Here is a 989,020-nt window from a genome sequence, read left to right as displayed (position 1 = left end):
TACTGTATAGCACAGGGAACTATATTCAATATCCTGTGATAAACCATAATGAAAAAGAATATATATATGTATAAGTGACTTTGCTGTACAGGAGAAATTAACACAACATTGTAGATCAACTATACTTCAATAAAATTAAAAATATATACATTTTTTAAATGAGGTCATACTGGAGAAGGATGGGCCCTTAATCCAACTTGACTGGTGTCCTTATAAGAAGAGGAAACACAGAGACAGACTCAGGGCAAACGCCATGTAACAACGGAGGCAGAGATTGCAGCTGTAAGCTAAGGGCTGCCAAGGGTCACCGCAAGCCACCAGAAGCTAGGAGCGAGGAAGGAAAGGATTCTCCCCTGAGGTTTCAGAAGGAACATGGCCCTGCTGACAGCTTAATTTCAGACTTCTAGCCTCCAGAACCGTGAGACATACATTTCTGTTGTTTTAAGCCACCCAGTTTTGTGGTACTTTGTTACAGGAGCCCTAGGAAACAAAATATACCCAGCTTCCTCTCTTTGCTGTTCTAAAAACTAGTCTGACCCTCCTAAAGATTTTACTTTTTTACCACTCTGGGAAAATGGACAGAGGTATAAAATATGAAGTATATCTGTAGAGGTTACAGAGACTTAAAAAGTTGCCTTCCCAGGCTTCCCTGGTGGTGCAATGGTTAAGAATCCACCTGCCAACACAGGTGACACGGGTTCGAGCCCTGGTCCGGGAAGATCCCACATGTCACGAGGCAACTCAGCTCATGCGCCACAACGACTGAGCCTGCGCTCTAGAGCCCGCAAGCCACAACTACTGAGCCCATGAACCACCACTACTGAGCCCGCAAGCCACAACTACTGAGACCACGAGCCACAACTACTGAAGCCTGCGTGCCTAGAGCCTGCGCACCGCAACAAAGAGTAGCTCCCACTCACCGCAACTAGAAAAAGCCCGCGCGCAGCAACGAAGACCCAATGCAGCCAAAAAGAAAAAAAAAGTTGCCTTCCCTGACCATCCAGAGCTAAGTAGCCATCCAGCTACTCTGACATAATTCCTGTTTTCTTATTTACTATTTGTCTCCTTCACTAGAATATAAACTGCATGACATCAGGGACCTATTCTTTTCTGTTCACCACTATATCCTGAGGACATGCCTGATACATGGTGAATGATCAATACTTTTTGGATGATGAAAGAATAAGATTCTTAGAGAATTCTAGCCGATTACCAAGTGTGACCTAGGGCATGTTAAGTAATGGTCCCAGCCCTCAGTGTTTTCATCTGTAAAATGGGGAGAAGTGTATGTGCCAAGAGTTAGGAGGGAAAAGTGACCAGTGCTATGGGGATCTGGTCTGGTTTTTTGGTTTGGTTTGGCTTAGCTGGGGAGCAATCAACCAGACTGTGAGCTCTACTGGGCTCTCCACTAGAGTTGTTTTACTCTTGTATCCCCAGTAGCTAGCAGAGCCTGACACACAGTAGATGGTCAATAAATTTGTTGAATAAATGAATGAAAGAAAAGGGTTTTGAGAGATATTTCTCATGTAAAACTTGGTAATGAATTGGATATTGGGGAGAGTAAGAACGTGCACAGGTTTCAGAGAGGAAAATGAATATTTCACACATGTGGGTGCGGCTCCTTTGACCTGGCCTGCCTATTTGAAAAGCTTTTCACTGGGAGGACAATTCTACAGTCTAGAGCAGGGACTTCCCTGGTGGTCCAGTGGGTAAGACTCCTTGCTCCCAATGCAGGGGACCCAGGTTTGATCCCTGGTCAGGGAACTAGATCCCACATGCATGCCGCAACAAAGATCCCGTGTGCTGCAACAAAGATCCCGTGTGCCGCAACAAAGATCCCGTGTGCCGCAACAAAGATCCCGTGTGCCGCAACTAAGACCTGGAGCAGCCAAAACAAATAAATAAATATTAAAAACAAAAAAGTCTAGAGCAAGCTTCTAGAAGAAGAGCTTTAATTTAAGGGAGCAATTAGCTTCTCTGAGACCAATGCACTCTCCTCTTTCAGTATTCCTTTGGGATTAAGACGGAGTCATTTCCTGGTAAGGGGCATCTCAAGAGTGGGCAGGGAAGAGAGAAGGTGAAGTCAGTTACTGTAAGGCAGTCGAAAATAAAACAAAGACTTCATGAGGGAAGATAGAGGACGGTGGCGCGGTTGGTAGGTCATGTCCTTAGAAATTGAGAGTCACAAATCAGAGCCACAGATTCTTCACCTTCCTGCTCTCAGATTAAAAATGTTAATGAACTTAATCTAGGACTTCCAATGGATGTGGTCCCACTGCCAAAGCTACCAAGAGGAGTGACGCCACATCCTCTCCCCACCCTTGGGGACTGGTCTTGGGCGTCCACAGCTTTTAAACTTGTGAAGAAAAGGAAGTAACACCCCTCCGGGTCTTTTGAACTGGTGGGCCATACACTCCGATTTGCACCACACCCCCCGTCCCTCAAAGAAAAGGCAGACTTTCAAAGCTGGCAAAATAACAAAGTTTGGTTTTTTTAATGGAAACAAAAACAAACATTTACAACCCATTTTCCACTTCTCAGCCTCCACCAGGCAAGGATTTAATATGAAAATATTTACCCTCTGTCCTCTCCCACTTTTTAACAAGAAAAAAACCCACACCACTTTTTTCTCAATTAAATTGTGTTTAAATTAAATGTATACTTTATACATACACACAAATATATGATTTTTAAATACATGATATGATTTAGGTCCTTCTTTAAACAGATTAATAAAACCCAGAAATTTTATTTATTCATTCATATTATTTAAAGAGCTTTTTAACTGGTTTTGAGAATTTTAAAATAGTTTTCCTTCCTCTTGTTTGGAATATATGTTGAATAATTATAATGAAATAACAAGATAAAAATAGTTTTCCGTAAATTAGATATAACCAATTTTGTGTTGCTAATTTGAAAAGGTCAATTTTTGTTGGCATGGTGCTTCAATTATTTATAATATTCATGTAATTATCTCAAAATTTAAGTCCTTTTATCCTTTTGTCTTCAGTCTCAAGGCTTAAACTCAACGACAAACAAGGCAAAGGTTATAGCATGAAAGTAAATACTTAAATTGCCTCTTAAAATAACTCTTGTTGGCTGCCTCTTAAAATAACTTTAATTGCCATAAAATAGTGTTTCTGAAACCACTTATGGGGGTGAAAAGCATAATTAGGTGGTTTGTTGTGACCTTAAAATCTTGGTCCCAAACACTTACTTCTGAATAACTACTCTCATATTCTCTCATTCAACATTTCTATCTAAATGCCCATTCTCTCAATGTCTCTGAAACTGCTCCCCCTTAACGCACTCCTCATTCCATTCCTATGTCTCATACTATGTTCACCAAGTGTATACTCCATTTTCTTCAGAATCTTTTTTTTTTGCGGTACGCGGGCCTCTCACTGTTGTGGCCTCTCCCGTTGCGGAGCACAGGCTCTGGATGCGCAGGCTCAGCGGCCATGGCTCACGGGCCCAGCCGCTCCGCGGCATGTGGACCAGGGCACGAACCTGTGTCCCCTGCATCGGCAGGCGGACTCTCAACCACTGCGCCACCAGGGAAGCCCTCTTCAGAATCTTTTGACATAGAAGATCCCGAATGATTCACGGGAGCACTCCTTCCCCCACTACAAGCCAAAAACACCTCAGAAATGTGTCCCCTCCATCTCCCATCAGTTTATGGACACCCAGGCTGGAGTAGAAGGCTACAGCAGGCTTGGGTACCAAGGGACACAGCAAACACAGAACTGAAAGGAGTCTTGGCTTTTGTTGCGTGACATTCACTTTTTGGTGACCTATTGTCCTTAAGTAATCTGGCAAGCCCAGCCAACAGTCCAGAAGTAACGTTTGACCAATTTCTGTGTTGTTAGGTACCTTCCACCACCATTAAGCCCCATCAGATTATATTATTTTGTATATTTTTGCTTCTAAAGATAAGCTAGGCTTCCCTGGTGGCACAGTGGTTAAGAATCCGCCTGCCAATGCAGGGGACACGCGTTTGATCCCTGGTCCAGGAAGATCTCACATGCCGCAGAGCAACTAAGTCCATGAGCCACAACTACTGAGCCTGTGCTCTAGAGCCCACGAGCCACAACTACTGAAGCCCAGGCACCTAGAGCCCGTGCTCCGCAACAAGAGAAGCCACCGCAATGAGAAGCCTGTGCACCACAATGAAAAGTAGCCCCTGCTCACTGCAACTAAAGAAAGCCTGTGCACAGCAATGAAGACCCAACATAGCCAAAAAATAAATTAATTAAAAATTTAAATTAAATTAAATTAAAAATAATAAAAAATAAAGATAATCTAGTTGAGAATATTTTCTGGAGTCTATGTTTATAAGTCTTCTGATGAACTGATGGATTTAGTCCAATTCAAAACTAAATCAAATCCAGAGTATATAAAGAACTCTTACAACTTAAGAACAACAAAAAACACCCAAATAAAACATGGTCAAAGGACTTGAACGGATATTTCTCTACAGAAGATACACACATCAAAAGATGATCAACATCACTAATCATTAGGAAAACAAATGAAAACCATAATGAAATATCACTTCACACCCATTCAGATGGCCATTCTAAAAAAAGAGAGAGAAAATAACAAGAGTTGGTGAGAAAGTGGAGAAATTGGAACCCTCGTGCATTGCTGGTAGGAATGTAAAATGGTGCAGTTGCTGTTGAAACTCGTATACTGGTTCCTCAAGAAGTACAGAATTACCACATGATCCAGCAATTTCCATCCTAGATATATATCCCAAACAACTGAAAGTGGGGATTCAAATAAACATCAATATTCATAGCAGCATTATCCACAATAGCCAGAAGATGGAAACAACCCATGTCCATCAACAGATGAACAGATAAGAACAATGTAATATATACACACAGTAGACCATTATTCAGCTAGAAAAAAGGAACGACGTTCTGACACATGTTACAACATGGGTAAATCTTGAAACATTATGTTAAGTGAAATAAACCAGACACAAGAGGACAAATATTGTATGATTCCACTTATATTAGGTATCTAGAATAGGCAAATTCATATATTGGACACAGAGAGTAGAATAGAGGCTACCAGGGACTGTGGGGAGGCAGGAGTGAAGAGTTATAGTTTAACGGGCGCAGAGTTTCTGTTCTGGATGATGAAAAAATTCTGTAAATGGATAGTTGTGGCAGTTGCACAACATCATGACTGTACTTAATGCCACTGAATTGCACACTTAAGAATTGTGCATTTTAAAATAAGAATCTAGGAGTAAAATCTCTGAGGGGGAAATGAAACAGGAGGGAAGGGGGCAGGGCACAACCTTTAAAAGAATGACATAGCCATAGGACATGACAAAAACTGGTTAGAACCAACTAGGTCCGAGATGGTGGAAGATTCGACTTCCAGTAGACCTTGAGCCTCATTATACGCTCATTGTAATACATCAGCATCTAAATGACACACCCACAGGTGCCATGACAGTTCTGAGGCTGACCATAAAAGGTCAAAAAGTGGGCAGTGGCCCAATTCCTGGAAATCTTCCCCCCCCTTCCCCAAAATAGTTGGAATAATTCTCCCACTCATTAGCCTATGAAATTACCCAGCCCATAAAAACTAACCACCCTATATTTCGGGGCCTCTTGCCTTCTGAGGTGGCCTATACTCTGTGGAGTGTTTCTCCCAAGGCCATTCCCGCCTGTTGGGGTGGACCGCATTCTGTCTGTGGAATGTGTTTCTCTCTAAATAAATCCACTTCTTATCTTAAAAAAAAAAAAAAAGGTTAAAATGGTAAATTTTATGTATATTTTACCACAATAAAAAAAGAACCATGGGGGCTTCCCTGGTGGGAAGTGGAAAAAAAATATATATATAAGCAAAGTATAACTGTATATAGATCATACTATATCTATAACTATGTTTCCTTTTTTTTCACCCCAAATTACTTCAGGAGCATTTACCATTGACTTTTCTTCAAAAAACTTGATTTTTACTCACTGTATAATATTCTGCCATATAGATACACCATTTTCTATTGTCAGATGCTTTGGGTTGTTTCCAGTTGTGGAAATAAAGGAGGACCACCCAAATGAGAACGAGCAGGCTATTTATTCAGAGCTTGCTACAGCTAGGAAGTCAGCCACCATCGCATGCATTTGGCAGAGATTCAAAGGCAGGCAGGCAGAGGAGTTTACAGGCTTTATTGAAAGAAGTTGAGGGACTTCCCTTGTGGTCCAGTGGCTAAGAATCCACCTTCCAATACAGGGGATATGGGTTCGATCCCTGGTTGGGGAACTAAGATCCACATGCCGTGGGGCAACTAAGCCCACGCGCTACGGAGCCCACAGCCCACAACTAGAGTGCCCGTGTGCCGCAACTACTGAGCACGCATGCCCTGGAGCCCCCACACCACAACTAGAGAGAAACCCGAACACCACAATGAAGGATCCCGCCTGCTGCAGCAAAAGATCCCGCCTGCTGCAACTAAGACCCGATGCAGAGAAAAATAAAGAAAGAGAGAGAAGAGAAGAGAGAAAGAGAGAAAGAAAGGGGACTTCCCTGGTAGCACAGTGGTTAAGAATCTGCCTGCCAATGGAGGGGACGTGCGTTCAATCCCTGGTCCGGGAAGATCCCACATGCCATGGAGCAACTAAGCCCATGTGCCACAACTACTGAGCTTGTGCTCTAGAGTCCACGTGCCTAGAGCCCATGCTCTGCAACAAGAGAAGCCACTGCAATGAGAAGCCCACGCACGGCAACGAATAGCCCCCGCTCGCTGCAACTAGAGAAAGCCTGTGCAAAGCAATGAAGACCCGATGCAGCCAAAAAGTAAATTAATTTAAAAAAAAAAGTTTAAGAGAAAGAAAGAAAGAAAAAGAAAGTTGAAAGAAAAGAAAGGCTTCAGGCATGCCCTGATTGGACGTTGTTGCCAAGGGAAGCTAGAGGTGGGCTAGTGAGAAACAGGCATCATGTACTCAGTTAGGAGAGCGTATTTGGCTTTTTCCGGTTGATCCCAAATTGGAAGGGGGGAAGGAGGGCAAAAATTAGGGAAGTTGGCAATTATTGATCCAGTCCTTGCTGTTTGGTGCTGATTGATACAGAGGTTGTGGTTTATGTTCCTGGACTCCTTGCTGCCAGGTTGTGGGCCAGAGTTCTCTTTTTATATGTGGTTTGATCATTGCCTGTATCAGTCTCTCACAATCTATGTGTGTTCGTATGTGTAGTTATACTCAACACCGAGATGAACGTATGTGTCCATAAATCTGCATGTATCTATGAATTTATCTTCAGGCTGAACTCCTAGAAGTGAGATTGCCAAGTCAGAAGGTACAGCTGTTTTAAAGGATTGCATTATATTTGACATTTTGGCAATGGACATTTGGATGGTTTAACAATTTCAACTCTCAGCAGCTGTTAATGAGGATGTTTGTTTCTCTCTCACCTTCAGGCTAAAATAGCTCATTTGCTATTTAACTAAAAATATTAGCCAACCAAACCAATCAAAATGAATTTGTTGAGTATCAGCAATGCATTCGTTACACTCTGATAAGAGGGTGGAAGATAGAGATGATATAAAAAACTTGACTTCTGTCCTCCTGCAGCTTACGGTCTAGTCAGGGAATGGAAAATGAATACATGAACTGGATCTTGGGCTGCCAAATTATTGTATAAAATAAGAGAGTTGGGGACTTCCCTGGTGGTCCAGTGGTTAAGACTCCATGTTCCCAATGCAGGGGGCCCAGCTTTGATCCCTGGTCAGGGAACTAGATCCTGAATGCCTCAACTAAGCCCCTGTGCAGCCAGATAAATAAATACATATTAAATAAAGAAATGAGTTGGGGCTTCCCTGGTGGCGCACTGGTTGAGAGTCCGCCTGCCGATGCAGGGGACACGGGTTCGTGCCCCGGTCTGGGAAGACCCCACATGCCGCGGAGCGGCTGGGCCCGTGAGCCATGGCCACTGAGCCTGCATGTCCGGAGCCTGTAGTCCGCAACGGGAAAGTCCGCAACAGTGAGAGGCCCGCGTACCGCAAAAAAAAAAAAAAAAAAGAAAAGAAATGAGTTGGATGACACCTCCTTGAACTCCCTGATTCCAACAGTCTATATGTAAATGGAACCAGGACAGTAATGAGTTGTGGCCTCTGCAGCTCTGACCACAAATGGTGCAGTAGAACAAAGGAGGATGAGAAAGGTGAGGCATTCAATAAGCTGGGTATTCAATGAGAGGTATCTAGGCCATATGAGCTTCAATACAAATCCTGTTAAGATTAATGCCTCGTAGGTAGAACCGAGCATTGCTTGCGTGGGCAACTTGAGTGTCTGCCTCTGGGCCCCAGTGACCTCAGTTGTAAAATAGTATAACGAGAGCATGCATATCATGGAGTTGACGATGGTTGGGATTTGGTGAGGTAACACGGATGCTGGATGTCTTCCTCCAGACCCACTTTCCACCCTTCTCCATGCTGACCCCAGGGGCTGACTGGGGTAGACATCATCAGACTCCTTGTCTCTGCCTTCTGGTTGGGTTATTGGGAGGTACCAGCAGGACATGGAAGGAGGAGGAGAAAAAGGTTGGAGTTTTTGTTCCCTGGGTCTCTTCCCTGGGTATCTCTCATAATACATAATAAACACAAATACATAACAAATACAAATCCTGGACCCCACTCCAAACAGGTCAGAAAATCCCAGGGAGGGAACTAGGAACCTAAACTAATAACAGCATCCCAGGTGATTCTGATAATCGGACCAACCACTTCAAGGGCCTAAGCAGAGGCACAAAAATGATGGAGTCATGGTCCCTACTCTCTGAGAGATGAAGTAACTTGCCCAAGGTTACACAGCTAATAAGTGGCATTGCCAGGATTTGGACCCAGGCAGTCTGGTCCCAGAGCCAGTACTCTTAACCACTCTACAGCTTCTAACATAGTTCATGGGCATATGGTACACCAATGACTTCTATGAAAGCAAAAACCATGGTTAAGTCTCATGAGAAGCACTATAAGCAAAGCATCTGCTCTGTATACGGGAGAAGCTCAATTCCTGTTCAACTAACATCACAAAACGGAGATGGGAAGAGCAGGTAGGTGGCTATTCCAGCCTCAATGTGAGCTGCTGAGGATCTGAATGTCACAAAGATAAAGAAGACTTTCTATAGTCCTATTGTTCGGTACCAATTTCTCATCACGAGAATAGGGGAAAATCAAGGAGCAGCCTGTAGGGAAACAGTGAAACTCTGAAAGTGACTCATGAAGTGACTCACTGACACATGGCATGCTGACATCAGACACCTACGATAACATTCTTGCAGTATGTCACCTCTCTCTAGTCTCTGATTTCAAACGCTTAATCCTGAGGGTTTCTAAGAAAATCCTGGATATCACCGCTAATTATATGAAGAGCAACAGACCGTTTCCACCACCCTGTTGCGTCTGGGCAGCTGAATCACATGGCAGGCACCTCCAAATACTTGGATGGTAGTTGAGCATAACTTGGTCCCACGGTTTAACCTGAGTTTGCCCTTTGGCAACAACAATCCCCAGAGTACCCTTGAATATTAACAACGTTGGCAGCCTTCCTGATCACAAACAAGATTTAAATAGGGAAGGGCTGCTGTGTTTCACACGTTACTAACAAACAGTATTTTCCTCACCTGTCATATATCCGTCAGCCCCCTGCCCTATGAACAAAAAGAATCAAGAGCCCCGAATTCAACAGTGTGAGAATAAAAGCATTTAAACAGGTATAAATAATCTTCAGGGTCATTCATGTGTAGACCATCTGTTTTTGAACAGTTCATGGAGGAAAAGAGGAAGAAAATGGTTATAATCTGCCCTCTCTGATATGGGGGTCAGTTCCCAGTCACAAACACGTACAACTTTGGGTTTCAAATATAACTCACTGGATCAGCAGTTGTAAGACTGTTGCGCTGCTCCAGCTATAACTTCGCAGATGTTCTCCAAAGACCACCTGAACACTAGGCAGTCATCAATTTATGAAAGGATTGTGTTCCCAAATTCACACTGATTGTTTTAAATTGGGAATATACTTTTCTTCAAACATACATATGATTGTTAAAAATTGAGGCATTGAACTCTTACCTATCTATATACCCAGGTAACTAACCAGATCAAGGTATAGCACCCCAAAGGCTCCCACATGCCCCATCCCAGCCAATAACCACCTCTCAGAGGTAACCTCTCTTCTGAATTCTATCACCAGAGATTAGTTTATAATACAGTAGCTTTTTTATTGATATAGAACAGACATATGTTAAGTGTATACAATGAACCCAACAGCACAGTGAAATAAATATTTATATAGCCATGTAACTACCATCCAGAGCAATGTATGGAACATTTTCATACCCTAGAAGGCTCCCTCATACCCCTTCCCAGTTAATAACTGGCTTTCCGAAGTTAATCCCTATTCTTAGATCACCACTGTTTAATCTTGCCTGATTTGGGGCTTTGTACAGAATTGTGCAGTATGTGCTCTGGTCTGGCTTTTGTTCAACATTGTGTTGTGTTTTGCATGTAACAGCAATTCACTCTTCTTTAAAATTGCTCTGTAGTATTCTATGACTATACCACAATTTCTCATTTCTACCACTCTACTGTTGACAGACATCTGAGTTATTGCTAGCTTGGGGCTATTATGAGTAAAGCTGCTATGAACATTCTTGTACACACCTTTTGGTAAACACCTGTACTCATTTCAATAAGAGGTACAAGTGTAGAAGAGCATATAGTAGGAGGATTTGACCTAATCTGAAAAGGCCAGGAAATTACTGCACTGCAATGCCTTCTGGGTGATGTTTTTCTGAATCTCAAACCTGGAGGCCAGGGACACATTCCTACATCTAGGACCTTAGTGGGGACCCTTCCTGTCTTTCTTCTCAGCTCTGGAAGCATTAAGGTTACAAGTGTTCTGGCACTGGCTGTCATGTGCATATCTGGCCTGTTCGTAAGTAAGATAAATCCCTGACTACACTCACAATTAGGACAACTACTAATCTGTAGGTGATATTTGTTTCCTCTTTGGCTGTCAGCATCCAAATCCCTTCATACTCTGGGGAATTCCCCAAGTGATGAATCTCAGTAGGAAGCCGGGTCTGCCTGCTGAAGCTCAAAAGACCCTTCCCATCCCAGCCTCCTTCGCAATTAGAGCATGGCAAGGGACCTAGCTTCCACCAATCCATCCCTCAGTCTGAATCATCTGAATCTGAGTCACGCTTCCAAGGATGGCAGGGCTGGTAGTGCATTTGGCACACAGAGGGCAGCAGGAGCAGGAGAGCTGTTTTCACCAGATTGGATTTTAGGTGTGATTTTGGGCATTTTTCCTGCTGCATAGCCTCCAACTCAGTTTTCCAGGTCTCCCAGCAATTCTGTAAGCTAGACAGTAGATAGTAATAAATCCCTCTTCTTAAATCAACCAGCTTTGGTTTTTGTGGCTTATGACTGAGAACACTGACTGCTAAATCCTCCTACTAAAATTCCCCCATAAATAATGATTACAAATATTGATTGTTTTAATTGGTAGCACAAAATGGTGTTTTGTGTAAAAAGAGCAACCTTGTACACTGCTTACAATTCAAATGGTCTTGATAAACGCCTATTATGGGTCTAATATCTTGCAATAACTTTAGTTTCTCCAAAGCAGTTAAGTGGTAGGGTTATTCATTAAACAAATTACGAGGCAAACAGAATTGTCATGAAATACATACCTGGGGCTTCCCTGGTGGCACAGTGGTTGAGAGTCCGCCTGCCGATGCAGGGGACACGGGTTCGCGCCCTGGTCCGGGAAGATCCCACATGCCGCGGAGCGGTCGGGCCCGTGAGCCATGGCCGCTGGGCCTGCGCGTCCGGAGCCTGTGCTCCGCAACGGGAGAGGCCACAACAGTGAGAGGCCCGCGTACCGAAGGAAAAAAAAAAAAAACATACCTGGAAGTGGGGTGCGTGATGAAGTTCTTATATCTGGGGGCCTTTTTTCTACTTTATAAAGAAGAAAGGAAGGGGCCAAATCTGTACTCCATTAATTGGAAAATTCCTCCCGTTCCCCAGTGGCCTGCTCTTTGCTCCTTTCACACTGGCACATGCTGTGGCTTCCAAGTCAATCAGCTGAAATGGAAATATTCTTTGTACGCATCAAGGCCATTCTGGCTGTACCAGAATATACAGACCTCCGAAGAAGCCCTGATTATATAGTAAATATGCTATTTTTATTATATTTTATTTTATAAATATGCTGTTTTATATTATATTTTATTATATTTATTATTATCAAGTTATTAATAATGAACTAAAGAAAATTTCTTATTGATAACATTATCAGAACAAAAATATAAATAAATGTAAGGATTTTTCAGAGATTTATGGTTTATGAAATTTCAGGTAATTTTTGTTTGTTTTGCTGTGCCACACGCCTGTGGGATCTTAGTTCCCCCACCAGGGACTGAAGCACTGGAAGCTCGGAGTCTTAACCACTGGAGGGCCAGGGAAGTTCCCACCTTAGGTACTTTTACCTCATCTAATCCCATTGCTCAAAGGAGTTAAGTGACTTAGGCGCCTGAGGCCACACAGCTTGAATCTAGACCTAACTCCCATTCCTTGCTTTTTCCGCCATACAACATGAACATCAGTAACTAAAACAATGATAATATAACTGCATTAAAATGAAATAAATAGAAAACATGAAAACTATAAATTCAGAAAAATTAGTCTAGTTTTATTAATTAAAACACAAAACACAACGTACTATATAATACTCATTTTGTAAATACCAAAACTTTCTGTACATAATATGCTTATACAAATACATACCTGTGTAAGATGAGAATGGAAGGATATGATCTCAAATGTTAACAGCGACTATCTCCAAGGGCAGAATTATGGGCAATTTTATTTGTGTGAGCTAGGAAGAGTTCATTTTCTAAATTTTTCTGCAATAAATGCATTACCTACACACTTTCAAAAACAGCCCTTTATTATTATTATCAAAGTCATTTTGATATTCTACCTTTAAAACAGCCAATTCATTATCTAACTTAGTGAAAAGTACAGTTTGAATTGAATATCTAGCCACCACTAATCGAGCAAGCATCTTCCTGATACTTTACAAACATTATTCCATTTAATTTTGATAACAGTTTCATCAGGTAGTAATATTATCCCGTCACAGATAAGGAGGCTGATACTTAGGTTCAAGATCACACAGGAAATAAAGGAGTCTTTGTTGTGGTGAGCTTGAAGTCCACCTTGCCCTTCTGCTGGGCTCCTCCTACCTTCCTTCTAAGCCTGGCTTGTCTAATGTAGGAGAGCCGCTCTACCACATGCTGGTGCAGCCTCCCAGATACTCTTCTTTGAAAACACTTATGGTATTAAAGTAGACCATTTAAAACTGATTACATGTATTATAAAAAGACTGGAAGGGACTTCCCTGGTGGCGCAGTGGTTAAGAATCTGCCTGCCAATGCAGGGGACACAGGTTCGAGCCCTGTTCCAGGACGATCCTACATGCAGCTGAGCAACTAAGCCCGTGAGCCACAACTACTGAGCCCGTGCGCCTAGAGCCCGTGCTCCGCAACAAGAGAAGCCACCGCAATGAGAAGCCCGCACACCGCAACGAAGAGTAGCTCCTGCTCGCCGCAACTAGAGAAAGCCCGTGTGCTGCAATGAAGACCCAACGCAGTCAAAAATAAACAAATACATAAAATAAAATAAAATAAAAATTAAAAAATAAAAAGACTGGAAGTATATGCTCCAAACAGTATATATCACCAGGGTGGCAGGACTTCCATTTTCTATGCTTTTGTATCTATTCAGTATTTTTCTTCAAAAAATTTTTGTTTTTTTAAAAAAATTGAGTCAGAAAAAATTATAGATTTTTCCTATATTGTCTATCTTTTGAACATTGGTGCATCTCAGTTTCAGGGTCTCTACACAAACCATTTATAGAAAAGCACATAAGAAAAATGCATACTTCATCACCAATCCTGTATCTTCTCATTCAGATCCTCCTGTTAGACAGTAACCTCAGGGTCTCTACCTGTTTTACTGACTACCATATCTTCAGTGCTAGAACATCTGGCCAATGAAAGCATTTGGCACATAACTGACAAATGAATGAGTGAAGGATATATACTTTTCTCTTTTCAAGTTTTAGATATGCTGATATCTTCTCATATTAAGTTTCAAAATAGAATACATGTTAAAAGTCAGGTGAGAAAAAAAATGTACAGGGAACTATCTTTTTCTGAATCTCACAACTTGCTAAAGGTGGCTGTTATGGGTTGAACTGTGTCCTCTCCAAAGAAGAGGCGGCATGTGGGATCTTCCCAGACCGGGGCAAGAACCCGTGTCCCCTGCATCGGCAGGTGGACTCTCAACCACTGCGCCACCAGGGAAGCCCCTCATCTTTCTTTTTTTATTAAAGCATGGGTGCTCTTCTTATGCAAAATGTTAACATGGGGTCCCAATATGTAAAACAGAATGTGCAGCTGTTCTAGTTTGGGGGGCGGTCCAGAGGGAGCCTAGCCTCACACTTTCCACAGTATCACCTCTTAAGACTCTCAGCACCCTAAGCATAGTCTGAGAACCATGGATTGAAAATAGTAACAATATACACTAAATAAGATATCATTGACAAAGAAGAAGTAGGAAGTTTATTCAGTATCCAATACTTGGTCCGCCTTCGCTTTTCCACATTCTTTTCTTTGGTTTCATCACTTCGAAAATTCCTCCAGTATTAATTGTTTGAATGGCAACTATATGAAGCAGAAATTGTATTTCTACACCTGGGAAATTATCTACAAGATAGTTGCTGCTGAATAGGGAACCAATAACAATGATTTTTTAAAACATTTTTAAAGCAGTCTCTTGTTCACATTAATAAAAATAAAACATTTCTCATGAATAAAGCCTCAAAGCCAAGATAATTCTTGGGACAATGAAGCATTCCAATAAATCAAAGGGAGATTCTAAGCAGATGCAACATCATGGGGCCTTAGGATGGACATCTAAACAGGACAGAAATGGCAACAATATTCACACAATCCTTGTATTCGAGGTTTACAGGAAGGGCTGGGCTGTGGGGACGTTGAGAGATGTGCACGGTGATGCTATTAAAGATAAGAAGGCTGCACTGGACCCCAGTAGGCACAGGGCCACAGGGAAGCATCTGCTTAAGGCGACGTGTGTAAGATTTATTTACAGCACACAAAAAAGAAAGTCATAAGGCCATGGCCTTGGGTTAGCTGGCTGGACTTGCTCTTTAAGGTCCTTTCCTTGAGACTTATTCTATGTAGTTTATTCATTCCACAAACACGTCTATATAGTTCACAAACACTAATGCAGTGCTTACAAATGTGCCAGGCTCTAAGTGCTTTACGAATATTGACTCATTTAATCCTCATAACAACCCTAGGAGGTAGGTCCTATGATGAGCCCCATTTTACAGATGAGGAAATAGGCACAGGCAGATTAAACAACTCGCCCAAGATCATAAGGCTTCAAATGGTGAATTCAAACCCCTTTCAAGGGCAGAAATGACATCTTTGGCTAGGAAGAGAAATTTGTCCTAAAAGAATCCCAGGAACTGGCTTAAGTAAGAAAGGAAAAAGCAGCACCAGAATTGACACTCCACTTGATCATCAACCACAAGGACACAATGCTTAAATCAATTTTAACAAGATAAATATAAATTGTACACAGATGAATCCAGAATTTCTTCCACTCTTAGTAAAGGCCCTTAGTAAATTTGAATTTGTTTTGAAATGTCTGAAATGCAATCACATACTGTTTTAACTTGACATACCAGCTAAACCAACTACAAGCTGATTCAGGAGGCATTTGCTTCTCTATCACAGAGACGAGCATAAAAAAAGACAGTAAATAAATATGAAGCTTGATATAAAAAAGTGGTTTCAAATAAGTTTTAAGAATAACCCTGTACATCCCAATTCATTACTTTATCATATTCTTGAATCCTTTGCTTTATGTGAGAAAGTTTATTCTTCAGATAATCACAGCGTTCTTTTTTTTCCAGAAATGTAGGATCCTAGAAAAGAAACATAGCTATTATCTCAGCCTCTGGCTTCCTGAGCAAAAAACACAGAAACACACATTATCACCCAGAAAATGACCTTTCATAGCAGATTTTCCTGCGGCAGATTTCAAAATCTGCCTAACAAGAATAACAGGTAAGCTCTCTACATTTTTTTCAGTGGATTTTATTTTTTAGAAGCTTTTGGTTCACACGAAATTGAGTCGAAGTAGAGAGCTGAGGCGCTCTTGAGTATTAAAATACATTAAAAAGTAATTAATGGATTAATAAAAGCTCCCTCCATCCCCTACTAATTTGTGCAATTAAGTTAAGGATGGAATTAGAAACCTGTAAAAGAACTTAATCTTTGTGAATGAAATGTGGGTGAAGAGCTCTATATGGGTGCTCATTTCCCTGGGTTCCTAAATCAGGACACAGCAGAATGTATTCAGGACAGAGACGAGAAGAAAAGGCACCCAGGGGCTTCCCTGGTGGCTCAGTGTTTAAGAATCTGCCTGTCAGTGCAGAGGACATGGGTTCGGCCCTGGTCCGGGAAGATCCCACATGCCGCAGAGCAACTAAGCCTGTGCGCCACAACTACTTAGCCCACACGCTGTAACTGCTGAAACCTGTGTGCTCTAGGGCCCACGTGTCATAACTACTGAGCCCATGTGCTGCAACTACTGAAGCCTGCACTCTGCAATAAGAAAAGCCACCACAATGAGAAGCCCGTGCACTGCAACGAAGAGTAGACCCCACTCGCTGCAACTAGAGGAAGCCTGCGCGCAGAGCAACGAACACCCAACGCAGCCAAAAGGTAAATTAAAAAAAAAAAAGGCACCCAGCAGCCACCCATGGTCCCTAACAAGTAGCATCTTAAGAAATACAAAAAAAGAACTACTTTAGCTGCAAGAATCTAAAGTCACCACTGTACCTGGATAAGAATACACTTTAAAGAAGAAAATGGTTTTACTCACATTCCTTTTTTTCTTAAACTCTTCATGGACTCTTGAAATTCTCTCATGTTCCTAAAAATAATATACTGTATATGTGAACGAAAATACTTGCAGTTACTCACATCATATCTCAAGAATGTCTCAAGAGTACAGTGGGCATAAGAACAGAAAACAATTTTTACCTAAGACTATAATGAAAATATTCATACACGAACAAATTCAACTCACTGGATAAATATTTGAGGGCTTACTCTTTGCCAGGCCCTGAGATCCAGGGATGAACAGTAGGGCGAGGCCCCTGCTCGTGTAAAACCTGGACCGAGTTCCAGTGCCACTGCTTGCCGGCGGTGTGACTTGGGCAAGCTCTTTACCGTAAGGCTTGGTTTCCTTATCAGTAAAATGGGAATAATAACCATAATTGTCTCATAGTGTTGTGAGAAGGTTCATTTATTTGAAATGATCCTTCTAAAGTGCTTGGCACATAATAACCACATTAGCTATAATTAGGTAGCATTTTCATCCCCTTTGGCAAGTTGACACTATTCAACTTTTGAAAATAGCTAATATGAGGCTCCTTCCAACTTTATTCTAAGTTTAATAATAAATATGAAATTTGTTAAAGGGTTGAATAGTCTATCCAAAGGAAATAGGTTACTAAAGCAATGCCCTCATTTATCCAGGTAAACCTATGCTTTGGAGATTGCGAAGCACTGTACACCTAATAAATACAAAATAAAATGTAATAATTATGTTCTAAAAGCTTCCCCTGAGAACATTGTCCATCACAAATCCACATCCTTTTCCCAATATATTTTAACTCTTCAATGTTTTTCACATACTAAGATCATGAGTATTGTTTGTGTTTTGACTGCTTGCCATCAGTGAGATGAACCTGGTTATTCAGTTGTCATCTACATTAACAGGTCCTGGCCTGGGACTGAACTAGCTGCCTGGGGGCAGGGGTGCTGTGCTGGAGACGCAAGCAGAGATGAGAGCTGTAAAAATCTATCCTAGAGTCAGTCAGAGACTGAATTAGGAGGGTGAGGACCGGAGAGATTATTTTGAGCAAAACTCCTATTGGATGGGCTTAGAAAAGTCATGTGATGGTTTAATTTTTCACGGGTGCATGAGCAGGTGTGTGTGAGAACCCATGCCCCCAGCAGGCCCGCTGGGCACAGAGACACTTCCCTGGGGATGCGCTAGGGGACGAGTGAGCCTTGCCGGCAGACTCTTGCCCACCGCAAAGCTCAGCCTGTGAACAAGTTCATTTTTGTGATACACTTGATATCTCCACTTTAGATAAGGCCTGGAGGAGACACCGAGACTCACTACATTTGGCTACTTACTTGCCAAGCCATGCTGAAAACCAAAGGAAATGACTATTGTGAGACTGTGTGGGAGGACTGTGGGAGGACTCAGTTTCTCAGCACCTGCTGTAAGCAGGACCCTCCCACCCCCAATCGCACACCACAGCCTGAGCCCTTGCCCACGCATACACAGCCTACACACCCGACGCCTCTGGGCCTGGGCTCAAAGGCCACACGTCACGCTCAGGTTTCTCAGCGTTATGTCCGTTAACCAGCTTGCTCTTCCCAACCTGCGGTGATCCCGACGCTTGGTGCCTGCTCCTTCTTTCCTGCACTCCTTTGAGGGCATCTAAACTTGGTCACCCTTCTTGGACCTGTGCACCTTGCCTGTTCTCCAAATGGAACTAACTGACCCTGAACCTGCAGTATGTGCTGGATTTCTCCTGCTTCCTGGTACTGGCATCTCTTAGCCAACACCCTTCCATCACTCCAAGACTGGGAAAATGTCACTACTCTAGACATTTGGCTGAGAGGACTTGGAATTACAACTCATTTAAATGTACACTTAAAGGTCTGGTCAAAACAAAGATGCCCAACTAATGCAGGTCTCAGGAGAAGAATCTATCTATCTATCTATATAAAAAATGTGTGTATATATTATATATACATACATTTGACATTTACTAAAAAATGCTGTATGTTTTTAAAATTTCAATTACACAAACAGATTAGATGAATACATTCTCTTTAAAAAGGATAGGATATTACACACAAATGTTCATAGCAGCATTATTTATAATAGCCAAAAAGTGGAAACAAACAAAAAAAAAGTGGAAACAACCCACTGTCCATCATCTGATAAATGGATTAAAAAATGTGGTATATTCATACAATGGAATATTATTATTTCACCACAAAAAATAATGAAATATTGATTCTTGACACATAGATGAACCTTGAAAACATGATGCTAAGCAAAAGAAGCCAGACATGAGGCCACATATTATATCACTGCATTTACCCATACAGAGAGAAAGTACATTAGTAGTTGTCAGTGGTTGGAGAGAGGGGAAATGGGGAAAAAGTGCTAATGGGTATGGGTTATTTCTTGAGGGGTGATGAAAATGTTCTGGAATTACAGTGGTAACGGTTATACCCCTTTGTGAAAATACTAAAACCCACTGAATTGTACACTTAAAAGCAGTGAATTTTATGGTATGCGAATTATTTCTCAATGAAAAAATATATGTCAGGTAAAAAATGCCATTGATTATGAGGGCATCCTGATTTCCCAGATATTAAAATGTGAAGAAAAAAAAAGACAGAACATTAGAGAAAACACTTCAGTCCCCTATGACTGCCATCTCCACCCTCGTTTTCCTCTCTGCCATAATCACGGTTATTGGTCTGAAGCATGAGCCCTGTAGCTCATGTATGCAGCCTCAGATCCACTCTCCGTCCCTACCCACTGTGCTCTCTGGGCTTGGGGTGCTAACTGCTTGGCTGTGACTTACCCTGGAGAATGCATGGCCACTGGCAGCTCCTCTACACCCACGTCCACCATTTGTGAATAAACCTTCCTCAAATTACCTCAAATTACCTTAGAGTGTGCTATCTGTCTCCTTTGGGAGCCTGATTGACCCGGTATGTATGTTAGGCAAATTTATACTTTACTTAAGTAAGAAAATAAACTACTGTTTAATAATTGAAGGCAAAAGACATTAAATTATATATTTTGAACTGTCACCCTGCCAGTGAGCTTCCTAGACAGCAGATGCAGATGGTTGTGCCTTCTCTCCACTTCAGACGAAGTCAGAGTTCATCCTTCCGCCATCAGAACTCCTCGCCAGCAGCTGCAGGCACTCACCTGCTGGTTTTCTGAACGATGCGGCAATCTGCTCATCACTGCATCCAGCTCATCAAACTTCTTCAAGACGGCTTGAACTTCTGCAGAGAGCTCTTTGTACTCTGAAAACTGGTCCTGGAACACAGCTTTATAGCGTTCTCGTTCATCATCCGTCTGAATCATAGGGTATTTCCTGAGGAAAAAAAATAAACCAAAGTTGAGGTGTGGCCAAGATGGCAGAGGAGGAAGACCCTGAGCCCACCTCCTCCCACGGGCATGCCCAAGTTACAACTATCTACAGAGCAACTACTGATGAGAAAGACTGGACGACTAGCAGAAGATATCTTCTACAATTAAAGATATAAAGTAGGCACCACCAGATGGATAGGAGGGTAGAGACATGGTATAGTCAAGACCCATACCCTTGGGTGGGTGACCCACAAATGGGAGGATAATTGCAAGTGCAGAGGGTCTCCCCAATGAGGTGTCTAAGCCCCACACTGGGCTCCCCAGCATTGGGAAGACAAGCCCCGAGAATGTTTGGTTTTGAAGGTCATCAGGGCTGACTTTCGGGACTCTGAGGGCTGTGGGAAATAGAGACTCCATCCTTACAGGGCGCACACAAAATCTCACACGCTCCAGGACCCAAAGCAGAAGCAGTGATCTGAAAGGAGCCTGGGTCAGACCCACCTGCTGATCCTGGAGAGCCTCCTGCAGAGGCAGGAGGCCACTGGAGCTCACCCTGGAGACACAGACACTGACAGTAGCTATGTTGGGGAGCTCATTCTACCACGAGGACACTGGTGCTGGCAGGCGCCATTTGGTAATCCTCCCTCTAGCTTGCTGGCAAAGGGACTGGGCCCTGCCCACCAGCCTGTGAGCACCAGTACTGGGATGGCTCAGGCCAAGCAGCTAGCCAGGTGGGGACACAGTGCCACCCACCAAGAGGCCAGCTGTCTTAAGATCCCCTGATCCCCCTGGTGGATGGGGCCAGGATCCCATCCACCAGAGGACCAACACCAGCTCTGGGATGCCTGGGCCCTGCAGCCAGAGACCCCAGGACCCAGCTCTGCCCACCAGTGGGCCAGCACTAGCTCCAGGACCCCAGGACCTGGCCCCATCGACCAGCGGGCTGGTACTAGCCCCAGGATCCCCTGGGTCCCAGCCCTGTCTACCAGCAGGCTGAAGTCACGGGACCCCCAGACGCCAGCACACCCACCAGAAGGCCAACGTCAGCACTGAGACACTCTGGGCCCCTAAGCCAGCTGCTCTGGGATCTGACACCAGCTTTGAGACACCTGGACCCCACACAGCCAGCCATGTCAGGAACCGGTCTCACTCAAGCAGGCTGACACTAGATATGGGATCCCCAGGCCTGCAACCACCAACCCTGGAAACCAGCTCTGCCCATCCATGGACCAGCACTAGCCCTGGGACCCCTCAGGACTCCATAGACAGCAACCTTACGACCCAACTCCACCCACCAGTGGCTGGTAGCCTCCACACAAGGCAGGGCCTGGCAACCAACAGGACTGGGGGCTGGCCATGCCCATCAGACCACCCACAGTAGTCAGCCTGCCACAACAGAAGGACCCACGCAGCCCACATAGGGGACACCCTTAGAGCATATAGCCCTGGTGACCAGAAGGGAGTGCGCTGCTGGGACACACAGGACGTCTTCTACAAAAGGCCACTTCTCCAAGGTCGAGAAACAAAACCAACCTACCGAACACACAGAAATAAAACAGCAAATTAGGCAAAATTAGGCTACAGGCAATTATGTTCCAAGTGAAGCAACATGATAAAACTCCAGAAAAACCAAGTAAAGTGGAAATAGGCAAACTACCCAATAATACTTGTAAAGACGTTCAAAGAACTTGGGAGAAGAATGGATGAACAGAGTGAGAAGTTAAAAGTTTTAAACAAAGAGTGAAAAAATAAAAAGACATATTAAGCAGAGCTGAAGAATACAGTAACTAAAATGAAAAATATACTAAAAGGAATCAACAGTAGATTCGATGATACAGAGCAGTGGGTCAGCTAACTGGAAGACAGAGCAGTGAAAATGACTCAAGCGGAACAGAAAAAAGAAAAGAAAAAAAAAATGAGAACAGTTTAAGAGAACTCTGGGACAACATCATGCATACTAACATTCACATTATAGGGGTCCCAGAAGGCGAACAGAGAGAGAAAGGGGCAGAGAACATATTTGGAGACATAATAGCTGAAAACTTCCTTAACCTGGGCAGGAAGGGAAAAGCAAGAATTTACTACAAGGGAACTGGCATAAGGCTATCCCATGACTTTTCAGTAGAAACTCTGCATGCCAGAAAGAAGTGACGTAATATATTGAAAGTGATGATAAGGAAACACCTACAACCAAGAATACTCTACCTCAGGGGTCCCCACCCTTTTTGCCTCTAGGCACCAGTTTCATGGAAGACAGTTTTTCCATTGACGGGGTGGGGGTGTGGGATGGGTCAGGTGGTAATGAGAGTGATGGGGAGCGATGCGGAGCCGCAGATGAAGCTTCGCTCGCTTGCCTACCCCTCACCTCCTGCTGTGCGGCCCGGTTCCTAACAGGGACTGGTACCGGTCTGCGGCCCTGGGGTTGGGGACCCCTGCTCTACCTGACAAGGCTTTTGTTCAGACTTGTTGGAGAGATCAAAAGTCTTACAGACAAGAAAAAGATAAAAGAGTCAGTACCACCAAACCAGCTTTACAAGAAATGTTAAAGGAACTTCTCTAAGTAGAAAAGAAAAGGCCACAGCTAGAAATCTGAAAATTACAAAAGGAAAAATCTTATTGGCAAAGGCAAATATACAGTAAAGGTAGTAAATCAGCCCTGTTATAAAGCTAGTAGGAAGGTTAAAAGACACAAGTCATAAAGTCATCTATACCCCCAATAAGTAGTTAAGGGAGACACAAAACAAAAAGATGTAAAATTTGATGTCAAAAACAGTAAACGCTGGGGATGGAGAGCAAAAATATAGGGTTGTTAAAATGTGTTCAAACTTAAGAGATCAGCAACTTAAAATAATCACAGATAGATACATATATATATACAGTTTGCTATGTATAAACCTCATGGTAACCCAAACCAAAAATCTGTAATAGATGGGACTTCCCTGGTGGTCCAGTGGCTAAGACTCCACACTCCCAATGCAGGAGGCCCAGGTTCAATCTCTGGTCATGGAACTAGATCCCACATGCATACTGCAACTAAGAGTTCATGTGGCAACTAAAGATCCCGCATGCCACGATGAAGATACCACATGCCGCAACCAAGACCCGGTGTGGCCAAATAAATAAATATTAAAAAAAAAATCTATAATAGATACACACACAAAAAAGAGCGAGAAATCCAAACATAACACTAATGATAGTCATCAAATCATAAGGGAAGAGAGCAAAAGAAGAAGAAAGGAACAAAAAAGAACCATAAAAACAACTCCCAAACAATTAACAAAATGGCAATATGTACACACCTATGAATAATTATTTTAAATGTAAATGGACTAAATGCTCCAATCAAAAGACACAGAATGTTTGAAAGGAGTATTACTGAGCCATAAAAGAGAATGAATGTTATGTGGCAGGCTGGATGGGAGGGGAGTTTGGGGGAGAACGGATACTTGCATATGTATGGCTGAGTCCCTTTGCTGTGCACCTGAAACTATCACAACATTGTTAATCGGCTGTACTCCAATACAAAATAAAAAGTAAAAAAAAAAAAAAGGAATGAAATCTTGCCATTTGCAACAACATGGATGGACCTAGAGGGTATCATGCTTGCTGAAATAAGTCAAACAGAGAAAGACAAATACTGTATGATTTCACTTACATGTGGAATCTAGAAAACAAAATAACTGAACAAACATAACCAAACAGAAACAGACTCATAGGTACAGAGAACAAACAGGTGGTTGCCAGAGGGGTGGGGGGTGGGGGAAGTGAAGCAATAGGTGAGGGAGATTAAGAGGTAAAAACTTTCAGATGCAAAATAAATGAGTCACAGGTACAACATGTACAGTATGGGGAATACAGTCAATAACTATGTAATATCTTTGTACGGTGACAGATAATAACCAGAGTTATCCTGGGGATGATTTTGAAATGTATAGAAATATACATTTCACTATGTTGTGCACCAGGAACCAACAGTGCTGTAGGTCAATTATACTTCAAAAACAAACAGGCAAACTCATAGAAAAAGAGATTAGATGTGTGGTTACCAGAGGCGGGGGGAGGAAGTAGGGGGAGAGGGAATTGGATGAAGGTAGTCAAAACCTATAAACTTCCAGTTATAAGATAAATAAGTATTAGCGATGTAATGTACAACATGATAAATATAATTAACACTGCTGTATGTTACATATGAAAGTTAAGAGAGTAAATCCTAAGAGTTCTCATCACAAGGAAAAAAATTTTTTTCTATTTCTTTAATTTTTTATCTATATGAGATGATGGATGGTCACTAAACCTACTGTGATAATCATTTCTGGATGCATGTAAGTCAAATCATTATGCTGTACATTTCAAACTTATACACTGCTATAGGTCAATTATATCTCAATAAAACTGGAAGAAAAAAATAAACCGAAGTGATAACTTTTTCACTAAAACAAGAGGAATAGGAAATCAGCTTATTAGCTTATTCCTCAACGACCATACTGTACCTTCAATTCAATATACTACCTCCCAGGAAACAAACAACTGTTCAAATATAATTGACTTTAAGCAGAGTATTAACTTGTAGACAAACAGAAAAGAGAAAACCCAAATGGAACCTCTCTATTTTTACCTTGAAGAAGGACTTAGGTAGATACTCACGCCACATAGTCTGGCATCACGATTGGTTTCGGGATGTGGCCAGCGGGGATATGTCCACTCAGTAGCTCAGGTTTCATTTTTGTTGCTCTCAGTTCTTTAAAATTAACTTCTTGGTCTCTCTGTCTGTCACAACCGGTGGCCATGTCACACTACAGTTAGAGAGAAAAAGAGGATTTATTTATAAATGAAGGCAGAAGAACAAACAAAAATCCCAACTTTATTCTTAGAAGAAACCTGGGGGGTGGGAGCAGGAGGAAGAAGAGTAGAGAGAGCAATCAACAATTTCCCTTCAGAATTACGTGTTTTATAGTCACAGAGTTGTTCAGAACACTTCCGTAACAGTTAAAGGAAACAGTGAGCTACGAGAGTATATAATAGATTAAACACCCTCTAATCCCAGTTGTGGGATCATCAAAGGTGGATGATGAAATGGTAAATGTGTCTTAAGTACATTTAAGACGTATACCCCAACTAACTGTAAAAGAACAGAAAATGTAGTTCAAAATAAGAAATTCAGCGATAAAAATGGAACAAGTCGGGCTTCCCTGGTGGCGCAATGGTTGAGAGTCCGCCTGCCGATGCAGGGGACACGGGTTCATGCCCCGGTCCGGGAAGATCCCACATGCGGCTGGGCCTGTGAGCCATGGCCGCTGAGCCTGTGCGTCCGGAGCCTGTGCTCCACAGCGGGAGAGGCCACAACAGTGAGAGGCCCGCATACCGCAAAAAAAAAAAAAAAAAAAAAAAAGGAACAAGTCAACTTAAATGGAAAGAGAAAAAAATGACACCAGCAACTTGAGATGAATCAATTACAAGTAGCCACTAAGTAGGTCAGAATGGGGGACGAGTCACATTGTTTCATCATCTGAAAAAGACAGCAAGCAAAACCAAGGGAAGGGCGGTGGATGGCTTTACTTTCCCAGGTGTTCTTAACCTGCGGTTCCTTGAAGAGGTCTACGGGAATGCTGGAGACAGTGGTTTAAGTCACCTGGCTTCTACACTGGAGAGCTCCTAGAAGTCTCTGTAGGAAAAGGATCCATTCAAAGAGGGGGAAAGAACATGAGACAGAAATGCCCAAGGAGGAAGCATGGGGACAGACCTTAAGAGCTAAAATAGGGCTTCCCTGGTGGTGCAGTGGTTAATAAGCATCCACCTGTCAATGCAGGGGACACAGGTTTGAGCCCTGGTCCGGGAAAACCCCACATGTGCGGAGCAGCTGGGCCCGTGTGCCACAACAACTGAGCCTGCGCTCTAGAGCCCACGAGCCACAACTACTGATACTGCGTGCCGCAACTACTGAAGCCCACGCTCTAGAGCCCACGTGCCACAACTACTGAGCCCACGTGCCACAACTACTGAGCCCGCATGCCACAACTACTGAAGCCCGCGTGTCTAGAGCCTGTGCTCCGCAGCAAGAGAAGCCACCGCAATGAGAAGCCTGCGCACCACAAAGATGAACAGCCCCCACTCGCTGCAACTAGAGAAAGCCGGCGCGCAGCAATGAAGACCCAATGCAGCCAAATAAATGAATATTTTTTTTTTAAAAAAAGAGCTAAAATAGCCAACAGGAGGGACGCGGAAGTGGAAGACCCAGGGGAGCCCACTCCAGAACGGGCAGGGCGAGGTGGATGTGCAGCTTTGGGGTTGGGAAAATAGTGCTTGGGGGCCCCACTAGGCAGCACCCAGAACACCAACCAAATTGGTGAGGCTGGTGGATGCCAGGAGAGGGGTTTCCGTGTTACACATAAAGGAGCAAGGTTCAGGGAGGTTCAGTAAATTCTCCAAGGTCTCAAGGCTCTGAGTGGAAAAGCCACAATGAAAACCCAGCACTTTTCCGGGAATTCCCTGGCAGTCCAGCGGTTACAGCTCCTCGCTCTTACAGCCGAGGGCCTGGGTCCTATAAGCTGCATGGCACGGCCAAAAAAAACCACCTAAAAACCAAAACCCAACCAACCAACCAAACAAGCCAGCACTTTTTTGGCTCGTTGATTCTTTAAATGAGCAACACGAGGAAACAGTTTACTTAAATGTATACCGCTCAATCCTAAAGCTAGAAATGAGTTTGTGATGGGGAGGGGGCGGGCAAAGCCATCCTGCTAGAGCATGTTGATCCCATGACACAGAAGAAAGCCCCCTCCACTCACCCCTTGGGGCTTCAGTCCATGCTCGCTGAATTAAACTCACTGAGCTAATAACTGAGCTGCTCGGGAGGGACCTGACTCCATTGAAAACAAAATATAAAACAAGATTTTAAAAAACCTTGCTCTTTACCTTGTCAGGCATCTTTTAAAATCCTTTGTTTCCTGATTTCTCTACCTCTGAGGCTGCCTTTGAGTTCTGGTTTAACATTAGCTCATTCCAGAAACTACCAGCTGTTAACTCACCAAATAGCGCAGCCCACAGATCAGTGGATTAGTCGGATTAGACGTGGAGGCTGCTGACCTGCCATGGGGTAGGGCTACCAAGAGGGGAAGGTTGCACCCGAGGCGCTGGGTGAAAGGGGAACCAGGTCCCCTCAGCCAGAAAGGACGCCCAGCCATCGGCCCCAAACAGCAAGAACATGAGTGGGGAGCAGAAAACCCAGAGGAAAGGAGATCAAACAAGAGTATTTTAGGAAACATATTCTGAGGTCAGTATCTATCCCACTTTGTTCCTCGCTGGTCGGGATGCCATTTCTTCATCCTCATGAATTCTTTTATGTTTAATCTTGAAAATCCATCATGGTATTAAAATTAGGGGAAACTTTTTTGGCTTAAATAAGTGGATTTCCATTTCATGGCATCCCTTTTTAGCTTCTAAGTATTTAACCATCCATTTCTCCCGCGGCTGCCTGAGGAGTGGCCAGGGAGCACACTGACTCCCTAGTCAGCAGCCCCAGGTGTCAGGCTCGGTTTTCCTGGTCAAAATCACGAATTCTACCCAGGTAGTCACGTTGTGGAGGAGAGTCCATATGAGTTTTCTCCCCCCTCAGGTAAAGTTTTTTGAAGCATAAACTATTCATTTTCCTTACTTGCCCATCTCTAATTCCAAGATTCACCTTTTAATATAAAAGGAGAGTTCTAAGAAGTCAGAATATTTCCACACAGACTATTTCACCTGCTTTACTTTTTTTTTTTTTTTTTCTGTTATTATGCTCTTAAAATTTTCTTTCACTCTTTCTGGGTGAACCTCACTGACCACCAGTGCAGAAAACCCTACTGGGGAAAAAATATCTAGAACTAGATATGACTCAAAAAATTAAAATCTCTTCGGTCCTTCATGGGAAGGAGGTAGTTGGGCTCCAGCCCTGGGACACACCACTTTCAAACAGTACTCCTGATTACAAACAAACGGCCCCAGATTTCATGACCTTTCTTTGCACCTAGCAAAAACCAGCCTTGTCAGCACATATAAGAAAAGCTTTACTATGAAGCAAGAGAAAGTAATTAAGCCATGGGGTAAGTACTGCTATGGATATAATTACTAAGTTTTCAAATTAAAAATGGGCTGAATGGGACTTCCCTGGTGGTGCAGTGGTTAAGAATCCCCCTGTCAATGCAGGGGACACGGGTTCAAGCTCTGGTCCAGGAAGATCCCACATGCCGCACAGCAACTAAGCCCGTGCGCCACAACTACTGAGCCTGCGCCCTAGAGCCTGTGTGCCACAACTATTGAGCTCATGTGCTACAATTACTGAAGCCCGTGCACCTAGAGCCCGTGCTCTGCAACAAGAGAAGCCACTGCAATGAGAAGCCCACGCACTGCAAGGAAGAGTAGCCCCTGCTCGCTGCAACTAGAGAAAGCCCATGCGCAGCAACGAAGACCCTACGCAGCCAAAAATAAAATTAATTAATTTTTACAAAATGGGCTGAATGAATACGCTGTCAAGTTAGAAACAGGGAGAGCCAGACATGTGTTTCAGGGTGCTTTTGTCCAATTTCTGATTCTCCTTCCCTTTGAGCGTATAGATGTAATGATGCATAGACCCCAATCCCAAACCCACACTATTACTTTTGATACCTAGATTAGATTTTGACTTTTCTAGTTTAGAAAAGCAATCTACTCAACATGTAGGGACTTATTAGAATTTGTTTCTTTCTCTGTTTGATCTTACTTTATATATATTATTTATTTTTTAAATGACCTTATTTGCTTTTTAAAAATTGTGTTCGTGAAAATACAAAACAAGAAGGGAGAGCCTAGCTGATAGTTCCAGACAAGGGACAGGAAACTAAGTTCAGGGAGGGTAAGTAATTTCCCCTGAATCACAGAGTTAGTAGTACTCAAATTCAAATTTGCCTGATTCCAAAGTTTATCTTCTCTTCACCACACTACACTGCCCCTCCTGTGGTCATCTGCAAATTCTTCCCTACCAAGAACTGGGAAGGAAGCAGGGGAAAATCATACCCAATGAGAAGCTGGAGATTCAACCTTTCCTATAAGGTTCCCATTGGTAAGTCCAACAGAGGTTCCTCAATTAAGTCATGAGATTGCCTCTGTCTCTGAATACATTTAAATACGTTGATCCACAGTGACCCATCTCCCAGGAAAAGAGGCCTTTGAAAGGATGCTCTTTGCATTCTGCTCCCATATCTTGAACGAGCAGACGTTAACTGGACTGATACGATTCTCAAAGAGTCTTAGGAATGGGGATTCTAACTCCGCTAAGGTTATTCCCGATTATTCCAGGACCTCTCAGGATCTGAGATGCTGCAACACACCCTGGACATACTAGGCACCAGCCTTCCAGGGCAGCTGAAAAGACCTACCTAGAACTCTCCAGCAGATCTTCCTAATCCCGTACCACCTGCAGAAGCCGCAGCAGACTACCCCATCATTTGGGGCAACTTCCTCCAGCTCAGCCAAGCCCTTCAGGTTGACTCTACCCTGCACTTAATCCCCTTGGTAAGTCCCAGCACCTCAGGGACTGCTCAGAAGGCCCATAAGATCCATCCTGACCAAGAATGACCACCATTGCTGTGTCACTGCCACGCTGCAGCTTAGTGAGACAGTCCCACCCAGGCTGGTGCTGTGCAGTCAACATCCGCAAAAGGCATACCACCTTTAACCCCCACCAAGCAAAGAGATTCTTCTCTTGTGCCCTTGGAGATGTTCCGAAACATACTTCCTGATGTGAACATTCTGACTTCAGATTTTGATATCATCTGTTAACAAGAGTGTCAACTTTTAGAAAGTGAGTCTCCTTATATATTTTTTCTTATATGTTTTTAGGCCTCTTTTCCATTCTGAGCAATACTTCTAATCCAGATCCATTTTCTAAACCAAAGTCTGATTAAGTTTGATCTTTTCCCTGCAGTGAATTTTATTTTAGAACTCTTACTGGGCTGTGATGTAGCAAAGGTTATCGTTCCAGGTCAGGCTAAAATTTGTAAGTTTCCTAGTCAGTCCCTCTGAGGGAGTAGGATTTACCAGTGGGTTATAGCAATATGGCAATCTTGAATGAGAGTATTGGCAATGATCTGCCAAAGCCATTCTTTTTTTTTTTTTTACACGGGCCTCTCACTATTGTGGCCTCTCCCGTTGTGGAGCACAGGCTCCGGACGCGCAGGCTCAGCGGCCATGGCTCACAGGCCCAGCCGCTCCGCGGCATGTGGGATCTTCCCGGACCGGGGCACGAACCCGTGTCCCCTGCATCGGCAGGCGGACTCCCAACCACTGCGCCACCAGGGAAGCCCTGCCAAAGCCATTCTTAACGATGACTCCGAGTTTAGAAGACTGCCCTCTCCATTTGGTCAAACTCACTTACGTCTCTGTACTAACACTGGAAGTCAGCCACAGGTTAGGGAATTTGCACTTAGATTTCAAACAAAGGGCAGTGTTATTAGTTATTTAAATATCAGCCTTATATTGCTTATCTCAATATTTGAAATGAGCATTTACTAACTTAACTTTTTTAAAACTTAAAAAACTTTGAATAGGTAATGTATAGACATAACGTATAATTCAAAAGGTCCAAAAGGATACATAATGGAAAGTAAGTCTCCCTCTTTACCTGTCCCCTCACAGTTAGCCAGTTACCCTCCTAAAGGCAACTACTATTTATCAGTTTCAAGTATATCTGGTTTGTTTGTTTGTTTATTTATTTATTTATGGCTGCCTTGGGTCTTCGTTGCTGCACACAGGCTTTCTGTAGTTGCGGCGAGTGGGGGCTACTCTTCGTTGTGGTGCGCAGGCTTCTCATTGTGCTGGCTTCTCTTGTTGCGGAGCACGGGCTCTAGGTGCGCGGGCTTCAGTAGTTGTGGCACGTGGGCTCTGGAACACGGGCTCAGTAGTTGTGGTGCTCGGGCTTAGTTGCTCTGTAGCATGTGGGATCTTCCCGGACCAGGGCTCGAACCCATGTCCCCTGCATTGGCAGGCAGATTCTTAACCACTGTGCCACCAGGGAAGTCCCCTGATATGTATATTTCAGACAGCTTAAAACTGATGATCTATTTAGCTTACTGATTGTTAGTGTCACTGAGTCTAATTGAATTGTGTATCTTGAAGCAAAAAATGTTGAATAAATAAATGAACATTTAAAACAAATTAAACACAAGGGAATCAGGAAGTTAAAACAAAGTACAATAAAAATATAAACAAGGGCTTCCTTGGCAGTCCAGTGGTTAAGACTCCGTGGTTCCACTGCAGGGGCTCGGATTTGACCCCTGGTCAGGGAAGCTCCATATGACACAAGGTGCAGCCAAAAAACCCCACAAACAACCAAAATGCCCCCCCCACACACACAAAGCAGCATTGCTCTAATGCTATGAACAGTGTGTAAATTGTAGAGGTTTGTAACATTAGGTCCACACTGCACTGTGAGAGAGTAACTCTTCAGTATTCTGTAGACCAGCTAATCCCAGCCTCACTCATCCCACGCCTGGTCAGTCAGAACTGATCAGATATCTCTTGATTTCTAACGATTTATGGATATCCAAGAAAACCACAGTAGAGCTCAACTGTAATTCAGATGACTTTACATACGTGTCAGAAATCATTTAAGGACTTCCCCGGTGGCGCAGTGGTTAAGAATCTGCTTGCCAATGCAGGAGACACGGGTTTGAGCCCTGGTCCAGGAAAATCCCACATGCCATGGAACAACTAAGCCTGTGTGTCACAACTACTGGGTCTGCGCTCTAGAGCCTGTGAGCCACAATTACTGAGCCCGTGTGCCACAACTACTGAAGCCTGTGTGCCTAGAGCCCATGCTCCGCAACAAGAGAAGCCACTGCAATGAGAAGCCCGTGCACCGCTAAACCCCTGCTCGCCGCAAGTGGAGAAAGCCCAAGCACAGCAATGAGGACCCAACACAGCCAAAAAAGAAAAAAAAAAAGGGCTTCCCTGGTGGTGCAGTGGTTGGGAGTCCGCCTGCCGCTGCAGGCGACACGGGTTCGTGCCCCGGTCCGGGAAGATCCCACATGCCGTGGAGCGGCTGGGCCCGTGAGCCATGGCCGCTGAGCCTGCGCGTCCAGAGCCTGTGCTCCGCAACGGGAGAGGCCACAACAGTGAGAGGCCCGCGTACCGCAAAATAAAAAAATAAAAAATAAAAACCACTGTTAAATTCAGCATTTAATAATGCTGAATTTGAGACATTATCATTCATAAATTGATCTCCTGAGATGTCATAGAAACACAAATCTCTAAGCAAGTTAGTTTAATTTTGTACTTCCTGCTGGCCTCCTCTCTCTCATACTCTACTAATCTTTCATCTGTGTTTTTCTTTTTCACCAGATTTGTAAGCCCCTGGAAAATGGAGATAATGCCATTGTTGTATCCATATCACTGGCCCACAGCCTGTGACATGTTTGTTCAATGAATGAATGAATGATGACAGCAATGTATTAATTATGATCGCTTGGATAGGCTGCCGTTCATCCACTTAATAAATTCCATATTTCAGCATGAACAAAACATTTTCAAGTAATATTTCTATGTTACAACATAGAGAATAAAGTTAAAAAGAACCTCATCAAACGTATTTTCAAAACGAATGCACTTAACCAAAAAGAACTTATACAAATCAGCAACCCAATAAAAAAACCTGGACAGGATATGAACAGACAGTTAATAGGAAGAAAATGCAAACATATATATATGAAAAATGCTCAACCTCACTCCTGATAAGAGACATGCAAATTATAACTACATTAGTACCGTTTTTCACCTATCAGGTTGATAGATGCTAACAAATTTCCTGACACTGTGTTGGTCAGGGTGTGAGGAAGCCTGTAGTGCTGTTGGGGGTGGGAATTGGTAGAATTTCTATTGGGCAATCTAGCAGTCAAAACAAAAATGTACACCGCTTTTCATCCAGAAATTCACTTCTCAGAATTTACATTTCAGGTGTACTTGTACTGGGTTGGTGAAACAGTTCGTTTGTGTTTTTCTGTATCATCTTACGGAAAAACCCAAACAAACTTTTTGGCCAACCCAATACATATACAGAAGGAAGTATTTATTCATATGTATAAGGTTATTCACTGTGGCACTGTTTTTAATAGTGAGAGATTGGAAACAGGTTAACATACGATAAATTATGGTACATCCATAAAATGCAACACTTACGTAGTTGTAAACCAAAATGCAGAAATTTTCTATGTACTACCTTAGAAATATATTAAGTGAAAAAAATAAGGGACATAACAGCATGTATGGTATGCTACCATTTGTGTAAAAGAGGAAGGAAAGCAAATATATATATGTGTGTGTATATATATATGTACATATCTCTCACACAGGATACTGGTAACACTGGTTGCCTCCACAGGAGAACTGGGAAGCCATGGTACAGGATGAAAGAAGACTCTGTGTGAGAGACCTTTTTGAATTTTGATGCAAGGGAATATACTCCGTTTTCAGAGAAACAAACAAACCCAAAGGCTGGATTCTTAACTTCTTGCTTAGAAATAATGCCCAATATCTTAAAAAAGAACTTTTCAATGAGGTAAAATTATGATTATTAAAATACATTAAATTATTACATATATGTAAATAATTATAACCACAGCATCTTAGTTAATCTTCTCAAGCAATCTTGTGAGGTAGAAATTATTATTATTCCAATTTTATGGATGAAGGAACCAAGGCCTGGGAAGGTTAAGTACCTTGTCTACTGTCACGCAGTTAAGTAAATTGTGGAATAGGGATTTCTTTCCCGACACAACAAAATTTGGCATCTGAAAGCAAGGTGAGAAGAATAGGAAATAATGGGGAAGAACTTTAAAGAGACTGAAGAAAATTTGGGAGAATCACCTTTATTAAAAAATAAATAAATAGGGCTTCCCTGGTGGCGCAGTGGTTGAGAGTCCGCCTGCCGATGCAGGGGACGCAGTTTCGTGCCCCGGTCCGGGAAGATCCCACATGCCGCGGAGCGTCTGGGCCCCGTGAGCCGTGGCCGCTGAGCTTGCGCGTCCGGAGCCTGTGCTCCGCAACAGGAGAGGCCACAACAGTGAGGCCCACGTACCACAAAAAATTAAAAAAATAAATAAATAAATAAATTAGGGACTTCCCTGGTGGCGCAGTGGTTAAGAATCTGCCTGCCAATTCAGGGGACACGGGTTTGAACCCTGGTCTGGGAAGATCCCACATGCTGCGGAGCAACTAAGCCCATGCACCACAACTACTGAGCCTGTGCTCTAGACCCACGTGCCACAACTACTGAAGCCCGCGTGCCTAGAGCCTGTGCTTTGCAACAAGAGAAGCCACCGCAATGAGAAGCCCGTGCACCACAATGAAGAGTAGACCTGGCTCGCCGCAACTAGAGAAAGCCCGTGTGCAGCAACGAAGACCCAACGCAGCCAAAAATAAATAAATAAATAATAAAATTTTTTAAAAAATTAAATTTAAATATGTAAGGAGAACCAACTAGGTTCACTGTAGAAGCTTCATTTAACACAATTAAAAGATGCTTCAAATAGCCTTGTCTGATTTGGTCCTCTTAGTATTAGAAAAAAGCTGAGGAACTTCCCTGGCGGTGCAGTGATTAAGAATCCACCTACCAATGCAGGGGACATGGGTTTGATCCCTGGGCTGGGAGGATCCCACATGCTGCGGAGCAACTAAGCCTGTGCGCCACAACTACTGAGCCTGTGCTCTAGAGCCCACGAGCCAGAACTACTGAGCCCGCGCACCACAACTATTGAAGCCAGCGTGCCTAGAGCCCATGCTGCACAACAAGAGAAGCCACCGCAATGAGAAGCCTGCATACCGCCATGAAGAGTAGCCCCCACTCGCCGCAACTAGAGAAAGCCCACGCAAGCAACGAAGACCCAACACAGCCAAAATGTAAATAAATAAAATTTAAAAAAGAATAAAAAAAAAAAAGAAAAGAAAGCTGAAAGTCGTATTATGAACTTAATGCAACAGATAACACTCTTACAGACAGATGGTCTACTCTATAGATAAACAAGTAAGAGAGAAAATTATTTAACAAATCTAGAGATAAAATATAACGTGAGCTTTACTCTTACCATTTTCCTTTTCGATGGCAATGACTGCTCATTTATCTGGAACAAAAAGAGTTAAAATGACTTTTCAGAGGTGTGTGAAGCTACTTTGCAAATATTTTTGTCCATTTGCATCTATAGCCCAATCTCAACTTTACAGATGTTGATTCTCTACCGTACACATGATCCTCCTACTCTTTTGGCCACGTTTTCATGGGCCAGTGGAGAACCAGAGGAGGAGGGATAACTGTGATTCCCTGTCAATCAGGAGCAGAAAGCAGAGTTGGAAATATGGAGATAGTGGTGACTCTTATGTGAGTTGTTCTGAATTACCTAGATTTTATTTATTCTTGGTTCCTATTACCTTGCACAATTAAAGAGTTTGGGATGGTTAAATTATAAAATTAATAGAAAAAAGCTATATGCCATTGTGTATTTTAACATTTAGGAAGTTACAGCAACACACAAACAGGAATCATAGGTGACTCAAGTTTAATTAACCATTATGTGAAGTCTTATAAAAACAAATTTTTGTTGAGAAAAGGAAAAGAAATAAAAGTACTGTTTATAACAGTCATATTCATGTAGAATTTGAAATGATATTAAGAACTCCATTGTTATTAAACTTACATAAAATTATAAGGAAGTGTGTGCTTCACTATCTGGATTTCACACTGATTAGAATTTAAAGTTCCTTACTTTGTATACACAGATGTAAATTAAAAAAATAGGTGGTGCAATGGTTAAGAATCCGCCTGCCAATGCAGGGGACACAGCTTTGAGCCCTGGTCCGGGAAGATCCCACATGCCGTGGAGCAACTAAGCCCATGCACCACAACTACTGAGCCTGCGCTCTAGAGCCCACGAGCCACAACTACTGAGCCCACACGCCACAACAAGAGAAGCCACCGCAATGAGAAGCCCACGCACGTACCGCAACGAAGGGTAGCCCCCACTCAACTCAACTAGAGAAAGCCTGCACGCAGCAACGAAGACCCAATGCAGCCAAAAATAAATTAATTAAATAAATAAATTTTAAAAAAATGCTTACAGTGCTGAGACAAATTTTTAGAAACAACTTGAATCTATGTCAAATTCTAGGAAGATAAATATATTTTATGACACTAGAGTATGGGGTTCTGTACAGAACACATAAGGTACCTATTATAAAGTTAGTCAAGTTTTTTGCTGTTATGAATATGATTAAAAAAATACATAGGTCAGTGAGTAAATACGTAGGTTATTGAGTATATAAGGAAGGATTTTATTTTTAGCTATAGTTTTGCCCAATATACACCATCCGCCATTGTACCTAGGAAGTCTTTGGAAAAGTGGGGAAAAAAATGCACGGTATAGTTGACTTAAAATTAAGAAAATATTTAAGGTAATACTGACATTTTCAGAGGCACAGGAAATTCTACTACACACTCCTCCTCCTTAGAAGAAAGCAAAACATCAACTTATTTCAGGGAATAATGATGTTAGCAGAACATACTCTAACATTTTTGCTACCATTCCAAAAAAAATATTTTTAATAGGGCTTTTATATAATCTTATGCAGGTATTATCATCATTTCTTCTTTGCAGAAATTCAGTAGTTGTTTTCCCCTTAAGTATCAGACAGACAATACTGCAACCGACAAACTATATATTGTATTACACATCTGGGGTCTACCTGCAACATTCTACAAATGACACACCAGAGTGGGTTATCCTGGTCAGAGCATGTCAGATGCTGAGTGGGGCCTTTTGAACTTCAGACCCTTAAAAACAACAACAACTTTGTTTTGAGAACTATACATATTTAAGGAGTAACAGAAAGAAAGAACAAAGATCACGAAATCCCTTACCTCCTGTTGCTCCATGAATTCCCTACGTCTTCTAGCCGCCTCGTGCCTCCATAACTTTAGGCAAACCAAAGCTCCAATGAGATAAACAATCATGGTGACAAAGAGGAAGATCATTGCTGCTATCTGTCCTCCTTCCACCCGGCACAACGCTGCATTCACTGGCGTGTTAAATAATGGATAGTAGCAGAGTCCACCTCGGTTGGTATCATTCACATAGACTATGGCTGCGGCCATGTACAAGATAAACAAGGAGATGTTAATTCCAAATTCAGTTAGGGGCCACCAATTTGAGTCCAAAAGAATGGTCCGATAATACATGGACATGCCAAGCACCAGAATAATGATGGTGGTGACCCAAGCCAATCCAGCAACCACAAGCACAAAAGTGGTTTTGGGGCCACTATAGTAATAGCCCCCATACATGCTGCCCAGGCCACCAACGCCTCCCATGCCATAGGGCTGTGAATATCCGAACAGGTTATACCACTCGCTGTCCTTGTGAATGTACGCCGTGACACAAGCGAAGACACCGGCCCCCAGAAGCAGCTCCACCACGCCCAGAATCCGCAGCAGGCCTGCCCAGGACTTCATGTAGGAATACCTCAGGTGATACTCCTCCACCTTCTCGCTGTAGGTTCGGGCTGTGTGTGTGCGTCGGCTTAGGGATCCGTAGGGATCGTGGGGAAACATTGCCTCGGCCTCTTTCCGGGAACGAAAGCTGCCTTCTGACCCGCCCTGAGGATCTTCGCAGGAGTTGGGGGGTGAACAGTGGTTTGGTCTTGCAGGAGAGGCTGGAGGTGAACACTCCACTCCATCGGAGATGTATCTGATGTCTGACACCCGCTTATCCCACTCTGGGTCCTTTTTCTTCCCTCTGAAGAAGTTCTTCCAGGACTCAGGGACAAAGCGCCTTACAGGCTTGAGATCTGGTGCTACGGCCGGTTCCTCTGTGTCACCTGAGTAGAATTCTGGGCCGAATGGTGGCTGTAATGGGAGAGGGGGTGGTGGCAACGGATCAGCGCTCACAGCCAGCTCACTGTCGTGAAGAGTCTGGAAGGTTCTTACGGTGCCATCTTGATAGTCTGAGTCCCTTGGGACCTCATCGTAGTGCCTGTCCCGATTCCTGGATCTTCCGTCATTTGACAACATTTGTGATGTTCACACCTGGGGCCGAGATTAAAGTTATCACTTATGCTTAGTTATTTATCCTTTCAATGATGCTGGTTTTATTCACTTAGTAGCAAATGATCACATTCAGGAAACCAACATGATCATATCTAATTATTATGATATATAAAAATGACAACATAAATTATGTACACTTTAAACATGGGTAACAATTATGTTAGCCAGGGATCTACTAATCATTCTATGAGATTTTAAGGGCAATCAAACTTTTAAACCTTCGCTCTTGATTAAAACATAAGTTGAATTTACCTATGAGCCCTTTAACAACAAAATGCAAAAAGCCAAAAATGAGACTAAATTTTAACAATACAGGACGCTAACACACTCCAAGGAAGAGTCCTGTCCTCAAATATCTAAATCAACATATTTAAGGGTCGACATACCAAAATGTGATGGGTCAGCAAATACTCTTCACTTTCATTAACTCAAGTCTGCTTTGGAATGGCCCAGGAGAAGCAGTCTGATAAACACAGGGAGTGGAGAGTCCCTTTCTTTTCTAACTCGGGAAGTCACGTTACGGGAGTTGCTTCTTCCACTCTAATAGTATAACACTTGATACTAGATATAAAAAAATTGAAATCTCAGAAAAAAAAAATCACCAAAGGCTAAGTAAGATTCCCTGAAAGTACAGCACAGAGCCACAGCAATGGCCATGGACATCACTCTTTCCAGACCAATTATTTAAAGGTGACTTGCTGTTGCCATGGAAAGACTCAAAAAGTATCTTACAGGGTATTCAATCCACCTGAAAAATAAAGCATAGAAAAAGCACTTTTTATCAAACCTGTTGATTTCCTTCATGAAATCAATAACCTGGACATGTATGTAAAAAGGAAACTATTTGCTAATATAACTACTATGTTTAAGGCACAATGATTTTCTCCCTCAAACTGCTCATGAGTATTTACTGAAGACTCGCTGGACACATGGCATTGTACTTGGCACTATAAAGGTCTCAAAATTAAAGCTGGTAATCCCACCTTTACGGTGTTGAACAATTTAGAAATTCCTAAGGCTTTGTTTTGTTTTACTTTGTAAAATGGAGATCTATCACTCAACAAGTATTTACCGAGTGCCTGCCATGCACCAGGCTTGCTGAAGATGTATCAGTGAACAAAGCCAATGGAAATCCTTGCCTTCATGGAGCTTAAATTCCAGTGGGGGAGCGGGGGTGACAAATGATAGATAAAGCAAGTGAAATATATCAGATGCCAAGGAACAAAGTTAAGAAAGAGGATAAGAAGTACAGTATGGACAGGGTGTTATAATTTTAAACAGAGTGACGAGGGAAGTCTTCAGAGAGAACATGACATCTGAAAATAGAAATGAAGGAAATGAGGGAGGAAGCCAGGCAGGTATAAGGGGTAAGTGTTCCACACAGATGGAACAGCTTGTGTAAAAGCCTTAAAGTGGGAGTGCCTGGCATGTTCGAGAACTGTTAAGGAATGGAGGCAGCAGCAGGGTGAGTGAGAGGGTGAGTAGTAGAATTGAGGCCATCTGAAACATTAGGGCTTAAAAATCATTAGAGGGACTTACCTGGTGGTGCAGTGGTTAAGAATCCACCTGCCAATGCAGGGGACACGGGTTTGAGCCCTGGTCCGGGAAGATACCACATGCGCGGAGCAACTAAGCCCCTGCGCCACAACTACTGAGCCTGTGCTCTAGAGCCCTTGAGCCACAACTCCTGAGCCTACGTGCCACAACTACTGAAGCCCACACACCTAGAGCCCGTGGTCTGCAACAAGGGAAGACACCACAATAAGAAGCCTGCGCACTGCAATGAAGAGTAGCTTCTGCTCGCCACAACTAGAGAAAGCCCACGTGCAGCAATGAAGACCCAATGCAGCCAAAGATAAATAAATAAAATAAATTTTAAAAATAAATAAAAATCATTAGAAAGATTTAGGCTTCTACTGGGAGTGAGAAGCCACTGGAAAATTTTCAATAAAGGTCTGACATGATATGACGTATTTTAACCAGATCACTCTGGGTGCTCTGTTAAGAGTACCTTCCAGGAGAAAAGGGTGAAAAGAGGGAGACTGGCTAGGAGGCCACTGAAATACAGTTGACGCTTGACCAACACAGGGGTTAGGGGCACCAACTCTCTTCGCAGTCAAAAACCCAAGTGTAACTTTATAGTTGGTAATATGTAGCTGTGGTCCCGAATCCACGGATTCAACCAATTGCAGACCACACAGCACCGCAGTACATATTTATTGGAAAAAAAAACCCAAAACGCATATAAGCGGACCCCTGCAGTTCAAACCTGTGTTGTCCAACTGTAATCCAATGGACCATGGTGGTAGCAACGAAGATAGCAAGAAGAGGTTACACTCTATGTTCAGGGAATTAAACATTTTTATTTTAGAAATTTCCAAACACAGTAAAAAGTGGAAAGAACAGTATTATGGGCCCTTATGTGCCCATCAACCACTTTCAATTATCAATTTATGACCAATCTTGTTTCGTCTATACCCTCTACCGTATTCCTTTTGTCAATAGATTACTTTAAAGCAAATCCCAGACACCAGATCATTTCATCTGCAACATTTCTCCAACCCTCCAGCTTAGTCCTGGGAGAAGCAGCCTGAAGAGAGTCTGAGATACCTGTTAGAAGTCCAGGTAAAGATATCAAGTAGGCAGTCTACCCACAGAAGTGTATATACTACCACAGACTAAATACAATCACCTGGGGGTGGAGATGGAGAAGAGGTCTAAATTCTAGGGTCTTCTAATGGGCCACTCCAATTTTAGAGAATTAACTGTGAGTCCCAGCATGGTGCCCAATGCAAAGCAGGAGAAAAAAATTTAGTACAGAAAAAAATTTCTATAATGATAGCAATTAAAAGTTACTTTTTTGTCTTTCATCGCTTTATCTGTTGTCTAAAAACATTTAAATTCTAGGAATGCATAGTACTACTATAATTCTTGAAATATGTTTTCCTAAAAATAGTAGGGGCAAAAGCACAACAAATAACTTTAGCAAGTTTTACATATCCTTCAATATCTTTGATATACAGGCATTTAAAGGACACCGGTTGCTTAATTAAACTCACTGGCAAAAGTATGCTTCACTATAATGGATTTAATTCATGCTCACCTGTGAAATGTGACTTATTTGAATTAGATCACCTTATCACTGTTTATATAAAAAGCCAAAATTACAAATTTGAAGAATTGTGGAATAGCAAATTATGTGATTTTGGAAGGGAATAATGGTCAGTTGTATTTTACCACAGTTCAATGTCTGGATACCCCTAGCATCTCTCAGGGTGTCACTGAGAGTCCACTTAGAATCAGCACGCAGAGGCAGAGCTGGTCTTTGTTTTGTTCCAGCCCCCGGGGCCCGACTCCATTCTGTTGACACACAAATCTCCGAAAGTCAAAGCTGTGGGAGGAGAAATGGTTCTCCCCAGCGAAGTGTTACAGGAATCCAGTTGGTCACCTTTACACCAACAGAATCACCACTAAGCTGGCTTTAAAGTTTTGCTGGCCCCGAGAAAGGGGCCGATTTCAGACTTTTCTGGGTTTCCAGGGGGATGGGAAATCCCCTGCGCTCTGAACTGAACCCTCGAGCGAGTGCCCGGGAATACAGAGCATCCTCGTCCGGGGTCCCTCCCCAGGCCGCGGCTCGGCGCTACGTCCCCGACCCACCAACTTCACTCAGTACTCAGCTCTGCCCACCCAGGTGCGCGTCTCCACGTCAGAGGGAAAATACACTCTTCGTCTCCCGAAATTGTCCCCAAAGTGGCCGGAACTAAATCGGGCCGGACGTGCCCAGCTCGGGATAACCCCGCGCCCGGAAGGACCGGGGCTTCGCGGCCGGGGGTGGGCGCGTCTCGCGCGGCACCTGTGTCCGCCGAATAAAACCTGGCCGGCCGAGGGGCCCTCCAGCCTCCCAGGCGCCCCGCTCTCCCCGGGGCCCCGCACCCCTTACCGCGTCGGCCTCCGGCCTCGGGCGCAGGTAGTGGCCGGCAGCGCAGCGAGCGCGCCGTTCCTAGGGGCCGAGGGACGCCGAAGGCTACCCCAGACGCCGCGCGCCTGCCCGGGGTCCGCCGGTCCCTCACTGGGGTCCGCCGGCCCCTCCCCGCCCACGCCCCGGTCACGTGGGCCCCACCCCTGGCGCCCAGCTCACCTGCGCAGCCGCCGGGAAGTGCGCGCCCGCCGCCCGCGGCTCTGAAACTGGGATTGGGCGCCGGGGGCGGGGCCGGGCCGAACTGAACTTCGCCCCGCCTGGCTTTGTCAGGCCCGGACTGTCGCCTGGGGCTCGGGCGGGTCGGTGCCCTCACCCCCACCGCACCTCAAGGCAACAGCTAGGAGAGCTCTGGAAAGGTTGTTAAAGGTGAGAGCAAACCCTCCGGAAAGTTTTCTTCGCAAGGTTGCAATCCCCCTCCTTTCTATTTTTGAAAAAGTTTGGCACTGGATGAAGGAGACTTGCGTACTATGACCAGTGACACATGGCAGACCGTGCGTGTTAAGAATCATTGAAGGACAGGAGAAACAAAACAGAACAAATTCAACATTTTAATTTTGATATAAATTATGTAAATAGTTTCCAGAAAGTATCTAAAATATTCCACTGTACAACATATAAAAATGGTATCGGAAGAAGCTAGAGACCAGAGAGAAATTGTGAATAAGGCACAAAGTTTATTTACACTCTTAATTGCATCCTAAACTGTTTTATAATTCTTATTTACAACCCACAGAGTTTCTGTATTCTGAATTATTCCTTCACATTTTCTGATATTTGGCATAATGTTCAAACACATTTCATACACACTGACCTCTCCCAACATCACTCACAAGGCTAAATAAATACTAGAGAAAAAGATTAAGAGATTATTTGAAGGTTTGATCTTCTATTTACTTCAACATGACAGAAATCAGTTCTCTGTGCTGAAATACTACAAGAGTGAAGAATTAACAAACTAATTCACCTGAAAAGTCTATTATCTCTGTTCAAGTACCACTGAATAAAACGAATATGAATCTGTCAAGTAACAATCTCATGGGCAGGCTGCTTTCTATGTCTCATCACTCTCATAGTCTTCTATTATCATGTCTTCCTCTTCCATGTCTCTCTGGGCTGAAAAGGGCTGAGGCTGGCTGGCAGGCAGTTCACTCCCACTATCCTGACTCAAAGGAAGAGACCAGGTTTCAGGTTCAGCTGTCTGAGTGCGTTCACCCAGCGCTTCCTCTGCAGGTTGCCCTCCACCAAGCTGGGCTTCATCTCCACTGTCCAGGTCTGTCATTCCATGCTCCCTGTCAGTCAGGGCTTCCATTTTCAATCTGCCAGATGCATAACACAGGCATTAATAATAATCAAAGGAGGGGATTCCTTTAAATTACACCATGAGTGTGGTGATTATGAAGCCCTCTCCTGTAGTCTCTCATTTACCTTCCTTGTGCTGTTTAGCCAGGTGGACCGGTTTATTTAACAATATAAACAAAACTAAAAAGTAAATGACAAACTGAATAAATCATTACAACTTATAACACAACCAAGTTAATTAATATCTTTAGTAAAGATTTCTTACAAAAAGAAAGAATTAAATGGAATAGGAAAACAGACATAAAACATGTACAGATAGCTTACAGAAGAATGGTTACTAAATAAATTGCTCAACCTAATTTGTAATTTTAAAATGGAAATTAATATTGTCATCTTTCAAACTGGTAAAGACCTTTTAAAATAATAAAACCCAGTGGTGGTACGAGGAGAAAAGAACATGCTGAAACACTGTTAAGTGGGCATAAGATTGGCAAAATATTCTTGGAAGCAATCTGGCAATATAGAGCAAAGGTGTATATCCATTGATCCAGCAATTTTATTTCTAGGAATTCATCCTACATAAATAGTATTTGATATGCATGATGATTTAGCTTCAAGGAAGGCTGTGACAACAAAAGCTGGAAACAAGCTAAATGTACAAAACCAAGGTGTAGGAGGACTTCCCTTGTGGTCCAGTGGTTAAGAATCAGCCTTCCAATACAGGGGATGCGGGTTTGAACCCTGGTCGGGGAACTAAGATCCCACATGCCACGGGGCAACTAAGCCTGTGCGCCACAACTAGAGAGAAGCCTATGTGCCACAACTAGAGAGAAGCCCTCGCGCTGTAACGAAAGATCCTATGTGCCACAACTAAGACCGAACGCAGCCAAAAATAATAAATAAAACAAAACAAGGTGTAGGTTCAATTATAGGAAATTATGCAGCTATTAAATAGCAATATTAAATGTTAAGTTTAAGTATTAATATTCAATATTATCAATATAAATCAAAGATTATGTTAAAATGGTCACTAATGTTAAAATGGTCACTATAAATGAAAGACAACAGTACTAGTCATTGTAATAAGTAGCACTGACAAATCCTGCCTCCCAATTCAGATCAAGTAGCTGAACCAGTAATAAAACACTGACTCCCATTCTTTTAATTACATCTTAGGAGGAAAAAGACAATAGAAGACAATGGCCTTCCCTTGATTTTGATGTCATAATCTTGTGGGGAAAGGAGCCAGTGAAAACAGCTGGTCCTTCTTTGATTCAGAGGGAAGTGAGGAGAAAAGGGAAGTTTATAAAAGGTTTGAGCCCTGATCACATCCCAGTGGGATGATGCTGTAAGATCCATCCATCACTGTATTTCTGTAAAAGGAAAGATGGGCTCCCAATAGCTAAGTCATTATAAGGAAGAAACCATTAACACTACAAAGGCCTTTACTGAATCTATGAAGGCAGAGGGAAAAAAAGCCCAGATAAGCTAGTTTTCCATTTGGGACCAGGAATAGGAGAACTAGTAGAAGGGGTAATAGATGCCATTTCTATCATTTACTTTTATCCTTGCAACCAGGAAGCAAGCACTTTTTAACCTTTTTTAGAATACCTGAGTGCATAATTTAACCTTACAAATAAGCCAAGTAGAAATGAACTACAAGCACTGTGTTAATCACTGATATTAGGCCAGAAGCCATTTTGCAATGGAATGAACAGTATAGATGTAGATTTATCTCTCTCTATATTTTTTTACTTGTCTGAATTTTCTGTGATAAAGAAATAAAAAAGACAGTGCTCTTTTGAGGTAGTTCCTGATTATTGCAGTCTCCAAATATAGGCTAAGAACACCTCTTGGCATGAAAGCTGAAAAGGGGTTTTCAGCTATGCAAAATTTGTTGAACTCAAGGATTTTAAAGATTTCTCTGCCTCTGTGATTCAATGATTCTATCTAGCCTAATAGTCCATTCTGAGATGGTGAAAATAGCTGTTACATGTAATATATATAATAGATGGGTCTACAATGCAATCATATGGTCTCTGATCACTAGTACAACATGTATTTCTTGGCCTTTACAGATAACATTTATTGACTGTATAATGAATAAATACATAAGGTATTTGGTGGTTATTTCAGTAACAGCTCTTTGAAAATTAAAATGATCAGCTTACCTTCCAAAGTGTCGCTTCAGAGGAAGTCTTCCAATATCCTGGATAAAAGAAATCTGAGCTAAAAGAGATTTTTAAAAAGCTTTAAATAGACATTTCTCCAAAGAAGAATGGCCAAAAGGCACATGAAAAGATGCTTAAAGTCACAAATTGTTAGGAAAATGCAAACCAAAACCATGAGATACTATTTCACACCCCTTAGGATGGGTATTATCAAAACACCCCATAAAACAACAAGGTTTGACAAGGACGTGGAGAAAGCTGTAGAAATACAAAATGGTGTAGCTGCTGTGGAAAATGGTAAGGTAGTTCCTCAAAAAACTGAAAACAGAATTACTATATAATCAATTCCACTTCTGGGTATACACCCAAAAGAATTGAAAGCAAGATCTCGAAGAAACATCTGTATATCCATACTTATAACAACATTATTCATAACAGTCAAAACGTGGAAGCATATATATATATATGTATAGCTGATTCACTTTGTTATACAGCAGAAACTAACACACCATTGTAAAGCAATTATACTCCAATAATGGTGTTAAAAAAAAAAAAGTGGAAGAAACTTGTGTCCAAAAACAGATGAATGGATAAACAAAATGTGGTAAATATATACAATGTAATATTATCCAGCCTTAAAAAGGAAGGAAGTTCTGACACATGCTATAACATGGATAAACCCTGATGACATGCTAAATGAAATAAGCCAGTCACAAAAAGACAAATATTGTATGGTTGCACTTAAGTGGGTACCTACGGTGGTCAAATTCATAGATAGAAAGTAGGTAGTGTTGGACTTCCCTGGTGGCACAGTGGTTAAGAATCCATCTGCCAATGCAGAGGACACAGGTTCGAGCCCTGGTCTGGGAAGATCCCACATGCCACGGAGCAACTAAGCCTGTGTGCCACAACTACTGAGCCTGTGCTCTAGAGCCCGTGAGCCACAACTACTGAGCCCATGTGCCACAACTACTGAAGTCCATGTGCCTAGAGCCTGTGCTCCACAACAAGAGAAGCCACCACAATGAGAAGCCCACGCGTCACAACAAAGAGTAGCCCCTGCTCGCCGCAACTAGAGAAATCCCGTGTGCAGCAACGAAGACCAAACACAGTCAAAAATAAATAAATGAAATAAATACATTTTAAAAATAAAATAAAATAAAAAGAAGTAAAGGGAGCTATAATGACAATGACTCATCAAATAGGGAATATCAGTAAAGAGAAGGAAATTGCAAAAAAGAACCAAATGGAAATTCTGGACTTGAAAAGTACAATAACCAAAATGAAAAGTCCACTGCAGGGGCTCAATAGTAGATTTGAACTGGAAGAAGAAATAATCAGTAACCTGGAACATAGACTGATAGAGATTATGCAATCAAAGAGAAAACAGAATGAAACGTGAGATACCTGTAAGTATTCTAACAAACACTAATGGAGGACTAGAAAAGAGGACAGAGAGAAATGAGCAGAAGAAACATAAAATGTCTGAAATGACATAGTAAAGTGAAAGAAATGGGATAAAAATTGATGAATAAAAAGAAAAGCCAAGGGCTTTCCTGGTGGCACAGTGGTTGAGAGTCCGCCTGCCAATGCAGGGGACACAGGTTCGAGCCCTGGTCAGGGAAGATCCCACATGCCTCGGAGCAACCAAGCCCATGTGCCACAACTACTGAGCCTGCGCTCTAGAGCCCGTGAGCCACAACTACTGAGCCCGCATGCCACAACTACTGAAGCCCGCGCGCCTAGAGCCCGTGTTCCACAACAAGAGAAGCCACGGCAATGAGAAGCCCGCACACCGCAAGAAGAGTAGCCACTGCTCACCACAACTAGAGAAAGCCTGTGTGCACCAAAGACCCAACACAGCCAAAAATAAACTAAAAAAAAAAAAAAGTCAGACAAGACAAAAAAAAAAAAGCCAGAACATCCTATTTTTGACTAAATTTTATAAACCTTCAAAAGTCTGCAAATCAAACACTACCTTACCTTTTTAAAAATCCACTACACAATATGACTAGGATTTTTAAAAAACAGCTTTTTGATATGGAAAACTTAAGGGTTGTGATCCTGGAATCTGAACTTTCTAGTGGATATAATGATTCTCTAGGTGATTCCAATGTGAGTAATCCAAACCAATACTTCTCAAACTCCTCAAACATCTCCTGCATAAGAATCACCTGGAGGGCTTCCCTGGTGGCACAGTGGTTGAGAGTCCACCTGCCAATGCGGGGGACACGGGTTCGTGCCCCAGTCTGGGAAGATCCCACATGCCGCAGAGCGGCTAGGTCCGTGAGCCACGGCTGCTGAGCCTGCGCATCTGGAGCCTGTGCTCCACAACGGGAGAGGCCACAACAGTGAGCGGCCCACGTACCGCCAAAAAAAAAAAAAGAATCACCTGGAGAATCTTGCTAATTGATCTTGCAGATCAATTCAGTAAGTCTTGGTTGAGGCCTGAGATTCTGCATTTTTCTCAAGCTTCCAGGTGATGCTGATGATTCTGGTCCAAGGAGACTCTTACTAATCAAACCGATTCATTGTCGCACAGCTAGGAGTGGGACAAAGAATGTGAATGGCTGTGCCAATGTAAGTTGGTGGCAGTAGTGCTGGGACTGAAGGAGCAGCCTGCATTGTCAGGAGATAGGTTATAGACATAGGAATTAAGTAAACAAGTAAATATATTTAGCAAAGTGGGAGATGGGTCCATATCCACTAAAAGGAACCAGGACTCATTGAGATTTCTAAGTCCATGTAGGGAGAGTATGAAATAATCCGGGAACACTTTGTATCGGAAAGAAAGTACACTAAGAGTAAAGGCACAGAATTACCTTAAAGCAGCTTGCACTGGCCCAATCTGGACAATTTAAGTCCAAAATAAATAATGATAGAAACAACAGCTGAAAAAGCTCCAGAGTCTATACAAATATAAACAAACAAACAAACAAACAAATGGGGAAGAAGGCGAAGCAATACCTTACAGCAGAATTTATTAACACAAATACAGAAGGAATAATGCCATTAGAAAATCACTTGCCAACCATGACGGATTCAGGAAATAATTATCAAAAGATGCTATAACTAGTGGGTGAAATTTTAATGAGAAATAGGATATTTACATAGTCTCAAAGTGTCTCCCCACAAAACACTTAATAACTTTACATTGAAGAACCTGAGAGATGTTATCTTACCAAATAATAAAAGTTAACTTCACCAGCATGGTTTAAATAGACATCATATTCCCCTGATGTGATGCACTGAGAAGAACACAGCATCACTTCTGTGGTGTTCCTGCACAAAATATATATCCTAAATCCACTCATGAGGAATCCTCAGATAAACCCAAATTGAGGGGCAGTCCATGTTATAACAATCTGCTTCAGAAATGTAATGGATGAAGAAAGACCACAGTACTATTCTAAATCAAAGAAGACTAAAGAGATAGCAAGTAAGTAACTAAATGTATCATGTGATCTTGCATTGGATTTCTAGACAAGAGAGAACAAGTTTTTGTTGTTATTTTACAAAGGGCATTATTAGGACAATTGGCAAAATTTGAATGGAGTCTATAAATTACAAATGGAGTCTAATAATTAAACTATAAATTAGCAGTAATATATCAATGTTAATTTCCTGATTTTGATGTATATACTGTGGTTATGTAGGAGAATGTCCTTGTTTTCAGGAAGTACATGCTGAAGTGTTTAAGAATAATGGGCATAATGTCTGCACTTTACTCACACATGGTTCAGAAAAAAATACATATATTTGTGTACATGTGTGTATAAAGAAAAAGAATAAAAGGCAAATATGGTAAAAAATGAAACACTGAGGAATCTTGGTGAAGGATATACAAGAACTTCTTTGTACCATTCTTCTAATTTCTAAGTTTGAAATTACTTCAAAATAAAGTTTAAAAACTAGTATAACTTGGGATTTCCCTGGTGGTCCAGTGGTTAGGACTCCATACTTTCACTGCTGAGGGCCCGGGTTCAATCCCTGGTCGGGGAACTAAGATCCCACAAGCCATGCAGCACAGCCAAAACGATAAATAAATAAAAACTAGTATAATCTAAAAATAATAGTCAAGGATAGGGAACTCTCTGGATTCTGACTCACAGATTAATCATTCCCATTGCTCAAAAGTCATCTCACTTCTGCCTGTAAATACAGAATATTTTAAATCTTTAGGTATCAATATTCTTAAAAGATGAGACTCTCATTGTATAAAGGCAGACATTTACTCTATAATCCTCTCTTCTGATAATTCATAAGGCAAACCCTATCTTTAAAATTTGAGAAGTTTTGGACTTTCCTGGTGGCGCAGTGGTTAAGAATCCACCTGCCAGTGCAGGGGACATGGGTTTGAGCCCTGGTCTGGGAAGATCCCACATGCCGCAGAGCAACTAAGCCCATGAGCCACAACTACTGAGCCAGCATGCCACAACTACTGAAGCCCGCGCACCTAGAGCATGTGCTCCGCAACAAGAGAAGCCACCACAATGAGAAGCCTGCCCACAGCAACGAAGAGTAGCCTCCACTCACCGCAACTAGAGAAAGCCCGCGTGCAGCAACGAAGACCCAACACAGCCAAAAATAATTTAAAAAAAAAAAATTGAAAGTTCAAAAAACACTTGAGAAGTTTGATGAGTTATGTAGTAGATTAGTAATACTTTCAATATTACACAAATTCTCTGTTCTACCTTGAAGATCAGCACCACAGACATGTGACCTAGGACTGTTAATGAAATGTGGCCCTTATGACACACATTAAAAAAGAGAAACAACTGATGGAAAAATTGGTAAAGTTCAAAAAAAGGCAAACCTCAGTAGACATAAACTGGGCAAGTGTGTATTGCCAAAGACATACTAATTTTTTTTAGCATTATTTATAATTTCAAAACTTGGAAAGACAATGTAAATATACTATTAATAGATACTGCTTGTAATATTGAAATCAACCAAAATACCTATCAATAAGGTTGAATAAAATTATAAATTTTGAAAAAATATGAGTTAGATTTGAATATACTTTTGCATTGCTGCTGTTATAGACTAAATGCTTCTGTCACCCCAAATTCATATTTTGAAATCCTAACCCCTGAAGTGATGTTATTAGGAGATGGAGCCTTGGGAGGTGCTTAGGTCATGAGGGTAGAGCCCTCATGAATGGGATTAGTGCCTTTATATAAGAGAACCCAGAGAGAGCTCTCTTTTACTCTGCTCTTTACCATGTGAGAATACAATGAGAAGATGGCCATCTGCAAACTAGGAAGCAGGCCATCACCAGACACTGGATCTGCTGGCACCTTGATTTTGGATTCCCAGCCTCTAGAGCTCCTTTGCCCTAATTATAAAATATGGAGCACTATGCATGATAAGTGACAAAAAAAATTAAAGTTTACATCTAACATTTGTATACGCACAGGAAAAAGTCTAGAAGAATTTACACCAATCTGTCAAAAGGAATTACGCGTGGTTATAGGGGACTTTCAATTTTTACTTTAGGTACTTCTTTATTATTTAATTTCTTTCTTTTTTAATCAAAAAGCATGTATTAATTCTGATTCAAAAAATAAAAGGGAAAGAAACTTACTGTCACTGGTACATAGGAATAAGTTGATCCACAAAAACATAATGTTATAAAACACTACTTCTTGGGGATAAGGAAAACCCATATTATTACCTTGATTTCTCATTGGAATGGTTAGCAAAGCAAGGTATGGCAACAGCTGAGTTTGGAGGCATAAAGCTGGTAAGCAGAAGTCAGAAAAAAGTGCTTTTGCTGCCAGGCAATTTTCCCGATACTGCAGAGAAGGAAAAACATGGTGAAGTGAAAAATAAAAATTTACATATGGATATTTGTCCCTAGACTAAGTTTATTATATCACAAAGTATGTGGGTTTATATGCTACAAATATACTCTAAGAGTTTACCTGATCAGTCCCTTTTTTTTTTTTTGGCCACGCTGGGCAGCTTGATTAGTCCTTTTATAACTGTCCTAGCATTATCTAACAAAGCATTTTATCTACACAACTATTTCTCACTTGATATAACAGCAATAAGAACAAGACTTAAGGTAGAAGAAAAACAAACTTAAAAATCAAAGGACTTCTGTTTATGAGCATACACATATCACAAATTATGTGAGGATATTGTTTCTCAATGAAAGAAGGTATTTTCTTCAGTTAAGAGAAGGCACTATGTTACAGTGATGATAAGAGAAGTATGATCTCTGCCTTTCAGGTGCTCACAGTCTTAGATCATTTATATGTAACAAATGCGAAATTAATATACATGCTATAAAGCGCAAAGCAAGTCAATAAGGGACATAAATTGCTTAAAAGTAATGAAATTCTCCAAGAAATCCACTGAAAATTTTCTTAGGTAATGAATGATAGGTTCATATGTAGCCATATGAATTTAAAACTGGAAGACATCTTAGAGATGACCTAGTCCAGGGGTCACAAATTCAGATGCTATAGGAGTCAGGCAGTTAATAGAAATCAGTGCAGTGGAACAGCTTGGGGAGGTGGTACTGACCACTCCCATCACCAAGGGGCAGATTATACTTGGCTTGAGTAGACTACTGCCATGTAATATATGGACCAGTGTTGCCTTACTTCCAATTTTTTTTTTCAGGAGATTGCAGAAATTCTGAAGCCAGAAATCCTTATCTGAGTTTTAACTATTATACTAGTTTTCAAAGATTGGCAATTCATTTAAAAAAATCTGTGTGTAGGTTGTATTCAACTTGTGAGCCACCTGTTTTTGACCTCTAAATAACTCAATCCTCCATATTTATAGCTGTGGAAAATAATGGCATATTAAGTGAAATAACTTGTGCAGATGGTTAGAGGTAAAGCCAGGATTTATTTTCAACTGAAACGAAAATATAATTACAACTATAGGCATACCTCAGGGATATTGTGGGTTCAAGTTCCAGACCACTGCAATAAAGTGAGTATCACAATAAAGCAAGTCACACAAATTTTGTGGTTTCCCAGTGCATATAAAAGTTATGCTTGGGACTTCCCTGGTGGTCCAGTGGTTAAGACTGCGCTCCCACTGCAGGGGGGCACAGGTTCAATCCCTGGTCAGGGAACTAAGATCCTGCATGCCATTCGGCGTGGCCAAAAAAAAAAAAGTTATGCTCACACTAGACTATAGTCTCCTAAGTGTGCAATAGCATTATGTCTAAAAAACAATGTACATACTTTAATTAAAAAATACTTCATTGCTAAAAAATGCTAACCATCACCTGAGCCGTCATCCAGTCATACTCTTTTGCTGGTAGAGGGTTTGAAATATTGCTAGAATTATCAAAATGTGACACAGAGACACGAGGTGAGCAAATGCTATTGGAAAAACGGTGCTGATAGACTTGCTTGATGCAGGATTAACACAAACCTTCAATTTGTAAAAAACGCATTATCTGTGAAACGCTTTAATAAAGTAAAGTACTATAAAACGAGGTAGGCCTGTATACTTTGATTCCAATAAAATAGGTATATGCTTTCAATTTTTGAGCGCTTTTTCCTTAAAAAAATGACTAAGCATTTAAGACGACTGTCCTTTTTATGTTTTATCATAGCTCTAAGAAAACTGTGGGCCTTAGCAACTATTTCTCATTAAGAATGAAAGACCATTTTTCTTTTTCAATTAAAAGAAAAAACCAACTTTACTGAGATATAATTCACATACCATAAATAGTTCACTCTTTGAAAATGTACAGTTCTTTTTTTTACCTTTTTATTTATTAGAAACCATTGGGGTTTATGCAAGGGTCGAAAACTTGATCCTCCTCCTTGGCAATGAGCAAATCCTCGGGCTTTGTTGGAATGTATCACACCTCTCGTAGCTATAGATGTACTATATTCCCTGAGTAAAGAGCGCGTCTAGAAAAGGAGACAAGATGTGAAATAAAGAAAATAAGAGATTTATAAAACAGTACTTATTGGTACTACTGACCCCAAAAAAAGGCTAATCATATTTAGTTACTGTATGTTCATGTTTTTCAACCTCACCACGCCCTAAAAATAATAGTGCTACAAAATTTTGAAGAAAATTCAACTGCGACATAATAATCAAACGCTATGAGTGAATATTAACCGGATGTTGGATGGAGGTGGTGGAAATAACTTTAAATACATTTTTGAGATAACTGGGGAAACAGGAATAAGGACAGTATATTATGGAATTTATGTTTATTTTCTTAGGTATGATAATGCTATTGTGGTTGTAATAGAGCAATGTCCTTATGCATGCTTAAGTGTTAAATGTTGTGATGCTACAATTACTTTCCAATTATTTAGCCAAAACAAGTGTGTCAATACAGATTAAGCAAATGTGGAAAAATGTGAAAAACTGGTGAACAAAAGCTAAAGGTATTCAGGTATTCATTGTGTATTCTTTCTATTTGTCAACAGGTTGGAAAATTTCAAAATAAAAAAGAAGCAATATAAAAAAATTAAGCAAATGCAACTGCTGAATAATGAAACTCTAAATATATAACAGAAACTGTATCATAACTGTTTAAATGATGGAAATATGGCTAGTGTGACCAGGGAACTGAATTTTTTTTTTTAATTTTTGTTTTGGCTGTGCTGCATTTTAGCTGTGGCATGTGGGATCTTTAGTTGCAGCATGCAGGCTTCTTAGTTGCGGCATGCATGTGGGCTTCTTAGTTGCGGCATGCCTGTGGGATCTAGTTCCCCGACCAGGGATCAAACCTGGGGCCCCCTGTATTGGGAGCACAGAGTCTTACCCACTGGACCACCAGGGAAATCCCTGAATTTTTAATTTAATTTAAATAGCTCCAAGTGTCTAGTAACTACTATACCAGTCAGAGCAGAGTTAAACTGTTAAGAAAAAATACAAACTTTATAGTGAATAATTTCAAATGTGCAAATAAATAAATTTAAAAACCATCAGAAAGTATAGCAAGAAACACAGGGGACTTCCCTGGAGGTTCAGTAATTAAGATTCCACGCTTCCACTGGAAGGAGCATGGGTTTGATCCCTGGTCAGGGAACTAAGAGCACATGCCACGCAGCGTGGCCAAAAAAAAGAAGAAGAAGGAAAGATAGAGGCACAGTTCCTTTCCTTCTGTCTACTTTTCAATGGTTGTCAAGTTTTCCGACTATGTATTAGTTTTATAATCAGAAAATAACTTTAGAAAAAATTAGTGTATGTTATCATAGAAAAATCAGATTCACTGCTGAAGTTTCACTGGGTTGGATGAATTAATTTTGTCATAGTTATTAAGAAGTTACTTAAAATAATGTCAAATCGGGCTTCCCTGGTGGCGCAGTGGTTGAGAGTCCACCTGCCGATGCAGGGGACACGGGTTCGTGCCCCAGTCCTGGAAGATCCCACATGCCGTGGAGCGGCTGGGCCCGTGAGCCATGGCCGCTGAGCCTGCGCGTCCGGAGCCTGTGCTCCGCAATGGGAGAGGCCACAACAGTGAGAGGCCCGCGTACCGCAAAAAAAAAAAAAAAAAAAAAAAAAAAAGTCATATCAGTATGAATAAAAGTAAACTTTCTTTCTCAATTCTGAGGAAATAGTCATAAACAAAAACATTTAAGTCAAATGGTCTTACATTCCAGTCACCACTGAGGATATCTGCAAAACTCAGAAATTCACTGGCTCTCACAAGATCATCCACTTCTGTGAAGAAATCTATGTAGTTCTGATGAAGATATAAATTAAATAATTCTCCTGGCATGTGTGACATTTCTACTACTTCCTATAAAAAGAAGTATATATAATTTTGGTAAAAATTCAGTGGTCATATTTATATGGACACATATTTAATATTAATAGTATACAGCCTGTAAATAGTACTAAGTGTTACCTCAGGTTGAACAAGCAATGTATCCCGCTCATACTCTGATAAATGAGAAGGCAATCGAGGTGAGCCTAATTCTGTTACAGATGCTCCTATTAAAAAAAATGTCTGGAGTTATTAAAAATAACACCACCTTTATATAATTATATAGCACCTCTCATTTGAAGATTTTTCAACAGTTGGTTTTAATGTTTAATCCCACTCATAATCCAAAAATACTCTATCTAAATATATTTTTCTGCTATGTCTTTCTTAGGCCCTGCCAAAGAGTATCTGACCTAGTCCTAGCTCTTTCTTGTAACTGAACCAAATATATGACATTTAAAAAAATGTATTTTATTTCAATTATAAGATAATAACAGATGTTTTTTAAATGTATAAGGTTTTCTTACGTTTACAATATAGTATTTTCCCCAAAGCTCTGAAGAGAAAAAGAGAAACATCTTTGCCACCAATAGCTTGGACCTCTTGATTTTCAAATATCCTATCAGGTTTTTGTCTTCCTTTTGATTTTGACAGCACAGCATCTGATTTTAATGAAGACGTTCGTTTTTTCCTTGGCCATAAATTGTTCTTTCCTAAATAATATACACCCAAGAAACAATATTTAAAATAAAATTAAAATATAAAAATTAAAACTGAGAACATTTCAGATATAGTTACACTAGGTATTTTAATTTAAATGTTTTTCTAATAAATAATTATGAAGTATACAGAGTCAGAGTCCCCTTTCAGTTACTAAACTATTAAAACGAACTAAAATGTCATCTAAAAGTACGTCATGACACAGATTTCAAATTTTCACATACACAATGACATACTCTAACATAGTCACATCACCTTGGTTTCTCATGGTGTTAATGGCAAGGTACTATTCTTGCTGCATGGTATGTACTAACTAATTTAGTCCTCATAACAACCCTATCAGAGGAGAACTATTATTATACAGAGTAAAGAAATGAGACGTAAAGAGGTTAAATAACTGGCTAAAGGTCAGCAGCTAGTAAGTGATTTGAATCCAGACAGTCGGGTTCTGCAATCCATGCTTAACAATGATGCTATATTACTTCTTTACTGATTTGGACAGTCTCCAATTTATGAATATGCCCGTGTTCAAATTTCACTTGGAAATCTACTTTTTAAAACTCAGGGACTCCCTGGTGGTGCAGTGGTTAAGAATCTGCCTGCCAATGTAGGGGTTCCATCCCTGGTCTGGGAAGACCTCATATGCTGTGGAGGAACTGAGCCCGTGTGCCACAACTACTGAAGCCCGGGTGCCTAGAGCCCATGCTCTGCAACAAGAGAAGCCACCACAATGAGAAGCCTACGCACCGCAACGAAGAGTAGCCCCTGCTCGCAGCAACTAGAGAAAGCCCGTGCACAGCAACAAAGACCCAACGCAACCAGAAATAAATAAATTTATAACAAAACAAAAACAACTCAGAATGCATGACTTCAGAAAACCAGCCTGGAGTATTAGAAAAACACAGAATCTAGGTTTGAATCCTACTATTGTCTATCTCATTAGGCTGGTCTGAGAATTAAATGAAAAAAAATATAATTGCTAATACAGTTCCTGACCCACTATTATTTTCTTCCCTCTGAAATTTCTAAGCTCAGAGCAATAACGTTATAAATGGTAGTTAGGATCCCAAACTGACCCATCCCTAATTCTAGTAGTGAACCTAAGCACAATTTACATTTATGTTTCTACAGCAAGAAGCAGAATTCTGGTTTCAGTTGTGTTAAGATGTCTATTTCTGTAGAGTTATTTTGAAAAACAAAGATGTAACTAAATGAACAGGTTACACTTGTGGGTAGAAACTAGGATTTCACGTGGATTTTGAGAGCTCCAAAGAGATTTTAATTTTTTAAGGTCAATTCCTCAATGTTAAGCATCATGTAGGTCACTTGTTAAATGTTTTCTGATGAAAACTGTATGCAGTAAACTATGATCATTAAGAGCAAAAATTAACTCATTGCTATTAGTGGGGCTCTTTACTATAACATGGCTAGGGACCCCTTTTATATATTAACAAGTGGAAATGCATTTGTTAAACATATCATATATGAACTATTATTAAATTCATTAACAGCTGGCCATTTGAGCACTGAATGTGTGTCAAGCACTGGAATAAACACTCTACAAGGATTACCTCACTCTTCACACATCTCAATCAGACAGGTTCTCATATAAAAGGTGAAAAAATAAAGGCATGGAAAGATTAAGTAACTTGCAAGATTCAGTCACTGAAAAGTGGCAGAGCCAGGATTTTCTCTCAGGAAGTCTCATTCCAAATTAACTTTGAAAGGTAAAGTGGCAAACCACGTAAATAAATCAGCTTTTGTCTCAGATATATAAATATATATGGTGACACATTCATAGTGGTGTGTGTATGCATGTGTACATACATAATTTTATTACACTGTCTCAATAAAAAAATCGTAAGTGGAGATAGGTATATACCAATTTTAAGTTAAAATGTTTAGTTTAATTTCATTTCATGAACAATTAAGAAAAAGTTAGTCACCTATATAATACCGTAAGAGTGTATATTTTCCAGTTACCTGTTGAAGAAGAAAACTGGAGGCTGTTTATTGCACTTCTGATATCACCAGAACATCCTTGACAGAGCAACTCTAGAGAAGTTTTATCAGGGACAACAATCTTTCCTCCATCCTAAAATGAAAAAATTAAAATTAAAAAAGCTATTTTCTAAGCAAAAAACAAACAAAACCACCTATTTTCTAAACTTAATGGAAGTATAATAGAATCTTTCCAATTTGAATGCTAAAAAGCCTACATGTTAAACGACAGTCTGCTTATGAAGGTACAAGTGTCAATGACATCACAGTTTAAGGTAAAATTTCAAGGTTATAAAATATCATTTTACTTTTTTACTTGGACTAGGTTATATTTTGAAGTTCTCTCTCTTTTACTATATACATACATATATACAAATATAGATAAACACACACACTCACACACATATGCATAAATACGATATATCACCTATCACACCCTTGGTAGATCAAGTATAAGACAAGAAAAACTTATCCTCTCTTCCCCCTCAGAAACTCCTAATAGTTTACTGACAACATAACTTAAGCTGAATTCATGTGATTGTTCATAGATGATCCCATTTCAGCTCTTGACAGAAAAACAGTACTGTGCTATGACCTTCAATATATTTTTAACTTTATTAACTAAAGCTGTTTCAAAAGTTCTTTATGAAAGTTATCCTTTTGCTCTACAGATCCCAACTTTCTAACATGTGTTAACATTTTAGGAGGAGCCTTTCCAGACCACTTTTTGTGCACACGTATCTGTAAGTAAATATAGTATCTGTAAGTATATTCAGAGTTAGTTTTTTAAATATAAGGGGGATCATATCATATGTATTATTCTATGAATTAATACCATTCTTTGTGATCTTTCTATGTTAGTACCTTTAAGTCTATATAATTTTTTAAAAAATGTTATGGGTAGACAGTAATTTAACTAGTATTTCCCCCAATGAAGGGACATTTACATTGTTTCCACTTTTTTACTATTCCAGACCTATATATATACTATATATACAGCTGACCCTTGAATAATGTGGGGTTAGGGACACCAGCCCTCCCCTCACAGTCAAAAATCCAAGTGTAACTTATAGTTTTCCCTCTGTAGCCGTGGTTCTGCATCCTCGGATTCAACCAATCATGGATCAGGTAGTACTGCAGTATTCACTACTGAAAGAAATGCACATATATGTGGCCCATGCAGCTCAAACCCATGTTGCTCAAGGGTCAACTGTATACCTTTGCCAACATGCATGAACATTTCTGTAGAAGCAGAGGGCCCTTCAAAGTGTCTGTAACATTTACCAGTTTTATTTTTCCTAGCAATGGTAGGTGAGAGTGTTCATTTTTCCATATCTTTGGCAACCCTGTATATAATTCTTAAATTTTTTGTGCTCTGATATGTGAAAAATGTTACCTGGTTTAAATATGAATTTCTCTGATTACTATGTAGGGCTGAACACCTCTCATGTTTACTATCCATTTGTATTTCTTTGTGTACTGGCTTCTGTTCTTAGCCTTTTTTTTCTTGTAGGCATATTTTTATGTATTCAGGTATCAGTGGGGCTTCCCTGGTGGTGCATTAGTTAAGAATCCGTCTGCCAGTGCAGGGACACAGGTGCGAGCCCTGGTCTGGGAAGATCCCACATGCCGCGGAACAGCTAAGCCCGTGCGCCGCAGCTACTGAGCCTGAGCTCTAGAGCCTGCAAGCCACAACTACTGAAGCCTGTGCTGTAGAGCCTGTGCTCCGCAACAAGAGAAGCCACTGCAATAAGTCCACGCACCGCAATGAAGAGTAGCTCCCACTTGCCGCAAGTAGAGAAAGTCTGCACACGGCAATGAAGACCCAACACAGCCAAAAGTAAAATGAATAAAAAATAAAAATATATATTCAGGTATTAGTGCTTTTCTGTTAAAAAACTGCAAATATTTTCTTTCATTCTCATGCTCGTCTTTTATCTTTACCATGCCTTCTGTCATTTACTAAGTTTTCCATTTTTTTTGAAGTAAATCCATGGCTTTTAGGTTTTGTTTCTTGCTTAGAAGACTTTCCCCCAACCCAAAGTATTTTTTCCTAATACTCTTCTAATTTTTGTATTTAAATCTTTAATCAAGGTTTAAATTATTTTTGTGCATAGTATGAACTAAAGAGGCAACCTTATGTTTTCCTATATGAATATCCAATTGTTCCAACACCAGTTGTTAACCATAATAATCTACTCTCCTTCCCCAGTGATGTAAAATGCCATTTCCATTATATAAAAAATTCCCATTTACACATACTGATCTATTTCTGTGCTGTCTTCTCATTTTATTCTTCCATTTGTCTATTACTGTGCTAATACCACACTGCTGTACTTCCTAGAGTTTCATCATATTATGTTCCAATACCTAGACAGCAAGTCTCTCTTCATCACTCTTTTACAAAATTTTCTTGCTCATGCCTTCTCTTCCAGATTAACTTTATTTTTATTGGGAATACGTTTACCTTAAAAATTGTTTTGAGAGGAGTACTTGTTTTTGAAAAATTCTAGATATGGATTACTTGCCAGTAAGGAAATATAATTTGAAATTATAATCCTTGGCAGCTGAAGAAAATACTATGGATGTTAATTACTGTGAACATGGCAAATATGGCTAAGATGTATGATCAGCAGTTCTTTCCACACTTTACATACCTAATGATATCAGAAAAGACTAAAGATCTTTCTTCCTATGAATACAGAGAAACATTTAGACTTAAAGAAAAACACTTAAGATATTCAACACTCTTTCTTATTATAACTCATTCACTGAAGACGTCAACACTCTTCCCTAATATAATTAACTAAGCTACAGAATACCAGAGGTTAAACTCTCCTTTAAATCTTCTTATACTATCATTATCATCCTTGGATACTCCAGACAGTATCATAATATTTGATTTTCTTTTTGATTTATATTTACATGTAAATATTGTGCTTGTTGCTGCTCCTTTTATGTAACATATCAATGATGATATCAAAAGTATACTAGTTTTAAAATTCTTGCTGGTCAACTATTTAAGGTAAAGCACATTAACCACATGACAAAGAAGTTATGGTATCTCCTTTTACTAACTTGCTAGAGTAAATGCCATTTGCAATTTAATGACTTAGTCTAAAAAGAAGTTGTGAGTAATGTGATACAGTAGTATGATGCTGACTATTTTTATTTCTTCAATGTTTAATAAATATTTAAATATAGTTTATAATTATCATGCTTATAGTAGAAAACAGAGATTTTTTTCAAAAAGACAATAAAAAAATCACAAGTCATCCTACCATCCAGAATAACACCCAGCATTTTTATGTATTTCTTTTAGTATGTATAGGTTTATGTACATATGTGCATTGTGTTGTCATTGACAACTGTATGTTTTGTTCTAGCACAGTGAATTGGAGTCAGAACAAAACTTAAACTCATCTGATACTTAATAGTCATGGAATATTATTCGAGTTATTTCCCTCCAAAGTTCAGCTTCCTTACCTATAAAATGGGGATAATTCTATATGGTTGTGGTGAGGGTTTAATAAGATCAGGTATGTAAAATTACTTTGCATAGGGCTTGACAGATATATCAAGGGCTGGAAACATCATTTCTATTGTTAGAATTATCATATAACTTCACATCTTGTTATTTTTAACTTGACATTAAATTGTATTTCCCCATGTCACTGAATATTTTCAAAACGCCAATTAATGACATAATAGTTCACCACAGTAACTGCTCCCTCTATTCCTGGACTCAGGGTGTTTCTAATATTTCACTATTAATACTTGTACTTATTCAGCTAGGTGCTCTACATGCATACATTATTCTGTTTAATCCTCAAAAATAACCTCTCCCTTGGAGACTTCCCTCAGTTCCTGTGATCCAGCATTCCAAATATATTATGATGTAAGATCCAGTTGATTTATAGCAAGTAGGGCCCCCTAGAACCATGCTACTTGGAGTAGAAGTTTCATCAATTTATTTTAACATCATCTTGATTTGAAAGATAGAAAAAAATGATGCGTTAAAAGTAACAGCTATGGGACTTCCCTGTGGCGCAGTGGTTAAGAATCTGTCTGCCAATGCAGGGGACACGGGTGCAAGCCCTGGTCTGGGAAGATCCCACATGCCGCGGAAAAACTAAGCCCATGCACCACAACTACTGAGCCCGTGCTCTAGAGCCCGCAAGCCACAACTACTGAGCCCGCGTGCCACAACTATTGAAACCCGCGTGCCTAGAGCCCGTGCTCTGCAACAGGAGAGGCCACCGCAACGAGAGGTCCATGCACCGCAACGAGAGGTCCATGCACCGCAACGAAGAGTAGCCCCTGCTGGCCGCAATGAGAAAGCCTCCATGCAGCAACGAAGACCCAAAGCAGCCAAATAAATAAATAAATAAATAAATAAAATTTATGGGGGAAAAAGTAACAGCTATTTCAGGGACTTTGCTGATGGCGTAGTGGATAAGACCCTGTGCTCCCAATGCAGGGGGCCTGGGTTCAATCCTTGGTCAGGGAACTAGATTCCACATGCATGCCGCAACTAAGAGTTCACATGCCACAACTAAGGAGTCTGCCTGCCGTAACTAAGACCCTGCGCAACCAAATTAAAAAAAAGAAGAAAAAAAACACTAACAGCTATTTCAGAACAATGTTAGTATACTTAACACTATTGAACTGGATGGTTAAAAATGGTTAAGATATTTCTAATACATAATACAGCTAATAATACTGTATTACATATTTGAAAGTTGCTAAGAGAAAAAAATCTTAAATGTTCTCACCACAAAAAAGAAATGGTAATTACATGACATGATGGAGGTGTTAGATAACCTATGGTGGTAATCATTTTTCATTACATAAGTTTATCAAATCAATGCGTCATAAACCTACTTAAGTTTATTTAAACTTACTTAAACTTACATGATGTTATATGTCAGTTATATCTCAATAAAGCTGGAATAAAATGGTTAAGATGTTAAATTTTATGATTTTTTTTATCAAAATAAAAAATATATTAAATCTTTAAAAAGTGACAAGACAAAAGTAGAGTTGGACTGTTGCTGACTAATGGATGTAGATGCCAGAAAACAGCTTCTTGATAACAGATACAATTTAAAACACTAAGCCAAGCAAAGGGAAATTTACCTCAATGTGAAAAAGAAAACTAAGTTTAAAAGTAGAAAAAGGTTAAGGATTTTTAAAATTAGTATTTCCTACATTTTCTAAAATGACGTGCTTTATGAGTGTAATTAAAATTTTTTAATTTTAAAAACTGAAATAGTTTGTGTCTCTAACTCCTCAAGTTTATATAATACTACTTAAGTTTGGCTTTCTATAATTACAATGTAAGATTCAAATTAATCAGTTCTTAAAAGACTTACCTTATTAGCTTCTTTTGTCACTATTCGATTAAGAAACTTCATCATAATTGTTGGTGCCACAGGGTTGAAACTGTGAAAGTTTTACAAAGAAAGATAGTGGTTATGTGATTAATTTAAAAATACAGTATGTATATGAAATTTTAAGCAGAAATTTCATTCTTACCTAATATTTGATATAGCACACTCTTCCTGAATTTCTTTGGGAAACAGTAACCTTTGATTATTACCTCCACTGAGACTGTCAGAGATTATAAATATTAGAGGACATCGACCAATCTGCACGTACTTCCTAAAATAACAAAAGACAGCAAGCAAGGTTGAAATTTAAACCACCTGCCATTTAATCTGGAGTTTTAAAAAAGTTCACTGAAACTCACCTCAGAACTTCATGTAATGTATGAGAATCTCGATAAAACTGGTTAGGTAAATCCTACCAAAAACAAAGGAGAAACATTAGCTCAGTTTTATTCCCATGTAAATTTATTTTCAGATTTATATTTACCAAAACAGGAGAAATGTTATCTATTCAATGTACTGTAACCAGAACTGTTGTAGAAAGGGAGACATCAAATAGCTGATGTCCTAAATAGTAATACACATCAATGGGATTTTGATAGCAAATTCCTTAGGATCACTACAGATTATAATATTTTTACTAAGACGTCACTTTCTAAATATTTTTTGCCTTTCTATACGTAGGCCATTAAATTTTTAAAGTTCATTAACCTATAGCTACTCTATCCAAGTTTACTGCAAGAAACTTTAGGTTTCTTCTATTGCACAAAGCCTTTATGTTATATTTTACCAGTACTAATACTATGGAGAGAGTAAATGTCATTATCACATAAAATATATCTTATAATTGTTTACTCAATAGTTATAGAAGAATTTCAAAAGCTGTCCTTACTTCAACTAGAATTATCTTCTTATCAGTTCTCAGATCATCTCCAAGCATTTGTAGTTTGTTATATTTTGTCGCTCTTAGTAGAAACTCTTTAAAAACTGCTATCTGAGACTGATAAGGAAATACATGGAAGCTTGATTCTGAAAGGAAACATATTTAACACTTTTATTTTCAACCAATTATATACACATCAATATTATACATATGTACGTAATATAGATATACATTAATGAATACATTTACATATACATGAATGAGCACACAATATTGTAGACTTTTTCAATTAGGCAAAACAGTTCAAATTTAAAATATTCATTTCAAAAGACAAGTCACTATGAACAACAGTAACTTTTCTGTACCAATGAATGTAATATGGAGTTAACTGATTTCAGAACACAGCTGTTAGTATAAAAGTCATACAATTGGTAAAAATATTTATGACTCTGCCTACACACTGAAGATTCTCCCAATTAGTGCATGACTATAAATGAGCTGTTTTCAATAATAGTAAGTTTTGGGCTTCCCTGGTGGCAGTGGTTAAGAATCCGCCTGCCAATGCAGGGGACACGGGTTCGAGCCCTGGTCCGGGAAGAGATCCCACATGCCGCAGAGCAACTAAGCCCGTGAGCCGCACCTACTGAAGTCTGAGCGCCTGGAGCCTGTGCTCTGCAAGAGAAGCCACTGCAACGAGAAGCCCATGCACCACAACGAAGAGTAGCCCCCACTCTCCACAACTAGAGAAAGCCCATGCGCAGCAACAAAGACCCAATGCAGCCAAAAATAAAAAATAAATAAAATAAATAAATCTATTTAAAAAATAATCAGTTTTAATGACAAAAAGAGAATGACTGATTAGTGAATTTGGGAATAAGGGAAGAAATATTTTATACAGAAGACTGTAAATAAAGACTTCCTAACAGGATAGAGAGCCCATAGATAAACCCACGCACATATGGTCACCTTATCTTTGATAAAGGAGGCAGGAATGTACAGTGGAGAAAGGACAGCCTCTTCAATAAGTGGTGCTGGGAAAACTGGACAGGTACATGTAAAAGTATGAGATTAGATCACTCCCTAACACCATACACAAAAATAAGCTCAAAATGGATTAAAGACCTAAATGTAAGGCCAGAAACTATCAAACTCTTAGAGGAAAACATAGGCAGAACACTCTATGACATAAGTCACAGCAAGATCCTTTTTGACCCACCTCCTAGAGAAATGGAAATAAAAACAAAAATAAACAAATGGGACCTAATGAAACTTCAAAGCTTTTGCACAGCAAAGGAAACCATAAACAAGACCAAAAGACAACCCATAGAATGGGAGAAAATATTTGCAAATGAAGCAACTGACAAAGGATTAATCTCCAAAATTTACAAGCAGCTCATGCAGCTCAATAACAAAAAAACAAACAACCCAATCCAAAAATGGGCAGAAGACCTAAATAGACATTTCTCCAAAGAAGATATACAGACTGCCAACAAACACATGAAAGATTGCTCAACTTCATTAATCATTAGAGAAATGCAAATCAAAACTACAATGAGATATCATCTCACTCACACCAGTCAGAATGGCCATCATCAAAAAATCTAGAAACAATAAATGCTGGAGAGGGTGTGGAGAAAAGGGAACACTCTTGCACTGCTGGTGGGAATGTGAATTGGTACAGCCACTATGGAGAACAGTATGGAGGTTCCTTTAAAAACTACAAATAGAACTACCATATGACCCAGCAATCCCACTACTGGGCATATACCCTGAGAAAACCATAATTCAAAAAGAGTCATGTACCAAAATGTTCATTGCAGCTCTATTTACAATAGTCAGGAGATGGAAACAACCTAAGTTTCCATCATCGGATGAATGGAAAAAGAAGATGTGGCACATACATACAATGGAATATTACTCAGCCATAAAAAGAAACGAAATTGAGCTATTTGTAATGAGGTGGATAGACCTAGAGTCTGTCATACAGAGTGAAGTAAGTCAGAAAGAGAAAGACAAATACCATATGCTAACACATATATATGGAATTTAAGAAAAAAAAAATGTCATGAAGAACCTAGGGGTAAGACAGGAATAAAGACACAGACCTACTAGAGAACAATTTGAGGATATGGGGAGGGGGAAGGGTAAAAAAAAAACAAAAACAAAAACAAAACTTCCTAGGGACTTCCCTGGTGGTCCAGTGGTTAAGAATCTGCCTTCCAATGCAGCAGACATGGGTTCAATCCCTGGTCGGGGAACTAAGAGCCCACATGCCGTGGGACAACTAAGCCTGCACGCTGCAACTACTGAGCCCACGTGCCACAACTAGAGAAACCTGTGCACTGCAATAAAGACCCAAAGCAGCCAAAAAAAAAAAAACCCCAACTTCCAAGATTGTCAAAAGTAATGTTACTGTTAGAAAGCAGTAAAATTTCCAAGAGTATGGGATACTATGAGCATAAGGGTATTGTAAGGCCAGCAGGTCCGGGGAAGGGCCCAGGGAGCCAGACGGAACCCCCGCCAAAGTGGCTGATGCAACCAACACCTGACATTGCCACACCACTCGGCCCGGTCTTCCCGCTCCCCGAGGAGCGGAACCAACGGCTCTGAGGCTGATGCAACCAACACCTGACATTGTCACAGCACCCGAGAGATTACCAAAAAAGGGCTGCTTCACACAGCAAGCACCTCCCCTGCGTCCACTCCTATAAATTTTGTTCGCGCCCACACCCAGGTGCGACTACTCTGGCCCCTTTCTCTCGGACTAGTGAACCTCGCCCGGGAGCATTCCCAAATAAAGCTTGTTTAAGCTCTCCTCCGTTTTTGGTGCCGTTCCTTACAGGTATGCATACTAAAGATAAGTACGCACAGAGAATATTAAAGAAGAGCCTGAAGAAAGAATTTTGAGGAATACTGCACATTAGAATATAATCATCCTTCTACAGAACCCCTTGCACTTCAAAATGGCCTAGAAGATTTGGATACCCCTAGCTTAGTTACCTAAAGCAGCAGTAAGACAGATATGAAAGTTAAAAATGATCATGCTGGAGTTTATGAGCATATATGTGAAGTTATATCATACTATGTCTTTAAATTGATACTATCATTATTTTTGGATGTTTGTCTTAACGCCCCTCTTCGAATTCCAAAGACCATCTTTGCCTTATACTTTGATTTGATTCTAAGAGGTCTGATCTAAACTCTTGTTTGGAGGCAAGTTACTTTAATATATTTTAAGGCTTGATTTACACTTAAACAAAGAGTTCATTTATACAGCCAGAGCCTGGGAAAAAAGTACATAAATAATGCAAACTGATTAGCTTGTTATCTAACAAAACAGTTAAAACATTTAATCCTTAAAAACATCCCACTCTCCTTTGCTGGAGGGACCCTTCCTTCTCCTAAAATTACTTCTCTCTGAACCTAGGAAGTATGTGAGAAAATGCACACATATAGTTTCATCTGATTGCTACTCTGACTTTGTGAAGCAGTTGGTAGTGGGCAAATGCCAGTCTAGTGTAGAGGTGGCAATATATACCTTCCTCTCAAAAACATATACCCTGGGACTTCCCTGGTGGCGCAGTGGTTAACAATCCACCTGCCAATGCAGGGGACATGGGTTTGAGCCCTGGTCCAGGAAGATCCCACATGCCACGGAGCACCTAAGCCCGTGTGCCACAACTACTGAAGCCCGCGTGCCACAACTACTGAAGCCCGCATGCCTAGAGCGCGTGCTCTGCAACAAGATAAGCCACCGCAGTGAGAAGCCCATGCATGGCAACGAAGAGTAGCCCCTGCTTGCTGCAACTAGAGAAAGCCCGCGCACAGCAACGAAGACCCAATGCAGCCAAAAATAAATAAATAAATTTAAAAAACAAACAAACAAACAAAAGAACCCATATACCCAATAGGATCTTAGAAATCTTAAAGATATAGATGGGGGGCTTGTTACAAACCTCCTGTAAACCAGACTTTCCCCAGTATTTCCACTACCTTCAGAGTAAACCTTACCAGGGTTAAATATCTCCTTGAAATCGTCTTTTTGGAATTGTGGTAAAACTGGATTAATCCACTCTTGTACTTGAATACCATGCTCCTTTGATAGTATTTTTATAGTTGTTGTTTTTCCACATCCAGGGGGTCCTGTTATTAATAAAATAGATCCACCCTAAAACCAAATATAAACATGAATAAAAAATCAAAATCATTGGAATGCTAGAATATTATGTATGAATATTCTTTTTAAATATTTATTACCTCTACAGATATTTACTGAATGTCAGGTATAAGCAGACTAAATTTCACGATGCTAGCTGGAATAAACCAGCTTTAGATAAGAGAATCTTATTTCCTGAACTTCTAAGCATAGTTTCTGATAATTCCTCAATTCTTGCATTATGTTCCTCCCAAGGACTACTCAGTAGCCAAATTAAAACAATTTCAGCTAGATTAAAGAGGTAATGTCTAAAACAAGTATTTTTAGGGGTTACCTGAACTCATAAAATTCAATCTTAATACAGACCTCTCTTTGGATTACATACTTCAATATTATATAAGTATAATATTCTTATGGAAAAACCTCAGTTTAGATATCAGATTCTTTAAGAAATGTATATTAAGGGCTTCCCTGGTGGCATAGTGGTTGAGAGTCCGCCTGCCGATGCAGGGGACACGGGTTCATGCCCCGGTCCAGGAAGATCCCACATGCCGCGGAGCGGCTAGGCCCATGAGCCATGGCCGCTGGGCCTGTGCGTCCAGAGCCTGTGCTCCGCAACGGGAGAGGCCACAACAGTGAGAGGACCGCGTACCGCAAAAATTAAAAAAAAAAGAAAGAAATGTATATTAAGAAACATATTACCAGGAACAGGACTCTAAAGACAGACTAGAGGATGCAGCTCCCAGTAACATTCCCTCATTCAGTAAATCTGATAAAAAAAAGTTAAAACTGAAAAATTATCAGGGGAAGATGCCCTACGTATAATGGTGGGCTGCAATCCTTGCTCATTTGTTTACTTTTATTAACTACAGTAAATAAGGGCCTGTATACTTGGACCTAGAGAAGAGCCAGTTACACTTTAATTTTATTATTTATTTATTTATTTTTTGGTCATGCTGTGCAGCGAAGGTGAAGGCAACTGTTCTAGATTTTAAAAGCCCTAAGAGATAGAACAATCATATGTAATGGGTGGTCCTTGATTAGATACTGGTTGTAACAAACCAGATATAAAAGACAACTGGAAAAATGTGAATATGAACAGAGCATTAGATAACATTAGAGAATTAAATGCCAAACATTTATAATTTACATTAAAATACTCATGGGTGAAAATGATGAGTATTTTTACAGGTACATGAATATTCACTTACTATTCTATTTTTTCTTTATGTTTCAAGAATCTCAAAATTAAAAAAATTTAAAAAGAGAGAGAGAGAATATTCTAGCTTGGGAGCCAAGGGTAATTATGGAATTAGGAAGTGAAAGAAAAAACATAAGCATAGGATGAATGACTATTTTAGGTTATATTTAATACAAAAACTAATATGTAATTTGCCTGCTTGCTTTAGTGTGAGATAATCTGATATGCTAAATATATTAGCCCCCTAATGGTTTATTATGCTTTATATATAAGAGGGAAAAAGAGGTACAAGTCAAGGGGAAAATGCAAAGTCTCTTGAGTCTTTTAATGACGAAGAAGTAGTAAGGTCAGACAGCTTTCTACTGCAGGTGATCTGGACTTATGAGAAAGTCAACATGAAAGTTTTTAACTTCTTATAACCAACCAGAGAAACATTTGAGGCCAAATATTTTTAAACACATTTCTTATTTAGTTACCTGTTTGCGCTGCCTTTCTAAGACTTCAGCTTTTAACCAGGTTTCAACTTCTTCAATTTTCTTTTTATGCACAGCAAGTTCATGCTAAAATTTTCAAGTTTAAAATAAAACATTTTAACTCAAAATTTTTTGATACATCAGCACAGGTTACTCTACATATTTTTAATGAAAAAAACTAGAAACAAGTAACATGATATAGTAATAAAAAGGTCCTTTTGATTATACTTAATTCAATTCTTTATACTGATATGGAAAAATTCTATTCTTAAACTGACCCCAATATATGAAAATTTGAGGCACATATGCAATTATAAAATATTTTAAAATCCTGTTATACATTTTGGGAAGGGAATAAATAGGGAGGGGTATTACATTTAGCAAAAAATTAAATGGATCAAGTCTATGTTGGGGGTTAAATTAAATCGAAGACAAATAACCAATGGTATACCTTCTGAATAACTGTTGGGAAAATTTGAGACTTGGAATATAAAAAACCTAGAAATTATTATTTTTTTTCTAATTTATTTAGGCAGAAAGATTTTTATGAATATCTGAAAATGCACATCCCTCTCCTTCCTGAAAGTAAATCACGTAGACTTGTTTGTATGCCATTTATTACCTGCGTTTCTGGTTTGTATTTATCCACCCATGGTTCATTTTCTGACAGATATTCTTTTGAATTTTCTAGACCATAAATCTGCTTTGAGGAAGATAGGTTTCCTCTTTTTCTAGCTGGAAATTTGCTACTTTCTACTGTGGAAGGCACCTTTTTTCTTCTAAGGCTTGAGTTATTCACACCTAATGATGTGGCAGTAATAGTAGAGATGCTTGTAGTCTCTGAAAAATCATCAAATGATGAGTCTACCCAGTTTGTTATCTGAAAAAAAGAAACCATGTAAACACTATTACATTTTTTTTGCATCTATTCCCTATATAACTAAATGACTCTATTAAAAAAATTCTTATACTTGTAACATTTAAAATAAAAATCTCACAAATTAGCTCTTTAAATAAAATTGACTCTGTATTAGTCATTTTTCTACTTTACAATAAGCATAGATGTATACTTATCTACTTGACCATGGTAATGATGGATGTCATATAAATGAATATAGAATACAAACTTAATTCTTTTTATTAATTATAATCTTCCCAGAATAAAGATTAGACTGATACTTTAAAAACTCATTTGTAGCTCTGAAACACAAATATTAAAATTACCTACCAAAAAAAGAAGTAAAACAGAATAAAGAAAAAAAGGCATTATTTTAACCATGTAGAGCAGTAAGAAAAGTAACACTTCTGCCTTGACCAGGTTAATACATTCACAAACTAAGAACCATTTTATACATTCAAATAATCCCTACCGGCTTTAAGATATGTGAAGATAGGTCTAAGAATACTGACACTATGAATAGTTTGTAATTATGACTTGATTATATTTTTCTTCAGTTCATGAAGCAACTAATATGTTTATGAAAGGGAGGCAGGCTTTCCAGGGAGGGTTATTTGTCAGATTTGTTTAGGAAAACGAGTACTAGTTTAATAGAGCAGGAAAATCAGTGAGTTCTATTTCATGGTCTTCTAGTCTATAGAAACTATTAACCCCTCTACGTTTCCCTCCAACACTTCCTTTTCTTTAAACTCCTTTGTAAGAATACACACAGAGAAATGTCAAATTAAGCAATTTTAACCTAAAAATATTTGAGCATTAAAAAGCGTTCTTTTTTTAATAATTAGAATTTTAAAAGTGGACTTTTTCTTAACATTCCAACAGTATAAATCTAAAAAAATCTAGCTTAGTATCTGACTTTGTAATTCCCTGCCTGGCTAACAAGATTATATTTTCCTTGAAGAATACTCAGCCATAGTTGTGAACCATTTATTTGACAATGCTCCTTTCTGGGAGACAAACAAAACAAAAAACAGAGGTTGGAGCTGAAAGTAGGCTCAGGAGAAGCAATACTTTCAAGTATTTTATGAATGTGAAATCAAACTTCATTCCTCTTACAAACAGAATCTAGAATTATGATCAGCAGTGGGTAAAGAAATGAAGACTTTTTGGAAAAAAAATTTTAGTCATAGTTACCCAATTTATTTCCTCCTCTTTAAAAAGTCTATTATTAGTACTACAATTTTGGCCCCTTTCCTCTATTTTTAAGAGTACATAAAAATATTAGTAGTAGTAAAACTCTTGATAGCAATTCTGATCTAGCGATTCCAATCTCCATGTTACTTATACATTTTACAGTTTTCTTATGTAAACATGGATTTCCATTTACTTTTTAAAAAAAGAGGAAGAGGAAGAGAAACAGCAAAGTTAAATAATTCACTTAGAGTAAGAGAAAAATCAGATCCACCACTAGGAAAACAGCTAACTTTCAGTATACTGTCTGATACCCATCCTACCCACCCGCTAGCCTTGTTGAAAACTGGCACATTGAACCACCTAATTTCTAAGAAGCAGGGCTTGTTGTTAAGCTATAACACCAACTACAGCTCATGTATTTCCTCTTCTTCTATTGCTCTTTCATTCAAGAGTTTTCAGCCTTTTCTTTGTGACCAGGATTGTAAATAAACATTTTTTCAAAATTAAGGTTGTGTTTTCAGTGCACAGTTGTTTCACAATTTATTTTTGAACTTTTTAGATCACTAATTACAACAAATACTGGGCACCATTACTCTCATAGCAGTAATAAGTCATTGGGAACACATATAAAAATTTATAACTCCTTTTGGGCAGTTATCACATGGCCATTTTAGTGTATCATACCTTTGTGGAAGATGCCTTTGGTCTAAGAAAAGTTTTTGACATTATAAACTTTAATAGTTCCCATCCGTAGTATACAACCTGTAGTACATTAAAGTATAATTCACCTATGGGAAAAAAAGAAAAAAAATCTCAAATTAAGATAAACTGTAAAACAGAAATAATTAATATATATTGATAAAAATCAACGACATGATAAAGTTAAGGCTCAAGAACTAGTGAAAGAGAACACAGCAAACATACATGCAGCAAGAAATCAAAATACTAAAATAAATTTTACTTTTAATGACTATAACTGTCAAATTATCTGTGGTGATGTAACGTTTTTCCTACAAACTCAATAATGTATTAGAGAAAACAGAAAAACTACACATTTGTGAACCTATCTTTTGTCATTAAGAAAAATTAAACAATTTTATTTGTGTAGTTTTCATACTGAAAATTAAAATTCCCCACATTTCAAATTATAAAATTTCAAAAAATTTTCCAAAATTTCAAAAATAATAACCAAAAAAGCACCATACAATGAATTCAGACTTATCACTTACTTTGGACAAAGACTTTATATCTTACAGTAAACTTTTTCTATAACTGTTGTTATCTGAATACGTTATTATGAAATTTTTTGGCAACACTGCCTTCTGACTTTCATAGTTCTTCAATGTTTATACAAACTAGTGAACTCACCAATTTTAAGTTAGCCAGAAGGAAAGTTTTTTAAGGTCTACAAACCTGTAAGCTGAGCTTTATAGTTTGGAGTCACACATAATTTATGTGTAAATACTTCCACACCCTAGAAAACAAATCATACACACACACACACACACACAAATTGTTCACGACTAGAGAAGTTTTTGCTTTGCGGTTTCAAAGAGATACATAGGTGGAAAACACAGAGTTGGCAGCTCGAAATAAAAGACGCAGACTGTTGTTATAGTCAGGACTCTAGTCGCTCTTTGAAAGCAAGACTGACAGTTACCTCCTTGAAAAAGCAGGCAATTGTCCTTGATGGTACCAGGTTTCTGAAATGAGACGTCAGAGACAGAAGAGAACCTGAAGAGTATTTCTAGCAAACCCACCACCATCCTACACACTGCACTGGGGATACTAAGCTCACATATTCGTCCAACGTAATACTGCTAGTCAAGGTAATGCCGAGATGAGCTCGCGTGCCCCGGCTCCAGGCCAGAGCTCTGCACCCCGACCCGTCTCATCCCCAGATGGGATGGGCAGGTCGGGAGGAGGAGCCATCAGAGTCTGGGAAGGCGAGAAGGCAAAGATGGACTCGCGTCTCTACGACATATATACACCGCAGCCCCAGCCGCGGCAGCCTTACCTTCCGGTAGCTGCATCCCCTCGTGGGCCGAGAGGAGCGGTGGAGCCCAGGCTCAGCTCCAGGTGCAAGGGAAGCCACCCAGCCCTAACCGGGCTCAGCGCGGAACCCTCTTGGAGGTCCCGCCTCCCGGGGACCTTCCAGGTCGGTCGGCGCTTCCGCGACACAGCCCGAAAGGCGGGGCCTCCTAAGGAGCTACTGTCTTAGGCATCCAGCGCATTGCCTGACCGGAAGCGCCGACCCGACGTGTGCTCGTACTTCGGCCACTGCGATGGAAGCGTGTCATAGAAAGCCAGGTAACCAATGGTGGGTGACGAGGCGGCGGAGGTGGGTCGCGAGCGACACTCCAGGCCTCGAGTACCCCGGCGCCACTGGCGCTTGCCGTTACCCTCCCCTTCCGGCCCCTCCCTGTAGCGTGTAGGGCGCTGGTGCGGAGGCGTCGGGAGCCAGTGCGGCGAGGACCATGTTGCTTCCGAACATCCTGCTCACCGGTCAGGGGGCGCACTAGGGGTTGTGGTGGGCGGTGGGGCTGGCGCGGGGCGCGGAGTGCCCTGGGGCCTGGAAAGCCGGAAGTGGGGTCGCTTAGCGTTCTATTGCGAGGCTCGGCGAGGGTCGCGTGGAGTTGTAGTTGTCAGGGCCTGGACCCCCCGCCCTCGCGACGGTTTTGCACGAGGCTGGGGGAAGGGGACGACGGACGTTAATTCTTTTGCTCAGAGGTTGGCTACTCGGTGAGGCGGAGAGAGGTAGATAATATACAGTTCCCTCTTTTGGCAAGCTGCCTAATCTTTCGTAATCAGGTTTTTGTCTGTAAAATGGCTGTTGCTTCTTTACTTGGCGGGGTGTCTGCGTGGTTAGCGAGATAAGGTAAGGCAGTTATTTGGCCCTTAGTAGATCCGTTAATGGTGGATGTTTTAGTCCTTAGGCCTCTAGGGCCGTCTCTTATTTTCCCTTTGTATCTGAGAGATTTCGATGAAGGGGTTCGGATGTTTGCGGTGTGGGGTGATAAATTTGCTGTATACGCTTGCGGAGTTAGCATCAGGGGCTTTTTCTTTGTGTTTTAAGAAGTAAAGGCATCTACTGAGCATCTCTGGTCGTTTCTCGTAGAGATGCTGTAAAATTCCCGGGCTGATCGTGGGTTTTTTTCTGGGTCTTTGGATCCATACTCAGGTCGCTTGTTACCTGTGAGGGGTAGTAAAATGCCGCATAACGACTTTAAAAAATATTTCTGGTCGTTTAACTCTGAAAATGTTTACTAAATTGTAGTATTTAATAGCACCATAGGGCATTCCTGGAAAAATCTAATGGGTGTAGATGCTGTTGCAGCACAATAAAATTTGAGGCGCTGTTTGTGGATCAAAGCCAAGTTTTATCCTTTAACAAAACGTAAGCATATTGGCAGCGCACAAGTCCTGTCTGTGTCTGAGAGTAGCAGATTAACCTCAACAGGTTACGATTTAGCCTTTAAGCATCCTTAAGGGGAAGATTTTACAATATCTGATTTGTTTGGGTCAGACAGTGTCTTGGTTTTTTTAATATTAAGCCATATCGTCAAAAGTCTAAATGTGAGCGTTTTATTGAAAACATGGTGAGTTGAGGATTCAGACTTGGTGTATTATAGTGGACTGGAGGTAAAAATGTTATTGCCCTTATAGGTAGACTTGACTTATTCCTTCCTTTTTTTTTTTTTTTTTTTTTTTTTTGCGTTACTCACTGTTGTGGCCTCTCCCGTTACGGAGCGCAGGCTCAGCGGCCATGGCTCACGGGCCCAGCCGACTCTCAACCACTGCGCCACCAGGGAAGCCCAATTCCTTTTATCTTTAATTATAATGATCAGGTTTTGTAATTTCAGTGGCGTTAGTTCACGTTGAAAATTAAGTGTTTGATTATTTATCTTGAAACAATAAATATAAAAAAGGGAAGGTGAAGAACAATGTATAGTATGGCCATTTATGTAGAAGGAAATATATGGTGTGTGTATGTATGTATGCATGCAATGTGTGTATATGTACACGTGTAGTATGCTACCATATATTTGTATATATATGGATGTATACACAAACATATGTATATGACTTCTTTGGAGAGATACATAAGAAAGTGGTTTACACTGGTTGTCTCTAGGGAAGAGTATAGTGGATATTCTTTCATACTGCTTAACTTTTTTCCATGAACAATTTAATTTTTTTAAATTAAAGCAAATAAATGATGGCAGTTTATTTGAGGTAGCTAGTTTTATTCTGGGAATTTCCATGGTGGTGGCAGACAGTCTGTAATTGTCATCAGATTCTCCCAAGCCCAATCCTGGTGAAATCAGATACACTGGGTGAAATTCTGATATTCAGCAGGCTTTGGGTAGTTTTGATTAGATTATGGTGTGTGTAATTTTATATAGGATTGCTAATTAGGAAACTTTTCAGTTGTTAAGAAGGCAGATTAGAGGCTAAAGTCTAATAAGTATTCATGAACAGTATTTTTCTGTGGCTTGTCTTGCAGGTACACCAGGGGTTGGAAAAACCACGCTAGGCAAAGAACTTGCATCAAGATCAGGACTGAAATACGTTAATGTGGGTGATTTAGCACGAGAAGGTAAGGGGCACTTTGGTGTTAGATTTGTTTAAAAAAGTGAAAAGAATAATGGAGTAATTAGTACTGTACTTGTGAGAAGGTACAAAAAGCAGAGAAAAATTGCCATGAAGGAATTAATGCTTTGTTGGGGACCCATAGAAATAGAACATATTGTCTCATGCTGTGTCCTAGTTATTTTGACCACTACATCCCCTCTGCAGTTGGCTAGCAGTTCTTGTGGACAGTAATAAGTGGGATAGCTTCCAGGAAGATTAGACTTAGGACAGTTTGAATATGAGGAAGAGGGAGAGTATTTTTGAGTTGGGAAAACACGTAAAGGTCAGGGTGGTGCTAAGCATATATATCTATGGAGACAGTGAGTATATGAGCTCACTGGAAGGACATGATTTTGAACTCAGGCAGTAGGACATGGCTGTCCTATGGTCTTTTCCTAGATTAGTTTATAGGTGCATGCCTGTAAGCAACTGCACGTTTTTGTTTGTTTGCTTTTTGCGGTACGCGGGCCTCTCACTGTTGTGGCCTCTCCCATTGCGGAGCACAGTGTGTGCAGGCTCAGCGGCCATGGCTCACGGGCCCAGCCGCTCTGCGGCATGTGGGATCTTCCCGGACCGAGACACAAACTTGTGTCCCCTGCATCAGCAGGCGGACTCTCAACCACTGCGCCACCAGGGAAGCCCCAACTGCACATATTTTAAAATGTTGTATGTTTTTGGTTATTTTACCCTGTTTTTCCCCAATCTTTTATCACTCCCTTATTTGTGTCTTCATCTTTTTATATTCTCTAATGGGTAGAAAATAAATTTAAGTGAAGGGAACTTTAAATGTGCCTCATTAAAATTAAAAAAATTTAGCGTATTTTTTAATTTATATTTTTAAAAATTTAACATGTATTTTAAAATTTTAAAGTTCCTGACAGTTGCTACTAAAGTAACTATTTCAGGTTTGATCTAATGTACATATTTTTTTCAAATGATCTAAAGTCTGATCACCGGATATCATGGAGTCTGGCAAGATGGCTTCTCCCAAGAGCATGCCGAAAGATGCACAGATGATGGCACAAATCCTGAAGGATATGGGGATTACAGAATATGAACCAAGAGTTATAAATCAGATGTTGGAGTTTGCCTTCCGATATGTGACCACAATTCTAGATGATGCAAAAATTTATTCAAGTCATGCTAAGAAGGCTACTGTTGATGCAGATGATGTGCGATTGGCCATCCAGTGTCGTGCTGACCAGTCTTTTACCTCTCCTCCCCCAAGAGATTTCTTATTAGATATTGCAAGGCAAAGGAATCAAACCCCTTTGCCATTAATCAAGCCATATTCAGGTCCTAGATTGCCACCTGATAGATATTGCTTGACTGCTCCAAATTATAGACTTAAATCCTTACAAAAAAAGGTATCTACTTCTGCGGGAAGAATAACAGTTCCACGGTTAAGTGTTGGTTCAGTTACTAGCAGACCAAGCACTCCCACGCTTGGCACACCAACCCCACAAACCATGTCTGTTTCAACTAAAGTAGGGACTCCAGTGTCCCTCACAGGGCAAAGGTTCACAGTACAGATGCCCACTTCACAATCCCCAGCTGTAAAAGCATCAATTCCTGCAACATCAGCAGTTCAGAATGTTCTAATTAATCCATCACTAATTGGGTCCAAAAATATTCTTATTACCACTAACATGGTGTCATCACAGAATACTGCCAGTGAAGCATCAAATGCATTGAAAAGAAAACGTGAAGATGATGATGATGATGATGACGATGATGATGATGACTATGATAATTTGTAATTTAGCCTTGATGCATGTAACATGTATACTTGGTTTTGAATCCATTGTACTGAGATTAAACATGCATGCTAGATGTTTCCATGTTGTGTTTTAGGAAAATAGTATTGAATGAGTAAATATGGTTACCATACTTTTCAATTGAGATATTGTGTTGGATTTTCTTTAATAGGATTAGTAATGGTTTTTCATCAGCCTTTAAGTGTAAAAAATAAAGTTGTAATTCATCCATTTGATTGTTGGTACTTTGGCGATAATGTTTTTACATTTTTAGATGCAATTTTCTGCCTCATTATCACCAACAGAAATAACAGTTGCAAAAGCTTGAAGTTGTTGCAGTCTGTTCCTTACCAATAGTCACTTCTAGTGTCTTCACGTGTTTAGGTTATAGTATGATCTCTGGTGTGTAAGTCACTCTTACGGGCCATTCTTTCAGATTGCTGAAGTATACCATGTCTGTTTTTTAGAGAGACCACTTGGTCAGGATTTTTATTTATAGCGAATCCTCATCCATTTAGATTTATCTTTCTCAATTGCCAGACTTCTTCCTAGGTCCCATTTTTCTATCCCTTTGGATATATTTAAGGACCCTTGGTGTGGCTCCGAGTATCTTACCACTTAAAAATTTTTGAAGTTTTAGGGCTTCCCTGGTGGCACAGTGGTTGAGAGTCTGCCTGCTAATGCAGGGGACACAGGTTTGAGCCCCGGTCTGGGAAGATCCCACATGCCGCGGAACAACTGGGTCTGTGAGCCACAACTACTGAGCCTGCGCGTCTGGAGCCTGTGCTTCGCAACAAGAGAGGCCGCCCCCACTTGCCACAACTAGAGAAAGCCCTCGCACAGAAACGAAGACCCAACACAGCAAAAATTAATTAATTAATTAATAAACTCCTACCCCAACATCTTTAAAAAAAATTTTTTTTGAAGTTTTTCCCCATTATTCCTTTTTGCAGGTCAATTTTTGTGCATCTTTGCTTGTCATATTCTTGATACTATAAGCTAGTATCATGCTTATATTTTTAATCCAGGTTTGGCATTCAAATTATAGTTAATAAAACTTAGGTCTTTATTTACTACTGTGCATAGCTTGACATTTTCCATTTTATACCTATATGAAATCTGGTTTTGTTCCTTTGCCTGTTGAACTTTACTGTTTTTGACAAGTGATTTCAGAGTCACATATGTCAGTCAATTTCAGTCATGTCTTCCAGTTCTCATCTCACCCACTCAATATTTCTAAACTTAATGAAATTACTATATAATCTGTCATGAATAGCACTGAGAGCAACAGTAACACCAGACCAGGGATATTCCACTGTGAGACACTCCTTTTCCTTTTCACTGAGTCTCCTTGTACTCAAAAGATGTGTGTACACTTGATGGTGCATGGTCCTGACCATCCTCTTTTTATTTTATTGAGACTATTTCATGAGAATCTGCCTTAAACGAAAAGCGGAGCTTTTTTTCCCTCCCATTATGCCAGATAAAGGATTTCTGATCTGATTTGACATGTGTTAGATGAGGTGCTTTATAGTGATTTCAAAATGTACCAGATTTTTTCCCTCCGATGCCATCTGAGTATATCTGAAAATCTTACTAGGAAATAGTCTGAGACATTCAGCCTCCTCATTTTTTCCAAATGGTAATATGTTGTAAGGGAAACCATGCAATCTTCTGTAAAGCAGTGTGGTTCTCAACAGGGGGTGATTTTTGCCCTCCAGGGGACATTTGGCACCTTCTGAGATATTTTGGTAGTCATAACTGGAGTGGGGGGGCTGCTACTGACCTCTAATGGGTAGAGTCTAGGGATTCTGCTGAACATCCTACAACTCACAGGACAGCCTTCCACCCCCATAACAGAATTATCAAGCTCAAAAGGTCAGTAGTGTTTCAGGTTTAGAAACCCTGCTATAAGTAAGGAGACAAAAAACAAAACTGGTTTTAAACAAATGTGTCTAAATGGAGTTTATTGCCATCCTAGTAGTCATGTTGAATGGCTGTATTATTTGTAAGAGACCTTCTTTATGACATTTAGAACTAAAGCAGGAAAAATTAGGTGGGGAATTAAGCTTAATAAAACTATGGAGAGTCCTGAATGTGGAGTGACTAAGAATGCTTTTCTTACCCCTGTTCTTCCAGTCTTGCATTCCTCACTTGATGTCCTTTCCCATATGCAATCATTTAATTAAACTTCTACCAGCATCCTTAATTTTCCTGCCACCAGTTTTATCAGTCTTCAGCCTCTATGCCTAACCCCAGGATGCTCATATGTCTAGACATTGGATGCATTTCAAATATCTGGCCCTCAACACTTAAAATCTTGATGTGTTTCTAAGGCAGGGGTTGGCAAGCTGCAGCTGTTTTTGTAGGAGCCACTAGCTAGATTAGGCTGCAAATCCTGAAGTATTTATTGTCTGGCCCTTTACAGAAGAAGTTTGCCATTCCCGCTCTAACCTATGTGTATCGCATTTTTTTCCCTCACCTGAATCAACTACCACTGGAAGCCTTTGAAACTAACTTCTCCGTTGTCCTCTCTCCAACACTGCTCTCCCAATCTTTTTATCTGATTCTCTCCTTCCCACCATATATACCTCTTTCCCCTGTGAACTCATTGCAGCCATCTTGTAATCCTGCCCCTCCCTCTGGTAATTTCATTGACTCAGGACTAGTAAGTCCTTTTTACTTATAACTCTTAAATTTATTATTAAACCTTAGCCCAACATCTAGACATCTACAAGATTTAACCATCTGGATAGTTCCCACATATTTCCAAATTAATGTTTAAAAAGCACATGTTCTGAAGTCATCCCTGACTGCTTGCCCATTCCTGATTCCTGTCACCCACACATTAAAAACGCATTTACACACTACACAGATGCACTTGTCTCCTAATCTTGATAGTTTAAAAAATCCCTTTGATACCCCTATCCCATTCCTAAGACCATTAACGCTGTGTCCCTTTGGTACCGCTATACCATTCTCAAGACCATTCGTGCTGAATCTCTTCTTCTGTATCTCTTCCCTCCCTCTTCTGTACACCATCATTATGTCCTTTAAAAAGGGGGCGGGCGGGGAGAGGGGATGAAATTACTTGAACTTTTTAATGATAAAGGCCACTCACCTTAATGAAGTAATGAACTGGCCACAGTTTACCTTCAGCCCTTCCCTGCAGCCACTATGCCCTATGTCCCCTTAAGTCTACCCACAGTGCACTATTGTTCTTCAAACGCATGGGGAGTCTTCCATCTCCATGTCCTTATACATGCTACTCCCTTTACCTGTACATGCCCTTCCTCATCTGTCTTATAAACAGTTCCTTAAAAGGCCCTACTCGAATGCCGCATCTTTTGGTGCTAACTTCTCTTGGCAGAATTCATTGCTCTCTTTGCATAAAAGGCCAGGTATCAAAGCTCCCAATCCTTCTAAACCAATTAACTTCTTATACTAATTGCATTAGTATAGATGCAAAATAGATGACTAGCATCCCTATATGGTTAGCTTTAAAGAACGGCTTTCACGTTGAGTGTATAAATGATAGGATGGCAGTTAAAGGAAAGGTCATGTTTTTATAGCTTGACTAATGACAGCTTGGAAGCTCTTTTTAAGGTAAGAAGGTCATTTTAAGCCTTTTAACCGGCTCCACAATCAATTTTTTTCTGCAAGTAATTTATCTAAGTAAATCATAAAACTTTGTTTAGGAAACTGATTTAAGTTTCGATAATTTGATGAAATCAAGCTTTTTTTTCCTCTTTGCCGTATGAAGATCCACTGTATAGACAATTATAAATGTGACTACCAGTTGAAGTTTCTAAAGTAGCACAAATTTTTCCTCTTTTTGGAAATTTGAAACAAAGTTTAGAATTCATCTCTCTCCATTCCTTGGAGTACAGGTTATAATTACCACCTAAAATTCTGCAGTAGCTTTTATATGGTATCCATGCTTCTTCTGGACTTGCTTCCTTCCAACTCCACACAGAAATCAAAATGATTTTTAAAAATTTGAAATTAATCATGTCATTTCATGCTTAAAATGCTTTAATGATTTTCCTTTGCTTTGGGATAAAGTCTAAACAACTCAGTGCAGCCTTCAAGGTCTTTTTTTTTTTATTTAATTAATTTTTTTTTTGGCTGTGTTGGGTCTTCATTGCTGCGTGCCAGCTTTCTTTACCTGCGGTGAGCGGGGGCTACTCTTCATTGTGGTGCGTGGGCTTCTCACTGCTGAGCCTTGTCTTTGTTGTGGAGCACGGGCTGTAGGCTCGCGGGCTTCAGTAGTTCTGGCACTCCGGCTCAGTAGTTGTGGCTCGCGGGCTGAAGAGCGCAGGCTCAGTAATTGTGGCGTACGGGCTTAGTTGCTCCACGGCATGTGGATCTTCCCAGACCAGGGCTCAAACCCGTGTTCCCTGCATTGGCAGGTGGACTCTTATCCACTGCGCCACCAGGGAAGTCCCTCAAGGCCCTTTTTAATCTGGCCTTAATCCCCCTGACCCCTTATCACTTATTTTCTAACTATTCTGAAAGACTTTTCCTCCCTTGAAAGGCTTGCCCTCCTTAGTCTCTCTGCCTTTGAATATCTTGTTTTCTCTGTTAAGAATCGTCTTACCTACCTTTTTTTTCCTGAGCTAACTGCTTCAAGTTTCCACTTAGAAGTTACCTGCTTCAGGAAGCCTTCTCTAATATCCCAAGTTTATGTTCCTAACCTAAAAGGTCCCCATGTTATTGCTCCCAGAGCACCATGATCCACAGCATTAAATATTACAATTTCCAGGTTACTTGTCTGTCATCTCCCACTTTATTGTCAACTCTTCGAGGGAAGGACTGAGTTGGTCTTCTTGTTCAATTTGTTCACTATTATATCTTTCTTATCTCTGTAATTACTGGTACATGGTGTTTGATAAATGTTTTTTGAAATGAATGTTGGAAAGCTTGAATTACACTATTTTATTAATATGTATTCACATGACTTAAGAAATCCTGCATTTCAGCATTGCAGTATATAAAGACTTTAATTCTAAAAGTTAATGCTGCTATAGTTGTCTGTTTTAGGCAGCATATATTTTTAAAGATTTAACTAGTCTGGATTTAAAATATGAAGGAACATTTATCTACTCCAGATTCCCACATAGTACAAAGTCAGCTGTAGGTATTCTTAGATTTTGTGGCATTGTAAAAAAAACAAAACAAAACATATGTGTGTATATATATATATATATATACACACACACACATATATAGTATTGTAAAAATAACAGAAATTTAACAAGCTGGTATTTTACTTACTTAAGTTTAATTACATAATATTTTAGCAAGTTAGTAAACAAGATTTAACTAATTCGCTATTGTTGAACATTTTACAGCATCTTTTTAAATTTTTTTCTGGTTTGAAATTCAATGGTCAAAAGAAATCTCTGAACGGGTATAACGTTTTACTTTTAAAAATTATTCGTTTCCAGAGTCAGTTTACTAAATGCATGTATAACTAATATAACAGGTATAAAAAGCCTCATTTAAATTTTCATCTCTTTAGTAGCTGGGAAAGTACAGTATTTTTTCATGTATTGTTTACTAATTATCTTTTCCATCCTGTGTGAATTTTTTTCTTATTCTTTCTTAAGCTACTTATTGTTACTTTGAATTTAAGGTATTTATATAATCTACATTTCAGTCCTTTGTCCTAGTATTTCTCCCTGCCATTTTTCATTTTTTTTTAATTATATTATTTTTCATCGAACAGAGATTTAACATTTTATATGTTTCAATCAATTATTTTTTTTTTCACAAACTCAAATGTATCATACCTTTGTAGGTTTAATTTTCCATTAGTTATCTTTGGAATTAAGAAATTAGCTCTTGGGGCTTCCTTGGTGGCACAGTGGTTGGGGGTCCGCCTGCCGATGCAGGGGACGCAGGTTCGTGCCCCGGCCCGGAAGGATCCCGCATGCCGTGGAGTGGCTGGGCCCGTGAGCCATGGCCGCTGGGCCTGCGCGTCCGGAGCCTGTGCTCCTCAATGGGAGAGGCCACAACAGTGAGAGGCCTGCATACCGCAAAAAAAAAAGAAAAAGAAAAAGAAATTTAAAAAAAGAAATTAGCTCTTTAATTCAGCTAGGGTTTGTGGTGTAAAGTAAGGGTTTAGATTAGTTTCTATATTGTTAACCAGTTTTCCCCATACCAAGACAGTTTAACTTTTTAGCTGGTAAGAGTTTCTGGTAACTGAACTGTAACCCAAGAAGTCAGAGGCCACACTAGGATGCTAGAGAAATGGTTCATGTGCCCAGAATCAGCCCACAGACCCTCCAGGAAGACAGTTAAAACTGCCTTTGTGCCTTCCACAAACCCTCAGGACCACCCCTTCGTCACTTCAGAACTCACGCTCCTTTGAAGCTCATTTCAACCTGTGCCAAACTATTAAGGGGAAAGAGGTGGGAAGACTATAGCATGCTCTTCGAGATGGCTAGAAGAATGATCTAAGCCTGCCTTAGAGTATATACCTCCTAGGGATTCAGGGTGAGGGTGGGATTGGTATGTCTCACCTCCTTAAGACACACTTCCTTTGAAAGGAAGCTTTAATTTGTTGAAAAATTCTTATGTTAGATTTAAATCTGCCTTCTTTATGCCTGCCCCATCATTCTTGTTTTACCTTCTGAAATAAGATATTCAACCCTTGGCTTTTGGGGATGCTGGAATTCTAGAAGTGAAGGAGCATCTGGGTACTGACTCTCCTTCCCCAAACCCCATGAAGATGTGACCTTAGTGACAAAGGGTTCATTTCTGGAATCAAGAACCTGCTGTTCCTTTTAATAAGTTTCATATCCTTCGCCTAATAAATTTGGAACTTAATCTCCTGTTAATGTGTGTACGAGTGTTTGTATCCATGTGTCCCCTCTTCGCACCAATCTGTAGCTCACTGAAACTAGTTCTCTTCTACTAATAGCCCCACAAATTCTGAAGTTGGCTATTATTCATTCTTTTTCAGGTATTTTGTTATCCAAGTTTCCTTCTAGACAAAATTCTAATTTATCAATACTGCTCTTTATATATGCTGTCCATATGACATCTATTGTATTAGTGCCCTCCCTTGTCTCTAAGAGTAATTAAAAATTACTGAAAGTTACTTAGAAAATACTACTTTAATATGCCAATGTAAATCTCTTTTAGGGCAGTTATATGATGGCTATGATGAAGAGTATGATTGTCCCATTTTAGATGAAGACAGAGTAAGTACAATCTTTTTTATACAGTATACATTTAAAATTTATAGGAAAGTTGACCTCAGTTTTTTTAAAGAGTATTCATCTTTTTTTTTCCCTCCCCTTTCTTACAGGTAGTTGATGAGTTAGAAAACCAAATGAGTGAAGGTGGAGTTATTGTTGATTACCATGGTTGTGATTTCTTCCCTGAACGCTGGTTTCATATAGTATTTGTGCTGAAAACAGATAACAGTGTTTTGTACAACAGACTTGAAACTAGGTAAGGAAGGAAGAACGCTGAATCCTTAAAGTATTATGTAAACTTTTACTCAGATTCCTGAAGTTGGCCAACATGAACATCATAAAAGGTTCTATTTGAAAACGTGACTACTTTATTTTGGTCTTATTATAAACCAAGTCTGTACGGTACCAACATTCTGAACCTAACGGAAAAAGGTGCATTCGTAAAACGCAAGCAGTAGTTTCTGAGTAAATGAATACCTCAGCTGACAGTCTGATTCAGTAAAATGTACTATATATCAACCCTACTTAGTCATGCTTTTTCCTTAATGTAAAACTTTTATAGGAAAACAGCCAAACCAATAACATACTCTTTGCTATGGAATGAACATTACCCACTCAAATCATCCTCACAACAGAAATGGGAAAGCTTATGAAATGCTAAAGATAAATGAACATTTTACAACCTTTAACAAGATAAATTAACATTTCACAATATATTTGAGTTCATCCCTTCAGGAGAGCATCAGACTTAATCCAGAATAACCAGAAAAGCAAAATTTTATGGAAGACATTTTCCCACTGTCTTTTGATTCAAACTGTGGAAAAGAGGAGATTTTAGAGGAATTTAGAAAGCAGTCTCCAGAAGGAAAACTCCAGAAGTTTGCCTAACTTCAGGTTCAGAATTTGTGGTTCTCACTGACTATAGTCAGCTCTGACTAAGCACCATTGGATGGGATACTCGCAGATTCTTGCACAAAAAAGTATAGTGGCAAATACATAGGGAAAGTTAGGTTGGGGCTATACCTAAAACTTTCATCATCTTTCTTTAGTCAGGGAAAAGCCATTAAAAATATTTGAACAGAGCAGTAATAGAGACAATACGGTACATATGTGTTTTCTAAAAGACCATTTAACATTTTTATTAAAAATTACTATTTTATGTAAATAACTAAAGACTAAAGTATGAAAAAACTATGAGAAAGTAGTCTTGTTTTAACCATTGAAAAAACAAAGTTAATCACCTTAAAAAAAGCTTTATTGAGATAAATTCACATACCATGTGAATTGTACACCCATTTGAAGTGTACAATTAAGTGGTTTTGAGTATATTCACAGTTATATATCCATTACTATAACCAATTTTTAAAAATGTTCATCACCCCTCCCCCACCAAAAAACCCATACCCATTGGCAGTCACTCTCCATTTTCCCTCAGTCCCCAGTCCTAAGCAACCAGTAATTTACCTTCTATCTCTGTGGATTTGCCTGTTCTGGACTTTTTATATAAATGAAATCATACAAAATGTGATCTTTTGTGTCTGGCTTCTTTTACTTAGCATAACGTTTTCAAGGTTCATCTGTGTTATGGCATGTACCAGTACTTCATTTCTTTTTATTGCCAAATAATATTCCATTATGTGGATATACCATATTTTATTTATCCAGTTATCAGATTATAGACATTTGGATTGTTTGCAATTTTTGGCAATTACGAATAATGCTGCCATGAACATTCATACACGTGTTTTTGTGTGAACATTACATGTTCATTCATTTATCTTGGGTATTGAATTTCTTTAGGAATAGGATTGCTAGGTCATATGTTAACTATGTAACCTTTTGGGGAACTGTCAGACCATTTTCCAGAGTGGCTGCACCACTTTACATTCCCAAGAGTAGTGTATGAAGCCGCCAGTATTTTCACATCCTTGTTATCTTTTTGATTGTAGCCATCCTAGTGGATGTGAAGTAGTATTGCATTGTGGTTCTCATTTGCATTTCCTTGATGGCTAATGATGTTGAGCATCTTTTTATGTGCTTATTGGCCATTTGTATATCTTTTTTGGAGAAATATCTATTTGGATCTTTTGCCCAATTTTTAATTTGGTTATTTGTCCTTTCTTTATTAAGTTACAAGAGTTCTTTACGTATTTTAGATGTAAGTCCCTTATCAGATATAAGATTTGCAGAAATTTTCTCCCATTCTGTGAGTTTTTTCATAAAGTTAATCATCTTTTAAGTACTTCAATTTAATTTTGATTGTTACAAAGTTTAACTAATTTGAGTTTGAATTTTCCTTATCTTTTTTCACTAGCTAATGAGTTGGCTAATTTACATCCGCATAAAGATTATATAATTTTTTCAATGTCTTTGGAATTGGTAAAGTACAGATACATCTGTGTGATCAAGTACCCAATCAGTATATGCTATTCCTTATCATATGCATTTTATTTTATTATATGCCATCTACTTGTTTTATGTGTCTATATCTTAAGTCCTTAACTCTTGAAATTTAGGACCATAGCTATAGACTATTTATCTCATAGCTTGGCATCTGGCTTGAGGTAGGTAGATGTTTGCTAATTGAGTGGCTGACAGATTGTAGGGAAAAAAGTCTCAGACAAAGGTAAACTTTGGTCCTTAGTTTTACCCTCTCTCTTGTCAAAGAAGTCTCTCATATTCACAGAAGCCAATCTGTTTTCTCTAGGTAAAGAGCCTACAAGAAGTATTTTTGCGTGATTTTTCATGTGTTCAAAAGTGTCCAGTTTCTAGTCTGTTCCTAAAACTCCAGTTAATGCCATTCAGTTTGTTTATCTTCTCTTTGCCTTCTAGGGGTTATAATCAGAAGAAACTAAAAGACAATATTCAGTGTGAAATTTTTCAAGTTCTTTATGAAGAAGCCTTGGGATCCTACAAGGAAGAAATAGTGCATCAGTTGCCGAGCAATAAACCAGAAGATCTAGAGGATAATATCAATCAGATATTGAAATGGATAGAGCAGTGGGTCAAAGATCATAGCTCTTGACTTAACAAGAATGCCACTTTACAATCACTCTTGATACCTCTCTGCTGACATCATATAAATTGTTCAATTATCAGTATCAGTACAACTTTCTTATTGAAATTGTGCTGTTGGACTCATAGGTGGATAGTATAAAGGTTTGTGTTTAGTTTTTTTTCTCCATGAGAAAGCTAAACAATCTCAAGTATAATGAATAGTATTATTAAGGATTGAGAGTTAAAACTGTAATTGTTTAATGCTTCAGTTGCTAAAGAATAAATCTGATCAAATGGTTGGATATCTTTTATTACAGAAGAAACTGAAGATGATCTCTTAAAATAAAACTTAGACTAAAGATAAAGCATCAGTCTTCCATTTTTATTTCTTTAAATTAAAAAAATGGAAGTGGTAATACTTGCACTTTGTATAAAATTCAAAAGGTACGAAAGCGTATACAGATGGCGCCCAATTTACAGTGGTTCAACTTAGGATTTTTCTACTTTACTATGGTGCAAAAGTGATACGTGTTCACTAGAAACCGTACTTTGAATTTTGACCTTTTCCTGGGCTAGCAAAGTGCAGCACAATACCTGTGACGCTGCGCAGCAGCAGGGAGCTGCAGCTCCCAGTCAGCCAGGTGGTCGTGAGAGTAAACAACTGATACACACAACCATTCTGTTTTTCACTTTCAGTACAGTAGTCAAATTACAAGAGGTAGTTAATCCTTTATTATAAAATAGGCTTTATGTTAAGATGATTTTGCCCAGTTGTAAGTTAATGAAAGTATTCTGAGCATGTTTAAGGTAGGCTAGGCTGGGGACCTCCCTGGTGGTCCAGTTGTTAGGACTCCACGCTTCTACTGCAGGAGGTGCGGGTTCCATCCCTGGTCTCGGAACTAAGATCCCACATGCTGCGCGGTGCAGCCAAAAAAAAAATTTTAAAAGTATGCTGGGCTAAGCTGTGATGTTTGGCAGGTCAGGTGTATTGAACGCATTTTTGACTTAGGATATTTTCAACTTATAATGCGTTTATCGGGAAGTAACCCCGTTGTAAGTCAAGGAAGATGTGTACCGGAAAGGTAGGTTTCCCTTCCAGGCCACCCTGTTCTTCAGTCACCACTAAATTCCCTCCCTTTAGGAAATATTGTTACTCATTTCCTGTGTATCTTTTCAGAGATTTTATGCCTGCAAAGCATGTGTGTGTGTGTACTTTTTTTTTAAGCATATGGTAGCATACCATGCAAACTTCTGTAATTTCTTTTTCATTTAATATATTTTGGATATTATACCATCTTAGAACATACAGACCTTCCAATTCTTCATTCACTTTATTAAGGTAGAACTCACATATAAAATTCAGCATTTTAAAGTGTACAATCCATTTTTAAAATCGTATTCACAAGACTGTGCAACTATCCCATGCTGTAACACTTTCATCACCCCACCCAAAAGACATCCCATACCTATTAGCAGTCACTTCCCATTCTTCCCTTCTAGCCCCTTGCTACCACTAATCTACTAATCTTTGTTGCTATAGATTTGCATATTCTGGACATTTTATATAAATGGAATCATACGATATGTCATCTTTTGTGTCTGGCTTCTTTCAATTAGCATAGTGTTTTCAAGATCATCCATGTTGAAGCTTTATGAATACCTCGTTCCTTTATATGGCTGAATAATATTCCACTGTATGGCTATTCCACATATTGTTTATCCATTCCATCAGTGGCAGAGTTGGGTTGCCTCCACTTTGGCTATTATGAATTATGAACATTTGTGTTCAAGTTTTTGTGTGGACGTATGTTTTCAACTCTTGGATATAGCTAAGAAGCAAACTGCTGGGTCATATTGCAACTGAGTTTAACATTTTGAGGAAATGCCAAACTTTTCCAGAGTGGTTCCACTACTTTATATTCTTACCATCCATGTATTAGGGATCTAATTTCTCCATATCCTTGACAACACTTGCTACTGTTCATCTAATAGCCATCCTGTAGATGTACAGTCATATTTCATTTTGGTTTTGATTTACATTTCTCTAATGATTAATGATGTTGAGCATCTTTGCATTGTTTGAGTCCCTTATTGATGGACATTTAGGTTGTTTCCAGCTTTTTACTATTGCAAATGGTGCAAGAATAATAAGAAAGAATAGCATAGGGAACTATATATTCAATATCTTGTGATGAACCATAATGGAAAAGAATACAAAAAACAATCTATATATATGTATAACTGAATCACTTTGCTGTACAGCAAAAATTAACATTGTAAATCAATTATACTTCAATAAAAAAATACAAAAAAGAGAATAGCACATATATTACTATGTGGCAGGCACTGTTTTAAGCACATTTCAAAAAGTGAACTCTTAATTCACATGACTACTGTCTGAGGTGTAGGTATTATTATTGTCATTACATGATGGAACCAAGGCACAGAAGGATTAAGTGACTTAAGATCACAGCAAAGTTATCAGTTTGGATTCCATCTTAGGCTCTTACCCACTGAGCTGTGCTGCCTAATGCGTATGCAACTTTGCACATGAGCAGGTTTATCAAGTAAATTCCTGGAAGATAAATTGTATGCAAGTATAACATTTAAAAGGTTCATTTTAATAAACAGATTACCTATAATGTAGATTCCATGCAAATCACTGTGGTGCAGAAGTCCTCCTAACATAAATTCTTGACCTCCAGATGATCTTTTTTTTTTTTTTTTTTTACCGGTACGCGGGCCTCTCACTGTTGTGGCCTCTCCCATTGCGGAGCACAGGCTCCGAACGCGCAGGCTCAGCGGCCATGGCTCACGGGCCCAGCCGCTCCGCGGCACGTGGGATCTTCCCGGACCAGGGCACGAGCCCGTGTCCCCTGCATCGGCAGGCGGACTCTCAACCACTGCGCCACCAGGGAAGCCCCAGATGATCTTAATCTAGTACACAGAGAAGATAAACACTCAAATGGACACTTTAAACAAATAGTAGATTGTGATACGTGCCCTTCTGGAGGTTCTAGCATAATGAGAGAATAAAAGAAAAAAATTAAGGATACATGACGTAGGATGCAGGTCCTTGAAGGATGGGTATGGAGAAGAAAGCTTACCCAGACTAGTAGGATACTATCACAAAGGTTTTACCAGTACTACGTGGGATCAAATCAAATATAGAATGAGGACAACTACTACTTCAGAGGACTACTATAAGGACGAAACAAACAGTGCTTTACACATACTAAGCACGATATATGTGTTTGTTGTTATTTTTAGTAGTATTAGGCTGCTTTTTTTTTTTTTTTTTTTGGCCACGTGGCTTGTGGGATCTTAGTTTCCTGACAATGGATCAAACCCACGCACCCTGCAGTGGAAGCATGGAGTCCTAACCAATGGACCGCCAGGGAATTCCCACTAATGGCTGTTTTGAAAAGACAATATTCTTTTCACTACAGGGATTCACTAAATTCTCTTGCTTGTCAACTGATTGCTAATAATTATCCATCCTAACACTAACATGGGCTCATAATAATAAAGATTTTCCTTCAACAGAAAGGAAATAATGGAATCTAATACATTATGAGAACCTTAAAAATATTAATATACTTATTAATTTCAGCCCTAGGTTTTCATGTGAAACTAGTGACAATGCTTTAACATCTTATAGTTGCTTGAAAAAGGTCTTAAAAATAATCCTATTTACTGTTTGTCTCTGGTTTTATCCAAACCTACTTGTTAACTTTTTGTTTAAATAGGCTGATTTAAACCAAACTGAAGGAGATAAAAGTGTGGCAAATTTTGAATCATTTTATATTTCTTTAAATGAGACTTCTTAACGTGATTTATTCAGTTTCTCAAGAGTGTCTTAAGATAATAAGCTTTGATATGTGGATAACTAGTCATTTTTTCCCCTTATGCCCTTCTTGTTATATTTTTATTTTTGCGGGCTTTGAAATAAGGTATTGGCCTTACTTGAGCTGTATTTCTTCTGCATTCTAAGCATGTCCTACCACCAATCCCTACCAACATTTAAATTCGTGTTTATCTTTAACACAAAAGTGATAGGGGTCAAAACTGCAGAGAAATATTTATTCTTTCCTATCAACGGGGGAGAGGGCAAAGTAAAAACAAAAACAAAAAACACTGTTCTTAATAACGTTGGTTGCTGCATATGTGAAAAACAAGATCATGAAAATTATACCTGTGCTTTTACTTAAAATTTATTCCTTAATCCTTTTGATGACATAAATCCCTTTGGCAGTCCGATGTAAGCTATGAACCCACTTCCTCCAAGGAAATACAGATATACATACTAACATAAAATGTTGCTTATATTTTTCAAAGATTCACAGGCCCCTGAAATCCATCTAGAAGTTTATTTTTTAAGGGGTTTATTTTTATGGAAGGGGAGATTAGAAAAATATAATTTGTTAAGCAAGACTAGCAAATAAAAAGCAAATTGGTCGTCCTGGAAGTCCTGTCCAGTGCATTAAGCAAGAAAATAAAAGAGCTGAAAGGAATAAATAAGCTATTCTCAATTAACATGATTATTTATGCAGAAATTCCAAAGAGAAACCACACAAAAGCTACATGAATAACTGACCTTCGCAAGGTCACAGGATACAAGACCAATACACAAAAATCAACTGCATTTCCATATAGTAGTGACAAACAACTGGAAATTAAAACAACAATACCATTTACAATAGAACCAAAAAGCATTACATACTTAGGTATAAATCTAACAAAATATGTGCAAGATCTGCATGCAGAAAATCAAATGAGAGAAATCAAAGATCCAAATGGACGGATATACCATGTTCATGAATTTCAAGACTCATAAATATTATTAACATGTCAGTTTTCTCCAAATTGATCTATAAATTCAATCCCAAGCAAAATCACAGCATACTTTTTTTTTAAACATCTTTATTGGAGTATAATTGCTCTACAATGGTGTGTTAGTTTCTGCTTTATAACAAAGTGAATCAGCTATACATATACATATATACCCATACCTCCTCCCTCTTGAGTCTCCCTCCCACTCTCCCTATCCCACCCCTCTTGGTCACAAAGCACCAAGCTGATCTCCCTGTGCTATGCGGCTGCTTCCCACTAGCTATTTTCCATTTGGTAGTATTTATAAGTCCATGCCACTCTCTCACTTCGTCCCAGCTTACCCTTCCCCGTCCCGGTGTCCTCAAGTCCATTCTCTACATCTGCGTCTTTATTCCTATCCTGCCCCTAGGTTCTTCAAAACCATTTTTTTTTTTTTTAGATTCCATATATATATATATGTTAGCATACGGTATTTGTTTTTCTCTTTCTGACTTACTTCACTCTGTATGACAGACTCTAGGTCCATCCACCTCGCTACAAATAACTCAATTTCATTTCTTTTTATGGCTGAGTAATATTCCATCGCATATATGTGCCACATCTTCTTTATCCATTCATCTATCGATGGACACTTAGGTTCCAGCATACTCTTTTTTGTTGTTTTGTTTTTTGTTTTTTTTGCGGTACGCGGGCCTCTCACTGCTGTGGCCTCTCCCGTTGCGGAGCACAGGCTCCAGACGCGCAGGCTCAGCGGCCATGGCTCACGGGCCCAGCCGCTCCGCGGCACGTGGGATCTTCCTGGACCGGGGCACGAACCCGTGTCCCCTGCATTGGCAGGCGGATTCTCAACCACTGCGCCACCAGGGAAGCCCTCCGGCATACCCTTTTAAAGTAAAAATTGATAAACTGATTCTAAAATTTATATGGAAATATATAGGAACCAGAATAACCAATGATGAAAAAGAACAAAGTTAAAAGACTTACAGTAACTGATTTAAAGATTTGCTATAAAGAGTAAAGTAAGTCAGTGTGGTATTGGTGGAAGGATGAACACATATCAGTGGAACAGAATAGAGTCCAGAAATAAACCCACGCATATAGGGGCAATTTTTGATGGAGGTGCAAAGACAAATCAATGGGGGAAATAATAATCTTTCAACAAATGATGTACCTCCATACACAAAAAAATAAACCACAAACTTAACTGCACACCACATTACTTCAAAATGTTTCATAATAAATTTTATATGCATGCAATCAAAGTTCTGCATTCTGGAGAAGTTCTGACAAAGAAAACAGAGTTATTTAAGTTTTTTTTAGGGGAGAGACTTGAAAAATTTTTAAAGACTGCTATTTTAAATAGTTAAGTCACAGTTTTAAGTGAAGAAAAATTATTGGGGGTTTGTAAAGCTACTGAACATGCTCATCACACTAAACAAGACAGCAGGCAAACTGGCTTTAAAGTTATAAACATATTGATCTTTTATGGTAATCTAAATCCCTGAGCTTCTGGTATGCTCATAATCAGGAGAAATTAAAGCCTCAGTTCTAAGGCTCGTTTTCTTCATATCTAGGTATCTTTACTTTGGGGAAATGGATGGTTATGGATTTGCAGAAGAGGAAGATTAAGAAGCTTGTTACTGTGAGAAAAGGGTTTACTAGTGATGAAATAAAATGTATACTTTAAGGCAGAACAAGAAAAATTAAACATAAAATTCTCTGTGTGTCCCTTTGGGCTTCCTCCCTCCCTAATGTGCACGTGCCTCTGCATTAAACATTAACCAGAGCTCCTCAAAGATAGAAGCGCATGCTCCACCGTAGAGATCAATTTTTTCCCTTTCTTCTGATGCTAGCCATGTAACTTCCTAAAAGAAGCGCAGCTCTGTAGGGGGTCATGGTGCCTTGTTGCTCGCTTTCCACGTGCTTACCTGGGCTATGTATCTTTAGTGAACCTTACGTAAAATATCAGTATGTCATTTCCACGTAAGATCCTCCGTCTTGAAAACGGATATAACTGTGTCTTAGACTTCTAACACGTGGAACAGCTCTCAGGGCTTTCTGAGGGTCTGTCTTCTGGGTTATAATCCTCAGTTTGGCCCTAATAAAATTCCCTTTTTTTCTTCTTAATGTCATTGTTAACTGAATTTTCTATGGCATTAGTTTATTTCTAATCCAGAGTAATCATTAAATCTGGTCAAGTTTTTGACCACTACAAAATTCCTTCAGTTATTTCAAGGATGTTGGGTATTAGGGAATAATACCAAAATCATTGCACCAGGTGAAGCTAATGACCCAGCACGTTTTGGGAGGGGTTAAAGGGAGGTAGGGCCCTTCGCCGTATATTCACAGGAATGGGTGGCCCGTATAGCAGCTTTCCAGGCCCACCAGGCCCTGCCCTCTGGCTCCTTCCCACTGCCTGGCCTTTGCCCCAGCAGCTCCTCTGGCCGACAAGGCCCCCTCATTCCTTAGCTCTGAAAGCCTGCTTTTCAAGAGCCGCCGCTCCAGCTCAGCTCCATCTTTCTCTTACTCGATTCCTAGACGCTTAATATTTGAACCAGCTAATTTTACCTTCACTGACGCACGCACTGCCTCGCCCTGTTTTTCTAGGTCTCGAGCTATTATTTAAAACTCGGTTGCGCACAGCTGGTCACGTTACCGGGGTCTAAGTCGGACAGAGCTACCTGCGTCGTCCCCTAACCGTGTGAACTCCGGCTCTGGCGCAGAGCCAGGGGGCGGTGTCGGGCCCCCGGCCGCCACGCCCGCTTTTCCGGTGGGGGCCGCGCAGCGCGGTCACGTGGCTGGAGGGACGGCGGCCAGCGCAGCGTGGAGTCTCGGCCTCAGGTGAGCGCGCTCAGGGGGCGGAGGGACGGGGGCGGCGCGAGGCGGCCGGGGTCCAGCTCACTTAGACCTGCTCTCGGTTCCTCACCCGCCAAGGACAGTGGAGAGGGTCCGGGGCCAGACCCCCGGGCGGGGCTGCGCAAATTCGAGAAGCTCCGCAGGTTATGTACAAGCTGGTAAACTGGCTCCTTCTAACGCTCTTGCTAGTTGAATGTCCTCATCTTATATTGTAGAAATAAGGAATAGATTTTGAAAGACTCTTTCTACCTCTCTCATCTCCTCCTTTATTATTATTTTTTCTATATTTTTCTGCTAATTATGAGCCTTAAAACTACAGCGCAGTAAATGCAATGTGGTATCCTGGATTGGATCCTAGAACAGAAAAAGGACATCAGTAGAGAAACTGGGGAAATCCTGATAAAGTATTTGGTAAGTGCGTGTATCAATGTTAATTTCTTATTTTTGATAAATGTACTCTAATATTGCATTAGAGGAATTTGGGTAGAGAGCATACAGGAGCTCACTGTACTATCTTTGCAACTTACTGTAAATCTAAAATTATTTTAACATTAAAATTTAAACAAAATCCTACAGCGGTATGCTGCAGATCACTGTTTACAGAAAGGGCTGAAGTCAGTTCCTTTTTTGCCAAGCCTGACAGGAATTACGTGTCTGTTTGATCAACTTGTTTGCTAAGGAAGTAGTTGTCTGGCTAGTGGGTGTGGATGCTTCTAGTTCAAGTTTTCCGGGCAGGAATCTGTTTTCTTTTTCAATTCCATCCATTAAGTGTCTCTGGAACACCTGTTATGCGCAAGTAAATGAGAGACACTCATTCCCTACAGTAGTAGGGCCGTGTGTGATAAAAAAGCAAGTCAGGTAGGAAATACGGACTGTTAGAAGGATACAACGCAGAGCTAGGAGGGCTCAGAGGTAGAAGAAAGCACATCTGGCCCAGGGGAGTCAGGAGGGCTACTGGAGGGAGTGGCTGTCATGAACTGAGGAGGGCCTGAGAGGAGAAAGCATTCTGGGTGGAGAATGGCTCCAGCAGAGGCTTTAACGAGACCAGGCTGAGGGGGCCTGGGAGCAGGTACAATCCCTCTTCCACGGAAGCACAGAGCATGCCCAGGGAATACTGGCAGATGGCACAGGAAGTGAAAACTGGTTACGTTGTGGAAAACAAGGTGACACCTACTTTAATCATATATACCATGGGAGCTATGCAATGTTTTTGGGCAGGAGAGGGGCATCATTGGATCTGTGCTCGCAGATGACTGAGTTGGCAGCAATGGCTTGGAGTAGATCAGTTAGGGAAGTATTGGTTTAGCCCAGGAGAAGTAAAAGAAGTTCATCCGGGGCTGTGAAGTTGATATGCAAAGAAGGACATGGTTTGGGGAGATTTTGTGGACCTAGAGGACTTGGCAACTGAAGGCACTGAAAAGAAGAAAAAGGAAAAAACCCCAAATCCCAAAGTTTTGGCCCTGGATGTTTTGGAGCGTGACTGATGGGTTTGCAGAAACAGAGGGCTCAGCAGGAGACCTGGGGTGGCAGTGGGGAGGGTAATGCATTTGTTTTTGAACAAGCTGTGTTTGAAATGCTGGCAGGATATCAAGCTGGGGATGTGTATTTTAAGAGTTTTCAGGAGTGGAAGCCAAACATATACAGAAGGGACAGGAAGAGGCAAAGGAGTCTGAGTGGGCAGGTAGGAGCCAGTCAGGGATCCCTGTGGGGTTGAGGAACGAAGGTGGGCCGGAGGACTTGGACATGGTGAGTCAGTAGCATCACAGCTTCTGCAGAAGCGCAGGAGCCTGAGGAATGAGGCTAGATCTTAGATTTAGCAATTAGGAAGATACACGTCACTTTCAGAGTTGTTTTAATGGAAGAGTAGAAGATTGTGTGCTCACGGTCTGTAGTCTGTTCATTCAGTCGCCATTCCCAAGTGGGCCAGGAGCCAGGGATATGGATTCTAGTTCTGGCCCTGCCACTGCCTGTGTAATTTTGGGCAAGTCATATATGCTTGGGCTGGCATAAGAAGACACCCATAATAAGACCAAAAGGACCTTTTTATTTCTAGCAACACCTAATAGTCCATAGAGCCAGGGTTCCATGGGGCACACTTTGGAAGATGCTGCTATAGAGCCAGAATTTTAGAGGTCTAAAGAACAGAAGAATCTTATCCAGTCCCCTGACTTGACAAATGAAGAAACTAATACTCAAATTCATATTAATGAACATTGATTTCAAATATATTGATAGTGTCCAAAATACCCCTATAAAGTAGTTATGCTTAAAGCCATTTTGGAAATCCTAAAATAGGCTCTGAGGGATTAAATGACTTGTCCAGGATCACAGAGCAGCACGTGGTGGTGTGAGATTTGAACCCAGGCCTTCTGGGTCAGGGCCCTTCTCTGTCACACATCCTGCTGCCTCCTTGGTTGTCAGCCTTGAATGCATTTAAAGCTGGTTGAATGGGGCTTCCGTGGTGGCGCAGTGGTTGAGAGTCTGCCTGCCGATGCAGGGGGCATGGGTTCGCGCCCCGGTCCAGGAAGATCCCATATGCTGCGGAGCGGCTGGGCCTGTGAGCCATGGCCGCTGAGCCTGCGGGTCCGGAGCCTGTGCTCCGCAACAGGAGAGGCCACAACAGTGAGGGACCCGTGTACCGCAAAAAAAAACAAAAAACCCCAAAACTGGTTGAATGGAATGTTAGTAACTTCAACTTTTTTCCCCTTTCTTAGAAGAAATGTGTTCCAAAAGTCACGTCTTAACCACTGGACCACCAGGGAAGTCCCGACTGCATTACATATTAATATTACTATATAATTAGTATATAACAGTGGGAGAGTACACAGCCAACAATTCCCAAAGTTACATTTTAAAAAACACTAGAGCATTAGACCATGTGAAAGCTCATTTTGTTCAACTCTGAACAGTAGGAAGGTGTACCTGTGACACCTGAATATATGTGGCACATTGAAAAATATTCTTAGCTGATCCTGTGATTGCTTACTCTTTCCTCTTATTGCTTTTTTCCTTTGCGTTGACCAATTCTGTTTTCTTCACTGTTGGCTACCAGACCCTGACCACGCCCTTCTTAACAGAGGCAGGAGGCTGCACTAGAGGTAAAATACAGCCTCTTAGGGATTAGTCTTTGATTCAGTAAGTAATATCCTATCAACCTTGACAAATAAAAATAGACAAACATTTTTAAAAATTTATTTATTTATTTATTTATTTATTTATTTTGGCTGCGCCGGGTCTTAGTTGCAACATGTGGGATCTTCTTGTGGCATGAGGGCTTCTTAGTTGCAGCATGCAGACTTCTTAGTTGCAGCATGCGAACTCTTAGTTGCAGCATATGTGCGGGATCTAGTTCCCCGACCAGGGATCGAACCCAGGCCCCCTGTATTGGGAGCACAGAGTCCTACCCACTGGACCACCAGGGAAGTCCCTAGACAAACTTATTTAGGAAATAAACTTGTAGAGGAACCAAGATGATTTCATAAAAATTTTGGGAAAAAATGGGTCCAATATACTTTGTTGAGTGTTGCCAAACTAGCTATTTTAGACTTTTACTCTCAGTTTTACTTGATATCATAAATAATAGAAACTTGGTTTACTCTGATGTTAATCTCATTGAAGTTCTCTGAAAGATAGAAAGCAGTGGCTAAGAGTCTAACAGTATCTCTGACGTGAGGGGTCTGGATTCAGAATCTGGCTCTCTCTCTTTTTAGCTATGTTATTTAACCTCTCTGTACTTCAGTGTAATTGTCTAGACTTAACAATAGTATTGTCTTGTAAAGTGTTTGTGAAGATTAAATAGAATAATCTAAGTAGAGCACTTAGAATAGTGCCTCGCACACAGAAAGCAAGCAACAAGTGCTAGCTGTTATTAGATCATGGCTTAAAAGTTGTTGCCAATTTTTAAAATTAATTAATTAATCTATTATTTATTTTTGGCCATGTTGGGTCTTCCTTGTTGCACTTGGGCTTTCTCTAGTTGTGGTGAGTGGGGCTGCTCTTGGTTGCAGTGCACGGGCTTCTCATTGCGGTGGCTTCTCTTGTTGCGGAGCACGGGCTCTAGGCGTGTGGGCTCAGTAGTTGTGGCTCGCGGGCTCTAGAACACAGGCTCAGTAGTTGTGGCATCCGGGCTTAGTTGCTCCGCAGCATGTGGGATCTTCCCAGATCAGGACTTGAACCTGTGTCCCCTGCATTGGCAAGCGGATTCCCAACCACTGCGCCGCCAGGGAAGCCCAAGTTGTTGCCAATTTAAGGCATCCAGTTTAATCATTTTCTTTTCTAGGAGGACACAGCTGATTAACACACTTGTCGTCTTTTCCCCTAATCTAGTTAAAAGGTCTCATTTTTTTTCTGTTTTTAAAAATACATTTTAATATATTATTGAGGTATAATTTACATATAATAAAATGTACCATTGTAAGTATATGGTTTAATGAGTTTTGACAGACCATCATTCCAGTCAACATACAAGACTTTTTCATCACCCCAGAAAAGTTCCCTCATGCCCTTTGAAGCCAACCTTCCCACCCCAGGTAACCATTGATCTGTTGTTTTGCCTGGATTTCATACAATACATGGTTCTTCTGTTAGCATAATGTAAGATTCATCCACATTATTGCATATATCAGAAATGTATTATTTATTACTGAATATATTCTGTGTGTGGACTACCACAATTTGTCCATTTTCTTGTTGATGGACATTTGGATTGTTTTCAGTTTTTTGGCTAATTTGAATAATACTCCGAACATTCATGCACACATCTTTGTATGAACACATGTTTTCATTTCTCATGGGTAAAGCTTAAGAATGCAGTTGTTGGGTCACTTGTTTGAAAGAAACTGTCAAACTTTTTCACAGTGGTTGTACCATCTTATACTCCTGCCATCAGTGTATTTGGGTGTCCACATCCTTGGCAACACCTGGAATTGACAGTGGTACGTGGTGGAATCTCATTGTAGTTTTTTGTAATTGTAATCTATAATTCCTTGATGAATGATATCGAGCCTCTTTCCATCTATGTATCTTCTTCTTCCTTTTTTTTTGGCTGTGCTTTATGGCTGGATCTCAGTTCCCCGACCAGGGATTGAACCCGGGCACCGGCAGTGAAAGTCTGGAATCCTAACCACTAGGCCACTGGGGAACTCTCCAAGTATCTTCTTTTATAATGTATCTCTCTAAAATTTTTAAGGGCCTTTGTTTGTTTTGTTTTGTTTTTTAATTTTTTTTTTTTTTTGGTATATATATATATTTTTTTTACTGGTACGCAGGCCTCTCACTGCTGTGGCCTCTCCTGTTGCGGAGCACAGGCTCCGGACGCGCAGGCTCAGTGGCCATGGCTCACGGGCCCAGCCGCTCTGCGGCATGTGGGATCCTCCCGGACCGGGGCACGAACTGGTGTCCCCTGCATCGGCAGGGGGACTCTCAACCACTGCGCCACCAAGGAAGCCCCTGTTTTTTAATTTTTTAAGGGCCTTTGTTTTTAAACATTGAAAGTGTATGGTACCTTGACCCTAAAAATAACAGAAACCCCTTCAAACATGATAGATTTATTTGGCATCTTTGTGTGGTTTTAAAAGTGGGAGACTAAGAGAGAGACTTAAGCAAAAATACAAGACTGAGATTTAATTATTTTTGAATGTCCTGGTAAGCAATTACTTAAACAGCAGGATATTTAGAAAGGATTTCAGATGTGTTTATTTTCCTTTTTTTTTAAAAAAAAAAAATGAGTCTTGAGAAAAGGATGAAATATTTCTAAATACCTTCAGCAAAGCAGCTGTTTTGAAATGGCTGGTGGTGAAAGTCCCTCTTCACTGCCCTTGTACTGGAGGGACAAGGCTGAGCATTTCCGGTGCTCTGCAGCCAACAGGTGGACACTGTCACCAGGTAGGTGCCCACAGTGGGCTCCACACAGGGTGGGGGGGTTGCTCAGTGATGGGCATTTCTCTGTAGGGCTTTTATTTTATTTTTTTTTTTTGCGGTACGCGGGCCTCTCACTGTTGTGGCCTCTCCCGTTGCGGAGCACAGCCTCCAGACGCGCAGGCTCAGCGGCCATGGCTCACGGGTCCAGCCGTTCCGCGGCATGTGGGATCTTCCCGGACTGGGGCAAGAACCTGTGTCCCCTGCATCGGCAGGGGGACTCTCAACCACTGCGCCACCAGGGAAGCCCTCTGTAGGGCATTTTTATCCAGAGTTAGCCCCAGGTTATCCGGTGTGGAGCCTTTCAGAGGTAGCTGTTTTGTTTTTCACCCCAGGCAAGTATTTCAGTTTATTGGTTTTATTTATTTAATTAATTGATTTATCTACCTATCTATCTATTTATTTTGGCTGCACTTCGAGGCATGCAGGATCTTAGTTCCCCTACCAGGAATCAAACCTGCGCCCTTTGCAGTGGAAGCACAGAGTCTTAACCACTGGACCGCCAGGGAAGTCCCTCAGTTTGTTTGTTTATTCCTTTCTCCCTTTCTCCACTTATTTAAAAGTACTGTTGCGCACTGATCACGTCTTAGATAACTGTGTAGGCACTGGGCATGCATTGTGATCCAAACAGACCAAAATCTCTACCCTGTGGAGCTTGCATTCCACTTCGGGCCCTTGGGAGTGGGTTTGGGCTCTGGTAGAGGAAATGTCCAGGTCGCACTACCTTTTGAGAAGCGTAACAGGCAGGCCAGAGCCACCTTCTGCTTCCCTAGGCTCCCAAGTGTACTGCTTTCCCCCTTTGAATGGTGTGCTTTGAAAAATGAGTAAAATATAGAGGGGTATGTTAGAAGGTCATAAATGCCAAGAAGAAAAGTCAAGCAGAGAAGTGGGATAGTGAAGAGGAGTTGGCAGTTTTAGGTGGGGTGTCAGGAAAGGCCACGCTGAAAAGGTGACGCTGCAGGAAAGACCCAAGGAGGTGAGGAACCAGCTGTGCATCTGGCTGGGGGAAGAATGTTCCAGGCAGAGGGAACTCGAAGCTCTGGGGCAGGAATGCCTGGCTTGGTCAGTAATACCAGGGAGGCTGGGGAGGCCAGGGTGAGGGTACGGGGCAGAGGTGAGCTTGGGGCCCCTCGCCATTGGAAGGGCTTTGACTTTTACTCTGTGCTGAGAAACACTGGAGGGTTTTGAACACAGGTGTGGCATGGTTAGAGAAAGAGAGGGACGATGGGGGGGACCTTCTTCCCTCCATCTGTCACTGTCCCGACAAAACCTCTCCTAATCGTATCTGCACAGAAATAGAAAATGAACCAAGTAGAGCCGTAGGAGAGAGCGTAAGGGCCCTGAGCACCTGAAGTAGATAAAGCGTTGTGAGGAACAGAGGCAAGATGGTCTTAGTCATTGGAAGCTGGGTTTTCAGGGACTCTTCTGAATTTCATACAGCCCTTCGGCTTGTGAAAACTGATCCCTTTCCTTTGTAAGCTTGTTTGTCAGGGGCGTTCTTTTTCCTTGGCAAAGCCTGATCTGCTTTATCCTGATCAGTAGATTATTGGATTCAGTAAAAGTCTTTCCTGTTTCCTTGGAAATAAGGAGTCAGATCTTTTCTTACCCGAAAAGTCCTGAAATGTCAAACTGCTTCAGTTGGATTGCAAGGGGCATCTGTGTGCTTGTGCATTGCTGGCTGTGCCTGCAAAATACAGGAAGGAACTTTTCTTCCCTGGCAAACCCAACCTGGATTATACTGACGGCTTTTTAACTACTGCTTTCTCTTAACTGCAGATAACGTGTTTATCCCTACGGTAAAGAAGGCACGTGGCTGATGAGCAGGGAGGCGAGGCCGCCGAGTGAGGCAGAGGGGCAGGCCTGGGAAGCAGAGGACGATGACATGGCAGAAGGCGATTTAGGGTATGGCCTCAGAAGAAGGCCCGGCGGCATTTACGAAGTGCAGGTTTCACATTTATTTACATCTAGAAAAAGATCAGATGGAAAGGCCTTCAGTCCTCCCCCGTTTTCAAGAAATGGGGAAGAAAGAAACAGTGCCGTTTTTCAGTATTCCAAGCATAAGAGCTTGCATGACACATACCCGGAAGGACCCCAAATTCCCTATCACGGCCGACAAAGTAGCACTGGTAAGAATGCCCAGCATCCTCTTTCTCCTTCTCTTTTCTGCCCTGTGGATTTTACCAATGCTCTCCGCCTCCCAACACATGAAGATGGGTCACCATCGTGGATTTTAGAAATTTATCTTCATTCACCTCTAGAGGTTGATTGGTGATGGTAAAAGTGATTGATGTTTCTGTCTCCACGTATTATACAAATTGTGAAGTACAGTAATTATTCTGCATCAATACATATATGTTAATTATATCAATAAGTAATTACTTACCTTGCTTTTCTTGTGAAGTAGTGGTATACTTCATTTGTTCTTTTTTTGTCTTATTCAACAAACATTTATTGGGTACCTGTTAGGTGCCCAGCACAGTACCAGACTCTGGGAATAACATCACTAAATAAAATAGTCAAAGGCCCTAATGTCATGGAGTTCACATTCTGGTAGAGCAGACAGAAAATAAACCTGCAAATCAACAGCTATGTAACATCAGGCAGTGGTACGTGAAAAGACAGTGAGTGAGTGGAGGGGCCAGGGCGCTGCTGTTTGAGGCACAGGTCAAGAGAGGTGACATTGGGCGCAGTGGTTGAGAGCTCCCCTGCCAATGCAGGGGATGCGGGTTCGTGCTCCGGTCCGGGAAGATTCCCACATGCCGCGGAGCGGCTGGGCCCGTGAGCCATAGCCGCTGAGCCTGCGCGCCTGGAGCCTGTGCTCCGCAATGGGAGAGGCCACAACAGTGAGAGGCCCGCATACCACAAAAAGAGAGGTCACATTGGAGCACTGCAAGCCTGATGCTCATCTGGGGAAGGAGTGTTACAGGCAGAACACACAGGCTTCAGGTTGTTTTAGGGATGTCATAAAATTCTCAAAACAAAATTAATTTATCATAAGTAAAAATAAATTGTGCTGTACGCTAAGGAGAGAATAAAATTCAGAATCATATTGTGATAGAATGTTACAACTGTGAAGTGACCCGGAACTGGTGGATGAGTCCCAGCCTGCACTGAGGTACAGCTCTGGTGTGGCTGAATCTTTTGTAATCCACATTGTAAAACTTCCCCACCAAAGTGGAACAAACACAATTAGAACAACATGAAAATAATTTAAGAAACATTTCAGATTTACGAAAACATGGTGCAGCTGGGGATCGATCTCTGTCCTTCAAAATCCTTCTTGAAATTAGGATGGGATTATTTATATATTCTTCTTCCAAGTCCTTATCATGCATAGAGGATGGGTACTGTTTTGCAAGCAAGATGTTGAAAATTGAACATTATGCTAAGATGCCTTTACAAAAATGTGAGGAAACTACTGGGATATAAACAAGAAGTAATAGTAATGGTATGAGCTCCTATATTTTTTGAGTTATCAACTTTTGTCTTTTTATCAAAGTTGACTTGATCCTAGGTGAGAATATTGTGTTAGTTTCCTCTTGCAAATAGGCAGTTTCCGAATTACCAGAAATTTAATGGTTTAAAACAACATAAATTTTATTCTCTTACAGTTCTGTAGGTCAAAAATCCAAAACAGGTTTCACTGGACTAAAATCACGGTGTTGGCATGGCTGCCTCCCTTCTGGAGGCTCTAGGGGAGAACCCGCCCCCTTGTCTTTTCCACCTTCTAGAGGCTGCCTTCCCTGGCCGTGGTACCCTTCCTCCGTCTTCACAGCCACTTCTCCCGCTGCCTCATGCTGATACTGACTCCCCTGCCTCCTTCTTTCATTTATAAGGACCTGGGTAATCCAGAATAATCTTCTATCTCCAAGTATTTAATCACACCTGCAAAATCCTTTTCGCTAGGTATTCACAGGTTCTGGGATTAAGATGTGGACATCTTTGGGGGCCATTATTCTGCCTACCACAGGCGTTAATAGAATAGAACTTGTCATTGTCAACCCAGTGTTACTTTTTAAAAAATTTAATTTATTTTTTTATTTCTGGCCGCACCACGTGGCATGCAGGATCTTAGTTCCCCAACCAGGGATCGAACCCGTGCCCCCTGCACTGGACCGCCAGGGAAGTTCCGCAATGTCACTTTTGTCCCTCATTGGAACCCTGAATTATCAGAGTAAAAACATGACTTAGGTTTTCCCTTGGTTACTGTCATGTTGATGAAAGTTCAGAATAGCAAAGAAAAGAATTGTTTTGAGAAATTTTTAATGTCCTTCAAAATATTCTTTCTAAATTATTTTGCTTCTTTTTACTTCCTGTTCTCTTGCTATAATTTATCACTTCAATGTTTTTCTATTGCCAGTGAAACTGCAATGTAAATGAAGTTCCTGGGAAGCCCAGATTAATGTCTCAGTTGATCGATCCCATTAAGGAGAGAATAATTGAAGTTACTGGAGACTTCTAGTGATTCTCCTTGGAAAGAAATTAAATTCAGGTTATTTCTTAGATATTCATATCACGATATTGATCAGGCTTAAGCCAAACACCAAGATTTATTTACTTTACTCACCAACATTCATTAATACTGTGTTTGGATATAGTAAGTCACCAATTCATTAACAACAGTGTTATTTTAGAGTCCTTTTTTTTAAGAGTCTTTCGATTCAAAAGTATGTGTCTTTTCATTTGTGGAATGTTCTAAGCTGTTTTTATCGTCATTTGGTTTATTACAGTTATTTTCTCGTTTCAGTTTAGGGAAAGGCTGTATTTGATATTTTGTAAACAAATGTCCCGTATTTAACTAGCTAAAGAAAATATTTAATTTTTTTTTCCCTCTAGTAGATTCTGATTCAGAGTTGTCAAATGTGGAATTAAGGCAACGTCTTCAGGAAACTTTAGAGGTAGGTCCTCTGGCTAACATACAAATTCTCATGTGAATAAAGTCCACTGATAGATATTTTGTGTAAGTATTACTAACATGGTATGGAAGTCAACTGTTGGCTTTCCAGAGATTCTCGGGCCACACTGTCAAGCTCATAGCTTCCAGCTGGCCTCCGCATCTCAGTGGCTTCGTCGCCTCATCTCTCCGAAAGGCTGTTCGTATAAACATGCCCTCCTGTTCTCCTTTCCAACTTATTTCGCTAATCTCCTCCTGGAGAAAATAATCACTCCCTTCCATCTGTCTTCCCAGTATGTGTGACTTGAAATAACCTGACTTAATTGAACTTCTTTGAAGTCAGAGGACTAGAAAGTACCCCAGGGGGTCTGAGGAGACCATCCATCTTGCTGGGAGTTGGAGTTTCTGTGAGGGTGCTTGTCCTTTCAGGAACAGAAAGCCCGTCTTAGTGTGCATTTGGTTTTTTTGTTTGTTTTTGGGGGTTTTGTTTTGGCCGTAGCATGTGGGATGTTAGTTTCCCGACCAGAGGTCGAACCTCAGGCCCCCTGCAGTGGACACATGGGGTCTTAACTGCTGGACCGCCAGGGAACTCCCTTACTGTGCCTTTGTATCTCTTCTGGTGACCGCTACTCTACTGGTTTCCTAGGGCTGCCCTGACAAACTGGTGTCTTAAAAGAGCAGATCGCGGCTTCCCTGGTGGCGCAGTGGTTGAGAGTCCGCCTGCCGATGCAGGGGACACGGGTTCGTGCCCCGGTCCGGGAAGATCCCACATGCCGCGGAGCGGCTGGGCCTGTGAGCCATGGCCGCTGAGCCTGCGCAACCGGAGCCTCTGCTCTGCAACGGGAGAGGCCACAACAGTGAGAGGCCCGCGTACTGCAAAAAGAAAAAAAAGAGCAGATCAATTCTCTCTCAGCTATGGCGGCTAGAGGTCTGAAATCAAGATGTGGGCCACGTTCCCTCTGAAGGGTCTAGAGGAGAATCCTTTACCACCTCCTAGCTTCTGGCGGTTGCCGCCAACAACCTTTGGCTTGCGTCACACCAGTCATTGGATTGAGGCCTACTGTAATCTAGTATGACATTAATTACATCTGCAAAGACCCTATTTCCAAATAAGGTCGAATTTATGGTACCAGGGGTTAGGACTTGAGCATATCTTTTGGGATGGGGGGCACGGTTCTACCTATAATAGCTACTGTAGCCTGTGTAGCTGATCATGTTCTTATTTTATGTGGTCTAAAGCTTTTCCTCCAAATTATTAACTGTGTGTGTGGCCTAGATGGGTAAAAGCAAAAGATTTGGGCTTTTAGTCATAACTGGCACCTGACAGCAAGCATCTCAGTTTCAGCATGTCTGGTCCACTTATAAAGCCTGGAGGAATTTCCAAACTTATTTTGTAAGGTCAGAGCACTTTGAGTCAAAGTGAATGTTGAACTTAAATGTAGACTGTCTAAATTGATCATTTGGGGTTGCATATCTCACAGATAGGAAGACTAATTGTATTTTTCTCCTCAGGAGGTAGAAATTTTGAAAACTGAACTTGAGGCATCTCAAAGACATCTTGAAGGTAAAGAGGAAGCATTGAGAATTCTTCAAAGCAATGTAAGAAGTTACTTTTACACTTTCATCAGGTACACATTCCAATGATAGGTAGTATGGTTTTATCTTTTATTTTTTAATTTAATTTTATTTTTATATTGTTGGCCGCGCTGCACGGCTTGCCGGATCTCAGTTCCCCAACCAGGGATTGAACCCGGGCCATGGCAGTAAAAGTGCCGAATCCTGAACACTAGACCACCAGGGAACTCCCTGGTTATAGCTTTTAAAATAAAAGCATCAGTGTTTAATATAATTGTGTTTTTTTGAGCTATGGATTTTTAAAACAGCTTTATTAAGATATAACTTAACGTCATGAATTTCACTTGTTTTAAGCAATTTATTTTTACTAAACTTAGAATTGTGTAACTATCATCACAACTTAATTTAGAACATTTCCATCACCCCAAAAAAGGAACCTCTTACCCATTAGCAGTTATTCCCATTCCCATCCCCAGCCACCACTAATCTACTTTCTGCTTTATAGCTTTGCCTTTTCTATTTCATAAATAGAACCATACAGTATATGTGTAGATTCTTTTGCCTCTTGATTCTTATAGTTAGCGTATTTTGAAGGTTCATGCATGTTGTAGCATGTGTCAGTGCTTTCTTCCTTTTTTATTGCCAGATAATATTCCATTATATAGATATGCCACATTTCGTTTATCCATTTACCAGTTGATAGGTATTTTGGGCTATTATGAATAATGCTGCTATGAATGTTCATGTACATGTCCTTGTGTGCGAAATCCATTCATTCATTCTCACGTTCATTGGGAAAGAACCAAACCAAGATCTTCTGACTTTTGAACTATCAAACTCTATACAAAAGGTCTCTGTGGGAATCTCATCTCAAGGTACTTTTCTACTGTCTTAAAATAAAAATGTGAACTTCACCTTGCATATAAGGGTGATTGGAAATTTAATTTATACTGTTACAATCTTTATTTTTCTTAGGCAATATTTGGCAAAGCCACAAGTCATACCCAGGCAGTGCTTCAAAAAACTGTGGAACAAAAGAGATCCTTGGAGAAGGTATTTGACCACATATAGCGTATAGTGTAGACTTGTTCAATTCAATAAGCTTTCAAATAGAATTCCCTTAAAAATCACCGTACCAGTGGATATGTCATTTGTGCATACCCTCTGCTAGGTGTACTTGAACTTCATACAGTCGCTTCCCTTTTGGAGCTTATAATCCAAAACAGATTGTCACATGGGCTAAGCCTGCCAAATCGACACTTCCTGTTTTTCTTCTTTTCCTATTTTTCTTCTCCTGCTTGCCCTGCAGAGCCTGCCTCTTTCTGATCATCTCATCTTCACTAAAAAGGTAGTTAAGAATCACCCTAGATGGTCATCTTCCTATTCCTGTTTTACTCTCCCTTGGTGGGAGTGTCCTGGGCTCAGACTTCCAGGAGTATATGTTGGGGTCTGCATGGGTTGGGGACAATGAGAAATCTAGGTTCAGGGCAACAAATTTGAAATGTTCCCTATAATAAGTAAGCTTCAGCAAAGCTTTTTGAGTGCTAAAGAGGCATGTCATATGTGTTTATAAACATTATAGACTCTTTTTGAGCAGTAATTAGTTTTTTGTCTTTAACCTATTTCTGTGAAGTGACAAAATGATTTATTTCAGATATTTAAAAGTCATGAAATGATTTATTTGTAGTAATTTCCTTGAAAGTGCTATTTTATTCTATAGGAAATAAATGCCTTGCAGTGGGAAATAGAATTTGATCGCAATAGATTTAAAAATATAGAGGAATCTTGGATCCAAAGATATGACAGGTTTGTATATTATTATTCCATAATTTTTCTTTGGAAATTTTTAAACTGTGTATAATTCAAATGTAGCTTAGGCTTTCTTCTTTTTTGAGCACACTAAGTATAAAATTCAGGGAATTCCCTGGTTGTCCAGTGGTTAGGACTTGGTGCTTTCATTGCCATGGCCTGGGTTTAATCCCTGGTCGGGGAACTAAGATACTGCAAGCCACGTGGCACAGCCAAAAAAAAATAAAATAAAATAAGATTCATATTGCTTACCCACTTACCAGTTCCATATTTTACTGTTACTGTTAATTTTCTTTCTTTAAAAACTAGTATAAACTGTATATTAAAATACAGTTTAAGAGCCATGTTTCCCAAGTTATTTTAGCCTTGCACTGTTTTTTCAGTCTTTTGAGCAACTCTTGTATTAGTGTGAATTTATTTAATAGCTTTGACCTTATGAATATGCTATAATTTAATCACTGAGAAATTGATTTGGTATCTGGGGTTATAGATGGCTTTAGTACCTAATTTTAAAATTTATTACTTCTTAACTCTTAATTTGAGATAATTGAAGAACAGTTGTAAGAATAGAACAACTCCTATATATCTTTCACCGAGATTCTCCAAATTTTAACTCTTTATCACATTTACTTTATCATTCTTTTTTCCTTTCTTTCGCTCTCTTTGTAGTTAAATACATAAATATAGAGGTAATATTTTCTGAACCATTGTGCATATATAGGGTCCCGTTACTCTAAATACTTCAGTTTGTATTTTTTTTTAAAAGGGACGTTCTCGTTTATAACATAATATAGTTATAAAAATCAAGACCTTAACCCAATACTATTATTTAATGTGCCAGCTATATTACCAATTATCTTAATAATGTTATATTATTCTTTATATTACCAACTATCTTAATAATGTTCTTAGAGCAAAAGAGAAAAAACAATTTCCCCTGTTCAGGACCAGTCCAGAACCACATGTTGCATTTGGTTGTCATGTCTAAATTTTAGTCTCCTTTAATCTGAAACAGTTCTTCAGTGTTTATCTTTTATAACCTTTACATTATTTTGAGGCGGACAGGCCCATTATTTTATAGAATATCCTACAATGAGGGTATCTGATGCTTCTGGCTTGAATTGGGTTGTGCATCTTGGGCAGTATTACCACTGAAGCAATGTATTCTTAGTCCATCACATCAGGAGGCATGTGGTGCTGATTTGTCCTATTCCTAGGATGTGAATCTTGATCACTCGGTTAAGGTATGGCGTCTGCCCTCATTCTCCACTATTAAGTCACTGTTTTTCCCCTTGTAATTAATAAGCATCTTGTGGAGAGATACTTGAAAGTTATGTAACTATACTGTGACTCAGCAGACTTTTCACCCACTCGTTTTTGTATCCACTGATATTCTACCTGAAGCAATTATTACTACAATGTTGCCAAATGGTAATTTTCTAATTCCCTTCTTCCTTCTACATTTGTATGTTGGCATTTTACTGCAAAAAAGAGTTTTTCCTTCTCGTTTGTTTATACCAATACGGATTCAAGGATTCTTGCATTATTCAGTGGGTTAAAAGCTATTACTACCATAATTTCTTTTGATGCTTAAAATTTTCCAACTTCGGTCAGTGGGAGCCCCATCAGGCACAGGTGTTCCTGTGACTTTTTGACGTTTATTTTTCTTTGAGCACTTTCTTGCTTCCTGGTACAAGATATTCTAGGCCAGTATGCCTACAATATTAGGTATCTCTTCAAGGAGCAGCAGTTCCTTTTAATGGGGAATGGTGTTTAGAAATCAAGATCTGAGTGTGCTAGGTGTGCTCATTACTACTGAGGATTCACTGCGTGAAGTTCCTCTCAGAGGACAGAGCTGGAAAATACACAGATGCAGACACACATATATATACATCTATCTATCTGTCTTTCTGTGTCATCGATTTATCATCTATCTACCTGTCTCTTTATCATTTATGTATGTATGTATCTGTCACATATCAATGAGATCATACTCATATCTCCAATTGCAGACCACCACCACAGGGTTCATCTTAGCCTTGCCCCTCTCTGCATTTGTAAGTCCCACAAGGAGACACCTGGCTCCAGTTACCCTGTATGTTTACTTATTTGTTCCATCATAGACTGTACAGAAAGTAACTTTAGAATTGCTAATACATACCATTGTAAAATCAAACCCATTAACTAGAGTTCCATATTTGTTTACAGTTTTGTTTTTAGCCTGAATTAAATTTAGCCTGAATTGTAATTAAAAACGGTCACCAGATCATCTGGTCTAATTTATAACTTTAAATAAAATACCTATCAAGACGTGATATTCCTAGGGAATATTACATGCTGTGCTTGGGACAGGCCTCGTATCATTAAAACGGTGGTCACGAAGTTAAAGTTTCTCAATTAAAAGTGAAATATGGTTCACATCATAAAAAAAAAATTCTGTATCCATGTATGTGACGCATGTTGACTGTATTGTGGTGAACATTTTGTGATATGTACAGGTGTTGAGTCATTGTGCTGTACACCTGAACTAATGTAATATGTCAGTTATATCTAAAAAACAAAAAATGTAAATCTAAGACGTTCCCTTTCCATGAATTACCTACAAATTAATAAAACCTGAAATCAGTTTCTCAAGCAATGTCTATAGCCCTTGAGGAATAAAGCACCTTTTTTTTCCCTTTATAAATTTATTTATTTACTTATTTTTGGCTGTGTTGGGTCTTCATTGCTGCGTGCAGGCCTTCTCTAGTTGCTGAGAGTGGGGACTATTCGTTGTGGTGCATGGGCTTCTCACTGCAGTGGCTTTTCTTGTTGCGGAGCATGGGCTCTAGGTGTGCGGGCTTCAGTAGTTGTGGCACGTGGACTCAGTAGCTGTGGCTTGTGGGCTTAGTTGCTCTGCGGCATGTGAGATCTTCCCGGACCAGGGCTCGAACCCATGTCCCCTGCATTGGCAGGCGGATTCTTAACCACTGCACCACCAGGGAAGTCCCGATGGTGGGCAATTTAGGAACTCTTGTAAGTAATTCCAATTTTCATTCAATAGATAAAGCTCCCTATGTATCTTTTTCTTAAATTGAGGTATGATTGACATATAACAGTGTATTAGTTTCAGATGTACAATATAATGATTTGATATTTGTATATGTTGCAAAATGATCATCACAATAAATCTAGTTAATATTCATTGACGTACATCATTACAGTTTTTTTCTTATGTTGAGAACTTTTAAGGTCTACTCTCTTAGGAGCTTTCAAATACTGTACAATAATTGTTAGCTACAGGCTTCATGCTGTACCTTGCATCCCCAGGACTTATTTATTTTACAACTGGAAGTTTGTACCTCCCTATGTATCTTTTTATGCAAATTTTGGAAGGTGACCTAAGCATGTAGTTGGTGTTCAAATGGTAATTAACTTGATTGAAACTTTAGTAAAGAGAATGAATGTTCAAAATAGATGACTTAGAGGTATTTCTGGTTCTCATACTTTCTCAGCTAAGTATACAGAAGGGTTAAGAGTAAGTTCAAAGTCTAACCACACTCCTTTAAATTTTTATTTTATTACATATATAAATTCTAGACTGTTTTGATGTAAGAAAAATTATATTAGAGTTTTCGTGTTCTAATTATGGGATTAAATATTCTCATTCACCTACAAAGTATTAATGTTTTAGTTACTTGGAGGGTACTTTTTTCCAGGCTAAATTGTGAAAATGCAGTCCTCAAAGAAACTTTGAAACTGAAAACAGAAGAAATTAAAATGCTCAAGTCTGAAAATACAAGTAAGTAGAGTGGTATTTTGATAATTCTTTAAAAATACTATGTTAAAAGATCAGTTTTATATAGAATGTCCTATGTTAAGAACAAAATATCAATAGACAAAGTGCTAATATTTTGAAGTAACATATTTTCAGGATAAAAGAGAAGAAATGCATCAGTTAGGTTTTTTTTTTAACATCTTTATTGGAGTACAATTGCTTTACAATGGTGTGTTAGTTTCTGCTGTATAACAAAGTGAATCAGCTATATGTATACATATATCCCCATATCCTCTCCCTCTTGCATCTCCCTCCCACCCTCCTTATCCCACCTCTCTAGGTGGTTGCAAAGCACCGAGCTGATCTCCCTGTGCTATGCAGCTGCTTCCCACTAGCTATCTGTTTTACATTTGGTAGTGTATATATGTCAGTGTTACTCTCTACTTCGTCCCAGCTTACCATTCCTACTCCCCGTGTCCTCTAGTCCCTTCTTTACGTCTGTGTCCTGTCCTGCCCCTAGGTTCATCAGAACTATTTTTTTTTTTTTAGATTCCATATATATGTGTTAGCATACGGTATATGTTTTTCTCTTTCTGACTTACTTCACTCTGTATGACAGACCCTAGGTCCATCCACCTCACTACAAATAACTCAGTTTCATTTCTTTTTATGGCTGAGTAATATTCCATTGTATATATGTGCCATATCTTTATCCATTCATCTGTCGATGGACACTTAGGTTGCTTCCATGTCCTGGCTGTTGTAAATAGTGCTGCAATGAACATTGTGGTACATGACTCTTTTTGAATTATGATTTTCTCAGGGTATATGCCCAGTAGGTGGGATTGCTGGGTCATCTGGTAGTTCTACTTTTAGTTTTTTAAGGAACCTCCATACTGTTCTCCATAGTGGCTGTATCAATTTACATTCCCACCAACAGTGCAAAAGGGTTCCCTTTTCTCTACACCCTCTTCAGCATTTATTGTTTGTAGATTTTTTGATGATTCTGACTGGTGTGAGATGATATCTCATTGTAGTTTTGATTTGCATTTCTCTGATGATTAGTGATGTTGAGCATCCTTTCATGTGTTTGTTGGCAATCTGTATATCTTCTTTGGAGAAATGTCTATCTAGGTCTTCTGCCCATTTTTGGATTCTTTTTTTTTTTAATTAATTAATTACATTAATTTGGCTGCGTTGCGTCTTCGTTGCAGTGCGCGGGCTTCTCACTTGCAGTGGCTTCTCCTGTTGCGGAGCACGGGCTCTAGGCGCCTGGGCTTCAGTAGTTGTGGCGTGTGGGCTCAGTAGTTGTGGCTCATGGGCTCTAGAGCACAGGCTCAGTAGTTGTGGTGCACGGGCTTAGTTGCTCCATGGCATGTGGGATCTTCCCGGCCCAGGGATCAAACCTGTGTCCTCTGCATTGGCAGGCAGATTCTTAACCACTGTGTTACCAGGGAAGTCCAGGTTGTTTGTTTTTTTGATATTGAGCTGCATGAGCTGCTTGTATATTTTTTGGAGATTAATCCTTTGTCAGTTGCTTTGTTTTTAAATATTTTCTCCCATTCTGAGGGTTGCCTTTTTGTCTTGTTTGTGGTTTCCTTTGCTGTGCAAAAGCTTTTACGTTTCATTAGGTCCCATTTGTTTATTTTGTTTTTGTTTTTGTTTTTGTGGTACGCGGGCCTCTCACTGTGTGGCCTCTCCCGTTGCAGAGCACAGGCTCCGGACGCGCAGGCTCAGCGGCCATGGCTCACGGGCCCAGCGGCTCTGCGGCATGTGGGATCTTCCCGGACCGGGGCGCGAACCCGTGTCCCCTGCATCAGCAGGCGGACTCTCAACCACTGCGCCACCAGGGAAGCCCCCATTTGTTTATTTTTATTTCCATTTTTCTAGGAGGTGGGTCAAAAAGGATCTTGCTATGATTTATGTCAGAGCGTTCTGCCTGTTTTCCTCTAAGAGTTTTATAGTGTCTGGCCTTACATTTAGGTCTTTAATCCATTTTGAGTTTATTTTTGTGTATGGTTTTAGGAAGTGTTCTAATTTCATCCTTTTACATGTACCTGTCCAGTTTTCCCAGCACCACTTATTGAAGAGGCTGTCTTTTCTCCATTGTATACTCTTGCCTCCTTATCAAAGATAAGGTGACCATAGGTGCATGGGTTTATCTCTGGGCTTTCTCTCTTGTTCCATTGATCTATATTTCTGTTTTTGTGCTAATACCATACTGTCTTGATTACTGTAGCTTTGTAGTGTAGTCTGAAGTCAGGGAGCCTAATTCCCCCAGCTCTGTTTTTGTTTCTCAAGATTGCTTTGGCTATTTGGGGTCTTTTGTGTTTCCATACAAATTCTGCAATTTTTTGTTCTAGTTCTGTGAAAAATGCCATTGTTAGTTTGTTAGGGATTGCATTGAATCTGTAGAGTGCTTTGGGTAGTATAGTCATTTTCACAATGTTGATTCTTCCAATCCAAGAACATGGTATATCTCTGCATCTGTTTGTATCATCTTTAATTTCTTTCATCAGTGTCTTATAGTTTTCTGCATACAGGTCTTTTGTCTCCTTAGGTAGGTTTTTTCCTGGGTATTTTATTTTTTTTGTTGCAGTGGTAAATGGGAGTTATTCCTTAATTTCTCTTTCAGATTTTTCATCATTAGTGTATAGGAATGCAAGAGGTTTCTGTGCATTAATTTTGTATCCTGCTACTCTACCAATTCATTGATTAGCTCTAGTAGTTTTCTGGTAGCACCTTTAGGATTCTCTATGTATAGTATCATGTCATCTGCAAACAGTGACAGCTTTACTTCTTCTTTTCTGATTTGGATTCCTTTTATTTCTTTTTCTTCTCTGATTGCTGTGGCTAAAACTTCCAAAACTATGTTGAATGATAGTGGTGAGAGTGGTCAACCTTGTCTTGTTCCTGATCTTAGAGGAAATGGTTTCAGTTTTTCACCATTGAGAACGATGTTGGCTGTGGGTTTGATCAGTTAGGTTTTCGAATTAAAAAAAAATTTGAGGTGAAATTCACCTAACTTAAACCATTTAAAAGTGAACAATTCATAACGCTTATAAACATCTAGTTCTAAAACGTTTCCATGACTACAAAATAAAACCTTATACCCATTAAGCAATTTCTCCTGATTCTCCCTTTATCCTTTAGTTTTTATACTCAGTGTAAACAAAATGGTAGAGTACCTGATGTTTGAGGAACCTGAGTAGGTGTATGTTTATTGGGAATCTAGTAAGAAAAGTATAAAATTGTATAGTTATTCAACATAATTTTTTCTCATAAAAGTGTCTTCTGTGACTTTGTCACTAATACAAATATTTTTCAAAATATTATTTGACTCATTAAATTATATAGATGTATGTGTATATACACACACACACACAGCATATCTTTTATATAATGAGTCACTATATGACAAAAGTTAATGAAAGAGTATTAATGTGGTACCAACTTTTTAGAAATATTTTTTTTGGCCACACCATGTGGCATGTGGGATCTTAGTTCCCTGACCAGGGATCAAACCTGGGCCCCTGGCAGTGAGAGCCCAGAGCCCTAACCACTGGACCGCCAGGAAATTCCCAGCAGAAACTCTTTTAAAGTGGTGGCTTGAAAGGCATAAAATGCGTGCTCAGTCAGGTCATGGGCCCGAGAGTGGCACTTTACATAGTGTAGTAAGTGAACTGTGGCAGTCCCCTGGATGAGAACTGCACACACAGATATGCTTCTCCACACCAGTGATTTGAGCAGATAGTGATTTCCCCCATGTTAGGTTGGTACCAGGACAGAAGTTGCTCATAACCACTACTCCTGTCCCTTCCTCCCTATCCTTCCACCCTATAAGAAGAGAGGGAAAGTTACTGTTATTCTGCTTTCCAGTAAGTAACAGGACCCCTCTTGTTCTAAATATTTGCGTTGAGAGCCTCTTGTGAAAACTAACTAAAAGAAAAGTCTGATAGAGTTTGGAGAGCTGGTAGAGTTGACTTTAATACAATATATGCGATTTCATCATCTGATCGTCTCACAGTGTGGATAATTAGCCCTTGTATGTTCTCCTTTTGAAAATCCTACAAAGTTTCTTTGAGCAAATGAAGACCAGACTTCGGTTGCAAAATTATTTCCACATTAAAAATAACATTTTATCTAGTTTTAACTCACTTGATACCCACTATTCTATCAAATTTTCTGGTTGGAGACAGATTTTGTGGGTAGTTGTATATCCCTTGCTTAGAAGAAGTATGCGGTGTTGGTTTAACTGGATTAGGTGAGGCTGGGGTTAGACCTCCTAACACTTTCTTACATGGCCCTTCCTAGTTTTGAATCAACAGTATTTGGAGGCCCTCGCCATGCTTGATATCAAACAGCAGAAGATGGCTCAGGAAAACACATGCCAGGACACAAGTGGCTTTACAGAGGTTTCAGGTCTTGAGGTAGGTAAGCAGGTATGAAAGTTTAGTAGAAGGGAAATTTTCCACTTCCATTTTCTTTCTGCTGTCGCCATCAGCTCCACTTCTACGATACAAGCATACTTAGCAATTTGAGACCGAGGGTGAGAGAGGCCCAGGTCCACTCTTCAGCCGTGCTGGTACCATACCTTTCAGGCACAGCATTCTTGGACATTAGGGGATGTGCTAGCCACTTCCTGTCCCTTTTATTTCCTTTTTCTACAGCTTTAGCAGAAAGTATGTTAGTAGTATCTTCCCTGGGTAGAGGCTTACAGCATCAGAGTACTTTGCCACACATTTTTTAATCTGATCTTCGTAATGGTCTTTTGAGGGCTGCAAAGCAGGTATTATCCCCATTTTACAGAGGAGGAAACTCAGGCTCAGATAGTTTTGGTTACTTTCCCAAAGTGATGCAGTCACTCTGGGGTTGAACCAGGTCCAGGACAAAGATCTGCTGATGCATTGCTAATTGCTTGCTGAGGTGTGAAATGTCTTACAAATGTCCTGGGGACTCATGAGAAATAAGCGTACCAGTGGAGTGAGAAGGGGTAGCCATTCACTTATTATAGAATTTCAAATAAAGCAACTAGTACTAATAATAGCAAATATATAGTCCTTAGTAAGTGCCAGACACTGTTCTAAGTGATTCACATAGATTAACACATTTAATTCTCACAACTACCAAATAAGGTGAGTACAGTTAAATCCCTGTTTTACAAATGAGGTAATTTTGGCACAGAAGGTTTAAGTGATTTGCCCAAAGTCAGAAAGCTACTAAGTGGTGGAGCTGGGATTTACACCCAGGTAGAGTTTAGAGTCTGTGCTTTTGATCACCATGCTCTACTGCCTGGGTGGAAAACTAGTGTAATAGCAAAAAACAGAAAAAGAAAAGAAACTGAGCGGAGAGAAAGTTCAGAAAAAGCGTGCTTTATTATAATCTTGAGTAAGCGCTAAGTAACTTTATGGCAGGCAAGAACATGGGCCCTGAGCCAGTTGATGAAGGAGCACTGAGGTAAGGACATAGAATTAGGAGGCAGAGGTCCCTGCAGAAACCTTGCATTTTTATATTGGCCCTACCCAGGTCTTAAGTTGCTTTTGGCAACTTTCGCAGGGACAATTATCAGGAGCGGGAAGTTGAAAAGGGAAGATACCAATCTGCCACATAGCCGCCATTTGTACACTTGAGTCAACTGAAAGCTCACTGTGTACTTCACAGTTACCATTAATGCAAGAAGGAATTTTCTGAAATAGCCTTTACACTAAGAGAGACCGTGGAATCTTCCTCTCTAAACAGTCTCTAAAATAAGATTCTGTTTTAAGCCAGTCCATGGGAAATTTATAGCAGCAGGAAGCTTAGACAATAATTTTGTAGTATGTTCCACATGAAACTTTAAAAGATATGGCACAATATGTTACATAGACCGCCTCCATTAAATTGGAAGCTGTTGGAATATTTTGGGAAAGCAACTTGTGGTTAGTTGCCAAAATGGGTTTTTAAAAAAAAGTACAACAGGGCTTCCCTGGTGGCGCAGTGGTTGAGAGTCCGCCTGCCGATGCAGGGGACGCGGGTTCGTGCCCCGGTCCGGGAAAATCCCACATTGCTGCGGAGCGGCTGGGCCCGTGAGCCATGGCTGCTGAGCCTGCGCGTCCGGAGCCTGTGCTCCACAACGGGAGAGGCCACAACAGTGAGAGGCCCGCGTACCGCAAAAAAAAAAAAAAAGTACAACAGTTCTTACTTTTCTTCTGGCTACAGTGGTCAACCAGGAGTGACCCACATGGATTAGTTTCTTCATTGTGATCCAAAGACAGGTTTTGAAGGATCAGGGCCATATGCAATTCCAGAACAGTGGATGAGCCAAGAAATATATTAAGAATTTATTACATGATCATAGACCATTTTTTTAGGAGTGGCAGGATGATTGTTTTCCTTAGAATTCACTCATCATTTCTGAGCATGCATCTCTCCTGGCAGAACCTGACAGTAATGAATGCTGGGTAGCAAGGCCAAACCCAGTCACAGGAAATCCATATTGTGGATGTTTAGATTTACTTCGTTAGGTCAAGTTCCTGCCAAGAACTCAGAAGTACAGGAAACTGGTACCAAGTGAAAGGTTTTGGAGCGTGAGCAGAAGGAATGCAGAATTCCTGTGTATTTTTGTTCCAAGTAATAACAGTCTCTCCTCATTTGTGAATTTCTCCTTGGGTCCTGAAATCATGGTCTCAGCTTCCTATTTTTGTTTTCCTTTGCAGTTTCTTTGAATTAGGTGCTTGAATAAAATGTGCATGGGTTTGTGTGTGCGCCCCGTGTTTGTGTACGGCTGAGCAACGTGACACTTAGTAACGGATAATTCTTTTGGATTTAAAGCTTGCAGTCCTGGGAGCCTGCCTTTGTCACGGTCCCAGAGGGAGCCCCTGTACCTGTGCCAGACTGGCAGCATCTACTCGGAAAATGCTCCTTCAGGTCAAACAGGAGGTATTGTGTTATCAAAACAGTAAAAGCTTTGGTTTTGCTTCTCCATTAACACAAAGTAGAATAAATGGAAGTATATGTAATAATTAGCTTAATTTGGTAGTCTTTGGCTGTGGAACTTATTCTTAGTTTTAAATGATAACATTAACATATAAACTGAATTTTATTTACATTACTTGGCACTATATTGCAGCCATGAAAAGTTGTTTGCCTGTGTTTCCTAAGTTCATATTTCTTTTGTCTATACATGGCCCTAAAATTACTAGATATTAGAGGAAAAGGCACACATGCTTAAAATCACCAGGATGTGCAACACCGATTAGCCGAGAGATAAACATGAAGCTTATTAGAAAAGCTGCAAGGTACAGTTGAAGGAACCTTTGTGCCAGCCAGACCTAGGTTTGAATCTCAGCTCCATCATTTTCCAGCTTTGTGGCTTTGGACGCATGTTAAATGGAGGCTAATAACTAGTTTGGAGGGTTGTTGTCAAAAATAAACACGGTAGACATATAATGTTTAGCACTGGGCCATGCCCAGCATTTAATCAAATGATAGCTGCCATTATAATTAGGCTTTCACAACAAATACAGTATGGACCGTAATTTTTAAAACGTTTTTATTGAAGGTTTGGAATTTAGTCTTCAGAGTATATATGAAAGCAAACAGCTAAACATTAGCAATTCATCAGGAAAAGCATAAGATTACACAGATCAGAGTCAGCTGTGGGAGGTATCTGAAAGATAGTATTCATAATTGTTTTCAGTGGTATTTTCTGGCATGGCCCAAGGCAGAACTGAAATGCAGCCGTTGGCATCCTCCCTTCTTCCTCGTTGGGCAGGACATACACGAGGCCCGTCTAGGATAATGAGGTCTAAGAGTAGGATTACCAGGGAACTGATAGGCACAAGAGAAACTCCTGGTAATCTAGTTCAGAGTGGGCAGCTACTGCAGAAGAGAATGGCATGTAGTAATTAGATTAAGCAGATGCAATAGATCAAGGGCAGGCAGAAAACTCCTACTAGGCAGGGAGACTGCATTTGCTAATCTGACTCAGCATTCAGGAAAGAATTGTTCTGGTTTTGCCTCTAACACCTCTCAAACTTTCTTTCAAAACCAGTTGGAACTTCTGCAGAAGAGTAAAGAAGAAGCCTACATAATGGCAGATGCATTCAGAATTGCATTTGAGCAACAATTAATGAGGAAAAATGACCAGGCACTAAGATTGACACAAATGGATAAAATGTGTAAGAAAGCAACAAAAGGGACAAATTGGAAGCACCTTAAAGATGATGGTAAATAAGAATTATAATGGTAATAATCAGGTATAAGGTAATTTCAGTTGTTTTTGGTTATAATCATAGTTGATTAAGCAGTTAATATGGTGAATATAATTGAAATTTCACATATAGTTACGATTTATCTAAAAATATAACAACCATGGGAAAAAAGGAGTCACTGGATGTCACTTACGCAGATGAAACCATAAAGTAACAGGAGAATCTCTTTTTTGGTAGAGATTTTAGTGGAAAAAATTTATAATAAGAGCACTAGAACCCAACATTAAATCTATCTATCTAATTAAACTTTATTGAAATGTGTGACTTTGGAAGGAGACATTGAGCAGTAGAGAAATAATCTTAAATTGGACAAATTAATAAAATATTCTTATAAAAAGTGAAACAGAAGTTAAGGTTTAGGTTTTGGTTCACAAGCCTATCAAAAGTTCATGGCCATTTTGGAGTCATTATGGTATTAAACAAAATATACAAAAATGGCACGAGAGAATAAACTGCCATTGAAGTATGTAGACTGTCCAATATAAACAAAGTAGCTGTTATTTTTCAGAAATTTTAGTTTCTCTAAATGGTCAATCTCAATTTTCATTTGTAAGTATTATTCAGTAGGCTTCATATTGCTTCAATTTAAAATTCCAATTTGAAACCATTTATCAGTCAAGAAAGATTAAAGTGAAGTTTATTAAGAAGTGTAAATTTTTAGTATTCAAATTCTGACATGACCCTGTTTCTAAATCTTTTTTGACAAAATCCATAATCCTAGTTCCAGTATCTCTCATTTTCAGATGAATTTAGGACCAATAAGAATCTTATAGTATTAAAAATGAAACTTTTAATAGTAGATACCTAATTTTGTTTGAAATATCTCTTTTCAAACAGTGCATATTAGCATTAGTATAGGGGTCAAGTGTTGTGAATTTTAGCTTCATTAACTAAACTTTACCCACCTCTGCTGAAGTGTTAAGAAACAGCTTATAGGGATAATAAAAATAGAAGTAGTAAACAAGAACTGTGAAAGGAGGTGAAAGCAGATTATAAAAGCTATGTATTTAGTCAAGTGGAAGTCAGGGCAAAAGGGGAGAAATAATGTTCCTCCACTCTTGTTCGTTCTTAATCAGGCATTCCACATTGTACTGAAATTAACTTCTAAAGGTGTTTTCTGATATGAGACTGACAGAGGCCAGTGTGCAAATATAATGGCTAAGTCCTCAACAGTCACTTACAATAAAAAAATAAGTAGTATTTATATGGCTGTTTTCTATAATAATCCCTTGATAAAAGGTAAAGGTATAACCTTAATGTCAAGGTAAGTGATTTGCCAGGGAAATAAGCTAACACAGTCCAATGTACTTAGCCTTTGAGGAATTGGTGGAGAACATTAAGAATATCTAGTTCTACCGTGAACAACAAATGTGTGGGTGATCTTCCTCAAGTACCTCTTCTTTCAGTGAGGCCCTTGATAGGAGCTGGGTCGCAAAATTTTCAAAGGCATACTCTCAGAGGGCAGCCTAGGTGTTTTTTGTGTTGTTAACTGAAGTCAAATCCCTTTGAAAATCTGATTTTGTTTTGATGGAAGGTAGAGAGAAGAGTAGGGAGAAGCGGTAGATTCATATTCAGTTCAGCACTTGTACTCATTTTATAGTCCAGAATTCCTGCCTTTCTTAGCTTTTTACAGAATTCAGGAACTTCTCCATAGAAAATACGATTTGAGAGGTACAGCTCGCAATCTTTGCTTTCCGTTAAGGTACTGAGAGAGACTGGAAGCAGAATTTAAAATAATTAGTTTATCTCTGAAAAGCCTTTACAAGTCCATAAAAGGTTTAGTAGCTCTGTTTCTTAGTGACAAGACTTTGATTCATTTTAATATACTTCAGTAATCTGGTACAAGATGACTGTTACAGGTCATTTTCTTATTTGTGGTTAACACTGTGTTAACTTTTCTTCTTGATAAGGCTGCTTAGACAAGTTCTGAGAGATAGCTTATAAGCATGTTTCCTTTTTTTTAGATTGAAAATAGAGACAGATTCATCCACTCTCAGAACTGGTGAGCTGGTCAACTTGTCTGGCTTTTCCCCCTTGCCACAGCTGCTATTGAAAAAGGTCAGGTGTGAGGCCCAGTCACTGTGGTTTATCAGGATTGGGTGGAAAGGGAATTGTCCCTTTAGACTTTATCTGATCATTAGACCATTTGCACAGCATTCTAAAAACATTCTTGAAACTTTCTTTGTATAAATCTATAAATTTTGTATTTTCTGCTACAAATTGCATCCTTTCTATGGATGAAGAAGAATATCAGTGTACATATTCCAGGATGTGGACTTTTAAGCATTATGTCAGTAGCTGGGCTAGGTACTTTCACAATTGTTTTTTTTTTAATTGTGATAAAATATGCATAAAACTTACCGTTCTTTTTTAAGTAGGTACATTTTTTTTAACATCTTTATTGGAGTATAATTGCTATACAATGGTGTTAGTTTCTGCTTTATAACAAAGTGAATCAGTTATACATATGTCCCCATATCTCCTCCCTCTTGCATCTCCCTCCCTCCCACCCTCCCTATCCCACCCCTCCAGGTGGTCACAAAGCACCAAGCTGATCTCCCTGTGCTATGCGGCTGCTTCCCACTAGCTTTCTATTTTACGTTTGGTAGTGTATGTATGTCCATGCTTCTCTTTCACTTTGTCCCATCTTACCCTTCCCCCTCCCCATATCCTCAAGTCCCTTCCCTACATCTGCGTCTTTATTCCTGTCCTGCTCCTAGGTTCTTTAGAACCATTTTTTTAAAACTTAACATTTTAACCATTTTTAAGTGACAAGAAGTCCATTCTCATTGTTGTATAATCATCACCACCATCCATCTCCAGAACTTTTTTATCTTCCCAAACAAACTCTGTATCCCCATTCAGTACTAACTGCCCACTCCCTTCCCCCAGCCCGTGCTCTATTATTCAATGGCACAGCAACCCAACAATAGAGCATAGGTACTATTATTCTCATTCTGGAAGTGAGGATATGTAGCTCAGAGAACTTGTCCAACATGATACCATTAGAAAGTGGTTAAATGGGGATTCAAGTCCAGGTCTTTCTGGCTCTAAAGCAGAGTTTGCATGGTTCAGAGGCCACCTGTCTGCAGACATGTTTTGTTGGGAGTGAATAGTGTTCTCAAATATTGTGGGCGGGTGGCTAACCTTTACACTGGGAGATTTCACATGCAAATGTGGATTGCTGGCTCCTTTGGAAGACTGAGATTATCAGGTAGCACAGGCTGCATTCGCCCATGGGCAGCTGCTGAGCAATGAGAGTGGGAGGGCGCTGCTCTGGGTTCTCACACTGTGGCCTCTCACCTGCGTTTGCAACCCTGGCTCTAAAGTCTGCTTTTCCCACTGCACTGTGCTGCCTGACTCACTCGTGCTGGAGGTCACCTGAAGAGGACAAGGTCCTGGCTGATTTAGTAATGAATTAGCCTTGGTTCACACTTACCTCTTTGTCTGGAAGTACTTCAGTGAGTGTCTTTTTGTGTCTCAGCTGGATTTTCATGTTCCACTTTAGGGTTACCATCACAAAGGAGTAAGAAGACCTTAGGGCAGAAACTGTTGGGTATGCTCCCTTTGGAAAACAGTTCTAAGAGTACTGGTGACCAGCATGATCCTCAGGAAGTCTTTAAGATGCTAACAGATTTGGTTAGTATCTTTGCTTTTTGTTAGAGGCTGTGGATGAGCTTATCTTTTTCCTTCCTATTAATTCAACTCTTTATCGCTCTATACTTGACTTTTATGCTCTGTTCCCATTTCAGGTACCATTTTCCAGAATTACGATCTTCATCTCCTTAAACACCCCACACATGCTTCCCACTTCTCCCATCCATGTTCTTCCTGTGCAGCTTTAAAGCTCCACCTCTGAAAAGAGGAGGCTCCCTGTAATTAAGTCCAGGCATCTCCATCATCTGTAGTTACATATACAGTTCATGACAAGACTTATATATTCAGGAATTTTTAAAGTGTTCAACGAACTTCCTCATGCATTATATCCTTTAATCATTACCACAACCCTGAAATCGGTCCTTTTATCCTCAATTTCATAGATGACTATACAAAGAAAACTCATGTTATATGAACATACTTATCTGTAGAAGAGTATTAAAGTTTATTTGCGTATAAAAATATAAAAACAATTTTTATATAAACAACCTCAACATTCTTTCAGAGGTAAGTACTTGTTGGTATTATATATACATATATACACATATACACACATACCATGTAAATATATACTTCTTTCTCCTTTCTCTTCAGATGACTTAAAAATTTTTTCGATAGAAAGAACGCTGTTTTCTATTTTTCCTTTTAAAAAAAAATCCTCAATACCATGTAGCATAATGCTTAGGAATCAGTGGCTACCTAATTGATTTATTCATACTGACTGGCTTAGACTGGAGGTTGAACATTTTCATGAAATACTTCTGACTATAGCTCTGTACTCTGTGATATACTAACTGGTATGTTTTTAATTTCTGTGCATGCAGTTAAATGATAAAGAAGAAGCTTTGGCTCATCAAAGAAAAGTTAGTTACATGCTTGCTCGGGCTTTGGAAGACAGAGGCACCACCTCAAAAGAGAATAAAGAAAAAAATCCTATGAAAGACAATTCTCCATTAAAAAACCCCTGGCAGAAAACTTCAGAATTCCCTGTTTTACGTGATCCTGTACATTCAAGTGTTCAAATTTTTAATTCTGTGGGCTGCATTTGTTCAATTCAGCACTTTCAAACAGATCAATACTACACAAGAACTCTTAAAAGATCCTGTTCTTTGCCATCAAATATCATGTACTGAAGACAAACCAGTTGAAATTAGAACTGAGAGCTGTTTATATCGAGACTGTGAAAACGGACCATGTAAATGTTGCTACATCTTCAGAAGTTGTGTTTTCTGGGTATTCTAAATTTGGGGAAGCAGCTTAAATAAATGTTCTCTACAAGACATTTATTAGTATTCTGTGTTGACATATTTATAAATTATATTACTATATTTTTGAAATTTTCAGTATTTGCCAACATCTTAAAAACAAAGAAATAGTGATTTTGAGAAGAAAATTAACTATTTAGATTGACTTATAGGGATCTTTGGCTCAAGCAACAAGAGTGACTGTTACTTTTTGGAATACATTTATCTGGTTTTGTGTTTTTCTGGATTTTTCATTTGCCATATAAAGTTTAAAAATAATTTCCTTCACTTCAATAAAAAAGTTATTATGGTGGGACTTTGGCAGCAGTATATTCAGTCATTGCTAGTTACCTATTTCATAGCTTCCTTTTTGTCAGAGTGGTGACATTCTGTAGCCAGATCTATGCAGAATTCTGGCATTTAGGCCACTCTGAATTAACTTCTTGGTTTTGATGCTGAATTTTAGGCCATTTAAAATTATTTTCTCTTTCTAGAAATATTACATAGTAATAATCTTTAATATCTTTTCGGAATATTACTATATTAATAGCATCACAATGATATCAAAGGAAGTGCATTACCTTGTCAGCAGTTATAAAACTTATCTAATCTCTAGTGAAAAGAAAAGATATTACTACTTAATTAGATAGCTAACAGTAGGATAATAAGGTAACAATATAAACCATTTATAGTTGTGTTATAGGAACAGCACTGGTTGGCATTAATAATAATAAAAGCTGAAAAATTGGCAAATACATTTTGAAAAAAGGAATAATGAGGATCTACTGTTGCCAGATATTAAAATGTATTATCCTATCAACTATATTCCAATATAAAAAATTAAATTTAAAAAAATGTATTGTCCTGATGGTAATACAAAGCTACGTTATTTAAAACAGTGTAACAGCAGGTCAATGAGAATCGGATAAAGACCATACACAGACCTAGTATATATAATAATTTAACATAAAAGGTAGGGAAAGGAAGGATCTGGGATTATTTAATAATACCAAAGTGGGAAGTGTAAAAAAAAAATCACATTACAAAAACTAGAAAGAAGTATGTGTGTATATAAAACAAACTCAAATAAATTGATAAAATTTATATTCCAATTGATAAATGGACAAAGAATCTGAATCAGTCTCCTCAAGTAAAGGAAACAAAAGCAAAAATAAACAAATGGGACCTAATTAAACTTAAAAGCTTTTGCATAGCAAAGGAAACCAACAAAATGAAAAGACAACCTACTGAACAGGAGAAAATATTTGCAAATGATATGATAAAGGATTAATGTCCAACATACATAAACAGCTCATACAACTCAACATCAAAAGAACAAACAACCCAATTAAAAAATGGGCAGAAGTCTTGAAAAGATATTTTTCCAAAGAGGAAATGCAGATGGCCAACAGGCACATGTAAAGATGCTCAACATTGCTAATCAGGGAAATGCCAATCAAAACCACAATGAGACATCACCTCACACCTGTCAGAATGGTTGCATCAAAAACACAAATAAATGTTAGCAAGGTGTGGAGAAAAGGGAAACCTTATACACTGTTGGTGGGAATGTAAACTGGTGCAGCCAATGTGGAAAACAGTATGAAGGTTTCTCAGAAAACTAAAAATAGAACTACCACATGATCCAACAATTCCACTCCTGGGTATATATCCAAAAAAACCCCAAATCATTGATTCATAAAGATACATGCACCTCAATGTTCACAGCAGCGTTATTCACATAATTGCCAAGGTATGGAAGCAACCTAAGTGTCCATAAACAGATGATGGATAAAGAAGATGTTGTATCTATACATACAGTGGAATACTACTCAGTCATAAAAAAGAACGAAATTTTGCCATTTGCAGCAACATGGATGGACTTGGAGGGCATTATGCTAAGTGAAATAAATCACAGAGACAAATACTGCATGATATCACTTATATGTAGAACCTAAAAAAATACAATAAACTAGTGAATTTAACAACAAAGCAGCAGACTCACAAATACAGAGAACAAACTAGTGGTTGCAGGGGGAGGGTTCATATAGGGGTGGGGAATGGGGGTACAAACTACAGGGTGTGAGACAGGCTCAAAGATGTATCCTACAACATGGGGAATACAGCTGATATGCTGTAATAGCTGAATGGAAAATACCTTTAAAAATTGTATTAAAAAAAAAACTGAACCAACAGTTCACAGAGGAGGGATTAGCAACACAGTAGAAATCAAAGAAAAGTAAATTAGAATGAGGTATCAAATTAGCAAAGACCCCAAACAGTATGAATGCTAGAGATGATGAAGTGAAATAGATTCTTACATAAAGGTTAACGAATGCATTCATTTGGGATACCGCATTCAATTTTTTTGTGTATATACTCAGAAGTGAAGCTGCTGGATCATATGGTAATTCCATTTTAAATTTTTTGAGGAAACACCACAGTTTCCCACAGCTGCTGGCACTGTTTTTATACATTCCCACCAATAGTTTACAAGGGTCCCAATTTCTCCACATGCTCACTGACACTTGTTATTTTCTGGGTTTTTTTGGCAGTAATCATCCTAATAGGTACAAGGTGATAATCTCACTGTGGTTTTGACTTGCATTTCCCTAATGATTAGTGATGTTGGGCATCTTTTCATGGGTTTTTTTGGCCATTACTATATCATCTTTGGTGAAGTGTCTATTTCAAGTCCTTTGCCCATTTTTTATTTGGATTTTGTTGTTGAACTATAACAACAACATTTATTCTTCACAGATTCTGGATATGAACCCCTTATCAGTACATGATTTGCAAATATTTTCTCTCATTCCATAGGTTGCCTTTCCATTCTATTGATTACGTTCCTTTGATGCACACAAGCTTTTAATTTTGGTATAGTCCAAATGGTCTATTTTTTACTTTTGCTGCCTGTGTTTTGGGGTCATATCCAGGAAGTCCCTGCCAAATCTGATGTCATGAAGCTTTCCCTCTATGATATTTTCTAAGAATTTTTATAGCTTTAGGCCTGGTGTTCAGGTCTTTGATATATTTTGAGTTAGTTTCTGTATACAGTGTAAGGTAAGGGGCTTCTTCATTTTTAAGAACTACCGAACAGCTACTGGGGATGTAAACTGATACAACTACTTTGGAGAAATGTGGCAATATCAACACTAATTGAAAATACACACTATGACCTCACGATTACAATTCTAAGTATGTACATTAGAGAAACGCTTGCATGTGCATAGAAACAATCCTCTTTAAATAACCTAAATGTCCATGTGACAGAATTCTCAAGATGGCCCTCTCATGATTCCTGTCCTGATTATTCAAGCACTAATCTAGTAACTGCTATGAAGGGATTTTTAAGATGTATAATTAAGCCCTTAGTGAGCTGACATCATTTATCAGGTGAGTCCTTTAAAAAAAAAAGAAAGGCAGAATTTTCTCTCTTGGCAGCGATGAGGAAGCCAGACAGATTTGACACTGTTGCCGGTTTGCAGATGGAGAGTGACATGCAACAAAGCAAGTGGACTGCCTTAAGAAGCTAAGAGAGGCCCCTGGCTGACAACCAGCAAGGATAAGGAGGCATGAGCATTAAAATGGCATGAACTGTATGAACTCGGAAGCAGATTCTTCCCTAGAGCTTCAGAGAAGAGCCCAGAGTCCAACTGACACCTTGATATTGGCCTATGCAAAAAAAACACAGTTGAGCCATGAGAGGTAACTGACCTACACAACTGGGAACTAAGTTTTAAACTTTTGAGTAAGAATAAAAATGCTGTATGAGATGTACTGTCTACCACTCAAATTGTGAGACCCAAAACAGTACTGTATACTACTACATGCATTCTTATAAAATAGCAGTATAAAATCATGGAAGGACACACTCATTTCCTGAGAGTCATTCTCTTTTGGGGAGGGTAAAAAGGAAAAAATAAATGGAATGATGTATTAAAGGGTTAAAGGGAGCTCAATTTTATCTGTAATGTTATTTTTTTTTTCCTATTTAGTATATTAACATATGTTAAGTCAGGGTAGCAGGTATTTGGTATATTACTACTATCTTTCTATTTTAAAATAATACCCCCTTTACTACAAATCTGTAATGCTATATGGGCCAGATCATTAAAAAAACTGACAGTTATTTTTATTAAGAATTCCTTAATGCATTTTCAACTCTACATTTCAGAGAATTAAACTTATCTTACTGTTGCACTCTAATCAGAAAAATCAGAATTAAGTTTGTTTTAAAATACATTTAATAAAATAACCCAGTTTTACATATTTTACATGAATAGAATATTTACAGATTTCTTTTAAAGCATTTAATTAATGTTTACTATTTTGCCTTTTTCACTATATCCTTCAGTAGTACAATATTGTCCAGTGTTCTCTGTAACTAAAAAATTAGCTTCTTGGGTAATCCTCCTGGGGGGAAAAATGAGGTTGTTTACATTTAATCTTATAGCAATTTTAACCAGTCATTGCATTCCAACTACCTCTATTTTTACTCGCTTTGATTTTCCAATAGCACTAGTTAAACATTAAGCATACAGTGTACCAGAAGGAATTTATGAAAAGAGCAGGATGCACATGGACAGTACTTGTAACTCTGAGGTATACTCAAAAGTGCCCATGTCCTTTTAAAAAGCATGATGTAAGTATTCTCAATGGAAGTAAACACAGCTAAAACACCACTCTCAACTTTATCCAATTTAAATTTATACAAGTAAACAGGTCACAGTCTACATTTCTTAGCTGCCCTTCAGTCACTAGCTCTATATTAGCTATCTGGAGTTTTCTGAATTCATTTCATTTCTTGTGAAAATGAGCGTTTTACCTTGTTCCAAGGCCTCTGTTCTCTTCCGTTTTGTTGCCGCGGCTGGATTGGACTGCTCCTTTAAAGCGTCCACTGGACAGTTTGGTCTTGGCAGCTGACATCCAGGTGTTGGCCCTGGCCGATTACTGAAATACTTAGTTTTCAATGCCTTTCAGAAGAAAAGATACCACAGAAAGTAAGGTTTTAAGTGAATATATGAACTGTGTTTAAGAAAAGCTAACCGCCAAAATTGTAAGGAGCATTAAAAATACTATGTGAATACACCCCCTCCCCAAGCAAACTTAATTTCAAGTATTTCGACATGCAGATTACTATAAACATCTAGCAGCCTAAGACTGATTGATAATTCCATTACTATAAGAAAAAGACACTACCTTCAAATTTTTCCACAATAGCCTATACTAAGTACAAAATATCCGTAGTAAGATATTGTAAAGTTCATCTCACTACACATTATAGGCTCTGTAGTTCAAAACACAGAGAGAGACTTGTTTAAAAAGAACTTCCAAGTTTATTTGTCACATCTATATGTATTCAAATTCCAAATCACATAAATTCTTAAAAATAAAGCTTTTAAAAAGATGTGATAGGTTGGAAACAATGGATTAAAATCCAACAATCCACTACAGATTAATAGAAATTTTACTTGGAAGGACTTACCCAAGGTTACTTCTATTTACTACCAGTCCAATGTTCTATAATATGATATTTTTACTTAGTTCCAAAATTCCAATAAAAACAGTTTTATTCTAGATGACAAAAGTTCATACTTTATGTGCATCATAGTACTGTTCAATAGCCACAAAAATTTAAGGTATTTCCTTTTGGATAATTCTTTTATGAACAAAAAGAAGTCATATAAATTTGTCAAGCATACCTCCCCCTACTTGCCAACGTAATATTATATGCAGTAATAATTTAGAGATTTCTTACTTCAGAAGAGTTGCATTTATAAAATATTACTTGCAAATCATAGCAGTTCCATAAGTAAATTAAACTAATTTTGAGCTACATAGAGATCTAAGAAGAGTAACTCATTCCAACTTTTAGATATCTACAAGCCAAAACCCATTAAAAAATTCATTCTATCAAAATACAACCCAAGTAAGTCATCACAACTAGTATTTTTCTATATATTTTGAGTTTTACTATTAATGAAAACAACTTTCTAGATAATCTGACCTGGTCTCAAGTTTCTTATGATGGAGATAATATGCATATATGCATGAGTGAAAAGGTAAAAATGAGTTACTTGTTTGAAATTAGAAGAGTAATTCCAATGGTAAAATATCTAGTATATATATATTAATGTGGCATGTACTGCTACAAAGAAAAGGCTTGTACAAGTAAATGCATTAAACAATGATTTGGTAGTCTGTAATAAACTTAAGTGAAAAAAAATCCACTTTGTATCCCTCATATATTGTACCTTAATATGTTTTGTGAGATATGAAGATTTGTGAGATTTCAATTGGTCTCGTCCTTTATGAAGGCAAATCATTGTACCGTGTTGCGTTTTTGCACTGCCTGTCCCTGCCCCAGTTTTCTGTGCTTGTTTTTAAAACAAAGAAAAAAACCTTTTCAAATCTATAGGTCTTATATTTTTGTATTGGATAACATTTCTCTCTTCTTTTATAAGAGCAGGTATTCTTGGTCTTCCACATTTTTCTTGAGTTTCATTCTTATTTCCTTTAAAAAACTCAGTTTCAGTGTTTTTCTGTTTAGAATACCTTTCAATCTCTTGTAAGTATACAGTTGTATCAGACTATACCATTTTCTCCCTATTATCACTTTCTGACTGTGACAATGACCAGAATGCATATTTGAACTGCATTTTATGGGGAAAAAACAAAACACTTTTGGCACTGATTTTAGCACAAAATTTTACTTAATATATAAGAGTTTAATTGAAATATACCAATGCCTTAACAAATACAAAAAGCTTTTTTTTCCTCTCTAGTGAACTATTTGAAAGCAAATTAATTATTAAATAGAAAGTATTTATATGTGTTTAAGCAAGAATAAACTCTCCTGTACTTGTGTGCATCATATACTTTAATACCAGTCTGAATAGTGCTTGTAGCTTAGGGAAAAAATAAAATTTGTTACTCCTTAAAACAAAATAGAAACACATCTTTTTGGTATTTAAAGAATGTTAGAAAATCTTAAGAAATTCTAAAGATATGCTAAAATACCTGTGTGGCTGTAATTCGAGTACACGGATTAAATAAGAATAAGCCTTGTATAAGATCTAGCAAGTCATCTCCTGCTGCAATGAAGATATGCTGTAACGGGATTCCAGGGAAACTCTTAAATGTCACGAAATCTGGAAGACTACACATGTCCTGTAAAAATATTTTTATAATTCAAACGTAAGTAAAGGATTGAAAGGCATGTAGATCTCAAATGAATAAACAGAACTGTCATACGGATGATATGATGATCTATGTAGAAAACCTCAAGAAATCTATTTAAAAACTCCTACAACTAGTGAGCAGACAAGGTTACAGGAAGGTAAACATAAAAAAATCAACAGTAGTTCTCCATACTAGCAAAGAACATGTAGATACTGAAATGAAAAACAATGCCATTTAGAATCACTCAAAAAGAATGATGGAATGCTCTGGTGAAAATCTAACAAAACATGTGTAGGACTCATATACTGAAAGCTATACAACACTGATGAAATAAATCAAAGCTCTAAATAAATGGTGAGACCTATCATGTTCGTGTATTGGAAGATTCAACACCATAAGGATGTCTATTCTCCTCAAATTGGTATACGGGTTTAATGCAATTCTTACCAAAATTCTGGCAAAATTATTATAGATATAGACAGGTTATTCTAAAATTTATATGGAAAGGAAAAAGAACTAAAAGAGCTAAAAACAACTTTGAAAAAGAATAGAAGTGGGAGGAATCAGTCTACCTGATATCAAGACTTAATATATAGCTACTTAATTAAGACTGTGGTATTGACAGAGGGAAAGGTATCATAAACAACACTGTCCCCTCCAAAGACATTTTTAATCTCATACCTCATATAAAAAATAACTCAAAAAGGATCACAGACTTAAATGTTAAATGTAAAACTATGAAACTTACAAGAAAAAGAAAATCATCAGGAATATCTTTTTGTTAGGACAAGAGTTCTTTGACTTGACATCAAAAGCATTATTCATAAAAAGAAAAATGATAAAAACAGACTTGATCAAAATTAAAAACTTTTACTCTGGAAAGACTGTGAAGAGGATGTAAAGACAAACTACAGTGTAAGAGAAAATTTTCAAACCACATATACAATCAAAGGACGAGTATCTCAAATATATAAAGTGCTCAATACTCAGCCAAAGTACAAACAATCCAATTAAAAAACAAGGAAAAGACAAGAAGAGACATTTCATTAAAGCTATACAAATGACAAATAAGTACATGAAAAGATATTCAACACTATTCATTAGTCATTAGGCAAGAGAAAATCCCTCAGAATGCTTAAAGTAAAAAAGTGACAACACCAAATGCTAGAGAGGATGCAGAGGAAATGGATTACTCATATATTGCTGGTGAGAATAAAAAATGGTACAGCCCCTTTGGAAAGCAGTTTGCAGTTTCTTAAGCTAAATATGCAACCCATGACTCAACAACTGCACTCCTGGTCATCTGTCCCATAGAAATAAATGCTTATGCTTACACAAAAGCCTGTATGTGAATTTTTTTGGCCGTGCAGCTTGTGGGATGTTAGTTCCCCGACCAGGGATGGTACCTGGGCCCTTGGCAGTGAGAGTGCAGAGTTCTAACCACTGGACCGCCAGGGAATTCCCTTGTACATGCATGTTTATAATAGTTTTATTTGTAATAGCCCCAAACTGGAAACAATGCAGATGTGCTTCAACAAGTGAACAGTTAAGACAAACTGTGGTACATTCATACCACTCATCAATAAAAAGGAACGAATTATTGATACACACAACAATCTGGATAAATCGCCAGAGAATTATGTTGAATGTGAAAAAAGAATCAAGTGGAGCGGCTGGGCCCGTGAGCCATGGCCGCTGAGCCTGCGCGTCCGGAGTCTGTACTCCACTATCCACTACGGAAGAGGCCCCAGCAGTGAGAGGCCCGCGTACCGCAAAAAAAAAAAAAAAAAAAAAAAAAAAAAATCAATCCCTAAAGCTTACATATTATATGACTCCATTTATAACATTCTTGAAATGACAAAGTTATAAAAATGGAGAACATATTAGTGATTGCCAGAGGTTAAGGAAGGAGTAGGAGTGGAATGAAAGTGGGTATGACTGTAAAAGGGCTCTTTGTGGTGATGTCCTATATATTAACTGTTATCAATGTCAGCATGCTGGTTGTGATTTTTATCCTAACTCTGCAAGATGTTACCACTGTGGGAAGCTGGGTAAAGGGTGCAAGGGATATCTCTGTATTTCCTTCTGCATGTAAATCAAAATAAGAATTTTAAAAAATCCACGGAAAACATGAGTAAGCAACTACTATTTAGAAAATCATGTCAAATAGTACAGAATAAATATTATGAACATGGCTCTGGAGTCACTAAAACCCAGACTGCAGCCCTAGCTCTGACACTGGGTAGCTTCAGGCAAGTTACTTAACCTCACTAAACCTCAGTTGTCTCATCTGTAAAATGGGAATAACAGTACCTACCTTAATAGGATTGTTGGGAGAATTAAATATAATTTATGAAACCCTACCATTAATGGCATACAGTAAGTGTTCAATAAACGAAAGCTATAAGAGCGTATTTCACAATTAGAACATACAGCCAACTTTCAATTAGAAAGTTGAGGAAGTAACAGCACAAAAGAAACTCAATTTCAGTTTCAGATAATTTCATTATCGTTTTAACCAGAAGATAAAGAGACTGATCAAAATTTCTCTTTTCTAGTAATTATTTTTTCCCCAGAATATGAGGCTATAATAGAAAGGAAAATAAAAAGGTCTTCAATTATAATTTTTTTTTTTTTTTTTTGTGGTACACAGGCCTCTCACTGTTGTGGCCTCTCCCGTTGCAGAGCACAGGCTCCGGACGCGCAGGCTCAGCGGCCATGGCTCACGGGCCCAGCCACTCTGCGGCATGTGGCATCTTCCCAGACCGGGGCACGAACCCGTGTCCCCTGCATCAGCAGGCGGACTCTCACCACTGCGCCACCAGGGAAGCCCCTTCAATTATAATTTAAGAATGAACAAATGAGACTTCCCTGGTGGTGCAGTGGTTAAGAATCCGCCTGCCGATGAAGGGGACATGGGTTCAATCCCTCGTCCAGGAAGCTCTCACATACCGCAGAGCAACTAAGCCTGCGAGCCACAACTACTGAGCCCGCATGCCTAGAGCCCGTGCTCCACAAGAGAAGCCACCGCAATGAGAAGCCCGCGCACCGCAACGAAGAGTAGCCCCCGCTCGCCACAACTAGAGAAAGCCCGCGCACAGCAATGAAGACCCAACGCAGCCATACATACGTACATACATAAATAAGAAAGAAAGAAAAAAGAATGAACAAGTGAGAATTTCACTGAACTGTAATATATAAAATTTAGCAATTTATATTGTTTTAAATTTTATCACAGATTTAATATTTCTTTTTTATAGACATGTAATGGTTTAAAAATAAATAACAGGGAGTTCCCTGGTGGCCTAGTGGTTAGGATTCTGGGCTTTCACTGCTGTGGCCCAGGTTCAATCCCTGGTTGGGGAATTGAGATCCTGCAAGCCTTGCAGCGTGGCCAACAACAACAAAAAAATTATAATACTAAAAAATCTTGACTGTGTTAGTGAAAATTCAATAAATACACCCAAATCCATCAAGATATTGATAAACTAACATGGAACATCCATAAAATTAAATATTATATGGCTTAAAAAGAAACAGGTCAATAATATTAAGTGAAGAGCAAGTTAGTTGCAAAAAAAATTTGTATGGTGTGATCCCTATTTTGCTAAAGAACAAAAGAAAAAGCAACTCTATATGTCTATATGTGCATTTGTGTTTGTGTGTGCATCCTCATAGCAAGGCTTTACAACAAAATAAGAGTGATTAACCCTGGAATGGGAATTACTGGGATGGGGGAGGGCTATAAGTATATAGAAGGCTGGATGGTATATCATAATTTTAACTTTTACTTTGTATAACTTTTGCAATGAATATATATTATTAATAAATTAAGACAATTAGTACATTTCTTTAAGTAATATTCACGTTATACACGATACAGAATTCTAACTAAATTTCAAAGAACATGTATGAAGGCTTACAGGCCACTGTTCTTCAGTTGGTGTGCCCAAAGTTTCAAATATTCTTGTTAGTTGATCAAGGTCTGAATCTCCTGGCAAAAAAGGAACCTGAAAGAAAGTGAGAGGCAGCCACTTCAAGATAGTTTTTGATAGCTGTTACATAAATAATACTACAAATTTAATTTAATAAGAAACACTAAACTATAACAAAAATTTAGTCTGAGGCATACTGGATACGGCATTAGATCCTGCCATTGCTATCCAAGTAAAGAGTACCATACTGTCCATTTTATTCACGCCTCTCATCTTTAATAAACACTTACCATGTAAGAGGCACTGTGCTAAGCCCTAGACATTTAAACAAGGGAACAAGACAGTCCCTGCTCTCCCCTGGGGTGGACATGGTGAACAACGATGATGCCAGTAAAGCAGTATTTACAAGATGATGTGTTCAGTGAGAGCACAGGATAGGATCCTAGCCCATATGGGAACAGCACCTAACCCACTCTGGACAGGTGAGGGAAGGCTTCCTACAGGAAGTGGCCATGAAAGTTGACAGATGAAGATGAGAGTTGCCGAAAGAAAAGTCTAAGATGGAAGAAGAAAACTATCCTAGCAAAAGGGCAGGTGCAAAGGCTGGGAGGCAAGAGAACACATCTCTATTCCAATATTATTTAAACAATCTCTTGGCAAATTCTTTCTTTGAAGAGGTATACTGGCCAACTTTAAGAGGATAAATAATTATAAGTTACATATATACAGTGGAATATTACTCAGCCATAAAAAGAAACGAAATTGAGCTGTTTGTAATGAGGTGGATAGACCTAGAGTCTGTCATACAGAGTGAAGTCAGAAAGAGAAAGACAAATACCGTATGCTAACACATATATATGGAATTTAAGAAAAAAAAATGTCATGAAGAACCTAGGGGTAAGACAGGAATAAAGACACAGACCTACTAGAGAATGGACTTGAGGATATGGGGAGGAGGAAGGGTAAGCTGTGACAAAGCGAGAGAGAGGCATAGACATATATACACTACCAAATGTAAGGTAGATAGCTAGTGGGAAGCAGCCGCATAGCACAGGGTGATCAGCTCGGTGCTTTCAGTGCCTAGAGAGGTGGGATAGGGAGGGTGGGAGGGAGGGAGACGCAAGAGGGAAGAGATATGGGAACATATGTATATGTATAACTGATTCACTTTGTCATAAAGCAGAAACTAACACAGCATTGTAAAGCAATTATACTCTAATAAAGATGTAAAAAAAATAATAATTATAAGTTAAACGTCAGTAAGCTGATAAGAAATGATCAAAATCTTTGCTACACAAAGACATTATTTTCCAATTCATTTCTCAGACATGTAAGTATACAGGAAAAAAAAAAAAGGAGTTTTCTTTACTCTGTGAGTTAAGAGGCCTTTGGCACTGTTAAAGGCAATGAAAAAGTTTATAGAATCACTGGGAAGACATGAAATTAAGTACCAAGTCTCCAACATTTTTATTACTGTGGACCTCTACCAGCAACAAAACATAACAAAAACACCTCTGCCAGTTATCAATATACTCCAAATTCACCCTTTTTGACTCTCCATAAAAATGGATCTGGGCCCTTTAAATATTTTTCCTTTGCCAAGTGAAGCTTTGTCAGTAGAGAATGCAGGAGAGACATCACAGGAAGAAAAGTTTTGCTTCCTGGTTCCAGTCGGCTTGCCTGGCAGGCTCCTGCACCACTCTCAGCTTCTAGAATTGGTACCAGGTTCCTGCAGTGTGACCAGTTTCTCCAGTGTTCAGCTCCAACAGTGCATGGAGGCCAGCAGCTTCCCTCTAGAATGCCCTGCAGATGGTTCTGTAGCAGTGCCTCTAGAGAAGTGCTTTCCTCAGCACCTGAAATACCCTGAACAGCTTTCCTCAGCATCTAAGAGGACAGATTTCCAGCAAGTTCAGCACAGCTCTACAGCAGCTTCTCGGCCAACCAGTGAGCCACACTGTGCCCTCTTCAAGAGGTCTAGATCTCAGCCCTGGGTGTCCTCTCATTGGGTGCTCTGTCCTTAGTCCTAGCGTTACCCCTAGGTATAAGGGTGACTGCTCTTTACATCTGCTATTCCTATATTTTTTAGAGTTCTCCTTACTTTTTGTTAGTCAATCCCTCATTACTACAACCTCTTGTCATAGTTAATAATTCTTTATATTAAACTTCCCTTTTCAAATTAATGTGTGGTTTCTATATTCTGATTGGACCCAGACTTAACATAACCCCTATTTAAAATATGTGTTTATAATAGCGTGCTATCATGTATATTAAATGTGAATAAAATAGAAACTAGAAGGGATATTAAATAACATTTCATAAATCTTTTTTTTTAATATTTATTTATTTTTGGCTGTCGGGTCTTAGTTGTGGCCCATGGGCTCTGTAGTTGCGGCATGTGGGCTTAGTTGCCCCGCAGCATGTGGGATCTTAGTTCCTCTGACCAGGGATTGAACCCACGTCCCCTGCACTGGAAAGCAGATTCTTAACCACTGGACCACCAGGGAAGTCCCCATAAATCTTTTTAGACATGCTCACATTTTCTTCTTCTACCTTCTTCTTATACCTTCTTATACCTCTGCTACTTTGCAAACCACCAACGTAAATTGTATTACAAGATCTGAAGACAGGGACACTCATCATCATAGCCTTAGTTTTGTGAGCAAGCTTGCAATTTAACCAGATTTTAAGGATGGCTGTTTTTGTCTGATGTAAGAAATTTAAATTAAAATGAGCTGCCTAATGCGTGGACTTTGGATCCCTCACAATGTGTTCTGTTGTCTTCAATGTGGCTTTTGAGAAGTCTGATGCCATCTTTTCCCTAATCCTTTATTTTGGTTTCTGTGTAAGCTTTTCACGTTTTTTCTCTCTGTGGAAATAAAGGCTTTTTCCTAAGAACCCCCGGTATTCTGAAATTTCACCATGTGTCTGGGCATGGGGCTTCTTTCATTCATTGTGCAGAATCTTTATGGCACTTCCAACCTATTCACATCCATCAATGCTGGGCTATTTTCTTATGAATTTCCTACCCTCGATTTTCTTTCTTCTCCTTTGTTATATTCTAAGATCACTCCTGGATCAATCTCCTAATTTTCTTATCTTTTCCCTACTATAGTCCATCTCTTTTATCTTTTGGTTCTATTTAATGAAAGAGTTCTTTAGCTTACTTTTCTACTATTTTTGTTTGCTTTTAGTTATCCTTTTTGAAAAATTTCAAGTATACTTTATTCTTTGATTGTTCCTTCAGTAAAAGAGCATCATGTTCTTGTTTTATGTATGCAGTATATTCTCTCAGTTCTCTGAAGATTTGGTGCAGGTGGGGAGGCGAGGATGAATTTTCTTCTGCTACCTGATAGTTTCTATTTTTTCCAAGTTTCTTTTTTAGTTTGTTTCAGTCTGTCATTCATGTTGGACGCTTTCATCAAATACCTGATGATCCTTGCCAATTATCTGGTTATCCTTACATGTTGGAAGCAGTCATTAAATACCTGAAAATCCTTGATAACTATCTGGTGATCACTGGCTAACCATTCATATTTAAAGGTAAGGTACTAAAAAAGCTGATTCAAAGCATTCTATCTATGAAAAGAGCTTGTTAACTCATGGCCTTTATCTAGAAAGACTGGACAGGTAGCTTAATGCCAGTTACCTACGGGTCTATTCTCTGGGACCTTTCAGTTCTTCCAGTGAAGGATCCTCTAATCTTTTACCTGAGTTAAAATGAGCTGGCTGCCAAGGTTCTGGGAGCTGAACAGGGAAATAAGTTGGAGGTTTTACTGTTTAGTTTGCAGACTTTCATGTAATCTGTGTGTTTTCACCCTGGCATCTCACCCCCATCCTTCACTGGGTCTAAGGATGCCCATGTCTAGAGATTCCTGCTTCAGTTTCTTTGGAGAATAAACCTTTCCCTGGTGGAGGAATAAGTCAGGGGGAAGCATAGCTGGGGGAAGGAAAGTAACCTGGTCGTGTCGGGGACCTTGTTATTAAGTGCTCAATATACAGGTTTTTCAACCAACCCTTCTGTTTTTAGTCCTGCACCTCATTATTGCCATCAATGATCACTCTCATTGCTAAGCAACTCCAGGATTCTGTGTGCCAAACAAAATTTGCGTTCAGTTGGTATCCATTTCTGAAGACTTTTAGCCTTCTTCATTTCTGGCTTCATATCCTCTGGCATAGTGTTACAGGCACCTCCTAATTTCAAACATTTATGTTTGTTTCTTTTTAGAGATAATTTCTGAGGGGGGGGGAGATTTTTGCCTTGCCATCTTAAAAATCCTCAAGATATAATTATCACTTTATTTTAAAATGTCTTCATTGTATTAAGCATCAATGCAACGTTGACTAAAAAAATCCACTGTCTGGGACTTCCCTGGTGGCCCAGTGGTAAAGAATCTGCCTTACAATGCAGGGGACGCTGGTTCGATGCCTGGTCAGGGAACTAAGATCCCACATGCTGCAGGGAAACTAAGCCCACGTGCTGCAACTACTGAGCTTGCATGCCTCAAGTAGAGAGCCCGCATGCAGCAAACTACAGAGTCCATGTACTCTGGAACCCATGTGCCACAACGACAGAGCCCACGCCTGAAGCCTGTGTGCTACAACTAGAGAAGAGAAAACCCTCATGCCACAACTAGAGAGAAGCCTGCACGCCACAATGAGAGATCCCACACGCCTCAATGAAGATCCTGCATGCTGCAACTAAGACCCAACACAGCCAAAAATAAATAAAATAAATAAATAATAAATCTTTTTTTTTAATGATTTGGCCTCCCAAGTCCTAGTCAGTATTTTTATATTTATTTGTTTGTTTGTTTATTTATTTTTGACTGCATTGGGTCTTCGCTGCTGCGCACAGGCTTTCTCTAGTTGCAGTGAGCAGGGGCTACTCTTCCTTGCGGTGCGCGGGCCGCTCATTGCAGCAGCTTCTCCTGTTGTGGAGCATGGGCTCTAGGCGCGAGGGCTCAGTAGTTATGGTTCGCAGGCTCTAGAGCGCAGGCTCGGTAGTTGTGGTGCACTGGCTTAGCTGCTCTGCAGTACGTAGGATCTTCCCGGACCAGGGCTCGAACCCGTGTCCCCTGCATTGGCAGGCGGATTCTCAACCACTGCGCCACCAAGGAAGCCCTTTATTGTTCTTTTATCCTGTTCTATAACAGCTTCTTAGAGGACACCAGAATTTAACCAATACAATTGTGACTAAGCATATGAATGAAAACTTTTCAGTTTTAGGAAAAAGAGTCTAATTAATCCTAAAAGGAAGAGAAGTACTGAGTTCAACAGTACAGGAACCCAAGAGGGACTTCCCTCTGGTTCTTTTCAGTATGACTCCACTCATGACTTCTCTTTTAAAATTGTGCTGAGATTCATCTTTTTAAGAACAATGACATTGTAGAAATTTATTTTTTCTTTCTCAGGTCTTTACAGAGAGGCAGGGATCACAAACCAAATATCAGAAAACCATCAAGTTTTTTTATGCAACAGGCATGAACAATAACGTTCTTGAACATCTGATATCCTATAGCCTCTAACACCCATGTGCATCCAGAAGCCTATGCAAAAACTGATGGAAGCTCTGTTCTGAGCTGATACAGCCAAACTGAAGTATTGGAATGTCAGAGGGCTGAAGATCAACCACAGGCCAAGCCATTAGCTCTGGATCCTCACCATCTGGATGAAGTAAGAGTATGGCAGGCAGCTGCTGGTTGATCAAATTTTTGTATCACCACATCATCTCTAGGGAATGCTCTAATGCAGGCCAGTAGGATGCCCAGTGACCTTCCTATAAAGCATAAAATGTCTCCCCCAAACTACTTCTTATTTACAAACTAAAATGGTTATCTTTGAAACTATCTAGACCAGATAGTGGCATTTGCTCAGTAGGTAATATCCAAGTTTAGATTTTTTATTAATCACTATGTCTCATAACATGATTAAGAAAAAAGAACATAAACATCATAAATTAAAAAGTAGATTTGTGTTATTTAGTGACATAATACTCCACTAGTATAAATACTTCTCAATTCCTTTTCAGAGGTCAGAATGCAGACCAATTTGCTTCTAAAATGTTTTAAACTATACAGACTACTTTGGTTGGATATAGGCTTACTTATTATTGCTCCTGTTTTCTAGTTATTAAACCTTCTATAAAATTTATATAGGAAAAAAACACTTTAAAGAAGTTAAACGCTTATACTAGCAAATCTTCTGAATTATCCTGGCTTTCAACTATTATCTATTTGGACTGCAGAATCTCACCACAGATTTAGAACTGTGTGGACAGCATTTCCAAGGATATTTTCAAATGAGTACAGAGACAGTTTAAAATAGGAAACATTTTTCTTTAATTGTGCTGGAAAAATATATGGCAAAATGGTACAGTTCTTCACCAAATAGGGCTGCCTGTCAACTCCTTCATAACCTTAATAATAATTCCAACAACGATGCCAATGGTTAGCAAGACTCCAACTATGACTTCAACCAGGTCCACAATTTCTAATCCATTTATTCTCAACTGCTATCTCTCTCTCCTTACTTTCTAAATGGAATGATCAGTCATAACACTAGGGGCTATGGAATTCTGTTTCTGTCTTGGTCATGAATGAACTGGGCTTTTGAGAGTTAACAGATTCTCAAATGTACCCTTCCAGTAAACTCTGTTTTTGTGAGTAGCATAGTTGTCACACCAGGTGATTCAGAGGACTCATTACTACAGGGATTACTTATGTCATCTTCAAGCCTAAATGTGAGGGTTTCTTCTACAAGCATTCAGAAGGGTGAGCATCTCAAAATGATGCATAGAACTCACACTAAACTAAAAAAGACATTTAAGAAGGTATCTTCTCTCTGGCGTACAGAAGCTATTTTCTGTGTTCAAGGAAATAAATAGCTGTATTTTTGTGTTTTGGGTTCACATTTCTTTAAATACACATGGCTTGAGGAGAGGGGGAGTAGAGGCTGGAATCTGGAATGTAAGAAGGAAAAACACTCAGCCTCAGTGAGATTTCCCAATATTCCTCTGCCTTCATCATTGAGAAGGGCTAAACTAAACTTCATAGCTAAAGAAAACTTACCAAGTTGGCATCTTTCTCTACAGTGAGGGAAGGGAGAGGATGTTTCATTGTAAGATGGTCTCAGTTTGAGAAATGCTATAGGACCACCATGTCTGCTCTGCTTGAACAGAACTAAAATGCTCCTCTCATACAATATTTAAAGTTATGCAGAGTTGCATCTGCAGTGGCTGGTATTACATATCTCTTAAAGTGTACTTTTAAACAGCCCAAACAAAAAAGTACCAGAAGCACGTAAGTTTATCCTAACACTTTTAGTTACTGTAGAGACAGTACCGTATTACAACCCAATGAGTTTTATTATAGTTACATTTCAGAACACAGAATGATCTGTAATAAAACCTTTATCGTCCTAAGTGGGAGATCTCACCTCGCATTAGCATTAATAAAAAGGTTGTACTTGGCAGAGGTTTTTTTTTTATTAACCTGTTTGTTGGCTTTTTGTTTCAAGGATGGTACTCCTCTCTGGGAATTACCTCTGGGAAGATAATTATTACACAAATTATAAAAACAAATTCCTATAACAATACTGAAGTGTGTACATCAATTCCAGACTTACCCTTAGGAGCAACTCTGCTAATATACAGCCAACAGCCCACATGTCCACACCTACACCATACATTCTAGCTCCAAATAGTAGCTCAGGGGCCCGATACCACCTGAAGAACAAAAAGAAATACTGTCATTTTAGGATGGAATTAAAGTATTTCTTAGAGAAAATTCCTCAGCAAAACATCATCTACTGATGAAATGCACTTTTATGGATATATTAACTCAAGAAAAATTGGCTATAAAATCAACAAGTTCCATATTACTGCCAGGAAATTACATACACCCTTAGTCCATTCACTCTCCCACTTTGAGATGAGTAACACTTTCTTTCTCCAGGAACCCTCAACACCATCCTTCCTCTCAGCTGATGACCTTATTTCCTACTTCACTGAAATAATGCAAGTAATGAAAAAAAATTTCTACAGACTCACCTTCAGTCATTTGTATTCTCACAATCCGCCTTCCCATCCATAACTACAGATGAACTAGCCATGATTGTTTTTAAAGTCAATCCCTCAACTTGGGCACTGACACCCCACTCTCCTGCCTATTTTCAAGGATATTGCTCCTGCAATTCTCTCCTCTTTCTCCTACATCAACTTTTTGTTCTTACTAGATTTTTAACATCAATGTCAAACATACCATTATTTTTTCTAGCCTTAAAAAATAAACTAAAATATAAAGAAACAAAAAACAAAAACTTCTTTGGACCCCACTTCCCCTAACAGTTACCCCTCATTCTCTGGTTGTCTGTTCTTACTGTCTCCATTTCCTCTTCTCTCATCCTCTTAAACCCGTTTCAGTCAGGCTTTCATCCCACCACTCCACCAAAATTGCTCTTGTCGAGGTTATCTAAATTGTTAATTCTCAGTCCTCACGTTAATTTGACCTATTAGTAGCATTTGATTTGCAAGAAGAGAAAGTATGAGAAACGAGTAGATGAAAACCAGTGGCACACAATACTCATGTATGTGGGTCCCTGTTTTCCTGAGTCCCCAGTGTTCCTGAACGATGGGCTTAATCTTTCCAGAAATTACATGAACAACTACTTATATATCCCTTACTTTTTACTCAGGGCTCAGGTGACTGACACTCAGTGAGATCTGGAGAAAGGTGACAAAGTAATTTAAAAGGATAGAGAATCTGATGACTTCTCAGATCCTTACAAGAGTCAGAGAAATTAACAAATGTCATCCTGACAAGATAAAATCTACCATCCCTATCTATTTAATGTGATTTTTAGTTTTTATACATAAGAAGTATAAACAGAAAATGGAAGCAACTAATAATATGCAAAACCCAAATATAAATGCACTGCTTTGTTTAGAGAATTTTCATTCACACTGAATGATATAAAATGTGGAACCAAGACTGACCAATAAAATAAACACAGGCCCCCCAAATCACATGCTTATGTACAAGAATAGGCACTTGAGTTCCAACCTACCTAACTAAACTGTATAAGAAGTATAAATTAGTCCCCAAAATAACTTGGTAAATCTCTGAGAACTGAGTTAAATTCAACTCCGTTTGAAAGAAGGGCTGTATATTTTTTTTTCACTGTGGTAAGATATACACAATATAAAAAAGGGCTATATTTTTAATAAAGTACCAATAGTAATCCCTGAACTCTGCCAAAAGTTCAGAGAAGACAAATGATGCTCATCTGTGTAATCACAATCATTTGTGTATATCCTACACAATATAAGGTTTCAGTTAGTTAAGGAATCCTTACCTGGTTACAACCTGATGTGTATAAGCTCTATTGGGGCTCCCAAATGATTTGGCCAGGCCAAAATCTGCCAGTTTTAGAACTCCATTTTCATCTAGCAACAAGTTGTTTGGTTTTAGGTCCTATATAATAGAGGTTTTAAACAAACAAGTAAGCAGGGTGGAGAAGAATATCACAATGATACATGTAGTTGGCTTAAATTTAAACTTAGCAGAAATGGGGTAACACCCCAAATCTAAACAACCACCAATATTATTTTTATTGACATAAAATCCTACAAAGCAAAATAAGATTGGCCATATTACTTAGTGAGACACTGGGTCAAGGTACTTAATTTCACGAACCTATTTCACAGGTTTGCTGTGAGGATTAAATTTAATATTTCCTGTAAAAGCCCTAGTGTAGTGACTGGCTCATAGTAAGCACTCAATAAATAGCTGCTGCTATTTAATTTAGTAACAATATATATGGGGAATTCCCTGGCGGTTCAGAGGTTAGGGACTCTGCACTCTCACTGCTGAGGGCCCGAGTTCAATCCCTGGTCGGGGAACTAAGATCCCACAAGCCACGAGGCCAAAAACAAAACAAAAACAAACAAAGAAAAAAAACCCCACTATGTATGAACTTCAGTAAATAAAAATATTAGGCACTTACAAGGATGAGGAATACAGTCTTCACAATCTATGCTAAAAATATATTAGCAATAACCTAAAAGGGATTCCAAGTGTTAAGTATGAGAATTACTAACTATAACTTACTTATTTTTAGCTATTTCATCTAAATAGGGTGCCTAAGAACATCTACCTATCTAAATTATCAGCCTTGTTCTAGTAGCTGAATGCTCCTAACAATGACTCAGTCATTTCAGAAATTTTATTTCATTATTTCCTAGAATTTTAGAGCTACTAGAAATATTTTTCCAAAGGTATTTTTGCATTGCATAATTTAATCCAGACTCCCACTGTTTTTGGTTTTGTTTATTTTTTTCCCATTACAACAGTATAGCACAAAGAACACTGGACTTCAAGCCAAAATGTCTAGGTTCTAATACTATTGTCAGTTTTCAGCTGCTGACCTTGAAAAAAAATACGTAACTTTGGTCAGCAACTTAGCTCTTCGACTATGAAAAACATGAAGGACTAGGTCTCTTCCATTTCTAAGTTTCATATAGTAATTCAGAGTCCTCACAGCACCACGTAGTGGAACTGAAGGGAGCACACAGAGGAAGAAGGTTGGATAAAATGGCCCAGCTCTATTTTGTAACAATTTACATACTCAGACCTTTTGTGTAATAAATTGGCTACAACATGAAGTCTGACTACAACATGAAGAATCAATAATACTTGGTTAAAAACCTTACCCTATGTAGAATCCAATGTTGATGTAAATATTCTAATCCTTGAAGAGTCATCAACATGTAGGCTTTGATGTGTGATGGTGTCAGCACAAGACTGTTATCTTTTATTATAACCTGTAAAGCAGGCATACAATATACAGGTAAGCTTTATTATTCCAAATGGACTCTACTATATAAAATCATTTACAGACATAAAATGGATTTATTCATAGAGGAGAATCTCAAGAGAGCTTGCCTAACTCTCCTTAGGAAGTACTGTCAGAACCTCCAATTATATGGTTAGGGAAAGTATCTTTGGTTTGGAAAGAAAGCAGTGCTTTATGTCCTACTGCTTTGTTTTTAGGCATCCATGTAGCAAACATCTGTTGTTTTCACTTGTCCCCAGATACATAGCCCCTTCTGACAACAGCATTCAACACTCCATCTGTTCCCAGCTTAGTCCACGTGGTTAAAACAGGACTGTGCGCTACCTGTAGACTTAAGAGGTAGACACACGACCCAGGCATGGTCAGTCACCACACTGCAGCCTGCTTTCCAGACTAGCTCAGGGATGGATAAGTGAGCCAAGCCAAGGCAAATATTGGTGCTAGAATCAAAGGGAACAAAGCACTTTCTTTCCTCAGGGATTATTAAACTCTAAAGACAGAAGCCTGCAAGTGCCTGAGCCACTATATTAAGAAATTCTACCCATGAACAAGGCAACAGAGAGAAAACACTGAGTTAAAGTGAAAGACTGTGTTACATTAGCATTATTTGTGAACTATGCCTCAAGTCAGTCAGTTTTTTCCTAGACTTTTCGTTATATGAGATAAAAATTCACATTTTCTTTTTTTTTAAATAGGTAAAATATACCCTTTTAATCTCACAGTTCTATGAATTTCAACAAACACATCCAGTTGTGTAACCACTACCATAATCAAGACATAGTTTCATAATCCCCTAAACTCTCCCCAGGCCATTCTCTACTCAATCCTCCCCTCGATTCCCTACCCAGGCAACCACTGATCATTTTTGTTCCTTTAATTTTGCCTTTTCCAAAAAACCATACATGGAATCATATAATATCAATAGCTTTTTTTTTTTTTTTTGTGGTACGCGGGCCTCTCACTGTTGGGGCCTCTCCCATTGCGGAGCACAGGCTCTGGACACACAGGCTCAGCGGCCATGGCTCACAGGCCCAGCCGCTCCGCGGCATGTGGGATCTTCCCGGACCGGGGCACAAACCTGTGTCCCCTGCATCGGCAGGCGGACTCTCAACCACTGAGCCACCAGGGAAGCCCAATATCAATAGCTTTTTGAGCCTGGCTTCTTTCGTTTAGTATAATGTATTTGAGATTCACCTATACTGTTGCATATGTTAGTAGTTTGTTTCTTTTGATTCTCAAATAGTATTCTACTTTATGATTACACATTCACTTAATGAAAGCTATTTGGGTTGTTTCCAGTTTGGGTAGTGACAAATAAAGCTAAACATCTGTGTAGTCATATGTTTTTGTTTCTCTTGGATAAATAAATACGTAGAGGTAGTATTTACTAGATTGTACCTTAAGTGTATATTTAATTGTATAAGAAACTGCCTAACTGTTTTCCAAAGTGGCTGCATCACTTTGCATTCTCATCAGCAGTGTATGAGAATTCCACTTGTTCCACATCCTTGGAATGTCCATTACTGAGATTCAATTAATATTAATGAGAAGTATAAAATCTTATTTTTCTCAAAAAGAAACCTGGCTTTCAAAAGGATATTCTGTGATAATATCACAAAGAAGTTCCAAATCCTCCGAAGCCAAACACTCATTTTTCGAAAAAGGAATGTTAATAAGGTATTGGGAACTTGGTAGACACAATGCTATTGAAATCCAACTCTTGTATTTAACCCTGGGAATATGGCTAAATGATTCAGAAGATCTTTGACTTGAGAACACATCTAGATTTCAACAAAATTAAGCATTCTTTTGACTGCCAGTATCTTCAAAGGTAGAAAATAAACATTTAGATTCTCTTTGGATAAATAGAGAAAAAAAATTCCTCCAGGAATTTTAATCTTACCTCTAGGTCAGTTTCCATAAAATCAAAGACAAGGCTAATATTAGATTTATGTCCAAAAGCATCAAGGAGCTGCAAAGCAAAATTTAAAAAAAATCAACATGTGATTCTCTATTAAACACTTGACAGTATTAAAGTAATTTTTAAAAAGTTAAACAAATATTTGGATTGTTGATAATTCTCTGTAAAGTTTAAATAATTTTATTAAATTTAATATTTATCCTTTTTTTGGGCTAGGAATTAGTACTTTGAAGCACAGGATACTAAACCTTACTATTAAAAACAAACTCACTAAATACTTAACCTCTCCCTCCAAATTTTGGAGTTATAATAAAGATATGAATAAATGAAAACCTCATTTAAGTCTCCAATTTAGAAAAATTCCCAAACTTGGTACTTAAGAACATCCTACAAATAGCATCAGCAGCTGTCATTCATTGAATGAGCGTGTTCTCTATGCCAGGCACTATCCCAGGTACTTTACGTGTATTCAGTCTCATAACAACGCTATGAGGTAGGGACTATGGCACAGAGTTCAAGGGAACTTGCTAAAGGTCTTACACATGCTAGAGCTCTCTAGGCTTCAAAATGATCTCTGACAAAATCAGCCTGTATGCCAATATTTAATTTATTTCATCAGTTGTATAGTTTTTAAGACACTGCCTACAAGAACAATTAGGATAGAAAATAAATTTCAGCCTTTTTGCAAGGCTCGTCTAGAACAACTTATCTTGCTGAGACTTCAATCAACATCTACCACATTCAGGAAAGGCAGGGTCCCAAATCCCAGAAACAACTTAGATCATACTCACACCAATTATATTTGGATGACTTAGCTCCTGTAATAATTTTATCTCTCTTAAAGCTGTTCTATTTATACCTACATAAAAAGGCAAAGAAAAAAGTGAAAAATAATTCTGAAATCTCAAACCTTCTTGTAAACGTATTTTTTGGGAAAGGTCAGTCTGATGAAATAGCGATGACTATTCCTCAGGAAAAAAAATAACAATTTTTATGACATATCTGTTTCCATTTTATATTGCTTTATTTTTAAAATAGCTTAGCACAGACTATGATAAATGGTGAAAAAAGTATTCACTTTATCTGTGAGATATCAGATCTGAAGACTGCTGGAACAACATGTACACAAGTGTGTAGCATATAGGTGAGAAGTTAATGGCTCCCTTCTCTTGCCTTATGAATATCAGTGGCAGATTCTTTAAGCTAACAGCAAACTAGTGATTAGATACCATCTTGCCCAATGTGAAGGATGGAACTCAACATTTAAAATAAAATCTGGTACTAGTTATTACAGAGATGATGGATCCTTTATATAGGAACTATTTCTTGATGACTAAATAGGACCTAGCACTCTAGCAAATAAGGCTTTGGAAGAAGGGGTAAAAAAAATCTTTCCCCTCCATACATTTATTCTATAGTAAGCTTTGTATACTTCCATGAATCCGGAATTTTCAAAGTAATCAGAAGCTCAGAAGAAGAAGAAACAATGGCTTGTAACAACACCTAAAGCAGTAATGAAGACAGCAAGACAAGTCACTAATAACCTTTCTGTCTTCCATCTACTTAGGTGACTTGAATATTCTTCTGAACACCGAAATGGTGAAAATCACAAATATCCTATCTCTATCCTGAGTCTATCTTTACTCTTCTGGGACCCTGCAATAACTCTATCCAGAACCACTGTTAACTTTAATTAATACTTTGTTCTCTTCCTCACTGAGAATAAGAACCTTTCCTGTTCTGTCAGATTACATGAAATAAGTTACTCACCATCTTTAGCTTCTGATCTATGTCCAAGTTTGATCTGGCAGAGGAAAAAACAAACACATTAGAAATATGTTAAATTATTTAGACCAATACATATATATAAACACTTCAAGGACTTCACTGGTGGCACAGTGCTTAAGAATCCACCTGCCAATGCAGGGTACACGGGTTTGAGCCCTGTTTCAGGAAGATCCCATAGGCCGTGCGTGGAGCAACTAAGCCCGTGTGCCACAACTATTGAGCCTGCGCTCTAGAGCCTGCGAGCCACAACTACTGAGCCCGAGTGCCACAACTACTGAAGCTTGCACACCTAGAGCCCGTGCTCCGCGACAAGAGAAGCCACTGCAATGAGAAGCCCACGTACCACAACAAAGAGTAGCCCCCGCTTGCCACAACTAGAGAAAGCCCCCCGCGCAGCAACAAAGACCCAAAGCAGCCAAAAATAAATAAATTAATTAAAATTTTAAAAATTTCTTAAAAAAAAACATAGCAAAAATATGTAGCAACTCATATGTAGCTAGTATTAGTAGGCAAGAAGGGAGTGGGAATCATGAATCAGAAAGGCAAAATTAACAATATAAGAAAGGATCAAGTACCTATCATTCCTTTCCCCTTAAGTTTTGAATTACACATCTTTGTTAGATTAAATGAGGAACAAATAATTAAACGCATAGAGGCTAATAAACAAAAGGAGCACTTCAAGTTAGACTACTTCGGAGGAAATGCGTAACACATAAAATAAGATGCTTAATGTGTCCAACAATATGCTCCCAGGGACCACATTTTCCAAAAAGAAAAATTACAAATTGCGACGGATATAGAAAATGGTTAAACTGTTGTTACTGTGAATAAGCACATCAAACTGCATTAACAGGTTCAGTCTTATACAAAACCAAGTACCAGGTTAAAGAACAAGAGCTAACTACTTTATACAATGACAATGTAACCAAGAATACAAAAAAAAAAAAAAATCCTACTCCAGAAAATCAACTATTCTACTTTAAAAAATATCCCCCACCTATATACTACAAATAGAACTTTTAATTTAAAGGTAGGCTATTTATTATAGCACCAAAAAATATAAGGCACTTAGGAATAAAGCCAACAAGAGATGTATGAAGCTTTCCATGAACACTATAAAGCACTCTTAAAATATGCTTAAGAAATGAGATCAAAATAAACATAGATAGCATGTTCATGGATAGGAAGACTCAATATCATAAATACGTCAAATATGTCAATTCTCTTTAATGGAACTAAATGTAAATTACAAGAGCATTTTTCAAGGACATTGACAAATGGATTCTAAACTTTATATGGAAAAGTAAAGAGCTAAGAACAGATAATTTAAAACATTATTACATTTTCTAAACATAATAACAAATAGACTAGTTTCATGAAGCCATCTACTTCATCACCCAGATTCAATAATTACCAATATTTTGCCATACTTACTTCATTCATTCATCCTCCCCTTTTTGCTGGCTACAATATACACTTTTTCAAGTCCCAGACTTCATGTTATTTCATCCCTATATACTTTAAGTACGCACCTCTAAAATGTGGACATTTTCTTACATAACTATAATGCCATTCTCATACCTAACAAAATTAATAATAATGCCAGAGTAGCATATAATAACTAGTTCATATTCAAATTCTCCTGATCTGTTTCAAATTTCTCAACTGACCCATAGAGTAAGCCAAGATAATTTTGAAGAAAAATAGCTATGTGGGACTTACCAGACTTCAAGACTTTATAAGGCAATAGTAATTATAGGCTTATTGTATTGGAGCAGGGATGGGGGGAAATAAAGTCAACCAGTAAAAAAGAATAGTGTGCCCAGAAACAGATCCAAGTAGAAACTGGAACTTGGCATTACAACTCACCAGGAAAAGGACATACTATCAATAGTGTTGAGAGAGCTGGGAAAAATACTGGATCCCCATACTACACAACAAAGAAAATTTAATTCCAAATGGAATGAAGACCTAAATGTGAAAAGCAATACTTTAAAATTTTTAGACGAAAATATAGTAGAATTCTTTATAACCTGGAGGTAGGGAAGCACACAAAAAAGGGAACCAATAAAGGAAAAACATGGACAAATTTAACCAGATTAAAATTTTAAATATCTGTGCCTCAAAACATACCATAAATCAACTAAAAGTCCAGCCAAAGACTGGGAGATGATGATGGAAAAAATTTTTACATACTGAAGTATGGAGAAGTCATTCTGGCTTATACATGATTTAACAAACTTTTTGCTAACTAGAACAGCCTGTTTTGTGGTCTATCAAACACACATTGTACATCTGCTTTTAACCATTGAAAAAAAAAGGGTGCATTGTCCCCGAAGTAAAGAATGTCCATTTTGAAGATAGGGATAAATGCCTCCCTTCCAGGGACTTCAGTAGTAGTACTGCTTTGATGATAAGGCTCCCTTCCCGGGAGCCATGGCCATACTGACTCACTGTGTACTCGGTGACCTGTCTTCGGCTGATCTTTTTTTTTTCTTTTTTTGAAACTTTGAAGGAATGTACCCCTGTCATGCTTGATGTTTTCTGTTCTGACAAGATATAAATTATGCTGAAAACCATACTTCTTCAGAACAGTTCCTCAGAGCTATCTGACAGACTGTCTTCTGGACTATAATCCTCAGTTTGGCTTGAATAAATACTCTTCTATTCTTATTACAGATCAGTAATTTATTGTTTACAGCAACGAGGGTATCTCCAGTGCAAATTTCTGATAAAGGATCGGTATCCAGAATATATAAGAAATTCCCCACCAAATCAACAGGAAAGAAAAAAATGTAAGCAACCTAACAGAAAAAGTCTAAAAAGCCAATAGATCTAGGAAAAGATGATCAACCTCACTGGTAATCAGAGAAGTATTAATTGAAAAAACAACCATATACCATTTTCGATCCACCTAATTGACAACTGTTGTAAAGTCTGACAATACTAAGATGGTGAGAACGTGGTGGGAGGTTAAACTGATCCCACCATTTTGGAGAGCAATTTGACAACATATGGTGACATTGCTGCGTAGTCTCTATGCAGCAACAATTCATAATTGGTTTCAACTAAAGATACATTCTCTAGAGAAACTCACATATGTATAAGAATGTCTGTAGAAGGACTGTATAAAAGTAAAACATTTTAAAAAAACCAGCTTAAATGTTTATCAACAAGAGTTTGAATAGACCAATTTTAGTGTAGCCACATAATAGAATCTAATCACTGATGAGCATGAATAAACCAGATCTACATGTATCCATCTGGAAGATTTCAGAAATAATACTGATTCAGAAAAACAAGTTGCAGAAGAATATTGCGTGCGCGCATGCCTGTGTGTGTGTGTGTGTGTGTGTGTGTGTGTGTGTGTGTGTGTAGGGAGAGAAAGAGTTTAGAAGTATGCAACACTATATATTGTTGAGATACATAAAACAAATACTGAAAAATGAGAAAGGCTCCAAAAGGCTACCATAGGGGACTGGTTAAATAAATTGGGAAACATAAATTCAATACAATTGTTTAAAAAGGATAAGGTAGATTAATGATGTCTTAAAAGTCCGAAATACAATAGGCAAAAGAATACAGAATACATAGCTTATTATCCCTTTTTTTGTAAAATTAAACATGTCAGTAAATGAGTGGGAGTAGAAATTGAGTGGTGGGAGAGGAAGGTGCACAAGCACCACATCTCCAATGTTTACAGTAGGAAGTATAGAAAATGTCTAAAACTAGGGAAAGCCACTCAAGAAATAATGATAAGCATACTATCTAAAGAAATGGATGTAAATAGCAGAGAAAACAGTTTTAGAGTTGAAAGTGATTGCTCCAAGGAGTGAAAACCAGGGGTAGAGGAGACAGGCATGCTTGGCCTAGTAACTGACTTTTTTTAAAAAAAATATTTTGAGAATAACTGGTTTAGTAGAAGGAGAAATATTTCTGCTTTTTTTTTTTGAGGTACAGTTTATGTATACTATTACATAAGTTTCATATGTATATCATAACGATTCACAATTTTTAAAGGTTACATATTCATTTATATAAAGGTTATATTCCATAAAACCACAAAGATGTACTATTTGAAATAAAAATTAAATGTAAAAGAATATTCCATTATGAGTCACTTTCAAGGGGTAGAAGTCTATCACTGAGAAATAGGATGAATTCTAAATCCTAGTTTATTATAAAAGTAAGCAAACAAGAAAACCCACTAGGATTTTCAGAAAACCACAGAATTCAATGAGATTACACCAATTTGAAGAGACTACATCAGTCAAGTCAATACATTTTTAATGAGTGTCTGCAAATGTACCAAACCCAGTCCTAAATATAATTCAAGTGGTAGTAAACAGAAAATAAACTCATAGGTAAAAGACTTTAGATTTTGATAAACGCTATGAAATAATAATAGAGAAATATGCAAAGAACACCAGGTAAGAAGGGAGGCACACCTGTTTTAGCTAGAATGACCAGCAAAGGCGTGTATATACAGGAGATATTTGACTGAGATCTAAATGATAAGGAATCAGTCATGATTCCTGATTACATGATTACTCAAGTTTTAGAGTAAAAATATACTAACCAGAAGGCAGAGCAGCAAATGCAATGATACCGGGACTGGGATGAATTTAATGTATTCAAGGGACAGAAAGGTCAGTATGGCTAGAATAAAGTGAACCAGGGGTAGAATCAGAAAAATAACTTCAGAAAGAATTAACAAAGTTAAGGGTTTCACAAGGGAGTAGCTATGGCATTGGTTTATAGAACATAAACTGGAAAAGGAGATGAGACACGTCAGAAAAAGTAAAAAAGATAACAATGGCAGGAATGATTGTGGAAAGGAAGAGTGGGAAGCAGGTGTTAAGAGTATGAGAGGGATATGCTTCAAAGGAATTAGGGATTTTCAAGGAGAAAGATTCAAAGCAGCAACAGGAATAATAAGGAAGGTGGTCACCTAAGCCACCAACAGGCCTGAGGTGTGAAGAAACCAGCTTCTCTTGAGAAGGTTATTGGTTTCCGTAGTATGGGAAAAGGCAATCAACCTGGGAGCAGGACACCTGGATCTAAAACCTGGCTCTAGCAATTACTATCTGTGACATCTTGATGAGTCACCTAATCTCTCTTAGCTTCAGCCACCTCAAGTGTAAAATAGAAATACTTTACCTACTTCATGGGCTCTTATGAGGATTAAATGAAAAACCGAGGGTGAAAGTGCTTGGTATATAGAGAGTTAACTAAATATGACCGAAGTTTCTTGAATGAATGCGAGTAAAAAAGCTACTGAAACCATTAAAAAAAAAACCCGCACCACAGCAATGTCATTAATGCTGGCGAAAGCCTTTCATGGTAAACCTGTACTCAGGAAATACAGATATACAAAGTGGATTCAGGTGAGGCAGAAATAGGGCCCTGGAAAGGTCAGGTGTTCCGAGGACCCAAGAGACGAGCAGTATTTGTCCCCTTTTCCAAGGTCTGCGTTTATAGAACAAACATAACACACAGCTTCCTCTTCATTTCAATTTCAATGAATGCAACAAAACACAAGTTCAACCCGAGTTCCACGTTGGAACACAAGACACTAAGAAATTCTATTTTCTTTGAAAATGACCTAAGTAACTCCTCACTAGCAGAAAACGGTCAAGAGAAGTAAAACGGCCAGACACCGGCTCCCATATACACACATCTTCAAGGAGACTCAAGGAAAAACAAATTGCAACTCACTTTCTTAATGGCGACAATTTGGTTGGTGTTCTTGTCTCTGGCCTTGTAAACCGTGGCAAACTAGAGAGAAGAAGAGGAATAAAGTTAAGTTGGTGAGAGTTTTTTTGGTTTGTGTTTGCCTTTTTACTTTATTAGATTCGGGGAAGCAAGGAACCCAGGGTTCTTGGAAAAAACTCGCGGCGGCTTGAAACGTGGTGGGGCCGTCCACGTCTCGTTCCAGTCTATTCTTCGGAGAAGGCCGCTCAAGGTCTCATGTCCAGGGTGGACAGAGGGGCCGCAGGAGGGGTCTGGGCAGCCTCCCGCAAGCAGAACGAGCAGCGTGGCCCGTCCGCTGGCTTTCACGAGAAAACCCGCGACGGTGTGAGGCGGCCCGGCGTTCCCCGCTCAGGGCCCTCCGAGCCCCACCCGAGAATCTCACCTGTCCCTCGCCGAGGAAGTCCAGTTTTTCATAACGCTTTGCTCGCGACTTCACGTCCACAGCCATCTGTCACGCGGAGCTCGACTCCAACTGAAACGGGGGAGCTCCCAAGACAGCGAGAATTTAAAGCACCTTAAAGCCTCCCACAGCCACTTCCGCCCACTGAGCGCCGATGCTTCATTAGCTCCGCCCCCACTTCCGGGGTGGGCGGGGATGCTGTTAAGTAGGTCCGGCCAGAGCCCGCCCTAAGGGAGCGGCAAGAGGCAGGGCTGGTCTTCTGCGCCGCACCCCGTCCTACCACGTGACCGCAGATTGTACCGGAAGCGGGGTGCTCTCGGTGGTGGCTGTGTCACCCTGTTACCGTTTTAACTTAGATACTTTCTTCACTACCGAAGACGGATCAGCGCTCTGATACGATGCTCTGTGTTCAGGATTTAATAGGTGTGTATGAGTGCGGAAGGCTCGGCCTTGTCTCTGATCTCGCTCTCTAGTTTTTGCTCAAGGGTGTCCTGTCACCATGGTTACTGTGGACGCCTAAGCCGACAATTTCAGGTTACTTAAGCGAGTGCCCAGTTCTTAAGGGCTGATCAAGAGGAATTCTTAGTCCTTTATGAAGAAGCATGTCTAGGCAAAGAAGTTCCAAGTCAACTGAACAATTTTGTGCTGTGGAACAGACTTCTGGCCATCAGTTTTCTACCCTGTAAGGTGGAACTTATAGACTACATCATAGGTGGTTGCGAGGATTAAATGAAACTTGCACAAAGTTTAGACGTAGCGCTCAATGGTTAACTGTGATCAGTACCCAACTTTGATTCTCATAAGTTTTCATACAAATCAATTAATTCATTTATTCAACGAATATATATTGAATGCTTACAATATGCCAGGCTCTGTTGCAGACTCTGAGAAATCAGCAGGGGAAAAACAAATATCAGTGCCTTCCAATGGGAGGAGATAATTAAAATACGCTATGATACATAGTGATAAGTGCTACAGAGATAATAAAGCTGGGAAAGGGGATAGATAGTAGGGTTTGTGATTTTAAATAGGGTGTTACCAGAAAGACATTACTGAAAAGCCACTGCAGAGTTTTGAGCAGACAAGTGATATCGGACTTAATGTTTTAAAACTCGCCCTTTGACTGTTGTGAGAGATTACACTGTAAACTTAGAGGGGCAAGGAAAACCAAGAAGGCCAGTTAAAGAATTATTGCAGGAATCCAGATGGTTGTATTGAGGGTACCAGTTTGGCTTCTAGCCAATACGACTTGCTGACAGACTGGACATGGGTTGTGGGGGAAGAAAAGGATAATTCTAAGGTTTTGAGCTGGAGCATTTGATGCTTCTAAGAGTGGAGAATCCTGATTTTCAGAGTTAGGTTGAAGAAGGCAGCAGAATACAAAAACTCATAACTTACTCAAGGTAATACAGTGTAAAGGCTGAGTCCTTACTCTGGATCTAGGCTACCTGCATATGAATACTGGCCCCACAACTATTCATTTACTAGGTTTATGATTTGGGCAAATTATTTAACCTTTCTGTTGCTAGTTTCTTCTGTTAATAGGACCTACTCACTGGGTTGCTGTAAGGCTTAAATGACTGCACACGTCAGAAACCCTTAGGATACAGTCTGACAGTGTGCAGTTTATGTTAGCCATCACATAACTATTACTGGTCACGTTCCAGCTCTTTGTCACTACTTGGGTCTTTATTGAGCACTGATATATTCATTAAGCAAAATTCTCCTATGTTGCAGAAAACATACCATCTCTACCACTTATACCTCTTAATTGTGGCAAGTCATACCTAGTGATATATGGTGTCACGTGACTTAGGTAATCGTTCCTTCTAAAAGACATCACTGTCAACAGTAATCTAACCTCACTTGTAGTAGAAATAAGCTAAATAGTGAGCTAAATTTGAGGCTTGAGGTTCCCAAGTGTGCCATGGCATATGAATTGATAATCACATTATACCATGCTGCTGACAAGTAAATTCCTATATTGGGACATTTTAAATAGGGTAACAAAGGCAATGTTTAAGTGATATTCTGGGTTCATTAGGGCACTGTATAAATATAAAATACCATTCAGCATCTGTATAGCATTTTACAGTTAAGAAAGCGCTTTCACACACCAGTAGTAGCCAGCTTCCAAGATGGCCCTAATGATTCTTGCCTTCTGGTATTAATGCACTTGTGTAGTTTACTCACACAATGAAACAGGCTGTTCTGTGTGACTAATAGAGTATTGCAGAAATGAATGTGTATAACTTGAGTCTAGATCATAAAGAGGTATTGCTGCTTCTGCCTGTACACTTGGATCATTTGCTCTGGAGGAATTCAGCCATCATGTCATGAATTCATTCAGGCAGCCCTGTGGAGAAGCCTAGGTGGAGGGGAACCGAGGCCTCCTGCCAACAGCCAGCATCAACCTGCCAGCTATGTGAGTGAGCTATCTTGGAGATGGATGGTCCAGCCCCAGTGAAACCTTCAGATAACTGCAGCCCCAGGTGGCATTGATTGCAACCTCATGAAAAACACTGAGCAGACCTGCCCTGCCAAGCTGCCCCAGAATTCCTGACCCAGAGAAACCATGAGCTATTAAGTGAGTGTCGTTTTCAGCCACTCAATTTGGGGGTGATTTGTTACAACGTAGTAGACAATACACTAATTTGATCCTGCCTATCACATTGTATAGTACTGGAGAAAAAACTGCAAGTTGGACAAACTGAGCGATTTGCTAACGGTTACAGATACTTAACTGTTTAACTCCTAAATGAAAACACAAGCTATTTACTCTAAGTCAAGCCCAAATTCTTTCTATGACACCATCCTCCTTGGGAGCTCATCCTATGACAGCAATTCCCACGAACATCCTTTTGCCATACCTCTAGTCATAAATTCTGTAAAAGTGATATATTTTTTCATTGGAACTTTCATGGCAGCAGCTGTAGTAAAGGTGGTCCTCAGACGGTACCAGTATTGGGGTTTCTAACTGCTGGCCCACGACATTACTCAAGCCACTCTTCATTTCCTGCACCTACCCTGAGAGCAAAAAAATTGCCTTGGGCTTCCTTTTACTGAAATGAGAAAGCTAAGGAGAAAAAAGAGAATAGTGCTAGTTTTTAAGAAATTTTTCCAAGTATATTTTTGAAATAATAAAAAAGAAATCATGAGTCATGTATTTCTCATGAGTTACCAGAATAGCTCATTGCTAGCACCAAACTCCTGTTTCACATTCAAGTTGGGCAACATTTATACTAAGCCACAATACAGAATTTACACGAAAAGCAGATCAACTCTGAAATAGTAAAAAAGAAAAAAAAGTATAAAGATTAATCCATACGCAACTGGGCAAATACAAAAACGTACTCAACAATTCTACTGTGTCTATTACTCATGAGTTACCCTTACTATTAGGGATGACTTCTTTAACGCATATTCTAGAAATCATTAAAGGTATAGAAGAGAATTTATTTCACTTTGTGAGGCTTTACTTTCACAATCATACATACCCTTGGCACAGGAAGAGCCTATTAAAATTCTGTAAATTGCCTTAATAAGGTGAATAGGTTGATTTTATGAGGCTTTTGGACAATGAAGTTTGAGAAAGTTTATGCTTGTCAGGATTTGTACACATGATCACAATCAAAACAGTAAAATAAACCAAAGAACAAGACTTTCTTAACACCCCTAAAAACATAGTAACTTAAAATTTCTGGTCAAATGTTATTCCTATGCTATATTCATTTTGATCTCTTATTCTCCATTTGATACTGACATTTTTTTCTGAACACAGGTTACATAATCTTTTGTGTTAATTCCCTAGTCTTAATACCACAAAGGCATCTGTTTTACCATGGCTGTATTTTTATTATTTAGAGTACGATATGCTTATTGAGCCAGTTATTCTCCAGTAACTTTGTGAATGCAAAAACACTGAGAGAATTAAGAACAAATAATGGAGTCATTATTTCACTGATCCTTATCCAATTCCAGGAAAATTACTTCCAGAAAGCTGCAATTCTGCCGGATATATTCTTTCCATGTTTAAACAGAAACTGAAAGAGAAGTGAAATTATGGTAAACCTATGATTGTTCACTAGACATTGTGTACTTTTAATAGTTCAACACTGTAATGCTTGATAATTTATCTGAGTAAATTAATAGGCTAACATTTAAAAATGTATACTTTAATAAGTATAAAGTATATAAACAATCAGGTAAGCTTGTGGAGAAGCTGACCAAGATACATAAATTAGGAGATACAAGTGTCCTAAATTTTCTATACTTTTTTTTTTTACAGAAATTTTATTAAAGTTGTTTAATGTACAATTTCTCATTTGTCATTCTGGAAGTCCTTCACTGTAAAGACTCTTCTTTGTCTGATTAAACAAACAGCAGCCACACTGTCAGTGATTATTCTGGACCTCCACGCTGAAAAGGAAGTAATAAAGCAATAAGATTAGGTGTTTCATTTACAAAGAAATGTTTTCATGGCCACTATACAAATTTGAAACATTTTAATCAAATGATCTTTAGGTTTTAAAAACAATTTCAGATTTTTCATAGCTTTGGGGCACTCCTATCAATGTTATAAAGAATTTCAGATCTGAAGAGGACTCAAGGTTGACGTAGATCAATGGTCCTCAAATTTCTTGGTCCTTTACACTCTAAAAAATCAATGAGGGGGCTTCCCTGGAGGCGCAGTGGTTAAGAATCTGCCTGCCGATGCAGGGGACACAGGTTCGAGCCCTGGTCCGGGAAGATCACACATGCCGCAAAGCAACTAAGCCCATGCACCACGACTGCCCAGCCTGTGCTCTAGAGCCCGCAAGCCACAACTACAGAGTCCATGTGCCACAACTACTGAAGCCTGCGTGACTAGAGCCCGTGCTCTGCAACAAGAGAAGCCACCGCAATGAGAAGCCCATGCACCGCAACAAAGAGTAGCCCCCGCTTGCCGCAACTAGAGAAAGCCCACGCACAGCAACGAAGACCCAACGCAGAGAAAAGTAAATTAATTTAAAAAAAATTAATGAGGACCCTAAAGAGCTTTTTTCCATGGGGTATATATATTTTGCTATTTACCATACTATACTTCTACACATATATTCCTTCATGCACATTTACTGAGGGCTCGAACATCGTTTATTTCTCATAGTCCAGGCCTACATGACCATCCCTGTCTTAGCTATGGACACACCTTGACAAGACAATGGGAAGAACATGGAAATCAGCAATATGAAACTCCAAAGCCAATAACGTTGAGGTGTTTTCCACAGTATTGGGATAAAGAGCAACAACGTACTTGGATAAATTCAATTTCTTCTTGAGATACAAGTTTCCTTCTGTACTTCTGAGGTAAAGTTTTTATTAACTCTGCAGTGTCTGGTGGACCCGGATGCATCAGCCAGTCTGGTGATTTACTTCCCTTAGAATGCTGTGAAATTGAAGAAGAGTGAGACGGTAGTCCTGCTGATCTCAGAACTTCTGACACTGAAATTAAAAAAAAAAAAAAATAGAGGAATTGTGCAGTGTCTTAAAATACTATTTTGAATTATCTATCATTAAATAATCAAGTTATTCTTTTTTTTTTTTGCGGTATGCGGGCCTCTCACTGTTGTGGTCTCTCCTGTTGTGGAGCACAGGCTCCGGATGCACAGGCTCGGCGGCCATGGCTCACGGGCCCAGCCACTCCGCGGCATGTGAGATCTTCCCAGACCGGGGCAGGAACCCGCGTCCCCCCAATCCGCAGGCAGACCCCCAACCACTGCGCCACCAGGGAAGCCCTCAAGTTATTCTTAAAATGATAAGTATTACAATCCAAGAGATAAGTATTATAGAGTAACTTCGTTGGGTAGCTATATATAGTTTCATAAAGTTCTATTTAAAGCAAATGAGGTAGTTTTAAGTGAATGAATTACTAAATTGAAGAGTAAGTTCATAAAATAATGAAATTTCTAGGTAGTGGAGTTCAACCCGTATGGATAACTTACATTACTTAAATTTTGTCATATGGTAGAGATTACAGGTAATACCATACAATGGAGAATAAGAAAGTTGAGATTTGTTTTCTCCATACTTGTTTGTCACCTATATCCTAATTTTTCAAGAGTTACAATAAGTTAAAAATATCCATACAAAATTTGTTAAAATTCTCCCTGAATTAAAGGTCAAGTATCTTATAATTAAAGACAGCTGACAGAGCAGTAAGAGAAAAACAGAACTTGTTCAGAATCTTCAGTTACTGTAATAGGCAATGATTGTTAAGTTCTAAGGCAATCCAAGAAATATTTACTGCCTCAATGAACAGATAAATCAGTGAATGAAAGAAAAGGTTAGCTGGGAGAGAAATATAGGAATGGTGGTTATTCATCATAATCTCTGCAAATATAAGCATGGGACATTCTTCTGAAGGACAGAAGGTGGAACAAAAATTCCCATATATAAACACAGTATCATTAAAAATTCAGAAATACCTACTGTCAAGTTACTACTTTTTTACAAGGAGGTAATAGAAAGTTAGTTAATGCAACCTAACATACCATTGTGATCTAAGCTACCATTGTCTACTGGATTCTAAAATGAGAAATATTGTGTATAATAGAATATTCATGTATAAATCTGCATGTACATATCTTTTTAGTATAAATAAACTACAGCTTACCATTGGGTTTAGGATTGTCTCTTCTGTCAGGGAACCTTATTAATGGAGTATGTGGCTTGACTACCTAAAGGAAAAATAAAATGCATGAAAAAGAAATGAAGCACTAAAATAACCTCATTTACTACATAAGAAATAATCTAATGAACCTCACAAGCAGATGCTTTTGTTAAAATAAAATAACTTAGTACCTGACAGCAACTTTAAATTTTACTATTTTAAATTTTACTCTTTCCCAACAAGGACAGCTAGTCTATAAACTATTATCTGATATTCATAAGAACTTTGTACTTTATACATCACAAGATATTTTACTGTACTGCCTACTGACCTCAAAACAACCCTATAAGGTGACAAGGATTTTATGTTGCATGACTTCTAAATCACCCTGCTGATTGGTAAGAATTGCAAGTTTCCTGACTTGTATTGAGTGTTGTTTCTCTACTATGTTAATACCTAGTGGTTTAGATAGAATAGGATAAAAAGCATATTGAAAATTAGGTAATCAAAAGAATACTTTTTCTGACTACAAAAGTAACCCATGTTCTGTGTAAAAAATTTGGAAAAAACACAGAAAAGCACAAAGAAGAAAACACCATCTATAAGCCAAAACCCACATAAAATAGATTTAAACATTTGATAGCCCTTGACTTCAGCCTTTTTCCTATACCCATAGAAATACATGTATTTAGAACACCATTTTTAATAAGATATTTGAAGAGTATTAATGTTTTATCCCTAAAATTCCAGTTAATGCTACAGAGGAGCTTAAGCAGAACTTTCAGTATGAAATCTTCTGAATATATATAAAATGCTGAGACTCTAATAAACAGAGTACTATTTTTTACTAACGTAATCTATAAGTTGCTGTGTAACTAGTGAGACAGGTGTGTGTTTATCTGCAATATATTTGTATATATGTACTACACATTACACATTTTATATGAGTACAGAAGCAAATAGGCTTGTAGGGATGGGTCTGAAAACTAACCACCATAATTCTGCTGCTGTGAGAAAATGCTGGAAGATAGTTGTCTCTCTAAGCATTAAAGCATGTTCACATCTTTTGTGTTAAAAAACAAACCTTCTCACTCCACGTAGTACCTGTTTCTTTTCATAGCCAGGCTTCTTGAAAGAGTGTTCTTTCCTTCCTATAGTCCTAAGCTTTTCAGGATAAACTTCAAACTCGCATTTGGCACACACAGGCCCATCATGATCAGGTCTCTCCCTACCTCTCTAGCCTCATTCCCCACCACTGTACCTTTCACTCCAGGTATTCTGAAGTACTTTTCATTTCCCTAACTCCTCATACCATTTCCATCCCCATTCAATCTACAGCTTGTGTGCTCTGCCACGAATCTCTCCCAGGTCCCACCCCGCTTCCATGCCTCCACTTTCATCTGACTGCTTATCTTTGAAAACAGCTCAACTGTCACTCCTCTCTAAGAAGATTCCCGATTCCTAAATCTGATTTAAAAACTCCTCCTGTGTTTCCACAGCAACCTGAACATCCTAAGAATATTGTGTAGAGGACAGTAAATGAGCCAATGATTACAGGAGAGCAAAGCTCCTGGAAAGGCAGAGATGGAAAATTAAGTACTTCTGCAGAAGTAGCCAGTACATAGTAAATGCTCAGCAAACATCTGACAAATGAGTGAATAGACCATTTGTAGGTAAGGGCTAACTGTATAGGTATGTAAGTATGTATACACACACTTAAACAAATGTACATACACCAGAGAGAAAGAATCCATTTCAACATTGCTTTTGTACACTTAAAAATATGGTTGGGCTTCCCTGGTGGCGCAGTGGTTGAGAGTCCGCCTGCCGATGCAGGGGACACGGGTTCATGCCCCGGTCCGGGAGGATCCCACATGCCGCGGAGCAGCTGGGCCCGTGAGCCATGGCCGCTGGGCCTGCGCGTCCGGAGCCTGTGCTCCGCAGCGGGAGAGGCCACAACAGTGAGAGGCCCGTGTGCCGGAAAAAAAAAAAAAAAAAAAAAGGTAATATGCCCATATAGATTAAATTCCCACAGCTTGGTATCCCCCCTTTTTAAGAGAAAATTTTAAAAATACATAAAAGTAGACAGAGTAGTATAATAAACCCTGATAAACACATCACACAATTTCAACAGTAATCAATCTTATTCCATCAACCCTTCCCCCATTAAACAAATCCCAGTCATCTCATCTCATCTGTTAATACCATCTACATGTATCATGTAACAGAAAAGGATTTGGTTAAACCATAGTCCCAATACTTTTCCCACACTTAACAAAAATAATTCTTTAATATCATCTATTATTTAGCTATGCTCAAATTTTCCTGTCTCAAAATTGTCTTTTTTAAACTCTAAATGTAAATACAAAGAGAAACAAATAAGTCTGTCAATTAGTTGACCAGCTTATAACTAAGGAAAAAAAAGGAGCTAATCCAAATAACTTTCATAGTGCTTGGACTATATACCTTCAGTCTAAAGACAAAAAGAAATACAAAGAAATCTTGAACTTTTTACTTAGTAGGTTGGTTGTATAGATATAGCTATACATTTTGTATATATTGTAGGACTAAGCAAATGAGTATATACATATTGATGTTTGTGGAAGGCAGAGATTTCCCTGTGAGAGAAAGAACATATAAATATGGGATGAGGGAAGGCAAGGAAGAATACTGTAGTGTTAAGGCTGGAATCTGAGGGAATCAGTAGGAAGTCAGGATAAATGCCATGAGTTTATTCAACCAGCCCCCTGTTAATTTGGGTTGTTAATTTGAGTCGTTTCCAATCTTCTTCCAGTTCTCATATACCACTGGGCACACCCCCACTCACCCCAGCCCCTAGCCTTCCTCACTGTGGACATCTCCCACCAGAGTATTCTATTTGTTACAAATGATGAAACTATATTAACACGTCATTATCACCCAAAGTTTTACATTAGAGTTCATTCTTGGTGTTGTACGTTCTATGGGTTTTGACAAATGTACAATGACATATTCACTATTATAGCATCTTCTGTGTTCTGCCTACTCATCCCTTCATTCCCCAATCTCTGGCAACCACTGATCTGTTTACTGTCTCCACAGTTTTGCCTTTTCCAGAATGTCATGCAGATGGAATCATACAGCATGTAGCCTTTTCAGATTGGCTTCTTGCATTTAGTAACATGCATGTATGTTTCTTCCATGATTTTTCCTGGCTTGGTAGCTTGTTTCTTTTTGAAATAACATTATAAATTATATTTGTATAATATACAAATATATAATTATATAATAATATAATATTACAATAATATAATTTGGGTTGAGTAATATTACATTGTCTGGATGTACCACAGTTTATTTATCCATTCACCTACTGAAAGACATCTTGGTTGTTTCCAAGTTTTGGCAATTATAAATGAAGCTGCTATAAACATCCATGTGTAGGTTTTTGTTCGGACGTAAGTTTTCAATTCATTTGGGTAAAAGTGCGATTGTTCAACCATATGGTAAAAGTATGTTCAGTTGTGTAAGAAACTGCCAAACTGCCTCCTGAAGTGGCTGTGGCACTTTGCATTCTCAACAGCAGTGAATGAGAGTTCCCATTGCTCCACCTCCTTGTCAGCATTTGGTGGTGTCAGTATTCTGGGTTTCAGCCATTCTAATAGGTATATAGAGGTGTCTTACTGTTGTTTTAATTTGCAATTAATTCCCTAATGACTATGATGTTGAACATCTTTTCATATCATTGTCATCTGTATATCTTCTTTGATGAGGTGTTTGTTCAGCTCTTTTGCCCATTTTTTAGTCAGACTGTTTTCATTGTTGACTTTCTTTTTTTTTCTTTCTTTTTTTTTTTTTTTCCGGTACACGGGCCTCTCACTATTGAGGCCTCTCCCATTGCGGAGCACAGGCTCTGGACGCACAGGCTCAGCGGCCGTGGCTCACGGGCCCAGCCGCTCCGTGGCATGTGGGATCTTCCCGGACCGGGGCACGAACCCGTGTCCCCTGCATCGGCAGGCGGACTCTCAACCACTGCGCCACCAGGGAAGCCCCATTTTTTTAAATATAAATTTATTTATTATTTTTGGCTGCATTGGGCCTTCGTTGCTGTGCGCGGGCTTCCTCTAGTTGCAGGTGAGCGTGGACTCCTCATTGCGGTGGCTTCTCTTGTTGCGGAGCACGTGCTCTAGGGCGTATGAGCTTCAGTAGTTGTGGATCGTGGGCTCTAGGGCACAGGCTCAGTAGCTGTGGTGCATGGGCTTAGCTCCTCCATGGCATGTGGGATCTTCCCAGACCAGGGCTCGAACCTGTGTCCCCTGCATTGGCAGGCAGATTCTTAACCACTGTGCCACCAAGGAACTTTTAAGAGTTCTTTATATATCTTGAATAACATCCTTTATTAGATATTCTTTTTGCAAATATTTTCTCCCAATCTGTGGCTTGTCTTCTCATTCTCTTCACAGTGTCTTTTGCAGACCAGAAATTTTTAATTTTAATGACATCCAGTTTATCAATTATTTCTTTCATGGATTGTGCATTTGGTGTTGTATTTAAAAAGTCACTGCCAAATCCAAGGTCATCTAAGTTTTCTTCTCTGTTATCTTCTAGAAGTTTTATAGTTTTCCACTTTACATATAGGCCTATGATCCATTCTGAGTTAATTTTTGTGAAGGGTATAACGTCTGTGTCTAGATTCATGTTTTGCAAGTGGATGTCTAGTTGTTCCAGCAACATTTATTGAAAAGACTATCTTTTCTCTATTGTATTGCCTTTGCTTCTTTGTCAAAGATCAGTTGACTATCCTGTTATTTCTACCTTTCTAAGTCTCTTAGTTTTAGCTGTGCCTCATATATAGCATAGCATTGAATATTCATTTGTTGGCCAATATGAGAATACTTTTAAAAGGGCAGTTACACCATTTGAATTTATAGATATAACTCACAAGTTTGGTGTATTTTCTGTCATATCATTATATGATTATTTAAATATAAAGTCCTTTGTCATATGATTTTTTTCTTTGCTTTCATTTGTGGGGTTTGTTGTTTTGTCTTTTGGTATTTGGAAAGATTTGTACTTTTGTATGTTTGTTATGTTGCTACCTTTAGATAATACTCTTAGTTGCCCGTTTCTGAGATACTATCTATTGGTTCACTATTATGAGAAAGAATGGTAGTTGATGGTAATCTCTTCTCTGCCTTCCCTCCCCATCTTTTACTACCATTTAATAACCAGAGGCAATTAGCAAGTTTATTCTACCTTCTGTATACTCTTCCCCTTATTCCCTCCATTTTAAAGTTTTATTAGATCCATACTGTCAAAAAAAATAATATTATCAACAAGTCTTTCTCCCTTATCTGCATTATTTAGTCTTAGTTCTATAATTAAATACATTCAGTGCCTACATCCAGTTCCTATATTAAAACAGCCACAAGTACAAATAAGTATTTCTTAGTTGTCTGAAGCTCATTCTCTGTGAGAGCTGTAAGAAGAGCTTCAGGGAACAATATTCCCTGAGTTATTAAAGGTTAAGAAGAGTTTGTGGCCTTTACACTTGAAGGTCAATGTAGCTAGATAAAGCTTTGGTTCACATTTTCTTTAACTACCTTAAATATGTTATCCACATGTTTTCCTTAATGAAGTATTATTGTTGAAAACTCTGATAACTTCCATTCTCTTTTAAGTGCTTGGTCTTGTCGCTTGGATCACCAAATAATTTTTTCTTTAAAATTTAATGATTTTACTAGAATATACTCATTAATCAAACATACTGGATCAAATCTACAAGGTATAACTTTAAGTGTTCTTTTGTATCAGGAAAGTTTTATTAAATTATAGGTTTTGAGACTTGGTCAACTCTATCTACTGTCACTTTTTCATAGACTACTTATTACACAGAAGTTGCATCGTCTCGTCTTTATCGTCTCTATGATTTTCTCTGAAACCCTTTCACCTTTTTTCATTATCAGTGATTTCTTTTGGAAACTATTATTCTATTAAGGAATCCACTTCTATGATTCATGAAGCCCAGGCAGAGTTAAGAGTGACGAGTTCTGGAGGTAACACTCCACTCTGGACTTCCTGGTTATAACCACCATCTCCTCTCTCTACCTCAACTGAAAACCGAGCCTCATGAGGCCTCAATCCCTGCCCTCCTGTTCGTGGAAGATGCCAAAGCCAACTATGTAAGAGGCTTTTTTAGAGGAGAAGACAACTCTTGTCTTCCCAGAAGACAAACTCTCTACTTTGCTTTATAAGGCAGATAGCAACCCCAAACCGCAGACAGGTTGGGACCTGCCTAGGCCTCAATCGTTATCTGTGACTTTTTAAAAAAATCATTTTTCTCCTTTCCTCCACTATTTCCTTTAGCAAAACTTCCAAGTTGCCTATTGGCCTTTATATTCTTTCCAGTTTAGCATCTATTCCTGAAAGGTTCTTTTCTTTTACTCTTAATTCTTTACTGAGTTCAGAACTGTACCATCCCTAAAATCTTAATCTAAAATCTAAACTCAACTACAACCTTTTAATTTACAACTCTCTTCTCTGTTATTTCCCACCATCAGTTCCAGCAAGCCCTTCATTTCCTTTATCGTTCCCTTTTCTCCCAGTCAATTGGTTCCATCCTGACTTTACTTCCTTTCTCATCTAGCCTAGAACCTACAGTCCATTCAAAAACCTCTTAGCACTCTCAACTGCCTTGCTGGAGGTTTATTTTCACCTCACCTGTAAAGCTCAAACCCTGAATTAATCCAACCACTTATCTTCTTCCCCTGTGTCTCATGCAGCCAAACGATTTCCTGAATGATGAACTATCTCCTTTCTACTATTGCATCATCCCAAACATAACAAATATATACTGCTTGGCATTTATTTTATTATTATTATTTTTAAATAAATTTATTTATGTATTTATTTTTGGCTGCGTTGGGTCTTCGTTGTCGCACGCAGGCTTTCTCTAGTTGTGTTGAGTGGAGCTACTCTTCGTTGTGGTGCGTGGGCTCCTCATTGCGGTGGCTTCTCTTGTTGCGGAGCACGGGCTCTAGGCGCACGGGCTTCAGTAGTTGTGGCACACGGGCTCAGTAATTGTGGCTCAGGGGCTGTAGAGAGCAGGCTCAGTAGTTGTGGCGCGCAGGCTTAGTTGCTCTGCAGCATGTGGGATCTCCCTGGACCAGGGCTTGAACCTGTGTCCCCTGCACTGGCAGGCGGATTCTTAGCCACTGCACCGCCAGGGAAGCCCCTGCTTGGCATTTAGCAGGCATTTAATGAACACTTATAAATTACTCTTCTGAAATTACTTTTGAATACCCTGTGGTCCAGCCAAATCCCTCTACTTAATGGTGACACTATGCTTTGTGAATTCCTATCAGTTTGTGCCAGCCTGTTGAAATACTACTCTTTCTTAAAGACACCAATCAACAGCCAAGTTCTAAGCTCTGTGGAGGCACCATGTATTGTCTTGTTGGCACTGCAGTCTCAGCACTGAGTATAGGCCTGGCACAGAAGTACTCAATACATTTTGCTAATGTTAACATGTAATTATTACATAATGTCAGCACATACTGCTTTGTATTATGAACCTGAATACAAGTCTTTGCAGCTTTGTTAAAAGGAGACAGACCATTTCTTACTGTATATCTCACAGCATCTTTTTTATTGTTGTTGCATATATCAATAGTAAGTTCTTTATTATTGCTGTGTACTGTTCCATTTTAACAAATCTACCACACCTTATCTTGCTAATGGACATTTGGATAATTTCTGGTTTAGGGGTTATTATTAATAAAGCAACTATGAACATTTTTATATAGTTTTTTAAATAGGTATATGCACTCATTTCTCTGGGATATAAACCTATGAGAAAAACTGCTTGGACATAGGGTAGGTATGTTTAACTAGTATTAGAGGCCCACAAAAGTTTTTCAAAGTGACTGTACCATTTTATATTCCCACTAGCATTGTATGAGTTTCAGGTGCTTCATGTTCTCATCACCACTTGGTATTGTCAGTCTTTTAAATAATTTTGGTGGGTGTGGTAGTACTTCCTGGTTTTAATTTGCATTTTCCTGGCAAATAATGATGTTGAGTATCTTTTCACTGGCTTAGTGCTCATTTGAATATCTTGCTTTGTGCAATATCAAGTTTTTCTTACCCATTTTAAAAACTGGGCTATATATTATGGATATATATAATTATCTATTATGGATACCAGTCCTTTGTCGGATGTTCTCCTGTCCTCACAGCACCTTTAACGCTCAATAACTACCCGCTGAATGAATAAGTGAGGATCATTCGTTGCAATGGGAGCAAAGACTGGGATCTAGGATTCTCTTTCAGAGCGAAATAACTTTAAGAAAAGGTCTTTTAAGAGATGTGCAAAGGGAAATGCACTTCTCGTGTCAAAGTTAAAAGGTAATTGTACAATAATATACTTTAAGAGTTGAAAAAAACTCGTGTAAAGCAACCACAAAAGTGGAGATTGTCGCCCATTATATACCAATTTTACCTCTCCTATTTAAGCTAGAGGTCACAGCTGGAGAAGCAAAAACAAAAGCTGTCAGGAGTTAGTAACTGATGTGTGGATTAAGAATAAAGTTCCTCTAGCGCCAATCTAAATTCAGGGGAAAAAAGCTTAGGAAACCAACACTAAGACATATATTACAGATAAACTTAAATATGTATTTTTTCCATTCTCCCCCATCCAGCCTGTAACCAGACGCTGGTTGGTGGGGGAGAACCCGCCTCCGGCGAAGATGCAGCCCGCGGGGCCAGTTCTCTGGCCATTCCCAAGACCTTGAAGGGACACCAGGTCAGAAGCAGGGTTCGCTTCCTTTCACTCACCGCTACCGCCTTCCTTCCGATTGGCTGATCCGCGACAACACAGACAATACTGGTCGCTGATTGGCCAGGATATTGCCAGGACAGCCAAACTGCAGACTCCTAACAGGCTAACGAGGTCCCGGTGGAGGGCAGTCCAGGGACTTCGGAACAGCTATGTGCCTACCTGCTGAGATGCACTCCCGCGGCCTGGCTCGAACCCTCAGCTGCGGTCCCCGGCTCACTGCCCGACCCAACGAGCTCAAGGTCCAATTCTCACATACACCCCGGGAAGCCGCTGCTGGCCCTATGCAGGGCCGTGGTCACCGCGCAGTCTCCACCACCGCCTTTCCTCCCCAGCGCCGGTGCTACAGTCAGCACCATCCCTACTGCCTACGGCGCGGAAAGGCAACCGAGTCTCCTTACCTGAACGACCCTGCTGGCAGACGCCATCTTGCTGCCCATCATGACCCCCGAGAGGGGCAGCTTCCGGGGCCCTGGCGAGCAGCGGCTATAACAGGAGTCCTGGGCGGCTGGGGGCGGGCTCTACCTGTGACGTCACGGAGGAGGAGCGGGCGCTCGGGAGAGACCCTCCTCCACTGCGGAGCTAGCCCCACCCACTAGTGCCTGACACCGCCCCTCCTCTCTTCCTGCCTGGGAACTGACCCAGGTGTTTCCCATTGCTTCGTTTTGCAGACGAAGGTTTGTGGTATTGTATTTATTTTGTTCACCGGCCTATGAGTGATCTGGGACCATTTCTTCTCCAGATAGGCAGTTTCCAGTTTCAGTGTAGTCCAAAATTTAATCTGAAATCAAATAAGTAATATAAATTCTTGTGGCTTCCTAAAACGAACAATCTCGTTAAAGTTTAGGAGTAAGAAGCAAGCTCAGAAAGAGTGGTCAGTTCCGGGTCTACACAAGGCCACCTCATACTCCGTTGCTTATTTTTTTTTTTTTATTGAAGTGTAGTTGTTTTACAATGTTGTATTAATTCCCGTTGCTTATTAACATTTCTCGATTTGGTATTCTGATTCCTTTCTCTACCATTAGTCCTGATATTAAACTACTGCCTACTTGGAGTTTGAGAAAACTCAGAAGTTCAAGTTTTTCTTTTTGAAACATGAGCCATCCATGCCATTCCACCACGCTATATTAAATTCTATGGTAAATATTAATGTTTACAATGTTAAAAAATTTTAATACACAACATGTTGCAGCCATTTAACTTTGTAGGTAATGCAGCCTTACACTATTGTAAATATTTAGAGTGACAAATTTGTTTTGATGATCTAGGTCAATGGTTTCTAAATCTAGAGGGTTATTGAGCCTAAATATGGGCCCTTCTGATTCAGTATGTGTGTGGAGGACACCAGGAATCTTTTTTTTTTAAAGCTTTCAAAGCTTGTTTTAGCAGCACATATTCTAAAATCAGATTGATAAAGTGGTTAAATGGGCAAAGCACATGAACCGGTAAATTACAGGAAAGAAACACAAATTGCCCTTAAAAACGTTAAAAGACATTCAACCTCCCTTATTCTAAGAAAAATTTAAACTACACTGAAATGCTATTTTCAATCCGTCAAATTGGCCAACAGACAGAATTTGGAGAATATGATTTGGGGAGGCTGTAGGGAAAGAGGCACTAATGTATATCGTTGGTAGTGATGAAATGAAACTTGTATTTTAAGACAGGACAAGAAAAATTAAACATAAAATTCTCTGTGTGTCCCTTTGGGCCTCCTCCCTCCCTAATGTGCACGTGCATCTGCATTACACATTAACCAGAGCTCATCAAACATGGGAGCACTTACTCAACTGCAAAGATCTTTTTGTTTTTTTCTTTCTTCTGACGCTAGCAATGTAACTTCTTAAAACAATAGCCTTCTTTCCCAGATCTGTAGGGGGTCACGGTGACTTGCTGCTCACATGGTTTATGTATGCTTGGTGAACTTTATGTAAAATATCGGTTTGTCATTTTGATGTACAATCCTTTGTCTCAAAAATATATGACTGTGCCTTAGACTTCTAACAGGCGGAAAGGTTCTCAGAGCTTTCTGAGAATCGGCTACCTGGATTATAATCCTGTTTGGCTTGCATAAAATTCCTCCCCCCCTACTCTTATCTTGATAGTTAATTGAATATCAACTGAATAGTTAATTGAATTTTCATCGACAGTGGGAGTAAAAGATGGTACTCGAAAAAACTACATACTGAATGACTCCAAATATATGACACTCTGGAAAAGGCAAAACTATGGAGACACTTAAAATATCAGTGGTTGCCAGGGGTTGGGGAGAGGGAGGGACAAATAGGCAGAGCACAGGGGATTTTTAGGATGGTGAAACTATTCTGTACGATACTATAATGGTGGGTACATGTCATTATACATTTTTCAAAACTCATAAAATATACAACCCTTGGGTGATAATGACATGTTAATGTTAGGGTTCAGTTGTAACAAATGTACCGCCCTAGTCGGGGATGGTGACAGCGGGGTGAAGTTGTGCCTGTGTGCGAGAAGTAGGTATACGGGAACTCTGGATATTCTGCACCATTTTGCTGTGAACCTAAAACTGCTTTAAAAAATAAAGTGGGTCTTCCCTGGTGGCGCAGTGGTTGAGAGTCCGCCTGCCGATGCAAGGCACACGGGTTTGTGCCCCGGTCCGGGAAGATCCCACATGCTGCGGAGCGGCTGGGCCCGTGAGCCATGGCTGCTGAGCCTGCGCGTCCGGAGCCTGTGCTCCGCAACGGGAGAGGGACAACAGTGAGAGGCCCGCGTACCGCACACAAAATAAAAATAATAATAAAAAAAGTGTATTAGAAAAATTTTTTTAAAGTCACCATTGCCGAAACCAGATAAACTAATGTGTTTTTAAAGTTCAAAAATGGTGACTATACTTGATGACATTGTATTGTACAACTGAAATTTACTAAGAGAGTAGAACTTAAATGTTCTCACCAAAAAAAAGAAAAGAAAGAAAAGGTAAATATGTGAGGTGATGGATGTGTTAACTGGATTGTGGGAATCCTTTCACAATGTATACATATATCAAATCAACACACTGAAAACTTTAAATATTTAACAATTTTGTCAATGACCTCAATAAAGCTCGTGGGGAAAAGCTCAAAAGCAACAGCAGCTTAGATGCCTAGTACACAGACTTTTCATTTACATTCAGAGAAACAGCAAGTTTCTATGTGAAAATCTACAATATTAGATTCTCATTCTGGTCATTTAAGAGAGAATTTATTGGCTACTTTTCTAAATAAAATAAATATTTGCCATTTTCCTTTATGATTATACTTAAGAGATGAAGAAAATGGGCAAAGAATTCCCATGATTTTTTTTTTTTTTGCGGTACGTGGGCCTACTCACTGTTGTGGCTTCTCCCGTTGCGGAGCACTGGCTCTGGACGCGCAGTCTCAGCGGCCATGGCTCACGGGCCCAGCCGCTCCGCGGCATGTGGGATCTTCCCGGACCGGGACACGAACTCGTGTCCCCTGCATGAGCAGGCAGACTCTCAACCACTGCGCCACCAGGGAAGCCCACAGGTGGATTCTTAACCACTGCGCCACCAGGGAAGCCTGAGATTTTTTTTTTAATTTTATTTTTTTATACAGCAGGTTCTTATTAGTTATCTATTTTATACATATTAGTGTATGTATGTCTAGAGATTTTATTAAAAGATAAACTTTCCAAGTCCTGTAATACCAAGAAGTTTCCTGGGAATACCTGATGATAAATTCAGAAAATGTCAAATGCAATACAAATTACTGGTCATATTGGTATGAATTTTGTTTGGGAAGACTGCCAGGAAAATGCTCTGACTTTTCTCTACTTGTGGATTTATTTGTATGTGTTGGCATTCATACTCCACAGAATTCTCATCCAGGCCCCTTCTTGATTAGTTCTTTCTAGGATGAAGATGATAAAAGTAGCTGAAGCTGAGGCAGCAAACCAAATCCTATCTTATCTTCCTGCTGCTCAGTTTCAATCACCCTCCTGTCATCACATCATTTGATTACTCATCCCATGCAAGTCTCGTGATTTTCGTCTTGTAAAACAAAGGATGTTGTCCACCCTCCAGTTCTACAAGGATCAAGTCATTAGCCACTGCAATACCTGACCTACAGTATACCCTGAAAGGAATTCAGAACAGAGGAGGCACTCTGTGCTTTAGGAGAACAGGCAAAACAGGCCCTTAGTTAGATATATTTCAGGAAATTTTGTGATTCTGGTTTCTTGCATCCTCCCATACTTAGAAAAGCACTAAAATCCTTAACTGGTGTATCTGTTCCTCTTGACTAGCAGTAACCTTCTACTGAGACGTATACTGGATTGCACATACTTATTAGCCAAAGTCACATATATAATTGGCCTGTCCCCCTACCTCTTCGGAGCAGTTCCTCAGAGCTCTCTGAGAGGCTGTCTCCTAGTCCTCAGTAGGACACAATAAAACTCAACTCACAGCTCTTACATTGTGCATTTTTCTTTCAGTCAACAGTCTATATCCTGAATGCTATTACTTGACTATTTTCATGGACCTGTGGAGCACACCATCTGATTCTACCTTATATTGTGTCTTAACGTCCCTATCTTATCTGGCCTTTGACTTTCTTGTTCCATGTACCTCGTTCCTGACATTTGCTGTACATCTGTTAGGTAGAACTCATTGTGTATGACAACTTCCTGATGTGATGCAATACAAAGTACCCAGAACAACTTGTGAATTTTCTTGATAAAAAAAAATTGAAACTACTTTAATAAAGCACTTAGATCTGACTTCTGATTTACAGGAATAAAGAGGTGAAACAAGCTACCTACACTACTAGGAAGCAATCAGACTAATCAGCATAGAGAACTTTCTACAGGGCAACTGGTTCCTTCAAGTCAATGACTGTAAGAAGAAGAGGTTGGGGGTGCATATAATCTGTTGCAGCTACTCAATTCAGTTCAACTAGAGATCTTATGATGGGGTTACGTCCCAATAAACCTATCCTAAGTTGAAAAGATCCTAAGTCAAAATGAATTTAATACACCTAACCCTTTTTTAATGTATTTTTTTAAGTCTTTATTGAATTTGTTACAATATTGCTTCTGTTTTATGTTTTGGCTTTTTGGCAGCGAGGCATGTGGAATCTTAGTTCCCTGACCAGGGATTGAACCAGCACTCCCTTCATTGGAAGGTGAAGCCTTAACCACCAGACCGCCAGGGAAGTCCCAATACACCTAACCTTAAATGTGCTCAGAACACTTACATTAACCTACAGTTGGGCAAAATCATCTAACACAGCCTATTTTATAATAAAATGTTGAAAATGTCATGTAACTTATTGACTACTGTACTGAAAGTGAAAAACAGAATGGTTTAAGTATACTGGTTGTTTGCCTCTGTGACTGTGTGGCTGACAGATGTGGCTCGCTGCTGCGGCCCAGCATCATGAGAGTAGTGTTAGCCCAGGAAAAGATCAAAGTTCAAAATTCAAAGTATGGTCTCTACTAAATGCACATAGCTTTCGCACCATCAAGAGTTGAAATATCCTAAGCTGAACCATCATAAGCAGGAGACCAGCGTATGCTATTGTAGAGGGAAAGCAGCCATAGATAATATGTAAACCTATGGGTGTGGCTTTGTTCCAATAAAACTTTATTTATAAAACCAGTCAGCTGGTAAATCATAGTTTGATATGACGAAACAACCAACCAAACAACCATCACCACCACCACCATTTTTAAGAAAAATGTATTAACAAAAGCACCACTAGCCTGGATTTTAAAAGACTGTGACTGTTTGAGATGTAAAAAGATATTTGGGTCCCCAACTAAGAAAGCTGTTCAGATGGGCATAATCTCTAATGCCCTCTTCAGATATGGCCAAAGTTAGTAATGGATAGGGAGAACCTCCCAAAGGGTAGAATGAACCACAGATAAAGAACTGCTTCCAGAGAGCCAAATCCAAAGGTGTTCCCTGTCCCCTACGAAAGGGCACCTCCTATCACTTGCCAAGCAATATTTCAGAATTGCTACAGTCCTCCTCCACTATTGTTTGCTGGCTGTATGAAGCAGTATAGCTTGTCTTTTCAGTTCATAGGTCTCCAGATCAGGAAGAGCTACATCTGAAAAAATGTGAAGACTCTTTGAACTGGTATGACTAGATGACATTGTTAGCTTACCTTCTTTGGGGAGAGGTGCATCTTTTACATGCAAAAGGGAAGTTAATATTTAAGACCAAGGTAGCAGGCTGTGGTACACTATATTCTTTTCAGCAAATATCCATTTGGTTTCCCCAGCACTTCCCTGCTGTGAGAGTATACTTTCGTGCCCCAGTGATGTTGAGCTTGAGTGGAACCTGGGTGGAAATAATGTATACCTGTTCCAAACAGAAACGAAATGTGCTTGTATAATTTGACTTGGCCTTATAAGCCATGAGCATGTGTTTCAGATAGTGGCTGCACGCTCAGCCTGGGTCCTAGAATGATCAGCCAAACCATGGATCCAACAGAGAATATGTTTCTTATAAGCCACTGAGATTTGAGGTTTTTCAGCATGATTTCCAAGAAAGCTAACTAATACAATTTCTCCCTCAGAGCTGGGCTGTAAGAAGAAGCACACAACAGGACAACAAAATCTTAGGAAAATGCAGAAAGTTTTTCTGAGGATGGTGGTAACCCTTTGAGTTGGGATTCACTAATAAAGCGTGCATCTATGATTTATTTAATGCTGTATCTTTGGATCAGGAAGGTATTTTCCAGAATGTTTTTCTATGAGAAAAATATAACTTCTTTTATAATTCATGTGGACCATTTCCAAGAATACACTGTGGCAAAAAGAGTAACTACACATAAGATTTAAAAAACTAGGGCTTCCCTGGTGGTGCAGTGGTTTAGAGTCCACCTGCCGATGCAGGGGACACAGGTTCGTGCCCCGGTCCTGGAAGATCCCACATGCCGCGGAGCGGCTAGGCCCGTGAGCCATGGCCGCTGAGCCTGCGCGTCTGGAGCCTGTGCTCCGCAACAGGACAGGCCACAACGGTGAGAGGCCCGCGTACCACAAAAAAAAAAGAAAAAAAAGGTAAAATTTAAAAAACTACACATAAATTATGATTTATCAAAACAAATGAAGCAAAACTATAAATATTCCAAAGAAAAGTTTCTAGAATTCAAATCTCTTTATTTTTGTTACTGATCTAAAGAACAGATTTCAAATGCTATTACCACTGCAGTGCATCTTTTCCAGTTTAAATTCCTTCTTTTCCTTTTTAAACGTCATTATGTCTTTTTCAACTAGAGCAATTTTTAAAAAATATTTATTTATTTATTTGGTTGTGCCAGGTCTTAGTTGAGGCAGGTGGGCTCCTTAGTTGCAGCGCACCGGCTCCTTAGTTCTGGCTTGCCGGCTCCTTAGTTGCAGCATGCAAACTGTTAGTTGAGGCATGCATGTGGGATCTAGTTCCCTGAGCAGGGATCCCTTAAAGTCCATCTTAAAAGAATGTTGAAAACACTACATTGTCTATAAAAATTATCAACAGCTCCAAATTAATAAAGAGCTCAAATTAGTTTTCCAAAACTGGAATTGGATTCTATAAAAGGTGGCAAGTTCTATTTTTTAATAAGATAGAATAATATTTATTCTTTTTATTTTTTAACTTATAAAAGTAATGCACAATAAACATAAAAATACAAAAGAAAAAAGTCACAAGTTTTCTATAATAACCACAACTGTTAACATTGTGAATATGTTTTTCTTTTTCTTTCTTTTTCATGATTGAGGTGCTTTATTTGGGTGTCTGTTTAAAAATGCATAAGGGGGAGTGAGAGAACTGGGGAAATGGTGGTCAAAGGGTACAAACTTGCAGTTAGAAGATGAATAAATTTTGGAGATCTAATGTACAGCACTGTGATTCTAGTTAACAATACTATATTACATACTTCAAAGTTACTAAGAGGGTAATCTTAAATATTCTCACCATGATAAAGAAATGATAATTATGTAACATGATGGAGGTGTTAGCTAATGCCATGGTGGTCAAATCAACATGTACATCTTAAACTTACACAATGTTATATATCAATTATATCGCAAATTTTTTTAAAAAAGGCAAAAGAAAATCTCTAGTGAGACAGAACTAAAATGAGATTTATTTGAATAAAATACAATTGACAGTTGAAAAAAATAAAGATGTGGACATGCTTTTCTAAATTTCCAATATTTTGGTTGACAAACAAATACAGAGAAGTATTCCAAATGAGAGTTGGGACTTACAGGAATGTTGTAAAAAAAAAAGTCCACATTCAGTGGAAAGCTGGACTAGATATCTTCTGGGACACTTCCAAGGCTAACATTTTCAGATTCTTTTAGATTACGCCAGTCACTTTATCATATTTAAAGCAGTAAATTCCATGTACCACTGTTAAGCTAAAAAAAAATTGCAGTATTAGAACAGTTCCAAAAACACTGAAAAGCATTTCACTTGAAATTTGCAATTTAAATGACATTAAAGACAGAAACAAAAATACGTCAAAACAGAATTCTTATTGGATCATGGTGAGATTCTTCTCAAGCTGCAGAACAGTTTCCTTAAGGGCAGAATCCTCTGCCCAGTTGGCTTTACTCCCCAAAATGAGGTTCTGTAATTAAGAAAAAAAATTTTTAAATTAATGTTCTAAGTACTCTTAAAAATTTATCAAGATTTTTAAAAAATCCTCAGAACTTCCCTGGTGGCGCAGTGGTTAAGAATCCACCTGCCAATGCAGGGGACACGGGTTTGAGCCCTGGTCCGGGAAGATCCCACATGCCATGGAGCAACTAAGCCTGTGCACCTTAACTACTGAGCCTGCGCTCTAGAGCCCGCGAGCCACAACTACTGAGCCTGCAAGCCACAGCCACTGAGCCCGTGTGCTGCAACTACTGAGCCTGCGCGCCTAGAGCCCATGCTCCGCAACAAGAGAAACCCCTGCAATGAGAAGCCTGCGCACCACAATGAAGAGCAGCCCCCGCGCACCACAACTAGAGAAAAGCCCGCGCACAGCAACGAAGACCCAATGTAGCCAAAAATAATAAATTAAATAAAGTAAAGAGGGACTTCCCTGGTGGTCCAGTGGCTAAGACTCCATGCTCCCAATACCGGGGGCCCGGGATTGATCCCTGGTCAGGGAACTAGATCCCACATGCCGCAACTGAGAGTTCGCATGCCACAACTAAAGATCCTGCACGCAGCAATGAAGATCCCAGTACAGCCAAATAAATAAATATTAAAAAAAAAAAAAAAAAAGTAAAGAAAAACCTCCAGGCTAAATGAACACATAAAATTTAAAAACTGACATAATGGGGACTTCCCTGGTGGTGCAGTGGTTAAGAATCTGTCTGCCAATGCAGGGGACAAGGGTTCGATCCCTGGTCCGGGAAGATCCCATATGCCGTGGAGGAACTAAGCCCCTGCACACCAACTACTGAGCCTGTGTGCCACAACTACTGAAGCCCCTGCGCCTAGAGCCCGTGCTCTGCAACAAGAGAAGACATTGCAATGAGAAGCCCAAGCACCACAACAAAGAGTAGCCCCTGCTCGCCAGAACTAGAGAAAGCCTGTGTGCAGCAAAGAAGACCCAACACAGCCAAAAAATAAATAAATAAACTTAAAAAATAAAAAAAACCCTGACATGACAATAACTACCAATATTCATTGAGAATTTGCTTCGAGCAGACACTATGCTAAACAGATTAACATGAATTATCACCTTTAGTTCTAATAACCACTCTTCCTACACAAGGAAACTAATGCTTAGAAAAGTTATATAATTTCCTCAAGGTCAGCAACTTTTTTAAAAAACTTATTTATTTTAATTTATTTATTTGTGTGCAGGCTTTTTCTAGTTGCAGTGAGCGGGGGCCACTCTTTGTTGCGGTGCGTGGGCTTCTCATTGCGGTGGCTTCTCTTTTTGCAGAGCATGGGCTCTAGGCACGTGGGCTTCAGTACTTGTGGCATGCAGGCTCAGTAGTTGTAGCACAAGGGATTATTTGCTCCATGGCATGTGGGATCTTCCCAGACTGGGGATCGAACCGTGTCCCCTGCATTGGCAGGCGAATTCTTAACCACTGTGCAACCAGGGAAGTCCCTCAGCAACTATTAAGTAGCTGGTAGGATCTTAACTCTAGATTCCCATCACCTGCATCCATGTTTTCCCCACTTCCCAACTTGAAGTCTAATGTTCTCCGTCGTTATACCATTCTGCCTCCACAGAGCTGCTGACATCATTTCCATTTATAAATGCCTAAGGTCTAACTATAATAAAAAACCAAAGCCTTAAATGCTAAACAGACATAAATTCAAGATATATGTAAACAGCTTGATATTCAGTACTGAATTATTTAGTAAGACCAAAAACTAAATAAAAAAAAAAAAGAAAAGAAAATTAAATGAAAATAAGCCTGAAAGTAATAGAACCATTCACTTTTGAAAAGTTCTTTACCCCGCTTCCTATTTTATAAAAATATTACCTGGAACACATGTTGAATAACTGTAGTAATCTGTATCTCCATCTCCAGGTTTTGTTGTATGGTCTTTATCTTCCCCGAATTTTCCATACTACCCAAATCATCTTTCTGTTTGTTCTTTTCAGTCTGTATTTCGAAAAGCTTCCTTTCTGAAGCTTGTTTTAACTCTATTGGGTTAAAAATAAAACCATATACTATATATGATAACTCCTATAAACAAGAATCTTGAAAACTTATGAAGCAGAACAGTTACTGATTATTTCAGTCAAGAGAAAATTTTTAATAAGCAGCATTTTAGGCTGCAGTTCCATTTTGATCTGAAAATGATTTCTCTGGTGCAAAACACCAATATTTTAATTTCATACTTAGTAATGTCCTCTGTGAGATGTTCAAGGTATGTATGTATGACAATGATACTGTCTACAAATGTTTGCTGTGGCATCATGTCAAAGAGGACTTACTCTGGGTTGCCAAAAACATAGCAGGAGATATATATAAGGAAATACTTTCCCCCCCTTTATTTACAAAAATTACAATATCAACAAGATGAATTTTCAAGGAAAGATAAGATTCCCTTCTCCAGGGATAAATACCATCAACCATTTTTTTTTGTTGTTCCTGAAATGTTCTGAGAACTAAATTAGAAATCTTCCTGGTAAACCCATCTTAAGTTGAAAATATCCTAAGTCGAAAAGGCATTTAGTACACCTAATCTACCAAACATCACAGCTTAACTTAGCCTACCTTAAACATGCTCAGAACACTTACATTAGCCTGCAAATGGGCAAAATCATCTAACACAAAGCCTGTTTTATAACAATGTGTTAAATATCTCATGTAATTTATTGAATACTGCACTGAAGGTGAAAAACATAATAAGTGTAAGTTGTAAGTGTATTGGTTGTTTACCCTTATGATCACGTGGCTGATAGGAGCTGGGGCTCGATGTTGCTGCCCAGCATCACAATGGAGTATGTTACTAGCCCAGGAAAAGAGCAAAATTCAAAATCTGAATTCAGTTTCTACTAAATGCATATCACCATAAAGTCAAAAAATTATTAAGTCGAAACATCATAAGTTGGGGACAGATAGTATTTGAAAACATAAATGGGTGTATCTCAGGAGCTCGGTTCCTTGACAGGAATGCAATGGAAAAAAAGCCAAAGGGTGATTAGAACAGATGACCAGGACTACTTCTAATCCTGAGATTACTTACAAAAAGGCAAATCTACATAATATTTTAAAATAATAAATCATGCCTATACTGTTAAATGAAAAAAGCAGTTTACAACACAGAATAAAATTATGCCAATTTTATTTTATAAATAAGAAGCATTGAGGATCGATTATCTCTTGATAAAATTAAAAATTTAACTTCCTATGTATGTTTTTCTGTTTCTAAATTCTTTATAGAGAATATGTGTTACTTCTGAAATACATTTCAATAAAACATTTCAGTGCAAAAAGCCATCTCATGTTCATTAAGTTAAAAAGCTGTAGAACCATATGCATCAAGTGATCATTTAAAAATTATGTTTAGGGGGCTTACTTGGTGGCACAGTGGTTAAGAATCTGCCTGCCAATGCAGGGGACACGGGTTCGAGTCCTGTTCTGGGAAGATCCCACATGCCGCAGAGCAGCTAAGCCCGTGCGCCACAACTATTGAGGCTGCGCTCTAGAGCCCAAGAGCCACAACTACTGAGCCCACATGCTGCAACCACTGAAGCCTGTGCGCCTAGAGCCCGTGCTTCACAACAAGAGAAGCCACCGCAATGAGAAGCCGGCGCCCCGCAACTAGAGAAAGCCCATGCGCAGCAACAAAGACTCAACGCAGCCAAAAATAAAATAAAATAAATAAATTTGAAAAAAATTATGTTTATTTAAATACATTTATATGGGTGTGGAAAAAGGCCTGGAATGATGTACTCCTAACTGTGGTCACACAGGATGGAGGTACGGCTTTCACATTATACTTTTTTGTATTATTTGATATTCCTTCCCCCACTGAGAATATCTTAATTTTTGTGACTTAAAGTTCTAAAACAACAAATCAATCAAAATCTATTTTATATACTACTTTTTAAATTGCTATGTCCAAAATTTTAAGGAAATTAAAAAATTTTTCAGTGATTGAGAGATCTGGCCTTATCAATCTTCATATTAAGTGAAAATGTGTTCTCCAAAAAAAAAAAAAAAAAGTGTTCTACATACGCAATCTCTTCTTTCTAACATCAAGCAATTTGTCTTCCAAGTCCCGGGTTTCCTGTTATTAGAAATAAAAAGATTAAGGCACATAACCTAAGAACACACCTATAATATTTAAATCACTGAATTTATCTATTCATATTTTCTAGAGCTCCAGTTTTCAATTCCTCTGTTTCCACACAACAAAAGGGAAAGGAAAAGTAGCTTAAATGATAAGTAGATAATTAGTCAGAAATAATGGAATTATGGAAAAGAGAGAAAATTTAAGGACAGTGAATTCCAACCACATCAGTCTCTTTGGGCAATCCTATTTAGTCACATACAGTTACCAGCAAGAATGTTACTGAAAGCATGAGAATGCATGAGCAGCTTTAAATTCAGAGTTACCTGCTGTGATTTCATTACTGATTTATTTAGACTTAGTATTTGTTTCATGTTATCCATGAGCACACTGAAAAGGAATAAAAAATATGATTAACAGTTAAAAAAACTCAATTAAGAAATCAGTTAGTACATATTTACTTTCATTATATTCACTGTACACGTCAATAGAAAGTCATTGTTTAACAAAATAAGTCTGGAAAAATTTGACGTAAACTAAATTTCTGTTTAGAATTAGAGATGCATTTCCCTAGAAAAATTTTTGCTCACAGACAACAAAGAATATCAAATAACATTTCTTTTGTTTTTTCTCTTGGCTGCACTGCACGGCATGCGGGATCTTAGTTCCCCGACCAGGGATCAAACCGGTGCCCCCTGCAGTGGAAGCTCAGAGTCTTAACCACTGGACCGCCAGGGAATTCCCCAGGAACATTTCTAAAAATCTCATATTTAGGGGGAAAAAACCCTAACAGCTTGCTAATACATAGCTTTTTTTTTGGAAACAGACTTTAGTTTTTAGACAAGTTTTAGGTTCAAAGCAGAACCGAGTGGAAGGGAAGCCCATGTACACGCTGCCCCCACGCTCGCACAGCCTCCCCCGCAGCAGAGCGATCCATTTGTTACAAATGATGAACCTACACTGACGCATCATTTTCACCCAGAGGCCATGGTTTACATTAGGGTTAGGGTTCACTCTTGGTGTTGTACATGTTATGAGTTGACAAATGTATAATGACATGTATCTACCATTATCATATCATACAGAATAGTTTCAGTGAATAAAGTGCTTTTATCCCCATTTCTCCAACAAGTATTTCTTTTTTTTTTTTAATTAGTTAATTTATTTATTTTTGGTTGTGCTGGGTCTTTGTTGCTGCGCACGGGCTTTTTCTCTAGTTGCGGGGAGCAAGGGCTCTAGGTGTGCGGGCTCAGTAGTTGTGGTGTATGGGCTTAGTTGCTCTATGGCATGTGGAGCCTGGACCAGGGCTCGAACCCGTGTCCCCTGCATTGGCAGGCGGATTCTCAACCACTGCGCCACCAGGGAAGCCCCTCCAACAAGTACTTCTGAGTGACTACTACATGACAAGACTGTGCCAGGCACCAGGAATATAAAACAGAGTAAAACATAGTACATGTTTTCAAAGAGGAAAGAATCTTATGGGGGAAAAAATAAATCCACAACCATCATATGGTTTCATTACAACCAGTAATGGATATGAACCCTTCTAAGAGTTGTGCAAAGGGTGGAACAAGGGAAATCCTTGAGTCTTAAAAGATGTAAAGTATAGTTGAACCTTGAACAATGCAGGTGGGGTGAGTGGTTAGGGACACCAACCATCCCACACAGTCAAGAGCACTGCTATCTCTGCCTCAAAAACAAAGGAATTAAATGACTCACCCAAGGGAAGAAAGCTGAAACAGTTTGGATCAAACCCTAGTTCTTCTGATTCCACATACTGTGACCTCTAACTAAACACAAATCTTCCCCCATACTTAGTTAACTTAAAGATCTGTAAAATGAAAATACAGGTGCCATATTTATTGAAAAAAACCCCAAACAACCTGCATATAAGTGGACTTGGGCAGTTGAAACCCAGGTTGTTCAATGCTCAAGTGTAATTATGAAGATTACCTAGATCAAGCAGTTTAGTACGGCTGGAGTAAAAGGGTGGAAATAAGACTGGATGAGAATAGTGGTTCTCATATTTCAGAGTGCCACATCCCCTTGGGAGGCTCATTAAATGTGGATTGCCAGCTCCCCATCTTCAGAGATTCTGAGTCAGCAGGTTTGGGATGGGACCAGCAATGTGACCATTGTGAAAATACTAATTATCCTGATAATCAGCCAGGCATGAGAAACACTGTAGAAGTTTACCTGGGAGGCTGAAAAAGGGGACTATTTGCACAGACCTGAGAGCTGAACTCATTTTCTGCTAGTTACAGCTATACGTGGTTGTAAACTTTAAGACAGGCTAAAGGCGCTGCCTCAGCCTACCTGGCCTTTGTGCTGTCTTTGGTGTCAATGCGATGAAGCTATCCTGCACTCCTTTACAAGAATGTTTTAAGCTCTCCTTTCGTGGGGGAGCAATATTTAGAGAGTTCAAATTCAGATTTTAGGATTTATGTAGTCCTGGAGTTAAATGGAATATGGGAGGAATGGGTATCAGTCAGGGCTAAGACGTCCAGATAGAGAAAGTGCCAGATCCATCTCGGTACTTTTCCTGTGCCAACGGTGGGGGGGTGGTGGTGGTGGTATTTTATCACAAGATTAGAGCTTTGGGAGATAAAATCACAGGTAAGGCCCCGGTGGCCAGGCACTTAGGATCAGATTAGAGATGACCTTGATTGCCCGGCCAATTATTGAACCTACACAAGATCATTTCTGCCAATACAAAAATGAGGAGTATATTTCCTATCTCATTGAGTTGTTGTTGGCTTAAATGAGATAGCATTGCTCCTGCTTTACAGTAAATCCCAAATGAAAGTTAACTTTCAAAACCTTCCTTCCGGGGCTTCCCTGATGGCACAGTGGTTGAGAATCCGCCTGCCAATGCAAGGAACACGGTTTCGAGCCCTGGTCCAGGAAGATCCCACATGTCGTGGAGCAACTAAGCCCGTGCGCCACAACTACTGAGCTTGCGCTCTAGAGACTGCGTGTCACAACTACTGAAGCCCATGCGCCTAGAGCACGTGCTCCGCAACGAGAAGCCACTGCAATGAGAAGCCCGCATACCGCAACAAAGAGTAGCCCCCGCTCACCACAACTACAGAAAGCCCGTGCACAGCAACAAAGACCCAACGCAGCCAAAAATAAATAAATTTATTAAAAACAAAAACAATCTTCCTTCAAAATTCTCAGATTGGGGACTTCCCGAGTGGTCCAGTGGTTAAGACTCCACATTCCCAATGCAGGGGGCCTGGGTTTGATCCCTGGTCAGGGAACTAAATCCCGCATGCCGCAACTAAGACCTGGTGCAGCCAAATAAATAAATATTAAAAAAAAAAAAATCCCATATTGCATAGGTAAAACCTCCATTGCTTCTTAGGGTCCCGATCCATATGAAACAAAATGTCAACAGGACTATAAAAGTTGTAGTGATGAGAAGGGCCCACAGAAATTCTGTCATGTTTCTTTTTTTTTTTTTTTTTGTCATGTTTCCTATTCCCCAGATAAAGGTGGTCGGCAGTGACAGGTAATTAAAAAAAAAAAAAAATTCACAGAACTAGTCATTATGCGGACCTCCCTTATTCCCATCCTTGCCAAATCCAGAAAAAATAAAATAAAACAAACAAACAAAAAAACATACCTAGTCTTGGTGTTAATTTTCTCCATGTGTTTTTTAAGTGCACTTGAAAGCTGCATCCTATAGAGGAAAAAAGCTTCCATTATAAAACATGGTTAACATTTAGGGTACACTGAAAAAGAAAATTTAAAAATACGACAAAGTAAAGATTGATTTCTCTTTAAATATAACATAAAACAAAAGTAGGTTTTTAAACAGTTTCATATGGGAAATACTTTGATAAGTAAGTTATAGAAATATGAAGGAACACCAATATGGATGCGGCTGTTGCATGCAGTTGTGCATATGGCCAGAGAGGGGGGCTGAGCAGACCTGACACCCAGCCTGAACTTGCTCTCCAAGCCGTCCACCTTGGTGCGGGGCTGCGAGGAAGCATTAAGGCACTACAAAATGTAATGTACAACACAATAAACATGTTTAACACTGCTGTAAGTTATATGTGCAAGCTGTTAAGAGAATAAATCCTAAGAGTTCTCACCACAAGAAAATAATTTTTTTTGCTATTTCTTTAATTTTGTATCTATATGAGATGATGTTCATTAAACCGAATGTGATAATCATTTCAGGAGGCATGTAAGTCAAAACATTATGCTGCACACCTTAAACTTATACAGTGCTGTATATCAATTATGTCTCAATAAAACTGGAAGAAAAAAAAAGGTACTACAGGGATCAACAGGGGCCCAAAATGTGTAGAGTTAGGGAATACAAAACCATACTTGACTGTGAACTTTAAAATGTGTCTATGTAAAAGCAAGCACTGTAATTTATTTTTAAATTCAAATAGCTAATAAATAATAATAAAAAGGCAATCAGGGGCTTCCCTGGTGACGCAGTGGTTAAGAATCCACCTGCCAATGCAGGGGACACGGGTTCGAGCCCTGGTCCGGGAAGACCCCACATGCCATGGAGCAACTAAGCCCACGCACCACAACTACTGACCCTGCACTCTAGAGTCCGAGAGCCACAACCACTGAGACTGTGTGCCACAACTACTGAAGCCCACACACCTAGAGCCTGTGCTCCACAACAAGAGAAGCCACTGCAATGAGAAACCCATGCACTGCAAAGAAAAGTAGCCCCTGCTCGCCGCAGCTAGAGAAAGCCTGTGCACAGCAATGAAGACCCAAAGCAGCCAAAAATAAATTAAAAAAAAAAAAGGCAATCAGCTCAGCAATATTAGTCATTTCATTAAAGGGGGATATCTTAATAGCTCTGAAGCCACCTTAGTTAAAAAGTATGATCTATATAATGAGCCAGCATATGAAATGAGGGAAAAAAGTTCACTGCTAGAAGCAATTAAAAGGGATTTAACTACTTTTCAATTAAATGTAAATAAATTCATCTGGGACGGCCAGAAATACAAGGAAAAAACTGTTAAGAGTCATTCACTTAATTGAGGTTATTAATTCAGATCATAAGTCTATAATAGAGACCACTGTTTGTCTTACTAACAACTGTATGCCAGCTCCAGCACAAAGCTTACGACACAGGAAGCACTCAAATATTTGTTGAATGAATTTTAAAATATATATGCAAAGCCTAAAATTAAAAATATATTTAAACTCACTGACAATTCTTTTACTCAATTAAGAGTTACTGGAATAGGGGACTTCCCTGGTGGTCCAGTGGTTAAGAATCCACCTTCCAATGCAGAGGACACAGGTTCGATCCCTGGTTGGGGAACTAAGATCCCATATGCCGCGGGACAACTAAGCCCTTGAGCCACAACTACTGAGCACACGAGCCACAACTAGAGAGCCTGCATGCCATAACTGTTGAGCCTGAACGCCAAAACTAGACAGAAGCCCAGGCACCGCATGAAGATCAAGCGTCCCCCAACTAAGACCCGATGCAGCCAAAAAGTAAAATAAATAAACAAATATTAAAAAAAAAAGTTACTGGAGTAAATGAATCCATATAATCATTTCAAACACAGAATGAGATTTAACCTCACACTTTAATTGTCTTGACTGACATTTCCTTATTACCCTATCTTATATAACTTCTTCAAATGAAGACATTAATGAATGACGTAACTTTTCTCTCAGGGCTCAAGATTTGTGGGACCATTATCTAAACATCATTTTGACTGATTACTTCAGACTAGTTAAAATATCCCCTGCACCTTGAGTCATACCCATTTTGCATACTTAAAAGGTAATAATTGGGCTTCCCTGGTGGCGCAGTGGTTGAGAGTCCGCCTGCTGATGCAGGGCACGCGGGTTCGTGCCCCGGTCCAGGAAGATCCCACATGCTGTGGAGCGGCTGGGCCCATAAGCCATGGCCGCTGAGCCTGCACGTATGGAGCCTGTGCTCCACAACAGGAGAGGCCACAGCAGTGAGATGCCCGCATACCGCAAAAAAAAAAAAAAAAAAGGTAATAATTACCTGTCTAATGCAAGTTTTTTCATTTCAAAAGCAATTTTTGCCTCTTCAATTTCTTTTTCCAGTTCTTCAATTTTACTGCCAAAGAAGCATGAACAAAAGAATTTCAGCAATATCAGAAAAAGTAACTACTTGAAGAAAGGTATAAAGTAAATCTTTGAAGAAAGTAAAATGCCTGTTCTCTAAATAAAAGTATTCTACAGGCTCCCAACATCTATGCATTTACAGATTTGGTAAACTGATTCCTGCTATGATACTTCGCTAAGTATCTTGTTAAGGTGTGGAGGATGCCAAAAGTGTTAATATGATCACTCATGTGCATGTAAGTCTACATCCCACATCAACAACTTCTCAATACGTGCATGACAAATTACTTGGAAAAAAAAAGGAAAGGAAAAAGAAAGACAATATTATAAGGTGGATAATATTATTAAATCTGTAAAAACCACAACTAAAATTTTTAAATATAACCTACGCTTCAATTTGCTTTTCCTGCATGATTTGTTCTGGAGTTTTTTCTTCATCTACAAATAAATAAATTTTTGACGTTAGTAGTATTTTATTAAAGCATTCTCCAAAAGAAATATAATGTAAGCCACAAATGCAAACCAAATATGTAATTTTTAATTTCATTTCCACACTACAAAAGAAACAAATGAAATTAATTTTAATATAGCTTATTAAACCCAACAGATCCAAAATATTATCATTTCAACACGTAATCAATTTCTAATTACTACTGAAATATTTCACATTCTTTCCTTCTGTGCATATTTTACATTTACAGTCCTTCTCAATGAGGACTAACCACATTTCAAGTGTTCAACAGTCACATGCAGCTAATGTCTACCACGTCGGACAGCAGTTATGGAATGATAGAAAAAGAGTAAAAAATGAACAAGATCACAGGGCTTCCCTGGTGGCACAGTGGTTGAGAGTCCGCCTGCCGATGCAGGGGACACGGGTTCGTGCCCCGGTCCAGGAAGATCCCACATGCCACGGAGCGGCTAGGCCCGTGAGCCATGGCCGCTGAGCCTGCGCATCTGGAGCCTGTGCTCCGCAACGGGAGAGGCCACAATGGGAGACGCCCGCATACCGCAAAAACAAAAAACAAAAAACAAGATCAATGTAAAAAAAAAAACTGTATGTCTATATATTAGCAACAAACAATAGGAAATTAAACTTTAAAAATACATGTAAAATTGCACGCAAACACACAAAATACTTAAGGATAAATTTAACAAAATACATGTATGACCTCTACACTGAACACTACCAAATACGATAAGTTTATTTAATTTAATTTAATTAATTAATTTATTTGTTTTTGACTGTGTTGGGTCTTCATTGCTGCGTGTGGGCTTTCTCTAGCTGCGGCAAGCAGGGGCTATTCTTCGTTGTGGTGTGCGGGCTTCTCACTGCGGTGGCTTCTCTTGCTGTGGATCATGGGCTTTAGGCACACAGGCTTTAGTAGTTGTGGCTCGCGGGCTCTAGAGCACAGGCTCAGTAGTTGTGGTGCATGGGCTTAGTTGCTCCGTGGCCTGTGGGATCTTCCCAGATCAGGGCTTGAACCCGTGTCCCCTGCACTGGCAGGCGCATTCTTAACCACTGCACCATCAGGGAAGACCCCATTACAAAATACTGAAATGGAAAGATAAACTATCTATATGTATTGGGAGAATCATTATTGCTAATATAACAATTTCACCCATACTGATCTATAGATCCCACTCAAATCCCAGTCAAATCTGTAGAAATTGACAAACTGATTTTAAATGCATATAGAAAAACAAAGGACCAAGAATAATCAAAGCAATTTTGACAAAGAATGTTGAAGGACTTACAAGAGCTGATAATCAAGACTTACTATAAAGCTACAGTCATCCAAACAGCATGGTACCACTGTAAGGATAGACAAATACCTCAAAGAAACAGAAGAAAAAGTCCAGAAATAGACCTACACATATACAATGGATAAAGAAAAGTCTTTTCAACAGTGCTAGAAAAACTGGATTTCTATATGGAAAACAAATGAACCTTTATCCTTACTTAGCGCACACCATACACAAAAGTTACTCCAAAAGTAGCAGGATACAAAATTAATGCACAGAAATCTCTTGCATTCCTACACACTAATGATGAAAAATCTGAAAGAGAAATTAAGCAAACACTCCCATTTACCATTGCAACAAAAAGAGTAAAATACTTAGGAATAAACCTACCTAAGGAGACAAAAGACCTGTAAGCAGAAAACTGTAAGACACTGATGAAAGAAATTAAAGATGATACAAACAGATGGAGAGATATACCATGTTCTTGGATAGGAAGAATCAACATTGTGAAAATGACTCTACTACCCAAAGCAATCTATAAATTCAATGCAATCTCTATCAAACTACCAATGGTATTTTTCACAGAACTAGAACAAAAAAATTCACCATTTGTATGGAAATATAAAAGACCCCGAATAGCCAAAGCAATCTTGAGAAAGAAAAATGGAGCTGGAGGAATCAGGCTCCCTGACTTCAGACTAAATGACAAAGCTACAGTAATCAAGACAGTATGGTACTGGCACAAAAACAGAAATATAGATCAATGGAACAGGATAGAAAGCCCAGAGATAAATCCACACACATACGGTCACCTTATTTTTGATAAAGGAGGCAAGAATATACAATGGAGAAAAGACAGCCTCTTCAATAAGTGGTGCTGGGAAAACTGGACAGCTACATGTAAAAGTGAAATTAGACCACTCCCTAACACCATATACAAAAATAAACTCAAAATGGATTAAAGACCTAAATGTAAGGCCAGACACTATAAAACTCTTAGAGGAAAACATAGGCAGAACACTGTGACATAAGTCACAGCCAGATCCTTTTTGACCCACCTCCTAGAGAAATGGAAATAAAACCAAAAATAAACAAACGGGACCTAATGAAACTTAAAAGCTTTTGCACAGCAAAGGAAATCATAAACAAGACGAAAAGACAACCCTCAGAATGGGAGAAAATATTTGCAAACAAAGCAACTGACAAAGGATTAATCTCCAAAATATACAAGCAGCTCATGCAATTCAATATCAAAAAACCAAACAACCCAATCCAAAAATGGGCAGAAGACCTAAAGAGACATTTCTCCAAAGAAAATATACAGATTGCCAACAAGCACATGAATGGATTCTCAACATCCTTTCATTAGAGGAATGCACTAATCATTAGAGAAATGCAAATCAAAACTATAATGAGGTATCACCTCAAACCATTAAGAATGGCCATCATCAGAAAATCTACAAACAATAAGTGCTGGAGAGGGTGTGGAGAAAAGGAAATCCTCTTGCACTGTTGGTGGGAATGTAAACTGATACAGCCACTATGGAAAACAGTATGGAGGTTCCTCAAAAAACTAAAAACAGAGCTACCATAGGACCCAGCAATCACACTACTGGGCATATACCCTGAGAAAACCATAATTCAAAAAAGAGTCATGTACTAAAATGTTCACTGTAGCTCTATTTACAATAACCAGGATGTGGAAGCAACCTAAGTGTCCATCGACAGACGAATGGGTAAAGAAGATGTGGCACATATACACAATGGAATATTACTCAGCCATAAAAATAAATGAAATTGAGTTATTTGTAGTGGGGTGGATGGACCTAGAGTCTGTCATACAGAGTGAAGTAAGTCAGAAAGAGAAAAACAAATACTGTATGCTAACAGATATATATGGAATCTAAAAAAAAAAAAAAAAAAAAAAAGGTTTTGAAGAACCGAGGGGCAGGACAGGAATAAAGACACAGACATAGAGAATGGACTTGAGGACACGGGGAGGGGGAAGGGCAAGCTGGGACGAAGTGAGAGAGTGGCATGGTCATATACACACTACCAAATGTACAACAGATAGCTAGTGGGAAGCAGCCACAGAGCACAGGGAGATCAGCTCGGTGCTTTGTGTCCACCTAGAAGGGTGGGATAGGGAGGGTGGGAGGGAGACACAAGAGGGAGGAGATATGGGTATTTATGTATATATATAGCTGATTCACTTTGTTATACAGCAGAAACTAACACACCACTGTAAAGCAATTATACTCCAATAAAGATGTTAAAAAAAAAAAAAGAACCTCAGTCCTGTACGTTAAACTTAACACCTTAAGACTTCTAGAACAAAACACAGGAGAAAACTTTGCAACCTTGGGGTAGTCACAGTTTCTTAGATAGAACTCAAAAACCACAAAGTACAAAAGAAAAGAGTGAAAAATAGTGCTTCATCAAAATTAATGCCTTCTGCTCCTCAAAAGACAATGTTAAGGAAGTAAAAAAGCAAGCAACAAACTAGGAGAAAATTTCTGCCATATATGTATACATATGTATATACACACACACATATATCTATTCATTTACCTAAAAAAGGACTGTATTCTTGTTTTTAAAGGAGTCAATATTTTATTCTTTAGTGTTTAATAGAATACATCATGTATTCAGTTATAATTAAAGAACTCAAACTCAATGAGACTAACAATCCAATTAAAAAATGGGTAAGTACCTCCTAGAGTAATGGAAATAAAAACAAAAATAAACAAATGGGACCTAATGAAACTTAAAAGCTTTTGCACAGCAAAGGAAACCATAAACAAGACGAAAAGACAACCCTCAGAATGGGAGAAAATATTTGCAAATGAAGCAACTGACAAAGGATTAATCTCCAAAATTTACAAGCAGCTCATGCAGCTCAATAACAAAAAAACAAACAACCCAATCCAAAAATGGGCAGAAGACCTAAATAGACATTTCTCCAAAGAAGATATACAGACTGCCAACAAACACATGAAAGAATGCTCAACATCATTAATCATTAGAGAAATGCAAATCAAAACTACAATGAGATATCATCTCACACCAGTCAGAATGGCCATCATCAAAAAATCTAGAAACAATAAATGCTGGAGAGGGTGTGGAGAAAAGGGAACACTCTTGCACTGCTGGTGGGAATGTAAATTGGTTCAGCCACTATGGAGAACAGTATGGAGGTTCCTTAAAAAACTACAAATAGAACTACCATATGACCCAGCAATCCCACTATTGGGCATATACCCTGAGAAAACCAAAATTCAAAAAGAGTCATGTACCAAAATGTTCATTGCAGCTCTATTCACAATAGCCTGGAGATGGAAACAACCTAAGTGCCCATCATCAGATGAATGGATAAAGAAGATGTGGCACATATATACAGTGGAATATTACTCAGCCATAAAAAGAAACGAAATTGAGCTATTTGTAATGAGGTGGATAGACCTAGAGTCTGTCATACAGAGTGAAATAAGTCAGAAAGAAAAAGACAAATATCGTATGCTAACACATATATATGGAATTTAAGAAGAGAAAAAAACGTCATGAAGAATCTAGGGGTAAGACAGGAATAAAGACACAGACTTACTGGAGAACGGACTTGAGGATATGGGGAGGGGGAAGGGTGAGCTGTGACAGAGCGAGAGAGAGTCACGGACATATACACACTAACAAACGTAAGGTAGATAGCTAGTGGGAAGCAGCCGCATGGCACAGGGACATCGGCCCGGTGCTTTGTGACCGCCTGAAGGGGTGGGATAGGGAGGGTGGGAGGGAGGGAGACACAAGAGGGAAGAGATATGGGAACATATGTATATGTATAACTGATTCACTTTGTTGTAAAGCAGAAACTAACACACCATTGTAAAGCAATTATACCCCAATAAAGATGTTAAAAAAAAAATGGGTAAGGATTTGAATGGATATTTCATAAAAGTAGATTTATACATCTACTTCATAAAAGTAGATGTATAAATTGCCAATAAGACATGAAAAGATAATCAACAACATTAGTTATTAGGGAAATGTAAATTAAAACCACATGAGATACTACTATATACTTAGTAGAATGGCTAAAATTTAAGAAGACTGACAGGGGACTTCCCTGGTGGTGCAGTGGTTAAGAATCCACCTGCCAATGCAGGAGACACGGGTTCAATCCCTGGTTTGGGAAGATCCCACATGCCACGGGGCAAGTAAGCCCGTGCGCCACAACTACTGAGCCCGCGTGCGACATCTACTGAAGCCCACACCCTAGAGCCTGTGCACTGCAACTACTGAGCCCGTGCTCCACAATAAGAGAAGCCACTGCAATGAGAAGCCCACACAGTGCAGTGAAGAGTAGCCCCTGCTCGCTGCAACTAGAGTAACCCGTGCACAGCAATGAAGACCCAACGCAGCCAAAAAATAAATAAATTAACTAAAAAAAAAATGGTGAGGGCTTCCCTGGTGGCGCAGTGGTTGAGAGTCCGCCTGCCGATGCAGGGGACACGGGTTCGTGCCCCGGTCCGGGAAGATCCCACATGCCGTGGAGTGGCTGGGCCTGTGAGCCATGGCTGCTGAGCCTGCGCATCCGGAGCCTGTGCTCCGCAACGGGAAAGGCCACAACAGTGACAGGCCCATGTACGGCAAAAAAAAAAAAAAAAAAAAAAAAAAAAAAAGGTGAATTTTGTTACACGAATTAAGTCACAAAAGGAAGATGTCAGAAACAAAAAAATACATACCATATAAATCCATTTACATCAAATTCTAGAACAGTGCTCTCCAAACCACTGTTCTGTTCTGTGATGAATGAAATGCTTAATATCTGCACTGTCCAATATGGTAGCCACCAGCCACATTGTGGCTTCAGCATTTGATATGTGATTAGTGCAACAAAGAATTTTAAATTTTATTTGATTTTAATTAACTTAACTTTAAAAGGCCACCTGTAGCTAGTGGCTACTGTATTGGACAGCACTACTCTAGAAGACAAATCTATAGCAATAGAAATCAAATTGATGGTTGCTGGGTTCAGGGTGGGGACTGAGTGTGAAGTGGCACGGGCAGGTGTGACAGAAATTTTCTACGTCTTGATTGTGGTGGTAGTTACAGAGATGTATACATTTGTTAGAACTCATCAAATTGTACCCTTAAAATAGATGCACTTATTGTAAAAAAAATTTCTTCATGCAATAAAGTCTCAGTAATATATATATATATATATATATATATATGTATATATATATGTATGTATGTATATATAGAGAGAGTGTGTGTGTGTGGTACGCAGGTCTCTCACTGCTGTGGCCTCTCCCGTTGTGGAGCACAGGCTCCGGACGCGCAGGCTCAGCGGCCATGGCTCATGGGCCCAGCCGCTCTGCGGCATGTGGGATCTACCCAGACCAGGGCACGAACCCATGTCCCCTGCATTGGCAGGCGGACTCTCAACCACTGCACCATCAGGCAAGCCCTCAGTAATATATTTTTTAATGGTAAAACACTAATCAATTTTAGACAAATATCTTCTCTCAAAGACTACAACCTAACTACTTATGGTTTGCTTCAAATCTGTCCTCTCCTTTAGTTGTAGACATTCTAGAGTGTGGACTATTAAATCTACTCAAGTTTTCAGATGTCACAAGCCCTTAAAAATAAAATTATCTATACAGGGAAAACAAGAACTGCAGGAGGAAGCAGACTCTTTTATCACTTGGATTTTAGCTTTAAGGTCATCTTCTCGAAGAAGCCATCTCTGATTCCTCTGTCTAAAGTAGACACTCCCTCTTATCACACCAATATTTCCTTCATCACATTTACCTCACCTCATAATTATCTCACATGTTTCTTTGCTTACCTGTTTTGCTACATAGAATTTAAGCTCCATGAGGGTAAAGTCTGCCTTGTTCAACACCATATCTCCATCCCTAGCATCAATTCATTCAACTATGAGTGCAGGAATACTCATAGAGATAATTCTTCAGTGGTCCAAATTTTGAATAGCTTTTCCCTTATACCTCGACATCTAAGATCAAATATACATTTTTTTTTCTTTTCTTTTCTTTTTTTTTGCGGTACACGGGCCTCTCACTGTTGTGGCCTCTCCCGCTGCGGAGCACAGGCTCCAGGCACGCAGGCTCAGTGGCCATGGCTCACGGGCCCAGCCGCTCCGCGGTATGTGGGATCTTCCCGTACCGGGGCACGAACCCGTGTCCCCTGCATCGGCAGGCGGACTCTCAACCACTGTGCCACCAGGGAAGCCCTAAATATACTTTTTTATTATGTGGGCTCTCATGCCAGAAAAAGCATTAGGTATGTCGTACTTCTCATCTCTAAGGTAAACATAATTGGTTTAATACAAGGAACATGGGCTTTGGAAACAAGAACACCATTAATTCCTCCAGGGGAAGGGCAGGGACCTACTAACCATCTTTGAGTTAAGCATTTTTTAAATTGAAGTATAGTTGATTTACAATGTTGTATCAGTTTCAGGTATACAGCAAAGTGATTGAGTTTTACATATATATATATATATATATATACACACATTTATATATATTTTATGTATGTAATAGATATTCTTTTTCAGGAGGTAAGCATTATCGATGTAACAAAAGGGATATGGCTTTGGAGGCAAGAAGGCCTGGTTCATATCCTAGTTCCTATAGTTACTAGTTACAGTAAGCAGAAAAGAGGCTGGGGGGCCCATTTTTTTAGGGTTGGGTTTGGTTTGGTTTGGTTTTTTGCAAAATATGATTTTAGAAACCCTGGAATGGAGATGGAAAACACACCAGAAATGCCTTCAGATCTATGGCCTTAAAGAGAGCTTGAGCAGAGCTCAAAAATTACCTAAGTTCAAACACGGATTCAGGGAAGTGATTAAGACATCTATGAGGTCCCTCGGCCTTTCCACAATTTTTTTTTTTTTAAAGATTTATTTATTTATTTATTTTGGAGGTGCCAGGCCTTAGTTGCGGCACACGAGATCTTCGTTGTGGCACGTGGGTTCTTTTAGTTGCGGCATGCATGTGGGATCTAGTTCCCTGACCAGGGATTGAACCTGGGCCCCCTGAGCTGGGAGCGTAGAGTCTCATCCACTGGACCACCAGGGAAGTTCCTCCACAATTCCTGATTCCACCTAGTGTACTATTTGATTTTACTCTTTAAGCTTATTTCATAGGGAAAGAAAGAGTAACCAAAATCTATCTTTGTGACCCAAGGGCTTACAATAAATCAGGTGGCTATTAGGTGGTTATTACTTCAGGATGACTAAACCATCATTTTACTACTCTCTTGGTCCCTGAGATTTCTGGATTAATAATTTTAAAAGATAAATTTAAAATTTTTCTGTGTTTAGAATTGAAAATTTTTACTTACGCCTTTATGCCTCTTTTGCTCTCATGCCAATAATCCAGTGTTTCTCAAAGTATAGGTCTCAGATCACTTGCTTTACAATCATCTAATCTGCTAATTTAATGTTCAGGTTGTTGATGGTAGCAAGTTTTGTGATACCCTAAGCCCACAGGGATTTCCCAATTCTCTGATCAACAGAACTTAATTGTCCTGTATTGTTATTTACTTGTTTTATATACATTTCTTGAATTCCTAACTAGTTCCTTAGGGCCAGGGCAAGCCTGCTTTTTGCATTCTTACAGGGTATAGTACTGCATTATGCTGGCCCTCCCATTCCCTAAATAAATATATTTTTGTAAAATTGGTGTTTTCCCTGGAGTACTGTTCATCAACAAACTCACAAAACCTTATTTGAAAATGAAAATACTTACTTGCATCAACCATTGATTTATATTCCAAGAGTTGTTGTTTGGTCTGTGCTCTTACCCTGAAAACAGATAAAGAGAAGAAAATTATATACTTATTGAGGTTTTACTCATTACTATATTATAAATCAACTGATCTTTTTGGCAAGTTGATGCAACAAAATGAGTATAAACAAATAGCATTAAGGTCTTCCATTTTGGCCTATTTTATTTAAAACAGGTATAAAGAATTTAAGGCCTCAGAAAAATACTCAAAATGAAATACAGTAGGAAAACAGCATCTGTGAGGAAAAGTTTAAAATTTGATTTTTAAATTTATTCTTAATGGGCCACACTGAAATGAGGCTTAAAGAGAAGGGCTACACAAAGAAATAGATCTTTGTGAGAATAGTGTTTGGTAGCCTGGACCTCTTTTGGGCATTTCTTCCTAAGAGGAAAACACAACAAATAAGGGAATAGGGGAAGGTAATACAGGGAAGCTATTCTTTCCAGGAGTTGATGAAGCCCATATATGCATTCAAGAAGGCCATGGGATACTCTAGCTGTGGACAGTGGCTACTATGGCCATCCAGAATTGACAATGGACTGCAGTAGCATTTTCCTATATGGCTCCAAGAACTCTGGATAGGGAATGACCAGATCCAAAGACTCACAGATAATATGAATGGGAATAGTTAAAGGCAAGAGCTCCGAGCCGGTGTCTTCTAAACTTCTTCCTCTGATGTATATATTATAAAAGACTGTCGATAACTAAGTTCCCATCTCCCATCACTGTTGCCTATCCCTGTCCACAGGTCCCACAACTCACTGTCAGAGGGTCGGGTATATGGCCCAAAGACTGGGGTGAGACCTTGAGAGAATACAAAGAAGTTCATGAATCATGTGAGAATGGGTGAAAGCATGCCTCCATCTTTGAGAAGCCTTTGAAGGAGAGGATGGTGAGTCTTGGGAAATACAACTCTGTTTGACAGAGACTCTTCATAGTAAGCCGACCAGATCAAATCAGCTTGAACCTGCAGAGCAGCTCCTGGGCAAAGACATCTACATAATCATGAGAAAAAAAGTTGGTCCTGAGGTTGTGTTCCAATAAAACTTTACTTCAGGGGACTGAAATTTAATTTCACATAATTTTCACCTGTTATTAAATATTCTTGTGACTTCCCCCACACACACACCATTTAAACACATGAAAACTATCCTTAGCTTGAGGGGCTCACACAACAACAGAGTAGGATGGATAAGGCCAGGGCCACAGTTGCCCACTGGTGTAAAAGACTGATGTCCTTTCTCATCAAATCTTGCCCTAGCAACGTAGAGACGTTGTTTCCTGGTAGAAAATATAACAAATGAAGCTTCTGCATTGAAAAGGGCCATACCTACAACAGAAAAGGGCGGAGCCACCTCCCTCCGAAGTTATCAGGGCTTCGATGCAGCCCACATAAGGGCTTGAAAATCGGGGTCCCAGGGCATGAGTGGGTAAGAAAGGAGGCGTTAATTACAGCTCAGTAGGCTCTAAGGGCCCTTTGCTAAACGCTGACTCCAGAATATCTCGTTTAGTGCCCACAGCAACTCTGCTAGGAAGCTGTTATTTTTCTCTCCTTTGCCAAGATGAAGAAAGGGGCTTAAAGAGCTTAAGTGAATGATGCAGTCACGCAGCCATTAAGCGACCGACGCTGAATTCGAACCCTGGACATTTCTAAGCAAAGCGGGGAGCTCCTGGCCACGACGCCCACTTGGTTCCCGCCCAGCCGGCCAGAGGGAACAACCTGAGCAGCAGGGCCATGCGGTCCTCGGGACGCGCCGCCTGGGCGCCGGCGACCTGCGGCGACTCGCCTTCCTCTCTGGAGTCCGCGGCCTCGGCAGCGGCTTCCTCCTTGGACTGCGTCTCCATCCGCGGCGCCAAGAGCTACCACTCAGGACCGGAACACTCTGCCCTAGAAGGGACCGCTTTTCCCGCCACTAAATTGACACCGGAAGGGACCGCAGGGTCATCGCGCCGCCCCGCCCGTTCCGCCGCAGGGCACGCCCTTTCCGCCCCGGTCTCTGCTGGTTGCTGTCCCTTCTTTTACCATGCCTGGGCCAGGTACTAGTTAAAACCGTTACAAACCACTAGTGAAAGTTGGAAGCATTCTGATTTAGCGTCAGCTCTGTCGAGTGCTGGGCTAAGGGCTATATGCAGCAGCCGTTCGGGGGCACTCCCTGGCTCCTGGCACCGCGGCCTAGAGGGGAGAACCCCGACATCACAGGTCTTTCAGCCTTGGAGCTGGGATAGCCGTTACTGACCCACCTTAGCACTCCCCTTCCATCCGCGGCCTTGGAAGATGGCTGTGCCCGGCAGGCTGGCAGAGATAAACATTGGAGGGTTAGGTAGACTTTTGCTCTGAGCTCATTAAGTCCAGGCCCCTCATTTGGCGGAGAAGAGTGGCCCAAGTTCAGAGATACCCACTTCCTCCCCACGAGGCAATGCAGACTTCCAGTTTGAAATTCAGCTGTCAGTAAGATTCGCACTCGTAACAGAGTTGGGTGCCCCCAAGTGTCAGTTTGATGATCGGGCAGATTACAGTTGAGCTTTCTTGGCTGAGCAGTGACCGGGCAACGCAGGACATAAATGCCTGACTGGTTTGTAGTTTTTCACTATGGTCAGCTGTGTAAGAGGGACAGTCTTTGCTGCACAAGCACAAGCAGCTCGGGCCTCTGAACAACAGAGCCGAGCATTCCCTTCTTTAGCGAGTTGCCCCTGGGTTATACTTGTTCACACAATTCTCCCCTTTCTTCCTATTATCAAAGTAATTCAGCTCCTGGTAAAAGATTCAAAGGCACGGTCGGATGTAAAATGTCCGGTTCACCACTCCTACTGCCAAATTCCTGGAAGAACATTTTGCTTCCTTTTTTCTTTACAAAAAAAGTGACCCTATTCTTTTTGCACTTAACTGCTTTTATCGGGATGTTTTCCAATATCTCACATCAATCTCATCCTTTTAAGCAGTTGCCTATCAGGTGTCCACAGGCCAAATTTGGGATGAAGACTATGCAGTGGTTCTCCAATCTGAGCATGCATCGGAATCAATGTCCAATAATACAGAATGGATGATAAATTAGATAATTACCATCATCCCATTCCCAGTGAGATAAGACTACTCAAAGCAAGTATCGTTAATCAACGTTAAAACTAAAAAGAGAACAGCACCTTTACATCAAAACTCATCTGGTGGTTACCACCTTACCCAGATGATCAAATGTGGTATCACCAGTAGTGTTTAACAATATGATACGTGACTCCAGTGATGCATAAGTTGTGCAAATCACCGATATTCTTGCCAAAATGCATAACCTGAACTTAACTATGAAGAAACAATCAGACAACAAATCTGGAATGAAGGACATTCTACAAGAAAAATGGCCTAGACAATTCATGTTAAAAAGCAGGGCAATTGGGACTTCCCTGGTGGCACAGTGGTTAAGAATCTTCCTGCCTGCCAGTGCAGGGGACACGGGTTTGAGCCCTGGTCTGGAAGATCCCACATGCCGCGGAGCAACTAAACCCGTGCGCCACAACTACTGAGCCTGTGCTCTAGAGCCTGTGAACCACAACTGAGTCCATGTGCCACAACTACCGAAGCCTGCATGCCTACAGCCCATGCTCTGCAACAAGAGAAGCCACTGCAAGGAGAAGCCCACGCTCAGCAACAAAGACCCAATGCAGCCAAAAATAAATAAATAAATAAATAAATAAATAAATAAATAAAGCAGGGCAATTGTTCTGTATGGAAAAAGAAATGAAACTTGGAGCTCTGGATTCGAAAAATGTAAGACATTTTTGGAATGATTGTGGAAATTTGATTATGTACTGTATATTACATATGGAGTTGTTAACTTTCTTAGTGTGATAAAAAGATTGTGGGGACTTCCCTGGTGGTCCAGTGGTTAAGACTTCGCCTTCCAATGCAGTGGGTGCAGGTTCGATCCCTGGTCAGGGAGCTAAGATACGACATGCCTCATGGCCAAAAAAACCAAAACGTAAAACAGAAGCAGTATTGTAACAAATTCAATAAAGATTTTAAAAATGGTCGAAATCAAAATTAAGGGTCTTAATTCTTAGGACATAGATGCATGATGGAAGTATTTAAGGGGACGTTATATTGACACCTGAGATTTACTTTGAAATGGCTCTTAAAAATAGGAATTTATGTACACAATTGCACACACGTGTGTATATGACCGCCATACAGTTTTTTTTTCTCTGTAGCCTTAATATTTGCCTACGTAAATCACTAAAACTTTGTTTCCCATTAGGAAATAAAATCCATGGAATATTTACATAAGTCAATGAAGTACTTATCCACATAGAAAAGTTTTGAAAGGCTTTTTACAGACCTTATTTCCAATGAAATAAAAAATTACCAACATATAGATGTCTGACAAAAAAAATAAACTGGGACTTCCCTGGTGGCGCAGTGGTTAAGAATCTGCCTGCCAATGCTGGGGACACGGGTTCAATCCCTAGTCCGGGAAGATCCCACATGCCGTGGAGAAACTGAGCCCGTGTGCCACAACTATTGAGCCCACGTGCCGCAACTACTGAAGCCCGTGCACCTAGAGCCCGTGCTCTGCAACGAGAAGCCACCGCAATGAGAAGCCCCCGCTGGCCACAACTAGAGAAAGCCCGCGCTCAGCAACGAAGACCCAATGCAGCAAAAATAAATAAACTACTTAGAAAATAAGCAGTAAAATAATCTCCAGATCAAAAAGGATCACAAAATAACCAGATATTCAGTTCGAGCCCTGGTCTGGGAAGATCCCACATGCCACGGAGCAACTAGGCCCATGAGCCACAACTACTGAGCCTGCAGATGTGGAGCCTGTGCTCCGCAACAAGAGAGGCTGCGATAGTGAGTGGCCCCCGCTTGCCGCAACTAGAGAAAGCCGTCGCACAGAAATGAAGACCCAACACAGCAAAAATAAATAAATTAAAAGGCAGTCCCTCTGCATTAAATATATATATATATATATCATACCGTTGAAAAAATAAAATTTGGGGATTTAAGGCCTAGAAAAGCACTAAAATCAAGAACATCGATGTCAACTGGGTAACAAAATTACAACTAGCAATAAAAAATAGAAGTGGGGGCTTCCCTGGTGGCGCAGTGGTTGGGGGTCCGCCTGCCGATGCGGGGGACGTGGGTTTGTGCCCCGGTCCGGCAGGATCCCGCATGCCGCAGAGCAGCTGGACCCGTGGGCCATGGCCACTGGGCCTGCGCGTCCGGAGCCTGTGCTTCGCAATGAGGCCACAGCGGTGAGAGGCCCGCGTACCGCAAAACGAAAAAAAATAAATAAATAAGTGGGAAATAGGGCCTATTCACAATAGTGACAAAAAAAAGCATAAACCCAAAAATAAACTTGACAAGAAAAGTACAGCCAATTACATAATTAAATTCTAACATTGCAATGAAAGGCATGCAACAAGTCTTGGATGGAGAAAAATGCTTCTGGATGGGAAGACAATATCAGTCTATCCAGAGCTAGTACATAACATTCTATATATACGTATATAATATACAGTCAAAATCTCAAAGGAGCTTTTCAATAACTGGACATAATTTTAAGGTTCATGTGTTTGAAATTGCCCCCACATATTTGGGAAACAGTGGTAGCCTCATCATACCAGATAAACTTAATGTAAAACTATATTAATCACAGGAAGAAACAAGTAGATCAGGGAACAATAAAAACTGATGTTTCAATTGTACAAGGAAGATTTTAAACATATAGTACTGGCTGGCACAAATGGTATCCATCTGGAAGTTAAGAATCCTATCTCATACAACATACCAAAAGTTTACTGGGCTTCCCTGGTGGCGCAGTGGTTGGGAGTCCGCCTACCGATGCAGGGGACACGGGTTCGTGCCCCGGTCCGCGAAGATCCCACATGCTGCGGAGCGGCTAGGTGCGTGAGCCATGGCCGCTGAGCCTGTGCGTCTGGAGCTTGTGCTCCACAACGGGAGAGGCCACAAAAGTGAGAGGCCCGCGTACCGCAAAAAAAAAAAAAAAAAAAGGTTTACTGAGGGTTTGTAGACCTAAGCAGGAAAAATTTAGAAATTTAAGAGATGGTAATGGTTTGGGGATGATGTTGACCTTAACATCAAAAATCCAAAAGCAACTACAGAAAAAATAGTTTTGACAATATAAAAATTTAAAGTGTCTGCATGGCAAAAGATATAGCATAAACAGATTTAGGGCAAACGACAAACTGAGAAAGCCTTACAAATTGATAAATAAGCGGACAACAAAAATTGATTCAACTACTCATAAGAAGTATAAATTAAAACAGCAAACAAAATAGGATATTTTTTGCCAAACTCACAGAAATTAAAGAGAATGATTACCTTCAGTTCTGGCAAGGATGCAGAGAAAACCAGAACTTTTGTACATTTATTGCTGATGACACTGAGAAAGTCAGCTGGCTGTACCTGCCAGAACTTAGAACACACTCTTTGGAGAACCCAGGGTACATAAAGAAAGGCATGGGATATAATGACATTTAAACAGCACTGTCTGTAGGAGCAAAGACAAAAAGCAATCTGAACAGGGGAATAGTTAATTACATTATAGTATATCCATACTATGGACTCTAATGCCCAAATACAGGTAAGGCTTGTCCATGTTGAAAGAATTGCTAAGTATATAGAATGATCTCATTTTTTTAATACCCCCACTATAATAATTTACATGCAGGTCTATATTCATAGAAGGCATGACTGGCTACATCCCAAACTCCTGATATCCTTCAGGTGGATGGGATTGAGACGTAGGAGAGTAAGAGGGGGTGGGTAAATAAACGTTTTTAGATACTTATTTGTTTTCAGGATTGTTTTATTTTCTTAACCAATAAAGAAAAGGCAAACTAGGTTTTGAATATAAATTAAAATTCTTATTTTTCCAAGTGAAAAAGCTGATACTAGTTTAAGTTGATAATGTAAGAAAGTGGTACAAGTAGATTACTTAGAATTATAGCAGCAACCACCAGAGGAAATAGAAATCGGGGGAATTGGGAATGAGGTGGTACTTTTCCTTACATAGAACTAGGCAGCCAATTCTCTTAAGATGACTGGGCTTACATACAGTATGACATAAAGTAAGTAAGGACTGTAAATGCCCTCAAGAGCTTAGTAATTTATTTGAAGTAAAGCCAGGTACATAAAACAAGAACCAAGAAGAATCAATTGTGTATATTAATTGGGTCCCCAGGTAATTGAAAGCAGCTTTTTTACTATTCCCCCACTGAACCTTTAAAACAACCTGTGGGAAGCAGCCACATTCAGATGAGTTAAGGTTTAAGTAAAAAGGACTACAACTTTATTAAAAGTAAATAAATGTAACATATAATATGTACAGATGGCACATGGTGCCAATTTTATTTGCAGATTTTATAGTATTCCAAAGTTCACAAATTACACCTTTGCCACAGCCTTGGCTAAATCTTGAACTAGTGCAGAATTCAGCTGTGCTAGAATGCTGATCTTAGCATGCTTAGACGTAGCATACTTGTTCTTGATAGTCTGGAAGAGAAAAGCATAGTAATTAATGAAGGAAAAGAGGAAAACATCGTAAGAACCAACGATACACATATACACTTAAAAATCAACTCCTTAAAAGCAAGCTATGAATTTACAGGCATAAAATCTTAATGACTGGACTTCCCTGGTGACACAGTGGTTAGGAGTCCGCCTGCCAATGCAGGGGACAAGGGTTCGAGCCCTGGTCGGAGAAGATCCCACATGCCGCGGAGCAACTAAGCCCGTGCGCTGTAACTACTGAGCCTGAGCTCTCGACCCCGAGAGCCACAACTACTGAGCATGAGTGCCACAACTACTAAAGCCCGTGCACCTAAAGCCTGTGTTCTGTGACGAAAGAAGCCACCGCAATAAGAAGCCTGCGCACCGCAACGAAGAGTATCCCCCACTCAGCGCAACAAGAGAAAGCCTGAGCGCAGCAACGAAGACCCAACGCAGCCATAAATAAATAAATAAATTTACTAAAAAAAAAAATCTTAAATGATTTTCCACTTTTCCCAACACCATACAGTACCACTGACTCACCATATGCTTTGTAAGCCCACGATTCACTATGATTATATTCTTAGCCAGGTGTTGCATAACAAGAAGAAGGGATTCTTCAGTGTATGACAGGTAATGCTGTAGAGTTGGTGTCTAAGACAACAAAAGTTAATGTTGAAAATGCTCATCACCAATGATTTTCATAAAATTTCTAGATGTTATTCAAAACTAGGGTAGGGAAGTAGATACTGTATGACGGATTATAATCAAAATTTAAGACAAGCTTAAGACCCCTTCTTCCCCAAATACCCTTCTTTCATGGCTTCTCTAGGATCCTGTGCTCCAACCTAATTACACTTTTGTAATTGCTGACTTGCCCACCCCAAAGCTAGACTCCAAGTTCTTTGGAGCTGACTTTCTCATTCATAATTCTATTTCTAGGGCCTAGAGTATCACACGGCATATAGGAGAAATACTTGTTGAATCAACGAATACGAACGAACTTCTAGTACGTCATTTGACCTGCTTGAGCTTCTCCATCTGTAAGGAGTAGCAGCTGCTCTGCCTTTCTCAAAGGGGTATTAGATAGATGAGATTAGGCAATGAAACGGAAGCATTCTATGGAGATATCACAAACAAGATATTTTAAATCATTCCCTCAGTAGATGCCATATTTAAGAACAATTTGAACTGTCCTTTAATGACAACAGTTCTGTATGCTGTAAATATTATAATTTAAAAGCTCAGGGTAACCTCAGTTTGTGGGACAGAGCTTACCCATTCACCATTATCAAGAATTTTCAGTGCTAAGCAAAAGGCTCCCGCTGCAATCTGAGAAGGAGGAAAGTGCACCATATCGTAGTCCAACATAGTTAGTTCCATCAGATATTTGGCCAAAGTATGTAGCTCAACATCAACCTGGAATAAAACCCACAGGTTCCGTCAAGAGAATTCTGCATTGGCAGTAACTGGCATGCCCATAACTAACTACGGATGTTTGCCTACAAACTCTCAAATGCAATTGCCCGTGAAAGGCTTTAATAATAATATTAACATACAGCCTGATTGGAAATAAATACCATCTTTATCCCTTCCTCATGTAGTTAGGTATAAATACAAGGCACTTGAATTAGATCTCATTGGCCAGCAGTATTCCCTAATGTACCATACCAAAGGTTTCAAGAAATCTGTACCTCTCCAATCTTAGATGCTCTCCGAAGGAAATGCAGGGGTAGAGGGCGACCCAGACTAAAATTTAAAGCTCTTAGAATCTTCATTTCCATCTGTCTGATTTGGTACTTAGTGTAGGTGTTGTCAGTCACAAAGGCAAAGTCACCAATTTCTGGAGGGTACATTTCCTCGTATTTGCTTGCAATAAACATGGCAGTGACACCAACCAGCTGCAGCATCTTCTTGGGCACACAATTATCCTGCAATGGGAATTTCAACTGGATCAATAAGTAATACATATTTGAAAAAGGAGGCACAGAATTGTGAAGGAGTGGTGGGAAAGACACACTCTCACAACGGAATCTCAATTAATGACACCCCATGCCTCAAGACAGAGTTTAGCTGAAAAAGTCTGTTTCTTATGACTCAGCTAGGACCCTGGAAGGGAGAACCCTCAGTTGTTGAATTATGCTCACCTGCATGAACCGATCAATAATGGAAACAGTCATGTACATGGTCTCCTGGAGTAACCTGAATTTCATTTGAACCTGCACTAGCCAGTCAATTAGGATGGCTCTCATGTTTCCAGTGACTTCACGGCCCAGTAGGTATTTTGGTCTGACTGCTTGCTCTTCCTGCAAAAGAAATGCTGATTATCCTAAGAAGTAAGACTCCACATGATATTTCTGACCAGAAATAGTCACCTCAAAATAGCTCTGGAACATTTAGAATCTCTAAAATGTTCTTAACTCAGTTATTCATTTGGTCACTGCAAACAGCTCTACCACTGAGAAACAAAGAAAGCAAACATTAAACAGGACAGTGTGACAGGTTTTCATATTGGCAAATCTTACTATGTCCAATTCACCATCACTACTACTGGCCCACACCCTTTCCCCGCTTCTTCCCAAATAAGGATACCATACTACCTATCACCTCAGATCTTTTCACTTAAGACTCTAAAACCCACAGCCTGAGCTTTATGAAGTAGAAAATATAGCAGCACCTTCCAGATTAGCTGGAACCAATATGCTACCACTCCTACTCCAGGGTTTAAACCCCTCAAACACCACAGGTAACAAAAGTCAACCATCAAAATCCAGCACACACAACTGCTAAACCCATTCCTCCAAAGTTAGAACACAAACTTTAAAGACAAGGGAGAAAAGAAATCCACAGCAGAAGGCTGGTCCTGGCAAGGAACCAGGACAATCCTGTAGAAAATGGAGATGCCCAAAAGAACCACGCAAGAGCCTGAGGATGTTAATGATGCCACTAGAACACAACGCGTTATAAACAAGCAACTGGGTAAATTTGGTAACTGTATAGCTTATGTTGTTAACATACAGAATGCTTCCTTGTTTGGGGGGGAAAAGGGCAAAGGACACTAACAGAAAGTTTCAGAAATAGGATGAAATGGAAGAAAACCAAAACCTTTAGCTTTTGAGTATACTCCTCTTGTACACAAAGAACAATTTCCCTGATATCACATGCTCATAAGCAACACTGACCCAAAATGCCTTTTTTTGGCTATAGTTTTTCAGCATCTTCTCCATTACCATGTACCTCCTGCCTGTTACGCTCCTTAAACCCAGAATTTGGGACTCACTCACTCCTAACTGTGATAGATATAAAATACCTTTCAATCTGTGGACTTCCCTTTAGGAAGAGCCACGGTAGTACCAACTCTCACTTTGAATTTTCCCTGTTCAAAATGGCAAATAGAGACTTCGTTGGGAATTTCCTGGCCGTCCAGTGGTTAGGACTTTCACTGCCAGGCCCGGGGTTCAATCCCTGGTCAGGGAACTAAGATCCCACAAGCCATGCATGCAACCCCGCCCCCACCAAAAAAAAAAAAATTACATTGGCTTACTTTGGGACTTTTTATTTTTCCACGAAGAATTTCAAAGTGGAACCTACTGTTAAGAAATGCTGCTCATATCTTGCTTAAATTGTTGTGAACTGTTAATGGAAAATCTCTTTAATAAAGCTAGATGCAGTTTAGAAAAAACAAAGGTTTCATATTACTGACCTCAAGTTGTCTCAGATAAGCATAGATATCTTTTACATATTCACTACAAAGGTTTGGATCCGCTCCATCTTCTGCATCCACATCATTCACTGCAAGAATTACATCAGAGAAAGCCTGGCACAGATACTCTTCCGCAGGGGCACAGCCAGATGTTTCCATGGGGCTTGGAGAGGGAGTATCAACCTTGAAACAGAATGGACTTTTTGAAATAATAGCAAAGAGGAGCATACAATCTGGGAATGAAGGTCAGATTATTGGTACCAATTCAAGAGACTATCTGCTGAACAGAAATACAATTCATTTACCTTTACAAATTTATTCAATTTGTCTTCAGGAAGTGAGTAATATGAAAGATGAAATGCCAACTTAGACTGAATCAGTTTAGAGTCAGAATGCTAACAGGTAAAACAGAGAGGAAGCAAGTTCACATCTAGACTTTCCTCCAAAGGAAACTGATAAGTAACGCATTTGCTTAGCAATGTCATGTAAAGTTAATCCAAGTGAATGACAAGTTAGTCTTTAGTAACATGGCCTGCTTCCCACTGCACAGGAGAACACAAGTCCTGTCCCAACTACTAAGGATTTTATTTATTTATTTTTGGCTGTGTTGGGTCTTTGTTGCTGCAAGCAGGCTTTCTCTAGTTGCGGGAGTGGGGTCTCCTCTTCATTGAGTTGCGCAGGCTTCTCATTGCGGTGGCTTCTCTTGTTGCAGAGCATGGGCTCTAGGCACACGGGCTTCAGTAGTGTGGCACGCAGGTTCAATAGTTGTGGCTCGCGGGTTCTAGAGCGCAGGCTCAGTAGTTGTGGCACACGGGCCTAGTTGCTCTGTGGCATGTGGGATCTTCCCAGACCAGGGCTCGAACCCGGGTCCCCTGCATTGGCAGGCTGATTCTTAACCACTGCGCCACCAGGGAAGCCCCCAAACTACTAAGGATTAACTGACTTTGTTATCATGAACCATTTTCTTCAAGCTCCAGTTACCCCCCCGTTGTCCAAACATTTATTGAGCACTTCCTTTTTTTTTTTTTTTTTGCAGTACGCGGGCCTCTCACTGTTGTGGCCTCTCCCGTTGTGGAGCACAGGTTCCAGAGCACAGGTTCCGGACGCACAGCCTCAGTGGCCATGGCTCACGGGCCCAGCCGCTCCGCGGCATGTGGGATCTTCCCGGACCGGGGCACGAACCCGTGTCCCCTGCATCGGCAGGCGGACTCTGAACCACTGTGCCACCAGGTAAGCCCTATTGAGCACTTTCTTAAGCTCTATGCTAGGCACTAGCTTTATGGTGTCCTCAAGGGGCTTTGAATTTAGAAGAAATAAGTAAATGAAGTAAAGAGATTGATTCTCGGAAGAAATCCTAGAGGTGCGGGAAGTTAGGGTAGGGTTGGGAAAGTTAGGGAAAGCTTTAGGTGTTGATGATTGAGCTGTTTTGAAGGATGAGAAGGTTATCAGTTAAAAGAAAGGGCGTGGGAGGGCTGCCCTGGTGGCGCAGTGGTTGAGAGTCCGCCTGCCGATGCAGGGGACATGGGTTCGTGCCCCGGTCTGAGAGAATCCCACGTGCCGTGGAGCGGCTGGGCCCGTGAGCCATGGCCGCTGAGCCTGCGCACCGCAAAAACAAAACAAAACAAACAAAAAGAGGGTGGGAAAGTGAAGGCAAGAATCAGTATGGGACTTTGACGGAAAGCTCAGGTCTTTTGGTATGGCCAGTTAAAGACTGCGCATGCTACAGGTTTCTGTGATATGTCCAGAAGGACAATACTAAAGCCATAGCCTCACATCCCTTTCCCTCAGACATAGACAAGCTAGGCTGAATAACTTTAACCGATCATTTTCCCAACCAGCTTTAATGAAGTTTTAAAAATTAGAACTTAAGAATGCAGTTCATTGCTGGTCAGGGAACTAGATCCCACATGCATGCTGCAACTAAGAGTTCGCATGCCACAACTAAGGAGCCCAAGTACCGCAACTAAGGAGCCAGCAAGCCACAACTAAGACCTGGCACAACCAAATAAATAAATATTGAAGAAAAAAAAATGCAGTTCATTGAAGTGTCAGGAAAGCAGCCTCTTCTAGATGGTGTATATTTTCTTCACAGGAGTAGATACATTTACATACCTGATATTTAATAAAATGTTCTTGGTTTTTGAGGCTGTTAACTCATCTTCTTACCTTCTCTGAATAGCTCCATTTTCTGCTTTACATCCTTATATAAATTCCAATGTTACAGATTTATTATTAATTATTTGGTGACCACATTATGGAGTAAAAAAAAAAGGGCTTCCCTGGTGGCGCAGTGGTTGAGAGTCCGCCTGCCGATGCGATGCAGGGGACACGGGTTCGTGCCCCGGTCCGGGAAGATCCCACATGCCGCGGAGCGGCTGGGCCCGTGAGCCATGGACGCTGAGCATGCGCGTCCGGAGCCTGTGCTCCGCAACGGGAGGGAGAGGCCACAACAGTGAGAGGCCCGCGTACCGCAAAAAAAAAAAAAAAAAAAAAAAAGGACTCAAGAGAACAATCTGTTTCAGTCAATAAATTCTGGCCAGAGATGGCTTGTACCCAAAGACAGCAAAATCTTTAGTCCAGGCAGCTACTACTCAGTACGGTAAACAAAGGAGGGGTAGTATAACAAAGCAATTAAAAGCATAGTTTCTGAAGCCAGATAGCCTGGGTTTGAATCCAATTATGTGCCACTGATGAGATATGACCCTAGAAAAGATACTTAATACTTCTCTATGCCGTTATCTAAAAGTAGAGGTAATAATACCAGCGCACTAAGAGTGTAAGATTATGTGAGCTAATGCATGTAAAGTGCTTAGCAAAGCCTACCTCCTGCTAAGCACTCTATACATGTCACTATTTTTCCTATTTAGTCAAATGCTATGTCATGCATTAATAAAATGAAGGGAAAAGAAACAATCAACAGGCTCTAAAATATTACAGTTAAGTTTACCAAAATAGGCTCAGGGGCAAGTTTCTCTTCTTTAACAGGCTCGGTTTCCGGCTCTGGCTCTGGCTCCAGATCCAGCTCCGGCTGGGGCTCCGGCACAGGTACAGGAGCCTTTTCCAGAGGTTTTGGTAGTTTTTTAGCAATAACTTTTCCAGCAGCTAAAGTTTTTGCTTCCTGTGGATGAAAAGGAGAGAATGGAATGTTTCTCCATCACAGGTTACAGTTGGAAGGCAGACTCTTACAGAGTAGTTGAATCAGGAAGAGTTACCTTTTTCAGGGGCAATTTGGCCTGTGGCTGTTCACTGACTTTGTTACCGATGTCTCCAAGGGCTGTTCTTGGCCTTAGCCCGGGCTTAGAGGCTGCAACAGCGGCCACAGGCACTCGCTTTGCGCCTACCATACTGACCTTCGCCTTATTTTCAGCATTAATTTTCGTGTTCTGTAAGAAGCAAGACCACTTTGAGAGCTGGCTCGGCCAAGTTAGAGTAAATCAACGGTTAAAGCGGGGGCAAAACAGAGGCTCTCAGGAGGAATGCCGACTGTAAATGGGTTCCCAGGGGAAACCTGCGTTCCAGGGTCTACGCTAAAGCTGTTAACAAGCCAGATTCCTCCCCGAACCTGTTCTTTCACCCATTGAGGGATTGCCTGCTCAGTGCCCGCCTGACCTAAAATACCATGAATTAACATTTGAAAGGAAATCGAAAAAGCCTTAATTGCAGGAAGCTTTCCTGTGGGGAGGGGGTTATGCAGTTGGTGGGAGCTCGCTCAGGGGTCCTCCGTCACCATTTACAAAAGGTTTCGCGTCTACCCTCCATCTGTCCCCTCCCCCCCCACTTTATCCAAGCCCCATCCACTTCTTTCTCACCTTCCTCTCTCCGTCTGTCCGCGCCCCAAACTCTCCCACCATTTTAGGGGCCCACCGACCGCCATCCTCCCCCCAAATCTGTCCCGGTCCACTACTGCCAGGGGAACTCCAGCAGGCGAGATAGGGAGAGGAGACGCAGCGAGCCAGGAGAGCCGCGTTTGTTCACCGTCCCTAGCAGCTCACCCTGGTGATCCGGAGCGCCATGGCTTCCTCTACACCAGGCAGCAGCTCAGTGGGGAGAAGCAGAGCACGGGAGCCCCAGACCAGCCGGGGACCTTGAACCCACCGCAGGCCAGCAGCCGTTCCTCCGCAGCACGCCGGGAGGAATCTGGCCCTGCTTGAGGTTTAAACCCCGCACCGCTCCCTCCCTATTGGCTTGTTCGTGGCACTCGCTCGCTTCCCATTGGCGGCGGCCGGTTCCTCCTAGAATGCGTTTCCACGGCGATCCCGCGAAAAAGTTCGGGCGGGGGTGGGGCCATACCATCACGTGGTCTGGCTCGGCGCCTGCGCCCTCAAGCAGCTACTGTTGTCACCTGGAGAGGGGTGATCACCGCCCACCTGGAGAGGCGAAGCTGTGCGCCGCCATGGTTAGCAGCGGTGCCTTGGAAAAGAGAGTGGAGCCGCTGGTTTGACGTGAGAGGAAGTTATGGCTTTAGTCCTACTTATTGTTAAACACACTTCCTTCTTCTGCAGTGGCATGTAGCAGGAAAAGCTTTTGTATATACATTCTTTCATTTGATCATTCTGGCAGCACTCTGGGTTGGAGAAACTGAAGCTCAGAGAGGCTTTGGGTGACTTTCTCAGGATCACAAATTAGTAACAGGGGACTAAACTTAGATTTCTTTAGATCTATGACGTTTCCACAACGGTAATTGTCTCTTAAGAATATTGCCAGCCTCTTAACGTGCCAGATTACTTCAATCAAATTTTTTCCCAAAGCCAATCTTTTTGTTTTACTTTTAATTTGAAAATAATTTCAAACTTAGAAAAGTTGCAAACAAAAATATTACAAGGAACACACGTATACCCTTTACCCAGATTCAAATATCCTTAACCTTTTACCCCATTTGCTTTATCATTTACTTAATCTCTTTCTCATATATAGATCTATCCGTGTATAACTGTATATAAACATTTTCTTCCTGAAAAATTTGAGGGTAAGTTATGTTATCATGGCCCCTTATCCCTCAATTCTTCAGTGTGTATTTCCTAAGTAAAAGGGATGTTCTTTTAACATAATCACACTACAGTTATCAACTTCATAAATTTACTTTATCACAACATTGTATTCAACCTAGTTTGTATTCCAGTTTTGTCAGTTGACCTAATAATGTCCTTCTTAGCATTTTCTTTTCTCCAGTACAGGATCCAGCTAGGGTCAATGTTGCATGTAGCCTCCTTTAGTCTGGAACAGATCCTGCAGCTTTTCTTTGTCTTTTATAACACTGATGGTTTTGAAGAATACAGTACTCCATGCCACTTTTTAGAAAATAGAACTTTCTTATTTTTGCGTTTGTCTAATTGTTCCTTGTGATTTACATCAAGGTTATGTACTCTTGGCTGTTATGCCACGTAGGTGACATCATATTCTTCTTAGGGGATCAACTCTGCAGACACATTGTGTTCACCTGTTCCCCATAAGTGAGATTAATTTTGATCACTTGGCCAAGCTGCTACCTGCTTTCTCCAGTGAACATTTAGTTGTTTGTTTCTGACAACGAATAAAGTGTCCGTGGGGAGACACTTTAAGACTGTGCTTCTCATCAAATTTCCCCCTAGATTTCACCTCCCCTCACAGCAGCACTTGCTTAGGAACTGTTGACACTGTTGTCCCAATGCCATGGGCTCTCTCGAACTAGCTGAAGCTGATAAAAAGCCATACACTTTGAATGACCCTAAGATGCCAGGCCTTTAGCAGACCTAAGTGAAGACCACTTCCTGACCATTGCTCAGTGGAACTTCTTTTAACATAGTAGTTCTCAACTGGGGAACATTTTGTCCCAAGGGTGGAGAGGCATTTGGCATTTCTGGTTGTCACGACTGGGAAGGTGCTACTGGCATCTAGTGGGTAGAAACCAGAGATGTTTCTAAACATCCTACAGTGCACAAGACAGCCCCTACACCCTCTAAACACACACACACACATAATTATCCAGCCCCGAATGTCAGTAGTCTGGTAGTGCTAAGCTTGAGAAATCTTGCCAACTATGTACATACCTATAACTCATTTCTTCTTCTTTTTTAAAAATATTTATTTATTTGGCTGTGCCAGGTCTTAGTTGTGGCGTGTGGGATTTAGTTTCCTGACCAGGGATTGAACCTGTGCCCCCTGCATTGGGAGCATGGAGTCTTAGCCACTGGACCACCAGGGAAGTCCACCTATGACTTTCCCCCTATGATTTCTATTCAGAATGTTAACTTTTGATGCATAATTAACACAAGTTTCGTGGATCATCTCCTTTCTTTATAACACTTAGAAACTTGACTTTTCTTCTTGGTGAACTACTCAGTGTTCTCAACCATGGCCCAGTTAGTAGTGCCAACTGCATACCACATGATGTACTAGGTGCTAGGAATACAGCTCTGAACAAAACAGATGAGATCCCTGCTCTCATTAAGCATATATTCCAATAGGACAGAGACTAAATAAGTAAGTAAAGTAGGAAAAATATCAGATAGTACTAAGTGCTAGGCAGAGAATAAAAAGAAAGTGATGCAAATAGAGTGATTTGGTAGCTGACTTAGACTTGGTGGTCAGGGATGGTCTGAGAAGTTGACATTTAAGCTGAGGTTTAAATGACAAGAAGGAAAACATTCCAGATAAAGGAAATAGTCTGTGACAAGCCAATGATAGTGTTGACCTAAAATAAATAGACTTCCAGTTATTTCTCCAGCAAAAATGGGTTCATTCAGGATCAACAAAGAATTGTAATTTGGGATCTGTACCCTTGGCAAGCCATGCAAGTCCCATGCCACAAGGAGAGGACTCTTATAGAGAGGGGAAAAGCAGCTGGGAGGACTATAGTAAACAGAGTCCTTTGGAGGAATTGAGAATTTGAAATATAGTGGCTTTTTATTGGCTGAGCTCTTGCTAGGTAAGAAGAGGAAGTCTCTCTTTTTCTTGTTGGGCTCTGCCAAAGTCACAGGACATGAAAGCTCCCCTTTCTGACCTCCCATTCTATTTTAATTGAGCTTTCTGTTTATTAATTTTTGTAATAGGAATGAGCTTGTCATGTTCAGAAAAGCTGGTGTGGCTAGAGTATGGGGGGAGGAGGGGAGTAGAGATGAGATTAAAGAAATTGGAAAGGGTAAAATTACACAAGGCCTTGTAAACCAAGCTATGATAAGTGCAGTGGAAGGCTTTGGAGGGTTTTAAGTCAAGGTGTGGCATAATCTATCTTTCTGAAAGATTACTGTAGTCACTGTGGAGAGAATACGCATAGGTGGGGAGGAGACAGAGGGGGAAGCAGGAGGAGAAGAGAAGCAGGGGAGCCATTAAGAGGCTACTGTAGCAGGCCAGGCAAAAGATGATGGCTTTGATGGTACTAGTAGTGGTAGACAGAATGGGATAGACTCTGGATATATTTTGGAGGTAGACTTGCTGGGTCTTAATGGTTTACATGCTTGGAGTGAGAGAAAAGGGGTCAAGGATGACTCAGGTTTTGACTTGAGTAAATGAAACAGAACACTAACAGATGAATAGCTTTTAGGGAGTAGCAGGACATTTGGAAATGCCTAGAGATATACAAGGGGAGAGGTCTACTAGGCTGAGGCCAGGGTGGGAGCTAAAGCCTCCTTTGCTGAGATAGTATTTAAACTCTGATGCAGATGAGGTCATCTAAAGAAGGAATGTAAAGAAGAGTAGATGCCCAGGAGCAAGCCCCAGGGCCCTCCATTTTAAAGACTGAACAGAGAGGGAGAGGCCCTCTCTGTTAGGAAGTTAGGAAAATTGGACAAGAACACCAAAGAGGTAGGAGACCAAATAGTGGTGTCTCAGAAAAGAGAAGGCAGTGTTTCTCAGAGGGAGTAGTGGTTTAACATGGCAGATTAAATATACATATTTATCTTTGTTTCTTCCTGAAGGCAGTAAAGGGATTTTTTTTTAATGCATAAACTCCCAAAGATGGGTGAGGAGACAATAATGACACCATTTTAGAAGTAGGAAACACATTGAAGAGTATTAATGGAAATACCAGACCAAGAAAGTTGGAAGCTAAGCTGGCAATGGAAAGTAAAGAAGCAAACTGATTCATGCTGTAGACACCAGCAGTCTTGGGTATTGGAGGCACCAGGAGTCTGTGAAACTGGTGGTGTAGGTAGAGCTGAAAACAGGATTGCTTGATTTCCTCCTGCACTTAGGAGTGCAGTGAGAGTGCAGCATCTTCTTGGTCCTGGCAGATGATTAGAGGTTTATGTTCGGGAGATGCTGAACTAATGGAACTCTGGATTTCAGACACCAGGCAAGCTGAGTGGGGATGAAGTGAAATTCTTCATCCCAATGGTGAGACCCAGTTCCCTCTTCCACTCAGTCCGCTAAAATGCAGGCAGCTGGACTTATAACCTCCTAAGTGAGATAAAAGCATGCCTCTCTGAGAAATGGACCAGCCCAAGAGAAAAGTCTTAAAAATACAGACGGTTAGGAAGGGTTACCAATGAAATGGATGGATCATTTTTAAAGTGACACTCACCGCCAAAACAATCTTGAGGGAAAAAAACGGAACTGGAAGAATCAGACTCGCTGACTTCAGACTATACGACAAAGCTACAGTAATAAAGACAATACGGTACTGGCACAAAAACAGAAATATAGATCAATGGTACAGGATAGAAATCACAGAGATAAATCCATGCACCTATGGTCAACTAATCTATGACAAAGGAGGCAAGGATATACAATGGAGAAGACTGTCTCTTCAATAAGTGGTGCTGGGGAAACTAGGCAGCTACATGTAAAAGAATGAAATTAGAACACTCCCTAACACCATACACAAACATAAACTCAAAATGGATTAAAGACCTAAATGTAAGACTGGACACTATAAAACTCTTAGAGGAAAACATAGGAAGAACACTCTTTGACAAAAATCACAAGATCTTTTTTGACTCACCTCCTAGAGTAATGGAAATAAAAACAAAAATAAACAAACAGGACCTAATGAAACTTAAAAGCTTTTGCACAGCAAAGGAAGTCATAAACAAGATGAAAAGACAACCCTCAGAATGGGAGAAAATATTTGCAAGGAAGCAATGGACAAAGGATTAATCTCCAAAATATATAAAGAGCTCATGCAGCTCAATATTAAAAAAACAAACAACCCAATCAAAAAATGGGCAGAAGACCTAAATAGACATTTCTCCAAAGAAGACATACAGATGGCCAAGAGGCACATGAAAAGCTGCTCAACATCACTAATTATTAGAGAAATGCAAATCAAAACTACAATGAGGTATCATCTCACATCAGTCAGAATGGCCATCATCAGAAAATCTACAAACAACAAATGCTGGAGAGGGTGTGGAGAAAAGGGAAACCTCTTGCACTGTTGGTGGGAATGTACATTGATATAGCCACCATGGAGAACAGTAAGGAGGTTCCTTAAAAAATTAAAAATAGAATTACCATATGACCCAGCAATCCCACTACTGGGCATATACCCAGAGAAAACCATAGTTCAAAAAGACACATGCACCCCAATGTTCATTGCAACACTATTTACAATAACCAGGTCATGGAAGCAACCTAGATGCCCATTAATAGATGAATGGATAAAGAAGAAGTGGCACATATATACAATGGAATATTACTCAGCCATAAAAAGAAACGAAAGTGAGCTATTTGTAATGAGGTGCATAGACCTAGAATCTGTCATACAGAGTGAAGTAAGTCAGAAAGAAAAAGACAAATACCATATGCTAACACATATATATGGAATTTAAGAAAAAAAAATGTCATGAAGAACCTAGGAGTAAGACAGGAATAAAGACACAGACCTACTGGAGAAGGACTTGAGGATATGGGGAGGGGGAAGGGTGAGCTGTGACAGGGCGAGAGAGAGTCATGGACATATACACACTAACAAACGTAAGGTAGATAGCTAGTGGGAAGCAGCATGGCACAGGGATATCGGCTCAGTGCTTTGTGACCGCCTGGAGGGGTGGGATGGGGAGGGTGGGATGGAGGGAGGCGCAAGGGGGAAGAGATATGGGAGCATATGTGTATGTATAACTGATTCGCTTTGTTATAAAGCAGAAACTAACACACCATTGTAAAGCAATTATACCCCAATAAAGATGTTAAAAAAAACATAATGGAAAAGAATATGAAAAAGAATGTATATATATATAGATAGATATGAATACATGTGAGCATAAATATATATATATACCTGAATCACTTTGCTGTACAGCAGAAATTAACACAACATTGTAAATTAACTCTACTTCTATAAAATAAATTAAAAAAAAATAAAAAAAAAGAAGATGTGGTACATATCTGAGTAATGGAATATTAGTCAGCCATAAAAAAGGGACGAAACTGGGTCATTTGTAGAGATGTGGACCTAGATACTGTCATACAGACTGAAGTAAGTCAGAAAGAGAAAAACAAATATCGTATACAAGCACATATATGTGGAATCTAGAAAAATGGTACAGATGAACTGATTTACAAGGCAGAAATAGAGACACAGATGTAGAGAACAAATGTATGGACACCAAGGGGGGAAGGGGGGGTGGGATGAATTGGAGATTGGGATTGACATATATACACTAATATGTATAAGACAGATAACTGATAAAAAAAATAAAGTGACACTCACCATTTGACATACTTGTACACTGACAAAGAGCTTCTTATCAATGTTTTTAATTTCTTACTCTTAAATGTTAACAGCCAGCCAAGGAGCACTGGACATTTGAGGAAATCCTCCAACTTAAAAGAAAGAGACCTAACAAACAAATATAAAAAGAAACTCCAGGGGACTTCCTCGGTGGCACAGTGGTTAAGAGTCTGCCTGACAATGCAGGGGACACGGTTTTGAGCCCTGGTCCAGGAAGATCCCACATGGTTCAGAGCAACTAAGCCCATGCTCCTCAACAAGGGAAGACACCGCAATGAGAAGCCTGTGTACCACAACGAAGATTAGCCCCTGCTCGCTGCAGGTAGAGAAAGCCCTCACGCAGCAATGAAGAACAGACAATTCAAGGAGAAGAAAGCTAAGAAATAAACATAAAAGTTATTTATATCATCAGAGAAAGAAAAGTTAATAATGCATCCACAAGCAAGTTTTAGAAAGAGCTCTTGGAAATTAAAAATATGATAACAAACATTAAATATTCAATAGCAGGTTTGTAAAAGAAAATCAAGAAAATTTCCCAGAAAAAAGGGCAAGAAGACAAAGAGATGAACTATAGAAAAGATAAGAAATTTAGAGGATTATTCCACAAGGTCTGACATACAACAAATAGCAGAGTTCTAGAGAAAAAGACAAGAGAAAATGCAAAGAGTAAATTATTAAAGAAATAGGGCTTCCCTGGTGGCGCAGTGGTTGGGAGTCCACCTGCCGATGCAGGGGGCGTGGGTTCGTGCCCCGGTCCGGGAGGATCCCACGTGCCGCGGAGCGGCTGGGCCCATGAGCCATGGCCGCTGGGCCTGCGTGTCCGGAGCCTGTGCTCCGCAATGGGAGAGGCCACAGCGGTGAGAGGCCTGCGTACCGCAAAAAAAAAAAAAAAAAGAAAAAGAAATAATACAAGAAAACTTCCCAGGACTAAAGGACATGAGTTTTATAAATCCATGTCTGAGTGCCTTGCACAATAAGTGAACGAAAGACTCATCTCATGCCACTGTGCTGGTGTATAACATTTAGAATAAAGGGAAGGCCCTAAAAGGAAACAAAATCAGATAGCATACAAAGGATCTAGAATCAGAATGGAATGAGACTTTCAAAAGCAATGTCGAAAGCTACAAGATTCTGTGGGAAAATGATTTTCAATCCATAGTTCTGTATCCAGCCAAACCATGAAACAGTCATGAGGTAGAATAAAGGCATTTTTAGATTTGCAAATTCTAAAATTATCTCCCATGTACCCTTTCTTAGGAAGTTATTGGAGTGTGTATTCTCCTAACAAAGACGGAAATTTAAAAAGAGGAAGGGGAATTCCCTAGTGTCCAGTGATTAGGACTCTGTGCTTCCACTGCAGGGGGCATAGATTCAATCCCTGGATCCTTGGTTGGGGAACTAAGATACTGCATGCTGTGCTGTGCAAAAAAAAAAAAAAAAAAGGAAGATGTGGGATCAAAAAAACAGTAATTCCAACACAGGAGAAAGGCAAAAGAAATTCCCAAGACTTTAGGTGATCCTAGGCTGACACTTTTTAGTTGGCCTGAGGAGCAGTCAGTACACGTTGGAATAGAATGATAAGGAAGGTGGGTTCTAAGTGGGACATCTCCAAGCAAAAAAATGAAATTGATAACTTACTTGAGGTATTTGAATGTACTGAGAAGAGATTTACACTTCTGGTGGAGTTGGAGATTAATGAGCGATAGGTACAGAAAAACTAGGCAAATCAAAATAAGCAAGGCACTATTAAATCTGGAACAAACTAGCTGTTAAAAGAAAAATTGGATATCTAATCATAATACGGTACTTAGGGCACTTTGGTAAATCATATGGTCATAAAATAATTAAAACACTGAATACTGATTTAACCCCAAATTAGGGTTCAATTATATTGGAACGGTGGGGAGAGGGGGGGGTTGTGTTTGAATGTGCATGTGTGCTGATAGTATAAAAGAGCTAAAAACCCTCATCTTCCATTGTTAGAAGTTAGTGGGTAATGTTTAAAACTGTATAACAGCTACCAAAAAAATAGCAATAGAAGAAATTTATTGAGAATTATGACTGTAAACAGCAAATCACACAGTTAAAAGAATAGAAAATGATTCTTTTTAGAGAGCAGGAATGGGAGACAGGGGCGTGTTGATTTTGTTATAAGTTTAAAAGAACTATTTGACTTTTTTTTTTTTTTTTGCGGTACGCGGGCCTCTCACTGCTGTGGCCTCTCCCGTTGCGGAGCACAGGTTCCGGACGTGCAGGCCCAGCGGCCCAGCGGCCATGGCTCATGGGCCCAGCCGCTCCGCGGCATGTGGGATCTTCCATCCAGGACCGGGGCACGAACCTGTGTCCCCTGCATCGGCAGGCGGACTCTCAACCACTGCGCCACCAGGGAAGCCCTGCTTTTACATATTTTTATATGCTCAGTAACTATTGCCTTCTTGTGAGGGCAGAGACCATTTCAGACCTCTTTGTATCATCCACCCGGCTTTGTACGCTTTAGGCATTTAATGCATCTGTTGCCTTTAACAAAAATGGTTCCCACAGATTAATTTAGGACTGTTGCCTTGGGACGGTGATCAGGACTCTGCGCTTTCACTGCAGGAGGCGCAGAACTAAGATCCCACATGCTGCGCGTTGTGGCCAAAAAAAAGGACTATAGCCTTGATTGCATAGGACTGCAAGGGCTTGATCACCTTATATTCACTGGATCTAAACCCTATCATTTTAAGTCAGAGAATAAGCAACTGGCCCTTAGACCACAGCTATGGGGGAGAGTCTGACTCCTAGGCCAGCCAGTGTCCAGCCCACTATATCAATTTTAGTCTTTCATGTTAGGCATTCCTATCCTGCTCCTATGGAAAATCAAGGCAACCGACAATAGGAAACCCTACTTGAAATAAGGCATTTGAAGAGTATAAGTCACTGTAACTTACCTGATGATTTTTAAAGAGCTAGAAAATGAAACCCCATATGATTACCTAACAGGTCTGTGGTTAACTTTTCCTTCCTTCCCCCCTCCCTTCCTTCCTTCCTTCCTTCCTTCCTCCTTCCCTCCCTCTCTTTATTTTGGTTGTGCCAGGTCTTAGTATGACAGGCAGGCTCCTTAGTTGAGGCTCCAGGGCTCCTTTGTTGTGGCATGCAAACTCTTAGTTGAGGCATGCATGTGGGATCTAGTTCCCGGACCAGGGATGGAACCTGGGCCCCCTGCATTGGGAGCGCAGAGTCTTAAGCACTGCGCCACCAGGGAAGCCCCTTGTGGTTAACCTGTAACCTTGTATTCAAATATCTTCAATGCCCTGCTCCTAACCTTCATAATCATAGGTCTACTAACTCCACACCCACACCCGAAAGCCATGATGGTGCAAAACTGAACTACTGATGGGTATACACACTTTACTCCAGAGGAAATTAATCCCCTTGCCTTCTATTTCCAACCCCACTGGTCTCTTTGATCTATCAAATGCCACCTCCTTTGTGAAGCCTCACCCTCTTCCCTTCAGCTAAAAGTAACTTCTCCATTTTCTGAACTTTGCCACTCCCTTACGGCACCAAATCTCTCTAAATCTTGAATTATAGTTACATACATCTTATCTTCCCTACTGTAATAAGCATAGTGAAGGCAGAGTTTGTGTCTGATTTTTTACCTTAAACAGCGAGCTTATGGGTAAGAGGCAATGAACATGCTGCTTAGTCTACCCAAGTCCCCATCATCTCTCATTTAGGCTTGGGCAAAAGCCTTCTAACTCTTCCTTGGATTCTACTAGGCTCTTCTATCATGATCCTTTTGAAACACGTCAGCGAGTCAGTTCCTTACTCAAAGCCCTTCACAGACTTTCCATGTCCTCACTATACCACTTGACTAATTTTGCTGCTATCACACTGGCCTTCTTGCTTTTCTTCTATCATGCTAACCACCTCCTGTCTCAAATGCCTTACATTTGATATTCTTTCAGGATAGAATAGTGGCTATTAATAGACTACAGGACTTCCCCGGTGGCGCAGTGGTTAAGAATCCTCCTGACAACGCAGGAGACACGAATTCGAGCCCTGGTCTGGGAAGATCCCACTTGCTGCAGAGCAACTAAGCTCGTGCACCACAACTACTGAGCTTGAGCTCTAGAGCCTGCGAGCCACAACTACTGAGCCCACGTGCCACAACTACTGAACCCATGTGCCTAGAGCCCATGCTCCACAACGAGAAGCCACCGCATGAGAAGCCCGTGCACCGCAATGAAGGGTAGCCCCGACTCGCCACAACTAGAGAAAGCCCGCATGCAGCAACAAAGGCCCAATGAGCCAAAAATAAATAAATAAATGAATAATAAATTTATTAAAAAAATAGAATACAGTCTAAGATACTAGGTACCATTTGCTTCCTTACTCAAATCAGGTTGTCTTCCCCCATAGAGATCCTTTTTGGCCATTCTCTAGCACCCCTGTTAAGGGTGAAACCAGAGTGCCTGGTTTGGACAGTTGGCTTTACCACTTACTGGGTGTATGATCTGGGGGCAAGTTAACCTTTTTCTTCCTCAGTTTCCTCATCAGTAAAATGGGGATAATAATTACACATATTGATTGCTTAGAACACTGCCTGCCTGGTACACAGCCAGCGTTCAATAAGTTATTGCTTTTCCTCATAGTGCTCATCACAATCTGACATTTTTACATATTAGTCTGTGTCCTACACTTGAAAGTAAGCTCCTTTAGGGCAGGACTGTTTTATCGGTGATTTTATCCCTAGCTCCTAGAGCAGTGTCTTGCTATAAAGAACTTCAATGCATTTTGTTGAGTATGAATGGATTTATTCAATGTTTAAAAAAAATAAACTACTGAATTGTATTATTTTCTTAAATAGGCTTTCCATAACTGTGTGAATATTAATATTGACAGATCTATGTATTGTACTTTGTTGCAGAGGAAACCTCCTTGGCCTTTAGTTTTTCTTTTTTTTTTTTTTTTTTTTTTGCGGTACGCGGGCCTCTCACTGCTGTGGCCTCTCCCGTTGCGGAGCACAGGCTCCGGACACGCAGGCTCAGTGGCCATGGCTCACGGGCCCAGCCACTCCGCGGCATGTGGGATCTTCCCAGACTGGGGCACGAACCCGCGTCCCCTGCATCGGCAGGCGGACTCTCAACCACTGCGCCACCAGGGAAGCCCCCCTTGGCCTTTAAATTCAAGTGGAAAATAGCCACAAAGAGGAACAATGTGTCTGAAAAAAATCTAGTCCACTATACTGTGTTATTGAACTAGATCAGTTATAGCTAACTTATTATGTGATAATACCAGAGTACTAGGAGAAAAAATGGATAATTGTGTGCTTACCACACAGTAGCTTCAAATAATTACTAGCAAATTATAAAAGCACTTGAAAAAGAAAATGCATAAGTTATACTTAAGATTTTGACAATTGTATACACCTGTGTAACCACCACTGTGCTCTAGATATAGAACACTTCCATCACTCCAAAAAGATCTCCCTGCCCTTTTTTTTTCTAACAAACTCCCAGTCTTTGCAAGGCAAACACGTGGCAGGCAAAATAACGACCCCCAGAAAGATGTCCTTGTCCTAATGCCCAGAACCTGTGAATATGAACATACCTGTGACTATATTACACGGCAAAAGGGACTTTGAGATAGGGGATTATCTGGTACCTGGGTGGGCCCAAAGTAATCACAAGAGTCCTTAAAAGTAGAAGAGGAAGACAGAAGAGTGAGTCAGAGAAAGGTGCCACAGTGGAAGGAGAGGCAGGAGAGATTTGAAGTATAAGAAGCACATGACCTACTCTTGCTGGCTTTGAGGATGGAGGAGAGGGGCCACAAGCCAAAAAATGCAGGTGGTCTCTAGAAGCTGGGAATACCAGCAAAGGAACAGGGACCTCAGTCACGATCATTAGGACTGAATTCAGCTAACAACTTGAATGAGCAAGGAAATGGATTCTGAGAGCCTCCAGAAAGAAATGCAGCCCGGTGGCAACTTGATTTTAGCCCAGTGAGTCCCATACTGGACTTCTGACCTACAGAATTGTAAGATAATAAGTTTGTGTTAAGCCCTAAACTTGTGGTAATTTGTTATGACAGCAATTGAAAATTAATGCTGTATTGAAAATTTCTATGCTCTATCACTATAGAGCTTATTCTTCTTAGTCTTCTCTGTTTTTGTACTTTATATACATGGAACCATATAGTAGACCTCTTTTGTGGCTGGCTTCTTTCAATTATATGTATATATAAATATATATATATAAATATATACATAGACACACACACACACACACACACACACACACACACCCATATATATATATATTTTTGTCGCACCCTGCAGCATGTAGGATCTTAGTTCCCCGACCAGGGATCGAATCCGTGCCCCCTGCATTGGGAGCGAAGAGTCTTAACCACTGGACTGTCAGGGAAGCCCCTCACCTATAATGTTTTTGAGATTCACTTATATTGTTTGTAACAGTAATTTTTAAAAAACTGCTGAGTAAGTAGTCCATTGTAAATACACCATAACTTACTTATCCATTCTCTCGATGATGGACATTTGGATTCTTTCCGGTTTTGGGGTCTCAAGAAGATGTACATTCTTGTACCACTCTTTTTATAGACATGTTTCCATTTCTCTTGGGTAAATACCCAGGAGTAGAACTGCTGGGTCACAGGAGAGCTGTATGCTTAACGTTAAGAAGAAATGGCCAGACGGTTCTCCAAAGTGGCTGAAATTTCAAATTCCTACTGGCAGTTTGTGGGTTCCAGTTGCTCCGTATCCGTGAATTTGAGCAGATTGTATTCTCATTTCACGTATGAGGAAAAAAAAGATACCCAGAGAGGCTGATTTGCCTAAAGTCATATGGTTTGTATGAGCCAGAACCAGGACCCTGGTGCTCTCCATACTGGAGTTTACCTACTTTCCATCTGTACTCCCTCACCCTTCAGTGTTGCATTCTCTCTCATCTTGATAGTTGTCCATCACATTAGTTTAATTTTCTTGCTATTTTTATGCCTTCCAAGGGAAATGACAATTAAAAAAAATGTAATATTTATTGTACCTATCTACCTAAAATTTTTTAATGTATAAAAATTACATTAAAACATCAATATGCAATTATTTTCCCACCACTCAAAAATTTTAATATGTATTGAAGATTCTGGACCAGAAAATGTGTAAAGAGAAGACAAGAAATATCAAAATAACTTATAACAAATTTCTAAAACCTCTCACATTTTAAATTTGTAAGACAAAAATATGATTTAAATACATGTTTGCCATTATGGTATAGATAAGAAAATAGTATCCATACTAAAATTAATTCATCCTACTTATCAAAATTCCTAGTATAAGAGTGAAAATACTCAGATGCTTATAAATAGGTATTCAAAAGTTTCTCTTGGTCAACATTCTTTGGTGTTCATAAAACTGCATATATTATTATGTATCTATTTATCATACAGTCTTTTCAGACTATACATTCAGTTTAAATTGTAAATAAAAAAATATAGATATTACTATAGAAAGTAGTTATAAAGTATTTTGATTTCATAGTGCCCAAGGGTTTATGAACAAGATTTACTTATTAAACTTTAAAATAACCACCTAATTCTTTGATATTTCTTCTACATCTACATGTTCCAGAAATTTAAAAAAAAAGTTACATCTATAGGCAGAAAATTAACTCTGAGTTGACAGTTATTTATGACTCTCTCCACTGGCTGTTCCACAACATATGAAAAGATGAAAAGCCTAGCATTGCTTGGATACCAGCTTAATAAGCAACTTGGAATGCCAGATGCATAACAAGAAATGGAATATTCTACTTTAAAGGAAGAAGTCAAGAGTGAATAACATGAACACAACTTAGTCTAAGTTCTTTACCCTAATAAAGTAATTATTCATTTGCAAACATTACCAAAAGTAAAAAAATTTATTTTACAGAGTGGTTGGCTTTTGTAATACATCAAAAACTGTCATGTTATCCTTCACTATTCTCACTGCTGCCTCGTATCAGTGGTTGAAGTTTCTCCCAAATAATTTAGTTTACATTTAAAGTGGCAATACAGGTTTTACTTAATGGATTTAAGTTATAATTAGAAACCAGTTTTATATACAGAAAATCCATAAATATAGACCTTTTATTCCTATTTTATCCTAGGGCTATGCAAAAAATTGACTAAAAATTTTTCATTTGGGTCTTTGTAATAAACATGTAAATACATTATTTACAATGGAGATGCTTTCTTACAGAAAGTAAACACACAGAAGTTATTTTGGTCTTCACTAGAATCCATCATTATATGTTCACTTTTGAAGATGATATGATACATCATGTTCACTTAAATTTTAAGTTTCCTGTTTTATACGTAATTTAAACAATTATTTTACTTGTACAATTAACGCTTCATTCTGTATTTAAATTTCCTTTAAGAAAGATTCCTTGATCCAACTGTAGGGAGCTTTAAAATTTTTTTCAAATACCACAAAATGTTTCTGTACAATTATGTGCAATTTTCTTCCTTCTGGCGATATTATAAATACCCGGTCATTTCATCTTCATTGTTCATACCCCAGGGGTAATTCCCAAGTTATCTCACATGATGTAAGTACCATCTTTGTAGTATTTCATGGACTCCATTTGTTTTGTCATAGCCAGAACATCATGAAATCCAGTACTAAGGCCAGACATATGTTGAAAGTATGCTTCTTTTTCCACTTGAATTGTTAAATTGTTTACTCCAGCATCTTTAAGTATTCCTGTAACCTGTTATAAAAATCCATACATTTAAAAGCATTTAGATTAATGCATTTAGTGCACTTGGATTAAATAATAGATATCACATTTTTTAAAATAGCCACAGATAGTCAATGATAAGTTCTTAAAATAATGTTTATTATTTAGCTGGTCAAATATTACATAGGATCTTTTAGAAGGCCAGTAAATCACTGACCTGACATTCAAAGTAGAAAAGGAAAACAGCTACTGTTTCCAATTCGGTAGGTCTAGAATAGGGATACAGGAACTGTTTTGATCCTTATCTCCAACCATGACACATACCTGCCAACTTTATTATTATTATTAACTTAGGACTATATTTATAATAACTTATTTCTTGACCATCTATTGGGAATTACAAATTGGATTACAAATGAACGTTTTTTTACATTAACTTAAGCTTGTCCTCCACATACTAAAACTTGACTTTATTTTTTACCATTTTTGGATATAAGACAAATCTAGATGTAAAAAAACAACTTATCCTTGGACAGCTGTAAGAATGATATTTTTAAACAATTAAATGACTACTGAGCTGTATAACTTACAATGTGTGCAATTACCTCAACTGAAATTATTTTAAAAACTTAAGATTATTACCTGCTGTACTATTCTTTGTTCCAGCACATCAGATGTCACCTGTATATGAATTGTTCCTGCCACAATATTGGCAGAATGACGCCAAAAATGTGGGTCTCGGTATGATATTAATCCTTCAATTTTCTGTAGCTGTCAAATAAAAGGAGAGGTGATATAAATGGATTTGAAGGCTAATTTACTGAACACAAAGCAGTCTTTCTAGTCCAGAAACCATTATTAAGCTGATTAAAAAAAAAAAGTAATAAGGAGAGCCCAGAAATGAGAAAGGAATGGGAGGGACAACTAACTTCAAGTAAAGGTGTCTAAAATATTTTGACCTGGCAGTGATGCCAGGGAAGGAAGTCTGGAATAGGAAGTGAACAGGGTTACACAGGTGACTTTAAACCCATTTTCACCGATGTAAGATGTACTTTGCCTAGTCTAAACATTGGATACGTTCAATAAACCATGTTGTTTCCTTTATATTGATACAAACATTCCAGTATTATTTGTTATATTTGAGATAACACATGCAAAAGATATCCTTCATGTTCAACAACAGAGGGCTATAAATTATAGACTATCCACACAATGTAATACTACCCTGTCATTAAAAATGTATTAGAATATTTATCAACATGACATAATTAAGTGGGGAAAAATTTACAAAGCAGTACAAAACATTTTTTTGGCCATTTTTATTTTAAAAATATTTTTATACAGAAAAACGACTCAAAAGTGTTTCTGGGCTTCCCTGGTGGGGCAGTGGTTAGGAATCCGCCTGCCAATGCAGGGGACATGGGTTCAAGCCCTGGTCCGGGAAGATCCCACATGCCACAGAGCAACTGGGCCCATGCACCACAACTACTGAGCCTGCGCTCTAGAGCCTGTTAACCACAACTACTGAGCCCACATGCCACAACTACTGAGGCCCACGTGCCTAGAGCCCGTGCTCTGCAACAAGAGAAGCCACCGCAATGAGAAGCCCACACATCGCAATGAGTAGTCCCTGCTCACCACAACTAGAGAAAGCCCACGCACAGCAACAAAGACCCAATGCAGCCAAAAAAACAAAAAAACCAATAAATAAATAAATAGATAAATTAAAAAAAAAGTGTTTCTTTCCAGGTGGTGAAATTATATGTGATTATTATTTTTTTCTTTTTTCTACTTTGAAGCTTTCTGTAATGGATATGTATTATTTTTGAAATAAAAAACTTTCTTTTTTAGTAGGATGTATTAGTCACCAATTATGAGAAAGTGAGAAAACTTTACTAATTTTATTTATGAAACCAGTGGGTTAAGATGCTATACCTTAAGTATTCAAGATGCCAACTGTTCATCAGCAGATCCTAATTACTTTAATATGATATGTCAGGGACTTCCCTGGTGGCGCAGTGGTTAAGAATCCACCTGCCAATGCAGGGGACACAGATTCGAGCCCTGGTCCGGGAAGATCCTACATGCTGTGGAGCAACTAAGCCCACGTGCCACAACTACTGAAGCCCGTGTGCCTAGAGCCTGTGCTCCGCAACCAGAGAAGCCACCGTAATGAGAAGCCCGCGCACCGCAACGAAGAGTAGCCCCACTCACCGCAACTAGAGAAAGCCCGCGCACAGCAACGAAGACCCAATGCAGCCAATAAACAAATAAACAAACAAATAAATAATAAGATATGGCAAACCACAAGCTGAAATACATTCTATTTTGTGTTTGGGTTTTCTATGAATTGCCTGTTTATATTATCAGTCCATTTTCCTACAAGACTGTCATTTTCATTTCTCATTAGGTCAACTTATTTAATTTCAAATACTATTTTAAAAGGAAGAAGACTAGTAAACAAATTATACACAGTACCTTTTCTAAGGCAATATGTAGTTCTTTTTCATATTCTGGTGGCAGTCTCAGAAGGAGAACCTGACAGGCATCTTTAATCAGTGGGACAACACTGAGAAATATTAATATAGCGATAAAAAGAGAACAGAGGGGATCAGCAATGAACCATCCAAACTGCTCTATAAGAATGGTGGATACGATCACACCAATACTGCCAAGTGTGTCTGCCAAAACATGTAGAAATACACCTACAAGTAAGATACATAAAATATTAAAAATTAAAGCACATTTAATTTAGTTCTTTTATTCATTCTACAAATATTACGAGGTACCTATTATTCACCAGGCACTCTGCTAGGGGCTGGTACTTCAAAATGACTAAACATGGTCACTTCCATCAAGGAATTCATGGCATAGTGGTGAAAGTAAGGATATGGGCAACTATTACCAGTGTGGTGAGTTTTATGATGGTGTGTGGGAAAGCTTCCTAGAAATCATACATGAGCCAAGTTTTGACATTACCTAAATTATTTCTACTAAAATATCAGAATAGGGAATTCTCTGGTGGTCCAGAGGTTAGGACTCCACACTTTCACTGCTGAGGGTGAGGGTTCAATCCCTTGTTGGGGAACTAAGATCCCACAAGCCATGCGGTGTGGCCAAAAAAATAAATAAATAAATAAAACATCAGAATAAATATCTCAACATAAATGATACTTCCCCCATATTTTTTTTCAGTACAATAAAAATTTCTTAGTTCTTTTATAGTGAAAGTGCGTAATGCACAGTTTCCCTTGCAACTAATATTTACTCAAATGTCGCTATGAAAAGGACTCTATAATTACAATAATTTATTTTTAAAAATTGACATTTATGAACAGTTGTGAGCATTTTCTGTAACAGATGACTTTAGATCTCTTTTTAGTTACAGGTTGGTTTTTTAAAATAAAATTGTACCAAGAGCCCAATACTTAATACAAATAAACAATGTCAATTCAGAACACAGTTGAAAGGTAGGACAGTATCCGGCAAGGACTCACCCCTCATGTTAGCATTCATGCCTCTGCCTGCAGATCCGTGGCTGTGACCGTGCCCATGGTCACTGTGTCCATGCACATGGTGTGAATGGCTGTGATCAGAGGAGTGACAGCTTCCTTGAGAAGCTCCATGGGTATGGTTATGGGCATGGCTAAAGGCACAGATACCAATAAGGTTTACTATCAGCCCTCCAACTGAGACTGGCTAGCAAAAAAGAAAAAAGAAAACCTTTAAATTTGTAATTAAAAAAATAAACTTGTTATTTAAAAGTTATTATGTTGTTATATATGTTTTTTGGTTTATAGTTTTGAAAATATTCATAGTAAAACCTCATTAAATTCAATAAGAAAATTTTAAAAGTGTGAATTTTAGAAGAAGCATTTAACTTTCAAATACCAAAGTGCTCACAAGTAAAAGGATTTAGATTTGCTTTAACTAAATGATTAAGAATAAAAATGTACTTGATTCAGGCTTTATGAATAAATAAATGATGCTAAAGTTTTGTTTTGTTTATTTAAATAACGAGTTTGAAAGTACTGCTTACTAGAGCAAGTATACACTGTACCTGAAATCTCATTTATATTACTAGGTAAATATCAATACTTTAAAAGGCAATGATTGTAATTTACTAATGAGTGGATTACAAATAAACACAGTCTTACTGTTTCTTAACTATAGTAAAATTTCCCAAAGTAAAAAAAGTACAATGGAAAAGCATTTTTTAAAAAACAAAGTAAATGAGATTATCTTGATTTAATGGTGCCACAATAACACCCCAAAGGATACTTACCCTTGATTATCCCCTCTTACAAAATGATTTTGAATAGTAGCTCTAGCTCAGAGCACTATTTAATTTACATACATCTACAATTTCTCCTTTAGAGAAATCCATTTGTTTTATTTTTAATTTTTTAAATTAAAAAACAAATTTTAACATCTTTACTGGAGTACAATTGCTTTACAATGGTGTGTTAGTTTCTGCTGTATAACAAAGTGAATCAGCTATACATATACATATATACCCATATCCCCTCCCTCTTGCGTCTCCCTCCCACCCTCCCTATCCCACCTCTCTAGGTGGTCACAAAGCACCAAGCTGATCTCCCTGTGCTATGCAGCTGCTTCCCACTAGCTATCTATTTTACATTTGGTAGTGTATATATGACCATGCCACTCCCTCACTTCGTCCCAGCTTACCCTTCCCCCTCCCCATGTCCTCAAGTCCATTCTCTACATCTGCGTCTTTATTCCTGTCCTGCCCCTGGGTTCATCAGAACCATTTTGTTTGTTTGTTTTTAAGATTCCATATACATGTGTTAGCATATGGTATTTGTTTTTCTCTTTCTGACTTACTTCACTCTGTATGACAGACTCTAGGTCCATCCACCTCACTACAAATAACTCAATTTCGTTTCTTTTTATGGCTGAGTAATATTCCATTGTATATATGTGCCACATCTTTATTCATTCATCTGTTGGATACTTAGGTTGCTTCTATGTCCTGGCTGTTGTAAATAGAGCTGCAATGAACATTGTGGTGCATGTGTCTTTTTGAATTATGGTTTTCTCAGGGTATATGCCCAGTAGTGGGATTGCTGGCTCATATGGTAGTTCTATTTGTAGTTTTTTAAGGAACCTCCATACTGTTCTCCATAGTGGTTATATCAATTTACATTCCCACCAACAGTGCAAGAGGGCTCCCTTTTCTCCACACCCTCTCCAGCATTTATTGTTTCTAGATTTTATGATGATGGCCATTCTGACTGGTGTGAGGTGATACCTCATTGTAGTTCTGATTTGCATTTCTCTAATGATTAGTGATGTTGAGCATCCTTTCATGTGTTTGTTGGCAATCTGTATGTCTTCTTTGGAGAAATGTCTATTTAGGTCTTCTGCCCATTTTTGGATTGGGTTGTTTGTTTTTTTTGATATTGAGCGACACATATCTTAATTGTGGAAGAATGAAAAACTAAACTACAGTTATAAGTCAATGTTGCTAAAAGGAGATTGCACAAGATACAATGGGAATATTCAGAAAGGGAAATCTAACACACTTTAAGGTGGGAAGAGAGGGACTAAGGGAAAGTATCCCACCAAAGGTAACTTTAGAAGTAAAGCCTAAAAGGGCAGAAGTGAGGGAAGGGCGTGAGAACTATAAGGAACAGCGCATGTAAAGATTTGGAGGTACAGGGAAAACATTAAAAGTTGCCATAGCAGTAATTTAATCTAGAGTAAAGCCTTTGAATATTTCCTCAGGTATTCAAAAACACATCTTCAAACAAAAACGTTTAATAAGGCAGAAAAGAAACTGTTTTAGGATATTATCTAATATTTGACTACTAGCGTAGAGAAAAGTGTATTAATTAATTTCGAAGAGTCAGCAGTGTAAATGTAAATAGCAAGATAGGAAGTTATGTTAATTTAAATTAAAAAATAAGTAAATAAAACCTTCCTAGGTCAGTAACTACAAGTAGTTAAACTTTAGCAGGGAAAAAGCTGTATGAGTTTGAGCAGAAATTCAAATAGGAAAATGAAAAGACTTACTGTTAACATGTGTGTGTCTAATTCCGGAGGATCAATTAATCTAGCCACTGATTCCATAAACACGAAAAAAGCTATTACCACTAGAAAAAGCCCATTAATAAATCCAGAGAGAATTTCTATTCGGCCATACCTAAAAATGTAGAATATATTTAGAAAAGGAAAATGACAAATATTTTTAAAGTATAAACATTATTATGTTACAAATGAGGAAATGATTTTCAATGACAGATTTTCAATTACACAAATAGTAAGACTAGAAAATTACCAAGATTATAAATATCATACTAATGCTGGAAGGTTCTTTCCATACATATATGTTTGTTGAAATCTTATATATTTATCAAAGTCCTTTGTCAACGTCCCTTCTTACACAAAGCCTGTCCTAATTTCTTAGCAAGAAGTTATTTCTCTCTCCTTTAATCCTTTGGTGTTCTCTGTATCTCCGTCACAGCACATAGATTGGGCTTTGTATCAAAATTTTTTGTAATTTGGGGTCATCCATCTTTCAAAATATAAACAGTTGAAAGTAAGAGCTGAATTTATTAACCTATTTACAATAGTTCTTATCAAAATATCTTGCACAAATCAGGGATTCTAATATTCGCTGAACTGAATGATGACTTAGTGAAAGGATACTGCATCATTTCACTAATGATGACTTAGTGAAAGGCTACTGCATGCATAGCCACTTTAAACTTTGAATTCTCTTTCTAACTGCAAAGATGTGAATGACCATGAACATTCCATTACCTCAAAGAAACACTGTTGGCCAAATAGCTCACTATTTAACTGATTTTTTGCTATCTACCTATGAGAGGGATTTGTCAGGGAGTATATAGTCTTAAGCTTACTGCCATTCAGTATTTATCAAATGCTTGGTTTAGTTTCCCTTATCTACTTTAAATTAAAGAAAAATGAAGCTCTGAAAAATTAAATTTGTATTAAAAGTAGTAAAATTTTATTCTATAAGATGGAATTTGCTACAAGCCTTGACAGTCAGGGTACCTACCCATAGGAGAAAATCCGAGTTGCTTTCCATCTACTCATCAGGGCTGCAAAAAGTCCCATGACCAAAGCAGAGCAGTCAAAGAGCATGTGAAATCCATCTGAGATCAGACCCAGACTATTGGTCAACACGCCATAGAATAATTCCACAAAGGTAAAAAGCTAAAACACGTTGAAAAAAAAATAGGAGAGGAGTATGTTGGGAAATACTGTTTCAAGAGAGATTTATCAGAATTTAATCATAAGGATTTTAACCTTTAGTTACCCAAACCTTACTTGAAGATATTATATAACTGTCTCTTTCGTTATTTAACTGGTTCTCATACAAGAAACCTCATTTCATATAAACTATAAGAAATCAAGCTAAATCAGATATGTCTATCTTATAAACTACTTAAAAGGGGATAGTTTTATTTATATGTCTGCAGAACTAAATAAACTAGACTATAAAATGTTAGCAAACTGGTCGGTAGTGAGATCTTATAAGGAGTAGATAAAAATCTTTTTTTCTTTTTGGCTGTGCCGTGTGGCTTGTGGGATCTTAGTTCCCCGACCAGGGATTGAACCTGGGCCCCTGGCAGTGAGGAGTCCTAACCACTGGACCACCATGGAATTCCTGATAAAAATCTTTATAAACTACTATATCTACTAATTTGAAATAGCACACTAAACCAACGTTTTTAAAATACTTCAAAAAATTGTTTGTTTAAGTAGTATGAATATGATCCTGTAATCTTTCTAATACTTAGAGAAAATATAATTTTAGCCCATTTCTAATTACTAAAATTATTCGGGAATTACTAAAATTATACCAGAACTGTCAAAATTAAAAGATTACGCTTTTAAGATATGCCACTAATATTTAAAACTCTTACCAGATTCAAGCACAAGAAGTAAAAGATCTGTCTAGAGTCATTCTCCTCAAGAATTTGTTTTAGTGATTCCTTAATAAACCTAGGGATTGACTGGGAGCTATGCTGAAAAGCATCACCCATGAAGTTATAAAGAGGTGTTCCTTCAGGAGAATATCCAATTAGGGTACCTTTCTGTCCTCTCTTAGAAGGAGATGATAAGATGTTGGCAGCTAGAAACGGAAGAAGAAAAAAAAAAGGGATATTACAAAAGTTTAAAAAATTTAAGCCACCAAAACCCAACACAGTATCTATCAGCACTAAATGTATGAAGCATTGAACAAATTCCCAAATTTAGTAAATGACTGAACATCAGAATCCAAAAGATGAAATTTGCTAAGGGGAAAAATGCTTACACAAAATGAAGAATATAGCGCTCACTACCACTCCTCCAGAAAGGACGTGTTCTGTGCTCTCCTGGTGTGCTGCTTTGTTTATGGCCCGAAGCTGGTCTGTTATTGGATGCGTCCAAAAATTTCCAAAAAGTAGAGCACTAATAAAAATGGGAAAGGATCCATATCGGGCACATTTGGAAACTTCCATTTTGACTGAACAAATGGAATCGACATAGAAATCCAGGATCATGACAAAAAAAACAACCGTTGTGAAAGGCATAATGAGAGAAAACCAAGACTCGACTTTACTCTAGAAATTAAAAAAAAAAATTTGTTAATACCATACGGGTATAAAGTTCACATCTTATATTTTAGTTAATCCCTTTATGTATAAACAAATATTCCCATGATTCAATATGATTTATAAAATGCCAAAATATAAGAGTTATAAGATATTGGCACATTTTCCTAGTATTCCCCAAAGTATTAAAAAAAGAAGCATTATTGTTTAATAATTTTATAAATACTTGGTGATATATAATCCTTGGGTTTGTGGGTAGGTATTAAATTATTATTAATATTATTATTAGTATTTAACTGATTTCTGTGGGCCACAGGAATGGGAGGGATATATAAATGTAATAGTACTTGATAATTTAAAGCCACTTGTAACATCAAATTGAAATAAAATACAATGTACTGAACTAAAATCTATAAATAAGAGCAATTTATTTTACTTATTACCAATAAATTCCTGCTCTTACCTCAGTTGTCACAGAAAGAACAATGACCCATGGGCATAAGAGAAGCACAGAAACAATATGGGATAAAGCTTGAAGACGTTTGGTTCCACCAACATCTATAGAGAGTTTTCTGGAAGCTGTATGAAAACCAACTTTACAACACAAAGCCAGTACTAGCAATAATACTCCACCCTATGAGTAAAAGTAGATAAATCTCATTAGAAACACACAGTTCAACACTCAAGCCTTAAATACATAATATTTAAAGAAATGGAGCTAGCATGTTTTTTCCATAACCCAAATTACTGAACTACTTAAATGGCTGGCAGTACTGTAAATTACTGATAACTTATTTTAAATGTACTTTTATAGCTACAGTTGCTGTAACTTTTCAGAATCTCTTGATCACCTTAGGAACAAAGAAAAGAACATACCTTGTGATCTGCCACACCTAAGAAGGCAATGGCTGTGTAAAGCATGTGAGTTAGAGCACTGTCATGATGTCCTTCAGCTAAGTGAGTTGGAGTGAAGGAAAAAAAATTCCAAATATTAACTCTTTGAATCCTGAAGTCCTCCTGGAATTTTAGCTACATTACTTTGGGTTGACTATACACTAATCTGAGGGCAAACCTGACTATCCTCAACAATATGTTTCCCTTAAAAACAAAAGGAAATAATTAAAAATTTAATTTTGGGACATGATTTATAAATTAGAATGGCCTATATATATTTCTTTTGTTGTCTCCAAAACAATTATAATAGTGCTTAAGGCACAGTTGTTAAATTTTAGTGCTTAACCTCCAAAAGACATAGGCATGCATACTCTAAAGAGGACAAAGGGACAAGAGCAAGGAACCTCCTTAGATCACTCCTATCCAATGGAATTGGATATGCCATGTAAAAATCAGTGCTAAATCTGTTTCTAAGCCATTGACCACATAAGCCTCAGCAAAGCAAGCAACAGGCAAAAGAGGGTACAGTGGGCAACAATTGTCTAACAATCAACCTGGAGTTCTGCAAAGTCATGCTGTCCTCTTTCACTGTAACGAAGTAAACTGACATTAGTTAACTAATAGGTTTTACAGCAGTATCAGTAACCAGAAGGATCAAAACTGGTGTTCTGAGTCCTGCTAAATGGAGTGGGCAAGGGTATGTAGATAGGAAAGAACAGTGCATGACTGCAGAGGAAAATGAGTAGATATATTTGATTGGAAAGTTGGGTTTATATAAGAGACAAGTGGGGGATGAGTTGGAAATAATAATTTAGAGCAAGAGGGAGAATACCAGGTTAAGGAATTTGAACTTCTTCTTTCAGGCAAGATGCCAAAGGTTTTTCATTTAATCTCAAAAAAGTTTCTATTTAATAATTGCCACTGACTTCTAAAAGGAGCATTTAAATTGTTAAATTACAAGAGAGCAAACAGATTGATTTTGTTGAGTGGTAAATCACCTATTTTTTTTTTAATAGCATCAGGACACTCTAAAATATTCTTTCATTGTCCCTAAATTTCTGAAAACTTAGGGTGCTGTAAAAGATACTGAGATGCTATAAAATATTTAATTTAGAATGAATTTATTCATTATTTGAATACTGATTTAGAATACCTACATCAACCTATGAAAGTTTCATTCATGATTGATCAGTATAATTCAGTCACTCCTTCATTTCCCATTGTGCCAGACTAAAAAACTCCGATCTTTTGCAAAAGGATACGGTGTTCAGCCATTTTAGCCATGAGATCATCATTGTCGAAAAGCAATAGGCAGATCACAGCAATAATGAAAAAAGCAGCCCCTCTTGTCTGAAAATGAAGAGAATAACAGCAAGAATAGCTTTTTCAAGTGTTGATTTTTAAGACCATGACTATACAAATGCTAAAGAAAATTTTTTTCAGATAAATATTTAAAGAAAAAATAACATCTGACATTAAAGTCCTTATACTGTACAATATAAATTTACAGTATTAACAGTAAGATACAAAAGTAAAGAGCTCCAACAAATCCTGTAGGGTATTTTTAGGGCACTGGACAATTTGACAACTTCAGTTGTCTCCTTGCTAGTACTGATCAGCATGTTACCACGTACAAACCATTAAATGTTCACAGAACTAATCTTCCTAAATGTTACTTTGCTTCTGTTTGAAAAGCCCAAGTAACTAAGGAATAATTAGTAGTGACCTAATTTATTCTACAACATGCAAGTAATAGAGAAGACAGCTGATTTACAATAATGTCAGTAACCTAGTTACCACTCTTCTAGGGAAAAAGAACTAAGAGGGCATGTTAAGAAAATTAGTAAAGTCATCTCTAATAGCTAGTAAAGGTATTAAAAGCTGAATACACTTCTTATGTTCTCATTCCAGGGAAAGGATTTTGACAAGAGAAAATTATAGAAAGGGCACACTATCCACGTTTATGCAAATACTTCAGAATTTTTGGTACAGAAGCAATCTAAATAGCATTATTATACATTCTCTATTTACAAATTTATAGGTGTAATACCAGATATTTCGATAAAATAAAAATTTTAAGTGAAAAATGAGGATCCTATTTTATTCATTATATGACTACCACTACATTTGATAAATTCTCTATTAGTGTGGTAGGTATTTTGACAAAAGTTAGTATACATAAACCACATAATTTAAAATTTTATAATTTTCATTGAATCAGGACAAGGTAACATTAACAATACCCAAATATGGAGAATATAACATAATCTTTTCTTAGCAAAGAGGGCAACTGAGAATTTTGTGATGCTTCAGAGTCAGACTAAGGAAAAAAAAAGTCACAGTCCTGGCGAGATGCCCAGATTCATTATTGACACTAATGACAGGATATTAAGATCCATACTCTCATTTCTGATTAGTGCAGTAAAATGTTTGTTTAATGTTTTAAAGTCATTTGTATTTCTTTTGTGAGTTGTCTTTTCCTGCCCTTTGCTCATTTCTATTGAGGATCTTCAGCATTTTTTTAAACTATTTGAGTGATTATATTTAAAAAAAAAAAAAAAGTAGGGGCTTCCCTGGTGGCGCAGTGGTTGAGAGTCCGCCTGCCGATGCAGGGGACACGGGTTCGTGCCCCGGTCCGGGAAGATCCCACATGCCGCGGAGCGGCTGGGCCCGTGAGCCATGGCCGCTGAGCCTGCGTGTCCAGAGCCTGTGCTCCGAAACGGGAGAGGCCACAACAATGAGAGGTCCACGTACCGCAAAAAAAAAAAAAAACAAAACTTTTATCTGTGGCAATTTGTTATTGTTGTTAGTTTGTTGTTTGCACAATGATTTCTGTTACACAGATGCTTGTAATCATTATGCAGTCAAATGTACGTGGTTTCCCCTTTGTGATTTTTTTCTACTGGTTTTATGCTCAGAAAGTTCTTCTCTGTCCACAGATTAATTATCCATCTATATTTTATTCTGTGCTTTTACAAATATCTTTTTTTTTAACTACAAAAATCTTCAATCCACTTGACATTTATTTTGGAGTACTCTGTGAGTGAGGGGAAAAGATTAAATAGTGGCATATGCTTTAATACCCAAGGATCCAATTTGAAATCTACAGGCTGGGTAGACTCTGCTCTACTTGGCATGTTACTTTGTTCACTTTATTTTATTCATCTGCCTCCATTATTTAGCCTGAAAGCCCCTTTCAGAACAGAAACTATTAAACCTTATTTGCCTTTATTTCTCCTTTCCTCTGTAACGAGCACAATGCGTCATGCATAGGAAGCATTTAATTTGGTAAATAAAAGTATTGTAGGTGTAAGTTATAATTGCACATTGGTGATGCATTTACTGAAAAGAGATTAATACTTAAATTATGGAAGATGAATAGGGTCACCTAGTTGGCAAAACATTCATCAGACTTTAAATATAACAAGTTCTTAGGGACGTATTTTCCAAAAATGATGTATAGGAGTTAAGAATGAGAGAGGGGAGGGATCAGGTATAGCATGAAGGAGATGTCTGTGGTGATCAATCAGTCCTGCACCTTGACCGTGGTGATGGTTACACAAATCTACACACACACACATATACACACGAGTGTATGTAAAACTGGTGAAATCTGAATAAGGTCCATGGATTGTACCAATGTCAATTTCCTGGTCTTGATAGTATAAGAGCTGGGTAAGAAGTTACTATTGAAACTGAGTGAAGGGCACAAGGACCTCTCTGTACTATATTTGCAGCTTCCTAGGAATATATAATGATTTCAAAATAAAAAGTAAAAATCAAAATGGTTGTGAGAAAAATTTATAATTAGCAGAAAAAGCCTCTGCATTCTTTTAAATGGTAAAGGATAGTATTTTACATGTACACTTTCAATTTTCAAGTAATGAATAATGTAAAATTCTACCTTTGCTGGTCCTCCTCCAGAACTAGTGAACAAAACACTGAGCAGTGAGATGACAACAATATCACTGTGCTCGAATAGCAGCAAAGTCCTACAAAAATAAAACATTATCATTCATGAAATATATCTGATCTTTATCAGGAAGCATGAATTCAACGAGAGTAAGGGAGAAGAAAATAAATCTTTCCCCTTGATTTTCATAAAACATTATGGGAAAAATAAACATGTACAGCTGTTTTGGAAAATATTCTGGCATTATCTGTCTTAGGAAGGTTGAAGCTACAAATATCTAATAATACCACTTGTAGGATTATATCATACAGGTTTCTTGTATATATGTACCAGGAAACACTTATAAGATACCAGCATTGTCTGCAATAGCCCAAAACTAGAAACAACCTAAATACCCACTGATGAGAGAATGTATAATATAATTTAGAGTATATTCATTCAAAGGACTATTATACAGTGGTAAAAATGAATGAAATTCTATGAATATATTAAGAAATACAGAACTGTATACTTTAAAAATGCTACAAACTGAATGTATGTGTCTCCTTCTCTCCCCCATTCATACGTTAAACTCAATCACCAACGTGACGGTATTAGGAGGTAATGAACACCTTTGAGAGGTGTTTAGGTTATGAGGGTGAAACACTCATGAATGGGATTATTGCCTTTATAAAAGAGACCACAGAGAGCTCCCTCGCCCTTCTGCTATGTGAGGTTACAGTGAAGAGACAAGACGGCTGTCTATGAACCAGGAAGCAGTCTCTCACCACACACTGAATCTGCTTTGCCTTAATCTTGGCCTTCCTAGCCTCCAGAACCATGAGAAACAAATCTGTATTTTTTAAAAGTCACCCAGCCCATGGTATTCTTATTATAGCAGTCCCAATGGACTAAGACAAAAAGAGTGAATTTTATGGTATGTGAATTACATTTCAAAAAACTAACACAAAAGTGAATGAACTATATATATATGTGTATATATATATATACACACACACACACACACATACATACATACACACACACATACTCTACATGCATCAAAATGGGCAAATCTCAAACACAACACTGAATGGAAAATGTATGCTGCACAAAAATACATGCAATGTAATTCTATTCATATAAAGTAGAAAACTTGCAAAAAAGAAATGTGTATATATATGGTAAAACTATAAAGAAAACCAAGAGAATGAAAATCAAAATTTAAGATGCTGGTTACATCCAATGGTAGGGGGAGAGGGGGATACACAGGGCAACAAAGGAACTGGTAAGGTTTTATTTGGGGGGATACATGAATGTTCATATTTTTTTATATGTATGAATATTAAAAAAAAATAAAAACATTATTGCCAGCTAAAGGGAGCTTATAGGATCTACATGGGAACAGATTTTCAGCTGCTCATTAGAAAAATTTTCATTTTTCTTCCTTATTCAAAAATCTGTAATGAGAACACAGTAGTGATTATTTTAGTTCTGTTAATATTTGGGAGATTACAATAAAAAAAATATATCAGCAGAATGATACTAACTTAAAATAAGACAGGCAATGAAACACCAAAGGAGTCTTTCTAATCAAGAAACTGAATGACAATTTTAGTAAAAGAATGAGAGGGGCAGTGTTGGCAGAGGAGCTGGTGGTAGTGAGTGGTTGTAAGGGCAGAAGTAGATGACTAAATAAGGAGCCAAGGAAGAATTTAACAACTTTCCCCCTTCCTTCCCTAGCCTAACACACAGGGACAACGATTTAGTAACAAACAGACCAAAAGATCACTTCGTGAGTAAGAAATTACCGCTCAATCATATTCAAGCATAAACTGAAAAGGTTTTCTCCAAGCTGAGAAATCCCAGCCAGCTTTCCCACCACGCCAGGAAGCTGCTGCTGTCACGGACAGGGATATGACATTGGAATTATATACACCCTTCCTTTGACAAAGCACAGAGTAAACAAGCCAAAGGGAGCCAAACCCAGAGCTATTCTATTGTCTGGGAGAGGAGAAAAGACTTTTCACAAAGCATTTCCCACTGATCACTTTCTACTGTCCACTCCATCATCCTCAGTGAGACTCTTCAGAACACCCTTCATCTTATTCCTTACTTCTTGTCCCATATTCCGCCCCCCCATCAATGGCAAGGCACTTTTGCTTATAATTTTGAGACAGAGAAATATTAAAAGAAGACTTATGCACAGTTGCACCTGTTATAATTCCTATTAAATTAAGTGGCCCTAAAGCAGTCCCCCCCCTCCCCGAACCGACCAATTTACATAAAAAGATCTATAGAGACTTAAGGGAATATGAAATGAGAGTTAAACTTATCTTTGATGATTGGCTCACTATTCCCAAGACATCTGTTTATAACCATATCTTTCAAGCATCTTCTGCGGGCAGTAGGACTTTCAGAGTTGGGGGGGAGGGGGAAGCATTTTTTAAAGATTTTCCTTTCCTCCTTATTGGTTGATTTTATTTACCATTTCAGACTTTTCATTTCTAAAATCAGCTGCTAAAAGGGATCACCAATGAATAAAAAGTCACGTATCCTAAATTTTTCTGAAACTGTTTGGACTCTAACTAGTAAAATATCTATGACAGATCATGAACAATACATTAATGGTATTCACCAAAGAACTAGGCCACAAGCTAAACAGGTCCTCAATATATATATATATACTCAATGAGTTGTACCCAATGCTATAGAAGTGAAAGAAGCATTTGTACATAACTGACAAACATTTGACATAAAACATAATGGCATAAAACTAATATTCAAAATGAAGAAATATAAACATTCAAAATATGCATTTCTATTTACCTTAGTGGTCCACAAAGAGTGAGGCCAAAAAACCACAAAAGTGAAATGATACACCCAGCAACTGCATGTTTAAATATTTTGATCCACTAAAAATGGAAACAAAAAATTAAAAATTTCAGTCATATGTTTTGCCAAATATCTCAAAATCTTAAATAAAATACATAGGGAAAGATAATGGTAACACAAATATTTTAATGGCCAAATAGTTACATATTTTAAAATTAAATAGAAATTATTAAGATCCCTTGACTAAATCTAGATTTGCAAGAGAGTATTCTGTTTTTCATTTTCCATATTCTTGTCTGTTGCTAGATCCTGAAATCTTTTTCTATAGCGTACAATTTTCTCTGTTTTTTACAGTAGTTCTCACTAGTTTGCTAGGAACACTTAATGTTTTAGTTTTTAAATTCTTCTCCCGCAGGGATATTCAGTCCTTCAATTATTTGAAAAGAGAGGGAAAAAAGTTAAGATGGGTTTTAAAATATTAATCCTGTTTTAAAAAATGTTCTTGGTCTCTAAAACAGAGGTACTTAAATTCATCTAATAAAAAATCATGGCACAGGTTTCTAAGTTGTGGCATATATGTAGCAAATATGTAGTAGGGTGTAACTACTGTCCAAAGAGGTGATAATATGAGATGATGCAGAATGAAGGACATTTCTGGTATGCATCCTGAACCTCAGATGCTTAAAGGGAATAATAACAATGAAGAGGGTGACAGCTGATATGTACTGCATACGCACTGTATGCCACGTACTATTTTAAGAACTTTACATGTATTAATTCATTTATTCCTTATAGCTCCATTAGGAAGGCATTATTATCTCCATTTTACAGGTCAGAAAATGAAGGTAGAGAAATTAAGTAACTTGCTTAAAGTAAGGTTTGTCATTAGAACAGCCATGAATTTGTCTGACTCCAGAGGCCTTGCTCGTAACCCTTATGCTTTATCTGCTTCTCAGTGACATTTATCCTAGGCTTGTGGGCATGTCTACATGTCTGATTTGTAAATCTTTTCAGCATATGGATCCTGTATTAAAAAAATAATTATATGCATGCTGGAAACATTTTCTACCCTCGTCTACATTTTTAAACACTTCATTATCTTAGCACTTTAGCATTTACTCTTAAAGCCTCAGTTCTGAAATGCTAAGTCAAGGGCAAGTTAACTCTGGAAATGTTCTGCTGAGCACTTAAAATCATTCAGTAAGTAACCCTGATCAAGGAAAGAACACTGCCTCCTGGTCCACTGCTAGGACAAAAGGATTCTGCAAAAGACTTACCTGGCGTTTGGTAATACTTTTCCCAGAAGAAAAAGGCTTTTGAAACAAAACCATAAAAAATGCAGTCCTGTGAATATTGAAACATTAATATATTAATATTAATTAATCTTATATACAAGGTGTGGTTTTAAGTAAAGACACTTAAACAAATATACTAGAATTTGAAGGGTATGTTAACCTCTAAAGAAAATATACTAGAGAACAATATTTATTTTAATAAGGCTTCCACTACAATATTTTGGGAACTCTTCTTTCTTTTGTATCTGCCTTCAGAACCAGTTTACAAGCCATAAAAGAAGTCTCAATATTTTTTTATACTTTACTAAAGAAAATAATTCCTATCTTCTCTAAAACAGTAATAACAAATCTTGAAATAGAAATGAAGAAAGTACTAATCATATATCCCTACTTTTCATATTCCCAAAATAGTTATATAAAAATATATTCTAGTGGTGCTAAAAATTTTCTAGTCAAGAATCACTTTCCATGATTACTAAAATTGCCAGGAGTCTAACAGATTCTTTTCTTTTTTTTTTTTGTCTGAGTTAGGTCTTTGTTGCTGCGCACGGGCTTTCTCTAGCTGCAGCGAGCAGGGGCTACTCTTCATTGCGGTGCGCGGGTTCTCATTGCGGTGGCTTCTCTTGTTGCAGCAAGTGCGCTTCAGCAGTTGTGGCGTGCAGGCTCTAGAGTGCAGGGTCAGTAGTTGTGGCGCACAGGCTTAGTTGCTCGCAGCATGTGGGATCTTCCATGGACCAGGGATTGAACCCGTGTCCCCTGCATTGGCAGGCGGATTCTTAACCACTGCGCCACCAGGGAAATCCCTAACAGATATTTATTAATACAGAGGTTGGTCACTATCAATCTCAAGGTCCAGAGAATCTTTACTTAGAGAGAATTTCTTACTAGATGCAGAGTAGTGTAAAATTTATACTGTAAGGGGACCCTATACCATGAAGGGACATGTAGTGAAGACAGCCCAGCATGGTTTAACTTGGAAAATAAGGAACATCTGTGCCAAGACAAGTCTCAGGCGACATTCTATGCCTGCTGGAAGGTTAGACTATGCCAGTAGGATGGTCTGGGAATCCCTAGGGTCCCTGAGGCCCTTTTAGGGAGCTGTGAGATCAAACTATTTTTTTCTTAAACATTTAAAAAAATTATTTTAAAAATATTTATTTTTTATTTGGTTGTGCTGTATCTTAGTTGTGGCTCATGGGCTCCTTAGTTGTGGCATGCATACTCTTAGTTGTGGCATGCATGTGGGATCTAGTTCCCTGACCAGGGATCGAACCTGGGTGCCCTGCATTGGGAGCTCGGAGTCTTAACCACTGTACCACCAAGGAAGTCCTGAGGTCAAACTATTTTTACAGAAGTATTAGGATATTATTTGCCCTTTTCACTCTTATTCTCTCAGGGGTGTATATTAGAGCTTTTCAGAGGCTAGTTCATGTGAGATACTGTAACAGACTGAATACTGACTCAGATATGGGGATCCAGCTGTATTCTATTAAGCCAGACATTAAATTTGCAAAAACCTCATTAACACAAACTAAAGCAAAAGCTGATGTTTTGGCAAGCTAATAGAATATGACAATCCTTTTTTTTTTTTTTTAAATCCAGTCTCTTGGTACCTCTAACCTTAGGTATTCTGTCTTTAAAAAAAAAATTATCAAGTACTTATCAGGAGGAATAAAATGCACAAAATATTCTATGTAAAATATCCTAAAGATACTCAGTTAAAACAGGATTTTCAAAGAAATTAAAAAACATTAAGGAAAAAAAGAACCATACACACTCACCCAAGTTTTAATATAAAAATAAACTGAACAATGTGAACTACTTTCAGGAGGTCATATGATTCAAAAAGCCCCACAGCCTTCAAAACTTTAGTGACACACAGTAATACAATATATTTTGTTAACCTGAAAAATAAAAACAGAAACAAGTTTCAGTATCATTGAAATCACAAAGAACTCTGTAATCCTTTTTTTTCTTATTATACAAGTAATAGGGGTCTTTATGAAAACCATAAATATAAACAAAAAATGAAACAAACAAAAACTCAACTCACCCCTCCACGTGATAACTACTATTAACACTTTGGTATATATACTTTCAGATTTTTTGCAATATACATGGACGTATTATGTATGCACAGATACCGTCTATTAAAGAAAAAAAGGCCAAACTAAAAATAAAAATGTTCTTGATTGAGTTGCCTCAACTATTTTCTAATGTGCTTTTTAAACAATTACTCCAAACAAATAAAGAGAATAAAAACAGAAACCAAACCATCTGTCATGAAACGAGACTATAATATAGGAAAGGAGGGGGGAATGGTGAATGCCTTAGGTTTACCTCTCCTCTGCTTCGCTAAGTGACTGCAGTGAGTCACAGTTGAAGTGACCTGACCTACAGAGCCCTGAGAAGGCTCAGGAATCTGAAGCACCTCAGAAAGGGTGTGGAGAGCTGCAAAGAGGAGGATCATTAGGAAGTCTGCCAGGTAGTTAGGTCCCCAGAATCCCACCCAGCACAGCCAGGCAACCATCCCTCCTAAATCATGACAGGACAAGAGCTTCACCTTTGGAGAAGTCTAGACATAAGGCAAAGCGGAAAAGAGGGATGAAGTGTTGGACTAAAATCATGGAGATTAAAAGGAAGTTTCCCTTCTTAACCCCACCCCACCTGCCTTCCCTCATTTAACTCTAACATCCTAACTGCCAGGCTTCAATCTCCCAGCAGGAGAACCCTTCTCTGGAGAAGCCCACCAGGGGACAAGCCCCATACAGGTCTTCTAACTAGCTTTTTGGGCCTCACTCAAATAAGAATGGCCAAATATGGATAATCAATCCTTTATGATAAGCCTATAATGAGAGACCAAACAAACTAAAACAGCAAAGAAATTTAAAAGATACAGAGATCACAGGGAATAGCAGAAAACAACAAAGAACTAGAAATAATATTCTTGGATAAGAAAGAAAAGTTCATCCATGGAAAAATTAGGCTGCCATAAAAAGAAACGAAAAAGAAGCTCCTGAAAGAGCAATCAGAAAACAGTGAAGAAATTATCTCAGTTTTCTAGATTAGTAGTCTTCTTTGGTCATATACCTCTAGTAGTAAAAAAAAATTTTGCACCTGAAACCGATTATTTGTACATTACAAACATGTACTACTCTCCTGATATTATGTTATAAAACATACACAAATTAGAAATGAAAAAGAATGAGATAAAAAGGTGAGAACTTCTAACATCCCCTCTCAACAGATCATCTTTGCAAGTCATTCAAGAGACTACTTTCTAAGTTTATATCTAACAGGTGTTAATACATTAAAAAGGAGATAAAAGGGATGTCCAAAGCCAGCACACCAGCAGGAATGAGAAGTCTCTACCAATGGGAGAAAAATACAAAAAAGCAAACACAGAAGTTTAAGGGAAACCTAAGTCATTCAAATAGCAGTTAAAACAATTTGATATGCAATGATATCAATGTATGTAGGATGGTATAAAAATCAATGAGTGTGACTCATTAAGTCCCATGGCACTGAGTCAACAAACAGCAATCTGCTTAAGAAGGCATGAAAATATATATATATTTGGAAGATTTTGATGCAACTACGAAAATAAATTTCAGTCCTTGAAAGAATGAATCTCAGCAATTCCAACATCTTCACTGTCCGATGGCTCATTTTCTGTTTTAGTCCAAATAATATCATAGTATATTAAAGAAAATCAGATTTGGAACAAAGTGGTTTTTCTTTTCATGAACATAATCTGGGGGGCTTTTTAATAGTGCAATCTGGGAGTTTTAACAATGTGAAAATTAATCACCAAGAAGTTAATAAAAATGTTAATGTGGAATAAAGTAAGTCAAATCCTAAAGCACAGAAGTCCCTACTTAATTTACCTGTAGAATAGTATAGACACTGAAATTTCTGTTTAAAAGATCAAGCAGATTTTCTGGGGTGATAAAAACGTCCTATAGCTTGATTATGCTGAAAGTTACATGGGTATGCATTTGTGAAAAATGAAAACTGGTACCTTTAAAATCTATGCATTTTATGGTAGGTAATTTTATCTCAATGAAAAGAGGAGTATTGGAAAAAATAAATAAAATTAAAATTATGGCTACGATAAAAAAATCGAGTGTATTTTGTTTCTGGATTGTTTGCAGACTGGCTGAAAACACACAGTACAACATGAAAAATCTACCAAATTTCTAGTAATTGTCTAGGTATTTACTAGAAAGTAAATGTATATATGCTAGAAGAAACAGAACACTAATATTTAAAAGCTGAAAAACACCTTAGAGATTCTCTAGTCCAATTCCTCTCATGTCACAGACTGGGAAGTTGAAGTCCACAGAGTTAGCTAGGGTCAAGTCCATGTCTCTTAAGTATGCTCTTTTAATATGTCACACAGAAAACCAAAGTTCATCCAAAAGGCTTTGAGGATTCCCATCTTCTAAACTGTTCCCAATTATACATTCACAGTGGCCCACATATAGGGTAAAATAATCTTTAAATATGAAAAACAAAATGTATATTAAAACCTAAGATTAATGTCGATTTTGGCCCATTTAAGCTAGAGAAAAAAGTCAGATAAACTTAAGTAAATTAACTATATTAATATTAATTATATACTCCAGTCATGGTAGCAGTTTATAATTAGCAAATAAAAATACTACTCTTGAGCTAGAAATCTTTTGTTTATTCAGTTCTTAACTCAGGGACTTGCATATAATATGTGCTCGGCAAATGTTTACTAAATGAATTCTACAATTACACTTGTGTGATACAGTAATATCTAGCACAATAATGTAGATAGTGCAGTAGTACAGTACATAGCTGGCAGTCAAGCTTCTGGCAATTTAAACTGTCATCAACCCAGTTATGAATTCAGAATGAAAGACACACATCAAGTAGAGAGAGGAAAGCTCAAAACCTCAAGTGCTTCACTCCTTAAGTTCTTAACTACGTGTAAAAATAAAGCAGCAGGATAGAAGCAAGGACACAAAGAACACTGTCAACAAGACAGGGAGGGAGAAAACAAAGACCAGGAAAAACTGACAAAGGTACATTAAAAATCACAGCAATCTGGGGAATTCTTGAGGTCAGCAAAGAGCCTTGTACACCCTCATGGGGCTACTAAGCCATTCTTCAAATATTCCCTGCTCACTTACTGTGTGCCAGATGTCATCTGTGGCTAATGAGACCTGTCTGTCAGGGTGGTTTCAGGTACTACAGCCTTCCCTCTTCCTGATAAAAAGGCCTGATGCAGGTGGAACTAGTTCTGCATTCTTTCTGACTTCAAAGGAGGACTTTTATCTAAAATTTATCTTAAAAATATTATCAACATGTTAACATTCTCTAGAAAATGTCATCCATTTTATAATAAGCCTGAATATGAGAGCCACACTTGGGATGGCAGAGAGCAAAGACCAAGAATCTGGTCCCAGATGGTACTGCTGAGGGGCTGAACAAGTACCAGCAACCTCTGGTTTCTTTTACGTGAGAAGAATATATCCGTATGTGATTAAAGCTCTTTTAGTTTGGTTGCTCACAACTAAATGCATTTCTAGGTGTTATCCAAGAAACTAAATGTGTAACAGAGGCCCTGCCCTCAAGGAGTTTGAGGTCTAAGGAAGACAGGCAAGAAACAAGTATTTATGTGACCCAAGTTAGTAGCAGAGATCTAAAGGAATAGATATGGAAGTAACTAACTGCAACTAGGGAAGCAAAAGTCATCTTCAGAGTCTGAGATGTCTAAGTGTGTATTAAAGACTAAGTAGAAAAAACAAACAACCCAATCAAAAAACGGGCAGAAGACCTAAATAGACATTTCTCCAAAGAAGACATACAGATGGCCAAGAGGCACGTGTTATTGCTAATTATCAGAGAAATGCAATCAAAACTACATGAGGTATCACCTCATACCAGTCAGAATGGCCATCATCAAAAAGTCTACAAATAGGGCTTCCCTGGTGGTGCAGTGGTTGAGAGTCCGCCTGCTAATGCAGGGGACAAGGGTTTGTGCCCTGGTCCGGGAAGATCCCACATGCCGCAGAGCGGCTAGGCCCGTGAGCCATGGCCGCTGAGCCTGCGCGTCTGGAGCCTGTGCTCCGCAACGGGAGAGGCCACAACAGTGAGAGGCCCGCGTACCGCAAAAAAAAAAAAAAAAAAAAAGGTCTACAAATAATAAATGCTGGAGAGGGTATGGTGGGGATGTAAATTGGTGCAGCCACTACGGAGAACAGTAGGGAGGTTCCTTAAAAAACTACAGTTGCTGGGGAATTCCCTGGTGGTCCATTGGTTAAGATTCCAGGCTTTCACTGCTGGGGGACCAGGTTCGATCCCTAGTCAGGGAACTAAGATCCTGCAGGGCACACGGTGTGGCCAAGTAAATAAATAAATTAAAATGTTAAAAACAAACAAAGTTGCCATATGATCCAGCAATCCCACTCTTGGGTATATATCCAGAAAAGACAGAAACTCTAATTGAAAAGATATGTGCACCCCAATGTCCACAGCAGCACTATTTATAATAGCCAAGACAAGGAAGCAAGCTGTGTCCACTGACAGATGAATGGATAAAGAAGATGTGGCACACACACACACACACACACACACACACACACACACACACACACACACACACAATGGAATATTACTCAGCCATAAAAAAGAATGAAGTAATGCCATTTGCAGCAACATGGATGGACCTAGAGATTATCGTACTAAGTGAAGTAAGTCAGACAAAGACAAATACCATATGATATCACTTATACATGGAATCTAAAAAAAGATACAAATGAACTTATTTACAAAGCAGAAACAGACTCATAGACATAGAAAACAAACTTACGGTTACCAAAGGGGAAGGGGGGGGTGGGAGGGATAAATTAGGAGTTTGGGATTAATAGATACATGCTACTATATACAAAATAGATAATCAACAGGGACCTACTGTATAGCACAGGGAACTGTATTCAATATCTTATAATAATCTATAATGGAAAAGAATCTGAAAAGAATATATATACATATAACTGAATCACTTTGCTGTACACCTGAAACTAACACAACACTGTAAACCAACTATACTTCAAGTTAAAAAAAAGGAAAAGACTAAATAGAATTACGAAGCAAGGAAAGGGAGGGGGAATTTCAAAGTACGGAGAGCAGCATATGAAGAACGCTAGTACTGGGACGGACCTTTGAAGAAAACCTCGGTTCACCAGATTACGCTCATAATGATCAGAAGTCATCAAGAAAAAGGTAAACTATATTTAATATACTTGTTTTAAAAAGATGGGGCAATATATAAAATTATTTCTAAATAATTTTTGTTTAAAGTATTAACAAAACTTGGGCTTCCCTGGTGGCGCAGTGGTTGAGAGTCCGCCTGCCGATGCAGGGGACACGGGTTCGTGCCCGTGCGTCCGGAGCCTGTGCTCCGCAACGGGAGAGGCCACAACAGTGAGAGGCCTGCGTACCGCAAAAAAAAAAAAAAAAAAAGTATTAACAAAACTTAAAAATTTGGCACTTTAATGGCAAGATTCAGTCATATGGAACATTAAGTATAATACTTCTTGACAATATTACTATTATGAAATTTCTGATACTTTATTCCCCTTTTAATTTTTAAAAAACAGATTACGAAAGTAATTCCTGAGTAGTTGGTTGTTATCAAAGTTTTAAAGAAAACCATTCCCAATTTCCTCCTCATAGGTGACCAACTGGGGACATCCTTCCACACCTTTTCCTTTGCATCTCCACGTATGGACAAGCACTTATTTTAGATACACTCACGTATTCACCATTGTACATATATTTTGAAATTGTTATGTGACTTTTCATGTAATATATAGTGAAGATCTTTTATCATTATTAATTAGGAAAATTATTTTAACATTTAACTAAAAGGTGAATATTTTGATTTTTAAAGTGTCAATTAATGAAGTCTTCCTGTTGGGCTAAAGACAAAACACTAGCTAAGGCCAAATAACCATATACTAATAAGTACACAATCCTAGTTCATGTTGTGGAGGAAAACATACTAAGGGGGAAAGCTGGGGTGTGAGGAAGGGAGGCTCTTAAATGGGGGCAGTGGCCCCTGAGCCATTCACTGACCCTTTGGGCAACTTAGCGGGATCCAATCCACTTCCCCTTAGTACCTGAGATGGCTTATATATCATTATCTGCCATTAACTAGTCTCATCAAAAGTATCACTGGTATTTTCTGTGAAGGGTTAGAAAAATCTCTGGTTCTTTAAATCTGAAATTACTGAAATTTGAGTTTGGGTTCAAACCTGTTTCTTGGGATTTGCTCACTGTAGCAGCTCACAGTTCTCCAGTTAAAAAAACAAATTCAGTGTATGTAATTCAAGCTTGATACATTCGTGTCCACTGCGTAGAAGGCGCTATAAATGAAGTTTGAGGTAACTGACTCCCAGATTAGTTACTAGGTGTGTGACCTTGGGAAAATTACTTTTCTATGTCCCAGTTACCTGATCTGAGACAAGGATGCAACTAATGAGTCTGTGCTGTTGTAAGGATTAAGTGAGATGCTGCACGCAAAGTACCTGGAACATAGGAAGTACTTAATAAATGCTGGCTGTCACCCTCTGCCCTTTCCTGCAAAGAGGACTTATTGAAGTCAACATAGAAACATTTTTTTTTTTGCAGTGTGCGGGCCTCTCACTGCTGTGGCCTCTCCCGTTGTGGAGCACAGGCTCCGGACGCGCAGGCTCAGCGGCCATGGCTCACGGGCCCAGCCGCTCCGTGGCATGTGGGATCCTCCCGGACCGGGGCACGAACCCGTGTCCCCTGCATCTGCAGGCAGACTCTCAACCACTGTGCCACCAGGGACGCCCAACATAGAAACATTTAAAACAATTCATATTCGTGAATTCAGGAATAAAAATATCCACAATTAAAGGATCTGTTAATTAGCTTTTGCTGCAGGTTATAACCATACTTTGATTTTTAGTCTACATAAAGGAAAACTCTTGCAACCTGAAATCTATTCAAAGTTCAACCAGTCCTGATTTGAATTTGATTCTGCAATGAACTACAATAGGAGGGCAGCTCTGCTAAGCAAATAATGAAAATAAGACGGCAAAGGACTGTTGACCACATCTAAGATAATGAGCTCTTGAGTAAATAAAAATTTTGTATTACTTATTTAAAAATAATTTCAAGTGACAGAAAAGGTGCAAGAATAGTACACTCTTTACCTAGATTCTCTAATTGTTACATACTACCTTATTTGCCTTATTATCTCTCTCTAAATACAAACTTTTTTTCCCCTGAACTATTAAAGAGTAAGTTACATACATCATGCTCCTTTACCCCAACTACTTGTATTCCTAAGCCCATGAACATCCTTTTATGAAATCAGAAGAGTTATGAACTACAGGACATTTAACATGGATATACTTTTATCTAATCTATGGTCCACATATCAGTTTTGTCAATTGACCTAGTACTATTCTTTACAGCATTTTCCTCACTATTAAAACTACACCAGAATCACCTATTGCATTTAGTTGTCATGTCTCAGTAAATAATATCTGATAGGCATTGTTTTTTACAAAATGAGTTGCTCAAAATAGACTAGAAAATTAAACTTGTAACTACAAAAAACGCAGCTGATTTAACTTCTGTTCCAGCATTTCACGCACAAATAGTTATGTTAGAAATGCTATTTCCACAGTTCCAAAGAATTTACCGAAACCACCATGTCTCAAAAGGAGGTATCCAAGAACAAAAAACACTGAACTAATCTCATTAACCTTATTAAATATACAGGCAATGAAAACCAGTTCCAACCAAACTGTTGGGCCATATTTTATACATCTTGCGACACTACCTCAGAAATTAGGACAGGTCAAGAAGGACACAATGGAAAGTGATCACTGTAATTACTTACCTCTTGGGGGTTCGTGGGAACATTGCGGGGAGGGGGGTAATGGGGACTGTTTCCTTTTTATTCTACGAATTTCTGTACTGTTTGAATTTTTTGACCATGAGCACACATGTCTTACTTAATAATAAAACAAAATAAGCGAAGAAAGGAAAAGAAAAACTAGATGGCGGGGTGGACTCTTGTTTTGCGAGGTTAACCTGAACATCAAAGTCCATCTGTTTGTACTTTTGGTTTCTTCGCCTGAAGAGATGATGGTGACCCTTCCTTTAACTTACACAGGCAGACATCAGAAAGGTTCAGTATCACCAAACTACTATTTCAGGGAGAAAGAGCTAACAGACATGCTTCTCATAGGTCAGAAAAACCTCTCACTTGAACTGGCTGGCAGTTCTAAGGTTAACGGTCTGCCCTGAAAACCAGAAACTCAAGCAGAACCTTCCCGGATCTTAGAGCATTCATTCTGCAGCGGGGAATGGCGGAACCAATGAAAGCTGTCGCGGGAGGGAGTACGGAACCGAGGAGGGCGTTCCGGGCTGTCAGCCGCACGGGAGGGACGCCGGGCCCCGCGCGCACCCGGGAGGGTCCGGGCAACGTGTGTCCGGAGCTGTCGGGCAGGCGTGGGGAGAGAGCGGCTCCGGAGGCAGGAGCCCGATCGGTCCCTTACCGAGCGCTGGGCACGTCCACCGGCCCGAGGCCGCCGCTGCCGCCGCCGGGGCCGGCTAGCACGTCCCCGCCGTATTTCTCCTCCATCCCGGGGATCAGGAGCCGCCGCCGCTGCCCCCGCTGCGGAGTCTCCTCATGTCTCGCCGCTGCCGCGGAACACCGGGCGCAGGCGCGTCACTCCCCCATGCCAGCGGCCCCGTCGGGTCCCCGTAGGCCGGGCCGCTGCCGCTGTCCCCGGCTCCGGCTCACAAGCACACGCGCGTCGGGACTAGGCCGCGGACAGTTCCGGCGCCGCCAGGTTTCCCGGAGGCTCACCGGATCGGACGGGGCCAGGCCACGTCATCGGGCCCAGCAGCCCTCACTCTTGGGGGAGTGCCCGGCCCTGCGCCTGCGCACAGTACAACACTCGCCGTCCCCTCCCCTTCCTAAGGCTCTACCTACCGCTGGGCTACGGACGGAATCCTCGCCCCGTATCAGCTCCTCCCATTGACGAGGCCTGAGCACATACCTGTCCCTGCAGCGCAACCTATGGGCTGTCAGGAACACAGCGGGTTCTTCTGGAGCGCAGGTAGGGGACATAGAAAATGCACAACTTGCGATTAAATAGAATTTCTTTTAAATTCTGGCTCCTAAACTGTGTTACTTAATCCTTGCACATCAGTAAACCTAGGCAGGTAGGACCAGGCTTTATTAGAGTTATTTTTCTGTTGCTAAAAAGTTAAGAAGGTGGGTTCCTGTATCTGTGTTGGTTTGAATCCCGAATCTGCCACTTACTAATTGTGTCACTTGGCCTTTCTGTACCTCAGTTTCCTTATCTGCAAAGTAAGAATAGTAATATCTATATCATAGGGTTGTTGGGAGAATTGTATGTGTTAATATGTGAAAAGTGTCTATAACAGTGAAATAGTAATAAATGTTAGCTATTATTATTATTTATAGGTAAATTTGAGGATTGGGATATGGAGATGAAAATGGGGTTTTGAACAGTGTAAATTATGATTAGTTTACAATACTCCACTTAATTCGAATGTACATAAAGACTCTTGGTAACATATAAAAGAATGAGGAGTCATAGTCTCTGCCTGCTGGGACTTCATAATCTATTGTGGAAAATATTTAGCAATTTGAGAGCAAGACCTAGTTGGCAAAGGCACAAATGCTAAGGTTTCCCAAATAAGGTGTGATATGGGTATAACCAGAAAAGACTCACTGATAGAAGCTGACCTGGAACTTGGATAAGGTTTTGGATATGGGAGAAAAGCATTGTGGGAAGGTGTATCCTATGTGTAGAGCATAGAGGAAGGCATGAACTTTAAAAGCTAAAGATACGTATTATCCTGTTTGAGGCAAAGAAGAGAGCAAAGATACAATACGCCATCAGTATGTTGGACTTTTAAATTCAGGATGTTTGCTTATTGAATTTGTACAGAAATGTCCATATCTTTTGCCTGCATTAGGTGATAATCATTGACTTAGAGTGGAGTAGATCAGGTAAAGCCTAACAAAGAGTGACATTCTTGCTTCACTTTCTTGAAGTGACTTTTTTGTAGCATTTTTTTGTAGCAATTTCTTTGCAGAATTGCTATTTTCTAACCCAAATAGCATTGGTAACAACTAACTATTGTGTTTTTCTAGAGCTAATTCCATTCCTTTGGAGTTCAGAGAACTAGGTAAAATGACACGTATACATTGAGATTAATTTTTATCCCCAGTGGAGCTTGAATTAAGTTGATATTTGATTTGGTTAGAATTAGGACATTTTTCTTTTAGGCTAATGTGTTTCCTGTTTTTTTGCAGTGGAAGGAAAAGTGTCTCTGTTTTCTTTCTTCCTACTCACTTCTCAACCCAGTCCAACCTGGCTTCTACTTTCATCATTCTTCTGAAGCAGCTCTCTCATGGATATTTTTGAGCTACGTATTACCTTATCTCTCTATGGCTTTCAACATAGTTGATCTCTCCCTCCTTCTTGAAACATTCTCTTTCCTTGGTTCCAGAACCCCACATTTGGTTGTCAGAGGAAGCTCAAGTTCTTTATGTCCAAAACTCACGATCTTTCCGCTAAACCTGATCCTCTTTTAATGTTTCTTACTTCATTGGATGACACCATTTATTCAGTTTAGCAAACCAAAACGCAGGTGTCATCCTTAACACCTCCCCTTCCTTATGGTCTATATCCAGTCCATCACCAAGTTGTGTCATTTTTTACCTTCTCAATATTTCTTGAATCAATCCAAAATTTTCCATCCTCATCTCCACCATCTAGTTTAGATGACCATCATGTTTTGTTTAGACAACTACAGTAACCTCCTTACTAGTCTTTCCAAGTTCACTCTTTCCCTTTTCTAAAATCTGTTTTCCACATTCTGCCACAGTAACAGTAATCTATTCCAGTTGCCCATCTTATCATGCACTGTCTGCCCCACCCCCACTCTACTCTCCAGCCTTCCAGCAGCTTTCCATTACTCTTACAACAAACTCAAATCATTAACATGGCCAACAGCATCCTGTATGGGCTTGCCCTAACCTATCTTTTCAGCTTCATCTCATAACAAGCTGCCTTCTGCTCTCTGGATTCCAGTCACCCTTTCCCCCCTTCAATTACGCTGTTTCTCTTCCAATACAAGAATTTTCTCAGGCTAGTTTTCATGTGTAGAATGCACACCGCCTCAACCTTTGCTTGTTAAGATCCTACTCACTCTTTTTGTTTCAGCTTGAGTTCTCTAGGAAGCAGACTCTGAGATGGAGTTTAATGTGCAAGATATTTATCAAGGAGTGCTTTTGGGACTAACAACTGTAAAAGGGAGGGAAAGGAAACATAATTGGGCAGAAGGAGAAGTTGAGAAATGGTGCAGTCCAACAAAAGATGCAGTAAACCTCATGGAGACTTTGGGAGCTAAAATGGTCCTTGAGAAATATCTTACATTTTTTTCCCCTAATACAGTCTTTTATAGGTCCAGGATTCATCCAAGATCATGTGCTGCATTTAATTGTCATGTCTCATTAGTTTTCTTTTATCTGGAACAGTTCCTGGTCTCTCCTTTTTTCATGACCTTGACGTTTTTGAAGTGAATGGGACAATTACTTTGCAGAATGTCTGTCAGTTTGTGTTTGTCTGATGTTTTCTCATGATTGGATTTTAGGTACGCATTTTTGGCAAGAATAACACAGAAGTGATTCTATATTCCTCTCAGTGCGTCACATCAGAAGGTACATGATGCTGACTGGTCTCATTAACTGGTAAAGTGAACTTCTATCATTTGATAAGAAGACATCTGCCAGATTTTTCAATATAATGTTAATGAATAAGTATTTTGTCTGGAGATACTTTGAGACCATGTCAAGATTGTTTCTGATCACACTTTCACTCACTTTTATTAGTATCCATTTTTGCTCCTTGACCAAAACAATTATTACTATAAAGTTTTCCAAATGCTAATCATCCCTTCCATCATCTCTTCTACATTTATTAGTTGACCCTCTACTGTCAGGTAAAACTTTCCTGTCCCCCCTGCTCTACCATTTATCTATCTATCTATCTATCTATCTATCTATCTATCTATCTATCTTCCTTAGTATAAGCTCATGGGTTCCTATTTTATTAAACGGATTATAATCAACTGCTGTCACACTTTTGATGCTAAAATTGTCCCAGATTTAGCCAGTGGGAACCATTTGGCTGGTTCCTGTGCCATTTTGACATATTCCTATCATTCTTTCAGAATTTCTATACTTTCTGGTATAAGATGTTCCAGGTTTATTATATACTTTCCCTGCCTTAGCTCTGGAATTAGCCATTTCTCCAAGGAGCTCTGGTTCCTTTTGAGGAGAATGGTATTTAGAAACCAAGGTCTATAGATGCAACTAGAGATTACCATAGTAAGTGAAGTAACTCAGAAAGAGAAAGACAAATGTCATATGATATCACGTATATGTGGAATCTAAAATATGATACAAATGAACTTCTCTATGAAATAGAAACAGAATCACAGACATAGAGAATAGACTGGTAGTTGCCAAGAGGGAGGGGGGAGGGAGAGGGATGGTTTGGGAGTTTAGGATTAGCAGATGCAAACTGGTATATATAGAATGGATAAACAACAAGGTCCTACTGTACAGCACAGGAAACTGTTACGGTGATAAACCATAATGGAAAAGAATATGAAAAAGAATGCATATATATATATATACATGTATAACGAACTCACTTTGCTGTACAGCAGTAATTAACACAACATTGTAAATCAACTATACCTCAATAAAACAAAAACAAAAACCAAGATCTAGGTGTTGGGTATCACATTGCTGCTGGTATACTCATTGCTTCTTTGGCTTCTCAGTGGACAGAGTTAGGAATTACATATGCTCAGCTAGGGGTGTGTGTGTGTGTGTGTACATAGGTATATCTTTCTATTTATCATCTATCCAAAACCAAAAGTTCATACTTATACCTTCAAGTACAATCCAATCTTAGATGTTTTATCCTAGACTTTGCCCTTTCTATGTTTGTATCTCTCTTCCCTGGGGTGAAACATCTGGCTCCCAAAAATGGTTAGGTAAATTGTCCAAAATTATATAATTTGTAAGGCAAGACTCCCCACTAACTGGGCAAAGTGCACCTCAGAGTCAGCTGTTCTGCTCCTCTCTTCCTGATTGTGTGGGTGATGTCTGTTCCAATGATGTAAGAGAACCCGATGGGAAGGGCCTGTTTTGTAAGCCACCTCCAGGAACCTGGATCAGAGAATATGGTGGAAATTGTCATGAGTAGCAACTTAGTGCCTTCTTCTTCCTTCTAATGAATACTTGTTGAGTGCTTACCATGAGCTAGGTCCAATTCTAGGTAATTGCTGGGCTTCCCAGAAGCAAACTCTGAGATGAGGATTTGTGTGAAAGTAAGTGTTCCCAGGACAAACTGGTAGGAGTGTGGGAAAGTGGGACAGGAAAGATAGGTGAGCAGGGATGTGATATCAGGTTCACTCCCACTGGGGAGCTTGGATTCTGTGAAAGTCCCACCTCAGAGGGTCCTGATCTGGGGTAAGGTGTCTTAGTTCATCTGGGCTGCTACAACAAAAATACTGTAAACTCAGTGGCTTATAAACAACAGATATTTATTTCTCACAGTTCTGGAGGCTGGGAAGTCCAAGGTCAAGCGCTGGCAGATTTGGTGTCTGGTGAGAGCCTACTTCCTAGTTTTTAGACAGTGCGTTTTCGCTGTGTCCTCACATGGTGGAAGGGGTGAATAGCTCTCTGAGGTCTTTTTTCTTAAGGGTATTAATCCAAAAACATCATGACCTAATAATCTCCCTAAGGCCCGCCTCTTAATACCAACACATTGGGGTTTAGGATTTCAACATGTGAATTTTGAGGGAGTCACAAATATTCAGACCATAGTATAAGGCTATTTTGGGAGCAGTTCTTCAATAAAGAGATAAAAGTGCTGGCTGACTATTAGGAGTGCTCCTGCCATGTGTAAAAATGCGAAAAGGGTCAAGGGGATACGGGCAGAGGACTTATTGATGATAATGTCCACTACAAGACTACATATATTTTGATCATTTCCTACATTATATGTTCTACCTTCCCAAGGTTGAAACCAAAAAACTCACATTCCCAGACTTCCTTGCAGCTGGGCATGCAGCCTGAGGCATGTGACCTGGGTTTCACTAGTCAGACATATCCAGGTGTGACATGACTTCAGCTGAGGAGCAGGAAGTTGGGGCATTGATTTTTCTACTCTGGAAAAGGATCCAGTATTTTGGAAATAGCAGTGGCAGAGCTTCTGTGGTCCATTTCTGGGGGTCATTGGTGATCAGTGGCACTGGCAGTGGTGTTTTGGGGAGAGTGGCCTTCATGGCATGGTCGGACCTTGTTTTTGGCTGCCTAGCTCCAGAGCCTGGCTCTGTGGTCCTCTAAGAGATTCTTTGATGTACCCAAAGCCCCTTAATAAATTCCTGCCTGAACTAGTCAGAGTGGAGGTTGCTGTTTGTAATTAAATCACTGAATGGTACAGGTGATATGGCAGCAAACCTTCAGTAGAAATAAGCAGCTAAAAGATTTTGTAATTGCATATTTTTTCAGACCTAGGGGCAGTACGATGCTCAGGAAAATCAACTCTTAAAATGTTGCACCGTAGTGGAGAAAGCTACCCCAAACTCATCAGATGACTTCACTTGATGCCAAACATATTCTTATCCTCTATTTGAAAGTAGAAAAAGAAAATGAGACAATGTTCAATAATTCCTTATCCATCCTGACCAGGTAGGAAGCAAAATGGAGGTGTGTATACCCTGGAATTCTCAGGGAGATACTGGGCTTCACAATACAACTGCAAAGCTATAAAGGGAGCTGAATAGTTTTAAAGGTTTGAGCTCTTAGCATTAGAGACTCTAATGTGTGTAATTTCTTTAGCAGACATTAAATGTGGGCAGTTAAAAATGAAAAACACTAATTATCTACAGGACGGTCAGGAGGATGCAAATGAGAAGATGGAGGGAAATAATTGATAGACATTTTCAACTGGCAGATCAGAATTTTGCAGTGGATCTTGAAGTTTCATTTAATTGCGCCCCAAGTTTTTCAAGAATTTATCTTGCCATTCATCCATTCATATACCCAGTAATCAAAAAGGAAATATTCACTGAAAGCCTACTATGTGCCACTACCAATTATATCCCAGAGTGGAGGAAAACACGTTGTTACCCTTCTTCTCAAACTGATTAGAAATTTAACTGGTAGCAACACACTGTGGAAAACAAACTTAAAAAAAGAAACTTGTTGGAAGACAATTCTATATGGGTCTCTTGTGTTTCTGCATGCCTTCTGAGCAGAAGCATTGATGGCTTTTGCTCTAGACTGTGTTTTCAAAGATGTTTGTATAGCAAACAGCCTTGGAAGATAGAGATAATACCTCCCTCTGGAACCAGGGAAGATTTGTTTGCTGAGCAGGATAATAAAGACAATGCCTCCCTCTAGGACAAAGGTTGGGCAGGTTTGCTAGCAGCTTCTTTAAAAGATTGGGGTTTCCTAAACCCTCAGTTGCATGCTTAGCATCCACCTAGGCTGCCATGCCTCACCCCCATGGGATTTGAGGGTGGAAGAGGCAAGGCAAAGTGGTGCAAACTTGAGGTTCATGCTGCCTGCATTTTTGCATACCCCCAAAGAAAAATAAAAGGACAGAGATTTCAGACAACTTTATGAGTTAAAAATTGTATATCATTGCTATTTAATTAATTTATTTATTTAAAAAAATATTTATTTATTTATTTGTTTAGTTGTACTGGGTCTTAGTTGCGGTAGGCAGGCTCCTTAGTTGCAGCACATGGGCTCCTTAGTTGTGGCATGTGAGCTGTTAGTTGTGGCATGCATGTGGGATCTAGTTCCCTGACCAGGGATGGAACCTAGGCCCCCTGCATGGGGAGCATGGAGTCTTATCCACTGTGCCACCAGGGAAGTCCCTCATTGCTATTTTAATTAAAACAAAAAAATTTTTTCACCATTGAGTTTGAGCATCTGTTGACATATTTCTTGGCTTTTCTGCCTCATTTTCAAGTGTGTGGAAATTGTTTTTTGATCTTTCTAAGTTTTCTCTTAAGGGAATTGTCTTTTGCTGATATTAAAAAATAAATTTATAAACAGGATATTAAGGAAATTCCTTTGACTCTAATTCCAGCTTTGCGTTCCTTGCCTGGATCATGTTCAGGTATAGTTTCTACACTGTTCTCTGTATTCTCTGAACCACCAGTTGTTGCCGCCCACATCAGTCTTTCACCTTAACTTATTCATGATGGCTGGGTGGTTGGCCAGTGAAAACTAGACAGGGAAGAATTCAGAAAGGTCAGACTCCCGCAAGATTGGCTGGAGAAGGGTCGTCTGTTGTCAGGTTGGGCTGGATTGTTGTGCTGACATATTCTGGTAGAATCACTGTGATAGATCGCCATCTTGTCACACCATCCCCCTATTCAGGGACCTTCAGTGACTCCCGTGTTCCCAGACTATGTAAAGTTTCAACCTCTCTCCTCTCTCCTTAATTTGGTTCTATCCTTCCTTTCCTATCCAGCCTCATCACTGTCTGTTCTGTACCACTGCATCCGGGCTTAAAGGCACTTCAAGATGCCAAATCCTTCAGTGGCTCCTTATTTGGAGTCAGGGTTGCACATTAGATTGGAAATGTGTTAAAGCATGGTTAGATTTGTACTTTAATACATTTTTAGAACTTCACTAATAGTGAAAGAAATGCAAATTAAAACAGAAAATATGCTGTGGTGGGCACAGACGTGTGTGTCCCAGATCCCACTTCAAGGTGGGACTTGTTGTCCAGCTGTCAGCTTACAATCCTCAGCTCTCAACTCCTTCTGGACGTGCCTCAGCTTCCTAGGGTGGCCTGCAACGGATGGCTGATCGAGGCGGGGTTACAGGGCCTGGCTATTTTGTCTCAATGCTCTGCAACTCTGATAGATCATATATAACCCAGAGCACATCCTGGGGTTGAGGCTCCGTGGAGCCTGGATTGAAGTTCCACTTTTCTCTCTGCCTAGTCCTGCTTCCCTCCCACTCCCGTAGGTGTTGATTCCTCAACAGTATCTTGCATGCAAATTCCAAATCAGTGTCTGCACCTGGAGAACCCAACCTGCATCAGATCCTTTTTAAAATGTTCAAATCATTAAACATTAAAAAAATGGACAAATCTGATTTAGAAGGAGACACACTGGAATGTTGACAATAATGTTTGGGCAGAAGGAATTTGATTTTAATTTTTTTGTTTGAACTTTTAAACATTTTCTTAATTTTTCATAATGAATTGCATTTCATTTATTCAATATTAATTACTTTTATAACTTGAAAAGTAGTACTCTAAAATTATATTCATAATGGTATTAATTCATAGTAAATGAAAAACTAGATACCACTCTTATCAAAGCACAAAGGGCACAGCAGGCAGGGGCTGTTGAGTTCTTTTAGTCTCAGTACCTCAGTTAACATATGAGAAGATTGAGAACACGTGAGATAGGTAACCTGCCCTAACAGGATCATATAAAGAGTAACCGGCAGAATAAAAATAACGCTATTTGCAGCAACATGGATGGACCTAGAGATTATCATACTAAGTGAAGTAAGCCAGACAAAGACAAAAATCATATGATATCGCTTATATGTGGAATTAAAAAAAAGATATCAATGAACTTATATACAAAACAGAAATAGACCCACAGACACAGAAAACAAACTTATGGTTACCAAAGGGGAGAGTGGGGGAGGGATAAATTAGGAGTTTGGGATTAACATATATACACTACTATATATAAAATAGATAACCAACAGGACCTACTGTATAGCACAGGGAACTATACTCAATATTTTGTAATAACCTATAAGGGAAAAGAATCTGAAAAAGAATATATATATATGTATGTATGTGTATGTATGTATATGTATGTATATATATATAACTGAATCACTTGGCTGTACACCTGAAACTAACACAACATTGTAAATCAACTATACTTCAATAAAAAAATAAAATTCTAGGGCTTCCCTGGTGGCGCAGTGGTTGAGAATCTGCCTGCCAATGCAGGGGACACGGGTTCGAGCCCTGGTCTGGGAAGATCCCATGTGCCACGGAGCAACTGGGCCCGTGAGCCACAATTACTGAGCCTGCGCGTCTGGAGCCTGTGCTCCGCAGCAAGAGAGGCCACGATAGTGAGAGGCCTGTGCACCACGATGAAGAGTGGACCCCGCTTGCCACAACTAGAGAAAGCCCTTGCACAGAAACGAAGACCCAACACAGCCATAAATAAATAAATAAGTGAATTAAAAAAAAAATTCTATACACACACACAAAAAAGTAACCAGCAGAGATGGGACGAGAAGGATTGGGGTGACTGGCCTTCATTCTAGGGTCTTTTCCTATGGCCTCTTCTATTGTGAATGCCTATCATAAGAGAACAGTTAAGTTGATTTTGGTGTAGTAATTTTGGTGCATTATTACACAGTCATTTAAAAAGATAAATATGCAGACAGTGAAGAAATATGGACCAGTATGAAATAATGACAGGTTTTTTAAAGGTAGACTATGATGATACCAATCCTGACTACAATTATCTTTTAAAAGTATTTACATAGGGACTTCCCTGGTGACACAGTGGTTGAGAATCTGCTTGCCAATGCAGGGGACACAGGTTTGAGCCCTGGTCCGGGAAGATCCCACATGCCGCGGAGCAACTAAGCCTGTGCGCCACAACTATTGAGCCTGCGCTCTAGAGCCCGCGAGCCACAACTACTGAGCCCACGTGCCACAACTTCTGAAACCCGCGCACCTAGAGCCCAAGCTCTGTGACAAGAGAAGCCACCGCAATGAGAAGCCTGCGCACTGCAATGAAGAGTAGCCCCTGCTTGCTGCAACTAGAGAAAGCCCGCGTGCAGCAACTAAGACCCAACAACAAAGACCCAATGCAGCCAAAAATAAATAAATAAATTTATTTTAAAAATATTTACATAGATATACTTATTTCATGTGTTTATTATAATCAATGTTTATACCATAATGTTCTACTTCTAAAAAGTATTTAAAATTATTTTTGTCCTTTCCAACTTTTTATTATAAAAATTTACATACAGACAGCAAAGTTGAAAGCATTTTACAAATACCCACATGCCTGAGACCTAGGTTCTGCTATTAACTTACACTATGCTTGTTTTGTCACGTGTTTGTTCACCTACCCATTTGCTCTATTATATTTTTAGCTGCATTTCAAGGTCAATTGCAGACATCAACACTCTTCTCCTAAATACTTCAGCATGTATATTATTAACTAAAGTTCAGTATTTGCTTACCAAATTTGTCTTTTGATATAAAATTTATGAACAATGAAATGCACACATGTTAACTGTACATTTGCTGAGTTTTGACAAATACGTATGTATTTGTAACCCAAACCGCTATCAAGATACGGCCTATTACCATCACCCCACAAAGTTCCTTCATGTCCCTTCTCAAACAGTCTGCACCACCACCTGACAGAGGAAACAACTACTTTCTTTTTTCTTCCACCATAGAGTAGATTAGTAGTTCTATTCTAGAACTTCACACAAATGGAATCCTGCAACGTGTTCTCTTTTGAGTAAGGCGTCTTCACTCAGCATGTTTTTAAGATTCATCATGGTTGCCACATATATCAGTAGCTTATTATTTTTTCTTGTTGTGGTACTTTTCAGTGTATTAATTAACAAAGTTTATTCATTCTCTTATTGATGGATATCTGGGTTGTTCCAGTATTGGGACATTATGAATAAAACTGCTTGGAACATTCTTGTACAAGTCTTTGTGTAGACAGGTGTCTTTTTTCTCGGGAGAAGAATTGCTGAGTCACAGAGTAGGTGTATGTTCCGGTTTATTAAGAACATTCCACACTTTATTCCAAAGTACCTGTATCATTTTACAGGCCTACCAGCAATGTATGAGTTCTGGTTGCTCCACATCCTTACTGTGTTTGGTGGTATTAATCATTCAATTTTAAGCCTTTCTGATAGGTGTATAGTGATATCTCATTTAATTTACATTTCCCTGAAGACTAATAAGAAGTTGAGCACTTTTTCATATGCTTATTGGCCATTTCTCTGTCTTCTTTTGAGAAGTGTCTATTTGAGTGTTTCACCCAATTTGTAAATTTTTTTAATTTATTTTTTGGCGGTACGAGGGTGTCTCACTGTTGCGGCGTCTCCCGTTGCGGAGCACAGGCTCTGGACACGCAGGCTCAGCGGCCATGGCTCACGGGCCCAGCCGCTCCGCGGCATGTGGGATCCTCCCGGACCGGGGCACAAACCCGTGTGCCCTGCATCGGCAGGCGGACTCTAAACCACTGCGCCACCAGGGAAGCCCTCACCCAATTTTTGATTGGGCGATTTGTATTTTTAAACTGAGTTGTAGGATTTGTTTTATTCTGTACATACCATTCCTTTGACCACAAATGTTTTGCAGTATTTTCTTCCAGCGAAAAAGATAAGACCTAAAAAAAGAAAAAAACCCAATCCCAATACTAACACCTGGATGTTTATAAATTATTTTGATAGAAAAACAAAAAAATAGCTGAGCTTTAAGTGGAGAGTCATTCAGAGGATCTCAGCTCCGATACCTCGCGTGATTGCTAATCCTAAGCAGGTTTCCCCACTACGTGATAAATTCTCTCAGGGCAGAGTCAATATCTTAGCTATTTAAAAAAAATTTTTTCCATTGGTACCTGGTAAGGTAATTTAAAGCCAGAAATTTCTGAGTGAATATTTTTTCGTGGGTTGAAATCCAGTGGTGTTTTTGTTATCTGAAGAACAGGAATGGGATCTTTTGTCCTTAGTCACAGTTTCAATATAGATGATGATATCAGCTCTTGGTCATTATCGACTTGCTGTGGTTTGTTTGCTGTTGAGCGGTCTTCAATCAGGAGTGAAAGACAGGTGCCATACATTTAAAAAGAATTATTTCAGAGGAGACTTGTCCTTTCTTGAACTCCTTGAACTCCCTTTCTCTCACTCTCTATGTGTATTTTGCTTTCTCTCTACAGGGTAAGCAGTTTGAAAGCAAGGATGTATCTCATTTGCATCTCCAGCTCCTCCCCAAACTGACATCAGGGTGCCTTGCACATAGCAGAACAATAAACACCTACTGAATGGTAAATAGATACATAAAGAAAAAAGAAAAATCAAAACCAGACTTCCCTGGTGATGCAGTGGTTAAGAATCCACCTGCCAATTCAGGGGACACGGGTTCCATCCCTGGTCCGGGAAGATCCCACATGCCGCAGAGCAACTAAGCCCACGAGCCACAACTACTGAGCCTGTGCTCTAGAGCAGCATGCCACAACTACTGAGCCCGCACACCTAGAGCCAGTGCTCCACAGCAAGAGAAGCCATGGCAACAAGTAGCCCGAGCACTACAATGAATAGTAGCCCCCGCTCAGCAGCAAAGACCCAACACAGCCATAAATAAATAAATAGAAAAATCAAAACCCAAACACAAAATATATCAAGCTGACACAAAAGAAAGATTAAGGAGGGACTTGCCTATGGTTTGCACGTCACAAATTGCAATTCCTCTGCTATTTCCAAACAAATTCATTTTGCTGGGTAAAAAAAAAAAGATTAATAAGCTATAAACTTACATAGTTTCCTTATTCAGTGAGGTGTTATTTGAACACGACTGGGAGGTGAAGGCTCACTCCGAAGTGCCTTTTGGTCACAATATTCTGCAATAGAGACCAGCTTCAAACACTTGTTGTAGTTGTTCTTTTTTTTTTAAACTTTATTTTTTATTTATGGCTGTGTTGGGTCTTCTCTGCTGTGCACGGGCTTTCTCCAGTTGTGGCGAGCGGGGGCTACTCTTCTTTGAGGTGCGCGGGCTTCTCATTGCGGTGGCTTCTCTTGTTGCAGAGCATGGGCTCTAGGCGCACAGGCTTCAGTAGCTGTGGCACGCGGGCTCAGTAGTTGTGGTGCACGGGCCTAGTTGCTCCGCGGCATGTGGGATCTTCCCGGACCAGGGCTCAAACCCGTGTGCCTGCATTGGCAGGCGGATTCTTAACCACTGCGCCACCAGGGAAGACACTGTATTTGTTCTTATCAATAGAAAAATTGTAGTTATCATTTTTGGAATTTTTGCGCTCTCAGGCTATCGTACTTCCCAAAGTTACATTGGATTTTCTTGAAACTGTACAAGAGGCAGTGGGAAACTGTACTGCATTATCTACTTTATTATTTATTTTTTAAAAACATATTTTTATTTATTTTGGTTGTGCTGGATCTTAGTTGCAGCAGGAAGGCTCCTTAGCTGTGGCATGTGAACTCTTAGTTGCGGCATGCGTGTGAGATCTAGTTCCCTGACCAGGGATTAAACCCCGGCCCCCTGCATTGGGAGAGCCGCGCCTTAACCACTGCACCACGAGAAAAGTCCTGTATCATCTATTTTAAAGGAAAGTCAGTGATGGCATAAGTAACCTGAGCCTGAAATACTTCTGCCTGGGAGAGTACTCATTCTCCCAGGGAAGCTGAGATAGGTCATCTTATCTGGTTGCAATTGTTTTGTAGGCTCTCTGTCACTCATTTTAGTCCATTTAATAGACATTTGTTAAGCACCGTGTGTTTGTGTGGCCCTGTGATAAATACTACCCTTAAAAAAGGGAGATGAGAAATTTTTGAAACCGCTAGAGGACGACATAACACAACACAATCCACGGTGAATTTAGGCAGTGAGTGCTGCAAAAATAGCTAGAAAAGGGAAGGGAGGTCCCTGCAACCTGGAATGGCTAGGGAAAGAGGTAGGTTTGTGGCCTGATCTTCTGGGGTTCTCCTGTCAAGGAAAAACAGTACAAACTATTCTTCACAGTACCCGCTTTACAGGTTGGTTAAATGTGACCTTTTCTAAAACTTGTATATATCTGGCTTTTTCCTGCCTCTAGCAGATCTGCTGGACGCCTCCTCCTCTTCAGATGTGCTCACCTGACTCTGCGTGCAGCTGGGTTTTGAGAGCACAGAGCCTAGTTTGTTTTTATCATAATATACTTTGGTTTTACTGTGAGTCATCTGTAACTAATTCTTTCAACTTAATAATTTTTTTGAATGTGCTTTTCTTGCTTTTGCACCTTTTACTCTTTTGTTTCTATCATAGTATGATTGGAATGGAAACGCTAGAATTTCTGTAGTTTTCTTTTTTATTATTAATTTTTATTGGAGTATAGTCGATTTACAATGTTGTGTTAGTTTCAGGTGTACAGTAAAGTGAATCAGTTATACACTTACACATCTCCACTCTTTTTTAGATTCTTTTCCCATATAGGCCATTACAGAGTACACGGTAGAGTTCCTTGTGCTATTGTAGTTTTCTTTTGATGTGTCTTTATATTCAAAAGGGAACCCAAACATTTATCTTGATTTTTACGTTATTAAAATGATTTAGCTGAGTCCTTGGTTATTATAAGTTAAAATGACCTGGTTTTGTATCTTCAGGGTAATACATTGAAGGTGTGGCACATAGGAGGCATTCAATGAATGCGGTAGAACCTCACTTAGAAAAAGAGTGGACCCTCCGCCCATGCTCCCTTTCCCAATAAAGTCTCTTGCTTTGTCAGAAAAAAAGAAAAAAGAAAAAGCAGTGGACAGGGAAAATATCAGAGTATGCTTGCCTATCCACAGCCCACATTAAAAGTCTTCTGTCCAAAGTCTATTGCTGAGGAAACTGGCAGTGGTAAGATCCTTATTTATAGGTGGCCATGTTCTAAATCATATCACTTATCCCCCTACCTACAGCTGAAGGGCATCTTTTTCCAGGACCATCAACCTATAGCTACAGCAGGGACTTTCGAAGTGTTATCTCTAGATCAGAAGCATCAGAATCACCTGGGGATCTGTTAGAAATGCAAATTATTGGATCCCTTAGAGATCTACCGAATCAGAAAACTCTGGGGGTGGTGTTGAGCAATCTGTGTTTTAATAAACCTTCTTGGTAATTTCATACCCACATTTGAGAACCACTGGGCTAGAGGCCTATAAGGTGGCCTATAGTTGCTAGCTAAATCAAGCAAGTTTTCTCTCTCAAGAATTTGTGCTGGCAATAAAGGGAAAGAGACAAGCAATTGGTAACAGAAGCAGATCTGGGTTCCCCCCAACCATGGAGGGCAGTACGTAGATGCCAAGAGGACGTAGAACCATGAACTAGCAGAAGCCATGAGTAATGTAAGCCACGAGGTAGAGAAAAGATATTTAGAGTGAGGTGGTTTGATGATAGCAGTTAAGCTGGACAAACGGAGAAAGAGAGTTGCTGAGTCACCGTAAGGTTGGAGAATCAGTGAACACAGCTGCCCAGGAGTCAGCCTGGCAACCTGGGGCCCTCGTCACTGCTGCTGCATTGGTGCCTTTTAGTTCTGAGAACTGCCTCCCATGCCCTGTAGCACCTGCTGTCCTGCTCGACAGGGCTCCACGATGCCTGGCCATTGTAGCCCAGATTGCTGTTTTTCTTAATCCCGTGTGTAACATGCAGTAAATCCCCTAGCACTCCAAGTTGCCTTGACACCAAAAAACCTAACACACACAGGCCTTCTGGCACTCTTTGTATGTTTTAACTTTATGCACAATTCATAAGTCAAATCCTTCTTTTTTTAAAAAAAATAAATTTATTTATTTATTTTCGGCTGTGTTGGGTCTTTGTTGCTGTGCATGGGCTTCCTCTCGTTGCAGCGAGAGGGGGCTACTCTTCTTTGTGGTGCAGGCTTCTCACTGCAGTGGCTTCTCTAGTTGCGGCACGTGGGCTCAGTAGTTGTGGCATACAGGCTTAGCTGCTCCGCGGCATGTGGGATCTTCCCAGACCAGGGATCGAACCCGTGTCCCCTGCATTGGCAGGCAGATTCTCAACAACTGGGCCACCAGGGAAGCCCAGTCAACTCCTTCCTGTGATGGGTGTGAACATGGAAATGTTTCTGTAAATGGAAGTGAAGCAAGTTGAATCTTGGCTTCTCATAGAAACAAAAGTAAAATAGGGAGGTGATATTCTAACTTTGGGGCTTGATTTCTTTTTAGAGAAGTGACCCAAAGAAATGTATTTGTATAGTATTAAGCTTTCCAAATTGTTTATAAATTGACCAAGCAGGCCAACACAATAAAATACTATATAAAATTACACTTCACACGATATAATCTCATAGAACCCTAGTCAAAGTTCTTATCTTCATACTTCTAGCCTTATTTTTACTATAAACCTCAGGAGACAAACACCAGAACAGTCACGAGTTGGGGAAATCTTTGTAGGCCTTTTTGAGTAGACGTTTAGAGAGACCTAACAACCCTCCATGTGCTCTAATGGAAAACTTATCCTGGAGCATCTGTTAAGCTGTTTTTGTTTGTTTTAATTTTCACTGCAGATTTTCTTGAAGCAAGTATAGGCTCAAGTTGTTGATTTTTTTTTTTTTTTGCCTTTGAAACTGAGACGTTTTATGTTTCCTTGAGCAGCTCTTTCTTTCATCAGCTTTAGAAGCTTCTCCCTCATCCTGGTGTGACGCAAGCCACAGCTATATTTATTTATTTATTTATTTAACCAACAAAATGGATTTATTCAGAAGCAGAAAAGAATTGCAATTCAGGACACACAGCTATGGTGAACCACGTGTAAGTCCCCTAAAGTAAAGGAGAGGGAACTCTCTTATAGAGGAGAGGGAAAGTTGGGAGGGGCTGTTATAAACAAAAAGCCCAAACTGGGAGTTTGAAGTATAGTGGCTTTGCCTTGGCTGAGTTGTGACAGACTCTCATTGGCTCAGCACCACAGCTATATTTAAAATGCATGAATTACACACGGAGACACTGGTTTGTTTCATCCTTAGGGTCTCCCAGCACACAGTTTTAACACAGCATTAATGAATTGGGCTCAAATGGGGGCTCGAAGGCTGAATTTGAATCTGAATCCACAAAGTTTAAATTCTTCGCTTTTCAACACACTGTAATTTGCCTCATAGCAGTAGATTACAAGGATCACTAGAGCACTCCTCTTTTGTAAGCCACTTAAGGGTTTAAGTATGTACTATGAACATGGTAAGAAATTTAAAACAAACGTGTATGCCCCAAGGCACAGTACTCCTTTGAAAGTTTTCCATTTTGTGATATGGAGGTGGAATGGGTACTCACTTGCACAAATGTTGGCAACGCTAAGAATATTTTTGAAACCATAGAAATGATTTAGTTGGAGGACTAACTAGCCAGGTGCTACCCTTCCTTTTGTGAGACAAACAATTCAACGATGTTTCTGTAAGTGCTTACTAATTGCTCTAAATAGGAAATAAATTATTTCTGTTCTCTCTAGAGAAGGAGAGAAAGATCAAGTCTAGAAAGTTGGTATAAGAATTAGGACACTTGGAAAATGTTGTGAGCTACTACATCATATTCTTTGGTTCAGATCAAATTAGTAGAAAGGACACTTGAGAAAACAAACAAAACAACCGAAGTCAATCAGATATTGAGGGCCTGACCCTATAAAGGACCAAGGCAGTTAGGACACATACTTGGAATAAGGGGCAAGGATGCCATTACCATTGAAAATTTAGTCACTAAAAGAATGAGTAGTTTTTTTTTTTTTTGCATTTGGTGATCACATATCTTTTTTATTAATTGAAATATATTTGGTGTACAATATTATATAATTTACAGGTATACAATATAGTGATTATTTTTAAAGGTTATACTACATTTATAGTTATTATAAAATATTGGGTATATTTCTCGTGTTGTAGCTTATTTTTCACATAATAGTTTGTACCTCTTAATCTCCTACCCTAACCCTTATATGTGGAATCTAAAAAATACAACAAACTAGTGAAGATAACAAAAACTAAGTATGGATTTTTTTTTTTTTTCCACTCAACTCACAATTTTTATCAGCTAGACTAGACCCAACATTAAAAAAGGCAGTCTGGGTTTTTGGTTGGACTAACGGCATTAACCTTCCCCCTCCCCCATCAGTGGGTTGGAAGAGGCCAATTATGCCAAAAGTTAGTGGATTTGACAGTTTTATAGATTCCAAATGTTAAGTTTTCCTGGAATTGAGATGTGAATGTAGGAGCAGAGTTTTCTGAATCTATGGAGTTGATGGAGATATTCCTTGGTGAGGAGCAGAAATTCCCCATGGACTTTATAAATCTGAAGCAGATAAAAGAAATAAACCAAACTTTATAGTTTTGACGAGTGACAAAATTTGTCAGGAAGAGTTAGATATTAAGTAATTAGCTTTTAGGAAGCAGAGCATAAATCTTTAGCTGTGGAAATTGGAAGAGGATGAGAGACAATCATATCTGAGATACTGGCCTAAACTTGTACTGAGAAAATAAGGTTTTTGTTTTGCTTTTCTTATTTTTTAAATCAAGGGTGATAAAGCTTGTAGAGCCCCACACTCCCAGGAACCCTGAGGTAAAGGGTACACATAATGAGGCAGGACACTTGGGATGAAGAGTAGCTGTTGCTTTGGTGTATGACTTGTTTTGCTGTCCTAGAATGACAAATATGGTGAAGAGAAGTGTCACAGCTGAGATATGAATAAGGCAGAAGGCCGGAGCTGAGAAGGGTGACAAACTAACGCACACAAAGGTTCATGCGTCACTAGAACTATTGTACCTAGGTGTTCTGAACCTATGAGTTCAGGTTTCTGATTTTTTAAAATTCAGAAACATTCTAGTTACTACCTGTTACCATAGACAATAGTATAAGCCCAGGAGAATCGGGTAGTAGCCATTGCTGAGTCTCATTTTATGCCACAGTGCCACCTCTAGGATTCTTACAGGAACTACATGCAGAAGTTACCAAAATCTGTCGGAATCCTGTCTACACAGGATTAGAATCACAGGATTTCAGAGGTGATGGGACTTAAAGGTCATTCGAGGCAAGTTCTACCCAAAGCTTGAATCAAAAAAAAAAAAAGAAGAAGAAAAGAAAGAATATATATATTTTTTGGCCACCCAGTGCAGCTTGGGGGATCTTAGTTCCCCAACCAGGGATTGAACCCAGGCCCTTGACAGTGAGAGCACAGAGTCCTAACCACTGGACTGCCAGGGAGTTCCCACTCTTACAATATATTTGATTAGCGGTTGTCTAAATTCTGCTGGAACCTCTTCAGAGAATGGAAACACACTCTCATGAAACAGTCATTCTATTCATGTGTTCACATACTTCTACTTCCCACTCTGGGCTTCATCACTCCCTTCTGCAGTACTGGGCCTCCTGGTCCTAGGCCTTCCCAGGGTTCTTAGAGATGAGCTGGCGTCATTCTCATTGGCATCCCTCTTTGCAAGCACTTTGGTGGTGGGTTTTGCCAAATCAGTTACTATTGGCTTTCCATCTTTCAAATTATTGCTTACATCTCCTCTTCTCTATTTCTCCTCTCTAATTCTCTTTGTTTTTGTGATTTTTAATTTTATTATAAATTATCTATTGTCATTTTGGTAGCTTCTGAAAGAGAGAAGAAATAAAAGCAAGAAGTAAAACCCACCGTGTTTAATTGGAAGCCCAGTCATGTTTTTCTGATTCTGTTCTTATGCATCAAAAAAGGTAAGTGTATGGGCTTCCCTGGTGGCGCAGTGGTTGAGAGTCCGCCTGCCGATGCAGGGGACGCGGGTTCGTGCCCCGGTCCGGGAAGATCCCACATGCCGCAGAGCGGCTGGGCCCGTGAGCCATGGCCGCTGAGCCTGCGCGTCCGGAGCCTGTGCTCCCCAACGGGAGAGGCCACAACAGTGAAAGGCCCGCGTACCGCAAAAAAAAAAAAAAAAAGAAAGGAAGTGCTGTGAACTTATTAAATCTTGACTTGTCCTTCCTGACTCCTAGGCATGTTTAAGTGCTCTCCGTTCCTCTCTCTGTGTTCAGTATTGTGTTTGATAACCTGTCTGAGAATTGTGTCATCCATCCTTGACCCAGTTTCTAAGATTCTTTTGAGATAACAAACAGTAGCTCATTTTATCGCCAAGTTCTTCCAGTAGCAGGCTGGGATGTAGTTTGTCAGGACCAGAAGGTTTACACTGCGGCAGTGAATCCAGGTGCTGTCTTAGAATCTCTCTACCGGTTTGGATTTTTAGGTCTCTCATCTGAATGCTTGTTCTGCTATTTTCTGTCCAATAATCTTTCTCCTTGTCAGAGATGGAAGATGGAAAATAGAAGAAATGTTCCATGAACTATGTATCTGCCCCTATTATCATTCCTTTACTTGCCTTGTTCTTATAACTCCTGTATAATCTCAAAAGGTCATCTGTAACATTTGAAAGTTTATAGTAGGGCACTCGGGTTTACAAAGAACTGAGTTATTCAACACTTCTGATCTTTAGTAAATGGCTTTTTATTGGGTTGGCATTATTGTAATCTATGCTTTGTAGGGTTTAGAGTGGAGATTTTGGCTTAGCAACTCATGATTTCAACTCACATTCAGGAAGAAAGAAACATGTTTCAAAATTCCTTATAGCTTTTTCTTAAATTATCTGCCTTTCCTACACATGGGATAGAATCTGAAGTTGTTTGGCTGGGCAAAGGGGGGTTGAATTTCTTCATTGTGCCCCTTTAGATCTAGTTTCCACCTTTCTCCATACTGGTCCCTGCCCTGTGAGGTTGTCCTGCATGGATTACATCAAAGACGGCTACGTTTTCTGACTTTCTTAAGGAGATGGGAGGGAGGGAGAGAGGTACATGGAGTCAGGGCATTCATTTTCTTCCCATGAGGTTGCCAGAGGCCACTGTGTCCCTCAGCAGAATGTCAATGCTCTTGTCTAGGTGGCCCGCTCTGTACAACTCTCTTTCTGAAATGGAGCAGGACCCTGTGGGGCCCTCCTGGGTACAAATCCTTTCCATGTCCTCCAGTTTCTTCTTTGTAGGAAATAGGCTTCATTCACCTTTCTTGACCTTCCTTGAGTTCCAAAGGGTGATTCAAACTTGCTTATCAGGGAAGGGAATGCAGAAACAAAGAAAGAACAATCAAAAAACAATAGTGCAGCCTTGGGGCAGCGTTCTAGTTCTTCCTCAAAGAAGATACATAAACAATACCTTTGAGGTCTGCGGGAACTAAGGCCGCCACTCAGGTGGAGGATGGCAACTTCACACTGAGCACAAGATTCCTGGAACACCGCCCTATTACCTCACCACCAACCAATCAGAAGAAAGTCTGCACACAGTGGAAGACTCTGACCCCTCCCCAAATGATTGACTTCCCTTTACAAAACTTTCTTGGTCAAGCAGAATCTTCTGAGTTGGTTTTTGGACATGAATCCACCTTCTCTGCAGGCTGCTGGCCTCCTCAATAAAGTGACCTTTCCTTTTCTTTCCAACCAACACTTGGCTTTCAAGTGTTGAGCAGCTGAACCTGAGTTTGGTAACATTTCTAGCTTCAGGCAAGCTCTCCTTCCCATTATCCCTTTGGGGATTGTGTCAGCTCTACTGCTACTGTCTCTTATGGCTCCCCTATGAGACAGAAAAGAAGAGGGCAGGGCATAACCATTAAAAGAATGACACAGCTGTTGAGGATATTATAAAAAATGGTTAGAACCAACTAGGCCCAAGAGAGTGGAAGATTCCACTTCCCATAGACCTTGAGCCTCATTATACGCTCATTGTAATACATCAGCTAAATGACAAATCCACAGCCACCTGTTCTCCCTGCTTGGCCTTTGCAACAAACCTTTCTCTGCTCCAAACTCTGATTTCTTTTCTCTTTTCCATCCTATTTCTTTCTTCCTTTCTACTTTTTTGAACTCCATGAAAATTATTTAAAGTACTTGTAAATATAATTGGTTCACCAGAAATAAATAGTTCTCATTTGCATGATATCATTACCTACAAATGAACAGAAACTAATGTATGGTCATTGTAAAAAACACAGATAATCCATAAGTAGAAAAAATCTCTCCATGTTTCACTCCCTGTTATTAATACATTGATATATTTCTACCTAGTACATTTTCTGAGCATAGATATATATCTATCTTCTTTCCTTCCACCCTTCCCTCCCACCCTTCCTTCTCTCTTTTAAATTAAATTAAATTAAATTAATTTATTTTTGGCTCCATTGGGTCTCCGTTGCTGCACTTGGGCTTTCTCTAGTTGCAGCGAGCAGGGGCTACTCTTCGTTGCGGAGCATGGGCTTTTCATTGCGGTGGCTTCCCTTGTTGCGGAGCACAAGCTCTAGGCGCGTGGGCTTCAGTAGTTGTAGCACGTGGGCTCAGTAGTTGTGCCTCGTGGGCTCTAGAGCACAGGCTCAGTAGTTGTGGTGCATGGGCTTAGTTGCTCTGCAGCATGTGGGATCTTCCTGGACCAGGGCTCGAACCTGTGTCCCTGCACTGGCAGGAGGATTCTTAACCACTGCGCCACCAGGGAAGCCCCCTTCCTCCTCGCTTGCTGATCTCTTTTTAAAAAATTTTTTAGAAAATTATTTAATTATTTTTTATTGAAGTACAGTTTTTTTTTTTTTTTTTTAGGTTTGGTCGTGCAGTGTAGCTTGTGGGATCCCGACCAGGGATCTAACCTAGGCTGCAGCAGTGAGGGTGCTAACCACTGGACCATCAGGGAATTCTCAGAAGTATAGTTGATTTACAATATTGTGTTAATATCTGCTGTACACCACAGTGACTCAGTTATACACACATATACATTCTTTTATATATTCTTTTCCATTATGGTTTATCCCAGGATATTGAATATAGTTCCCTGTGCTGTACAGTAGGAACTTGCTGTTTATCCATTCTATATGTAGTTTTTGCATCTACTAACCTAAACTCCCAGTCCATCCCTCCCCCACACCCTCCCCCTTGGCAACCACAAGTCCATTCTCTATGTCTGCGAGTCTGTTTCTATTTCATAGATCGGTTCATTTGTTCCATCCTATTTCTGCTTGTCCCATAGTCCACCAAAATTTTTTAGCAAACCCTTATGTCCTGCATCATTTAGGTAATAACCATTTCCTCCCACCTCTCATAGAGAAAGTGTAATCCTTTAATTCACATTTGAAATCCCATCCTCTTTTTCTCTGCAGCTTTGAGGCCCACATCCCTTCTCTCATGTCTCAGCCCATCATTTTTGGATGTGTATCCCCACCATGCTCTCTGCATGTCCAGAGAGAGTCTGTGATTTGTTAAAATGTCTGAGATTGGATTGGCTGCCTTCGTTCTAAGATTGAGAGGACAAACATGGTTTATTCAGGAGTAAAACGTTCTTTGAAGCCAGGGACATGAAGAACCTTTGCAACATTCTTTTCAGAGTGGCTGGGTGGTTATCCCAAGCCCACGGAAATGAGGAAGGAAAGGAAAAGAGTCTTCCACCAGCTGAGATGGTGTCGGGAGCTCTGCTCCTTATCACATCAGCACACTCTCATCCAGCTGAACTTTTCTGAAGACGGATTTCACAACATTTGCCACCTTATAACTCAACACGTGTGTTATTTCCTGTCAGTTTAACTTCTCCAAACTTTTGTTTAACAATAACCAGAACTTCTCAGAAATAGGAGGATACTGCAAAGCTGCTCTTCCTTATCACCACCCTGTCATTTCCCTGGAGTTCCTGAAACAATACAAATGATAGCTCTTAGTGAAGGCCAGAGGTCAGGATGGGGCAGGGGGCCCTCCCTGCGTGGCCCCTCCATTTCTTGGTCAGCTCTCGAGTCTATTATTTGACACTGTTAATGTATCCATCCCTCTTTGTGAGTGACATTTCCTAATTTTTTTTTTTTTTTCCAACAGAGCTTGTTCTGTATCCAGTGGCAGCTTAAAAAAAAAAAAAAAGTGAAGTTGCCTGGCTGACAACCGCTGGGTTAGCTGGGCCAAGGAAAGAAGAGGTGGTATCCTTGGAAGGAGGCAGCCCTTTCCCACCTCCTGGATCTCTAATTGTAAACATATATCTTATTTTCTTTTTGGACTTGGAGGTCACTCTCTTGAGATAAGCAAAAAGAGATCCTCATTTGTTTGCCAAGCTCATGACCCTGTCTGAATTCTTGTAAATGACAACTTTGTTTATTAATAGAATAATGTATTTGAGAGTTAAAGTCTCATTTTATCCAACTTTCTGATTTTGCAGATTAGGAAAGAGACCCAGAGACATTAATAGATTTCCCCAATAACAATAACATTATTTTATATCACATAGCTCAAAAGTACCATTGCCTCCATTTTACCAAAGAGGAAAGGGATGATCAGAGAGATGAGGTGACTGGTCCAGGGCAGCACAGAGGGTTGGTAACAGAGGCTGGACTTGAAGCCAAGTCTCCTGATTCCCTCTGTGATGCTCTTTGATGGACACAATGCAGCCCCTGGGCATGGGAGGGGACTTTGGAAATAGCAAGGTCTGCTGTCCAGAGCCCTGCTTTATTTTCCTGTTTATACCTGGTGATCCAGAACACTACTAAAAAAGTATATGCATTAAAAAAGTTAAATTGCATTTATTTGTTCTTTATTGGTAAAGCACATGGTATAAAATTCAAAGGGCACAAAAGGGCATATGGTGCAAAAAGGTCTCCCTCATGCTCCTGTCCCCCAGCCATCTAGTTTCCCTCCCCAGTCTCATTTGTGTCCATCAGATATGTGCTATGCCTGGATAAGCAAATATATATATGTGTAAATATTAATTATATATATATAATTTTTACAAAAAATGGAATTATATTCTACCCTGCTCTCCACCTTGCATTTTAAAAAATTTGAAGCGGAAGGGCAACACGGGGGTAGGGGAGTAAGAGGTACAAACTATTAGGTATAAAATAAGTAACAAGGGTATATTGTACAACATGGGGATTATAGCCAATATTTTACAGTAACTATAAATGGAGTATAACCTTTAAAAATTGTGAATCACTATATTGTACACCTGTGACTTGTATAATATTGTACAGAAACTATATTTCAATTAAAAAAAAGAATAAGCAGATTCTGGGATTAAAGATATTCAATATGGTGTTGTCCAATAAACCCAATGCAAAGAACTGTAAAAAAAAATTTTGTTTTAATTTATTAAAAAATCTGATAAATTTTGGATATTAATCCTTATCAGTACACATAGAGCTGCCTCCTTCTTTTTAGTGGCTGCAAGTATTCTGTTGAATGGCTGTGCTATAATTTACTTATCTAGTCCTCTCTTGATGGACATCAAGGTGGTTTCCATTCTTAGGCTATTGCTATGAAGAATACAGTATATATGTTTTTGTTTTTTGTTCAAGTGTACCTAGCTGGGCTTGGCAATCTATAACCTGCGGGCCAAATTCAACGTGCCATTTGTTTTTTTAAATAAAGATTTATTGCAACACAGCCATGCCTACTTGTTTACATAATGTCTGTTGGCTGCTTTCAGACTACAGCAGCAGAGCTGAGTAATTGCAGCAGTGATACCTGGCCTGGAGGCCTAAACTACTTACTACCTGTTCCTTTAAAGAAAAAGTTTGCTTGCCTCTATTAGATAAATTCCTGTTGGTGACATTGCTGGGTCAAGGGTTTTGCATTCACACTTGATAGCTCATAGCCCAGTTCTCTTTGTAAAGGTTGTACTGGTTTATTCTCCCACTGGCAGCACGTTTTCCCTTGTTCACACCAAGGTATCGATAGTTCATTGAACTTTTTCATCTTTGTCAATCTGGTAGGTAGAAAACAGTATTTCCCTTGATTTGTTTTGCATTTCTCTGATTTTGAGTGAAATCAAGCATCTTTTCATGGTTGGAGGAGAGGGGAGCCTCTGAGGGAAAGAAAAACAAACGTGAATTAAATTATCAGTCTTAATTCTTAGACGTCAGCAACAGAACTTACCCCATGGAACGAAGCCAGCAGAGACCCTACTGCCACTGCCCACCTGGGGATCTTCAGGGCTCTCTTCCATTCTGCTCAGAACTAGCATTCTGAGCAGCGCCTGCTTCCTCGCGTTGCTCTATTCTGGGTTTATCATCCTGCACACTAAGAGCAGCTGCTGGGCGGGAAGAGTGAGTCCTGGTTTCTGTCCTGGGGAAGGGGAATTTACACTGGGGGAAATTCCTACACATGGGAAGGCTGTTTGAAAGGTGAGGGTCAGCCTCAAATAAACGCCCCCAAGTGCTACCCTGGGAGGGGGGAGGGGAACCACCTTTCAATGGGAGGGGCAGAGAGGAACCGCTTCTCTTCCCCCTGGGAGATTAGGCGGTGCTGTCCTTGGGAACAGGTTCCTTGGTGGGGTGGTGTGTGAGAGCACGGGGGTTCAGCAGTTTCTTACCAGATTCCAGAGAAGCATCTACTCCTCTTGCTGGTGGGGAGGTAAGAACCTGAGGTCCAAAGATTCGCGGGTCCAAGTGACGCATTTGCGGGGCCTGTTTTTTCTCCTGTTTAGAACGGAGAGTGTTCCTTGATCTGGTGCTAGAGACTGGTGCTGTGGGGGGGCGTTGAGAGATGCAAGGGTTAGGAGCTAACGGAGTCTCTACAGTTTGTCAAATTGAAATATAAATTGCTTTGAGAATAAAGCTTTCTTCCAAAAAGATAGCAAGGTTCTAAAGTTTTGTGGCTAATGAAGTCGAAGAAAGACTCCTCAACAACTAATTAGATACGGATCTTCCTCAACTTACAATGGGGTTATGTTGAAAATATCGTTTGTTGAAAATGCATTTTCAACAGCACAGCTTAGCCTAGACTACCTCAAAGGTGCTCAGAACACTTAACATTAGCCTGTAGTCGGGCAAAATCTTCTAATCTCTCTTATAATAAAGTGTTAAATATCTCATGTAATTTATTGAATACTGCACTGAAAGTGAAAAACAGAATGGGTTTATGGGTACAGCACGGTTGTAAGTGTATTGATTGTGATCAGGGGCTGACTGGGCACTGAGCTTGCTGCCGCTGCCCAGCATCACTAGAGAGCATCGGGCCATAATATTTCTAGCCCCGGAAAAGATCAAAATTCAAAACTCCCAATCAGTTTCTACTGAATGGTGTGTCTCTTGCTCACCATCGTAAAGTTGAAAAATCCTAAGTCGTGGACCGTTTGTGCTTAGAATGTGGTAAGTCAGTAACTACATTTAAACATGTAAAAATTAGATTTTTTTTTTTTTTTTTTTTTTTTGTGGTACGCGGGGCTGTCACTGTTGTGGCCTCTCCCGTTGCGGAGCACAGGCTCCGGACGCGCAGGCTCAGCGGCCATGGCTCACGGGCCCAGCCGCTCCGCAGCATGTGGGATCTTCCCGGACCGGGGCACGAACCCGTGTCCCCTGCATCGGCAGGCAGACTCTCAACCACTGCGCCACCAGAGAAGCCCTAAAAATTAGATTTTTAAGTTCTCGGAGAGGAACTATTGGAAATGACTGTGCTGGAAATATGCTAAATTAATTATGGTAAATCCATTGAATGGATTAGTATGTGGCTGTTAAAAGAATCCATGTATACAGATCCGTGTATACTGATATGGAATGTCTTTCAAAAAAATCGATATGGAAAAAAAAATCCATATGAGACTTCCCTGGTGGTCCAGTGGTTAAGACTTCATGCTCCCAATGCAGGGGGGCCGGGTTTCATCCCTGGTCAGGGAACTAGATCCCACACACTGCAACGAAGATCTCGAGTGCGCAGCCAAATAAACAAACAAATAAATATATATTTTTAAAAAAGCAAAAAATCGATAAATAGAAAAGTCAAGGTAAGGGATGGTGAGTGAGTGCCTTGAGTCAGGATTTCTGAAAGCAGAGACTGAGACAGGGATTCCTGGGCTTTTAGGGGGGATTGCTCCCAGGGGCACGAGGGATGGGGTAGTGCAGGGGAAAAAGCTAAGGGGATGGTCTTTTTTAAAACAAACAAACAAGCAAACAAATAAATAAATTTATTTTTGGCTGCATTGGGTCTTTGTTGCTGCGCATGGGTTTTCTCTAGTTGCGGCGAGCAGGGGCTACTTTTTGTTGCGGTGCGCAGGCTTCTTATTGTGGTGGCTTCTCTTGTTGCGGAGCACGGGCTCTAGGCAAGCGGGCTTCAGTAGTTGTGGCACATGGGCTCAGTAGCTGTGGCTTGTGGGCTCTAGAACGCAGGCTCAGTGGTTGTGGCGCACAGGCTTAGTTGCTCTGCGGCACGTGGGATCTTCCCGGACCAGAGCTCGAACCCGTGTCTCCTGCATTGGCAGGCGGATTCTTAACCACTGCACCACCAGGGAAACCCTAAGGGGATGGTCTTAATGGATATCATCTTTAGCCTGATCCCATGTGGAGCTCTGGAGCTTGAATTGCACTAGGAGTCAGCCAACCATTGGTACCCCGGTGTTGACTGGGCATGCCACAGTGTGGGCATGAGGAGGACGATTCCCTGTAGAAGGGGGCAGCTGTGAACCATTAACCGCCAACACTCACAGCAGCCAGAAGATGGATGCACTGGCTGTACAGGGGATGTGGGCAGAGCTCCAGCAGCACCCACTGCAGAAGGCCCGATGCCATTTGTGGGAAAGGATAGATATGGACATATACATGATTGCACATGCACAAGAACCGTAAGAGCAGAGGCTCTTATCCTAGAGCCCAGGGATCCCTAAGGCCTTCCTGGGTAGAATCATATTTCAATGTAATTGGTTTCCTTTGTAATCCTCTGTACTTCATTTTACCTATTTTCAAACATTATTCTGAGAAGGGCATCCACAGTTTTCAGCAGGGAGCTAAGGGATCCATGGTACACCCACAAATAAAGAGATTCAGGAAGGGGGTAACAGTATTTGCCCTCTTGAGGTGACAGAGAGGCAGATACTAGGGAGCTGGGGTCAGGAATGGGAGAGAAATTTCCATTCCTTGTATCCCTTTTTGTATTGATACTATTGGAATTTTTGCTGTCTGTGTGTATTATATTTTAATAAGATAAGAGGAAACAGAAAATGTATTTTAAAAAGTAACCTTCCACTCCAAAGAATTGGGGAAGAAAAGAGGAAGAGCAGAAATGGGGGAAAGTATCCCTCAAATGAACGCAGTTTATTCTGGGTTCTCTTTTACTCTCATTTCCTGGGTTGTTTTTTCTGTTTTATACCGTTTCTCTGATTGCTTGCTTTCCTCTTCAAAAAGTCCTTCCTTTATCTCTGATGCCTGCATTTGATCTTGAGCTGTTTTTGTGCACTTGATGGAACCTTGCATAGTTATCCTTTACTAATTATTGCCCAACTCCTAATCAAATGACAACTAAAATGTAAAATCATTTCTTAGCATCTATGCATATATTTACAAAAGAGACTAGTCTGCACAATATTTTCATGGGTCAAAAGCATGCTTTTAGGTGAAAATATTTCTGTAAGGAGAAAAAATTGGGGGATTGTTTCAAACTCAAGATTCGTTGAGGTTTTCAATCAGGACAGATTTAAGGCCATTAGATGCCTCCTTTCCACAATATATTTCCCAAATCTCAAGATTTACTGAATTCTACCTCTGAGGATTTTAAAATGAATGTGCACTCTCCACCACTTTTGTTGCCGAGGGAGCTCACATCTGCCCTGGAAAACCTTCCTGTGGAGCATGTTGGCAGAGATAAATGACGGAGAGTATAAGGGATTCTGTAATAATAGGGCAATTTGGCTAAAGGGTGACATCATCTTTTTACTGTCATATCTGCCATTCTAAGTAGCAGTAAGTTCAGCCTAGCTAGAGAATGAATTACGAGGAGAGAATACTGGCAAAGTGGGATAAAACATAAAAAATGGAAAACAAAATTAAAAAGAAGGTAGCTTTGAATATATCCAGTCCATAGATATTTTTTTCTTTTGTAAGGTTTTGATTTAATTACCACATCATAATTTGCCATCATTTTGGATTATGTGGAAAGATGCAAAACTTCTTTCCTAATGGCTGGTTTGCTGTATATACACAGGTACCACCAGAGTATAAAGAGGGATACTGGCATTGATTTTATTCTTTAAAGGGCACATTTAAATCCTGGTAGATGAAATGCCTTTATCATTTCAATCCACTCACTGTGAGTCCACATGCCTCACTGGTAACACTTGAAGGAGGGTTTGCTGGTTTTTACTTGGATACCGAGAGAAGAATGTCACCATCCTTTATGCTGGTGAACCCCAGACACAGTTTTCTTCTGGGGAGAAGCAGTATGTGATTGTGTATTGGTTCTTTGGGGGACAGGGTCAGTATTAACTCATTGCTTTTTTTTTTTTTCCTTTTTAATAAACAGCTTTATTGAGATAGAATTCACATACCAAAATATTGTTTCTATTTGCTAATTTTAAAATCTCCCTGTCATCTAATATCTCCTTGTCTTCTAATATCTCTCTGTCTTCTAATGTTCACAGGCATCAGATGAATTTCTGCAAAGGCATTGATGATGGCTTTGAGGAATAAATATTGCAGATGGATCAAATCAAAGAATCAAATTTCAAAGCTGGATTAAGAGTCATGGAAAAAAAGGAGAAGCAGAAATGAGGGAAAAAGAGAAGTACAAAAGTAAAATGAGCAGTTGATTATTGAAAAGAAAATCTTCTGCTGTTTGAATAAAGACCAAAGGGCTTTCATTGTCAGTTTCCCACATGGCTGTGTCTTTTTTGAGCAGCACGTCCCAAGATCAAGAAACCAGAAATAGACTTTAGATTTTAGACTTTAACTAATTAGCAGTAATGAAAATTTACTAAACATCAGCAACAAATTTACTAGGCAATTTCATATCCAAAGCGTGTTGGCATATATCACAGGTAAAATGTTTTCAGAAACATCATTTTTAACATAGGATCTTATTTGCAGAAGCTATTTTCATGACCTAGGGAACAAACGGTTCATTGAAACAGAACTTTGCTGATCTGGTTTCAAAGAATTCTATGATATGAAAAATTCCATGGAACAGATGGGATCAGAAGTCCCTGAACAGAGAACAGGCATATTCGGTAATGAAAATGTTCTTTTGGTATAGCATTATGTTTTATGTTCAAAAGTATTAGTATGCGAGGAACTCAGGCACGAGCAGAAAAGAGGAATTAGGAATAATACTTTATAGGTGAATAGGCTTTATGCTTTCCAAAATACTCAGACCCCACCAAAGCCCAGTAGCAAGTATTATCCTCCTTTTATTGGTGAAAAACATGCTTCTAAGAAAGATGTATTAGGAACTTCCCTGGTGGCGCAGTGGTTAAGAATCTGCCTGCCAACACAGGGGACATGGGTTTGAGCCCTGGTCCAGGAAGATCCCACATGCCACGGAGCAACTAAGCCCGTGAGCCACAATTACTGAGCCTGCATGCCACAACTACTGAAGACCACGCTCCTATAGCCTGTGCTCTGCAACAAGAGAAGCCACCGCGATGAGAAGCCCACACACCGCAACAAAGAGTAGCCCCTGCTCGCCACAACTAGAGAAAGCCCGTGTGCAGCAATGAAGACCCAATGTAGCCAAAAGTAAATAAATAAATAAATAAATAAATAAATAAATAAATAAATAAAAAGAGAGAAAGATGTGTTATAAGTGACAGAAAATCCAACTTAAACTGGCTTAAACAGTAAAAGGTATGTCTTTGTGTGTGTGTGTGTGTGTGCGTCTGTGTGTGTGTTTTGGCTCACAGAATTGAAAAGTGCAGTAAAGCAACTACACTCCAATAAAAATTAATAAAGAAAAAAAGAAAGAGAAGTCCAGAACAGGAACTAGCTTTAAGTGTGTCTTGAAAGAGATGTTCAGTTGATAACATCCAATTTACCAACATACCAATGTTCAGTTGATGACATCCAATGTCAAGGGTCCAATTTCTCTTGACAGTTCCCAGTTTGTTTTCTCTAATATGTTGTTTTCTTCTCAGATGGGGTTTCCCTGTGAGGTGGCAAGATGGCTGTTAACAGCTCTAAGCTTATACTCTCAGTCTAAATCCAGGTGGCCAAAATAGAGTTTCTCTTTCTCACAGTCCCAGTAAAAGTCTAGACATTGTGTCTCACTGGCTCTGATTGCATCACCTGTCCATTTCTTAGCCAGTCACTGTGACCACATAATAGAGAAGAACAGATCTGACTCCACATTGGTTCTGTTTCTTTTACTTTAACCTTTGTATTCTATTGCTTTTGCTACAAGTTAAGAATGTTGCTTATAGCCTAAAATATACCGGACAACCCATTCTCAAGGCTCTGACCTTTAAAGGTATAACTCTCTTCCATTCATACACAGATAAAAAGTTGCAGAACAGAGAATAATATTTGTCTTGTTGTCACTAATCATTAGAGAAATGCAAATCAAAACTGCAATGAGGGCTTCCCTGGTGGCGCAGTGGTTGGGGGTCTGCCTGCCGATGCAGGGGAGGCAGGTTCATGCCCCAGTCCGGGAGGATCCTGCATGCCGCGGAGCGGCTGGGCCCGTGAGCCATGGCCACTGGGCCTGCGTGTCCGGGGCCTGTGCTCCGCAATGGGAGAGGCCACGACAGTGAGAGACCCGCGTACAGCAAAAAAATAAAAAAAAAAACTACAATGAGGTATCACCTCACACTGGTAAGAATGGCCATCATCAAAAAATCTGCAAACAATAAATGCTGGAGAGGGTGTGGAGAAAAGGGAACCCTCTTGCACTGTCGGTGGGAATGTAAATTGATACAGCCACTATGGAGAACAGTATGGAGGTTCCTTAAAAAACTAAAAATAGAACTACCATACGACCCAGCAATCCCACTACTGGGCATATACCCTGAGAAAACCATAATTCAAAAAGAGTCATGTACCACAGTGTTCACTGCAGCACTATTTACAGTTGCCAGGACATGGAAGCAACCTAAGTGTCCATTGACTGACAAATGGATAAAGAAGATGTGGCACATATATACAATGGAATATTACTCAGCCATAAAAGTAAACAAAATTGAGTTATTGGTAGTGAGGTGGTTGGACGTAGAGTCTGTCATACAGAGTGAAGTAAGTCAGAAAGAGAAAAACAAATACTGTATGCCAACACATATATATGGAATCTAAAAAAAAAAAAAAAGGTTCTGATGAACCTAGGGGCAGGACAGAAATAAAGATGCAGACATAGAGAATGGACTTGAGGACACGGGGAGGGGGAAGGGTAAGCTGGGATGAAGTGAGAGAGTGGCATGGACTTATAAATACTACCAAATGTAAAATAGATAGCTAGTGGGAAGCAGCCGCATAGCACAGGGAGATCAGCTTGGTGCTTTGTGACCACCTAGAGGGGTGGGATAGGGAGGGTGGGAGGGAGACGCAAGAGGGAGGATATAAGGGGTATATATATATATATATATATATATATATATATATATAAGTATAACTGATTCACTTTGTTATACAGCAGAAACTAACACACCATTGTAAAGCAACTATATAGTATAAAAGAAGCCTGAGTTCTAACTCAGGTGTGATGGTTCTTTGGAACACTAGTCCACCGTGTTCTTGGTCTGCTGGCTTTCCAAACACAGTGGCTATTCCTTGTCCCAACAACTCATCTCTTGATTTATTGGCCTGTTGTGTGGCGAGCAGTATGGGGTTGGACTCAGTGACAGCCAGAAGGATATGGTCCTCGAATTAGCCAGCTTCGAGACAATAACTCATGGACTTAATTCATGGGGAGTGGGCAGAGATGGCTCTCCACAGGTGAAGGGGGCATTCCCTTTCCTCATTTTATTGAGATATAATTTATATGTAACAATTACTGAATTTTGTGTCTCCTGTGCAGTCTGTTAAACAGCTTCAAAGAGACATCATCCACATCATTTTGTCTGTGAATGGTGCCCCTTAGAGTTGTGCAACTTAGAGAGCAGGCTGATTTAATGTTAATCTGATATTGACATGATTTTTTTTTTTTTTGCAACAAGAGTCTAGACTTTTTGAGGGTAAGGGTTATATTTTGATACATTTTGTGTCCTTATACACAGTGTTTAACGTGCTGATTTTCCCTTAATCAAAATTCAGGAAGTAACTGAGTTATTGAAATAGCTTTCCTGGTAAGATTATTAAATTAACTTGTACACTGTTATGGGAGCAGTTGAAAACTGTTTCCTTATCCATCACAATGAGGGACTGGAGAGGAGGATGGAGATTCCATTTTTTAAAAATAGATCTATTGGGCTTCCCTGGTGGCGCAGTGATTGAGATTCCGTCTGCCGATGCAGGGGACACGGGTTTGTGCCCCTGTCCGGGAGGATCCCACATGCTGCGGAGCGGCTGGGCCCGTGAGCCATGGCCGCTGAGCCTGCGCGTCCGGAGCCTGTGCTCCACAACGGGAGAGGCCACAGCAGTGAGAGGCCCGTGTACCGCAAAAACAAAAAACAAAAAACAAAAAACAAAAAACCAACAAAAAACCCAAAAATAGATCTATTTATTTATTTTATTTTTGGCAGCATTGGGTGTTGCTGCGCTCAGGCTTTCTCTAGTTGCGGTGAGCGGGGGCTACCCTTCGTTGCAGTGCCTGGGCTTCTCATTGCGGTGGCTTCTCTTGTTGCGGAGCACGGGCTCTAGGCGTGTGGGTTTCAGTAGTTGTGGCTCACGGGCTCCAGAGAGCAGGCTTAGCAGTTGTGGCGCACGGGCTTAGTTGCTCTGCGACATGTGGGATCCTCCCGGCCCAGGGCTCGAACCTGTGTCCCCTGCATCGGCAGGTGGATTCTTAACCACTGCGCCACCAGGGAAGCCCTGGAGAATCCATTTTTATAAAGCTCTCTAGGTGGTTCTCTTCAGAGCATTTAAAAATTTTTGTCTCAGTATTTCAGCATGTGAATATCAGGAAGCAGGTTCACTGACATAAAACTCTTCAATGTACCACAAATAGCCAGGAAGTGATATTAAAGCCAAGCCCCATTAGAAATCTCTGTAGAATACAATACAACTATACACACTCAGAAAGAACAAAATCAATAAGAATTAAAATGGAAGAGAAAGAGTTTGGTTAAATCACTATGTTTAGGTTAGGTAACTGAGATTCGCTGCATAAAAAATGGCTCTAGAACTGAGCGGCTTAAAATGACAATCATTTATGATCCCTGCTTGTATGGGTTGCCTGGGCTAAGCTGGGTGTTTTCTCAGCTCCACATGATGTAACAGCAGTCATTCATGCAGCTGCATTCACCTGAGAGCTTGGCTGGGGCTGGAACATCTGAGATGGCCTCTTGTGGTTGAAAGCCTCTCTCCTTGTGCTGTCTCATCATTCAGTAGTCTAGCCCTAACTTCATTACAGCATGATGCCAGGCTTCTCAGAGAAGGAAGCAGAAGCTGCCAGTTCTCTTAACTGGGCTTAGATGTCCCAGATGTTACTTCTGCTACATCTATTGGACAAGTGACAGGGCCAGCCCAGATTCTACGGAGAGGAGGAGGGGAAACAGAGTCCACCCCTCAATGTAAGGAGTGGGTACAGGGAGGGGAGACATTGTTGGTATTTGGGTACTTTCTACCATACATACTCATAGTCACATCTGGCATACACAGTAAGAGGTGGCTATACCTTTGGGACATCTAAACTTAAGTCTAAAACAACTACAGGGGAATTCCCTGGTGGTCCAGTGGTTAGGGCTCGGAGTTTTCACTACCATGGGCCTGGGTTCGATCCCTGGTTGGGGAACTAAGATCCCGCAAGCTGCACAGCATGGCCAAAAATAAATAAATAAATAAACAAATAAACAAACAAATAAATAAAATAAAAACAACTACAAGATCCATACAAGAGAATATTATTCAGCAATAAAGAGGAGTAGAATACTGATACATGCTACAACATGGATAAAAACCTCAAAAACATCATGTTAAATGAAAGAAGCCAGACACAATGACTACATATCGTATGATTATATACATATGGATGACTCCATTTATATGAAATGTCCAGAAAAGGCAACTCTAAGGAGGCAAAAAGTAGATCAGTGGTTGTCTGGGGCTGGAGGTGAGAATGGGGATTAATTATCAATGGGCATGAGAAGTCTTACTGGGGTGATAAAAATGCTCTAAAACTAGATTATGATGAGGGTTACACAATTCAGTAAATTTACTAAAAATCATTGAATTGTACACTGAAGGGAGTGAATCTCATGATATATAAATTATACTTCAATAAAATTGTTGAGGAAATACAGGATGGTGGCCTTTAATTCAAGAGACATATTCCTAAAGGCCTTGCACAATTCAAATCTTCACAATTTAAGGTTAATTTTCCCACGGGAATAAGTATACAGTGGAGGGAATGTATTTTCAAAGCGTGAACCTCACACATATTGAGGCCTAGTTTTGCTTTGGACTGCTTTTTGTTTTCTTGGTCTTCTGTCTTTTACACAATTCTCTCTTCTAAATTCACAATAGGGCATATTGAGGTTGGTATCTTGACTGCCTCCATAGCTTTTTTAAAAGTTTTATTTATTTATTTTTGGCTGCATTGGGTTTTCGTTGCTGTGCGCGGGCTTCCCATTGTGGTGGCTTCTCTTGTTGCAGAGCATGGGCTCTAGGCACGTGGGCTTCAGTAGTTGTGGCTCGCGGGCTCTAGAGCACAGGCTCAGTAGTTGTGGCGCACGGGCTGAGTTGTTCCGTGGCATGTGGGATCTTCCCAGACCAGGGCTCGAACCCATGTCCCCTGCATTGGCAGGCGGATTCTTAACCACTGCGCCACCAGGGAAGGGAAGCCCCCTCCATAGCTTTTTATCAAATCTAACTTCTAGTCCCAAGCTACTGATTTTCCAGTGTGGTTTTCAGTAGTAGAGCAATCACTTAAATGAACCCCTGGATGACATTGTTATTCCAAAGATTTTAATCTTCACAACTGTCAAATTTAAGATGAGATCACAATGGCTACTGAAACCACTGGTGGAAGTTTAGATGTACATGCATAATAGTGCTAGGTGGTCAAAGAGGGCAGATATTTGTGACAAGCAGTTAAAGTGACACCTTCCTATGGCATTAATAAAAGCACAGTGTGCAAGTCACCCAGCCTGCCCATCTTGAAATTTTGCAAGTTTTGACAAATTTTTACATTTAAGGAGATTCATATTGTTTTAAATTTTGCTCACAAAGAAAGACTTTATTATTGTTTGTGTATCTGCACTATTTAAAACAATTCAAACGCACATGAAATGCAAATACACTGTTATAGAGTCGGTGACAGTGATACATTGCCAGCCCGGCCTTCCCCTTCCCCGCATTATTATTATTTTTTTACATCTTTATTGGCATATAATTGCTTTACAATGGTGTGCTAGTTTCTGTTTTATAGCAAACTGAATCAGTTATACATATACATATGTTCCCATATCTCTTCCCTCTTGAGTCGCCCTCCCTCCCACCCTCCCTATCCCACCCCTCTAGGTGGTCACAAAGCACCGAGCTGATCTCCCTGTGCTATGCGGCTGCTTCCCACTAGCTATCTATTTTATGTTTGGTAGTGTATACATGTCCGTGCCACTCTCTCACTTTGTCACAGCTTACCCTTCCCCCTCCCCATATTCTCAAGTCCATTTTCTAGTAGGTCTGTGTCTTTATTCCTGTCTTATCCCTAGGTACTTCATGACATTTTTTTTTCTTAAATTCCATATATATGTGTTAGCATACAGTATTTGTCTTTCTCTTTCTGACTTACTTCACTCTGTATGACAGACTCTAGGTCCACCCACCTCATTACAAATAGCTCAATGTTGTTTCTTTTTATGGCTGAGTAATATTCCATTGTATATATGTGCCACACTTCTTTATCCATTCATCCGATGATGGACACTTAGGTTGTTTCCGTCTCCTGGCTATTGTAAATAGAGCTGCAATGAACAATTTGGTACATGACTCTTTTTGAATTATGGTTTTCTCAGGGTATATGCCCAGTATTGGGATTGCTGGGTCATGTGGTAGTTCTATCTGTAGTTTTTAAGGAACCTCCATACTGTTCTCCATAGTGGCTGTACCAATTCACATTCCCACCAGCAGTGCAAGAGTGTTCCCTTTTCTCCATACCCTCTCCAGCATTTATTGTTTCTAGATTTTATGATGATGGCCATTCTGACTGGTGTGAGATGATATCTCACTGTAGTTTTCATTTGCATTTCTCTAATGATTAATGATGTTGAGCATTCTTTCACGTGTTTGTTGGCAGTCTGTATATCTTCTTTGGAGAAATGGCTATTTAGGCCTTCTGCCCATTTTTGGATTGGGTTTTTTTTTTTTTTTTATTGAGCTGCATGAGCTGGTTATAAATTTTGGAGATTAATCCCTTGTCAGTTGCTTCATTTGCAAATATTTTCTCCCATTCTGAGGGTTGTCTTTTGGTCTTACTTATGGTTTCCTTTGCTGTGCAAAAGCTTTGAAGTTTCATTAGGTCCCATTTGTTTATTTTTGTTTTTATTTCCATTACTCTAGGAGGTGAGTCAAAAAGGATCTTGCTGTGACTTATGTCATAGAGTGTTCTGCCTATGTTTTCCTCTAAGAGTTTGACAGTTCCTGGCCTAATATTTAGGTCTTTAATCCATTTTGAGCTTATTTTTGTGTATGGTGTTAGGGAGTGATCTAATCTCATACTTTTGCATGTACCTGTCCAGTTTTTCCAGCACCACTTATTGAAGAGGCTGTCCTTTCTCCACTGTACATTCCTGCCTCCTTTATCAAAGATAAGGTGACCATATGTGCGTGGGTTTATCTCTGGGCTTTCTATCCTGTTCCATTGATTTGTCTTTCTGTTTTTGTGCCAGTGCCATACTGTCTTGATTACTGTAGCTTTGTAGTATAGTCTGAAGTCAGGGAGCCTGATTCCTCCAGCTCCGTTTTTTGTTCTCAAGATTGCTTTGGTTATTCGGGGTCTTTTTTGTTTCCATACAAATTGTCAAATTTTTTGTTCTAGTTCTGTGAAAAATGCCAGTGGTAGTTTGATAGTGATTGCATTGAATCTGTAGATTGCTTTGGGTAGTAGAGTCATTTTCACAATGTTGATTCTTCCAATCCAAGAACATGGAATATCTCTCCATCTATTTGTATCATCTTTAATTTCTTTCATCATTGTCTTATAATTTTCTGCATACAGGTCTTTTGTCTCCTTAGGTAGGTTTATTCCTAGATATTTTATTGTTTTTGTTGCAGTGGTAAATGGGAGTGTTTTCTTGATTTCACTTTCAGATTTTTCATCATTAGTGAATAGGAATGCCAGAGATTTCTGTGCATTAATTTTGTATCCTGCTACTTTACCAGATTCATTGATCAGCTCTAGTAGTTTTCTGGTAGCATCTTTAGGATTGTCTATTTATAGTATCATGTCATCGGCAAACAGTGACAGCTTTACTTCTTCTTTTCCGATTTGGATTCCTTTTATTTCCTTTTCTTCTCTGATTGCTGTGGCTAAAACTTCCAAAACTATGTTGAATAGGAATGGTGAGAGTGGACATCCTTGTCTTGTTCCTGATCTTATTGGAAATGCTTTCAGTTTTTCACCATTGAGGACGAGGTTGGCCGCGGGTTTGTCATATATGGCCTTTATTATGTTGAGGAAAGTTCCCTTTATGCCTACTTTCTGCAGGGTTTTTATCATAAATGGGTGTTGAATTTTGTCAAAAGTGTTCTCTGCATCTATTGAGATGATCATATGGTTTTTCTTCTTCAATTTGTTAATATGGTGTATCACGTTGATTGATTTGCGTATATTGAAGAATCCTTGCATTCCTGGAATAAACCCCATTTGATCATGGTGTATGATCCTTTTAATGTGCTGTTGGATTCTGTTTGTTAGTATTTTGTTGAGGACTTTTGCATCTATGTTCATCAGTGATATTGGCCTGTAGTTTTCTTTCTTTGTGACATCCATGTCTGGTTTTGATATCAAGGTGATGGTGGCCTCGTAGAATGAGTTTCAGAATGTTCCTCCCTCTGCTATATTTTGGAAGAGTTTAAGAAGGATAGGTGTTAGCTCTTCTCTAAATGTTTGATAGAATTCACCTGTGAAGCCATCCGGTCCTGGGCTTTTGTTTGTTGGAAGATTTTTAAGCACAGTTTCAATTTCAGTGCTTGTAATTGGTCTGTTCATATTTTCTATTTCTTCCTGGTTCAGTCTCAGAAGGTTTGCTTTTCTAAGAATTTCTCCATTTCTTCCAGGTTGTCCATTTTATTAGCATAGAATTGCTTGTAGTAATCTCTCATGATCATTTATGTATTTCTGCAGTGTCAGTTGTTACTTCTCCTTTTTCATTTCTAATTCTATTGATCTGAGTCTTCTCCCTTTTTTTCTTGATGAGTCTGGCTAATGGTTTATCAATTTTGTTTATCTTCTCAAAGAACCAGCTTTCAGTTTTATTGATCTTTGCTATCATTTCCTTCATTTCTTTTTCATTTATTTCTGATGTGATCTTTATGATTTCTTTCCTTCTGCTAACTTTAGGGTTTTTTGTTCTTCTTTCTCTAATTGCTTTAGGTGCAAGGTTAGATTGTTTATTCAAGATGTTTCCTGTTTCTTAAGGTAGGATTGTATTGCTATAAACTTCCCTCTTAGAACTGCTTTTGCTGCATCCCATAGGTTTTGGGTTGTCGTGTCTCCATTGTCATTTGTTTCTAGGTATTTTGTGATTTCCTCTTTGATTTCTTCAGTGATCACTTCGTTATTAAGTAGTGTATTGTTTAGCCTCCATGTGTTTGTATTTTTTACAGATCTTTTCCTGTAATTGATATCTAGTCTCATGGCGTTGCAGTCAGAAAAGATACTTGATACAATTTCAATTTTCTTAAATTTACCAAGGCTTGATTTGTGACCCAAGATATGATCTATCCTGGAGAATGTTCCATGAGCACTTGAGAAAAATGTGTATTCTGTTGTTTTTGGATGGATAAATATCAATATCAATTAAGTCCATCTTGTTTAATGTATCATTTAAAGCCTGTGTTTCCTTATTTATTTTAATTTTGGGTGATCTGTCCTTTGGTGAAAGTGGGGTCTTAAAGTCCCCTACTATGAATGTGTTACTGTCGATTTCCCCTTTTATGGCTGTTAGTATTTGCCTTGTGTATTGAGGTGCTCCTTTTTTGGGTGCATAAATATTTACAATTGTTATATCTTCTTCATGGATCAATTCCTTGATCATTATGTAGTGTCCTTCTCTGTCTCTTCTAATAGTCTTTATTTTAAAGTCTATTTTGTCTGATATGAGAATTGCTACTCCAGGTTTCTTTTGGTTTCCATTTGCATGGAATATCTTTTTCCATCCCCTTACTTTCAGTCTGTATGTGTCTCTAGGTCTGAAGTGGGTCTCTTGTAGACAGCATATATATGGGTCTTGCTTTTGTATCCATTCAGCCAATCTGTGTCTTTTGGTGGCAGCATTTAGTCCATTTACATTTAAGGTAATTATCGATATGTATGTTCCTATTCCCATTTTCTTAATTGTTTTGGGTTTGTTATTGTAGGTCTTTTCATTCTCTTCTGTTTCTTGCCTAGAGAAGTTCCTTTAGCATTTGTTGTAAAGGTGGTTTGGTGGTGCTGAACTGTCTCAGCTTTTGCTTGTCTGTAAAGGTTTTAATTTCTCCATAAAATCTGAATGAGATCCTTGCTGTGTAGAGTAATCTTGGTTGCAGGCTTTTCTCCTTCATCACTTCAAATATGTCCTGCCAGTCCCTTCTGGCTTGCATAGTTTCTGCTGAAAGATCAGCTGTTAACCTTATGGGGATTCCCTTGTGTGTTATTTTTCCCTTGCTGCTTTTAATATGTTTTCTTTGTATTTAATTTTTGACAGTTTGATTAGTATGTGTATTGGCGTTTTTCTCCTTGGATTTATCCTGTATGGGACTCTCTGTGCTTCCTGGACGTGATTAACTATTTCCTTTCCCATATTAGCGAAGTTTTCAACTATAATCTCTTCAAATATTTTCTCAGTCTCTTTCTTTTTCTCTTATTCTTCTGGAACCCCTGTAATTCGAATGTTGGTGCATTTAATGTTGTCCCAGAGGTCTCTGAAACTGTCCTCAGTTCTTTTCATTCCTTTTTCTTTATTCTGCTCTGCATTAGTTATTTTCACTATTTTATCTTCCAGCCCACTTATCCGTTCTTCTCCCTCAGTTATTCTGCTATTGATCCCATCTAGAGTATTTTTAATTTCATTTATTGTGTTGTTCATCGTTGCTTGTTTCATCTTTAGTTCTTCTAGGTCCTTGTTAAATGTTCCTTGCATTTTGTCTATTCTAGTTCCAAGATTTTGGATCATCTTTACTATCATTACTCTGAATTCTTTTTCAGGTAGACTGCCTATTTCCTCTTCATTTGTTAGGTCTGGTGGGTTTTTATCTTGCTCCTTCCTCTGCTGTGTGTTTGTCTGTCTTCTCATTTTGCTTATCTTTCTGTGTTTGGCGTCTCCTGTTTGTAGGCTGCAGGTTCGTAGTTCCCGTTGTTTTTGGTGTCTGTCCCCCGTGGCTAAAGGTGTTTCAGTGGGTTGTGTAGGCTTCCTGGTGGAGGGGACTAGTGCCTGTGTTCTGGTGGATGAGGCTGGATCTTGTCTTTCTGGTGGGCAGGTCCACGTCTGGTGGTGTGTTTTGGGGTGTCTGTGGACTTATTATGATTTTAGGCAGCCTCTCTGCTAATGGGTGGGGTTGTGTTCCTGTCTTGCTAGTTGTTTGGCATAGGGTGTCCAGCACTGTAGCTTGCTGGTCGTTGAGTGAAGCTGGGTGCTGGTGTTAATATGGAGATCTCTGGGAGATTTTTGCCATTTGATATTATGTGGAGCTGGGAGGTATCTTGTGGACCAGTGTCCTGAAGTTGGCTCTCCCACCTCAGAGACACAGCACTGACTCCTGGCTGCAGCACCAAGAGCCTTTCATCCACACGGCTCAGAATAAAAGGGAGAAAAAGTAGAAAGAAAGAAAGAAAGAAAGAAGGGAGGGAGGGAGGGAGAGAGGAAGGAAGGAAGGAAGGCGGGAAAGAAGGAAAGAAAGAAGATAAAATAAAATAAAGATAAAATAAAATAAAGTTATTAAAATAAAAAATAATTATTAAGAAAAAAAATTTTTTTTAAAAAGAAAAAAAAAAAAAAAAAACCGGACGGATAGAACCCTAGGACAAATGGTGGAAGCAAAGCTATTCAGACAAAATCTCACATAGAAGCATACACATACACACTCACAAAAAGAGGAAAAGGGGAAAAAATCATAAGTCTTGCTCTCAAAGTCCACCTCCTCAATTTGGGGTGATTCATTGTCTATTCTTGTATTCCCCAGATGCAGGGTGCATCAAGTTGATTGTGGAGCTTTAATCCGCTGCTCCTGAGGCTGCTGGGAGAGATTTCCCTTTCTCTTCTTTGTTCTCACAGTTCCCGGGGCTCTGCGTTGGATTTGGCCCCGCCTCTGCGTGTAGGTTGCCGGAGGGCGTCAGTACAGATCTTTTTCACTCCACATATCTGAGATTCACTTGGTACATTAATTCATTAATGACTCCTCCTGCTGGTGTTGGGGGGCCTCCTGCTGGTGTTGGGGGGCCTCCTGCAGAGGCGCGGGGGTTGGCTGTGGCTCATGGTGGGGACCTCCCCCCATTATTGGGATGGGAAAACCTCAACATTCAGCATGTGCATTCCAGGTGGCTCATGAGCACTTAGTATTTGCTTCTATTCAATTTGTAAGGAGTTTGTGTTCTATGAATGTGCCTTAAGTTTCAGGTTAGACTCAATAATCCTAAATACCAAGTGAAATTCTGTCTGATCCATTCAGCCTCCGGAACTTGTTGGAAACTTCAATATTGGCTTGGGTTTTCTACAAGGATTTATGAATCTGGGCTGAATTTGAGGTTAAAAACACCCAGCCAGAGTTGCTTTTGTCTGGGATTTCAAAAGAAGTGTTTTGCTCATTTCTTTATATACACATCAAGCAAACTGTCACTGTCTGCTGGATTTATGTCTTGCTCTTTTAAAATGAGTGAACTACCTATTTTAGGTCTTCATTTTTTCATTGATGTTATGGGTTGAATTGTGTCCCTCTCCCCCACTCCAAAATTATATGTTGAAATCCTGACCCCCAGAACCTCAGAATGCGACCTTATTTGGAGATAGGGTTTTACAGGGATAATCAAGTTAAAATGAGGTCATTAGAGTGGGTCCTAATTCAATATGACTTGTGGCCTTATAAAAAGGGGAAATTTGGACACAGAGATATGCACACAAGGAGAACACCATGTGAACATCAAGGCAGAGGTGAGGGCGATATGTCTACAAGACAAGGCACGCCAAAGATTGCCTGCAAACTACCAGAAGCCGGGGAGAGGGCTGAGACAGGTTCTTCCTCATAGCTGGCAGAAGGAACCCACCCTGCTGACCCCCTTAAACTCTGTATGGTCAGGCCACTCAAGATGGCTGTTCTCTTGCTCTCTGTACGTCCCCTACCTGACCAGTGCCTGCTTCACCTTTATCTTAAGCTCAGGACTGACCTTCCTATGCACTTGCCCCAGGCCCCAGCTGGTGATTATTCTCATCAAAGGGGCGGTGAGGAGGAGCTCCTCTGCTGGTTTCCCTGGTAACTAATGAGCTCCACCTGACATCAATTCCCCTATAACTGGAAATCCCCCCGCCCCCCACCCCCAAGCAAAGCCTGCCGCCATGTTTTGCCTGCTGTCTGCTGCACACGGTGAGGTGTTGCTCCAGGACCTCGCTTCAGACATGTAAGATTCCCTCTACCCGTTAAACCACTGATGTCTCTGTTGCTGACTCCGGGCTCTTTCTTCGGTCTTGAAGCTGGGCAAGCACAGGCCTCGTAGGTTTGCGGGGTGCAGCCCAACAATGGGCGGAGCAGCCTGGAGACCGAGGAAACTCCCGTGAGCACCGAGATGTAGAGAAATACAGGGCGGAAAAAGGGAAGCTGCAGGGGACGTCCACTAGCACGTGGGCCCCGAAAGTTGCGCGGGAACTCCCTCGCTGGCTGTCAACTGGAATGTGGGGCTCTGTGGTGGCCGTCCTTGCTGAATGGGTGCTGCCAAGAGATCTGGGGACCAATGGCCTCTAATGGATCTTGTATCAAAGTGAGCCTTTTGTAATTGGTTAAGCTAGCTCTCTGGAAGGAATTGGTATTTCTCTTGTGCCTTTGAGATGAGGGTCTGTGGTAGCTGGGTTCCAAAACCAAGCATCTCGACAGAACCAGGCAGAAGTTGTGAACCATTTGTGAACTTTGTCTTGGAAATACATAGTGTCACCTCCACTGTTAGTCATAAGGCCTCCCAGATTCAAGGGAAGGAACCCAGACCCCCCCCCCCGCCCAGATCTTGATGTAAGGAGAGTTAAAAATCACATCGAAGATATGTAGGATGGGACTTACTGTTATGACTAAATAACACCTTTTTTCAAGGTCTTTGAAATAAAGCTCTCTATCTGTGATTGCTCTCAGTTTGCTTTTATAGCCCTTTTGAAAAAATGTACTTAAAAAAATATAACTGCACCGCTCTTTTCTTTAATCTAGATTTAAAAGTGTAGCTTATTTGATGTATTTTACCACTAGTGAATAGTTGCTGAAAGAATGAACTAATCCTGGTTTCACCACCAACTTTATGACTTCGGACAAGTGATCTTTTTTTTTTTTTTTTTTTTTTTTTTTGCGGTACGCGGGCCTCTCACTGTTGTGGCCTCTCCCATTGCGGAGCACAGGCTCCGGACGCACAGGCTCAGCGACCATGGCTTACGGGCCCAGCCGCTCCGCGGCATGTGGGATCTTCCCAGACCAGGGCACGAACCCGCGTCCCCTGCATCGGCAGGCAGACTCTCAACCACTGCACCACCAGGGAAGCCCGCAAGTGATCTTTCTTGATTTACATTTCCTCATCTGTAATAACAGAGCCTACTTTCGTTGGGATGTTGTGAGAATTAAACACATTAATGCAAGTAAAACAATTAATATGATGCCTGGTTCATGGTGAGCACTCCATAAACAATAACTGCTACTGTTGTCATCATTGTCATCAAGGCATAAGTGGCCTATATAAGTTTTTTTCCACAGTAGATACAAGGGGTGTCTTGATCTAGTGCTTTGATGAAAAAAACCCAAAAACTTATTATCACATTATTTTAAAATTTCAAGTAACCTTAAAGGAAGATGTGGGAAAATAAAACTGATTAAAAAGGGTGGTAGATGAATTTAAATGGATTTGAAGAATAGTATGTTGAATTGGTGTCAATGAGGTTTTTGAAAAACCAAAATGGAAAGGAAGGCCAGTGAATCTTAAATTGAGAAAATGGGGCTTTGGAAGAGTTGATTTTATTTTGAAATCCCCAGTGGTATCACCTAGGACCCCCATTTCCATTCTTCTGCCTCCTGTCTCTTGGAGATTCAGGTGAACTCAGCTCAGACACATCCAGCACCCTTCCTGTGACTCTTTCTTTGCATTTCCTGGTGCTTATAAGGCTGGGATCCCGTCTCCACTCGCATGTCTTTCCAGGGCCATCTATGTTTTATCTTCTATATTTTCTTGGAGCAAAACATTGCCTTTTCCAGGTTTTACAAGAAATGGAATCCCACAGAAGACATTTATCACGATTCTTAGAGGTTTGTTAGAGACTGTTAACTGTGTGGGAAAGTTTCACATTGTGAAGCATTTAAGACCCTGTTCTTTTGCTTCCTCGTCAACCCCTCACTCTTTATTACCTGCAAGTCTGAACTCCAGCTTCCAAACCCTCCCAGACTTGATGAGGCCCCTAGGAGGCATGGTCCAATTTACCAGCTATAGAGAATAAGAAATAATAAAAAAATTAAACTGAGAGAGAATTTGGGGGAAACAAAGCAAGATCTTCACATGTATGAAATTTAATGCTGTTTTAACTGGGGAAATGCAGTTTGACTGGAGGATACAGTGTATACACTGTATACAGTATTTCATTTCATCTCGTATTTCATTTCATCTTGAGACAAGCCTGCTGAAGTGAGTACTATTATTATGTCCCATCTTATAGATGAGGGGACTGAGGTACAAAGAAATAAAGCAGCCAATGTTATTTGAAGCTGTGGTGTCTAACTACAGAAACTTCACCTTTAACTATTACTCTGTTCTATGTTATTGATAACTCTGTGGGGTCTTTCCCACTATTGGGCTAAGAAATTTTCAGACTTGAATTGTTTTAAGGAAGAGTTGTACGTATTCTGTGATCTTCAGGAGTCTTTTTCACCTTTTGGGGGAGGTACCTATGAGCCCCTTTATTGAGAAATTAGTTCTCTCCCAATGTTGCCTTTTCAAAGTGCTTTTCAGATACTTACTTAAAAATATTTTAATAGAGAAATCACCAATGTGTAAGAGTTATAAATGAATCAGCATACCGTAAAAGGTGTTCATTAGGAAGATAAGACCTCCCTAGTTTTTTCGCAATTATTTTATCATATTTCTGATTAATGATTTCATTTGGGCCATTTCAGTGTTCATTGGTCTTCATTTGTTAGTGTTGATTATAGGATGCCATGCCTCGTTGGAATCTGACTCTTTTTGACCAACAAATGCATATTAAAATCAATAGAAATGTCATTAGCATCCCAATATCATGAGAGATAATATAACCATTTCTCATGCATTCAGTTTATTAAAATTTGATAAAGTGTGAAATATGTAGGACAAGTAATGATGTTTTAATCTTTCACCAAGGTAACAATTGAAAGCTGATTGATTCCATTCAGTAATTATAAAATCAGAATGATGGAAGATTGTAATCAAGTAGGATTCATTCTCCTACTTTGTCACTCCTCCGTGCAGGACAAAATTCTCATTTGCATCATCTCTTTTATCTGAAAAGAAATCAAACTTCTATTTGCTTCACTAAATCCAGGAGATAGATAATAGCCTTTCCCGACTTTGAAGGGGATGGTGAGGTGGCTGCTGCCTACTAATAGCAGAGAAGAAGGGATAGTCCTTCTTTAAGACTAGATTGTCTCAATGAGAAGGGCCAACTCTGATGGGATCTAAATATTCAAACTATTCCATCCTTCCAACTTTTGCATGACCTGCTGAGTGAGGTAGGGCCTTTTCTATTATGGTTCTGCTCTTCCTAGCTTCCTTAAGACAATCCTGGGGGAATGTAGCTGGCCAGACATGTTAGGATCGCAGTCAATTCACTTGGCTTATAGAGTGCCAGAGGTTGGAGAGTGGGGCCTGCCTTTGTTCTAAAAAGCCTGGCAAGAATCCTAATTTCCTTGTCTTTGAAGATATGGGAGGATTACCATTAGCCCCTGGTTTTATAGTTGTTTGGCTGAGTGTAAAGAGTGGGGAAGAGAAGAACAGTGGGGAGGAAAAGGGAGGTAATTGGATCCGTGCTGCTAGGACTGAAACCTAGAGAACATGACCAAGAGAATCAGCAGATACCTACAATTTTAATGGCTCACATCCATCATCTCTTGGGCTTGGTTGGTGGCTTTGAAGATGGAGTTTGCCAAGTAGAGCATATCTAGCTGTCATTGATTCATAATCTAGAACATGCCATCAGCTAACCTGGGAACAGTAAACTCGTACTGGAAAAAGAATTCCTCAGTGAAGTCTTTCTTCACTGTATATGACTCCTCTCTGCCCCCAATTAGATCAGGTCCCTAATCTATATGTTGTTAAAGAACCCTGTGCTTTTCCTTCATAATAGTTGTCACGTGATCATGTTTGTGGGATTATTTGATTAATACCTGTTTCCCAGCGTTAGACTGAAAGCTTTATCGGGGCAGGGACTAGTGAATGTGTGCTTTTTCTTTACGACTGTGCTTTGAATGTGGTTGACTAAGTATTCCTGGTGTCTGCCCAAAGTTGCCTTTCTCTCTCAAGGAGCCCAACCTGTGTAATAACTTGCATCCTTGTTAGAAAGTCTTTTTCCTAGTTGACTCAAACAGATGTCTGTCTGTCCCTTGGACCTTCCAGTTCCCACTCTACCAGCCACACTGATTAAACATCTATAGGACCTGATTATACAGTTTAGAAGTGACCTTATAATGCATCTCAAAAATTACTGAAGAAGTATTTCCATTCTCAAAGGATTTGGACGCTCTAAAGACTTTAATGTGGTTGAGGATGGGAAATCTGGGGCCTAAGAGTGCCTTTCTAGGGTTCGGAGAGTAAGGAGAGAACATTGGGGTAATTCTGCACTTTGCTATACAAATGTCTACTTTTATTGTTTTGTTACAACGACTGACCTTCCGACAGGTTTTCTGTGGGCAGTAGAGCACTGTGAAAAGATTATTATTTTTGGAGCCAGACAGAACTGAATTTGACTCTCAGGTTTAACAGTTACCAGCCGTGAGGCCTCCTCATCTGTAAACTTGGAAAAATAATGCTTGTTTTTCAGAGTTGTCCTGTGAATTAGATATACTATATTTTAGTGCCTGATACACTGTAAGGGCTACATACATGGTACATCATAGGGAGGATTACTATTGCCAACTTTCAAGAAGTGAAATAAGATAATTTACTTTGAAATCCACAACAAACTGAGATAGTGCTCAAACTATGGATATAACATTTTTTTTTTTTTTTTTTTTTTCGGTACGCGGGCCTCTCACTCTTGTGGCCTCTCCCGTTGCGGAGCACAGGCTCCGGACGCGCAGGCTCAGTGGCCATGGCTCACGGGCCGAGCCGCTCTGCGGCACGTGGGATCTTCCCGGACCGGGGCACGAACCCGTGTCCCCCGCATCGGCAGGCGGACTCTCAACCACTGCGCCACCAGGGAAGCCCAGATATAACATTTTTAAACTCCTTGGAGGGACAGACGTTTCAGAATACTGGACAAAGTTTAAGATTTAGGAACATATGGCCACTGACTCTATTTCTTTAGTACCCAAGACATGGCTTTGATGATGAATATATTATAGAACCCAAATTGCTTGGCATTGGAACTCATTCCCTTAGTTGGAGGTATATCAGTTGTTCCTTTAAGTTCTGAAATGGTGACGTCAGCCCCAAATTTAGAAGAGCACTAATTTGGCAAAAATTCGGTGGTTTTCTTACCCTTGGTAGGACCCTTGCTTGCTTGAGGTATGTCTGTACTAGCTGCAAGCTCTATAGGGGAAAGAGAAAAGCCAGACCAAAACACACAGCATCTACAGCTGTTCTGGGTAGAACTTCCCTTCTGTTAAGCATTCTTGGCTAAAAAATTTGGAAATGTAAGCACGTGCGTCTGAGGTGCTCCCTGCTGCTCTGAACCCTCTGGAAACACTGCAGTCCCTCAGCCCAGTAGTTCTCATCCTGGCCTCACATTAGAATCACCTGGGGAGTGTTTAAAAAAAAGACTGATGCCTGGATTCCTCCATTAGGCCAATTAAATGAAAATTTTTAGGAAAGGGGCCCAAACACCCATGTTTGAAAACAGTCTCTCTAGGTGATTTGAATGTCCTCAGGTTGAAGATCACTGCTGGCCCAAATCTCTCAGTACTAATCACACGGTCAAATCTCATCTGCTTATATGGAGGACAGCAGCAGCAGCAGCAGCAGCAAATAGAAGGGTGAATAAGACCTAAAAGATCGTGTATCTTTGCTTTGGTGTTTGGTTGAGGGCATTGATCCGAGAAATAGGTCTTTTACTAACATCACCTGGAATAGAGAGCTTATTGTTTTTTTCAAGCATTAAAACCCCATAGGAGGTGAAGTGATAGGTTCTGGGAATGGGATGTCAAGATGTGTCATTTTAAATGGTGAGTTTTTAGGAAATGCTCTTCTCAGAGTGCCTCCCTTGGGCCTGATGGTTTGGCAGCTTTACATCCAGCACTTAGCTGCCCATCCCACTGGGATCCTCCCTCTGATCTCGGAATGCTGAAAACGGCTTTATTGACAAAGGCAGCATTTAAAACCAGTCCCTACAATGAGCTGCTTAATGGTCAACCCCACCCAGGTGAGGACTCTGCCAGGTAGACACCCATCACATGAGTGTTAACTGAGGGGGTGGTACCCGTGGGGAAATCACAATTAGAGAGTGCTAGGACCGGAGGGACTCAAGAGATGGGTTGGGTTGCTCCTCTTAGTGGGGAGATTGCGGCCCAGAGAGGTCACCCAGACAGGTGCACAGGGCTAGGCAGTGAACTATGAAGAGCAGATCCACATACCCAGGATACGGCTTTTCCCATCCTACCATTTATCGTCTTATATTCTTCTCTCCATTTTTTTAAAAAATAGGTATTTATTGGAGAATAATTGCTTCACAATACTGCATTAGTTTCTGGTGTACAGCAAAGTGAATCAACCATATGCATACACATGTCCCCATATCCCCTCCCTCCTGAGCCTCCCTCCTCTCCTCCCTATCCCACCCCTCTAGGTCATCACAAAGCACCGAGCTGATCTCCCTGTGCTACGCGGCTGCTTCCCACCAGCCAACTATTTTACATTCGGTAGTGTATATATGTTGATGCTACTCTCACTTCGCCCCAGCTTCCCCTTAGCACCCCGTGACCTCAAGTCCATTCTCTATGTCTACATCTTTATTCCTGCCCTGCGACTAGGTTCATCAGTACCTTATTTTTTCTTTTAGATTCCATATATGTGTTAGCATACGGTATTTGTTTTTCTCTTTCTGACTTACTACACTCGGTATGACAGACTCTAGGTCCATCCACCTCACTAGAGATAGTTCAATTTCATTTCTTTTTATGGCTGAGTAATATTCCATTGTATATATGTGCCACATCTTCTTTATCCATTCATCTGTCGATGGACATTTAGGTTGGTTCCATGTCCTGGCTATTGTAAATAGTGCTGCAATGAACATTGTCGTACGTGACTTTTTTTTTTACATCTTTATTGGAGTATAATTGCTTTACAATGGTGTGTCAGTTTCTGCTTTATAACAAAGTGAATCAGTTATACATATACATATGTTCCCATATCTCTTCCCTCTTGCGTCTCCCTGCCTCCCACCCTCCCTATCCCACCCCTGCAGGCGGTCACAAAGCACCGAGCCGATATCCCTGTGCCATGCGGCTGCTTCCCACTAGCTATCTACCTTACGTTTGTTAGTGTGTATATGTCCATGACTCTCTCTCGCCCTGTCACAGCTCACCCTTCCCCCTCCCCATATCCTCAAGTCCGTTCTCCAGTAGGTCTGTGTCTTTATTCCTGTCTTACCCCTAGGTTCTTCATGACGTTTGTTTTTTTCTTAAATTCCATATATATGTGTTAGCATACAGTATTTGTCTTTTTCTTTCTGACTTACTTCACTCTGTATGACAGACTCTAGGTCTATCCACTTCATTACAAATAGCTCAATTTCGTTTCTTTTTATGGCTGACTAATATACCATTGTATATATGTGCCACATCTTCTTTATCCATTCATCCGATGATGGGCACTTAGGTTGTTTCCATCTCCTGGCTATTGTAAATAGAGCTGCAGTGAACATTTTGGTACATGACTCTTTTTGAATTTTGGTTTTCTCAGGGTATATGCCCAGTAGTGGGATTGCTGGGTCATATGGTAGTTCTATTTTTAGTTTTTTTTTTTTTTTTTTTTGTGCGGTGTACGGGCCTCTCACTGCTGTGGCCTCTCCTGCTGTGGAGCACAGGCTCCGGACGCGCAGGCTCAGCAGCGGTGGCTCACGGGCCCAGCTGCTCCGTGGCATGGGGGTTCCTCCCGGACCAGGGCACGAACCCGCGTCCCCTGAATCGGCAGGCAGACTTTCAACCACTGCACCACCAGGGAAGCCCTATTTTTAGTTTTTTAAGGAACCTCCATGGTGTTCTCCATAGTGGTTGTATCAATTTACATTCCCACCAAGAGTGCAGGAGGGTTCCCTTTTCACCACACCCTTTCCAGCATTTATTGTTTGTAGCTTTTTGATGATGGCCATTCTGACTGGTGTGAGGTGATATCTCACTGTAGTTTTGATTTGCATTTCTCTAATAATTAGTGATGTTGAGCATCTTTTCATGTGCCTCTTGGCCATTTGTATGTCTTCCTTGGTGAAATGTCTATTTAGGTTTTCTGCCCATTTTTTAACTGGATTGTTCGTTTTTTTGATATTGAGCTCTGTGAGCTATTTGTATATTTTGGAGATTAATCCTCTGTCTGTTGTTTCATTTGCAAATATTTTCTCCCATTCAGAGGGTTGTCTTTTTGTCTTGTTTATGGTTTCTTTTGCTGTGCAAAAGCTTTTAAGTTTAATTAAGTCCCATTTGTTTATTTTGTTTTTATTTCCATTACTCTAGGAGGTGGGTCAAAAAAGATCTTGCTGTGATTTATTTCAAAGAGTGTTGTTCCTATGTTTTCCTCCAAGAGTTTTATAGTGTCGGTTTTTTTTTTTTTTTTTTTTTTGTGGTACGCGGGTCTCTCACTGTTGTGGCCTCTCCTGTTGCGGAGCACAGGCTCTGGACGCGCAGGCTCAGCGGTCATGGCTCATGGGCCCAGCCGCTTCGCGGCATGTGGGATATTCCCAGACCGGGGCATGAACCCGTGTCCCCTGCATCGGCAGGTGGACTCCCAACCACTGCGCCACCAGGGAAGTCCCTATAGTGTCTGGTTTTAATTTAAGTCTTTAATCCATTTTGAGTTTATTTTTGTGTATGGTGTTAGGTAGTGTTCTACTTTCATTCTTTTACATGTAGCTGTCCAGTTTTCCCAGCCTCACTTATTGAAGTGGCTGTTTTTTCTCCAGTGTATGTTCTTGCCTCCTTTATTGTAAATTAGGTGCCTATATGTGCGTGGGTTTATCTCTGGCTATTCTATCCTGTACCATTGATTTATGTTTCTGTTTTTGTGCCAGTACCATACTGTCTTGATTACTGTAGCTTTGTGGTATAGTTTGAAGTCAGGGAGCCTGATTCCTTCAACTCTGTTTTTCTTTCTCAAGATTGCTTTGGCTATTCGAGGTCTTTTGTGTTTCCATACAAATTGTAAAAGTTTTTGTTCTAATTCTGTGAAAAATGCCACTGGTAGTTTGATAGAGATTACATTGATTCTGTAGATTGCTTTGGGTAGTATAGTCATTATCACATTGTTGATTCTTCCAATCCAAGAACATGGTATATTTCTCCATCTGTTTATGTCATCTTTGATTTCTTTCTTCAGTGTTTTATAGTTTTCTGAGTACAAGTCTTGTCTCTTTAGGCAAGTTTATTCCTAGGTATTTTATTCTTTTTGTTGCAGTGGTAAATGGGAGTGTTTCCTCGATTTCTCTTTCTGATTTTTCATTGTTGGTGTATAGGAATGCAAGAGATTTGTGTGCATTAATTTTGTATCCTGCAACCTTACCAAATTCATTGATTAGCTCTAGTAGTTTTCTGGTGGCATCTTTAGGATTTTCTATGTATTGTATCATGTCATCTGCAAACAGTGATAGTTTTACTTCTTCTTTTCTTTTTCTTTTATTTCTTTTTCTTCTCTGATTGCCATGGCTAGGACATCCAAAACTAAGTTGAATAAGAGTGGTGAGAGTGGACATCCTTGTCTTGTTCCTGATCTTAGAGGAAATGCTTTCAGTTTTTCACCATTGAGTATGATGCTTGCTGTGGGTTTGTCATATATGGCCTTTGTTATGTTGAGGTAGGTTCTCTCTATATCCATTTTCTGGAGAGTTTTTACCATAAATTGGTGTTGAATTTTGTCAAAAGCTTTCTCTGCATCTATTGAGATGATCATACGGTTTTTATTCCTTAATTTGTAAATGTGGTGTATCACCTTGATTGGTTTGTGTATATTGAAGAATCCTTGCATCCCTGGGATAAATCCCACTTGATCGTCGTGTATGGTCCCTTTAATGTGCTGTTGGATTCTGTTTGCTAGTATTTTGTTCAGGATTTTTGCATCTATGTTCATCAGTGATATTGGTCTATAATTTTCTTTTTTTGTGATATCTTTTTCTGGTTTTGGTATCAGGGTGATGGTGGCTTTATAGAATGAATTTAGGAGTGTTTCTCCCTCTGCAGTTTTTTGGAAGAGTTTGAGAAGGATCAGTGTTAGCTCTTCTCTAAGTGTTTGATAGAATTAGCCTGTGAAGCCATCTGGTCCTGGACTTTTGTTTCTTGGAAGATTTTTAATTATGGTTTCATTTTCATTATTTGTGATAGGTCTGTTTATGTTTTCTAATTCTTGCTGGTTCAGTTTTGGAAAATTGTACCTTTCCAAGAATTTGTCGATTTCTTCATGGTTATCCATTTTATTGGCATATAGTTGTTTGTAGTAGTCTCTTATAATCCTTTGTATTTCTGTAATGTCAGTTGTGATTTCTCCTTTTTCATTTCTAATTTTATTGATTTGTGTCATCTCCCTTTTTTCTTGATGAGTCTGGCTAAGGGTTTATCAATTTTATTTAGCTTCTCAAACAACCAGCTTTTAGTTTTATTGATCTTTACTGTTGTTTTCTTTGTTTCTGTTTCATTTGTTTCTGCTCTGATCTTTATGATTTCTTTCCTTCTACTGCCTTTGGATTTTCTTTGTTCTTCTTTCTCTTGTTTTAAGTGTAGGGTTAGATTGTTTATTTGAGATTTTCTTGTTTCTTGAGGTGAGATTGATTTGCTATAAACTTCCCTCTTAGAAGTGTTTTTGCTGTGTCCCATAGGTTTTGGGCTGTTGTGTTTTCATTGTCACTTGTTTCTATGTATTTTCTTAATTTCTTCAGTGATCTCTTGGTTATTTAGCAGTGTACTGTTTAGCCTCCATGTATTTGTGTTTTTTACAGTTTTTTTTTTTCCTGTATTGATTTCCAATCTCATAGTGTTGTGGTCAGAAAAGATGCTTGGTACAATTTCAACTTTCTTAAGTTTTCTGAAGGCTTGATTTGTGACCCAAGATCTGATATGTCCTGGAGAAAGTTCCATGTGCACTTGAGAAGAAAGTGTATTCTGCCACTTTTGGGGGGAATGTTCTATAAATTTCAATTAAATCTATCTGGTCAATTGTGTCATTTAAAGCTTGTGTTTCCTTATTTATTTTCTGTTTGGATGATCTGTCCATTGGTGTAAGTGGGGTGTTAAAGTCCCCTACTATTATTGTGTTACTGTCAGTTTCTCCTTTCATGGTTGTTAGCATTTGTCTTACGTATTGAGATGCTCCTATGTTGGGTGCATAAACATTTATATTGTTATGTCTTCTTCTTGGATTGATCCTTTGATCATTATGTAGTGTCCCGTCTTATCTCTTGTAACAGTCTTTATTTTAAAGTCTATTTTACTTGATATGAGTACTGCTACTCCAGCTTTCTTTTGATTTCCATTTTCATGGAATATCTTTTTCTATCCCTTCACTTTCAGTCTGTATGTGTCCCTAGGTCTGAAGTGGGTCTTTTGTAGACAGCATATATATGGGTCTTGTTTTTGTATCCATTGAGCCAGTCTGTGTCTTTTGGTTGGGGCATTTAATCCATTTACATTCAAGGATATTATCGATATGTATGTTCCTATTACCATTTTCTTAATTGTTATGGGTTTGTTTTTTAGGTCCTTTTCTTCTCTTGTGTTTCCCACTTAGAGAAGTTCCTTTAGCATTTGTTGTAGAGCTGGTTTGGTGGTGCTGAATTCTATTAGCTTTTGCTTGTCTGTAAAGCTTTTGATTTCTCCATCGAATCTGAATGAGATCCTTGCTGGGTAGAGTAATCTTGGTTGTAGGTTTTTCTCTTTCATCACTTTAACTATATCCTGCCACTCCCTTCTGCCCTGCAGAATTTCTGCTGAAAAATCAGCTGATAACCTTATGGGAATTCCTTTGTTATTTTTTTCTCCCGTTGCTGCTTTTAATATTTTTTCTTTGAATTTAATTTTTGTTAGTTTGATTAATATGTGTCTTGGTGTGTTTTCCTAGGGTTTATCCTGTATGAGACTCTTTATGCTTCCTGGACTTGGGTGACTATTTCCTTTCCCATTTTAGGGAATTTTTCAGCTATAATCTCTTCAAATATTTTCTCAGACCCTTTTTCTCTTCTTCTTCTGGGACTCTTATAATTCAAATGTTGGTGTGTTTAGTGTTGTCCCAGAGGCCTCTGAGATTGTCTTCAATTCTCTTCATTCTTTTTTCTTCATTCTGCTCCTCGGCAGTTATTTCCACCATTTTGTCTTCCAGCTCACTTATTCGTTCTTCTGCTTCAGTTATTCTGTTATTGATTCCTTCTAGTGTATTTTTCATTTCAGTTATCGTGTTGTTCATCTCTGTTTGTTCTTTAGTTCTTCTAGATCTTTGTTAAACATTTCTTGTATTTTCTTAATCCAACCCTCCATTGTATTTCTGAGATTTTGGATCATTTTTACTATCATTACTCTGTATTCTTTTTCAGGTAGATTGCCTATTTCCTCTTCATTTATTTGGTCTTATAGGTTTTTACCTTGCTCCTTCATCTGTGACATATTATTTTTGCTGTCTCTCTCTTTTTTTTTTTTTTTTTAAATGAGTGGGATTGTGTTCCTGTCTTACTGGTTGTTTGGCCTGAGGCTTCCAGCACTGGAGTTTGTAGGCTGTTGGGTAGAGCTGGGTCTTGATGCTGAGATGAGGACCTCCCTGAGACCTCACTCTGATGAATATTCCCTGGTCCCTGAGGTTCTCAGTTAGTCCAGTGGTTCGGACTCGGAGCTCCCACTGCAGGAGCTTTGGCCCGACCCCTGGCTTGTGAACCGAGATCCCACAAACTGTGTGGTGGCAAAAAAAAAAAAAGAGAACAATAGCAAAGTAAAAAATAAAATTAGACTAGGAAACTAACAGATATGTTAAAATATAAAAATAAAAACATAGATGAATCAACAACCGGAAGGTACAATGGTACCACAGTAGTAAAAAGGAGGAGGAGGAGGAGAAAAAAAAGAAAAAAAAGGGGGAAAAGTCCTTGGCTGTGGAGGGTGGGGCTTAAGCAAGGGCGTGGTTTGGACGGTGGACGGGGCCTATGCTCAGGACCCACAGGGCTGGAAAAGGCCCTGGGGGCTGTAGGGGGTGGAGCTTAGGCTCAAGGAACAGAAGGGGCCCAGGTGTGTGCCCAACCCCTGGTCTCAGAGGGCGGGGGACCTCACCTGGGAGCCCAGCAAGCTTCCTGGGCTCAAGTGGGTGGGGCAGATGCCCTCCTCTCCTCTCCTGCTCCTCTGGTCCCCGGAGGGCCCCTCCCACCTGCCTCTCCTGATCTCCCCTGCCTCCCTTCTATGCCCCCAGGACCCATGCAGCCTGGACAGGGCTTTGGAGTGGGGGTACAGGCCTGGAAACTCAGCAGGATCCCCAGCCCAACTGGCAGGCGATCGCCCTCTGCTCCTCTCCTGCTCTTGCGGGAGGGTCCCTCCCACCTGCCTCTCCTGATCTCCCCGGCCTTAGAGGTGCTGATCTTGTCTGGCCTCTATTTCTCCTCCCCCTTCAGTCCCCCCACATCCTACTGGTTCACTTGGGGGTTCCTCCCATCTCCTTGGGCGTCAGGGTACCCCACGAGCACGTGCCCTATTTGTGGGGAGACACTAACTCAGTGTCTTCCCACACCATCATCTTGACTCTGCCCCCTTCTGTTTTCTGTATTCTGTTTTCTTTTCCTGGCCTTCTCTTTCTGTTTTCCTAGGTTTTTTTTTTTTCCCCCTGACTCCATCTGTATTAGTTAAGGTTTTCCAGAGGAACAGAATCAATAGGATATATAAGATATCTCTTTATATATACCTGCTGTCTTTGACACAGATTCATGCACTGCTTACCACTGTTTTGCTATCATGTGATGACTGCAGAAACCATCCTTAAACTGCAGCCCCACACACAATTTTTGTACTTTCATCTGACCTACCCAAAGGTGTCCTTTTTAAGTCTTATTTGTAATAATATTTATAATGACATATAATACGAAGTAAATGGAAATGTTCATTGTGAGCATAAAAAAACTCTACCTATCTATTTATGGATGTCTCACTTCAGGCATTCAGGCAGAGAGAGAATTCAACCTTCCTCTGCCTTTTTGTACTGTCTGTGCCCTCAGTGGACTGGATGGTGCTCACCCACATTGGGAACGACCATCTGCTTTACTCAGTCCACCAATTCAAATGCTAATCGCTTCCTGAACCACCCTCACAGACACACCCAGAAATAATGCCTAACCACGCATCCAGGTATCCTGTGGCCCAGTCAAATTGACCCATAAAACTAACCATGACACCACCTTCTCCTGTTTCCTTCATTTTGTTTTTGTTGTCTTGGGTCTTATGACTTTAAGCCTGTGTTTTGCCTTGACTGAGGCTCTCAGGCTGGAAAAGATTGTTAATTCTTAGGCTTGAAGAATCCGTTTAAGTGAATACAGTGACTGTTAGTTTGTGATCTATAGTTCTAAAGTACAAAAAATTAGGTGAAAAGTAGGAAAAATTAATAGGGAAACCAATAAAAAGGAAACCCAAAGTTAAAAATTCTGAACTCCTTCACAGAGGCAGATGCTGTAAGATGGAGGGGGAGTGAGGCTGGTGTTCTCGAAACTCTTCATAGATGGGAACAGATGATTTTAGACAACTAGAGTGAAAACTCATTTGAGAAAAACTTCTTGTGGCATCTCAGTAGGAGAACATTTTTATCAACGGGATGGTTATTGCCTGCCTGGCTGGAATTTTTATATTCTGCATCATTCTATTTGAAATCATGAGGATTTGACCAGAGGATATTTCTTGCCATTTGTAGGACATTTTGTATTTGGGATAATACCTTTTTCTCAAACATTTTAGGATGTCAAAATGTATTAAAGTGACATGTATTTTCCCCTTAGATCTTACCAAACCAATTCCTATAAAAGCAGAAAAAAGATAAAATGTAGATCTGAATGTATTTTTGTTCAATTTCTTTTCTGTTTTCTTAACCTTCCTGGAGTGAGTAGATTATCATAAAATTGTCTAGGGGGCCAAAGTCTATGTTCTGGCTTAGGGAAAATGACACCTCTTAAAGGGCTTGTTAAGAGGCTATAGTGGATATTAGTTTTGTTGTTTTGGTTTCTTTTTTGGTGCTCAGCATCTATTCACCCTTTGTCCCATATTCCTATCTCCCTTTTGTCTCATATTCAAATCCTGCTGTTATAAAGGAATCACCTCTTTCCCATGCTCAGATCTTGTAGTTAAATGAAGCTGGTCCCACTCCCAGCTCTAGGGGTGGAACATATGACCCAGACTTAAGCCATTGTGCACATGGTATACTCCTGCCTATAACTGTTGGTTTGAGATTGGCATATGACCCTGTACAGCCAATGAGACTGTTGAGGGAAGAAGATGCACTGTTTTTGCATTTTAACTTGAAAGGACATGGGCTGTAGCTATAGACAGGCATAAAGGGAAAGCCTATTTGAGTGTGAACCAACACAGAAGGTGAAACCTGATAGGAAACAGAAAATGTTTGCATGTACTCAGAGGAGATTTAGACAATTGGACAGTTTGGGGATAAATTCATGAAGATAAATGTGGGTAGAATAGTGACCCCCCAAAGGTAGATTGAGGTCCCAACACTTGATACCTGAGAATGTGATCTTATTCAGAAATAAGGTCTTTGCAGATATAATGAAGATGTAAGTTAAGGTGAGGTCATACGGTAACAGGGTAGGCCCTTAATCCAAGATGATTGGTGTCCTGATAACAAGAGGAGGAGCGATACAGAGAGACATACAAAGCGAGGAGTATGCCATATGAGGACACAGACATACACAGGAAAAATGGCCATGTGACCATCAAGGTAGAGACGTTACTACAAGAGAAGAAATGCCGAGGTTGCTGGCAAGCAGTAGAAGGTTAGGAAGGGGCAAAGAAGGATCCTCCCCTAGAGGCTTCAGAGGGAGCGTGGCCTTGCTGACACTTTGATTTCAGACTGTGAAACAATCAATTTCCAGAACTGTGAGACAATAAATTTCTCTTGTTTAAAGCCACCGAGATTGTGGTACTTTGTTATGGCAGCCCTGTGAAATGAATACAGTTAAGTGTACAGAAAACTGAGCATGTGAAGAAAGACTTTTTTTTTTTAACTCCAAGGAAAATAAAAACTTGTTCCGGAAAAGGGAAAGTAACCACGTGACTTAACTGTTAAGAATTTAATAGAGTACTATAAATATTGATTTTTAATCTTACCAAAATTATAATATACTGGAAAGTATATATGTGTGTGTGTGTGTGTGTGTGTGTGTGTATGAAATCATCTTTCACAGTGCAAAGTCAATATAAAATGCCTAAACTGAAGTGTCAGGAAGTAGCAACATACACACATTATTCAGAAACATGAAGGTAAAGGGTAAATGATTCAGTTAAAAGAGCTGAAAGTCACTGCCTCTTGGGAGCAGGAAACAGGAGGTGGGCACTGCTGGGACTGCTGTGTTTTTGGAATGAGACAGAACTATTTGACTCTTTAAGCTATGTGTACGAATAACTTTCATATAAAGAAAAGCTACTTAAAAAAGGAAAGGAAAAATTGAATCTATGAAGCAAATTACTTGTAGAACTAAGGAATGTGCTGACCTTAGACAAAAGTAGAAAATAGAATACATTTATTTTGGGGGCTAGTTATCCATTGATCTACATCTGTTTCCTGAGCAGTGGGGGAGGAGGGCACAGGGGAGGGTCAGAGTTCTTTTATAAATCCTTCACGTCTCCCTTTGTCCCATATTCAAGTCCTGCTTTTATATAGAAATGATAACTTCTGTTACCTTGAGTTTCTAATTACAGTCTAAAACCATAAAGTTCATTTTAACGGGGATCTTTCCTTAAAACTGAAGGAGGTTCTCAAGGTGAATGGCATACGTATATGTTTCCTGGGAGTGGGAGTTACAGGCACTTCAAAAAAAATTTATTTATTTATGTCTGTGTTGGGTCTTCGTTGCGGTGCACGAGCTTCTCTTGTGGAGCATGGGCTCTAGGTGCGTGGGCTTCAGTAGTTGTGGCATGTGGGCTCAGTAGTTGTGGCTCGCGGGCTCTAGAGTGCAGGCTCAGTAGTTGTGGTGCACGGGCACAGTTGCTCCGCGGCACGTGGGATCTTCCCGGACCAGGGCTTGAACCCGTGTCTCCTGCATTGGCAGGCGGATTCTTAACCACTGCGCCACCGGGGAAGTCCCTACAGGCAGTTTCTTATCCCACTGGAATTCTGAGTCAGATTCATTTCTGACTAGTAGCTGAGAGCTGAGTGTACTTGGCCTCTTACAGTGATCTTAAGGCAGAGGCCCTCTCAGTCCTTGACCCCAGCCTGTCCTTAATCCTCCTGGAGGGAAGCGTCCAGCCTGCACTGCTGCTTTTCACCGTCAGAGGGCAGTAGGGCCTCAAGTGCCCAGGGAAGGAGGGGGAAAGATGCTTAGCACCTGGAGAGTAGGAGGAAGTGTCTCACAGTGTTTGCACTTAAAGCATGTTGGTAGCTAGATATTGCATTGGCAGAAATGGTGCGTTTTCTTCTAAATTTTGTGCCAATCCAAAAAGTCAGGAAGTTTGATTTTAATGCATTTGCCATGGCTATCTATTTCACTAGGAGCCAGGAATTTATTAGGAAAACGAAGAGAATTGAAAGAATAAGTTTAGACTGGCATTTCCCCATTTTCCTACTTACAGAATAGATTTGGTACCTATTCTGAAAGAACACGGTGTCAGCTCGAATGATGCTCTGCTTTCTTCCCTATTATTCTAAAATAGATGTGCTTCTTACACGCATGGATAGACCATTTACCTTTTATTTGTATCTCAGGGACAAATCTGGCTTATTAGCGTGGTTATTTGTAAGCGGCTAACCTGGTTCCCTGTGCTGTTGTAACACTATCTTGATGGGTTGCTGTGAAAATGTGAAGATGTCTGTCAGGCAGGAAAAATTATGTAAAAATGATGTGGGTACAGAAAATGGGATCGACAAAATGTAATAAACTCCTCCTGGGCTGAAGAGCAGAGCTGCATATGTAATGAAGTACTTTAGGATTACGTCACCTTTTATATAACATCTGGCAGTGACTTTTATTTCAGAGCTCATTTGAAGAAGCCAGGCTCTTTTCTTCTCCCCAAGACTGCCTTTATCTGAAAGAAGAAAGAAAGAACTGTTAGATTTTGCATGCAAAGAAAGCCAGAGTGGCTAGATAATTCCCTTAGGGTAACGGAGAAAGGAAAAAGAAATTGAAAAAGGTCAGGTGAACACAGCAGAAGGAATGAAGAGGTTTGTGTGATTCTTAGTGAAATTGGACCAGTCTAAGCAACCAGACAGGTAATCTGGGTGGCTCTACCCTTCCCTCTTCCCTCCGCTGCCTCTATAGACCTGACCCAAGAATGCTTGGGAAAGAATGTTTCCTTAAATATTTTGTCTGAAGTAAGAGATTGAGAAAATTATTGAGATGATGTAGGTAAATCCTAATATTTCTTCCTTTGGCTTTGGAGGAAAAAGAGGTTTCCTCTAAACCAACACCTTTCTCCCCTAGTTATATCCAGACTTTCTGATCTATCACAATAGATTATTCAGTTGATCAGCTCACCATTTAAATTTGCCTAGACAAACAATGGTGAAAGGTCTTCAGTGACATTGAGTGGGACTTCATTCCTTTGAAGGCAGGAACCAGGAGGGGAGAAGACCCTCTTTGCACCTCCCCTTTCTCCTCTCTCACAGCTTCTCTGAGCATGCTCCCCTCTGTACAACCTGGACCCTGCTAAATCATGTTTGCCAGCCTCATTGTATTCCTTCATCATGTTTTTAAAAATCTTTCATTCTTGCTTTAACCTTAGAAATGCCCTTTCCTGTATTTCAAGGCCATGTCTACAATTCAGAAGACGTGGTGTCTTTACTTTTCTACCTAATGCATTCCCAACAATGTGTTTGCAAGTCAGTTGGATGTTTGAAAGTTGAACAATAGATTTGCATGTTGTCAGGAAGAATTTGTTCTCAGGGAGCTAAAGTATTTGATGAAATCCCTAATTATGGCTTCTGCCAGTGCCACCTCCCTCAGGTCTTGGCAACCCTGTGAGTGGGTAAGAACAGGCACATGGGCTGGAGTGGGTGGCAGCTGCCAGTCATTGTGGGCTGGGGAAGTTGATCCAGGAATCTCTCCTTCCAAGACTTAGCTTTCCTTCTCTCAGCTCAGCTTGGAAGGGCAAGGGCTGCGGTAAGAGGATCTGGTTCTCACCCCACTCCCAAGACTAACCACATGTGACCCCTCTGAGGTGCTGGACAAGGATTTAGTGGAGCAGTGACATGGACGGGGTTGGTCAAAGGGTACCCTCAGGGTTGGGGATCCTGTGTGAGCTGGCAAACTCCAGACTCTGTGGCCCATGATCTCTGCAGTCCTCAGTGGCAGAGGATGGCCCTTCAACTTGGCCGTGTAGACTCATCTATAGCATTATGGGGAAGAAGTGCTAGGGGAGGAGATTCTTCTGTTGTCTCAACTTGGACCTGGCCCCTCCTCCCAGTAGCTGCGGCTGCCTGACATGAGATAATTCTATCATTATTCTAAGGCAATTTAGGAAAGACTGAATTTTGAGTATGAAATGTTTGAAGATGTCAGTGTTGGATAGTTGATAGTGTGGTAGCCTGGACATAACATGCATACATGACGTGCAACCCCAAAACTTAGCATCATAAAGCAACAACATTTAATTATATCTCATTTTGTGGGTCAGGAATTTGGGCAGTGCTTGGCTGGGCGGCTCTTCTGCTCCACCTGGCATTGACAGAGGTTACTTGGTGCTCTTCAGTTGGTGGCTGGTTTGGGCTGAGGGTTCAAGATGATTTTACCCACATGCTTGATGTCTTGATAGGAATGGCTTTGGCCCTTTTTCCCTCTCCATGCAGTTTTAGGGCATCTCCACATGCTGTCCCTAGGAGGGCAGTTAAATTTTTACACAGTGCCTTGCTTAGGACTCTAGAAGAACGAGGAGAAAGCCACCAGTTCTCTTAAAGACTGGAGTAGGAATTGACATAGCACCAATTATGCCATACTCCACTGGTCAAAGGAGTCACAGGGCAACCCAGAATCTAGAAGAATGGAAACAGATCCCACCTCCCAAGGAGAGGCGTGTCAAGAATTTGTGGCCATCTTTTTTTTTTTTTTTGCAGTATGCGGGCCTCTCACTGTTGTGGCCTCTCCCGTTGCGGAGCACAGGCTCTGGACGCGCAGGCTCAGCGGCCATGGCTCACGGGCCCAGCCGCTCCGCAGCATGTGGGATCTTCCCGGACCGGGGCACGAACCCGTGTCCCCTGCATTGGCAGGCGGACTCTCAACCACTGCACCACCAGGGAAGCCCTGTGGCCATCTTTGATCTACCACATGTGGGTTGCATAAATATAGACCATGTGGAAGTGGAGGAACAGAGAATATGGGGATGAGGGGGGGACTCTCCCTTGTCTTTGCTTCCTAACTAGGAATTATAGTTTTTCCAAGGGTTTTGGGTTCATTGGGAAGACTAAGGTCACCCTTTCTGCTGCTACCTGAGGAAAATGTACTTCTGCTGAATGAGGGCAGTACTGAGGTTTGTGTCCCCCTTTGTGCTTTTGGTTCAAAGCAAAGCTCTTGTTAAAGTGCTTAGCAGCACTGATGGTAGGTGCACTGGAAAAACATAAGTGGGTAATGTCTGAAGGAACTTTGGAGATGATCTTGGCAAGTTTCCAAAGGAAGAGTTGTAACATTTCTCATTTTCTCTGCCATTTCACACAGCTGTGCCAATGACTAAACAAGCAATGGATTAAGCAGGTTTTCAGATTTTTCTTTTTTATATAGAGTAGAGGAGGGGAAAAGAGAGAATTTTTTTTCAGCCTAATGTAACTACTTATAATTTCCTTTGTCTATAAGTTCAATACAAGATCCTAGAAAAAGTCTTAGTAAAAAAGACAACAGTAGTATGTTTTTCACTATTATAGATATGATACAATACTGGCAGTGTCCTGGGGTCCTCTTTCAGACACTCATTTAATTTAATTATTTTATTTTATTTTATTGAAATATAGTTGATTTACAATGTTGTGTTAGTTTCAGGTGTACAGCACAGTGACTGAGTTATATATAATAACTGAAAAAAAAATATATATATATTCTGTCTCAGATTCTTTTCCCTTACAGGTTATTACAAAAAATTGAGTATAGTTCCCTGTCCTATACAGTAGATCATTGTTGGTTATCTGTTTTATATATAATAGTGTGTATGGGTTAATCCCAACCTCCTAATTTATAACTGATTAGTTTTTGAAAAGATATGCACATAGTACACATTTTAAAAAAAATATTTATTTATTTTGGCTGCGTTGGGTCTTTGTTGCTGCGTGCAGGCTTTCTCTAGTTGCAGCGAGCGGGGGCTACTCTTCATTGCGGTGCACGGGCTTCTCATTGCAGTGGCTTCTCTTGTTGTGGAGCATGGTCTCTAGGCACACGGGCTTCAGTAGCTGTGGCTCGTGGGCCCTAGAGCACAGGTTCAGTAGTTGTGGCGCACGGGCTTAGTTGCTCCGCGGCATGTGGGATCTTCCTGGACCAGGGCTCGAACCCGTGTCCCCCGCATTTGCAGGTGGATTCTTAACCACTGCGCCACCAGGGAAGTCCCAGTACAAATTTTAAGGGAACAAAAGGCATAGAATAAAAATCTCCTCCACATTGCTATCCCTGAGTCCCTCATGTCCCTTCCTCGGAGGCAGTCATTCTTTTTTGTATGTACTTCTAGACAAATTCTGTGCATGTACAAATACCCCAACACATGTGTGTGTGTAATTATGGGATATATAATTAAATACAGTGGTTCCTCCCTTATCCATGGTTTTGCTTTCTGCGTTTAGTTCCCTGAGGTCAACTGAGGTCCGAAAATATTAAATGGAAAATTTCAGAAATAAAGAGTTCATAAGTTTTAAATTGTGTGCTGTTCTGAGTACCGTGATAAAATCTCTCCCTGTCCCGCTCTGTCCCACCTGGGATGTGAATCATCGTATCCCGCCGTAGTGGCCGTCTTGATTATCAGATGACTGTCGCTGGATCGCAGTGCTCAAGTCGCTCTTATTTTACTTAATAATGGCCCCAACGTGCAAGGGTAGTGATGCTGGCAACTCGGATCTGCCATAAAGCGCTTCCTTTAAGTGAAAAGGTGAAAGCTCTTGACTTAATAAGGAAAGGAAAAAAAAACTGGATGCTGAGTTTGCTAAGATCTAGGTAAGAACGAATCTTGTATTTTGAAATTGTGAAGAGGGAAAAAGAAATTCATGCAAGTTTTACTGTCCTGCCTCAAACTGCAAAAGTTATGGTCACGCGTAACTAAGTGCTTAGTTGAGATGGAAAAGGTATTACACTTGTGCAATAATATATTTTGAGAGAGAGAGAAAGAAGGGGGGGGACCACATTCACATAACTTATTTCAATATATTGTTATAATTATTCTATTTTATTACTAGCTATTGTTAATCTCTTACTGTGCCTAATTTATAAATTAAACTTTATCATGGTTTCTATACATACATACCCATGGTATGCATGGTGTGAATATATAAGAAAAAATATAGTATATAAAGGGTTTTGTAGTATCTGTGGTTTCAGGCATCACTGGGGGGTCTTGGAACTTATCTCCCACAGATATGGGGGGGACTCCTGTGTCCTTTCCTTCCAGAAAGAGAAGCATGCTGTATAGTGTTTTGTACCTTGCTTTTTCATGGAACAATATGTTAGAAATTGTCCCATATTAGTAACTGTAAATTAACTTCTTTTTTCCTAAGAGCTACATAATATTTTGTTGCATGAACATAGTATCATCTATATCTATCTATATATTACTTTAAACTAGTCTCCTGTTGATGAATATTTAGGTTGTGGCCAATCTTTTATATTCTATTTATATCATCTATTATAAGCAACACCACAATGAATAGTCTTTGGCATGCAATAATATTTGTGCAATATGTGAGACTATATGTAGAAATGGAATTGTGGAGTGAGGGGTGTGAACACTGTAATTCTTATATCTATTACCAAATAATCCTCCAGGTGTTTCTATTAGTTTATATTCCTCTACCCAGCTTTCATTTTAGATTCTGGGGATTGTCAGTGGAATCTGTTCTGAGGAGGTCATAGGTGAGGAAATAGGAGGTAAGATTGAACAAGGAAAGATCTACACTTGTGCTTTTATATCATCCTCATAAAATGAGATTTCTAAGTGGTTTACCAAATATTTTGGCAAAATAGACCAAGTATCAGGCAGTCCTCTCTGCTAGGAAGCCTGCCACATGGAGTAATGAGAAGATTGGCCTCTCTGATAAGAATCTGTTTCCAGTTCGACATTGCCAGTGCTCACTGTGAGGTCTTGACTAAGCCAGTCAGCCTTTCTTTTTTTTTTTTTGCGGTACGCGGGCCTCTCACTGTTACTGTTGTGGCCTCTCCCGTTGCGGAGCACAGGCTCCGGATGCACAGGCTCAGCGGCCATGGCTTACGGGCCCAGCCGCTCCGCGGCATGTGGAATCTTCCCGGACCGGGGCACGAACCTGCGTCCCCTGCATCGGCAGGCGGACTCTCAACCACTGTGCCAGCAGGGAAGCCCTGTCAGCCTTTCTTTGACCTCAGTTTTCTTGTTTGTCAAATGAGTATTATGAGTGAATGATCTGAAGAATCTTTGGATCCAAAATTACTTAGTTCTGTGGAACTCCCTTCACATTTTATAACATATTAAAAACTCCTATAGAGGAATATAATATAGAGCTATATAATTTGCAAGGCCCCATGCAAAATGAAAATGTAGGGCCCCCTATTCAAAAATTATTAAGAATGTCAACACAGCCACAATGGAGCATTAAGCTAAGTGTGGGCTCTTGTAAGCACAGGGACCCTGTGCACCTGTGCATAAGCCCATGAAGCTTGTCCTGCTCCTTTCAAGATCCTGCCGTCAAATCAGTGGTTTACTTAGGCTTAAGCTTTTGGTGGCAGTTTGACAAAGACATGTGCTTGATACATGCCCCCCCCCCCCAGCCCCCAGTTCTTTTCTGGAGAAAGGTGCTTTGGTCCATAGCCCCTGGCTAAAGAAGCTGCCTTATCTTGTGCAATGGGCACCTGATGATTGGACCAGACGTAGACACCTGACCCAAGCGCAGCCAATTCATAGGCTGGTGAGTAGCTTGTAAGGAGGCTGACAGGAAAAGCTTCTGACCAATACGAGTTAAGTAATTACAATGGGAAACAGACTCTGTAGTTTGATCTGAGAAACATGGAGAGGATCAGCCAGTTGGTTTGGGGCTTAGGGGTGAGAGTGGGAGCAGATAGGTAGAGAAAGGAGGAGCTGCATGTTACCCTGTGTAACTGAACAGTGAACCCTCACGTCTTGAGGTAGCCTAAGTGAAGTTATTTCTGTCCTTTCCAACCCAAAGAGCATAATTAGCCCAGTGTAATGCTAGAGCATGGCTTCAGCCTATTAATGTTTAAGCCATCTAGGGAGTGTGGCTTAAGAACAATTAGAAGTATGGAAAATAGGAAAAAAGCTCCCAAGTCCTGTTTTCTCCTTCATCTGCCAGCTACTGCATTGGAATCAGCTGGTGAGTAGCCTGTGCTGGGCAGGTGAGGTGTGATCTGAGCTCACTGAGGGCCGCCCTTCTGTCTTTTTCCTGCTTCATTTATTCATGTCATAGCCAACTTTCTTACATATCCCTAGGACTTTTTTCTCAACTTCTCCTAAGTTATTCTTGACACCTTGTTCTACTTCCAGTGGAGTAGCCCTGGGAAATATGTAGCTGTCAAACGTGTAACAAGACATGCATCTTCTTGGTATATATCTTTTCCCTTCTGTTGGACTATGCTAATGGATCCCTGGAGTCTGCAGCGGGCTGAGGCAGGAGGTGCACTGAATGACCTCTCCAGGCCTTTCACAGCTCAGCCATGCTGAGGAAAGGATTTCAATATAGTCATTTGCCAAGCCCTCGTTGTAGAACGTCTATGTAATCGTTTGATGCTTTTCCCTTACCTTCACAGTTCAGTAGAAGCTGAGTTTGCTGGTCTTTAGATGAATAACTGACTGATTTGGTCTGGAATGTCATATAACTTATCACTGACAGTAATTTACTTTCGGGGATGCATTAAAACCTGTGGCGTGTGGGTGCGTTACTTACAATAACATACCGCACGGAGTGGCCTGTGTAAATGAGTCAGGCATAAAACTGCACAAGGCAAACTGGATCCTGTTTCACTAGAATCACTGTAGCCTGAGCAGCCTGGGTAAACATGACATGGGACTCTCATCCTCCTCCTAGGTGCCTCTTGGGCAGGGCACAGTTTAGCTGTTGATGGGGTAGACTAGGAAAACAAACCATCTGTTAGCATTAAATGTGGAGAAAGGGATATTTCTCTTTGCCTTTACATTCATGCACTCACCTCCAATGTCCGGTCCTGAAAAGGCTTGGGTCCAGGAGGGGAAACAAAGGTGAAAGGCCTAGAGTTCTATATTCTTCCTTGCCTGGGCCATTTGCTATACTTTGCCAACACCCAATGAATATTTTGGTGAGCATTAGTGCCGGGACGGGCTTGAGCCTGTGGACTGTCTGTGGTGATTACTATGGGAATATACTAGAGCCATGTGTGGGCATCAGTTTTGTACATAGGAAGGGGGAAAATGAACCTGCTAATATTTCCAGGTTCAGATTTTGCTGTAATTTCCGGGAACCTAAGCCTTTGCCCATCTCTGTTTTCTCCTCATAAAAGGAGGTGCTAACACTGATGGTACCCTTAATGCTGAGATAAAATCCCCACATATATGATTGCAATAGTTCTTGTTTCCATGACATATATCCAGGTTTTTGAAAATAATAAGGATTTTAATCATATTTTCTTAGTAGAAGAGTTAATATTTAGGGAAATCTGGCTGATTGAACAGTAGCTCAGAAATAGTTATCACGTGTATTTATTATTTTAAAAAATTTATTAAGAGGCCACAGTATTAACAGAATACTGGGTGGGGTGAACCAGGAGGCTGACACTTCTCTAGGCATTTAAAGCATTGTCAGTAAAATGCCTCCAAGAGCTACAAAAGCAACATGGCAATAGAAGTGAGAGGAAAAGAACTCTTATGGATTTGAAACTGATTATCCTGAGGAATTCCAGAGGGGAAATTAATGGCTCATTCCTGTGAGGCAGAGAGACTAAGGGCAGATTACCATAGTGATCTCTACTAGCAGCAATTTGGTTTATTTTATCATTTCTATTTCCCATTTGGTTATGAGAACATTCTCATAAACTCACATCTTTCACAGCCCACACACTAAGTTCTGAAAGCAATGTCATTTAACTTACCACCAAATATAGACCTGTCGTTGAACACTACCCATTTATACAGAATCATGGTTCCCTCTGCAAAATCCTCAAAGAGGACAAAATAAATGGCATAAACAGAACACAGGGTCAAGGTCTCCTCTTTCTATATGATGCTGCCGTGACTTTGCATTTGGTGAGTAATGAGGCTCCCGCCCCCGTGAGGCAAGGCTGGTGATGGTTGCCCACATGGACCCACAGACTCTGGTGTCGACTAGGAGAGAGAGCATACAATTTGTGGACTACATGAAGTGTTTGTGAGCAGCAGACATTAGGCAAAACTGTGAGATATTCCAGAGGCCAGAATGAATGAGGAAATTGGGTAATACGACAGAACATTTCCCTTAAGAATGTGCCCCACTTCCTTTTATCCTGGTTCCAAAATGTTCAAACAGTCTAAAAGAATATAGAGTAAAATGATACATCCTAACTTCTCATCCCTTCTGATTTTTACTCCCCTCCCCAGAGGTAGCCACTGTTTTTTTTTTAGTGTGTAAACCTTTTATACCCAAGTATATGTATGTATTCAAGTGCGTATGGTTTTTTTAAGTAAATGGGATATTATAAACATTGTCCTGTCACTTAGCGATATGTCTTAGAGAATATAAATAGATAACCTAAATTCTTTTAAAATGTAGTGTCATTCTCCCTTAGGTGGACATTTAGCGTTCTCTACTATAAACAGTACTGCAGTGAATATCCTTGTTTATGCTTCTTTGTGCACAGATGCAAGCATTTCTCCAGAAGAGAGGCTTACTGGTGAAATTTCTGGGTAGAATTTTATGTGTATTTTTCACATTGACAGATGTTGCCAAATTGCTTTCCTAAAAGAATACTGATTTTCATTCCCATCATCAGTGTATGAGAGGATTCATTTTTCCCATATCCTTGACAACTCTGTATATATTATCAATCTTGTTAATTTTTACCCATGTGGTGGATGAAGAGGAATGACTTAGTTGTTTTAATTTGTATTTCCTTGATTAGTAAGAGCTGAGCACGTTTCCCAACAAATGGACCCTTTGCATTTGTTCTGTGAAATGTCTGTTCTTGTCCATTGCACCTTTTTTTTTTTTTCCCCCTGTGGTGGTGGTATTTTATTTTCTCACAGCCACCCCATAAGGACATTAGGGAGCTTTTCTGTTTCGGCTGAGATTCCCTCAGGGACCAGCGCTAGTGTTGGAATTAAGATGATAGGAACCAGTATCCTCTTGTATGTGCTCTGTGTTTCTTGATAGGACAGGGGTGCAGGGGCAGAGGCCCACAGCTTACAGTAGATGCACTTTATCATTTAGCTCAAACCTCCTCCTCATTTTTTTTTCCTTTGGTAAGTGTACCATCTTATATTATCCCAGGAAATATTTTTTTCAGATAGGAACTGAGGCATATTTTTTTCTCTTTTGACAAATGCCATGTAGTTAAACCTCTCAGCATAATTGGTCCTCTTTCAAAGATTTTTCGTGTGGAATATTTATAGTGAAATGTAAGTCTGTCTGGTATGTAAACAGAGTTAATTACAGCTATTATACTCTCCCTTACACTTCTCAGTGATTGCTTAGAATGTCACGTCTTGATATACTTTCAAGAAAATTGGAATTTAAAAATTCGTTTTGAAAAGAAGGCAGAAGAAAAAATGAGAGTTCTGTGGGATGGATAAAGTGCTTAATGTTCTTTTGGTGGGTAGAGTCAATAATATTACCTTTCCTGAGTAACGAGAAAAACTATGTTTACCTGAATTTCATGTCTGTTGTCATTGCTTTTTTTTTTGGCTGAGTTCTTTTATTTTAGTTGTGTGTTGCCGTTGACTAGATAAAATAAATCAGAAATAGGCTCAATTAGTGCCATTTCTTAGATAGGCTGGAAAAATATTCTTACCAAGGAAGTATAAGAAAAGGAAGAAATATCCAGAATCAGTATTTCATCTGCAGATATGGTACTGATACTTGATAATTTTTTTTTTTTTAAACACAGACTGCCTGGATTATCAGTCTGACTCCAGTCTGACTCCAGTCTGACTCTTTTGATACTTAAAAAAAAAAAAATTATTTATTTATTTTTGGCTGCGTTGGGTCTTAGTTGAGGCATGCGGGATATTTTGTTGCGGCGTGCGGGCTTCTCTCTAGTTGTGGCACGCGGGCTCCATATTTGCGGCACGCGGGCTCAGTTGCCCCGTGGCATGTTGGATCTTAGTTCCCCCAGCAGGGATCGAACCCATGTCCTCTGCATTGGAAGGCAGATTCTTAACCACTGGACCACCAGGGAGGTCCCTTGACAATGTTTTTTTAACTCTCTTTTTCCAGGTTACATCAGTCTGAGGGGAGAGGCTTGGAAAACTAAGGTGAGGGTGATGGTCACAAATAATTTTAAGCCTGAACACTTACCAGGCAGAATCATTAGGACCTCAACCTTTTCGTCTCTCTTCTACTTTCCAAGCTCTCTCCCTTTCTTTGGCCTGGTCCTGGTTGATGCCCATAGTCTCTGTGGAGACTCTCACCCTTTCAAATGTCTGTCCTGCTAGTGTCAGTGCTGATCTTTGTTTTGGAGCTGGTTGGCCTCCCCTGGGAGTTCCTGCCCACCAACTTCATGACCTTATGCCTACCTACTGATCCTTTTCACTCTGTTTCCTCGCCCATGTTACAGTTCCCTAAGTGAGGAACATCCCGAGGGGTAGTCTAGATCTTTCTGTCCTTCTAATACTCTTGGTTTTAAGGAGATTTAGACAACCAATCCCAAGGATGGGTTGAGGACATTTGAATGGCACCAAACAGTGCTACAGAATTTCACCTTTTTTATTAGCACCAAACCAGTGACCCAGGAAGACATCTAGGGGCCTCATTAACCTCCTGTTTCAGGAAGGGGGGTTATCTACCAAACACAGTTCTCTTAGAGATCGGGGTAGGGATGGAGGCAGAGTTTTAGAGACTCTGCCAATTGGTCCTCTTGGCCAGGAAATCCATAAATTCCTCAGGTACAAAAGACTCCCTGAGAGCTGAGTCTGCTCTGATGTTGCTTAGGAGGTGGTCATGCAAATTCAATCCCACTTCTGAAGATCTTCGGAAGCATCTTAAAAAAGGAAATTCTTCCACAAATGTGCTGACCTGATATTCCACTTAAATACCTAGAGTCTTAATTAAACCAATTTTTCAGCCATTTTCTAAAGCAATTCTCCAGGGATATCAATAGCTCTCCCTATTTTCTTTTTCTTTTTTTTTTTAGTTGCAGCATATGGACTTCTTAGTTGTGGCATGTGGACTCTTAGTTGTGGCATGCATGAAGGATCTAGTTCCCAGACCAGGGATCGAACCCAGGTCCCCAGCTTTGGGAGCATGGAGTCTTACCCACTGGACCACCAGGAAGTCCTGCCCTCTCTATTTTCTGCAAATGATAATGAAGTCATGGAAATTGGACTTTATGGGAAACCTGATCATATCTCTAGTCCTAGCACAATCTCTCCTTCATCTTAACCTTTTACTCTGCATCACCAGAACTTGCATTAGGCCATCCTAGCTGTGTCAGTGCTTTTCACCATGGGCTTCCTCAGTCAAGAGCATTTATTGAGTATCCATGTGGCCGGGACCAATACCATAAGAAATTGAGTCTCTGCTCTTAAAACCCTTGTAATGGAGTTGACCCTGTTGGTTCAGGTACAGGCTAGAATGTGGCCCCCAGGACATCAGAGGTCACAGGTTTTGTCAGTTCAAGCGTACACAGAGACCTCCAAGATAGGCTGCAGAGGTCCAGCATTTCAGGAGGGAGGTATATAGTGTAATCTTTCAGAGCATAGACTTTCAAGGCAGATAGACCTGGGTCCAAATTTTGGCTCCACCATCTGTTAGCTGTGTGCCCTTAGACAAATTTCTTAACCTCTTCACACCTTAGTTTCTTATTTTGTAAAAGAGGAGTGATAATGTAATACTTGCCTCACGTAGACTTGTGTTGAGGATTAGATTTAAAAAAGGCCTAGCACAGAGCCTGGAACACAGTAAGTGCCTAATAAATGATAGCCTTCATATAAAGTGGGCTACTGGCCTCTCCTTGGAATCTACTTGTCCCAAGGAGGGCCCAAAGACAGAAATAACTACAGAGATATAGAACATTTAGACTATACTAAGGGAGAGGTGCGTTTTTTTCTATTGAGAGACAATGACCCCTGATAGGAAAGGCTCAATTGAAGGCCTTGTTAAAAAACGAATTTGCTTTTTTCCCCTCAGGGCAATAAAAAATATTGAATCCACCTACTTTTAAGAACAGGGAACATAGCTCTTTACTCAATAAATAACCTGAGAACAGATTTCTAGAAATTTAAGGGACCTCAGAGACCATCGGTATAATCTCTTTATTTAACTGTTGAGGGCCAGAAATATAAACTGACTATGTCATAATTACCCTCCTTCACCATGAGAGACCATAGGAAGAGACCCTTCTAAGTCTAACACTAGCATTTTCCACTATACTGTGTGCCTAGTTGTTCAGTAAAACAAGAGGGAGAGGAAGAGAGAAAGAAGATATTGAGAGGAGAGAGAGAGAAGGAAAAGGAGTTAGAGCAGGGAGGGAGATTCACATAGAGGAAGGTACAGAGAGAGAATGAGGAAAGGAAGAAACAAGGTGGTTACTTCCAACAGCAATAGTTTCGTTAAATGTACATCATGTCGAGCTAAACTAAACTTCTTTTCTTCTTTGATGAGGTCTGTCATTCTAAATGAATGTCTGGATGAATGAGAGAATCTCATTACCAGTTGGGAGTCTATGGCAATAATTCAGATGAGAAATAATAATGACATGAACTAGGGTGGCAGTGATAGAGATGGTTCCAGAGGTTGGATTTGGGATATATGTCAGAGAGACAGAGATACATATTGTTGCATTGGATGATGGGAGGAAAGGAATGGAAGGGGAAAGAATGAGTCCAAAGTTTTTGAGTCGAATAATTAGACAGATGGTGCTAACCATTTACTGAGATGGGGTAAGCCTTTGGACATGCTATATTTGATTTCCCAGGAAAAATTCTGAGTGCACAGTTGGCTATTTGAGTCAGGAGCTCCGCAGAGATCAAGGCTGAAGATATAAATTTGGGAGTTGTCAGTATAAAGCTATTTATGGGCCTGGATGAGATCATCCGTAGATGGAATGACTGTAGAAAGGAGAAGAACGCTGAGTCTAGAGTACTTCATCTTTTAGAGGGGCAGCAGAGGAAGGGGCTAGCACACGAGACCCAGGAGTAATTAGTGCAGGAAGTGCTAAAGATATGGGTTACGTGAGTCTTAGCTAGTAGTTTTGTTTTTTTTAAAAATTTATTTATTTATTTATATTTATTTTTGGCTGCATTGGGTCTTTGTTGCTGCCCCTGGGCTATCTCCAGTTGTGGTGAGCGGGGGCTACTCTGTTGCGGTGTGCGGGCTTCTCATTGCAGTGACTTCTCTTGTTGCGAAGCACGGGCTCCAGGCGCACGGGCTTCGGTAGTTGTGGCACACGGGCTCGGTAGTTGTGGCACACGGGCTCAGTAGTTGTGGCTCGCGGGCTCTAGAGTGTAGGCTCAGTAGTTGTGGTGCACGGGCTTAGTTGCTCTGCGGCATGTGGGATTTTCCTGGACCAGGGCTCGAACCCGTGTCCCCTGTATTGGCAGGCAATTCTCAACCACTGTGACACTGGGGAAGTCCTGTTTTTTTTTTTTTTTTTAAATTAAAAATTTTCTTTTTGGCTGTGGTGCATGCGGGATCTTAGTTCCCCAACCAGGAATTGGACCCGTGCTCCCTGCAGTGGAAGCTTGGAGTCTTAACCACTGGACTGTCAGGAAATTCCTTAGCTAGTAGTTTAATAGAATCGTTTCTAAGGGAAGAATGGAATATGGAAGAATGTGGGCTGGATTGAGGTACAGATAGGTGGGTTAGGACTGTGTGTACCAAAGTAGTGTCAAACAACGAACCAGTGGAAACTTGAAGAAGATCTGTAGGAGAGGACCTCGGGTCTTGCTCCTGTCTCATGAGCCTGGTTAGAAAAAACCTCTCAGGTAGAAAGAATTTGGGTCAGACTTGCAGTGATACAAAGATGGAGAGATAGTTATCACATCAGATTGATTAGTAGGTGTTTTTTTTCTTTTACATCTTTATTGGAGTGTAATTTCTTTACAATATTGTGTTAGTTTCAGCTGTATAACAAAGTGAATCAGTTATATGTACACATATATCCCCATATCTCCTCCCTCTTGCATCTCCCTTCCTCCCACCCTCCCTATGCCACCCCTCTAGGTGGTCACAAAGCACGGAGCTGATCTCCCTGTGCTATGCGGCTGCTTCCCACTAGCTATCTATTTTACATTTGGTAGTGTGTATATGTCCATGCCACTCTATCACTTCGTCCCAGCTTACCCTTCCCCCTCCCCGTCTCCTCAAGTCCATTCTCTACATCTGTGTCTTTATTCCTGTCCTGCCCGTAGGTTCTTCAGAACCAATTTTTTGTTTTTAGAGTCCATATATATGTGTTAGCATACGGTATTTGTTTTTCTCTTTCTGACTTACTTCACTGTGTATGACAGACTCTAGGTGAAGGGATAAAGAAGATGTGGCACATATATGCAATGGAATATTACTCAGCCATAAAAAGAAACGAAATTGAGTTGTTCAATAGTAATAGTAGTGAGGTGACTTGTAGGTTTTGAAAGACACCGTGAGCCATAGTAGATGCTCTGTGTCTGTTGTGCTGAACCAAGCATGGCCTGTTGAGGTGCTGGCCTAGAATGGCAGCCTTGAGAGTGGAGGATTGGAGTCTAGAGACATTGGAAAAAGAAGTGGTGGCAGGATTTTATGACTTAAATAACTGGTTATAGGTGATGAGGGAGAGGAACGAGGCCCAACTGATTCAAGGGTACAATAATTAGATATGTTTTTACTGTAGGAAGGAAGAGTAATTAAAAAAAAAAGCCAACATGAGCTAGTAACTCATTTTCTTTATCAGAACCATTAGTAACTCATAGTTTGAATTTATATAGTTGTTTCTGTATATTGAAGGGATGATAAAAATTTAGTAAAAATAATTATAGCAAATTGTCTCTTCCATCCTTAAAAGATTACTAATTAACCAATTAATGTGTTTCTGTTTGCATAAAGCTGAGAGCCGAAGCCAAACAGTATAATAAGATCAGTTCAGACATCCCTTTTTGATGGTTTGCCAGTTGAATATTGATACGACTGTATTTATTTATGAGGTTGCTGATAATTTGAATTGCCTTGTGAGGGCCTGAGTTGTTTTGCAAAACCATTCTCTCCTGCTTAACTAAATGGCATTAATCTTACCTCTCCGAAAGCACTGACTTCTGGCCAAACAGAGATTTCTGTCTTATATTGAAGATGCTCTCAGTGATTGGGCTTGTGTGAGTGCCATGCCTGAAAGGCCTGCAGCTTTTTCTACCCTTCAGAGCCTTTGCTAGGCTCCTGGATGGTATTCGTGAAGTGGCAGGAGGTATGTTCAACTTTCTTAAGGTAAAAACTCTTTCAAGCACTTATTTATATAAGCACTCATTTACATATAATTGCTTTCCTAATCCTACTTTGAACTCACGTTCAAATAAGGAATGAATGTTATTGCTTTAAAAAACTCTCAAATTTTGACTTCTCTGGTACTGCCTATGAAATCAGTCCAAGGTCATAAGTTTTACTATATATGTCATTTTGTGCGCTTTACGCCTGACTTGCTTATATAAGAACATCAGCCACTTAAATTGAGAGAAGAGTTTTTATCTCTTCTTGCCAAGTTCTGAACATGATGCCATATATTTAGATTAGTTCAATAGGTATTAGAATAGTAGGAATTTAGAGCTGGAATGGAAATTAGATATTATCTTGTCTGCTTCCTTCCTTTTTCAGATGGAGGAAAAGAGGTGAAGTTATTTAGTCAAGTTCATACACTTAACAGATGACAGAGATGCTGTGGTCTCACTGCATCTTATCGGGTGGCACATGATTTCGGTTTGTCTTATTACTAGTGATGTTAACTTTGATCATTTGATAAAGGTGGTGTCTGTCTGGTTTTTCTATTACAAAGTTATTAACTTTCTTTTTCTAATTAAGTATTTTTTGGGGAGTTACATTGAGACTATGAATATATTTCTTTCCTCATCAAACTTTTGTTAGCTATTTAAAAATTTTATTTATTGAGGTATCATTGATTTACAGTGTTATATAAGTTTTAGGTATACAACATAGTGACTCACAGTTTTTAAAGATTATACTCCATTTATAAAATATTGGCTGTATTCCCTGTGCTGTACAATATATCCTGTAGCCTATCTATTTTATACATAGTTTTTACCTCTTAATCCCCTACCCCTATTTTGTTCCTCCCTCCTTCCCTCTCCCCACGGGTAACCACTAGTTTGTTCTCCATGTTTGTGGGTCTGTTTCTTTTTTGTTATAGTCACTGGTTTGTTTTATTTTTTAGATTCCACATGTGAGTGATAACATACAGTATTTGTCTTTCTCTATCTGCCTTATATCACTAAGCATAATACCCTCCAGGTCCATCCATGTTGTTGCAAATGGCAAAATTTTGTTACTTTTTTATGGCTGAGTAGTATTACATTGTATATATGTACCACACCTTCTTTATCTGTTCATCTGTTAATGGACACTTAGGTTGCTTCCATATCTTGGCTGTTGTAAATAATGCTGCTATAACATTGGGGTACATGTATCTTTTTGAATTAGTGTTTTCATTTTCTTTAGATATACCGAGGAGTGGAATTGCTCGGTCATATGGCAGTTCTATGTTTAGTTTTTCGAGGAACCTGAATACTGTTTCCCACAGTGGCTTCACCAAGTTACATTCCCACCAACAGTGTACAAGGGTTCCCTTTTCTCCACATCCTCACCAACATTTATTATTTGTGTTCTTTTTGATAATAGCCATTCTGACAGGTGTAGGATGATATCTCATTGTGGCTTTGATTTGCATTTCTCTGATGATTAGTGATGTTGAGAATCTTTTCATGTGCCTGTCGGCCACCTGCATTTCCTGTTTGGAAAAATGTCTATTCATGTCTTCTGCCCATTTTTTAACCGGGTTGTTTGTTTGTGTTTTGATATTGATTTGTATGAGCTGTTTATATATTTTGGGTATTAACCTCTTATCGATCATATCATTTGCATATATTTCTCCCATTCAGTAGGTTTTTTCATTTTGTTGATGGTTTCCTTTGCTGTGCAAAAGCTTTTAAGTTTAATTAGGCCCCATTTGCTTATTTTGCTTTTATTTCCTTTGCCTTAGGAGACAGATCTAAAAAAGTATCGCTATGATTTATGCCAAAGAATGTTCTGCCTATGATTTCTTCTAGGAGTTTTATGGTTTCATGTCTTACATTTAGGCCTTTAATCCATTAAAAAAATTTAAAAATTTTTAAATAAATTTATTTATTTATCTGTCTTTTGGCTGTGTTGGGTCTTTGTTGCTGCGCACGGGCTTTCTCTAGTTGCGGTGAGTGGGAGCTACTCTTTGTTGAGGTGCATGGGCTTCTCATTGCGGTGGCTTTTCTTGTTGTGGAGCGCGGGCTCTAGGTGCGCAGGCATCAGTAGTTGTGGCACATGGGCTCAGTAGTTGTGGATCGTGGGATCTCTAGAGTGCAGGTTCAGTAGTTGGGGCACAAGGGCTTAGTTGCTCCATGGCATCTTTAATCCATTTTGAGTTTATTTTTGTATATGGTGTGAAAAAGTGTTCTAATTTCATTCTTTTACATGAAGCTGTCTAGTTTTCCCAGCACCACTTATTGAAGAGGCTGTCTTTTCTGCATTGTATATTCTTGCCTCTTTTGATGTAGACTAATTGACCATAAGTGTCTGGGCTCTCTATTCTGTTCCATTGATCTGCATACACTTTTACCAGTATTATCCATTGATGTTTTGTGACTGAATTAATTATTACTATGATGGGTACCAAATGGTGATTTTTAAAATTCTATCATTCCTTCTATTAAGATTAGTTGGCATTAGTTCTATTAAGTAAGATTACTGTAAAGAAAAGTTTTCTCTTTCCCCATTTGGATTCCTATATTTCTTTGACTCATAGATTTCTTTTTTATTCAATGGCCTATAATCTATTTCTATTACTACTTATTTTGATAGCCGAATTGTCCCAGATAGGCCAGGGGGAGGTACATCAAGCGGTTTCTGTGTCTTTTTGACGTGTCTCTATCATTTTATCTTCCTCATTTAAGTTTTAAATTGTGGCAAAATACATAAAACATCAAATTTACCATTTTAACAGTTTTTAAAGTGTGCCATTCAGTGGCATTAAGTACATTCGTGATGTTGTGCGACCATCACCACTCTCTAGTTGCAGAATATTTTCGTCATCCCAAATGGAAACCCATACCCATTAAAGCATTCACTCTCCACTCCCCCATCCCTCTAGTCCCTGCAACCAAAAATCTGCTATCTGTCTCAATGGATTTGGATATTTTGGATATTTCAATTAATGAAATCATACAGTATGTGGTCTTTTATGTCTAGCTTCTTCCATTTAGCATAAGGTCTTCAAGATTCATTTATGTTGTATCATGTATCAGTACTTCATTTTTTTGGCTACACTACATGGCTTGTGGGATCTTAGTTCTCCGACCAGGGATTGAACCCCAGGCCAAAGCAGTGAAAGTGCTGAGACCTAACCACTGGATGTCCAGGGAATTCTCAGTACTTCATTTTTTATGGTTGAATAATATTCCATTGTATGGATATGCCATTTTGTTTATTCGTTCATCTCTTGATGAACATTTGTGTTGTTTTCACCTTTAGGCTAATATAAATAGTGCTACTATGAAAATTCTTATACAAGTTTTTGTTTGAGAACTTGTTTTTAATTATTTTAGGTGTATACTACCAGTAGAATTGCTGGATCATATGGTAATTATATGTTTTTTTAATTTTTTTTTTGCGGTACGCGGGCCTCTCACTGCTGTGGCCTCTCCTGTCGTGGAGCACAGGCTCCGGACGTGCAGGCTCAGCGGCCATGGCTCATGGGCTCAGCCGCTCCGCGGCATGTGGGATGTTCCCGGACCGGGGCATGAACCCGTGTCCCCTGCATCGGCAGGTGGACTCTCAAGCACTGCGCCACCAGGGAAGCCTGGTAATTATATGTTTAACATGTTGATGAACCTCCAAACTGTTTTCCACAGTGGCTGTACAATTTTGCATTTCCATCAGCAATATATGAGGCTTCCAATTTCTTCATATCCTTGCCAATACTTATTTTCCCTCTTTTGATTATAGCCATCCTAGTGAATGTGAAGTGGTATCTAATTACAGTTCGATTTGCATTTCCCTAATGACTAATGATGTTAAGCATCTTTTGCTGTGCTTGTTTGGCCCTTTATATATCTTATACGGAGAAATGACTATTCAGTCCGTTTTTATTTACTTTTTTTTTTTTTTTTGCGGTATGCGGGCCTTTTACTGTTGTGGCCTCTACCGTTGCGGAGCACAGGCTCCGGACGCACAGGCCCATCGGCCGTGGCTCACGGGCCCAGCCTCTCCGCGGCATGTGGGATCTTCCCGGACCGGGGCACGAACCCGTGTCCCCGGCATTGGCAGGCGGACTCCCAACCACTGCGCCACCAGGGAAGCCCCAGTCCATTTTTAAATTGGGTTATTTGTCTTTTTTGTTGTTGAGTTGCAGCAGTTCTTTATATATTCTGGATACTAGACCCTTATCAGATTTATGATTTTCAAATATCTTGTTCCATTCTGCCAGCTGTATTTTCATTCTTGACAGATACTCTCTTTGATGCACAAAATATTTAAAATTTTGATGAAATCCAATTTATCTGTTTTTTCCTTTTGTTGCTATGCTTTTGGTGTCATGTCTAAGAAACCATTGCCAAAAAAAAAAAAAAACCATTGCCAACGTCATGAAAATTTACCCTTATGTTTTCTCCTAAGAGTTTTATAGTTTTAGCTCTCACATTTAGGTCTTTGTTCCATTTTGTGTTAATTTTTTATATATGATGTGAGGTAGGGGTTTGATTCCATTCCTCTGCATGCAGATATTCAGTTCTCCTAAGCACCATTTGGTTATTTTTAATTTTTGAATTTTATTTTATTTATTTTTTATACAGCAGGATCTTATTAGTTACCCATTTTATACATACTAGTGTATATGTGTCAACCCTAATCTCCCAATTCATGCCACCACGACCCCCGACTCCCAGCTCCTTTCCCCTCTTGGTGTCCATATGTTTGTTCTCTACATCTGTGTCTCTATTTCTGCCCTTCAAACCAGCTCATCTGTACCATTTTTCTAGGTTCCACGTATATGCATTAATATACAATATTTGTTTTTCTCTTTCTGACTTACTACACTCTGTGTGACAATCTCTGGACCCAACCATATCTCTGCAAATGACCCAATTTCATTCCTTTTCATGGCTGAGTAATATTCCATTGTAGATATGTACCACATCTTCTTTATCCATTCATCTGCTGATGGGCATTTAGGTTGCTTCCATGACCTGGCTATTGTAAATAGTGCTGCAATGAACATTGGGGTGCATGTGTCTTTTTGAATTATGGTTTTCTCTGGATATATGCCCAGTAGTGCGATTGCTGGGTCATATGGTAATTCTATTTTTAGCTTTTTAAGGAACCTCCATACTGTTCTCCATAGTGGCTGTATCAACTTACATTCCCACTAACAGTGCAAGAGGGTTCCCTTATCTCCACACCCTCTCCAGCATTTCTTGTTTGTAGATTTTCTGATGATGCCCATTCTAACTGGTGTGAGGTGATACCTCATTGTAGTTTTGATTTGCATTTCTCTAATAATTAGTGATGTTGAGCAGCTTTTCATGTACTTCTTGGCCATCTGCATGTCTTTGGAGAAATATCTATTTAGGTCTTCTTCCCATTTTTTGACTGGGTTGTTTGTTTTTTTAATATTGAGCTGCATGAGCTGTTTATATATTTGGGAGATTAATCCTTTGTCCGTTGATTTATTTGCAAATATTCTTCTCCCATTCTGAGGGTTGTCTTTTCGTCTTGTTTGTAGTTTCCTTTACTTTGCAAAAGCTTTGAAGTTTCATTGGGTCCCATTTGTTTATTTTTGTTTTTATTTCCATTACTCTAGGAGGTGGATCAAAAAATATCTTGCTGTGTTTTATGTCAAAGAGTGTTCTTCCTATGTTTTCCTCTAAGAGTTTAATCGTGTCGGGTCTTACATTTAGGTCTCTAATCCATTTTGAGTTTATTTTTGTGTATGGTGTTAGGGAGTGTTCTAATTTCATTCTTTTACATGTAGCTGTCCAGTTTTCCCAGCACCACTTATTGAAGAGGCTGTCTTTCTCCATGGTATATCCTTGCCTCCTTTGTCATAGATTAATTGACCGTAGGTGTGTGGGTTTATCTCTGGGCTTTCTATCCTGTTCCAGTGATCTATATTTCTGTTTTTGAAAGCGCCATTTGTTGAAGAGACTGTTCTCCCACTCCATCACATTTTTAGGCTTTAGAGTTTTATTCAGATTCTTCGGTTTTATATTTGTATTTAATTTTTCTTATGTATAAAACCTTGTTTTTCATTTATATGCATTTTTTTGTTTCCAACATACTATAGCTTTACTTTTCAGTAAAGTATATAGACAGAGTTTAATATTTCTTTGCAGGTAGTTTTGTCTTTTTTTGTTGTTTTTTCCAAGCTTTATTTTGAGGTATAACTGACAAATAAAATTGTATATATTTAAGGTGTATGATTTTACGATTTGATATAAGTGTACATTGTGAAGGACTACCACAATCAAGTTAATCAAAACATCTATCACCTCACATGGTTACTTTGTGTGTGTGTGTGTGTGTGTGTGTGGCTAGAACACTTAAGAATTACTTTCCTAGCAAATTTCAAGTACACAGTACAGTACTATTAACCATGTTGTAATAGTCACCATGTTGTACTACTTTTAATTTTTAAAATAGGTATTTCTATTTTTAATTTTTTGAGGAACCTCCATACTGTTTTCTGTAGTGGCTACACCAATTTACATTCCCACCAACGCAAGCACTTCTTAATTTCTAGACTAACACAAGTATTTATTTATTCCAGGCTTTCCCTGCCCTTGTCCTGAAAGTAGCCATTTCTCCAAGAAGTCCTGTTTCCTTTTAGTGAAGAATAGTATTCAGAAACCAAGATCTGGGCACTAGGTGTGCTTATTGCTTTTAGGGTGTTGATGCTCTTAGGCCCCTTCAGTAGACAGAGCTATGTACACATATACCCACACACCTCTATTGAAAACCATGAGTTAACATCAATACTTCCAGTAACAAACTATCAGAGTTCCCTCTAGTTTTCTTTCTTTATATGTGACTCTGTTTATTTGTAACTCTCTGACAGTGAAAAGCCTGGCTTTTATTTTTCTCAGTATATTTATTTATTGTAATCAATATTCTCCATCACCACTGTCCCCCCGCATAGATGATGTCCTCACTCTACTTGGGCTTTGACACTTGTGCTGGGCTAGTACCATCTCTGTCCCGAGTGAACACCTTCCCTTGTTTCAGTTTGGACAACCCATACTAGGTTGCCCAGATGATCTCATTTTGTTCAAGCTTTGATACCCTGTGCTCATCTGCTGCTACTCCCTTCCCCACAGCTGCTGGATTCCTCCCTTGCTTGGCCTCACCTAATGTATTTTGGACTGAATTGTTCAGGAAGGAAGGAGGGAAGACAGGAATGAAATTGATTTCATTTCTAGGCTCATTATTTTTTTTGTAATTTATAACTTTTCTCTCTGTTCAGTGTACTTCTTGCTGATGTATATCTTTTAATATTTACTTTCATGTCTTTGGCAAATGGATTAGCTGGCTGTAAAATTCGAGCTTAACATTTTTTTTTCTTTCTCTGCACTAAAAAATAAATCTTTTGGGCGGGATTATTTTAGATTTACAGAAAATTTGCAAAGATAAGAGTTTTTATATCTTTCTCACCCATTTTCTCCCTTATGTTAACATTTTAGATGACCACCTCTCTGCACTTTAAAGATATATTTCATTAACTTATGATATCTATGTTTGCTAACAAGAAATCTGTCAGTACTATGATCATTCCATTTTAGATTATTTGTCTTTTCTCTCTGATAAGTTTCGAGACTGTCTCTTTACTCTTGATTTCTACAGTTTTACGTCAGTGTGTCCAATTTTGGTTTTATTTGTATTTATTCTGCTTAGTATTTGGATTCTACTGATCTGACTATTCATTAGATTTTCTTTCTTTAATTCTGGAAAATTATCAACAACAATTCCTTTCAATATTGCTTTACTATCATTCATTTCAGTTTATTCTTCTGGAATAATGGAATTTTTCTGGAATACTATTCTTCAATTTATTCCTATTCATTAAAATGTTGGAATCTCTCAGTCTATCTTCCATGTTTCATAACTGCTCATTTAAATCAATCAGTCTATCTATCTATCTATCTATCTATCTATCTATCTATCTATCTATCTATCTATCTAGTTATCTCTATCTAGAAGGGAGAACAATCCAGTCCTGTTTATTTTATTTCAACTCAATCACTCTATTTCCTTTCTTAATTTCTAACTGCTTGTTTAAATATCCACCTATTCTTGTTTCATTCTTTTTACATGTTTTTGTTGAAAAATTTTGTATTCTTCCACTTTATTTTTTAATTAAGTAATTAATTTTTGGCTGTGTTGGGTCTTCGTTGCTGCGTGTGGGCTTTCTCTGGTTGTGGCCAGTGGGGGCTACTCTTCGTTGCAGTGCTCGGGCTTCTTATTGCAGTGGCCTCTCTTGTTGTGGAGCACGCACTCTAGGTGTGCAGGCTTCAGTAGTTGTGGCATGTATGCTCAATAGTTGTGGCTCGTGGGCTCTGGAGTGCAGGCTCAGTAGTTGTGGCTCATGAGCTTAGTTGGTCCACGGCATGTGGGATCTTCCTGGACCAGGGCTTGAGCCCATGTCCCCTACGTTGCCAGGAGGATTCTTTTTTTTTTTTTGAAGATCTCAATGTTTCTAATTTAAAGTCTTTGCTAAGCTGTCTATGAAATTAATTTTCCAGTGTGAATACATGATTGTTAATGTTGTTAATTTTCTTTCTTAGCAAACAATTATTGTTTTGGAATTTTGGTTTACGAGTAATTTTAGATAAGATTTTTTTGTTTTTCATTTTTCTTTCTCCCATTTTTCTCCATCTGCCTCTGTCAAGCATTTTTGCAGTCCCCTCCCCTGCAACAGTTATTCAGATCCCTAATCTATAATCAGGCTTTAAATTGCTAGTTGGGGTTCCTGCCACATAGTGATGGTGGAGTACCAAGAGCCAGTCAGGTGGTCAGTAAGCAGCATGGCTCAGTTCTTATTGGTAAGGTGATTGGTAAGGTGGTGGGTTTTAAAGCCACAGCTCATGCATTTTCCCCCAGTAAGGTGAAAACTGATTCTTGGAGGGTGAAAAATCTTAGATATTATAGTGCCCCTTCAAAGCTCTACTCGTATTCCTTGGCATTTAATCTCTCTTTTTAGGGAAAATTTAAATTAAAATTTTCTCATTAGGGGGATAATAATGAAAAAAAGTTGACAAACATTGTTATAGCTCTAGGCAGAAGTCAGCTATGTCTTGTTGGACCTACTTTCTTTTTGTTTTTTATAAATTATTTTAATTTTAATTTATTTTTGGCTGTGTTGGGTCTTCGTTGCTTCGCGTGGGTTTTCTCCAGTTGCAGTGAGCAGGGGCTACTCTTCATTGTAGTTTGCAGGCTTCTCACTGTGGTGTCTTCTCTTGTTACGGAGCATGGGCTCTAGGCACGCGGGCCTCAGTAGTTGTGGCATGCACACAGAAACAGAAAAACTAAAACCTCAGAAGAAGGAAGTGTGGGGCTAATGAAATCTACAGGCGAAGAGTGTTACCCAATGCAACAGTCCCCATGGAGGCTGTTACTGCTGTGCATGAGGATGGGTCATCAAGAAGATGTTCAATTCAGTGTAATCTGTTTAAGAAAGCAGAGAACATAGATTATAACGGAGAAGGATTTCCATTCAAAACCATGAATGTCCTAAAAGTTCTGAAGCTTAAACGTATAGGACTTGCAGTCATGTAGCAAGTTTGGCTTTTTTTTAAGGGATTCTGAATGGCTGAAGTGTTACCAGGTGATCGAGATTGTTTCTTCTCCTGGTTTATAGAGCTTAAACCACTAAGTGTTTGGTGAGATATGGGGATATTGGTCACTGACAGTGACTTCATATATATGACTGAGTTGAGTGGACAGGAGATGAAATGGAGAGTAGGGAAAGCAGGCGTAAAAATTACTCCTATTTGAAAGGAAGCGTGGAGATGCCTGGTGCTGGGCACGGAATGGGTGCTGAATACATATGTGTAGAAGTGAAGGGAGCTTCTTTTAAGACAGACTCTCACCCAGTGCTTTGGGTGTCACACCTGGAGCTCAGTGTGATGGAGGATGGTTGAGGGTGGAGGGGGACAATTCAGCCTGGGGAACTTGGGCAGGACCGGGTTCCAAGCTAAGGGTTCCTAAAATGGAAGCTGCTTGTGGGAGCCCATGCTGCCCTTGTAGGGCTGTTTTGTGTGGCATTTTGACCCTAGAGGTGCTCCCACCAGGCGAGAAGTCTGGCTGGCTTCATAGCCGTGCCTGTGTGGCCTGACCCTGCTCTGTGTAGGGCCTGAGTGGTAGCTCAGCAGCCTGGTCAGGAGTTCTTTGTCATGCCTGGCCCTTCTGGGCCACAGTGACTGAGTGACTAGCAAAGCAAGAGGAGCCCTGAGCTTTTATTTTGATAAGCCTAGTTCTCATTTCACAAAAAAAATAAATAAAAATAAAAGAAAGCTCGACTATTTAGGTTATTGATATAGATAGGTTCCTTTTTTTCTTGAATCATCCATGGAGACCCATTTCATAATAATTCACCGAATATAAGATTAAATACAGGGTTAATTTTTAAAAGAAAGAAGAGATCTTTAGAGTTTTAAAAGATATAAATTCCACTAAGATTTCCACTATTATTTGACAGGACATCATTCCCTCTAAAATCTTTGTTATGAAAACTGCATAAAGAGCATATAATCATTATTGTATAATTTAATACCATTGTTATTCATTTACAAAGCACTTCTTATTGGAAAAGTTTTAACTATTTATAAGAGCCTTGTGAGGAAACTAATATTGCTCCTGTTTTAGAGATAAAGAAACATGAAGCTCACAGGATCCAAATGAGTGGCCCCAAGGATTACCAGAAAAGGAGTTAATGTTCTGAAAGAGAAGAGAAAAGTTTTCTGTAGTTTCATCTCCCTTCCCAGAGATTAAAAAAAAAGTTGACATTTTGGTGTATCTGCTCTAAGGTTTTTTCTCTTTGCTATAAATGTAAAATATATCATAATATTTGGTAAACATTTTCTTATGCTATTCAGTAGTCTCTGAAAACATGGTTTTTATGAGTTGTGTAACATTCCCTCATACAGATGCCCCATAGTTTATGTAACAACTCCTCCCTCGTGGGATATTTGGGTGGCTTCCTTTCTGCTCTTATAAAGGATGCTGTGAGAAACATATATGTCCACTCATTTTATTTTAGTCTATATATTTTATAGGCAGAGAGGCAGGTATTGTCTAGAAAACCTAGAGAGTAGAAAGCCACCATTGACAAACCTGAAATGTGCAGAAGACTCTTCTAGGCATGGGGGCACAAAGATGGAAAAGGAATACCCTGTAAAGAGTTAACAATTTGATTAATACTTAGAGTTTATATGAGTATATATGAAAGATAATAATACCAGCCAATAATCAACCCCAAAGGCACGGAATGAACAGCAGCACACACTGTCATGCTGGGCAGACAGTTGATTCTAAAAATGTCGATTGCTTTGTTCTAGTTTGCAAGAGCTGAGAGTTTGGACCAGTGAGGATGTAGAATTTGAGTTGGGCCCCCAAGGGCAGTTAAATGTGGTGTGGATTTGTAACAAAACAGATCTGTCTTCAGCTCCTAGTTCTGCTAATTCCTAGCAATATAACTTGGACCAGTTACTTGCCCTCTTATGACCCCAGTTTCTCATCTGCAAAATGGGAAGAATAATAATATCACTGTCACCGAGGATTAAATAGAATAATGACTATTAAGGACTTTCTAATGTTATTAATTATTACAAGTGGAAACATTTCAGAAGAGTGACTGGAATTTTGATATCATTTTACAGTTACTGTATAATAAGTTTACCACACAGATAGAAAGTGTCTTGCCCCCCCAGTATTTGAAACATTACAGCAACAAGGGGTTTGGGGGCAGCAGTAAAAGGTTTAAAATCTGTTGTGTTCTAAAGTGGGGGCAACCCCAAAAAGGAATTAAAAGAGTACATGTCAAATACTATATCTCATTCTCTTTTTTTAAAAATTTATTTTTGAGGGTGTTGGGTCTCTGTTGCTGCGTGCGGGCTTTCTCATAGTTGCGGTGAGTGGGGGCTATTCTTTCTTGCAGTGCACAGGCTTCTCACTGTGGTGGCTTCTCTTGTTGCGGAGCACGGGATCTAGACACGCAGTCTCAGTAGTTGTGGCTCGTGGGGTCTAGACCACAGGCTCAGTAGTTGTGGCACATGGGCTTAGTTGCTCCCTGGCATGTGGGATCTTCCCGGACCGGGGCTCGAACCCATGTCCCCTGCATTGGCAAGCAGATTCTTAACTACTGCGCCACCAGGGAAGCCCCCTCATTCTCTTTTTGAAATGCTTTTGTATCTAGAACATTTGCAGGTCAGAGCTCCAGGGACACTACATGGCTTGTTGGCAGCCCCAAATGTTGGTCTCACAGTGGTTCTGTGTCGTCCAGGGCTGGTGAGGAAATACGCTTATGCTCATCCTAAGAGGATGCATGCTCTCCTAGATAGGTGGAGGGTTGTACTTCTTTCTTGTTAGAAATCAAATTGCATGAGATTCTTCATTCACGGGGCAAGCAGAGAAACTGGAAGCATAAGCCGAATGGAAAAACAATCTTTCCTTCTTAAGGTCTGGAGGAAGAGAAAATCTTCGTTGTCAGGGGTACTAGATGAAAGATTGGGTTGGACTGCCGGGAGCATGTTTAGGAGCATAAATGGGTCGGGTGAGATAGAAATATGGGTCCCCATATTTCATCTGGGAAAGGTTTATGCATAGAGAGGAGGTCCTGAGAATGGCATGGGAGGGAGGGCCTGAGAGAAGTCCAGGGATCCTTGGGCTGGAGTGTCACAGGGCTGACATTCTGGGCCTTTGCAAGGTAGTACAGAGGAGAGGTTAGGTTGGAGCCAGAGAAGGCTATTAATGTGTGTGTGAGTGTGCAAGTATGTGTGAAAATGTATATCAGTGTGTGAGAATCTGTGTGAGTGTGTCTGAGAGTGGAAGAGTGTGTGTGTAGGAGTGTGTGAGAATGTATGAGTATATGTGAAGGTGAGGATAGGAGTGTATGTGTGAGTGTATGTGTGTGTGTAAGAGTGTGTGTGTTCGTCCAGTCAAAATCTCATGTTTGAGAGCACTAGTAAAGGACTTCTCCAAGCTTTTAACTGGGGCCCCTGGGTTTTTAACTTAGAACACGGAACACTTTCTGTGTCAGTTTTCCTGTGTTGAAGAAACTTTCTCTGGGGCAGCCGAGTAGCATGGTGTTAAGCGAAGGAACTCTGGTATCAGCCTTCCTGGAGCCTTGTCTGTGTAAACCTGGGCAAGTAACTTAACCTCTCAGTTCCTTAGTTTCCTTGTCTCTAGAATGTGGATGACAAGAATAGTTCCCACCTCACAGAGTGATTGGGAGGGTTAAATAAATGAGTTAATACATGTAAGGCAAAAGCTACAGTAATCAAGATGATATGGTACTGGCTCAAAAACAGAAATATAGATCAATGGACCAGGATAGAAAGCCCAGAGACAAACCCACGCACCTATGGTCAACTAATCTATGACAAAGGAGGCAAAGATATACAGTGGAGAAAAGACAGTCTCTTCAATAAGTGGTGCTGGGAAAACTGGACAGCTACATGTAAAAGAATGAAATTAGAACACTCCCTAGCACCATACACAAACATAAACTCAAAATGGATTAAAGACCTAAATATAAGACTGGACACTATAAAACTCTTAGAGGAAAACATGGGAAGAACACTCTTTGACATCAATCACAGCAAGATCTTTTTTGATCCACCTCGTAGAGTAATGGAAATAAAAACAAAGATAAACAAATGGGACCTAATGAAACTTAAAAGCTTTTGCAAAGCAAAGGAAACTACAAACAAGACGAAAAGACAACCCTCAGAATGGGAGAAGAATATTTGCAAACGAATCAACGGACAAAGGATTAATCTCCCAAATATATAAACAGCTCATGCAGCTCAATATTAAAAAAACAACCCAGTCAAAAAATGGGCAGAAGACCTAAATAGACATTTCTCCAAAGAAGACATACAGATGGCCAAGAAGCACATGAAAAGCTGCTCAACATCACTAATTATTAGAGAAATGCAAATCAAAACGACAATGAGGAATCACCTCACACCAGTTAGAATGGGCATCATCAGAAAATCTACAGACAACAAATGCTGGAGAGGGTGTGAAGAAAGGGAACTCTCTTGCACTGCTGGTGGGAATGTAAATTGATACCGCCACTATGGAGAACAGTATGGAGGTTCCTTCAAAAACTAAAAGTAGAATTACCATATGACCCAGCAATCGCACTACTGGGCATATACCCAGAGAAAACCATAATTCAAAAAGGACACATGCACCCCAATGTTCATTGCAGCATTATTTACAATAGCCAGTTTATGGAAGCAACCTAAATGCCCATTGACAGACAAATGGATAAAGAAGATGTGGTACATATGCACGATGGAATATTACTCAGCCATAAAAAGGAATGAAATTGGGTCATTTGTAGAGACATGGATGGATCTAGAGACTGTCATACAGAGTGAAATAAGTCAGAAAGAGAAAAACGAATATCGTATATTAACGCATATATGTGGAACCTGGAAAAATGGTACAGATGAACTGGTTTGCAGGGCAGAAATAGAGACACAGGTGTAGAGCACAAATGTATGGACACCAAGGAGGGAAAAGTGGTGGGGGTGGGTGGTGGTGTGATGAATTGGGAGATTGGGGTTGGCGTATATACACTAATATGTATAAAATGGGTAACTAATAAGAACCTGCTGTATAAAAAATAAATAAAATTCAAAAATTCAAAAAAAATACATGTAAGGCAATTAGTACAATGCATGACACATAATAAGCATTAAATAAAAGGTAACCATTATTCAAATTTGGAGTAAAGGAAATCTTCATGCCCATTCACGCTATTGTTTGAAAAACCATCCACTTAATGTTTTTTTCTTTTTTTCTTTTTTGCGGTACACGGGACTCTCACTGCTGTGGCCTCTCCCGTTGTGGAGCACAGTCTCCGGACCCGCAGGCTCAGCGGCCATGGCTCACAGGCCCAGCTGCTCCGCGGCATGTGGGATCTTCCTGGACCAGGGCACGAACCCGTGTCCCCTGCATCGGCAGGCGGACTCTCAACCGTTGCGCCACCAGGGAAGCCCCCACTTAATGTTTTGACTAGTTAAAACATTCACATCAAAGGTCGAAATATATAACAAAGTGAAAGTTTCTCCTCACCCCTGTCCACCATTCCTATAGTTCCCACATTCCTATAAAATGTAACCACTGTTACTAGTTTATTGTTCAAACTTCTATAAATATTTTACTTTTTTGCATGTAGAAGCAAATACAAATATATTTTTATTTTACACAAATGATAGTGTATTATATGTAGTTTATGTACTTTGCTCTTTAAAGTTAAAGTTGTGGAGCTCTTTCTATGTAGGTATAGAATAAGCTCACTCTTTTTTAAGCTGCGTACTATTCCATTATTTAAATGTGTGATAATTTATTTTCTCATCTGCTCTTGATGGCTGTTTAGGTTGTTTGCAGTCTCTTTCAAACTGTCTGATGTGATGCCTTTACAGCCTAAATACTGGGCAGAGCCCTCTCTCTGCATGAAACATTTCTAGAAGATTATCCATGTATTAAGGAGGAGAGGGGAAAAGGTTCCTGTATCTCTTTTTATCCCCTCTGTTTGCTCTCGTAAATTGTAACCAGGCCAGTGGAGAGGGTTTTAGGGGATTTGGGTTTTATACCATCAACCTTCATTATTTCATACCGTATCTGTTCCTAGCATGGATAAAAACCTAGCCGTTTGAAAATAACTTACACGTTTGCTGCCCTAAAAGGAGGAAACAGCCCCTAATATTTACTAACGCAGATGCCCTTTCCCAGCAGAATGCTAATTTGCCAGCAGAGGGCTCTCTCCTTTTGGGAAAAATAAACGTCTCTGGGAAAGTTTTGTTTTGTTTGTTTGTGTGTGTGTGTGTGTGTGTGTGTGTGTGTGTGTGCGCGCGCGCGCATGTTTGTGTGTTTGTGGGGAGGAGAGGGGGAAAGGGAAGGGAAAGCAGAGAAAGACATAGGAGACAAATACGGTCAGAGAGAATGCTCACATGCAATAGAAGCACAGTGTGAAATTGTAGACAGATAGGGAGTGGTGAAAAGAGGAGAAAATAGGGGACAGGAAGTAGGAGAAATAGGAGACAGATATGGGGTGGTGGTGATGATGTGTCAGGTACAGCCAGAAATTCAACAACCCTCTTGGTCTTAAGGTGCCCTCATCTTGATCTTAAAGCGTCCTTGGCCACGGTGCTGAATTCTAAGGCCCTAACAGGTAGACACCAGTGAGCCATGCTATGACTTTAAGCTGTTATAGACACAAATTCCTTATTATAGGAATAATAAACTCAATTTGTTATTGAGTTCCCACTATATGCCAGATACTCTGCCCCTTGCTTTCATACATATTATCTCATGTAATCACATAATAACTTCCTAACACAATAATTCAAAGAACTGCCAAAGTCTTGCCTTAAGTTATTCAAACCAAACCATAGTTGGGAATGGGTACTGATTAAGAATATCTTACTTTGTTATAAGGACCTTGAAAAAAGTCAAGGGAGGAAGGGAGAGAGCTGGTCTCTGGTTACATTTCAGTGATAACCAAAGGGGTCAGAGTTACACAGAGAGAGAGAGCCAACGTGGGTTTTGTCAAGGATGTGTCCCACTAGAACACTGCCTGTCTGTGCTAACAGTGGCAGGGTCCTAGGGAATTTTAGGTGCTATTGTAAAAGAGTATCTTTAAAATAACATAGAAATGACGTATTCAAAAAAGATTCTTTCATAGTAGAGATTCTAGCAGCTCTGACCCATTCTAATTATGTTGCTATTATTCAAAAGAGTTTTGGACTCTTGTCTTTGAGGTTTTCTAAAGGCATTACTTATATGTTTTCAACTGTAAAAATTCTTCATTTTGTGGGTGCAAATTATTATTATTTTTTAACATCTTTATTGGAGTATAATTCCTTTACAATGGTTTGTTAGTTTCTGCTTTATAACAAAGTGAATCAGTTATACATATACATATATCCCCATATCTCTTCCCTCTTGCGTCTCCCTCCTTCCCCCCCCATCCCACCCCTCTAGGTGGTCACAAAGCACCGAGCTGATCTCCCTGTGCTATGCGGCTGCTTCCCACTAGCTATCTGTTTTACATTTGGTAGTGTATATATGTCCATGCCACTCTCTCACTTTGTCCCAGCTTACCCTCCCCCCTCCCCGTATCCTCAAGTACATTCTCTAGTAGGTCTGCGTCTTTATTCCCTCCCATCTTGCCCCTAGGTTCTTCATGACCGTTTTTTTTGTTTTTCTTTTGTTTTTTTTTTAGATTCCATATATATGTGTTAGCATACGGTATTTGTCTTTCTCTTTCTGACTTACTTCACTCTGTATGACAGACTCTAAGTCCATCCACCTCACTACAAATAACTCAGTTTCGTTTCTTTTTATGGCTGAGTAACGTTCCACCGTGTATATGTGCCACATCTTCTTTATCCATCCATCTGTTGATGGACACTTAGGTTGCTTCCATGTCCTGGCTATTGTAAATAGAGCTGCAGTGAATATTTTGGTACATGACCCTTTTTTTTTTTTTTTTTGCGTTACGCGGGCCTCTAACTGTTGTGGCCTCTCCTGTTGCTGAGCACAGGCTCCGGACGCTCAGGCTCAGCGGCCATGGCTCATGGGCCCAGCCGCTCTGCGGCATGTGGGATCCTCCCAGACTGGGGCACGAACCTGTGTCCCCTGCATTGGCAGGTGGACTCTCAACCACTGCGTGACCAGGGAAGCCCCCTTTAATCCATTTTGAGTTTATTTTTGTGTATGGTGTTAGGTAGTGTTCTAATTTCATTCTTTTACATGTAGCTGTCCAGTTTCCCAGCACCACTTATTGAAGAGGCTATCTTTCCTCCACTGTATTCTGGGGACGTTTTTAAACGTAATTAACACGCGGGTGTTTCTCTTCTCTGTAGCTGGTTGGTGTGCCATTCCCCTGAATATTTAGGGATTAACTAAATGCTGCCTTTGTCAGTTTTTAGGGTGTGTTTATGTGTGAAGACTTGTGGGGAGGAAGTGGGTTCCCAGGGGTTTTAGGGGAAGACCTGTGATCTGACCCGGACTAGGGGATTACAGCTTTTCCCTGTAAGATGTGAGGCATCCCGGCCTTGTTCTGTATTTCAAGATTAGAAACCACTCACTCCTATACCAGGATCCCTCGGCTAGCTTGTGAGACCAGTTAGCAGGGCCCTTGACCCCTGTTTATCAAGCCCTATTTATATAACCCCTGGTGACAGCTCTTCGAGGCTGAGGCTCCCACTGAGGCAGGTGAAAATCCACCTGGGCACTGCAGGGGGGGAAGAGGAAGAGAGCCGGCGTGAACTGTGTAGCTCCTGAGGTAGGTCTGGACTGGTCAGGCCAATATGCCCTGTTCTCTTCATTCTTGTCTGATGGATATTATTCCTGACCCTTGTGCTCCCCGCACTCCCCTTCCTAAAGCAGTCCCGGAAAGCAAGGCTCAAGACAGTGAAGCGTATTTCCCAGACTCACACAGCTGGGAACTGCCACTTAGGAGCTAGCAAGTTCCCCAGCTGGGACTGCACCAGTGGCCAACGCGACTGCAGAATCCAAACATTCTTTTACCAGAAAGACCCCCTCCCTGCCAGGCAGGGACAGCTTCCCTCTGGTTTGAGAAGGTCGAGGTCACTGACTCAGCTTCGGTGAGGAAAGTTCCCCCTGCTTCTAACCTCTGGCCCTGTTTGAGAACCAACTCAAATCAGTTTTCTTTTTCAGATCAAGGCTGTGATGGCTGTGAATTTCTATACTCTTTTATGTAGGGCACACCTAGGCTAACATTGAACAAGCTCCAAGACATGTGGGGTGTGAGAAACTGAGTATAGAACTTGCTTCCTGGAAAACGGCCTATTCTCAGCCCCGAGTCAGAAAGCACAGGTGTGCACACAGGTGTGTTCCTGCCCGCCAGTCAGAGGTTTTCCAGCTGTTGGGAGTGGGACGGCCTCAGCCTGGTGGGCTTTTTACAGGCCAAAGTGGGTGCCTCAGTCTTATTTTGGTTTAAGAGAGCAGCAGCACAGAATGAAGAGAAAGGGGGAAACAAGCTGTTTAGATGGCAGTCAGGTGAATCCTCCAGGTACTTTTTGTGACATTCCATGTAATTTTGCACAAGTAGGGAGCAGACGAATGGCCGCTGATTAGGGATAGCCTATTTAGGTAACCTTCCCCTCCCCGCCTTTTGAACTCAAGAATACTCGTTATACTGCTTTTATACTCAGTCGTGTTAGACTACCTTACAGGATTTTGAGAAACTATTTTTTGCATCGATTACCTCACTTGCATTCACAACGTTGCACACCTGTCAAGCATGTGCCAACAATGTTCATTTGTTCCGATCTCCCTAGAATTACAATCAAATTACGTGGAAGTTTCTAACTGAAACGGAATTATTCCAGGAATGAACGTTAAAAAGGAGTTACTGCTGACCCAGTCCCAAATCTTTAAGAATCTGCACTGATGACTTGGTCCAGTGGTTCTCAATATTGAGTGTGCACCAGAATCACATGGAAGGCTTGTTAAAACATAAATTGCTGGGCCCTACCCTCCTGAGTTTCTGATTCTTTAAGTCTGGAGTGGGCCCCCAATTTTGCAATTTTTAGCAAGTTTCCTGAGGGATACTGATGCTGTTGGTTCAGGGGCCATACGTTGAGAATTACTGACTCAGCACTGTAAGGTGGAAAAACTCAAAATGGTAGAAATATTGTTGCTTTATATCTGGTAGGAGAAGGTAATGGTTGAGAGGGTGAGCTTTGGACTCAGAAATCGTGTTGGGATTCCTCCTTCAACACTTGCAACTATGTGAGCTTGGCTAATTTATTTAACTTTTCAGTACCTCGGTTTTCTCATTTAAAAAATGAGGATGATAGCGTCCAATTCATTGGGTTGTTATGAGGAGGGAGACAATGTATATAATTGGTTTAGAACATATATTACATTATATATTAATATATCAATATGTGTACGGTAGCTCTCTAAGAGTTCTTGCATCTCTCTGAAGTAGCTTATTAGGTTTATGAAGAATAGACCAAAGTAAAAAGAATGAAGTATAGGCATGATTACTGTAAATAATTGGGGAGGTATGTTTCTTTCTTTTTTTTTTTTAAGCACTGAAATCCCCACTCATAAAGTAGAGCACAGGCAATACCAACCATTGTTATCACCTGACGTTAAAGGAAAGTTCGAGGCCTCTGAGCACATCAGTACTGAGGAAGTGGGGAAAAAGTTAGAAAGAAGATTACATGGTAGCTTTTAAAAAATGAAACTCAAAACCTTCCCAGCTGTAGGAATAGGCAAGGCTGCTTTTAAGTCTTTAAATTTGGTCTTGAAATTCCCACCCCTCGCAAAATTGCCTCCTTCCTAGCCTGCCAGGGTAATGGAAATTCCCACTCCTTCAATTTGAGGCCCTGTGTCTCTGGAATGCAAATGGTATTTCTAAGAGTAATAGCGTATTAATCCAATAATACTCACTAACGCTTTCAGATTAGATTATATTAGATTAGCTAGGTGTTACCTTGGAAAATGCAGTGCTTTGCCCTGAGGGAGGGAGACACAGAAGAAGCTGACTTGGAGGAAAGACCTGGAGTCTGGGGCGCAGTGGGGACTGTGGGCAGCCAAGGGCACTGGGGGGCAGGAGAGAACTGCTGGAGAGAACTGCTGGTTACCAATGCAGCCTCTGCTCAGGCTGCTGGGGAGAGCTCCAGACGGGCTCTCCGGCTCCCTGCAACCTTTATGTCCCACACGGTTTATTCTGTGTAAGGCTGTGTTTGGACAGTTGCCTCTGCTCTTTTGTGGTGAAATCCAGGAGGATGGTTTCTGCTACAGAGTTCTCAGCTGCTTCAGTGGTACCACCTACTCTCTAGCAGCCCCTCCACATTTCTAGTGTGGAGAGCCGCTCCTCCGGGGAGGAACGAAAACACTGTTCTAGTTGTCTGAGAGTTAAGCCCAGCCAAGCGGTGGCTGCTTTGGGGCAGTTAGGCAGAGATAACCCAGAGAGGTTTTCCCCCTACTTCTCTCCTGATGATGACTAAGCCACCCGAAGCCAGTGTTACCTAAGCCTTATCCTCCTATCATGGGAAATCCTGAGAGGACAGAAAGATAAGACGCACTGAAGAGCAAGCTATGACTTGGTTTCATTTTAATAGCTTGTGCTGACTGGGAATCTGCAAACAAATTCCACTGAATGTTTTTAGTGACATTTTCCTGGCTAACCTATCAGTTGGAATTAGAGCACAAGGCTGGCTTCCCACTTTGACAGAATCACCCAGCCTTGCCTAACTTCAGGACAGGAGCACAAGGCATCACACATCCGACTGGAAAGCCGGGAGGTCAAAGTTGCATTCTGTAGCCCCTGTAGGTTCTCAGGCTTTTTTTTAAAAAAATAAATTTAATTAATTAATTAATTTATGGCTGTGTTGGGTCTTTGTTGCTGCGCTCGGGCTTTCTCTAGTTGCGGCGAGCAGGGGCTGCTCTTCGTTGCGGCGCGCAGGCTTCTCAATGCAGTGGCTTCACTTGTTGCAGAGCACGGGCTCTAGGCGTGCGGACTTCAGTAGTTGTGGCACATGGGCTCAGTAGTTGTGGCTCGTGGGCTCTAGAGTGCAGGCTCAGTAGTTGTGGTGCACGGGCTTAGTTGCTCTGTGGCATGTGGGATCTTCCCAGACCAGGGATGGAACCTGTGTCCCCTGCATTGGCAGGTGGATTCTTAACCACTGCACCACTAGGGAAGCCCGGTTCTCAGGTTTTGCTGCAGGCTGGTTATGACCTGCTAAGGGTCCTCTTTCCTCTCAGATCCTGGCAGCTGGACAGCCTACCACTTCAAATCTAAAGTCAACTAATGTCTACCTGCAATGCCCAGTGACAGAGCGATGCTGCCAGATGGGGTGATGGGACTGAAGGGGAGGGCCAGGGCTAAGTTCAGGTCCAGCTGGTCTGGTTTTAGACTTCAGCCCTGCCCTGTCCTCACTTGGTAAGTGGGGAGGACATGGAAAGGAGGTCATCTCTGAGGCCAGTGTCCTCAGCCCACACTGGGTTTGTGTTTGGAAGGTGAGCTGGTGCTGTGGCCTGAGGAGGGGGGGCCCGGTGGAGAGGGAGATGGGAAAGAGGGTATGCTGGGACTATTCAGGGAGCTAAGTGGCTTGTCACGGTGCTGGCTGGTTGTGTGCATATTATAAGAATACATTAATATAAAATATGGACATTCACAAGTCATAATAGAATAAGAGGATTAGAGAAATTGAAGACATTTCGAATGAGTCACTTAGTGGGTTCTTGGTACTATATTATTTATATCCAGCTGTACTATGGACACTTCCTAGAAATGACTTCCCCGGACCCAGGTCTGTATGAAGAAGCCCCTCGTTAGCTCTGGGAGAACACTGACCAGGGGTGTTAGAATTGGGGGTTAGATCAGGTGGGCAAGGAGTTTCTTGCAAACTCTAGGGTTCTCTGAATTATTCAGGACTTGTAAGCTAAAACTTTCAAAGCTCTTTTGCAGGGAATTCTGCAAATGACATTGCTCACAATTGCCACCCCTCCTCCTTGGGAACGGCTCTCTTTGGTGCCTGGAGTCACTGCAGAAATGAACGTGGATGGGCTCTGTTGGGCAAATCTTTCAGAGAAGCTGGAGGCAATTTGGTTGAAGGCTTTATGTACTGTTACTGGATGTGACCCTGACATGCTATTAAGGGTCAGGCGGAATGTTATTGCCCTTGATTCATTCTCCCGCCAGGAGGAATCTTCTTTATTTAAAGCAGAATGGTTCATAGTTTGTCAGAAGAAACATGATAAATAAGTCTTGCAGAAGGAAAAAGTCACGGAAATGGCTTTCTATGTGCTTCTTAGAATCAAAAAGTTTTGCTGGGCTTCCCTGGTGGCGCAGTGGTTAAGAATCCGCCTGCCAATACAGGGGACACAGGTTCGAGCCATGGTCCGGGAAGATCCCCCATGCCGCGGAGCAACTAAGCCCATGCGTCACAACTACTGAGGCTGCGCCCTAGAGCCTGTGTGCCACAACTACTGAAGCCCGCGCACCTAGAGCCCGTGCTCCACAAGAAGAGAAGCCACCGCAATGAGAAGCCCATGCACCGCAAAGAAGAGTAGCCCCTGCTCGCTGCAACTAGAGAAAGCCTGCATGCAGTAACAAAGACCCAATGCAGCCAAAAATTAAAAAACGTAAATAAAATAAATTAAAAAAAAAGTCTTGCTTATGACATAAGTTGAATTCACAAGGATTGGGGAAAGTAGGTTTTCAATAGAAATATTTTATTACGTGCAAAGAAGGGATTGCTCCAAATCCAAATGCTATTCTTTCCTGTTGCATTACTCTCCCCAGAGACCATCTGTCTCAACGTGAAAACTTCTTTCAAAATGCTTAAGAACAATATATGTGTGTGTGTGTGTGTGTACACACACACATAAAAATTTAATACTCATAAAATTACCGTGAGGTGGACTTTATTTTCTCTGTTTTACAGATGAAACTTAGAGAGGTGTCTTGTCCAAGGTGCCGCAGCAAAGAAGTTGTAGAGTGTTCCTTTCCACTACCCCAGGCCCCTCTTAGGTTTCGCTGGCTCTGACCATTCTGCTTCTACCATCTCTGCCCTTCACCAGCCCGAGCCTAATCCTTTAGGCCAACTCACGCCAGCTGCCATGATCCTCCAAGACTTCTGTGTTTTTAGACATTGTATCTTCCTCTTGCTCCTGCAAAAGAAGAGCAGGTTCTCCCTGACCGCTTTGTGACCTTTCCTCTCTGGAACTTAGTTTCCACATGTGTAAAAGAGGGATAACTGCCAGGAACCATCTTGCTTGTCACCCCACCTCTTCCACCTCGTTCAGGCACTGTGAGCCCAGCCTCCAGGGCAGAAAGGACACAGGGAAGCCAGGGCTCAGGAAACTTTTGTTCCTCATTCTTAAACTCTTCTTGTGATGCTCTTACTGTTGCTGCCCTAAGCTTGTCGCTAGTCATTCCGGGCCAGGGCCCCCAGCCTTCTCTTGCTCTGTCTCTCTCCTAGTCCCTGAATCTCATCTTTTCCAGTTAACAGCTCTGTAATCTTGGGCAAATAACATCACTGCTTTGAGCCTCAGTTTTCTCATCTGTAAAAAATGGGTTGATAATATCTGCCTCGCATAGATTATTTGTGAAGATTAAGTCCGTTAAGATCTTACAGGAAAACACTTGGCAAATAGTAGACACTTGGTTCATTTTAGTTTCCATGTTGCTTGATTTTTGGACTTAGGAATACCAATCTTTCACACAGCAGATAATCAGGAATCTTTTTAAACCTGGTCTGTCTAATCAGACACCCACACCTCTTCCCATTCTGCCTCCATGTGCCATTGTGTGTCCTCACTCTACATGGCCCCTGGTCCCAGACCCTCAAGGCTTTTGAGGCTACTGGTTTGGGGGTTTGCCCCCTCTTTCTACTGCACCCTTTCTTTCTTCCCTGTATCGTCTAGGGTTACCTCCATACCATTTGTGCCCTTCTTACTGCCATGGCCAGGTGCTGACTGTAGTAAGACCTGCTTTGCATACCTTGGGGATTATTGTGAGGACCAAAGGGAATGATGTATGCGATGTAGGTGCTTTGAAACTAAGATGGACTGCATTCACATGGGTTGTGATGATGATGATGACCTCTGGACTATCTTCAGATGACTAAAACTGTCCACCCAGCCTGGACCTTCTCAGCATATTCTTCTGTCTCCTGGACTTTCCCACACTGGCCCAGAGGTCTGACAGTTTAAGCAACTGAAGAACTTGCTGGTAGAAGGCAATGTTGGGGGTGGAGAATGCCTGGGTAATGAATTGCCTTCTTTAGGGTCCCAGTGGGAAATCTGGTACCCTGGAAAGCATTAATTTACCTCACTTGAGTGAATGCTTTAGACCCAGCAAGCGTTTCATTTGCCCAGGCAGCCCATTGTGATGATGACATTAAATAATCATTATCATTACGTGGAAATCCTGTCACCTTGGGGATTTAGAAAGTGTTTCTCCAGTCACATACACAAAAGCAACCGAAATGAGCAGAATGTTCATCTAGAAGAAAGTCGTGAAGACAACATTTGTTTGTAATTGTCAGTATTTGGCAAAGGCAGGAAATGAAAGAATGAAATGAACCACAGCTTTGGATTCCTTCCAGTGTTTTTTCCAACCCCAAATCATCAAGACTAGGGAGGGAAGGCTTCCTGTTGCCGACCGTGAGTTCTAGGGAGGAGGATAGGAGCCTTCAACTCCCTCACCCCCTCCATCCAGGAAGTCATTTCAAAGGGAGCTGCCGCCAGGGAAAAGCAAGACCCCACTGGCCAATATTTATTTATAGTCTTATACCCTGTAAACTTGTCTTCTTTTTCAAACTTAAGAGTAAAAAAGTATTTGGTTCTTGTTTGTTTGGACTACCTCCAGGCAATTGTATCTGTTTTCTTTATTTCTGTGCTGGTTGCTCAACATCTTTGGTCTTGATGAACTGGTTTCATTCCTAGGCCCTCCCTTATTATTAATGTTCTTATTATTGGTTAGTTCTTCTGTGTTTGCAGTGTCCTTGACAATCTTTTTTTTATTAGCTGTTCTTTACAACAACCCAGTGAGGTGGATCAGCCTTACTGAATATTTATCTAACAAGTTGTCCAACATTTTCTTTTGTTGGCTTTTGTTAGGATTTATTACAACCATTTTTTCTTTCTGATAGTCGCCCTTCTGCAAGAAACTTATTTCATGCTCTTCCTTGTGAGGCTCCACGAGCCAGGGGCTTGTGTCATGTGCTTTCAATTCATGTTTGGTTTCTTCCTCCCCTGCCTGGCTTTTTCACCCTCCTCAAAATGATTGTTGCTTCTTCTGTTCATGCAAATGGTGCTCAACTAATGTAAGGCAGGTTTGAGCAGAGGGTTTCCTTTTTGCTCTCCTGGCATCTAGGTACATCTTTAAGTGGCCACTGGCTGTCAGTTCTTTTTTTTTTTTTCTGTACTCAGGTCTCTCACTTTTGTGGTCTCTCCCGTTGCGGAGCACAGGCTCCGGACGCGCAGGCTCAGCGGCCATGGCTCACGGGCCCAGCCGCTCCGCGGCACGTGGGATCTTCCCGGACCAGGGCACGAACCCGTGTCCCCTGCATCGGCAGGCGGACTCTCAACCACTGCGCCACCAGGGAAGCCCTGGCTGTCAGTTCTTTAGCACGTGATTTGTTACCACATAGTTGGTTACTGCTAATATTTTGTGGTGGTTGTTTGCTGTGGTTGTGTGTATATTGGCTCACAGTGAACCAATGGACTGTCAGGCTAGGAACAGAGATGTTTCTGGGATGGCTGGGAATTGGTACTATACCAGGAAAGGACATCAATTCTGATGAACCAAGAAATGCCCAAGTCTTCCAAAACCTACCATCATCACCACTTCTTCCACCACCAGTTCTTCCACTATAATAGCTGCCACCCTCAGTCTTGCACTCCCATCAAAAATACTTTATTAAGGGCTTCCCTGGTGGCGCAGTGGTTGAGAGTCCGCCTGCCGATGCGAGGACGCGGGTTCATGCCCCGGTCCGGGAAGATCCCACATGCCGCGGAGCGGCTGGGCCCGTGAGCCATGGCCGCTGAGCCTGCGCGTCCGGAGCCTGTGCTCCGCAGCGGGAGAGGCCGCGACGGTGAGAGGCCCGCGTACCGCAAAACAAACAAACAAACAAAAAAACTTTATTATGTTTCTGTGTATGCACATAAACCTAGATGGACCTGGTGTCTAGGAGCTTATAAGTAACAGAACTCCCCCAAATACCAATTTAAATTTTGAATACTGTGTCTGTTATCTTTCTTCTATCTACCCCTGCACCTTTATATTTCTCTATTGCACTTATATTGTGGTTATTGCTAACTTGTCTTTCTCATCCACTAGACTCTGGATTTCTTAACAGCAGAGACCATATCTTATTCTTCATCCACTAAGCCCTAAGCTAGGCACCAGGGAGATCTATTAGGCCAATAATTGTTTGTTGACTGAATATTAAAGTTATTTGATTAAATGCTTCTATAAACTATATGGTGTTTTATAAACTAGTAAAGACTGTTCAAATACAACTTCTTTTTATTATAATTGCATTATTTTGTCTATGCAGCAATGAAGGATAGATTTGAATCCTGTGAAGCTGGACAAAAAATACTTATCCATTTTATAGAACAAGAATGATGGCTGTTTGACTGAATTTGCAAAAGATTAAAAGATCAGCCATATTATTTTGACTAGTGTCTGATTTGGGGGCTGCTTGATCACCTGTGGCCATTGAGAGAGCCCAGCAATGGGGGGAGGATAACCTTTGAGTGTCTTTAAAATTCATTTAAAAAATTCTCTTCTGTGTAGGTAGGTATTTTAGAAAATGTCCTAAGCAGTTAACATGGGTTCTGGACATAGATGGTTCTGGAAAGCTATGTGTTATTCTGTGTCAGATTTAAACTGATGGAATAGGACTTGCCAAAGTAATTCCCTGTAGTTTGCAATCTGAAAGTGGCTCAATGCTTCAAAACTCTCCTCCCCGTGGAACTTATCTGAGGGGCTGTGAAGAAGGGAGAAAAGTAGTTTCCTCTATTTTCTCTTCCCATCCACTGTCTCATGGTGTCCTGCTTCCAAACAACGGACAAGTTATTTCTGCAGATCAAACATTACAATTAGTGATTAAAAAATAAGTTCTACTTATGAGTCAGGCACATTTCAGGTACTTAATAAATACTGAGTGAATAAATGAATGAATTTAGCCTCCTTATCCCAGCTGTCCAAAGAGCTTAACATTTGCATGGAAAAAAGGCCCAGGAATGACTTTACTGGCTTTTACCCAACGGTACCCTGGGATCAGTCAGCAACAGGGCGAGAACTCTGAATTTGGGCCAAGTTCACTTACAAGAAGCTGCTTTTGATAAAAGCTCAGTTCTCTTATCAATATTCCTTCAACTCTTTCTGCAGCCCTGGCAAACTCTTTTTAAAAAGCAAATGCACTGTAGGCAGAAGCTGAATCAGGAAGTCAGAATGCAAGTTTCAGCCCCAGCTGGGCAGCAAGACATCCCAAATCAACCCTTCGGTACATTTTGGGGGATGAATTTACAAAAGGCTGACAGCGCTTTTGAGTCTATGTATAGAAACATTAGATTGGTCGCCAGAGGTAAAAAAAAAAAAAAAAAAAAAAAAAAAAGTCTATTAGAATTTACTTGTGATAAAATGAAGTTGCCAGGAGGCTGCACTATAAGATTCTGGCTTTTCATGAGTTCTCCTCACTAGTGGCCAGTGTTAGAAACAGAACTTGTTGACTTTGGGATCTGGTAATTGTCTTAAATTAGTTCCTTAAGGACCACAGAACAACTTTCCTTCTTTACTGCCTACTTTTCTGTTTCTCATTTTTACTATCGATTCTGTTTTTTTTTTTTTTTTTCCTTCATGTGCAAATCTCTTTGTTTGGCAGGAACCAGCCATCAGAAGATTTTTTTTTTTTGTCTCTGAATTCTTTGGGTGCTGAAGATTTAGCTAACTGGGAATTGAATGGAGGAAAGAGTCAAGCAGGGAAATTTGTGCATGAAATGGATTTTTTGTTCCTCTGAGGATTTGTCATAAGGAGATATAAAGTGTCTTTCCCCCTCAGAGTACCTCCAAGTGCTTTCACAAATCAATTAGTCACTGGCGGGACAGAGAGAGTAGAGGCAGAATAAGCCATGTGGTGACAGCCAGAGACCCTGGCTCCTTGCTGTCTCTCAGGCGTGCTGTCCTCGATCATTAGATAACCACAGTGACACTTCACCCCCTGGTGACTGTTTCCATTACAATCAGAACTTCAGAGCAAGGGGAAGGCTTTCAGGATCTCACTCTCCTCCACTAATAAACAAACATCCACAAGGAGAGACTGGGGAAAAGGGAGGCTGGCCATCCCTTCGAGACACAAAGCCAAGAAAATGAAACGAAAAGAAATCAACCTTTTATTTGGTCACTTGGACTCCAGAATCCTTATGTATTCTCTGGAATGTTCAGTCTTTGACTAACGTGGAATCCGGGCATTTCTCTCAGTTCATTAGACGAGACCAGTGAAGCACGACAAAAGAGTCTTAATTCTAAGAGGATGAGGCTCTTGACACAGCCCTTCTAAGCTGACAGAATAGGTGCAACATGCCTCCTGCCAGCTACTCGGCAGGCAGAGCCTACGGCATATGCCTTAGGGGCCCACGAGGTACAGAGTGAGGGCGGACTCTGAGGAACACCTAAAAATGTGCCCAACCGAGCTGTCAGAACAACTCTCCATCAGTCACTCAGCAGGAGCAAACGGAGTTTCTGAAATGCTCACGTCATTTTAGGCACACGCTTTGCACTTGGAGTTCCCAGCTTGCAGACGTTAGGGCCACAGGGGAGGTAGGAATCAGGATGGGAGAACAGGGTGACCATTGCAAAGGGTTCAAGAGAGTAAAGGTGAATCCCATCATTTATAAGGTCTGGAGCCTTTCGGGCTACTCAGCAAGCAGAGGGATTGGAAAGAAAAATGCTTCTTATGTAATAGCCGGGAGCTCTTATCTCATTCTTGGGAACAAGCTGGGGGGTAGGTGGTAACTATTTCAGTCTTCGCTTTCTCAGTTGGCAGAGCTGAGGTACAGGGAAAGGAGTTGGTCTGTCAGCCCGCTGAGCCAGACGTGCATGCGAAGAGTCCCTTTAATGTCCCTCCGCAGTGCTTCCCCATCCTCCATCAATGCCATTTACGACCTCTGCCCTGAGTCCTTGGGCAGCCTCCTAGAGACTGGGAATACACAGCATTGTTGCGGTCACCTGACAGACTTGGAGTCAGAAGACCTGAGCTTGAATTCTGGCTCTTCTCCTTACTAGCTCTGTGGTCTTGGGCAAGTTTCTTAATCCCTCTGAAGCAAATCTCTCAATTTGCTTCTCTTTAAAATGAGGATGACAATAGCTATAGCACAGGCCATTGGGAGAATTAAGTGTTTGAAAGCATTTGACCCAGTGCCTTACATAACTCAGTAAATGCTAATTGGATCTGAACTTAAAGAAGGAATAAAATGAGCCCAGATTTCCTTCCCTGACTTCTTTTGATCTCAGGGACAAGCAGGCTCCAGCTTCACCGGAGGCTCACAGGTTTCCCCATGCCTGTGATTCTCAAAGTGTGGTTTCTGGACCACTAGCATCAGAGGCGCAGATGGACCTGTGAGAAACGCACATTCTCAGGCGCAATCCTATAGTGACTGAATCAGAAGCCTTGGGGAGAGTGGGTGGAGGGCTGCAATCTATGTTTTAAGAAATCTTCCACGTGATTCTGTTGCATACTCAAGTTTGAGAACCGATGCCCTATATTAGCATCACGATGGCAGGAACAAAACTCCTGTGGGGCAACAGGCATAATCATTGCTGCAATGTAGCTGACTACTTCAGCTCAGGCGTATATTGCTTATATCTCTATATCTGTCCTCTCTGTGGCCATCTGTTGAGAGAAGAGAAGAGAAAAGGGAATTTGCTCATGGTGACCATCCTTCTGAACTTTTAAGACATTTCTGCCTTTTTTTGGTGCAGGGGATGGAATTGACAATTTGGTGATGGGTCTGCATGAACACGGGGCTGGTAGAAGAAATTGTCAAAGGCAATCCAAACCCCCCATAGTCCTTGTAATGTTGGAGTGTGCGGACGCAGAACACTCCTTGAAATAAAACACTAAGGGAAGTGTTGTTCTCTGACATATAAACTCTGGGGGGAAGATGCTAAAATTTATTAGATATTCAGAAGGAGGCTTAGAGTGTTGACAAGTATCGAGACGACTTTGAAAATACTTTGAAACTTGAATATGTGATGTAAAGCTTGGATATTTTAGAGTTGTGGAGAAGATGAGCCTTTCTCTTCATTTCTCCTGTAGAGGGTAGGAGGCTGTGTCACCTGAGCGACTCCTCATTTATTCTGTGTAACTTCTTTTACTTATTTATTAAAAATTTTTTTGGACTTTTTAAAATAAATTGAAGTATAGATGACTTACAATGTTGTGTTAGTTTCAGGTGTACAGCAAAGTGATTCAGATTCTTCTTTTTCCTTTCCAACAAAATGTTGAGTATAGTTCCTTCATAGTGGCTTCCAGAGAGCCTCGTAGTAAGAATGGCTACTGTGCCCGTCTCCCTCCGTGCCCTGCCTCTACTCCTTCTCCATCACTTTTATTCCTTTCCGGAAAAGTTTAGAAGCCCTCCTTACCTTTTAGGAGGGAAACATTGGTTGAGTTCTCTTAGCAGCACCTGACAGCATAAAATACTTAAATCCAAAGATATTTAAAGACCTCTTATCACTCGTAATACAACATTTTCATTTTACAGATGACAAAACTGAGGTCCAAAGATGGAATCTCCTGGCTCCAAGTTCAAGGCTCCTTAAACTACTCCCTAATGGAAGTGTCTTCACATAGTCTGCAAGCTTAGTAATCATGGGGTGTAGCAGGGAAAAGGGGAGTCATTGAGTAAGAAGTTCTGTCCCCACTCCTAGTTTTTCAAATAGCATACCTGTTAAAATGGTCAACTTATACATAATTTTCAGCCTTCATTTGTATAATTGAGGAACATGATGTTTGGCCCATTTTTAATTGTGGTCACTGGGGAATGGGTGGAAGTCAAAACCAAACAAGTCTCAAATAGTCTCTAATTTATCTTTTTGATGGAAGAACTCATCATTGGCAAAAGCCCTTAGATTTTAATTGCTGCCAAAGTCATATGTTCTTCACTTCCATGGGGGAAGAGTGGGTGGGACCCAATCCTTCACATCATATTAACAGTTTTTGCTCATAAAACTTGAATTTCCAGGCCCAATCAGTATTTTCTCCCTCTGAAATAGTTTTAAAATAGGAACAAATTGCTTCTTTTCTCCTTCAGCACTAGGAACATCAGGTGTTTACTTAATATTCCTTAAATTTTGCTTGGTGTTCTTCATGCTGACATTCTGAAGTGCCCAGGCAATGAGTCAAGTGATTTCTTAGATGTTCAGGGAACAGTGCATACAGCCAGTGCATAGTTTTTCAGGATAATGGGTGAAAACCTTGGCCTGGATTCCTCCAAACCAGACAGATCATCAGAATAAAAAAGGTGTGTGTGTGTGTGTGTGTGTGTGTGTGTGTGTGTGTGTGTGTGTGTGTGTGTATTTCACCTTTATTTTCTTTCTGACTGTGGTAAGGACACACTTGAATGTTCATTACACGGTAACATAATGATAATAACGGACACTTACTTATTGATCACTTATTACGTACCAGGTACTTGTACCTGTAATATCTCACGTATTTCTCACCGCTTTCGGTGGAAGACATGTTATCCCCATTTTACAGCGTCAGTGAAGTTAAGTAGTTTGTCACAGGTCATGTGGGCAGTAAGTGGGAGAGACGGACTTCGAACCCAGACTGCCTGGCTTAATACTGTTCCACCTGCTTTTTGAGAGTCGAATTTTTGCCCTCTGTTCTCATATGCTAGTGGATGTAGAGTGTTGCCACGAGGTAAGGTAGGACCTAATCCTTGTGTAAATGACAAATTGTGGGTCAGGTAAGTGAGGGAAAAGCTTGGGCCAGTGCCTTTCTGGAAGAGCCTAAATTTGAATGGTCAGAGGTGAGGAGATTAAGCATCCATGGGAAAGAAAATAGGAGGGAGATTTTAGGAAGGGACAGCTGAAAGGGTGGGTAAGGTCAGGAGATGCTTGGGGTCAGCCTCTGTGAGAAAGCTGTGAGAGAACTACTTAACCTTGAACTACACTGGCCTTTAGAACCAGTGACTCCTCCACACTGTGCTGCACCCTCCCTCCCACGGTTCTCCACAGCAGCAAGAACAACCATCTTCAGTGTACCCTGGGAAGTGGCGATGCCTGGCTCTAACCCCTTCCAGTGGCTTCCTATTACACATAGAATAAAATCCAAGGGGGAAAGGGGTGTCGGTGGGAGGAACTGGGAGATTGGGATTGACATATATACACTATTTTTTTTAACATCTTTATTGGAGTATTATTGCTTTACAATGGTGTGTTAGTTTCTGCCTTATAACAAAGTGAATCAGCTATACATATACATATATCCCTATATCTCCTCCCTCTTGCGTCTCCCTCCCACCCTCCCTATCCCGCCCCTCTAGGTGGTCACAAAGCACCGAGCTGATCTCCCTGTGCTATGCGGCTGCTTCCCACTAGCTATCTATTTTACGTTTGGTAGTGTATATATGTCCATGCCACTCTCTCACTTCGTCCCAGCTTCCCCTTCCCCTTCCCCTTCCCCATGTCTTCAAGTCCATTCTCTACATCTTCGTCTCTATTCCTGTCCTGCCCCTAGGTTTTTCAGAACCATTTTTTTTTTTTAGATTCCATATGTATGTGTTAGCATACAGTATTTGTTTTTCTCTTTCTGACTTACTTCACTCTGTATGACAGACTCTAGGTCCATCCACCTCACTACCAATAACTCAATTTTTAAAATTTTTATGGCTGAGTAATACTCCATTGTGTGTATGTGCCACATCTTCTTTATCCATTCACTTAGGTTGCTTCCATGTCCTGCCAAATGTAAATAGAGCTGCAATGAACGTTGTGGTACATGTCAATTTTTTTTTTTTTTTGGCGGTATGTGGGCCTCTCACTGTTGTGGCCTCTCCCATTGCAGAGCACAGGCTCCGGACGCGCAGGCTCAGTGGCCATGGCTCATGGGCGTAGCCGCTCCGCGGCATGTGGGATCTTCTCGGACCGGGGCACAAACCCGTGTCCCCTGCATCGGCAGGCGGACTCTCAACCACTGCACCACCAGGGAAGCCCCACATGTCTGTTTTTGAATTATGATTTTCTCAGTGTATATGCCCAGTAGTGGGATTGCTGGGTCATATGGTAATTCTATTTTTAGTTTTTTAGGGAACCTCCATACTGTTCTCCATAGTGGCTGTATCAATTTACATTCCCACCAACAGTGCAACTATTGATACTATGTATAAAATAGATAACTAATGAGAACATACTATGTAGCACAGGGAACTCGACTTAATGCTCTGTGGTGACCTAAACGGGAAGGAAATCCAAGAAAGAGGGGATATATGTATACGTATAGCTGATTCATCTTGCTGTACAGTAGAAACTAACACAACATTGTAAAGCAACTATACTCCAATACAAATTATTTTTTTAAAAAAGAATAAAATCCAAAGCCCTCACCTTTGTCAGCAAGGCTGTAGCAGGTGCTGTTGGTGCCATGCCCACACCTCCTTGGGACTCACTGTACCTGTGTACTGGGGCAGTTTTCTACTGCAGTCACCTGCAACTCTATGCTTGAGGTTTCTGACTGCAGCTGGCTGGGCAGAATGCCCCTGGGAGTTAATGCCCCAGGAGCAGGTCCCAACCAGTGTTGGACAAGAGTGGGTGGATAAATACCCCGACTCTCCTGGCCCTCAGCTGATGGAAATCTGAGGTGTGCTCTGCAGTCTTCAGAGGCTCTTCCCCCCGTCCCCCAACCCCGGGATTGAGCCCCATTGCCCACAGCTCACTCACGCGCCCATACTGCTTCTCTCCCCTTCCTATCTGACATTCCTGCTCCCTGAATATGATTCCTTGCATTTAAAATCCTTGCTCATGGCCTGATTCGGGGGAACCCAACATAAGCCAAAGTCTTGTTTGATCTGGCCTCTGCCCACCGCTCCAGCTTCATCTAGAGCCGGTATACCTCATGAACCGTTTTCTAGCCACGTGGCTCTCTTTACGTTTCCTAAACATTCTGGCCTTCTTTGTGTGTGCGGTCCTACATTTCCTAGGCCTGGGTCTTCATTGCTTAGACTTCAACTTCAATGTTACCTCCTCAAGAGGTCTTCCCTGATATCCCAGAAAGCAGCTGGAGCTCCTGGAACAGGGTTCGGGGCTCTCCTGGACGTGGCCCCAAACAGTGTGAGATGCACAACGGTGTGAGTGGTGGATGTGATGGCCGCGTCCTGCCCCCACTCATCGTCTCTCTTTGGTCACCTGGCTTCTCCACACCCCCAGTCTAAGGTGTGTCAGGCTCGGCTCATTCACTGTGTGGTGTGGACTTCTCCTCAGTGTTCCTGGGTTTACCTGAGGCACCAGGGTTAAGAAACCAGGCTTAAAACAGGAGAAAAGGGTGATAACCTGACTGGTGGGGGAGGCTGGGTATTCAGGAGGCCTGACACACATCAGAACAGCCTTTGAAATTACGGATGTATATCTGAATCCAATTCTCAGTATCTTCTGAGTCCTGTTCACCAATAAATGTCCTTTATATCCTACACTGATTTTTCTCACAAAATCTCTCTAAGGGGGCAGTTCTTTCATTTTTCTGAAGTTGGCTTTGCTGTTACCATTTAAGTGTGAGAGATGAATAGGAAATTATAGACCCTCTTGCATCTGGGCTTGACATTCTCTGAGCAGATAGGCTGGTGCCCAAAGGTACATTTTTTATTAAACTTGGCTTTTCCTTTCAAAGGAACCCAGAAGGTTCCTTTGAGTGCATTAAGAAGAGGCCACCCTTCTGGGGGGAGGCTGCACCATCTGTGCACGCACAGGGACTGGATGGCAGCCTCGGCCCTTCCTGTATGGGACTCACCCTCTACAGCTCAGGAGGAAACCTGAGTCTAGAGATGGGGTCTGGTGACCCCACCACCAGCAGTTCTAGCTTCCAGAAATGTGCCTTTATACCTAATGCCAATCCTAGGTGTTGCAGTTTGCATCTCCTTCTCTTTGAGCTTGATTGGATCATGAAATATCAGCATTAGGAGCTCTAGAGAGCACGAGCGCCAGCCTCTCATTTTACCCAGGAGGAGACTAAGGCTTACAGCCATTTAACGACTTATTTAAAGCCGCAGTGCTGATCTGTGGCACGTTTGAGATGAAAATTGGCTGAATGTCATGGGAAAATTCTTTAAAGCCAGTAACTATCTGAAAGGTTCTTGTAATTCTCAGGAAATTAGCCAAAGGGACTGATGGGCTGTGAGGACATTTTAGGGAACAGTGGCCTTATGGGGAAGTCCCTTTGCAAATTTTTCACTGTGGAGTTTCGAAATTAAAAATTTGGCCACTGAGTATTTCTCCCTTTGCACATGTTTGCAGAATTGTGGTGTTTGCTTTGAAACACAACACAGATGTGAAGTAAAAATTGCTGTCGACCCTCAGATCTCATTTTTTCAGATCTTATTTTAGATTAACACTGTTGAAGCCTTCAGCATGCTGCCACTTGAACAATCCTTTTTTTTTTCTTTTTGGTTAGGGCATGAAATAACTCAGTGACTAAGAATTTTCACTGAAAAAAAAAAAGGAAAGGAAAATATTTTATCTGTTGGAATAAATTAATCCTTGCAGAGGTGTGGTGAGATGAGCTTGACTCTGGGTCTATAGGACCATTATTAAGTAATGAAGAATGAATTCACTTTTTTGGGGCTCAGAAATTGGGTTTAAGATCCCTTCAGCGTCCCAGCCTCTGCTGCACACTCTTGAAACATTGTCATTGCCATTCATTTAATCATCAAATATGCAATGAACACATATTTTGTTATGCACTGGGTTATTACATTCTGTAATTCCAAGTAAAAGAGACTTTAAGAGCTTGTATGCACAAACAACTTGTCAGAAGAAGTGAAATGAAAAGAATAGGGCATCTCAAATGAATATGAAAATCACTCTTCATAGAAGATGGTGGATTACGTTTATTGTGTTGTTTCTGTAATGGGACTGATAGTTTGTGCTGAATAATTCATGCAATTTTGCCCAAGCCCCTTGAAAGCACTGGCATATCTTCAAGGGACAGCTGGCTGAAAGTTAAGGTACAGACTGTTGTCACAGACTTGAATATCGCCAAGTAGCCTCCTGGAATATTTTTGGTAGTGCAGCATTTGAGAGGACTGGCCATGGAATTAAAGCAGACCTGGGTTCAAATCCTCACTTTACCTTTGGCTTGGGCAAGGGATCCAGGCTCTTTCAGTCTCAATTCCTTCCTATGTAAAATGAAGCTAAAATTCACCCTCATTGGGATTTGTACACATAGTGTTATAGGAACCAAAATTTCATCTTTAAAATGAAAGCTCCTTTCCAAAGAGGGTGGGTCTGGTTAAAGGGAAGGCCCCTGTTTTGCTGGTGCCTTGGGTTGTCAAAGTCTGGGAATGGGAGTTGGGGGGAGTAGGTGGGTACTGGGAGAATGGCATTGATTTCGGAAGAGGGAAAAGAATGGGGCAAGGAGAGAAGGGAGGAGAGAGGTGAGAGGAGCCAATAAGGAGGAGGGAGAAAGGCAATGAGGCTGGGGAAATGGCAAGATGGTGCCGGTGCTGGTGGTGGAGGGCCAGAGGTGTGTTAAGAACCACGATGCTCCCTGATTTATTAAAGTTGTGTGTGTGTGGCTGTGATGGTCTCCGTTTTCCATGTCCTCAGCTGGTCTACTTGCCTTCCGCTCCTCCTGGCTCAGTTTTTGATAAAGTTGGTTATGCTCACTAATGTTTCATGGAAGTTAGGGTGTGAGTATATTATACAAGTGGAGGGGGTCTGGATCAAGGAGATGACACAGGTGCCCAGGAGACAGATGAGAATGGGAGCCCTTGGGAATTTGCAGAAAGCTGGTGAGAACTTTGGATTTTCATAGGTCTTGGTGGTTCTATCCAAGCTGACCTAGACTTCAAGGGGATAGGCTTTAACTGGTACCTGAGTATTGGTAGACAATATTGATTAAGATATTACTCTGTACCCGAGGGTGATATATGAACATTGTGGTGCATTATCTCCTTCCATTCACTCAATAGACACTTATGGAGGGGCCAGTTGAGTCCTCCCAACAAGTCTTGGAGGACCATAATTAGATCCATTTTACAGATGAAGAAACTGAGCTCGAGGGAGGTTATGTAACTGGCCTAAAGTTATCCTGCTAATATATCTTTTTTAAACCCACAAGTTGAGATAAAGTATATCTCATTTCAAAGTCCATTCTGCTAATTGTTATGATAGCTAACCTCCCACCTTACTGCCTTATGCCATGAGGACTGAGGACTGAAGACTGGTGCTTCAAGTTCTTGGCACATAGTAGGTAATTTAAGTCACATTCCCTAGAAGTAGAACCTGAGATGGGGATTCTCGTTTAAGGGATTTATTGGGGGAGTGTTCTCAGGAGAAGGCATATGAGAGAAGAAAGAATAAGGCAGGTGTAATGGTGAATTGTATGTTGTCAACTTGAGAAGGCCACAGGGCGACATGTTATTTGGTTCATCATTATTCTGAGTGTGTCTGTGAGGGTGTTTCTGGATGAGATTAACATCTGAACGGGTAATTGAGTTAAAGCAGATTGCCCTCCCCAATGGGGGTGGGCCTCATCTGATCTGTCGAAGGCTTAAATAGAATAAAAAGACTGAGTAAGGGAGAATTTGCTTTTTCTGCCTTACTGTCTTTGAGTTGGGACACCAGTCTTCTGCCTTCAGACTCAAACTTGGAATGGACCTGTACCATTGTATCTCCTGTGTTTGCAGCTTGGTGACTGCAGAGCTTGGGACTTCTCAGCCTTCACAATTGTGTAAGCCAAGTCCTTATAATAAAAAAAATCTCTCTCTCTGCTCCCTGGAGAACCCTGACTAATACAGCAGGGGGGAAAGCTAAGCGAGGATGTAGTCTCAGTGGATGTCAGTTCAGCCTGATCCCATAGGGAGCCCTGGAGTATAATTATACCACAGTGTTGCCCCACCTTGAGGCCAGGGGCTGGCCTTTATATTCCCATTAGTCAGTTCATGAGCTCTGCTCCTAGGGTGGTGTGGGGACAGTGAAGTAGCTCCCTGGAGAAGGGGGCAGCTGTGAGTCATCTGCTGACACTCACAGCAGCCAGGGGATGGGAGCATTGGTGCGTCAATTGCCTACATCCCCTGCAGTAGGCAATTAATAACTAGCAGCCATTACTATTCTCAATTTTTGATTTATTTCCCACCCCCAAATATATTAACTATAAAGGCAATAAACCAGAATACCAAAATTGTCGACAGTCTCACACTCCAACATACAAATTGCCTTTCTCCGATCCGTGTGTGACCATTTTTTTAACCTAGGTATAATAATAGTATAAAGCCTTAAAATTATTGAAAATATAAAAGTAATAGTGCTAATTATGAAAAGTTCCAACAGCATAGAAGAATGTAGAATGGCCATTAGTTTTCCTTAGCCTTCCCAGACAGGACCCCTATCCACGTTAAGTATGTAACCTTACAGACCTTTGACTCCATACACACACTCTGTATAGACTCACACGTGCACACATACGCACGTACTCCAGCTGGATTTTTTTTTTTTTTTTTGCGGTACGCGGGCCTCTCACTGTTGGGGCCTCTCCCGTTGCGGAGCACAGGCTCCGGACGCGCAGGCTCAGCGGCCATGGCCCACGGGCCCAGCCGCTCCGCGGCACGAACCTGCGTCCCCTGCATCGGCAGGCGGACTCCCAACCACTGCGCCACCAAGGAAGCCCCTCCAGCTGGATTTAATGGGGTATTATTTCACATATTGGATCTAGGACTTGTATTTGCTACCTGACAGTATATGTTGGAGACCTTCTCATGTCAGTACATTTAGAACTTCCTTATTCTTTTTAATGGGGCCACACAATTTTGCTAGCATGTATGTATCATAACGTATTTAACTATCAATGACATTTAGATTTCCCATTGTTCCTTTCACAAACCAGGCAGTAATGAACTAGATAAAATTTTGTGTTCTGTTTTTTGTCACTGACCTCTATGTTGTTGCACAGTCATAACTATTTTAAAATTGCACCATACTGTTCTGTTAAGTTGATGTATCATCATTTATCTAATCATCTCCCTATTGCTGGTTGCATAGGCAACAAATGTTTATTTTATATATATATATATATATATATATGTATGTATATTTACCCCCCTCCCCCAATTTGAAGTATTTTCTTATTCTCAGGAGTAGGATTAGTGGGTCAACTCTACTGAGCTTGGCTTCCTTTGCATTATGCTAAGCAATCTACTAGACAGCCTCAGAGCGAAAGAAGATTGCAGAGGTGCATCCATTACGTGGATTGCTATGTTGTATTAATAATAAACACAGTAACTCTGCTACGAGGGGCAATGCATCCTCAGGGAATAGTTCCTAAAGCCAACGACAGGTAGAATCCTCTCTCCAAAACCTGTGCCGAATGATTGTAAAGCTGCCTTCTCAGTACTAGGTGTGGGTTTTTGGCATTTGCTGTTCACACATGCATGCGTGTGTGGATGGAAACCAAGAAGCAAATAGGTGAAGACGGAGAGATTTAAAGTGCTGGCATTTCTCAGGCAGAATCAATGCAGTGGTGCAGCAACGACCCACATAATGAAAATTAGCAACTGTTTGTATAAAGAACAGTAATTTATACAGTCATCCACGGAATAACTTTGGCTGTGTGCATTCAGGAATAATACTAATATTATGATTAATATTATAGCTGCAATCAATATTATTAATATTAATGTTACTTGAGCTAAAATTTGAGTGCTTGATACGTGCCACACACTGTTCTAAGTGTTTTACTTAGCACACGTTTACTCTACGTAGCAATTCTTTGAGGTAACTCCTTTGATATTCCTACTTTATAGATAAGGAAAGTAAAGCACAGAGAAATAAGATAACTTGATCAGATCTTCCAGTTTGTAGGTGGGAGAGCTGGGACATGACCAGACTTGGTCTGATTTCTTGACCACAGTGTTTTACATCCTCTTGGTAAAGGATCATCTGATACCTACTTACATGTTTGATTTTCAACCAAGTTAACCATCGTTCAAGGGAACAAGTACTAGATAATATTAAAGCCAGTACTGTAGCTGAGATGCTGCACAAAGAGTCACTAGTTGAACAACTTTGTAGACAATTTGTGCGGGACTCCGAGGCTGTCAGCTTTGAGGAGAGGTGGTCATAGAAGAAAATGTATGGGTTTTAAACTAAGTTTGGATTCCAAGGGAAGCCATAAAATTATTGATGTGACTGCGTGTTCCTCAGAACAGATGAGTTAGATAATGAGAGATTTCTGATAAAAAGACTAAAAAGCTAAAAATACAATTCTGCATTTCACATACCTCGTGTGGGAGGGAGATTTCTGAAAGAACAATACCTTTCTTCACTACTCCATTCCAGATGATGGCTGCATTGTATGGAAATGAGCAGGTAATGGTGGCCCATACGGCAAAAAAACAAACACGCAAGAAAAGTTGGGGGGAGCAACTGAAGGGGGAAAAAAGAGGATCATGTCTATTAAGAAATAATATTAACACTCAGTGGTTCTATAGTCATAGAAGGGTTATTTTCTAGGAGTAATTTGAATCTGGAAAAGGGAAAGGCATTGCTGTACTTTTGAGAGATTCCAAAGATCAAGAAATTAATTTTAAAAAAGTATCAGCTCTGTAGCCCCTGGGTCAGAGATGTTTATGCTCTCATATCTCATGCAGGCTTGAGAGGTCATCCAAAAACATAGGAATTCATCTTATTAGAATCTCTTCTCCATTTGCAGTTTCTAGGTGCTCGAAGAAGATTTATTTCTGACAAATGAGTGATAATATCTAAAGTCATTAGCAATGATAGTCTAACACCCTGAAACATTCCTTGGAAGATAGAAATTTAATTAGATGCTCTCCCATCTATAGTTAGGGACTGAATTGGGCCGGTGGACTGCCAGCCCAGATATGCCTTGCTTCTCTTCCTATAACTTTAACAACACTGCAGTTTCAATGTACCTAAACTACAACTGGGCTCCCCCAGGGACTTTGCTTCAAGCGAAAGTTCATCTACCTTTTGGTTTTATATGGTTCCACTATCACCACTACGACCACCGCTGCCAGATGTGTTTACCGCAGGCCAGGTCCTCTGCTAAATGCCTTCTGAGATTCGTCTCCTTTAATCTTTTCACACTCATGAGTGAGGGAGCAGTCAAAGCCAAGGCCCCCAGTGCATGCAGGGAGCGAGTCCTGTTCCGTGTGTTGGCGCTCGTAGACTTAAGGGGAACTGGCTCAGGAGGCTGTTAGGAAAAACAACTTTTGCCCTTCACGGTTTCCTTCTCTTCCAGTGTGCACCTTTTTGGTGTTCCCTAGGATTTTTGTTAAAAATTCTAACTGTTCACTAGACATTCAGACTTATTATTTTCAAAGAATGGAGTTTCGAACATCACCATTCTAGCAAATATATTTCTTGGAAGGGCTTACAGCTCTCTCTGAGCATCCTGGATATTAACTGAAGGAATCTGGAGATTCTCTTCAGATGTACGCGAAGACCACAGCTTTTCAACGGAGGCAACAGTGCTTGAGTCAGGAATATGGATCAGGGCTTGTCTCTTCTAAAATGGGATAATCTACGCCAGTATTTTCTTACGTGTGTTTCTGCCAAAACTAGTCCTCTGAGATACTCGACAAAAAAGGGGCTCCATGGGCAAATGCATGTTGCAGATAGGGATTTAGTATGTAAACTTAGTTGTGCGGGGAAATATTGCAATTCCGTATTTTCTGTGAATCAGTTTGATTTTAACTCTTATCTGCCATCCCTCCAGATTGATGGGAAATTTTAACTTGGACGTACTTGGAGTTTTTGATTTTTTCCCTTCAAGGAGTTGTATCAGGATTCTTTGGTCTTACAGATGCCTAGGCATTGGGGTGATGTCTATCCACACTGCTTTATGCGAAGGTGCCCACTATCCTAACCTACACAGTCCCTTCAGATGGGGTCCCTCCTGCTGCTGAACTGTGCTTGGGACACAGCGTCTTTGGTGAGGTCGGAAACTCAAATATCTGACGCTGGGAGCTGGGAGGGAATAGTGAGCGTGTGTCCCTGCTCTTGGGATCCCCAAACCTCTCTTTCCTCTAAACCTGTTGGATTTGAAAATAGAAATCAAGAAACCTTGCTACGCCTCTCTCCTGAGGCAGGAAAGAGTAGACTCTGCTTTTCCCTGTAACGTGGAAGGGAAAACAGAAAAGAGAGCGAGAAGATATGAACTTGCGTTTTACAAAATTATAAGTTTGGGAAACATTGAGTGTCCTGTCCTTTCTTGGGTTTCCACAGTTTATAGTAACGTATCAAAGGCTCTGAGAAGTCCTGTAATGGGAAAATGTGTTTACATCTATTTAAAGCAAAGGCTCCAAAATGTATACTGACTCTGAACATCACGCAGAGCTCGTGTTCTGGCGATGCTCTTGAGGAAATCTTTAGTAGCTCTGTGTGGACCCATTATTGTCCATGCCCAGGAGACCCTAGGAACAAGTTCTGATGACTTCTCACAGAGGGACAATTCTGATTTCTGTCCTATAGAACTTAACTCTTCTGGGTCCACTCCCCACTGCCTTTCTGCTGTTCTAGCACTGTGCCTTGCAACATTCCTGGCATGGTTATCCTTTCCGTAGCGCTTCCCATGGACTTCTAGGTGACTGGCACTTCCATTAGGCATCAAGAACACAGGCAAATTACTTGGCATTATCAATGCAACGAGCCCAGAGGCGCTAGGCACTTGAAGTCTATTCCTAGAATACACACACACCTTGTCTAAGCACATGGATGTTATACCCATACAGAGAGATTGACCAAGTCTGGGATAATAACCAAGATTAGCAGATGAGTACTAAGATAGGCCTAAAAGACCTACAGTAGCCTCAGCAGTGCTGGAACACAAGGCCTGAGGCTCTAAGTTCAGTAAACAGGATAGTCATGGGACTTTTCATTATATATACGATGAGCTGAGAAGGGAGACAAGCTTGGGCCACAAGGTTAAGACAGAAGTCATGCTCTATGACTGCCCGTGTGTTCCAGTATATTCTTTTAAGAGGGCTTGTGTGTTTTAGTTCCTCTTCTCTCTTTTGTGTTCTCTGCTTCTCCGCTGCTAAGGTACCCAGGGGCCCATTGCCCTATCCTGGGTCCTGTTTTTTGCCATATTCTTTTGCTCCACTTACGATTTCTTACATATGATTCCCACCCCATCAGAGTTTCCACTGCTGTTGTGCCCTCAGCTGCGGAAGGGAAACCAAGCTGAGTAAACAAAACCATGCAGAGATGGGAGATGACGAGGATTCAGGGCCCCCATTGCACTCTCAGGGAGCTAGTCTGCGTGCCTCTCTAATTGGGAGAATTTCAGGGGAGAAACTTTAGGCAGGAGGCTTTTTTTGGAATCACATCCCTTGATCTTTTCCCTCAGCGTGGGTCTGGCCTTAAGAAGGGAGTGGTACAGGAAAACTGAAGCCACAGCCCTTCGCAAACCCACCTGTGGCCCCTTCAGTGCTGGTGGGAAGGGTTAGTCCTGCTTCCTTCCTCTTCTTTTACAAGCTCTGGTCCAAAGCCTGAGGTCTGAGCTAATTTCGTTGACTTTTTTTTTTTCCTCTGCAAATGGCAGAAGACCCCATTCCGTGAAGGAAACCAAGCACAACTGTAAACCTCAGCAGTGTCACAGTTGGAATCCTTATGGGGGTGGGGTGGGGGGTGGGGGGTGGGCGTGGCTGTCTGCTGGGGCTCCTGGGAAACACAAGACAGTGGGCGGCTCTGAGAGGGCAAGAAAAGGCTTGGGTTCCTCTGGGTTAGCTGACTAGGGGTTTTCAGTTGGGCCAACTAACTTCTTCTTACTCCACTTAGCTGACCCTAGGCATCTTGGCTTACCGGCAGAGTTGTATTGATTACAATACGTTCCGTGAATTATTTACCAGTTATCCTTAATTACCAGGCTGCATGATAATGATTATGCGTATCATCAAAGAAGTGCCGGATCAACCTGGTTGTAAGACTCACTTGATCGCAGTACTAATCAGTGTGCGCATCTGCTGAGTCTTTGTGAGTTGCTTGCATGGTATGGACGTTTCCTCACACCTTGAGAACAATGGCGGTAACACCGTAAGACACTTGCTATTCTGATGGGTTGAGGGAAGAGAGAAAGTAAGCAATGAGGATTAGTATCTGCTCCCAAACCCAGGACATCTAGATGATTAGTTTTTAAAGATAAAGTAAGGCCAGTTGTACTTCATTAGAATACAAGTTTCTATCCTCAACAGTGTGAACTTATGTGTTCTTCCTATTTCTCCTGTAGCCTCTGACATGGTAGGAATTCAATAAACATTTGTTGAATTGAGTTGAACTGTATTTGAAATGGCACTAGGCTCTATTTCATGGCCCAAATTATCAACTGTCATTATCACAAAGTAATATACTGAGACTATTTTTTCCAGTATCCTGAAGGTTCATAAGATCACACACATGGGGTTTTATGGAGGGGTTACAAAACATTACCCATAGAATGAAATCCGTAATGGTGTGGCTTGAATTCATGACACCTGTGGCCATTATCACTCTACAGAGTTAAGGTCACATTTCCTGAGAAGGGGAGCTGAGCTTGTCTACTGCTTAAATACACGTGGCCATGAGTTAGACAAGCGGTAATGCAAAAGCTGTGTGTAGATAGTATCAAATAACCCATGTTTGCTAAGTTGTTAGAAAAATTGTTATGAGAGCAGCATTTTCACATGGTACCAGTTCAAACAGTACAATTCAAACTGTGCAATACAATTCAAACTGTGCAATAATGAAATTGTACAGTTGTGAAAGGTGAACATTGCCCCCCCTCAGACCCCCAGTTCCACTCTCCAAAGGCAGATACTATTAATAGTTTCCATTGATTCTGTCCAGAAATTTTCTATGCATATATTTGTATATATGTAGATAGTTTTGTTTGAAAACTAGGCAATTAATAATTAGGTAATATTTAAGACACACAAAAACGTATGTCATTTATGAAGAATAATGCCACAAACATGTGTTCCCACACTTTGATTTAATAAATAAAAATAAATATAAAGGCCCTATATACTTGTATATCTTTACCCTTACTACTTTTTTTTCCTAGTTTTTTTTTGGGGCTGTGCCACGTGGCTTGTGGGATCTTAGTTCCCCAATCAGGGATTGAACCTGTGCCCCCTGCGCAGAGTCCTAACCACTGGACCTCCAGGAAAGTCCCTACCCTTACTTCTCTTGTCAAGCATTTTAATGTCTCTTCCTGATTGCATCTCCTTCCAAGAGGTAACTGCTCTTCTGAATTTGGCTCCCATGCCCACTTTTTGTACCTTTATGATATATTTATGTATCCTCAGCAAGATATGGTAACGCTTTTAAACAATATGTTTGTGAAATCATATCATATGTGTTCTTCTGTCATGGTTTTTCACTCAGTTTTGTAAAAGTCATTCATATGAATGCATGTAGCTATAGTTTATTCATTCTCATAGCTGTCTGATATTCCATTATGAATATATCACAATGTGTACATTAAATCTCTTTCTGATGGATAATTAGATTGTTTTCAGTTTTTGCTACCACAGACAATACTGTCACGAGCAATCTTGTGTCTCCTCATGTAAGTGTGTGAGTTTCTCTAAGGTATATATCCTGGCATGAAACGGCTCAGTCATGGGAAATGCACATTTTAAACTTTTCTAGATATTGACAAATCATTCTCCAAAGTGACTGTATGTATCCTTTTAACATTTATTTCTAAATAATGAAAAGAACTTGTCCCAGGGTGCTATACATGTGCAATAGGCATTTTTGGAACTGTATTGATGTACTTATCGACATCCATTTCTTTCAGAAGGCGTGTTTCCAGCAAGAGGTGGGGCTGGGATTTAAACCTAGGACTTGGACCTCAAACCTCTGCACTTCCTGTTGCTTTATGTTCTATATTCTCTTTACCTGAATGCATCCAACCTCCTTGCGTGTGTGTGTCTTGCGAAGGCAGAAATTTGAGCCTAAATGAAAATGTGAGTCCGCGTGTAGCTTGGGCTGTACTTTGTTTATGGGACCGTAGTGGAGAACGTAGTTCTTTGGTTTTCTTTGGTCTTTGCTCCAATGATGTGTTCCTTCTTCTCGTCCTCCTTTTCCTCCTCCTTCTTCTAAACACTAACACCATTTTTTTTGAGAATCAAGTAATACAGGTCACCTTCCAGATCTTCCCACCCCGTTCCCATTTTGCTCATCAGACTACCACCAACTTTGGGTGGCTATCCTTCCGTTTCCTGTGGGGACATTCCTGGAGACTATGTCATACCCTGTTTCTCACCCAACTTTCACCTACTAGTTTTAGTCTCCGTCGATGATTACTGCCTAAGACAATTATTACTGTGGTAGTTGCCAGTTAGTGATGTAAACTCTTACTTAGAACTCAAAATGACCTCAAGAAGTATACTGTATTATTGTCATTGTGAGTATAGACAAAGCAGCCAGGGAATTAATGAGCATGAAGGGCTAGTTGTTTTTGTCACTTCTGAATCCTGACTCAATATACAAGAAAAAACCCCAAAGCCAAAACCAAACGATCCAACCTATTAGAATTAGATTACTCCACCACTGCAATGGGCTAATGCTGGCAATTCTCAAATTAAGATGAAAAGTTGTCAAAGGGGTACTAATGGTTCTTTATCCATCTTTAAGAATATGATTTTATGAGAATTTAAATATGTATGCATCTTATTCTGTACCTTTAAAAAAAAACAACAACGCAGCGTAATTCAGAATAAAACTCTGCCCCAGCAACTTGTACTTCATCTGAACAAATTTATTTGCTGAAGTTGTTCAAAAAACAACTTATCTTAAGAGGTGTTCGGCAGCAGAAAGGCCTGTAGGCATCTTCTGGACCCAAGATCCAAACTCAAAAAAGCATACATTGATATTTTATTCTAATAGGACCTGCGGGGGTCAACTTCTCTCCAAAAGGAAGGTTAAAATTTCACGGCGTATCGAGAGACGTGTTCCTGCTTCTGATCCTCATGTTTGAAACCATGTGTGTCGGGGGAAAGAATGCTTCACGTCCTTATCAAGTAGGGCATAACAAATTGGAAATTGGCTCGTGATTTATTGTACCTCCGGTGACACACTGAAGTGTGTAGTAAAATTAACTTTGGGTCTATACGGTAGCTGCTTGCGCAGCATGACTAAAGAAAGACCCTGTGAGCAGGAGAGGTCGCAGATGAACGAGGCCAGAAATGGAAAACTTCCACTGGTGCAGGCAGCACAAATGCTTGTTGTTAGCATTTGCATTCCGTCTTTGTGGCTAGTAGGAACACAGACTCAGAAAGCCCTGAAGGTCCCTCTCTCTTCCTTCCTCTAGCCACCTGGACCCGTGAAAGTCCATCTGATACAAAGGTCTGTTTGTTTGGAGTCAAGTCAGGGCTGCTACCGGTTGGCAAGCAAAGTCAAGCAGAAGTCCAGGCTGCGGTGGCACAAGACCATATTGTTGCAGGCCCAGGCTTGGGAGGCATTTTTTGGCAAGCAGGACACTTTGAACACCCACAGGAGCCCGGGGTTGTGGACATAGCCGTGGATGGGGAAAATATTTGATAGCAGAGCCCTTTCTGGAAACTCCCACGTGGTGAACAAGGATGTGCAGTGTAATTTTGGTTTCATATTAAAATTCCTTGAAGCAGGCCCTAGGACTGTATCAGGTTCTGAGGTCTTTCCCTTAATGAAATCGCCAAGTGCAACACTTTAGCGTTAGGATTCCATTGCAGTAATATAAACCAAAAAGGGGCTGATTTACATTTGTGCCCTCACCATTAATGTAAATTGGTTATTAGCTACTTATGCTAAAGAGCAGCAGTGTAAAACATAAAGGTAGTTTGACTAACTACATTTCGCCCTCTGGAATCTGCTGTGCATGGAGTTTACATTAAGTGAATTTTTTTCCCCCTGCTCCATGCAGTACGGCATTTACTCTGCCTAATTGAAATATTTATTAACAAAGTACTGCCCCCTTTCTGCAATTTGCATTTTATAACACATCACCACAATGAAGTTAATAAGACTGCCCCATGTCCCCCTCCAGTGATTCTTCTGGAATGCTGCATTAGCTTTTTTGTCTCCTCTTGTCTTCATGTCCTTTTAGGCAGGGGTAATTAAAGAAAAAAGGCATTTACAAACAATGATAATGCAGGAATAATAAGGATGTAAATGAGTTTCAGTCACCACATCCCTTTTTTGAGACTGTGGGCAGGAGTGAGCAGGGATATTGATGCGGAGGGACCAAAGCTTGCATCTCGTCCTTGTGGGAACAGTTCCTGAGAAATTAAAAAAGCATTCTTGGGCTTCCCTGGTGGCGCAGTGGTTGGGAGTCCGCCTGCCGATGAAGGGGACACGGGTTCGTGCCCCGGTCCGGGAGGATCCCACATGTCGCGGAGCGGCTGGGCCCGTGAGCCATGGCCACTGAGCCTGCGCGTCCGGAGCCTGTGCTCCCCAACGGGAGAGGCCGCAACAGTGAGAGGCCCGCGTACCGAAAAAAAAAAAAAAAAAGAGCATACTTATGTACACATTTGTTATCAAAAGCTTCCCGAACTGAGTTTCTCAAACTTAACAATACTGATGCCTGAGTATCAGGCATCAAAATTAAATAAAACTTTCTAGGAGTGGATCCCAGGAGAGTCCAATTGCAGTCAGGGTTGAGAACTGCTGCTCTCAATGCTTTCCAGACCAGAAACCCTCAAACCTTTTGGTGTGGCGACGCCCTTTTTGTTTATTTTTTATGATACCACCTAACTGAGTGTATGTGAAGCTTTTAAAATTAATTCTCAAAATTAAAGTTAAATAAAATGAAATTTGTTTTGAGAATTTGGAGTGGAATTTAGTATGAGGCCTTGAAGTAATTGGAGCCCATGTGTAAAAGTTATCAGTTCTGGGCAGGGACGCCTCATTAACATGAGCATAGCCTTACTCTTTTACCAGTGGCTTCACTTTAAATTCCACCCTCAAAGCAACATTCACAGCAGGGCTTTCTGATGCTTTATGGACTTATGAGGACAGGCTGCTTCCAGAACACCTGTTGGTTTCACCTGCTTGTCACCTTTGAGCTCCCTTATTGCCCTTTTTCTCTGTTCTCTGCTTAGATCTTATTTCTTGCCTATATATTCAGTGTTTCCTTGCAAATGGCTTGAAATGCCGCAAAAGTGTAATGTAAACAGCCAGAGTCATTTCGAGAGATCTGACAGCTAGAAAGAGGGGTAGGGAGAAGTCACTACAGATATCATATTAAAGAATCTTGTTGGTGATAGCTGTGCTTTTCCTGATAGCTTCCCTGAGGAGCCTCTCACCCTTCTCTTGTCATAGTTTTATCCTGGACTGAGAAATTGCTGTAGGGAATGGGCACCACAGTCCCATCTTCTCACTCGGTGCCTTTCTGACCTCATCACCCACAATTTCTTCATATTTGACTTAAATCCATGTCAGGAAGAGGAGGAGTACCTAAGTCGACTGCTGAAAGATGCGCCTGAAACAAAGGCCCACAAAGAAGAGGGAGAATCCTTTCATGGATTTCCAGTGTTTCTTGGTTCTGAAAGATGTTCCAGGTGAGAAGTTCCATCTTGTGTGAAGAGTACAAATTGACTCCACGATACTCAGGTGCAATTAAAAACATATTCCTTTTTGCTTAAAATATCAAATTAGATATGGCTTAAAACGTTTGTTTCTTAAGTGCCTATGGCATCTCCACCCTTTGGGAGGTACCCTTACTGTGCACCCTGTTCTTGGGGGAGGGGCAGCCCAAGGCCCAGGCTCTCGGTATATGTGTTCTCGTCTACCTGCCAAGGGTGCTTAAGACAAGATGTATCAGCACAGAACAGACTGGCTCATCGGAGTAAGACTTAGATGCCCAGTCTAGTGATAGTTCCACGGAGCTATATTTTTTCTCATCAAGCTCATAATTGCCCAAGAGTGATACTCAGACTAGGGTCCTGGTGTCCAGCTGTCCTGACAAAACCCAATATACACAGGAACATTAATAAGCAACACCCTACATTAATTTAGCACAATCTTCTGGGAGGGAAGCTAGTTAATTTAATCAAAAACCACTTTGTTGATGTATGACATGTAAGAAGCCGTACGTATTCAGTGGATCCAACTTCATGAGCTTGTGGATAAGTGTATACCCGTGAAACCATCACCACCATCAAGATCATAAACATATCCATCTCCTCCCAATGTTTCCTCCCACTCCTTTTATTAATTTTTTGGCAATAAGAACACTCAACATAAAATCTATCTCTTGGCAACTTTGAAATACACAATACAGAATTGTTAGCTAGAGGCACTGTGCTGAACAGTAGATCTCCAGAACTTAGTTATCTTGCATAACTGAAACTTGTACCCTTGACCATTACCTCCCTGTGGCCCCTCCCCCAGCCCCTGGCAACCACCATTCTATCTACCGCTTCCATGAGTCCGACTATTTCAGATTCTACATATAAGTGAGATCATACAGTATTTGTCTTTCTGAGAAGCCAGTTAATGTTAATCCTGTGTATCAAGGAAAAGCAAAAAGACCTTAAAGCAGGTTTCTTAGTGTGGAATTAGTTCATAGATCCCCTAAGGGTGTGGCTGGGCTTTGATAGGTTTGCATAGCTCTTGAAAGTGAATGAAAAAAAGAAGAGCAAATTTTGAATACATTTTTTGGGTAGAAGATTTGAGACATCTACTAGATTTTCATGGTGGTTTTGGCCTTAAATGGGTGAATAACCACTACTGATTTTGGAATTTAGGATTATGAGAAAGGTGTGTTATGTGGACAGGGTCGGATCTTCACATACGCCTTTACAAACAAATATTTTCAGCTGCTACAGATGTGCTAAACTATAGAAGATTGACTCCTCAGTTCCAAAGCCCTCTCTGACTCTTGTTCCCTTGGGTGTCAGGTTACCCAGAATAGGGACCCAACAGAGCCAAATGAAGGCAGGGGAAACAAGGAACCAGTAGCAAGGGAGACATTTCCTAGGCTCAACCTGTCCTGGCCTCGAGCAGAACCGGACTGTCGGGGTGAAGCTGAGGGACTGGATGCTATGGTGGAGTCAGAGGGGCAGTAGCCAAGGGCATGACATTCTGTGACATTTGATCTATTTCCCTGTTGGTGCGGGTGAATCCTTAGTCCAGTGGTCCTGGAAAATGCAAGCAGTGCCTACTGATTTCTTCATCCTGTAAAATAATGGACTCGGGTTTCTTTGAGGAAATAGAGCCACAGGGCGCTACATAAATTTCATTACTCTTATTATCATCACTCTGATTTTAATTTGATTTAAAAATTTTATTGGTCCTAACTGCAGCAGTTATGAATGTTGATGCTATTTTCTGCCATTTCTAATTTCTATAAAGAATACAGATCTTTGCTTCTTAATAATTGAAAATGACTCCTGCTTAATAGATTCATGCGTTCATAGGGAATTTCTGTCTTTGGCTTTGACATTAAGGGTTAGTGCATATTATCAGTTCCTTTAAAAATTATGTTGTTTTCTAAATCTAGTCGTGTAAGATCTGTATGATCTAATAGTCTGATGTTTTTTATTATGGAGGAAAAGTAGCCAATTTGGAATAAAAAAAGCTAGATGAACATATTTTTATATGCAAAAATAAGAATAGTGCTTAATGATATTTTGCTATTGGCTTTTGCTAAAGATTTTTTTTTTTTTCCCATTTGGAGTAATGCCAGTTGGGGACCTCTATAGATAAAGGGTAAGAGTGTGTGTTTGACTTTGTATGAGACGCACTTGTAGGTCCTAAAGAGTTAAAACATATTTGGATCACTCTTGTTAAATAGGCTGCTATATTAGGCAGACTTGTATAAATACCCAGGAAAGGCCTTGTGAGAGCATAACCTCCTGTATTCTCTTTGTGTTATGGTCACTGAATGAGTAAGCTAATTTTAAATATTGAACTCTAATTATAAAAAACCACTTCCCTGAAAGGCGGGGGGCATGTGGGGAAGGGGGAGTGAGGACCTGAGAGGTGAGTCACAGGGCCAGATGAGTGGGTGGAGGTGATAACTGGCCAGAGGGTGTAGGATCATTTCTTAGTGTGCAAAGATCCTGGGGGAGAAACTAGGAACTGGATTTGTTCCTGTGGCTGTCATCCCGAAGATGTATGTGGACGGAGTACCTCCATAGAGTACCCTCAGATGTTGAGGAACAATAATAAGCTGCAATTTTGACTAGGGGCAGGGAAACCCATAGAGAAGCACCCTAAGTAAGTAATAATATGGGGGTCCACTGCACTAAGTGGTCTGTGTTTCATGAGCAGTTACTGGAGGAGAGGAGATGTGGGCTCAGCAAGTGCTTTCATACTTTTGCTAAGATTCTTGGGGTGAGATTCCTTTGTGTCTCTGATTGATCCCGTGTGCATTTTCTTTACTTATTTTCCCAGCTCTTTGTTTTTTTTAGTAAATGCTGCTTGAATCCAGCTGTTTACCTCTATTGCACTAAGGGAAAACAAGAAAAGGATATTAGTTCTGGACTTGGACCCAGAGAAGAATGGGCCCATATAGGTAATCCAGGACTGTCTCCTTATTTTAAGGTCAACTGATTAGCAAACAATTCTTTGCCATGTAACATAACATAGGCACATGTTCTGGGGATGCAGACATGGACATCTTTGGAAGGCTATTATAGTATTCCGCCTACCAAAGGTGGAAATGTTCTACATCAGTGCTGTATAGTACAGTAGCCGCTAGCCACGTGTGGCTGTTTAAATTTAAAGAAAATTCAGTGTCCAGTTCCTCAGTCACATTAGTCACAATGCAAGTGGTCAGTAGCCACATGTGGTTATTGGTTAGCACAATGGACAGCGGCACTCTAGAGTGGCAGGAAGTGCCAGAAAATGTAGGCCCTGGTGTTTCCCAACCTCTTCCCCTAAAGGACACTTGAGAGTGGATGAACCTGCACCCATGGCAACAGGAGATGTGGAGTAGCCCAATGAGACCCAATTCAAATACCAACATTAAAAAAAATATATTATTCTCATTTTGTTGATTGATTGATTGAAGTATAGTTAATTTACAATGTATTAATTTCTGGTGTATAGCAGAATGATTCAAATATGTATATATGTTCTTTTTCATATTCCTTTCCATTACAGTTTATTACAAGATATTGAATATAGTTCCCTGTGCTGTACAGTAGGTCCTTGTTATTTATCTATTTTATATGTAGTAGTTTGTATCTGCTAATCCCAAACTAGTGTCTCTGAGTCTGTTTCTGTTTTGTAAATAAGTTCATTTGCATCAGTTTTTAGATTCCACATATAAGTGATATCATATGATATTTGTCTTTCTCTGTCTTCACTTAGAATGATAATCTCTAGGTCCATCCATGTTGCTGCAAATAGCATGATTTCATTCTTTTTCATGGCTGAGTAATATTCCATTGTTCATATATACCACATCTTCTTTATCCATTCATCTGTTCATTGACATTTAGGTTGCTTCCATGTTTTGGCTACTATAAATAATGCTGCAGTGAACATTGGGGTGCATGTATCTTTTTGAATTACAGTTTTCTCTGGATATATGCCCAGGAGTGGAATTGCTGGATCATATGGTAACTCTAGTTTTTTGAGGAACCTCTCTACTGTTTTCCACAGTAGCTGTACCAACTTACATTCCCACCAACAGTGTAGGAGGGTTCCCTTTTCTTCACATCCTCTCCAGCTTTTATTATTTGTAGACTTTTTAATGACAGCCATTCTGATTGGTGTGAGGTGATATACCTCATTGTAGTTTTGATATGCATTTCTCTAATAAGTAGTGAAGTTGAGCATCTTTTCATGTGCTTATTGGCCATCTGTATGTCTTCTTTGGAGAAATGTCTATTTGGGTCTTCTGCCTATTTTTTGATTGGGTCAAACACCAGTATTTTTAAGAGACTCTTACGAATTTTTATTTTGTCAATAATTTATTCACGTTTATTTTAATTACAACTATATTTCTAAAGCTATAAGTACAGCCAGCATTCTGGAAAAGTCACCATGTTTATTCCTGAACTCCCCTGGCCTATTGCCCCACACTCCAGTGCTGATACATATACCAACAGGAGGAGCCCAGCTGTAGAAATTTCTGGGCACAGGAGGAATATGGCACATTGGAAGAGGGCCCCAGGGAGCAATGTGGGAGACGGTTTTGATGGGAAGTAGACTAGAGATAAGGAGACCAACCGTCCATAAGAAGATGATTATATATTCTTGCCCTCTTTAACTCAGGTAACATTATGTGACTTGCTTTGGCCAATGAAATACGATCCAGAGTGACACATGTCACGTTGGGGCAGAAACTTGGAAAGCCAGTTCCTGTTACATGACATTCTCCTTTCCCTCTTTGTGATACTTTCTCCCCCAGCAACAAATAATGTTTCAGAGGGAGGCTGCTCCATCAGCCTTGATCCCAGAATGAAGACAGGGTGGAGCAGAGCTGCAGCTGACCCATGCTGGGCATACAGTGTAAGAAATTAATGTATATTTTCGTCAGCCACTGAGATTGTACGGTTATTTGTTACCTCAGCAGATCTTAGCCTATCATGATTGATACAGAGATGGTGCAAGATATTTGGACAGAGGCCTTCCTTGCCTGTATAAAAGGTTAATTAAGAGATACGTTGACTTAAAAATGGTTACAGCTCACAGGTGATCGTAAGCCTTAAGTTTTATTTATGCTGTTTGCTTGTCCTTATACAACAGCCATCCTCTCTTTAGATTTCAAGGTAAGGTTATTTTTACTATTTAATTTATGCTTTATTTTTATTTATTTTTGACCACGCTGCTTGGCTTGTGGGATCTTAGTTCCCTGACCAGGGATCGAACCCATGCCCCCTGCAGTGGAAGCACGGAGTCCTAACCACTGGACCCCCCCAGGAATTCCCTAATTTATGCTTTAGACAAATCAAATTATATACGTAGTGCTAAGATCACTTCATGAGAATACTCTCTGATTGGATTTAGGTTGCAAAAAGAGAGCGTTGAAACAATTTACTGAAGACATAAGATTTTTCTGTTAACTAGAATTGTTGGAAATTGAGGAGATGGGTTTATATATTTCAGATGACTTTCCTCCCTGGTTTATTACATTGAGTAGTCCTTGGTTTGAGATTGCCCTTCCAACCTGAAAGCCAAAAATAGATACAATTTTGGTAGGTATTTTTATAAAGGGTTGAGCGCTAAAAGCAAGTTAATGGTTGACTTGGATCTTTTTTCCTTGCCCTAATCAGTAATAACTGATACTATCTGTTTCCTCAGAGCAATAAATAATAGTACTATTACATCTGGTAAATAAAATATATTATATGCCAGCGTCCATAATTGGAACATATATCCCAAGATAGGCGGTACGCGGGCCTCTCACTGCTGTGGCCTCTCCCGCCGCGGAGCACAGGCCCCAGACGCGCAGGCCCAGCGGCCACGGCTCACGGGCCCAGCCGCTCTGCGGCATGTGGGATCTTCCCGGACCGGGGCACGAACCCGCGTCCCCCGCATCGGCAGGCAGACTCTCAACCACTGCGCCACCAGGGAAGCCCCCAAGATAGAGATTTTAATAGTTAGAATAGACCCAGTAGCAGCATGGAAAGAAATGCTATGAATCACCCGCAGTAGTTATGTCACTGTTTTGGTCCAACTTTGAGCAGTTTATATTATTGTTACTTGACCTTTTTATGTGTGTAAATAAAGGCTTGGAAAGAGAGTGGAATTACTGGTGGGGGGAGGAGAGCAGGTATATTAAAATAGGTATCATGAGGTGGAGGGTTATAATGACTTGACTGAAGTCTACTGTTCTCCTGGATAGGTTTCTGTTTCCTTTTCTTATTTCCTGTAGTACAAAAATACCCTTTGTTGCTCCTTATTGGCCCAAAGTATGAATCTTAAAAAACAGAGAAGCCACAAGCCGTGTACTCTCATGGACCATGAAATGGTGGTGCTGAGGGAGAGATGAGGGCAAACAGGGCTGCTGTGTTCCTTCATCAGGACTCCTAATGATGGGACTGTTTGCTTCTACTGACGACATTCTTCCCTTGTCAAGGAGAAGATGTCAGGGAGGAAGATGTATTAGGTGGTGTCTTTGTCCTTTCTTGACGTTCTTAGGCCATTTTTGAAAGGGGACGGGAAAACTTTCATACATATCCAGGGGACTAGGCTATATATATTCAATTTCATAAACCATGTATTCTTGATGTGTATTATTGTATAGGCACTCTGCACTCAGCACCTAGAGCAGAGCTGACATTTCCCCCTCCCCAACAAGGGAAGAATTTTACCAATAGAAGCTTTTCTATACAATGAGCCAGGAAGCTGCATAGCAGAGTGGAATGTCTTAAATTTCTATAAAGCGAATCATACTTCTTTCTAGGAGCCATAGTAAAATTAAAGATGATCTTTCTGACTGAAGGGTTGATAATCAATACATCACAAATATATAAGTATATTGTAGAGGAGAGATACAGGTGTAACTTCAGTTATAATTTAAATGGTAAATTAATGAAGTAATAAAATGGGTATAAATCCACAAGGAGCGGCCAATGTCATGTAGAGCACATGTACAACACAGGAAAACTCATGCATCATGAATTTGACCCAAAATTAATGTTAGCTATAACGAACATTGATTAAACATTAAATTACCCACAATTTTACTTGCCTACTTAGGACTGATTTACTTGCCTCCTTGGGAATGATCTTCTGGGTGCTTTAAAAGAGGCAATCCAATGAAGCTTTAGCCAATGTTTCCTTTTCTGTTACAGTAAATTTCCCTGTAGAAGACAGGCACTGTTGACCTTTATCACTGATCTTAAAATAGCAGGTGTTTCATAAATGAGGATTATTGTCAATTATGGGGCTTCTTCTTCCTCCAAAAATTATCTTCTAAAAAGAAGCTGATTATTCTATTCACAGTAGCACAAAAATATGAAGTACATAGGGATAATCTTAACAAGAAATGTTTAGTCTCAGTATGAAGAAAACTAAAATTTTTAAGGGAAGTAAGAGAAGATTTTATTCCTTTGTGGAGGGTGGGGTTAAATGTCTTAAAGATAAGAATTATGTTTATTTGAAATGAGTTTAATAGAATTCTAATTATTATTCATGTAAGATATTATGGGGACGTAAAAATAATCCCAAAATTGTTCTGGAGGAAAAATACAGAATGGCCAAAATTTTTTTTGACAGAGTTGTAATGAGAGAACACTTGTACTATCATGTATTAAAATGTACTACACTATTTCACACCAATGGGGGTGGCTATTATCAAAAAAGAAAACAAGTGTTGGTGTGCATGTAGAGAAATTGGAATCCTTGTGGGTTGCTGGTGGGAATATCAGATGGTGCAGCTGCTGTGGAAAACAAACATTAAACATAGAATAACCATTTGATCCAGCAATTCCACTTCTTGATATATACACAAAAGGACTGAAGGCAGGGATTCAGGCAGATATTTGTACACCAGTGTTCATAGCAGCATTATTCACAATAGCCAAAAGGTCAAAACAACCCAAACGTTTATCGACAGATGAATGAATAAACAAAATATACATCCAAGGGAATATCATTCAGCCTTAAAAAAAGGAATGAAATTCTGACACATGCTACAACATGGATGAACCTTGAAGACATTATGCTAAGTAAAATAAGCTGGACATAAAAGGATAAATATTGGGCTTCCCTGGTGGCGCAGTGGTTGAGAGTCCGCCTGCCGATGCAGGGGACACGGGTTCGTGCCCCGGTCCGGGAGGATTCCGCATGCCGCGGAGCGGCTAGGCCCGTGAGCCATGGTCACTGAGCCTGCGCGTCCGGAGCCTGTGCTCTGCAGCGGGAGAGGCCACAGCAGTGAAAGGCCCGCGTACCGCAAAAAAAAAAGGATAAATATTGTATGATTCCACTTATATGAGGTACCTAGAATAGTCAAATTCATAGAGGCAGAAAGTAGAACAGTGATTGCCAGGAGTCAGAGGGAGAGGAAGTGGGGAGTTTCATGGAGACAGAGTTTCAGTTTGGGAAGATGAAAAACTTCTGGAGATGGATGGTAGTGATGGTTGTATAACATTGTGAATGTACTGAATGCCACTGAACTGTGCACTTAAAAATGGTTACAGGGCTTCCCTGGTGGCGCAGTGGTTGAGAGTCCGCCTGCCGATGCAGGGGACACGGGTTCGTGCCCCGGTCTGGGAAGATCCCACATGCGGTGGAGTGGCTGGGCCCGCTGAGCCTGCGCTCCGCAACGGGAGTGGCCACAACAGTGAGAGGCCCATGTACCGCAAAAAAAAAAAAAAAAAGGTTACAATGGTAAATTTCATAATGTTATACATGTTTTACCATAATAAAAACTATCCAAAAGCTGTATCATAAAGTTATAGCGGCAGAGTAATTGCTCAAGATTGGTACTCAGTTCAACATGATCACGTGCATAATCAAGAAAGAAACTCTACAGTGTTAATGAATTTAATATCTGATATAAATAGCCATCGTAATAAATTGGAAAAAAAAGAATAATGAATACTGGGACAATCGGTGAACTATTTTGGGTAAAAATACACACTAAGCTCTTATGACCTAAAATACCAGCTGGATCAAAGTGTTCAGTTAAAAAAATGAAAACATGAGTGTTGTGTAATCTCAGGATGGGTAAAGACTTTTTAAAAATAAAAATAAGAGTATTGCAAAGAAAAATTTGATAGGTTTCATGCATTAAGTTACTTCTGCATATAAAGACATTCGTAAACTAACAAAAAGCCAGTGATAACCAGAAAAAATATTCATAGACAAAAGCTTTACTAACATTATCGTGTGCACAGTTAATGCAAAAATAGTTTAAAGAAGAAAAAGATAAGGGTTGATACAAATGTTTGGTCTTGCTAGAAATTTAAGATTTGTAATTTTTTTTGCCTATCTATGAACAATGCTGTGCTTTTAAAAAAATTGAAGTATAGTTGATGTACAATGTTGTGTTAGTTTCAGGAGTACAGCAAAGTGATTCAGTTATATACACACACACACACATATACATACACACACGTATATATGTGTTTTCTTTTTCACATTCTTTTCCATTGTAGGTTATTACAAGATACTGAATATCATTCTTTGTGTTATAGAGTAGGTCCTTATTGTTTATTTTATGTATAGTTGTGTGTATATGTTAATCCAAAACTTCTAATTTCTCCCTCCCCCCTACTTTCCCCTTTGGTAACCGTAAGTTTGTATTCTATGTCTGTGAGTGTATTTCTGTTTGAACAAAAGTGTTATTACAGATAGTTCTCAGTGTGGTAGAGGGTTTGGGGTGGGGAGTAAGCACTCTGATTCACAGGTGGGGAGGGAACACGTTTGGACAGCCTTTCAGGAAAGGTGTAGCAGGACTTTGTTGGTTGCGACGGAAACTAAGCTTAAGCTAGTTTAAACAAAAAGGGAACTGCTTTTTTTTTTTAACATCTTTATTGGAGTATAATTGCTTTACAGTGGTGCGCTAGTTTCTGCTTTATAACAAAGTGAGTCAGCTATACATATACATATGTTCCCGTATCTCTTCCCTCTTGCGTCTCCCTCCCTCCCACCCTCCCTATCCCACCCCTCTAGGTGGTCACAAAGCACCGAGCTGATCTCCCTGTGCCATGCGGCTGCTTCCCACTAGCTATCTACCTTATGTTTGGTAGTGTATATATGTCCATGCCACTCTCTCGCTTTGTCACAGCTTACCTTTCCCCCTCCACATATCCTCAAGTCCATTCTCTAGTAGGTCTGTGTCTTTATTCCTGTCTTACCCCTAGGTTCTTCATGACATTTTTTCCCCTTAAATTCCATATATATGTGTTAGCATACGGTATTTGTTTTTCTGTTTCTGACTGACTTCACTCTGTATGACAGACTCTAGGTCCATCCACCTCATTACAAATAGCTGAATTTCATCTCTTTTTATGGCTGAGTAATATTCTGTTGTATACATGTGCCACATCTTCTTTATCCATTCATCCGATGATGGACACTTAGGTTGTTTCCATCTCCTGGCTATTGTAAATAGAGCTGCAATGAACATTTTGGTACATGACTCTTAGAATTATGATTTTCTCAGGGTATATGCCCAGTAGTGGGATTGCTGTGTCATATGGTAGTTCTGTTTGTAGTTCCTTAAGGAAGCTCCATACTGTTCTCCATAGTGGCTGTACCAATTCACATTCCCACCAGTAGTGCAAGAGTGTTCCCATTTCTCCACACCCTCTCCAGCATTTATTGTTTCTAGATTTTTTGATGATGGCCATTCTGACAGGTGTGAGATGATATTTCACTGTAGTTTTGATTTGCATTTCTCTAATGGTTAATGATGTTGAGCATTCTTTCATGTGTTCATTGGCAGTCTGTATATCTTTCTTGGAGAAATGTCTATTTAGGTCTTCTGCCCATTTTTGGATTGGGTTGTTTGTTATTTTGTTATTGAGGTGCATGAGCTGCTTATAAACTTTGGAGATTAATTCTTTGTCAGTTGCTTCATTTGCAAATATTTTCTCCCATTCTGAGGGTTGTCTTTTGGTCTTGTTTATGGTTTCCGTTGCTGTGCAAAAGCTTTGAAGTTTCATTAGGTCCCATTTGTTTATTTTTATTTCCATTTCTCTAGGAGGTGGGTCAAAAAGGATCTTGCTGTGATTTATGTCATAGAGTGTTCTGCCTATGTTTTCCTCTAAGAGTTTGACAGTTTCTGGCCTTACATTTAGGTCTTTAATCCCTTTTGAGTTTATTTTTGTGTACGGTGTTCGGGAGTGATCTAATCTCATACTTTTACATGTACCTGTCCAGCTTTCCCAGAACCACTTATTTTATTTATTTATTTTTATTGCAGTACACGGGCCTCTCACTAATGTGGCCTCTCCTGTTGCGGACCATAGGCTCCAGACGCGCAGGCTCAGCGGCCATGGCCCATGGGCCCAGCCGCTCCGCGGCATGTGGGACCTTCCGGACTGGGGCACGAATCCGTGTCCCCTGCATCAGCAGGCGGACTCAACCACTGTGCCACCAGGGAAGCCCCACAGCACCACTTATTGAAGAGGCTGTCCTTTCTCCACTGTACATTTTGCCTCCTTTATCAAAGATAACGTGACCATATGTGCGTGGGTTTATCTCTGGGCTTTCTATCCTGTTCCATTGATCTATCTTTCTGTTTTTGTGCCAGTACCATACTGTCTTGATTACTGTAGCTTTGTGGTATAGTCTGAAGTCAAGGAACCTGATTCCTCCAGCTCTGTTTTTCGTTCTCAAGATTGCTTTGGCTATTCGGGGTCTTTGTGTTTCTATACAAATTGTGAAATTTTTTGTTCTAGTTCTGTGAAAAATGCCAGTGGTAGTTTGATAGGGATTGCATTGAATCTGTAGATTGCTTTGGGTAGTAGAGTCATTTTCACAATGTTGATTCTTCCAATCCAAGAACATGGTATATCTCTCCATCTATTTGTATCATCTTTAATTTCTTTCATCATTGTCTTATAATTTTCTGCATACAGGTCTTTCGTATCCTTAGGTAGGTTTATTTCTAGATATTTTATTCTTTTTGTTGCAGTGGTAAATGGGAGTGTTTTCTTGATTTCACTTTCAGATTTTTCATCATTAATGTATAGGAACGCCAGAGATTTCTGTGCATTAATTTTGTATCCTGCTACTTTACCAAATTCATTGATTAGCTCTAGTAGTTTTCTGGTAGCATGTTTAGGATTCTCTATGTATAGTATCATGTCATCTGCAAACAGTGACAGCTTTTCTTCTTGCTTTCCAATTTGGATTCCTTTTATTTCCTTTTGTTCTCTGATTGCTGTGGCTAAAACTTCCGAAACTATGTTGAATAAGAGTGGTGAGAGTGGACAACCTTGTCTTGTTCCTGATTGTAGTGGAAATGCTTTCAGTTTATCACCATTGAGGACGATGTTGGCTGTGGGTTTGTCATATATGGCCTTTATTATGTTGAGGAAAGTTCCCTCTGTGTCTACTTTCTGCAGGGTTTTTATCATAAATGGGTGTTGAATTTTGTCGAAAGCGTTCTCTGCATCTATTGAGATGATCATATGGTTTTTCTCCTTCAATTTGTTAATATGGTGTATCATGTTGATTGATTTGCGTATATTGAAAATCCTTGCATTCCTGGAATAAACCCCACTTGATCATGGTGTGTGATCCTTTTAATGTGTTGTTGGATTCATTTTGGTAGTATTTTGAGGATTTTTGCATCTTTGTTCTTCAGTGATATTGGCCTGTAGTTTTCTTTCTTTGTGACATCCTTGTCTCGTTTTGGTATCAGGGTGATGGTGGCCTCGTAGAATGAGTTTGGGAGTGTTCCTCCCTCTGCTATATTTTGGAGAAGTTTGAGAAGGATAGGTGTTAGCTCTTCTCTAAATGTTTGATAGAATTTGCCTGTGAAGCCATCTGGTCCTGGGCTTTTGTTTGTTGGAAGATTTTTAATCACAGTTTCAATTTCAGTGCTTGTGATTGGTCTGTTCATATTTTCTATTTCTTCCTGATTCAGTCTTGGCAGGTTGTGCATTTCTAAGAATTTGTCTATTTCTTCCAGGTGTTCCATTTTATTGGTATAGATTGCTTGTAGTAATCTCTCATGATCTTTTGTATTTCTGCAGTGTCAGTTGTTATTTCTCCTTTTTCATTTCTAATTCTATTGATTTGAGTCTTCTCCCTTTTTTTCTTGATGAGTCTGGCTAATGGTTTATCAATTTTGTTTATCTTCTCAAAGAACCAGCTTTTAGTTTTATTGATCTTTGCTATCATTTCCTTCATTTCTTTTTCATTTATTTCTGATCTGACTTTATGATTTCTTTCCTTCTGCTAACTTTGGGGTTTTTTTGTTCTTCTTTGTCTAATTGCTTTAGGTTAGGTTGTTTATTCGAGATGTTTCCTGTTTCTTAAGGTAGGATTGTATTGCTATACACTTCCCTCTTAGAACTGCTTTTGCTGCATCCCATAGGTTTTGGGTTGTCGTGTCTCCATTGTCATTTGTTTCTAGGTATTTTTTAATTTCCTCTTTGATTTCTTCAGTGATCACTTCGTTATTCAGTTGTGTATTGCTTAGCCTCTATGTGTTTATATTTTTTACAGATCTTTTCCTGTAATTGATATCTAGTCTCATAGCATTGTGGTCAGAAAAGATACTTGATACAATTTCAATTTTCTTAAATTTACCAAGGCTTGATTTATGACCCACGATATGATCTATCCTAGAGAATGTTCCATGAGCACTTGAGAAAAATGTGTATTCTGTTGTTTTTGGATGGAATGTCCTATAAATATCAATTAAGTCCATCTTGTTTAATGTATCATTTAAAGCTTGTGTTTCCTTATTTATTTTCATTTTGGATGATCTGTCCATTGTTGAAAGTGAGGTGTTAAAGACCCCTACTATGAATATGTTACTGTCAATTTCCCCTTTTATGGCTGTTAGTATTTGCCTTGTGTATTGAGGTGCTCCTTTGTTGGGTGCATAAATATTTAAAATTGTTATATCTTCTTCTTGGATCGATCCCTTGATCATTACGTAGTGTCCTTCTTTGTCTTTCCTAATCATCTTTATTTTAAAGTCTATTTTGTCTGATACGAGAATTGCTACTCCAGCTTTCTTTTGATTTCCATTTGCATGGAATATCTTTTTCCATCCCCTTACTTTCAGTTTGTATGTGTCTCTAGGTCTGAAGTGGGTCTCTTGTAGACAGCATATATGTGGGTCTTCTTTTTGTATCCATTCAGCCAATCTGTGTCTTTTGCTGGGAGCTTTTATTCTGTTTACATTTAAGGTAATTATTGATGTGTATTTTCCTATTCCCATTTTCTTAATTGTTTTGGGTTCATTATTGTAGTTTTTTCCTTCTCTTGTGTTTCTTTTTAGAGAAGTTCCTTTAGCATTTGTTGTAAAGCTGGTTTGGTGGTGCTGAACTCTGTCAGCTTTTGCTTGTCTGTAAAGGTTTTAATTTCTCCATAAAATCTGAATGAGATCCTTACTGGGTAGAGTAATCTTGGTTCCAGGTTTTTCTCCTTCATTTCTTTTAATATGTCCTGCCAATCCCTTTTGGCTTGCATAGTTTCTGCTGAAAGATCAGCTGTTAACCTTATGGGGATTCCCTTGTGTGTTATTTGTTGTTTTTCCCTTGCTGCTTTTAATATGTTTTCTTTGTATTTAATTTTTGACAGTTTGTTTAATATGTGTCTTGGTGTATTTCTCCTTGGATTTATCCTGTATGGGACTCTCTGTGCTTCCTGGACTTGATTAACTCTTTCCTTTCCCATATTAGAGAAGTTTTCAACTATAATCTCTTCAAATGTTTTCTCAGTCCCTTTCTTTTTCTCTTCTTCTTCTGGCACCCCTATAATTCGAATGTTGGTGTGTTTAATGTTGTCCCAGAGGTCTCTGAGACTGTCATCAGTTCTTTTCATTCTTTTTCCTTTATTCTGCTCTGCAGTAGTTGTTTCCAATATTTTATCTTTCAGGTCACTTATCCATTCTTCTCCCTCAGTTATTCAGCTATTGATCCCATCTAGAGTATTTGTAATTTCATTTATTGTGTTGTTCATCATTGTTTGTTTCATCTTTAGTTCTTCTAGGTCCTTGTTAAATATTTCTTGCATTTTCTCCATTCTATTTCCAAGATTTTGGATCATCTTTACTATCATTATTCTGAATTCTTTTTCAGGTAGGCTGCCTATTTCCTCTTCATTTGTTAGTTCTGGTGGGTTTTTATCTTGCTCCTTCCTCTGCTGTGTGTTTGTCTGTCTTCTCATTTTGCTTATCTTACTGTGTTTGGGGTCTCCTTTTTGTAGGCTGCAGGTTCGTAGTTCCCGTTGTTTTTGGTGTCTGTCCCCAGGGGCTAAAGTTGGTTCAGTGGGTTGTGTAGGCTTCCTGGTGGAGGGGACTAGTGACTGTGTTCTGGTGGATAAGGCTGGATCTTGTCTTTCTGGTGGGCAGGTCCATATCTGGTGGTGTGTTTTGGGGTGTCTGTGGACTTATTATGATTTTAGGCAGCCTCTCTGCTAATGGGTGGGGTTGTGTTCCTGTCTTGCTAGTTGTTTGGCATAGGGTGTCCAGTACTGTAGATTGCTGGTCGTTGAGTGAAGCTGGGTGCTAGTGTTGAGATGGAGATCTCTGGGAGATTTTCGCCGTTTGATATGTGGAGCTCGGAGGTCTCTTGTGGACCAGTGTCCTGAAGTTGGCTCTCCCACCTCAGAGGCACAGCACTGACTCCTGCCTGCAGCACCAAGAGCCTTTCATCCACATGGCTCAGAATAAAAGGGAGAAAATGTAGAAAGAAAGGAAGGAAGAAAGAATGAAAGAAAGAATGAATGAAAGAAAGAAAGAAAAGAAGGAAGAAAGAAAGAAAGAAAGGAAGGAAGAAAGAAACAAAGAAGGGAGGGAGGAAGGATGGAAGGAAGTAAGGATGTAGGGAAGGAAGGAAAGAAAGAAAAAATAAAGTAAGATAAAATAATTATTAAAATAAGAAATTATTAAGAAAAAAATTTTTTTAAAAGAAAACAAAAAATAAAAAAAATGGACGGATAGAACCCTAGCACAAATGGTGGAAGCAAAGCTATACAGACAAAAATCTCACAGAGAAGCATATACATACACACTCACAAAAAGAGGAAAAGGGGAAAAAATCATAAATCTTGCTCTCAAAGTCCACCTCCTCAATTTGGGATGATTCGTTGTCTATTCAGGTATCCCACAGATGCAGGGTACATGAAGTTGATTGTGGAGCTTTAATCCGCTGCTTCTGAGGCTGCTGGGAGAGATTTCCCTTTCTCTTCTTTGTTCGCACAGCTCCTGGGGTTCAGTTTTGGATATGGACCCGCCTCTGTGTGTAGGTCGCCGGAGGGCATCTGTCCTTTGCTCAGACAGGATGGGGTTAAAGGAGCCGCTGATTCGGAGGCTCTGGCTCACTCAGGCCGGGGGGAGGGAGGGGCACGGAGTGCGGGGCGAGCCTGCGGCGGCAGAGGCCGGCGTGACGTTGCACCAGCCTGAGGCGTGCCGTGCGTTCTCCCGGGGAAGTTGTCCCTGGATCCCGGGACCCTGGCAGTGGTGGGCTGCACAGGCTCCCCGGAAGGGGGTATGGATAGTGACCTGTGCTCGCACACAGGCTTCTTGGTGGCAGCAGCAGCCTTAGCGTCTCATGCCCGTCTCTGGGGTCCGCGCTTTTAGCAGCGGCTCGCGCCCGTCTCTGGATCTCCTTTAAGCAGCGCTCTTAATCCCCTCTCCTCTCCTCGCACACCAGGAAGCAAAGAGGGAAGGAAAACTCTCTTGCCTCTTCGGCAGGTGCAGACTTTTCCCCGGACTCCCTCCCGGCTAGCCGTGGTGCACTAACCCCCTGCAGGCTGTGTTCACGCCCGCTAACCCCAGTCCTCTCCCTGTGCTCCGCCCCGAAACCCGAGCCTCAGCTCCCAGCCCCTCCCGCTCCGGCGGGTGAGCAGACAAGCCTCTCGGGCTGGTGAGTGCCGGTCGGCCCTGATCCTCTGTGCGGGAATCTCTCCCCTTTGCCCTCCGCACCCCTTTTGCTGTGCTCTTCTCCGCGGCTCCGAAACTTTCCCCCTCCGCCACCCGCAGTCTCCGCCCGCGAAGGGGCTTCCTAGTGTGTGGAGACCTTTCCTCCTTCACAGCTCCCTCCCACTGGTGCAGGTCCCATCCCTATCCTTTTGTCTCTGTTTATTCTTTTTTCTTTTGCCCTACCCAAGTCCGTGGGGACTTTCTTGCCTTTTGGGAGGTCTGAGGTCTTCTGCCAGCGTTCAGTAGGTGTTCTGTAGGAGTTGTTCCACGTGTAGATGTATTTCTGGTGTATCTGTGGGGAGGAAGGTGATCTCTGCATCTTACTCTTCCGCCATCTTCCCCTTGTCCCCCCCAAAAAAGGGAATTTTTTTTGTCTTAGGCAACTGAGAAGTTCAAGGAATGGAAGTGACTTTATGCAAAGTTGGATCGAGTCGTTCAAGTCATTCATTCTGTCTCAGTGCCTGTCTCTGTCTCTATCATTTGCTTGCCTCTGCAGGGCTATATTCTCTACATGGTGAGGAGAGCAGCTGGCAGACCCATGTTTACATTATTCTTACTGCTTGCTGTCCTAGAGGAAGCGAGAGAGTGAGAGCAGGAATCTCTTAAAAAAAAAAAGCAGCTTTATTGAGGTATAATTCATATAGCATCCCGATTCAGCCGTTTAAACCATACAATCACATTATTTTTAGTATATTCACAGAGTTGTGCAAGCATCACCACAGTCAAGCTTAGGGCCATTTCATCACCCCGAAAAGAAACCTCATACAAATCACCCATACTTTTTCCTGCCCCCAGGCTCCCCCACACCTTAGCCCTAGGTAACCACTAATCTACTTCTGTCTCTATAGATTGGCCTGAGTATGAGCGTTTTTTTAAGTCCCTCCAGCAAAAGTCCTGAGGAAACTCCAGTTAGCCTGGCTTGGGTTATGTGAACCACTGACCGCATAGAGTGGATGGAGTCCTCTTAATGGTCAGGCCAGTCACCATCTCAGCTCCAGGGCCAGGGAGTGAGGTCAGCCACATCTGAGCCACCTGCTTTGGGCAGGATTCCTATGGAATGGGAAGCAGTTCTCCAAAGGCAGGAGAGTTGGGAAGGTAAATGAGTGTCCCTACCAAGGGCAGCTTGGCCATATGTATCCAAAGTCTTTGAAACATACATATCTCTGTGTAGCACTCCAGTAGTGGAACTTTATCCTAAAGAAAGGACCAGAAACAGTGGTGATGGGTGTGTGAAGCAGAGAAGGAGGCAAAGAACAGCAGCCCTCCTGTCGGTAGAGAACAAGTGAATGACAGTGCAGTGCTCTACGTGGGCAGGGGGCATTTCCTAAGAACTCTAAACCTCTTGGCTTCCGCGTCCCCTAAGGGCACCCGTGTGCCATGATGGTAAGCACCCCAGCTACAGCGGTGAGGAGTATTCTCTGGCTAAACTATTGCACTTTTCACCCTGAGGAAGCAGGCTCTCCGTCATTACCCGGTGGAGTGATGTGTGCTCCCTCTAACTCCTGTCCTGTCCCAGCCACTTGGGTAGCATTTTGAGTCCTGTCCTAGGCAGTCCAGACAACAAGTGAGAAGGCTTGAGCCAGATGTAACAGTGCAGGTGTCCCCTGAGCAGCGTTGCCTTCACGTTGTCTGTACATGTTCCCTCTGGTCTTTGAAACTTGTCCGGCCTGGACTGAGGGGACATTTGAGTTCTCTTCAGTCAGAAAGAACCACTACACTGTGGTAGATTCCCCAGGAAGATCTGTCTGTGGCCTGCACACTGTCTTCAAACTGCCTAAAACTGGTTTTTTTAAAAACATTTTTTAAAAATTGAAGTATAGTTAACTTACAGTGTCATGTTAATTTCAGGTGTACAGCAAAGTGATTTGGTTTTATAGATATATAGATATATGTATATGTATGAATATTCTTTTTCAGATTTTTTTCCATTATAGATTATTACAGGCTATTGAGTAGAGTTCCCTGTGCTCTACAGTAGGTCCTTGTTGTTGACTTATTTTATATATAGTAGTGTGAATCTGTTAAGGTGGGTACTTTGGTTCAGGAGGTACCTGCTGTTTTATGAGGGCAGTGGGGAGAACCTCTAAAAGTGAAATTAAATCAATAAATTGAAAGGCTAGTTTGGGGGGCATGAAAGAAGCAAATACAGCCAGCCTCTAAGTGAACAAACAATTGTTACAGATAGCATTGGGCCAGTCTCTGTGTGTTTGAGGTTCATGCTGCTGGTCTGAATTGGGTTGTTAGTTGTTGGAGGTTAAGTCCTCAATGGGATTTCAGAAATACAATATACAAGGTGAAGGCAGTTCTGGCATCCTGTGGCCGTCTGTTGAGATTCAAGTGGGAAAGGTTGTATCAACCATCCCAAAGTCCCGGGATGACCTCATAGCAGGAGTTTTACGTGTTCGTTCCTACTGGGCCTCTCTGTTCAGTCCTGGCTGCCATGCAGGCTCTCCGAGGCTGTGGAACTCCAAGGCAGAGGAGCTGGTATTTCTAGGAGCCACGGTCAACCCTGGTGTGACCACATCCTTTGAGTTTGTTCTAGGCAGAAACTAGAGAAAATTTTCTTCACTTGATTGCAGTCAGGATTAGAATATCCCATCCAGGTACATTTAGAAATCAAACTAAGCCTGGAGTAATAAAAATCAGGGATGGGCAGAGAGGGTGGTTGAAGGGAGAACAAAATTTGGATTGGCACTGAGATTGGCATGGGCGGGGGTGGGGAACAAGCTCTTCTTTTAAGTCTCCCGATTTCGTGATTTAATATTGGAAGAGAACCAGCTTTAAACCACATTTGAGATCTGATGGCTAATGGAGTGGAAGATGTTTGGAGAGCAGACTATTTTTGCTCAGCTCTTTGGCAAGCTGTTGGTATAAACAGTTAAGTGACGTGAGGCCACAGTTTCTCCAGCATCACTGCCAAGTTCCTGCACTGGAGTCAGGCGTGCCCCCGTGGTGTTGTGGAAAGATGAACAGGATTTGAATTTAGAGCATTGGAGTTTAGGTTTTAGCTTAGCTATTTGTCAGCCCTGTGAATTGTCTGTGGCTTAAGTTTCCCATCAGTGACTGTAGGGATGGATTTTCTACAGGGTTTCCTAATTGCCATCGCTTTTTATATTAAAACTTTGTAGAATTTTAGGTTAAGTAGTTTTTACAGACGTAGCCTTAGACGCCATGAAGTTTAGAGTTAAATGATCCCCTTCTTTCCTCTGTCCGTCTTCCCAAGGCCTTGATACTGCATGCCAACTAGCAATTAGAAGAGAAAAATGGCCTTGGGGGAAAGTTTAAACATCCTAAGCTTTGAAACTCTCCTTGTTCTCCCCATGTCCCAAATGGTTTAATTTTAACACGAACAATATGCCTTCATACTGGATTGTAAAAGGCATGTGATTCTATATTTTTTTAAAAAACATTTATTTATTTATTTGCCTGCGCTGGGTCTTAGTTGTGGCATGCGGGATCTTCATTGAGGCACGCGGGGTCTTTAGCTGCAGCATGCGGGGTCTTTAGTTTTGTTTTCAGCAGTATGAAAGGGAAAGAATGTTAGTGTGTATCATCCTCTCTTGCTTTTGAAGCCAGCGTAGTCATGTAATTTTGTTACCAACAGTGCTAACTTAAATGTGATCTGGTTACCCTTGGAAATGCAGGAACTTATATGAATGTACTCTAAGGTAAAATATGGACTGATTCCCAGCAAAAGAAAACAAAAGAAATCCTATAATCACTTTGAATCTGTAAAATGAGAAGAGAAAGGGAAAAAAATTATGATGCCAATGATTGTGGTGATGAAGTTGATGTTACCTGTCCCAAGTCTATTTTGGGCTGGTGGAGGGGATGGGAAGGGGTGGATTTGAGTGGGGTGGGGAGAGGTGGTAATCTGCGGTGGAAGATCATGAAATCAACTTTACCCTGGCCAGGTGATGGCGGCAAAGGGTTTTCTTTGCCACTGAAGATGGCTCAGGTGTCACCGGGGATTGGAGGCTGGGGCGGGGTGAGGGGGTAGTTGAGAGTCAAATACTTCCCTCTCTCTGATGAGCTAACACAAGCACATAAACCCCAAAGAAATGTCTTTCAGTTCCTTCAAGTTTGTGATGTAAATGGCAAGGGTGCAGTGGGGGTGAGGGTGAAACATGAGGAGCTGCAGCCCAAGTTTGGCTGACTCATCTCTGTGCTCTGTACAGCAGCAGGGGCTTTTCTGAGCAGACCCTGGGGATGTTCCCTCGTGGGTATTCTCTTGGTTGATAGACTGGTCAGCCCAGACCCCTCTCTGTCCTCCTTTCCTCCAGAAGTCTCCATTTCTCTTTGTTGTCGCTCCTCTGATGCCTCAAGCATCCTTATTCCTTTATCATAGTTATGAATCCCAGCTAGTCTTTCTCCAGCCTCTCTTTTGCTGAAACTCCAAGACATGGGATAGAAGGGAGAGGAAGGATATTGGGTGGTCTTGACTTCCTTTTTAATTTCCCTTTTCTGTTTTTCTTTTATATTGCCTCCAGAGATCTTAAAAAAAATCAGATTTCATACTGTGAGAGTTAATTTTCTTATTGGATCTACTTAGAATCATTTCACCTGCTAGCCTAGAACTTGGCTGTTATGTGCAAGAAAAAAAAGTATCCTCTTGCGGCCCGTGATCAAATCCACTTTACTTTGTTTCTGGAAGCCCACACCCACCTGCTCTTTCCTGGTTTCTGTTTCTTTCTTAGTTGCATCTGGTAAGTAGATGTACAGTCCTGCAGTTACAGTGGTGAAATAATAATGATGCTCCTGCTGATGTAACAGAGATGCCAAGCTTGTGCCCAAGGGAAGTCTAGACATGTGTGGGCTTCTCTGTTGAACTGGTAGGGCAGGACTGTCAGAAGACTGTTGTGTGTGAGGATTAAGGATTCTTTGGGAAGGGAATTCTTCAGGAAGACAGGAAGAGCTGGGCACAATAAGCTTGGCCTAATAACCAATCTTAGGTCTCAAAAGGGGGTGATGAATTATGCCTGTAATCAAATGTTCCTTCTCAGATCATCCTACTGTTGACCGAAAAATAATGCACAACATGAGAGTTGTGAGTTCAGTTTTATGTGGAACAAAATGAGGGCTATGGCTTCAGAGACAGACTCTCAGAGAGCTCTGAGGAGCTGCTCTGAAGAGGTAGGGGGAAGGTCAGTATATATGTGACTTTAGTGACGGGGGGACGTGCAGTCAGACATACACTTTGGCAGAGCTTTGCTGCTAGTCATGAGGAGCAGATGTCTCTGTTAATGATTTTAGTGCTTTTCTAGAGATGAGAAGATGCAAGAATTTGGACTCATAAAATCTTCTCCTGAAGTTGTCTATCTGAAGGCCTGTTCTGCTAGTTTTTCCCGGAGCACAGAGTGCCTCATTCCTGATCTCTACACTGAGCTCCTTTCAGGGGATGTTGAAGGTCAGCGACTGCAGGGGCTCGTGAGTTACTCCTTGTAGACGCAGATGGCAATTGACAGTTTTCATTTTACACTGTCTGATCTGATACTCTGACCATCTCTCTTCCGTTCCTCCACTCTTTAAAATTTGTCTTCATGGGGCTAATTGTCATCTAAATTGATCTTTCTCATTGCTTTGGTTGCTTATTTACCATCTCTCTCCTCATTGACTAGAAAGGAAGTTTCATGAGGTCAGGGATTTTTCCTTCTTTATTTCTACTGCAGGCCCCGGGGCCTAGAGGTGGGCCCACCACAGAGCAGGTGTACGATGAGAGAATGGATGTTGTACAGTGAAGGAGGGCTTCCCTGGTGGCGCAGCCGTTGAGAATCTGCTTGCCGATGCAGGGGACGCGGGTTTGTGCCCCGGTCCAGGAGGATCCCACATGCCGTGGAGCGGCTGGGCCCGTGAGCCATGGCCGCTGAGCCTGCGCGTCCGGAGCCTGTGCTCCGTAACGGGAGAGGCCACAACACTGAGAGGCCCGTGCAAAAAAAAAAAAAAAAAGAGATCCTGAGCCTAATTCTAAAGCGTGACTGTAGCCTATATAGCATGTTTCTTCTTTGCTGTTTGGAATCTCCACATCACCCAGCTGAAGTCGGCATGAGAGCCACCTGAAATATGCCTCCTGCAGGGAACCGTAGGCTTTAAGGCATGTTCCTTCCTTTGAGGGACATCTAGGATGATGGTGTTTAGGGGTCTCAATCTTCTGACCAGAGTTACTAAGTCATGTTTGTGTTTTCACGGCCCCTTTTCTCAATCTAGACTTTGATCATAAGTCAGACAGAATGATGTAGTCTCCCTATTGTAATCTGGGGGATCTAATGGGGCAGAAGCATCGTATAGTCAGACATATTATACGTAAAGAGACAGTGAGCAGTAAAAGATATTAGACTTCGATGTTGGTGGGTGATGCTCTGACTGCTAGTTCTTTCATTTGATAACTTTGAAAAGTACTCAAGGTATTACCTCTTCTAAGTCTCAATTTTATCATCTGACAAATGTAGGTAATAATACCTGCAGTAAATTTGAGGTAAATATTTAAAAAATTGTTTTGAAATATACTTCAACTCTCGTTCATTTACAATGTTGTATAAGTTTCGTACAGCAAACTGATTCAGTTATACACACACACACACATATGTGTATATATATTCTTTTCCATTATGGTTTATTACAGTATATTGAATATAGTTCCCTGTGCTATGCAGTAGGATCTTGTTGTTTATCTATTTTATATATAGTGGTTTGTATCTGCTAATCCCAAGCTCCTAATTTATCCATCCCCCCCTTCCCCTTTGGTAACCATGTTTGTTTTTTATGTCTGTAAGTCTGTTTCTGTTTTGTAAATAAGTCCAGTTGCATCAGTTTTTAGATTCCACATATAAGTGATATGATATGACATTTGTCTTTCTCTTTCTGACTTACTTCATTTAGTATGATAATCTCTAGGTCCATCCATGTTGCTGCAAATGACATTATTTCATTCTTTTTTTATGGCTGAGTAGTATTCTATTGTTTATATGTACCACATCTTCTTTATCCATTCATCTGTTGATGGACATTTAGGTTGTTTCCACGTCTTGGCTATTGTGAATAGTGCTGCAGTGAACATTGGGGTGCATGTATCTTTTCAAATTACAGTTTTCTCTGGATATATGCCCAGAAGAGGGCTTGCTGGATCATATGGTAGCTCTGTTTTTAGTTTTTTGAGGAACGTTCCTATTGTTTTACATAGTGGCACCAATTTACATTCCCACCAACAGTGTAGGAGGGTTGTCTTTTCTCCACATCCTCTCCAGCATTTATTATTTGTAGACTTTTTAATGCTGGTCATTCTGACTGGTGTGAGGTGGTACCTCATTGTAGTTCTGATTTGCATTTCTCTAATAATTAGTGAAGCTGAGCATCTTTTCACATGCCATTGACCATCTGTATGTTGTCTTTGGAGAAATGTCTCATTAGATCTTCTGCCCATTTTTTTTTTGGCCATGCCACGCAGTATGTACGATCTTAGTTCCCCGACCAGAGATCAAACCTGCACCCCTAGCATTGGAAGCATGGAATCTTAACCACTGGACTGCCAGGGAAGTCCCTTCTGCCCATTTTTTGTTTGAGTTGTTTGTTTTTTGTTGTTATTGAGTTATATGAGCTGTTTGTATATTTTAGAAATTAAGCCCTTGTTAGTCACATTGTTTGCAAATATTTTCAGTCCATAGAACGTTGTCTTTTCATTTTGTTATGGTTTCCTTTGTTGTGTAAAAGTTTGATTATAAGCTTTTGTCCCATTTGTTTATTTTTGCTTTTATTCCTACTGCCTTGAGAGACTGATGTAAGAAACATTGCCACAATTTATGTCAGAATATTTTGCCTATGTTCTGTTCTAGGAGTTTTATGGTGTCATGTCTTACCTTTAAGTCTTCAAGCCATTTTGAGTTTATTTTTGTGTAGGGTGTGAGGGTGTGTTCTAACTTCATTGATTTACTTGCAGCTGTCCAGCTTTCCCAATACGACTTGCTAAAGAGACTGTCTTTTTCCATTGTATATTCTTGCCTCCTTTGTTGAAGATTAACTGACTGTAGGTGTGTAGGTTTATTTCTGTGCTCTCTGTTCTGTTCCACTGATCCATACGTCTGTTTTTGTGCCAGTACCATGCTGTTTTGATTACTGTAGCTTTATAGTATTGTCTGAAGTCTGGAAAGGTAATACCTCCAGTTTTGTTCTTTTTCCTCAGGATTGCTTTGGTAACTCTGGGTCTTTTGTGGTTCCATATAAATTTTAGAATTATTTGTTCTAGTTCTGTGAAAAATGTTATAGGTAATTTGATAGGGATCTCATTAAATATATAGATTGTTTTGGGTAGTATGGCCATTTAAACAATATTAGTTCTTCCAATCCAGGAGCATGGAATAGTTTTCCGAAGATTCCAAAAGTTTGAAGAGGAGGGAACACTCTCAAAGTCATTCTGTGAAGCCACCATCACCATGATACCAAAACCAGACAAAAACTCTACCAAAAAGGAAAATCACAGGCCAATATCTTTGATGAATATAAATGCAAAAATTCTCAACAAAATATTAGCAAACTGAATCCAACAGCACATAAGAAAAATCATACACCACAATCAAATTTGATTCATCGCAGGGTCACAAGGATGGTTCAACGTATGCAAATCAATCAGTGTGATACACTGCATTAACAAAAGGAAAGACAAAAAGAAAATCACATGATCATCTCAATAGATGCAGAAAAAGCATTTGATAAAATTCAACAACCATTCATAACAAAACTCTTACCAAAGCGGATATAGAGGGAACATATCTCAACAAATAAAAGCTATTTATGACAAACCCATAGCCAATATAATACTCAGTGCTGAAAAGCTGAACGCCTTCCTGCTAAAATCTGGAAGAAGACAAGGATGCCACTCTTACCACTTCTGTTCAGCATAGTATTGGAACTCCTAGCCACGGCACTCAGAAAAGAAAAAGAAGTAAAAGGTAGAGGTAAAATTATCATTATATGCAGGTGACATGATACTCTATATAGGAAACCCTAAAGACTCCACACAAAAACTACTCTCCTTCTCTCCTCTAAGTCCTCTTAACGATTATTCAATTTGGTTTCATGTCAGGGAAGGGGTGGTGTTTTATTCATCTCTTTAGCTTTAGCACATAGCATGGAGCTTGACATGAGGGGGACAGTTATTGCCTATTGAACTCAATTGAATTGACTGTCCTTGGTCCTAGACAGCTTGCCCTCAGGGCTCGGTTACCTTCCCATTGTATCATAGCTTAGACCACTACTTCCCTGCCTAATCTCCTATGCCTGACCTTGGGCACCATCTCAATAAAGGGAAAGGTCTATATGCCAGAATTCCTTCTCTCTAAACTCTCCGCTTGTGCTATTAGACACTTTGCTCTCTGTCTGACACATTTTATATAGAATTACATCTAAAATTTGAAAACACTTAATCACTCACCCTATTCATGAATATACTGCATAGGTCCCTTTTTAGAAGTTTCACAAGTTTATTGTCTGCAGCGAAGAACTCAGTCTAATCTAAGTTTCCCAATTTATAAACATTGCTTGGGTCTTTAGTGTTTTGGGGGTTTATACCTAAACTCTTACTTCAACATTTTCACGTGTTTATGACTGTAGAAGTTTTCCCTACTTTGAAATCAATAGCAGTTAAATGTGTATGGGCCAGATCCTGATTCAGTTGTTTGTCTTAAGATTGCTTAATACTAACTTGTGCTGGAATTTGTTCCTGTGAAGATTACATTATTGTAGTGATTTCAAACTAATGTTCTCAAGGAACGGTGCTGTTATATAAGCTGGACCACTGGTTCACGGAGAAAAATAATAGGGATTGTTTTTCTCCTTTTAAGAAAAAGTGAATTAATGAACAGATTATTTTTTCAATTTTAAAATTTCTTGTATTGGATTATATTGCTTCACTGGTAGTGAGGACCAGTTGTGAGTAAAGTATGCATAAATAGAGTAGACAACACACACCTGAAAAGTAATTCCTTAAACTTTTAGTGTGTTATTGTTTCTTAAATGCAGAAATATAAATACCTATCTTATAGCCACATTTTACTGCTAGTAAAATTATTTATAATTTGTGTGGTAGAATTAAATATATCAGTATTTCATGATACATTGCTGTAACTCTATCACAGGTCTCCCTATGAATAAATTTGAGGGTCATTGCCATCATAGTTGAGTGCTCAGTATGAATTTTTGTCCAATGAATTTCCTAAAAAAATGATTTGAGTGCTTTCTATAGGCCAGGAACTGTGCTCCATCTGGGTAGGTGGAGCGTGATGTGTCTAAGAATCTCCTTAAGGAACTGACTACAGTATTGATTATGTTTTCTTCAAGGCATGTGGGGAGAGTTAATCTACATTTCATGCTGTTTATTTTAATGGGGGAAAGATCAAGCAGTTCAAACAAATCTATTGTCGTGAATGTGTTTAGAGATACCCAGTGATGCTTTCAGGGGGCGGGATTTGGGAGGACAGCAGTCAACTCGACTAACCTGCGCTTTTTCTCACTCTGCAGCCTGGTTCAGCACCCACCACCTTACTCTGAGTCCAGAGACGTAGGTTCGGTGGAAACCTTTACTGTCAAATGATATGACCTTGGAAAAATGCCTGGTCTTGGCTTCAGTTCCTTAATCTGTTTACTAAGGGATAGAACTCAAAGGTCTCTTCTAGCTCTTAAGCTATATGGGTTGATTCTTTTACTGTCTAAAGGCTGCTAACATAGTTGTAGGAATCTGGAGGTGAGGTTTCTGTTGCCATTGTGATAGTTTTAGGGCCAGGGAACCAGGAATACCTAAATCACTTACCACACCTCCCCTCAGTTTTCTGGCTGAGGGAGATGTTTAAGAACAGTAGCTAAATGGATATTAAAGCCCTGCTGTATTAATAGTTGACCAATGAATACCGACCACCAAAGCATGACTCTGTGTGGGAGCTGAGTTGGAGAATTCAGCGAAGGCCTGAAGATTTACATGAAGCTTCTAGGCCCTCCTTGAATCTAAGATGGCCAGCCCCTCTGTGGAGCAGGGCCTGACCTAACCCAGTTGCAGGTGAAGAGGAAGCCAAGTAGAAAGCGAGAGAGAAAATCTGATGAGGCTTACCTCCTCAGACAGGCCTAGATCTGCAACAGGGAGGGAGTTTAGGTCAGGTTCCCAGAAGCAGACCCTGAGGCTGTGATACAGATGCCAGTAATTACTTCAGGAAGTGCTGGGGGGGGGGGGGGACTGCAAGGGAGTGGGTGGAGGGTCCGGGGAAGGTGGAGCCCAGCAAGGGTATGTTCTGGGAGGACTCCCAGACTCCAGATGTTATGGGGGGACTCTGAGTATAAATGACACCTCAGAATTTGTTTTGTCCGAGGGGAGGGAGCCGGGCTTTCCCACTGCTGCACATCTGGTCACTGGTTAGGAGTCCCCTGCAGTGGGGGTGGGGTGCGACAGGAGCTCCTGGGCACCCGTGGCTCTAAGTACATCCATGTGAAGTGGCTCCAGGTTAATCCTCTGAAGAAGGTCACAGACTGGGCCGTTAGGAGCAAAGCAGCACCCGGAAGCTCAAGGCCGGTGCCCAGAACTGGTACAGGGGATTCTAGGGAATCTGGATGGAGCTCCCACAGCATGTCCTCGAAGAGCAAGAGAGAAGAGGATACCTTAGGTGGGCTGCCCACACGGGTGCAGGAGGTGGAAGAGTGAATCTCACGGGGCGCTGACCTTCCACTGCCTGCTGGTGAAACACCCCTGGTGACTGCTCTGCCCTCTCACCTCTGTGATTAGCTGTTTCTCCTCTTCTGGGGGAGGGAGGTCTATGCATGGGAGGGAAAGACTGGAGGTGGGTAGAGGGTGGAAGCCTCAGGAAGGAGGTTGGAAACGGCCCTCTCTAATAGCCATCTCTGCCTTCCTCAGGGAGTGGTTGTTAGCTTAGTGTCTCTGGAGAGTATAAAATCCTAAATAAGGTAAGCTGCTGTGAATCAGTGATTTGCCTGAGTTACATAATTTTGGCAGAGCAGAGGTCAGATTTTGTGACTGGAAATTTAAGGATGTTTTCCTTGGATTATATGGTCCCTTTGTAGTTAGCTCAGTTCTTTGTAAACTAGGGTAAGGAAAATAAACATTGCAGTGGTTACCTTATGACTTAATTCTATAGCTTCTCCCAACCCAAGACGAAGTAGCCTCTCAAAAGCTTTAGGTTTCACTGCTTATGGTGTAATACTTTTGCCAGAGTTTAGACAACTGTGTTTTTTGTTTGTTTGTTTTTGTATTTTTTATTAACTCTGGCACCATGGGGTTTGGGACCATTGAACTATCCCAGGGACTGGGTAATGAAGGCAGAAGATCTCTGGTTTATGATTGGTGGCAAGGGTGGTGTCATTAGCGATGCTGGAATACATGACACAGGGACCAATTTCCTGAGCAAAGCATTAGATCATACGGCCTGACGGTATAAGGACAATTGCATAGAATATTTGAAATTGGAACTAACCTAGGATATACATCATATATAATCCCCTTACATTGTTATTTATCAAAAAAAACCCCAAAAGCCTAAAACCTATAGCAAAAGATAGATTTAGGAGAGGCAGGATGGTGCAGTGTTAAGGTCAAAGACTCTAGGGCAGGGTTACTTAGGTCCAAATCCTGTCTGCTATTGCTAGCTGGACCATGATGGGTACATTACCTAAATTCTCTGTGTCTTAGTTCATTCAACTGTAAAACTGGGGTAAAAAATAGTCCCATCTCATAGGATGATCTTGAAGATTAAATGAGTTAATGCCTGCATAATGCCCCTGGCACAGTCCCTGATACAAATCAAGCATTATATGAGTGTTTACTAATAATAAGTTTATTATTATTAGCATATACTTCCACACACATAATATATGAAATAGAGATGGATTATGTATAACACAATTTAGTATTTTCTATTTTATACTATTTTAGTTTATTTCATTAAAAACATATAATTCAACATCCTCTAATGGGTTTTGAATTACACTTTCAAAAACAGTGTCTTGTGTATAGCTGTCAGCATCCCTCTAGGCAGCAAAGCTATGAAATCGGAGACTTTGTTCAAATGTTTATGATATAATTTACTTTCCCTCCTTTGATAAATTAATTAACTATTAAGACTTCTAGAATCAAAGAAGGAGACAGGCTAAAGCTTAGGGTTTGGCTTGGAACACTGGGTATTTGAAAGTTGGAAAATGATGGGACTCGGTTATTGGAACTTTGGGTTGGGTAATTCCGAGGGACTTGAGGGGAAGAAAGTGAGACTTTCCAAGATTCCTGCTGTGTCCCTTGAACTTCTGCTCTCAGAAAGTACAGTTAATAATATCACTGTCCAGCCCCTCTGTCTCCTGTCCTTTCCTGAGGAGATATGTTGTTGGCGGGACCTCAGTGGGTTGAACTGGCAGATAAATGAAGACGTTGTTCCCTACCCTCACCCCCACCCCCCAGGTAAATCGTCTAAGTGTAAATAAATGTCTTTGTGTTTGTTAGGACTTGGTGATTCGTTTCCAGATGGGAAAGAGATTGTGCTTTCATTGGTGAAATGTCTTTCTTCTTTCCTTCTGATGATTATAAGTGCATCTAGAGGCGAGGTGAAACCTATAAACCTAATTCATAAACAGTATGAATCTACAATACAATTATCTGCATCTTTAAAAAATAGCCTCCTTTCATGTAATTGCCCTGATGCAATGCTATAAACTTCTGACTTGAGATATTAAATGGGTGAAAAGGAAACCACGTCACACTAATTCAAATGTGCTAGACTGATTAAAAATGAATTTCTGATGAAAGGAGGTGTGTCCGTAAAATTGTAATTAAAATAGTGCTTCAAATGATCAGGATTTGCTTTTATTTTATATTTTTGTGGCACAGTATTTCCCAGTAGGTTATGACTGCATATGGCAAAGATGGAAAATGGAGACGTGAAAATGAGGTCATGTCCAAGTGGGTGAGAGGCATCACCATCAGCAGACCAGCCAAATCTGCTTCCTATGCAAATGATGGCCCAAGGGCTGGCAGGAGAGCCATTAAGGTCTTTGTTGAGTCCTGAGTCATCGCCAGCTGCTCTCAAATAGCACTGTACTAAATGGGCAATGTTGTAACATCTGGGGGAGAGATTTTCTTCAGTGCATTCTGGTTTCAGATGGTCAAAGAGGTTCTGTCTGATTGAAAAACGGTTTACAGTTTGCTCATCTCTTGAATCACTTCCCCTCCCCCTTCTTTTCATACCCAATTAAAAAAAAGTTTTGCTTAATAGCTTCTCTTTAGTTTTCAATGCAAAAGGAGGGTGCCTGGGATGATGGTGGTTAGAACTGAGATAGGGATTAATACACAATTTATATTCCTTCTTGTTCCTCTCATGAATCTAGAGATTCTCTTGGCATCTCTTGTATAGTCATTCATTCATTTGTTGTTGGTTTATTCAGCAGATGTTCACTGAGCATCTACGTATGTGCAAGAGATTGGGATAGGGCTACGTGGACACTGGTGAACAAAATCAAAGAGGCCTCGGCCCTCCTGAGAATATTCTAAGTGGGGATGAAGAAAAATAATAAGCAAACAATTATATTTGGTCTTGCGAAAACATTAAGAAATGAAACAATCTGAGAGAGAATTTTGGTAGGGTCAAGGTGATGGGAAGGGTAATGGCCAACCTATTTTAGGTGGGCTGGTCAGGAAGGTCATAGGTCAGGTTGCTAAAAGTCAATTAATTGAAAGCCAATTTGCTGAAAGCTAACTTGTTGCATGGCCAATTTCACTGAAGGACTAATTCACCAAGCTTATTTATGTCATCTATACTATTTAGTTTTGGTTTTCATTTGGATTTTCTAACAGCATTTTAAGGACTTTTCAAGAGTTTTTCAACAGCTTGAGGGACAGAAAGCCGGGGAAATTGAGACGTGTGGGTGGGCGGTACTGGGGGCCAGAATAAAATATATTAGTGAGGATACATTCTTCAAAGGAAGAATTGTTATAAATATATTTTTCATTGTTATTATTATTCATAGGGATGATACGTTAATGTGAACTCTTCACATTGAAGAATTTAAGCAAGAAGGCACTATTTATAAAGAATATATTCATAAAAGAATATTTTCCTTGAATATATTCCTAAAACAATATAGTCATGAGGAGAATATATTCATAAGAAGAATACATCCAGTTTTCTCTGCCCCTGCTCCCTGCTGTTGCTGCTGGAGAAGGGGACAGATTTAGAAGGAGAGAGGGGAAACCGAGGCACAGATAGAGAGGAAGAAGAAGAGACTTAAGTTTCCAGTTCAAGTGTTACAGAGCTAGGGAAGAGACAGTCTAAACATTTCTTAAAGTGGTATTATGAAAGTAAAATGAAAATCAACTAAACTAGAAAGTTAAAACACATAATTACGTTAGGCAAATTGGTCATTTGGGGAACGGGTCATTCAAGAAATTGGGTATTTGGAGAATTGGTAGATTGTGTAATTTATCATCTAAACTGGGATGCTTTTGAGAGTGAAAGGGGTACTGTTGCTAAGTATGCTGGGACAACAGGTATAAACTAGAACAGTGCTGGGCAAACTGAGATGTAAGGTCACCCTGCTTCCCTGTTTCCTGGTCCAAACTGGTCTCTGGTGCCTGTGTTTAAGTAAGATGGGGCATGCACAGGCCTGAGGGACACTCTGGATCGCCTTGGTTTTGCAGTATGGCTACGTGGCTGGGTTGAGATTGAATATGTGGATTGTTTCTCAACATGAATACCGTCTTCTGTTTGAAAGATCCAGAGCTGTAGGGATAAGTTTTCAGGATGTGATTTCTTGGATGGCATTCGTGGCAGTTGTTACGTCTCAGTGGATGACTTCCAATTCTAGATCTCCAGGCCAAGCTCCAAACTCACATTTCCAAATGCAAGCTAGACCTCTCCCACAGGCACCTCAAATCCAACATGTACCAAATAGAACTCCTAGGAAGAGAGTGTAGAGAGATAAAAGAAGACCTTTGGGAAGGATTTCTCACTGTCATTTGTTTATGCATTGCTTGAATGTACTTTTTTTTAAAAAAAGTATTTATTTATTTATTTGGCTGTGCCCGGGTCTTTAGTTGCTGCCTGTGGGATCTTTGTTGTGGCACGCGGGATCTTTAGTTGCATCGGGCATGCGGGATCTAGTTCCCTGACCAGGGATCAAACCCGGGCCCCCTGCATTGGGAGTGTGGAGTCTTAACTGCTGGACCCCCAGGGAAGTCCCTAGAATGTATTTTTTAACAACCCAAGAGAACTTTCTCCCTCTTCTTTCTTCCTCAGACGTACCTGCCCTTTAGAGCCCAGCTTAAATCTCATCTTTCTGTGGTGACTCTTATGGACTAGCCACATTTCTCTCAGTGTTATCTAAGTTACCAATTGTTTATCCACGATAGCAACTCAGGGTGGTCCTAAGTAAGGCCTGTGGTTAGTACCATTTAGTTTGGAATTGCATTGTTTTCTCAATGTTTCAGGTATTCTAGATATTTTCACCACGTTGCTCAGCACCTTGCTAAGCAGATAACAGAGGCTCATTTGTTCATGAATTCATTCTAGGAATAGTTACCGAGTGCCATATTATGCACCAGGTACGTTTCTACTTTCTGGGGAGAGAGCAATCAACAAAACAGGTCCTGATGTCCAGGAGCTTTCATTTTAGTGGAGAAGATAGACAAAGAACAAAGAACTCATTTTCACGGTGAGGAAAATTCGGCCTTGAGAAACGAAGGGGTATGCCCAACGACACAAAGAATCTATTGTAGGAGGCAGAACTTGAACCGGATCTGCCTGCTAGTGCAGCACTATTTACCGGCACAGCAGACCAAGTGCTCTGTGTAACGTATTGGAGGAGGGCACTCCATGTGCTGGGTACTGTGAGAGTTTGCCTGCCCTCTCAGTGCTGCATTTCTGGGCAGTCAAGAGGGAGCCTGAGAGTCCCACTTACTTCTGGTTAGAAGATGCTCCCTGGACTTTCCACACCTCCATCTGCAGGAGCCAAGAGAGCCCAGGGTCTGTGAGTGCTCCAGGTAACAGCACATGGGTGGGCATGAAGAGGGGCCCCAGAAATCTGTGTGGTCCTGGCAGACACCTAGTCACCTGTCCCTCCAACACACAGAATCTCCCCACTTTTTATCTTGAGATCCTCAGGACTAGTCTCATCACATACTTCATTGTGGTTTCCCTTAGTCACTCCAAGAGGCCCAGAACCAGACTAATACTGTATGATTCCTCTTGTTCGAGGTACCTAGAGTAATCAAATTCATAGCGACAGAAAGTAGAATGGTGGTCACCAGGGCCTGGGAGGATGGAGGTCTGGGGAGTTGTTTAATGGAAAGAAGAGTTTTAGTTCTGCAGGGTGAAGAGTTTTGGAGATGGGTTGCACAGCACTGAATGTGCTTAACACTACTGACCTGTACACTTAAAAATGGTAAAGATGATAAGTTTTATGATCTGTGTATTTACCACAATTAAAAAAATTAAAGAAACCTAGGACCCAAGGTCATCTTTCAGCCCCTGTCACTCACTCGCATTCAAGTGTATGACTTTAAATTTACTCCTTACTCCCAGGAGTAAGGCTCTCCATGGCTCCAGGAGAGCCATGCCACTCCTGCTGTCTCCTTCCCCATGGCATTTATGACCATCTGACCTCCTGCATGTGTTATTTGCCTGTCTCTCTTCCCGCTTAACTAGAATATTTGCTCCACCAGAGCAGAGATTTTTGTTTGTTCTGTTTACGGCTGTAATCCCAGCACCAGAGTGCTTGACACGTAGTAGGTGCTCCGTATATATTTGCTGATTGACTGTTACCTGGTAAATTTTGCATGGATCTGCATAGGGGAATGTGCAGTGTATAGGGCCAGGTAGTGGAAAGCAGCAGCAGTCATACCACAATCTCTCCGTGTCACATAATTTGACGTCACCCCAGAAAATATCTTTGTGTGACACGTTTCATTAAAAAAGGTAGAATTAACTGTTTCAAAGCGTTTGTTTTGAAACATAGCTGGAAAAGGACATGGGAGTACTTTTCTGTTCCAGGCAGCCGATGTATTGCTGCCTCGAGTGTTTCCTTTTGGGGCCGCAGGATGCCCCTTGTGTCGCCCCATTTTTAAATTTAGTGGCATTGTTTCATGGCTGGTTTTCACCTTCATTTTTCATTACAAATATATTGCAGACTCTTTTTCTTCATTCACTCCCTCAAACCCATCATTCACTCATCATGTGTACATGTGTACATTCTGATGCTTTGAAAATTGCTGCAATCATAGGCGATCAGCAGAATTCTACCTTCTTAACAGCACAGCCAGAAGCTAATCAGAAGTCTTCATTTGCCCAACACAATTCACATCCCCGCAGGAGCAATTGTTCCATCACTCGCCGCCTTCTTTTTTCTCTGCATTGTTTTTCATCCTGAATTCATTCGGTTTTTCTGCTACTTTTAGGATCTTTTCCTTTGAGCTTTCTTGCTGCATGTAGCCCATGTGCTTGGACTATTTTGTTTGACTTGACCATCCATTTAATCAATTATCTGGTCAGTTCCATCAAAAACATTAAATCGTTTGTTTAAAAAACACCATTGAGGGCTTCCCTGGTGGCGCAGTTGTTGAGAGTCCTCCTGCGGATGCAGGGGACGCGGGTTCGTGCCCCGGTCCGGGGGCATCCCACGTGCCGCGGCGCGGCTGGGCCCGTGAGCCGTGGCCGCTGGGCCTGCGCGTCTGGGACCTGTGCTCGGCGGCGGTAGAGGCCACAACAGTGAGAGGCCCGAGTACCGCAAAAAACAAAAACAAAAAACCAAACAACATTGAACTCTGAACAATTCGATTAATGAATTCAGTCGAAGCAGTCTTAACAGCCATCAACTATGATTTGCCTTCTGTCTCAAAGAAATTTACATTTTTCTCCAACCTTTCCTTCATTTCCTTTTTATTCAATGCCTTCCCTTTCCTTTTGTTTCAAACTGATCTCGGAGGTCCTTTTGAGGTATGGACTTTTCTTTTTTTTTTTTTGCGGTACGCGGGCCTCTCACTGTTGTGGCCTTTCCCGTTGCGGAGCACAGGCTCCGGACGCGCAGGCTCAGCGGCCATGGCTCACGGGCCCAGCCGCTCCGCGGCATGTGGGATCCTCCCAGACCGGGGCACGAACCCGTGTCCCCTGCATCAGCAGGCGGACTCTCAACCACTGCACCACCAGGGAAGCCCTGGACTTTTCTTGAATACTGGAGCAGCTTATATGCCCTAGATTATATTATAGACTCCTATTGCTTGAAGAGGCAGCAAGGGTTTTCTTGTTTCTAGATCTCTGCCTAGTAGAATTGAATGTAGTAAAACAAGGAAAAAAAGTGTGTGTGTGTTTATATATGCTATAGACACACAGGTTCATAAAACTTATGTGTTTTTCATTTGGTTTTTTTTGGTACCCTTGAACTCCAGGTGTTTTGACATAATCAAATTGGGGTAAATGGTTCAGTTAGTCCTACATGATTTACTGTTGGTAAACTTTTTTCTTTTTAAAAACTGTGTATAAACTATAATAAGAGACATTTCATAATCGTTTTCCCAAGCCTCAGCCTAGTCTGGCCCTAATATTAGTTATCAGTAATTACAAGTCACATTCAAAACTTCAGAGTTTTGAATTTGGAAACATTGGAAATTCTTCAAATCAAAAATGGAGGTGTTGGGCTTCCCTGGTGGCGCAGTGGTTGAGTCCGCCTGCCGATGCAGGGGACGCGGGTTCGTGCCCCGGTCTGGGAGGATCCCACATGCCGCGGAGCGTCTGGGCCCGTGAGCCATGGCCGCTGGGCCTGCGCGTCCGGAGCTGTGCTCCGCGACGGGAGAGGCCACAGTGGTGAGGGGCCTGCGTACCGCAAAAAAACAAACAAACAAAAAAAAATGGAGGTGTTTATAACCATTTCCTGCTTCTGCTTCTTATACCTTTCCCTCTGCTACCTCTTCTCCTGCTTCCCACACAGCACGGACACACAAAACACATGCCACATATATGCTGTCTGGTCATTTCTGAGCATTTCTTTCATATGGAATATGTCTTATACACTGTATTATGCATCACATCACAGTAAAACCTCAAGACCCTGGCCTAGCTTGGCATAAAGTATTTGGATGATTGTTGTTTCGGATAACTTGATTTAAGTCACAAAACCTTTTCCCTCAACTTTTTGTTTTAAATGGAAATTTTCTAAAATAAATTCTATACTCTATATACTAGTCATTGGAGTATATGAAATATAATTGAACCTTTTCTTTATGATGTAGGCCATCCATTAAAGAAAGTTGGTGGGTTGTGCAGGAAAGTGTTTTAGGAGTTGGATTTTGATTCAGTCAGAATTCTTGTTTGGAAGCAACAGCAATGGACTTCGGCTTATTATAGAGGGCACTCAAACAATTGTATAGAGGGCTGAAGACACCCAGTCTTTTGTTAAAATTTTTTTTTTTTTTGCGGTACACGGGCTTCTCACTGTTGTGGCCTCTCCCGTTGCGGAGCACAGGCTCTGGACGCGCAGGCTCAGAGGCCATGGCTCACGGGCCCAGCCGCTCTGCGGCATGTGGGATCTTCCCGGACCGGGGCACGAACCCGTGTCCCCTGCATTGACAGGCAGACTCTCAACCACTGTGCCACCAGGGAAGGCCTAAAATTTTGAATTTAATTTTATTTTTATACAATTTTTAAAGGTTACACTCCATTTACAGTTATTACAAAATATAGGCTGTATTCTCTGTGTTGTACAGTACATCCTCTTAGCCTATCTTACAGCCAACAGTTTTTACATCCCACTCCTCTATCCCTATATTGCTTCCCCCCAACATTGGTAACCACTAGTTTGTCCTCTAAATCTGTGAGTCTGCTTCTGTTGTAGATTCCACATATAGTGATATCATATGGTATTTATCTTTCTCTGTCTGACTTATTTTGCTTAGCATAATAACCTTCTGTCTATCCATGTTGCTGCAAACAGCATTATTTATTCTTTTTTATGGCTGAGTAGTATTCCATTGTATATATGCACCACATCTTCTTGATCCATTCATCTGTTGATGGACACTTAGGTTGCTTCCATGTCCTGGCTATTGTAAATAGTGCTGCAGTGAACATTGGGGTGTTATTTCGGCACTATTAAAAACATTATTTTAGCATCCAGAGCTACTGTTTTAGCTTCATGGGAATTTTTTATTTTTTTTTGGTAATCTTTGAGAATTGCAGGATTTTTACCCCTAGTCTATTAAAGACAGATGGCATTTTTGCAACCACAGACGTAATTGGTCATTCTGTGTTCTGGATTTCTTTAGTTCCAGATGCAGTTGACCCTGGAACAACACAAGTTTGAATGGCATGGGTCCACTTATATGTGGATTTTTTCACTAGATACTACTGCAGTACTACATGATCAGTGGTGGGTTGAATTCATGGATGCTGAACCATGCATATGCAGGAACTGCAGACATGGAGGGTTGTATATGTGGATTTTTAAAATAATTAATTAATTAATTTATTTTTGGCTGCATTGCGTCTTCATTGCTGCGGGCTTTCTCTAGTTGGCGGCGAGTGGAGGCTACTCTTCATTGAGGTGTGCAGGCTTCTCATTGTGGTGGCTTCTCTTGTTGCGGAGCGTGGGCTCTAGGCACACGGGCTCAGCAGTTGTGGCTTGTGCGCTCTAGAGTGCAGTCTCAGTAGTTGTGGTGCATAGGCTTAGTTGCTCCACGGCATGTGGGATCTACCTGGACCAGGGCTCGAACCCGTGTCCCCTGCATTGGCAGGCGGATTCTTAACCACTGTGCCACCAGGGAAGCCCCTATATGTGGATTTTTGACCGAGCGGAGGATCGGTGCCCCTAACAACAGCCGCCCCCCTACCCCCAGTGTTGTTCAAGTGCCAACAATAATCATGAAGTTTGGAGTTCTGGATATGGGTTAGTTCAGGTTTATCATGGTCTAGTGATGAAGAAGTTGGGATAGAATTCACTGTGTAAATGCGGACCATCGAGTGTCTCAGTTTACTTTTCTGTGAGCGGAAGTGATCCTGCTTGGGTCGGCCTCCTGGGCGCTTAGGAGAGTGGTTGAGATGATGAGTAAACAGGAGAAGCAGAAATGGAGGAGGAACCCGGAGTCTCCTGACTCCTGAGCACCGTGGCCATGCTTCTTACCTCCAGAACCACCATCCAGAAATCCAACTACCTAAGGTCTTGACTTCCAGCCTTTTAGAATTTATTGTACCCGCCCATCAGCTATTTTAATGATTTTTAGAAGCATTGGTAGTAGATTTTTGATGGGAAGGAAGAGACATTCAGAAGCGTTATCTGAAATTAAAATGCTCTATTTTAGAGAAATAGATTTGGTTCAGATCCAGACTCTACACTGACTGGGTGAACTCAGGCAAGTCACTCAACTTCTCTGATCTCCAATGTCTTTCTCCTCAAAGTAGGGATAACAGTGCTTGTTTTGTATAGCCAGTGAAGATTAAATGAAATAAAAATGTAAATTGTCACTTATAGAGAAAGTACTCACTAAATGTTGGATCACTTCTTGCATGGAGTTCGTTTATGTACACTGACCCTGTCCCCCTTGTGGTGACCTTAATATCTTTGCAAAGCATTGCTGGTGGAGGATGCTGTCAATTGAGTTTGACAGCCTCTCACTCTGATGTAAGTCAGATGTCACTCCTGAAATCATAATGAACTTTCCAAGTTATTTTTTTTGGTATAACTTGGTGGGGTTAGGGGATTATGACTCTTCTGGGAACATTCTAGCATAGAATCTATATACCAGAAGAAGTGAAATTCTGGCAAGATACCTCTTCCAAGGAATTAATTCTGTTTTTTTGGAGGCCTACTACTACATATATTTTGCTTTATATTATATTTCTGAAATTGTATTTATTTCTTTATTTCTAAGTAATGCAATAATTTTAAAGAAAGCACCATCTTGGCTTATATTTTCCCCCAAAGACAATAGCTTTCCTCATTAGAATGCCTCATCTAAAAAGTAGTATTTGTGCTTTGTTTGCCAACCTTCCAAAAAATTCACTGCTGGGCAGAGAAAGAGGTTGATAAATAAAAAGTAATTTGTTCATAAAATTTATAAGCTGGGGGAAGTCAGGGCCCAGGAAGAAAGTGCCAAGTCAGCTTTAAGTAGGAGATAATAATCAAAACAGCAAAGGTACAAGTGCATTATGGTAAGACTAAATCAACTGGCAAGGCTTAATATGAACAGTATGGAAACAACGACCAAGTGAAGAAACGTCAAATGAGGGATTATCTTCACTTGTGAAGAATCTATTTAAATCATAAATTTAGTGCAGGATTTCTGCTTCTGAAAGCCTTAAGCAGCAACAACAAAACAAAACCACCACAAAACCCTTTGTTTTCCTACCAGCTTCTAACGGTTTTGTATCTAAGCGATGGGCTTTTTCAGTGGCCTGCCTTTCATGGCAGGTTTAACCCTAAAAGAAGGGCTCCTGCAAGCTCTGCTTGGGGCTGGTGGTATAGATCATCAACTGGCCTTTGCCATAAAGAGCAGTTGTTGACCATTTAAGTCTTAATCTCCCAAAGCAGTGTTGCATGGCACATACATGACTTTTAACAATGAAATAACTATTATTTTTCTTCAATTGCCCCTTTACATTTATTCCGTGCTAATTCTTCCTTGCCCCTGAATGAAAGATAAAATTTAGGGCAAATTCTAGTAGCTTTCTGGCCACTTTCAGTCAACAGAAGCTCAGACCAGTAGTAGAATCAGTATATTTCACTAAAGGTCAGTGCTTTTCCTTCTCCCCCAGCTCAGGCCTGCTCAAGGCTGGCTGCAGGCATTGGGCAAAAGGCGATCTGACTGGCTTTTTTTCTTTGTCTCCGATGTGCATCATGACCCTCCTTCCTTATTTTGAGATGAAAATTTCAGGTCAGTTTCAAGGTAGAAGGTGAGAGGGGCTAGGGAAAGGAGGGATGGAGTCAAGAAAGGTCTTCCTTGACTAGTGCTGTCATCAGAAGGCGGCTGACTCCACAGATGGGCCAACCTGATTGTAGCGCACTTTGTGGATTCTCTGAGTATCCCCACCTCTGAGAAGCTCTTTCTTGCAATCCATCATTAGATCTGTTCTGCCTTCAAAAAATACCCCAAATCTAACCATTTCATATCTGTTCCACTGCTCCCCATGCTCCAAGTCACCATCAACTCTCCCCTAGATTACTGCAGTGGCCTCCTCCTAACTGATTTCCCTGTTCCTTTTTTATATATGGTAGCTAGAGGAATCCTTTTAACATCTAGTTCAAATCATGTTATTCCTTTGTTCAACCCGTCTGGTTGTTTCCTATCTCACTCACAGTCCTTGAATGGACTACAAGCTATATGGTTTACCCTTCCTCAACCATACTTTCCTGACCTCATTTTCTACCTCAGGGCCTTTGCGCTTGCTGTTCTCACTACTTAGGATAATTTCCCTCAGATATCCACGGATCTCACTCCCTCATCTACTTAAATCTTTGTGCAAATGTCTCTTTCTTAGTAAGCTTTTCCCTGACCATTCCATTGAAAACTGCAAAACTGCCTTCCCCCCAGCACTCCCCCTGTTTTCCTCCCCTGCTTTATTTTTCTCCATAACATGATTTTTTGACCTACACTATATTTCTTACTCATATACTTAGTTTTTTTTTTTCCTCTCAGAATAAACTTAATAAAGGCAGAGTTTTTATCAGTTTTGTTCACAGTTGTATCCCTGGCACATAGAACAGTGCTTGGCATATAGTTATTTTTGCATCAATGAGTGGATGATTGATGATATTTACCATGTTTTATTGTAATTTATCTGTTCATACAACCATATCTCTTTGTAGGCTCTTGAGAGTAAGGTTAAGATCTGGGTCATTTTGTGTTCCTTGCATATCTCGTTCAGTGCCTAGCACAGAATAAGTTCTCAATAAATATTTATTGAGTAAATTAAAGAATGAATGAATCAAGAAAGATTGTTGGAGAGGTGGAAATGGAGGAGTAAACTATTATAGAAGATCGGGGAGGAGAAAGTTTCAAGGCAAAGTAAAGCGGTCATATATTAAAGGGAGAGGAAGCCATGGAGTTTGGGATGGGGAAGGGGCTGTGGACCTTAGAGGGGTGGTGGAGGGGAGGGTGCATGACAGTTTGCAGTGGGATGAGGGGTGAGGTGGAGGTGACTGCGAAGAGGCTGCAAGATGTGGAGGACTCTGTCCAGAAGAAGCTTGTGAGGGGATGAAGGAATTCAGCCCGAGGGGAAGTTGGTTGGGGGAATTTTGTGTGTATATTAGCACATGGGAGAATTGAAGATGTTTGTAGGCTGAAGATCTTGTGGAGGGAGATTAAAATTCAGTAGAGAGGGGATAGATATTGGAGCAGATTTGGGAGGGGACAGGAGGAAACGGAATCAAGAGGACAAGAGAAGACCCAGGCCTGGGGAGAAGTAAGGTTCTTTCCTGAAGCAGGAGATATCACTGGTCCTGGCTTGGATACACAGGTGTGGAGTGAGGCAGGGAGGAAACGACTGATCTGTCTGTCTGTCTGTCTATCTATCTACCTACCTACCTACCTATCTCTATCTCTTTCTACTCATTCATTCATCTCTTCATCCATCCGTCCTTTCACCTATCTATCCATCTGTCGAATATTCCATTTTCCTTAGAACCCAGCCTCACTTCCTGGGTCCTTCTGAGTGCTTGTCCCAGGGTTGCTGGGGAAGTCTGTAGTACTCTGAGGTGGGACCTAGGTACGGAGAACTTTTCTCAAGTTATGTACAGCTGGGCAAGCTAGGAGTTTTGAGTTGCCCTACACAGTGATTTCTCTAGACTGAAGATCACTTTGAGGTCAGATATACACACTGCAAGATGAAAAACCACAGCTCACTAATATTTAGACCTTGATACTTTTCAAAGTATTTTAAAATCCAAAATGTTCCACCTAATTGTTTCTTTCCACTTAGTTCTCTGCAGACTAGGCAAGATGATTGTAGGTAAATAATTTCCACCTATCCAGCAAAAGAACTGAGAAATGCTTTTTTTTCCCTTCCAATAATTACCTCTTCTATTTATGAACAATGGAAGAGAACCAAATAAAGAGTAAATGGAAGAAATGAAAATAAATCCACCCTGACTTGACACTCTGTCCAGTTAATGAAACCTACAGAGGAACCACATTAATACTGCCACTTTTTAATGATGGAATAACTCAATATGTGCACTCATTTGGGACATTTATAGATTATTAATTACCCCCACACACAGTATTCAAGCTATGAATGTAATTACGCAGAGTCTGTCTTTCCTTGCTAGCCCAGCATCTTAGACCTGTTTCCTGAATCACCCTCGGGTGTGTGAAGCCCCAGACGTACTCTGCCCCTTGGAATCATTTTGTCAAAGTCCCGCTTAGCCTCGGCTTGTATTGACCTGCCAGGCACCCTCAGCTAAGTACCTGCTTTAAAGTATTGATTCTCAGGGCAAAGATGTTATGATGATTATGACACCTCAAATGATGCTTATGTTCACAGAGGGGATACAGGAAGAAGATTACAGGAACTGACTTATTTCAGAGACTTAGGGGACACCATGTTGCCCTTGCCTCTGAATCTGGGCTTAAAGACAGTTTAAAAATGATGAGGGCTGTTAACAGGAGAAAGAGACGTGCTGAGCAGATGGTCCATCAGAGGCCAAGAGACAAAACTGATGGTAAACTAGGGTGGAGATTGGGAAACAGGGGCTTCCTTGGGGAAACGTATTACTTGTTCCCAGATGTGGAGTAGTTATTTCAGAGGCAATAAGAGTGACCTTAAAGAGAGTCCAATCTCTGCTGTGACTCAAGGCTCAGGCGTGTGGAGCTTTACAAAGCAAGGTTTGCACAGCACTATCTGGTTTTCGCTCAGTGGCTTTGTGTCGGTGCTTCCTGAGGAGCCAGTAAGATGGGGTATGGACTCTCCTTCATTAGGGAGGAGGGGACGCAGGGTCCCTCTTTCTCTCTCCCCACAATGTACTAGTATTATTTTTCTGATTATAAACACAATATGTGCTGATTATAAAATACTATACATTTTAGACATAAATAAAGCAGAAAGTAAAATTCCACTTAATTTCACTCCACAGACATGACCATTGCTATGATTTCTTGTATCCTTTTCCAGAAGTTGTTCGATACACCTAATAAACACATGTATCAGCTCAGATATATCTTTTAGATAAATAAAATCACATTAGACCTACTCTTCTATAAAATTTTTTAACCTGAAATATTTCATGGACATCTTTCTATGCTAATATTTATAGATTTTTTTTGTGGTGGTTGTTCTTTTCCAATGTGTAAGAGCATACTTTCCATATATATGTGTTAACGTAAGGTATTTGTTTTTCTCTTTCTGACTTACTTCACTCTGTATGACAGACTCTGGTCCATCCACCTCACTACAAATAACTCAACTTCGTTTCTTTTATGGCTGAGTAATATTCCATTGTATATGTGTGCCACATCTTCTTTATCCATTCATCTGTCGGTGGACACTTAGGTTGCTTCCATGTCCTGGCTATTGTCAATAGTGCTGCAGTGAACATTGTGGTACATGACTCTTTTTGAATTATGGTTTTCTCAGGGTATATGCCCAGTAGTGGGATTGCTGGGTTGTATGGTAGTACTATTTTTAGTTTTTTAAGGAACCTCCATACTGTTCTCCATAGTGACTGTATCAATTTACATTCCCACCAACACTGCATGAGGGTTCCCTTTTCTCCACACCCTCTCCAACATTTATTGTGTGTAGATTTTTTGATGATAGCCATTCTGACTGGTGTGAGGTGATACCTCATTGTAGTTTTGATTTGCATTTCTCTGATGATTAGTGATGTTGAGCATCCTTTCATGTGTTTGTTGGCAATCTGTATATCTTCTTTGGTGAAATGTCTATTTAGGTCTTCTGCCCATTTTTGGACTGCGTTGTTTTTTTGATATTGAGCAACATGAGCTGCTTGTAAATTTTGGAGATTAATCCTTTGTTAGTTGCTTCGTTTGCAAATATTTTCTCCCATTCTGAGGATTGTCTTTTTGTCTTGTTTATGGTTTCCTTTGCTGTGCGGAAGCTTTTAAATTTCATTAGGTCCCATTTGTTTACTTTTGTTTTCATTTCCCTTTCTCTAGGAGGTGGGTCAAAAAGGAACTTGCTGTGATTTATGTCATAGAGTGTTCTGCCTATGTTTTCCTCTAAGAGTTTTATAGTGTCTGGCCTTACATTTAGGTCTTTAATCCATATTGAGTTTATTTTTGTGTATGGTGTTAAAGGGAGTGTTCTAATTTCATTCTTTTACATGTAGCTGTCCAGTTTTCCCAGCACCACTTATTGTAGAGGCTGTCTTTTCTCCATTGTATATTCTTGCCTCCTTTATCAAAAATAAGGTGACCATATGTGTGTGGGTTTATCTCTGGGCTTTCTATCCTGTTGCACTGATCTATATTTCTGTTTATGTGCCAGTACCATACTGTCTTGATTACTGTAGCTTTGTAGTGTAGTCTGAAGTCCAGGAGCCTGATTGCTCCAACTCCGTTTTTCTTTCTCAAGATTGCTCTGGCTATTCGGGGTCTTTTGTGTTTCCATACAAATTGTGAAATTTTTTGTTCTAGTTCTGTGAAAAATGCCAGTGGTAGTTTGATAGGGATTGCATTGAATCTGTAGATTGCTTTGGGTAGTAGAGTCATTTTCACAATGTTGACTCTTTCAATCCAAGAACATGGCATATCTCTCCATCTGTTTTTGTATCATCTTTAATTTCTTACATCTGTGTCTTGTAGTTTTCTGCATACAGTTCTTTGGTCTCCTTAGGTAGGTGTATTCCTAGGTATTTTATTCTTTTTGTTGCAGTGGTAAATGGGAGTGTATCCTTAATTTCTGTTTCAGATTTTTCATCAGTAGTATATAGGAATGCAAGAGATTTCTGTGCATTAATTTTGTACCCTGCTACTTTACCAAATTCATTGATTATCTCTAGTAGTTTTCTGGTAGCAGCCTTAGGATTCTCTATGTATAGTATCATGTCATCTGCAAACAGTGACAGTTTTACTTCTTCTTTTCTGACTTGGATTCCTTTTATTTCTTTTTCGTCTCTGATTGCTGTGGCTAAAAGTTCCAAAACTATGTTGAATAATAGTGGTGAGAGTGGACAACCTTGTCTTGTTCCTGATGTTAGAAGAAATGGTTTCAGTTTTTCACCATTGAGAACTATGTTGGCTGTGAGTTTGTCATTATGGCCTTTATTATGTTGAGGTAAGTTCCCTCTATGCCTACTTTCTGGAGGGTTTTTTTTTTTTTTATCATAAATTGGTGTTGAATTTTGTCAAAAGCTTTTTCTGCATCTATTGAGATGATCATATGGTTTTTCTCCTTCAGTTTGTTAATATGGTGTATCACATTGATTGATTTGCGTATATTGAAGAATCCTTGCATCCCTGGAATAATCCCCACTTGATCATGGTGTATGATCCTTTTAATGTGCTGTTGGATTCTGTTTGCTAGTATTTTGTTGAGGATTTTTGCATCTATGTTCATGAGTGATATTGGCCTGTAGTTTTCTTTCTTTGTGACATCTTTGTTTGGTTTTGGTATCAGGGTGATGGTGGCCTCGTAGAATGAGTTTGGGAGTGTTCCTCCCTCTGCTATATTTTGGAAGAGTTTGAGAAATATAGGTGTTAGCTCTTCTCTAAATGTTTGATAGAGTTTGCCTGTGAAGCCATCTGGTCCTGGGCTTTAGTTTGTTGGAAGATTTTTAATCACAGATTCAACTTCAGTCCTTGTGATTTGTCTGTTTATATTTTCTGTTTCTTCCTGATTCAGTTTCAGAAGGTTGTGCTTTTCTAAGAATTTCTCCATTTCTTTCAGGGTGTCCATTTTATTGGCATATAGTTGATTGTAGCAATCTCTCATGATCCTTTGTATTTCTGCAGTGTCAGTGTTACTTCTTTTTCATTTCTAATTCTATTGAGTTGAGTCTTCTCCCCTTTTTTCTTGATGAGTCTGGCTAATGGTTTATCAATTTTGTTTATCTTCTCAAAGAACCAGCTTTTAGTTTTATTGATCTTTGCTGTTGTTTCCTCAATTTCTTTTTCATTTATTTCTGATCTGATTTTTATGATTTCTTTCCTTCTGCTAACTTTGGGGTTTTTTTGTTCTTCTTTCTTTAATTGCTTTAGGTGTCAGGTTAGGGTTTTTATCTGAGATGTTTCTGGTTTCTTACGATAGGATTGTATTGCTAGAAAATTCCCTCTTACAACTGCTTTTGCTGCATCCCATAGGTTTTGGGTCATTGTGTTTTCATTGTCATTTGTTTCTAGGTATTTTTTAAAAAATTTTATTTATTTATTTATGGCTGTTTTGGGTCTTCGTTTCTGTGCGTGGGCTTTCTCTAGTTGCGGCGAGCGGGGGCCACTCTTCATTGCTGTGTGCGGGCCTCTCACTGTCGTGGCCTATCTTGTTGTGGAGCACAAGCTCCAGACGTGCAGGCTCAGTAGTTGTGGCTCACGGGCCTAGTTGCTCCGCGGCATCTGGGATCTTCCCAGACCAGGGTTCGAGCCTGTGTCCCCTGCCTTGGCAGGCAGATTCTGAACCACTGCGCCACCAGGGAAGCCCTGTTTCTAGGTAGTTTTTGATTTCCTCTTTGATTCCTTCGGTGATCTCTTGGTTATTTAGTAGTGTATTGTTTAGCCTCCATGTGTTTGTATTTATTACAGATTTTTTTTCCTGTAATTGATATCTAGTCTCATAGCGTTGTGGTCGGAAAAGTTACTTGGTATGATTTCAATTTTCTTAAATTTACTGAGGCTTGATTTGTGGCCGAAGATATGATGTATCCTGGAGAATGTTCCATGAGCACTTGAGAAGAAAGTGTATTCTGTTGTTTTTGAATGGAATGTCCTATAAATATCAATTAAGTCCATCTCGTTTAACGTATCATTTAAAGCTTGTGTTTCCCTACTTATTTTCTGTTTGGATGATCTGTCCATTGGTGAAAGTGGGGTGTTACGGTCCCCTACTATGATTGTGTTACTGTCGATTTCCCATTTTATGGCTGTTCGCGTTTGCCTTATGTATTGTGGTGCTCCTTTGTTGGGTGCATAAATTTTTAAAATTATTATATCTTCTTCTTGGATTGATCCCTTGATCATTATGTAGTGTCCTTTGTTTCTTGTAACATTCTTTATTTTAAAGTCTATTTTATCTGATATGAGTAAAGCTACTCCAGCTTTCTTTTGATTTCCATTTGCATGGAATATCTTTTTCCATCCTCTCACTTTCATATGTATGTGTCTGTATGTGTCCCTAGTTCTGAAGTGGGTCTCTTGTAGACAGCATATAGATGGATCTTGTTTTTATATCCATTTTGCTAGTCTATGTCTTTTGGGTGGAGCATTCAATCTGTTTACATTTAAGGTAGTTATTGATATGTATGTTCCTATTACCATTTTCTTAATTGTTTTGGGTTCATTATTGTAGGTCATTTCCTTCTCTTGTGTTTCCTGCCTAGAGAAGTTCTTTTAGCATTTGTTGTAAAGCTGGTTTGGTGGTACTGAATTCTCTTAGCTTTTGCTTGTCTGTAAAGGTTTTAATTTCTCTGTCGAATCTGAATGAGATCTTTGTTCGTTAGAGTAATCTTGGTTGTAGGTGTTTCCTGTTCAGCACTTTAAATATGTCCTGCCACTCCCTTCTGGCTGCAGAGTTTCTGCTGAAAGATCAGCTGTTAACCCTATGGGGATTCCTTTGTATGTTATTTGTTGTTTTTCCCTTGCTGCTTTTAATATTTTTTCTTTGTATTTAATTTTTGACAGTTTAATTAATATGTGTCTTGGTGTGTTTCTCCTTGGATTCATTCTGTATGGGACTCTCTGCACTTCCTGGACTTGATTGACTGTTTGTTTTCCCATATTAGGGATGTTTTCAACTATAATGTCTTCAGATATTTTCTCAGTCCCTTTCCTTTTCTCTTCCTCTTCTGGGATCCCTATAATTCGAATGTTGGTGCTTTTAATGTTGTCCCAGAGATCTCTGAGACTGTCCTCAATTCTTTTCATTCTTTTTTCTTTATTCTGCTCTGCAGTAGTTATTTCCACTATTTTATCTTCCAGGTCACTTATCCGTTCTTCTGCCTCCGTTATACTGCTCTTCATTACTTCTAGAAAATTTTTAATTTCATTTATTGTGTTCATCGTTGTTTGTTTCCTCTTTAGTTTTTCTAGGTCCTTGTTAAACATTTCTTTTATTTTCTCCATTCTATTTCCAAGATTTTGGATCATCTCTACTATCGTTACTCTGAATTCTTTTTCAGGTAGACTGCCTATTTCCTCTTCATTTGTTTGGTCTGACGGGTTTTTACCTTGCTCCTTCCTCTGCTGTGTGCTTCTCTGTCTTCTCATGTTGCTCAACTTACTCTGTTTGGGGTCTCCTTCTTGCAGGCTGCAGGTTAGTAGTTCCCATTGTTTTTGGTGTCTGCCCCCAGTGGGTGGTAAGTTTAGTGCAGTGGGTTGTGTAGACTTCCTGGTGGAAGGGACTGGTGCCTGTGTTCTAGTAGATGAGTCTGGATCTTGTCTTTCTGGTGGGCTGGACCGTGTCTGATGGTGTATTTTAGGGTGTCTGTGGCCTTATTATAATTTTAGGCAGCCTCTCTGCTAGTGGGTGGGGTTGAGTTCCTGTCTTGCTAGTTGTTTGGTATAGGGTGTCCAGCACTGTAGCTTGCTGGTCGTTGAGGGGAGCTGGGTCTTAGCATTGAAATGGAGATCTCTTGGAGAACTTTCGCCACTTGATATTACATGGAGCTGGGAGGTCTGTGGTGGACGAATGTCCGGAACTTGGCTCTCCCACCTCAGAGGCACAGGCCTGACACCTGGCCAGAGCACCGAGACCCTGTCAACCACACGTCTCAGAAGAAAAGGGAAAAATAAAGAAGGAAAGGAAGAAAAAAATATATAATAAAGTTATTAAAATAAAAATTATTAAAAATAAAAAAATTAAAAAGTAATAAGAAATAAAAAGAGGAGAGCAACCAAACCAAAAAGCAAATCTACCAATGATAACAAGCACTAAAAACTATAGGAAAAAAAGAAAAAAATGGAGAGAGAGAACCCTAGGATAAATGGTCAAAGCAAAGCTGTTCAGACAAAATCACACAAAGAAACATACACAGGAGGAGGAACCAAGATGGTGGAGTAGAAGGACGTGGTCTCACTCTTGTGAGAACACGAGAATCACAACTAGCTACTGGACAGTCATTGACAGGAAGACACTGGAACTCACCAAAATGATACCCCACATCCAAAGACAAAGGAGAAGCCACAATGAGGTGGTAGGAGGGGCGCAATCACAGTAATATCAAAATCCCATAACTGATGGGTGGGTGACTCACAGACTGCTGACCACTTATACCGCAGAAGTCCACCCTCTGGAGTGAAGGTTCTGAGCCCCATGTCAGGCTCCCCTACCTGGGGGTCCAGCAACGGGAGGAGGAATTCCTAGAGAATCAGACTTTGAAGCCTAGTGGGAATTGATTGCAGGACTTTGACAGGACTGGGGGAAACAGACACTCCGCTCTTGGAGGGCACACACAAAGTAGTGTGCGCATCGGGACCCAGGGGAAGGAGCAGTGACCTCAGGGGAGACTGAACCAGACCTACCTGCTACTGTTGGAGGGTCACCTGCAGAGGCAAGAGGTGGCTCTGTTGCACGAGGACAAGGACACTGGCAGCAGTAGTTCTGGGAAGTACTCCTTGGTGTGAGCCCTCCCAGAGTCTGCCATTAGCCCCACCAAGAGCCCAGGTAGGCTGCAGGGTTGGGTTGCCTCAGGCCAAACAACCAACAGGCAGGGAACCCAGCCCCACCCATCAGCAGACAAGCAGATTAAAGTTTTACTGAGCTCTGCCCACCAGAGCAACAGTCAACTCTACCCACCACCAGTCCCTCCAATCAGGAAACTTGCACAAGCCTGTTAGATAGCCTCATCCACCAGAGGGCAGACAGCAGAAGCAAGAACTACAATCCTGCAGCCTGTGGAACAAAAACCACATTCACAGAAAGATAGACAAGATGAAAAGGCAGAAGCCTATGTACCAGATGAAGGAACAAGATAAAACCCCCCAAAAACAACTAAATGAAGTGGAGATAGGTGACCTTTCAGAAAAAGAATTCAGAATAATGATAGTGAAGATGATCCAGGACCTCGGAAAAAGAATGGAGACAAAGATCTAGAAGATGCAAGAAATGTTTAACAAAGACCTAGAAGAATTAAAGAACAAACCAACAGAGATGAACAATACAATAACTGAAATGAAAACTACACAAGAAGGAAACAATAGGAGAATAACTGAGGCAGAAGAACGGATAAGTGACCTGGAAGGCAGAATGGTGGAATTCACTGCTGTGGAACAGACTAAAGAAAAAAGAATGAAAAGAAATGAAGGCAGCCTAAGAGACCTCCGGGACACCATTAAATGCAACAAAATTTGCATTATAGGGGTCCCAGAAGCAGAAGAGAGAGAGGAAGGACCAGAGGAAATATTTGAAGAGATTATAGTCGAAAACTTCTCTAACATGGGAAAGGAAATAGCTACCCAAGTGCAGGAAGCGCAGTGAGTCCCATACAGGATAAACCCAAGGAGAAACACGCCAAGACACATAGTAATCAAATTGGCAAAAATTAAAGACAAAGAAAAACTATTAAAAGCAGCAAGGGAAAAACGACAAATAACATACAAGGGAACTCGCATAAGGTTAACAGTTGATTTCTCAGCAGAAACTCTACAAGCCAGAAAGGAGTGGCATGATATACTTAAAGTGATGACAGGGAAGAACCTACAACCAAGATTACTCTACCAGGCAAGGATCTCATCCAGATTCGATGGAGAAATCAAAAGTTTTGCAGACAAGCAAAAGCTAAGAGAATTCAGCACCACCAAACCAGCTCTACAACAAATGCTAAAAGAACTTCTCTAAGTGGGAAACACAAGAGAAGAAAAGGACCTACAAAAACAAACCCAAAACAATTAAGTCATAGGAACATACATATCAATAATTACCTTAAACATGAATGGATTAAATGCTCCAACCAAAAGACACAGGCTTGCTGAATGGATACAAAAACAAGACCCATATATATGCTGTCTACAGGAGACCCACTTGAGACCTAGGGACACATACAGACTGAAAATGAGGTGATGGAGAAAGGTATTCCATGCAAATGGAAATCAAAAAAAGCTGTAGTAGCTATACTCATATCAGATAAAATAGACTATAAAATAAAGAATGTTACAAGAGACAAGGAAGGACATTACATAGTGATCAAGGGATCAATCCAGAAGAAGATATAACAATTATAAATATATATGCACCCAACATAGGAGCACCTCAATACATAAGGCAACTGCTAACAACTATAAAACAGGAAATCGACAGTAACACATCATAGTGGGGGACTTTAGCACCTCACTTACACCAATGGACAGATCATCCAAAATGAAAATAAATAAGGAAACAGAAGCTTTAAATGACACAGTAGACCAGATAGATTTAATTGATATTTATAGGACATTCCATCCAAAAACAGCAGATTACAGTTTCTTCTCAAGTGCACATGGAATGTTCTCCAGGATAGATCACATCTTGGGTCACAAATCAAGCCTCGGTAAATTTAAGAAAATTGAAATCGTATCAAGCATCTTTTTGGACCACAACACTATGAGATTAGAAATGAATTACAGGGAAAAAAATGTAAAAAACACAAACACCTGGAGGCTAAACAATAGGTTACTAAATAACCAAGAGATCACTGAAGAAATCAAAGAGGAAATCAAAAAACACCTAGAGACAAATGACAATGAAAACACGAGGATCCAAAACCTATGGGATGCAGAAAAGCAGTTCTAAGAGGATGTTTATACCTATACAAGCCTACCTCATGAGACAAAAATCTTGAGTAAACAATCTAACATTACACCTAAAGGAATTAGAGTAAGAACAAAGAAAACCCAAAGTTAGCAGAAGGAAATAAATCATAAATATGAGAGCAGAAATAAATGAAATAGAAACAAAGAAAACAATAGCAAAGATCAATACAACTAAAAGCTGGTTCTTTGAGAAGATAAACAAAATTGATAAACCATTAGCCAGACTCATCAAGAAAAAGAGGGAGAGGACTCAAATCAACAAAATTAGAAATGAAAAAGGAGAAGTTACAACAGACACCGCAGAAATACAAGGCATCCTAAGAGACTACTACAAGCAACTCTATGCCAGTAAAATGGACAACCTGGAAGAAATAGACAAATTCTTAGAAAGGTATAACCTTCCAAGACTGAACCAGGAAGAAACAGAAAATATGAACTGATTAATCACAAGTAATGAAATTGAAACTGTGATTAAAAATCTTCCAACAAACAAAAGTTCAGGACCAGACAGCTTCACAGGTGAATTCTATCAAACATTTAGAGAAGAGCTAACACCCATCCTTCTCAAACTCTTCCAGAACATTGCAGAGGAGGGAACACTCCCAAACTCATTCTATGAGGCCACCATCACCCTGATACCAAAACCAGACAAATATACTGCAAAAAAAGAAAATTACAGACCAATATCACTGATGAATATAGGTGCAAAAACCATGAACAAAACACTAGCAAACAGAATGCAAGAACACATTAAAAGGATTATACACCATGATCAAGTAGGAGTTATCCCAGGGATGCCAGGATCTTCCATATACACAAATCAATCAATATTATAAACCATATTAACAAAGTGAAGGAGAAAAACCATATGATCATCTCAGTAGATGCAGAAAAAGCTTTTGACAAAATTCAACACCCATTTATGATACAAACTCTCCAGAAAGTGGCCATAGAGGGAGCCTACCTCAACATAATAAAGGCTATATAGTGCAAAACCACAGCCAACATCATTCTCAATGGTGAAAAACTGAAAGCATTTCCTCTAAGATCAGGAACGAGACAAGGATGTCCAGTCTCACCACTGTTATTCAACATAGTTTTTGAAGTCTTAGCCATGGCAATCAGAGAAGAAAAAGAAATAAAAGGAATACAAAATGGAAAAGAAGAAGTAAAACTGTCACTGTTTGCAGATGACATGATACTATACATAGAAAATCCTGAGGCTGCTACCAGAAAAGTACTAGAGCTAATCAATGAATTTGGTAAAGTAGCAGGATACAAAATGAATGCACAGAAATCTCTGGCATTCCTATACATTAATGATGAAAAATCTGAAAGTGAAATCAAGAAAACACTCCCATTTACCATTGCAACAGAAAGAATAAAATATCTAGGAATAAACCTACCTAAGGAGACAAAAGACCTGTATGCAGAAAATTATAAGACACTGATGAAAGAAATTAAAAATGATACCAACAGATGGAGAGATATACCATGTTCTTGGATTGGAAGAATCAACATTGTGAAAATGATTATACTACCCAAAGCCATCTACAGATTCAGTGCAATCCCTATCAAATTACCAATGGCTTTTTTTTTTTTTTTGAGGTATGTGGGACCCTCAATGTTGTGGCCTCTCCTGTTGCGGAGCATAGGCTCCGGACACGCAGGCTCAACGGCCATGGCTCACGGGCCCAGCCGCTCCATGGCACGTGCGATCCTCCTGGACTGGGGCACGAACCCGTGTCCCCTGCATCAGCAGGTGGACTCTCAACCACTGCGCTACCAGGGAAGCCCTACCAATGGCATTTTTTACGGAACTAGAACCAATCATTTAAAAATTTGTATGGAACCACAAAAGACCCCCAATAGCCAAATTAGTCTTGAGGGAAAAAAACGGAGCTGGAGGAATCAGACTCATTGACTTCAGACTATACTACAAAGCTACAGTAATCAAGACAATATGGTACTGGCACAAAAACAGAAACATAGATCAATGGAACAAGATAGGAAGCCCAGAGGTAAACCCATTCACCTATGGTCAAGTAATCTCTGACAAAGGAGGCTAAGGTATATAATGGATAAAAGACAGTCTCTTCAATAAGTGGTGCTGTGAAAACTGGACAGCTACATGTAAAAGAATGAAATTAGAACACTCCCTAACACCATACACAAAAATAAACTCAAAATGGATTCAAGACCTAAATGTAAGACCGGACACTATAATACTCTTAGAGGAAAACATAGGAAGAACACTCTTTGACATATATCACAGCAAGATCTTTTTTGATTCACCTCCTAGAGTAATGGAAATAAAAACAAAAATAAACAAATGGGACCTAATGAAATTTCAAAGCTTTTGCACAGCAAAGGAAACCATAAACAAGGCAAAAACACAACCCTCAGAATGGGAGAAAATATTTGCAAACGAATCAACAGACAAAGGATTGATCTCCAAAATATATAAACAGCTCATGCAGCTCAATATTTAAAAAACAAACAACCCACTCCAAAAATGGGCAGAAGACCTAAATAGACATTTCTCCAAAGAAGACATACAGATGGCCAAGAAGCACATGAAAAGCTGCTCAACATCACTAATTATTAGAGAAATGCAAATCAGAACTACAATGAGATATCACCTCACACAGTTAGAATGGGCATCATCAGAAAATCTACAAACAACAAATGCTGGAGAGGGAGTGGAGAAAAGGGAACCCTCTTGCACTGTTGGTGGGAATGTAAATTGATACAGCCACTATGGAGAACAGTATGGAGGTTCCTTAAAAAACTAAAAATAGAATTACCATATGATCCAGCAATCGCACTACTGGGCACATACCCAGAGAAAACCATAATTCAAAAAGACACATGGTCCCCAATGTTCATTGCAGCACTATTTACAATAGCCAGGTCATGGAAGCAACCTAAATCCCCACCGACAGATGAATGGATAAAGAAGATGTGGTACATATATACAGTGGAATATTATTCTGCCATAAAAAGGAACGAAATTGAATCATTTGTTGAGACATGGATGGATCTAGAGACTGTCATACAGAGTGAAATAAGTCAGAAAGAGAAAAACAAATATCGTATATTAATGCATGTTTGTGGAACCTAGAAAAATGGTACAGTTGAACCGGTTTGCAGGGCAGAATTTGAGACACAGATATAGAACGCAAACGTATGGACACAAGGGGGGAAAACCACGGTGGGGTGGGGATGGTGGTGTGCTGAAATGCGTGATTGGGATTGCCATGTATACACTGATGTGTATAAGATTGATGACTAATAAGAACCTGCAGTATAAAAAAACAAGCAAAACAACTAATACTAAACTTTCATTGGGTTATTTGTATGGAAATATGTTAATATAAATGTTTCAGACATTACATGAAATTTCTAAAAATTTTATATGTTCTGGTATAATTTCTAAAAATCTTATATATTCTGGTATAATGTTATAAGTCATAATTTTAGTTACTACTTTAAAATGTATATCTCAGAAACAACTAAATTTCCTTGTCAATTGCATTATTATGAACTTTCATCAAATCTTTATCTGTGGTCATTTTTAAGTCTTTTGTCATTTACAGACAGTTCTGGGTGTACTCTGATGCTTTTGCAAAAATGTTCCTATAAAAGGGTTTAATCTTCAAGGAATTCGTGGAAAAGACTGACAAGTACAGGGTTCTGGTAATTGACTATACTGCTGAACTGAATGAATAAGCATTTTCAGAACTCTAATGGAAAACTGATGAACTCATAAAAGTGCTAACAAAAGATCAAGATAAAAAAATTAATTACATGGAACTGAGTGAAGTGATGAGGATGATTATAACTTTTGTGACTTTCTGTTTGAATAATAATAAAAGCATACCCATGCATACTTACATAAATAGAAAAAGGTAAAAAAAAATACATCTATATATTAAGATAAAAAAAGGAAGAGAGCAAGAAAATCAATAAACAAATCTACCAATGATAATAAACTCTAAATACTAAACTAAGATAAACATAAAAGCAGAAACAAATTAGATGCAGAAAGCAAACCCCAAGTCTACAGTTGCTCCCAAAGTCCACCACCTCAATTTTGGGATGATTCGTTGTCTATTCAGGTATTCCACAGATGCAGGGTACATCAGGTTGATTGTGGTGATTTAATCCGCTGCTCCTGAGGCCGCTTGGAGAAATTTCCCTTTCTCTTTGTTCGCACAGCTCCTGGGGTTCAGCTTTGGATTTGGCCTGACCTCTGCGTGTAGGTCACCTGAGGGCATCTGTTCCTGCCCCGACAGGACAGGGTTAAAGTACCAGCTGATTAGGGGGCTCTGGCTCACTCAAGCCGGGGGGAGGGAGGGGTACGGATGCGGGGCGAGCCTGCGGCGGCAGAGGCCGGCGTGAGGTTGCAACAGCGTGAGGTGCGCTGTGTGTTCTCCCAGGGAAGTTGTCCCTGGATCACCGGACCCTGGCAGTGGCGGGCTCCACAGCCTCTCGGGAGGGGAGGTGTGGAGAGTGACCTGTGCTTGCACACAGGCTTCTTGGTGGCTGCAGCAGCAGCCTTAGTATTTCATGCCCGTCTCTGGGGTCCACGCTGATAGCCGCGGCTTGCGCCCGTCTCTGGAGCTGGTTTAGGCAGTGCTCTGAATCCCCTCTCCTCACGACCCCTGAGACAGTGGGCTCTTGCCTCTTCGGCAGGTCCAGAGTTTTTCCCGGACTCTCTCCCGGCTAGCTGTGGTGCACTAGTCCCCTTCAGGCTGTGTTCGTGCCGCCAACCCCAGTCCTCTCCCTGGGATCCGACCTCCGAAGCCTGAGCCTCAGCTCCCAGCCCCTGCCCGCCCAGGCGGGTGAGCAGACAAGCCTCTCTGGCTGGTGAGTACTGGTCGGCACCGATCCTCTGTGCGGGATACCTCTCCGCTTTGCTCTCTGCACCCCTGTTGCTGCACTCTCCTCCGTGGCTCCAAAGCTTCCCCCTCCACCACCCCCTGTCTCCACCAGTGAAGGGGCTTCCTAGTGTGTGGAAACCTTTCCTCCTTCACAGCTCCCTCCCACTGGTGCAGGTCCTGTACCTATTCTTTTGTCTCTGTTTTTTCTTTTTTCTTTTGCCCTACCCAGGTAGGTGGGGAGTTTCTTGCCTTTTGGGAGGTCTGAGGTCTTCTGCCAGCGTTCAGTAGGTGTTCTGAAGGAGTTGTTCCACATGTAGATGTATTTCTGATGTATTTGTGGGGAGGAAGGTGATCTCCACATCTTACTCCTCTGCCATCTTAAAGGTCTCTCATGTACATTAATTTTTGTCCATTTGTTTATTTCCTTTGGGCAGCTTCTACAAGCTTAACAGCTAGGTCAAAAGGAATATTTATATAAAAGTTCAGTGTATATTGTCTCATTTATTACCTCCAAAAAGTTAAACTGATTTACACTTCATGAGTATTTGCAGCTTCACCAACTTTTGCAAATCTTAGGGTGGAAAATGATATTTCATTGTTATTTTAATTGACATTTCTCTAGTTACTAATCAAGCTGAATAACTTATCATATGTTTTTTGGCAGTTTGTTTCTTCTTTTGAAATTGCTCTGTTCATGAGTCTTTACTTATTTTTTGGGAAGAGATTACTTCTCTCATTTTTAATTGATACGTAAGAAGTCTTGTGTTCTCAAACTTTTTCCCTTTTGTTAGATTGTCAAACATCCCTTAATACTTTTTTTGTGTGTGTGTGTATGTGGTATGCGGGCCTCTCACTGTTGTGGCCTCTCCCGTTGCGGAGCACAGGCTCCGGACGCGCAGGCTCAGTGGCCATGGCTCATGGTCCCAGCCGCTCCAAGGCATGTGGGGTCTTCCCGGACTGGGTCACGAACCCGTGTCCCCTGCATTGGCAGGCGGACTCTCAACCACTGCACCACCAGGGAAGCCCCCTTAATGCTTTTTTAAAAAAGAACTAGTTTTAGTTTTACTCAGCAATTCTAGTTCTTTTAAACTTTCTAATTCATTGATTTCCTTCGTTTATTTTAATGTTCTTTTTCTAGCTTCTGAGTCTAATGTTCCAAAAATGTTTATTCTAGACATTTCTTGTTTTAGGAAAAAACTTAGTTAAGGATATGATTTTCTCCTGAGTAAGATTTTGGCTCCATCCCATAGAATTTTCCATTTAGTGTTTCAACATACGTTAATTTCCAAATAATTTATAAGTTACGTTTTTATTTACTCATTGACGCAAGGGTTATTTAGAAAGGTGAGGTTTTAGATTTAATTCCATTTTAATCAGTAAGGGGGATCCTATAAGATTTCTACTTTTCGAAATTTACTGAGAAATTTTTTATGGAGTATTAAATGATCTTTCTCTTTTTATTTTAAATAAATGTTCCACGGACATTTGAAAAGAATGTGTTCTCTCCCCTTTGGAGAGAGAGAATGATTTGCTATGAAGTCAAGCTTGTAGTGTGTGTTATTCACATCTTTTCTATATTTTTTGTTACCTTGAGATGACAAATTTGGGGAATGGTTTTTTAACCTTTCTCACTATACCTATGCATTTGAGGTTTTTTTTTTTTCTTTCTATTTCTAATACTTCTTTTTACTTTTTGGAGAGAGTGTAGTAGAAAGTTAAGAGTACTGATGCCAGTCCATCTGCCTGGTTTGGGTAGGAGCTCCACCCTCAGGAGCCTACAGGCCTTGACAAGTTTCTTCACCTGTAAAACCACATCATCTACTTCATAGGGCTCTTGGGAAGATTACATGAGTTGCTGTGTGTAAAGAGCTTAGAATTGCGTCTGACATATTGTGAACACTCTGTTACTCATTATGTATCTGCTGCCATGAGATTGGGAGTGAAAAGGTTCATGTTTGCTATATATTTTGATGAATATATTGTTTATCCATATGAAACAACGTTTTGTTCTGTGTAGAGTTTTTGCCTTGAATTCTGTATGAGCTAATGTTAATATTACTATAATGCTTTCTTTTCATTTGTACAATATTTGCTTGGTCTGTCTTTGGGCCATCTGTGTATTTGCAACCTTTTTGTATTATCTTCTGTTAGATAAATCTCTCTTAAATTGCATGCAGTTGGAGCTTGCCTTTTTTTTTTTAATCAGTCTGGGGAATTCCCTGGAGGTCCAGTGGTTAGGACCTGGTGCTCTCACTGCCGGGGTCGGGGTTCGATCCCTGGTCGGGGAACTAAGATCCTGCAAGCGGCGTGGTACCTCCCCCCGTTCCCCACCCCCCCCAAAAAAGAATCAGTCTGAAACGTCTTATTTTTTTAATTTGAAGTGTAATTGATATACAGTGTTATGTTAGATTCAGGTATACAACATGGTGATTTGATATTTATATCCATTACAAAATGATCACCACAATAAGCCTAGTTACCTTCTGTCACCATACAAAGTTATTACAGTATTGTTGACTATATTCCCTATGCTGTACGTTACATCCCTGTGACTTATTTAATTTATAACTGGAATTTTGTACCACTTAATCCCCTTCAACTATTTCCCCCCAAGTCCCACCCCTCTTTTCTCTGGCAACCACTAGTTTGTTCTCTGTATCTGTCACTCTGTTCCTGTTTTGTTTTGTTTGTTCATTTGTTTTGTGTTTTAGATTCCACATACGAGTCAAGTCATACAGTATTTGTCTTTGACTTATTTCACTTAGCATAATACCTTCTAGGTCCATCCATGTTGTCGAGAATGGCAAGATTTCAATATATATATATTTTTAATAGCTGAGTGTTAGATATACACAAACCACATCTTTATCCATTCATCTATTGATGGACACTTAGATTGCTTCTATATCTTGGCGATTGAAAGTTCTTACCTTTTAATTAGAGAACGTAACCTATTTGTAATCGTTGGGATTACTGATATTACTGATATTCTAATCTAATCAACTTTATGTTTTTTGTTGGATATGTTTCTAGATCTCTTTTCAAGGTTGCTTTGTTGTCCCAGTGACCTTCTTGTGCTAGTAGCTAAGGTTAGATCCTTCTAGGCTAGTGTGACTAGAGATAAGTCGGCTTTTCCTGCTTCAAAATAAGAAAAAGCAGAAGCTAGCCAGGAGGCATAGCATCTGTGGGTACCACTCCTTTTGGTATCTTGGAACTGAGTTTTCTTATAGCTGTCATTCAATGAGTACCTAATACAAGCTGGGTGCTTTTCTATACACTTTATATATATTGTTGCACTTCAGTCTCACAACAACCTTACCAGATAGGTATTATTATACTTATAGATAGGGAGACTAATTAAAGAAATTAAGGCATGCTCTTGAGGAGCTGAAGAATATATTATTTGTAATGTGTAAGCTAATTCCCTTTCTCACCATGTATTCATGGGATGTGGAGTAGGCTGAGAATTGGGTCCTGAATTTAGTTTTATTTAGTTTCTCAATGAGTAAGTTGCTAATGCTGCTGGAAACAGCGGGGCCTCTATTCCAGTTCACCCATTTTTCACACTAGTTTAAGTTTCCACTCTAAGTTGATTGTACTGGAGTGGATAATCCAGAGTCTAGTAGCCTTTTAACTCCTAGAGGGGAAAAAATGTGGTGTGTGCCACACCCTGTCTTTCATCCTGTTTTGTTTTTGTTTTTGTTTTTGTTTTTCAGGGACTGGGTCTGGAGTTAGTGGTATCTGTGCTTATTAGTCTCACACAATCCCAGAGAGGAGAAGGCTTGTGCTGTATCCATCTTTGAATCTCTAGTGCCTAGAAGAATGCCTGGCCCATAAGAGGTGCTATTTCTTAAAATGACCTGAGCTCAGAAGGGGGAAAGTTGTTTTACATTAATATTTGAATTATGAGGTTTTAGAAAAAGGCCCGTAGAATACAAATGCATCCTCTTAAAATTATACTCTTTATAACTTCTACACGACTTTGTATAGTGCAATAAAAATAAAACGTGTTTATGACTTTTTCAAGAGCTTCCTCCAGACTAAAGCAGAGTATGCTTTCAGTAGGAGAGAGTACCAGTCACCAAGGGAGGGTGGAATGACACGGACACATGAATGACCGTTTGCACTGGTAATGCAAGTGAGGACATTCATCTAATAGAAGTGCTCCGAAGCCAGCTGCAGGGGAGAAGTATAGCCCTGATCTCACAGGGATTCCATAGTTGAAAAAAGAAAAAACAACCCAAATGAAAACTCCCAGCTTACATCAGGGAAATACTGCTGCAGACCTTTAATGAGATCCCTAGGTGAATCAGTTTTTATACGGGCCTGTTTGACGTCCACAGATATCTGGCTAGACCTTGATTGATTGTCAGGCTTTTTAAGTAGCATTGATTTTTTTACTGCTGCAACACTGGGATGATGAGGTCATTGTATTTTGCCATGTTACTGAAGTTCTTGTTAAAGCAACCTGGAGGTTAGAAGCACATCCAGGCACCGGCTTCTTGCTCCTGCTAAGTTTTGAGAGATGGGAAAGTTGAGATAAGTAAAATGATAGAGGCTGAAATGTTCTCTCTTGTTTGAGGGGGAATTTCAGACTTTTATGAATTAGAATGATTATTGGTAGCTCTTCATCACAGGTGATCATTTCTTTTCATTCTTAGCTCTCATTTATTGAGCAGGTAAATACATAGGCCCAGGGACTGTCACGAGCATGTAACACACACGAGCTCTTTGTTGTCACTACACCTCTGTGAGGTAGGTGTTGTTATTTGCACCTTGCGACGAGGAAGCTGCATCTCAGAGAGGTAGGATTGCTCTCTCAGGGTTAAAGTAGTCAATGGAAGAGCTAGGTTTTGGATCAAGCTGTGGCTGACTCCAAAGCCCAGGCTTTGAACTGCTGGTTTCCAATATGATGGCGTGTGAGAAGTTAGATCACGGAGTAGTATTTGAGGCTGCTGCTTCAGTGATGACCCCGCTCTCCCGTGTGGACCTGGGTCCTGGGGAAAACTGGAAATAGCACAGTGCCTTTGGACACAGCATCTTGATTTTCCCCATTTGCAGACCTGAACCTCCCTTCTGCTTGAGTGAGGCTGTGCCCGTGAAGGGGCCTGAGAGGGCTTTGCACATTTTGGGATTCCTCTGGCTCCCACCTATTGATCAGTGGCTGCCAGAAGCTTTAATCCGATTAGAGTCTCTAAAACTAGTTTCCATCTCTGGCGCCTGACTCGGGTTTCAGAGCAAGAGGAAAAAGTATGACATCACCCCTTCTTGCATCTGTGCTGGGTGGCTAATGAAATTACGTGATGGATTTGAGGACCATTAAAGTCAATGTTGCCCCTGATTATTATTAAGAGTACTTTCAAATTTACTGCACCATGGGGTAGGCTCAAAAGCGTCATTTTTCTTAGGTGTGTTCATTGCTCTGGATTTTAGCGCACGACTCTGTGGGATATGGAGAATGCTAGCAGCACAGAGAATCAATTATGAAATCTGCAGGTGAAAGTGCATGGAGTTCTTTTGCTGGAGGGGGGTGAATGTTCTGGGATTTTTTCCGTAATGAGGCATCGTGATGACCTCAGACTGAAAAAGCCTAAAATGAAACAAAATATGTTTGTCAAATAAATATAAAGCAACGTGGTTGCCATTAGTATCAGCAATAGTATTTTTTAAAAGTTTAAGTGGTTAGTGTACAAAAAAGTGCTCAGTTCAGGTCCCCACCAATTCACTGAGCATAGATACTGAGCTAGCACCAGAGATATACTTACCGAGGGGAAGGCCAGTCTTGTGTTTTCCATCAGGATGTCTCCAGGGCCCAGCTAAATGTCAGGCATACAGAAATTATTCTATGTCTTAAAAAAAATACGCACACACACACACATCCACGTATAACATACATACTATAAAGATTTGAATAGATCTTAAGTGTACAACTCAATAAGTTTATACACGTACACACAGCAACACACATGCACACCTTTGAACTTGGCCCCAAATTAAAATTTAGAACGTTTTCCGTATCCTAAAAGGCTTTGTCTTGCCCCCTCACATTCCCCCAACAGAGATAACCACTATTTTGACTTCTTTCTCCACAGATTGGTTTTGTCTATAATGAATATACTTCATATAAATTCATATAAGTTGAATCTTCATATAAAAGGATTCATACACTGGGCTTCCCTGGCAATCCAGTGGTCGAGGCCCTGCACTTCCACTGCAGGGGGCACGGGTTCGATCCCTGGTCGCGGAACTAAGATCCTGCAAGCTGTGTGGTGCAGCCAAAAAAAAAAAGAATCATACTCTGTGTTATCTTTGCTATCTGGCTTCTTTTGCTCCTCTTTATTTCTGTGAAATTCATCCATGTTACTACATGTAAGACTACATAGTTTGTTTTTTTATTTTTTAATTTAATTTTTATTTTATATTGGGTTTAAAAAAATTGCTGCATAATATTCCATTGCATAAGTATTCTGCCATGAATTTATTCTTCTATAATGGATATTTGGGTTGTTTCCAATTTTTAGCTATTATAAACAAAGCCATTGTGAACATTCTTGTACAGATGGACTTTCCCACTTATTTCTTTTGGGCATATTGTGTAGAACTGGAACTGCTGGGTCATTTAAAATACTTTTGCATTGTTGAATTGAAAAACACGGTTCTTTATTTCGCTGTGGCCCGCTCAGACCTTGCAAAAGAACCCTGGTCACCTATCCTACATGTTCTTAGTGGAAAATAATTCAGTTATAGCAAAGAATTACAGCAGAATATATACAAATCACTCATTATTTACTACAATGACAATATGAGCTTAAACATTTGGTTTTAAGGTAAAAAACAATACCAAAAGTTGGATCATCTAGTAATCTTATTACACCAAACTCAATATTATACTGCAAATTATGTGGTATAGATTCATAGTTAGCATAGTAGTTTATTTAAAAAGCTACTGAGAGCCTACTATGTGCCAGGCAGGCACTGCTCTGGGCACTGGGGCTCTAGTAGACAACCCACAGATAAGGAAAAGTCTCTGGCCTTATGAGGTTCTAGTAGAGAGACAGACAATACGTACCAAACAAATATGTACTATAAAACATATCACCAATGAAACATGCAATGTAAACAAATTTTGGGAGGATTATAGATATATCTGCTTTAGCAATAGATTTATGAATGATTTGTATTTGAACTGCATCTCTACATAGCTTAAAGTCTAGTTACTGGAAAATTAGAGGCCAAATGTCCTATTCCTGTGCATAGTACTATAACAGTAATAATAGCTATCTATGTGGTCTAAACCATGGATTATCTCATTTAATCTTCCCAGTATCCTTATGATGTAGGTACTAGTTTCCCATTTTAATGGTGAAGAAACTGAAGTACAAGGGGTTGAATAACTTACCCAGTCACACAGCTAGTATGTGGTGATATTGGGATAAAAACCAGGCAGTCTGACTTTAGAGCCTGTACTCTAATTATTACCCTATTCTGCCCTCCGGATGGACAAATATGCATTAATATGCATTGTAAGGTTACCCAAATGACACACAATAAATTCATAAAGATGTTATACTTACTGTAATGTATAATGCAAAAGCCAAAAGCGAATAGCAATAGTTGGAAACCATGACCAATTGTAGACAGCATCAGTGATACATGATTCACAAATTGTGTTTCCTGAAAACTACTGTGATTCTGTCCTGTGTGCACATGCAAAAGTTTTGCAGTATTTCCAAATGAGTGGCTGCCAGACTTAACCCGATACTGAATTAAAGCTTCAGTAAACTCTATTCATAGCTTCAACTTAGAAAGTACAGCTAACTCACTGGTAGGATATTAGTAAGGAACGTTAGGTTGTAGGTAAAAATAAAAGCTAATAGAAAGTGTGTCATGTGCTCTAAGTATGAAAGAAGACTTGCATTTCGGGGTCTGCTCACGGTCACTGGAAGGGCCCTCCAGGGGACTAAGGTCTACCCTGAGAATCATTGACTAACGTAAAAGAAGATATACAAAGAATACTTGTAACATGCTGAGTGCTGTGGCGAGTGGTCTATGTTGCAGTGAGTGGGGCTTAGTAAATACCTCCCCTGACTCCCTCTAGAATTCTGAAGCAATTAAGAGATAATCCAAAAGTCAGATAGTGATGAAAATATTACTGTTACTGATAACTGATAATGGAGAAATCTGGAAAGAGATTTATGCACCCAGGCACAGGCAGCACTGGATAGACAGGGCTTTCCTAGAAGTGCCCCCTCATGGCATCGGGAGGTGGGAAGAATATGTGTTCTCTGTGGGCGTTTTGCTCCCACCAACAAGAAGAGTAAGCCCACTCCAAGTTGCTCCGTCTCCCATGGGAAGAGTTTGTGGGAGTAGAGAGGGGCCAGCAGTGTCATGGATGTGGAACTCCCTCCATGTGGAAGGAAACATCAGGCTTGGGGAAGAAGCTTTTCCTCCCCCTGCAAAATACTTTGGTATATATGCTACAGGACTACAAACAAAGGATGCACCTACCCAGGAATAGGAGAAAGTACTCTCAAGAAGATAACTTGTGATGAGTCTTGTCGGAAAACCAGGAGCTAGCCAGATGGAGGTTGGAAGGCAGGATGCTTTAGACCAGGGTTTGGCAGACTGCAGCCTGCAGGCCAAATCTGGCCTGTTGTCTGTTTTTCAAAATAAGAATTTATTGGAGCACAGCCACACTTACTCGTTTATGTATTGTGTATGCATTTGCACTATAATGGCAGAGTTGAGTAGTTGTGACAGAGACCATATGGCTCCCAAAGCCTAAAATATTTACTCTTTTGTCCTTTACAGGAGAAACTTGCCAACCTCTGCTTTAGAGAGAGGTAATGCTCAGGGGGATGAAAGAGGATGTGGGCTGGGGATGTGGGCTGGGCACTATAATTGGTTTGATAATGTTGGGACATGAAGCAGTAGGCGGGTGGTGATTAAACAGATGGACCCCTGGTTCTCTAAAACTTTATAGTCTTTTTCAGAGAGTAATGGTGCAGGCGGACAGGTTAATTATATTAATTGTATGAAGACAAATGGACAAACATTTAAGAAATAGAGCCTTTAAATTCATAAAGAATTTGCATCATTATATTCACGTCAAAAGACACATGGAGAAGGAGTTGTGACAGTAACATGTTTTGAAATGATGAAATCGGTCATTTCTCTTCAAGTGGCTTGGGGAGGGGTTCAGAGAAGAGGCATTTTGCTATTTTAGCAGCAACTGTGGAAAGGGAATGGGAAAGGTGAATTAGGAAGGGGAAATTTGTTTCTGGCATAGGGATGCAATTTAGAGTCAGAATGGGAAGACCGAATGAAGTGAACTTGAGTCTCTTTGCCTGAGAGAATGAATGAGGAGGGTATGCCAGGATCGGGGAGGGGCTCTATGCTGAGAGGAGACCAGATCCTGGGACCAATCTTTCCTTTTTTAAATAAGATATTCCCCTCTACTCCCCACCTATTAGAATTAAAAAAATATATATTTATACATTAGCATTCCTCTCTGTCCCTACTTACTCTGCTTCCAAGAAAGATGATTTTTACTTTTTGGCTTCTGAGATTTTAGTTATCCTGGTTAGGATAATAGAAAAATGCTGAACTAGAAGGACTAGGAGATTAGAATTGAGAAGAAATAAAAGTACTGGTGGAATACACAAAAATAAACTCAAAATGGATTACAGAACTAAATGTAAGACTGGACACTATAAAACTCTTAGAGGAAAACGTAGGAAGAACACACTTTGACATAAATCACAGCAAGATCTTTTTTGATCCACCTCGTAGAGTAATGGAAATAAAAACAAAAATAAACAAATGGGACCTCATGAAACTTCAAGCTTTTGCAAAGTAAAGGAAACTACAAACAAGACGAAAAGACAACCCTCAGAATGGGAGAAAATATTTGCAAACGAATCAACGGACAAAGGATTAATCTCCAAAATATATAAACAGTTCATGCAGCTCAATATTAAAAAAACAAACAACCCAGTCAAAAAATGGGAAGAAGACCTAAATAGACATTTTTCCAAAGATGACATACAGATGGCCAAAAAGCACATGAAAAGCTGCTCAACATCACTAATTATTAGAGAAATGCAAATCAAAACTACAATGAGGTATCACCTCACACAAGTTAGAATGGGCAACATCAGAAAATCTACAAACAACAAATGATGGAGAGGGTACGGAGAAAAGGGAACCAACCCTCTTGCACTGTTGGTGGGAATGTAAATTGATACAGCCACTATGGAGAACAGTTTGGAGGTTCCTTAAAAAAGTAAAAATAGATTTACCATATGATCCAGCAATCCCACTATTGGGCATATACCCAGAGAAAACCATAATTCAAAAAGGCACATGCACCCCAATGGTCACTGCAGCAGTATTTACAATTTACAATGGAAGCAACCTAAATGCCCATCGACAGATGAATGGATAAAGAAGTTGTGGTACATATATACATTGGAATATTACTCAGCCATAAAAAGGAACGAAATTTGGTCATTTCTTGAGACGTGATGTATCTAGAGACTGTCTTACTGAGTGAAGTATGTCAGAAAGAGAAAAACAAATATTGTATATTAGCACATATATGTGGAACTTAGAAAAATGGTACAGATGAAGCAGTTTGCAGGGCAGAAATTGATACACAGATGTAGACAACAAACATATGGAAACCAAGGGGGTAAAGCCATGGGGGGTGGTGTGGGTGGTGGTGTGATGAATTGGGCGATTGGGGTTGATATGTATACACTGATATGTATAAAATTGATGACTAATAAGAACCTGCTGTATAAAAAAATAAAATTCAAAAATTAAAAAAATAGATACAAGACAAGCATAGGGAAGTATATTGAATATATTGTAATAACCTATAGTGAAAAAGAATATGAAAGAGAATAAATATATATAGTCTTTATACACATACACACACACACACACACACACACACACACACACACACGTAGATGTATGTATAAAACTGAATCACTTTGCTATACACCAGAAACTAACACAACATTGTAAGTCAACTGTACTTCACTAATAAATTATTTAAACAGTTTTGTCAAAGTTTAATTGACACACAATAAATTGCACATTTTTTTTTTTTTTGCAGTATGCGGGCCCCCCACTGCCGTGGCCTCTCCCGCTGTGGAGCACAGGCTCCGGACGCGCAGGCACAGCAGCCACGGCTCATGGTCCCAGCCGCTCCACGGCATGTGGGATCCTCCTGGTCCGGGGCATGAACCCGCATCCCCTGGATTGGCAGGCGGACTCTCAACCACTGCGCCGTCAGGGAAGCCCTAAATTGCACATCTTTAAAGTATACAATTTGATGTATTTTGACACATATACACGTTTGAAGCCATCACCATAATCAAGATATGTACACCCATCACTTCCAAAACTTTTCTTGTAACCTTTTGTAATCCCCCCTATTTCATTGTCCCTAGGCAACCACTGATCTTCTTTCTGTCATTATGGATTAATTAGCATTTTCTTGAACTTACTGTAAATGGAATCATACAGCACCTACTCTTTTTTTGGGGGCGGGAGTATAACTCCTTTCACTCAGAATAATTATTCTGAAATTTATTCATGTTATTGCATGTTTCAACAGGTCATTCCTTTTTCACTGCTGAATAGTATTCCATTGGATGGATATACCACAGATTGCTTATCTGTTCATCTGTTGATGGGTGTTTGAATTGTTTCTAGTTCTTGGCTATTGCAGTAAAGCTACTATGAACATTCATGTTCATGTCTTTGTATTAACATGTGCTTTAAGCTCTCTTAGGCAAATACTTAGGAATGTAATGGCTGGATATATGGTAGGTGTATGTTTATTTAAGAAACTGTTGAACTGTTTTCCAAAACAATTTTAGCATTTTACATTCCTGTAGGAAGTATATAAATGTTATGTGTTCTGTACATCCTCACTAACCCTTGGTGTACTCACTCTTTTTAATTTCAGCTATTCAAATAGATATGTAGCGGCATTCCATTATGGTTTTAATTTTTATTTCTGTAATGATTAATAATGTTGAACATCTCCTTATGTACTTATATGCCATCCATATGTCTTTTTTGGTGATGTGTCTGTTCAAACCTTTTGATCATTTTTTATTGAGTTGCTTTTATTGTTATTGATTTTAAGAGTTTTTTATATATTCTGGTTACAAGTCCTTTATCAAATATTTGATTTGTCAATACTTTTCTCCATTCTGTGGTTTCTCTTTTAATTACCCTAGCAGTGTCTTTTGAAGAGTGTGTGTTTTTAATTTTGATGAAATCTAATTTATTGATTTATTTTTCCTTTGTGGATTATGGATTTTGGTGTCATTATCTAAGAAAATTTTGTCTAATGCAAGATCACAAAGCTTTTATCATATGTTTTCTTCTAGAAGTTTTATAGTTTTAGGTTTAGTCTCATATAGTTTTAGATCAATGAACCATTCTAAATTAATTATTACATGTGTAGAAATATGGATTAAAGTTCTCCCCCTTCTTTTTCTCCTCCTTCTCGTTTGCATATGACAATCCAGTTGTTTCAGCACCATTTGTTGAAAAGATTATCCTTTTTCCACTAATTGCCTTTTCACCTTTTTCAAAAATGGGTATGTTTATGATTCCATTTCTGAATTCTTTATTCTGTTTCATTGATCTGTTTGTCTGTCTTTCCACCAATACCATGTGTCTTGATTACTGTAGCTTTATAATAAGTCTTGAGATTAGGTGCTGTTAGTCCTCCAACTTTGTTCTTTTTTGGTCAGAGTTGTTTTTGCTATCTGTCCTTTGAATTTTCATATGAATTTTCGAATTAGTATGCTGATTTTTTGGGATTTTCTTGGAGTTGCATTGACTGTCTAGATCAATTTGCAGAAAATTAGTATCTTAATATTATTGAGTTTTCTAATTCATGAACATGGTTTTATTTATGTCCTTAAAAATTGGTCTCAGCATTGTTTTGTCATTTTCAGTACAGGTATTGCATAATGTTTTGTCAGAGTTATCCCTACCTATTTTACTTTTTTGGGATGGTATTGCAAATGGTACTATTATTTTTCAATTTGTGATTCTCTGTTGCTAGTATATAGAAATACAATTGATTTTTGTGTATTGATCTTGAATCTTATAACTTTGCTAAATTCACTAATTAGTTTTAGTCGCTTTTTTGTAGGCACATAACTTTAAATGAGCAAACTGAATGGACATATATCCTTAAATGAAAAGTAGCTGTCCATTGGTTTGAAGTTGGCTTTTTAAGCTGGTCAGGGATGTTCTCCATGTGCTCTGGGAATGGCTCTGTGGTGCTTCTTTCAAAAATATAAGGTCTTTTGTGGAGAATGGTTTGGGGTAAAATCATAGTGGATGATTACTCCCAGACAGGGGCCAGGGAGAAGTATGTTGAAAATACATTATGGAGGGCAAGAATAACAAGGATTTGAATAAACCTGAAAAGTGTGTTCAAGGACATTCCTCACATACCAAATGGAGGTGGGTCTGCAGGAGATGGCATGGCAGCCTTGCAGATAGTTGTAGCAATGGGTGAGGGAAAAGACTTCTGTGTGACAGCAGTGTTTCTTGTACCCACGATGAGAACATTCTTCTAAACCAACTCTCAGAGGAAGTGGGTGGAGAGTGTTGGCTATGTCTTTGTGTTAGTAAGTATCTAGAGGATGACTAGAAAATTTACTTAAAGCGTCTGGAAGTTTATTTCAATTCCTAGATAATTGTTACCATGTGGATAAGAAGAATTGTTGGGGAGAGTTTTTCTGTTTTTAGCTGCTTCTTTCATGTCACAGAGGCACAGTTGTTGCAAAGTAAAAAAGAGCAGACTGTGGCAACAGAATGGTTATGGCAGAAGAAGGACTGAGATGAGTCAAATAGGACTCCAGTGTCTCTCTTGTGGGAGTTTGATGATTTTGTCTGCAGTAAGAAGAAACTCTGGCATAGACAAGGACATGTTCAAGTAAGGCTTACATTAAGTGGATCTGGACATTCAGTTTTAAGTAAGACTTGGTGGGCCTGATGAAATAAATGATTGATGTTCTACATCTGTTCTGTAGAGTCCCTTTGTTCCAAGGAGATCCTTTGGGGCTGCTATGAGGGCAGAGATGATGGTAAGTGGGCAGAGATCTAGACCGTCCATCTTCCTCCATCCTACCCCTAACTTCTCCATTCAACCAGAGGTCCTTACCCTCCTTTTAGAAAAAAATCTGTTTAACATGTTAGGATTTCACATCAAAAGTTGTTTCTAAATAACTCTTGTGTGTGCGTGTGTGTGTTTAGAAACCACTGGACTAGTTCAGTGGAAGTGATCAATGCTGAATGCCTTCCTCAGAAACAAGGAGCAGTGTCACACAGAACTTGTGCTGTCTGCCAAAACTGAAGGCAGTTGCTTCCTTCCCTGCATCCGGTCCTACTTAAGTGACAAGTTACTGGTGGCCTAGTGATGGGTAGCCACATATTGCATGGAACATACTTATGCTAAAAATTATTATTATTATCTGAAATTTAAATTTAACTGGATACCCTGTATTTTTTAAAATATTTATTTATTTATTTATGGCTGTGTTGGGTCTTCATTGCTGCATGTGGGCTTCCTCTAGTTGCATTGAGCGGGGGCTACTCTTCGTTGCGGTGTGTGGGCTTCTCATTGCGGTGGCTTCTCATTGCGGTGGCTTCTCTTGCTGTGGAGCACGGGCTCCAGGCTCGCGAGCTTCAGTAGTTGTGGCATGTGGGCTCAGTAGTTGTGGCTTGCGGGCTCTAGAGCACAGGCTCAGTAGTTGTGGTGCATGGGCTTAGTTGCTCCGCAGCCCATGGGATCTTCCCAGACCAGGGCTCGAACCCGTGTCCCCTGCATTGGCAGGCGGATGCTTAACCACTGCACCACCAGGGAAGTCCAGATGCCCTGTATTTTTATTTTCTAAATCTGGCAACCCTAATCAATGTATAATTCATAACAAAATAGTAAATGGGTTCTCCAACATAATGATTTTGCTAAACATTGACCAAAAAATTCTCGCATCGTGGCTATGTGCATCATACTATATTAATCCCTTGGCCTGTTGTGTACAATCCCTTTCCAGCAGCCAGCCGTCCATCCTTGCTGGAATGTGGATAAGTGAACAATGTTGTCAGTGCCTTTTTACTCCAGAAGGGCCTCCCTCTCCGCAGGATGTTGAAGACAGATTAATCCAAATTCTGCCATTGAACCGATTTTCCCAATTCTTGTTTTTTGTTAAGTATCATTTCATCTTTGAAATTTCAAATGGCAAGTTTTAGTTAGAATACTGATGGTGTCTTACAGTACTTCATCAATATCATATACTTTTTCCTTAAAGAGATAATTAAAATTTTTTTGTCTTTGTCACTGTTACTTATTTATCTTATAATTGGAAGTTTATACCTTTTGACCACCTTCATCCAATCCCCTCTCCGTGGCCCCTCCCCGCCACCCACAAATCTGATCTTTTTTTCTATGAGGCAAACCTTCATTCATTTTGTATGTTATATTGCCAAGCACTCAGTTTATGCTACTAAAAACAGCTTGCTCTGGTTCTGTATCCTTCTTTCCTTCTTTTATAAATGCCCGTTAGGGATCTGAGTTTACCAGAGAACCCCAGGGTAGCTGCATTGGCATTTCAGATGTCTCTTGATGTCTTTCTCAGTTAAATCCCAACACAATAAATATCATTATAAGAAAATTTTCTAGACAGTAAAAAATTTTGCATGATTCATTATATGAATTAATTAATAATTAATATTATTAATTAATAATAATTAGTTAATAGCTGCTTTCAGGTATGTACTGAGTACTGTACATTTTATCATCATATTCAATTCTCATAACCCTATGAGATAGGTGCTACTTCTTCATTTTAAGGAAGAGGGAAACAAGACACAGAGAGGTAAAGCAACTTGCTCAAGGTCACACAGCTAGAAATTTGTAGAGCTAGGATATGGACATATCTCTCTCTCTGACTTCAGAATGATAACTTATGGCTGTTTTGTTATACTCTGCAAACAGTGCTTTCTTACTCTGTCTTCAGTCAATCATGTGCAATAATCATCTGATAGAGTTACTGCCCATATAAGAGAAATAAATGATTGATGTTCAAGTTCAAGCACAAGTTCTGTGTGACACTGCTCCTTGTTTCTCTCTCTTCACTAAGAGAAATTGATTGTGTGCTACCTGCCTTGTGGATGACAGGATAGCTGAGCTTTTCCTAGCAGGTTTGTTCTAATAGAAGTGATTTTTCTTCAGTAACTCTTATTCTCCACCTAGAAAGTCTAGCCATCTAATTAGGTGCCATATCATATTCCAAAGAATTAATTTAAAAAAAGCACATAAAACAAAGGCCCAGCATCCAGTGAAAGAAAGGGGGAATATATGTATTTGTGTATTCTTGATATTTCTTTCCCCTGCTGGGTTCAATTCCCTTTTGCTTGTGGATTTATTAACAGAAGCCGGATGTTGGCATTCTTTCTCCTCCAGATCCCTCAACCTGGAACCTGGTTTCTAGCAATGTGTTAATTTTACACCATTTTAGTTCATTAAAATAATTGGCAAGTTCCTTGAGTTCATCACAATGGGAGTTTACCTATTTTTAACTGTCTAAAACTTAATGTGGTGATGCTATTTTTACTCAGAAGCTAATTCTTCATAAGTTATTTCTGAACAATTTTCTCCGTAAAGGAGCTCCATTTAACCATTTCCAACTCATAGTAGAGAGAAAGCCAATTCTTGGAGAAGTTAAATAACCCATAAGGGGTTTCCCAGAGCCCAGTTGAAGCCCCTGCCTCAGCTGAGTGTCAGGACCTGCTGCTGTTGCTCTGTCCTTGGCAACAAAAATGGTTCAACTTGCAGTATCTGTAACTCTCGGCCCTTATAGCCAGTCATCCCTTATAGCGTGAAGGACATGACCATCACCACTCTGGGCTGTGATCAGACTCCCTCCCTTGTCAGGATGTGCCCCTTATCAAGAAGTTTGCTCACCTGCTGACTTGGTTTGCCTCTGCTTCTCTCATTGCCTATTCTGTTTGGGGATGGCTTAGTCATCGATGTCTAGGAGAGGTCTGGGAGGTGTCACTTCTCTCTCGTACTCACCATTCCACAGTGGCAGTGCTCCTGTTCTCTGGGCTGGTTCCTTTGTCCCTTCACCATTCTTCCTGCTGGAGTGGGAAGCAGGCTGAAAGGGGAGTGCTGCTTCCTGAAGTAGAAAGGAGAGGCTCATTGACATTCTCCCAGGGAATTGTCCTTCAGCTGATGGTGAAGGAGAAAGAAGAGCCACTGTCTGCAGAAAGTCTTCAGTTAAAGTGCACATGTGATGTTTGGGAAGGGCAACCTAGTACTTGAACTTGAGCTCGGTCCTGGGCTCTTCTCTGTCTGCCCTCACATGCTGTCGGATGACTCAGTATGCCACCTCTGTGCAGATGCCCCCCAGCCTCTCTTCTGAACTCCACACCTGTGTGTCCACTGGCCTGCTGGATGACCCACTTCGATTTCTAAAAGGCAGATCTAACTAGCATGTTCAGAAAGATTCTTGACCTTCCTCTTCAAACCTGCTTTCTCTCATTCTTCTTTCTTGGTAAGTGTCCACTTCAATCTTTCAGTTACTCAGGCCAAAAACTTGGACCTCATCTGTCACTCCCTTCTTCCCCTCACATTTCACATTCAATCAATCCTCAAATTCTGTCAGCAGTCTTGTAACAATATGTTCAGAATCTGACTACTTTTCATCACCTCATGTCTATCACCCTAGTCCAAACTGCTCCCATCCCTTTCCTAGATCATTGCATTAGCTCCCTCCTTGCGTCTCCCCTTGATCTGACAAGTCTCTTCCCCACATACTATCTAGACTGACATTTTAAAGACATAGATTATACTCCAGTTCTGCTGAAAATTCCTCAGTGTCTTCCCATCTCATTGGCCGTAAAATGCAAGACCCTGCATGATGTGGCCACCCCCACTCCCACCCCGATCTCTCATCTCATCTCTAGTCCCTTGTCCCTTCTTCCCCCTCCAGACAAGTCACAATGGCTTCTCACCTGGAACATGCCAAGCACACACTGCTCTGCTTCTTAGAACACTATTGCCCTAGGGACCCATGTGACTCCCTCCCTCCCTTTACCTCTCTGCTCCTACATTGCTTTATCAGAAAGTCTTCGCTGACCTAGATAAAATGCTACCCCCATTTGAGAGCAGGCCCTTCTTTTTTTTTTGTTTACTGTGTTATCCCCATTACCTGGCACAAGGCAGACACTCAGTAAATATATGCATTCAGTAAGGACAAATGAATTCATTCATTCCCAGGCAAGAAAAGAGTTTTGTTGTTGTTTTTTCTTAAATTGTCTTCAGTTGAGTTCAGGGTTCCAATAATGCCTTGATTAGTATCTTGTGTGATCACAGGAATACCTCATAACCCAATTTCCTCATCTGTGAAATTCAGGGGTGGAGTGGGTAGTGTGTAAGGCACGTTTTAGCTCCTCCCTTCTGGTTTTGTAAATGTGGGATCTCTTCTTCGATCCAACAATAGCATCCCAGGGTTGGGGTCTCTCCTATGGTCCTGCACCTGTGTGTGAAGTGATGGAGACAGCCTTTTCTTCCATACTTCCTACCCACTTGGTGACCCCTTCCTGCTTCTCACCATCAAACACATTATGAACTTGTGCTGTTAAGACACAGTGTGCAGGAGCAGTTGTGAGATGTGTTGCCAGACATCACTTAATAGTATCAGATCATCAAAGCCTGTATATAATTTACATTAAAAGTCAGAGTGTTAAATCAACTATACTTCAATAAAAATTAATTAATTAAAAAAGAAAAAATATTACATTGGAATAAAAAGACAGAGTGGATTCAAGACTATCTGTAAAATGACCTGACCTCGCTCATCTTCATTTTGCTCTGCTAGCTTGAGTGGGAGAGAAATGGTGGAGCACAGTGGGAATTATGTGTAACCCAGGGAATACATGTGGGGAATGTCTTGTCTATGAATGTCATAGATTTTATGTGCTATGTTGGAAAAATAAAAGGTTTAGAGCCACTGGTGTTACAACGCTTGTGATACAGATCTCTGTGATACAGAGATAAGAGATGTGGTCTCTGCCTTCATAGAGTTCATGGTCTAGATGAAAAGACAGGACGTATTCGTACTGTGCAAGGGTGTGTAAGAACACAGCATGTGTAAGAGCTGGATGTGTGGTGCAGTTTGTCCTTCAGGGTGGCATCTTCATGGGCCAGATGGTTTGTGGGATTGGTTCATAAGAGAAGGGAGGCTTGAGCTGTGTCTTGAGGGGTCTCTCCTTCGCTCAAGAAGCCAGTTGTGCAAGATGCTCTCCCTCCCCTTCTTCCTGGGGCCTATCATGATGACAGCTTGGTTAGCATGAAGCATTAGGCTTACGTACTATCCTTTGCGGTCCCCCTATAACCACATTGTCATAAATATACTCTCTTTGAATGGTCCTAGTTTAGGTGGGTTGTCTGTTTCCTGTTGGGACCCTGACTGATACTGTCTTATAATAAATTTTTCTTTCAGTGGGAATAGATGAGATCTCCAGATTAATTTTTTTCAGTGATATGCAACCTCACAGAAAGATAGGGTTGATATCTGCACCAGAGAAGAATGAGTACCATTTCTAAGTCCCCAACCTGCTCTTTCAAGTCACCTAGGAACACTGTTTGTCCTTGTTGGTGCTCATGCTACCTTGGCTGGATCAAGGAGGTATTTGTCTTGGAATCCTGAGTAAGTAGGTTGACAATATAATTCATATTCCACAGTGGAACTTTTCGAGAGTGCAAAGGTGCACTATAAATAATTATTCAGGGACAATAGGTGTAAACCAGGATTGTCGAAATGGTCAGTCTACAGATAAAGGGATGTTCTAATTGCCTTACATTAAACTGAAATCACAGTTCTGCCCCAGAGAAAGCAAAGAGCACCCCTTCTGTTTGTTGGAGTGACTCTCTTGGTCATCTTCAGGGGCCCTGTTCTGGGCTGTAGGGAAGACCCTTTGTTGCCTATCCTAACTGCTGAGTGAAGAAGCCCAGCTCAAAGACTCAGGATCATTTGTATGATTGAACATTCTTACTGCTGGGCAGAGGCCAGGCAGCAATACAGGTAATGTCCGGACTCTTCCTAGCATTGCCTTTGATAGGGAATTAAGGTCATATGACCCATTTTGAGAGGTCTGTCTCTTAGTGTTTTCAAATTCTATGTCATGGTGATCAAAAGAATTGAAGCATGGTCTGGCCCAGGAAGAAAGTGTTTCTAAGCCTGGCAGATACAGAATAGATGAGAAGGATGCAGGTTCTCAGAGAGGAATGGCAACAGCGCTTCCATCAGGACTAGCCTTGTGAGCAAAGGCCAAACATCAGGGTGCCAGCTGCTACACAAAGCAAATTGGAGACCTGAGCCACATCTCCAATGCACTCGTGTGTGTATGGGGCTAGGCTTATGTAGAGGGATACATTTTCTTTATAAACCTTTCATTAGCTAAAAATGTGAAGAGATGTTTCAAAGCATCAGACGTCCCCAGTAGCCTGGTGTGTGTGTGTAGAAGCTGATGCTCCTCATTTGGCTTTGTGCTGTTAGCTCAGATGCAGTATTTGGGATTAGTTAGCCAATTACTACGTTGGTACTCTGTCTGCCTCTCAAGGGATTTTCCTTTAGATTCTCTAAGAGAAACATTTTGTTTTCCGTTGAAGAACAGTTTGGTCACCCTTTTGGTAACCATGTCTTGTAAGCTGTGTTTGTATTTATTTCTGCAGCTTGAACATACTCTTTTCTCCTCATTGTCTTAGTACTTGGAGTTCTTGCTGGTAATTTATGGGGAGAACTTTGCTCTCCAGCCTGGTGATCATCATTTCTGTCTTTGAAAGCAAAGGTGTTTCTTGCAGTGGAAAATTTTTCGTGCCTTCATACATGTATATGTATATTTTAATTTTGTGAAAGAGCAGGGAGCTACTGTGGTTTGTTGGAAAACCTCTTCCAGGATTAAGTGATATTCTTATAACATCAAATCAGAAGCTTCTAGCATTTGGGGCCTATTTATTATTTATTATGATGCAGATTGACACTTAGTTGAGTTGAAATATCAAGATTGCAACATGGATAATGGTTAATTCCCTCAGTAATAAATTATACCTACAACTCTAATCGCTACCATAAGGTGAATGGCTGTGGTTGAGATTATAGACCTAGTGGCTTGACTCTCCTTAAGTATAATTGACTTACAGAGGTTAGACAGGTGAGCATATGCTTTCAATTCTGTTATGTGATATTTGTGAGGCATAGCCATGGAGGTAATATATGGATGACCACTAAAATGTACACGAACACATATACATAAATGGGCAACTCTTTGGCTTTCTCTGTCATCATCTGTGCACTTTTTTCCCTTGACTCTCTTCCTAGATTTAGAAAGCTTCCCAAACTGCCTTTATTTTTTTGTCTGTACTTCTGGACCTTTCACTGAAGTGCTCCTGCAAGTGAACATTTGACTAACTGCCTGCCCTCACTCAATAAAAGCATTAGTTTGCCTCCTTAAGCCTTCTAACTTATTCTAAAGTATAGGGACAGCTTGTTACTGCTTTCCTGGTCAGAATAACAAAGTCTCCCTTTACAGTCTCTCTGAGCGCAAATGAAAAGAGGAACTCAAGGAACACACACTACAATTCACTCAGGAAGATCCTTCACTATTCAGGAACATATTCTCTGTGGCCATCATGTTTATTCATCTTCTCCTTTTGTAGATTTGGAAACTTAAGTGGTTTCTAGGTAAGAAATGGCTGTGGCATTCAAAAGGAAGATCTGTAATACATTGGAGTGGTGCTACAATGGAAGGAACCTTAATCCACCATATGAATAATCTCTGGCCCACTTCATTTGTTCATCCATTAATTCATTGGTTCATTCATTCCTAAAACATTTACGGAGTGCTTGCTAAGTACTAGATACAACTTGGTGCTAGAGAAATTGAGATAAATGACACTATGTTTTTTTGGCTGATGATATAATAGTATACTCAGAAACCCCAGTAGGCTTCAGTAACACTTACAAGAATTAATAAAATTTCTGTAAGTGACCGGATTCAATAAATAATTGAAAACAAAAAAGCCTTTTTTCTCTATGCTAATAAAGACACCTAGAAAAGGAAGTGGGCAAAGTATTTCATTCAAAATAGTGATATAAAATTACAAAATATTAAAGAAATTATAAAATATTAAAAAAATAAATTTGGCAAGAAAATAAAGGACATATATAGAAAAACATGAAATAAATCTGAATAAATAGAAGGGCATACCATGTTCTTGGACAGGGAGACATTATATCATAAAATGTCAAATCATCCAAAATGATTATGTGAATTTAGTATAATTCCAATAAACTCTCAAACAACTTTTCATTGGATTAAAACAAGTCAAGTTGCGAATATAAAAGTAAATGCCCAAGAAATGCTAAGTATGAAAAAAATAGAAATTCAGCAAAACCACTATATTAAAAATCAGTATGGTACTGGCAAAGAGTAAACAAATAAATAGCCTAGAACTAATAGAATAGTAGATAGACTCAAGAATATATCCCAGCATATGTGAAAAATCACCATATGATAAAGGTAGCATTTCAGTTCAGTAGGAAATGACTGATTTACTTAATAAATAGTGCTGATATATGGCTACCCTTCTAGAAAAAAAAAAAAGTTGGACCCTATCACAAAAAATATGCAAATGGAAGTTCCACATTGCCTGAAGATTTCAGTGAACAATAAAATAACATTTTAGAAGAGAATCTAAGAGATTATATGCAACCAAGGAGTAGGAGAGAACTTTATAATTAATTTATAATTTAACTTTATAATTAATTAATTAATTAAAGACTGACACCATTATAGATACTATTACAGATTATTTAATGATGTAAAAAACCACAAAAAGTCAGGAGAGGGCTTCCCTGGTGGCGCAGCGGTTGAGAGTCTGCCTGCCACTGCAGGGGACATGGGTTCGTGCCCCGGTCCGGGAAGATCCCACATGCTGCGGAACGACTGGGCCCGTGAGCCATGGCCACTGAGCCTGCGCGTCTGGAGCCTGTGCTCCACAACGGGAGAGGCCACAACGGTGAGAGGCCCACGTACTGCAAAAAAAAAAAAAAAAAGTCAGGAGAAATATGGTAAATTTGAAAGAAATATTAGCAACAAGCATAGCAGAGAGTAATTATTTATAATATACAGGTGGGGTGGGGTTAAGAAAGAATGACGAAAAACTCAAATGACCACCCCCCTCCCCACAACATTTGGCCAAGAATACGAACAGACAACTCACAAAAGAGTTAATCTGAAAGATTAATAAATAAAAGATGTTCAAATTTACTAGTGGTCAGAGGAAAGAAAATTAAGGTAACAGTGAGGTGTCATTATTATATGCTTCAGATTGGCAAGAGTTAGAAAGAGCAATAATACCTATTGCTGCAGAGTAGGCAGGGAGAAGGAGTTTCTCATATTCTTCTGATGGAAATGTGAATTGTTAGTCTTTGGAAGCAGCTAGGCAGCATCTATGAAAATAAAAAAAAAAGTGATACCTTTAAAGCCAACAGCCCAAGTACTGGGCATCCTGTAGATATAATAGCATCAAGATACAGGTAAAGGAATGTTTGTTGCAGTTCATGTTACAACCAATGAAACAGGAAACAAATTAAATGGACATCAAAAGGGAAATATTGAATTCATAATCATGTATCTCTACTGTGAAACATTACACAGCTGTTAAAATAATTAGAGCTAACCGGGTTGATTTTGAGAGGGATTGCTATGAAGTATGGAATAGGAAGGACAAGGTTTAGAGAAGTACACATAATATGGGATATTTGAAGTGATTGTTGGGATGAGGATGGAAAGTGAGGAAGAGGTGTGCATGTGCACATGCATGTGTGTCTGTAGGTATATGTATAAAAGAAATTGGAAAAAAAGAGTTTGAGCTACGTAAACTGACTTATAGGCACTTTGGAATTTAAGACTTTGGAGATGAAGTGGGTTCTACATGATGACAAGGAACAAGATGTGACTATGGTCCAGGTTGACTAAAAAGGAGCTGAAGTGAAAGCCCTCGGATCCCAGGAGGTGAAGAAAGACACTGAGGCTTATGATCTGTGTGGCTGTTAGAAGTAGCTCAAGCAAAGAGAGTCATCAGTGAGACTGTGAGTCAGACAGAGGGGGAAGTACATGTTGTGAGGGGCCAGAAGCTTACACAGTTCTTCAAGAGAATTGAAGTCATGACTACTAAATTAGATAGAAAAGAACATTTATTTGGAATGTGAAAAGAATCATAATGAATTAAAAATTTGAAAAAGCTGACAAATACCACCAACATCAGAAATACATTCTTTGGCTTCATAATCTTGGATCGCCTCTTCATATGACAACAATGTTGTAATATGCTTTTCATAGAGAAAATAGAAATGTAACTCTTTTGATGTTTTTTTAAAAAAATATTGATAGTTTAGAAAGGTATTGCATACATTTTTAGGATTGTTATCACATTTCAAAAAATCTCTGTCAAGGAGAAAACTTCTGTTTTGATGAGGTATCAATGCAATCTGAATCCTCTACTTATCTTTTAGTAGATCTGATGATTAGAAGAATTTTCCGTAGATTAGCTTCTGGTTTTGTTACATTTCAAACTGGTTTCTTTTGACTACCCAATACACTTCTGGGAAAGAGCCCTGAGGTACATGTTTATATTGAGATGCAATCTCTTCCTCTATACCTCTGTGTCTCTCAGGGATCATCTGAGAGCTCCTGGAAGCCATTGCTCTACCAGGACACTAACGGTCACACAACTAACACAAGAGTGACTGAGAATCACTGAAATATATTTTACTTTTCTGTTAAACCCAAATGAAACATATCCTCAACTCAACTTTCTCTTAGTTGGATCCCCCACATGCTCCTGGCCTGTATAATGCCATCCAATAAAATTGGAATAGAGAGAGAGAGAGAGCAATCTTAATCATTTGGGGTAAAATAGGTTACTTTTGCAATTTTTTATTTAGTATGTTTTAATTGAAATATGGTTATTTACAATATTATATTTGTTTCAGGAGTATACTGTAGTGATTCAGTATTTTGGAAGACTATATTCCATTATAATTTATTACAAGAAAATGTCTATAATTCCCTGTGCTATATAAGATATCCTTGTTGCTTATCTATTCTATACATAGTAGTTTGTATCTGTTAATCCCTTACCCCTAATTTGTCCCTTCCCCTTCCCACTCCCCTTTGGTAACCACTATTTTGTTTTCTATGTCTGTGAGTCTCTTTCTTTTTTGCATATACATTCATTTGTATTATTTTTTAGATTCCACTTATAAGTGATATACAGTATTTGTCTTACTTTATCTGGCTTATTTTACTAAGCATAATAATCTCTAGGTCCATCCATGTTCCTGCAAATGACAGAATTTCATTCCTTTTTATAGTTGAGTAGTATTCCATTGCATATATATTGATATATACCACATCTTCTTTATCCATTCCTCTGTTAAAGGGCACTGGGGTTGCTTCCATGTCTTAGCTATTGTGAATAGTGCTGCTATGAACATTGGGGTGAATGTATCTTTTCAAATTAGAGTTTTCATCTTTTCTAGATATATGCCCAGGGGTGGAATTGCTGGGTCATATGGTAGTTCTAAGTTTAGCTTTTTGAGGAACCTCCATGCTGTTTTCCACAGTGGCTGCACCAGTTTACATTCCCACCAATAGTGTACAGGTGTTCCCTTTTCTCCACATTCTTGCCAACATTTGTTATTTGTAGACTTTTTGATGATTGTCATTCTGATAGGTGTGAGGTGATATCTCATTGTTTTGATTTGCATTTCTCTAATAATTAGTGATGTTGAGCATCTTTTCATGTGCCTGCTAGGCATCTGTATGTTTTCTTTGGAAAAATGTCTATTTATTTCTTCTGCCCATTTTTTGATTGGGTTGTTTGTTTTTTTGATATTGAGTTGTATGAGCTGTTTATATATTTTGGATATTAATCCCTTGTTGGTCACATCATTTACAAATATTTTCTCCCAGTCCATAGGTTATCTTTTTGTTTTGTCAATGGTTTCCTTTGCTGTGCAAAAGTTTTAAAGTTTAATTAGGTCCCATTTGTTTATTTTTACTTTTCTTTAATTTAGGAGACAGATCCAAAAAAATATTCTACAATTTATGTCAAAGAGTGTTCTGACTATGTTTTCCTCCAGTAGTCTTATGGTTTCCAGTCTTACATTTAGGTCTTTAATCCATTTTGAGTTTATTTTTGTATATGGTGTTAGAGAATGTTCTAATTTCATTCTTTTACATGTAGCTGTCCAGTTTTCTCAGCATGACTTATTGAAGAGACTGTCTTTTCTCCACTGTATATTCTTGCCTCCTTTATCAAATATAAGGTGACCATATGTGTGTGGGTTTATCTCTGGGCTTTCTATCCTGTTCCATTGATCTATATTTCTGTTTTTGTGCCAGTACCACACTGTCTTGATTACTGTAGCTTTGTAGTATAGTCTGAAGTCAGGGAGCCTGATTCCTCCAGCTCTGTTTTTCTTTCTCAAGATTGCTTTGGCTATTCGTGGTCTTTTGTATTTCCATACAAATTTTAAAATTATCTGTTCTAGTTCTATGAAAAATGCCATTGGTGTTTTGATAGGGATTGCATTGAATCTGTAGATTGCCTTCAGTAGTATGTTCATTTTAAAAATATTAATTCTTCTAATCCAAGAACACAGGATATTTTTCCATTTCTTTCTATCATCTTCAATTTCCTTCATCAGTGTTTTATAGTTTTCAGAGTATAGGTCTTCTACCTCCTTGGTTAAGTTTATTCCTAGGTATTTTATTCTTTCTGATGCAATTTTAAATGGGATTTTTTTTTTAGTTTCTCTTTCTGATATTTCAGGGTTAGTGTATAGACATGCAACAGATTTATGTATATTAATCTTGTATCCTGCAACCTTGCTGAATTCATTTATTAGTTCTAATAGTTTTGGGGTTGAGATTTTAGGGTTTTCTATATAAAGTATCATGTCATCTGCAAATAGTGACAGTTTTACCTCTTCCCTTCCAATTTAAATACTTTTAATTTCTTTTCCTTGTCTGATTGCTGAGGCTAAGACTTCTAATACTATGTTAAATGGAAGTAGTGAGAGTAGGCATTCTTGTTTTATTCCTGAATTTAGTGGGAAAGCTTTCAGCTTTTCACCTTCGAGTATGATGTTGACTGTGGGTTTGTTGTAAGTGGCCTTTATTATGTTGACATATGTTCCCTCTGTACTCACTTTGATGAGAGATTTTATCATGAGTGGATGTTGAATTTTGTCAAATGCTTTTCCTGCATCTGTTGAGTTGATCATGTGATTTTTTTGGTCTTTTAAAAAAATTTTATTTATTTTAAAATTTATTTTTGGCTGCGTTGGGTCTTTGTTGCTGTGTGGGCTTTCTCTAGTTGTGGCAAGCAGGGGCTACTCTTTCTTGCAGTGCACGGGCTCCTCATTGTGGTGGCTTCTGTTGTTGCAGAGCATGGGGTCTAGGTGTGCAGGCTCAGTAGTTGTGGCACGTGGGCTCAGTAGTTGTGGCATGTAGGCTCTAGAGCGCAGGCTCAGTAGTTGTGGCGCACAGGCTTAGTTGCTCCGCAGCATGTGGGATCTTCCCAGACTAGGGATCGAACCCGTGTCCCCTGCATTGGCAGGTGGATTCTTAACCACTGTGCCACCAGGGAAGTCCCTTTCCTTTTGTTAATGTGGTGTATCACATTGATTTATTTGCATGTGTTGAACCATCCTTGTTACCCTGGAGTAAAACCACCTTGATCATGATGTATGATCCTTTTTATATATTGTTGGATCCAGTTTGCTACTATTTGGTTGAGGATTTTTGCATCTATATTCATCAAAGCTATTGGCCTGTGATTTTCTTTCTTTGTAGTGTTTTGGTCTGGTTTTAGAATCAGGGTAATTGTGGCCTCATAAGATGAATTTTGGAGTGTTTCCTCCTGTTTAATTTTTTTGAATAGCTTGAGAAGGAGAGGTGTTAGTTCTTTTTTATATATTTGGTAGAATTTCTCTTTGAAGCTGTCTGGTCCTGGACTTTTGTTTGCTGGGAGTTTTTTTTTTTTTTTTTTAATTAAAAATTCAGTTTCACTCCTAGTGATCAGGCTGTTCAAATTGTCTCTTTCTTCTTGACTCAGTTTTGGCAGGTTGTATTTTCTAGAAATTTGTCCATTTCTTCTAGGTTGTCTAATTTGTTAGCATATAACTTCATAATAATCTCTTGAGATTTTTTGTATTTCTGTGGTATTGTGTATTATTTCTCCTTATTCATTTCTCATTTTGTTTATTTGGGTCCTCTCTTTTTTTCCCCTTCAACACAAATGCGAAATTGGAGTAGAGAGACAGCAGTCTTAACCATTTTGGTTAAAATAGCTTATTTTTGCAAATTGCACAAAAACCTCTGACCGTGTTGCTAGGTCCCCTCCCAGGGCCTTCAAACTTAAGCTTCACTAGTTACTATTATGTTATGTTTCTTCTTTTACTGACACCCTTCTCAGTGTTCTATTGATAGAGTATCAAGCTTGCTGTAAGTCTGTGTGTGTGTGTGTGCTTATAGCATTTCTTATTTTCTTGCAAATTTTTTGTCACACTACAGCATTGGTCCAAATAAGTCAGTCTTGCTTTTCTGACTTCAAATCATTTTTTTAAAAAACTCTGGAATCCCAATGCAGGAACATTAAACACTGTGACTACAGTAATTTTAGAGTCAATGTCCTGAAAATGAGAAATTCCGATGAAATGATGTACCACACAACGTTGTTTCCAGCCCCCTGCACCACCACTGAAGTTTAGCATACATTTTCCTCCTTCATTTTCATATATATTATATTTACAATCAACCTTGTGACAAGTTGCAGAGCAGGGAGATTGGGTGACATGGTTCTCTGATGGGGAGATCAATCTCTAAATGGTCCTTTCCTGCTCACGGTGAAAAAACTTGAGAATACAGCATTGCTATTCATCGTTCTTTCTTTTAACGGTGGTAGGAACTTCAGTCGTGGTAACAGTAGCAAAATAGTCAGCCAAAGGTCTGAAGAGAAAAACTAATCAAGAGGAAAGAAGAAAAACCACAGAAAGTGATTGTGTGGTCACTTAGGGACAATTTTTGATGAGTTTGAATATAAATGCAAGAATCCTGTAAATGTCAAAAGAAGGCCTTTGCTTAAGCACTCAAAGCTTGGTTTATCTGTGGGAAAAATGTTTTTATTTATTAATGGCCTATTTTTAAATTTTTCATGTTTCTCATAAGGTTTTTGTCCACTGCACATAAGGATTTAGTGCAACTACTTTTGAAATATTTCTCATTTTGAAACTGGAAGGCTTATACTTCAGACACAGACGTTTCCTCTCTGTTCCTCCTTTCCCAGAGATGTCATCACGTCTTCATTCAAACACTGCACTACCCAGAAGAGAAGTGTGTGTTGTGTGTGCCTATGTGTGTATTAAGCCCACTCTTATCAAATGTTGGAGTAGAATACACTGCAAGCGCACACACATGGTTTCCACATTACTGGTTTAACCACATTGCAATTGCAATAATGAAAAGCAGAATGGGCAGGAGCCCAGGGGCTCTGCGTGTGTTTTCCAGCATGGATTACAAAAATTGGTGGGAAAGAAATAGCTTCATGTACAGAGAAGAGTTTGGAAATAAGGGCATCAAGAGCTTTCTGGGAAGAAATGTAAACCAGATGGGAGGAACCCAAAATTAAGGATGGTGGTAAAAAGAAAGAAGTAGCTGTTTCTTAGAAGCAGTGGGGGGAATGGGTCATTTCTCTGTTACCTAGTTGTCAAGATAATGGGAAGGGTGGTGCAGTGCAAACAGTAGATTTGGGGCTGTGAAGTCCAAGTTAATGGACATCTTCAGATATGCTTGGCTCCACCTTTTGGGCCCTGGGCACTTGCTCAGTGGAGAACCCTTGGTCACCACCTTCCGCTAAAACACTGTCAGCTGTCCCAGTCGTTCCAGGGTGAGAGCCCTGCTTCTGCATGACTCTGCCATGCTCATTGGGCAGGAATTGCAGCAACCCCACCCCTGCCTTTCTACCATGTCCAAGTTCAGAAGAATTGTTGGAAAGTGGCATGCAAGGGGCTAATTGGAGAGGTTGGGTAACACTAACACACCAGACGTTTAAGGGAGTTAACACACCCAGAAGTGTAGAGGGATCCTTAGACCAGCGGAGATAGTAGACAGAAAGAACCTGGCAGATAAATTCTCTCCCTCTTTCCCGCGATGGACTGTTCATAGATGCAGGGCTTCCAAGTGACCTCTCTGGAGATGCCCTGCATAAACAAGAAACCAGCTGCATTTTTTTGGTGAGGTTGTTGTCAGCTCACTCAGTAAGAGACAGCGATAGAATGTAGTCGGCTCTCTGTATCCATAGGTTCCACATCCATGGAGTCAACCAACTGCAGATCAAAAATAGAAAAAAAAGAAATCCCAGAAAGTTTCAAAAGGCAAAACTTGAATTTGCCGCACACTGGCAACTATTTACATAGCATTTACATCGTATCTACAATACTATTTACATTTAAACTTATTAGGTATTATAAGTAATCTAGAGATGATTTAAATTATATGGGAGGATGTGCATAGTTTATAAGCAAATAATATACCATTTTATGTAAAGGACTTGAGCATCCAGGGGTTTTGGTATCTGAGAGGGGTCCTGGGACCAATTTCCTGTGGATACTGAGGAATGACTGTACCCTGACTGTACCTTGTATTTGCTTCCCTTCCTTTCCTGCCTCCTTCAGGAACTATGGAGATTGTTGATTATTTTAAAAATTGTGCCATTAATTTAGGTATCAGACATATATGTGGTAGTTTAAAAAGAAGACCATAGGGAATGATTATTGATTATAAATAGTTATAATTTGAGGTAACAGATTACATTTTTAAGCCACTGCATTGTACAATAGATATAATTTGCTTATGAGACACTTGAATGTATTCACTTAGTAATACGAGGCAAACTTGATAATAAAACTTTGTAATTAATTTATTAAGTATTCTGAACTTGGTAGAGGCACAAACAAAGTGGTTGACTTTTCTCCAATTACTGCTATCAAATACATGCTGTTGAATCTCCTTGTATTAGTTTTCTATTGCAGCATTACAAATGATCACAATCTTATTGGCTTACAACAACACTCATTTATTATATCATAGTTTCTGTAGGTCAGCAGTCAGGCATGGCCCAACTGTATTCTCTGCTTAGGTTCTTGCGTGCAAGGAGTCAACTAATGAGGCATTATCTGGAGCATCTTGGAAGAGCCCGCTTTCAAGCCCATTCAGGCTGTTGGCAGGATATCTTTGTGGTTGTAGGACTGAGGTTCCAGTTCCCTGGCTGTTGGCCCAGGACTGCTGATGTCCTAGAGGCTGCTCCCAGTTCCTTTCCAGGGGCCTTCTCAAAGGCTTTCCACAGGTCCTTACTCTGAATCCTCATCAAACTTCAAATCTGAGTAGTTTAAATCTATTGGATGGGTACAAGCAACACCATTCAAATCCATCTACATGCTGCAGTATTCATTTGACCCATGGGAAACGCATACGAACCAGACTTGCTGATTGGGATTAAGTACCTATATTAGCATCAGGAGAAGAGAAATTGCAAAGAGATGGGAAACCCAAAAAAATGGGGAACCATGTGATAGTCTACTCTCCCAATGGTTGGTATGGTTCTGTTGTTGGGTTCTATAGGTGATTGAATGGATAGAGGAGTGCCCTGTGTTACCCAGGTCCTCAGAGGAGCAGATGCCAAGATGGGATTAGATGTGTAAGTGATTTATTGGGGGGAATGCTTTAAGAGGAAAGGAGCAGGAGCTGGAGAAAGCAGGGAGACCCACCAGATGGTGATGCTGCTCTGACCTCTGCATAGGAGAAAGGAAAGAAAGGAAGGTCTTAGACTTCAGTGCAGTTCTAGGAAGTTTTATCAAGGCTCTTGGAATGGTATGCCTTACAATTGGTATCCTTATCACTAAGGATACTGCCTTAGCATCCCTGCTGCTTCAGTCTTTGGTCTGGGAGCAGCCAATGGAAAGCCTGATCTTGGCTCAAATGTGATGGTAGATTCCAGTGTGCAGCAGCTGGTGCAGTTGTTTGCACTCCCTGCAGTAGGACATCTGAGAGGTGCATTTTCATGGCTTCCCCAATTGCAAACAGTAGCGCTCTTCCCTTAGGCGAGACCAGTGACTCATGATTACGAAGATTCTCCGTAAGTTTTCTGCATCCCACAGTTGTCTGTATGGAGAAGCTGGAGAGGGGTGGCAGGGCTCGGCAGGGTAGCTGAGCCGGTTTAGTCCTCTCTCTTAAAGGCTGCCCCTCCTCTTGCTTTTTGTCTTTCACACGGTATCTTTTTGGTTTTTGTCACTGGCTTTGAGTTTGGTGGCCAATTATAGAAAAATGTGAAAAGTCCCTCTCATCTTATTACATCTTTCAATAAAAGACCAAATAAAAAGAAGTCCCTTATATATTTCTTAGGTGGTTTCATTATCCTTAATGAGAAAATTTTAAAATATTACTTCCAGTATAAAAAAGATATATTTTCTCTAAAGAAAAATAGAAAAATACCAAAAAGTAGAAAACAAATATTATACAGCAACCTACAGTCCTAAAATAACAAAAATTAATACTTAAAAATTTTATGTATTTCCTTTTAGACCTTTTTTTTCTTATACAATTTTGTATTCTGCTCTCCCCTCTTCCCAACAATGTGGCATAAACTTTAAAATTTTCCTTAAAAATAACTTCTATTGTGATCATAAAAGTAATACTGGTTTGTTTTGGAAAATTTGGTAATATGAACTCTGATTCTACAATTGAGCAATAACCACAATTGTATTTCTTTGCAGAAAATATATAAACAAACCTAAGATAATTCTACTTATATTGCATCTATTCTTTTAATTAACATATTATGAGCATGATCTCATATTACTGACTAATCTTAAAGGTGCAATTTAAATAAATGCATAATTTTCTATAGTATAGTCCTGTTATATACTTAGATGTCTAATCATAAATAATTCTGTGACATGCCTATTTCTCTACATTTTAAATTATTTTCTTAGGGTAGAAGCCTGGAAGTAAGGTTATTAAGTCAAAGGTAACACATATTTTGAAGGATTTTTATAAGTATGTTGCCAAACTGCTTTTCAGAAATGTACTAATTAACATTTCCATCACAGTGAAAGAGAGAATTCTCTTTTCTTAGACTGCCCCTTCTTATCTTAGTCTCAACTCACTGGTAGTTGCTCTCATGTATCCCACTTCCTTTATTAGTGTGAGGATGTCCTGAACTTGCTTCAGGGGAGATGTTTTTCTGTGAGAAGACATGAAATTTAGCTTTTCTTAGCGTCTTTAGTGTCACCACTAGCAATTGCTTTTGATACTTCTTTAATTCAGTTTCTCCTCCCTAAGTTTAGAAGCTCCCAATAAGCGCATCAATTTTCCTTTGCATCCATAGAACATAGAGACACAAATAAACCTGTATCTGGCTTGCTCTACTCATAGGAGCCTTTTCGGATTTTGTTACTTGTAGTTTTCCTGATTTTTCAGATGAAATCTTTCTGTCTTGTCCTTCATTGATAACCCCTGGCTACTTTGTTCCAGCCACTGACTTCTTTAAAGGCTGGTTCTGACACAGAATTTAAAGTGACAGTATTCCTTCTAACACAGTAGAAAATTGAATAGAAAATTGACTAACTTCATTACGTTCATAGTTGCAAAATGTCTGGCTAGACTCACAGGTTTAGTTTCTGACCACGGAGTAGAATTTTCCCCTGTGAGAAACTGGCTCATGTATTGCACAAGCTTTGGACTCATTGGCGTCTACTTTAACCAACAGGAAGCACTAGCTTTGCCTGGAAAAGACTTAGGGACACATTCACGGTTTTCTGTGAGATTTGGTCCTGCCCCTAGGATTTCCAGACTTGGGTCAGTGAATCATGGTGGGGGTGACAGTGGAAACTCTTGTGACTAAGGGACAGACTTTGTGTGTAAGAGCCTAATTCAACCTCTGCTGAAGTCTGATGGCCATCGAGATAGGCTCTGCCAGTCTACCAGGGCCACAGAGCCAGAGCTCTTGAGTCAGGACCCAACTTCTCTGTGATGTCAAGTCTTTTGTTTTTCCACAGGCCTTCATATCTCTCCACAAGGCATGTGGGAAAACAGTTTGTTGAAGATTTTAATCTCAAATTTGCTGTGAGTCTGATACCCGAAGCTGAGAACGCATTGCACTGTACTATAATTGGCAGTGTAATGCTTCAGATCTTTAGAACTGAGGCCACAGATCTCATTTTGGGAGGCAGACTCATCATGCCCATAGCCGTAGTCATGTGAATCTCACACCTCGTGGGCAGCCCAGAGAGGACCATGGCAGGGGTGGGTGAATGCTCTAGGATCTACCCCTCTGATAGTCCATAGGGTGGGCTCTCTTCCCCATCTGTTCTCTTGTGAGTACCAGACCCACACAGCTGGTCTCAGACATGGTCACATCCATGTTGATACAAGAATATGTTTGAGTAAGCAGTCTGTAGTTTGGAGATTTAATGAATTCCATGAAACTTCTAGCTTTAGCTCCTTGCGCCAAGGCTTTCCATGTGTTCAGTGTGTTAAAAAGACCTTGCACCTGTGGCATGGCTGTAATGCCATCTGGGAAAAAGTTCCAGAGCCCAGCTAGACCATATTCTTTTTTTGCTTACATCAACCTGACTAGAGAAGAAGATGGTGAAAGCAAACTTCTTTCTTTTGCTCAAAGAACAAGGGTAGATTTGGACCTAATGTTTGCTAAATGAGAAGTAAGGGAAAAGGATTAGGGCAAGGGGCTAGGAGGTCTTGAGTCAGGGTTCTTAGTTCTTCTACTGCTGTTTTGAGCCTACTCTCTGCACAAGTCAGTACAGGCAAAGCAATGGGAAGATTAACTAAGGGCCCAGAAAAATCCCAGCAGTGTACATAGCCGAAAGGGAATATTTAGTTTCAAGACTGAAACAATTATTATTTTCAATTTCTCTACTCCCCTCCCTTCTCCTTTTTCCTAGTGAATGCAGGATAAAACTCACTTCAAAATCACCTGAATAAACACCAGTATTATACTCTCTGGTGAAGCAAGACTGTGGGTAGTTGGATTGGAATTAGAAACAAAATGAGTCTAATAGGAGAGGAAAAAAGAAGAAGTTGAAATTTGGAATAAGGCACAGTTTGGATCAGCGTATAATGCTCTGGTGGGTAATAGATTGGATAATACAGAAAAGAGGACAGAGGGAGAGAAAGAAAATGTTTAAAAATAAATTAATTGCAGCCACATACAGATCCTTTAACAAAACTAGAAGCAGCCTGAACCAACACAGCATAACACAACTCTAAATTAATAGACTATATGCAACTTAATGGCTGTGAAAGCCGGGGAAGCAATACAATGGTGAGTCATTTAAAATGAAATGTATTTTTTTGTGTGTGGAACAGAGAAAGGAGAACAAAAGGACTGAAAGACTGAAATGAAAATAAAAGTTTAAATATGTAGATCCAAAGCCCAGAGGAGACCAGAAGCGTTCCAAAGCAAGACAAAATGAATAGTGAGAAATAAGAAGATTACGCTTAACGAAGAAATGATTTTTTTGTTTGCTTTACTTTAGGCTTCACAAAGGAACGTAAAAGACAAGTACCAGGAAAAGACATGATTCTCTGGAAGAAACAAGATGAAAACCAACATGACCAAATGAAAATAAAGAAGGTAAAGATCGTTTCTTGAACAATACCTTCATATCACCACAGCTGGGGAAAGTGGAAAGAGACAGAAAACTGGTAATTATTGCCAAGAGACTTAAACCATGCATTTAGGCAGTGATTATTTATTTTTAAATTTGCAAGTAATCTCATGGACACATTTTTGTTATAATAATTGTGATAATACAGTCAAAGAAAATGTCCCCATTGGCCCCACGCAAACCCACTCTTCTTCCCAAAGTGTTTATCAGAAAAAATGTAATAGAAATAACAAATCTAGATGGTTATCGTTTTCTCAATAAGAAAAATGTATGTTAGCTGGTTCTTGCTACTCCTCTTATGCTCACTTTTGATCATCAGGCAACTTTGAGTATAAAAATTCTAGTATTTCTATTTCCCTTTTGATTTTTGTGGTGCTAAAATTGTTCTTGAAATTAAAATGTTCCACCCCCTCCCACTCTTCAAATCCCCATCTGTTCTCTTCTGAGCACAAGACCCACAGAGCTGGTCTCAGAAATGGTCACGTCCAGGCTGATATAAGAATATGTGCAAATAAGCAATCTATAGTTTGGAGATTTAATTAATTCCACAAGACACCTAAAAAGTACCAGGTAGTATTTCTAAGAGATGGAGGGACAAAGATAAGAAAATTCTGGCATAATACTAGAGAAAACTCAAAATATTTTAATCCAGAAGAAGCTGGAATTGAAATGGTTAATGCGCACGCCTCAGAGTCATGCAGATCTGGGTTTGAATGCCAGCTCTGCCACCTATTATTTGTATGGTCTTTAGAAGTTGATGATATTAATTCTTAAGGTTTGTGTCATGCTTTGCATTTTCATGACACACCCCATCCTTTATGGTAACCCCATCCTTTATGGTAACAGATTCTACCTCTCTGGCCGCAGAGGTGGACACAAGATAGACCAATCACAATGTTTATCACTCCTGACCACAGTGATTGGCTCAGAGATGAACACATAATCTAATCTGGGCCAATTAGAGTCCTTTTCTGAGATTTTTTTTCTATCTGGAGCAAGAAGAGAAGAACTTTTTTTTTTTTTTTAACGTGATGATGAGACAGTAAGAATGTAATTTCAAAGGTATTTGCAGCCACTATTTCAGTGTTGTGGGAATAGAGAATAAAGCAATCAAAATATTATTTTATTATGTTATTTGAATAGTAAAAATAGGGATACTGTACATATATTGTATGTACATTATATATGTATTCGGTTTTTTTTTTTTTGGCTGCACTGTGTGGCATGCGGGATCTTAGTTACCTGACCAGGGATTGAACCTGTGCCCCCTGCAGTGGAAGTGCAGTGCAGAGTCTTAACCACTGGACCACCAGGGAAGTCCCTGTATTATATAAACATAATCCAATTCTCTTGGCTCATTTTAGATGTAATTACAATCCTGAGTTTTGTGTTTAGCACAAGTATGTATATATGTGTGTGTGTGTGTATATATAAATACTTTTTTGTGTGTTTAGCACAAGTACACATATACGTAAACAATTTATTATTCAGTATTGTTTAAACTTTATAAAACGATGATAAATGATGTATGTTTCCGTCATTCTACTACATGGGCAAAAATTAAGAAGTCTGACAATTTCAGGTTGTTGGTAGAGTTTGAAGTAATGGGAACTCATATATCTCCCCTAGGAATATAAACTGGCACAACCTGGCATTATCTTGTGGAGCTGAATATGAACGTAGTCTAAATCCTGCAATCACATCTAGGTTTATACTCTAGAGAAACATTTGCACATGTGTTCCAACAGACAGGTATGATGACTTATAGAACCTCCATAACAGAAAACAAAAAAGGAAGTCAACCAAATGGCCATTTATGGGAGATGAGGTGAATGCCTCGTGGTACCTTCACGTGGCAGAATACTACGCAAGGGTGAATACGAATGAACCGCAGGTCATGCAACAACACGGACGGATCTTAGAAGAAATACTGAGTGTGAGTCAAACCATTTTAAGGAGACAGTTGGGTTCTGTGAAGAGTTCTGTAGCTGTCCTCCTAGTCCCCGGTTAGACAACTGGTCTTGACATCCTATTTTTGGGCTGTGGTAGGAGCGGGCAGCAGAGGCTCAGATGGGCAGAAGTCATGGTGGTTCTGAGCCACCACACTGGTCACCCCAGGGGAGGAACATAGTGGAGAGGGGCAGCGGCTACCTTGGTGGTGAGGTGCAGGGTCACCGTTTGCCTGAGCGTCTCGATTCCTGAGTGGAGTTGCTTCAGGGACCAAGAAGTAGACACTGAGGAATCTTTCCTCTGCTCAGGGTCAAAAACCTGTGACAAGCTCTCTGCAGGTCTTATCTGGGTGGTCTCTAAGGCCTGACCCAACAGGCCTTTAATTACTGATGGACTACCATTGATGACATCTTTGGGATGAGCTTCTGACAGCTTCTGGTTTGATCTCCAGCTGCTGGTTCCTCCACTTGGGGCTTGTGTATTAGTTAACTCGTGATTTTGGCCATCTCCCAAGAAGATGGTGTAAACAACCTCTCCTTTTGAGATCTTAGGTGCTATACAAAGGCAGCTTATCATTTATTGCCTCTATATATTATTTCATCGAGAATCATTGTTTTACATTTTAGCATCTCTAAAAATAAAAATGTATCTTACAGTTGACAGCTTCTTAACAATGATAAAAGGTAGCATTTTTTTCTTTGTTGTTGATACATAAAATGGAGGTGTGTCTCACAATCAACGGAATCTTAGACTTGATTAAATAGGATATGCTTACCTAATACAGATAATCTACTTTTGTTCTTTTTCCAACAATTATTTTCATACATAATGATCTGCACTCATAAGCAATATTCACTCAACACTCTGGAATAGAATGGAGTCATATGTATAGTTTTGTAGCAGTTGGTGGAGGGGAGGAAGGAAGATCTTTGCAACTCTCTCTTTGCAAGGAAGATCTTTGCAATTATCAGCAACCAGGAAGAGGCATTGTAAAATGAGAGAAAGGTGGGGGGGGGGGAGAGACAGAGACAGAGAGAGAGAGAGAGAGAGAGAGAGAGAGAGAGAGAGAACAGAGAGAGAGAGACAGAGAGAGAGAGAGACAGAGAGAGAGAGAGGAGAGAGAGACAGAGAGAGAGAGAGGAGAGAGAGACAGAGAGAGAGAGAGAGAACAGAGAGAACAGAGAGAGAGAGACAGAGAGAGACAGAGAGAGAGACAGAGAGAGACAGAGAGAGAGAGACAGAGAGAGACAGAGAAGCTTCCTTGATTTCTGATCACTTTCCAGTCCCTCTGGCAGCCTGATTATATGTCTTGCCCTGGGTTTCTTGAGTTGTTATAATAAATCCCCTTTTTCTTGGTTTAAGCAAGTTTCTATTTCCCACAACCTAAGGATCTCTAATTAAGACAAGTGCTCAGCAAGATACCCAATATTTAATGAATGCTCTGTACGTGCTTATTGTTTTATTATTGTATTAAGGGATTTATTGAGGTTCACCGAAAGTACTTCGAGAATAGAAAGGAAAAGAGAAAAAAGTTGATTATTTGGTCCCCAGTTGGCTGCTTGGGGAGGGTCTTTAAGAAGGGTGGGTGATACTCGACAAGTGGAGGTAGGAAGCCAAAGGCTTCGGTGCAGAAGGATGCTCAGCAAAGGCGAGGGGAGGGTTTGGGAGCTGGGATAACGTGAGTCTCCGGGCGTAGGCTGAGCCTGGTTTGGAAGGACCTTATATATCACGTGATGGGATTTTTGCTCTATCCTGAAAGGCTTGCAGAGGAAGCAGGAGGCACCAGAAGATGACTTAAAAAAGAAAAAAATTAATAAAGGCAATCACATAAGAAATTGCTTAAACATATCACTCTGACACAAATGTGCAAGAGGAAGTGGAGAGGAATGGAACTGTATTGGGAGGCTGTTGCAGTCTGGGTGAGAAGAAATGAAAGGGAAGCGAGGCATCAACACCCCCCTCCCGTGTGACATTAAATAGTGCACGCGGAAGAGTGGACTTGTCCCTGGTCTGTGCAAGCAGTCTCCTGCTGACAATCAGAGTGACTCACAGGTGTCCCACCAGCTCGCTCTCTTCATGCAGGAGCTGTTACATTTATGCGCCTGCTCCATTAGCAGCCAGGCTAGCTAGCTGTGCCCTTTGACTCCTTTCCTCAACCCTCCACGTATTTGCCTGCCACCTGGTCTTCTCCTGTTTCCTCCCCGCTCCCAGGCTCTTCAAACGGTAGATGTTCCATTTCTTCTTGGTAGCTCTGCACATTGATTTAGACCATTTCGGACATTCTGTGTGTTTGTGCCTGAGCAGCGCACCCCTCCCCCACCTCACGCAACAGAGAGTAATTTGAAAAGAGCCTAAAACTAACAATTTACACAGGCTGAGTTGGGACCTTTTTTCCTTTACTATGGCATTTTGACAACAAGAAAAATGACACTGGCAGAGCACTTATTGATTCACAAAAGACCTTCCCTGTGAATTGGGATACCTGTGCACTCTAGACAAATCTATGTCTATTTGGGGGGTAAAAAGCTATGGTGTTATAGATGTTGTCAGTGAACTTGACCTAAAGAGAGATTCTGTTTTCCCAGTGGTTAGTGCAGAAGAAATCCATACACATATTTGGCTCAATAAATATTCTTATAAATTATATGGAGGATGATATTTTTACGTTTGGGGGAATAACTCTTATACAGTGGAAGTAAGGGAAAAATAAATTGGGAATATACTGCTCAGTTCTGGCCATGTGGTCATTTTAATGATGCTGTAAAAACAGAGATGGAGCAAGACAGTGTTTCTTTATGAGGATGGGCTGACTACTTAACACTCTCAGTCTGGAAAGATGAAGGTAGAGTGGGCTGTGATAAAAAATTTACAGTCATGAAGGGAGTGAATCAGGTGAGTAACAGCTCGGAAAAATAAGAGTAAGAAACATACTGAAGGTAGTTTGAAGACAAAAGAAAATGCAGCTTTACATGTTTATAGTAAAGTCATGATTGATTATTCCAAGAAGCAGTTAGGTCAAGATATGATGGAATTTAAGCAAAGGTTTAGATAAACTCAAGGATGCAAAGTCGACAGTGGGTATACTTAAGAAATATGCCCACATTTTTGGTTTTAAGTTACAAAAATAACATGTTCATTGGAGAAGAATTAGAAACATCATATAAGCAAAATTTTTAAAAATTAAAAAATCTGTAATCTCTTAGCGATAATAACTATTGATATTTTGCTGTATAAATACTTTATTTTTCTATTTGTTTATTTAATTTACCCAAATGGGCTCAAACTAAACATATTGCAGTTTTTTTCAACATAATATTTTGTGACGATCTTTCCATGTCAGTAACTTTATAGCTACACAAACGTTTCGAAGTACAAGGTGTTGCTTTGGATGGATTTACTATAATTATCTTAACCAATTCCATATTGCTAAATGTATTCTGAGATTTCCTACATGTTTATCTTCTAGGTGTATGATACTTTTGTCAACTTAAAAATGTCCTATTGGATTTTAAATGCAATTGCATTGAGTTTACAGATAAATTTTGTGGGAATCTTTACGGTATTGGGTAATTTTATCTGGAAACACAATATATCTTTCTTTTTTTTTTTTTTTTTTTTTTTTTGGCGGTACGCGGGCCTCTCACTGTTGTGGCCTCTCCTGTTGCGGAGCACAGGCTCCGGACGCGCAGGCTCAGCGTTCATGGCTCACGGGCCCAGCCGCTCCGCGGCATGTGGGATCTTCCCAGACCGGGGCACAAACCTGCGTCCCCCGCATCGGCAGGCGGACCCTCAACCACTGCGCCACGAGGGAAGCCCGAGTTGTCACATTTCTTACGTCTTTTCTGGCTTGAAAAAACAATGATCCCAGACATGGAAGCTGCAAGGTGCCCGATGACCTAACCATAGAAGTTTCAGAGTGTCACTTCTGCTGGAGTTTGTTGGTCAAGCCAGTTGCTGAGGTCAGTTCAGATTCAAGTGGAAGGGAATTAGACTCCACCTTCCAATGGGAGGAATAGCAAAGAATTTGGAATCATCTTTAATGGCTTATTATTTTTAAAATTGTTGCTGGTGTGATTTGCTAAAATTTCTCAATATATTTGTGCAAACATTCCTAAATTCTGTTGGTCTAGAGATTTCTGTGCTGTATTTACCAGGCTTTTGGTAACAGAGTTATGACATTTGGTTTTTAAAATTGAATTGGAAAATTTTGATCTTTTTCGTAGTCTAACACATTAAATAGCATTAGAATTTCTTGCTTTTTAAAAAATAATTAATTTATTTATTTTTGGCTGTATTGGGTCTTTGTTGCTGCATGCGGGCTCTCCCTAGTTGCAGCGAGCGGGGGCTACTCTTTGTTGTGGTGTGTGGGCTTCTCACTGTGGTGGCTTCTCTTGTGGAGCATGGACTCTAGGCACGCGGGCTTCAGTAGTTGTGGCTCGTAGGCTCAGTAGTTGTGGCGCATGGGTTCAGTTTCTCCGCGGCATGTGGTATCTTCCTGGATCAGGGCTCGAACACGTGTCCCCTGCATTGGCAGGTGGATTCCTAACCACTGCACTACCAGGGAAGTCCAGAATTTCTTGCTTCTTGAAGATTTATAAAACCTCCCAGGCCAAATGTCCTTTATAATTTGACAATTCTTTTTTTTTTTTTTTTTTTTGCGGTACGCGGGCCTCTCACCGTTGTGACCTCTCCCGTTGCGGAGCACAGGCTCCGGACGCGCAGGCTCAGCGGCCATGGCCCACGGGCCCAGCCGCTCCATGGCATGTGGGATCTTCCCAGACCGGGGCACGAAGCCGTGTCCCCTGCATCGGCAGGCGGAGTCCCAACCACTGCGCCACCAGGGAAGCCCCTATAATTTGACAATTATTTGATGGTATTTTTATTATAGTATCTTTGATCTTATTTATATTTCTTACTTCTTCTTGAGTCAATTTTGTTATTTTATATTTTCCTAGTCAAAGAAGTCACAACAATTTTTGACAAGTATTTGTCACAACTTTTGCTGTTTTCCAGGACTGATATAGATGTCTTCCCCTTCATTTTAATTTCTTTTGTCTATTTCATTGGGAATGTAGGAAGGAAGGGAAGTTTTTTTGATTTGCCCAACTTTAATACAGAGATGTAATGCTCTAATTGTCACAGCTGTGTTGTAAGGTACTGCACACTACTTATACCTTATGTCATTTAATAGGAATGAATACCCTGTGAGATAACAAAAATTACTCGTTTTATACAAATGACTTTATGTTTTACAACACAAGTCACCTACTGTAAGTTCATTACAAAGAATTATTAATTTAAGTTCAGTCATCAAATACTCTTTGTTGAATCAGATGGAAAGCAGGAATTACATCTATAATGTGTTTCATGTCATCAGTTGTGACTTTTGTCCCTCATGCTGATTAATTCATTAAGCATATTTAGTTATATCTACCAGTCTCCCAAGAGAGATGGTGAGGTCCATGAAAAATAGACCATATTTAAGTTGCTAACAGAATCTTTAAGTACATAATAGTAACCAGGAGATAGAAAATGTTTAATATTTGATATAAATGTCCAATTGGATTAAAAAAATGTTTTTTATTGGGGTATAGTTGTTTTACAATGTTGTGTTAGTTTCTACTGTACAGAAACGTGGAGTTCCCTGTGCTATACATCAGGTTCTCATTAGTTATCTATTTTATACATATTAGTGTATATATGTTACTTGCAGTCTCCCATTTCATTCCATCCCCTCTTTGCCTGCTTGGTGTGCATGTTTGTTCTCTACATCTGTGCCTCTGTTTCTGTCTTGCAAACCAGTTCATCTGTACCTTTTTTCTAGATTCCACAAATATGCATTAATGTACGATATTTGTTTTTCTCTTTCTGACTTATTTCACTCTGTATGACAGTCTCTGTCTCCATCCATGTCTCTACAAATGACCCAATTTCGTTCCTTTTTATGGCTGAGTAATATTCCATTATATATAAAAACATGGAACACTTCACAAATTTGCGTGTCATCCTTGTGCAGGGGCCTTGCTAATCTCTGTATCGTTCCAGTTTTAGCACATGTGCTGCCGAAGTGAGCGCAAGGAAGGCAATTTAATGCATGGGTTCAAATTGGCATCTTATGAATGTTCTTATAGTCCTTTTTCTGAGGTAGAACTATCTTAGAATATGTCCATAGTGTTGTTATAAGTAAAGCTTTAAGCAGAATGATCCAGAAATCTGTTTTTTATGGCATTTAAACTTTGTGTTTTGAACTAAAGCTAAGTGGGAGCTAAAGATTATTTTATACTGTGCTCATAGAGATGCCAATACTGTCCCTACTAAATGAGGGCTTCATCAAGATATGTCAGCTCACAGAGAAGAGAAGGAAGATGAATCTTAAATTACAGAACTCAGATATCTGACTACTGATCGTCAAGATCAATAAGAAGACAGTGAGGACCCCATGAATTGTAGGATAATTGCTGGTTAATTTTCATTAACAGGCTTCCAAGTGAGTCTGTGTGGTGTGTGTATGTGCCTTGTGCGAAGTTCAGAAAGTCCTTTTGGGAAGGACGATGAGATAATGGGGAAGGCAAGCAATGTAGTATGCTGAGAGAAGAGACGCCAGTACCTTGCCGTTGGCACAGGCTCACTCTTAGCCTAAGTTTCCCAATTCTGGGAACATTTTCTAATAGGGAAATATGGTCTATATCACTAATGACAAGGGGAGATACTAGAACTCTGGATACTTCAGATGGAAGCACATGGATGGGTGGATCACTCATCTTGAAAACTTTGAATTTGTGCTGCAAGGAGAGGTTGCAGAAAGCATGTCTCCTGGTAAAGCATCTCACTATTTAGAAAGTAAATTTTACTTAAAAGGAAGCTATGGGTAGACCATGCAAAATGAGACCCAGAAATAATTGGAAAGGCGGCAGAGGAAAAATGAGAGAGTTTGAATAAATCCTGAAAGCCCAAAGGCTGAGAATACCAAGATAATTTAAAAATACAGGGAAGATTTGAAAATACATGTAGCTGCAGGGAGGGTTGGCCAAAGAACAGAAATAGAGAAAACCATAGGAAATGGAAAAGAGGGGAAATGGAAAGGGATGAAGATGTTACCCTTAACAGGAATGCAGATGCACGTGGAAAGATGCCAAAAAAAGCCAGGCGAATAAGTGCTCCGGATGGAATTTAGTGTATGTAGCTGAGGAATAAAAACAAAACCCACCACTGCGCTAGTAATAGAGGGCGGGAAGACTACCAGAAAATCAGGGGAGAACAATGTGGGTCTCAACAGGAGGTAATACATTGTATTCAAAGGCATTTGAGCATACAGCGTAGCATTTAGACACATGATCTAGAGAATGCAAGTGCAAAGGGCAGAATAGGAAAAGAATGTCTGGCCACTCTATATATAAACCTGTAAGTCTGAGCTAAATTTCTCTTTGTCTACTCTGGTTACTGTTTGCTTCTTTGTTGACACGTAAAACATTTCCACAGAGTGGTTTGGGGGGTATTAAAGTGAAACCAGGCTCATGGTAGAAAACAGAAGACTATGAGAGGATTTTATGATATTTGATAGTTGCTTTATAATATAAAAAAAGATGTGGTTTTTTTTTCTTGGTTGTTCCTGTGTGCTTTACAGAATCAGTCTCACGGCTTAATAACATTACACCTTGAGCACCTTTGTATTTTGTGCTTAGTTGCAAATACTTTAAGTAACAGCTTTATTATTTCTTCCTGGATCAGCCCCGGATCCCCTTTGAGGAACTATGTCTTCCAGGAATTCAGCTGACCACATAGTCCTAAGCCTAGAGTTTTGGGGAAAAGATTTGATTGTAGCTGCATATTTGTGTTTTTGTTCCAGTGGAGTTAGAATTTACCTTGTAAGGAGTAAATACTCATCCTCTGGCACCTGGAAGATGGTGTAGCATCTTAAAATAACCAGAAAAGTAGTACAAGAATCTCTTAACTTACCTTTCTGCCTCCAGCTCATCTTCGTTTTTTTTTCCCCTAGTGAAATGATCTTTAAAATAAAATAAAATAAAACTCACTTAGCATTTAACATCGTAAGTGAGGTTTAAACTAACCCAAAGAAAGAAAAATATCTGTAAGTGAAGGGGACTTTTAAACTAAAATATCGACTTTTGTGGCAACCTTTTGTCATCTGGGAAAAGGCAGGTCTCTAGGAAGAAAAAAGAAGTGTGAAGAGGTGGGAAGGAAAAAAAAATGGAAGAACATCTTCGTCATTTAAGAAATATTTCACAGACACTGAATTGTGTTCTAGATACTTTAGCGTTTCATTAACATTTTGGGCTCCTCAATTAGAGTGACAGTTTTCTGAGAAACAGGATTATGTCCTTTTAGTTTTCTTGACACCAACCACAAGGTCAAATAGCTAAATTCAAACAATTTTATTCTCTTTAACTTTTCTACAGCATTTGACTCTGTTGAGAAATTTTCTTTCTAGGTATTCTCTTTTTTTTTTTTTCTTCTCTACAGACACTGCTAGAGTTGGGCTCTCATCTGTCACCTGGTGTCCCACCTGCAGTTTTCTCTCCCCATCCCTCCCATTTCATCCTTCCCATTGCCATCGAAATTGTCTTTGATTAATTCACATCCCTGCTTAGAAACCAGTGATAGCTCCTCACTGGTGGTTGCTATTATAGGCTATTATTGTGGGTGCTATCGGAAAAATTACAAAAATCTTTGGCCTTGTATCTAACTCCAGTCCCAGTGGATGGAGGATAATCAGTTTCCCCCTCTCCATTGGGCCCAGTCTTCCTTGTTCTCCCCAGAACCTACTCTACAGCCACACAAGACATGTGGCTCTCCAAGTGCCTCCTAGGACTAACCTGGGTCTTAGAAGGAGAACATAGCTGTGGAGACCTGAACCTCAGTTGCAGTGGAGAAGAGAGGAAAGATTGAAAACCAAGGCGCTTGTCTGAACAGGGGTGACCTCGGCTGTCTGGGCGAAGTGGTTCACTAAAGACCTCAGTGGAGCGATTCTGTGGCTTAAGAGCAGAGTGGACTGTATTGGTTTGTGTTCAGTGTATTTGCTCTATTGTTTTGGATGGGAGAGGGGTAGCTGTTGGATATGGGAAGGCAAAAGGATGAAAGTACAAGGGAAGTGACAAATGCCTCCATTTGTCTGAACTTACTGTGAACCCCTCTAATCACAGGTATCAGGTTTCCTGGAGAACAGGTTCATGGGTTAAAGAGAGGCTTTGGAGCGGGTATTTTTGGCTACGATTGTGGATGCTGTTAACCACAGTGTGCCTCCGTATGTATCATAACCATGGTGACCATATGTTTCCAGGTTAGTATGAGTCCAGATGGTAAATTTTAATATTTACTTGGGAAAATATGGTCACCATAGCTATGGACTACAAAGAAGAATGATCCTTATGTGACCAGTGCATGATACGCCCAGTCAGCAAACAACTAGGAAAAATTGAACGTAGTAAATAAAACAGTATGAAGTAGGGAGAGTCCAAATTAATTAGAATCTGATTTCTACCACCCTGTGTTACCTTCTTCTGACCAGTTTGGTAAATTTTGTCTTCTTTAACCTTAAAGTGGGCCAATTCTAGAGTTAAACTGATGAAGCATACATCTTTGACCTGGTTTTGAAATCCAGGAAATTATGAATTTTTATGAATAAATTGCAGTAGGGAACGAACACACCACCAAGTTTGCATGTGACCTTGAATTGAAAAATCCTGTGCTACTTCCCACAGTCACCATTAGCATTTGGCCAGAGCATCTTTTTTTGAGCCATACGTAGGCACTCTGCAGGTTCCTTGTAATACAAGCAGGCAAAACAGAACGTCGGACAGGTTGCTTAAATCAGGTAGGACAGATGTTGTAACCATTATTGCCTCCCCTCACCCCACTCGAAGGTAGCAGAAGAGCACCTTGCTCTTACCTCCGTATACTCTGTACATCGTTTCAAATATCTGCTCTTATCCGAGCTCCACCAGAATGTGGACCACTCATCCTGCAGATTTTCCTTAGACATAGGAGTTTCAGTAATCAAGTATCATCTTTTTTTAAAAATTTTTATTTATTTATCTTACTGACTGACCTACAACACTATGTTAGTTCGATATTTCTGTGCATTAAATGATCAGCACAAGAAGTCTAGTTGCCTTCTGTCACCACACAAAGTTATTACAATATTACTGACTGTATTCTCTTTGCTGTACGTTTCATCCCTGTGACTCATTAATTTTGTATCTGGAAGTTGTACCTCTTAGTCTCCGTCACCTGTTTCCTCACCGCCTGCCCCCACGTCCCTCCCCTCTGGCAATCACCTGTTTGTTCTCTATTTTTATGACTCTGTCTCTGGTCTGTTTGTTCATTTGGTTTTTAGATTCTACATATAAGTGAAATCATATGGTATCTATCTTTCTCTGTCTGACTTATTTCACAGCGTAATACCCTCTAGAATCACGTTGTCAAAAATGGCAAGATTTCATTCTTTTCTTGGCTCAGTAATATTCCCTAATCAAGTATCATCTTGTCAGACTCTAAAAGCCTGTTCATAATTAGTGCTGCAAATGAAACCAAACTTCAGAATAACTGGGCTTCCCTTTACATTTTTTTTTTCCTAAATAAGTAACCAGGCAGGTGTTCCACGTGAAGTGGGCATATCAGGGTCCTTGTGATTTCCTTTTGAGCAGGAAAAGTGTAAAACACGAGCAGCAATGTGATTCAAGTCAGTGATGTACCACTGAATAGGGCTGGGATGCTGAGTCTATAGTCTCAGTATCACCTTTATGTTCTTGTGTAGATGAGGCTTCCGCTTGCCTTCTTTGTGGTCGAACATCATATTACAAACTCTCAGTGTTCCCTTTCGACCCCCTGGACACAGTTGTCTTGGGATTTGCTGGCATTTGGGAGGGCTCTGACAATGGTGGAACAAATGTATTCCTGTAATGGGGTATCACGGTGGCTCTGCTGCATAAGACAGGATGCTTGATGTCTTTATCTGCCCTCCCAGACACTTTCCCCCCCCACTTCACCTTGTTTTGTGCCCCAGGAGGCTGACCTGTGTGGACCAGATCAATGAGCTGCCTTGCCCTCAACTTCCAGTTAGGTTTGGCACTGTGAGCTCTGCTGGCAGATGGAAGGGAGAGAGGAGAATGAGGTCCAGGTATTCATTTCCTTGCCTCTATGCCTGGGTGCTGATGGCATGCTGGCCGCCTCCCTCAGCTGAAGGCCTCAGCTCCTGTCAGCTCCATACAGCCTTGCCTCTGGATTCCGTGTTAGGGCCTCGGGTGTTAGCGGTGCCCTTCTAGTACTAGCTCTGACGTAACACACCATCTCTTGTGTTATGTTATGTTATGGGTATCCCTGCTCATACCTTTGTAAATAGTCCCTTCATTAAACGCTCCTCAAATTACCCATTTCAAGTATGGCATCTGTTTCCTCTGGGACCCCAACTGATATAGGGAGTTATTCTTGAATAAATGATGTTGGTGGAAGAGTCCTGAAGGACCGTATCAGTGACCCCCAGAACCTGGCAGTAAGCAGTGGAACTGATGCACATCTGTAAGTCGCCCCTGGATGCTGCCTGTGAGAGGGAAACTCTGACTGCCTGTGATTTCTGTTGCTGCCATCTGAGGCCGCCTGGGTTACCAGCCTCCTTGCCCCGGGGCAGCTACACCACAGCTCTGACTTTTATTTGGAGCCTGGGAGAAAGGAGGAAACAAGTTTTCTCCATTAGCGCTGTTGGACAGAGTAGGCTTCTGAATCAGCAAGTGAGAAGAGATTCTGAAGCGTCACCAGGTGTCTGGTGGCCCTCATCTCTCCTCGGGTGCTGGTGGCCCAGGTCCATCCTGGCGGCAGGTGTCAGCGAGGGGAGCTGCGCCGAAGCGCCGGGCCTGGTGCCTCCCTCCTGCAGTCTTCTTTGGCATCCCTGTCCCCTTGCAAAGCAGAGCCCCATTAGCAAGTGAAATGCTCATAGTTTCAAACAAACTAACAGGCCCTGCAGTCTGCCAAGTTGTCTGGGTGAAATCACAAAGAGATCTCAGTGTCCTACGCCTAGTTGGGGCCTCCTCTCAGGGGACTGAGTGATGCTTTCATGACAGGAGCAGGACTCACTTTCTCCCTGCTCGAGGGTGTCCAGCTCCCAAGCCGTGACTCCTTTCTGCCAGTGACCCTGCCTGACCAAGCCTAGGGAGGTCCCTGGGAGCTGGGTTACCCTCTGTCCACTGTCAATTTAAGCAACTCGGTCCCTGTTTGGGATTCCCTCTCTTGCATCCTTTTCCAGTTCCAGGTTCCCTGAGGGAAGCTTCCCTCTCCACTTGACTTTTCTTGAGTAGCTCATCAGAAAAAACCCAGGGACTGCTCCAGATTGAGGAAAGTGGGCAGGGACACGATCTCTGCCCAAACCAGCAGCCAACTTTATCAACTTCTGGTAGCACAGGAGGGAGGAAGATGCCAAGTAGAGTTGAATTCCTTGGCAAAGAAATAGTAAACAGCAAAACAGTCATTTCAGAGGGCAGACTGTTTGCCTCACTAATAAAGCATGGCTCACGATGGAAAATAACTCAGGAGAAAGTAGGGAGCGAATGGATTTAGTTGCTATGGGAACGCAGTTGGGAAAAAAACATGCAATATGTAAATACCGTAATTTGGTATTTTAATGTACTTCTTTTCCGTGAAGAAAATGCTTTGACAACTAAAACTAACAACTCATTCCTCTGCTATACACAGAACTGATTGACAGAGGCTGGGCAAGTGGGTTTCTGAATTTCATTTTGCCCCAGGAGCAAATAGATCTTTATTCTCAGGTGTAAAAATCAAACATCAAGAAGCAGTGGTTTTCAACTCTGGCTGCATGTTAGAGTCACTTGGGGAACTTGAAAAAAATTGGCCACACCTGGTCTGATTAAATCAGTTTCTTGGGGGTGGGGAGGTGGGGGGGTACTGGGCATTGGTATTTTTAAAAAGGTCCCCAGTCTTGTCTTTCCTAATGGGCAGCCAATGTGGCAAACCCCTGGCCTCGAATCCTGATTTGAAATACTTGGGGAATATGGGTCACTTATTTTGCCATACGCCTTCACTAGGTTTTATTTCACCTGATTTTTTTTTGTTCGTTTGTTTTTATGGCCACGCTGTGTGGTGTGTGGGATCTTAGTTCCCCACCAGGGATCAAACCTGTGCCTCCTGCATAGGGAGTGTGGAGTCTTAACCCCAGACCAACAGGAAAGTCCCCGAGTTTTGATGATTGGATATTTTAATACCAATAATATAAAGTGATTAGCAATCATCGGTCTTTCATTATTAGTGTTATTATCTTCACCATAATAGATTAGTGTTTCTCTTATTATTTAGAGCAAACATATGATACTATATTACAAATCATTATCATTTAGCCATAATAATAAAGATGATTAATTGCTATTATTTGAAAAATTATAAATTGATAACTTGGGAAGTTTAGATGTTGCTCTAAATGTTGATATCAGTCTATATTTTAATAATTACCATTATAAATTATCATTAGGCTATGTAATAAATTGATAGAAAATATTTTCATAGACATAATTGTTCAACTTGCTTAGCAATAGTCCACACTAGAGCTGGTAAGTGGCATAATTTTTGTTTTCCAGATGGGAAAAAAATGTTACACAGAAGAGACATGTATCTTGCATTAGTCTATATGTTGCAACCATGGCACACCTGTGTGCAGAATTCCAAAATTTCAATTTTGTTTTCTAATTGCCTAGCTCCTCTGTCTTTATCTCTGTCCAACATGAAGTCTCAACCCTTCTTCTATGGGGATTACTCCAGGAACAAGTAAATCCAGAGCTTACTGGTACCCAGAGAGAATTTGAATAGGTAGGGAAGGAGGGTTCATTGAAAAGTTAATATTATAGGAAACAAGAATGAATTGTGAAAATCTCACTTGGTTGTCCAGTCTACATTCAGGTGGTCAGGAGGGATAGGAGGTTACTTGGGATTCCAATTTATGGAAATTTTGCTTTCTTCTGAAACATTCTCACTCTTTTTTACCTTTAACATTATCTTTATTATGTTCAACCTTTGGAGGCCAGCCCTCAGGTCCAGCCTGACTAACTTCAGGTTATACCTTCCATCCAGGCTGCTGGGTCTCCTGAAGACAGGCCCAGCATGGGGGCTCCTCTTGCAATGTCTCTTCTGATTGTTTTTGAGATGACCTCCTCTTACCCTCCAGACCAGGTTAGATTCTTTAGTCTCTGTTATCTGCTTCCATAGCACCATGAAAAAGCCTCCTTTGTAGCCCTTAGCACAATAATTAATTCATAATTACTTACATAATGCTAGCTGTTCCCAAAAGGCAATCAGTTCCATGAGGGCAGGAAACAGTAGTCTTCATCCTTGTATCCTAATTATCTTAGCACAGTCCTTGGCACATATTGGATATTCAGTAAATACTGTTGACTATGACTGTTTTTTCCTCCTCTGTGCCTATTAAAGCTACCCTGTTTCAGATACTTAACAATAATTTTTATTAAAAATAAACGTTTTTTGTTAAAATTTTCAAATGTTCTACAAGTAGAGATTTTATAAAGAACAACTATGAGTCTGTCACTCCGCTTTAACAATGACTACATCCTGCCAATCTTAAGTTTTTTTCTAATTAAAATAGATAATTTTTAGAGTTTCAGTGTCAGCTCTGAAACATCTTTGGATTGAAAGTCACCACTTCTGTTTTTGCAAGAAACATTGGAATAAACTATATACCAATGACTTTTCTGAGACCTATCAGAGAAATGAAGTTGCAGGGCAAATCACCACCCTGAAATCTGGAGAGAAAAGTGAATCCAAAGAGCCATAGCTTAGATCTGCTTATCTGAAGTAGAAGCTGCAGGTAACTTTGGTAGTAAAAGTGATAATTTTGATGAATTGCTGGAAGCTGAGTGTGAGCTAGCCTGAAAGTGAGAAACTCCTGGTGCTGTAGTCTTAGGGGGTCCTCACACTTCTGTGGGTTTCACCTCCAGGAACACTACCAGGTTCTCATGGTGAAGGTTCAAGAGGGATTCCCCGTGGCTTTGGCAGGGGAGGGGAAGAGTAATCATTGTGATATGCCATGAGCATGTTCCCTAACCAAGGCCTACTCTCCAAGGGGAAAATGCCAGAACCTTATCTCACTGGGGAAAGAACATTCCTCCCACTCGAACTCCCTTTAGCCTTCCATTCTCATTTAAGTCAGGAGAAAGCTACAAGAAGCACTTGTGAAGGTCACAGTCCAGAGACTAAAGTCCACTAAAACTGAGATATAATCATAGGTTTATAGAATGCTTCCTCTCTCCCATACTTTACCACAAGGCTTACCAAAGGCAAGAATAAAATAGTCTGAAGAGACTAAGCATCAGGCCCAGACTTAGGTATGACACAGATGTTGTAATTATCAGATAAAGAATTTAAAATAATAGCAATGATTTATAAGTTAAGAGCTCTAGTGAAAAAAGTAGAAAAAGTAGACAGTATACAAGAACATGTGGATAATGTAAGCAGAGAAATGGAAATTCTAGGGAGGAATTAAAGGAAATGCTAGAACTAAAGAAAATACTGTAGCAGAGATGAAGAATGTCTTTGATGTCTCATCAGTAGACTGGACACAATCAAAGAAAGAATCACTGAGCTTGAAGATAGGTCAATAGAAACTTCCCCAACTAAAATTCAAGTTGAAAAAAGAATGGGAAAAAACTCCCACAAAGACCAGAGCTCATCACCCAAGAACCATAGGTACTATTTCAAAGGTGTAACATATGTTTAATTGGAATACAAGCAGAAGAAAGAGAGACCAGAACAGAAGAAATATTTGAAGTATAATGGCCAGGGACTTTCTAAATTAATGACAGACACCAAAGAACAGATCCAAGAGGCTCAGAAAGCACTATGCAGAATAAATACCTGCTTGACATATCATATTCAAACTGCAGAACACCAAAGACAAAGAGAAAATTTTGAAAGAAGCTAGAAGAAAGAACACCATACTTGTAGAGGAACAAGGATAAGAATTACAGTGAACTTCTCATCAGTAACCTCATGAGCAAAAAGAAGGTAGAATGAAATGTATAAAGTATTGAGAGAAAAACTCAGCCAACCCAGAATTTTATATTTGCTGAAATTTTCCTTCTAAGGTGAAGAAGAAATACAGGCATTTTCTGATAAACAAAAAGTGAAGGAATTTATAACCACCAGATCTTCTTTTCAGGAAATGTTAAAAGAAGTTCTTCAGGCGGAAGGAAAATGATATAGGTCAGAAACTCAGATCTGTATAAAGAAAGTGTTAGAAAAGGAGTAAAGATAATGTCTTTTATTTATCTTATTCTTAATTGATCTGAAAGATACCCATTTATTTAAAGCATTAATAATAACTATGTATTGGGTGATTAAAGCATACGGATAAGTGAAAGGAATGACAGCACTTTCATAAGAGATGGGAAGGAGGAATTAGGAATACTCTGTTATAAGTTACCTGCATTCCTATATACATAGGAATAAGTTGAATTAGAAATTAAAAATACTATTTACAGTAGCACAAGAGTAAACACTTGGTGTAACTCCAACAAAATAAGTACAGGAGCTGTATTCAGAAAATATAAAAATCAGTATTTAAAACATTAAAAAAAAGAAGATCTAAATAAACGGAGAGAGATTCTGTATGCATGGATTGGAGCATTTAATATTGTTAAGACATAGTTTTTCCCAACTTGATCTATACATTCAAAAAAAAATCTCAAAATCCCAGCAAGTTATTTTGTTAACATTGACAAACTGATTCTAATATTTATATGGAATAACCAACACAATACTGAAGAATAGACACATAGATCATTGGAACAGGCGAGAGCCCAGAAATTGACTCACACAAGTATAGTCAACTGACCTTTAACAAAAGAACAAAGGCCATTTAATGGAGAAAGGATAATGTTTTCAGCAGATGGTGTTGGAACAATTGTGTATCTATATTGAAAAACATGAGCCTAGACACAGATCTTAAACCATTCACAAAAATTAACTCAAAATGTATCGTAGACCTAAGTGTAAAGTACAAAGCTATAAAACTTCTAGAAGAAAAATGGGAGAAAAATCTGGATGGCCTTGTGTTTGGTTATGAGGTGTGTTTTTTTTTTTTTTTTGCGGTACGTGGGCCTCTCACTGTTGTGGCCTCTCCCATTGTGGAGCACAGGCTCCGGATGCGCAGGCTCAGTGGCCATGGCTCACGGGCCCAGCCGCTCCGCGGCATGTGGGATCCTCCCGGACCGGGGCACAAACCCGTGTCTCCTGCATCGGCAGGCGGACTCTCAACCACTGCGCCACCAGGGAAGCCCCTGGTTATGAGTTTTTAGATCTAATACCAAAAGCCTAATCCATGAAAAATTGATAAATTGAACTTTATTAAAATCAGTAATTCTATTCTGTGAAAAATGCTATTAAGAAGAATGAAAAGACAAGCCATAGACTGGCAGAAAATATTTGCAAAACACATATCTTATAAAGGACTTGTATAAAATATTTACAAAAACCTTTAAAAACCCAACAATAAGAAAACAACCCAATTAAAGAAATGTAAGGAAGATCTGAACAGATACTTCACCAAAAAAGATGTATAGAGGTCGAATAAGCCTATGAAAAGATGCTAAACATCATTTGTTTTTAGTGAATTGTCAGTTAAAACAACAGTGAGATACCACTCCACACCTATTAGAATGGCCAAAATCCAAAAACCTAACAATACCAATTGATGACGAGGATGCAGAGCAGTAGGAACTCTTATTCACTGCAAAATTATTCAGCCACTTTGGAAGCTAGAATAACAGTTTCTTACAAATTTAATTACGGTTTTTCATATGATATAACAAGCATCTTGTAGATATTTATCCAACTGATTAAAAAACTTATTCCCTTACCCAAACCTGCACATGAATGTTTATAACTGTTTTTTTCCATAAGCACCAAAAAATGGAAATAACCAAAATGTCCTTCAATAGGTGAATGGATGTAAAGACTATGTTACATCCATACAATGGAATATTATTCAGTGATAAAAAGAAATGAGCTATCAAGTTATGAAGAGACATGCGTGAATCTTAAATGTATATTGCTAAATGAGAGAAGTCAGTCTGAAAAGGCTACATACTGTATGATCCCAATTATATGAAATTCTGGAAAAGGCAAAATTATAAAGATGGCAAAAAGATTAGTGGTTCCAGGGATTTAGGAGTAGCGATTTAAGGATGAAGCATGAGGCGTTTTTTAGGGTGATCAAGCTATTCTGTAGGACACTGTAATGGTGAGTATATGAAAAAAAATGCATTTGTCAAAACCTATAGAACTTTAGAGTGCAAAGTGTGAATCTTATTGTATCCAAATTAAAAAATGGTTTAGGAAGTCAGGGGATTCCAGGATGGAATGGATAATGTGACAGATATGACAGAGCAATCTAGCTGTATTACAAATGTATGAAACAACTCACGGAATGGGGTGGAGGAAAAAGGTGCTGACCTAAGTAAGTTTGGAAATGAGCAGAGTCTGTAGGGCTAAAGGCAAAGTGTCCGTAAGCATTGTATGTACTCTAGTTAATAAAGTTGTTTCCCATGGGAGCCTGGATTAACAATCTTGATACTACTGTAATGTATACTGGAACTAAATGATTAAGTAAGTGGATGGTGCATGGTGGGAACCAGGTTTTTTAACCATTGGAGTGGGATTACAGAAAAGCAAGGAGAGCAGGTTAAAATGATTCTCATAGTAAGAGAGTTGGAGATAATAGTATGAACTCGTGTTTAGCCTAATACAGATGATTACGTGTAGTAATATTTATTTATATATATGATTATATTCATGGGTTAGTGTACACACATGTATTCCCTTGCTCTGTCAGCTGAGAGGACCGAGGAGCAATGCTACCCCTGTAGCAACCAGTACACTTAGCACCTGGATCTTGGTTCGAACACCATTCTCCAGTATAAGAAATAAAGAAATAGCTAATTCTAGCACAGAGACAGGATATTTACAAGTTGATCCTGGAGCATCTTCTAGTGCCAGAAAGTAAGGAAGCTCTAAAACAACAACAACAATAAACGCCGGGGAATTCCCTGGTGGTCCAGTGGTTAAGATTCCACGCTTTCACTGCTGAGGGCCCAGGTTCAATCCCTGGTAGGGGAACTAAGATCCCACAAGCCCCGAGGCACAGCCAAGAAAACCAAAACCAAAACCAAAACCACCCGCCTCACCCCAGTGCCAATAATCGAGGTATGTCAAAGGGACATAGGAACTGATGGCAAAAGTTGGAACAATCTGAAAAACAAGATAAATAAAATAATATTGGATCATAACCGAAAATATAAAACTAAATACCATGAGTTCATACTGATATAAACAATTGATTAATAAATAACTGGGAGAGAGTTGAAAACTTCCATGTGGAAGGATTCCATGTAACTTATGCAGATACTCTACCCTCAAGGAGGGGAACCATAACTCCCCACACTTCAGTGTGAGCTGTGCATTCCAAAAAGCACGGTATGGAAAGGGGAATAAGTAGTCATTTCACAGTGGAGAAATATGACCAACACTACCTCGAGCCAGGTGATTAACATCAACAGTGATAAGTCATGTTGATAGCAGGTACCCTTGATATGATGTGATGAAAATGGTACTTTAATTCTGGGATCTTCCTCCCAAAAGACATATAACTCCAGTCTAATTAGGAGACACATTTTAACTGTGGAACATTCTACAAAATACCTGACTGGGATTCTGCAAAGCTGTCAAAGTCATCACAACCAAGGAAAGTCTGAGAAACTATCACAGCCTAGAGGAGTCTGAGAAGGCATGACCGTTAGATGTAATGAGGTGTCCTGGCTGGGATCCTGGAACAGAAAGAGGACATGAGGTAAAAACTAAGGAAATCTGAATAAAGTATGGACTTTAGTTAATAATGATGTATCAACATTAGTTCATTAATTGTAACAAATGTACCATACTAATGTAAGTTATTTATAATAGAAGTAACTGGATATGGGGTATATGGGAACTCTGTACTATCTTTCCTTTTTTTTTTTTTTCCTGTCAATCTAAAACTGCTCTAGAACAGTTTTTTTTTTTATAAAAAGATAATTTTTAGAAATGCCTTCTGGGGTAGAGATATAGTAAATCCAGCCACTATTTCAGAGTCTAAGGGGAGGCATTTTACTTGCAGGAAAACAGGATGTACAGAAGGGCCTCAGAGCCCCTGACACGTGATCCAAGTTCTGGATGGATGTTCGCTTGTAATCTGAAATAGCCTCCGTCATCTACATTCAGTGGTACTAAACTGGGGTGAAGCCACCATGTTGAGGGTGTTTTGATTTTGTCACAATAATGGGGCGATGCACAACTGGCACTTAGTGGGTGAGAAACAGTAAATGCTTAATATCCTGCAATGTATAGAATAGCTTCCTGCAGTGAAGAATTGTCTCACATCCTGCATGATTGTCTCTGAACTTCTGTTTAGGTGGAAAACCTGTTGAAAATGATCTAAGCCCAGACTCAATCTCCGTTTTATATGTAAGCACTAAAGATTTTTTTGCATGCTTTTAGTACGCACTGAATTTTCCAGAAATGTCACCATCATGTAAATGCAAGAGAAGATTGTAATTTGCTTCGTTCAGAAGAGTTCACCTTTTTGGAAAAATCATACCATTGAAAGTAATGTGGCTATTGATATTTGAGTCACCAATATAGCACGCTTGAAAAAAAGCTTTTGCGTTTATGGTGTTTTACATATAAATAGAGTAACTATATAATTTAGTATCCACACCAGACACTTTTGAGTGTAAAAAGGAGGTGCTGTTAATAATTACCAGGAAAATGGGCACAGACATGATTGTCCCAGGAAAACTGGGTCATACAAGGGAACCTGGGAAATGTAGTTTTAGGTTTCTAGCCCCACAGTCCAGGAAGATATACCACAGAGAGATTAGAATGGATGTTGAGTGGGAAAATCCACCAATCCTTGGTGATACTTTATCTGTTTATCTATCAGTTACTGAGAGAGGTGTGTAAAATTTCCCTCTGATGGTGGGTTTGCCAGTTTTCCCATGGTTCCTTCACCTTTTGCCTTCTATCAATATTTTTGAAGTCCTACTTCTTAGTAGCATACAGTTCGTACGTGTTATAATATCCTAGTGAATAGAACTTTGTATCAATTTGCAATGATCCTTTTAATGTCTAAGTAATACTTTTTTGCCTAAAAATGTATTTTCCCTGATATGATAGCTCCCTTTCTTTTTCTGTGACTTTTTTCTTTTTTAAGAAATTTTTTATTGGAATATAGTTGATTTACAATGTTGTGATACTTTCTGCTGTACAGAAGTAAATCAGTTATACATATACATATGTCCACTCTCTTTTAGATTCTTTTCTCATGTAGGTCATTACAGAGTATTGAGTAGAGTTCCCTGTGCTATACAGTAGGTCCTTATTAGTTATCTATTTTATATATAGTAGTGTGTATATGTCAGTCCCAATCTCCCAATTTATCCCACCCCCGGTAACCATGAGATTGTTTTCTACATCTGTGACTTTATTTCTGTTTTGTAAATCTCTCTTTTAATTAAGTATTTACTTGGCTGACTTCATCCTTTTACTTTCAATGTTTCTGCATTCTTATGGTTTTCTCTTTTTTTGTGGTTAGCATATACTTGGATTAAAAAATGACAACCTTCGCTTTTAACTGAGAATTTAATCTATTTACACTAAATCATGGTTGCTCCTTGATTTGGATTTATTTATATCTTATTTCATGTTTTTTCCCTCACGTTTTCAATGTTTATTTCCCGTTTATTGCCTTCTGTTGTTTTTTATTATTTTTTATTTATTTATTTTTTAACGTCTTTATTGGAGTATAATTGCTTTACAATGGTGTGTTACTTTCTGCTTTATAACAAAGTGAATCAGTTGTACATATATATATGTCCGCATATCTCTTCCCTCTTGCATCGCCCTCCCTCCCACCCTCCCTATCCCACCACTCTAGGTGGTCACAAAGCACCGAGCTGATCTCCCTGTGCTATGTGGCTGCTTCCCACTAGCTATCTATTTTACGTTTGGTAGTGTATATATGTCCATGCCACTCTCTCACTTTGTCCCAGCTTACCCTTCCCCCTCCCCGAATCCTCAAGTCCATTCCCTAGTAGGTCTGTGTCTTTATTCCCGTGTTGCCCCTATGTTCTTCATAACCATTTTTGTTTTTTAGATTCCATATATATGTGTTAGCATATGGTATTTGTTTTTCTCTTTCTGACTTACTTCACTCTGGTAAGTCTGGTAGGTCCATCCACCTCACTACAAATAACTCAATTTCGTTTCTTTTTATGGCTGAGTAATGTTCCACTGTATATATGTGCCACATCTTCTTTATCCATTCATCTGTTGCTGGACACTTAGGTAGCTTCCAAGTCCTGGCTATTGTAAATAGAGCTGCAATGAACATTTTGGTACATGACTCTTTGAATTATGGTTTTCTCAGGGTATATGCCCAGTAGTGGGATTGCTGGGTCATATGGTAGTTCTATTTTTAGTTTTTTAAAAAACCTCCATACTGTTCTCCATAGTGGCTGTATCAATTTACATTCCCACCAACAGTGCAAGAGGGTTCCCTTTTCTCCACACCCTCTCCAGCATTTATTGTTTGTAGATTTTTTGATGATGGCCATTCTGAGCAGTGTGAGATGATATCTCATTGTAGTTTTGATTTGCATTTCTCTAATGATTAATGATGTTGAGCATTCTTTCATGTGTTTGTTGGCAATCTGTATATCTTTTTTGGAGAAATGTCTATTTAGGTCTTCTGCCCAATTTTGGATTGGGTGTGTGGTTTTTGCTATAGAGCTGCATGAGCTGCTTGTAAATTTTGGAGATTAATCCTTTGTCAGTTGCTTCATTTGCAAATATTTTCTCCCATTCTGAGGGTTGTCGTTTTGTCTTGTTTATGCTTTCTTTGCTGTGAAAATGCTTTGAAGCTTCATTAGATCCCATTTGTTTATTTTTGTTTTTATTTCCGTTTCTCTAGGACGTGGGTCAAAAAGGATCTCACTGTGATTTATGTCATAGAGTGTTCTGCCTATGTTTTCCTCTAAGAGTTTGAGAGTGTGTGGCTGTACATTTTGGTCTTTAATCCATTTTGAGTTTATTTTTGTGTGTTAGGGAGTGTTCTAATTTCATTCTTTTACATGTAGCTGTCCAGTTTTCCCAGCACCACTTATTGAAGAGGCTGTCTTTTCTCCACTGTATATTCTTGCCTCCTTTATCAAATATAAGATGACCATATGTGCGTGGGTTTATCTCTGGGCTTTCTGTCCTGTTCCATTGATCTATATTTCTGTTTTTGTGCCAGTACCATACTGTTTTGATTACTGTAGCTTTGTAGTATAGTCTGAAGTCAGGGAGCCTGATGCCTCCAGCTCTGTTTTTCGTTCTCAAGATTGTTTTGGCTATTCGGGGTCTTTTGTGTTTCCATACAAATTGTGAAATTTTTTGTTCTAGTTCTGTGAAAAATGCCATTGGTAGTTTGATAGGGATTGCATTGAATCTGTAGATTGCTTTGGGTAGTAGAGTCATTTTCACAATGTTGATTCTTCCAATCCAAGAACATGGTATATCTCTCCATCTATTTGTATCATCTTTAATTTCTTTCATCAGTGTCTTATAATTTTCTGCATACAGGTCTTTTGTCTCCTTAGGTAGGTTTATTCCTAGATATTTTATTCTTTTTGTTGCAGTGGTAAATGGGAGTGTTTTCTTGATTTCACTTTCAGATTTTTCATCATTAGTGAATCGGAATGCAAGAGATTTCTGTGCATTAATTTTGTATCCTGCTACTTTACCAAATTCATTGATTAGCTCTAGTAGTTTTCTGGTAGCATGTTTAGGATTCTCTATGTATAATATCATGTCATCTGCAAACAGTGACAGCTTTGCTTCTTGTTTGCCAATTTGGATTCCTTTTATTTCTTTTTGTTCTCTGATTGCTGTTTGCCTTTTGTTTTTTATTGATCAACAGTAGTTGCCCAGTTTTTCTATAGTAGTTTGGAAATGATATACTCTATTTAAATTGTTTTAAGGGTTACCCTAAATTTTAATAGATATATTTAATTTAGCAATATCTAAAGATAGTTAATATTTTATTCTCCTTCTTTACAAGAAATCAAATGCCTTAGCTTCAGTCTTCTTTCTTTTTCCTTTAGTTAGAAATTACTGTTGTCATGACTTATTGGTTTAATTCTACATTGATCTTTTAGCCCCTCAAATGATCATAATTGTTACTATTTTTATAGTCCATGTTTATTTATGTTTACCCCATTACCCATTTACTTTGTTCTCCAGTCCTTCTTGCATCTAAGATCTACTTTCTAGGATCATTTTCTTTCTTAAATACATCCTTTTTTGAATATTTCTTTAGTTCTTTAGTGAGTTTTATTTGTTTATTTGTTTGGTTGGTTTTGGCTGCATTGGGTCTTTGTTGCTGTGTGCAGACTTTCTCTAGTTGTGGTGAGTGGGGGCTACTCTTTGTTGCGGTGCATGGGCTTCTCATTGCGGTTGCTTCTCTTTATTGCGGAGCCTTGACAGGCTCTAGGTGCGTGGGCTTCAGTAGTTGTGGCATGTAGGCTCAGTAGTTGTGGCTCCTGGGCTCTAGAGCGCAGGCTCAGTAGTTGTGGCTCACGGGCTTAGCTGCTTCCCGGCATGTGGGATCTTCATGGACCAGGGCTCGAACCCGTGTCCCCTGCATTCTTAACCCCCTGCAGGCAGTTGTTAACCACTGTGCCACCAGGGAAGTCCTTTAGTGAGTTTCTTTAATGAGTTTCTGTTAGTAACATATTCTCTTAGTTTTGATTTATTTAAAATTATCTTTCACTTTCAGTCTTTTAAAAAAATTTTTTTATTGAAGTGTAGTTGATTTACAATGTTATGTTAGTTTCTGCTGTACAACAAAGTGAAATAGTTATACATATACACGTATCCACTCTTTTTTTAGACTCTTTTCCCATATAGGTCATTCCAGAGTATTGAGTAGAGTTCCCTGTGCTATACAGTAAGTCCTTATTATCTGTTTTGTGTATAGTAGTGTGTATATGTCACTCTCAGTCTTAAAAGTAAATTTCATTAGGTGGAGAATAGTAGGTTGAGATTTATTTTCTCTTAGCACTCTAAGCTTACCATCTTATTGGGTTCCAGCTTACATTGCTGTGATTGAGAAATCCACTGTCAGTCTAATTTTACTGTCAGTGCAATTTAAATTATTTATTGGTAATCTGTTTTTTTTCTCTCTGGTTGATTTAAAGGTCTGTTTGCTTTTGATGTTTGAAGTTTCTCTGCAATGGGTCTAGGTTGTTTTTTTTCCTTTTTCTTTCTTATCTTTTTTGGGGTTTATATTGCTTCCTGAATCTGTGGATTTTGCCATACTGTATTTTGTGTATGTTTTTCAAACCTATTTTTCGATTTACTCACTCTCTCCAGTTTTATATGGTTAAACTCATCAGCTGAGTTTACACTTTCAATTCTCGTGTTTTTTTATTTCTAGGAGTTCTATTTTGGCATTTTTTCCAATCTGAATTGTTAATTTTGATAAGCTTTTTTCCCCTTTAAATAGGAAAAAACTCCCCAAAATTAAATACTCTAAGGTTAAATAATTTCTTTAAACACATTAAATGCACTTATTTCACATTCTGTATCTGATGATGATAATATTGTAGTCTGTCGTTCTGATTCAGCAATTTCTTCTTGCTTCTCAGTCTTGATCATGGTGGCTTGTTTCCCTGTGTACCTGGTAATTTTAGAATTTTGAGCTGATGTTACTGGAAACTTCATCTGTGAGAATTGCTGAGAATTCCTGAGGCTTGAGTTTTAAGTGTTTTCCTGTAGAGAAAGTTTACTTTGCTTTTGCATGACCAACACAGGACCATTTAAAATGAAGATTTCAACTTGAGTTTTTAAGTTTACATATACATTGTGAATTTTCCCTCAGAGAATGTGAACTTGTGTTTAGGGATTTATAGGGAAATATTTTTTTTTCCTGTTCCATCCGGAATCTAGTTTGACTCAGACAGTGTCTTTATAGACTTTTGGTATGGCACTATTTCTTCTTTCCTCTGAGGATGGTCCTTTGGGAATCCTAGCTTTATGCAGTGGTCTCCTATCTGACCTCCAGCTATGCCCAAGCCCAGGCTTAGTCTGTTGTCTCTAGGGCTCTAATCTGCCAGGAACTGGCAAATTCCCCCAGGGTTACAGCACTCACTTACCCCTATGTATCTGAACCATTTTATATGCCTAACCCAAATCTATGTTGATTTGAATTGCATGAGAGAGATATGAGATTCTTTCTATGTAACTTTCTAACATGTAATGAAGGGAGCAAAGGTTATAGCAAGGGATCAGCTCAGTATGAGGAAGACTCTTCCCAATAAAATGAGCTATTTCATAAGGTAGTGAGTTTCCTGTCACCATAAGGATTTAAGAATAAGCTAGACAACCACTTATTGGGGATGATTAGGTATAGAGGATTGGACTGGAGTGGGCAAGGATTCTGCCATCCTCTCCTTCTACTTGCTTGATGCTGATCTGCCTGCCAAAACCAAATCTGTAATACACTCAGGAAGAAGACTCCTTTCCCTGGCCATCTGAACGTTTAAACTATTGGCTTAACCAGCCTGCTCTCTTCCCGCAAGAAGAAGGGAAGGTGTCTTCTTGACACCTGGCAGCAGAGCTGTCTGGGCCTGACAGGCTGCACCAGAGCATGCGATGCCTGGGCTGCCAGGGACTGCTGTTCACGTGGCTGCATCTCTGGGCTCTGTCAGGTGGCCATGGTTTGCCTTGGCCACATTGCTGTCAAGGGGACAGTGGACGGGGGCAGGATGAGTGAGCAACAGGTGTTACCAGGAGTCTAGACAGAAAAGTATCCTTATACCCACAGGAGCATTTGTTTAAAATAGCTCTTTCCCCAAATATTCTTCTGGTGGCCCTGGGCCCGTCGGTGCTGTGGTTGAAGATCATTTGGCAACTTTCATTCTTGTAATCAGAGAATGGCTTCTGAGGCTATAACGTCATCAGTGAGCTAAGCCAATTAGCTCAGCCAGGAGAGGATTATACACACCAGCTCTGGTGCCAGAGCAACTTCATGCAAGCTGATTTTACAAAGTTTTACTGTTTTTGCTCGCCCTGTTTTTCTCCAGGGAAGTCGTAATTTAACTGGGGTGAGACCCCAGCAGGTGATACCTTTGGGTGCTTTTTTAACTGCCTTTGGAGAAACTGGGTGAAGAGTGTTCATACTCTCATGTTTGGTATAGTAAGGAGAGGAGAATTGCCCTGCAAACATGGGCAGTCTGTTTATATGAAGAGAGTAGTAAAATGTCCTTTTTCGGTTTGGGAGGAATTGGAAAAACTCTCACCGAGCTCAGTCATGGGGGACTGGGATGAGGCTCTATCAAGAGTGGTGGGATCCTGAGGGCCCTGCGTGGCACCCAGGCTGATAATAAGGTTAAAGCCAAGGGGTCAAGTCAGATGTGAGCCAGAGGGGACTGTTCTCTGTTTGTGCAAATTAGTGCTCTGGGTTACACATACGATTGAGGTTAGTGTAAGGTTATTCTGCATGTAAAGGACAGTGAGTTCATATGTGAACCTGAGGAACAAGAGCTGAGTTTGTTATGGGATTTCCCCCCAGCCCCGCCACCAAAATAATTTCTTCTTTGTTTTGGCTCTTGTTACAATAGCATTTTGAACTGTGAGCAGAAAAAAAGAGATAAAACAAGACTATAAAAAAGCCCACCCTTCCAGGGAAAGCTACTGGTAACATTTTGATGTATATCCTTCCAGATCCTTTTCTCTGTGTGTGTGTGTGTGTGTGTGTGTGTGTGTGGTGTGTGTTTCTTTTTACAGAAATAGAACCAGACTCTGTCATCCTCTTTTCCTACTTCTTATATTGATTCAGTCAACAGATAAATAATTACTGTCACATGCCTGGTCCTGTCCTAGGCACTGGGGGTACATTGATGAACAAAACAAATCTCTTGCCCTCATGGAGCTGATGTTCTAGAAAGCATTCTGTAGTGAACATCCTGTCACACCATAGATCCTCTTATGGAGTAGCGTTTTTAGGAGCTACATCCTATTCCATGATAGAGATGGACAGTAATTCCTTTGTATCCTGTTGTTGGAAATTCAGATGCTTTGCAACTTTTCCCTCTTACGAACGATGATTTGATGAACATTTTGGTGGCTAATCTGTGTGTACCTCTTTATTAGAGTAAAGGCTGTAATGGAAAATTAATAAAACGAAATGTTCCCCCTGGTAATGGGAATAAATGTGAACTCTCTGGTTGTGACCTGCAGGCCATTCGTTGCAGACACTTGAGCTCGGAGGGTATCACTGACAGAGTTGGCTGACTGCATGGCTTGGGTTGGGGCAGGCAAGCCACGGGTGGATGTGTTTCAGCTGACCCAGGTGGACTGCCTGGCAGCACTGAGAACTGTGGATCAATTAAGGACATAGATGAGGTTTAAGGGTCTATAGAGGCCCAGTTGCTTTCATTGTGGGTTAAAAAATAGAGGTGAGCTGCTCCCTGATGATAAGCGATTTGAAATGATATCTTTGCAAACCAAAGAAAAGGTTTCTGTGCAGCACACACGAGTGAGTTGGGGACAGTCTGCTCTTGTACACTGACGGTTGGGCACAGACAGCAGGGTGTTTAGGAGGACCGGCTTTCACGAAGGCCTTTCCGTACACAGCCTTTGTGAGCAGAATGGGAGCTGTAGCGAGGAGACGGAGCTGATGGCAGGAATTAAGGGTTGCATTCGTGGGGCTCCCTAACTTTGTAGACTGGCATTCATGGGGCTTTAGATTATCCATGTGCATGCACTGCAGGAAGTGAGTCCTTCCCTTTGCTGGATGGTTGGCTACTGTTCTGGTATAGAAGCCTAAACTATTGGAATGATTTTTAGTACTTTCTTCCTTGACACCCCTCCCCTTCACCAAATTCTGTCCAGTCTCGCTGACAAAGTCTCTTGAATCTGTGTTCAGTGCCTAATCCTCTCTCACTTGAAGAACTGCAGGAGCTCTCATGAGTCACCTGGCTCCCTGAGTCCTGGTCCCACACGACAACCTAAGGGATCTTTGCGATGTGAACTTTGCATTACATTACTGCCCCTTGAAGACCCTTAATGGCGTCTTGTCGCCTATAGGGTGAAATCCAAACTCCTTAGAGACTGACGAGGCTTCTAAGCTGCCTGGCCTACCTGACCAGTCCTGTCCCCAGCCTCAGCCACACCTGTTGTCCAGCTGTGCACCACCTGTAGCTACCAGAGAGTGACACATTCACTCAGCCCCCTGCGTCCTAGCACGTGCTCTTCCCTTCTGCCTGGGATGATTTCCCCCTTTTGTTCCTTGGAGTGTTCCTCTTCATATCCAGGCACCCTCTTTGTTGTGACCCCATTGTATTATGTCCATCTTTGTATTATAACTTATCACGCCGCTCATTTGCTTGTCTGCTTGTGTGTATCCTTACTGGACTGTGAATTACTTGAGGATGAGGACTGAGTCTTGTTCATTTTCGTATCTCCTCTCCCATAGCGGTGCTTGACGTATATTTGTTGCTGAATGTTAGAGGAGTTGATACAATCTGGACCGCAAAAATATTTTCTTTGATGCAGATCTAAACAGATAGAATGGGCTCCCAGTGCCTAGTTCTGATTTATATTTTCAGACATTTTTCAAAGATTTTTATTCTAAAGACCACTAATTATGTTACATAAGGGATGTTTATTAGAGTTGATTTTCACACATGCTCTCTTAGACACATGTTGCAAACACACACACACACACACACACACACACGTTCAACTAGTAAGTAGTGAATTCAAACACAGGACTGTGACTTCAGACTGTGCTTTTGTCTTCTATACTCTAATGCCTGGGGGTGCTGGTATTCAGGGTCCAAGAGAAGGAGCTGTAAATGGAGAGAAAGGGAAATGTGGAAAAAGGAATAACAGAAAAAACAAAAAACCCCTCCATGACTACTTGTGTTTCAATAGACATTAAACAATGGGCAATTGCTTTCTCTGTTAGTGTCTCACTTTCCATATTTGTCAAATGTGAATAATAATATTCTTCCTCATAAGACAGTTATAAGGAAGGATTAAATAGAATAAGATATCTTATATAGCAAATGCTCAAAACATAGCAATTATATTTATTTTCCTAGAATTCTTGACTTTCTGTTTTTCCATGTGCTCGAGAATCTGTGAGTGGGCCCTAACAGAGATAAATCTTTGCAGACGGAAAGCTTGACTGTCTGTAATTGATGAGAAGTAGACAGCTTTTAATACTCCTTCAGGAGTATCTGAAGACCTCCAAGCACCTTCTGCTCTACCACCTGTCTTATTTACTCCATGAAATCTCACAGATTTCACCCAAGCCCATGTTCATAGATAGATAAAACCTGATACCCTTGCTAGAGTTAAGAAGTTAAAACTTTTACTTTATACCTCCATGAGATTGAGTTTTGGGTTCCTTTCCTGAGAAAAGATTTTTATTTGAGCAGGAGACCTGGGGCTAAGTTTGTGGAAGAAGTATCTGGTGAGGAAAAGGCTGAAAGAAGGAAGTAGTGGAATAAGGAATTCTGCAGAAAACTACATTGGCTGTATTATCCAGGACTGGCTATCTACCTTCCTTCGTTCTTCCTGCCATCTTGTGCAGGATTGTCTCTTGAACTATTTCTTTAATATTTTACAGCAATCCTTTGATAGAATTCTATTGAAATATACTTCTCTGGGAAGTATGTGTTGAGAAGATATGCTTGGGGATGTGTGAGGGAGAAAGGACCTTATTAGCCCAATATACATTCTGGAAATCCTAGAGCTGAGCTTACTGGTAAGGACACAGTAAGGTTAGGACACAGCCCAAGGGGCAGAGCTGATGGAGGACGTGATGAGTTCACAGCATGGGGATATGGTTGAGAACTTCAGTTTTCCCCAGCAGCTTTTATTTTAATGTGGTAAAATATACATAACGTAAGAGACAACCATTTTTAAGCATATGGTTCAGTGGCATTAAGTACTTTTACATTGGAGTTCAAACATCACCACCATCCATCTCCAGAACTTTCTTCATCTTCCCGAACTGAAAATCCATACCCGTTAAACAATAGTCCCCCATCCCTCCAAACCCAGACCCTGGCAATCACCACTCTACTTTCTGTCCCTATGATTCTGACTACTCTAGGTACCTCATGTAAGTGGAATCATACTGTATATGTCCTGTCGTGACTGTCTTATTTCACTTAGCATAATGTTCAAGGTCTATCCATGTCGTAGCCCCCAGCTGCTTTGGGAACTGCTTTGGAAGCAGGAATGAGCAAGTTGACCCCTGTCTAGGAGGCCTCAGCCCCAGGCCTGAATTCAGGAAGGAGGTGCCTGGGTGATCATTTGCCTTGCAAGGAGCTTGGGGATGGCATTGTTAGCATTTCCTGGACACCCAGGAGAAGAGCAGCTGACCGTTCTGTTTGTTCATTGCCTTCGCCTTCTCAGGGGCCGTCCAAATCCAAAGTGGCCTATTCTTTCCACTGAAAAGCCTTTGCAGGCTTGGCAGTGAGGCTGGGTACCATCGGTAGCCAGGACGGACTCTGCTCCCATTTAGGAATCAGGCCACAATCGACTACGTTTGGTCCCACTTCGGGTTTTGAAATAGTCCTCCCAAGCGTCTGGTGACTTTCGCCCCCCATACAATGTGTGGCTTCTGCGGTAGGCTGTAGAGAGCTTGTCACTTCTGTGCTGGTCGTGCTGACAGCCCCATGGGGGTATTGGCAGAGCTGGCCAGTGGCCGCCAGTCTCCTGGACGATTGCCTTGGTCCCTGCTTGGAAGTCTTGTCATGTCTGATGTGGCAGGGTCTGGTTTCTAGAGGAAAGGTTCCTCTGGTATTTGGATGAAATCTGGGCTGTCCTGTCCTATCCCCAGGAATATCTGAGCAAGCAGCAATCGTACTTAATCCTTGGTGAATCGTGCCCACGGGAGGGTTAACTCCCGTCAGCCGAATGTTCTGAATGGGTAGAACACATGGTGTTGGTTTGGTGCTAGCCATGCTTGCTAATGAAGAATTCACTTTGCTTCTTTTGGCCGTAAGGTTAGTCAAGGGTAGAGGCCCAGAAATAAAGCAGTGCCCTGAAAGCCACCTCCCACAGCGCTGCTGGCTTTGCTTTCTCCTCCTCCGGGGGCTCATCTCATCTTGAAGTCGCTGGTATATATTTTCACTTCTAAGTAGGGGAATTCTTTTTTCAATTTTATTTTTTACTTCTGTAATACATTTTTTTCCCCACACATTTTAAAAATTGAATTATAGAGACTTCCCTGGTGGCGCAGTGGTTAAGAATCCACCTGCCAAGGCAGGGGACGTGGGTTCGAGCCCTGGTTTGGGAAGATCCCACATGCCATAGAGCAACTAAGCCTGTGCGCCACAACTACTGAGCCTGTGCTCTAGAGCCCGCGAGCCACAACTACTGAGCCCACGTGCCACAGCTACTGAAGCCCACGTGCCAAGAGCCTGTGCTCCGCAACAAGAGAAGCCACCACAATGAGAAGCCCGTGCACCGAAACAAAGAGTAGCCCCTGCTCACCGCAACTAGAGAAAGCCCGTGCAGCAACGAAGACCCAACACAGCCATAAAAAAAAAAATTGAATTGTAGGTGATTTACAATGTTTCAGGTGTACAGCAAAGTGATTCAGTTATACATCTATATGTGTGTGTATATATATATATATATATACACATATATGTATATCTATATTCTTTTTCAGATTCTTTTCCATTATAAGTTATTACAAGATATTGAATAGAGTTCCCTGTGCTACACAGGCAGTCCTCGTTGTTTATCTATTTTATCTGTAATAGTATGTATCTGTTAATCCCAAATAGAGTAGTGTGTATAAATTAATCTCAAACTCCTAATTTATCTCTCCCCCTGTTTACCGTTTGGTAACCCTAAGTTTGTTTTCTATGTCTATGAGTCTGCTTCTGTTTTGTAAATAAGTTCATTTGTATCATTTTTTAAGATTTCACATATAAGTGATATCATATGATATTTGTCTTTGACTTACTTTACTTAGTATGATAATCTCTAGGTCTAGAGTAAGACAACTCCTAAAATTTTTTTAGCACATATAAAAAGTACACAAATCATAAATAAGCTGGTTGATGGATTCTCCCAAAGTTTAAAACCCATGGAACATACAGATCAAGAAACAGAATATTCCTAGAGTTACAGAACCCTCCTCCCCCTCCCATGCCCCCTTCCAAGGGAAATCACTATCCTGATTTTTAATATCCTAGATTAGTTTCACCTACTTTTGAACAAGAACTTTGCCTGTTTTTGAGTCACCAGTGCATACACTTTAGTGTCTGGCTTGTTTTGCTTAACATTATATCTGTGAGAGTCATCTATGCTATTGTTGTAGTTGTAGTTCATTTATTCTCATTGCGTATAGCATAATTTATTTGTCCGTTCTACTGTCATTTCTGTGCCAAGCCATCCTGGAGCCTGAGGAAAAATCAGTAATACTGATCCTGCTTTTATTTAAAAATTTGATATTTTGTTCATCATCGAGTTTTTGCATTACTTTTGATTGAAAAAAGCCATTGCATAAAAATATTATTTATCTTGAGTATTAGATCTTTGGGCACCGTTTAAATTTTGCTCCTGAGGTGAGTGCTTCACTTACCTCGCTCTGGTTCCAGCCCTGTCTGCTAGAGATGGACACATGAATTTTATACAGTTTTTGGCAAGTATAAGTAGTGTTGCTCTGAACGTTGCTGTACATGTTTCATGGTGAACATAGGTATGCATTTCTGTAAGTATATACCTAGGAGTGAAATTTCTGTAGACAAATTAAAATTTTTTTTTATTGAAGTATAGTTGATTTACAATGTTGTGTTAATTTCTGCTGTATGGCAAAATATATACATATATATATTCTTTTACCATTATGGTTCATCACAGGGTATTGAATATAGTTCCCTGTGCTATACAGTAGGACCTTGTTTATCCATCCTATATATAATAGTTTGCATCTGCTAATCCCAAACTCCCCATCCTTCCGTCCGCCTGCCGCTAGCCCCCGACAACCCCAGCCTTGGCAACCATAAGCCTGTTCTCTGTATCTGTGAGTCTGTTTCTGTTTCGTAGATGTGTTCACTTGCGTACAGACAACTTTCTGATGGAAGGCTTGAGTGTAGGGCCAGGGGGCTTTTGTTTTCCTTTCCATGTACCAGCCTTTCCTTCCAAAGTTGTCTTGAGAATGCATGCAGCCTTAGTACGTGGGGCTGAGTGTTTCTTTCTGTTGGCAAGAGAGGACTTGACAGAAAGTCAAGCACCAGGCTCCCTGGCACGTGTGTCCATCATAGCCTGAGGCTGCCTGGGAACCAACCACTGCGCGGGTATTTTGGAGAGCACAGTGTGGTCCCTTATGAGGGAGAGTCCCTTGGAAACAAGGTTCCCTGAGGCTAATTGGCCAAGTTTTGGTATCAGTTAGCTGGTACCGAGAACTAAGTTAGATGTCTTTTCATCTTTTCATATTCTCTGCAAAAGTTAGTATCTGTTTCTTGAAAGTTGGAGAGAATTTATTAATAAACCCTTTTGGAAATGAAATCATTCAACATACATATTGAAAAAACAATGTATCCCATGGATATCAATCTATTCAAGTTTTCTACTTTTTCTTGAGATGATTTTTTTTTTTGCGGTACGCGGGCCTCTCACTGCTGTGGCCTCTCCCGTTGTGGAGCACAGGCTCTGGACGCGCAGGCTCAGCGGCCATGGCTCACGGGCCCAGCCGCTCCGCGGCATGTGGGATCTTCCCGGACCGGGGCACGAACCCGTGTCCCCTGCACCGGCAGGTGGACGCTCAACCACTGCGCCACCAGGGAAGCCCGTGAGATGATTTTTGTTTGGAAAAGGTCCACTTGGTTAAGATTTTCAAATGTGTTATTACATATTAATTTCTTGTCCCTTAAAAACATTCTAATCTCTGCTGTTATATAGCCCTTTTTTCATTCTACCTTTAAAAGTTATTTTGGTAGAGTTTTTTTCTCTCTCTTATTCTTGCGTTAATAAAGGATATCAACCCTTTGTAAATATTTCTCAGGGTTTTTGTCATTGTTACTTTAAAAGTGTTTTTGACCAACAAAAATTTAGAAATTTTATTTTATCGAGTGTCTTAAATTTTCCTTTGTGACTTCTTTCATTGGTTCTATGTTTAAAAATTCCACCCCACTCCAGTATTACTTATCTATTTTTAAATTTTCTTGTATTTTAATTATTTATACTTAATTATTTAGAAATTTCTTTGATCTAAGATAAGTATTTAACTTGTTTTTCCACCAAAGCTTGCTAGCAACTTTCAACATTATTATTTTTTTTACAGTCCATATATTTTTCTTTTGGTTTATATAATTCCTTTATTATCTACTAAATTCATATATATATACACACACACATACACACATTTTTGATTTAATGCAATATGTGTGTTCCTGAAAAATCTCTCATTCTGCAAAATGGTGCACTAAAAAATAACAGGAATTATGAGGAAAACAGGTTTAGAGGTTAGCCACTAAAAACCTAGCCTACTTCATAACAAAATTACTACAATTGTCATAAAAATTTTAGCATAGTTAAACCTTCATTGGCATTTGTACCCATTGTCACAGGCAGTCCATTACTTACAGCTATAAACCTCAGGGCTTTGAGATATAGATCTTTGGGGATATTTACTAAATATAGACAAATTTTTATCAAAATTAAAATCTGATATGGGGTATACCCTTAAAAAGCAATCAGTTTTATTTCTTCTACTTTTAAAAACATATGTGAAAGGACATGGTAGTTTTTGCAGCTTTAGCAAAATTGTCATGTTGTGGAAGACATGGGGGTCTGGAAGCCATTAAGCCAACCACAAATTTCAATAGGATACTTCTGCAGAATTCTAAACTTTTAAAAAATGATCTACGTATATTACTAAGACTTTCCTCTTTGTGATTTGTCAGAAAATATCTATTGTCCTCCTTACTCGAAGAACCAGATCCTGAATTTTAAAATTTTATTGATCTTTTCTTTTTTTGGTTCATTATTTCTGCTCTTCACCTTCTTTTTTATTTATTTCTTAGGTGGTTATGACATTAAAATTAAAAGAAAATTACTCAGCTAAATGCTAATTTATTTATTTACATCTTTATTGGAGTATAATTGCTTTACAATGGTGTGTTAGTTTCTGCTTTATAACAAAGTGAATCAGTTATACATATATATATATATCCCCATATCCCCTCCCTCTTGTGTCTCCCTCCCACCCTCCCTATCCCACCACTCTAGGTGGTCACAAAGCACCGAGCTGATCTCCCTGTGCTATGCGGCTGCTTCCCACTAGCAATCTATTTTACATTTGGTAGTGTATATATGTCCATGCTACTCTCTCACTTTGTCACAGTTTACCCTTCCCCCTCCCCATATCCTCAAGTCCATTCTCTAGTAGGTCTGTGTCTTTATTCCTGTCTTACCGCTAGGTTCTTCATGACATTATTTTTTCTTAAATTCCATATATATGTGTTAGAATACAGTATTTGTCTTTCTCTTTCTGACTTACTTCACTCTGTATGACAGACTCTAGGTCCATCCACCTCATTTCAAATAGCTCAATTTCGTTTCTTTTTATGGCTGAGTAATATTCCATTGTATATATGTGCCACATCTTCTTTATCCATTCATCCAATGATGGACACTTAGGTTGTTTCCATCTCCTGGCTATTGTAAATAGAGCTGCAATGAACATTTTGGTACATGACTCTTTTTGAATTATGGTTTTCTCAGGGTACATGCCCAGTAGTGGGACTTCTGGGTCATATGGTAGTTCTATTTGTAGTTTTTTAAGGAAACTCCATACTGTTCTCCATAGTGGCTGTACCAATTCACATTCCCACCAGCAGTGCAAGAGCATTTATTGTTTCTAGATTTTTTGATGATGGCCAATCTGACTGGTGTGAGATGATATCTTATTGTAGTTTTGATTTGCATTTCTCTAATGATTAATGATGTTGAGCATTCTTTCATGTGTTTGTTGGCGGTCTGTATATTTTTCTTGGAGAAATATCTATTTAGGTCTTCTGCCCATTTTTGGACTGGGTTGTTTGTTTTTTTGTTATTGAGCTGCATGAGCTCCTTGTAAAATTTCCAGATAAATCCTTTCTCAGTTGCTTCATTTGCAAATATTTTCTCCCATTCTGAGGGCTGTCTTTTCGTCTTGTTTATGGTTTCTTTGTTGTGCAAAATCTTTGAAGTTTCATTAGGTCCCATTTGTTTATTTTTGTTTTTATTTCCATTTCTCTAGGAGGTGGTTCAAAAAGGATCTTGCTGTGATTTATGTCATAGAGTGTTCTGCCTATGTTTTCCTCTAAGAGTTTGATAGTTTCTGGCCTTACATTTAGGTCTTTAATCCATTTTGAGCTTAGTTTTGTGTATGGTGTTAGGGAGTGATCTAATCTCCTATTGTTACATGTACCTGTCCAGTTTTCCCAACACCACTTATTGAAGAGGCTGTCCTTTCTCCACTATACATTCCTGCCTCCTTTATCAAAGATAAGGTGACCATATTTGCGTGGGTGTATCTCTGGGCTTTCTGTCCTGTTCCATTGGTTTATATTTCTGTTTTTGTGCCAGTACCATACTGTGTTGATTACTGTAGCTTTGTAGTATAGTCTGAAGTCAGGGAGCCTGATTCCTCCAGCTCTGTTTTTCGTTCTCAAGATTGTTTTGGCTATTCGGGGTCTTTTGTGTTTCCGTACAAATTGTGAAATTTTTTGTTCTAGTTCTGTGAAAAATGCCAGTGGTAGTTTGATAGGGATTGCATTGAATCTGTAGATTGCTTTGGGTAGTAGAGTCATTTTCACAATGTTGATTTTTCCAATCCAAGAACATGGTATATCTGTCCATCTATTTGCATCATCCTTAATTTCTTTCATCAGTGTCTTATAATTTTCTGCATACAGGTCTTTTGTCTCCTTAGGTAGGTTTATTCCTAGATATTTTATTCTTTTTGTTGCAGTGGTAAATGGGAGTGTTTTCTTGATTTCACTTTCAGATTTTTCATCATTAGTGTATAGGAATGCCAGAGATTTCTGTGCATTAATTTTGTATCCTGCAACTTTGCCAAATTCATTGATTAGCTCTAGTAGTTTTCTGGTAGCATCTCTAGGATTCTCTATGTATAGTGTCATGTCATCTGCAAACAGTGACAGCTTTACTTCTTCTTTTTCGATTTGGATTCCTTTTATTTCCTTTTCTTCTCTGATTGCGGTGGCTAAAACTTCCAAAACTATGTTGAATGATAGTGGTGAGAGTGGGCAAACTTGTCTTGTTCCTGATCTTAGTGGAAATGCTTTCAGTTTTTCACCATTGAGGACGATGTTGGCTGTGGGTTTGTCATTATGGCCTTTATTATGTTGAGGAAAGTTCCCTCTATGCCTTCTTTCTGGAGGGTTTTTATCATAAATGGGTGTTGAATTTTGTCGAAAGCTTTCTCTGCATCTATTGAGACGACCATATGTTTTTTCTCCTTCAATTTGTTAATATGGTGTATCACATTGATTGATTTGTGTATATTGAAGAATCCTTGCATCTCTGGGATAAACCCCACTTGATCATGGTGTATGATCCTTTTAATGTGCTGTTGGATTCTGTTTGCTAGTATTTTGTTGAGGATTTTTTCATCTATGTTCATGAGTGATATTGGCCTGTAGTTTTCTTTCTTTGTGATGTCCTTGTCTGGTTTTGGTATCAGGCTGATTGTGGCCTCGTAGAATGAGTTTGGGAGTGTTCCTCCCTCTGCTATATTTTGGAGAAGTTTGAGAAGGATAGGTGTTAGCTCTTCTCTAAATGTTTGATAGAATTCGCCTGTGAAGCCATCTGGTCCTGGGCTTTTGTTTGTTGGAAGATATTTAATCCCAGTTTCAATTTCAGTGCTTGTGATTGGTGTGTTCATATTTTCTATTTCTTCCTGACTCAGTCTTGGCAGGTTGTGCGTTTCTAAGAATTTATCCATTTCTTCCAGGTTGTCCATTTTATTGGCATAGGGTTGCTTGTAGTAATCTCTCATGATCTTTTGTATTTGCAGTGTCAGTTGTTAATTCTCCTTTTTCCTTTCTAATTCTATTGATTTGAGTCTTCTCCCTTTTTTCTTGATGAGTCTAGCTAATGGTTTATCAATTTTGTTTATCTTCTCAAAGAACCACCTTTTAGTTTTATTGATCTTTGCTATCGTTTCCTTCATTTCTTTTTCATTTATTTCTGATCTGACCTTTATGATTTCTTTCCTTCTGCTAACTTTGGGGTTTTTTTGTTCTTCTTTCTCTAATTGCTTTAGATGCAAGGTTAGGTTGTTTATTCGAGATATTTCCTGTTTCTTAAGGTAGGATTGTATTGCTATAAACTTCCCTCTTAGAACTGCTTTTGCTGCATCCCATAGGTTTTGGGTTGTCGTGTCTCCATTGTCATTTGTTTCTAGGTATTTTGTGATTTCCTCTTTGATTTCTTCAGTGATCACTTCGTTATCGAGTAGTGTATTGTTTAGCTTCCATGTGTTTGTATTTTTTACAGATCTTTTCCTGTAATTGATATCTAGTCTCATAGAGTTGTGGTCGGGAAAGATGCTTGATACAATTTCAATTTTCTTAAATTCACTGAGGCTTTATTTGTGACCCAAGGTATGATCTATCCTGGAGAATGTTCCATGAGCACTTGAGAACAATGTGTATTCTGTTGTTTTTGGATGGAATGTCCTATAAATATCAATTAAGTCCATCTTGTTTAATGTATCATTTAAAGCTTGTGTTTCCTTATTTATTTTCATTTTGGATGATCTGTCCATTGGTGAAAGTGGGGTGTTAAAGTCCCTTACTATGAATGTGTTACTGTCGATTTCCTCTTTTATGGATGTTAGTATTTGCCTTATGTATTGAGGTGATCCTATGTTGGGTGCATAAATATTTACAGTTGTTATATCTTCTTGGATCGATCCCTTGATCATTATGTCGTTTCCTTCTTTGTGTCTTCTAATGGTCTTTATTTTAAAGTCTATTTTTTCTGAAGTGGGTCTCTTGTAGGCAGCATATATATGGGTCTTGTTTTTGTATCCATTCAGTCAGTCTGTGTCTTTTGGTGGGAGCATTTAATCCATTTACATTTAAGGAAATTATCGATATGTATGTTCCTATTCCCATTTTCTTAATTTTTGGGGGTTTGTTATTATAGGTCTTTTCCTTCTCTTGTGTTTCTTGCCTAGAGAAGATCCTTTAGCGTTTGTTGTAAAGTTGGTTTGGTGGTTCTGAACTCTCTCAGCTTTTGCTTGTCTGTAAAGGTTTTGATTTCTCCATCAAATCTGAATGAGATCCTTGCTGGGTAGAGTAATCTTGGTTATAGGTTTTTCTCCTTCATCGGTTTAAATATGTCCTGCCAGTCCCTTCTGGCTTGCAGAGTTTCTGCTGAAAGATCAGCTCTTAACCTTATGGGGATTCCCTTGTGTGTTATTTGTTGTTTTTCCCTTGCTGCTTTTAACATGTTTTCTTTGTATTTAATTTTTGATAGTTTGATTAATATGTGTCTTGGCGTGTTTCTCTTTGGATTTATCCTGTATGGGACTCTCTGTGCTTCCTGGGCTTGATTAAATATTTCCTTTCCCATATTAGAGAAGTGTTCACCTATAATCTCTTCATATATTTTCTCAGTCCCTTTCTTTTTCTCTTCTTCTTCTGCAACCCCTGTAATTCAAATGTCAGTGTGTTTAATGTTGTCCCAGAGTTCTCTGAGACTGTCCTCAGTTCTTTTCATTCTCTTTTGTTCATTCTGCTCTGCAGTAGTTATTTCTACTATTTTATCTTCCAGGTCACTTATCTGTTCTTCTGCCTCAGTTACTCTGCTATTGATCCCTTCCAGAGTATTTTAAATTTCATTTATTGTGTTGTTCATCGTTGTTTGTTTCATCTTTAGTTCTTCTAGGTCCTTGTTAAGTGTTTCTTGCATTTTCTCTATTCTATTTCCAAGATTTTGGATCATCTTTACTATCATTATTCTGAATTCTTTTTTAGGTAGTCTGCCTATTTCCTCTTCATTTGTTAGTTCTGGTGGGTTTTTATCTTGCTCCTTCCTCTGCTGTGTGTTTGTCTGTCTTCTCATTTTGCTTATCTTACTGTGTTTGGGGTCTCCTTTTTGCAGGCTGCAGGTTCATAGTTCCCGTTGTTTTTGGTGTCGGTCCCCAGTGGCTAAAGTTGGTTCAGTCGGTTGTGTAGGTTCCTGGTGGAAGCGACTAGTGCCTGTGTTCTGGTGGATGAGGCTGGATCTTGTCTTTCTGGTGGGCAGGTCCACGTCTGGTGGTGTGTTTTGGGGTGTCTGTGGACTTATTATGATTGTAGGCAGCCTCTCTGCTAATGGGTGGGGCTGTGTTCCTGTCTTGCTAGTTGTTTGGCATAGGGTGTCCAGCACTGTAGCTTGCTGATCGTTGAGTGAAGCTGGATGTTGGTGTTGAGATGGAGGTCTGTGGGAAATTTTCGCCATTTGATGTTACGTGGATCTGGGAGGTCTCTTGTGGACCAGTGTCCTGAAATTGGCTCTCCCACCTCAGAGGCACAGCAGTGACTCCTGGCTGCAGCACCAAGAGCCTTTCATCCACACGGCTCAGAATAAAAGGGAGAAAAAGTAGAAAGAAGGAATGAAAGAGGATAAAATAAAATAAAGTAAGGTAAAATAAAATAAAGTTACTAAGAATATAATTATTAAGAAAAATTTTTTAAAAAGTAAAAAAACACAAAAACCTAAAAACGGATGGATAGAACCCTAGGACAAATGGTGAAAGCAAAGCTATACAGACAAAATCTCACACAGAAGCATATACATACACACTTACAAAAAGAGGAAGAGGGGAAAAAATAATAACTCTTCCTCTTGAACCCCACCTCCTCAGTTTGGGATGATTCGTTGTCTATTCATGTAATCCACAGATGCAGGGTACATCAGGTTGATTGTGGAGATTTAATCTGCTGCTTCTGAGGCTGCTGGGAGAGATTTCCCTTTCTCTTCTTTGTTCACACAGCTCCTGGGGTTCAGTTTTGGATTTGGCCCCACCTCTGCCTGTAGGTCGCCGGAGGGCATCTGTTCTTTGCTCAGACAGGACGGGATTAAAGGAGCCGCTGATTCAGGGTCTCTGGCTCACTCAGGCCGGGGGGAGGGAGGGGTACGGAGTGCGGAGCGAGCCTGTGGCAGAGGACGGCGTGACGTTGCACCAGCGTGAGGCGCGCCGTGCGTTCTGTTGGGGAAGTTGTCCCTGGATCCCGGGACCCTGGCAGTTGCGGGCTGCACAGGCTCCACGGAAGGGGGGTGTGGATAGTGACCTGTGCTCACACACAGGCTTCTTGGTGGCGGCAGCAGCAGCCTTAGCGTCTCATGCCCGTCTCTGGGGTCCGCACTTTTAGCCGCGGCTCGTGCCCTTCTCTGGAGCTCCTTTAAGCAGCGCTCTTAATCCCCTCTCCTCGCGCACCAGGAAACAAAGAGGGAAGAAAAAGTCTCTTGCCTCTTTGGCAGGTCCAGACTTTTCCCCGGACTCCCTCCCGGCTAGCCGTGGCGCACTAACCCCTTCAGGCTGTGTTCACGCCGCCAGTCCTCTCCCTGCGCTCCGACCGAAGCCCAAGCCTCAGCTCACAGCCCCTCCCGCCCCGGCAGGTGAGCAGACAAGCCTCTCGGGCTGGTGAGTGCTGGTCGGCACCGATCCTCTCTGCGGAAATCTCTTCGCTTTGCCCTCTGCACCCCTGTTGCTGTGCTCTCCTCCATGGCGCCGAAGCTCCCCCCCTCCGCCTCCCACAGTCTCTGCCCGCCAAGGGGCTTCGTAGTGTGTGGAAACCTTTCCTCCTTCACAGCTCCCTCTCACTGGTGCAGGTCCCGTCCCTATTCTTTTTTCTCTGTTTATTCTTTTTTCTTTTGCCCTACCCAGGTACGTGGGGGACTTTCTTGCCTTTTGGGAGGTCTGAGGTCTTCTGCCAGCGTTCAGTAGGTGTTCTTTAGGAGTTGTTCCACGTGTAGATGTATTTCTGGTGTATCTGTGGGGAGGAAGGTGGTCTCCACGTCTTACTCTTCTGCCATCTTCCCCCTCTCAATAATCTAATTCATTTATTTTTAAGCTTGTTGTTTAATTAGTATTATACTTGAGGCTATGGATTTGCCTTTGAGCACAACTTTGGCTATAATAATTTTTGATATTTAAGTATTCTTATTATTTGTGAAATAGCCCCTGTGCTTCCCCATTTTCACTGCATATTACTTAGGAGCATTTTTTGTTTTTTTTTTTCACTCATTTTGAGCTTTACTTCTTTCTAAATTTTATAGAATTAGTCTTTGTAACCTAATTTATGCTGACATTTTATTAAGCAAAAATGGACAAGAAATTTGAGCAGATTTTTACCAAAAGTTTCATGCATGCTCACGAAAGTATGAACTATATTTCAGAACTGTCCTACTGTGGTGCAAGCAAGTTACCCAGCTACTCCTAACCCTCACTGGTTGAGGGTCACTCCTGGGTGATAACTCCCTGACAGGTGGGCGGAGCACATCCCCTGGCCAGCACAGGCCTTTAGTCGGTGAGATGTGCAGGAAACTATTGCTGTGTTTGGGGACAGGGGGCAGAAGGCAGAGGGCATATTGTGAGAGCACTTACAAGGTCTTCTAGGCTTCCCAGGGGTCCTGAAGGGTGAGTAAGAGGTCATGACTGGAAGTGAAAGCAAAGAGGTATAGGACTCTCCAGACAAAAGGAACAGAACATACAAAAGAGATAAAAAGAAAGTAATGTGAAGTCAGTAACTTATGATGAAGTTTTTTGAGTATAAAGGGGTGTGGGGGGGGAGAGTGCAAGGAGGAGAATGTCTGGAGAGAGGTTAGGGAGGAGTCACGGTCCAGAATACAAGGGCCTTATGTTCCATGTTAGCCATTTTGAACTTCATTCTGATGGCAAAAGGGAATATTTAAAGGGTTTTAAATAGGAGAGTGATATGCCCAGGCTTATATTTTTAGAAAGATTATTCTGAATGCTGTGCAGAAGATAGATTAGAGGGTGGTAAGATTAAAATCATGAAAACCAGCTGGGAGGGTGTTGCAGTAGCCAGGTGAGAGATGATGGTGGCTGAACTAAGGTAGTGCTAGCTGGGATGGAGAGAAGTGCTTGGGAGATGTAACTAACAGGACTTGGGTGGAAATGGAGAGGTGGGATGTGGGGGAAGGCAGAATATGAATGGAGCGGATGAAGAGGGAGAAAGGACAATAAGGACTGTGGCTTCCAAGTTCCTGACTTGGGTCTCCATCATTCCTTGGGCTGGGAATACAGTAGGAGTTTGGGACATTTTGAGTTTGAGGTGTCAGGGGGAGATCCGAAAGGGAGATATTTATCCAAGGGGGAGGCTAGAAGGGTCTTTAGTTCCTTTGATAGGTCCAATCTGCAGATTTAGATTTAGGGGTGGTCAGCCTAAAGACAGTAGTTGAAACCGTAAGATCAAACAAGATGGCCCCCGGAGAGTAGATAGAATGAGATTTATGAGAGGAAGCGGAAGACAGCTGTAGAAATGTGAATCCTCCCAGGGCTGCCATTTAAAGTGTGTATTGCTTTTTCATCCAGCCATGAATGAAACCCCTGTCTCCTAACTTTCAGAAAATGGCACACAGAAAGGCGGGTGGGAAGTTGCACGCGAGTGCGTGCCTGAGGCCAGGTTTTCCTGATTAAAACTCTCCCTGGGCTTGTGGTGTTGCATCTGTGGCTTTCCTTGGCATGACCTTCTATTTTGAGAGAACCTTTTTGGAGGGACTGATCTTTTCTTCTTGTTTCTACTCTGGTTCAGCTTATGCTATAATATTTATGTTGGCCACTTGCCTTTCTTTTACCAGTTGGGACTGGTTGTATCCCCATAACCATTCCCCCCACTCTGTTTTAGAGAAATAAAAATGGAAATGGCAGGTTTAAAACAGAGAGTTTGCCAAAGTTGTGTCTTTCTTTTGCTGACAAGCAAAAGAAAGCCCACCTATGCCAGATCAGCACATTTCTAAATCTAAATGCACATTGGCTGTCCTGGCTGTGGGGGAGGGAGGGTGGTTCTCTCCCCCCGCCGTGGGAGTAGAATCAGCTTCAATAATACCATTTCTGCACTTCTCCTTGGTTAGTGAAATTTACTTTCCAACATCAACTGCAAATTGTGAATTATTAATATCCTCCCCAAGGTATTCCACGGGCCTAATCTTATCCTGCCCTGTATAAATTGGTTTTGATTCTTCTCATTTAGAAGAGATTTTGCCATCACTGAGACAATTCCTTATTTGTATTAATGCATGAATATCCTCTCTAACAAATCCTAAGCATCCATTCAGTTTTTGGAGGGGTTTATTTATTGAAAATCCTTTGATTGGATACTGCCTATGCCTTTGTTTTGTACTACAGTCATGCAGAGTAATTCTAATGCGTCTTCCAAAAGATGGACTTTTAAATATTTAAATTCAAATATTTGAACTCCCCTATAGGGGTGGCCTCCTATTTTTCCTCTCCTTCCGCCCTTAAATTTCCCTACTCTTCCCCTCCTACAAGATTTACTTGTGACAGATACAACTTAGTCACTGTCTTTTTGGAGTTAAGCCAAATCTAAGTCTTTTCAGTTTAGTTTCTACACTTGAAGAGGGAATTTAATAAATTAAAGTGATTACACTCGTGAAGATACTTGAAACTCTTAACAGTTTGGGGCACCACATTTCTATGAAGATAGCCAGAGATCCAATATTTTTTTTTGGCAACCACTTTATACTCTTGCCTTATATTCTGTTGGCTATCAAATAAAACTTCATATTATTTTCATGAGAACTACCACCTTATGCTGCAGTTGTGTGGAGGATCTTATGTTTCTTCTAGTTAGATGACATCTTGCTAGACCTAGCCCATTGTTCCAGTTTTTATCTCTTTCCAGATCTTGATTCTGTCCTGCAAACTATTAGCATTTAATCTCAAGATCTTGTCATATGCACACGTAATCACTATTTCCTCCAAATCACTGATTAAAATAAAAGTTGTTTAAAAAAGTGTTAAGGAAGGAGAACTGCCAGACACCTTTGTCCACATTGACGTTACTCTATTAGTCAATACCCTTTGGTTAATATATAATTTAGCTAAAGCTTAGTTAGTTTATGGTGCAGTAATAACCAATCCCCAAATTCTAGTGGCTTCCAACAACAAGAGTTTATTTCTCACTCACAGTTTATTCTGACTGTTGGTCAGCTTCGGCTCTGCTCCCTTTGTCTTCTTTGCAGGGGCAGGAAGAAGGAGAAATCCCAATCTCTGATATCCTTTTATCATGTCAAAGAGAGAAAAAGAGATATTGCTAATCCACACACAGTGGTTCTTAAAGCTTCTGCTTGAATGTGGATGTGCCACATCCCTTCACACACTGTTGGTCAAAGCAAGTCACATGACCAAGCCCAACGTCAGTGGGACATGGGTGCATACTCCTTCCATAGGATGTTCTAGGAGTCTGGCAATGACTGACAGTGAACAGTTAGAAATAATGAAACAATCATTTGATAAAACTATGTAACATCGTGTACCAGTTCCAAAATGTTTTCAGATCGCAGTGTTAATTTCCACAACAACTCTGCGAGGCTAGCATTGTTATCTCTATTTATCAGATGAGGTTCTGAGAGGTAGTGTCTTGTTATAGCTAGTAATTGGCAATTTAGGACTTAATCTCAAATATTCTGAAGGCTACAATGTCTTTCTTAATACTGATGATGATGACGATGATGATGACAAAGGTGACAAATATTACTTACATTTATCGAGGCACTTTACCTGGCAGGCACTGTCGTGAGTGTTTTATTTTCCTATTGGGCAGGGTAATTAGCTCTAGCTGTCTCAGTAGATGAACCTGAAAATCCCAACGTCTTTTTAAAAAACTTATAAAATTAAAAAAATTTTTGTTTTTATTTCCATTACTCTAGGAGGTGGATCAAAAAAGATCTTGCTGTGATTTATGTCAAAGAGTGTTCTTCCTGTGTTTTCCCCTAAGAGTTTTATAGTGTCTGGTCTTACATTTAGGTCTCTAATCCATTTTGAGTTTATTTTTATGTATGGTATTAGGGAATGTTCTAATTTCATTCGTTTACATGTAGCTGTCCAGTTTTCCCAACACCACTTTTTGAAGAGGCTGTCTTTTCTCCATTGTATATTTTTGCCTCCTTTGTCATAGATTAGTTGATCATAGGTGCATGGGTTTATCTCTGGGCTTTCTATCCTGTTCCATTGATCTATATTTCTGTTTTTGTGCCAGTATCATATTGTCTTGATTTCTGTAGCTTTGTAGTATAGTCTGAAGTCCGGGAGCCTGATTCCTCCAGTTCCGTTTTTTTCCCTCAAGACTGCTTTGGCTATTTGGGGTCTTTTGTACCTCCATACAAGTTTTAAGATTTTTTTGTTCTAGTTCTGTAAAAAATGCCATTGGTAATTTGATAGGGATTGCATTGAATCTGTAGATTGCTTTGGGTAGTATAGTCATTTTCACAATATTGATCCTTCCAATCCAAGAACATGGTATATCTCTCCATCTGTTTGTATCATCTTTAATTTCTTTCATCAGTGTCTTATAGTTTCCTGCATGCAGGTCTTTTGTCTCCTTAGGTAGGTTTATTCCTAGGTATTTTATTCTTTTTGTTGCAGTGGTAAATGGGAGTGTTTCCTTAATTTATATTTCAGATTTTTCATCAGTAATGTATAGGAATGCAAGAGATTCCTGTGCATTAATTTTGTATCCTGCTACTTTACCAAATTAATTGATTAGCTCTAGTAGTTTTCTGGTGGCATCTTTAGGATTCTCTATGTATAGTATCATGTCATCTGCAAACAGTGACACTTTCACGTCTTCTTTTCCAATTGGTAGTCCTTTTATTTCTTTTTCTTCTCTGATTGCCGTGGCTAGGACATCCAAAACTATGTTGAATAATAGTGGCGAGAGTGGACATCCTTGTCTTGTTGCTGATCTTAGAGGAAGTGCTTTCAGTTTTTCACCATTGAGAATGATGTTTCCTGTGGGTTTGTCATATATGGCCTTTATTATGTTGAGGTAGGTTCCCGGTATGCCCACTTTCTGGAGAGTTTTTATCATAAATGGGTGTTGAATTTTGTCAAAAGCTTTTTCTGCATCTATTGAGATGATCATATGGTTTTTCTTCTTCAATTTGTTAATATGGTGTATCACATTGATTGATTTGCGTATATTGAAGAATCCTTGTATCCCTGGGATAAATCCCACTTGATCATGGTGTATGATCCTTTTAATGTGTTGTTGGATTCTGTTTGCTAGTATTTTGTTGAGGATTCTTGCATCTATATTCATGAGTGATATTGGTCTGTAATTTTCATTTTTTGTAGTATCTTTGTCTGCTTTTGGTATCAGGGTGATGGTGGCCTCATGCAATGAGTTTGGGAGTGTTCCTTCCTCTGCAATTTTTTGGAAGAGTTTGAGAAGGATGGGTGTTAGCTCTTCTCTAAGTGTTTGACAGAATTCACCTGTGAAGCCATCTGGTCCTAGATGTTTGTTTGTTGGAAGATTTTTAATCACAGTTTCAATTTCAGTGCTTGTGATTGGTCTGTTCATATTTTCTATTTCTTCCTGGTTCAGTCTTGGAAGGTTATATGTTTCTAAGAATGTGTCCATTTCTTCCAGGTTGTCCATTTTATTGGCATAGAGTTGCTTGTAGTAGTCTCTTAGGATGCTTTTGTATTTCTGCGGTGTCTGTTGTAACTTCTCCTTTTTCATTTCTAATTTTATTGAACTGAGTCCTCTCGCTCTTTTTTTTTTTTTTTTTTTTTTTGCGGTACGCAGGCCTCTCACTGTTGTGGCCTCTCCCGTTGTGGAGCAACAGGCTCCGGACGCACAGGCTCAGCAGCCATGGCTCATGGGCCCAGCCGCTCCGTGGCATGTGGGATCATCCCGGACCGGGGCACGAACCCGTGTCCTCTGCATCGGCAGGCAGACTCTCAACCACTGCGCCACCAGGGAAGCCCTCTCTCTCTTTTTCTTGATGAGTCTGGCTAATGGTTTATCAATTTTGTTTATCAAAGAACCAGCTTTTAGTTTTATGATCTTTGCCATTGTTTTCTTTGTTTCTATTTCATTTATTTCTGCTCTGATCTTTATGATTTCTTTCCTTCTACTAACCTTGGGTTTTGTTTGTTCTTCTTTCTCTAGTTCCTTTAGGTGTAAGCTTAGATTGTTTATTTGAGATTTTTCTTGTTTCTTGAGGTAGGCTTGTATTGCTATAAACTTCCCTCTTAGAACTGCTTTTGCTGCATCCCATGAGTTTTGGATCGTCATGTTTTCATTGTAATTTGGCTCCAGGTATTTTTTGATTTCCTCTTTGATTTCTTCAGTGATCTCTTGGTTCTTTAGTAGCATCTTGTTTAGCCTCCACGTGTTTGTGTTTTTTACGTTGTTTTCCCTGAAATTGATTTCTAATCTCATAGCATTGTGGTCAGAAAAGATGGTTGATATGATTTCAGTTTTCTTAAGTTCACTGAGTCTTGATTTGTGACCCAAGCTGTGATCTGTCCTGGAGAATGTTCCGTGTGCACTTGAGAAGAAAGTGTAATCTGCTGTTTTTGGATGGAATGTCCTATAAAGATCAGTTAAATCTAGCTGGTCTATTGTATCATTTAAGGCTTCTGTTTCCTTATTAATTTTCTGTTTGGTTGATCTGTCCATTGGTGTAAGTGAGGTGTTAAAGTTCCCCACTATTATTGTGTTACTGTCAATTTCCTCTTTTATAGCTGTTAGCAGTTGCCTCATGTATTGAGATGCTCCTATGTTGGGTGCATATATATTTATAATTGTTATATCTTCTTCTTGGATTGATCCCTTGATCATTATGTAGTGTTCTTCCTTTTCTCTTGTAACATTCTTTATTTTAAAGTCTATTTTATCTGGAGTAGCAATATGAGTATTGGTACTCTAGCTTTCTTTTGATTTCCATTTGCATGGAATATCTTTTTCCATCCCCTCACTTTCTGTATGTGTCTGTATGTGTCCCTAGGTCTGAAGTGGGTCTCTTGTAGACAGCATAAATATGGGTCTTTTTTCTGTATCCATTCAGCAAGCCTGTGTCTTTTGGTTGGAGCATTTAATCCATTCATGTTTAAGGTAATTATCGATATGTATGTTCCTATTACCATTTTCTTAATTGTTATGGGTTTGTTTTTTAGGTCCTTTTCTTCTCTTGTGTTTCCCACTTAGAGAAGTTCCTTTAGCATTTGTTGTAGAGCTGGTTTGGTGGTGCTGAATTCTTTTAGGTTTTGCTTGTCTGTAAAGCTTTTGATTTCTCCATCAAATCTGAATGAGATACTTGCTGGGTAGAGTGATCTTGGTTGTAGGTTCTTCCCTTTCATCACTTTAACTATATCATGCCACTCCCTTCTGGCCTGTAGACTTTCTGCTGAGAAATCAGCTGTTAACCTTATGGGAGTTCGCTTGTATGTTGTCATTTTTCCCTTGTTGCTTTCAATAATTTTTCTTTGTCTTTAATTTTTGTCAATTTGATTACTATGTATGTCAGCATGTTTCACCTTGGTTTATCCTGCCTGGGACTCTCTGTGCTTCCTGGACTTGGGTGGCTATTTCCTTTCCCATGTTAGGGAAGTTTTCAGCTGTAATCTCTTCAGATATTTTCTTGGGTCCTTCCTCTCTCTCTTCTCCTTCTGGGACCCCTATAATGCAAATGTTGTTGTGTTTAATGTTGTCCCAGCAGTTTCTTAGGCTGTCTTCATTTCTTTTCATTCTTTTTTCTTTATTCCGTTCCATGGCAGAGAATTCCACCATTCTGTCTTCCAGGTCACTTATCCATTCTTCTGCCTCAGTTATTCTGCTGTTGATTCGTTCTAGTGTATTTTTCAATTCATTTATTGTATTGTTCATCTCTGTTTTTTGTTCTTTAATTCTTCTAGGTTTTTGTTCTTTAAGTCTTCTAGGTCTTTGTTAAACATTTTTTGCATCTTCTCGATCTTTGCCTCCATTCTTTTTCCGAGGTCCTTGATCATCTTCACTGTCATTATTCTGAATTCTTTTTCTGGAAGGTTGCCTATCTCCACTTCATTTAGTTGTTTTTCTGGGGTTTTATCTTGTTCTTTCATCTGGTACATAGCCCTCTGCCTTTTCATCTTGTCTATCTTTCTGTGAATGTGATTTTTGTTCCACAGGCTGCAGGATTGTAGTTCTTGCTTCTGCTGTCTGCCCTCTGGTGGATGAGGCTATCTCAAAATCCCAATGTCTTAACACAGTAAAAGTATTATTTCTCTTTCAAATCATATTCCCATGTGGACCAGGTGACTCTTCAGGAGTAGCTCTTTCCTATGTGGTGACTTGGGAATCTGGGCTGTTCGTATCTTTTAACTAGGCCATTTGGAACATGTGACCTCTAAGGCTCCATTGCAAGGTGAGAGAGAAGGGGAGAGAAAGAGAGAGAGAGAGAGAGAGAGAGAGAGAGAGAGAGGGAGGGAGAGAGAGAGAGAGAGAGAGAGAGAGGGAGGGAGGGAGGGAGGGAGGGAGGGGGAGGGAGGGAGGGAGGGAGGGAGGGAGGGAGGGAGGGATATGGAGGAACCTGATGTTTTTGAGGGCCAAAATGGGAATTGGATCACATCTCTTCCACCCATATCCCATTAGCCTATATTGGTCACATGACGTCACCTAGCTGCATGAGGGCAGATAAACAAGTAGAGCACTAGATATTTGATGAACATTAATAGTCCCTGTCACAAAGTTAGAATCATTATCATCCCCATTTTTATAGATGAGAAAATCGAAGTGGAGAAAATTTAAGTACTTTTCATTGGTCACATCTGTAGCAGTAAAGTTGATGGGATTTGAACCTAGACAGTCATATTTCACAATCTGTGCTCTTAGCAGCTGCACTAGACTGTCTCTCATCTTTCATCATGATTAGCTACATTATGAATATGTTGACCTAGGTTGGCATCCAGCCACATTTATCCATTTTGTCAAAAACATCATTAAAGCCTTTTTAACTATTCTGTTGAAATCATGATACTTCGTAGATACCGTGATCATAGTGGTAGTTATAAAAACATTCAATAAAGCTGGTACAGGAGGACTAATTATCAATGATTACTTTTTTTGTTTGTTTGTTTGTCTTCTCATGAGGGATTAGCACTTTTGGACTCCAAAATGGCCAGAAGAACAGGGCCAAGGGACGTCTCAGAGGAACCCAGAGGAGCAGATTCCTTACCTGCACCACTATGCCCTCCTCTGCCTGTCTCACATCTTGGCTCTATATAGGACCCAGGAATTGTGGATCATTCTCAGGAAGCACTCAGGTTAAATTTTTCTTTTAGCCTGGAAATAAGGGCTTGGACTGAGAAATTATTTTGTTATAGAAAATCAAAAAAGTTAAATTTATTGAGTCTGTGGACTGAGATGAATAGCTACTACATTAAAGAAAATCTAAAATATTGCCCGTGTGGTGATCAAATTCATCATTTTCTCATTTGTGAATTCTCTCTATTTTCTGAACTTAAAAGGGGGACTGGCTGTCTCCAGCATGTCTTCTATGGTTCTCTGTGGTTCCTCACTAATTACTGGCCATGTTTTAGCCATTTCATGTGCAGTTTTCACAAAAGAAATATGTGAGGTGTCAGAGGCAGAGTATATAATTGATTCTGAATACCTAGGTTTTATTTCATGAACTCTTCATCTACCTTGGGTTGTTAATTCCCTCTCAATTGATTTATCCCACCATTTTCAGAAAGCACAATTGGAGCTGAAGAGTCATGGTTTCTGACTGTCCTCCATTAGCCTAGCAAGAATCTCAGCTTTATCCTAAGGAGTGGTCATCCTGGAAGTTAGATGTAAGCTTGTGTGCCCAGAGTATTGTGGAGCCAGCTTGACAGTGCTTCTTTACTTAAAGATCTGAGGATCCTCCAGGGGTAGAATTACCAGAAATAACAGAGCGTAATGAGAGCGGAGGCCAAGAAGTTGGTCCAAGGAGAATGGACCAGTTATCAAAAGGAGGGGCCATTCTGAGCACAGCCCGGCATGTGTCACTACAGTTGTCTCCCAGCCCAGTCCCCACGAAATCAAGTCTGCACCCAGGTGCGGAGGCTTTTACAAAAGCAAGGAAAGCTGAAAGGGTCATTTCTTAGTAGCTTTTGGGTGACTTTGAGAGTGTAAGCTGTGAACAGTGGTGCTGTCAGCAGTAGAGATGTTGACAGGGGTGGTGGTGGCTGTTTAATCCCAAGCAGTAGCTGCCACCCTTTTTGCTGACCATGACTTGAGAATTCTCCACAGAGAATCAGAGTAGGAAAGGAGAAGAATGGCAATTACAGCAAGGAAAACTGGATGACTTGGTATTATCTCTATTTCCCCTTGGGGCTTCCAAAAGCCATAGGAAAGGAAATTTTTGTGTGTGTGTGTGTGTCCGTATCTGTATGATAGAAGTCCTGCAGAATAGGTGGAGTTGAAGCCAGAGAAATAGTGTTTTGTGTCCATTATTATTATCCTATTATTATTCCCATGTTTGTGTGGGTTGGGAAATACAAGTTACATTAGTTTTACTCCATTTGCTCCAAATAGCACTTACACCTTTCTCGTCCTCCTCAATCTAAAGACAAGGAAAATGGTCCTTTTCATTGTCTTTCCATATGGTGCAAACTTCAGCTCACTTTGAGCTTCCACTTCCTGACCCCATGTCTCAGCCTCTCTACTAGTCTTTCATATTCGTCTCTGGGTGTGTCCTCTTCATCTTTTGAATTATTTTTATAGGTATGAGTGTGTTGCAGTTTCCCTTTGCATCCCTGTTGTCCTTGGTAGGTCACTTTTCTCCACCTCCCCCACCCCTTAGACTATGTACTTGCCTTTCTTGCTCTGTCTTTTTAAAGAAACAACTTTTAAAATATTTTACTCTGAAAACAAAAATATTAACTTTACATTATAGAAAGTTGAAGATAGAATCAGCAGTAAGGAAAAATTACGATAACTTCATCACCCAGAGTTAATATTAACACTTTGATGTCTTTCCAGTCATATTCCCATGCATATCTACACAAACATTATGTGTGTACGAATGTATGTGTGTAAATACCTGTAGTTACAAAACTGGAGTCATACCACGCATGACATTTTGGAAACTTTTTCGTCTATCAGTATACAATGATCCTTTCTCCATGTCATTTATTCTTCCAAAGCCATTATTCTAAATGATTACAAAAATGTTTTAAAGCTTTTGATTCATCTGGCTAATTTGCTTTCTGAAAAGGAGATGATAATGCACTTTCACCAGCAGTATTTACGAGCACCATTGCTGGATTCCTTGCATCCTTTTTCTTTTTTTTACTGGATTCCCTGCATTCTTATTAACACAACAATTTAAAAAATGTCTGCTAATTGTCTAGGTAAAAAATGGAGTGTTATTGTTATAATTTGCATTCCTTTCATTGCTAATGAGACTGAAGATTTTTCATGTTTATGGCTATTGTACTTTTCTTTCATGAGTTGCGTGTTTGTGCCTTGTCATGCATTTTTAATGGTCTTGTTGGAATTTAATTTTTCAGATGTCTTCTAATCCTCTTGCTCCCTCTTCTCTGTCAAGAGTCTCAGACAATGTGATCATGCTGATATCTTATCTCAGGATTTGGAAATCTGCCTTCCTTAAGCCTACAGGTTTCTGACTGTGTCTAGCTCTACCTCTCTGACAATCACACAATTAAGTGGCCTGGCCACTTGTCTTGAATTTTATTTGCCTCCAATACCTGACTGATCATATCAGAGTGGCTTACCTTGCTCCCTCAATATCACAATTAGTATGGGATTGACATCATTGCTTCAGTGATGCCAGAAAACTGAATGAAGGAGGGGGAGGGGAAATCCTTGAAGGGAGTTGGGTGTAGGGCAGTGAGCTGTGTCTCATCGGGACACAGGAAAGGGCATCATCTGTGATCCTTTGGGTATGTGTGGGATCTTGTAAACAATCTTAAGGATTTGTGGAAAGCCAGCTGAGGCATGCCTCTGTCAAGTTGTCCCTGGTGTTGTGCTCCAGGGACATCTGATCAGAGATCAGGATCTCAATCCAGAGGGGAGGACAGAGATAAAGTGTGGACCTTAGATCATGATGAAAAGTTAGTCAAGGAAGGATGGAGGACAAAGAAAAGGACTCAGGTCCCGAGACTGTTAGAAGCAGGGCACTGTGGTGGACTGAGGTGAGTCTGGGTCTATTCCTCTAAGCAGGCAGGAATGAATAGAAAAAAAAAAAAAACATCTTCCCATCTAAGGAGGCCAAGGTCAGTCCTATAGAAGGAGAAATGGCAGAGGGATGCTGAAAAGGGAGGGGAACACAGTAGAGTTAAAAGTGGGCTAGAACTGAAGGGAGTGGGACCAAGAACAAGAGCCTCCTTTCCATCCCCCACCCCGCCACACCAGTGCTAGGGACACCTTGCTCACTGACTCATCCGTGTTGCTTACTCCTTCCTTACCCTCTACTGCACCCTCTGCATCTCATTTCATTTTAAATTAACTCTTCTCTAGCTTAGACTTCTTGCAAAACCTTCTCTTCACCCCTTGCTTTCACTGAAATGTATTCCTCCCTAGAATCTGCTTCCTCAGTAGCCCTTTGGAGGAAAGGAAGGCCATTCTTTCATATTCCACACATCCCTGGGCCAAGGGAGGCGTTTGTATTTCTTCATGTCCCACTAAACCATTTCTCTTGGATCCTCATGCAAAAGTCTCTTTTCCTTTGAAATTTATGTGGTCTGGCTCTGCCACTTCCCCTGATCCTTGACATAAATATTGGCTTACCCAACATTTATGAGGGCTTTGGAACCTAGATTATAGGTTTATTTTTCATTCCACTTCTTGATTGACTTCAATTTCCATCTAACATTTCCACCTAAAATTATTTAGCCTCTTTGACTCCCATGACCTTCACGTACTTGAGGCACCCACTCTCAGGGCCTTCTCTACTTTCATCACCAGGATTCTGAGTGCTACTGGAGGAAACTGCACAACCTTGCGCTTGGTCTCACTAATAGTTGATGGTCTGACTTTAACTGAACCTTATTAACTCAGCTCATTATTCCTATCTCTTGCCCATGGTCAAGAGAGTTTTCTTTCCCATGTCCTATAATAGCCATTCCAAGTCCTCTGATCTTCTCAAGCTGTCTATTCAAATCCCACTACCTTTTGTAAAGAGATGCCCTTTCTTTCTATCTCGTAGGAGACACTGAGGTCATTAGTTGTGACTTCACTCATTTCTCTCCTTCGCTCCTTACTTGCAAACTCATCTGCATCTGACTTTCCTCTGTCCTTTCCTATAGTATCCAAGTAAAATGTTCGTCTCCTGTTTAAAGGTAATTCTCTGCTTCGTGCTTTAAATCACATCCTATTCTTTCCCTTAGGAGCTTCTCCATACATTATTCTCACTCCATTCTGTATTCTTATTCTTTCTTTCTCCACTGATTCTTTCACTTGGTACATAAATAAGTACCTGTCTCTTCCTTCTTAAAAATCCCTCTGTGAATGCTGCCCCTTCTTCCTTCCCAGCCAAACTCCTTCAAAGTATCCCTACCTGCTCTCTTGACTTCCTCATTTCCTGGCTGCTCCTCAGTTCTCTGCAATCTGACCTCCCACCACAGAGTAATCTACAAAAGCATCTCTTAACAGAGATTACCGGTAATCCATTTATCAAATTCAGTAGGTACTCTTTGCACTTATATTACATGTTTTCTCTTTTGTATTTGACATTGTTGATCATCCCTTTTCCTTGACATTTTTTCCTCTGGTTTCCGTCGTATCACTCTGTCAGCTCTCCTTGTTCTTTCTGGCTCATCATCATCTATTACTCTTCTCTGAGGAATTTTCTTTCAGATGCTCCCAAAGATTCTATGCTTTCTTCTTTGGCCATTCTACACACTTTACACTCAAGGCTTCCAGTGTCACTTATACGTTGTTGACTCTAGAACTCTTCTTGAGTTTGAGACCACAATAGCCAGCTGCCCATAGGAAAACTCCACTTGGATGACCCTACAAGGCTCAAACTAGATATGGTACTTAATTAATAATTGTTTTATGAATCAATGTCCAGAACTCAATTCATCATTTCTGTCTCCAAGTCTGTTTTTCTTCCTGTTTATTGTATTTTTGTACGTGAAATGACCGTTTATTTCTTTATAGCAATAAGAAATGAGATTTTCTGTGCCCGAAAAAGTCCCCCTCTGCTTTACTGAAGGAAGAAGAGGAAAAGGTGAAACAGAATGACTGTAAGCTCTAGTTTGCAGTATTCTACAGAGGTGTCTCCCTTCTTGCTTTCACCACAGTGGGAGTTTGTCTTTGCTATTGTCTGCGTCCTGTTCTACATGGTTTAGGTGTGAGAAGCGCACGTTGCTTGGTCTGAGCAGATGTCCTTATTTCTATACTCCAGTGGTTCTCAAATGTTAAAATGTAAAATATTCACCCGAGAAGGGTTTTTTGTTTGTTTTTGTAAGGTAATGGACACTATCCACAGAACTATAGGACTAAGGTGGGGCTTAGAAATGTGTCCTTTCAGAAGCATCCCGGCTATTTGTGATGAACGTAATTCACAGACCACATTTTTAGAAACACTATTCTAGTATATCGGAGCTGCCAACTTGCCATTTGTTTTAGCTATTAAAGCTCTCCGTCACTGAAAGTCCTATTTAATTGATATGCCAGTGAATCTGGGGGCTTGATTCTGTAAGATTTATACAGGTAGGTCATGTGTCCAAATTAGCATCCCACTGAGCTGTGTTTTTTTTTTATAGGATACCCAGTTTGACTTCTTTGAAGATGGAATGAATGACAGATTTTATATGTATTGACTTGTAAAGACAAAGCCATAGTTCTTAACTTGTCCACTGGGAGAATGGAGCAATGTTTTTGCAGGTGATTGAATATGCTGCTTGGGTTTGGGGTGCCAGTGAACTATTATCTTCCCGTTCCACTGTAGAAGAGAATAACGGGAATGTGGCAACTTCTTCTTGCTGAATGTTTTTCAACCTAGACTTCAAAAGCAGCTTCCTCAGGACATGCATGTGATGGGTTAATCAATAACAGCTTGCTCATTCTGTGATTTGCTCTTCTGAGGCCGGTGCTACCTATGACTGGTATCCTAGCCAAGATACTGTTTACATCTCTTTCCCTCCGAAGCTTTGTGTCTAAAAGGTTTTTGCTGCTTGCTGATGGTAGAACTTAAATCTAAAAACAGAGGAATGATTCCCAGCCTTTTATAGTTTGTGGGCTTTCTAGCCAGGAACTTCACAAATGCTCGATAACAACAACAGCATTAAGGCAAGCAACACTCATAAACTTGACATCACCTCAAAGATGACAACATAGTGAGCCATTCATCAGCCTCTGAGAGTTCAGTCTTTCTCCTCAGTTGCTTCTGTTTCCTTCTCCAGATGTAATAAGACTTTCCAAGTGATTACTTCTCATGACTTTGGTGATATTCAAACGACAACTAGTCACTTTTGCTATTTGGTGATTGTGAGTAAGTCTGAGCTTCAGCTGGGAAGTTTCAAAGTGTTGTTGTGTGACTCAAGAATATCTTCTGTTTTCTGCCCCCAGCAAAGACCTTTAAAGGGTCAGCAGGAGGGAACTGCAGGGGTTAAACGTGCTAAAGCATAGATTAGTGCGATTTCCCATTAGTGGTGTTTCAGGCAATGTGGAATTGAAAGGTCGGACATGATTGTTGTTGGAGCCATGTCCTCAGTTGCCAGGCAGGAGTTGTATGTACGTAACTCCAGGCGAGGGAATTCTCTGCCCTAGAATAGTCCGGCGGTTGAGGAAAAAAAATTGGAGTCAACAAAGGGATGGGTTTCGGTCTTGGCTCTGCCATGTATTAGCCAGGTAACTCTGGGCACGTTACTGAACTGCTCTGAGGCTCTGTAAAGTAATGTTAGCAATTCTTACACCCACTCTTTGAGAAAGAGCTCATTAGTCTTCCCTGGCAAGGGGCTGTTGTGAGGGTCAACAGCAACTAGCAGCTAGCATTGCTTTATTCATTTATTCACTCAAGGAATTTATATGAGCAGCGTCTGTGCTAGAGGCTAGAGATGGAGTGGTGAGCCTGAAAAATTAAGTCATTAACCTCATAGAGCTTACGTTCTAGTTGGGGTGAGATGGACAGTAAACAAATTAATATTCGAGGTAATTACAAATTGTGATGCATGCTGTAAAGGAGAGAAACAACCTAATGTGATAAACAGTAACCAGAGCAGACAGGTCCATTTAGATTGGTTGGCGACCTGTGAGGTAGGAGCTAAGTTTGAGAATATCTGGGGATGAGCATACCAGCTAGAGGGTGCCGCTGTGCTATGTGCTTTAGGGCAGGCTTCTGTTTAATTCTCACAAAACCCTGTGTGGCCGATAGAATTAGCATCTGTTTTTTTCAGATAAGGAAATTGAGGTTTATAAAATTGAATACGTTGCCCAAGGTCACACAAGTAATAGGTCAGCAGGGCTGGGATTAGAAGTCCAAAGCTCAAGTTTGTGGCCACAGCGTGTCAGGGGTGCATCTTAGAGGAGGGAAGAAGCTTGGAGACCACCTAGCTCACACAGTCATGTTATGAATGAAGCATGACAGGCCAAGAAAGCCCATGTGACTTGCTTGAGGTGGTGAGGACAGGGCCAGAAACCTGGCTTCCTGCTCTCACATCCAGTACTTTGCTCAGTGCTCACCATTGTCAAATGGGTTTGCAGTAAAGGTCTTAGTGACCCAGTCAGTTTCCCTGTTTGATTCTAGTTTCTGATAAAGATAACGGTTGGCTGATTTTTGGAGTCCTAAAGTGTACAATTGTTTTTGAAAGCTAAATCAACTTGACAGGTTTTGTTCTAACACAATTCTTATTTTTCCTTTCTTTAAATGCATATATGCACATTATAAAAAGAAGTTGAATCAGTGTATGAAAGGGCATTTAAAAAATGCATTTTCGGGCTTCCCTGGTGGTGCGGTGGTTGAGAGTCCACCTGCCGATGCAGGGGACACGGGTTCGTGCCCCGGTCCGGGAAGATCCCACATGCTGCAGAGCGGCTAGGCCCATGAGCCATGGCTGCTGAGCCTGCGCGTCTGGAGCCTGTGCTCCGCAATGGGAGAGGCCACAGCAGTGAGAGGACCGCGTACAGCAAAGAAAAAAAAAAACAGCATTTTCCTCTCAGAGATACCTCTCCATCCCCCACCTAGATTTTTCTCCCTAAAGTAACCATTATGAGCACTCTTTGTGTACCTTTCTAGAAATATTCTGTGAATATACAAGCATATATGTACACATCCTTTTCACATAAGACATACCTTATTGCACACAATATCTGTACCTTGCTTTTTTCACTTAACATTAGATGTTAGAGCTCTTTCCTTATTATAGAGTTGACTCATTCTTGTTAATGGCTACAGAGTATTCCACTGTACGAGCAAAACTAAATATATTCATCCCATTGCAATCAATCACTATTTAGGTAGTTTCCAGTCTTTTGTGATTGCAATATGCTGCAGTGAACATCTCTGCAGAGATATTTTTGTGCACACAGGTAAGATATACTATAAGATAGACCTGTAGTGGAATGGCTACATCAAATGGCATGCAGATTTTAAGTGTTGATCGGTACCGCCCAACTGCCCTCTGATGAGTGGGACATACCCAACTACTGCATGTAAGAGTTTCATCTTCAAGCCTGCTGACTGGTTGAAGAGTGGTCCCTTTTCCTGTGAAGTCAGCCTAAACCACTGGGGGAGATTTGGGGGAAGCCTGCAGATTTCTCTGCTCTGGATTGCCCCGGGCCCCCTCCTCTTCCCAGCTTGTTTATACCTGAGGCTGAAGGCACCCAAACCCCAGGGAACTCCCTCCTGGTTGGTCCTCTGTGCTTGGTTTAGCGCCTGCCTATGGCCCCTTCTTTGAGTCCTGGCTTACCTGGCCCCAGTTCCTATACATTGTTTCCCTGGGTTATAGCCCATGAGGCATGGCTTCAGGCAACTGCCCTGGCCTTTGGGACCTTGCTAGGCCTTGGTCTGGGGAGTGTGAGGAAGAGGGAGAGGAAGAGGGAGGAAAGGGGGGAGGGGAGAGAGAGAGAAGGAAGGTGGGAGAGATAGAGAGAGAGATGATGATGATGATGATGAAGGGAGAGAGACAGAGTGATTGAGTGTCAACCTTCTTATTTCTGTTCTCACACACATATCTTCTGGGTTTGTTTTCTTTAGACTTTGAACCTTAAAGGAGACTTTGGGTCACTGACTCCGTAGTCATTTTACTCTGTGCATCAGCAGGGCCTTTGGGGTTCATCACTGCTGCCCAGCTTACTTCCTTGCTTGCTGCCATTTAAACCCAAAGGGAAGTAGAGTAAGGAAAGATCTGAGGGAGCCAGAATCCAGTGACATCCACAATGTTCTCCTTAGGGAGCAATGGTGTCCCAGGGAGGTGCCTCAGGGTTTCAGAGTGGGGACTGAGGGTCATGACCTATAATGGAGGATGTGGGTGGTCAAACTCTGGACCACTCAGTTTTGCTTTAACCAGAAAGATTTTGATCCTGTTCATATTTTTGGACTTTTGTGTAGTATTATATTTAAAAAGGAACTCTGCGAAAAAAAGTCTAAGAAAAAAAGTGTTTTAAAAAAACCCCACCAGTTTAGTCCAGTTCCCTCATTTGGATGTAAGGAAAGTGGTCTGGGAAGGAAAGTTGACTTAGCCAAGATCATCCAGATATTTAAATGATGGAGGGGGGATTGAAACCCTACAGACTTCTAGTTCAGTGCCCCTTCTGCCGTAGAACATGAGTCACGTAAGAGCTTGTAACTGAAATGTAGACCCCCTCATCAACGCCCCAGGTGATGGAGAGGCCTAAGTCTCTGGTTAAAACTCAAACCAAACCTTTGTTGAAATTTCTATGCTCCTTAAAAAAATAATTTTCACTCTTGCACTGAACCCATCTGGGAATAAAATGTGTTGAAAGACTCTCAGAAAAGCTGTTCTCACTGTGCCTATTTCTTCCCATCTAGAAATTCCAGAAGGACTTGCCACATAGTGTATCTCAGGAGAAAACTGTTAAGATCTATTTTCTGGCTATATTCTTATGACATCACCCATTTCTTCTCCAGAGAGCTTGGAGAAAACTGAGTGGCAGAACTTCAAATTCATGTGAGGCACTGAAGTCACTAATCTGGAGGGATTCTTAGGTATTTTATTTCTAACATCACCATTACTGAGCTTATTTCTTTGTTCTGACAAATCATGCACACCTGCCGGCCTTTGCTGCCACGAGAACAGGCCATTTGCAGATTACACCGTAGGGAGTGCATGCAAGAAGTACATAGAAATCAAAGATACGAGAGCACAAGGTACACGCAAAAAATACACAGAACATGTAGATACAAGAGGCGATACTCAAACATATATTTTTAAGTCCAAACAAACACATCTGGGAAATGGATCAGAAATGGAAACATACAAATTCTAGAGAATATAAGTTTCGGTCTAGGGGTTCTATTGATACCAATTCCCTCTGTATTATGGCCCTGGCTGAAGGTAGAATTTACTTAATAGTTGAGATTTTCCTTTGCTTTCCTTCAGTCTCTCCCTGTTACAACCACTTGAACCATCTTTTAAAAATAAGTCTCTCTTTGTGGTGTTTGGTTACACCCTTCAAATGCTCGTGGGCATTTATTTCCCCCTTCAGGCGTCATTTGGTCAGGTTCTGCATATTTAATTCTTTTACTTTTCCCCATAAATGAATATTTCTGGCCCTTTGATCCTCCCCTCTCCGTTCAGGAACCAGCTGAACTGAGCTATTGATGGGCTCAGGCCTCCTTCCCTCCAGATGATGGGGAGTGAGGGCAGGTACGTTCCCAGCACAAGTGCACAGATTTTCTCATTGCAAGACACAGAGGAAGCTGTGGTTTTGGAAGTTATTTGGATGGGGTAATGAGAGATTTGCATGGGGAAGCAAGGAGCGACAGAAAGTTACATCAAAGGCTTGGCTCCTCTTATGGGGCCTTCTGGAATTTCCTTGCCTTGGAATCCCTCCCTATTCCAAATAGGACTGGATAAATAGATCTTGAAAATCACATAGCCCATGCTTGTTTACCCTGGCCGCTTTCATGCCATCTCTTGGATATTGGAAGTATGGTGGGATTTGGTGGGGCTCACTCTTGGAGCCTGGTTTCATCTTTCTCCTTCACAGGAGCATCAAGGAGGACTGGTGAATCAATTCTGGTGAAGGGTGTTCAAAGCCCAAGTGCACGTGCACACCACGATGATTCCTGTTTGGGTTCAGTCTTTCAAGTGTATGTTTGCACAGACATCCATACTTCCCTCTTATGGCTGTAGCTGTAGTAAGTGTGTTTAAGGAGAGCTAGTGGAGCACAGATACAGGCTTTGTAGTTCAGGAACTTGTTCTGGGGCATTAAACTAGATTACAAATGCAGTTCCACTACTTAATTAAAATGGAGGATTTTCATCACGAGTAAGCAAAGCCTGTTGTTAAAAGAGTTGATGTGTACAGACAAATGATGCTTATTGCTGGAGCAGCAGTGGGGACACTTTGCCTGGGTCTCTGGGCTGAGATACTGCCAAAGGTTCTCAGTGTGCTGATGAGAGCGGGGAGTGAGATTGAATCCTTTCCCTTCTACTGTCAGGTATTACGTAGTCAAGGACTGATTATAGTTAAAGGGTAGAAGAACGAATGACATGAGGACAGAAGCAAATAAATGAAGACCTGGGAACCAGAATCTGTTGTCAGCCAGAGATAACCACTTTTAACTCCAGAGATTTTTTCATCTAGAATGTTCCCTGGGTTTTCTGCAGTCTTCATCCTAGGGATTAACTTGAGGCCAGAGCTGTTTAAGGAAGACATGGAAGATTCCTGGGCCACCATGGGCTTTTCTGATGAAATGTCTAATATGACAAAAGTAGGTTTAGTCAAATAGCCTTAGTTTCCTCAATGTATTCATGCCATCAACTTCTGTGCAAGTGTGTGTGGATATGCTGTCTGTAACCATTGTGTAGCTAATGTGCCCATCACCTCATCAGGTGTAGTCACAGCCTCTCACTTTTATACTTTTCAGGTATTGATTCATTCATTCACTCATCTCTTCCATTATTCAACAGACATTTATTGGACACCTAACATGTGCTTGAGATAGATTCTGTCAGGCGCAAGTGTGAGTCACAGACCAGTCTCTATGTCCTTTAAACTCCAGGGAATTCAGGCCACGCTCTCAAATGGTCCCCTTCAGGCCTCTTCAGTAGGGGTTGGGTGGGGTGGGGAAAGCATGACCCACTGATAACTGCTTCCAAAGAAATCTACTCTCCCAACTCTCTACCTTGAACTTCTTGTTAGGGGCCAATCCCCACCTCCTTGTCTTTAATATAGAGTCGACTCATTCTTTTCAATGGTTACGGAGTATTCCATTGTATGAGCAAACCTGATTATATTTATCCCATTCCAATCATTCACTATTTAGGTAGTTTCCAGTCTTTTGTGATTGCAATATGCTGCAGTGAACATCTTTGCAGAGATATTTTTGTGCACACAGGTAAGATATACTATAAGATAGACCTGTAGTGGAATGGCTACATCAAATGGCATGCAGATTTTAAGTGTTGATCGGTACCGCCCAACTGCCCTCTGATGAGTGGGACATGCCCAACAACTGCATGTAAGAGTTTCATCTTCAAGCCTGCTGACTGGTTGAAGAGTGGTCCCTTTTCCTGTGAAGTCAGCCTAAACCACTGGGGGAGATTTGGGGGAAGCCTGCAGATTTCTCTGCTCTGGATTGCCCCGGGCCCCCTCCTCTTCCCAGCTTGTTTATACCTGAGGCTGAAGGCACCCAAACCCCAGGGAACTCCCTCCTGGTTGGTCCTCTGTGCTTGGTTTAGCGCCTCCCTATGGCTCCCTTTCTGAGTCCTGGCTTACCTGGCCCCAGTTCCTATACATTATTTCCCTGGGTTATAGCCCATGAGGCATGGCTTCAGGCAACTGCCCTGGCCTTTGAGTCCTCACTGGGTCTTGGTCTGGGGAGTGTGAGGAAGAGGGAGGAAGGGGGGAGGGGAGATTAAGGGGGAAGGTGGGAGAGATAGAGATGATGATGATGATGATTAAGGGAGAGAGACAGAGTGATTGAGTGTCAACTTTCTTATTTCTGTTCTCACACACATATCTTCTGGGTTTGTTTTCTTTAGACTTTGAACCTTAAAGGAGACTTTGGGTCACTGACTCCGTAGTCATTTTACTCTGTGCATCAGCAGGGCCTTTGGGGTTCATCACTGCCGCCCAGCTTGCTTCCTTGCTTGCCGCCATTTAAACCCAAAGGGAAGTAGAGTAAGGACAGATCTGAGGGAGCCAGAATCCTGTGACATCCACAGTGTTCTCCTTGTGGAGTGATGGTGTCCCCCGGAGGTGCCTCAGGGGTTTCTGACAGGGATTGGTGGGGCAGCATGGCACCTTGGAGGGCTGTGCGAGTCATGCCCAAACGTTGTCACTTCTGTGTTGTGGATCGTCTGGCAAGTCACGCTTTCTGACTCAGTTTTCTCATCTAAAGCAATGGGTGTGATAAAAGGCCCACTGAGCACGGCGCGGGGGGCGGGAGATTTAAATAAATAATGCAAGTCGAGGGCATGTTGTAAAGTTCTATTCAAAGGTTAGTTCTTTAAAAAATCCTACTATGTCATTTTCAATGTAATTTGTGTGTACTGCTGTGTATTTAGCTCATTAAGTGGGAGGGGGTAAGGGATCAGTATCCTTAAAGCATAATTTTCCATTTACCTCCTCAAAATGCAATTCCCTCTTTCTCTCACTTAGAGTTGGAATCGATTCATGTGCTTGCCTTTGACCATAAGTCGGCAGGTTCCCCAAGTGGTTGGGACCATGCCTTTGCTGTATTAAGCTGAGTGTCTTGCCAGTTGTTGAGAAGCCTCCACCCCCCAGCAGTCCCTCGAATTATCTGTGCATGAAGGAAACAGAGGGTTGATCTGAAGGCCCTATGGGGCACCCGCTTTAGGGAGGCCCAAGGATTGGGGAGCCTCGGTGCTAGGATTCGCTTCCCCAGACCATCTGGAGTCAGTTGATGCCTTCAAGCCTCTTCTGTTGTCAGGAGGATGTACATAAACAAACAGAAGAAGGCCATGTGAGAAGGTGCCGGTGAAGGACACAGAGGAAGGTGCCAACGCTGGAATCACAAAGGCTAGGCTCTTTATTGGCACCGAAGCAGAATGGACACCCAGCCCTCTGTCTTTTCAGGGCCGCAGCTGTTTTGGATCAGAAAAACTGTCAGTGTGCGTGATGGACGATGGCATGGATTCTTGCTTGCCTGTCAGGGGAAAGAAAACGCTCTGCCATGTTATGTCTTAATAGACGCTGTTATCAGCTCTGCTCACGTTCTGTACATGTGAGGAAATCACCTGCCAGGATCAGGTCTGACTGGATATGAGATTAACGTCTTACCATAGGAATCTTTTAGTATTTTCATGGAAAATGCCTGGTGACTCTATTATCAATGCAGGCAAGCTATATATGGTGAAGATTGTTTAACCATGTGGGTTTTTTCCACTCTGAGTTGATTTCTCCACTAAGGGGAGGTTCTGTACTTGTTCACTGGTGCCCTCTCAGTGCCTACCAGATACCCACTTTGTAGCAGCTGTTCCATACGTGTTTCTGGAATCAAGTAGAGAAAAGAACTGGTAATAATATTAATTAAATAGACCGAGGAAAGTCTAAGAAAAATCCAGAATGTTAAAAACGTTTTTTTTTTTTTTTCCCCTCCATTAAATTAGTGCTCTTGGGCAAAAGGTACCAAAATTCCTTTGCCTTGTAGCTTGGAAAAGCATATGAAATTTTCTTAGACCAATAGGAATGGGCATTTTCTTTTTGAAGTGGAGTTGGGTAAACAGTCAGCTGAGAGGTGACCTATCCAAGCAGCCAGCTGGGAGAGAAGGACATGAGGCAAGATGTGGCCAGGAGATGTTTGTGACCTGGCTGGGATGCCAGAATGGTCTCAGCAGGGCCTCTTATTTCCATGCGAGGAGCTGGCAACGGTTGCCCTCCCAGCTTCAGCTGTGGCCTGCGTTGGTTGGGTGTAGGTAGAGGGGAAAACAAAGGCAGGTTAAAGTGGTGCTGGCCTGCAGGGGCCTGGTGGCTGGGATCACTGTGCCTCACCTCTTTGAACCTTCTCCCCAGTGTTATTTTGACCAGGTTTAAGGGAGAGGAAGAAACGACAACATCAACTAATGTGGAAAACCTTTTTCTTTCCCGAGGTCAGGGATTGTGAGGAGTTTAAGAAGGCTTTTAATCACTTGCTCAGAAGTGACACAGTTTTGAAGGGAATTAAAACCAAATAACACAGTTATCCATTAAAAATACCAAAGACAACAAACACAGACAAACAACAAACAAACAAAAAAAGTGTGTGGAGAAAGGACAAAAGTATCGAGAAAAAAAAATTTCACCCCCCTTCTTTCCAACCTCCCAGTACTGCTTCTCTATCTAAAGGAACCCAGATTCCCATGAAGCCCATGCCCTTGGAGGAGAAAGGAGACCAGTCCAGTGGTCTGAACCCACCAAGCATCAAGGCGGGGCTGGGAGCCCATGAGACAGTTAGCTGGCCTTTGCTCGCCTTCTGCCTGCCTCTCTCCAGGCCAGTTTTGATTTCTGTTCTGAAGAAAATGGGTCCTTACATATCATATTTCATTGGTGAGATCCAAGAGCTCCACTTAAAATTTAGGTATATCTACTGAAATAATACTCCAGCTAGAAGGAGAAGAAGAGAGCTGGGGAGTTTGTTTGGGAGTCTTCATCCTTTCCCACTGAATAGCAAAAATTCTGGGAGAGCCTGCCGAGGATTAGAGGATCCTGCAGTGGATTAGGAAGGGTCTTCTTGGGGAGAAAATTTATTGGAAAAGCGTCATATAAAGGAAAAGAATATGAACTTTGGAGTCAGACAGGCCTGGGTTCAAATCCCAGTCTGCCCTTACTTAGGGTGGGATTACAGTCAGGTTCTGTCACTTGCCTTTTTGTGGCCTAAATTCCTTCCACTGTATGATGGGTAATACGAAACACCTCCTGGTGGTGTTGTGAGAATTAATGGAAGTAAGTGTTTGGAACTTAACTGTAAGTGTTGGAACACAGTAAGTGTTGGACTTACTGTACCCTTGCTATTGCAGTTGTTAAAAATTAAATAATTATATAATTCATAATAGTTATATAATTATTCATAAATTATGAGAAAGCAGGGAAAGCAGGGGTGATCAGACCATTTGTAGGTAGGAGCCCTGAGTGAAGCTGGGGGGTAGCCCGAGTGGATATTTCGAGGGTCCCTCTCTCCTTTGTCTGCCACGCTTGCTCTCTTCCCCCAAATACAGAGTCCTCTCCTTCTGGCTACTGGAGCCACACAAATGGTACCACAGTGAGGTGATGGCCCATAGGGTCTGTCCCAGGCAAGGCAGAGGCCTGGTGAATGGACTTCTTGCCACCCAAGCACAAGGTCTTCTGCAAGTTGCCTTCTGGAGGTCAAAGAGATATAGTTGCTCTTCCCCTTATCCTGAGGAAGCCCCTCTTTCACCCACAGGTATGAGAGACCGAGGTCCAAGGTTACCCTTCCTGGTGAGTCAGAAGCTACAAAGGGCCACAGTGAGGACTCTGTGGTCTTCGAACCTTCCCCATGATGTTAATTTCATTTCTTCCCATCTCTGTTCCCCTGCAGAGATTAGTAGTAAACCTCTAAAAGGAAAACAAATACCACATGATCGTTTTTGGGGGCTACAAGAAAGTGAGAGAACAGGGGTGAATGCTTCCTTTACAGCTGATCTTGGAGAAGGGGGAGAGGAACCCTGAGAAGCAGCATGGGTAGTGGAGGCCTTGAGAAGAAGTGCAGAGCTGAGGCCTGGGTTTGGGGCCTGCTTCAAAAAGTGAAAGAAAAGATGGGAGCTTGCTGGAGGCTGAGACAGCCTCAGGAATGTCCTTGACATGTGACCCCTCAAGCCAGGTTTAATCAAAAACGTCCATGGCCAAGTCACTCTCTGCCAGGACCCTATGCCAAGGGTATTCCATATGATAGATCTCATCCTCAAAAAGTTCCTGCAAGGTCATTATCACTCCCATTCTGCAGCTGAAACTGAGGCTCAGACTAGAAAGTGGCAGATCCAGGCTTTACATTCAAGTGTCTGATGAAACCTGTGTGCTTTTGCCCTTCTGATGCTCCAGTATTATCCTTGCTCATTTCTTTTCATGAAAGAGTCCCATTTTCTCAACTCCCTGAATGCAGCTAGTAATCCGGAGGAAAAGGTGGCTGACAGGCTAATTCTTTCAGTAAAGACTGAAAATCACTAAGTCATTCCTTTCACGGCAGTCCCAGAAGAGGACCTTAGAGAACACTAAGAGGGAAGCCCAGAAGGTGGGATTTTGCAAACACTACTCAGTGGTAGTGTTTGCAGTTTGCCTATTTATTATGTCATTCAGAGTTCCTGAATTACTGAAATGTGAGTGTAGCTCATTAGTTTCTGAACCTCCTTTCCAAGTAGTTTAGCAAGAAGTCTCCTTTCCTCTTTCCTCTTGAGGGCAGACTAACAGGGAGATTTGCTCTCATTTGACCCCCTGTTCTTTATTCCATAAGTGGACCAACTAAGACTTTATGCAGGAACACTGCTTCTGATTATTGGGGCGCAGGATCCTTCATGCCTTGCCCTCTCCTCCACCCCTGTCCACTACTGTTAATCACCATCCAGGTGTTACACTGGGAGAATCAGAAGTAGGACAGTTAGAAGACAGGTTTTGTAGGAGCAAAATGATTAGGATTTTGCTCAGGGATCAGGTAGGGAGCAGGGTATGGTTAATACAAGGAGGACCCATTGGGGCCAGTCAGAAAAGTAGAGAACACAGGGGCTTCCAGCTTAGAAGACTGAATATAGGAGATTGGTTCAACATGTTTCAGAAAAAACAAAAAGTGAACCCTGAGGTAACACAGAGGTAATAATTACATGAAGCCATTGCCATCCCCCAGGGTTGGGGAACAAAGGGAAGAGGTGGGGTTGATCAGAACCCAGAGGCTCAGAGGAGGGTCTCACAGAATTGGGACTCAGACTTCTGAGGAGGGGGTACTACCCAGGTCCAGATAGCTCAGCAGCTCAGGGGAGAGGCGGCCAGCGGGTGATGAGGCTAGTTCTGAATGGGGCAAAAGGAAGCAGGAGATTGGAATCAGCTGTCGCTTCCAGGATGAAGGACGATTGTTGGGGTGATGCTCACAGGAACAGAGGTAAACAGGAAGAAGAATGTTGCTTCTCCTGGCTTCTCCCTTGAAGTTTCCCCCTAGTATCCCCTATTGGCAGAGTTGAATATGGAGCCAACTGACAAAGGAGAAACGTGGCTTGCAGAGCCCCAGTCCCAACATCACTTAGCAGAGTATAAAGGGCTGAATTTCGGCACTGAGAGACACTATCGTAAAAACTCACACATGGGATGGATAATTATGTATGGTTGCCAGTAAATCACTAACGACAAGAAGCTTCATACTTGGTGTTTAGAGAGACTGTCTTTAGTGCAGTGTTTCCTCTGCCCTTCTGTGGTACCTTCCCTGTTGTGAATATTGACCGAGTGTGTGTGTGTGTGTGTGTGTGTGTGTGTGTGTGTGTGTGTTTAAGGATTAGGAAGAGGGCTTGGCCTTTTTCACGTCTGCAGGAGTCCACTCCATCATGCGGGGAATAAACACTATCGCTCTCCTCTGAGTTGTTAATGAGACTCCAAAATAAATGTTTTTCTTAAGATTACACCTTGTAATTTATGATTCAGTCCCAGAAAAGGACCTTTAGTGTATTGGGAAATGGGAAAAGAAGACGGTGTACTCAAAGAAACTTCACAGGGGCCAGAGCCGGAAGGATTTGGAATAAGGACAAAGCCAGTTGCCAGTAAACCTCAGTTAAGCCTCATGTCTCCAAGTCTTCGAAGCAGGCTAATGGCTTACAGTTTTCTCCTCTTGCTTACAGAGTTCCCGGAAGACAGGCAGCTCCCAGCCCCAAAAGCTTAGTAACTGAGCTTTACAAAACACCTGGGAACAGAAGACAGTGCGTGTGTGGGGAGGTTCTGATGGGGACCATTTGCAGGTTGAAGTTAGCGCCTGGAAATTGTTTATCGTCTGCTCAGTGTGCAGAACCCCTGGAAATTGAATTGATAGTGATTATGCAAGAGAGGGAAATGGGAGCAGAATAAATAGCACGTGAAAGGCATTATGATTGTTGAATGAATTAGAACCGAGTTGCAACTTCGTGTTCCTTGCCTGGGTCTTGTTCAGTTCTCCTCCGTTAAGCACTGGTTAAATTGGAGGCCACCAGGAGGAAGAACAAAGTGTAAAATTGCAAGTGCAGTGTTTGGTACACTCCTACGTGGCACCAAAATAGATAAGTGCTGATCTCATAAACAACATCATCTGCTGGCAGTGTTGTTCTCTGGTACCAAAAGTTGTCAGTGACAGAAATCCCAATAGCCAAAAAATTTTCCGATGGGTAGACTCTTACTTCATTCTGGCTGCAGAATTCTTATTTTCAGCAGCTAAGGGTTAATATAATTGAGTGCATAATTAAATTCATTTATCAGAGAGACGGAAGAGCTTGGGCTGTGGAGTCAGACTAACCTGGATTTCAGTCTCTTTTCTCCCACTTACTATGTGTGTATGATCTTGAGCAAATGACTTCCCTAAACCTCAGTGTCTTCATCTTTAAAGTGGGGATAATTTTACTCCTTCTCTTGCAGTGCATTTGTGAAGACTAAATGAGATGATGCAAATAAGATGTTCGATTGAGTTCTTGGTGCAAAAGAAGGTCTTGAGAAATGTTTGCTGTTCTCTTTATTATGATTTACAATTGCTGTGATTAATACTTATTGAAAACTTACTATATACTCATTCCAGGCTCTAGTGATAGAGAGATGAAATAGACCTAGTCCTCACTGTCAAAGAGTTCATGACATATTGAAAAAAGGTATTCAAGAGCCTTTATTTAGGGAAAATGACCTAGCTCCGGTAGTTGTGTGTGGACTCATTCTCAGAGCTCTTAATTTGTGAGGGAAATTGCAAGGCTGTGGAGGAATAGCAGTGGATGTAAGGAGAACACTGCCATCAGGAAGGGAGCCTGGATGTGCAGGACTGGCTGGGAGTGATAGAGGAAGCAGGAGGAGATGGCTTAGAGAGAACATCTGCTTCCTCTACCTGCTGCTTAAGTCTTAGGTACCCATGGAGCTCAGTCAATGGAAAGGACACCAGCTCTAACTCCTGACTTGTCTAAATGATGCAATGGTATCGAGCTAATGACAGAGGTTCTGTAGGTTATCACTATGAACTGATGTGAATTTGTGTCATGTTGACAACTCTCTCGCTATTAAATGGCTTTCTACTTGCTCCTGGAATTGATTATTGAGGATAAGGTGTGAAATGTGTTGATTGCAAAATTGTTGCAAAGACCAGGGCCAACAGAAACTTCTCGTAATCCTTGGGTTAGGAATGGAGTAGGTGGGCCTCATCTGGGCCTGTCAGCAGACCTTGATAGGCACCTTATTGCTCCTGACAAACAGGCTTTCTGTATCCTCTGTGGAGAGAAACAGGGTGGCCCGGTTCTAAAAGGCCCCTTGGAAAGATTTCAATGTGCTGTCTTGTAGCGGATGAAGGGTGGCGGGACCCTAAAGACCATAGCGGAAATAGCTGTGTGCTGCCAACATTAAATACATGTAAGGGTTATTTGGGGGGCCATCTATACCTTGCTGAAAGGAAACAAAGAACATGTCAATTACAAGTTATTAATTTTCCTATCCTGTAATGGAATACTAAATCTCAGTTAACATATATGTTTACGTGACTGGGTTTCTGTGCAGTGGCTAATGCTCAGCTGACAGTATTTGCTTATCTTTAGTGAGTCCCTTGCACATTTTGTGAGAATTTTTAGGGTTGATAGGCGATGACTATTCTCTCTCATATTATAACAGACATTTGATAAACAACCTGAATAAAAAAAAAAAAACCCACGAACTAACACTCCAGAAAAAGGGAGTTCATGGCTTTTGGGACATAAGTTTTGTTTTTTGTACAAACACTTCTTTTTTCTTATCTGGAGTCTGCTATTTTTGGTTGACACGTGCAAACGGATGAAAGAAAGCTTAATCTTAGGTTAAAAAAAAAGCCACTAAATGGTTTATATTTTAGTAAGCCAGTAAAATCCAGAAGTTTTCCCTCTGGATAAAGAGCTCTTTCCACATAGCATATATTTCCAGAAATAAAATAACTGGATCATTTTCCCTGTGTTCTTTCTAAATTGTTTTGCTTCTTGGAAAGGGAGTGCCATGTGAGGTTTATAGTATGTGAGGTTTATAGTAAATTCATTCATGGGATGCTAGAACCTGCCGTAAGGTATCCCAGGGTCCGTGCTATGAGAAAGCTGTTTGAAATACCCTATAATTCAGTCATTTCAGATCTTTTTTTAGTGCTTTGGTGATTAAACCCCATTGAGGGGAGTTCGTTAAGAGACTTTTATACACATACATGCTCAAACGGCAGGCTCTTCCATGAAATGGAAAGAAGCATTACAGAAAGTCAGGTTCATTCAGCACATCACATCGTTTTATCATAGATTTTCATTGCCCAGTTTTGAATACATTTGAATACGTTTATTTATTTATGAATAGAGTAATTAGGCTTACTTGCAAAAGTTTAAATATTGATTAAAAATTTTATAACCGTTTCTAGAAAGCTGTAGTTGATCTAAAAGAGGATGCTATCTATAACATTAAGGAAAATGACTAGGTTGGCTAAAAGGTCAGAATCTTACTCACTGCCGAGGGAGGCTGGCTTGGAGCAGAGCTTTCGTAGGAAGTTTGCTGTCTCTGACTCTCCTGGTCTGATCACCTTCTCTCCCCTTTTCTCCTCAATTGCCTTTCTCTCCTGTCCAGAATGCCCTGCAATGTCTCCCCTGGGGAGCTAGGTCCCTGGAGTTGTTCATTTGAATTATAATAGTTTATTTTCCCTGAAATTTCTTTTGCTTAAAATTCCTTATTCTAGGTCATCTCATTCTCCATCCTTGGTTCATCCAAGTCCTATTCCTTGGTATTGACCAGGTAAGGGACAGGCCTAGACTGGACTTGGGAATGCAAAGGTATGGATATAATGATAATAGCAACATTGTGATTATGGTTACTATTTAGTATCACATTAATGGCAGCTTTGTCAGTCATTTTTATAATGGCAATGGAAGGTAATCTGAACGTACATCAGGAGTGGAAATGTTGAAAAATTGGGGAGTATTTACACTGTCAAATCTGGTGTGACTATTAAAAATGAAAAGTTAGATATACATGTATTGGCCTGGAAAGATGACCAGATGTTTTCTAGTGTTTTTTAAAAAGGTAAATTTCAGAGTAATGTGTCTAGTATACATTAGAGTAAAAGAAAAAGGGAAAAACCTCCTGCTGTGTACCTTTTTGTTTTGTGAATTCACATGAGCACAGAGAATGGTGTGAAAATATACACACCACATTTTACATTGGCAACATCTGAGGATGGATAGGCAGCTGAGAGGAAGATTATGAAGTTAAAAACTCATCTCTGTAATTTTTATTGGTTACAAAAAAATCACTTTTGTAATTAAAAATCCAATCAATTTAAAAATAAAGACGGTAAATTTTTTATGCCCTCATGAAACCTAATATTTAATGAATTCTTCCTATGGGAAATCACTATACTAGATTTAATAGACTATAATAATCCTAATAACTCTATAGGTAGGTATCAATATAATTTCCACCTTGCAGGTGAGGAAGTTGAATTTTAGAGTGGTAATCTGTCCAAGGTCACACAGTGATGGAACTTATGCTGTCATATATCCATGTATCTAGAAACTGGAGATCTTCTGAGGAAAGCTTAGGTAAAAACACCAACAGACATAGAATTTTTATTTTCAAAGCATGGCTTCCAAGTGGTCTATCCGTACAATGGAATGTTATTTGGCAATAAGATGGAATGCAGTACTGATACATGCTACAACATGGTTAAACTTTGAAAAAACTATTCTAAGTGAAACAGGCCAGTCCCAGAAGACCACCTATTACATGATTCCATTTATCTGAAATGTCCAGAAGAGGCAAATGCATCGAGGCAGAAACCAGATTAGTGGTTACCTAGGGTTGGGGGAGTAGGGGGATTGGGGAGTGACTATAAGTGGGTACATAGTTTTCTTTTGCAGGGACAAACTGTTCTAAAATGAGATTATAGTGATGGTTCCACAACCTTGTGACACACTAAAAACCTATTGAATTGTATAGTTTAAATGGGTGAATGAGTTGGTATGTGAATATATATTTCAATAAAGCTGTTATAAAAAATAATTCCATTAATGGACATCCTGTAATGTCCAGAAGGGTCTTGTATACCCTTCTGCCTACCTTGTCTCTGATTCTCCTGGGACAGGACTCATGCAGGTCAGATTGCTCTGACTTTTAAAATTTATTTTTAAAAAAATTTGAATTGAAGTATAGCTGACTTACAATGTTGTGTTAGTTTCTGGTGTACAGCAAAGTGATTCAGTTATATATCTGTGTCTATATCTGTGTGTGTGTGTGTGTGTGTATATATATATATATATATATATATTCTTTTTCAGATTTTTTTCCATTATGGTTTATCACAATATATTGAACATAGTTCCCTGTGCTATACAGTAAGACCTTGCTCTTTATCTGTTTTATACATAGTAGTTTGTATCTGCTAATCCCAAACTCCTAATTTATCCCTCCTACCCCTTTTCCCTTTTGGTAACCATAAGTTTGTTTTCTATGTCTGTGAGTCTATTTCTGTTTTGTAAATAAGTTCATTTGTATCATATTTTAGATTCTACATATAAGTGATATCATATGATCTTTGTCTTTCTCTGACTTCACTTAGTATGATAATCTCTAGGTCCATTCATGTGGCTGCAAAGGGCATTATTTCAGTTTTTTTATGGCTGAGTAATATTCCATTGTATATATGTACCACATCTTCTTTATCCATTCATCTGTTTATGAACATTTAGGTTTCTTCCATGTCTTGGCTATGGTAAATAGTGCTGCTGTGAACATTGGGGTGCATGTATCTTTTCGAATAGAGTTTTCTCCGGATATATGCCCAGGAGTGGGATTAAATTGCTCTGATTTATTGAAATTCAAGGAAGTGTGCAAGACAGCGTCAGTGGAATGAAGGCTCCCAAGGACCTCATTTGTGTGTGTGTGTGTGTGTGTGTGTGTGTGTGTGTGTGTGTGTGTGTGATGTCATATTCAAGAAGATTGTATAGATCTCTCGACGTACTTAAAATAACTTCCTCAATAGTACAATAGTCCCTTTTGTCAATCAAAGGCTACTTTAATTTTGATGAGGTTGCCAGATCTCTCCTGGAGTTGTGAGAAGTCCTCACTCTGGGAATTATCATTAATTCTTTCTTCAGCCAGATTTTTTTTTCAACAACTCCAAACAAATTCAATTTTTCACATACTGACTTTTAAACCTGTCATTCTTTTCATTCACTCTTTCCTCTGACTGATTCATCAGCACAGGTTCAATTGTTAGTTTTCAGTTGCCTGAACACTAGTGACAATAGCTATTGTGTTTCACTGGTAAAATAGTTACAGCCACAGTTGTTTTTAAAAATTAAAAATAAATTATTACTAGCGACTGGTTAAAATTACTCTCAGAAGCTTTCTGTTATGACAGTCACTGCTGCCATTTGGGTTATGACTCACAATGCAACTACAGAGATGACTGAAAAAAAGAATCTCAGTATGTTAATGAGGATGACCTGTTAAAAAAAAAAATCCAACAAATATTTACTGAGTGCAGATTATGTTTAGGACATGGGGATTTTTATGGGAGATCGAAAATCATTAGGAATTTAAAATCTTTTAGGAAAGATAAGGCATGATGGACTACAAGTTTGAGAAACAAGGTAAGAGTTAACAATAAATACCCCCCAATACTAGAATTGTTACTTGTTGAAAGTATAAAAAGAGTCTTTGTTAATTCAGTCCCTAAATAACTCTTTATTCAGCGTCTCTTATAAGCAAGCTCCCAGGGGTGAAGTTGATACTTCGTGGGGCTCCAAGCCCGATGAGAGCGCCTCTCTCTCCTTTACCAGGAAGTAGGATAGAAACTCCTAAACCTCAGGGAGCTTACAATCCGTGGGCGGACAGGCACAGTGCGATGACTCTACTGCAGTCCTGTCCACCAGGCATTCTGTCTCCTGCCTTGGACCTTGCTTTTCAAAGGCCTCATGTGAGCCCTCTCCGTGGAGTGAGGAGCCTGTGGGGCTAAGAGATAAGTGCCCACCCAGCATCCATACCCCCTTCCTCTAGGCACTGTGGGTATTCAAGGCCCTGAACTTCCCCGCCCAGATAACTCGAGTCAGTTTCTAGCACCTGTGCTGTTCCCCTCTCTGGGCTCACCTGTGCTGCTGGTATACGCATCCCTGGGCAAGAGGAGGGGGTCAAAGGGCAGCTCTGTGTAAGGGATGTAGGCAGAGCTTGGACATGCAGGTTGGGGTCTTGTAAGTGTGCGTAAAAGGTGCACTGTGATATAAGAAAAGAAGGGGAGTGGGCTTTGGGCCGGGGGCTGACTCTCCCTACCCACCAGGTTCTGAACTAGAACTTGGGGAGCAACACATTCTGATGAGGCAGCTTTGTCGGAGGGCTGACAGCTGCATTAATTAGGCCTTGAAGGATCCGTTTAATGATTTTTTTTTTTTTTTTACAGCACAGGCATTGCAGCAAGCACATTCCTTGGCACAGAGATACCTAGAGAGATCTGCTGTGGTCTCTGCCCACAGGGAATGTGCGATCCAATTAAGGAATGAGATTTGTAAACAAAGGCTGCCATGAAATAAGCTAGGCATCCAATGGAGAGTCTGTAATACGTACTAGGTACACAACGAGGGGACTGATGACTCATCCTCTAGGTAATCTGTCAAGGCTTCACAGAATTATTTGCTTTGGGTCCAGAAGACTGAGTAGGAGTTTTTAAGTAGATCGGGGCATAACTGAAAACCATTCCAGGCAGAAGAGAATAGCATATGCAAAGACTTAGATGTGGTGCGTTTGGGGAACTGCACATATTTTGGTATGGGTTACAGTAGAGTTTATGCGTTGGAAAAGGTGAACAAGGATATTTGTTCATCAGTACATTAAGCAGCTGCTTTCATCAAGCACTAAGAGTTCTGGACTAAGCCTGATTAGAAGTCAGAGAGATGGATAGGGCTTGCTATTTCATGTCATTGGATACGATAAAGGGTTTGAAATTTATCCAGAAAGATATGGGAACTATTAGAGTTATTTAAGTAGGCGACTAGAGAAAAGACAAGACAGGAGACTATTGCACTAGTCCAGGCAAGAGATAAAGATGGCCTGAACTAAGGGCAGTGTCAGCGATGGCTCAGGACACAGATATGTGTGATACGGATTTGAGAGGACTTTTAAAGGAGAGAATACACATGACTTCTCCAGTTGATGTAAAAGTGAAAAGAGGGAAGGGCAGTATTAGTACTCTCAGGCTGTAGGGACCAGCATCGTGTATGGTGATGGCATTTATGAGGCTAGGATGAACAACACACTTAAGTTGGAGTGAGGCTGGAGAGTATTAAATTCTGTTGTAGATGCATTGAGTCATTGCGGTTCTTATCGGATATTCCTATAGAAGTGTCTACTGGATATTTGGAACTGTGGCTCTGAGCTCAGATAAGAATTCTCAACTGAGTACGTAGATTTGTGAGCATAGAGGCGTGGAAAAAAAGCCCATGGGGCTAGATGGAATTGTTCGCTTTTTGAGAAGCCATTACATACCAGGCACCGTAGTAGGTTCTGGGGACACACTGATTAAATAAGGCACAATTTCTTTGAAGTATCTATTATGTGGGATTCAGGGGGTGGTATGGAACTGCAAAATTACGTTAAGTAGGAAAAAATGGATCTTAAGAAAGTGTTTTATGTTTTGTTTGTTTTCTGGATTCAAATAAGTCAGATGTATAAAGGGAAAGGAGGATTCTATGATGAGAAGAGAACATTTAGATGGAATGACTAAGTGTTAACACTGGTAGGATAGATGGTGATGTTCAGAGAATAGGGCATCAGGCTTAATGATTTAGGACACAGAGGTAAGGTCTGTGTGAACCACTGGAATGGTTGCTGATGTGCAGAGCAAGGAAGAGCAATGGAGTCTAGAGGTTTAGGAATTATGAGATCAGGGGTTGGGTGAACCCAGGTCCTCCCAGAAGATGGCACGGGTTGGAGACTGTAAAGCAAGTGCCTTCATCCTCACAGGACATCATTGGAGCCACTGGAGGTGGATGGGGATGAACTCAAGGAAAGGTAGAAGGTGGCAGAGGTGAACGGCACGAGTCTCCAAGCCAGAGGGGGTTTCATCAAAGGCAGGAAGGATCAGTGGTGGGTTGGGAAAATGCTTGCATTGCTACCTATCCTCACAGTATCTCCTAGAGATGGCTGTAAGGCATTTGGAGTTAGCATTCCTTGATGCGATTCCATGGTGAAGAGGGCATTTGTTTGCCAAGGAGATTTCATAGAGATTGGTGGAAAGAATTGGGAGGTGGGTCCACTTAGGGGGCTAGATCATTGGGTAGGGGGATGTGGCAATGGCCTTGAATTTCAGGTGTGGACAGGTGAGGGGGATACAGAATTTCAGCCTGCCTCCTGGCTCTGAAACGTTCAGAACTCTGTCACAAAGTGATGAAACACAAATATGACATTTTGGAATGGAAATGTGTGATACAGTTTTTTCAGTGATAATACTCAGGTCATGCAGTGCCATTGCTGCAACCAGCTTTGATTATCGGTGTGAATCTGGGGAGGAATCCCTTGAAAATAAAGGCTCTTTTGGAAGTGTTGAGGGTGTCATTTTCTCCTCTCTATGCAAAAGGATATAGAGCATTCCAGGAAGAGGGATTGTCAGGAATGAAAGCATGGAAGTAGGAAAACTGTGTGGGAGTTTGGAAAATGACCAGACATGGGGCTCAGAGATGGAAGAGATTACGACTAAGACTGTAGGAAGTGGCCAGTTTGGGAAGGGCCTTGAATGCCAGATGGAGAAATTTGGTTTTATTCTGCGGAATGAAAGAGACGGGACATGCATAGGAGTTCTGTGGTTTGGAGATGTAGAGAAGTAGGAGTGATGTCGAGAACGGAGCAGTGGGAGCAAGCTGAGCTGTCAGGAGGTGGCTGCCGTTGGGCACTCAATAGTGAAGTACACCCGGTCTCTGCCCTCAAGGAGCTTCCTATCTATCAGAGGGGATCACGAGTGTCTACAAGGTAGAATGTGATAATGTGAAAAGAGGGCTGCAGAATACCATCCTGACCAGTACAAGGGGATCAGGGAAGCTTTATGAAGCAGGTGGCATTTGATCTCCACGTTGAGGGGGAGGTAAGGTTTTGATATATGGTCATGAAGGGAGGAAAGAAGATATTCTCAAAGTAGAAATTACCTTGGCCCAAAGCATAGAATGTGTTTGAGGGAAGAACAAACGGTCCGTTTAGTTTGTAGTGGGGGTTCTTAATCTTTTTTGTGCCATGGATCTGCCTGACAGTCTGGTGAAGCCTATGGCCTCCGGGAATAATTTTTTTTTTTTTTTTTTTGCGGTACACGGGCCTCTCACTATTGTGGCCTCTCCTGTTGCGGAGCACAGGCTCCGGACGCACAGGCTCAGCGGCCATGGCTCATGGGCCCAGCTGCTTCATGGCATGTGGGATCTTCCCGGACCAGGGCATGAACCTGTGTCCCCTGCATCGACAGGCGGACTCTCAACCACTGCACCACCAGGGAAGCCCTGGAATAATATTTTTGATGCATAAATTAAAATAATAGGATTGCAAGGGAAAGCAATTGGATTGAAATAAAGTCATCAATAAAACAAACACATGGATGATATAGTAATATATGTATTTCATTAGTAATGCAATAAATAAGAAGGTCTAGCAGCAGTCTAATCATAACTATAATTTCCAAGTTGAGCTTAAGTGATAGTTGCAAAAACTCTAATGTGGTATGAATATATCTGAGATCTCAACTGTTGACAAAATTAGTGGTACTGATAATACTATGGTTTGTTGCCTACAGTCGTCATATAAGAAAGTACAATTTTTGAGTCATTATTGAAAATAAAGGTAAATGTTTTCCCCATAAAGGTCCATGCCCTCTCTAAATTCTATCCACAGATACCTGTGAAGTCATGAACCTCAGTTAAGAACTCCTTTAGAGAATGGGGTTCGGAAGGTAATATACCACAGTATTGCTCGAAGTTGTGAGTTCTGCCAGGGGTTTAAGATAGAGTTTGATTTAAAAATCAAGATTTATTCAGTACTGGAAAGGATCACGTTTACCGAGTAAACCAAGAACGCCCGTGGTGTTGTATTTCCTTTAGGCCACCAATGTGTTTTGCCCTTTGTTGCCTAAGAAGACTTCTTGACAATATTTACAGAATGAGGAGTTCATTCATCCCAAGTCTACAGAAAGGCATCAAGCTCCAGGTGTAGAACAGAGGTCTGAGTAGCCTAGGTGGTCAACGGCACAGCGTGCTCTTTATTTGTCTTCCAAACCTTCGGGAGGAGATGGAGAGCCGGAGAGATGCTGCCTGTTGTCTTGGCATTAGGTGCTGGTCCCTGGTCTTTTTGTTTTAGCCTGCTTAGTTATTTGCTACTTGGAGAAATCTTAGTAAAACACAGGTGGAACAGTTAAATGGAGAGATGGAAGGACAAAGAAAGCAGAAGGAAAAAGTGAGGGAGCATTGGAAAGGCATTTTTTGGTGGTAGGTGTGTCCGGAGAGCCCAGTCTTCAGCATTGAGATTTTCCTCTGTTCTTGGGGCTTAGTGTAAGTGACTCCCTTTCACAATATGCCATTTTGGAATAGGACAAAAGCTGTGGAGATGGCTGCTCCCTTTAGAAACAATTAAGGGCTTCTTTGTCTTCTAACAGTGAAGTGGGAACAAAAGAGCTTTACGTATGTGGCTCTAGTCACACCCTGACCACACCGAGTGGGAAACCTGGGACACTTGGAGCTCCTGAGGCCCAGAGAAAATAAACCTTTTAGTCCTGCAGCCCTCGTATTTCCCTCCTTTCTTCCCTGGGCAGCATGAGTCCACGGTGAGGTGGTCAGCATTGTGCTTGTGAAATTTGCCCTTTATTCAATATATGACTGCTGTTCCTTGTGGCTTCTGGCCCCTGGGGACTCCTGGCATGGCTTGGAGCTCCAAGTCCTTAGGGCCACCTAGGCTGCTTCATGGTCCTTATTGTCCACCACCGGATGCCCATGCTCACAGAAAATGTCAGCTGTACCACTCAGTGCACAAAGGAGTGATTCTCTCTGCAAAGGCAAAGAGGAAACATCTGATGTCGTAGCCAGCCATCTGGCTATCTTTGGGGACTGAGCATGCATATTAATTTCATCTTTTGTTTATTACCTAGTTTACCTTCCAACGTGTAGGTGGTGTTCACTGCAATATATATATATATATATATATATATATATATATATATATATATATATTTTTTTTTTTTTTTTGCGGTACGCGGGCCTCTCACTGTTGTGGCCTCTCCCATTGCGGAGCACAGGCTCCGGACGCGCAGGCTCAGCGTCCATGGCTCACGGGCCCAGCCGCTCCACAGCATGTGGGATCTTCCCGGACCGGGGCACGAACCCGCGTCCCCTGCATCGGCAGGCGGACTCGCAACCACTGTGCCACCAGGGAAGCCCTAACTGCAATATTTGTTAAACAGGCTTCCCACTGCAATCCATCCTTTCAATCCCAATCCTTGAGCAGTTACCACCACTAATATATTTCCAGTTGAGTGTACCAGACAGTAAAGAGGACTGCCTATGTCTGTTTCTCTTGGACGATGATCAGTCAGCTTTTTTGGCTCTTTAGAATGTAAAGATGAAACATCTTATTGAAAGATTTAATTTTCTAAAGTTAAGAAATGCAAAGGAAGTTCCTAGGGAAAGTGGAATGTACTGATGGAATAGTACGGTCTGAAACTCACTTACATAAAAGGTACAAAAGATTTGGGTGGGACAGACCTTCACTGGGCTTATAGGCAAAATAAAGTCCTAAAACAGATAGTTTGACTTGTCTTGAATGGGTTCTAGCCACTGCTTTGCAAAATAAGTACATCAAAGACCACATAGCCCATAAATATCCTTTTTCTGCTTGCCAGGGTTAGGAACAAGCCAGACTGACAGTCTAGTCTTGACAGGGGCACCTATGATGATAGCGACTTCTCCTTTTGCTTCCTCTTATAATATATGAACTTCCAACTACAAATGAAAATAGTATCTGATTCTACACAGCACAGTCAAGTGGGGAGATGAAGGCTGGCTAACCAGGTCATCATACATGCTATGTTGGTCCTTAATTCCTTGTTCAACTAGGACAGGCAGATGTCTCTGCCAAGTGAGGTGGAAAGTTACTTCCATCTCAGAAAGTGGCTGAGAAGAAGGTGTAGAGATAGGAGTGGAAAACAGAAATATAATGAAGCCGAAGGGGAATTTAAGATGAAACTCTGATATATGATATTCTTTCATGATTTTTATTTAATTGACATTTCAGTAATGTGTGATAAATATATCTCTATATGGAATATTTGTAATTTCTGACCCCAGTGAATCAGAGTATAGAGTTGAGCAAGAGTAGTAATAGTTTATTCCCTTCCCAGATGGGAAGGGAAAAGAGAATGGGAAAAGTTAGGGATTTTTAGAACTGCTTAAGGAACATGAAGTTTGAATCTCTCCCGGAATCAACATTTCTAAAAATATCAGTACTTTGAGCTTTATGCTTAGTATCTTTTGGTTTTCCTATATATTATATGTATACATACATCTTCTGTTTTGTTTGTTTGTAATGTCACAAAGACAGGTAGGTGGGTAGCCATTTGTTTTCCCATGGATGTGGAGTCACTGCAAATTTCTAGGTGTCAAGAATGAAGCTGCTGGGTTCCTTTGTCCTTACTCTCTCTTATGTGGGCTACACTGAGACATGTATTCTTTGAGTAGCTTGAAGGGAAACCAGGTGGCCAAAAATGTAATTTGGTGACTAAACACTGCACTGTTTTGCAAGGACAAATAAGTAAAAACTTAGAGCGGGTAATATACAAACATACGGATTCTCTCTCTACAGCTGAACTTGTAGGAGGTGACTTTTAGAATAAAGGTGCAGATTGATTATTTAACAGTTTTTGGCTATTTTGCATTTTCCTTCTAAATTCCCTAAAGTCCTGGCTTACCAATAATTTTTATGAAATTAGTTTGGAAGTTAAAGCCACTTTTTTTTCAAGCAGAAAATCTGAAGCATGTAGCATGTTATATTGCAAATAATACGTATCCGTGAAATGCTTGTTAAATAAATGCCAAGCTGAACACTAAAATCTTGTGATTTTCCCCTGATTCTGGACTTGTTTATAAGCACACCATATATTTTGAATAGTAATTAACTTTTTCATGAAGCTTGTTCACATATATTCCTCATAGCATTGTTATTTCTTCTCTTAGACTGGGATATTGAGATTCGCAAAGTTTGGGTGACATAATTTTAATTATTTTTCCATCATTCTTTCATAAAAAATTTTCTAACCATTTCTAATGTTCTTCATTCCTTCCTGAAGATTCAAATTTCCATCAGCCTGAAGAGCTTCCTTTAGCACTTTTCATAGTGCAGGGCTACTATGATAAATTCTCTTTGTTCCTTTTGTCTGAAAATGTCTTCGTTTTATTTCATTCTTGAAGGATATTTTAATTGAATCAAGAATTTTGAGTTTACAATTATTTTTATTTCAGAACTTTAAATGCATTGTTCTGTTTTCTGGTTTGTTTGTGATGAGAAGTCACCTACCATTTGAATCATTGTTTCCTTGTATGTGATGCTTTTTCTAGATTTTTTTCTGTATCTGTGGTTTTTTTTAGCAGTTGAACTGTCATGTGATTAGTCATGGTTTTATTTGTATTCATCCTTCTTGGGGCTCACCAAGCTTCTTGAACTTGTAAATTTATATCTTTCACTGAATTTGTGAAATTTTTGGCTCTTAATTTTTCAAATATATTTTCTGTTCCATTCTTTCTTTCCTGTTTTCTAGAATTTTGGTTACCTTATGTTTGGTAGCTTATTTTGATATGGTCCCATAGGTCCCTGTTCATTTTTTCCCAATGTTCTTACTCACTCTTCTTTTAAATTAGAGCAATTCTATTGATCTATCTCTAAATTCACTGACTGTTTTCTCTGTCACCTCCATTCTGTTGTTAAGCCTGTCACAATTTTTTTTCAGATATTTTATTTTCCAGTTTTAAAATTTTCATCTGGTTCTCTTTTAAAAAAAATAGTTTCTAGTTATCTGTTAACATTTCCTATCTTTTCATGTAATAAAAACACATTTTTCTTTATGTGATTGAGCATAGTTACAATAGTTGCTTTAAAGTCCTTGTCTGAAAATTCCATCATCTGGGCCACCTCATGACTGGCTTCTTAGGATTGTCTTTTCTCTTGAGAATGGGTTACATTTCCCATACGTGGAGCACTTTTGGGTTATATTCTGAAGATTGTGAATGATTTGTTGTGGATACTCTGTATATTGTGTATTTCCTTGAATAGAGTTGATTTGTTTTGTTATAGTAGGCAATTAACTGTCCTATAGCTGCAACTGCTGTTTCTTGGATGGCCATTTCTTGGATGGCCATTTCAATCTCAGCTTAGTTGTTTTATCCTTGGCTGAGCTGCTTGGAGTCTGACCACACACGTGTGCTTCAGTCGCCAGAGATTTGGGAAGAGTCATACACAGAAGTTAGAGCTCCCCATTTCTGGCTCTTTACTTCTTGAGATCCTGCCCTCATCCTAGAATCCATGAAAACAGGAAACTCACCCAGTGTTGGTTTCTTGTTTCAAGTGTTAACTTTCTTCCAGAATCTGCCTGCTCTTGGTTGTTCTCCAGTGTCTTCAGGTAGCTGGCTTCTTCTTGGTTTTGTTTTTGTCCAGAGTTTATAGTTGTTATCTGTGGGAGATTCAGTCTGCTAAGACCTTATTTGGCCATTTAAAATTATTTTTGAGCCTTTGATTATAGCCACATAGAACTAGGATTCTAAAAGCTAGCCCTCCTTTTCCAACTCAAAGCTGCCACACTGGTCAGTTATCCTTTAACTTGGTTGCTGTACACCAGTTCTTCTTAGGTGAGTGAAACAGTGAGAGGGTTTTACTGTAAACCATAAAATATATGTCAGTTTGGATCTGATTGTGGTGTTCAAGGTAAACATTCACCTTTTATGGACTTTTCTTTTTTTTTGCGGTATGCAGGCCTCTCACTGTTGTGGCCTCTCCCGTTGCGGAGCACAGGCTCCGGATGCGCAGGCTCAGTGGCCATGGCTCACGGGCCCAGCCGCTCCGCAGCATGTGGGATCTTCCCGGACCGGGGCACGAACCCGTGTCCCCTGCATAGGCAGGTGGACTCTCAACCACTGCGCCACCAGGGAAGCCCTGGACTTTTCTTTTTTATGGACTTTTCTTAGAAGTCTAAATAGTTAAAAGCTTCTTCTGATACCCTCATGTTAAAAGAGAGCAAAATTAGTTACCACAGACCATTATAATTATCTTTTTATAACAAAGTTAACTCCAAGGTTAGTATAATGGCTTATTTATTTCAAGTCATATTTGACATGAAAAATTTGTCAATCTAACAAAAGAACCAGGGCAATCTTGTAGACTTGGCTACAATGGGATCTGAACTATCTGAATTGATTCCAAACATGGGGAAGCCACACATAATCCTAGTTGAGTAACTTAAAAGCTGAAACATAATTTAAACCTTTTGGATTTTTCTTTTGTGTTTAATATTCTATTAGTTTAAAAGTGTCAGAAGCATTTTTCATAGAGATATATTTTCATTTAACATAATTTTCAAACGTAGCTTGAAGCATATTACATGGTTGATTTTAAACCTGTTTAAATGTTAGATATTTATTTACAGAGTCTGTAACATAGCCTAATAATACTGAGCAAAGATCAGATGTATGTGAACATTGGGTAATATCAATCTAAATTGAAAAAAGTCCAATTTTATCAAAATCACCACTGGAAAACTTCTTTATTAAATATTTCTTATAATAAACAGGTTGTGCTCTGTTATTTTGGAAATGATTGTTGCTCTTTTCCTTTTCTCCTCTTTCTTTGTGTTTCTGATATTACTCACTTGAGAAGTTCTTTGAATGGGCATCATTCTTTTCAAAATTGAAGATCATATGAAAAGCAAAATGATATACCATTTTAGGTAGTTTAAATAGTTTTGTAGTTTAAATTTGATGTTGATTAATTTGGTCCTCAGTGACTGAATTTTTCTTTTGCAATAACTTTAACTCAATCACTACTTATTTTCCACTATTGTTTGCCTTTTTGACTTGTTTTATTGTTATAGGTATCTGCTTTTGAAAATGAAAGTTTAATCAAGAATTTTCATTAGCTGAAGACCTGTGTAATTGAAGTAGAATTTCTGCTTTGAATGCACCTTTCTATATACAAGCTCACCTATCATGTAGGAAATATATTTCCTGAATTTATATTTTGACTTTGTACCTAGTGTATGATAAAACAAGTCTCTGTTCCAGTGAAAAACAGCTAAATCAAAATTTTTTGTTTGTTTCATTCTTAGGGTGATATTCAGACTCATTTATTCAAATGCATAAATAGTACTCTGCTTGGAAGTTTCAGTCAGTTAAACTGGTTGTTAGAGTGTTATTCTCTAAGGGTAAAAATGATTTCTTTCCTCTGCCAGTAATTATGTGCCTTACACATAGTAGGTGTTTAATCAGACTATGTTTAACTTATGTCTACTGGGATGGAACAATCCTAAATAATTGTGTTCATTGGGGATATATAATTTTCACTTGAGAATTTATTGAATTCATTTCCTTTAACTTTAAGCTTTTTGGTTTTAGAATAATTAAATATTGATGGTTAGGCTATGATGAGTAATATTGCTCCTTTATTTAAAAGGAAGACTTAAAAAAAACGTTCTTATGCATTTTCCCAGTAAGTGAGGCAAAATCCCTGAAACTTTATATAAACTAATAAAATCCTTCTCATTCAGAATGCTATTTGAAATTGAAACTATTAAGATAAGGATATTGGCACAAAGTATGCATGCCATAAATGCCTATCAAGTTGAACTTTGTGGTTTTGAATGCATTATTAGTGTTGAGCTATCTTAGCTGCATCCTACACATTGGTGAACTTGAAGGATGATGGTATTTACGCTTAAAAAAACTTTGAGAGAAGTGGTGGGCTGCAAATTATAAAACTCTGTGTATAAAAGCTCTTTCCTCTCTATGGATTTCAGCCTATTTTATATTTTGGGGGAAATATTTGCTTCATAATCTGTATATAAAGGTATATACTTTTCATTGCTTGACATTTTCATATTTACAAGTCAACGAGAAATATCGGCATTTTCCCTCTATTCAACTGTCTTCTTTCTTCTGTCTAAATAAGGGTGTAACTGGAGATTGACAGACTCTGGTGGGTGGCATTTGCATTATGGTGCAATGGAAATCTCAAGACTGGTTAATTATATTTTCAGCCTACACTAGGAGCTGCCACCCTCCTCTCTCTTTTTCCTTATTCTCATTCACTACCTTATAGTTAGTTATGTGCAGGGAATTGTGAGCTTTTTGAAAGCAAGGGCTGAGCTTTACTCATCTCAATGCCTAGCACCGGACCTGATACAAAAATGATTATTATATAAAATAAATCACCATAGTTGTGAAAGAAACAAGAAAGAAACAACAGTTGATAATGTTCATTGCCATTGACCAAACGAGTGAACTGATGTATAGAGTAATGATATCTGGAATCTTCCTTAGCAAGATTATGTAGGTCACTGGTCAGGAGGCAGAACCAGGACTCAGGGTTGGAAACCAATGCCAGATACCACCAGTGTAAGCATTGTGCCATTCTGACTGCTGTCAGTTTATGAAAGTGGCCATTTTCTTTACAGAAACCAACAAACGTAAGCGAACACACATTACCTTTAAGACCTGGATTACTCAGTGTGATTCAATGCATTAATTAAATTCTCCAGATGTTTTCACGATTCAGACAAAGAAACGAAGACTCTCCTAGTGTTAATGAAGTATGATAAGAAAAGATGTCTACAAACAATGGTCAGTCTGTCCGTCTGTTGTTTGCTCTGCCTACAGTATTGAATCTGATTATGATCTGGCTAATTTGAATCTAAGACTATTTGAGCCTTTTAGCTCTGTGTGTGGAATTTCAGCAGGGTTGAATTTTTCAGAATTATTCATGAAAAATCACATCACACTCAGTATTCTAGGACAAAAAGAGCAAGCTTATCAGGCAAGAATTAGTGCTATCTTTATAATCTGCCAGCATCTTTAAGCAACACTAGCAATCTTGCAAAGTAGGTCTAAAATTATTGATATTAACACCAATAAAATTGTAAAGTAGGCAAAATTGTAATAGTCTTTAAATAATATCAAGACATTTGTAGAAAACCAGACAAAGATGTCACAAAGAAAGAAAACTACAGGCCAATATCGCTGATGAACATAGATGCAAAAATCCTCAACAAAATACTAGCAAACAGAATCCAACAGCACATTAAAAGGATCATACACCAAGATCAAGTGGGGTTTATCCCAGGAATGCAAGGCTTCTTCAATATACGTAAATAAATCAATGTGATACACCATATTAACAAATTGAAGGTGAAAAACCATATGATCATCTCAATAGATACAGAAAAATCTTTCGACAAAATTCAACACCCATTTATGATAAAAACCCTCCAGAAAGTAGGCCTAGAGGGAACTTTCCTCAAATAATAAAGGTCATATATGACAAACCCACAGCCAACATCGTTCTCAATGGTGAAAAACTGAAAGCGTTTCCTCTAAGATCAGGAACAAGAGAAAGTTGCCCACTCTCACCACTCTTATTCAACATAGTTTTGGAAGTTTTAGCCACAGCAGTCAGGGAAGAAAAAGAAATAAAAGGAATCCAAATGGGAAAAGAAGAAGTAAAGCTGTCACTGTTTACAGATGACATGATACTATACATAGAGAATCCTAAAAATGCTACCAGAAAACTACTAGAGCTAATCAATGAATTTGGTAAAGTAGCAGGATACAAAATTAATGCACAGAAATCTCTGGCGTTCCTATACACTAATGATGAAAAATCTGAAAGTGAAATCAAGGAAACACTCCCATTTACCACTGCAACAAAAAGAATAAAATATCTAGGAATAAACCTACCTAAGGAGACAAAAGACCTATACGCAGAAAACTATGAGACACTGATGAAAGAAATTAAAGGTGATACAAATAGATGGAGAGATACACCATGTTCTTAGATTGGAAGAATCAACACTGTGAAAATGACTCTACTACCCAAAACAATCTACAGATTCAATGCAATCCCTATCAAACTACCAATGGCATTTTTCACAGAACTAGAACAAAAAATTTCACAATTTGTATGGAAACACAAAAGACCACGAATAGCCAAAGCAATCTTGAGAAAGAAAAACAGAGCTGGAGGAATCAGGCTCCCTGACTTCAGACTATACTACAAAGCTACAGTAATCAAGACAGTGTGGTACTGGCACAAAAACAGAAATATAGATCAATGGAACAGGATAGAAAGCCCAGAGATAAACCCACGCACATATGGTCACCTTATATTTGATAAAGGAGGCAAGAATATACAGTGGAGAAAAGACGGCCTCTTCAATAAGTGGTGCTGGGAAAACTGGACAGCTACATGTAAAAGAATGAAATTAGAACACTCCCTAACACCATACACAAAAATAAACTCAAAATGGATTAAAGACCAAAATGTACGGCCAGACACTATCAACCTCTTAGAGGAAAACATAGGCAGAACACTCTATGACATAAATCACAGCGAGATCCTTTTTGACCTACCTGCTAGAGAAATGGAATTAAAAACAAAAATAAACAAATGGGACCTAATGAAACTTCAAAGCTTTTGCACAGCAAAGGAAACCATAAACAAGATGAAACAACAACCCTCAGAATGGGAGAAAATATTTGCAAATGAAGCAACTGACAAAGGATTAATCTCCAAAATTTAGAAGCAGCTCATGCAGCTCAATAGCAAAAAAACAAACAACCCAATCCAAAAATGGGCAGAAAACCTAAATAGACATTTCTCCAAAGAAGGTATACAGATTGCCAACAAACACATGAAAGGATGCTCAACATCACTAATCATTAGAGAAATGCAAATCAAAACTACAATGAAGTATTACCTCACACTGGTCAGAATGGCCATCATCAAAAAATCTACACACAATAAATGCTGGAGAGGGTGTGGAGAAAAGGGAACCCTCTTGCACTGTTGGTGGGAATGTAAATTGATACAGCCACTATGGAGAACAGTATGGAGGTTCCTTAAAAAACTAAAAATAGAGCTACCATACGACCCAGCAATCCCACTACTGGGCATGTGCCCTGAGAAAACCATAATTCAAAAAGAGTCATGTACTAAAATGTTCATTGCAGCTCTATTTACAATAGCCATGACTTGCTCTTGTTATGAATTCCTAATGATTCTTATCATGAATGGAGTTGGTCTTTCTGTACTCCTCCACACCATTCATTTGATAGAACTCATAGGAATTAGCAATACGATATCAAGTTGAAGTCAAATGTCTATCTTTTCCCCTTTTAAGTGTCTATTTTGAGATCTATCTTACCCTAAGACTGAGGTAGCTACTTGGAATACAGGATTTTGAGCCGTAGTGCTGGGTATCATGTTCAGCTCTTGGCAGGCATCTCTAAATGGCCACGTTGCCATCATAAAATACATCGGTTTCACTTCTTACCGTGTGGCCGACTCCAAAGAATGGATGGCATTTTGATGTATGGACTTTAAGTCTTCTATGACCTTTGTGAGTGATTTCTCAAAAGTTTTTCTCTGGGATCTGTAGTTAGAGTACCGATAGTTCAAGGCTTGACTTTCATGCTGGGAGTTGTCAGTAACCTGAGTATGCCCAAGGAAACGTTTTTTTCCCTTGAAAATAGTCTTCAGTTTTTTTTTTTTTTTCATTTAAATAATTCAGTTGAGGAAGATCGCAGCATGAATAAAAGACATGGACTAGTAACTTGTAATGAGAAGCTTAAGAAAACATGGACCCCCAGGCACATCTCTGCTCTGTGTTTCCTATCGGGCGGAGTGGCCTGTTATGGATAAAGGTAAATTGAGTTCTTCTACTTGACCCAGACACTGATTCTGTGGCTCACATCCTGCCAAGGTAGTTGCATAGTTGCTGTTTAAAATAAGTCACAGCCAAAGATGAACTCTGAGTGCTGTCTAAGTAGCAGCAAAAGAGACCTGGTCCTCTTCTGAAGGTCAAGTGCGGTTTTCCAATGTGTCAGCACAATAGGAACCCAAACACTTGGCCAGGAGAGACCTTGAAGATCTAAGGTTGTGACCTGTGTATGGAGACTTGGCTTTGGCTATTGTCTGTTTGGACTGATCTAACACTGGGACGGAAAAAAAAAAACCACTCAATTTCTTCCCACCTTGGTCTCATTTTATTTGTGCATTTATTTCTCTCTTCCTTAAGAAGATTTCTCCCTGGCTAATTTAAGACACACTGACTGTACTGAGCATGAATCTTTAATCGAAAGCAAAGCTCTTCAATGGAAGAATGGCTCGTTTGACTTCTGAATACCCTTTTGTACCTGTATTTCTAAACTTATCTAATTCCTATGAAGCCTTTCCATTTGAATCCTTCTTGGGCAGATGAAAAGCTTGCGGAAACACCCAGGGTTGGCTTCACTTTTGCTTCCCCTATATAAATAGGATAGCCTTCCAATCCATGAGGCTGAAAAACGTGATATGGCATTAACTTTCCTAAACGGGGGAGGGTAAGGCTGATGCTTTTAAAAAAACTTTTTATGCCAACTAACCGCTACGCAGCTGGACCAGGAAGCTTCCTGGCAGTACAGCAGTCTGGAGGAGAAATGTGGTCACTGATCAATAAAACCCCAGTGTGGGGAAAATAACAGGAGGCCAGTTGTAACATTAGGAAATGGTCTTTTCAGTGTCTTTCTCATTTCTTCTAAGTCTGTGTGTTTGGTATGGCATCTCTCTATTTCTCAGACAAAGCTCAGTGGAGAAACTGTTCTAATTGCTAATGGGACAAATTGTGGGTACTCATAAAGAGAGATTCTGGTGACAGACAATTAAGTATCCAAGTATTTGAAAGTATCAGGAGAGAAAATGATGTCTTCACCTCACCAGGTTCATTTAAAAAGTTGTATTAGTGGTTTTTTTTTTTTTCCTTTTACCCTCATTCATGTCAATGAGAAAAATCCAGAGAAACTGAAAAGAAAATCCCCCTCGACGTCAGAATTTCCTTGCCCTTGACTTAGATAAAGAGGGTACAGAGAGGCTCCAATGAAGTCGCCAGTACTGGAGTCCCTACAACTCTTTCTTTCTAGGCCTGCCTGTAGTCTCTGCTGAGCAGTCTTTTCAGAGTAGGGTATTGTGTTTTTTTTTTTTTTATTCTGGGATAAGTGATGCTTTCTTCAGGAACTTCTTTTATGCAGTAAAAATGAATGTTTATGTATGCCGGTGATGAGGGGCTGTACTCCAGAACAGTGCAGTGTTCACTTTAACAGTTGAAGGAGTCCTCAAAAATTCCAAATAAATAAAATCACTTGGCGGGGTGGGAGGGTGGTTGGGAATTTTAGATTGAAAGGGAATCCTTCTGTGATTTTTTTTTTAGTAAAATATTGAATCTTTTTTTGAAGCAAATTAGCACATCCCAATTTATCCTGTGTAAATCTGGAATGCCACATGGAGACTTGACTTTAACTGGAACACGCCTTCGCTAAGCTAGTTCAAAGCCAATTCCTCCCCTTCCCCCAGACAGAAAGGAAACTCCATGAAAGCAAAGTCCTTGCTGTTCATAATCCCGGACTGCTGATGCTTGAGAGCTTAGAGTAGTTACTCACAAAATGTTAAGTCAGTGGGACAAATGAAGAGGCAGACAAGGAGCTGGTATTCTAAAATGTGATCAGAGAGAAGAAAATCCAGGATTCCTTGTTAGTGCTAATATTTAAAAGAGGCCTCTTTGGGTTGAAATGGAAAGAATTTGGGGTCTTAACATCAGAGTACTGTTTTGTACTGAGTATTAATTTTACCCCAGTGCAGTTTCTCCAGACCTTTCTTTCTCCATTTATGTCGGCCACAAACAGAATCTATACAGAGGAAGGACCCATAGCTGGCTACCTGGGGATGCTGGATCACACATTCTGGTTGGCTTCCTTTTTCTGTGTCAGGACATGGTTGTGAATGCATGCACAAGGCATGAACTGTCGACGTGTACCTTTACAACCCTCCTTGTTCCGTGTCATGACCTTCCCTCATGAACATTTAAGTGGGAACTGATATGGGGAGGGGGTGAAGGGGAGCACCATTAAATGGAAACACGGTCCTGCCGTATCTCTTACTTACAATGAAGCTAGAGACACTGGCACCCATAACATGACTCCCTTGTTCATGTTACACTCGGGGAAAACCAGAGCCACATGTTTGAGTGGCACCTTCTGAGCTCCTGTTTCCAAATTCAAACTGAGCTGACACGTGGTGTACACAATTTCAACTCAGGAGCAGATTTCACTTAATCCACAGGGCATCTGAGTTACATGAGCACAAAATGAGAAACAGACGTGACTTGCAGGTGCTTTCTGCCCTGCTGTTGTGTAACTAACTCAAAGGTGTCTTTGATTTCAATAAGAAATTTGGCAGAGAGCTTGTCCATAAAGCACTTTAATTGCATTGGTTTTTGGTAAAAGGGCTTCACTCTCCTCCCACCTGGCTCTCACCACAAACACTCAAATACACATAAAACTCCCATTAGAAAGAGTAGAATGACTGTGTTAAAAATAAAATATAAATTAAAGACCAACCTCAGTACCTCGTAAGTTGCCCATTTTCCTCATAAATGACCATCGGTTTTGGTTTTCGTGCTTTGGATAATTACCCAATAGTTCATAATGGCTTCGAATGTATCATATAAATAATACGGCTTGTAAATATATTAACAAATAAATATTTAACCAGTAAACCAAAACAACTTCAAAGATGTCACTCAACTCCAACGGGGACATAACACATTTTAAAAAATTGCCCAAATAAGGATTTGTTCAGTAGACCATAAGCATTCATGGCTCAAGAAAGAGTTTGCTACCTTTGTGCCTGGAAATGTTTCTAGCAAAGTCCTCAATTCCTAGACTAAAGGTTGTGTGTAATTGAAGCGAAGCTGCCCTACTATCTCCCCGTGGTTTGGGAATCTTGGGAGGAACATTTTTTGTATTCTCAAGGCTCAGCATTTAGACGGTGCTCCAAAAATAAGAAATGATAATGATGAATAAGACTCCATTTGGGGTCTGGGTGGGCTGAATACCATTCACAGCAAAGCGACCTATTTTGGCTGTCTATAGGAAGCAGAGAAGCTCTTTCACCTTTTTAGCATAGGCTTGTTGACCTTGGGCAAGACATATTACATCTCCGGCCTTCAATTGCCTCATCTGCACAATGAGGGAATGGTCTAGATGATTTTAACCAGGTCCCCCCTGGTTAGAGTATGACTCTTTGGGAAGTTTGGGTTTTACTGTGTGCCTTAAGAATTTTCTACAGAATAATCTACAACAACTTAAAGTTTTAATAGCCCGAAGCTGCTACACCTTTGTGGAAATTATTATAGGCATTTTTCTGACTTAGATACCCTGAATCAGGGTTGTCTAAGTTTGGTGTCACAGGTTGTGCACTGCACAACTCCAGGGGGCACTATTCACATAGATTATAAAGTGAATGCCCCCCTCTCCTTCAAGTTATGCAACGTTGCTTCTCTGCCTTAAATATACAGTATATTTTCTTTCAGCCTAGTGAACAGATTCATGTTGTCAGATTTTCTTTAACACCTATGTTTGTGGGAATCCTGCCAGCTTCTTCCTTCAGACTCCTTTTCCGAGAAGACTCTTCCCTGATTCTTTCCCAAGCCTTGATTAGAATGAAACTAACATCTAGTTAAAAGGTAATCATTCTCATTCAGATGAATTCTGCTCTCAAAGTGAGGGAGAAAAGATCTAGAATTGGGGCATCAAACTATTTGTTGCCCCTTATCCGGCATTGTGCATGTAGGGTAGGATGGCATCAGACGGCGATAGAAACTATGGGTTTCAGGGGGCCTGGGGGCTGGGTAGCTCTATATTTTGTATGTTTCCAGTATAGGAAAGAATCAGAAATAGATGGCTGTTTCTTGAAACTCTGCCCAGTGGTTTGGCTAATGGGACTTTTCCACCTTGCATTGTGGAGTCAGTTTGATCTTGAATTGGGGCTGATCACGTCCTTAGGAAGGCTTCAGGCTTGGTGGCCTGGGGAAGGCACAAGTGGAATGCTAGCTGACTGCTCCTCTGCTCCCACACCGGGAAAGGCCAAAGACTGCTGGGGTTTGCGCATGCCAGTCCTCTCCCTTGTGAGGAGCAGACCTAGGCTCTTTAAAAAAACATTATTGCTTAAAAATAACAAGTAGGAGCTGAAATGCTTTTCAGCTAATGGATAAAAACTAGCTCTTTCTTACTGAAGTCAAATTAATATTTAAAGCCTGGATTCTGGGTTTTAAGATGTTCTCAGTAACTTAGTGGAGTTTTCATCACCTGCTACTGATGAGAATAGCTTTGTACCTGTGTATCCCCCTCTAGAGCAGGCTTCGTTCTGCTGGCAGCACTCCAGCTCTGCACACACATTTCTAGGGTGTGCGGTATGTGGGGGACAGAATTACCTTCCCCCGTCTGTCCAGACTGTTTAACTCAAATGATGAGATTATTTGATATTGACAGTTAGACCTGTCTTACCAGTCAGTCATATGCATTAGCTCCTAAGAAAAGATTAGCCCAATGCCTAGTAGTCCACATCATCAGAGCAATATTTAAGCTGAAACATGGAGCCTGAAACCTCTTCAACAACAGAATTCTGACTAGTCATCTCTTCTGATGTTTATATGTTGCCCCTGACTAATCCGTCAGTAATAGCAATAGAATTATTTACCCCAGAAATGATACTTTTTATTGAGACCTTACCTTACGTGATCACTAATCCCTACCCAGACCTGCAAGGTTTGGGATATTATTATCCCTGTTTTACAGGAGAAGATATTGGATCTCAAGAGGGAAGGCATTTGCTCAAGACAGGGTCAGGTTTCAAGGCCAAGTGTAAAGCCTGGCTCCATCCTTCAAGCCATGTTGCCATCCCTCTCTTCATCCCAGTTAGAAACGCAAGGCTTCCTGCCATCTCCTCCCATGTTATCCTCCCTTCTTGGCCCAGTGCGTTCTCCAGTCTCAGGCCATCTTGTGGATATACTATTGACCTCTTCCCGTTGCTCCTAGGATTCTTCCATCTTTCTACAGCATTTGTTTCCTTGGCCACTTTCTGGTTATGTGATCTTGAGGAAGTTATTTAGTTCTCTGGCCTAAAGTTTCCCCATCTATATAATGTTTACAAAATTATATACATCTCATTATAGGTTTTTTTCAAGGCTTAAATGTGATTATGTCTGTGACACCTTTGGCACAGTGCTTTACACATATAGGGCCTCAGTAAGGGACCGTGTATATACAGTAGGCACTCAAATCTTGTGGAATTGATGTTACATTCCAATTCCTGCCACTTGGTGTCTCTCTCAGCTGTACCACTGTCCCTTTGCACTGCTCATGCACTAACTCAGATTATCATGACTTAGTGCTTCAATATATTGCAGCTGGCTCCTCATTTTTCCTCTTATAGCAATATTTTTCTTTTTTACAATCTATCCCATACATTTCTGAAAAGTTAATTTTACCAAAGCAAAGCTCAGATGCTATCACTTTTCTGCTGTGAAACTGTGAGTGACGCCAGATTGCCCATTGACTTAGGCAAACGTGACGTAGTAATGGTCTAATTGACATGTCTAAATGTGTCTCTTCTCACTGCCTAAATGCACCCTCACTGATTAAAGTTTATCCTGGAGACATGATATCTGCCCTGCCGTCTCTCCTTTAAGAAGCTGCTACACCCAGAGCCCTTGCCAGACAGCACACATGAACACAGCTGGTTTGACCAGAGTTGAGCCGATCTAAAGGCTGCCGGTTCATAAGCTGTTTAGTGATCTATAGTGTTTGATCCAGCTCCAAAAGATGAACTGGTTTGGTTAGATTTTGTCTTGGGAATATCAACTACAACCTAGGAAGAACGGTGCCGCTAACAGACGGAACTGAAGCAAAAAAATCATGAGCAAGGCTGATAGGGGCACAAAGCCCTGTGTAGATGAAATAAAGGAGAAGCAAAAATGGTAAGCAAGCAGTGTTAGCATGGCTTAGCGCATGTTGGCCCTCAATAAGTATTTGCTGAGGGAATGAATAAAGGCCAGTTGGAACAGGAAAGGAAGAAGCAGATACACAGAGTATATGTTAATAGTGGCAATGGTGGACCCAAAGGAAGACCCCCTGGAGGGAGCCCTCCAGAGCCATTTTGAATTCAGAGGCCCCCTTCAGCTTCGGTTTCTGCGGGGTTCTACTATGGCCCCTGTTCTCGGATTGCAGAGACATTGCACTTTGTCACTCCATAGGTATCCTCCTCAAAATTCCCTTCCTTTGAACTCACTTGAGTGGATCTTTGTTTCTAGTAAACCAAAAAGCAGGATTGAGACACCACTTAAATGGGAACTGAAAAGCAGAGATTCTACTTCTGGTTCTATTGCTATTTCTTAGTATCCGTCAATCAGTGTGTATTTATTGAGTGCCTGTTCTGAGTCTGGCAGTGTTTCAAGAGTGGGAGATGTGGTGGTGACCAAGAAAATCTGCTCTCTAGGTGTTTATACTCCATAAGGGTGATAGATGGTGAGAATGTAAACAGAGGAGTAAAATAGTTTCAGCCCTGGGTAAATGCTGTGCAGAAGATGGGAATGTGACAGACAGTGCCTGGTGGCTGCTGTAGCCAGTGACTGGTCCTCTGAGCCAAGATTCAAGGGATGAGAAAGTGGTAGCCATGCAGAGATCTGTGGGGAGGGCAATCTGCGCAGAAGGAATTACCATGTAGAGACAGAGCCAGGAATGAGAATACTCTGTTCGAGGAACAAAGATGAGCGGTATGACCAGATTGAGTGAAAAGGGAGATGGGGAGGGTGGATGGGTTGGCAGGGTTAGACTGTCTAGAGCCACGAAAGTAGGGTAAGAGTTTAGGTTTCATTTTAAGTGTAAGTAAGGGTGTGAGATGATGCACATTTATACATTATTAGAAAGATTATTTTGATTACTACGTGGCACATCTACTGGAAAGAGAGAGAGTGGAGAGAGGGAGACCAGTTCAGAACTATTGAAATAAAATAGGCGGGAGCTGACTACAGTGTAAACCAGGGTTGTATTGGTGGCGATTATGGAAAAGAGTTGAATTAGTGATTTATTTTTGGAAATGGAACTAGTACCTCCATTTAGGACGAATGCCGACTTAGATATAGGGTGTGTAAAAAAGGGAGAATTGAAGGATGATGGCAAGATTTTGGACCTGAGCAACTCTGGAAGAGTGGTGCAATATGTCGAGGAGAAGCCTTGGGGCAGGGGGAGAGGATGGGGAGAGGCTTGGGGTAGAAAAGTAACAGTTCTGTGGGGAGGCCTGGGCTGAGAGTTATTAATATGTGGTGGCATTTAAACTTATGGAACTTGTGCAGTTTTCTAAAGACAGAATGTGGGATAAAGAACAGAGGAGGGCCGAGGGCAGAGTTCTGAGCACTTGGGCTGACCTCAGGCTGGCCACTTCGTTTTTCTGGATTTTAGTTTCCTCTTAAAATGACAGACATGGACTAGATCTCTAAGATCTAGATCTCTAAGATATGTCACCTTAACATTCTTAAGTTCTATAAATGAAACAATAACAAATACATACACATCTGAATCTGAACTTAAAATCATATACCGTCAAATTCGAACACATTCAACAATGGCTTCCCCGACAAAGCAGCAGCCTTCAGTGAGGTCAGGCTCCCTTGGTTGTGAGAAGCTGATTATGTTCTCTGTTCAGGAAGCGTCGTTTCAAGAAAAGATGGACTCTGCTTACGAAAAGTAACTGGTTTTGTGCTGAAACAGAAGGTCAAGGGGAAAATGGCACTAAAGGGGCAAAGGTTGCAGAAGGGTTGGAGACCCTTCCCACTTGTTAACTTGGGGCCTGGATTGCCTACTTATTTGAAAATGATTGGTGTTTCATCAAAGGAATCTTCCCAGTAAGAACAGCCTCTCCCCGACTACAGCACCATTTGTTGATCTGGTTCCTTGGCCTGTGTTAAACAAACATTAGGGAATTCACAGCAGATGAATTCCAGCTCAGAGGTGTCTGTTATGAGGGGAGAAGTTGCCGATAGGATGCACGCTTACTTGCCTCCTCACGGGGCAAACTCAAGCCCTGCTTTGCCCTCTGCTAGGGCACATGCAGAGGGCCTTAGCTGGGCACAGAGCATAACTTGTGGGTTGGGGAGTGAGGTTGAGAGGAGCACATATTCTTGGGACTTGTGTGAAAACCAATAACACCAGGCCCTGACACTTAGCTATTACTCAAGGAGCCCAGAGTGCTTCCTAAACATGGGATAATTTGTTCATGCCTCCAAATTTTCCCTGGAAGACAGCTCAGTGTTCACCTTTCCTCCTGCTTCTATGGCTGGGGAAGCCTGCTGAATCACAAAAGTAAGTTACCTCCAATCCCACCACAGATTAGTTACCAGTTACAGGAGGTGTAAGTCTCCACACAAGTGTCGTCATCCACCTTGCTCAATATTTCCCAATTTAAGGAAAATAGTCCCAGTCACCTAGGAGATGTGGTGTGACTTTGTAGATAGGCTGAAAGCATTTATGAGCTAAAAAATGTTCAGCTGTCACCCTGATTTTCCACCCTAGCTAAGACTTACTGGAATTGCTTGCATGACTGAGCTAGAGTCACATGGTAGGTGACTTAGCGTTGGGGTAAAGATGAGATGAAAACTATAAGGCATTTTTTTTGAGATTCACGTGCCCTCCATTTCAACATGGTGTAGCCCACTGATCCTCTTACCAAAAGAATCTGAGACCTACTCCTGGCCAATTAAGTCAGGCTCTCTGGGGATGGGACTTGGGTGCCCGTGGTCTTCAAATCTTCTCCAGGTGATTCTCCTCTGCCACCAGGGCTAAAAACCATAGGTGCAGCAGAAAGGACATGGATTCTCCTCTTGTTTGTTGTAGGCATGTCAGTCAACTTCTCTGAACTTTGATTTCCTCATACATTGAAGATAGTAACACTTACCTCTTGAGGTTGTTGGGAAGATCAAGGGAAATTAAGTCAAATGAAGTACCTTATGGCAGGTACCTAGGGTTTACTCAAAAAATGTTACCACCCTGCTCTCCTTTACCTCAGCTGTTGTGGAAACAGTTTCCATCAACTGTGTAACTGGGATAGAGTTTTCTTCTTTTTTAAAAAATTGAGGTAACACATTGACATATGACATTATATTAGTTTCAGGGGTGCCACATATTTGTATGCATTGTGAAACGATCACCACAATAAGTCTAGTTAAAGAGTCTTCTATATGATAGAAATGCACTTCTGTATCTCTTTGCCAATTAAAAGACTAAAACATGAAAGGACCAAAACCTCTAGCTTTGGGTTTAGTTGAAATTAGTCAGTAAAGCCAGACGAGTGGTTGGTGTTGTCAGGAAGCCTCACGTTCAGCTTCCATAAAGCCAGGTTCTTTGTTTCCAACCGATTCTGAACTGTTCATTTCATCAGGTAGAAGCCAGGATGAAAGTCCATAGCAGAAAGGAGGTGCTCTCTATTAGATGGGCAGGGCCACCTCGTTTCCTGCATCCTGGGGGGCCTCTCTGGGGAGAGTGGTCCAGGGTGGGTGAAGGGAAAATGCTGGCCCTTATCTCTCAGAAGCTGGGTCTTAGCAGAGCCCAAACTCTAACCACAAGGAAGTATAATCTGACTCCAGCCTGGCTTTTCTTTTGCTCAGTTCCATCCTCTACCCCTCAGTTGCCGTGGTGCTGGCGCCTCTCCTTTCCTGGTCAGAGGAAACCTGTCGGGATGCCTACAGCCTGAGTAGCTCAGTTGTTTCTACGTGATAGCAAGGTTCTGCCTGGACAGAAATAAAGCAGGGCCAATGAAATGGCATTTCCACAAACCCTACTGCCTTCCATTCAAAGGCCCGTGGGCTCTTAGGCTTTATCCAGGGGGATAATAGCCCAACCGCACACGTGTAGACATGGCTCTCTGGACGGATGAACAGGCTCCAGGCCCTCCTCAGTCACATCTGGGATGAATGGTCAGTGTGGCAGCAAGGGCTGCAGTTGCAGTGCCCCACCCAGCCTCCCTCATTAGCTCGGGGGCCAGGGAAAGACTATGCCTCCACTCCTCTGCTCACAGAGGTAAGCAGCGCTCAGAGAAAAGGAAAGCCTGTCTTGGGTGTGTTAGTGAGGGGGGCACTGTGTTCCATGGGTTATCCCAGCTCCATTTCCTCCTGGGCCCGCTATGGAAGGGCCCACTCCACCCCCAGCTGGATTTAGTTTGGGGCAGGTGACTCAGCAGGCAGGAGACATTGCACCTTCATGCTCTGACTTGGAGCCCCCAGAGCTTGGTGTGGGTTCCATGATTGTGCCTTGAGTTGCAGGGCACAGCTATAGTCAGGCTTCTCAAGCTGCAATTTCTATCATCTGTCCTTCTGTCTACCAAGTACAACACTGAGACAATTCCTCATCCCTCAATCCCTTCATCCCTCCATCCCTTCATCCCTCCATCCTTCCCTCCATCCCTCCATCCTTCCCTCCATCCCTCCATCCTTCCCTCCATCCCTCCATCCTTCCTTCCATCCCTCCATCCTTCCCTCCATCCCTCCATCTATCCAGCATTTACTGGGCATCTGCACTGTGCCTGGCACTGTGGAAGATGATGAAGGTCCACGGATGAGGAAGACACAGCACTGCTGTCAAGAATCTCAGGGTTAGTGAATGTGATTGACAATGAACAAATATTGGTTGGTTAGTGGAATATCATCTGGTGAGACAAGAATGATCACAGTTAGGAACAGGATATGTTGAGGTTCTGAATTTTACAGCAGTAACCCTGGATAGAGGAGGTGGAGAAGGCACACCTCTAAGGATTTTCCTGAGTTTATTGGATGCCCTGGGGCAGTTGGCTCAGCTCAGGGACTGTCTGCTTTGGGAGGGACCCAGTGGGGACTGGGAGGTTGGGGCTTGGCAGCATCTCCTGAGTGGAGGTCTATTGTCACCCCTCTTCCCACCCTAAAGAGAATGTTGGGGAGTAACAGCAGGGGGTGGTTCTCCTGTGTCTCATTACCCCAAGCTTCCCTTTCAGAGAAAAAGCCTGGAGACCCATCCATCTCATTTTATTACTTTGGAAGGAGAGAAGCCACAAGTGTAGGGATGATGGCAGAGGCTGCTTTCAGGGTTATATTTAGAGATCAGCTCCTACATTCAAATGGAATCCTAAGCAGGCTTTCAGGTGGGTGGAGCAATTGCTTGGCTGGGAAGTCTTCCTTTGGATACTGGAAACAGCTACCTAAACCTTGGTCGAGGAGGATCTTTGGTTTATCAGCAGGAGGAAACCCTAGAAGGTATACTTTGTGAGCTTAAATAAGCCCCCAGCCTCCACTCCAGCTGGAGCAGATTAAAATTTGTGGACCCTTGGCATTTTCTGAGGAAATAGAATATTTTTTTTCTCCCCAAAAGATAGGTCTTTGGTTTTGTTATGAGGCAGTAAGATCTGAAAATAAAGACAGACCTAAAATTCATTTTGATTGAAGACAAACTTGGTTCGATGCCTGTTTGCAATGAACTTAGATAATTTTGCTTCATTATACAGTGTATTATGTTTGCATTGGGGGGTTCTGAAAATAAGTTACTTGCTTGAAGATATGACTAAGATACCACTTATCATCGTGGTTTGGGCTAGTTGCATTTCTCATGAGGATAGAAATATGAAATGAGGATGGATATGAAATGAGAGGCCAAGAAAGATGAGAGCCTTCACTTCCATTTTCCTTTGCAAGGAGCTCCAGAATAACCTACGTCCCTTTTCCCCTTCTATCTGTTACTTGGGACCATCTTCCTCTTTGGCCTAAACACTCTCAGCTCATACAGCCCCATTGCCCACCCCCTCATTAACACCTTCGTCGATTAGCACCATGCAGAAAAGTTGAATAACATGTTATTCATGTGCGGTGCTCTTCTTGTCGTGGCAGAGATTCTGCAGGAGAATATACAGAGAGGGAAATGCTTCCTGAGATCCACCGTATCATTTAGTTAATAGCCTCAGCCAGGGATCTTGCAGCCCAATACTCCTTCCTTGAAGTCATCCTTGGGAGAGTTTCTGGTTACTGTACCCTAAAAGCGATTTTGCTGTCCACTTGAGCCCCTAATATACTCTCCATTCTGTTAAGCTGAATTTGGACAATAGATATCAAGAACCAAAGATGATACAAAAGCCAGATATTTCTGGTGCATAGCTGGCTACAAATACCTTGCCTCTCCCCACATCCTTACTTCCTGTTTTCCTTCTGATCAATTTGTCAGAATTCATCTGCTGTTCCGTGATGGAGCTAACACTGCCAGTACCATTTCTTCCACATTGAATTATTTATTCATTAAGCAAACATTTAATCCCGTGCTGCCTGTGTATGGGATACAAAGAAGGCAGACCTGGTTCTGTTTTCAAGAAGCTTCCAGTCTAGTGGGAATACAGATGTACAGAACTAGTCTGTCTTACAGGGGCTGATGTAGATGCACATATTGTGTGGGAACTTGGAGTAAAGCCACTGTGAGTTGCCCAGGGGAGCTGAGGAAGTTTCTCGGTGGAAATGACTCTGAGGAGTGAGGGATGATTAGGGATTTTCTAGGAAGATAAGAGTGGAGACAGCATTCTAGCAGAAAGAACAGCATGTACAAAGGCTCAGTGCCATGAAAGAGGATGGTAGTTTCTGGGACTGGTGAGTAGCCCCATGTGGCTGGAGCCTAGTTTCCATGGGGTAAATGGCACAAGGGGTTTATCCTCTAGGCCCAAGAAGATCCCCATAGGCTTACTTAGGAAGATCTATTTGCTCCCATGGGTGATGGGAAGCTGTTGAGGAATTTTGAAGAGGAATGACAGGGGCAGATTTTGATGTGATCTCAACAATAGGATATAGTCTGATGAGAGGAGAACTGACATCCTCCTATAGCTCTTTAGTGGATGCTATAGTGTGTCCTCCAATCCTAGACACTTGTCCCCCCAGCTGTTGGGAGTATTGCCTGCTGATGTCTCAAAACTGAGCCCGTCCCAGAAAACTGGCTGAAGAGAGCTGCTTGCCCAAGATGCGAGGGCATATAAAGGCTTAGCTCCAGCTGGGACAACTCTGAAGGGCCATCCCAACTCTGGAGTGCCCTGTGGGAACCACTGACACCCTTGTAGTAACTGTATCACAGCTCAACTCATCCTTTTGCCTAATTCTGCTTGCTTTACTCCCTCACTGGTGGTATTCCCAAGAGCCCTGTCCAGTAAGCCGCCTACAGACAAATCTCCATCTCAGAGTTTATTTTGTGGGGACCTCAACCCCGCAACAGTCTTCTGCAGTCTGGAGAGTTGGTGGCCTGATGCTCCTTTCTTGAGTCACCTTTACTCCTTAAAGTCTTCATGGCAAAAGAACAGTGGTTGGGTCTCTTGAACACCCTGTTTTGCAAGGTTTCTGATTCTCATTGGACACCAAAGTCTTTCTCTAAGCACTTCTGAAGACTGTGAGGGAGAGCAGAGATGACCCTTCCCGGGCCAGCCCTTCTCTCCAGTGTGAGGGAAGAACATATTTAGGTTCTTCCCATACATAAAGGGGAACCTTTGCTGCAGTGACCAATTGGATCTATGGTTTTGTGGGATTCTACTGGGAAATTATGACATGGTCTATTTGCTCAGCATCTGTCTCTGCTCTTAACGAATTCAAAGAGAATCTCTGACTTAACATTTACAAAAGGTCATAGAACTTAAAAAATAGGTAATAGAGAGAGACCTTCAAGATGGCAGAGGAGTAAGACGTGAAGATCACCTTCCTCCCCACAGATACATCAGAAATACATCTACATGTGGAACAACTCCTACAGAACACCTACAGAACGCTGGCAAAAGACCTGACTTCCCAAAAGATATATATATATATTTCTATTTCTCTTTTTGTGAGTGTGTATGTGTATGCTTCTTTGTGTGATTTTGTCTGTATAGCTTTACTTTTACCATTTGTCCTAGGGTTCTGTCTGAACGTTTATTTTTAGTATAGTTTTTAGCACTTGTTATCACTGGTGGATTTGTTTTTTGGTTTGGTTGCTCTCTTCTTCCTTTCTTTTCTTTTTATTACTTTTTAATTCTTTTTACTTTAATAACTTTAAAATTTTCTTTCTTTCTTTCTTTCTTTCTCTCTCTCTCTTTCTCTCTCTCTCTCTCCCTCCCTCCCTCCCTCCCTTCCTTCCTCCCTTCCTCCCTCCCTTCCTTCTTTCTTCATCCCTTTTCTTCTGAGCTGTGTGACTGACAGGTGTCAGGGCTGAGCCTCTGAGGTGGGACAGCCGAGCTAAGGACGTTGGTCCACCAGAGACCTCCTGGCTCCAAGTAATATCAAATGGCAAAAGCTCTCACAGAGATCTCCATCTCAACACTAAGATCCAGCTCCGCTCAACAACCAGCAAGCTACGGTGCTGGACACCCTATGCCAAACAACTAGCAAGACAGGAACACAACCCCGCCCATTAGCAGAGAGGCTGCCTAAAATCATAATAAGATCACCCAAAAACACACCACTGGATGTGGTCCTGCCCACCAGAAAGACAAGATCCAGCCTCATACAGCAGAACACAGGCACCAGTCCCCTACACCAGGAAGCCTACACAACCCACTGAACAAACCTTACCCACTGGGGGCAGACACCAAAAACAACGGGAACTACAAACCTGATGCCTGTGAAAGGAGACCCTAAACACAGTAAGTTAAGCAAAATGAGAGGACAGAGAAATACGCAGCAGATGAAAGAGCAAGGTAAAAACCCACCAGACCAAACAAATGAAGAGGAAATAGGCAGTCTACCTGAAAAAGAATTCAGAGTAATGATAGTAAAAATGATCCAAAATCTTGAAAATAGAATGAAGAAAATACAGGAAACGTTTAACAAGGACCTAGAAGAACTAAAGAGCAAACAAACAATGATGAACAACACAATAAATGAAATGAAAAATTCTCTAGAAGGAATCAATAGCAGGATAACTGAGGCAGAAGAACAGATAAGTGACCTGGAAGATAAAATAATGGAAATAACTGCCACAGAGCCAAATAAAGAAAAAAGAATGAAAAGAATGGTGGACAGTCTTAGAGACCTCTGGGATAACATTAAACACACCAACATTCGAATTATAGGGGTCCCAGAAGAAGAAGAGAAAAAGACAGGGACCGAGAAAATATTTGAAGAGATTATAGTTGAAGACTTCCCTAAGACGGGGAAGGAAATAGTCAATCAAGTCCAGAAAGCACAGAGACTCCCATACAGGATAAATCCAAGGAGAAACACGCCAAGACACATATTAATCAAACTATCAAAAATTAAATACAAAGAAAAAATATTAAAAGCAGCAAGGGAAACCAACAAATAACATACAAGGGAATCCGCATAAGGTTAACAGCTGATCTTTCAGCAGAAACTCTGCAAGCCAGAAGGGAGGGGCAGGACATATTTAAAGTGGTGAAAGGGAAAACCCTGCAACCAAGATTACTCTACCCAGCAAGGATCTCATTCAGATTCAATGGAGAAATTAAAAGCTTTACAGACAAGCAAAAGCTAAAAGAATTCAGCACCACCAATCCAGCTTTACAACAAATGCTAAAGGAACTTCTCTAGGCAGGAAACACAAGAGAAGGAAAAGACCTACAATAACAACCCCAAAACAATTAAGAAAATGGTAATAGGAACGTACATATTGATAACTACCTTAAATGTAAATGGATTAAATGCTCCAACCAAAAGACATAGACTGGCTGAATGGATACAAAAACAAGACCCATATATATGCTGTCTACAAGAGACCCATTTCAGACCTAGGGACATATACAGACTGAAAGTGAGGGGATGGAAAAAGGTATTCCATGTAAATGGAAATCAAAAGAAAGGTGGAGTAGCAGTTCTCATATCAGACAGAATAGACTTTAAAATAAAGACTCTTACAAGAGACAAAGAAGGACAGTACATAATGATCAAGGGATTGATCCAAGAAGAAGATAAAACAACTGTAAATATTTATGCACCCGACATAGGAGCACCTCAATACATAAGGCAAATGCTAACAGCCATAAAAGGGGAATCGACAGTAACACAATCATAGTAGGGGTCTTTAACAGCCCACTTTCACCAATGGACAGATCATCCAAAATGAAAATAGGGAAACACAAACTTTGAATGATACATTACACAGGAAGGACTTAATTAATATTTATAGGACTTTCCATCCCAAAACAACAGAATACACTTTCTTCTCAAGTGCTCATGGAACATTCTCCAGGATAGATCATATCTTGGGTCAAAATCAACCCTTGGTAAATTTAAGAAAATTGAAATTGTATCAAGTAACTTTTCCGACCACAATGCTATGAGACTAGATATCAAATACAGGAAAAATTCCTTAAAAAACACAAACACATGGAGGCTAAAGAATACACTACTAAATAACCAAGACATCACTGAAGAAATCAAAGAGGAAATCAAAAACTACCTAGAAACAAATGACAATGAAAACACGATGACCCAAAACCTATGGGAGGCAGCAAAAGCAGTTCTAAGAAGGAAGTTTATAGCAATACAATCCTACCTCAAGAAACCAGAAACATCTCAAATAAACAACCTAACTTTACACCTAAACCAATTAGAGAAAGAAGAACAAAAAAACCCTGAAGTTAGCAGAAGGAAAGAAATCGTAAAGATCAGATAAAAAATAAATGAAAAGGAACGAAACAATAGCAAAGATCACAAAACTAAAAGCTGGTTCTTTGAGAAAATAAAAAAAATTGATAAACCATTAGCCAGACTAATCAAGAAAGAAAGGGAGAAGACTCAATAGAATTAGAAATGAAAAAGGAGAAGTAACAACTGACACTGCAGAAATACAAAGTATTATGAGAGATTACTATAAGCAACTATATGCCAATAAAATGGACAACCTGGCAGAAATGGACAAATTCTTAGAAAAGCACAACCTTCTGAGACTGAACCAGGAAGAAATAGAAAATATAAACAGTCAAATCACAAGCACTGAAATTGAAACTGTGATTAAAAATCTTCCAACAAACAAAAGTCCAGGGCCAGATGGCTTCACAGGTGAATTCTAGCAAACATTTAGAGAAGAGCTAACACCTATCCTTCTCAAACTCTTCCAAAATATAGCAGAGGGAGGAACACTCCCAAACTCACTCTATGAGGTCACCATCACCCTGATACCAGCCAGACAAAGATGTCACAAAGGAAACTACAGGCCAATATCACTGATGAACATAGATGCAAAAATCCTCAACAAAATACTAGCAAACAGGATCCAACAGCACATTAAAAGGATCATATACCATGATCAAGTGGGGTTTATCCCAGGGATGCAAGGATTCTTCAATATACGCAAATCATTCAATGCGATAAACCATATTAACAAATTGAAGGAGAAAAACCAATGCTTATCTCAATAGATGCAGAAAAAGCTTTCGACAAAATCCAACACCCATTTATGATAAAAAGCCATCCAGAAAGTAGGCATACAGGGAACTTACCTCAACATAATAAAGGCCATATATGACAAACCCACAGCCAACATCGTTCTCAATGGTGAAAAACTGAAACCATTTCCTCTAACATCAGGAAAAAGACAAGGTTGTCCACTCTCACCACTATTATTCAACATAGTTTTGGAAGTTTCAGCCACAGCAATCAGAGAAGAAAAAGAAATAAAAGAATCCAAATAGGAAAAGAAGAAGTAAAGCTGTCACTATTTGCAGATGACATGATACTATACATAGAGAATCCTAAAGATGCTACCAGAAAACTACTAGAGCTAATCAATGAATTTGGTAAAGTAGCAGGATACAAAATAAAAATGATACAAACAGATGGAGAGATATACCATGTTCTTGGATTGGAAGAATCAACATTGTGAAAATGTCTATACTACTCAAAGCAATCTACAGATTCAATGCAATCCCTATCAAACTACCACTGGCATTTTTTACAGAACTAGAACAAAAAACTTCACAATTTGTATGGAAACACAAAGGACCCTGAAAAGCCAAAGCAAACTTGAGAAAGAAAAACAGAGCTGGAGGAGTCAGGCTCCCTGACTTCAGACTATGCTACAAAGCTACAGTAATCAAGACAGTATGGTACTGGCACAAAAACAGAAATACAGATCAATGGAACAGGATAGAAAGCCCAGAGATAAACCCATGCACATATGGTCACCTTATCTTTGACAAAGGAGGCAAGAATATGCAATGGAGAAAAGACAGCCTCTTCAATAAGTGGTGCTGGGAAAACTGGACAGCTACATATAAAAGAATGAAATTAGAACACTCCCTCACACCATACACAAAAATAAACTTAAAATGGATTAAAGACCTAAATGTAAGGCCAGACACTATCAAACTCTTAGAGGAAAACATAGGCAGAACACTCTATGACATAAATTACAGCAAGATCCTTTTTGAGCTATCTCCTAGAGAAACGGAAATAAAACCAAATATAAACAAATGGGACCCAATGAAACTTAAAAGTGTTTGCACAGCAAAGAAACCATAAATAAGACGAAAAGACAACTCTCAGAATGGAAGAAAATATTTGCAAATGAAGCAACTGACAAAGGATTAATCTCCAAAATTTAGAAGCAGCCCATGCAGCTCAATATCAAAGAAACAACCCAATCCAAAAATGGGCAGAAGACCTAAATAGACATTTGTCCAAAGAAGATATACAGATTGCCAGCAAACACATGAAAGGATGTTCAACATCACTAATCATTAGAGAACTGCAAATCAAAACTACAATGATGTATTACCTCCCACTGGTCAGAATAGCCATCATCAAAATATCTACAAACAATAAATGCTGGAGAGGGTGTGGAGAAATCAGAACCCTCTTGCACTCTTGGTGGTTATGTAAATTGATACAGTCACTATGGAGAACAGTATGGATGTTCCTTAAAAGACTAAAAATAGAACTGCCAAATGACCCAGCAATCCCACTACTGGGCATGTGCCCTGAGAAAACCATAATTCAAAAAGAGTCATGTACTGCAATGTTCATTGCAGCTCTATTTACACTAGCCAGGACATGGAAGCAACCTAAGTGTCCATCGACAGATGAATGGATAAAGAAGATGTGGAACATATATACAATGGAATATCACTCAGCCATAAAAAGAAACAAAACTGAGTTATTTATAGTGAGGTGGATGGACCTAGAGTCTGTCATACCTAGTGAAGTAAGTCAGAAAGAGAAAAACAAATACTGTATGCTAACACATATATATGGAATGTAAAAAAATAAAATAAAATGGTTCTGAAGAACTTAGGGGCAGGATAGGAATAAAGCCACAGACACAGAGAATGGACTTGAGGTCACGGGGAGGGGCAAGGTTAAGCTGGGACGAAGTGAGAGAGTGGCATGGGCATATATACACTACCAAATGTAGAATGGATGGCCAGTGGGAAGCAGCCACATAGCACAGGGAGATCAGCTCGGTGCTTTGTGACCACCTAGAGGGGTGGGATAGGGAGGGTGGGAGGGAGACGCAAGAGGGAGGGGATGTGGGGATATATGTATATGTATAGCTGATTCACTTTGTTATAAAGCAGAAACTAACACATCATTGTAAAGCAATTATACTCCAATAAAGTTGTTAAAAAATAAGTAAATAAAAAAACATAAAAAATAGGTAATAAACACATAGAGTGCAAAGTTCATAGAGAAGAAAGTTTAAAAATATTTTTAGAATAAGTAATAAATGCATATCTCAAAATATCCATAAGGTATAAAAGCATGGAAGGTAAGTATGCTAATACTTTTTCCTTCCCCTAATCCTTTCGGTATTTTCCTTTCTTCCCATCCCTATCCCCCACCCAAACAACCACTGAGACTAGTTTCTTAACAGTTTGTAAAGGCAAAAATTTGTCTCTTCCATCCTTTCTGGTGAAGTGATCTCCATCGACAAGGCCTCAGTGTGTAATGGCTGGGAATCATGTGTATTGTATAATTGAACTATTCTATTTCTCAGGCTGTAGCTAATTTATAGATTTTCTGTGTCAGAGAGGTCATTAAAAATGCCTATTTTGAGAAGCCTTTCCTAATTTCCCTCAGGAGATCTTTGCCCACCTTGAGAGGCTAAGCCTTTGTATTTCCATCTTAAGACATACTTTCCTTTTTAATGTTAAACATAGCTTTTACTTTTTTAATTATAAAATCATATTTTGTATTAGGAAATGTAGATAAGCCATCCTATACCACCACCATCGAAAGATAAACACCTATACTTTGCTGTATATACTTCTAGAGAATTCTCATACAGTTTTATACATAATCTTTTAAAAAGTGATATCACACTATACTAACAATTTTTCAGCTTATTCTACCTTAGTATACACTATGTATTTTTCCATTTCTGGAAATCATTCCAACATTTATGTTAGAGCAACCTGGCTGCTGTTGTAAAGAGACCCCATCATGCGATGGGCGCATACAGAAGTTTCAGCCTTGCTTTTGTACCAGTCCTGAGCATGACTAGGCCATGGGGGCAGCTTTCCTTCAAGTGAGCAACCAGAAACCCAGGCTGTCTGAGGCTCTGCCATCTTTAACACTTGACTTCTAGGGTTTGGTGATCTTGCCATTCCAACCAGCCAGGAGGAAAGAGCATGTAGGATCTCACAGATGCAGCACTGGAAATGGTGTATTTTATTTCCATCCACTTTTTATTGAGCAGGACTCAGGCACGTGGCCACACCTAATAGTAGAGGAAGTCGGGAAGTGTATCTAGCTGTGTATCTGGGAATAAGAGGAGAAATTTGGGCGAAAGCCTAGCAGTCTCTGTCACGTATTTATTACTATAGCTTGTCTGTGGTCTTGCCTGTGCCTGGAAAGCTGAATCCATGTCCGATTCATGCCCACAACACTTTTTACAATAACTGGCACATAGCTGTCACTGCTCTGTAGATATCTGCTGAATGAATGAGTGGAAACTAACTAATTCTATTGTCCAGGATTAATGAGAATCTATTCCTTTTCTTAAGGGGTAAACAAGAGACACTTCTCAGATCATGAAGGAAATGTGGAGTAGAAACTTGGCATCTGAGAAGGAAAAACTTTTTAAGGAAAAGACAGGGTCCTTAGCCTGGACTAGGAATACAGGTGAAGGGAATATAACCTTCCCAGGAGCTAAGAAGGCTTCTGAAGAGAAATAGTCTGGACTTGCACTGTAAGGGAACTGCATGATTTCTTTCCAAAGCTGGATAAGGCAGATCTCTCTCTAACCTTTATGGGTCTGAACTGTAATTCTTGATGTTTATGTAGTCTGTATCTTCATGACACGCTTACATTTATAGAAAAGAAGTTTTTTTCTTGGTAGTGTTGTTCCTGAGAAGACAGGTCTGAAGGTGCTGTGTTGAGGGCTCATTCTGAGAAATAGGAAAGGCGCTGCAGTGGAGGAAATGCCACAGGCTCTCAGGGGACTGGCAGTCCGGAGGGCAAGTGGTGAGGACAGGTGGTATCCTGGCATTGCTGGGAGACGGCAGGATCAGGACCTTCCCTGATAAAACAAATGTCTGTTTTCCTACACATTAGGTGATGCTGATAGGGATTCTGGGCAGCAGGTGGGGGCAGGAGAGGCTATGCCAGTTCTCCACGTGCCTTCTGCCCAGGAGAGCCTGGAAGGTCTGTACTGTTTTGTTCCCCTTCTGCCAACCCCCAAAGCGTAGTGACTGGTGCCAAGGCAGCTGGCGAAGGAGGCTGAAGCCAGGCCCAGAATTCCCTTCTCACTCCAAGCCTGGGTTTTACTGTAATGTCAGGAGCCAGTGAGCTCGGTCCATGAGCTCCTCATTCTGACTTGGCCAGCCCTGCTCTCCACCTTTCATTTGGGAGATCATTAGGGAATAGTTGATTTCTCACCGTACAGTCTGATCCCCACCCCGGTGTACTTACTCTTGGAAACTACCTACAGATTTGGGGCTTGCTTTCCTCTTCTCTGTAAGAGGGTAGCAGGAAGAATGCCCCCCATGGATTCTCATGGCCATGGCTGTCCTGTTATGGGGCCAAGTGGCCATTGGCTCTCTTCCACACTTGGCCTGGTTGGGGAGTGGACTGAGGGCTTTTGGGCATCCTGAACACTTTTTTCTTTTTTTTTCTGCAGGATTAGGCACAACCTACTGGGACACACAGGGCGCTGGAGGAAGGAGGAGGAGTAATGCTCAGCCCCTGCCCCACTGTGCCTTCAGAAGCTGGTGACCAGCCAGCCAACATTTCGAGGCAGGCACACATCCTTTGGGATTTATGAATCCAACTTCTTGCCTCCTGCAAAGCGAAAGGGGATGATTGGGCCAGGTAATTTTATTAATGGATAGACCTTCTGGTCATTTAACATTTTACAACTTACATGAAAATGAGCTTAACGTGTTGAAGGGTACTTGCTTGTTGAATGGAATTTTTTTTTTTTTTTTTTGCGGTACGCGGGCCTCTCACTGCTGTGGCCTCTCCCGTTGCAGAGCACAGGCTCCGGACGCGCAGGCTCAGCGGCCATGGCTCACGGGCCCAGCCGCTCTGCGGCATGTGGGATCTTCCCGGACTGGGGCACGAACCCGTGTCCCCTGCATCGGCAGGCGGACTCTCAACCACTGCGCCACCAGGGAAGCCCTGAATGGAATTTTTAAATGGTGCGGCAGTTACTTTGGCTTCAGTAAAAGCTTGGAATGAATGAAGTCAAGAGTATATATAGTTTCCTTTCAGTATCCCGAGTGGCACATGTAGTTATTAAGATTTAAAGCATTTTGGCCTTTAGATCATAAAATTCTTAGAGCTAAGGGGGAGAGGGTGGAGATGAAGGGACAAAGGAAAGGAAGGGTAAGGGTAAGAGGAGTCTTGTAAATGTTCTTAGCTGATAAATAATGCTATTTTATAGGGCACTTGTCCATCTGAAACCTCTGAGCTCTTAGTGGGATTATACCATCAGTCCTCACACTGTCCCCTCTAGGAGATAAGAGAGGCAAATGGCAATGGATATGAAATACGAAAGAAGAGGTTCTGAGGAGGGGCTATCAGTTGTTTGCTATAATGTCACCAGGAAGTTTCTACACCATGAGTGTAGGGCCAGGTGTCCCAACCCCTGTTAGAATGCTTAGACTGCTCACATGGCTGTGCCCTGAGCTAAGTAAAGGATGAAGGTCACCATCTTGCTTTATGATCCACTGGGGGTGAGGGGAGGGCACTATTAAAGAACATGAAAAATCATTTAGGGTAGAAGTAGAAGCAGGCTCTTGGGATGGTCCAAATGATAGGTTTAACTGCCTCCAGTTTAATTATGAAGTTATTTGTTTGGATGTGGCTACCATTTGAGTGCCACAAAAAGCAACCGAGAGCGCAAAAGTATTTACTCTAAAAAAATTCAGTGGAAAAGAAATGCAGCACGGTGGGCTGGGGAAGGGACTATCATAACATTTCTTCTAACCCCTCCCCCAGCACTTACTCCCCACCCAATGAATCTAGTTAGTTGGTATATAAGGGGGAAATTGTAATTTAGTCATGGTTGAATGTATCCCATTTCCTTTTGATATTTAGAGACTCTTTTTTTTCATAATTATGCTTTTGTGACGAGGGAGGTATTGGGATTCTCTGGGGTTTGAGAAGATCTTTGCTTTATCCTGAAAGCACCTGTCTATTCCCTCTGTGCAGTGGTTTCTAATCCTGCCTAGGATGGAGAGATACAAAATGGGCTTCCAATTTCATGGTTGAAGTGAGAAGAGATAATATCAGCTCAGTTCCCTGCATAAAAATTATTTCTAATACAAATCTTCTAGAAGTTTGCCTTTGTGGCTGCAACACGGTCAGGAGGATAAGCTTGTGTATGTGCGTGTATGTAGTTTTCATTCATATATATTTATAAATAGATCATGGGGAGAAATTCTTAAATAACTCAAGAATTAAGCAGGATGCTCTGTGTTATCAATGTGAGTGTGCAAGGTGATTCCTTTTAAGCGTTTTGTAGCATCCCTTGAGACAGAATCATGGCAAGTGTCAGGTGTATCAGCCCTTGATGGGAGCAGTATTTCAGACACCTCTAGCAGCAGTTATTTCAAACAATCGTCCCTGTATAGGCTCTGCACATTGATCTTTGGCATTTGCTGGGCTGTAATATCAAAGGAGCTGAGAGAGGAAAGGGTTAAGGAAAATAAATGGGGTCTGATGTGAACATCTTTCCTCCTTTTCAGCTTTTTAGAAGATAAATGTTTTAGATTTCAATCTGCGGTTCCCAGCAGCTCTCTGGGAACACTGCAGTCGGCCCACAAAAATCGCTACTGCTGAGCCAACCCTAGATAATGCCTCTCAGCAGGGATGACATAATGTGCTAAAAGAAGACTATGATGTAATGCCCATCTCAGAAGTCAGAGCCAATTTCCGTTACAAAGCCTTGGAGTGTAGCAGGAGGTAATGAGCTAGCATAAATTGTGCAGCTTGGAAAACTTTTAGGTCTGATGTTCTGATCTGCATGTTTAAAGGCAGAAGAAAAAAAGGAAATAGAATTCCTAGATCTGCTGGGCTTAAGAGTATCTGCTCAGCAAGGAGCTCTGCCCCCTTCCAACTTGGACAGACTGGTGCCCCAGGCTGCCCAGATCACCTTGGCCCACGGGGGAGGTCGTTGTCTGGGTCCGTCATCTGCAGCAAGGTGGTGATGTAATGTGTAAGACTAAATTTGTTTGCAGATGATGCTTGAGAAGCGGGTATGGTGTTTGAAGGAGATCGTGCCTTCCCTGGCATGTGGGGGTAACCAGGTTGGAAATGCCTAGGAGGAGGTCGAGGGAGGGGGTAAGGAACGTTGAAGAAAGTCAGAATGACCTTGAAAACTGTGTTAGGTGCAGCCTGCCCTGGTTTGGAGAAGTACGCGTGTGGGGTACCTGAAGCTCCCAGGTAACCTCCGCAGCCTCACCTTAATGATGTATCCCGATGTATCTCCTGGGGTGTAGCCTGCCTGGCAGCCAGGGTCCAGCTCTTCGTTGTGTTTCATACAAATGTTGAAAACAGCCGTAAATTCATCTAAGCAGTGACCTAGAGTCTCATAGGATATGGAAAGGAAAGCAGGATCTTTGATTTAAAGGGCGTTCTATCCCATTCCCACTACAGTTTTCTCTTGGTTCATTCTTTCCTTCATTTTATTTTTAATGGCTCTGAGTGCTTGCATGAGGAACACATTTCCATTTTGTTTGCCTTCCGTGGTTTCTGTGGCTTACTCCTCACTGGGGGGCTTGATCCTGTTACCTGCCCTGCACACCATCAACTCCCTCTGGATGGAAGGACAGTAGTTTTGTGTGCCTTCTTGTTGCAGATCAGGCCACCGGTGCCACAGAGCTGGTGACAGCATTGGCAGAGAATTGCTGGCTTCACAAACTGAAGGCTGTGTCTTTAAGTACGGAATGAACGTCAGGAGCAGATGAAATTTTTCTGGTATAAGAAAATGAAATAAAACGGAAAACATAACGTAGAGGTTAAAGAAGAAATGCTCCTGTGACATGCCAACTGAAATGGGCTTTGCTTTCTAGACCTTTCTGTGAAATGCCAGCAAGTCTTTTAAGTGTATTCTTCCCTGTTGAAAGGAGAGTCGCCATCTCAGCCACTGGTGGTCATTTGCAGGTGGATCACAGGTCAGATATCAATACTATTAATGATAATTTTTATCCAGTGTTTTTCAGTGTACAGCAGATGCTGTCCTCAACTCCTTGCATTAACTGTCTTGTTTAATTCTTACCAGAATCCACCCTGTGGGGTAGGCCCACTTAGTAATTATCACATCCATTTTACAAAGGAGGAAACTGAGGCTCAGAGGGTTTAAATAACTCACCAGGTTCCCAGCTAGTATGTGGCCCAGCTGGCACTAGCATCCCTCTTATCCTAGGACGCTGCAGGAGACATGCTTAACCACTGTGGAGCACTAGTGTACAGATGACACCAGGTTTAGGTAGAGATGGTTCCTGTCTTCAAGGTGAGGTATTCCACAGGGCAAATGAATGCCTTCATTGATATTTGCACAAAGCAAAGGATTGTTATCTTTTCTTTTTGTATCTGCATCACTTGGCCCAGTGCTGGGTATGTACCACGTGCTCATTAAATATTTGCTAAGGTGGGCAGTGGGGGTTGCAGAAGAAAGAGTGCATGAAAGAATAAAATCCAAATCAGATAGAGAGTGCTCTGAAAATGACAAGGAGTCAGGTTGCTTCTAGTTTATCAGTGAAGACTGCTTGCAAAAGATGGTCTACAATGTGTCTACATTAGCAGCTAAATAAAGTGAAAGGGCTCTTATTATTTGTCCCCAAATACTTTAGCATCTGACTAGGTGATTGAGTCTGCTCAGTGAATACGTGGTAGAAAAATGTTATGCACAGATTGCATTTGTATTAATAGAGGCCCCTCCATAGGCAAGTTCTTACCAGTTCAACAATGTCAGTTTTTAAAAGGAATCTCTGACATACAAATGAATGGGGACAGGAGCATAGTTTGACTATAGGAAGGACATGGTAAAGCAGAATTACTGATTCGGATAGTCTCCTGTATTTTCAACAGCCGTGGGTCCACCACTATATAGTTATTGTATTTACACAACAGAACAGAGATTATGAGACCTTCTCCCTCTCCTTTAGTCTGAGATATGTGACATCCGGTGTTTGTTTATTCTCATCTTTCTAAACCATGAAAAGACATAGAAGGGGCAATACAATTAAAAAAAAATCTCGCAAATATCCTCAACCTACAGCAAGCAAAATCATTCCGTCAACAAACATTGGGCGATGGTGAGACCATCTCAGTGGTAGGTTCAAAATCTTATGCTTTCAAGTATCTATTTGGCAAGCAGGAATTTTGTTTCCGCCACAGAAAGCCTAGGAAATGCTCCTTCGCCCCTCACACCAAATTATTCCTGCCCTGTCTGCGTCCTTAATGCCTAGTGAACCTGCCTCCTTTCTGTTCTCACAGCGAGTGCTCTTTACCTCGCATTTAGATCACCATAAGACGCTGATCCTTCCTCCAGTGGCTGTCACTCCAATTCATTATGGCCCAAGTAATCTGCCTAAAGGCCAGTCCTCTGAAAAATTTTCAGTGTCTGTCTATCACCTAGAGAACTGAGACCAACCTTTCTATCTCATTCTTTTAGCTACTCTGCAATTTGGCTTCCACCAAAACTCTCCAGCTGTATATGCCTTCATTTATCTATCGTACGCTTTAGCCAAACTGGCCTACTTGTTGTCTCCCAAACAGATATTTTATTCTTGTGCCTTTGTGCAATTTCCTTTTTTCCAGGAAGGCCATTCCTCAGTGCCCTCTCACTGTTTAAGTCTTTTCTGTCCTTCAAGCCCCAGCTCAAGAGGCCGCATCTTTGATGAAGATTTCTTGTCTCCTGCCTCCTGGAAATGACTTCCTCTTTCTCTGGGCTCCCGTAATATTCAGGTCGAATCTCTCAGGGATCCTATCTGATTCCTCCCTGTGTTATTATTGTTAGTGCGACATGTCACAATCTTAGAATTTTGCAACCAGGAGAATTATTTTTCTTCTTTTTAAATTCCTAGAGGCAAGAGTACATCTCCTTCATATTAACGTCCCATGGAGTGTGCAGCAGATTCTTACCACATGGTAGGTGTTCAGTAGATGACTGTCAAATGAATGAAATGAGCATTTAAAAGCCACAGTTGCAATATTAACCATTGAGACGTATATAGTCCCAAAGCTGGAAAATGGGGTTCACTTAGATATACTTGTCTCTGCTGCTTTTTGTCCCTTAGATATGGGTGACCAAGGATATTCAGTGAGATTTGCTGCTCTTTGGTTTATCTGAGGAGGCCAAAAATAGTTGGGAAGAAAAGGGTGATGACAAGGAGATGACAGGAAGCCGCTGACTAATTGACTTGCTTTTTTTCATCAAAAATTTTCACCCTTTACTTCTCTCTTTACTATCCCTTTCGTCTTCCTCCTGTTCTCCACACTTTTTGACTCATGGTAAGGACCATGAGTGATCAACAAAGATTAGAAAGAGAATACTAGATTTCTTGCTCCATGGAAACTTTCTGGTTCCACTGAATTATTATGTCCGTTGAGGAAATTTAAGTCTTGCTTCCCCATTCTATAAAATGAAAGGGTGATAATGGATTAGCCCTGAGTTCCCTTATAGCATCAGAATTTGTTGAAATCTAGTAAGCGACAACGCTAGATATTTTCCCCCTCACTCGGGTTGTTGAGTTCTTGAGTAGAACATTGACATCTTCTTTGCTATAGATAGTTTTATGGAGGATGTTAAACCTTGAGTGGGTGAAAAGTATTTGAGCTGACTGGTACCGAAAACTCACAGGGCTAAAGAAATTCCCTTTAATGAATAATAGGGTAATGAAATTCCCCTGTAAAATTTGGCAAAGTCAAGAAAAGGGTGGGTATTACTGTGGTGAAACTTCTGTGAACCAGAGGGGTAGCTAATTGTAACGATTCTTTTTCTGGAAGCTGGTGTAGGCACACACATCCCTGAATCCAAGAAGAAAAGACTTTTTTTGTCCATGCTCAAGCACCTGTTAAAAGAACCGTCACTGAGCCTCTGTCTGTGAATAGCTATGACGAAGCTCCACCTCTGACATCCTTAAAGCATTTCCTTTGACGAAAGGTCACAACCTCAGCCTCTCCAGGCTGACTTGAAGCCAGCTACTTCCTGCCCAAACCAAAGTAACTATGAGCCAAGCCAAAGGATAAGACAGTTTGAATGGGTCAGCAGGAAAGATGATAATGAGATGAGGATCATCAAGATGGTGTTGCTTCCACTGATGGCTCCCGGGTCTCCTGCCCATGTAGGGTAAATAGGGAGGGGAGAAGAGACCTCCCAGGAAATGCATGTGAATCACCAGCAGTCCCCCCTTGACTACCTATGGACCCCCTCCTTCCAGGAATGAACTCACCAACTGACTTCAAAAAGAACTCAGCCCACGTCTGCCATTGACCACAGTCTTGTCACCAACACCTTATGATTAACTGAATCAGAAGCTTCCGACAGGTCTAAAATTAGCCTGGCTAAACATACCATTAAGGAGTCAGGGAGGAGTGTGAATGACCTTTCTTCAGCCCTGGTCTCCCAGATCCAGTCAGCTGTGGGAGCTCACTGGAGTGCTAAATTGAGCTTTTAGGTTCTTAAAATAAATGACCCTTTAGATGGATTTTTTTTTTAATTGCCTGAAGGTGCATATTTTTAGAAAGTTTGGAAACATTCTGTTCATCTATTTTAAATCATTTGAGTGTAAAAATGTGGCATTTTCACACTTTGGGATATTCAGGTCCCCATTCCTTTTTTAAAAGTCTCTAATATTTTTATAAACCTTTCAAATTAGTTTATTTAAGGGCCAAATTTGATTTCCTCACCATTTCTGAGGTAGGAATGTAACTTTATGAGGGAAAAGAAAATCATGGTAGTTTGTCGTAAAGAAGTTATAAATATGTGGGAATACTATTCTCAGCATTATATTTCTGGTAGCGACTTAAGTACCCATGGAGAAGAGTGGCAAAGGCAGGGTCTGTGTTTTTGCTGCTTTACACAAACCTTTAATGGTAAATTAAAGAAAAAGATTCATTCTCTTTATCCTTGCTACTCAAGGACACCCTTAGCCTCCATTTCTTTCCAAGTTCCAGGCATGAAAGACCCAGGGGAAGGAACTGAAGATGACATGGTACCATTTCTGAGCTCTTGCTTGACATGAGCCAGACTGTTTCAATTTCTTTACTTTCCAGCCCAATTATTTTGAAATTTCATTTCTCTTCTCACTAAGCCAGCGTGTCCCAAAGTCTGTTTCCTAGAATACTGGGTCTGTAGGATGTTGATAGATATGACATGGAAAAAGAGTTTTGAGTTAAACAGATTTCTTTGCTGCTGGGCTTCTTTCTCAGATTCCCTGGTGTGTGATGTGATTCTCTGAGAAGGGAATGTGTTGTATAGTATTTCTCATGCTTATGTGCCTTGGATGAACTTATTCTGCCCTCTCTTTCATTCTCTTTGTCTCTTTATTAAACCAAGTATCTAGAAGACTGATGTTTTCAGAAGCACAATCTGGGAAGTAAAAGAGGATAATATTTGTAGTTTCAAAATTTATATGTTTTTCAGTTGACTGGGCAGTGATCATCTAGAGTGGCTACTGGTATAGCCCAGCTCCCCCACCACTGGGTGGTAGCCCTGGACCATCACTTGTCTTCTCTGAACCTCCATTTCTTTATGTATAAAATGGGAGGGCTGGGCCAGAGGATCTTTTGGACCATTATGGTGCCCCCTCCCCAAGTTCCTGCAAGGTGGACAGTGACAGGGCTTGGCCACCCAGCCACTCACCCACAGTTGGTTGGACTAGAGGTGGAATAGTGTTATCTGTTCAGGCATGAATGATGTACTTTCGGCTTCTTCTGTTTGAGATATTGTCAAAGAGTCATTAGTGGTCAGAGAACAAACCTAAAACATTTTAGGCTAAAGGAAATCCTTTAACAAAGGGCAGGCATCTGAAAATGGGAGCTTGGCTAGAAAGTAGATCCTCAGCCGTGATTTTAATATAGGCCTTATAGCCCAGCTAAGGTCATTTTCATGATTTTGAGTTAAAGTGTGTCTGTGCTAATGCTGTAATTATAAACAGGCTCTATCAAGTCAAGGAGCATTTGCCCTTCAGTCATTGTATTTCAAGACACTGTCCACTTTTGACAAGTGAAAAATGTCTTTAGTTTGGAAGTCTACTACAGAAAAACATAGCTGTGATAGTTACATGTCATCTTCTCTCTGATCCTCCTACCTCAAACCCACAGCCTGCCATCAATGTTTGAAGAGCCCTGGACCGGAAGGAAAGCCCATGTTCTATGTAAAGACACACTAGACTCTAAATCCCACTGGGCCACAGTTTCCTGATCTGTGAAGTGAGATCCTGATTGTACTGTCTCTTGGAAGCACACCTCCAGAGGCTTCTCTGTCCTTCTCCTGATCAAAACGTACCCGCCCCAGGGCCTTGCCCTCAGCTTTTCAAGCTGAGTCTTCAAACATCTGTGGTGGGTTAGGTGTTCATGGCTTCATTGCTCTCATGGGGACATTGTTCTAGTTCTGTTGGCAGTAAGACACCCTTGCACACACTCTGCCGTAGTTTGAAGGAATGCATTAGTCCTGATGCAAACCACACGTTCTGAATGTGGCCATAGTATTTTGGTGGCTTGATGTATTTTGGAGCTGTCTTCATTCATACTCCCCAGGCAGCTTCCTTTCGTCCAAGTCTGTGCATTCTTAATGACAGTATACAGAAGCCAGGGTAAAGCCTCTTATTTGCACTCTATTCTCATCTTGGCTCAAACAAGTCGCATAGGATCAGAGTGGTGAATATGGCACCTGTCTGAGCATAGATGAATTGGGAAGAAGAGTCTCTTCCCCAGTAGACATCATTGTGTGGCTGTCACAAGTCTACAGTTTGTCCTTTAGGTCTCTAAAGACAGGCTCTGCCGTACCAGTCCCTCCCACAGGCCCCTTCTCATAAATCAGCCCACCCTGTCTAAGCTCCTCCAGTGTAGACAGTAGGTGGTGTGACCCAGCCCTCCTCAGGTGAGTGTTGAGTGCACTAGGAGTAGGTATCTGATCCCAGAAGAATCATTCCCTAGGCTGGGTTGATCAATGATATTTTTTCTCTCAATAATTTGACCTAAGGATTACTTTCCTGTCTCCCTTGCATTAGAGTTGGCTCCTTCTAAAAAAGCCTCATCTCAGTTATGCTTCTGCCTAACCTTCCTGTCATCCCCACCATTTTTCTTTTCCTAAAATTTGAGCTGAGAAATTCCTATGGGAATGACTTACCTGTTGGTTTCTTTCTCATATATATGGAAGTTTGTCTGTTTGCTTATTAGTACATGATGGAGGAACAAACGAATGGCTTTTCATCTTATTTGGAGAGTACATTTACATGGTCTGACTTTAAATATAGGCTGTGTAACGTCCATGAAATTCACCTTTGGGGGATGGATGAGGATAACTCAAAGAGGGACTTTTTTTCGTAGACATTTTCCAAAATATCTGCGAGAGATTGATTTGCAATCAAGTTGCTTTTGGGCAGTTGGGTCTAGCTGATTTGAATGATGGAGTTTGATGTAGAGGTTGAGGTAGTTTGGGAACTAAAAGGGACTTGGGCCTTTACGTGTTTCTCTCACTGGAGTCTGGAGTGTGGTATGGACCATCTTTGTGCACTCTTTCCCAGGGATGGTTTGGTTTTCTGCTGAAAATATTTGAATCACTTTAGGATCAAAGCCAGGTTGAAGAAGAAAAATAGAGAGAGAGAGAGAAGAGGTGGATCTTCCAAAGTAAGAGGGTATGAGACTCATTCACTGATGCTCAGTGCCTGAGAAACACCAAGAGACCAAACCACGTGGGACTGAGATGGAGGCTTGGGGGTGGCCCCATGAAGTCTCGGGGACTGAGGGATGGACTGCATGGCTGGGTGTTCTGGCTACAGTGTCACGTCAGGGATCTGGGATTATGTTTGCATTCAGCATGTTTTTTTCTCAGCACGTTTCTCAGAAACTGTGGAAAGCAAATGCTTAGGCATATGGGCTGCTGTCAATGATAACAAATGGATTGTACGCATTTTTTTTCTAAATTTCTGGAAACTGAATGACCACATGGCTGGATATAAAATAACCCCTCCCTTATTTTAGATTTTCAAGTGAGGTTTAAAAGATAATGGTGAGGGGCTTCCCTGGTGGTGCAGTGGTTGAGAGTCCGCCTGCCGATGCAGGGGACACGGGTTCGTGCCCTGGTCCGGGAAGATCCCACATGCCGTAGAGCGGCTAGGCCCGTGAGCCATGGCCGCTGAGCCTGCGCGTCTGCAGCCTGTGCTCCGCAACGGGAGAGACCACGACTGTGAGAGGCCCGCGTACCGCAAAATAAAATAAAATAATAAAATAAAGTGACAGGATGACTTTATATACTAATAATATTCCCTCAGATCACATAAGGTAGGCATTATCGACATCTATGTTTTACTGATGATAATCAAAGAGATTAATTGACTTGCTCTAAATGACGCTGCTGGTGGTGAAGTAGGGATTCAAGCCCAAGTCTTCCCCTACTATTCCTCATGTAATTCCGTAACCCAGCCCTGTGGTGTCTTCTTTTTACAGTTTATTTTTGGTGAAAAATGAACCTGCAGCAATAAATAAAACAAAGCAAAGCAAGTTAAGTACCCAAGAGGAAAGGTCCCCCACCACACATCCTCTTGCCCTGCCTTTTATTCCAGCCATTACCATGGAAACCAGCTACACCATCTATCTCCATCTTTGTGCCTCCAGGATTTTTTGACTTGGCAGTGTGGGCCACCTACTGGAACTCACTAGGCTGTTCTCATGCATGCGCAAGCCTGGAACGGCAATCCTTGACCAATGGAGGATGGCAGCCGGTCAATAAATGCTCCTTTCCTGGATGGCTGCTCCTACAAATCTCTGCAGTATACCTTGCGTTATTTTTTTCTTCTTTCCTGTTTTGTTCTTTCCAGCTCTCAACTGTTTCCTGGATTGATCTCTGTAAATTAATGACCCATATTCAAGCCTTTATCTCAGGCTCTGTTTTCTGGGGGAAACCCAAGCTAAGACAAAAGCTTTCTGCAAACATGAGCTTCAACACTGCTCACTAATTACAGCAGACATTCATTGTTTCTGTCATTTGGTATTCACTCTCTCTTCTTTTTTTATTGAAGTGTAGTTGATTTATATTGTTGTGTTAGTTTCAGATATATGGCACAGTGATTCAGTTTTATATATGTATTTATATATAACTTTTTCAGATTCTTTTCCATTCTAGGTTATTATAAAATATCGAGCATAATTCCCTTACAGTAGGTCCTTGTGGTTATCTATTTTATATATAGTAGTGTGTATATGTTAATCTCAACCTTCTAATTTATCCCTCTCGCCCCCTTCTCTGGTAACCATAAGTTTGTTTTCTATGTCTGTGGGTCTATTTCTGTTTTATAAATAAGTTCCCTTGTATCAGTTTTTAGATTCCATATATAAGTGATACTATATGATCTTTGTCTTTCTCTGTCTGACTCACTTTACTTAGTATGATAATCTCTAGGTCCATCCATGTTGCTGCAAATGGCATTACTTTATTCTTTTTCATGGCTGAGTAATATTCCATTGTGTATATGTACCACATCTTCTTATCCATTCTTCTGTTGATGGACATTTAGGTTGCTTCCATGTCTTGGCTATGGTAAATGATGCTGCAGTGAACATTGGGGTGCATGTATCTTCTCGAATTATAGTTTTCTCTGGATATATGCCCAGGAGTGGGATTGAAGGATCATATGGAAACTCTATTTTTAGTTTTCTGAGGAGCCTTCATATTGTTCTCCGTAATGGCTATACCAACTTACATTCCCACCAACAGTGTAGGAGGGTTCCTTTTTCTTCACACCCTTTCCAGCATTTATTATTTGTAGACTTTTTGATGATGGCCATTCTTCACTTTTTCTTCTTATGGTAACCATAGCTTGAATTCTTCTTTTTCTAACTCGGTCCATGTGGCTTTGGTGTACCCGACTCCATCCCCTGATCCACATGTTCCAGGCCATAGTCTAGGTTTGGAGGAGAACATGTGATCTAATCAGATGCTGTCAGACGTTTACTGGGAACAGAACTTGTGCTCCTATGTGCTGGGCTGGGCCCCTGAGAGGCTGAGAGGTCTGTGCCACCAATGCCGTCGTGTTGGACTGGAGACTGCGGAAGGCAGGACTAATTGAAGGAAAAAAAGCCATGTCCTGATCATACTATTTGAGTCCCGAATCCATCTATGCACCAAACTAGATCCACCCCTGAACTGTTAGTAAGCCCACAAATTGCCCTTTGGCCAAGCTTCTCACTTGCAATGAAAGTGTCTCAACCATTCTCCAAATCTTCAGGACGTCTAGGTTCAGGCCTTGCCCTCTACTAGTAGACATCCAGACGCATCTCAGTTTCCATTGCATAAGTATCCTGCCAACAGCAGGATTAAAGAAACTACCATGGGGAGGTAGATTTTTTTCCTCATCCCATCCATCCAATCAGACTGAGATGTTCTGGGTGAAATAATCTGCACAGTTTCAGTCTTCCCTTGCAGAGGAATGGCAGGGTCTCGGTATCTTTGCTGATGAGATCATGGAAGCTGTGGCTAAGATGGAGTCATTTCTGTCTTGATGTAAGGGGTGGGTTAGCTGTGTAGTGATGACTTTGGTGTGACTCACTTCTTCTGGGGCCCTGGTGTCTTCTTTCATTTTCTAGAATTGCTGTTTTTGAGGAATGCTCTGTACTAAGCTGTATACTGAGTCTACACTAGGATAACACATCCACAAGCATCGCTGGTGGTGGTTTGGATAATCCAGGTTCTATCATCTGCAGGACTTTGCACCTCAGATTCTACCTTCTTGTTCTCATTTATGCTTATTTCACTTTTGGAAATTCACAGCCTTCTTCCCTAATCTAAATCATTGTCTTCTGCAAACCAGTGTCTTCTGAGGAAGATGACTCAGATTTAGAAGAGTTTTACCAGAAAGACCTTTTCCTTCTCATTGCCCTCCACCTCTGCTTCTGCTTCTAGATGCCAGTGTATTTATAACCTACCTGATGGTGTGATGCAGATAAAGCCTTCCTAGGCAAGGGGATGAGGGCATCATGCCAGTCTTAAGATGGCCCTAGTTTCTGAGCATAGAGGCAACCACTTAAATCTCTAGAGCTTGCGTGATTTCTCAACTGCTTCAAGCTCCACATCCAAGTATCTGGCTTCTTAAAGGAACAGGAAACCCATAAGCTCACCTCATCTGTCAGCCATTCTTAAGGCTTTTTCTCCATAGGCTGAACAATTCTATAATTTTCTTAGTTGTCTGAGGTGTAGAAAGCTCAGGAAGAGGTGCCCAGAGTTAGTCTGGGACAAATACTAGGGTATAGGACAGACTAGCAAACAGAAGTCCCAGGCTGAAAGGAGACACCAAACTAAAGAAAAATTCTGTTCATCTAAGCAGGCTCTCGGAACAATGCCTTTTTCCCTGGGGACTTGATCCACCAGTGTCCATCTGATCATGTTCTCACTATTAGTTCTATCTTTTGAAGACAATGCTTTCCTTTGAAAAAGAAGTATCTCTGGCATCAGGGTTTTTGTTATATTTGCCAAGGGGCCCTGGGGCTCAATTTTAAGTACTGGGAGTGCTTATATGTCCCTTTGAGTTATTGTTAGTTTTTTACTTCTAGGTAAAGAAGTGTGATGTGACTAGTTTTTTAGTTTTTAGAGGAAAGCTCTAGTTATAACTACCCTGCTTTTGCCTGTTGGTATACCTCAGTAGTCTACTTTTCAGCCAGGAGAATGGGGCCCTGCTGAGATAGAAGACAATTGAGCAACAGAAGGATGGAGGAAGACACTTCTAGTTATACTGGTAGCCTTGGACTGACTGGATGCTTCAATTGGCCACCCGTAGGCACGTTGATGAGAGGCCAAATAGAATCCTGCTCTTTTTAGGATTGCCTTTGGGGTCCCCAAGTAGGGCCTGCTAAAGTTTCTTTTACCTCCTACTATACATAAACAAATTGAATTACACAATTATGACAAAAACATACCTCACCAGCACCAGTAGCCATCCCTCAGGCATTTGGAGTTATAAATCAAGGTCTGGAGAGGGCACATTTGACCTCACAGAGCTGAGAACCTGGCTCAACACATCTGGTTGTAGGGATTTCCTAGACACCCTGTTGCACAGTTGTGAGATTCATCACCAAGTCTTCCAATGGGCTTCTCTTGGTGGTCATTTTGTAAAGACTTTAAAGCTGATGGTTATTTATTAGTGAGCATCGTTCTGTGCAAGACACTATACTTAGCACCGCAAGATAATACAAAGAAGGAAAAGAAAGGGTGCTTGCCTTCCACACATTTACAATCTTGCTTCGGAAGCCAGGGCACCCAACAGACAAAATTAAACAATGAAATACGTGTTTCGTAGGAACACAAGACTGCAGTCCTGGAGATGTTACAAGGTAGCTGGTGATTACTAATTAGGTTTACTCAATATAACTTACTTTTTTGATGATAAATAAGTACACCATTGTTGTTTTACATAACCTTAACATTCATCACCACCCAAAGACAGATGTAGATTTTGTTTCTGATGATGAATACCCTATGATTTATTTTGCAGCTCTGACTTAGAAACTAAGATGCTGTTGTTATTTTATTTATCAAAACTAACAGTTGATAGAACTAGATTGGATATTGCCATGGCCCAGGAAAAGTTCTGAGCCACTGAGAGTATACTGTTGCCTGTCTGAAGAAGTCAAAGAAGCAACATGTGGTGGGGAAAAAAAAACAAACTTTCTGGAGTCAGACGGGACTAGGTTCACGTATAAGACTTAAGATCTTGACAATTTGTGAGCTGTGTGACTTTGGGTAATCTACTTAATCTCTCTGATGTTCCAGTTGCTCACTGGTAAAGCAGAGACAATATCTTTCTTACAGGGGTATTGAGGGGATACATGGTTTAATGCACATAACACACCTAGCATAATGGCACGATATGTGAAACTGGTAGGCACCCCATAATGATAGCCTTTAGACTGATGCAACTCTACACATCTGAATTGCCTCTTCAGGTCACTTGAATCTTCCCATGGGATGACCAGGAATTGTGACGTATGCCGAGGGCCCAGGGTAAGTTATGCTGGGCTCTATCTTGATTAGAGGTTGTGCAGTTTTAAATGCCAGGTATATAACAGTAATAATTTAAGAAGACATTATTGGTTTCAATAAATTTTTAAAAATCTAGAATTTGTTTTTACTAACAGGCAATTCATAATTGGTAAAAACATTTTCTACACTTTTTTTTGTAACCAATGAGATCAAATGATGCCTTCTAAGTTGAAAGCTATAATATGGTTGATGTTGCTGGTAACAGTGTTTGAATAAGAACTATGGTTTGGTCACAGAAAAACTTGTCTATATCATACACTTGTCTAAATGCACACAAACGTGTTTAGAGAAAGTAGTGGTTGTCAGGGTCAAAGGCATTTGTATATGTACCATAGACAGCTTTGTAAGAGGAAGTTGTTAGGATACTGTTACAGGCTGAGTGATGTCCTCCCCTCTCCAAATTCATATGTTGAAATTCTAACCCCCAGTATCTCAGAGTGTATTTGGAAATGGGTCTTTAAAGACATAATTAAGGTAAAATGATGTCATGTGAATGGGCTCTCATCCAATATGACTGTAATCCTTATAAGAAGAGGAAATTAGGACACAGACAGGTACAGAAGGAAGATGATGTGAGGACACAGGGAAGAAGACAGCTACCTACAGGCCAAGGAGAGTAGTCTGAGAAGAAACCAATCTTGCCAGCATCTTGACCTAGGACTTCTAGCCTCCAGAATAGTGAGAAAATATATTTCGATTGTTTAAACCACCTAGTCTGTGGTGTTTTGTAATGGCAGGCCAAGCAAAGCAACACAGAAACCAAGGTAGTCCTAGAGGATTGGGAGCTTATCTTTACCCTGTGGATAAAGGTGTGTGAAGGTAATAGAATAAATCAGTGCTACTCAAGGTGTGGTTCATGGACCAGTGAAAGTCAGCAAATAGTTTCTTTTTAGTCTGTGAGAAGCACATAAATTGAGAGAATAAATGTTTATAAATTACAAAAAAAAAAAAAAAAGAATTAGGAGCTTATAACCTGGGACCAGGATCATTCCATTGAGATCTGGCCACTATTCTTCTCAAGGGAAAAAACATAACGAGGAGCTTGTGGTTCCCTGAACCAGGTACTTATCCTGCTAAGCCAAACCCCAAATGTGATATTCAGTCTGGAAGCCTGAGAGTACAGTGCAAACTGGGTTTTAACTGATGTCATTTAAAATGTGTGAAAAAATCAGCTTGACTAGCTGGGGGATTGAGAATTCGCCATTAGAATAAAGTTTGACAGTCTTAGGACTCAAAATCTGGTTTTGTAAAGAACAGTGTAGAAATGTGATTAAGTTCTCAAGGTGAGCACCTAGGAAGATCTACATTGAAATCTAAACTGTAACACTTCTGAATGGTGTGGTTTTGGTCAAGTGACTTGAGTTCTTTAAGCTTCTGTTTCCTCGTGTATAAAAAGGGGCACTTCCCATGGCTGTTACAAGTGAATTAGTAATGAGTTATTGTGTACATGTACAATAAGTATGAACTGTTATTATGTTAATATTAAAGCACAAAGTTGATTAAACAGTAACTTGCTAATAAGGAAGAAGTACATGTTTTTTGCAGGCAAACTGTGCAAGAATTCAAACTTACTTGCAGTGGTTTACACAAAGGATAGCAAATGCCATTGATGTGATTCCTTTCTAATTACTGCAATGGCTGGTGTGAAAACCGCGGTGGTTCTATACTCTCAAGTACGATAGTGAATTAGCTTACAAGGAAATATCCTCATTGCTTAAAAGACTGTTCACTGTGGGGGTAGGGCTGCTTCTTTGGGTCACAGGGTGGGTTGTGGTTCATCACAGTGTCCTTTATCGATTCTTTTGCACTGTTGGTGGTTTTCTCTTCTACGTACCTGTCTATGTGTGTTAGAGGAGGTAGGATATGGTTAGTGGCTTATTTTTAGATCTCACGTAACTCTTAGCTGTGCCTCTGCTATTACAATTCCAGACACCATAGCTTCCCCGGTTACCCTTGCTTTGCTAGCTCCTTTTACATTTTATGGTAAACCAGTTGATCGTTGAGGCTGAAGAAAATAAAGCATGCAGAGCTAAAGGCTGAGAACTATATTTCTTTCACAAACCCTAAAGAGGAGGAGTGACTCAGACCTGGGTGAGCACAACGTTACCCAGGCCCTCTTAAAATAGGAATGTTCTTTTCCCTGAAGCTGTAGGGATTAGTGCTGTGGGCCTGGGAGTTCCTGAAATGAGCCCTCCCGGGGCACTTCCCCAGGGCACAGCGTGGGCCCCTGCCCCTTCCTGGAGGAGGGTGGGGACCCTCGATTCCCATGGACACCCTTCCTGCCACCTGCCATAGTTGAGTTTCCAGAAAGGCGAGGAGGGCAGATCCTGGGGGAGGCAGGGAGAAGAAAGCAGGGTTCCCAGGCAACAAAGCACCACAGAGAAGCCTATGGCAGGTCCACGTAGCCCCAGGGGAATTGACGATAGCAGGGGAAAATGTCCTCTCTAGGGTTCCAGGCGTGGTGCTCAGTCACCCTTCACAAGCCCATCAAATCCTTTCTGAGGCAGATCCTGCCTGGGATGTTCTGTTACTTTCTCCAGAATATTGTTTGAAGTTAAGAGCCTAAAATCATAGATAATGTTCCTTCTTGCTTTCTCCTTCCAGCGTGGGAAATCGTACAGAGTTTGTTTGTTTTTGGTTTTGGTGTTGTGTTGTTTTGTTTTGTTTTGTTTTGGGTAAAAATGTTTACAGAAATTGGGGGCTTATTTCCAAACCAGGATGATGATAAAGACATATCTTTTCTGGGAGTGCTGACCAGTGATCTATGCAAGTTTGAAGGAAAATAGTCTGAAACATGTACCCCTGATGGGGAGAAGAAACCTGGAAAGCAGTAATGCCAAAGGGGAGCTGGGGTGATGGTGCCCAGCCCCCGAGCAGCCAGACTGCAATGAGAGAAGGCAGCACGAAAGGCCAGACCTATTCTGGGACACGTACCCTGAGTCACGGAGTAACAGAGACCAGAGGTGACAGCTGGTCTCTTGGCTTCTCGGTGAACGAGCATCTGGAATATCAATTTGATTTTATAAAGCTCAGTTTAGGGGCATAGAACCCTAGGGAATTTGGAGAAGGGCAAGGAGAAGGAATAGTTGGAGGGGAGGAGGACTTGGGGAATCTGATCAGAGGAAAGATTAAAGGAACTAAATATGGGTAGCTGATGGGGGGTTGGTAATGTCTACCAATTCATGACGCCCTAGAAGGCAAGAATTATTATAGTAGGAGATGTTAAAATTAGAAGATAAGAGATGGGAATTGAAGGGCTGAACAGCATAAGAAAATGCTCTGGCCAATTGTATTAGCTTACGCAAGAGGGCTACCATTTCCAAAGGAATTTCAGTGTGTGTGTGTGTGTGTGTGTGTGTGTGTGAGGCCTCCATTATTTTAGATATTTGAAAGCAGATTTTTAGTGCAGTGGTACCATAAGCTTCTCTGGATCAGAGACCATTGCAGCACAATTATACTTTCATTGCTTGATCAACGTGAATTATACCTGGGGTCACCTGAACTCTAAATTTGGCAAAAAAGTGTCTGAATGCAGCTTCTAGAACCCACAGTCTTAGCAGAGTAACCTCAAAATGCTCCTCCGAAATGTAGGCTTCTTTCAAAAGATTTTGATTTGAGTCTTACAATCTATTCTGTGGTGAGAAAAGGAATTCTATGAAGGTTAAGAAGTAAGGGGCTTAGACTTCACATGGAGGAATCATGGTCCTTCATGGAGAATGCAGGGAGGCCCAGAGAGAGAAGTAGAAGGCAAGGACCACATTCTGGACAAGAACCCATCAATAAGTTTGATAGATGAATCCTAAAGGATGCTGTGACATATGTGGTTCCTGTTACAGGACTGGGGATCTGGTTAAGTGTTCGAAAGTCCATGGAAGACTGACTGTACTAGCAGGGATTTTGATTTGGACTGAAACAAGCCTTCTTTTTGTTAATTCCAGTTTCAAAAACAAAAGTTTGCTGCTAGGTTTGGAGGACAGCTGGGAAAAGCCTCTGGACTTGGATCCATACAGGCCTTCTCAGACATTGGGGGCCTATAACGGGCCAGACATTTTTGCTGTCTATTTTTATTTATAAATAAGTCCTACCTCCCAGGTGCTGGAAAGCTAATCCAGGCTGACAGATTCCCTCACTTGACTGCCTTGGTTTTCAAGGCCTGTGTCACTGCTATTAATAGTAAACTCTATATTCTTAAAGAGCTTTTCTGTCTGCTCTGCCAGTCTTGGGGCAGACCTTGGTAAGAAAGATCAAATTGGGGTTAGGCTGGAGGAAGACAGAAGCAATTAAGTAGAGGGACAGAGAGGCACCAAAAGAAGAAAAGCCAGGAATTTCTTGCGGGAAATTAACCTTAAGAGGACTTTGAAACTCTCCTTGATACATTCTTCTAGCAATTGGTTTTAGGGTTTACATAATACAAGAATTAAGGAGCTCAACAGGACCCATGGGTAGATGGAAGATGCTTTCGATTACCAGATTAGTTGGCTCCTACGAGACGGGAACTCAGAGATGATCTTTGTTGAGTGAGCTTCCTTTCTGGCTCCCTTTTTCTTAAGCAAGGTTTGCCTTAAAACAGCAATATGTATCTTTTTGCTAGTCTCTTCCTTTGGTTTTCAAAGTGCATTGCATATTTTGGGAGAAATTCCAGTCAATTTTGGTATCTTTGTGTTTTGCTTGTTTATCCTACTGTGGCCCAAAGTCTCAAGCAAAGATTGCACAGTGCCCCCAAACACTTTAGAAGCAAAACCTTTACTAATGGAATTCTGGGGAAATAGAATTTATGCTTAACTCCTAGTTAAACATAAAACCCCCTTTGCTTTAATCCTTGATGTTGAAATCCTTTCTTAAATGTTTACGTTTGCTTTTATGTCTGCACACAGTGCATGGATATGATCTAATCTCTCTCTGATGATTCAGCATCTTGCAGCCCCTCAGTGCTAAGTGTTTTATGGTTGGGGGAGAGGGTACAGAAGGTTGGAATGAGCCTAAGCCTTGGCTGAAAAGGCTCCTTTATCTAATTGTGTTTGAATCCTGGAGCCGACTGGCATTCAGTTCTAAAATCCTACAGACTCCAGCCCCAAATGCTGCAACTCCTTTAGCAGGACCAGAATAAATTGTCTGCTTCCATCTTATCTCCTCTTAGGAAAATTATGAAGCCCTGATAATGAAGACCAGGGCAAGAGCTGTGTCTATAAGCGAGACAAAAACTGTACAGGAACTATTCCCCTGGGGCATGGCTGGGTGTGCCTGACTTTTAGGCCTGAGGCCACGTGCTCCTGAGTTTCTGCCTTGACATGCAAGAGACCTGGATGGGCCCACGAGGCACAGGGATGCTCCTAGCTCTTTTCCAACACAAACAGCTGAGGAAATGTAAATGTATTCATTTACGTGGGGTGGAGGAGTCATACTCCAGTCTGTCTTCCCTTTGAGTTCAAGGAAAAGTGCTAGGTTGGAAGACATAAATAGCCCATCCAAAGACAAGTTTGAAAATCCCCTCTCTCTCACCCTTTCCATCCCAGCTGCCAGAGTGATGGTGGGTCACTCGAGAAGGACAAGAACATGATAGAAGGCCAGTATTCCTATTTGCCTTGGCTTCTTTTGCTTGTTGTGACGACGACGAGAGAACCCACTGCATTGAAACTTCTGCACCACCTTTGTCAGCTAAAGGATTTACAGCATTTATGAAGTCAATGGCCAAATAAATTAGAGCTGTGTCAAGGACGACAGGAGTTCGTTAAGGGAGCCCCGTGGTGCCTTGCTCATCATGAATGATGTATAGAATGAGGTAATGCAACCAAAATTAAGTGAGAGCTGCAGAGTCACTTTCCACACAGCTGGGAGTGAAGCTTTTTGATGACCATACGATTTTTAAAAATGTCCTGGAGCATCAGAAGGCCGGAATTCTAGAAATGCATTGCCTTGCAACCTTATGTATGTCACAGGTATATCTGGCTTTCAAGGGAAGTAAGCTGTCTCCAAAGGGGAATGCCACAGATATTGACATTGGGAGGGTTGGGAATGCCTTTCACTCCAGTTGTTCCTTGGTCTCCATCTGTGGTCTGGGCCTTCCAGCCTAGAGAATCAGCATGATTGCTATTGGAAACCTGGGAGATGGGAAGGTATGATTGGAGAGGATCAAAAGTGAAAATCTGGGGGCTTCCCTGGTGGCGCAGTGGTTGAGAGCCCGCCTGCCGATGCAGGGGACACGGGTTCGTGCCCTGGTCCGGGAGGATCCCACATGCCGCGGAGCGGCTAGGGCCGTGAGCCATGGCCGCTGAGCCTGTGCGTCTGGAGCCTGTGCTCTGGAACGGGAGAGGCCACAACAGTGAGAGGCCCGTGTACCGCAAAAAAAAAAAAAAAAAGTGAAAATCTGAAATGGGGCAGTATATCTTGAGGGAATTAATTGGCTAATGTAGAGTTTATAAAAAGAGCAGCCTCCATGATCCACTTAGAACTTTTACCTGCCTTGAGCTTTCCTTTACTTGAGGCTGTATTTCTAATGTTTACCATCAGCTGACTTTTAGGCTCGTGGACTCTCCTTCTGAGGAAGGGAGTCAGGGAGACATGGGTTAGCCCCTGTTCTGGCTGTGTAGCCTTGGGTCTCATCTGCAAATGGAGAGAGACCATCTGCCACAAAATGTGGTTTTGAAAATTGATGTAATGTCAGTGGCCAAAAAATATCAATTCTCTCCTTCCCTCTATTTTCCCTCTCTCTTTTTCCTTTTCCTGTTGACGTTTCCCATTAATATTCTAGTAGATGTTTTACCTTGAAGCTGATAAAACTTCTGCTTATAAAGTGGGCTCTGGGCCTGCTCTTTTTGGAAATTCTGCTTTAGCCAATTAGTTTCCTTTGATATATTCAGAGGATTATGAGAGAGAGAGAGAGAGAGAGAGAGAGAGAGAGAGAGAAACCACTATTTAGGGAGTCATTTTGAGTGCATACGAGGATTAAGAAAGGAGTAAGAAAGAAGGCATTTTATTCACCATGGGTAAAAAAGGAACACGATTCTTATAATCCAGTTGTTTTCTACAGTGTCCTGAGCATTAGCAAGAAACAGTATGAAAGACAAGAAAAAAGATTTTCTATGGACCTGTGTTTGTTTGACATTTGATTTTGTTCTGTCTACATTATTTGGGAAACTCCCAAGCTGAGAAATGTTTGCAAGAAAGCTATTCCCTGGGGTTCCTGCAGAAGCAAACACAAAACAGATATAGTGGGATGAACCCTTAATCCGGGTCTCTCTGGATTCCCACAGATAAATACCTGCTGAACATGAGCTCATGATATATAGTTGTAAAATACACAAGAAGACAAGCTACCATGAATGTACATTAGTAGATTTTTAAAAACACATTAGAACTAGATAGTTTCCAATAATTTTAGATAGTGGAGTTATTGGGTAGAAGCTATGAAACTAATGTTTTAAGTAATTAAAGACACATAATAGGGAATTTAAAATATGAGAAAAGAACAAACTATTATAAAAAATAATTTTAAAAAAAGAAAAGGCAAATTTGAAAGAACTTACTAGAACTTCCAGAAGGGAATGTAACTGACTGTAGTTGAAGTGAGGATTAGTAAATGGAAAGTAGATCTAATAAAATTACCTGGAAACTAGCACTGAGAGATAAATTGATGGGAAATATATAAAACAGGTGAAAATACATGTAGAACAGAATTAAAAGGTTTATATATGTTAATCAGAGGTCCTGAAGGAAAGAATAAAGGAAGTAGGGGAAAAGCAATTCTTTTTTTTGAATTTTATTTTATTTTTTTTAATACAGCAGGTTCTTATTAGTTATCTGTTTTATACATATTAATGTATATATGTCAATCCCAATCTCCAGTTCATCCCACTCCCACCCCCGCTTTCCCCCCTTGGTGTCCATATGTTTGTTCTCTACATCTGTGTCTCTGTTTCTGCCTTGCAAAGTGGTTCATCTGTACCATTTTTCTAGATTCAACATATGTATTAATATATGATATTTGTTTTTCTCTTTCTGACTTACTTCACTCTGTATGACAGTCTCTAGATCCATCCACGTCTCTACAAATGACCCAATTTCATTCCTTTTTATGACTGAGTAATATTCCATTGTATATATGTACCACATCTTCCTTATCCATTCCTCTGTCGTTGGGCATTTAGGTTGCTTCCATGACCTGGCTATTGAAAATAGTGCTGCAGTGAACACTGGGGTGCATGCATCTTTTTGAAATATGGTTTTCTCTGGGTATATGCCCAGTAGTGAGATTGCTGGGTCATATGGTAGTTCTACTTTTAGTTTTTTAAGGAACATCCATACTGTTCTCCATAGTGGCTGTATCAATTTACATTCCCACCAACAGTGCAAGAGGGTTTCCTTTTCTCCACACCCTCTCCAGCATTTGTTGTTTGTAGATTTTCTGCTGATGGCCATTCTGACCAGTGTGAGGTGATACCTCATTGTCGTTTTGATGTGCATTTCTCTAATAATTAGTGATGTTGAGCAGCTTTTCATGTGCTTCTTGGCCATCTGTATGTCTTCTTTGGAGAAATGTCTATTTAGGTCTTCTGCCCATGTTTTGATTGGGTTATTTGTTTTCTTAATATTGAGCTGCATGAGCTGTTTATATATTTTGTAGATTAATCCTTTGTCCATTGATTCGTTTGCAAATATTTTTCTCCCATTCTGAGGGTTGTCTTTTTGTCCTGTTTATAGCTTCCTTTGCTGTGCAAAAGCTTTTGTTTCATTAGGTCCCATTTGTTTATTTTTGTTTTTATTTCCATTACTCTAGGAGATGGGTCAAAAAAGATCTTGCTGTGATTTGTGTCAAAGAGTGTTCTTCGTATGTTTTCCTCTAAGAGTTTTATAGTGTCTGGTCTTATATTTAGATCTTTAATCCATTTTGAGTTTATTTTTGTGTATGGTGTTAGGGAGTGTTCTAATTTCATTCTTTTACATGTGGGGGGAAAAGCAGTTCTTGAAGAGATAATGACTAAGAATTTTCCAGAGTTGGGACTTCCCTGGTAGTCCAGGGTAAGACTCCATGCTCCCAATGGAGGGGGCCTGGGTTCAATCCCTGTTTGGGCAACTAGATCCCACATGCATGCTGCAAGTAAGGGCCTTCATGCTGCAACTAAAGGTCCCGCATGCCGCAACTAAGACCTGGAGCAGCCAAAATACACTAGACTTACTGAAATGAAATCTAAGAACTCAAAAGACAAAGAGGAAGTCTTAAAAACAGTAAAAAAAGAAACAGTATATTATTTATAAGAACTGACAACAGACTTTTCAAGAGCAAAAAGAAGAATAATATTTTCAACAGGCATAGGTCCATGGAAACTCTGTTTTCTTGTTTTTCAAGCAGTATGTTGCTAATGCTCAGGACACTGTAGAAAACAAGTGGATTATAAGAATCTTACTCCTTTTTTAGCCCTGGTGGATAAAATGCCCTCTTTCTTTCCCTCTTTCCTAATCCTCATATTCACCCAACGTGATTCCCTAAATAGTGTTCCCCTCCTCACTCTGGTAATCCTCAGAATATATTCTTCCAAAGGGAACTAATTGGCTAAAGGGTAAAGATAAAATTTTGTAATTACACCCCCATTTTTGAATGATCATTTGGCTGAACATCAAATTATTCAGTAACATATTAAATTCAGAAATTAAGAGTGAGAAGCAAGAAGGAATGATGAACACATAAGTTAGTAAACATGAGACAAATCTAAATTAGTATTGACTCTACAAAATAACAATGTCAACAATGGCATGATTTAGAGGTAAAAAGACAAGGAAAATTAAAAGCTGTACACAAGTAATATGCCAGACAGGAAGGCACTGATTGGATTTAAAGTATTCTAAGTTCTTGTATTGTTTAGGAGGAAGATAGTGATATAGATTAAACATAAACTTTGTTAAGGTAGGTATGCACATTAAAACTTCAGAATAACCACTAAAAAAAAAAAGAAGAAGAAGAAGAAAAAATATATAACTTCCAAACAACGAGAGAAGGGGCAAAAAAAAATAAAGAAAATTCATTTAATGCATTAGAACCCAAAATAGGAGATAAATATAACTTAGAGTAAATAGGAAACACAAAATAAAATGGTAGTAATCTATTCAGATATGTCGGTAGTGGGGCTTCCCTGGTGGCGCAGTGGTTGAGAGTCTGCCTGCCGATGCAGGGGACATGGGTTCGTGCCCCGGTCCGGGAGGATCCCACATGCCGCGGAGTGGCTGGGCCCGTGAGCTGTGGCCGCTGAGCCTGCGCATCCGGAGCCTGTGCTCCGCAATGGGAGAGGCCATAGCAGTGAGAGGCCCGCATACCGCAAAAAAAAAAGAAAAGTCTGTAGTTACAACAAATGTAAATGGACTAACTCTCCTGTTAAAAGATCAGGGTTATCATATTGAATTGAAAAGAAAAGCAAAACAAAAGACAGAGACATATCTATTACATGAAGACCCCAAAGTTAAAAGTGAAAGCATGACAAAAGATACACCAGTCATATTTTAATCAAAAGAAAGCTTATAGGGACTTCCCTGGTGGTGCTGTGGTTAAGAATCCACCTGCCAATGCAGGGGACACGGGTTCGAACCCTGGTCTGGGAAGATCCCACATGCCGCAGAACAACTAAGCCCATGCCCTGCAACTACTGAGCTTGTGCTCTAGAGCCCACGAACCACAACTACTGAGCCCAAGTGCCACAACTACTGAAGCCTGCATGCTCTAGATCCTGCCCGCCGCAACTACTGAAGCCCACGTGCCTGGAGCCCACGCTCCGCAACAAGAAAGCCACTGCAACGAGAAGCCCATGCACCACAATAAAGAGTAGCCCCCACTCACCGCAACTAGAGAAAGCCTGTGCACAGCAACAAAGGCCCAACGCAGCCAATAAATAAATAATAAAATAAATTTTAAAAACCAGAAAGCTGATATAGCTAAATTAAAATCATACAAAGTAGTGTTTATCTCTTAGAGGTAAAGATGATCCTTAAATAAGGAAAAAGGAAACAGTATGCTAGGAAAATACAAATTCTTTTCAAGGACTCATGGGGCATTTAAAAAAAACTCATGTACCTTTACAGAGAAAGTCTTGGTAAATACGGTAAATACCAAAAAATCATATATACAACAAGTTCTCTGACCACAGTGGGATTAAATGAGAAAACAATAGGTAGAAATTTTAAAACCCCAATATTTTTGGAAATTAAAAATAACTTTATTACTAGATAAGTAATGAATAACAATGGAGACAAAATTTATAATTAATAATGAAAATGTCACAGATAAAAGTAGTGTGATAGAGCTAAAATGCTACTTAGAGTGTAATTGGCAGCCTTAACTGCTTCCATTGTAAGTGAAGAAAATCAGGATTTAATGAATTAAGAATCTAGTAACAGAACAGAATAACTCACAAGAATTTAAAGGAAGGAAAATATGAGACGGGGAACATAAACTAATAAAATCGAATGCTATGGACTTATATATACTACCAAATGTAAAATAGATAGCTAGTGGGAAGCAGCCGCATAGCACAGGGAGATCAGCTCCGTGCTTTGTGACCACCTAGAGGGATGGGATGGGGAGGGTGGAAGGGAGACACAAGAGGGAGGAGATATGGGGATATATGTATATGTATAGCTGATTCACTTTGTTATGAAGCAGAAACTAACACACCATTGTAAAGCAATTATACTCCAATAAGGATGTTAAGAAAAAAAAATCGAATGCTAAAAACTAGGAAAGTTCAACAAAATCTAAGAACTGACCTTCTTGTTCTCCTTTATGCATCCTGTCCCTAGGAAGGTAGGATGATTTACCTAATTAGTACATTTGAGAGGAATAAGCTGAGCTTACTGACCTCAGCTCTGCCCTTCTTTCCGGGCAAATGCATCTGGAGAAAGCATATGTTTCCCTCTGCTCCCTTGTGTCATAGACTTTACCCGGGCAGCCCTTTCAGGGTATTCTGCTTAGTCAGTCAGTCAGTCAGTCAGTCAAATTCTGGCTCTCATATTAAGATACAACCTCCCACCTAAACTTTATCAGTAATAAAGTTACTCCTTTATTGGATTTCTCAATTTGTTCATAACCTGGGCAGGAAAGAGGGAAAGCACAAATAAAATTTTTTAGGAATGAATAAGGAAACATGGTAAGATTTAGTAGATATTAAAAAATAAAAAGAGTATACTGTGGCTAACCAAATACCCATAAAGTTTAAAACTTTGATGAAGTAGACTGTTTCATAGAAAAATAGAAATTTATCAAAACTGACTCAAGAAGAAACAGACAAGTATTTATAGTCATTAACAAAATTCAGTTTTTTGAAAAAAATCTACACATATACATGTGCATGAGGATACACACACAAACGTTCCAAACTTCTGTTTACAGGTGTGTTCTATCAAACATCCAATCTTATACACATGTTCCAGATAATAAAAAGAGTGAATGCCATTTTATGAAACTAGTGTAACTTTGATAGAAAATCAAAGTTTGATCAGTACTAAAAACAGAAAAAGTCAACATGAAAAAGGAAATTTGGAGGCCAATAATCGCTAATACACATAGGACCAAAAATCATAAATAAAATATTTACAAGTCAGTATCCAACTGTATCTTTATGAGTTTTATATATGCGTATTTGTGTGTGCATGTGTGTGTGTAAACCAAGTAGGACTTACTAAGTACTAATGTAAAGAAAGTTTAACAATAGAACCCCTTTTAATGTAACATTAGCTAAAGAAGAAATATAATCATTTAAATTGAAGCAGAAAAGGCACTTGAAAATTCAGTATATTTTCATGACAACAGATTTTTAGTAAAATGGAAAAGAAGCATTTGATAAAGCATACCTACCAAAATTTTAGAGTAAATATTATACACTATGATATTACCTTCAGAGGGGGATAAGACAAGAATGCTTGTCATCACAGTGTCTATTTATCAATGTACTGGAGATTCTGGTCCGTGATGGCAGACAAGAAAAAGAAATGGAAGCTGTAAAGACTGGAAAGGAAGAAAAACGTTTCTCTTTTTTAAATTTATCTTTTATAAGTGTTTGTCTTTATTTTTCTTTCTTTTTTAAATTTTTGTATTGGAGTAGAGTTGATTAACAGTGTTGTGTTAGTTTCAGGTGGACAGTTTTTCTTGTTTATTAGACAGTGTACTTACATATCCAAGAGAAGCTGTCAAGTAATTCAAGGGTTGGATAAAAGAGTTTCGGCAGTTGAGCTTCAGGGAAGCTGACTCTGAGCAGAGATTAGCCTGCAGAGAGGTTGTTAGGTTGTGCTCTTGATATCAACGCCTATGGAAAGAAAGGGTGTGACTGTGCAAAGGGAGAAGTTGAGCTGCAATGCGGTCCTAAAGGAGGGCCCAGACAACCCCATGGGAAGATCTGAAGCTGGCAAGTCCCAAGTTGGGATGAGGAAGCCCTGCCTTTCCATCCCCAAGTTGACCACTTTTGAGGGGTGGGGTGCTGCGGGAAGGGGAGTGGCTCTGGGCTTGCCTGCTGCTTCCCACCAAGACACTTCTTGAAGAGGGCTGAGAGAGGAGGTCTAACTGTTGGCATTACTTCCTGCACCTCAGGGGATAAATTCTTTCGTCCTGAAGGGGATGTGGGTGGCACTGGGATCTACTTATTCGCCTAAGTTCTGGGAGCCATCTCCAGGATTCCTGTGGGAGCCTTTTCCTTGGGGGACACTTGTAAGAGGAAGATGAGTGGGATGAACTATAGCTCCCCTTGTTGTAGCTGCTCTTGGGGCCACATACGATACTCATCGATCCCTGCTTTACTTGGCGTGCCAGATCCGTCCCCCTCCCCCCTCTTAGCTAGCACCTGTACTAGTCTCAGTGGCTTACCTGGTGGGTGACCCAGATCCTCATTGCTGAGAGGTCTGACACCCTGGTCACTGATGCCCTTCTTAAGCCAAGGTTGCTGCAACTGTCCAGGGACCATCAAAACTGAGCAAGAAACTACCAAGAGGCACCCAGGTGCGTCACTTAAATGCCAAATATATTCTTCCCTGCCTACATTATGAAACAGCAACCCTACCTTCTCCTGGTAATCAGAGTTAATACCCCTGCCTCTCTGAACCTGCCACTCATTATGATAATTGCATCTCCTCGGCTTCTAACAATTAAGTGCTGCCATCTGGCCTCTGTTATTTCAGGGTCCTAGTGTCATCATTGCTCTCAGTGAGCCAGGCTCTGTAAGGGCCTCTGACTGTCATTCCTGGCCTGCAGATGGGAGCCACCACTGAGCTTAGGGAGGCCGGTGCCCCTCTCACCAGCACATTCTTTATTGTTTGGGCCCTCCCGTGGAGCATCGTCATCCTATGGATTTTTCAGTTTGACCCTGTAAGTCCACTCTTGTAGGCCTACTTATCTGAGTATTTCTTCTGCTTTCTTCCTTGGCATTCTCCCTTCACCTAGTGAGGGCTAGGGTGAAACAAACTTTTTCTATAAAGGGTCAGAAAGTAAATATTTTAGGCTTTGTGGGCCACAGACAGCCTTGTTTGCATATCTTTGTTTATTTTTTATAACCCTTTAAAAATGGAAAAGACATTCTTAGCTTGCGGGCTGTACAAAAATAAGGCACAGGCTGGATTTGGCCAGCAGACTGTAGTTTGCGAACCCCTGGGGCATCACTTTTTCATGCTTCTGGGAGCCGTCCTAGCAGGGTGTTTGCACAATCTCCCAGGTCCTTAACTGGACCCCTGTTAAATCCCATGTCCTGTCACAGTGCCCTAAACACTCCCTTCAACTTTATCTTCTGCTTCCCTTGAGCCAGCGTCCTCAGGATCCAGTCCAGTGCATACTCTCTTGGCTCTCGCTGGGACATGTTTTCTAGGTCCTGTAGCTCCTTTTTGTTCTCTTTTCTTCTTAATCAGGATCAGCATGTCCTGGACTGGGTTAACCTTAGTTATTGTCCTTGTTGCCAGGAGGGGAGGGGGGGGGAAGGTCCCAAGGGGGAGGCATGATGTCCTGCAGGAGAGAGGCCTCTTCAATATGTACAAGTGAGGGGGAAAGAACTAGACCTGAACAGGGAGGGGTGGGCCACTTCTGCAAGTTCAGAGGGTGCCAGGAGATTACAGAGTTTCATAAACCCAGGCTTCCTCATTCCTGTGACAGGATTCACTCTTTCCCAGCCCAGGCTCTGAACTTACATAGCCGACCTGCATGAACTGAGAGCTTCATCTTCTTTGGAGCTCTGCTTCCCTTGTGAGTAAGTCCTAGGCCTGGTCCTTAGCATTTCTTCACTCTTCCCTCAGGCTGCATGATGTGAGAGCCACTTGATGTATATGATGCTATGAAGACCCTTTGGCTTTCACATTTAGTTTTTCACTGACAATTTCTGTTTGTCTTTCTCTTTTTCAGAGGATTAATGAATCTTAGCTATAGCCACCCATTTCCACTATTCTTGTTATTATTTGCCCCTTATATCTCAAATGCCTGATAAATTACATTCTCTTGTGCACTCTCTTTCACCAGAATACCCTCTCAGTTTACCACTGATGGAAGTTTTAACAATTACACCTCTACCTTTTGCCAGTGATGGGTCCTCATCGTCAGTCATGCGGAGGATGACCCAATTCCCAAATCCCACTTTAGCATCTGCTCTCATGGCCTGTTTCAGGTTGGGTTCCCCAGGAAGCAGACTCTGAGACAGAGATTAACCTGCAGGAAGCATGCTCTTGAGGTAGATACCTGTGGACAGGACGAGAAAGAAGCAGGACTGAATCGAGGAGAAGGTGAGCTGGGATGTAGTCTCAATGAAGACCTTGGTAGGAAAGCTGTAGGACTGGAATGGCCCTTCAGAGTTGTCCCAGCTGATAAGAGGGGGATGAGTTCTTATTCCCTGACAATCAGTCTTTGCATGGGGATTCCACAGAAAAGAGACGTGACCTTAGGTAAGGCACTGTCTAGAGAGGACCACCAGCCGTGGGGTGTTTGCCAGTAGCACTTCCCACCGAAGGCAACTAAGCCCTTCAGTCTTAAAGGGAGATCTAAGTGGCACATCACAGCATTCACTACGAAGATCCCTAAACACTGGCCACAGATGTAGGGAATTTTCAGAGTTAGAAAATATGATGACACCTTTTAAAAGAATAACAAAAATTCTAAGGTGTCTGGGAATAAATCTAACCAACTTTTACGACGTCTTAAGAAAAAATGGTAACTTTATTGAAAGACATTAAAGTAGACTTAAATAAATAGATATATCATGTTTATGAATGGCAAGATTCAGTATTTTGAAGATGTTAATGCTCAAATTAATATAAAATTCAAAATCCCAATAGCTTTTAAAAATTTGACAATATTATTCTAAAATTGATTCTTATTCTAAAATATGAAAAAACAAAGGGCCAAGAATAGCCAAAACAAGTTTAAAGTCAGAACAAGGCAAGAGGACTTGCCTTACTGGATAACCAGATTTATTAAAAATTAAAATAATCAAAATAGGAAGTTAGTGCTTTGGAATATAGACTAGCACAATCTAATAAAGATTTTACCCTTGTTTGAATAAATACTTAATACATGATTGTAGTAGCTTTGTAAATTAGTGGGAAAACAGATTTTTAAAAAATGGTGTTCTGATTATTTCTATAGGAAAAGATAAAATTATAACTGTTTTAGTCCATGTATAAAACTTTGATTCCAAATAGATTGAATGTGTATGAATTGTAAAACCTTAAAAGTTTTACAAGAAAATATACAGAAATCTTTATGACTTTGAGGTAGGAAGAGACTTCTCAAACACGTCTTATTTGAGCCTTGTCCTGAAAACCACATATCATAAGGAAAATACTGATAACTTTGACGCCTTCAAAAGTTTTGTACAGCAAAGACAACTTAAATAAATGACAAGTCATGACATGAGAGAAGATATTTGCAATATATGTAACTGATAGAGAAATAATATCTGGAATACTTAAAGAACTCCCCAAAAAGCAATAAGGAAAAGACAAGTCAACGTATCAATAGGTGAAGGATAAGAACAGGCAATTCAGAGAAGATGAACCATGAATGGCCAATATGCTTTTGAAAAGCTGTTCACTTTCCTCAGTGACCTGGGAAAAATTCATGAGAACCATAATGAAATACTTTTCCACATCCATCAGTTTTACAAAAACTGAGAAATTTGCCAGTTCCAAGTGTTGGTGAGGATGTGGCGCAAGAAAATATTCATACTCTGCTACTGGGGGTGTAAAGTGGGAGTGTACATTGGAACAACCACTTTGGAAAGCAATTTAGAACATCAAATAAAATTTGGAGTGAACTTAATTTTCACCCCAGCAATCCTCTGCTACGCTAGGGGAATTTTTTTCACATGTGGATAAGAACGCTCAATTTAGTATTATTTGTAATGGATGGAAATTGGAAACAGCTTTAACTTCCATTCACTGGTGAATGGATAAGTTGAAGTATCTTCATACAAAGACATATTATACTGAAGTTAAAGTGCTAGAATCACATGTCTCAATGTGGATGAAACTTAAAAGTAAAATCTTGAACCAAAAAAACACCAAACCCAAAACCAAGTTGCAGAATATTTATAGTATAATGCTATATATTCTTTTTGAATATACACACATTATATGTATGTAGTTCAATGTAACTGCACAGATTACATACATGTAATGTTACATACACTGCATATATTTAATGTTCCATATTACATGCATTACACATATTATACATATATTACATATATTTTATAATATTTTATGAAATATTATGAAAACATTAATGAAAGTGAAAAACACCAAATTAAAGATGGTAATTCCTTTTGTAGAGGGGAGTGTGAGAAGGAGAAGAATGGGATTGAGGAGGGGGCTTTCATCCTATCTGCAATATTTTTTTTTCCCCTTAAAAACTCTAAAGCTCTAAAATTATAAGGCAAAATTTTAAGCTTTGACAAAACTGAGTGGTGAGTACATGAATGTTCATTGTTTTATTTTCTACTTTTTGGTATGTTTGCACTACAGAATTTAAGGGAAAAATTAAGAAGTTTAAATAAATGGATTGTCTAAGGAAAATCTATTATTGTGATTTGATTAAAATTAGAGTTATAAATCTTTGTTTCTGACCAGTGAAGCCCAACTTTCATGGAATTTAGCCTGATAAACTCTATCTCAGACTCTACAGGGACCCTGAAAGAGGATAGTTAGATGATCCCCCAAAAATCAAGTGTACTGAGAGTAATCAGATGGGATCTCTTTCGTCTGTCTTCTCTGGGGACTTTGAGGATGGGAGGGGGAAAAGAATGTTGGTTCAGGGAAAACCTCAGAGATCAGAAGCTTTGAAGGAGATTTAGCAACTGGTACAGGACCTAGTCCAAGGTCTCTCTGTCTCTGCTGTCAGGATCAGGCTTCCTACCATTCATGTCACCCCCTGCATCCTCGCATCTCTTGTGGGCTTGTTGCTCTAGGTGTCCTGGTCAAAGAAGCTGTGAAGCTGTGACATTCCAGCCCTTCCTGTTAGGGAAGGAGCATGGAGGCAGCACAGCTGACAACATCCCCTGTCTGTTCAGTGGAAATGGAAAGACTGGGCTGTGCTGGGAAGGTTGGCGATCACAGCTATGAGGAGGGAAACCTTGGCAAGTCAGCGCTGGAAGGGACTTTAGAGACTGCGGAGTTCATCTTTTGTGTGTGCGTGTTCAAATGTTTTCTTGCAACAGAGTATATAAAGCAGGTGACCATGAAATTGCTCTGGTTAGAGAAAATGAGGGGACCCCAAAGAATGGTCCTTTGTGCTCCTGCTTCCCCCTCTCCATCCCTCCCCTCTCACTCATACCCCTGCCAGTCCCTGACCAGGCTGTAGGAAGCACATGGTGTAAAATGCTGGTTCACGTCCAAGCCCTTCATTTGATAGATGAGGATATTCACGTCTAGTGGGATCCTGTGATTTGCTCAAGGTTACCCTCAGCTGGTGGGGGTAGATCCCCTTGACCCCTGCCAGTACTCTGTTTACCTAACCCTTCAAGCAGTTTCTTGATTTTCTTGTAAATGAGCCACTATCAGCAGGCTATATTAGTTTTTAATTCCTTTGTTTATTCATTCTCTATATTCTAGATTTTTTAAAAAACACAATATTGAGTGTATTTATAACAATCTATGATATTATCATCCTGCTGTGTTATATCATTTTATTTCACTGAGCTCCATGTGAAGGAATCAGAGTTAATTCTTTTTTTTTTTTGCGATACACGGGCCTCTCACTGTTGTGGCGTCTCCCGTTGTGGAGCACAGGCTCCGGACGCGCAGGCTCAGCGGCCATGGCTCACGGGCCCAGCCGCTCCGCGGCATGTGGAATCTTCCCGGACCGGGGCACGAACCCGTGTCCCCTGCATTGGCAGGCGGACTCTCAACCACTGCGCCACCAGGGAGGCCCAGAGTTAATTCTTAAGTGTTATGATGATGGAGGAGGGAAGAGGGATCCAGACTAATTCCATGTGGGGAGATAGGAGATCAATGTTAAGAAGGAGAAGAATATCCCACTCTGCCTGTTCTCCCCAGGCAGCTCTCTCCTAAACCCCACTCTGTTAGATAATAATTTGGTTTATTAAGCTGCATTTTTAAAATGCCCACATCTCCCCTGCAGGTAAGATCCATTGATCACTTGCACCACAAACTGAATATTAATGACGTTTCTAGAGCGCTTTCTACATGCCAGGCACTGTGCTCAGTGCTTCACACCCATTATCTTATATAATCCACATCATAGTGGTATGAACTAAATACAATTATTATCTTCACTTACAGAAGATAAATGGAGGTTTATAGAAAATAAGTATTTCACTCAAAAGCACATAGCTAATAACTAGCAGAGTCAAGATCTGAGTTCATGCTCTTAGAGGCTATGCTATCCTGTGATGGATAGTCACTTTCATACCCGATACTCAGAGAATGGGTGTTTCACCGGATGTGTGGAAGAAGGGGTAATTAATTACAGAGCAGGTGGACATGGCTGGGTGTGGCTTTCCTCCCCATTTTACAACATGCCTTAAGTTACTTCTGTATTGATTTTGGTATGAGATTCCCAAGAATAAATAAAGTATAAAAGAAGAAGACATCTAAATATCGCCAAATTGTAAGAACCAAAAACTGCACTTGAAGTATAAGATTTGCTGTAAAACACTTACATGAATGAGAGCATAATTTCTGGAGGAGCTAAATGCTATCAGCCCCGATTTCCTATTGCCTTTGTAGACTTTCAATTCTTAAAATCAGCTTTGTAGTGAGAAGGAACTGTTAGGGACATTTACGTAATACAAAAGTTAATTATTGATTATCTATTTCAAAGAGAGGTAAGCTGGGTATTTGAAATAATACTTTTAAAAAATCTCTTTTTGCAAATGGTGTCAGTCTTCACATCATTCGAATACATTTGCAAGTAACAGATTACCAAACTCAAATGGGCTTAAACAGCAAGGCTACTTATTAGGTCTTATAGAAGGCAGTTTGGAAATAGAGGGGGCTTTATGTTTGATTGATTCAGTAACTCAAAAAGTGTCATCAGAGGGTCAGGTTCTCTCCATCTCTTTATTGTGTCTTAAAATTTGGCTTCATCCTTGGCTGGGTTTTCCTTGTGTTCGCAAAGTGGCTGCCAGCAGCATCTGGGGCTAGAAGCCTCCTTATTCACATACAGTGAGGGAGAGAAAACCAGCTTCCTATTGCTCTCCCTCAAAAACAAAGAACATTCCTGGAAACCTCCTTTCCTTCTCACTGGCCAGAATCAAGGGTCACAGGACCATTTCTTAGCCAATCTCTGGAAAGTGGGTTCAGATTGCTCATAGGCAGCCAGGCCTGTCTCTTTAAATGAGGTCATTCCCTCAGACATCATTGCTTTTTCTCCATAAGAGGGAAGTGGAATGTATGTTACAGAGGCAACCACAATCCCCAGTGTAGAATTTGCCTACACCAGATGGGTACCATGATTCATTGACATATTCAAGAGACATGTATTAAGTAAATATCTACCATCTGCTCAGAACCAAGAGATTCTAAAGAAAAGTTACACATGAATACATTTTCCTATTAGGTGACAAAATGACAAACTGTGGCTCATGCCCCTTCTGCTTTCTCTTCCCTACCCTTCGGTGTAAGCACTTAACAAAAATCCCAACACAGCCAGAGATTGGACTAAAGATGGAAACTGAGCCCAAATTGACGGCTCCAATACAAGGAAACTGGCCAAATTCAGTCAGCCAGTTAGTTACTAACCAATTATTTTATTAAACACCATCCTTTAGAAGAATCGATCTTCCTTTTCGTACAGACCAACTTCCCTTTATCAGGGGATAGATCGCTCTGACTTCAGCTTTAACTCTTGAGAACACTGGGTATGCATCTTCACAACCCACAACTCATCAGTTTAACAGCTAGCAACTTTACTCTTGGGCTTAGTATATTACATACTTACATCTTTTATATCGAGAGGGGTAGGAGAAGGGCTCAAAAATTCTTACATGCAGAGCTCAGAGTGCCCTATGTTGGTAAAATAATTTCATTTGTAAGTGTGAAATACCTTCAGAAGCTCTTCCCTTGAAAGCGATTGAGATATGGGAGCTGGGAACAAGTTATGAGTTGTCTTATACTGTGGTTTAGCAAGATTTGAAGTTGGTCAGATAAACAATCTTCACTCTCTCCTTTTTTTTTTTTTTTTTTTAACAGCCTAGCTGACTGCACCTGCCTCTTTATTAACCACAGAAAAGTGAGAACCTAGCAACATGAAATTAAATCTTTTTCTGCTTTGGCACCAGTATGCCCATGGAGAGTGCTAAAGACATGTGGAAGATTTAATGCTTAGGGAGAGCAAAAGATTATTTGCTTCTGCTCCAGCAACAGAGCTATTCTAAGAGCTCTGATTGCTAAAGAGAGGCACGGCACAGGCATGGCCTCCCTTTCTGTCTCTTGCTTAGACTTTTAAATTCTTGTTGGTTTATTTATTTGTCAAAGAGATGATAGTGTAGTCTAGAGCAGTGGCTTTTGAGTTCGTTCTTCTAGGTGACTCCCAGGCTGATTACTAATAGTATTTCTGTTTATAAAGAGATAATAATCTACATTTTTGCTTTTGGCATCATTTTATCATTGAACTGTTGGTTCATAAATCCCAGGAAGCATTTTCTTCTAATTCTAGCAAGTGGTGTGATGGTGGAAGTGAATAGAGAGACGTGAGGAGGAGAGAGATGTGAAAGTAGGTGAGCTGAGGATTATTTTGCTGTGCCAACGTGGAAACATGGGGCTTCGAATTGCCACAGTCCAAAATTCATGTGGCTTTTCAGAGCTCAGCCTCTCACCTTCAAATGACTTTATACTTTACGAGTTTTGTTTCTCACGGCTATTAGATGCCAACTCTTCAAACTATTCTGCACTGCTCCACATTTCTTTTACCAGGCAAACCTTTATCCCAGTCTGAATGTGGATCCCACCTGTGTCAGAATATTTCATACACAGAGTTTAAGACCCACTACACCAGAACCATAAGAATACTCTTGAGTTTGCTGAAGAATGAGATTAGCAAAACGTGAGGCTTTCTGGTTGAGTCCACTTCCAGCCTGTCTACATGACTGATTTTTTTTTTTTTTTTTTTAACATCAAGGACTTGGTGTTTTGGTAAGTTGGAGACTCATTGAATGTCCTCCCCATTGTTCTTCAACCCAGTAAATGTAATATTATCCACGCTTTGTTTAGATTAGAAATGTAGGAACAATCCCTAATGCTTCCTTTTTTGTTATTCCTCACATCTATTTCCTTCTGAATTCCTGTGGTTCTCCCTACAAAATACACATTGAATGTGTCAACTTCATCTCTGTGGTCAATGTCCTCACCCCAACCGCCATCATCTCTAATCCTCAAGAATGTTCTGTCTTGTTTCCTTGGCTCAATTCTTGCTTATCTACAATCCATTTTCCACCTTGAGCCCATATTTCTTTTTCTTTCCTTTCCTTCCTTTCCTTTCCTTCCTTTCCTTTCCTTTCCTTTCCTTCCTTTCCTCCCTCCCTCCCTTCCTCCCTTCCTTCCTTCCTTCCTTTTGTATTTTTTTGGCAGTGCGGCACAGCTGTGGGATCTTAGTTCCTGACCAGGGATCGAACTTGGGCCCTCTGCAATGAAAGTGCAGTGTCCTAACCACTGGACTGCCAGGGAATTCCCCCTTTAAAAATATATATATATTTAATTGGAGTATAGTTCATTTACAATGTTGTGTTAGTTTCTGGTGTACAGCAGAGTGATTCAGTTATACATATATGTCTTCTTTTTCATATTCTTTTCCATTATGATTTATCACAGGTTATCGAATATAGCTCCCTGTGCTATATGGTAGGACCTTGTTGTTTATCCATTCCATATATAATAGTTTGCATCTGCTAATCCCAGATTCCCAATCCATCCCTCCCCATCCCCTACGCCGCCCCCTTGGCAACCACAAGTCTGTTCCCTGTGTCTGTGAGTCTGTTTCGGTTTCGTAGATAAGTTCATTTGTGTCATATTTTAGATTCCACATATAAGTGATATCATATAGTATTTGTCTTTCTCTGTCTGACTTACTTCATTTAGTATGATGATCTCTAGGTCCATCCATGTTGCTGCAAATGGCATTATTTCATTCTTTCAGAATTTTCTTTTAAAAATACAAATCAGGGTATGCTGATCCCCTTCATAAAACTCTCTGTGGTTTTCCAGTACTCTGAATAAAATCCAAGTCCTTACTATGATCTCCTAAGCCCTGCTTCTCCTAACGCCTCCAGGTTCTTTATTGCCCTCAATCACTATTCCTGGAGTTGTTACCCTTGTTTTTTTTTTTTTTTTTTCCCTATGCCTGGAAAGTTTCTTCCTCAGTTCTTTACATGGTCTTAGCTTAAATGCCACCTCCCCCAGAGGCATTCCTTGAATATCCTTCCAAAATGGTGTGATAGTTACTATGGATTGGGTAGTTTAACATCCATTCAGACTCTCTTTTCCTATGCTGAGACTGCAGAACTGAAATTCACATTTCCCAAACTTTCTTGGAGCTTGGATCCTAGAAATGATTTTGTTTCCAGGAACAAAGTGCAAGGCACCAATTTTGTGGTTCACAGGGTCTCCATTTTGAGGGGACCAAGCGTCATTTTGTTGGCATGGACTGTGGTGGCCGTGGTGTGACTCTGGAGCAAGCAGTTGTAGCTTTGGCTACGATGTGTAGCAACAAAGGGCGGCTTTCTGATTCTGTGGCTCTGCAGCAGCTGTTTTAATTGCATTGGGGCCTGGAATAGTTCTGCAGTCAGTAGGGATATAGCACCTTCCTAATACAGCAGTTTCTTATGACAGATTATGCAGAGGCTGAGGACTGTTCTTGAGAGGTCAGTCTAGAGCCTACTCTTCCAGCCCTTTTAACAGTTTTATAATCACTAAATTCCCTGTATAGAATCCCTTTCTGTTTAAATTAGCAAGAGTGGATTCTGTTGTCTGCAATAAAATCTGGACCAATATAAGTACCTTCCATAAGTCACTCTTTAGCTCATCTTTTAATTTTTGTTCTTCAGCCTTATAAACTATTCTTGTATTGTCTTTCTCCACTACAATATAAGCTTCATGAGGATGGGGCCTTGTCTGTCTGGTTCACTGCTCTGTCCCCAGCACCTAGGACAGCTCTAGAAGCATGGGAGATGTTCCATAACCACTTGTGGCATGAATGAATGGGCCCTAGGGATTTGTAGAGGTACCCCACACCATGCCCCAGCAATCTTAGCACCAGGGGCATTTGCTCTGCAGCTACAGCTTTCATTTGACTCATCATTTGTTTCTGGTCCTGCTCCAATTTAGTTCTTCTGACTCAGCAGTGGAAACATGCACTTCTGATGATGATGACAGAGTGAGTCCTTGAATTCTCTAGAAGTTCTGCATCAGGAAGCTTCTGCTAGATGGTGCCTTGCACCACCATCAGGAAAGCAGGGCTCAACTGGATTTCACTCTCAGTGGCATCAGGCTGCAGGGCAGAGACTGGTCAAGGAGGGCAAGCCTAGCGTGGCCATTGCAGGCCCTTCTTGCTTGAAAGACTATTTCATAAACAACAGCAAGTCAGGATACTCTCCTTCTGAAAGATCATCCCAATCTGTCCGAGATCATCTCATCCATTCTGGTTGCTTGCAGTCTATTTGCTCTTTCTAAGAGCCCTGCCTTTCCCTTTGCCTATTTCCAAATGACTCGAAGGTCCAGAAATGCATGTTGTCTTTTTGCTTTGTTTTTAGCAAACCAAGAAGTTGGGTTCTCAGCATAAAATCTTGAATAATAATTTGCCTAAAATAATCTATGCCTCATTTAATTTTTTGTCCCAGTGCGCAGTACAGGGTCTGATACATAATGGGTACTCAATACATGTTTGAAGAATGATTGAATCATCCTAGTTTTGTGCTTTTTAAAAAAACTGGCAAAAGGTTAATATATGCAGGAAAGACTTAGTATAAGAGAAAAAAATCTCACATATGACTTTGATTCTATTCAAATGTGTTCCGGCAGTTAGGCAAGATTTCATTAACATTTTCTCCACATCATGCCTGCTGAGTATCATTGCAAGGTTTAGTTGACAAGTGCCATTCACAAACCACATCCCTGAACCTAAGAGAGTATCCTGCCACGCGGGACTTTTCTCAGTCCTGACACAAATAAGACAGCAAATGTCAAATGTTCTTTTTTAGAACTCGTATATAGAATGATGTGCTTTTCCAAGGTCAGGGCAAGCACACACTTTACTTTGCATTCATGAGCAAGAATGCTGGCTGGCGACAGGTAACCTTCAGAGAGAGAGAGGGAGGCTGTCATTAGCAGAAAGGGCGCAGGCTGGGAATTGAATCTTCCTAAAAAAGTCACATCTGCTGGCTGGAAGGAGAAGGAACTCATGTCAGGGCAGGCTACTAACTGGCAGTGGAGGGCAGCTGGTTACTGATTAAGCTGGGCAAGGCATTTTAAAAGCAAAGAGCACTCCTGGAGTTGAGATTAGGCCGGGAGGGGGGTGGGGAGTAGGTGGGTGGAAAAGGGTGAGGTCAGGAAAAGGAGAGGGAGTGGGTATACCCTTGGCTTGGTGGGAGGGAGAAGTCTTGCAGGGCTTGGCCAGGCCCTCTGCTCTATCTCTGGTTAGACAGGTCATGTCTATCTCTAGGGCAGAAATTCCTGTCCTTGAGGTTGAGACACTTCATGGGTTTGCCAACTGTCTCAAAGGGCAATGTGAAACTCCCAAACCCAACTGGTTTCCAAGTCTTTTGGCTAATCTGTAGATCATACAGCTACCTTTGAGGACCTTTTGAAGGCTGAATATTTCCGCTCTTAAAATGCCTGGGAGTAGCTGCTATGCCTGCTACTCTTTTCACTTGTTTCCTGTATGACAAGCCTTGCGTTATGTGCTTTGCAGATACTACATAACTGTTACATTGAATCCTTACAACCTGGTGAGATAGGTGGATTTATCCCCATTTTATAGATGAAGCACCTAAGGCTCAAAGAGGCTGAATATCTTGTCCCATATCACAGAGCTGGAAATTGACAGACTCCCCTGAATGGAAGCAATTCTGGCCCTGTCTAGGGGAGTGAGTCCCTAATGGTTCCTTGCCACCTGCAGAAGATTTAAAAGATATTTGGCCCTAAGGCATCTGTTTTCCATAATTGGGAACTAACTGTACATTGATGCTCTTGTGTCCCTCAAACACTTAATATTATTAACTATAGATCAATCTAAGGTTTGATTTTTTTCCCTAGATTCAACTGAATGAAGCAAAACGTGAACTGGCCATAGGATGGGCAGCGAGCACATGAGGAGTGGGCAGCCGGCTTATAAAATGTCAGAGTCAAAGCTGCAGCCTCTCCCTGTCTTCCCCTCCCCCAGGCCAGCATGCCTGATGCCTGAAATTCCCCTAAACAGAGCCACTGGTTTAGATGAGATTTCTCTCAGTCCCTCCTGAATTGTCAGTTTGTTACCTATAAGGACTAATGTACTTATAATAACAAAATGTTAATACTTTACCTGCATATATTAATTTCTCTCATTTGAATTTCTCAAAAAACCATAAGGCATGTGTTTTCTCTTGGCATAGGTTAGTATATCAGAATAGCTCTCAGGGAATGGAAGCTCTCAGGGAATGGAAGGTAGGTCAGGTACATTTTGATGGTAAGAAAGATTATCAGGAAGAATTGTCAGAAAAGGCCAGGAACGTGAGGCCTGTCCCTTGGGGTGAATCCTGATAGAACTGAAAGCAGCCAGAGACCAGCATCAAGGGTTGGGAATCCCAGGAAGTGAGGGTAAGACCACAGAAGGTTGTGAAGCTAAAATGTGAAGAGTGTTTGTATGTAGAGGGGATCCACAGGCAACTTAAATTTCTTTTTAATTTTTTAGGTAAGATTTATCAATCAGTACCACTCAATAATTACATTTTATCAAAGAAGTAAACCGCATCTCTTAACAATTTTGTCTTGGCAGTCCTAGAGGGAGCATGCAGGAGATATGGGGGGAGAGGATGAGAAAAGGGAAGAGGATCATGGAGCTGATGAGCACATTTCCACACCAGAATCAGGATAGGCGTGTGGTGTGGTCCTTCCTCACACACTCTTTGCTAGGAGATCAGAGATCCCAGATGGGCTCGGGAGGCACTCCCAGATGCCTGGCCGTGGCGTGAACTGTTCCGGCATGCCCACCTTCCCAGGAGATGGACCCGGGCATGGTCACCCAATGGGAAATTCCAGGGCCTCTGACCCACTCCACTCTTCCCAGCCTGGAGAACTTCTGATCCTTTCCCACCTCTTTCCCCTGCTCCTGCTCTGTTCCTGACACTCCACCCGATCTCACAGCTCTCTGAGAGCTTATTGTTCCCTTAGCAGTGGTGCCAATGAGGGCAGGGTATCAAAGACCAGTCACATCCCCCTTCCCTGGGGTCTCCTCCCTGTGTGCTGGTAAGCGCAGCGCTGGCTCAGGCAGATTTGTCAATTCAGCAAAATCTGGTTTTCATTTCCTCTGCTCCTCCTGCTGCATCTCAAACCAGCCAAGTGTCTAGTGCCCTCATTTCCTCTCTCCCGCCCGCATCGCTACCCCCTCCTACTGTTTCCTGTATTCTGGTCCTAGACCACCTCCTACTGTGGATAATTCTCCTCTTCCTTTTTAGCTTCCTTTTCCAAACTTACCTGTCCTAGGTCTCATCATTGTAGGACCTGTTCTCACGTGGGTGATAACCACGTTGTCCAGATACATGAAAATTTATCAATACTAACATATGAACCAATATTACAGTATTAGCTAATTAATATGTTACTTCTTCCCGATAAACAACACCTTAAAATACTTCAAGATAGACCTTTGTCTAAGAAGGCTTCCAAGGAGTAACTTCAATGGGAAACAAACTATCACCAGCCAAAAGGGAAGACCTTGCAGTCACTGGTCCCCTTCCCAGTGGAATCAGCTGCCCCTTCTTTGTGACTCCAAAAAGATCTTGGCCACTAGCTGTAAACCTCCCTAGAGACTCCAGGGTCTCCCTCTGCAAAGTAAATGGTGATAGTGTGTGGGAAATCTCCTTTCTCTAGGTGTGTCTTGAGAGAAGGCTACTAAATTATTGCAAAGTACTCTGCAAATACTGAGCATTTGGGACAAGCTTAATAAGATATTTGGATGAAAATTCTCTAGAGGTGGGATGGGAGGTTGAGATGGGTTCCTCGGCAGAGTTCAGTGCTAGAGAGTGAACTTCTTGCAATGCATTAGAAAAACACTAAATGAAGTACTCGTGGCCATTAGATGCTTTCTACCCTAAAAAATACCAAGTCTGGCAAGTCTGGGAGATGATTCCTGCCAGCTATTGTCCAATTTTGTGATGCTATCTTAAGGCATCTTAGAGACATATTGTACCGTGGAGGTTTTTAGGCTGGTAGAGGAGGGGCGGGGGTGGGGGTGGGTGGGGACAGTTCCAGGATATGGCTTCGCTTTTTCACAGAGTTAACTGGAACATGCATGTTTCCAGATGTTGGCCTGAATAAATCCTGACCACTTGCCTTGTTCCAGAAGCTACCTAGAATTGGATTTGGTCATATTTACAGGCAGTACAGAGTGTCCCAGGAGAAACTCAATGATACCCAAATGGCTCATGGGGGCATTTAGACTTTTCCACTTTCTCATAGCTTGGGGCATGAGTGCCTCACATCTGGTGGCCACTTTGGTTTATATGGAAGTGTACCTTTTTGGATACCTGAAACTCTGTCTCTGCAGAGTCTTCACTTAGATCCCGTAGGCAGTTCTGTACAGCCCAGAGGAAAATCAGGCCCCATTCTAGGCAAGTGCTTCCAAATTCCTGATCAGGGTGGGTTTTGGGTTGAGATAGAAACCATACAATGTACAGACATGTGAAGTGTTTTGCTGGTATCTGATGAGCATAATTCACTTCTTTCTTAAGCATCTATGAGTTCTCATGTTTGTGCATCATGACAAGACAGAACAGAGGACACCGAGCGTTTGACTAGTCTCTCCTTTATTTCTGTCGATGTATGTTACTCTGTGTTATTGCTGTAGGTTCTGTATGTCTCTGCCTCATGCACAGCAAGGAGCAGAGACAAGGCCAGTTGGCTAGGCTTCTTCTCTCTGCTTGTGGTGATGTTTCCTCAAGCAGCTGTTTTTGGGAAAACCATTAATGCTAAGTTCCCTGGGGGAAACGGAGAAGAATCAGGACCTTCCATCAGCTGTGGGATAGACTTCCCATGCCAGAGAGGCAACTCCATACTTGGAAAATTCTCTGCCCTTTTTTGTCAATGTTGATATTTCTGGCAATTATCTATTTTTATTTCCTTTACCATGTTTTGGTAAACTAGTGCTCTTTCGGTCCTGTCAGTTTCTGTGGGGAGGAAATCTCTTGAGGATACTTGCACACCTTTGACATCTGGTCTTTTTCGTCAGGAGGAAGTGACTCGGGAAGGGCAGTTTTGCAGTAAGAACAGGAGGAACAAGTGTTGCAAGAAGAGGGCGGATGTTGGATCTGAAGCTTTGATGATAAAATTGGATTGAGAGAGAGGCCACTGATAGATGAAGGTAAGAGTGAACATTCAAAACCAAAACCTCTGGGTCTGTGAATTGGGGTGGTGTCTTTTCATGGAGACAGTTACCACTGCAGTGTGGTTATTACATGGACCTTTGATTATTGTTAATTCACTGGTAACATATCCACTTTATGCTGAGCCAAGCTCCAAACTTCTGCTTCTCTTTTTGTTTCTTTCTCATTTTATTCATGTTTATGCTCAAAAGGTTTAGTAGGATGGAAAGTGAGACATACGGTTCACCGTCATTTGCAAATATTTTGGAGGTAACGATCTTTTTCATGAAGTCAAGGATACTAAGCCCCCATCTCCCTATTCTCAGAGCTTACTAGTACAATAAGTTATGGAGACCTCTTGCTGTGGGCAGGAAGGAGGCTCTGCAGGAAAAGGAGTAGAAATACCAGTCTCTTTCTTGGAGGGTCAGTGGCTCAGATGTGGAGAAGGAAGCTTTCTGTCCCACAGAGACCAGAATTTGCCAGCCTGGTAAGGGCCAGACACACTGGTCTGAGATGGATGGAAGGATAGAAGAGAGGCCCTAGCCAAAATGTCACAGACTTACCTGCTTCCCTGGCAACCCTCGGTCCCCCAGCCCAGCCTCCACCCACAGAAAGAAACAAGCTTATAATAAAAGCTCTGGCAGAAATAAATGTTCAACTGTGTAGGTTTATATTACTTAATGCACAGGGTCTTGGTTTATTTTTAATTGCAAAGTTAATTTGACATTGACATTAAAGAATATATATTTTGAAAAACTGGAAATATTATCCATAGAGCCTTATATATTCTTTGTGGTACTTTTATATATTTTCTAAAGTTTTTATAGCCAATACGTATTACTTTGAAAAAAACAAAGTGATATCAAGACTGCAAAAATAGATTACATACAGTCCCCCAGGCTACTGCATCTATTTCCATTTTGAGGTGTTCTCATTTTCAGTGTCTGTCAAGTTTGTGCGATTTTAGCATGCTTTAAAAGAGAATTTATTGAGATGAAATTTACATAACATAAAATCAACCATTTTTAAAGTGAACAATTCAGTGGCATTTAGAACATTCACAGTGTTGTGTAATCACGTCCGTCTAGTTCCAAAACGTTTCCGCCTTAATTTAAAGGAGCTGATATTCTGTATTAATAGATAAAACCTCTTACCCATTAGCAGTTTTCCTGCATTTCTCTGCATTTCCCCTTTTCTCCAGTGCCTAGAAACAACTAATCCACATTCTGTCTATATGGACTTACCTATTCTAGAATTGTATATAAACAGAATCATATACTATGTGACTTTATTTTGCATACGATTTTTTGTAGGTTCATCCATGCTGTAGCAAGTATCAGTACTTTTTCCTGTGTGTGGCTGAATAATATTCCATTGTAAGGATATACCACCATTTATTTATCCATTTATCTGTTGGTGGATATTTGGGTTACTTCAACATTTTGGGGTTGTGAATAGTGCTGCTGTGAATATATACATCCATGTTCTTGTTCCTCTGTTTTCAATTCTTTTGGTTCTATGCCTAGTTTATACTGGTATTAATATAATTGCTGGGATATAGGGTGACTCTTTGTTTAAGTTTTTGAGGAACAGACAGCCAAACTGGTTTCCACCGTGGCTGAACCATTACGCCTTCCAGCCAACAGTGTGCAATTTCTCCACACCCTTGCCAACACTTGTAATTTCTGTTTGACATACTTTTAACCATTGTCAACATGTCATTTTATGCGGTCGACTAAATGTTGAGTTTTAAAATTTGTATTAACCTCTAGCATGTGTGTGTATTGGTGCATTTTATATTACCGGGATTGCCACTTCAGAACAACTTTGTTCCATTATCCTACTTTTTCTCAGATCCTATAATTCATCCCTGTGAATTTATATTTGATAATTTTGAGCCCAGGGCTTATGGTTGGAGCAAATTCTCTTGTATCTTAGAGTGACCTCTGTATTAGATACGAGAGATCAAACATGTTGGCCCCTGCCCTACTTTTTGGCTACACGAACTTTCTTGAAGCATGACATTCGAAACAGAGCTCTGTCCTAAAAGCCGAGTGGTGGTACTCACATTTGGCTTCTACTGAAAGCTCTGCTGAAAATAGGAATATGTGTATGAGGCAAAAGAGGGAACAAACTGGGAGACGTCTTGGAGTGTGTGTTTTTCTTCAGCCGCACCCACGTGCCCAAATTTCAGGCTCTCACCGGGCACAGGGGTGAGAAGAAATGAGACTGCTCCGTTAGGCCAAGAGAGTCTGGGGACCGAGGGGGAGGCAAAGATGGCTTTATACCTATAGAAATGGACAGAATGAAAGGCAAGAAGGATTCCCTTAAGCTGGATTTGCCTGCTATAACTCAACGGGTGAATTAAGCAATCGGTGAAAAATGACAAGGCATAATTCAGGGTTTCTCAACCTTAGTCCTGTTGCCGTTTTTGTGCTGGATGACTCTCTGTCATGCGAAAGCTGCCCTGTGCATTGTAGGACGTATAGCAGCCTCCCTGGCCTCTTCACACTAGATCCCAGTAGCACCCGCATGCTTCTCTCCCCGCCCGGTCCAGGCATTGCCAGTCTTCCCTGGGGGGCAAAATGACTCCCAGTTGAGAACCTCTGGGCAAAGTGATTATTAGTTTTTTTCAATTATCAGTTGGCGTTATCAGTGGGTTGCTACTGAAAAGCTAGTATTTATCGAGGTCCCGCTAGGTGCCAGGCACTGTGCTCAGCATTTCCATTCATTTATTCCTCAAGCAAATGTTTGGGTGTCTGTTCTGCTAGGAACTGAATCTATACTGTGGACTAAACACTGGAAAGTTCCTGCCCTTATGGAGCTTCCATTCTAGTGAAGAGATGGGCATATTGAAATAATCACACAAACATAAAATTGCTACCTTGACAAGTGACATGGAAGGGAGGGCTTTGGGGAATACGACAAGAGCAGTTTTCCGGTGCTCCCCGTAGACCAGGCTGTGTGCTGAGACTGTCTGTCATGTGTATTAATTCCTGTGCCCCTTACCACAATGGTATGAGGTAGGTGCTGGTGTTCATGCCCATTTTGTAGGAATGACTCTTAGATGGGCAAAAGTCACACAGATAGTAAGTGGTGGAGTTGGGATTTTGAACCTGACACGTAGTCCTCAGAGCCTGTGCTGCTGACTACCACCCAAGATACTGTGAGTTGAGATCTGCAGAATGAATAGATAACGGTTAACTGGTTAAAGGAGGGGGGAAGGGAAAGTGTTCCAAGGCAGAGACAAAAGTAAACGGGTAGGCCTTGAGGCAGGAGAGAAAGCAGAGAACTTAAAGGAGGCTTGCATGGCCGGAGTGGAGAGAGTGGTGGGGAGGGGAAAGGGAAGGTGGCTGAGGTGACGGGGTCCCTCCGTTGCCGGGCCTTGCAGTCCACGGTGAGGAGATTCTTTACCCAAAAAACTATGGGGAACCCTTGGAAGTTGAAGTAGGGAGAGGACACTGAGGTTTTCCCTCATAACCATATTTAATACTTACAGCCACGCAATGAGGAAAGGAGGAAAGTCATGTCATCAATGAGATGGAGGGGACTTGGGGAGTCAAACGCTTTGAGAAGGTCATAAAATTGAAAAGTGGAAGAGCTGGCCTTTACACTCAAGCTGGCCCGTTCTCAAGCCCATCCTCTTAACCACCACGTCACGTAGCCGGCTCTGCTCCAGGCCCTTTGAGCACGGCCGGGTCACTGAGCACACCTCCCCCATGGCGGCTAGTGAGTTGGGTCTGACGTCTAGAAATTCTGTCCCCGGGAGTTTTGATGTCTGAACACAGACACAATTCCATGCATATCCACAGTCATTCTTTAACTTTTGAATTTTCTAGTCTCTGTTTTTTATCTTGCACTCCAGCTCCAGTTCACCCTTTCACCCTGCCCTCCCCTCAGCCCTGCCATTCGGCCCTGGGACACTGCACACATGGCCTCTGATAAGAATCAGTCCATTCAGAGTAGCTGGCAGGTAGATGTCCTCTTTGCTCATACATGCGTGAAGGTCTCCACTCCCCAGATCTCACGGCTCTGGAGTCTGGAACTCTTTGGCTGGCCCTCTTCTGCTCTTTTAGAGATAGTGTGTTACCCCCTCCAGGTAAACTTCAAACTAGTGCTCATTTGAATATTAATTTGCAATTGCACCATCTCTCCTGTGATACTACCACATCCTGTGGGGATGAGGCTGAACCAGCCTCCTCACTCGCTTTAATCACAGGTTTTAGCAGTGCTGGGACTTTTCAGCCGAGTCGGGTCCTTCCTTTCACGCCATCCAAAATGCTTTGCAGTGCTAACCAAATTGAAATGAGCCCCTTCATCTTACACACGGATAATTAAACTTCAAACACTGTTTATCTCTGTCCCCCAATCCTCAGAATGCAGAAGCAAATTAATTTTAAATCTATATCTGCTTTAAATAGTAATTGTTTCATCAACAGGCTTGATGGATAATTATATTCTTTGTTCGTCCTCCCTGCAGGCTTGAATAGACCACATAATTCCTGGGTTGCTTTCATTTCTGTAATTAGATCATGTGACAGACCCTCTCTGTATTACAGTTGACTCTAGTTACTTCTCTCCCACCCCCTTCTAAATTCTAAAATGGTTTCTCATGAATACTTAGATTATAACAGCCCAGCTTAACACGGAGCTGTGAGTGTTTGGCTTTAATCCTTTATTCTTCTTTCACCTAATACTTTACTTGGAAGCAAGCAGTCTTATTGGTGGCTGCTACATTGTGTTGGTTGTATCCTTGCAGAGTTAAGAGTTCTTGTCCTTATTTTGAACTCCTGTTTCCCTAAAAGAAAACCCTTCTTGACCACATAGGAAATACACTGTCTGGACCCCTTGAAGTCAATATTATCCTTATAGAAGGATTTAAGGTTCAAACTGAACAAAAAATAATGTATGGGGCTTTTGTGTTTTGACCACCTGGGGTTTCATGGAGAAAGAGGAAGTCATTGTCCTTATTAGAAAGAGCAGTTTTGTCTCCAAGAATTTATTTTACTTGCCTGGATTCATCCCATAAAAATGAGAGCTGGACGTTCAATAATTAGGTCAACACTGAGATCTATTCTCTAATTGGAATTTGTTTGTCCCACACAATATGACGATTATCTTTGGGTCTGTGCTAGCAATAGGATTGTTCAGCCAGTCTGTCTCTTTCTGCTTCCTTTATCGTTCGTGTCGTCCTGCTGATGATCTTTCAGATTTTATTTCCCAGAGTTCTTGCAATTCTTAATATTTTTCTCATTTTTGTTATTGAGCTATGCAAAATTGAGTAAGGCATAGTGAGTATGGCCTAATCAATAGTGTGTAAATTGTGGGGAGTGAGTGGAAGTTGGAGGGAGAGAGAACATCATTTTTGTTGTTGTTGTTGTTGTTATTGTTAAAAAAAAAACCCACAGGGTGTCTATGGTTAGAGCTCAACTTAACTAGGCTCTTTTTCCTCCATCGTATTTCAAAATGATATCCAAGTTTGCACTGTCACTCCTCCGTCTTCTCAGATTGATTTGTTTTTACTTTCTTTCCTACTCATGGAATATCCGTGTTTTTGATTGCTTTCTCTTAACTATACCAATGTAGATTTTTCAGGCAGTATCTCATTTTGCTCTTTTGATTCAGCTGTGCATTTTGATGAGTTTTATCACCATATCCTGCCCATATTTCTGTAACTCAGGTTTTTTTTCTTTTTGATCATTTCACCGTCATTAGGGTGTTTGCAACATCTCCCAATTAGATCTGTGGAATTAATTTCTGCATTTGTTATTCCGCTTTCCAGATCACCCATGGGAATGCTAAATTAAATATGACATGCTCATAGGTACAATTACATTCCCAGATTAATAATTATCCTGTGTTAATGGCTTCATGATATGTTTTGGTTGGAGAGTTCTGACCCCAATTTCTCTCCTACTCTTCAATGGAAGATCAATCATTATGTAGCTTTCATTTGTATATTTTCCAAGATTTAGAAACCCACATCATCATACAACCATAATCTGAGATGTATTTTGATATAGATGCTCTGTCAGATAAGGTCTAGTAGGGAAATATAAACCACTTTTAATCTTTCAATAGAACGAATAATATAGTACAGGAAGCCGTATTATAGTTCTGTTATATTATAGTATTGTTACCTAGGTGATGATAAAAATGAGACGCCAAAGAGGAGAGGGTACAGCAACCCAGAGGTTGGCAATGGCTGGAAGCTTGTCCCCCCGCCAGACCAGAGAGACCACGGAGGGTGGAGGTGTTTGGGAGCTCTGCAGAGGCTGCCTGGTGGGAGCTGGGAGCACAGAGGCCAGGATTGCCTGTTGGAGTTGGAGACTCTCAGGAGAAATAAGCTCTCTAAGATGCCACCTCGTGCAGGGAGAGGAAAGAATAAACAGGTTCTTTCCTCCTCCTACTCAAGCTTTCTAGCCTCCCATTGGCTGATCCTACCTGGAAGCCAGTTGGCAAGAAATCCAGTCCTCGAGTATGCAGGTTAGAGCAGCCAAGTGTAGAGGGGATCTGAGAGCAGAGACAAACGGTCAGCACAGATGTGCTGTGAAAGCTGGTACAAAGTCCTTTATGCGTTTCAGTGAACTTGCCAATTCACCACCACCATCACCTGCCTCTCTAGTCCACTCTGGACACACTGCTAGGCTGGTATTCCTAAAATACTGTTTTCACCTTTGCACAATGATCCTTCTTGCCACACCAAGCTTGAGGTCTTCAGGACTTTCCTCATCTGTATTGTCCTTACCAACTCAGATCTAGATTTAGTTCACGTTTATGCTGGCTCAACTCTTTGCTAGAAGGAAGGGAGGAGAAAAGGTAAAGTAATGTTGGTTGACCACCTGTTATGCGACAGATGTTGACCTGGGAACTTTGTATACCTTTTCTTATAATTGAATTCTCAAGTATTACTCTCATTTTTAGGTAGGATGCTTAGGCTTAGCAAGGTAAGGTAACTGTTCCAGGGTGACATAGTCTGGCTAGAATTGGAGGCGAGTCCTTCTGACACCAAATCTTGTTTCCACTATGCTGTATCACCTTCCTGGTTTATTAATGCTTGGAGATAAGAAGTGATTTATTAAAGTTCACATGGTTGGTAACCACTATCTGACAACTCAATCCATCTGTTTTGGATTTAGAAGATTTTCCTAGTAGTCATATTTTAGAGATCTTATCCACTGATCCTTAGTTCAAGTCCTGCTGTCTCCACTGTATTCTCCCCTACCTGGAAATCCCACATCAAGCTGTCCTTTCTTTGAACTTCTGTAGCACTTACACCACTTAAATATACAGAGTTACTGAGTTCTCTAAGTGCTTCATATAAGGGACATAAATTTTGGAGTCTAGATGTAAATAGTATAACAACCACCATTTCTTATATTTTCCCCCTCTATCTCTATAAAATCCCATTCTAGTGACTCAGTTAACGTTTCATGATTTACTCCCAACCTGTATTCAGGAGTATGATAAGTGCCTTGCAGTTTAGACAGAGAACTCCTACTTCTCAGGAGTGATTTTTAACCTTTCGTGTGCATAAGGATCACCCAGGGGGTAGTGTTAAAATGCAGACTTTGACTTGGGAGATCTGGGGTGAGGCCTGGAGTTCTGCTGATCTTTTTTTTCATTCTTATATTTGTATTTTATTTCCTTTCTTTTTTTTTTAATTGGAATATTGTTGATTTACAATGTTCTGTTAATTTCTGCTGTACAGCAAAGTGATTCAGTTATATATATATATATACACACATTGTTTTTTATATTATTTTCCACTATGGTTTATCACAGGATATTAAATATAGTTTCCTGTGCTATACAGTAGGACCTTGCTGTTTATCCATTCTATATATTATAGTTTGCATCTGCTAACCCTAAACTCCCAGTCCTTCCCTCTCCCACCCCCTTGGCAACCACAAGCCTGTTCTCTAAGTCTGTGAGTCTGTTTCTGCTTCATAGATATGTTCATTTGTGCCATATTTTAGATTCCACATATAAGTGGTATCATATGGCATTTGCCTTTCTCTTTCACTTAGTATGATAATCTCTAAGTCCATCCACGTCGCTGCAAATGGCATCATTTCATTCTTCTTTATGGCTGAGTAGTATTCCATTGTATATATGTGCCACATCTTCTTTATCCATTCATCTGTCGATGGACATTTAGGTTGTTTCCATGTCTTGGCTATTGTGAATAGTGCTGCTATGACCATAGGGGTGCATGTATCTTTTTGAACTATAGTTTTGTCTGGGTATATGCCCAGGAGTGGAATTGCTGAATTATATGGTAGCTCTATTTTTAGTTTTCTGAGGAAACTTCGTACTGTTTTCCATAGTGGCTGCACCAACTTACGTTTCCATGGTAGCTGCACCAGCAGTGTAGGAGGGTTCCCTTTTCTCCACACCCTCTCTAGCATTTGTTATTTGTAGACATTTTAATGATGGCCATTCTGACTGGTGTGAGGTGTAGTTTTGATTTGCATTTCTCTAGTAATTCTGCTGATTTTGTTTATCCTGGAACCACACTTTGAGTGAGTCTAGACCACAGATTTACACATCAGAAGCAGCTGACAGCCTACCAAGGACACTTATCACAATGGACATGATGAACAGACAGCTACATATGCTCAAATCTAGGAAACTGGGCTGAATGGCCAATCAAATTAAGGTTCATAATGTTGGAAGATGAGAAAGTGAGAGTCAATATATACTAATGAGAATAAATTTGGTGTGGGCAGGGCTGGCACCAAGTATTATATGGTAAGGATTTTTTGTCCTTGAAAGCAAGGTTCTTATAGTCTATTGCCGTTTTTAACATTTTACTCAAGGGAAGGGTGACTGCAGGAAATGTAAGGAGTGATGCCCTCTGAGGTGTTCTTGGAAGGGAGAAAGAGAAGCCTGTTCTTAGGCTCAGCTCTGACTTAATGGTCTCCAAAGAGGATGAGGAAGATGTTCTTATGCATCTTAGTTTGGGGAATATATTGGGAGAGACCTTTGATGTGCTGTGATGGTCCGAGTTTCTTGTTCTCCTTTGCCAAGTTCTAGCTGATGATAGGGCAGAAAAAGTCACTCTTAAGAGAGAAAGGAGGATGGGCTTCCCTGGTGGCGCAGTGGTTGAGAGTCCGCCTGCCGATGCAGGGGACACGGGTTCATGTCCCGGTCCGGGAAGATCCCACGTGCCGCAGAGCGGCTGGGCCCGTGAGCCATGGCCGCTGAGCCTGTGCATCCGGAGCCTGTGCTCCGCAACGGGAGAGGCCACAACAGTGAGAGGCCCATGTACCACAAAAAAAAAAAAAAAAAAGAGAGGAAGGAGGATAACTGGTGATGTATACATGCGTGTGTACGCATGTGCATATATGTACACACACACACAGTGTGCTTTTGATGTGCAGCAGACTGGTGTGTGGGACTTAGCAGGCCTTCCCCACTTAGTCACCTCTCTTGACTGTGGGCAGGTGTATTGGTCCCCCAAGGTCATGGGGTGGCACTGCTCTGAGCAGTTGTTGACCGCCTCCTGAAGAAGAATGGGAAGATGGACGCTTTTCCTTCCCCATCATCTCCCTCTGGGTCTCAGGAAAGTGTGCTGAGTTGCCTCCTTGATTTTTAGATTCAAACTGAACATTTTAATAGGGATCGAAGAAGTTTACCTGAGGTACTGGCTAGGATCAATCTTACTTCCATTTTCAAAAATCAATACCGTATTTTCTATAATTCAATCTTTCCATCTTTCTCCCAAATCCTTGTTGCTGATAAAAAAAATCATTACTGCCTTTGTCAGGCATTTAACTGTCTATAATCCATACCATCTGCTGCAGATTTTTCTATTTTATTTTAGGATTTTAATGAAGTTTTTTATTTGTCCATTTCATATCTCTAGCATCATGTCTAGGACTCAGCTCATACTTCCTCAAACCATGTGGAAGAGGATTGGAGCAATCTCATGTACATTGCTGATTTTGGAACTGGATCAGACGTTTTGGGGAAGATTTGTACAATTTTCCCAAATTTGTACAATTTTTTGATCATGCCCCCGAATGTCCTTGCCCACTGCTTAAATTTTATTCACAATGTGGTCTTCCCTATTTACCAAATAATAGCAATTTTTATTGACCTTAATTTTTGGGGTGATCATATTTGGAAAACTTTGGGGTGAAGGAGTCAGATAGAAAGAGATAATCCTGGTAGAAATAAGTAGTAAGTATAAAATATTACCACTCTCCTCCCTTATCTCCTGTTAAACTTTAGGCATTTCTGATTTGAATTTGGCTAAATACATTGCTTCTCTCCTCTCTTCTAGAAAAGACTGTAAGCTCCACTCGTGTTCAGATTCTGTATTTTCATCTGTGTCTCTAGTACTTGGTACGTAAGTGCTCAGTAAATACTGATAAATGAATCAATGAATGACTTTGTCTGATTAACTTATATTGTGGTCCAATGATAGGAAACTTTTTGAATTCTGCAGCAGACTGGCTAGGAGGTGCAGGCCACTCTTTTCCTCCATAGAGTGAAGGTCAGTTTCCCTAAAGTTAATCCTTATTTTGTTCCTTCCTATCTATGTATCTGTATATAAGCACAGATACTGCATTTCTATATGGAGAGATTCTATATAGAAACACAGACTTGATTTATAATTTCTGTTTGTAGTGAATCATCTCATTGCAGAAGGTGGAGGGAACTGCAGAGGGAGACAGATGGGGCAGCAGAAAGAACACAGGCTTGGAATTAAAGAGAAGTGTGTTTAAGTGCTGGCCTCACCTCTTTCCAGTGATGGAACCCTGAGCATGTTGCTGGCGCTCTGAGTCTATAAAATGCAGACATTAGTGAGGTACAAATGAGGTAACTTACAGTGTCTTAATAAGGCCTCCAAGGCCTTGCCTGCCCTGGCTGTCATGTACCCCACCATTCTTCTTTTGCTCTCTGAATTTCACCCACGCTGCCTTCAGTTCTTCAAAAGCTCTAAGCTCCTACCCACTTACCACAGGGCGTTTGCTCATGTAGTTCCCTCTGCCATCCCCACTTTTTATCTCAGAAGTTCTTACTCATGCTTCAAGGCTCAGCCAGATTTCCCGATCTCCCTCAAGTAAGTCAGATCCCCACGGAAGATGTATTCTGACTTCGTACGACTTACCATATTTGTCATTAAATGATAATTGTGTCGTAATTAGTTCAATTCCTTGTACACTTTCCACCCATGAGAATGTAAGCTCCATGATGGCAGAGATCATGCCTATATTACTCGTCTTGTATATGCAGTGTTTAGCAGAGTGCCTGGCACAAATTAGCTTAATAAATATTGTTGGATGAATGAATAAATGGATGAAAAGTTACAAATAAAATCAAAACACAAGCTAGGTGCACAATAATTTTTATTTCTATCCCACCCTCCCAAATGCCTTCTTTTTTTTTTTTTTTTAACATCTTTACTGGAGTATAATTGCTTTACAATGGTGTGTTAGTTTCTGCTTTATAACAAAGTGAATCAGCTATACATACACATATATCCCCATATCTCCTCCCTCTTGCATCTCCCTCCCTCCCACCCTCCCTATCCCACCCCTCTAGGTGGTCACAAAGCACCGAGCTGATCTCCCTGTGCTATGTGGCTGCTTCCCACTAGCAATTTGTTTTACATTTGGTAGTGTATATGTGTCCATGCCACTCTCTCACTTTGTCCCAGCTTACCCTTCTCCCTCCCCATGTCCTCAAGTCCATTCTCTAGTAGGTCTGCATCTTTATTCCCATCTTACCCCTAGGTTCTTCATGACCTGTTTTTTTTTTAGATTCCATATATATGTGTTAGCATACAGTATTTGTTTTTCTCTTTCTGACTTACTTCGCTCTGTATGATAGACACTAGGTCCATCCACCTCACTAAAAATAACTGAATTTCGTTTCTTTTTATGGCTGAGTAATATTCCATTGTATGTATGTGCCACATCTTCTTTATCCATTCATCTGTTGATGGACACTTAGGTTGGTTCCATGTCCTGGCTATTGTAAATAGAGGTGCAATGAACATTATGGTACATGACTCTTTTTGAATTATGGTTTTCTCAGGGTATATGCCCAGTAGTGGGATTGCTGGGTCATATGGTAGTCCTATTTTTAGTTTTATAAGGAACCTTCATACTGTTCTCCATAGTGGCTGTATCAATTTACATTTGCACCAACAGTGCAAGAGGGTTCCCTTTTCTCCACACCCTCTCCAGCATTTATTGTGTGTAGATTTTTTGATGATGGCCATTCTGACTGGTGTGAGATGATATCTCATTGTAGTTTTGATTTGCATTTCTCTAATGATTAGTGATGTTGAGCATTCTTTCATGTGTTTGTTGGCAATCTGTATATCTTCTTTGGAGAAATGTCTATTTAGGTCTTCTGCCCATTTTTGGATTGGGTTGCTTGTTTTTTTGATATTGAGCTGCATGAGCTGCTTGTAAATTTTGGAGATTAGTCCTTTTTCAGTTGCTTCATTTGCAATATTTTCTCCCATTCTGAGGGTTGTCTTTTGGTCTTGTTTATGATCTTTGCTGTGCAAAAGCTTTGAAGTTTCATTAGGTCCCATTTGTTTATTTTTCCTTTTATTTCCATTTCTCTAGGAGGTGGGTCAAAAAGGATCTTGCTGTGATTTATGTCATAGAGTGTCTGCCTGTGTTTTCCTCTAAGAGTTTGATAGTGTCTGACCTTACATTTAGGTCTTTAATCCATTTTGAGTTTATTTTTGTGTATGGTGTTAGGGAGTGTTCTAATTTCATTCTTTTCCATGTAGCTGTCCAGTTTTCCCAGCACCACTTATTGAAGAGGCTGTCTTTTCTCCATTCTATATTCTTGCCTCCTTTATATAAGATAAGGTGACCATATGTGCGTGGGTTTATCTCTGGGCTTTCTATCCTGTTCCATTGATCTATATTTCTGTTTTTGTGCCAGTACCATACTGTCTTGATTACTGTAGCTTCCAATTGCCTTCTTTTCTGCAACTCTGCATGGCAGAGTAAGAAAAATAAAGCATTCATGATTTGAATGGGTGCATTGTGACCTCCTTCAGCTGCCTGAAAATCTCTCCCTTGGCCATCCTCTAAGTCCATAATTCTCAAGCCTCACTTTGCCCTAGAATTTGCTGGGAACCTTTGTAAAACTGCAGATAACCTTGTAGTCATTGTAGGGTGGGATCTGCACATCAGCATTTTAAAATGCTTTCCAGGTGATTCTAATGTGTAGCCAGGGTTGCAAACCACTGCTTAGGTAAGGAATTATTTTAAAGACTTGATGAAATTCAAGAATATCTGTGTCTGTATAAGTCATGGTATGTCTGTTGGAGTGGGTTAGCAGCTTAGCATCTACTAGCACTTTTGCACCAACTGATCAGATTGGCCTTTGGAGAAAGGGAGGGAGGAGAGAATTGTCATCAGACCAGTAAATCATCAGATATCAGTAAATGTCCTGAATGGGTACCAGGACATAATCAGGTGGAATCCTGCAAAGACTGACTTAATCTTCTCAACATTGCCAGTACACAGGCTATGACCAGATATACCACGTTGTTATTTCCATGGAGTGAATCACACTGGGCTGGTCCTGGATGTGTTTTTTCATAGATGAAACAGTGGTGGGATGGGTTTCTGGTATGGGAACAGCTTCAAGGACATTGTCCCCAGAAGGTACTAGGGAGGGGAGGGGTCTGAATGGGCTATGGAACAGGATTTTGGAAGTCAGTTAACAAAGATCATGGTAAAGAGTCAGCAAGCTTTGGCTTCAAAGAATCAAATTCTTAAATTAAAAAAACAGGAAAGTAGAAAAAAAAAGTAGAATAATGATTTGGAGCATAAAAGCTCTCTGCTGAGGTGTAAATGTTAAATCTTAGAACTCTGTTAAATCAGGGGTTGGCAAACTATGGCCTATAGTCCAAAGACTTCCTGTTGCCTGTTTTTGTATAACTTGAGAGCTGAAGATGGGTTTTTACATTTTCAAATGGTTGAAAAATAATCAAAAGGAGAACATTTCCTGACCCATGAAAATTATACGAAATGCAAATATCAGTGTTCATAAATAAAATGTTATGGGAACATAGCCACGCTTATTGTTTGCATATTGCCTGCGGCTGCTCTGTTCTACAAGGGCAGAGTTGAGCCATGGTGACAGGCTGTGTAGCCCACGAAGCCTAAAACATTAACTCTCCGGGCCTTTGCAGAAGAAGTTTTCTGACTCCTCTGTTAAAGAATCGGAAGGGGAACTGTGTAGAAGGGTTAATCCTGGGTGAAAAGAGGAGTGGGAGACAAGAGAAAGGAGGATACAAATATCATTGTGATGATTGTTTGCTAAGTGTCAGGCACATTAACCCTCTCAACAACCTTTAAAGTAGTCAGGGTCCCAGCAAAGCACAGATGCAACTTCCCATTAAGATCATTGGAAGAGGGTTTAATAAGTAGACTATTTGCAGTCTATAGGGAAAGCAGGTATAGGGATCCACAAGAGAGAGTGCAGTATCTTTGGGCTAGTCACCTCTGAGCCTGGAGGGTTGAGGGAGGGGAGGAATTCCCAGAATCTAGAAGGAAAGAGTTATGTAGATAGGGCTGCCTGGAAAGCACAGGGACCTTCACTTGAAGGACACAGCCAGTCAGATAGGATAGAGAGAAGGAGAGAGCCAATGGCATCACTGCCCCACCCTCATCCTTCTCCCTCCCTGCAGTCTCCTGCTGGGGCAGGAGGCTGTTGCACCCAACAAGGAGTCTGTTGAGGAATTTCATCCAGGCCGGTCTCCTGGGCAGAAAGGGGGCTAGTGAGGGGTGCAAGGGGCACCCTTGCACAGGGGCAAACAGAACATATCGTGCCCAGGTGGGTACCACTGTCATCATTGGGCCCCACTTGCCCACAGATAATGCAAGTTAGGTTTAGTCAGGTTAAATAGTGTCTCTCAGTAAAGCCTGGGCTGGAATTTGAACCCAGACATTCTGATTCCAGGACCCACATTCTCTTAACCATTGTGTTATCCTCAGTTCAGATGGAAGGGACCTTAGAGGGAATCCAGTTTTCCCAGCTCAGGAATGGTTTTTCTGGGTGGTCTTTTGGCCACTACTTGACTATATGTCTACCTGGGGACCAACCACAGTCTTCTGATCACTTTTTCCCCACTGAAGGATCCCTCTGTGACTGGAAAGTTCTTCCTTGTACTGGATAAACCCAGGAGGTCACATTTACTAATTTAAAAAAATTACATAGATCTATTTAGATAGGTAGATAGATAGATAAGATAGAAACATACATACACACACACACACACATACACACACACACACACACACACACACACACAGAGAGAGAGAGAGATTTGAATCTCCAAGTATTCTTCCTTAACCACTTTCTTATGTTTTTCATTTCAGAGTTACTAAAAAAAATTCCTCCATTTCTGTTTTCCTTTCTGTGACCCTCGTGGTGTCCTTTTTTGGAATCAGTGGTGTGAATTTTTCCTATGGGTACTCCCTCCTCCAGCCAGATGGTCACTTCTCATAGCCTTCTTCTTCATTGAAAGTCACAACCTTTGATCAAAAGAACTTGGGATACAAGTTTTTCTTTTTATTTTAAAGGATTGAGCTCTTAAAAGTCATGGAAGGTACATTACCAGGTCTTTTGGTGGCGGCTCAATTCTCTGTGAATCAGCGGAAGCGGGTGGCGGTCAGGGAGAGTGATGCCTCTTGGCAGGCTTTGCGCTGTGTCTCACACACACTCCAGGAAGAGGGCTCACCTTGCGAATGGCCACATCAGGCCTTTTGTGTACCACAGTGGGAGCGCACTCTAGGCACCCTTCTGTGCTGGATGTGGCAACAAGATACCTCAAACCTGCTGGTGCTCATGAGTCCTTCTTATTGTTTCATGGATCATGGGATGTGGTTTCTTTCTCAGGATAAATCTAAGACTCTGTAGACTGTGATGATGATGATAGTGACAGTAACAACAAAGTTTACTGAGTGCTTGCTTAATCCTTGGTATACCAGGAATATTTGTCAATATTTACCATTTGCCTCCAAAGAATCCTTTTTATGCTTTTATATTTTTAAGTCATTTTATGAGTAATTTACAGAAGTAAAATCAGAGATAGAGTGAAAAACAACTTTATTAGAAATTTTAATAAAAATTTCAACATAGTAAATCCCGGTTTTTTATTCCATGTTTTCCTGGTTTGGAAGGTACATATACCAAAAATGGGCAACTTCCTTTGAACACTATTAACTGGCCATCAATTGTCATGTATGATTCTGGAACATATTCGTCGTGTAAATCTGATTCCAGATTTCAAATACATCTCTAAAACTTTTAGCTTACCATTTCTTCTGATTTTATCTTCTTGCCATTAGCGTCATCAAAATATACCACTTTTGAAAACTTTGATGGCTCATAATTTTGAGAGGACAGCCATCTTTGTTCCATAAATGCAAAACATTTCAGATTTATAAACATGAATTAGAGTGATCAGTAGAATTTTTGACATTTACATTGTCTGTTTTCTTTCATCCACCCTTTTATATGTATCTGCCTTGTCCACTTATGACCCGTATCAAGCAAAATTTTGGTGTACAGTATCATAAAGATGAAAGAATATGGTAGTTCGTTTTTCAGCAAAACATCACATGATGAAGTTCTTACTGAGCGACTAGCTCATTGAGTACACTGCATTTCCTTTTTGTCTTTAGAAATATAGTAGCCACTCAATGATTCGAGAGTTTGAGAAAATTCAACTAGGAGATCGTCACCTGAAGACTCATAGTCTGAGATTTTACTTACATGAAGTCTCTTTGCATTAATCTTCTGATTTGTTTAATGATTGTGAAACAACTTCTATAAATTTCCTTATTTTTTCCATTATGGGTAGAAAATAAAAATTATAAATTCTCAGCTGTGTTGACTGAAAGATTTTTAAAAAACAACAAAGATGGTATCCCCTGTCTTAATCCTTGAAAGATGCTGCAATACTTGGGGCAAGACAACAGGAAAACTGAAGGGTGATGTAATAGTGATAGTTTATTTCATTATTGCATCAACCTTTTAGGCAATTCCATTATTTTTCCATTTCACATTATTTTAGTGTGTTTTAGCATAGTTGAGAATAATTGATGAGTAATATCAAATAATGCCTAAGATGATGAATAGCAAAATATTTTAAGATATGGGAAAAATAAAATTGCTAACATCCCATAATGTATCTTAAACTTACAAAAATTCAAGATACAATTTGTTTCATTCTTTTTTTAAAAAAGCAGTTTTTCTCTTTGTTCTTTAGAAGACTTCTAAAAGAAAGAGTCAAAACAATAAAACATTAATTCCTACAAATAGAACTGCTCAAAAGAGAAACTCAAAAGCTAAAATGAAACCCCATGTTCCCTGATGTTATGCTGACAGTTAACATGCATTAGGTACCATGCTAAAAAATTTATGAACGTGACCAAAACCAGTTAATGGATCAAAAAAATAATAGAGTTTCAGTTCAGGATGATGAAAATATTCTGGAAATGGATAGTGGTGATAGTTACACAAAAATGTGAATGTACTTAATGCCACTGACTTGTACACTTAAAAATGGTTAAAAGTATAAAATTTATGTTGTGTATATTTAACCACAATAAAAAATAATGGTAATGTTTAAAGGGACTGAGATAGTATACATACTTACAATTATCTTTCCATTCGTCTTTCCAATCGTCTGCCCAGATTCCAGTTATGATGTCTGGTGAATGGTCGTTTTGAGTAATTAGGAGGAAGACTATCTCTAGCATTCAGAGGGCCCAGTTAAGGTGAAGGGTGACATAAAGCACTCAGATAGTCTACTTACTGTTTTACTTAAAGTGGTCCTAGGACCACCTTTCCAGGTCCATGCTGGGAATGGTAGATCTTAGGGTCCCACCCATGAGCTACTGAGTCAGAAATTCCTTAGGTGATTCTTTTTCACAGGAAAGCCTAAAAATCACTGCTCTGTTAGCATCTCTTCAAGTGGGAGGAAGGAGAGGAAGACAATAGAAGGAGCCAGACCAAGATGAAATGTCAGGATTTATGGGATTACTAGAGTGCTGTGTTGGGTCTGATGTGGGATCCAGGAAATAAGAATGTGAGAAGAGAAGTCAAAGGAAGAGGTCTCTCAGGAGACTGTTTACTCGCCTGGTTGAAAATGCAAAAAAGGGAAGCAGAGGTGAGGCAGATAGAGCCATAAGATTACAGGATTGGGAACTTGGAAGGCCTAAGGCAGGAGAGGCACTGGGTGGGAGACAGTGGACCTCACCATCGGGAGGGCTTAGGGATGCAGCACAGCGCAGGACCCGATAGGCTGGAGCTAAGTGCTGTACTGTCACAGTCATGAGCCTTCCTCCGCCTGTCCTTGGCTTGAAAGTTAAACTCGCAAACCTCGTGTCCTGTCACGTCTCTCTCTTATGTTAGACAACAGTAGTTGCAATCTCAGGAGGTTCTGGTACACACCCAACACCCAAGTTGTGGACATGGGGAGCTTTGTAGTGTAAGAGGCTTCCCGAGGGCTCAAAGAACAGACTTGCTTCATGGGACTGATCAAAGTGAAGCCCATCCTGCGGACTTACTGGCCCATTTTGGGAAGAGCATTTCAAGTAGTGGGATCCATTTTAGCAAAGCAAAGAGCAGGGTGAGGAAAGAACCAAGCAGTTGGGAATCACTCGCGTGCGTGTATGTACACGTGATGCAAGGCTGGAGAGGGCAGCCTTCTGAAGGCTTTGTAAGTTGGGGATTTATCCTGAAGGCAATGCGGAGCCAGGGAAGGGTTTTAAGCTAGAGAATGACATGATCAGATTTGGTTTTAGCTTAGGAAGTGCTATAGCTGGGCTGGTTGTTTTGATCATATCAGTGGCAAGAGAATCAGAAGTGGGGCAAGTTAGTTACTTTTTCATTTGCTGCTCAGACAGAAGAAAAATACACATTTTGAGGACTTTGATGATGCTTAGCTCCCTAAGTCACGTGGCTGGGTTTGGCCTCCATCATTCTCCCTATTCCCTACTTTCCACCTTTTCTGATGTCCTTTGAAAAGGAAACAAAGATACTTCCTCTAACTCCAAGCAGGAAATGGGAAGGAATGTTCTTGGAATGAATCTGTCTTTTCGAGTTTTCTCATAATTTTTCCAAAATTTGAAAACAGTTATTACAAAATGGATGCAAATGTTTGTGGCTTTAAAAAGTTATTGACAAAGCTTCTAATTTTTGCAAAAAGAAACCCAAGAAAAATAAGGCAGAAACTGACGAAATTGGTTATCTACAGGGGCTGAGTGGGACACGTGCAGGGGTAGGGACCTCTCTTTGTACCTGTTGACTTGGTTTTGACTTTTAAGCTATGTTAATGGTTTCTATTTCCAAAAAATAAAATTGAATTACCAAAGGTGAAAAAAAGATAGATATTGAATTTAAACAGAAAAAGAAGAACCTAACTTTATATCAAATAGGTAAAAGTCTCACATAAGAGAAGTTATTCAAATCACTTTTAAACACAGTATTCTGTGTACTCTCAATATGATTTTTTTCTAAGAAAAAATTAAATTGCAAAGAAACCTGGAACTTTACCTAAGCTGTTCGTTGTGGTAATTGTGTAGAAATCTTGAAACTGTTGTGTGTATTGCAGGACCCAGCAAATGACCCAAATACTGGGGATGGTGGGAACTTGGGTTCTTACTATGGGGGAGGGGAGATATAAATATGGACTGGGTTATGATGGTTCTTGTCTGAGTATTACTCTGATGGCTATGAAATGGTAATTTTCTGAATTCCTTCTTTATTTATTAGTTAGTTTTCTCCTGTAAAGAACTTCCTTCTCACTTTATTTTTTTCATATCAGAATATATTTTCCCCTCCCCACCCACCAATGTGTTATAGTTGTTTCTGTCATTAGCCATTTGGATGTTCAAATTATGCCAGTTTTCCCACTGGGAATTCCTGCAAGCTAGATCCTATGTCCTCTTGACATATCTCCATTATACGAAGAAATACCTTTTTTGAAAAAATTGTGACTCTATACTGAGACTCCTAAGACCAACCCAGTATCACAGAACAAAACAAAAACAAACTCAAACCATAACAAAGCAAAAAGGAAACCAGAGTAACGAGACATGTCAAATAAATGCAATATGAGATCCTTGATTAAATCCTGGAGATATAACTCTATGTATCATTATCTCTATATTATATACCTATATATACATATACAATTAAAATATATACATATACATTTCAGTCAGTTACATAAGACTTTATAGGGACAATTGGAGAACTCAAGCACTATATATTAGATGACAGTATAGTATCAATGTTACATTTTTTGAATAAGATATTCATATTGTGGAAATGAAGAGAACCTTTTTGTTCTTTTGAGATACACCCTGAAGTATGTAGGGGTGGACATGTCATGAAGTTATAAAGCTAAAGCAACTCATTCTAAATGGTTAAATACAAATATGTGTAAATATGTCTACAGAGAGAGAAAGCAAATTTGGGACGGTATGGACAACTGGTGAATCTAGGTGAGCTATTCATTATACTTTTCTTACAATTTTTCTTTAAGTTGGAAAATTTTCAAAATAAAAAGTTGGAGAGGAGGGAAAACATGTTGGGTGAAATGAGAAAGGCCATGGCAGGCAGGCCTGGGCTCAAGTTGCGAACTTTGAATCTCTGCGGGCCATCTTAGAGGGGTTCCAGAAGACAGGGCCGCAGGGGGAGATGGTTCAAGGCATACAGCAGAAAACGGAACATCTGGGGCAGCAATGATTTAGGACCTGCAAGCCCTGGGATTTTACTGATGCAACTATTTGTTTTAAACACATATATAACGTGATTTCGTTTCATATCCATATTTCACGCACAAAAATTGAGGTCGTGTTCCAGTTCTGTCCCAGGCCCACTCACTCCATGGGAGGCACACTTCTTGGCTTGTCTGGTAGATGGGTTTTAGTCCAAAGCTCCTTTCGTGAGTGATTTCAGTTCTTTCTCGCTAATCTTGCTGTGGAATCACAGTTAAATGATTGTGGGAGAGTACATGTAAGATATCCAGTGATCAGCAGTGTGGCTTCTTTTCTGTCAAGCGTGACTTCGGCCTTTTCATCTGATACTTACCCCACAGCTTCACACAAAACAGGTTTGCTTCACCCCCTTCCCACCCCGCCCCCGTCTCAGCACCCGTCGCCCCAGCTCCCCAAACAGATGTGTATTCCTGGCATCCTGCTCTTGTTTGATGAGTTCTAGGAGGCACCAATTCTTGTTCTGTCCCTAGGAGTAAAGCAGTAACTGCTTTAAACTGATAATGACATGATGTTGCTGCCCTATAGACAGTCATTTAAACTCTGTGATGTGTGGCCACTGCCTCAAAATTCAAGCAGTGGAAATGACATCATTATCAGCCGACTCTTTATGATGAAAAATGACCCACATTAGGAAACAATCTGAACCCAAGGAAACTTCAGTGATCAATCATCACAATTATAATGTGCTGGTCTTTTATGTGAATCCAACCCACAGTGAAGCTGGGTTTGGGTGGAGGACCTGGGGGAGAAGAAATCCTGTGGAAAAAGAACATTAGGACAATATAATTAAGCAAAAGGGAAAGCTTCAGATAATGGACGTTTCTCAGGGGACCATTTCATGCCTTAGGGATCCTGACAGATCTAGGCTGAGAGGGTTACATCATCATCGTTTAAAGCGTTTTTTAAATGCCTGGAGCTACGCAGAGATGGGCTGGGCTTAGTGCTGCATGAAGTTTGTTGAAACCAGCCAAGGCCCTCCCTCCAGGAGCTGGAGCCCCCCCTGGACTACCTCATTCATCGGCAGGAGGTAGGGGCTCCTCAGGTCACAGAGAAGCCCTCACATATATCGCCAGAGGATAATGTCCTGTCAGGGGTGGGGGGAGCTTTTGGCTGCCCTCATTCCACTTCAGTCCCTTCTGCCCAGCAGGCCTTTTCATCACCTTTTCACCGCCGTGTGGCCAGCCACAGGGTCATGGTGGCCTGAGTATGAGTTGGAAAGGAGTGGGATTGTCAAGTGGATGAGAAACATTGCCTGCCCTGTCAGTAAACAAAAGATGTTGCGGCCATCAAACAGCAGCCCCTGCAGCCACCCCCAGCCGTGCACCCCGAGGGGATTTAGGGTGGAGAAAATCAGGATACTGGTCCTAGACAGTTAAGGTGCATATCAAAGGAATGATTTCAGTGAGCCCAGACTCTTGCATCTTCCCATACATAGAAAAGTGCTAACTAAATTCATTCATTTGAGATGTCTGGTTTCTTTAATTAACAGTAAACTTTTGATGTTCCATCTATCTGTTTTCTCTTAAAAAACTCCTATATGTCCTGGCTCCTCCCTTACCTTTTCAGTGCAGTCCCTCAGAGGGATCTGAAAAGCTATCTTCCGGGCTTTAGTCCTCAGTATGTCCACCGAATAAAACATAATTCTCAACTTTAGGTTGTGCGTTTTTTTCAGTTGACAGTCACCGTCCACCTGCAAGAAGACAGATGGTTTTCAGAGAGCACAGGAAGTGGAACCTGTGGTGATAAATCTTGCCTTTATCCGTGGGCACGTGTGAGTCCTCCCGGTCTCCGTCACCTGTCCTTGCTTGGTCCTTAGAGTCTGTGTTTTGTGTAGTCTCATTTTGTCAAAGCTAGAAAAGGAGGGAGTGTGTGTGAATGTGTGAGGAGATGTAAGTGGAGTGAGGAGGGACAGAGAGATAATTAATGTGGTTGGGTTGATCCCAGACAATTGCAGAGCACTGACTTATCAAGGGTACAGTTGCCTGTACCCTTGGATTTGAGAAAACACGAGGAGGTGAAATTTTATCTCATTCATCCTTCATCAAGGACTCAGGAGGCCGTAGGCCCATGGGCTAGCCTGGTAGCCCTGGATTTGTGGGTGCTATAAACAGGATGTCTACATCTTGGCCCCCCATCTTGGGATTCTGGGTCCCCTTCAACCTTATTTTTTCTGTGAAGCAATTTGTGGTACCATCTCTTCTGTCCTCCTTGACTCTACCTATAAAACCTGTCGTATATGCTAAAAGCAATGTCTAGGTTATAAGGCCCCGGTCTGCTTTCTCCTTTATTCTTGTTTTTTTTTTTTTTTTGCGGTATGCAGGCCTCTTACTGTTGTGGCCTCTCCCGTTGCGGAGCACAGGCTCCGGATGCGCAGGCTCAGCGGCCATGGCTCACGGGCCCAGCCGCTCCGCGGCACGCGGGATCTTCCCGGACCGGGGCACGAACCCGTGTCCCCTGCATCGGCAGGCGGACTCTCAACCACTGCGCCACCAGGGAAGTCCAGGGCTGAGTGTCTTTTGAGAGTATTATCACTAATTTCTTTCACTAATAATACAAATCAGATATTTTTAAAGGGATGAAGCTTCTATAAAAAATAATCTTGGTATGTATACCTAAATGCCTACTTTCTTGGTGGCCACCAGTGCTCATCCAGTTTGGGGAATTCACTAAGTAGATCAATAAAGAAAAACTGGCAGCTTCTGTAACAAACACCCCCAAATTGCAGTGGCTCAGCACAATCATTTCCCACTCGTGCCCCAGTCATTGACAGTTGGATGGTTCTCCTAGGTATTTTGCCTCCATATGATGACTCAGGGATCTAGGCTCATTACTGCATCGGCAGGTGGACTCTCAACTACTGTGCCACCAGGGAAGCCCCAGACCCTTTCTTATATGGCAGCTAAAAGCAGGTTTCAAAAGGATAAAGGGAGGAGTGACCTGGAGCACAAGCACTGCCCCACAGGGCAGACAGGATGGAGTCTTGGGGACAGGGGAAGATGGTGGGCCTAGTGCCCAGGAAGAGGAAAATCCTATCTAACATGACTCCGTGTTGACTCAGAGTCAGGTCCTGTTCTACCTCTTTATACCAACCATGCAGCTGATCCCTCAGCTACCTCATGATGCTGTGTGGGAGCTTTGATTATCCCCTTCAGCAGAAGAGGAGCGTGAAGCTCAGAGAGGTTCATGTGGTTTGTGGACAGAGCTGGGATCCAAACCTTGGCAGCCTGACTCTCAGCTCCTGCCTTTCACCCTCTCCCTGCACTAGAAGAACACCTGTGGGGAGAAGTCTGTCAAGCTTCCTGGGAGGAGGTCCTGGTTGCGGCCACCCAGCCCTGCCTCTAGTCCAAGGCGCCTTAGCCGTCTCTGGTTGTGGGAGAGATGTGTGTCTTGGTGGTGGCAGGTCACACACCATCCGGAGAGGGTGATGGGCTTGCCAGCAGAGACCTCGCTCTGTTCTGCTAGGGTCACCTTCAGAGCAGCCATGGGATCTTACTTACCCTCAGTAGAAGCTAAGACCCTCCCTGGGTCACCTTTGGACTTGTAGTGCTAGCAGCTTCCTAATAGGACCGACCGTGGCAGTTTCAACACTGCCAGGAAATGCCCAGCTGATGTGTCTACAGAGATTAATGAAACCAAATCTTGGGCTCTACGGACGTCACTGGACACGCTCTAGCTGGCCTCAGCTCTAGTCCAAGGGCCGCTTAGCGAGAGCCCCATCAGTTAAGTTAGCTCAGTGAGGGTGTTTGCTGAGTGTTCTCTCACCACGTGGAAGGTAGGGGTGTGCTTTCTGCATAGGAAACAACCTTTTCTACTCTGGGCTAAAAACGAGGCAAGAAAACCCCTTTGGAACATACCCGAAAAAAGGCGGTTTCTCCGGCCCCCCGGAGTAGCTGACGTTCAGTCAAGGCCTGGTCCCTGGGCTCCCCACCGTGACAGCGTCAAGGAGCTGGGCTCTTCTGGGAGCTTTGTGTGTCGGCTCTGGTTCACCCTGAATGTCCACCTCCACCCTCACAGCTTCAGGTGGGCTGGGGAAGGGCTCTGTGGGGCATTTTGAAATAATCATTTCCTAGTGATGGTTTAAATCATGCTTTCTCTGATGAATAATCCATACGTGGTTACTGGGAGTCATGAATCGTCTGTCTTCGTGTTCCACATGGTGGGAAAAGGGGAGGGTGAAGCCGACATCACTGGATCCGTTTGCCTCTCTTTGTGAGCACTGCTCTTTTGACCAGCTCAGGTCTTTCTTCCCCACTTAGCAAAGAGGGGGGCCACGGGGACCCTCTGAAAATGTTGTGTTTGGAGGGACAGAAATAATTCATTGTGGCTGAGAAGCACAGGAACTGATCTGCCGCTGTTTATAGAATCCCCCTTCATTTGTGCCTTCGGTGAGACTCTGCTGTCTGAGGTTCTGAGGACATTCCATCATTAAATTTACCGTGGTGTTTATATTCAACTGGCTAAAAAGTAAATCACCCTTCATGTCCAGTCTGCTTCTTAGAGCTCCCCAGTGAAGAGCCCCCAGAAATGCTTGGATTCTGTTTCTTTCCTGAAAGTCCCTTAGTATATGGTGCAGATTCATGACTAGATTTTAAAGGCAGAGATTTGTCATGCCCCACTTAAGTGGAGCCCCTCTTCAGAGTGTATACAGAGGACGTATACGCTCTGTGTTTACGTAAACACTCTGTGTTTCTAATCAGAGCCAGATTAGGTTCATAAGTTTGGTAGCGGTTGTGATGACCAAGCCTCAGTGGGGAGAAAAAGCTGAACGGTGTAATGCCAGGAACACTGGGATCAAGAAATAACCAGGTATCAGCGGAGTTACACTGGGCTTGACCTAAAACTCTCTGAGCATAAGCTTCTTATCCATAAAGTGGAGATAATATTATAATACCCACCTTGAAAGGTTTGGGGAGGGCTCAAGTAAGATAAGGTGTGGGGAAGTACCTTGGGAACCGTACAATCTTAAACACGCGCAAATTGTGAGTCCTGGACTTAAGTTGGATCAAATAGTTTTTGAAAGAAGACAGTCTAAGTCTAGAGCTTTGTTCAACAGATATTTCTTATTGATTTTTCTCCTAACAGGATTTAATCTATACTTTGTTGTCTTATGTATAATTTTTCCAAAGACAGGCACGTTAAAAAGGCGTGTGCTTTAAATCGTGTTGGGCAGGGCCCTACACTTTGCCAAGCCAAGGTAGAAACTGCTCAGAGCCGGAGCAGGCCTGTCTGGAACAGTTATATGTCCTGGTAGGAGTGTCCCTGCCTGGTTGCCGTGGTGGGTCCCCTCCTCTGCCCCCATCTTGCACCCCTGCCAGGCCTCTGAACTATCTCATCGGTACACTGAGGTCTGTAGAGGCTGGGGGCTGTGGTTACATCTGTGCTCAGAGTCTTCAGGCCTTTCAGAAAGAGAGGTGGTTTGACTTTTAGAGAATTATTATAAGTTCTGCCACTTATTATTTTTATTTTTTAATGAATTTATTTATTTATGGCTATCTTGGGTCTTTGTTGCTGTGCACGGGCTTTCTCTAGTTGCGGCGAGCAGGGGCTACTCTTCGTTGCGGTGGGCGGGCTTCTCATTGCGGTGGCTTCTCTGGTTGCGGAGCATGGGCTCTAGGCGCACGGGCTTCAGTAGTTGTGGCTCGTGGGCTCTAGAGCGCAGGCTCAGTAGTTGTGACGCACGGGCTTAGTTGCTCCGTGGCATGTGGGATCTTCCTGGACCAGGGCTCGAACCCGTGTCCCCTGCACTGGCAGGTGGATTCTTAACCACTGCGCCACCAGGGAGGTCTCCTACCACTGATTTACTGTATGCCAGGTGCTGAACTAAGCACTTTTCATGCATTACCCCAATTACATTTTCACAATAGCCCTGTAAGGTAGGAGGTCTTATCAACCTCATTTTACAGATAAGGAAACTGAGCTTAGAGAGTTTTAGGTCAGTTGTCTAAGGTCAACAGCTAACATAGTACAGATCAGGAGTCCCATGTGGGTCTGTCTGACCCCAAAGGTGGTTCTTAGCAGAATGATGCTCCAGGGCCTGGCCGGGCTGGGACTGGACAGGGCAGCCAGAGCCTCAGATCACACGGCAAGATCAGACTTGGCCCTGGGGAGTGTTCTCCTCTTGCTGAAGGGAGGGGAGGCAGAGGGCGGGGAGTACCTGCGACTTCTTATCTAGTGGCACTGAGGTACCAAATCCAACATCAGTCCCGAACTGAAAATGCCACAGGCCGGTTCAGGCAGGTGTGTACCTAGGGCAGATGTGCTATATATGGGACACCTTTGCTTCACTACACACATAACTGGCCACTTAAAGCATTTCTTTTCCAAATAGCTACCCCCACGTATTTGGGCAGTTTAAAGGGTGGGGTGAGCTGCAGATCATTACAACTCTTTGATCCTGATTTCTTACCGTTCATTCATAACTTGTAAGTTACTGCCTGAAAAAGGAAAGGAAGAAGAAAGAAAGAAAACAAGTGGGAAGAAAGAAAGAAAGTTTATTCAAGGAAGGTAAGGAAAAGAAGACAAGGAATGGGGGAAAACAATGTGATCCAGAGTTGAATAAAGTAGCGTGAAACCGAGGTCTTTGACATCTTCTCCCCCCACCCAATACCATCCCATAAATCTTTACATTACATTCCACTAAATGTGTCAGAAATGTAACTGCACTTGCAAATGATTGCCGCTATTGAATGAATCCACCCTGGCATATCCATTTGAGCTCAAAATAACCTGTGTAACCTAAGAGTAAATCAGTGACTGGACACCTAGTGCCAAGCATAATCTCAAGCAACATTTAACTAGGTTCAATATTTATTTCCCTGCCTTGAGTCACTTTGAAATGATCTGGACTCAGTTCAGACAGGACCAGCCCTAATTTTATGGTGCTCTTGGAACCCTTCCAGCAGCACAAGGGCTCAGATGTCAGGGAGTTCCAGAAAAATGAGATCCGTCACAGAAGATTTCACAATTTAAGGCACCCTCCTTTCAATATTTTGCAACATGTGAGCCTTTTGACTGAAGATATAATTTTTTGAGAAGGCTTCGAGCATCCTTAAGAAGTATGCCTCACCCACACCCCGACTCCTACCTCCTCCCTAGGGATGGGGTGGGTAAAAGTAACCGGGTTAACAGCTTGTGTAAATAAAATCTCTGAATATCCACAAGTAGGAAAAGAGTAGCCCACAATTGACCACCATTTTCCAAACAATTATGGAAGCCGGATCTGGGAAGCTTTGAGACACATTCAAACAGCAGATAGCGTGGCTCCAAGTTTGACGGATACAGGAACACATCAAATAAATAGCAGACAATTCTCCAGCTTTTGTATCTCAAACGCTCGATCAATAGAAAACCAACCAATTTTAGCGCACATCAGAGATAACTCTCAAGGTGGCAAGATTGACTTATAGCTCCCTGTTAAAGGGGGTATCGAGCTGACATTGAGTGACCTCACACTCAGCCAAAACATTTATTATAAAAGTCTGACGTGGTTAAGTGAAATGATTGATATCGGCCCATTCTGCTCTAAGTGCAGGCTTTCAGTTGGGAGAAGAGTCAAAGACCTCACTTATGAAATCAAACATTTCCCTTTTATTTCTCCTTTATCTATAGATGATTCATCTTAATTCAGAATAACAGCGTGCATTCTGGAGTCTGAGAGACCTAGTTCATGTCCTAGGAGCATCATCTGCCAGCTTTGGAGCAAAATTTTAAGCTTCTTCCAGGGGCAGTTTTCTTATCTATGGAGTTAGGAGGATGGGGCTGGAAGAATGTATTTAAAGCAATTAGTAAAGTGTGCAGGCACATACTCAAGATATTCTAGTCATACTGTTGTTCAAATAATAATGTCATTGCCGTTACTAAAGCAATGACATTAGTAACTAACGTTATTTTGGCTCCTGACTTCACAGTTCCGTAGACTGTTATGCTATCAGCAAAGATAATAATGACAATAACAACAATAATAATTATATTACTTTCTCGATACCTGCTAGTTACCAGGCACTACGCTCAATGCTTAAAATATATTTTCTCATTTAATTCTTACGACAACCCTTTGAAGTTGGTTGTTGTTATTATCCCAGTTGTGAGAAATGAGGAAACTGAGGTTCAGGGAAATGAACAAAATTACTTGAGATCACACAGTTGGCAAACATCCAAACACACTACATTACACTGGCCTCCCTGCCCCACGTCACATAGATTATTGCTTTTTGTCTTATTACATCTGTAGGGGAACAGAAAACTTTAATAATTTGGGGGAAGTCATTTTATCTCTCTGGACCTTAGGTTTTCCATCTGTCAAATGAAAAAGTTGGAATGGATTATATCCAAGATTTTAAGATTTCAGGATTCTAATGCAGTACGTTGCTGTCAAGGGAGATATGCTTGGAAAATGTGTATATTGGATTATTTTTTATGATTGAAAAGGAGATGGTGTACAAGTCTGAGGCGGTTGCTTCCTCCAGTAGGGCTGGAAGGAAGAACATCATTGCCCTTTCCATAATGGCCTGATTCCCTCTTCTCAAAATACCCTTTCAGACTCTACTGTGGAGGAAGCTGTCCGCTCACCCAGTTACATTTGTCTGCTGTGTCCCTGGTATTCTAGCAGCAGCTAGGACGATCCTTCATTTGCATTGACCTTTACTCCCTGATCCCAACCTTGATTCCTCTGAGATGCTTAACAATATCTCCTTCTTCCCAAATACTAAAGTAAATCCTCCTGTCATTCTGGGACTAATGTTAAGATTAAAAAGTTACTGATATTGGGTCCTCGCACTTCAGGGTAGCTGTAAAATGAAGCCACTGATCACTGTTGTTGCTGGGTTAGAGCGCTTAAAGTATTTCACATCCTGGCCACAAGCTAAGCCTGTTTTGGGGCTGGGCTTCCAGGCTAGAGAAGGTTGGCAAATGTAGGGAGAAGTGGCTTGAGGATGGAAGGGTCTGGAGGTTATAGAGGGGAGTCTGAGCCTCGGTTTCTGGCTGGATGCAAGCCCTGGGCATTTCCTGGTGACCTGTGTCTAGTGCCATGACATAGACCCAGTGTCCTGGCTCTGAGCCCTCAATTTCGCTTCTTGATCATGGCTGTCTGCTGGTTTTGGCCTCTTGAGCCATTGTTTTATCCTGGTAGTGAGAAGGGCATGCAGAAATATTGTATATGATGGATTGGCTCTTCAGAAATAGTCAGGACTTCACATTTTGGCCTTTCACTCTTTTGGGTTTAGACTAAGGAAAAAGTGAGCTGAAAAAAAAAAAATCTGTCTTCAGGTCCTAGGGCTAGTCCTTGTATAATGTGTTTATGTAGACAGGAACCTGTGAAGAGGATCATTTGATCACTCCAATAATTTCAGTCAAACCGCAGATTGTTGGGGGAAAATCAGAATTAAACAACTTATTGAAACTAAGCATACTAATCAGTTATGTGGCTAAATTAGAAAAAAACATTTTTTCTAATGTGTATGCTTTAATCAACTTACATGTGAGGACCCAGACCAGGTCAGGGTCCAGGCAGAGGCATGGGAAGTTCCAGATGGCCATTTCGTAACTTCTGACAATTTGAGGAGTATTAATAGAAAATCTCCATTGGGTGAAGTGTTTTAGGGATTGGGGAGGGGGACAGAAGTTGATGGTGTGCTTTATGGAATATTCTTTCAACATGGCATTAGAAACCAAGAAAACTCTTGAATATTTGCTACTGATTTATTTTAAAATAAATAAGAATATATATATATATATTTTTAAAAAAGAAACCAAAACAACTCTTAATCTGAGAGTGATTGGTTCTGTTACTTTGTACCTGCCCATTAAAATTCAGAAAGTTACTCATCTTTTTGGTATTTTCCATGGGAGGATTAGAATTAAGTTTTTAAGCAAGATTTTTTGTCTTTTTTTTTTTTTTGTCTTTTAAATATTATTTACTGAAAATGTGACCCAACATTTTATGGAAAATGTACAAAAGACATAAAAATGTCCTTTTTTTTTTTTTTTTTTTTCTGGAGGTCTCCCTAATCCTTGCAGTTCAAGTCTTATAGAGATTTTACCAAACCTGTTTTTCAGGGATTTGAAATCTGCTCATAAAAATTAACTGCAGGCCTTTATGCAGGTTAAAAACAGAATTCATGTGGTTTTTAAAAAATCTTGTAAGCCTTTAAAAGAAGGACTAAGAAAAATATACCTTCCTAGATGGCTTTTCCTGTGGCTACATGGCCTGCTTAAGGAACCATTACAGTTCAGTAGATCATCTTACCCCTGCCCCACAGCAGGACGAAGTATTTCCGGTTTTATTCGGAGCCCTCAATGGAAAATGCCAGCTGTTCTTTTTGTTTATTTGTTTTTCCTACTGAAAATTGAATTAAGAGCTCAGGAAAAGTATAAGATAACTTCACAGTGCAGAGCTTGAATTCCTGTGTGGGTCCCAAGGGGGCTGAGTTCTCACTCACCTTGTGCTCAAGAACAGGTTATATTGTCCTTGGAGCCACGGTGTGGAACATCAGTCTTATCCTCCCAGGCGTTGGAGGCCAGACCTGTCCATGGCCCAATCCGGTTTCTTTTGGTTCCCCAAGGAGGATGTGCTTTCAAGGTCATATAGGTCATCTCCCGATCCAGGGTCAGCTTGGCTCAATGGGAAGCTAAGAAAATACCTCTGGGCTACTTCACTCATTCTTAGGAGGAGGAGAAACTTCCATGACTGCTGAGGACAGCCTCTTTGGACTCTGCTCAGTACAGCTCCTGCTGATGCTTTTGGCTTGTCTTAGGGTGATGTCACAATGCCTTACCCCTGTGGGATTATGGGAATGCACCAAGATTAGCTCTTTGGTGGGAGGAAGAACTATATTACAGGAGATACAAAGGTTCATGTATTCATTTACTCATTCATTCAAGCTTATAGTGAACATGGACCCTGCACAAGGCACAATTCTCAGTGCTAAAGTCATGAGCTGAGAGATGTAAGCCTTGTCCTCATGGAGCTGGAGCCTCCAGGTGAGAAGCACACTGTTATGGCACAGTGTGTATAGTGAGTAACTCAGTACTAGGATAGGGGGCTGTGGGGCGGAGGAGTGGCATCTAACCCACTCCTCTACCCACAGGTGGGGAGGGGTTTATGGAAGGCTTCCTGGAGGGCATAACTCATGGGTGAGGTTTGAGGAACAGATACAAATGAAAGGCTTGGTATCATCGTTACAGTCAATAATTCATTTCCAAGATAGGGATTTTGATGTGACAACTGTAATTGAGTCCCAAAGGGTATAGCCTTTTAGGATGTAGCCTGGGATCCTTCCTTTCTAGCTGCTTCTTTGAAGAAGGAACCATTTTATTCCCTAACACCCAATGTGGTCTCCAAAGGACTTTATCCCATTTACCATCAAAGCCCCTAAGATTAGATTACAACTTGACCAAGCTCGGATTCCCATCCCTACTTTCTGTTATTTCTCTATGTAGGACTAGACTGGTCACTGCTGTTTGGCCAGGTCACACTGTCTATCTCATAAAGGATCTTACCAGAGATGCTTCTCAGGAAAGGGACTCTGTTCGTTACATGTCCCAGCATAGTGCTTTAACTACAGTTCCCATGGAGTAAGAATTAACTACTATGTTGTATCAAGGAGGGTTCCTTCTCCCAAAGCTGAGACAGAAACCTAAATGATGTTGCCTTCTGAGCGAAGAAAAGCTTCCTTATTCTGAAAGGGAGAAATCCAATAGCTTCACCTGTCTATGACTTAGAGCCTAGTAACTAACAGGTAACATGAGCTCATGCCCTTTCCTCAAGGGGGCAGCTCAGGTCCCCTCTAGACTTGTAACTTTATTCCTGATTTTAATAGGTTTGGGTCTCTTGTTTCTCAGCCCCCAGATGTTAGCTGCAACAAGCAAAGAAAGGGGAAGGAATGAAGGAGTTGGCTTCTAGAGAGGACCAGCAGAGACTGTAGTCAGTGGGGCAACAGGGAAAGAGCAAGAGACCCATGAGAAGCAGGCACTAGAATTTGAAACATAAGGAAGTTCTGGCCAAGTGGGCTGGAGGTCGAGATTCGGTAAGAACCTTGAGTTTTTCCTTTCTTCAGTGAGTCTTGGATTCTGCTTTCCTGGCATTTTGTCCAATTGAAAAATGCACTAAGCATTTTCCTAATTTTTAATTGACATGAAAATTACGGTAATTTGTGAGAAGAAAGGACTTTCTCAAGTCACTTTATAAGTCATGACAAAGGTATTGCTCTCCTTGATGAGAACTAAGGTAGAACCATATTCTTTTAAGTACTCTTTTCTTAAAGGAAAGTAACAAGGCTTAATGGATGAGCAGCGATTGTTTACCTGGAACCTGTTTCTATACTGTTTCTGGCTTTGCTTTCTCTAACTCTGAAAATAACTCTACCCTCCTATTCTGTGTTGTTGTTGTTGTTTTTAATGGGGCTGGTTGCCCTGACAGAAACGTATGAGTGATACTCTCTTGTAACAAAGGTGTGCATGCAGAGAGGTTTTTAGAAACATAGTGTATATTTACATGAGACTTGGGAAAGGAAACTCAGGCCATCAAAGGGATATCGGATGATATCTAGAAGGTAATTAGGGAATAAAAGAGGTTGCGCTCTTCATCGTACAGATGGGGAGACTGACACACAGCAAGGTGAGGTAATCTGGTTGAGGTTCTATGAAGGGCAGTGATGGAATTGATATGAACCCCCTCGGATCCTGAGGTTTTCCATCAGATTATGATATTAACGTTAAATTTGTATGCCATTCAAACTAGTTGACCCTCCCTTTCATTTTTATGCATGTCCTGTATTTTATTCATTACGTGTTGGAACTCTTCTCTTGACACTGCATTTGAAATTATGTTATGGCTCAGGCTTGAAGGTTTATAATGCAATGGCCAGACTTTCATTTGGCACCGTTTCCCAATGATCTAACTAAGCCATTTAAAGCTTAGCAAGGGAGCCCAGTACGACACTGAAGTTCTGTCCTGGAGCTGATTGGCTGAATGAGTCTTGGCTCCCCAGAGAAACCTCAGGAACAATGATTGGCGCCGTCACACTACTTTTGTGGCCAAGGTGGTACATCTCCTGGGAACTTCCCTGACACGGCTTCTGTGCCAGGTTTCACATGGCCCCACCTGTTACTGAGGGGCTAAGAGAACCACAGTGAACCCAAGCAAGAGGATTTATCGACTCTTAGGGGCTCTTTCCACACATCACCATCACCCTGCCCTTTCTTCTCCATCCATCACAGTCTATCAGGATCGTTCTTATAACGTCTTTGAGAACCTTGAAGAAATGTGCCCATCCATTCATTCTACATCCATTCACAAATACTAGGCACCTCCTAAGTGCCTTGCCCCATGCTAGACAAATATAACATGTGATCCCCATTCACCAGTGGAGTAAATGCCATTGTCCAGGTGAGGCATAACCACATAGAATAAGGTATAAAAGAATACAATGCAAGTGTATTGTGAGGTAGTGCAGAGAATGGAGTATGGAATATGGGAAAGAGCATGGGCTTTACAGATGACAGATCTGGGTTGAAATCCCATCCGCTGCCGCTCACTGATTCTGTCACCACAGTTTCCTCTAACGTGAAATAGGTTGTGGTAGCTATGAAGATTAAATAAGACAGCATATATGAACTGCTTAATATAGGCCCTAGTATGTAGCGAGTAGTCAATACATATGTGCATGCATAAAATATTATTATTATATAGATTATAAGAACTATAAGAATTGAGAAAAGTGGGAGCTCAGTGCAGGCTGGATGAGAGGAAGAGACCTATACACTGGGAAGATGTTGGTCCTTGAGGAATGAGTTCAAATTAGACAAGGATGGGGTTAGAAGAAGGACACCCCAGGCAGTCCCGGACACACAGGAGAGCAAAGGTCTGGAGGCAGCAGGGAAGGTCTGGAGGGCTTCCTGGGAGAATCCAGGGGTAGGGCCCTTGGGGAGCATGGAGATGAGGTGTAACCAGATTTTGGCGAGGCAAAGCCTCCATCTCCTCTCTCAGGTAGCCCTTACCGGCCTTGGTCTGCTTCAAAAGCTGCAGGCTTTCGAAATGTTCTTGTAACTGTCACTTCTACCACGTTTTAGCAGAGGTAATCCAAAGTCTAATAATCAAGAATGTTTTTTGTTGTTGTTGTTGGGGGAAGTGGAAATACCAGATATACTGACTGAGAAGAAAGAGCTAGCAGATAAAAAAAGATCACGGAAGTGAAAGAGCATCTGTCATTTTCTTACGGGGTCTCCCTCTCTACTTCCAAGGCCCTTGTAAAGTCCTGCTGATTTATGACTTTGGCAGACTTATGACGTTCTTGACACTAGAAAATTATCCTCTACCTCTACTCCCAAATGGCACAATGAATATGGTTTAGATTTATTTGTTAGCTTATTTTCAGTTGGGCTTCTACAAGTTGTCGTCTTCTGCTATTTCTTCCTAATTACATATCATGGTAAATTCCTCCCACCCCCAGAAAACCCAGAGGCATTAGCTATCTCCATTACCATTCACAGACCTGCTTAGCTGAATGGGCAGAAGTCTGCTATAGCCAACTTGCTATCCTGAAAGAATGATTATGTGTCCCTTGGGAATTTTGTGAAGTGTGTTTCTTGATAGCCTCACAGAGAAGAGAAGCAATATACATTTCCCATCCAAATCGGTGTGCAAAGCTCCTTGCAAATGAGTTTCTGAAGTTAGGGGTCAATAATAGCTGGCACCTGGGTCATCTAGCTAGCACTTTTCTTAAAATAGGGTAATGGAAATAGCTCAGTTCCCAATGTCCACACTCAGCAACCCCTTGCTCTTTTATTTTAAAAAGGAATTAGTATAGCCTTTTGAATTGTCATTGTGACTCCTTAGGTCACAGAGAAACAGCCTGCAAAATCCATGGGTTGCAAACTCATTATATATTAGCTGCAAACTAGAGAGACCAAGCTATTTGGTGCAAGGATGTTATTTTATCCCCTCTTCCCTCCGTGATCCATGTTGTGCAAACAGAAAATAGGATGTTATTTACCTACGGATCTCTTGGGATGATGCAGAGCTGTCCAAAAACAACGTGTAGGGGATTGTTTAAATTTGTTTGCAAGTTGGTATTCCATTTATTTCTTCTATTTTTATTTATTTATTTATGGCTGCATTGGGTCTTCGTTGCTGCGTGAAGGCTTTCTCTAGTTGAGGCGAGCGGGGGCTACTCTTCGTTGTGGTGCACGGGCTTCTCACTGCGGTGGCCTCTCTTGCTGCAGAGCACGGGCTCTAGGCACACGGGCTTCAGTAGTTGTGGCTTGCGGGCTCTAGAGCGCAGGTTCAGTAGTTGTGGCGCACAGGCTTAGTTGCTCCACGGCATGTGGGATCTTCCCAGATCAGGGCTCGAACCCCTGTCCCTTGCATTGGCAGGTGGATTCTTAACCACTGTGTCACCAGGGAAGTCCCTCTTCTATTTTTAAAATAACTGTTTCCTTTGCTGCATTGGCTTCAGGTACAGCAACAAAGAATGAACATCTTCTAATAAATAAGATGTTAAATAGCAACTGTGATTCAGCTTATTGTTTTAAGTACATAAACTGTGTTCCTGGGTTTTTCCTATGGGGAGAGAGGGTAATGAAAATGAATGGCTCCCAAGCTTGATATCTATTTGAGAGACACGGGGATTCTGTATCATTATTAAAAAGGTGAGTGCCCTAACCTCATATGCTTCTTAGTGACTCAACCCTAACCAACTCCAAACAAATCAGCAGATCTAACTTGTGATTAAGAACGAGGCAGCTTCTCTGTTATAAATGTGTTAATATTTATTGTGCTACGGGAGTGGCGACGTGGAGGAGGGAGAGGCTGGGGACTCTACTTGTAGCAAAAATGATAGGAAAACCTCCAGGAAGAGGCTTCAAGAGGAACAGTACATTCCCAAGCGAAGGTCTTAATTCACAGGTGCTTCCCAAGAAATAAAGGAAGGGGCTTCTCTCTTGTGTGTGATGTGGAGGTCATGTCAAGTCTCTTTCATGGGCAGCGTCTGCCACAGCAGACAAGCGTGCTGTCTGCCAAAAGGTTTATGGTGAAAGAAATCCTAAGGATGGGCCCATTAAAGGGGGAAAAAACAAAACAAACTAAAACAAAACACCTCATTTTAGAATTCAGCTATCTCTTGCATAAAACAAGCCCAGTCTTTTGATTTCAATTTTCTTTTTTTAATCACCACCTCTTCAATTTTTAATCCCTGAGAAAACAGACAATTGCTAGTACCTTAGGCCTCTTTGGGGGGGATATTAAGAATGACTCCTACGTTTAGCCCTATTTTCAGAGCTGATTATTCCGTTTTCTTGGAATCTTATGTCAAGAAGATCTTGAAATAGTCTTTCTCAAGAACAAATCTTGGTCAGTTTCCCCAATTTGTCAGGTCCTGGTGCCAATGAATTACAGTCTCTTTGATTATCTCTTTCTGTTTTGTGTGTGTGTGTGTGTGTGTGTGTGCTTTTTTCCCTCCTGATCACTTTTCTCTTGTCTTTTATTTTCTGCTGCCGTGTTGCAGCAAGCCTCAAGTTGATATTTCTCCCGTTATTTCTCGGGCGTTAGTCTGTCAATTTCTTACCCATCAGAACATATCAACAACTAAGACTAAAGCTTAGGTCCCACAGCTACAGGTCCTATAGCAAGAAATACAGAGATAACATCCCACTGTAATTAGGGAAGGTGGCCATGCATCACAATTACAAAAAGGAAGCAGGTCCCCTGCTGCAAGTGCAGTGATCTATTGAAAGCCCATCATGAGTATTAATTGGTGCAACTCTTTTGGAAGACAATTAGACAATATCTATCGCATTGGAAAAGGCACATACATTTGACTCAGCAATTCCACTGTTAGGAATTTATCTTATTGATACATAATAGATCTACAATACGTAAATATATACACAGGAATTTAATTGAGCGTAGTTTGAATAAGAATAAAAATTAAGCCAACTTAAATATCTTACAAAATAGGACTAAATAAATAAAACATGAAACATCTTTATAGTGAAATATCAATGCCGATATGGAAAGTACAGATTATGAGATTCAAAAAGTTTCAGAACTATTCGCATAAAATGGTTTTATTTATATTAAGAATAGTGGCAGAGTATCACACTATAACCCAAGGTATAAAGTAAATACACGAGTCCATACTGATATAAGTAAATAAATAAGGAAGGAAGGATTTTTTCCTTCAGAAGAATCCCAAATAATATATATATAGATATCACCCCCTCAGGAGGTAGAGCTTAATTCTCTTTTCCTTGAGTGTGGGCCAGAGTAAGTGACCTACTTCCAAAGAATGGAGTATGAAAAGGGAACAATACTAATGTTACAGAGGAGAGAATGGGTAGATATTACCCATATCACCATTATCAACATGGTGATAAGCCATGTTGATAGTATGTACCCTCTGATATTGAGTGATGAGAAGGGCACTTCAACTCTGTGGTATTCTGCTTCCAAACCCAAAACACCAGTGTAATCATGAGAAAAACACCAGACAAATACAAATTGAGAGGCATTCTATAAAATATCTGACCAGTACTCCTCATAACTGCCTGTGGTAATGATAAAAACGAAAGACCAGAAAACAGAGCAGAGGAGATTAGGAGAGATGACAACTTAATGCAGTATAGATCCTGGTTGGACTCTTGGAACAGTAAAAAGGACGTTCGTGAAAAAGGAGTGAAATCTCAATGAAATCTGTAGTTCAATTAATAGTAATGGTTCCATGTTAATTTCTTAACTTTGATAAATGTACCATGACTATGTAAAATGTTAACAATAAGGGTACCTAGATGAAGGGTATATGGGAATTCTCTGTAACTTTTCTGTAAATCTAAAATTATCTTTTTGAAGTTAATCTTCAAAAGGCAAGGGAGGGTTTTGATAACACACTCACGCACAGAAATCTCTGGAAGTCTAGCCAAGAAACTGTTAATATAGTTTACTTCTGAGAAGCAGGATCGGGGGGAGGGCATGGGAAATGAAGAGAGAGAGAAAGACAGAGTCAGAAAGAGACCAAGAAGGGCAAAAGTAGGAATTTTATATTTTCACTTTTACTCCTCTTCACTATTTGATTTTTTTCCCCGTGTTTGACTTTTATATGGCCACCATGATTGTCGAACCACTCTCCTTCCTCAACACACTGTCAGCTCATCTTTCCAAAAGAAAAAGGGGAGACATTACATTTAGCCATTGTGCTTAAGAAAAACTGTGGGCATATAGCTCTGTGCAGTGGTATTCGCTTAATATCTATGCCTGTCATATAATGCATCTCATACCCTGCATCTCACATTTCAAGGTTTTCGTTCTCCTCAGATTGTCATTTATCATAACATTAGTTATAAGAGAACAGTCCTTCAAATCAACAATCCCCCTTGCTAGAGATTTATTCAAGCCCAAAACACTTATGTTCCACCCCTAGTAAATTTTTTTTTAAGTTGACTCTTGCATATAGATTGCCATACCTAATTCACTGTAATAATAACAAAAAGTCGTTAGTCCACCCTGGCATCATCTTGAGGCCATGGATTGTTTCAGCAGAGGAGAACTTCTCAGTAAGAATCACATCCAATTAGTTGTTTGGGAAGAGGAGAAAATGATTGTCAGTTAGAGGATGTTAAACTTATAGCTATCTAGAAAACAATAAAATAGATAATGGAAATGAAAGCCACTTGATATAATTTAGTTCATAAATAGAAGTCAATCAGAGACCACCTTTCCTACCTCCTCTCAAGATGCAACAAAGATTGTAATGTTCAAGTAAAGAGTTTGGGCTGGGGTCAAGAATTTTTGAGACTGTGTGTAAGAAAACTGGTGCACACACCTTGCCTGATGATGAGGCTTGAGGAGAAGAAGGAGGAGCATGTTTGCTCAAAGAGGAGTTAGAAGGAAGGGAATAAGACTAGTGATGCCTCACTTCTGGGTAGAATAATTATATGTTAATGGAGGTAGGTTGAATGTAGAAAATTATCTTGGCATCTGGCTAAAAATCAGTGAATTGTGTCTGCTGTTCTGACGATAAAGTTCAAAAAGTTGACAGACTGTTTTCTCAAACACAGACTTTTGTGTAGATTTGTCAAGTTTTTTTCATAGTTTTGCTTTATTTTTGTTTTATGGTTTAGACAGGACAGGTTCTCTTTTGTTTCTTGGTTTCTTTGTATTTAAACTACATCTCTAGTAACTGGGTCTCTTTTTCTCCATTCTAACTATCTCTGTTTAGTCTGTAAACAATTAATGAAACTATTGATATGGTTGGATTTAGGTCTACCATTTTATTATTTTTTGTTTTGTTGTTTCTGTGTTCTTTGTTTTTCTTCTTTTGTCATATTTGAATTGGCTTAAAAATGTTTATAATTCTCTATTGTATTTTCAGATTATACCTCTTTACATTGTTTTTAGTGGCTATTCTAGTGATTAAAATATACATACATGCGTACCTTGGAGATACTGCAGGTTAGGTTGCAGACCACTGCAATAAAGCTAATAAGACAGTAAAGCAAGTCACATGAATTTTTTGGTTTCCCAGTGCATATAAAAGTAATGTTTATTCTATTATAGTCTATTAACTGTGCAAATACTTTATATCTAAGAAAACAATGTACATACCTTGATTAAGGATACTTTATTGCTAAAAACTGCTAACCATTCATTTCAGCCTTCATTGAGTGATAATCTTTTTGCAATAGTAACCTCAAAGACCGCAGATGACCATAACAAATATAATAATAATGAAAGAGTTCAGAATTTTCGGAGAATTACCAAAACGTGACGCAGAGACAAGAGGCGAGCAAATGCTGTTGGAAAAACGGCACCAATAGACTTGCTCAATGCAGCGTTGTCACACATCTTCAATTTGTAAAAAAAATGCAGTATGTGTGAAGCACAGTAAAACAAGGAATGCCTGTACTTAACTTTTCACAGTCTACTACTTAACGTTAATATTCTACCACTTCATGTAAAATATAGAAACCTTACAACTGTGTGAGTCCATTTTCTGCCTTCCTATCCTTTGTGCTATAATTTACATGTATCATCAACACACATTATGAGATATCAGACAATGTATATATATATTTTTAAATGCTCATGCATTTCAAAGAAATAAAGGGAAAAAGGTCTTTTATATTTACTCAGATATTTAACCAGATGTAAATGATTTCTGATGTTTTATATTCTGTTTGGTAAAGTTGAAAAATTTCCATTAGCTTTCCTTATAGTACAGATCAGCTGACAATAAATTCTCTTAGTTTTATTTTATATGAAAATGTCTTTGTTTTTATTTATTTAATAGATCTTTATTGGAGTATAATTGCTTCACAATACTGTGTTAGTTTCTGTTGTACAACAAAGTGAATCAGCCATATGCATACATATATCCACATATCCCCTCCCTCTTGAGCCTCCCTTCCATTCTCCCTATCCCACCCCTCTAGGTCATCGCAAAGCACCAAGCCGATCTCCCTGTGCTATGCTGCTGCTTCCAACTATCTAAATATTTAACATTTGGTAGTGTATATATGTCAATGCTACTCTCACTTCGCCCCAGCTTCCCCCTGCCACCCCGTGTCCTCAAGTCCATTCTCTATGTCTATGTCTTTATTCCTGCCCTGACGCTAGGTTCATCAGTACCTTTTTTTTTTTTTTAGATTCCATATATATGTGTTAGCATATGGTATTTGTTTTTTCTCTTTCTCACTTACTTCACTCTGTATGACAGACTCTAGGTCCATCCACCTCACTAGAGATAGTTCAATTTTGTTTCTTTTTATGGCTGAGTAATATTCCATTGTATATCTGTGCCACATCTTCTTTATCCATTCATCTGTCCATGGACACTTAGGTTGCTTCCATGTCCTAGCTATTGTAAATAGTGCTGCAATGAACATTGTGGTACATGTCTCTTTTTGAATTATGGTTTTCTCAGGGTATATGCCCAGTAGTGGGATTGCTGGGTCATATGGTAGTTCTATTTTTAGTTTTTTAAGGAACCTCCATACTGTTCTCCATAGTGGTTGTATCAATTTACATTCCCACCGACAGTGCAGGAGGATTCCTTTTTCACCACACCCTTTCCAGCATTTACTGTTTCTAGATTTTTTTTTTTTTTTTTTTTTTTTTTTTGCGGTACACGGGCCTCTCACTGTTGTGGCCTCTCCCGTTGCAGAGCACAGGCTCTGGATGCGCAGGCTCAGCGGCGATGGCTCACAGGCCTAGTTGCTCCACGGCATGTGGGATCTTCCTGGACTGGGCCACGAACCCATGTCCCCTGCATCAGTAGGTGGACTCTCAACCACTGTGACACCAGGGAAGCCCTGTTTCTAGATTTTTTGATAATGGCCATTGTGACTGGTGTGAGGTGATACCTCATTGTAGTTCTGATTTGCATTTCTCTAATAATTAGTGATGTTGAGCATCTTTTCATGTGCCTCTTGGCCGTCTGTATGTCTTCTTTGGTGAAATGTCTATTTAGGTCTTCTGCCCATTTTTTAATTGAATTGTTTTTTTGATATTGAGCTCCATGAGCTGCTTGTATATTTTGGAGTTTAATCCTTTGTCCATTGTTTCATTTGCAAATATTTTCTCTTATTCTGAGGGTTGTCTTTTTGTCTTGTTTATGGTTTCCTTTGCTGTGCAAAAGCTTTGACGTTTAACTAGGTCCCATTTGTTTATTTTTGTTTTTATTTCCATTACTCTAGGAGGTGGGTCAAAAAAGATCTTGCTGTGGTTTATATGAAAGAGTGTGTTTCCTATGTTTTCCACTAAGAGTTTTACAGTGTCTGGTCTTACATTTAGGTCTGTAATCCATTTTGATTTTATTTTTGTGTGTGGTGTTAGGTGGCATTCTAATTTCATTCTTTTATTTTTATTTATTATTTTGTTTTCACACACACATACTGTATTTTATTTTTACAAGAGATAGACTGACACCAAGCATTGTAAATGGATGACCACAACAAAAGCAACGATTGCAATTACCAAACACGAAACACACTCATACTATGTCATAATATTGACGTTCAGTCCAGTAATCCTCCACTGTAACAGCTCCTTTACTTTGCAGTGAAAATTGATTTGTATATTTTTTGCCTCTGAGTCCTTGTGGGATTTTTTTTTTCATTCAAACAGAAAGTCACAAAAATTATAATCATCCTCATAAGTTCACTCAGTCCCATGTAATCAATTTTTTTTTCATCTTGATCTTTTGTTAGCCCTTTTATGAATTCATCAGTTTTCCATTAGAGTTCTGAAAATGCTTATTCATTCAGTTCAGTGGTATAGTCAGTTACCAGAAACCTGTACTTGTCAGCGTCTTTTCCATGAATTCCTTGAAGATGAAACCCTTTTATAGGAACGTATTTGCAAGAGCATCAGAGTACACCCAGAACTGTCTGTAAATGACAAAAGACTTAAAGATGACCACGGTTAAAGATTTGATGAAAGTTCATAATAATGCAACTGACAAGGAAATTTAGTTATTTCTGAGATACACATTTTAAAGTAATAGCTAGAATTATGACTTATAACATTATACAAGAACATATAAGATTTTTAGAAATTTCATGTAATGTCTGAAACATTTATATTAACATATTTCCATACAAATAACCCAAAGAAGGTTTAGTATTAGTGGTTTTTTTTTTTGGTTTGGTTTTTTATACTGCAGGATCTTATTTTTTTTTTAACAAGCACTTGGTGCTTTATTCTTTCTTTAAAGAAAAAAAACATGATGAGAACTAGTATTTAAATAAACTCAGGCCGTGCTGTACCTTAGGCAAAATTCTCAGATTGAAGCTCCCTATACCAAACTCTAGTTTATAGCCCTGCAATAATTGATTCAGTTTTCTTAGAAGACTTACATACCCTCTGCCTCAGTTTCCCCTCATGTAAAAGGTGATAATCCTTGCACATGAAATTCAAATATCAAGTGACAAACCAGAAAATTATTTGAGGTTTTATGATAAAGTTATTCTTCAAAATTCCAGTTATTTATAAATCATTTGAAAATTGTTTATACTAATACTTAAAACACTAAACTTCTAAAAGCATGAATCATAAATGCAAAACAATTTTATTTATTCATGTTTTGGGTTTAGTTATATTACTCCATCACTTAGTCAGCAGTATTCATTATGTTAATTTAAGAATAAATAAATATATTATCAATTTGTATATGATATATGCCAAATGCTGAATGAAAATTTAAGTAATCTGTATTTCTCTTCCTTAGTTTTTAGATATTTATGGCAAACAGACTTACCAGGGCTGAAACACTCACCAAACATTGTTTTTTGTTTTTACATCTTTATTGGAGTATAATTGCTTTACAATGGAGTGTTAGTTTCTGCTTTATAACAAAGTGAATCAGTTATATATATACATATGTTCCCATATCTCTTCCCTCTTGCATCTCCCTCCCTCCCACCCTCCCTATCCCACCCCTCCAGGTGGTCACAAAGCACCGAGCCGATATCCCTGTGCCATGCGGCTGCTTCCCACTAGCTATCTACCTTACGTTTGTTAGTGTGTATATGTCCATGACTCTCTCTCGCCCTGTCACAGCTCACCCTTCCCCCTCCCCATATCCTCAAGTCCGTTCTCCAGTAGGTCTGTGTCTTTATTCCTGTCTTACCCCTAGGTGCTTCATGACATTTTTTTTTCTTAAATTCCATATATATGTGTTAGCATACGGTATTTGTCTTTCTCTTTCTGACTTACTTCACTCTGTATGACAGAATCTAGGTCCATCCACCTCATTACAAATAGCTCAATTTCGTTTCTTTTTAGGGCTGAATAATATTCCATTGTATATATGTGCCACATCTTCTTTATCCATTCATCCAATGATGGACACTTAGGTTGTTTCCATCTCCTGGCAATTGCAAATAGAGCTGCAATGAACATTTTGGTACATGACTCGTTTTGCATTATGGTTTTCTCAGGGTATATGCCCAGTAGTGGGATTGCTGGGTCATATGGTAGTTCTATTTGTAGTTTTTAAAGGAAGCTCTGTACTGTTCTCATTTTGAGTTTATTTTTGTGTATGGTGTAAGAAAATGTTCTAATTTCATTTTTTTAACATGTAGCTGTCCAGTTTTCCCAGCACCACTTATTGAAGAGACTGTCTTTTCTCCATTGTATATCCCTGCCTCCTTTGTCATAGATTAGTTGACCATAGGTGTGTGGGTTTATCTCTGGGCTTTCTATCTTGTTGCATTGATCTATGTTTCTGTTTTGGTGCCAGTACCGTATTGTCTTGATTACTGTAGCTTTGTGGTATAGTCCAAAGCCAGGGAGTCTGATTCCTCCAACTCCGTTTTTTTCCCTCAAGACTTCTTTGGCTATTGGGGGTCTTTTGTGTCTCCGTACAAATTTTAAGATGATTTGTTCTAATTCCGTAATTAGAATTTTTAGTTGTATTGATCTTGTATTGATTTAGTTTTAGTTGTACTGATCTTGTATTGATTGATCTTTTAGTTGTATTGATCTTTGCTATTGTTTTCTTTGTTTCTATTTCATTTATTTCTGCCTTGATCATTATGATTTCTTTCCTTCTACTAAATTTGGGTTTTGTTTGTTCTTCTTTCTCTAGTTCCTTTAGGTGTCAGGTTAGATTGTTTACTTGAGATTTTTCTTGTTTCTTGAGGTAGGCCTGTATAGCTATAAACTTCCCTCTTAGAACTGCTTTTGCTGCTTCCCATAGGTTTTGGATTGTCGTGTTTTCATTGTCATTTGTCTCTAGATATTTTTTGATTTTCCGTTTGATTTCTTCGGTGATCTCTTGGTTATTTAGTAACGTATTGTTTAGCCTCCATGTGTTTGTGTTTTTTACGTTTTTTTCCCTGTCATTTCTTTTTTTTTTTTTTTTTTGCGGTACACGGGCCTCTCACTGTTGTGGCCTCTCCCATTGCAGAGCACAGGCTCTGGACACGCAGACTCAGTGGCCATGGCTCACGGGCCTAGCCACTCCACGGCATGTGGGATCTTCCCAGACTGGGGCATGAACCCGTGTCCCCTGCATCGGCAGGTGGACTCTCAACCACTGTGCCACCAGGGAAGCCCTTCCCTGTCATTTCTTATCTCATAGCGTTGTGGTCAGAAAGATGGTTGATATGATTTCAATTTTCTTAAATTTCCTAAGGCTTGATTTGTGTCCCATGATGTGATCTATCCTAAAGAATGTTCTGTGTGCACTTGAGAAGAAACTGTAATCTGCTGTTTTTGGATGGAATGTCCTATAAATATCAATTAAATCTATCTGGTCTATTGTGTCATTTAAAGCTTCTGTTTCCTTATTTATTTTCATTTTGGATGATCTGTCCATTGGTGTAAGTGAGGTGTTAACGTCCCTCACTATTATTGTGTTACTGTTGATTTCCTCTTTTATACCTGTTAGCAGTTGCCTTATGTATTGAGGTGCTCCTTTGTTGGGTGCATGTATATTTATAATTGTTATATCTTCTTCTTGGATTGATCCCTTGATCATTATGTAGTGTCCTTCCTTGTCTCTTGTAACATTCTCTATTTTAAAGTCTATTTTATATGATATGAGTAAAACTACTTCAGCTTTCTTTTGATTTCCCTTTGCATGGAATATCTTTTTCCAACCCCACACTTTCAGTCTGTATGTGTCGCTAGGTCTGAAGTGGGTCTCTTGTAAGCACCATGTATATGGATGTTGTTTTTGTATCCATTCAGCAAGCCTGAGTCTTTTGGTTGGAGCATTTAATCCATTCACATTTAAGGAAATTATTGATATGTATGTTCCTATGACCATTTTCTTAATTGTTTTGGGTTTGTTTTTGTAGGTCCTTCTCTTCTGTTTCCCACTTAGAGAAGTTCCTTTAGCATTTGTTGTAGAGCTGGTTTGGTGGTGCTGAATTCTCTTAGCTTTTGCTTGTCTGCGGCTTTTGATTTCTCCATTGAATAATGAGATCCTTGCCGGGTAGAGTTGTAGGTTCTTGTAGCTTTTGATTTCTCCATTGAATAATGAGATCCTTGCTGGGTAGAGTTGTAGGTTCTTCCCTTTCATCACTTTAAGTATATCATGCCACTCCCTTGTGACTTGTAGAGTTTTTGCTGAGAAATCAGCTGTTAACCTTATGAGACTTCCCTTGTTTGTTATTTGTCACTTTTCCCTTGCTGCTTTGAATAATTTCTCTTTGTTTTTAATTTTTGCCAATTTAATTACTATGTGTCTTGGCATGTTTCTCCTTGGGTTTATCCTGTATGGGACACACTTCGCTTCCTGGACTTGGGTGGCTATTTCCTTTCCTTTCCCATGTTAGGGAAGTTTTCGACTATATTCTCTTTAAATTCTCTCTCTCTTCTCCTTCTGGGACCCGTATAATGTGAATGTTGTTGCATTTAGTGTTGTCCCAGAGGTCTCTTAGGCTGTCTTCATTTGTTTCCATTCTTTTTTCTTTAGTCTGTTCCACAGCAGTGAATTCCACCATTGTGTCTTCCAAGTCACTTATCTGTTCTTCTGCCTCAGTTATTCTACTATTGATTCCTTCTAGTGTAGTTTTCATTTCAGTTATTGTATTGTTCGTCTCTGTTTGTTTGTTCTTTAGTTCTTCTAGGTCTTTGTTAAACATTTCTTGCATCTTCTCGATCTTTGCCTCCATTCTTTTTCCGAGGTCCTGGATCATCATCACTATCATTATTCTGAATTCTTTTTCTGGAAGGTTGCCTATCTCCACTTCATTTAGTTGTTTTTCTGGGGTTTTATCTTGTTCCTTCATCTGGTATATAGCCCTCTGCCTTTTCATCTTGTCTGTCTTTCTGTGAATGTGGTTTTTGTTCCACAGGCTGCAGGATTGTAGTTCTTCTTGCTTCTGCTGTCTGCCCTCTGGTGGATGAGGCTATCTAAGAGGCTTGATGGGAGGGACTGGTGGTGGGTAGAGCTGACTGTTGCTCTGGTGGGCAGAGCTCAGTAAAACTTTAATCCACTTGGCTGTTGATGGGTGAGGCTGGGTTTCCTCCCTGTTGGTTGTTTGATTTGAGGCAGCCCAACACTTGAGCCTACCTGGGCTCTTTGTTGGGGCTAATGACAGACTCTGGGAGGGCTCACGCCAAGGAGTACTTCCCAGAACTTCTGCTGCCAGTGTCTTTGTCCCCACGGTGAAACAGAGCCACCGCCCACCTCTGCAGGAGACCCTCCAACACTAGCAGGTAGGTCTGGTTCAGTCTCCTATGGGGTCACTGCTCCTTCCCCCTGGGTCCCGATGTGCACACTACTTTGTGTGTGCCCTCCAAGAGTGGAGTCTCTGTTTCCCCCAGTCCTGTCAAAGTCCTGCAATCAATTCCCACTAGGCTTCAATTCTGATTCTCTAGGAATTCCTCCTCCCATTGCCGGATCCCCAGGTTGGGAAGCCTGTTGTGGGGCTCAGAACCTTCACTCCAGTGGGTGGACTTCTGTGGTATAAGTGTTCTCCAGTCTGTGTGTCACCCACCCAGCAGTTATGGGATTTGATTTTACTGTGATTGCGCCCCTCCTACCGTCTCATTGTGGCTTCTCCTTTGTCTTTGGATGTGGGGTATCTTTTTTGGTGAGTTCCAGTGTCCTTTGTCGATGATTGTCCAGCAGGTAGTTGTGATTCTGGTGTTCTCGCAAGAGGGAGTGATAGCACGTCCTTCTACTCTGCCGTCCTGGTTCCTCCTCCATCAGTAAGTTATTCTTAAGGAGCAGTTTCATGTGAGGCAGTGTATTTACTGGAATGGAATGGAGTTGGGTGGGAGTGACTAAATCCTAGCATGCCAAGGGGAAAAGCTCGGAGTAGAATTGTGGCATGATAAGAAATATATCTGGTCTTTGTCTCTGGTTACTGGTGCAGAGGTCTAATTTCATTCTTTTAAATGTAGGTGTCCAGTTTTTCCCAGCACCACTTATTGAAGAGGATGTCTTTTATCCATTGTATGTTCTTGCCTCTTTTGTCATAAATTAGGTGCCTATATGTGTGTGGGTTTATCTCTGGGCATTCTATCCTGTGCCATTGATCTGTATTTCTGTTTTTGTCCCAGTACCATACTTGCACAAAGTAATCATGTCTTGATTACTCTAGCTTTGTAGTATAGTTTGAAGTTCGGGAGACTGATTCTTCCAGTTCCGTTTTTCTTTCTCAAGATTGCTTTGGGTATTTGGGGTCTTTTGTGTTTCCATACAAATTGTTAAAAATTTTTTTCTAATTCTGTGAAGAATGCCATTGGTATTTTGATAGGAATTACACTGAATCTGTAGACTGTTTTGGGTAGTATAGTCATTTTCAGAATATTGATTCTTCCAATCCAAGGATATGGTATATTTCTCCATCTGTTTATGTCATCTTCAGTTTCTTTCATCAGTGTTTTATAGTTATTTGAGTCCAAGTCTTTCACCTCCTTAGGTAGGCTTATTCCTAGGTATTTTATTCTTTTTGTTGCAGTGGTAAATGGGAGTGTTTCCTTAATTTCTCTTTCAGATTTTTCATCATTAGTGTATAGGAATGCAAGAGATTTCTGTACATTAATTTTGTATCCTGCTACTTTACCAAATTTATTGATTAACTCTGGTAATTTTCTGGTAACATTTAGGATTCTCTATTTATAGTATCATGGCATCTGCAAACAGTGATAGCTTTACTTTTTCTTTTCCGATTTGGATTCCTTGTATTTCTTTTTCTTCTCTGATTGCCGAGGCTAGGACTTCCAAAACTATGTTGAATAAGAGTAGCGAGAGTGGGCATCCTTGTCTTGTTCCTGATCTTAGTAGAAATGCTTTCAGTTTTTCACCATTGAGTATGATGTTTGCTGTGGGTTTGTCATATATGGCCTTTATTATGTTGAGGTAGGTTCTCTCTATGCCCATTTTCTGGAGAGTTTTTATCATAAATGCATGTTGAATTTTGTCAACAGCTTTTTCTGCATCTATTGAAATGATCATATGGTTTTTATTCCTTAACTTGTTAATATGGTGTATCACATTGATTGATTTGAGTATATTGAAGAATCCTTGCATCCCGGGGATAAATCCCACCTGATCATCGTGTATGATCCTTTTAATTTGTTGTTAGATTCTGTTTGCTAGTATTTAGTTCAGGATTTTTGCATCTATGTTAGTCAGTGATATTGGTCTATAATTTTCTTTTTTTGTGATATCTTTTTTTGGTTTTGGTATCAGGGTGATGGTGGCTTCTTAGAATGAATTTGGGCTTGTTCCTCCCTCTGCAATTTTTTGGAAGAGTTTGAGAGGGATGGGTGTTAGCTCTTTTCTATATGTGTGATAGAATTCTGCTGTGAAGCCATCTGGTCTTGGACTTTTGTTTATTGGAAGATTTTAAATTACAGTTTCAATTTAATTACTTGTGATCTGTTTATATTTTCTAATTCTTCCTGATTCATTCTGGGAAAATTGTACCTTTCCAAGAATTTGTCCATTTCTTCATGGTTGTACGTTTTATTGGCATATATTTGTTTTTAGTAGTCTCTTATAATCCTTTGGATTTCTGCACTGTCAGTTGCAATTTCTCCTTTTTCATTTCTAATTTTATTGATCTGCATCCTCTCCCTTTTTTTCTTGATGAGTTTGGCTAAGGATTTATAAATTTTGTTTATATTCTCAAAGAACCAGCTTTTAGTTTTGTTGATCTTTTCTATTTTCTTTGTTTCTATTTCATTTATTTCTGCTCTGGTGTTTATGATTTCTTTCCTTCTACTGACTTGGGATTTTCTTTGTTCTTCTTTCTCTAGTTGCTTTAGGTGTAGGGTCAGATTGTTTATTTGAGATTTTTCTTGTATCTTGAGATGAGATTGAATTGCTATAAACTTCCCTCTTAAAACTGCTTTTGCTGCATCCCATAGGTTTTGGGTTGTTGTTTGTTCATCGTCATTTGTTTCTATATATTTTTTAATTTCTTCTTTGAGTTCTTCAGTGATCTCTTGGTTATTTTGTAGCACACTGTTTAGCCTCCATGTATTTGTGGTTTTTACAGTTGTTTTCCTGTAATTGATTTCCAGTCTCATAGCGTTGTAGTCAGCAAAGATGCTTGATACTATTTCAATTTTCTTAAATTTCCCAAAGCATGATTTGTGACCAAAGATGTGATCTGTCCTGGAGAATGTTCCGTGTGCATTTGAGAAGAAAGTGTATCTGCTACTTTTGGGTGGAATGTTCTTTAAATATGAATTAAATCTCTCTGGTCTATTGTGTCATTTAAAACTTGTGTTTCCTTATTTATTTTCTGTTTGGATGATCTGTCTATTGGTGTAAGTGGAGCGTTAAAGTCCCCTACTATTTTATTTTGGTTTGTTTTCTTGTGACTTTATTTCTTCATTATCATCAAGATGTACACACCAATAATTCTATCACAAGCAAACCAAATTTTCGATTGTAAAGTTGCTTGTGAGAGGTGAAGTTTCTCAAGATAATTGTAAAGACCTTCATTGTTTTGTATTTCTCTGAGCTTTTCTCCAAAATATTTCCCTCTTTAGTTTATCACATTCAACTGTCCACTCATACTCTGAGTGACCAGAGGCCCAAGACCAAAGCTTGATTAGGAAGGTTGATTGGTTTGAAGGGCACCGTGTTTTCTTAAAGTCCCCTACTCTTATTCTGTTACTGTCAATTTCCCGTTTCATGGTTGTTACCATTTGCCTTATATATTGAAATGCACCTAGGCTGGGTGCATAAACATTTATAATTTTTATATCTTCTTGGATTGATCCTGTGATCATTGTGTAGTGGCCTTCTTTATCTCTTGTAACAGTCTTTATTTTAAAGTCTATTTTGCCTGATATGAGTATTGCTACTCCAGCTTTGTTTTGATTTCCATTTGCATGGAATATCTTTTTCCATCCCTTCACTTTCAGTCTGTATGTGTCCCTAGGTCTGAAGTGAGTCTTTTGCAGACAGCATATATATGGGTCCTATTTTTGTATCCATTTAGCCAGTCTGTGTCTTTTGATTGGGGCATTTAATCCATTTACATTCAAGTTTATTATCAATATGTATGTTCCTATTACCATTTTCTTAATTGTTTTGGGTTTGTTTTGGGGGGCTTTTTTCTTCCCTTGTGTTTCCTGCCTAGGGAAGTTTCTTTAGCATTTGTTGTAAAGCTGGTTTGGTGGTGCTGAATTCTCTTAGTTTTTGCATGTCTGAAAAACTTTTGATTTCTCCATCGAATCTGAATGAGACCCTTGCCAGGTAGAGTAATCTTGGTTGTAGGTTTTTTTCTTTCATCACTTGAAGTATATCCTGCCACTCCCTTCTGGCCTGTAGAGCTTCTGCTGAATAATCAGTTGATAACCTTATGGGAATTCCTTTGTGTATTATTTTTTCTTTTTCCTTTGCTGCTTTTAATATTTTTTCATTGAATTTAATTTTTGTTCGTTTTATTAATATGTGTCTTGCTGTGTTTCTCCTAGGGTTTATCCTGTATGGGACTCTCTGTTTCCTGGACTTGGGTGACTACTTCCTTTTCCACGTTAGGGAAGGTTTACACTATAATCTCTTCAGATAGTTTCTCAGACCCTTTCTTTTTCTCTTCTTCTTCTGGGACCCCTATAATTCGAATGTTCATGTGTTTAGTGCTGTCCCAGAGGTCTCTGAGACTGTCTTCAATTATTTTCATTCTTTTTTCTTTATTCTGTTTCTTGGCCGTTATTTTCACCATTTTGTCTTCCAGCTCAGTTATTCGTTCTTTTCCCTCATTCTGTTATTGATTCCTTCTAGTGTATTTTTCATTTCAGTTATTGTGTTGTTCCTCTCTGTTTGTTTGTTCTTTAGTTCTTCTAGATCATCATTAAATATTTCTTGTATTTTCTCAATCCATGACTCCATTCTATTTCCAAGATTCTAGATCATCTTTACTATCATTACTCTGAATTCTTTTTCAGGTACATTGCCTATTTCCTCTTCATTTATTTGGTCTTATAGGTTTTTATCTTGCTCCTTCATCTGTGACATATTTTTTTGCCATCTCATTTTTTTTTCCTTTTTTTTTATGAGCGAGATTGTGTTCCTGTCTTACTGGTTGTCTGGCCTGAGGCTTCCAACACTGCAGTTTGTAGGCTCTTGGGTAGAGCTGGGTCTTGGTGCTGAGATGAGGACCTCCAGAATACCTCACTCTGATAAATATTCCCTGGCGTCTGACGTTCTCTTTTAGTCCAGTGGTTTGGACTCGGAGCTCCCACTGCAGGAGCTTTGGCCCCACCCCTGGCTTGTGAACCAAGATCCTGCAAGCTGTGTGTGGCAGCCAAAAAAAAAAAAAAGAAAGAAAAGAAAAGGAGGACAATAAAAAATAAAATTAGAGTAGGAAATTAACAGCTGTGTTAGAAAAAATATAAAAATTAAAATATAGATGAAACAACAACTGGAAGGTAAAACAGAACCACAATAGTAAAAAAGAGGAGGAGAAAAAAAAAGTGCAGATCAGCTGACAATTTTCTTAGTTTTATTTTATATGAAAATGTCTTTGTTTTTATTCTTCAAAAATATTTTCACTGGATGCTGAATTTAGGATTAATGTTTTCTTTGCTTCTTACACTCCCTACTGTCTTCTATAATTTCCAATGAAAATCATTGACTTTGCACCATGGCTTCCCTCTGTGTATCTGACTGCTATCAGGATTTTCTCTTTATCTTTGTTTTGGTTTTCAACAATGTTAGTACAGTGAAACTGGGCATAGTTTTACTGTTTTGAGTTCACTGAGCTTCTTGGATTGGAAAAGTTAAGTCTTATACCAAATTTGGAAGATTTTCAGCCATTATAGCTTTAGTATTTTTGTGTGTGTGTGCCTAAAGTTTTTATTTATATATTTATTTATACAACTTTATTGGAGTATAATTGCTTTACAATGGTGTGTTAGTTTCTGCTTTATAACAAAGTGAATCAGTTATACATATGTTCCCATATCTCTTCCCTCTTGCGTCTCCCTCCCTCCCACCCTCCCTATCCCACCCCTCTAGGTGGTCACAAACCACCGAGCTGATCTCCCTGTGCTATGCGACTGCTTCCCACTAGCTATCTGTTTTACGTTTGGTAGTGTATATATGTCCATGCCACTCTCACTTTGTCACAGCTTACCCTTCCCCCTTCCCATATACTCAAGTCCATTCTCTAGTAGGTCTGTGTCTTTATTCCTGTCATACCCCTAGGTTCTTCATTACATTTTTTTTTCTTAAATTCCATATATATGTGTTAGCATATGGTATTTGTCTTTCTCTTTCTGACTTACTTCACTCTGTATGACAGAATCTAGGTCCATCCACCTCATTAAAAATAGCTCAATTTTGTTTCTTTTTATGGCTGAGTAATATTCCATTGTATATATGTGCCACATCTTCTTCATCCATTCATCCAATGATGGACACTTAGGTTGTTTCCATCTCCTGGCTATTGTAAATAGAGCTGCAATGAACATTTTGGTACATGACTCTTTTTCAATTATGGTTTTCTCAGGGTATGGTTTTCTCAGGCTTGCTCAGTAGTGGGATTGCTGGGTCATATGGTAGTTCTATTTGTAGTTTTTTAAGGAACCTCCATAGTATTCTCCACAGTGGCTGAAGCAATTCACATTCCCACCAGCAGTGCAAGAGTGTTCCCTTTTCTCCACATCCTCTCCAGCATTTATTGTTTCTAGATTTTTTGATGATGGCCATTCTGAACGGTGTGAGATGATATCTCATTGTAGTTTTGATTTGCATTTCTCTAATGATTAATGATGTTGAGCATTCTTTCTTGTGTTTGTTGGCAGTCTGTATGTCTTCTTTGGAGAAATGTCTATTTAGGTCTTCTGCCCATTTTTGGATTGGGTTGTTTGTTTTTTTGTTATTGAGCTGCATAAGCTGCTTGTAAATTTTGGAAATTAATCCTTTCTCAGTTGATTCATTTGCAAATATTTTCTCCCATTCTGAGGGTTGTCTTTTGGTGTTGTTTATGGTTTCCTTTGCTGTGCAAAAGCTTTGAAGTTCCATTAGGTCCCATTTGTTTCTTTTTCTTTTTATTTCCATTTCTCTAGGAGGTGGGTCAAAAAGGATCTTGCTGTGATTTATGTCACAGAGTGTTCTGCCTATGTTTTCCTCTAAGAGTTTGATAGTTTCTGGCCTTACATTTAGGTCTTTAATCCATTTTGAGCTTATTTTTGTGTATGGTGTTAGGAAGTGATCTAATCTCATACTTTTACATGTACCTGTCCAGTTTTCCCAGCACCACTTATTGAAGAGGCTGTCCTTTCTCCACTGTACATTCCTGCCTCCTTTGTCATAGATTAGTTGACCATAGGTGTGTGGGTTTATCTCTGGGCTTCCTATCCTGTTCCATTGATCTATCTTTCTGTTTTTGTGGCAGTACCATACTGTCTTGATTACTGTAGCTTTGTAGTATAGTCTGAAGTCAGGGAGCCTGATTCCTCCAGCTCCGTATTTCGTTCTCAAGATTGCTTTGGCTATTCGGGGTCTTTTGTGTTTCCATACAAATTGTGAAATTTTTTGTTCTAGTTCAGTGAAAAATGCCAGTGGTAGTTTGATAGGGATTGCATTGAATCTATAGATTGCTTTGGGTAGTAGAGTCATTTTCACAATGTTGATTCTTCCAATCCAAGAACATGGAATATCTCTCCATATATTTGTATCATCTTTACTTTCCTTCATCAGTGTCTTATAATTTTCTGCATACAGGTCTTTTGTCTCCTTAGGTAGGTTTATTCCTAGATATTTTATTCTTTTTGTTGCAATGGTAAATGGGAGTGTTTTCTTGATTTCACTTTCAGATTTTTCATCATTAGTGTATAGGAATGCCAGAGATTTCTGTGCATTAATTTTGTATCCTGCTACTTTACCAAATTCATTGATTAGCTCTAGTAGTTTTCTGGTAGCATCTTTAGGATTCTCTATGAATAGTATCATGTCATCTGCAAACAGTGACAGCTTTACTTCTTCTTTTCCGATTTGGATTCCTTTTATTTCCTTTTCTTCTCTGATTGCTGTGGCTAAATCTTCCAAAACTATGTTGAATAAGAGTGGTGAGAGTGGGTAACCTTGTCTTGTTCGTGATCTTAGTGGAAATGCTTTCAGTTTTTCACCATTGAGGATGATGTTGGCTGTGGGTTTGTAATATATGGCCTTTATTATGTTGAGGAAAGTTCCCTCTATGCCTACTTACTGCAGTATTTTTATCATAAATGGGTGTTGAATTTTGTCGAAAGCTTTCTCTGCCTCTGTTGAGATGATCATATGGTTTTTCTCCTTCAGTTTGTTAATATGGTGTATCACATTGATTGATTTGCATATATTGAAGAATCCTTGCATTCCTGGAATAAACCCCACTTGATCATGGTGTATGATCCTTTTAATGTGCTGTTGGATTCCGTTTGCTAGTATTTTGTTGAGGATTTTTGCATCTTTGTTCTTCAGTGATATTGGACTGTAGTTTTCTTTCTTTGTGACATCCTTCTCTGGTTTTGGTATCAGGTTGATGGTGGCCTCGTAGAATGAGTTTGGGAGTGTTCCTCCCTCTGCTATATTTTGGAGAAGTTTGAGAAGGATAGGTGTTAGGTCTTCTCTAAATGTTAGATAGAATTCACCTGTGAAGCCATCTGGTCCTGGGCTTTTGCTTGTTGGAAGATTTTTAATCACAGTTTCAATTTCAGTGCTTGTGATTGGTCTGTTCATATTTTCTATTTCTTCCTGATTCAGTCTTGTCAGGTTGTGCATTTCTAAGAATTTGTCCATTTCTTCCAGGTTGTCCATTTTATTAGCATAGAGTTGCTTGTAATAATCTCTCATGATCTTTTGTATTTCTGCAATGTCAATTGTTACTTCTCCTTTTTTATTTCTAATTCTATTGATTTGAGTCTTCTCCCTTTTTTACTTGATGAGTCTGGCTAATGGTTTATCAATTTTGTTTATCTTCTCAAAGGACCAGCTTTTAGTTTTATTGATCTTTGCTATCGTTTCCTTCATTTCTTTTTCATTTATTTCTGATCTGTTCTTTATGATTTCTTTCCTTCTGCTAACTTTGGGGGTTTTTTGTTCTTCTTTCTCTAATTGCTTTAGGTGCAAGGTTAGGTTGTTTATTCGAGATGTTTCCTGTTTTTTAAGGTAGGATTGTATTGCTGTAAACTTTCCTCTTAGAACTGCTTTTGCTGCATTCCATAGATTTTGGGTTGTTGTGTTTCCATTGTCATTTGTTTCTAGGTATATTTTTATTTCTTCTTTGATTTCTTCAGTGATCAGTTCGTCATTAAATAGTGTATTGTTTAGCCTCCATGTGTTTGTATTTTTTTACAGATCTTTTCCTGTAATTGATATCTAGTCTCATAACCTTGTGGTCAGAAAAGATACTTGATACAATTTCAGTTTTCTTAAATTTACCAAGGCTTGATTTGTGGCCCAAGATATGATCTATCCTGGAGATTGTTCTATGAGCACTTGAGAAAAATGTGTATTCTGTTGTTTTTGGATGGAATGTCCTATGAATATCAATTAAGTCCATCTTGTTTAATGTATCATTTAAATCTTGTGTTTCCTTATTTATTTTCATTTTGGATGATCTGTCCATTGGTGAAAGTAGGGTGTTAAAGTCCCCTACTATGAATGTGTTACTGTCGATTTCCCCTTTTATGGCCGTTAGTATTTGCCTAATGTACTGAGGTGCTTCTATGTTGGGTGCATAAATATTTACAATTGTTATGTCTTCTTCTTGGATTGATCCCTTGATCATTATGTAGTGTCCTTCTTTGTGTCTTCTAATAGTCTTTATTTTAAAGTCTATTTTGTCTGATATGAGAATTGCTACTCCAGCTTTCTTTTGGTTTCCATTTGAATCGAGTATCTTTTTCCATCCCCTCACTTTCAGTCTGTATGTGTCCTTAGGTCTGAAATGGGTCTCTTGTAGACAGCATATATTTGGGTCTTGTTTTTGTATCCATTCAGCCAGTCTGTGTCTTTGGTGGGAGCATTTAATCCATTTACATTTAAGGTAATTATCAATATGTATGTTCCTATTCCCATTTCCTTTATTGTTTTTGGTTTGTTATTATAGGTCTTTTCCTTCTCTTGTGTTTCTTGCCTAGAGAAGATCCTTTAGCATTTGTTGTAAAGCTGGTGTGGTGGTGGTGAACTCTCTCACCGTTTGCTTGTCTGTAAAGGTTTTAATTTCTCCATCAAATCTGAATGAGATCCTTGCTGGGTAGAGTAATCTTGGTTGTAGGTTTTTCTCCATCATCAGTTTGAGTATGTCCTGCCAGTCCTTTCTGGCTTGCAGAGTTTCTGCTGAAAGATCAGCTGTTAACCTTATGGGTATTCCGTTGTGTGTTATTTGTTGTTTTTCCCTTGTTGCTTTTAATATTTATTCTTTGTATTTAATTTTTGACAGTTTGAGTAATATGCGTCTTGGCGTGTTTCTCCTTGGATTTATCCTGTATGGGACTCTCTGTGCTTCCTGGACTTGATTAACTATTTCCTTTCCCATATTAGGGAAGTTTTCAACTATAATCTCTTCAAATATCTTCTCAGTCCCTTTCTTTTTCTCTTCTTCTTCTGAAACCCCTATAATTTGAATGTTGGTGTGTTTAATGTTTTCCCAGAGGTCTCTGAGACTGTCCTCAATTCTTTTCACTCTTTTTTCTTTATTCTGCTCTGCAGTAGTTATTTCCACTATTTTATCTTCCAGGTCACTTATCCATTCTTCTGCCTCAGTTATTCTGCTATTGATCCCTTCTAGAGTATTTTTAATTTCATTTATTGTGTTGTTCATCATTGCTTGTTTCATCTTTAGTTCTTCTAGGTCCTTGTTAAATGTTTCTTGCATTTTATCTATTCTATTTCCACGATTTTGGATCATCTTTACTATCATCATTCTGAATTCTTTTTCTGGTAGACTGCCTATTTCCTCTTCATTTGTTAGGTCTGGTGTGTTTTTATCTTGCTCCTTCATCTGTTTTGTGTTTTTCTGTCTTCTCATTTTGCTTATCTTACTGTGTTTGGGGTCACCTTTTTGCAGGCTGCAAGTTCATAGTTACCGTTGTTTTTGGTGTCTGTCCCCCGTGGCTAAATTTGGTTCAGTGGGTTGTATAGGCTTCCTGGTGGAGGGGGCTAGTGCCTGTGCTCTGGTGGATGAGGCTGGATCTTGTCTTTCTAGTGGGTAGGTCCGTGTTTGGTTGTGTGTTTTGGGGTATCTGTGGACTTATTATGATTTTAGGCAGCCTCTCTGCTAATGGGTGGGGTTGTGTTCCTGTCTTGGTAGTTGTTTGGCATAAGGTGTCCAGCACTGTAGCTTGCTGGTCGTTGAGTGAAGCTGGGTGTTCGTGTTGAGATGGAGATCTCTGGGAGATTTTCGCCATTTGATATTGCATGGAGCTGGGAGGTCTCTTGTGGACCAGTGTCCTGAAGTTAGCTCTCCCACCTCAGAGGCACAGCAGTGACTCCTGGCTGCAGCACCAAGAGCCTTCCATCCACACGGTGTCACCTGAGCAGGCAGGAAATCCACAGCCATTCTTTTCTTCTTAGTTTTCCTGAAATAAATTTGTTCTTTTGTTCATCTCATATAATGAGAACTCCAGAAATAAGCAGCACAGTTTCAATATAGAAGCTCCATAATGTCATCAGGGACCAGCCTCTTTCTGTTTTTGCTGCTAGAGTTGGAAGGTCTCTTGCAGAGGTGGGGGATGGCTGGGGCGCACCGTGGGGACAAAGACACTGGTAGCAGACGTTCTGGGAATTCACTTTAATACCTTTTAATGTCTCTTCTGTACCTCTTCTCCTCATGAAACTCCAATTATACATATGTTAGACTTTTATTCTTTTTATTCAGGTCCATGAATTCATGAGAACCTGTTTCATTTTTCCCAGACTTTTTCTTATCTGTCTTTTAGATTGGATCATTTCCATTTATGTGTCTTCAAGTTTACTGACTCTCCTGTATTTTCCACTCTACCACTAAGAACATACAATGAATTTTTAAATTTTAATTATGGTGTTTTTAATTTGTAGTATTTCTATTTAGTTCTTTTTTAGAAATAGTTTTCATTTCTCAGCAGAGATTTTCTACCTTTAGTTCTTTTTTAGAAATAGTTTTCATTTCTCAGCAGAGATTTTCTACCTTTTCATTCATTGCAATAATATTTTTCTTTATTTTGTTGAGGATAGTTTCTTTATATGGTTAGAATTTTTGGATTACACCCTGACCATTGTAAATAATTGGTTGTAGATATCCTGAAGTCTCTTATTTCTTCTGAAGATTGTTGTTGTTTTGCTTCAGAATATAATTAATTTGATGACTGAAATGACAAACTCTGTCTCTTGTATAGTAGCTCAAACCTTAGTGTTTTTTTGTTTGTTTTTCTTTGCTGGTGTGCTTAGAGTCTATCATATGCATGTGTAATTCACGGGTCATCCAGATACTTGGGAAGAGTGTATGTATAAATTTTGGGCTCTGCCTCTCTGAATCACTCCTTGTAGTAAATTTTCTGCTCACTTTCCAGTAGCCGTGGTTGCCCTACATTCTGTTCTTTGGTCCTTTTCTTCAAAAAATACTTAATTTTTCTATTAAAGATTTTCTCACCCTAAGTGACACTGACTTCAACCTGCCTTTAGACAGAGGCATACAAATTATTAACTCACTTGTACCAATCCCTTGTATGAAATCTCAGCTCCTATCCAGAATTTGACTGCTCGAGTTTACCCCCTAGCACCTTTGGATATTTGATTTTTATTTGCATATTTTATCCATATTTTACAGTTAGCTGTCATAGGCTAGGGTCTGGTAGGAGCTTTCTTGGTCATATTAGAAGTGGAAACATAATATAAAATAAAATCAATTTCTTCCTGTCTAAGATGGAAAAACTATGATCTACCTATTATCCATGGAATCTCAAAATTTGGTGCTAAGAGTATATTTGGAAAAGAATAGAAAACCAGTTAAACTCTACTATGTAAAAATTACCAGAAAACTATGTAAACAGGTAAACATAAATATAAAGTATAATATATACTTCAGATAAAATTCTGCTTCAAACTCATTAACAATATTTAAGGAGCCTAGTATGGATTGTGAGATGTAACATTTAAGAATAGATGAGAGAAAAAAAAAAAGGAATAGATGAGAGAAGATTCATCCAAAGCTTCATGAAAATAGGTACTAGTCCACTAATATTCTCTAAGACTTTAAGTGGTTCTTCCTGGAACTCTAAACCCCCAAAGCTCATCTCAGATGAAGTTCTCTAATACTGGCTATAGAGTGGGGAGAGAGAAAGTAATACTAATGTACATGAATCCAGTGATGGCAGCGGGAAATAGTTATCTGTGGAGATTTGTCAGATGCCCAAAGAAGTATTTGTGGAATGAATGCAAGAACCACTGGTTTAAACTTCTATTGAAACATGAATAGGAGGTATGAATGGAAAAGTTTTTTATATAATTGAGGAGTTGTATATGGGATATATATTAGGTCTGCATGCATGACTTCTGAATCAGAAGTAGAAGGAGGAAGCTTTTTAAGAGGAAGGAAAGCTGAGTTTCTTGATCTTTTCTGAAATGTAGCCTGTTTTCTGTCTCCAGTCTATTTCATTGCTGATTGTCCAATGACAATCTGGAAAGGACAGGAATCTGAGAGGCTGAAAGGGAGGGAAACTGTACAGTTCTAAACCCTGACCCACAGCTTAAAAACAATTCATCAATCTTTGACAAGTATAAAATTTAGTTGCTGGTAATGTGAAAAACTTAAATTATTGCAGCTGAATGTCTTTATAGCCCATGAGCTTGGAAAAGGAAAATTAGATCTGGGTGCATTCTTGAGCTGGACCAGGCTGGTTTACCAGTTTAAGCATCTCTGCTGATGGTGTACTTGCTGTTGGTGGGGACGTGGCAGTCCATAAAAGGTCTTTGAAAGGCTCCAGGAGAGCTCTGTGTTCTGCTCCTAGAGGAGTCCCCAGCCAGGCAAACTTGGAGGGTCTAGAATTTTACTGGAAACCAGGGGCTTGCCGTGACTCAAAGAACCTCTTGCAATTGTTCATTATGGAGCCTCCCCTTGAAAGGTCTCCATATTTTTATTCAGCTTGATGTTTTAGTTGGCCTGGGGTCACTTTGGCTAGAGAATTTCTGCCTTTTCTTTAGGCTGTTTTCTGGCGAACAAAGTCACTCTTTCAGTTCCCTTTACAAAGGTCCCAGCAACCCCCAGGCTGTACCGACCCCTTCAAGCCTCTGTAGGTCTCCCAGTGTTCGCCTCTCTCTTTGAGGCGAGATGGTCAGAATGCCCAAGGATTTACTTACTACCCTTGCAAAGATATTTATCTGAATAAGTGAGTGATTTTCTGCTTGCATTAAGAGGAGTGAGTAGAAGTCCCCCTAGGAGGGCACCCTCTAAATTATCTGCCTCTTGTCTTTTTATAATTTCTGATCCCCAAAACTTTACCCATTACCCAATACTATGTCACCATATGATTTTGTGACAGCTAGTGCATCAGGTCTTTGTAGTAAAATGGATGCTGATTGTGATGTAGGGTTACTCTGGGATGTAGGGTTATTCTGGAGACATCATCTGGCCACAGCAATGGAGACATCACTGGCCACAGTCAGACACCAAAGACATCCAAGCCCTCTCATTTAAAGGCAGTCACACTCTTTCTTTTTTTCTTTCCAGATTTATTGAGATATAATTGACATACAATATTGTATAAGTTTAAGGTGTACAGCATAACGAGGTGATTTACATACAACATGAAATGATTATTGCAGTACTTTAGTCAACATCCATCATCTCATGGTTACAAAATTAAAGGAATAGAAGACAACTTTTTTCCTTGTAACAAGAACTCTTAGGATTTATTCTCTTATCAAATGTCATATATATATATATAACATTCAGCAGTGTTAATTATATTAATGATTGACATACAATACTATGTTAGTTCCTGTTACACAACACAGTGAATTGATATTTCTATACATTTCAAAATGATCACCATGGTAAGTCTGGTTATGTCACCATACAGAGATATTATTTAGTTATTGACTATATTCTCCTTACTGTACATTTCATATCCATGACTCATTTATTTTGCAGCTGGAAGTTTGTACCTCTTAATTTTCCTCATCTATGTCATTCCTCTCCTCACCTCCTCACCTCTGGCAACCACCTATTTGTTCTCTGTATCTATGACTCTGTTTCTGGTTTGTTATATTTGTTCATTTGTTTTGTTTTTTTCAGATTCCACATATAAGTGAAATCATACGTTATTTGTCTTTATCTGACTTATTTCACTTAGCATAATACCCTCTAGATCCATCCATATTGTCATAAATAGCAAGATTTCATTCTTTTTTTATGGCTGAGGAATATTCAATTATATATATATATATATATATATATATACACACCACATCTTTATCCACTCATCTATTGATGGGCACTTAGGTTGCTTCCATATCTTGGCTATTGTAAATAATGCTGCAATGAACATAGGGAGGCATATATCTTTTTGAATTAGTGTTTTTGTTTTCTTTGGATAAATACCCAGGAGTGGAATTGCTGGATCATGTGGTAGTTCTCTTTTTAATTTTTTGAGGAATCTCTATACTGTTTTCCACAGTAGCTGCAACAATTTACATTCCCACCAACAGTGCACAGGGTTCATTTTCTCCACATCCTCACCAGCACTTGTTATTTGTTGTCTTGTTGGTAATAGCCATCCTGACAGGTGTGAGGTGCTATTTTATTGTGGTTTTGATTTGCATTTCCCTGATGATTAGTGATGTTGAACGTCTTTTCACATGCCTATTGGCATCTGTATGTCTTCTTTGGAAAAATGTCTATTCAGTCATTTTTTAATCAGTTTTTTTTTATGTTGAGTTATATGAGTTCTTTGTTATTTTGGACATTAACCTTTTATTGGATGTATTGTTTGCAAATATCTTCTCCCATTCAGTAGGTGGCCTTTCAGTTTTGTTGATAAAGCAATCATATTCTTGAGTATCATCCTGTTCCAGTCTGTACTGGTGAGTTTTCATCATTTCTCTAGACTCTAGCCTTGAGAATTCTGAACTTAACTCTGGAATTTCACATTCCCTCTGTTTCTGCCCATTGTGGTGTTTACCTCAGAACCTATCCTCTGTGTTTCTCGCTCTAGACTTAAGAGCTGATTTCCAATTTTGATCTGCCTAGAGAGGGTGTTTCAATAGGAAACTTTGTTTCTCAATACCAACAGTCTTTGTGAGATAACTTATTTGTGACTATTCTGGAGAGACATCTTAAATAGAAAGAAAGAAAAAATGGCAATTTTTTAAAGAATATTATGTGTTAAAAAGAAACTATAAAGAGTTTCTTTCATTTGGAGTGCAGTAAAAACAGAGTAACAGACACTACAATGGGAATGTAGATTGGTACAAATTTCCTGAAGGGCAGTATAGAAAAATATTTGAGGGAACTTAAAAATGTGCTTATCTGCAAATTACCCTTCTAGAAATTTTATCCATATAAAATAAATTGAGACACTAAATATTTATTTAAACTGATTTCATTATAAGTAATTAACATAACCCAAGTGCTCCAAATGGGAACTAGATAGATATTAAATTGAACTATATGAAATTACTGATAGTTGACAAATGTTGACCTACAAAACAGCTTTTTTATGGTTCAACCTAATGAACTGTGGAGCGTTCACATGATAGACTTCTATGCAGGTATTGAAAAGCATATTTTTAAAGAATATTTAACGCTCATGAATAATTATTGTGTAACAAAGGTAGGATATAAAAATAAGTATATAGCTTGAGATCTCCATTTTATTTTATTAAAATACACTTACATACACGGTCATAAAAATGACTGAAAGAAAACATTCGTATTAATAGTAGTTCGATGAGTGATTGGATTATTAATTTTTTGTTTTACGTTTGTCTTTATACTTTTCTGTCTTCCCCAACTTTGTGTGGTTATAATAATACTAGTATTCTTCATTTCCTCCTAAAGTCATACAGTTAGCATTTTCCATGATATTGCATATTTTCCAAAATCATTTTAATGGATTCACAATAATCTCTGTAGTAGAATTCCATCAATTATTTAAATATCTCTCAATAGTAGGTTTTTAGGCTGTTCCCTCCCTCCCTCCCTTCTCTCCCTCCTCCCTCCCTTCCTCCCTCCCTCCTTCCCCTTCCCCCCTTCCTTCCCTCCCTTCTCCTTTCCCTCCCTCCCTCCTCCCTCCCTCCCTTCCCTCCCTCCCTTCCCTCCCTCCTCCCTCCCTTCCTTCCTCCCTCTCTCCCTTCCCTCCCTCCTTCCCTCCCTTCCCTCCCTCCCTCCCTTCCTTCCTTCCCTCCCTCCCTCCCTCCTTCTTCCTTCCTTCCTTCCTTCCTTCCCTTCTTATATAAATAAGGCAAGATTCTCTTTCCCACATTTTGGATTATTTCCATAAAATACAGACCCAGAGTTAAAGTGTCTGTTAGGCATGGAAGGGGGAGGTAGAGAGAATGTACTAGAAGCTGAATGTTGCCAAGTACTTCTTGAGAACCTTACCCCAAACCCTGTCAGCCTTTTGAAGTACTGGAAAGACACTGTTGTAGCACTGCTCTTGTTGTTAGTGGAAACGTGATCATTTTCCACGTTTCTGGTTCCAAGGCAGCAACATTTAAAAAGCTCAGCTCAGGTGGAACAGCTTATTAGTGTTTGCATTCCTGCTAAACCTGGGAGAAAAACTTACAGAATCAGATAAAAACATTGCCAATGTGGCACACATAACTTCCCAGTTTTCATTTATTCTCTTGTTCAGATAGCATTTATATACCTTCAGCTGCCCAGTGCTTGCTTGGCATAAAGCCACCTGGTAGCCCACGTCTGAGGGATCTGGAGGGAGACTGTGTTAGCTCTGGGCTGCTTAGAGCCGTTTCACTTGTGAGGAAGTTCTGCTGTGTGATGAGGATCAGTGTGATAAAAGAGGCGTTGTGTTCTTCAGCCACTGGTAAAACATGGATTGGAGAAATACTGTCTCCTCGTCAGAAAGCTTTGGTGCCTGGACACGTGACTTTCAACCGGTAGCCCATCTTGTTTTTGCTTGAACACAGGAGGGTATAGGAAGTTACAGTACACACACGGGCAGCATCCCATAGCTTTCATGGTATTTGGGAGATAGACCACCTCCATCCGTCAGACCTGGCTGCCCCATGTGAATGGGTGTCTGCTGAGGGCCTGGCACAGCTGGGGGACTGCTAGACCAAGCCAGCTGCAGGAGAACTTGGGGGTGTGGGAGCTCTCTTAGGGGACAGTTAACAGCTGTATGGCAAAGCCCAGGAGAAAGCAGCCACTGTCTGCTGGTTTGTTCACAAGCATTTATTGAGCTTTTGCTATGTATCAGATGTTATGCTGGGTCCGGAAATAGCAGCTGAATAAAACATGCTTCCTGCTTTCCAGGAGCTCATGTGAATGGATGAGACAGGCAAGTAAATGGATCATTTAGAGCCCAGGGGGTCATTTAGAACCCAGGGGGTCATTTAGAACCCAGGAGAGAACACAAGAGGAAGAAGGAGAGTATTGTGGGGGACACACAGGAAAAGTGCCAGGATTGGGAAGTTTCCAGAGGAGGCAAGATATTGAAGAATGAGAAGTATGCTGCTTCCAGGTGGTAGAAAATAAAAGAAGGACACGCCCTTCCCTAGAGGGGCAGCCAAAACTGCAAGGCTGGGGTTGTGGAAACATCTCTCTGAGTGCTGGGCAGACACATTTGCTGACCCCTTGATCGTATCACTGACTTTGCAGCCACTGACAGTGAACTGTGGCTGCCTCATTTGTAGCCTCTGACAGCAGAGTAAGGGGCTACCTGAAGGAAATAAATCATACATGTCTGAGTCTGATCACCAGCAGTGTCCTTCGTTCTTCATTAAGATCTTTTTTTTCCTTTTTGAAGTTCTTGAGTGACAATAATATGATTAGCTATCTCTAATTATGAAAATGACTCATGCTTATCATTAAAACTTCAAATAATACATGAAAATATAAGGAAGAAAGTAGGCATCACCTCAGATCCTTCAACCTAGAGATCACCACTTTGGCAAACATCCCTCCACGTGTCCTTGTGTATACCCACACTGAAACACTTCTACAGAAATGGCATGCATTTCAGGTTAACAGACATTTATTGAACCGGGGCTGTGCAGGCATTTGGCATCCAGCAGTGAACAAGACAGGGAGGGGCCCTGCCTAGTAGAGTGTCACTCCCAGTCTTAAGGTAGACTCCCAGAATGGTGAAGCTGATTACAAAACCCCATGGGGACCAGGAGTCCCTTCCCTTTATAGTAGAGCCTTTGCACAAGCTGGTTTCTCTGCCTGCATTGCTTCTCTCCATCCCCCCTACTATGGACAGATTTCCATGTTAAGAGATATAACTCTACAGTATATTAAATGTAAGTATATTTTCTGTCATATAGATGAATCATGGATTCATTTTTATTTTTAACCAATGACTTATTGTTAGATTTTAGGTTGTTTCAAAACTTTTTTTCTATTATAAACAGCTGTGTAACAAACATCCTTTTATATACATCTTGACCATTTATTTTAGGATAATTTCCTAAAAGTGGAATTACTAGATCAAATGATATACACATTGTTGATACATGTTGCCAGATACATGTTGCCCTTCTGAAAGGTCTGTCAACAGTATGTAAAGTACCATTTCCCATACCCTACCAATACTAGGAAACCTCAGTTTATAAAACCTTTGAACATCTGATGAAATTTACTTTTACTTGTTAGTAGTTTGATTGTTTTTCATCTATTTATTCATTCTTTATATGTCTTCTTTTGTGAACATTCTGTTAATATCCTTTGCCTATTTTTTTTCTATTGAGATACTGGTCTTTTTCATATTAATGATTTATAAGTGCACTTTATATATTAAGGGTGTTAACACTTTGCTATACCTACTGCAAATGTTTTTTCCACATATTTCACTTTTAATTTTTTATGTTGTCTTTTTGTCATTGAGAGGTTAAAAAAAAGTGGTCATATCTAATCACCTTTTTGTTCATTGTTTTGTATTTTTATGTTATTCGCTTCATTTCTCATATTGTCTCATTGCTTGTGTCCCACTGAACTTGAGGCTTGGGCGAATGCCAGATGGCTAAGAATTCATTTTAATAAGGCAAGGGACCATGTTGGTAAAGATGGGGAGATATCTAGAAAATGTATCTGAGATCATCTCTGTTCTCTCATTCAGAGGCATGACTCTTGTCTTTTCCCCATAGATTATGATGTTCCCATGCTGTGGTTCCTGAGCAGGCTGAGGGCAGGCATATGTAAGATCACCTTTCTACAAACACACAAAATGAAGAGAACCATCTCTTCTTTAAGAAGAGGGTCCTCTGCCATTCCCAGTTTGGACATGCCAATGTCAGTGTGGACAGGGCAGTACTAAGGACTGAACTTAGCTGAAGTAACAGGAGAATCTGAGGAAAATTGATGTAGAATATAAAATCCATTCTGAAGAGCTAATGTAAAATAGTCATCATTTGTTACGTACCTACTCTGTGTCCTCCAGCATCTTACATGATATATAATCTTGTCCTCATCTTGCGTATCTTAAAAACTAACCAACAAACAAGGTTTTTAGAGGTGAAATGATTGGCCAAAGGGCATATAGCTAGTAAGTAGAACAGCTGGGATTTGAACTCTGATTTGAGCTGAGTCCAAAGCTAGAAACAGCAACCAAAAGTTAATATTATTGAGTACTCATCTGAACAGGTATTGTGCTAAGTGCTTTACATCTTTTAGCTCTTTTAATATGACAGCAACCATCTGAGGTAAGCATTTCTATTTTAAAGAGAAGAACACAGAAGCCCAGAGCAGCTAAGTAGCATGCTCAAGGTCACATAGCTAGTGAGTTGCAGGACCAGGAACTGAACCAACACATTCTGACTTCGACACCTGTACTTTTTTCTTCATGCAGATCTTTTCTTTCTTTTTAAATTTTATTTTAAACAGAAAATAACTTCATTATTTATAATTATGTAATGCTCACATTTATTAAAATTTCAAATAATTCATGAAATAAATCACTGTTGTTTCCCTCACTCCATGCTGCTTGCTCCTGACATATGTTCTGAATCAGCAGTTGTCCTTGGGAGAACTTAGCACCCTATTTCCACTCCCCATGCTTTGAAAGTTATCTTCTTTTTCATGAAAATATATTTTTGGGGGGTAACTACTGAATGGGGAAAAGGAATAATTTATATAATTACTAGGCAATCTTGGTGTTGTCAAGCGTTACCAAAGTACCTGGAAAAGTTAATAAGTGAGTGATTGTTTAATTACTTAACTACTAATGATTTTCCAGGAATCGAACCATTTGGTTTTGCACCTGAACATTTTTTATTAAGTCGATTGGAAGTAACCTGTGAGACAGCAGAGTTCTGAGCTCCAAAGGTCATTGCATTCAGGTCACCATTATTGATTCCACCATGGGGTTCCACTAAATCATTGACTGGGATATTGACCGGTTATTTTAATGCATTCTCTCTTTTAGTGGGCACAAGTAACACATTGGATGATCAAAAAAAAATTGTGCTTTCCAAATCTTGCTCCCCAGACTGTAGCCATTTTCTTTGATGTGCTTACATTTTCTTTCGATTGGTGACCTTACTAGAAAATGTTTTCCTAAATCTTGGTCGTATGCTAAATTTGATTTTGTAAATAATGAACACCAGATTTCAGGAAACCTTTTGATGCATAGAGATCCGTTGTATTGATATTTGGGAGTTTCCCCCAGTGCTTTTCCCAGCACATACTAAGACTTATATATATAACCTTACCACCCCACAGTTTCTCCTGCCTCTCAACTGATTAGTTTTGAGATAGTCACCAAGGACTGGAGGATAAATAGTTCAATGTGAGTTATTAGAAAGAAACAAAGGGGACCAAATATGTATTCCTAGATACAAAGAGAATGTTTCTTATCCTTAGAGTAGGGCCTCTTAGCAGGTATCAGGATCACGCTTAGGGCTTATTGAAACATAAGTTCCTGGGTCCCACTCTTAGAGAGTCTGGCTTGGTGGGTCTATAGTGGACCCTAAGAACATGCATTTCCTATAAGATTCCATGTGCTGCTGATTGTGGTGGTCTTAAAACATGGCCACAAATTCTTCAACACTCCTCCTTCCCTTTGAGCTACCCCATACCTCTACCCTCCCTCACTACCATATTCAGTTAACCAAGAAGTCCTGTAGATTTTACTCTTTAAACATTTCTCACACCTCCTGATTTCTTTGCATTGACTTCCATTGATCAAATTCCTACCCTCTTCATCTCTCACCTGGTCTATAATAATCATCTCTTTATTGTTCTCCATGCTGCAGATACTCCCCTTTAAATCCATCTACCACTCTGTAGACAGTGTAATCATCTAATTCTAAAATCAGTTCCTTCTTGTCTTTCTTTTCTATAAAGTTATCATTTATCTTTTAAAACTTCAGAAATTTTCTCCTCAAGCAAGCCTTCCTTGAAACCCCTGCTGGGTTAGATGGTTCTCTCTGTCTCACATATCCCCCTGTGCATACTTGTAACTTAGTTTATTTTCCATTTACTGAAATTGTGTGCAGTGGTCTCTTTCATTATAATATAAGGCCCTTCAGGCAGAAACCATAGCTTATTCATCTGCCTACCACAACCACCTAAGATAATAGTTGCTTAATAAATGTCATACTGCACTAAGCAGTGACACTGGATTAGGCGGTGAGGGCATGTTGGCAGCATGCAATTCATTCATTCATTCAACAAATATTTATTAAGCACTGTTACGGGTTAAATTGTGTCCTCCCAATGCCCCCAGATTCACATGTTGAAGTCCTACCTCCCAGTACCTCAGAATGTGATTATATTTGGAAATAGGGTCTTTAAAGAGGTAATTAAGTGAAAATTACACCATTAAGGTGGACCCTAATCCAGTATGATTGGTGTTCTTATAAGAAGAAGAGATTAAGACAGACACAAGGAGGGAAGCCCAGCTACCAACTAGGGATAGAGGTCTAGGAAGAAACTAACCCTGCCAACACCTTGATCTTGGACTTCTTGCCTTTAGAAATTGAGAAAATACACTTCTGTTGTTCAAGTCACCTAGTGTGTGGTACTTTGTTATGACAGCCCTAGAGAACTAATACCTACTATGTATTAGGTGTTATTCCAGGTCCTTGGGGGATTTAGATGAATCTCACATACCAGGCCCCTGCCTTCCCAGAGCTTGCAATCTACTGGGTGTCTCCTAGATGTGAATGACTATTCAACACACTAAGTGGGCTCTGCGTGCACGGCCATGGGTACACACAAGGATGTGTACACACAACCAAATACCTGAGCTCAGGAAATTTGCAACAGAACTGCGGAGACAGTTCTTAACATCACAGTAAAATGAAGAGACAATTCTAAACCAACTACTGCAGAGAAAAATGTCCTTAGGAATCCCAAAGTGGGGAGGGATTGTTTAGGAGAGATTATCTAAAAAGACTTGAAGGAGGTAGAACTTCAGATAGGCAGGGCTTAGGCTGAGAGGAACAGGGTCTTTACCCAGAGAAAAGAACAGCAGGAGCAAAGATCTGGACGTGGGTACCTGATGCTTTCAGTGGGTGGAGTGAAGGCTGTAGCAAAGCCATTTGTCAGAGAACAATGAGAGTAACAGTAATTGCCACTGCTTATATGTGTTTTCTGTGTGCCAAGCACTGGGCTAAATGCTTTGTAAACATTGCCTCATTTAATCTTTAAGGCAAAGTAGGCATTATTATTCTCATTTTACCATTTGAAGCCCAAGACTCCAAGCAGTGAAGTGGTTATCTATAGCTATTACAGGTTATTTGTTAAGAGTATGTAAAAGAAGAGATGATACCTACTCAAAAATTGGGAAGGAAACATGAGATCTTTTAATAGAAGAAAAAATGAAAATAATTGAAACCTTGATCTGGTGGCCTTTGTAGGGTGGTATAGGTAAGTGGTTCTCAAACTTGGCTGTATATTAGAATCATCTAGAGAGCTTTGAAAATTCCAGACGTCACCCCAACACACAAAATCTTCACCAGAAACCTCTCGTCCAGATCCTTCCTCCTTATCTTCTCCTCTCCCATACACACTGCCCCAGTTCCCTCCATCTCTTCCATTTCCGTTGTGGTTATTTTTATTTTATTTTGCCTATTCTCCTTATCAGACTAATTCTTTTAAAAATGTGGTGCCCAGTATGAACTTTCCTCTTGTGGCAATTCTACTGAGTACTGACCATCTCTTAATGAAGAGATTATCAGAATATTATCAGATTCAGAACAATCAAGTCACAGACCCTCTTTAAATTTTCTCCCAGTCCCTGAGCAAATGTGGAGACTGTCTGTGTTTTCTGTCCATCCATCCATCCGTCCTTCTTTCCATCCATCCATCCATCTAACCAACCATCCATCCAACTTTGGCACTTGTAGGGCAGGGTAACTCTGGTAAATATTGTAAATATTTAATCCTCTCTTCTTAATTCATTGATGTCTCTGCGTAGTTATCCTATCTCCTCTACCTACCATGAACTTCTTTTTCTCTGTCTGCCTATTTTTGCTTCTTTTACCGACTGAAGCTCCAAGTGTTAAGAACCACATCTTTTAAATTTACCATAAACAACAACTAGCACAAAGCAGCTTCCCAGATAGTAGTAAATATTTTTTCAAGAAAGATAGCAATAGCCCTTTCTAAAAAGAAAGGTTAAGGGCCTACATAGCCCAGTTGAGCATACTAGCTCTAGCTTCAGTGTGAATTTTAAATTAAGATGGAAAACACAGCTGGCATGGTGAGAGCTTATGTTTTCTCCCGCCCACCAAGGCTGAGCATGGCCAGATGCTCTGTAATTGCAGGAGGGGCACACGTACACAGGTAGGCTCAGAGAGCCTTTTGATCTGGCTTGCAGCACAATGATTCTGCCTGAATGATCCATCTTCACTCCAGTTCTATTTTCCTACGGGCAACACAGTCAATCCTCTTAAACAGTGGTTCTCAGATTCATTACCCCAGGAGTTCATACTGGCTGAACATATAAATAAGAGTCAAGAAAAGTTTAGATATAGAAAGGCAGGTCCACTGATTTATGTTTTTGAAGGGAAAGGGAAGTTAGAGATGTGAGTTATCCCTACCTCTGAAATTATCACCCAGAGGAGCCCTCTCTTAACAAATGTCTGCTTGGCCCTGTTCTCAGAATGCCAAACTTAATTTCTTATGTGTCAGGAGTACAGACATACAGTGAGGTCACTGATTCTACATATATCTGGGACGATTTCAGTCTGAGACACTCACGTGTGAGTAAATGATGCTGCCCTTTATGTTACCACAAAACCCCTAACAACAAATGGAGATTTCAGAAAGTCCTGGAGGTGTCTCCTATCCTGACAGTCCTTAAATTTTTGTTTTGTTTTATTTTGTTTTTGACTTAAAACAACAGAAATGTATCATCTCACAGTCTTGAAGGCCAGAAGTCTGTAATCAGTCTCCCTGGGCTGACATCAAGTGTGAGCAGGGCCACTCTCCCTTGGGAGGGGCTAGGGCAGAATGTGCCTTATTTCTTCTAGCTTCTGGTGGCATCCAGCATTCCTTAGCTTGTAGTCACATCACTCCAGTCTTCACATCACCTTCTGCCCTGTGTGTCTAATCTCCCTCTGCCTGTCTCGTATAAACACCTGATGGTAATTAGGATCCACCCAGATAATTAAGAATATTCTCATCTCAAGACCCTTAACTTGGACTTCCCTGGTGGTGCAATGGTTAAGAGTTCAAGACACAGGTTCAAGCCCTGGTCTGGGAAGATCCCACATGCCGCACAGAGCAACTAAGCCTGTGTGCCACAACTACTGAGCCTGCGTGCCACAACTAATGAAGCCCATGCACACCTAGAGCCCACGCTCCACAACAAGAGAAGCCACCGCAATGAGAAGTCCGCGCACCGCAACGAAGAGCAGCCTTCGCTCGCTGCCACTAGAGAAAGCCCGTGTGCAGCAACAAAGACCCAAAGCAGCCAAAAACAAATAAATAAATTTAAAACAAACAAACAAAAAAAGACTCTTAACTTGATCATACCTGCAGAATCTTTGTCACCCAAGGTAACATTTATAGGTTCGAGGGATTAGGACCAGGGATTGAGATATCTTAATCCAGGGGTTATAATAGACATTTATTTCTCTCATAAAAGAAATCTGGAGTTAGGCAGCCAAGGGCAGTTGTGCAATGTCGGCAGAGTGATAGTTCCTAAGTAATTGGTTAAATGCACTACGAGATAAATTTCAAGTCAGAGTTGTACTAACTCCTAGTAAACTACTGAGCATGGAATCTGTGGTTGATTCTATTAATACCAATAAGAAAATCATACAGGAAAACCTAAAGGAACATTCTGAAGAAGTGATGCCTGAGTTTCTGTGGCTAATAAACCCATCCAAAGGGATTCTTTCTTTAAGAAAAGCGAAAGCATAGTTTGCCATCAGATCACCTCAGTACCCCCTTTCTGGTAAAGTGAAGAGGAGAACTTAAAATTTCTTTTAAAACCTGTTGACTTTAGGCCTCATTATTTTACTTTTCAGAAATGTTCCAGACATTGCAAATAACTTATGCAGAGTGAAGATTGACAGGTCAGTTAGCTGCCAAATCAAGGATGAGAAGACTAGGGGAGGTTTGTACTGGAAAATTCCACTTACCTGAGCAACTGGGGCCCAGGGGAAGCTGACATTTAGAAGATAAATACAGAGTTTCTGGTGCCTTTAATAATGTGGCAACAGAAAGAACGAACTGAAGAAACTCAACCAAAATGAGACAATAGCAACTTCCTGTGGCTTTAAAAAATAATAATAACCACAACAAACTATGAGCTGAAGCTCCTGCAGTAACAATAAACAAAAGAGAGGAAATACGCCTTTGAGACCTGGGGTTCGAAATGGCAATAACCACTTGCCAGGGCTTGCTGTGTGGCTGCTGACCACAGACTATTTCCTTCGCCCAACAGTGAGAGCCTAAGAGCACGAGGGCACCAGGACTCTTCCTGTGTGAAAGGTGGGGCTGCAATGCTCAGATGCTCACGAGGCCTCACATGCAAACTGAGCTGAAAAGCTTTATTTTCTTAGCAACGGAATTGTCAAATGGGTGGAGGGGCACAGGGGCTGCTTTGTTTGGAGGAAGCATTCATAATCCTGGATTTAGTTAAATAGAGAACATTTCTTAATATTCTCTGAAATTAGAAAAACAAAATGCTTAATTCTTTCAGGAAACCAACTCAAAACCAGGAATGGCAAATATCATTAGGATATTCAATTTAATATATTGGTCATGAATGCTGATATCATTGAACAGATGGGGATAGGCTGCAAAATTATACATCTTCTTCTGAGTTCTCATGGCCTGGTTCGTTGTTTTATTTGAGTGAGTCATGGTGCTCTAAGAGTTTCCTGCATCCTAAGCCCTCCTAAAGAAGGGGTGTGCCCCCTAGCAGGCAAGGCCTGTTGCAGCATTAAAACAAGTTAGTAGCTGTTCTTGCTGCCAAATGGAGGATGATTTTTCCCTAGATACGGGATAAGCAGTGATAAAACTGCCCAGTTTGAGCTTTTTATTGTGAATAAAAAGTGAAAACTACTTCATCATGATGTAACACAGCATCTTAATAGTGGATCCAGACAACTTTATAAAAAAGACCCTATGGCATACCACTATGCCATAGAGAGAACACGATGCCATTGCTGATAATTATGGTCCAGAGGGAGAAGCAGTAAATAGGCTGAAAGGTGCTACATGTAAAAGTTAGGGATGATAATTATTCTTTTGAATTATTATTTATCTTTAACACTTTTCTCTTTGGAAAAAAATTTTTTGAAGCTGGTAACATCAATTTAAACTGTAGACATTTGAACAGAATTTTATGAAGTCAAGCTCTGAAAAAAATCCCCCATATTTATTCTTACGTGTGCTAGGAAAGAATGGGGTGGAGGGTTGGAGGGTGGTTATTCTTAGGTCCCATGTTCCACGAGATGTCTACTTGAAGTCAACTAAAATTGTACAAGTTCACATGAATATCCTTGATTCATTTTTAACTGCTTTGTCAAGGTTGACATATAATAACTGCACGTATTTAAAAGTGTACAATTTTGATACATTTTGACATATTCATATACCCATGAAATTATCACCATAATCAAGATAGTGAACATGGCCATCACCCCTAAAAGTTTGGATCTCTTGGTAATCCCTCCCTCTCTCTCCTCCCCACCCCACTCTTCATTCCCAGGCAACCACTGATCTGTCATTATAGATTAGTTTGCATTTTCTAGAATTTTATATAAATGCAATCATACAGTATGTACTCCATTTTGTCTGGCTTATTCCCCTCAGCATAATAGTTTTGAAATTCACCCATATGTGTGCATTTCTTTCTATTTCATATAGTATTACATTGTGTGAATATGCCAAAACTTGTTTATATTTTTTATATTGCAAGTAGTATTCTGTTATGTGGATATACCAAAATTTATATATTTACCTTTTGATAGATACTTGGATTGTTTCAAAATTTTGGCAATTACAAATAAAAATTTTAAGGACATTCATGGAGAAGTCATTGGATGGACATAGTTTTCTTTCTTTTTCTTGTGGGTAAATGAGAATGAAATGTCTGGGTTGTATGGTAGGTGTATGTTTAATTTTTAAATTTTCTTGTTATATTTTTCTCTTCATTAAGTTCAGAATATTTCAGAATTTCTCTTGAGACTTAATTGCTTCATGGGTTATTTAGAAGTTTGTTGTTTAATTTCCAAATATTTGTGAATTTTCCGGATATTCTGTTTTTGATTTCTGTTTTAATTTCACTATGTTCAAAAAACATGTTGTACAACTGCTATTCTTTTAAATTTGTTCGCGTTTGTTCTATGGCACGGAATATGATCTATCTTGATGAATATTCCCTGTGCACTTCGGAAGAATGTGTGTTCTGCTGTTGTTGGATGGAGTGATCTATAAATGTCAATTAAGTCAGGTTGGTTGGTTGTGTTGTTAGTCTCTTCTATATCCTTTTCTGTGCACTTTTTGTAACAATTACTGCAAGAGAAGTGTTGAAACTTCAAATATGATTGTAGATTTGTCTATTTCTTCTTTATGTATTTTAAAATCCCATTGTCAGGTGGATACATATTTAGGATTGTTATGTCTTTGTGGAGAATTGACTTCTTTGTCATTATTTATTGTCCCACTTTATCCCCTGTAATATTTCTCATTCTTAAGTCTATTTTTCCTGATATCAATATAGCTTTCCTTTTTTTTCCCCACAAAGTATAATTACTTTTATTGAGGTAACATTGGTTTAAAACATTGTATGTTTCATGTGTGCAACATTATAATTTGTCTTCTGAATACACTACAGCATGCTCACCACCAAGAGTCTAGTTTTCTGGGTTTCTTTTTATTAGTGTTTGCATGTCATATCTGTTTCCGTTATTTTACTTTTAACCTAGCTATTAGTTTATATTTAAAGTTGATTTTTGTAGAAAGTATATAGTTGTGTCTAGTTTAATTTTTGTCTAATTGGATAATCTCTGTCTTTTCATTGATGTGTTTAGTTTACATTTAATGTTACTATTCATATGGTCAGTTTTAAATCTACCTTCCTGCTAAACGTTTCCCATTTGTATAATTTATTCTTTTTTTTTTGCGGTATGCGAGCCTCTCACTGTTGTGGCCCCTCCCGTTGCGGAGCACAGGCTCCGGACGTGCAGGCTCAGCGGCCATGGCTCACGGGCCCAGCCGCTCCGCGGCATGTGGGATCTTCCCGGACCGGGGCACGAACCCGTGTCCCCTGCATTGGCAGGCGGACTCTCAACCACTGTGCCATCAGGGAAGCCCTTGCTTCTTTTCTTTGATTGACTATTTTTTTGCCTCTATCTCATCTCCACTACTGATTTCTTATTTATGTCACTTCTTAAAAAAAATCCTTTCTAGTTTCTGCCCTAGGATTTACAGTAGACATATTTAATTAATCAGAATTCAAATAATGTTATAACATTTTACCTGTCCATAAAGACCTTGTAAAAGTATATTTTCAGTTCCTCCTCCCCATCCTTTGTGTCATTGTTAACATACACAGTTTACTTTTATATATGCTTTAAACACACAGTATATTCCCACTCCTTTTGCTTTAGATAGTTACCTTTGCAAGCAATATTTAAGAAGTAAATTTTACTTTTGCCTTCATTTATTCCATTTACAATGTTCTTAGTTTCTTTGTGTAGATTCAGATTTCAGTTTGGTATTTTACATCTTCTTCCTGAAGAACTTCCTTTACCATTTCTTGTAGTGAAGATCTAATGGCAATGAATTAGCAGAGCTTTTGTTTGTATGAGAAGTTCATCATTTCCTCCTTCCTCTTTGAAAACTCTTTTCTCTGGGTTTTAGAGTTCTGAATTGACAGGGTTTTTTTTTTCTTTCAGCACTTTAAAGACATTACTGCATTGTCTTTTGGCTTACATGGTTTCTAATGAAAAGTCTGCTCTCATTCTTAACTTTGTTTCTTTGTACTTACTATGGCTTTTTTCTTCTAGCTGCCTCCAAGATTTTCTCTTTATTGTTATTGTTTTCATAGTTTGAATATCTCACTTAATGTTTTCTGAGCTTCTTGAACCTGTGGTTTGGATTCTGTCATTAAGTTTATTAGACCATTTGACATTTATTCTACAGCTCTTAGATGCTCTTTTTTTCATTCTTTTTTTTTTTGTGCTTTTATTTGAGTTATTTCTATTGACTTATCTTCAAGGTCACTGACTTTTTCAGCTGTGTCAAGTCTACTGATGGGCATGTGAAAGGCATTTTAAATCTCTGATTGTGTTTTTCTTTCTAGCATTTCTCTTTGATTCTTTTCTTACAGTTTTCATCTCTGCACTAATATTACCCATCTGTTCTGGTGTGTTTTTCCCTCTTCCACTATTGTCTTTGATATTTTAATCAGTGTGTTATATTTTCTTGCTACTTGTTTTCTGTTTATCCCACTTGTTCTTTTTTCTCTTTCTCCTTTGCACTGATTTCTTTTGAATTGTACTTTACAATTCTATTTTATTTTCTTTATTGGTGTATTAACTGTAACTCTTTATTATGTTAGCAGTTGCAATAGGATTAATAGTACACTTAAATTGTTAACTCAGCACAGTCTGCGTCAAGTAACATTTTATGCTTCACATATAGTATAAGAACTTTATAGTAATATATGTCCAGTTCTCACCTTCTGGACTATAGTCTGCAATTGCCACACCTTTTACTTCTACATGTATCATAAATCTTATACTACATTATTACCATTTTTTCTTTAAATCAGGGATTGGCAAACTAAGACCCAATAGACAAACCAGCCTGCCACCTGTTAAGGGTAAATAAAGTTTTTACTGTAACACACCCATACCAATTTATTTACATGCTTTTTATGGGTGCTTTCATAATATAACAGGAGAGTTGAGTAGTTGTCACAGAGACTGTACAGCTCACATTGCCTAAAATATTTACTTGCTGACCCTTTTCAGAAAAAGGTTTTCCAATTCCTGTTCTGAACAACCAATTTTCTTTTAAAGATGTTCCAATAATAATAAATAAATCATATTTACTCGTGCAGTTACCTTTCTGATGTTTTTCATTCCTTTGTGTAGAAACATATTTCTATTTGATATCATTTTCCTTGTGACAGAAATATTTCCTTTAATATTTCTTGTTGTGCAGATCTGATGGTGATGGATTCTTTCAGCTGTTGTATATCAGAAAAAGTATTTCACCTTCATTTTTTTTTTTTTTTTTTTGCGGTACTTGGGCCTCTCAGTGTTGTGGCCTCTCCCGTTGCGGAGCACAGGCTCCAGACGCGCAGGCTCAGCGGTCATGGCTCCTGACACGCAGGCTCAGCGGCCATGGCTCACGGGCCCAGCCGCTCCGCGGCATGTGGGATCCTCCCGGATCGCGAACCCGTGTCCCCTGCATCGGCAGGCGGACTCCCAACCACTGCGCCACCAGGGAAGACCCCACCTTCATTTTTAAAAGATTTTGCTGGGTATAGAATTCTATGTTGACAGTTATTTTTTCAGTACTTTAAAGACGTTCTACTATCTTCTCATTTGCCTTGTTTTGATGAGAATTATGCTTTAATCCTTATCTTTGTTCCTCTGTACATATCATGACTTGACTTCTTTTTGTGGCTGCTTTTAAGGTTTTCCTTTTGTCACTGATTTTGAGTAATTTGATTATGCTGTGCCTTGGAAAAGTTTTCTTCATACATCTTGTGCTTGGGGTTGCTTGAGTTTCTTGGACCTGTGGGTATATAGTTTTTAAACAAATTTGGAAGTTTTTCAGCTATTATTTCCTATATTGTTTTTGTCACCCTTTGAGGATTCCAATTATACATATATTAGTCACTTGAAATTGCCTACATCTCATGAATGTTCTATTTATTTATTTTTATTCTTTTAAAAAAATTTCCTCTGTGTGTTTTATTTTGGATAGTTTTATTGCAGTGTCTTCCAGTTTACTTTTCTTTTGCAGTGTCTAATTTGACATCAATCCCACCTAGTGTATTTTTCATCTTTAAGAGATCATTGTGAGTATTTTAATATATGTCTTTCATATTTCTGCAGCTCCATCTTCCCTGCAGCTTTTTGGGCATATGAATATGGATATAATCACTATGTTAAGATGTTTGTCTTTAATTTTATCATTGCTGTCAGTGCTGAGTTGGTTTTGATTGTTTGATTTATCTCATTATAAGTCGCACATTCCTGCTGCTTTGCATACTTAGTAATTTTTTTAGTATATGCTAAACATTGTCAGTTTTATTCTTTTGACTGGTAGATATTTCTGTGTTCCTATAGGTACTCCTAGTTTTGTTCTGGGATATGGTTAAGTAACTTGGAAACAGTTTGATCCTTTTGGGTCTTGCTTTTAAACTGTGTTAATCTGGATAAAGGCAGCATTTAGTGGAGGGCTAGTTTTACCCCACTAGTGAAACAAGACCCTTCTGAGTACTTCTGGCCAGCAGAATCCTAATATGGCTTCCATGTTTTTGCCCCTTGGTGTTACCCCCATGGTTATGTTGTGATATATGGAAATAGAGATGTTGCAGATATAATTAGTGTTACCAACAAGATGAATTTAAGATATAGAGATGATCCAGGTGGGTCTAACCAATATGAGCTTTTTAAAAGCAGATAGTTTTCTCTGGGTGGTTGTAGAAGAGTAGATCAAATAGTCTAAGGACAAGGGGAATTTGATGTGTCATTACTGACTTGAAAATGTAGGGAGTCACCTGGAAAGGGTCTGAGAGAAGCTTCTAAGAGCTGAGAGCAATCCTGGGTTGCAACTGGTAAGAAAATGGGGACCTCAGTCTTACAACTACAAGGAACCAAATTCTGCCAATAACCGGAATGAACTTGGAAACATATTCTTTCCCAGAGTCTCCCGATAAGAGCCCAGCCCAAAGGACACATTGATTTTGGCCTTATGATACCCTTAGCAGAGAACCCAGTCAAGCCCATCTGGACTTTTGACCTACATCATTGTGAAATAATAAATGGGTACTGTTAAGCTGCTAAGTTTGCAGTAAATTATTACACAGTAATAGAAAACTAATATGGTAGCCTACCCAATATCCTGCAAATTGAGGTTTTCCATTTCTGGTCAGTGGAAACAGACACTATTCCCTATTCCATGCATATTCTGAGTTTTGTTTCCTCTTATATGGTCGTTTCCCTGGCCTCTGATACTTACCTCACATTTCTGTGCTGATCAGTACTTGGCTAAACACTCAAGGGGGTCCTTCAGGAGATCTTCAGAGTCCTCTCTTTAAACAGCACTCTCCTTTCTGGCACTCTGCTCAGCAAATTTTAGCCTCCCCAGACTTCCAACTCTGTTACCTCAACTCAGGGAAACTATCAGGCTCTGCCTGGATTCTTTCTCCCTGTGCTGCAGCCTGGAAACTCTGTCCAGGAAGTAAGCTGGTGATCGGGGCTCACTTAATTTGTTTAATGTTTCTCAGAGATCACTGTCCTTTGTTGCCTCACGTTTTATGTCTTGAAAGACATTGTTTCACATATTTAGTGTAGTTTTTGTTTGTTTCAGGAAAGAGGGAAATGCAGTCGCTGTTATTCCATCTTGATCAGAAGCAGAAGTCCTCGGTGAAACACTTGGAATTAGGCGCTGTCTAACTCCAAAATTTGGGGTCTAAGGTGCTCAAAAATACCCACCCTGCCAGTGGTGGCGTATCAGCATCGTCTGTGTTTATAGATTGAGGATACCATGTTCATGGTAGCAATCCACCATTTTGTGTGTGTGTAGATAGAGATTAAAATATTAAAACAAGAAGTCTAGTACAGTCAAAGCCTAGTCTAGATCTGTTGAGTTCTGAAGGAGAAGTAGGATAGATTGTCTGCACATTGTTGGTTTGTTTACAGATCAATTTTCCTACCCCACTTTATGAATCAGCTTGATTTCCAGTTTCAATAGTGGGGATCCACAGTTATCTGCTCTCCCCTCATGCTGAGTGAGGACTTTCTTTTTATCATTCTTGTGCTGATATCAGCTCTTAGTTTAGAAAGAGATGCCTCAATCTTGGGATCACAAAACGCTCTTTAGATTCACTAGAAAGCATTGCCTTGGATGTTCTATATCAATATCTCCTTTATTCACAAGTTTCCACAGCCAGGTGCCACAGGGTCTGGAGATGAGTGTGCGAAGATAAAACGTGTTATAATGAAACCCTCCTGATGGTTGAGACATATGAGCTATTTAGGGTCTTAATGTTATGTCACACTGATGAGAAGCATCCTTCCCTGTACCAGGGAGAGGCTGTGAGTCCTTGCTCCACCTGGGCTGCTGCTTTCTCCAGCTCACCTGCAGTGCAGCCTATGGAAGCCAATCCCTGTGTGTGTTGGGGGCTGGTGGGAAAGGCAGGGGAGATTCTTGTGTGCTTGCTTTGAAGCAAAAAAACAAAACCCAAAAAATTAGCTACTAATGTGTTCCTTGAGTCATTCTGCTCATCTCACAAACAAGTGCTTACAAAAGGAATAGCTTTTGTGGAACTGGCCAAATCATAGAACCTTAGACTTGGGATGGAATTGAAGAGGCCAGAGCCAAGGCATTCAAGTGTATAGGCAGGTGAGAGAACCATGTGGATATAGTGGAATAAGTTTGTAAAATCTAAATATGTGCTTTATTTATTTATTTATTTTTTGCGATATGCGGGCCTCTCACTGCTGTGGCCTCTCCCGTTGCGGAGCACAGGCTCTGGACGCGCAGGCTCAGCGGCCATGGCTCACGGGCCCAGCCGCTCCACGGCATGTGGGATCTTCCCAAACCAGGGCATGAACCCGTGTCCCCTGCATCGGTAGGCGGACTCTCAACCAATGCGTCACCAGGGAAGCCCTAAATAGGTGCTTTAAAAGGTGCTTTTCAAACTTTAATGTGCATGTGAATCAGGTGGGAAACTTACTGATACAGTAGGTCTGGGGTGGGGCCTGAGATTCTCCATTCCTCATAAGGTTCCAGGTGATGCCTATGTTGCTTTTTTGGAGGCCGCACTTTGAGTAACAGGGTTCTGCAGGAATGCATTCAGGAGTAAACACATGAGAAAAAAGAGAAATATAATCACAATCAATATTCATTAATTTATTCAGCATTTAAAGGCCTATTATGTGTAATAAACGATACTTAGTGATATGGAGAAAAAGGGGAATCAGAATAAAACCTGTTATTGCAAAGTACAAAGAGGTTAAAAATATGTAAGTGTTAGATTATAAGTAGTATAGTGCAGAACCTAATGGTTAAAGATGCCTAGGCTTAAATCCTGAACTGTGAAAAACTGACCAAATTACTTAACCACAGTATGGTTCAATTTTCTCATCTGTGAAACGTAAAAATAAGAATAATGATAACATCGACAGCATAGGGATGTCAAATGAGTCAAATGAGTTGATACACATAAAAATATATAGAACAGTGACTGGCACATAGAAAGGACTAAAAATTGTTTTTATAATAAAAGTTGAAAGATGAGAAAAGTCATAAAATAGACTTAGATAAAATATGAAATTCAATCCCCATCAATTGTCAGTGATCATTTCTTTCCAACCATACATTTGGAAATGGAAAGTTTTTTTCTGCCAATGCCAGGCAGATATAGAGGGCAGATCTTAGGTTTCCCTGCTATATAGGGAGAAGATGGGAGGAAATTGGAGAAAAAAGATTTTATAAAGTTGTCATCAATGTTCCTTTGTATCTCTGATTTTCCTGCTTTTCTTCCATAAATCTAGAAGAATTGGCTCTGCTGCTCATTACCTGTAACAATGATACATTTCTCAACCTGTCTCTGCCTCAGTAGCCTTATCTTTAGAACGGAGATAACAATGTCTGTGCAATTGTGTAGGTATGAAAATTAAAAACAGAATTGTAGGAGGTTGAATAATAATGGCCCTGAAGGTATCCAGCTTCCAATCCCTGGAAACTGTGAATTTTACTTTATATGGCAAAAGAGACTTTGCAGATGTGATTAAAATTAAGGATCTTGAGATAAAGAAATTATCCTGGATCATCAGGGTGGACCCAGTACAATCACAAGTGTTCTTATAAGAGGGAGGCAGAGCAAGATTTGACACAGAAGAAGGCAACGCGACCACTGAAGCAAGATGCCCTATGGCTGACTTTGAAGATGCCAGAAAGGGTCATGAGCCAATAACTGCAAGAAATACAGCTCTAGAAGGTAGGAAAGTCAAGAAAACAGATTCTTCTCTAGAGCCCACTGACACCTTGATTTTGGCCGAGTGAAACTGATTTCAGACTTCTGACCTCTAGAACTATAAAAGGGTAAACGTGCATTTTTTTTTAAGCCACCAACTTTGTGGTGATTTGTTACAGAAGGAACAGGAAACAAATACAAAAAGTATGAAAAACAGCTATGGAGCGCTTCACAAATGTTATTTTTCATCGCTTCCCTAATTAGAGAGCCATCATGAGCATGAAAGATCTTTAAGTGAAGGCCACTGTAACAGTCCTAGTTTTCCACAAAGAAGTCCAAAGCCATGAAGTAGTCTCTTCTTGTCTATAAGGTTGAGATGTACATGAAGCAGTCCTCCTGATTCTCCAGAAGGATATTAATAACTTTAGGGACTACACCACTCTTAGAAAGAAGTCATAAGACTGGGTGACCAGATGTCCCCAATGAAAACACTTCTGGTTTTTAATTTGCCCTAGCAGGGTATTTGTCCTGTGGTCTGAATCAAGTCTTATGGATCCTGCCAGAAACTTCAGAACACAAAGATCTAGTTATTTCAGAAGTGATCTTCAGAAGGGAGGGAAAAGGAAGGGATAATGATCTGTGAAGTGATTGAAAACCATTGTTTACACTTAGAATTTCTTATCCTTTCAAGTTTCAGTTTGGGGTCTAAAACACGTTTTGCTTAGTTCCATTACTCTAAGTTGATATTGACAGACCTTTGGTGTTTGAGTAAGAAGGAGAAAGGTTTTGTGAAAAAGTTAATTTTTAATATGCTTGATATAAACCAATCACTAGTTCAGTAACACAAGATTAAACTCGTGGGCCTTTAAATCTTTAAATAAGGAAAAGTGTTCAGAAAAGTTTAGTTAACCCATTAATTATAAAATGAATGGGTCTTTTTCTTCCTCCCTGAATATCTCTTCCTCACCTTCCCCCTTAGACACAACGGCACACCCACAGCAGTCTGACACATAAAGAGAGCAAAGAAAGGCGAGTCAGCAGTCAACACCGGCCTCCTTGTCTTCTCACACTCCCTACTCTCTTTAACCTTCCATTCTCCACTAGCTGACTTTCTTAAAGAGATGATGTAAGTTCTCAGCACAAAGGTTTGTGATTATTCATTCAAGTATTTTTGTGACGCTATCATGTTGCCATGTTAATTTCAAGTAACACCCAATAAAACACATTAGTTTTGCCAAGAGTTCAAAGGCTCCATCAAAATATGGTATTTGATAACCATTTTAGTTAACCTTGCAAGTTAGCCTTGGTATCCTTTGAAAACTCTATCCTTTAATTTGGATTTGATCCTCAAATGAGATATTTGATCCTCAAATGAGATATTTATGGCAACATTTGGCAAACTGTAATGTGCTATGCAAATATCAGGCAATCATCACAATAAGTGCAACAACCACGTCCCACTAGAAAACATTTGGACAACATTATGTATAGTGGAGCATCATGTGGTCAACTACGGCCTCCTCTCTAATGGATTCCTCTTCCACAGAGAGATTCAGAGCTCCTGACTTCAGGAACTTCAGGCCTTCACATAGAGAACGATCTTATCTGTGTGGTCACAGTATTGAGAGCCCCTCCCTGGTAAATCCTCTGGTAACTGACAGTCAGCTTGGGTCCTGACTCCTACCTACATCCAGTATTATGTGAACCAGATGTCACCAACAGCAGATTTTACCTTTCTTCCTTCCGCCTTATTACACTTTTTCCTCTTTATTTTCTCCAGCCAGCTCTTTTTTTCCCCAGGCCACCAATCTCCCAATTCTAATCCCTATTTTCAGGACTAACTTAAACGATCATGAACTATGAATGGGTGAGGGGGAGCTGTCATGAAAATAGGTGTCACAAAGTGCATGCATGAAGTCACATCCCAAGTAGATCAAGGTTAGAAAGGCAAACAGGCCAAATCATGGAAGGCTTTGTGTATTAAGTGAAGGCATTTTAACTTCATCCTGAGATTAGCGGTTGTTTTTTGAAGGGATTTTAAGTAGATTATTATGTGACTAGATTTGCATTTTAGATAGATCATTCTGAGAGTGGCAGAGATAGATGAACCTTATATTAGGCTGTGGGTTGGGTGAGGTGGAGTGGACAAGCTTGGGGGCAGATAGATTAGTGAGGAAGGTATTGTAACGGAGCAGGCAAACAGTAATAAGACTCTGAACTAAAACAATTACAAAGGGAATGGAGAAAAAAGAATTAGATGGATAACTGATGACATTTAGGCAATGGAATCTATAGGACATAGAGAGTACATGAAAGTTGGGGTCCAGGAATCAAATAGAAGAATACACAAGCAGATGAGAGAGCTGGGTCAAAAAAACCCTACTAATTGCTCCAGATGGAAATAACAGCTCCTTCCTAGACTAAATTGTTGTTGTTTATAATTGTTGTTGTTAGAATTGTCCTTATGGCTCTTGTGACATTCTACTTTGTGTTTTGGCTTTCCATTAATATATTTTATTCTGCTACTGAGTGGTAAATTTTTAGGGTACAGGGACAGTTGTTTGTCCTGTTATACTCCTGAAATACCTAAGTCTATGCCTTAGACTAACTAAATAAGCACTAAATAAATGTGTCGAAAGAATGAGGTAGAGAATGAATTACATTTTATAGTACTCTACAATTTGTGAAGTACTTTCATGTGCATAAATCATATTTATTTATTTATTTATTTATTTATGGCTGTGTTGGGTCTTCGTTTCTGTGTGAGGGCTTTCTCTAGTTGCGGCAAGCGGGGGCCACTCTTCATCACGGTGCACGGGCCTCTCACTATCGCGGCCCCTCTTGTTACAGAGCACAGGCTCCAGATGCACAGGCTCAGTAATTGTGGCTCACGGGCCCAGTTGCTCCGCGGCATGTGGGATCTTCCCAGACCAGGGCTCGAACCCATGTCCCCTGCATTGGCAGGCAGATTCTCAACCACTGCGCCACCAGGGAAGTCCTGCATAAATCATTTGATACTCGCAGTGTCTTTGGGAAAGGTGAGTATGGCAATTGATATCATTCCCATTTTTCTGACGAGGAAACCTATGGATAGACGTATTAATATAACATAGCTTGTAATTGGCAGAGCTAGGCTTAATACATCTGGCCCAGCACCCACCACTCCACTACACTGTTTTTCATTATAAAGGTCTCAGTGTCCCACTCAGGACAGTTTATTCTTAATAAATTACGTATCAGATTTTCAAGTCAGTACCATGTTAAGTGCCACAAAAATAAAAGACGGAAAGGAATGGAGTGGGACAGCTAGGACAAACACACCGAGTAAGTGTTAGAGTGTTCAGCAACTGGCCACAAAAAGCAGGAAAACCATATGTACCAATGAGATGTCTGTTGACATCATTGTCTCCCTTCCAAACTCTCTCCTATGTGCAAGCACTGGAAGTCTGAAGACTACATTTCCTTTTACTAGGAGGGTTCAGGTTTTGGTTTTACCAATGAGAGGTGCTCGTACAAGACACAGAATGTGAAAAAGGAGAGGCTGTTTTCTAGCCAGAGCTTGAGTGGGCATGTGGACATCAGCAGACAGCAAAAGGAAGTTTTTTCAAGGACTTCCGTTCTTGAGAATCACCTGCTCTTGTACCACAGTTGGTTAAGGTCATGGGGAGCAGTCTCCTGTGAAGCCTTCATTTCCTGAGTTATTCAGTGCTAGCAGTGGTGTCCCTGATCTTCGCACCACCCAGCCTTTCCAATGATTGCATATACTGCTAAATTCCTATATTAAATTCTGTCGTGCTTTAAATACCTAGAGTGATTCTGTTTTCCTAACTCATACACTATACAAAGAAAATACAAGTCTTAGAAAAGCATTGCACACTTGAAACTAACACAGTATTATAAACCAACTATAGTTAAATATAAAAAAAGTATTGCAAGCTAAGATCATATAGTTTAGAGGCAAATAGCCCTATTTGCCTCAACTACCTTTAGAACATTGTTGCAATACAATGGGGTCCTTTAAGAATACGGAGCGGTAGATCATAGGTTGACAAGTATTTCTACTCAAAGTGGTTTAAATACAAACCTCCAGTAGTTTGATGCTGAGGCTTGATACTTAGAACATTTAGTTGCCTAGAAAACTTGGTTCTTCAGGTGACCTCCTTCCCCTAAAGCACTGGCAGAAAGCTGAAGTTTCACCATGGGTAGAATGGCGTTTCACAATAGCCATATGCAGGAATCAAAGACTGCTAAACTTGAAATTTCATGTATAGTCATGTTCAGATGGCTTGCTGATAGATGGATTTAAAAAAAATTTTCCAGTAACCCATGGGTTGATGGAAAGATATTCAAATGGAATGGCATTAGAGTGCCAAAAATTTCCATGCATTCCTTTGGAATTTTTTTTTTTTTCCAAAAAAATAGAATGAAGTTTTTAATGTCTGGAAAAAACTTCCAAACAATGTGACCTCACCTTTCATCAATACTTTTATTGTCCTTTGCTTTTCTAAATTCTTCTGGTCAATGCAGATAATAAAAGCCCCCAGTCAGCCATCCAGCTATGGTGATGACCTTCCTCTCAAATGAGCATTTCCTATTCATTTGCTGCTTTGTGCTCATTTTCTAGGCTAGACAGCACACTGGCTTTGGTTCAGTTCTTAATATCTTGGTGAGGGAGGAGGGGAGCAACTCACCTTTTTCTCAGGTCAATGGATTGCTGCCTTTTGGGGTGCTGGGGCAGGCTGAGTTATTCAATAACTATTGGGCATTTCCACTGCACTCCCAAGGCACGTAGGCAGTTCTGGTGCTTCAGAAACTTATTTCCCCACAAATACATTTGACATTGAATCAAACCTTGATGAGCCAAGTTTCATTTTTCCAAACTCTAGGGATGGGTAAACCTGGCTTTGTGTTCAGTTCACTGAATATCTCAAAACTATTTTTCAAATGTCCTAGGTTTGGCCAAAACCAAATCTACTTTGCCAAACATTTTGCTTAATTTAATAATAACAATAAAAAACCCATCTGTATTTTAATGAAAATTTAATCCATATGTTTGATTCACTTTTTGCACTCAATCCATCAAAATATTTTGTAAGAGTTATCTGAAGTCCAAGAGGCCTTCTATGCCATTTTTTTTTTTTAATAAGCCAGTGTAAGCCTTTCTCCCCCCACAATTTTTTCCCCTGCTAATAGGGAAAGTTCTGTCTTCCCAGTCCCTACCTGACTCAAGCCTTACCTGTACCCTTTCTCTGACTCCCCTTCCATAGCAGTTCTACTCTGGTATGATCACTGATTGAAGTGGCTCATAGAGACATTATCCATTTTGCTTTCTTGTGCTGCTTGAAGGAGGAAATTAGTAAAAGAGCGGAAAGAAAGAAGATCCTAGCATTTCCTTTGGGGAGGAGTCTAGTTGCAAAGTAACTTGCGTCTTCTCGGGCCAGGGAGAGGAATGAAAAGCCATCTTCCCACATTTATGCAGATGTATTCAGTGCTGAAGGGGGATAAGAGAGATGGTTAAAAGTCCCCCCTAAATATGATCTGTAGAGGTAGCTCCAACAGAGAGTTTTGGGGAAAGAAAGAAGACCAACCGTTTGAAAGCAGCTGGCTAGCTTCTGCTGGTTTAAAGTTTAAGATAGATCGGGACAGAAAGACACTTAGCTGGCTGATTGGAAAAGAGACGGTAGTTTCAATACATTGACATATTTACTTCGCAGGCTAGCTGTGCTTCACTGGGCAACTGGCAGTCCACTGGTGGCTGAGGAGAGGGAGGGCAGGCTCAGAGAGGGAGGGTCAGAAAGGGAGGTTGGTAGCCTTGGCTGCTCTCTTCAATGAGGTAATCCTTCCTCGGAGCAGCCCTGCCGTCCCTGTGTCTGCTGCCAGTGCCCCAAGAGCTCCAGATGCAATTGATCTCATTATAGATCAGAACAGAATTGGCTTGGACAGCCTGTTCTTTCCTAATGATTAGGACATAGCATATTTTTCTTCCCCCTCCCCCTCAGCCCTATCTTAGTCTCTTGTCTGAAGGTTCTTTTGTCTTTGGATTAATCTAGGGTTAATCTAGGGTTAAATTTATTTACTCGCTGCAAGCCTTGAGCTGACAAGGTAGACACAGTCTTCAAATACCTCTGAAAACCTGCCCCCATTGTCAGTGTGTGCTCTAATTAGTTTAACCTCTGTCTATATTGGACTCACACTAACTTGAAGAAACTGGGCACAGGGCTTAGTAGGATTAAATCAAAGATTAGTTCTGCTTTTATCCGAGATGAAATTTTCATTTTGATGTTGACCGGCTGGGAGGCTTCTCGATACTTTATGTTTCTCATAGTGAACGTTGCATAAAAGAATCATGGGACATGAAAGGAATTTCAGCAGACTGCTACTCTGTGCCTTTGCTTCCAGTAAGGACTGCACTTCAAATATTCCCTTAATAGAGAGCTCCTTCTCCTTCTTCAAACTGTCTAGAGAGAGACCCACAAACTCCTTGCTAATGTGTTCTGTATCTCTGTAATGTAAGGCAATCCCTAATGAAGCTGATTGTGAGATCTGGTTGGTACAGGTGGTAGGTAGTGAGATGCCTCTCTCTCCTAAGGAAACTAAGAATCAAAAAGCAAGAGCTGAAAACAGTGTTGTGGTCTGCGAGTTTGGAGAACTTTTTCCTTACTTGGACCCAGAAACAAGCTCGTTTGACTCTGAGTTAGTGACATAACCTGTTTTGGCCTTAGTTTCTTTGTATGCCTAATGAAGATCCCTCAAGTTCCTTGCAGCTCTAAGATTCTTGTAGCTTGTGATTTAATTCACTTGGGAAATCGGTTGCTAGGTTCAGAAGAAAAATGTAGTCAGTGACACCAGTTGTCTCACATCTGCCTCAGAATCTTCCTTACTCACATGCCCAGCAGTATACCCACCAAGACAGGATATAGACTTTTCTTTTCTTGGTACATACAAAAGTTTCATGCTTAGAGTTACTAAGAGAGTCTCCTAAACTTTCTGCCACTAAAAGATAAACATTGGCCCTTGGGAAACTAAGGTATGGAGTTGAGAATCTGTGTATCCTCACATGGAGCCATTGCTATGATATGGGAGCACTAAAGACAAACCTTCGTCCACAAAGTTCGGGTTTTCTCTTAATGGACCTTCATTATTGAGGGGGCTAGGCACTGTGTTTTTTTTTTCTCGCTGTATCCCTCATCCATTATTTTTTTGTTTCTCTATAGGTAAGGAACTTCTAATAGACTCTAGATTCCAAGGGAAAAGATATAATAACCAGAAAAGACATGGTTTTTAAATAAAGAAAATCCCCGATGTTTCAGGATTATTGATTTTAATGTTCTAGTGATATTACCATTGCTTGGCAGCATTTACTCAGGGAAAGACAGAGTTCCCACTTGGGCTTAAGTAATGCTGAGCAAGCCACTTACAAAGCAATTTTGAAGTTATGGACGGAAAGTATAGATACGATGTTATTTGAAGCAGAGAAGTAAGCCTTAGTAAGACAGGACTCTATAAGGCACAGTTTTAAAAGTTTGACATCTGGAAACCACTTAAGGAATAGATTACTGATGTCTAACAAGTGAAAAAAATTCATCATGATGTTTTAAAAATAAAATGTATTTTTAAATTAATATGAATAAGAATAGCCTTCCCTCAGCATCAGATTGTTTGAGCTTTATGCCAGATTTCACAGGCAGGTGCTTACCTTTTACTTTTTGTTTCTATTTAATTGCAAAATCTTAATGCGGAATTATAGATCCTTAGAAATGGCAGCAAGTTGTGGGTATTAAGATGGAGAAATTATGGAGCAATTGCTCACTGAAGACTACTTTGGGTTTTTCATCATATGTTGAGTTGATGAGTCTATTACACTCAAAAGTAGGACAACTGAATGTTGAGTAACTCAACTTGGAAGATGCGGGTGAATGGATTCCAAATTCACTCTCTGGTAGTATTGGCCTCTGTATTTTTCCATGTTCTTTGTTAGAATGTGGATGTGATTTTTGAAAAATATTCTCAGTGATATACTCCAGGATTTCTTCTTCTGCTGAGTGAAGAAAATCATCCAATGCTGAAAAGACACAAGCTCAGAGAATGAGCCATTTGGGTCACCGTTTTGGTCTTAAGAAATTCTGATTATTTTATGTACAACACTAAAAACTGTGAAAGTTTGATCCTAAAGCAACGGGTTCAACCTATTTAAGATACTGCATGTATCACTGATACACACCACTCAAGATAATGGTCATAAAGAAATGTTTTCATTTTATCTTCCATCTCAGAAATTACTGTGAGCATCCTTACCAGCAATATTGATACAGGAATTTGAGAAACCTTTGCCAACAACTTTTTTGTAGCTGGTTGTAAAAGTTCTTGGAAATGTTGTAACTTGGAACTTCTTTTTGTTACGAGGAGTGCACCTTTTGAGTGACACACCTGCAATTTTGATCTCTTCTCTGCCTTTTACAAGAAAATTAATCAATTTTGGTTTGAAAGCATAATTTTTCACTCATGATAGGAAGACTTGATTGGTTATTGTGCTTGGTTATTTGTCTATAAAAGATACTGTTCTGATAGTGGTCTTCCATTCTTCTTCAACGAGGAAATAAAGATAATCCTTAACCAATGTGACTTAAAAAATAGACCTGGAACCTCTGATTTGGAATGTAAGGTGTGTTGGGAACTTAATAGATTGGTTAGACCCAGATGTTGCAGCAATGTGATCTACATAATAAAGAATTGGGGAAGGATTCTACACACTATGGGATTCATTGATGTATTTAACTGGGAAAGTAACTGCTCTAGGATTATTTATTTGGCATTAGTGTGGAAGACATCTTCTAAGTGTAGAATATTAGAGGCAGGGAGGCTAGGTAGGAACAATATAATTAATCAAGAGCCTTAAAAACATTCATAGCCTTTTATGGAGTAACTCTACCCCATATAAGGAAAAGTTCCTAATACGGATAATGGTTCATACACGAAGACGCTCAGGATTCCCCACATATATCTTGCTATTCCACTTCCTTGTTTTCATTTAATTCTCTTCCTTGAAGCTGGAGAATTATGCCCTCCATTTCCACCCGAAGCTGTATAATGTGAAGTTATGTGGATAGATTCTAGAGCTAGACAACTTGGCTTTAAACTTTGGCTGTCAATGTGTGAACTCCTTAAGTCTCAGATTCTTTTTTTTTTTTTTTGGCCTCGTGGCATGTGGGATCTTAGTTCCCCAGCCAGGGATGGAACCCATGCCCCCTGCAGTGGAAGTGCAGAGTCTTAACCACTGGCCTGACAGGGAAGTCCAAGTCTCAGATTCTTGAGCTCTACAAATAAGGATAAAATACCTCTTGTTTGGGGCTTATATAAGAGATTTATAAATCATTTAGCCTAGAATCTGGCACACAAAATATGTTCAAGAAGTGTTGGCATTGTTATTATTATGATCCCAGCCATCCTTGAGGACAAAACTTAAAAGCTGTCTTCCTCTGGAACCTCCCCAAATCCCCAAAGTCAGCACCCTCTTTTTTTCCAAAGGCTTTTCCATAGTGCCTTGTGAAAATAACCCAGATAATACATGCACGTGTCCATTGGAAAAATAATTCAAACAATTCACAATATGTAAAGTGGACAACCCCAGTTAACAGTTTGGTATCTATCTTTCTGGACTTTTATCGAGGACACATAAATATGGAATTACTTTTCTTTTAACTCATCTGAATACTCTTCCACCTCATAGCAAATTTCACATTTTATTCTTTATTTATTTTTGTGTATGTTTTTCTATATAGCCAGATTCTAAATTTCCTTCCAGTTACGGAAGGTGCTTTTTCATTTTTGCATCGAGACCTTCTTGGCAAACAAGGGGGGGATGTTCAAACACAGGTGTTGAATGAACAGACGACTGTCCTTCCCCAACTCCCCACCTCCTCTGCAAACAAAATATTGAATGTAAATTCCCTTAAATCCCACTTTTCCATGATATTTCTCCAGACCATTTATCAGATCAGTCTTCTACTGATATCCCACAACATTTATCTGTTTCTAAGATTTTAGTACTGCCTGGTATCATGATATATCTGTTTCACGTGGATTTAAAATCTCATCTGTCCCATCAGGTAGGAAGTTCCTTGATGACGTGAACCATATTTACAGAGCCCCACACATAACAGACACTCCATAAATGTTTCTAGAATTAAAGTAGAATTGAAGAGTTGAACCTTGTGCGACTAGTAGCAACTTGAAGAGAGGAGAAAAAAACCCTACCTGTGTTCTTTGCCACATGAACAATTTAGATGCCCCGTTATAAACATGTAATGACATAAATATGAAGAACACAGACACTTGAAGCTTCTAAGAAAACCCCCTTTCCCTTGTCCCCAAAGGCTCACAGAGAGACAAATAACACATGGAGGAGATAAAATTACAGAGAATTACAAAGCACAGATGCACATGTGCTTGTTTGTATTATTTCAGTTTGCACATGCCATCTTCATGTTTGTCAACCCCCATTAGATTGAACCAGGCATGACTCTGGAAGCAGTGACTGACGGTGAAGTCACACATTTCCATGAAGTTTCCATTGCAAAAAGCCTGTTTGTTTCTTTCAGAGGAGTCACATTAGGAAGATAGTACTTTTTTAAAGTGTGCTGCCACTTTTTGGCACATTTTTTAAAAGTCCAGTTTATTAGACTACAAAAATAAAAGATATTTCTTGCTTTGTTGTCTCCTCTTGCTGCCGATATAAAACTGTTACCCGGTTGTATCACCCACCTGATTGAAGACTTAACTTGCAAAAGCCTTTCGACACTTTGAAAACCTCACACATCCTCCAGGAGCTGTGACAATGATAATTATAGTACTAATAATACTAATAGCATTTACTGAATGCTTGCTAGGTGCCAAGCACTGTGCAAAGTACTATTTGTAGATTTTCTCATTTAACCCGCACAATAACCCAGTGAGGTGTAGGTACTGTCATTATCACCATTTTACTGTGAGGAAACTTAGGGACAAAGAAATTAAATAACTTGCCCAAAGTGATTTATCACCTCTGAGGTTGTTTAAAAGAAAATGTTTCAGACCCTGGAAGGCAATTCCAAAAGTATTTCTTGGTCATCTTTGGTCAATGGCATTGTTATGAGAATGTTTATAGCTTATGGGTGCATTCTGTGAAGGAAAACAATAGTTGTTTGGATGAAAATATTGGGACTCTTGTTAAAAATCAGGCTCATGAGTTTACAGTCTCACTCCTTGAGCTGCTTCTCTTTTTCATATTTCTCCACAGAACCTAGTGCATTATTTAAAAGAAAGTGGAGAGACACAGTTGGATGTTTCTTGTCCAATAATATGGAAGCCAAATCTTCAAAGATTGAGTTTTAATGACAATTGTGGTAGCATAAAAAGTCATCTTTCTCTTGAATTACAATAATAATAATAATAAAAAAACCTCAGGGCTTCCCTGGTGGCGCAGTGGTTGAGTCCACCTGCCAATGCAGGGGACACGGGTTCGTGCCCCGGTCCGGGAGGATCCCACGTGCCGCGGAGCGGCTGGGCCTGTGGGCCATGGCCGCTGAGCCTGCGCGTCCGGAGCCTGTGCTCCGCAACGGGAGAGGCCACAACAGTGAGAAGCCCGCATACCGCAAAAAAAAAAAACCCACAAAAAAAAACCCTCAGAGGAAACATCTCTTGGTCCAGTGAGTGAAGAGAAAGGGGCCCTCAGCTCCTGACAGTGTGGGGATAGTGCAAGCCAGGAGCAGGAAAGAACAGAGCTGGCCAGAAGATGGCGGAAGAGTAAGACGCGGAGATCACGTTCCTCCCCACAGATACACCAGAAATACATCTACGCGTGGAACAACTCCTACAGAGCATCTACTGAACGCTGGCAGAAGACCTCAGACCTCCCAAAAGGCAAGAAACCCCCCACGTACCTGGGTAGGGCAAAAGAAAAAACTAAACAGAGACAAAAGGATAGGGACGGGTCCTGCACCAGCGGGAGAGAGCTGTGAAGGAGGAAAAGTGTCCACACACTAGGAAGCCCCTTCGCGGGTGGAGACTTCGGGAGGCGGAGTGGGGGAGCTTGGGAGCCGCGGAGGAGAGCACAGCAACAGGGGTGCGGAGGGCAAAGCGGACAGATTCCAGCGCAGAGGATCGGGCCGACCGGAACTTGCCAGCCGAGAGGCTTGTCTGCTCGCCCGCCGGGGCGGGCGGGACTGGGAGCTGAGGCTCCGGCTTTTGTCGGAGCGCCGGGAGAGGACTGAGGTTGGCGGCGTGAACACAGCCTGCGGGGCGTTGGTGCACCGCGGCTGGCCGGGAGAGAGTCCGGGGAGAAGTCTGGAACTGCCGAAGAGGCAAGAGACTTTTACGTCCCTCTTTGTTTCCTGGTGCACGAGGAGAGGGGATTAAGAACGCTGCTTGAGAGAGCTCCAGGGACGGGCGCGAGCTGTGGCTAAAAGTGCGGAGCCCAGAGACAGACATGAGACGCTAAGGCCGCTGCTGCCGCCACCGGGAGGCCTGTGTGCGAACACAGGTCACTGGCCACGCGCCCTTCCGGGGAGCCTGTGCAGCCCGCCACTGCCGGGGTCCCGGGATCCAGGGACAACTCCCCCGGGAGAACGCACAGGCGCGCCTCAGGCTGCAACGTCTCGCCGGCCTCTGCCGCCGCAGGCCCGCCCCACACTCCGTGCCCCTCCCTACCCCCGGGCCTGAGTGAGCCAGAGCCTCCGAATCAGCGGCTCCTTTAACCCCGTCCTGTCTGAGCAAAGAACAGACGCCCTCCGGCGACCTACACGCACAGGCGGGGCTAAATCCAAAGCTGAGCCCCTGGGAGCTGTGAGAACAAAGAAGAGAAAGGGAAATCTCTCCCAGCAGCCTCAGAAGCAGCGGATTAAAGCTCCACAATCAACTTGATATACCCTGCATCTGTGGAATACCTGAATAGACAACCAATCATCCCCAATTAAGGAGCCCTGTGGATGAAAGGCTCTTGGGGCTGCAGCCAGGAGTCAGTGCTGTGCCTCTGAGGTGGGAGAGCCAACTTCAGGACACTGAGCCACAAGAGACCTCCCAGCTGCACATAATATCAAACAGCAAAAATTGCCGAGAGATCTCCATCTCAACGCCAGCACCCAGCTTCACTCAACGACCAGCAAGCTACAGTGCTGGACATCCTATGCCAAACAACTAGCAAGACAGGAACACAACCCCACCCATTAGCAGAGAGGCAGCCCAAAATCATAATAAGTCTACAGACACCCCAAAACACACCACCAGACGTGGACCTGCACACCAGAAAGACAAGATCTAGCCTCATCCACCAGAACACAGGCACTAGTACCCTCCACCAGGAAGCCTACACAACCCACTGAACCAACCTTAGCCACTGGGGACAGACACAGAAAACAACAGGAACTACGAACCTTCAGCCTGCAAAAAAGGAGACCCCAAACACAGTAAGATAAGCAAAATGAAAAGACAGAAAAACACACCGCAGATGAAGGAGCAAGATAAAAACCCATCAGACCTAACAAATGAAGAGGAAATAGGCAGTCTACCTGAAAAAGAATTCAGAATAATGATAGTAAGGTTGATCCGAAATCTTGGAGATAGAATGGACAATAGAATGGACAAAATGCAAGAATCAGTTAACAAGGACCTAGAAGAACTAAAGATGAAACAAGCAACGATGAACAACACAATAAATGAAATTAAAAGTACTCTAGATGGGATCAATAGCAGAATAACTGAGGCAGAAGAACGGATAAGTGAGCTGGAAGATAAAATAGTGGAAATAACTACTGCAGAGCAGAATAAAGAAAAAAGAATGAAAAGAACTGAGGACAGTCTCAGAGACCTCTGGGACAACATTAAACGTACCAACATTCGAATTATAGGGGTTCCAGAAGAAGAAGAGAAAAAGAAAGGGACTGAGAAAATATTTGAAGAGATTATAGTTGAAAACTTCCCTAATATGGGAAAGGAAATAGTTAATCAAGTCCAGGAAGCACAGAGAATCCCATACAGGATAAATCCAAGGAGAAATACGCCAAGACACATATTAATCAAACTGTCAAAAATTAAATACAAAGAAAACATATTAAAAGCAGCAAGGGAAAAACAACAAATAACACACAAGGGAATCCCCATAAGGTTAACAGCTGATCTTTCAGCAGAAACTCTGCAAGCCAGAAGGGACTGGCAGGACATATTGAAAGTGTTGAAGGAGAAAAACCTGCAACCAAGATTACTCTACCCAGCAAGGATCTCATTCAGATTTGATGGAGAAATTAAAACCTTTAGAGACAAGCAAAAGCTGAGAGAGTTCAGCACCACCAAACCAGCTCTACAACAACTGCTAAAGGAACTTCTCTAGGCAAGAAACACAAAAGAAGGAAAAGACCTACAATAACAAACCCAAAACAATTAAGAAAATGGGAATGGGAACACACATATCGATAATTACCTTAAATGTAAATGGACTAAATGCTCCCACCAAAAGACACAGATTGGCTGAATGGATACAAAAACAAGACCCGTATAGTTGCTGTCTACAAGAGACCCACTTCAGACCTAGAGACACATACAGACTGAAAGTAAGGGGATGGAAAAAGGTATTTCATGCAAATGGAAACCAAAAGAAAGCTGGAGTAGCAATTCTCATATCAGACAAAATAGACTTTAAAACAAAGACTATTAGAAGAGACAAAGAAGGACACTACATAATGATCAAGGGGTCGATCCAAGAGGAAGATATAACAATTGTAAATATTTATGCACCCAACATAGGTGCACCTCAATACATAAGGCAAATACTGACAACCATAAAAGGGGAAATCGACAGTAACACATTCATAGTAGGGGACTTTAACACCCCACTTTCACCAATGGACAGATCATCCAAAATGAAAATAAATAAGGAAACACAAGCTTTAAATGATACATTAAATGAGATGGAGTTAATTGATATTTATAGGACATTCCATCCAAAAACAACAGAATACACATTTTTCTCAAGTGCTCATGGAACATTCTCCAGGATAGATCATATCTTGGGTCACAAATCAAGCCTTGGTAAATTTAAGAAAATTGAAATTGTATCAAGTATCTTTTCTGACCACAACGGTATGAGACTCGATATCAATCACAGGAGAAGATCTGTAAAAAATACAAACACATGGAGGCTAAACAATACACTACTTAATAACGAAGTGATCACTGAAGAAATCAAAGGGGAAATCAAAAAATACCTAGAAACAAATGACAATGGAGACACGACGACTCAAAATCTATGGGATGCAGCAAAAGCAGTTCTAAGAGGGAAGTTTATAGCAATACAATCTTACCTTAAGAAACAGGAAACATCTCGAATAAACAACCTAACCTTGCACCTAAAGCAATTAGAGAAAGACGAACAAAAAAACCCCAAAGTTAGCAGGAGGAAAGAAATCATAAAAATCAGATCAGAAATAAATGAAAAAGAAGGAAACGATAGCAAAGATCAATAAAACTAAAAGGTGGTTTTTTGAAAGGATAAACAAAATTGATAAACCATTAGCCAGACTCATCAAGAAAAAAAGGGAGAAGACTCAAATCAATAGAATTAGAAATGAAAAAGGAGAAGTAACGACTGACACTGCAGAAATACAAAAGATCATGAGAGATTACTACAAGCAACTCTATGCCAATAAAATGGACAACCTGGAAGAAATGGACAAATTCTTAGAAAGGCACAACCTGCCAAGACTGAATCAGGAAGAAATAGAAAATATGAACAGACCAATCACAAGCACTGAAATTGAAACTGTGATTAAAAATCTTCCAACAAGCAAAAGCCCAGGACCAGATGGCTTCACAGGCGAATTCTATCAAACATTTAGAGAAGAGCTATCACCTATCCTTCTCAGACTCTTCCAAAATATAGCAGAGGGAGGAACACTCCCCAACTCATTCTACGAGGCCACCATCACCCTGATACCAAAACCAGACAAGGATGTCACAAAGAAAGAAAACTACAGGCCAATATCACTGATGAACATAGATGCAAAGATCCTCAACAAAATACTAGCAAACAGAATCCAACAGCACATTAAACGGATCATACACCATGATCAAGTGGGGTTTATTCCAGGAATGCAAGGATTCTTCAATATACGCAAATCAATCAACGTGATACACCATATTAACAAATTGAAGGAGAAAAACCATATGATCATCTCAATAGATGCAGAGAAAGCTTTTGACAAAATTCAACACCCATTTATGATAAAAACCCTGCAGAAAGTAGGCATAGAGGGAACTTTCCTCAACATAATAAAGGCCATATATGACAAACCCACAGCCAACATCATCCTCAATGGTGAAAAACTGAAAGCATTTCTACTAAGATCAGGAACAAGACAAGGTTGCCCACTCTCACCACTCTTATTCAACATAGTTTTGGAAGTTTTAGCCGCAGCAATCAGAGAAGAAAAGGAAATAAAAGGAATCCAAATCGGAAAAGAAGAAGTAAAACTGTCACTGTTTGCAGATGACATGATACTATACATACAGAACCCTAAAGATGCTACCAGAAAACTACTAGAGCTAATCAATGAATTTGGTAAAGTAGCAGGATACAAAATTAATGCACAGAAATCTCTGGCATTCCTATACACTAAGGATGAAAAATCTGAAAGTGAAATCAAGAAAACACTCCCATTTACCATTGCAACAAAAAGAATAAAATACCTAGGAATAAACCTACCTAAGGAGACAAAAGACCTGTATGCAGAAAATTATAAGACACTGATGAAAGAAATTAAAAATGATACAAATAGATGGAGAGATATACCATGTTCTTGGATTGGAAGAATCAACATTGTGAAAATGACTCTACTACCCAAAGCAATCTACAGATTCAATGCAATCCCTATCAAACTACCAATGGCATTTTTCACAGAACTAGAACAAAAAATCTCACAATTTGTATGGAAACACAAAAGACCCCGAATAGCCAAAGCAATTTTGAGAACGAAAAATGGAGCTGGAGGAATCAGGCTTCCTGACTTCAGACTATACTACAAAGCTACAGTAATCAAGACAGTATGGTACTGGCACAAAAACAGAAATATAGATCAATGGAACAGGATAGAAAGCCCAGAGATAAACCCACGCACATATGGTCACCTTATCTTTGACAAAGGAGGCAGAAATGTACAGTGGAGAAAGAACAGCCTATTCAATAAGTGGTGCTGGGAAAACTGGACAGCTACATGTAAAAGTATGAGATTAGATCACTCCCTAACACCATACACAAAAATAAGCTCAAAATGGATTAAAGACCTAAATGTAAGGCCAGAAACTATCAAACTCTTAGAGGAAAACATAGGCAGAACACTCTATGACATAAATCACAGCAAGATCCTTTTTGACCCACCTCCTAGAGAAATGGAAATAAAAACAAAAGTAAACAAATGGGACCTAATGAAACTTAAAAGCTTTTGCGCAGCAAAGGAAACCATAAAGAAGACCAAAAGACAACCCTCAGAATGGGAGAAAATATTTGCAAATGAAGCAACTGACAAAGGATTAATCTCCTAAATTTATAAGCAGCTCATGCAGCTTAATAACAAAAGAACAAACAACCCAATCCAAAAATGGGCAGAAGACCTAAATAGACATTTCTCCAAAGAAGATATACAGAGTGCCAACAAACACATGAAAGAATGCTCAACATCACTAATCATTAGAGAAATGCAAATCAAAACTACAATGAGATATCATCTCACACCAGTCAGAATGGCCATCATCAAAAAATCTAGAAACAATAAATGCTGGAGAGGGTGTGGAGAAAAGGGAACCCTCTTACACTGTTGGTGGGAATGTAAATTGATACAGCCACTGTGGAGAACAGTATGGAGGTTCCTTAAAAAGCTACAAATAGAACTACCATATGACCCAGCAATCCCACTACTGGGCATATACCCTGAGAAAACCATAATTCAAAAAGAGTCATGTACCAAAATGTTCATTGCAGCTCTATTTACAATAGCCCAGAGATGGAAACAACCTAAGTGTCCATCATCGGATGAATGGATAAAGAAGATGTGGCACATATATACAATGGAATATTACTCAGCCATAAAAAGAGACGAAATTGAGCTATTTGTAATGAGGTGGATAGACCTAGAGTCTGTCATACAGAGGGAAGTAAGTCAGAAAGAGAGAGACGAATACCGTATGCTAACACATATATATGGAATTTAAGGAAAAAAAAATGTCATGAAAAACCTAGGGGTGAAACAGGAATAAAGACACAGACTTACTAGAGAATGGACTTGAGGCTATGGGGAGGGGGAAGGGTAAACGGTGACAAAGCAATAAAGAGGCATGGACATGTATACACTACCAAACGTAAGGTAGGTAGCTAGTGGGAAGCAGCCGCATAGCACAGGGAGATCAGCTCGGTGCTGTGTGACCGCCTGGAGGGGTGGATAGGGAGGGTGGGAGGGAGGGTGACGCAAGCGGGAAGAGATATGGGAACATATGTATATATATAACTGATTCATTTTGTTGTGAAGCTGAAACTAACATACCATTGTAAAGCAATTATGCTCCAATAAAGATGTTAAAAAAAAAAAAAAAAAAAAAAAAACAGAGCTGGCCAGCCATGCCTGCATCCTGTTTAATGGCTACAACCCTTACCAGTTATTCCCACAGCTTTCCTGCTCCACTGTTGGGCTGGGCCTCCTCTGCCTAGTGCAGTGTCTCACACACATCTGCGCTAGGTAAGTATTTGACAACAGAATGATCCATCTGTTTCTGAGGCTGAGTAAATGCCCAAACTTCAAGTTAATCTTCAGCAGACTTGAAAACCATCTCAGTGGCAATTGTGTTCCAGAATATTATGTATTTCATACTTTGAAGCCGCCTTTCTTCCAGGCCATACATAACCCCAAACTGTCAAACTTCAGCTTCCTAAAGGACCTATAAGCTCAAATATCTTGTTGGTTGCTTTTTTTGAGAAGAATGGAGACAAGCCAATCCCTATGGTTTCTCTGTTTACTCTTTATTTAATAGAAAACCTTCATATTTTAAATTCCATTGAGACCTCTCACTCAATTATTCCAAGCCAAGAGAATAGAGATCTTAGGAATTTGAAAAGTAAAAAATGGAAACCACCATCTCTTTGCAATATTTCAAACAAAACAAAATCTTAGACTTATTAAGACTATACAAAGTGACATCATTTTTTACTTAAAAGCTAAGTAAATTTTGATTGGATATTTCATGTTTTGATTAATATAAGTGAGCACATTAGTCAACTATTACTTAAAATTTCAATTTTTTTGGTTAAGCCAATATTCTTTTTCATTATAGTTTATTACAAGATTTTGAATATAGTTCCCTGTGCTGTATAATAAGACCTTGTTGTTTATCTGTTTTATATATAGTAGTTTGTATCTGCTAATCCCAAACTCCTAATTTATCCCCCCCCCTTTCCTCTTTGGTAACCATGAATTTGTTTGCTATGTCTGTGAGTCTGTTTCTGTTTTGTAAGTAAGTTCATTTGTATCATTTTTTAGATTCCACTTGTAAGAGATATCATATGATATTTGTCTTTTCTCTGTGGACTTACTTCACTTAGTGTGATAATATCTGGGCCCATCCATGTTGCTGCAAATGGCATTATTTCATTCTTTTTTATGGCTGAGTAATATTCCATTGTATATATGTACCGTTATCTTCTTTACCCATTCATCTGTTAATGGACCTTTAGGTTGCTTCCATGTCTTGGCTATTGTAAATTGTGCTGCTATGAACATTGGGGTACATGTATCTTTCTAATTAGAGTTTTCTCTGGATATATGCCCAGGAATTGGACTGCTGGATCATATGGTAACTCTATTTTTAGTTTTTTAAGGAACCTCCATACTGTTTTCCATAGTGACTGCATCAATTTACATTCCCACCAACAGTGTAGGAGGGTTCCCTGTTCTCCACATCCTCTCCAGCATTTGTTATTTGTAAACTTTTTGATGATGGCCATTCTGACTGGTGTGAGGTGATACCTCATTGTAGTCTTGATTTGCATTTTTCTAATAATTAGCAGTGTTGAGCATCTTTTCATCTGCCTATTTGGATGTATTCTTTGGAGAAATGTCTCTTTAGGTCTTCTGTCCATTTTTTGATTGGGTTGCTTGGGGGTTTTTTGTTATTGAGTTGTGTGAGCTATTTGTGTATTTTGGAAATTAAGCCCTTGTCAGTTGCACCATTTGCAAATATTTTCTCCCAGTCTGTAAGTTATCTTTTTGTTTTATTTATGGTTTCCTTTGCTGTGCAAAAGCTTATAAGTTTGGTTAGGTCCTATTTATTTTTGCTTTTATTTCTATTGCCTTGGGAGACTGACTTAAGAAAACATTGGTGCGATTTATGTCAGAGAGTGTTTTGCTTATGTTCTCTTCTAGGAGTTTTATGGTGTCATGTCCAGTATTTAAGCCTTTAAGCATTTTGAGTGTATTTTTGTACATGGTGTGAGAGAGTGTTCTAACTTCACTGATTTACATGTGGCTGTCCAGCTTTCCCAGCACCACTTGCTGGAGAGACTGTCTTTTCTCCATTGTATAGTCTTGCCTCCTTTGTCAAAGATTAATTGACCATAGGTGTGTGGGTTTATTTCTGGACTCTCTATTCTGTTCCATTGATCCATATGTCTGTTTTTATGCCAATACCATGCTTTTTTGATTACTATAGCTTTGTAGTATTCTCTGAAGTCTGGGAGATTCTGCCTCCAGCTTTGTTCTTTTTCCTCAGGATTGCTGTGGAAATTCTGGGTGTTTTGTGGTTCCACACAAATTTTAGGGTTATTTGTTCTAGTTCTGTGAAAAATGTCATGGGTAGTTTGATAGGGATCACATTAAATCTGTAGATTGCTTTGGGTAATATGGCCATTTTAACAATATTAATTTTTTCAATCCAAGAGCAAGGGATATCTCTCCATTTTTTTGAATGTTTTATAGTTCTCAGCCTATAAGTCTTTCACCTCATTGGTCAGGTTTATTCCTAATTTTTTTTTGATGTGATTTCAAAAGGGACTTTTTTTTACTTTCCTTACCTGATATTTCATTGTTAGTATAAAGAATTTCAACAGATTTCTGTCTGTTAATCTTGTATCCTGTTATTTTTTAAAACACAGAGTTCCTGGGGGCAACAAATTTGGTCCATGGGGTATAAAACATTGCCTGGCACATAGTAGTGGCTCAGTAAAATTGTATTGAGTGAAGAAATTAAACAAGTTTTGCTTTTAAGTAGGAATTCTTGGCCTTTAAAATGCAATGGAAAAATTTTTTCGAACAACATCTTAGTTTGAACACAAATTGTACAACAGAGAAAAGTAGACTGGCTTCTATTAAAGTTGGGGTGTGTGTGAAGGTAACAGTTTTCCAGAACCCTGCTCTCTTCACCTCCTTTGACCTTGTGGAAGCTCCTCAGGTAACTACTGTTTCCCCCACTATCTGAAAGTAGAGTGTTCCTAGGAAGCCTTTCATAAGCCAAAATGGCATAAAGCAAAGAAGCAATGACCTTAGAACATATCTTGCTAGTGGATGCACAAAATAAATTGAGAGAAAGCACAGATGCTCATAGACACAGTTCAAAGCTATGGCGACTTGATACTGAGATGCTGAGTGTAGTTTCCAGGGAAGTAGCTTGGCAGTGCCACTCTCACTGCTAGGGGCACGTGCTCCTGTGAAACAAACACTGAACACTATTTTTGCCTTTCTAAATTAAAGCAAAACTTCTCTTTGATTTCTTTTGGTCACTAATGTACTAATGTACAGGCACTGATGTAGGTCTTTCATAAAAGCAAATTGGTGTAAAGTGAACTTTTGAAAAGCAGGGGATACCTGTATTTGGAATTGCAAGGTTTCATGAAATGCAGTTTTAAAAGTACTGTTCTAAATCATCCTATCCCAAATCTCTACTCTTCATTTGACCCCTACATCCATTTCCTCAGCTATTTGGTTTGAAAAAAATAATTTTCATTATGTAGCTAGACAATGATAACAAAAATGGGAAAGGTACTATATTAGTTTGCTAGGGATCCAATAACAAAGTGTCTCAAACTGGAAGTCCATGATCAAGATGTTGACAGAGGTAGTTCAGTCTGAGAAATATGAGAGAGAATTATTTCTATGTCTTTCTCCTACATTTTGGTAATTTGCTGGCAATCTCTGTTGTTCCTTGGTTTGTAGAAGCACTGCTCCATCTCTGCCTTCATCTTCACATGGCATCCTCCCTGTGTGCCTGTCTCCATATTTCCCCCTTCTATAAGGACAATAGTCATATTGGATTACAGCACACCCTAATGACCTCATTTTAACTTTATTACCTCTGTAAAGATCCAACATCCAAAAAAGGTCACATTCTGAGTTATTGGGGGTTAGGACTTTAAGATATGAATTTTTGGAGGACATAATTCAACCCATAACAGATACCTCTTCCAATGAGGAGGATTAAGAAAATACAAGTGGAATTCATGGTTTTCTTCACTGTCAATAATTAGCATTCAAAAGCCTAATGCATGAGTATCAAAATGAATTAAGTAGTAGGAACTGGATTGTCAGATTGGATTGTCACTTTATAAAACGGTGGTTAAGAATACAGGCTTTGGGGCCATACTGCCTGGGTTCTATTCCTGACTTCATCATTTACCAGCTGAGTGACCTTAGGTACATCTTTGTACCTGAGTTTTCCCATCTGTAAAATGAGGATGATAATAGCACATACCTCGTGGAGCTATTGTGAATATTCAGTGGGTTAATACATGTTGAGCACTTAGGGCCAAGCCCAAGTTAAGCACTTGAAGCTTCGTTAAATTATTTATTCTAGTTCATATTAAAAATGATTATACAGCAATATAACTATACCATAGACATGCTACTGAGAGGGTACTCCTACGTAGAAAAGGCCAAAGACAGTCTAACTTGCTTAGTCTTTGTACAGTTTAGTCCGTAATTGACTACATAGGTGACATGCCACAGTTACTTTCCTAATACTTAGGATAATCTGGGGAGCAGACATTAGCCTTCTTTCCTCTGTAGAAGGGGTGTTATGAGAAGCTCATCATTGTGGTGAGAGACCCTCCAGTTCCTTTCCTATCCTAAACTTATTGCCTCTCCACACCTCACTGAGGCCAGGTAGGGTCCAAGCTTGACAGAAAGACACACTAGCGCTAAGCTTTCTTCACATGGATCAATAGCTCAGAAGTAAGAGAATGGTTTGTACAGCAGTGGAGAGGGAGAATTTCAGGATGAGCAGGCTGGATAGTGCTTTAAAACAACCTAAGAGTGGCACAATGAGACATAAACTGCAGTTCCCTCCCACGTCTTCACTAAGAAAGGAATTGATCATTAGGATATTTTAGGTGGGAAACTCTCATAACCAAAGATTTTTCAAAGGGCGCGTAGAGGGTTAACACCATCATTTTACCATTTATCATTTATGACAACTCTTGTTAATTGGATGTTGTACTCTACTTGACGTTTTGAATATTTCTTCTAATTATAGCATAAGCATTTTCCTATTTAGTTTCTTTTTAACTATATTTTAATGGCCACATAAACTTTCTCAAATGGTGCATTGTGATTTACTTTACTATCCCCTTATTGGAAATTTGGGTAGTTTTAATTTTTTCATAATTACAAATAATGCTGTGATGAACATCTTGGTAAATGAACTTTTTTCTATATTTTGGATTGTTTCCTTAGGACAGGTTCCCAGAAGTGAAATTACTGGATCAAAAAGTAACTACATTTACATTTTTCTTCATACATATTGCCAAATTGCTTTCCTAAAGAGCTGCACCAATTACAAACATAGCTATAGATAAAAGTGCAACTATTACTATATCTCTCCCACATTGGATTTTATATATTTTTGATCTTTTTTTCAGTAAAGGGGTATCTTAATTTATTTTTAATTTGGTGGTCTAGTAAGACTGACCACCTTTCTAATTTTTTTCTATCTTAAATTGTCTTTGCCCATTCAGAGATCTTGATAACTCTCAATAATTTGTTCTTTTTTTACTTTAAAGATATTATCCATTTGTACATTATATATGTTACAAGTAATTTCTTTGGTCTGTGACTTCTTTTAATGTATTTGTTTATTTGTTTTTTATTCATTTATAGGCAGTTAGGATTTAGTAGTAAGCCTGTTGACTTTTCCCTCCTAAAATATCTTCTATTGCTTCTAAGCTTACAAGGACCTTCTCTCTTCAGTTGTTTGATAATTATCTGATTCCATTTTTTTCTATGAGTTGAATTTTTTAAGCAGTTTACTCTTTAATCCATCTGGAATTGATTTTGGTCTATGCTATAAGAAAGCATTTTTTTCATTTATTTAAAGTGATTCTTAATTTAGAATTTCCTTTTGGAAAAAGTAACTTTAAGGTGAAGAATTTGAGTACTTGTAGGAAGTCACTAGGATTAATGGGATGAGATCTTGTCTGGTTAGGAGAAGTGGAGCAGAGAGTTGAGGGAAAAAGTAATTGGGGGGCGGGTGCTGTGAAATTAATGGATGAAACTTGGTTGAAAGCAGGAAGATGGAGAAAATAATTACTTTGAGCCTTATTTATTTGTAGAAGGCCAATATGCCTAGATTGTTTATTGAAGATGTTCTTTATAAGCTCAAAGAGTGAGCAGCATTATCAATCTTCACTGATATATTTTCTTTATTGTGCATTATCAGCAAATTCTAAAATAGCAAAGAGAATATTAGGAAAGCATTTGCCTATTCTTTCATTCACTTAATAAATATTTATTGAACACCTGCATGTGCCAACAGATCTTCTTAGTGCTGAGGATACAATGCTGGGCTAAACCATTGAGACTGAAGAGTCTACACGTCTACACCTGTTGACAAAAGACTTCATACCCAACACATTCAAGATCCTCCCAGTATGGCCCCAGTCTGTCATTCCAGCCATAATGCCCATTCTTCTCCTAAATATTCCATATATTTTAATCAAACTAGACTCTGCTGTTTCCTAAGCACCTCTAGTACTTTGGCCTCTGGGCTTTATTCACAGTGCCCCTTCTTTTTCAATACCCCCACTCCATATCTTCATTTAGGAGGTCTTGAGTGCTACTCCTGTTCAAAGCTTTTGCTCATATTCTGAAAGAGCTTGATTACTTCCTTCCTGCTTTTGCCTCCTTTAAGAACTTTGCTTCTTTTGATGGAACTTGGATTTTAGCTGATTACTTGTCTTTTCCCTTATTTCTTCCTTATTAAACTGTAAACCCCAAGAGCAAGACTAAGAGTCTCTTCCACTTTCTAATCCTTATAGTTCCAATTATAGTACCATGTGATGGGTTCTGGCCAATAGGACATGAGAGGAAGTGATACATGTCACCAGAAGAGTGTGTGTTCTAGACAGTGCAGCTACAGGTTATTGAGTCCAGCAAACATATGTTGGACAGGCAGGTTAAGCAAGAAAAATAAACTTTTTTCTATGTTAAGCAGCTAATATTTTGTAATTGTTACTGAAACATAGTCTAGCCCTGGAGATGGAAATTCTTTTCTGTAAAGAAGCAGATTGTGAATATTTTCAGTGAAAGCAGCCATGCACAGTACATAAACAAGGGAATGTGACTGTGTCTCAATAAAACTTTATAAAAACAGGCAGCAAGCTGGATTTGGTCTATGGATGTAGTTTTTCAATACCTGGTCTATCGTGTCCTGACGACACATCTCCAAAATATTGTTTCTCTTTACTATAAAATCTCATTAAATGACTGCGTGTGTGTGTGAAACATAAGAAACATTCCCCATTAAAGTCATGAACAAAGCAATTAATGCTTGCTGCGACAATTTAATGCTCACTGTTTCCGAGTTCAAACTGATGTAAATGAACAACAGGAAAGAATCCAAAAAGTTCAACTGTAAAAGTATTATAAAAAATAACAATTCAGAAAGATGTCTGAGTATGAAATTAATATAATAAAATCAACAACCTCTGCTTTAGACTGAATGTTTATGTCCTTTCAGAATTTATATGTTGAAACATAATCCCCAATGTGACACTATTTTGAGATGGGGCTTTGGGAAGTGCTTAGGTCATGAGGGTGAAGCGTTCACGAATAGGATTAATGCCCTTATAAAAGAGCCAAGAGAGCTCCCTCACCCCTTCTACCATTTGAGGACATAGTGCAAAGATGACTGTTTATGACCCAGGAAGCTTTCAGCGAAAACTGAATCTTGTGATGCCTTGATCTTGGGCTTCCCAAATTCTAGAATTGTTAGAAATAAGTTTCTATTATTTATAAGCCACCTAGTCAATGGTATTCTCTTATAGCAACCCAAACAGACTAAGACAGTCTCTCTATGCAAAAAACAATCCTTTAGAAAATATAGAAAAAAGTACAGTTTATAACACAACCCATAATAATAAAATATTTAGTAATAAAAGTATTAAAAAATGTTTAAGATTGACACGAAGAAAATTTTGAAAACATAGGTAGGTATGAAAACTTGAGTAGAATGAAAGAAAATACTCTTTATGCATAGGAAGTCTCATTATAGTAAGGATAATTTTTTCCTAAATTAATCTGTAAATCTTATTCACAAAATTTAGTAAAATGAAAAGATGTTTAAATTTAATCTTTTGAGATGGTAATAAATTCATTTAGTTGAAAAATCTAAAAAAATTAACAATAACTTATTCCTTTCACACTGTCACTAACTCATATAGCCCTCCCGACCAATATAACCTCTATTTTTCATGTTTAATATGTCCCTCCAGTGTGTCTTTATATAAGCAAATATGAATACACATTCATATTTAACTCTAACCCCAACGTTATTATATTTATACCGAATTTCATACCTAAATTTTTAACTAATATATTGTAGAAATCTTTTCTTATCTATATGTAGCTTCCTCATTTTTTTTAGCTTCATAGTATTCTTTCAATTGATGTACTATACTATTGCTTATTTAACCAATCATAGTGATGTTTGGGTAATTTTTGCTATTACAATATTGTAAAAATAATATTAAATACGATATTTTCACATGTACATATATATTCAGACAATAAATTCTCCAGTACTGGATTGCTTGGTCACGGTGCATATGCATTAATATACTTTCGTAATTTTTTTTAACATCTTTATTGGTGTATAATTGCTTTACAATGCTGTGTTAGTTTCTGCTGTATAACAGTGAATCAGCTATACGTATACATATATCACCGTATCCCCTCCCTCTTGCATCTCCCTCCCACCCTTGCTATTCCACCCCCTAGGTGGTCACTAAGCACCGAGCTGATCTCCCTGTGCTATGCAGCTGCTTCCCATTAGCTATCTATTTTACATTTGGTAGTGTATATATGTCAACTCTACTCTCTCACTTCATCCCAGCTTACCCTTCCCCATCTCCTCAAGTCCATTCTCTATGTCTGCGTCTTTATTCCTGTCCTGCCTCTGGGTTCATCAGCACAATTTCTGTTTTTTAGATTCCATATATATATGTTAGTATACAGTATTTGTTTTACTCTTTCTGACTTACTTCACTCTGTATGACAGACTCTAGGTCCATCCACCTCACTACAGATAGTTCAATTTTGTTTCTTTTTATGGCTGAGGAATATTCCATTGTATATCTGCGCCACATCTTCTTTACCCATTTATCTGTCGATGGACACTTAGGTTGCTTCCACGTCCTGGCTATTGTAAATAGAGCTGCAGTGAACATTGTGGTACATGTCTCTTTTTGAATTATGGTTTTTTTCAGGGTATATGCCCAGTAGTGGGATTGCTTGGTCATAGGGTAGTTCTATTTTGAGTATTTTAAGGAACCTCCATACTGTTCTCCATAGTGGCTGTATCAATTTACATTCCCAGCAACAGTGCAGTAGGGTTCCCTTTTCTCCACACCCTCTCCAGCATTTATTATATGTAGATTTTCTGATGATGGCCCTTGTGAACTGTGTGAGGTGATACCTCATTGTAGTTTTGCTTTATATTTCTCTAATGATTAGTGATGTTGAGGATCCTTTCATGTGTTTGTTGGCAATCCGTATATCTTCTTTGGAGAATTGTCTATTTAAGTCTTCTGCCCATTTTTGGATTGTGTTGTTTGTTTTTTTTGATATTGAGCTGCATAAGCTGCTTCTATATTTTGGAGATTAATCCTCTGTCAGTTGCTTCATTTGCAAATATTTTCTCCCATTCTGAGGGTTGTCTTTTCACCTTGTTTATGGTTTCCTTTGCTGTGCAAAAGCTATTAAGTTTCATTAGGTTCCATTTGTTTATTTTTGTTTTTATTTCCATTTCTCTAGGAGGTGGGTCAAAAAGGATCTTGCTGTGATTTATGTCATAGAGCGTTCTGCCTGTGTTTTCCTCTAAGAGTTTGATAGTGTCTGGCCTTACATTTAGGTCTTTAATCCATATTGAGTTTATTTTTGTAGATGGTGTTAGGGAGTGTTCTAATTTCATTCTTTTACATGTAGCTGTCCAATTTTCCCAGCCCCACTTATTGAAGAGGCTGTCTTTTCTCCAATGTATATTCTTGCCTCCTTTATCAAAGATAAGGTGACCACATGTGTGTGAGTTTATCGCTGGGCTTTCCTGTTCCATTGATCTATATTCCTGGCTATCCTGTTCCACTGATCTATATTTCTATTTTTGTGCTACTACCATACTGTCTTGATTACTGTAGCTTTGTAGTATAGTCTGAAGTCAGGGAGTCTGATTCCTCCAGCTCCGTTTTTCTTTCTCAAGATTGCTTTGGCTATTCGGGGTCTTCTGTGTTTCCATACAAATTGTAAAATTTTTTGTTCTTGTTCTGTGAAAAATGCCATTGGTAATTTGATAGGGATTGCACTGAATCTGTTGATTGCTTTGGGTAGTATAATCATTTTCACAATGTTGATTCTTCCAGTCCAAGAACATGGTATATCTCTCCATCTGTTTGTATTGTCTTTAATTTCTTTCATCAGTCTTATAGTTTTCTGAACACAAGTATTTTGTCTCCTTTGGTTTATTCCTAGGTATTTTATTCTTTTTGTTGTAATGGTAAATGGGAGTGTTTCCTTAATTTCTCTTTCAGATTGTTCATCATTAGTGCACAGGAATGCAAGAAATTTTGTATGTTAATTTTGTATCCTGCTGCTTTACCAAATTCATTGCTTAGCTCTAGTAGTTTTCTGGTAGTGTCTTTAGGATTCTCTATGTATAGTATCATGTCATCTGCAAAGAGTGACAGCTTTACTTCTTCTTTTCCCATTTGGATTCCTTTTATTTCTTTTTCTTCCCTGATTGCCGTGGCTAAAACTTGCAAAACTATGTTGAATAATAGTTGTGGGAGTGGGCAGCCTTGTGTTGTTCCTGATGTTAGAGGAAATGGTTTCAGTTTTTCACCATTGAGAACGATGTTGGCTGTGGATTTTTCATATATGGCCTTTATTATCTTGAGGTAGGTTCCCTCTATACCTACTTTCTGGAGAGTTTTTTATCAAAAATTGGTGTTGAATTTTGTCAAAAGTTTTTTCGGCGTCTATTGAGGTTATCATATGGTTTTTATCCTTCAATTTGTTAATATGGTGTATCACAGTGATTGGTTCGCATATATTGAAGAATCCCTGCATTCCTGGGATAAACCCTACTCGATCATGGTGTATGATCCCCTTAATGTGCTGTTGGATTCTGTTGGATTTTGTTGAGGATTTTTGCGTCTGTGTTCATCAGTGATTTTGGCCTGTAGTTTTCTTTCTTTGTGACATCTTTGTCTGGTTTTGGTATCAGGGTGAGGGTGGCCTCGTAGAGTGAGTTTGGGAGTGTTCCTCCCTCTGCTATGTTTTGGAAGAGTTTGAGAAGGATAGGTGTTAGTGCTTCTTTAAATGTTTGATAGAATTCACCTGTGAAGCCATCTGGTCCTGGGCTTTTATTCGTTAGAAGAGTTTTAATCACAGTTTCAATTTCAGTGCTTGGGATTGGTTTGTTTATATTTCCTATTTCTTCCTGCTTCAGTCTCTGAAGGTTATGTTTTCCTAAGAATTTATCCATTTCTTCCAGGTTGTCCATTTCATTGGCATATAGTTGCTTGTAGTAATCTCTCATGATCCTTTGTATTTCTGCAGTTTCAGGTGTTACTTCTCCTTTTTCATTTCTAATTCTATTGAGTTGACTCTTCTCCCTGTTTTTCTTGATGACGCTGGCTAATGGTTTATCAATTTTGTTTATCTTCTCAAAGAACCATCTTTTAGTTTTATTGATCTTTGCTATTGTTTCCTTCATTTTTCTTTCATTTATTTCTGATCTTTATGATTTCTTTCCTTCTGCTAACTTTGATTTTTTTGTTCTTCTTTCTCTAATTGCTTTAGGTGTAAGGTTAGGTTGTTTATTTGAGATTTTTCTTGTTTCTTGAGGTAAGATTGTATTGCTGTGAAGTTCCCTTTTAGAACTACTTTTGCTGCATCCCATAGGTTTTGGGCCATGGTGTTTTCATTGTCATTTGTCGCTAGGTTTTTTTATTTCCTCTTTGATTTCTTCAGTGATCTCTTGGTTAGGTAGTAACGTATTGTTTATCTTCCATGTGTTTGTGTTTTTTACATTTTTTCCCCTGTAATTCATTTCTAATCTCATAGCCTTGTGGTCAGAAAAGATGCTTGATATGATTTCAGTTTTCTTAAGTTTACTGAGACTTGAATTGTGCCCCAAGATATGATCTATCCTGGAGAAAGTTCCATGCACACTTGAGAAGAGAGTGTAATCTGCTGTTTTTGGATGGAATGTCCTATAAATATCAATTAAATCTAGCTGGTCTGTTGTGTCATTTAAAGCTTCTGTTTCCTTATTAATTTTCTATTTGGAAGATCTGTCCATTGGTGTAAGTGGGGTGTTAAAATCCCCCACTATTATTGTGTTACTGTCGATTTCCTCTTTTATAGCTGTTAGCAGTTACCTTATGTATTGAGATGCTCCTATGTTGGTTGCATATATTTTTATAATTGTTATATCTTCTTCTTGGATTGATCCCTTGATCTTTATTTAGTGTCCTTCCTTGTCTCTTGTAGCATCCTTTATTTTAAAGTCTATTTTATCTGATCTGCGTATTGCTACTCCAGCTTTCTTTTGATTTCCATTTGCATGGAATATCTTTTTTCCATCCCCTCACTTTCAGTCTGTATGTGTCCCTAGGTCTGAAGTGGGTCTCTTGTAGATAGCATATATATGGGTCTTGTTTTTGTATCCATTCAGCAAGCCTGAGTCTTTTGGTTGGAGCATTTAATCCATTCACGTTTAAGGTAATTATCGATATGTATGTTCCTATGACCATTTTCTAAATTGTTTTGGGTTTGTTTTTGTAGGTCCTTTTCTTTTCTTGTGTTTCCCACTTAGAGAAGTTCCTTTAGCATTTGTTGAGCTGGTTTGGTGCTGCCGAGTTCTTTAGCTTTTGCTTGTCTGTAAAGCTGTTGATTTCTCCATTGAATCTGAATGAGATCCTTGCCGGGTAGAGTAATCTTAGTTGGAGGTTTTTCCCTTTCGTCACTTTAAGTATATCATGCCACTCCCTTCTGGCTTGTAGAGTTTCTGCTGGGAAATCAGCTGTTAACCTTATGGGAGTTCCCTTGTATGTTATTTGTCATTTTTCCCTTGCTGCTTTCAATAATTTTTTGTTGTCTTTAATTTTTGCTAATTTGATTACTATGTGTCTCTGCATGTTTTTCCTTGGGTTTATCCTGTATGGGACTCTCTGTACTTCCTGGACTTAGGTGGTTATTTCGTTTCCCATGTTAGGGAAATTTTCGACTATAATCTCTTCAAATATTTTCTCGGGTCCTTTCTCTCTCTCTTCTCCTTCTGGGACCGCTATATGAGAATGTTGTTGCATTTAATGTTGTCCCAGAAGTCTCTTAGGCTGTCTTCATTTCTTTTAATTCTTTTTTCTTTATTCTGTTCCACAACAGTGATTTCCACCATTCTGTCTTCCAGGTCACTTTTCCATTCTTCTGCCTCAGTAATTCTGCTATTGATTCCTTCTCGTGTAGTTTTCATTTCAGTTATTGTATTGTTCATCTCTGTTTGTTTGTTCTTAAATTCTTCTAGGTCTTTGTTAAACATTTTTTGCATCTTCTCGATCCTTGCCTGCATTCTTTTTCTGAGGTCCTGGATCATCTTCACTATCATTTTTCCGAATTCTTTTTCTGGAAGGTTGCCTATCTCCACTTTATTTAGTTGCTTTTCTGGGGTTTTATCTTGTTCCTTCATCTGGTACATAGCCCTCTGCCTTTTCATCTTGTCTGTCTTTCTGTGAATGTGGTTTTTGTTCCACAGGCTGCAGGATTGTAGTTCTTCTTGCTTCTGCTGTCTGCCCTCTGGTGGATCTCCCTTCATCATTATGTAGTGTCTTTCTTTGTCTCTTATAATAGTCTTTATTTTAAAGTCTATTTTGTCTGATATGAGAATTGCTACTCCAGCTTTCTTTTGATTCCCATTTGCATGGAATATCTTTTTCCATCCCCTCACTTTCAGTCTGTTTGTGTCCCTAGGTGCAAAGTGGGTCTATGATAGACAACATATTTATAGGTCTTGTGTTTGTATCCATTCAGCCAGTCTATGTCTTTTGGTTGGAGCATTTAATCCATTTACGTTTAAGGTAATTATTGATATGTAAATTCCTATTACCATTTTCTTAATTGTTTTGGGTTTGTTTTTGTAGGTCTTTTCTTTCTCTTGTGTTTCCTGCCTAGAAAAGTTCCTTTAGTATTTGTTGTAAAGCTGGTTTGGTGGTGCTGAATTCTCTTAAGTTTTGCTTGTCTGTGAAGGTTTTAATTTCTCCGTTGAATCTGAATGAGATCCTTGCTGGGTAGAGTAATCTTGGTTGTAGGTTTTTCCCTTTCATCACTTTAAATAATGTCTTGCCCCTCACTTCTGGCTTACAGATTTTTTGCTGAATGATCAGCTGTTAGCCTTATGGGGATTCCCTTGTGTGTATTTGTTGCTTTTCCCTTGTTGTTTTTTATATTTTTTCTTTGTATTTAATTTTTTGATAGCTTGATTAATATGTGTCTTGGCATGTTTCTCCTTGGATTTATCCTGTATGGGACTCTCTGCCTTTCCTGGAGTTGACTGACTCTTTACTTTCCCATGTTAGGGAAGTTTTCAACTATAGTGTCTTCAAATATTTTCTCAGTCCCTTTCTTTTTCTCTTCTTTTTCTGGGATCTCTATAATTCAATTGCTGGTACTTTTAATGGTTTCCTAGAGGTCTCTGAGACTGTCCTCAATTCTTTTCATTCTTTTTTCTTTATTCTACTCTGTGGTAGTTATTTCCACCTTTTTATCTTCCAGGCCACTTATCTGTGTTTCTGTCTCAGTTATTCTGCTATTGATTCCTTCTAGAGAATTTTTAGTTTCATTTATTGTGTTGTTCATCATTGTTTGTTTGGTCTTTAGCTCTTCTAGGTCCTTGTTAAACGTTTCTTCTATTTTCTCCATTCTATTTCGAAGATTTTGGATCATCTTTACTATAATTACTCTGAATTCTTTTTCAGGTAGGCTGCCTATTTGCTCTTCATTTGTTTGGTCTGGTGGGTTTTTACCTTGCTCCTCCTTTGCTGCATATTTCTCTGTCTTCTCATTTCGTTTAACTTGCTGTGTTTGGTGTCTCCTTCCTGCAGGTTTTAGGTTCGTAGTTCTCATTGTTTTTATTGTCTGCCCCCAGTGGGTGAGGTTGGTTCAGTGTCTTGTGTAGGCTTCCTGGTGGAGAGGACTGGTGCCTGTGTTCTGGTGGGTGGGGCTGGATGTTGTCTTTCTGGTGGGCAGTGTCGAATCCTGTGATGTATTTTGGTGTGCCTGTGAAGTTAGTATGATTTTAGGCAGCCTCTCTGCTAATGGGTGGCGTTGTGTTCCTGTCTTGCTAATTGATTGACATGGTGCATCCAGCACTGCAGCTTGCTGGCCTTTGGGTGGAGCTTGGTCTTAGCGTTTAGATGGAGATCTCTGGGAGAGCTCTCGCCGATTGATATTACATGATGCAGGGAGGTCTCTGGTGGTCCAGTGTCCTGAACTCAGCTCTCCCACCTCAGAGGCTCAGGCCTGAAACCAGGCCAGAACACCAAGACCCTGTCAGACACATGGCTCAGAAGGAAAGGGAGAAAAAAAGAAAGAAAAAAAATAATTAAAAAAATTAGTAAAATGAAAAATAATAATAATAAAGAGCAACCAAACCAATAAATAAATCCATCAGTGATAACAAGCACTAAATACTATACCAAGATAAACATAAAAATCAGAAACATATCAGTTGTAGACAGCAGATCCCAATTCTACATTTGGTACCAAAGTCCACCACCTCAATTTTGTGATGATTCGTTATCTATTCAGGCATTCCACAGATGCAGGGTACATCAAGTTGATTGTGGATATTTAATCCACTGCTCCTGAGGCTGCTGGGAGAGATTTCCATTTGTCTTCTTCGTTCGCACAGCTCCTGGGGTTCAGCTTTGGATTTGGCCCTGCCTCTGCCTTTAGGTCTCCTTCAGGCTTCTTTTGTGAAGTCTGAGTTCTTCTGTCAGCATTCAGTAGGTGTTCTGTAGCATTTGTTCCACATGTAGATGTATTTTTGATGTATACTGCTTTGGGTAGTATGGCCATATTAGCAATATTAATTCTTCCAGTCCAAGAGCCTGTGATATCTTTCCATTTCTTTGAATCATCTTCAGTTTCCTTAATTAATGTTTTATAGTTCTCAGCATATCTCTTTCACCTCCTTGGTCAGGTTTATTCTTAAGTATCTTATTTTATTTATTTATATTTGATGTGATTTTAACAGGGATTTTTTTTATATTGCTTTTCCATTATTTGATTGTTAGTGTAAAGAAATGCAACCAATTTCTGTATATTAATCTTGTATCCTACTATTACCTTCCTAAGTTCGTTTATCAGTTCCAGTAGTTTTTGTGTGGAGTCTTTAAGGTTTTCAGTATATAGTATCATGTCTCCTGCATATAATGTATAATGTGCATTCCTTTTACTGATATTGAACATCTTTGTTTTTTTAAGTGTTGTTTGTATTTCATGTTTAATATTCTGTGAACTTCTTTTCCTATCACTTTACCATTTTTCTGTTTGACTTGGTTATTTTCACTTTCTAGGAGCTCTTTAAACACTAGAGAAATTGTCTGTGGTATAAGTTGCAACTATTTTTTCTTAGTTTGTCATTTATCTTTTGACCTTGTTTATGATAATTTTGCCATGAAGAAGTTTTGTTAAAATGTAGTTACATTTATCTGTACTTTTTTTATGGCTTTAGGATTTTTTGTTTTAATCTAGAAGGCCACTTTCATTTTAAAATTCAAAAAACTTTACCCACATTTTCTGCTGTAACTTTTATGGTTTAATTTTGCATGTAAATCTTTGATCCATTTTCAGTAAATTCTGGTAAATTGTGAGGAGTTGACATAACAACCTTTTTTAGATGGCTACTGGAGGAATCAGGCTCCTGGACTTCAGATTCTACTACAAAGCTACAGTAATGAAGAGAGTATGGTACTGGCCCCAAAACAGAAATATAGATAAATGGAACAGGATAGAAAGCCCAGAGATAATCTTACGCACATATGGTCACCTTATTTTTTATTTTTTGTGCTATGTGGGCCTCTCACTGTTGTGGCCTCTCCTGCTGTGGAGCACAGGCTCCGGATGCACAGGCTCAGTGGCCATGGCTCATGGGCCCAGCCACTCCGTGGCACGTGGGATCTTCCCAGACTGGGGCACGAACCCATGTCCCCTGCATCTGCAGGCAGACTCTCAACCACTGCGCCACCAGGGAAGCCCATGGTCACCTTATTTTTAATAAAGGAGGCGAGAATAGACAGTGGAGAAAAGACAGCCTCTGCAATAAGTGGTGCTGGGAAAACTGGACAGCTACATGTAAAAGAACGAAATTAGAACACTCCCTAACACCACACACAAAAATAAAATAAAAGCAATATAAAAAAAACTTCATTTAAAAATAAAATAAATGTAAGGCCAGACACTATAAAACACTTAGAGGAAAACATAGGCAGAACACTCTATGACATAAATCACAGCAAGATGCTTTTTGACCCACCTCCTAGAGAAATGGAAATAAAAACAAAAATAAACAAATGAGACCTAATGAAACTTAAAGTCTTTTGCACAGCAAAGGAAACCATAAACAAGACGAAGAGACAACCCTCAGAATGGGAGACAATATTTGCAAATGAAGCAACTGAGAAAGGATTAATCTCCAAACTTTACAAGCAGCTCAATATCAAAAAAACAAACAACCCAATCCAAAAATGGGCAGAAGACCTAAATAGACATTTCTCCAAAAAAGATATACAGATTGCCAACAAACACATGAAAGGATGCTCAACATCACTAATAATGAGAGAAACGTAAAGCAAAACTACAATGAGGTATCACCTCACACCAGTCAGAATGGCTATCAACAAAAAATCGACAAACAATAAATGCTGGAGAGGGTGTGGAGAAAAGGGAATCCTCTTGCACTGTTGGTGGGAATGTTAATTGTTACAGCCACTATGGAGAAAAGTATGGAGGTTCCTTAAAAAGCTAAAAATAGAAGTACCCTATGACCCAGCAATCCCACTCCTGGGCATATACCCTGAGAAAACCATAATTCAAAAGAGACATGTACCACAATGTTCATTGCAGCTATATTTACAGTAGCCAAGACATGGAAGCAACCTAAGTGTCCATTGACAGATGAATGGATAAAGATGTGGCACATATATACAGTGGAATATTACTCAGCTATAAAAAGAAACAAAATTGAGTTATTTGTAGTGAGGTGGGTGGACCTAGAGTCTGTCATACAGAGTGAAGTAACTCAGAAAGTGAAAAACAAATACTGTATGCTAACACATATATATGGAATCTAAAGGGAAAAAAATAGTTGTGAAGAACCTAGGGGCAGGACAGGAATAAGGCACAGACGTAGAGAATGGACTTGAGGACACGGGGAGGGGGAAGGGTGAGCTGTGACAGGGTGAGAGAGTGGCATGGACATATATACACTACCAAATGTAAACATAAACACATATACACTACTGATGTATATATGATGTTATACTTGCTCGCATACATATACTGATGTATATATGTCCATGTAAACATGGACGTATATACACTACTACATAGCGCAGGGAGATCAGCTCGGTGCTTTGTGACCACCTAGAGAGGTGGGATAGGGAGGGCGGGAGGGAGACGCAAGAGTGAGGAGATATGGGGATATATGTACATGTATAGCTGATTCACTTTGTTGTAAAGCAGAAACTAACACACCATTGTAAAACAATTATACTCTAATATAGGTGTTAAAAAAAAAGAATAATGTTGGAAGAGAGATCAATGTTGCCTTGGTAAGTGGAAAAACAGGAGATCTAATAGACACCAGATATTTTGACATGTGTAGAAGAAATGTGGCCTCATTTATTGAGTTTCTGAAGGCCATACAAGGTGGAATAATAGTCTTACTGGGAGCATATGATGATGGAGCAACCAAACTCAATGATGAGGGCTGACAGCTCATTGCTGAATTGGGGAGTACACCTATTACTCATCTTGGTTTTAGAGACTAATGGGTCTTATGTGGTGGAAAAGGCATTAAGACAAAAAGCCCTTTTGAACAGCACATAAAGAACTATAAGGACACAAACAAATATGAAGGATGGCCTTACGTTGCAGAGATCGAAGGATGCATCCCCCAGAAGCAAGACCAATGTGGAGAAAATTGAAGGGAGCACACTTTCACTTGCTAATGGGAAAGACCTACCTGAAAAACTACATGTAAATACTACATGTAAATATTTTAAGAGCATGCAGCCACCTCGGTTTATGCACAACCATTATCTCTTTTGATATCAGGATTACTTATTGCTAATGCAAATAGACATGTTCATAAATAGTCATCATAATGAGCAAATCACTGAACCATTTCTAAGCAGGTCTCCCTAATGGTACAATGTTCAGACTGTGATGATAATGGCATCTTTTTATTCTAAAAGCATTACCCAATGGATAACTGAACAGATTTGAAAAATATATTGGTATATATACTAGTCGCTGTGAAAATCTATCATGGAATAATATGGATTTAGGGAGGAGACTTTATATATATATATATATATATATATATATATATATATATAGCCTTTGATGATAGTATCTTTTAAATTAAAAAGATATTGGGCTAAAACAAAAAAGATGTGTTAGTTGACTTAAGCAAGAGAAAAAGGAAGAAAGCACAAGTAGGAAATAAGAAGTGACACAAGTAAATAGCCACATATGCAGAAGTAAATAGAGGAGTTACTCAACTCTCTGTGTTCACATTTATAAAAATAAATGTGAGAGTCCAGATTCAATGTGTAATTTTCTTAAAAAGTATAAATTGCCAGAACTGACCCAGAGGAGATAAAAATGTCCTCCTATCATTATCATGGGAAAAACAGAGAAAACTATTCAAGATATATATCCTCCTAAGGAGCAGTGGGTTTGATGGATTCAGAGGGGAATTCTGAAGGACAGGAGCTTTGAAGGACAGGAAACTGCAATGCAATTAAAATTCTTCTTGATCACAGAAAAAGAATGTAAGCTTCCAAAACATTTCACAAAGCAAGTATAACATTGATTTCAAAATATGACAAAGATTGAACAAAAGCTCTGGCTATAAATTTCAATTATGTATACTGACAAAATCCCAAGTAAAATAGTTGCCAGCAGAATCCAGCAGCGCATAAAAACTTAATGTAGCACGGTGAAGTTTATTTTAGAAAAGCAAGAATTATTCAATATGATAAAAATTTATTCCCAAATTTACAATATTAATAGGTAAAATAAAACATAATGTTATAAACCTCCATAGAGGCTTAAAAAGCATTTAATAAAGTTCAGTTTTCATTCCTGAATTTTATAATCTCTCAATAGAAATAGCCTGTGTTTTTGTATGTATATGAATGTGTGTGTGTGTATATATATGTAGTGTGTGTATGTGAATATAAAATATGTGTGTGTATATACATATGTGTATGTATATATATTCCACTCAACCAGTATGATTCTTAATAGGACAATATTAGAAACATTTCTATTAACTTTAAGAACAAGACTACGATATACTCTATAATCAATCTTATTTAATAAGCTCTAAGGATTCTAGCCAACGCAAGTAGATTAAAACAACCGAAAAGGAAATTTGCCAGATTTATATGAAGAAAAAAACTTAAATGCTAGTAAGAGACTTGAAGTCTAATAAAAGAAGACTTGCACAAATGAAAAGGCATACTGTAATTAATTATGGATAGGAAGCATTAAAATCAGAAAGATGTCTATTTTCTGTAATCTATAAATTTCATGTGATCCCAATGAAAATATAAAAAGGATTTTTCTTGTGGAACTATACAAGCTGTTTCTAAAGTTCAAATGGAAAATAAACAAGCAAGGATAACTAGGAAAAATTCTGATAAAGAAGATAATAGGAGGGAGAAACTAGCCTACTAACTATTAGCTCTTGTTATGAAGCTATAATAATTAGAACAATCTGGTGTTGTTACATGAATAGACAGGAAGATCAGTAGAACAGAATAGAAAGTGTAGAAATAGATCCAAATTCATATGGTTATGCAGTACATGATAGAGATGGTATTTCAAATCAATGGAGAAAAGATGGATTACTCAATAAATAGTATTGGAGCAATGGAGTAACCATCTGGAAAAAATTTGAGAGCTTTGCATGCTATACCAAAATATATTCCCAATTGATTGAAAGTTTCAGCATAAAATATAAAACCATAAATACCTTAGAAAACTCTGGAGAAGTATTTTTATAATCATAGGATGGGAAAGACCTAAGCAAAATACAAATCTCAGAAGTCATGAAAGAGTGATAAATTTAGACTATGTTTTTAAAATGTTTGTAAAATTCGCTATAATTAAAGTCAAAATGTAAGTGACAAACTGGAGGAGATATTTGCAACTCACAACACATATAAAGAATAATTTGCTTATATAGAAAGAGCATCTACAAATAAATACATACACTTCCAAGAATATAACAGAAAAGTAGGCAAAAGTTACCAATGGTGTTTCACAGAAAAGAAAATATAAATGATTCTGAGAACTATGAGCAGATATTCAATCTTCCTCACAATTATAGATACATAAATTCAAGTAAAGTAGATTCTGTTTTCACTTATATTGTCAGAGATCAAAAAAACCAGTAAATGTTGTTGGTAGTTTGAATATATACAATACTCATGAAGGAGAATTTATTTTATCTATCAACAGATAGATATAATAAGTAGACTTTTGTTCCGGAAATCTTTTGGATAAAAATTTAGCCTCTAGGTAGATGTATACATGTGTGAAAGTACGTATGCACATGTCTATCCACTTTGACACTGTATGTAATATCAAAAATCTGGAAATATCATAAACATAAATTAATACGATACTGATTAAACAAATTATGGTGCATCCATACCACCCATTTCTAATCAGATGTAAAAAAAGAATAATGAAGTTCTTTATATTCTGTTAGAGAATGATCTTCAAAATATATTAAGTGGAAAAAGCCAGGTGTATATGTGTGTATAGTACACTACCATTTGTTTTAAGAAGGTAAAAATAATGTATTAAGAATGTACTTACATATGTATAATATAAAATATGTCTAGGAGAATATACAAGAAGTTGATGATGTTAATTGCATCTGAGGATGGGAAATGGGTGCCAGAGGTAGACGGGAGACTTTCAGTGTACACTCTCTATGAAATCAGTCTGACTGATTTACATACACTAGGCTGCATTTATTTACAGTGTACAATTCAGTGATCTTCACAGTTTCATATAACCATGCAGCTACTGATACAATGAAGATATAAAACATTTTTATTACCACCAAAATATTCCTCATGCTCTTTTGCAGTAAACTTCTGGCTTCCAGCAATAACTGGTCTGTTCAAATTTTAAAATAATAGCTTCATTGATATATAATTCACAAACCATGCAATTCACCCATTTAGAGTATGTAATTCAATAGTTTTTAGTATATTCACAACGTTGTGTGACAATTACTACAGTCAATTTTAGAACATTTTCATTACCCCAAAAAGAAAGTCTGTACCCATTAGCAGTCACTCTCATTTTGTAGAAAGCCCTAGAAAACCACTAATATACTTTCTGTCTCTATGGATATGCTTATTCTGGACATTTCCTATAAATGAAATCACTTTTGTGACAATTCTTTCAGTCAGCATAATGTTTTCAAGGCTCGTCCATGTTGTAATGTGTGTCAGTACTTCATTCCTTTTATTGCTGAATAATATTTTATTGTATGTCTATACCACATTTTATTTATTTATTTTAATAAATTTATTTATTTAATTTTGGCTGTGTTTGGTCTTCGTTGCTGCACGCGGGCTACTCTTCTTTGTGGTGTGCGGGCTTCTCACTGCGGTGGCTTCTCTTGTTGCGGAGCATGGGCTCTAGGTGTGCTGGCTTTAGTAGTTGTGGTACGCGAACGCGGTAGTTGTGACTCATGGGCTCTAGAGCACAGGCTCAGTAGTTGTGGCGCATGGGCTTAGTTGCTCTGCGGCATGTGGGATCTTCCCAGACCAGAGATCAAACCCGTGTCCCCTGCATTGGCAGGTGGATTCTTAACCACCGTGCCACCAGGGAAGTCCCGATACCACATTTTATTAATCCATTTGTCAGTTGGTGGGTATTTAGGTAGCTTCTAATTTTGGGCTATTATGAATAATGCTTTTATTATGAATATTCATATACAAGTTTTGTGTGCGGACATATATTTTCGTTTCTCTTGGGCACATAATTAGGAGTGGAATCATTGATCTATTTTTATTGCTATAGATTAGTTTGCATTTTCTAGAATTTTGTATAAATGGAATTCTTTATATATTCTTGTGTCTTTTTTCATGCAGCATGATGATTTTGAGAATTATCTATTGTGTTATGTGTATCAGTAGCTTGTTTCTTTTTATTGCTGAGTGGTGTTTGGTTGTATAGATATTACACATTATGTTTATCCATTCACGAACTGGGTTGACCCTGGTTTGGGGCTTTCATTAATAAAACTGCTATAAACTTTCAATACAAGTTTTCTGTGGACATGTGTTTTAATTTCTCTTGTGCAAATACTTAGCAGTACAAAGATGATATGGTAAATACTGCATGTCTAACATTTTAGCAATTGCCAGTTTTCTAAAGCAATTGTACCATTTTTCATGAGAACTCCAGTTGCTCCACAGCATCACCACATTTGATATTATCAATTAAAAATTTTTATCCATTCTATTATGTGTACCTCAGAATTTTAACTCACATTTCTCTAATGACTAATGATGTTGAGCACTTTTTCATGTGCTTACTGGCCATCCATGCACCATCTTTTGTGAAATGTTTAAATCCTTTGTCCATCTTTAATTTGGTTGCTTGTCCTTTTATTATTGTTACGAGTTCTTTATATATTCTGGATACAAGTACTTTGCCGTATATGTATTGCAGATATTTTCCCCATTTCGTGACTTGACTTTTTGATGCCTTAATGATAAATTTTGAAGAGCAATAGTTTTAAATGTTGATGCTGTCCAATTTATCAGTTTTTCCTTCATAGTTTGTGATTTTGTATACTGTATTTAGAAATCTTTACCTATCTCAAGATCAAAGATTTTCTCCTAGGAATTTTGTAGTTCTAGCTTTTACATTTAATTCTATGACCATTTCAGGCTAACTTTTGGGTATGGAGTGAGGTAAAAGTTGATTTTCATTTTTCCTACCAATGATATCCAGTGATTTCAACATCATATGTTGAAAGATTTTCTTTTTCTCACTGAAATGTCTTTAGCACTCTTAGTTAAAACCAATTGATCTTATGTTTGTGGTCTATTTTTGGACTTTGTATTCTGTTCCATTAATCTGTGTGTCTACCTTTCACTAATAACACATTGTCTTAAACTCTGTACCTTTATAATAATTCAGAAATCACATAATATAAGGCCTCCAACTTTGTTTTTCTTATTTCAAGACTTGTTTTGCTATTCTGGATTCTTTGAATTTCTATGTAAATTTTAGAATTAGCTTGTCAGTTCCTATAAAAAGATACCCAGACTTTTGATTGAGGTCACACCAGAACCTCTAAGTTAATTTAGAGATAACTGATATTTTAACAATACTGTATCTTCCAATCCATAAACATGGTAAATATCTCCATTTATGTAAGCCTTCTTTAATTTCTTTTAACAATGCTCTCTAATTTTTAGTGATGTTTTCCCTTATTTTGTTACACTTATCTCTTAAGTATTTCATGTTGTTTTGATACTATTGTAAACTTTTGAAAATATTTTCTTTTTCATTTTTTCTTTCCTTTCCTAGCAAATAGAAACACAATCATTACTGTTGTGTGAAATATCATCCACAATATCAAATGGCAATAAATATCAATAAGAATTTCTTATATCCCACTGTTTCTGTGGGTCAGAAATTTAGGTTTAGTTTACCTGGGTGGCTGTGCTGTAGATCTCTCATAAGGTTTCAGTTAAGGTGTTGGTTGGGGCTTCAGTCTTCTGGAGGAGTTAAAGGATCTGCTTCCAAGATGGCTCACTCATGTGGCTGGCAAGTTGGTGCTGACTTGGGTAGAACACCTCAGTTTATTTCCATATAGGCCTCTCCATAGAGCTACTTGAGTGTCCTCATGACATGGTAGCTGGCTTCCCCCATAGCAAGTGATTCAAAAGAGAGCTAGGCAGAAGCTGCAGTGTGTCTTAGAGACTCATATCGACCTAGAGTCGTAAGTCACATGCTGTTATCTCCACAATATTCAATTAGTCACACTGGCCAGTACTGTTTTGTATGGAAGGAAAATACACAAGGGCATAAATACTAGCAGGTGAGGATCATTGAGAACCATCTTGGACATTGGCTATCACACTTGGTGTGGTAATTTTTTTTTAAGACTTTTGGTTTTTTTTAGATCAGTTTTAGATTCACTGAAAAACTGAGAAAAATGTAGAGATTCCCCCCTGCCCAAAACATGCATAGCTTCCTCTATTACCAGCATTCCTCACTGGAGTGGGACATTTGTTACAACTGATGAACCTACACTGACACATCAAAATCACCCAAAGTCCATAGTTTACATTAAGATTCACTCCTGGTGTTGTACATTCTATGGGTTTGGACACATGTATGATGATGTTTATCAATCATTACAGTATCATATAGAGTATTTTCACTACCCTAAAAATCAAAATAGTACTGGCCTAAAAATCCTCTGTGTTCCACAGCTTCACTCCCCCCACCCAACCCCAACACATATACACACAAGATGGGACAGCCACTGATCCTTTTACTGTCTCCATAAGTTTTGCCTTTTTTCTGTCAGATAGTTGGAAACATACAGTATGTAGCTTTTTCATATTGACTTCTTTCCCTCAGTAATATGCAATTGTTTCCTCCATGTCTTTTCTTTTAAAATAAAAGACTTATTTCTTTTATATTTAAAAAATATTCCATTGTCTCGACTTACCATTTATTTTATTTATCCATCTTGGTTGCTTCCAAGTTTTGGCAATTATGAATAAAGCTGCTATAAATATCTGTATGTAGGTTTTTGTGTAGACATAAGTTTTCAACTCCTTTAGGTAAATACCAAAGAGCTCAATTGCTGGATCATGTGGTAAGAGCATGTTTAGTTTTGTAAGAAAAATTGAAGGCAAAGTTGTCTTCCAAAGTGGCTGTACTATTTTGCATTCTCACCAGCAATGAATGAAAGTTTCTCTTGCTTCACATCCTCACCAGCATTTGGTGTTGTAAGTGTTCTGGATTTTGGCCATTCTAATAACTATTTGATGGTATCTTATTTTTGTTTTAATTTGCATTTCCCTGATGACATATGATGTGGAGCATCGTTTCATATGCTTATTTGCCATCAGTATATTTTCTTTGGTGAAATGTCATTTAAGGCTTTTGGCCCCTTTCTTTTAACTGAGTAGCTTGTTTTCTTATTATTGAGTTTTTAAAGTTCTTTATATATTTTTGTATAACAGTTCTTTATTAGGTGTGTCTTTTGTAGATATTTTCTCCCAGTCTGTGGTATGTCATCTCATTTTCTTGACAGTATTTTTCTCAGAGCAAATATTTAAAAATTTTAATGAAGCCCAGCTTAGTAATTATTTCATTCATGGATCATGCCTTTGGTGTTGTATCTAAAAAGTCATTGCCATAGCCAAGGTCATCTAGATTTTCTCCTATGTTATCTTCTAAGAGTTTTTTTTTTTTTTATCATTTTGTATTTTACATTTAGATCTAAGATCCATTTTGTGTTGACTTTTGTGAAGGATGTAAGGTCTGCATCTACAATTCTTCTTTTTTTTTCGCATGGATGTCTAGTTATTCCAGCATCAAATATTAAAAAGACTATCTTGCTCCATTATATTACTTTTGCTCCTTTGTCAAAGATTAATTGACTGTATTTATTTGGGCCTATTTATGGGCTCGCTATTCTGTTCCATTGATCTATTTGTCACTTCTTTAACCCGTATAACCCTGTCTTGATTACTGTATCTTTACAGTAAGTCTTTAAAAGTCTTACAACTTTGTTCTTCTCCTTCAATATTGTGTTGACTATTCTGCAGCTTTTGCCTCTCAATGTAAACTTTAGAACTAGTTTATCAGTACCCCAAAATAACTCACTGGGATTTTGATTTGGATTGCATTGAATTTATAGATCAAGTTAGGAAGAACCGACATCTTGACAATATTGAGTCTTCCTATCCATGAATATGGAATAGCTCTCCACTTATTTAGTTCTTCTTTTATTTCTCTCACCAGAGTTTTGTACTTTTCCTCAAATAGATCTTGTATACATTTTGTTAAATTTGTAGCTAACTATTTCATTTTTCAGGGTGCTAATGTAAATGGTATTGTGTTTATAACGTCAAATTTCATTTGTTCATTGCTAACGTATAGGAAAGTAATTAACTTTTTTTTTTAGTCATTAACTTTTGTATATTAACGTTGTGTCCTGAAACCTTGCTATAATTGCTTATTAGATCCAGAAGTTTTTTTGTTAATTTTTCAGGTTCTACATAGATGGCCATATCATCTATGTACGAAGATATTTCTATTTATTCCTTCTTGATTTGAATACCTTTAATTTCCTTTTCTTGTCTTATTGCATTAGCTAGAACTTCCAGTATGATGTTGAAAAGGAGTGGTGAGAGGGGACATCCCTACCTTTTTCCTAATCTTAGTGGGAAAGCTTCAAATTTTTCACCATTAAATATGATGTTAGCTGTAGTTCTTTTGCAGATATTCTTCATCAAGTTGAGGAAGATCCCCTCTACTCCTAGTTTACTGAGAGTTTTTATCATGAATAGGTGTTGGATTTTGTCAAATGTTTTTTCCACACCTATTGATATAATCATGTGATTTTTCTTTTTTATCCTGTTGATGTGATGGATTGCATTAATTGATTTTTTAATGTTGAATCAGCCTTTCATACCTGGGATAAATCCCACTTGTTTGTGGTGTATAATTATTTTTATACATTGTTGGGTTTGATTTGCTAATATATTGTTGAGGAGTTTTACATCTATGTCCATGAGAGATATTGGTCTGTAGTTTTATTTTCTTGCAATATCTGTCTGAATTTGGTATTAGGATAATGCTGGCCTCGTAGAATGAGTTAGGAAATACTCCTTCTGTTTCTTTCCTCTGAAAGAGATCGTAGAGAATTGGTATAATTTCTCTCTTAAATGTTTGGTAGAATTACAGTAAACTCACTTGAGCCTGGTGCTTTCTCTTTTGGAAGATTATTAATTATTAATTCAATATATTTACTGGATACAGTTCTATTCATATTGTCTATTTCTTCTTGTATGAGTTTTGGCAGATGGTATCTTTCAAAGAATAGGTCCATTTCAACTAGATTATCAGGTTTGTGGGCATAGAGTTGTTCATAGTATTACTTTATTATCCTTTTAATTTCCATGGGATCTGTAGTGATATCCCTTCTTTGATTTCTGATATTAGTAATTTGTGTCCTCTCTCTTTCTTAGTTAGCCTGCTAGAGTCTTATCAATTTTGTTGATCTTTTTAAAGAACCAGGTTTTGCTGATTTTTTCTGTTTCCTGTTTTAAATTTTAATGGTTTCTGCTCTAATTATTATTATTTCTTTTCTTCTGCTTACTTTGGATTTAATTTTCTCTTCTTTTTCTAGTTTCTAAGGTGGAAATTTAGATTTTTGACTTTAGATCATTTCCCTTTTCTAATATATTATTAAGTGCTATAAATTTCCCTCTAAGCACTGCTTTTTCTGCAGCCCACAAAGTTTGATAAGTTATTCATTTTCATTTAGTTCAAGATATTTAAAAATTTCTCTTGAAATGTCTTCTTTGACCCATGTGTTATTTAGAAGTGTGTTGTTTAATCTCCATGTAGTTTGGTATTTTTCAGTTATCTTTCTGTGGTTGATTTCTGTTTTAATTCCATTGTGGTCTGAGAACAGACACTGTATGATTTCTATTCCTCTAAATTTGTAAGATGTGCTTTATGGCCCAGAATGTGGTCTATGTTTATGGCTGTGGAATTTAAAAAATTTATCTTCTTGAGATTTTTCAAGCATTTAGAAGGTATAGGGTTTTTTTTTTTAATTTTTATTGGAGTATAGTTGATATACAATGTGTTGAAGGTGTAGGTTTCAATTTTTTTAATCAATTTTGGGATATATTCAGCCATTTTTTCTTTAAATATTTTTTCTGCCTCTTTCCCATCTCTTGATCTAGGACTTCAGTTACACATATGTTACATGGCTTGATATTGTCCCACATGTTACTGAGGTGCCATTCATTTCTTCCCCAGCCTTTCTGTTTTCTGTGCTTGATTTTGGATAGTTTGTATTATTATGTCTTCAAATTCAATGATCTTTTTTCTGCAATATCTAATTGGCTCTTAAATTCATAAGTGAATGTTTTATTTCTGCTATTGTGTTTTGGTCCTCTACAATATTTATGTGGCTCCTTTTTATGTTTTCAACTACTTATCTCTTCAAGTCTTTGTTTTCTCTTAAATTGTTGAGCTTTTATAATAACTCTTTTAAAAAGTCCTTGTCTTCTAGTTCCACATGTCTGCCACTTCTGGGTTTATTTCCACTGACTAATATTTTTCCTGATTAGAGATCACATTTTGCTACTTCTTGACATATCTGGTAATTTTTTATTTGATGTTAGGTATTAGGAATGTTACATTATGGAATATATTTTGTTGTTTTCCTTTAGAGAGCATTGGCAGTTGTTTTGGCAATCAGTTATGTTACTTGTGATTCGTTTGATCCTTTTGAGGCTTGTTAAACTTTGTTACGGCAGGTCTAGAATAGCCTTATATAAGGCTAGTTTATTCCCACTACTAAAGCTTGAGTTTTCTGTAGTCTTTACTGAATGCTTAAGTATTCAATGAGGTCTTTCCACTCTGAATGATAACACTCTGAATGTCTCTTAACCCAGTGTGAGCTCAGAGAATTGTCCAGTTAGAGAGCACTTGCAATTGTTCTTTGCCTGTTTTTGCGGTGTTCATTACACATGTTCACTTTTGGATTCAGCCTGAGACTCAATGAGACTCCTATGCAGTTTTCCGGAGCAATTGTTTTATGTAGCTCTTTCCTCTCTGGAATGCTTCCCTGCAATTTTTAGCTGCCTCAGCCTTTCCAAGCTCCTATCTCTCTCTCCTCAACTCAGAGAAGTTGCCACGCTCTGCATGGGCTCTCCTGCCCTGCCCCAAGGTTAGGAAATAAATTGGCTCTAGGGTGCAAATTATACTCTCAGGGATCACAGATTTATACTGTCTGGTATCTAATATCTGAAAACAGATATTTCATACATTTTGTCCAATTCTGTAGTGTTTATGGGTTATGGGGGGGAGGGGTGCAAATACCATACAGTTACTACTCCTTCATGAGTGGAAGCAAAAGTCCTTCCCTTTGTGATTTTAAAAATAAAGTAAATGGGATGAACTATTAAAAGGAAAAGAAAACAACTCCAGATAATAAAAATAGCAACAGTTAATACTGAGCATTAGCTGGAGTGTATGGAAGTAGGCCACATTAAAAAACTACTGGTTGGTGCTTAAGTTTGAACAATCTTTCAGGAAGACATTTTGGCAAAATGAGAAGAAAGCTTAAGCATTTTCTATTTTTGAACTAGCAATTTTTCTCCTAGGGCTTTATCCAGAGAAAATAATCAGGCATGTATGCAAGTATTCATTACAGAATTAATTATAATAAAAAAATTTAACTTATAATAAGTAAAAAATTTAACCTAAGTGTCCAATGGTATGGGATTGGTGGAATAAATTTGTTGGTGTATCCACATAATGACATTCCATTTAACTACAGAAAAATATTTTTTATAAATATAACTTAGTGATATGGGAAACTGTTTTAACAATTTTATTAAGTTGAAAAAATTAGATTACAAAAAAGTGTGCTTAATCACAACAATATTAACCTATTATAAGCATGATGTAGAGAATACAAAAATATTAATAGCTATCCCTGCCTGATGTGATTATAGAAATATTTTCTGCTTTGTGCTTTTCTAGGTTTTCCAAATTTTCTACAATAAACAAAAACTTATATTTTTAATTTTAAGACATTATTTAAAATCCTTTATTAGATTAATCTATAATTACATGATAATTGGAATCTAGATAAAATGCCTATAAGGGAGCCAATATGGTATAGTGGATAAGGGAACAGGACATGAAATCTGGGATTGAATTTCACTCCACAGTTTGTTAGGTGAATGATCTTGAACAAATTATATACTGTTTCAGAACCTCTATTGCCTTACCTGCAAAATGGGGGTAAGTATACTACCTACTTCTTAGGGTTCCTATAAGAATTAAATGAGATACTCTGCATGAACCTTTAGCATGGCAAGATTCCATGAATGTCAGTTAATGTATTATATTATCACTACTATTTCCACTACTCCTACTATTGCTACTACTACTGTTACTATTACCAATGCAGTTAATAGGATAAAGAACCTTATGAGGATACGGGAATACTGTGAGTTTAAGAGAAGAGTGCTGGAAAAGAAGAGAAAGCCAAAAGCCAGAGAGAAACTTTACTAATTTTATGGTTTTTCTTATGATGAGCATTGCTTAAAAAAAAACAAACCTCAAATGGGGAATTATTTTCAAGATAATTAATATAAGCACTTACCTTTTAAGATCCTCAGGAGAGAGAGAAATGAGACCCCTGCTCAGTTTACAAAGAGTATCAGGGGTTTTTTTGACACAGAATCTCTTTATGTGAGAAAATGAATCATGGAACTTTCAGGTATAATACTGACAAGATACTTGATTACCTTGTGACTCAGTTTTCCCACATGTCAACTAGTTTAAAATTTTTGATACTCTTTTAAATAAGATGTATAAAATTGAAACCTTAAAAACATATGAGAATCTGAGCACTATTCTCTACCTTAACTGCTATCACCATGGGCTAAGCCACCGTCAATCAGCTCTGGTCTCCCTGCTTCTACTCTGGCCTCCTAAAGTCTGTTTTCTATACAGTATCAACATTGATACTTTTATTTCATTTTATTTTTGCGGTACGCCGGCCTCTCACTGTTGTGGCCTCTCCCGTTGCGGAGCACAGGCTCCGGACGCGCAGGCTCAGCGGCCATGGCTCACGGGCCCAGCTGCTCCGCGTCATGTGGGATCCTCCCGGACCGGGGCACGAACCCGTGTCCCTTGCATCGGCAGGCGGACTCTCAACTACTGCGCCACCAGGGAAGCCCAACATTGATACTTTTAAAACATAAGTGAAGTCAAATCAATGGGAAGCAATTCCAGGCTGAGAGAGCTACATGTGTAAAAGTAGGGAGGAACAGAACTACAAGGTGTAGTGTTTGAAACTCAAAGAGTTTGGCATTGCTAGAGCTTCATGTGAAATTTGGAGACCGAGGTAGAGAGAGAGAGAGAAGCTGAAGAGGTTGAGAGGGACCATAACCTTATATTTCACATGAGGTCAACCAAGATGTATGTTTTAGGTGACAAAAATCCATTGAACAAATTTCAGCAGAGGTGTGACAATTGCAAGTAAGTATTTTAGAAAGAGGAGAACAGACTTGGAAAGAAGAGAGAGAGGAAAAGGATGAGATTCAAGTTAGTATATTTAAGAACTTATTATCTAGGATAGCGGTGCACAAGCATTTTGACCTTAGCTCACTTAGTTGGAACAAAAGCTGCCTTAACACATCTACTCTAGGAAGTTCACTGTCTAGTAATAAAAGAATTTAGAAAAACAAAGGTTCTGAATAGAACTATATCTTTACTTAATAAGAAGTATATGAGTTTATATACTTATGATGTTTATTATCCAATGATTCCCTCTAAACTCATTTGATCATTACACAGTTTATTGGGAGGACTTTCACAGCCAACCAGCAGGCTGAAGATCTTATGTTGATCTCTGGTTTGGGAAAGAAATGGTTATTATATAGAGAGGGAGAGAAAGAGATGGATACAAAATCATTAAAGAGGTAGAACTTGGTGATTAATTGATGTGGGATTTGAAGAAGAGGAAGGAGTGAAAGGTGATACCTAGGTTTCTGGCTTTGATGATTACATGTGGTCAACAGAGATAGGAATTCATGAGGAAAATCAGATTTGGGGAAGTGGGAGATGATGGGTTCTGCTTTAGACAGGCGGTTAAAGTTCTTCCGCATCATCCAAGTGAGACTATCTAGTCAACAATGGACTAACACATAGGGGAGATATTTGGACTGGGAATGGTAAAACGACACAGAAATTCTCAAACTTTGTGAGCGGAGCTGCCTCTCCAAGGGCCATTTTGAAATATACAAGGGTGTTTTTGGTTAGCACAGTGACTAGGGGTGGTACTGCTGGCAGGACTGCGTGGGGATCAAGGATGCTAACTGTCCTGCAATATAAAGGACAGTTGCACATGATGAATTGTCCCAGCCAAAATGCCAATAGTATCCCCATTAGGAATTACAGAAACACTGGAAGGGAGAGGGTGTAAAGTGAGCAGAGAAGAGGCCACAGTTAGTACAGAGATGGAGGACCCAGCAACAGAAAGCAAAAAGAGGCCGAGCATGTGAAATATGAAACAGATTGCTCCTGGCTCATTTCTTTCTAAGAGGAACTGAAGAAAAATGCTCTTTCTAAGATCAAAAGTGAGGAAAGTTGCTGGGGTGCTTTAAGCTATTTGTACTCATTCCCATAATTATCAAGTATTTTTTTTTTAATCAAAACTAGGGTTTTTCTAAACTGGAATTAGCATTTGCTGTTCTACCTAGACAGTAGTGACAAATGATTCTCTTGTTCCAATAATAATTATACTGCTTGGAACAGAGTTTTACATTTACCCTAATAATGCTACTCTGTGTTTGTAATGCCTATATTTTATAAGAGGTTGTCTTATGCTGGTTATTGTGGTCTAGTTTCATAATTCCCACCTCATTTTACAAATGGAGAAAGAGAATCAGAAATTTTAACACACTTATGAAGATGTGCACGGAATACAAGAAATTTGAGCTCTTCAATGCTTACCTATTCAATGCAAAGCTCTTCAATGCTTACCTATCAGATTTCAGATGCTTCCTGCCCCTTGGTTGCCCCTTGCTTTGCGTGGATGGAAAACCTAAATTTCTAAAGCAGTCTGAGCTTATTTGCTGTGGACAGAGTTCTGTCTGGAATTTCTTAATTTTGTTTGCATCTCCCTCCCTCTGTCTCTCCCTTCCTTCCACCATTTAGAACCAGGAAGGATTGAAACCAGTTTATGAACATACATGAAACATACAAAACAGCATATATAAAAAGCAAAGATGAAAGAAAGAAAGCAAGCAAGGGAGGGGGTCATTAAGTAGAAGATATTTGTTACTTAGGAGCAGTAGAATAAGGAATTGGGGGCGGTGGGTAAAGTCAACTTTACCCCCCCCCATGCCTTAAAATTTTGCGCCCAACCTGGTAATGAAGGTTGTGCCAGGAATGTTAAGGTCCACATGGATTGTTGATAACACGGTGATTCTGAACACTACTGATACCTGGGAATGTTCTTAGCGTAAGCATGAGCACTGGAAGCCTCAACCTTCTGATTATTAAATCCTAAAATATTGCCCTAGACCACATAATGTAGATAAAACTGTCAAACCCCAATCCCTTGCCTAAGGGAAAAGAGCAGCTTACAGGCTTCAGTGGCACCACCCAAAAATGGAATGAAGGAGCAGGGTGGGTGGGATGAGTGGGGATGGAATGTGCCCAGGAAAGGTGGGGCTCCCCGAGTGTGAGGGGAGGCTGGGAGGTGCATGGAGTGTGTTGACTGCAAGAATTCCAAGTTGTTCTTGGCAGCCCTCAGTGTCAGGAGGTCCCATGACAAGCCTGGTTAATTAAGGAGACAGGGGATTGTCTAGAAGGCAGTCCTCTTCTGGACAGTACGAAATATTTAGCAGACCAGGCAAGCTGGGGTGTGTGAAGAATACGGAGGTGTGGCTTAAAGCGAGAGGGGAAAAGAATCTGACACAGTGGTCAAATAACATTCAGCTTGGGCTCAGAGGTCCTCTATCAAGAAGTATCTACTGTGAGCAAGCTTTCGCATCTGAAGGCAAAACAGCAAGAGTTGCAGGATGCTGGGGCACGTGGAATGCATGTTGTCAGAGTGAATGGTATGTGACAAATATGCGTTTGGGGCTGTGGCATGCCATGAAGCTGCACTGTGTCCTTGCTGGCTTGTGGCATGCCACAGAACCATGAGCAGTTGGATGAGAACCATGCTCGCCTGCATCCCTTGCCTGAAGCTTGCTGCATACCATATCCTCTCAAACGTTTTTGTACAGGTAGCAACTTTTTGGTTGCCTTCCTTCATTGTAGAATGTGTAAACTGCCAGAAAGACATTGGTTTATGTGGACAAGGCACCACCACCCAACTCTTCAGACAAGAACTGAAGGTTGATTAATAGGTGGCACAGCTGTTGCCTGTGACATGCTCTCCACCCCGCATGGACTCTCCTTCCTTGCTTGCAAATGATTTGGGTCTGCATTAGTAGGAGGGGGACACAGGACTTTCTCTTAATGTTTGTAGAACCAGGAGCTGCAGATGTCTACTCATTTGAGAGGGAATGAGTTTAATTGGGTGTTGAAGTTGGCCGCTTTAAATCCCTGTGTTATGTCACGTCCCAGATTCCTTACTAGTAGAATGGAGAAGAGAATAGAACTGTCCTTGTGAAACCATACACCTCAGATTGGGACTTGAACAACCCACGTGCTGGGATTCAAACCTGGCCAAAACCCATGGTCTTCCAGATGAGATCACACAGCTGGTTTCAGGACTTAATGAAGCTCAGGTTCTTGATGTCTCATGGCAGAAAGAATTCAGTGAGAGACAAAGTGATAGGTAAGAAGTGGATTTGTTTAGAGAGAAACACACTCCACAGACAGAGTGTGGGCCATCTCAGAAGGTGAGAAAGGCACCAGGGAAAGGGGTTGTCCGTTTTTATAGGGTTGGGTAATTTCATAGGCTAATGAGTGGGAGGAGTATTCCAGCTATTTTAGGAAGGGGAGGGGATTTCCAGGAATTGGGCCACTGCCCGCTTTTTGATCCTCATGGTGGGTCTTGGAACTGTCATGGCGCCTGTGGGTGTGTCATTTAGCTTGCTGATGTGTTACAGTGAACGTATACTTAGGCTCAAGGTCTAGTGGAAGTCGACTTCTCTGCCATCTTGGACCCGTTTGGTTCTAATCAGTTTACGTCACGTCCTCAGGCTATGTCATTCTTTCAAAGGTTGTGCCCTGCCCCCTTCCCTCCTGTTTAACTAGTAGAGTGGCTATGAGGATTTGGTGAGCTGATACACGGAAAGTATACTTTAAAAGTTCCTGGCCCACATCAAATACTCCATAAATGATAACTAGCATTGTTATACTTATCATCATGATGCTTAGAACCGAGGAAAGTCCTGGCCCATGTGGTAAAAATTCCAGTGCTAAGGCTGTGTCCGCCCCCTGCGTGGACTTCCTTATCAGCAGGCGCCTGTTCTCGCCTTGTTCAATTCAGGCTGCACTCTCTGCCTTTCTGCCTTGCAGAAATAGTTCTGCTTTATTCCTGGCAGAATAGGAATGGAGACAGAATTGCCCCTTGGGCTTGGAAAGAGTGAGTGGCTAGCGCTGGCCTAGGTCCCTGGGGCCAGAGGCTCAGCTCTTCTGTCTGAGGTGCTGAGTCATGAGCTGTGGTTGCAGGCTCCGCTGCACTGCTGGGCTTGGCGTGGCATCTGGGGAGGATTAGGAGATTATGATCGGAACAGACACAAAGGAATTGCAGCTGATGTTGATAAGCGATTTGGAAGGTACTCAGAGGAGTGGGAAACATGAAGGCGGTCTGCAGAATCAAAGTGAGTGTGGGCAGAGAGAGCCATATGGCAGGCAGGGGCATAAACCATGGTTGTGATATTGAACCATAGTTCTGCAGTATATTACTACTGGGGGGAACTGGGTGAAGGGGATGCGACATCTCTCTATTATGGGGTTGGCCAAAAAGTTCCTCTGGTTTTTAAGTAAAAATAAAGACACATTTTTCATTTTCACCAAGAAGCTTATTTGAACAGCGTATTCACCGTTTTGTTCCACTACCTTCTGCCATTTTTCAGGCAGCTTCCTAATTCCATCTTCCCAAAACTTTTTCTCTTTTTGAGCAAAGAACTGTTCCAGATGCCTTTTACAGTCTTCCAGGGAATTGAAAATTTTTTCCATTAAGAGAATTTTGTAAAGACCGAAATAAATGGAAATCCGAAGGTGCAGTGTCTGGTGAATACGGCAGATCAATCAGAACTTCCCAGCCAAGCTGTAACAGTTTTTGCCTCGTCATCAGAGAAACATGTGGTCTTGCATTATCCTGATGGAAGATTATGCGTTTTCTGTGGATGCTTTTCATCAAATGCTGCTTTCAGTTGGAATTAATCATTTGGTTTTACGGAAGGAGCTCATAATAGAGGACTCCCTTCCAATCCCACCATATACACAACATCACCTTCTTTGGATGAAGACCAGCCTTTGGTGTGGTTGGTGGTTGTTCATTTCACTTGCCTCACGATCTCTTCCATTCCACATTGTTGTACAGTATCCACTTTTTGTTGCCCATCACAATTTGTTTTAAAAATGGAGTGTTTTCATTATGTTTAAGTAGAGAATTTCATGCAGAAATATGGTCAAGAAGGTTTTTTTTGCTTAACTTATGTGGAACCCAAACATAAAAGCGATGAACATAACCAGGCTGGTGCAAATGATTTTCAGGCTTGATTTGGATATTTTGACTATGTTGGCTATCTCCTGCCTAGTATAACGTTGACTGTTCTCAATTAATGTCTCGATTTGATCCCTGTCAACTTCATCTGGTCTACCCGACCGTGGAGCATTGTCCAGTGAGAAATCTCCAATACGAAATTTCGCAAACCACTTTTGGCACATTTGATCAGTCGCAATACCTTCTCCATACACTGCACAAGTCATTTTTTGCATTTCAGTTGCGTTTTTACCTTTCTTGAAATAATAAAGCATAATATGCTGAAAATGTTGCTTTTTTTCTTCCATCTGTAATATTAAAATGGCTACACAAAAATTACTCCAATTTTGATTTTTTTTTTAAATGCACGCTGATATGACAGCTGTCACATACAATCTAACAAAATTGTTTCAAATGAAGTTAAAGACAACTAAGCACTACTAGAGCCGTCTTACGGAAAAAAACAAACGAACGTTTTGGCTGACCCAATATTTATTACAACTGCATGTGAATCTACAATTTTCTCAAAATAAAAGGTTTTAAAAAATATGGGACAAACCCTTAGGATGCCCCTTCTTCCTGGAACGTTGACATTGTTAAAGGGATTTTGTAAAGGATACTCCATATTGGTTTACACAAGTGAAGTCCCATTAAGAGAACAACTGGTACAAATCCTTGGTCTGGGGGGAGTTAGGGCTAAAGTGAGTTACCAGCCCCAACTCCACTGGTAAATCTGGGGGGTGTTTTCTTCCTTGTCAGCACCCAGGGACATAAGTAAACACCTTGTCCCCTAGTTATGATGGAATAGAGGTCAACCAGAAGAGATACATGCGTGGCTTCAATGGAACTTCAAAACGTCTCTATAAAAGTACCTCCCAGGGTAGATAAAGGCTGCCTTCTCGGTACTGAGGGGTGAGTGACTCCATGAATCCCTGAGAGAAACTATCTGGTGACCTGAAGGCTGATGATACTGACAGGTTGGTTGGATGAGCCCAGAACTCCTAGGGACAGTGGTTTAAATGTTGAGGATGTGGAAGATGAAAGTTTTTGAGTGGGGTCTCTGGAAAGAGGACCTAAAGCTGGACTTGTAAAACGTCAGCGTGTGTATACATCACCAGTTAAAATGCACATTCTGATTCAACAGATCTCCAGTGGGGCCTAAGAGTCTGCATTTCTTTTTTTAATAAATAAATTGATTGATTTCTGGCTGTATTGGGTCTTCATTGCTGCGTAGAGGCTTTCTCTAGTTGCGGCGAGCGGGGTCTACTCTTCGTTGTGGTGCGCGGGCTTCTCGTTGCGGTGGTTTCTCTTTGTTGTGGAGCATGGGCTCTAGGTGCACGGGCTTCAGTAGCTGTGACACGAGGGCTCAGTAGTTGTGGCTCACGGGCTCTAGAGCGCAGGCTCAGTAGTTGTGGCACACAGGCTTAGTTGCTCCACAGCATGTGGGATCTTCCCAAACTAGGGCTCGAACCTGTGTCCCCTGCATTGGCAGGCGGCTTCTTAACCACTGTGCCACCAGGGAAGTCCCTAAGAGTCTACATTTCTTAAAGCTCCCAGGTGATAGCAATGTTGTTGGGCCAAACATTGAGTCATGAGCGTCTAACCTAGTCACACTTCAAAGAGTAAGTCCTATCTGAAGAGAAAAATAGATGTAAAAAAGGATGGGAGGGAGCGACCTTCAAGATGGCAGAGGAGTAAGATGTGGAGATCACCTTCCTCCCCACAAATGCATCAAAAATACATCTACATGCGGAACAACTCCTACAGAACACCTACTGAACGCTGGCAGAAGACCTCAGACTTCCCAAAAGGCAAGGAACTCCCCATGTACCAGGGTAGGGCAAAAAAAAAAAGAAAAAAAACTCAGAGACAAAAGAATAGGGACAGGACCTGCACCTCTTGGAGGGAGCTGTGAAGGATGAAAAGTTTCCACACACTAGAAACCCCCTTCAGTGGCGGAGATGGGAGGTGGTGGTGGGGAAGCTTCGGAGCCATGGAGGAGAGCACAGCAGCAAGGGTGTACAGGGCAAAGTGGAGAGAGTCCCACACAGAAGATCAGTACCAACCAGCACTCACCAGCCTGAGAGGCTAGTCTGCTCACCCGCCGGGGCAGATGGGGGCTGGGAGCTGAGGTTCAGGCTTTGGAGGTCACATCCCAGGGAGAAGACTGGGATTGGCTGCATTAGCACAGCCTGAAGCAGGCTAGTGCGCCACAGCTAGCTGGGAGAGAGTCCGGAAAAAACTCTGGACCTGCCTAAGAGGCAGGAGACTGTTGTTTCATGGGACACAAGGAGAGGGGATTCAGAGCACCACCTAAACGAGCTCCAGAGATGGGCGCGAGTTGCAGCTATCAGTGTGGACACCAGAGATGGGCATGAAATGCTAAGGCTGCTGCTGCAGCCACCAAGAAGGCTGTGTGCAAGCACAGGTCACTATCCACACCTCCCCTCCCAGGAGCCTGTACAGCCCGCCACTGCCTGGGTCCCGTGATCCAGGGACAACTCCCCCGGGAGAATGCACGGCGCGCCTCAGGCTGGTGCAACGTCATGCTGGCCTCTGCCACCACAGGCTTGCCCCGCATTCTGTACGCCTCCCTCCCCCGGCCTGACTGAGCCAGAGCCCCCTACTCAGCTGCAACATTAACCCTGTCCTGTCTGGACAAAGAACAGATGCCCTCAGGTGACCTACATGCAGAGGCAGGGTCAAATCCAAATCTGAACCCCAGGAGCTATGCGAACAAGGAAGTGAAAGGGAAATTTCTCCCAGCAGCCTCAGGAGCAGCAGATTGAAAATCTCCAAACTCAACTTGATGTACCATGCATCTCTGGAATACCTGAATAGATAGTGAATCATCCCAAAATTGAGGCAGTGGACTTTGGCAGCCACTGTAGACTTGGGGTTTGCTTTCTGCGTCTTATTTGTTTCTGGTTTTATGTTTATCTTAGTTTAGTATTTAGAGTTTATTATCATTGGTAGATTTGTTTATTGATTTGGTTTCTCTCTTCTTTTTTTTATACATATATATATATATATATATATTCCTGTTTCTCTTTTTGTGAGTGTGTATGTGTATGCTTCTTTGTGTGATTTTGTCTGTATAGCTTTGCTTTTACCATTTGTCCTAGGGTTCTGCATGTCTGGTTTTTTTTGGATAGTTTTTAGCCCTTGTTATCATTGGTGGATTTTTTGGTTTTGTTGCTCCTTTCTTTCTATCTTTCTTTTTATTTATAATATTTTTTTATTTTAATAACTTTCTTTTCTTTCTTTCCTTCTCCTTCCTTTCTTTCTTCCTTTCTTTTTTTTCTTTCTTTCTCTCTCTCTTTCTCTTTCATTCTCCCTTTTCTTCTGAGCCATGTGGCTCACAGGGTCTTGGTATTCTAGCCGGGTGTCAGGCCTGTGCCTCTGAGGTGGGAGAGCTGAGTTCAGGACATTGCTCCACCAGAGATCTCCCAGCTCCACATAATATTAAATGGCAAAAACTCTCCCAGAGATCTCCATCTCAATGCTAACACCTAGCTCCACTCAACGACCAGCAAGCTACAGTGCTTGACACCCTATGCCAAACAACTAAAAAGACAAGAACACAACCCCACCCATTAGCAGAGAGGCTGCCTAAAATTATAATAAGCTCACAGACAACCCAAAACACACCACTGGATGCGGTCCTGCCCACCAGAAAGACAAGATCCAGCCTCATCCACCAGAACACAGGCACCAGTCCCCTCCACCAGGAAGCCTACACAACCCACTGAAGCAAGCTTAGCCACTGGGAGCAGACACCAAAAACAACAGGAACTACGAACCTGCAGCCTGCAAAAAGGAGACCCCAAAAAGAGTAAGGTAAGCAAAATGAGAAGACAGAGAAACAAAGCAGATGAAGGAGCAAGGTTAAATCCAACCAGACCAAACAAATAAAGAGGAAATAGGCAGTCTACCTGAAAAAGAATTCAGAATAATGATAGTAAAGATGCTCCAAAATCTTGGAAATAGAATGGAGAAAATAGAAGAAACATTTAACAAGGACCTAGAAGAACTAAAGACCAAACAAACAATGATAAACAACACAATAAATGAAATGAAAAATTCTCTAGAAGGAATCAATAGCAGGATAACTGAGGCAGAAAAACAGATAAGTGACCTGGAAGATAAAATAATGGAAATAACTGCCACAGATCCGAATAAAGAAAAAAGAATGAAAACAATGGAGAACAGTCTCAGAGACCTCTGGGAAAACATTAAACACACCAACATTAGAAGTATAGGGGTCCCAGAAAAAGAAGAGAAAAAGAAAGGGACTGAAAAAATATTTGAAGGCATTAGAGTTGAAAACTTCCCTAACATGGGAATGAAATAGTCAATTCCATGAAGCACAGAGAGTGCCGTACAGGATAAATTCAAGGAGAAACACTCCAAGACACATATTAATCAAACTATCAAATATTAAATACAAAGAAAAAATGTTAAAAGCAGCAAGGGAAAAAAACCAAATAACATACAAGGGAATCCCCATAAGGTTAACAGCTGATCTTTCAGCAGAAAATCTGAAAGCCAGAAGGGAGTGGCAGGACATTATTTAAAGTGATGAAAGGGAAAAACCTACAACCAAGATTACTCTACCCAACAAGGATCTCATTCAGATTTGAAAGAGAAATTAAAACCTTCACAGACAAGCAAAAGCTAAGAGAATTCGGCACCACCAAACCAGCTTACAACAAATGTTAAAGGAACTTCTCTAGGCAGGAAACACAAGAGAAGGAAAAGACCTACAATAACAAACCCAAAACAACTAAGAAAATGGTAATAGGAACATACATATTGATAATTACCTTAAACGTAAATGGATTAAATGCTCCAACCAAAAGATATAGACTGGCTGAATGGATACAAAAACAAGACCTGTATATATTCTGCCTACAAGAGACCCACTTCAGTCCTAGGGACACATACAGACTGAAAGTGAGGGGATGGAAAAAGATATTCCATGCAAATGGGAATCAAAAGAAAGCTGGAGTAGCAATTCTCATAACAGACAATATAGACTTTAAAATAAAAACTATTATAAGAGACAAAGAAGGCCACTATATAATGATGAAGGGATCAATCCAAGAAGAACATATAACAATTGTAAATATTTATACACCCAACATAGGAGCACCTCAATACATAAGGCAAATGCTAACAGCCATAAAAGGGGAAATCAACAGTAACACAATCATAGTAGGGGACTTTAACACCCCACTTTCACCAATGGATAGATCATCCAAATTGAAAATAAATAAGGGAACACAAGCTTTAAATGATACATTAAACAAGACAGACTTAACTGATATTTATAGGACATTCCATCCAAAAACAACAGAATACACTTTTTTCTCAAGTGCTCATGGAACACTCTCCAGGATAGATCATTTCTTGGGTCACAAATCAAGCGTTGGTAAATTTAAGAAAACTGAAATCATATCAACTATCTTTTCTGACCACAACGCCATGAGACTAGATGTCAATTACGGAAAAAAAATCTGTAATAAATACAAACACATGGAGGCTAAACAATACGCTACTAAATAACCAAGAGAACACTGAAAAAATCAGAGGAAATAAAAAAATACCTAGAAACAAATGGCAATGAAAACACCACAGCCCAAAACCTATGGGATGCAGCAAAAGCAGTTCTAAAAGGGAACTTTATAGCAATACAATCCTACCTCAAGAAACAAGAAAAATCTCAAATAAACAGCCTAATCTTACACCTAAAGCAATTAAAGAAATAAGAACAAAATTAACAAAGTTAGCAGAAGGAAAGAAATCGTAAAGATCAGAAATAAATGAAAGAGAAATGAAGGAAACAATAGCAAAGATCAATAAAACTAAAAGATAGTTCTTTGAGAAGGTAAACAAAATTGATAAACCATTAGCCAGACTCGTCAGGGAAAAAAGGGAGAAGACTCAAAATCAATAGAATTAGAAATGAAAAAGAGAAGTAACAACTGAAACTTCAGAAATACAAAGGATCATGAGAGATTACTACAGGCAACTATATGCCATGAAATGGACAACCTGGAAGAAAAGCACAAATTCTTAAAAAAGCACAACCTTCTGAGACTGAACCAGGAAGAAATAGGAAATATAAACAGACCAATCACAAGCACTGAAATCAAGACTGTGATTGAAAATCTTCCAACAAACAAAAGCCCAGTACCACATAGCTTCACAGGCAAATTCTATCAAACATTTACAGAAGAACTAACACCTATCTTTCTCAAACTCTTCCAAAATAAAGCAGAAGGAGGAACACTCCCAAACTCATTCTACAATGCCACCATCACCCTGATACCAAAACCAGACAAAGATGTCACAAAGAAAGAAAGGTACAGACCATGATCACTGATGAACATAGATGTAAAACTCCTCAACAAAATACTAGCAAACAGAATCCAACAGCACATTAAACGGATCATACACCATGATCAAGTGGGGTTTATCCCAGGAACGCAAAGATTCTTCAATATATGCAAATCAATCAATGTGATACACCATATTAACAAATTGAAGAAGAAAAACCATATGATTATCTCAATAGATGCAGAAAAATCTTTCAACAAAATTGCACACCCATTTATGATAAAAACTCTCTGGAAAGTAGACAAACAGGGAACTTATGTCAACATAATAAAGGCCATATATGACAAACCCACAGCCAACATTGTTCTCAATGGTGAAAACCTGAAACCATTTCCACTAAGATCAGGAACAAGACAAGTTTGCTGACTCTCACCACTGTTATTCAACATAGTTTTGGAAGTTTTAGCCACAGTAATCAGGGAAGAAAAAGAAATAAAAGGAATCCAAATGGGAAAAGAAGAAGTAAAGCTGTCACTGTTTGCAGATGACATGATACTATACATAGAGAATCCTAAAGACTCTACCAGAAAACTACTAGAGCTAATCAATGAATTTGGTAAACTAGCAGGATACAAAATTAATGCACAGAAATCTCTTGTATTCCGATACACTAATGATGTAAAATCTGAAAGAGAAATTAAGGAAACATTCCCATTTACCATTGCAACAAAAAGAATAAAATACCTAGGAATAAACCTACCTAAGGAGACAAAAGACCTATATTCAGAAAACTATGAGACACTGATGAAAGAAATTAAAGATGATACCACCAGATGGAGAGATATACCATGTTCTTGGATTGGAAGAATCAACATTGTGGAAATGAGTATATGACCCAAAGCCATCTGCAGATTCAATGCAATCCCTATCAAACTACCAGTGGCATTTTTCACAGAACTAAAACAAAACATTTCACAATTTGTATGGAAACACAAAAGACCCCGAATAGCCAAAGCAATCTTGACAAAGAAAAACGGAGCTGGAGGAATCAGGCTCCCTGACTTCAGACTATACTACAAAGCTACAGTAATCAAGACAGTATGGTACTGGCAGAAAAACAGAAATATAGATCAATGGAACAGGATAGAAAGCCCAGAGATAAACCCATGCACATATGGTCACCTTATTTTTGATAAAGGAGGCAAGAATATACAATGGAGAAAAGATAGCCTCTTCAACGAGTGGTGCTGGGAAAACTGGACAGCTACATATAAAAGAATGAAATTAGAACACTCCCTAGCACCATACACAAAAATAAACTCAAGGGGCTTCCCTGGTGGCGCAGTGGTTGGGAATCCGCCTGCCGGCACGGGGGACACAGGTTCAAGCCCTGGTCCAGGGGGATCCCACATGCTGCGGAGCAACTGGGCCCATGAGCCATGGCTACTGAGCCTGCACTTTAGAGCCCGTGAGCCACAACTGCTGAGCCCAAGCACACGGCTGCTGGGGCCTGCGTGCCTGGTGCCTGTGCTCCACAACAGGAGAGGCTGCCACGGTGAGGAGCCCGCACGCCGCAATGGGGAGCGGCCTCCGCTCGCCACAGCTGGAGGGAGCCCAAGTGCAGCAGCGGAGATCCAATGCAGCCAAAATTAAAAATAAATAAATAAAATAAAATTTATAAAAAATAAATAAACTCAAAATGGATTAAAGACCTAAATGTAAGGCCAGACACTATAAAACTCTTAGAAGAAAACATAGGCAGAACACTCTATGACATAAATCACAGCAAGATCCTTTTAGACCCACCTCCTAGAGAAATGGAAATAAAAACAATAATAAACAAATGGGACCTAATGAAACTTAATAGCTTTTGCACAGCAAAGGAAACCATAAACAAGATGAAAAGACAACCCTCAGAATGGGAGACAATATTTGCAAGTGAATCAACTGACAAAGGATTAATCTCCAAAATTTACAAGCAGCTCATGCAGCTCAGTATCAAAAAAGCAAACAGCCTACTCCTAATATGGGCAGAAGACCTAAATAGACATTTCTCCAAAAAAGATATACAGATTGCCAACAAACATATGAAAGTATGCTCAACATCACTAATCATTAGAGAAATGCAAAGCAAAACTACGATGAGTTATCACCTCCTACCAGTCAGAATGGCCATCATCAAAAAGTCTACAAACAATAAATGCTGGAGAGGGTGTGGAGTAAAGGAAACCCTCTTGCATTGTTGGTGGGAATGTAAATTGATACAACCACTATGGAGAACAGTATGGAGGTTCCTTAAAAAGCTAAAAATAGAACTACCATACAACCCAGCAATCCCACCACTGGGCATATACCCTGAGAAAACCATAATTCAAAAAGAGTGATGTACCACAATGGTCATTGCAGCTCTATTTACAATAGCCAGGACATGGAAGTATCCTAAGTGTCCATCGACAGATGAATGCATAAAGAAGATGTGGCACATATATACAATGGAATATTACTCACCCTAAAAAGAAACGAAATTGAGTTATTTATAGTGAGGTGGATGGACCTAGAGTCTGTCGTACAGAGTGAGGTAAGTCAGAAAGAGGAAAACAAATACCATATGCTAACACATATATATGGAATCTAAAGAAGAAAATAGTTCTTAAGAACCTAGGGGCAGGACAGGAATAAAGATGCAGACGTAGAGAATGGACTTGAGGATACAGGGAGGGGGAAGGGTAAGCTGGGATGAAGTGAGAGAGTGGCCTGGACCTACATACACTACCAAATGTAAAATTGATAGCTCGTGGTAAGCAGCTGCATAGCACAGGGAGATCAGCTCGGTGCTTTGTGACCACCTAGAGGGGTGGGATAGGGAGGGTGGGAGGGAGATGCAAGAGTGGGGAGATATGGGGTTATATGTATATGTATAGCTGATTCACTTTGTTATAAAGCAGAAACTAACACACATTATAGAGCAATTATATGCCAATAAAGATGTTAAAAAAAAAAAAAAAGATGAGAGAACACAATTGAGGGCAGAAGGGAGATGGCGGTGCGCTCTGGTAGCTGTTGGAGGTGGGAGCTCTGCCCTGAGAAATTCAACCGGAATCAAGTTCCTTTAGAAATGTCTTGTAAGAAATGGCTTAATGTTTTACTATTGTGATTGCATTTTCACAGATGCCTTCAGTGTCTAAAAGCAAAGAAAGATTTTATGGTGGAGCTTTTAGAGACCATGAGAATTGGTGTATATTGGTGTATTTGGCTGAGAAGACTTCCAGAGTTCTTCCAGTCACATTCCCTCTGTCACATTAGTGCGTTTCCTGGCCAGAATGTAGGCTTTCTAGGAGTTAAGAGGTCAAAGCAGAGCAAAGCTCATTGCCCTTTGAGGCTGAATGGAGGAGAAGGGTGGAGAAAAGCTCTGCCACGCCCTCCTATCTGCAAGCAGCCCGTGGGTGATAATTCTTGGTTCTCTTTGATTATTTCTGCTAGAAATGAGGAATGAGGCTATACTGACACTTTAAAAAAGGGAAGAGGGCTCATTATCCCCCCCCCTGATTTGTGCTTGCAAGCTCCCATTTGCCAGAAATCCATCCTTTCCTCATACTAGCTATCATTTATCCATTCCCCGACCCAGGCTTTCCTACTTGGGGACCAACTGATATTGACCTTGTTCTATGAAAGGAAGAGTGACTCTCCAGAACTCCCTTGCAAAGCAGGGACACTTGGATAGGTTAGATGTGAAACTGTGTTCAAAAGGTAGGCTGGGGCCAGCGTGTAGAGTGGATCCAGAGTCCCACTGTTCAGAGAACTTTGCCTTATTTTTACCATTGGTAGGAAGAGTTCTCATATTTCTTATTGACTCAAGATGTACATGATATGGTTGCTTGGCCCCAAAGCCTGTCTGCCCCGACAACTGCAGAAGATCCAGAGATACACTGCCATCCGTCAGATCTGACAAGGCTGCCTCCTACAGCAGCTGTATCGTTTATGAAATGAGTCACTTTCATAGCAAATCCAAAAGCAAACTTATGCTGGATTTGACAGACGCATCCCACTTCATTCTTCTCATTCTCTCCCTTCACATGCTTGCCCAGCTCCTGAGTAGCAGCCTAAATTTGCTAAGATGGAACTGAGAAACACAAAGAGGGGTTATTTTACTTGAATAAAATCATTACACTTGGTTTCCTAGGTTTAGAGTAGTTCAGCAAGCCTGTGTCTTCTCTGTTTTCAGCAGTGGTAAGTGAGGGAAGAAAAAATGAGTGGGAGAGTGTGGTGGTTGCCACACGTGTATTCTGAGAAAAAGATTCCCATTATTCTGTTATTCTATTTAATGGCCCAGTTTGTATCTAGAATTCTTTTTACAGCATCAAATTCTCAATAAATGTCTAGCTTCTCTCCTTTATGAACAGTAACAGCAAAATGGAAGCTACTAAGGCGTGGGCTTTTGTTGATTGCGTGACTCTGAGAAGGAGTGAATGATAAAGGTTAACTTAAATAGTCAAGGTGTTGGGTGAGAAAGTATCACTCTGGTTCAGCCACATATGTAGGCAAAATAGGCCTAGAAATAGAATTTGAGTGACTCCAAAGGATTTAGTTCTTTGCTCTTTTTTGCTAATAAAACTAGTTTTGGGATGGGGTCACATGACCACTTAATACCATGTGACCATTGTCTTAATACCATGTGACCATTATTACCATATCTCTGACCATTGATGATGTTATCCGATGCTGAGTTTTGAATAATCTGAGGGAATTTAACATGCAACACATGGATGCTTAAAGGATAAGGGGCACCCAGGTGAGAGGAGAGGTCCCCCAGTGATGGAATTCACAGATGTTGGATAGGTATTCACCAGTGGCATTCACCTGTGTTGAACACAGAGGGTTAGGTTCCAGGGCTAAAACAGTGAATAAGACGTAGTCTCTGTCTTCAGTGGAGGTCAGTCTGGTGGGAGACACAGACATCTACCCAATTACATAAAATATGACAAACACTATAAAAGAAGTGCTATTTGATGCTATTAAATGTGTCTTATCCAGGATATTGCAAAGCCACCTCTGAAAAAATAAATCCTATCACTTAAGGAGCCTGTGCAGTTCCTCAAGACTCCATGAAGAACTCCTGGTGTAGGAGGCAGGGGATGGAGGATGCCATTAGGGAATCAGCAAGGCTCCTGAGAGGAAAACACATGGGAAAAGTAAAAGATAAAAAGGAAAAGACTTATTGCTTGACTACATAAGCATTTACAATTTTGGCAGGGAAAAATTCATAAATAGAACTGAAATTTGGAACCTTGGGGAAAAAATGGGCCACATTAAGAGCCACCTTCCTTCGTATATAAAGAGCACTTACAAAAGAAACGCTGAATCAGCAAGCAGAGGCATGTTTTACCTCTAAGTGACCTTAGCTGATTACTCATCCGGTTTATGGATCAAATTCCAATATCACAGTTATTCTGGGAATAATAGTGCAAGTTTAGAACAAGGGATGGAAACCCCATAATGCCCTTGGGAAACTCAGTTTCCCTTTGCTTCTTGGCATGGTCACAGAAATGATTGTGAGGGGAAAGGGCTGCAATTATTTGACTGTGACAAGTGATCCAGGGGGTTCTTTTAGCAAAGTGTGTCTACAGCACCTTATATTCTAGTTGAACACTCTGGTGGAGGGTTTTGAAAATCCTAAGGCTTCAATTTGGAGATGATATCCCTAGAATATGCTAGCCTGGCTTTCAAAACTCTATTAGAAGTGACCGTATCCAGCCTACAGAGAACGTTGAGATATTTTTATTTCATTGTGATTTTAGTCTTTCAAGTGGCCAGCTATAGTTGCAGTGACATCCACTATTCCTATTATGGGTTGAATCATGTCCCCCAAAATTCATTTTTTGAAGTCCTAACCCCCAGTACCTCAGAATGTGACCTTATTTGGAGATTAGGGTCTTTACAGAGGTAATCAAGTTAAAATGAGGTCATTAGGGAGGGTCCTAATCCAATATAACTGGTGTCCTTATAAAAAGGGAGAAACTTGGAGACAAACAGTCATACAGAAAGAATGCCATGTGAACATGAAGGCAGCCATCTGCATGCCAAAGAGAGAGGCCTGGAGCAGATCCTTCCTTCGTAGTAATCAGAAGGAACCATTCCTGCTGACATCTTGATCTGGCCTTCTGGCCTCGAGACAATAAATTTTTGTCATGTAAGCCACCCAGTCTTTGGCATTTTGTTATGGCAACCCTGTGAAACTAATCCGATCCCTGCACTGAGTCATTTTCTTCCACTTCTCTGTGTTTAAAGTAAAATAATTTTTTATTTTAATGAAAAATTATATTCTGTTAAACTGTTTTCAGATATGGAAAGCAATGGAGAGATGGCGAGAAACAAAGAGGGACATTTATCTACTTAAGAATTGCTTGTGTTTTATAAGCACCCCTCTATATGTCAGGCACCATAATGTATATATACCAGAGATACAATGGTGAATAAGAGAACATGGTTCCTGCCCTCATGGAGCCTATAGTCGGCAGATAGAAACAACCTGAACCTAGACAATTAGAAGAGAGTGTGATGAGTGCTTTCTATGACAAAGATATGCAAAGCCTCCTGTGGGAGCGGATGAGGGAGCCCTGGATCTACTCCTGGGATCCAGAAAGACTTCTCTGACTTGAACTTTCAAGACATCTGAGCTGAAACTTGAATAACGGATAGGAATTAGCTGGTGAAAGGGGTGGAAGATAAATAAAAAAGAGTAAGGGCAAAGAGGACCATGTTTCTGTGTAGAGGCAACAGCTAGGCTCCGTGCTCCATATATAAAGAGGGAAGAAAACTTGTCTTCTGTTTTGGACCTGAGGAAATGGATCCAGGGTCATGAGGGAAGCAGACGAAGCAGGTAGAGCTGTGCAAGGGGAAGAAAAGTTCTCAGCTGCGGTCTTTATTTGGGCAGCCTGTAGGTGTGGAGGTAACCTTGACCTTGGTGGGTCACCTCAAGTGCTAATGCAAGAGGAGTAACACCCGCTGCCCCAAGCAGCCCCGCAGGAGTGCTAGCCAATCTTCCTGACCTTTGCCCCAGTGTACTTGCACAGCACCTTCACAGCCTGATTTGGGAGTTTCTAAAAATGCTTTGTACAGAGCCAGACTTTGTGAGAGGGCCGGCCAACAAAGAAAACCCCACTTAGCTGAGGGAAGAATTGCTGGGGCTTGTCCCTTGATGGGAAAGGCCACTCCCGCCTCTCCCAATCCCTCCCCAAAACCTTAAAACTGAAAGGGCCTTTTATGTTTCTGATAAGTGGTTTGGCAAACATGTAGGGTTTTGGAATCGTATCCTACCTGACTTGCCTTCCACTAATCCCCTCTCTCCCCCATCAAAATATGTTGTGTCTTCTGGCAACACAGCCTCAGGAATGAATGGTGTCTCGGAAAGGTTAATGTTGTAGAGGTCGCTTCTGGGTCCTCATCCTGGTTTTGCTGATAACTAGTCCTGTGATGGAAAAAAAATCCTCTCATCCCCAAGTCTCAGTTTCTAAAGGTATAAACCAATTGGGGTCAGCAAGTCTGCTTAGATGCTTCCTAACCCGAATGTTAGGATTCTATTATTCTTTCTGTATCCAAAGCCACTGTAATTCATCCCCACTCAACCTAACCGTAGCCCAGTCTTTGTCAGAGGTCAGAGGAAGTGGCCTTTGGCAGTGTCGGGCGGTCGTATGGCTGCCGTGTTGTTGTCATTAGTAAGTGTGAAGGGTGGGTAAACATGAACCAGCAGAAACTCCATTTCCCCTCTGCTCTCTCACCTGCTGTCATCTAGGATGTCATCCTTCTCCCTCCACACCCCACCCCATCCTCTTCCACCCACAAATTCATCCAAAAACTTCTGCCTAGAGGGGAATTCAAGACATTTCTTTAATGGTGAGAATTGTGCTGGGTCAAGACTTTTAACTGTGTATTTAATTAGTCATCTGTATGCATGTAACTTAAAGGCGTTCAGCTGTGCCTTTTTATAGGATTAATAAAGCAGGTTGTAAATCACCGATGCAGCCTATGAAAGCATTTATAGCAGCTTTTCTCTTGCTTTGCCTTTACAGAAGCTTTGTTTAAACTAGCAGAGGTTTGCACAGGGATAGTTCTACCCAGTTCTAGGAGGAAAGCGTTAACAGTCCCTTCCTGGCAAACCACAACCCCATCATTCGGCAATGCAAAATGTGCTGAAATGTTAAGCTCCAGCAAGGACGTTCCAAGGCGTTATTGCCAACAGCAAGCCTTCTGTGTTAATGAAAATCAAAATACAAAAAAGCCAGTGAACTGCAGGCACAAAACTTAAGCCGAGCTGGAGAAATATGAGCAGAGCTGGAATGCCATGGCTTCTTGACTTCTATAAACCTTAACAGGACTTGGCAAGCCCTTCTTCAAGCTCATGCATTTGCACTGGCCGAACACCTTTTGGAACTACCTCAGCCAATTCCGCAGATCACTGAGTCTGCAAAGGAACAAGCCACCTTTTGTCTGATAGGTGTTCAGAGCTGATGTGGGTAAAGTAAACAGTTACGAGAACCCCTTCTTTGTGTCAGCAGGAGGTTCATTTCTCACACCCTTCTCTCCAGCCTATCAAAGAAAGGGTCCCAGTTCTTAAAGGAGAACTAGACCCCTGTCATCTCCGCAACATCGTTCCTTTACAAGCCTTTCCTGACTTGAATTCTTCTTCTGGCTGAAGGCAATAGAAAATAGCATTGATTAGGATCTGGTCATAGTTGATAATAAGTTAAACACATATACTCTAGTTTCCATTTCAGGGCTAACCCCGGACAGAAGCAGCCGTAGGTTTTGGATTTGCAGACACATGTTCTGAAACCTCCCAATTTGTATTTCTTCTTTAGAAGAAGCTTGACTGTCTAATGATCAGCAACCTCTCAGTTGAAAGAAAAAAGGGAACATCATTATTAAAGAGATCGCAGGAACCTGTGAAGAATAATCTGACTTGGGGTTTGGGACAGGCTGCATTCTCCTTGGCATTGGGGACTTCCATAAGTAGGTAGCTGTTTGTGTGTTTTCCTGGCTATCAGAAGTTAAGGTACTTGGTCACTTTGGTTGACCCTAGAGTTAATCAATTCAGGGAGTAGCTGGGTTTTGCTTGGAGTCCTTTGGTATAACTTGTGTTTGTATTTATTCAGGAATCGAGTGTGAGGGTGTGTGTGTGCTGGCGGGGCGGTGGGGGTGGGGGGTGGAGGGGCGGGGAGTGTGGAGTAGCACTGGGGTCTTCTCCCTGCAAACTGGCCCTAAGAGTGGGGAGCCATGGGAATTTGATTCACCAACTTTGTGAAATTTTTCCAACCTTGGAGATTGACTGGAGCATCTTCAAATCTCAAATATTTTGTTTCTTCTTCGAACTTGTTGGCTTTTCTTTCTTCTTTTTCCCTTCCATCCTTCTCCCTCCTTCTTTCTTTTCGTTCTGTTGGAAAAGATCTTTGGGAGAAATATCATGGATGATATCCCCAATATCTATCTGACTTCAGAATATGGGATTCAGGACTAATTCTTTTTGAGACGGGATACATTTATATTGAGATGGGGTATCTTCTACAAAGAAAATGTATAGAAGAAAACTAGCTTTCCCTTTGATTATGGCTAGGTTAGTTTGAACTTGCTTCTTTTCTACTAATGGATCATCGTATGCTTTCAGAAAAGATATTCTCTATTATATTCTTCCCAGTTAGAGAACTATTCTCTTTTTTTAAATGGTTAATAAAGAATAGAAAACATTTGAAGTTGAGATTGAGAGGTTAGCTTTACATCTTCTATCATGTTCCCTTTGGTGGCTACTGACTTTTAACAAATTTATTTAACAAATAACATATCATGAGATTCACCCATTTTAGGTGGGCAATTCAGTGATCTTTATGTAGATTTACCGAGTTGTATAAAAGCACAATAATCGTTTCAAAACATTTGTATTACTCTAGTGAGATTTCTCATATCCATTTACACTTAATCTTTATCCTATCCCCAGCCTCAGGCAACCACTAATTTACTTTCCATTTCTGTAGATTTGCATTTTCTGTACATTTCATATAAATGGAATCATTCAATATGTAGTCTTTTGTGTCTGGCTTCTTTCACTCAAAATAATGTTTTTGAGGTTTATTAATGTTGTAGCATGTATCACTATTTCATTCCTTTTTATTGCTGAGAATATTCCATTGTATGAATATACCACATTTCGTTTATCTATTCACTGGTTTATGGACATTTGGGTTATGTCCACTGCTAGGCTATTATGAATTACATTGCTGTGAATATTTGCATGCAAGTCTTAGTGTGGACATATGTTATCATTTCTCTTGGTTAAATGAGTAGGTCTGGAATTGCTGGGTCATATGGTAAAGTTATGTTTAAGTTTTAAGAAACTGTCAAACTTTTTTCAAAGCATCTGTACCATTTTATATTCTTACTAGCACTGTGTGAGGTTTCCTATTTCTCCACATCCTGGACAACATTTGCTATTATCTGTCTTTTTGATTATAGCCATTCTAGTGGGCATGATATGATATCTCATTGTGGTTTTGATTTCCTTTCTCCTAATGACTAATGAGATGGAACTTCCTTTTGTGAACTTATTTGCTATTCATATATCTTCTTTGGTGAAATGTTTATTCATACCTTAGGTCAACTTTTATATGATTTTTTTTGTCTTCTTATTTTTGAATTGTAAGAGTTTTTTGTATATTCTAGATAATAGTCCTTCATCATATGTGTAATTTGCAAAAATATTTTCTCCCAATTTGTGGCTTATCTTTTCATTTTCTTAATGATGTCTTTGAACCACAAAATTTTTGATTTTTAATGAAGTCCAAATTATCAATTTTTTCTTTTCATGGCTCATACTTTCAGTGTTGTATGGAGGATGTTTTTGCCTACCCCAAGTTCCTGAAGATTTTCTCCTGTTTTCTTCCAAATGTTTTATATTTTAGCTTTCACATTTAGGTCTCTGATCCATCTTAAGTTAATTTTTGTGTATGGTGTGATGTCTGAGTTGACCTTTTCGCATGTGGAGATACAATTTTCCCAACATTTTTTGTTTAAATGACTGTTCTTTCTTCATTGAATTTTGTGTCAAAAATCAATTGACCTTAAATATAAAGGTTTATTTCTCTCAATTCAGTTGTCTCTTTATATCTATCCTTATGCCAGTATTTACTGCCGACTCTGATTTTTCTGAAATTCTGATGGTCTAAAGAGAGTCAGTGCAATTGGACATAAGACGTTAAGCTAGATTTTTTAAAATAACAAATCCTCCCCACAAACAGAAATGGGAGAAATGAGGTGATTTAACAAATGATTTACATGACGGAAGAACCCAGAACCAAGGCTGTCTGTGGGACTGGAATGACTCTCCTGCAAAAAAGACCCACTGTAGTGAATGGAAGCCCAAAGCAAATACAAGACTTGAATTAAGCAAGGGAGTTCTCAGGAGAAGGGGTCAGGAGATGGGAGAACTGAACCAGGTGGCCACTTAGGGAAAATATTTCTCTCTCCTGACCGCCCAACTCATCAAAGAATGTAAACTTGGAACAATTTAGTAAGAACCTCTGTTTATTTTTAGTGGAGATGTCTCTAAAAGACTATGATTTATGAAAAAAACACTCCTTGTTTTCCTTAAAAACAAAAAAGACAAAAACAAAGCCACTTTGATAAAGGAGAATAGTGGGAGGAGACTTTCATTTCTAGCTTTCCTTTTTTCTTACTCTTTCCATCCTTCCTCCAATTTGTAAGGGATCTGCTGTTATTGGTCTAGACACAGAACCAGCCCTACATGATCCTTTTTTAAATGGATATATCAGCAGCAGCATAAATGCCACTTACAGTGATAACAATATAGCAAATTTAGTTTATGACTTATAATTTAGATCAATACGCATGGGACAAAGAAGACCTATGGACATTATCGAAGTCCACTGATATGTGTCCTGAGAAGTCTCCTTTACTGAATTATGCATGACAAAACATGAGTATTGAAATCATTTCCTCAAAGGGAATACTGTTTCCTAAGCTTCTCGTAGACCAAGAGGAAAAGTTCACTGAAGCCACAGAGCTGACTATACAGAATAAATGGGCTTTTCCTGGAATCATGTTGAGAAGATGTGGCTTTGGCTCTTCATGTCTCTTGCCTGGAGCAGCCTGGGATCACTGAGACATCTTAGAGGATAGGCATAAGCTATAATTAATTTGGGGGCCTTCTGTATCTATAGGTGAAGTGAGCTCCACATCATGAAACATTACGATCTAAGTCCCTTCCTTAACCCACTGGGTTAAGTGAAAATAATACGACCTCTAGAATCAGGAACACGTTACAGTGAGTTTGAGCCAGTACGTGGCTGGAGCCCATTGATGTTCAGTAGTCTTTTTTTTTTTTAAAGCTTTTGCTTTCACTGATATTCCATATTATTTTTTTCTATTATTTCATTGATTTTTTTCCCTTAATTTTTTTTAATTGCTCTTTTTATTATTTATTTATTTATTTGGCTGTGTTGGGTCTTCATTGCTGTGCATGGGCTTTCTCTAGTTGCGGTGAGCGGGGGCTACTCTTCCTTGTGGTGTGCAGGCTTCTCATTTCTGTGACTTCTCTTCTTGCGGAGCATGGGCTCTAGGCACGCGGACTTCAGTAGTTGCAGCACATGGGCTCAGTAGTTGCGGAGGGTGGGCTCAGTAGTTATGGCTTGCAGGCCCTAGGGCGCAGGCTCAGTAGTTGTGGTACACGGGCTTAGTTGCACCGCGGCATGTGGGATCTTCCTGGGCCAGAGATCAAACCCATGTCCCCTGCGTTGGCAGGTGGATTCTTAACCACTGCGCCACCAGGGAAGTCCTGATGTTCAGTAGTCTTGGCTTCTCTCTCATGCCAGCCATTCTCCATCATCCACTCCCTGCAGAAGGAAGCTCTCAGGAGAGCTAAGACACGGGACAGGAAAGTTATGATGAATGGCAAAGGAAACAGGAAGGTCTGATACAAAGGCATGGTTGAGTGCTTGCCATTCAAGCCAAAGCTTCGGATCTAAATATGTGAAAACAAATAGACCCTTCAAAATGTTAAATCCACATGGATTTTACATTAAATTTTCTTCCAAATAACCAAACGAATACCAATGATTACAGAACAAGCGCAGAACAAGAAGTTGAGGGATCTCAGCTGAGAACCACTCTCCTAAGCCTGGTGTATGTGCAAATCAAACAAGATGCCCTTTTCTCCCTGTACACCACACTGAAGACAGGCAGAAACCCCAAACCCAGGGCTGGCCCAGGACAAAAAATGGGGAAAACTGTGTCTTCGAGCCTCTTCACCCTGCTTTAGACACTCCCCTTTTCTGGTTTTTCCTCTTCCCTGATGGCCCTGGAGCCCTGCAGCGGCCCCTGCATCACTCATGGTCTCCTTCTAGATCTGGTCACTTAGGAAACACTTTCATCATTGCCACCCTCTCCTCAGAATACACCTGGCCACCATTCTGTTTCTAATGGGCCTTCTCAGGAGAAGGCTGCAAGTCTACTCATGTGGACTACTAGGAACTGACTGTCTCTAGGCTTCTAGAGATTATTTTAGTCGACAGAAGCTAGTGGGGAGGGGCTTAGAGGCTAACAGAAGCTTTCAAAATCACACTCCTTTGTGGCCTGGAAGCCACTCTATGTACTGTCCATCTCCCCTCATTTCTTGGAGAGGTCTAGAGGAGCCAGGCCCGTAGGCCAGGTGCCTGGGGGAGCAGTGGCAATGTCTTTTTAGCCTTGTTCTGCACAGTTAACCTCAATTATTGTAATGTGTCTCTTGTCTGCTTGTGAATAAAGTCATCCCAGGCTGGCCTCAGATGCTCTGTTAGTCACTGCCGTTCCGTGGGTCTCTGTTGTCGGCCTGGACACATGGATAGTGACAACAATCGCCACAGGCTGCCCTCTGCTCTGAGGCTTGGACACTATGTTCTGACCACTCCGGGCTGTTAGCTTGGCTTCCTTTCCGTGGAAGCTGTGAAGTTCCCATTGTGTTGGGGCTGGCTGGGGCTCAGCAGAGTCATGTAGGGATGAATCTGCTCGAGGGTACACTGTCCACAGGGGTCTAGGGTGGAAGATTGGAGCTGCTGTGGAACCCCAAGGCTCAGTGTGGCTTCCCAGCCGCTTCCTTGTTCCAGGAACCCAAGAAAGGGCTCAAAGAAGGAGCTGTTTGTATACAAAGTGTACAGAGGAGCACTCTGGGGATGCAGTCATGGGAGGAGGGGTGGATGAGCAGGGATGGAGGAGGAGAAGGCAACCTTAATATATCCGGCTTTGGCTTACTGAGCCAAGCTCATTACCAGCAATTTTGGGGGGAAAAAAATTTAGTGATTGTCATTAAAGGATTCCAATGATTTTTTCTTTTAAATGGTGGATTTTCTTTTCCTGTTTATAAAAACATCCATGCACAGTTAACCTTATTTCTATAGTGAATAGAAAACATGAAAAACACAAAAACTATCAATAGAAAAACAAAAATCATCTAAACAGAGATAACTGTTGTTAATATGTTAACATTGTGACGAATTCATCTGGTCTGTTTTCACATATATGTACAAATATATACATATATACATACATTTAAGTATATATAAAATTACGTATTGTATGTATGTATATATTTTTAACTAAAGGAGGAATCATATGTATTACATCCTGTCTTTTTTACTCAGCATTATATATTTTTCTGTAAAATGATTTTAAGAGCTATTATTCCATCTTTCATGTACCATAATTTAGTCAATCAACCCCCATTGTTGGGCATGTAGGTTGTCTGTAATTTTAACCTAAGTCTTTGCTCACCTTTATAAGTATATATTTAGAATACATTTCTAGAAGTGGAATACACAGGTTAAATTTTTTTTTAACCTTTTTTTTTTGTTTTGGCTGTGTTGGGTCTTCGTTGCTGCGCGTGCAGGCTTTCCTTAGGTGCGGTGAGCGGGGGCTACTCTTCGTTGCGGTGCGCGGGCTTCTCATTGCGGTGGCTTCTCTTGTTGTGGAGCTCAGCCTCTAGGTGCATGGGCTTCAGTAGTTGCAGCACGCAGGCTCAGTAGTTGTGGCCTATGGGCTTAGTTGCTCTGCGGCATGTGAGATCTTCCCTGACCAGGGATTGAACCCATGTCCCCTGCATTGGCAGGTGATTCTTAACCACTGCACCACCAGGGAAGTCCCCATGTTAAAGTTTTTATACACACTGACATATTTCTCTCCAGTAAAATTGTTCTAAATTATATTTGTACAAGTACTATATGAAATGTCTGTCTCTCCTTGCAGTCTACATTGGGTAGACTGTATCTTTGTTAACCTTTGTCAAGTTGAGAAGCATAAAGTTCTATCTCATTATTCTAACTTGAATCTTTTTGATAATTGCTGTGGTTTAGTATTTTTTCATTTATTTGTTGATGAAATATATACGTACATATCACCAATAAATGGGGTCTCCCTATTTTTAATAGCTTTGTAAGAGCTATTTATATATTAGGATGGCTTCTCTTTCTTTTATGTAATGTAAATAGTTTTATAATTTATTTTCTTTTAATTTTAGTTTATAATTATTCAAATGTCATGTAATCAAATATACTTACCTTTTTACTTTAGAGTGTCTATACTTGATGCTATTTCAGAAGATTGTTTCTCCTGTAGGATATAATATTCATCTTTTTTTCTAATATTTAGAAATAAGTTTTTAATGTTTAAAGTAACTCTTTAATCATTTGTAATTTGGGGTACATGGTATAAGGAAGAAATCTTACTTCCTTCCCTGACCTCTTGAGGTTAACCTATTTTCCCAGCACCATTTATTAAATAATAGAGTCATCCTTCATTGATACAAAATGCCACCTTGTTGATATATGAAATACTTATACATGAACTCTGTTTCTGGGCACTTTATATAATTTCATTCATCTATCTGTACAATTCTGAAGCAATACACACTACTTCAGTAATCACAGATTCTTCCTGCCCTTATATTTATTATTTTTTTTCATTTATTCCAATTTCAGCTATTAGTTTTTACTTCTCCTTTAATGAGTCTTTTCCCTCTTTATTTTGGTATTTTGGCTTTCTTTTTAATGTCTTCAGTGAATTTTAATACACTTTTTTAGTCTTTATTTACTGCGTTGAATATTATAAATATAATTCAGATTACATTGATCCCATACTACAGATTTTAAAATATGATGATCTCCTTATTATTACTTTCTAAGGATTCTTTAATTACAGTTTTGATTTTTTATTTGTCCCAAGAATTATTTCTAAAAGGATCTTTGAATAATCAAATAGTGATTTAATTTTTAATAATTTTATTATTAAAATAAAATACAAAATGTCTTGTTTGGGAAAGTTATTACTGTTTTCTCTGTAACCCAAAGCATGTAAAGTATAGGGAAAAATATTTATCTGTTTATTTGGTCCAAAAGTCAATATATATAAAAAGAGCCAACTGTATCAATTGTATTTCTCAAATTCTCTTTCTCTTTACTGCCTCCAGTCTAGCAAAAAAAGAAAAGAGAGAATATTGTTAAAGTCTTTCCCTATTTTTGTACTTCTGTAACTTCCTTCATAAGTTTCAGGGTTTTGCTTTATGTGTTTTGATGCTGTGTTATTCTGCTCATAAGGGGTTAATGTTAATGGGACAAACTGATACACCACCTGAGAAACAATAAGAACATCAATTCTGTGATATTTCTACCCAAAATGCAAAATCTAATCTATTCATGAAGCAATACCAGATAAACCCAGATTGAGGAATTTTCTATAAAATAATTGGTCTGTAATCTTTTCAAAAACGTTGAAGTCATGAAACTCAAGGAAAGACTGAAGAAATATTCTAGATTGCTGGGGATTAAAAGATGTCACAACTAAATCTAACATACAATCCTGTATTGGGTGCTTTTTTTTTTTTTTTTTTTTTGCGGTACGCGGGCCTCTCACTGCTGTGGCCTCTCCCGATGTGGAGCACAGGCTCCGGACGCGCAGGCTCAGCGGCCATGGCTCACGGGCCCAGCCGCTCCGCGGCATGTGGGATCCTCCCGGACAGGGGCACGAAGCCGTGTCCCCTGCATCGGCAGGCGGACTCTCAACCACTGCGCCTCCAGGGAAGCCCTATTGGGTGCTCTTTATCGTAAAAAACATTGTTTGGACAATTGGCAAAACTTGAACGGGGTCTGTGAATTAGAGACTAGTAATGTATCAGTGTGAGTGTCTGGATTTTGATGTTTGTAATGTGGTTATGTAGGAAAATATCCTTTTAGTAGGAATTATACACTCAGGTATTTTGAGGGGGAGTCATGGCACATCTTGTCAGTAATTTACTCTCAAAAGGTTTAGAAAAAAGTTCTTCACCCTCTTGAAGGTTTTCTGTAAATTTGAAATTATTTTAAAAGGAAAAGACTAGTTTAACATACATATCTTTTGAGTCATCTGGACCTCCTCCTTGTAACCAAGTCCTGTCATACAGGTTGCCTTCATGGTCAGGTTGGTGCCAATTAACATCATAATAAAGTGATAGTTTTCAACTTTGAATATGTTAGTGACCACATCTGAGTACTCTCCATCCAGAGGGGGCCCAGCCTGTGGCCTGACCGAGGAATGAAATGAATTCTGCTAAAAGCAGTAGCCCTTTTGCCTCGATTGCTTTTTATGGGGACTAAGTGTGCCCTGCCCAATGCCCGATGTCCTTGGGGATCTGCAGGTATCCCTGTTTCTGGCAACCTCTGTAGGGGGAAGTTGGGCAGGTCATTGCCAGGAGACTCAGATTCTTGTCTTGCCCTTCTACGAACCAACTGTGTGAAACAGGGGAAATCACTGAAGCTCTCAATGACTCAGTTTTTCTCTTCTGGAAATGGAGAGGGTGGGAATCTAGGCTCGTTCCAGGTCCAAACTTATGATTTTGAACATTGATGAGTACAAACATTTTTAAGACTTCGGAGAAAACGGAGGTCCATTTGTGCTGGAGCAAATAGAAGAGCCTTGGTGAAGGTGCTGGGAGAGGTGCTGGGCCTTCAGTGCGGGGCAGGATATGGACCTTTTGTCAGGAGGAGGGAACACTGGAGAAAACCCGTGCCCTGGGGGCAGACCTGGAGGAAAGGCAGAGAGGTTGGGTGCATTATGGTGAAGAAGGCATAGGATAGGGCAGGCCCGGCTTGGGGTGTGGTTACTCATCTTTTCCCCACATGAACTCTGGCCCATGAAGATCCTGACACAAGTTTTTGCTTCTAAGGTTGATCTGTGGATGAAACTCATGTTTTCAGTACCACTGGGAAACGCTCCGCAGTTAAAAGTAGAGCAGATCTGCCTTCTAACACTAGAATTATGAATGCAGTACTTTAAGGGGATACTAGGCTTGTTTTTTCTTAAACTAGTGGGCAGAGTTGAGGAGCGGGAAGGAACTGGAAAGAAAGAAGAACCATAAAAATTAATTCGGCATTGCCTTATGAAATTTAATATGCCATGGTTGGGCCTTGTGGGTGCTTTATTATTTTTTTCCCTCTCTCTAAGAAAGGGTCTGGGTAGGGTCCATGTGTAAGTACAGAAAGCAAACAGACTGGGACTTGCAAACTGTGCAATGACTCATGGGAGCTCAGTAGACCACATACTCCTCGTTTCAGTGACCCTGATACCAAAGACTCACTACCCATCGTGCCTGCACGCTCCCTGGAGAGGCAACCCTTCAGCAGCAGAGGATGGGGAACTGCCCAGGAGCAACTGGATCTGGCGGGGATGCCAAGGGCTCATGTGGGGCTAATGGACCCTGCCTGCTGTGAGGGACACACTGGCCCTGTCTCATGGTGATGGAGGGGTGTGATACCACTTGGCTGTTGGCCCTTGAGTGGTCAAGCAGGGAAGAATCTGTCCTAGGGGACTAATGTCAGGCTTGGTTGGGCCCCGTGGCTAGGAAATTCTTCATTTATATAAAGGAAGTAAAAATGTGGGCAGACTGTTTTGTGAAAGACAGACAAAAGCAGCCTGGAGGAGAGAAGATCCTGTACCCAATGGCTAAGTGGAGCGTGGAGCCCTGGCAGGGAGGAGAGGAAAGGCAGGCCTGGGCGGAGGGCCATGGGCGGCAGCCCGATGGGAGCACCATTATCCTGCCCCCTCCTGCCTGCCGTGGTCGGGAACACAAAGAGAAGGAGGGTGGGGTGGGAGGCCTTGGCCCCTCTCCCTGCAGAGGTCGGTCCGCTGGCTTATTGCGTTTAATGAATTGCAGCTTGTGAAAGGCTTTGAAGCTCGGAAGGCAGAGCCTGAGCGCCGAGGATTCTTTTTCTTAAATCATTTTATTCCATGATTTGAAAAACAAAATCTCTCTGGAGCAGAGAGCAACAGTCAAGGCTGCCAACCTCCAGTTGTGGTAACTTTTTTTCCCCCTTTCCAACTGCAGTTAAATGATGAAGACTACAAAATGTGGAAAAACTGAAGCCCAAGAAGATGATGGGTTTGACATTTAGGCAGGAGGCAGGGGGAAATGGTAAAGGGGCTTCGGCTGGAGCACTGATAATTACCCCATTAGCTTGTGCATAACCCATAAATGTAAGGAACACAGAAACCTGGAGACCAAGTCACTGCGCTGCCCCTGGGAAAATCTCTCTATGCTGGAACTATCTCACTAAATGGACATAAAAATCATATGGTGTGTATCTTTCAGTGGTAATTAACCTCAGTTACCATCCTATAGTCCATAAAGACAGCTGCATGGAATAGGGTCCGGGAGGGATCTGTAGCTGAGTCTGGACTGTCTCTGCTAGTTACCTTATAGACGGGGTCTGCTTTGGGGGCATTTTCAGACCTGGTGTAAATCCTAAACAGCACTGTGTGCTCCCAGCTATAAAAGAGAGAGTAGCAGGTGTGTCTCTCCAACCAACCCTTTATTGCCTGGGCGTTGCGACGGGATCTGGCTGCTCCACCTTAGTAATGAGCCAAGAAAAGCAAGGAAGGGAAGGGAATTGAATTCACCAGGGTTTTTTCAGGTATCTTGAAGAAAAACGTGGAGCCCAGCTTTCTGATTCACACAGCTCCTTTCTCTGAAGAACCCCTCGCTGGTACTAGCACTTTAGGCTGTCTCTAGTTTTATTTTGAAATTATCAGAGGTATTTTGCATTTTCCCTCATTAAGAGAAACTCGGTATAGCTACAAACATCAGAATATTGCATGTCTGTTCCTCAGAAACATTTAAAAAAATTGTCTCTCCTCCTGTGTCTTGCTCCTCTCCACTTCTCTCCCCTTTCTTCCCCTCTCTTCTCTTTCTCCCCTCCTCCCCCTGACTCCCCCTGACTCCCCCTCCCTCCTCCTCCCTCTCTGGCTCCCCTCCCCCTTCTCCCTCTTCTCCTCCTCTTCCTTCTTCCTCCTCTCCTTCCCCCCCCCCCCCCCCCCCCCCCCCGTCCTTCTCCTTCTTCCTCTTCCTCTTCTTCTTTTCTTCCTCTTCTTCTCTCTCTGCTTTGGGCAACTTATTTTTCTAATTCTTTTACACATTTCTAGGGTTTACCATTCATAGAATCTTTTATTTGTATTTCCTTTTCTACTCCCTTTTTTTTTGCGGTACGCGGGCCTCTCACTGCTGTGGCCTCTCCCGTTGCGGAGCACAGGCTCCGGACACGCAGGCTCAACGGCCATGGCTCATGGGCCCAGCCGCTCCGCGGCATGTGGGATCTTCCCGGACCGGGGCAGGAACCCGTGTCCCCTGCATCGGCAGGCGGACTCTCAACCACTGCGCCACCAGGGAAGCCCCTCTACTCCCTTTTTAAACAAGACTAAAGGAATACTTGATTTTAGTTGGAGTTGTCCACATTCCTATTCTCCATCATCTCGGTCACGTTTCTGCAGCATCTTTGCTATGGTGCGTTCATATATTCATGGACGAGCATTTGGTGCTCGTTCTCCTTTCCTGCTCTTCTCTTAGGTTGTACTCTCATCTATGCTGAGACTTTCTATTAGTGTCTCTCATTACTTTTCAAATCTGTCTGTATTTAAAACGTCTGCCTGTTGTTAATGGTTTTTAAATGTTGTGTTACTGTGATTTATTATTAGAAATAAATGTTTTGCCTTCCTTCCTGTTTCTGGCAAGAACTCCTAAAACCCTCGTAATTTCTTAAATGAAGCTATCAGTTGATCAAGGTATCTTATCTTATGTTAATGAGGTGACTTTTGGAAAGCTCCTAGGTAACCAAAGGAGGTAGGCTGGTTGCCAGGGGAACCAGCCTTGATTAGAGGGTTGGGACTTTCAGCCCCACCCTCTGACCTCTGGGGTGGGGAGAGGGGCTGCAGATTGAATTCATCCACCCATGGCTAATGATTTAATCAATTATGCCTGTGGAAAGAAGCCTCCATAAAACCCCAAAAGGATGAGCTTTCAGAGAGCTTCCAGGTTGGTGAACCAAACAGAACATCCATGTGCTGGGCCCCAAATTCCATGTGGCAGAAATTCCTACCTTGAGGACCTCGACCTAGGTATCTTCATCTGGCTGTTGAGTAGTATCCTTTGAAATCAATTTGGCAATCTAGCAGGTAAACTAATTTCCTGAGTTTTGTGAGCTGCACTAGTAAATGAATCAAACCTGAGGAGGTGGTTGTGGAAACCTCTGATTTGTATCTGGTGAGTCAGAAGCACAGGTGACAACCTTGACTTGCAATTGGTATCTGAAGGGGGGCGGGGGGGGGGCGGGGGTGTAGTCTTGTGGGACTAAGGCCTTAACTTGTGGAATCTGACATTATCTCTAGGTAGATAGTGTCAGAATTGAGTTAAATTTATGGGACATTGGGTCAGTATCCACAGAGAATTGAGTTAATTTCTTGGTGGTGGGTTGAAAAAACACACATTGGAATCAGTGTCAGAATGGGAAATGTTTTGTTTGCATAATCCATGCAAATGCCTTTGATATTTTTCCATTGTACACTCTTTCTTGATTTTCCTTTCTACGTTGCTTATCTTTGTCTTCCACGCCGCCGTCTTTATTTACTATATCCTTTCCAAGAAAGCCATATAATATAGAAGAAAGACAAGTCTGGGTTCCAGCCTTGGCTCAATTTAATCTTGGGCAAATTACGTAACCTCTCAGCCTCAGCTTTCTTGACTACGAAATGGGAATAATAAAGCCAACCTCTGAGAGCTATTATGGTGACTAAATTAAACAGCGTAGCTGGAACCTCTCACTCAGTGCCTGGTATATTGTAGGCGTCCACAAATGTTAGATTCCCTTTTCCATTTCAAGCAAACCCTATTCATTTTATAAATTCTTTGGAAGGAACCCAAAGACTACCCATGAGACTTTCAATACTGGCAAGTGGAACTTGAGGCCTTATCTCCCATTACTGTTATCTTCTGACTTGTTGGGATTAAAACATCTAAAAGAAATCTTTAGTGTGTAGGTTTCGGTCATGCCAAACGTCCCCTTTGAGGAGCGAGCCTCCTCACCATGCTCCGTGAGGGCTCCGGAGGTATGACAGCCCTTGTTCTATAGGTTCAGGCAAGTTACAGTCTGTGCCATCACTGGGGGGAGCTGTATCATTATACTCCTTTCTGAAAGTCTCGACCATCCCAAGTGAATGGGAGAGGGGAGGAGGGAGGCTGTCTAAGGTCCAGAACACAGAAGTTGTTGGAGAAGAAAAAATGGAAGAACGAAGTCCTGTTAGGTCCCTGCACAGTGTAGTCAAAGTACCCGGCTGTCTCTATTTCAGGTATTTTATGTTATTGCATTGCCTCAGATTCGCTATTGAATCAACCAATGGTTAGCTATTCCATGAGAAAATTGTGAGCAATGGTGTAAGACAGGGAGAGAGAGAATGCGAGAGAGAGGGACACACTGTTTTAGAGAAAGAAAAACTCAAACTCGCAGAGAATATTGCTAATGAGTTTGCAGCTGTGTGGGTGCCTCAGTGGCTGAGTTCACTGTGGGGTCAAAATGACAGCACAAGAGTAGCTCAAGAGACGTGGCAAATGCAAAGTATTCTAAATTATGAGAACCAACCTAAGACCTGGGACAGTGGAGGAAAAAAATGAGTCATTCCCATAGGGTCAAGTCCTGCCCATGTAAAGGAGGCATTCACTTCAAAGGGGAGCGTCACTTCAAAGCCACAGCCTTCAGGATGGAGGTCCTGGGCCACTATAGAGAATTTTATTTGAGCTGAGAAATTGTTACAAGAGAAACAGGTGTCTCTAGCTCCTTCCTTTTTCTTTTTCTCTACCTGGCCTTGAGCACACCAGCCATCCTTCTCAGACTGTCTTTTAGGAAGTATAGAAGGGAACAAAAGCCAAAGAATGGCATTCTGTATTTGAAGCTCTTCCTCGAGTCCTTTTAGAATACGACTGTTGATGATCAGAGAGAGGCATTAGAGTCATGGTCCTCAACGTGTGAACCCCTGACCTACTGAACCAGAAATTCTCAGGTGAGGCTCAGCATTTCGTTTTGACAAGCTTCCAGGTGATTCTGACGTCCTCTTAAGTTTGAGAACCTCCAGATTAGAGCAGAGAGTTGAAAAATGCAGACTATGTTATGCAGTTCTAATCCCAGTTCTGCAATATTTGGTGTGATATCCAAGGGCTCTTACAAGGATCATGTGAGAAAATGCCTGTCCATAGGTATTTAACAGAATCAGCATCATAGCTGGCACATAGTAGATGCTATCTGTGGACTTGGGAGGGGGGTTGTGAGTTTGTTTGTTGGAAGACTTTCCAAGAGAATTTGATTTTGCTTATCAAGACTCTCTCCACCTTGTTAAATGTCCTGTGTTCTGAACGGCGTGGTCTTGCTTATGTCCTGCTACTATCTAAAAAGCATGGAAAATGTTGCCTTGTGGGTACCCTGCTGGCGAGTGGAATGGCCCCACCAAGAACAGTGAAAACATAGGCTGACTGAGGCCAGAGCTGCATTTTGTTTTTTTGGAAAATGGGTGGAGGGAGTGGGAGTTACCCAGTTTTTTTCCCCTTTGGCGACACTGTTCTTTCTGAACCCTGAGGAGTAATGAAGAGAGAAAAATGAACATTTTTGTGGTTCAATTGACATTAAAATGGGAAAAAGCACATCACTGGAATTAGAATGTCCTGTTAAATTAGTCACTTTTTCTTCTAAAATTAAAAGGTCTCTGCAAGCTGGAAAAAGAACAAGCCTTTGATGACCTCATAACTCATTATTTCTAAGGAATAGACTTAATTCCCAGCAGAGGTAAATCTGAAATCGATTTTCAATTTTTGTTGACCATTGACTGGCGGCCTTGAGAGTCCTTGTGAAGGAGAATACATACTTTTTGAGGGGTTGGCAGGGCTGATGGGGAGAGGAGGTTGCTGTTGTTGGTAACCTTGAGGGCAGCTGCTGAAGATCTATTTTCCTTCACAAGCTGTCCTGAGCCTCTCAGAAACTGAAGAAGAGGGACTTGGGCTGGATTTTTCATCATAAGACCTATCCAGCTGTACACACAGCCACTATTGCAACTGAGATCCTCTTTCCAGACCATTAGGAAAGAATGTGCCAGGCACCACCTGCTAATAAGGAGTGAGAGAGAAGGGCACCGGAGCCTTCATTGACAGGAGGATGGTTGTTAGAAAGAGAGTCTGCTCTGATGCTTTCTGGAACATTCTTTGCCCCCCGTCCCCCAGACCTCTGAGCTTGTGGTTCATCAGAGCTGTAGCTGAACTCTGAACTCTTAGAGAGCCCCTCCCAATGCCAGGATTATACCTATTCCTTATATCAGTGTTCCTTTCTGTGGTTAGACCAGAAAAAAAAATTCTCTGGATATGGTTCAAGTATCTTGCGCTATGACAGAGTGGGTGAACACTGGAACCCTGTGTGAGTGACATCATAGTAATTACCCTGCCCCCCAAAGTCAATAAACTAAGAATATAGATCATCACAGAATTCAGCAGTGACAACTAAGCCCCAAGCTCAGTGAAATGTCCTCTGATTTTCAAGCACCGTTTTCATTTTGAATTGACAGTTACCAGCTGTGCAAACACAAGATGATAGAAAGGGAAGTCACGAATGAGCTGTACCTCAGAAAAATGTATAGTACTAAATTTAACGTTTTGTAACTTAATTCCACATAAATATGCTCACATTCATTTTTACAGCATTCATTAAATTGAAATTCTGCTCCAGGCAAGAACCAAATCATTTGTGGTTTGACGACATGATGCAAAGTAGCTGAATGGTGAGCAGATCTGTATCTCCGTAGCTGTATTAACAACCTAAATAAATTGCAGCTGAAGAGCAGATTGACATGTGTCACTAAAATTTGAGCCATTGTTTAGCAGCACTCGCTCACCCTAGAATGAGAGCATAGTTTCTGGGGACCTGGCCAGGAGACTATCCCCTCACAGGCCCCTTGGTCAGGCTCATGTCCCTGTAGTAGAGGCTGGATAATGGCCCTCAAATATCCTAATCCCTGGCATCTGTGAATATTAAGGTATATGACAGAGTCTTTGCAGGTGTGATTAAAGTTCTTGAGATGGGGAGATTATCCTGGATTATCAGGGTGGGCTCCAAATGTAATTACATGTATCCTTACAAGAGTGAGGCAGAGGCAGATTTGCCAGACAAAGAAGAGAAAATGATCTGTAGCCAGAGCCGAGGTAGATTGGAAGGTGCTGGTCACGAAGATTGGAGTGATGTGGCCACAAGCCAAAGGATGGCGCAGCTACCAGAAGCTGCAAGGGGCGAGGCGTAGATGTTTTGAAGGAGTGTAGCCCTGCCAACACCTTGATTTCAGCCCAGTGATAGTGAGTTTGGACCTCTGGCCTCCAGAGCTGTAAGAGAATAAATGTATGTTGTTTTAAGCTAACCAGGATGTGGTCATTTGTTACAGCAGCCTCGGGAAACTAATATAGTACCTACAGTCTCTCCCTAAGGGTGAATATGATTAGAGGACTGAGGTGCTCAGGCAGACTTAATTCCAACAACTGCCGTATCTCTTAGCCTCACTGCATTTAATCACTGATTCTCCCACAAGATACCTGGGGTCCTTAAACTGCCTCTCATCTGCTCTCTATTCATGCCCAGTGGAATGGCAGAATATACAGGAAGCCCACAGCTTGGACCCTCATTCTGGATCCTGTTATACAAATCACCCTATTTAGGACACAGATGTAAGTTCAGGAGAATGTAACCCATTCCAAAAAAAAAAGCCACTCAGTGTGGTATTTTTCTTTTATTCACTCAGTCATTTAGCAATTTTTTTTTTTTTCTGCACCGCATGGCTTGCAGGATCTCAATTCCCTGACCAGGGATTGAAACCAGGCCCTCGGCAGTGAAAGCTCAGAGTCCTAACCACTGGACTGCCAGGGAATTCCCATTTTTGAAGAGCCTACTCTGTCCCATGAACTGTGTACTTTTAGAAACTCAGCAATAATTTATCTCCCAGCTCTTCACCTCTAAGTCAAAATTCAACTGAATCTCATTTAGTGGGAAGTTTACACAGAAAGGAGAAGGGCTACTTTTCCTGCTTAAAGAAACGCCCTTCCCAAAATCTGATCTCACTTGTAAATCGTTTCCGGGCATAGTGGATGAGGAGTGATTTATTTCTTCTCCCACCCAGTACAAAAGTTAAGCCATTTCTGGATACACAAGCCTAAGATGTTGCCTATGATGACAATATTCAGTCTCATCAGGTTTGCTCTTGTTGTTAAATGATTTCAGATAATACCACTGTCTGTATTTGTACTTCCAAAATATCCATTGCATTTTAGGATAGGGACCTCAGAGATCCAGGTCAGTGTCATATTAATCTATGTTGTGTGATGGCTAACAGTGTCAAGCCTAGGAGCTTGTATATGATGAAATTAAGTTAATTGTAATAGAGAGGCATATGGTAAATTAACCAGACTGATTCCATTGAGCTTTATATATTAAAGTATAATTCAGATAGATTCTAAATGTTAAAATCAATTGAGTAACTTTTGCAATATGCATTGATCTTTATACCTCAGTGGATCTGTGTACTGGCTGAAAGTCTGATCATCTCTGGATCTTGACAGTTTTTCACAGGATGTCTTAGTGCCTGAAATAGTGGTTAAGAATCTGAACACTGGATGCAGGAATTGAGAATCTAAATCTCTTCTCTAACCACTTACAAGCCATGTAACCTTGGGTATGACCTCTCTGGGTTTTGGTATCCTCACATGAAAAAATGAGAATACGATAGTTCTTATCTCACAGGGTCTTTGCAAGGATTTTCTGAGACATGGCTATAAAGTCTATAGTATAATACTTCCCACTAAGATGAGGAACACAACAAGAATGTCCCCTCTCATCACGTCTTTCAGCATCATACTGGAAGTCCTAGCTAATACAGTATGAAAAGGAAAGATATACAGATGGGGAAGGGAGATATAAAATTGTCTTTGCATATGATGTGATTGTCTACATAGAAAGCTCAAAATAATTAACAACAACAACAAAAAAATTCCTGCAACTAATAAGTAATTTTAGCAAGGTCGCAGGATACAACATTAATATACAAAGTTCAATGACTTCCCTGGACACCAGCAATGAACAAGTGAATTTGAAGTTAAAAACACAATATCATTAATATCACCCCCCTCCAAAAGTAGTACTTAGGTATAAATCTAACAAAATGTGCTTAAGATCTATATGAGAAAAACTATTAAAACTTTGATGGAAGTAATAAAAGAAGAGCTAAGTAAATGGGGAGAGATGCCATGTTCATGGATAGGAAGACTGTCAAGATGTCAGTTCTTCCCAACTTGATCTATAAATTCAAGGCATTGCCAGTCAGAATCCCAGCAAGTTATTTTGTGGATATTGGCAAACTTATTCTAAAGTTTATATGGAGAGGCAAAAGATGCAGAATAGCCAGCACAACATTGAAGGAAAAGAGCAAATTTGGAAGGCTAACACTACCTAATTTTAAAACTTACTATAAAGTTACAGTAATCAAGACAGTGTGGTAGTGGTGAAAGAACAGACAAATAGATCAATGGAATGGAATAGAGAGCTCAGGAATAGACCCACGTAAATGTAGTCAACTAATCTTTGAAAAGGAGCAGAGACAATACAATGAAGCAAAGATAGTTTTCTTAACAAATGGTGCTGGAACAACTGGACATCTGTGTGCAAAAAATAATAATCTAGAAACATATCTTACACAATTCACAAAAGTGAACACAAAATGACTCATAGACCTAAATGTAAAACATAAAACTGTAAGACTCCTAGAAGACAACACAAGAGAAAATCTAGATGCCCTTGGGTATGGCAATGACTTTTTAGATATAACACCAAAGGCATAATCCATGAAAGAAAAATTGATAAATTGGACTGCAGTAAAAACAAACGAACAAACAAAAAAAAACCTTCTTCTCTGAGAAAGATACTGCCTATAGAATAAGAGAAGCCACGGACTGGGAGAAAGTATTTGCAAAAGACATATCTGTTAAAGGACTTTTATTCAAAATATTTAAATTATATAGCATAACATTTGGCCCAGTTAATGCTCACCAAGTGTTAGCTATTACTATTATTTGATTATTGCCTTTTCATTTTGACTCAGTATCCTTCCATTACCAGAAGTTTTCTCATGTGATGTTTTGACAGTAGCAGTTGGTTTATTCCATCCAAATATTTCTCTCAGTCAAATCCTGAGAGCTGGGCAGCTGAGTTCAGCGAGGGTTTATTGGGCTCCTCTTCCGGACAAGCCTTGAAGGCACAGAGGCAATGTGTTTGATGGACTTGGGGTCAAGCAACAGTCCCCCGAAGCCCATCTGTTTTGGGGCAGATCAGAGATAGTACCAGGGAGTGTGGGCAGCCTACAGGCTCATCTCATGCCACTGCTTTCTCAGTGAGAAAAGTGAGTGGGCTTGATGACAGGTAGATACAGCCCTCGGGGAGCAGACATCACTGGGCATCCATGCAGAGTGGCTGTGGAGACCTGACTAAACCAAACTTGAAAACAGTACAACTCTAGGGAAGCACCTCCCTGGCCTGCCTGTCCTTTAGGAGAGCTGCTCCTCTTGGGGCAGAATCCTGGAGATTCCGTGCACTCCTTCTTGCCCACCCTGTGCTGTGGGCACACCCAATCACACTGCCATGGGGCTCAGAGACAGGGAGGTCAGGCAGCAGCTGCTGGGTGGCCTTTGGATGGCGTTTGCTTGGTGTTTGGCCCACGGTAGAGAGCGGACTGTGTGTGAATGCAGGGTGGTCGGAATGGTGGCCCCCAAGAGTGTGTAGTGCCTCCTTCACTGCCCTCCCTCTGCCCCAGTCTCTCTCCTATCCTCCCCTCTGGGTTGCCTCCTGCTGAAGTAGCAAGTTTCCTTAAGCTTCCGGTCAAATGAATTAAAGAACAGGTTTTAGAGGAATAATAACATATCATAAATGAAGATTAGAGTTTCAGATTTGGGGTTTCCCTTCAATTGTTGTGAATACTTAATTGCTTATTAACTATTCATGAGATGTTGACAGCATATAGAAGATAAAGGGAGAGTTTCTGGTCAGTGGGTTTATATTCTTTTTTAACTTTTTTTTAATCGGAGTATAGTTGATTTACAATATTGTGTTAGTTTCAGGTGTACAGCAAAGTGATTCATTTTTTTTATATACCTATATATGTATGTGTATATGTATATATATTCTTTTTAAAAATTCTTTTCCATTATAGGTTATTTTAAGATACTGGATACTGTTCTCTGTGCTATATAGTAAATCCTTGTTTATCTATTTTATATGCAGTAAGGTGTATCTGTTAATCCCATACTCTTAATTTATCCTCCCCCTCACTCCGCCACTTCCCTTTGGTAACCATAAGTTTGTTTGCTGTGTCTGTGAATCTAGTGGGTTTGTATTCTCATCAAAAATGCGAGAAAGCAAAGCCATGACACAGAGGCATTCTAGGTAAAAAGTTAGACAAAGTTTCCTGGTGAACTGTTGAGAGCATCTCATTTCATTTTCCCTTTGCTCTTGGGTCTGTTCTTCAACCTTACATCATTGAATAGGGAGGGGTAAAAGTATCAGGGTGTTGCATTATATGATCTCTCAACATGCAAACTATGATGAAGGCTTTGAAAGAGCGCAAAGACACAAGTTTGACAAACCAGATTAAAAAGCATGTGCAAGTAAGAGTAACAGTGACTGAGAAAAATAAAGATATGGAGAAAAATATAAAACTTAAATGAGTTTAACTGACTTTATTGACAATAGATGGTAATTGAGTACCCAGTACTTGACTTGAGGGCTTTAGGCTTTTTGTGGAGGGAGGAGAGTCTATGAGGATACCCAGGGAATTTTTTTTAAAGGGACAGAAGGCTCCATGATGTGGGAAGCTGCTGGCACATGGCAATCCCTGTCTCTATGTTGAACCTGTTAGGATTAGCATTGGCTGCAAGTAACAAAGACTCAAATTACAGTAGCTCAAACAAGACATTTCTTTCTTTCTTGTGTACAAGTAGGAGGTGGGCAGTCCAGGAATGAATGGCAACTCTGCTTCACAAAGTCCTCAAAGACTTGGACTCTTCAACTCACTGCTCTGCTATCTGTAGAGGCCTTTGTCCTCAGGGTCCAAGATGGTGGTTAGAGTTCAAGCCATTAGAACCAAGCTCCAAGCAGGAAGAAGGGATGGAGAAGAAAGGGGCAAAGGGTATGTTTCAGCTTTCTTTGAGGAAGTTTCCTGAAAGTGCATAACAGTTCCATCCATTTCCGATCGGTCAACAATTAGAGACATGGCTACATCTAGCTGTAAAGGAAACCAAGAAATGTGGCTAAAAACTCCCTAGCTAAAAATTGGGAGTTTTATTACTGTGGAGGAAGGAGAGAAAATTGCCATGGTAATTTCCTAAATCCCAGCTCTCAGTAAGTCATCATTTGAACAATGCATGCTGGTCTAGCCTTAAAGTTAGATTGCCATTATATGCAATGCAAAAGATGTGGCTACTTACAATTTAAAGTTGGTAATCAAAGAATGTAGCTTCCTTCCTTGATCCTGATAAATCTGAACAGTTCTTCTAAAGGGTGATTGAATATTTGAGTTCTCACTACCTGTTAGGATTAGGAGTCAGACATAACCAAGTTCAAATCCTAGCTCTTCTGCTTACTAGTTGTGTGAATTTGAGCAGATAATTTAAGCTCTCTGAGCTTCAGTTTTATTACCCTTACAATGGACATGACACCCATGCCTAAAGACGTTGTTAGGGTTAGATATCAATATAAATGTGACATACCAGGCATATAGGTACAGTTGACATGATAAATAGGAGCTTCTGTTCCTTCATCTTTTAATATACATTTATTCTCTCCATTTGGAATCTTTTCTTCTGCTCTCTGACCATGTTTACACTCTCACCTTCCCAAGAAGTCTTTTTTCTTCCTGGTTCAGGTCTTTTCCAACCAATGCACATAACTTATAGAATTTTGTGAAATTAAAAATAAATTAGAACAGATTCACTTACTTTTTTTTTTTTTTTTTTTTTTTTGCGGTACGTGGACTTCTCACTGTTGTGGCCTCTCCCGTTGCGGAGCACAGGCTCCGGACGCGCAGGCTCAGCAGCCATGGCTCACGGGCCCAGCCGCTCCGCGGCATGTGGGATCTTCCCGGACCGGGGCACGAACCCAGTCCCCTGCATCGGCAGGCAGACTCTCAACCACTGCGCCACCAGGGAAGCCCAGTTCACTTACTTTTAATTGCTTTCTGATAATCTTGATTAGCAGAAAAGAATAGGGTAGAGTCATATATTGTTGGCACTGAAGAAGTTCAGGACCCTGGGTGAGTGGGTCTTGGATGTGAATGTTGCTGTGGTCATGTGGAAAGATCCCAAAAGACGGAAGGCTTCCTCCTGCTTAGAGGTGGAGCTGGGGTGTTCAGGTAGTTGCATAGGTGTCAAAGTCAGGAAGTGGGTTGTGCTAGGCTAGAGTGTGTGTATGTGTGTTTGTGTGTGTGTGTGTGTGTATGTGTGTGTACACACGTGGTTGGGAATGACTGTGTGTGAGTGACCATGGGCATGTGAATGACTGTGTGACTGCGTAAGTCTCTGTGCATGCGAGTTTGTGTGTGAGTGAATGCGTACATATGAGGTGAATGATTGTGTGTCTATGTGTGTGTGTGAAATTTCTACCTGAAGGCAATAATGAGAGCCCTGAGATGTTCATAGCACTTAGGAGGTGGGTGGGAAGAATGGTCTATCACAGGGGCAGACCCTCTAACTATAAGAAGTTACAATGTGACTTTCTGGTGAAAGGGAACACAGAAGATTATACAAACCTAGAAACCCTAAAAAGTCTGTGTCAAGTCTGTATGCTTATGTTTCTCTTCCTCCATTATTTAGGATGCATGACTATAGGCCAGATCCGATTGTAGTTTTTGCTTTTGCTTTTTTTTTTTAATGAGAAACAAACACTAGCATTTTTCATTTTGTCATGTGTGGAAAGCTCTATCTCATCCTCCCTCTTTCTTGATTCTACTCTAAGAACCACCAAACAGATTGAGATCAGTCTTGCCAAGAAACTTTTATGACGGAGATGAAAATACACAGAGAAAAGTTTTAGTCTGAAAATATAAGGTAGTTAGATAGCTACAAAAATGGAACTCAAAATTTTAACGCATGGGCACATTTTGCTGTAATTATTTTATTTGCCATTAGCAAGGAATCTCAGGCTGTAGAACCGCCAAAATCCTATTTCAGAACTTAGTACTAGTGAATGAGCCGTTATCTTTACCAGGGCCACTTATTCTCACTTTATTTTTGGAGTTCTTTGATGTCACATTCAAAGAGTTCGACTTTAATGAAATAATGCAAAAGAACAAGACAGAATGGAAAGTGAAACTAACTTCCAGGCTGTCTTTTTTGGAAGACAAAAAAAGAATTCCCAAGAACAAGGTACACCAAAGGGAGGTGGACATCCTATAACTCCTGCTATAAAGCAAATAGGAATCAGAATATGGTGCCCTCCACATGGAAGACACCAAATAGTAACTTGTTTATGATAATGGTGATGGGCGTGGTGATTTGAGATCTCAAATAACTCCAACCCAAAAAAATTTTCACGCGGCAGGTTTGGTTTTCCATAGATGGCCATAATAAGATGGCCTCAATTATATACCCATCACAAAAATATCACTTCCCACAGGGTGGGAACGTACCTCTGTTATTATGTCAAATATGACCTCGACGTACCTTAAGTCTGTGTTTCCTCCCTCTCAACCTGGGCAGACCTTTGTAATTACCTTGACCAACAGAATGTGGCAGCAGTGATGCTGTGTGACTTTCAAAGCAAGGTCATAAAATGCAATATGGCTTCTATCTGGTTCTCTTTCTCTCTCTCTCTCTTTCTTCCTCTCTCTCTCTGATTGTCCTTGGACCCCAGCCACCATCTTCTGAGGAAGACAGCCCACTCAGAGAGGCCATGTGTGGGTGTTCCAGCTGACAATGCTAAATAGGCCCCCTACTGACAGCCAGCATCGCTGCCAGACACGTGGTTGAAGGAGATTTCATGTGATTCCGGCCTTCAGCCTGTAAGCCTTCCAGCTGAGGCCCCAGATCTGGTGCCCTGTCTGAATTCTTGACCTGCAGGAACTGTGAGAGATAATAAATAATTACTGCATTGTTGTTTTAAACCATTAACTTTGGGGAGTAATTTATGCAGCAAAAGCTTACCTGCTGGGAGAATTCAGGGATGCCACCAGATCACCCGCCCAGGGAGCTGGGAGAGTCTCCTTTTTTGCAGCATTATCTTGCTAAGATGGTACAGGAGCTCTCTGTCCTGGGTGCTCATTCTTGACCCAAGGCCCCATCGTTGCTGGGCTTAACCATTCGTCTCTCACAGTCTCTTCAAACTGAAGCATCTAAGTTATGATTAAGGTTTCATAATCTACTATCCGTTTCCTTTTTATGTGGTCACATAGTTTACTTATTTTGAATTTTTGCTTGTATAGATCCGTGCTTTCTAATGTGTAATGTGCATATCAATCAAGTGGGGATCTTGTTAAAATTTAAGTTCTGATTCAGTAGCTCTAGGGTGGGGCTTGCGAGTTTGCATTTCTAACATGCTCCCGGATGACGCTAATGCTGCTGGTCTGGGGACGACACGTTGAGTATCAAGGGTGTAGAGGGTTGTATAAACACAACAAAATTTTGTATAACCCGTTTCCAAGGAAGAAAACCAGAGGTAATATTTACTCTCATTGATCCTCTGCAGTGTGATAAGACCCTTCCTAGGTGTTCCGTATACATCAACTCTAGTCCTCACAACATCCTGAGAGTAAATATGATTATCTTCCCTTCTACTATGAGAAGACTAAGGTTCATGCAAGTTAGGTAAGCGGCAGATCCAGGGCTCATCACAAAACTGTGTCCTTGCCACTGTGCCGTCCACCTTTCCTGCTTCCTAAGCCTGCAGTAGGTTCTCTGCTTATCATTTCACTTTGAATAAGGAGATGCCTCTGTAACAGTGTTGTCCGGTAGAACTTTCTGCAATGATAGAAACATTCTGTGTCTGTCCTGTCCAATATGGTAGCCACATGTGGCTATTGAGAATAAAAATGTGGCTAGTGTGACTAAAAAACTGAATTTTAAATTTTATTTAATTTTAATTAAAAATTTAAATTGCCTTATGTGGCTAGTGGCTAGAACAAATGGCTGATGGCTCTCGGCTACTATATAGGACAGCACAGCTCTATAGAAGGGGTCCTCAAGGCCTCTGAGTTTGAAAGGTGACTTGGATTTGCATTGTAGGCATGTGTGCCGTGACCACCTCTGCATGTGAAACATTTTAAGCATTTATACAGTGTCCATAGCTTTCATCCATAACCTTTACTTCCCTCTTATTTCCTTTCCTACATCCCATTGCATCAAACAACTTCTGTCTTTTGGATTCACATCAATTAAACAGCAGTCCTAGACACACTGTAAATACTGGAGGCCACATAGGGGAAGAAACACCAATTCAGGAAGGGGGAGGACTGGAATAGCAAGTGGAAACCACCCTTCCATTCTTTACGGGTTTGGGAAAGAATGAAAAGGATCTATTCAGATGCTTCCCTTTCCTCTTGAGACTTAAACAATTAGAATGCTTTCAGCTACAAGTAGTAGAAACCCTGACTCAGATTGCTTTAAACAATGGAGTGTTATTTCACGTAATTGGAAGTCCAGGGCAGAGTGGACTAAATCTGAAGTCCAGGACTTCAGAGTTAGTTGACTCAGTTGCTCAGCCCTGATCTCTTAAAAGACCCATGTTCTCACCGTCGCTCCTCTGTCTCGTCAAAAAGAGTCATGGACCACAATGTTCATTGCAGCTCTATTTACAATAGCCAGGACATGGAAGCAACCTAAGTGTCCCTCGACAGATGAATGGATAAAGAAGATGTGGCACATATATACAATGGAATATTACTCAGCCATAAAAAGAAACGAAATTGAGTTATTTGTAGTGAGGTGGATGGACCTAGAGTCTGTCATACAAAGTGAAGTAAGTCAGAAAGAGAAAAACAATACCATATGCTAACACATATATATGGAATCTAAAAAGAAAAAGAAAAAAGGTTCTGAAGAACCTAGGGGCAGAACAGGAATAAAGACGCAGACGTAGAGAATGGACTTGAGGACACGGGGAGGGGGAAGGGTAAGCTGGGACGAAGTGAGAGAGTGGCATGGACATATACACACTACCAAATGTAAAACAGATAGCTAGTGGGAAGCAGCCGCATAGCACAGGGAGGTCAGCTCGGTGCTTAGTGACCACCTAGAGGGGTGGGATAGGGAGGGTGGGAGGGAGATACAAGAGGGAGGAGATATGGGGATATATATATATATGTATAGCTGACTCACTTTGTTATAAAGGAGAAACTAACACACCACTGTAAAGCCATTATACTCCAATAAAGATGTTAAATTAAAAAAAAAAGCTGGCTTCCTCCACATGCTTGGCAGCAAGATGGCCACAGTAGTTCTGGGCAATATATCCAGACGTGGCAATCTGCAGAGGAAAGGGAAAACTATCTCTTCCTGCAGCTCTCTTGGAAGATTGAAAAGTTTCTCCAGAAGTGCTCAGATTTCCCCTCATGTTTCTTTGGCTGGAATCAGGTCACATAACCACTCCTGAACAAATATGACAAGGAAAATGAGACTTTCCTTACTCTGATCAGGACCACTCCTGGGGCTGGGAGTGAGGCCAGCTTTTTCTGAGTACATGGATACCTGAACAAGATTGGGGTTCTGTTAGAAGCAAAGAAAGGGGAGGGATCAAACCTTGAAGGGGGGTTGGGATGGTGGAGATATTGAAGCATCCAGTTTGGTATAAGCAAACTAGAGAATATTAGGGTTAGTGGCCTGTTTCTCTGAGCGTGACCATGGGTGGCTCTCTGTCTCCAGAGGAAGCCCATTTTTGGCTCAGTGCCACATCTAGTGCGCTTTAGGACTGAGAGCAATGGTGGAGTCTAGGCCAATGGACCTATAATGGTGCTTCCGATTCCCCATTCCCTGGGCAGGGCACACAGGGCCCCAGTAGTTCCCACATGCCCTGGTGAGGGCCAAAGTGGGACAGACAGGCCTGAGACGTACCAACAGTGAGTGTAAAGTACCCAGCGCAGAGTTCAGAGGAGGATCTCACTTTCACACCTAAGACTCTTCCTCTCTCTTAGAATATTCCCAACTCACGTGTGTCACATGCTGCCGTCCTGGGGCTGATCTCTGCCCATCCCCAAGATGACTCCATTGTGTCAGAGGACTGCTTGTGCCCAGCTTCTGCTCTTGATTCTCCTTCCATGCAGAGAACACCTATCTGGATCACCTCGTGCCTTCAGGGAGTCACTCCCAGCCCTGTGTGGGCGATCAAAGGCCTGGGAACAACCTGATTGGGGTATCTTTTTCTCCACTGAAGGATGTCTAGTGAAACAGTGGCAAATACCTGCATCAAATATTTTTCTACTTAAATAGATCATTTCTTTGAGTCATATTCTCTGCTTTTGCTCTTCAAATTCGCTTGGCCTTTCCTGGCGCTCTCAGAGTGAGACACCCAAGGTGCCCGACGGTGGCCCTGTGCCACCTCAACTTCTGCTGTATCTCCTGGATGGCATCGCAACTTTCCTTATTGAAACAAGGAAGGAGCCCAGCCTTGCCCCCATCTCCAGGCGTTCTGGATGGAACCCCTTATTGTCCTGTGAAATCTCTCCTGTCCTGTGCATTGGAAGTCCCCTGGGGCTGAACCTCCACAGCCTTTCCTGAACTGCTGTATGGCCTCCTCAGGCTTCCTGCCTGCCTCTCTGTCCTTGGCCCTCAAAAACCCTGTTTCTGGAGTTACCCTTTTCTTTCATTTTCTGTCACATCCTGCATTCCTCCCTGGTCCAACGTTAGGTTTATGCTCTCACCTTCACCCTCGTGCCATTCCACCGTAGACGTCTCTGCCTAATGTATCCCTCCACCTGACAGGCCCCCTGAGCTCCGAATGCTGCCACACCACTCCCCAGGTGCCCTTGCCTTGGTTCTACATCCCTTGTAACACAGTGGACCAATGAGTTTAGGAACGTCTTACCTGAGCCCTGATGGATGACCCAAGTCATTGTTTCCAAGGGCGAGTCCACTCACTGGAACCAGATGGTTGTATCAGACCTGCCTGGGAGTTTTTGAAAAATACGTGTTTCTAGGCCCATGTCCTGACTACTGAATAAAAGACCTGGGGGGTGGGGGTGGGGGGTGCGGGGGGAAGGAGACAGGAGGAATATATATATATATATGTGGTTTTTGTTGTTGTTGTTGTTTGTGGTACGCGGGAAGGAGGCAGACATATATGTGTGTGTGTGTGTGTGTGTGTGTGTGTGTGTGTGTGTGTGTGTGTGTGTGTTTTGCGGTACGCGGGCCTCTCACTGTTGTGGCCTCTCCCGCTGCGGAGCACAGGCTCCGGACGCGCAGGCTCAGCGGCCATGGCGCACGGGCCCAGCCGCTCCGTGGCATGTGGGATCTTCCCGGAACCGAGGCACGAACCCGTGTCCCCTGCAGCGGCAGGCGGACTCTCAACCACTGCGCCACCAGGGAAGCCTGGGAGTCTATATTTTTAAAATATACTTTCCATGTGATACTGCAGATCCCAGTGTGGGAAGGACTAGTTTGGCGCCTCCCCAGTTCTTATGTAGCCATCTGATTCTGTATGGCTATCTGATTCCCAATTTGAAATCACTCTTGTGATGATAGTTGAATTAGGAACTGAAGCCTCTTTCAGACTCTGGACCAATACAGTACCTGGGGGAGAACAGAGGGTGAGAGAGTAGCTTCACTACAGGACATTCCATAGGTCCAGGCCCTCTGAAGAGCCATGTATGGGGGTCAGGAATAAGGCACTGCAGACATTTTGTTTATTTGAGGGATGGCTGTTCAAGGATTTGGGTTAATAATAATTTTGTCATGAGTTGAACAATTGTGGTAACAGTAACTCAATTATCATTGTCAACGAATATCCACTGAGTGTCTGCCGTGTGTAGGACACTGGAGCTTGGTAATAGAGACTCACAAAATAACTAAACACCTTCACCTAGAGTTGCTAATAAGGCAGCTGGGAAAGAGCACACAGGCTTCAAAAGATGCGCTGAAATTGTTATTTTCCGAGGAAAATTAATATCTACTCGTTTCGGGTCCATTTTTTTCTTAACACCTTCATTCAAGAGTTACTAAGGGGCTGTGACATGCGAGGCACTGTACGAAGCCAAGGGTGGGGGACAGTGATAAGGATACAAAGATGGGAAGAGATGGTTCCAGTGCAGCAGGGAGAAATACAGCCTCCACACAGTGTGGTCAGGGCTCAACAGAAAATCATTCTAATCATGGTGGGAGCGCAGAGAAGGGAGCTCTTTCACTGTGGAGTTTGGGGCACTGGTTGCTTACATCTGCCTACGAATGAACTATGTACCTGGGACTACGCCAAGCACTGTAACTATGTTGTCTCACTTAATATAATTTATCATTCTCCAAGATCCTTTTAGGTAGATAGCCTTATCCTAATTTTACACATCCCATGGATTCCCCCGAATGGTAACTGAAGCTTCTTTGAGAAGGGATAAAATGCTATCCGTATAGTGCACACAATCCCATTGGTGTAAGCTGATTTGAATAGGAGGTATTGAGGTTTAAGGAGGTCTTAAACTCTCTGGTGGGACCAATGAACTCTCAGGTAGGAACAGTGGGAGAACCCTTGGGAGTAAATTCCAAAAGGGTTAGGTAGCCTATTGAGTTGTCCCAATTAAAGACTTGTTCAAGGTTTAAGGTTTGGCAATTTCTCGATACAGGTGCACCCTGTAGTTACAATCCATCCCTATCTGGAGTGGAAGAAGAGCTGTAAATCTTTGGGGCCCAATCAGCACTGTTGCATCATTTTGGGGAATCCTTGACTGACCAAAACGTGTAAGATGAGAGCTATCTCTATTGTTCTGTTGTTCCAAAGGAATTGTTAAGAAACAGTAGTGGGATTTCCCTGGTGACGCAGTGGTTAAGAATCCACCTGCCAATGCAGGGGACACGGGTTCGAGCCCTGGTCTGGGAAGATCCCACATGCCACAGAGCAACTAAGCCCGTGAGCCACAACTACTGAGCCCGTGTGCCACAACTACTGAAGCCCGCGCGCCTAGAGCCTGTGCTCCGCAACGAGAAGCCACCGCAGTGAGAAGCCTGCACACCACAATGAAGAGTAGCCCCACTCACCACAACTAGAGAAAGCCTGCGTGTACAGCAACAAAGACCCAACGCAGCCAAAAATAAATTAATTAATTAATTTTTTAAAAAAAGAAAGAAAGGAAACAGTAGTGGTGGTGCTCAAAGGCTTGAGCAGGGAGGATCAAGACGGTGGCATGGTTGGTGGTGGATTTTTCTCCTGACTGGCAGCCAATCTGCTCCACCTGGCAATGAAGTTAGTTGCCTTTAGGTGACTGAGATGACTGTGGCAGTAACAATAAGGGCAAAATTCCAGCCTCCAAGTGTACTTTGTGGACCAGCTAGGTCTGGACTTAGAGTCAGGTTTCAACAGTCTCACTTAACAGTTCCCAAAAATACTTACAGAGAGGGGATCTGTTAAAACACACATGCACGCACGCACACAAGGCACACACACACCGTACCTGAATGGCCTTTAAACCGACTGGGGGATCAGTGTGGCCAAACCGGTGAGAGTCAGGGATTTCTGCTAAGTCCTTAGATTTTTATTTCCAGCCTGGTGGAGCTCTTTGGGCTACCTACAGATGAGAAAACTGAAGGTTATTTATTACTCAGAGTCATGGAACCAGTACACAGCAGAGCCTGGATTCAAACCCAGATTCTTCTGACTACAAACGTATCCCTCTTGTGAGGTGATATTTGAATAGAGGCTTTGTAAGTGGAAGGGGGCTAAAGACAGGTCATTCCAGAGAGAGTGGCAGCCAAGTTTGCAAAGACAGAAAGGATGAAAGAGCAGGTGTTTAGGAGGGTAGGCTGTGTAGTATGTAATTCAGCGAGGCTGATGATAGACGTTGCAGAGGAAGTTGGAACAGGTGAGCCTGCAAAGGCCCACTGGGGTAGCTTATGCAGAGCCCTTAGCCTTGCTAAGGCAGAGCATATAGACCTCTTTCACCCACCCTCCCACCTTTGGATAAATCCCCAAATCTAATTTCCTCCTTTATAGTTACATGAAATATCAAATACAGTGAATGTGTTGTCAAAATTCACAGCAACAGAAATTTTTAGAATGTGAATTTTCAAATTACAGTTGACCCTTGAACAACATGGGTTTGAACCGCATGGGTCCACTTATACGTGGATTTTTTCCATAGGAAATACTCCAGCACTACACGATCTGTGGTTGGTTGAATCCAGGGATGCAGAACTGCCAATACAGGGGTGGGGGGAATCGCCTATATGGTGGGTCATGGGCCTATGGGATTTTTGACCATGTTGGGGGGTTGGCCCCAACCCCTGCATTGTTCAAGGGTCAACTCTACTCTAGTATTTTACCTCAGCTGCCTGGAGGTAGAGCTATGGAGTCAGGGACATCAGGATGAGGTCATCTTAACTCTACAAAAGCAATGCAGAGAGAGGAACAAGATTCAAGAGCCATTTCAGAGAAAGCACTGCTAAGACCTCTCATAGGAGAGAACTACTGGATTTTTAAGCTGCCTTGATTACTGGGAACTTTTGCTTTGAGCCTGGAAGCGGCAATATTCCAACCCTACATAGACATTCATATTTCATTCTAAGTTCAGGAACAGCTAAAAGAAGTGAATTTTAGGCCTGATACTCGGCTATTCACCATGTCACTTTAAATAGGTGTTTGTGTCAAAATGAGGGAATTTATGACTTTAATGATTTTAACCTCAAAGCAGCTGGACACTTTGCCGGATGCATGTTGATTATTATAATAACTGCAAGTGATTTGGGGGCCCTCATTGTATGCCAGCCACTGTAGGAAGTGTTTTGCATGTATTATCTCATCAATCCTCCCAACAGCTCCATGAATTAGGTGCTATTATGATCCTCATTTTACAGATAAGTGAGCGGAAGCTCAGAAAGGAGAAGTGACCTGCCTAAGGTCACACAGCTGGTAAATGGTATTAGAATTCAGGTTTGTTTAACATCAGAGTCACTCTGATTGGGAGAGGGGCTACTGAAATGAGAGCTCAGGGGTTTAGAGAGTGAGCTGGGGTGTGGCCACATCCCCATCTTGGACAGGAGATCTAGGCAATGCCAACAGCAAATGCCTCTTAGAGTCAGGGTGCATCATTCCCACGGGGAGACCCTTATTCTGTGCCGAAGGTGCCACATGCAATCCTTTGGCTTGGAAAAGGGAAGGCTAAACTTAGTCCCCATTTTCCAAAGCTTGCCTCTAATGCTGCCAGCTCACGCCCCGATGGAATATGGAATAGGTGTAGGTGCTTTCTGGCCACAAAGCTGCTTCCTGAATTGTGTGACTGATTCCAAAGCACCCTTGTAGAGATGGGGCAGCGGGGAAGGCACGACAGCGCCAGGAATGAGTCTCAGAGAAAAGCAGAGCGCATCACCCAGCATCTCTGGTTCAAGGTCCCCAACCATTAATTGACCTTGACTCTTCCTCACCTAGGTTTTATTAAACACACCCTTTGCACATACTTTTTTTAATGGAATTATTTAAACATAATTCTGTAAAAGGTGAACGTGCTTTTGCTTTAAGAATTCAGACATCATAAAATCCTTGAGCAGCTTTTAAACATTTAACTCTCGAAGTTTAACAACTTTGGCGGCAACTGTGAAAGAAACAAGTTATAAATGGCATTTAAACGCAAACCGAGTTTTTTCTCACAACTGATATGGACTTTACTCCTGCTCACCGCAGGACACAATTTATCTTATCTATGGAAGCCTTTTTTATCTGTCATGGATTCTGGAGGGAAAAATGCATTTATGTGTGCTTATCGAATGTAGTTGTTTTAAACTTAATAAATGGCCTTCTAAAAGCCACTCGCGGATTATTTCTAACAGGGCCTACAACCTAAATTACTAAGGTTTAAAAGTGCACAAAGATCTCACCAAGGCCCTTGACTACTGTCAAGTTCTCTTCTCCATGTATCTGGCACCCAGGTCTAGGTCAGACGAGTCCCAGCTGTAATTTGATGGTGACTAACCTAAGCATTGTGATATAAGGCCCTAGAAATGAGAAAGAAAAAACCCATCTCTGAAAGAGTTGAAATTTGTGACCACTTCACTGGCAGAAGCTGAATAGTGTAATGGTAGAACAATGAATCCACATTTCTTTGGAAGAGGAAACTAAGAAAGAATGGAACAATCTATAAACGTAGGAGGGGAGTAGATCGTGAGTCTCCCAAGGTTGACCGCATTGCCGCTACTTCAGTTTTCCCAAGTTGGAAAAAAACAGACCAAGTTTTGCACCACCCAAAATGAAGTCAGACCAGGCCCATCATGTTTTAGATATGTGGTGATGCTCTCTTATGTCTTGAATAAGACATAAGAAAGAACAGTTCTGCCTGCAGGCCCTGTCTAGTGTTGGCTTTGACAGCTCCTGTGGGCTTTGATGCGACTATTTACTCTGAATAAATAATGGAACCACATTCTCACACAAAGACTGCTACTTCTGCAGCCTTCTGAGATCCACAGGTTACCGCAAAACCAAACCTCGTGTTTACACGTACAAGGGGATCTGGAGCTCCAACGAGGAGCTTGCGTTTGTCTCACATTAGAATCCTTAGTCTAACTAACACCAGGAATCTTTGTTCCTTTTGTATTTAGGTTGTCCTGTTGTTTTTTGTTTGGTTGGTTGTGTCTTCCACGGTTACATTTGGAGGAAGTAATGGGGGAATGGAATGTTTAGATAGATTTGCGGGAAAGAGGTTGACACCGACCTCTGTCTTTCCCATGAATCTAGCTGTACCATTGAGTTTCCAAAGAGATGTCTTGTCCATTATTTAGACAGTGGAGGGGATTGGCAATTGGCTTTCCTTCTCACTGAACGATGCTAAGTAAGTGCTAGGAAATAGCCAAGAAAAAGTAACAACTACTATTCCCCTCCGTAAGCGGGTCTCTTAAATTTCTCACCTTGTGGCCACTGTAGGTGTTCAGATGGCTCACTGTAATGACAGAGGGGAGTGGAATTAGATGCAGATTCCTTCTTTGCTGACCTCTCAAGACTGCAGTTATCTCTTGATTCCACACTCACCACTCCTCAGGCCCTCAGGGAGCCCTCTCTCATTACTATGCCCTTTGGGAATTAAACTCCACGCCAATGAGAATAGATGGAAAATACTAGAAAGAAAGAAAAAAAGGAGTGGCCCTTTAGGTTCACAGTGGTCAAACTTCAACTTGAAAACAGATGGAAAGAAATATAGACTGGGGCTACTAGAGAATGTATAAAATTTCATCCATTAAATAAGGTGCATGTTTTTACCCCGACATACTTGTAGACTTTCTCTTTACTTAGATGCTATGGAACAGAAGTTATTTTTTATAAAGTTTCTTCATTTGCTGACTGTTGTCTGCAGAACCACAAATATGAAAAAGGGGAATATTAGCTTCCTCAGTAACTGGCTGTTAATTACTTCTCCTGACTGTAAGCTCCTTGAGAGAGGCATTGGGTCTTAATCACTGTTGTAAACCCGGGGCAATGTGCATGGGAGATACTTAATGGATAGTGAATGAATGAATGAATTAGCAACAAGGAGGCTTAAAGAGTTAAGAATTGAGTGCTATAGTAACAAATGCACTAAATAAGCATTAAGTTTAATCACCATGTGTGTCCATAATGGTGACGTTAAGGTGAAAAATACTCTTTCTTCCTGTTTACCTTGAAGGTCAGTTTTAGGAATGAGTGATGACAAGAAGAGGTAAGGGTCAAAATGTTCAATGCAGCTGCAGAATCCAAGGATTGATAAGCAAAAGTAATTAGTTGTCAGTGGCAGGTTAATTTTTTAAGCCCCGAATCAGTCATTTGCAAGGATGGTAAAAAAAAAAAAAAAGCTGGAAAGCATTAGTTTCTTCTCTGCCCTGTCTCTTTATGATTCAGCCACTTTCTTTAAGTAAGTTAGTTATCCAAGGGTGTTACAGTGACCCTTTAAAGCCACTAAGTTGGCAAGACTCACTCCTCCCCTCCCGCCAAGTTAATCATTTCTTCATTCATTCAATGAATTTTTTTACACCTATTATAGGTCAACGTGCTAGTCCTATGGAATAGAAAAAAATTGTACACAGCATCCTTACCTTCATTACTAATAACCTATCTTAGTCTGTTTGAGCTGCTATAACAAAAATACCATAGACTGGGTGCCTTGTTAACAACAGAAATTTATGTCTCACAGTTATGGAGGCTGGAAATCCTAAGTCAGGGTGCCAGCATGGTCAGGTAAAGGCGCTTTTCTGGGTTTCAGACTGCTAACTTCTCATTGTATCCTCACATGGGGGAAGGGTCAAGGGAGCTCTCTAGAGTCACTTTTATAAGGGCACTAATTCCACTTGTGAGGGCTCCAGCCTTGACCTAATCACCTCCCAAAGATGCCACCTCATACTACCATCACCTTGGGGCTGGGTTTCAACACATCAAATTTAGGGGTACACATTCATACCATAGTATAACCTAATTGAGGAGAAAAGATATAAGCACATGAAAAACTAAGGTAATCAATAATGGAAATGTCAGTACAAAAAAAGTTAGAAGGCATTATGTGATCAGAAACCTGAAGAACAGAGTCTACCCTGCCCTCTCTCTTTTTTGGGAAGCATCACTTCCCAGGCCTGATATACAGGATTACTGTAGAAGCCATGTTCTTGTAGCATGAACTCACCTGCCTGGCCAAAGTTGAATGGACCAGGAGTGGTACCTGACCAAGTCAGACCAATCAGATCCTCTCCTAGGAATTTGGAATTGGGTGCAGTTTTGTTATTCCCCTTTATAGAAGAGATGTAAATATTGGTAGCAGCCATTTTCCACCATGACAAAGCAAGGAAAGTCAGTTGCAGTGAGGAAAGAGAATGAAGCAAATGTGAAAAGAGAAGCAAAGATAAAAGGAGGGAAGGGACTCTGGTTCTCTAATGGGCTCTAGTCCCTAGTTACAGCAGTTCTGAGTTTCATTTTTCTCTCTGTCCTTGAGATCCATGAGAGCTTTCTGTATCCATTTAAGGGTGCACTTCTACTTCTGCAGAAAGCAATTTCATCTTTAACAAGTTGAGTTGATCTGACATCTGGCTGGCCTATGTCATTGGAAATGCAGGGCATTCCTGGTCCAATTTGAGGATGCTTTCTCAATACCCCCTTCCTCCTGCTGTATGTATTTACTAGCACCTCTCGTTTTATAGCATTTCAGAGGTTGGGTCCTTCCAAAACTCCCTCATTACCCTTTCTTTTAGGCTCCAAAGTAGACAGGTGCTTCAAATATTTAATTTTATTTAATCCTTACAATAACCCTTTTATGAGGTAAATACTGTTATTATCAACATTTTGCAGATAAATTTGGTGCACAAAAATTGAGCACGTTACCCAAAGTCACATATCGAATAAGTGTTTGAGTCAGGATGTAAACTGAAGCAGTGTGACTCCTGGGCACATTCTCCTAACCACTAAGCCACTCTCCCTCATTTTGCTGGTATAGCACAGGGAGCATTGCCTAGGATGATCTTTTCTTCAGCACTTTAAAATGTTAGGATCTTTCTCTTTCTCCCATTCCATATTTTATTTTTGTAAAGCATAAACCTTGTAGTGGAGACTAGGTAGATACTCACTGATCTCTTTCCTCTTGCCAGGCAGACTGGAAGTCTAAATTTCCTACTCTCCCTTGAAGTTAAGTTGGAGATACATGCTGCATACTGGCCCTGGAATGGGACAAAAAGTGACATATGCTCCTTCCTGGACAGAAACTTCTCTAGACCATTTTCTTTGCTCTTTCTTCTTTTTCCATGTAGATAAAGAATCCATATCCTGTAGATGATGGTGGCACAGGCTATAAGGAGCCTAGATCCCTGAGTCATCATATGGAGGCAAAATACCTAGGAGAACCATCCAACTGTCAATGACTGGGGCACGAGTGGGAAATGATTGTGCTGAGCCACTGCAATTTGGGGTTGTTTGTTACAGAAGCTGCCAGTTTTTCTTTATTGATCTACTTAGTGAATTCCCCAAATTGGATGAGCACCGGTGGCCACCAAGAAAGTAGGCATTTAGGTATACATACCAAGATTATTTTTTATAGAAGCTTCATCCCTTTAAAAATATCTGATTTGTATTATTAGTGAAAGAAATTAGTGATAATACTCTCAAAAGACACTCAGCCCTGGGCTTCCCTGGTGGCGCAGTGGTTGAGAGTCCACCTGCCGATGCAGGGGACGTAGGTTCGTGTCCCAGTCTGGGAAGATCCCACATGCTGCGGAGCGGCTGGTCCCGTGAGCCATGGCCGCTGAGCCTGTGCGTCCGGAGCCTGTGCTCCGCAACGGGAGAGGCCCGTGTACCAAAAAAAAAAAAAAAAAAAAAAGACACTCAGCCCTATACTTCTGTGGTTGTTAAGAGGATGGTACCACGAGAGTCTTTGCCATAGCTGATGGGGTAAATCTTTCTGTGCTCCTCAGGGCATTCTCTGGATGGTGGGGTCAGCTTCTTGCTTATGCAGGGGCAGGGACTTCCATCAGAGAGTCATGGAGTTACATTTCAGAACAGGATGCTCAAGAGTCCAGCTCCAGCTTACATAGAGGCTTCATTTAGTTGCTTTTTGACAGCAGCTGAGTGGGATAGAAGTTGTTTTTTTTTGTTTGTTTGTTTTTTTTAACTTACATACAGTGTGGCCATTCAGTCTTCTTGGGCCCATCATTTTAAGGGTTTCTCCATTCCTACAAGTTAGAAAGGGGAGTCACTGTTATCCAAATGAAAAGCTTCTGACTTGGGTGAATAAAGAAAGATGTAACAAATGGTGTTGATTAAAGAATGAACCTTTATTTTCTGCGGGTCCACTGGTGGAGCTATAGAAAAAAACCAAGTGTCCTTATGCTAGGAAGTCCAAACTGGAAGCTGATAAAGTCCTTTTGGGAAGCTGTTGAAAATGTGCAGTAAAAGTTGCTCAGTTTGCAGTTAATCTCATCATTAAGTCCAAGGTCAAGGTTTTATTTCAAATTAAATTTATCATGAATTTATGAAAATGAACTTGCCACATTTATAGATGATCTCAGCCATCTCCATGTGGTTTTGGTAAATTGTCATCTTGCAGAAGAACATTCTGACTTTCCCAGGGTAACAGGCTCTCTGCCTGACCATAGTGAAGGTAAGGAGAGACACAAGAGCTAAAATCTATGCTTTTGTTATATTCTTACAGTTTAAATTAAATGTCCCTAGACTGGGCTGCCAAGACATTGCTGCATTAAGATTCAAGGACATGAGCTTGGAGATGTTACACTTAAAATAATCTGTGGTTGTTGTTTTTCTATGTTATTAGTCATTCAGTTAATATTCCCTGAGTGCTTTAATGTTCTATGCACTAAGTGCAACAAAACTGCTACCTACTGTCACCTGGGGTAATTATTTATTTAATTTTTGCTGCCACCTCTGCTAGAGCAGCAAGCCTTGCTTTGATACAGTACAAGATGGGATCCAGAGTCTGGCACATAGTGGGTGCTGAGTAAATGCTTGTTGAATGAATATATGAGCCCATTATGATATCTGAGAAATCCTACGTGAGCAGCAGCATCAACATCACCTCTTCTCAGACTGTGTCCCTGTGAAAAGGATAAACTTTCCCAGGTCAAAAAAGAAAAGGAATTGTTTCTATAGTGTGTTACTGCAACAGACATTTACTGAATGGTTAGTTTGTGGTAGACACAGTACTGGGCCCATTGACTAGGAGACACTCTGAATTCTAGTTCCAACAGCAGCATATTGGGTGCCCCATGCTTTATTGCCTTGGGTAGATAGGTAATTAGTTAAGCACTGATGCCTTTGAGAATGTCTCCTTTCTTTTCACCCACAATTATTCCAAGAGGGGAGAGAGGGAGGCAGCTGGTTGGTATGAGTATCAGGGTCATAATATACCCCTATTTTCTTAGGAGTACATGGAATGAAACAAAGTGTTGGACTTCCCTGGTGGTGCAGTGGTTAAGAATCTGCCTGCCAATGCAGGGGACACAGTTTCAAGCCCTGGTCCGGGAAGATCCCACATGCCGTGGAGCAACTAAGCCTGTGAGCCACAACTACTGAACCTGTGCTCCAGAGCCCATGAGCCACAACTACTGAGTCCACATGCTACAACTACTGAAGCCCACGTGCCTAGAGCCTGTGCTCCACAACAAAGAGTAGCCCCTGCTCTCCGCAACTAGAGAAAGCCCGTGCACAGCAGTGAAGACCCAATGCAGCCAAAGATAAATAAATAAATTAATTAATTAAAAAAAACAAATGAAGTGTTAACCAACATCTTCTTTGAAATGAGACTGGGAGGGATTAGCTGAGGGGAGGGCATCATTAGAGAGAGAAGCCCCATTAATCACTGTCCTGAAATAATCCAAGTTGAATATCTTATTGTTTAATTATTTTTAATCTTTTGGAAATACAGAGCCACCCAGGGGTGTTTTCTTTTCTCTCTCCCTCCTACGGAGCAGTCTGCTTAGGGAGCTGAAGGCTTCCTGTGTATTCCTTGAACTGGATCCAAGTTCATTACAGATATACTGTGAAGTGGACAGAGATGATGAAGCTGGTAGAGAGGGTGGGGGAAGAGGGAAAGAAAGAGAGCTACCGTAAGTAGCCTGGGCTAGTTTTAGAAGTTGAAAGGTGATCTTTGACCTTCCCATGACTCATAAAGCACTTTATGACTCCCACCCCTTAGTCAAGAATTTTCAAGCTCAACAAAAGCGCTTTTAGCTGAAATGCCATTTTCACCCAGCTTCACAAGGACAACTTATTTTAGTTTCTGTGTTGACCAAGTACAGTTCTTCACTCTTGACTATCTGATGGCTGACCAACTTGGTTGATCCAGGTGTATTTGTTTGGTCATACATTTCATCCAGACATAGAGTTGGGTGGCGAGGTCCTATTTCTGTTGTGGGAAACGGATTATAAGATGTGTGTTATTTAGACACATGGATGGATTAGAGCTGCCAATATGCAAAATAAGGAGAGGAGATTTTCCAATCAAGAGTCATCCAGAGAAACGAACCCCTACATTCAGAATTGCATCCGAAGGTGCAAGCTAAGGGAATCCTCACAGCGGAATATTCCTGGGCTAAATACCCGGGACTTTCTAACCCTCTCGTAGCTCCAGTCTCTGATAAGGAGTACTAATTATTCCATTCACCACCAATGAAATGTCCAGTTTCCTTATTTGGCTCTTTGAAAGGCCCATAAAGCCAGATGAAAGAATGATAGCTATTCTTCTTTTAACAGGCTTCGGCATATGCTATGTGGTAGATTAAAATGGCTACAAATTCTTTGACATTCTTCAATGAGAGGTGATGTCTATGTCCTTTCAGCTTGAATCTGGACATGCTCTGTGACTGCTTGACCAGTAGAATACTTTGGAGGTATCACTGTGCCTGTTTCTGTACTTTGTACTCTGTACTCTGTACTCTGTACTTTGGAGGTATCACTGTGCCTGTTTCTGTGGTACTTTGTTATGTGGCAGTAGATACCTAGAACACAATGGTTGGTTTCAAGGTATGGGCATCTGAATATGGTGATAAGGACCTTTTAAGTTGTGCAGAAAAAATCTACTATTTTCCTGGTATTGTGCCAACTTGGGGGGATATTGATCTTCATATGTGGCTCCCATTTTGAAGAAGTTCACAGTCTGATGGAAATGATAGATGTACGTGGAACATCAAGATTTGAACCAGGGATGCTACTGATGGGATGCAGGCTTAACAAGATTCCCTGGGTTATTCTGAGGAGTGTGACTGGAAACCACATTTTTAAGAAGGATTATCTGTAGAAATACTCCTGAGTTTGGAGTGACTCTCTGAGACTGTGCAGAGACTCATCTGGAAAGCCTCCACAGAGAAGGTGACAGTTCAGCCAACCCAGACTTCCGGCAGCCCTATATGTGTTGTGATTGGTATAATCTGACAAATGCCAAAAGTCTTCCCCAACCAAAAATACCTTCCTCTCTAGCCCCCCTATAGCATTCAAAACTCCTATGTAATAGTCCATCTTTGAATAGGCTTTGAAGGTCTCTGCAAATTTTAAAATATTATTTGGAAAGGGTTACACAGTAGACCATTTTTAGCCCCTAACATATTAGCCTGAATTTCCTTATTTTTAATGTTCCAAATTATTATCTTTGATTGATTATCTGGGCCAGCCCTTGAGTACTATAGATGCTCAAAATACTTTTTTTTCTGATTAAATAAATACTTGTCCTGGGCTCAGAAAGTTTGCACAATGGTGTTTAAAGGCATGGATTGTTTTAAAGAGAGACACTCCAGTGAGTGTAAGAAACCCCTCCCTTCAAAGCACAAATTGCTTCGAAGGTAAAGAATGACCATATGCTCTTGAAAAAACAAATACACATTTAGCACCGGGGTGGCTGTGAGGGACACACAGCGGGATTCAGGGTGGTGCATTCAAAGAGGTTGCAATGTAATGAATCAAAATTAGCAACACACTCAGAGAAAATTACCCTGTGTACATAGTTTAATGTGAAATAATGTGGCAGCCATTTAAAATGGTATAAGAATTTAGCAACAAAGTCAGCCAGAGGGGCGTTCTAGTGCCAAGGAAGTTTCTTCACAAGCTTGTGACAAGAAAGAACCTGGCTCTTTTGTGTGATATGTTCGACGTTGTTTCAGATGCAAAGAATGTCTGTAGATCCTGTGAAAGAATATTAGAACCTGAAGGAAGACTATCTTTTGGAAAAGATAATGAAGCATAATAATTGTTCGGGTTAGGAAGGAGGATAATTGTACTGACTCCTTCTCAGCTGTTACCAAGACCAGATCTCTGGGACTATCGTAGTCAGAAGGAATTCTTTCACTGATTGTGATTATGTAATCTCTTTGCCCTACCTGTTTGCAGAAATAGGTTAGCAGCCCCACAGCATCATTCATCCCATTTCTATATAGCTGACGGCCTTTCTCAAATGGAGGTCTGATGATACCACTTCGCTGCTTAAAATCCACAAAAGAATCCCAATGCCTCAACCTAACATAGGGTTCCAGAGCCTGGCCCCCTCCCTCTCCAGCCTCCTACCTTGCCACAGCTGTTGACACCGCAGGCTCTGGCCACACAGCTATTTCTGAAGCTTCTTCCCCCATAGCATTCTCCTCCCATCTAGATGACGATTCTACATGTACTAGAACCAGCTCAAGCATCAAGTCCCCAATTATACATTTGCTTTTAGCTTCCGAGAAAGAACACATTTATTGTGTTCTTTGTTGGGTTCTCATTGCACTTAGAAAAATTTGGTATTCTAGAGATGGTTGTGCGCCCTTTAGGCTCACTCTCCTCCCTTCTCTGTTCTTCTCTGTACCCCAGGAGCCTGGCCCACATGCACTCTGGGTTTCCTTGTCCTCCAGCTCCCAGTGGGATTTGGCTAATGGGAGTCACTGGCAGGAGTTCAGAAAGGAGGATGCGAGGGAGTTGAAGTATTTATTCCCCAGCTCCCCCCTGCCTGTTTGCTATGGTTTGTCCGGACCTTTCTACCAAAAGCTACAGTTTCTTTCAGGCAACCCTATCCCTATAGCTACCCTCTCCTGCCTCTGGGATCCTCTCGCCCCTTTCCTGCTTATTTGGCTCTCTTGTGGTAGCAGCAGCTCTTACTTGCTACTGGACATGGAGTACTGCTCTGCCCTTGTCTGTTCCTTGAGACCCTGCCCAGGCCTTGTGAACAGTCTTTGTTTTACTAATTACCCAATCTGAGTGGGCTATCTGTGTCCTGTAGGACTCTGACTGATAACACCTAGTTTGCAGAGTAAGTTCAGGAACTTTATGTAACATCTATAATCTGATAATTTGGTATCTTTTTTTCCAACATGCCATCTGAACTGCTTCTTTGAGCTGTAAGACAGGTAGCCCCAGCCTGCTAACAACAACAGAAAACATTATTCCAAGCCCCCCCGCTTTTGCACCTCAGATGGGGAGTTCGGACGCCATGTCTACTTACTGAGTCCACAGTGACAGATCTAGTCAGTTAAGGTTAGGAAAATTCTAACAGTAGAACTTTGATAGTTGGGTGTACCCTATCCCCACTAGCAGTGGAGGAAACTTTTTTTTTTTTACATCTTTATTGGAGTATAATTGCTTTACAATGGTGTGTTAGTTTCTGCTTCATAACAAAGTAAATCAGTTATACATATACATATGTTCCCATATCTCTTCCCTCTTGTGTCTCCCTCCCTCCCACCCTCCCTATCCCACCCCTCCAGGCGGTCACAAAGCACCGAGCTGATCTCAGTGGAGGAAACATTTATATAGAGGCTGGAGGCAATGTAGAGAACCAGTCCTGATCTTCCAATCCCACCGCCCAATATGGTGGTAGCAATTCCATTAAATAGCAGGTGTTTGTAATTCGGGTTGCCATAGATAATTAATCCAAAGTAGATGCTCAATACATGCCTGTAAAATAGAATTTAATTGGATGGTTTCTGCAAGTTGCAAGCACAGTGGAGTGCTGAGTTGAAGCCAGAATTGAATTCTAGTTTGAACCCACCCGTTTCTGAAGGCACCCGGGTCCTTCCTGGGACACTGGTGGCAGAGCTAACATGTGATCCACCGGTGGAGTGTCCCACGTGGAGAAGACCACCCAATAGTCTCTAAATTGCAAGCCAAGGAGGGTAACTTGCTGTAAAGTATTTGCCAAATGATAATGTCAACCACACATAAACCGCAGTGGGTGGAAAATTACATGTCTGAGCCGGGGACTGTCGTACATTTAAAGGTTAAGATCAGCAAGGAATTCCTCTGGCTTTCCTCCCTGACAAATGCCCAGGTTCACACAGGCAGATATATCTGAGCCTCTAGGCTGGGGGGTCTGAGAGGCAACCACCACAGAGAAGGAGTTTTTTCATGAGTGATGCTTGTGGATGAAAGTGAAACCCCTGACTTGTGTGCCCAGGGGCTAAGATCTGAACTCCTGGCCTGAAAGAGAGGCTCTATTGAAAGAACAGTAGGCCTCCCTATGCTGAAATTGGCCAGTGGGATTTTTTCAATTTGCACCTGGTGTTGGGCAGGGGTTCACGAAAATCCACAGAAAGGAATGTTTCCGAGTTGAATGAGGGAAGAGGGGAAAAAAAAGTAGTCCTTTGGAGTCATGAAAAGCACTGATTCAATGTGTAAAATGGAGACCTAAGTCTTTGCTGAGGAGGACGTTTCTCAGCCAGCCTTGGAGGTCTACACTTCACAAACATGTGCAATGGAGTATTCGCTGTCACCTCATTGGTTAGCCTTTGAAAGCCGAGCTGCGACGCTCAAAACCACCCAGGAGGAGCCAGAAAGGTTGTCCTTTTCTAACCAGGAGTCTTTTTCATCTTCTCTTTCCAGTGCAGAAGGCTTTTTCCAACCCACTAAATATTTAAAATTCATACTCAGTGACAGCCCTTTCTTGACTTAAGTTGAAGGGGTTGGCATTTTTTGAAGCCTACTTCTTGTTTCCAGAAGGGCCAGGGTCTTTCTATAAAACATATGTTTTATTTCATCTAGAATTTCATTTAAGTAGTACAAAAATAAGAAATGCTTATATACAAATTTCAAATGCCACTAAAGAGACTAATTTAAAAACTTAAAGTCACTCTTAATGTTAATCTAGAAATGACCACTATCAAAGGATTGGAGGGTACTTTTCCACGCTTTATTTTCTAAGCATTTAGGAACATACAAGGCATGCATTTTTTTTTTTAACTCTAAAAGAAGAGCCAAATGTATATTTTAGGACTTGCAACTACAATAACTGGAATTAAAATCACCAAAGACCACAGCATTGCTTTGTTGAAAGGAAACTTCTCCACTCTTACTTTACCTGCCTTCCCTGAGGATGTGAAATTGTTGAAGTATCTCTTTGAGCTCTTACTGCTGCTTATCAGTTTTCTGTCCTGGCAGCCCTTTTGCTCCTTGGTCTCTAAAACCTATGGCTGCTAAAGCTCTTCTGTTTTGTGACTTCAGGTCTCTATGCCCAAGATTTCCACATTTGTGTTCTACGTCATCCTGAGGCACGCATTTTAAACATAGTATAGAAATATGAAAACAAAGTTATGCAGTGGGTTCTCTACACTTAAATAAACTGCTTCTCTGATAAGTATAAATGATCTAAGTGGTTTTGTTCTTGGCAAATCGCTAGGTTATGAGAAGTTTAGGAAACTTTCAAATGACTTGTTCTAAAAATATTAGGTGGGACACGTATTTGGGAACTTTGGAGTCAAGTGATCAGACCTAGGGTGAGGTAGAGAGAGAGTGATTCAGGAAACAGTTTTTATCCTAGGGCTGGGTCCACACGAATGGTGGGAGAAGGATGGTACTGTTAACCCAAGTAATGTGGAAAATCTCTGCTATGTTTCTTTTAAATGCCCTGTCATTTTTTTTTTACAAAAAGGGTGGTTCTAACATTGTGAGCTCCTGGTTTCTTCATCAGGCAAGGCTGCTGGCCCATCACTCGTGATTTCGGTTTCCATTACAATGCTCATTTGCTCCCGGGTTGACTTAGCCTCTGTCTTCTTTGTGGTCCTGCTTAAATGTGCTTGAATTCATCAATGTGCTAGGTTAAGGCTGTGATCAGACTTAAAATAATTGTTTAAGCTGATAGATTCAAAGACTTCAGAAATGCACATTGGACTTTCCAGCGCATTTATGAAAAATTGAAAATTTGGGACATATATGCTAACGATAATGAAAAAAGTTTAATATCTGACTATGCACCGTGCATTTCATCAGATGTTTTCATAAGCCTTATCTCACTTAATTCTCCACTTAATAATAAATGTAACTACATTTGTTATTCGCAGATGTGTAGGCAGAGGCTCAGAGAGGTTAGTTCACTTGCCCAAGGTCACCCAGCAGGTAAGTTGCAGGGCTTAGATTTGGACCTAGGCTATTCTACTCCGGAGCCTTAACTACTGTCTTTCACTGTCTCCCTTTATTGACCTGGGGCATCTCTCATCAATGCAACTGTGTGATGGCATCTCGGGCTAGCAAGGGATCTCAACCCTGGGTGCACATTGACTCCCCTGGGGACCTTTTGAAATATACCAAGCCTAAGCCCAGCCTCCAGAGATTCTGACTTAATTGGAGTTGAGGCCAGCATTGATATCTTCAGCTTAGGTAGAGGCCAGTGTTTGGTTTTTTAAAAAAGTGATTCCAAAGCTCAGACAGGCTCTGGGTTAGAGATACATTTTCTCTGAGAAATGGATGCATTAAAAAAAAAAAAAAAAAACTTTGGGGGTTTAATGGCTTCCTCTCATTGTTTTCCCCCTGCTCTGAATGCCCTTGCCTTATTTCCCGTAGACACTCCTGCCCCAAGAATCAGCTCCTATAAGAAGTTTTCTAATCATCCCTTCCTTTGTACTCCCTAAGCAATTTCATGTTTAGCTTGGCCTAGTTATTGTGGTGAGTGCCTCGTAGTTGGATTTTAATCGATTTACATGTGCTGCATCTTCCCACCCAGTTAATCTGTAGAGTCCTTAAGGTCAGAACTACATCTTCTCCAACCTCTGTTTCCTTTCAGATACCTTGTTTAGTGCTGTGTGTACAGGTGTGTGAAACATGCTGGCTGAGTTAGCAGCAAAACTGCTGTGGGATTTCAGACCTGTGGAAGGGTGAGCAAGGGGCAAAGAAGAAAACTAAATCAAGAACTGACAGTCTTGGTATAATAATCAACTTGTATTTCATGTATGTATTCAGTTGATACTTACTGAGCACGTACTACATGGCAGTCATATTCTAGTGAGAGACACAGAATCGTCACGTAGATCCATAAGCAGGTCATTTCAGATAGTATTGATATCTTGAAGGAAATAAAAGAAATTAATGTGGAAGAGAGCGACTGGGCAGGAAAGGGGCCTTTGGGAAAATTGGGGAAGGCCTTGCTGAAGGAGAGGATGTTTGAGACTAAACTCTGAGACGTCAGCCATGGAAATTTTGTAGAGTGTTCCAGACAGAAGCCCTAGAGGTAGACATAACTTTGGTTTGTGTGCTTGACGGAGAGAAAGAATGTCATTGTGGGACAAATACTGAACAAAGAGGCTAGTGCAGAAGTCAGAGACGAAGGCTGCGCCAGACTGCGGCCTCGAATGTCACAGTCAGGAGTATGGATTTCATTGTGGGCATGATGGAATTTTGAAAAGTGCATGCAACCTAACTGCAGTTCACAGTCAACTGATGATGCAAATGCAAATGTATGTGGCTATGTGGGCTGTCCTAATTATTTTATATTTTTGGATGGGGGCCTTAAGGAAATTCTACTAGTGACCTCTAGTGTAAGGAAAGCTTTAGTGTATTCGGTTCTATTTGTTCCTTCAAAACATGGCCCTGACCCCAGGGTCCAAATGCCTGAGGGACAGATCATCGACTATGTTTTTTTTTTTTTTTCCTAACTATGCTAAAATGGAGGAGGGGGAAGGAATACCCCTGACAAAATGTTTATCTCATTGTACTTTGGTGGTAACGTGGCAGTAGCAGAGTTGTGGTTCACTGTGTCGTTTAATAACATCAGTTGACTGCACAGCTCAGCTTTCTTTTTCACTATTTCAGTATGAAACCTATAAAGAGCAGAAGCCTTGTGATAAACGTTTGGTGTATTATTTATTGCCTCCTAGATTCTGTAAGTCAGGAGGCCAGGCACAGCTTAGCTGGGTCCTCTGCTCAGGGCCTCAGAAGGCTGTTATCAGACTATCTGCTAGGCTGCATTCTCATCTGGAGGCTTAACTGGGGAAGAACCTTCTTCTGAGGTCACTCAAGTTGTTGGGGGAATGTATTTCCTTGCAGCTGTAGGACTGAGTGCCTGGCTTCTTGCCATCTGTCAGCTGGAAGTCATTCTAGAGGCTCCTATCAGCCTCTTGCCGTGTGGGTCAGTCTGCTAACAAGACAGAATCTTAAATAACACAACATAATCATGGAAGTGACAGACCATCACCTTTGCCATATTCTGTTGAGTTAGATGCAGATCTAGGGTCCATACATCAGGGAAGCAGAATACCTAAGGGCACGAATGCCAGAAATATAGGACCAGGAGTCATGGGGGCCATCTTAGACTCTGCCCACCACACTTGGTTTTATTAAAAAAAGACGTTTGTCTTTGGAAGTTATAACCTACTAATGTAATAAAATCCAGTGGTTGCTGATTAGCAGATGTCTTAAACATTTTACTTTTATAAATGCAAACTTTGTTCTTTTTGGGTTTCCTCTGAAAGTAGAGAGGGAGGTACATCTTTTTTACATGAATTTGAACTGGTTTGTAAACCGACAAACGTCTGCACAGTTATTGGTTTTTACGACAGTCCAAGGCTACCTCCTATCTTTTTGCAGTGAGATCACTCCATTCTGTACTATACAATAGCAGCCAAAAGAAATCTATGGAATTTTTTAACCTGCCTTTCTAGGAGACTGCTGTCCCTGGAATATTTGCAGAGTGAAGTCCTCTGTGCACACTCACATGATGCTCTGTCATCTTTGGGAGGACAGCCAATATTATAAAATGTTGCCAGGAGAAATAATGGTTCACAGCAAAATAACCTGGGCATTTAACCAGCCTGTGAGTTTGACATGCTTGATGTCCGTATCCTTTTAGCAAAGATTTGCCTTTTGTTGCCACTCTTTGCCTAGCCAGTAGTTTAGTGGTTCCTTTTGCTTCTGGAAACATCAGCCCCAAGATATTAGATCCAAAGTGTGGTGTTGTTAGGTCAGAAGCAGTACTAAGGAGTAGCTTGGAGGGAGTACCGAGAGTCCCCACCCCTCCCACCCTCCCCTCCCCATTACCACTGCCCTTTTAAAAAGATGGACAGTTGATGTTTTCTCAGACGTATGTGAAATGCTATATAAATTGGGCTCCAGGATAAGACTCCTACACCTACACCCTTCTAACTAGGTTGCTGCCCCCACACCTCTCCCATTGAGGTGTTCTGAGATTCCTTTCATTTCAGGTTGATATCAGCTAAGAGAGGTTTGCAAGCACATCTTTTTAGTTACACATGCCTTAGAATTCAAAGGGGAAAAAATCATTGTAAATATTGTCTGAAGGCCAGATGTGAACTAGCTCCTTCCCAGACCCAGACAACTGGTTTCGTTTCTTCTCTGGGAGGTGGTTGCTGCCAACCTTTTCAAGTTTCCTGGGTCAAAGAAACAGAAGTTAGACCCTGTAAGTGTTGACTAAGACAGATGTGGCAACTTTGATCAGTTAAGTATGAATAAATCAGAAATTCAAGGTTTGAATTCTCTCTGAAGTACATACAGACTTAGAGGGTAAGGAGACAAAGCGTTTGGCAGAATACATGTACGGAGTTGCCAGCCATATAATGCTTGATGAATAGCCAGATAGAGTTTGCCAGACGCAGAAAGCAGCCAGATTTGCTCCTCTCCACATTAAAGGACCATTAAGGTCTTTATTGACCTGGACCTACTGAAGAAAAGGGACTTTTAGGGTTGAGACTAATGTTTCTTGGGGAAAAAAATCACCTCCAAATGCCTAATTATTGCTGAGATCTCTGTGTGACATTGCATATCTAATGCCTGCTATTCAGTGATACACAAGTGTGGAGTCTGCAGGTAAGTAAAGGATGGTATAAAGAGGGTAGAGACCAATTTGCCTCATTAGGTCGAGCAAGCATAAGGACAAGTAATGGCCTCTGACTGCAGTAGGGGAAAAGTAAATGAAATGTTAGAAAAGATGGCACTATGTAACAAACAAGGCCACAGCTGCATCAGGATGTAAACTGACTTTCCCAAGAGCCCCAGGTACAAAGTACACAACAGACAGACTTTTGAAGTTCTAAGAAAAAAGAGATGTGCTCAAACAATAGTGATAATTATTTTTTTTGGACAACTGGCACCTCTTTGATAAGTTTACCTTTTTTTAAATGAATTAATTTATTTATTTATGGCCGTGTTGGGTCTTCGTTTCTGTGCGAGGGCTTTCTCTAGTTGCGGCAAGTGGGGGCCACTCTTCATCGCGGTGCGCGGGCCTCTCACTCTCGCGGCCTCTCTTGTTGCGGAGCACAGGCTCCAGACGCGCAGGCTCAGTAGTTGTGGCTCACGGGCCTAGTTGCTCCTCAGCATGTGGGATCTTCCCAGACCGGGGCTCAAACCCATGTCCCCTACATTGGCAGGCAGATTCTCAACCACTGTGCCACCAGGGAAGCCCGATAATTATTATTTATTTGTTTTTATTATTACTACCATTTACTAGATACCAAGCATGCACTTGAAACTGGGCTATGTTCTGTGCTACCCCCTGTGCATATACTATTTATAAACCTAACAGCCCTTCAGCACAAGTATTCAGTTGGTGTGACTTCTTTTATAAGATTTCCGATCAGAATCTAGAAGCCACGTTGTCCGTATGAATTTTAGGTTGCTATGGAAAGGTATCTCTGGAGTTTCCATGGTGACGCAGTGGTTGAGAGTCCGCCTGCCGCTGCAGGGGACACGGGTTCGTGCCCCGGCCCGGGAAGATCCCACATGCTGCGGAGCGGCTAGGCCCGTGAGCCATGGCCGCTGAGCCTGCGCGTCCGGAGCCTGTGCTCCGCAACGGGAGAGGCCACAACAGTGAGAGGCCCGCATACTGCAAAAAAAAAAAAAAAAAAAACTCTAAAAGGAAAGGTATCTCTGAACAGCTGGGATGCCTTATACCTAAAGGTCCTTGCAGATTTCCAGCCATTCAAACACACCGCCTTGCCCAGTCTAACCCAAAGTGATTATATAAAGCATATCATAGAACCAGGTTAACAACTATGACAGATAGGTGGCCCAGTCTGTGCTCAAATTTGCTAAGAAACTGCAAATATTATTTCTTAGAATTAATGGACCAAAGTATAATATTTCCTAGAATTAATAACCAACTGGCCAATTCTATACTGATTATGATATGTGAAATAATTTTTATTGGGAGCTTATATAACAGATACTATTCTAATAGTTTCTATATATAGTAACTCATTTAATCTTTACAATAACCTTATGATATAGTTTTATTGAGGAGTGACTAATATTTGAGATAGTGTTAGAATTGATGAATTGCTGTAACAAGCATCCCCTAAATCTTAGTGGCTTCATACAATAGAAGATTTATTTTGTGCTTAGGTCACAGTCAGTTGGATGGTTGGCAGACGGCTTTTCACATCATGATTTGCAGAGGCAGTAACAGCTATGGGGTCCTCAGAATCGTCTCCTGGATCTTCTGTAATTGGCCAGCAGACAATGAGACAGGAGAAGGAGCATGGAAGATCCTGTGGGAGGTTTGAGGGGTCATCCCAGTAGTGGCATAACTACTTGCGCCCACATTCTAATGGTCAGAATTAGTCACAGGGCCTCACGCAGATGCAAGGAGAAAATAGGAAATGGGATTTTCCTTTGTTCCCAGCAAGGAAAAGAAACCATGTGGTAAACATACCACAGTGTTTCTGTCCCAGATAGATACTGTGATTATCCCCGCTTTATAGATGAGGGAATGAAGGCTCAGAGGTTCACTACACAATACCACACAGTCAGTGAGTAGAGTGGGGTTACAAAAACAAGCAGTTTTATCCCTGAGCCCATGCATGTAACCACAATTCTACTGCCCAGTATAAGTAGGGTGAGAAACATTATTCTCAAGGTATCACTGTTTTGTTTGATCGTTTCACCCCAGGTCTAGCCCCAGATTATTATTTAAATATTTTTATGATTGGGTAAGTGTGCCATTTACAGAGTCCCAATCACTGGTCCTATTAGAAGCCAGTTATTCAAACAAAAGAAGATTCCAAACTCTGTAGGGAAACTGAATATCAGCCTTTCACCCCCAACACCCATATGCTTTCCCAGTCTTAGACCCCCCCCCCCACTCCCTCCCTACTATTACCACCACCAGCAAAAAAGAAAAAAGAAAGGAAAACAAAGTCCTCACAGCATTTGAGAAGGTCAAAGGGACTGTAGCGGGTTAATATCCGCCTGCTCCTGAAATTAACCAGACATTTGGCTCTCGTCCTATAATGGGTGTTTAAAAATATCAGGCCCTGAGCTCTGAGAGAGTTTAGGCCCGCCTTCAGCCTTGTGCTTCATAGCAGGCTGCTCCCCGACTTTCCTTACCCACCACTGCTATTTCTCCTGCATCCAGACACATCTGAAACCATAGCACGGGGGCTCCCCCGTGGTGCCTTTCCCTGAAGTCTTAGAGACAGCCTCGGGCTGGCCTGGTCAGCCCCCTTGGAAAGCTTCAGAAACCTGCCTGTCAGATGTGTACATGTCAACACGCCACCTGTTCTGGCAGGAAACCAATTTTCTATTTCTTCCTCCTTTGGGAAGTGTGCCTGTTTCTGGCATCTGTCCCCACTTATCCGGCTTCACACACTGAGACAAAGAAGTCGTTTCATTTCTCAAGCCATCTTTCCCACTTCTGAAAAAAAGTTCTTGAGTTCTCTCTCAACAGCCCTGTTGGCTCTGTTGTCTCCCTCTACTTTATGTATTTTAAACTCCTCTTGTTTCCGTGTGTAATATTCTTGCTCTGTTTTTCTCTTCTAGTTCCCCTTCTTTGTTTCCGTTTGGAGTCTTCATTCCATCTCTTTTTACCAACTTTGATTATATAAAAGAACCCCTCTTAAGTCATCTAAGAACAACTATTGATCTTAATGGTTTTCATTGTTATTCTGGAACATTTTGTCATTTATCTTTAGACAAGTTTGATGACTTGCTTGTCTTTCCTTCTTATAGTGCACACTAAGATATAGCCAGTCTGAATGAGAAAGCATGACAATATTAAAATGTGGGCTCACAGGCTTCCCTGGTGGCCCAGTGGTTGAGAGTCTGCCTGCCGATGCAGGGGACGCGGGTTCATGCCCCGGTCCGGGAAGATCCCACATGCCGCGGAGGGGCTGGACCCGTGAGCCATGGCCGCTGAGCCTGCGCGTCCGGAGCCTGTGCTCCGCAACGGGAGAGGCCACAACAGTGAGAGGCCCGCGTACCACAAAAAAACAGACAAACAAAAAACAATAAAATGTGGGCTCACGCTACTGCTCTGTATGTTAAGAAACACTGCTTTCTGGATTTTTAAAAGAACATTAAACTTTCACTTTTTTCCCCAAACTCCTGCCACCTCTGTTGTTTGAAACATGATTTCTTTGGAGTGTGAAAAGAAACGGGTTCCAAGGAGGTTGCCTCATTGTTGTGTAGGCAGGTCAGATGGATTTTCTTCTTCCTAGAGTGTCATCCTCTGATCTTGAAAAAGTGAAGCTGCAGGACAAAAGTGTATTTAGAGAAAGATATTATGGGACCGGAAGCTTAGAGAATTTAACTTCACTTCTGTGACTCAGATGGCCTCCCATTTTAAGAAAGTCATCTGAACACTATGTACTTTGGTTTTGCCTTTTTATAAAAAGGAAGCCAATAAAAATATAGCACCCAAAATACAGGCCCCTAACAAACTTCCAATAAATGGCTCATTAAAATCCTCTTCAGAGTTATGTGGGTGAAAGCTTAATGAACTTTCCAGCAGGTTTGTTTCCCAGCAATTGGAATTTGGTGAACATTCTGTGCCTTCCTCCTTCTATCTCCTCCTGTCAAACCATCAGCCAGTTCTTGTCTCCCAATGAGCAATATTTGGATTTGCCTGATACGTTTCATGGGGCATGAAATTTTTAGTGAAAAACAGGAATTAGCAGGGTGTGATGAGATTTATGGTGCGTGCTTTTGGACGTGACGTGGATTTCTTTATCTTCACCCCCTCTGTTCTCTCTGTGACACAGTGTCACAGTCAGTAATCCTGCAAGTTGTCAAGGCAGAGCCCATGGGCTCCAATACTGGCTCCACTGCTGTTTAGCTGTGTGATTTTCAGCAAGATCTATAACCTCTCTAAGCTTTAGTGTCCTCTTAAGTAAAGACCTCCTTGCGAGCTGTGAGGATGAAATGGAGAAAGCATGAGAAGCACTTAACACAGTGCCTGGCATATAGTTGACGGGCAACAGTTAGCTCTCCCATCAGCTCAGTAGAGAATATTTTTTAAGTATTAAACTAGTCTTTCTTCCTCTTCCCTTCAAACATGAATCCCTGGCAAATCCCATTTCCGTAAATTCCTTGGGCCTTTACAGTTGATTGCCACAGAGAAAGAGAGGGTGGGCACACACTAAAACTCCTCAGAAGCTGTCATTTAGCTCTGAGTTGAAAAGCTGACATTCTGAGTCTATAGTGTGACAGTAACCTTGAAAGCCAAGCTTTTGAAAAAGAAAAGAACCTTCTACATTGTAAAGCTTCCCTTTACTTAACAGGAGTCAAGCCTGGTAGACTTGGACTCCAGAGCTTTACTTATGAGCCTTAGAAAAAGAAAGAAGGAAGATGTGATGTAAGAAGAAATTTCACCTGACTGAAAGGGAAATTAAGGAAACCCATCAGGTTCCAGAGAGAGGAGTCCAAGAAGGAGGAGAAAAAAAGAGAGGCCAGATGGAATTGAGGATTGTGACTTAACCTTCAGGATGAAAACTCTGGGTGGAAAAAGGTTTGAGAAACCCTGAGAGTAGGCTGACATAGCCCAGACATCTCAAGATAAATAGAGGGAATTCAGAAGCCCTTTAGGGGAGCTCCCTGTTCTCAGTCTAGCACTGGACCATCCGGGTGAGAATTAGAAAGGCCCAAACTCTCCTACATGGCCAGGATGGAGCTCCAGAATTCTCATGTGTTTCAGTAAAAGAATCAAGGAGTGCTATAGACCACTGAACCAGAGAAGGACAGAGCAAAGTCCAAGAGGTAAGATGGGGAGGTTATTTCATGATGCTGAGTCCTCAGGTCAGGTGACCGTGGCAGAAACCACAAACTTCTACCTCAAGTGCTAGGTGCAAATGAGATAAGCTACCTCACACTAGAGACAAGCACAGGCAGCAGAAAAAAGATCCAAATGGTCACCTGGTGTCAGAGGCCTGGAGCATTCAAGGAATAGCAGAGACAGAGTGACCCAGAAATGGTAACTTTATCTTTTCTCTGCTACCTGTGAAAACAAAGAGCTCCTGAATAAGATAAGATCTGAGAGAGAAGATGAAGAATCTATGTTTACTTCTGCAAATCTGAATATAATTTATAAATTTCTGACCCTTTTACAAAAATAATCAAGAACTGGCCTCGGGCTTCCCTGGTGGCGCAGTGGTTAAGAATCCGCCTGCCAATGCAGGGGACACTGGTTCGAGCCCTGGCCTGGGAAGATCCCACATGCTGCGGAGCAACTAAGCCCGTGTGCCACAACCGCTGAGCCTGCGCTCTAGAGCCCGTGAGCCACAGCTACTGAGCCCGCATGCCACAACTACTGAAGCCTGTGTGCCTAGAGCCCGTGCTTTGCAACAAGAGAAGCCACAGCGATAAGCCCACGCACCACAACGAAGAGTAGCCCCCACTCGCCACAACTAGAGAAAAGCCTGCGTGCAGCAACGAAGACGCAGTGCAGCCAAAAATAAATAAATTTATTAAAAAAAAAAAAAAAAAAAGAACTGGCCTCATACTGAAGCTGACTTTCAGTTTGCTCAAACTACATCTCAGACCTGTGGTGAAAAAGAGAAAAACCTTTTGAAAAATAAATTTTGAAGCTCCACAGAATAAAGATGGTAGTCTGCCACAATTACATATTATTTTTTCATATGAAAGTGGGTCACCTAAGGGCATCCACCAAAACACACACACACCTGTAGACACGCCACTTAGCCACTTAGCTATATGAGTAGTCCTAAACAAAGTTTATGAGTCCTAATCAGATGTACCTCGATACTTACTGCCTGAAGCATTCCCTGTTTGGGGCTGAAGTAATCCAACTAAAAATATACCTACCAATCCACACCTCCCTGTTGTTTCTAGCTGTGTGGACTGCTAAGGGCAGAAAAAGTCTCCAAATAGACTTCAAAGAGCCCACAGCTCTTCAGGACACGAATTCACACCAGTATTGTGAAAAGCAGAATAGATGTGTAGCATAGTTACCAATAATGTCAACAAACTCAAGGTGTTAGCATGTGAAATGAGCTTGTTATGTTGATGGCAGTGATTATATCAACTGTTCCTCCTTCCGATCATAGGGTCCATTTAGATCATGGACACTAAAATTACCAACCAGTCATTTAGAGCTCAAATTTACAGCACCCATTCAAAATAAATTGGTTCATTTCAACTCAATGGCATTGGGCAACAGAAAGAATGTGAAGTTCTCAAACTGGTTTGCACCAGTGCAAGCTTGATGAAGTTCTAGGCAAATGGTTCTTTCAGACATTGCTCAACTAAGACATCATTTCTGTTCTTGTCAGAATGGAAATCCCAAAAGCACATATTTTAGAGTCCACAGACGGTCTGCATAGTGTATTTCAGTAACTCCTAAAGCTTCGCTGTTGGAAAATTCTTTATTTTGTAACCCAAGTCTACCAGCGTCATGAGGAGTCACCAGGTCCTTGAACGGTCATCAGTCTTATTCCAAGTCTCCATCTTGGATACAACAGTCCTGTCTCTTCCTCAAGTATTTCTAAACATTCCTAGATGGCTTACATTCCTGGCGGTTGCTTATTGTCTTAGTTAGGAATTGGGTATGTCTGCCTGTAACCAGAACTTAACTGCTGTGGTTTAGACAAACAGAAGGAGGGATGTCTTTCTCACACTTCCAGTCTGGCGTTGAACAGTCCAAGGGCTCTGTGAGGTCGTCAGTGTTCCAGGCCCCTTCAGTATTTCTTTCCTCTGTCCTTAACACAAGGCTCTTGCCTTATTCTTGTTGCTTAATGGTCACGAGACGGCTGCCCCTTTTCCAAGCTCAGGTCTTTGCTCTCAGCAGAAAGAGGAAAGGACAAAGAATTAAGGGCAACCCCTGAAGCAGGAAAGCAAAACTTTCCCAGAAATCCCCTGCAGACCTTTAATTATGTCTCAATGGCCCAACATGAGTGGCAGTAGTTTCCCTGAAGCCTGGGAAAGCAGGGGTTTCGGTGAGGTGCGTTCCCACCTGAAGAAACAAAATATGAATGGGGTTGGTAAGGAAAAAGGGCAGCATGGCAGCTGAGCACCCAGCAGTGTCTGCCAGCCTTCCCATCCCTTATCCTGAGCCCCTGCTCCTGGCTTCTCCACCCAGGCCAGGTCTCCTAACTGCGGGCAGGGGAGCTCTAACTCTAGATACCAAACGTGAATGCCTCGATGGTGGCCTTGCCTCCTTGTGGGGGTGTGGCCTCCTTGTGGGGGTGTGGCCTCCTTGTGGGGGTGTGGCCTCCTGGGCATTACTTCCTGCTCCTCCAGCCTGACACCATATTGCTGGGACCACTTTATTTCCGTATTCATTCAGTTAACAAATACTCTTGAGCAACTTCTATGTGTCAAGGACTGTTCTAGATATGAGAGATATGGAGGACACCAAGATCTCAAGGTCATACCCTTCACGGCCCTTACATTAGAATGGGAGAAATTGGGTTTCCACCCCCGCGTTGTCCCCTTACCCGGGCACGTCCGTGCAGGACACAGCCTGCACCAGTGTTTATTCCCCTGATGATCCTGATCATTCCCCAGGGATCAAGGCTTCTGGCCTTCTCTCTCTCTCTACCAGAAGTCAGGAAAAAAGAAAAGCACACAGGAAACATTATTTTTTTTTTTCCGAAATGAACCCACCGACCTATTCCAAGTCTCTTATGTTGTTCAGCAGGATATTTACCATCTCAGTCTGAAGCACCTGCCTCTGGGTCACTCCATTTGCTCAGAGCTTCCTCAGGGAGAGTATTTTCACTTTCTTCCTGCATGAGAGACTTTGCTTTAAACACCAGTTCCGGTTTGCACCTTTACAGCCACCAGGAGTTCAGGAACTGTGGGATCCCATCCAACATATATCTCCTAGAGATTCCTCCCAGAGCAGTTCTGCCCATTGACAGTTCACAGCTTAATTTCCTGGGCACATTTGCATTGACAGTCTGTGTGTCCTGAAGCTCCTTCATCAAATTCAAATTCAGGTTTTATTTGAGTCTAGTTGATGTGTTGCTTTGAACCTCTTCTTCTGTTAGGGAAAGGGGATGATAAAATCTCAGGCCTGACTTACCCCACTAACTCAGGACCTCATGTATAAAGGAAATATGACCGTATCAGAGTCATCATATGCAAAGGTATTCAGAGAGAAAGGGGGTCCTTGAGGAGGTTTGAAGGTTCTGTGTGCAGGGGATCAAGGGTAATGTGGTTGAATTTATAAATTTCTCAACTTCCCAACGTATACTCCTTACCAAACTGCCTCATCTCCAGCTCCCATGCTCTGTTTTGTGTTCTCTGTCCCAACTAAACATGGGATTTCCTCTCATTTCAAAACCTTCCCTCAAGTGCTTTTCCCTGCTCTCTGCCAAGCACATCTTTCAAATTCATCGTTCGGGATATTCCTCCTCCTTAAACTTGGCACATACGTGCCAGCCTACCTGTCCTCACCCTGCTCAGCCTGACTCCCCCTTGGCACTTGTACATAGCTGTGTCCAGCTGTCCGTCACCTTGCCCCTTTACTGATGGCTGTGCTGATTCATCATGAAATGTTACAACTCAGAAAAGGGACATCAGGGTCTTCTACATCCTCGGGAACTCCCCATTATAGATTGTGTAACTCGTCGTCCAAAATAGATCATCTGTAAATGAGGCCGCTGCAGGTTTAAGATGCAAATTTTCTCTTCGGCAGGCTTGATATTCTAGGCAATTTACATTGGAGACTGCAGAGCAGTGGGTGTGTAACTGGTTCCAACCTGTCTGGGTGGTGACGCAATCGTGGGGAGGCCATCTGTGTTTCCTCCATCTGCTGAAGCTGCTCTGCACCTAAGCAAGTGCAATAAACCAACAGCCTCGCCTCTCTGAGCAGCCTTCTCCGACTGGACCCCTCCTCTTTGGGAGTCTACTGACTCTGAGGCTCCAGGGCTATAGGTCTATAGATGGATCACGGTTCCATGCACGTGACAATAAAGAATTGCAAAACCTCTGAGCCTCAGTTCCCTTGTCAATAAAATGGGATGATTATGTATTCCTCATAAGTTTGATGTGAAGACTGTGTGAGAAAATGTGCAATGAAACCCTTTGTACATTGCAGGCGCTCAGCATTGTTAATTCTCTGCCCCTCTCTATCGTATTCTCCTGCCGGGATATTCATTGTTCGTTTGCATGAAGTCTCATTTCCCCTCCATTATTGTGAAGCCCTCCAGGACAAAAGTCATATCTTATTTGTCTTTACATAGGGAAGAGTAAGGTGATAGAAGGAACATAAAACCATCTTGGTCATGGACCTGCCATTCATCATCTGTGTGACATTGGGCTAGTTCACTTGTCAGGAAAACAGGGGGTTTGGTTTAGACGATTGCTAAGGTCTGTGTGTCTGACCTAAATCCCCTAAAGAACTTAGTAAATGGGCGTCTAGGAAGCGTGAGACCCGAGACATTTTAATAGATGAGTAGGAGAATGTCCAATGTCTTAATGGCATTGTGGTCACACTGGGAGTTCCTTCCAATTGGGCTCATTCAAGCCCAGCAGGACTAGAGAGCTTGATCCTGCTACAGCTTCTCAGGCCCACAGAAAGAAGGTGTCCCTTGGGACCGAAGCCCCACCCCAAGCCAAATTCTAAGAACCAGGAAAGCACAAGAGTACACACCGTTCCCTACATCACATCCATTCAACTGCCCAGCAAGACTGATGTGAGGATGCTGGTGGGAATGACGGATTGAGAGATAGGAGTCTAAACTCAGGCTCTGCTATTTCCCTTCCATTTTTCTTCTCACAGCTGATGCTGGAAGCTGAGGTACACAGCTGGTGAGCAAATGTTTGGTACCTTCCCCACCCACTGATAGTATAATGAAAGTCAGTATTGATGCTGAGAATTGCTTTGAATTATCAGGTAAAAAATGCTATATGGGTCGGATTATAAAACTGCCAATTCTATGACCATATCTTTATACAAGGAGGAAGGTTTTTCCCTGTGTCATGCCATTCATTTAAAGTTATACACAACCTGACAAATTTGCTATACAACCAATCAATTGAGAGAGTATCTTTGAGCCTGTGTTAAACAAAGCTGGGATGAAGGTTCCTGTTCGTGGCTTGTTCCTGGTACCATCACAAGACTATCTACCACATTTGTTTCTAATGAGCTCGTTTGGATCTTTCCTTAAGAATGCTAAGACACAGGATCACTCCGATGAAACGTTATTTCTGTCTCTAAGACCAGGAACCTCAAACAATACAAGTTTCTATAATTAATTGAAATTGGCCAAAGGTCAAACTAGTGGGAGGAAGGGGTTGTAAATTAGTCACCAAAGGGAAATGACTTATCCAGCTCAAGAGATAAGTTAACCTACCTGTGGCCCTAACCTCCATTTCAGCACAGTCCTCGTTTGGAAATCTGGACTGGAAGGCAGTAAGGTAAAGAGGTGTAACTCATTCTAAGATGTGAGCTCCTGGCAATTTTCCATTTTCACAAATTCTTGAGTTTAAGAATTTGCAGAAGGACTTGGAAACACATGTTATGAAGACTGCCAACTCAAATGCACCTAGGCGTCACTAATATATCCTGCTTCATCAGTTTGGAATATGAAATAACCTCGCATTTCTTTGAAAGGTCAATTTATAATAACTTTAAACCCCTGTGCTCACTGAGAAGAGAAGTCTATACTTTCTTTGCTGGCCATTGCTCATGAGGAGACTAAGAACCCAAGTCCACAAAGGACCCAAGTCCACATTCACTCAGGGAAGATGATGACAGCTCTTGCTGTGTCTCTACTGAAAGCATCAGTCCATCGGTCTAGTGCAAGCAGAAAGGCTGCTGCCACCAATCATCTGGGGTCAGGGAAGTCGGCAGGGCAGAGTGCTTCTCCCTAGAGTGCCATGTTCCACTCAGCTATGAGGCTCCATGCCACAGCAGTTGGGGTTCCAGCAGGGGAAGTCTTCGTGATCAGTACTCTTTCTCACATCCTCAGCTGTTTTCCACTAGGCATGGACACTGTATGAAGATGAGTGAATCGGGAAAGGACAATGTCAGTGCCAGACCAGCTCTCCTCTTGGACCATCTTGACCCTGTTCTCGAACTGAAGGCACTTGAATGTACCTGATGGTGAGTTTCCCCTTGAGCCCACCCTAAAGACTTTTCTTGCCAAGTTAATTCAATTTAAAACATTTCCGTATTTCAGAGACGTTCTAATAACTTGGAGTATCTAAAACAAGGACTTTGAGCCTTGTTTCTCTTCAACCTCCAAAGAATCCCCCGAATCCCATTATAAGTACAGGATTGGTACTTAAAGGAGTGCACTGTCTAATGCCATTGCCAATAGCAGTCAAGCACTAAGACTTTGTTAAGTCAGGGAATACCCTCTTACAATGCTTACATGTGAACCCTGGGTGAGCACTAGCCTTACATCAACTGAACCTCTCATATAGCTCAGCCCACGTCAAAGTGCCTACGTCAAAGTGATTTGATAGCTAGAATCAGAAACAGCAACTTTTAAAATGACCTTTTTCAAATAATGATAATGAAATAATAATTTTAAGTCCTACGTCACTGGGTGATAAAGACAGACCGATAGTCTGTGGGAATTGACTACATGCTGAGTACTTTCATACGTATCATCCTTATTAATACTCAGTGAAAAGGAAAGAGGAGGAAGGGAAGGGCCCTGAGCCCCGAGATGTGCAGATACTATGCTAGTCCTGATGTACTCTGTCTCATTAGAAAGCTAAGGCTGGGAGAAGTTAAGGAACCTGTCAATGTTCACACAGCCAGTACATGGCAGAGCTGGGATTCAGAATCAAGTCTTCATAACTCCAGCATCCATGTCTTAACCGCTGTACCCTAAGGCCTCTCTGGCTTAGCAATGAGGCAAGTTGTTATCTCATCAAAGCGGCACAAAACACAAAGTATGAGGTCCATCTAAAATTCTATCGCCGGGCTTCCCTGGTGGCGCAGTGGTTGGGAATCCGCCTGCCGATGAAGGGAACAAGGGTTCAATCCCTGGCCCGGAAAGATCCCACATCTTTCCCACAGTTGTTGCTGCGGAGCAACTAAGCCCGTGCTCCACAACTGCTGAGCCTGTGCTCTAGAGCCCATGAGCCACAACTACTGAAGCCCGTGCGCCTAGAGCCCGTGCTCTGCAACAGGAGAAGCCACCGCAATGAGAAGCCTGCGCGCCGCAACTAGAGAAAGCCCGCGCGCCGCAACTAGAGAAAGCCCACGCGCAGCAACGAAGACCCAATGCAGCCAAAAATAAATAAATAAAATAAATAAATAAAAATTCTATCTCCTTCTCTCCTTGTAGCTCTGTTCCATGCCAGGTGTGCTTTGGTGATTAATGCTTTTGAAGCTCTGGGTGTGTCCAGATGATCTGCTATCTACAGCACACAAATGGGAAATTTCAAGATGGTGTTCTTTAACAGGCTTGCCACCAAATGCTGTCAGAAAACTAAAATTGTCCAGGCTATTTTGAGACCAAACTCAAAGTTTTATCCAGCTTCTCCTCAAAGTAAATTGACATCCATGAATCTCGGAGCTGTTCTCTGCCTCACATTTTAGTTGGAGTCCTGTAGCTAGAGTTTGTGTTCAAATTCATGTCCCTGTGTTGACCCTAACGCTTCTGAAAAGCCCAGTGGAATTACAGGGTCTCAGGTGGAATTGGGGGCCTGCCTTCATTTGCTTCAAAATAAAGACAAGAGTTGAATCAGAAGGTGAACACAGTACCAGGAATAAAATTAGAATCGCCCGTCTTATGTTTACACACCTCATAAGCTGAATGTGGGCATAGCTTGTTTACTTTTAAGTATAAATTACCAAGTTTTCCCACCTTGAGATAGAAACCTGACCTGTGAGACAGAATTTTCTCTTCTTCCTTCCTTTTCTAACAAGTAGGGATGACTCGGTGAAATGTGTGTTGGTTTTCATTCCAGGTGAGAAAGTAGAAGTAAGGCCGCAAATTCTGAGTAATGCATCTAAGATGCATCTGAGACCAGACTGGACGGGACACTAAAACAAACAGTAACGAGGACCGGAAATATCACCCCCCCCACCCACCCGCCCCATCATTGGCGCTTGACACTTGGTCCTGGGTCCTGGTGTCCTCATAGTCACTGTGTAGCAAAGGAAGTGATGCAGGGTGACACACACAGAGAATCTTTTCCTGGAAATGGGTTCAGAGGACAGCTTATTATACACAGTAAGCCCTTGTGTATGTGATTGAAAATAAACTCAGACAGTGCATCAGGTTACAGTTATGTGTTGAAAGGCGAAAATCCGCCTATCCACACGCCCTGACCGAAGCCTTTGCCCGAGCCTGGAATCCCATCCCAGGACCTCAGACTAAGTGATCAGACACTTCTTTACGCAGAGTCCAGTGACTTAGAGATAGACTTCCATGGAATTTAAACTTAGTTTAAAAAACACATAACTTTTTGGGACTTCCCTGGTGGCGCAGTGGTTAAGAATCCGCCTGCCAATGCAGGGGACATTGGTTCTGTCCCTGGGACGGGAAGGTACCATATGCCGCGGAGCAACAAAGCCCATGTGTCACAACTACTGAGCCTGCGCTCTAGAGCCCGCGAGTCACAACTTCTGAGCCCACGTGCCACAACTACTGAAGCCCGCGAGCCTAGAGGCCGTGCTCTGCAACAAAGAGAAGCCACCACAATGAGAAGCCTGCGCACCGCAACGAAGAGTAGCCCCTGCTCGCCGCAATCAGAGAAAGCCCGCGCGCAGCAGCGAAAGCCCAACACAGCCAAAAATAAATAAATAAATACATAAATACATTTATAAAAAAAAAAAATAAAAATAAAAAACACATAACTTTTGGGGTCTTTTTAAGAAAGGAGACCATGTTGTATGAGACGGTCACATGATCTTTTATCTGTCAGCTCGTTACTGGTTACCCAAATGCCACTGTGGAGGGACTATTCTGGGTCATCTTTCACATATTTTCCTCATTCATTGTTCTTGATATTATCCAGTCACAGCGTGTTTGTTGGCCCCAAGCTGTATGAATGAAAAGTATGACAAACTTTCAAGCTTTGTCCCTCCGGACAGAAAAAAAATAATAATAATTTTTTTATCATTGCTTTTGATTCTCTACTGAAGTTCTTGTTAAGAAAATAACATTTCTGGACCAGAAAATGGTGTATATGGGTCAGGGTGTTATGTTTTTTCTTCCCCCATGATGTACATCTCAGCTGAAAGGTTTCCTTCCTGTCTTCCTTTCCCATGCTGCACAGCTATGGTTCTGGAGCTGACTGTATAATTTCAAGAGGATAATTTTCTATCAACTTAAAACACTTAGGAGGACTCAGGAAAAAGTCTTTTGGCACCTACTTAGGGAGAACTATTATTCTGGTTGCAGTAACATTTTGGAAATAAGAAGTGTCTTTAGTCTCATGATTACATAAATTTCTACTTGGCAAACAAGGATTATTCTGGCATTGTGGGCCTAGAATTTAAGACATCATCTTTTTTACCTAAATTCCTTTTCTGTGAATCTACATTGTTGGTGAGGACACAACCCAGGGAGGTATTTTTTGTAATTCAGTGCTCAAGAATATGGACAAAGGTTCAGGGGACTTAAATATTTTAAATTGTTTTAGCAGGTCCAGAGGACTGGGAGGGGGAATCACAGCTTCTCATTCAGTTAGCCCAGGGACAGCTACAGGAGAGAGCTCTAGGGCACATGGGGGGAAGCATGGCTCCTGTATTTTCATAATACGCTCCCTGAAACAGAAACATTTCAGGTAGTAAATGAGTCCCAGTGGCAGCTTCATGCTATAAAAAGAGTTAGAACTTTTGCCTTAAGTATAGGTTCCCAGCCTGTGCACTGTGGGCTCCTGGCAGTCTGCAGTTTTGTAAAGGATGAGAAATTGGGTAGAAAATAGCCTGGATGGTATGTCTCATACAATAGTGTCCTAGGTCAACTAACATAGGGGCTAAGGCCCTGGAGCCTTACAGGTTCGAATCCTGGCTATGCCTCTTACTAGTCGTATGGACCTGAACAAGTTATTTCCCTTCTGAGTGCTTCCGTTTCTTCATTTCTGCAAAATGTGGACTAGTGTCACATACTTAGGAGTCAACACACTTTGGCTATTGTTACTGTTTGACAGATATATAAATGGCTGCCATCATGATAAATTAAAAAGACATTCAGGGACTTCCCTGGTGGCGCAGTGGTTAAGACTCCACGCTCCCAATGCAAGGGGCCCGGGTTCGACCCCTGCTCAGGGAACTAGATCCCACATGCATGCCACAACTAAGAGTTCGCATGCCGCAACTAAGGAGCACATGTGCTGCAACTAAGGAGCCTTCCTGTCACAACTAAGACCTGGTGCAACCAAATAAATAAAATAAGTAAAAAATAAATTTAAAAAATAATTTGAATGTGATTTCATTGCTACTCTTTGCAAATATATAAAGTTTCAGTGGATGGAAACCAAATGTAGGATTACCATCATATGGGAGATTCTTGTTCTCAGAAAGGGATAGAAGGAATAAAGAGGTGGGGCTGAGTTATCCTAAAATAGAGAAGAAGATACATATGACAGGCAAGGCCAATGTCTCCCATTAAGCACAGTAGATAGATAGTCTAGGACCCATGACACTTTTAAGAGCTCATAAAAATGTTCTTTTATTTATTTAATAAATTTATTTATTTTATTTCTATTTATTTTCAGCTGTGTTGGGTCTTTGTTGCTGCTCCCGGGCTTTCTCTAGTGGCAGCAAGTGGGGGATACTCTTCATTGCGGTGCGCGGGCTTCTCACTGAAGTGGCTTCTCTTGTTGCGGAGCACAGGCTCTAGAGCGCAGGCTCAGTAGTTGTGGCTCGCGGGCTCTAGAGCACAGGCTCAGTAGTTGTGGCTCACGGGCTTAGTTGCTCCGCGGCATGTGGGATCTTCCCAGACCAGGGCTCGAGCCCGTGTCCCCTGCAATGGCAAGCGGATTCTTAACCACTGCACCACCAGGGAAGCCCATAAAAATGTTCTTTTAAAATTACAAGAAATGTTTTAATATGTAATATTAGCATAGAACTTTTGCATATAATTTTAATATTTTCATAGGGGAAGGGTCCAATGAATACAAAGGTATTAGGGCCCACGGAGGTCATAATGTTGCCCTGACTTGGCAAGTGCCTCTGTTACATTTGCTCATGTACTTCTCTGTGTCCCCTACTGAATGGGGAGCTCTTTGAGCAGAGGTTGCATCCTCTTTGCCACTGTACACACAAGGCCTGTTGTGGTGCCTGGCACATAATAGGCAGCCAGTAAATATTTGGTGAATGAAGGAAATGATTAGCATTTTGGGTCACATGCAACAAGCGTGATGCCCTGGAAAGAGGGTTGTTGCTAAGTCTCTATGCGAGCCAGTCTGAAGGCAGCCTAGAAGCGCATTTGAAAGTGGTGTCTGTGTTCCATGGATGAATATTTAAAAGGATGGAAAAGTCATTGAGTAGGGCAAAAGAGAGAGAGAGAGACATATTCTGTTTTCTCTGGATTTTCTTTAGACCAGTCTTTGCATGAAAGACTGAAAGTTTAGGTCCGACTGGGGCCCAGCTCCTGGGAAGGGAGCCCTCAGAGATGGGTCTTGGAAGAGTGAGGCTATTTGTAGCAGAAGGGGCAATGCTACCGCAGAGATTTGAGAACACCCTCCCAACCCTCCCTTAGAGCTCTTCTGGGTCCTCCACTGCCCGAGACAGGGAAGGGAGAAAGTACTTGGAGGCAACATCTCCAAGAAGCCAAGCTCTGTATGGTAACTAAGAACCAATCCAATTGGAGTCAAGTTGAAACATCAAGGTTCTGATCCGAGATCACGGTGAGCTGGATCCACTTCATGGAACACTGGGAGGTGGCAGAGGAGATCTGGGAGACAGGGGACAGAACTGGGGAGAAGAGTGGAAAAAATCAAGATAACCAAAGTCTGGGGGAAAAAGGAAAATATTTTTACTTTGGATTTTTAGGTGAATTAAAAATCTTTTGGGCTTCCCTGGTGGTGCAGTGGTTGAGAGTCCGCCTGCTGATGCAGGGGACACGGGTTCGTGCCCCGGTCCGGGAGGATCCCACATGCCGCGGAGCGGCTGGGCCCGTGAGCCATGGCTGCTGAGCCTGCGCGTCCGGAGCCTGTGCTCTGCAACGGGAGAGGCCACAACAGTGAGAGGCCCACGTACCGCAAAAAAAAAAAAAAAAATCTTTTGCTTCAATTCTTGTATTCAAAAATATTTCAAATACACTGATCTATTTACAATTGGGAATATCATACAGAAATCAAAATAAGTAACTATATGAATGATTCTTAGCAATAAAATACTTAGTTTAAAAAAGTCCCAAAGTATTATATACAGCCTGATAGCTTGAGAAATTTTTATATGGCGAGTTTTAAATACTATAATTTCCTCCACGTACCCACCACTCAGCTTCCATCTTGGCTGATCTTGCCTCATCTATATGCTTTGGCCCTCCTTTATTATTTTGAAGAAAATCTCAGTCATCAGTGAATACCATTTTTATAATGTTAAAAATAACTAAAATTTAAAAAATATTTTCGTGAATACAGTACATGCAGTAAAACTATATCAAAAGAGACTCAAGGCCTTGAGAAGCACAGCACTTTGGATGACGGTGACTGCGGGTGAGGGGAGCGTCAAGGTGTGGACTAGCGTCTGAGATTTTGTCTTGAGTGGCCAGTTCTGGGTACTCAGCACCCTGTTAAAAATAACTGCGTAAAGAATTAGCTAGGCACATAAAAGTAGATCATTCAAGAACCAACAGGAAAGAGTACGCGAACCAAGCATTCAAATTCATCCAGTTCTGTGCACTAAGAGTCCCATTGGTCCCCTTTTCTGTCTGAGTGAATGAAGTCATCATTGCCTTCCTTTTCAAAGGTGACTACTGCGTGTGCCAGAAGAGGACTTTGAATCTCACTTGTCTGAGGTCCTGGGTAGATGGGTTGGACTATGCATGCATCCATAAGCATGCCCTGGTCCTTTTTGCTTTAACCCACTTCACTTTGCCTTACTCCTGCCTGAATTCTGGGACCTATAACCACAGCTTGGTAGAAGAGGCAGCAGAATAATTGCGTCCTGCATCGGAGAGGCACGATCATTACAGCCAAATGTACCGTGAGGGCTCCAATAAGATGCCTGTGCAGCGAACTTTATTTCTGGCAGGAGAAATTTCAGAGCAAGGGGGAAGATAGGGAGGAAGGAAGAAGAGAGAGAGGAGAGAGGTGAAACAGAAAGAGAAAGAAAGCAGGGAGAGTGTTTACTCATAGCTATTTACAGTATATATTTTCTCAATCCAAGATGTATTTAAATGGATTAATTTGAAGAACTGTTCAAATTTGAACAGTTCTTGAAATTTGAAGAACTTTCAGCCTGTGTCCTGACTTGAGTTTTAGATGTCAATACAATTTTGGTCAGTTGAATTGCTTGATTTAATTAACTCTGAGCTGTTAAGCAAAGGGGTGGGGGCAGAGTGTAATGCATTGAGACCCCCTCTTTTAACCCATGTTCTGACCTATTGAGCAGGTCATGTAAGCTCTCTGGGTCTCAGTTTCCACATCTGTGAAAACAAGGAGGATGGACTAGAAGATTCTAGGATCCATTTCAGGGGTAACATTTTGTGATTTTCAGTGCTTGAACAGACCATAAATAGCACAGACAAGGGTATTTCACAGGGATTTAAAAGACCAGTACGTTTGGTCTCTGACTCCCCAGACTGATGTTCTGTTTCTACACATGCAGTAGCTTAGGTCTTGAGCTGTCATGTATTTCCACATTTTCTTATGATTTGAAACCTTAAAAGGAAATGAGGGTTGCAAAATCTTCTCCCCAAAACCCTGTGTTAAATGGAGCAAAACTTTTCTTAAATAAGGAAGAGTTCTCTGAATGGGAACAGCCACTAAATCAACCTCAGATTCTAGGTATTCGCTAACACAAGTCACAGGTAGAAAATGTCTCTCTAGTTTGGAGAACCCTAGGATACTGAGAACCAGTCCTGAAATACACACACACACACACACACACACACACACACACACACACACACACACACACACACACACCACATTTATAATTGAAGGAAGCATCTTTTTTCAGTCTGTGCAGTCTGATTTAGGGCCCAGAATCATGGCTCTTCTATCTAGAGAGGAACAGGTGACAAGGCATTAGATGCTGTGCTTAATATGTGATGAAGGTCAAATATGTGATGAACACATTATTTAATAAATAGTGCTGGGATCACTATTTGTTCATCTGAAAAATGTCAAGTTGAACCCTTAACTCACATTATATACTTAAATACATTCCAGATGGACTAAAAAATTAAATAGAAAAGTAAAACTACAAACTAAGTAGAAATAACATGGATATAATTTTGGATTGAGAAGCCTTTTCCAAGACAGAAACTATGAAGAAATAGGTGGATAAATTTGACAACCTAACAGTTTTATATTTCTGTACATCCTAAAAATATAAAAGTTAAAGGCACAGGACAAACATGATAAAGAATCAGTATCTCCCTGATAGCAAGAATTCTTATTAGTCAATTCAGAAAAGATACCCCTCCAAAAGAAAAAAAAAAAATTGGCATAGGCAGTTGGCAAGAAAGAAGTAGAAAATAGCCTCAGGGATCATCAAAGTACAATAAATTAAAACAACAAGATACTATTTTGCCCATGAAGTCAAAGAGTTAAAGGACTGATAATAGCCTTGGTAATGGTGTGGTGATATTAACACTCTAAGGTTAGATTTACTCTTGGCTTTAGTATAAAATCTTAGGAAAGACATGAAAGCTTTCTGAGCCTCAACTTTGTCATCTCTAAAATGGAGCACATGATAGTCTCACAGGGTGAGTGAAAAGATTAGATGAGATAATGAATTTTAAAAACAACTTTGTAAATCCGAAAGGAATAGACACACAGCTATACAAGTATAATATACAGGTCTAATTACTGGGTCTGATAAGCCAGGTGGACCAGTGCTATGCCTCAAAGAAAAAAAGGGAGATGGAGGGGTAAGTAAACTTGCTTCCTCGATGCCGTATTTAAGCTAATGTACTACTCAGGTAAGTGCCTTGAAAGAGCTGTGTGGCACTGAAGCTTCAGTAAGCTACAGTTTAGAGGTGCTGCTAACAAGGACTGAGGCAGCTGGATATTGTCATAGGAGCAGCAGACACAAAGAGGGCCCTAAAAATGATGTTGGCAGGAGTGGATGCCCCAAACCACCACTCATTGGCAGCAGCCATGACAAGAAGTAGTGATGGAAGCCACTTCCAATGACAGAAACTTCCCCAGTGGAGCATCTGCTGAGTGTGGTCCCTGGTACAGGACTGTGTCCCAGGAGAGGAGCCACTAGCAGCGAGGTCAGTAAGCCTGGCAGGAATTACCCTCGGAGCTACCGTTGAGAGTGGCGGCTCAGAGATGGCACTGTGGAGATCCCGGGGGAGGTGGAGACCGTTGGTCTTCTGTGTAGTAGTTAAAACATGTGGGCTTCAGACCAGGCTTCCTGGGTTCAATTCCTGATTCTACCAGGATTTGTGTGACCTTGGGGAAGGTCTCTGTGCATCACTTTTCAGAGTTGTTCAATGTAGATAATAATTGCATCTAACTGATATGGTTATTGTGAGAATGATATTAGTTAACACACATAAAGCATTTAAAGATTCATGGACCATAATACATGCCTCACTCATGTTAAGTATATATTATTGCTGTGGTTATCGGTAATCCTACTGCTATCACTACCATCATCTTCTTTAAGAGAGACTAACAGCTTCTCACTAGGAAACTTGGCATCACTGGAGGCTTATATTTTTGGTTGTCACCACCATGCAAGACCTAGAGCTCCTCTATTTCTCCAAAAGGAAAGAAGGTCTAATAAAAGAGCTGTCACTGTAGCAGTAGATTATTCCCCTTGCTACATAGAGAAGTATTCATCTGTCATTTGACTCCGCCTCCTCTTTTCCATGGAAAGAAAGAAAGTAAAAGTCTTCAGCCTGCACTATGGGAACTTACAGCATTCACCAAGATGTAGCAGCCTCTCACATCCACCAGAGACCCCTTTCAGGTTCACAGTCTCAAATCCATGCTCCAAACAAGTGCCCCCAGTGGGAGGACTATTACTATACCCCAGCAACAGAGAAGCCAAGTATAACTTCTGTTCCATGTATTCAACAGTAAGTTCAAATATCTCAACCATGAATATTTCCTAGAGAATATCCCATGATGGTTTTGGAATTTCCAATATAGAGGAGCTTGATAAAAAAATGAATGAGAGCAGGTCAAACTTCACTTCCCAAATGACTTTGCCCTTCCCTTCTAGGTCAAAGTGTGCTTTGTGCCCTGGTGTTAGTGGTGCTATAAAGCAAAACCTTTTCCCTATGTAATTTTGAAATTTAAAAGATTTGAGAAACTAATTTTAAAATACAGCATTTGGGTGACTGTGACCAGTGACACGTGCAGAGTGAACCTGCAGTCAGGGATGTCTGATCCCTACCGCCCCAAGTTTGGTGCTATTGAACAATTGTAACTGCCAATCAGAAGAATGCTCACTATAAGATGTCCCTATTTAAGGCATGTGATTGGATTAGCAATTAATTATTCATGTCATAAGAGAGAGAGAGTATACTTGCTATGACCAATAGCTCCTGGTATGGAAAAAGGAGAGGCTCAAGAGATGGTCTGGGTCATGCTCATGCCATCAGACACACAAGGTACCTTCATCTCTACTCTAAAAATGAAATCACCAAGGTTTCAAGAGGTTAATTGACTTGTCCAAGATCACTCCATTAGATCATTATTAGTGGGAGGGAACAAGGGTGAAAGGAAGAAAATAACTATTTGCCTTACCTGCCATCCATACTATCTTTTGCTCCAGGGAGAACAAGGAGCCATAACCATCAATAACTATAGAATATACACCAAACTCTCCACTATAAACTATAGAAGAGGTAGTCAGAGAGAAGGAGAGTAGAAAAGAAACAAAATGCCTGGACACTCAAAATGGACACAACAAATCAAATCCTAGATGTTGAACAGGCAGGACCCTTGGACAATGGGTCTACCCATGTTGTCAGGGATGAGTTGAAAGAAGAGAGTTATGAGAGGTGATGGTGCAGTCAGCATTGTTGACTTCTCAGAGGAGCAACTTGACTTTCCTGTGCTGTTTATTCCCAGCTACTCCGTTGGAGCAAAGGGACCACTATTACTTCTGGGCTTTCTTAGGGGTTGCTGAAAACATGTTCTGCTTTCCATGTGTAGTAGCATCTATAAAATGAGAATAACAATGATAGCGGTGATTTTGGAGAGTGGTTGCAAGAACTAAATTGGATGATATTTGTGAAGTAGTCAGCATTATGTCGAGCACATCGTTATTCCCTAACAAAAGTGAATCCACTGCTTCTTTTCTTAGGAAATAGAAGTAGGGGCAAAAACTGGTATCATACTCTGTTGGCCTTTTCCTCTTTCCCTCTTCTCTGCTTTGAACTTGAAATAAGAGTGCCTGGGCTGAATAATATACTTCTATTGTAGGTGTTTTTTTTTGTTTTTTTCCTTTATCTCTTGAACTGTGAAATATCAGAGTAAAACCAAGAAAATAAATGTTCGATTCACCAGCATTTTGATCTTGTGCAAACCTTTGATAAGATAAGGCAGTTTCACGCAACCACTTGTTACATAGTCTCAGTGTCATATATTTATGAGGAATGGAACACTATTACTGTAGATTTAATCTGGATGTTGTATCAAAGTGTATTATCAAGCCAAGCGTTCAAGTTATGCTGTTAATGTGACTAAACCCAAAGTAAAGACAACAGAGCACTTACTCATAACACACTCTAGAGCAGGAATAAAATTGGGATGTACCTCTGAGGGGCTGCGGCTGGGGATAGCCTACTGATATTTACAGAATATGCCATGTTTCAGAGGACGCATCTCTCCCTCTGTAGTATGACTTGAATAGTATTCTGATCCTGCTTGTTTTAAGAGGGTCAACAAATCAGCCAACCTTAAGAAGAGTCATATAAGAAAAGTGCACTTGTGTTATCAGAAGGTAGGGAAGAGTGGGGATAGATCTGTTAAAAGCCCACTGACCACAAAGGAAGGGCAGATATGCCAATCCTACAAAGCTTTGGCTGGACCACGGAGCTCAGAAGCAGGAACTGTTTCTTTAAGAGAGAGGAAGAAAAATGAACCCAGAGTCCATTATGGAGGGAAAACTCTTCAGTACATGGTATTTGTATTAGTTGGAAACAACAAACTTTGGCTGAGTTTTAATTTTAAAAAGTTTCTTGAAGACATATTTAATTGATTCAGAAAAACCTGGAAGATGGAGAACCAAGAAAATAAAGAGGCTAGGACCAGAGCCAAAACAGTGCTACAGGAATTTTCTGATCGGGATGGTGTATTGGTTTGCTAAGGCTAGCATAACTAAGGACCACAGACTGGGTGGCTTAAACAACAGAAGTTTATTGTCTTACAGTTCTGGAGTCTAGAAGGCCAAGATTGAAGTGTCTGCAGGGCTGGTTCCTTCTGAGGGCTGTGAGGGAAGGATCTGTTCCAGGCCTCTCTCTTTGGCTTATAGATGGCCTTCTTCATGTTCAAATGGCATTCTCCCTGTATTTCTCTTCACATTGTCTTCCTTCTTTGCATATCTCTCTGTCCAAATTGCTCCTTTTTATAAGAACATCAGTCATTTTGGATTAGTGCCCACCCTAATGACCTCACTCTAACTTGATGACCTCTGCAAAGACCCTATCTCCAAACAAGGTCACGTTCTGAGATACTTGGGATAAAACAATCAACATAAGAATGAGGGGGGAGACATAATTTGACCCCAAACAGATAGCCCCACTCGATACTACTTATAGGACTCTGTTTCCTTCTGGTGCTATTACCCCTGCTACCTAGATCACTGAGGGAGGAATGCTCCACTGCCCCAGCTGGAAGCATTTGGCTGGACTTGGTCTCATGCACACACCACCCCTGCCAGTGAGCAGAAAGAAAACTAGAATTGGACTCTTCAGTTTCTAGAGTGGGAGGCAGGTTCTGCCTTCTGCCAAGATGCATGCTATGAGAACACCTTAAAAGGATGTTTCAGTGGCTGAGCAGTTAAAAACCTGTCAAGTAGCCACGTCAGTACTTTTTCAGCCAACCAGTGTCTTCAGGGAGGCACGTTAGTCTTCAGAAAGAGGCTCTGAATAACATATAAATAGAGGGTCTAGAACCAAGTCAGTTGAAGAGGGACTCTAATGATTAATGGCAAAACTTGTAAGTTGTAGTCCAAGTCTCTCTCTCTTCAGATTGAGAGAGGTGGGATAATGTGGAGCCTTTCTGCTCAAAGTAATTGACTTCTGCCTTCACAATCCCAAACGGAAGAGGCAAGCACCCAAGTCCCTGTAGCCCTTGTCCTCTCTGACTTTGCCACCACAGTCATCTGTGATGAGACATATAAGTGCTGAGAAGTGGGGAGCAAAGGTTTCTTTGGATTAGGAGAGAAGCAAAATGAGGCAAATGATGCCAGAGCCCTTGGTCAGAATCACTGCTGAGTAATAGACATCCGTGTTAGGAGAGTCTCTATGGAAACTTATCTAGAGAGAAGAGTGTCAGGGAGAAAACTCAGTCCTGTGTCTTCTCATGGGAATACATAAGAATCAAATGAAATACGCACCTGAGAATGCACAGCTACTGCCATGACAAGGTTCTTGGCTTCACACCTCTCATGACCATGCCTTCTATGGGCGATTCTTTCTGCAGGGCTCTCTTGCCCACTTGCAGTTTCATTATTTATTGAGCACCTGTTGGGCCAGGCACCGTGCTAGGGACTGGAGACGCAAAGATGAAGAGACTTGATCCCTGTCCTCAGGGAGATTGCAGCATACTGGGGGAGACTGACATGCTCATAAAGAGCTACAAAACAATACTTTTAAAGCATATATCAGTATGTGGAATTATGTGTATTTTCATGTGTTTATAATTATTCACTCTCTGTCCTCCACCACTACAGTGTAATGGACTTTGTTACATTCACTGCTGAGTGTGCAGCACCTCAGCACCTCCAGTCTAGAGAATGTTCGGGATTCAGTACATATGCATGAGTAATTTCTACACTAGAAGCATATCAAAAAGAGTGTGCAAGTCTGCTGAGGGAAGTCAGGGAGGCTTCCCAGAGGAGAAGGCTCTACGTCATCATGATTTGATCTCATTGTGGTGGATTAATTGCATTATCAGCCATGGGATTTTCATACCTCCCTATATGCATGCCCTCTGACATTGAGCTTGACCATGTGGCTTCTTTGGACAATGGGATAGTAGCAAATTTGATGCAAGCAGAAACTTGAAATGTGGTTTCTGATTTCTCTCTTGGAACCTTGCTGCCACCAGAAACACAAGCCTAGACTAGCCTGCTGGGAGACAGGAGACCATATGGGACAGAGATGAGTTACCCCAGCTGAAGCCCATCCCAGACCAGCTAGCCCCATGAGAGTGGACAGCTGATTGCAGATATGTGCATGAGCCCAGGCCAGATCAGCAAAGCTGCCCAGCTCATTCATAGAGGAATGAGAAAAAAATAAATTGCTGTTTTAAGCCAATAAGGTATGAGGTAATTTGTTACACAGCATTACTGTGGCAGTAGATAACTGATACACTCACCATCTCACTCAACAACAACCTGTGAAATAATACTTTTTATTGCCACTTCAAATATAAGAAAACTGAGGTTCAGAAACAAATAAATAGGAGGAAAATAGAATTTAGCCTGAGTCTTTATACCATAGCTGCCTTTATATTAGAAATATGACTCTGATATATCATGGGAGCCTGTGAGTTAATGATGTAAAGGAAGGGAGGAAGGGAGAGAGGGAAGGAAGAAGGGAGAGAAGGAAGGAAGGAGGGATGAAGAGAGAAAAAAAGGGGGGAGGGAGGCATCTCTTTGTTCCCCAAGGCAATGTTCACTAATTTAGTCACACAGGTGGTACTTAGGGAGTTCTCAGTGATGTTTATTATAAACTATAGGCTAAATTAAGAGATAGATGAAAGGGACCTTTTTAAGGGTGAAAAAGGAAAAGAGGAATAAGCAAGAAAGAACAGGGAAAAGGCTGGATATGTTTCTGTTAGATGAAATCATTTATCCTACTTTTGGCTGGGTGGGCAGGGAAGGACTGTCTGGAGAGGTGGCAATCTGAGATCTGAATAACAAGAAAGAACCAGCCATGTGAGGATCAGGGAGAACAACATTCCAAGGCAAGAGAACAGCTGTGGCAAAGGAACAAAAGCTAAAACAAGCTTGGCAAGTTCAAGGACTCAAAGGAGGGCTAGGGTGGTCTGAGCAAAGTAGAGGAGGAGGGCAGATTTTATTCTAGGTGACGTCGGACTTGGGCGTTGAAAAATGTGGCTCTAGATTGTGGGGAGAATAGACTACAGGCAGGCAAACATGGAAGCAGGGAGCCCAGGTAAGAGGTTAGCATTGTTGTCCCCGGGAGAGCTGACGGCTGCTGGACTGTGACATTGGTGGTAAAGATCATGAAAGTGGAGTTTTCTTGGCGTTAGACTCAATCAGACCCGTCAATAAACTGGATATCAGGGAAAGGCAGGAATCAAGAATGACTCCGAAGTTTTGGGCTTGATCAACGGGGTGAGTAGGGGTGCCATAGAGACAACTGCAAGAAGAAGCGGGTTTGGTTTGGTTTTTCCCAGAGTTGGGGATTAATGGGAAAATGAGAATGGAGAGAGAAGAATGGGGATAAAGGGTCAAAACTATCGAGCCTACGCTGGAGAGAGACTGGGTTACCTTCTCCTCTACAGTATCACTCTGAAGCATCAGTCCACAGCCGGCGGGCCGTGATCTAGTGTTTTAACATGTGTGAATGATCCAGGAAGGTTGGATTGTTATGGAGTAAAGACAGACAATTAAAAAAATAGAACCACAGCACTGCTAAAAAACAGCTTCTTAGTAAATAGCAACAGCTCAAGGCAGAGCATGCAAAGTTTGTTTTTCCTCTCCTAACTTAAGCACAGCACACATGTGAGGCCAGCGCTAGGCAGCGGTGAGTCCTCGGGTAACCACCTCCCTTTCCACACACCCTTCTCTGCCACAATGGAAAAACGAGACCTTTGGGTCTCTTTTCTAATATAGCTCACACTTTAATAGCACTTCAGCTGGTTGCTGACAATAGCTCAGTGAGGAGAGCAGGAAAGATACGATTATCCCCAATTTTTAAATTGGAAATCTGAAGCAGAGGCAAGGCCAAGTGACTAATGAGTGATGGAGCTGGGACCTTCCAGTACCCAGGTCAGTGTGCTTTCATGGCGCAAGACTCTCTCTCCTTCCTAAGGCTGACTCTGTGTTGTTGAGGCTCAGCCCTTTGAATTTCTCAAACATGTTCTCCAGCCTCGGAGACCACCTCTGGTCAACCCCAGTTTTCAGTCCCCTCCTCTCCTCACCCCTTCCCTACCCAACATGGCTTCCACGGCTCATCCCTTCATCCATTAGGTTGTACACTCCGTGAAGCCCCATGAGAACCCATCCTGTGATGATGTGAATTCAGTAGACGTTCTCTACGTGGCCCCATTCTCATTTCACTAACCTAGGCATAACAAGGCTCTCCACTGTACACCATATGCGTCATGTTATGATGGGGTTTTACTCTACGATCCATTCCTTTTTACTCCTCCTCCATCACATCCACTGGCCAACTGTTCACCTCAGGTTCAGTACTTGGGCTGCCAAGAACTGCTGGGGGAAATCACCCATCGGCCAGGTGAAGGCAAGTTCAGGCTCTGCCCTGAGATCCTGCTCTATCTCCAGTTTGTTTTCCTGAACTCTGTTTCAAGTCTTTCTACTCTTTACACTTCAGATCCCTCCCTCACTTAAAGGAGATGACTTCTTACTTCACAGGGACAATAGATTTCATATAGAAATGGCTTCAGTTTCTGGCCATGGGATCCACATATGTTCCTGCAACAGCATTTGTTGTTGTTGTTTTTTTTTACCCTTCCAATTACAGTGAAGGAGTTGGTCCTTCTCTGTTATAAGGTCTCTTCATCCACTGTGCTCTGGATCCCATGTTCCTCTGTCTTTCAGCTTGTGTATTTCCAAATTCTTCCTCAACAGGTTCAAGCCTCTATCAAAAAGTAAGACAAAACAAAAATCCTTCCTTAGACTTCCATCTCCTACTCTAGCCATTATTTTGTCAGTCTCCACCCATTCATAGTGAACTTCTCATCTTTACCATCTTTTAAACTCTTATTCACTCTTCAACCTCTTACCAAACCTGGCTTCCTTCCCTATTACTCTATCTAAACCTGTTCCACTAACCCACGATCTCCATGTTGCTATGTTTGATGGACACTTCCTCATCTGATCTTATCTCTCAGACGTATGACACACAGTTAGACATTCCATACTTACCTTCAGGAAACATTCTGGACTTTATGGCATCATTTGCACTAGGTTTGCTTTTAATTGGCTGACCAGCCCTTCTTTTTCACTCTGCTCTGTAGCCACCTTATCTTCTTCTACTCAGCTATTAAATTTCTTCTCATTTGACACACTCCTCAGGTGATCTCATCCATACTCTGTACACAGATAACTCCCAAACCTTGACCTACTGCCAAGAACTTTCTACTGAACTTCAGACACATGTATCCATCTGTCTGCATGACGTCTGCATGGATAAGCTTAATAGACTTCAAAAAGAACATGGTGCAAATTTGAACTTGTGATCTTTCTCCTTGACATTATACTCTTCCTCCAGCAAATGACCCCACCATCCACTCAGTTGTGCCTGTAAAAATCCTAGTTGTTACCCGTAATAAGTACTGTCATTCTCGCCTGCTTAGCAGTCATTCACCATTGCACTGGTAACAGCTCCTCAAATTTCCTTTCCCACTCTGCATCTATTTGCTTCAGAGGGACAGATTCTGCCTTTCAGCCCCAGGAGTGAACATGATACCCAGGACTAACCAATGAAACTCAATTCTAGAATATTTCCTGAAAACAGTGAGAAGTTCTCTTCTGCTGGAGTTGCTACTCTGTGAGGATGTGAACCTGGAGCTGCCAGCATGTGGAAAGAGCTTTTCAGAGAGAGGGTGAAGCCAAAGCAGCAGATAAAGAATCAGAAAGAGATCTACTCTGTGAGGCATCATCTGAACTCCTGGATCCAGCCATGCCTGAAGCATCTGAGCTACTCCCAGGACTTTTTCTGCACCTGAATCAATCAATTTCCTTTTAGGCTTAAGCTAGTTTGAATTGGGTTGCAATCACCTGTACAGAAACCGTTCTATTATCTTTAGTGCCTCCCCTTCCCTCACCCCCTCACACCCCTCCCCATCCAATCAGTCCCTCAGTTTTTTTGATTCCACTTCCTAGTTAGCTAAATATCTCTAAAATCACTCTTCTTTGATTTATTCCAACCATCACTCTAGGCCAAACCATTATCTCTCAGCTGGACAATCACAGTGGCATTCTAACTGATTCCTTGTATCCCCTTCTGTTTCTTCAATCTGCTCTCTACACAATGGTCAGCAAGATCTTAATAAAACCTAAATCTGACTCTGTGTCTCTTCTACTTCGAGCTCCTTACTGCTTCCTCTTGCCTAGATAATTAAGTCCCCAAATGACTCACATGGCCTGTGGCCTCTGAATGGGCTGGTCCCTGTCTAACTTTCCAGGTTCATCTCATTCCATTTTCCCTCTTATATTCTCTTCATCCCAGCGATGTTAGGCACTACTGCTAAATCTCATCACCTTTGCAAATGCCATTCCCCGTGCCTGAAGCAGTCTTCCCCCTGGTCTCCCCTCAACTAACTGATTTAAAGTTCATTCCTCAGGAGAAGGCTTCCCTAACATACTTCCATGAGCTATCTCTCACACCCCAACACCTTGTATTCTATACTTTTCCTTCTCAGTATTTGTATTTGTCATCATTTAATTAAGCATTTAATGTTAATGATTAATTTCAAATCTAAGTCCCCCAATAGACTGTATGCTCCATGTGGGATCATGCCTGTTTTGTTCATCACTATAGCTTATCAAAGGGCCTGAGATCATTTTGAATAATTTTCCTTTGTTCTGGGTACTGGGAGATAGGGTGGGAAAGAGAAATTCAAGAAAAACAGAGATGTTTGATCAGGTTTACAGATTTCATTTTAGACTAAAAGCTGTATTTTTAAGCTGTTGACCATCTGTTATACCATTAAGGCAGTATCTCTTTAGGTGAAGATAAAGCAGAAAGTTGGGCAATTTCCTAAAAATCTGGTTTATGTACAGAATAAAATATGAAAGAAAAGAAAAACATACAAAACCTCAGCCTTCCTTGTTCTCTTCAACAAGGTGTTTGATAAAAAATAATAATAATAAAGAGAGGGAGGAAGCAACACTAGATTAAAGAATCTTAAGGGACATAATAAATAGGTGCAATGCAGGGTCCTAGGTTTGAGTTTGGTTTGGATAAACCACTGTAAAGGACATTTTGGGGACAAGGAGGGGAAATTTGAATACAGGTTGGGTTTTAGACAAGAAAAAAATTTATTGACAAGGAAAGATGGAGATTATTAACTAAAGAAAGCAGGTTACAAACAGCACACCGTCTCATTTTGGTAAAAATATGTATATGTATATTTATATATGCATGGAAAAAGCTTTCAGGATCTACACACAGGTGTGTTAACAGTGGTAATCTATGGGTGGTAAGAATACGGTGCTATCATTTTCTTATTTTTTTAATCTTAATTTATAACTTTCTGCAAGGCACAAATGCTGCTTTTTGTAATAATAAAAATTAAAACATGAATGAATTTTTAAACTGTTTCAAGTAGGCTTAAACTGACTCAGATTTTCACTGAAAGCTGTCCAGGAAATTTTTTCTGTGTCCTCCACCTTGGAAATGAATAGTGTGTCCCAACTTCTAAGTAGGTCTCAGCGTGAAGGATTAAAAATTTTAACAGTCCTGGAACTGAAAGGGAATCAATCAGATATTGAGCACGCATACATTTTCTCCCGGCAATGTCAGTAAACGACCTCCCCATGAGGAGCAGGGAAGGTTGCAAGAAAGCAACCTGACAACCAGGTGCTCACCAGTCAACACTGAAGCAACCGTTTACTGCTCTAATGGAAATATCCACAGTTCATCAACTCCTAAGGGTAGTAAGTTCACAGAAATTTTAGGAAATGCTGAGTTCCAGTGCTGTCGGACAAGGAGAAGGAAGAGTATTTTGAAGACAACTGCAAAAGACTGGAAGGGTCACTTATTGGATGCTATTGAACCGATTATCAAGAGACTTGCGTTCAAGCCTTACGCCTAAGGAACTGGGAAAGTTCACAGCCATGGGAGTCCTCATATTCTTTATCTATAAAGTGAGGTCTAGACAAAATCTAACATTTTAATTGCTTCACAACCATGGTTCATTGAATAACAAGATATTCTGTGGGAAACTAAGTTATAACATTAAATATCCCGGAGAATTTTGCCAACATCCCCTTTATGAATTCTCAGACTGCTGAGCTAGTTGCCTGTAGAGGGCAGTAGTCAGTTAATAACATCTTTTTGACTCGAGCCGGAAGGGACTTCATGGATCCCTCTTTGTTATAGAAAAGGAAATTGAGGCCCAGAGAAATCAGTTTACTTGCTCAGAATCACACAGGTAGCACTAAAGCAGAGGTGAAAATATCTTTTTTTTTCATTTAATTTTTTAAATTGAAGTACAGTTGATTTACAATGCTGTGTTAGAAAATGAAGAATTCTGATCCATGTTTAAAAAAAAAAAAAAACTTACACAGAGATCTAAACTTGAATTGCATTTAGTTGTCCATTTACTGAATCACCTCTTCTGAAAACAGTAACGTCACCACCACCATAAAACAAGGACACTATCCCAGAAAACCTACTCTTGAAGACATTTTTCTTGAAGACATTTAATTCCAATGTCACTCCCCAGTCACAGTGCTATCCAGTGAAATTCCCTCAGCCTGTTACCATTCTGTTGATAAACTATGCTGTTGAAATACTTCTTTGCCAAATGCATGTCTGTAGTCCTCAAAATGCTTTGGGGTACTGGGTGGTGTGTAGAGTTTTTATTTTTTTTCCCTCTTAATCCCATCCATGGCTGTGGTTACCTGAGGTTGGTGTTCAGTTATTTCAGTCATCCTGTGATCAGATTAGATCTGCCACTTTGCAAGGTTGTCTCTTCCTTGCCAATATTCCAGAAAATTCCAGTCCATGTGGTCAAATACTATACATGGACTCAGGCTTTGTAAAACCATGACGAGGATATGTTTGATGTGTTAGCTTTGGGCTTTTCAGTTTGTTCTTATTTTGAGAAATAGACATGTAGTGGCATCATGCCGCAGTAGGAGAATCGTCAACTTCGGAGCCTAACGGAGGCTTAAATCCTGCCTCTGCTCATGTATCAGCCAGGTCTCTGCAACAAGTTACTCTGACTCTATGAGTATCAGATTTCTCATTACAGTATTTACCTTATAAGTGAAGATTAAATGAGAAAACTATAAGTACCTAGATCAGTGCCTGTAGTATATGACCTGTTATTAGAATTAGGAGAGAGCAAAAAGGAGAATTCCACAGTGTAATGGATTCAAGGTCATGGCTATTAAAGCAAGGTATTGTCTTTAAAATGACCCATGGGAAATAGATTAGATGAACATTCCAGTGGATAAGTTTCAGGAAAGTAGCTTTTGACCCACCACAAGCTAGTGCCATGGTACTCCTATTGTTCACCAACTTTCACAGCAGTGACATTACTAAAATATAGCCTAAGTCACCCCACACATGTTAGTGGTGACCAAAGAGCATGCTCCGTTAAGAACATGAGTAGAGGAACTTAGAACAGTTAGCCACTCTCACTCCATGACATTTCTAGGATGCAGAGAGGGCGTTTCAGTTTCTTTTTCAACCCAGTCTTTTCTTAGAGCTTATGGAAAAGAGAATGAAGGAGGTCCTCAAAAACATGATGGTCCAAGCATAGGTACGCTGTTGCTATGGCATTTTTTTCATAGTTTTACATAATTGGTTCATACCCTTTGAGTGCATATTATGTTCAGAGCACCAGACATGTATTATTTCATTCAAACTCCACCACAACCTGATGGGGAGATACTGTTACTGACTTCAGTATATTGACGGAGAAACTGAGGTTTGACAAGTGTGTGTTGCTTGCCCAGGTCGCAAGTAATGTGGTGAAACCAGAATGAAACAGTAACTCCAGAGTCTGTGCTGGAGACACAGCACAATATATAAGTTTGGCATCTTATACATTGGCTTTTGTGAATGTGGTAATAGTGGGCAAAAAGGTAGATAGCAACCTGAGGGGGAAAAAAACTTAAGAAATCTACTGAGAACCAAAACCATTTCCATCCCCACAGTCTACATTAACATAAGTTTTCTATTCCATGGGTCTTCTTCAGCATAACTTTACTGTTCCAGAAAGCCCAAGAAGATGGCAATTACAAATGACTTTATCGTTCACTCCAAAGACCTCCCCAAAGACCCTTCAACTCATCTACTGAAAACATCAAAGAATAATTTTACATCAATTTGAGCATTTTCAAACCCCTCACCTCAAAATCTTCACCTTGCTATGTCCGTTAATCCTAAAAATTATATTGTGGGGCTTCCCTGGTGGTGCAGTGGTTGAGAGTCCGCCTGCCGATGCAGGGGACACAGGTTCGTGCCCCGGTCCGGTAAGATCCCACATGCGGAGCGGCTGGGCCCGTGAGCCATGGCCGCTGAGCCTGCGCGTCCGGAGCCCGTGCTCCGCAACGGGAGAGGCCCGCGTACCGCAAAAAAAAAAAAAAAAAAAAAAAAAAAAGATGATATTGTGGTCCTCACCCAGCCCTAACCAGACCTCCCCACTCTCAAGATGAAAGACACACATTGAAGAAAACCATACTTCAAAATCTCGAAACTATTCCCAAGCTTGCCCTCCCTATTCTGAGCCTCTGCTAAGCCTGTTGAGGTGGTGAGATCTCTATTACCTGTAAAGCATTCGTGTCTTAACTGGGGCTGATTTTGCCTCCAAGAGGAAATGGAGCAATGTCTGGAGACATTTTTGATTGTCATGACTGGGGAGGCTGCTGGCCTCTAGAGGGTCAGGGTCAAGATTGCTGCTAAACATCCTACAATGCCCAGGATAATCCCCGTCTTCTAACAAAGAATTATCCAGTATCAAAAGGTTATTTTGATAATATTTGGGGGAGCTAGAATTCAAACCACTAATTAGCAATGTCTAAATTCATTCTATATAGAAGTATCTCAAACTCTGAGCCATTCTGGCTATGTTCTTATTCTCATTGCTATTCGTTTCCAGTATCCCTGCAGGTTAGTAAGCCCCAAATCCATGGTGCCCATCCCCAAGAATTTCATCCCGAGAGTCTATACTACAGACAAATACCTGACTTTCTTTTTTATGGGGCTTTCCATCTTCTAAGAAAAGATCACCTGGTGGTTCATTTATCTTTAATTTCTATACGTTGTATTCTGAATGAGCAGTTTGAATTGATGGACTTGAGACCGCAGTTTTTTAGGAGATATCCTTATCTGTCTTAATAACTAGAGTTTCTGAAGGTATGAAAATGGCTTTAATGAACAGGAAGCTTGTGCTACTGAAACCAAACAGCACTAAATCATAGCATACTAAAAGTAATAGAGAATACGGAATACTGCCTTTGGAAATTAGAATTGAATTTTACCTTTTCTTCTAGATATTTCCACGGATAACAATATTTCCTTGGACATCAGTGTTTGAGTTATAAGATCAATTTGTAACTGAAAATATAAACAGTCTACCTTTCCTGCCTGTGGTGGGTAAAAGGAAAAAGCAACTATATATAGAAAGAGTTCAAACACTGATATCACTTAAGTCTTGAAATACTGTGCAATGATTTTCTGAAGGCAAGTAATGGGTTTTGAATCTTGGGGATTTAATGAAATTAAATATCAGCCCTCACTCTGGGCACAGAAGCCAGGACTTGTGTTGTTGGAATGAAGCCCGTGATGATCTCAGCCTGTGCAGAAATTACATTGATAAACCCACAGTGCCTTTGTATTAGGCAGCAATGTGTCTGTCACCAAGAATTTCACTGAATCTTCTGGGAGCTCTCAAGCCCATCATAGAAATATTGCCTATCTCAACACTTGTCACAGGAAGGACCCGGGAGGTTTTCCTTCTTTAAAATTTTGGGGTGATGAGAGTCTCGAGTCTTGTGGGGATCCACTCAGACCCCCAGAGTTGGTATAAAGATAATGTTAAAGACAAAACACTTTAGCTAAAGCAGAGGGGGAAAGAAATCTTATCTAAATGGCCCTTACCTGACCATGGCAGAGACTCCAGAGAAATACAACTGCTGTTAACCCCCTTCCCAGGGAGTTTCCTGCAAATGCAGCTGCCATGGAGACAGACTACCCATTCCCTTAGCATCAAAAAGTCCCATAGAACCTTCCCTACCTTCCCACTGAAGCCCTAATCGCCACCACCCCTCTGTTAAATTTGGTACATGAACCTGTTAATCCCTGGCTGTTGAATGAGTTCCTCATCACTGACTACTTCCACCTGCCTGCATAAGTAATCCTTGTCTTTTCTCCTGTTAATCTGTCTATTGTTGGTTAATTTGTAGGCCCTCAACCACTAGACATCAGTTGGAAGAAGAAAAGTTTTCCTTCTTCAACAGTTCAACAGTTTGGGTGATAAGGACCGGATGGTAGGGGTGCCCTGCTCACCTAGAGACTGTAGCTGAGATCTTGGGACCTCTGACCAAGCTGACAGGTAAGTTTCCTTACCAGCCAGACTCCCAGGTCTCTCGGGGTCTGGTTGAGCAAAGGCAGTAAGAGCTTCTCTTTTTTTTTTTCTTTCCAGGGTTGAGATTAGCAGGAGAAAATACTTAACACGAACTAGTTCTTTGTATATTGTGACTCGGTTTTTTTTTTTTTTTTTTTTTTTTGCTGTGAAGATATTTTTATTTACTTTTTTTGAACTTTTGAATTTTATTGATTTTTTATACAGCAGGTTCTTATTAGTTATCCATTTTAGACATATTAGTGTATACATGTCAATCCCAATCTCCCAGTTCATCCCACCACCACCCCCACCACCACTTTACCCACTTGGTGTCCAAAGGTTCGTCCTCTACATCTGTGTCTCTATTTCTGCCCTGCAAACCAGTTCATCTGTACCATTTTTCTAGTTTGAGTACTCTTATTGTAGATCCTTTCCCTCCCAGGGATAGCCACTCTGTCCTATCTGTTCATCTCTTTGTGTGTCCTGAGAGCTTGGTTTGTATCTAGTAAGTGCATTCACTCTCTGGTTTTCTGTCTGCCCAGGGATGCAGGTTTTTGGGTCTGTGTTCAGAAGAAGCCAAACATTAGGTTGAGATCATGAGAATCTGTAGACTTCAGGACAAATATGTGAGCAGACTGGACACCCCATTTGTGGCTGGTGTCCTGCTAACCATTACCAGCTCTTAGTGCGTTCATCTCAGTCTAGATAAAGGGTCTTAGTCCGTAAGGACCTTATCCTCTGTTTCCTCGTTGCCTTGCTTGTGCTGGGAAGTCCTATCCCAGTATCACCTGCCTGGTGTCAGACACAGATCAGAAGGTCTGTAACTGGAGGTGTCTCACTTTAAAACACACAAAAAAATTATTTTCTTTATTTTTTTGGCTGCATCAGGTCTTAGTTGCAGCATGTGGGATTGTGGCGTGTGGGTTTTCTCTCTCTAGTTGTGGCGCGCAGGCTCAGGGCGCATAGGCTCTGTAGTTGTGGCATGCGGGCTTAGTTGCCCTGTGGCATGTTGGATCTTAGGTACCAGACCAGGGATCGAACCCACGTCCCCTGCATTGGAAAGTGGATTCTTTACCACCGGAACACCAGGGAAGTCCCAAGGTAGCTCACTTTTATGGGAAACTAGAGACACATGTTTTCACAAACACCACTCCCATCACCTGTGGCAAATGAGATTCTTTGCTTTCTTTCTCTTTGGCTATTGTTGGGAGTGACTAAATTATGGGTCTTCATTTTCTGCACCCTTTTGGGGGGTTGCCTCTTGTGTCCATGGCTAAATCATAAAAAGGTCCATTGGTTTTGAGGCACATTTTAGAATACATATACGTTTGCAGATCCTAAGTCGTCAGTGGCCAGACAACAGATCTTTTGATTTGAAAAAGAGTTTATATTTGTAAGAATTTTTAGAGAACTCTCACCCTAAACAAATATCCTATTACCAATATGGAAAAATCAAACTGAAAGGAGGACATAAAGAAAGATCACAGCTAGCTTAAAAGTCTCCCTTAACAAAATTAAAGAACAGAAATCAAAATCTATATCCACCATAAACTCCCTCCTCCACCTCCCTGCTACAAATGGCCCACTTGGGCCTTTCCCCTGAAGGTTAATTGGGCTAAAGTGGAATGAAGTACTCAGAGGGAAGGAATACATCCTAAAGCCTTTGTTGAACGATTTATAAAAACATTCCAAAGACACAGAGCTCTAAATCCAGAAGCCCTGGAACATAGGAATCTTGGTTTCTGCCTTAATTGGAACTCTCTCTGATATACGTAAGAATTTCAAAATAATATAGTTGGATGGGTAGGCCAGCCCCTTAATATCATTACTGAGGCTGCCACTCAATTCTTTGAAGAATTAAAAATATCTGTCCTGGGCTTCCCTGGTGGCGCAGTGGTTGAGAGTCCGCCTGCCGATGCAGGGGACACGGGTTCATGCCCCGGTCCGGGAGGATCCCACATGCCGCGGAGCGGCTGGGCCCGTGACCCATGGCCGCTAAGCCTGTGCGTCCGGAGCCTGTGGTCCGCAATGGGAGAGGCCACAACAGTGAGAGGCCCGCGTACCGGAAAAAAAATTAAAAATCTGTCCTTACCTTACTAACCAAGTCTTTATAAAATCAGAAATATGGCTCTAGAAGTAACCCAAAGTACACCCATCTTTCTGACCAGTTCCAAAGCCTCCCCTATTCATCTCAAGATACTTGCTGATACTTTAAGTCAGCATGTTGGAAAAGGGACTGACCTGAACTTAAGAAAAAGAGACACAAATAGCCTCAGCCTCCTCAGTCCCGCTCCTCTGAAACCTCTTCGCAACTAGGCCTCAACCTGGGCCAATTAGAAACTACAGACTCTCAACACAAATAATTCTGCCCACCTACTACATCCCCCTCTCCCCCTCCCCCCTTAAAAATGCCTGTTTGCAAAGGCTCAGTGCTACCAGACAAATTTACTGTTGTCCGAGCCAAAATCTGGTAATAGGCAAATATGCCCCTGAAAACGCTCTTAGAGCAGTTATTTTAAAAGGTTGCTTTCTTCCTCTCCCTCTTTGAGTTGTAAATCTTCTACCACCCAGAACTGTCTTCTCCAGGACCCGAGAGCCATCTCTTTAAAATGCAAACATCCAAGGAAATTAGGCTGGCTCTCAGCCTGAGGGATCCCTTGCTTTTAATTGTACTATTGCTTTCTGTCATAAAATATACGAAATTTATTTCTCCTCTTAATAAAAACCAATTAATATCCCCCTTTAATGAGCCCCCAGTGCTCTTTTCCTTAGCACTCCCCGGGCTTTAAAAAGTAACTTCTCGGGACTTCCCTGGTGGTCCAGCAGTTAAGACTCTGCGCTCCCAATGCAGGGGGCCCAGCTTCGATCCCTGGTCAGGGAACTAGATGCTGCACGCCGCAACTAAAAAGATCCTGCACGCGGCAACTAAGACCCGGCATAGCCCAACAAACAAACAAATAAATAAATAGTAACTTCTCAGGCCACTAAAACAACCACCTGAGTGAGACTGAACTACAGCCCCCACTGATTATACATCAAGGCAAAGAAAAGGTCTTAAAGGTCTCCCGCACAAATATTGGTAAAAAGCTTTAGCCCATAGGTTGAACAAATAACAACTCATTTCATCTGCTAGAAACATAGTCTGAATAAGAAGTGGGACAAAGACAAACACTAATTCTTACCTAAACTAATAAATTTTGGATTACTATGAAAGCTATAAGGTCTCTATTTGTGTCTGCATATATGCTTATGTCTGTCTATGTATGTAATATGTATATGTGGTATTTTCTTACCCCTGGATGGTATAGCCAAATTAATTTATAAAATTCCTTAAAAGAGCTCTACTTTAATTGGCTTAGAGAAAAATAAAAACATATAAATGAAATATTCCTAAAACTCAGAAATCTAAATTTTTTTTCAAATTCACATGATGTGGGTAAATCTTTAGTAAATAAGACTAGTTTAATATCATTTGTTTAATAATAAAAATAACTTTCTTCTGAGTTATCGGCATTATGATACAAACATATATTTTCAGACTACTTGGGTTTACTAATCAAATAAGCTATTATTTACTATATGTTTAAGATTATAAAACTTACAGATTTTATTTTTTTTATTGGAGTATAGTTGCTTTACAATGTTGTGTTAGTTTGTGTTGTACGGCAAAGTGAATCAGCCACACGTATACATATATCCCCTCTTTTTTGGATTTCCTTCCCATTTAGGTCACTACAGAGCACTGAGTAGAGTTCCCTGTGCTATACAGTCGGTTCTCATAAGTTATCTGTTTTATACATAGTAGTGTATATATGTCAATCCGAATCTCCCAATCCATCCCCCACCCCCCTTCCCCGCTTGGTATCCATACATTTGTTCTCTACGGCTGTGTCTCTATTTCTGCTTTGCAAATAAGTTCATCTATACCATTTTTCTAGATTCCACATATATGCGTTAATATACGATATTGGTTTTTCTCTTTCTGACTTACTTCACTCTGTATGACGGTCTCTAGGTCCATCCATGTCTCTGCAAATGGCACAATTTTGTTCCTTTTTATGGCTGAGTAGATTTTATTTTTTTTAAATTGAAGTATAGTTGATTTACAATGTTTTAGGTGTACAGCAAAGTGATTCAAAGATATATATATATGTGTGTGTGTGTGTGTGTATAGTGTATATATATGTTCTTTTTCAGGCTCTTTTCCATTATAGGTTATTACAAGAAATTGAATATAGTTCCCTGTGCTATACAGTAGGTCCTTGTTATTTATCTATTTTATATATAGTAGTGTGTATCTGTTAATCCCAAATTCCTAATTTATCCCTCCCTCCTCCTCCCCTTTGGTAACCATAAGTTTGTTTTCTATGTCTGTAAATGTGTTTCTGTTTTGTAAATAAGTTCATTTATATCATTTTTTTAGATTCCACATATAAGTGATATCATATGATATTCATCTTTATCTGACTTACTTCACTTACTATGATAAGCTCTGGGTCCATCCATGTTGCTGCAAATAGCATTATTTCATTCTTTTTTATGGCTGAGTAATATTCCATTGTGTATATACACCGCATATTCTTTATCCATTCATCTGTAATGGGCACTTAGATTGTTTCCATGTCTCAGCTATTGTAAATTTTGCTGCTATGAACATTGTGGTGCATGTACCTTTTCGAATTAGAGTTTTCATCTTTTCTGGATATTTGCCCAGGAATGGTATTACAGAATCATATGGTAATTCTATTTTTAGTTTTTTAAGGAACCTCCATACTGTTCTCCATAGTGGCTGCACCATTATTCTCACCAACAGTGGAAGAGGGTTCCCTTTCCTCCACACCCTCTCCAGAATTTAGTATTTATAGACTTTTTGATAATGGCCATTCTGACTGGTGTGAGGTGATACCTCATGGTAGTTTTGATTTGCATCTCTCTGATAATTAGCAGTGTTGAGCATCTTTGCATATGCCTGCTGGTCATCTATATGTTTTCTTTGGAAAAATGTCTATTTAGGTCTTCTGCCCATATTTTTCTTTTGACTGAGTTATTTATTTTTTTGATAGTGAGCCATATAATATATGTGTTTTGGAAATTAATCCCTTGTTGGTTGCATTGTTTGCAAATATTTTCTACCATTCTGTAGGTTGTCTTTTCGTTTTGTTTATGGTTTCCTTTGTTGTGCAAAAGCTTTTAAGTTTAATTAAGCCCCATTTGTTTATTTTTGCTTTTGTTTCCATTACTCTAGGAGACAGATCCAAAAAAAAATATGACTGCGATTTATGTCAGAGTGTTCTGCCTATATTCTCCTCTAGGAGTTTTATAGTATATGGCCTTACGTTTAGGTCCATTTTGAGTTTATTTTTGTATATGGTGTTAGAGAATGTTCTAATTTCATTCTTTTACATGTAGCTCTCCAGTGTTCTCAGCACCACTTATTGAAGAGACTGTCTTTTCTCCATTGCTTATTCTTGCCTCCTTTATCATAGATTAATTGACCATAGTGAGTGGGTTTATTTCTGGGCTTTCTATCCTGTTCCATTGATCTATGTGTCTGTTTTTGTGCCAGCACCATACAGTTTTGATTACTGTAGCTTTGTAGTACAGTCTGAAGTCAGGGAGCAAGATTCCTTAGAGATTTTATTTTAATCAAATTAAATCATTGCTCTTACAGATTTTATTTCAACAACAATTGTGTTTTATTATATGTCTGCTTAGAAGTACTTTCCAAAATCTTTTTGGTAACTTGAAACCTTAGAGTTATACAAAGTTAAATAATAGATATCCATTAAATATCCATTAAATATCTAGATCATTTCCAAATAATATAAAATACTGAAACATTAATTACTAAACATAGCTTTAAGTTTATCTATTTTGACTTCTTATTTATACAGGAAACTAAAGATATTTGGGTCTATGAACAAAAATGATATTTTTGTCATATTGAGAAATTGTACTTTGAGGGCAGCATAAGTCTCTAGAAACTGTGAGATGATGTATTGATAAATTTGCTAATCTACTACACAGTGCTGGTGGTCTATGACAGTTCACAATTGTCTACTTCCTAGTTTTCTCTGGGAAATAAAGGTTACTAAGGGTTCAAAATTATAATCAATATATGTAAATGAAGCTACTAGAAATAAATAAGGGTGAAGAAGAAAACTCTGAATGCAAAGTATTCAAGGAGTGTAGGATTGTGTTTGTTAAGAAAAAGAAAAGTGTAATTCTGTCCAAAAGTAGTTGTTTAAAGATTGTTCCATTGGCACTGTGAAGACGTGTGCTGGAGTGCGCCCTCCGGCCACTGAAGCCCCTCGCCGCTGTGGTCACCTCGCTTCTCTGCGCCTCGGTCGGGACCCAGGCAGCCCGGGCGCTGCGCTGCCACCCGGACGGGCCCTCCAGCAGCTCCTGGCGCCCGAGACCCCCGCCCGGCTGCTCGCCCGCGGCCCACCGGCCGCACAAGTCTCCGGAGCCGGGCCTAGGACGGGCGGCGGCTCGGCGTGGCCGGGCTGGGCTCGGCGGCATCCACATGGCCGCCGCCGGCTGGCGGGACAGCTCCGGCCAAGAGAAGCACCGGCTCGTGGTAATCGGCGGGGGCAGCGCGGCAAGTTGGCGCTCACCATCCAGTTCATCTAGTCCTATTTTGTAACGGATTATGATCCAACCGTCGAGGATTCCTCCACAAAGCAGTGCGTGACAGATGACCGGGCAGCCCGGCTAGATATTCTGGATACAGCGGGACAAGAGGAGTTTGGAGCTATGAGAGAACAGTATATGAGAACTGGCGAGGGTTTCCTGTTGGTCTTTTCAGTCACAGATAGAGGCAGTTCTGAAGAAATCTATAAGTTTCAAAGACAGATTCTCAGAGGAAAGGATCGTGATGAGTTTCTAATGACTTTAATTGGTAATGAAGCAGATCTGGATCATCAGAGACAGGTAACGCAGGAAGAAGGACAGCAGTTAGCACGACAACTTAAGGTAACATATGTGAAGGCGTCAGCAAAGATTAGGATGAATGTAGATCAAGTTTTCCATGAGCTTGTCCGGGTTATAAGGAAATTTCAAGGGCAGGAATGTCCTCCTTCACCAGAACCAACACGGAAAGAAAACGACAAGAAAGGCTGCCACTGTGTCATTTTCTAAGAATCCCTTGAATTTTAGCTACAAACTGCCAGGAAAAGCCCTCATCTTCTCCCTCTCTCCTTACAGTTAACATCACGCCGGTACCTTTCTAGCCTTAGATAAATGATCACCGTGGTAGCCTTAGACCAAGAAGCTGGCTAATCCTTTCCATGAAGCTAATCCAATGGTCATTCAAGACAGATTTAAAGGAAACACTAAGGCTGCTTCAAAGATTAATTCCTTTAAAATGGATATCTATATATACAGACACATTCTTTTTTTAAGGGCTTACTTTTAATAAGGATGAATCAGCTTTGGAACCTAAGCTGTTTGCCAAGCTGAAGTCATAGGTTGTGAAATAACTTTTAACTTCTGGAATCATATCGCCTACTGTTACTCTAAATAGAAACATAGGGAGTTTTTTTAAAATGTGAATTTTTGCCTATCTCTAAAAATTTTGATGTCAACTTTAGTTAACCTTAAATACACTGAATTGAATTCACAAAAGTGAGACATCTCAGACCTTTACTGATGCTATAGCCTTTGTTTTCCAGTGGCCAAAATACCAAAATGCCTATTGTATTTATAGGTTAAAAACTGCATGTAAAGCCTTTACTATTATTCCTAAAGATAATATTCTATGTGACCAAATATTTGGACTCATTCTGGACTTAGGAATTTTAGTGTTCTTGGTTTTTTAATTTAACTCTTTTTCACAGCCATGTTGAGAGTAAAAATAAATAATTTCTGTCTGTCTTCCTTTTCAAGTATTTCTGGGTAAGGGATTCAAAAAACTAAAACTGTTTTTGTTTATAACATAAAATATGGAATTGATCTTTCCAGGGTTAGAGATGATTAACGTTTTGCTATATACTTTTATACGTTATTTTCTTATCAAACTAGTTAACAAGTATTTTTATATGTTTGTAAGCAAATATGCTTTCACAGCATACCTCGTGTATATGTAAAGATAAGTATTTAATTCTTACTGTTCACTTTTAGCTGACAAAGGAAAACAAAGTGAAAACTACAGAAACTGTGGTAGAACCTTACATGCTGTTCTGGTCCTGGTTGTACCCACCTTTGGCCAGTCACATAGCTACTCAAGAAACCTTCCCAATAGAGTACGACAGGATGAGAATCTGAAATCACTTCCGATATCCCCTACTAGATACTGACTGCTATATCAAGTAGTAAGTGGTAAAACGTTTAGGTGACAATTAGTATAACTGTGGTGACTTCTGATTTTGTTTTTCACTCTGTGGATTGTGTTTAAACAATTCAAAGGTATGTTCCTGATTTTGAGATACTAAGTGGTATTGCGAGTTGTCACTTTACTGAATGCGTACAACAGTTGCACGAAGTTTATAAAGCATATCCTTGTATGCTAGAATTAAAATTGCTCTGTTATCACACACACACACACACACACAAGATTGTTCCAGAAGAAAAAAGAAAAAAAAGAGAGACAAGGGGCTTCTCTGGTGGCGCAGTGGTTGAGAGTCCGCCTGCCGATGCAGGGGACGCGGGTTCGTGCCCCAGTCCGGGAAGATTCCACATGGCGCGGGGCGGCTGGGCCCGTGAGCCATGGCCGCTGGGCCTGCGCGTCCGGAGCCTGTGCTCCGCAACAGGAGAGGCCACAACGGTGAGAGGCCCGTATACCGCAAAAAAAAAAAAGAAAAGAAAGAGAAACAGAAAGATGAATAAATATAGGAAGTTTTACAGGTTGGGGAGTGGGGTGATGTTGTGGGACACAGAGAGAGAATCTTATCTAATGTGGTCAGGCTGGCTAAGACTGAATGGATTTACTGTAAGTTTTATAATGTCAATATTGTTTTAATATCAATAATGTATTGATGCAAAATTAGAGTTTGGTTTTCTCTCCCTTAAAAAGACAAAGTTTTGGGGCTTCCCTGGTGGCGCAGTGGTTGAGAGTCCGCCTGCCGATGCAGGGGACACAGGTTAGTGCCCCGGTCCGGGAAGATCCCACATGCCGCGGAGCGGCTGGGCCCGTGAGCCATGGCCGCTGAGCCTGCGCGTCCGGAGCCTGTGCTCCACAACGGGAGAGGCCACAGCAGTGAGAGGCCCGCGTACCGCAAAAAAAAAAAAGAAAAGACAGAATTTCTTGGATTACTGGTCTGTTCTTAATAAGAGATTGTAAAAAGGTTCTCTTTACCTTTTAAGTCATCTACTTAGGAAGCGAAGGTTCTGTGTCTTATTGGAATAATTTCCAGTACTTTAACCATGTTTTTGATTATTTAAGAAGACCAAGTCTTTTTTCTTAAATAAAAACTGATCTGTGATCCTGTTTAATCAGGTGTTCAAACCTGCTGACGTTTTGGACAGCTTCCCAAAATCAAATTCTAAATGAAATCTTTTTGACCTGGAACTGACTTTGAGACTTTCCACGGGGTCCCTGGAAAATCTCAAAGGGTTTGTCCTCTCACCTTGTGAAAAGGGAGATGTTTAACTAATTAAGTTTATGTCATAATAAGTTAAGTTGCACGGAAGCACTGTCAAATGGGAAGAGGTGCTTAACCTTCCCTAGGTTATACTGGTATGCCTAAATGTTATTGATATAAGTACTTCAGAAATTCTATGAAGTTCCTAGAAATTTGTCAATGCCCTCATTGTCTATGATATGTCCTGATAGAATGTTATCAGTCATAATTTCAGTTATTATCCTAAGAGAATATATGTCACAGAAACAACCAAATTTGTCAACTGCATTATTTTTTATAATGAATTCTCATCAAACTTTAACAGTGGCCGTTTTAAGTTTTTTGTCATTCACAGATAGTTATTCTGTTATTCTGATGCTTTCCTAAAAGCTCTTGCAATCAGCTACAAGCCGGAATACTTTGTCTTCAACAAAAGGGATGTCTCAGAGAACCACAGAAAGATCTATGACCTAAGGTACTCTGGGGTACAGGCTTCTCATGGCATTGCTTAAATAAATTTGAGATCACACCACTAAGGATATCCAGAATTCTAGTGGTGAAGCTGATGACTTCACAAAACTGCTAAGCCAGTTTCAAGCGGGACAAGAATTATTATGTGAGACTGAATGAGCAAGTGAAAAATGATTATAATTTTTATGGATTTTTTTGTTTATTTGTTTGGAATATTGCTTGTTCTTAGATGTTTTGTTTTTCTGGATATAAGGAACCCCTTTTCTGTTTTCTCCTAAGCTATCTATAACTCACAACAATTAAGAAGATTATATCTTTGCAAACTGAAAAGAAACATTTATCTTTTTTTCGCTAACTGATCCCTCCAGAATTCAGAAACTCTTACTGAATGTTTTTACTCTCATTGCAATATAGTTGCTTGCATAAGTTCAGTAAGAATCTGTTCTCTTTGTAACAGGACATAATTGAGAAAATTGGGTATATCACCAAGGCTTTAACTGGAATGTCATATTTGAGATTCATGTACACAGAATCATCTGTGACCAAACAGTTTTCAGGAATTAAGATTGCTTTATGAAGCCAATGTTTACAAAACCGTTCTGGAAAAACTGTCCTGGTACCTGGCTTACACACTTCCCGGCCTTTATAGGTGAGTAGGGAAAGTCACTTTCTGGCAGGCCCAGGAACTTTAGGATATTTTGGGAAACTCAAGAAGAAAGGAAATCACCAAATCTATAAATACTGCAGATGAAGTCTAATAAGTTCATGGCTTGGCTTGCAAGCATCAAGAGGCATTTAAAAGTCCAATCTGAGATTCCTTATAAAAGTTCCAGCCAAGCAAACTTTAAAAGGCCTATATAGTCCAATTACCAATCTTGCTGCACTTATGTAAATGATCTGGCCAAATTTAATGAGAAAAGACATTTTGTAAACAAGAGGAATCTTACTTTGATAATCTTTGCTCAAAATGGGGGTGATTGTAGGGGCTTCCATGGTGGCACAGTGGTTAAGAATGCCTGCCAATGCAGGGGACACGGGTTCGAGCCCTGGTCCGGGAAGATCCCACGTGCTGCGGAGCAACTAAGCCCGTGCGCCACAACTACTGAGCCTGTGCTCTAGAGCCTGTGATCCACAACTGCTGAGCCCACGTGCCACAACTACTGAAGCCCGTGTGCCTGGAGCCCGTGCTCTGCAGCAAGAGAAGCCACCAGAATGAGAAGCCCGCGCACCGCAACGAAGAGTAGCCCCCGCTCACCGCAACTAGAGAAAGCTGCGCACGGGAACGAAGACCCAATGCAGCCAAAAATAAATAAATAAAATAAATTTTTTTTTAATGGGGATGATTGTAGAAAGAAATTGTATGTTTCAGTGGAAAATAATAACCTACCCTTGTATGTTACCAGATTTGAGTCCCGTTCATTGTCTTAAAGCTACCTTTTCATCTCTGTGAATTCTACCTGCCATCTTACACGTTTTGTTGGTAATTAAATTTTTCTCTCACTCTCTTGACTTGGCATCACTGAGAACTAAAGCTGCCTTTTTCCTAAAGCCCTGCGAGCTGAAGCTGAAGTGCTATAACTTCAAAGGATTTATCACCACAACAGTATGGACCACTCAGAAAATTCACTGGAACACCTGCATCTTCCATGCTCTGCTCCGGGAAATAGCCATGGCTATAACACTGCCACTACCATCCTCACTAAAGGTGCTTCAAAATCCAACGTCTAGAAATCTTCTTGATTGGCTGCCTTGTGGACTCAGAAACTGCTCCAACCATTCATCTTTGTTTTCTTCTCCCTTTGTGTATCTCTTTCCCTGCAACTTCTAATCCAAATCTCTTCCCATAGCCATCAACCTAGCCTCTTTTTTTTTGTTTTTAAACTTCTAGGGATGTTTCCGGTGAGGGAAATGTGGGGAACCGCTCAGAGCCCCCAGAGTTGATTTTAAAGTAAAAACATTTGAGCTAAAGAAGATACAGGAAGAAATCTTATCTCAAGTCCCTTTATCTGACACAAACATAGCTTTCAGAATATACAGCTGCCATTAACCTCCTTCCCTCCCCCCAACCATGGGTGTTTCCAATGTATTTAGGTGCCTGTATGGAGGCAGACTGCCCATAGCCATTAGCACCAAGAAGTCCCACAGAACCTTCCCTATCTTCCTGCTGAAGCCCTAACTACCACCATCACCACCCCTTTGTTAATTTGGCATATAAAGTTTTTATCCCAGTCTGTTGAGCGAGTTACCTATTACTGAGTAGTTCTGTTGTGTAGCCTTAAGTAAACCTCATCTCTTTTCCTGTTAACCTATCCGTCGTCAGTTAATTTACAGGCCACCAACTACTGGACCCAAGTTGGAAGAAGAAAAGTTTCCCCCCAGCAGCCTCCTCCCTGCTGACTGCAATGGCTTGGTCCGTGATGAAAGCAGCATTCATTGCCATGACTACAAAATTATCTATTCCTATGCATATGTGTGCATATGGGCATGTGTATATTTACAGCGTTGGCAGCTCAGCAGGTTGTGACTAAACGTCCTTAGGAATTTCCTTGGTGAGTCAAAGCTTATTGAAGTAGAAGCACTTCCCAGAAGATCAGAAATCTATCTTCAAACCAAGCTCATTCCCCTGCTTGTTGCATCATCAAGCCAGGCAGCTTAAAATAAATCATCTATTAAAAGTGAACCAATTACCAAACTCACCTTCCAACACTTCCAACACTAGTTTTGGGAAACGGACTGGAAGGACTCCTTCAATAGTAATTTGACTGTGCTCTCCCTGATGACATTGTCTTGGAATGTTGGTACACTTCTTTTGGCATATGCTTCAGGGGGAAGATAGTTGTCTAAATTAATGACGAACTGGGTTCAACTCCCATCTCAACCATTTTTTAGCTTTGTAACCTTGAACAGTCCTTTAGCTTCTTTGAGCTGCCTCAGTTTCCTTATTTGCAAGGTGGGGGAAATAAATCTTCACTTGAAAGAACTGGGGAGGGGATAAAATGAGATAAATGTATAGGCAGGTACTTAATTTTCTTCCTGGTTTCTTTAAAGTGCTTTCGAAATCACTTGGGACATAGGATTAGTACTCTGTAGGCAACAGTGACATAGCTCTTCCCTACATTATAGCTTATACCCTAATCACTGACTTACTTTTCTTCACCTATTTCCCTGCTTCCCTTATTCCTGGAAAAAGACCATACATGCTTTCTGTGGACAGAAAACGCATTCAGTTTTTCCTGTGGAAATCAAATTAAAAATTTTTAAAGGTAGAACATGTTTATTTTGGGTCGTTTTCTAAATAACAATAATAACAATAATAATAAAATCTTTCCTGTTTAGTTTCATGAAGATTTCTAGATTTCTCTTTAGCTTGAATCTGGCGGGCATAAGCTGATATGGAGTCTGGGTCCCCTCCTCTGTCCTTTTCTTGCGAGTGTAAGTGTCATTATAGCTGGTTCTACCAGCCACGACCTGAGCCACGCTGAGTCTGGACTGAGTGCATTGGGCAGTAAGCAGTCCAAGATCTTTCTGGTCAGGGCTTGGCAGCATGAATGGAGGAGGGTGCCAGCATGGTTGCCAAGTGGATGGCTCATAGTTTCCATCTTTGTCTTTGTGGATGGCAGTCATGTGCTCCTTGTGGTGCCCAGTTGTGCAACCGACATCAGAGGCACTAAGCCAGAACGAGGGCCTAGGATGAGGTTTGCCTTCCTGATGGGCCTGGGCCTGAATAATCAGCTAAGGCAGGTTAGACGAAGGCTTGTTTGGGTGGATAGAATCAGGAACAGAGGCTGAGTGTGGTCACTGAAATGGCAAGAATGGAGGTCAGAATGAGAGTGTTAGGCTGGTGTGGATTTTAGAGGTGTGGTGCTCAGATTAGGCTCAAAAGAGGGAATTTGAGGAGTCAGGTAAGGCCATGAAGGCAATAACCAAGATCAGTCCAGATGCTTCCCCAGGGGCTTGTGGTGCCAATGGGAACTTCCATTTACCAAAGTCTGGCTTAGAGTTCCTCTTGGCAGCTCCGCTATGGGGCAATCAATCTGTTTTCTCTGACACCCAGTTTGTGGTGGACATTGAAAAGAGGATCCTGGTTCCATTGGAGCAAAAGCTGAATATTCTTTGGGCCAGGGCCACTGAATCTTTCCAGATAAGCAGTGCTGTCTCCTAAGCTGAAATCCGAGGCAAAGACTAGGATTTTCTCTGTCCATTCACAAAACGTGGAGAAAGGTTCCTACCATGGGGCATCTAACCAGAGTCTTGATATGAGAAAATCAGTACCTTAGGAAATGTGTTTTTCAACTTCTATCTGTATCCGTGTGAGAGTGCTGTCTATGATGACTTTTAGGGAGTAATCACTGGGCTAGATCTACTATCAAGAAAATACATCTACTGCACTGAACACTTACCCTGCCTATAAGCCTTTCTATCCACGACATCTCAGAAAGGATAAACATTTTTTGTTAACAATAAGTAGGTATGACTGTCAGAGGTTATCAACAATTGTAAAAATCCTTTGAGGTCCCTTAATTAACTTATCAGTCCCAGATCTGGGGTTTTTTCTTGACCTGTGGCTGGTCCCTCAACCTGGTTTATGAAAACCCGAGGGATTGGCATAAAGTAGGGTAGGGGTATGAGAGGACATGAATGACGAGGAACCACTTCCATGAGATCCCCGACCCTCTGTTGATGGGGCACATGTCTCTCAGGGCTTCCTATACCTTCCAGAACTCTTTCCAGAACTTCTGCAACTCTCCTGAGTCTTCTGAGAATGCCTGGAAAGGAAAAGGTCCCTGGTCTAGGCAACAGGAGAGGGCCTTTCTTGTGGTAGAGATATGAGGTCAGGGAGCTTCTGTGACCTCTTTGGTAGTGATATCCACACATGGAGTAAAAATGAGGACTGTGGCATTGCAGGAATCAGGGCTCAGATGTTCTGGAAGAGAGCCATGTCTTCTCGGAAAGCCTCCTATCCTGACACTGAGGCAGCTGTCACTGACCGGACAGCCTTGGCCCAGCCTAATCCCAACCAGGTGTCTTTCCAGAGGAAGAGGCAGCCTTCCCGAATGGCCACACCCTAGTTCCCTAAGGCTGCCAGGCTATCTGGGTTTTCCCTTGATTAACTTCCTTGAGACTCTAGAACACATTATATACGCTAAGTACATAAATTAGAAGTCTGCATGTGGTATCTTCTTCACTGGCAAATGAAGCCCTGGTCCTAGATACAGAAAAAAGGAAAATTGGCTTTACAGTACATCTCAAAAAGCAAAACAAAACAGAACAACTCAGACTAAAATGAATAAACAAAAACTTTGGCTTCTTCAAGTTTTGCATGAAAATAAGAGACCTTGAAATTTTCAGCAGAAATGTCTTTGTACACATCAGAGCAAGATACAGGTGCTTGAAGCTTGTAATGAATACTGGAATATCTTCAGAATCAGAGGTAACATGCAATGTAGGGTGAAGGGGAATTTTCACATACCTCTGGACCATATGGAAATGACCTCATCTATCTGGATCATGTCCACCTACAAAGCACTTCTTAGATTGAATTATCCAGGTGATTGCTTTATCCTTCCAACATACTTTCCATGTACAAAAATATCTTAAATGAATACTAAACACTATGCCATTTTGTAAAATTGAACTTGAGCTCTCATAAGCATTTTGCAAATCTATAGTTTGACTTGTATTTCCTGGAATTTTTGATTTTTTGTAACATTGTTTTTAAAAAGATTCTCTCAGTGTTGATTTGTGTGGCTGGGCTCCCTTGGGAATAATCTGGCCTTCAGCAACTCCTCTCTCCACCCCCAGTAGGAGCTTGAATAATGACTGAGTGACAAAGTGTCCCATTCAGTTATTATTCAACTATATTAAATTGCTAAAGTTGGTCATTGGAGCATATCTTATTACAAAGGCAAAAGTTCAACATTTTTCCCTAGGCACAATAGGCTTGCACATTAAAAAACTTCTGGTCTGGTAAAGAATAAGATGTCAGGGCATGGAGCGTGCAGCAAATTAAACAGGGAAAGATGTATTAAACAAACCTGGGCAAAATTACCAGGCATTACCGTCAATATATTTACCAAACTCAGGCCTTCTATACAGGGGTGCAAGAGATAAATTAGAAGGGATTCTTGAAAATACATCAGTCTCCCCAAGCTTTATTAAGCTTACACGATTAAAAAACTATCATTTAAGGGGGGAGGGATAAATTAGGAATTTGGGCGTAACATATACACACTACCATATACAAAATAGATAACCAACAAGAACCTAGTGTAGAGCACAGGGAACTATACTCAATATTTTGTAATAACCTATAAGGGAAAAGAATCTGAAATATATATAACTGAATCACTTTGCTCTACACCTGAACCTAGCACAACATTGTAAATCAACTACATTTCAATTAAAAAAAAAACTATCATTTAAAGTCTTACACTAGGGACGACTATCTAGACAGTAAACGTTGGTTGCTTATATTACTATATATACTGTTTGTCCACTTGGATTAGTTGGTGCCCAGACAGTACTGATTATTAAATATTTTGAAATCTCGCCAGATTATATTGAAACCCATTTAGATCCATAGCTGTAGACTGTTTACTGGAAGGATCATATGGGGTATGGCTGAAGGGTCTGCTTTTTTCTAAAATGGCAAGTGAAGGAGCAGTTTTACCAAGATAGTAAGAACTTCAGGTACTTGCTTGAATGTGGTCACTCCAAGTTACTGCTTCAAAGAACAGGAAATGAGTGTTGTGGGAACTACAGAGACCACAGCCTATATGGTAGTATTCCTCAAAGGTGCATCTTCCTAAGACTCATTTGGGGCACTTATTTAAGAATATAGATTCCCAGATTCTTTCCCTGGGGTTTATGATTACTGTGTCTGGGGCAGGCTTAGTAATCATTATTTTTACTGTGTACCAATGATCCTCATGGCAAGGCAAATGAGGGAAACACAGTTCAACCAGCGATTCTCATTCATGATATTATCATTCATTCACTCATTCTTTTATTCAGTTATTTAGCACTTACTATGGTATTTCTCGAAGTGACCCTGGATCCCCTACATCAAAATCATCTGGAGTATTTGACTGCAATCCAGATCTTGGGCTGCATCCCAAACCTACCGTATAAACATCTCCAGAGGTAGGATCCAGAAATCTGCATTTCATATGGGCATTCCAAGGGATTCTTATGTAATCAAGTTTGAGACTATTGTTGTGTGTCTGGCACATAGCATGTCTCTTCAAGTTGTCTGTTCCCAGTCAATAGGTAATAAGCACTTATTTAAAGACTTACTACTTATTTAAAGACTTACTAAGACAGTGATCAGTGAATGATGTATGTAGAAGTGATGTGAAGGGTGAGGGGAGAGAAGCAGTTCTTCCTGCTGTAAACTGGAAGTCTGCAAAGCTTGTAGGAGCAAGAAAAGGAAGCTCCCCTACATATGCAGTGGCCAGGTTTGGGGAGATATGGAAAAGCTGAGTGAGACTCAGGCCCCTACAGCCTCTGAAGCCTGTGGAAGGAGCCAACCACACACCTGATTGGAGATGGCCGTGCAAAGGTCCCACAATCCCAGGGTCAAGTGGTAGGGCACCTATAAGAGCTCTCACTCAGAATTTCCTGCCAGAGCTAGAGCCCTGCAGGACATAAATACACTTTACTTTTCTCCTTTCTTCTCCCGTTTCCTTAGTTTTGTTTGTGGAATGGTAATGGAACTTGCCCAGGCATTGTTTCATTTTGACACCGTAACAAGGTCTGTTCTGAATTCACTTTCTCCATTAGAAGCCTGTGGAGGGACCATTGTTCCTGTGGACTTTTACTGATGTGCAATTGTGTTTAAAATAACTTGTCCAAAGCATGTCTGGAAAATAATAAGTAAGTTATTTTAAGTAAAATTTGCTTGATGATCCCAATTCTGATTTCTCTGACTGCTCATGTGGGGGGAAGTTCAAGCAAATGCCCTCTGGTTTTGAATGGTAAGAGTAATAATAACAATAATAGCGAAGCGCCCAGGAATTGCAGTATTGTGATATTGTGGTATTGTAGCTCTAGCGTGGAATTTGAAATAAAAAGATCTGAATGAACCTCATTTCCTCATCTATAAAATGGGAATAATGAGACCTGCCCTGGTTACCTCCCTGGATTGAAACTTGGTAAACTTTAAAGCTTTATACAAACATTGGTTGTTGGTTTTAATAAGTTTTTGGTTAATACCTTGTCCCTCTCTAGCTTTAGCCGTCGCTGGAACACTTTTCGATAGTATGGGTCAGCCTAAAATAAAGCACTGAAAAAACATGGGAATTTGGGGTAAAGACGCTTACCATTGCAATTACCTCCATTACAGAGATAATTATCTGGACCAAGATTTTATATTTGCTAAGGTCTGGCAAGGAGGAAGTGTGATCCAAATAGCAAAGGTCCCAGTGACAAATGAAAGGCACTTGGAAACTATGGTGCATTGTTCTGCTCTCCTGGAAGGCAAAACACTGCCAGGATGAAGACGGAGCCATTCCAAGTGAGTGATGAAATTTACTTTATTGACATTATCAATAAGGATGTATTTATGAGAAACAAACATGAAGTATAGCTCACACTTACGGGATTTGACAGGTAAGCAAAGGGAAGTGGGTTGTCTGATCACGAGGCCTAAACCTTTGGGCTCACTTGGCATTGGTTTCGTGCCTGGTTAGCTATGTGATTTTGTAGGTAATAATCTTCCTTCATGGATCCTCAACTTGCCCGTGCATAAAGTGGGCATAAAACTCTCCATTACACCTTATAAGAGCAAAGAAGATCATGTTTTTCACTGGAAGTAATATTTTATCATTATTAGGTAATGAACATTACTTCTTTCGTGAGGGTTTAAATCCAGAAAGATACTCAATAGAGTTAGAAAATCACAGAGTGGCACGCAGGCTTCTGTTTAATATTTTGGCTTGTGTAATATGAATGTCTTAACTTTTGGTTTTCTGTTTTTCTTCTCTCTTAAGTAAGGGCATATATATCTACACTGTTGTTAGACCAACAAAAGAAAAAACATGCCTCTCTTCAGAACTGTAGATCAAAAGGGAGCTTTATCATTCCAAATCACCCCCTCTTTCTACTTCCTGGAATCTTGTGAGACAAAGGAAGACTTCTGTACATTAAATGTAAGTTCATAAAATAATTATGGCCCTGCCCTAAATTCGTGCATATTATTACAGGGTGACGAATCATTGCTAGTTCTTGTAGCATTATTTTACTGGAAAAAAAAAGTTAATACATTGATTGTTACAATTGCCAGGTTGACAAATCCAGAAAACAAAGAACTTTTCTTTTAGGATTAAATAGGAGTCATAGCATGTTTAAAGCAGAAGGAACCTCTAAAACCATCAGTTTATTGATGAGAAAGCTGTAATAGTAATAATAAGAAAACTGTATTGAGTGTGTTGTCTGTGCTACATATGTACTAAGTTATTTGCATGTATTATTTCAGTTCATTCTCAAAACAATCCTCAGAAATAGGTGCTCTTGCTAATGCCATATTAGAGGTAAGGAGACTGAAGTTTGAAGACAATAAGCTCCTTGCTTAAGGTTCCTAGCTTGTTGATTCTCCCGAGCTGCCTTGATGTCTTATAATCAGAATACCACAGATCGGTGCCTTCAACAACTAAACTTTATTTCTCACAGCTCTGGAGAATAGTAAGTCTGAGAGCAAGATGCCTGACAATTTGGTGCCTGGTGAGAGCCTTTTTCCTGGTTTGCACATGGACACTTTCTTGCTGGGTCCTCACGTGGTGGAGAGAGAGCTCTTTTTTTCTTTTTCTTTTTGGCCATGATGGGTATGTGGGATCTTAGTTCCCCAACCAGGGATAGAACCTGGGCCCCCAGTGGTGGAAGCAAGGACCGCCAGGGAGTTCCGAGAGATCTCTTCTTATAAGGGCCCTAATCCCATACAGGAAGGTTCCATCTTCATGACCTAATTATCTCACAAAGGCCTTACCTCCAAATATCATCACAATGGGGATTAGGCTTCAAAAGGTACATACGAATTTTGGTGGGACATAAACATTCAGTCCAAAGCAACTGATGAGAAGAATTGTTGATTCTTTTACATAATCAGTTGACTCTTTTACATAATCAGTTAACATTTATTGAGCACGTATTATGTGCCAAACACTGTTCTTGGCACTGGGGACACAAAGGTAACCAGCGAGATATGGTCCCATCTTTATGGTGTTTACAGAGCCGTAGGGGAGAGAGACATAAATCAATTGTCACACAAATACATAACTGTAAACTAGGAAATGTAGTTTTAAAAGGAGAGTATGGTAGTTCTGAGAGCAGGAAAGCTTGTCTAGTCTGAGGAGTCAGAGGGGCTTCTCAGAGGACATGACTATTGAGCTGAGACCTGAAGGGTTGGTAAGAGTTAACTAGGGCAGTTAGAGGAATGTAAGAGTGTTTCAGACTTGGGAAATGCCAAGTTCAAAGATCCTTGGCTGAAGCCGTTTGGGGGTGGGAGGAAGTGGAGAGGTAGGACAGGTAGGCAGGAGCCAGATTATCCAGGGTCTTGAGAAATTTGGTCTTTATCATGAGAACCATGGCTTCCAGAATTATCCTCAACAAAGGTCACCAGTGACCTACTAGTTACCTAGTTTTACAGCCTTTCCCCAGTTTCCTTCCTCCCCAGATGTCTGGGTCCCTGAGAGCAATGGCCTTGGGTCTCATGGTCCTGTAGTTTCCAGGTCCTCCAAGAACCTCAGGGCTCTGCTCCATTCCTCTTCTACCTCTTTAATGTAAGAGGAGGTACTATAAACTCTTTTATTTATTTAATTTATTGAAATATAGTTGATTTACAATGTTGTGTTAATTTTTGCTGCATAGCAAAGTGACTCAGTTATACCAACATACATTCTTTGTAAACTCTTTAAAAGTGTGGTGTGTGTGTATGTATCTTCTCAGTCTTCATATCTTGCTATTCGTACCAAACTCCCAAATCCTACGTGCTTAGGCCACTTAAATTCCTGGCACACAACTATTTTTTTTTGAAAAATATGCTTGTCAAATATTTTGTTTTAGCCCATGTTCATTGATATACCCTCAGTAATAGCTCCAAAACTTCTCTGCTATTAAGATCTCTCTTGGGTTGGGAAGGCATTCCCCCAACACCATCGCCCTCACTGACAAAAATCCTTCACCTATGGTCTGGCTGCTCAAATTCCCATTAGAGTTCCTGCCTTTAGACTAAAGCATTATCAAACATGTTAAGATAAATGAATAATCTGAAAACATGTAACACTTAAGTTATCAATCATTTATACCATAATGAAAATAAGTTTCAGATTATTTCCATTAGGCAAGTTTGGAAAGAGAGAAATGGTGAGGAAGTGCATAAAGTCACTGAGCTCCTAGTTGAGAGGGGGTGGGGGAGGGGAGCTGTGGGGAAGGGATTCTGCTCTGCAAAGTTGACAGCTTTTAACAATGTCACTTTTCTTTCTTTCCTGTTCCTGAGTGCGATTTATTTATTCTTTGGTAATCATCCATTACAGTAAGTCAATTTCTGGTTCAAATTATTACTATGGTTTCCTTTAGGCTGTAATTATATGACAACTCTTGATTCAAAATAGTAACTTGAAGTACAAACACTTAACCCTGGTGATATAACCAACCACCCAAATAGACTTACATTTTTTTCACATTTAAGTTCTTTTCTATTCAAATACAGTACTCTTTTAAAGGAATAATGTTCCCGAAGGCATCGTTTGGCTCAATGGGAGATACTACTTTGGAAAAAACAGTAGCTTAATTCAACACCAGTGTGATTCAAGATGACTGACACTTGAGAGTGGGCATCCAAGTTCCTTTCATGAATAGGAGGGGGAATTTGGCTTCAGTTGAGCACTTACTCATCAGTGTCTATGCTACTGGTTTCCAAGCAATTATAAATTACTGCTTGCTTTCATGTGGAATAGAGAACCAAGGCAAATTCCATCTTTTAGGAGGTAACCAGCCTCTACCCCATTTCTTTCTTTTTTTATTTTTTTAATTTTATTTATTTATTTATTTATTTTGGGCTGTGCTGGGTCTTCGTTTCTGTGTGAGGGCTTTCTCTAGTTGCGGCGAGTGGGGGCCACTCTTCATCGCGGTGCGCGGGCCTCTCACTATCGCGGCCTCTCTTGTTGCGGAGCACAGGCTTCAGACGTGCAGGCTCAGTAGTTGTGGCTCACGGGCCTAGTTGCTCCGCGGCCTGTGGGATCTTCCCAGACCAGGGCTCGAACCTGTGTCCCCTGCATCGGCAGGCGGACTCTCAACCACTGCACCACCAGGGAAGCCTACTTCACTTCTTAGATATGGTAAAATGAGGCCGACTAGTGAAAGGGCTCCAATGGCGCCATGTCAACATAGCGGCTTTGTGTTAACTCAGGAAGATGCTGGAATTCTGCTGTTACACTGGGCTTATTGCTTGGCTGGAAGGAAATATACTGGACTACTTAGAGAGAAATGGTCTTTCTGTTCCAGATCTTTGCCTCCAGTGGCTTTGAGGTGTTTTGTAAAGTTACATTTCAGGTTGTACAGCCTCCTACCAGGTGTTACCCCAGGGGGAACCGCCTTGTGGAGTTTCCTTCAATGCCTGTTGGAAACTTTGAACCAGTGGAAAGCATCTGCTGTTTGGGAATCACTTGCATTGTTATGGATACAAAGTGATTCATTCCTCTTTGAGGAATAGCCACTTCTGGACAGACAGTGGTAAAATGGGTCACTGTGTCAAAGATAGCCTAGGAACAGAGAGAAACTCAAGCCAGAACTCTCCAGATGGGGGCAGCTGGAATGCAGTGGTGGTCAGAAAGTGTCACTTGGGCTCTGCTTGACAGGTGAACATGGTGCCGGACAGAAAGCAAATACCAGTCATGGGAACGTGCGGGAGGAGTCATGGAGCGTGCAGCACCGATGCCTGTGCCTTTCTGGTTCTTCAGGGGAAATGCTAGCTAAAGAGGAAAAGGTGTCCTTTATATGGGAAGCTGGCCAACTGCCTGTGTCTTGCCAAATGGAGAAGAGCAGTAGCTTGCATATATGGTGCAGGGCAAGGTAGGGGTGGAACTGGGAGTTTTCATAAGTCACTGCACTTGGAAGGGAAGGTTACTTGGTATGTTTGATCAGATTGGAATGACGCCATTTGAAAATCATTGGGCCCTTTTCCTCACTGATCACCCTCCTTTTTCTCAACCAACACCATCTGATTCAACCAGAAATTTTGCTCAACAAGCCATGGAAGAGGCCAGAGGTGAAAGACCGAGAAATGGTCTGAGGGCCCCAGCCTCCACCAATGTCCCTTTCCTTCTGCATTTGATAAAGCAGACACTCCCTGGAGGGAGGGGAATCAGACTTCTGTAAATCACCAACAACTTTTCTGAATTTGCTACATGTTTCCTAGTACTGGCCGCAGCAGGTGGTGTTGGCAGCGAGGGCAAGCAGGGGAGCATGAGGGTGGGTGTGCAGCCACAGGAGGTGAGCTAGGCCCTGCCCCACCTGTGTGTGGGCAAAATGTAATTTTACAGCATTTTTATTTTTAAGTATGTAAAAGAGACAGCACTTATATAATTGAATTCACATCAGTTAAACACCTATATGGTGTCTCTCTACATATGCACATGTCTGAATGTGTGCCAGATTAACAGCGGTTACGTGTTAGAGAATGACACAGCTTCAGAGACAGAAAGGGAACTGCTGTGATTTGTTTTACATCTGAGGGAACTGAGGCCCCAAGAGGCTGTCCTTTGCCCATCTTCACTGATGCTTTGTGACTCTGAGGGTTTGCTCCTAAGGAAAGTAACAGGAACCTACCTCTCTTTATTTCTGCCCATCGAGGGCCTGCGGACTTGATGAACCAGACACAGGGAACTGTGAGGTGGTATGAGGTAGCTGAGGTCTGGCCTTTGCATCTTACAGGGAGGCTGCTCCTTTCACAGGGTGATTGGCTCCAGCTTTGGCTCCATGTAGGAGCTGTCTGCCCACAGGAAACAGGTTCCCATCCAGCTGCCTGTCTGTGCAGTTCCTGAGATTGTCCAAATTGGTGGCCCCATGAAAAGGCCTGAGGGGCACAAAAAGAGGATGAATCTGTAGTTCTAGAGCCCAACACACCTTCCAACACACACACACACACACACACACGGCACACATGCCCTATTCTTTTGTAAAAGGAAGAAGGCAAAATATATGACGTGGTCAGCTGTTTAGACTCCGAGAGTATTGACTCTTGGGAATGGGGCAAGCTGGGGAGAGGGTGCTCATGGCTTTTATTTTGGTGGGGGGACAATTCCAACTCTAATCATAAGGATGAAGGGAGTTAGCAGAACTGGTCTTTGACACGGAAGACCCCACTCCCCTCTTTAGGTGCCCTGACTGATCTCATTAGCAGCCTTCCATCCCATTCATTAGCCATCTGATGCCTCCTTACCTGCCTTAATTCTCTCAGCCAGCTGCCAGGGTGTGTAAATCCCTACCAAGATGGCAGACCCAAAGGCAGGAAGGTGTTCCCTCTCATGCACTTTCATCTGGGTAGTCTTATAGTTCCCACTGCCTCCAGAGACCAAGGGAAACCATGTAAGATAAAGTGTCACACAGGTTAGAGAGAAATTTCTGGGCCACACACCTTCACGTTGCTTTTCATATCACAACCCAGGTCAAGCCTGCTACTTCTGTAAGCAGGAGGGAGGCTGGGTGGGAAATCAGAGGAGGCATCTCACCCTTTGGCCCGAGGAACCCTCCATGCCTGAACTTGGAGGTGTAAGCTACCCTCTGAAACACAAATCCTTATCGGCCCTCAATTCCCAAATCTTTTGTTTTTTTCCACATGAAAATCTTTTGTTTAGCAGAACCATTGGGAAACATGCTCAAAAAATATGGCTCAGGCCACTCATACTTACATATTCTTTCCCTAAGATTTTCTTCAGGGCAGTTCGTGGCATCACAGGTTGCCCTGCATCCCCCCTACTACCTCCACCACCCAACTAAGAACCTTCACCTGTGGTTGTGAGAGAACTGTTTCCAGCTCCTTTTCAAAATTAAATTATCCTATTTTAAATATATAGGCAGATACAAAAGAGAGAAATGTGCCCTGACGGTGGAAAGGAAGAGAGGTATCACAGCCAGCCCATGGTGACTTCAGAAGATGTGACGTCTCTAAGAATGGGACATAGTACTAACACCCATGCATGGTCTGCAGAAGCAGACTGGGCTTTCACTCACTAAGACATCAGCAACACGCTGGTGCATTTGAAGTATTTCCTCCGGCCCCCACCCCCAGCAGTAGTAGTAGTATGACACTTGTGAAAATAAACTATTTAAAATGGAGTCAGGAAGCTCTCACACTTGTATCACTCACTGCAGCTTACTGACCCTAGCAGAAAGAAAGATTTCCCTCTGATCCATCAACAAGTCGCCCACCACCTGCCAGCACCAAGAACCACCACAGCCCTCCTGATTTCCTCCAAAAACCTAATAAAAGCTGACCTTCCCATTGTCTCCTTGGACCTGCCTGTGGTTCATCATAGTTTGCACGTCCCAAATTGTAATTCCTCTGCTATTCCCAAATAAACTATTTTTGCGGATGGAAAAAAAAAAAAAAGTATCCTGAAAACTTATGGTGGCCAGCCAAGACACCAAGGGTTGTTGGCTTTCATTTGACAAGGGAACATTCAGTGTTAGTTTTCCTCATTTTATTTAACCGGGAAGAGGGCCTACATCCCACAGTATAAAACACCCAAAGCTGTATTTCATGAAGAATAGTCCTTAGAACTACTTACAAGAGAATGACCTGGGGAACTTGTTAGCATGCCAATTCTTAGGCTGGGAATATGATTTTAAGGGCACTGATGCTTGGGAGCTTCTGAACTAAAGGTTGTTCTCTCTCTTGAGAGCGACAGCTCCATTTAAGTTGCAGGCTATCCTGGCTGTCATCTTATGGAGAGCGCCATATTAACCCCCTGCATAGCAGCAAGGTCCACCCCATTCAGGGCACTGAGGGAACAGGGCAGTGGCAAGGCTACATTCATCAAGGGGGCTCCCTGCCCTGTGCTGCCTGGGACCTCCCACACAGACCTGCTACTCAGCCAGGGACACTTAAGCCTCATCCTACCCCTAGGTAGGCCCTGGGGCAGCCTGGCCCTAGAAGGATGGAGCCAACCTCTCCTAGAATTCCCCAACACTCAGCCTTCCCAGTTCGCCCTCAAGGCACAGTAGGCTGACTGCAAAACCTGTGAGAACACAGCCTACAAAAAAGGCGTCCCAAGGACCCAAGACTTAAATCATCATCATCATCATCAACCAGGACTAAACAAAATCATATTGGATGGGAGCATGTCCTGTGTTCAAAGTCCAAATCTGACAGAAATAGCGGTGTGGTGTGAGGCAGATCGCTCTACTTCTCTGTGCTTCCATCTCCTCATCCCTAAAAAGAATACTGAGAGAACTGGCCTCGTAGGATTGTCGTAAGAATTAAATGTGACAATGTGCACCAAATTCTTAACACAGAGTTAGGCATACAGTAAGTGCTCAGTAAACAGGACCACCGCCAACATGTAGAATGTTGTGCTAATTCGAAAAAAAAAAAGCTGTCCTACTTTGGGTAGACACATAGAAAAGATGCCCTTTCCTATGGGCTGGCTCAGGCTGGTGCCTGAGCTCTTATTTTGGTGGGCAGGGTACCCTCTCAGCCGGCCACCCTTCAGCTGATCACAGCCCATAAAACCCAACACGGAGGCTGTTGTGACTAGATGTTAGCTATGGTAATTCCACGTGAGGGTAGGAATGAGCTTGAACCGGGCTTCTGCCACGGCAGGCCTTGCGGATGAGCGGGGATGGGGGTGGGGACGGGTGCCCACGCTGAGTGGGAGTGATGCGTCTCACTTCTCAGAAGCACAGTGCTGCGTTCCACAGACGCTCATCGTGATAAATTTCAGCGAGCACAGAGGTACAACGACAGCTGACTTTCCTCTTCTGAGCTTGGTAGCAGCTGATCACGCTTCCTGTTTCTCTAAGAGCTTCCCTGACAGAGGCGACTTGCTCTTTCAAATTTGGTCATCGCCCTCTGGCTTTCCCGTGTGAGTCAGAGTGGTTGCCCTCGTGACCCCGGCTCCCTCCAGAGTCAGTGTCTGCAGGCGGCTGCCGTCCCGGCCTCCCCAGGTAAATCCCCCTCTGCCCCGGGTGCGCGGCCCCACCCACGCCGCTGCCTGGGGACGTGCGCCGGGACGTGAGTCACCGCACCGTCCTCCCCAGCCGCAACTATTATTGGAATGCTTCAGCACACAGCACACGCTTGCTTCCCGGATTTCACAGTCCTGTGCTCAGGATCTGCAAATCGCTGCGCAGCCCAAGGTTCCACCTGGGCGATCACAAGGTGGCTTGCACGCAGGTCGGAAAGTTTCTAAGGAAGGTCTCCTTAGGCCAGGCATATCCGCATCCTCTAAGGAGCATCAACCGCGTGTCTCCAGCGTGCGCCCAGCAATGTGCCTGCCTTTATGGGTGGCTCAGAAGAAATCGTTCTGGAGCTTTGCTTTCAGTATACAGGAGGACGCAGTAAAATGATAAGCAAGAATGAGGGTTGCAGACAAGCGAGGGGGCAGGAGAGATCTCTTTGGTTAGAAGCGCATGGGGAGTTCAAGCTGGGAGGGGACAGGGAAGAGGCAGAAGACAGGGAGCATGTGCCGGGGAGAAGAACCAGGGTTATGAGAAGCTTGGACAAAGATGCAGAGTGGAGAATGCATTGGGCTTGTTTATACGAACCTAAATATTGAGCTAAATTGGAACTTGGAAGCTCCTCCTTCTCTGTGCCAGGGTGATGGATGGCCTGTATCATCAGTCTTTACTATTGCTGGGCAGTGCGCCTGCCATGAACCCTGCCAGTCCTACAATTCCTGTCTCCCTTTTACAGATGAGGAAACTGCAGGGCAAGGAGGTGAAGTCCTGAGCTCAAGGTCATGTAGACAGCAGGTGGTGAAGTGTACATCCAAGCAGGCTGCCTCTTAAGCATTAACCTCTGTGACTCAGAGTAAGAATAAATCTTTTTTTTCCAAGTGGATATTTGAAGGTAGGGGAATATGTTTAGTTCGTTGATTACTCTATAAAATCTGATGTAGAACCCACCTCTTGTATGCGAGATATTGATTTTTATGTCCATCTGGCAGGGATCTCAGGAAACTTCTCATGTTCGTTACAGGTTGGATGATCTTGGAGACAAAGTATGGCTCCTGAGCTCGGGACTCCTAATTCCATGTTCATCTGGCACTGGCTGAGTTCCAGAGAGAGCGAGCAAGCAGTTAACTTCCTCATTTTCCATATCTGACAAAAATGTGAGAACGTGAACATGACCCAAACAAACAAACCTTTGGCTAGAGCCTTTTCAGATCCTAAAAAATTCAACCAAAAAGGAAAAAGAGCAGCTCCTGGGGCAACACGGAGGAGTATCTTGGAAGGGGTTACAGGTGGGCTGTGTCAGAGGTGCCTCAGCAGTAGGCGTGCAGAAAGAGAACAAGGGAGGGGTGGGAAATTCCTCTTCAAGTTGCGAACACACACAACATCTCAGGATGCCTGGGAGCTGCCCCTGTCACTTCTCTCCCCCAATGACAAGGGACAGGAGAGAGAGCCTTTGACTGACTCACTTCATCTGGCAAGATGGTGCTGGTACAGGCACTTTCATAAATCAAGACCAATCAGTCTTATCCTCTTCCTAGGTGCCAGTCTTATCCTGAGTCTCTCTCCTCCTTCCAGAGTGGCCACCTTACAAAGTGAAGAGAAAAGCCTTTTTTTTGTCTGTGGCTTGAATGCAGCTGTTCAAATTAACATGGAAGAGGAGGATTAAGTTTTCCCCTCACAGATCAGGCCAGTGTGGAGCTTGGGATTGGCAGAGAAGGAGTGGAGATCTGGGGCACCTTTTTATTCCTTGATCTGAAAGGAAACGCTTACACTTCTGTAGTTAGGACAAGTTGAGGGAGACTGGAAAGTTCCCTGAAGGACGGCTAACGGTACACCGAATCACTGAGTTCTCTCCCACCTCCTCTCAGAGGTGTCGGGTATGCACATCTCAGCAGCCTCCTCAACCCCTTCCCAGTCCAGTAAGACCCCAGTCCAAAGAATGAAAGAGGCCTGTCTGAAGTTAGGATGATCGCATCAGACACTTATAGAACACCTAGCAAGGGCTTCACTGGAATCTTCTCAGTATAATTCTCTCAGCCTCTTTGAGTGAGATCCTATAACCATCCTCATTTTTTCAGATGAGAAAACTGAGGCACAGAAAAGCCTTTGAAACCTGATTTAAAAGCCGCTACTTTTAGTACACCTGAAGTTAACACAAAATTGTATGTCAACTGTATTTCAATTTTTAAATAGTTTAAAAATGCAATACAGACAAGTAAAAAATTAAATAAAAGCTGACAGTTTAATAGGCCTCTATTGAGTAGACATCTTCAGTGATTACAGTAAATGATTTGTAACCAAAATGAAGCAATTCAGTCGATGATGATATCCAAACAACCAGCTCTATTGGGGTGAAGAATAGAAGAAATGGGAAGTTTCCCATGGCGGGGTGTGTGTGTATGTGTGACGATGATGGCCAAAGAGCCCAAAGGAAGTGTTCATTTTCTAAGGCATTTGGTTGAACTCTTTTGTGGCTAATAAATGTTGTGTTAGAACTACACTGAGTTTTGGAAAAGGCATTTAAAGCCACCAGTGACGGGCTTCCCTGGTGGCACAGTGGTTAAAAATCCGCCTGCCAATGCAGGGGACACGGGTTCGAGCCCTGGTCTGGGAAGATCCCACATGCCACGGAGCAACTAAGCCCGTGTGCCACAACTACTGAGCCTGCGCTCTAGAGCCCGTGAGCCACAACTACTGAGCCCACGTGCCACAGCTGTTGAAGCCCGTGCACCTAGAGCCCGTGCTCCGCAACAAGAGAAGCCACCGCGTTGAGAAGACCGAGCACCGCAACGAAGAGTAGCCCCCGCTCGCCGCAACTAGAGAAAGCCCGCGCGCAGCAACTAAGACCCAATGCAGCCAAAAATAAATAAATAAATTTATAATTTAAAAAAAAAACCCACCAGTGACACTACAAGAACTCAAAACCTCCACACTGTTTTTGCCAAAATAATATCACCAGATAACTGTGTGAAAAATGAACCATTTGGCCAAAGGTAGGGACATCCCCGGAACAGAGCCTCCTGTTTGCACACCCCCCTCTTGGTTCTGCAGTTCAGGTTCTGTGCCTCCATGTTACAGGGAAAACTTTTGCTCATATACCCTTGGACATCTCAGATTTTTCAATGTGACCTCCCCAAAAACCTCCCCCAACAATCCCTCCAAAATACAGAACCAGAAACTGCTTCTGCCATGTCAGATCAAAGTTCACATCGGGACAGAGGTCTCCAGAGAATGAAATGGTAGGCTTTGGGCATAAAAAAACATTGTAAAGGAGATGATTTCAGAAATTTAGAAACAGAAGGATCTGCAATTTTTCAATCCAAAGTGGACTGACAAACTTTTCAGTTCATCTTGTTTAAATCATGACCATCAGAAGCCTATCTAGTATTTTTCAAAAAATTTTAGTATTCTTGAGGCTTTTTTTTTCTTTTTAGATCTACTTCATACTCATGAATATTCATAGACCTTTTCAGGACCTCAACAAAACAGAACTGTGAAAAAATAAATTCCTTGACAAGAACCCCCAATTAAACACATCAACAAAATGCTTTTAACTGAACTTTAAAACAACTCAAAATGAGTTTCGCCCCATGAAACCACGAGTAAATTGTGCAGAATCAGAACTGAAATTATACCTTTTCATAAGTATTGAATTAGAAAAAATGAGCACATCAATATATTTTCCACATTCATATTTCAATTAGCTCAAGTTTCTTAGTTTCTCTCCCTTTCACATTAAACATGAAAAAGTCCCACTGGTCGGCAGCAAGAGTTTTAACACTTCTTTATCTACTAAAGGATGTGGTCAAAGCAAGGAAGATGGCCACTGAGATGATGCTACTGGAGAGGCTGTCCCACCCGCCATAATACCTCATGAATGCTGCAGCTTTATCATCTTGGACAACAGAAAGGCGACCTTTGGCCTGGACTCTGCCTGCACACTTTTAAGCATATACACGTGACCAAAGGAGTTACAGGTTTTGTGATTATTGGTTTCAGGGCAAATCCTGGAAGCAGAAGCAGCTTTTGAGCACAGCAAGGCAACAGTCAAATTGCTTTGAGAAGAGTTTCAATCCTGAGCTGACCTCTCCCCGACTTCTTCCATTTTTCCACTCTTTCAATCCAGAGACAGGTAAGTATGGAAGGTCAAGCCATTTCCTCCAGAAAGATGATCCGTATTTTCAACAGTGCTGTGGAGGGGCATTAAGAATCAGAAGACTTGGTTTCCAGTCTTCATGTGGCCTTTTTAACAGTCTTGATGGTTTGAGTAACTCAATTATCTCAGAGTCAGTATTCCCACCTGTAAAATGGGGCTAATAATACCTAGCCTATGTATACAGAGCTGTAAGAGGAGCAAAACGAGAGATGGCGTGGTGTATTTTGTGTATCATGTTTGTTGTTTCAAAACCTGGTTGGTGTCTCTTTCTCTCTCCGTGCACTGTTTGAGATGTAACTTAAACTGCAGCTCATCTCTGCGGTCACAGAAGTTCCAAATGGAGATTATTCGGACATAGCAATCACCCCTACAAATCAGGCACCATCTCATTCAGGGTGCCTGAGACCGTATTAAATTTTATTTGCTATTTCATGAATGTATTTTTCATTCCATTATATAAAATACGCTTACTCTTTTCTCTCCCCTCATTTTTGCCATTAAACCTTTAAACTCTAAACAAATTGTAGTGCATCTATTTAGGAGTTAGAATTGGCTGTGCTACGGTATGAATATTAATAGGAAGTCAATATGTTTCAAGGCCTTCTATAAAATATGAAGAAAAGTAGTCTTAGCATTCCATGTAAAACTGCACTGTTAAATACATGTGTGCAGTCATTAAAAAAAAAAAAAAAAAGAGGGATGCAGACAGGAAGTGCTGCACTTTCCTGCAGAGAGGGCTTTTACACCAAGCATCACCCCCTCTCCCAGTCAGAGAAAATGCTAACTAGAAAGAGAAACCAGAAAGACTAGTCAGGATGGGGGTAGGGGAGCAGCTAAGGCTTAAGCAGGGAGTTACGTCTCTTTGGAAAGGTAAACAGACCTTTTCAGGATGTCAGGGGTCAGGATGGAGAAACGGGGAAACCTTCTGAGTCAGATCTTCATTATGTGGGCTTCACGAGGTGGCACAAAGCGCATTCAAGGAGTGATACTCCAAGGTGAAAAAACATCTATCTGGGCATTTTCCATTCTTTTGGGTTTTCCAGGCCGCTGGTCTCCATAGTCCTGGCAATTAAAGGTCATGGGATCAGAGGAAGTCAGAGCGGCAAGGAGCTTTGAAGACCCTCTGGCCCAACCTTTTCGTTTCACACACGAAACGGGGTGAGGGGCTCAGAGGCTGGGGAGCACGACCCAGCTTAGGGAGCACAGACTCTGAAAAACCTAAAAGAAATGTCTTCTCTGTAACTGACTGATGCGCAGGCCTGAAACTTGCTTAACGCTATCCTGATTTTTTCCCTCAGGTCTCAATAAGGGCAACTCTCCAGTGCCATGTGGCAGAAGCCCCTGCCTGCCTGCTGGAAGGGAGCCCTGAGGTGAGCTGTCAGCACCTTCTGCGGGAGCTGGACTGTTGCTTCCTGGCCATAGTGCAGCCCAGGGTTGGTTTGTATAAAGGGCCAGGGATGGATGGGTCATACAGCTCTAGCTTTTGCATTTGGGGGAGAAAAATGTCTTGGTGAAAACAATAGGAATAGCAGCCTGAAATGAAAGGAACCAACGGCATCCAGTCAGAGCCCAGGTTCCCTTCCAACCCCCCCATCACACACACCCCTGCACATATTTCTTGCATCTCAGCACTTGCCTGACATGCTGCCTCCAGTGCTTATTTGGAAATACCGACGGAGAAAGTTCCATAGGACTATGTCATGTAGGCAAGCCCTCCAGACTCCCTTTTGAAGCTGAGAGCAGTCAGACAGAAAACTGTGTTAAATTAGACAAGCTGAGAAAGGGAAAGCTCTCCTCCCTGCACTACCTCCAGGCCTTGAATCAGGCCCCTGAGCTGTGCATTACATCTGGCGGCCAGAAGCACTACGATCACCCCAAGGGAGGCCCCGGGCAGCGCACAGCCTTCCCCGGCTCCTGCCCCATTATCAGCCTCTCCCTTGCTTCTGCCTCAGCTATCAGAGCCTTCAGCAGCCTGGACATCAGGGCTGCGCACACAGCAGCTTCATGTTTGATTGAAAAGGAAGCTGGCCTCCATCTCCATCTTCTCGTCTACTGAGGCCTGTTTGGAGATAACCCTGGCCAAGATGCGCACTGCGGATCACAGCGGATCACTTAAAATCCTTCCACCCTTTGCGCACCGCCTCAAGTCTCCCCTTCTGTTTCCACACCCCACACACGTTGTTTTCTAAAGATTAGAAGGAACTTAATTTGTACTCAAAATTAAAAGGACAGAGCACTCATAACTGCAATGTCCACCCCTTGTTTTTCTCTGCTTTGCCTTCTCTCTGACATTTTATGTGATGATCGGAGTTTAGTTTGTGTATTATAAAATGTACCTATTGGTGTGTCTCTGAGTTTCTTGGTAACTACTTGCAAATCAAACTGTACATTTCCTCTTGCAAACTGAAAAAGGCAACCTGTACTTGGGTAGTTACATGTAAGGGGCCAGCCTGTGGTATAACAAACCTTTATTAAGCACCTATTGTTTGCTAGCCCCTGTGCTAGAACTCTGGAGACGCAGAGATGACAAGGCATCCACCTGCCTCCTGTAAATTGAGATTATTCTCAGTCTTCTACTCTCTGAGAGAACATAATTCTAATCAATGCTTAGTCCTCAAATGATTTTTTCCCCAGAGGGATGAGGGTGCCTGAGTACCCCTGTATATTGATATTTACACAAACACTGGGGATCTAACCTTGTAACTGACAGCATTTAGAAAAGAAGAGCAAATCTGCTTTACCCGACTATAAGCCTTCAGATTTCACAATGCTCGAGTACATGACACATTTCTTAGCTATCTACTGTGAGATGTGGAACAACGCTGAGCTCTATTTGATATACCTAGGCAACAGGAAGAGGATAAAAAGGGGGAGCAAAATCTCAGTGTCACCTTGAGGGTAGTAGAAGGAGCTTGCAAGGGTGGGGAGTTAATGAGAAAACACAAGAAAGCAATGATGAGACCAAGACAGAAGGATAGATCAGTGATCTTCAGAGTGGAATATAAAAAGAATAGTATACGATCTTCTGTTCATAGTTATGCTTATTAAAAATAAAAAAGACATTAAACTTTACTAATATTTAACAAATAGATTGGCAGTAGTATATGTGTATACTATATATACTACTATATAATATGTAATATACACGTATATGTGTATTACAGTTGACCCTTGAACGACACGGGTTTAAACTGCGTGGGTCCACTCATACAAGGATTTCTTTCACTAAATACTGTACTACGGTACTACATGATCTGGGCTGGTATAAAGTTATACATGGATTTTCTACTATACTGAGGGTCACCGCCCCTAGCCCCTGTGTTGTTCAAGGGGGGTTACATGTACATAGTCAGTCCTCCCCCGGCATCCACAGGGGACTGGCTCGTGGGTACCGAAATCAGTGGATGCTCAAGTCCCTTGTATAAAATGGTGCAGGACAGTCAACCTGTTGTCTGTGGATACATATATGAAATGCTTGCTCAAACATTTATTATTCATTGGCTATATAAGCAAAAAACGTTGAGGCCATTGATGGAGAAGAAACAAAATATAAAAATTAAGGTCAACAACTGCATGCTCCGAATTGTGAAGTGAAGATAGAATCAGAGAATTAGTATCAAAGTTCGCATCTTGTGCAAAGATGCCACTGATTAATTCCTCCCCTCTCTGTATGCGTCAGCTTTCTACCCTTTGAGAGGCAGAGCCCGTTTCTCCTCTACTTGAATCAGGACTTTGTGACTCTCCTTGACCCATAGGATGTGGTGGGAGTGACGTTCTGCGACTTGCACGCCCAGGCTGTTAGAGGTCTGGCAGCTTCCACTTCTTCCCTCTGGGCAGCCAGATTCTGACCACGTGAGACTGAGCTGTGGGGAAGCCTAAGTTAGCCACCTGAGGGGCACCGAGGCACCGGACATGCATGAGAAGCCCTCTTGGATCTTCCAGCCCAGCCAGCCACCCACTGAATGTCTTAGCCGAGTGAGTGACACCACGGGGGCAGAAGAGCCCAGCAGATAATTCTGAAAAAAAGGGAATTATTGTTTTAAGGCACTAAGTTTTAGAGTGTAATTTGTTCCACAGCAGCAGATAATTTTTAAAAGAGTCATATCTTATGGTTCAGGAATTAGCCCTGGAAACAAACACGTTTACTAAGACTCTTCTTTTCACATGTTGCCACCTTAGACAAGAAAACAACATTCTGATGGCCAAGGGTTTGTAGGCAGTGAAATCCTAGGGCTGGGGTAAGCCCAGAAGACAATGGGATAGACACAGCAAATTTACAAAGTATTGTTTTTAAAGAAAAAGTTGCAGATGGGTACAAAACACATAGGGATTTTGGTATTTCACAGTAACCAGGAATCTGACTTGCCTTTTCCTTTGTCAAAAGTTTTCTCCCTTCAATCCTTTGGGGGTGTTTCTTTCTTTAACTATATAGGCCAGCTTGCCTGTTATGCAATTCCTTCTAATTGTTAGAGCTGGAAGTCTGGGCACTACCTTCCTCGGCATCCCTTGCCTGAAGAGTTTTGAGTCTGATGCTGACAACCAGAGGTACTTGCATGGGATTTGGAAGGTGGAGGAGAGGTAGACGCCACATTATTGCTCTTCTGTCAGAAGTGGGCAGATGTGTGGGGTTCAACAGACATCAGAGTTTGTATTAGATCCCAGACATTTCCCTTTGAATCATCCACCTCAGTCAGTGCTGGAAGCAGATGAAATCATCACCAGCCCGTTTCCTATAGTCCCTGAAGCTTCCTGTCTCTGTAAAGCTAGCAGCAAACTTGAAAGCTTGTTGCTTTCCTTGACCTGCCCTCCTCCAGACCTTCCAGGAGTTTTGTATGCATCCAGTTCCTTGTGTTAAATTCCTTCCATTGCCTGAAATACCTAAGATGGTTTCTGTTTTTCTTACCAATTCCTATTGCATAAGCCTATACGATTTGATTTTAAAATGGAAGTCAAGATAAAGTATAATTTCTCTTTACACAGTTTTCTTCTCTTTAAACAGCTGCAGATCTCTTTCATAAAATTTTGAACACAAACACATTCACATCACATAGCATGGAGGGAGATGCATGTGGGAGAATCGTAGAATGGAAAGAGGAAGTAATTAATAAAATGTGTAGGAGCAGGGGAAAGTAGCATTTTTCCTTCCAGTTAATCAAAGAACGTTTTATAGGTGGGGGTCACAGTCACCAGATTTCGCAAAGAACAAGAGGTCACCTAGTTACATTAGAATTTTAGACTGACAACGGAGTAGGTAGAATAACGCTGCACAAAAGATGTTCCTCTCCTAATCCCTGGAACCTGTGAACGTGTTACCTTACATGGCAAAAGAACTTTCAGATGTGATTAAGCTAATGGGCTTGGAGATGGGGAGAGTCTCCTGAATCATGCAGCTGGGCCCAATCTAATCAAGTAAGTCCTTAAAAGCGGAGAACACTTGCCAACTGCAATCAGAGGGAGATGTGATTAAGGAAGAAGAGTCAAAGAGCTGCAACGTCGCTGCCTTTCAAGATGGTGGAAGAAGGCCAGGAGGCAAAGGAGTGCGGGTGGCCTCAGGAACTGGAAAAGGTAAAAGAATAAATTGTCCCCTAGAGCTTCCAGCAGGAACACAGCCCCGCTGACTCCTTGATTTTAGCCCAGCGAGAACCGTGTCAGACTTTTCAACAGTAAGATAATAAATTGGGGTTGCTTAACCCTCTAAGTTTGTGATAATTTGCTAACGGCAGCAACAGGAAAATAATAAAAGAGAGAGTTTTTTAGTATAAGTATGGCTGTGCAATATTTAGGACACACATATTAAAAACTATTTCTACTTTGAAGTTAAAGCTTAACTGTGAATCCTATATTTTACTGGCAACCCTGTTGATCAGAAGGTAGGATTCCAAAGCTCTTCTACATCTCTGCCTTGAAACCTGTGGCCCTTACTATGAGCCAGACACTTAAAATGGGCAATTTACCTATTCTGTTTCGTTTGGTTCTTACAACTCTTTGGTGTAGGTATTATTTACAGCTATTTTCCAAGCAAGGTAACTGAGTCTGTGCAAAATTAAACAATTTGTTGAATGCAAATTCGAGGTGGTGGAGGAGCTGGGGGTGGGTCGGGTCGGTCTGACTCCAAAGCCCGTTATGCTAAGTTATCTCTGTCTAGTTTGCTGGGCTATCACTCCTTTTCTCAACTTGCTTTCATTGCTGGAGCCCCCCAAGCTGGCCTCTACTACTGCTTCCAGGTCCTCTCCCCACACTTCTTCCTGTAATCTGGTTTCTGCTTCCCCTCCCCACCTCTTCTATACCCTCGAAACTGCTCTCTCAGAGGTCACAGATGGCCTCCAATCTGCCGTCATTTCTTAGTCACCCTCCTCTTTACCTTTGTGCAGCATGTGACTGTGTTGACTTCCCCTCCCTTCCAAGCTTGCCCCCCACCTCCACACACATGGGGCTTTTATGAGTCTCCTTCTGCCACTCTGAAGATTTCTTCTTTATGATGGTTAATTTTATGTGTCAGTTTGACTAAGGGATGCCCAGATAGCTAGTAAAACATTATTTCTAGGGGTGTCTGTGAGGATGTTTCTGGAAGAAATTAGCATTGGAATCCATAGACTGAGTAAAGAAGGGGACCCTCACCAATGCAGGTGGGCGTGATCCAATCTGCTGAGGGCGTCGGCTCATCACGTGACCTTTTCTCTCCCTGTTTCCATCTCTCCTTCTTTCTGTTATCACATGGCCTTCTTCTCTGCTGTAAGTCAAGTTTTCCTCTGCTTCCCTCCCAACAAGGATACTTGTGATTACATTTAGGGTCCGTCTGCATAATCCGGGGTCATCTCCCCATCTCAAGATCCTAAAGGACAACAGTAAAGTCTCTTTTGCCATATAAGGGAACATTCACAGGTTTCCAGGATTAAGCCGTGAAGATCCTTGGGAGCCCTTAGTCCGCCTATCACACCAGGTGATTCTAATTTGCAGTGATGTTTGTGAATCAGTCATAAGTGAACAATCTTCTACCACGCTCCTTTTTCCAATCCGTCTTGCTCACCATCTTCCTAATACACCCACCATCTCTGTGATCACATGGCCCCTGAAGAAATGCCACCAGAGTTTACCTCTGTCTTTAGAATACATTCCAAACACCTTAATGGAGAACACGGCCCAGTATGCACTGACCCAGACTCCTTACTTAACAAGATATGTTTTACCACTGTCCTCCGTGAATGTTTTGCTTCAGGTAAACTGATTTTCTCACACTGTGTCTGGCATTCTGACTAGCTTATTTTGTTGGTGCTGTTTCACTGACATGTAAGGCTTTCCTTATCGTCCTGTGCTTACTCAGGTCTTACCCATGTGCCAAGCTGTATTCTTTTCCTCAGGCTGATATAAGAAAGTACCACAGACTAGGTGGCTTCAAAAACCACCTAGAAACTTGTCTCACAGCTCTGAAGCCTAGAAGTCTAAAATCAAGGTGTCAGCAGGGTTGTTTCCTTCTGAGGGCTGTGAGAGAAAGATCTATGCCAGACTGACGGCTCTTGCTGGCTTGTAGACGACCGTCTTCTCCCTGTGTCTCTACACATTGTCTTCTCTTTCTGCATATCTGTCTCCAAATTTCCCCTTTTTATAAGAATACCAGTCCTATTGGATTAGGGCTGCCACGAATGACCTCATTTTGACTTTCTTACCTCTATAAAGACCCTATCTCCAGGTAAGGTCCCATTCTGAGGTACTGAGGGTTAGGGTTTCAGTGTGGGAATGTTTGGAGGGGGATACAATTCACCCTGTAACACTAGGATATCACAGTCCTATTTGGTTCCTGAAGTCTTTAGCTTCTGCAACTTAGGCTAAAAGACTCTCCTTCATCTAAATAATACAGTAGCTTTTGTCCATTCACTCGGGAAAACAACAAACTAAACCTTTATTGCGTCTCCTGAGTTGTTGTCTTTGAACAATGACTCTGTGTGTGTGTGTGTGTGTGTGTGTGTGTGTGTGTGTGTGTGTGTGCGTGTGCGTGCGCGTGTGAGTGTGAGTGTATATATGTACCCTCCCCATATAGAATATGAGCTCTTTGAAGACAGCCATTGTGTCTTATTCATCTCATTACACTCATGATACCTTTAATATGGACTCAACACTTGTTGATTTAATTTCAGAAAATCTGAGAGAGTTTAGTTTGGAGTGAGGAGTGGGCAGAGACTAATCCAATGATGAGATAGGATCTGATACTATATAGCATTGACTAAAGGATTCCTTGAGGGCTTCCCTGGTGGTGCAGTGGTTGAGAGTCCGCCTGCCGATGCAGGGGACGCGGGTTAGTGCCCCGGTCCGGGAGGATCCCACATGCCGCGGAGCGGCTGGGCCCGTGAGCCATGGCCGCTGAGCCTGCGCGTCCGGAGCCTGTGCTCTGCAACGGGAGAGGCCACAGCAGTGAGAGGCCTGCGTACCACAAAAAAAAAAAAAAGAAAGATTCCTTGAATATATTTGTTGGAGAGAATCTAAGAGAATGCTTTCAGGTGGTGTGGTGCTTAAAAGCTATGAGCTGACTAAAGGGAAAGAAGAGAGAGAAGGAAGAAAGGCAGCTCTCTAGATACTCAAATTAATTCATTTAAGAACCGGGCGAGTTAAGGCTAACGGCATTTTGCATCATCGGCATCACCGCCCCAGTCCTTACTCGATGGTGATAGTGCGGTGCTTTGGAGGACTTATCGAGCTGACACAGGCAGCCCGGGTTGGGAACTCCGCCAACCCTTCGCTGGTGGCCCTTGCATTTCCGTCTGCTTGCTCTAGGTTACTATTCTGCCTACCAGGCAGAGATACTCTGGTCACTTTCATAGAAAGAGTGTACAGATTAATGAGTGGAGGACCGTCAGGTTGAGAAATGGAAAGGGTTGTGTGCATCGGAAGTCTTTGTCTCAGCATGAGAATCTAGAGGACTGAAAAGGGGGAAGTCTGTCATGTTATAAAGGGGCACCAGAGCATCCACGTGTGTCATCCCCTCAGAGAAGATGTCTGCGTCCCGTTAAGGAAATGATGAAGCAGGGGCTTGACTCAACCGCTGTAAATAAACTCCCTTTACCTTGAATTAGCATGCAGCTTTAAAAACCTACATCTTTTCTGGTTTATGTAGACCATGGCTTAGTCCTTCCTGCCCCGCCCTGTTCTCCCCAGGGGCCACGTGGCTTCCATGTCTACTTGACAGAGCTGGGCTCCACTTCCTGCTGCTTTGGTTTCAGCTTGGTTTCTTGTTATCGTGCCCAGGTCACACCAGCTGTCCCTTCCTGGTATTGACACTGGGCGAGACCGGAGCTGTTCAGTGGCACCCTGACTTGCCCAGGGCTGGGGGCTTTCCATGGGCTTTTTTAGCCCTGTGCCCCCGGCCTCTTCACTCCCCCTTGAGTGGAGCCTGGGTGCCCAGGAATGGCAGCCTCCTCTGCTGCCATTCCTGTGTGCTTACCAGTCCAAGCACGTAGGACTGAGCATTCTCAGGGTCTCCTCCTCTCTCTTCGCAGCTGCCACACTTGGAGAAGGAAGAGGGATCTTCAGGCATCTGATGCTTGCCTGAGTGGGCTGTCTTCCCTCTCAGAACTCCAAGTGTGAGGTCAGGCTCGTCCCCATGCCCTCCGGCGCTCCTGGAGCAGCTGGGGGTTATTTTTGCAGCCCGGGTGGAAAAGGAACAAGAGTGCAGTTGCCCAGGGCTTTCCTCTGTGTGGGACTGTACAGGAGGTCAGAGGTTAGGGTGGAGTAGGGCAGGTTGCGTCAGCTCCAGGGGAAGGGAGCTGGGCTGGTGTCAGCCTGGCCCACGTACCTTTTCAAAGTCCCTTCTGTCTAGTCTTCCCGTTCAACGGCTAAGCTTATTCCCAAGAGGCCATGGGTCTGGATTACATCATTTTAGCCCACAACTGTTCAAACAACTCTTGACATTTGACCTTCAAGCATTTATGCAAGCAGATGACCTTTCCTCACCCTATCCTATGTGGATTCAGAACATGGTTCTTCTCCCAGTTGGCTATCCAAATGATCGCCTTAGCTTTAATGTGCATGCCTTAGAAATTCTTTATCGTTCATGGATAGATCTCTTGCCTCTTCTTGTGTTTTCACATATCTTTGTGCTATATCAGTGCTATAAGTTGGGAACTTAGCAGTTTGATTCATCCAAATTGCTTTCTGTAACTTTAGGTTTATGTCCAAGTAACAGCAAAATCCCCAAATGATACAAACTTAAACAAAAGAGATCAAGCAATAGGAGGAGATGTCTCACAGGTAAAAGCAGACAAAAACAGTGCGGGGCTGGTAGGGTGGCTCTGCTCCAGGAAGTCCTTAAACAGTTCTCTGGGCTGCTTTCCGTATGGTATGACCTCATGTTCGTGGTCAACGTTGCATCTGCTTCCGGGCATCAGGAGGGGTGAAGTAATGAAAGAGAGGCAAAGGCCACATGTCACCCAAATCTCATGTTAGGTTCCCAGAAGCTACTCTCTGATCCTTTTGCTTACTTCTCATTAACCGCAACTTAATCACAGGACCACACTTAGCCGCAAGGGAGGCTGGGGAACATGGCCTTTCTTCAGGACAGTCGTGTGCCTGCTAACAGGCGTGTTACTAAGGAGAAAGGATAGTCAAGGACAGCAAGCAGCCTCTGCCAGAAATATTCTAAAAATAGATTGGGGGGGAGGGTCCTCTTTGTAGAATGAAGAATATATGTTCCTAAAAGGCAAACCAAATGATTGACTCCTAGAATAGAAATCATTACCTATCCGGATAAACATACAAACACGGAAATTTATATAGGTCACTACTTACACAATATTTCAAGTCAAGTAGACAGTTATATATTGGGAACATTTTTAAGCTATTTCTGTAAACAATAATGACTTGTTCCTAAAATGTTTTCCCCAAGATGCAATAATCCTCTGAACCATTAAGATGGCCAGTGACCTTAAGCAGCTCTGTCAGGCAATCAGATGGTGAAATCTCTGGGGTCCCAGTTGCCAGGATTATTTCAACCTAGTGGTAGGAAGCAATGCCCCGTGGCTACCAAGTCTGCATGTTCTGTTACGGAAGAAGCAGGATACTGGGGGAGACTCTGACACAAATTACAGCAAGGTGTGGGGAAGGCCCACATGTATAGGGAGTAATTGCACAGGTGGGACATCTGTTTATGTGCGATACGTGGAGCATCAGGTGAAATAAGGTGCTTGATAAAGAATAGTTAGCACCCTTGTGGACAAGCCTATCCCTTGGGTGACGGTCTCTATCTAATAGAACTCAAAGTAATCTTTGGGCTTTTAGGTTAACTTTTAAAAGGGGACATAAAATATTTTTGCTTAATTTTGTTCTCTGCTCATTTCTGTGTAAAACAAAGGATTTGGCTTCCCCACCCCCCGCCAAGAGATACTAAAATGACGTGAGGGAGCATCCTCTGGCTTGATCAGAAAAACCAGAAACAAAAACACTTGAAAATAGTCTTTGAATGTTGGTTTGCAGATATATTAAGTAAAAAAAAAAAAAAAAAAAAAAAGCTTATGTTCTTAAAAAGTAATAACATTTTTAACTTATTATTTTGTGTTATGTAAGGCAGAAAAGTAAATAAAAATTAGGAACAGTCCTTAAAATATCTTCTTACCTTCAATTATTGGATGCCTTTATATATCTTGTCCTTCTCAAGTCCCACTATATGAGTAAGTTCTCGTTACTACATTTCTAAAGCCCCAAAAGTTATTGTATTAATGATGCTTTGATAGGAAGTCTATTAGCAAGGCCAGGTTGTCCCAGGCAAAACAGTAAACTATGATGATGTTTTGCAGACATTGAATGTGTTCTCCAAGGTGCAGATTTTCTGTGATAATTTTAGCTTTGTGTTGTCATACAAGTTACTGTAAGCAACTCTAGACATTACGCAGTTACCTTGTAATTGAGCCCTGCTACTCAATTTCCATATCTGAATTTGCATTTGTTTCCAAAAAGTCAATACTCTCAGGAAATAGCAGCCTAGGCAAGCCTAGCTCAAAAAGACCTCAGTCGTAAAAAAACAACAACAAAAACCCTCCTTCGTCATAGCAGCCAGCACCACGACTGCTGCTGGCAAGCATGAGGGCGGCCCCCATCTTTTTATTCACGTACGTGGAGCAGTCCATAAGCAGATAGTACAGGGAGTTATAAAAACACTTGGAAAACTTTTTATTACGTGGAATTTAACATTTTTTTTCCAGTATTGCATTTTGGCACACAGTTTTAAATGGCCCGTCAACCTAATAAATTGTTGACTAAAACTTTTTTAAACAAAAAGTAACAATAATGAGTCAAACAAGAGCTTATCAAAAGCAAAAGAATCAAGTCAAAAACTGAGGCACTAAGCATATAAATACATCTTTCTATCCTTAAGTACTGTCTTAAATACAGCAAATCTTAATACAGCAAAAACAAAATCCCGCATTTCTTTAAATTATTTTTACTGATTTTAAATTTATAAAGTTTTATAACTTAACATTTCTTAGGATTTCAGTGTAGTTCTAAAGCTATATACATATGTTCAGTATTTGTCTTTTTTTCATAATTATTGAAGTAAAATGATAAAACATTTCTCAACACTAAAACTCCTCAGAATGGTTTTCTTTAAAAAGAGACCGTAAAACAAGTCTGCAAAATGCAGAACCAGGAGGCAAGTTTTTCATGTCTCCCTTTGTCCACATTTCAGTACCATCTCCCACTTGAACTTTCAGGCCCATTTACCTTCCTGACCCAGTCATTCAAGAGCACCACAGTTGGACCCAATCACCCTGAACCTCATTTCACTCAAAGTCAAAGTTTCTGCAGATGGGGGCTTCCCTAGCGGCACAGTGGTTGAGAGTCCGCCTGCCGATGCAGGGGACACGGGTTCGTGCCCTAGTCCGGGAAGATCCCACATGCCGTGGAGCGGCTGGGCCCGTGAGCCGTGGCCGCTGAGCCTGCGCGTCCGGAGCCTGTGCAAAAAAAAAAAAAAAAAAGTTTCTGCAGAGGAGACTGATTGACTTTTAGCCTAATAACTACTGGAGAAATGTCAAAAGCTTAGTCTAATAAACAAGGTGCAAGAATTCATATTCAGCACCAGAAAGCAAAGATGATAAGGGGAGCTAGTTGGCAGAGGGCCAATCCTACAGGGCTAGGAGTTAATAAATTGAGTTAGAACTGTCATTGTAGGAACTGAGGTATAAGGAGGGTTCTCTGGAAAATTTGTGACTATCAAATTTAATGTGGCCCATTATAATTTTGAGTCTTTCCTAAGGCTCATAAATTGAATTTTTTGCCCAATTGTGTATGTGTGTGTGTATATATATATATATAATTATTATTATTATCAAACAGCTTTTAGTTTCCCTTGACTTTATGAATTCTTCCCCTTCTCATTCTCTGGGTACATCCATCCCTGCCTCCATTGTCCCCAAAGCTCATTGCCCCTGTGTGTGTACACTCAGACACACACACACACACACACACACACACACACACACACACACACACAGTCCTTGGGCAAGGAAGGGATTGATAGAGTATATAAAATACTCAAGAACAACAACAAGGCAAAACACAAACCAGAAGCAAGATGAGAGTGAGAAAAATTGAATGCATCTTGTTTTCTTTGAGTATCAAGTAGAAATTTGTTTTAATTGCTCTAATTTTAGTTTGTGAATTTGTATTTGCCCTTCTGAGCACAGCTGGGTTAACTGAGCAGCTTTCTATTCTCTCACCTTATTTCATTCTTACATAATACAACCTTCAGCCAACCACTGGAATACCTACATTATCTCTTTTACTGGAAGAGATCTGGACTCTTGCATGTTACAGATTGCAGAGCCAATGTGAAAGGACACTGTTTTTTTTCAATCTCATGAAGTTGTTACACTCTGACACTGGGAAGCTGATTTATGTCTGTCCATTGGGAAGGGATGCTTAGTGGACAAAGACAAATAGAATTAACAGAATTTGGCCCATGACTTGGTACTGAGTTTTGTAGTCAGGAAAACAGAATGTTCATTTGTGTACCTTCAAAGGCATTCTTGAGACGTATCATCCCATAAACTTACCAGAGAGTAATTTGTATTCTCAAAGGCCTTCTGAGAAGTGATCTACAGAGTAACCTTTAGGGATGTTCAGGCAACCCGGGGACAGGCTGGACCCTTCAGAGAGCACGTGGCTTCCTCAGTACTTCCCCAAAGCTGTAAGGACTTTGGCAAAACCTCCCTGATAAGGTGGTTCTTCTGTAGAATTTGACTTCATTCTTTTCAATGATCTAAGGTTTACCTTAGAAGCAAAAATCTGAAGAATTTGTGTTTTTCAAGCTTCATTTTTTAGTCTGCTTAATTGGGGGCCAAATGGGAAGGTATATAAGTGAAATTAAAAATCTAAAGCTCATGGCTAAGGAACTAACTTAGCCAAATATTCTAACTAACATTTCCTGTTATGACAATCCAATAGGATGATCTGCTTTACACTACAGAAGATGAAAGGCCAGTTCCTAAACCTGTGTAAGGATCAGCTATAAAATGAGGACAGTACCCAACTTAAAATGGCTGAGATTACGTAAGTAAATCACTTATTATATATGAGTGCCTATGCATGGCAGTTATGAATATAGGTGTATCAGGTAGCGATTGCTTCCTTACTTATTTAAGAAAACAATCATTTATTTTGCTTAGTTAGGCTGGACTCAGCTGGATAGTTCTACTCGTTTTAGCTGGGCTCCCTTATGAATCTGGAGTTAGGGACGGATCACCTAAGTGTCTCTGCTTCTGGAGTGTGGCTGCCTTTTGACTGGGACGATGGAACCAGTGGTCCCCTATGTCTCTCATCCTCCAACAAGTTAGCCTGGGCTTATTCACTTGGTGGCCTCAAGGACCCAAGAGGCAGAAAAGTATGCAAGGTGTGGAGGCCTAGGCTCAGAACTCGTGCCCTATCATTTCTGCCATATTCTATTGCCCAAAGCAAGTCACAGAGCCAGTCTAGATTTAAGGGGTGGGAAAATATTCTATCTCTTTCTGGGAAGAGCTAAGTCACATGGCAAAGATCATGGATATAAAGAAGCATGAAAATGTATTACCACTTTTGTAATCTACCACAGTAAGTGTATAGCAGGTGTGTAATTTATTTCTTTATACTTACCTTTATTTCACAATGGCTTTGAGGTGGCTTATAGCAAAAATGAATACAGCGATATGGTAACAAACATAAAAACTTAAAAACCAGGTATAATATGAATTAGAACAGGAGGCCAAATCTAGGATTCTTACGATAAAGAATACACTAGTGTAAACAGTGAAGTTGTCTTCATGGAGTTCTCAAAACACTGAGGTGATAAGTTTGGGCCCAAAACCTATTAAAGAGTGACACAAATTAATAGTAATGGAGCCCTTGAACCATTTCCTGCATAGCGTATATTGGGGCTGAGTCAAGAGCCAAGGGACCAGTGATATAATTGCCTGTGTCCCTCTCTTGAACCCTTTATTGCTGCTATTCAAGAACCTCATGAGAGGTTTCATGATGCAGAAGAAAGGACTTTGGAGCCAGAGTTGAAGACCATCCCATCCCAGCTGAGAAACTGGGATTTGAATCTAGTTCTGTGCGGCTCTTCCTCTCAGTTTTCTGAAATTCAGATTAATGATGCTTATCAGACAGAATGTGTTAAGTTACACGAAAAAGGTGTTTTAGATGTCGCTGTCACCTTCCTCCTTCTGATTCTTTATCTTATCTCCGAAGAAATGTGAATTACTCCCTTTTAGAGAGGGATTGCTTCTTGGGTAAACTTCTCCATCTCAACCAAAGGTACTTCCAAAAGTATAGCACCTTCATGAAATTGGATGGGACTGGTGAATATTCTGAATCTTGACGCCATATAAGGTTTCCAAGAACAGTTCGTAACCTCAAAGCAAGAACCCTACCCAATATATTGCCAGGAGCTTTCCGTGCCTTTGCGCCTCTGATCTGCTCACCTCTGCAGTTGTATTTAAACCCTGGGCACACGGAGGGCATTTTATAACACACAAGCTCCCTTGCAAGTATGCGGGGGTGCCCTTTGCTCAAATGAGTCTGGCCTGGTGAAGCTGCAACATGTGTTTCTGTCTCTGTGAAAAGATAGGTGACCACAGGACGAGAAGGACCTCAGTGCCTTGATTGGGTCATCCGTTTTTATTTCTCGTGCTCCTATATGTTTTCTTGGCTCTAGAAATGTGAATAAGAGATGAAGTTCTTCTGTTATCCATGGTTCTCGTCATCCATTGTTTCCATCTTATGGAAACGAAGGGAGAAATAGATAATAAACAATTATATGTATAACATGAGTTCAGATAATGATACATGATATTTTTTATTTATTTTATTGGAGTGTAATTTTATGATGTTGTGTTAGTTTCTACTGTACAGTGAAGTGAATCAGCTATATGTATACATATATCACCTCTCTCTTGGACCTCCCTCCCACCCCCACCCCACCCACCCATCCCACCCATCTAGGTCATCACAGAGCACCGAACCAAGCTTCCTGTGCTTTATAGCAGGTTCCCACTAGCTATCTATTTTACACATGGTAGTGTATATATGTCAGTCCTAATCTCCCAATTCGTCCCCCCCTCTCCTTCCCCCACTGTGTCCACATGTCTGTTATCTATGTCTGTGTCTCTATTCCTGCCCTGGAAGTAGGTTCATCTGTACCATTTTTCTAGATTCCACATATATGCGTTAATATATGATATTTGTTTTTCTCTTTCTGGCTTACTTCACTCTGTATGACAGACTCTAGGTCCATCCACATCTCTACAAATGACCCAATTTCATTCCTTTTTATGGCTGAGTAATATTCCATTGTATATATGTGCCACATCTTCTTTATCCATTCATCTGTCGATGGACACTTAGGTTGTTTCCATGTCCTGGCTATTGTAAATAGTGCTGCAATGAACATTGTGGTACATGTCTCTTTTTGAATTATGGTTTTCTCAGGGTAGATGCCCAGTAGTGGGTCACATCATAGTTCTATTTTTAGTTTTTTAAGGAACCTCCATACTGTTCTCCACAGTGGCTGTATCAATTTACATTCCCACCAACAGTGCAAGAGGGTTCCCTTTTCTCCACACCCTCTCCAGCATTTGTTGTTTGTAGACTTTCTGATGATGCCCATTCTAACTGGTGTGAGGTGATACCTCATTGTAGTTCTGATTTGCATTTCTCTAATAAGTAGATGTTGAGCATCCTTTCATGTGCCTCTTGGCCATCTGTATGTCTTCTTTGGAGAGATGTCTATTTAGGTCTTCTGCCCATTTTTTGATTGGGTTGTTTCTTTGATATTGAGCTGCATGAGCTGTTTGTATATTTTGGAGATTAATCCTTTGTCCATTGCTTATTTGCAAATATTTTCTCCCATTCTGAGGGTTGTCTTTTCATCTTGTTTATGGTTTCTTTTGCTGTGTGAAAACTTTTAAGTTTAATTAGGTCCCATTTGTTTATTTTTGGTTTTATTTCCATTTCTCTAGGAGGTGGGTCAGAAAGGATCTTGCTGTGGTTTATGTCATAGAGTGTTCTGCCTAGGTTTTCCTCTAAGAGTTTTATAGTGTCCAGTCTTACATTTAGGTCTTCAGTCCATTTTGAGTTTATTTTTGTGTATTGTGTTAGGTAGTATTCTAATTTCATTCTTTTTCACATAGCTGTCCAGTTTTCCCGGCACCATTTATTGAAGAGGCTGTCTTTTCTCCATTGTATATCCTTGCCTCCTTTGTCATAGGTTAGTTGACCATAGATAGGTGCATGGGTTTATCTCTGGGCTTTCTATCCTGGTCCATTGGATCTATATTTCTGTTTTTGTGCCAGTACCGTATTGTCTTGATGACTATAGCTTTGTAGTATAGTCTGAAGTTGGTGAGCATGGTATTTCTTATAAAACAGGAGTTGTAATAGTGACTCGTGCTGCGAGGCAAAGTGAGCACTATGTTGGTTTGGTGCTGTGGAAGACTTCAATGGTAAAGAGGATTTATCTGAACAGAGATCCAAATAAAAAGTCAACCAGGTAGATCTTTCCAGTCCTAGGGACAGTAAATACAAAGACCCTGAGGCAAGAGTAAGCTTAGTATACTTAAGGAACAGTAATGACGGTATGACTGGAGATCCAGCGGTAGGGGGTGAATGGGAGGAAATAAGCCAAAGAGATGCAGAGGAGTCAGATCATGTGGGTCCATGTAGGCCATTATGGACTTAGAAGCTAGAATTTTCTTATTGGGCAGAAAAAATAAATGTGTGTGTGTGTTTTAAGCAGAGGAATTAAATGATATGATTTATATCATTAAGCATAGTTTTGAAAACATCTACTTGGACCAAATTTTTTTTAATTGAAGGATTGTTGATTTATAATGTTAATTTCTGCTATTCAACAAAGTGATTCAGTTATATATATATAAATATTCCTTTTCATATTCTTTTCCATGGTTTATCACAAGATAGTATATATAGTTCCCTGTGTTATACAGTAGGACCTTGTTGTTTATCCATTCTATATATAATAGTTTGCATCTGCTAACCCCAAACTCCCACTCCATCCTTCCCCCTTGGAAACCACAAGTCTGTTCTCTGTGTCTGTGAGTCTGTCTCTATTTTGCACATAAGTTCATTTGTGTCATATTTCAGATTCCCCATAAGTGATATCGTGATATTTATCTTCCTCTTTCTGACTTACTTCACTTAGTATGATCATCTCTAGGTCCATCCATGTTGCTGCAAATGGCATTATTTTTTTTAATGGCTGAGTAATATTCCATTGTATATATATACCACATCTTCTTTATCCATTCATTTAGGTTGTTTCCATGTCTTAGCTATTGTGAATAGTGCCTCTATAAACAGAGGGGTGCATGTATCTTTTTGAATTATAGTTTTGTCCAGATATATGCCCAGGAGTGGGATTGCTAGATCATATGGCAACTCTATTTTTAGTTTTTTGAGGAACCTCCATACAATTTTCCATAGTGGCTGCACCAACTTACATTCCCACCTCCAGTGTAGGAGGGTTCCCTTTTCCCCACACTCTCTCCAGCATTTGTATTTGACTTTTTAATGATATGGCCATTCTGACTGGTGTGAGGTGGTACCTCACTGTAGTTTTGATATACATTTGTCTACTAATTAGCAATGTTGAGCATCTTTTCATGTGCCCATTGACCATTTATATGTCTTCTTTGGAGAAATGTCTAAAAGAACTAAAAGTTCTTCTGCCCATTTTTTTGATTGGGTTGTTTGTTTTTTGTTGTTGTTGAGTTGTATGAGCGTTTGTATATTTTGGAAATTAAGCCCTTGTTGGTTGCATCATTTGCAAATATTTTCTGCCATTCCACAGGTTGTCTTTTCATTTTGTTTATGGTATCCTTTGCTGTACAGAAGCTTTTAAGTTTAATTAGATACAGATACATGGATACATTCTAGCATAAATCACCCATTTGTTTATTTTTACTTTTATTTCTGTTGCCTTGGGAGACCTAGAAAATATTGGTACAATTTATGTCAGAAAATGTTTTGCCTATGTTTTCTTCTAGGAGTTTTTTGGTGTCATTTCTTATGTTTAAGTCTTTAAGCCATTTTGAGTTTATTTTTGTGTAGGGTGTAAGAGTGTGTTCTAACTTCATTGATTTGCATGCCTCTGTCCAACTTCCCCACACCACTTGTTGAAGAGACTGTCATTTTCCCATTGTATATTTTTGCCTCCTTTGTTGAAGATTAGTTGGCTGTAGGTGTGGGGGGTTATTTCTGGGCTCTCTATTCTGTTCCATTGATCCATATGTCTGTTTTTATGCCAATACCATGCCATTTTAATTACTGTAGGTTTGTAGTATGGTCTTGGACCAAATTCAGTGACTTTCTACTTTATCCAGGGAAGTGTATGATCTTCTGTTTTGGTGGAAAATGGATAATAAAGAGACAAATGAGAAGTTCCTGAAGAAACCCAAAGATAAAAGCCCAATGAAGAAGAGAAATTCTTAGTGTAAATATATACATTAGCTCTAAGTTTCAGACCTAAAGATAGTTTTTTGGGTGTAGTTTCCGTTTGTGATGGACTCCTTGGTTCAAAGCCACAGAGTATATGAAAATTTTTGTCTGTTAAAATTACATTTTCAGTATGCACAGCTAACTCATACATGCTGAAAACCTTTTAAATAAAATATTCCTTGAAATATACTAGGACAGAGGATCACAGTTCCCTATCTAATAAAAATGAGCAGCTCTACTCAGGAGTAAATCCAGGGTTAAGGTGACATCTGAGGATTCTTGTGTCCTTGCATGTGATCAGAGACTTCAGAAATGATCCCTTTGTTCTCAGCCTCCTTTCCTCTCCATTATTTATTAGGAAATGGATACTTTTTGGTTTGAGAATCCAGAATGGGTGATTTATGTTAGAATGTATCCATGTATCTGTCTCCTGTTAGACATTAGCTTGTAGATTCCTGAACTATATTTGATACATTTACAAATTTTCTACTCACTCTAGTAAACTGTTCGATAGTAAAATTGGTCTTCTATGGAAATATAAGTATTCATTTAGGAATTAGGGGGAAAAATTTTAAAGCTATGAAGAAATTTATCAGTGTTTGAATACCTACTGTGAGCCAAGAACTACACTAAATGTGGGGCTACAATAATAAACAAGAAATACACAGCCTTGTAAGGGAAACCAGAAAATGAGCTGGCTTTTCTAATACGGCAATAATAGATAAGATGAGGTATGTGGAGGCTACAATGGGAACAGGTAGAAAGGCATTTCCCTTAATTCTGAAGATTAGGAGAGAGTTCCCAAGTGATATGAGAACAGAGATCTGTTAAAGAAAAATGAATTTGGCAATGTGAGAGGCTGGGGAAGGGCGAAACAAGAATGTTGGAGGAGGGAACACTACAGAAGAAGAGACATGGGCAACGTTAGTGAGAAAGGGTAAGGTTAGGGATTGAGAACGAGGAACTGCCTGTAATTCAAGTCTCTCAATCATACACAAATGTGAGATAAAATTTATACTTAAATGCTTTGAAAAATCTGTGACACAAATTGAAGAAATTTATAATGTATGTTATGTGAGGTGATTGAAGCTGAGATCATGAATAACACACTTCTTAATAAGCCCTGTGTTGTCTGTTAGGTATCTTTCTTTTCTTGGGGGAGAAATGAGGGGTCACCAGAAGCATCAAGGCTCACGATTTGGGTGGAGCCAAACAGTGCAGACATCAAAGCCCCTTATCAAGTAGTTTGAGAGGCAAATATTAATACTAATTTTTGTAGCACTTCATAGCTTAACAAATATTTCCACTTACTCTTCACAGCATTTCTGAGAATCAGGAAAAAATTTAAAGCCCAATTTGTAGCATTTGCCAGTTTCCACAGTGTAAATACTACCATGGCCAGTTTCAAGCTAACAACAGTTGAACAGCTGCTGAAAAATTCCTGACTATTTAACAATCAGCTCTCCCCCACACCACTGTACATAGTAGGTAGGACTCAGCTTCAGTTCTTTTCATTCCAAGTTTTACCCCCCGCCAAGGTTCCCCTATCTTTGGTTCCTTGAATTCAATTTGGTCAAAAGGTGAAGTCCGTCGATGGAATCTGTTGATTGGGAGGTTTCTTTAGCAGGGAAATTCAATGATAGTCTGTCTCTTTTTCTCCTTTTATTATTTAACACATATAACTCTTAGTATGTGCCTTATAAATATTAAATCTCACATAAAATTTTTGAGGTAGCTACTACTATTATGCATTTTTGCAGACAACATTGAAAACACAGACTGAGTGACTTGCCCACACTGGTGCTAAATGCGGGAATTGGGATTGGAACCCAGGCAACCCAGCTTGTGTCTATGCTCTTAACCAGTTTATACTGCTGCTTAAGTGTTCATGTCAGAACTACACCTACAGCATATTAATATCTCAACCCACATTTCCTAGAAAATTAGGCCTGAGTCAAATTCTTAAATGCTAACACTTTATTTAGATGTGAAATCCTAAGGAAGCAACAATGATGGGAAAAGAGAGGAAGTCAAGGCAGGAGGAAAAAGCAAATGTGAAGAAATGTGTTTCTGAGCTGCCCATAGCTTTCAGGAACTATTGCTTGGCCTCAGAGGATGTCTCCAGAGAAGCCACATGAAGCTACTGCATCTCTGAACAGTCCATTCAGCAGCAGAACAAAAGAAGAGTTTATCTGCCAGTGTTCACACCCATTGGTCAAAGTCTGTCCCAAGGGATATTAACTCACATACACTTTCTGGGCTGTGCATGCATGCAAACATGGATGCCAAGTGGGTCCTAAGACAACCCATGTCTTGACAGCAACAGAAAAGTCCAGAGGCCAGAGGTGTGGGCTGTGGACAGGTGCTGTTAGGTTGTGCCTGGGAGCGATTTGAGGGTCTAGGTGAGCAGTCACCGAAGCAGCCTGTGGTGCTGGCTGAGGCAGCAGGGACCTGACTCCATAAGCGCAAGGTATTGCTCCTCTCAAGGTCAAAATCAAGGCAAGTGGAAGATCTGGAGTGGTGCATAAATGAGATGGGGTCATTTATCTTCCAAACTTCTGAGGACTTTCAATGGAAGGGTATGAAATAGTCTATTCTACACTTAGGTATAGCAGCATGGACTAGGACAGGTCTGGACTCAGTGCACAATTCATCTTCATGATACTGGTAATGAAGAAGGACTTAATGAAAGCATTATTCCTTTGGATACAACCAACCACATAATTGCCAGTTGACTAGGAATACTGGTAAACTGAAACGTGGGACATGGGCCTAAGCCTCCTGAAGAAGTCAAAAAGGAATTTAGGTTGTAAACATTTGCGTTATACCTTAAAGCTACTTGAAAATCCTAAGAGGTCATAAATTAAATGATTAATTTAATTTCCCTCTATATTCTTATAATACTTTTGTTGTTCATTACATGGTACTTGGATTCTACCATATATTAAAATTATTTGACTTAGAATCCTAGAATGTAAGTTTCCTGAAGCTGCATCTCCCATCTTTTTCATCTTGATCAGTCCTTTTATTGATACATACAACCTATAATTCAATCCATATACATTTGTTGACTTGAATGCAATGTTGTATCCAGGGCCAGCTATATATAATTTGCAGAGCTCAGTGCAAAATGAAAATGTAGGGCCCATGTTTGAAAGGCAGGAAAATAGTGCCATTAAAGGTACTAAAATATAAAACTTTTTTCTTAAAAATATTTTATTTTGAAACATAATAGGAGTAATAGCAATGCATAAGTAATAACACAAACTTAATTTACAAAAAGGTATTTTTGGTGATATAATTTTATAGAATGCATAAATGCCATAAATTAATGCAATATCTTGATTCCTCACAAGATTATTTATTGGTTCATTTTCTGCAAATTCATTAGGTCATCAAATTTATACTTTTAACAATATTGGTATATTTATACTTTAATGTTGGAAGTGATGTCAGTTCTTGACAAATTCAATGTTGAAAATAATTTTTGATAATGTTTAATTTTGAGAAATCTGCAGCTGTTACTGGAGTTAGGAGTATTTTATAGACTGTGACATTAGGGTACATTTCTGATAATTTCAAAGTATACATTTGTCACACATCTGGAACTAATTCTTTTGGAACAATTTTTCTAAAAAGATTTAACTATACAAAGCAGTTTTGTGTCAGCCTGAATTTAATTTTATATGTAAATTCATGCAATGGCCTTTTAATGTGTCTTCTGATAGTTACTGTAAGCTTGTAGAGGTTGTGCAAGAAACAAGTGACTTCATAATTTGTATATAGATTGAAACATATTTATGCATTCTATTGCCTTATCTTCAATTAAACAGGAAATTTGAATTTTAAAATTGTTTTCCTTGTTAATCTGTTCGTCTAAAGCTTCATATGAAAATAGTGTTGGTTTTTTCTACTCAATGCTACAATACTTTTTTTTTTTAACATCTTTATTGGAGTATGATTGCTTTACAATGGTGTGTTAGTTTCTGCTGTATAACAAAGTGAATCAGTTATACATATACATATGTTCCCATATCTCTTCCCTGTTGCGTCTCCCTCCCTCCCACCCTCCCTATCCCACCCCTCTAGGTGGTCACGGAGCTGATCTCCCTGTGCTGTGCGGCTGCTTCCCACTAGCTAGCTACCTTACGTTTGGTAGTGTACATGTGTCCACGCCACAATACTTTTATTAATTCCTCTTTCTAAGTTTGTAGACATTCTCTTTGCAATGTTGGCAGCAATTTCCAAAACTGGAGATTGTAAAGCCCTTTGAACTCTAATAACTCCATAGGAAACTCTACTTCAATGTCCCTGTATGTGCTTCTGTTTTGTAATAATTTACTTTCCAGGTTTACTGCCCAAGCACCAGTGGTTCCTGTTCTAGTGCTCAGGTGGGAGAGTTAGTATTTGTGCAGGCACAGCAAGGTCAGGCTCTGGGGGCCAGTGGGCAAGCTGGCCTCCCGCCACGGGTCTCCTCCTTTTTCCTGGGCTTGGGACCCAGCTACTTCTGCTGCTGCTGTGGCTGCTGTGAATCTGGGTCTAGGTCATGCCCCAGCCAACCCCTCTGGGTCCATGGTGCCCAAGTGCCCTGATACTGCTCCTGTGTACAGGAAGACCCAGTCAACTGTCAGGCACACTGCTCGCTGTGCCCACACGTTTGCTGCTGGATCAGAGTTGTGTGTGTATATTCATGTAAGCAGAGAAGATATACCAAAGAATTAAGAATTCTTCAATGACAACAGAGCACTAAACCAAGCACCGGGCCCTTCTAGGCCTAGAGCCTTGTGCAACTGAATTCATCAGACGAACAGGTTTCATGCCCATGAGGCTGACCTTGGTTTTATCTTAATTTTAGCAAGACATCTGTCTACTATGAAAACTATGGGCTAGATTAGTGACATTCAAATGCTTTTGATTCCAGCCACAGCAAGAAGTACATACTCCATTGTGACTCAGAACACATACAGGCCTATATAGATCTGAAACAAATATTTCCTGCAGCAATAGTTACTATTAATAGGTGAGAGGTTCTCTGATATTTTCTGTTCAATTTTTTTTTTTTTTTTTTGCTGCCCCACGTGGCTTGTGGGATTTTGGTTCCCTGACCAGGGATCGAACCCAGTCCCTCGGCAGTGAAAGCGTGGAGTCCTAACCACTAGACCTAACCACTAGACCGCCAGGGAATTCCCTCTATTCAGCTTTTTTAAGGACTGCTAAGAACCCACTCAGTTGGTTTCACAACCTTTGAATCGGTCGTGCCCCTACAGTTTGGAAAATGCTGTGCTGGATGGTGGGGCAAGTCAATGATAAGTGTGGAATTCTACATTTTAAGACTTTGTAATAAAGCGTATTATCTAACTGAAAAACCTGGCTCAAAGGCAGATAATTGAAAGGAACGGTTGTAAATGGAGGCAAGTGTTTTGTGATTCATCGCAGGGCTCAATACTCCACCCTGCTTAGTTGGACATTTTCATCAGTGACTTGGATGAAGAGATGTTTTATTTCCATTCAACACATTGGGTGCAACTTTTGTGCTGAGCGCCACTCTGCTCTGAGCAGCTCTGGGGCTGCTCACCATCGCGTAAAGGACCTAAACACACGGGTCAGGATGATAAGATTAAGTGCTGTGACAGGTCAACACTCGGGCATATGGGAGCACATGGAGAGAAGGAACCACCCCCACCCCTGAAACCTCCTTCCCCCAGCTGTGCAGACCAGTCAGGCACTGCCTTTGGAATTGTGAGTACGTCTCCTAAAAGGTAAATTACAAATACAGTAAAAATATGGAGGAAAAACAGACTTCACATGCTTTGCTCATCCCTAACACACATAGACCATAATGCCTATCAAGTCAAATAAATGTTCTAAAACAAAAAAATATTAACTTTGTTAAAGTTAAAAAATGAACTCAAATAATCTGACTTGACAAGTGATTTAAAGAGGCTCAGAAAAGGCTTTGTCCTAAAAGAATCCACTTTTTTCTCTTGATTTCTCCATGATTTTTCCAATGGAAGTTTACATTGCACTTCTTTTCCATTTGTGATGATTAATTTTGTTTGTCAACTTGGCTGGGCCACAGGGTGCCTGGATATTTGGTCAAACATTTTGGGGTGTCTGTGAGGATGTTCCTGGATGAGGTTGCATTTGAATCTGTAACATGAGTAAAGCAGATTGCCCTCCCTAGTGTGGGTGGGCTTCAACCAAACAGTTGAAGGTCTGAATGGAACCAAAAGGCTGACCTCCCCACAGTAAGGGAGGATTCCACCTGTCTGACTACTTTCAAACTGGGATAGAGGCCCTTTTCTGCCTTCTGACTCAAACATCTGTTCTTCCTGGGTCTCGAACATGCTGGCCTTTGGACTAGAGCTACACCAGTGGTTCTTCTGGCTCACAGGCCTTCAGAGTAGGACTGGAATGAAACCACTGGCCCTGCTGGGTCTCCAGTTTGACAACTCACCCTCAGATCTTGGGACTTGTCAGCCTTCGTAATAGCATCAGTCTTTCTTTTGATAAATCTCTTTATACTGACACTTGCACAAACTATTGGTTCATCCTATTGGTTCTTCTCCTCTGGACTACCCTAATACACAGCTGTAAAAATTTTTTAAGCTAAGCTTATTTTAATGTTTGTTGTTGTTGTAAAAGCAATGCAACTTTATTGAAAGTAAGTGGAAAATTGAGGTAAGCTAAGAAGGATGGGGAGAGAAGGAAGGAAGGCAATAACAAAATTCATAATCCCACCAATTTTGGTTAATTTCTGTTAGAACCTTGGTGCAAATACTTTTAGATCTTTGTATCTTTGAACATGTTTATATATTTAGTATTGTGAAAATGGAATTATATACACTTAATGATATATTTTCACTTTATGATATATTTTTAACCTGTTCCCATGTCAGGACATCTCCATCTTCAACGTCTTTTATGGCCAAATAGTATTCAGTAACTTATTATCCAATTCTATGTTGATATTTAGATTGTTTCTAATAAGTTAAAAACATAAAAATTTTTGTAGCTATTTTTTACATATATCTATTATCATTTCCTTAAAACAAATTCCTGAAGTAAAATTTCTGGGACATAAGAGATGCACATTTAAAGTTCTGCCCCATTTTTGGAGGAAGAGGTATGAGTTATCTTCCAGAAAGAGCATCCCAATTTACACTTCTGCCAGTAAGGTATGAGTGCCTAACGTGCTTTCTAAATGTGGAACATCTGTACAAAACACAAAAAGAAGTAGTATATGAATGACAGAATAAAAAGTCACAAAAATCTCAGCAGTTTTCATCTTAAATGGAATGACAGAAATAAGTAAAAGGTCCTTTATTTAAGTTTGTAAGAATACTTTTTGTGTGTATCAGTTGTGAGAAAGCGTGTTGTTCTGATTTCTATGGCTGCATAACAAACCACCTCAAAACCTAGAGGCTTAGGACAATGACATGACTTATTTTGTTTTCAAGTCTGCAATATGGACAGGGCTTGGTGGGGTCAGCTCATTTCTGCTCCACTCAGCATCCACTTGTGTTGATGCTGGCTGTTGGTGCGACCTCAGCTGGGGCTGTCAGCCAGAACACCTCCATGTGACCTTTCTATGTGGTTGCCTGGTTTCCTCACAGCATGGTGGCTGGATTCTAAGGGCAAGAGTCCCAAGAGGGCCAGGTGGAAGCTCTATCACTCTTATCAGTCTTAGAAATCATGTGGTATTACCTCTGCCACCATTGCAGGCCTGTCTAGATTCAAGGAAAGGGAACATAAACCTCTCAGTTCTTATTGGAGGAGTGTCAACATCATATAAGAGGAGCAGATGGAATAGGGTGTATTGGTGGAGGCATCTCTGGAGAATACAGTTTACCATGTGTGTCCTGTGAAGGTGTTTCAGCTTTAAGAACAGTGTGAGTCCACCGCATATCCTGCATGCCAAACAGAGTCTTAGGTTCTATACTATATGTGCCTGAATAGAGGAAGCATATATTTTCCCTAAAATTATCCCTCAGAAAAGGGGGAGTGAATGTCCTTATATTTGTTTCATATAGTGGGCTACTTTATTTTGAACAACCAGGTACTGTTTGTGTAACATGTATTAACCTGAAACAAAGTCAGTACTTGCTTGTTTGGAGATGCTTAAGAGGTTAGCTGATAAGATCAGTGAAAAAGAAGTAAAAATTTTACAAAGTTTTAGTCATTATCCTGGGGATGTGGCTTCACAAAGAAGTGTTCTAGGTCACTGAAAATAAGTATTTTAGAGATCACAGAATAGAACTTGATATCTTCCAGAAACTATATAAAATCATCTACACAGCTTAAATAATGATGAAATTAGTAATGTTATAAGTGAATATAGGGACTTCCCTGGTGGTCCAGTGGTTAAGAATCTGCCTTCCAATGCAGGGGGCGTGGGTTCGATCCCTAGTCGGGGAACTAAGATCCCACATGCCATGGAGCAACTAAGCCCACATGCCACAACTACTGAACCTGAGCTCTCTGGAGCCCGCACGCCACAACTAGAGGGAAGCCCACTTGCCACAACAAAAGATCCCGCATACTGCAACAAAGACCTGATGTGGCCAAATAAATAAATTAATTTAAAAAAAGAAGACGTTCCAAGAAACTTTAAAAAAAAAATAACTTTTATGGCAATTGAATGCCACACAAGGATAGCTATAATGAAAAATATGCAAGCATTAAAATTTTTAAAAAGTGAATATAAAAGTTGAATAAAATTATTTCATGAACTATGAGTAAGGAAAAAGCAAGGTTTCTAAATTAATAACTTATTTTACATAATAGTTGAAATAGAGATGGTACAAAATTAATATTAATAAACATCTGACTCTATCTCCATCTCTATATAAATATTTGCCTCATGTTTCAATATATGGTTTATATTTTCAAAGTATTTTTTAAAACAATATTCAAAGAATTTCTGAAATACTCTTATATTTAGTTAATTGGGTTACTTTTCTCTTCTTGACAATGTTTATTTGTTGAATGATTTCAAGTATTCCAAATAGCTTAAGAGCCATGAAATCTGTATTTCAACTAACATCATCATCTTTTTGTCTCAGTGCCTGAGTCATACACAGCCCCCAATAAACATTTGTTGAAGTTAGATTTCTTATCTCCTGGATACTCTCTGCCATTTTGTAATTAGTCTGTAGGGCCAAGGGAAGAAGGTCAGTAAGTACCAGCACCCACTTTTGAGTGCATCAGAGGGTTCCCCTCTCCCCAGCCGTCCTTCCCACACATACCCCGGTACAAATATTTAAAATGCAGGAAGAGGAAGAAAACAAAAGAAAGTCTAACATTTTGAATGATGCTTGCCATGGGAAAAAAAAAGGACATAAAGCAAAAATATTATGACAACCTTTTGGGTCTTGGCCAAACTCTCTACCAGGTCATCCATTGCCTGGAGGGAATACTCTCAGGGACTCGGTCACACAGACCAGTCCAAGGAACACATGTATGCTTCTTCCTGAATTGGACTCTTAGAGTGACAGACTCTCAAGGCAGCAGGTGATGGCTCACTTCACAGGGACACTGTGCTGTAGGAATAAACTTGTGTTTGAATTACCCAAGTTAGAAGGGTCTCATTCCATGGACTTTCGGGACTGCACAGGGGTACTGTAGGGCCTGAGTTGCCTGTTGCATGCCGCTAATACAGGACAATAGACCTTGTACCAGACTGAAGGTGCCATGTAACGAATAATACTGATCAAGGCAGAACGTGGAAGAGACCCCAAAGTCTGAAACCTTCTGGAGTTTTCTTTTAATCCATGCGTGGAACCTCTTGCTTTCTATTTGGTATGCAGTCCATGACGGCTCCCTCCCCCATATTTTTTTCCCTGCAAACTCAAGCTCTTAAAACACTCATTATTATCTGGGTATTGGATGGGTTTGGGGAAGTGTGAGCTTGGGAAAATGAAAACTGCTTCTCTGAATGGCAGAATAGATATTGGTTCTATTGCAGGTGGGTAGGCTCTACAGGCAGAGTAACTTTGTGTGTATGTTTAGGAGTATTGTTACATAGAGCATATTTTGAGATGCTCCCTCTAATAAGAAAAAAGTACCTGGTAAAAGGAAGGTGAGTCCTATGTAGGGTTATGGTGGGGAAAGAGTCTTTGATGTGGTTGCTCATGCTTTGGCAATGGTATGACCCCTGGGGAACCTCCTAAGGATTTGATTAGCAACTCTATCTATCTATCTAATCATCTATCTATCTATCTATCTATTTATCTATCTATCTATCTATATTTCTCTCTATCCATCCATGAATTTTTAAAAAAATTACAAAGCAATACAGAACAAAACATGTACAAGGAGAAAATTAACAATAGTATCTGTAATACCTCAGTACTGTTTCGCAGAGTAACCAATTTTAACAGTTTCGTGTAAATAATATCGTATTTATATGTTGGTTGGTTTTCTTAACAAAAATTTACCCAAAAAGCACTGCTCACCTGGTTGTTCTCATTTAGTAATACGCCACGATCATGGTCAATATTCTATGGTCAATTCATGTAGCTTTAACTACTTCTTTTTAATACCCACATAATATCCACAGTGTGCCTGTACTGCGGTGGAGGGTGTTTTGACTGTTTTCATTTTTTTTACCCTTTGATCAATGCTCCAAGAAATTTTTGTAGTCACGTTCTTAGGCATGCTGTAGCATGCTCAAAAGGTAAAAAATCTACCCTGTACCCCAGATGGATGTTGTAGATCCATGTCCTGCATTAGACACACGTGGCTGTTGAGTACCTGAAATGTGGCTCACCTGAATGAAAATGTGCTAAGACTAAAATACACACCCAATTTCAAGGACTTAATATGAGAAAAAAATTTTAATATCTCTAATAATTTTATAAATATGTGGAAATGATATGTATCAGATATAATAGCCTAAACAAAATTTATTACTAAAATTAATTACACCTGTTTCTTTTGTTTTTAAATGTGGTTACCAGAAAATTTAAAACTACACATGTGGGTCACATTTGTGGCTGCATTGTATTTCTACTGAAGAGGAGTGTTACAGATACTTAAAAAATTTTCCGAAATGACATCAAATTATTGCCCTGAATAGGCGTTTTGCTTCGTTTTGATTTAAGTTTTGAGTAGGTAATGTGCACAGCACAAAATCTGAAAGGAAAAAAGGGTATAAGAAGTACTTATAATAGTCTTCTATTGCTGCTGTAACAAATTACCACAAAATTAGTGGCTTAAACAACGCTAATTTATTCTTTTAGAGTTCTGGAAGTCAGAAGTCTGAAAGGGGTCTCACTGGGCTAAGATTAAGGTGTCTCAGGGCTGCGTCCCTTTTGGAGGCTTGCTTGCCTTTTCCAGCTTCTAGACGTTGCCTGCATTCCTTGGTTCGTGGGCCCCTGCCATCTTCAAGGCCATCAATGATAGGTCACTTCTCCTACTCTGACTCCTTTCTGTCTCCCTTTTCTACATTTTTTTTTTCCAGCCAGTTTACTGAGACATAATATGCATACTATACAATTGACTCACTTAAATGGCTTTGAGTATATTCACAGAGCTGTAAATTCATAACCACCATCAATTTTAGAACGTATTCAGCACCCCCAAAAGAAACACTGTACCCATCACCTCCCCTGTAATCTCTTCTTCCTTCCCAGCCCTTGGCAACCACTAATCTATTTTCTGACTCTATAGATTTGCCTATTCTGGGCTTTTCATATGAATGGAACCATAATATGTGATCCTTAGTGACTGGATTCTTTCACTTAGCATGATGCTTTTGTAATTCATCTGTGTTGTAGTATCTATCAGCCCTTCATTTCATTTTATTGCCAAATAATATTCCATTGTATCCCTTTTCCACTTTTAAAGACTCTTGTGATTCCTAGGCCCACTTGGACAGTCCAGGATAATCTTCCTATTTTAAGGTCAACGTTTAGCATCCTTAGTTCCGTCTGCAATCTTAATTGCAGTGTGGATGTCTTAATGGGGGGCCATTATTATGCCAGTCAGAGTGCCCAGCTCCAGGGAATGCTTTTTTTTTTTTTTTCAACTTGTGGAATCTTAGTTCCCTGACCAGGGATTGAACCCAGGCCCTTGGCAGTGAAAGCACGGAGTCCTAACCACTGGACTGCCAGGGAATTCCGCAGGGGATGTTACTTAGAGCAGAACAAAAGTGCCTCTCTCCCCAGAGGCAGCACTGTTACCAGTGTCTTTTATATCCTTAAGTCATATTCTATGCATATGCAAACGTGTTTCTAAAAACATATTTCTTAAAAATACCAATAGTAGAAAATACAATACACTACCTACTGTATATACTGTCTTTCACCTTGTTTCCTGTTTTTGGTTTTCTAGTCTTAAATCTATCTTGGAGATTATATTAGTTTCCTAGGGCTGCTGTAACAAGTTACAAACTGGCTGACTTAAAACAGCAGTAGTGTATTCTCTACAGTTCTGAAGGGCAGATGTCGAAAATCAAGGTGGCAAAAAAAAAAAAAAGGAAATTAAAAAAAAAAAAAATTAAGGTGGCGACAGGGCTATGCCCCTTCCAGAGGCTCTAGGGGAGAATCTGTTCCTTGGGTCTCCCAGCTTTTGGTAACTTCAGACATTCCTTGGCTGTCGCTGTTTCACTCCAATCTGTGCCTTCATCTTTACATGTCCTTCTGTCCTTCTCCTTTTCTGTGTCGGTGTCTTTGCCTTTTCTGTCTCTTATTAAGGATACTTGTCATTGTGGGCTTCCCTGGTGGCGCAGTGGTTGAGAGTCCGCCTGCCGATGCAGGGGATACAGGTTCGTGCCCCGGTCCAGGAAGATCCCACATGCCGCGGAGCGGCTGGGCCCGTGAGCCATGGCCGCTGAGCCTGCGCATCTGGAGCCTGTGCTCCACAACGGGAGAGGCCACAACAGTGAGAGGCCCGCGTACCGCAAAAAAAAAAAAAAAAAAAAAAAAGGATACTTGTCATTGGGATTAGGGCCTACCCAGATAATCTAGGGTGATCTCATCTTAGATCCTTACTTACATCTGCAAAGGCCCTTTTTCCAGATAAGGTCATATTCACTGGTTCTGGGGTTTAGGACATGGACATACCTTTTGGGGGGCCACCATTCAACCTCCTACAGAAATCATTCCATATCAACCATGTAGCATAGCCTTATTCTTAAAAGCCGCTATGTAGTATGTCATGGTAAGATTATGCTTAAATGGCTGTCCTATTGATGAACAATTAGTTTGTTCTATTTGTAGCTTTTCCTTAAAATTAGTAGTCAAAATATTTTGAAATGACCTACAAAATTTCATACAGGCATAAACCTTGAGAAAAAGGAGGGTGTGTGGGATTCTGCTGAGGGTAGAAGCAAGCAAAGGAGCCTAAGAGAGGACGTCAGGGATGCCCGTTGCTGTTGACCCGGAGATTCTCTCTCAGTGATAGAGCCGCTGAAATCCAGCTGAAATATTTCAGCAGTGTTCTCTTCAGGCTTGTGAGGGGACCCAAGGTAACTGAGGAGGGAATAGGCTAGAGCCCTTGTTGGTGCCTTCCCGGCCCTCTTAAACAGCAGGCAGTGTTTAAGATGTCAGCGGGCAGTGTGCTTCCTTCAGCAGTGAGGCCATGTTCACAAACTGCTTGAGGATCCCCGGAGAAAGCTGGGCGGGTGACCAGGTCTGCCCAGCTCAGGAACAGCCTCTTCTCTTCTGGGAAAAGCCAAAGTCCTAGAACCTATTTACTCTTTAACTGAGGGCTTGCCAGTGAAACAAATGTCCTGTCCAAATACCACACAGCCTGCAACGGTGTGTCCGCATTTGGTTGAATCCCCTCCCCGTGGAATGTTAAGCGCTGCATGTTACGCCCCTATCTTTATTCCCCCGCAAATTTTACAAGTGAGAAGTTGACATGTGAGTTCCAGTTTGGTTCCTTTACCTGCTTCCCTTCCCCCTCAACACACACACACACACACACACACACACACACACACACACACACACCTTGAAAAGAAATCACGTCAGGTCAACTTGGGCTATTGTGTTTCTTAGGTAAAGCTTTTAGATAAAAAGCTGAGGTGAGACCCAGCTCCCAGCGCAGAGGCAGTTTGCCCAGATTATATTACACAAAGGCAGAATTCAGGTAGGCCTTCCAACAAGGCCATATTGTATCACTGTCGCTTTGTTGGGAGGCCCGTTAATGGTTTACACATGTCCTGTCCTCCAATTTAAATACATACTTCACATTTGGCAGGAGCAACCCGAGGACTCCTTGACCATCTGTGCAGACCGACCTCATTTAAGGGAGGCTTTGCACCCCTAAAACCTGGGGTGCAAAGCCTCCCTTCCCCTCCCTGTCAGTCTCCTCAGTCAACCACTGTCTGCCCCCTCCTGCTGGAGCCACATGGCTTCACATGTGACTCCAAAGCCCTCAGGGCCCTGGGGCTCGGGTCCAGCCAGCATCACGAGGCCTGTGAGAGGCGGGGCAGTGGGCACCTCAGGCCTGACAGGACAGAGCAGCACCCGCTCCCGAAGGAAGTAACTGCTTTAGTGCCTGTTGGGTGTGAGTTTCTTCCTCTCTGAGAGCTGGGCTGGATTGCCCTGTGTTCTCTACAGATCAGTGAATAGAGCGATCTGATAATCAAACAACATGGTGTCTGCTTCCCCAAGGAGGATGCAGCAACGCACCTTCCTACACGGACGGAGGAGACATTCTCTCGCCTCTTTGCAGCGTCATGAAACTCCAGTAAGGCTTATACTAATAGAACGCAAGCCAAGATTCCCTGCTGTGTGCCTCGCCCTTTTCAGAATTATTCCTCTTAATCCTCATGAGGACCCTAGGAGATAGGCACTGCCACTGACACCATTTATGCCGATGCGGAGGCTTCAGGAACAGAGAGATCAAGAAACAAGGCCAAGGTCATATCCTAATAAGGAGCGGCTTCAGACCTAGCCATTCTTCTCCTTGGCCCAGCATAGTCCTGTTTGGGACACACTGACAAGGGCCTGGAGGGGAAGGGGACGAAGAGGGGTGTGAATTGGGCGTGAGGGGCCATTTCTCTGATTATGTCCATAATGTCAGGATGATGTAACACCTCATCACAGGCTCCGTCCCCATGAGGCTAGACAGCTGGGCAAGTTCTGCCAAAGGTAGGTGTGAACACTGATCTTTGCAAACAGCCCATTAATATTGAGGAAGGCCTTTTCTTTATCATAATCCTTCCCCCACCAAACACACCTAAAGTGGATGTGAAAAGAGAGTGAATACCTTGTGTCAATTTTAAGGAGGATCCCAGACCCTCTCTTTTTGGCACCATGCTGGCCTTGTTCTCTCAAAAGTCAGTACCATCAAAAGCGTCTTACTGGTTGTGAGTGTGAGGAGATAGGGGCCTAATGAAGGCTGGTCAGTTATTATTTGCACTGGGCCCCCTGGTGGACTCCCAAGTGCCGTTCCTGTAACCCTTTATCTCCTTGGAATTGTATCCACTCTTTGTAGCAATGACTGCCACCATTAATAGTCAGCCAAGTGTTTATCGAATCTGTTCCTTGGATGAAATAATGCATTTGCAGCAACATGGATGCAACTAGAGACGATCATACTAAGTGAAGTAAGTCAGAGAAAGGCAAATACCATATGATATCACTTACGTGTGGAATCTAAAATATGGTACAAATGAACCTATCTACGAAACAGAAACAGACTCACGGACATAGAGAACAGACTTGTGGTTGCCAAGGGGGAGGCAGGGAGGGAGGAGGATGGACTGGGAGTTTGGAGTTGGTAGATGCAAACTATTACATTTAGAATGGATAAACAACAAGGTCCTACTGTATAGCACAGGGAACTATAGTCAATATCCTGTGATAAATCATAATGGAAAAGAATATATACGTGTATAACTGAGTCACGGCTGTACAGCAAAGATTGCCACAGCATTGTAAATCAACTCTACTTCAACAAAAAAATAAATTAAATAATCTGTTTCTTGGGTCAGAACTAGAGCAGCTACCTATGTGCAGAGGAACCTACACTGTGTGAGTGATGGAGGGGTCGGAGACTTTCCCGTTCCTAAGTACAATACTTCATCATTCCTGAGGAACTTCATGGCTCCCAGCATCTCACCACTAGATTCCATGCTTGGTTTAAACATTTTCCCCTCCAGGCCTTTGTCTCCATTAAGACTGAGTTGGGTTACATGGAACAGAAACCCAACTTGAGCATTTGAAGCAAGTTGCTTGTTTTTCTCTTGCAGCAAGGAGTCGGGAGATAGCTAGTGCAGGATGATGCCCCAGCTGGAGGAAACCACCCAGGATTCGAGCTCTTTTGCTCAAGCACCTTCTGGGTGTGGCTTATGTCTTCACACTTGTAAGATAGCAGCTGCTTCTCTGTTTCGCATCACACCCTCAGTCTAGGTGAGAAGAGGAGAAAGAAGAAAAGGAACAATGCTCAGTGCCAGCGAAGTCTGTCCGCTTTTATTAGACAAGCAATCTTCTTCTGAAACCTCCACCCAGCAAATTTCCTATCCTGTCTCATATCCACCTCTAGCTGAGTCGAAGTTTGACGGGCTCCATATTTTCAACTGGGCACCTTGCTTCGTTGGACAAAGCTGGATATTCTCTTAGGAAGGAGAAAGGGGAGGTTGGCTCTGAAGTAAGGAATTAGCAGTGTCTGCCACACCATCTCTTGAATGGTGTTTTGAACAGGAACATGTTTTGAAAAATTAGCATGTTGTGTCATTAATACTGTCATAAAAATTGGGGCACGGTATGCAGATATGGTTTTCCTCAACTAAAGGAGGAACCAAAGGCAACATAGGGACACTGGACTCTTTGTAGAGCGGGTGTTATTGAAAGAAGAAGGTCAGGGATAGAGGACTAAAACTTTCTCCTCTTCGCAAACTTCCTTAGGGTTGGCCTTGCTTCTGAAACGTGGTAATGCTTCCTCTCGTCCAGCGTTTCTGAACCTTGGCACTGTTTCTGTCTTGGACTGGGTCATTCTTGGGTGCAAGGGCTACTCTGTGTATTGTAGGATGTTTATCCTGGACTTGGCCCACTAGATGCCAGTAACACTGTCCCCTACTCCCAGTTGTGATAACCAAAACTATTTCCAGACATTGCCAAATTGCCCCTGGTTAAAAATCACTGCTGGAGTCTATTCCACGCCACAGAAACTTGCTGACAGAACTCATCATTTTCCTGGTTTTGAAATGAGAAGTGTGAAATTGACCTGCTCCCCAGCAGTGGACCCTGGCCAAGTAGGGCAGCAGCAGGAGTGCCTCCCGGCAAGGTCTGTCCTGCACATCTGCACAGCAGCTGGACTGGGCTTCTATTGGCTCGGCCAGGATGACACCTGCAGGGCAGCCTCCCCAGCCCCCTGTATTCACAGCCCAGCACCCCACGGGCAGAACTCGTGGTAGACAGAGCAGGCTGGCACCAAAGTGGGGCTGGCAGATTTAGCAAATTAAAAATACAGGGTGCCCAATTAAATTGAATTTCAGATAAACACAAATAATTTTTTGGTATAAGTATGTTCCATGCAACCCTAAGTGGAAGCAATGTTCCCCTTGTATCTGGGTGCCACAGAGAGTGCCCCTGAACAAGGGGCAGGATGGTGTTACCAGAAAAAAAAACCCAGGTCAGCAGCAGACTCTCTAGGGCCCAACTGCCAGCAATGGAAAGGAAGCATCGAAGTTCCACCTGAAAACACTCGGAAAAGTGTTTCCAAGAGAGCGTCTCCAGATGAGTAGGCTCCTTGAGACACTGCAGAGTACAAGTGACTGTGACACCCCATGCACACCAGGGGGCTGCTATAGTCACAGTACACGTCAGCAGGTTAAAGTCTGAAGAAATCCTACATTAAGGAAGCCTGTTGGACTTTGCCTAAACCAGGCTTCCCCACCATTCTCTGAGAGTTCTTCTTGCCTAGTAACTCTTACCAGAATATACTCGGGCATTTATTGTCAATGCAGGTAACCCACAGAGTAGCAGACATTCGACAAATACTTATTATGCGTATGTACTGTGCTAGGCCATGTGCCTGGGATATAGAAGTTTGTCTTTCTTATGTAGTTCTTAAATCAGTTGTAAATATTTAATTAACTATAATTATTTGTTTAGTGTCTAACTCCCCCAGTGAAAATTCCATGAGATCAGGGACGATGCCCCTCTTACTCACTATCCTATAGCCATCCACTAACTGTTCCTGGCCCACTGGAGATGCTCAACAAATATTAGTTGAATAAATAGAGAAAAATACAGTCTTTGTCCTTTGAGAAATCCTCACCTAATATAATGGTTCTCATGGAACTGAAGAGCAAAATCATGGAAGTTTTGAAAAATGCAGGTATCTGGTCCAAACCACGGGAAAGACCAGAACAAGACTGGGAGACAGTGCTTTATAGACAAAGCTGAGGGTTGAGACAGTGCCCCAGACTCCCCCGGAAACACACACCCACAAATCACCCTTTGGATTAGATTCCTTGGTTGAGTTCGCTACTTTGTCTATCAAGACCAGCAAGTCTGGGCCTAGGCTGGGCCCCTAAGAGACCTCAGGAGAAAAGCTATGTGCTTACCAGAGGGCAACAAACTTTTCAAGAGACAAGGAGAGCGCTTATTTAGGACAAAAAGCTAAACTCCTAGAATATGTTGGTATAATAGATATGGAGTAGGTGACATTTTCAGAAGGCATTTAACTTCCTTTTGGGAACCATAGCCTGGGCCCCAACCTTAATTCAGCTCTAACGGTTCTCTTCCTCCCTAGAGCTCCTTGACTCTCACAGTTTCAGTTCCTGGTTTATTCTGAGACAGAACAAATGCCTGTTCCAGCCCCAGATAGGTTTGTGGACTCCCTGAGTCTCACCTCTCATCACTGCCCCTCATTTTAATTGGGGGCAAACCATCTATCTGCCTGGGGAAGCCTTTCCAGGGAAGACTTTCCAGACACACACACACAGCCATAGAATTTCCGCTTACATGGGGTTATTCTAAAAGCTGACTTTGATTTCTACAGAACGCTTTTAATAAGACTTCAGTCTAAACATAACTGCATCTCATATCAAGAATATTGGATATACAGACACCTGAACTCAGTGTGTTAGGAGCTGGTTTATTATATATATAGCGCCTAAAAACATACTTTTCAGGACTTTTAGGTATCTTGTTGCACTGAATTTTAGTGGAGATGTGCAACTTCTTTGTTTACTGATATGCGTATGTCATGATGCAAGTATCCATTCAGCAATGTACTGAAACATGGTGAATTAACAGCTTAACTTGTCTTCTGAGTCCTCTTGTCCTCAGAATCCCCCAAAAGGGCTAATTTTTTTTAGTTGTTTGTACATGTCTATTACATAATTTCCAAAACAAGAATAGAAAAACAGATTTAAATGAATTGCTGAAAAGCCAGCATTCACAAAATTCTACGACTCAGGACTCTAGCAGTGGCTTAAGTGAAGAATGAAATACCCTACTTACAGAATTGGGAGGAGTGTCATATAAACTAAAAGATTTTTCAGTTTAGCATGTTTTGTTCCATTAAACTGCACTTATTATGTTAAACAGGAAGATAATTCCAGTTGTTTTGTGTGGATCCTCCTTCTACTTCTTTTTCATGCTGATGCTTTCTCAGTCATGGGAGACGGGTCAACAATGCCATAATGATGCTACAATGTGCTATGATGGCTGTCAGCACAGCCTCTGAAGGAGCCAGGGAGCATCTCAGTTGGACCAGAGACAGGCGTTGCTTATATGTCTCCCGTGATTGCCTGGAGGCTCTCTGAAGACAGGGGACGTTTTGTTTAGGATTGTTAAAGAAATCCCTTGCAGCTGTCCTGCACTGCTGGCTAACAGAGGGTGGTGCCCAAAGCAGACACTGACCTCCACACTCATCATTCCTGGCTGACTTCTGGGGAAGATCAGTCTCATAGGAATCTACTGGCCACTCTAAGGAAATGATAACTTTGAATTCTTCAAGGTTTTAGGATAATAGAATCTATTTAGCACAATAAGTACTAAAAAGGGGGTAGCACTCTCCTATTGTTTTTCTATTTCAAATTTCATTGGTTTCTGCTCTTTGTTATTTCCTGTCATCATCTTCCTTTGGTTTTAATTTGCTCTTTCTTTTCTAGTTTCTTAAAGTAGAAGCTTTGATAACTAATTTGAAAACTTTCCCGTTTTCTAATATAAGCAATTAGTGCTATACATTTCCCTATAACTACTGCCTTAACTGTACCCCATACATTTTGATCTGTTTTGTTTACATATTTCTAACTTCCCTTGAGAATATCTCTCGGAGCCCTGGGAAATTTAGAAAGGCATAGCTTTATTTCTAAGTATTCGCAGATATCTTTCTGTTATTTCTATTTTAATTCTGTTATGGTCAGAGAATGTTTTTTAGTATGATTTTATAGTGTTTTTAATTTGTTAAGATTTAGTTTATGCCCAGAATATGGCCTATCCTGGTGAATGATCCATGTGCACTTGAAAATAATGTGTATTCTGCCGTTGTTAAACAGAATATTCTATAGATTCGTTAGATTAGTTCAAGTTTAGTGCAATTAGTTCAAGTTTCATGTCTTCTTTATTCTTACTGATTTTCTACCTATTTTTGTATTAATGACAGAGAGAAGAATGTTGAAGCCTTAGGTGTAACGATCAATTTCTCCTTTTTGAGAATAGACTTCTGTCTATTTCTGATTCAAGTATTTTGATGCTCTGGTGTTAGGTGCGCTTAGGATGTCGTCTTTTGGATGACTAATCCCTTTATCAGTATGCAGTGTTCCTCTTTATCCCAGAGGTCAGAGGGTTTTTTCTCACCCTAGTTGCAGTTGGCTGTTGCCTTCTCCCTGCAGCAGTTTTAAGACTTTTGTTCTACAGAGGAGATGCAGGGGAAGAATCTGGGCATGGCTTCAAAGCTTTCTCATGGTGGCTGCCCTTCCTCTCTCCCAGTCTGGACCTGCAGGGACATTTTCCCATTACTCTCACCAGTCTTTTCTGTGAGTGCCCTCTGAGGTCAGTGGAGAAGAGTCAGAGTGAATTCCCGTTATATCTGTGGCCCCAGGATTCTATACTGTCCCATTAGCTCATATGTGGCCACTACCAATCAATTTGTTAATAATTTTAGCTGAATCCCTATTATTCTTTGGTGTCCAGCTGCATCAGCCCAAGGTAAGAAAGTACTCACATCCCATCTCTGCTTGCAATCATCTGTCTTCCCTAGATTTAGTTAGTTTTAGTTGGTTAGCTAGTTGGTTGACTAGTAACGTCAGCTCTCTGATAAATTTACAGAAAGTTGTGAATGTGCAAGTCTGGCTTTTTGTTGTTGGAAGAGTGGAGCTCTTTTCACCTTTCTATATCCCATATATAAATGGAAAGTATGGGTTATTATTTTATGGAGTACCCCTTCCTTTCCAAAAGGGAGTTCGCAATGGTGTTCTTGAGAATATCTTTCTGGAACCCAGCCTAATATAAGGTCCATTTCCTTGCTCTTAATACTGGAGCCAAGCTTTCTGGAGGGAAGGAAGAAAGGATAAATGGCTAGTCATATAATTCCTTGTTTAGTCTTTTCTTCTCTCGTTGATAGAGGTTGAATGAGATAGCATCGATATTTCTCTCAGACTCCAAAAACAACAGGTTTGAGCTAGGAAAGCTAGATAATATTTGCAAGTCAGAGAAAAAAAACAGGAAATCTTTAGTCCTTTCCAAGTGAGCTGAAAAATAAAATAAAATCTTCAAAACCTCTTTGAGGAATTAAACAATTTAGGAGAATAATTAGTAATACCCATTTTATCTTCCTTCTTCCCCACCCCCCAACCCTCTGCCCCCATACAATCGGGACCTAAATCCACTGTGCCTTTGGGAGAGGGCCTAGAGGCAGGTCATGAGTAGAGGATGAAGCATGGTTTGCTCCAGCTACCCACGTCTATTAAATGGCGGCATCCACCCCTTGCCCATATTTGCATCACAACACACATCATGGGCTTGTTTGACCCTGACACCATTTTATAGGCTTAATAATAATAAATCTAGGTCCTGAAATAGTTTCACAGATCATACCAGTCAATCAAAATTCAGGAGCCCAAGACCATTAATGTCACCAACAGTGATGCAGCACCCCGGGAATCCATCTAAATCAGCCATTACAACGGAAAATGCACCTTAAGAGCCTGAAGACAGAGGGAGTAGATGGAAGCATGAATTGCGATTCTATTTTTATCAGTCATAAAGGGATGATTTTCTTGGGGAGACTTTGTCTATTCCTGGTGGGAAATGAAACCAGGACTTGCTGTCCATTGCTGATTCCCACTTGTAAATGGGGAAGAGTTTGCTGGTCCTAGGTTGCGTCCTGCAAACTGTAAGCACTGGGGAATTTTCTTTTGAAACTCCTCAGTGAGCTGTCAAGGCCCAGTACTTTGCCTTTCTTTGTCGATGGCTCCATCATTCACATATTCCCTTTGTCAAGACAAATGTTAAAGGGACACTCAGCTGAGAAGCACTTGAGATGCAGCCACATGGAGGTCCCAGACCTTCCACCAACAAATGTTTGTGGTTAATCATTCAAACGGAGGATGAGGGGTAGGGGAGAATGAAAGCCCTTCTCAGGCCTTCTATAGTTTGAATCTTTCTATAACCTCTAAGACTTATTTCTTGTAAGACAGTAAGGTATGATGAAAGCAACTGAGATTAAGATTCAGGAAAACGGAGTCTTGGCTGACTCCTGAGCTAGTTGTGTGACCTTGAGCAAGTCATCTCACTTTTATGGATCTTATTTCTTCATCTATAAAATGAACAGGTTGCTCTAAATCAGGCATTCTGCACCAGAGATCCATGGACCAGATCCAGATGTGAGTTCTGTTTTGTTTAGCCTTGGAGTGTGTGTGTGTGAGCTAAATAATGACTTGGACATCACTAAATTTCACATACAAACTACCATTCCATCTTCTGCTTCTGAAAAACTGCAGACATTGGCGGCATATCCCCACACGGCAATAATGGTTTTGCTGAGTAATGAATACTGCTTTTGACAGAACCTGCCCCCCTCTACAGGGCCCTGGGATCCCCGCCTACTGTCCTGCTTGCCTCTACCCTATGACGCATTCACGTTAATTATCTGACTCCTAGAGGCACAATTCCTGTGTTATATGATCTACATAAAGAGTGGTATTTAACTCCTGTCTGATAAAGCAGAACTCATATTAAAAGACTTTTTAATTTTTTTAATTGAATATAGTTGATTTACAGTGTTGTGTTAGTTTCAGGTATACAGCAAAGTGATTCAGTTTATATATATATATATATATATTTTTTTCCCCCTTATGAGTTCTGACAAAATATTGAGTAGAGTTCCCTGTGCTATAGAGTAGATCCTTGTTGGTTGTCTATCTTATATATAGTAGTGTGTTGATGCTAATTCCAAACTCCTAATTTATCCCTCCCCCTCCTTTACCTTTTGGTAACCATAAGTTTGTTTTCTGTGTCTGTGGATCTGTTTCTGTTTTGTGTTTAAGTTCATTTGTATCTTTTTTTGTTTTTTTTTTAGATTCCACATATAAGTGATATCATGTGATATTTGTCTTTCTCTGTCCGACTTACTTCACTTAGTATGATCATCTCTAGGTCCATCCATGTTGCTGCAAATGGCATTATTTTATTCTTTTTTATGGCTGAGTAATATTCCATTATATATATATATATATATATATATATATATGCCACATCTTCTTTATCCATTCATCTGTAGATAGACATTTAGGTGGCTACCAAGTCTTGGCTATTGTAAATAGTGCTGCAATGAACACTGAGGTGCATGTATCTTTTGTTTTTTTAGATGTTGGGGGTAGGAGTTTATTAATTAATTTATTTATTTTTGCTGTGTTGGATCTTCGTTTCTATGGGGGGGCTTTCTCTAGCTGTGGCAAGCGGGGGCCACTCTTCATCGCGGTGCGCGGGCCTCTCACTATGGTGGCCTCTTTTGTTGCACAGCACAGGCTCCAGACACGCAGACTCAGTAGTTGTGGCTCACGGGCCTAGTTGCTCCGCGGCATGTGGGATCCTCCCAGACCAGGGCACGAACCCGTGTCCCCTGCGTTAGCAGGCAGATTCTCAACCACTGCGCCACCAGGGAAGCCCGCATGTATCTTTTTAAATTATGGTTTTCTCTGGATATATGTCCGGGAGTGGGATTGCAGGATCATATGGTAGCTCTGTGTTTAGTTTTTTAAGGAAAGTCCATACCGTTCTCCATAGTGGCTGTATCAACAAAGTCTTTTTAGGATGATGGAAGGTGGAAGCTCCTAATAATTCTGTATTGTCTGGATCCCACATTTTTATTCTTCTCTGCAAATACCCAGTGAAAATACAAACAGCAACAGGTCAGTAGCTAACTGCTGGCTTCTTCATTCACAATAGAAAAATTTCAAATATTTTATTTTTATAGCCTCTTCCATTTTAAGCTCCTTCCACATGTACTATAATGGCTCATCATAGGCTGGGGGAAATAAGCAAGATAATTGGAATTAGGAACTTTTCACTAAACATTAAGTTCTTGAGCCAATAATGCTGTAAAGCTACTCGGGCCCACACCCATCTCATTCTTCTTCCTCTACTGGCAGCATTTTCTGCTTAAAGAATATTCTTTGGTCCATTTCCTCAGGTCTCCTCTGGATGCTTCTTGTGTCATTATTTCTTCCCTGAGCATAAACTTGTGAGCAGGGATCAGATGTAATGCTTTTATAACTTCTCTTCCTCTCAACTCTAGTGCCAAGCAGGGCCTAGACCCACCCTGAGTGGTCACTAAGCACCTGAACTGCTTTTGCCGCATCGACTATGGTGAGGATGTTCCTTCTAATGTATCAGCCCAGTCAAGGGCTCTTAGCACACACCCATCCAAGCTCAAGATGAAGGTGCCCTGACTGTGGATAAGTTCTAAGATTCCAGGGTCCATATTTAAGCAATCAAAGCCAAAACACTGGAGATTAACTATGGGACTGATTCCTGAATTCACCGTATTATTTCACTGCCCTCTGTGGCTAAACTGTCTCTCCCAGGTGAATCCCTCTTCGCCTCATCCCCTTCTTCCCCTTTAAGTCCTCCCCTCCCTCTGTCTGCTTTGTGGATTGATAATAGCAAGTTGCATGGAAATGTCCATCAAATAAATGCACATAAAGATAAATCATCGGGCCCTTTTCCTCCTTTGCCCCCTTAACCATTGTCTCACATGGAACTTGTGACCCTTTATGCCTTCTCTGATTAAGAGAAAGATTGATTTCATGGCAGGGAGTGGTGACCTCAACAATGTCAAATAATATGCCGTGAGGTGCCAGGCCTGTCCACTGGGTTCATTTGCAGTCCTCGCTGGTACTCTTTCCTCTGAACAATATGGCTGTTGGTTGGGACCGAGGTGATGGTCACCCGTGCGGCAAGCTGCTAAAATCAGCCTTCCAATTTCATTGTTAATAGGAAACTAAAATCAGTTACTGTATCAGCAAAAGCTTTTCAGAAAAATCAGGTCATTCTATGGTCCATGGCTCTTTCATTATGATTGGAATCGTGTGATGAGCTACACACATAAGAAGATGCCTCCTTGTAGGTCTGGGGAGACAGGCAAGCAAGTTGGGTTTTGAAAAGTTTCATTAAAGTATATTTTCTAGAGACAAAGAGAAATGGGGGAGCTTTAGGAAGAGAGCAGCCTCAGCTTGACCAGGCAGAAAGCTGAAGCTATTGGGGTCTCTGTGGAAAAAAGAAACATGAATTTTCTCATGGAAACACGCAGCTTGCTCTCCTCACTGAGAGACCAGCCACTGTACATGACCCATCACTGTCCCTCAGAACTACACTGGCCACCAGCTCTTTACCCGAGCTTTTATTGGATTGGGACAAGATAAAAAACTATTCACGAACGTTCTGTTCCTTTACAAATATTTCCAGAGAAAAGTATTTGGATAAACTATGACAAAATCGCAGGGGGAAAAGCCAACTTCTGATAAAATCAAGGAGAAGTTGGTGACACCCGGAAAATCAAAACCAGTTGTAACAGTTCCAGGAGGGTCAGGGCAAACAGATGAAGGGACAGCCAACCATACTGAATTTCCCTTGAACCCTCTAAGCAGTGTTTTCATTCCGTAAGTTAATAGCCAGCTTGGAAACTTTGCCTGAGCTTCATTTTGCATCTGGGCTCTCTCACTTCCTGGGTGACTTTGGGCCACTTACTTAGTCTTTGTCGCGTTGCTATAGGAATTAAGTGCGATCTTGCTTAAAGTGCTTCTCACTCAGAGCCCGAGGTCAATGCATAGTATTTGGGATTAGTATCATTATTATCGAGCTTGGTCCCCAGTGCCTTAATCGTCTGTGGGCCCCACTCCATGAACGTTTTTCTGCCTCTCTAAACAGCCTTCTCTCTGTGCCCAGGTTTCACGAGGAGGCTGTGGCCAGCTTCTCCCCCAAAAAGCAGTGAGGGAATGGCATCCTCTTCCTTTCTCTGGGTTGTAAAGTGATAACCTCTAGGCACTTTCACATTCCTCTGAGCAGAGCGGTAATCTAACAATAGGCGCTCCCTGAACTGTGAACGCTCAGAGCCTTGGGGCATGCAGCAGAGCCCAACCGGTCTGAGCTCTTTGGACCACCCAGGTAGGGAATTCCAGATCTCTGAGCCCTCCCACCAGTGCCCAGCCCCTGCAGGAGAAATCGTGGCCTAGTAATTCTTTGTTCCTGCACAGAAATGTACTTCCAAGGTGCACGGAACTTTCTTTAGAACACTTCCAAGTACCCGTCAGCATCCCTTGGACATAGGACTCCAGATTGCCCTAGTTACCTAGTGGTCTCCCAGTGGCTCATCAGCGCTGCTCACAGCCTGAGGCTGCTGAGATGTTTTCTGTCCCCTCAGGTTCTTTTGTTGTGAAAATTTGAATTCCCAACATTAAAAATCAAGACTTCCACATGTAAGTTTGGATTTGGGCCTTTTCTTCTTTTTAATATTTATTTACCTATTTATTTTGGCTGTGCCGGGTCTTAGTTGCGGCATATGGGAATTGGCATGCTTGTGGGATCTAGTTTCCCAACCAGGGATCAAACCCAGGCCCCCTGCATTTGGAGCATGGAGGCTTACCCACTGGACCACCAGGGAAGTCCCTGGGGCTTTTCTTGATAAAAGTCAGGATCTAGCAACACTGGACCAGCATAGTCTATTGTATAGGGAAGAAGAGCTGCCCTACACGTTTAATAGTAAATAAAATGCTTGATATACAAACATCCTACTTCCTTATGTTAACTCGCTGGCCCACTAGATATTTGAGTTTGCAAATCCTAACCTAGAGATTACTCTACTATCATCATAAAATGTAACATTTTAAAACTGGGGGAGTCCCTAGGATTAACTAGTCCAGGAAACTAGTCCCAGACAGATTGAAATGTGACTAAAATTCATAGAAAATCTGCGGCCAAGGAGAAGCTGGGGTTCCTTGGCTCACTGCCCTTTCTCAGGACATCATGTCTCAGGACATCTACACTTAGAAAGAAACAGCATGGGAACCTTTGGTTTAGGGAGCCTCTCTCAACCCTCCACAAGTTCTGAAGGTATGATCCAAGGGTCCAACAGAACGACTCAACCCATAGTCTCTCTCCCGCCTGCCTCAGGACCCAGAATTCCCACCATTCATTTCATATCACAACATTCATCTGTAAAATAGCATAGTTAACTGGGTTAAGACACTGTCACCTCAGAATGACAATCTATTGCTGAGAAAGTGTACCAGTTAGAATTTTCCTGAGTACTTCTGTCATAATCAGCAGAGAATAGGGAGCACAGAGAAAGTGCTCTGGACAATTCTGAGTTGAAGCTGGGCTTGTTAAGGATGGCTTGGTAAAGTAGAAAGGACGTAGGTTGTGAGTCAGGAGCCCAGTATAACTGAGGGCTCCCTTGCACTTAATTTCTAACCCTGTAAAATGTGGGCATTTAAAATGGAGATCTCTGAGGGCCTCACCAGCCCAGGCAGCCCATCATTTGAAGTCTTGCGTGTCTTCTGCCATCACAACCCACAAAAACAATGGGTGGAAACCCTCCCTGTCCTCGGGTACACTCCTCTTGTTGCTTTAAGCTGACAAGCCATGATTGTTGGCTACTTTGCTAGAACAATGGCAGATCACAACCACAGTCTTTTGAACATTTGTCTTCCAAGGTGAAGGCTTCTTCCAGGACTGACCTTGAGGATAGCGCGTTAGTCTCCCATTATCGTTGCTATCCTGCGTTGGCCAGTTAAGGCTTCAGAGTCGCCACACTTGATCAAAGCTCATTCAATCCACTGAACAGTCTGGCTCAAGCATTGGGTTTACAATATGCCAAGGCTCTAGCTCCTAGAGAGACCTTGTGTCTTCCCCACCGACAAGGATCCTTTTTGGGAGACCCAATCCTTAGATGTCCTGCTGTGAACTCAACTCCCCAGTGCTAGCCTCATGCTTTTCAGGTTGTTATCACAAGTTAGAATTGACATAAACAATTATTACCACTGTCTGTTTTTAGAAAATTCCATCCCCAAATCTCATTAGGCCCATGAGAATCCTTTCCATTTTAAGCATCCCTAGAGGGAAAACGTTCTACTGATGTCTTTATCAACCTGTTCTGGCACTGAGCAACTTTCACTTCCTCTGCTTTTTTTTTTTTTTTTCCCTGGCCCCTGTGGAGATGGAGAACTGTTTGCTGTAGTCTTAACACTAATAATCTTTTCTGGGCTTAGAGATTGCTACTGTAACTGTTTCTGTGGTCTCCTTCTCTACTTCATGAAAACTGGTAATGAAGTCGGAAGTCATTGACATTTGCAGGGTTGAGAATTCATTGCTTCCCATGAGCCCAGAGATATGGGAAACAGAAGAGGTACCATGATTCTTGCCCTCAAGGACCTCCAAGTTGTGCTGGGGAAAAGGTGCACGAATACACTCCCATCAAGAACTGAAGACTTTTAAGTACCGCTTAATCCTAACCTGGAAATGAAAGGATTCCATAAGCCTTGCCATGTAGCCTCTGGTGGGATATGTGACAGTTCTAACAAATCGCTCAATTTTTCCAGTCATTTCCTTTTGATTCTTCTGAGCTGAACCATGGCAACATTCCTGGGATTCAGTTACGTTTATGACATAGGTGTTTAAGCCCAAACTAAACAGCATTGTGTATACAGTTTAGTGTCTGTTCACTACAACTGCAAACTCCAGGAGGGCAGGGATTTCTGTCTTCTTGGTTCACTGATTATCCCAAGGGCCTACGTCAGTGCCTGGCACTGCAGAAGCATCCCATAAATTGTTATTGAAGGAAGAATTGGGGAGAAGAGGACTTGAGGGTAGATTTTGATGGTGCTAGGCAGTCAATATCCTTGTTCAATTTCTTTTCCACCCCCCCCAAAAATAATGAAAAGCCACCAGAGCCTTTGTCTCCTGATTAAATTGTGTAAATGAGAAAAGGTCAAACCAGCCCCACAAGTAACCCCTTTCCAGCTAGATATATTACCTTTTATTCCTTGTTTTTGGTTTCCTGTTTGGGCAGCATCTTGTCTTCATGGGGAGCTGTTTTACCCCCTACCACAATTTCTCACCTGGGGCAATTGGCTTTAATGTGCAACCTTATCAAATGCTTTTTGAAATTTTAGGTAAATAGAATCCTAGACTTTCTTTTTTCTTTTGTCTCCTATAACAGTAATTCCTTTTAAAAAAATAAAACCAAAACAAACCCAACGAGTTCTTTCAAGCTAGGCCTGCCCTCACAAATCCACACTGGCTACATCTTATCAGACTCTGTTACTGCAAATCCTTTTGCAATTCCACGGTCCAAGTGGTTGCTAGTGTTTTCTTAGCCAATCTGATAGACGGCCCTCTTCTAATTCTAACAGTTCAGTAATAAAATGTGTTGGGCTTGGCACTCTCACCTTTCTAATTCTTAGCCTGTAAACCCTCCTTTGTAATTGGCTGGGGAGGTTCGTTAGCTGGAACCCAGCCCAGGTGTGCTAAGCCAGAGGCAAGATGTCTCTCTTGAATATGGAGATGAGCTTCCCTAGAATGACCAAGTTTTGCATTATTCCAAAGGCAAAAACTCATAACTGCCCTTTGGGCAGCAGGCTGAGTGAGGGTCTGGGAATTGAGGGGAGGCAGGGCCTGGTAAGTTGATAACATTTGGAATTTATCAAGATCATCTCTGTTTCTCCTCCCAGTCCTCAGCCTCTACTCACCTACCTCCATCCTCTACATTCCCAGAGCATACAATGACAATCCTCATCCTGGTTGAAATGGAGTGGTGCCTTAGGGTCAAGTATATCTGGGTTTGAACTCATGAGGGTGGGGCTCCTGTGATGGGATTAGTGCCCTTACAAGAAGAAGAAAAAACCAGCATCCTCTCTCTCTGCACCATGGGAGGACACAGCAAGAATGCCACTGTCTGCAAACCAGAAAGACGGCTCTTGGCAGGAACCTTGATCTTGGACTTCCCAGCCTTCAATACTGTGAGAAATAGTATTGTTTGTTTAAGCCACCTGGTCTATAGTGTTTTGTTACATCAGCCAAGCAGACTAAGACATCTCCCTAAGCCTCAGTTTCTTCACCTGCCAAATGGGGTAATAATACCTTCTTGAAATTATTGTTATGAGGATTACATGAGATAATGAATATGAGAGTCTGGGCACTTAGGAGATACTAAATGAAAGGTAGCTATTGTAGTATCCTCTTTATTCAAGTCCACATTCTCTATGAATAACAATAACACACATTTCTAAAGCCCCGATTATGTTTAAGCTGCTGTTCTAAGTAATTTGCTTACATTAATTCATGTCATTCCAATTATTATGCTCTAGCCATCTTTCCTTTCCTCTTTCCCCAACTGTCTTTTGGTTTGCCTTCTCCCCATTATTTTCTTCTTAAAAAGTCCTTTCTCTAAACTGCCATGGAGATTTCTGCCTGGAAAGGTAACAACAGCAAAACTAAGCTGAATTTCCTTGGATCAAGAGCACTTGCCCAGTGCCCTCTTCTTGTCCAGGGCATGTGGCCAGAGCTCAGCCCTCTAGGGCAGTGGTTGTCAGCTGTGGCTGCCCTTTAGAATCACCTGGGGAAGCCTGTCAAATTCTCCATGACCAGACCACAAACTCGACCAATTCAATCATCATCTCTGGAAGTAGGACCAGGCACTGCCTCAAAGCTTAATGCATATGAGCATCACGTGAAGATCTTGTGACCCTGCAGATTCTGCTCTTCTAACAAGCTCCCAGAAGAGGCTGATGCTGCTAGTCTGTAGGGGACACTTTGAGTAGCAAGGCCAGATCAGACCTCACTCACTGCCTTGTGGCTTTCTTCCAACTTGGCCAGGACTAACTATCTCTCTCTCTCTCTCTCTCTCTCTCTCTCTCTCTCTCTCTCTCTTCCTTCCTATCTGTTAATTTATTTATATTGATGTAGAGTTGATTTGCAATATTTCAGGTGTACAGCAAAGTGATTCATTTATATATATGAAACTGAACATATACATATATATATATATATATATATATTCTTTTTCAGTTTTGTTTTCATTATAGGTTATTACAAGGTATTGAATATAGTGCCCTGGGCTGTCCAGCAGGTCCTTGTTGGTTATCTGTTTTGTACATAGCAGTGTGTAGCTGTTAATCCCAAATCAGCCAGGACTATCTCTTGACTACTTCTTCCACTCCTCCTCGGTCAGCCTGGACCCTAACTGGGCTTGAATCCCAGGTGCCACAGTAGCGATAGATGTAACCAGTGGCAGAGAAAGAGAGTGGTTCACACACACAAGCAAACTAGATTTCTTTGCTTAGGAGATTCATCTAGAACCCAGGGTTTGCATATCAGGAATAAACCACCACCAATGCCTGGGAACATCTTAAAATGGGAGCACTTCTCAGTCTGTGCTCCTTTCTAAATCATTGGCCCTTAAAAATAGTCCATGAGGCAGTAGGAAATTCTGATTTTGAGTCTATGTCACCTTCCTGAGGCAATCTGGGCCACCACCCATCCAGACACACTCAGTATGGCTTGGTGCCCAGTGTGGCCATAAATACCAGGCAGCCATGGTATTCACGGAATTCTTACCTGGGCACGGCTCTTTGCAGGATTTCTTGATTTATTTAAGTCACAAGGAGTGAAGCCAAAGTGACTTCCCCCTAGGAAAATGCTGGAAGGACACAATGTCCCCTCTAGGATTCAGCTTCCTCATTTGTAATGAATGAAGAGGCTAGAGGTAGCCAATCTCTGAGGTGTCTTCCACACCTGATGTGTCTGTGTGTTTTAAGTTGAGATCAGATCATCAGTTATCGTCCATGGGCTTAGATACCCAGGACTTAGAGGGTAATGATAATTTCCCAAATGTACATTGCCTGGTTTTCTTCTATCCTAAATCAATCTTATCCTTAAAAGATAAGACAAAGAGCTCTTGCTAGATATAAAAATGGTTCTCCTGTATCACAGTTGCCAACAATACAGAGAACCTTAGTAAATGGTGAGTTCAGATTTGGGAAAGACACTGAATCCAGTCTTAAATCTGCTGTAGAGATGTCCAAGAAGAAACAAAATCAAGTTTTTAGTAAGTGAAATTATGTTTCTCTTCATTTAGAACATGGAGTTCTCCAACAGGCAGCAGTTCTGGTCGACTAAAACTAAAAAAATAAAATAAAATAAAATAAATTTATGCTACATGACGACTATACTACCTAAGTTTGAGACAGTTTCAACAGGCAGAAAATAACTTATTTTTTTTCTTCTCTCTTCTGTTTACCAGAAGAGGAGCAGCTGCGAGGAACATTTGCTGTGGGATGAATCTAGACTGTCTTGAGGAGCTAAGATTTAAGTCCACTCTTTCAACATTTCTATAGGACCCAGTTTGATTTCAGCTGTGTGCATGTTTAATCTTGTTTAAAACCAAGCTCCTGGAATGAACCTGGAAAAGATGGGAAATGCTGGGAAACTAAACTCCTATTTATTTTGGAAGCAAAGGGCCACTGCATTCCAATTTTCTTGGCAGGGGGGCAAATCTATAGTGTTGTAACACTGCAGTTGGAGTGCAAGAGAAGGAGGGAGGATGGAATCCTGTCTTGTTTTGCCCTCCAGTTGTTTCACAGGCTGAGCTTCCTGATAGCAGCTATATTGGTTTCCTTCTGAAGATAAACAATAGTGACTTAATAAGTAAATGGGACTTGATTTTGAAGCCCTGATGTTGAAGCCTTGACTATAAGTGCAGCCACTTTTGCCAACAAACCCTTTCCATAATCTTACAATAAGTACAGCATTTTTCTGACCACTCCAACTTTTACTGGCCTTTCCATCATCTCAGAATTTGCTCCTCCATCCTTCATCCCTCCGTAGTCAGTAACATGATTGAAATAAACAATATTGTGTCACTCAGGTATTGCGGTTTGCCTTGGTAAAGAGAAAATTGTTATCTGTAAGACTGCCCGGAATATTAATCATTCCTAGTGAAAGTAAATAGAGGCGAGTATAACCAAGAAAGGTGCAGGTAAGGCGATTTTAAAACATAAGTTATATTTTATGTTTTCTCCACATTCAGAGGCCAAATCCAGAGTCAACGATAGGAAATCGTATGCCTAGAAAACCTTGGGGAAAAAAAATGGTTTTATTCTGTTTATATAGGAAGGAAAAGAAAAGAATACTAATGCTTTTTGGGTGTCAGTTTCCCTTTTTTTCAAAAATGAAGGTAATAAACTCTTCCAGCATGCTGTGTTGGTAAGATGTCTTACTTTCCTTTAGTTAAAAAAAAAATACATAAATATTATTAAAGATGGAACTTCATATGGAATTCAGCTTCTGGCTAAAAGGTTTGGAAGAGTTCTTGAGAGATCCTAATTCATTCCTCCTATCTAGTTTGAAGTGCATTGTGACAGGACAGAAAGAAAGTTGCCCCTCTGACATATAGCTGAGTTATCTGGAAAAAAAAATAAAACCATCCCTTCCCATCCTTATGGTCAGAAGATTCTTTATGTCTCAACTCCATCCATCCTCCTGCTACAAGTCTTCTCCTTCCAGCTAGGTCCTCTGGAGGAGGGCATGGGCGAGCTCTGTCATTCAGACAATGCACACTGAACGCTCTCTTCCCCCTCCACTCCGTAATTAGGCCCTCTTCACAAAGCCCTTCTCTTTTCCATACAATTACGTTCCATTCCCATATTCCTTCCAGGTATGGCTCACTTCCAAAACCTTTCCTCACTTTTGCTATCTGCTTCCCTGGTTCATCCTAGTTGGCTCTGTCCCACCGTCTCTGGGGGGCTCTGTGGAGCAGCGTAAGTAGATAAAGGGTGGCCTGCCCGGGTCTAGAGGTGAGGAGTCCCTGTGATGCTCACAGCACCCTAAGTAGGCTGCTGGTGGCGGAGGGGGGGGGGGGAAGAATCAAATGATCTCAAGAGACTTTTTCATTGCTTCTCCTTATTGAAAAAAAGAGAAATAAAATAGGAAAATCATACCATTCTTTGAAATGCTGGTCTTGCATGCACAAGCACGTGCATGTACCAACAGCATGAAAGGAATTGAAACATTTGACCCATCCAAAAAAAAAAAGAAAGAAAACCCCTACTCAGGTCAGGCAGCAGACCTCCCCTGGCTACCCCGGACCCATCACCAAACCAGACTCCTTTATATGCCTCTGCCACCACACCCCTGTGTGTGCGAGCGCTGTTTTTATTTGAATGCGCAATCAACAATGGTTCTCTTTTTCTTTTTCTTTCCTCTGCCAAAGACAACAAATGCAAATGGTGAGATAGAACTGGGATGAGGAGAGTCCAAATAAGGGCTAACGTAGCATTAAGGTTAACGGCCTGTGTGATAATCCCCAAGCAATCGGAAGGAGGCAAGTACCTTACAGCAGCTGTGCAGGCCATAAATAAAGCTTTTCTGACTTTTATGCATGTAAAGGCTCCACCATAAATGTTACATTAACATTTTTTTGCATAACCCATGGGAGACAAGTTGTCCTCTAAGGAGTTTTGTTGCCTATACCAAAGACGTATGGAGCCAGACTTTGATTTAAGGTTTTGAAAGAATTGGGCAATTTCTTGGAATATTGGGGTGACTGTAAAAGTGGGGGCAGTGGAGAGTCTGGTGGTTAGGCAAAGAGCCAAGAGAGAAGTTTCCCAGAAACTGTTGGACCTATTCTCCACCTAGCCGGAAATACCGTCTCTCTTTGTTGAATTCGTCCATGATACGAGCTGTTGTTCTCCCCAAGTAAGGATTTAAAAGCTTACAGACAGGGCATTGCTTTAAAGCTGAGATATCCATGGCTTCTTCTTATAACATATAAAGTAAAATAAAATAGGAATGACTATGTGGAAGAAGCAAAGGTGGTTCTCTGGCCAGCAGCTGCTCCCACAGTCATAAAGATCTGTCGCTTCAATGTAAAAATGAAAATTCCTTTAGGATTCTGGCAGACATTCAGCCCTGGTCAAATGGATTTGAAAGTGTTGTGATTTCTCCTGCTGTCAACTGGCCTCTGGGAGAGTTGCTGCTGGCAGGCCCATTCATAGGCGCAGTGGAGCCACCAATGAAGAATGTACCATGACCGACCGTGAGCTTTGGAAGAAGAAGGGGGAAAGTTGGGAGGAGGATTAAAAATAATAGCATCTGTACACTGAGTACTCGATACGTATCAGACAGTGAGTGTTTTGTTTTTGGTCTTGTAATTTTTTTCTCAGTAATCATTTTAAGACAAATACCATTATGAACTGGATTTTATAGATAGTGTCTTAGTTTTCTATTGCTGCTGTAGCAAATTACCACAAACCTAGTGGCTTAATACTACACAAATTTATTATCTTATAGTTCTGTAGGAGTCTGACAGCGGTTTCACTGGCCTAAAATCATGGTGTCAGAAGGACAATAATCTTTTCTGGCGGCTGTAGGGAAGAATCGGGTTTTTTTTTTTTTTTTTGCCGTTTCAGCTTCTAAAGGCCACTCACATTTCTTGGCTCCTGGCTCCCTTCCTCCATCTTGAAAGCCAGCAAAGGCTGGGTTGAGTTTTTTTGGGTTTTTTTTTTTGCGGTTCGCGGGCCTCTCACTGTCGTGGCCTCTCCCGTTATGGAGCACAGGCTCCGGATGTGCAGGCTCAGCGGCCATGGCTCACGGGCCCAGCCGCTCCGCGGCATGTGGGATCTTCCCGGACCGGGGCACGAACCGGCGTCCCATGCATCGGCAGGCGGACTCTCAACCACTGCGCCACCAGGGAAGCTCTGGGTTGAGTTTTTATCACATCATGTCACTCTGACCTTCTCTGCCTTCCTTTTCCTATGTGATTACATTGAGCCTGTATGGAGAATCCAGGATAATCTTCCCATCTCAAGGTCAACTGATTAACAACCTTAGTTCCATCTGCAAACTTAACTTTTCTTCACCACGTAACCTAACATAGTCACAGTTTCCAGGATTTAGGATGCGGACATTGCTGGGGAGCCGTTAGTCTGCCTTCACAGATAGAAACACCAAGGAGTAGAGAGGTTCAGAAACTACTGTAGGGTCACCAAACTACTTGGTAGTAGAGCCAAGACTAGCTTTGAGCCTACACCTGATCTGGAAACAGGAAGAGAGACATGGGGAAAGAGAGAAGAGAGAAAGTAAGTTGAGGGAAAAATTTTCTTCAGTAAAGGAAATGGACTTTTGCAATAAATGCACTGTTGATTACAAGTCAATTTAACTAGAGGAACGTGTCAGTGGACAATTTGCCTTTATTTACCATCTTCTTTATTCCCCCATTTAACCTGTAAATTGTTTCCATAAATTATAGTTCACTAAATTACATCAGCCTAACTCAGAGTACTGGTCTTTCTGGTATCATAAGACATACCAGGGCATCAAGACCCACCGCACGATGGACCACACACAACTCTAGGGACCCACCATGAAGGTGTTAATGTGTGCACACACACACACACACACACACACGCACCTCACCAAAACACTCACCACACCAAGACGCAAATTGCGCAAGTAGCTTTTTTCTATATAATCCTAGTGGCGAGGATTCGAATTAATAGGTGAAAGGTACAGGGAGGCAAGTCAAGATTAACATCAAGAAGACTTTTTCTAAGTGACTGAACTCGGGTTTGGCTGCTCGCTATTCCAAAGCCAATACTCCAAAGACAAGTGTTGGTAGGAATGGAAATGTTGCTTTATTCAGGAGGCTGGCAACCTGGGGAGACGGCAGACTCGTGTCCAAGATCCAACTCTGAAGATTCTTCTCAACCATGAAAGTTTTTAAAGGGAGAATCATTTGCGGAGGGCGTCAGAGTCTTTATTATCTTCCACTGTGTACAGACTTTCTTCTGATTGGTTGGTGGTGAGGTAACAAGGCAGTGTTCCAGGAATCTTGTGCTCAGCCTGAAGTTACCATCCTCTACCTGGGTGCGGCCTTAGTTCCTGCAGGAGAAGTCAGATATTGTTATGTATATTCCTTGAAGAGGAACCAGGAATGTGCTTGAACGTTGCACTACTGTGTCTTGATTGTTCCTCCTTTGTTTCTGCCTTTCCTCCCTTCCCTGATAAGCCACTGTTTGAATCTGCCCTTTGGAACTCAGAAAAGGTCAAGGAGGCTGAATGAAGCCTATTTCCTACTAACAACAAATGGGGGCGGGGGGGGGGGGTGGGGGGGTGGTTTGGGCACGGAAAGGATTTGTACCCGGGAGGACCCCAAAGGGTCCTGCTCCATTTCATCAGGAAGAAGCATGAGCGATCTGACCATGAGATCCTGCCTCAGGAACTGTCAAGCAGATGCTGGAGGACCACTCGACACCACCACGTGAAGCTATCTAGTGTGTGTTCTCCTTTGGGACTCCCAGCTCTTGCTTGTCTAGCAGGTACATGCAAGGAGGGAGTTAAAGCAAGAAAGGGCAGAAGTTCTTCTGCAGTTTCCCCATGACAGGTATTTTCTACAGCTTCTCCTCCTCTGGTGGAATGACTGAAGGTTAAAGGAATATTTGAGATCTGGTCTAACTCTCCGTACACACTTGAGAAAACTGAGCTTCAGAAAGACAACAACAGTCCTCAGAGTCACCCAGCTGATTTCAGCAGAATTGCATCAAACATTGGGCATAAGTTCTAAAGTCTCATCAGCAGGCAAAAGTCATGTGAAAATTACACAAGCCTCCCTTAGGAGGGCTCCATGCCAGAGACGGACGTGAGATGTCTTGAAAAATCCAGCACAAATAGCTTTTCCTCCAGCACTAGAATAGGTGACTCTTTCGTCAGTGCAGTCCAGGAACCAGGTTCAATGAAAACTCCAGTTAAATCTGAAAACCACACTTGGTACAGGTGCATGCCCACTGTCAGAAGCACTTGGGAACCAAAACTGAAGCAGAACTGGTTAGGTGGGCATCCCCTGCTCAGAGCCATGGAAGGGCCCCAGCTTCCCTGAGCAGAAGGCCACATGGGGAGGAATTTCAGACTGTAAGTTATTGTGTATGGAGCCCTTCCCTGGAACCCCCATCCTTAGGTGCTTTTGAAAAGTCACCTCATTAACATAACAAAAGTCACCTTTATTGCTCTCCTCACTTAGGAAATTCCAAGGGTTTTAGTAGCTGTGTGCCAGGAACCACATATGAGAATGATATTTTGGTTATCTCAATATCCAAATATATATTTCTTATAAATCACAATATTGCTTTTCCCTGGAAATCAAGGGTCATGGTGTCATCAAATGCTAAAGGTATCACATCAGCTGAAGCAGGCTCTCAAATGTAGCAGGGTTCCCAGATACATGGGTGATTGTTCTCTGTCAGTAGCAGAGATCAGTTGGCAGTTCAGCAGGTGATGGTGCTGGGTGGGTGACTTCATCTTCTATTTGGGCCTCACATTGTGATCCAGTTGCTCTGCAGAATTGCTACCTCACCTGTTGATGGTGTCCTAACTTCTCTGTCCATATTTGAGGACAGCTGCCTCCTTCTCCACAAAGGACTGGTGGAAGGATAGGGCCTTAACCTGGTCACGAGGTAAAGGGGGTCCTCCTGATATCAGAGGTTATAAATTCCTCCTTAAAAGGTGGGAGACCTAAATGTGAAATGGTCCATCTGCTATGGGAAACACTACGGTGGTTCCTCACAAAATTAAAAATAGAATTACCATATCATCCAGTAATCCCACTTCCAGGAATATAGCTGAAATAATTGAAAACACGGTCTTGAAGATATATTTGTACATTCATGTTCATAGCAGCATTGTTCGCAATAGCCCAGATGTAAGGCAAGCCACATGTTCAGCCGCTAGTGAATGGATAAATAATATGTGATATATACATCCAGTGGGATAGCATTCAGCCCTGAAAAGCAAGGATATTATAACACATGCTACAACATGGATGAACCCTGAGGACATTATGCTACGTGAAATAAGCCACTCACAAAAAGACAAAGGCTGTGGGATTCCGCTTATGTGAGATATCTAAAGGAGTCAAATTTATAGAAACAAAAAGTAGAATGGTGGGTACCAGGGACTGGGGGAAGAGGAAATGGGGAATTGTTATTTAATGGGTATAGAGTTTTCGTTTTGCAAGGTAAAACATTTCTGGAGATCAGTTACTCAACAATGTGATTGTATTTAACACTGCTGAACCATACCCTTAAAAATGGTTGAGGTAGTAAACTTTGTTAGGTTTTTTTTTTCTTTTTTCTAAAATTAAGCATTACAAAAGTGATAGAAAAATAAAATTTAATTTTTAAAAGATGGGAGACCTAGCAGTGATACAACAAACAAGCAATAATAACCAAAAAACCTCTCATCTTAACAACTTTCTCAGATCAACTTCCCTCTCATTTCCCTGGTAGAAAAGACTTTGGGGGGAAGATCAGTGTATAAGAAGGATGCCCTGGGGTGTCTGCCCCAAAAGACGGTGAGTCTATTTAGTCAGATTTATTCTGGAAGTCAGCCAGCAGAGAAGAAGTTTAGCTACAAATGCTCTGCTATGCTTCCCTCAAAAAAAAAAAAAAAAAAGACAAAATAAATAAAAGGTGATTTAAAACTCTCTGGCCTTTTTCCAAGAGCAAGCTTGAGGAACTGCATTAAAGAGCCCACCCTGAGTCGTACTCCACACCTGCACACTTCTCTGCTGCTCCTGCTGGGTGCTGCCTAGAAAGCCTGGGCAACTTGGCACGCAGATGGATAAGGATGGGTATATAGTAGTATGTATTTGCTCATCCCAATCTTTCTAGTTTCCTTTCAGTGCATCTCCAACTTCATCCTCTGCAGGACACCTGCCCTGCTCCTCTCAGGCTTCATTAGACATGCTACATGCTCCTGTATCTCTCTGTGTATACAGGTATCTCAGAACTTCTCCTGCTGTATTGCAGTAACTTGGTACATATCTTCCACCTACAAGTCTGTGAGTTCCTCATAGGGCAAAGGGTTTTTGACCACTAGCATAATGCTGAGAATATGCTGATGCTTGGTAAATAAATATCCTATGATGATGGCATCAGTGATGGTTTTTGGATCCTCAGGCCAAGAAGATGTCCTTTTTGAATAATTACCCATGTCTAAGGAAGAATTTGGATCATCTTCTGGCCCCAGTGTTCTATTCATGCTCAGAATTGATTTGAGATCCACCCTCAGCTTCCATGACTTGCCTTGTTTCCCCACTCATCCCCCTTTCTAAATATGTGTGTGGTTTCTGTTTGATTCCTTTTGGTTATACAACTCCTTGTTAGTCATGTGTGGGTGTCCCTATGCCTCCATTATCTCCTGAACTCCTCAAGGACAAAGTATCCAACACATTCTTGACATCTTCCCAAAGCCTCACACACCAAGTTTAAAAGCTGATAGGATTTGAGAAGAGTCCAGCATGTCAAACTGTTCCATGGACACCTCCAGCTCCTTATTCTGCCAAACCTCAGAAGGTGAACTCATCATCTTTTCTCCACCAACCTGCTCATTTTTCTGAATTCCTTGGTTGTTTATATGTTTTTTTGTTTTTTGGAGGGAAGGTCCTTTTCTTAACAGCATCAAGCAGTCTCCCACTCTTAGACTTGAAAACTTACTGTGATCTTGCACCTGGGTTTCTTCATGCTGGCCCCATCTTACCCCCCAACCCCCATCAAAAATTTAGGCACTGACTCCTATTGATATTTCATAACATTTTTTGAATAACCCCTTTCTTTCACCCCCATTGTCATCACGCTGTAGCAATGGACACCCAAACCAGGAACTTTAAGTGCTAATTTCCGTCTGTTGGAGTAGCTGTCTAGATAGAGCAAAGTTGTTTTGTTTTGTTTTGTTTTATTGAAGTATAGTTAATTTACAATCCTGTGTTAGTTTCAAGTGTACAGCGAAGTGATTCACTTATTCATATATATATTCTTTTTCAGATTCTTTTCCGTTTAGGTTATTACAAGGTATAGGTGAGTGTAGTTCCCTGTGCTATGCAGTAGGTCCTTGTTGTTCACCTATTTTTTATATAGTCGTGAGTATCTGCTAATCCCAAGGTCCTAATTTACCCCTCCCCCACTTCCCCTTTGGTAACAGTAAGTTTGTTTTCTATGTCTGTGAGTCTGTTTCTGTTTTGTAGACAAGTACATTTGTATCATATTTTTAGATTCCACAAATAAATGATATCATATGCTATTTGTCGTTCCCTGTCTGATTTACTTCACTTAATATGATAATCTCTAGATCCATCCATGTAACTGCAAATGGCATTATTTCATTCTTTTTGATGACTGAGTAATATTTTATTGTATATATACACCACATTTTCTTTATCCATTCATCTGTCAAGGGACATTTAGGTTGCTTCCATATCTTTGTCATTGTAAATAGTGCTGCTATGAACATTGGGGTGTATGTATCTTTTCGAATTAGAGTTTTCTCCAGATATATGGCCAGGAGTGGGATTGCAGGATCGTATGGTAACTCTGTATAGAGCAGAGTTTTGGAAAGATGTTGATGTCTTTTCAGGGATATTAGCAGGAGAGGATTTTTTTTTTTGTGGTACGCGGGCCTCTCACTGTTGTGGCCTCTCCCGCTGTGGAGCACAGGCTCCGGATGCGCAGGCTCAGCGGCCATGGCTCACGGGCCCAGCCGCTCCGCGGCATGTGGGATCTTCCCGGACCGGGGCACGAACCCGTGTCCCCTGCATCGGCAGGCGGACTCTCAGCCACCGCGCCACCAGGGAAGCCCAGGAGAGGATATTTTAATCAATTAAAGATGTCCTGAATAATACTGAGAGGAGAGTGGTCCAAATGCTGAGATTACTGGCCAGGGTAAGTGCCATGGTCTTCCTTTTTCCCTGACTCCTCATCCAGTGCATCCTATATACTGACTGAAAGTTGACCCTTTTAATTAGTACTATAATTTCTTGCCTTCTAGAAAAATGAGTGATACCCCATTGCCTAAGCCAGCATCTGTATCTGTCAAGCTTCACCTTTCCTAGCCACTCACAGGAAGTGTCTCCAAAGCCTTCCACCTCCAGGCTCATTCATGCCTTGGAGCTGAGCTGGTCTAGATTAAGACGGGAAGTATATCAGCTGCCTCAGCCCCTCCAGATGTGGGGACTGGAGGTAATCGTGGCAGCCCACAGACCTGGTATCTACTCTACCTAGCATATGCTCTCGATGGGCACACCGCTTTTTATCTTTTTTCTTCTTCCCCTTCCCCGACACCCTCAGATGTACTGACCCATGGGTGGGTCTGAGCTAATGTACAGGCTACCTGGCTGTTCTTACATTTAAACTTTGAACATAACCTGCTTTTGGGATCCCAGGAATTTAAGACTTGCCAGGGTCCTTACTCCCAACCCAGGCTGAGTCCTGGCCATATACGAGCAGATTGCCCAAAATGACATGTGGGACTATGAGAATCTTCTACTACTGGGTCACACCCATCAAATACATCTCCTTCCTGCTTGAGCACAGCCTGGTCCCTGCGTGAGGCTGCCACTTACTCTGGACACTGTGTAGGACCACCCAGCTCAGCCCAGAGAAATCAATGAGTTCCCTACTCCCCTATCTCAGTTGCCTTCCTTTTCCCTACAGACCCAGCATGTTCTGTGCTTGAGCAGAGTAATTATAAAGGTATCATTAACTGAGCACTTACAATGTGCCAGCCCCTTGAATAAGCATTACCTCACCCTACCTTCACAAGGACCCTCTGAAGCAGGTACTATTATTATGCCCATTTCACACAGGAGGAAATCGAGGCTTGGGGATATTAAACAATTTGCTTTTACAAGTACCCACAAAGTAAGAAGAGCTGGAATTTGAATTTAACAGCTGTCTGACTCTGGAGCTTATGCTTTTAATCACTATGCTAGAGATCGCAAGCCAATTTACAGTGGTGAAATGTTGACCGCGATTATATTTGGCCACCAGAGGTTTTTTTGTTTGTTTGTTTGTTTTTTAATCATGGCTATTACTATACATAAAAAAATCAAGAAATATCACGTAAAAATTCAGACGTATGACCTCTCTTTACAAAAGTGGAAAGTCTGGCAACATAGGGTCTATGTCCTACAAGGCAAAAATCACATACGGCAGAGAAATGTTTGGCCTTTACATGGGGTGTGAGCATACCAGTTTGCCTCTGTTTTCACTTTCCTTATTGCAGTATTTCTCAGATGTTACTATCCATCAGAACCATTTGGAGATTGCTGGGTCCCACCCTGGAGTTTCTGATTCAGTAGGTCTGGGTAGGGCCTGAGAATTTGCCTTACTACAGCCCAAGTGTGAGTTGCCATTTCTCATCACATTTCTGCTGTTACTATTTTTATATTCAGCCCATCCACCCACCCACTTCTTTTACCTCCATGCTCCCTGTAGGCATTTGAGTTTGCAACACAGGCACTGTGTTATTCTAACACCAAGGAATTCAGGGCCCTCCCATCTGTTCCTAAATTCCCACTAATCTCTGACATGAATCTTGAAGCTAATCTGGACTTCTATTGTTCTGACTTATTCTTTCAACTCTTTTAAAAACGTAATGCAATCTCTTCATTCAATTTCACAAAGGCGGTGGAAGACTTACTAAAAAGTTCCAAAGCAGACTTGTTGCAATAACTTCTTCCCCTGAGCTGGAAGGAAGCAGCAGAAAACAGCCATCTATGTATTCGAAAGATAAGAGCTTCTGCTAACACAGTCCTCTGACAGCTCAGATTTAACAGCCATAGACTTCAGACGAAAGCAACCACTTCATCTTTTCTGTCCTTCCAGGAGCACTTGCTTCATAGCCTGAACAAGTGCTCTTCTGTGGTTATAGGAAGTCAATTTAATTATTCCAGGAGAAATCTATTCAAACAGTTATCCAAGAATTGTAGTTCATCAATTCAAAAAAATATTCATTAAGTTTTTGCTCTGCCTGGAATAGTCTTTTATAACCTTTAGGACCCATCTCAGATGCCACTTATTCAACATGCCCTTCCTGATTAGCCGGGGGAAAATAATTCCTTCTTCTCTTCTGTTCTTCTTCTTCAGATACTCATCCCACACTTCTCTGAAGTACAAAATAATGATTCTGCCCCATATCTCCCTTAAGAGATGATAAACTTGTTGAGAGCATAAAATGATACCTACACAACTTTGCAGCCTGTGTGATGCCTGGTAGAATGTTTTGCTTTCAGGAAACGCTTAGGTCAGACTTCTGCAGTGTTTAGATGAATGAAGGGACTCAAGCATTGTGTCCTAGAAAGGACAGAGAACAGAGCAGAGGTTCAGAGAGATTTAGGACCACCTGGACTTCTGAGTTACTAATTGAGGGCCTGGCACTAACTCAGGCACTATTGAAAATAGCAGAGAATGATGAGCTCTGCCATCATAAAGCTTGCAAGACCAACACACAGGACAGAAATTGGGGATGATTTACAATGTGAGTGCTAACATATGCGGTAGTAACTGTAAGAGAGAGAAATAGAAGCTCAGAAAAGAGGATAATCGGAGTGAGCTAGGAAGAATGGAGAAGGCTGGATAGAGCAGACTGGATATGTCAAATACATCTGAGCCAGCTATTTAAATAAAGGTGGTGTTCCATTTTCTACTGCCAAGGTCATGAAGATAAACTGCTATGTTACCTTCTAGACGCTTTATTATTTTACCTTGCATATTTACTATAATCTTTCTGGAATTGCTTTTTGTGTGTGGTAGAGTTCAAGGTTCATCTCTTTCTGTATAGGTATGTAATGGGTCAAGAATCATTTATGGGAAAAAGTTCCCCTTCCCCTCATTACAGTGTTGTGACATCTTTATTTTAAAAATGGTTGCTGTGTATGTATAAGTCCATTTTGGGACTCTGTTCCTTCGTTCATTCACTTTTCTGTCCTTTTACCAATACCACACTGTTTTGTTTGTTTGTTTTGTTCTTGTTTTAATAACTGTAGGTTTGTAATAATTTGATATTTGATAGCATAAATCCTCCACCCTACTTTTTTTCAAGTTTGTCTTTTGCTATTCTTGGCCGTTTGTATTTCCATTTAAAATTTTAGAATCCACTTAGCAATTTCCACACACACAAAAAAGGCTTCTGAAGTTTTTGACTAGGATTTTGTTAAATCTAAAGATTAATTTAGGAAAAATTGACAATTTTACAATATTCAGTAGTTCAATCTGAAAACGGGTGTATCTTTTCATTTATTCATATCTTCTTTTATTTCTTTCAGTAATATTTTGTAGTTTTCTTTGGTGATGTTTTACACATTTTAATCTGATTTATTCCTAGATATTTAAAGTTTTTATGCTGTTTTATATTATGTAATTTAAAACTTTTATCTTCTAATTGTATGTTGTTAAGATATAGAAATATTTATAATTGACTTTTCTATATTGATCTTGTATCCAGGGACCTTGCTAAATTCACTTATTTATTCTGAAATTTTACCCTTTGAATTTTCTACATACACAATTATGTCATTGTGAATAATGACAGTTTTATTTCTTCCTTTCCAGTACTTATATCTATCAATTTTTCTTTTTTTAAAAATTATTGCACTGGCTGAAACCTCAGGTACAACATTGAATATAAGTAGTAAAAATGATCATTTTTGCCTTATTCCTAATCTTGGGAAGGCCTTTTAAATAATTTTATCATTATATATGAAGTTTTATGTAGGTTTTAAAAAATACACCCTTAGGCTTCCCTGGTGGCGCAGTGGTTGAAAGTCTGCCTGCCGATGCAGGGGACACGGGTTTGTGCCCCGGTCCGGGAAGATCCCACATGCCGCGGAGCGGCTGGGCCCGTGAGCCATGGCCGCTGGGCCTGCGCGTCCGGAGCCTGTGCTCCGCAATGGGAGAGGCCACAGCAGTGAGAGGCCCGTGTACCGCAAAAAATATATATATATACATACACCCTTTATGGAAGTTAAGGAAGTCTCTTCTATTCTTGGTTTGCCAAAAAAAAAAAAGTTAAAAGAAGTCATGAATGGGTATTAAAAAATTCTATCAAAATATTTTTTCTGCATCTGGCAAAATAATGAGCACATGATTTTTCTCCTTTGTTTTATTAATATGGTTAATTTTATTGATTGATTTCCTAATTTTTCTAAACTTAAATAAGCCTGTTTTATGGATTCAATTTGCTAATATTTTATTTAGAATTTTTGTTATAATTTTCCTTCCTTGTAGTGTCCTCCTAAAGTTTTGGCATGAGGGTTTGGTAGTCTTGTAAAACTAGTTCAGAAGTGTCACCTATTTTTCTATTCTTTAGAGATGTTTGTGAAGGATTGGTATTATTTCTTAGATATTTGGAAGAATTCATTGGTGAAGACATGGGTCTGAATTTTCTTTGTGGAAAGGGTTTTCGATAAAATGAGAATTACTTTCATAAATATAGGATTTTATTTCTTCTGTTGTCCATTTTAGCAACTTGTATTTTCCAATGAATTTTTCCATTTTATCTTACGTTCAAAGATATTGGCAAACAATTGTTTATAAATTCTCATCTTTGTAACACCTGCCCGACTTGTCGTAATGGCTACTGTTTTATTCTTTTTATTGATAATTTGTCTCTTCTCTCTTACTGTTCTTGTTGATCAATTTTATCAATATTTTTAAAGAACAAACTTTTGGCTTTGTTGAATTTCTCTATTGTATGTTTATTTCCTTTATCATTAATTTTTATTCTTTATTACTGCCTTCTTTGGGCTTAGTTTGTTTTTCCTTTTCTAACTTCGTGAGATTAAAAACTCAAATCTTCCTCACTTGCTAATATATGTATTTAAAGATATAAATTTCCCTCTGAGCACTGTTTAAGCTGTGTGTAGATGGTAAAAGTGACCACAATTTTTTTCTATCTCTGTCTGCATGACCTATTGTAATATAATTTTGCAGATTTTTCCATCAAAAGTTGTTTCTGTCCTTGAGTCTAGGTTTGGCTATGTGACTTGCTTTAATCAATGGATGTTGGCAAACATAAAACAAGCAGAGATTTGGAAAACTTTTAAGCATTGAAGTTTGTCTTTTCTTATTGTGCTTGAAAACTTGAGAACACCCCATGAATGAGAGCAAGCTAGCTTGCTGGAGGGGAGGAGGTCACATGGAGAAGAACTAAGGTATCCTGGCTGAAAGTCTGCTAACTGCCAGACATGTGAATAAGGCCATTCTAGGTCTTCCATCTTCCCCAACCTTTATCTGACCATAGATACAAGAGAGTCCAACAATGTCAGCCAAGCCAGAATAGAAGAACCACCCAAGCAAACCATAGAATCTTGATATTAATAAAATGGTGGTTGTTTTTAAGCCATTAAAATTTGGGATGGTTTTTTACACAGCAAAAGCTCGCTAAAATAAGCTCTAACCTGACCCAGGAGTATTGATATGAAGTATGTTCCCATCATCATTTAGTTTAAAACATTTTCTAATTTCCATTGTGATTTCTTATTTAGATCAATGAAATATTTAGCAGTTTATTGCTTAATTTTCAAACACTGAAAACATTTTTAGTGATTTTTGGCTGACCGGTTTCTATCTTAACTCCGCTAAGGTCAGAGAATAGTGTATTTTTTTTTTTCAATTCTTTGAAATTTGTTGAGACTTGCAGTATGCCCGAGCAAATCGTCAATTTTAGTAAATATTCTATATTGTATACTTGAAATGTACTAAGATTGATCATAACTGTAGGATTAACCTGATACATGCTACTTTATAATTGCTGGAAATGAAAGTCTCCTATCTGTAACATTTA

The 989,020-nt window shown here is 40.6% G+C and overlaps 10 protein-coding genes, 3 long non-coding RNA genes, 1 other non-coding gene and 2 pseudogenes across 37 annotated transcripts; 7 read left to right on the top strand and 9 right to left on the bottom strand.

Annotated features, from left to right (window-relative positions):
- Window positions 1-12,749: 12,749 nt before the first annotated feature.
- On the bottom strand, window positions 12,750-42,689 carry MARVELD2 (MARVEL domain containing 2). Of its 5 annotated transcripts, none has more exons than XM_067730910.1 (7): window positions 42,562-42,689; window positions 37,239-38,402; window positions 35,413-35,448; window positions 24,968-25,116; window positions 20,156-20,327; window positions 17,003-17,053; window positions 12,750-16,040 (listed from the first exon to the last, which is right to left on the bottom strand). In XM_067730910.1, the coding sequence occupies exons 2-7, from the start codon at window positions 38,385-38,387 to the stop codon at window positions 15,918-15,920; spliced, it is 1,680 nt and encodes a 559-aa protein (XP_067587011.1). In that variant the 5' UTR covers window positions 38,388-38,402; window positions 42,562-42,689; the 3' UTR covers window positions 12,750-15,917. The 5 variants fall into 5 exon arrangements, with proteins under 5 accessions (XP_067587011.1, XP_067587012.1, XP_067587014.1 ...); XM_067730911.1 differs by lacking the exon at window positions 42,562-42,689 and adding an exon at window positions 42,364-42,495; XM_067730913.1 differs by lacking the exon at window positions 42,562-42,689 and adding an exon at window positions 42,081-42,260.
- A 240-nt stretch (window positions 42,690-42,929) lies between these two features.
- RAD17 (RAD17 checkpoint clamp loader component) lies at window positions 42,930-74,665 on the bottom strand. Of its 7 annotated transcripts, XM_067730901.1 has the most exons (18): window positions 74,512-74,651; window positions 74,155-74,197; window positions 73,179-73,282; window positions 71,025-71,282; window positions 70,406-70,489; window positions 68,584-68,740; window positions 64,582-64,718; window positions 64,052-64,104; window positions 63,838-63,963; window positions 63,675-63,744; window positions 58,282-58,393; window positions 56,106-56,291; window positions 55,720-55,805; window positions 55,465-55,611; window positions 53,612-53,761; window positions 51,550-51,670; window positions 45,873-45,930; window positions 42,930-43,718 (listed from the first exon to the last, which is right to left on the bottom strand). In XM_067730901.1, exons 3-18 carry the CDS (start codon window positions 73,218-73,220, stop codon window positions 43,454-43,456), a joined length of 2,052 nt encoding a protein of 683 aa, XP_067587002.1. In that variant the 5' UTR covers window positions 73,221-73,282; window positions 74,155-74,197; window positions 74,512-74,651; the 3' UTR covers window positions 42,930-43,453. The 7 variants fall into 7 exon arrangements, with proteins under 7 accessions (XP_067587002.1, XP_067587000.1, XP_067587001.1 ...); XM_067730899.1 differs by lacking the exon at window positions 74,155-74,197 and having other exon boundaries at window positions 74,512-74,665; XM_067730900.1 differs by lacking the exon at window positions 74,155-74,197 and having other exon boundaries at window positions 55,465-55,554; window positions 74,512-74,665.
- Window positions 74,666-74,678: 13 nt separating this feature from the next.
- On the top strand, window positions 74,679-89,456 carry AK6 (adenylate kinase 6). Of its 2 annotated transcripts, none has more exons than XM_067730909.1 (5): window positions 74,679-74,804; window positions 77,002-77,094; window positions 86,039-86,097; window positions 86,205-86,350; window positions 88,927-89,456. In XM_067730909.1, exons 1-5 carry the CDS (start codon window positions 74,780-74,782, stop codon window positions 89,117-89,119), a joined length of 516 nt encoding a protein of 171 aa, XP_067587010.1. In that variant the 5' UTR covers window positions 74,679-74,779; the 3' UTR covers window positions 89,120-89,456. The 2 variants fall into 2 exon arrangements, with proteins under 2 accessions (XP_067587010.1, XP_067587009.1); XM_067730908.1 differs by lacking the exon at window positions 74,679-74,804 and adding an exon at window positions 74,863-74,999.
- TAF9 (TATA-box binding protein associated factor 9) lies at window positions 74,951-79,117 on the top strand. The gene is made up of 3 exons (XM_067730907.1): window positions 74,951-74,999; window positions 77,002-77,094; window positions 78,075-79,117. Exon 3 carries the CDS (start codon window positions 78,092-78,094, stop codon window positions 78,887-78,889), a length of 798 nt encoding a protein of 265 aa, XP_067587008.1. The 5' UTR covers window positions 74,951-74,999; window positions 77,002-77,094; window positions 78,075-78,091; the 3' UTR covers window positions 78,890-79,117.
- Window positions 89,457-96,381: 6,925 nt separating the features above from the next.
- CCDC125 (coiled-coil domain containing 125) lies at window positions 96,382-127,922 on the top strand. 10 transcript variants are annotated; one of them, XM_067730885.1, is made up of 14 exons: window positions 96,382-96,765; window positions 97,100-97,191; window positions 104,473-104,822; window positions 107,533-107,594; window positions 109,103-109,189; window positions 110,141-110,218; window positions 110,475-110,513; window positions 110,886-110,971; window positions 114,673-114,755; window positions 119,046-119,161; window positions 121,542-121,649; window positions 122,764-122,938; window positions 126,492-126,622; window positions 127,465-127,922. In XM_067730885.1, the coding sequence occupies exons 3-14, from the start codon at window positions 104,513-104,515 to the stop codon at window positions 127,771-127,773; spliced, it is 1,584 nt and encodes a 527-aa protein (XP_067586986.1). In that variant the 5' UTR covers window positions 96,382-96,765; window positions 97,100-97,191; window positions 104,473-104,512; the 3' UTR covers window positions 127,774-127,922. The 10 variants fall into 10 exon arrangements, with proteins under 10 accessions (XP_067586986.1, XP_067586987.1, XP_067586994.1 ...); XM_067730886.1 differs by lacking the exon at window positions 97,100-97,191; XM_067730887.1 differs by lacking the exon at window positions 96,382-96,765 and having other exon boundaries at window positions 96,775-97,191; window positions 107,536-107,594.
- A 4,191-nt stretch (window positions 127,923-132,113) lies between these two features.
- CDK7 (cyclin dependent kinase 7) lies at window positions 132,114-159,904 on the bottom strand. 2 transcript variants are annotated; one of them, XM_067730896.1, is made up of 12 exons: window positions 159,701-159,904; window positions 159,283-159,342; window positions 153,547-153,580; window positions 152,568-152,635; window positions 151,759-151,827; window positions 149,713-149,823; window positions 148,356-148,474; window positions 146,628-146,727; window positions 138,993-139,079; window positions 134,908-135,057; window positions 132,713-132,860; window positions 132,114-132,300 (listed from the first exon to the last, which is right to left on the bottom strand). In XM_067730896.1, exons 1-12 carry the CDS (start codon window positions 159,764-159,766, stop codon window positions 132,272-132,274), a joined length of 1,041 nt encoding a protein of 346 aa, XP_067586997.1. In that variant the 5' UTR covers window positions 159,767-159,904; the 3' UTR covers window positions 132,114-132,271. The 2 variants fall into 2 exon arrangements, with proteins under 2 accessions (XP_067586997.1, XP_067586998.1); XM_067730897.1 differs by lacking the exon at window positions 152,568-152,635 and having other exon boundaries at window positions 159,701-159,890.
- A 3,249-nt stretch (window positions 159,905-163,153) lies between these two features.
- KGD4 (alpha-ketoglutarate dehydrogenase subunit 4) lies at window positions 163,154-175,717 on the bottom strand. 2 transcript variants are annotated; one of them, XR_010941977.1, is made up of 5 exons: window positions 175,584-175,717; window positions 166,371-166,434; window positions 165,012-165,199; window positions 164,034-164,137; window positions 163,154-163,761 (listed from the first exon to the last, which is right to left on the bottom strand). XR_010941977.1 is itself a non-coding variant. In XM_067730898.1 (4 exons), the coding sequence occupies exons 1-4, from the start codon at window positions 175,623-175,625 to the stop codon at window positions 164,120-164,122; spliced, it is 312 nt and encodes a 103-aa protein (XP_067586999.1). In that variant the 5' UTR covers window positions 175,626-175,717; the 3' UTR covers window positions 163,553-164,119. The 2 variants fall into 2 exon arrangements, 1 of the variants encoding a protein (XP_067586999.1); XM_067730898.1 differs by having other exon boundaries at window positions 163,553-164,137.
- A 7,556-nt stretch (window positions 175,718-183,273) lies between these two features.
- CENPH (centromere protein H) lies at window positions 183,274-205,523 on the bottom strand. Its single transcript, XM_067730883.1, has 9 exons — window positions 205,299-205,523; window positions 203,539-203,594; window positions 194,404-194,452; window positions 193,932-194,006; window positions 191,544-191,600; window positions 188,242-188,305; window positions 187,861-187,912; window positions 185,653-185,816; window positions 183,274-183,785 (listed from the first exon to the last, which is right to left on the bottom strand). Exons 1-9 carry the CDS (start codon window positions 205,421-205,423, stop codon window positions 183,690-183,692), a joined length of 738 nt encoding a protein of 245 aa, XP_067586984.1. The 5' UTR covers window positions 205,424-205,523; the 3' UTR covers window positions 183,274-183,689.
- LOC137220558 (mesoderm-specific transcript homolog protein pseudogene) lies at window positions 203,627-204,906 on the bottom strand (annotated as a pseudogene).
- Window positions 205,524-205,547: 24 nt separating the features above from the next.
- LOC137221359 (uncharacterized) lies at window positions 205,548-207,611 on the top strand. Its single transcript, XR_010941976.1, has 2 exons — window positions 205,548-205,615; window positions 206,519-207,611. It is a non-coding gene; the product is annotated as an uncharacterized lncRNA (long non-coding RNA).
- A 3,245-nt stretch (window positions 207,612-210,856) lies between these two features.
- CCNB1 (cyclin B1) lies at window positions 210,857-218,946 on the bottom strand. Its single transcript, XM_067730882.1, has 9 exons — window positions 218,781-218,946; window positions 218,001-218,171; window positions 217,736-217,906; window positions 214,789-214,971; window positions 213,233-213,391; window positions 212,780-213,016; window positions 212,364-212,504; window positions 211,629-211,739; window positions 210,857-211,088 (listed from the first exon to the last, which is right to left on the bottom strand). Exons 1-9 carry the CDS (start codon window positions 218,799-218,801, stop codon window positions 210,981-210,983), a joined length of 1,302 nt encoding a protein of 433 aa, XP_067586983.1. The 5' UTR covers window positions 218,802-218,946; the 3' UTR covers window positions 210,857-210,980.
- A 14,390-nt stretch (window positions 218,947-233,336) lies between these two features.
- On the bottom strand, window positions 233,337-262,617 carry SLC30A5 (solute carrier family 30 member 5). 2 transcript variants are annotated; one of them, XM_067730880.1, is made up of 16 exons: window positions 262,241-262,613; window positions 253,448-253,570; window positions 251,649-251,715; window positions 250,366-250,451; window positions 247,549-247,636; window positions 244,907-244,994; window positions 243,627-243,703; window positions 243,214-243,384; window positions 242,471-242,759; window positions 242,079-242,287; window positions 241,208-241,365; window positions 240,199-240,328; window positions 237,657-237,858; window positions 236,638-236,864; window positions 234,802-234,930; window positions 233,337-234,189 (listed from the first exon to the last, which is right to left on the bottom strand). In XM_067730880.1, the coding sequence occupies exons 1-16, from the start codon at window positions 262,324-262,326 to the stop codon at window positions 234,019-234,021; spliced, it is 2,301 nt and encodes a 766-aa protein (XP_067586981.1). In that variant the 5' UTR covers window positions 262,327-262,613; the 3' UTR covers window positions 233,337-234,018. The 2 variants fall into 2 exon arrangements, with proteins under 2 accessions (XP_067586981.1, XP_067586982.1); XM_067730881.1 differs by lacking the exons at window positions 236,638-236,864; window positions 237,657-237,858 and having other exon boundaries at window positions 262,241-262,617.
- A 62,791-nt stretch (window positions 262,618-325,408) lies between these two features.
- Window positions 325,409-908,780, top strand: LOC137220711 (uncharacterized). The gene is made up of 8 exons (XR_010941755.1): window positions 325,409-325,619; window positions 484,927-485,024; window positions 601,649-601,839; window positions 647,112-647,243; window positions 864,800-864,933; window positions 889,456-889,604; window positions 907,992-908,162; window positions 908,638-908,780. It is a non-coding gene; the product is annotated as an uncharacterized lncRNA (long non-coding RNA).
- Window positions 492,980-493,083, bottom strand: LOC137222815 (U6 spliceosomal RNA). The gene has a single exon (XR_010942606.1). It is a non-coding gene; the product is annotated as a U6 spliceosomal RNA (small nuclear RNA).
- On the top strand, window positions 894,997-897,562 carry LOC137220710 (ras-related protein R-Ras2 pseudogene; annotated as a pseudogene).
- An 11,711-nt stretch (window positions 908,781-920,491) lies between the features above and the next one.
- LOC137220709 (uncharacterized) lies at window positions 920,492-923,239 on the top strand. Its single transcript, XR_010941754.1, has 3 exons — window positions 920,492-920,948; window positions 922,271-922,342; window positions 922,925-923,239. It is a non-coding gene; the product is annotated as an uncharacterized lncRNA (long non-coding RNA).
- Window positions 923,240-989,020: the final 65,781 nt, after the last annotated feature.

This window comes from Pseudorca crassidens, chromosome 3, assembly GCF_039906515.1.
Source record: "Pseudorca crassidens isolate mPseCra1 chromosome 3, mPseCra1.hap1, whole genome shotgun sequence".
NCBI lineage: Eukaryota > Metazoa > Chordata > Mammalia > Artiodactyla > Delphinidae > Pseudorca > Pseudorca crassidens.
The sequence above is the reverse complement of the archived record's forward strand: the minus strand, read 5'-3'. Positions and strand labels throughout refer to the sequence as shown.

Bases quoted from the DNA above. Each gene is read 5' to 3' on its own strand.
- MARVELD2 (XM_067730910.1), bottom strand. From the start codon at position 38,387: ATGTTGTCAAATGACGGAAGATCCAGGAATCGGGACAGGCACTACGAT. The intron at 35,449-37,238 runs GTAAGGGATTTC...TTTTTGTTCCAG, and splicing joins AATTCATGGAGCAACAGGAG to ATAAATGAGCAGTCATTGCC. The intron at 25,117-35,412 runs GTAAGAGTAAAG...CTCTAACTGTAG, and splicing joins TGCCATCGAAAAGGAAAATG to TGTGACATGGCCACCGGTTG.
- RAD17 (XM_067730899.1), bottom strand. The intron at 63,964-64,051 runs GTGAGTTTCAGT...TTGTTATTTTAG, and splicing joins ACATTACATGAAGTTCTGAG to GAAGTACGTGCAGATTGGTC. The intron at 43,719-45,872 runs GTAAGCTGATCA...TGCATCTGGCAG, and splicing joins CTGAAGCGACACTTTGGAAG to ATTGAAAATGGAAGCCCTGA.
- AK6 (XM_067730908.1), top strand. From the start codon at position 74,972: ATGTTGCTTCCGAACATCCTGCTCACCG. The intron at 86,098-86,204 runs GTAAGTACAATC...CCTTTCTTACAG, and splicing joins CCATTTTAGATGAAGACAGA to GTAGTTGATGAGTTAGAAAA. The intron at 86,351-88,926 runs GTAAGGAAGGAA...TTTGCCTTCTAG, and splicing joins TACAACAGACTTGAAACTAG to GGGTTATAATCAGAAGAAAC.
- TAF9 (XM_067730907.1), top strand. From the start codon at position 78,092: ATGGAGTCTGGCAAGATGGCTTCTCCCAAGAGCATGCCGAAAGATGCA.
- CCDC125 (XM_067730886.1), top strand. From the start codon at position 104,513: ATGAGCAGGGAGGCGAGGCCGCCGAGTGAGGCAGAGGGGCAGGCCTGG. The intron at 114,756-119,045 runs GTAAGTAGAGTG...GGCCCTTCCTAG, and splicing joins GCTCAAGTCTGAAAATACAA to TTTTGAATCAACAGTATTTG. The intron at 126,623-127,464 runs GTTAGTATCTTT...CTGTGCATGCAG, and splicing joins TTAAGATGCTAACAGATTTG to TTAAATGATAAAGAAGAAGC.
- CDK7 (XM_067730896.1), bottom strand. From the start codon at position 159,766: ATGGCTGTGGACGTGAAGTCGCGAGCAAAGCGTTATGAAAAACTGGAC. The intron at 152,636-153,546 runs GTGAGTAACTTA...CTTTTTATGTAG, and splicing joins TAGATCAGAAGCTAAAGATG to GTATAAATAGAACAGCTTTA. The intron at 132,301-132,712 runs GTAAAACGCTCA...TTTTCCCCCCAG, and splicing joins AACAGAGGCCTTGGAACAAG to GAGGATTACCCAAGAAGCTA.
- KGD4 (XM_067730898.1), bottom strand. From the start codon at position 175,625: ATGATGGGCAGCAAGATGGCGTCTGCCAGCAGGGTCGTTCAG. The intron at 166,435-175,583 runs GTAAGGAGACTC...TTTTTCCTTTAG, and splicing joins CTGCCAGCAGGGTCGTTCAG to GTAGTCAAGCCACATACTCC. The intron at 165,200-166,370 runs GTAAGCTGTAGT...TTTTAATTTCAG, and splicing joins AGACAATCCTAAACCCAATG to TGTCAGAAGTTCTGAGATCA.
- CENPH (XM_067730883.1), bottom strand. From the start codon at position 205,423: ATGGAGACGCAGTCCAAGGAGGAAGCCGCTGCCGAGGCCGCGGACTCC. The intron at 194,453-203,538 runs GTAAGTATTTTC...ATTTATTTGTAG, and splicing joins TAAATCAATGGTTGATGCAA to ATGAAGAAAAAACTCCAGAA. The intron at 188,306-191,543 runs GTATGTTTTTTT...ATTCCTTTTCAG, and splicing joins AAAATTAACACCAAGACTAG to TGTGCTCATGGATAACATGA.
- CCNB1 (XM_067730882.1), bottom strand. From the start codon at position 218,801: ATGGCGCTCCGGATCACCAGG. The intron at 218,172-218,780 runs GTGAGCTGCTAG...TGCTTCTTACAG, and splicing joins TGGCGCTCCGGATCACCAGG to AACACGAAAATTAATGCTGA. The intron at 217,907-218,000 runs GTAACTCTTCCT...TTTCATCCACAG, and splicing joins CCAAATTGCCCCTGAAAAAG to GAAGCAAAAACTTTAGCTGC.
- SLC30A5 (XM_067730880.1), bottom strand. From the start codon at position 262,326: ATGGAGGAGAAATACGGCGGGGACGTGCTAGCCGGCCCCGGCGGCGGC. The intron at 247,637-250,365 runs GTAAATAGAAAT...TTATTTTTGTAG, and splicing joins ACTCTTTGTGGACCACTAAG to GACTTTGCTGCTATTCGAGC. The intron at 244,995-247,548 runs GTAGAATTTTAC...CTTCATTTTCAG, and splicing joins CTGGAGGAGGACCAGCAAAG to ACAAGAGGGGCTGCTTTTTT.